The 1,010,188-nt window shown below is 37.7% G+C and overlaps 1 protein-coding gene across 2 annotated transcripts; it reads left to right on the plus strand.

Annotated features, from left to right (window-relative positions):
* The first annotated feature begins 308,939 nt into the window (after window positions 1–308,939).
* Window positions 308,940–867,780, plus strand: TAFA1 (TAFA chemokine like family member 1). 2 transcript variants are annotated; one of them, XM_019711753.2, is made up of 5 exons: window positions 308,940–309,392; window positions 311,354–311,474; window positions 750,041–750,178; window positions 858,950–859,074; window positions 864,875–867,780. In XM_019711753.2, the coding sequence occupies exons 2-5, from the start codon at window positions 311,357–311,359 to the stop codon at window positions 864,890–864,892; spliced, it is 399 nt and encodes a 132-aa protein (XP_019567312.1). In that variant the 5' UTR covers window positions 308,940–309,392; window positions 311,354–311,356; the 3' UTR covers window positions 864,893–867,780. The 2 variants fall into 2 exon arrangements, with proteins under 2 accessions (XP_019567312.1, XP_019567311.1); XM_019711752.2 differs by having other exon boundaries at window positions 308,941–309,392; window positions 750,038–750,178.
* The last annotated feature ends 142,408 nt before the right edge of the window (window positions 867,781–1,010,188 follow it).

Genomic DNA, 1,010,188 nt, shown 5'->3' on the forward strand with positions numbered 1-1,010,188 from the left:
CCTTGAGTCTCAACACGGAAAATGCGCCTAATGAAATGGCCCAGGTGCCTACCAGGTGTCCCAGTTGGAAGTGCTGGAAGCCCGGGTCCGCCTGTTAGAACAGGGGCCCCAAGGTGGAGACTCTGAGGCAGAGGCGGAGAAAGCGAGTGGAGACAATGTAGCTCCCAACCCCCAAGCCCGGCCAATCTTTAAGCAAAGGGTAAAACATGAGCAATCTTTGGGCCCCGGGGGCGTTGCTGCCGGCAACCCAGCTATGACTGAGTTCACGACCTACACCCCTTACACTCCCACTGAGTTGCAGGAGCTGGGGAGGTGGTACAGACAGCGCCCTGGAGAGCCAGTCTCGGCTTGGCTATTACGTTTATGGGATGAGGGAGCAGACAGCATTCTCTGCTCCCCAGGCGAGATGGAAAAGCTTGCCTTCGTGACAGTGCATCCGTCCCTGCGACAAAGGTTACAAAACTGCCATAAATTGGCCAATAACCAGGGCAACCATTCTCTAATGCAGTGGCTCACTGCTGCGGTACGCACCGTATGGGAACAGGCTGGCGAGCTGCCAGACACTGTGAGTCAATGGCAGTCATATACAGAACTTACGCAAATAATCCGTGAAATGGGTATGAGACATGCTATTTTTAACCTCAACATGCAGGGCCCAGATGACGAGCTTTTTACTGCCAGCATGAGAGATCTGGTTTTGGATACTGCACCTGCGAGTGCTTTTGGATCCTTGGTTGCTATTCTTACACCGTATGTAGGGCGACGGATCCATGAAGTTACAACTGCCATGGCCACCCTAGGGGATGTTGAAAGCTGGAGGCGAAAGAAGTTAAGACAGGAGGTCCGCACAGTTGAGATCTGGAAGCCCAAACCAAAGGTAAAGGGGCAAGGTCGTGGCCCTCAGAGAGTAACACGCGCACAGATGTGGCGTGATCTCAAGGCAGCAGGGGTCGATAGGAAGAAAATAGACCGACAACCCAATGCACTCCTGCTGGAACTTTGGAAACAGTTGCGTCCGGAACAACAATTCCAGAGAAGCATAAAGGAGGAGTCTGGCAAAGCATGACCCGTGTCCCTCCAGGACTTCATGCTTGAGGCCAACCCCTTTCAGCTTGATTAGGGGTGGGGCCAAGGTACCCGGTCAGAGGGGACGAGCAGGGACTGGAGGCCCCACGTGGAACTGTCCATACATTGGTCCCCTTCGAATGTACAGAGGGTTTTGGCTCTAGTTGACACTGGCACCGACTGCAGTCTCGTTTATGGGAACCCAGAACTGTTCCCTGGACCAGCAATCTGCATTGATGGCTACGGGGGAAAAACTGTGACTGTGAAAGCTGTTTCCTTACCACTAGGTATAGGAAGGCTTCCTCCTCGTACCTACAAAGTTTATGTCTCCCCCGTTCTGGAGTATATTCTAGGGGTGGACGTGAAATGGTTGTTTCACACCCCGTACAATCCACAAGCATCTGGCATGATTGAACACTATAATGGCCTTTTGAAGCAAGGTCTCCGGGTGTCAAAACACCCTCCCACGATGCGTGACTGGGCCTCTCGTCTATGGGACATCCTGAGAGTCCTGAATGAGAGACCACAGAAGGGAGGGCCCGCACCAGTAGAAGCTCTGCTACATCTAACGGCTGCTCCCATTCAATTACAAGTTACTACCATTGAGACTCTGTTAAAGCCAGGCTACGGCAGAAATGGGAACATTTTGCTGCCAGCACCCACATGCTTGAAAGCAGGGGAACGGCAGCAATGGACTTGGCCCTGGCAGGTCAAAAGCCCCCACTGTCGGTGGTTGGGTCTGATAGCCCCATGGGGGGCCGGTTTGACTCATGATTTGCAAGTGACGCCAGGGGTGGTGGCTGAGTGGCCACCTCAGGTGACTGTAGTATACAGAGGTCCCGATACCGGGATGATTTTGTGAGGAAACTATGTGCTCTCACTATGGCCTATTATGGGGTCCCCTGTTCCGTTACATGTTGAAACTATGCAAGGGACCCCAAGTACTGCCATAAAGGTCTGGTACCACAAACCGGGAAAGGTGCCAGTGGCAGCAACCCTCCTTTCCCAGGACAAAAAGCTGGCATGTATCCTCCCAGATGGAAGGGATTTGCCATTGTTAGTTCCTAAGACTAGCGTTTCTTTTCGTCCGTAGGTGTCAGTAGGCTCATACGGCACAGGGACCCTTGCAGAAGACGCTTGTCACGTAGATTGTGAGGCGAGACCCTGTAGGGGTGGAGTGTGGGGACAGAGCCCCAGAAAGTAGTTTACAGGCTCTCGGCCTCACGTGGAAGGGTGCTGGCTCGGGTGGTGGATGGCCGTCGGCTGTGGCCGGTTAGCCGATTGGCCGCTAGTATAACCGCCGAGGACTGCCAAGGACTGCCGAGTATTGCCGAGGAGCCGAGGAGAGTGGAAGAGAGTAGAGGAACAGAGCCGAGGAGAGTTGGTCAGTTGGTTGGCGGAAAGGCGGACGGCAGGTCGCGCGTCCGGTGGGCCCAGCCTCCAGTGAGACCATAGTGGTATTACTCCCCTACCTATAGCTCCGTGGGTGTTCCTTTTCGGCCTCACCATATCCTGCGTTCTTGTGTGGGGAGCGGGAGCAGAGACCCCGCAGGCTGCATGACAAATGGCGCAGCGAGCAGGGTCCCCCACACGACAGAGAATATTTGAGAAAGCTGTTGTTCGTTGTTCCCCAGGGTTTCCGCCTTGCATTATCATCATCAGTCAACCCATTTGATTTGTTACCATTATGTGTAATTTTGAGGATTGTGTCAAAGGAACAGGTGTGTCATGGTTATATTCATTATAAGGAAATCATATAGTATATATTACACAGGTATTTGTATGGCAGATCATTTAGGCAACAGGCCTCATTTCTAATAATTTAACAAAGGAAGAGGGGGCAGTCTAAGGCTTAACTAAAGCATTTTAAGTGCATGTTGGGCTGAAGACTTATGGATCCAGATATTTCAAATCAGTGCTGAAAACACCTGAGAATATATTCAGAACTATCAGGATTTAACTTGCAGATAGATATGTATACTTTACATTACATTGTCCTTTATTTAATTTTTAACTAGAGCTAAGCATACATTTTGTAGACACCTTGTTAGTAGATGGCTGCATTTATATAAGGAATGTGTTTTTTTTAATTGAACTTTTTATTTTGAGATAATTGTGACATCTCAAGATGTAGATTCATAGGACGTTGTAAGACATGTCCACTTTACCCAGTTTCCCCCAATGATAAAATGTCACAAAGCCATGGTACAATATCCCAGCCAGGATACTGATACAATCAAAGCCGAAATATTTCCATGGTCACAAGTTTCTTCATGTCACCCTTTTACAGCTTTATCAATCTCCTTTCTGACTGCCTCCTTATTGCCTGGAAAACACTAAGTGTTCTCCATTTCTATAATTTTGTCGTTTCCAGAATGTTACATAAACAGAATCATATAGCATGTAACCTTTTGGGAACTACTTTATTTTTTCCACTTAGCATAATTTGGTATTTGAGTAATATTAGCTTCATAACATGAGTTAGGGGATCTTCTTTCTTCTATTTTCTGGAAGAGATTGCATAGAATCGGTTAATTCATCTTTAAACCCTTGGTGGAATTTTCCAATGAAACGATCTGTGCCTGGAGATTTCTTTTTTTGGGAGTTTTAAAATTATGAATTTAATTTCCTTAATAACTATAGGGCTATTCAAATGATATATTTCATATTGGGTGCATCTTGGTAGCTTGTACTTTTTTTGAGGAATTGGTCCATTTCATATAAGTTTTAAAATTTATGTGTGTAGAGTTGTTCATAACATTCTCTTATAATGCATTGATGCCTGCAGAGTCTGTAGCGATATCTCGATATCCCATTTCATTCTGAGTACTGGTAATTTTTGCCTTCTCTCTTTTTTTTTTCTTTGTCTTGATTGAAAGTTGTCAATCACATTGATCTTTTCAATAAAACAGCTCTTTGTTTCATTGATTTCTCAACATGGTTGGTCTGTTTTCAATTTCATTGATTGCTGCTCTCATCTTTATTATTTCCTTGCTTTTGATTTCCTTGGGTTTATTTTGCTCTTTTTCTTGTTTGGTGATGGGGGAGCTTAGATTCTTGATTGAAACGTTTGCTTTTTTCTAATGCCTGCATTTAATGCTATAAACTCCCACTTAGCATATCTTTAGCTGTGTCCTGCACATTTTGATGTATTGTATTATCATTTTCATTCAGTTAAGTATATATTTTAAAAATTTCCCTTGAGACTTCCTCTTGACCCATGAATTATTTAAAGGTATGTTATTTAGCTTCCAAGTGTTCCTGTTATCATTTCAGTTATTGACTTCTAGTTTGATTACATTGTGGTTGGAAGACATTCTGTATGATTTCAATTCTTTTAAATTTGTTGCGGTTTGTTTTATGGCCCAGGATATGGTCCATTTTAATATATGTTCAGTGGACACTTGAAAAGAATATGTATCCTGCTGATGCTGAGTGAAGTGCTATGTAAACATTGATTAGATCTGGTTCATTGATGGTGTTGTTTGGTTCTTCTACATCTTTGTTGATATTCTGCCTATTTGTTCTATCAGTTTTTGAAGGTGTTGGAGTCTCCAACAATAATTGTGGATTTGTTCTATTTTTCCTTCTATTCCTATCAGTTTTTTCTTCTCATATTTCACAATGGTGCATACACATTTCGGATTGCTATCATTTTGGAAGATTGACCCTTTATCATTATAAAATATCCTTCTCTGATTCTGATAATTTTCTTTGTGTTGAACTCTATGTTATTTAGTATTAATACAGCAACTCCTGCTTAATTTAAAGTGTATAATTGTAAGGTTTTTGTATATGTCCACAGTTATACAGCAACCACCACTATCCAATTCCAAAACATTTTCATCATTTTCCTCCCATAAATACCCATATCCATTACCAGTCATATCACAGTCCGCCTTCTCTTGAGCCCATGAAAACCACCAATCTATTTTCTGTCTCTGTCGCTTTGCTTATGATAAAGATTTCACGTAGATGAAATTATATAATAGGTGTCCTTTTAGGTCTAGCTTTTTTTACTTAGCACAATGTTTTCAAGATTCATCCATATTTTAGCAAAATTAGTACTTCATTCCTTTTCATGGCTGAATAATATTCTATTGTATAGATATACCACATTTTATTTGTTCATTCATCAGTTGATGAACATTTAAGTTTTTTCTTTTGTTCTTATGAATAATGGTTCTATGAATATGAACACACATACGTATGGACATATGTTTTCAGATTTCTTATATACCTAAGCACAGTATTGTCATGTTTAACTGTTTGAGAAAGTGCCAAATTGTTTTCTAAAGTGGCCCCACCATTTTACGTTCCCACCAGCAATATATGAGAGTTCCAGTTTCTCCATATTATCACCAATACCTTTTATTTTCTGTCTTTTTTATTATAACCTTCCTAGTGGGTGTGAAGTGATTCCTCATTGTACTTTTCTTTTGCATCTTCCTAGTGTCTAATGATGTTGAACACCTTGTACTTATTGGCCATTTATATACTTTCGTTGGAAAAATTTCTACTCAGCTCTTTTGTCCATTTTTCAGTTGTGTTATTTATCATTTTATTGTTAAGTGTTAATAGTTCTTTATATATTCTGAATACTGGACCTTTATCACATTTATGATTTACAAATATTTTCTTCCATTCTGTGGGTTGTCTTTTCACTTTCTTGATAGTGTCCTTTGAAGCACAATAGTTCTCAATTTTGGTGAATTCCAAATTCTCTATTTTTTTTCTTTGATTGCTTATGCTTTCGGTGTCATATCTGAGAAACCATTACATAATTTAAAATCATGAAGATTGACTTATGTCTACTTCTAAGACTTCCATAGTTTTAACTCTTACATATATATCCTGATTCATTTGAGTAATTTTTTGTATATGGTGTGACTTACATGTTCCAACTTCATATTTTGCATATGAATATCTTTCTTGTGATTAAAGATTCCATGATATCTTTTTTCATACTTTTACTTTCAATCTGTCTACATTGTTATACTTAAAGTGAGTTTTTTGTAGACAGCATAATTTCTATGTTTAGACCATTTACATTTAATAAACGTATTGATGTGTTAGGGCTTAAGCTTCTTTTCTCTTGGCTTTTTGTTTTCTGTTTGTTCTGGTTTGGGGGGTTTTTGTTTTGTTTCTCTTTTCTTTTTTTAAAGATTTTTATTAAAAACATAGCTAACATACAATATTATATTAGTTTCAGGTATACACCATAGTTATTCAACATTTATGTACTTAAAGAAGTGATCACCATGATAAGTCCAGCAACCATCTGACACCATATCATGGATCACAATATTATTCACTATATTCCCCAGACTGCATATTGCATCCCTGGGACTTACTTGTTTTACACCTGGAAGTTGACTATATTCCTTATGCTGTAGCCTACATCCTCATGACTACAGTGTAAAAATTAATTTGTACTTCTTAATCCCTATCCTTCTGTCAACCAAGCCCCTAACCCCTTCCCATCTGGCAACCATCACAATGTTCTCTGTATCTATGAGTTTGTTTCTCTTTTGTTAATTTTGTTCTTAGGTTACACATATACGTGAAATCACATTGCATCTGTGTTTCTCTGTCTGACATACTCCACTCACCACAGCACCCTCCAGGTCCATTCATGACATTGTAAATGGTGAAAAACCATCTCCTTCCAAGGCCAAGCAATATACCATTGTATATATGTACCACCTCCTCTTTATCCATTTTTCCATCAGTGGACACCCAGGCTGCCTCCACACCTTGGCCATTGTAAATAATGCTGTAATGAACATATGGGTGCACATGGCCCCTTGCAGTAGCATTTTGGGTTTCTATGGCTAAATAGCCTGAAGTGGGATCACTGAATCCTTCATTATCTCTTCTTATAGCCTTTGTTTTAAAGTCTATTTTGTCTGGTGTAAGTATTGCTGCCCCAGCCTTTTCTGTTTTTTGTTTGTTTGTTTTGTTTTTTCATTTTCATGAAATATCTTTTTCCATCCTTTTACTTTCCATCTGTGTGTGTCTTTCAATCTGAAGTGAGTCTCTTGTAGGTAGCATATGTAAGGTTCTTGCTTTCTTACCATTCAGCCCACCTATATCTTTTGAGGGGAGCATTGAATCCATTTACATTGAAATTAATTGTTGATAGATATGTAGCTATTGCCATTTTATTATTTATAATTTTGAATTTTTTTTTCATCTTAAAGAAGTCCCTCTAACACTGCTTATAATACTGGTTTGGTGGTGAAAACTAGTTAGCTTTTTCTTGTCTGGGGAGCTCTTTATCCTTTGATTTTTAAATGATTGCTTTGGTGTGTAGAGTAATCTTCATTGTAGGTCCTTGCTTTTTATCACGTTGAATATTTTATGCCAGTCCCTTCTGACCTGCAAAGTGTCTGTTCAGAAATCAGCTGACAACTTTATGGGAACTCCCTTATAATTACTCATTGCCTTTGTCTGGCTGCTTTTAGGATTCTTTCTTTGTCATTTTAATTATAATGTGTCCTGTGTGGGCCTGTTTGGGTTCATACTGTTTGGGACTCTCTGTGCTTCCTGGACTTGTATGTCTCTTTCCTTCACAAGGTTAGGAAAGTTTTCAGTCATTGTTTCTTCAAATAATTTCTCAATCCCTTGCTTTCTCTCTTCTCTTTCTGGAACCCCTATGATGTGAATGTTGGTATACTTCCCAGAGGTCTCTTAAACTACTCTTATTTTTTAGAATTCTTTTTGGGTTGTTTTGTTTGTTTGTTTGTTTTTGTTTGTTTAGTTTTTTTTTGCTGTTCTGATTGGGTGTTTTTGGTACTTTGTCTTCCAAATCACTGATTTGATCCTCTGCTTCATGTAGTTTGCTGGTGATTCTTTCTAGTGCATTCTTCATTTCAGTTATCATATTCTTCACTTCTGACTTTTTTAAAAAAACGGTTTCTATGTCCTTTAATGCTTGCTATGTCTTTGTTGAAGTATTCACTAAGTTCTTTAAGCATTCTTATGACCATTGTTTTGAACTCTGTCTCTGGTAGGTTGCTTGCCTCCATTTCGTTTAGTTCTTTTTCTGGAGTTTTCTTCTGTTCTTTCATTTGGGACATATTTCTTTGTTTCCTCATTTTGACTGCTTCTCTGTGTTTGTTTCTATACATTAGGTAGATCTTCTATGTCTCCCAGTCTTGGCCAGATGGCCTTATGTAGTAGGTGTCCTTTGGGACCCTGTGGCAAAGTCTCCCTGGTCACCTGAGCTGAATGCTCCAGGAGTGTCACTTGTGTGGATTGTATGTACTCTCCTGTTACAGTTGAGTCTTGACGCTTCTTGGCATGTCAGTGAATGGGATTGACCCTTAGGCTGACTGGCTGTGGAGTTTAGCCATGTACACTGATGAGTTCTTGTGTGGGAGGCTTACCCCATTAAATAGGATTTGCCCTAGTGGGCTCTGGTGTCTGTTGAGGTCACCCTGTGTGGGTGCTGCTTATGGGGCTAATTGGGCAGTGTTCTGCTGTGGTGTGAAGGCAATCTCTATGTATGTTGGTTCCAGGACCTCTTGTTATGGGCTACAATGCAGGCCCAGGTCAGCCTTAGCCTGTGACCAGCTGAGGGCTACCTGGTAAAAGCTACAAAGTGATTCACTGCCTGTGCTAAACCTGGAGGTGCATGGGAGAGGCCACACTGTAAACTGAGGCTGGCTGCCACCACTATTGGGTCTGGGGTAGCTCCACAAAAATCCAGTATACCCTGAGGCCTCCTGCCACCTTCCAACTTCCTTAAGGTTCAGCCACTGACAAATCTTCCTGTGGCATTTGAGTTGGGTGAAGTAGAGTCTCAGGAAGCCAGTAGAGTGGGAAGAGTTGTGGTCACCAGGTTAATGTAGACTATGGTTTAGTGCCAGTGCTGAGCCTGGAACAACTCAGCAAAAGTCTCAGAGCACAACCAGGCCAGTTGCCTCTTGCCTGGGCTAGCCAGACTGATTGTTTCCAAGAAAGAGTGCAATAAGGACGGGCTGGCTGCTCAAGGAAAAAGTGGATAAGTTGGATGAGGCAGGGTCCCAGTGAGTCAGCAGGGCAGAGCAGTAGACCTTACCAGGCCAATCAGATTCAGATTTGGCCTGAGAGGATGAGCTAAATATAGGAAATATGGCACCCCCCTGTCAGCTGCATGTAAGGTGGACCCTCACTGGGAAAAGGCTGACTGTCCTCTAGTCCTCCCTGAGAAGCCACACACCTCAGTATGCCCCCACCATATGTCTCCAAGGCCACCAGAGTCACCATCCCTCCGCTGGAGTCCAAGGTGAGTGCCTGCAAGTGAGTGAGTCTGTGCACATGCTGTTTTAGAGAATGGCTGGCTTTCCCACAGCGTTCTGGCCCACTGGGATGGTCGGAATCTTCATTACTTTTCACAACCAGATGTTGTGAGGGCTCCTTTTCTTGGTACCAGTGCTCCAGGGTGGGGAGTTTAGTGTGAGGGGTTGGGGTCACTCACTCCTCCAGGGCAAACCAAGGCAGCAGGTATATCTGTCCTGATTCTCAACCACCACACACAGGTGTGCGGCCCATTTCACATCTCTGCCCCTCCTACCAGTCTCAATGTAGCTTCTTCTTTATATTTTTAGTTATAGGACTTCTGTTTGGCTAGACTTCAGATGGTTCTCCAGGTTGATTTCTCAGATTGTTTTATAATTTAGTTGTACTTTTAATGTGTTCACAGAAGAATGGAAGCAGTGTTTATCTATTCTGCCATCTTTGATGCAGTTCTTTTTCTCTGTTTTCTTTTTCCTGCCTTCCTGTTGGTTATTTAAGCATTTTACAGAATTGAATTTAGACTTATCTATAGTGTTTTTGAGTGTATCTCTTTGTATAGCTATTTTAGTGGTCGCTCTATGTATTACATTATATATGCATAATTTATCACAATCATTTTACCAGTTTGAGTAATGTCTAGAAATTTTGCCTTCCCTCATATCCATTTACCTTTCCTCATGTATAATATGATTATCTTAAACACAGAGGGTGCAAAAAAAGGTATACACATTTTAAGAAAAAAAAAAAACTATTAAAATTATGCTGATGGTAACCACTTTGAGCACCTCTTGTAATTGCAGAAGTCAAACGTGACTCATATTCATCTTTTGTTATCGGTATATACTGAGTATTACAATTTTAATACAGTTTTTTTCCTTTCTTAAAACATGTATACTTTTTTTGGCACCCTCTATGTTTCCTGTTCATACATTTAAAACACACCAGTGTTATAATTTTTGCTTAAATCATCAAATATAAATTATAAAATTGAAGAGGAGAAAGAAAATCTTTTATGTTTATCCATATTTCTGCTTACCATATTCTTTCTTCATTCCTGATATTTCAAAGTTTCTTTTTTTATAATTTCCTTTCTGTTTATAGCAATTCCTTTAGTCATTCTTTTATGGTAGGACTGCTGGAGAAAATTTCTCTTAGTTTTCTTTCAGCTGAGAAACCTCTTGATTTCTTCATTTATGAAAGATATTTTTTTGTGGATATAAGGTTCTGACTTCGCATTTCTTTTTTTCAGCATTTGAAAAATCTTGTTAGCATTCCTTCTGGCCACTATTGTTGTTGATGAGAAATCCATTATCATCCACATTGTTTTCTCTTAGGTGTCATTTCTCTCTTGCTGCCTTCAAGATATTTTCTTAGTCTGTAATTTTCAGAAGTTTGGTCTGATGTTTTTTGGTGTTATGGACTAAGTTGTGCCTGCCAAATTTATATGTTGAAGTTCTAAGCCCGTAATATAACTGTATTTGGTGATAGGCCCTTTAGGGAGGTAATTAAAGTAAATAAGATCATAGGTGGGTCCTAATATGATAAGACTGGTGTCCTTATAAGAAGAAAAGGAAATACCAGCAATCTCTCTCTCTTTCATGCCTACAAAAAGGAAAGGCCATGTGAGGACACAGTGAGAAGATAGCCATCTGCAAGCCAGGAATAAAGGTTTTACCAGCGAACCCCCTAACAGCGCTTTGATCTTAAACTTGAGGCATCCGTAACTGTGAGAAAATTAATTTCTGTTGTTTAATACCAGTGTGTTATTCTGTTTTAGCAGAATAACCCTAATATACTTGTCATGGATTATTTATTTATTTATGTGTTTGTTTATTTATTTATTTATTTATCCTATTTGGTATTCACTCAGGTTCTTGAATCTGCAGGTTTATGTCTTTTGTCAAATTAGGAAGTTTTCAGTCATTATTTCTTCAAATACTTTGTCAGTCCTGCCCTTTTTCTCCTATCCTTCAGGAACTCCAATGACATAAATGTTGGATCTTTTGTTGTAGTAGCATGGGTTCCTGAGACTATTTATTTTAAAGTCTTAACTTCTTTCTGTTAAGAATAGCTAATTTATATAACTTTGTTTTCCAGTTAAATTATTCTTTCATCTTTCCTCTCCATTCTGATATTCAGACCATCCATTGAGGTGTTTTATTTTTTTTCTATTGTATTTTCCAGGTTTAAATTTTTTATTTTATTTTTATTTTTTATTTTTTTAACATTTTTTTTTTATTAGTTTCAGGTGCACAAAACAATGTAATAGTTAGACATTTATCATTTATATCCCTCACACAGTGACAACTCCCTTCACCCCATCCACTACCCCTCTGACATTGCTCATTTTATTTTCTTTACATCTTCTATTTCTTTGGAAAGATTTTCTATTTCCTTGCAGAGACTTTACTTTTTTGTTTTCATTTGTTTTAAGTGTATTCTTACTTGCTCATTGAATCATTTTCATGGTAGCTGCTTAAAAAGTTTTCTCATGTAATTATAAAATCGATGTCAGTATAATGTTGCCATCTTAATCCAATTTGGGACCTTCCTGATTCTTAGTATGATGCCTGACTTTTTTATTGAAACCTGAACATTTTGCATTTTATGTTATGAGATTCAGAATCTTATTTATGTCTTCTGTTTTAGCTCGCTTCCCCAACACTACTGGACAAAAGGAGTGTTCAAGCTCCTGACTATTCTTTTAGTGTGTTGTGGGGAGGCTCATTACCATCCCTGTGGGGAAAACATCTTGGCTACCTGCTCTGTCTTTGATGCTGCCCTGGGAAAGTGTTTGGGGTGCTTTGTTCAGCCTGGCAGGCGTAATGTCTAGGCTTCCCCATCAGCCTTTGCGGCTGGGATTGGTAAGGGACCACAGGTTTTTTTGTTTGTTTTGGTTTTGGTGTGTGGCTTGGGTAGAGCAGTATTTTCTAAAAGCTTTTTGTTTTGCTAGGCTGCCCTTTTGCTGGCCTTTGGCTAGAGAGAGCAGAATTTTGTTGCAACATCTTTTGTCTGTGCTTGTTAGAATTTCTGGATTGCTGGCTTCTTCTGTCTGGAATATATGCAGCAAAAAATGAACAAAACAAACAAACAAAAACATAAAACAAACTCCAAAATACTGAAACCAAACAAACCCAGAGCACTTACCACTGTGTATCTCCCTGGGTCCCTAGGCCCCAACTCATCTGTCTTCTGTCTCCCTTTCAGAGGCTCCTAATGCTTCTCTCATATGTAATACATGGGTGTTCAGTTAGCAGCAGGAATAGGAAAGTCATGTCTACTCCATCTTCCCTGACATGGAAGTCCCCTCAACTCTATCATTTTAATGGCTAATTATTTTTAATTTATTACAATATACATTTTGGCTTTTCTAGATTAGACACTAAACACAGATTTTCTTTTCATGTGTTCATCTCCTGAGTCAGGAGAGCACCCTAGAACTCATATCAAGCAGCCTTTGGCAATAAACTTAGCATCATAGTCTTCCAAAAGGAATATGTTGACAAGTATATTATACATACAATTCATACTTATGCTTTTAAGCCTGTGCATATTACTGGTTTTATATCTTAAGTAGCTTGTTACCAATTACCAGAAACCCATTCCATTTGGAATTGAATCTTTCTGTGGACATTAAATAAATAGCTGTGAAAAAAAATAAAAAGCACAAATCAGCACTATAAAATTGGTTTATTTTATAATCAAATGTCAACTAATTACTCCAGTAAGTTGAAAATCCTTACTCATTACAACCAGGGTTATGTTCATTTTCAGAGGAAATAAAAATTCTCTGTCATAAAATCTCTCTCTTCCCCTTCCACCTCCTTGTTATAAATTGTTAAGTGTTTCCTCATCTGGGTTTTACTACAGGAGTGACAAAAATGACCAGATACATTGAGCACAGACTTCTTGGATGCACTCAGGAAAGTGAAGACTACAGCCTGGAGTCCAAGGTTAGCTCCTCATGAATCCCTCATGCCTGATACGTAGTCTGCGGCTGACAGTACAGCCACTGAGCTCCCACAGGGAGTCACCTGACTCCCTCTTCCCAACCACCGTCTTTCACGTCACTGAGGTAGTGACAAGGCATGCCCGGCTTTCCTGTCTTTCACTGCTCTCAGCTCAGTTAATTACACCTCAGGAAACCCCTTTCTTACTGGCATCCATGCCTTTCTCTTAACTTTGGTTCACAATTCTTTTCCAACTTTAGTTACTTCAGAAATCTCAGAATCATAGTCTCTTTTTATTTAAATGTGGGAGCAAACACCTGGAGAGATTAAAGTGTTTTTGCTAAAATATGTATGTAATTAGTGGAAGGAGAGGATTAGAACTCCAGTTCTCTAACAGCAACAACAACAACAACAACAACACATTCGTTCTGTCTTTGTTACATTTGTATAATTTTATCTTTCTATCGATATACTTCAATATTCTCTCTCAGGGTAGAGGAGGGAGGAATAAAACATCATTAACAATGGTTGATTAATGGTAGGAACAGACCTAATCAAGAAAAGAAAAGCCATATATAGATAAATAAAATATGACAAAATAATCAGTGTCCTCTAATTCAAATCCCTTTGGAAATCTCTGGAATCCAATCTACTTGGTGTCAGAATCTGGAGAGTTTAGGTGAGTTTTCCTTAGTAGTAGTCTAAAACATACTATAAGTTGACTTTTGCTGTAAAACAAACCAATTCTTTTGGTTGAAAGTGACAGAAATCCAACTAAAAGTGCCTGAGACATCATTGGCTCATGTATTTAAGAAACAGGCATGAGGCAGAGGGGTTTAGAAGTTGTGGTCGTGAATTTATCATCCTGTGTTGGCTTAATTTCCAACAGGCTCAACTTTTCTGTTGTTGTTAAATATAAGCAGCACCTGGATAGCATGTTACACACTTAGAAACTCTGGGGGAGTGAAGGATTTTTCCCCAGGAGCCCCGTGAAAGTCATGCACATTAGCTCTGACTGGAACTGCTATGGTCACATGTTCATCTCTGAACCAATCAATGGGTTGAGGGCTGGAATGCTCTGATTAGCTGGCCCAGGATTAAATTCCTGGCATATTTCTTTTCTTTTTTTTTTTTCCCAAGCAGAACATGAATTGTCTTTATTACCTTATGTTGTTACAACTCCATTTGTATTGCCCCAGAGCATAGCAGATACAGCCCCAGGGATAGCCCCAGGAAGCAGCAAGCAAGGCTGAGACTCCAAGCGGGTCTAAGGCCCACATCTTTGGTAAGACGTGAAGTGGGACTGGGTTGAGAGGTGGTCTTGGGGCCTGGGCAGACTGTTTTCTCTGAGCTAGCTGCAACCTGCAGTCTGTGTGAGGCCCAGGGTGGCCTGGAACTCCTGAGCCTTGTCACCAAGCAGTGAGTCCAGCTGGCACACTTCTTAACCTCGAGTTGGAGGCAATTCTTTTTAAAATTCATGAACTAAGAGTAGGGTAGGGATTTTTTTTTCCTAAAGGAATATTGGGTTGCTATCACCAGAAGGGGTAAGGGATGCTGGGAAGATAGATCAACATATGTCTATAACCCATGGAGAAGATAGTCATGTGAGCTTAGAATGAGGTCAGAGGAGAATTAATCCCATGAACAACGAGTTGTCCTCACTGTTGCTGGCTTAAGTATCTCTTCTGAGTTGGGGCTAACATCCTACAGGTCAGATTTCTCCCAAATCTGATTCAGAATCTTTCTAAGTGTCTTCATTTATCTCAACCATTCTATTTAAAATTGTCATTTTTGAAGCATGAGCCTTTAAGATACATTTTAAAAAGGAAACTTATTATTCAGATTTATTTTTTCTGCTTTGTGTAACCACGAACATCAAGACAATATGAACCCATTTTTTAATATACTTCATTCTGGCAAAGTTATAGGACAAATAAGTTTCAAGGCTAGGCTGGAAACTTAACCGCCTTTTTTTTTAAATTAAAGTTTATTGGGGTGACAATTGTTAGTAAAGTTACATAAGTTTCAAGTGTACACTCTGTAATGCATCATTTATATATCACATTGTGTATTCACCACCCAGAGTCAGTTCTCCTTCCATCACCATATATTTGACCCCTTTTACCCTCATCTACCACCTTCTCCCCCTTTACCCTCTGGTAACCACTAAACTATTGTCTGTGTCTATGAGTTTTTATTTCTTCATTTGTTTGTCTTGTTCCTTTTTTGTTTTCAGTTTTATATACCACATATCATTGAAATCATATGGTTCTTGACTTTTTCTGTCTGACTTATTTTGCTTAGCATAATAATCTAAAGATCCATCCATGTTGTCGCAAATGGCACTATTTCATCTTTTCTTATGGTGGAATAATATTCCATCATGTATATATACCACATCTTCTTTATCCAATCATCTTTTATAACTATTTTTTATTGAAAAAATGAATTTTATCTTCCATGTAACTGATTTAGAAATAAACCATTGGAATACAATCCATTTGCAAGCATATACCGCTAAGAAGTTTGGCAGATGCATCAATGAACTTTAATTATATGTAATCATTTTGATTAACTTATACTTTCTCCTCTACTCCAGTAACCAGGTATCTTCCTGGAGCAAAGTCACAGCACATATAATCACACATACAGGAGTTGGATAAATCATGCTTATTTGCAGAGATGAACTAGAGATGACCATGCCTTAAACAGGACTCACTTCTCTTCCTGGTGAGTATAGGGGGACGTTAGAAAGGTGCTCAAGTGTTGAGAGAATTTATCAGCAATTCTTGTTTATGAAAAGAAAAAAATTAATGACTTTCAAGACAGGCAAAATCTTTGAGCTGAAGGCTTTGGAGAAGCCCTTTGAAGAATATAATTCTCAAAAGAGAACTTCTCAGGGGTGCAGAAAAGTAGTGTTTGTATTGATCACCCTAGTCTGCTACCTTTGGTTTTCTGACTTGCGAGACATGGCAGTGATGTGAAAACACAGTTCAACCTTTAGGGGAGAATCAATCCATCCATCCGTCCGTCCGTCCATCCATCCATCCATCCACTTACTGAGTACTCTGAAAGGTGGGGTCATCCCAGCCATTGGGCCTCAACTCTCAAGTTTTAAGGAAACAACTATTGACATCTGATCAGCTACAGATGTGCATGGGAGTAGCGTTGAGTCCCCTTGAAATCTGAGGGGTCCAAGAATAGCTAAATAGGAAGCTAAAAGGATAGCCTCAACTGGAATCTAAGGGCTTCTTAATTCTAAGGGAAGCTCTCAGAGAATGTTCTAGATGTTTTGGTGATAGGATATAAAAACAAATAATGAAAGATCTCAGGAATTTACAACCTAATGAGGGAGACTTATGTATAATTCATTATAATATATGACAGAGAGAAAACATTGCTATACTGGGTTAACAAGCTTTGGGCCAAGAAAGGACTGATGAGAGCTGTAGCCCTACATTTTTGACCTTATCTGTAAGCATGACAGCCCTTGGCTCCTACACTCTGCCTTCACCTCTGTGGTGAATATCTTATTCTGTATAACTCCAAACAATGAGAATCCACTAGCCCACCGATTCACAAACTTTCTTGGTTCATGGTACCTCTAGGCCAAAAGAAATGTCTGATAGTTTTGTTTATTAAGTAGTTCAGTTCAAACAATTTAAATCTATAATGTATTTATGTCCTAGCAACTTAGTTGCTTTTTGAAAAAATGCATATACACTGAAGGGAAAAAAAAAAACAGTGTTTTTTTTTCATTGTAAAATAACCACAGTTATTTACTGAAGGATGTGTATGCCTGTTGGATACTGCACAACTTCTCCGACTTTGGCTTCAAAGAATATACTGCCACACTTATTTTCTGTTCCACAGTGATTTTTGCAGATACTGTTTTTGCTTGTTTGTTTGTTTGTTTTATCAGAGCAACAGCTGTAAACCCAGCTTTGCAAAGGTAGGGTGTCATCAAAAGGACTTGGAGCTAATGTTGAAACTGTGAACTACCTGCAAGCTTCTAATTCATTCAGGATCAACAGATCTCAAGTACAGCTGTGTTTCCCTTTCAAATGTAAAATAAACGATAGCTTCCTTGTGTTAGCTGTCATGCCCCATGCAGTGTCTGAGATCCTGTATCTTAACTGTCTTTTCTCTATTCACTTTGTTACAAGACCCTTCCTTCCAGTGGTATGCACGGTCTCAGTCACCAAGTCTTACGTTCAGGTTTGGACCAGACTCCAGGATTCTGCTGAGTCAAAAACGTGAACTAACGTCAGTTATGTTGAATTAAACCACACCCATGGGAATGAACTATCAAATCTGGAGAGAATAACAGAATACACTTACTAATTTAATCTAGAGTCAATGTAGTTTGATGTATTTTTAGTTTTCATGATTCAGAAGCACTTCCAAATCTTGAGGTTCTCACCAGGATCATTTTTTCACATGGTTCTAGTGTGTTCAGTGGGGACCAGTTTACAGACTTATGTCACCAGAATGCCAGCTGTATTTCAGCTGTACTATACAAAATATTATTTCTAATTTGAGTAAAGTCAAATTGGTCTAGGGCTACAGATGACTTTGGAATAACTGTTTTCTGGCAGCAGTGAAGGAGAATGAGCGAGACATAGGTTTGTGAGTACAAGATATCCTATTGAAAATGGGGACCCATAGAGTCACCAAAGTTTTTCTTTCAGGATAGGGCATGTGTAAAGGATTTAATGTTTCTGAAATTTAGAATAGATCTGTTTTAAGTAAATCTTGTTGCCCTGTGATTCCCCACCCATGAAATCCACAGCATTCCTTGGCTTAGGGAAGGACAGGTACCACCCAGAACAAGGAAATCATCGCTGGGCAGTGAGCCTCAGAGAGAACATTCTGGGGTCCCTACAGCAATGGTTCTCCAACTTCAGTGAGCATCAGCATTACCCGGAGAGTGCTTGCTAAGAGATAGATTACTGGGCCCCGTTACAGAAACCTACACAGAGTTTCTGATTCAGTAGATCTGGGGTGGGATTCAAGAACTTGTGTTTCTAATAAGATCCCAGGTGATACTGATGCTGCTGGTTTTCAGACCAAACTCTGAGAACCACACAGCCCTAGAGTAACAACAGTTCTTGACATTCAAGTGTGCTGAGAGGGGAAAGGAATTTATAAATGTCAGCACTTCCATTTCCACAGCAAAAGTAAAGCCTGGAGTTCTGATACTGGGGTTTTACCATGAATAGATGTTGTAAGCATCAGCAGACAGGAGAAGTCTTTTCTGCTGCTGGAGACTGGTGACAACGATGTGGGGAAGGAGACAAAATGACCATAAAGAGGAAGAACATTCTCACCCCCTTTCCTAACACCACCTTATAGTAAAATTTAAATGTGAAGAAACAACAATCCTTAGTTAATGTGGGGGAATTGAATATTATCCAAAGTTATTGCCCATTTTCTTGCCGGAAAATGTGTCTTGCCTCTTATTATGAAAACTTCTCTGCTGAGGTGTTTCAGTGCCCCACCCCATTGCTACTAGAGTTTTTCCTATGCATAAAAAAATGATTCTTACTTCAGAAACCAAGGTACAGCCTCAGGAACGGTTTCACATACAGGAGCACTGAATTCTCTGTGACTTACACTGTTACTCTGCTGCCGAATGAATCAGCATTTTACAAAGCATCAGGAATCTCCACTCCTCCCCCAACCACCTTCTTTTTTTGGGAACAGAAGGTGCATTCGGGACTTTCAATTGTTAAGAATCTTCCTTTTGTTTCCCACTGAGGCCAAAAGCTGTATTCTTTTTGCAATGGGCAAAATCCTATAATGGTATTCTGTCCTGTTTGGATATGTCCTGTGTAGCCCTTGTAGAAACTAAGCTCATTTCTGCACGATGTGGTTGAGACTGGGAGAAGTAAGCCACAATTTATCTCCTCTAAATAGCACTCCCCAGTTCAGAGCATGAGGCAGATAACCTCAGTGTGAACTTTGCCTATGGATGTTTATCTACAGCCTCCAAGTAATATGGATTTATTCTGGTAATATACAGACCATTTTGCAGATAATGTCAAGAGCAAACATTTTATTACTGCTTTCTTGTAAATTACACATGGCTGTGTTTTAATGGATTTTCCTTTCAAGCCTCAGTCTCACAACATGAGTAGTTATACAGATTTTTATTATGATCTTGAATATTGACTTTTAATTATGTACTGGTTAACAAAACAAATAAGGCTGTCATTTCCATCAAGGGAGTGTTAGGGATGGAGGGCATCTTTTGACATCCCTCCTACCTTCCCGTCCCAGTACTACTTGCTTTAACATCACCCACGCCAGGCATAAAATGGTAAAAAAAATCTCACATTCCTTTAAGAAGACCCTAGAGCAGTTTTTAATTATGTTTATCACAAAGGATGCATGGCTTATTGTAATGATAGTTGAAGGGCACCTTAAGAACCATATTCAATGGTAAGACGGCCTGTTCAGAGGGACATAGGAACAATTATTTCTGTTTCAGTAGAAAGCAGATTGGAAAAAAAAATACCTTTAAATTGAAGAAAGAAGGTAGACAATTGAATGAACTTCCTGACCACAAGGATATCAGTGGGAGCAAGTTGTTAAAAAATTCAAGAACTAAACTCCACTCTTTCTGATACATTCCAGTTAATAAAATGGCCTTCTGGAGACTCAGCATCTGACAGCAATGGCCAAGAGTCCTGCAAATCCGAAAGCAGCATCCAGAAATGGTGACCCCTCTAACATGGCTCTCTTTCTAAGATTCAGTGATCTCATTCTTGGAGATAAGAAGAGATGGTGAGGAACGTCTATCAGATGTCTGTATTTTTAGATTCTGTGTCTAAGTATGAGGAGGGTTGAAGGCTTTCAAATTTCTTTCCTGACCATTCAGTTAAGAAAATAGGTCAAGAGCTCAGTAAGACCAAGGAGATCAGTGGTTTATTTCTGTATGGAAGTTAGCATTCTTTTTAACCCTTTCTTCCAAAAATATCCAGAAACGTATCTTACGAGGCAGTTAGTGGTGAAAATGGATTCAGAGTATTGAGGTCTTAATGGATGTTGGTTGTTTGATAAAACGGATGTTGATTGAGATAAGAAGGAGTAGATGAACAAATGAAATTTTGCTAATGATATTGTTGGGATCAAATCCGGTTAATGTATTTTATTTAGAACCCCCATCCCCCCAAAAGATTGGAGTCAGAAACGACCTCAGAAATAAAGTCTAATGCATGTTTTAAAAAATTCATGGGGCAACTGAATAACTTCCTTTCTTTATTTTTATTTTTTTGGTCATCTAAATAATAGTGTCAGAACTGGGAATTGAAGCCAGTAAAATGGTGTTTCCATCACATTATACACTTCTGGGATGCCAATTCTCTCTGCAATTTGTCTTATGGATAAACCTAGAGGTTTTTGTTTGTTTGTTTGCTTGCTTGCTTCTTATTCCTTCTTATTTCAACAATATCAGTCAACACCCAAAACCAGTTTTTTTAGCTCATTCTGGGAAAAATAGAAACTACTCTAATGTCTTCCACCACATAAAAATTCTTCCATCATTTCTGGGGCCACTCTGCCAAGTTTGGAAACCAAGGAACAATAATAAAATAATGTTAATTATTTTTTTAAAAATCATCACTACAGAAAACAAAAGTTTTGTCACCATCATAAAACAATTAATTCCTTTACAGACCCTAGCCAAACAACAAGAAAAGTTGTTACTGAAAAATACCAATTACTTGATGAGTCAATGGACTCCTTTATATTTTATCAATTGACTGTTCTTTGTCTTGTTTGTTGAAACGGAATGAAATCCTTACCATAATGAGGAAAATTGGGGAGTCCATGTCTCTTTGAATGGAGAATACATGTATTTTGGGAACAAAGATAAAAATGGGGCATTTTTCTAGCACAGAAGAACTTTTAAGTTTGTCTTAACACTTTTGAAAAAATTCTGCCCAACAGAATTTCAGCAACTCTGGCCAATTATCAGGAATTCTTTCTATCCAGATCATGGAATCAGCTCTCAGGAATAAAAGAACACAAGCAAACTGCAACTTGAGGAGGCTATGTTTACTTCAGAGTCTCAAGGAGCCATGCATTGTTAAACAAAATATAAAATATGTAATAAACTTTAGGTATAAAGGACTTTATTGGCTATAAAATTTTATTTTACTGCTGTCCTCCTATAGCTAAACACATGTAAGATCAGTAAAGTATTAAAATATTCAAGATGATAGAACATGAAGCCTAATTCCAGGAATACAGCAATGAGAATGTATGACAAGGGGCACACAGAAAATACCTACACTGTCATCATATAAAGTCCATCATTTCAGTATGTACTTAATTAAAAAGGATGCAGAGGTTAGAATGAACATCCTTAATTGATCAGTTCCATTACTATCCACACAGACAGTAGTTGAGTATAACAACTTTGAGACATAGTCTCCTTGTGAAACTGAGTCAAATGCAGGGAATTTCATCAATTTCATCTTACTTAAACATTTAGTCAGGACGTTGGAGAATTTTCCTAAGGCCCAAACTATTTTCACAAGTCTGTAGGAGCTCAGAAAAATACATACTGTTTTAAATTTTCCTGAATGTGCAGGGAGGCAAGGATTTTTATTTTGAAATAGAAAACCCCTTACATACGGTTTAAAGAAAGCCTTTGTTACAGAAATGACTCCATGTGGAAAATAATAGTTTCTAGGGGAGCTATCCCTACTGATCAGACTCAAGGTTGATTTGGACATTACAAAACTGTATTATATCTCCTCAGGATAGAAATTACTAAATAAGGGAAGCAAAATTTTTAAAATGAGAAGACGATGATGTTTTCTACTGAACTACTTGCTGAGTAGGAGAATTAGAAAATTATTTTGGCTCTTCTGTTCAACTTAAAAACATGATTAGAATGGCATTAACAAAACCGACCATCTTTTTATTGCTTTTGGAGTATCATTGTTACATTTGAATTTAACTTTTCAATTTCCATGGAGTATCATTGTTACATTTGAATTTAACTTTTCAATTTCCAGCTTTCTGGTATACACACTTGGTTTATTGTGATTTTTGTTGTTCCTGTGTACGTGTGTGGGGGTGGGGGTTGCAGTTTCTCATTACTGTATCCTTAGTTTCTAGCACATGACCCGTCATATAGTAGCTTTCAGTCAATATATCTTAAAGGAAGACATTTTGGAACACCTACTTTTGCCTCCTATCTATGAAAGTAATATTTATTTATTATAGAAGAAATACAAAAGATAATAGAAAAAATAGAGAAGAAAATTAAATTCTCCCATAATCTTACCATTCAGTTATAATTGGTAGTAGTATTTGGTGTGATTCCAATGATCTAATTTGTATATGTATACATGTACATACACAAGTACACCTAGAAACACAGAGACACACTTACACAAATACATACACACCAGACACTCACAATTGGTATCAAACAAAATACTCGGTTACATATGCTCTTTTCAATTACTTTCATGAGTTGGGAAATGTTCCATCCAATGGAAAACTGCTTATAGAGTTCACAGTGCCCACTCACTAAAAACCTCTCAAACTATGGACTTTGAAAACTGAGGGTGAAGAAGCTTCCCTATGTTTTCCTTACTGGCTAGTGGTAACATTTATTGAGTACTTAATAACTGCCAGAAACACTTGACTCACAACTTTTTGAGGTAAATGCTATTAGGATTTTCTTTTCTTTCCTTTTAAGGCCTAGAAGGTGTAAGTGATCTGCCCAAGTTCACCCAATGGTAGATGGCAGAGCGGGGCTTTGAGACCAGACCCTGAGCTCTGAATCCATGGGCCTAGCGCTGCCTGGACTGTTACCATGCCTGTGGTACACATTACACATCTGGACACATCTTTGAGCCCTCTACTTTTTGATCAGTTGGTCCTGTTGATTCTGTTTCTGAAATACCCCATTTTCCCATCTCCCATCGATACCTTAGTTCATTGGTTCTCAACCAGGGACAGCTTGCCCTTCAAAGGGACATTGACAAAGTCTGGAGACATCTTTTTTTGTCATACCTTGAAGTAGGATACCACTGGCATCTATTGGGTAGAGGCCAGGGATGTTGCTAAACATCCTACAGTGCTCAGGACAGGCTCCCACAACAGAGAATTATCCAGCTCAAAATGTTAATAGTGCCAAGGTTGGGAACCCCTTACCTCATTCCCAAGCCTCTCTTGTCTAAATATAAACACCCTCTTAATTAGTTTCTCTATCTTAAGTTTCATCTTCATCCACACTGCTGCTATCGTTCTCTTTAAACACAGATAATATCATGCCACTCTCTTGTTCAATTTAGCTCTGTAGTTCTGGAGAACTGCCCAAGTCCAAATACAGATTCAGTCAATTCTAGACTATATGACTTTAGACAAGTGCTTTAACCTTTCCAAACCTTTTCTTCATTACCTGTAAAATAAAGGAATAATAGCTGCACCTACCTCAATAGGATTCTTGTGAGAATTTTAACACTTCCTGCCTGGCACAAGTCAAGTCCTCAATAAATGTTATAAAAAAGATCATTAAAAATTTTTTTTGAAGGTTTTCTACTGTCTGCAGAAGAAGGCCCAAACTTCTCAACATGACCCTTTACCATGTGGTCCCACTCAGCAGCCTCTTCTCTGGGCTATTGTCCTGGAAGGTCTGAGCCCTAGTCAGGACCATCTGTCATCCTGTAGATCAATGGAGACTTGTATGCCTGTGTCTTTGCTTATTCTCTGCTGCCAGCCCGGGAAGTCCTTCTCCATCTCCTCCACTTGGAAACATCTGTCCTTTTCAGGACTCAGGCCAAATGTCACCCTTTCTATTTAGCCTTCCCTAATAGCCAGTCAGATTTACTTATACCTTCCCTTACATAATCACAGTATTTTGGTTATTTCATCTATCAGTCCATTCATTTATCCATCCATCCATCCATCCATCCACCCACTTGCTGTAATACATAGTAATTGAGATAACCAGTTCTGGAAACAGATTTCCTTAGTTCAAAATCAGGTCCCCAAATCAAATTTATGTAAACTTGAGCAAGTTACTTCATGAAGCCTTCATTTCCTTGTCTCTAAAATAGGTATAATAATATTACACAATTGATAAAGTTATGAGAATTAATGTGTATAAAGCATTTACCATATTACTTGCTATGTATAAGCTCTAAATCAATGTTAGCTCTCATCTGACTTGTGTTTGTTGAGCACCTACTGTGTGACAGGCCCTCTACACATTGTGCCTTGCATTATAATCGGTGATGAATGGGCCAAATCTCTCATTAGATAAGGAGCTTATTGAGGAAAGATAATTTTCTTTTTAATCTCCTCTTCACACCAACACTTGAAATATAGGTTACAACTATACTTTTGTCAATGTCTAGCCCGTGTTTCATAAAGTGCCACTGGCCAGTATTTCTCTCTTAAGATGTTAGGTGGACATCCACTGATGTGAGAAGTATGGCCAATCAAAAGCAGTCAGCTATTCTCCTGCAGTGGTGGACTCCCCTCCATTTCCAACCCACCTTTGAAGCTGCCTCTTTGGGCATAATACAATAAAAAGAAATTGCTTTAATATTGTAATAATGGCCTTCAGCCTTCTTGATTACTCTGGAGCTGGAGAGTATGTCAATGACATATTCCTCTAGAAGGGACTCAGTGACTGCTTAATTTTACATGTGGATTATGGATGTTTTGTATTTTATTAAAATCCAGATTACATTCTTCTCACTAAGCAAGTGGCCTGATCTGATTAATATAATACATTCTCCTCTGTTGCCCAACATTGCCAAAGGCAAGGTATTACTCGGGGAACCACCCCCTTCCCCCAACACACACACACACACACATAATGCAAAATAAATAGATCTGTACAATCATTATTGAGCTAAAGTAGCACTTAGAAATGTATTTTTATTGTGAAAAATGTCCCAATAAGAGTTGTTGACTGTTTGTAGCCCTGTAATGTAAGCCAGATAAATTGGTGCCCAGAAGTCTGACATTTCAAAAGCCCGAGAAAATGTTGCATTTTTTCTGTCATGCCATTTTTGTAATTCTCCCAGCTATTTTCCTTTAGCAAGAAGCAATTCTTCTGTATCCAGGCAGTTCAATTAGAGCATTGTAAAAGTGGTCAGAATGACTTCAATATAAGTGCCCCAGAGCAAAAGGTATAATTTGGAGGAAGAACAAGTTCTGCTCTTACCACCCTGGTGCGGGCAATGGTATTAACTAACGTGGAGAAAGAATGCACCATTGGTACCTTCTCAACTCAGTTAACCTGCCTAGAGAATTGGAAACATACCATTTCACCTAGGAGCGGTTCTGTATTTGGGTCAGCTCAGCATCCCGAGCACTTGCTTAGCTGACAACAGCTCCTCCTTGCCCTCTCCTGTGCCAGGTGGCTGGTTCCACCTCTGGTCAGTTTAGAATACGCGCAGCTATTCTTTTCCCCTTGAGCATGGGCTGGCCTTAGAGGCTTACTTTTAGAGAATAATAGAATGCAGCAGAAAGGACACTGAGTGACATCGGAGACTAGGTCAGAGGTCAGCAAACTTTTTCTGTAAAAGTCTGGATAGTAAATATTGTTGGCTTTTCAGGTCATATGTACATAGACTCTCTTAACACTACACAGCTCTACCATTGCAGCATGTAACACAAATAGGCTTGGATGTGTTCTTTATAAAGATAAAACTTTATAACATTAGGTGGAGGGTCAGATATGATCCAGAGACCATAATTTGCCAACCCATGTGTTAGGCCATAAAAGATGATATGGCTTCTGCCTCTCTCTCTCTCTCTCTCTCTCTCTCTCTCTCTCTCTCTCTCTCTCTCTCTCTCTCATAAACTGTATTCCTTAGGGAAGTGTTAGGTTTACAGCAGAATTGAGCAGGAGGTTTAGGTATTGTCCATGTATACGCTGCCCCCACACTCTCATAACCTCCTCCGTTAACAACATCCCGTACCAGAACGGTATATTTTTAACAATTGATGGACCTACTGACATGTCATTATCATTCAAAGTTCATAGTTTACATTAGGGTTCAATTTTGGAGCTGTACATTTTATGGATTTGGATAAATGGATAATGTAGTTTTACTGCCCTAAACATCCTCTGTGCTCGGCTCACCCCTTCCTTCCTCCTCATAACTCCTGGCAAGCACTGAGTTTTTATTGTCTCCACAGTTTTGCCTTTTCCAGAATGTCATATAGTTGGAATCATACAGTATGAAGTCTTTTCAGATTGGCTTTCTTCACCTAATAATATGTATTTAAGATCTGTCTATGTATTTTTATGGCTTGATACCTCCTTTTTTAAAAAAACATTTTTATTAAAAATATAGCTTTATTTTATATTATATTAGTATCAGGGATACACCGTAGCTATTAAACATTTGTATACTTAAAGAAATGATCACCGTGATGAGTCCAGCAACCATCTGACACTGTACCATGCTATCACAATATTGCTGACTATATTCCTTATGCTGTACATACATCCCCATGACTTATGTATTTTATACCTGGAAATTTGGACCTCTTATTCGACTTCACCTTCTCCCCCCCTTTTAAATTGTTCAAATACAGTTGAACTTTAATATTATTGTATATTAATTTCAGATATACAGCATAGTTGTTAGACATTTATATAAAAAATGAGATCCCTCTGACTAATCTAGTACCCACCTGGCATTATGTAGTTATTACCATATTATTGATTATATTCCCTCTGCTTTATTTTACATCCCCATGACTATTTTGTAACTACCAATTTGTACCTCTTAACCCCTTCAACACTTCACCCTGCCCCCCAAACCCCTCCCATGTATCACACCAACAAATCTACTAACAATCTGACACCAAAATAATTATTAATATTACAATATTATTGACTGTATTTCTTATGCTATATCCTACGTCCCCATAACTGCTTTGTAACAACAAATTTGTACATCTTAACCCTTCCTCTCTTTTTTTCCCACTATCCCCAACCCCCTCCCACCTGGCAATCATCCAAATGTTTTCTGTATCTATGAGTTTGTTTCTGATATTGGTTTGTTTGTTTTGTTCTTTAGATTTCATATGTAAGCGAAATCACATTGCAGCTGTCTTTCACTGTCTGACATACTCTACTTAGCACAATACCCTCCAGGTCCCTCCATGCCACCACAGATGGCATGAACCCACTTCCTTCCATGGCCATTGTATATAAGTACCACCTCCGCTTTATCCATTCTTCCATCGATGGACGCCCAGGCTGCCTCCACATCTTGGCCATTATAAACAATGTTGCAGTGAACATATAGATGCACACATCACCTCGAAGTAGTGTTTTGGGTTTCTTCGAATAAGTATCTGGAAGTGGGATTACTGGATCTTTCTTTGTCTCTTGTTATTGCTTTTGTTTTAAAGTCTGGTGTAAGCATTTCTTTCTCAGCTTTTTTGTTTTGTTTTGTTTTGTTGTTTCCATTGTCATGAAATTACTTTTTCCATCTTTTTGCTTTCCATCTGCGTGTTTTGTTCTATTTAATTTAAATGAGTTTCTTGTAGGCAATATACGAGTATGTAAGGGTTTTGTTTTCTTATCCATTCACTTCCTATGTCTTTTGGTTGGAGCATTTAATTCATTTACATCTGTGGGGACAGAGCCCCAGAGAGTAGTTTACAGGCTCTCGGCCTCACGTGGAAGGGTGCTGGCTCGGGTGGTGGATGGCTGTCGGCTGTGGCTGATTGGCCGTCAGCTGTGGCCGGTTAGCTGATTGGCCGCTGGTATAACTGCTGTGGCTACGGAGGAGAGCCGAGGATTGCCGAGGAGAGTGGAAGAGAGTACAGGAACAGAGTCGAGGAGAGTGGAGGAGAGTCATCGGTCGGTTGGTTGGCGGAAAGGCGGACGGCAGGTCGCACGTCTGGTGGGCCCAGCCTCCAGTGAGACCATAGTGGTATGACTCCCCTACCTATGGCTCCATGGGTGTTCCTTTTTGGCCTCACCATATCCTGCGTTATTGTGTGGGGAGCGGGAGCAGAGACCCCGCAGGCCGCCCTGCCCGAAAAATGGCGCAGCGAGCAGGGTCTCCCGCATGACATCGAAAGTAATTGTTGATAGATATGTAGCTATTGCCATTTTATTATTCATAATTTTGATTGTTTTTCTGTCTTAAAGAACTCCCGCTGACATTTCTTATAATACTGGTTTGGTGGTGAGGAACTTCTTTAGCTCTTTTTTGTCTGGAAAGCTCTTTATCGGTCCTTCTATTTTCAATGATAGCTTTGCTTGATTGTAGGTCCTTGCTTTTCATCATGTTGAATATTTGTGCTAATCTCTTCTAGCCTGAAAAGTGTCTGTTGAGAAATCAACTAATAATCTTACGGGAGCTGCTTTATAATTTGCTGGTTGCCTTTTTCTTGATGCTTTTAGGATTCTCTCTTTGTCTTTAACCGTTGCAATTCTAATTGTAATGTGTCTTGGTGTTGGCCTATTTGGGTTCATCTTGTTTGGGACTCTTTGTACTTCTTGGACTTGTATGTCTATTTCCTTTGCCAGGTGAGAAAAGTTTTCAGTCATTATTTCTTCAAATAGGTTCTCAATCTCTTGCTTTCACTTTCCACCTTCTGGTGCCCCTGCGATGTGACTGTTGGTATGCTTGATGTTGTCCCAGAGGTCTCTTAGACTATCCTCATTTTTTTGGATTCTTTGTGTTTTTTTTGCTGATCTGATTGGTTGTTTTCTGTTACCTTGTCTTCTAAATTGCTGATTCGATCCTCTGCTTCATCTAATATGCTGGTGATTCCTTCTAGTGCATTCTTCATTTTGGTTATTGTATTCTTCACTTCAGACTGGTTCTTTTTATGGTTTTTATGTCCTTTATTATGTTTGCTACCTTTCTGTTCAGTACTCATTAAGTTCCTTGAGCATCTTTATAACAAGTGTTTTGAACTCTGTGTCTTCTAGGTTGCTTGCCTCCATTTTTTTCCGTGCTTTTTCTGGAGTTTTCTCCTGTTCTTTCATTTGGGATATATTTCTTTCTTTCTTCATCTTAGCTGCCTCTCTGTGTTTGTTTCTATGTATTAGGTAGATCTTCTTTGTCTCCCGGTCTTGGCTGGGTGACCTTATGTTAGGTTTCCTGTGGGGCCTGGGCACAGTCTCCCTGGTCACCTGTTCCAGGTGCTCCAGGAATGTCTGTTGTGTGTGTTGTGTGTGCCATCCTATTATAGTTCAGACTTGATTGCTCTTGTCAGTGGGTGGAATTGGCCCTCAGGCTGATTGGCTGTAAGGTTTGGCCACATCCACAGCTTATGGACTTCTTTGTGGGAGGCTTACCCCACTAAGTGGAATTTGCCCCATTGGGCTCTGGTGCCTGTTGAGACCACTCTTAGGGTACCACTTGTGGGGCTAATTGTGTGGTTCTCTACTGTGGGCTGAAGTCAACCTCCAAATATGTTGGTTCTGCAGCCACTATGGGAGGGGCTCCAGTGAAGGCCCAGGTCATTCACTGCCTGTGACTGGCTGGGGATTACCTGGTAGGAGATACAAAGGGATCCACAGATGTTTGCTGCCTGTGCTAAAATTGGATGTACGTGGGAGAGTCCATGCTGTGAATTGTGGATGGCTGTCACTAGTACTGGGCCATGGGTAGCTCTGCAAAAAGCCAGGACAGCCCAAGGCCTGCTCCCTCATGTGATACACTAGTTAGGTTAGGCTGGGTTTCAGGGAATCACTAGAGTGGGAAGAGCTGTGGTCACCAGGTTCATGTAGACTCTGTTTAGTTGCCAGTGTGGAGCCTGGAGCAACTCAACAAAAGTCTCAGAGCACACCGAGGCCAGTTGCAGCCTACCTGGGTCACATAGACTGATAGTTTTCCAAGAAAGAATGTAATGCAGGCAGGGTTGGCTGCTCCTGAGAAAGTGCCTCCAGCGTTGGGGGATTTGGGGTGGGGTTCCAGAGAGTCAGCAGGGTGTTGCGAGTTAAGCTTACTAGGCTAATCAGATTCAGATTTGGCCATGTGGGCGGGGAGGGCTCAACACAGGAAAGATGGTACCTGCCTGCCAACTGTACGACTTCATGGCAAGAGAACCCCACACTGGGAAAATGGTGACTGCCCTCCAGCCCTCACCCAAAGTCACATGCTTCAGGTTGCCCCCCGCCCCACATGTCTCCAGATTCCCTCCAAGTCACCATCCCTCTACCGGAGCCCAGGGCAACTGCCTGTGAGTGAGTCTGTGCACAGGCTCTTTAAGAAGATGTCTGGGTTTCCCACAGTTTTCTGTCCCACCCTGATGGTCAGAATTCCCACTGTTTTTCACAGGTAGATGTTGTGGGGGCTCTTCTTTCCAGCACCAGTAGTCCAGGCTTGGGAGACCTGTGTGGGGATGGGGTCCCTTACTCTTCTTGGGTGAACCTCCTTGGCTGAGATATCCATCCTGATTGTGAACCACCACATGGAGGTTTGGGGCCAGTCTATTTGGTGTCTCTGCCTCGCCTACCAGTCTTGATGTGTCTTCTTTATATCCTTAGTTATAATGCTTCTGTTCAGCCAGACTTCAGCTAGTTCTCCAGGTTGATTGTTCTATAATTTAGTTGCAATTTTAATGTTTTCATGGATGAAGCAGGCACAATGTTTATCCACACCATCTTGGATGTGATAGCTCTTTTTTTTTTTCCCAAATGAATAACATTCCACTGTTTAGATGTACCATACTTTATTTATCCATTCACCTGCTGAAGGACCTGTTTTGGCAATGATGAATAAAACTTCTATAAACATCTGTGTGCAGGTTTTTATGCAGACATAGGTTTCCAACTCCTTTAGGTAAATACCAAAGTATGCCATTGGTGGATTGTATATATTTTGTTTTGTAAGAACTGCCAAACAGTCTTTCAAAGTGCATGTACCATTTTGCATTCCCACCTGCAATAAATGAGAGTTCCTGTTGTTCTACATCTTCACCAACATTTGGTGTTGTCAGTAATTTAGATTTTCGTCATTCTAATGGGTGTGCAGTGGTATCTTATTGTTTTTATAATTTGCACTTCCCTGATGACATACAATGTGGATGATCTTTTTATATGCTTTTTTGTCATCTTTATATCTTCTTTGGTATCTTACTCTCTCTTCAAGCCATGATGTCTATCCACCCTGAAGCCACCATGCTGGAAGGCCATGTGGAAAGATTGCATAGAGATACGTGGAAATGCCAGGGAGCCTCAGCTGTCTAAGTCTTCCCTCACAGATATCTTGGAGGAAGAGAGGCTCAAAGGATTTAGAGAGAAATATTCACTCTTCCTTACCCATAATTCCCAACAAACAGACCAGTAAGCAATTATATCAATTTCTTAAGGTTGACACATCCTAAGGAAGTCCACATCACTCCTGTGGTTATACTGATACTGCCTTTAGTCCATCACGCATTGCAAAGTACCTTGCCTTTACATTAGTAAACGGAAAACAAGATGATCAGATTCCAAAACCTGTCAACTTTGATATCTGATCACATCTAGACAGCTGATGGTCCTGCCAGTAGGATAGTAGTCAACTGCTTTTGCTTTAATAATTTGATATGAGGGCATTTCCAAGATGGTACACTTTCCTGTCATCCCTTGCTGTGCTAAACAGCTATCTTTCCATATTCAGTATGACTTGGTAGCTCAGCGGGTTTAGTTACCTTGGTTTAATTAAAGTTTCTAAAGAAAAAAACAAGAGGCCTATCAGCTTAAAATACTATCTGTGAACAAATTAGAAAAATGTTAAGTGAAATGTGAACATCTAAAATGGCTGCCTAATATGGATTCATTGTAATAGAATTTGAAAATAATTGTCACATTGAAATTTGGATACCAGTTTTTAACAATCTGTTGTTATTCAAATTTATAATTGGAAAGGATTCAAGATAGTATGCTCAATATTTTGGGGGGAAATGAGAAAAATGTGAAGTGGAAAAGTAGCAATGAAAGAGTCAGAGGTTAATGACACTGATCAAAAATGATTGTAACATTGCCAGCTATACATTTGCATGAATATTGATTTATGTCAATTTTACCTACACACTTACACTGTGGCATCAGAATGAGCAAAGAGTATTATATCTGTTACAAAAGAGAGGACGTTAGACAATTTGACTAAATTATTTTTAACAGCAGAGCTTGGCCTAGAACTGGACTCTTAACTTGTTGTCTATTTAAATACACAATGAAAACATAGCAAAGCAATGACAAAACCTCTAGAGAATTATAGTAGAATTTGGGAAGCAAAGTTATTATTTGCTTCATTTCTAGTTGATAGACAATAATATCATTTAGAGCTATTTTTTTAATTAATTGAATAAGTTTGACATGTAACATTGTATAAATTTAAGGTATACAATGTTTTACTTTGGTACATTTATATAGTGTAATATGATTGAGAATGTAGCAATATTTATTACATTACCTAATTATAGTACAATATTATGTTCTATATTCACTATAGTGTGAATTAGATTTCTATAGTTTATTTACTACTCATTACAAGTTTGTAACCTTAAACATCATCACTCTTATCATCCCCCTGCCTCCATCCTTTGTAACCACCATCATACTCTCTGTTTTTATAGGTTTAACTTTAGATTCCACACACAGTGATATCTTATAGTACTTGTCTTTCTCTGTCTAACTTATCTCACTGAAGCATAAAAACCCTATAGGACCTCGTGCCAGGATCTTAGTTTCTAATACCATTCTCTACAAAAAGGACAATGGTTTAGGAAAAAAATGGCAGATTCTAGGACTGGGGCAGGAAGATGAGCCTGGAGCTCCTTGTAGATGAAGAAGTAAAGAAGTGCTCTGAAAAAGCCACAATAAGTGTATGTCAAAGGTACACAGAAATCAAATGAAAGAGCCCCCAATGACCACACCTGGAATAATTTGAGCAACAAAATAAAGTAATTCTGGATTATAACTTAAAGTGCAAAATAAATATCCAGTCCATACTAATATAAATACATGATAGAATGAATAAGTAAATTGGAGAGAACAGGCAACTCTGTACAGAACATTCCAAATAATTCATTTAGACACCCTGCCCTCAAAGAGGTAGAACATAACTCCCCAGTCCTTAAGTGTAGGCTGTGTGCAGTGACTTCCTTCCAAAGAGGACAGTGTGGAAAAGGGAAAGTAAATTTACAGTGGAGAAATCTGACAAGCAGTACTTTAGCCAAGTGACCAAATTTAACATCATTAGTAATAAGTCATGTTGATGGTGTATACCCTTGATGTGATATGATGAGAATGACTCTTTATCTCTGTGGCCTGACCTCCAAAATCCGTAGCACCAGTCTGATCATGAGAAACACTTCAGACAGAGTCCAGTAGAGAGACATTCTGCAAAATACCTGACCAGTACTCTTCAAAACACTCAAGGTCATTACAAACTTGGCTGAGAAATTGTCTAAGCAAAGAGGAGCCTAAGAAGACATGACAACCACATCTAATATAATGAGAAACATACAATATTTATATAAGATATTAACAATAGGGGACAGATATGAGATATTAGACGAGATATCATGAGAGATATGGGAATGCTGTGCTATGTATTTAACTTTTCTATAAATCTAAATCTGTTCTATAATAAAATTTTTATCTTAGAAGCCCTATAGTCTTGAAATAAATGGGGGAAAAACAAACCAGTCAGGGGAAAATTAACTTATACTGAATTAATAAATTTATCTGTTCATTTGCTTATTTGTTCATTCATCGATAGTTTAATTATGTAACAAATATTCTTTTATGTCTACTTTGTGGTGGCATAGCCCTGGGTCAGGATTCCTCAGAGGATGCTCAGTACAATGAGCATCTTCTCTACTCAGTGACTGGCAAACACCTCAGAAAAAGTTGTACACCACATGGGTGGTCCACAGTTCTAGGACAGTGCAGTAGACTGATGTGATTCGGTAGAATCCATAAATAAATAAATAAATAAATAAATAAATAAATAAATAATAGGAGAGAAGAATTGGAGGGGAAGTCGGCTACTCAAAGATTATTGTGGATGGAGAATTTCCCATAATTGGATTCTGATTATAGATTATATTGCATACATTTGTCCATTGAAAATGGCTTTGATTACTTTTTTTTGACTACATAGTCTTACAATGCATTGTAGTGGTACTCAGAACTTACCATGACTACTTGTTACTTGTTGACTATAGCATTATCACTTTCTGATAGTGGCAAATAATTAAACCACTTTAGGAAACTCACCTCTTTTGGCCCACAAAGTAATAGAACATAAACTGAACTCATTTGCTAAGTTCCATATTCTAAAAGAAATGAGTGAATTATTCTCATGGTCAATTTTGCCTTACACCAAGAGTACACTCTGATTATCAAACTCATTTTCTCACTGGAAGATATATTGAACACAAAAAATGTAATTCTTGAAGCATTTAGACATGCATTCGTTTTATAGTGACCACTGCAATATTGATGAAGGCTAACTAGAAATACACCCTCAGCTTGATGATCTAATGGCCATCCCCCAAGCCTGCAGAAATAACACATAGCATAAATCTGTGTTTTCTGAAAATAGCACATTGTGGTCTTAAGGACCTCAGCATGGAAATGATCTCCAGTGTAAAATTTATCTGAGATGTATGGAACTCTCCACAAGGAATATTAGATTATTTGCACTCTTGTAGCTTTGAAAATCATCTTTCTTGGATGGCAGTAGAAAGCTTCAATATACTTACATGAATTATAGATGATACCCAGTACTCTTTTTAAAGTAGCTGCAGGATGCTTTTCTAAGAAAGACCCTTCAGCCTCTGGATGTTGTTATATGCATCTGTCACATCAAAGATTTGCCTTTGGAAATACTTTAGTATTCTAGGTGTTTTTCAGTAAATTTGAACATTGTACTCAAAGACTGATAGTCTTTTTTTCTGTTTTTTTTTTTTTTCCTTACAATTCTAAGAATAATACAGACATGTATTTAACCTGGAAATGAAGTCATGGCTTTTAAACAATTAGCCCAAAGAGGAATTGATTTCAAAAAATGGCTGTCTGTAAAGGGGTGGGAGACAAAACCAACATTGATTCTGGAGTACAGCTTCTTAATAGTTCAGACTTTTAGGTGCCTTAAAAGGAATATCTTTACTGTCAGTAGAAAAAATAGGGTAAGACATAAATGAGAGGCTCCAAATCAAAACTCACCTTTTCAAAGTCACACTCCTGGCTTAATTCGCATTATTCTCCATGCTTATTCTGATTTTCTCTCTAAACACGGCACACATTTGCAGCATGAATGCTTACCATTTCAGCAATTTTCTATAGTGACAGACTAAGTAACTAAGTAAGTAAGTAAGTAAGTAAGTCAGTAAGTAAGTAAGTAAATAAACAGTTGGTTTTATTTTAGGACTTACCTTTTGTTTAAAAGCCAATGGAATAAAATCAAACTGAGTATTTTGAGTGAAGAGCATCCAATTAAAAAAATGGAATTTTATATTGTTAAGCATATTCAATTTTACTCTAGCATAAAAACACTTTTTATACCTTAAAATGGTTTTCTCATCAGTCATAAGTTAATAACATCTTCAAGGAAAGGGACCAAATAAATGTATATTATGTTGGATTATGTAGATTTACTATATATATATTTTTTTTTGCAAAAAGTATTAACAGAAAGTACACAGGATTTGTTGCCTTACCATCTTTTATTGTTTTGAAAGGAAATTATAGACTAAAATTACACTTGCAAGTATGCAGAGATAGGGGTACTGGAAAATGAATTTAGAGGATCCTAAAGATTCTAGTTTTTTCTCTGGGGTTAACCAGTTGTGTGGCTGAGGGTGAGTTGCTTCACTTGTTGAACTTCAGCATTCTTTCTTGTAATAACTTTTTCACAGATCTGTGCATGATTAAAGTTTAGAATAATACACTTAGAAGGGACCTGACTATAATTCCAGGGTCACCCTCATTAAGCCTTGCTAAAGATCAGCATATTTGTAAATTAAAATCAGAAATACACACAAAATATTTGAAAAAGAATAAAAAATGAATCACCTAAAAATATAATGTATGAAGGTCTGGTTTCAGTTCCAACATGTACAGTGCTTGGCAGACATTCATTACTAACACTTAAGGAAGAAATGATACCAGTTCTCTACAATCTCTTCTAGAAAATAGACGCACATGGTATACTTTCTAACTCATTTTATGAGGGAAACCCAATACCAAAACCAGAGAAAAACATTACAAGAAATGAAAACTACAGCACAACATTTTTTATGAATTTTAGAGGCAAAAAAAAGATCCTCGATGACATGTTAGCAAATTGAATCCAACAATGTACAGAAGTAATTATATGCCATGATCAGTAGAGTTTATTTCAGGTGTGCAAGACTGGTTCATCTTTCAAAATTCAAAATCAGTTAATTTGATCCATCAAGTGACCAGCTAAAGAAAAATCGTGATTTTTATTAACTGATGTAGGAAAAACATTTGACAAAATCCAACATCCATTCATCATAAAAACTCTTACAAAAATAAGAATAGAAAATAATACTCTCCATTTGATGAAGAACATTTTAAAAAATGCAGCTAGCATCATACTTAATTGCAAGAAACTGGATGCTATCCTCCTATAATCAGAAAAAAGGCAAAAAATGTTCCCTTTTGCCAATCTTATTCTATATCCTATTGGAAGTCCTAGCTAATGCAATAAGACAAGGAAATAAAAGTCATGCAGAATGGGAAGAAAGAAATAACATTGTCTTTGTTTGCAGATGACATGTGAACATATCTATTAGAAAATCCCAAAGGATAAACAAAAACCCTCCTAGAACTTGTAAGTAATTATAGCAAGGTTGTAGAATACAATGTTAATATATAGAAGTCAATTGCCATCATATGGACCAGCAATGAACAACTGAAAATAAAAATTGAAAACTATACAATTCACATTTGCACCAAAACATAGAAAAAAAAGAAATAGGTTAAAACTTCATGATATCTATATATCTATATCTATATCTATATCTATATCTATATCTATATCTATATCTATATCTATATATAATATATATACACACACACACATATATGTATATATATGGTCTATGAATATATGAATAACTAAAACTCTGATGAACAAAATCAAGGAAGATCTAAATAAATGGAGAGATAGTCTATGTTCATGGATAGGAAAAGTCAATATTGTTGAGATATCAATTCTTCACAGATTCATCATAGATTTAATGTAGTTCCAATCAATTCCAAGCAAGTTTATATTGGCAAACTGATTCTAAAGTTTATATGGAAGTTGGAAGACTGACACTACTGCACTTCAAGTAGTATTGTAAAGCTGCAGTAATAAAGAGTGTGATATTGGTAAAAGAATAAACAAATCAATGGAACAAAAGAGACCATAGATCCAAACAAATATAGTCAACTTATCTTTGACAAAGAGCAAAGGCAATTCAATTGAGAAAGCACAGTCTTGTCAACAAATGGTCACCCAAAAATTGGACATTCTATGCAAAAAAAAAAAAGAATCTAGACATAGATTTCCTACAAAAAATTACTCAAAATGGATCATAATTCTAAATGTAAAACAAAAACTATAAAATTTCTAGAAAATAATAGGTTTGGCAGTGAGGTTTTAGATACAACATAAAAATCATAATCTATTAAAAAATTGTTAACTTGGACTTTATTAAATTTAAAAACTACTTCTCAGTGGAAAATGTTTTTTAAGTTACTGAAAAGACAAGCAAAAAATACACCTGGTAAAACATGTATCCAAAATATAGAAAGAACTCTATATAATAGGCAAAAGATCTGTACAGGTAATTCACCAAACAATATGTATAAATGGAAAGTAAGCATATAAAAAGATGCTCAGCATCATGTATCATTAGACAATAGTAAATTAAAGCAATAATGAGATACCACTACATACATACTATATGGCTAAATTCCAAAAGTCTAAAAATACCAATGCTGTTGAAAATGCAGAGCAGTAGGAATCCTCATTCACTGTTGATGGAAAGGAAAATGGCACAGCCACATTGGAAGGAAGTCTGTCAGTTTCATGCAAAGCTAAACATAGTCTTACCATATAATCTGCAATTGTGCTCCTAGATACTTGCTTAATTAAGTAGAAAACATATGTCCACTCAAAAAAACTGTACAAAAATGTTTATAACCAGTTTACTCATGGTAACCAAAAACCGAAACCAACCAAGATGTCTTTCAATAGATGAATGAATGAAACATATGGTTATAAATTCACACAATGGAATTTAATAATAAGAAATGAGTTATCAAGTCATGGAAAGAAATGGAGGAAACAAATGCATATTTTTGCATGAAAGAAGACAGTCAAAAAAGGCTATGCTGATAATTCCAATAATATTGACATTCTGGAATAAAGTAAAACAATAACGAAAATAAAAAGATTAGGGTTGCCAGGGTTTTGAGGAAAAGGAAGAACAGGTTAAGTACAAGGAATCTGGGGGCTGTGAAACTATTTCGCATGATACATATTGTAATGGTAAATACATGACATTACGCATTTGTCGAAAGCCATAGAGCTTTATTTCCAACACTAAGAGTGACCATAATGCATGTAAACTTAAAAAATAATTTAGGTGGTTAGAGATATCAGGAACCATGAAGACTTGACAAGAGAATCTAACTGTGTTACAAAGTATGAAATAACCTTACTGAAGTGGAGAGGGTAAAAGATGCTCACCTAAGTAACTCTGGATATAAATGGAGTCTGTAAGACGAGAGGAAAAGAAACTGCACAAAAGCATGGTTTTCTAGTTGATAGTTATTTACCATTGAGTTCTGGTTAACAATTCTGATACATATATACTGGAATTGAACAATTAAGTCAAGGATGGTGAATAGTGGGAGCCAGATTTCTCACAGTTGGAATGGGGATTTACAGATAAACTAGGGGAGGAGGCTAGAATGATCAAAGTGGTAATGGATTACAATTGGAGACACCAGTGAGAACTCATATTTAACTTAATATAGATATCTAGGGTTGCATATAGAAATATTTATAGATATGTGTATATTCATGGGTTAGTAAATATATATGTGTATATATGTATATTTATATATATACGTATATATGTGTGTATATATATATATATATATATATATATATATATATATATATTTCTTTGCTCTATAAACTAACAAGGCTCAGTAGCAATGAGCACATTTAGCATGCAGATTTTAATTTCTAATATCATTTTATAATAAAAGTAACAAGGACTCTTTGGAGAAATGGCTGATTATAAGCCAGGGGCAGAAAATACACAAGATGAGCCTGGAGCATCTTGTAGGGCCAGAAAGTAACGAAGTGCTCAAAACATATATACATGTCACATTGATGATGCTATGCCAAAGGAACACAGGAGATTACTGAAAAAGCTCTCAGTGACAAATGTTGGACAATTTGAGTAAGAAAATAAATAAAATAGCACTGATTTATAATTCAAAGCATAAAATAAATATCCAAGAATACATATATGTGTGTGCGTATATATACACATATACACACACACATATGTGCATTATATATATACACACACATATATACATACACTATATATATATATAATATGAATGATGATTAAATATATTAATAAATGTAGGGAGAATAGATAAACCTCCTATGCAGAAGAATTTCAAATAAATTATGTAGGTAATAAATCCTAGCTATGGAACCAAATTTTCCCATTCCTTAACTGTGAGCTGTGCACAGTGACTTCTTTTCAAAAAGTACAGTATGGAAAGGTGGGGAAAAAAGGAATAACTTTATAGTGGAGAAAACTGACAAGTACACTACGTCAGCCAGGTTATCAAGGTCAGTATCAACAGCCATAAATCATGTGGATAATATGCACATTTGCTATAGTGTAATGGAAACAACACTTTGCTTCTGTGGTCTTTTCTCCCAAAACTCATAGCCTCAGAATAATTGTGAGAAAAACATCAGACAAAACCCAATAGAAGAACATTCTACAAAATACCTCATCAGAACACCACAGAACTGTGAAGGTCATCAAAACAAAAATAGTCTGAGAAACTGTCCTCACCAAGAGGAGCCTAAGGAGACAGGACAACTAAATGTAATGTGGTATCTGAAGATAGATCCTGGAAGAAAGGACATTAGGGAAATATTAAGGAAACCTGAATAAAGTATGGAATTCAGTTAATAATATATCAATATTGGTTTATTAATTATCACAAATGTAACTTACTAACGTTAGGTATGAATAACAGGGGTAGCTATGCACAGGGGCTGGGTGGGGAGAGTATATGGGAAATTTTTGTGCTATCTGCTCAGTTTTTATGGAAATCTAAAGTGTTTTTTTAAATGAAATCTATTAATAAAAAACGTGTGTTACCATTGAGAAAATTTGATACATAACAATATTAACTTATGACACAGCTTAGAAGAGCAATTTACATTTTGGTCGTTACTTTTAAAATTATTAATTTAATAGCTCCTTTAAAGATGAACTACTTTACCCAGCACATACATCAATAATATAATTTTATTTACAAGTATTTTACTTGCAAATATGTAATTCTACAGTATTATAACTGTTGGGCAAATTGAAGATTTCTGAATGGAAATGATTGACATACACAGAATTCTAAAGAGGATCCAGCTAAGTATTATTGTTTTGATGCTTTAGAGGACACAGTTCATTCAAAGTTTAAGCATCTCTCTTGACCTTCCACACTCATAGGTTCTCATAATCAATGTCAAGTACATCTACGTTGAATCCTATACAACGTTGTAATCATAAGATATCTTGAGTGAATTCTTTTAGGAAATAAGTTATTTTTTAAAGTAGTGTTACAATTTTAAATCCTGACCTGCTAATGTACTAAAAATGAATTATGCAAATTGTTTTATTTTCATATCTATAAAGTGGGTTATTAAGACTACCCAATTTTTTCTTTCCAGATATAAATTAAGAAAATCAATGTAAAGCTCTCAGCACTGAGTTTAGCATATTTAATATTAGCTGTTGATACTATTATTACCTTGTAGTACCTAAATCATTGAGAATTAAAAACAGCATAAGAGATTAATAATACTTTGCATTTGCACAAAACACAAGGGCTTTTTCATGCTTGATGCATGAGAAAAACACTTTAAAAACTTCTCATGTTCTTTGAAAATGTAAGAAATTAATATTTTCTTGGGATTTTTGATGCTTACTTCAAGTTCACAATGGTTCTGTGAGGTTTGTGGGAAAAATATTTCTCTTGATTTTATAAATGAGGCATCGAGATTCAGAGGATTTTCCAGAGGTCCATCGCCTCCACTACAGGATCTTGGACAAGTCACTTAACCTCTTTGAGAATCAGCTTCTTCATTTATGAAACAGAAATACTACTTCCTGCCTTTAGGATGGTTATTAAGTGAGCTAATGTACATTATTCACTTAGCTTCATGCCTGATTTTCTAAAATTGCAATAATAATAATAATAATAATAATAATAATAATAATGATGATGATGATAGTGTTGTATTATTGCCATCTGTTTTTCTCCAGCCACGTCCAGCCTCTCAGGGCAGATGAAGAGTGGGTGGATAACAAAAATAAGAATCACCATTTACATCACTCAAGACTGAGTTTGAGCTTTGCAGCTTCCAGATCCCAGTTTTATTTATTCGCTTAAGTATTTATTGAAAACCTCCCATAGCCAAGCTCTAGATGAGGTACAGTGACCTACGGAAAGCTGAATACAGCCTAAATGTTGTCCTCAAAGAGATAATACAGCTGTATAAATAACTTAAAGAACATGTAGGGAGAGGACACCAAAAGGATATAGGAGCAGATGACATTACTTTATACTTGTAACAGTAGAGGAAGCATGCAGGAACAGGCGGCATTCGAATGGGGCCTTGAACAAGGAGTAGAATTGGTGTGGCATGAATTTTTGAGCTGGAAATCAGCAATAGGGATTTGTTTCAATTGGATTACAGACTGTATTTCATTCTTTTAATAATTATCAGCAAAATCATTGCTTAATAATAAAGATAAATGAGCTATAGAGTCTGTTACGCTACTACATATGTTTCCATAATACTAATTAGTTTGCATAGAATTGTTAATAGGTAATGATGTCAGTTTACCACAAAAGTGATTTTGGAGCCATATGTGCTTTTTCTTAGGCAAAGGATGTTGTAATAATGGAAGCAGAATTATAACTTTCAGCAGGAAAGGAAAGGCCTTCAGTTCATCTGCTCTGTGTGCAGGACACTTTTCAACTCCATTTTAAAGAAAATTAAAATAAATGCCTACATTCAATATCCTCACCAGAGAGAAGCCCCACAACCTTGCTGAGCTCTTGTCTTGTAGCAGTTCGCACCCCCTCCTCAGCCATGGCTCCACTGGCTCAGAACTTTCTTCTATCAGCATTGCTTCTGCTCACAAGCCAGCTTTCACACTTTACTGTTTCTATTCATTTCTAATTCCTCTAAGGCAGTCTCACTGAGCTGCCTTCTTGAACGTTTCAAGTTCTCTTCCAAGGTACCAATTGTTGTTTTGTTGTTGATTTTCTTATGACATGAAATAAGTTTAGATGGCCTTAACTATTTTTCCCACAAGTGTGTTATTTTTAATGTGTGATTTTATAGAAGACAGAAATTTTGTTCAGAACACCCATATTGTACTCCAGCTAGTACCATCCTTCAATCTTTGTAAGAGGGGTCCCTGGGCCCCATGTTTTAGAAGATCCATCTTTGGCCCTCCTCAGGGTGAGACGTTCACATGGCTAGGGAAGTGTCTACTTGGGTCTTGGGCAGCCTTAGTCTAGGAATTCTCAGTACCTAGACCTGAAACCCCCTGCCTAGATCAGCCCGAGTGTACTTCATTGCTATTTTTATGCTGATGATGCATACCTCTCACCTTTCCCACAATCTCCCATTCTGGTGAAAACAGGGCGACCATACTCTGACCAAAGGGTTAGGCACATGACCCACTCTGGGCCAATCATTGTCTTGCTGGAAATTTCTAGACTGGAGGTGGCAGGATTTTTCTTTCTTGCCCATGGATATTGAGTTGTAAGTCAGTCCAGATCTGTGGGGTTGTGTCCACTCCCAAAAGAAGGGCCTGAGATAATAAGGCCAACAAGAGAGAACTGAAATAAGAAATGGAACAATGGAGAGATCCTAGATGTAGCATAGTACCAGCCAGCTCAGTACCTGCCTTCAGTGCTTTGTTCATGCATACCAATAACTTACCACATTGTTTAAATTAGTTTCAGATGGATTTCTGTTAACTCAGCCAGAATTCTGACTTGCACAAGAACTTACTGGGCATAGAATCTAGTACAGATTTTTGTACTAGAATCGGAAACTTCTCTCAATCTTCTCACTCAATGATCATGTCAAACAGTAGTTTGACACCACTCTTCACTGGTAGGGAGGTGTTCTTGCCTCCAGGGAACATTGGGCAATATCTGTGGACATTTTTCTTTGTTACAACTGGGGAGGGAAACGTGAGGAGAGAGACCAACAAGGATGCTGCTAAATATCTTACGACACAAAAGACAGCCCCGTGACAAAAATTTTTGGTCCCCAAACTAGAAATGCCAAGGTTGAAGAACCTTGATTGTAGAAGAAAAAATTAATTGGGAGGGAGACAGGGGAGATATGTTTTAATCATATTTTTGTCCTAACCACTGTGTAACCTTCGGCAATTTATTTCACCATTTTCGGTAGAAGTACTTGCCTGCATTACATGAAGAGGCTGAAATAAATGATTTTTAGGGTTCCCATCAGTGCTTCCTGTATTTTATCTTTTCACAAAAATGTGCTTTACTTTTTCCTGCCTGAGCCCCTTTCTCTATCAGTAGAGTCTCCTTTATGAATTTTTATTCTCTACAATTTTTATTAATTCCCTAGTTCTTTTCTTAAAACTCAATGCTATACAAACCAAATCTTCAATATACAAAGTTATCTCTAAAGACTCTACATAAAACAATAGTCAAGAGCTTTAAACTCAGAGTGACATTTAAGGATAGAAGTCAGATAAAAATATAACTTTTGATTTTTCTCTAAAATTAATTTCCTGAATCTGTATTTCTGAAGTCTAATGAAAATAGTTACTTCAGTCATAATGCGTGGCAAGGTAAAATCCCACAGCCAGGAGGATTTAATAAAAACATTTCCTTGTTTCTGGGAGCTACCAAATATTTCCCCTTCCATTATGGCCAACCCCCGCCCTCCTCCACGAAATCTCTTTCATTTGTGACTTACACATTCTTGGTGACAGATTTTACCTTCCCAGTCCACTAATGACAAGAACATGGTGACAGCTTCTAGTGCAGGGAAATGTGAGTGGGGTGGGTGGTAAAAGGTCATATTCAGTCACATCAGTGGAAAACCTTGAGCAGCTACAGTGCAATTGTCATTCATGTTTGAAACAGAGACATAATCATCATAAGATTAAAATATATTGTAAATAGATCAAAGTGAGATCAATGTAGGAAGGATCATGAAATCCAGGGATGGAAGTAAGTCAAGAAATATTTACCTCTTGAATACCTGCAGTATGCTTTGTTCTCTGCCAGTGATGGGGGAGGGTAAAAAACTAGAACATAGCTCTTACTCTTGAGTGTCTAATTTACTTGAGAAGACAAGCCATATATGGAACAATTAGAACAAAAAGGAAGGAGGGGGGTCTGTGGAGGAGTTCATAATTTCGGTGATGTTTTACATTGTGGAAAGAACCAGGCAGGTTAGAGGGAGACTGTGGCTTAGACTTGGAAGAGAACTTTATCAAAATTTCTAACCAATATTTTCTATTATGGTAATGCCTTATTCATTAATTTCAATTATTTTTTCATTTAGTTTTTTCAATATAGAGCGCCTTCTATATCCTAGGCAATGTTCTTCATGCTGGTCAACAAAATTCACACTAAATAGAAGAGGCATATCAATGAGGTAAATATATCAGTAATATGCAGATGGTATTAAGCGCTATAAAAAAAAGCAGAGAAAGGAAAAGGGAGCTTCTGGTATGGTGACATTCAAGTAAACACCCAGACGTGGTGTGAGAATTGGTCATATGCATATCTTAGGAAGAACATCCAAAGTAGAAGGGACAGCAAGTGCAAAGACCCTGAGGCAGGGATTTGACTGGCATATTTGAACAAGAAGGAGACCAGCAAGGGTGGAACTGAGGGATTGGGGTAGGGAGAGTAGAAGATACAAAATCAGACAGGTACAGCAGAAATCAGATCATTTCGGCCATGAAAAGCCTGGCAAGGATTTTGACTTCTTACACGATGGTGTTTGTTTGGGTTCGGAAGCCATTGAAAGGTTTTGAACAGAATGATGTCATAATCTGACTTACGTTTTTAAATTTTATTTGTTAACTTTATTTATTTATTTGAATTGGGGAGTGTTGAGGTACAATGTGTTTTTCCAGGGCCCATCAGCTCCAAGTCAAGTTGTTGTTCTTCCAACTGACTTATGTTTTAAGGGATCACTCTGGCTGCTGAAAATAGACTTCATGGTACAGGGTGACTTGACATGATTTACAAGGCTGTTAGAATAATTTGGGTGAGAGACGGTGGTAGCAGCAGAGTTGATGAAAAAGTAGTCTGATTCTGGATATACTTTGAAGGCAGAGACGACAGAATTTGCTGATCAATTGAGCATGAAGTGTAAAAGAAATACAACAATCAATGATAAGTCCAAGAATTTTGGTATGTTTAGATATAATTTTGGAAAGCCCAAGTCTGAGGACAATGCAATACTTCTTTAAACGCATACTATACTACACAAATGCTCACTTCACCAAACATTTTGATTCCAGGGTTCATATACTAATTTTTCTTTGGTGTGCAGTTTGGAGTCAAGCAGAAACCACTTCAGCTTATTTACTCACAGATATTAATGTCTAGTTGTGACTCCCCCAAGTTAACTGGAGTCTGGACATTTCTGTTTTGCTTTGACAAGTATTCAGCTTTTTATGACAGCTTAGAAGTTGAGGCAGGCTCTGCCTCTCTCTTTCTCTCTCAATCTCAATCTCTTTCTCTCTCTCTCATCTTAATTAAACTTTTTAATTTTTAGATTGTTGTAGTTTCACATGAAATAATACAGAGATCCTGAGCACCTATTACTCAGTCTCTACAAATGGTAACATCTTGCAAACCTGTACAAGATCACAACCAAGATATTCACCTTGGTAAAGTCATGCTACAAAACAATTCCATTACTAGAAAGATCCCTGGTTTAGGTGATCTTTTATAGTTTCACTTACTTCCCTCCCCCCACACCCTGTCCGTATCCTTGGCAACCACAGCCCCTCTACTCTCTGCTGCTTATATCACACTTACAACACTAAAATCACATTAAGAAAAAAACTGGTAACATTGGAACGTGTTTAGAGAAGAACTATTTAGGATGGGGAAGAACCATAAAAGCATGTATATGAGGAAAAATAACCGAGAATATTAATCATAAAGAAAATCAAACTCAGAGCAAAAAAAAAAAGAAAATTGAGCTTTCTTTAAAAATTTGAAAGGCAATCTTGTGTAAAGGCTTAAAGTTGTTCTGTGGGACAAATGGATGTAGCTTCTTTAAAAGAGATTCCATTTTCAATTTTAGGAAAAACTTCAGACTAAGGAAAATTGTTACTGATTATCTCAGGAGGAGGTAAATTCTCTCATGCTTCAAGTAAATAAGGATGCGCCACAATTAAGCCATCACTAGCTAATAAGTCAAGAATTTTCTAGGGGGTTGAACTTTATAATTTCCTTTCAACACTGACATTATGCAAAGTTTTTATTATTTTTTTTAATTTACCTTTTACTTTTCTTAATGGCTGTTTAGTTTATTTTTTAATTGAAAAATAACTTTTTGTGATATTGCAGACTAAGATGCAGTTGTAAGAAATAATACAGAAAGATTTCATGTACATTTTCCCTAGTTTCCCCCAATGGTAACATTTTGCAAAATTGTGGTATAACATAACAACTAGAGTGTTGACAGGGAGAGAATTTGGAAATCTTATTCTGATTTTCCCAGTTTAATTTGTACTCATCTGTGTGTATTAAATATTATAACATTTTATCATATGAATAGGTTCCTGCCTCCACCACCATCGTCAAGATACTGAACAGTCCCGACACCACAAGGATCCCTGGTGTTGCCCCTTTACCACCACGCCCGTCTTCCTCTTGCTATCCTACTTCTCCATTCCTCTCCCCTGCCTCCACCCCCCAGAATCAAATCTGTCCTTCATTTAAAATTTTGTCATTTCAAAAACGTTATAAAAGTGGAATCAACAGTATGTATCCTTTTGGGATTAGCTTCTTTTACTCAACATAATTCCCTGAGAGTCACCTAAATTATTGCTTGAATCAATAGTTTGTCTCTTTTGTTACTGACTCGGATTCCTGGTATGGATGTGCCATGATTTGTCCAATCACTCACCTGTTGAGGAACATCTGACTGATTCTAGTTTTTAGCTATTACAAATAAAGCTGCTGTAAATGTTGGTGTGCAGGGCTTTTTTTGTGTGAACATAAGTTGTCATTTCTCTGGGAAATCTCTAAAGGAGTGCAATTGCTAGGTAATATGATAGTTTCATGTTTCATTCTTTAAGAAACTGCCAAACTGTTTTCCAGAGTGGCTATACCATTTTACATTCCCATTTCTTTTAATACTTTAACATCTTCTGTTCATAAAATTCTAATTGGGCTAAATGAACCACAGTGTGGGAAGGATTTTAGAAAACTTGCCAAAAAAACGAAAAAAGGTAGAGTATGTTCTGTACTAATTTGCAGAAGAGAAAATCCTGTTTAATTAAACCCTTCTATATAATAAGGTCATAAAAAGAGGCTACATAATAACACAGAGGGTACAAAGTTCTTTGGATTTTCAGAGAAGCCTTTGTTAAAATTCCACATGACCCAGCTCTACTTAAAACAAAAGCTATGGGGATTAAGGGGAAATATAAAGAATCAAAGGTCTGATTCACTGTGAGTTAAACAGCCCACTTTATGCCTGGATTCTTATGTACAGTAGTCCTCACTTACCCACAGAGGTTAAGTTCCAAGACTGCCAGTGGATGCCTGAAAGCATAGATAGTACCAAATTCTACATATACTATGTTTTTTCTTACACATGTATTTTTATAAGATTCAATTTATAAATTAGGGACAGTAATAGATTAACAGCAATAACTAAAAATAAAATAGAACAATTGTAACAATATATTGTAATGAAAATTATGTGAATGTGGTCACTCTCTCTCTCAAAATGTCTTAGTGTCCTCACCCTTCTTGTGATGATGTGCAAAGAGATGAAGAGAGGTGAATGACATAGGCATGGAGAAGTAGCATTGGGCTACTGTAAGGGTTACTTGAACACAAGCACTGCAATACCAAGGCAGTTGATCTGATAACTAAGATGGCTACCAAGTGACTAACAGGCGGGTAGCATGGATGCATTGGACAAAGGGGTGATTCAAGTCCCTGGTGGGGGGACAGAGTGGAACAGCATGAGATTTGATTATGCTAATCAGAAAACACACAATTTAAAACTTATGAATTGTTTGTCTTTGGAATTTTCCATTTAATATCAGAACGTGGCTAACTGCAAGTAACTGAAATCATGGAAAGTGAAACTGAGGATAATGGTGGGACTACTGTACTTATAGCTGCTTATGGCATACTGCATTTAGAGTTGCTGGAAACTCTCCTTGAGGTTGTTAGCTTTCCTAAACCCACCTCAATGTCCTAGAACTACTAATGTGGAAGGACAAGATGGGCTGCAAGAAAAGGGGATGCTGTTGAAAAAGAAAACATCACATTTTCCTCATATCCCATCAGAGTGACTCTTTTGGAATTAAAGATAAATTTCAATAATTGTTTTCGTCCTGGAAACAATAAGCAAATACTAATTATATTTATAGTTAGAGCCAACATTTTTGAGCGTCTGCTATGCACCAGGAGCTATGTTAGATAAATTATATACATTATAAGCAAACTTCAAAATAAGCCTGCAAAGGAGATATTTTTAAATTTCTAATTTATAAGTGAGAGAGTTAGGTCATCAGAAGTTAACTACATGCATTTATTAGACTAGTCCATGAAACTGATCCAAAAGATATTATTAATTTTCATGTTACCAATACTCTAAGGGACACCTTGTTCCCTTTTTCACCTACTCTTAATGAGTTTTCCATCCACTGTGACTCATTAGAGACTGTGGGGGAACAGTGAAAGAGTTGGAGGATGGAGAGTAGAGGTAGAGTAGCTTAGGGTACACAAATTTAATAATCAAAACTATAATACCATTTATTGAATTTCTGTTATATGTCCTTCCTTGTTAAAGTACTAACATTTTCATAAGTGTAACCATTAAATAAGTTGACAGTTACTCTTAATTTGCAAACAAAATGGTATTGATTAGAGAGTGATTACACATGATGTTTAATAAACATTTATTTTTTACCTGGTTCTCTATCCTTTATTAATTAAAGAATAAACCCCATTTGCTCAAGATGGTGCAGTAGGTAAATGCTGTGCTTACCTCCTCTCACAGCCACATCAAAATTACAACTACACTACAGAAAAACCATCATTGAGAATCTCCTGAAGTATAGTTGAGCAGAAGTCCTATAACTAGGAATATACAGAAGAAGCCACCTCAAGGTAGAAGGGGTAGAGCTGTGGAACAGGCTGCCTCACACCCACATGTGGCAGTTAAAACTTGGGAGGGATTTCTCAGCTTTGGAGATCCTCCCTGAGGAGTGAAGGGTAACATCCCCACAATAGACTCCCCAGCCCAGGGGTCCAGTGCTGGGGAGAGAAGTCCCCATAACTTCTGGCTGTGAAAACCAGTGGAGATTGTGGCTGAATGAGACTAAGGCTGCTGGAGTCCCTGGCACTCTTGTTGAAGAGCCTGCAGATGGACTCACTCACTCTGAGCTCCAGTGCTGGGGCAGCAGCTTGAAAGGTGCCAGGAATATACAAGGAGGAAATGAACTGTCTGGCTGGAGTGGCAGCTTTCTCCCGAATGGAGGAGCTGGTGGAAGCCATTGTTTCTTTTTTGTGCCCTCCCCACTCCTAGCAGGCAAATGCAAGCTGCTGCCATATCTGAGCCTGCATCAATCTGGCTAACACCATTTTCCTTGCCCTGGTGATTCCCTGAGATGCTGCCCCACCCACTTTGTGGGCCCAGCCAAGCAACTTCCAGTGTTTTTTCCAAGACAGACAAATGGCCTGTTTTGGCTGATGCTGTGGACTTTCCTAAAATCTCTCAAAGGTTCACAACCCCAAACAAGCAATATCTGGCCTCAGTGTGCCCTGTACCTGGCACTAGTAGCTGCTAGCCTTGGTTTGCAGCTTAACTTCTCTCAGACACCTCCAAGCCCACCACAAGTGGCAACCATCTGCAGAGCACTTTGTAGCTCATACCAAGTGGCCCCAGGAAGGGCACAGGCAATGGCTGAACTTGGCCTGCGACAGAGGCCCTTCCAAGAGGTCTCAGAACAAACACACTTGGTGGCCAGCTTCAGACCACACCACAGCACCACATAACAACCTTAGAAATAAAATTACATACCCAAGGATAGACTGAGCAGGCACCAGAGCCCTGCTAAAGTGAATCCTGCCCTATAAGGTCAACCCCTACACAACAGCTCCTCCACTGTACTCACAGCCAGTCCTCACAACAAACCAAGGCTCAACTACAACAGGAGGGCACACACACAACCCACACAAAGGATACAACTGGAGCACTGCTCAGGTGTCCGGAGACTGTACCACTGGGCCCCACAGGATGCCTACTACATGAACCACTCTACCGAGACTGAGAGACATAGCTGATACAAAGCAGCTCTATCTACTACAAAGAAACAAACCCATGAAGGCAGCCACAATGAGGCAATAAAGAAATATGCCCTGAATGAAAGAACAGAACAAAACTCCAGAAAAAGAACTAAAGAAAATGTAGACTAGCAATCTACCAGATGCAGAGTTCAAAACATTCTTTATTAGGATACTCTATGATCTCAGTGAGAACTTCAACAAGAGATAGAAAACAAAAATGGAGATAGAAAACATAAAAAAGAACCAGTCAGAAGTGAATACAATAAATGAAATAAAGAATAAATTAGAGAGAATCAATAGTAGATTAAATGAAGCAGAGGATCCAGTTAACAGTTTGGAAGATAAGGTAGCAGAAAACTCACAATCAGAACAGCAAATAGAAAATAGAACCCAGAAAAATGAGGATAATTTATGGGGTTTCTGGGACAACATGAAGTGTAACAACATTCACATCACAATGGTACCAGAAGGAGAAGAGAGGCAGCAAAGGATTGAAACTCTATTTGAAAAAAATAATGACAGAAAACTTCCCTAACCTGGCAAAGGAAATAGACATACAAGCTGAGGAAGTACAGAGAGTCCCAAACAATATGAACTCAAGAGGCCCACACCAAGACACATCATTATTAAAATGCCAAAGCTTAAAGAAAAAGAGAGAATCTTAAAAGTAGCAAGAGAAAAGCAGTTAGTTAAAAACAAAGAAGCTCCCACAAGACTGTCAGCCGATTTCTCAACCGAAACATTGTAGGCCAAAAGGGACTGGCATAGACTATTCAAAGTGATGAAAAGCAAGGACCTACAACCAAGATTGCTGTACCCAGCAAAGTTATCATTTAGAATCAAAGGAAAGATAAAGAGCTTCCCAGACAAGAAAAAGCTAAAGGAGTTCATCTCCATCAAACCAGTATTACAAGAAATGTTAAAGGGACTTACTTAAGAAGAAGACGGGAAATAAAAGTTAAAAATATGAATAATAAAATGACAATAACTACCTATCTATCAATAATTAACTATAAATGGATTAAATGCTTCAATCTAAAGGCATAAGTTTGGCTGAATGGCTAAGAAAACAAGATCTTTACATGTGCTGCCTACCAGTCTCACTTTAGATTGAAATATACACACAGACTAAACATAAAGGCATGGAAAAAGTTATTTTATGAAAATACAAATGAAAACAAAACCTGGGGTAGGAATACTTATACTAGACAAAATAGACTTTAAAACAAAGGCTATAACAAGAGACAGAGAAAGATCCAGTAATCCCACTTGTGGGTATTTAGCTGAAGAAACTCAAAATACTACTTTGAAAGGACATGTGCATCTATATGTTCATTGCAGCATTATTTATAATAGCCAAGATGTGAAGGCAACCTGGGTTTCCATCATGGATAAATGGAAATAGAAGAGGTGGTACATATATATAATAGAACACTACTCAGCCATAAAAAATAATTTAATCTTGCCATCTGCAAAAACCTGGATGGACCTAGAGGGTATTGTGCTGACTGGAGTAAATCAGACAAAGTCAAATGTCATACGAGTATGATTCATATACATGGCTAATCTAGAGGACAGGATAAACAAACAATCAAAACAGAAACAAGCTCATAGATACAGAGAGACTTTTGATGGTTGTCGGATGAGTGGTGTTGTTGAGGAGATGAGTGAAGGAGAATAGGGGATTAAGAAGTACAAATTAGTAGTTACAAAATAGTCATGGGGATGTAGAGCATAGCATAGGAAACATAGTAATGTTTTAATAACTATGTATAGTGTCAGATATGTACTGGATTTATTGGGGTGATCACTTCATAAGTTATATAAATGTCTACTCATTTTATTGTAGACCTGAAACTAATATAATATTGTATGTCAACTGTAACTGAAAAATTTAAAAAAATACTTAAAAAGAGAATAAATCCTAAAGTTATATGACAGGGAGAATAAGAAAGAGGCTAAAAATGGGGGGAAATTAAGATATTCTTGAGTTGAATTCATCTGACATACGTGAAATATGGGATGGCACATGGCACGCCACTGTTTTATTGCCATTTCTTGGGGAATGCCTGTGTAATTCATCTGATGCTTCCCTTCCCGTGGCTTATGTTGTCATCCCAGATTTATGGTAATGTAAGTTTATAACACTCCACATTGACATATATTCTCTCTCCGTTGTGTTTGCGACCCCTCTGTCCTTCTGCTGCCTTCTCAGGGGAGAGGGTTAATCCCCAAAAGACATAATCTAGGGAGGGGATTGTTATAAGTGGCACTGTTTCAGATAAACAAAATCAGTAAAGCAGTCATTCCAACATGCATGGTGCAATGAATTTGTGCACGCTGTTTAGCCAGTGGCCTCCAGGAAAATGTGGCGTCCCTAACTCTGAAACTATACGTAAGCCAAAACTTTTGGAAACGAACTGTACTTGTTCTTATCCAACTACCCTCCTTCTACTCTATTCTAATCAGAAAAAATATATTTTATTGATGATAGACAACATTTGTCAAGTGCTTGCTCTGTGGCCAGATACCATGTAACTCCTTTGTATGCTTTTAATCCTTCCCGAACGCTAACAGGGAGCATTATTGTCTCCAGTTTTCATTTAAAGGAAACTGAATCCTAGCGAGCATAAATAGTTAGTCTAAGATTGCATAACTAATGAGTGTGAAGACTTAGTTTAAATCAAAGACTGATACTAACATTTGTACTCTAATTACCATATAGCATGGCCTCCTGTATGGCAAATGTGGTGACATCTACCTGCTTACCTGGTTGATTTAATAGTCATCACTAGTAGCCAACTGCCAGGGAATTGTGTCAATCCTGTAGAGCAAACATGGGGAATGTGGTTTATAACTTGAACAAAATCTCTACATGTTCGGGAGAGTGCCAGAGAAATAAGACACAGGTTTATTTTCCCCATTTTCATCCAATCTTTTATTCTTGTCTTAAAACTGCTTGCTTGTAACTAATAAATGTTATTGGGTAAATAAATGTTCATCCAATATACAATTTTTGACATAAATAAAGTTATGTCCAAACAATACAGGAACTGCCTTAAATAAAACATGTGAACGCTGGGTCTTTCTTGTAATAATTTGAAAAATATCAATAATGTTGTCAGTTTAACAACAAAACATGGTATCTGCCCTTTTCATCTTCCTGGCTATATTAAAAAAGGATAAAAGGGCCTTTCATCGCATAAAAAGTGTACTTCCCACCACCATTGTCTTAAGAGTTGTTTTAGGAGCCCTGCATTTAAATTTAGAAATGAGCAAATGACTATTTGTGCTCTTTTTAAAGCCGTAAGGAAGATGGTTAGTGGATCAGAAACTTGGCTTTAATATCAGAATGGATGAATAGACTCTCAGCTGAGAGGGTTCGGAACACACTTACCTTCTCTGAATCTCTATTTTCCTGTGTATACGTTGAAGATAACTACACCTGCCTCACACAGTTATTGTGAGGATTAAATGGGATAATGATTGGGCATCAATTTATTAACTAAACTAAATTTCATAGAGATATAAGCAGGAAATAGCTGTTTTTCCCTTCCAAACACAGTTTTCAATTCTTGGCTCCTTAAAGCTGTCTAGTTGAAATTCATGGCTGCAGGTAATATTCGGTGACAAGAATAAGTTCATTCTGGTAATTGTTTTAGTTTTCACCCACCCCCCAAATGACCCTGAGAAAAAAATTTGGATGCAGTTAGTCTATCTGAGAGGTGGTTCCAGAAAGTACAAGACAAGAAATGGGGAAAGAGAGATACAAAAGAAAAGCCAATAAAAGGTGTGTTAGGAACAGGCCACTTCCATGAGTCACTAGTGCTCCATGTCTCTGAAATAGCATGTGGAACATGCTCAGAACATGCTCTTAGAGGGTGAGGAATGTAGGAACCGCTGCTGCTTCCCCAGCTGGATCCCTCTGCTGGACTAGGGCACTTATCCTCTATGTTGGTTGGCTTATAGCGGCCCCTTCTCCTGAGAATGATGCTTGGTTAAGCTTATCATGCTTAACTCCAGTTGCCAGTAGCCACAGACTGACTGATATGGGAATACCAAAGGCCAGGCTCTGCCTCAAGGAGGAACAGTTCTGGGTAATTTATGCCACAGAACCCTCCTCCACCCATGGGTCAAGCCAAGGCTCAACTTACTTGTGATTACACCCTAGCTTGACTCTTTCCCCTTCCCCCGCCTTTTTTTTTTTTTTTTTTAACCTTTGATTCTCCTTTCTTTCTTTCTTTCTTTCTTTCTTTCTTTCTTTCTTTCTTTCTTTCTTTCTTTCTTTCTTTCTTTCTCTCTCTCTCTCTCTCTCTCTCTCTCTCTCTCTCTCTCTCTCTCTCTCTCTTCTTTCCCTCCCTCCCTCCCTCCCGCCCTTCGTTCCTTTTTTTTTTTTTAAAAATTAAATTTATTGGGGTAACAATGCTTTGTAAAATTACATACATTTCAAGTGTACAATCCTATAATGATTAGTAGGTTTCAAGTGTACAATATCTATTACTATATATCACATTGTGTGCTCACCACCAAGAGTTAGTTCTCCTTCCATCACCATATGTTTGACATCCTTTACCCTCTGTAATCACTAAACCGTTGTCTGTGTCTCTGAGTTTTGTTTATTTGTTTGTCTTGTTCCTTTGTTGCTTTCAGTTTTATATCCTATATATAAATGAAGTCATATGGTTGTCAACTTTTTTGTTTGACTTATTTCACTTAGCATAATAATCTCAAAAGAAGTCATCAATAGAACAAAGAGGCAACCAACTGAATTGGAGAAGATAGTTTCAAACAACACCTCTGATAGGGGCTAATATCAAAAATATAGAAAAAAGTCATACAACTCAACAATAAAAAAACAAACAATCCAATTGAAAAATGGGCAGAGGACCTGAACAGACATTTCTCTGAAGAAGACAAATGGCCAACAGATATGTGGAAAATAAAATGCCTAACTACACTAGCTATTAGGGAAATGCAAATCGAAACCACAATGAGATATCACTTCCCTATTTCTTCCATACTCCCTCCTTTATAGGTCTCTCCTGAGGGGTCTCCATTACTAAAGCCCATGTATCTGAATTCCTGTCACAATGTCTGCCTCTAATGAATGTTATCTAAGACAGAGATATTGGGGGCAATTATTGAACAACGTTTATCTTCCGCTGGCTGAAGGTTTGGTGACACTGACTAGTTGCTGCCTGCTGTAGCCCACACCACAGCCTATTTCTGATGGGGTGCCCCTGCTCCCCTCATGGAGTGACCTTGGGCATGACCCCATCAGGATGGTTTGAGCTGGGTAACCAAATGACTTGGTGCATGGGAGCATTGTCACCCTGGGTGTGCAGGCTCTTTTCACTGCTGACCTCTCCCTGTTGTTGGGGTTGCCTCCATTCAATACCCCTTCTCTCCATCTTCAGAAAACTTGGAGCAGGAAATAAATATCAACTTTGTACATCGCATAAGATCACAAACTTAAGAGACACATGTAAAACGCCTTCAAGAATCTTGTCACCGAGCTTTGCATAGGGGGCAGCAGGAAGAGAGGTGGGCAATGCTAAGATTTTCTGTAGACCTGAATGCAGTCTTCTAGGGAATGAGATGTTAGTCTCCCATTTTATAATCAGCCTCCAATCTCTTCTTGGAATACCCATTATTTGGCTTGTGGGATGGCCATGAGCCAACAATTGTCCTGATTCATCCAAACTCTATTAACGTCAGTCTTCTGCTTATATGGATTGGATGGCTGATTGGGGTAAGGGGCAAAGGACCAGTTTGTCCACCTTGCTTGAAGAATGGGTTATCTACTGATTTTTGGTACTTTGGGACTTAGTTGATTTTCGGAAGCTACAGGAAACATTCTGCTATATATATCTCCAACAGATATATGAAAAAATGTATATATATGTATATACACACAATTCAATATATATACATCAGATAATTAAGTTCATGAACTCATCCTAGAAAAAGTGCTACATACCTCATTGCTGACTATCACTAAGGTCACCTTCGAAGTACTCCCCTTGGTAAGCTATGTATCAACACCAGTGCCTAACACATATTTTAAATCAATTTTGGAACTCTTTTTCTGGAATGGCCATCAGAGCTGTCATCGTATTACCCTTGATGTCCTGAATGCCATCAAAATGTCTTCCTTTCAATATATCCTTTGTCTTTGGGTAAAGAAATAAGTCACTGGGGGCCAGATCAGGTGAGTAGGGAGGGTGTTCCAATATAGCTACTGGCTAAAAACCCCCTCACAGACAGTGCCATGTGAGCTGGTGCATTGTCATGATGCAAGAGCAATGAATTGTTGGTGAAAAGTTCAGGTTGTCTAACTTTTTCTACACAGCGTTTTCAGCATTTTGAAATAGTAAACTTGGTTAACTGTCTAGTTGGTACAAACTTATATTGAATAGTCCCTCTGATATAAAAATAGCTAACAACATTGTTGCAAAAAGTTCATGAACTCAATTGTCAGAACTCATGTGTGTGTATATATATATATATATATATATATATATATATATATATATGTATATATACATATACATTACATATATTATTCTTATTAAAAAATATAACTAACATACAATATTATATTAGTTTTTGGGGTAGACCATAGTTATTCAACGTTTATATACCTAAAGAAGTGATCACCATGATAAGTCCAGCAACCATCTGACACCATAGCATGCTATCACAATATTATTGACTATATTCCCTATACTGTACATTACATCCCAATAACTTATTTGTTTATACCTAGAAACTTGGACCTCTTATTTCCCTTCTACTTTCCCCTCCTTTTAAAATTTATCAAGTACAGTTGACATTCAATATTACTTTATATTAATTTCAGGTGTACAGCATAGTGGTTAGACATTTATATACTTAAGAAGTGATCCCCTGACTAGTCTAGTACGCACTATGCATAGTTATTATCATATCATTGACCGTATTCCCTATGCTTTACTTTACATCCCCATGACTATGTTGTAACTACTAATTTGTACTTTTTAAGCCAATCAACTTTTTAAGTCATTTTTCATTCTGTCTCAACTCCCTCCCATCTATTACCCTGATAAATCTAGTACCCATCTGACATTCTTCATAGTTATGACAATATTATTCACTATATTCCTTATGCTATAGCCTACATATTGATCCTCAGGCTATATCCACAGCTTATGGGGCTGTAGTGCGGGGAGAGTGGGATTTACCCCAGTGGATTCTGGTGCCTTTGTATCTACCATTTGTGGGGCTAATTGGGTGGTGCTCTGCTGTGGCCTGCTGACAACCTCCTCCAAATATGTTGGTTCTTGGTCTTCTTAGGAGGGGCTCCTGTGCCTGGACAGGGACTACTAGGTAGGAGCTACAAAGTGATTCGCAGTTGTTCTCTTCCTGTGCTAAACCTGGAGACACATGGGAGAGGCCTTACTGTGAACCGAGTTTGGCTGTCACCAGTAGCAGACCTGGGGTAACTCTGCAAAAAGCAAGGACAACCAGAGGCCTGCTGCCACCTGCTGGCTCCCTTAAGTTTTAGCCATAGATAAAGCCTTGTGTGGTATGCAAGTTGGGTGAGGCAGGATCTCAGGGAGTCACTAGAGTAGGAAGAATTGTGGTCAACAGGTTAGTGTAAATTCTGGTTTGGTGCCAGTGCTGAGACTGGAGTGACTCAGCAAAGTATCAGAGCATACTGAGGCCAGTCACTACCTGCCTGGGGCTGGTGGACTCTGATAGTTTTCCAAGAAAAAGTGCAATGCAGGTGGCCTGGCTGCTCTAGGAGAAAGTGCCTACAGCCTTGCAGGAGTTGTATGAGGTGGGGTCACAGCTGAGTCAACAGGGCAGAGCAGTGGAGTTCACCAGGCCAATCAGATTCAGATTTTTCTTATGTGAGGCAAGCTGATCACAGGCAAGATGGTGCCCACCTGCCTCGTGAGGAGAACCCCTCACAAGGAAAACGGCAACTATCCTCCAGTCCTCTCCCTGAAACTACACACCTTAGTCTGCACCCCAAGTTGTCTCTGAGGCTCCCTGAGTTACCATCCCTCCACCATCGCCCAAGGTGTGTGCCTGCAAGTGAGTAAGTCTATGTGCAGGCTATTTAAGAAGACATGTGGGTTTCTTGCAGTCTTCTGTCCCACCCAAATGGTTAGAATCTCCTCTGTTTTTCACAGCCAGATGTTGCGGGGGCTCCTCTTCCCAACACCAGTAGTCTGGGCTGGAGAGTCTTGTGTGGCAGTTGGGTCCCTTGCTCCTTCAGGGAGAACCTCCATGGTTAAGATATTCATCCTGATTCCTAACCTCCACTTGAAGGTTTGGTGCTGGTTCTGCGTCCCTGCCCCTCCAACCAGTCTCAATGTGGCTTCTTTATATGTTTATTTATAGGAATTCTGTTTGGCTAGACTTCAGATTTGTCCAGGTTGATTGTTCTATAATTTAGTTACAATTTTAGTGTATTCATGGAAAGACACAGGCATGTGTTTATCTACTCTGCCATTTTGTCAGGTTCTCTTTTGTATGTTTATATGAATATTTAAACACTCACTAAATGGTAGCTGCTATATTAATTATAAAAGTAGTTTCTCGCATCTTTGAAAATCCATCACATCTTAGTGTTTATTTTAATGATGTGACTCATCACATTTGATGGAAATACCACAGGTCTAAGAATCAAGAGACCTGGGTCATTGTGGTCTCAGTCCTGTGACCTTTTTCAAATCATTTCCCCTTCCAAGGCTTTGAATTCATAGCCATGAAATAGGATAATAAATGTGCTTTACATATTACACAAGGTTGTTATAAATCTAAAATGAAGCAAAACATACAAATATGTATTTGAGAGTGTAAAATAATAAAATGTCAGGTAATAATTAATAAGGCAGTCCATTTTTAAGAGAACCTACCAAAAGACAGTTCTCGTTTCTCTTTAGACATCACACCAGTCCAACAAGCTGTTGTGGCTGAGACCTGACTCATTTTAGGCAAACAGATGTCATGCTAAATGATGACAAAGTAAAAACATATGTAAATATTTCATATGGAAGTGAAGTCAATACAGCCAAATGCAAAAGATAGTTCCAAGACTGGGAAAGCCATGCTATGCATAGTCACAGCAGAGAAAGATGAGGCTGTTGGTGTGGAGTCATACCACTATAGTCTCGCTGGCGGCTGGGTTGGAGACACAGGAAGCAGGAACCACAGAACCCGCAATCCACACTACGCCACTTGTTAGCTCAGCCACCATCTTCTTGTTAGCCCCCATTTCCTGCTAGCATAGGCACGGCAGTTATATTAGTGGCCAATGGCTCACTGGTTACAGCTGATGGCCAACTAGCCACAGCTCATGGCCATCCAATCACAGTTGATGGCGATTTACTACCTGAGCCAGCACCTTTCTATGTGAGGCCGAGAGCCTGGAAACTGCTTTCTGGGGCTCTGTCCCCACACTCCACCCCTATAGGGTCTCGCCTCACAATCTACGCAACAAGCGTTTTCCATAAGGAGCCCTGTGCGAGGAGCCTGGAGGTGAATGCAATATCCTGCACACAGCCAGGCTCTCTGGGCACAGCCAGGGTTTCTCAGGGCACCACCAGTCCTTCTGGGCACAGCCAGACTTCCTGGGCTTCTTAGGGTACCACCAGTCTCCCCGGCCTCAGCCAGGGCTCTCAGGGCTCTGCCACTCTCTCTGGGCACAGCCAGACGTCCTGGGCTCAGCCAGGGTTCTCAGGGCACTGCCACTCTCTCTGGGCCTCTCAGGGTACTGTGCCAGAACAACAGCGACTCACAGTCAAGGTGCTTACATATTCTCGATGGTGGCCGGTCAAAACACAAAAGCAAACATCTGCCAGTTCCACTACATGGTGGTATGTTCCCAAGCAAACAGTCAAGTGGTCCATTAAATTAGGGATAACACCCATTCCCCATAGTCCATAATCATTCTCCAGGGCTGTCCTGAGGGTGAGGGATGACCTTAACCTCACCCTCAGCTCCCATGGAGGACTCAGCAAGCGTTTCCTCCTGGGCAAGTCCCACATCAGGGTTGTGTCAGCAAGTACTTCCCAGCCCACAGGGCTTCAACAACTTTCGCTTTCTCTGGCCTCTGCTGGTTGGGGAACCATCCATGTCTTCCCACCCCTCCACGGGGATTGAGCTCTCCAGCAGCTGCTCCTCCTGGTCTTCCTAAGACTGAGTGTTCATATGCACAAACTGCTCCACCGCCCTTCGGAGAGCTTTGGCCAGCACCGCACCCTACTCACTGCGCCATGTGTTGTGCGGGGCGTCATGCAGGGTCTCAGCAACCGCTCCCCACATAAGAATGCAGGATATGGTGAGGCCAAAAAGGAACACCCACGGAGCCACAGGTAGGGGAGTCACACCACTATAGTCTCACTGGGGGCTGGATTCACACGACGTGCGACTTGTTGTCTGCTTTTCTGCCAAACAACCGACTCTACTCGACTCGACTCGATTCCCCAGCCAGCTGCGGCAGTTATATCAGTGGCCCATTGGCTAACTGGCTACAGCTAATGGCCAACCAGCCACAGCTGACGGCCATCCACCACCAGAGCCAGCACCCCTCCACATGAGGCTGAGAGCCTGGAAACTGCTCTCTGGGGCTCTGTCCCCACAGTTATGGACCATGCAAAATTTTTTTTTATTTTATTAAATTTATTGAGGTGACAATTGTTAGTAAAATTACATAGATTTCAGGTGTACAATTCTGTATTACATCATCTATAAATCCCATTGTGTGTTCATCACCCAGAGTCAGTTCTCCTTCCATCACCATATATTCGATCCCCCTTACCCTCATCTCCCACCCCCCACCCCCCACCCCCCTTACCCTCTGGCAACCACCAAACCATTGTCTGTGTCTATGAGTTTCTGTGTCTCATTTGTTTGTCTTGTTCTTTAATTGCTTTTGGTTTATATACCACATATGAGTGAAATCACATGGTTCTCTGCTTTTTCTGTCTGACTTATTTCGCTCAGCATTTCTCTCTCAAGATCCATCAATGTTGTCACAATGTTCCTATATCATCTTTTCTTACTGCCGAATAGTATTCCATTGTGTATATATACCACAACTTCTTTATCCATTCATCTATCGAAGGACATTTTGGTTGTTTCCATGTCTTGGCCACCGTAAACAAAGCTGCAATGAACATTGGAGCACACGTGTCTTTATCTCTAAATGTTTTCAGATTTTTTGGGTAGATACCCAGGAGAGGGATTGCTGGGTCATATGGCAATTCTATTCGTAATTTTTGAGGAACCTCCACACTGCCTTCCATAACGGCTGCACCAGTCTGCATTCCCACCAACAGTGTATGAGGGTTCCTTTTTCTCCACAGCCTCTCCAACATTTGTTACTATTTGTCTTGTTGATGATAGCCATTCTGACTGGGGTGAGGTGATATCTCATTGTGGTTTTGATTTGCATTTCTCTGATGATTAGTGATGTTGAGCATTTTTTCATATGTCTATTTGCCATTTGTATGTCCTCTTTGGAGAAATGTCTCTTCAAGTCCTCTGCCCATTTTTCAATTGGGTTGTTTGTTTTTTTGTTGTTGAGTTGCATGAGTTCCTTGTATATTCTGGATACTAGCCCCTTATCGGAGGCACTGTTTGCAAAAATCTTCTCCCATTCAGTTGGTGGCCTCTTTATTTTGTCAATGGTTTCTTTTGCTGTGCAGAAGCTTTTAAGTTTCATATAGTCCCATTCGTTTATTTTAGCTTTTACTTCCATTGCCTTTGGAGTCAAGTTCATAAAATGCTCTTTGAACCCAAGGTCCATAAGTTTAGTACCTATGTTTTCTTCTATGCAGTTTATTGTGTCAGGTCTTATGCTTAAGTCTTTGATCCATTTTGAATTAACTTTGGTACATGGTGACAAATAGCAGTCCAGTTTCATTCTTTTGCACGTGGCTATCCAATTCTCCCAGCACCATTTATTGAAGAGGCTGTCTTTGCTCCATTGTATGTTTTAGCTTCTTTGTCAAAAATTATCTGTCCATATTTATGTGGTTTTATTTCTGGTTCTCAATTCTATTCCATTGGTCTATGTGTCTGTTTTTCTGCCAATACCATGCTGTTTTGATTATTGTAGCCCTGTAGTACAAGCCAAAGTCAGGAAGTGTGATACCTCCATTATTGTTCTTTTTCTTAAGATTGCTTTGGCTATTCGGGTCTTTTGTGGTTCCAAACAAATCTGATGATTTTTGTTCTATTTCTTTAAAATATGCCATTGGGATTTTGATGGGGATTGCATTGAATCTGTATATTGCTTTGGGTAATATGGCCATTTTAACTATGTTGATTCTTCCAATCCATGAGCACGGAATGTCTTTCCATTTCTTTGTGTCTTCTTCAATTTCTTTCAAAAATGTCTTATAGTTTTCAGCATATAGGTCTTTCACATCCTTGGTTAAGTTTATTCCTAGGTATTTTATTCTTTTTGCTGCAATTGCAAAAGGAATTGTTTTTTGTATTTCTTTTTCTGAGATTTCATTGTTAGTATATAGGAAGGCAATGGACTTTTGTGCGTTGATTTTGTAGCCGGCAACTTTACTGTATTCGTTGACTGTTTCTAATAGCTTTTTGGTGGAGTCTTTAGGGTTTTCTATATATAGCATCATGTCATCTGCAAAGAGTGATAATTTAACTTCTTCATTCCCAATTTGGATGCCTTTTATTTCTTTCTCTTGCCTGATTGTTCTGGCAAGGACTTCCAACACTATGTTGAAAAGCAGAGGTGATAGGGGACATCCCTGTCGTGTTCCTGAACGTAGAGCAAAGGGCTTCAGTTTTTCTCCATTAATTATGAGATTAGCAGAGGGCTTGTCATATATGGCCTTTATTATGTTAAGGTATTTTCCTTCTATACCCATTTTATTAAGTGTTTTAATCATAAATGGATGTTGTATCTTGTCAAATGCTTTTTCTGCATCAATTGATATAATCATATGATTTTTGTCCTTTATTTTGTTTATGTGATGTATCACATTGATGGATTTGTATGTTGAACCATCCTTGTGCCCCGGGATGAACCCCACTTGGTCGTGATGAATAATCTTTTTAATGCATTGTTGTATTCGATTTGCTAGAATTTTATTTAGGATTTTTGCATCGGTATTCATCAGAGATATTGGTCTGTAGTTTTCTTTTTTGTGCTGTCCTTACCAGGTTTTGGTATCAGGGTAATGTTGGCCTCATAAAATGAGTTAGGGAGTACTGTCTCTTCTTCAATTTTTGGAAGAGTTTGTGCAGAATTGGTATTAGATCCTCTTTGAAGGTTTGGTAGAATTCACTAGTGAAGCCATCTGGTCCCGGACTTTTGCTTTTGGGAAGGTTTTGGATGACTGATTCAATTTCACTTGGTGATCGGTCTGTTTAGATTTTCCAGTTCTTCATGGTTCAGCCTTGAAGGCTATATGTTTCTAAGAACTTGTCCATTTCTTCTAGGTTGTTGAATTTGGTGGCATATAGTCCTTCATAGTATTCTTGGATGATCCTTTGTATTTCTGTGGTGTCCGTGATAACTTCCCCTTTTACGTTTCTGATTTTGTTAATCAGTGTCATTTCTCTTTTTATCTTAGTAAGTCTAGCCAAGGGTTTGTCAATTTTGTTAATCTTTTCAAAGAACCAGCTCTTTGTCACATTAATTTTTTCTATTGTCTTTTTGTTCTCTATTTCATTTAGTTCTGCTCTAATTTTTGTTATTTCCTTTCTTCTGCTGACCTTGGGTTTTACTTGTTCTTCTTTTTCTAGTTCTTTAAGGTGTAACATGAGGTTATTTATTTGGGAGTTTTCTTGTTTCTTGAGATAGACCTGTAATGAGATAAATTTCCCTCTTAAAACTGCTTTCGCTGCATCCCAAAAATTTTGGTAGGATGTATTTTCATTGTCATTTGTTTCTATGTATCTTTTGATCTCTCCTCTAATTTCTTCTTTGACCCAGTCCTTCTTTAAAAGTATGTTGTTTAATCTCCATGTATTTGTGTTTTTTCCCGCTTTCTTTTTACAGTTGATATCCAATTTCAAAGCCTTGTGATCAGAGAATATGCATGGTATGATTTCAATCTTCTTAAATTTGTTGAGACTGATTTTATGTCCCAATATATGGTCTATCCTTGAGAATGTTCCATGTACACTAGAAAAGAATGTATAGTCTGATGTTTTAGGATGAAGTGCTCTATAAATGTCAATTATGTCCATTTCATCTAATGTGTCATTTAGGGCTACTATTTCGTTATTTATTTTCTGTTTGGATGATCTATCCATAGCTGTCAATGATGTATTTAAGTCCCCTAGTATAATTGTGTTTTGGTCAATTTCTCCCTTTAGTTCTGTTAGTAGTTGCTTGGTGTATTTCGGTGCTCCCTGATTGGGGGCATAAATATTGATGACTGTTATGTCTTCTTGTTGTACAGTCCCCTTCACCATTATGAAATGTCCATCTTTGTCTCTTGTTATCTTTTTCACCTTGAAGTCTGTTTCATCTGATATCATTATGGCTACACCTGATTTTCTCTGGGTACCATTTGCTTGGAGTGTCAATTTCCACCCTTTCACTTTGAGTCTATGCTTGTCCTTTTAGCTGAGATGTGTCTCTTGGAGACAGCAGATGGTTGGGTTTCAGTTTTTGATCCAATCTACTACTCTGTGCCTTTTTATTGGTGAGTTCAGTCCATTTACATTTAGGGTGATTATTGATATGTGAGGATTTCCTGTCATTCTATCTTTAGTTTTCTGGTAAGGCTGTGTCTCCATTGTTTCTTTGCCTTTTTGTTGTGTATTATTTCTGTGTGGTAGTATTCTATGATGTTTCTCCCTGTTTCTTCTTTTATTACAGTATATATTTCAGTTCTGGATTTTTTTTGAGTGGTTACCCTTAAGTTTATGTAAAAGAAAGTTTGATATTTAGAGTATTCCATTTTCTTCAGCACGCTTACTTTCTCCATTCCCATATTCCGGTTCAGGCCTTTACTCTCCCCCTTTTTGAGTTTTGGCTGCCACAAATTGTCCCTGTTGATGGTGGTCGAATAGCCTCCTTTAGTATTTCTTGTAGTGTAGGTCGTGTATTAGAAAATTCCCTCAGCTTCTGTATGTCTGGAAAGGTCTTTATTCCTCCTTCATATCTAAAGGATATCTTTGCTGGATATATTATTCTTGGCTCATGATTTCTCTCTTTCAATAGTTTGAATATTTGGTTCCACTCCCTCCTGGCTTGTAGAGTTTCTGCTGAAAAATCTGATGATAATCTAATGGGCTTTCCTTTGTAAGTTACCGTCTTCTTTTCCCTGGCTGCCTTGAGGATTCTTTCTTTGTCGTTGATTTTAGACAGCTTCAGTACAATGTGCCTTGGAGAAGGCCTGTTGGGATTGAGGTAACTAGGTGTTCTATTTGCTTCTTGGATTCGAGGGTCCAGTTCTGTCCACAAATTTGGGAAGTTCTCATCGACAATTTGTTTGAATATATTCTCTGTTCCCTTCTCTCTTTCTTCTCCTTCTGGTATGCCCATTATTCTTATATTGCTCTTTCTGATGGAGTCAGAAAGTTCTTGTAGAGTTCTTTCATTTCTTTTAAGTCTCAAGTCTCTTTCTTCTTCTATCTGTGTCATTTCCAGGTTTCTATCTTCGATGTCACTGATTCTTTCCTCCATCTGGTCAACTCTACTACCTAAGCTGGTTATTTCATTCTTAATTTCTTCTATTGAGTTCTTAATCTCCAGAAATTCTATTTGGTTCTTTTTTAAAATTTCAATCTTTTTCGTAAAATGCTCATGCTGTTCTTTAATTGAGTTTCTGAGTTCATTTAACTGCCTATCTGTGTTTTCTTGTATCTCGTTGAGTTTTTTCAGAACTGCAATCTTGAATTCTCTGTCATTTAAGTCACATATTTCTGTATCTTTAAGTGCCTTTTCTGGAGATTTTTCACTTTCTTTTTGAGCTATCTTGTTGCCTTGGTTATTCATGGCGATTACTGGTTTACTATTTCTCTTCCTAGACATCTAGAGGAGTGACTTCTGCAACAGGTTGATAGAAATCGGTCTTTCTTTTGTTTTCCAGTACTTGTTGGTAGAATGTTTTATTATTTCTCCAACTGCAACTTATTTTTCTTCTCCCACACGGTATTGCTATGTTTTCTCTGCACTATTCCAGCTTCTCACACAATGGGGGGATTCTCTGCGAGACGGGCTTCTCCTCTGTTAATAGTTCGTCTAGGTCACAGGGCGCAGTGTCCCGGTGGGTATGCGGAGAGCTTTTGATGTTCCAAAGCTTTTCCAGCTCCTGATTCAGAGCCCGTATATTTCAGCAGTTCTGTTTACTCCTGCAGGGATCCGCCCAGATAGGTGGGGCTAGGGGTGGGGTGAGGTGTGAGAGGTGGCCCAGAGCAATGGCGGCGACCACCACCACAGCCGGTCCTGCTTCCACAGCTCTCTCCCCTTTGCCGGAACAGTTGAGCTGTGGATTTGTGTTTGTGGGCCACAGTTCTCAAATATAGCAAATTTTCTGTTCTTTTGATCTGACACTGCTACTGTTTCACTTCTAGCACAGGGCAGGTGGGGGCGGGGCGAGCTCTGGGAGGGGAGGGAGGGGGCGGCTAGTCTCAGTGTCTAAGGCTCCGTTCTCTGCTCGGCAGTGCGGGCTTAAACCACCATTTTCAGCCTTTTTCCCTCAGTCTTTTCTCCGAGGTCTCTGCCGTGAGAGTTGGGTTCAGCCATGTTATATGCTGTCCCCGCAGCCCTGTGGAGCCCTGGTGGAACCCTAGCAGTCCGATCACCCGCATCTGCAGTAGTTCCGGGAAGCAGCGAGCTCGGCGCACTGAGCTGGGTCTGAGTCCTGCTCCCGCGCACCTCCGTCTCCGTGCACTTCTCACTTTCCTCCTCCCCCCGCTCGCGAATCTCCCACCTGTAGGTGATTTCAGTCGGTAGTGGGCCTTTTCGTCTTGACTGTCTGCTGTGCATGGAGTCCTTTGTGGAGTTTTTGTTGTTCGATTCTTTGTAAATTCCAGGGGAGCTTTACAGAGGCTCACCTCACTCCGCCATTTTTCTGGAACTCGGTGTCGGACCATGCAAATTTTGCCATGTTTTCTGACTTCGTGATGTCACATGCTGTTAATTGGGCAAATGTATATAGTATAGAGGAAAATGGGCTGGGTTCTAATTCCTGCTTCTGGTGACATTGGACTTACCACTTACCTCTCCAGTTTCTTTGTTGGTCAAGTTGGCATGATGATGTATGTTTGTTCACAGAATGGTTAAATATGATCTGAGATTCTGTAGGTGACAGTGTTCTGAAAAAGCATAGTTAAGCTATAAAGGTATAAAGTAATATTAAATGTGATTTTAAAAGATATATAACAGTCTAGAAAAAAATTAGAAAACACCCTGAAGAAGAAAAAGCCAGTAGGTGTCTTATTTTATCACAGCACCATGGACTGCCCAAAAGGGAGAGAGAAGGAGAAGGAGAAGGAGAAGGAGAAGGAGAAGGAGAAGGAGAAGGAGAAGGAGAAGGAGAAGGAGAAGGAGAAGGAGAAGGAGAAGGAGAAGGAGAAGGAGAAGGAGAAGGAGAAGGAGAAGGAGAAGGAGAAGGAGAAGGAGAAGGAGGAGGACGAGGTGGGGAGGGGGAGGAGAAGAGTGAGAGGGATCAAGAGATTGAATGAGTTCAATGAGACAAACAAAAACAGAGATCCTGCATTGGACTAGATGACCCCAGAGGGCTGTGCAAGCTGCAGCTTTAAAGGCATTTGTATACTATGGAGATTCACTTGTCCAGTAACAGGGAGTTTCATAACATCTCACAAGTGCAGCCTTTATAAATGGCCCATGGTCAACACGTAAAATCAGACATTTAACTAAAATACACGGACAAGTCCAACTATATCTTAAAAACAAAAAAGCTCTTTTATAGAAAATTTCAGATGTATACAAAGTAATAAAAATAGAATATGAATCCTCTTATATACCCATCACCCAGCTTCAATATTATCACCATTCCGGAAAGACCATTCCTTTAATAAACATATTCTTTTTAATGCAAAAAAATATATTTGTGAATAATTTCAAATAAGAATAAAATATATAGAATAGTATAGAATAATGTAATATAAGTAGAATAACTTCAAGTAAGCATAAGAAGTGTGACGAATATGCAGAGACCTTTTATCCAGGTTCACTTATCAATATTTTATTCCATTTCCTTTACTATTGGCTCATGTGCTCTCATTCTTCTCCTCTTCTCTTTTTCTGAACCATTTGAGGATAGTTTATATCTATAATGGCCATTTAACTCAAAATATTTCACTGTGTATTTCCCAAGAATAAAGATATGCTCTTTTATAATAAAAATTTATAACATCGTTATAAATTTCAGTTTATATTGATATAATTTTATTATATTTCAAATATATCAGTTGACCCAGTCATGTCTTTTATAGCATTTTCATCCTCTATTATAAGACTGAGTCTAGAGTTAGGTATTGCATTTAGTTGTCACTTCTCTTTGTCTCTTATAATATGGAACATTTCCACAGCCTTTCTTTGTTTCTTATGATGTTGACAATTTTAAAAATGACAGTTCTCCTCCATACCCATTTATTTTAATAGAATGTTCTTCATCTGGATTTTAAAAATATGTTTCCTCGTGATTACATTCAGGTTATGCATTGTTGGCCAGAACACTGTATAGGTAATAGCATGTCCCAGGTGTCATGTTTGGAGGCAGAATACCTATCTGACCCTAACTGGGGGTGTTCATTTTGATCACTTAGTCAAGGTATTGTCTGACTTCTCCATTGCAGAATCAATTTTTTTTTCTCTTTCAACATATAAGCAACCTGTGGGGAGACACTTAAGGGCACACACAGATTCTGCTCTTCACCAAGTTTTCCTCCTAGATTTTAGCATCTATTCACAAATCTGGCCTGATTCAATATTTATTATGATAATTGCAAAGTGCTGATTTTCTAACCCCGTACTCCTTCCACATTTATTAGATAGTACATAGCATTCCGCTGTAAGCAAGAGCCTTTCCCCACCCCATGTATTTATTTATCTATTTATTATCAATATGGAATAATAAATTTTCCCCAAAAATGTCTTCTAATAGATTACTATGGTTAATTATTTTGGTGCTGAAATTGTCCCATATTTGGCTAGTGGGAGCATTTTTCTTTTTTTTTTTTAAATTAAATTTATTGGAGCATTTTTCAGCTGGCTTCTCTGTTCTTGGACATGTCCACATCAATTGCTTGAGCACTTGTTTTATAGTATAACAGGATATTCCAGTCTCATCTTGTACCCACGCATCCAAGCCCTGGAATCAGCCATTGCACTGAAGACCCCTGGTTCCGTATAGTGGGGATGGTAGTAGATCTCTAGCTCTAGGCACTAGGGGTATTCAGTGCCACTGGAGTGTGGCATTTGGCCTTTTCAGTGCACACATTTAGGAAATACATGCATTTCAAATATCTGAAAATAAATATATTTATTATATAATATACATTATATTTATTGTATATATACACTCATATACATACCCATATATATTTAAACATGTGCACGTATATATGCATATGCACATACATATACATATCTTTGAAATTATGAATTCATATCAATATCCCCAATTTCCAAACCATCCCTACAGGATTCTTTCTTGTATTTCCCCATTTAATGTTTTTTTGTTTTTTTTCTTCTGCTTTTTTTTTCTTAGTTTCAGCTGTACAAAACAATGTGTACCTACCTTCTTCAACATTGAGAAACCTGGCTCCCAAATTTATTCATGTACTCAATCTAAACTTGTCTAGAATTGCTTTACCTATCCATTAAAAAAAAAACAAGACTTATTAATTTTTATTTATATTAAATTTATGGGGGTGACATTGGTTAGTAAAATTTTATAAATATCAACTGTACATTTCTATAATACGTCATCTATATATTTCATTATATGTCCATCCAGAGTCAGTTGTCCCTCCATCACCATATATTTGACTCCCCTTACCCTCGTCAGATACCTCCCTTCCCCCATTCCCCTCTGGTAATTCTGGTAACCACTAAACTGTTTGTGTCTATGAGTTTTTGTTTCTTTTTTTGTTTGTTTGTTTTGTTCATTTGTTGTTTTCAGTTTTATATCACACATAAGAGTGACGTCATATGTTCTCCACTTCTGTCTGACTTATTTTGCTTAGCATGATAATCTCAAGATTCATCCATGTTGTCACAAATGGTAGTATTTCATCTTTTCTTATGGCTGAGTAATACTACATTATATATGTAATTATATATATATATATGATATTAAGAAAATGTGATATATATATATATATATATATAATTTTCTTTATCCAATCATTTATTGAAGGACATGTGGTTAGTTCCATGTCTTGGCCACAGTTAATAATGCTGCAATGAACATAAGGATACATACATCTTTACAGATAAATGTTTTCAGATTTTTTGAGTAGATACCCAGAAGGGGGATTGCTGGGTCATACAGTAATTCTATTCTTAATTTTTTAAAGAGACTGCATACTGTTTTTCATAGTGGTGTACTAATTTACATTCCCACCGGCAGTATGTGAGTATTCCTTTTTCTCCATAGCCTCTCCAATACTTATTATTCCTTGTCTGTTGATATTAGCCCTTATAACATGTGTGAAGTGATACTCATTGTGGTTTTGATTTGCATTTCCCTAGTAGCTAATGAAGTTGAGCATTTTATTTTTTATATGTCTGTTGGCCATTTGTATGTCTTCTTGGGAGAAGAGTCTGTTCAGGTCCTCTGCCCATTTTTTTAATTGGATTATTTGTTTGTTTTGCTGTTGAGTGGTACGAGTTCTTTATATATTTTGGACATGAGCCTCTTATCAGAGGTGATACTTGCAAATATATTCTCCCATTTGGTTGGTTGTCTCTTTATTTTGTTGACGGTTTCTTTTGCTGTGCAGAAGCTTTTTACTTTGATATAGTACCATTCATTCATTTTTGCTTTTACTTCCCTTGCCTTTGAAGTCAAATTCATAAAATCCTCGTTAAGACCAGGATAAGTTTAGTATGTGTTTTTTTCTATGTAGTTTATTGTTTCAGGTCTTATGTTTAGGTCTTTGATCGATTTTGAGTTAATTTTGGTACATGGTGACAGATAGCAGTCTAGTTTCATTCCTTTGCACGTGGCTTTCCAATATTCCCAGCAGCATTTATTGAAAAGGCTTTCTTTTCTCCATTGTATGTTTTTGGCCCCTTTGCCAATAATTATCTGCCTACATATATGTGGGTTTATTTCCGGGTTCTAAATTCTATTGCATTGGTTTGTGTGTTTGTTTTTGTGCCAATACCATACTCTTTTGATTATTGTTACTTTGTAGTATAATTTGAAGACAGGGAGTATGACACCTCCAGTTTTTTTGTCTTTGTTTTTCTTTGTTTGGGATTGCTTTGGCTATGCGGGGACTTCTGTGATTCCATTCAAATCTGATGTTTGTTGGTTTTTTTTGTTGTTGTTGTTCTATTTCTTGAAAAAAACGCCATTAGCATTTTGATGAGGATTGCATTAAGTCTGTATAATGCTTTGGGTAATATGGCCATTTTAACTATGTTGATTTTTCCAATCCATGAACACAGAATATCTTCCCAATTCTTTGTCTTCTTCAATTTCTTTTAATAATGTCTTATAGTTTTCAGTGTATAGGTCCTTCACATCCTTTGTTAAGTTTATGTCAACCAACCTGGATGCTAAGCATCAGGTCAAGAGGGAACATATTGAGGGCTTCATCCTTCTACATCGTCAGCATACAGTTGAGCCCAAGCCAAGAATTAAGAGTGTAAAATTAAAAAATCAAGGGAAAAATTCTTGAGGTTTTAATCTCGTTCCCATGTTGCTAAAATATTTATGAGCCCTCCTTTAATTAATTAGAATAAACTATGTAACACTGCAGGAAACAAATTGAAAATGTAATAAAGTAACTTCACTTCTAATTTCTTTTGAAGAAAGAAGCTAATTATATTTAATTCTATAATTATAACTTTAATTAAAATGTAATGCAAAATATTCCATAAAGTGAAAACAGTGCTGAGTAATAAAATGGGGACTTAAAGACAATTTGCTGGTTAGATGAAAATTTATAATTTAAAATGAAGCCTTTAGTGTACCATTTCCCCCAAATTTCATCCTTTCAGTATAAATTTATTTAACAACCTTCCTATAAAGACTTATTAATGTTTATTTACTGTTTTAAACCTATTTCCCTCTGTTTGCTGTGTGCTGAACATCTCTTTTGCATTTGTCTTAGTCATCTTCCTTTTCAGAGTTGGGTTAAAGAGACACTTCCACTTCTCCCTTGCATATCATAATTTGCAGCACGTCCCTTTTGAGTTGGAACATGGCTTGAAACGTACAGTGACTTAAAACTTGATAGTGCAGATGCTTTTAGAAGTATGATCCCATATCAGTCCCCATCACCTGGTTGGCATGGAGATGATATGATTGCTCCAGGCAGACATCCAGGTAGAAGGAAATTTAGGTCCTCTAAAATGAAATTAGGAGGGTGATGAAATGACCTTCTGGTGATATTTTTAATAATCATTTACTCTCAAATGCTTCCCAGAGGAATATAATTGACTAATAGTTTGCCCATATATTAGACTTAAATTCCAAAGTCTATTGGAATTTGGGGCCATTTGCTATGATGTTAAAATTATATCCATTTTTAAAGGGTTTTTAGACTGCTTTTTAATTTGAAAGCTACTCTGCTTTTACCCAAATCACAGAAGTTTAGAAGGGAAATGACAAGCTTGAAAAACTTGCAGTCTTTCAACTCAACATCTCTTTATTCTTTAGCATTCGATGAAGGATTCACTTGGTTTTATCTTAATCAATTTATAATAACTAAAAAAATTATTAAATGCATACTGTATAAAAATGTTTTCTGAGCAAAATATCACTCTGAGTATTTACTGAAGATCAGATTTCTGAACCATCACTGTCCTCCCCCTCATGTTCAGATACAGTAGTTATTTAGTTAGAGAAATGTACTAGGTGTTTGCAGGGTTCTAGAGTTGAGTAATACAGTCCTTAACTCAAAGAACTTACAATCCTAGTGGCTAATGTTAATTGAGTGAGGGAGCATAAATAATCAGTAATTATTTCTGCTTTCCATTGAGGCAGAACTTATCCTGCCCCTGCAGGAGTGGAGAAAATGGCTGAAGTAAGGAAGGAGTAAGTAGGGAGTAAGGAGGGAGAGGGAATTGTCAGTTCTTTGCAGGTGGGGAATGAAGGTCCTGTTGTCTACTGTTGGGCCTCAGTAACTTGCAGGGTTACAAGGTAATCAAGAAAAGATGTTGGTTGGAGGCTGCCTAGGGCACAAGGCAATGATGCATTCAGAATCAATTTCTTACCTGGTGTTTTGCTTTAGGACCCACAACCTTCAACCTTGAGTGCTCATTCCTAGAGCACTTGAAAACATTCCAAGAACATTCTGGGAACAGTCACTTAGCTTCTCAAACCTCCTGAACTTTCTGGAATAGATTGGTGGCTTCAGGCAAGGATTTTATGTGCTTCATCTTGGTCTCCTTCACTGGGGTCTGCACATACTGGGTGCACAATATTTACTGCCTGTTTAATTATAATCAACAAAATTATTTGAAAAAAGTATTTGGAAAGGTTTTCCTCATTCTATTTCTTTCAAGAAGTAAGGTTGGTCAATTGTGTCGAATGTTGTGAATAACTCAAGGAAGATAATGACTGAAAATCCTTTGGATTTAGCAAAGTGAGGTCATTAGTGATTTTGGCATGAGCAGATTTCATCTTGTAGTGCAGACGTGAACTTGATTGGAAGAGAATTAAGAAAGATTGTGAGAAAAGGAATTAGACTCTTTTTGAAGAGAAAAAATGGGAAATAACTTAGAGGTCAGGGGCAGTTGTGTAGTCAAGAAGGGGTAGATTGTTTCCTAAGAGTCTCCAGAATTTTGAGGTGCAAATGTGCATTGGAACCACTGAGAGGATTTGTTTAAATTTCTTGACCGGACCCCATCAAAATTTCAAAGGTGAATCAGAATCACTTGAATGGTGGAGGATGATGCTTGCTAAAACAGGACAGCTAGGCCCATCTCTAGAGTATCTGATTCAGTAGGACAAGGTGGTTAGGGGGCAAGAATTTGTTTTTCTTTCTTTTTTCCACTTTTCAGCTTTTATTTTTTTTAATTAAAGTTTATTGGAGTGACAATGGTTAGTAAAATTACATAGGTTTCAGGTATACAATTCTGTAATACATCTCTATACATCACATTGTGTATAGATGACCCAGAGTCAGTTCTCCTTCCATCACCATATATTTGACCTGTTTACCCTCATCTACTACTATACAACCAAGTAATCCCTCTCTTGGGTATCTACCCCAAAATATCTGAAAATATTTATCTATAAAGATATATGTGCTCCAATGTTCATTGCAGCTTTATTTGCGGTGGCCGAGACATGGCAACAGCCCATGTCCTTTGATAGATGAATGGATAAAGAAGATGTGGTATATGTATGCAATGGAATTTGCATTTCTCTCATGATCTCAGGTGATGCAGATGCTGTTGGTCCAGTGGCTGCATTTTGACTCTCAGTGCTCATTGGTTCCTTGGCTGACCCTTCTGTCTAAAGTGACACCCCATTCTCCTATCCTTCCCTGTCACTCTCTCACTATGTGAATTTGCCTTATTTATTGTTTTTTTTTTATTTTTATTTAAATTCCTACTGGTATAGATAGTCCTTGTAGAAAAGGAGTTCTATCTGCCTTGTTTACTGTTATTCCTCTTGTTTGTTATACAATATTTGGCATACATTTGAAACTAAAAAAGAAAAAAGAGGGTGTAATAAATTAATATAAATGAAGAAATGAATAAATGAGTGAAAAATTCTAACAATGATAAACATTGTTTTGTGCAAAGCTTTGGAATGTTTAATGTTTTTTTGGAACTGTTTGTGAAGAAAAAAAGTTATGTTTTAAAAATAAAAGCCCAAGTGGGGGAAGTCAACATAAGTAGAAGCATGTTATTTAGAATTTGAAGGTAAAGATTAAAAGAATTGGTTAAAAGACAGCAATTATTTTTATTGATAAATCTTACGGAACTAGTTGATAGTTTATGTGTATTTATGGCTTTGATAAACATAGAAACCAACAAAAATTAAATCAAATTGTGAAATAAATGGACTTGTTTAGTCTTTTGAGGGGAAGTCTTAATAGGATGGTTCCATGGAAGTCACTATCTAAACAAAATAACCATTTATTTTTCATTTTCGGTGTATATCAAAAAGAATCAAACCTTATGGGTTACATATTTTGAAGTAAGGTGCATTCAGGAACAGGATGGTTGTATCTTCTTGATGAATTGCCTTGTTTATAATTATTGACACTATATATTGCTAAGAAAACTTTTGGTGTTAAAGTCTAAAAAAAGTTATATTTTGCTAAATGACAAGTCAAAATGAGTTAGTTAAATTTCAACCTCTACGATGCCCTGAGGGACCTGAGCTTGTTATTTAAATTTCAAAATTCATGGTAACCAGACCAGGGATCCCTAATGTGGCTATTATGTGGTGTTTCAAATATGATCATACAACTTTTAAAGAAAATACCTCTTGGAAAGCAATGGATTGTTTTGTCATTCACAATTTACATTACATGTAGGTTTTCAACTGTCACCATTTTAGAAACCTTCCTAGTGAAGAGAAAACAGTAAAATCACGCTTTGGTCTTCAATGCACTAATTAGCCTACCAGCTAACACATTTGTAGCAGGCTTAATATAATAACACATCCAGGTTTTACACGAGGGCTATTTAAGGCCCATTCTATTGGAAGAATTTATGTGTCAATCCAAGTCTCTTAAAACAAAACAAAACAGAGCAGCCAGGTTCCTATTAAAGTTTTTTTTTCAAGAGTGTTAAATGAAAACATCTCTGCTTGATATTCATCATTTGGCAATGATCGTTTCATCGCTCAGACAACATGAATAAAAGATATTACTCTTAGTCATTAGCAACTCAGTCAGGGAAAAGAGAAAAATTGGACATTTACGAACATTTTACTTTTCTGTCATTTTAAACTAAATGACACTCTTAAATGATGACTAGTCAAACCTACAGAATCTATTAGTAACTGGAAAATAAGCGTGAAGGGATGCCAAAACCCAAAGAAATCTTAAACTTGCATTTATCAGGCTTGTCACATCATTGCCACTGGTAATAAAAGCATTTTTGTTTTATGTTGCAATATCTACAGAGAATAATATATATATATATATATTTTCGTACCAGAGTAAAAAGTGATATTGCAACATCCATCACACTCTTTGATATAAAATAGCCTAAAAAAGGTTGAAAATTGACGTTCATTATTTTAAAGCTAATTTAAAAGCCTGGTGCATTTATAGACATTTTCCTGGCTGCTTTTTATAAAGTTCCGTGTTCAATTTTCAGAAGCATTTCCTTACATGGATTCCATGGATTTTTTAGATTCCCAGGAGTAAATGCTCAGGTTTTAATGGCAGTGGTAGGACCTGACCAATTTATTGGTGCATTTATTTTCTTATAATCACGCAGCTGCTGATTCTGTTGCATCGCAATGACCAAAGGAACAAGGCATTACCATTTTTCAAGTTCTATAAGATTTAATCAGGGTTCAAACTTTTACTCTCTTCTGTTTTTTGTTTTTTTTCCCCCCTCAAGGTCTCTAAAGCACTGATCCAGTGAAAGAAAACTCAATCTAGGAGGTGAAAAATAAACCAAGACTCAAAGCACAGCTGAAATGGACAGCCACATTTATATGTGCATTGATTTTTTTATTGGTAATTAATAGAGTTTATTACGGGAAACTTTCATATGACCCATGTATTGGGCAGCTGCAAGACAAAATGAATGCCTGTGCCACTAGACAGGCAGAAAATTATATAAAGGAGGAAATAGTAACCGGTACTAGTAACTAAATATTACCAGGAACTACTTTTAATTTAATTTTATTATTAGTTTCAGGTGTACAAAACAACACATGATTAGATATTTACACCCCTCACAAAGTGATAACCCCAAGTCTACTACCCATCTGACACCATACATAGCTATTACAATACCATTGACTATATTCCCTATGCTGTACTTTACATCCTGTGAATACACATATAATTACAGCTGACATTCAATATTATTTTATATTAGTTTTAGGTGTGTACTGCAGTGGTTGGGCATTTATATAATCTATGAAGTGATCTCCTCAATAAGCCTCGTACCCATCTGACACCTGACATAGTCTTTACAACATTATTGATTACATTCCCCATACTGTATTTCACATCCTTGTGTCTACTTTGTGACTACCAATTTGTACTGTCTAATCCTTTCATTTTCTCACCCATTCTCCAAGGCCCCTCCCATCTAGCTACGATCAGCTTTTTCTCTGTATCTATGAGTCTATTTCTTTTTTGTCTGCTCACCCATTCTATTCTTTAGATTCCATATATAAGTGACATCATATGGTATTTGTCTTTCTCACTCTGACTTATTTCACTTATCGTAATATCCTCTAGGTCCATCCATGTTGTTGCAAATGGTAAGATTTCATTCTTTTTATGGCAGAGTAATACTCTATTTTATGAATGTAACACAATTTCTTTATCCATTCTTCTACCGATAGGCATTTTGGTTGTTTCCGTATCTTGGCTATTGTGAATAGCACTGCAATAAATATAGGAGTACATATATTTTTTTGAATTAGTGTTTTGGATTTCTTTGGATAAATACCCAGGAGTGGAATTGCTGAGTCATAATAAGGTAGTTCTACTTTTAAATTTTTGAGGAATCTCCATACTGTTTTCCATAGTGTCTGCACCAATCTGCAATCCCATCAACAGTGCATGAAGATTCCCTTTTGTCCACTTCCTTGCCAGCACTTGTTGTTTCTTGATTTATTGATGATAGCTGTTCTGACAGGGGTGAGGTGACATCTCATTGTGGCTTTTATAGATTAATAAAATTTTCCACAGAACTAGCAATCAAAACATGGCTATTTGGGGTCTTTTATAGTTCCACATACATTTTTGGATTATTTATTCTAGTTCTGTGAAAAATTCCATTGTTGTTTTGATAGGGATTGCATTGAGTCTATATGTTGCTTTGGGAAGTATGGACATTTTAAATATATTAATTCTTCCTATCCATGAGCATGGCACATGTTTCCACTTATTTGTATCTTCTTTAATTTCTCTCTTCAATGTCTTATAATTTTATGAGTACAGGTCTTGTCCTTCTTCGGTTAAATTTTTCCTGAGTATTTTATTATTTTGGAAGCAATTGTAAATGGGATTGTTTTCTTAATTTCTCTTTCTGCTAGTTCATTATTGGTGTATAAAAATTAAACTGATTTCTGAATGTTAATTTTGTATCCTGCTACTTTACTAAATTCATTCATCTGTTCTAATAGTTTTTTGGTGGAATCTTTGGGGTTCTGTATATATAAGAAATGATCAAAGATTATGGTGAATGGTACTCACAAGTGCCATTCAATGGAAAGGAGGGATCCTCAATATGGGAAGTGGTACGTTGAACCTTAGTAACAGTGTGTGGCAAATTTCAGGTTCTTTTTTGGTTCCATATACATTTTAGGACTATTTGTTCTAGTTCTGTGAAAAATTCCATTGGTATTTTGATAGGGATTTCATTGAGTCTATATATTCTTTGGGGAGTATGGACATTTTAACTATATTAATTCTTCCTATCCATGAGCATGGTGTATGTTTCCACAAATTTGTATCGTCTGTAATTTGTTTAGTGCAGTTAGTCGAGTGTGAGCTACGGTTGAGAAAAGGTGTGTTTTAACGTGTGCCGTAAATCATCCTCCATCATGACAATGCTCCGTGTCACCCATCTCTTCTAGTATACAACAATTTCTGTCAAATAAAAAAGTTATGGTACGTCCTCATCCACCTTATTCACCAGATCTCACACCGTGAGACTTTTGGCTCTTCCCCGAAGTCAAAATGACCATGAAAGGTAAACATTTTGAATCAGTTCAGGACATCAAGACAGCCAAGACAGTGCAACTAAAGACACTCACAAAAAAGGACTTCCAGAACTGCTTCAGAAAGTGGCAGGAATGAGGGATAAGTGTGTGCAAAGCGACGGGGAGTATTTTGTGGGTGATTAATGGCAATGTTTCTTTCACTGTAATATATATATTTTAAATTTAAACATTCACTGTATTTCTTGATCACACATCGCATAGCATCATGTCACCTGCAAATAAGGACAATTTTACTTTCTCCTTTCCAGTTTGGGTGACTTTTATTTCTTTTTCTTGTCTGGTTGCTGTGTGTAGGACTTCTGGTCTATGTTGAACAAACTTGATATAAGTGGGCATCCTTGTCTTGTTCCTGATTTTAAGATGAATGCTTTAACTTTTCCCCATTAAGTATGATATTAGCTACAAGGTATGACAATTAAGTTTGCCAACTTGTTGCAACAATGTTGCTAACCTTTTTTGATATCAAAGGGATTATTCATTATGAATTTGTATTAACTGGACAAACACTTAACCAAGTTTACTATTTGGAAGTGCTGGAAAGTCTGTGTGAAAAAGTTAGATGACCTGAACTTTTTTCCAACAATTCATGGCTCTTGCATCATGACAATGCACCAGCTCACCTGGCACTGTCTGTGAGGGAATTTTTAGCCAGTAAACAAATAACTGTATTGGAACACCCTCATTACTCAGCTGCTGTGGCCCCCAATGACTTCTTTCTTTACCCTAAGATAAAGGAAATATTGAAAGGAAGATGTTTTGATGACATTCAGGACATCAAGGGTAATATGATGACAGCTCTGATGACCATCCCAGAGAAAGAGTTCCAAAATTGATTTGAAAGGTGGACTAGGTGCTGGCATTGGTGCATAGCTTCCCAAGGGGAGTACTTTGAAGGTAATTGAAGTGCTATTCAACAATGAGGTATGTAGCAGGATAAGTTATGAACTTAATTGTCATACCTTGTAAATGGCCTTTATTATATTGAGATATATTCCCTCTATTTCCACTTTGCCAAAAGTTTTTATCATAAATGGATGCTGGATTTTGACAATTACTTTTTCTTCATCTATTGATATGCCCATATGATTTTTATTTTTCATTTTGCTTATGTGGTGTATCACATTAATTCATTTGCAGATATTGAACCAACCTTACATAACAGGTATGAATCCCACTTTCATGGTGTATGATCTTTTTAATGTATTGCTGAATTAGGTTTGCTATTTTGTTGAGGATTTTTGCATGTAACTTCGTTATAGATATTGGCCTAGAGTTTTCTTTTTTGTCATATCTTTGTCTGGTTTTGGAATCTGGGTAATGGTGGTCTCGTAAAATGAGCTTAGGAGACTTCCCTCCTGGATTTTTTTTAACAGTTTGAGGAAAACAGGTGTTAATTCTGTTTTGAATGTTTGGTAAAATTTACCTGTGAAGCTATCTGGTCTAGGACTTTTGTTTGTTGGCAGATTTGTTTACTGATTCAATTCTGTTGGTAGGAATCAATCTGTTCAGATTTTCTGTTTCTTCTTGATTCAGCTTTGGAAGATTGCATGATTCTAGGAATTTATCGATTTCTTCCAGATTCTCTAATTTGTTGTCTTATATTTGCTCATAGTTGTTTCCTTAATTTTTTTTTTTTTTTTTTGTATTTCTGTAGGGTCAGTTGTCACTTCTCCTCTTTCATTTCTGATTTTATTTATTTGTGTCCTCTTTCTTTTTTTCTTGATGAGTCTCTTTAAAGGTGTATCAATTTTGTTTATCTTTTCAGAAAACCAGCTCTTGTTTTCATTGATTTTTGTATTGTTCTTTTGCTCTCTATTTTGTTTATTTTCTCTCTGATCTTTATTATTTCCTTCCTCGTACTCACTTTCAGCTTATTTTGGTGTTCTTTTTCTAGTTCCCTTAAGTGTAAAGATAGACTGTTGATTTGAGATTTTTCTTGATTTTGTAGGTAAGCTGGCATTGCTATGAATTTCCCTTTTAGAACTGCTTTCACTCTATCCCATAGATTTTGGGTTGTTGTAGTTTCATTTTCTTTTGTCTCAAGGTATCTTTTGATTCATTTCTTGATCTCGTTGTTGACCCATTCATTGTTTAGTAGCATGTTATTTAGTCTCCAGATGTTTGTATGTTTTTCAGTCTTTTTCTTGTAATTAATTTCTAGTTTCATACCACTGTGGTCAGAGAAGACACTTGATGTGATTTCAATATTCCTAAATTTACTGAGGCTTGTTTTGTGGCCTAACATGTGGCTATCTTGGAAAATGTTCCATGTAAACTTGAAAAGAATGTATATTCTGCTGCTTTTGGATGAAGTGCTCTAAAAACATCAATTAAATCTTTCTGGTCTAGTGTGTCATTTAAGGCCACTGTTTCTGTATTGAAATTCCATCTGGAGGATGTGTCCATTAGTGTCAGTTGCATGTTAGAGTCCTCCACTATGATTGTGTTACTGTTGGTCTCTGCCTTTATGTTTGTCAATATTTGTTTTATATGTTTAGGTGCTCTTATGTTGGGTGCATAAATGTTTACTTGGGTTATGTCCTTTTGTTGGATTGATCTTTTTATGATTATGGAATTTTTTTGGGGGATCTTAATATTGCTTTCATTTTAAAGTTTATTTTGTCCAATATAATATTGTTACCTCAGCTTTTTTCCTTTTATGTAAAATATCTTTCTCCAACCCCTTACTCTCAGTCCATGTGTGTCTTTCAGTCTGAGGTGGGTCTCTTATAGACAACACATGCATGGGTCTTGTTTTCTTATCCACTCAGCTACCCTATGTCTTTTGATGGGGGAATTTAATCCATTTACGTTTAAAGTGATTATTGATAGGTACATTGTTATTGCCATTTTAATATTCATAGTTTTTTTTTTTTTTTTTTTTTTTTTTTTTTTTTAGGAAGGTCAACTTTATTATGCTGGAGGGCTCAGCCGGGATCTTTCCCAAAATACTGAGCCCCTAGCAAGGTTTTGAGCAGGTTTTTATGGGTTGGGGACTTCCTGTTGTTGGGGAAGGGGTAGGTGTCTTCTGGTGATTAGCTCGGGGTGTGGCTTGGAGGGGGTTATGCAGACGTGGGCTGGGGCTTAGGCTGGGGACTTCTCTCTTCGCTTGGGCCACCATTTTAGGTCAGTTCATAGTTTTTATAGTCCTTAGTTTGCTTGTTTTCCTTTTTCTGCTTAAAGAAGTCCTTTTAACATTTCTTGTAATTCATTTAGCTATTTCTTATCTGGGAAGCTTTTTATCTCTCCTTCAATTTTAACTGATAGCTTGCTGGATAGAGTAGTCTTGGTTGTAGGCTTGTTTTTCATCACTTGTAATATTTCCTGCCATTCCCTTCTGGTCTGCAAAATTCCTATTGAGGAATCAGCTGATAGTCTTATGAGAGCTCTCTTGTGAATAATTAGTTTTCTTTCTCTTGCTGCTTTAGGATTCTCTGTTTGTCTTTAATCTTTGCCATTTTAACTATGATGTGTCATGGTGTGGGCCTGTTTGGATTCATCTTCTTTGGGACTCTCTGTGCTTCCCAGGTATGTATGTCTATTTCCTTCACCAGGTTAGGAAAGTTTTCAGTCATTATTTCTTCAAATAGGTTTTTGATCCCTTGCTCCTTCTCTTCTCTTTCTGGTACCTGTATGATGTGAATGTTGTTACATTTGATGTTATCACACAGTCCCTTAAACTATTTTCATAGTTTTTTATTCTTTTCCTTTTGGTTATTCTGATTGAGTGTATTCTGCTACCTTGTTTTCTAAATCGCTGATTTGATCCTCTGCTTCATCGAATCTGCTGGTGATTACTTTTAGTGTATTCTTCATTTCAGTTATTGTATTCTTTATTTCTGACTGGTTCATTTTTATGGTTTCTATGTCTTTCTTTATGCTTGCTGTCCCTTTATTGAAATTTTCACTAAGTTCCTTAAGTGTTCTTATAACCAGTGTTTTAAACTCTGTCTCTGGTAAGTTGGTTGCATCCATTTCATGTAGTTCTATTTCTGGAGGTTTCTTTTATTCTCTTATCTGGGACATGTTCTTCTTTTGGTTTGTTTGTTTTGTTTCCTCATTCTGGCAGCCACTCTGTGTTTGCTTCTGTGTATTAGGTAGATCACCTATGTATCTTAGTCTTTACTGGGTGGCCTTATATAGTGTGTGTCCTGTGTAGTCTAATTGTGCAGTCTACCTGATCTCCTGTGTATGTTTCCCAGGAGTGTCCTTTGAGTGTGTTGTATGTGTGTTGTGTGTGTTTTCTTGTTGTAGTTGAGCCTTGAATGCTTTTGGCACACTAGTGGGTGAGATTGACTGCCAGGCTGATTAATTGTGAGGATTGGCTACACATACAAGTGTATGAGCTGCTGACTCCTCAGACAAGTCTTCAACCTGCGGGCTCTTATGCCTATTGAAACCCCACTTTGGGTGTGCTGCTTGTGGAGCTAACCAGGTAGTGTTCTGCTGTGGTTTGAAGCTGGCCTCTGGGTGTATTGTTTCTGGTGTCTTTTTGGAGAGACTCCCGAGCAGGCCAATTTCAGCCTTGCTTGTGACTGTCCCAGGGCTGCCTGGTAGGAGGCACAAAGCTATATCTTGTTTGCTGCTGCCTTTGCTGGACCCAGAGGCATGTGGAGGTGGCCTTGCTATGAACCAAGGCCAGCTGCCACCAATAGTGGGCCTGAGGCAGCTTAGAAAAAGGCCCAGGACCCCCTAGGTCTATTTCCACCCACCAGCTACCTGTAGGCCCAGCCTTTGAAAGAGCCTCCTTAGGAGTTTGAGCTGGGCCCAATGTTGAGAGTGTTCTCAGCATTGAAGCACTAGCTGGGTGGGGTAGAGTTCAAGGGTGTCACGAGACATGACCTATAGTTTTTACAAAGTTAATGCAGATTCAGTTCTTACTCCAGTTCTTGGCTTGTGACCACATTGTGCAATGCACTTAGAACGTTCAGCCACACCACACCTCAGGCTCACAAATTCCTAAGAGTTGCCCCATAGTGGCTACGATACAGTTTTTCATTCACTGTCCACCACCCAAATCTCCCCAGGCCATCATGGATTGTCAACTGCTATAAAAGGCATCCATGGCTTGTGGGGCAGGGCCAGACACCCAAGCACCCAGAGTGCCCCTAGCAATGCAGCTGTAGGTGGGCGGGGCTGGGTTCCAGGGAGCTATGGGTTGTGGTCAGTGGTTTCTACAAAGTCAACCACGTGCCCAGCACTCCTGCACTGGTGCTGGGCATGTGGTTGCCTCCCCAAAATGCCCTGAGAACACCATAGCCAGTCACCCACTGCCCGTCTCAAGCCTGCAGGTTCCCAAGAGCTGACCAAGAGATGCTGCAGTACCCACAGCAAACATTTCCTGGGCCAGTACAGGCCATCCGCCTGCTTCAATCAGGCTTCCACAGCCTGTGCGGTGGGGCCAGCAGCGCAACAGTCAAGAGTTTCCCAGCTGATGTAGTACCAGCTGTATGGTGGGGTGGGGAGCCAGGGCATCACCATGGCGGTGTGTACATGTGGATTCCACTAAACCAATGTGATCCCAGACTTGGACCTTTTGGGAGAGAGCTTAACACTGAAAAGATGGTGCCCTCCTGTAGGCCACACATGTGTCAGGCTCCACACAGGGACAACAATGGCTCCTGTCCCTCCAGCTCCTGTGCCAAAGCTGCACAACTCAGTCCTTCCCTACATATCTCTGAGCCTCCCGAACTGCCTGCCACCCCTCCACCAGAGACCAGTCAGCAAGTCTGTATGTCGGCTCTACAAGAAGGTGTTTGGGTTTCCAGCCTACTTCTACACCACCAGGAAAGGCAGACAAAGTCCTTGCTGATTTTTGCTATCGAATGCTGTTGGGAATTCCTCTTCCCAGTACAGGACCCCTGGGCTGGGGAGCCGGGCATGGGGCTGGGACTCCTCCCTTTTCAGAGGGGACCTCTGACACAAAGGTCTCCCGTCTGGTGTTCAAACACTATCTGTGGGATTTGGGTCAACTCATTTCATGTCTCCACCCTTTCTACCAGTCTCTATGTGGCCTCTTTTTTATATCCTTAGTTATAGGGGTTCTGTCTTCAGATGATTCTTGAGGGTGATTTTTCTATAACTTATTTGTAATGTTGATGTGATCCTGGGATGCAGTAGGCATAGCATTTACCTAATCTGCCATTTGGTGTTGCTTTATTTTGTGTAGTTAGTGACCACTGAGTAATACTTATCAAAACCATTATTTTATCAGAGGTTACAAAGAGATGATATTGTAATACTACCATTCTTTCTGCAAATATTAGCTGAAATACCTGTATAAAGGGAAATTTCCCCTCATCAATTATTGGTTACCTGGAAATAGAGTTAATACAAGAAAGATGGAATACATCCTTGATTTTTTTTCCACCCTCATTTACTAGTTTTCAAGATAATGTTTTCTGGGCAAAAATAACAACAATAAAAGAGGTGATACAATCAAATTCTTGCTGGCAATATGGTATCATTAAATTATTCCTGGAGTCAATTATCAGTTATATTATACCAAAGTACTGTCAGTTTTTATTTTCCATTTTAATGAAAATAAAATGCAATTTTAAGCTATTGCAGAGCCTTTAATATTGGGACTTAAATTTCTTTATTGTTTTAGGTGTCAGGCATCCAAATATTTCCAGGAGTTTGGCATGTAACATATATGAGTGAAGTGGTTCAAGGAGAAGGTTCTGGCTAACTGGAGAGTGCAGACTGTCTCTGTGGCAGAAGTTATTCAGCCATGGCCACCACCCTGTAGGAAGCTGTGTGATGGGGAGGGTTAGCATAAAGAAACCTTCAGAAGAAGCTGGTAATCTGAATTTTCAGATGATGTCTCCTGACTTTTAAATGTTGTCAAATAATGTGAAAATTTAAACTACCACCCCAGGTTAAAAAAAAAAAAAAGTGCAAACGTATCTAGCTATGGCTTGCCAATGCAATATTTCCATTCAAAGTAGTTTAACACACTGTATTCATTTCTATTGCCTTCTATATTTTTCTTTTGGAAACCAACAGACCATATCCCCTAGTCCTTATTCCCCAGTATCCTTCCCAATTGTAGATTGTGACAATACTTTAGGAAGAGCTGACCTGGCCCAAATGCTTCACTTTCCTAAAGAACACTGGGACTCACAAAGGAGAAATGTCTTGCATAAATCAACTGACTTTGTGGATGATCTAAACCTTGAATACAGACTTGATGCCAATGCAGTGCACCTTCCATGGTACCACATTCTTTTATTAGCAAAGCAATAGTCCAGCACCATCATGTCCTCGACCCACTAGAAACATCAACCTTCCCAGACCTTGGACTTCCATCACTTGTCCTATTTCTTGAAAAATGAAGGAAGAAGGGAAGTAACATTGACCAGAACCTGCAATGCTCTGAACGTTATCCTAGGTGCATTATATTTGTTACTTTAATAATTAGCCATCATACAAAAGCACCAAGATGTGAGTACTATTACCTTTTAGAACAGATTAAAAAACTATCTCTGTGCTATAAAAGTACGAAGTAACAGACACAGGTCTGCGTGACCTGCAAGCCTGTGTTAATTCTGTAACCGCAAACTGCCTCTCATCTCTACACCCCCAATGACACTCAATGTCATTTCCTTCATTTCTGCAGCACCATAACCTAAGCCAGATGGCTTCGGTGGTAGTGCTGCTTTCCTAGAGGACAGCCAAGGACCACAAACAGCATGTTATCCCTGAGCTTTCTTTCCCATCACCACTACTACTCTCTATCCTCCTCTTCAAATTGCCTTTCTGGAACTCCTTTACTAGCCAGAACAAATACTTTGCCTGAGTTAGTGTCCTGGAAGATAAGACATTCAAATGGGGAAATTGAGTTGAGTATTATAAGGGGATCATTGTGTAGGTATGAGCAGTGCTAAGGGAAACCAGAGGAGACAGTGAAACACCCCATGGATATCTGTAGCGGGGAGCAGTTACTGCCGGCCAATGGCAGCCATGGACTTGGAAGAACAGCCACTGCTGCTGCAGAGCCTAGCAGGGAAGGAGCTGGGGAATAAACCCGACGACATCTCCATTAAAAAAAGACAGAGAAAGGCAGACAGTGGAACTTGGGGAACAAAGAATTTCCAGATTAGTGCCTCTGCTTTTCTACCAGCTGCTACCACCTAAGTAGACAGGAACCCTGTTCTGAAAGGCACCTCTGTTAGAAAAGATCAAAAGGCCTCCCTCCCATTCACAGCTTCACTTCTGTCTCCCTGGCTGGAGTCCCAGCCAACTTGCATCCAGGCACACCTTCAGCTCTGCACTGGCAGACGTGAGAATCTCCACCATCTGGGTCAGGCAACTGGGGTTTTCAAGTTCATGCTAGAGTATCGTGAAAAGCTGTGTTCTTTCTAAGCACATCTGCACTGTCCACATCTATACGTTCCTGCTTTTTGCAGAAGCTTGACCTGTGTTCTCAATCCACTCTCTTGCTTTCTCTGGCCCTACTTTTTTTCTTGAACCCCTAGGAATATTTCTCCCTTAGACCCCTCTGCTTCCAAGCCCAGAGTGCCAGCGAATCAAGTTATTTTCATTTTATGAATATGCATATAAAAACCCCAAGATATTTTCTGAGAGAAATTGCAAATTTGATCTACAGGAAATGTGTTGCTATTTCTGCCAATGGGTAGAAGCACTGCTAAATTACACCAGAGGCAAGCTAGTTTTGTGCTCTCAGAAAGCATTTTGCCTTTTTCGGGAGCAGAACTACTTCTTAGGGTGCTGGCATTGCTTGCAGACGCGGCTTTTCACTTTCCAAACCAGCAGAAAAAGTTGAGTTTTTGTCCTCCTTTTATACTTAGAAAAGGTGATGTACAACCTTCTTCACACAGGTGCATAAGTTAAGAACTTGCTTCAGAAATCCTGCTTTGTTTCCTAGACCACATCAGAGCTGGCATTTCCTTGCTCCTGTTAAGTCCCCTCTTACACAGTCACAAAAATGCCACAATTTGATACATTTTGGGTTCCGCACAACCTCCCCCTCCCATCCCTGTTACACTTGTTCGAAGTACAACAACATGCATGTAAAAGAGTACATAGTTTGATTTTCTCCACCCGCACCCTGGTACAGACAGGAGCAAATGAAACACAGACCAAGCAAATGGTGGGAGTGAGCCATGAAATCACTTAAAAAATTAAGCTTATGCCAATTGAATTTTCTGGCAGTTGACTAAAGTAGACCAATATTAAGTCACTTACGTGGCTGTTATACATGCCTCCCATTCCACTCCTAAGCAAGAGGACACCCTTACTTAGGATTTTTCTTTGCCCCTCCCATTTCTTAACACTGACGCTGTATACACAGCAGCTAAGAACCTGGGCTCTGGAGCCTGAGGGACAGATCTGAGTCTGTGCCTTGGTTCCGCCACTTGTTAGTGGTATGACTTCAGGCAAGCCCATAACCTCACCGAGTCTCAGATTCCTCACCTATAAAATCAGGAAAATAATAATCCCATTGCAGAGGAATTCTGTGGTTATTAAATGAACCAATGCAGGTGAGCATTTATCATCATCCCCAAAATACAGTAAGTTCTCAGTACGGGTCAGGTATTACTGTTATTTCCATCTAGCTCCGAAACCAGTGCCCATGGAAAGAGCTACCTGTAGACTTAGCCTCCTTCCCGCCGTATGAAATTTCTTTGAAATTTGATAGACAATTCCACTGAATTTCTGCTTTTAGTATCTTCTGCTTTAGTGATTTGATTTTTCATCATTCACAGAATTCTCCAGGCCCTTCTGTATTGAATGCTATGGTCTAAGATGTTCTTCCTTTTCCTTAAAGCTACACATGCACGGAAGTTTTAGCATATCTGATTGATGGCTAGAGCCTCCTGGGTCCTTCTCCATTCAAAATGGTACAGCCCCTAGTCTGCTTTTGAGCATCACTAGGTTTTACTTTTTCTAATTGTTGTTCCAGACCTAGCCCAATGTTATCATGTCACATTTGAAAAGCAATTGCCTAATTTTTAACCTTAAGTTGTGTGTTCCCCTTTCATCTCACATCTCACAGCTACCTTGTCTCAAACTACATTCTAATCATTTTTCTATGTGGTCTGATACAGTTTATACAGAAGCAGAATATAAATTCTCATCTTAATTGCTAAATGCAGTGCTTATTTTTTATTGAGATTGTTCAGCACATAATACTGAGGGTTGTGGGCTTTTAAAAAATTCTAGTTCATTGGCACACTGAAAATATCCTTTAAAAATCTATGTAATTTTACTAACAATTGTCACCCTAATAAACATTAATTTAAAAATATATACATATATTAAATTTTTTTGTTAAAAAACTTAAAATTTAAAGTAAGTATTTTCAAAAGAATGCTATATTTATAAAATATATGTATGATATAAAGAGTAATGATACAATGAACACCTGTGTACCCCCTACTCAGTTTATGGGAGACCAGCCTGAATGCTTTGAAATCACCTGAAGGGCCCATCCTGAAATCATCTCTTTCTCTTTCAGAGGTACTAGTGTCTACCAAATTTAATTTATCTTTTGCATTTGCTTGCACTCTGATGTGTAAATGAATATATCACAATTTATTTTTACATTTTACTGTTGATGAATAGTTGAGTTCTTTCTAGTATCTTTAAAATTAAACTTTTGGTTTTGAGATAACTGTAGACTAGCATGAAGTTATAAGAAATAATAAACACAGTTTTCCCCAATCATATCTTGTAGAGCTCTAACTATCACAGCCAGGATATTGACATTGATGTAATAAAGATACAGAACACTTCCAACAGACCATGGATAACCAAACTCACTTCCCTCATACTGTACTTAACGTGAAGGAGGCAATCAGTATTCTGTTCTCCATTTCTATAACTTTCTCTTTTCAAGAATGTCACATAAAGGTAACCATACCATATATAACCCTTGAGGACTGACTTTTTATTCTCAGCATAATTTTCTGAAAATTCACCTGGCTTGTTGCATGTAACAATAGCTCACTTTTTTCATATCTCATGTTGTGGGTGCATCAGAGTTTTTCACCATTTACCTGTTGAAGACATCAGGTGATTATAGTTTTGAGCTATTACAAATAAAGCTGCTATAAACATTTGGGTTCAGTTTTGGTGTGTACCTGAGTCTTCATTTCCATATGAAAAATTCCCAGGATTGTAATTGCTGTCATATGATAATTACATCTTCAGTTGTCTAAGTAACGGCTAATTGGTTTTCCAGAGTGGCTGTGCCATTTTACATTTATACCAGCAGTGTTTGAGTAGCCAGTTTCTCTTCATCCTTGCCAGCTTTTGGTGTTACCATTTTGTTTTACTTTACCAGCTCTGATGCCTGTATAGGGGAATCATGTTCTGGTTTTGATTTGCATTTTTCTAATAGCTAATGATGTTGAACATTTTTTCATGTGCTTATTTACCATCTGTTTATTTTCTTTGATGAAATGTCTTTTTAAGTCTTTTGCTCCTGTTCTGTTTGGATTGTTTGCTTTTTTAATGTTGAGTTTTAAGAGTTCCTTAAATAAAATAAATAAAAGATAAATTGATAAACAAACAAATAATTAGGTTTTATTGTTCTACATAAATCTGTTTTGAATTAATTTTTGTGTAAAGTGTGAGACTTAGGGTGGAAGCTTAATTTTTTGCCTGTGCATGTCCAGTTATTTCCAGCATCATTTGTTGAGAAGGCTATTCTTTCTCCATTGAATTATTTTTGTACCTTTGTCAAAAATCAGTTGGGTTTATTTCTGTTGGTCTATTTCTTTGTTTCCAATGCAGTCCATTTATCTTTGTGTCTTTCCCTTCTTTAATACTACACAGTCTTGACTACTGCATGCCTTAAAATCTGGTGGACTGATTCCTCCCACTATTCTTTCTCATAGTAGTTGTTTTAGCTGTTCTAGTTTCTTTGCACTTACATATAAATTTTAGAATAACTTTGTCTATAGCTACAAAAAAATCTTCCTGGGATTTTGATCAGAGTTGTGTTAATCTGTTCCGGGAAGAATTGACATCTTAATTATTTTGGATTTTCCGATACTTGAGCATGATATGTCTGTCCATTAATTTAGATCTTTCAATTCTTTCATCAGCATTGAGTAGTTTTCAGCATATGAGTTCTGTATATGTTTTGTTTGAATTCCACCTAAATTTTTCAGCTTTACTTTGAGCTATTGAAAATATTATCCTTTAAATTTTGGAGTCCACATGTTGATTTTTTCATGTTTATCTGTATTCTTCAATCTTGCTGAAGTCAATTATTAGTTCTATGTGCTTTTCTTGTAGATTCCTTGGTATACTCCATACGACAGTTGCATCTTCTGTAAAATATGGCTAGTATTCCTTTCAGGTATTTACTTTTATTTACTTTTCTTACCTAATTGTACTGGGTAGAACTTCCAGCACTCTGTTGAGTAAGAGTGGTGTGAGTGGACATCTTTGCCTTGTTCCCGGTCTTAGGGGAAAATCATTCAGTCTTTCACTATTAAGTATAATGTGAGCTGCAAGTGTTTTGTAGATCCTCTTTATCAAGTTGAGGAAATTCCTGTCTATTTCTATTTTTCTGAGAGTTTTTATAATAAGTGGTGTTGAATTTTATCAAATGATTGTTTCCTGCATTGATGGATATAATTGTGTGATATTTCTTCTTTAGTCTGTTAAAGTTGTGGATTCCATGGATTGATTTTCTAATATTGAATCAGCCTTGAATCTTAGAATGAATCCCACTTGGTCATTGTACATAATGCTTTTAATACACTGCTGAATTCTGCTGTTAATATTTTGTTACATTTTCTGCATATATGAGTATATTTATGGGGTTATTGGTCTTTGGCTGTTTTTTAAATTGTACTCTATTTGTCTGGTTTTGTAACAGGTTTATATTAGTTTCATTAAATGAATTGGGAAACATCCTTCCACACCTATATTGTCAAAGAGACTGCATAAAATTGGTGTTGATTGATTCTTCTTTATACATTCGGTAGAATTCTCCAGTGAAACTATTGGGGCCTTTAGATTTCTTTTTTAGGGAGAATATTAAAATTATGAATTAAATTCCTTAGTAGTTATATGACTATTCAAATGATCTAATTTAAATTGGGTAAGTTGTGGTAGTTTGTACTTTTTGAGGAATTGATCCACTGCATCTAAATTGTCAGATTATGTGAGTAGACTTGTTTATGGTATTTCCTTATGCTTTTGATTTCTCTAGTTTCTAGTGAAATCAATGGTTTCATTCAATTCCTATTGGCAATTTGATCTTCTCTCTTTTTTTCTTATGTGTTGTTCAAGTTTTGTCAATTATGTTGATTTAAAAAATGCTGTTCTTTATTTCATTGATTTCCCAAATTTCCTTTTGGTTCTTCTTTATACTTTTGATTTATTTGTAAGACTTTTTATTCCTTTCCTGAAGAGCTCTGTTTTTTTTCATTTGTTTCAAGCATATTCATAATTACTTACTGAAGCCTTTTTTTTTTATGATGAATGCTTTAAAATCTTTGTCAGATAATTCTAATATCTCTGTCATCTTGGTGCTGACATCTCTTATTTACATTTTTTATTCAGTTTGAGATCTTCCTGGGTTTTGGTATGGTGAATGAATGATTTTTGTTTGAAACCAGGGCAGTATTGTATTATTTTATGAGACTGGGTCTTGTTTAAACATTAAACACTTAGCTTCCTTTGTCTGACACTACTCCAACAGGGAAAGGAGGAGGCATGGCCTTGTTACAACCAGGGATCCCCGCTCAGCCTCTGTTGACATTGTGGGGTGGGGGTGGGTCTTCATTTGTGATAGGTGAGGGTGGAATATTTGGCTCCCCATGTGGAGTCTCCTGACACTGCATTGGGAATAGCTTTATTACTGCTGAGTGACAGTGAGCACCCAGATTCTCCATTAGGCCTCCTCTGATACCACCTCAGTGCGAGGTGGAAAGGACCTCATTATTGCCGGGGGTGGGGTATCTGCCCCCTCCTTATTTGGCATTCTGGGAGCTCATCCTGGCAGAGGTGTTGTGGTACCTCATTACAGTCTTGCAAGGGTAAAAGTCTAGGCTCCCCATTTGACCTCTGATAGTGTACGTGGAGTTGGAATCACAGTTTTTTTCTGTGGTGTTTGGCTGGAGAGAGAGGATATTGGTTTGTAGGGTGCCTGTCTTGTTAGATTTCTTCTTTTGTGGTCCTTTGTCTAGAGAGAACAGGGTTTGGCGGATGGCATTTTTTAAAAATCTGTTTTATTGGCATTTTTTGATTGCTATATTCCTAGATCCAGATGTGGTGCATATGAAACAAAATGAAAATCCAGGAAATTTGTCATTTTTAGGTCCCTTGGTCCTAGTCAGTTTGCCTTCTTTCCACTCTTCAGAGTCATATATATCTCCCCTATTCCCTCATAAGAATTGTAATTACACTTAGTGAGAGGAATACGAAATGTACCTCTACTCTTTTCTTTTCTAGGAAGTTTAAGTAATTCAGCTCCGCGTCCCCCTGGCCTGTGCTATTCAGTACATTAGCCACTAACACATGGAATATTTCAATAAAAATAAAATGAATTTAAAAACATTTATATCGTTTGTAATACTAGACACATTTCAAGTGTTCAATAGCCACACATGGCAAGTGACTATAGTATTGGGCAAACAGATTACAAAATATTTCTGTCATCACCCAACTTCTATAAGGCAACACTGGCTGAGAGGATACACTTAAGAACAGAGTTGCTGGCTTGAAGATTTTGAGCTTCATAACCTTTATTAGGCAACACTAAGATGTTTCCCAAAGTTAGTCATATTCATTTATACTTCCATTAGCAATAGATGAGAATTCCTATTGTTCTACAAATTCACATTGTTAATACAAATTCCTATTTATATTAACACTGCACAGTTTTGAGCTTTAAAAAAACTGCCATATTGATCAGAGTAAAAATGATAAGGTATCATTTTTTAAAGATTTCTATTAAAAATATAGCTAACATGCAATATTATGTTGTATTGGAGGTACATAATAGTTATTCAACATTTATATAACTAAAGAAGTGATCACCATGATAAGTCCAGCAACCATCTGACACTGCACTATGTTATCACAATATTATTGACTATATTCCCTACGCTGTACATTAAATCCCCATGACTTATTTATTTTATACCTGGAAATTTGGACATCTTACTCCACTTCACCTTCCCCCCTTTTTAATTTTTTAATTACAGTTGACATTCAATATTATTTTATATTAATTTCAGGTATACAGCGTAGTGGTTATATAATTTAAGAAGTGATCCGCCTGACTTGTCTAGTACCCACCTGACACTGTACATAGTTATTATCAAATCATTGATTATATTCCCTATGCTTTACTTTACATTTCCCTGACTATTTTGTAACTACCAATTTGTACTTCTTATCCCTTTACGTTTTTAATTCTGCCTCCCAACCACCTCCCATGTATCACACCAACAAATCTTGTACCGATCTGACACCATACATAGTTATTACAATGTTATTTATTTCCTGTGCTATACCCTACATCCCCACGACTACTTTGTAACAACCAATTTGTACTTCTCTTAATCTCTTCCCTTTTTTCGCACACATCCCCAACCCTCCTTCCATCTGGCTATCATCAACATGTTTTCTGTATCTATGAGCTTGTTTCTGTTTTGTATGTTAATTTTGTTCTTTAGATTCCACATATAAGCAAAATCACATTGCATGTGTCTTTCTCTGTCTGATATACTCCACTCAGCACAACACTCTGCAGGTCCATCCATGCTGTTGCAGATAGCAAGAACCCAATGCCTTCCATGGCCGTGCAATATCTCATTTTATATATTTACAAACTACTTATCCATTCTTTCATTGACAGACACCCAGGCTGCCTCCACATCTTGGCCATTGTAAACAATTCTGCATTGAGCATATGGATGCACACGTTCCCTTGAAGTAGCATTTTGGGTTTCTTCAGATAAATATCCTGAAGTGGGATTACTGGGGCTTCATGGTCTTTTCTTTTAGGCTTTGTTTTAAAGTCTATTTTGTGTGGTATAAGTATTGCTATCCCAGATTTTTCTGTGTTTTTTTTTTTTTTTTCCATTTTCATGAAATGTCTTTTTCCATTCCTTTACTTTCCATCTTTGTGTGTCTTTCAATCTGAAATGAGTCTCTTGTAGGCAGCATATGTAAGAGTCTTGTATTCTTATCCAATCAGCCCTCCTATGTCTTTTGGTTGGAGCATTTACTCCATTTACATTGAAAGTAATTGTTGAGAGATATGTAGCTATTGCTGTTTTATTATTCATAATTTTGATTTTTTTTGTTCTGCTTAAAGAAGTCCCTCTAACATTCCTTGTAATACTGGTTTGGTGGTGATGAACTCCTTTAGCTTTTTCTTTTCTGGGAAGCTCTTTATCTGTCCTTCAATTTTCAATGATAGCTTTGCTGGGTAGAGTAGACTTGGTTGTAGGTCATTGCTTTTCATCACGTTAAATATTTTGTGCCAGTCTTTTCTGGCCTGGAAAGCTTCTGTTGAGAAATCATCTGACAGTCTTATGGGAGCTCCCTTATAAGTTACTAGTTGTCTTTCTCTTGCTGCTTTTAGGATTCTCTCTTTGTATTTAACTTTTGCCAATTTAAGTATAATCTGTCTTGATGTTGGCCTGTTTGTGTTCATCATGTTTGGGACTCTTGTATGTCTATTTCCTGGCCTTGTATGTCTATTTCCTTCACCAGGTTAGGAAAGTTTTCAGTCATTATTTCTTCAAATAGGTTCTCAATCCCTTGCTTTCTTTCTTCTCCTGGTTGCCTTATAATGTGAATGTTGTTATGCTTGATGTTGTCTCAGAGGTCTCTTAAACAATCCTCATTTTTTAAATTCTTTTTTTCCTGCTGTCCTGATTGGGTGTATTCTGCTATCTTGACTTCCAAATCGCTGATTCAATCCCCACTTCATGCTTCATGTAGACTGCTGGTGATTCCTTTTAGTGCATTCTTCATTTCAGTTATTGTATTCTTCATTTCTGACTCTTTTTTGATGATTTCTATGTCCCTTTTTATGCTTGCTATCTCTTTGTTGAAGTTCTCACTAAGTTCCTTAACCATCCTTACAACCAGTGTTTTGAACTCTAATAGGTTGCTTGCCTCCATTGTGTTCACATCTTTTTCTAGTGTTTTCTCCTGATCTTCATTTGGGACACATATTTCTTTGTTTCCTCATTCTGGCTGCCTCTCTGTGTTTTTTTTTTTTTTTTTTTTTTTGTATTAGGTAGATCCCAGTCTTGGCCTGGAGACCTCAGGTAGTAGGTGTCCTGTGAGGCCCTGTCATATACTCCATGGTCACCTGCTCTGGGTGTTCCAGGAGTGTCCCTTGTGTGTGTTGTGTGTCCCCTCCTGTTATAGTTGAACCTTGATTGCTATTGGCATGTCAGTGGGTAGGACTGTCCTTCAGGCTGATTGCCTGTGGTGTTTGGCCACATTCACAGCTAATGGGGTGCTGTGGGGGTGCTTTCCCCATAGACTGGGGTTCACCCCAGCATGTTCTAGTGCCTGTTGGGACTGCTGTTTGTGTATACCACTTGTGAGGCTAATTGGGCAGTGTACTGCTGCAGTCTGAGCCAACCTCCAAGTATGTTGGTTCTGCAGCTTCTTGGGATGGGCTCTGGTGCAGACCCAGATTACCCACTGCCTGTGACTGGATCTGGGCTATGTGGTAGGAGGTACAAAGCAATTTGAAGTTGTTTGCAGCCTGTGCTAAATCTGGAGGTGTGTGGGAGAGTTGTATTGTGAACCGAGGGTGTCTCCCACCAGTACCAAGCCTGGCATAGCTTCTCATAAAACCAGGACACCCCAAGGCCTGCTGCTACCTGCTGACTTTCTTTAAGATAAGTCCTTGATAGAGCCCCAGGAGGTATGCATGTTGAGTGAGGCAGGGTCTCAGGAAGTCACTAAAGTGAGAAGAAATGTGTTCACCAGGTTAGTATAGATTCTGGTTTGGTGCCAGTGCTGAGCCTGGAGCTATTCAATGAAAGTCTCAGAGCACACTGAGGCCATTTCCACCCACTTGGGGTCCACAGACTCTGATAGTTTTCCAAGAAATAATGCAATGTAGGTGGAGTTGGCTGCTTATGGAGAAAGTGCCTGAGGTGCTGGCAGAGTTGGGTGGGGCAGGGTCCCAGTGGTGCTCTCTAGACCAATCAGATTCAGATTTTGCTGAGTGGGGCAGGGCTCAACACAGGAAAGATGGTGCCTGCCTGCCTGCCTGCTGCAGGGGAGAAGGAACCCACCCAGGGAAATTGGCAACTGTCCTCCAGCCCTTGCCACAAAGCCACACACTTCAGTCTGTCCCTTGTATGCCTCTGACATCCCCCATGACAGCCCCTCTGTCAGAGTCCAGGGTGAGTGCCAGAGAGTGAGAGAGTTTGTGCATGGGCCATTTAAGAGGACATCTGGGTTACCCACAGTTTTTCACAGCCAGGTTTTGTGGAGGCTCTTCTACTTGGCACCAGTACTCCAGGCTGCAGAGCCTAGTGTGGGGTTGGTATTCCTTTCTCCTTTGGGTGGAAACTACGCAGCTGAGATATCCTTCCTGATTTTCAACCTCCACGTGGAAGATTGGGGCAGTTCTGCATCTCTGCCCCTCCTACCAGTCTTGCTGTGGCTTCTTTATATTTTTAATTGTAGGACTTCTATTCAGCTAGATATAATATGATTCTCCAGGTTGGTCATTCTGTAATTTGCAATTTGTAGTTTTAATGTGTTCACAAAAGGTAGCAGGTACAGTGTTTATCTACTCTTCTATCTTGGATCTCCAAAGCTTCTTCCCATTTTTTCATTTACAAAAAGAATAGATATCTTTTTTTAAATTAAAAAAATATTGGAGTGGCAATAGTTAGTAAAATTACATGTGTTTCAGGTGTAGAATTCTGTAACACATCATCTATATATCACGTTATGATATACAGATGTCACAGAGTCAGTTCTTCTTCCATCACCATATATTTGACCCTCTTTACCCTCTTATACTATCCCTCCTCCCCTCTTACCACTAAAGTATTGTCTGTGTCTATGAGTCAAGAACCATATGACTTCACTGATATGGGGGATATAAAACTGCAAGCAGCAAAGGTACACGACAAACAAATAAAGAAACAAGAAAGGATATCTTTTTATGTAGTTATTTCCATTATGAAAGAGGCTGCTCAAAGGTATTGCTCATTTTTCTATTGTGATGTTTATCTTTTTATTATTAATTTATAGGGGCTTTTAAAATATGTATTGGATATTAATCTTTTTTTCAATTAAGTGTATTGATAATGTCTTCTCTACTTTGTAGGTGTCATTTTTGCTGTGAGTTTATTAGACAGTATAGGATGGGCTAAACTAGGGTAACAAATAAACCTTGAATCTTAGTGTAATAGCAAAGTCTGATATTAGTAGGGTGGTTCTCCATTATGATGCTGTGCTTTGAAAACCACATGGTTTTCAAAGTTATTGTGGTAAGGAAAGGAGAACTGGAGAACTGTGTATAATATCTTTTAGTTCTAGGCCTGGAAGTGGCTTATGTCACCACTGTGTAAATTGCATCTAATCATGAGGCCCCAAATGAGGCTGGGAAGTGTAGTGAAGCTAACTGATATTTGGGAGTACTATAGTCTCTGCCACGTGGTATTTTAAATGAACAGACTTTCTTAATTTTAATGTAATTGATCTTAACTGTCTTTCTTTATGGGTTCTATACTTCTATATATTTAAGAAATCCTTACATACTCCAAGATCAACTCCAGATAAATTGAAGGGTTCCTTGAATGGAATAGTGAAGACATTTTTTTTTTTCTATATTGCTTTCTATAATTGTTATACCTTTTCTGTTCACATTTACATCTTTAATTCATATGGAATTATCTTGTTTTAGTTAGGGGTCAATTTTATTTTTTTCTACCACGATTTATTGAAAAATCAATATTTCCCACTAATCTGTCAATCAAACTTCCACGTGTGTGGATATATTTCTGGCTCTTGATACTTTTCATTAGTTTATTCATCTTTCCCTGAACCAATACTCCCATACCTTATTAAGTATTAGATTTCTGTAACTCTTGTTACCTGGCAAAGCAAATATCTCTACTACGTATTTCCTGAAAGGGGCTGCTTTGACTGTTCTTGGTCTTTGCCCTGCTATTTAAATTTCTCTTTTTTTTTTTGGTCAAGTTTCAAAGTATAATCTATTTGGCTTGAATATGTAGATTAATTTGTAGAAAACTGATATCTTTACAATATTGAATCATCCTATCTATGGACCATGCAACACCTCTACATTTATTTATCCTGTAATATGTTTCAATAAAGTTTCACAGGTTTTTGATGTTGTTAAGGCCTTGTACCTATTTGGTTAGATGCATTTTTTGGTGTTGTTACAAATGCTACCTTTCAAAAAATACATATTTCAGCTGTTTATTATATATGGAGATTCATTTTTTGTATGTGTCTGCTCTTTACTTTTTAATTGTTAGATAATTTCTCTTGGCTTTCATCTAGAGACAAGATGTAGACAGCTTGATTTAGTGGTACAGATTTATTTCTAGTTTGCTTGCTAAGGGTATATTTTTTAACTCAGGTATATGTGTAGAATCTCCTTTTAGACTTTACACTCTGAAATATTTTTCTCATATCTTCACTCCATGTAAGGCCATAAAAAGTGAAGCCCAAAGTTATCTGGGCTCAGAAGATGCTCTGGGGATAAAAGTGAGTTCAGGTCTTCTGCTTACCATGTTGGACTTCTGTTTCCCCTGAACTTCAGGTGTCTGGAGAATCCTTACCTGTTTGTCAGTTTGTCAATGCAGTAAGATAGATATTCATATTTTTATTCAGTTTTAGTCAAGTGGGTTGGTTGGATTATTTAGTCTCCCATGCTGCCAGAAACTGAAATTGAGATACATGTACTAATACATATATAATTTTTAAACACCTTCAAAACAATATAATACTTCTAAAAACAGTCTTTATGATTATTTTAAGGCTTAATTTAAATGACTTATTTCCATTGAGTCACTAATCTTGGTAGCAAAATTATTGTCATTCATCCTTCTTTAACTGATTACTTCCCCTACCCCTCATTTTTTTATTTTTTTATTTGACTGTTAAGTCAATAAAATGCTCGAAGACTTGCGGTCAACAAAGTTATCCCTCTTATTAGATGAATTAACATTAAAAACAATTCCACTCAGCCTCTTAATACTACAGTCTTTATTCTGTACATTCTGAGAAGGGAGAGCTCATGCTAACCTTGTTAGATCTTGCAAAGTCAAGTTGTCTCTGATATAAACTCTCCTTCCTTTTCTGCCAATTAATCAACAAGTGTCTACTGAGCATCTATCACAAGTCTTTTATGTGACAATGGCAAGCTTGTTCTGATAGCTATGGGGTATTGATCCACATTTTCCACAGGATCAGAATCTGACTGAACAGAAATTCTGTGATTACCCTATTCTTGTCCCTTCTTTCACAGAAATCCTACAGGAATTTCTTGGGCAGACTAAAGGGTAGAGTTAGTTGCTTTCTGAGATTTCTCCTCTGTGGATGGTCACGCCAACACATAAAGCATAGAGACAATAATTTAAGCCGTAAAGAAAGCTCTGGTAATTGAGTTAAGGAAAATTCAAAATTGTCAATTTAATTGATACTTTATCATTTTAATTTATATTATAATATCTAAAGCAATATCTCAATTTATAAACTTCCTCTTTCTTTACCATTGACAAAATAAAGAGACAACCAACCAAATGGGAGATTTTTGCAAACAATGCTTCCATTAGGGGCTAATGTCCAAAATATATAAGGCACTCATACAACTCAACAACAACAACAAAAAAAACAGCCCAATTGAAAAATGAGCAGAGGACCTGAATAGACATTTCTCCAAAGAGGACATACAGATGGCCAACAGACATATGAAAAAATGCTCAATATCACTAATCATCAGAGAAATGCAAATAAGAACCACAATGAGATATCATCTCACACCTGTCAGAATGGCTATCATCAACAAGACTAATAATTACAAGTGTTGGAGAGGCTATGAACAAAAAGGAACCCTCATACATTGTTGGTAGGAATGCAGATTAGTGCAGCCTCTTTGGGACGCAGTGTGAAGGTTTTTCAAAAAATTCAGAATAGAATTACCATATAACCCAGCAATCCCTCTCCTGCGTATATACCAGAAAAACCTGAAAGCATTACTTACTCTAGCCTACAACACCAAATGCACTTGTATCTCAGGACCTTTATACTTGCTGTTCCCTTCTGCCTGGAATCCTCTTCTCCCAAATAACTATGTGACTTATTCTCTGACTTCAGGTTTCTGGGGAAATAATCCCTCATCAGAGAAGTATTTTCTGACCACCCTTATAACTTGGAAATGTTCCCCACACCAGCCTTATCACTCTTTGTTTCTCTTAGTTATACATATTGTCTTAAATCAGTTTTTCTCTCTACCACACTCCACTAGAATGTGAACCCCATGATCATAGAGACTTTGCTTTAATTTTATATGTGCATCTCTTAGAATAGTCTTTGGCTCCTAATAAGCATTCAGTGAAAATCTATGAGGTGAATAAATTAATATATTTTCAGATCTTTTCTATACATAGAAATGTCCACTTAAGCATTGTTGCATTGTTGGGATAATCTCTTTTTATAGTTCTGTGGTTGACTTCTTAGTTATATGTCATGAACATTCTTCTACACCACCAAATATAGATCTAAATATTTTTAATAGTCTCAAAGTATTCTATTATCTGAAAGTGGCATAATTGATTTGGTCAAACTTAATTGATAGACACTTGTGTTATTTTCCTTTTTTTTTCTGTTTTAAACAATGCTGTAATGAGTTACCTTATATTGAAGTCTTTTTGTAATCCAGTTCATCAAACAACTATTGAGTATCTGCTATATGCAATTCACTGGCCTGAGCAATGGGATGGGAAAGCAGAAACAAATGTGATATGGTTCTTGCATTTCAGTTGCTCATGACCTACTCAGTGAGACAGATAAGAATGATATATTTTAGAGAATTATGAGTAATGCAAAGCCAGTAGAGAAGTACATTGTACTAGTAGAATTTGAGGATAGGAACTACCAGAAGTGAAGCAGGACGATACAGAAAAGCTTTCTGGATGGTCTACATATTTAACTTGGTCTTTGATAAAGTTTTTATTCAACTGGAAGAGTGACTAGAGTTGAGAGAGAGTGCCACATATCCAGTGGATAGCGGCAACAATTGTTGGATAAGTTAGGTCTCCAGTTTGTCTGGATAAGAAGATGAGAACAGGGTCAGCGAAAAGCCCAGAAATGTAGGTTGAGGCAGGAGCATATGGCAAGTCCAAATCATTGTGAAGCCAAAACATCCAGGGATAGAAAATAACATAGAAATGGATCCAATTGACTTACCTATCAGACTTTTTCCTTTTGGGGAAAAAAAAAATTGTCCTCACTACACTGGCCTGTGGGATGCAGAGTCATTATTTCCAGACATTCTGATATTTGAAGAGAATCTGAAAATCTGTATTTTAAAATGCACATCTTCCTGACTTTTAACTGCTGGACATCAATTTATATTTTTCAAAACCTTTTTTTGTGAACCACAGAATAAAATAAAATAATAATAAAACCCTAAATTCACCCAATCCTAATGGGCCGTGTGTATCCTGTGAGTCACCAGTTTGTAAATTCTGCCCTGAAGAGAATCTGTAAACTAAATATGGTGAATTTAATTATTTTTGGACATTGAACCGCACCATAAAATTCCATTTTACATTATTACCTTATATGCACACAGATGTATGTAGATGAAACAAAAATTTTAGAAAGTAATACTTATCCCTAACCATTTACTTAACTGAAAGGAAAGCACTCTGATTTAGTCTAGCTCAGTCTAGTCTATTCATTTCTGAAAAGAAGTGTTGTCTTGATCTACTGAATTAACTTCAGCACTCACCTTGTTTACAAACTTATTAAAAACAATTTTTCTGACTATGATGATTCTTTGGCCATCTAAACCTATGTTATTTTGCAATATATCTTAAGAATTGCCTTCTCAGGTATTTAGGATTGGGGAAGCCAACTGAAATAATAAATAGCTGTTGGCAGGATTTGTTCTTTTGTCTTAGATCCGCAGTCTCAGCAAACATAGCAGGTATTTAACAATTGGATGTTGAGACTGGGGCCTCTGGGAGTCTACGTAAGTCAGCTTTTGTGTTCTGAGTCCCAGTGGCCTTGTGTCTGTAATCCTATTCCCCAGTTTAGCAGGGGAGATGGTCAGTGGATTTCAGTTAAGAAGCCATTTGTGACTAGTTCACCCAGTTCCCCTCGAATAATGTATCCATACACCTCAGCTCAGAATGGATGTCCTCATGGTCTCGAGGCCAAATTGACTCAACTGAACACTCCTTCAGCTCATAACCCAACTCTACCTAGTCCAGGTTCCAATTTGTAGATTCACTATGAAGGTTTAATAATACAAGGGCCTACTATTTTAAACTGTGTGTAATCAGAAACCTTTTTGGTTACTAAGAAACACAAATGATTTTAGTTACCTTGGAATTAAATGTAGCATAGGACATTCAATATTTGTCAGGTCATGTTGCAGATGAGCTACTGTATACATAATGGATGTGTCACCATCATAAATATGACAAAAGGACATTTTAGAAAGATGGTTATCCACACTGATGGGAAAGAAACAGAAGCCCAATAAATTAACATTATCACCACTGTCTGGCCTCTGTTTGTTTTGAATTATTTAGGGATCTCTAGTGAGATGACTGAAGTTCTGCCTGCACCCCAAAACTCGCAGTGTGCTGAGCTTTTGAGATACACACAACTCTGATATCAAAGGAGGGATCCCTGTTGGAGGAGTTGACATTTCCCCTCTGATCTCTGGGTTAATGAGAAGATCTGTAGTCAAAGGCACCTCCATCTCTTTGGGAGCACCATAATATATCTTTGGTATTGATTTCTACTGGTTGCAGTTACATCCTGCATCAGAGCAGATGAGAGAGTGAGAAAGGAGCCAGATGCAAAGTAGATCCAGAGGAAGAACTGAAATACAGAATGCTTTACTTCTTTGTTTAAGCTAAGCTGTACAATAATAGCTGGACAACATTTATAATTTATTATTGTATTATTTATTATACCACTTATTATTTATTGTTATTCATTATTGAGCACTCGCTGTATACAAGACCAGTGGTCCCCAACCCTCTTGTGCATTCATATCCCCTTGGGAGGTTTTTAAAACTACTATTGTCCTGGCTTAACCCCCAAAGACTGATTTAGTTGGTGAAGGGTGGGGCCCAGGCAATGACATTTTTAGCTCTTCCCAGGTGATTCTAATGTGCAGCCAGGGTTGAGAATCATTGTGCACACAGTTTTAAGTCTTTTAAATTAATTGTTCTTCAGTCTGCATAATAGGTCTATGAGGTTGCTATTATCATTATCCTCAACTTTCAGATAAGAAAACAGAGGTAAATAGAAGTTAAGCATCATGCTTATGGTCAAGCAGGCTAGTAAGAGGTACAATCCAAATTTGAATTCAGGCAGTTGGATTTCAGAATGCAAAGAAAATTTAATGCAAAGATCAAGGGAGAGAGGAACACTTCCTGCCATGCTTTTGGGGCAAAAGTAGCAGAAAGATGACTACAAAGGAAGATGAGAAGGAGAGAAGTATGAGTTTAAAGCATCCGTTGGGCTGGCTACATGGGTGTGCAACTTATGCGTGTGCTCAGAATGGTCCCATACTTAGTTTAATGCCCTGTTGTTGCTGTCTGAAAATTCTTTATACGTTTCAAACAAAAGACCCACATTGTCATTTTTTATTGGGCCCTGCAAATCATGTGGTCAGTCCTGAGTATCAGACCCACTGAAATGGAACATTGGCCATTTCCCCTAGTTTGAATCATGTGTATGATGAGGTAGGTGATTGTTTCCCTGGAGTGATCTCAGTGCAAGAGACACCACCCTATCCCCTTCTTATAGAGTGCTTTCCTAGAGCTGGAAAAGTGAACACCAACAGCTCTGACAAGGGAGCACCGGAACTCTGAGTTGCATATATTTAAATGCAAGAGGAAATAGGGTGGGTTGCAGGGTGGGGAACCAAATAAAACACAGCAATATTCTAAGAGTCATATCATCTTTCTAAATCATAATTGCTAACATTTATTGAGTTCTTTCTAAGCACTGTTTTATGGGTCTACATGCGTTGTTTCCTTTAGTTTTTACCACTTTATGAAATAAATACTCTTATTACCCTTTTTATGGATGAGGGAAATGAGATTCAGAAAGGTTAAATAACTTATCCAAGATCACAGATGGTTCTGGAAGAGGAGGAACTGAGATTTGAACCAGACCCATGCTTCCCCTCTGCTCTTAGAACATAATGCTGTGCTGACTCTTAGAACATAATGAACCAATTCTTTATGTGTTCACCTGATCCTCTGATGACCGCACTCTTCAGAGAGGCTTCTTACCAATCTCCTCTTGATAATTCCTGGTTGTGGAGGGAGTCAGGTATTATAGGAAACATTTAAAAATGATCAGGAGTTAGGAGACCCAAGTTCTTGTTCAGTTTACTAGTCAGACAACTCTAGGTAGGTCATCTTATTAACTCATTGATTTTACCCCATCATTATCCATTCAATAGTTGTTCATGTAGATGTTCATGGGGCAACTTTAATATGTTAGACGTTGTCCCCCTTTCTTGACTTTCAATAGTATATAAGAACAGGTCTCTTTCTTCTTGGAATGTACCTCATTCTGAAAATTAATTTGAGGTACTTAACTACTAGTCTCAGTTTCTCTATTTGTTAAAAAGCATATGTGAGTTGGGTTGAAGATGAGAGTAAGAAGATGATAGCTACTTAAATTATACATAGAATGATTTAGTGAAATGATGTGGTGCAAATATCACGTGCTATTACATACTCCTCCCCCAGACACCTTGGGCTATTTTCTGAGTTCCTAAGTTTATCTTGTGATTATATGGCCACCTATCTCCTCTCCTGTTTGAATCCTACACTCTTTTAAGGTGGAAGCCAAATCCCATGTATTTCAATTGATTTCTTTTTCTGGAATTTTATAAAACTGAATCATATCGAGGATGGTGATTCTAAGAGTAGCTAACTTTTATGGAAAACTTACGATATGCCAGACACAGTAACAGCACTTATTTGCACCAGCTCATTCAATTTAACTCTTACAACAACCCAAATGAGATAGGTACATTTTACAAGTGAGGAGACTAAAGCTGGGAGAGGAGTAATAAATTATTCAGTATCACCCAGATACTAATCTGAAAGCAAGAATGCAAAATATATTCTGCCTGGCTCTACTGCCCAGGCTCTTAAACACTGCTGCAACGAATCATTTATTTAGCATTTCTATTATTATATAAATGCATTATGTATACATATTTATATTACATACAAATATTAATATTTAATTTATGTTACTATCGCATGTTGAAATAGATCTGCTTATTTAGTACTTAACTTATGTTGTTATTGAACATTGATATAGAACACATGCCATGAGTTAGACTCCAAGCTCTTAGAGGAAGCTATAACTCAGACTTAATGTTTTATGCAGCATTTTAAATTCTGTCTTTCATGGTGTAGACACTAGAACATCGATTGGCCAAAATCCAACTAGAAAATACAATGATACCGAATCTCAGGTCAAGTACAAAACCTACAAAATACTTTATATGAGACCATTTTTTCTCTTTGTTTGGCATAAATTCTTTGTTGCCCAAACGTCTAGAATTTTATTTTGAAAAATAGATTAGTTAGTTTTAGTCTCCCAGAAAGAGCATTTGATGTTATTGAGCATTTTTTCCATATCCCGGGCATCATCTAAGTGTTCTCCCTGCCTTAAGTCATTTAATCTTTATAAACGTAGCAGCTATTCCGCCCCTTCCTGCCTGATTTACTCTTTGGTATTTACATTTCTCCTTGTCGCAGCACCAGTGCTTGAGGGGAAGCAGGACTGTCTCCAGCTCCCAAATGAGTCTGATTTGTTTCCTATCTCTTTGATAGCAGTTGGTGTAGGAACTTAGGACTGAGACAACCAACCATTCATAGACAAAAGAAGTGGTTCAGGAAATGACATATGACTCAGTGCAAGTAAAGGAGATTGGATGCAGTGCTTGCTGAAGGGGCATTTGGAAAAGAGAAAGCCATGGAAAAAGATGGCCTTCCTCGGCTGTGGACATTGTGATGGCAGACTGTGGCAGCCTTTTCATTACCCAGTCAAGGATGAAGCCAATAGTGAGAAACATGGAGAGGCAAGAAAATTACAAAGAAACAGAGCCTGAGTCCTAATTAGTCTGCTCTATCTGTGGAACTTTCCAGATATGTGAGCCAGTAAATTCCCTTTATCATTTAAGCTGGGTTGAAATATATTTTCGGTTACTTGTCTCCAAAACCATCATAACTCTCACGTGAATACTGTTTGTTATATTATGTACAGTATTAAAAGAAGAGAATACACCAAGAATCAAATTTGATAATAAAAATACATATTACATTTTCATGGGGCTTGATATTTTAAAAAGTGCCTATTATGCATTTTAATCTCACTGAGTTTCTTCTATCAGCCTAAAAAGTTACGTTACATATGATTGCAGTGGAGTTACGAGTATATCTTACCTAGGAGATGGGTTCTAAGTATACAGGAAGAAAACTGTGTACAGTCAAAATTATCCTTTGGAATCCCATATTTCAATAAGTACAACCCAGTCAGTTTACCCCTTTCTCTCTCTCTTCTACCATTCATTCCATCAGTCAAACATATTTATTGAGCAGCTTCTACCGTGTTTCCCCCAAAATAAGACTGGGTCTTATATTAATTTTTGCTCCAAAAGTCACATTAGGGCTTATGTTCAGGGATGTAATCCTGAAAAAACATTCTAGGGCTTCTTTTCCGGTTAGTTCTTATTTTCGGGGAAACATGGTATGTGTCTCATACAGGGTACAGAGAGATGACACGGTCTCTGATCTCATAAAATTTACTTTCTATTGAGTGAGAAAATTATTACAAAGATAACCAAGCTCATTACAGACTGGCGTAGTTTCTAGAAAGGTTGGGATTATTGAGATCAACAAGAAGCAGTAGACTATTTTTGAAGGTAGTCAGGAAAAGCTCTGAGGTGTGATGGAACTCTGAAGGATGAGAATGAGCTAATCTGTTGATAAGTGGTCAGGGAGCATTCTCGGCAAAAGGAAGATCAATAATTACAAACACCTCACTTGGGAAACTGTGTAATATGTTTGAGGAACAGAACAGTCTACCTGAACAATAGTGAGAAATGGGGAAAGAGTAGGAGATGAAGCCGCAGAGGTAGGCAATCCTTAGCATATGCAAAATTTTTCTGTGGGGAATGGTGTGGGAATTTGGATTTTATATTAATGGGAATAAAAGGAAAACCATTAAAAGGTTTTGAGTAAGGTAATGGCATGCTCTGATTTGAGGGTTAAAAATAATTAGTATAAGAAGGACTAAGAAAGGAAAACAAACCAGTTAGGGGGTACTGAAGTTCAAAAAAAGTTATAATGGTTGGTGGTAGGGGGATAGTAGTGAAGATTGTTAGAAGATTTTAGAAATGAAATGTAGTTTGGAAGAAGAGCCTACAGAACTCAGTATTGTTTGGATAACTGTTGGGAGACAGTAAGGGAAAGGAAAGCATCAATGATGACTCCTAAGTTTTTGTCTCAATCACCTGGAGTAGCGGGATGACATATACATGGATAGAACTGCAGTATGAGAATTAGGGTGGGAACTAAAGAGTTCTGTTTAGGACCTATCAAGTCTGAGACGCATGGTAGACATGTTATTTTTATAGTTGAGGGAGAGGACACAGAGAGGGTAAATGACCTGTCCAAACTCATAGGACAAATAAGTAGAGAACTTCAGCTTGAACTTAGGTCTTACTGAAGACACAGGAGGCTTTCTTAAACATTAGCCCAGACTGTTTCAGCAGTGACTGAACAATTGAGTTATCATTAGATTACAAAGCACCTTACAAATAGTAATGAATACATGCTTACAAGTTTAACAATGCTAGCAACAGCTTTTAATTATTTTTGAGCATTTCTATTGACAAACCCCACAGAACCAAGATGGGAATATCAATAGTGCTACAAAGTTACGGTGGTTGATGGAATGTGTAGCAGATGTTTCTTCCTTGGCTTACTTTCCTGTCCTTAGGATATCATCATATCCAGTAGTTCAACTGTAGAAATTCCTTTTGTAAGGCAACTATAGAAATGTGACAGAGTTCTATATGCAAGGATATGAATATATTAGTAGGAGAAGTCAGATAATGATATAAATTTTTTTACCTGGCATTTGCATACTATAACACTATTATGCAGAATGACATTCTATATTTTAATGTTATTTATTTCTTATATGAGTCTAGTGAGTGGTTATGGAAGTATTGTTGCAATTTTTATTACAGTAGAGTTGCATCTTAGTTGGGTTCTAAAATACATAAGCAGAAAATTGTATATTGCCAAAATTACCCATGAGAATTCTATCTTTAAAAAGTTCAACGTGGCTACTTGTCACACAAGTATTCATTGCTGTTTCTTTGACGCTCACCTGGTAAAGTGAATGGCTTCTCTTTGAGGTCATGCCATACCGAAAAATAGAGACACTATTTCTTCCTTCCCTTTTCTCTTCCTTCCTTTCTACTTCTCTCCTTTCCTTCCACCCATATTTTTGTGGACACCTACATGTCAGGTATTATTATTATTCAGTGTCTAGACACTGAAAAGACAGCGATGAGCCAGAGAGATCATTCTTGACCTCACGAGGCTTATAGTCTGGGAGGCAGGGACAAAAATCCAGGCCTCTAGAACACAAAGCCATTGATATTAAGGGCTAGCAGAACTCTTGCAGTAATTAAATTCTTTCTCTCTCATTTGCTGAGCACTTGTATTTGAATTGGCACAAGATAAATTATTAGATGCAGTTCTGAATACATATGAAGAAACAGGCTATAAGAGGTGACTTCCCAATACTTATCTCATAATAGCAGAATTAGGTTTTGAATCTAGATTTTTAAATTTAAAGTCCTAACTTCCCCTTTCTCTATTCTCGTCAGCATCTTTCTCTCTCCTCAGATGTGGTCAGTCGGTGCTTCCTCTTGTCATCCTAAATCAGACCTCATCTGTCCCTGCTCTTGCCTTTTGTTTACTGACTTCTCCCTGCCCAGATATGAATTTCTATGTTTCTCACTGGTCTTAGCTTTACAAAAAAAAAAAAAAAAAAAAAAAAAAAAGAAAGAAAGAAAGAAAGAAAAGAAAACCACACAAAACAAACAAACAAACAAAAAAATCTCCTAATGTCTCCATTGCTTAATGTTTTGCTTTTGAGATCCATGACTTTTGGTCAGGATTAGCCCAGGCATGGTTCTTCAACAGGAAGGATCTGATTTCACTTTACTGATGTTTCACCTTTCCAACTTCCCTGAAGATTCCATTAGATTCCTACAACCCCGTAGGGCACTGTCATTGTAACTGAGGATAAACCTATTTAGGTGAATACTCCTCTACAGAATCATTTGTCCTCCATTCCAATTTATAGTGTAGACATGGCTCTGATCCAAAATAAAGTGATTTATTAAGGTTTCTATTTAGGACTGTGTTTAAAGACACTATGCCCTACATTGTGGGATTGTTAAGGTAAGAAATGCCCATTTAATTTAATTTAGAGCAGAACAATAAGTGTGGTAGAGAAGAGAGAGTTGTCTGAAGTACAGAAAATTCTTGCTGTTTAGGGTGTAGAACCCTTTGACTGTGTGATGTCAAGCTGTCCTCTCCTATTACTGGGTAAGAGTAGAAAGTTTAGCAATGCTGCTTCTTTTACCTTAATGCGCTGTAGTGTAGAGCTGCTTTAAATGTTTTGGAGTAGTTGCCACAATAGTTTTATGACATCATGACCTGATTTAATGCCATGCTCATTTATTTTTACCTTTACCTGATGTAAGCTATGAAAGGAAACACATTGTTACTTGCAAACAGAGACCTTTTACAAATTAGGTTTTAAAAATAAGAAAAACAAAATGATGAAGTCGCTTTAGGTAGAAAGAGAACATGTCTGCTATGCCCTGAATTCACTGTGGAACATTGGACATGCTGTCACATTTCTGGGCCTTAGTTTTCATCAGGGTAAGTAACACGAGCTGCAATAACAAACAATCTCAAAATTTCAGTGGTGTAACACAGAATTTTCCTTCTTACTCAACTAAGTCTAAGGAGTGTGTGGGGGGAGGTGAGTTGAGCCCTTATCATGTTGAAGCTTCACAATCTTTAGCACGTGGTCTCAAATTAATACCCTTTGAAAGTTTTGAAATGGTAATGTCATTGCCTTAATGAAGAAATTACCGTTAAAACTGAGCTTCGTTGCTTACATGATGTTTTTATCTTTCTCCTACCCCAGTGGATGACTACATTATAGTCATAATAGTATGTAATATATACTACTAATAAAATAGCAATAAAAGCATCTTATCTCTTTTATACTAAATTATTAGTTTCCAAGAAAATGCTTAGGCTGTAACCTACCAATTATGTAACACGTTGGGCTTCTTAATTATATAAAATAAATGTAATAACTTTTTAGTTCAATGATTCTGGAAGTGTTCTTTACAAAATCTCAGCAATAAAAACAAAGATGTCTGGTTACTTCAGAAGAAAAAGTTATTTTTTCCAAAAAAACCATTTTCCTCAATTACTTTATGTAATTATAATATGTTTTGTAATTCTCAAATTTGTCTCTCTTTTGTTTCTCCTCTAAGAAAAGAAAACTAAAATTATTTTTTCTTTGTAGAGTATGTATTAACATTTGGTACATAGAATATGTATTAACATTTAATACATTTAACATGTTTAATACGTTTAATATACATATATATAGAATATGAGTATGTATTAATATTTCAAGGAACACATTTTGGATAATGTCACTGTAGGAAGTAGGGAGAATTAGAAGATTGTAAAATATGGCAAAAAGGAAGAAAATGGTATTAGGGATAGATAAATTTGATAAGTATGTTTAACCTACTGGTAGGGATGGGATGAGAGAAGCATGCAAATACATTTGTAGTCTTTAATTAAGAAAACAAAATACAAAATAACCAAACAAACAAGTCAATAAATAAATAAAGCACCTGAAACTAATAAAAACTGAAACAAAAAAAAAATCAAGGGACTGTTGCATAGGTTATTTCAAAAAATAAATCAAAGGCCTAGAGTGATTAATAATGCGCAGTGATTAAAAGGGGGAAGTGGTATATAAAACTATAGAAGCGAGGAGAGCAGAGTGGTTAAAATTAGTGGTGCTGTCTGACAGATTGAGACTTCTTTCTTGGCTCTGATTTATTACCTATGGGACACAGGGAAAGTCATTTCACCTCTATGACCCTAAACTTATTCACCTGAAATACAGGCATATTTATGGCATCTACTGCATAGTTATTTGGAGAATTAAAAAGCACATTGTAAGTGCTCATAGAAGATCTTCTTTTATTATTATTATTGAATTTAAATTACTTTGGAAAAATTTAGAATGAAAATGAAATTGTTGTTATGAAGAGGACAATTAGTTATTTTAAAATTGTTTCTTAAAATCAGGGAACCCCATTCTTCAAGCTATTATAAATGATTAATATACCATGTTTAACATGATATCGCTCTGGTTGAAGGGAGAAGCCCATCCACTTGTGCCCATTTTTTTCTCACCATAAGATGTTATTCAAAGAAGCTGTGGAGAATGCCAAGAAATCCAAAGGTTTCCTTTTGAAAACCATTGAATAAAACTAAACCACCAGTGTAAAGATCAATATGGGTATGTAGTAAAGGTAGTGGGTTAATCACATATTAACCCACATTTACTGTTAGTAAAAAGGTTAAAAGACAAAATTAGTAAAATGACTATAACTACAATAAGTAGTTAACAGATACACAAAATAAAATAATGTTTAGTGTGACATCAAAACCATGAAGTGTTGGGGGGCAGCAAAAATCTAGAGTTTTAAAATATGTTCAAACTGAAGATGTTATCAACATAAAATAGACTGTTATAGGTTGTTATGTGTAAGCCTCATGGTAACCACAAATAAAAACCCATAGTAAATATGAAACAGATGAGAAAGGACTCTAACTATAACACTATAGAAAGTCATTGAACCACAAGGGAAGAGAGCAAGAGAAGAAGAAAGGAACAGACAGAGACTACAAAATAGCTAGAAAACCAAAAAAAAAAAAAAAATGCTGATAAGTACAAATAATTATTTGTACCTATAAATAATTATTTTAAATGTATTGGACATTCTCCAATCAAAAGACATAGAATGGCTCAGTCAGTAAAAACAAGACCTATCTACTTATTGTGTACAGAGATTCACTTTAGATGTAAGGACACACACAGACTGAAAGTGAAGGGATGGAAAAAGATGTTCCATGCAAAGGGAAACCAAAAGAGTGCTGGGTAGCTATATGATCATTGCAAAATTATTTATAATAGGCAAAATATGGAAACAATCTAAGTGTCCATCAATGGATGAATGGATAAAGGGCATTTCTTTTTCACATCCATTTATCCACTTCTGTCTGTACTGCCCCCTTTCATGCAAATATTCAGTCCTTTGTTTTCTTAGTCTATCATTCATTGTTTGATTCCTCTGATGTTTATTGAGCATCATTAAGTGGTATGTGTTGAGTACGGTAATAGGGACATGAGTGTGACTAAGAACCAGCATCTTCCCTGCGAAGTTACAATAAATAATATGAAACTAAACGTTTATTAGAAATAATGAAAACAACTAAATTCTAATATCAGCAGTCAGGTATATTGCTCATTCACTTTTTCTCCTCTCTAGCACTTAGAAATCAGCTTTTTGGGGGTTTGGGGTGCCTTACTTTGGTTAGGTCGTATTGATTTGCCTCTGCTTAGGTATATGGTCTATGAGGAAACAGATCTTCTACTTGTATCATGAGCTTCTCACAGTACATCTAAAGAATTGCCATTGGCAGTTTAGCTTTTTTTTTTTACTTGAAGTATAATGACATATAACATTATATTAGTTTCAGGTATACAACATAATAACTCAATATTTGTATACAGTGTGAAATGATCAACACAATAATTCTGGTTGCCATCTGTCACCATACATAGTTACAATTTTTTTTCCTACAATGAGAAATTTTAAGATTTACTTTTTTGGCACTTTCAAGTGTATGATAGAGTGTTATTAACTACAGTCACCATGCTGTACATTATATCCCCATGACTCATTTGTTTTATAACTAGACGTTTTTAAATTTGACCTCCTTTACCCATTTTGCCATGCTCCTCATCTTCCTCCCTTCTGGCAACCACCACCAACCTGTTCTTTGTATCTATGAGCTAGCTCTTGTTTTGTTTGTTTTGTTTCTTTAAATTCCACATATATGTGAAATTGTATTTTTTTCTTGTTTCTTGAGGTAGGTCTGTGTTGCTATGAACTTTCCTCTTAGAACCACTTTTACTACATCCCATAGATTTTGGTATGTTGTATTTCTGCTTCCATTTGTCTATAGGTATTTTTTAATTTCTTTTTTCGATGTCTTCTATGATCCACTGATTGTTCAGTAAATGTTGAGTTTCCACATTTTTGTGTATTTTTTTCCAGTTTTCTTCATGTCATTTATTTCTAGTTTTATACCACTGTGGTCAGAAAAGATGCTTGATATGATTTCAATCTTTTTGAATTGATAAAAAATATCAAGACTTGTTTTATGTCTTAACATTACTCTATCCTGGAGAATGTTCCATTTTATCTTCAAATACATTTCCTGGTACTTTCTCTATTTTCATTCTGGAACCTCTATAAAGCAAATGTTATTCTGTTTAATGTTGTCTCATCTGTCTCTTAAGGTATATTGACTTTTAATTTTTTTTTTTTTTCCCCTGGTCTGAGTAGGTGAGTTCCTATGCTTTGGGTTCTAGCTCACTGCTTTGTTCTTCTACTTCAACTAGTCTGCTGTTGAATCCCTCTAGCGTATTTTTCAGCTGATCTTTTATATTCTTCAGCTGTTTGTGATTTATGTGGTACTCTCTTACATTTTTCTATCTCTTTGTTGAAGTTCTCTCTGTGTTTATTCATTCTCCCAACTTCAGTGAGCATTTTTATGATCATTACTTTGATCTCTTTATCATGTAGATTATAGATTATCTCTGTTTCAGAAGGATTTTTTCTTCTTTTTTTAGGTTTTATCTTGTTTTCTTTATTTGTTTTGTTTAGAACATATTCTTGTTTCTCCTCATTTTACCTGATTCTATGGGCTATCAGCTACCTCTCCCAGTCTTGAAGGAGTCGCCTTATATAGATAGATGACCCAGGGGTCCTAGAAGAGCAATCCCCTCTGGGTACTAGAGCCAGTTTCTCATGGAGAGTTCCCTGTGTGGACTACATGTGCCCACCTGCTGTGGCAATATGGAGGATGCTGCGTAGGTGTTAATATAGTACTCACCCAGTTGGCTGGGGTGTGACTGTGTCGTGGGAATTGGTGGGGCACTCCTACAGCTGTTAGCTTGTTAGAAGGAGAGTTCCAAAATGGTGTTCAGCAGCCCAGCACTAGCAAGCTAGGATGAGATTGCAAAAATGGTGCCCATCAGAATCTCTGTCCGTGGAGAATCCCAATAGGTTACTGCCTCTCCAAAGATGCTTTAGGATTAGTAATTCTGTCTTCTTCACATATGTTTTAGGCACTTTTCAAACTCCTGCTTTTGTGCTCGGTCACAGGGCAAGTGAGTCTGCATGCAAACCCTTAAGAGCAGGTTCTCCATTCCTTATAGTTCTATGGTTTTCTTGGATGTAATCCCCATTTGTTTTCAAAGCCAGATGTTTATTTTTAAGGTACCTCCCAATTGTGGGTTGCCCCACTTGCGATTTTTTCTTTTGTCTTTTTTTTTTTGCGAGAGTGTATCTCTGCCTCTCTGACCTATCTTGATGTGGATCTTTTATCCTATATTGTGGAGTCACTGTTCATCTTGTTTGCAGGTCTTTGTCTGAGCAAATTATTCCATGTGTAGCTGTAGATTTGTTATGTTTGTGAGAGAAGGTGAGTTCAGGCTCTTCCTATGCTGTCATCTTGAATCCCTCTGCCTCTGTTTATGCATTTTTATATGTAGTTCTTCCAACATTTCTGTGATATAGATCTGGGGTTGGCATTTTTTTTCTGTAAGGACCAGATAGCAATAGTTTAGGCTTTGAGAACCATTCAATCTCTTGCAAAAACTCCACTCTGCCATTACAATGGAAAATAGTCATAGGTGATACGTAAATGAATGGCAGTGGCTTCATTCCAACAAAACTTTATTACATAATCAGGTGATAGACCAGATTTATCAACTCTGGATGTAGATTATTGCTCCCATTTATTGTGTTTTTATCTACAGAGCCAAGACTCCAACTCTGTCTGTGCCAGAGCCCATTCTCTTAAACACTGCATTATATTGCTTGAAATCAGGCTTCAGAAAGGTAACTTACGCAGAGGAATAATGGCTAGGTTGGAAATGAAAAACTGATAGTGGAAGACAGGGAGACCAGATGGCAAAAATCCGAAAGCAATCCACAAACATCTAAAACTAGGGTGGTAAAGGCAGTAATGGCTGTGAGATAATGGGTAGAGCTCCACTATAAAGAGAGAATCCCTATGATTTTGCAAATGGTTGGATATATAATAGTGCACTGGAACTGGGAATGCATACATAAGGGTTGACAAAATATTATATGAAACTAGCTCCTGACATGGTGTATGTAAACTCTAGCTATTAAACAAGAGAAAATATTGTTGCACATAAATGAACCAGCCCTGCCTCTGTGAATCAAAAAGCTGCTTCTCCTCAAGCATGAAGAAAATACATGAGGTATGGCTATCAGTGCCAATCTTCTGTACAAACTCTCTGCCTTGCCAGAGCTTCAACATTGTGTCAAGTACAGGGCCTTCTTCTTTATTTGAACTGGCTCTGACCTTGCACTTAATCAAGGACACACTTGGGTAACCATTCGGAACAGTTGTCCATAGCTGCTTCCTGTAAATCCATAACAAATTGTGTTGCTTGAATAAATGCTCTCACAACTACAGATTGTTTGCAGGGCTTAAAAGTACTTTTTGCCTGTTTTCAGATTAGTGTTTATGCTTTTACTGGCCTTATTGCCTATCTCTGAGACATGCCACAGAGTCTGTAAATGGCTAAATGTCCAAGCTTTTCCTGATGCTCTGATTGGAAACATATCCTTCCTTCTACCAGTTTCCCGCCTTTTATGCCTACATTATAGTATTAGCAAGAGTGCTTCTTGCTAATCAAAATTTTTTTATGCACATGATTGTCTCCTTAATTAGACTAAAGGCAAGTTCAGGGCCAAAGTCAGTGTCTCGCTTTTTCTTCTAGTCTTTGGATTAGAACGAAGTGGGTCTGCTGGTTGAATCTAACACCAGATTAGAAGGCCCCAGCAATCTCTGAGGATAAGGGAGCTGAGGGACTCTTAGGGCTCATAAACAGATTTTTAGAACCACAGCAGTAGAGACAAAGATGATGTTCAAGGTTTTACAATATATTTACATGCCAGAAGAATATGAATTTAGGTGTACTTCCTTCTGTTGATAAAAGAAAGACTCAGTAGCAGATGTTTGTTAATTTTTAGCATATACATCTAAAAATGTTTCAGCTACTTGGAGAATATAGAAAGTAAGGGTGCTAAAGAGGCAGAAATGACATGATTACTCTCACTATAGAAGTGGAAACTGTGGGCACTGAAATGTCCAGTCCGTCTGACAGCTAGGGCATAGGCTCGTGATTGGCTGGTAAATCGAAACCTTAAAACATCCTCATATATTGTAAAACCTTAAACATCATCTTTGCATCTACTGTTGTCGTTCTAAAAATCTGTTTATGAGCCCTCAGAGTCCCTCAGCTCCCTTATCCTCATGAGACTGCTGGGGTCTATTTATCTGGTGTTAGATTCAACCAGCAGACCCACTTCGTTCTAATCCAAAGACTAGAAGAAAAAGCAAGACACTGACTTTGGCCCTGAACTTGCCTTTAGTCTAATTAAGGAGACAATCATGTGCATAAAAAAATTTTGATTTAAGAAATTTTTTTATCCCCAGGCACACCCACCTTGGATTTTGTGTGGTTTCTTAATTTGGGATATTCCTCAAGACATGTTTTTTGGTTTATTTGTTTATTTGGGATGTAAACTCCAGAAGCTCTAGTGAAGGAATGGGGAAAGTGAGAGAGGAGATGGAGAAAAGTCCATAAAGGGAGTGTTGATGAGCAGGTTACAACTATAAACATCTGTGTAGTCACACAGCAGCCTAGCCGACTGTCTCCCCGTGTCTTTCCTTGAGGAAAGAAAAGTCTGTGAGACTGTGCCTTTTTAGGACTTTGCTTATCTTTATGTTTTACACCTTATGTCTCTCTGTCTGGTCCCCAAAAGATGGCTTGCAGCCAATGATGAGTAAGATTCCCCATGGGGGAAACAACTCAAGCCAGGCAGAACCAAGTGGGGACCCCCAATGAGCTGCCTTAGAAGACCCAGAAAGGAGTCTTGCCTGCCCTTCCTCCCTGTCTGGGAAAAGCCTTTGCTGACTCTGGCTTTCCTCTCTCACCTGATTGTGAGAGAAGTCATGAGGGCAATGAAGATCAGTTCTCTCCACTTATCTCAACGGAACTGTTACAATATGAGAGACTTGACCCTGAGAGTGTACATACCGTAATTAAGACATCATGGGACCTTGTGCTTCGGCTGTTAACAGACAAAGGGTGATTGGAATAAACATTTTCCTGCTATGATGTATGAGTCTCACAGACCATGTAAGAAACAACGTTGCTTTCTTGTATTTGTATACTTATCAACAAAAACCTCCAGTCGGCTTTATTCTGGGCTCCACTCTTTCAGAACTGTGAGACCCCTGGTCTTCTGAGATTTAAGTGCTTTAAGTCTCTGTTTGTTTCTTTCTTAAAAACTCACCCAAAGCCATCCCTTCTCGCACCCTCACTGCCCATGTTGCACTGGACGTGACACATCTGAGTCTTAATTTTCCTGAATACCATCTGAGGAATCTTCTAGAAAGCAGGTTAAAAGTGTGTCAATGAGAAGCTGGGTTCTTTATCCACCAAATTCCATTCATCTTTGGTTGAAGTTTTTCCTAGTATGGGCTAAGTGAGTTCCTGGGATCAGCTAACACACACACACACACACACACACACACACACAAACACACAAACATACAAATCTCGGGTGGCAAAGTAAAAAGACATGAGAGGTGAGAGATGACCAGCTTGCCAGGAATTGTCCACTGTAGTGGCAGGTGATCTCAGAGCTGGGCTGAGTGTATATGAAGTGGGGTTGGGCTTCAACAGCAGCTGCTCCATGTTGGGAGCTAGATGCAAAAGGAATGAAATAATAGGAGAATTTTCTGTAGGTGATGCACTCAGGGTCTTGGCTCAGCACTGATACTCAGGTAAAGTGCTAAATAGTGAGTGATATACTCCAAGGTTATTTAATTTAATCATCACGACAACTCCTTCAGTCAGGTGGGGGAGGAAACAGACTTAGGGAGGAAAATTTAACTTGTTCAAGATCATGCAACTACTATTACAAATAAAGATGTTTCATTCAGAGAACAAAATAGACAGTCAACAAATGGTAGCTTCCCTTAACATTTAGAGGCGATTAAGAATGTTATAATAGCAACAATAGCGACAGTTCTTTGTCTTTGTAGAGCACATGTCAATGTACTTTCTCAAACATTTTGTTTATTTTGTTAAATTCACAGGGAGGAGGAAGCTGTGGAATTAATTGCAGAACAAGTGCAAGTTGTCTCAGTCTCTTCCCCGTATGCTTTCCCTGCCTCACTGTAGATAGCTGAAGATGAATGTGCTATGCAAAGAGTAGTTCATTTCCCTTGTGGGTGTAAGATCTCTGTATTCAATCCCCATGAAACATTTCATGAGGTTAAAGTATCTGTTTGCGGAACTTTGGAAAGTCCCACTATTGCAAAGGTAAACACAAAACATTCATACATATTCCAGCCTCCCTAGTTATATGATGGAGTTAGCAAACAGTTCATGTAAACATCTGCCATTCTCTGGAGAGAAGAAAGATGTAGAGGGCATGTGAAATCTGGAGAAATGGTTCCATAGAGAATTAAAACTCTTTTAAAAGAGGTCTCTGGTTGTCGTAACTGGATATCTAGTTTTTCCTCAGGTTTTAAAAGAGAACAAAATTAGATTTTACAAAATATTTACATAGTGACAATTTACCGATCTAGACATTTGGATTTTGTGTGCTTTCTCTCATATTGGAAAGACTAGTGGTAGAAATGAATGGCATTACAGATGAAATATCAGAAATTTTGATTGTGCATTGTTATCCCCATAGCCTACAGAAATGTGTAGTTCTGCCAAGACAGGTAATGATGGAACGGGTCACTTTGGAGTCGGTTCTTTTGGTCATCGGTACCCAATTGCACTGAGGTACATGCAGTTTTAATTGTGTTAATTGGGTCATCACTTTTGTGAATTTCACCATTCAGGCTTTTCTGATGCCCCAATGATAAAGTGAATGTGAGGCATAATTAAATACCATGCCTAGATTATTGGACTGTCAGAATCTGATTTTAAAAGAAAAAAGAAAAAAACAAAAAACTTCTCTTGGGTTTTTTCCTGATATAAAAATCAATCCCCAAAGGGTGAGAACAGAACAGTAAAAGAAAGCTGCTATTACAAACTGGTATCAAATAACCTATGCATAGCTGCTCATTAGGAGTGTGTGTTTTACGAAGCACCAGAAGGTGATTGTGGGCTCATTAAGGCTGTATCCAGAAGAATATTTACACACCATACACGTGGTGAGCAGCACTGGACTACTCTTTGAATTAGCTCTTTCAGTTATTTGTTGGTGCTTACTACAATACATCAAACTCAGCAGCCAAATAATTACCATTTTATTTATTTGCTCCCAAATTGCAGCTGCGGCTGCTTGTCTGAGGCTGAAGACTCCACTTGTAAGATGGCCCCAGTCACAGGGCTGACCAGCTGGTGCTGGCTCATAGCTTGACTGAAGCCCCTCACTGGAGCCTCAGTCCTTTTCCACATGTGTCTTGCCATAAGATGAGGTTGGACTTCTCACAGCATGGCAGTTGTAAGATAGTCAGATCTTACATGATAGCAGGCTTCCCCTAGAATACAAAAGCAGGATTGATAGGATTTCTTAATACAGGTGAAAAACGGGGACACCATAATTTCTGCTGCATTCTGTTGGTCATAAAGCTAGACCAGATTCAAGGGGGGTGAGCTAAAAATGAGCAAAAATTGCTGAAGTATCATTCATTATGGGCCAATAAAGTCTACTACATTAGCTCCGTGCATTATAATTTAGGACCAATTTATGTATTTTCCTTTGGGAATTTGATCTTTGTGCAAAGATGTAAAATCAATGCCCTACCATAGTGACCTAGGATGGGTATGCCCCCATCCTTGTAGGCTGGGGAATGATGCAAGTTGGGAAGAAATGTGGGATTGAACATTTATAAGATGTTGAACTAGCACTGTCTGACAAACTGTTTTTAAAACCCATAGGAGATCATCCGGTCAAGAAGGCAAAGTAGGTAAACACTGAGCTCACCTCCTCTCAGGACCACATCAATTACAACTAAACTACAGAGCTACTATCATTGAGAATCACCTGAAGTTGAGCTGAACAAAAACCCTACAACTGTAGACATACAGAAGAAGCCACCTCAAGACTGGTAGGAGGGTTGGAGACATGGACCCCACTAGTCCCACACCCGCATGTGACCATTAAAAATTGGGAGGGATATCTCAGCTGTGGAGGTACTCCTTGGAGGAGAGAAGGGTCCCAGCCCCACATTAGCCTCCCCAGCCCACAGTCCAGTGCCAGAGAGAGAAGTCTCCATAACTTTAGGCTGTGAAAACCAGTGGAGATTGTGGCTGAGTGAGATAGAGGGCAGCTGGAGTCCCAGGTGCTCCACTTACAGGGATTGCACATGGACTTACTCACTGACAGACTCACTTACTCTGAGCTCTAGCACTGGGCCAGTGTCTCGAAATGTGCAGGGACATACAGAGAGGAACTGAATTGTTTGGCTCAGGGAAAGGTCTGCAGAGTCAGCTTTCTCCCTGATGGAGGAGCTGGCAGAAGCCATTGTTTCTTTAATGAGCCCTTCCCCTACCTGCATGCAATGACATATCTGAGCCTCCATCCAACTTCCTATCACCTTTCATCTATCAAACCCTAGGGATTTCTGCAGACCCCACTCCATCCAACGTTTGAGTACACCAAAGCTGCTTCCAGTGGCTTTTCAGTACAAACAACCTGTCTTAGCTCATGCTGTGGACTTTCCTAAAATCCCTCAAGGGTTCACAAACCCCAAACAAGCAGTATCTGGCTTCAGTGTGTCCCATATCTCTGGCTGAGAAGACTTAAGCCTGACAGTAGCCACAGCCAGCCTTGGTTCAAAGGTTGGCCTCTGGAAGTACCTCTGAGCCCACTACAGGTGATAGCCATCTGTGGATTGCCTTGTGGCTCATAGCAGGTGGCCAAGGGTAGAGCACAGGCTGTGGCTAAACTTGGCCTGCAGCAGATTTCCTCCCAAGAGGACCCAGGGCTGACAAACCTGGCGGACAGCTTTGGACCAAGCCAGAGAACCCAACCACCTCCAAGGATAACACACCCAAAGGGCAGACTGACCAGGCACTAGAGCCCCACTAAAGCAAACCTTGTTCTGTAGGGTCAGCCCTTATAACACAGCTTCTCCACTGTAGTCTCTGCCAGTCCTTATAACAAATCAGCCTCAGGGTCAATCTTTCCCATTGATGCGCAAACAGCAACCAAGGCTCAGCTACAACATCAGAGCATACACAATCCATACAAGGAACACTCCTGGACACCCAGTTCTGGTGACCAGGGAGACTGCACTGCTGGGTACCACAGGATACTTACTACATAAGGCCACTCCACTAAGACTGGGAGGCATAGCAGCCCCACCTAATACATAGAAATAAACACAGGGAGGCAGCCAAAATGGGCAGACAAAGGAACATGTCCCAAATGAAAGAAGAAACCAAAGCTCAAGAAAAAGAACTAAAAAAACAGAGGCAAGCAATCTACAAGATGCAGAGTTCAAAATACTGGTTATAAGGATACTGAATGATCTCAGGGAAAACTTTGATAAATAGATAGGAAACTTAAAAATGGTGAGCGAAGACATAAAAAAGAACCAGTCAGAAATAAAGAATACAATAACTGAAATGAAGAATACATTAGAGGGAATCAACAGTAGATTAAATGAGGACTGAATCAGTGAATTAAAAGACAAGGTAACAAAAAACACCCAATCAGAACAGGCAAAACAAAAAGAATCCAAAAAGTGAGGAGAGTTTAAGGGGCCTCTGGGACAACATCAAGCATACCAACAGTTACATGGTAGGGGTACCAGAAGAAGAGAGAAAACAATGAATGGAAAACCTATTTGAAGAAATGACAGAAAACTTCCATAACCTGCTGAAGAAAATAGATACTGTGTTTCCCCGAAAATAAGACCTAGCTGGACAATCAGCTCTAATGAGTTTTTTGGAGCAAAAATTATAGTAAAATAAGACTGGGTCTTTAATATAATATAATATAATATAATATAATATAATATAATATAATATAATATAATAATATAATACCGGATCATATAATAATTTTTGCTCCAAAAGATGCATTAGAGCTGATTGTCCTTCTAGGTCTTATTTTTGGGGAACACGGTATGCAACCCCAAGAAGCACAGAGAGTCCCAAACAAGATGAATCCAAAGAGTCATACAGAAAGACACATCAGAATTAAAATCCCAAAGTTAGAGACAAAGAATCTTAAAAGCAAAAGAGAAAAGCAGTTAGTTAACTACAAGGGAGCTTCCATAAGACTGTCAGCTGATTTCTCAACAGAAACTTTGCAGTCCAGCAGGGATTGGCAGGAAATATTCAAAGTGATGAAAAGTAAGACCTACAGACAAGATTATTCTAACCAGAAAAGCTACCTATTATTTAGAACGAAAGAACAGGTAAAGAACTTCCCAGACAAGAAAACACTAAAACAGTTCATTACCACTAAACCTATTACAAGAAATGTTACAGGCACTTGTTTAAGTAGAAGAAAACAAACAATATAAAATATATGAATAATAAAATGGCATTAACTACGTATCTATCAACAATTATTTTCAATGCAAATAAACTAAATGATCCAATAAAAAGACAGAATGGCTGAATGGATAAGAAAACAAGACCCTTACATATGTGGCCTACAAGAGACTCACTTCAGATCGAAAGGCACACACAGACTGAAAGTAAAGGGACGAAAAATATATTTTATGAAAACGGAAACAAAACAACAAAAAAGCTGAGGCAGCAAAACTTATATCAGGCAAAATAGACTTTAAAACAGAGGCTATAACAAGAGACAAAGAAGAACCCAACAATCTCACTCTGGGTATTTATCTGAAGAAACCCAAATGCTACTTCAAGGGGAAGAGTGCATTCATATGTTTATTGCAGCATTGTTCACTATGTCAAGATGTGGAAGCAGCCTGGGTGTCAGTCAATGGATGAAAGGATAAAGAGAAGGTGGTACATATATACAATGAAATATTGCTCCACCAGGGAAGGGAATAGGTCCTTGACATTTGTGGTGTCATGGATGGACCTGGAGGCTATTGTGTTGAGTGTAATATGTCAGACACAGAAAGACAGATGCAATGTGATTTCACTTATATCCATATGTGGAATTCAAAGAAAAAGTAAACAAACAAATAAAACAAACAAACTCATAGATATAGAGAAATTTTTGGTGGTAACCAGCTGGTAGGGGGTTTGGGGATGAGTGAGAAAGGGTAATGGATTAAGAAGTACAAATTGATTGTTACACAGTAGTCATGGGGATGTAGGGTATAGCTTAAGGAATATAGTCAATAATATTGCACTAACTATGTATAGTGTCAGATGGGTACTAGATTTATTGGGGTGATACATGGGAGGAAGTTTAGGGGGATGGGTGAAAAAGACGAAGGGATTAAGAAGTACAAATTAGTAATTACGAAATACTCATGGGGATATAAAGTAAATCATAGAGAATACAGTCAATGTTATGGTAAAAACCATGCATGCCAGGCAGGTACGAGACTAGTCAGAGGGTTAACTTCTTAAATTATCTAAATGTCTAACCACTACACTGTACACCTGAAATTAATAAAAAATAATGTGAAATGTCAAAATAAATAAATAAATAAATATTTAAAAAAACAAAGAGACTTATCCACTAAAAAAAGAAAGAAAAATTCACAGCATTACCTATTTACATGCATAAAATGCCAGGGACAACCTGAGGGCTATTAACATTTGAAATGCATGTTTAGCATAAATTATTTGAGTAATTTACTCATTAAGCTTTCAAAGACACAAGCAATGGAGATTTTAGGTCCTCCATTTCTTTGGAAGAATTATGGAAACTTGGGTAAAATTTTCAGCATACAATTATCATTCAACATGTACACAGATCCTTTCTTCTATCAGGGGAACAAATGTAACCTAGGAATGGAAGACAATCTCCTCCATTAAAATTCAGACTTAAATATTACTGAATATACCTCCATTAAACAGTTATCCTTACCAACATCATTAAAATTTGATAGTTTGTTACTTAACTCTCTGAAAATGAGTCACAGTTAGGGTCTCTACCCTTGCTAATGAGACTTTTAAAGCAAGTCTTGAAAGTTCATATCCTAAAGCAATGTACCCGTTGATGAAAGTTTCAGAACCTAGAAATTTCATGATTACTCCCATAATTAAGATTCCTGCCTGATGTGAATTTCCCTAGGAACTGCCCAACTTCTTAGAAGGGATATTTTCTAATTTATGATACCTTGTTAGTGAGGGCTCTGTAACATCAACAAAAATTGCTAAGGATGTGTAACCAGAATCATGACGAAATGAGGATAGTCAACTATTGAGCACTCTCTCTCTCTCTGCCACAAACTGCAAAATTATCTTCATCATTCCCATTCTTTATTAAAATATAGCTAACATACAATATTGTATTAGTTTCAGGTGTACACCATAGTTGTTCAACATTTATATACCTAAGGGAGAGATCACAATGATAAGCCCAACAACCATCTGACACCATAGTATGTTATTACAATATTACTGACTATATTCCCTATGCTGTACGTTACATCCCCATGAATTATTTGTTTTATACTTGAAAATTTGAACCTCTTATTTCCCTTCACCTTTCCCCCCTTTATTAATTTTTCAATTACAGTTGACATTCAATATTATTTTATATTAATTTCAGGTGTATAGCATAGTGGTTAGACATTTATGTAATTTAAGAAGTGATTCCTCCTGACCAGTCTAGTACCCAGCTGGCACTATACATAGTTGTTACCATATTATTGACTGTATTTCCTATGCTGTACTTTACAATTCCATGGTTATTTTGTAACTACTAATTTGTACTTCTTAATCCCTTCATTTTTTTGCCCTGCCCTTCAAGCCTGTCCTATTCATCCCCCCAATAAATCTAGTACCCTTCTGACACCATACATACTTATTACAATATTATTGACTATATTCCTTATGCTGTACACCCTACATCCCCATGACTAATTTGTAATAACTAGTGTGTACTTTTCAATCCCTTCCCCTTTTCCACTCAACTCTCATCTGGCAACCATCAAAATGTTCTCTGTAGCTATGATGATATTTGTTTACTTTGCTCTTTAGATTCCATATATCTATAAGTGAAATCACATTGCATCTGTATTTCTCTGTCTGACATACTCCACTCAGCACAATACTCCCCAGGTCCATCCATGCTATAGTAGATAAAAATAACCCATTTCCTTCCACGGCCAAGCAACATTCCATTGTATATATGTACCACCTCCTCTTTATCCAATCATCCCTTGACACACACCCAGGCTGCCTTCACATCTTGGCCATTGTGAACAATGCTGCAATGAACATATGGATGCACACATCCCCTTGAAATAGCATTTTGGGTTTCTTCAGATAAATACCCAGAAGTGGGATTACTGGGTCCTACTTTGTCTCTTGTTATAGCCTTTGTTTTAAAGTCTGTTTTGTCTGGCATAAGTATTGGTACTACAGGTTTTTCTTTTTCTTTCCAGTTTCATGAAATATCTTTTTTTCATCTCTTTATTTTCAGTCAGTGTGTATCTTTCGATCTGTGGTATCTTATACATAATATATATATGAGTCTTGTTTTCTTATCCATTCAGCCACCCTATCTTTTGATTGGAGCATTTAATCCATTTACATTTAAAGTAATTATTGATACATATGTAGTCATTACCATTTTATTAGTCATATTTTTTTAATTTTTTTTTAATCTAAAAGAATTCCCTCTAAGATTCCTTGTAACACTGATTTGATGGTGATGAACTCCTTTAGTTTTTTCTTGTCTGAGAAGCTCTTTATCTGTCCTTCAATTCTAAATGACAGCCTTGCTGTGTAGAGTCATCTTGGTTGTATGTTGTTGTTTTTCATCACTTTGAATATTTCATTCCAATATTTTTCGTGAAAATCAGCTGACAGTCTAATGGGAGCTTCCTTGTAACTAACTGCTTTATCTTGCTGCTTTTATGGTTCTCTCTTTGTCTTTAACGTTTGGCATTTTAATTATTACATGTCTTGGTGTGGACCTCTTTGCGTTCATCTTATTTGGGATTCTCTGTGCTTTCTGGGTTTGTATGTCTATTTCCTTTACCAAGTTAGGAAAGTGTTTCTTCAACTAGTTTTTCAATTCCTTGCTCTCTCTCTCCCTTTTCTGGTATCCCTATGATGTGAATGTTGGTATGCTTGATATTGTCCCAGAAGTCCCTTAAACTATGCTAATTTTTTTGATTATTTTTTCTTTTTGCTGTTCTGACTGGGTGTTTTCTGCTACTTTATCTTCTGAATCACTGATTCAGTTCTTTGCTTCATTTCGTCTACTGTAGATTACCTCTAGTGTATTCTTCATTTCAGTTATTGTATTCTTTATTTCTGACTGGTTTTTTTTTTTAATGTTTTTTACCTCCAATTTTATGTATCCTATCTCTTCATTGAAATTCTCCCTGGGATCATTGAGTATCCTTATAACCAGCATTTTAAACTCTGCATCTTGTAGATTGCTTGTCTCTGTTTTGTTTAGTTCTTTTTCTGGAGCTTTTCTTTTATTTGGGACATGTTTCTTTGTCTCCCCGTTTTGGCTGCCTCACTGTTTGTTTTTATGTATTAGCAGCAACAATACATAGGTCTGCTATGTCTCCTGGTCTTAGTAGAGTGTCCTTATGTAGTAGGTGTCCTGTGGGACCCAGTGGTGCAGTTTCCCTGGTCACCAGAACTGGGTGTCCAGGTGTGTTCCTTGTATGGGTTGTGTGTGCCCTGCTGTTATAGCTGAGCATTGGTTGCTGTTTGCACACCAGTGGGAGAGACTGACCCTGAGGCTGATTGTTTATGAGGACTGGAAGTGACTGCAGTGGAAGAGTTATGTTGCAAGGGCTGACCCTATAGAACAGGGTTTAATTTAGCAGGACTCTGGTGCCTGTCCAGTCAGCCCTTTGGATGCATTGTCTGCAGAGGTGACCAGATGATTCTCTGACTTGGTCCAAAGCTGTCCACTAAGTTTGCCAGCCCCTGGTCCTCCTGGGAGAGGCCCCACAGCAGACCAAGTTTAACTGCAGTGTGTGCCCTGCTCGAGGCCCCCTGGCATGAGCTACAAAGTAATCCGCAGTTGACTGTCAGTTGCATTGGGCTTGGAGGTACCTTGAGAGGCCAAGATGCAAACCGAGGGTGGCTACTCCTATTTCCAGTCTTGGGGTTGCGCAGTACGAAATATGGGACATGCCAAAGCTAGATGTTGCTTGTTTGGATTTTGTGAACATTTGAGAAATTTTAGTAAAGTCCACAGGATGAACCAAGACAGGCCATTCATACGGAAAAGCTACTGGAAGTTTCTTGGGTGTGCCCAAAAGTTGGGTCAGGCAGGGTGTCAGGGAATAACCAGTGAGGGGCAGAGGAACAGTATTAGCCAGTTTGATGGCAACTCAGATATATCAGCCGCTTGTATTTGCATACTGGGAGTGGGGATGCTCAACAAAGAAACAATGGATTCTGCTAGCATTTCTGTCTGGGCGAAAGCTGCCCTTCCAGCTGTTGTCCTGAAGCCAGACACTTCAGTTCCTCCCTATATGTCCCTGTTGCTTTTCAAGCTGCTGTCCCAGCACTGGAACTCAGAGCAATTTAGTCCATCAGTGAGTATATCCATGCATGGGCCCTTTAAGAGAATTGCCTGTGACTCCAGCCACCCTCTGTCTCACTCAACCTTGTTTTCACAGCCAGACATTGTGGGATCTTCATTTCCTGGCACTGGAACTCTGAGCTGGAGAGCCTGGTGTAGGGCTGGGACCCCTCACTCATCGGGGGTACCTTCATAGCTGAGATAACCGTCCTGATTTTTAACTGCCACATGTGGTGTGGGACAGTCTGTTCCATGTCTCTGCTTCCTACCAGTCTTGATGTGGCTTCTTTTGTATGTAATCTTAGTTATAGGATTTCTGTTCAGCTTGCCGTCAGGTGATTCTAATGGTTGTTCTGTAGTTGTAATTTTCATGTAGTCCTCAGAGGAGGCAAGAAAAGCATTTACCTATGTACCATCTTAAGTGGAAATCTTCCACCCCTATTTTTTCAAGTGGAAAAATGTAAATACATCAGAACTAGTTATGTGAATGAGTAGAGCCAAGTTTCAAAGCTGCACAGCTTTACTTCCAGGCCTGAGTGCTACCTGCTGTAGGAACATCTGCAATGGCACACTATTCTAGACGAATGGTTCTGAAGCGTGGTTCATGGGCCCAGACTCATAAAAATGCAGAATCTCAACCTTGCTCCAGATCTACTGAATCATAAACTCAGGGTTGTGGCAGGGGAGGAGTGGGGCGCTGGAAGCAATGTGTGTTTTCTCCCTTTTGGTGAGTGTGATGCAGACACAAGTTTAAGAATTACTTATTTTGACTTTCACTTCAAGAAAAATGCTATAAATCATAGGGTTCACTGTTTAGTGTTATGATGCCACGGGCTTCTCAAGGCATCTACTACTCAGCAGAGATCAATGTACTTCAGAAAAGTGATCCACATCCAGTGAACATTCCAGCTATAGCTTGACTTAATGATCATGTCTTTTACATTTGCCTTGGAATCTGAAATGACTCTATTTTCCCAACTCTCAGTTGGTTCTATGCTTCAGTTTCCTCATATTAAAATATAGATAATGATGCTCGCTTTCTTCCCTCACAGAAATAGTCTAAGAATTAATGAGCTACATTAAACTCTTTCAGTTCCTGGAAGAAAGGCAGTATATAAACACTATGTTAATATTTTAAACAGGTTAACTTTTTCTATGTGAGCCTTTTCTTTTCTTTTGATGATCAAACATGTTGTCTTTTCCCAAAAGATTTTTTTCATTTTAAAAATTGTGTTCTTTAAAAGCATCACTAACCAGATTTCTCTCTGTCTAAGAGCTGAAGTTTTAAGATTCCTGGTTTCACCAGTGATAAGAGGCAGTGTGATGTTGTAGCAGGAACATTGGGTTAGAGATCCAGGAATGCCAAGTTTAAACTCTCCATGTTACTTCTTATTTGTGCAAATTAAGGTGGCCTCTTCCTGTTTCTTGGCTTCAGTTTATTAAATTGTAAAACGTGACAATATAGCCCATAGTTAAAGATTACAGACCCTGGCTTCAAAGAACTGGGGTTAATCCTGACTTGGCATTCACCAGCTGTGTGAAATGAGGTTAGTTATTTACCCTCTCTGACCTTGCATCTCCTCATATATAATGAGAATACTGACAGGATTAAATAAGGTAATAAATCTAAAGTGCTCAGCTCAGTGCCTGGCACTTAACAATAAGTGCTGGCCGTTGTTATCATTAATAAAAATTCGGGTGTAGGCTAGATGGTCCCCAAGTGGCCTTGCTGTTTTAGAATTTTAGGACACCTCCTGGAAATGTCTCCAAAAATCTCCAGTTGTTTTCTTTCCTAAGAATTGAAGATTCATCTTTATTCATTATTGAGCACATACTATGTGCCAGGACCATTTGCAGCACTAGGGCTACACTGTGCATAGATAAAAATCTTTACTGTTCAGGAGTTTAAATGCTAGGGGGAGCTGATCTTTCTTGAATTGTTCTTGGTACATAGAAGTACTCCATACATCTTTGTTGCATTAAATGGAATTACTTATTGTACTGAAAAATTTTCAGCATAGACAGGAAGCTATTTTTCTTAGCTTTCACCTATCAAAGAGATAATTTTTTTCCCTTTGATGAGTGTTCTGCTTATTTGTTTATGTATTTTTATGAAGTGATGGCTTACCTCTCAGTGAATGTGTAGAAAATTGTGGGGAGGAAGTGGGTGTCTCTATTTCATCTTGTCTGGATTGAGGGAAAACATGACAAATTTGGTAGGTTGGGAAGGAGGGCATGACAGCTTGATTAACAGGAAGCAAAAGACATTTTGAAATCCACCTGTTTAGTTGTCAATCCCTGTTTGCAGGTTAAGAAGAAAGGTATTTTGAAATTTGGCTACCTGTCTACATAGAGTGGTATTAATCTGTCTAGAGGTTTGGGGAAATTGGAAATGATGTTGTTCCAAACTAATGGGAGGAGGGTGTTGTAAAACTCTTTTGGATTCAGACAGAAAATCTTTCTCCTGATTCTTTTCCTCCATGGCTTAGGAAAAACACTGCCTGCTCTCAGTTGATGCACACATCTTAAGCAGGAAGGTGTGTACTTCTTTTATTTCTTACAACATAAATTAAATATCCCAGCAGACATCAGACTGCAAAAGGTTACAGGAAGCTAAGGTACTTCCAGCACTTTATTAATGCAGTCTGGCCAATGGGTACCAAAGGCTACAAGATTACCAGCAGGTATGGAGCCCGGGGTGGTTACCAGCCAGTCCCACAGACAGGCTGGGTCTCGGGAGAGCCATTGTTCTGGCTCCAGATGCTGTAGCACACGCAGCCCACTTAGGTCTGGAGACAGGAACAAGAAATGCGGGCAGAGAGACAGGACCTAGAGCCTTATCAGCAACTCGCAGCCGCACAGAGCCATGGTCAGGAGAAGCTGGAAGGTGTCAAGGCCAGAGACTTGGCTGGGCTGGTGAGGGAAATGGCCCTCGCAGTTCCCAGACTAGAGCAGAGGCTGTGTCAGGAAGCTTGTCGCATGGAAGTGGTATGTGGTTATGATGAGGCCTGCTGGCAAAATAAGGTCAAGTGCACATTCTTGGTCCAAACTGGAGACCAGTTTTGTGTCCAAAGAGACATCAGGCAATAGTAGATGTATTAGTTTCCTAGGGCAGCCATAACAAATTACTACAGACTTCATGGCTTATGATAGATATTTAATCTCTCACCATTCTGGAGGCTAGAAGTCTGAGATCAAAGTGTTAGCAGGGTTGGTTCCTTCTGGAGGCCAAGGGAGACTCCATTCCCTGCCTCTGTCCCAGCTTCCGTAGCTGCTGGCAATTCTTGGTGTGCCTTGGCTTCACTCCAATCTCTGTCTCCTGCTCACATCACCTTCCCCTCTTTGGGTAAGGACACCTGTCATCGGATTTGGAGCCGACCCTAAATTCAGGACAGTTTCATCTGGAGATTCTTAATTATGTCTACAAAGACACTTTTACCAAATAAGGTCACCTTCACAGGTCTGGCGGTTAGGACTTGGTCACATCTCTTTTTTTAGGGCCACTATTCAACCCATTACAGTAGATATAAAGTCAAAAAAACTTGTATTTTAATCCCACGTAAAATATGACAATAGTTACACTTTAAATTTTTACAATTTTTCAGGTACTCATTCATGATCAACAAATATTTATTGAACATCTACTATATGTCGGGACTATTCTAGATTCTGGGACTTTAGTAATAAATCAGTCTAGCAGAAATCCCCATTTTCATGGAGTCTACATTCTAGTGGGGGTGGGTGGAGATAGACAAACAAATAATAAGTTGAAGTATATAGTATGTGTGATGGTGCTGAGCACTACAGAGAATGTGAATGAGGGAGGTGAGATAGGAACTGCCGGATGCGTGAAAGGTTGCCATTTTAGATAGCATGATCCAGGAAAGCTGCCGTAAAAGCTACCATTTAAGCAAAGTCTCTAAGGAGGGCAGGGAATGAACCTGGCGGATGCCTGGAGAAAAAAGTCTCCCAGGTAGAGGGAAGAACAAGAGCAAAGGATCCACGGTGGGAGGCTGGAGGCTGGAGAATGAGTACATAGGCCAGCAATGCAGAAGGGGAGTGAACAAGAGCGAAGGGCTGCAGTAGCTGAGGTGGGAGCGATATGAGAGGCCAGGCTGTGTACCTACAACTGGCTGTCACTGTCAGGACTGTGGCATTTGCTTGGAGTGGAATGAGGAGCCGCTGGGGATTTTGAGAAGAGGCATGACATGACTGCAGGCTACATGTGCATCTGTATTGAAAACAGGCTTATGTGAAGGCAAGAGCAGAGGAGGGAGATCACTGACACTATTGTCCTAATGCAGACCTGTGTACCCATCCTGCATCCTCCACCCTCCAGGAAGACTGGTGCTTAGACGTGTAGAGACTGGGAGAAATGATGAGGTTCTGCATGTGTTCCAGGGCTGGAACAGTTAGAGTGTATTGATAGTTGAATCTGAGGCATAAAGGAAAGGCTTCAAGGACACTGCCAATATTTGGGGCCTGAAAACTGGAAGCATTTAATGAGATGGGATAGTGCTAATTACTTCGAAGCATTTATTTAGATGGGATAGTGCTAATTACTTTGAAGCATTTATTGAGATGGGATAGTGCTAATTACTTCCCATGCATTAAACAATTCACTGCTCAGCCCGGTAGGGCTGGAAAAATGAATGTACCCACTTTATAGATGAATAAACCGAGTCTTTCAAAACTTAAGTAAGATCACATATCCAGTAAGTGCTTCAAATAGATTTAGACCCAGGTCTCTGATATTTATAATCCCACACTCCTGATTCCCAAACCCCCAGCTTTTTCTTCTGTAAAAAGGATCTCATTATCTTATTTACACCCACAGGACTGTAACACTTACATGAGAATAAATGTAAAAATGTTTTATAGTCTACAATGTACTGTGCAATTCTGTATGGTATCTACTGTTATGTAACAAAAAACGCCAAACATTGTGATGTGGATTAACCATGATCTCATGGTTCTCATGGTTCTGGAGGTTGACTGGGATCAACACGGTTGTTCTCACTTGGCTCTCTCACACAGTGTCAGTCTCATAGCGCTGGGGCTGGAGTTACCGCCGAGCCTTCCTCACTCTCAAGTCTGGTGGGTGATGCTGGCTGTCGGTTAGGACCTCAGCTGGGATTGTCAGCTGGAACATCTACACATGGCCTCTCCATGTGACCCTGGTTTCTTCATTGCATGGTGGCCGGGTTCCCAGAGCAAGCATCCCTAGGAGAAAGAGCCAGGTAGAAGCTGTATTGTCCTTTATGATTGAGCCTGGAAAGTCCCACAGAATCACTTCTGCCGTACTCTATTGATTGAGACAGTCATAGAGTTCCACCAGGTTCAAGGGAAAGGATATAGACAACATCCCTTAATGGGGGAGTAGCAAAGTCTCATGTAAGTCACATATTAAAGAAGCATGTGGGATGAGAGATATTATTATGGCCATCTTTGGAAAATAAAATGAACAACAAAGTAGAAGATATTATTCCAAGGGAAGTTCAATCAAGGAAAGAAGGATTGACAAAATTAGACAGATAGGGCTATGGGTTTAAGCCAAGCACAAGTAAAAAGAGAGAGAGAGAGAGAGAGAGAGAGAGAGAGAGAGAGAGAGAGAGAGAGAGAAATGTAGAGCAGGAAACTAGGAACAGCCTTCCAGGGCTGCAGTGGAGTAAGCAGACAGCATCACACAGCCAGATGACGATGGACGTCAGGGCCCAGATCAGGAAAATTCTGCTCCTAGTTGCATTTTTTCCTATCTATTTTATGATTTGTTCCTAAACTTATAAAAAGAGCCCTGGGTAATGATGTTATAGAAAAAAATAAAAGCTATAGGGAAATACAACAGGAAAACAATTATCCATCATCCCACCACACAATGATAATGTGCTGGTGTTGGGTTCTGTTGTCAGTGCAGAGCATAAAGGCTTTGGGCTTCAAATTCCCACAGACCTGGGTTTGAATTTTCTTGTAGGTGGATAATCTTGGGCAAGTTTCTTAACTTCTCTGTGCCTTAATTTTCCATTATGGAAAATGCTGATAATTATGAAATAATCCTATAATGTGGCCCAAGGGACTAGAAAATAGTAAGTTCTCAGTTCACATTAGCTTGTAAAATCACAATTAAATAAATACATCATTTTTTAACAAAATGTTTTTATTTACAAAAACAACATGCATGCTGCTTTGTATCCGTTTTTTTTTTTTACATAAGAATTTCATCTTGAACATCTTTCTTATGACCCTGTATCATTGTCTTTATGAAATGCAGACCTCCCATCGGATGCCTGAACTACAATTTGTTTCATAGCTTCTAATTATTGCATATTTAGCTTTTTTAAATTAATTTTTACCTATTACACACAACACTGAAATAATCAACTTAAATACTTACCTAATTATTTTCTTTCAACTTGGCACATTTATTTAATAAATAAATAAATATTGACAAATTTCTAGAAATGGATTTGCTAGGCCCAAATGGTCCCATTTAAGTTTTTCTTTCAGTTTACTTTTTATTATGAAAAATTGCAAACCAACATAAAATCAGAAAGGATCATATAATGAACACTGATACACGGCTAGCACCCATATTTGGCCTGTTAACATTTTGCCATATTTGCTTAATCTATGTTTTTCTTAAATATTTAAAAATAAAACACATCCATTATGACACTTTTCCTGATTCTGTAGTCTCATAAACATGAGGACATTTTCCTATAGAACCATCATGCCATTATCATATATATCAAAATTAAGTATAATTCCCTAATATTATACAGTGTTTAAATTTTTCTAAATGTCCAAATGCCTTTTACACCTTTTACAGCATTTTTTTTTTTTTTTTTCAAATAAGGACCCAATCAAGAACCTGTATTACCTTTGGTTGTTATTGTCTCTTAAGGTCTTTTAATCTTATCTGGGAACCTCAGTTTTCTTGTCAGGAATAGGCAAAACTTTATAGCAATTACCGTGTGCCTTATACAGCCTTATAACTACTTTACACACATTAACTAACTCTTCTCACAGCCACCGTCTGAGCTAGGTACTCTTTGTATCTGTACCCATATTCTATAGATGAGGAAACTGAGACTCAGAGAAGTTAAGTAAGGTTTACTTTGCTAGTAGGTAGCAGAGCCAAGATATGCTAATACATGTGATATATGGTACTATAGAACTTAAATTGATTTGAAATTCAAAAATTCTTAGAGTAAAAGGTTACCTTTATTTGGTAGCGTGTGAGAGATATTTCCCATTATGGTCAAAGTTGTATGTATGAAGAATTCTTTGTCATTCTATTGTAACTGAGGTAGACTCTATAGAAAGTGGATGAATATTTGGCAAACAGCACTCAATTCATGCTTGTTGAATGAATGAAGACATGTTTTAATATATTCCAATATGCTGCAAATATTAGTCCTTGAGCCCTTACACTGATGCCACGCTTCTATGTGTCCTCTCTTCATTTTTTCTGCTTGTCTAGATCTGCTATGTTCACACAGTATCACCAACTGGAGATCCAGCTGTCAATCATGGCAACCATGGTTTGCCAAGTGACTTTGCTGTTCTTGTTTTCTCCTGTCTGTGTTGATAGAGTAGATAAATCTAGGACTGGAGCTCGTCAATGCCGAGTTCTGGTACTGATTCACTCACTGGTCATTGTGAGACCAGAGTCTGGTTCCTTAGCCACCTAAGGCTTCTAATTTGCTCACCTTAAAGATGGTGTTTAAAAGCACAGACTTGGGTTCAAATTTCAGTTTTGACATTAGGGAAATGGATTAAATTCTTTGACTATGGGTTGCCTCCTCTATCAGGTAAGGTGATGCGAGTAACTAGCGATGAGGGCCTGGAAGACATTTTGCCTGTGTTTGAAACTCAGCTCAATTGTTTATCAGGTCTATGAACTTTGGAAAAATAACTTGCCTTATCTGTAAAATGGACAAATAATAATATTTATTTTAAAGGATTAGTGTGAGGATAGAACGAGTAAATATAACAAAGTACTTTAGCACAGGGCCTGGTGAGTGGGCAGTAACATCAGCCACTGTTATTGCTGTGAAAATGAAGTCATCATACATACTCCTTTGGGAGTTTGAAAGAATGTTTGTAAATTCCGATGTTTTATAACTGCTCTATAAACAGTAATTGTTTTGACTACTATCAGTATACCATGAGGTTAAGTTAAAAGATTTACAAAAATTATTCCAGTGCTAACATTCTGTGATTAAAAAAAAAAATAACAAGGTGATCTGCTATTTTAATGTTGAGCTATATGACAACACCACTAGAAATTACCACATCATGTTTCTGAGGCTGACTGGGTGATGAGGAGATCTGAGCTCAGGACTGCCTTCTAGAAAACAAGCTGTTGGCTTGAAGAGTGAGGATTGATACCGATGTTTCCAGCGAGAAATTTCAGTACCTGAAGATTAGACAAGATCACTGAGATTTGCTATTTTTTCAACTAATGGAAATGTCAGTCCATTTGAGTGTTGTTACATTATTCAATTTGGGGATAAGAAACACATAGTCCTAAAGCATGATTCTAGAAACATCCAAAGTTGAGTCTTTGACGATATTGTCCTGATATCGTTCTGGTGAACCCATCCAGTTCTCTGCTGCTCCCTGGGAGAGGCTGCTGTGGTAGGGTGTCCAGATAAAATACAAGGTAAATTTGAATTTTAGGTGAACAATAAATGTGTTTTTAGTATAACGATATCTACTTACATATGTTCATTTAAACAAGTATGTCACAACAAAGTCTGCAAATATTTTTTAGCTAAATTTGGCAACCCTAGGCTGTAGTGCACGGCAGTGCTCCTCAGACTTTACTACGCACATAAATCACCTGGGAATTTTGTTAAAATGCAGCTTCTGGTTCAGTGTTTGTGATGCGGAGGCTGCTGTTTTGAGGACCACATCTGAGTGGAAAGGATGAAGGGTAGAGTTCCTCAAACTTTCTGGAGCAGAAGAATCACCTGTGGTGTTGATTGACAATAATATGCTTTGTCATAACAAAAACCACAGGTCACGTGGTTTAAATAACAGAGCCTGGGAATCCAAGATCTAGGTACTGGCAGGGTTTGGCTTCTTTGGCAGCCTCTCTCCTTGGCTTGTAAATGGCCGCCCTCTTGCTGCCTCTTCACATGGTTTTTTGCTCTGTGCCTATGGGCCCCTGCTGTCTCTGTGTGCACTATTATCCTCTTCTTTTGAGAACACCAATCAGATTGGACTAAGACCCACCCTATCGGCCTCATTTTAACTTAAAGACCCCTTTAAAGGACTTATTTCCAAATAAAGTCACATTCTAAGGAACTAGAGGTTAGGATTTCATCATATGAATTTGGAGGGGGACACACTGCAGTTTATAACATTATCTGAGACCCACTGAGCCAGAATTTCTGTGGAAAAGGTTTACAGAGATTTATCAGTCTTCCCAGCTAGAAGCTGTGGTTGAAGAATAATATACCAGGTGAGTTTTATCAGGCAAATTAAAGAAATCTAGTTCAGAGCAACGCATCTTAAACTTAAGCATGAATAAGAATCACCTGATTAATTTGTTGAACCCTCCAAGCCTCTGGTTGGGATGGAGCTCCAGAGTCTGCTTTTCTAGCCATTCTTAAGAACGACTGCCTTAGACAAATCCCCAAACCTCTCTGAAAAGCAGGTCTATTAGTAACATGCTCCTTATGTGGCTGTAGTGTGAATTGCCTGAGATTAGGAGGCAAAAGCTCTTGGGAACTCTAGAGCCCTATATTAGATAAAAGAGACGTATGGTGACGCATTTTCTACAAGTTCAATGACATAGGAAACAAAGTCAAAGCATTTTCATAAACAACAACAAAAACAACAACAACAACAAAAACCATTGATTTTTAAAAACTTTCCTCTTATTATAATTTTTGAGAGTCAGTGAACTATATTTCATTTTTGTCACCATAGTGGTCTTTATTAAACAGCACATTAGTAGATCCCATGAGGCCATTTTCCCAGATGTGATGCAGGGTTGAAGATCAAATCTACCCACATTTGGGAGGGAAGAGAGTTGGAAGGACCCAAAATCATGTGATTAAACCTTCAATCTCCTGAGAAAGTGCTTTCTTGTTACAACTAGAGTGCCTGAGACCTGAGTTACTTTGATATGGACCATATTAATAGACATGTAAACTAAATCTAGCAGAAAGAGAAATCAATAGCTTTTTAAAAATGAATTGCTAAAGTTCTTACAAGACTGACAGTTTCTGGAATATTAGAAATCTAGAATTTAGCCAATTAATGTACATATAAAGGTCTTAAAATGTACCTTTCTCTATACAACAGTTTTATAAGGGTCTCATAAAACACACACACACACACAAACACACACACTCACACACAAAACACACAATAAAGCAATACTCTGTCAAGTTCTCTTTTCTCTGAAATAAGATGTAAGTAATTGGTTGGTAAGCAGTTTTTAATGTCTTATTTATAATAATGGGACATAAGTTGATGGTTTTATTGTCATAAGTAGCAGGTCAGAGTATTTATTGGAAGTCCAAGAAATCTCAGCTGAGACATGGTTTCTGCTGTTGTGTATTCCTAAACATGTTAGTTTCAGAGCTTAATCTCCCCTTTAGGGCAATGGGTTTAAAATGCTAACTTCTAGGACTTCCATGGCAACCAAATGTGTGCAAAGCCACTAATATGTGCTTGGTGAAGCATAATAGCTTCATACATGGCAGATGCTTTATTATTTCTATGATTGTACATTAGAATGTACTTTTTTCCCCTGCTCATTTGAAGTTTTTTTTTCTTTTTTTTTCTTTGATCTTCCTAACTGAACAGTGAAAATATGAGGTCTAATTTAAAAAATATTTTAACGAAAAATATAGCTAACATGCAATATTATATTAGTTTCAGGGGTACATCATAGTTATTCAACATTTACATACCTAAAAAGTGATCACCATGTAAGTCCAGCAACCATCTGACACCGTACCATGCTATCACAATATTATTGACTATATTCTCTATGTTGTACGTTACATCCCCATGACTTATTTGTTTTATACCTGGAAATCTGGACCTCTTACTCCCTTTCACCTTTTCCTCCTTTTGAAAAATTTTTAATTAAAGTTGACAATTAATGTTTTTTTATATTAATTTCAGATATACAGAATAGTGGTTAGACATTTATATAACTTAAAAAGTGATCCCCTTAACTAGTCAAGTAACTACCTGGCACTGTACAGAGTTATTGTCATATTATTGACTATATTCCTTATGCTTTATTTTACATCCCCATCACTATTTTGTAACTACAAATTTGTGCTTCTTAAACCCTTCATCTTTTTCACCCTGCCCCTCAAACTCCTCCCATCTATCAGTCAAACAAATCTAGTACCCATCTGACCCAATATATAGTCATTATAATGTTATTCCTTATGCTATACCCTACAATCCCATGATTACTGTGAAACAACAAATTTGCACCTCTTAATCCCTTTCCCTTTTCTCACCTACACCCCTATTCCCCCTCCTCTCTGGCAACCATCAAAATACTTTCTGTATCTATGATTTTGTTTCAGTTTTGTTTTTTAATTTTTTTCCAAATTCCACATATAAGTGAAATCACATTGTATCTAGCTTTCTCTGCCTGACACACCACTCAGCACAATACCTTCCAGATCCATCCATGTCGCACAGATGGCAAAAACCCATTTCTTTCTCTGGCCAGGCAATATTCCACTGTATATATGTACCACCTCTTCTTTGTCCATTCTTCTGTCAACGTACACTCAGGCTGCCTCCACATCTTGGCCATTGTAAACAATGCTGCAATGAACATATAGATGCACACAACCCTCACAGTAGCATTTTCTGTTTCTTCGAATAAACACCCTGAAATGGGATTATTGAGTCCTTCTTCATCCTTGTTATAGCCTTTGTAATAAAATCTATTGTGTCTGGTTTGAGTATGGCTACTCCAGCTTTTTTTTCTGTTTTATTTTATTTCCATGTTCATTAAATAACTTTTTCCATCCCTTTATGGTGTGATCAGAACATACAGTGAATGATTAAATAAATAAAAATAATTACAGTAAGAGATGCATTGCCATTAATCTCACTCAGAATACTCCCCCTCACTTCAAACACACTTATCCCATCATTCCTGCCACTTTCTGAAGCTGTTCTGGAAGTCCTCTTTAGTAAGTGTCTTTAGATGCACTGTCATGGCTGCTTCAATGTCCTGAATTGATTCAGAAAGTTTACCTTTCATGATCATTTTTTACTTTGGGAAAGAGCCAGAAGTCTCATAGTGCCAGATCCAGTGAACAAGGTGGATGAGAACACACTGTAATGCTTTCATTTGATGGAAACTGCTGTACCAGAAGCAATGTGTAACACAGAGACTTTCCATTGCAATCAACAAATATGGTGAAGGCTATTGCTGAGTGCCATCCAATGGAAAGGCAGAGATCTTCAATACCAGAAGTGGCACATCGAAACTTAGTAACTGTGTGCGACAAGTTTGAACTTGTTTGGTGCAGTCAATCGGGTGTGAGCTATGGTTGAGAGAAGGTATGGTTTATATTGTGCCATAAATCATCCTCTATTTTGACAACATTCTGTGTCACACATCACTTGTGGTATATGGCAACTTCTGTCAAATAAAAACATTACAGTGAGTCCTCATCCACCTTATTCACCGGATCTGGCACCATTCGACTTCTGGCTCTTCCCCAAAGTAAAAATGATTCACGACATTGAGGCAGCCACAACAGTTCAACTAAAGACACTTATGAAAGAGGACTTCCAGAACTGCTTCAGAAAGTGGTAAGAATGACGGGATAAGTGTGTTTGAAACAACGGGGAGTATTTTGAGGTGGATTAATACCAATGTGTCTTTTACAGTAATAAACTGTTTTTTTTTAATTTATACATTCTCAGTATTGTTTGATCACATATTTCAGTCTGTGTGTGTCTTTCAATTTGAAATGAGTCTCTTGTAGGCAGCCAGTGTAAGAGTCTTTTTTTCTAATCCATTCAGCCTTGCTATGTCTTTTGATTGAAGCTATTATTTCACTTACATTGAAAATAATTGTTGATAAATATGTGGCTATTGTCATTTTATTATTCACAATTTTGATTTTTCTCCCCATTTTAAAGAAGTCCCAACATACCTTGTAATACTGCTTGGTGGTGACAAACTCCTTCAGATTTTTCTTCTCTGGAAAGCTCTTTATCTGTACTTTGATTTTAAAAGGTAGCCTTTCTGAGTAGCGTTGGTTGTAGGTCAAGCTTTTTATCACTTTGCAGATTTCATATCAATCCCTTCTAGCCTACAAAGTTTTTGTTGAAAAATCAACTGACAATCTTATGGGAGCTCCCTTGTAAATTACTAGTTGTCTTCCTCTTGCTGTTTTTAGGATTCTCTCTTTGTCTTTAACCTTTGGCATTTTAATTACAATGTGTCTTGGTGTGGGCGTGTTTGCATTCATCTTATTTGGGACTCTTTGTGCTTCCTTTGCTACATTAGGAAAATTTTCAGTCATTATTTCTTCAAATAGGTCCTCAATTCCTTGTTTTCTCCCTTCTCATTCTGGTACTCTTATTATGCAAATGTTGTTATGCTTGATGTCCCAGAGATTTGTTAAAATATCCTCATATTTTTGGATTCTTTTTGTTGTTTCAATTGGGTGTTCTCTGCTACCTTGTCTTCCAAATCAATGATTCAATCCTGCTTCATCTAGTCTGCTGGTGATTTCTTCTGATGCATTCTTCATTTCAGTTATTGTATTCTTCACTTCAGACCAGTTCTCTTTTATGGTTTCTCTGTCCCTTTTATGCTTGCTGTCTCTTTGTTGAAGTTCTCACTAAGTTCTTTGAGCATCTTTATAACCACTGTTATAACCTTATAACTGTATTTGTAAGTTGCTTGCCTCCATTGTGTTTAGTTCTTTTCCTGCATTTTTCTCCTGCTCTTTCATTTGGGATGTCTTTATTTGTTTCCTCATTTTGGCTGCCTCTTTGTGTTTGTTTCTAGCTAGATATGGTATGTTTCCCAGTCTTGGCTGGGTGGCATTATGCAGTAGGTGTCCTGTGGGTCCCTGGCACAGTCCCCCTGGTCAGCTGCCTGGGGCACTTCAGTAGTGTTCCTTGTGTAGGTTGTGTTTTCCCTCCTGTTATAGTTGAGGCTTGATTGCTTTTGGCACATCAGTTGGTGGAATTGACCCTCAGGCTGATTGGCTGTGGGGTTTGGCCATGTCCACGGCTTACATGCTGCTCTGTGGGAGGCTTTGGTGCCTGTTGACACTGCCCTTTGTGTGTGTAACTTGTTGGGCTAAATGGGTGGTGCTCTGTTGTTGTCTGAAGCCAACCTTCAAGTATGTTGGATCTGGGGCCCGTTGGTAGGAGCTCTGTTGCAGACCCAGGTCACCCACTGCCTGTGACTTACCAGGAACTACCTGGTAGGAGCTACAAAGTGATCTGTGGTGTTATCTGCTTGTGCTGAACCTGTAGGCATGTGGCGAGGCTACACTGCAATCAAAGGATGGCTGCCAACAGTCTGTGTCTGGGGTAGCTCCTCAAAAGGCCAGGACAATTGGAGGCCTGCTGCCATCTGCAGCCTCCCTTAAGGTTCAGCCACTGAAAAAGCCTCATGCTGTACGCAAGTTGGGTAAGGCAGGGCCTCAGGGAGTCACTAGAATAGGAAGCGTTTTCACTAGGTTGATGTAGATTCTGATTTAGTGCAAGTTCTGAGCCTGGAGCTACTCAGCATAAGTCTCAGAGCACACTGAGGCCAGTTGCTGCCGACCTGAACCTGTGGACTCCAGTAGTTTCCAAGAAAGAGTGCAGTGTGGCGGGTTTGCCTGCTCACCAAGAAATTAGCTCTGGTGTTGATGGACTTGGATAAGGCAGCTTCCCAGTGCAGCTCACCAGACCAATTCAGATTCAGATTTGGCCATGTGGGGGAGGGCTCAACACAGAAAATATGGCATCCACCTGTTGGCTGCACGGGACAAGAACCCCACACAAAAAAATTGGCAACTGTCCTCCAGCTCTCGCCCTGAAGCCATACACCTCTGCCCTCCCTATATGCCTACCACTGCTGCCTGAGTCACCACCCCTCTGCTGGAGCCCAAGGTGACTGCCTGTGAGTGAGTCTGTGCACAGGCCCTCCAAGAGGATGTGTGGGTTTCCTACAGTCTTCCATCCCACCTTGATGGTCAGAATCTGCTCTGTTTTTCACAGGCAGATGCTGTGGGGGCTCCTCTTCCCAGCACCAGTACTCTGGGCTTGGGAGGGTGGTGGGGGTTGGGGTTCCTTGCTCCTTTGGTAGGAAACCTGTGTGGCTGGGATATTTTTCCTGATTCTCAATTGCCACATGGAAGTTTGGGGCCAGCCTGTTTTGTGTCTCTGCTCCTCCAACAAGTTTCGACATAGTTTCTTTATATCCTTAGTTATATAACTTATTCAGCTAAACTTCAGGTGGTTCTCCAGATTGATTGTTCTATAATTCAGTTGTAATTTTAATTTGTTCATGGAAGGAAGCAAACACAATATTTCTGTATTCTGCCATCTTTGTTCCTCCCATGAGGTCTATTTGAAATTAAGGCACTTTGACTCTAAATGTTGTGAATAGGTTTTCATGTGTTTTGTTTTTTTAATCTTTAAGTGATAAGGAAACTGAGACCCAGAGTTTAAATAAATTGACCGAGGTCAACCAGCAGCTTGTGGCAGAGCAGAATTTGAACACAAGTGTCTGCTTGCAAACTCCATCCTTTTGAGTTTATACTCCTTCAGTCATTCTTGGACTCAAGGTTGACAGTTATTGGGTTTCAATGTTGAAAACTGAGGCTGGGGAACGATGTACACCTTACTGTTGTTAACTAGGGGCAAAACCACCCATCTGATTCATTAGTAGGTCCTTTGTCTTTTTAAATAGTCTTTTGCTGTTAGATACATTCATAATTTTGCCAGAAATTTATCAGTTTTACAATGTAGTATTCCTGGTTAAGACATACAGTACGGTTGAAGAGTAGAACAAGTCTTCTGTTGAAAATTGGGATGTGGTATTTGAAACATCTAACCAGACTGGAGGCTGGGGTTTTAGTCTATCTAAGTGTCAATGTGTTAGTTGCTGGATTGAAAAAGTTCTGGGAAGCTGGAATAGATGTAGCATACTTGGGAGCTTAGAACAGGGGCTATTTATCAACCAATAATTGTTTAAATAGTTTAACCACTGGCACAGCATGCTAATATGAACAGGGTGGATATCTGCACAGTTGAAAGCCTCGTTTTCTAACTATCTCTCTTCTTTTGGATAGTCAATAAAAATTGATGTTAGTGGTACAAAAACAAATTTTCAGCATCAATATTTTTAATTTTTCTGGGTAAGTAAGAGCTAAAAAATAGAGGTTGAAATTAAAGGTTTGACAGAAAAAGCAGAGAACCATATAATTTCACTGATATGTGGTATATAAACCAAAAACAATAAAAGAACAAGACAAACAAATGAGAAACAAAAACTCATAGACACAGACAACTGTTTAGTGGTTACCAGAGGGTAAGGCGTGTGGGGGGCGGGAGATGAGGGTAAGGGGGATCAAATATATGGTGATGGAAGGAGAACTGACTCTGGGTGGTGAACACACAATGGGATTTATAGATGATGTAATACAGAATTGTACACCTGAAATCTATGTAATTTTACTAACAATTGTCACCCCAATAAATTAAAAAAAAAAAGAAAGGAAAAAAAAGAAATTAAGGGTTTGAAATAAAAATGCCTGCTATTCTTAATCAAAAGTGTTCATCATAATTGTGCAGTTTTCCTAAAATTCATGTGCCTAGGATCATACTGCTGTGATGTTGATTTGGTAGAGCGGATATTTTCCTGGGTTCTGTGTTTTTGTGAGTCTTCCCTAGATGCATTTGATCCTTGCTGCATTGGATATCTTATGTTTTAGTCTCCAGATGTACATCAACTTTTTTTTCCCATGTTGTATTCTCAGGCAACCAAGTTCTATAGAGTATATAAATTAACGCTCTTGCTTTCTGGCTTCCTATTGAGAACAGCCAATGGGAAGCCCTTGCAGGATATGGGAGGAGTGAAGGAGAGGGAGGCTGGGGAATTTTATTCTCTTAGCTCCCTTCTTGAGGGATCACTTTGGACTGGCTGTCAATTTGACCAAAGATCACAGCTCCTTGGAAAGTGGCCATCTCCATATATCTTCCCCCCCACCCCCGCAAGTTCTGATAACTGTCCTTTCTTCTTCCTTCTTCCAGCTAAGTGGTGGGGATAGCTCTGTAGGCACTAATATTGGGGCACTGTTATATCTTTCATGATTTTCTTAAACTCTTTGTAAACAATTCCTTTATTAAACCTCCTCATTATTCTATTTGATTGTGCTACTTACTTTTTCCTGCTGGGACTGTGCCTAATAGACTTTGCCTTATTCATTTTCCCCACCTTTCATTGGACTTATAGGGTATTTAATCAACCTGCCATTACCAATATTCTGACTCTATCCATTGCTCGGATAAATCAGAGGGAATTCTGCCACCGTTGAACTTTCTAAAGTACAAGGAAAGATATGGAAAATCGGTTGGAGTTCTACATTTACCTTCTAAAACCCTGCCTCCTTTGTGTGAAATCTCTGAAGAAAGTCTGGCCAATACGAGATGGCAAGGAACAAATAAACTGAGGATGATCCTATTGACAAAAAAAAAAAAAAACTTCAGTGCACTCTGTAAGTTTTATTTACATGATACAATATAATTAAAATACAAAGGAGTTTGCTCCTAATGAGGAATACTTAAAAAGGCCTTAACTAGGTTTCTGCCAACTGAATTTTATGCCTCTCAGTATTTGCATGATCACTTAATCCCTTAAAGTGATGACCAGCAGGCAATTTATTTGGACGGTAGAAGAGGCTAATTGGTAATATTGTTACACAAGATCTTATGGGCAAAAATTATGCCTGTCTTTTAAAAAAATGTGCCTTTGGTATTTTGAAAGGAGAGTGCTAGTGCCTTGGGCCTCAGGGAAGTTCAGCCTGCAGATATCAGAATTAATGAAGAATATGGAAACTTAAGTATATGGTGGATAGAGTAAAAAATGCCTTAAAGATTAATGACATTAGACCAGTGGGAGAGCCATGTTTTCTGGTGATCAAAGACTCTGAGTCTTTCATCTGTAAGTGCCTGGGAGAATGTTGAACATTTTGGAATTTGTCATATCGCCTTTGGTTAAATTTTATCAGCCTGCTATTCAGCAAGATGCTCCAAGGAAATCCTCAACCCTTCAGCTCTGATCTATTCATTCATTCAGCAAATGTTTCTTGAGTACCTACTCTGTGCTAGGCACCCTTTAGAAAACTGAAAATGCTGATGAGTCAAACACATAGGTTGCCTTCTATCATGGAGATTAAAATGTAGTGAAATGGACAAGTTTTCTTAAATAATAGAATAAATACATATTTACATTCTAAGGTAGAGTAATTACATTTATTATAATATCATGTACAAGAAATCGCCCAGTTTCAGAATGCCCAAAACATTGGATGAAATATAGTAAGAAACATTTCAAATGTGGGGCTGAACCCCTCCAAAAGTCAGGGAAATTCTCAAAGGCCAGGGGGATGGGAAACAACAAAAAACTTTAAACAAAATTGGGGAATGTGTGCAAAAGTTCTGGTTGTCTTATTTGTGGAGAAAGAGGGGGAAATTCTCACAGAAAACACGTAAAAGGGAGCAGTTAACCGTAAGTGCTGATCAGCAGACACAATGGACAGTAGAATTTAAGTCTCCCAACAAAGGTAACATTCCAAAGAAAGCAAGATTTCCCTCTAAGAACACTGAATCAAATAATCTGGCCTAACGGGGACCAGGCATGTGTTGGGGAAGCTTCCCTGAAGACACTGTGCTTGGGGTGGGCTCTGAGGGGTGAGTTGAACTGCTGTAGGCCAGACTAGGGATGGATAACTCTAGCAGAAAGTTGATTGTGTGAAAATTGTCTGGGCCAGAGGGATCCTGGTGCGTTGGAAAGACTGGCAGGATACTATGGCCAGAGAGAGTGAGGGAGAGGGAAAACTGTGCAGTATGAGACTCAAAATCTAAGCTCATAAAGATCCAACCTTTATGGGGCAAGATTTTCACCTTTACCTGAAATGCTGTGGGCAAGTAATTCAGGGTTTTAAGCAATGTTATAACATCAGAATTACCATTTTTAAAATCTTCATCTTGCCACTTTGTATAGTAGGGACTGCAGCAGAGTAGGAATGGAAGATAGTTCAGGTGAGAGAACATGTGGCGTAAACCCAGGTGGGAACCAGAGCACTGTCAACAGAACATCATGAAATGCTGGGAGGGGAGACAACTCCTAGAGAAGGATATAGGACTTCTTAGTGCTGCAATTACATGTCTGGTGTTTAAAAGAAGTAGGCAGAATACTCCAACATGCGTAAAGAACCTGCACTATATATGTGTGTTGATTTTTCCAGTTGAATAATTTAAAAATAAAACATGAAATACAGAGCATGAAACAAACCACATACCACCAATGAAACTTTGTTTTTAAGGAATGAAAAAGAAAAATCCAGTTGCATTAAGTTCTAGAGCAGAAGTGGACTTAGAATGTAACTGTAAATCTATTTCAGGTTTATTACATAGCATTTTTGTTTTGTTTTGTTTTTGTGTTTTTTTACTTCTTCCTCCCTGCCCTGTTTTCTCAGTTGCACTTCTCCTTTTTTCCTGCTTTGATCTCTTCTCCAAATGACAAAGTGCCTTTCCTTTCTTTAATTTCTTCATTTGGCTAATTTCTATGTCTTTCAGATTTTAACACTAGTTATAAAAAACTAACACCATTAAGAGGTCGCATGGCTGTAATAAGCACTTCTCGGCAGGCAATGTTTTAATTCTTACAATGGCTCTGAGAGTTAGGTGCTTACGTTCCGAATTGTAGATGAGAAAACTGAGACTCAGGGAAACCAAATTACTTGCTAAATATCCCAATGATTAGCAATGGTAGAGCCAGGAATTGAACTCAGGCAGCCCACCTATTTAAAAATCAACATTACTTCTTCCTATCCTAAACTATCCTATCCGAACCTATCATCCTATCCTATCCTGTCCTGTCCTGTCCTGTCCTGTCCTGTCCATCTTATCTTATCACATTGCATTCATGAATACATTCAATACACTGTTGAACAGTAGAGGTGTTCGAAGTGGTGGCAGCAGTGAAGTACTAGTGAAGTACTTCCTAGTGAAGTAACAGCAGTTTCTCAATTGGGAATTATAGAATTCTTTTTCAGGCCTGTCCTATGTAGCAGGCATTGGCATGAGGATAGCTGTTGTTGGTGGTGCCTTATTGTTGTAGGGGTTTTGACCAAGTGATCATTTACGGGGAACAGTCATAGTATATGTGAGGATAGCAGACTCAACTCAGACATGCTGAAAACTATTTTAGGTTCACCAATAATTTGCACTTTGACTACATATGTTTTTTGATTGCCATTTTATTCATTGATGTCATTCACTAGATTCGTGAAAATAATTCCCAGGTCAACATTATTGTTCCAAAAACATATTATAGATAGATACTTACTGGTATATATCTGGCATAATATGTAGTATATTATAGGTAGATATTTATTGAATAATTAAGTTATCGATCTCACTTAATCTCTCTGTTTAATGATTTCTGTAAAATGGGGTCAGTGGAACTTGCTCTACCTCCCACAATGAGTTGGGAAGATTAAATCAGATCACGTGCTTTGAAAGCTACCCATAATTTATGATGACCATAGGTCATGGTGTATAGCAGCAGTCAAAGAAGCAGAAGTAGGTGGCACATTTGTGTCTTTCACACCAGATTGTGAATTCCATGAAAACAGGAATCTTATTTGACTTCTTTATGGCTTTGACCCAAATGCCTAAAATAGTGCCTGGGACTCAAATATTTGTTGGATAAATGGAGTAGAGTAGATCTAATCAAGATCTTTATTTGACTCAGGGAGAAATAAAGGAGAACTTTAAGTTGAATTCAAGGATCTCATGTGAAAACATACATATGAATGAGGGTGTATATGAGAAGAGTAGAAAAGAAGAAAGCAGAAAAAAAAAAGGAATGAGAAAATCGTAAATGAGAATGAGGAAGACATGGTCTAGGACTCTGAAAATTCCTAGACTGGAAAGGCCAATTTGGTGCTTGGGGTTGTCCTTCTTACTGAATAGGATCAATTGAATGACCAATATGATTGCATAAAACTGGTCATTAAGATGGTAAGGGAACCACAATTTAACTGTAAGTACTTGATTTAGTATTGGTAAGTCTGTAAAGATAGATAAGAGACAAGAGTCTGCTGAAATTTGACCTTTTTCATTTTGCAGAAGTATTTTAAGAGTTGGACAGTTGTCTATGCTTTGAAAACAATAATGTATCCTGAAGAACTTTAGATTTATGTTTGGGTTTTGTCCATCCTAATATTTTCTGTATTCTTATAAATGTAGTTTTAGTAGGCATCTGTTGATTTTGCTTGCCCTGTATCTATTTTTTTTTTTAATCTCCTACAGCATGTCAATTTGGACTACTCTTTCATCTCCAGGGGGCCATGTAACCCAGGCCAGTGCAATCAACATAGACCATTCTTTTTGGTCACAATGCTTGACTCAGACATGAAGCACAAAGACCAAGAAAGACAGAGACTCAATCTTGGAATTTGGGGTCTAACTGTTGTGAGAAAAAAAGTCATCCTTCAACTAGGGATACTGCATTGACTTAACTCAAATGAGAGAACCTACCCCAAAGAAACCAACCCAAAAGAAATGAAACTAATAGAGAGAAACTTAGTCCTGATGATGCTTGAATATCTGAATTCTTTCTTTCGCAAAGCTCTTCTAATTTAGCCACTTCAGTTAGTTCAGCCAGGAAACTCTCTACTGCATTTAATTTGAGGGGGGCTGACTTGGAGTTCAAAAGGGTCTTGATTAGTATGTTTTGATTTAACTTTCAACTTTCCAGTGCAATTAATTCTTAAGAGTAAAGCCCTCAGCCCTAGGCTGGTGAAAGATAGAAGTGTATATCATATACTTTATTCCAGGTAATTACTTATTGAAAACACATATTTGGCAATTTAACCTCACATTAGTGTTTACATCTCTGTAGCTAGAGGTTCAGGTTGAATTAGATGATGCCAAGGTTATTTCCAGATCAAAAGTGTAAAATTTCTGAGGCAGCTTTTCTTTTAATAACCTCATGATCGGTCTTGTATTTGCTGTCAGCTCCTGATGACCAAGGCTAACTCATACCAGATTCCAGAGTGTACCCTGTTATTCATGCCCTTTTCTTATTTCTGCTCACATTTTCTAATGCCCTGATAACACAAGGAGGCCCTGCAGCTGTAATAATAATGATGAAAATAGCTACCATTTTGAATCATCGCAATTCCAAGAACTTCACATAACTTATTTCACTTAATATTACCAAGAACCTAATGAAGTAGAGATTAATATTCAATGTGTAATTACTGATCCAGCATGAGAACCTTGGGTTTATTCAGTTTAACTTCACTCCACCTCCCCTCTAAGCACAGATAGGTATGACTTCTCCATCACTACCCTAATTGATGCCAAATCTCCTTACCATTCGAGAGGCTTACAGATTTCCTGAAGAGTTGAGAGGTGTATTCATGGGCTATCCCTGGCCAACCATGAGAAATCTGCCAGAGTTCCGGAAAAATGGCGGAGTGAAGTGAGCCTCTGTAAAGCTCCCCTGGAATTTACAAAGAATCAAACAACAAAAACTCCACAAAGGACTCCCTGCACAGCAGACAGGCAAGACGAAGAGGCCCACTACCGACTGAGATCACCTACAGGTGGGAGATTCGAGCGAGTGGGGGAAGGAGGAAAGGGAGAAGTGCGCGGAGATGGAGCACAGGACGCAGACCTAGCTCAGTGCGCCGAGCTCGCTGCTTCCCGGAACTACCGCAGCTGCGAGTGAGGGAAGAACTCGGACTGCTAGGGCTCCGCCAGGGCTCCACAGGGCTGAGGGGACAGCATATAACACGGCTGAACCCAACTCTCATGGCAGAGACCTCGGAGAAAAGACTGAGGGAAAAAGGCTGAAAACGGTGGTTTAAGCCCGCACTGCCGAGCAGAGAACTGAGCCTTAGGCACTGAGACTAGCCGCCCCCTCCCTCCCCTCCCAGAGCTCGCCCCACCCCCACCTGCCCGGTGCTAGAAGCAAAACAGTAGCAGTGTCAGATCAAAACAACAGAAAATTTGCTATATTTGAGAACTGTGGCCCACAGACACAAATTCACAGCCCAACTAGTTGCAGCAAAGGGGAGGGTGCTGTGGAAGCAGGACCGGCTGTGGTGGTGGTCGCCGCCATTGCTCTGGGCCACACTCACAGCTCACCCCGCCCCTGACCCCACCTATCTGGGCGGATCCCTGCAGGAGTAAACAGAACTGCTGAAACACACGGGCTCTGAATCAGGAGCTGGAAGAGCTTTGGAACATCAAAAGCTATCCGCATACCCACTGGGACACTGCGCCCTGTGACCTAGACGAACTATTAACAGAGGAGAAGCCCGTCTCCCAGGGAATCCCCCCCGTGTGTGAGAAGCTGGAATAGTGCAGAGAAAACATAGCACTACCTTGTGAGAGAGGGGGAAAAAAAGCCTGTAGTCGGAGAAAAAGTAAAACATTCTACCAACAAGTACTAGAAAACAAAAGAAAGACCTCTTCCTATCAACTTGTTGCAGAAGTCACTCCTGTAGATGTCTAGGAAGAGAAATAGTAAACCAGTAATCGCCATGAATAAACAAGGCAACAAGATAGCTCAGAAAGAAAGTGAAAAATCTACAGAAAAGGCACATAAAGATACAGAAATATGTGACTTAAATGACAGAGAATTCAAGACTGCAGTTCTGAAAAAACTCAACGAGATACAAGAAAACACAGATAGGACATTAAATGAACTAACAAACACAATCAAAGAACAGCATGAGCATTTTACGAAAGAGATTGAAAATTTAAAAAAGAACAAAATAGAATTTCTAGAGATAAGAACTCGATAGAAAAAATTAAGAATGAAATAAACAGCTTAGGTAGTAGAGTTGACCAGATGGAGGAAAGAATCAGTGACATCGAAGATAGAAACCTGGAAATGACACAGATGGAAGAAGAAAGAGACTTGAGACTTAAAAGAAATGAAAGAAGTCTACAAGAACTTTCTGACTCCATCAGAAAGAGCAATATAAGAATAATGGGCATACCAGAAGGAGAAGAAAGAGAGAAGGAACAGAGAATATATTCAAACAAATTGTCGATGAGAACTTCCCAAATTTGTGGACAGAACTGGACCCTCGAATCCAAGAAGCAAATAGAACACCTAGTTACCTCAATCCCAACAGGCCTTCTCCAAGGCACATTGTATTGAAGCTGTCTAAAATCAACGACAAAGAAAGAATCCTCAAGGCAGCCAGGGAAAAGAAGACGGTAACTTACAAAGGAAAGCCCATTAGATTATCATCAGATTTTTCAGCAGAAACTCTACAAGCCAGGAGGGAGTGGAACCAAATATTCAAACTACTGACAGAGAGAAACCATGAGCCAAGAATAATATATCGAGCAAAGTTATCCTTTAGATATGAAGGAGGAATAAAGACCTTTCCAGACATACAGAAGCTGAGGGAATGTTCTAATACACGACCGGCACTACAAGAAATACTAAAGGAGGCTATTCGACCACCATCAACAGGGACAATTTGTGGCAACCAAAACTCAAAAAGGGGGCTAGTAAAAGCCTGAACCGGAATATGCGAATGGAGAAAGTAAGCGTGCTGAAGAAAATGGAATACTCTAAATATCAAACTTTCTTTTACATAAACTTAAGGGTAACCACTCAAAAAAATCCAGAACTGAAATATATACTGTAATAAAAGAAGAAACAGAGGGAAGCATCATAGAATACCACCACACAGAAATAATAGACAACAACAAAAAGGCAAAGAAACAATGGAGACACAGCCTTACCAGAAAACTAAAGATAGAATGACAGGAAATCCTCACATATCGATAATCACCCTAAATGTAAATGGACTGAACTCACCAATAAAAAGGCACAGAGTAGCAGATTGGATCAAAAAACTAAACCCAACCATATGCTGTCTCCAAGAGACACATCTCAGCTACAAGGACAAGCATAGACTCAAAGTGAAAGGGTGGAAATTGACACTCCAAGCAAATGGTACCCAGAGAAAATCAGGTGTAGCCATAATGATATCAGATGAAACAGACTTCAAGGTGAAAAAGATAACAAGAGACAAAGATGGACATTTCATAATGGTGAAGGGGACTGTACAACAAGAAGACATAACAGTCATCAATATTTATGCCCCCAATCAGGGAGCACCGAAATACACCAAGCAACTACTAACAGAACTAAAGGGAGAAATTGACCAAAACACAATTATACTAGGGGACTTAAATACATCATTGACAGCTATGGATAGATCATCCAAACAGAAAATAAATAACGAAATAGTAGCCCTAAATGACACATTAGATGAAATGGACATAATTGACATTTATAGAGCACTTCATCCTAAAACATCAGACTATACATTCTTTTCTAGTGTACATGGAACATTCTCAAGGATAGACCATATATTGGGACATAAAATCAGTCTCAACAAATTTAAGAAGATTGAAATCATACCAAGCATATTCTCTGATCACAAGGCTTTGAAATTGGATGTCCACTGCAAAAAGAAAGGTGGAGAAAACACATACGCGTGGAGATTAAACAACATACTTTTAAAGAAGGACTGGGTCAAAGAAGAAATTAGAGGAGAGATCAAAAGATACATAGAAACAAATGACAATGAAAATACATCCTAATAAAAATTTTTGGGATGCAGCGAAAGCAGTTTTAAGAGGGAAATTTATCTCATTACAGGCCTATCTCAAGAAACAAGAAAACTCCCAAATACATAACCTCATGTTACACCTTAAAGAACTAGAAAAAGAAGAACAAGTAAAACCCAAGGTCAGCAGAAGAAAGGAAATAACAAAAATTAGAGCAGAACTAAATGAAATAGAGAACAAAAAGACAATAGAAAAAATTAATGTGACAAAGAGCTGGTTCTTTGTAAAGATTAACAAAATTGACAAACCCTTGGCTAGACTTACTAAGATAAAAAGAGAAGACACTGATTAACAAAATCAGAAACGTAAAAGGGGAAGTTATCACGGACACCACAGAAATACAAAGGATCATCCAAGAATACTATGAAGGACTATATGCCACCAAATTCAACAACCTAGAAGAAATGGACAAGTTCTTAGAAACATAGCCTTCCAAGGCTGAACCATGAAGAACTGGAAAATCTAAACAGACCGATCACCAGTAACGAAATTGAATCAGTCATCCAAAACCTTCCCAAAAGCAAAAGTCCAGGACCAGATGGCTTCACTAGTGAATTCTACCAAACCTTCAAAGAGGATCTAATACCAATTTTGCACAAACTCTTCCAAAAAATTGAAGAAGAAACAGTACTCCCCAACTCATTTTATGAGGCCAACATTACCCTGATACCAAAACCTGGTAAGGACAGCACAAAAAAAGAAAACTACAGACCAATATCTCTGATGAATACCGATGCAAAAATCATAAATAAAATTCTAGCAAATCGAATACAACAATGCATTAAAAAGATTATTCATCACGACAAATGGGGTTCATCCCCGGGGCACAAGGATGGTTCAACATACGCAAATCCATCAATGTGATACATCACATAAACAAAATAAAGGACAAAAATCATATGATTATATCAATTGATGCAGAAAAAGCATTTGACAAGATACAACATCCATTTATGATTAAAACACTTAATAAAATGGGTATAGAAGGAAAATACCTTAACATAATAAAGGCCATATATGACAAGCCCTCTGCTAATCTCATAATTAATGGAGAAAAACTGAAGCCCTTTGCTCTACGTTCAGGAACACGACAGGGCTGTCCCCTATCACCTCTGCTTTTCAACATCGTGTTGGAAGTCCTTGCCAGAGCAATCAGGCAAGAGAAAGAAATAAAAGGCATCCAAATTGGGAATGAAGAAGTTAAATTATCACTCTTTGCAGATGACATGATGCTATATATAGAAAACCCTAAAGACTCCACCAAAAAGCTATTAGAAACAATCAACGAATACAGTAAAGTTGCCAGCTACAAAATCAACGCACAAAAGTCCATTGCCTTCCTATATACTAACAATGAAATCTCAGAAAAAGAAATACAAAAAACAATTCCTTTTGCAATTGCAGCAAAAAGAATAAAATACCTAGGAATAAACTTAACCAAGGATGTGAAAGACCTATATGCTGAAAACTATAAGACATTTTGAAAGAAATTGAAGAAGACACAAAGAAATGGAAAGACATTCCGTGCTCATGGATTGGAAGAATCAACATAGTTAAAATGGCCATATTACCCAAAGCAATATACAGATTCAATGCAATCCCCATCAAAATCCCAATGGCATATTTTAAAGAAATAGAACAAAAATCATCAGATTTGTTTGGAACCACAAAAGACCCGAATAGCCAAAGCAATCTTAAGAAAAAGAACAATAATGGAGGTATCACACTTCCTGACTTTGGCTTGTACTACAGGGCTACAATAATCAAAACAGCATGGTATTGGCAGAAAAACAGACACATAGACCAATGGAATAGAATTGAGAACCCAGAAATAAAACCACATAAATATGGACAGATAATTTTGACAAAGAAGCTAAAACATACAATGGAGCAAAGACAGCCTCTTCAATAAATGGTGCTGGGAGAATTGGATAGCCACGTGCAAAAGAATGAAACTGGACTGCTATTTGTCACCATGTACCAAAGTTAATTCAAAATGGATCAAAGACTTAAGCATAAGACCTGACACAATAAACTGCATAGAAGAAAACATAGGTACTAAACTTATGGACCTTGGGTTCAAAGAGCATTTTATGAACTTGACTCCAAAGGCAATGGAAGTAAAAGCTAAAATAAACGAATGGGACTATATGAAACTTAAAAGCTTCTGCACAGCAAAAGAAACCATTGACAAAATAAAGAGGCCACCAACTGAATGGGAGAAGATTTTTGCAAACAGTGCCTCCGATAAGGGGCTAGTATCCAGAATATACAAGGAACTCATGCAACTCAACAACAAAAAAACAAACAACCCAATTGAAAAATGGGCAGAGGACTTGAAGAGACATTTCTCCAAAGAGGACATACAAATGGCAAATAGACATATGAAAAAATGCTCAACATCACTGATCATCAGAGAAATGCAAATCAAAACCACAATGAGATATCACCTCACCCCAGTCAGAATGGCGATCATCAACTAGACAAATAGTAACAAATGTTGGAGAGGCTGTGGAGAAAAAGGAACCCTCATACACTGTTGGTGGGAATGCAGACTGGTGCAGCCGTTATGGAAGGCAGTGTGGAAGTTCCTCAAAAAATTACGAATAGAATTGCCATATGACCCAGCAATCCCTCTCCTGGGTATTTACCCAAAAAATCTGAAAACATTTAGAGATAAAGACACGTGTGCTCCAATGTTCATTGCAGCTTTGTTTACGGTGGCCAAGACATGGAAACAACCAAAATGTCCTTCGATAGATGAATGGATGAAGAAGTTGTGGTATATATACACAATGGAATAGTATTCGGCGGTAAGAAAAGATGATATAGGAACATTTGTGACAACATGGATGGATCTTGAGAGTGTAATGCTGAGCGAAATAAGTCAGACAGAAAAAGCAGAGAACCATGTGATTTCACTGATACGTGGTATATAAACCAAAAGCAACAAAAGAACAAGACAAACAAATGAGAAACAGAAACTCACAGACACAGATAATGGTTTGGTGGTTGCCAGAGGGTAAGGGGGGTGGGGGGCTGGGGGGTGGGAGATGAGGGTAAGGGGGATTGAATATATGGTGATGGAAGGAGAACTGACTCTGGGTGATGAACACACAATGGGATTTATAGATGATGTAATACAGAATTGTACACCTGAAATCTATGTAATTTTACTAACAATTGTCACCCCAATAAATTTAATTAAAAAAAAAGAAATCTGCCAAATCTTTTTTCATAAATAAGCATTATGCCTATTGGGTATTTATAGGTGATATACTATTCTTTTGAGTTTCAAAGAAAAATAACTTACAAGTTGTTATTCAATTCTTCAGTGTTTGCTGAGCAATCAGTGATGAAGTTGATGGCACATCTCCCACATGACCCGCTGCTGTATGTGAACAGTGCCACTCCAAGTTATCCATTCACGAGTTTGCATACCTAGATTTTGCTGGGTAGACAGTCTCCAATTTTTAAGGCAGTTGGCCCTAGAATCAGATTTTAACCTCCAAGAACTTTTTAAAAATTTAAGTAATTCTTCTGTTTTCTTTTAAGCTCTCTGTTACTTCCTCCTTTTCCCTCTTATGTTATTTTTTCTGCAAAAGTTTTTCTTCCAGTTCTTTCACAGTTGATAGGCAGGGGTCAAATTGACAACACAAGTAACTAGCAACCAAAAGATATCTTCAAAATCAAGAACTAAAACTGAAGCCATGACAGGAAGTAAATACAAATTCTCAGAATTAATTTTCCAATTTCATAAAGAAAAAAGAAAAAGGAGTTGACTTTTCTTATTAAAACATTGTGAATGTTCCTATTAGTTTGTTTGTTTGTTTGTTTGTTTGTTTGTTTTATTTATTGGGGTGATATCAGTTAGTAAAATTATATAGGTTTGAAGTGTACATACATTTCTATAATACATCATCTATATTTTGCATTGGTTATTAGCCACCCAGTCAGTTCTCCTTCCATCGCCATACGTTTGACCCTCTTTTCCCTCTTCTACTACCCCCCCATTACTCATTGTAACCACTAAACTGTTGCCTATGTCGATGAGTTTTGGTTTGTTTGTCTTGCTCATTTATTGCTTTCAGTTTTAAAAAAGAATTTTTTGTAATTTACTGGGGTAACAATGGTTAGTAAAATTACATAGGTTTCAAGTGTACAATTCTGTAACACATCATCTATATATCACATTGTGCGTTCACAACCCAGGGTTAGTTCTCCTTCCATCACCATGTAGTATTTGACACTACCCTCTTCAACTATCCCCCCTCCCCCCTTATCCTCTGGTAACCACTGAACTATTGTCTGCACCTATGAGTTTTTGTTTGTCTGTTTATTTGTTGCTTTCAGTTTTATATTTCACATATGAGTGAAGTCATGTGGGTCTCAACTTTTTTGTGACTTATTTTGCTTAGCATGATAATCTCAAGATTCATGTGATCTCAAACGGCAGCATTTCATCTTTACTTATGGCACAGTGATATTCTGTTGTATATATGTACCACATCTTCTTTTTCCAATCACCTATCAAAGTACACTTTGGTTGTTTTTATGTCTTGGCCACCATGAGTAATACTGCAATGAACAAAGGGGATAAATATCTTCAGATTTTTTGGGTACACAGAAGAGGGATTGCTGGATTGTATGATAATTGTTTTCTTAATTTTTGAGGAACCCTTGTAGTGTTTTCCACAGTAGCTGTACCAACTTACATTCCCACCAGCAGTGCATGAGGTGTTTTTTTTTTTTTTCTTCTCCAGAACATCTCCAACACTTGTTATTACTGTCTTGTTGATAATAACCATTCTAATAAGTGTGAGGTGGTATCTAATTGTGGTTTTAATTTGTATTTGCCTAATAGCTAGTGAAGTTGAGCTTTTTTTTTTCATGTATCTGTTGGCCATTTCTATGTCCTCTTGAGGAGAAGTGTCTGTTCAGGTTCTCTTCCATTTTTTATTTGCATTGTTGTATTGCTGTCAAGTTTTACAAGCTCTTTATATATTTTGGATGTTAGCCCCCTTATCAGTTGTGCTGTTTGCACATATTTTCTCCCATTCGGTTGGTCACCTCTTTGTTTTGCTGATGGTTTCTTTTGCTGTGCAGAAGCTTTTTAAATTTGATATAGTCCCATTCATTTATTTTTGCTTTTATTTCCCTTGCCTTTGAGGTCATAAAATCTCTGAGACTGAGGTTCATACACTAGTACCTGTGCTTTCTTCTATGCAATTTATTGTTTCAGGTCTTATATTTAGGTCTTTCACTTATTTTGAGTTAATTTTGGTACATGGGGACAGATAGCATTGTAGTTTCATTCTTTTGTACATGGCTTTCCAATATTCATATTATCAGCACCATTTATTGAAGAGGCTTTCTTTTCTCCATCGTATGTTTTTGACTCCTTTGTCAAAAATTATCTGCCCATGTTTATGTGGGTTTGTTGCCGGGTTCTCAAATCTATTCCACTGGTTTGTGTCTATTTTTCTGCCAACACCATGCTGTTTTGATTATTGTCACTTTGTAGTATAATTTGAAGACAGTGTGTGATACCTCCAGCCTTGTTCTGTTTTCTTAGAATTGCTTTTGCTATTTGGGGTCTTTAGTGATTCCATACAAGCCTGATGGGGTTTTTTTGTTTGTTTGTTTTATTTCTTTAAAAAAATGCCATTCATATTTTGATAGAGATTGCATTAAATATATGTATATATTTCTGGGGTAATATGGCCATTTTAACTATGTTGAGTCTTCCAGTCCATGACCATGAAATATCCTTCCACTTCTTTGTGCCTTCAATTTTTTTAAAAATAATACTTTATAGTTTTCAGTGCATAGGTCCTTCACATCCTTTGTTAAGTATATTTCTAGGTATTTCAGTCTTTTTGTTGCATTGCAAAATGAATTTTTTTTTTCATTTCTTTTTCTGAAATATCATTGTTAGTATGTAGGAATGCAATGGATTTTTGTAGATTGGTTTTGTATCAACTTTACTGTGTTTGTTTATTGTTTCTAATAGTTTTAAGTAGAGTCTTTTGGGTTTTCTTTTTTTTTAACAGTTTTGAGCATTTTAATATCGTCAGTAAAAAATAAAACTGATGCCATTTACACTGTTTATATATTTATCCAATAATCAGCACATGATTATAATATTGTAATGATTCATTTTTGATTAATGCTCTTTCTTTCCAAATAAGTGTTTCCTTATCTTGACATATTTTCACCTCACTTCTTTAAAACATGGTATCACAGTGAGCTTGCCCAGATAGTACTTACCATGCATATTATTTAATGCTATACTGCTGTACTCTTATGAGACATTTCTCAATTACCATTTAGAAAATCCTAATGACAGTTTTCTAATTTCTTAGGCACCAAACAAAGTTAGCATGAGCTAAATCCATATTGAAATAGGTAAGTTAAAGGTATAGACCAACTAACTAAAGCAGAGTATAGTTTTAACCTAAACCATTTAGAAAACCATGTATTTCAAAACATTATTTATTTAGCAAATACTTTTTAAAGCACCACTATGCACAAAGCACAGTGCTAAAACCTGGGGATAGAGCAGTAAACAAGACAGATAGTTCTGCCTTCATGGAGCAAACAGCCTTGCTAACTCCTTAAAGTCAGTTTGCATCTTTAACTGAATTCCAGTATAACTTCCAGGTATATGTGAGTGAGTTGTAAACCCTTTTCCTGACAACCCATCAGCCCCCATATGCTTCAAGCAACATGGATTAAGGAAATCCACAGGTTTTGGTATCAGATGAAAATTAAGTTCAAATCTAGATTCTGATCTTGGTTCTCTCTCTCTCTCTCTCTCTCTCTCTCTCTCTCTCTCTCTATATATATATATATATATATATATATATATATATATATATATATATATATTTTATTAAATTTATTGGGGTGACAATTTTTAGTAAAATTACATAGATTTCAGGTGTACAATTCTGTATTACATCATCTATAAATCCCATTGTGTGTTCATCACCCACAGTCAGTTCTCCTTCCATCACCATATATTCGATCTCCCTTACCCTCATCTCCCACCCCCCACCCCCCACCCCATTTTTCAATTGGGTTGTTTGTTTTTTCGTTGTTGAGTTGCATGAGTTCCTTGTATATTCTGGATACTAACCCCTTATCGGAGGCACTGTTTGCAAAAATCTTCTCCCATTCAGTTGGTGGCCTCTTTATTTTGTCAATGGTTTCTATGCTGTGCAGAAGCTTTTAAGTTTCATATAGTCCCATTCGTTTATTTTAGCTTTTACTTCCATTGCCTTTGGAGACAAATTCATAAAATGATCTTTGAACCCAAGGTCCATAAGTTTAGTACCTATGTTTTCTTCTATGCAGTTTATTGTGTCAGGTCTTATGCTTAAGTCTTTGATCCATTTGGAATTAACTTTGGTACATGGTGACAGATAGCAGTCCAGTTTCATTCTTTTGCAGTGGCTATCCAATTCTCCCAGCACCATTTATTGAAGAGGCTGTCTTTGCTCCATTGTATGTTTTTAGCTTCTTTGTCAAAAATTGTCTGTCCATATTTATGTGGTTTTATTTCTGGGTTCTCAATTCTATTCCATTGGTCTATGTGTCTGTTTTTCGGCCAATACCATGCTGTTTTGATTATTGTAGCCCTGTAGTACAAGCCAAAGTCAGGAAGTGTGATACCTCCATTATTGTTCTTTTTTCTTAAGATTGCTTTGCTATTCGGGGTCTTTTGTGGTTCCAAACAAATCTGATGAATTTTTGTTCTATTTCTTTAAAATATGCCATTGGGATTTAGATGGGGATGGCATTGAATCTGTATATTGCTTTGGGTAATATGGCCATTTTAACTATGTTGATTCTTCCAATCCATGAGCACAGAATGTCTTTCCATTTCTTTGTCTTCTTCAATTTCTTTCAAAAAAGTCTTATAGTTTTCAGCATATGGGTCTTTCACGTCCCTGGTTAAGTTTATTCCTAGGTATTTTATTCTTTTTTGCTGCAATTGCAAAAGGAAATGTTTTTTGTATTTCTTTTTTTTTTAAATTAAATTTATTGAGGTGACAATTGTTAGTAAAATTACATAGATTTCAGGTGTACAATTCTGTATTACATCATCTATAAATCCCATTGTGTGTTCATCACCCAGAGTCAGTTCTCCTTCCATCACCATATATTCGATCCCCCTTACCCTCATCTCCCACCCCCCACCCCCCACCCCCCTTACCCTCTGGCAACCACCAAACCACTGTCTGTGTCTATGAGTTTCTGTGTTTTGTATTTCATTTTATGAGATTTCATTGTTAGTATATAGGAAGGCAATGGACTTTTGTACGTTGGTTTTGTAGACAGCAACTTTACTGTATTCATTGATTGTTTCTAATAGCTTTTTGGTGGAGTCTTTAGGGTTTTCTATATATAGCATCATGTCATCTGCAAAGAGTGATAATTTAACTTCTTCACTCCCAATTTGGATGACTTTTATTTCTTTCTCTTGCCTGATTGCTCTGGCAAGGACTTCCAACACGATGTTGAAAAGCAGAGGTGATAGGGGACAGCCCTGTCGTGATCCTGAACGTAGGGCAAAGGGCTTCAGTTTTTCTCCATTAATTATGAGATTAGCAGAGGGCTTGTCATATATGGCCTTTATTATGTTAAGGTATTTTCCTTCTATACCGATTTTATTAAGTGTTTTATTCATAAATAGATGTTGTATCTTGTCAAATGCTTTTTCTGCATCAATTGATATAATCATATAATTTTTGTCCTTTATTTTGTTTATATGATGTATCACATTGATGAATTTACGGATGTTGAACCATCTTTGTGCCCTGGGCATGAACCCCACTTGGTCGTGATGAATAATCTTTTTAATGCATTGTTGTACTCGATCTGCTAGAATTTTGTTTAGGATTTTTGCATTGGTATTCATCAGAGATATTGGTCTGTAGTTTTCTTTTTTTGTGCTGTCCTTACCAGGTTTTGGTATCAGGGTAATGTTGGCCTCATAAAATGAGTTAGGGAGTACTGTCTCTTCTTCAATTTTTTGGAAGAGTTTGTGCAGGATTGGTATTAGATCCTCTTTGAAGGTTTGGTAGAATTCACTAGTGAAGCCATCTGGTCCCGGACTTTTGCTTTTGGGAAGGTTTTGGATGACTGATTCAATTTCGTTACTGGTGATCGGTCTGTTTAGATTTTCCAGTTCTTCATGGTTCAGCCTTGGAAGGCTATATGTTTCTAAGAACTTGTCCATTTCTTCTAGGTTGTTGAATTTGGTGGCATATAGTCCTTCATAGTATTCTTGGATGATCCTTTGTATTTCTGTGGTGTCGGTGATAACTTCCCCTTTTTCGTTTCTGATTTTGTTAATCAGTGTCTTCTCTCTTTTTATCTTAGTAAGTCTAGCCAAGGGTTTGTCAATTTTGTTAATCTTTTCAAAGAACCAGCTCTTTGTCATATTAATTTTTTCTATTGTCTTTTTGTTCTCTATTTCATTTAGTTCTGCTCTAATTTTTGTTATTTCCTTTCTTCTGCTGACCTTGGGTTTTACCTGTTCTTCTTTTCTAGTTCTTTAAGGTGTAACATGAGGTTATTTATTTGGGAGTTTTCTTGTTTCTTGAGATAGGCCTGTAATGAGATAAATTTCCCTCTTAAAACTGCTTTCGCTGCATCCCAAAAATTTTGGTAGGATGTATTTTCATTGTCATTTGTTTCTATGTATCTTTTGATCTCCTCTAACTTCTTCTTTGACCCAGTCATTCTTTAAAAGTATGTTGTTTAATCTCCACGTGTATGTTTTTTTTCCCCCTTTCTTTTTGCAGTGGACATCCAATTTCAAAGCCTTGTGATCAGAGAATATGCTTGGTATGATTTCAATCTTCTTAAATTTGTTGAGACTGATTTTATGTCCCAATATATGGTCTATCCTTGAGAATGTTCCATGTACACTAGAAAATGTATAGTCTGATGTTTCAGGATGAAGTGCTCTATATATGTCAGTTATGTCCATTTCATCTAATGTGTCATTTAGGGCTACTATTTCGTTATTTATTTTCTGTTTGGATGATCTATCCATAGCTGTCAATGATGTATTTAAGTCCCCTAGTATAATTGTGTTTTGGTCAATTTCTCCCTTTAGTTCTGTTAGTAGTTGCTTGGTGTATTTCGGTGCTCCCTGATTGGGGGCATAAATATTGATGACTGTTATGTCTTCTTGTTGTACAGTCCCCTTCACCATTATGAAATGTCCATCTTTGTCTCTTGTTATCTTTTTCACCTTGAAGACTGTTTCATCTGATATCATTATGGCTACACCTGATTTTCTCTGGGTACCATTTGCTTGGAGTGTCAATTTCCACCCTTTCACTTTGAGTCTATGCTTGTCCTTGTAGCTGAGATGTGTCTCTTGGAGACAGCATATGGTTGGGTTTAGTTTTTTGATCCAATCTGCTACTCTGTGCCTTTTTATTGGTGAGTTCAGTCCATTTACATTTAGGGTGATTATTGATATGTGAGGATTTCCTGTCATTCTATCTTTAGTTTTCTGGTAAGGCTGTGTCTCCATTGTTTCTTTGCCATTTTGTTGTTGTCTATTATTTCTGTGTGGTGGTATTCTATGATGTTTCCCTCTGTTTCTTCTTTTATTTCAGTATATATTTCAGTTCTGGATTTTTTTTTGAGTGGTTACCCTTAAGTTTATGTAAAAGAAAGTTTGATATTTAGAGTATTCCATTTTCTTCAGCACGCTTACTTTCTCCATTCCCATATTCCGGTTCAGGCCTTTACTCTCCCCCTTTTTGAGTTTTGGTTGCCACAAATTGTCCCTGTTGATGGTGGTCGAACAGCCTCCTTTAGTATTTCTTGTAGTGCAGGTCGTGTATTAGAAAATTCCCTCAGCTTCTGTATGTCTGGAAAGGTCTTTATTCCTCCTTCATATCTAAAGGATATCTTTGCTGGATATATTATTCTTGGCTCATGATTTCTCTCTTTCAATAGTTTGAATATTTGGTTCCACTCCCTCCTGGCTTGTAGAGTTTCTGCTGAAAAATCTGATGATAATCTAATGGGCTTTCCTTTGTAAGTTACCGTCTTCTTTTCCCTGGCTGCCTTGAGGATTCTTTCTTTGTCGTTGATTTTAGACAGCTTCAATACAATGTGCCTTGGAGAAGGCCTGTTGGGATTGAGGTAACTAGGTGTTCTATTTGCTTCTTGGATTCGAGGGTCCAGTTCTGTCCACAAGTTTGGGAAGTTCTCATCGACAATTTGTTTGAATATATTCTCTGTTCCCTTCTCTCTTTCTTCTCCTTCTGGTATGCCCATTATTCTTATATTGCTCTTTCTGATGGAGTCAGAAAGTTCTTGTAGAGTTCTTTCATTTCTTTTAAGTCTCAAGTCTCTTTCTTCTTCCATCTGTGTCATTTCCAGGTTTCTATCTTCGATGTCACTGATTCTTTCCTCCATCTGGTCAACTCTACTACCTAAGCTGGTTATTTCATTCTTAATTTCTTCTATTGAGTTCTAATCTCCAGAAATTCTATTTGGTTCTTTTTTAAAATTTCAATCTCTTTCGTAAAATGCTCATGCTGTTCTTTGATTGTGTTTCTGATTTCATTTAACTGCCTTTCTGTGTTTTCTTGCATCTCGTTGAGTTTTTTCAGAACTGCAATCTTGAATTCTCTGTCATTTAATTCATATATTTCTGTATCTTTAAGTGCCTTTTCTGGAGATTTTTCACTTTCTTTCTGAGCTATCTTGTTGCCTTGTTTATTCATGGCGATTACTGGTTTACTATTTCTCTTCCTAGACATCTACAGGAGTGGCTTCTGCAATTGGTTGATAGGAAGCGGTCTTTTTGTTTTCCAGTACTTGTTGTTAGTATGTTTTACTTTTTCTCCAACTGCAGCTTATTTTTCTTCGCCCACATGGTAGTGCTATGTTTTCTCTGCACTATTCCAGCTTCTCACACAATGGGGGGATTCCCTGGGAGATGGTCTTCTCCTCTGTTAATAGTTCGTTCATCTAGGCCACAGGGCGCAGTGTCTCGGTGGGTATGCGGATAGCTTTTGATGTTCCAAAGCTCTTCCAGCTCCTGATTCAGAGCCCGTATGTTTCAGCAGTTCTGTTTACTCCTGCAGGGTTCCGCCAAGATAAGTAGGGCCAGGGGCGGGGTGAGTTGTGAGAGGTGGCCCAGAGCAATGGTGGCGACCACCACCACAGCCGGTCCTGCTTCCACAGCTCCCTCCCCTTTGCCGGAACTAGTTGGGCTGTGAATTTGTGTCCGTGGTCCGCAGTCTCAGAACAGCAAATATTCTGTTCTTTTGATCTGACACTGCTACTGTTTTGCTTCTAGCACCAGGCAGGTGGGGGCGGGGTGAGCTCTGGGAAGGTAGGGAGGGGGCGGCTAGTCTCAGTGCCTAAGGCTCCATTCTCTGCTCGGCAGTGCGGGCTTAAACCACCGTTTTCAGCCTTTTCCCCTCAGTCTTTTCTCCAAGGTCTCTGCCGTGAGCGTTGGGTTCAGCCGTGTTGTATGCTGTCCCCTCAGCCCTGTGGAGCCCTGGTGGAGCCCTAGCAGTCCGATCACCCACAGCTGCGGTAGTTCCGGGAAGCAGCGAGCTGGAGCACTGAGCTAGGTCTGCGTCCTGCGCCTGCGTGGCTCCGTCTCAGCGTACTTCTCCCTTCCCTCCTCCCCCCGCTCGCGAATCTCCGACCTGTAGATGATTTCGGTAGTGGGCCTCTTCGTCTTGCCTGTCTGCTGTGCATCGAGTCCTTTGTGGAGTTTTTGTTATTCGATTCATTGTAAATTCCAGGGGAGCTTTACAGAGGCTCACCTCATGCCGCCATCTTTCTGGAAACCTCCCTTTCGGGTTTTCTATACCAGGAATCATGTCATCTGCCAAAAGTGAGTAACTTCTTTATTCCCAGTTTGGATGTCTTTTATTTGTTTCTCTTGCCTGATTGCTTTGAGTAGGACTTCCAATACTATGTTGAATAACAGTGGTTACAGGGATCATCCTTGTCTTGTTCCTGATTTTAAAGGAAAAGTTTTCAAGTTTTCACTCTTAAGTATGATATTAGCTGAGGGTTTGTCATATATGGCCTTTATTATGTTGAAGTACTTTCCTTCTGTACCCATTTTATTAAGTGTTTTAATCATAATGGATGTTGTATCTTTCAAATGCTTTGTCTGCATCTATTGATACAATCATGTGATTTTAATCCTTTATTTTATTTATGTGGACTATCACATCGATCAATTTGTGTATCACTGGAATGAACCACTTGATTGTGGTGTATAATCTTTTAAAATGTATTGTTGTATTCAGTTTTCTAGTATTTTATTTAAGATTTTTGTGTCTGCATTCATTGGAAATATTGGTCTGTAATGTTTTCATTTTGTTTTTTGTTTTGTTTTTGGTGTGTGTGTGTGTGTGTGTGTGTGTGTGTGATCTTTATCAGGTTTTGGCACCCATATATTGTTGGCCTCATAAAAAATGAACTAGGAAGTATTGTCCCATCTTCAATTTTTTGGAAGAGTTTGAGGAGGATTGGCATTAGATCCTCTTTGAAGGTTTGGTAGAATTCACTAGTGAAGCCACCTGGTCCTTGACTTTTGCTTTTGGGGAGGTTTTGCATGATTATTTCAATTTTCTTACTATTGTTTAGTCTGTTTAAATTTGTTGGTTCTTTGTGATTCAGTCTAGGAAGGTTAGATATTTCTAAGAACTTGTCCATTTCTTCTAGGTTATTGAATTTGGTGGCATATATTCCTTCATAGTATTGTCATCTAATTTTTTATATTTCTGTGGTATCCATCATAACTTCTTTTTCATTTCTGATTTTGTTTATTTGTGTCTTATCTCTTTTTTCCTCAGTGAGAAAGGTTTTGTCAATTTTATTAATCTTATCAAAGAACAAGCCCTTTGTTGCATTCATTTTTTCTATCATCCTTTTGTTCTCTATTTCATTTAATTCTACTCTAATTTTTATTACTTCCTTCTACTGACTTTGGGTTTCATTTGTTCTTTTTCTAGTTCTTTAAGATATAATGTTAGGTTGGGATTTTTCTTGTTTCTTGAGATAGTCCTGTAATGATATAAATTTCCCTCTTTAATATCGCTTTTATCACATTCCAATAATTTGGATATGATGTATTTTTATTCTAAATTCTTTCTATGTATTTTTCATCTCTCCCATTATTTCTTCTTTGACCCAGTCATTCTTCAATAGCATGTTGTTTATTCTCCATGTATTTTTTTTCCTGCTTTCTTTATGTAGTTGATCTCTAATTTCAAGCATTGTGGTTGGAGAATGTTTGCTATGATTTCAATCTTCTTAAATTTGCTACGGCTAGTTTTGTGTTCCAACATATGGTTTATCCTTGAGAATGCTCCACGTGCACTTGAAAAGAATATACAGTCAGGTATTCTATGATGAAACTCTGTAAATGTCAATTATGTCCATTTGTCTAATGTGTAATTTAAGGCTGATATTTCCTTATTGCTTTTCTGTTTGAATGATCTATCCATAGCTGTTAATGGCATATTTAGTTCCCCTACTATAATTGTGTTTTTGTCAGTTTCTTTCTTGAGTTCTGTTAGTAGTCACTTTATACATTTTGGTGCTATCTAATTGGGAGTATATATACTGATAAATATTATGTCCTCTTGTTGTATTGTCCCCTTTGTCATTATGAAATGTCCATCTTTGTTTTTCATTACCTTTTCTATCCTGTAGTCTGTTTTGTCAGATGTGAGTATGAATACACTGGCTTTTCTCTGGATGCCATTTGCTTGGAATATCATTTTTCACCCTTTCACTTTGAGTCTATATTTGTTCTTGTAGCTGAGATGCATCTCTTGGAGGCAGCATATGGTTGGGTTTTGTTTTTTTGATCCAATCTGCTACTCTGTGTCTTTTTATTGATGAGTTCAGTTCATTTACATTTAGGGCGATTAATTGATATAGGAGGATATCCTAAAGCCATTTTATCTTCGTTTTCTGGTAGCTCAGTGTCGCCATAGTTTCTTTGCCTTTGTGTTTCCGTCTGTTATTTTAGTTTGGTGGTATTGTATGATTTTTTTCTCTGTTTCCTTTTTTTTAATGTTATGTTATTTCAGTTTTGGAATTTTTTTTTTTTTAGTGGTAACCATTACGTTTATATAAAAGAAAGTTTCATATATACCGTAGTCCTTTTTCTCCAGCATGCATCTTATCTCCATTTCTCTGCAAATTCAGACCTTTATTCCCTTCCCTTTCATGTTTTGGTTGTCACAAATTATCCCTATTTATGCTGTGAGTTTATTTATTAGTTGCTGTAGCAAATTGTCTTCTAATTCTCTCTCTCTTTAAAATGTTTTTATCTTCTTTAGCCTTTACGTTATGTTTAAGTGTATAGTGCCGTATTCTACGTAGTGGTTGCAATTTGCTGCTTCTGTATGTCTGTTAGTAATCTTGTTCTTAATTTTGTACCCTTTTGTCTTTTTCTTTCATGTCAAGTTGCCTCCTTCACTACTTCCTATAATGCAGGACTTGTGGTAGAAAATTTCCTCAGCTTTTGTGTATCTGGAAAGGTCTTTATTCCTCCTTCGTATCCAAAGGATAAGTTTGCAAGACATATTATTTTTGGCTGGTAATGTCTCTCTATCAATAGTTTGAATATTTGATTCCATTCCCTCCAGGCTTATAGAGTTTCTGTTAAAAATTCTGATGATAATTTAACGGGCTTTCCTTTGTAGGTTACATCTTCTTTGCCCTGGCTGCATTGAGAATTCTTTCTTTGTCATTAATTTTTGACAGCTTCAATTTAATGTGCCTTGGAGAAGGCCTGTTAGGGTTGAGGTAATTAGGTGATATGTTTGCTTCTTGGATTTGTGGATCCAGTTATTTCCATAATTTTGGGAAGTTCTTGTTGACTGTTTGTCTGAAGAAATTTTTGGGGCCCGTGTCCCTCTCTTCTCCTGGTATAATCATTATTCTTATATTGCTCTTTCTGACAGAGTTAGATAGTTCTTGTAGAGATCTTTCATTTCTTTTAATTCTCAAGTCTCTCTCCTCTTCCATCCACATCATTTCCAGATTTCTGTCTTTAACATCACTAGTTCTTTCTTCCATTTGGTCTATTTCAATGTCTTTGGTAAAATATGCATTTTGTTCATTGATTTTACTTCTGAGTTCATTTGACTGCCTATCTGAGTTTTCTTGCATCTCATTTTTTTCAGAACTGAAATCTTGAATTTTTTGTCATTTAAGTCAGATATTTCCATACTTTTAAGTTTATTTTCTGAAGATCTTTTGTTTTCTTTCTGAGCTGCCTTATTTCCTTGGTTATTCATAACAATTAATGGATTATTTCTCTTCATGGGCATCTATGATAGTAAATTCTGCAGCAGGTTGATGTGAAGTGGTCTTTCTTTTGCTTTCCAGTAGGTAGTGCTGGAACATTTTATTTTCTCTTCCCTGTTCTAGCTTCTCGCATGGTGGGAGATGTCCTTGGGAGGTGGGCTTCTTCTCTGTGACCAGTTTGCCTCAGCATCTGGGCAGCACCTCTATTGGAGATGTGGTGGGCGATGGGCTTCTGAGGCCCTGAAATCCAAGTGTTTCCCCTGCAGCCAGATGCAGAGCTGTGTGCCTCAGCAGCCCTGGGTGCCCCTACTGGGATCAGCCACAAAAAGTGGGGGTAGGGTGGGCTGGGAGAGGCAGCTGTTGTGTTTTTTGCTTTGCTCTCTTATAAGTAATCTTGACTGCGAGACCACAGCTGCCTGGCCCCTATATCTCCACCCTTGTCTCTGGAATTAGCCTCAGTGTGTGTCTGCCACTCAAGAACTATCTCTCCATGTCTCAGGGCTGTAGACATTCTGTTCTTTAATCTGACATTGCTACTGTTTTGCTTTCGTTTTTGTTTTCCTGGGACCCACTGCTAATACTGGGAAGGTGTAGGGAAGTGAGCTCTGAGATGTTGAGGAGAGGTGGCCAGGCTCCATGGCTTTGTTTTCTGCCTGGCATGGAGGTCTGTTAGACCATGGTTGTCACACTTCTGTATTTGGTATTTGCCTCAAGGCCTCTGCCCCAGTCACTGTGTTCATCTGTATTATATGCTGAGTCCTCAGGCAGAATTGCTGGAACTATAGAGAGTGCACCTGAAGTCTCAATTCTCCCCTCTCCCAGGATGGCAGTGAGCCCTCAGCTTCATCCCACCACCCTTTCTCTGTACTTCTCCCTTTTCTCTTCCCGTTCACCCTGATTCACTCACCTTCAGCTCTTTCGATGCATGGATTTTTCAGATGTGTTTGTGTATTCTATAGGGAATCCTGTGTTGAAATATAGCTGTTTAAGGTGTTGTAACTTCAAGAAGATATATCAAAGACAGCACCCTCATGCCACCATGTTTCTTGAAATGTTCATATTTTGAAACCATTTCAATCCTCCTTTTTCAGGTTAGGAAACTAATGTTCAGAGAATTTAAGTAATGAGTCCCAGAGTTAAAAAGTTGTAGAGTTCTGGGTCAAACCTAGAAAGATACAACACTGCTATTATCCATTGATAAAGTGGGAAGGGTCTGGCCCATGATATATTCTTAGGAAAATGATCCTAGAAAAATGTCACAAATAACGACTTTTAGGGAAAAAACATGTCATAAGATTTGTCAGAATCTGTTTTCCACCAATTGTTACAGAATGAGCCAATAAAACATTTAGAAGTCTATGTAAATTTCTAAGAAAAAATAACCATGATAGTCCTTAATAGTGAACATTCTCTGAAATTCATAGTTATAGACAAACTCCTAGGGATTTATTTTTGGTCTAAGTTTAGAGAAAAACTTTTTTCTATTCTATATATAACTTTACTGATTAAATTTTGCAACCAATACATGTTTATAACCCATTCATAACGTAATTTCTCAATATCTAGTGAGCTAAGTTGTTAAATATTTTAAATGATTTTTTAAAATTTATTGGGGTGACAATTGTTAGTAAAATTACATAGATTTCAGGTGTACAATTCTGTATTACATCATCTATAAATCCCATTGTGTGTTCACCACCCAGAGTCAGTTCTCCTTCCATCACCATATGTTTGATCCCCCTTACCCTCATCTCCCACCACCCACCACCCTTACTCTCTGGTAACCACTAAACTATTGTCTGTGTCTATGAGTTTTTGTTTCTCATTTGTTTGTCTGGTTCTTTGTTGTTTTTGGTTTATATACCACATGTCAGTGAAAACATATGGTTCTCTGCTTTTTCTGTCTGACTTACTTCACTTATAATTATACTCTCAAGATCCATCCATGTTGGCACAAATGTTCCTATATCATCTTTTCTTACTGCCAAATAGTATTCCATGGTGTATATATACCACAACTTCTTTATCCATTCATCTATCGAAGGACATTTTGGTTGTTTGTATGTCTTGGCCACAGTAAACAAAGCTGCAATGAACATTGGAGCACAGGAGTCTTTATGTATAAATGTTTTCGTATTTTTGGGGTAGATACCCAGGAGAGGGATTGCTGGGTCATATGGTAATTCTATTCATAATTTTTTGAGGAACCTCCGCACTGCCTTCCATAACGACTGCGCCAGTCTGCATTCCCACCAACAGTGTATGAGGGTTCCTTTTTCTCCACAGCCTCTCCAACACCTGTTGCTATTTGTCTTGTTGATGATAGCCATTCTGACTGGGGTGAGGTGATATCTCATTGTGGTTTTGATTTGCATTTCTCTGATGATTAGTGATGTTGAGTATTTTTTCATATGTCTATTTGCCATTTGTATGTCCTCTTTGGAGAAATGTCTCTTCAGGTCCTCTGCCCATTTTTCAATTGGGTTGTTTGTTTCTTTGTTGAGTTGCATGAGTTCTTTGTATATTTTGGATATTAGACCCTTATCGGAGGTGCTGTTTGCAAAAATTTTCTCCCACTCAGTTGGTTGCCTCTTTATTTTGTCGATGGTTTCTTTTGCTGTGCAGAAGCTTTTAGGTTTCATATAGTCCCATTCATTTATTTTAGCTTTTACTTCCATTGCCTTTGGAGTCAAGTTCATAAAAATCTCTTTGAACCCAAGGTCCATAAGTTTAGTACCTATGCTTTCTTCTATGCAGTTTATTGTGTCAGGTCTTATGCTTAAGTCTTTGACCGTTTTGAATTAATTTTGGTACATGGTGACAGATAGCAGTCCAGTTTCATTCTTTTGCATGTGACTATCCAATTCTCATAGCACCATTTATTGAAGAGGCTGTCTTTCCTCCATTGTATGATTTTAGCTTCTTTGTCAAAAATTATCTGTCCATATTTATGTGGTTTTATTTCTGGGTTCTCAATTCTATTCCATTGGTCTATGTGTCTGTTTTTATGCCGATACCATGCTGTTTTGATTATTGTAGCCCTGTAGTACAAGCCAAAGTCAGGGAGTGTGATACCTCCAGTATTGTTCTTTTTCTTAAGATTGCTTTGGCTATTCGGGCTCTTTTGTGGTTCCAAACAAATCTGATGACTTTTTGTTCTATTTCTTTAAAATATGCCATTGGGATTTAGATGGGGATTGCATTGAATCTGTAAATTGCTTTGGGTAATATAGCCATTTTAACTATGTTGATTCTTCCAATCCATGAGCACGGAATGTCTTTCCATTTCTTTGTGTCTTCTTCAATTTCTTTCAAAAATGTCTTATAGTTTTCAGCATATAGGTCCTTCACATCCTTGGTTAAGTTTATTCCTAGGTATTTTATTCTTTTTGCTGCAATTGCAAAAGGAATTGTTTCTTGTATTTCTTTTTCTGAGATTTCATTGTTAGTATATAGGAAGGCAATGGACTTTTGTGCGTTGATTTTGTAGCCAGCAACTTTACTGTATTCGTTGATTGTTTCTAATAGCTTTTTGGTGGAGTCTTTAGGGTTTTCTATATATAGCATCATGTCATCTGCAAAGAGTGATAATTTAACTTCTTCATTCCCAATTTGGATGCCTTTTATTTCTTTCTCTTGCCTGATTGCTCTGGCAAGGACTTCCAACACTATGTTGAAAAGCAGAGGTGATAGGGGACAGCCCTGTCGTGTTCCTGAACGTAGAGCAAAGGGCTTCAGTTTTTCTCCATTAATTATGAGATTAGCTGAGGGCTTGTCATATATGGCCTTTATTATGTTAAGGTATTTTCCTTCTATACCTATTTTATTAAGTGTTTTAATCATAAATGGATGTTGTATCTTGTCAAATGCTTTTTCTGCATCAATTGATATAATCATGTGATTTTTGTCCTTTATTTTGTTTATGTGATGTATCACATTGATGGATTTGTGGATGCTGAACCATCCTTGTGCCTGGGATGAACCCCACTTGGTCGTGATGAATAATCTTTTTAATGCATTGTTGCATTAGATTTGCTAGAATTTTGTTTAGGATTTTTGCATCTGTATTCATCAGAGATATTGGTCTGTAGTTTTCTTTTTTGTGTTGTCCTTACCAGGTTTTGGTATCAGGGTAATGTTGGCCTCATAAAATGAGTTAGGGAGTACTGTCTCTTCTTCAATTTTTGGAAGAGTTTGAGCAGGATTGGTATTAGATCCTCTTTGAAGGTTTGGTAGAATTCACTAGTGAAGCCATCTGGTCCCGGACTTTTGCTTTTGGGAAGGTTTTGGATGACTGATTCAATTTCGTTACTGGTGATCGGTCTGTTTAGATTTTCCAGTTCTTCATGGTTCAGCCTTGGAAGGCTATATGTTTCTAAGAACTTGTCCATTTCTTCTAGGTTATTGAATTTGGTGGCATATAGTCCTTCATAGTATTCTTGGATGATCCTTTGTATTTCTGTGGTGTCCGTGATAACTTCCCTTTTTCGTTTCTGATTTTGTTAATTAGTGTCTTCTCTCTTTTTATCTTAGTGAGTCTAGCCAAGGGTTTGTCAATTTTGTTAATCTTTTCAAAGAACCAGCTCTTTGTCACATTAATTTTTTTTATTGTCTTTTTGTTCTCTATTTCATTTAGTTCTGCTCTGAGTTTTGTTATTTCCTTTCTTCTGCAGTCCTTGCATTACACTTGTTCTACTTTTTCTAGTTCTTTAAGGTGTAACATGAGGTTATGTATTTGGGATTTTTCTTGTTTCTTGAGATAGGCCTGTAATGAGATAAATTTCCCTCTTAAAACTGCTTTCGCTGCATCCCCAAAATTTTGGCAGGATGTATTTTCATTGTCATTTGTTTCTATGTATCTTTTGATCTCTCCTCTAATTTCTTCTTTGACCCAGTCATCCTTTAAATGTATGTTGTTTAATCTCCATGTATTTGTGTTTTTTCCCCCTTTCTTTTTGCAGTTGATATCCAATTTCAAAGCCTTGTGATCAGAGAATATGCTTGGTATGATTTCAATCTTCTTAAATTTGCTGAGGCTGATTTTGTGTCCCAATACATGGTCTATCCTTGAGAATGTTCCATGTACACTAGAAAAGAATGTATAGTCTGATGTTTTAGGATGAAGTGCTCTATAAATGTCAATTATGTCCATTTCATCTAATGTGTCATTTAGGGCTACTATTTCGTTATTTATTTTCTGTTTGGATGATCTATCCATAGCTGTCAATGATGTATTTAAGTCCCCTAGTATAATTGTGTTTTGGTCAATTTCTCCCTTTAGTTCTGTTAGTAGTTGCTTGGTGTATTTCGGTGCTCCCTGATTGGGGGCATAAATATTGATGACTGTTATGTCTTCTTGTTTTATAGTCCCCTTTACCATTATGAAATGTCCATCTTTGTCTCTTATTGTCTTTTTCACCCTGAAGTCTCTTTCATCTGATACCATTATGGCTACACCTGATTTTCTCTGGGCACCATTTGCTTGGAGTGTCAATTTCCACCCTTTCACTTTGAGTCTATGCTTGTCCTTGTAGCTGAGATGTGTCTCTTGGAGACAGCATATGGTTGGGTTTAGTTTTTTGATCCAATCTGCTACTCTGTGCCTTTTTATTGGTGAGTTCAGTCCATTTACATTTAGGGTGATTATTGATATGTGAGGATTTCCTGTCATTCTATCTTTAGTTTTCTGGTAAGGCTGTGTCTCCATTGTTTCTTTGCCTTTTTGTTGTTGTCTATTATTTCTGTGTGGTGTATTATATGATTTTCCCTCTGTTTCTTCTTTTATTACAGTATATATTTCAGTTCTGGATTTTTTTTTTGAGTGGTTACCCTTAAGTTTATGTAAAAGAAAGTTCAATATCTAGAGTATTCCATTTTCTTCAGCACGCTTACTTTCTCCATTCCCATATTCCGGTTCAGGCCTTTACTCTTCCCAATTTGTAGAGTTTGGTTGCCACAAATTGTCCCTGTTGATGGTGGTCGAATAGCCTCCTTAGTATTTCTTGTAGTGCAGGTCGTGTATTAGAACATTCTTCTGTATGTCTGGAAAGGTATTTATTCCTCCTTCGTATCTAAAGGATATCTTTGCTGAATATATTATTCTTGGCTCATAATTTCTCTCTTTCAATAGTTTGAATATTTGGTTCCACTCTCTCCTGGCTTGTAGAGTTTCTGCTGAAAAATCTGATTATATTCTAATGGGCTTTGTTTTGTAGGTTACCGTCTTCTTTTCCCTGGCTGCCTTGCAGATTCCTTCCTTGTCGTTGGTTTTAGACAGCTTCAATACAATGTGCCTAGGAGAAGGCCTGTTGGGATTGAGGTAATTAGGTGTTCTATTTGCTTCTTGGATTCGAGGGTCCAGTTCTGTCCACAAGTTTGGGAAGTTCTCATCAACAATTTGTTTGAATATATTCTCTGTTCCCTTCTCTCTTTCTTCTCCTTCTGGTATGCCCATTATTCTTATATTGCTCTTTCTGATGGAGTCAGAAAGTTCTTGTAGAGTTCTTTCATTTCTTTTAAGTCTCAAGTCTCTTTCTTCTTCCATCTGTGTAATTTCCAGGTTTCTATCTTCGATGTCACTGATTCTTTCCTCCATCTGATCAACTCTACTACCTAAGCTGGTTATTTTATTCTTAACTTCTTCTATTGAGTTCTTAATCTCCAGAAATTCTATTTGGTTCTTTTTTAAAATTTCAATCTCTTTTGTCAAATGCTCATGTTGTTCTTTGACTGTGTTTCTGAGTTCATTAAACTGCCTTTCTGTGTTTTCTTGCATCTCGTTGAGTTTTTTCAGAACTGCAATCTTGAATTCTCTGTCATTTAAGTCACATATTTCCATATCTTTAAGTTCCTTTTCTGGAGACTTTCACTTTCTTTCTGAGCTGTCTTGTTGCCTTGGTTATTCATGGCAATTACTGATTTATTATTTCTCTTCCTAGACATCTACAGAAGTGGCTTCTTTTTTTTTTTTTTTTTAAGATTTTATTGGGGAAGGGGAACAGGACTTTATTGGGGAACAGTGTGTATTTTCAGGCCTTTGTTCCAAGTCAAGTTGTTGTCTTTTCAATCTTAGTTGTGGAAATTGCTGTTCAGCTTCAAGTTGTTGTCCTTTCAGTCTTAGTTGTGGAGGGCGCAGCTCAGCTCCAGGTCCAGTTGCCATTTCTAGTTGCAGGGGGCACAGCCCACCATCCCTTGTGGGAGTTGAACCGGCAACCTTGTGGTTGAGAGGGTGCGCTCCAACCAACTGAGCCATCTGGGAGCTCAGTGGCAGCTCAGCTCAAGGTGCCATGTTCAATTTTAGTTGCAGGGGATGCTGCCCACCATCCCTTGCTATAACTATAAAGTGAAAAGATCTTATGATTTTCTCATTTCTCATTTTTCAGGTTTTTATTAAAAATATATAATATTATATTAGTTTCAGGTGTACACCATAGTTATTCAACATTTATGTACCTAAAGAAGTGATCACCATGATAAGTCTAGCAACCATCTGACACCATACCATGCTATCACAATATTATTAACTATGTTCCCCATGCTGTACATTACATCCCCGTGACTTATTTGTTTTATACCTGGAAATTTGAACATCTTATTTCCCTTCCTTTCTCCCACTTTATAAATTTTTCAATTATAGTTGACATTTAATATTATTTTGTATTAATTTCAGGTATACAGCATAGTGATTAGACATTTATATAGTGATGCCCTAACTAGTCTAGTACCCATGTAGCACTGTACCCATGTAATTATTACCATATTATTGACTATATTTCCTATGCTTTAGTTTAATCCCCATCACTATTTTGTCACTACCAATTTGTACTTCTTAATTCCTTCAGCTTTTCACCCTGCCAAAACCCTGCTCACGTATATCACCCCAATAAATCTAGTACCCATCTGACACCACACATAGTTATTGCAATGCTAGTGATTATATTTCTTATGCTATACTCCACATGCCCATGAATACTTTGTAACAACCAATTTTTACTTCTTAATCTCTACCCCTTTTTCACCCACCCTGAACCCTCTTCCATCTGGCAACAATAAAAGTGTTCTCTGCATCCATGAGTTTGTTTCTGTTTTGTTTGTTTGTTTACTTTGTTTTTTAGATTCCACTTATAAATGAAATCAGTGTGACATTTTGCTTTGTCTGACTTACTACCCTCAGCACAACACCTTCTAGGTCCATCCATGTTGTTGCAGATGACAAAATTTCATTATTTTTTTCACAGCTGAGTAATATTCCATTACCATTATATATATATATATATATATATATATATATATATATATATATATATATATATAACCTCTTCTTTATCCAGTCATCCATTCAGGGACACCATTCAGGTTGCCTTCACATCTTGGCCAGTGTAGACAGTACTGCAATGAACATATAAATGCACACATCCCCTCAATGGAGCATTTCACTTTCTTCACATAAATACCCAAGAAGTGGTATTACTAGGTCCTTGTTTGTCTCTTGTTATAGCCTTTGTTTTAAAGTCTATTTTGTCTGCTATAAGTATTGCTACCCCACTTTTTTGTTTGTTTGTTTCCATTTTTATGCAATATATTTTTCTATTCCTTTACTTTCAGTCTGTGTGTCTTTCAATCTGAAGAATCTCTTGTAGGAACCATATTTGTGAGTCTTGTTCTTTTATCCATTCAGTCACCATATGTATTTTGATTAGAGCATTTATCTGTGATTGTTGATAGCTATATAGTTGTTGCCATTTCATTATTCATATTTTTTATCTGTTTTTTTTTTGTCATAAAGAAGTCCTTCCAACATTCCTTGTAATACTGATTTAGATTTTCTTGTCTGGAAAGTTCTCTGTCTGTCCTTTGATTCTAAATGATAGCTTTACTGGGTAGAATAATCTTGGTTGTAGGTCCTTGCTTTTCATCACATTAAATATTTTGTGCCAATCCCTTCTGGCTTGTAGAGTTTCTGTTGAGAAATCAGCTGACAGTCTTATGGGAGCTTCCCTTTAGATAACAAACTGCTTTTCTCTTGCTGTTTTTAATATTCTCTCTTTGTCTTTAAACTGTAGCATTTTAATTATTGTGTGTCTTTGTGTGGGCCTCTTTGGGTTCATCTTGTTTGGGATTCTCTGTGCTTTCTGGGTTTGTATATCTATTTCCTTCATCAGGTTAGGGAAATTGTTTCTCATTTTTTTTCAAATAGGTTTTCACATTTTCTCTCTCTCTCTGCTCCTTCTAATACCCCTATGATATGAATGTTGGAACATTTGATGTTGTTCCAGAGGCCCCTTAAACTCTCCTCATTTTTTTTTTTTTGATTCTGTTTTCTTTTTGCTGTTCTGATTGAGTGTTTTCTGCTACCTTATCTTCTAAATTCCTGGTTCAATCCTCTGCTTCATTCAGTCTGCTGGTGATTCCTTCTAGTGTATTCTTAATTTCAGGTATTATATTCTCCACTTCTGACTGGTTCTTTTTATGGTTTCTATGTCCTTTTTTATGTTTGCTATCTCTTTGTTGAAGTTCTCAGTAAGTTCCATGAGCATCCTTATAACCATTGTTTTGAACTCTGTTTCAGGCAGGTTGCTTCCTCCATTTTTTTTAGTTCTTTTTTCTGGAGTTTTCTCCCGTTCTTTCATTTGGGATGTATTTCTTTTTCTTCTCATTTTGGTTGCCTGTCAGGGTTTGTTTCTATGTATTAGGTCAATCTGCTACATCTCCCAGTGATGGCTGGGTGGCCTTATGTAGTTATCCTGTGGGGCCTAGTGCCACAGTCTCTCTGGTCACCTGAGCCAGGTGCTTCAGCAGTGCCCCTTGTGTGGTTTGTGTGTGTCCTCCTAATAACAGTTGAGTCTTGATTGCCATTGGCCCACTAGTGTGTGGGTTTGACCCTCAGTTTCACTTGCTGTTGTGCTTGGCCACATTCACATCTTATGAGCTGCTGTGCAGGGAGCTTACCCCATGGAGCAGGATTTACCTTAGTGGGCTCTGGTTTCTGTTGAGATCACCCTTTGGTTATGCCACTTTTAAGGCTAACTAGGTGGTGTTCTCCTGTGGTCTGAAGCCAACCTCTAAGTATGTTGGCTCTGGGGCCTCTTGAGAGGGGTTACGGTGCAGGCTCAGGTCGCATGCTGCCTGTGACTGGCTGGGGACTCCCTGATAGGAGCTACAAAGGGATCCATAGATGGTTGCTGCCTGTGTTGAATCTGGAGGTGTATGAAAGGAACCAAGGACGGCTACCTCAAGTACTGGGCCTGGAGTAGTACTGCAGAAAGACAGGAAACCTTGAGACCTGCTGTCACCTGCTGGGTACAGTAAGGTTCTGCTGCTGATAAAGCCTCCTGTGGTCTGTGAGTTGGGTGAGGCAGTGTCTCAGGGAATCACTTGGGTGGAGTGAGTGGAGCTCACCAGACCGATTCAGATTCAGATTTGGCCCCAAGGGAGAAGGCTTAACACAAGAAGAAATGGTGCCTGCCTGTTGGCTGCATGGGAGGAAGACCCAACGCAGGAAACAATTGCAATTGTTCCTCTATTTCCTACCCCAAAGCCACACAATTCAGTCTCTCCCCATACGTCTTTAATGCCCCTTGAGTTGCTGTTTCTCTGCTGAAGCACAGGGTGAGTTCCTGTGAGCAAGTGAGTCTGTGTGTGAGCTCTTTAAGCAGATGTCTGGGTTTCCCACAGCCTTCCAACCCACCTGAATGGGCAGAATCCCCACTATTTTTCACAGCCAGATGTTGTATGGGCTCCTCCTCCTGGCACCACCACTCTAGGATGGGGAGCCTGTTGTGGGGCTGGCCTCCCTTGCTTCTCTAGGGGAAACGTCTGTGGCTGACATATCCCTCCCTATTCTCAATCCCCACACAGAGTTTTGGGGCCAGCCTGTTCTGTATCTCCACCTCTTCTTCCAGTCTCCACATGGCTTCTTCTTTATATCCTTAGTTATAAAACTTTTGTTCAGCTAGACTTCAGACAGTTCTCCAGGTTTACTGTTCTATAATTTGGTTGTAATTTTAATGTGTTCACTGGAGGAGGTAAGCACAGCGTTGATCTACTCTGCTATTTTGGGTCTCCCTTCTTTTTCCACATTCCTTTTAACTTGTTCTGAAAGGCCTGGTACTTTACTTTGTGTCTTTAAAGGTTCTAGAACCACTCCTTTATAATGTGAATGTTCTTCTCAACTAGAGACACAGAGAATTTCATTAGCTTTAAACTGGATACATGTCCATATTCTATTTTCTAACTGAAGTTTAAAAAAAAGAAACTAAACATTTATTGAGTAGATGTTTATTTAGTAACAGCAACACAGAGTTTCTCAAGAGAAAGATGAGTTGAACTCCCCCAAAACTGAATATTTTAGCACTTCAAAGACTCGAAGTGCAGTTTAATGGTGTTTTAGCTGTCACTGGAATTAAAAGTCAAGTGCTACTATGTACTGGTTTTTGTTCCCTCTTTGGCTGATATTTAGAGAAGTAATTATTCTACTTGTGACTTGCAAGGATGTGTGTACCATGAAACAAAAAAAAAGATTGACCTCTTGAGGTGGGCCATGAATTATTTATTTCTTGTTAGTATTCCTCACTGAGAACAACTTACTGCCTACATTTTTTGCCCACTGTAGTTTTGTCCTTAATAGAAAGGTAAAGAGACCTTAGATCTAACTCTTCCAAATTTATATCATCACTAAATCACACAGAAAACAACAAAGAAACACTGCTAGTTCTTAAGGTTGTCAACACAGGGGAGCAAAAGCAAAGTTAGCTGTTGTCAGGTACTGATTAAACACACCCAAAGTGGTCATTCTTCAAAGAGCCTCATGGGATGGACTGAGTAGACTCACAACTGCCCAATGAGGAATTTACATTCTTCTATGTCCCTTCCTTTGACTATACCAAGGGGGTAGACATCTTTTTCCTGCTTAAATTTCCCAAGCATTATTACTTCTATTTTGATAGGTGGGATTTGCTGGTTATTGGTCTCATCTCCTAGTTAGAGCAGCACAACTGCTTACTTCCCTCCCTTTTATCACTGGTGTTGAATAATAATTATATGCTAGGTTTATGCAGAGGAATCAGGATGAGAGGCACAGCTCCTATCTTCTGTATTCAACACAACTCCTGGTTTGAGATACTCAGGAGTTGCTTCATATACATTTGTTAATGTGATGTGCTTAAGAATGAGGCAAGAAGGTGACGACACCCTGATTTTGTTCCAGTAACAACTAAGAAGCTTTCTGAATCAATGCCACCTATAGTATATTAGCAGTTATAACTCATTCTAAGTCAGGGATATTTGTTGTATTCTGGGAACCAAGAACCAGATAGATAATAAATGGGTGAAGGGATCTGATCTTTAAGACAGGAAGGAATTGTGTGGTTTGTGGGAACTGAAGCGAGCATGATGGATGTAAATGCATCCTAATCAAATTTCTAAAAACAAAAGACAACAAAAAAGGGTCCACAGACCTGTAGGCTGCTAATTGATTGGCTCTGATTATAGAGAAACTGGGGCAAGTTCAAAGGAAAGCCTCAAGGACATCAAGGATTTAATCACGTATTTTGAGCCATAGTTGGAGCTGGATACTGTATTCCACATAAGAGGGAAATTGAATGGAAGATAATATTTTCTTCAGATATCCAAAAGACTGACTAGAGTAAGTGTCTAAGGCCTGTGTTTAGAATTCAGAACGGGAGAGAGTTTTTCTTGAATGAATTTGCTTGAGTTTTTGAATGAATTATGATAAGTAATGAGTTCCTGTCACTGAAGTATTCAGACTTAGCATGAAGAACTTACACCTGGCATGTTGAAGAGGAGTTGAATTTGAGGATATTTATGGTCTTTTACCACTTTTGCTGGTTTCTGATTACTTGAAGATCAAGGTGCAGAGAGTCATTCTGGGTGCATGGAAAGGTGTGAGCATCTTTTCATAGTTTCTTGCAGATTGAGTAGATGGGCTATTTGTCCACTATGCCAAAGTGCCCTGGAACTGGATATGTACTGAGTGGAGGCAGAGATGCCTTCAGTCTTAGGAATCTGTCAAATCCCAAAGGTTAGATGCATAGACCATTGAAAGAACACTATGGGCTTTCTATCTTAATAATAATCAGCATTGGTGAATATTTAAAATAATAGTCACTGTATTATTAAATAAATAATAGCTTACAGTGTAGAAAATAAAGAAACTAGTAGGTCATTTGTCTAGTGAATTAGTTATCTGTCATTACATAACAAATTACCCCAAATCATAATAGCTTGAAAGAACAATAATTTATTATCTCATGGCTTCCATGGATCTGGAATCTGGGAGTGGCTTAGCTGAGCAGTTTTGGCTTGGTGTGTCTCATGAGGTCATAAGATTTGCCCAGTGCTGCAGCTGTTGATAGGTTTGACTGAGTTGGGATATCTGCTTCCAATGTGGTTTACTCACATGACTGGCAAGTCGGTGCTAGCTATAGGTGAAAAGCCTCAGTTCCTTCCTACTTGGCCTTCTTCAGAGGGCCACATGAGTGTCCGCATAGTATGGCAATTAATTCTTCCCTGAGTGACTGATCCAAGAGAAAGCAATGCAGAAGCCATAACATCTGCATTAACCTCAGAAGTCACACTCCTTCATTTTTGCATTATTTTATTGGTTTCACAGGCCAGACCCATTCATAGTGGGAAGGGACTACACAGGACATAAATACTGCAAGGCAAGAATCACTGGGGACTGCCTGGGAGACGGGCTGTCACATCTGATGAGCCCTACCCTTGTGCATTCTTCTCTCAACTATTCTTCCAAGTCGGAAATATCTCAAGGACAGCTTCATCATAATTCTGTTCTTGATATTCTTTTTCACTTTTGTACTTTTTCATTCTGAGGTCACTCTTTATAAAAATGTTTTGAAGGACAGCTTGGTAACATTCCATTGTGCATGTCTTGGAGTACAATTCTTCATAGAATATTTTCTACTTAAATACCAAAATGCAAATGGATTGGGAAAAACTCCTAAGACCAGATATTGAGCAATCTAATATTATTGGTCCTTCTTTTTAAATTTTTTACTAAAGGTTGAACATTTTCAGTTCTTATCACTTCTAGTATGTTATATATAATAAAATATATAGCATATATTATACATTACAACATTATATATTATAATATATATTATATATAACTATATATAACCATATATATATATGAAATGGAAATTTATGTTGTCCTTTATTGTTGACTGATATTTAATCTACTGCTCAAATCCTGACCAACTCTACTATTTTCTCAGTAAGAGCCATAAAAGGAAGGGTTTAATGAGTTCATTTCATCAGCTTTTTAATGGGTTTACTAAACCTAACAAAGAATTGCTGTGTCAGCATATATATTACTTTAAAAAAATGGGAACTTGGGTGAGATATTTTTGTTTTTCTGGTTACAATTTTGTAGCATGTCAGTTGCAGATTTTTTTTTCCTTCTACCACAGATTGTTATAGTATTTAACGTTTTTGTGTTCTCTCTGAGTACCAACTGGGGCCATGGCCAAAATTCTGATTGGGAGTGGGTGGTGGGGTTGGAAACTATATATATGATGACTGAACAGCTGTGATAATCTATATTTTTGAGGCAATAATCATGAATAATGCAAATTTAGCTATTAAAATAGAATGAAACGATGACATCTACTGGGTGGGAATTTTAAGGAAAAGATAACGTTTTACCATCATAGTGATAATACCTATGGATGGGTGTCAACATTATTGACTTACTGTGCTCTCAGTTTGAAATGAAAATGCAGCACCTTTGATTTAATCCCTGAAGATCAGGTGACAGGGAATCTATCTGTTGTTGTCTTCTCTGAGAAGTCTTTCCCTGCCTGACTGTCTTAAATTGAGTTGTGTTCCCAAGGAGTGCTCCCGTAGCCCTCTGAATTCTTTCACTGTTAGAAGTTACTATGGTTCATTGACTCATTGGTATCTCTCACAGGAATGTTGACTCAATGAGGCAGGATCACTGAATTCCCAGCATGGAGCATACTGTAGGTATGTTGGACACTAGGCTTATAACAGCAAGTGAGGGAAAAGTAACTCAAGCAAGATTTAGCATAAAAGGTAATTGATTGCTCAATATAGCTGAAAAGTCTCTTGTTACAGGGCTTCAGGCATGACTGGATCCTACTACTCAAAGAGATGTCTCCATCTCTTGAACAATATTTCCTTAGTGCTGGTGTTAATTTTAGACAATTTTTTTCCTTTTGGGTGTCAGTATGGCCACCAGGAAGCCCCAGGCTTACTGAGAAAAAGGGTTTCTCTTCCTCACTGTTTTTAACAAAGTGCCAGATACTAAAGCACTTTGCTTTGTTGAAACCACATGTTCTCTGAGTGATTCACTGTTATTGGAGGTATAGAAATATAGTGATTGACATGAGTTGTCTCCAGACAAAGGACCGGCCAAGGACGTGGAACTTGAAGGCTTTAACTAATAACAGTTTACATAAGAGGAGAGAAAGGGGAAGACATTCTGGCCAGGCAAACTTCAAGAGCAAAGACAAAGTAAAGGACAGTGGATATGGAGACATTAAAGAGGCAAGTAACTGGTGGAAGTAGGATTTGAACGCCAGTTTTCTGAACATGAGTAACACCTACCAGAATGCCACACTGCTCTCTTATAAATACATTGTATGCCATTTTTTACACCTTTATAAACTAAAGCAATTTGAAACACTGGGTTGGGTAAGATCTCTCCAAACCATCTGGAGAAGGCAGAAGGAGATGATGGTTTTAGCATTCCGTATATTGGTAGAGCAGGTTTTACCCACCTAGGTGATAAAGTTAGTTATGACTCTAAAGCTGCTAAAACAACAAAAGAAAGATAACAATTGAGTCAGTGATTTCTGAAAATAGAAAGCAGATATATTAATCTATAAAAACAATGATTTTCCTGAAATGAATCTCAAAGCAGAAATTAACTTACAATTCTTAAAAAAGGATATTGAGACAAAGTAATATGTCACTGCTTAATCCATAGCTGTTTAAAGATTTAAATGCTATTGGTTCATTGACTATATAGTATCCACAAAGGAGGTAAATGACAGACATTTCAATTTCATTAAGTGATCGCATGCTTTTCACCCCTCATCTCTATAGTTGCTGATGTTCTGTCTGTCTTCCCCAAATACACACCTACATAGCATTCATACATGTGCAGAAACAGAATACCGGGTATCCAGGTATCCATAGATATGTGAAAGATTACATGATGCCTGATATGTTTACAAAGAGCACTTTGGGTGAGTGTCTTTGTACTGAGGTCATCTTCTGTGTTGGAATTTTAAATATATGCAAAATATCATCAAGTGGTTCAGAATGTGATTTATTATTAATTGCCATTAAGATTTACTCGAAGGCTTACTATATGTCAGCTCTGGTGCCAAGCACTGTACAAATGTGATCTAATTTAATTAACTAGTATTTGTACAGATTAATAGTGGTCTGGATAGAGTAGAGGCAATTTATTTAGCTCCTTCCTTGGAATTCACATTAGGAGCAAGGTTATTACTTTCTTATCTTCCTCTTGAATGAAAATAAGTTGCTGGGACATTGGTGTGTGTTTCCTCCCCAGACCCGTATCAATCAGAATCTGTCTGCAATCGTGAGCAAGGTAGCTGTGAGTTTCTGTCCCAGCCAGATGTTTCAGACCACAATCAGAGGCAGACAAATGTGTCCAGTGGAGCAGTCAACACTTGTACTGGTGACCTTGTCTTTGGCAGAACAAAAAAGCTTCACTGAGTAGCTAGGAAATGCCTGAGCTGTTCTTTGATTGGGATGGGGGGAGGGGCCCTCTCTTAAAATAATGGTTCACAAAAACAAACAAATGAATTTTTTTCATACTTTAGCTTCAAGATATAAAAAGAAAAATACTCAGTTTCTAAATCATAAATAGTTAAGTAATAAGTGACAAATGAATTCCCTAATGTGACCAGACACTATTGTCAAGCTTGAAAGACTAAGTTTCCACTTAGTGAATAATTCTTATACTAAAACAAAAGTTCCAATTTCCAACCTCCAGTGAGACCTCAGGACCCTAAACATCCTTAATTTGTGTCTGTTTTTGTGGGTTATTTACCATAAGATACTATGATTTGGTACCATAATCTTAATGTGGACACTGTAGCCCCAATTGAAATAATTTTAATTAGCCTATTTGGTCAGACTTATTTTTGGTTATGTTAAATAATTGCTAGACCTTTGAGTATAGAGAGATGGTATGCTTAATGTTCATCAAACAAAATAAGTTTTTTAAAAAGTCCAAAGAATTACCAATCTGTGATTTTTACCTAGAAATGTAATAATCCTCTTCTATGTCGTGGCTTGCTCCACAGGAAGGGAGAATCACTTTTGGCCAGCTGTTGCTTCTGCAGCATCTTGGCTGTCTCTAACAGGAGGAGATGCTTTTCCTTCCCTCAGGCAGACAATGATTTGGAATTTGGGGAAGCACTAAGGAAAAGGTCAAGTCTGATGGGAAAGGGCATATGAAGGAGCTGATGATGCTACTTTTGCTGTTATGAATCATTGGTTATTTTATACTCAAAAAAACACCTATAAAAATCTCTAAGTTTACTTAAAAGTATTGGTCTTTGTTATTAAAAAATTCAGATGATAAGCTATGCACTGGTGAACTCTAAGTTTTATTATGGGGTAATTTATTTTCAACTTTCTCAGAGAAGGTAAAATAATGAGTCATTTAGCTAATGAGTGAACCTAGATAACTCCCCAGCACCAAGATCTCAGTGAGGCTTTGATATCTTAGACTATTTCTTATATTGAGTTACATTTATCAATTGATTAAAGCAGTAACAGCAACTTTGTTTCTTTAGGAGAATGGCTGTCAAGTGAAGGTAAATTTGAGTAAAAGTTGAAAGATGAGTTATTGGTGGGTTGACGTCATGCAGAGTAAACATGTGTTTCTTGATGTGATTGAAAAGAAAGCAGTCAACCTATATTCATCATCTTGAGCATTTGTGATGGTCTCATTACGTATTTCCTTCTCAATGCCAGGACATAAATGTCATTTAATGTGTGTGCTTTAGTAGATAGTTTTATTTTAGAGTAAATAACAACATGGTTAGAACAATCACCATTTGGGATGGGATAAAATGAATTAAAAAAAAGACTTAGCTTTAAAAGATTTTCATCTTCTGAACCCTGACGAAACCTGACACTGGTGCCTTTGTCCAATTCTGACACTTTGTATTTTCCAGAAGTAAAATAAAGGGGGCCATTTAAAAGGAAATAATAAGGAAGAATCAACACAGTAATCCAACCCTACATTTATGGATGAAGCAAGGACATATTATGGCAAATGATGATGTAAGGGCTTCCAAAATTTCTCTTCTTTATAAAAGCTATGAGAAAATTGGCAAACACTGTCTGAATCGACTTTTTAAGAACTTTGGAAATTAACAAAGGCTTGCAGCAATCTGGGGACTATTTACATTCAAGAAAAATAGGTTAATCTTCATAAGAGGAGTGAACTTTGTTGCATGCTAACTTGCTCTATTCTTTTCTTTCCCTCTACAGCTCCATAGTAGTATTGAAAACCATCAGCCCACAGTCATGGTGAAAACCAGCAGGCTGCATCTGCTGGAAGAGTGTAGCTTCTTTGAAACCACATTCCCAGAGAATTGTCATTATTTGAACTCTTTGGTGGTTTCTGGGAAGATCCTGCTTGCAAAAATGTCTTTATTTGACCTGACTTAGATCTTACCCAGTGAAGAAAGCCTTAGTGAAGCAAGACTTTTTTCTGGGGACTTTGTCAAAACTAAGTACAGGCAAGTGTTTAACTTTGTGGCTGCCTCAGGCAATGGATAACAGTTGCATAAAATAAGAGGCTAACCAAAAAGCTTGAAAAGAAAAAGCTGGTAAGTCCATAAAAGCTTTGAAAAAACTTCAACATATTTCTGAGAATTTAGAAAGCCATGCACATATGTAGGGCTGTACACATGCCCAGGGTTGTGTGCGTGTTCAGGAAATGCCTAGAATGTATTTCCCAGTCACTCACCTATAGCTGATCTTGAGGCTTTATACAAGCATAAAATAAAGACTAAGGTAGAATTGTCGACTGCCTGGCTAAGCATTATTGTGTGCTCCAAGGTGCACACAGAACCCCTCAGCAAAAACGGAGACACCTATTGGTTTGAAGTGCTTTAAGAAATTTCTGTTTAATAAATAGCAATGACTAAGCTAACTGAGCAGATATTTCATTGACCAAATAAGACAAAGAATATGGATTTCGCAGAATTAGTTCAGAAAAGTCAGTAAACAAATAAATAACAGTCAGCAATACCAACAAAACCTGGAAAGGGGAGAAAATCTTTTTTTCAGAGTTTTCACCTTATGTTATTTAAATGTCCAGTTTACAACAAGAATTATGAGACATGAAAAGAAACAAGAATGTATACCACAAACACAGAAAATAAGCACTTTATAGAAACTGTCTCTGAGGAAGCCCAGATGTTAAACAAAGTACATAAAGCATTAAATAAGTTATTTTAAATTTGTTCAAAAAACTAAAGGAAACAATGTTTATGAAACTAAAGTAAATATGAGAACAATTTCTTACCAAATAGAGACTCCCAATCAAGATATGGAAATTATTAAAAAGAACCAAGTAGAAATTCTGGAGCCAAAAAGTACAATAACTGAAATAAAAAGTTCATTCAAAGGGCTTAATATAAGATTTGAGTAGGTGGAAGAAAGGATCACTGAACTTGATGATAAATTATTTGAGATTATCCAATCTGAGAAAAAGGAAGGGCAAAAAATGAACAGCGCCTCGGAGACCTGTAGGACATTCAAGTACCTTAACATACACATGATAAAAATCCCAAAGGGAGAGAAGAGAACAAAAAGAATAGGAAGAATATTTGAAGAAATAATGGCTGAAACATCCCAAATTTGAGGAATAACATTTATCAATACATCTAAGGAGCTTAATGAGCTCTGAGTAGGATAAACTCTAAGAGATTCAACTTAAACAAATCATACTTAAACTGTTGGAAAGCAAAAACAACGAGAGAATCTTGAAATCAACAACAGAGCAGTGACTTATTATTTATAAGGGATCATCAATAAGATTAACAACTGACTTCTCATTGAATATCATACAGGCCAGTGGCAGTGAGATGGTATATTCAGTGTATTCAGAGAAAAAGACTGTCAACCAATACATTTATCAAAACTATCTTTCAACAATAAAGGAGACATTAAGTCGCTCTGATATAAACAAAAACTGAGAGATTGCTATACGTAAAAATGAATTCAGGATGGATTAAAGACGTAAATGTAAGATCTAAAACTATAAAACATTTAGAAGACATGGGTCTAAAGCTTTATGACCTTGTATTGAGCAATGGTTTCTTAGATATGACACCTAACACACAAGCAAGCTAAGAAAAAATAGATCACAAGACACCATAAAGAAAGTTAAAAGATAACCCTAGAATGGAAGAAAATAATTGTGTGCACATGCACGTGCACATGAACTCACACAAACACACACACTCACTCACACACTGGATAATATACCTTTTCCAACATATGATGAGTTAATTTTTGTATATGGTATGAGGTAGTATAGAAATTCATTCTTTTGCCTGTGCATATTCAATTGCCCCAGTACAATTTGCTGAAAAGACTATTATTTCGTAAATTATCTTGCAACCTTGTTGAAAATCAATTGACCATACATGTATGGGTTCATTTCTAAACTCCCAATTCTATCCCATTTATCTATATGTACATGCTTGTGCTATTACAACATTGTCTTGATTACTGTAGCTTTATCATAAGTTTCAAAATTGAGATTAGAACAAATTTGGGATGTGGATTTGAGGAAGTGATCAACAGTTTGACAAGCAGCTGCCATGAAGACACATTACAATCTTATGTTCAATGACCCATTTGAAGAATACCCCAAACTGTACTTTGAAAATTAGATCCATGTGAAGACATACAGCCAGGAATACTAGTTTGCATGATAGGATGAACAAAGAAACATCACAGGAGAGTGTGGCATTTCTGAAACTTGAGTTGCCATGTATGACTACAGTATTTTTTGCTATAGCCATTTACCAACTCTTTTCTCCTTTTTTCCTATTGATTGATTCACCTTAAATACCTAATTTTTTAAAATGGCAATTCTATACTTAGCACATCATAAGTGGTATCTGTGAAATCATGGGCTCAGTGTGATGCTAATATTTCTTTTAATACACATTAAAATAAATATATAATTATTAAAAATAAAGATTATCCACTTTGACACCTAAAATGTTTTTAGGAGCCATAACGCCTATGAATACCCTATTTTGTGAGACTTGCTATTGGAGAGGGTCTTTTTTCTATCAGAAGTTAATTGACCAGAATTCTAATTTCCATTATATTGATTTTGTGATTTTTGGTGAGCAAGGCAAATTCAGTAGCCTTATCTGAGAAATACGACGAAGATATATTACCCCATATTAGTCACTATTTATTGAGGACCTCCTGGAAGCAACAATCTTGGCAGGACCTGCTAGACATTACCTGGTCAGGTTGTCTATTACCTACTGTTGTGGGTTGAATTGTGTACCCCAAAAAGATAGTCTGAAGTCCTAACCTCTGTACCAGTGAATGTGACTTTATTTGGAAGTAGGCTCTTTTCAGATGTAATCAGGTTAAGATGAGGTCATAATGGATTATGGTTGGCTCTAAATCCAATGAATTGTGTCCTTATAAAATGAGACAATTTAGATGCACTGGGAGAATGCCATATGACAATAGAGACAGAGATTGGAGTGATGGGTCTATAAGCCAAGGAATACTGAGAATTATTGTTAACCACCAGAATCTAAAAGAGGCAAGGGAGAATTCTTCCCTAGAGCCTTCAGTGGGAGGATGGCCCTTTGGACACCTTGATTTCAGACTTCTAGCCTCCAGAAGATAAATTTTTGTTGTTTTACACTACCCAGTTTGCAGTAATTTATTACAGAGCCCTAAGGAAATAACACACCTAGCTTTTCTTTTCTGTGGAAGCTAGATGATAGCAGAGATATCTCATTTTGTTCACTGCTGATTCTCATATCCTGGAATAGTTTCTCACACTTAGTAAATACTCAATTCATATTTTTTTGAATTAATGAATCAATAAGTCCTCTTAAAAATCCTGAAAGTTACACATTCATTGCATTATTAAATAAACCAAGGCTAGGAGAGATTGAGAAATATGTCTAGGATTACATAGCTAGTAATTAGTGAGCCAAGATTTAAACCTCAATCCATCTAATTCCAAAATCTCTGAGTTGCAAAATATAGAAGTAGAATCAAGTGATTTCTTGAAGTCCCTTGAAGCTGAGAGCTGTGATTCTATGATAGCATATAAACTTTTTAGAGGTCATTGCTGAATATGGAGTCATTGCGTATAAAAATATTTATTGAAGTTGCAGCAAAATTGAGATGTCTAGAGAGAAAAGTAATATCTGGTTTTTATTTTTTATTTAGTAAATATTTAGTGAGCATTTACTATACACCAGAATCCATATGTATTTTGCTTGACAGATAACTTCATAAGACTTTTCACAATAGTCTTGCCATGATTTTCATTTCTATTTTACACATGAAGAAACTGAAACAAAGTCATGCAAGTTCCTTAAAGTCACAGTAAGAAAGCAGCCAAACCTAGATTCAATCCAGACTTTGAAACTATAAATCTTAATTGCCCGAAGTGCTTGTACCTTCCCCATGTAGGTTCCGCTGTTTCCACAAGTTCTAGTTCAGCATGTTGCAGCCCAGGAAGCGCCATTTCACGGCACACATCTTGTGGTGTATTCCTGATGGGTGCCATTTACCTGACACTTGTCTCTACTTTGGCAGATGCCTAGTGCAGGTTTACAGCCCCACTCAGCTGTACATACATAATCAATGTGTCCTGAGTTGGTGATATAAATGGTGCCAAAAAATGTGCTGCATGGATACCTGAGACACATATTGTAAATTTTCCAGGATGATGACATTCTGAACTACTATATTCCTTTGACTTTCTCAAAGTTTTTAATCACTTGCACTAGAATCTCTTGGGGTGCTTGTTTGTTTGTTTTTCCCCGGGGCTTCACCTCAGACTTATTGAATCAGAATATATCAGGGTGAGAGTTTCTCACACTCAGTATAGGTTTTTCCAAATGTCTGCAGTGTCTTCACCTCATTGGAGAAATTCTCTGTGGTTCATGTTTTAGTTCAGCTGTCCCAGTCTCTTAGAAGACTTCCTTTCACCCCAGGCTAAAGGTAAAATGCTCCTCCTCTATGTTCTCATTGGGCTTGACAGTATTTAGCACTTTGCATGTTTTAATATACCTGTGTCTTTACGTGTAACTCTTCCTTTGACATCCCTGTGAGCTCCTGGGGCCAGGGTCTTCAAGTTTCAAGCATTGTCCCTGATATATAGCAGGTGGCCAAAAATAAAATAGATGGATGCACAAATAAAAAGAGATAATGGAATTAATTAGAAATTAAGACAGCTTAATTTCTACTCAAATTTCTACCTAGAACACAAACAGACAAAACATGGCATCTTTATTTGGTATTAACATGGAGATCACATTTTGCCCTCCTCACATCCCCAGCCATTTTCTCAGTTGCAGGATTCAAATCAGAATTAATAGTCATGAGAAAGCCGAAGGAAACCGCAAGGATTGGTGGGATTATTTGTTTTACTCATCTAATTTGAGAAGGACACAAATGCAGTAAATTTAGATTTTAATGGGACAATAGCACTGGCTCCCTAAATAGTTCCTGGGCAGGCTGGTGTGGTTTCGGTGGAAATGCACGATGAAATCAGTAATGACAAACACATAATTTTGCAAATCACAGTATTTCAAACAAAACACACCCTTTTGGCAATTCAAGCTAACTACAAATTTAGGAAGCCAACATCCCTTTCTCGTGAAATTTAGGATGTTTTCATTTCCCGATACCATGTAGCAGGTGTTCCATTCATTATGTAGGCACTTAATAAACGCTTATGGATTGGACTTAAGCAGAGAGTAGCTTTTGTACCCCTGTATGTGGGAAAGGAAAACATGCCTTTGGGATTTCTCTCCTTTGTGTGTTTACACAAACTTGCTTTGACAGGAGAGGAAGATCCACTTTGTTCACCTAATCAATGAGCTGGTGGTTTATAGAAAGATTCTTGGATCGTGATAGGAAACATTCTTAGGTTTGGTCTTGAGTTTGTCTCTAACTAGCAAGGTGGTCTTAGATAAGACAATAGACTTCTCTTTTTCTTCTTTTTTTTTTTTTTGAGTTCTTATTTGTCAGGGTTGCAAAATTCCAGCCCCTATGTTAACTCATTATTTTATTCTGAGGATTTAATAAGATAATATGCTAATGAGAGTTTATCTGGTATATAATCACCAGTCATGTAGTAAATATCAAGTTAAGATAAATAAATGAACCGATGTATATGGCAGAGCTTTAGAGGTATAAAATTACCCAAGAATGTAAAGCTTGACAAAAGATCATATATTTCCAAAGAAAATTTTTTCTGAGGGATTCAGGCTTCTTCCTACTTAGCCAGCATCAATCAATGTCTGAGCACTGTGCTATGTAGAGTAGGTCATGAGGGAAAAGGGCCACAGATTGGATGTTTCAATAGAAAGAGAAACAATAAAAACTTACTGAAGGAAGGAATGATTGGAGCCCAAGGGGGACATTTCAGGATGGGCCCATGGATCGCCAATCCTTGGGACCTGAGGCAACTAAAAACTGGTGGCAGTGCTAGGGCAGAAAGGAACCACACTTGAAAAGCCAGCTTCTTATGCTGCTGCTGAGAAAGTTTCCTAATTATATATAGAGTGCTGTGCATTAGGCATGAGGTCCTAAGCAGTTGTGTGCTGGTTAATGCTTAACAATCAATTCTTAACAAATAAACAAACAAACAAACAAAAAACCTTGATTGTAGCATTAACTGATTTCCATGGTATAAATACACCCACTATGGCTGATTTTAAGCAACCAATCTTTTAACAACCGGTTTGTAAAATTTTTGAAAATTTAACAATCAGTTTTCATGAGCCAGTGTGGGCCAACTCCACCAAAACAGTGGATAAGTTAACTATGAAGTTATAAAAACTTTTCACAGAAGGTTTCAAAGAGTAGAGAGAATTGGCTAACACATTCCATGTTTCCATTACCTAACTTCGGTAACCATCCAATTATGAAACATTTTGTTTCACCTGTACCCCACCTGTTTCTTCCATCCCCAAATGGATTATTTTGAAGCCTGTACTTCAATATGTTTCTAAAAGATAAGGACTCTTTAAAAATATAACCACAATACAAACAATACTAACAATAATTCCTTAAAACTATCAACTGTTCACTCAGTGCATAGATAGATAGATAGATAGATAGATGATAGATAGATAGATAGATAGATAGATAGATAGATAGATAGATAGATAGATATAAAGTTTGTGAACTTAATTGTATATATACATACACATATATACCAGGGCTGCCAAAATAATGTATACAAGTGGACACTCTGGTCAATGTTGCTCTAGCAGTAGTTCACTGTAATCAGAAGTGTCTGGACGCTGATGGTAACCACTTTGAGCACCTCTTATAATTGCAGAAGTCAAACGTGACTTGTATTCATCTTTTGTTGTCAGTATATATTGAGTATTACAGTTTTAATACAGCTTTCCTTTCTTACAGTGTATATATATTTTTGGTACTATATATATATATATAAAGTTGGTTTATTCAAACCATGATCCAAACAAAATCTACATATTGCATTTAGTTGATATATCTGTAGTTTCCCTCTTCCTTTTCCCACTTCCTTTATTTTCTTTGCAATTTATTTGTTGGGGGAATTATATTACTTGTCTTGTAGTTTTCCACAGTCTGGATTTTGCTGATTGTGCTTCCATGGTGTTACTAATGTGTTCTCCTGGGCCCTATTTTTGTCTATAGAGTAGTAATTAGATCTAAAGTCTATCTAATTTAGGGTGTGTGTGTGTGTGTGTGTGTGTGTGTGTGTGTGTGTGTGTGTAAGGGTCTTTCATGGGGAAGGGTTGAACTTTCCCATTGCCTCATATTAGGGGAAACATTGTGTCTGGTTGTCTCACTTTCAGTGGTGTTAAGATTGATCAGTGGGTTCAGTATGATATGGATAACATTGAACTTTGCCCAAAGGAACACCCAAAGTCTGAGATAAATAATTTCTTAGACTTGAAGATACTTTTTTACCACAAACACATCAATCAATATACAAGTATAAACAGTTACTAAATCAACCCATTTATTTTATTCATGACCACCTCACAGTGGAAAGCTCTTGTCATGTTTATTTTCTTTGAACTGAGTTTTTGGCTTCGACTAGGAAGTCATAACTCCAGTTTTTGATGACATGTAACTTCGTCACTAATACCAGATTGGAAAGTGTTCCTTGCTAATTTTCTTCTTAGCAGTGGTTTGGTAAGTAGTAAGCATTCACTTTCATTCCTTTCAGGGCAAACACACCATAAATTTAGCTTCAACCTCCTAGAAACTTTTTTTCTTTAATGTGCAATTTCTGATGGATGATGTATTGCTAGGGACATTCAAATCTGCCGTGTTGTGCAGACGGAATTTGAAGGGTGCCTAAGGTGTGGACAGATGAACAAGTTCTACCACCTGGCATTTGGCTGCTGCTTCTAACTTCTCTAGCCACTAGTTAGGCCTTAATACACTGAGAGGTTGCTCTTCTAATTTGAACTGTGTGAGACTTTGGCTGGAGGGTAGTTCTGTGTCCCAGTGATAAAAGAACACATAAAACAACCCAGTGCCTGATCATTCTCCCTGGCTGTCAGTGAATCATGTCTAATAGCATCTCCATGCCGTTTGCTCCCATTTGCTTGCAATGGCATCCTTTTCCCTGGGCTTGCTGCTCAGTAGGCCCCGAAGCAATCTATGAATAACTTCCCAACAGATGCTGTTTATGAATTGAAGCAAATGGCTTCCCTGTTTCTCTTTTTTCTCACTTCAATAATTTTCAGTTACATTATGATGAATATTTATAGTTCTGTAGCAGTGCATAAAAATGGAGAACAAGCAGACCTGGGCATTGTTTCATACGTGAGTGCTGTTCTAATAGGTTTTGGCTGACTGGTTTTAATAATGTTCTCTTGATGGACTGAAAAGAGGATGCAAATTGTAGATCAGTCATTTCATTCACTGTTTTAGCAGGATGGGCACTGATGGAGCACTGGCTGCATCCACTGCACACATACAAAAACTTAACTTGCCAAACAATCCGTTTTGCAGTGTATCTGTCTCCTCTTTAGACTTCTGTTAAGTAATTTCAAATACTTGACTTCAACAGAGACTCTGACACTAATGTAAGGGCTCATTTGGTTTGTTTTATCATTCTCTACAGGTATTACCACTTGTGGTTCAAGTGACTAACTGTATTAGAAGCTGCATCCCAACAAGCATAATATTCCTTGGGAAGTAAAATGTAAAATCACAAGGAATATGTTGATTTTGATATTCCGGCTTCTTTTATAGAAAGGTATCGGGCCACATTTTACTCTAAAATATCTTTTTCAAAATGTTTCATAATTCCATGTTGGACTTATATCTAAACATAGCTCCTAAATTTGATTCTAAAGGAAGTATTCTGTCTTCAGTGGCTTATGTTTCAGAGAGCTATACCTTACTTGTAGTTGCTATTTACAGTAATGAGTTAGTTAGCTAGGCTATATTTTCCAAACTATTGACTGTATCATATTGGACCACAGACAAATAATTGCCTGTTGGGCTATTAGCTTATAAATAACAGTGATGAAAATTATATGTAAATATGTATATGCATGCACAGTGAATATATATTGAAGCCTCCCCACATATCAAAATTCTCCTATTTTCTACTCTTGCATTACGAAATACCAACTACTAAAATGGAAGCATATTTATTATGCATGCAAACCCAGAATATCGTTACCACCTATGATTTGTATGCTATACACAGAAAGTTGTACTGTAACACAATAAAAAATAAAAAAGGCAATTTGAAGAGGAGTATGTTTCCTGCTCTCACTGCAAAAGATGTAAAGAGTGATTTTCCTTTGAAAAAAGGAAGTATGACTCACAATCCTGAGATATTCTAAAAATTAATGACAAGCTGAAGAATTTAATATTTGATAGAGCAGTGTTATTTTTAAAGAAACTAATATACAGCATAATGTCTCAAAGTGATTATACTGCCACAAAAAATACAAAAATAAGAAACTCTGGAAAGGTTTCCAGGCCTGAAGCAAAAAGGCTAAGAATAGACTAAAGTACCTACTTTTGCAGAACAATTCACCATAGTACTTTTACATTTGTTCTCAGTACTAGTAATACATTGTAAAAGTAACAAATGTAAGCGGTACCTGATGTTAATGTGAAAATTGTTCCCCTGGTTAGGATAACTATAGTTGACAGTGATTTGTGTATAATTTTAGATGATTATATTGACTATGTAGCATTCACATAGGGATGCTTTTCTTCACAGGCAATATTTTTTTTCACTATTTGAAAATTTTGGATCTGTATTTCTTTTTTGCCTCTAGTTCTGTGATCAACAACTGTTCTGATTTTTAGGTAGGCAAACTTCTATTTAATTTGTTTTCTTCCATATTACTCCTTCTCCCTAGAGTAAGTTAGAATTTCATTTTAAGTATGATTTTTAAAAAGCAAGAGAAGGCTTTGGGGAAAATGGTGACTTGCTGATGGTCCCTTCTACAGTGATCACAACATCAGAAAATCACTTCCCAGTGAATGGGTGCGGCAAAAATGCTGTTTGGGTATAGACAGTTATGTGTGAGAAACTGAGGCCTAGAATGTTCCAAGGTCACACTGGACCTGCTGGGCTATTGAACCTGGGTCCGTGTGAAACCAGAGACCATCCTTTTAAGTAGTGTGCTACACCAGCCTGCTGCAGGAATTCCCTGGAGGCTGGAGGCGGGAAGAGCTCATTTAAAGAGCAGCCATCCCAAGGTAGCATGCTCCAGATTAATGAAACATTCTGGATCAACTTGTTTCTATCAAACTAATTCAAATATTTTGAGATACTATAAACTAAAAATTCCATTATTGGGAAAATCGGTTAGACTTTGTAAAACATTAATGCCAATTGGCAAGCACAGGTTCTAAATTATTTAGAAATTTCTTGTAAGCCTTATATTATTTTACTCACATAAACCAATAACTAGAGGTAAGATGTAATTAAAGATGATTATTGCCCCACTTTTCATAAAAGCATGCATTTTTAAAACACATATTTTAAACAGCACAGTAGAAAGTAATGGCAGTTTTTTTGTGTGAAAATTACTTTTTGTCCCTGAACAAAGAGTTCAGAGCCAATCAAAAACAAATCAATATAAATGGTAATGTAGACCATAATTAAGGCTGACAAATAGGTTCTTGTATGATGTTAAAGAATGTATTTATAAAAATAAAAATCCAAAGTAACACTTAAAAACCTCACCATCGATGTCTAAAGGATGCATGCTGGTGACACTCCTGCCAATTTCTATATAAAATATCCGGGTACCAGCAACTGACTATAAATGCCTTATGGCATTACAAATGCTGGAAGTGTGAGTCCTGTGATATAGGTAGTTTAGGTTTTCACGGACAGGTGAATCATTTTAGCAAACTCCCAGTGTTCATTTGCTGTATTGATAGGTTCATGTGGTTCTGAGATTTTTCTGTGGGATGGGCGGGGAGACCTCTGAAATGTATGAGGCTCTTAGAACTTGAAGAGCTGGTGGACATGTCTTATGTATTAGCTGAAGTCAGCACCTATAAGAACTCGTACAAAGCATTCTGTCCATTTCAAAGCAAGTACTTACAGGGAAAAAAGTGAACAAGAGCTTGGAATAATTTTTGATAACATGTCTAACAGGGAGCCACCATTGGGAAGCAAACAGGGCTGTCATACTGCACACCTCCAGGGAGCAACCAATTCCATTGTGTTCCTACAAACCTCACTGACACGGGGGAGTAATTATTCCCATAGTATACTGTCATGCGGGGCGGCCTGCAGGGTCTCAGCTCCCGCTCCCACATAAGAACGCAGGATATGGTGAAGCCAAAAAGGAACACCCACGGAGCCATAGGTAGGGGAGTCATGCCACTGTAGTCTCGCTGGTGGCTGGGTTGGAAAAACGAAACAGGAGCCACACAATTCTCAACCCTCATTGCGCCGCTTGCAGTCTCAGCCACCATCTTCTAGCTAGCCCCCATTTTTCTGCAGGCGTAGCCACCGCAGTTATATTAGTGGCCAATGGCTCACTGGTTACAGCTGACGGCCAACTAGCCACAGCTGATGGCCATCCAATCACAGTTGATGGCCATTTACTACCCGAGTGAGCACCTTTCTATGTGAGGGTGAGAGCCTGGAAACTGCTTTCTGGGGCTCTGTCCCCACATATACAGTACAGTAACTGAAGGTAAAACACCAGTGCATTCAGACCATATAGAGATGACACAAAGTTCAATTTGTTGGTAAAGGGCTGAGCATTTGGAAGAAAGGTTAAATTTATTACACCTTTATGTCAAGTAGTTTACATTTAAATAGGAGTCATGTACTAGAAGGATAGCAACATTTCTAAGCTTTCAATATTTCTAATGAGATATTTAATGTTTCATACTTCTAAATGTGCTGTATGATCAATAAAGTATAGATAAAAGTTCTGTACAAAGTTAGAGTTTATATTATTAAAGGACACACATTTAAGTTGATGACTTGTTTTTACTATTTAAAAGTACATTTCTATTTCAAGGCACCAGCTGATTATTTTATATTTCCCTGTCTGAAGGTAATTTTCAAAGGGATATACATATCTGATGGAGCCTGTATACACAGAAATCATTGTCTTTAAAATATTACATCTGCATGTCTGAATCTGCCTCTATGTATGACTTTTGGGCTGTGAACTCTTTGCTTTCAATAGGCATCTGGGGAGGTTGAGGACATTATTAAATCAGAGCCTGTGAATACAGAGAGAGCATGGCTGCCCCAAAACCAGCTGGCAAGATTTATCTTGTCAGGAATATGGATCACGGTACCTTGTTCCTCTCTACCACATGGAGAGTTAAGCGGTAGGATCATCCGATCAATCTAGTTAGCTCATTTCAGGCAGTCAGTCCTGGGGTTAAGTTTCCTTTGTTCTTTGCTTTACTTGGGTTGGAAGAGGTCTTGTTAAATAATTTGTGATTTAAATTGTCGACTGTCTTGGGTGTAACCCTTTGAAGCACATGCTTGGTAGATATATCCGGAAAAAAATGACAATGTCTTAAATCTAGATTTCTTTGATTTTCATTCTCTTTTACTGTAAATATAGAAATAACTTGATATAGTGAACTGGCTATGTGGGTTCTACTTTTTTTCTAGCTCTACTCAAGCCAATAATAAGAACTATTTATTGAGTATCTACTATGAGCAGAGTGCTATGTCCTAGCAGTTTAAATGTATTAACTGATTTATTCTATGCAAGAACCCTACAAGAGAAGACTCTGCCGTGTTTTTCCCCTTTTATAGATGAATAAACTGAATCTCAGAATGATTAAATAATTTGCTCAAGGCCACACATCCAATGTTTAAATCTAGGTATGTTGGACCTCAAAGTTTTTCTCTAAGCTACGATCCCTATCTGCTAATTGTGTAGACTTGGCAGGTGATTTCATTTCTGTGGCTGCATTTTTACCATCTATATAACAGTAAATTACTTATAGGGTTTCTTTCAACAGTACAAAATCTTAATCCCATCAATTTAATATTCTTCTGTAGAAAGTAATTCGGTGTCATGAGTATCTTTTTTTGGTTTCATCCCTATTCAAGGGGTTTAGTTAATAAACTACTAATCACCTTATTAGGACCTGTTATAGAGGGAGCTTTGCCTATTAGTTAAGCTTTCTCATGGCAAGTACCTGGAAAACAGTATTATCGAATGTTTCTTATGTTTGGACAAACATCCTCCACAAAACTAGAATGTTAGAGGCAGATTCATTGACTGCAAGATTTTAAGCGTTCATGTTTTATTCTAGGAATTGTCAGGATATGTAGGTCGCAAGGCCTAATTTTCAGTGAACTGTAACAATCAACTAAACTTTTATTTTTAAATGACACCTGTTGTATCTCTAGGGCCTACCCTGGGAGGATAAAAAACAGAGCCTTTTCTAAACTCAATTAAGAACACCACAAGTGATATCTCCATTTTCCTGTGTTTTCTCTCAGTGTGAGATGACTCAGCCAGAAATAGTGTGATGATATCGCAGATGTTCCTTTGCTTGGATAGCTGGTTATTGCTTATCTCAATGATATTTTAATACAAACACACAACTGTTCACCCTGTTTTATGGTTGTCAGAATTTTGCTTCATAGTTAACGAATGCAAGTTTATGAGCAGATGTATTATTGACTCAGATTCACTTTTCCCCTCATTGTGTTGCATGGAAAAGCTAAATGCTGGCATGGGTATTAGCCACATCTGCACTGATTGTTGGGATCAGGTGTTCATCTGTCTGTCAGTTCCCGCCAGCCCAGTTGCTCTATAAACTTTACTTTCCATTGTTAAGGTCAAAAGATCAGTATTTGATTCTAGGACCCTAAGCAAAAATACCCTCCATTCTTGACAGTGAACATGTTTAAGACACTATGTTCTCTCTTTGCGTCAGGTACAACTTTACCGAAAGTTTCAACAGTCATCTTCCAATGATGTTTTTTTCTTCTCTGACTCGGTGCACTGAGCAAGGCTTAGGGACCAGGCACACATGGCTTTGAGTTTCCACTCATGCTGACTTAGCTTTGTGACGTTGATCAATTCACTTACACTTTGATCTGGTCCCTTTCTGTCATCTGACCTCCTTTTGGGCTGCCATTTAATCTCATTTTAGTCACACTGGCCTTTTAATTATTTGAGTGAAACAAGTTCCCAGGATTTATCTTCGAGTGGACCTGAAGCCTCAGCCTATTGGGGGCTGATACACCTGGGAAATTCATCTTGAGTGGCACTGAGCAGGATAGTGGGCTGTTAAAAATTATTTCCACCTGCTAGAAGGTCAATCTCCAAACCCACTGAGATGAGGCAGAAGGTTATTAATAAAAACAAACAAAAAATAAGTTAGACTGTCAAACAGAGACCTTTTCAGATGATCTGAGGCAATTCTCACTCCAATCACAGTATGATCAGCAGCTGGGAAACTTCAGGGGCACAATTTAAGCCAAATAAATGTATAGCTCTGATTGAATATTGAGGAGTTTGGTTACAGGCCAAAGTTCTATGCATGTGTTACGCAGGGTGTCATGCGGGGTCTCAGCTCCCGCTCCCCACCTAAGAACGCAGGACATGGTGAGGCCAAAAAGGAACACCCACGGAGCCATAGATGGGGGAGTCATACCACTATAGTCTCGCTGGCGGCTGGATTGGAGACACAGGAAGCAGGAGCCACACTATCCGCAACCTGCCGTCCACTTCTCTCTGCCAACCAACCCCACTTGCTGTCATGCAGGGCGTCCCGCGGGGTCTCTGGTCCCGCTCCCCATACAAGAACGCAGGATATGGTGAGGCCAAAAAGGAACACCCACAGAGCCATAGATGGGGGAGTCATACCACTATATTCTCTCTGGCGGCACTATACTCTCACTGGAGGCTGGATCCACACTGTCCACAAACCGCCATCCACACTTGCCAGCCCAGCCGCCATCTTCTTGCTAGCCCCCATTCTTTCTCTCTTTCCTCTCTCTCCTAGCGTAGCCACAGCAGTTATATTAGTGGCCAATGGCTCACTGGTTACAGCTGACGGCCAACTAGCCACAGCTGATGGCCATGCAATCACAGTTGATGGCCATTTACTACCTGAGCCAGCACCTGTCTATGTGAGGCCGAGAGCCTGGAAACTACTTTCTGGGGCTCTGCCCCCACACTTGCTAACTGCCATCCGCCATGCTAACTGCCATCCGCTCTTGCTAGCTCAGCCACCATCTTCTTGCTAGCCCCCATTTTCTGCTAGAGTAGCCATGGCAGTTATATTAGTGGCCAATGGGTGACAGCTGATGGCCAACTAGCCACAGCTGATGGCCATCCAATCACAGTTGATGGCCATTTACTACCTGAGCCAGCACTTTTCCACATGAGGCCAAGAGCCTGGAAACTGCGCTCCTGGCTCTGTCCCCACAGCATGATTTTTCAGGCTCAACTGTAGGCAATTAAAGGGCTTTTCCCAGCAGATGCCATGGGAGCGTTGCTCCCCCCACACCCGACCTGGTGCACAGGCAGTGCAGGGCAGGTTTCTGGAGGGAGCTGTAGGCGAGGGCTTGGGCCCCCTGGACCTCGCACTCCTATGTGTGTGTGTATTCCTGTCCTAGATTCCTCCTGATCAGGGGCCAGACTAGGACACTCTTTTCTGCTTGGATTTGGTACCTTCCCTTTCTCTCTCTCTCTCTCCCCCACTTCCCATGGCCCACGGCAGAGTGTTCAGGAGTGTTCTGTTCAGGAGTGTACACATTCAGGAGTGTTCTGTTCAGGCTGGGCCATGATGAGATTTTGTCCATTTGCGCTGCATCTGACTGAGCCTTGCCCAGCACATGTCCATGGGGTTGTGGGGGGTGGGGAGATGGAACAATGGGGCACATACCACCTCTCTTTTGTATTCTGCATTTTACCGGCTCTGTCACAGTAAATGTGTGAAGGCTTGATTGTTACTGTCATTTTGGCTACCTCTCCTTATTGGCTCAATAGCTATGCCATTGTGTTTCTGTTCTGTGTGCTTTAATAATAACAAGAAGGAAAGATAAAATTTACAGAATATCAATTGTGTACTAGGCACTGTTTTAAGTGCTTTACAAAAATTAACTCATGTAACAAAATTCTAAGGTACATTCTATTGCCATTTTGTAATTGAGATAACGGAAACAAGAGGTTAAATAAATTGCCTAATCTTGTACAGATAGTAAGTGTGAAAATGAGGATTTGAACCCAGGCAATGAGGTTTAGAGCCTGTACTCCTAACCCTAAACTACATGACTTCTTCTTTATTTCTCTTAAAAGAACTTATATCCTCTGCCTGTGACTGCTGACGTAGCCCATTGGTCAACCATATGGCTGGGCTGCTATGAAATCAATGGTGTCGTTTCCCTCCTCACGCCTTTTGCATATAAAGTCCACCCATACATTCGTCTTGCTACCTTTTATTCATCTGTCACATTTCAGCTTAAAAATAATTTTTCTCAGAGAAACGTTCTTTGAGTCCTCTCTGGATTTATTCACATAGCATCCTGTAATTCTTCTTTGAGCACTGGTCACAAATGCAATCGAATAATTATTTGTTAACTAGTCTCCTTTGCTAATCTCAGGTGCCCTATGTGTGAAGGTCATGATTCTCCTGGTCACCGTTGTACCTCCACAGTGAGGTACAATGCAAAGTTCATCAAGTTTAGTGCAAGAACAGTGGTTGAATACATGAAACTTTTCTGTGCATAAGTTTCCTCATTTCTAGAGAGAAAACTAAAACACCTCTCTTACAGGGATTTTGTGCAGATGAGATATAATACATCTAGTAGCATATAGAGCAATGCTCCTCATATAGTAGTTGCTCAATAAATACTCGTTATTATTAGGTATGGTAGCAATAGTATTGCTCTTCAAAATGTTTTCTTCCATGAGGGATGATATACATCCCTGACGTTTTGAAGTTAGGCTAGGCCTTTTGACTTGTTTTGGCAAATGAAATGCATGTGGAAGTGATATGTGTTGTTTTCAAGTTGGAACTCTAAAAGTCATTGAGTGAATCCTCAGTGATCTCTCTTTCCCTTTGCTATGAGACCACCCAAGTAGACATGGGCTGTTCCTTTAAAAACAAAGCATGTATGAGATGATATGTAGCCCAGATTCATTTGTACTGACACAGATGTGAAGTGCTGTCCAGAAATTAAATGTCATTGTTGTAAGCCAGTGAGATTTGGGGGTGTTTTATACAATAGTCAAAATTTTCCCAAGTTAAGTAATATCTTAGCCCAATGTCAGTGTGAAAGAGGTACTTGTATATAGTGATTCTTTTTGGGAGTCATTTTTTGAAGGTACTCTACAGTATCAAATGCTCTCTTAATTTGAAATACACACCTGAATGTATATACAAAATAAAAATAATAGCTAATGTTTATCAAGCATTTATAATAATTTAAGAATTTTATAAGTGCTCTGCAAGTATTAACCCTTTAATCACAAAAACTTTGTGAAACCAAGTAGGAACTATGATATCCTTTCACAGACAAGGAAACTAAGGCACAGAGCACTTAGATGACATGTTCCAAGGCTGTACAACTGCTAAGTGACAGAGCCAGAATTGCAGCCCACGTGTTTTGAGCTCAGAGGCTGTGTTTAATCACTATACTCCACTGTGTCATATATTTCAATGCTCAATGTGCAGACATAAAACACCTGTAAAATGCTAAGAAGAGTGTATATCATTGATCGAATATGACTTAGTTTCATCATGTGGAAAATTAAAGGAGGGACTGTATTGAGATTCTTCCTAGATCTCAAGTTCTATCACTTAACTTTATTTTCTTCTACAAGAGGAGTGTGATTCAAGCAAGAAAAGCCCACTCATTAGTCTTCTACCTGCTGCCCTGCAGGCAAGTGTGGGTGACCAATGGTTCAAATTCACTGATGCTTGGAAAGCCTACCTTCTTGAGCTTTGTTCTGAAAGGGATTATTCAACACTCCCCCTTCATTTACTGATTTAACAAAGAGTCTAGGGTGCTCACAGTAAATATTTAAACAAGTATCCTGAAACTGGTTAGATAACCCATGGTTTTAAGAGAGTCAACCCCCAGTTGAGATTTCTAAATTCTTTATGATAACTCATTGAAAGATTTGTGCTTTCATTTCATTTGAAAGTGTAAAATATGAACATACACACATTTTGAATCATTGAGGAGGTAATGACAAGTTGAGGAAATGTTAGCATTGTTGGAAGCAAGGTTTTCAGTTGTCCAGATCTGGTTTCAAATCCTAGCTCCATCTCTGTGAGGTTCTGCAGCCTTCTGAAATATTGTTTACAGTCTCTAAGTTTCAGCCTCCTTATCTATAAATTGAGCATGCTGAATTCTTAAATCATAGGGTTACTATGAAAAATTAATTTTGTCATTACCTAGCATATAATAAATGCCCAATAAATTAATAAAGTAGTTATTATTTAAAATTAATTATTAATTAAGGAGCAAACCTCTTCAAAGAATAATTCCACAGTATAATATTCTGGCTAGGTACTTATTAACCCAGGTATCTCCCAAGGGACTTTTCCATGGATTGATGATATCATGAATGTTACTGCTGATAAACCGGTTTCCTTTTAAAGATGTTAGTGCTATTTGGCAAACAGACAAAGCCCAGCACGCCCATCTATGATTCAACACAGTTTCTAAAGAGGGCCTAGATAAATGGATATACCAAGAAATAAACTGTTTTAGGGTAACAACAAAAACAGATAAAGCAGAGATACTAAAATATAGCAAAACAAATAGATTTTGTAAATATAAAGTGAAAACCAGACCATTCTGGCAATTACAGCTTTAATGTGACTCATGCTTTTAATTTGTCTAAATCAGTGACCCATAGAGTATTGGTATAAAAATTTCAAATTCAGCAAAAACCTAAATCACTCTAAAGGAACACTGAATTTTTATTAGTTATATTTCTTTCATTGACTTCTCTCAAACAAAATGAATTCTTCCCTGAGTGACGCAAATGAAGTATTATACTATACTAAGATATTATTGATCTGTGATTCTTAGCATCCAGTATGTCACAGAAGCACAGAAACACAACTAGACTGAAATTGACAGTGCAGAATTACTCTTCAAAGCATTTTCCACTTTGCTTCTGTTTAACGTTAATAGTAGATATAACATTTACTTGATAGAAAACAACAGAAATGGACTCTGGCTAAGTTGGGTTAAAAAACAAAACAAAACAAAACAAAAATTTCTTGGAAAGATACGCTACAGCTGCTCAAAGAGTTAAGAGCATATGTGAACATCCAGATCTCAGAAAGGACAAAAATCAGAACCAGGGATCTAGGCGGCATGGACAAATGACGAGTCATTTCAGGTCTTTCAGATATGAAGTAGCTCCAGTGGATTCCAGTCTTCAATTACTCCATTTAAAATTCAAACACTTGGGAACAACTGATTGCCCTTTGCCTTGATTAAATGAGGAGAACACGTTCCCCACGTTGGGGATCCCCACAGCATCCAGAAATTATTGCAGTCCTGTCAGCTAAAATCTCTCTCTCGCTCTCTCTTTATTTATTTATTTATTTATTTATTTATTTATTATTTTTTTATTGGGGAAGGGGAACAGGACTTTATTGGGGAACAGTGTGTACTTCCAGGACTTTTTCCAAGTCAAGTTGTTGTCCTTTCAATCTTAGTTGTGGAGGGTGCAGCTCAGCTCCAGGTCCAGTTGCCGTTGCTAGTTGCAGGGGGCACAGCCCACCATCCCTTGGGGAGTCGAGGAATTGAACTGGCAACCTTGTGGTTGAGAGCTCGCGCTCCAACTAACTGAGGCATCTGGGAGGCAGCTCAGCTCAAGATGCCGTGTTCAACTTTAGTTGCAGGGGGCGGAGACCACCATCCCTTGCGGGACTCGAGGAGTTGAACTGGCAACCTTGTGGTTGAGAGCCCACTGGCCCATGTAGGAATCGAACCGGCAGCCTTTGGAGTTAGGAGCATGGAGCTCTAACCGCCTGAGCCACCGGGCCAGCCCATGTCAGCTAAAATCTTGATTTTTAGCCCAGTGAGACTCATTTTTGAATTCCTAACCTATGTCGCTGTAAAATTTTTGTTGTGTTAAGCCACTATATCTGTGGTAATTTGTTATGGCATCAATAGAAAATGAACACAATAATATTTTTTAGTATTAAACATATGTCTCAGTTATCACGTGACAGACTTATATTAAAAAAGATAATAGACACTCAGTACCCTCATATCCCAAAGTGAGGAACTAGGTCACCAAAGCCAAATACGCTAAGAGATGGTTGTTTTGTGTTGTCTTAGGTTTTCTATTTGACTATTTGGAATATTCGTCATAGGGCCAATGAAGTTAACTGTATTTCCTTATTTTCTGTAATCTTGACACTCTTGCATCTGGAGGCCTTATGGCCTCAGGGAGAGAGAGATGCTGCCCACCCAGGGCTAGCTGGGATAGGAGAAGCTATGGGACTTGTCTAACTTTTCAGGTATGAACAAGAAAGGATTAGCACATAGTGTAGGTCAGGAGACACGGTGGAAGGAAATATATCAATATTTTCATGATTGTATCTTGTTAAGTCCAGCATTTTTTGTATACCAGTTAAACAACAAAGTAATTTGTAGACCCAAGGAAACAAATCTAGTACTAAAACAATGTAATTGCAGAACAGATGCAATAATTCAAAATACTAGAGAATCAACATTGAAAATTAAATGATTAACATATTATTACATAGAAGGAAAAGTAGACATAATCATAATGAATCCTGATGAGATTAAAACAATACAAATGCTAACAGATAAATAAGACTAAAACAACCAGCATAAGAATAGCTGATCTCTCTAAGGTAGATATTCTCCTTCCAGGAACAACAACAAAAAAGCACAAGAAGGTACAACATAAAAGAATTCACCTGAAGTAAAGAAAGAACCACATCTGCAGATTAACTAGCACACACTGATACAGAAGTACATTCAATCCTTCAGGTTTCTAGGCAGAAAAAAAAAAAAAATCATGTATTGGAGTCAGAAATCTGGCTGGCCTCAGATCTTTCTATAGAAACATTCAATGCCAGAAGACAGAAAGAATGTCTATAGCATTTTGACAAAGGGAGAATAGCACCCAAGGCAATATTACCTGGCAAAGTTGCTTTTATTTCTGATGGTTCCAGAGACATTATCAAACATAAAATAAATCAGGGAATGTAGTCCATTAGTCTATGAGCTCTTGTTGGGAGAAAAATATCTTGAAAACCAAAGTTGCCTGTTGAGAGACAAATCAGACTAAGAATTCAGGAATGCCATAGCTAGAAATGATAAAAGTTCCCATGGAGAACACTGATTGCATTGCAACATAAATATAATCTCTTTTTAATAGAAGTGGTAACTCAGTTAACGTCCATTCTTTCCTCTTTGATATTGCAAAGTTGTGAAAGTAAAGCCTTCCTTTTCCAGCATTCCTTCATTTAGGTTATGCTAACTCGTTGCTCCAGAGGAAGATTCAAAAGACAAAAAGAAAGTGTAGGCACACTCTCCTGACTTCTGTCTGTCTTCCTGCAGGCCCCGAAGGGAACCCCTGGGGTTGAGAGAAGTCAGGTTGTTCTAGTAAGTAATCACGAGATTATAGTTGCAAGCGAGAGTGAAGGGCATCCCACTTGTCTTCTTGGCGATGAAGACCTAGGATGTGGTTTTGCAACCAACAGTCATGATGGCAGTGATTTTCTGGTATCTGTCTGTCCCTGCCTGGAGTTGGCCATTCCAATATGGCTTCCCAATACTTCACTTCCCTGAGAGTGGTACAGGCAGAATTCTCATTTTGACCTGTTCTTTCATATTCTAAAGTAGTGTTTCCCAGCCTCATTAATGTTGACATTTTGAGTCAAGTAATTCTGTTCTGGGGACTGTACTGAACAAGGTAGTGTGTTGAGCCTCTCCCCATTAGATGCCCATAGAACCTGTCTCCCTCCCCAGCTGTAACAACCGAAAATGTTTCCAAATGTCCAAGATATTTGGCTCCCAGATATTGCCAAATGTCCCCTGGGAGCCACAATGAACTCCTGTTAAGAACCACTTGTTTAAAATCATCTAGCCCTTTCTCCAGCATTTCTGATCCTCTTGTTTGGTTTTGTGTTATGTAAGATTTGAAAAATGGGAGAAGGTTTCAAATTGTTCTACAGATCGAGAATGTGGAACAAGGAGCACAGCATGGCTTTATATCCCTGGAACATCAGGGCCATGTTTGGGAAGACTGAATTACTTTCTAGCTGGGTGTGTAACATGAGTAGTGGCTGTGCACACTATTACCCCAAATCCTCACTGTACGTTTCTTTATGGAGTTTTTTCCATGCCCATCAATCTTTTGATGTACGTCTTGGGATGTTAGAAAACCATAGCAGAAGCATATTCTCAGCAGAGAATTTACTCTGCCTCACCCTGATGCCCAGTACATTATTTCATAAGGTATATTAGTAGTAGTAGTACGCTTATAGGTATAGTTCTTATATTTCAATAAATTATAAAATGACTATTTATTCTTAATCTACTTCTCTCTCCTCTTTCTTCTATTGAATTTTGGGCAAACTATTTATGGCATCACTTTTCAAATGATGAATTATAATACATGTTCATTTTAGAAAATCTGAAAAAATATAAAGAATACAGCAAAATTACCCATAATCCAACTGGCCACAGATACCTATTGTTTGTTTTACTGCACTTTCTTTAAGTGTTTTCCTTTACACATCTCTTTATGTGTAGATGCATGTTTGTGATTATATGCTTTTTAAAGCAAATTGCCATGTCAGCAGGTATATAGTTTCCTTCCTGCTTATTCACATAGTAGCTGTATCTTATGGCATGACATTATCATGAAAACACAGGAATTTTCTAAGTTTCAGTTTGTGCTTTTTAGGGCTAATATTCTCCATCTTGTCTGTACCATTCATTTATTCAAAAGATATTTGCGGCAGATTTTGGCTTAGGCACTGAGGACACAAAGTTAAGCAAAAAATTGGTGCTGCCCTTGACGAGGTTTTCCCTCTGAGACTTATGAAGAAACAAATAATACCAATACCACTTTCATTGCTACCGCTGCCATGAGAGCAGCTTCTTTGCCATTTTTAAAAAATAGGCATTAAGCTCCTGATTGCACAAAGAACTGGTTTAAGCAGGAAGCTTAAGATCTCAGGCAGACGTGCCAATACAGATGGACAGCTCTAAGCCAGTTAGCTGTTCACATCAATCGGAGGTTAAGGACAAGGGCATTTTAGCGGAAGAAAGCAGGGGTCAGTACCTAATTGGGAGGAGAACTGCAAAAGTGACCACAGGCTCCGCACAATCCGTTATGTACCCAGCCAAACCCTAGAGAGGCTTTCAAGCAAAAGAGTTGTAAAAGAAGGACCGAATAGTGGCACCAGCTGGCAGAACATGTTTTATGCAGAATGTTACCTGTTGCTTTAGATTTCAATGTCTGCAACATTTCTTAAAAATAGAATAGTAGCAGAAGCCATTTGCATCCTTCCCCTGCTTCCAAGCAGCCATGGCCCCCAGCCATTACAAGCAGAAAGGTTTGACTTGGGCTCACCAGCTGTGTGAAAGGAGTTCTGGGGTCAAAAATCTGAAAGTCAAGAAAATTGTTGAAATCTCAGTGCATTTCTCTATAGCTAGTGTTTAAATTGGCTAAACTATAGTGCAAGTGACTCTCACTGCCGTATCATCATGAAATTGCGTTGCTCAAAAATACCTTTGAAAGGTTCCTTGACTGAAGGCTTCTCTCTGTGAGGAAGAGCGACATGTTCTTGATATGGACCCATGAGGGTACGTGGTCCAGGTTGCATGCCTCTTCATACCTGCTCAGCCTACCTGCATCCTCCCACTGTAGGAGTCAGATGCTTGCCCAGCTTCCTGTTGGAATGGCCCAATGGAGGCTTCTGTTCTTATGCTCTACAGTTTTTGCGGATTTCCCTCCTCTGGGGACGAAAGCAGGATTACTGCATGACCCTCATCATGCTCACTATGGTAGAAGCCACAGCAGTTCAAGTCCCCCAGGTCTGGACGCACAGAGCTCTGGTTTTCCTAGTAACTGCCCAGAAGGGCTTCGTACCCTACCCTAACCCAAAGGTACAGGGAAGATAACAGCCCATGGGGACAACTTTGACCAGTAAGTGACAGGAGGGGCAAATGAGCCAGCCAATAAACAGTATCTCCGTTGCCCCTGCTGAACTGTTCTTAGTCAGAGCTGTCCCGTATGGCTTCTGAATGACAGTGATTTCACTGTGTTATTGTTGGGAAGCTGAGGCAAGCTCAGTAATACACCACCCAGTCTTGGTTTTCCTTCCTCCCCTGACTCACTTCCCCTTTTCACTCACTCTTGGTTCCCTAGGACTAAGCACCCCTCCATGAAGTGTGAACGCATTTTTTATATGTATGTCTATTAATCACAGTTGGATAGTTATAGATAATTATCTCTTTTATTTGCCAATAATAGTAGCAGTTAATATTTATTGGGTACTCAGTATATGCAAGGCATGACCCTCACAGGAATCTTACGTGGTCAATTATTCTTGTTATTCCGATGAAGAACAGAAACACAGAGATTTAAATAAGTTGCTAGAAATGTGAGGTAGCGGAATTTGAATCCAAGACCATGCTCTTTTTTGCTACAGCATGCTGTGGTCCCAGGCTCTTGATAGGAGCTGTCACGTTCATTTAATTTATGAGCTCCACCTCCAGCGACACTTCTTTCTAGACCTGCACCATCCAATTTGGCTATTTAAATTAAAGTTAGTTAAAATATAAAATTAATTTCCTCCATCACACTAGCCACATTTTAAGTGCTCAAATCTAGTGTAGTTAGTGTCTGTGTATTGAACAGCTCAGATACAGAACACCCCATCACTTCAGAGAGCTCTGTTGAACAGTACTGTCCTAGGACTTGGGCAAATGAATTTTTTTCCCTTAAGAGTCTTTTGATGTTTTTTTTTTTTTATTTATTTTTATCCAGAGACAAAGGACCATTTATTACTCACAGCGAGGACAGCAGTTCAAGAATTAGCATTTATGCCACTTTCCCTAGGGCAACGTGAAGAAGGCCAAGTCAGATAGTTCTTAATTTTGAATTTTGATTAACTTCAAAACCATAAATAAGAAGTTTATAGGCCACATTCTGGAACATTATTGCAGAAACAACAGATTCCACCTCAAACCAGCAGTGGCACTGTAACAGAACAGTCAGTGACAGTGACTTGCCTACGAGATCCCTTGCCAGTGAGGTGGGGAGGACCGGAATGAACGATCGTTCATCTGTAGTTGAAGTCTCTTAGAGAAGTGGGTCATAGGCTGCTGGCATTAGGTCAGCAGGCATGACTGCTGGGATAAACATAAATGTTTATAATGAGGGAGCTCAGTCACCAAAACTTAAACCACCTGATAGAAGTAGGTTTTGTGCATTCCCAGTTCTTGTGTTCCTGAAAAACGAGTCATTGAAAAAAATGAAAATACCAATGCATCATACTGGTGCATACCAGCTTCTAAACAGCCACCTGGGTTTTTCTATCAAGCTATATGATGTACCTGTTCAACTCCATTTTCCAAAAGGGACATGGCACCAAGAGGAAGAAGTCCTCAGGCATCAACTCATCATACATGTTCAATACTCAATGGGATGTTTTCAAATTCAAATAAGGTATCTATTGCAGAAACTAACATTTTATCAGGTGAAGTAAATTGAGGGTATTGGCTGCAGATAAATCTTTGAAAGACTGTCTGAGGTATGTAATATCAGCATAACCATATTGCCAATTTTTCACTCCTATTGAATAGCTTAAAATGCCTTTCAGAAACAGTAAGTTAAACCCCTAACTCTCATGCCCTGTGGACTTAGGAAGCAAACCAGAGCTCTTATGTCCAGGCCATGCTCCATCTGTTGCAGGCAGACTTTTCAGCATTAATAAAAATTTCTCTTAATTCCCTGATTTAGTCCCAGCCCCAAGATTAATTTACTGTAAGTTTTCTTTGGTGGTTTATTTCCTTTGAGTAGTTGTTTGTGAGAGAACCAATGGCAAATGAATAACATTTAAAAATTTAAAACTACCCTTTTCAACTCCCTCATTATGGACCACTGTGGTTTTAGGAGCATATGTGTTAGTGGAGTGTTTGCAGTATTTGTGACTTGACTTCTATTTGATGAGCTCTTAAAGGTACACTAATCATTAGCACACTAACTACTAATACTGTATTCAGAGGATTTTCTCTCCAACTCTTATTCCAGGCAAAAAGAATACCCTGAGACGTAATATTCGTCAACTTCAATAAACAGGCAGGCCAGGTTGGAACATGGGCGACTGGCATTGACATGGAGATGGAAGCATTGTAAGAAGTTATTTATTACACGAAATGCCAAACTTGCCAATTTTTAAATGTTAATAGGTTTATGGTGAAGATGAAATGTTTATGCACTCCACCAAGGGATTGCAGAATTTCATAATCTTGGCATGAGAATGGCTTGAGTACCTAGTAAGTCATTTTCACTTTTAAAATTATACGTGTTTATGAACTTTTTATTTTAAATTAAAGTTTATTGGGATGGCAACTGTTAGTAAAGTTACATAGATTTCAGGTGAACAATTTCTGTAATACCTCATCTATATATCACATTGTGTGTTCACCACCCAGAGTCAGTTCTCTTTCCATTACCATATATTGGATCCCCTTATGAACTTTTATAAATTTAAAAGCAAAACTTTCTAGAATTTTGTATATACTAATTGAATCTGAAACACTGGATTTAATATGCTAAAGTTACAGATTTTGAGGGAAGACTGATTTCTCTGTTGCTCCTAGAGGAAAAATGAACCAAAATATTTTTTTAATGTAGTAAAATTTGTTGCCATTTCCTTATTTGTTCTTTCTTTTTTTATGGTTAGTTTCAGGTGTACAAAACAACAAAGTGATTAGACGTTTATATACTTCAAAGTGATAAGCCCAATAAGTGTGTTACCCATCTGACACTGTACATAGTTATTACAATATTGTTGATTATATTCCCGATGCTGTACTTTACATCCCCTGTAATGTGTGTATATATACGAGGTCTGAAATTAAGTTAGTGAATTTGTTGCAACGATGTTGCTAACCTTTTTTGATATCAGAGGAATTATTCATTATGAATTTGTACCAACTGGACAAATAGTTAACCAAGTTTACTATTTGGAAGTGCTGAAAAAAGGCTGCGTGAAAAAGTAAGATGACCTGAAATTTTTGCCAGCAATTCATGGCTCTCACATCACGACAGTGCACCAGCTCACACAGCACTGTCTGTGAGGGTGTTTTTAACTAGTAAACAGATAACTGGATTGGAACACCCTTCCTACTCACCTTATCTGGCCCCCAATGACTTCTTTATTTACCCAAAGATAAAGGAAATATTGAAAGTAAGACATTTTGATGACATTCAAGACATCAAGGGTAATACGATGACAGCTCTGATGGCCATTCCAGAAAAAGAGGTCCAAAATTGCTTTGAAGGGTGAACTAGATGCTGGCATTGGTGCATAGCTTCCCAAGAGGAGTACTTTGAAGGTGACCATAGTGATATTCAGGAATGAGGTATGTTGCACTTTTTCTAGGATGAGTCCACAAACTTAATTGTCCAGGAATATATATATATATATATATATATATATATATATATATATATATATATATGTATATATATATATGTGTATATATATATATATACACACATATATATATATATATGTTAAATTGTGTTACATATTACATATATTGTAGATGACATTCAAAATTATTTTATATTAGTTCTAGGTATACAGCGCAGCAGTTAGGCATTTATATAATTTGTGAAGATATCACCCTGATAAATCTAGGACCCATCTGACTCTGTACATAATTTTTACAATATTATTCACTATATTCACCATACTGTACTTCACATCCCCATGACTATTTTGTAATTACCAATTTGTACTTTTTAATCCCTTCACCTTTCTCACTTCTGCCCGAACCCCCTACCATCTAGCAACCATGTATTTGTTCTCTGTATCCATGAATTTATTTCTGTTTGTTTTCTTTGTTCGTTTACTCTGTTCTTTAGATTCCACATATAATTGAGATCATATGGTATTTGTCTTTCTCAGTCTGACGTATTTCCCTTAGCATAATACCCTGTAGGTCCATCCATGTTGTCACAAATGGTAAGACTGCATTTTTTTTATGGCCGAGTAATACTCCATTGCATATATGTACCACAGTTTCTTTATCCATTCAGCTATTAATGGGCGTTTTGCTTGTTTCCATATCATGTCAATTGTGAATAGCACCACAGTAAATACAGGGGTGCATTAATTTCTGTATTAGTGTTTGGATATCTTCGGATAAGTACCCAGAAGTAGAATTGCTGGGTAATAACGTAGTTCTATTTTAATTTTTTGAAGAACCTCGGTATGTTTTCCATAGTGGAAGCACCAATTTGCAATCCCACCAACAGTGCACGAGAGTTCCCTTTTCTCTACATCCTCACCAACACTTGTTTGTTAATTTATTGATGATAGCCATTCTGACAGGTGTGAGGTGGTATCTCATTGTGGTTTTCATTTGCATTCCTCTGATGAAGAGTGACATTTAGCATCTTTTCATGTGTCTATTAGCCATCTGTATGTCCTCTTTGGAGAAATGTCTATTCAGGTCCTCTACCCATTTTTTTCTTTTAATTACAGTTTATTGGGGTGACAATTGTCAGTTAAGTTACATAGATTTCAGGTGTACAATTCTGTATTACATCATCTATAAATCACATTGTGTGCTCACCACCCAGAGTCATAAGTCAGACAGAAAAGCAGAGAACCATATGATTTCACTGATATGTGGTATATAAATCTCTGCCCATTTAAAAAATTGGATTGTGTGTTGTTTTGATACTGAGTTGTGTAAGTTTTTTTAAAAATAAATTTTGGATATTAATCCCTTATCAGATGTATTATTGGCAAATATTTTCTCCCATTTAGTAAGTTTTGTTGATGGTTCCTTTACTGTGCAAAAACTTTTTAGTTTGATGTAGTCCCATTTGTTTATTTTTTCTTTTGTTTCCCTTGCCTTATCAGTAAAAATATTACTAAGGGTAGGGTCTAAGTGTTTACTTCTTATATTTTCTTCTAGGAGTTTTATGATTTCAGGTTTTACATTCAAGCCTTTAATCCATTTTGAGTTTATTCTTATATGTGGTGTCAGAAAGATATCCAGTTTCATTTTTTTACATGAATCTATCCAGTTTTCCCAGCACCATTTATTAAATAGACTGTCTTTATCTCAATATGAATTCTTGCTTCCTTTATCATCAACTAAATGACCACATAGTCACAGATTCATTTCTGGCCTCTCTGTTCTGTTCCATCGATCTATGTGTCTGTTTTCATGCCAATACCATGCTGTTTTGATTACTATAGCTTTGTAGTATGATTTGATATTAGGTAGTGTAATAGTTCCAGCTTGGTTCTTCTTTCTCAGGGTTGCCACAGCTATTTGGGGTTTTTTATGGTTCCATATAAATTTTAGGATTATTTGTTCTAGTTCTGTGAAAAAAGCCATTGGAATTTTGATTTAACACCTATCCTTCTCAACCCAGTCCAAACGTTTCAAGAGGAGAGAAGGCTCCCAAACTTATTCTGTGAGGCCACCATTACCTTGATTCCAAAACAGACAAAGGTATCACAAAAAAGAAAACTGTAGGCCAAGTTCCCTGATGAACATAGATGCAGAAATCCTCAACAAAATATTAGCAAATCTAATTCAGCAATACAGTAAAAAAAACATACACCATGATGAAGTGGAATTTATTCCTGATATGTAATTTTCGTTCAAAATTTGTAAATCAATTGATGTGATACACCACATAAACAAAATGAAAGATAAAAATTACATGATCATATTAATAGATGCAGAAAAAAGCATTGGACAATATCTCACATCCATTTATTGTAAAAACTCTCAGCAAAGTGGGAATAGAAGGAATATATCTTAACATAATAAAGGTTATATATGACAAACCCACAGCTAACATCATACTCAATTTGGGAAAAGCTAAAAGCATTTTCCATAAGATCAGGAACAAGACAAAGATTTCCACTTTCACCACTGTTATTTAACATAGTATTGGAAGTCCTTACCACAGCAGCCAAACAAGAAAAAGAAAAGTCATCAAAATTGTAAATAAATTAGTAAAACTGTCATTATTTGCAATGACATGATACTATATATAGAGAACTCTAATGAATCTACCAAAAAACTAGCAGGATACAGAATTCAGAAATCAGTTGCATTTTTATATAGCAATAATGAACTATCAGAAGAGAAATTAAGAAAATAATCCCATTTATAGTTGCATCACAAAAACATATCCAGGAATAAACTCAGTGAAGGAGGAAAAAGACCTGTACTCAAAAAACTATAACACATTGAAGAAAGATTCTGAAGATGATAAAAATTAATGGAAGTATATACCATGCTAATGGATAGGAAGAATTAATCAAAGCGATCAATAGATTCAATGCAATTCCTATCAAAATACCAATGGCATTTTTGACAAGAACAAACAATCCAAAAATTTATGTGGAACTATAAAAGATGCCAAATAGCCACGGCAATCTTGATAAATAAGAAGAAAGCTGGAGGTATCACAGTACCTGATAGCAAACTACACTACGAGACGATATTCATCAAAGCAGCATGACTGGCATAAACACACACACACACATATTCATAAATCAATGGAATAGAATAGAGATCCCAGAAGTAAACCCATACCTATGTGGTAATTTAAACTACGAGAAAGGAGGCAAGAATATACAATAGGGTAAAGAGAGTCTATTCAATAAATGATGCTAAGAAAACTGGACAGATACATGCAAAAAATGAAACTGGACCACCTTCTTATGCCATATTCAAGATTAAACTCAAAATGGATTAAAGACTTACATGTAAAACCCAAAACCATAAACTCCTAGGTGAAAACATAGTATGCAAACTCTTCGACATTGTTCTTAGCAATATTTTTTTGGATATGTCTCTCTGGACAAGGGAAACAGAAAAAAAAATCAACAAATGGGACTACTTCAAACTAAAAAGTTTTTTGCACTCTGAAGGAAACCACTAACAAAGCAAAAAGACATTCTACAGAATAGGAGACCGTATTTGCCAATGATACATCTGATAAGAGGTTAATATCCAAAATATATAAGGAACTCATACAACTGAACACTAGAGAAAAACACACAATCTGATTTTAAAAAGGGCAGAGAACATGAATAGACATTTCTCCAAATAAGAAATACAGATGGCCAATAAACATATGAAAAGATGCTTAAAATCACTAATCATCAGGGAAATGGAAATTAAAACCACAATGAGATACCATCTCACACCTGTCAGAATGGCTATCATCAATAAATCAAATACTATAACTGTTGGTGAGAATGTGGAGAAAAGGGAACCCTCCTACACTGTTTGTGGGACTGCAAATTGGTGCAGCCACTGTGGAAAACAGTTTGGAGGCTTCTCAAAAATTTAAAAATAGAACTACCTTATGACCCAGCAATTCTACTTCTGGTTATTTATCCAAAACACTAATTTGAAAAGATATGTGTTGTTTACGGTGGCCAAGACATGGAAACAACCAAAATGTCCTTCGATAGATGAATGGATAAAGAAGTTGTGGTATATATACACCATGGAATACTATTCAATGATAAGAAAAGATGATATAGGAACATTTGTGACAACATGGATGGATCTTGAGAGTATAATGCTAAGCGAAATAAGTCAGACAGAAAAAGCAGAGAACCAAATGATTTCACTGATATGTGGTATATAAACCAAAAACAACAAAAGAACAAGACAAACAAATGAGAAACAAAAACTCATAGACACAGACAACAGTTTAGTGGTTACCAGAGGGTAAGGGGGGTGGGGGGTGGGAGATGAGGGTAAGGGGGATCAAATATATGGTGATGGAAGGAGAACTGACTCTGGGTGGTGAACACACAATGGGATTTATAGATGATGTAATACAGAATTGTACACCTGAAATCTATGTAATTTCACTAACAATTGTCACCCCAATAAATTTTTAAAAATAAATAAATAAATATTCAAAAAAAGAAAAGATATGTGCATCCCTATATTCACTGTGGCACTGTTAACAATAGCCAGGATATGGAAGCAATTGAAATGTCCATCAGTAGATGACTGGATAAATAAGATATGCTACATATATACAACGGAATATTACTCAGCCATAAAAAAATCTTACATTTGTGACAACATGGACCTAAATGAAATATAGACACAGAGAGAGAAATACCGTATGATCTCACTTATATGTGGATTCTGAGAACAAAACAAACAAACAAACAAAATAGAAATGTACTCATAGATTCAGAGAACAAACTGATGGTTACAAGATGGGAGGGGGGTTGAGGGGCTGCATGGAAAAGATCAAGGGATTAAGAAATACAAATTGGTATTTGCAAAATAGTCATGCTAATAAAGTACAATATAAGGAATATAGTTAATAATATTCTATTAATAATAAATATGTAAATATGTATAGTGCTGGGTACTAGACTTACCAGGTGGATCACTTCATAAGTTATATAAATGACTAACCACTACATGGTACACCTGAAACTATATAAAATAATATTGAATGTCAACTATAATTGAAAAATAATAAAAATAAATAAAATAAAAAGGTAGCATAAGGTATTTTTGTGGTGATGGAGCTGTTGAGTATCTTGACAGTTGTGGATACACAAACTTACACATGTGATAAAATTGTATAGCATGAAATATATATATACACACACACACACACACACAAATACAAGTAAAACTGAGGAAATGTGAATAAAATCAGGGTAGTGTATCAGTGTCCATACATGTTTCCCCTGAGATGGGAAAATACAGCATTCCTATAAAACCTTTTGTAAGTCAAAATAGTAGTTAAGCAAAGAAGCAGTTACCTGAGGACTCATGTTGCTAATGATTGCACAAAATACATTGAGATAAAGCACAGATGCTAGCAGACACAGTTCAAAGCTATGACAGCTTGATACTGATATGCTGAGTGTGGTTCCCAGGGAAGGAACTTGGCGATGGGACTTGCTATGCTCAAACTGAGAACTGCCTGTGAAACAGTTTGCTGCAAAACAGATGCTAAACACCATTTTCACTTTTAGCCTTCTTTCATAAAAGCAAAAATCCTCTTTGGATTTCTTCTAGTTAGTGAAAACAGGTAATAACATAGGTTCGTTCTTAAAAGTGAAGTGGTGTAAAGTGAACTTTTGAAAAGTATGTGCAGGTAGGGGGGTACCAGTATTCTTGTTGTGATATCATACTATAGTTTTTTAAAACATTACCATTGATGGAAACTGAGTAAGTATGCATAAGACCTCTCCTTATTATTCCTTCCGACTTCATATAAATTACAATTATTTCAATAAAAACTACTCCAACCTCTTTTACCAGTTAGGAGCAGATGACAGCATTCAGAGAACAGAAATATTCCACCTTTAAAGAGGAGATTGTGGAAGTGAAAGCTGCAGAGGTACTGAAGCCCAAAATCTGAGTATAAACTCTTCCAAAATCTCTAGCTAAATATAAAACTCAATATACTTGGAATAAAGGAGCCCAGAGAAATATAAAATAGAAACTGGAGGGTCAGGTACTATTAAAATTCAGAACTGCTGCTGCTGAGGTTTGTAACTTCACTGTATTTTTGACTGTTGTTCTCCAAATCACATCAAATGGCAGAAAGTAGAATCCTTCCTGATCTTGCGTATCAGAGGTAGGATGTTAAGGCTGGAAAAACAGTTGGAAATTCCATTTAGAGGAAAACTCCCAGGCATAAAAGAACCCTAAAATCTGAATGTAAAGTATTCCCAAATATTTGGCTGATAGCTAAACTGTTCGTGCAGAGGGACACTCAGGTTTCAAGCCAAACAAGCAGCAAACTGGAAGCCAATGAAAATTGATCATATACCAGCTGCTGGACATAGCAGGGAGGAATATTTCATAGTTTTATTCTGGGCAAGTATATCACCTGCTATAAAAGCAAATAAACAGAAAGTAAATCAAACAACCCAATAATCCTTAGAATATCTCTGAGTCACTATGAGGTATAATCTACAACATGTAGTTTCAAACCAAAAATGACTATATACTCAAAGAATCAAGAAAGTGCATCTTTGTCTATGAGTGACAGTCAATAGAAACTAACAATGTGTGGACACTGATGATGTACTGAGTAAATATTTCAAAGAGGCAATTTTAAATGCATTCAGATAATTAAAGGGAAATATGTTAATGAGTAAACAAGTAAGAAATCTCAACAGAGAAGTGTAAGCAGTAAGAAAGCACCAAATGGAAATTCTAGAACTATATAAAGTACAATACTAGATATGAATACCTGACTACCTGAGCCAACAGAAAATCTGAAATAGAGGAAGAAAAAAAATCAGTGAAATTAAAGTTATATGAATAGAAATTACCAAATCTGAACATGGAGAAAAATGTTTAGTAAAAATGAACAAAACCACAGAGAACTCTGAGGCAATATTAAAAAATCTAAAATATGTGCAAATGTGATCCCACAGGCAAAGAGAAAGACAGAAAAATTATTTGGAAAAAAAACGATAAAATCTTAAATTTTCTAAAGAAAACCATTAATGTAGAGATCTAAAAAGCTCAATGAAGCTGAAATAAGATACACACACACACACACACACACACACACACACGCCAATCCAATCTCAGCACACCATAGAAAAACATCTGAAAACCAAGACTATAGAGAAAATCTTGAAAGCAGCAAGACAAAAAGGACACATTACATGGAGAGAATTAACCCTAACCCTAACCCAACAGCTGACATCACCACTACTAATGTAGACCAGAAGACACTGGACTTACAAATTCAAAGTGCCAAATAAAATAAATAAATAAATAAATAAATAAATAAGGCAGCCAAGAAATCTATAGCCAGTGCAAGTACTCTACAAATGTGAAAATACAATAGAATTTCTTGACAAAAACCTAGAAAATGCATTACTACTAGACTGGCACTATAAGAAATACCAAAGGAAGTTCTTTAGGCTCAAGGGAAATGAAACTAGATGGTAACATGGATATTCAGAAAGAAACAAGAAACAGTGGAAAAGATACATAAGTGGTAAAATATAAAAGATTATACAAGTAATTTTTTTCTCTTCATAATTTTTTTTTCAAAAAGGCAGTGTAGGGTTTAAAAGGTACATTGATATATATGACAACAATGGCACAAAAGAGGTAGGATATACAGAATTATACTGTTTCCAGATTCTGGTATTTTAATAAAATTAATAATGTTAAATTTAAGTAGCTTGTCATGAGTTAACAATGCATGTTGTTATTGCTAAGCAGTCACTAAAAATAATGCAAAGAAATATAGCAAAAAGCTAATAAAAATTAAAATGACATCCTAAAATATTTTTATAAAGCCAAAACAGACAGGAATAGAAGAAACAAAAAAGAGATGAGACAAATAGGAAATAAATAGCACAATGACAAGCTAAAATCCTGTTATATAATAATCATATTAACTATAAATCAATGAACTATTCTAATTAAAGGCAAAGCTTATTGGATTGGATTTAAAAACAAGATCCAACTCTATGCTGTCTACAAGAGATATATTTTAAAAACAGAGATACAAATAAATTGGAAGTAAAAGCGTAGAAAATTATACAGTATTCAAATAGTAAGCATGACAAGAAGGGATGAATATTTAATATCGTATAAATTAGATTCTAAGACAGAATATTAGTAGAGATAAGGAGATAGTTCATCCAAGAAAACCCAATACAACTGAAAGATAAAACATTTATAGGAGTGTATGTAATAAGATCGTTCCACAATACTTCAAGCAAAAACTGACAGAATTGAGAAAAAAAATAGACAATTTAACAATTATTAGCAAGTACAATTAGAAATTTCAATAGTGCTGTCTCAGTAATTGATAGGACAAATAGAACATCAGTAAGGATAAAATAGATTTGAACAACTATATGAACAAACTTGACCCAACTGACATTTATAAGATAGTACATACCTAAACAGCAGAATGTATATTCTTTTCATGAACACATGGAACATTCACCAAGCCACACAAAATGCAGGGTAATTAAATGAGGTGCAATAAATTCAAACATTTTAAGTTATACAAAGGTTGGTCTCTAACTATAACAAAACACACAGAAAAGAACAAATACTGTGTAATTCCACTTAGATGAGGTATCTAGAGTAGTCAAATTCATAGAGATAGAGAGTAGAATGGTGGTTTCCAGGGCGTGGGGTCGGGGGTGGGGGAGTAGCAGTAATAGAGAGTTATTGTGTAGTGAGTACAGAATGCCAGTTGGGGACAATAAAAAACCAGTGTTCTAAAGATGGATGGTAGTGATAGTTGCACAAAAATGTGAATGCCATTGAACTGTACATTTAAAAATGGTTAAAATGGCAAGTTTTATGTTATGTATAATTTACCACAGTAAAAAAAAAGAAATTAGAAAATATTTAGAATGGAATCAATATGAAAATAAAACATTAAACATTTATTTTATTGAATGTTACTAAAGCAGTGCTCAGCAGCAGTTTTATAAATTTAAATGCTTGTATTTAAAAGAACAAACATCTTAAATCAAGATCTAAACTTGCATCATAGAAAGCTAGCCAAAACCAAATTAAATTCAGCAAGAAGTGATGAAATAATACAATAAGAGCAGAAATCAATAAAAGGGGATATTAGGGACAATTCTATGCCAATAAGGTTGAAACATTGAATGAAATGAACACATATGTCGAAGAAAACTATTTATCAAAACAACATCAAGAAGAAAAAGAACATCCAGATAACCCTATGTCTATTAAAGACATTGAATTAATAATTTAAAAAGTTCAAGAAGGAAAATTATAGGATTATGTGGCTTCACTAATGAAGTCTATCAAACACTATAATTAAGAAAATATGCCAATCTTTCACAAACTCAGAAAATAGAAGAGTCCATATCCTAACAAATTGTATGGGGCTGATACCCCATCAGCAGTATTATGCTGATATCAAAAACCAAGAAAAGAAAATTACAGACCAATATCTCTCATGAACATAGATGCAAAAATTCTTAACATGATATTAGCAAGCCAAGTTCAGTATTATATAAAAATAATAATTCATCATAAAAGGGTCTAGTATTTAAGATTTGTTTAACATTAAAATTTCAACCAATGTAATTTATCACATTCATAGAATAAACAAGAAAAACTCTATGATCTTCTCAGTAGTAGAAAAAAAATTGAAAAATTTGGTAAAAAGCATCTATTAAAAATTCACAGTAAATATCATACTTCGTCAAAGTTTAAGCATATTTTACCTAGAATATGGAATGAGTCAAGAATATCTGGGATCTGGATCAAAATGGTGGCGTGAGGTGAGCCTCTGTAAAGCTCCCCTGGAATTTACAATGAATCGAACAACAAAAACTCCACAAAGGACTCCCTGCACAGCAGACAGGCAAGACGAAGAGGCCCACTACCGACTGAGATCACCTACAGGTGGGAGACTCGCATGACAGGGGGAGAAGGGAAGGGAGAAGTGCGGAGACGGAGCCGCGCGGGAGCAGGATGCAGACCTAGCTCAGTGCTCCGATTGCTGCTTCTGGGAACTACTGCAGCTGCAGGAGAGGGAAGAACTCGGACTGCTAGGGCTCCGCTTATGGCCCACAGGGCTGAGGGGGCAGCATAAAACATGGCTGCACCCAACGCTCATGGCAGAGACCTCGGAGAAAAGACTGAGGGAAGAAGGCTGAAAACGGTGGTTTAAGCCCTCACTGCAGAGCAGAGAACTGAGCCTTAGGCACTGAGACTAGCCGCCCCCTCCCTACCCTCCCAGAGCTTGCCCCGCCCCCACCTGCCCGGTGCTAGAAGCGAAACAGTAGCAGTGTCAGATCAAAAGAACAGAATATTTGCTGTTCTGAGAACTGTGGACCGCAGACACAGATTCTCAGCCCAACTAGTTCTGGCAAAGGGGAGGGAGCTGTGGAAGCAGGACCGGCTGTGGTGGTGGTCGCCACCATTACTCTGGGCCACCTCTCACAACTCACCCTGGCCCTGGCCCCACCTTTCTGGGTGGATCCCTGCAGGAGTAAACAGAACTGCTGAAACATACGGGCGCTGAATCTGGTGCAGGAAGAGCTTTGGAACCTTAAAAGCTCTCTGCATCCCCACACGGACACTGCACCCTGTGACCCAGGCGAACTATTAACAGAGGAGAAGCCCGTCTCCCAGGGAATAACCCCATGGTGTAAGAAGCTGGAATAGTGCAGAGAAAACATAGCACTACCATGTGAGAGAGAAAAAAAAGGCTGCAGTCAGAGAGAAAATAAAACATTCTACCAGCAAGTACTGGAAAACAAAAGAAAGACCTCTCCTATCAACCTGCTGCAGAAGCCACTCCTGTAGATGTCCAGCAAGAGAAATAATAAATCAGTAATTGCCATGAATAACCAAGGAAACAAGACAGCTCAGAAAAAAAGTGAAAAGTCTCCAGAAAAGGAACTTAAAGATATGGAGATATGTGACTTAAATGACAGAGAATTCAAGATTGCAGTTCTGAAAAAACTCAATGAGATGCAAGAAAACACAGAAAGGCAGTTTAATGAACTCAGAAACACATCAAAGAACAACATGAGCATTTTACGAAAGAGATTGAAATTTTTAAAAAGAACCAAATAGAATTTCTGGAGATTAAGAACTCAATAGAAGAAATTAAGAATGAAATAACCAGCTTAGGTAGTAGAGTTGACAAGATGGAGGAAAGAATCAGTGACATCGAAGATAGAAACCTGTAAATTACACGGACGGAAGAAGAAAGAGACTTGAGACTTAAAAGAAATGAAACAACTCTACAAGAACTTTCTGACTTCATCAGAAAGAGCAATATAAGAATAATGAGCATACCAGAAGGAGAAGAAAGAGAGAAGGGAACAGAGAATATATTCAAACAAATTGTCGATGAGAACTTCCCAAACTTGTGAACAGAACTGGATCCTTGAATCCAAGAAGCAAATAGAACACCTAGTTACCTCAATCCCAACAGGCCTTCTCCAAGGCACATTGTATTGAAGCTGTCAAAAATCAATGACAAAGAAAGAATCCTGAAGGCAGCCAGGGAAAAGAAGACGGTAACCTACAAAGGAAAGCCCATTAAATTATCATCAGACTTTTCAGCAGAAACTCTACAAGCCAGGAGGGAGTGGAACCAAATATTCAAACTATTGAAAGAGAGAAATTATGAGCCAAGAATAATATATTCAGCAAAGATATCCTTTAGATATGAAGGAGGAATAAAGACCTTTCCAGACATACAGAAGCTGAGGGAATGATCTAATACATGACCTGCACTACAAGACATACTAAAGGAGGCTATTCAACCACCATCAACAGGGACAATTTTTGGCAACCAAAACATAAAAAAGGGGAGAGTAAAGGCCTGAACCGGAATATGGGAATGGAGAAAGTAATCGTGCTGAAGAAAATGGAATACTCTAAATATCAAACTTTCTTTTACATAAACTTAAGGGTAACCACTCAAAAAAAATCCAGAACTGAAATATATACTGTAATAAAAGAAGAAACAGAGGGAAACATCATAGAATACCACCACACAGAAATAATAGACAACAACAAAAAGGCAAAGAAACAATGGAGACACAGCCTTACCAGAAAACTAAAAATAGAATGACAGGAAATCCTCACATATCAATAATCACCCTAAATGTAAATGGACTGAACTCACCAATAAATTTATTCCTAGGTTTTTAAAATTATTTTTGATGTAATTATAAATGGGATTATTTTCTTCATTTCTCTTTCTGATAGTTTATTATTAGTGTATAGAAACTCAGTGGAGTTTTGTGTATTGATTTTTGTATACTGCAACTTTACTGAATTTGTTTATTTGTTCTAACAGTTTTTGATGGACTCTTCAGGGTTTTCTGTATATAATACCAGTCATCCTAAAATAGGGAGAGTTTTACTTTTTCCTTTCCAATTTGGATGCCTTTTATTTCTTTTTCTTACCTAATTTCTCTGGCTACAAATAATATGTTGAATAAAAGTGGTGTGAGTGTGAAAAAAAAAAAAAAAAGAATGTCTGCTTTCACTACTTTTATTCAGTATTTTATTGGAGGTCCAAATCAGTGTAATAAGATGAGAAAAAGAAATGAGACATCCATAATGGAGAGGAAGAAAGAAAATTATTTTTATTTGCAGATGACATTGCCATGTATGTAAAATCCTAATAAATATATTTAAAAATATATTAGAACAGGTCAATTTAGTAACTCCATTGGGCATTAGATCAATATACAAAAAAACGTGCATTTCTAATACCAGCAATAAACAACTGAAAAATGAAATTAAAAGTATGATTGCATTTACAATGGTACTGAAAATAAGTACAGTACTTAGGAATAAATTTAACAAAGATTGATGTGTAAGACATGCATATTAAGTATTACCAAAAATTGCTGAGATAAATTAAAGACCTAAATACATGGAGAAAGATACCATGTTCATGGATTGAAGACTCAATGTTGTTCAACTATCAATTCTCCAATTGGTATATAGATCTAATACAATTCCCACCCAATTCTTTCAGGAGTTTTGTAGAAAATGACAAGGTGTTTCTAAATTTGTAAGAAAATGCAAAGGACCTGGAATTGCCAAAATAATTTTGAAAAAGGACAAAGATGAAGACTTACATAACCTGATTTTAAGACTTGGTATAAATCTTAGTATAAACCTGTAATGAATAAGACAGTATGGGCATGTTTAAAATATATTCAAATAGATCAGAGGAACAGAATCAGGATCAGAATAGACACCAGAAATAGGTCCACACTTACATGATAAACTGATTTTCAACAAAGGTTCCAAGTTAATTCAATGGGGGAAAAGAGTCTTTTCAACAAGTGGTCCTGATACAACTGATGTGGTAGGTAAAATAAAGATACTCCACCCCCCACCTAAAATGTCCATATCCTAATCTCCAGAACTTGTGAATACATTTGTTTATGACAAAAAGGAATTAAGGTTGCAGGTAAAATTAAGTTTGTTAAGCAGCTGACCTTAACATGGGTAGATTATACTGAGTTTTCCGGTAGGCCCAATGTAATCACAGAGATCTTCAAAAGAAGAAGAGGGAAGCAGAAGAGAACCAGAGAGATGGCTGGGTGAGAAAGACTAGGCCTAATGTTGCTAGTTTTAAATATGGAGGAAGCGGCCATGAGCCAAGAAATGTGGGCAGCCTCTATAAGCTAGAAAGGGCAAGAAAATGGATTCTCCTTCAAGACCCCAAAAAGGAAGGCAGCCCTGTCAACAACTTGATTTTGACTCAGTGAGGGCCATGTTGGACTTCTATACTTCAGAACTGTAAGATAACAAATTTGTGTTGTTTTAAAGTAGTAAGTTTGTATTAATTTGCTACAACCATGAAAAAATACTGTAACTTAATATCTGTATGGGGGGTTGTATGGAATCTCTACCCTTATTTTATACCATTTACAAATTAAAGGAAATGAATCTTACACTTAAATTTAAGACCTAAAACCGTAAAACTACTGGAAAAAAAACAGAAAAATCTCCATGTTATTGATTTAACCAAAGGTTTCTAAATTATCATACAAAATGCATTAACCACAAAAGAAAAAAATGGATAAATTGGGCTTCAAAATTTAAAAACAATTTTTTGAAAGATTGTTAAGAAAATAGAAAGATTATTGGCAGATTGGTAGAAAATATTTCCCAAACCATATATATTTGACCAAGGACATGTATCCAGAATATGTAAAGAACTTAGAAAAATTTGAATTCAGTAATAGATGGGAGAAAAATTTTAAGACACTTCACTGAACAAGATATGAGGAATGATCAAACCATACCATGAATGTTTACATAAAAAAAAACTTTATTACAGTAAACAACACATTGCCATTAATCCTCCTCATGGATACTCCCCTTTATTTCAAACACACTTATTCCATTGTTCTTGCTACTTTCTGAAGCAATTCTGGAAGTCCTCTTTTGTGAGTGTTCTTAGTTGTGCTGTCATGGCTGCCTTGATGTCCTGAATCATTTTGACTTTATTTTATTTTATTTTATTTTTTTAATTAAATTTATTGAGGTGACAATTGTTAGTAAAATTACATAGATTTCAGGTGTACAATTCTGTATTACATCATCTATAAATCCCATTGTGTGTTCATCACCCAGAGTCAGTTCTCCTTCCATCACCATATATTCGATCCCCCTTACCCTCATCTCCCACCCCCCAGCCCCCCACCCCCCTTACCCTCTGGCAACCACCAAACCATTGTCTGTGTCTATGAGTTTCTGTTTCTCATTTGTTTGTCTTGTTCTTTTGTTGCTTTTGGTTTATATACCACATATCAGTGAAATCACATGGTTCTCTGCTTTTTCTGTCTGACTTATTTCGCTCAGCATTACACTTTCAAGATCTATCCATGTTGTCACAAATGTTCCTATATCATCTTTTCTTACCGCCGAATAGTATTCCATTGTGTATATATACCACAACTTCTTCATCCATTCATCTATCGAAGGACATTTTGGTTGTTTCCATGTCTTGGCCACCGTAAACAAAGCTGTAATGAACATTGGAGCACACGTGTCTTTATCTCTAAATGTTTTCAGATTTTTTGGGTAGATACCCAGGAGAGGGATTACTGGGTCATATGGCAATTCTATTCGTAATTTTTTGAGGAACCTCCACACCGCCTTCCATAACGGCTGCACCAGTCTGCATTCCCACCAACAGTGTATGAGGGTTCCTTTTTCTCCACAGCCTCTCCAACATTTGTTACTATTTGTCTTGTTGATGATAGCCATTCTGACTGGGGTGAGGTGATATCTCATTGTGGTTTTGATTTGCATTTCTCTGATGATTAGTGATGTTGAGCATTTTTCATATGTCTATTTGCCATTTGTATGTCCTCTTTGGAGAAATGTCTCTTCAAGTCCTCTGCCCATTTTTCAATTGGGTTGTTTGTTTTTTGTTGTTGAGTTGCATGAGTTCCTTGTATATTCTGGATACTAGCCCTTATCGGAGGCACTGTTTGCAAAAATCTTCTCCCATTCAGTTGGTGGCCTCTTTATTTTGTCAATGGTTTCTTTTGCTGTGCAGAAGCTTTTAAGTTTCATATAGTCCCATTCGTTTATTTTAGCTTTTACTTCCATTGCCTTTGGAGTCAAGTTCATAAAATGCTCTTTGAACCCAAGGTCCATAAGTTTAGTACCTATGTTTTCTTCTATGCAGTTTATTGTGTCAGGTCTTATGCTTAAGTCTTTGATCCATTTTGAATTAACTTTGGTACATGGTGACAAATAGCAGTCCAGTTTCATTCTTTTGCACGTGGCTATCCAATTCTCCCAGCACCATTTATTGAAGAGGCTGTCTTTGCTCCATTGTATGATTTTAGCTTCTTTGTCAAAAATTATCTGTCCATATTTATGTGGTTTTATTTCTGGGTTCTCAATTCTATTCCATTGGTCTATGTGTCTGTTTTTCTGCCAATACCATGCTGTTTTGATTATTGTGGCCCTGTAGTACAAGCCAAAGTCAGGAAGTGTGATACCTCCATTATAGTTCTTTTTTCTTAAGATTGCTTTGGCTATTCGGGGTCTTTTGTGGTTCCAAACAAATCTGATGATTTTTTGTTCTATTTCTTTAAAATATGCCATTGGGATTTTGATGGGGATTGCATTGAATCTGTATATTGCTTTGGGTAATATGGCCATTTTAACTATGTTGATTCTTCCAATCCATGAGCACGGAATGTCTTTCCATTTCTTTGTGTCTTCTTCAATTTCTTTCAAAAATGTCTTATAGTTTTCAGCATATAGGTCTTTCACATCCTTGGTTAAGTTTATTCCTAGGTATTTTATTCTTTTTGCTGCAATTGCAAAAGGAATTGTCTTTTGTATTTCTTTTTCTGAGATTTCATTGTTAGTATATAGGAAGGCAATGGACTTTTGTGCGTTGATTTTGTAGCCAGCAACTTTACTGTATTCGTTGATTGTTTCTAATAGCTTTTTGGTGGAGTCTTTAGGGTTTTCTATATATAGCATCATGTCATCTGCAAAGAGTGATAATTTAACTTCTTCATTCCCAATTTGGATGCCTTTTATTTCTTTCTCTTGCCTGATTGTTCTGGCAAGGACTTCCAACACTATGTTGAAAAGCAGAGGTGATAGGGGACATCCCTGTCGTGTTCCTGAACGTAGAGCAAAGGGCTTCAGTTTTTCTCCATTAATTATGAGATTAGCAGAGGGCTTGTCATATATGGCCTTTATTATGTTAAGGTATTTTCCTTCTATACCCATTTTATTAAGTGTTTTAATCATAAATGGATGTTGTATCTTGTCAAATGCTTTTTCTGCATCAATTGATATAATCATATGATTTTTGTCCTTTATTTTGTTTATGTGATGTATCACATTGATGGATTTGCGTATGTTCAACCATCCTTGTGCCCCGGGATGATCCCCACTTGGTCGTGATGAATAATCTTTTTAATGCATTGTTGTATTCGATTTGCTAGAATTTTATTTAGGGTTTTTGCATCGCTATTCATCAGAGATATTGGTCTGTAGTTTTCTTTTTTTGTGCTGTCCTTACCAGGTTTTGGTATCAGGGTAATGTTGGCCTCATAAAATGAGTTAGGGAGTACTGTCTCTTCTTCAAATTTTTGGAAGAGTTTGTGCAGAATTGGTATTAGATCCTCTTTGAAGGTTTGGTAGAATTCACTAGTGAAGCCATCTGGTCCCGGACTTTTGCTTTTGGGAAGGTTTTGGATGACTGATTCAATTTTGTTACTGGTGATCGGTCTGTTTAGATTTTCCAGTTCTTCATGGTTCAGCCTTGAAGGCTATATGTTTCTAAGAACTTGTCCATTTCTTCTAGGTTGTTGAATTTGGTGGCATATAGTCCTTCATAGTATTCTTGGATGATCCTTTGTATTTCTGTGGTGTCCGTGATAACTTCCCCTTTTACGTTTCTGATTTTGTTAATCAGTGTCTTCTCTTTTATCTTAGTAAGTCTAGCCAAGGGTTTGTCAATTTTGTTAATCTTTTCAAAGAACCAGCTCTTTGTCACATTAATTTTTTCTATTGTCTTTTTGTTCTCTATTTCATTTAGTTCTGCTCTAATTTTTGTTATTTCCTTTCTTCTGCTGACCTTGGGTTTTACTTGTTTTCTTTTTCTAGTTCTTTAAGGTGTAACATGAGGTTATTAATTTGGGAGTTTTCTTGTTTCTTGAGATAGGCCTGTAATGAGTTAAAATTCCTCTTAAAACTGCTTTCGCTGCATCCCAAAAATTTTGGTAGGATGTATTTTCATTGTCATTTGTTTCTATGTATCTTTTGATCTCTCCTCTAATTTCTTCTTTGACCCAGTCCTTCTTTAAAAGTATGTTGTTTAATCTCCATGTATTTGTGTTTTTCCGCTTTCTTTTTACAGTTGATATCCAATTTCAAAGCCTTGTGATCAGAGAATATGCATGGTATGATTTCAATCTTCTTAAATTTGTTGAGACTGATTTTATGTCCCAATATATGGTCTATCCTTGAGAATGTTCCATGTACACTAGAAAAGAATGTATAGTCTGATGTTTTAGGATGAAGTGCTCTATAAATGTCAATTATGTCCATTTCATCTAATGTGTCATTTAGGGCTACTATTTCGTTATTTATTTTCTGTTTGGATGATCTATCCATAGCTGTCAATGATGTATTTAAGTCCCCTAGTATAATTGTGTTTTGGTCAATTTCTCCCTTTAGTTCTGTTAGTAGTTGCTTGGTGTATTTCGGCGCTCCCTGATTGGGGGCATAAATATTGATGACTGTTATGTCTTCTTGTTGTACAGTCCCCTTCACCATTATGAAATGTCCATCTTTGTCTCTTGTTATCTTTTTCACCTTGAAGTCTGTTTCATCTGATATCATTGTGGCTACACCTGATTTTCTCTGGGTACCATTTGCTTGGAGTGTCAATTTCCACCCTTTCACTTTGAGTCTATGCTTGTCCTTGTAGCTGAGATGTGTCTCTTGGAGACAGCATAATGTTGGGTTTAGTTTTTGATCCAATCTGCTACTCTGTGCCTTTTTATTGGTGAGTTTAGTCCATTTACATTCAGGGTGATTATCGATATTTGAGGATTTCCTGTCATTCTATCTTTAGTTTTCTGGTAAGGCTGTGTCTCCATTGTTTCTTTGCCTTTTTGTTGTTGTCTATTATTTCTGTGTGGTGTATTCTATGATGTTTCCCTCTGTTTCTTCTTTTATTTCAGTATATATTTCAGTTCTGGATTTTTTTTTTTTGAGTGGTTACCCTTAAGTTTATGTAAAAGAAAGTTTGATATTTAGAGTATTCCATTTTCTTCAGCACGCTTACTTTCTCCATTCCCATATTCCGGTTCAGGCCTTTACTCTCCCCCTTTTTGAGTTTTGGTTGCCACAAATTGTCCCTGTTGATGGTGGTCGAATAGCCTCCTTTAGTATTTCTTGTAGTGCAGGTCGTGTATTAGAAAATTCCCTCAGCTTCTGTATGTCTGGAAAGGTCTTTATTCCTCCTTCATATCTAAAGGATATCTTTGCTGGATATATTATTCTTGGCTCATGATTTCTCTCTTTCAATAGTTTGAATATTTGGTTCCACTCCCTCCTGGCTTGTAGAGTTTCTGCTGAAAAATCTGATGATAATCTAATGGGCTTTCCTTTGTAAGTTACCGTCTTCTTTTCCCTGGCTGCCTTGAGGATTCTTTCTTTGTCGTTGATTTTAGACAGCTTCAATACAATGTGCCTTGGAGAAGGCCTGTTGGGATTGAGGTAACTAGGTGTTCTATTTGCTTCTTGGATTCGAGGGTCCAGTTCTGTCCACAAATTTGGGAAGTTCTCATCGACAATTTGTTTGAATATATTCTCTGTTCCTTCTCTCTTTCTTCTCCTTCTGGTATGCCCATTATTCTTATATTGCTCTTTCTGATGGAGTCAGAAAGTTCTTGTAGAGTTCTTTCATTTCTTTTAAGTCTCAAGTCTCTTTCTTCTTCTATCTGTGTCATTTCCAGGTTTCTATCTTCGATGTCACTGATTCTTTCCTCCATCTGGTCAACTCTACTACCTAAGCTGGTTATTTCATTCTTAATTTCTTCTATTGAGTTCTTAATCTCCAGAAATTCTATTTGGTTCTTTTTTAAAATTTCAATCTCTTTCGTAAAATGCTCATGCTGTTCTTTAATTGAGTTTCTGAGTTCATTTAACTGCCTATCTGTGTTTTCTTGTATCTCGTTGAGTTTTTTCAGAACTGCAGTCTTGAATTCTCTGTCATTTAAGTCACATATTTCTGTATCTTTAAGTGCCTTTTCTGGAGATTTTTCACTTTCTTTCTGAGCTATCTTGTTGCCTTGGTTATTCATGGCGATTACTGGTTTACTATTTCTCTTCCTAGACATCTACAGGAGTGACTTCTGCAACAAGTTGATAGGAAGAGGTCTTTCTTTTGTTTTCCAGTACTTGTTGGTAGAACGTTTTACTTTTTCTCCGACTGCAGGCTTTTTTTTTTTTCCTCTCTCACAAGGTAGTGCTATGTTTTCTCTGCACTATTCCAGCTTCTCACACACGGGGGGGATTCCCTGGGAGACGGGCTTCTCCTCTGTTAATAGTTCGTCTAGGTCACAGGGCGCTCTGTCCCAGTGGGTATGCGGAGAGCTTTTGATGTTCCAAAGCTCTTCCAGCTCCTGATTCAGAGCCCGTATGTTTCAGCAGTTCTGTTTACTCCTGCAGGGATCCGCCCAGATAGGTGGGGCCAGGGGCGGGGTGAGCTGTGAGAGGTGGCCCAGAGCAATGGCGGCAACCACCACCACAGCCGGTCCTGCTTCCACAGCTCTCTCCCCTTTGCCGGAACTATTTGGGCTGTGGATTTGTGTTTGTGGGCCACAGTTCTCAAATATAGCAAATTTTCTGTTGTTTTGATCTGACACTGCTACTGTTTCGCTTCTAGCACCGGGCAGGTGGGGGCGGGGCAAGCTCTGGGAGGGGAGGGAGGGGGCAGCTAGTCTCAGTGCCTAAGGCTCCGTTCTCTGCTCGGCAGTGCAGGCTTAAACCACCGTTTTCAGCCTGTCATGCGGGAGACCCTGCGGGGTCTCTGCTCCCGCTCCCCATACAAGAACGCAGGATATGGTGAGGCCAAAAAGGAACACCCACGGAGCCATAGGTAGGGGATTCATACCACTACGGTCTCACTGGATGCTGGGTTCACTGGACGTGCGACCTGCTGTCCGTTTTTTCTGCAACCCACCGACGACTCTCTTTCACTCTCCTCCACTCTCCTTGGCTCTCCTTCGTAGCCGCAGCAGTTATATTAGTGGCTAATGGCTCAATGGCTACAGCTGACGGCCAACCAGCCCCAGCTGATGGCCATCTACTACCCGAGCCAGCACCCCTCCACGTGAGGCCGAGAGCCTGTAAACTACTTTCTGGGGCTCTGCCCCCACACAGCCTTTTTCCCTCAGTCTTTTCTCCGAGGTCTCTGCCGTGAGCGTTGGGTTCAGCCGTGTTATATGCTGTCCCCTCAGCCCTGTGGAGCCCTGGCGGAGCTCTAGCAGTCCGATCTCCCGCAGCTGCTGTAGTTCCGGGAAGCAGTGAGCTCTGCGCACTGAGCTGGGTCTGAGTCCTGCGCCCGAGGGGCTGCGTCTCCGCTCACTTCTCACTTTCCTCCTCCCCCCGCTCGCGCGAATCTCCCACCTGTAGGTGATTTCAGTCGGTAGTGGGCCTCTTCGTCTTGCCTGTCTGCTGTGCAGGGAGTCCTTTGTGGAGTTTTTGTTGTTCGGTTCTTTGTAAATTCCAGGGGAGCTTTACAGAGGCTCACCTCACTCCGCCATTTTTCTGGAACTCCTTCTCATTTTGACTTTAGAGAAGAGCCAGAAGTCACATGGTGCCAGATCCGGTGAATAAGGTGAATGAGGACATACTATAATGTTTTTATTTGACAGAAATTACTATACCAGAAGCGATATGTGACATGGAGCGTTGTCGTGATGAAGGGTGATTTATGGCACACTTTGAAACACACCTGCTGTCAACCATAGCTCACAACCAGCTGACTGCATTGGACAAGCTGATACTTGTCAAACCCTGTTACTATGTTAGATGCACCACTTCCTGTGTTGAAGATCCCTGCCTTTCTGTTGGATGGAACTCAGCGGCAGCATTCACCGTATTTTGTTATCACAATGGAAAGGCTCCATGTCACACATAGCTTCTTGTATGGCAATTTCTGTCAAATAAAAGCATTATACTGTGTCCTCATCCATCTTATTTACCAGATCTGGCATTGTTTGACTTCTGGCTCTTCCCCAAAGTCAAAATGACCATGAAGGGTAAATGTTTTGAGTCGATTCAGAACATTGAGGCAGCCATGACAGTGCAATGAAAGACACTCACAAAAGAGGACTTCCAGAACTACTTCAGAAAGGAACCAGAATGATGGGATAGTGTGTTTGAAGTGAGGGGGAGTATTTTGAGGAGGATTAATGCCAATGTGTCTTTTACTGTAATAATTTTTTTTTAATTTAAACATTCACTGCATTTTTAATCACACCTGGTATATGATGACCAGTAAACAGGTTCCATTTCTCTGGTCATCAGGGAAATGAAAATTAAATTAACAAAGAACAACCACTGAACACCTACTAGAATGGCTAAATGCAAAGTTTTTACAGCCACTTTGGAAAACAGGTTGGCAATTCTTATAAAGTTAAATATCCACTTGTTTTTATGACCAATCAGTTCCTTACCTGGGTATCTACCCAAGAAAAATAAAACATAAGTCTACCCTAGGATTTGTAGTGCTGCTACTAATATTCATAGTAGCATTGTTTTTAATATCCAGAAAATAGAGTAAAACACAATTTCCATCACCTGGTAAATGGAGAAACAAAATGTGATACATCCTAACAATGAAATACTCTTCAGCAATGACAAGGAGCACGCTACTGATACATGCAATGATACAGATGACTCACAAGAAGTTTATGCTGAGTGATAAATTTTAGATGGAAAAGATTATATACTTTATGGCTCCATTCATATGAAAACTATACTGACAAATCATACTGGTAGTTGGTAGGGGTGAAGGGACGGGATTGATAGAAATGGGGCAAGAGGAAGTCTACTGAAATGAGGTAAATGTTCTCTGTCTTAGATGGGTGGTTACGAGGCTGTGTATTTAGCTGAAACTAATCAGAATGTGCACTTAAAATGGATGCATTTTATTACATATAAGTTATGTGCTAAACAATTGAAATATAATGACCTTATGTTTATGCTGTGATGAAATTAAAACTAATAATAGCACTTCCTGAGTTTGTGCTCATGGGTTCTTCCTTACAGAGTTTACCTTTTTAAATTATGGGACTCTGTGGGCCTCAGTTGCCTAATGGAAATATTGGAAATAACCAAGACCGGTCATTCAAAATACATCAGTTGGTATGCCTGGGAACCAACCAATTGAAAGGGGCCTATGGTAACTATAAAGGATCCTAGTGTAAATAACTGATATAGGTGAATTTGTGTATCATTGTATATCATTCCTGGAAATAATAACAGTAGTGTCTACCTCAAGATAGTCATAAGGATTAAATGAAGGGAGGCATGTGGAATGCTGAGCGCAGTGTGGACACATAATTAGCCCTCAGCACCAAGTAATTGTTACCTTCATGCAGTGTGAGCTTCTCCCTGAGAAAGTGTGTGTCAAGACAGTACTCGTCAAACATTGTTTCTGCCTGTCCACCACATCTTCCCTTTCCTTCAGGTAACCAAATATTCTGTTTTTCCTTTAGGCAACTGCCTTTTCCCAGTCAGTGGAGTCTTAGTGAGGCAATCAATCCCACACAGGTACTTAGGCAAGGGGTATTTTATCTGCCGTGATTGGATCAGGAATAGACTCTTGGTCCAACCAGGCCAATTAGAAACTTACTGAGATTTAGTAACTGATGAAGGAGAATGTTGGGGTTACTTGTTGCTATTTTCTGTGCCTTGTGGAAATCAGTTTAAGAATGCAGCTCTGATCGTGACAGAAGATTTAAAAGTTCAGTACTGCAGAGCTGGAGACGCTGTGCTTCTAGAGTCAGTTGAACCTGTGCCTTTCCAGTTTCATTAAGTGAATAAAATATGTCCTCCACACCCACTTTGCCTAAACGAGTTTGATTTGGGTTTTCGCCATTTGCAACCCAAAGAATCCAACATTTCATATACTGATTTTAGCAACAACCTATTTCCTCATCTCTAAATTAAAAGCATAATTGTCCCTATTTTGGAGGAAGGTTATAAGATTATATATGGTTTAGCAGAGTGCCTGAAACTTAGTCTGTGCTATACAAATGTTTGCTACTATTATTGCCATCCATTTTCCTTGAAACTATGTTTTGATAGAGTGAGAAGGAGTATATAAAACATAGGTTTAAAATTTTTCTAACAGCCATTGTCATTAGTGACTGGAATGATGAATAATTAAATTGATGATAAATTAAACTAATATGTATAACAAGGTCATTTATTTCTAATGCAGCTTCTTAAGCATGTGTCTTGCCAAGGGTAGGGACTCAATATAGGTTGAATGAAATCGATTTCTGATAGTTTATTATCAAAGCGTACAAAATAACCTTGTTTATTATGAAATTGGGAAGTTTGAATCCTCACAGGTGACTTGCTTAGCTGATTATAGTAATTTCTTCTGTGAGTAAAACTGTAACAACAACAGCAAACTTAGCCATAAAGTGAAAGCCTTTCTACAATGAAATATAGCTTTCCCTGTCATCTGAAATAGTATTTTGAATAGATTTTTGTGTTTTGTGTAAGACATCTTAGGGTTATCTTATTTGTAGTTATTGAGCCATGCGGACAATCAGGTCTTGAGAGGCCCTTACTGGTCCCAGAGGTGTGTGGTCTTTGAATACTTGTGTTAGATGCTATATTATTTGCTGTCCTTTCCCTTAGTGTTAGACACTGCATTTTGCTGGAACTTTGTCTAACAGTTCCCCCTTTCTTTTCTCATTTTTAAATAATAGCTTATATACAGGGAAATGAAATAACTAAAATTGTTCAAACTAAGTCTAAAATGACAGTAAATAAATTATTAGTGAATATACTTTCCTAAGGATAAAATACATTAGTTAGTGTATTTTATATATTTTATTGCCTCATGGTTCTGTTTGGGGTCTTATTTATCCCAAACCAAACCCCTGCCCTGAGTTGAATGCCACATATGTGTTTGCTTAAAAAGGTTCTCCATCTGAATGAACTATTGTCATAAAGCACTCCGATAACTTTATAAACTCAACTGGTAGGACTATAGTGAACGTTACTTTTTAAAACAGGTGCTATGAATAATATGACTTTTCTTTGATTATGTAGCATATTAGCATGCAATCATTAGGATTTAAAGGTAAAAGTTCCTAAATTATATCTACAATATACCACTTGGATATGCAATGGATTTTTTCATTAATGTAAAAATGTAGTTTTTAATCAGAATTGTCTAAGTGTTATGGTCCTTGCTAAACATCCCAAACATCCCATAGATGCCCAGATTTGCATTTATATCTTGCTAAGTATGTAAAATAGTCCATATTTACAGTGATTTAAACTCAAGTTAGGATTTGGGGTAAAATCTTCATCAGGCCCTTCTGTAAACAACAATAAGAGATGAGAAAAATATGAATAAATCACTTGCAGTCTACTCCATACTAGCAAAATGAATCACCATTACTATGAAACACAATGAGCCATTATTTAAAACAAAGGATGAGGGAAGTTCAGTGACAATCACACACAGACTTGATATAGAGCTTCTTGAAATTTTTTCTCATAATTTGGTCTCCAGGCAACAGTTATGTAGGTGATAATGGCATTTTCATAAATGCTGGTGTGCTTTCAGAGGAGGCTTTCACAGAATGGAGAAGTCACAGCTTTCACCATTAGTTTAAACTAAGGGGTCTGATCTTGTCTCCTCTGTCACATAATTCTCATTTTATGTTAATAGAAGTTATGCCTAATTATCAAGGGGAGAGTAGATTTCTAAATTACAGTCTCTTTTAGAAGAATTATGAGAGTAACCTCCATTAACACTGGGGGATGTAAAGAAGGCAACTCTTTGAATGTTGAGATAAAAATATGTCCCTCTAGTGGAGGGTTATATTTTATCCGTAACTGAGTAACTTTGACTCAAGTGACCTATATTGAGAAATAGATTTAATAGTGGAAAGATTGTGGATTGATGGATCCCTGCCAAGCAGGAAGAGTACTAACAGTAACTGGAGGAATATAGGACATGATGTTATTCCCAAAATTACCAGGAAAAGAAAATTAATTGAGGGAAAAAATAGTATGAACTGTTTCCCACCCCCACCTTCCGGATGTTTCCTTGGATGGAATTTTTGTTTCCCACCCCCACCTTCCGGATGTTTCCTTGGATGGAATTTTTGTTTCAGATTTCTCTTTTGAAATTTTCGTGTTTTATAGTCTCTCGTCTAGTGAGAAATAACCCAAAAGCTGTTGTTATTTTTGTAGCAATCATCCTGTACTCAATATATAATTCTCTGAATCCCGTTTGTTGGTGTTCTAAAAAAATTTGCTCCCTCATCTGTGACAAAACCAGCATGCACAGTAATCTTCCAATTTAAAGTCTGGATAAGAATGTCTTCTAGTCCTCAGAAGCGAGCTAAGGATCTCTCTTTAAGAGAGTTCTTTCTTCATGGAATTAGTAGTTTGAGGAGTAAGATATCTTGGTTCTCTTCCTTTCTCCCTCCCCTCCCCTTTCTTCCTACTTTCATCCTGCCCCCTTCTTCCTCTCCCCTTTCTCTTTTCTCCCTCCTTTCCTCTTCACTTCTGCCTTCTTCTCCATTTCTTCTGCCTCCCTCTCCTCTTTTTCTTTCCACATTAGTTCCTACAACATTGCTAACATAATCTGTCCCAGATATCAAGTGCTTTGACATTTTTATGATAGAAAATGCACCCAGAATTTAATTTGATTATTAAAAAAAGAACTGAAGATTAAATTTCTTATAATAATTTGCTACTATTTTATTGACATTATGTCTTCAGGATTTAGCTAGCATCATCTGAAGTAGGTGGTAAAATGAAAACAAACCGACAAGCAAAAACAAACAAACAACTAAACAACCTGTATTTCTTCAGTATCTAATAAGGACTGAAAACTGTTTCTAAAATTTAGGAACTGAATTACTGATATTTTTTCTGCACTGAGTTCCGAAAGGAATTTAGATGTATTTGTGGTGCATTACACCATTTTTTTTCATTACACTATTTTTAAGGCTAATTTCAAGATAGGCAATCATCAAGCCGCGAACATTCCTCTGAAAGATGCAGCATCCTTAGTTGTATGAACTTGGCTTCTGAGTAAGCATGAGTAGGCCTTTGATTTTTGAGCTCAGGACTTGTGCACCATCATCTCCTGCATGACCTATTTCCGGGTTTCGAGTCTATAATGCAGATTCTGACGTTTGGATCTATAACACCGCGCAGCTGTGTCCCTTAGCATCTAATTTTTTAAATTTAGGAAGTAGATTGATTCCTCACATAGGCATTCTTAGAAAATATAAGACTTGCTAATATCATTAAGATAATAAAATGCTTTAAGGAAAAAGGAATTACACATTTAAGAAACTTGATCTAAATTGAAGCCCGATTCTCTCCACCCTGTCAAATTTTGGGGCCGATTTTATTTAGATCAGTGACACTACTGCAGGACTAAGCACATAGTATGAGTTCATCAAATGTTAGTTTAAATAGATGGGAAGAAAATGGTCTCAAATGAAGCTTAACTTTCTGCAACCATACCCTAACTCTTCAGTGAAAAGAATAAAAATATATTGAAAATTGAATATAAAATCTGAAACTTTAACAGTCTTCCAGACACTGGAAGACTTGCCATTACAATCACTCAATAGCATTAACCTTTGTGTTCCTTAACTTGGCTTGTATCATTTCAGGTTCTCTCTTAAAATCTGTATATACTGACATGATAAACTAATGCAAAGGAATGCAAAATGCACAGGAGCAAGGAAGGGGCAAATATTCATGCAAATACACATACATGTACTTTTGTGTGTACATATATATTATGTAACAAACAGATTCAACATCTCTGAAAAGATATGTAAGAAATTGGTTATGAGATTGCCTTTAGAATGAGACAGGGAAAGAATATGAATTTAATTTTTACTACATGTGCCTATTTAAATTTAAAAAGTAGATTAAAAGCACCTTCTCCTATGTAACTATTTACAATACTAAGCTGGTATTAAAGCTGATCTCATTTAGATGTCTCCTAATTATACATCAAGTCTGAAGTAAGGGGCTTACTCCAATACCTTGGTGAGAGTCTCTTACATGTTTATAAAATAATTTATTTATAATGTGACAGAAAAATGACCAGATTACATTACTAATTAAGGTCTAAATATTGGCTTGGTCACTGTGTGTCTGCAGAAACTCCACTGAGAAAAAAAGAAAATTCTAATGCAAGTCAATGACAGACATTTTTATAAAACCAACTATAAACATTTGTGTGTACATATGTCCCATTGGAATCTTATGGAATATCTGAATATGTTACATAATATATAGGAATACTACACTGTATCTGAACCTCAAATTGCAACTAATTTTCCAGGGTTAAACGAAAAATTTGAAGAACTGATGAGAGAATACGTGGTATGTACCAGTTAGGTATGACTGCGTAAAAAAACACCCAAAACACAATGATTTAAAATAAACATTTGATTTGCTCATGATTCTGCTGGATGGTTCGAGCATGGGCTGATCGCCCTCACTTGCCTGTGGTCAGTTGGAAGTGACCACAGTGGAGCTGCAGGCTGGCGCTGCTCATTAGTTTGAGGTTTCACATTCACCTGGGACGTCAGCTGGCACAATTAGGCTGGCTGGTCTCTGACCCACACTGTCTCCCCTCCTCCTGCAGGCTAGCCTGAGGTTATTCTCACGACTCATTCAGAGTCCCCATAAACAAAGTGACAGCTTACACAGCCACTCGAGGCGCAAGCCTGGAATGGGCACACTGCCCCTTTTGCTGCGTTGTGTTGGCCAAACATGCCACAAGTCAGCGCTGATGCAAGGGGCTGGGAAATGGACTCCACTCATTTTTGGAGGGCAGTCAAAGCCATATTGCCAGGGAATGAATCCTGGGAAGGAAACCGCTATGGACACATGGTCTTGAGCTTTAGGAGAAGGATCCTGACTGGGTGAAATGTATATAATTAAAATTTTTATAAATTCCGAACAGAAAAAGAGTAATTAATTTTAAATTAACTTTGGAGAATGTGTCATCATAATTTCATGTCTTTGATTTGTTTCCATCTTTTCCCATCATTATAATAATAGTTGTAATTTGCTGAGAATGCACAATGTACCAGATACTCCACATTCATAAGGTACTTTATATACATTTATCTCTCATTTTTACCACTACAATGTAAGATAGATATTATTCCCATTTTTTAGACCAGGAAACTAATGTTCACTGGTAAATACTAAGTGGCAGGTCCAGCCATCAATTCTAGATCTGTGTGGCTAGAAATTCAAGGCTTTTCATAGTAGAGTAGACTCACACATCTGGAATTAATTTTTGTGAATTCAACTATAGGTGCACCGCGTTGAGGCCAAGGGTGGAGGTTGTAAGAGAATGAAAGAGAAAACAATTTAAATAATAAAGATAATTCAGTCAACCATTTCACCCAATAAGTATATGTTTTACAAGATCTCTGAGTTGGGCACTACAAAATCTGTTGTGACTTCAGGTAATTACACCTCCCAGGTGCCTCAAAGCTGATGTGATTCTGATATTTTTGTTTCCTTTAATAATATGGCTCCAAATATAAGCCAGCTCTTTCATCTCATGTTCAATTCGAGAAAGAAAATGATCAAATTAGTATTAGAGGCAAAATCATCTATCTTGTATAGACTGTGAGTTTAAATTCATTGTCTAGTATGCCACATTATTGGGGAATTTTCAAGGATAATTTTGACTCTAACATACTTTTCATTTTAAGGGCAAAGTCCTGACCTTGAACTTCAATAGGATACAAGTTCAGTTAACTATGCTGCATTACCTGGAGGAGTGGGTTTTAATGTTTGTATAACAAAATGCCTTTCTAAAGTGAGTTATAAAATATTTATTCTGCAGTCATCAGGTGTGTTGATCTAGTTAAGTGTATCAGAAAAATAAGTGACATAACTGTGACAGTGCTATTGCAATGCTATGAAACAGTAGTCTATCCATTTTGTAGAAGACCTAGATTTTATAACATGTTTTATGAATGAATCACTACTTAATTTATAAAAACTCTTCTGAAAGGAAGATGAAAGCTTTGTTATCAACTATGGCTGTTTGTTATCATAAAGTTAACATGAAAAACATTATATAAAGTGAAGAGAGCTAACAAAATTACCACAAGCATTTCATTTTATTTTATAATGCTCGTTTTTTGAGATATAACTTACATAGAGAAATGTGCACATGAACGTGTACAGCTCAGTATATCTTCACACATTGTATACACATGTGGGAACGGCACCTACAAACACACATATTAGGAGCCCCTTTATTCTCCTTATCCCGACACAACTTCTCTTACCCCTCAGAGAAGCCACTATTCTAAACTTTGACTGTACAGTATAGATTAATTTTGCCTATATTGTACTTTATTAAATGGAATCATATGGTATGTGTTTTTATGTATGTCCAACTTCTTTTATTCAGCATTGAGTTTGTAAGTTGATGAGTGAGACTGTGCTGTTGCAGATGGCTTATTCTCATTGATGGTAAGTGATAAACCACTATTAATCCATTCCATTGGAATGTATGTTTTGGTAGTTCTCCATTTGGGGCTATTAAAAATAATGCTGCTATGAATATTCTAATACATGTATTTTGATGAATACATGTGCATAGTATTGTTGTGAATGTACCTAGGAGTGGAATTTTTAGGTCATTTTTTTATCTTTGGTAGAAAATATTAGCTTTTAAAAGTGGTTGCCAGTTCACACTCACATCAGAACTATATATGGTCTCCTAACACAGTATTTTCTACCTCTTTTATTAAATCCAGTATGGTTACTTTTTATTACCTCCTACCTAAAATAGTGTAATGATTGAAGTTTCCTATAATAAATATATATGATCTCAAGTTTCCAAGTTAGCAATTTGAAGAAGATAATTATTTTTAAAAACTCTCTGATTATAAGAGGGAAGATATTGTTCTTAACAGAGTTACACTGAAACTCACCTTCAGAAAACAGATAATAATTGTAAGTTTAACTGAAAAGTGATGGTAGCTGGTTTGTGTTTATTTTTTAACCTTCTCCCTTATCTTATAAAACTGTTAGGAATGACTAACTCATGTTTTGCATTCATTAAAAAAAAACAAAAAACTTGTAATATAACAATATGTTTTTTGTTTTTTTTTAATATTTCAGTTTCTGTTGGTTTTCTTTCTTCAGCATGATTAAGGTCCAGTTAAAGTTAGAAAATAATCCTTTCAAAGCACTCTTGCACATTACTAAGACAAAGTTCTATGTAGAAAAAATACCTAAGATTTCATTTTCTTAGTATATGCTTAAATTAAAGAAACCCTTTTATATATGCTAGTTTGCATTTTGCATCTCAAAAGGTAAGTGTTTCTATAAATAGGAAGTCTCTAGAGAATGTGATTTTTGGAGAATTAAAATTTCCATAAGTATTTGGTTAGGGAGCTATGATTTATAAAGTCATAGTTACTGTTTATAAATTATAAAAAGGTTAGAAAAGTTAAAATAATAGAAATTATAGAAGACAGTATCACTCTACGAAGTCAATGGCGGTGGGACTTTAAAAGTTGGTGTTTTTCAATTATGTTTTTTTTTGTTTGTTTGTTTCCAAAGGCTTTAAAAATCAAATATATTTGCAGATGATATTAACTATTTTGACTTGGTTATATGACTTGGTTCATTTCTAGTAACCGTAATGGAAAGGTCACAAGAAGTATTGAGCCATTTACAGTTCAATCACTAATTATTTTAATTGTTCCTTATGTGAAAAGAGGCTATTTATATGCAAGTCATGAGTTTTCTGAACAGTGTATTCTAAAACTTACGGATGAATGGCAACTGGTTTAAACAGAGTTCAAATTACTGAACAATACAAATGCCATATTTTAACCTACATAGATTAAAATGCAGTCAGAGGAATTTAGTGAAGGAAACTAATCAACATAAATGAAGAAAGTGATTTTGACGAAAGTATGAAGATGTCCAAGAGGAAGTGACTTAGCAAAACACTTCACACTAAAGGGACTCTTGGAGCCATTACATGACATTGAAAGCTCAAGGATAAAATGTTGGAAGGCAATCCGTACTTAAAAAGGAGTATGATAATTTGCAAGGTATAGAAAAGATGCTGGATCAGTATCATAAGTTCTATGATGAGAAGAGGAAGGAAAGCACTATTTCAACCACACTTGATACATTTTCTTTTTTTTTTTTTTTTACAAAGAAATAAAACATCTTGTGTTACTCAGTTCGGGCTGTCATAACAAAATGCCATAAACTGCATGTTTTAAACAACAGAAATTTATTTTTCATAGTTCTGGAGGCTGGGAACTGTAAGACCAAAGTGCTGGCAAGTTAGATTTCATTCTGGTGCCTCTTTTCTTATTTTATAGGTGACCATCATCTCCCTATGTGCTCACAGGACCTCTTGTTTGTGTGCTTGCACACAGAGATAAAGATATCTCTCTCTTTTTCTTCCTCGAAGTCCACCAAGTCTGACAGAGTAGGGCCACATCTAACCTATCTATCTTAAGGATGGGGACACATTTATCCATCTGCTCACAGACCCTGGTGGTCAGTAGCAGCCCCATGGACATAACTACCTCAGACTTCCAGGAAGTAAGCAGCTTGTTGTGGGTACCCCATGCCATGATGTGTTAGATAAGTGTTGGAGAAGGAAACAAGAGAGACATGAAGTGTGGCAAAAATTAAAGGGTCTCTTAGAGCTATTTTATGACAAAATATTGAAAATTGATTCAATCTTATGAACTAGTGAGTCACTGTGAGGTTTTACCAGTACAAAGCTGGTCAAAACTTAAACCATCATCATGTCAGTGACTGGAGTAAAAGGTGGGACAAGGAGGGTATAAAGTGCTATAGGATACATTAGTGTCTGATACACTATCAGAAATTATGTATGTACGTACTTGTGTACTGTTTATCTCTAGACTTCACAAGACTATGAATTTCAAGGGTGAAATTAGGTAAACAGAATCTGAGAATCTTAGATTAACCCTGTGGCCCTTGAAAGGTCAAAAGTCATCTCAGGCTCTCAGCAGAAGTAAAAGCAAATCCTCAAAGGTGCAAAGTCACCCAGGTTCTCAATTCATTAAGGTCAACTAGTAGATGCTCATAAGCCACCATGAGTGATAGTTAGCAAAAGTAAGCAAGCAGTCAAATTTAGAATCTAGTTATTTGATAAAAGAATATCACATACAGAATATATATTACTATTTAAAGACATAAAAGATAAAATTAAAAGGAACAAGTAACTTTTGAAATTATCAAAAATAATCAGATATATAGACTTCAAGAAAAGTCTATTTTTGCACCCAGTATGGCCAGCTCTCTGAAGTTAAAACTGTGCTGGAAAACAAAGATGTATGGTTCATGCATGTAAATGTATACAGAAAAAAAATTAATTAAAAAATGATTAGGGATAAAAATTCATGAAATAAAAAGTCTTAACTATCTAGGAAGACATAATAATTTGAAACACATATGTGCTACACAAAATAGCCTCAAAAATTATAAATCAAAAATTGTTAGAATTACAGAGAAAGAGAAAAAGAGACAGTCTAATATCACATCAGGATATTTCTACAGCATCATCATTTATTGAAAGGGCTGGCATGTATCCATCCTATTGGAAATTGTCTATTTTATTACTTTTCTCAATATTGCTTGTTTCTTGGGGCCGGCCTGGTGGCTCAGGCGGTTAGAGCTCCATGCTCCTAACATCGAAGGCTGCCGGTTCGATTCCCACATGGGCCAGTGGGCTCTCAACCACAAGGTTGCCGGTTCAACTCCTCGAGTCCCGCAAGGGACGGTGGGCTCCGCCCCCTGCAACTAAGATTGAACACGGCACCTTGAACTGAGCTGCCGCTGAGCTCCCAGATGGCTCAGTTGGTTGGAGGACGGGCTCTCAACCACAAGGTTGCCAGTTCAATTCCTCGAGTCCCGCAAGGGATGGTGGGCTCCGCCCCCTGAACTAAAATTGAACACGGCACCTTGAACTGAGCTGCCGCTGAGCTCCCGGATGGCTCAGTTGGTTGGAGCACGTCCTCTCAACCACAAGGTGGCCGGTTTGACTCCTACAAGGGATGGTGGGCTGCGCCCCCTGCAACTAGCAATGGCAGCTGGACATGGAGCTGAGCTGTGCCCTCCACAACTAAGATTGAAAGGACAACTTGAAGCTGAATGGCACCCTCCACAACTAAGACTGAAAGGACAACAACTTGAAGCTGAACGGCACCCTCCACAACTAAGATTGAAAGGACAACAACTTGACTTGGAAAAAAGTCCTGGAAGTACACACTGTTCCCCAATAAAGTCCTGTTCCCCTTCCCCAATAAAATCTTTAATATATATATATATATATATATATATATATATATATATATATATGGCTTGTTTCTTGAAAATGGTTGAGTCTTGCTTTTTTGCCTAGAACATGCTAACATTTTATAAAAGTTCCATGTTCACTTAACAAGAATATGGCCCATCTTGTTGTTAGGCACAAGCTTTAGTATACATCTTCTACCGATTCAGGTTTATTAATTATAATCTTCAAACATTGTATAAGTTTATGTTTATTCACATAAAGAAAGCACCTGACTCAGATGCCTTTATAGGACAATTCTACAACACTTTCAAAGAACAAATCATTCCATGTTCATGCAAATTCTTTCACAGAATTAAAAAAAAGAGAGACTACGCCACAATTTCACTCTGTGAGTCAAAATGCAAAAAAGAGGTCCTGTCACTCATAGACATAAATGTAAAGATGGTAGTCAAAATATTGGCAAAATATACTAGGCAATCTGTACAAACGGTAATGCATAAAAAACAAGTTAATATTCTGGGAATTCAGAGGTGAGTTTATATAAAATGTTTATTCAACAATTTCTTGTGTATGACAGCAAAAGCACAGACAATAAAAGCAAAAATAGACAAATGGAACTACACCAAATTATAAATCTTTTGAACAGCAAAGGAAATAAAAATGAACAAAATAAAATGGCAACCTATGGAATGAAAGAAAATGTTTGCAAACTACATATCTGATAAACGATTAATATCCAAAATATTCAAGGAGCTCCAACACCTCAAGAGCAAAAACCCAAATAACCGCATTAAAATGAGCAAAGGAACTGAAAAGATATTTCTCCGAAGTAAGCATACAATGGCCAACAGGTACATGAAATGTGCTCACATCACTGATCATCAGGGAAATGCAAATCCAAACCACAATGAGATAGCATGTCACACGTGTTAGGATGGCTATTATTTAAAAAACACAAAAGATAAGTGTTGACAAGGATGTAGAGAAAAGGGAAGATTGTACAGTGTTGGTGGGAATGTAAATTGGTGCAGTCACTGTGGAAAATAGTATGGGGTTTCCTTAAAAAAATACTGAATAGAATTACCATATGATACAGCAATCCCGTTTCTGGGTACATTCCCAAAAGAGTTGAAGCTGGGATTTTGAATAGATATCTGCACTCCAGTGTTCACTACAGCACTATTCACAGTAGCCAAGACGTGGAAGCAACCTAAATATCCATCAGTGGATGAATGGATAAAGAAAATGTGGTATATACATACAATGGAGTATTGTTCAGCCTTATAAAAGAAGGAAATCCTGTATTTTTTTAAATCGCCATAGCTGTGATATTTATTTTTAATTTCATGAGTCAGTGTCCATTGGTTTAGTGGATTAAAACAGTTATGTATAATGTCAACTGTTTCAATGTTATCAATTCAGCTTTTACAGAACTTACTTTGACAGTATGGGGCTGTCAGCTGGCAATCACAGAGAACTTTAGAAAGCTCAATACAAATGTATCCTAAAAGGGAAAAATGCATGAAGATGGACATTTTCAAAAACATTTTCTTGTGGTGGTTATAGGAAATCCTGCCACTTGTGACACCGTGGATGAACCTGGAGGACATTATGCTATGTGAAATAAGTCAGACACTGAAAGCCAAGTACTTCACACTACTACATACATGAGGAATTTATTTATTTATTTTTTAAAGATTTTATTGGGGAAGGGGAACAGGACTTTATTGGGAAACAGTGTGTACTTCCAGGACTTTTTCCAAGACAAGTTGTTGTCCTTTCAATCTTAGTTGTGGAGGGCGCCATTCAGCTCCAGGTCCAGTTGCCGTTGTTAGTTGCAGGGAGAAGGGGTAAATGGGGAGGTATTAGCCAAAGGGTGAAAGTTTCAGTTCTGCTGGATGAATAAGTCCTAGAGACTGAGTACAGCACAGTGCCTGTAACAGCACAGTTAACAATACTGTATTAGTTACTTAAGAATTTGATAAGAGGATAGACCATATATGTAGTGTTTTTATAATACATGCAAAAAATTATAAATAAGGAGGGTGGGAGAGAACTTTTGGAAGTGATGGATATGTTTATGGCATAGACTGTGGTGTGATGGTTTTATGGATATGTACTTATCTCCAAATTCATCAAGAAGCATACATGAAATATGTACAGCTTTTTGTATGTAAATAATACCTGTAAAAAGTGATTTTTTTTAATTCACATAATATTCCACAATTAATACAATTAAAAATAAAAACTACATCATTTCAATAGATGTCAAGTAAGCACTTAGTAAATTTCACACTCATTTACGATAAAACTTTTAGCAAACTATGCCTAGAAAGGAATCTCTTTTACCTGTTAAAGAGTACCCAAAAAACCTATATCAAACATAATTCTTAACAGTAAAACAGTAGAAGCATTACCTTTAAAACTAGGAACAAGACAGGATGCCCACTTTTGCTGCTACTATACAACATTATATTGGAGATCCCAGCTAGCACAGAAAGAAAAGAAATAAATACATAGAGTATAAAGCATGGAAGGAATGAAACCAAACTCTCATCATTTTGGGCATGTGATTTTCCTTATAGAAAACTCAGAGGTATATATAAATAAGTTAATATAATAAAATTTAGCCAGGTGGATATAATACCAACAGTCAAAATTACATTTATATACATCAACCAAACTTTATAAAACATAATTTTGAAAAAATAATATTACATTAGGAACCGAAAACATGTGGTACTAAAGGAATAAAATCAACAATAAATGGGTAAGACTTATCTGGAGAAAATTTTAATACTTGATTACTTTAAAAATATAAAACAAATAAAGCTATATAACCATTTTTATGAATAGGAAGTTTTAATATTGTAAAAATGTTAATTCTTCTAAATTGATCAGTAGATTAAATGAAATTCTAATACAAATCCCAACTATCACCATCAAACTTTTACAAAAAGCTTTACAAGCTGATTTTAAATTTTAATGGGAGATCAAATGCCCCAAAATAACCAAGCAATAACTGAAGGAAAAAAAAACACCACGAATATAGTAAAAGTATCAGCTTTACTAGATAGAGAGAACTATAATAAAATTACAACAATTATCACAGAATAGTGGATAGGCAGATTGACCAAAGAAACAGTTGAAAGCCCAAAAAGAAACTTGATCTCAATAAGGCATTTTTATATATGGTGTAGTTTTTGCAAATTAATGGAGAAAAAATTAACCTTTTGATAAATGGTGCTGGGAAAATTTATTATCCAAAGAGAAAAAAAGAAAGACAATAAAACGGGATCTGTACCTTATGCCCATAAATAAGGTTTGTACTTTAAGAGTGCATTAAAAGCTTAAACGTGAAGGTATGTATTTAAAATTTTAGTAGACAACATATAGAGTATCTTCATAGCTCTAGGGTCTACATTTTTCATAACATAAAAATTGTTAACCCTCATGTTAGTTTCTTGTGGTTGCTGTAACAAATTACAACAAGCTAGGAGGCTTACAATACAGAAGTTTATTCTGTCACAGTTTTGAAGGCTAAAAGTCTGAGATCATGGTTGCTGCCGGCCCATATGCCTTTTGAATGCTCTAAGGAAGAATTCAACACTTTGAAACTGTTCCATTTTAATTGCAGTACTTGTGGACTAAAACTTAAGCAGTCGATAGAATGTACTGGCAAATCTTATTGTCCCTAGAGTCCCACTGCTAGTACTGGAATCCTGACTATGCCATCTTAACTTGAGTATGTCTGTTATTTATTAGCTACAGGATATTGGGGAAGTTTTTTTTAACTTATTTTTACCTCCATTTCCTTGTCTTTAAAATTAGGATAAAAATGGTCCTTGCTTCACAAGGTTGTGAAGATCATATTAAAAAATGTTGGTAAACTCTTCGTACATGGTTGCTTAACACATAGTAAGGCCTAGGAAAGGTGACCTAATAGATTAGATCAGAGGTCTGAAATATGCTCCTACACGCTCTCTCACACTTCTGCCATTGCCCTGAATAGGTCTTGCCCCCAGGTAGCTGCCGCCCCCATTGCCTGCTCTCCAGAATAAACATACATGAGCTCAACTCACAATGAGGAGCCAAGGCCAAGTCAGCCTGCAGCCTGAGGCAGCTGCCTGTCTGATTCCAGCCAAGATGAACCAATCCCCAGCCAGGATGCAGTTAGAGAATTGATAATAAATAATGGTTTTTAAGTCAATGAGCCTTAGAGCATTTTGTTTGCTAAAAAAGTAAGTTGACTGATACATGAGGTGTTATTTTTGCTATAGTAGTAATTATTATTGATATTAAAGATTTCAAAGATAGTTGTTCCCGGGTCTGCAATGTTTATCTCACTCAAGTTGTGCCTAGATTGGTTGGATTACTGCCCGAAAACACTGAGACTTTTCAGTTTCTATCTTGAGCAGCTGCCTCGAGAATAAATATCTTACCCCCACTGACCTTGTCTCTCATCTAGCTCTGGAACACATAGGCTTGATTCAGATTTGCTTCAGCACACTGTCACTGTCAAAAGGACCTGAGGTTACAGAAGAGACACACGATCTCTAGTTCAGACAACAGTCAGCTTTGTAACTAACTGTTTGATATCTCTATTGTGAATGTCTTTCCTTTGCTGTTAGAGCAACGTTCAGTATATAAACGACCCATGTACAAATTGTTGTATTGATCTACACGGCAACCTGCCCAGTAGCTAGGGTCAGGATTCTGTTCCCTCCTGTGTGACAAAGAGCCATAATCTCAGAGTGGTTACAGTGACTTACCCAAGGTCACAAAGCTTGGAAATGGTACAACTGGACTCAAACATGCAACTTCTGATGCTAAATACTGACTTTCTTTCACTGTTTCAGAGATGCTTTTTAATAACTCCAATTCTATTGAGAATACACTCTTTGCAACAGATTGGGTCACCAACAGATTGGGTCAATCTCTTATGTCAAACTGGTGCCATGGGAAGTGTGATAACACATAGATAGCAGCAGTCTGTCAATCCTTTCAGTCACTGGAACTCAGACAAATACACAGATTCCAAAATGGTAGCTTCTGGAACTCTAGGTCTTTGTTGATTTCTCAAATTGTGTTTGGTTAGAAGTCCTGGAGGTGAAGGATGCAGGTAGGGTAGGAACAAATCTTTTCCTAAAGTACTTTGGAAATATCTGAACTCATTAACTAGCTTATACATTAAGAAGAGATTGCAAAATCAACACACCAACACCTCTTTTCTATATTTATTTGGAAATTAAGGTATCATGTGGAATAAATTAATGAATGAACCTATTGTATTTTCTTTAAAATTTCTGTTTTCTTTAAAAACAGAAATGAAGTCATGGAGGCTTTTCAAGGGATGGCTTCTGTTTGGAACATTATCAGATATCCTTGTTTGTAAAATTATTTAAATACTGTTGAATGATCTTAAATAATATACCTTATTTTTACCAAATAAGAGTATAAGAGTTTCTAACACAACTCCTTGTTGTTGAAACAGAACTGGGTTCTATGATTTAGGATTAGGAGCAAAGACCTGGGCCTTTGACTGCCTAAATTACAATCTCAACTCCACCACTTGCTGCTCATGTGACTTTGGAAAAGTTACTTAAGATCTCTAGGCTTCAGGTGTCTCATCTATAAAATGAGACAACTTATAAGACTGTTCTCATAAATTTTTGTGAAGATTAAACAAGAGAATTCATATAAGAGTCCAGTGCTTAGAAAAACAACTGGCACTAATACGTGTTCAAATGCTAGCAATTTATTACCAATTGTTCCTCAAACAGACATTAGTTGGGTATGACCTTTGGCAAGTGGTTTCATCTTTGTCAGTTGCTTCATCTGAGCATATATGGTATTGATTGCTTTATCTGAGTATTATGCGATGGTTAAGAGATTAGACTTGAGAGAGACAGCTTAAGTCTCAGGTTCCATGGGTGAGCAACCGAACATCTCTAGGTTCAAATGCCCTTCACAGAATGCTGAAAATATGATCATCTATGTCATTGCGTTGTTCAGAAGATTAGATGAAAAAATGAATGCAAAACACTTTGAACAATGCCTTATACTTGCCAATACTCAGAAAACGAGGGAGTTGGAATAAAGACCTCAAGTTTATTATTCTTGTCTCCATTGGTCTCAAAATGTTGACTCTGTAAACCTCTAACAAGAATATTTTAGAATCAAGCCATTGACATCTTTGTGCTATTAGTTGCCTGGCCATGGGTTGTTGGTCTCTGGCTCCTGTTGGGCAGCTCAGCCTGCACTTGGCTTCAGGCCCATCCTCCCTAAAGGGGCATATTTGGGACTGAGCCAAAGCCCATACACACAACAGTGGGTCCTCCAGCTCACAGCTGCTGCCCAATCTGTTGCCAAGCACACACTCTGCTTGAGAGAGCTCCTCTGAGTTGTCGTCCCAGTGGGGGCTGAAGTGGAAGATATCCCTCAAAAGTTCCTTCTTCCTGCAATAGTTTCCCCATCTCTGAGAATTCTGAAATTCCATTTCTGCCTAGCCCTTGCCCCACCTCAGCCAGGTTTTATCATCTACAATCCCTTATCTATACTTGGAATACTTCTGTCTTTCATCCCAGACTATAAAAACCCAGTCCTATCTACCTTTAAAGATCTAGCTAGAAACATTTTGTTCTTCACAACTAATCAGAAATTCTCTCCTTCACCGAAACTTCTCATAATACTTAAAAACAAACAAACAAACAAACAAACAAGCAAACAGAAAAACGAAACTCTCTACTATGGCTTGTAAGGCTTTATGTGATTTTATGATTTGTTCTTGTCTGCCTCTTTGATAGCATCTCTTACTTCTATGCTTTAGTCTGCTCCTTTAGGACTCCAAGTTCATTATCACCTTATTGCTTTAGTACTTATTGCCCAACTCTGCCTGGAAAGCTTTCTACAAAATCGTTTTCTGGTTGGCTTCCCCCCACCCCCATTTTAAAGCCCTCAAAGAGGTCTTTCCTTAATATCCAATAACACCCCCCCACACACCCCCAAAAAATTCTCATTCCGTCATTTCGGTCACTCTTACACAGTGGTTCTCAACATGGGGGTGCTTTTGTACCCCAGGGGATTTGGCAAGATCAAGATATATTGTTGGCCAACATAACTGAGAAGGTGTTATTGGTATCTAGTGCATAGAAGCCGGGGGTGCTCCTAAGCATCCTGCAATGCACAGCATTGCCCCCACAATAGAGAATTACCTGGTACAATGTATCAGAAGTGCTGAAGTTGCAAAACTGCATCTAGCATGCAGTCTTGTTTTATTCTCTTCAAGGAACTTGGCACCCTTTGAAATGATTCCATTCCTTTATGTTTATTTATTTATTTAATTTTGCTTGTGTCCCAAGTTAGGATGCAAGTTCTATGAGAGCAGGAGTCTTGTCTGTCTTTGTCAGTGGTGCATATTCAATGTCTACTACCTGACACTTGGCGGAAGGTTTAGAAGTATTAGTTGAGTTAATAAGCCATGCAGTGAATGAATTTCGGCAGAAACTTTTACGAACCACATTGGATACTTAACAACATTGGGTCATGCATGGTGTGCGTGTGTGTGTATGTGTGTGTGTGTGCGTGTGTGTGTGTGTGTGTCTGTTTGTGTATGTTATTTGTCCACATTCTTGGGTTATATAGTCGGTGGCATATATATGACCCCACAGTGACTAGCGTGATGAATAAACTTATAATGGCTGAAATGAATTCATTAGTAGGAAATACCCAATGTAACTGTATTTTACTTTTTCTGTGTACAAGTAGTCATGTAGCATCCTCTGTATCATAGACTGGTGGTACTTCAGGAGTTCTTAAGAGATTTAATTCTGATTTTATTTTGAATTATATTTTTGACTAATTAGAAAATTAATAAAACCCAACATACACTCTCACAATACCTGTGATCCAGTTTTGAACACAGTGAAATTCCTAACTCCAAACTTTTGTGGCCAGGTTAACACACTCCTTTTGTGTAGATTTTGGAACACCACCCCCCACACTCAACACATAAACCTTATTTTTATGGATATGCAGTGTTTAAAAATCTTGAGAATATTTTAATGATTAAGGATTGTTTAACTCTCACAATGTCATTGGATTAAAATTCAGGAATGTCCACTCATTTACAACCAGGCAGGTGAGAGCCACTTCAGTGAGATGACAGTGATGTTTCTTTGTTATAGTTCTAAGGACACAATAGCACACAATGCAGTGATTAGAATGTGTGCAGTATGTATTGGCACTATCCTGTTTTGGATAGCTTCAGCAATTATTTGAAGCATGACAGAATGTGCAATTGGACTTTACTTATTGTCATGGAATTGGGACACGTTGCACCCCTTTGTTCTAAAGGGGGCCAGCCAGGTGTATCCATATGATGCTTTTAAGAATGGACTGTGCCTCCAGAATGCCCATGCTTCTCCTGCAGACTATGTAAGCAGAAGATTGAAACGCATTCATGGAAATGGGTAGCTGTGCTATGGGTTTTTGTCCTTCCTCTGGAAAGGAGGGCAAGAAATTCAAGCAGATCTTGTAGATATTGGGTATATTAGATCAAGCTTTCTAAATATGTTGTTTAAATTTTCTATATCTCTAGTAAGTCTTTCTCTGCTTGTACATCTGATGACAAACTTGCCTATTTTTCATCTTGTCATTTTTTTACTTTACGGATTTTGAAGTTATGTTTTTAGGTTTATACTAATTTAGGATTAGATAACTTCTTAGTGAATTAAATTGCTATCATGTTTAGTATTAAACTATTACTATTTGTATGAATTTTTTTGTCTTCAATTTTATTTTGTTTAATATTATTTCTATACACATTTTCTTTTAGTTATTATTTACCTGGTATACCCTTCATCTTTCAATTCCCCCTAAGCCCCTAAATTTATATTTAGATGTATCTCCTATAATAGCAGACAACGCGAGATTTTGAAAAATCAATAGAGCAATTTTGTAAAACTAGACTAGAAAGTTTACTAAAGAGCTTATCCCATTTACTTTTATATGATTTCTAACACATTTGCATTTATTTTTGTCATTTTATTAATGTGCTGTAGGTCTTGATTTTTTTCCTCTTTTTTTATCTTCTCTTATTTCAGATTCATGAAGAATTTTTCCTTCATTCCATTTTCCCGCTTTATTTGTTTGACAGTTCTATGTCATGTCTCTATTATTTGAGTAAGCTATTATAACTTGTCTGCCTATCTTAATGACATCTGAAGTTAAGCAATATCTTTATCATACTGCAGAAAAGTGCAGGACCTTACTTAAGTTTACTCAAGTCATCTCACTGCCAAATTAAATATTACCATTATCCAGTGCTTTAGCTTTACTCCCTCCCAAATTAGACAATATTATATTTTAAATTGTTAGTAATTTTTCACATTTTAAAAAGTATTTCTTTAAAAAATATAGCTAACATAGAATGTTATATGAGTTTCAGGGAACACCATAGTTATTCAACATTTACATACCTAAAGAAGTGATCACCATGATAAGTCCAGTAACCATCTAACACTATCACAATATTATTGACTATATTCCCCATGCTGTGTATCACACCCCCATGACTTCTTTGTTTTATACCTGGAAACTTGGGCCACTTATTGCCCTTCACTTCCCCCCTCCCGCCTTTTCAATTTTTCAATTACAGTTGACATTCAATATTATTTTATATTAATTTCAAGGGTACATAATAGGAGTGATGGTTAGACATTTATGTAATTTAAGAAGTGATCCCCCTGACTAGTCTAGTACCCACTTGGCACTATGTATAGTTATTGCCATATAATTGACTATATTCCCTACGCTTTACCCTACATCTGCATGACTACTTTGTAACTACCAATTTGTACTTCTTATTACCTTCCCCCTTTTTCACCTATATTTCCAACACCCCTCCCATCTATCACCACAACAAATCTAGTACTCATCTGACACCATACATAGTTATTACAATATTATTGACTATATTTCTTACGCTATACCCTACATGCCCATGACTACTTTGTAACAACCAATTTGTACTTCTTAATCCCTTCTCCCTTTTTCACCCTCTCCTACCCCCCACCCCCACTCCCATCTGGTAACCATCAAAATATTTTCTGTATCTATGAGTTTCTGGGTTGTTTTTTTGTTTGTTTGTTTTGTTCTTTGGGTAACATATATAAGTGAAATCACATTGCATCTGTCTTTCTCTATCTGACATACTCCACTCAGCGCAATACCTTACAGGTCCATCCATGCTGCTGCAGATGGTAAGAACCCATTCCTTTCTATAGCTGAGCAATATTCCATTGTATATATGTACCACCTCCTCTTTATCCATTCTTCCATTGACAGACACCAAGCTGCCTCCACATTCTGGTCATTGTAAACAAGGCTGCAATGAATATATGGATGCACACATACCCTCAAAGTAGCATTTGAGGTTTCTTTGGATAAATACCCAGAAGTGGGATTACTGAGTCCTTCTTTGTCTCTTGTTATAGTCTGGTATAAGTAAGGCTACCCCAGATTTTTTTTCATGATATATCTTTTTCCATCTCTTTGCTTTCTGTCTCTGTGTGTCTTTCAATTTGAAGTGATTCTCTTGTAAGCAGCATATGTAAGGATTTTGCTTTCTTATCCATTCAATTCTCCTATGTCTTTTGATTGGAGCCCTTAATCTATTTACATTGAAAGAAATTGTTGATAGATATGTAGCTATTGCCATTTTATTATTCAAAATTTTGATCTTTTTTCTCCCCCCTGTCTTAAAGAAGTCCGTCTAACATTCCTTGAAATGCTGATATGGTAATGATGAACACTTTAGCTTTTTCTTTTCTGGGAAACATTTTATCTGTCTTTTGATTTTAAATGATAGCCTTGCTGGGTAGACTACCCTTGGTTGTAGGTCATTTCTTTTCATCATGTTGAATATCTTGTGCTACTCCGTTCTAGCCTGCAAAGTTTCAGTTGAGAAATCAGCTGACAATCTCATGGGAGTTCCCTTATAAGTTACTAGTGGCCTTTCTCTTGCTGCTTTTCAGATTCTTTCTTTGTCTTTAAACTTTGCAATTTTAATTCCATGTTTCCCTGAAAATAAGGCCTAGCCAGGGAATCAACCCTAATTTGTCTTTTGGAGCAAAAATTAATATAAGACCCGGTCTTACATTATATTATATAAGACCCAGTCTTATATTATAGTAAAATAAGACTGGGTCTTATATTAAGTTTTGCTCCAAAAGATGCATTAGAGCTGATTGTCCAGCTAGGTCTTATTTTTGGGGAACAATGGTTATAATATATCTTGGTGTGGACATGCTTGGGTTCATTTTGTTTGGAACTCTCTGCACTTTCTGGGCTTGTATGTCTATTTCTTTTGCCGGATTAGAAAAATTTTCTGTCATTATTTCTTCAAATAGGTTCTCAATCCCTTGCTTTCTCTCTTCTACTTATGGTACCCCTGTGATGCAAAGGTTGTTATGCTTCATATTGTCCCAGAGGTCTCTTGAACAATCCTCATTTGGGGGAGGGGTCTTTTTTCTTTTGTCTGTTCCAGTTGGGTGTTTTCTGTTACCTTGTCTTCCAAATTGCTGATTCAATCCTCTGCTTCATCTAGTCTCCTGGTGATTCCTCCTAGTGCACTCTTCATTTCAATTATTGTATTCTTCATTTCTGACTAGTTCTTTTTATGGTTTTTATGTTCTATTTTATGCTTGCTATTGCTTTGTTGAAGTTCTCACTAAGTTCCCTGAGCATCTTTATAACCATTGTTTTCAACTCTGTCTCTGATAGGTTGCTTGCCATTTCATTTTGTTCTTTTTCCAAAGTTTTCTCCTGATCTTTCATTTGGGATGCATTTCTATGTTTTCTTATTTGGGCTGCCTCTCTTTGTTTCTATGTATTAGGTAGATCTCGTTCATCTCCCAGTCGTGGCAGGAAGCCTTATGTAGTAGATGCCCTGTGGGACCCTGGCACAGTTTCCCTGGTCACCTGCTCCAGGTGCTCCATGAGTGTCTCATGTGTGGGTTGCGTGTGCCCTCCTGTTATAGATGAGCCTTGATTATTAGCACATCAGTAGATGGGATTGACCCTCAGGCTGACTGCCTGTAGGGTTTGACCACATCCATAGCTTATGGGCTGCTATGCAGGGTGTACCTCACTGAGTAGGATTTGCCCTAGCAAGCCCTGGTGTCTTTTGAGACTGTCCTTGTGTGTGCTAATTGAGCAGTGGTCTGCTGTGGTCTGAAGCCAACCTTCAAGTATGTTGATTCTGGGGCCCTTTAGGAGGGGCTCTGGCACTAGCCCAGGTCACCTACTCCCTGTGACCAGCTGTGGACTACATTGTGGGAGATACAAAGCGCCCCATGGTTTTTCACTGTCTGTGCTAAACCTGGAGGCACATGGGAGAGGCAACACTCGGAACCAAAATGTCTGCCATCAGTAGTGGGCCTGGAGTAGCTCTGTAAAAAGCCAGGACATCCCCAACTCTAGCTGTCAACTGCCAGCATCCTTAAAATTCAGCCACTGACAAAACCTCCTGTGCTATGCCAGTTGCATGAGGCAGGATCTCAGGGGGTCACTACAGTGGGAAGCATTGTCACCAGGTTAATGTAGATTCTAGTTTGGTGCTATTGCTGAGCCTGGAGCTACTCAGAAAAAGTCTCAGAGCACACCAAGGCCAGACATTGCCTACCTAGGACCAGTCATTTCTGAGTTTTCCGATAAAGAATGCAACATGGGCAGGGATGGTTGGTTACTCACAGAGAAAGTGCAGCCAATGTTAGAGGAGTTAGGAAGGGTTGGGTCCCAGTTAGTCAGCAGGGCAGAGCTCACCAGATTCAGATTTGGCCATAAGCATAGGGGGAGGGCTAAACACATTAAAAATGGCAGTGCATGGAAGAAGGTCCCCTCACAGGGAAAATGAGACTGACCTACAGTCCTCCCCAAAGCCACACACCTCAGTCTGCTCCCTGTATCCTCTGACACCCTCTGGTCACTGTCCCTCTGCCAGATCCCAAGGTGAGTGCCTGCGAGACAGTGAGTATGTACACGGGCCATTGAAGAGGATGTCTGGGTTTCCTGTAGCCTTCTTTCTCACCCAGCTGGTTGAATTTCCACTGTTTGTCGCAGCCAGATGTTTAGGGGGTTCCTCTTCACAGCACAGGTATTCTGGGCTGGGAGCTTGCTGTGGGGCTGGTGTCCATAACTGCTCTGGGGGAAATCTCTGCAGCCATGATATACCTCCCAATTTTGATCTGCCTCATGGAAGTTTGGAACCAGTCCATTTTGCATCTTCCTCCCCTCCTACCTGTCTCAACTTTGTTTCTTCTTTATATCCCTTGTTATAAAACTTCTGTAGAATTTTCATTTTTCTTGGGCATCCGTCCCTGATGTCCCTCTTTATTTAGTATGTTTTCTCTTTTAAAATTATTGACACTTTTATGCCAGTACATAAGCCTAATATTAATGTAGTTATCAGTTAATGTCTTGTATTTCGGTCTCTACACTTTAATCTATACCCTGTTATGCTATTTAACAATTTACTAAACCTTCCTAGATATACCAAATGACATTCAAATTGAATTTCTTGTGTGTTCTAAAAAAAAAGTATAAAGGTAGAACTTGTATTCATTTTTTGTTATCTGTATATATCAAGTGTTACAATTTTAATACAGTTTTCCTTTCTTAAAATATGTATAGATTTCTCTCTCTCTCTCTCTATCTCTCTCTCTATATATATATGTTTTGATATATATGTTTTGATATATGTATATATGTTTTATTTTGACATATATATATATATATATATACACACACACACACACGCACACACACACGTGTGTGTGTAGTACTACAGGGTGACAATAATCAAAATAGCATGATATTGGAAGGAAAACAGACACGTAGACCAATGGAATAGAATTGAGAACCCAGAAATAAAACCACATAAATATGGACAGATAATTTTTGACAAAGAAGCAAAAAACATACAGTGGAGAAAAGACAGCCTCTTCAATCAATGGTGCTGGCAGAATTGGAAAACCACGTGCAAAAGAATGAAACTGGACTGCTATCTGTCACCATGTACCAAAATTAATTCAAAATGGATCAAAGACTTAAGCATAAGACCTGACACAATAAACTGCATAGAAGAAAACATAGGTACTAAACTTATGGACCTTGGGTTCAAAGAGCATTTTATGAATTTGACTCCAAAGGCAATGGAAGTAAAAGCTAAAATAAGTGAATGGGACTATATCAAACTTAAAAGCTTCTGCATAGCAAAAGAAACCATCAACAAAATAAAGAGGCAACCAACTGAATGGGAGAAGATTTTTGCAAACAGTGTCTCCAATAAGGAGCTAATATCCAAAATATACAAGGAACAACAAAATGTACAAGGAATATACAAGTCAACACCAAAAAAAAAACCCAATTGAAAAATGGGCAGAGGACCTGAAGAGACATTTCTCCAAAGAGGACATACAAATGGCAAATAGACATATGAAAAAATGCTCAACATCACTAATCATCAGAGAAATGCAAATTAAAAACTACAATGAGATATCACCTCACCCCAGTCAGAATGGCTATCATCAACAAGACAAATAGTAACAAGTGTTGGAGAGGCTGTGGAGAAAAAGGAACCCTCATACACTGTTGGTGGGAATGCAGACTGGTGCAGCCATTATGGAAGGCAGTGTGGAGGTTCCTCAAAAAATTATGAATAGAATTACCGTATGACCCAGCCTTCCCTCTTCTGGGTATCTACCCAAAAAATCTGAAAACATTCAGAGATAAAGACACGTGTGCTCCAATGTTCATTGCAGCTTTGTTTACGGTGGCCAAGACATGGAAACAACCAAAATGTCCTTCGATAGATGAATGGATAAAGAAGTTGTGGTATATATACATACAATGGAATACTATTCGGCGGTAAGAAAAGATGAAATAGGACCATTTGTGACAACATGGATGAATCTTGAGATTATAATGCTAAGTGAAGTCAGACAGAAAAAGCAGAGAACCATATGATTTCACTATTGGTATATAAACCCAAAACAACAAAGAACAAGACAAACAAATGAGAAACAAAAACTCATAGACACAGACAATAGTTTAGTGGTTACCAGAGGGTAAGGGGGGAGGAGGGTGGTAGATGAGGGTAAAGGGGATCAAATATATGGTGATGGAAGGAGAACTGACTCTGGGTGGTGAACACACAATGGGATTTATAGATGATGTAATACAGAATTGTACACCTGAAGTCTATCTAACTTTACTAACAATTGTCACCCCAATAAACTTTAATTAAAAAAAGAACAGTGCCTGCCATTAACAATAAATATTAGCTTTTATTTTATTATAAATTTTTATTAAAGAAATCTCTCAGATCAATATATTCCCAAATGATCTATGGTACAGTAGAGTTTTATAACTAATATGAGAGTGATTATTAATGAAAAGCAGTGGTAGAAACATATCTAAATACATTATTGTCCTTCTATATTCTTTATATTCTAAATATTTTGTTACTTTTGCAACTATGTAGTTTATAGTTCTATTCTTAGAATTGCAAAATTTTATTACTAAAGGAAAAAATGATAGATTATTATCTAGTCAAATTCCCTTACTTCACTGATGAAGAAGCTACCACCCAAAAACATTAAGGAACATGTCTTTCATTCAAGTAGTTGCTTAAGAAATGCTAGAGTAATATTGGCATTTTATTGAGCAATTGGCCAAGAATAAGTAAAAGCTTTGAAGACAGTATCTCATTTAATGTTTATAACAAGCAACTGAAATAAATATTTCTCCCCTTAAGAAGGTGAGAAAACGGGAGCTGGAAGAACTTGAGTTAATTCTCTGAGTGCACGTCAGAGAGACGGACGGAGAGCCAATGTATAAACTGCAGTTTGATTCCAGAACTTGTGCCTCGTCCTTGTGGTATGCTGCTTTCCATGTTAGTGTGTTTTGTTTTGTTTTTTTAGAGAAAATTGACAAAACTAAGGGAAATACAAACAAATGATCTATTTTTGGTTAGTTGTGGATGAAGGTGAATTGAAAGCGTTTGATGAATCTAGACTATCACTGGTGACCAGTGCCAACAAGTAGAGGAGGCAGCTCATCTCATGGCTATGGAGCCCAGGGCTGACCCTGGGAGGCTCTGATCTACTCATTTAAATGGGAATAAACATACAGGATGAGGAATTAGGTGGGTTAGGGTGGACAAAATATATAGACACACTTTCTGAAGGACATATGAATTGATTTAAGGAGCCAAAAGAGACAGAATGTCTAATAGACTGAAAATGACTTTTTGTTTTTTTCTCTGCTTAAAGATCCCAGAGCTTAACTTTTATCTCCCAGCAGAATCATCAAATTATCAAACAAACCTCAGGAACTTTAGTCTGACAAACCCAGCATAATGAATTAAAATAACTTTAAAATTGAGTAAAAGACAATTGAATTAATTTAATCGCTTTCTAATTAGATGAAAAGATCAACTTCTCCCTTTATTATTAAACTGTTTTAAAATTTATATCAAGTAATTTATGTAAAGTAATATAAGGTCTATTGGGCTTAATGATTTGAACAACCAAATGTGGTTTGGAGATGACATGAGCTTTTTGGGTCCTTCTAGCTTGAAAAAACATCCACAAATAAATAAATCACTCAGTCCTAAATGGAGGGGCTGAAAGAAGAAATGAAAGATGAAAAAAGTTAATTCAAACAAATATATTTTTGTAGTTTACTGGATCCAAAGAGTATAAAATAAGATAGTTCTAGAAAATTCACATGAAAAGAGGTTACTTCTGGTAAGAATGGGTCTATTGTTTCCTGTTGCTATTATAACAAATTACCACACACTTCATAGCTTAAAACAATGAAGATTTGTTATTTTATAGTTCTGTACACCAAAAGTCTCATTGGGCTGGAAATCAAGGTGTCTGTAGCACTGCAATGCTTCTGGATATTTTAGAGAAGACTGCATTTTCTTGCGTTTGTCAGGTTCTGGAGCATGCCTGCATTCCTTGGCTTATAGCCCCCTTCCTCCTGTTGAAGGCAAACCAGTGAGCATCCTCAAGTCTCTCCCCCTGACACCTCCCTCCTGCCTCCCTTTTCAACTTGTCAGGACCCTGAGGCAGCCAGCCTTTGCTGCAGAGACACAATCCCCTTGTGTTCTCCCTGTCTCCCCCGTGACCAGCCTTTCCCCATCTCTCTTCCCACCTCTTCTTTCCTCAAGTCTTGGTAGCCACAGGTCCTGCTTTAAATTAATGATGTTCTCATTTAGACAAGTTAACATTTTATTGTAGTCTGTTATCACCAGAGAGGCTTTGTACACCAGGAAACAGATTTACTCAAGATGAAGTTTGTGTGGTCCTCTGTCCTCTTGGGACTTTTGGCTAACCCAGAATCTTGCAACAATGCCTTTGAATTTATTTTCTGAAAGATGGTTGTGTATCATTGCTTGTGTTGTTCATTCCATCCTCCCCACATAATTCCTACTGTTCACAGAGTTACCTGGCTTAATGCTAGTTTTCCATTTCTATTTTACCATATGCACAGTTGCTTACAATGTCTGTGTGTGTACCGACACTCATGATATCTGAATGGCTATACAGACACACACATATAGTTATATGTACTTCATGGCCATAAATATTTGTCAAGAACACACTCACTTAACAGAAAAATAATATTTAGTACTTGTGCTATATATTCAGAAAGTTTGAAAGATGAATTATGTGGAACCAGTAGTTATTGTGCAATTATGTAAATAATTTTCTCAAAAGACGTTGGTTGACAGAAGACCATTCTGTCTGTATAAAAAGCAAACTTTGATCTCTGGAACCCAGACAAGTTCCACTGACAGAAGGTAAATCTTATCACAAGCTCCTAGGAATATTTAATCACCAGCAAGTCAACCCATAGAAGCAGTTCGGTCTTATTTTAAAATTGATCACTAGTTGTGAATTAATGGTAGAAACTAGGTGTTATTTTACCATTCATTTTATCACTTAATATAAACTGTGTTGTGAAAGAAATGAGCCTACGCATGTTATATTCAGATTCAATAAATGGTAATTTTTGTCTTGTTGAAGTTTGGTAAATAATTTAATAAATCTCCTACCAGAATCCCATGGAATTCCAAATAAATCAGCAGATTTTCAGTTTAGCTGTTTAGCACTTGTAATGAATCCTTAATCTCCAACAGCATCTACTGTGTACAGTTGCCTGGGGTCTCTAAAACAGTATGAGATGAAATGATTGTTCTGGTCCTTGGTGGATGGCTGTCATAGAATTAAAGTGTTGCATGAATTTCATATTTGAGCAAGTGACTTCCATTCTTCAGTCTCTTGTGGGAAAGGAAAACTAGATGGAGCTGCATTTAATGGCATGCTGTCTTGTCTAGATTGAATTTGTTCTGAATTGCATGGTTCTCAATTGTACTCTCATGCGTCCTTAAAACAACCACAAATTCTATGGGACACATATTTTGTTCTTTGCTGAACACTGAGAGTGTATAAATGATGATTTAAGGGCCATGAAATTGAAGTTGGTATAAGGCTACAAACAGTATGTTAATTTTGTTTAGAAACATAAAAGAAAGCTTGTTTTGAATATCCTTAAAAGTTTAATAAGAGTTCCTTTCAAGGCACTATAGAAAAGCAGCTCCACAGAAAAATAAATGTGTATCCATTAGTCTTTGCTAAAATGTACCCAGATTTCCAATTATAAAATTCTTGTAAAGCCGATGATTTCCTGCTTTTTAAAACAAGTGATAAGAGTTATATTGTTATTTAAATAGGGAACATTCATATATATAGAACGAATTTCTGTCTAAATTTAGGAGATTGCAAGAATTAAACATAATTCTATTTGAATACTTAGGAGAATTCATCAGGAGAAATCAAAACAGCACAGAAGAGTGAGTTAGCTCGCTGGGCTCTTGGGGGATAATTGGTCACTAACCTTGTCTATGAACTCAGATAATTAAGTTCATTCGGCAAATCTCCACTGAGGTCCTATTAAGGCTATACTTTGTTCTAGGCACTGGGGATACAGTGTTGTGCATATGAGGTGTTGTCCCTGCTGTGGTGGCATTTATTTTCTACTAGGCTGACAGACAAAACTCATAAATTGACATGCAATATGCTGTCAGGTAGTTATTCACAAGAGCTATGAGATAAAATAAAGCAAGGTCAGGGACAAAAATGATCGGAGTATGACCTGATTGTCCCAGGTTTAACTTTTCTCTCAAAGAGCTTTACCTTACGATTTCGATTTGCATAGGAATTTAAAGCAACTTATAAAAATACCCAAGGCACAGAATAATTACATAAATATTCCAGGAAGTTGGCCATAAGGTTAGGAAAACTATTACATTCCAGGGTCAAATTAGAATCACAGAAATGTAGATTTTATAGCCTGGTACAATTGCTTCACGTTCCCACAAACTTGGCACTAAACCTGTTGGCCATAGCCAAGGGGAATGTTCAAAACATTTCATAAGACGGTCTATCTCCAAAAAATGAATACTGCCCAGGGCTTCCTGAGAAGAACATTCTCCTGAAATAGAGACCCAGAAAGATTGTCTGGTATGGAACAGGTACCGTGCCATAGAGTGGGTGATTCTTTGACACTCCTCAGTGAAGGCCAGTAGTGCATCACTAAGACCAGTTTGACAAAAGTAATTGAAGATCAAATTATTTCAGCATGATTGTTTATTTTCTCTTGGTCTTTTTTGTTTCTTTGGGGTGTGTGTGTGTGTGTGTGTGTGTGTGTGTGTGTGTGTGTGTGTGTGTGTGTGTGTGTATACACTGTAGGGAAATGTCATACATCTCCTTGAGATTTTAATGAAAATTGTGGAGCCTGTCCTCAGATTATATCCGTCCAGAACTTGGCACACAGTATGAGGGTGTCAAGAGGGTTTTGAAGACCAAGAAAAAATTGCAGGATGTTCACTTTGTCCTTATAATATCATTAAAAAGGGAGAAAAATGCTCAGTGTATGCTATAATTTATTTTTTATTTTATTTTTAAATTTATTAAATTATTTAAATTAATTACAGTTGACATACAAAATTATATTATTTCAGGTACAACATAGTGATTAGACATTTATATAACCATACAAAGTGATCACCCTGATAAGTCTAGTACCCATCTGACACCATACATTGTTATAATATTATTGTCGATTTCTCTAAGCTATATTCTACATTCATGTAACTATTTTTATAACTGGCAATTTGTACTTCTGAATGCTTTTCAGCTTATTAACAGGCCCCCCCGCAGAGTCTCCCTACCATATGATGACCATCAATTTGTTCTCTGTATATTTTAGTTTACGTCTGTTATTTTTGTTGTTCATTTATTATTACTTTTTTAGGTTCCACAGATAAGTGAGACCACATGGTACATGTCTTTCTGTGTCTGACTGATTTCACTTAGCGTAATAACTTCTAGGTCCATCCATGTTGTCACAAATGGTAAAATTTCATTCTTTTTATGGCTGAGTAATATTCTACTGTGTACATGTACCACCTCTTCTCTACCCATTTGTCTATCAATGGACACTTAGTTTGCTTTCATATCTTGGCTATTGTAAATAATGCTACAATTAACATAGGGGTGCATGTATCTTTTCAAGTGTTTTGGATTTATTTGGATAGATACCCAGAAATGGAATTGCTGGTCATATGGTAGTTCTAGTTTTAATTTTTTGTTTTCCATAGTGGCTGCACAAATTTACAAACACACCAACAGTTCATGAGTGTTCCAATTTTCTCCACATCCTTGTCAACACTAGTTTGTTGATTTATTGATGATAGAGCCATTATGACAGGTGTAAGGTGATATCTCATTGTGGTTTTAATTTGCATTTCCCTGATGATGAGTGATGTTGAGCATCTCTTCATATGTCTATTGGCCATCTGTATGTCATCTTTGGAGAAATGTCTACTCATGTCCTCTGCCCTTTTTAAAATCAGATTGTTTGGGTTTTTTTGGTGTTAAGTTGCATGAGATCCTTGTATATTTTGGATATTAAACTCTTATCATATGTATCATTGGCAAATATGTTCTCCAATTCAGTAAAATGCCTTTTTGTTTTGTTGATGGTTTCCTTCACTGGGCAAAAACTTTTTAGTTTGAACTAGTCCCATTTGCTGATTTTTTTTTCCTGTTTCCCTTGCCCAGGGAGACATATCCAAAAAAATATTGCTAAGAGCAATGTCAATGAGTTTACTGCCTATGTTTTCACCTAGGAGTTTTATGGTTTCAGATCTTATATTTAAGTCTTCAATCCATTTTGAGTTTATTTTGAATATGGAGTAAGACGGTGGTCCAGCTTCATTTTTTTTTGCATGTATCTGTCCAGTTTTTCTAGCACCATTTATCGAATAGATTGTCTTTACCCCATTGTATATTCTTGCCTCCTTTCCCATAGATTAAATGGCCAGATAGGTGTGGGTTTATTTCTGGGCTCTCTATTCTGTTCCATTGATCTATGTGTCTGGAAATACCATGCTGCTTTGATTTCTATAGCCTTGTAGTATCGTTTGATATCAGAGAGCATGCTACTCCAACTTTGTTCTTCTTTCTCAATATGGCATGGATTATCAAGGATCTTTTGTGGTTTCATATAAATTTTAGGATTATATGTTCTAGTTCTGTGAAAAATGCCGTTGGTATTTGGATAGAGAGTGCATTGAATCTGTAGATTGTTTTGTGCAGTGTGGACATTTTGATGATGTTAATTCTTCCTATCCACGAGCACAGTATATTTTTCCATTAATTTGTATCCCCTTCAGTTATTTCTTAAATGTGTTATCGTTTTATGAGTTCAGGGCTTTTACCTCCTTGTTGAAATATATTCATAGGTATTTTTTGATGCAGTTGTAAATGGGATTGTTTTCTTAATGTTTCCTTCTGATAGTTTATAATTGTTGTATAAACATGCAACCAATTTATGAATATTAATTATGTCTCCTGCTGCTTTACTGAAATCATTTATTAGTTATAACAGGTTTCTGGTGGAACTTTAGGGTTCTCTATATGTGGTATCATATCATCTGCAAATAATGACAGTTATATTTCTTCCTTTCCAATTTGGATGATTTTATTTCTTTTTCTGTCTGATTGATGTGCCAAGAACTTATATGTTGAATAAAACTGTCAAAAGTCAACATCCTTGTCATGTTCCTGATCTTAAAGATAAAATTTTCACCTTTTGCCCATTGAGTATGATGTTAGCTGTGCATTGTTACATAGGGCCTTTATTATGTTGAGGTATATTCCACCTGTCTCCACTTTTCTGAGAGTTTTTTTATCATAAGTGGATGTTGCATTTTGTCAAATATTTTTTCTGCATCTATTGATATGATCATATGATTTTTATCCCTGATTTTGTTTATGCAGTGTATCACATTAAAATATTTGTGGATATTGCTCTAACCTTGCATATCAGGAATAAATGCCACTTGATCATGCTGTATGATCATTTTAATGTATAGTTTAACTCAGTTTGCTAATATTTTGTTGAAGGTTTTTGCATCTATGTTCATTAGGGATATTAACCTGTAATTTAAGTTTTTTGTAAAGCCTTAGTTTTGGTATCAGGGTAATGCTGGCCTCATAAAATGAGTTTTGGAGCTTCCCTCCTCGTCAGATTTTTTGGAATAGTTTGAGAAGAATAGGTATTGATTCTTTGAATGTTTGGGAACGTTCACCTGTGAAGCCATCTGATCCAAGACTTTTGTTTTGGGGGAGTTTTTTGATTACTGATTCAATTTTATTAGTAGTCAGTTGTCCTTTCACAGTTTATGTTTCTTCCTGATTCAGTCTTGCTTAATTGTATGTTTCTAAGAATCTATCCATTTCTTCCAGGCTGTCCCATTTGTTGGTATTTAATTGTCGTAGTATAATCCTTATAATCCTTTGTTTTTCTATGGTGTCAGTTATCAGTTCTCCCCTTTCATTTCTGATTGTATTTATTTGGGTCCTTTCTCTTTTTCTTTTCCCTAGGTGAGTATAACTACAGGTATATGAATTTTATTTATCTTTTCAAAGAATTAGCTTTTGGATTCATTGATCTTTTGTATTTTTTTAAGACTCTATTTTGTTATTTCTACTCTGTTCTTATTATTTCCTTTCTCACTTTGAGCTTTCTTTTCTTTCCTTTAGGTGTAAGATTATATTGTTTATTTAAACTTTTTCTTGTTTCTTGAGGTTGACCTGTAGTACTATGAATTTTCCTCTTAGAACTGCTTTGGCAATATCCCATATATTTTGGGTCACTGTGTTTGCATTGTCATTTTTCTCAAGTTAACTTTTGATTTCTTCGTTGATCTCATTGTTAACCCATTTTTGTTTATCAGCATGTCATTTAACCTCCATGTGCTTGCATGTTTTCATTTTTCTTCCTGTAACTGATTTCTAGTTTCATACCATTGTCATCAGAGAAAATGCTTGATATGATTTCAATCCTTTTAAATTTGTTAAGACTTATTTTGTGGCCTAACATATAGTCTATCTTGAAAAATACTCCATGTGCACTTGAAAAATAATGTATATTCTGCTGCTTTTGGGTGAAATGTTCTAATAATGTCAATCAAGTCCATCTGACCTATTTTGTTGTTGATTTTCTGTCTAGATGATCTATACATTGGTGCTAGTGGGGGTATTAAAGTCCCCTACTATTATTGTGTTACTGTTGATCTGTCCTTTTAAGTCTGTCAAACCTTGCTTTATGTTTTTAGGTCCTCCTACATTGAATCTGTAGATGTTTACAAATTATATCCTCCTGATGGATTGATCCCTTTATCATCATGAAATACCCTTCTCGTCTCTTGTTATAGCCTTTGTTTTAAAGTCTACTTTCGTCTCATACATGTATTGCTAACTCAGCCTTTTATTTTCATTCCATTTGCATGAAATATCTTTTTTCAATCCTATTTCTTTCAGTCTGTATGTGTTTTTTGATCTGAAGGGGGTCTCTTGTAGGCAGCGTATGTACAGGTCTTGTTTTATTTTTAAAATCCATTCAGCCATCCTATGACTTTTTAGTAGCGCATTTAGTCCATTTACATTAAAATATTTACTGATAAGTATATAGTTATTGTCATTTAATTAATTGGTTTCTGATTGGTTATGTAGTTCTTCTCTGTCCCTTTCTTATTCTCTTGCTGTCTTTTCTTACATGTTAATGACTTTCTATAATGTTATATTTGGATTCATTGTTCACTATTTCTTGTATATTTCTTATAGATTTTTGTTTTGTGGTTACTATGTGCTTCATATATACCAAGATATATTTATGGCAGTCTATTTTATGTTGATGGTTTCTTGAATTAAAACACATTCTAAAATCACTATGATTTTTGTGTACCCCCTTCATGTTTATGTTCTTGTCATAATTTTTAACTTTTTTTCTGTGTGTCCCTTAATTTATTGTTGTAACTACACATGATCTTCTTACTTTTGTCTTTTAACCATTGTATTAGCTTTAGAGTTAATTGATCCACTGTTTGCATTTGTCAGTGAAAATTTTTTCTTTCCTGTATTTTCTTATTCTTGTTTTTGATCTTTTCCTTTCTACTTAAAGAAGTTCCTTTAACATTTCTTGTAATACTGGTTTACTGGTGATAAACTCCTTTATTTTTTCCTTGTCTGGGAGATCTTTATCTCTCCTTCAATTCCACATGATAGCCTTGCTGGATAGAGTAATCTTGTTTGTGGATCTTTGCCTTTCATCACTGAATATTTTGTGCCATTCAATTCTGGCATGCAAGGTTTCTGTTGAGAAACCAGCTGACATTTTTATAGGAACTAATTGTACATCACAACTGCTTTTACTACATTTAAAATTTATCCTTTTGACTTTAAACTTTTGCATTTTAATTATGTTTTGGTATGAACCTCTTTGGGTTCATCATGTTTGGGGCTCTCTTCACTTTCTGGACTTGTATGTCTATTTCCTTTGCCAGGCTAAGGAAATTTTCAGTCATTATTTCTTCAGATAGAGTTTCAATCCCTTTCTTTCTCTTTCCCCCTTGATATCTTTATGATGTGAATGTTGGTACACTTGATGCTGTCCAATAACCTATCCTCATTTTTTAAATTATGTTTTCTTTTTGATGTGCTCATTGGGTATTTTCACTATCTTGTCTTAAAGATTGCTGATTTAATCCTCTGCTTTATATAATTTGATGTGATTCCCTATAGTGATTTTTTCATTTCTGACTGGCTCTTTTTTATGTTTATTTATTTATTTATTTATTTATTTATTTATTTTTGGTCTCCTATCTCTATTTTGAAGTTCTCACTGAGTTTATTTTTTCTGGCTGCTGCTTGTTTGGGGTTTGTGGACCTTTAAGAATTTTTGGAAAGTCTCCAGCATGAGCTGAGGTAGGTCACCTGTGTGGAGGAACCACTGGATGAGGTACAGCGTGTTTGAGCAATTTGGTGGGGCAGGGTGTCAAGGCATCAGCAGGGCAAGGCAAAGGGTGTTAGCCATAGTAGAGCTCAGGTTTGATGCCTACCTATGCTGGGCCATCTGGGTGGGAGAAGAGCTCAACAAAAGAATGATGGTGTCTGCCAGCTCTTCTGTCCCCAGAGAGTGTTGCCCTGACCCCTACTCCTCCAGCCCTCACCATGGAGTTATTCAACTTAGTTCCTCTCTGTATGTCCCTTGCACTTTTTGAACTGCTGCTCCAGTGCTGGAGATTAGACTGAGTAAATTTGTGAGTGATTGAGTCTTTCCATAGGCCTGTTAACACGTTGCGTACGGCGAGGTTTAAATCCCTCGTGAAGATTCTCGTGATCTGTATGCAACGTGTTAATAACAATTCTTCAGTCTCTAGTAGCTATTTATCTTTCTCAGACACAATCTTGGCTGATTTTCACAGCCAATGTTACGGGGCCTTCTCTTCCCAACACTGGTGCCCTGGGCTGAAGAGCCCGGTGTGGAGCTGGGACTCTTCACCCTTCATGTGGTACCTCCTCAGGGGAGACCTCTGCAGACAAGATGTCCCTCCCATTTCTGTATTGCCACACTGTGGTAGTGGGACCTGCCCATTCAGTGTTTCTACTCGTCCTATCATTCTCAATTTTTTTTTTCTTTTTTATATCCCTAATTATAGGAATTCTGTTCAGCTAATCTTCAGCTGAATCTCAATGATGGCTACTCTATAATTTACTTGTAATTTTGGTGTAATCATGGAAGGAGAGTACAGAATTGATCTACTCTGCCATCTTGGCTAGAAGTCTCTTGTAAGTTCTGATTTTTAAAAAATCATGTGAGGTATTAATAGAACCATATACTTTGAAAATTAAGAACTTCTCTGAGAAATTAAGAAGCTAAGCAAAGTACTGGCATCTGACAGTATGCTAACGGGTTGGACAAAACAATTTTCATATTCCACCTAAATCCATTGCCGTTTATGTCTACACTGTCTAGTGACTACATTTTCTATTTTGTTTACTTTTATAGCTTAAGGAAGATAGAAAGGATTTCTGTGAAAGTGATATATTCTTGTTATTATGATTTCATAGCTTTATATATATGAATTAACCTAACTAATAGAATGAAATTGAATACAGTTTAACAAAATCCCTCTAGTTGAGTCAAAATTGAGTCTCAAATCACAGAAAGGTCTATAATGAACACCAAAAGAAATTGTACCAATTTCGGTGGATAAATGTCTTAATTGCCAAGCATTACTTTTTAACAGTTTGATTTGGCATCATTAAGATGATTTCATATTATTCCATCTACTAGGACTCATTCAATCAAGCCCACAACATTTACCCACCTGACCTGCCTAAACAAAATTAAATAAATCAGAATAAAAATGCTCATTATAACATGATATAACTTTACCCATTATTTTTGAGCAGTTCATTTTCTATGCTCTCTTGTTTTTCCATTTTCTTCCCCTTAGAATTCAAAACCTGTATTGGAAGCCAAGAAAGCTGAGGGTGGGCGAGTCATTAGTTAGTTACCATGAAAGAGGAGTAAGGTCTTTGCATGAGGCACACAAGTCTTTGGTACTCAGTGGTGGTACTGAGTTAACGAATTGTAAATGCTTGCTTCTGTTTTATTGCCTCACAATGGTAATACCCAGCAGGAGAAAAAAACACTTTTTTTAAGAACATAATTCTTTATAGTGTGAATTTCTCTTCAGGTACACTTGCATAAGCACTTGTTTTATGTGAGTGGATGTTTTGTTATATAATAGGTGTACTTTTTAAAAGTTCAATACCCCTGAGATATTTCTAACTTGAGTTCTGTTTTCCCAGAGAATTTGACTAGATATTCAGAGAACTTTTTATTTGTTACTTGCTAGTGTGCTGACCATTGCTTAAGAGAATCAGAAACCATAATTAAACAATTATATCCTTACAGCTGCTAGTTTGGGAATATTCTCTAGGGTTGCTCACATGAAAAGCAGTTTGCAGTAAATCAGTGCCTGATATCCAAGGTGTCTTCCCTTATGCCTTTGATTTAGGCATGTTTTTGAACTACAGTTAGTGCTCTGTTCTGTTGGTATATTAATAAGCTGTGACTTAATTTCCCTGATCATTAGTTTTCTTATTGTAAAAGGTGACAAAAATAGTACCTGTCACATATAATTGTGGTAAGGATTAAATGAACTGATAACCTGTAAATTCCATGAACAGTGCTGCACATAGGAAGCACCCAAGAGAGCTGGCAATCATAATATGAGGATTATAGCTTTCTCTCTTGATTTGCAAATTCATAGATTTCTCTTTATACGTCAGTTCAGTTCTAGCTGTGCTGAAGGATGGCAGTCTATCTTTTTTGATGGGTCCCACTTTTGCATATATAACTTAACAGATATCTATCTATCTATCTATCTATCTATCTATCTATCTATCCATCCATCTAATTACAGTTGCTGATATGATGGATGGTTCCTATGAAGCTGATGGTATCCTACCTCAAATGCCACCAGGATCTCTCCACTATTTTTCCTTAAGACTTTTCCCAAAGCCGTGAACAGTTCTTACATTCAGGGAAGATAATACTGATGGCAAATCTTAACCATTGGAGGATGAGAGTCTGTGTGTAAATGTCCCCACCTCTCTGGTTTTCGTAAGGGCCATTCTGAAACACATTCTACATAGTTCTCAGATATTCCCTGGTAGTAAGAGCCTAGGTGCTTACATCCATGACCAGTTCAGTAATGCAGATTAATTAGCTTTTTCTCCTTCCATCCTTCCTGCTTCCTGGAATCATCTCTCAAATAAATTACCCAAGACTTGGTCTTGGACTCTTGTGGAGAAATTCAACTTTAGAAATCCAACTATAGAACATAGCCTACGTTTTCACTCATACCATCACAGTTATACTCTCCAAAACTGGTGAAAATCTATCCAGATATTTTCTGTGTAAAGCAGTAACAAGGAGACAAACTGATGGAAATCTAATTTATATAAAGAAATCCATAAACTTAACTACCACTTCTTGAATGTTTTTATGGCCCTCCTCATATTAAATGAATTAGTAAATAAGCACTTAAGTACCCTAAAGATACTTATTTCTTAATTCTATTAATCTTTCCATCAAAGGGAAACATCCTATTTATAGTGTTGATTATGTCTTTACTTGTCTATTTTCTAGGTTTAGATATTTGAGTGGTTCTTATGATTTACAACCAATGAGTAATTTTACTTAGAAGCTGAAAACAAATGGAGTCTTTGGGGGAAATATAAATTAAAGGAAAGGAAAAGAAAATCAAATTTCAACTTGTCGCCAGGTTAATCAGTCAGCCCAACCATGACTTCTGCTGTTCACTGTTTGGCCAGTGTAATAGACCAGTAATAGAGAGTGTCTTAATTTAGGCCGAGACAGCTCAAATCTCAGTTGACTAAAGCTCCTCTGCAAAACCAGTTTGCGTTGCTCTTTAGACATTTTTGCAGTATCCTGCCTCTGTCTTTCAGTCTGTCTATCTTTGTCTATCATGAACACTTTATTTAACTTTTTCCTTGGAGGGGCATACATGAGACTAGCAGTTATTCTTCAGAGAGAAAATCAATTACGATAAGGACCCATGCAACCTGATCCTACCCTTATGAAAACTTAGTATGCAACAATAAGCCCTGACGGGATAAATCTTAACCAATATAGCTTTTGTCATCCAAACTAATACCTTGTAAATTGGATTCCACTGGGAGACATATTGGTTTGGCCTGCACAGTAACGATGATGTTTTTTATTTGAATTATTTGTCATTTAAACACCAAAGTGTTTTAAACAAAAATATTTTAAGCTTCTGATATATGGGAAGCTCTCACAAACCCAGGCCTCTTACTGCAATACACACATAGGCTAGCACGCAGTAGCAGATGTCCTTCAGTCAAAGGTCACCATAGTCCCCTCACAGGTGGCCACTTCTTATTCTTTTTTGAGTGGTGTGAGCTCATTTGGAGCTACATGCCCATCTTTAATATTTTTTTTAAGTATTATCTTTTTTTTTTTTTTTTTTTTTTTTTAAGATTTTATTGGGGAAGGGGAACAGGACTTTATTAGGGAACAGTGTGTACTTCCAGGACTTTTTCCAAGTCAAGTTGTTGTCCTTTCAATCTTAGTTGTGGAGGGTGCTGTTCAGTCCAGGTTCAGTTGCCGTTGTTAGTTGCAGGGGCGCAGCCCACCATCCCTTGCAGGAGTCGAGGAATTGAACTGGCAACCTTGTGGTTGAGAGCCTGCGCTCCAACCAACTGAGCCATCCAGGAAAACAGCAGCAGCCCCGTGGAAGCTCAGCTCAAAGTGCCGTGTTCAATCTTAGTTGCAGGGGGCGGAGCCCACCATCCCTTGCAGGACTCGAGGAGTCAAGTCAGCCACCTTGTGGTTGAAAGCCCACTGGCCCATGTGGGAATCGAACTGGCAGCCTTTGGCATTGGAGCATGGAACTCCATCCACCTGAGCCACTGGGCTGGCCCCCATCTTTAATTTTTTTAAACCAGACGTATTGGGGTAAAATTGGTTAGTAAAATTATGTAGGTTTCAAGTGTATAATTCTGTAATATATCATCTATATCTCACATTGTGTTCACTACCCAGAGTCAGTTCTCCTTCCATCACCATATATTGACCCCCTTCACACTCTTCTACCACCCCCCTTACCCTCTGGTAACCACTAAACTATTGTCTGTGTCTATGAGTTTTTGTTTCTTAATTTGTTTTTCTTGTTCCTTTGTTGCTTTCAGTTTTATAGCCCACATATCAGTGAAGTCAAATGGTTCTCGACTTTCTGTCTGATTTATTTCACTTAGCATAATAATCTCAAGATCCATCCATGTTGTCATATAATAATCTCAAAATCCATCCATGTTGTTGCAAATTCCTATATTTCATCTTTTCTTATGGTAGAGTAGTATTCCACTGTATATATATACCACATCTTCTTTATCCAGTCATCTATCAAAGGACACTTTGGTTGTTTCCAGGTCTTGGCCACCGTAAATAAAGCTGCTTGACTTTGTTTTCCTTATTCTTCATCTGTTTCAGTCATTTATTCCATTAGCCTAACCCCTATAAGATTTGACAAAAATCTCAATGTTAATATTAGAGAAGACACAAATTAAAATAACTTCCTTATTTTAAAGCCAAAATAAACCCAGGATACAATTGCTTATTTAAATCAGCTAACTCTAGAGCTTACTGGGGACTTCATGATATGGCAGACTCTCTTAATTTACTGGTATGGAAACTGAAGAACAGAGAAGTTAATTTCTTCATTAGGGTCACATAGATAGCTAATGATAAAGTATGTCAGCGCTCAAGTGGTCTCAATAAGACTTGAAAATGCTTCACTTTTGCCCGTGGAGTAGGAAGGTCACAGACCATGTCTTTCTCCAGGAATTTGGGTATTTAAAAAATTACCCTTTTTGGATCAAATATACGGTGATGGAGAGAGAACTGCCTCTGGGTGGTGAACACACAATGTGATATATAGATGATGTATTACATAATTTTACTGAAACCTATGTAACTTTACTAACAATTGTCACCCCAATAAACTTTAATTTAAAAAAAATTACCATTTTTAAAATCAAGGTATTTATAAAACTCAAATTACAAAATTCAAAATATCTTTCAAACAGCCAAGAAATAAAACTTTTATGTTTTAAAGCAATCTGAGTAGATATTATGAGTATATTGTTAAGATGCTAGATCAACAGGAAGGTGAGACCACACACTGAATGAAACGGAATGTGCTTTCAAAAGGTTAAACACATTATTATCTTCTAAATATTACTTGTTAGGTCATTATTAACCCTTGTATTTTGTTTTATTCTTCACATTTGAAATTTCTTCCACTGTAAGATTTAGTCTTTATATAAAAACATAATATATGTCCTAATATATTTTAGGACCTTCTTAAAGGTCACACTGAGAATGAGCTGAGAGCTTTCACAGGACATGCGCACTAGAGTCCTCATTAGCTACTCAAACAGAAACTCTAACAATTCAAAGAATCTGAGTTGGTGTTAGAATGAATAAAGGGACCTTCGTCTCTTCCAAAAGCGATCCAAGAAATCAGAACTCACATGGATGGTCCACAGAGGCCGTAAAAATGTCAAGGTGTGACATGTGCTTGATTGCCAAATTGGCTATACATGTAGGTGAGTGGAGGGGAAGATGATGTCACTCAGAGGTAATATAACTCATATGAAATAAGAGCTGTTCTGCCCTCCAAAGGCACGCTGGGTCATGTGTAACACATACTAGTTCACATATACTTTTATATAGGTTCTTCACATTATGCAGTTTTTCTTTCAACAGTCTCATAACCAGTCTCTCTGCTTCAACTTGTCATTCCTTACTGTCTATTCTCAATTCAACAGTCACAGTATTCCACTAACACACAAGTTCTATTGTGTCACTCCTCTGCTCTAACTCTCTGGTAACTTTTAGCTCACTTGGAACAAAGAGCTAAGTCATTACTATGCCCTACCACAATGGTTCTCAAAATGTGGTCCCTGGACCAACAGCATCAGCATCAGGTACTTGTTAGACATGTCTATTCTCATGCCCTTCCCTCAATTTACTGAATCAGAAACTGATGTTCTGGGTGGGCCCAGTAATCTGTGTTTTAACAAGTCCATCAGGTAATTATGATGTGCTGCTAAAGTTTGAGCATTACTGTGACTCCGTAGTACCCAGATCTCATTCCCCTTAGACTTCGTTGACTACTCTCCCTGTGCTCCCCCTACCCGGCAACCCTGGCCTCCTGGCAGCTGCACAGATAGGCTAGGTCCACTCTTACTTTAGATCCTTTGTGCTTACTGTTGCCTGTCACCCCAGAGAGCCACATGGGTGTCTCCCTCACCAGCTTCAGCTCTTTTCTCAACAGTCATCCTCACACTTTATGCCTCCCTGCCCTCTACATTAGTTTCCTAGAGCTACCATTGCAAAGTACCACAGACTGGATGTCTTCAAACAACAGATATTTACTCTCCCACAGTTCTGGAAGCCAGAAGTCACAAAATCAAGGTCTCAGTAGGGCCACATCTCCACTGTAGCTCTTGGTGGAACCCTTCTTTGTCTGTTCCTAGCTTCTGGTGATGGTCAAATATCCTTGGTGCCCCTTGGCTTGTAAGTGCATCACTCGTCTTTGTCTCGTCATCACATGGCACTAGCCCTGTCATATTGGTTTAAAAGCCACCCTGCCCCCCCACCCCAGTCAGGCATGTTATCTTAATGAATTACATCTGTAAAGGCTCTATTTCTAAATAAGGTCACATTCTCAAGTATTAGGGATTAAGACTTCAGTATACTTTTTGAGGGAAATACAATTCAACCCATGACATTCACCTTATTTAGAATTGCTTCCTGCCTTCATCACTCCCTATCCTGCTTCTGTTTTTCTCTTTTTTGTTGTTTATCACCTCCTTACACATCTTGTATTTTATTAGGTTGGTGCAGAAGTAATTGCAGTTTTTGAAATTATTTTTAGCCTTTTAAACCTCCATTACTTTTGCACCAACCTAATACTTATTATTTGGTTCACTGTCTAGCTCTATCCTCTGGAATCTAAGTTCCATATGATCAAGAATTCTTTTCATCCTTACAGTCCCACAGATTTTACAATGTACTTGGTACATAATGGGAACTCAATAAATATTTTTTGAATGAATAAAAATGGTAGACCATTAACAACATCATTTCATTGTTAAAAAGTTTGATGACTTACCTTTATTTCAAGGCACAAAAAATAATCTCTACTTTTTTTTCATGCCCTGGTAGGCTAGGTACGGAGAGAATACATGAAAGTACCCCCTGAGAAAAGGTAAGCTTATTCTGAAACTAATGGTAAGCTTGTAGGTGGACAGGGCTTTCTATCGGGGAGAAGGACACCAGGAAAGCTTTGGAACTAGGGATCATATTGGGTTAATCATTAAACTGTCAACTAGAAATCAAGGAATGGACAGATAGCAGCAATGTTGTTGGTCAAAACAACTGGGTCATAACATCTTTGCTCACTCACTCAGTCACTCACTTATTCACTCACGTATTTGTTCATTGAACAAATATTTGGATCTAAGTGCCAAGCTTGGGATATAAAACTAGGTCTCTACGGAACTTATGACCTTGGACTATTAAGGGATTAAATATAAGTGAGTGCTTTGTTGCCCCACATGGGGCAAGGCCTGCTTATATCATTTTTGTATGCACCAAAAGGAAAATCAACTTCCTTTAATGCAGTTCAGGCACAAAGCAATACAGGTGTTCATTGGCCACATGAAATTGACCGAAATAGAATCGTGGATTGGAATTCCAAAGGCAAAGCTGCCGTTGCTCAGGTTTTGTTACTGAAGTCCCAGCATCCCCTGAGTAATAGAATTAAAGAAGGAGATGATTAGTAAAGTAGGTTAAAATGTGGGATTTTTAACCTTCTACCCAAGTTTGCATTTCTACTCAGCCATTTAGGAGCTCTGTAACTTCGGAAAAGATATGTAACCTGTCTGAAACTTTGTTCATCTTTCAGTTTTGTCAGAGTAACACAGTTAAAGAAAATAAGCATTTAGCACATGGCTGGTTCACAGTGATCACACAAATCCAGACATGACATATTCAAGAACTTGGTGGCTCTTTGCTTCTTTTTAGTGGCATCATGGGATAAAAGAGATGGAGCTGTGAAAACAATGTGAGCCAGAGATTTGAAAATGTGAAACACAAATCAAGAAGCAGACAATTGTGTCAGGAACAGCATGGGAAATTACAAAATTATCTTTTATTTATTTTTTAGGAGAGTGTTTAAATTTGATCAGTTATGAGTTTCAGGTGACAAACTTAAGGCAAGTTTTATAAAAATCACAGGGAAGTGACACATAATATTAAAGCATGAGGTTTCACCCTGGTATTGTTAAAATCAGGCCAAGTGGCTTTGGAATCTCCCTCTTTAGCAGGTCGCTTAACCACGTTGCTTATAAAAGACAGCAGTGAATTGAAACTGAACAGTAAACTGCTCTCACCATCTGTTTTGAAAGAAGTATGACATAGGAGTGGCTGTCATTGAGACTGTTTGGGAAGAAACACCATTTATAAGCTTTTCTGGCCTTGGGCTGAGCACTCTGTACAGAGATGGAACCAAACAATTAAAAATGCCTCCTAATGTTATTTCCTGGGCCAGCATTTAAATAGGCATGCTTTGACAGTAAGTAAAGTTTAAGCTGTTCATTATTGATAATTCAAATTACTTTATTAGACTGGGCTAATTAAAACACTGAAGGTAAGTAATGCTCTTTCATCCCCCCATGGCCTGTTTTTTTTCTTTAGATTTCCTCCAATTGATCACTGAAATTTGGATAGGATGTTAGGGGCAATTCAAACCATCAGTAATTAACAACCATGCTCTTTGCTAATTGTGGCTTTTTTTAAAATTCCATCTGTAGTCACAATCAGGTTTGAAGCTGTGAGAATAACAACATATATGTGTATTTTTTAAATTCTGGACCTACACAAACAAGTGTACTTTTGTAGAGCAAGACAGTCATCTGTGTTTTAGAAATGAGGCAGGGAATGGCTAAGTCCAAGACCCTTCCACCCTCTTTTTCTAGATCCTCCAGCCTGCTGTCAAGATATCAGCTTGCTGGCGCACTTCTGAGTACACATAACGCTCTATCTTCACAGGTAAAGTATTGATATACATTTTTCTATTCTGGAAACACGAGCAGTGGCCTTGGTAGATCAAATATGTAGGTCTACATTATGGATGGCACACAGCAATTGCTTCTATAAACCGATTACTGTTCTGGCTGCTTACCCTAGAGCAGAGACGTTCAATCCGAACACACAGCTTTCTGCTAAACGACCTTGGTTCAGCCCTACCCTTGTGATAACTTCCCAACATGGCTACAGCACTGGATGAAACTAGGCTTCGTGTCTATTTGATAACTCCTTGAGCAGTGGATCTTTAAAATGTAAAGCAATACAGAAGAACTCTGTTTTGTTGCCAGTACCAGGGGGATGGTTTTATGAGGAGACATAATTTGACTTAGAATATTCCCACTTCTTGTAACAGTGTGCTGTATTTTAATCAAGTTCCCATATATTATGCAAATGAAATGTTTTACAGACTTGTCACAGATGGCAGTTGGAAGTGACTACTGCACGATCACTCCATACCACCCTCTTCTTAAAAACGACGAGCTTGATTTGTGTCCCCATGATCCTGAAGTTGAGGATCATAAGCCATAGAATTAAGAAAAACTTCAAAAGAGTTACACAGAAATGGAAAAATAAATTGTTCTTTAAAGAATGACTCGGAGAAAATATCTTCCTATGTGGTTTCTGAAAGACAGAATTTCATGCCTCCATTAATAAGTATTATTATTATTATTATTATTATTATTATTATATTTTACTATATATTATGTATTGTGCTGAGAAGAAGATGAAAGGAGGAGAAGATAAACATGTTTGAGAGCTATGGGGGCTATTTATTTCCTACACAATTAAGCACTTCTCATTACCATAATTGTATATCAAATTATCCTATCCTAGTCGTCTTTTTTAGGTCCTCCCAGACCAATTTTAGAGCATCCCCCAAACTGCATGTTTTCTGGAATCTACTTCCTGCTTCAGGTGCCATTCACATCCCTGTGCCAGCAGCTCAAGGCCATCTGGCCTCTATTTCCTGAAAGCAGAGCCTTTCCCCTATTTTTATTTATTACTTCTGTTTCTAGCTCTGGTTACCAGAAACATCTCAATGGAATTCAGCTTATTTATTGAATGAGCTACCCTTTGTTTTAGTGAATAAAATTTGGCTGAAAGAAATCTAGTTTAAGTAGAAATGGAGGTTGTTGATAGGACACAGAGAAATTTCATAGAAGTCATGAATAGGAAATACTGTAATGCTAGGGCCTCATGGGAGATGAAACTGGAGATTAAGTCTGGACTAAATAGCTCTGAGAGCCTCAAAAGTCACAAAGTCCACAGACTTCACTCAAATGCTTTGACGTCACTATGTGTGGGCAGCTTTTTATATAGATCCTTAATTTTTGGCACAGCCACCAACTCAGACATTTTTTTCACAATCCCAAATCCCAATTCCTTACAAGCAAACTGGCTGCCCTGACTCATATTTTCCCTTTATTTTCCAGATCTGTAGCCAGCCTAGGGTTGATCTTTGAGTCAAGTGTTCACTTCTGGTCCAATCAGGTGAAGTTGTATTAGGATGCATTAGGGAGAGAGTACGGAGGAGGAGTTACATACACTTGGAGTATCAGAGGCTATGGGCAGCAACAGGTAGTTTGAATGAGGGGTATAGGTGTATCCTCTAAGATAAGCTAGTCACATTTGTCTCCAGGGACCTTTATGGAATAATTAATGTGGTTTTTCAGGAAAGGTAGAGTTTTTTGAAGAGGCTAAAAGTTGGCATGGTGGCTTTCACTAGTAATATTGAATAAGCATTTCCTAATTGGCCCAGAATCTATTCCTGACAACAATTAGAAAATAGAAGACTTCTGTATGTCGTGTGTGTGTGCGTGTGCTCATATGCATACAAGTAGAAACAGGAGAGGAAGTAGTATAAACTTTTAGTACCAAGAGACCTTAGAGATCCTCTGGTCCAACCCACACATTTCACAGATGAAGAAATCCAGACTTACAAAGTTTACGTGGCTAGCGTAAGGGCATACACCTTTTAAGTGGCAGAAAGGAGACTTAAAATCCTCATCCAATGAGTTTTATAACCCAGCTCTATTATATTTTTGTCTCCAGAAAGGAAGTCTTTATTAACTGAAACAGACTCAAGTATATATCATACTATTTTTTTTATTTATTTTTTTTTTGTCATCACTTGGCTTACTACCTTTCAGGTTCTAGCTCAAAAGTACCCATTCCAAGGTGGTACCTGACCACTCACTGCTTAAAGTTGGTCCCACTTTTTGTCTCCAGATTTTCTATTACATCATAAATTTCATAGCTTTATATCACTTACCCTGATCTTTAATCACCTTATTTGTTTTCTCATTTTTCTCCTTAACTAAAACAGGAGATTACACAAAGGTAAAGATTGTTTCTCTTCTTCATGTCTGCATCCTCAGCTCCTGTAATTGTGCCCAGCACATAGTAGGCACACATAAATAATCATGCCTGTGCACATTTAATAAGTATAACAATTAAAATAATAAATATTTTGAGTGACCACACAGATTCTTTTCTGGTCATACATACCTTCTAATTATTGAGGTCATGCAAAGTTTAATATTCCTACGGTGTTAAATTTCTCTATAGGTCTTACGTATTTTTGTATGCCATGTCACAATTTCAGGCTAAAACAAAACCTAGAATTTATAGCATAGGGAGCCAGAAACATCTGATTCAGATGTGACTTTACCTGTGTGGGTGTATTCCATACAAACTGTGACTGTGTTCGTGACAGAGAGTGACTTGGCTTGGGGACGCTGCACCTCCACTATCCTCTTTGTTTATGAATGTTCCTGTGACTCGCTGACAGTAAGAACTGTTCATTCTTATTTCTGGCTCTTGGCAGCCTACAGATGCTTCCTGTTAGTGCTCCTGGCAGGTTACTGGTGAGGCCTGTTGTTTATTGCCCTATCTATCAAGTCCTATTTATTTTTAAAATAAACTTTAAGTATATTGTAAACTCCCTTCACAAACAGATTTTTCCTCCTCTTTTATACTTGACAAGGCTCTAAAAGGAATAGTAACTCTGTCTCATAAATATTTGAACCTGAACCTTTTAGGAAAGAATTATACTTAAGGCATTCAAGAACAAAAATGCTCTCAGTCTAAAATCTCCTTTCCAACTACCCATTCTCACAACTCATTCTCTCTCTCCCCATCTTCCCTTCTCTCTCTCTCTCTCTCTCTCTCTCTCTCTCTCTCAATCTCTCTCTTTCCATGCTTTCTTCTTTTTTTTAAACTGCATTGCCTCATTCCTGTTTCTATACAGCCCTCCCGTCCCACAAATCATCCTACCCAAGGCCCAATTCTCTAGTGAAAACTGCCATCCATGAAAACTGCCATCCATATGATTCTTAAATACTTCTTACATAACGTAAATGTCCTTATCAAAAGGTGAAATCACTTTCTATTTGCAAGGTCATCAAGCCTAAACATTTCACATCTCTTTTTTGGTACTCCATCATGTAAACCAGCTATTCATTTTATCAGTAAACTCTAGTATTTTCCAGCCCAAAGCCAATGAGAAAGTACATGACATGGTACAACATAAAAGAGGTTAGAATTTAGAGTTATACTGACTTGGGGTCAATTCAAACACTACTACTTATTAGCTTATGGCCTTGAGGAAGTCTCCTAACTTCCCTCACTGTATTTCCTCATTGGGAAGGTGAAGACTAATAATATCTATTGGGGTAAACATCCCTGGTATTCTCTAAATATCTCCAGCTCTTATCCTTCTGAGCTCATGATAGTGTTATTCTGCACCAGTGCTTTTTAATTTAGTCATGGTTATGAGATTTCTTTTGGCTAATGAAACATGAGTGGAAGTAATGTGCTTCACCCATGGACATAGGCTTTTAGAGTCAGCATGTGATTTGCCATTATCCCTTCTCTCAATGAAGCAATTATGGAAGCATGTGTTGAGAAGGAGATGTCATCATCCTAGGATCTTAGCTGTCTACAATAAGTAGAGCCTTCTACTGATCCACTATAAATATGTATCATGAGATATCAGTGTTTGTTACTGCAGCAAAACTTAACCTATCCCGACTGATACATTTACTTTACAAGGTTGTTTGGTGAGTAACAATATGCATAAAGTAGCAACATAATATGAAATCAGTAATTGATAGCTGCCATCATTAGGAGCATTGTTATCATCATGGGTACCGCTGTTATTTTGTTAGGTTTATGTGTTCTTTCTATTCCATATTACATTTTCCCCCACTATCTTATTGTGATATAAGTATGTCTTTACCTTTCTGGTCCTTTAGTAAAGTATAAGATCTTTGAAGAGGATGAGGTATTTCATGTGTCCTCATTCAGGCATACCCTACTTGGTGTGGTACTTGTTTCAAGGAAATTTTACTACCGTAGCATGGAAACAGATATAGACAATACATAAACAATGGGTGTATTTGTGTTCCAATAAAACTTAATTTATAAAAACAAGAGGCAGACCATAGTTTGTGGATCCCTGATTTAGATTCTAATCTTTTTTTCCTTCCTCCTCCTTTTACATCTTTCAGTTCTAGTTCATCTTTTTCTCTTCTTGGTGTAATTGTGTTCACTGTGGCCACAGGCATATTTTTCCTTTATGACAGATGGAAATGGTCACCAGTAACCCCAAGTCTGTGCTCTAATGGAAGTAAATCCCTTTCTCCCTAGTGTTCTTTTGCATAATATGCCCACCTTTGAAACAATCTCTGTTGACAGGGCATGGAAATTCCTGATTGGTCAGGCCTGAGTCATGTGACTACCCCTGCTACCAGAGTATGGTTGAGACACTATGTCTGATGAGCCTTTAGAACCATTAGGTGTGAGGATGGGAGAAAGAGGGATGCTTGGTAGATATAACAGGTTGCACATTACGAGCCTCATTTTGCCTACATATGCAGAAAAGCAGGGAAGAACCTAGTTCAAAGGGCCACTGACAGAAATTCTTCATTGTGTAGTAGATGTGATACTTTGTAGCCAGTCTCCCTGGTCATTCCTCAAAGACCCTTTGTGGGGTCTGGAAACAAAAGCATTGGCTAAAATGGGTTTTAAATGAGAAGAAAGAAAGACCTAAGTTTCTGTCCTAAGCACTTGGGTGAGTAGAGTCACCCTGTATTTAGATGGTTAAAAATCATTTCCAAAATTGTAGGGGGAACCTGCAACATGGATAATCCTCAATTGGCTTGTAAGTATTTTTCTAATAATCTGAGAAAATTCACAAAACTTTACAAAAGGTAATAAACAAAGCAATATGATGGTATATGAGTCAGGACATTCTGGAAGTTGTCCAAATTCCTCTCTGCAATATGGAGAACACCTGCAAATTCCTAATATGAAATGTCATAAAAAGAAAAAAAAGTTATTCTTGTTATTCCTGGCCATATAATGCCTAAAGGGCATTACTGACTACCATGGATATGGGTTGGGCACTCGAAAAATGAGTCAGTCTGCCTCTATTTTTATTTGACTCAGAAAATTTAATGAAATTATACAAATCCCTGAAATCTAATATTTTTATGTGATAAGATTGTGTAAGAGGAGGAGGTGGAAGTGAAGTTTGGAAAATATGGTGACAGATGGCAAGTGGGCTCAGGCACATAGCGTTCCTATATATAGGGGAGGGGACGATCTGGTTAATCAAGGGGAGGGGGACGTTTTTAAATTTAGATTGAAGTATTTGATATATTCAGCAACATCATTTACTGAAGCAGCCTAGCTGGATAGAACTTTAGTTTTTTTTTTTTTTTCTTTTTTGGTTGGGGGTGGGTTGTATGATGTATGTTTTCAACAGTTTTACATATTCTTTCATGATGTCTACATTTAAAAATCAAACAGTATCTATAGGCTTTGAGTATGTCTTTTGAGAGAGGGTTGAGAATATCTATTTCTAGAGAGAGTTCCTTCTAAGGAAATTTAATGACATTTAAAAATTAAGGTCATCACAGCTAATTTAGCAGCACTGGAAAATTAAAGTGAATATTCACAGTGAAGATGACTACAATTTAGTATTAGGTTGGTGCAAAAGTAATTGAGGTTTAAAAGGTTAAAAATTGCAAAAACTGCAATTACTTTTGCACCAACCTAATAGAATGAGCAATGCGGCTGGCAATTAGGACACCTGAGATTGAGGCCCAGTTCTAATATAAGGTCAGGTGGAAGGCATTACCTTGCACAAGTCACTTCAGCTCTTTGATCTTAATCTTATTTTAAAAATGAGAGTTCTGAATAAATAATCTTTGGGATATTTTTAGTTTTATATTTCAATTGTTGTAAGCTATCTCTTAATGCTCTGTTAATTGGGATACTTTTTGTTGCAAGTAACAGAAAGCCCACCTCCAGCTGCCTCAGCCTATATCAGGGAAAGTGTAGTGTTGAATGGACTTCAGGGTTGGCTTGATTCAGCAAAGGACACTTCCCCACTTGTTCACTCTGCTTTCCATGGTACCAGCTTCGTGGTAAAGATGGCATTCCTTCAGGGTCTCCAAATGTCTGTTAATGACTCTAGTCAATGACCTGGTTTCTTCTTCGTGTCTAGATGAAAAGACTAAATTATTTCTTGAAGCTGTTTTAGACAAATAAGGAAATATCTTTCCCAGAGACCTTTGCAAACCCGTCCTTGGATATCACTGGCACAAATTGGCTTTTGTGCTCATCTCTGATCAAGGCCAGGCCTATCATGAGCTACTGGAGAGACTCCTACAGCCAGCAATTAGCTCAACAAAGGGGGATGTGGCTAAAATACTAAAAATCTAGAAGGGGGCATGTATGGGTGGCACCGATGAAGTCTGCTAGTCATTGCTTTGAACATGTTTCACATAGTCTATGCAGTTCAATTAATGAAATAGAGGTTTTATATGGTAGCTATTATCACATCAAGCACATAGTAAGCATTCAATAAAGATGTATACATTATACATTAAGCTAACCTTAAATCTGTTAAACACAGAGAAGGTTCCTCCTAGTTGGCAACTAATTAACAAGAAACCACAGGTAGTCCTGGGGTTGCCATAGTGACCAGAGGCCTGTGGTAATTTTTTGTTTTAGTGCAGTGGTTTTCAAACTTGGCTGCAAATTGAAACCACCTAGGGAGCTTTGAATAATACTGTTGCCTGAGTTCCACCTCCAGAGATCCTGATTTGATTGATCTGGGGTGCGGGCCTTTAGAGTTTTAAAACTCCCCAGGTTATTGTAATTCACAGCCAAGATGGAGGAGCTCTGGTTTAGGGACTCTTTAAGTATGGGCATGCTCAAATGCATTCTCCCACTTCCTTCAGTCATGTCCAAGGTTTCCACTGAACTCCTTTTTATAATTCTCTTCTCCTCTACTCTAAGCTAGTAACTGTGAGTTTCTCCTCTCTAAACTGGGACTCCCAGAGACTCCACATGTTCTCCATTCCCATATAAAAAAAAAACCTGAATGTGAGGGTGGAAATCAAGAGTGGGGAAGGCCTACTGTCAATATGGTGTGTTAGGAGAAAGGGACAAAAGGGTAGGTGAGAGAAAACAAGAAGCAATGCAAACGTCTTTCTCTCTGGCGTGGGGGTGTGGTTGGAGATGCACGTTTAGGCATTCTCAGACTCGGATTCCCACACAGACACCCATACACATACAGACACATCATCTGAACTGCTTCCCAGCCTCCTCCCCGCTCAGCCCACTGCCAACCGCTTGCTCAGAATACTGCTGCAAATTCATAAAAAACTTAAAACTGAATAAATGAGAAATGGCTATTTCTGGTTTATTCATTCACTCATACATTCATTTATCCATCTATTCTATCAATATTGATTAAGCACCTACTATGGGCCAGGTACATTGACAGCTGGTCAGTGAACAGCAATGAATAAAACAGGAGCTTATAGGATATACAAAGGCCCTGAATCTGGAAAGTATTTGAAGTGTGTAAGATAAGGCAATGATTATCTTGTTCCCCAGTTCTAGAGTTCTAGTCTCTGTACCCTGTTTACTGCAATGGATACTTGCTGAATGAATGACTACCTGAATGCATTACTGAAGGCAGACCAGACTGACTAGAGTGTGGTAAGTGTGGGAGTGTGTAGGGAAGAGTGGGATGATATTTAGGTTGCAAATATGGGCAGACAGGTATGCTGGACCTTGTGGTCTATGGCTTTAAAAAAAAAAATCAGACATTATATTCTATGCATTGAAAAACCATTGCATGTTTTCAAACAGGGAATGATAAGATCAGGGAAAGTATCTCTGAGACCAGAGGGATAAAAAGGAGCCATTTGGGCAGAGGATAGGATGGAAGAATGTTCCAGAAAGAGGGAACCAGATGTGAGAAAGCTTGTAGTCAAAAAGAGCATGTTTGAAGAATGGAAAGGCACTATGCTTTACTTGGAGGTAAGGAGATGAAAGATAGTCTAGAGGAGAGACAGGTAAACTGACCAACATGGCACAGAGCGGTAGATGCGGAATCTCACAGGAGTGTAGAGGAGTGATGTCTACCCTAGACTAGGGAAGCCAAGAAAAACTCCACGGAGAATGATGCACCAGAACCCACTCTAGAAAAGTGGGAGTGGGTTAATTTAGGAGAAAGAAGGGGCGGAAGAAAGGTAAGAAAATAGAAAGGGAAGCAAAGATGTGGCAAATAGAAAAAGTTAAATATGCAAAAGCTAGAGAAGTAAGAAAGCATCTTAAAATTTAGAGCAAATCTTTGTTATAGCATAGAAATGAAATTTAATTTTAAAAGTTTATAGAGACCTACAATATGCTAGGCACGCTGATATGTATCCTAACAACAGTCCTTTGAATTAGGTATCAGGGAGGTGGCTGGTGACTTGCATACAATCCAACAGTTAGTAAGAGGCGTTGCTGAAGTAAGGACTCAAGCAGTCTGACTCCAGAGTCCATTCTCTTAGCTGTTCTATTATTTTACTGCCTCACTGACCAAGTCAAAAAATAAGGAAATAAAAGGAGGGAGGCCACGGAGATATGGATTAAAATATATGTGTAGTATATCTTCCTATATATTTTTTATTTCTGGAAATCATCTCTTTCCTATAATTAAGATTCAAAGAAAATGAAAGAGAAAAGATAATCGACCATATTAACCATAAGACAAAAGACAGAAATTTACTTGAAGGCAAATCAGATACAAACTTAGGGTGTCAAGAAAAGTTAATAGGACTAAAGCCCATACAAGAAAGGGGATTTGTTTTTCTGTTGTATCATGTAGGACCTGGTATCATGCAGAATCCTACAGAAGAAGATAAACATTGCTGTTGTTAATTTGCTGTCTTGCATAGCAGGAAAGTTGCTGTCATAAAAGTAAGATTAACCACAATTTACAAGCAACAAATAGATGTGGAATATTTAGAGAAAAGAAAGTACATTAGATTGGTTAAATAGATTAAGGTCACCATTAGAGGAATAGTTACTGACATTGGAATGTGTGATATTTTCATTTAAAAAAAAGCAAATCATAAAACATATTATACATTAAAATACAAGTTTTTTAAAAAAGCAACAAAACCAAATAAGAGTGTTTGTGAAACTGTTAGGGGTATGTATACTTTAATGTGCGTACTGGTAACTTTTCTGTGGCAGATTATTGATGACTTTAAATTTTTTTTCTATTTATATCTTGCATTTTCTACCTTTTAAAATATGTATATATTACTTTAAAATTTAAAATAATTATAAAACTATCAAAGTACTTTAGTTTTAAAAGTACATTTGAAAACATAACTAGCTTTAGTCAACAGTGATCATGTCTTTCCTGTTTGTTCGCTTTTTCTCATTATTGTCCTAATGTTTTTAAGAAACCACACCTTTGTCACTCCATGCATCTCTTTTAGGGGAAGCTAACTTATCTCATGATTTAGACATGTTATGTGTGTCACGCAGGGATTCATGTGGGGTCTCTGGTCCTCCTCCCCACATAAGAACGCAGGATATGGTGAGGCCAAAATGGAACACCCACGGAGCCATAGGTAGGGGAGTCATACCACTATGTTCTCGCTGGCGGCTGGGTTGGAGACACAGGCAGCAGGAGCCACACTATCCGCAGCCTGCCGTTCACTTCTCTCTGCCAACTAACCTCACTTGCTAACTGCAATCCGCTTTTGCTAGCTCAGCCATCATCTTCTTGCTAGCCCCCATTTCCTGCTAGCGTAGCCACGGCAGTTATATTAGTGGCCAATGGCTCACTGGTTACAGCTGACGGCCAACTAGCCACACCTGATGGCCATCCAATCAGAGTTGATGGACATTTACTACCCAAGTGAGGGCCTTTCCACTTGAGGGCGAGAGCCTGGAAACTGCACTCCTGGCTCTGTCCCCACACTTGGTCAGAGGAAAAGATCACATTATTTGGCTAAGAACTGTACTACATTGTGGGGACAGAGCCAGGAGTGCAGTTTCCAGGCTCTAGCCCTCACGTGGAAAGGTGCTGGCTCTGGTAGTAAAAGGCCATCAACTGTGATTGGATGGCCATCAGCTGTGGCTAGTTGGCCGTCAGCTGTAACCAGTGAGCCATTGGCCACTAATATAACTGCTGTGACTATGCTAGCAGCAAATGGGGGCTAGCAAGAAGGTGGTGGCTGAGCTAGCAAGCGGCGGAGTGTGTTGGAGTGTGGATTGCTGATTCTGTGGCCTCTGCTTCCTGTGTCTCCAACCCAGCTGCCAGTGAGACGATAGTGGTATGACTCCCCTACCTATGGCTCCGTGGGTGTTTTTGTCCTCACCATATCCTGCATTCTTATGCGGGGAGTGGGACCAGGGGTCCTGCAGGCGGCCCCGCATGACATATGGCGCAGCGAGCAGGGTCCCCCACACGACATTATATACTTTTTATTTTTAAACAGAAATGTAATTTATTCAGTTTTATTCACATTTAAAGTGTTATGACTGTGGACTATGGGGAATGGGTTCCATCCCTAATTTAATGGACAGCTTGACTGGTTTTGAACGTACCACTGTCGTGTGGGAGACTCTGCTCGTCGCGCCATTTTTCAGGCGGGGCGGCCTGCGGGGTCTCTGCTCCTGCTCCCCACACAAGAACGCAGAATATGGTGAGGCCAAAAAGGAACACCCACGGAGCCATAGGTAGGGGAGTCATACCACTATGGTCTCACTGGAGGCTGGGCCCACCGGAGGCGTGACCTGCCATCCGCCTTTCCGCCAACCGACCGACGACTCTCTTGCACTCTCCTCGACCCTGTTCCTCTCCTCTCTTCTGCTCTCCTCGGCTCTGCTCGGCTCTTCGGCAATCCTCGGCAGTCCTCAGCTCTCCTCCGTAGCCACAGCAGCTATACCAGCGGCAAATCGGCTAACCGGCCACAGCCGACAGCCAATCAGCCACAGCCGAGCCAGCACCTTTCCACGTGAGGCCGAGAGCCTGTAAACTACTCTCTGGGGCTCTGTCCCCACAACCACCATGTAGTGGAACTGGCGGATGTTTGCTTTTGTGTCTTGACCAGCCACTATGGAGAATATGTAAGCACCTTGACTGTGAGCCGCTGTTGTTCCAGCACGGTACCCTGAGAGGCCCAGGAGATTGTGGCAGTACCCTGAGAGGCCCTGGCTGAGACCAGGGAGACTAGTGGTACCCTAAGAAGCCCAGGAAGTCTGGCTGTGCCCAGAAGTACTGGTGGTGCCCTGAGAAACCCTGGCTGTGCCCAGAGAGCCCGGCTGTATCCAGGATATTGCATTCACCTCCAGGTTCCTCACACAGGGCCCCTTGCATAAGACGCTTGTTGCGTAGATTGTAAGGTGAGACCCTGTAAGGGTGGAGTGTGGGGACAGAGCCAGGAGTGCAATTTCCAGGCTCTCGCCCTCATATGGAAAGGTGCACACTTGGGTAGTAAATGGCCGTCAGCTGTGATTGGATGGCCATCAGCTGTGGCTAGTTGGCTGTCAGCTGTAACCAATGAGCCACTGGCCACTGATATAACTGCTGTGGCTACGCTAGCAGAAAATGGGGGCTAGCAAGAAGATGGTGGCTGAGCTAACAAGCGGAGGAATGTGGCAGAGTGTGGATTGCTGATTCTGTGGCTCCTGCTTCCTGTGTCTCCAAACCCAGCTGCCAGTGAGACTATAGTGGTATGACTCCCCTATCTATGGCTCCATGGGTATTCCTTTTTGGCCTTACCATGTCCTGTGTTCTTATGTGGGGAGCAGGACCAGGGGTCCCGCAGGCCACCCCATGTGACACCAAGGTAACTGGCTCAAGTTGTGACCCAAGTCAAATTAAGGAGACATGAGAAGTGTTTTGCTGGAGGAAGCTAGGAAAGTACCTTTTCTTATCTGAGAGACCTTCCCCACACAATCCCTTCTTTTGCCATTATACGGATGAGGAAGCGCGTAGTCCAGACAGCTGTTGGCAGCCATGTTTCATCCTTCATGGGGAGCCTGCCTTAGAATGGAAACCTTCAAAGGCAAAGAAAGAGTTGGGAATGAGCTAGGACTTAATGGCTTAGTGGAGATGCTGAATCAAACCCACCTGGAAGTGACCCCACCTGTGGACTCTCACCCTATAACCAACCATTCATCCTTTATCATTTGCTCCAGTTTGAATTGTTTTTTTGTTAATTGTAACCAACTGCAGTTTACCTCCTTATTTCTATCTTATTCTTATTCTAGAAGGACTAAGAGGTAATTCAAGATCTTTCTTCTAGCTTATTAAAAAATTATTTAATGTCACAGGTTTTATTTTCCTTGATCTAGCTGGTGTATTCTAAACTGTGCTCTTCAATGCAGTATCCATTAATCACATGTGGCTATTTGAATTTTTAAATTAGTTAAAATTAAATAAAATAAACATTTCATTTCTTCAGTTGCACTAATCATATTTCAAATGTTTTATAGCCACATGTGGATAGTGGCTACAATCTTGGCCAGCAGATATAGAACATTTCTAGCACCACAGAAAGTTGTAGTACATAGTACTGTGAGAGAGAAGCAGAGAGAGAGGGAGGAAGGAGGGATGGAAGAGGGAGAGAGTGAGAAGAAAGAGAAAAACATTAAATGAGGAGATATATTCAGTGAGGAGAAGTCTCTTCTAGGTTCAATATAATAGAATTCTATGTGTTTTCATTTGATTTTTAACATTTGTAAAGTACTTTTTATTCTTCAATGTTCAGCTGTGAGTTCTATCATCAGATCATTTTGGGATATCAAACACTGAGAACCAGGGCTAACAATTCAGGACCGTTTCATTTTTTTCTTCTAGGAAAAAAATCCAACACAAATTTAGTAGCAGGTAGGTATGGGTTTAAACAAATATCTATGCCAATTTCCTTTATTTACTGTCATAGCAATAGAGTAACACAGAACAAGACAGTCACCTTGAATACACCACTTCACACATGCATCCTATTGGCTAGCAAAAGAATTAGCAAAGACTATTGGGGGGTCTGAGGGTACACAAAAGCCACTATTTCTGGAAAAACAATTCATTGTGCATGCCTTGTTGATAGTTAACCTATTTTGAATCATTGATTACTAATTTATTCATGTAAACATTTGAGTGCCTATTATAAGATACCAGATACAGCAGTGAATAAGATGCTGGTTCTCCTTGCTCTCATGGCAATTCTAGTAAGGAGATAAAGCGGATATCAAACAGATAATTCCAGAAGTAGTTAATTACAATGGTAGTTAAGGTTATACAGATGATATCTTGGGAGCTGTAAGAGTATAAACCACGGCGACTTGATATGGTTTGGAGCATTACAGAAGGCTATTAGGGGAAAGTTCCGCTGTCCCATTCAAGGACCCAAGAAGAGTGTAGTAGGAACCAAGAGTGGCAATGTTTGTAAGAGATGAGGCTAAAAATTGAGTAGGGGCCACAGCTCATGCAAAGCACTGTCAACCACAGTCATGAATTTGGGCTTTATTTTAATCTCAATAGGAAACCATTGAAAGTTTTTAAATAACAGTAGTGGCATGATCAGCATGCATCTCAAACACATTCTTTCTGGCTGCAGAGTGAAGAAGAGTTAAGTGGGAAGCATACATTTGAAGGCAAGTGAAGTAGTTAGGAAAGTGTAGTTCTAATTCAGGTGAAAAATGATGGTAACCTAGGCATTGGTGTTTGAATGGAGAGGGACAGAATAGAGATTTAAGGCATGTAGAGGAAGTCAAATTAATAGGAAGTGACTGATTGGGTGTGGGAGTTCATGGAAAGAGGATGGCAAAGAGAGTATTCGTTTCTGGCTTGAACCACTGAGTGGGTGAAGGACCATATCTTAGAGTGACTTTGGGGGACAGTGATTGTGAGTCCAGCTATGGATCTGACAGTTTTATTAACCAAAGAAATCATGTTATTGCCTTTATAATAATCAAAGCAGTCATTTTCTTGACCTTTATGTGCTTATGATATGTATTTATATTCTTGTAATAAAGAGACCACGTAGTGTCTAACATGGCAATTTATTTATCACTTTGATTAGAGAGAAAGAGGTGAAGCTGTTGTGGTTTCAACTTTCTTTTCTAAAGGAGAATAAAGAGATGAGAAGTGGATGAAGAAAACAAATGGCCTTATTCTTTTTTATTTTCTTCTGCCTAGGAGACAGACAAGATAAGCAATGAAGAATTATAATTGATAAAGTAATTGTAGAGATAGGCTGCTAGAGGTGAAAAATGAGATTGCTACATGAAGGTTATCTTTTCTTTCAGCCTAAGGAAAACCTTGTCTTCCATTTCCCTTTTCTTACAGTTTATTGAAAATTCTGCCTTATATATCCAGATACAAATTATAGCATTGAGTATCACCAGCTTTATAGAAGAGGATTTAGCTTCTGCTCATTTTCTGTTACTGTTAATGACTTTTATTCTTTCTTGAGCAGCAGTTTAGTTTTTCTGTTTGCTTTTGTTATGTTTTTTACCTTGTGGATTCTGTGTATTTTAAAGAAATGATTGTTTCCTTCTCCACTTATACTGCTAGGAAGCTTAAAGTCAAAATAGTGCTTCCTCTGTATCACTTGATGGTTTGCATTTCATGTTCAAGCTTCACATCAGGCACGTCTTACTTTGCTTACTTGGCCTTTTAGCTTCATCACATAAAAACGTATTGTTTCTTGATGGTTTGTTTGCCTAGAATTCCGTTGCTTAGAGCTTAGGCTCTGGGGATCAAACAGGAGTTGATTTATAGTTCTTCAACCTTACTAGAGGGGTCACATTAGTTCAGTCTCTTAATGTCTCTGAAGTTTGGGTTTTCATCCATAAAATTGAGATTGCTGTAATACAGCCCTTTTAGCACTTGAGTGAGTATTAAATGAGACACTGTGTGTAATGGTTCAGCCAGGGCTTGGCACATAGAAAGAGTCCTCCCAAAGTAGGTGTTAATACATCATCAGCATCATCATTATATGATCATCAATTATCATCAACATTATATGTTATTATTCTAACTCCCATTCTCTGGGAATTATATTCATCTGCTTTCTCTTCATCATCCTTCTCCTTTTCTTAGCTTAAATACGAGTATATTTTGAAACACTGTAGGGTACAGAATAGAGAAGCAAGTAAGGCAAATACATACACTTTATTTAGGTCCCAAAGTAAGGCTGGCAATCCAATGATGTTGCTGTGTATCTGGTAGGGAGCAAATACTATCTTGTTTCCCCGAAAATAATACCGGGTCTTATATTAATTTTTGCTCCAAAAGACAGATTAGGGCATATTTTCAGGGAATGTCTTATTTTTTCATGTACAACAATCTATATTCAACAATCACATCATCTTCTTCTGGAATATTGTCATAACATACTAAATGTGTCCACCCATCTGGCAATCTTAACTGGGGCTTATTTTCGGGGTAGGTCTTATTTTCAGCAAAACACAGTAGGTAGGATCCCATGGCAGATGGGAAAATTTCAGGTGAGTTGTAGAAAAAAAGTGATATAAATGATATGCAGTTATCTATGGGGGAAAAATAGGGTAACGTTGTTCTTTAATAAGTAGAGTTATTACTCTAGTAAGGAGATAAAGCAGATATCAAACAGATAAGTCCAGAAGTAGTTAATTACAATGGTAGTTAAAATTATACAGATGATATCTTGGGAGCAAAGGTCTGTTGCCTTCTCATGGTCAGGGATTTAAAATAGACATTGTTAATCAAATGATGGGTAGCCCCAGTCACTACAGAAAAAGAAAAACTGGGATTCAATGCTACAGAAGGCATATAGATCAGAGACAAGGTTCCATGACAATGGTCCTTTTATCCATGCCTCCATTTACATTAGTCAATTGAAATGGAAGAAGAAAAAAAAACCATTGTTGTGAAATCACAACCAAAATGTGTTATTTCAAGAAATATTTAGAACTGATTTAAATGGTGTACATCTAAGCCACTTTAATCTTCATTGGACTGAAAGTTGGCATGTTTCTTAGTCCAGATGTAATTTATTTAAATTCTTTAGTTGTTTTTCAATTTAGAAATATGCATAGACATAAAATCTTGCATGTCTCAATCTTTTTCTACACATTTGTCAATTAAAATTAGCCAAATTATTATGTGGATTTTTCTTAAACTAAACTAAAAATGGCTTTTATTTCTAATGCCAAGAAATGAAAAGTGTGATAATGAGAGGAATGAGGGATTTGGGCCTAGATGCAGGATTCAGGCCTCAGTAGATTCCCCAAGTAACTTAATAATGTAAAGCAGATGTGAGTTTTTGGGGCTTTTTATTTTATTTTATTTTATTTTTATTTTTTAAGACTTTATAATTATTTAGAGACACAGGGAAGTGTCATACACCATAGGATATAATTTCCCACAAAGAAATCCCCAATAGAAATTTCTATCCTCGGTCCTTTTCTTTCTGTGACTCTAATGTGTTTCTCTCTACCTCTGTCTGTCTGCCCACCCCTTCACCATTTCTTTCTTCCTTCCAGGTTTCCACCCTATTACATGTTCTATCCCCCATTCCTCCCTCCCCTTGCCTTTTATTACCAAGGGCAATTGGCTGAATATACTTCATTATTTAAGTCTGATGAGTATTTCAGGTTTCACCCCCTATTATTTTCACTGGGTCTTTCTTATGAATAAATATGGGTTTCTCCATAGGGAGTTCTGGTGAATAGGATTGTTTTTTTCTTTTTTGCATACACAAAGGTACATATACATAGATACTGTATTTGAAATGTGTATCTTTAGGGATTTGGCCTGGATCATGGTTTGAACACCCAACCCAACTCCTTAGGGTATCACAAATTCAAGAAAGTGGATGGGCTAAAGTGATGGTGCTCTGGTCCTTTCCTTTCTGACATACTGTGATTGTATAAGCAAAACAGCTGAGCAGAACATGGCCATGGCCACGTAAGTGATCAGGTTATAACCCCTGGTTTATCAGAACACTAAGGGATTCCAGTTGCAATAATCAATGCTTTAAATTTATCACTGCTCTGATCAAAAAGCTCCAATGGATTTCTATGGCAGAGGGCTCTGTGAAAGTAGGAACTTGGTCTGATGTATGTACTGCTGTCTCCTCAGGGCTAAGAACATTGTATGGAGCATAAAATGGATTTAATATATGAATAGGGCAGGCTAAAATCTTCATCAGTCTGGGTAGACTAGGTTACGCTGCACTAACAAGTAACCCCCAAGTCTCAGTTGCTTAAAAAATATACTATTTCTTATTCATTATGTGCATTTATTATGGGTTGGTAGGGGAAGCAAGGGCCTCTGCTCTTTGCAGCCATTCAAGGATCCAGGCTGATAGTGCAGCTAGTCCCTGTTCCAGAGGCAAAAAAAGATCTGGAGGTGTCACTTCAACAGTTAAGTGCTCCAGCCTCAACGCAATGCCATCAGTTCTGCTGGCACCTCAATGGCCAGGACTTTCTGGTCCAGCCAACCACAAAGTGATCAGGAGGTACAATCCTATAGCTGCCAGAAGGTAAAAGGCCCAAACTTCTTTGAAAGGTGTGAGAGTAGTTGCACTTTCAGTGGGGAGAATTGACTAAATTGCCTTAATGTTAATATCTGTTGGTGCTTATATTATTAAGACAAATGATCATTGGCTGTAACACAATGGACTACAAGGTATTTGATAGAAAAAAAGGGGAATAGTGTTGATATTCTTGTTCCATCACATACATATACAGAAAGTTACTTAAACCTGAAAAGGCAAGTCTTTCTTCCATTTCTTTTTCTTTTTCTTTTCTTTTAATTTTCAACAATTCCTATCTGAGTGTCTTGAATATAATCAATAGTACATGTTTCAATCTCATTAGATTGAGTTGAATTTTAGATAAGTAACTATGTTGAGCCTTAATTGAATCCCTAGAAATGAAGAACATTATGGTTACAGTTTTTCAAAATGGTAACTTTTATTAGCAAATGTGAACTTCCTTTTAATTTTAATGCATTAGCGTAGCAAAAACAAAACCAAAAAACAATCATGGGACAAAAAGCTATGTTTCAAAGTATTGTTTTTCAAATGCCTGCAATGTATTCAATCTATGCCTCTTAAATGAGTGAATCATAATTTTTTGACTGTCTTAATGTTAAAAAAAAAAAAAAAAAAAGAAAGAAAATGTAATGGATAATTTTTCCCCATGAATTGTTTTATCCCTGTATTTAAGAGATGGGCTCTTGAGCCAGATCATTGGAGTTCGAAATCTGCACTATTACTAGATATGTTACCTTGACCAATTTCTTATCTCCCTGACCCCCCTCAGATTCTCCACTTATGAAACAATAATAATGCTTATCTGGGGTTAATAAATAGGATTAATAATGAGGTTAGTAAAAAGGATTGAGTTATACCTTACAAGCAACAATATATAGAGTAGGGCTAGCACACGGTGAAGGTTTAATAAACATTAGCTGCTGTTACTGCTGTTATTATTTTTGTGTTGACATTGCATAGTATGTGTAACTACTCTGTATATACAGAGGATGCCAAAAATGTATACACATTTTAAGAAAGAAAAAAAAACTATTAAAATTGTAATAATATATGCTGATAACAAAAGATGACTGCAAGTCATGTGTATACATTTTTTTGACACCCCCAATATTTATCAATACAATAATAATGAACCACAGAAAAGAAATATGCAATACCAACTACAACTTTGATGTTTCTGACTTACGTTTAACTGTAAGATTAATAATTACTGTTATCTTGAAATTTGTTTATTGGTAAGGTTTAATAAAGTTGTTATATTACAAAGAGCTATTATGTGTGCATTGTGCACTGTGAAAGACCATTGGAAAAGATTGATGAGTCTGAAGGGTACCTCACTCTCTCATTCTGTGTAACATAAGGGAAGAGAATGGCTTCCCAAGACACAGTGCAGCATCGAACCTTCTTTATAATGCCTATGAAAGGCAAGAGAGTATTCTGAGCATTTCAAAAGGTTTTCAAGGAAGGACAATTATAAGAACTACCTTGATTTTGAAAACAACATGAAAGAATAGACAGTATGCTCTATAAGAGTAGAAATCACATTGATCTGGTTCTCTGCCTTGTTCCCATGTATCTAACACATAGTAGGTGCTTTATAACTGATTTATGAAATGACTGAATGAGTATTTCTGAGAATCATTGCTAGTGTAATCTATAATTGAAAACTAGGTCACCTTACATGCATCATTGATGTTTAGGTACAATCATACCATATTTCTGAAGAAAGTGTTTGAACCATAGTACTAGAAATAAAATATTGAACTTCTGAGTGTTTCCTCTCTCCATCCCAGCATGCTATTTGAGGGAGAGGGAAATAAAAAAAAAAAAATGCCTTGAGCATTTTTTTGTCAAAATGACACATTTCTATTTATTAAACATATTAAAAAAACTCAGAAGATTTTTATTGGACTTCTGTATGTAAACATTATATTGTATTTCAGATATACCATATATTCAGACTGAACTGACAAAACAATCGACAGACTTAAATTTATATAAACCTAACAATATTTTTGGTTAACTTACTGGTTATAAGAACATTAAGAGGTAAGAAATGGCTTATATGTCACTTTTCCATTTACTATTAGAAGTCTAACACCCATTAACACTATCAATATTTTATAGAATGTTTCTTTTTCTTTTGTTTCTCCTTCCTTCTTTACTCTTGTGGCAAATGAGTGCTACCAGTAAAACCTCTAACATAACATACCAGGCAATATAGTGTTACAGTGCTGCTTGAGTTGTTGAAGAGTCAGTGGGCAGGTATTACAATTCACTGTAGCTGTAATAGAGGGTAATGTCACTTTAAGACATGTGATACTTTACAGAGGAGGGATGTATTGAAACAGACTACTGCTACTTACAGCACAGTGTAGCAGCCCAGCTCCTGCATTTTGCTGTCTTACTCTGCGCTGAAAGCACTGAAGTGGGGATGGTCCGTCATTAACTCTAAACTGATTTTCATCAGGAAACTGCACATTATCTCATCATCACTTCAAAGGTCTCGTCAGGCAGAGGTGACGCCAGGAGATGATTTAAAGGTGAAAATGACAAGGTTTCCACCCCTCAAACCTTGGCTTCTTTTCTGACAATACAGTCTGAATGAACCCGATGTCTCCTTTATTGTGGAAATAGCATTGGAAGAGAAAAACATATTTTTTTAAATCCTGATAAAGAAGATTATTGGGAAGCTCTTTTAAAAAAAAATCTCGAATTGTGGCACAGATGGATTTTAGAAAGTGTTAGAGCTTTCCAATGAACACTAATAGAGTACTCTGCTCTTGGCTGGATTTTTCAGGTAAGAAGCCTCTTTTAAGGACTTAAGATTCAGAAAGCCGATTTGTAACCTATTCAAGTCATCTCTAGAGAACTATGTAAGGCTGGATGTATTATTTGGGGGAAAACACCTATTAACATAGAGACAACCTCTTGGTAGGAGAGTGAGTAATGAGAACGATATGCAGGAACCTTGGAAGTAGTGCTGAGAATTAAAGAAAGTAAATGAAAAAAAAGAAAAAGAAGGAAAATGCTGCAAAGGTCAAGTCACAGTAATCTTTTTTGAATGCTAAGATCAATGTGGGTAAAGAAATAAGCCAGAGAAAGCAGACATTGAAAAACTGTTAAGTTTTGATTGTGGTAGGCTTTTTTCAAGTTTAGATAAATTCCTAGTGCATTTTAACTGGAATTCACAAGCAGTCAATGCATGCCACAGTCACCTCTGTTTTGTCTTTCTGTAATTTTCACGGTATTTTGAAAAGGCCCCGAAATACATTCATTTCAGGAATCACAGAAGGGGCATTGCTACTTATCTCTACTGAACAGAATGTATATCTATGTTATCCTGATAATTCTGAAGACGATTAGGCTAGCTCTGCTGTATATAAAGTAAACAGTGAGCAGTGAAACTAATAATAAAGTGAATGGTCCATCTGAATCACAGACTGGGGCATGAAAGGTACCATGCTGTTGAAAATAATGTTTTCCTACTTTGCACTTAATGAAGGTTGTCACCATTTGTCTATTATAGTCCTAAAACCTTTCTTGAAGTAACTATAGCTCTTTCCTAAAACCCATAAATTATCTTGTATTATGTCTGTGCGCGCGCACACACACACACACACACACACACACACACACACACACGATGTATATTTTTTTGCTTTCTGAACATCACAGTTTTTGAGAGTAGCAATTTCCATGACTAGAGAAGTCACACCGGGAGGTCACCGGCAGGTATTAAATGTATAGTTGAAATACTTAAAGTGTATGATTTGACAGTGAAAACACTTAAAAAGGAATAATATTGGTTCCAAAGCTCTCTCTATTCATAAGGTAAGCATATACTTAACTGGGTTCTTGTACAGAAAATGCTTCCCTATCCCTGGCTGAGTAAGGGTGTTGTCTCAAGTTTGATTAATTTGGCAATATGAAATGCAGCATAGGTGTTGTTTGAGGAACTGGACAGTATGTAGTACAGCTGAGTGTCTGTAGCGCCTAAGCTCCTTACAGGTGCAGATAAGACTGCAAAGTTTCAGTGCCTGTGAAAAGGTGTATGCTCATCCATAAATACATAGACCACCTGTATATGCATATTCACCAACACTATAAGACAAATGCCACAATGGGATCTTATGAGGCAGAGCAATATTGTAAATTATAGCTCACTCTACGATAGAAGCATAGATCTTGCATCTGAAACTCACTCTGGCTGAAGACAATTCCTTCTGATTTTAAGTCCAGCCAAAAAGACTGGTTCTATCAGAAGATTACAACATGCCTCTGAGAAATGATTACTTAGTTTAGAAGACAGCAGAGTGATTAAAAATTCATGAATGTAGAATTAAAAAAAGAAAAAGAATCCACTCTTTCAGGCTTATGTCAGACTTGCAATGAAGTTAAAAAGAACAGGAGTATGCAGCTTTTCAATGCCTGGAATAACTATAATTTAAAGATCATTGTGTAAAATGGAATGTTTAGTTAGGATACTATGTTTCAAAGTGCCTAACTGATAGTCCAACTTTAATTTGTTTTGGCAATCCTTGGAGTTTGGTTTTGCAGAATTTCAAAAACGAATTCATGATCTGAATAGTGCTTTCGTTCAATCCCACATCATGGCATGACCTCTGCTGGGTCATTTTTTTCTAGTAGCAAAGGGACATGATGTCTGAGACCTCCCTCCTCCCTCTTCTCTCATCAGTAGAATTGACAGCTGGGGGCTTGCAGCTGGGGCTAATCTTTCCTGTCTAATATTCTCTTTAGAGAATGGCTATGGTCTCTGCGATGTCCTGGGTCCTGTACTTGTGGATAAGTGCTTGTGCAATGCTGCTCTGCCATGGATCTCTTCAGCACACTTTTCAGCAACACCACCTGCACAGACCAGGTAAGCCAGGCGCTGACTCCACTGCAGCCTCCAGTCTCACTGCTGTCTCCTTAACAGATGGTTGAAGGCAAGTGACAGAAAGTGCTTTAGTGTGGGCAGTTCTGCATTCCAAGACTTACTGTTGGCAGGATGTTTTGGAGGCTGGGGGTTACTAAAATGATTTGGCGGTATTTCTATTAACTTCTCAGGAAAGAGCGTTTTCTAAAAGAGTCCTCCCACGCCCTTCCACATTTAAAAAGTAGAAATCTTTTGTTTTTTGAATACTTTGGCCCAAAGTGAAATATTCTGTAAAAGGTGGGATGATTGTCAAGACTTGAGGATGTTTGGTGGATGCAAAATATGATCTTTACAACTGATTAAGTAATGTGTATATTCTTGGGATGCATTTTAATCCAGTACTGATGCTATAATCTCAGTGTGTATGTGGCTAAGGATTCTGTGGGAATGTTAGTGCCAAAACTGAATTTGGAAGTAGTTTGTCAACGACAAAGAAATTAAAAAGTAACTTACTATTTCTTGTCTGGTTTAATTTGTCTCCTTTCCTTTCTCCCTTTCTTCACTTTCTGTTCCTCCAGTATGCTCCGTGGGTTTTTTTATTCTCTCTCTCTCTCGACAGTTTCAGGGACAAGTTCCCTTTAGTCTGTTTTTCTTTCTTTCTCCCCCCCCCCCCCCCAATATTGAATTTTGAGTTCCAGACGCACTTTGCTTTCTTGGTCTTTCTGTTCAAAGTTGATTTCTTACCCTTTCATGGCCTCACTCTTCAATCTGGATTTTTCTCTCCTTCTTTGCCTCTCCAGCTTTCTCATTACTGTCCCCCAGCTTGATTGTCTTTACCCGCCCTGGTTCTCGGAAAGCTTTCCTTCCATTTTCTGTGTAGCTTCAGCCTCTGCATCCATTTACTTCACCCTGCTGTCCTCCTCAGTCCCCCTGCACCAGTCACCACGTGTGGCCCAGGGGACCAGTTGCGCGCCCAAGATCCTGCTCCTCAGTTTTCAGGTGCTCGCAGCCTTTCACCCTCTCTCCAAATCCCTTCCCGGCCTCCTCCCTCCTGCCCGGCTTGCTCCGGCCGCCAGGTCCATGCCTTTGCCTTTCCCGGGCTCTGCAGCCGGTCTGGGCACTGATCCTGGACTCGTCTGCACAGTCCTCCAGCAACGTCTCCGGGCTTCAGGCTGAGGGCAGGACCGAAAGCGCGTCGGTGCAGTCCGGGGGCCTCCCGCGCGCCTGCACCAGGCTGCCGAGTAGCTCACCAGCCTGTTCTTTTGCCAGAACCCAGTTCTCCCCGGGAGGAGGGTTGGGGGGCGACCTGGGCTCCCGGCTGGGACCAGGGGGCAGCCTCAGGGCCCCAGCCACTCTTATCCCCCACTCCGTGACTGGAGGAGGCTAGGCGAGGGGACGCTGGTGCCCCTGCAGGTGGGCATGGAAAGTGTTCTGCCGATGCTGTGCGCTTGTATTTTTGCGGTGTGTGTCCCGAGCCTGGAGTGGACACCGCCAGACTCCGAGGCTTCAGTGCCCAGGTGGAGGGAAAACAAACGTGGGTTTTGGAACCCTCACGTTACCTCCGGTCAGTTAATCGTCAATCTGTTCTGGCAAAAATGTCTTGGACTCGTTACAAAGCCACACAAGTAGCACCGGAAATCTGCATTCACTGTAATACTTAAAAATAAGACTACATAACAAAACAATTGTTGTTGAGTATTTCAGTCGCGCTCCCAAGGTTAATTCCCATTGTCTGGCTTGATCCTTATACAAACAGGTGTAATCTCCTCCCTCCCGCCACCCTCCCAGGAGACTGAAGTTCTGAGGTACAGGGTGACTTGTCTGAAACCACACAGCCAATAACTGCCTGTTGGAGGTCAGGTTGGTCTGATTTCACCTCCTGAGTCTGTTTCCCAAGGAGGATATATATACAGTGATGTCTCTCAGTGCACAGAATAGTTATGCCAAGAAGCCTCTTTGAGGAAGTGCCAGCCCTTTGGCATAATTTGTGAAAACTTTCAAGTTATGTCAATCCTTGGAATCATTTGAACTGCAAACCCAGTATGAAAGGAGGTAGCCATAGCAGAACTGGTGAGAGGTGGCACGAGGTGACAGCAGAGCTCAGGACTAGCCATCACCTGTCACCTAACGTAACGGCATGACCTTGAACAAGTCACTTTTCTTCTCTGAGTTCAGTTTCTCCTTTAGGGATGTTGTAGGGGTATAAATGACAATCTTGAAAGTGCTTTGTAAACTGTAAAACTCTTTATAAATATCAGGAATTACTGACACCATCCCCCCTTTAATAGACTAAAAATGTGCGTGTGAGAGATGTTAAATGAGTGAAATTTTGCTGTTCACACAGCTAATCGTCCATCCACATAATCAGGACAAAAACCTAGTGTATACTCTTGTTGTTGCTTTTTAACTATGTGGCAGCTGGCTAGAATATACCACCAAATGCTGTGTGTTTTATTTTATTCTCTATACAGATAGTCATGAAAAACAGTACACTTTGCAATGAGCTTTCACAGATTGTCTCCATTAATCAGATAATATATAAGTTTTTTTTGGTGTGGGGTTATGGCTATGCTACTTGCAATAAGTAAACTCATGTCTGTTTGGTGCTTATTATCAAAATATTATAATTTTAAACTGAGAAACACATCATTAGGTTTTGAATGAAATTAAACACAGTCTTTGTTTTCCCCATTGTCTATTCTTAGAAATTGCTTGTTATCACCAATACATAGTCAATTGGTATGTCACATACCCCAAGAAACTGCAGTACGGAGACCAATTTCAATCCCAAGTGCTTATGTATTTGAGACTCATTTCAGCTTCATTGATGAAATAGAGAAACTATAAATACTCATTTCTAGATACAGAAAGATTAAAATGATATTAAACTGAAAGTCCAATGTATGTAATATGGTTATTCAACTTCCTTGGGTTTTCAAGAATTGCTGTAAAGATTAAAACAATAGATCTTGGAAATAGCAATATTCTAATACTTTCGGTCAGAAATACAATCTTCTTTGGTACAGTCTTCTGTTTTGATTTTAAGAGTAAATATATGCTTTTGGTGATGAGAGTTGGGATGTTTCTTTTTGTGGGTCTTAAATCTTTAGGGACACTAATGAAATGTGTATGAAAACAAGAGGGAAATCAGGGCCAGTTATCTGTGACAATCCACCCCTAAATGAGCAAATAAATAAATAAATAGCTGGATAAATGAGCAAAAAAGAAAAACATAATCTCATTTTCTCAAATCAGTTAAAACAAGTGACATGATGAGAAAAAATGAGACACCAGCAGACCCTGAGCTTTGCCACATTTGCCTAAGCTTGAAAAATCACCTCTTTCATAAAGCTGGAGCAGACAGACACCCTGTGCATACCAAGTACCCAGGAAATGTGCAAAATGACAGATCTTTCACTCAGAGCCCTGAATAGAGGGCGAGTAAAGGCTTTCCAGCTGTCTCCTCACCTGCTTAGGAACTGCTGGCTCCTCTCATCAGCTTCTTACAGGCAACTTCACCATGCCCTACCCGGTAAGATGGATGGTGCTCTGCTCCCAGCAGCCAATTTCAGTCTCTCAAGAAATAATCCACTACACTGACAGATGAGTGGAATTTGATGTGATGTTCCCCTCGTTCAGATTGTGCAGCACCTGGACGGCACCAGCCAGCCCGAGTCCTTCAGAGGAAATGTTAGAGATTTGGGCCAATTTCTTCTGTCAAAACATGAAATCAGGACAATGTTTTTGTGAGACCATGAATTTGTGATGTCTTCTCAGTGTAGTGGGTTTTGTACACAAACAGAATGAGAATATGTTAACTAGAAAACTGACTGATTTTAATGTATTCCCCTGCAGTCCCTAAGTACTTCCTATTTTTCATATTTACAGTATTAGGAACGCACCATTTATTTTCAGTTAGTCACTAGTTAGGGAAGATTAAAAGTCAATCAAATGGAAGTGAATTTCAAAATTGCACAAATGAGTAAAATGTGCTATAGATTAACAGATTTGTAATTTCAATAATGTTAATATTTGGCTAAATCAAGTTTTTATTCTGGGAATGATGTAGAAAATTACTATAACAAGTTGAAGAATATTCATGCCTTTTAAAAATATACACAACACAGCAATTAGGAGGGCAATTAATTTAAAAAAGGCAGACTAAACAATGAAAACTCAAAAGTGGTGTTTCACTGTTTCAGGTAATTAAAATAGACACGTTCAACTCTTTATAAGCACCAGTTGTGTAACAGGTAAAAAAGAATGAATGGTTTGCTAAATGTAACTTTCTAATTTAGGATTAGTTTTTTTTCCCTTTGTGGATATATGAATTATGACCGCAATTTTAATGGTTACTTAATTTCAAGTGTGTGGGTGTGTGAGGATGTATGTGAGGGGTTGTCCTTGAAACATAATAAAATATGGATCATTTCAAAATACTTTAGGAGAAGATCCTTGAGATTCTCTAGTAATTTAAAATTATATAGATAAATTACAAGAGACAAGAGTTACAGTGCCTAATGAATCATTTATTCTAGAGTCACTGCTATTTTATTGACAGGGGTGTATGGAAATTATATATGAAAAGATTACTCTGAATAGAATCATCCGTGTAACTTACACTTGGCCTGATTTAAAGCTGTATTAAGCAAACTATGTGTTTACAGGTATTCATTCATGACTTAAATTATTACATACTGAACATCACCCTCCATTTTAAAGTGTTGTTTTATTAAAATACTAAAAAGCATTCTTGTATGCTTTATACTTATTGTTACCTTATTATTCAGTATTACTTTATTGAAAACTGCTGCAGGCATGTGCATCAGAATGCCAAGGTACATTAGAGTAAAGAATTGCTTCATAATTGTAATATAAAATACACAGTGAGAACAATAGTGGTTGCATATTGGCTTGTTAAGAATGCATACTAGTGCTAGGTTGCTAAGTGTAGTGAACTGGTGTAAGGATTAGAGCAGACAGGTTGTAACTTGGTATAAACTGATGCTAGTGATAATCCATGGATCACCTGACTGATGACGTTGACCTCATTCCAGAGTCAGAGCACAGCTATGAACATTTGATAACACTCAAGTGTCAAAACCAAGTAGAGGTACAAATAAATATTTTCTGTCTGTCTCTTGAACTTGTAAGAGAATTATTACAATGCTGTATAAATATTGTTACTTATATGCACTCAACCCTATAGCCTCAATTTGTAGCTAAGGAAAATAGATGTTTTATCACAGTATAAACAAATGTTTAGAAGTTGCACAAATGAACATTAACCTTCACTTGTTAATTTCTTAAAGTTCATTTATGGCAACTTGAACTCTTTAAAACACTGTGCAACAATGATTTTAATAACAAAAAAAAATTAGAGGGGAATTTCATCTCCATCAAAAGGGGATTGGTAAAACAAATTATGGCACATTTACAAAATGGAATTCAATGTAGCTTTTGCAATGGATGAGATATGTTTATATGTACTTGTGTGCAAACATGCCCATGATATACTGTTGAGTGAAGAAAACAAGGAACAGAATATTCAGATTCAAAGTAATTTTGGGGGAAAAATATTTGCACATGCATAAAAATGTCAGGAAGGCTATAGACATTCTTTATATAGTGTTAGTGTTTTTGATTCATTTCTAGTGTGGGTATATATTGCTTTTTAATAAAAAACTTATGATATTACCTACAGGGTATTTTATGGTAAAATTAGAAATACATCAAACAAATGTTTCCAATTTAAAGAACAAGAAGGAGACATAGGTAGGAAAATATCACGAAGCCCTTTTTTTTTCTAAGCACCTTCAATATTCAACAAAATGTCTAGGTTAGCATTTCCCAGTTCACAAAATACTGTCCCCTCAAGATACTTCTTGGAAAAAAGCTTTTGGAATAACATTCACTACATGGTATGTTCTCCTCTTGGAGATTTGCAATGCATGTTAAGTGTATGAAAGTTTTGGAAAGATTTGCAGATAGGAAACCTGGTTGTGTTTAACTTAAATTTCCAAACATTTTTCATTTGGTCAGTATCGCCAGTGCCTATTCATACCACATGCGTTGAGATGTGTGGGCCAAGATAATTCTGGAATCCTGTGCTAGTCATCTTTTTATCTCTCACTTCTAGTGAGGAACTTGACATATAGGGTCTCAGAAAATATGTGTGATATTATTAAGGAAAGAAAGAATGGCTGTTCTGGTGGACTTTTATACTCTCCTTTATTTGTTACTATTTGTGTGTGAGTGCTTGTGTGTGTACGGATGGATCCATATGTATCTGTTTGTGCATTTATAATTAGGAGATACAACAAATTGTAAGTATAATGTGTGCATTTATGTATGTATCTGTGCAACATCTTTGAGTAGGTATTTGACTTTATTCATTATTTGACAGCTAATCCATTAATCAAAATAATCCAAAGAATATATCTACAAGTGTAGTAAAAAATTAAATGCCTAGGGTTTTCAAGTCAGGGAATGATTTTTTTTTTTTCCCCTAGAGATTTAGAAGTATTATAAGCGTGGTCTTGAGGGACTGAAGAGAAATTTACTTAGCAAGTAGGGAAAAGCCTTTTGCTTTTAAATCTTTTGATATCAAGAGAAAAATTGACTTCATCTTTGTAGCAGCTAGAAAATAACACCGGACAAGCACATTTTCCTTTCTTTGGGGTAAAGAGAAGAAGAATCATTTTAACAATTTGTATAAACTAATTGAATTCTCCAAAGATGATGTCCTCAAAGCACTTAGGGAACCTCTTGGCCCACTGTTTCTACTTCCCTGTCTTTATATAATAAGGGCTCAGAGAAAGAAAAGGGAAATTATATCATCACAGTTATTTTCTCTCAGAAGATGGATAGATGCTCTGAGGCATCTGCCTGTTCAGTACGTTGATGCTTCCTCCCTGCAGGGAAGGAGTTAAATGAGTCCTCACCCTGAGTATAGAAGGGAGGACGATCTCCTATATCCTTAGCCAATGCCGTTGTTCTGCTAATGCAATTACCTCTATTCACTTTTACTACACCATTATTAGACCAAATTTTCTAGGCATACATCCATTTTACCCAGGAATAAATCCAAGCTCACTGAGTCTGTATGCATCCTAAGGATTTTCTGATTTTCCCTTTGCGTGGATGAAGAATGGACCGATTGAGTCATATGCTTTGACGTGAAGGCAGAATACCAGCTCCCAAATTTAGATGAGCTACCACACCTACTACTCCGCGGGGCACAAAGCACTTCAATGCTCTTGAAACTGACAGTGTATCTTGGATTAAGGTCAGCAGGCCAGCAGGTCATACTGAATAAATAGTGTGTAAGTATCCAATAATTATTTTCTGATCCACTAGCAACAGTTTTATACACTCTAAAAATGACTACACTGGCAGGAAAGCAGCACATTAAGCCTTCATATATATATATATATATATATATATATATATATATATATATATATATATATATATATATATATATATGTAATGAGGGGAGAGCAGCAGAGTAGCAGTATGAAGCTGGAGCTCTCAGGGTCTCACGTCAGGTGTCAGTTTCAAGGCTTTTGAGGAGAGGGTGGGAAGGAATCAATGATTTTCATAGGGCACCTAGCAGCCTCAGGAGGTGAGCCACACATTCCACAAACAGTAAGGAATGTTCTGCCAGATAGTGAGGCTTATAAGCTGCCCAAGGAACTGATTCATTGATTTTATCCATTTGATAGAGCAAGATTCAGTACAAAATCACCTTTGTATATTTAAAAAAGCCTTCTGCTGAAACTGTCTGAAAACTTCCTGGATGATTTCACAGCTGAACTATGTAAATACCTTCATAGACCAGGCAGTGAACAAAATTGATTGGACCAGCCAGGGGACCAGACATCACAAAATACTGAAAACTGTGGCAACTAACGAGCATATGCACATCTAGAGGCCACAACAAATCCTAGGCTACACCTGAGATGGGTTCAATGTGACCGGAACATCTGATAGCTTAAGGCAAGCCAGATACCTAGAAGTTTAAGTGTAATGTCCTTACCTTTGAAATGTCAGATGGGACAAGCAAACTTGACTCAGGGCTGTATCCCACCTGCCAACTGTGTGTCACCTCAGACAAGATTATTTCCAGCTCCCACATTTTATGATGCCTAATGAATTTATCAAGTCCTTTTATACAAGCAGTGTGGAGAGAGGTGACAGCAGTGGGGTCACAGGGGGTTTCTATGAATATCTCCCTTGGTCTGCATTGGAATTATGCCCATGGTTTAGTCTTAGCCTGAGTTAGCCCCAACATGCTGAAACACTGTGTCTCTGAGCCCGTCGCATGATGCTACATGGTAGCACTAGGGTCTGATAGACAGTGAGCATTTATGTAATGAAGCCAATGGCCTAAACAGAGGTCTCATTTGAATCTTAGCTAAAAATCAATTAATTTTCCTGTAAGTAAGGTTTAGGAGAAATAGTAATCTGCAAATGTAATGAAACAGAAGGAAGCATCAGGTAGCATTACGATGCCGTCATTTAATACTTTATTAACATTCTCAAACTCAAGTCTAAAGTCCACTAGTAGGTTGTAAATTTATCTTAAAACCCAAGGGTTTTTGTTGTTCTTTTGAGCAAATATTTAAAATTTCATGTGTATTCATTTTGTGTACGGATATGGGCTACTTATTAGTACACCAATTGAGTTATGATTCTACTAGGAATGACGTGTAGCTAACGCTAACTGAGCTTCCTTCATTCAGTATTCTACTAAGAAAACTGCCGCCAGCTCTTGAAAACATTGCAAAGCGCCTGCATGCAAATAATTACAATTCATGTAATTTGGGGAAAGATAATTTGTTATCAGTTTATCATGAGCATTGTTTGGGTTGTTAGTGATTTTCAGTTGCTGTGGTCCTTGCTTTTAAATTATACGTTAGTGTTGGTTTAGTTTTATCATTATCAATTAAGTTTGCTGTGGGCTATTTCATTAACCTTATAGTCTGTAATGATGCATTTTGCATATTTTGGATTTTAAATTTGGTGAAGACTGGACTTTAATACATTCAGAAATGAATTGTGGTTCAGAAACTGTCATCTATATCCTTGTAAAACAAGTACATATAAATCACTCACATTTATTTGTATGTTGACACTTGTATAGTGACATCAATTGTATGAGGTGTGATCAAAAACTTCAGTGAATGTTTAAATAAAAAAAAAATTATTACAGTAAAAGACACATCACCATTAATCCCCCTCAAAACACCCCCCCCCTCTTTGAACACAATTATCCCATCGTTCTTTCCATTTTCTGAAGCAGTTCTGGAAGTCCTCTTTCATAAGTGTCTTTAGTTACGTTGTTGTGGCTGCCTCGATGTCCTGAATGGATTCAAAACATTTACCTTTCATGGTATACTGCCTGTGAACCTATGCAATGTAAACCTCAAGGCAGGTCACATTTTTGGTTTATCTTTATGTCCATAGGGCACATTTTGTAAAACGTGAATATGTTAATAAACGTAATTAGTGAGTCATAAATGTACCCTTCCAAGTATTTATTACCTAAGTATTTTTCTATTGGGAAGTAGAAACAGGTAAGAATTGGATATTTCACTTCCTCAATGTGGTATAGTAAAGAAGGTTTGAACATGACTGTTCTATGACGGAATTGTAAACTAGAGACCAACCCTTCATAGAACTATGAATTGAAAAAAATATATGACACAGCAATATAAAAATAATAATAAAAAGCCATTTTTCTGAAATCAAATGCTAAGATAGAAGACAGGAGAGCATGTTATTTGAAGGCTTTCCAGATGAGGTCTTAAGTTCAATTGTCTTTGTAGCTCCTTATATCTCTTTATCTGATGAAAATGCAAGATGCCACATACCGGACATGTGCTTGAGAAACTAGGTCACTGGGTGAACACTTGTAGGAAACATTTTGACAGTTACTCCCAGGATTGTTCAGAAGTAAAAGCAGATTTATGGTGTACATGCTGCCAATCCCCTGCCTTCTGTCAGAGGCCTAGGTAATCAATCACAGTGATTATTCCCACAGAGCCTAGATAGGATTTCATAATCTTTCTCAGTCCTTCTCCAGGTACCACCAATTAACTGATTGACACTGGTATGCAAGTTGAGAGTCTTTGACCATCCCTGAGGTCAGTTAATTGACTGAATTTCTCCAGAATCTCTCTCCTATCCAAAAACTGCATGACATAAAACACTTTATTTAAAAAAAATAAGAAAATGAACCCAATAGCAATTAAATCAAATTTAAATTTACATAGCAACATATGTCCAGTAACTACTATTTAAGATAGTGTAGCTTTAGGCAATTCTGTCAACTTCTGAGAATTGCAAAATGTTCTTTTCATTACTTCCAGAAATGTTTAATTCTTTTCCCTGGTCTTCTTTAACTCTGTCTAAGATGCAAAGTCGCTTGTGATGTGACCTCTAACCCAACAGGGTGCTTTGGGATCACAAAGTATGAAGCAATTCATCCTAAAGAGAGAAGATTTGGGAAATCCTCATGAAGGTGGTGATTTTGTGTTGGGCTATGGGTACTGGGTAGAAAGTGAGCTAGTAGAAAGGATCAAGGGTGACCTAGTCAACCAAAGGGAACAGAAGAAGTAAAGACTTAGAGGCAGGTAAGGGGAATAAGGTGGGTTGGTGGTGGACCTGGATAGCTGTAGGCTCTAAACTAGAGAAACTTTATATTATTCCACTTAAAGGGAAAGCAAGATTTTCCCCCATGTTACTCTTTGTAAACTAATTTACATTGATGACCACAGGTGGAAGGAAAGAGCCCTAGTATATAATTAGAGTTTCTATGGAAAGAATTCAGTTAATTAACAAAAATGCAGCAACAATACTCTGGTCAGACTCTCTGTGTCCCATGAGGACTTTCTCACCTTTGAATTATTGTTACCCTTGTGTGATAAAGGACAAAATATGTCATACTGTTTATTTTATTTTATTTATGTTTAATTCAATTTATTAAGGTGACATTGGTTAGTAAAATTATACAGATTTCAAATGTATAATTCTATGATACATCGTCTATATATTGTATTGTGTGTTCACCACCCAGAGTCAATTCTCCTTCCATCAGCATATATTTGACCCCTTTTATCCTCCTCTACCACACTTCTCCCCACTTACGCTCTGGTAACCATTAAACGGTTGTCTGTGTCTATGAGTTTTTGTTTCTTTGTCTTGTTCATTTGTTGCTTTCAATTTTATATCTCACATATGAGTGAAGTCATAGGATACTTGACATTTTCTGTCTGACTTATTTCACTTACTATGATGATTTCAAGATCCATCCATGTTGTTGCAAATGGCAGTATTTCATCTTTTCTTATGGCAGAGTAGTATTCCATTGTATATATGTATCTCTTCTTTTTTATCCAATCATCTATCAGAGGACACTTGGTTGTTTCCATGTCTTGGTCACCATGAATAATGCTACAATGAACACAGGAGTACATATAGCTTTATAGATAAATGTTTTCAGATTTTTGGGGTAAATATCCAGAAAAGGGATTGGTAGGTCATATGGTAATTCTATTCTTGATTTTTTTATGAACCCCCATACTGTTTTCTATACTGACTGTACCAATTTACATTCCCATCAACAGCATATGAGGGTTCCTTTTTCTCCACAACCTCTCCAACACTTGTTATTATCTCGTTGATAATAGTTATTCTAATAGGTGTGAGGTGGTATCTCATTGTGCTTTTGATTTGCATTTCCCTAATAGCTAGTGAAGTTGAGCTGAGTAATGCTTTAGTCTTAATTTTGCTATGCCAACAGGCTTGGCTGAGAGCATGCTTTCTTATTGGATTAACAGCATCTCATTTTCAGTCTTTCTTTTTTTTTTTCCTTTTTTTTTTTTAATAGGCTATTGTCTCCCAATACATTTTTTCAGGCTTTGGAGAACCTTTTCATGCAGAGAAGTAACAGCATAGGATAAATCTACATTTCTTAGACTCAGTCTTAGTGTAGATTTTCTGTTTTACTTAAAATAAAGTTATAAATCATTCACAATGGAAGAAAACTCTCTGTAACGGCAATTTAAGTTTTTGATAAAATTTTTTGGCACATATCACATTGAGACTTTATAAATTATCCATAATATTGTAAAGTGGGCTGACCTTTTCAGTAAGTGGTTTGATCATTTGCAGCAGTGTCTTCTTGCTAAAATATGGAATTTGCTGTCTTTCAAACAAAACTAGCTACACTCATAGCCCAGTAACATGTTAGGTAGAAATTGCTTAAATAATCAGACCTGCAGTTTCCCTTTCAAATTCCTCTCATCATCAAAACAAATCTCTTTCCCTCTTCCAAAATATCCACATGGCCAGTGATGGCAAATTCCCGACACATAGTTCACTCTTATGATTATGCTTTTTCAGACATTGCTAATCAATTATGATACTCTTTGTATTTGAATCCAGATTTATTCTCTGAATCCTTCTAAGCAGTGCTTTAATCATTGAGTTGTTAAAGGAGATAGGAATGATTTCAAAAATAACAACAACCACCCTCAGAACCACCATTATCCAGCACCTACTATGTCACATACCATGCAAACGACCTTACATGGACTTACTGGTTTAATTTTGAGATGAAACATATTGTCCATTCTTGATCTAGGCTGTTCTTTTATGTAACTGATTTCCCACCTCAAGGTGGACCATGTTATTAATTTAAAAATAATGATTTAAATGATTAATCAAGTTAATACATATAAAGTACTTGGATTCCTGGAACAGGGTAAGTCCATGTCATATGTGTAGTATGTATGTACATCTCTGGGAATTAGGTAAAGGGTTGACTTGCTTGCAAGATTTTTACCTGACCTAACTCTCCTTGTCACCAGTGGCTCTTGGCCAAGTAGCTACAGGGATAGGAGCAGGTTGGTATACTAAGAAAACAAGGAATTCATATTCGGGCTCTATTATCATCACATTATTAGCTCTAAGTGTGAGCAAGGCAGTGTCACACTTTCTGCTTCACCCATAAAATGGGGGTGCTTGTTTATAAATCCCCACTTTACAGGTTTAAGTAAGAAATAATGATGATGTCTGTTCTACGTCTGCCATAGAGTAATTGTCCAGCATAAGTTGTCTTATTTTGTTAGGTAAACATATGAGTGTCAAAGCAAAGATGGTATAGAGAGACTGCTTAGTCCCAACACATCCACACATACTATTTTTCTATATAAAAAAGGAAGCACATAGAGATTTCACAATTAGAACTTACTTTCACTTTATGGTCACATCTGAGTTTTCTGATAATTTTCCATGTACTCAGCATAGGCAAGAGAGAGATTTGATGGCTAATCTCTACTCTGGAGTCCGTTAATGGTTGGCCTTGAGTTCTAAGTCAATATGAACGGTCAATACTTACAATATCCTTCCTTCGAACAGCATGTTCTGTTTGTAATTACTGAGGAAGGTGCTCTAATCAATAAGCTTCATGGAGTCTGTTTGATCCCAAATAAGAGGGAAGTTTGGTTAATTAATTTAAACATCTGGCCAATAACTCATTAATGGAAAATAGTCCAAAAGTCAGCATTGGTGCTTTGTGATTCTCAGAATGAATTCTAAGTCTATTATAGCTCTATTAAAAGAGCTATTATTCAACTGAAATCTTATCCCATTTATCCATACTTCCTCAGGTGTTTTCTTTTTTTTCCTTTTCATTAATTGTGTTGTCCTTAAAATTACCTATCACCTCTTTATCATAGGACCCAACTACTGAAGGAAGAAACCCAGGTATATGCAGATAAACACATTAGTACCTAAATGTCATGGGTTTCATCCAGGGTATCCTTTTTGTGTACTTTTATGTGTATCCCATATTTTCTACTCTGAATACAGAATGATATATTTGTGTATTTTTAAGAGTTGCCTAAGTATCATGATGTCTAATATTTTGAGCCTTAGCAAAAAAAATAAATAAATGAATAAATAAGTGCCAATGGTCAGTTTCTTATGTTTTATGTCTTTAGGGAATTTGTGTTAGTATGAGAGAATAACCTATGCAGTTAGAAGTATGGATTAAAGATATTAAATATGATGATAAATTTGCAATTAATGTTTCAGAGTCTGTTAAGAACCATACCCAACAGGCGAGAGCTCTCTACTGAAGAGGTCAGAGCTTTATAGAAGCCTTGCCAAGTTATTTGATAGAACTGTATTATCTGTTTTTTCTGTCCTCATTAACATACTTCAAAAATGCTGTTATGTATTTCTGGCAAGCAGAGCATTGGAGTAATTTTGCAGTAGTGTAAAGGATTTATTAATTATAATCTTTTCATCAGTCTGTTTATATTCAATTGTGACATTAATAGGTTGCCAAGTCAAACTCGAGTTAATTGTATTTAATTAAATTGTTGAAAACAAGTAAGGGTAGTTTATTATTATTGTAAGCAGAAGGACCTATTGATATACATGTTTGTATACGTAAGATCTGATATAACATTCTTTCTACGGGTATAGTAATATTCATCGACAGAAAGCAATGTAAAAAATGCTAATTCAAGAAAGTTGTCATTATTATAGAATATTTGAAAGTGGAAGCTTCAGATAGTGTTTATAATCTTATATCTAGTGTTAGGTAAATACAGTGGGGTTCCGGCCAAGACAGACATCCTGGTCTTTCTACTATGCCCCCTGAGGAGCTCCAAGACCATCTGTCCATCGCCTTTCCTTCCTAGGAGGGTTTTATTTGTTTGTTTGTTTTTTTTTTGGTGGGGGTAACGGTCTAAGATCTGGGTCAAGGCTTCCAAAAAATATTTCAAATAACAAAGAAGTAGGAAGGGTTAACTAAGTGTTAGGGATGGAGTTTGGGCAACAAAGAATTCTAGGAAATATTAACAGAATTATAAAGGTCTAGAAGCAGAAAGGAAGATGCATTAGAAAATCTGAAAAAGGTCAGAAGAGCAGGGAAAATACATTCCTTTGTCACAGATTAATGCATATATGTAAATGCTTTGAAGACAGCAGGATAAAAGAATGGAAGAAAAAATTGATTTAGCACTTCTCCTCCTTGATTTTGTCTGAGATTTAAAGATACATTAAATACGGATTTTTATGAAGTACTTACTATGTGCCTGGCACTGTGTTGAAAATTCTGTATTATTTCATTTATCTTTATACTTAACACTGTGAGGCAGTTACTCTTGTTCTCTTCTTTCTACTGATGAGGGAAATAAAGTTCAGAGAGTTTAAATAACTTGCCCATTGTCTATAGCTAAAAGAAATGAAGCCAGGATTTGAACTGGGGTAATTTGGTTGCAGATCCTATGTCCTTAATGACTATAAGATTGAAATTCTTTCCCTCTGCTGGCATCATGAGTTTTAGTTGTGATGGACAGTATTAAGATAGAAGTAAGTATACTTCAGAATAGGCTAGGTGATGCTATCGTAACCAGTCAGCTTGAGACCTGACCGGCTTAAGACAATAAAAGTTATTTCTTGCTCATGCTGCTGTCCCTGAGGTTGACTGGAGGCTGTGTTCCATGATATCTTCAATCTAGAACTAGGAGCAGCATCTATTTGAAGTAGTGCTGTTTATCATGACACACACACGCACACACGCCCCCCGATACCCCAAAGAGAGAGAGAGAGAGAGAGAGAGAGAGAGAGAGAGAGAGAGAGAGAGAGAGAGAGAGAGGAAGTATGGGGGAAGAAAAACTAATTTCCTTCTATCCTTCTAAGTTCTTTTGGCTGGACAAAAGTCTTATTAGCATGAGACAGAGTAATAGGAGGAAATGACCAGTTTATTACATATGATCATACAGGGGTTCCCTAAGAATATGAGACCCAAGGACAGATCAGGTAGTTAAGGCTTATATGACATCTTGAGCTAAGGAGAAATGGGGGTAGTTGTTTGGGATTTCAAAGGGCAGAAAGGCAATTTACATGGCGATGGAAAAGTAAAAGCGTGATAAATAAAAGTTTTCTTGTCCATTTTAAACAATGGAACACAGAGAGGACTTTGACCAAACAGGACTTGCTAGGTTCCTTTCTGTCTATCACACACTAGTTCATATTAAACTGTAGTGATCTATCTACAGTTAGATCACTAACTGTATGATGATAATCTCCCTTCTGGAGCAGGCCCTCTATCTAAACTGTTTTAGGCAGTGAGAAGGAATGTCAAAGGTTTTTCATGAGTCTTTTGTTTCTTGAAAAAAACCAGCTGAAATAATCAATATCTAAAAAAAGGCATATTTTGGGCTGGCAAATTCTACTCCCCCTCAGTCCCACCTTTGAAACTTCAAATGAGAAGTTTCACAGTCCAAAAGCTAGGTTAGTAGATTGCTCCATATTTCATTGAACCAATTACTCAGTCCTGAGAATAGGTCAGTTCAGTTAAATAGTTATGTCTCCTTTCAGGAGGTGGTGATGCAGGTGGGCACCCCGAATTCAGTCTATATTGTGTAAGCAAGCAATCAGGTATTTAATAAAAGGCATTTCTTATAATGGAAACAAAAGAAAAATTAGAGAAAATTATTAATATAAAACCAGTGTCTGAGTTCTGTGTGAAGCCAGTAGAGAAGAGATCTAGATGTCACGTTCAAAGCATCTTTTGCAGTTTGAAATGTTTCTGATGTCGTCATCGGATGTTCAGGCAAATGTTTTTAGTGGCTAATACAGCATCAATTGTCTAAGCCTGAGATATTATGGCAATTTCTGTGAAGTTTATCTCAAGTCTAGCTAAAGTTTGCAGGGTTTCAGGAAAAGGGCAGTTTTAGTTTTAAGTGATTCTAAGTCAAAAGTGGGAGAACACTTGGAATATTAGGTAGGAGACTTGCAGCCAAATATCTGAGGAAACTAGAGGTATTTAGGATCCAGTCCAATTTAAAGATAAATAACAAAAACCTCAGGGAAGTTAATAGAACTAGAATTTAATATCCATAATTATATATTATAGTTGATAGTGAAACATAATTTTTCTCTCTAAAATCACCCATATGTTTACCAAAGATAGACAAATTAAGATTAATTGATTTGTAAAACAAATGTAGTATTAATAAACCTAACTTGTTATTTGTATAAATAAAACAAGAATAGCAAAGGATCACATAGGCTCTTTTAAATCTGCTAGCCATCAGACTTTGATTGTAGTACCTTCAGATTTGGGTGAATTCCTCTCTTCTCAAGGTTCCTAAAATATCCTGAGTTTTCTGAACTTGGCAGGAGGTGACTTTTCTTACTTACCTGGTAAAGCTGCTGGGAACACTGTAAGCAAGGTACCAAGCTGTTTTGCCAAGGAGACATTTATTGGCTTTCATAAGTCAATCTTGATTCCTTAGGTTGTGTGGTCAAATCTGAGTCTATGTGTGTCTCACTCAACCATGACATGCCCATCAAAGCCTTGGTAATGTAACCAGTTTCCAACATATTTTTATTAAACTTATGCAAATAACTATATTGCCATGAGAAATAAGAATACTCACTAAAAGTTTCCAAATTCTTGAGGGATCAGGTAAGGAGAAAACGATAAATGTTTCAATTCTGCTTACAAAGGTATAATTTACCAATTTCTCTAAGTCATAGGTAGCTTAAGAGAAAACATTTCCTTAAGTCTGGAAAACAAAATATTTAAAAAGTCAGCAATATTTCAAACAAAAGTCATAAAAATTATAATCATCCTTATCAGTCCATTCAGTCCCATATAATTAATTCTTGTTTATCTTGATCTTTTGTTAGCAGCTTTACGAGACATCAGTTTGTCTGCTGGAGTTCTTCAATTTTTCTTACCTAGTTCAATAGTATGATCTGAAAATTTATCAGAAACCTGTATTTCATACTAAGTGTCAGAGTCTTCTCTGTGAATCTCTCTGAAGATGAAACCTTTGCAAAACCATCAGAGTGAGGCAATGACTCTATAAATGACAAAGGCTTAAAGTACCCATGGTTAAAGATAATGCAATTGACAAGGAAATTTGCTTATGACACACAACATTTAAAAAAATAACTAGAATTACATGTGACAACTTTATACCAGGACATATCAGAACTTCAGAAATTTCATACAGTTTTTGGAATATTTATATTAATAATACCCATATAATATATCCTGGAAGTGTATCATCACTTATTTGATAATGCTTTCCATGAAATCCAACACTCCAGATAAGGCTAATTAGTTTAATAATTCTCTTTTATATGGAGAGAGACTAAATCTTCTGAGGTGTTCCAGGGACCCTCTGGAATAACTCAAAATTATTTTCAAGTCAAGGAAAGACTCTTTTTCAAATTTGAATATTGGGAAGTTTGTCAAAAATATGTCAAAAGGTTTGAACACTTGACTGAAAAGATCACTGATCATTATGAAACATTACTTAACTATCCATTTAACCAAAGAAACAATAAAATATTTCAAAAACAAAAACAGAAGTTTACATTATTGTTACCAAAACTAGCTTTTACTATTGAGACTTTCCATTTTTTAAAGTAATCAAGGACCTAATTAAGACAACATAAAACAGAAAATTATTTTGATAAAACAGAGAACACTTGCTTTCTAGGAAGAAAAAAATCTGCAATATCTTATCAACAGCAGGCTGCTAGTCCAAGAAAACTGTCTTTTTTTTAAAAAGGAGGAAAACCATTTGTACCAGCTTGCTTTTGATATTTAAATTCACGTACTTAATTAAATTCATCCCAATCTCATTCAACTTGACTACACATAAAACTTTGTCACGATTCCTTTTTTACAAACCTACAACTTTCTTTGTACAAGTTGGTTGTCTCTTGTTATCTTGTTCATGTAATGATCAGCTTATTCTAAAACAAACCACTTTTAAATTCCCTCAAAAAAATGTATTTCTGTACATTGCATCCTACTGAAAACATATATTATTTTTCTTTCATTTTAATTAGAATTTTTAACTCTTAGAAAGCTTAATTTCTAATGAGAACTAAAGGTAATTATGAATCAGCATTATATAGACTGGCAAACCCACGCATACATGTCATAACCTCCAGAAACAGGCTCTTTTATTGACTAGTATATTTCAAAATTTTTAGAAACATGTTCTTCCTCAACAAAAGCACAAGATATTTTTATTAACAGATTCAAATTTATCTTTTAATATCTCTGTAATAAGAAGCCAAAAGTAGAGAAACTTAGACGTATTTAGCAATTACTATTTCAGTATTTTATCTTATTTGGAAATGATCTAGATATTCACTGCATTCTACCATTTAACTTACTAGTAAAACTTTTACGATTTAAGTTGGAAAATATTTTGGAAACTATTTTTTTTTTAAATTAAAGTTTATTGGGGTGACAACTGTTAGTAAAGTTACATAGATTTCAAGTGTACAATTCTGTAATACATCATCTGTATATCATGTTGTCATGCGGGAGACCCTGCTCGCTGCGCCATTTGTCGTGCGGGGCAGCCTGCGGGGTCTCTGGTCCTGCTCCCCACATAAGAACGCAGGATATGGTGAGGCCAAAAAGGAACACCCACGGAGCCATAGGTAGGGGAGTCATACCACTACGGTCTCAGTGGAGGCTGGGCCCACTGGACGCGCGACCTGCCGTCAGCTTTTCCGCCAACCGACCGACGACTCTCCTCCACTCTCCTCAGCTCTGTTCCTCTGCTCTCTTCCGCTCTCTTCAGCTCTCCTCGGCAGCTGCAGCAGTTATACTAGCGGCCAATCCGCTAACCGGCCACAGCCAACGGCCAATCAGCCACAGCTGACGGCCATCCACTACCCGAGCCAGCACCTTTCCACGTGAGGCCAAGAGCCTGTAAACTACTTTCTGGGGCTCTGTCCCCACACATGTTGTGTGTGTTCACACCCAGAGTCAGTTCTCCTTCCATCACCATATATTTGATCCCTTTTACCCTCTTCTACCACCTCCCTCCCCCTTACCCTCTGATAAACACTAAACTATTGTCTGTGTCTATGAGTTTTAGTTTCTTCATTTGTTTGTCTTGTTCCTTTGTGGATGGATCTAGAGATTATTATGGAAACTATATTTAAGTACATATGCTATAACTTATAATCATTGCTAAAATATTTTTACCCAAAAAGTACCTTTGTATCCTACTTACATCTACCTAGTTTATTAATCCTTACCAATTATGTTTAGATTACCCATGAAAATTTCATGAGTTATCAAAGTCAGTTATTATCCCAAGCTATTTTTCCTGCTGAAAAATTTGTAAGTAATAATATGAACTTAGTTTTATAAACCAAGATAAAATAAAAGTATTATATTTAAATCTGATAATTCTAAATACATGCTTATTTTAATTAAAAAAACAAAGGAAAAGTAGCTTTAATACTGAATATTTTTCTAAAATCTCACAAGCCGGAAAGGCATTTGTGTTAGTTTCTACTATAGTTTGGAAAATTTTTATGTAAGTGCTTGTTTAAGTCAATTACATAGCACTGTTTTACAAATTTGTAATACCATCCAGAGGTAGGAAAATATCATATCATACATACAGATAAATAAACACAGAGATCACAAACACAAACAGAATCACTAATATTTGTAGAGAACACTTAATATTTTTTATTTGCCCCTGACAAACAATTTTTAAGAATGCAATGGAGGCAGGGCTAGATTTAGGCAAGGAAGACGTTTCAGCCACTTGTGCTTTTAAGAAGCTTTCCTTTCCCATTTTCCCCTTCGGTTTGCTCAGTGTCAGGCAGGTGTGGGCTGTGTTTACATTCCTCATTACCCACAGGAGGGCCTGGGGAGTTGCTAATGAGGCTTTAAAAAACTCCTATCAGATTTTGAAATACCAGCTTCAAATTTTGCCAAATTTCCGATCATAGAGTTATTAATATCTTTGAAAATATTTTATTAAATTTCTCATTGTAATCTCTGCCTTCCAGCCTAAAATTCCTCCAAAGTGGGGTAAATAGGGAGGACTTGTTTAGGGTCCTTCAATGTTGGGGGAGGGGGGCTCTTTGGCCCATCAGCTCTTGGTAGTGCTGTCTCAGAACTTTCATCTTAATCCCAGCAACATCCTTTTTATTCATCCCATTTTTAAATAATCATCAAAAGATTTTCATCCTGTGGGAATGAGTCCTGTAACTCTCCCTTTTGTGTTTCCTCTTTGTCCCATTTCTGTTAATATTTCGTTTATTTACCTTATTTTTTTCTTGTTAAGTGCCAGAACATTATACTTCCAATGTCGTGATTTTTTTTGTTTGTTACCAATATCTGCAAATGTCTGAAGGCCAATACGAAGGGGTATGCGTGAATTTTGATTTTTGTTCTAATTTCTGTCCTTCCATCTTGTTCAAAAGAGTCTTAATGCTTAATCATTATCCCTATATGGGAGCTTTCTAAAATTTTTTCAGTTTAGAAGTTTCTCCAGTTCAATGACTCCATCATTTGGCCATTGACAATGAGTAGGATTTTAACAGTGACTCAAACCAATACGTCTTTTATAGATTAATCAGGGAATCAAGAGATGTCCACAAGAGGGTACAAATGATGCAGCCCTTAGACCCTAAAAATTCACTCCAGAAGTTAGCCTAGGAAAGATGAAGGGTCCTATCTTTCAACAGCTGTTCCAAACTCAAGGAATCACTGTTTTTTTCCCCTTTGAACATAATAAGGTATAGGATGAGGATGGAAAAGGGGGCACAGGTTAAACCTGACAAAGTCAGGACTAAAAACAACCACATAAAATGGCATGAACATAAAAAAAATTCATAACTAAGGTGGGCCATGATGGGAAGCCACACTTTTAGCCTGAAGCTTCCTTCATAAAGTCAATCTTCACCTTAAGTGGGCCTGTCTATTGCCTTTTTGCACCTAAAATGATATCCTTGAAATGTCTGTAATCCCTTTTTCCGGACCAGAGCAGGAAAGCACAGAATCCCTCATTATTATTCCTGTGCCTTGATCAACATCTCTATGTGAGCTATTAACTATCCTGTACCCACCTATGTGAAAAAGACCTGTCTCTCCAATTTGCTTTTATCCAATCCCAGAGATTTCCCTGCTTTGCTTTCTCCCAGCCCCTTAATTTACTGTTAGTCGATTTCATGTCACCCTCCTCCTTTGATTCTATGGTATGTATAAAATAAGCTGCAAACTGCCATTTTGCAGAACATTTTTTTAATCCGTTGACATTTTGCTTCCTGGCAATTGTCAGTTTGGCTCAAATCAACTCTTATAAGCTTTCTCTTAGGCTAGATGTTTTTCATCAACAAGGATTTCCTCAGCTTGGCTCCACAGCCTATTCAGCTGCCTGTCAAATGCTTATGCATCTTATGGCTGGAACAGAAAGTAAAATAATGACCATCTCTAGGAGGAAAAGGCAACAGAAAACAAGTATATTCAAATCAAATCTTTATCAGAGTCATATTTTCCCAAGAAAGTAGTTTCACTCATATTTTCTCCTGCTAACCTAAATTTAGAAAGAGACAAAAATGTTATCACTTTCTTTTTTTCCCTCTGGTATATAGATTCCAGGAGACTAAAAAGGTATGAAAAACCTTACCTGCTGACCGGGTGGATTGTCAGACACCCAGGTTCTCTCAGCTGCAGTAGTCTTAGGAAAAGCAGTTTTCCAGCTGAGAACTTCTTCTGGATGGCTCAGCAAAACTGGGGAGAAGGAAAAATAAATTTTTTCCTACCCTTTTAAATTCTTCTGGCTGGTCAAATTAACATGAGATAGATTAGCAGGAGAAAATGACCTAGTTTATTATGTATTTACAAAAGGGGTTCCCTGAGAATATGGGACCCAAGGACAGGTAAGGCATGCCATCTTGAGCTAAGGAGAAAGAGGGTGGAGGGTATTGGTTTGGGACTTCAAAGGGCAGGAATGTGATTTACATGGAGATGAAAAGCAAATAAATGTTTTCTGGGACAACTTTAACACTGGGACACAAAGTGGTCTTTGATCAATGGGCCTTGCTAGTTTCCTCCCTATCACACACTAGTTCATATTAAACTGTAGTTATCTATGATGATAGCTCCCTTCCTGGAGCATGCATGTCTTTAAATTCTTTTAGGCAGTAAGGAGGAAGGTCAAGTTTTTCTGTCCTTTGTTTCTTGAAAATAGCTGACTTAAAATAATCAATATCTTTAAAAAAAGGTATATTTTGGGGGTGGCAAACTCCTCTCCCCCTCAAAAGTAACATTAGCCAATAAGTGCTCGCTCACCTTGGAAGTGATACATGTCACTTCTGCTCCAACTCATTGGCCAGACCTGGTCATATGGCTCAATCCAATTGGTAGGGGCCAGACAGAGCAATGCTACCATGTGCCCATAAAGCAGACAGTGGGAGACATTTGGTCAACACCGTTCATGACAACCATAAAATGCCTTAGTGGTTAGAAAATAATATTTTCTCTACAGTAATCGTCCATTTTTAGATATCCAAGTTTAGATATTTTAGCTTATTTCAGTATTTAGATAAAGCTCCAAAACGTTAGTCACTCAATTGATAAAGAAGAGGACAATCCAGTTAGTGAATGCAAGAAACTAAACCAAAATAAAACAATGTGACACCAGGCATCCGGTTTTGTTCATTTTGTTTTCACATAGCTGACTTTTGAATGAATGGGTGTCACAAGGCCCACCTCCAAATTTGAATGAATATGAAGCATAACTTTGAGGCTGTAAGAGTTCCTACCCTTTTCTCCATTGAGTCTCTTTCTCATAGAAAACAGCTAAGGTTCTTGCTTACTCTCCTTCCTTCATTCTATTCTCTCATCGGTGTGAATCTAATCTGTGAACTGATTCCGTTTTAAGAATTGCCACTGATGAATTAAAGATCAAATCATTCAATACACTATTTGGAATGCTGCTGTTTGCTTTAAATGAAATTTTTATAAGGCATATTTAGTAAGTAGATAATATTTTACATTATTCTAGGTATTTTTAATTCTCTTTATTTTCATTTTCATAACTGTATCTGTTTCTATTTGGCAGGCAGAGAAATCAGTTATGGATCAAATGCACCCATTTGTCATGGATTAATGCATATAAACACTTTGATGACAGCAGGAGACAAAGGCATGTAAGGGTAGATGCTGACTTTTGAAAAAAAAAATAATGAAGCTAGGAAAACAGTGATAGCAAAGAACATTGCAATTTTAGGTGCTAAATGACTTACTTTCAAACCCTAGGAGTATGGTAATATTATTCCTTCCCCCCTTCCTTTAATTAAGTGTTCTCATAATCCATAGTGACCTCAGCTGAAGGAAAGTTGTTTCAGAAAGAGTTAGTCTTCCTGAGAGCTGTTATTTAATGAACAGGGTTTTTCCTTATTAGCTAAGAAAGTCTGTGTTGATGAGCAGAAAAAGCTGTAATTCACTTTTGTGAGTCTAAAAGAAGAGAAGAAAAAAAATAGGAAGATTAACTTGGTCTGTCAACACTTCTGTCTGTCACAAGTGTCATTAGCAAATTTTACTTTCCCATGGTAGGTTCAGAAAGACAACACATATATCAGGTTTTGTTTTGTGAAATTTGGCTTTACTATCTGACCTCCCACCTCTTAGAGATGGAATAAGGCTGAGGCAATTATTTTTTCAAGATTTTAAAGGACTCTCTAGATTATCCCCTCTCTCTCTCTCAATACACACACACATATACACACACACACACACACACACACGCACACACGAACATACACATACTCCATCATACATTCTTAAGATACTTTAAAATCAAATTTAGGTAACTTAAGAGTTAGAAATCACCTTAGCAACCATCTAAGCCAACCTCACATCAGATACTTCATTTGCCTCAAAACATCCCCATCAAGTGATCATTCACTGATTGAACTTTCTGCCATATTGTTTTGGGGCCTGCTGAAACTGGGACTCCTTTCTCTGGCCTAAATAAAATTATTTTAGTTATAAAACTGATCTGTCCCTGCCCTGAACTCCCTTTCATCCATATTTTACCCAACTCAGTCAGTGGCAATTACATCCTTCTAATTTTTCACATCAAAAACCTTGGTATCACCCTCAACTGATTCCTTTCTCTCAGATTTCCATTCAGTCTGTCAGTAAAGCCATTTCCCCCTAATTTCAGAATATATTCAGACTGCAACCACTTCTCACCATATCTACTGCAGCTACCCTGGGTCAAGCCACTATTTCCTCTGAGGTGGATTATTGCAGAATCCTATGTTGCATCCCCTGCTTTCACTTTTGCCCTCTGCAGTCTACTCTCCACAGAGCAGACAGAACAGTAAGATGGAAAAGTCAGTCAGGTTGTCACTCATTGGTCTAAAACCCTCAGTGGTTTCATATTTCTCTCAGAGTTAATAGTCAAAGACCTTACAGTGGCGCTACACAATGTGCCTCACACTTACCCCCACTGTCTCTGTGACATCTTCTACTGCTCTCTTCTTTACTCACTCTCCTTGATCCACACTGGCCTCCTTGCTATCCTTTCAACGACAAACACACTTCTGTGTTCATTAGCTCTTGCTCTGCCTGGAATGTTCTTCCCCAGATTTCTATATGGTACACATCCTTGCCCCTTCAAGTCTCTGCTCGAATATATATATATGTCTTCCCCTGTGAGGCTGTCTCTGACCCTTTATTTATTTTTATTTCACCCTCCTCCCAGCACTTCAGATATTCCATATCCTACTTTACTTATTTTTAATTAAAGTTTATAGAGATGACAATTGTTAATAAAGTTACATAGGTTTCAGGTGTATACACTGCTCTACCTTTTTTAAATTTAATTTTATTGGGAACAGTGTGTTTCTTTAGGGCCCGTCAGCTCCAAGTCATTGTCCTTCAATCCAGTTGTAGAGGGCACAGCTCAGCTCCAAGCCCAGTCATCGTTTTCAATCTTTAGTTGAAGGGACGCAGCGCACCATCCCATGCAGGAATTGAACGGGCAACCTTATTGTTGAGAGCTTGCGCTCTAACCAACTGAGCCATCCAGCTGCCCCTCCGGAAATTCAGTGGTAGCTCGTTGTCTTCCATCTAGTTGTGGAGGGCGCAGCTCATTGGCCCATGTGGGAATTGAACTGGTAACCCTGTTGTTCAGAGCTCATGCTCTAATTAACTGAGCCATACAGCCACCCCGTCGCTCTACTTTTAAATAGCATTTGTTGTTTTTTATTGTACTATATCATTCACTTATTTATTAAATTTATTGTTTGTCTCTCCCAAATAAAATGTAAGTTCCACAAAGGTAGGTATTTGCATCAATTTTAGTTCCTGATGTATCACAGGGCACAAAGAAGGCTTTTAATACATATTTGTTGACTGTGTGAATAAAATAAAATAAATATTTTAGGACCTCATAAGATAGAGAACATTCCCTTTATTCTCCATCGAATGTAATATAATAAGTGTTCATATATCCCCTCACAGCCTTCATTCAGCCCTATGCTGAAAATAATTTTTTTCCTACCTCCAGTGATCCTGGCCCCCTGAAGTGACATGACTCTATTGGCCCTGGGATTGTGCCCATAGCTTATGGCCATACCTGAGGGCAATAACTTGAGAGGATAAGAATTTTTATTAGCCTAATTTTTTAAGCAAGGCAATAAAAGTGCAGAGAGGTTAAGTAATTTGCCCAATGTCACACAACTACTAAATGACAGAGCTAGGACTCAGACCCAAGCAGTCTGAATTTACAGCATATGCTCCTAACTACTGTCCTGTACTCTCAGTTGTGTATATTTTGTTTCTAGAAAAACATACACAGTTATCTTGTGATGTCACTCTTAAGGAAAATAAACAATATTCTCAGACCCCATGAAAGGCACTTTCCTGAATCTCTTCTAAGAAGTGGGAAGTTGATTAATTTTTTGGTAGCCTGATTCAAGAGTGCATAGCTAAGGTCCTTTATTCTTAGACCTTCCGCGTGATACTTAGCAGAATCCTGAGGAAATTTGGGCTAGGGAAAAACATCTGAATTATTTTTAATTTTATGGCAGGTTACAGGGCAAGCTCAATGTGCTTTCCATAGAAGAAACATTCAGATGTGAAGACAGTGTGTTTCTCCTAGGCCATCCCTTTTCAAGGCTAATTGATTGTCATATGAAGTGGTATAGCTGTGAGCTAGGACGGGACTATCACTTGTGGAACTCCGACTTTTGTTTAAACAACCCAGTGTCACAATAGCTATTTTGGCAACTCTACCACCCTGCCAATTCAGATTGAGTTTAGCATCGTTGAAAACCCCCAGGCCTCTTTCACACATGCCACAGTGAAATCACATCTCCTCAAGTCTATTTTCACAGCTGGCTGTTTGTCTATAAGTGAGGACATTAAAATTGTCCCAGTTACTTTCTATTTTGCTAGACTTCAGCCTTCATTTAATCTTATTAGAAACTTTCAAAAGTCCAATTATCTCATTGAATATATTAAATAGACTTCCCAGCTTAATATTCTTGAGTGAATAGAAAAATCTACAAATTAAATATTAAAAAATTAGTTACTAAAGATGAATTGAGCACTACCACATTCTAGGAATGGTGGTAGCATGCCAATATTTTATCTTTTGTGAATTAAAGAAGGGTTTAAAACTTCTTACTTATGTTACCCAAGAGGTGGAAAATCTAGGGAAAATGTCATTTGGAAAGATAATCTGATAGTTTATTCTAGAGTACTGAAGAAATAGAAATATAGAGACAGCCTATATTTATAGCCTATATTCTATATTTATTGAAATATAAATACATGTAATTTAAAATGTTCTTGTAGTCAAATTTTAAAAACTTTTTTTTAAACAAAAGGTGAAATTCGTTTTAGTAATATTTTAACTCAACATATCCAAAATGTTATTTTGTTTGTTTCCTGTGGCTGCTGTAACAAGTTACCATAAACTCTGTTGCTTAAAACAATAGAAATTTATTCTCTTACAGTTCTGGAGACAAGAAGTTCAAAATCACTGTGTAGAGGCCCCACTCCCTCTGGAGGCTCTAAGGCAGAGTACCCTCTTTCAGCTTCTTATGGCTGTTGGTGTTCCTTGACTTGCAGTGTGGCCATATCACTTCAATCTCTGTTTCCATAGTCACACTGTCTCCTCCTCTTCTGTGTGTCTAATCTCTCTTAGCCTCATACTTTTCTTTTTTAAATTAACTATAGTGGTATAGAATATTACATTAGTTTCAGGTGTACAACATATTGATTCGACATTTATGTAACTTACAGTGTGATCACCACACTAAGTCTAGTAATCATCTGTCACCATGCAAATTTATCATAATATTCTCCTTCCCCTTTTTCACTTATCCAGCCACCACCCTCCCCTCTGGCAATCATGTCTTTGATCTCTGTTTCTATGAGCCTATTTCTGTTTTGTTTTGTTTGTTCATTTGTTTTGTTTTTTAGATCCCACATATAAATGATACCATATGCTACTTGTCTTTCTTTGTCTGACTTGTTTCCCTGAGCATAATACCCTTTAGGTCTATCTGTGTTGTTGCAAATAGCAAGATTTCATTCTTTTATTTATTGCTGAGTAATATGAATTCTATATATAGATATATAGAATATCTATCTATCTATAGATATAACATCTTCTTTATCCATTCATCTCTCTGAAAGGACACTCATCATTGGAATTAGAGCCCACCTGGATAACACAGGCCAAGCCCCTCCTAAGATCACATTTCTTTTGCCATGTAAGGTAGTATGTATTCACGCATTTACTACATAAGGTATTATTCACAGATTCTTGGGATTAGGACATGGGCATATCTTTTGGGGGATCACCATTCAGCCTACTACAATGATCATGCCCATATATAATCAGTATAAAGAATTGTTAATGAGATACTTTACATTATTATTTTTTTTGTACTAAGTCTTTGAAATCTGGTGTGCATTTCATACTTATATGTCATCTCAATTCAGACACAAAATTTTCATCGGAAATATTTCATCTGTATTTACATTTTTATAAAATTTAAAGTTGAAAAAAATAAATTCACATATTCAATTTCCAAGTATATTTACATTTTCTAGTAAGAAATCAAATATTAGCTTTTAAATTTAAATTAAGTAAAATTTAAAATGTGTTTCCTTGGTCTCACTTGCCACGTCAAGTGCTCAGTAGCCAAATGTAGCTAGTGGTTACTATATTGTATAATGCAGTGCTAGAGCTTACTTTAATTATTAAATATTAATTATAATGCAAAATAGCTGGTGTACTCTGTTATATAATGCCAATGTAACTTTAAGTAGCATAAAATTTTGTCATTTGCTCTACAGGTATTTTTGAACACCTGTATAGTGTGTCAGGACCTGGAATTCATATTGATTTTCTTACTTTGCCTATGCCCCAGTTATCAGAAGTTACTATGAGGTTATAGATAAGAAAACCAATGGGAAAATACATCAGAAAATGTTTGGCTAAGAAACCAATTTAATCTAAAGACATCCTGTGCTCAGAACCTTGGCGGAAGTTCGTTTTTACCTTTCCATCAAGCATGATCTCAATGCCCTTCTAAGTTCCTCTAATTAACTTCTCTTCAGAATGTTAACTTGATGTTTTGTAAGATGAAGAAATAAGAGAATATACTTAAAATGTCAAGAGAATAAATATAACTGAAAATAAAATGGATAGCATTATTAATAATGGCAAATAGTAATGTCATATCAGTAAAACAAGTTATAAAGATAAAACAAATTGATGCTTTTTTTGATAAGCACACAACTTAATGGAGTTTTAAGCCATCTATCTTCTATGTAGCGAATTTTGCCTGAGAGGTTTTCCAAATAAGATGCTGATTGTTTGTTCCTAATAGCAATCCTAGGCTGAAATATACCCTTCTTAGGAAGAGAAAGGTTGTCCCCTTTTTAGTGGTTTAAAAAAGAACACACATCAGCTCATGTATTATATTATGAGAGCTTAGATTCAATACCAGAAAGAATTGAACCAACAAAAAATATTGCGGCTTTTGAGATGGTCAAGCTACAAAAACATGTTGCTTCTATTTGGCTGTTATATATCAATTCCAAACTTTGGAACTGTTTCGTATCTTGACTCAGAAGTTCCTGTCCAGAATCAATTCCCAGGAAGTTCTAGGGGGGAAAATGCTTTTTCAGAGTAGAAATGTGCAGGTCTCAGTTGGAAATATTTTGTTACAATCCCTCTTGGGGAAAGATAAATACTCAGTATGTATTAGGGCCTGGAATTATCTATATTGAGAGACTGATGTTGAAGTAATTTTCTTTTGGGATAGCTGATGACCAATTTGATGTTTTGTCTGATTTCTGATTTAATTCCTCCAACTTTTATGTGGTGCTGTCCTAACACTGTTAGGTGCTGAAAGAGAAGAATAAAAGTAGACCTTATCACCAGACTCTCATGATGAAGGGGGCAATGCCTAAAGAAGAACAATAATGTAAGGCAAAGACAAGTAAGTACTGAATAGAGGTGAGCGGCAGAGGAAAGAACAATTATTCTAACCTAGAGTTAGGGAAGACATCGCTCGTGGAGTAGTTGGCTGAGGAGTGGGCCTGGCAGAAAGAAGAGAATAATCATTTCCATTCATGAAGTTGTTTCCATTGGAGGGGCTTGTAATAAATCCCAAAGCCTAGCACAGAGCGGCTAATAATTTAAAATGGTGTTAAATAAATAAAATAAGCAATTAAAAATGTTTTATTTAAAAAACAATTTAATGGTGTAAACATTAATTGCAAATAATGCAAAGCTATACTATTTTTGTCAGAAGGTTAGTTTCAATGTCTTGTGTCTTCTATTATATTTCCTATGGTCTCTACTTTCAGTTCTAATCTGAATACTGTTTGAGCCCTAGCCCATTGTGATAAACCAAGCCAGAACTGAGGAGGCATGGTTTTCATACTTAATCTCTAAGTTATACCTATTTGAATCTTATAGGTATTACTCCTCTAAGTCGCGGGGTTTATTTACTTATTGGACAAACTAAAAATTGAGTATGGGTGTTTTTCTTTTCCCTGAGATTTCTTTGTGTTTTTAATCTTTAGCCTCATTCAAGTGCTGTCATGTCTTTTCAGACTATTTTTGGGTTTGGGCAGCCTTCTCTTTGCAAAACAAACCAAGAGCTTATCTGGTCTGTGTCTGAGGGTCATTAGTTGAAGCTTTTAAAATACGTTCGTATTTTTACAGTACTCTAGAAGGCAGACAAATCTTCTCTATAGATGAGCAAGTGCACTAAAATACAAAGAGAGGAAATACGCAAGATTTGCTAAAATTATCAAATGATGGCACACTTAGTCTACTGTTGTTTTGGTCTCTTATTCCTCATCTCCTCCCTCCTCCTTTGCCCAATGTAAGTTGTGGACATCTAGCTCTTATCCAAATGCCCATTTCAGCCCACTAACGCATCCAAAAGAAATACCAATCGATGGCAAAAGTTTTAGAAGGCAACGAAGGCCTTTGCTGACAGCCTCTTATAGAAGTAATACAAAGGGAATTGCATATTATGACATGAAGTGAGACACCATTAAAGGCCTCCTTTTCAATCCAGTCCTCCTAGCAGCTGCCTGTGTCCCTGTCCATGTTCTTCCAACTCCCAAACCACTCTTTTCCCAGTGCCCTGACTTTGCTTCCCTCCCCGCTCCTACCTCCCCTCTCTTGCCTCAACTTCCCCCCTTCCAGACTCCTTTGTCTCCTTCCGGGGATCCCCAATCCATTTCTCAAATACAGAATCTGTTACTCTTGAGCCTAACCCGCATACCATCCTACCCATTGGTGGGGGGTGGGAAGGATCTTCCTTAGAACCCACATATTTAAGAACTTGAGGGATGTTAACACTTGTAAATTAACTATTTGCTCTGTTGCCCTTCCTTCTTTACCTCCTCACACTTAATCCTTCTCTCTTCTCCCAATTCTTCATTACATTCCTTTCCCTGCCTGTGTGTAATATCCTTCCATTTCTCCCAAAATTAACTCAGAGAAATGTGTGTGTGTGTGTGTGTGTGTGTGTGTGTGTGTGTGTATAATGAAAAACGTATATACTTAACGGTCATTTTGGAAGGTAATTCCTTGTTGGAAAACACTTTTATAGTAGTGAAAATGTGACTAAATTGCCTTCAGTTTTCAACATAGATAACATCTTTCATAATTCTCCACATTTTTCCATTGACCTAGTTGCTATTTGATTGTATGAAAGTGGAAACGTGTACATTTTTCTATGTCTAAGTTTTCACATGCACTTCCTTTTCTGCCAACTTGCTCAGCTGTTCCAATCTTCACCTTCTCTCTGTTCTCACAGTTGGGAACTGTGTTTTTGCCTTCAACACCTGATATATCTGGAACAATCTATCTCAAAGTCATTCATCTTTATATCTTTCTTTTAGGGGCATTGGATTACTAGAGGTTTATTTTTAGTTTTATACTTTTGCATGTGTGATTTTAAATCCATTCACAATGAAAGTACTTAGCTTCTGACATTGATATTGACTTCGCATTACATGGTAGACATTTCTCTTGTAAACAAGAACATTCTCCATCCAATTTTAATGCCGCCTATGATAGTATAGCACTTTTGTATGCATATAAGCCAATATAATACGACCAGTACTAATTATGATTTGCTGGATCAAATCTATACTGGATTCTTCCTTACTAAGGCAATGGATAGAATGGAAAAATTAGCACTTAAGAAAGTTTTTTAAAGTAGGCAGTATTTCTTCTTCTCTATAGAAAGTGTAACAAGAATGTGTTTCCCTATCATCAAATCTTTGTTAGAGGACATCTTTGTCAGTGTGTAAATGCTGGAAATACAGTTTACCACTTCCCTTGAGTTAGACTAGATGAATAAATAGACACTATCGTTGGGTTTCTGATAGCACTGTTCAGTTTGGAATTTGGTGTACTTTTCAGATCAGTCCTTTTAATAATGGGACAGACACGTTACTGTATCACTGTAAAACAAGTGAGAATATGATCGGATTAAAGAGGAGCAAAGAAAATAGTCCGGAGCAAGGATAGTCATTGTGAAGTGACCTCTCACCTTTGACCTACAAACTAGAAAGCAGTGTCCTTTGTGGGTATAGTGCTGCCTACTTGCTAACCCATACCTACCTCTAGTGTGTATGACCTAATTTATAGATTGAGTCAAATAAATAATACCTTGGGCTTATAGCAAAAATCAAGCCATGTGATTTTGCATAAAAGGAGACTTAGATCCCTAGAGTATTTTTTTCACTTGATATATGATAATGTTAATTATAATGATAATAATCAACTTAAAAGTAATAACAGCTAACAAGCAACACTTATCATGTCCCAGGCACTACCCTAACCTCCTTACTTCTGTAAATTCATTTTAACCTTTATGTGAATTCATTTAATCCCACAACTCTATAAGGTACTACTATTATTAACCTCATTTTACTTAAGAGGAAGCTGCAACACAGCTCTTCACATCTTGCCCAGCAACATCACATGCTTATTATGTAGGGAAACTGGGATTTGAGCCCAAGGAGTCTTATTCCAGACCCCAAGCTCTTAAATATGACCTTAAATTGAGTCTACTCTGGCCTGGCCTATTGTAGAAAGCCTAAAAGAGTTTCTTTATAAAGTTGTGCTTTCCGTCTCCAATTCTTGTCTTTCTTGGAATGGAGAATGTAGAAGTCACTTTTATCTGTTCACGTCCTGGCTTGGTGAGTGAGAACACTTTCTGGTCCAGGATGTCAGGCCAAAGGCTCTCTGTCCTTGTCCATGTGACAGTTTGGAGGAGAGAGACACTGGGAACACTATAGATCGGTGAGGATACGAATGCTCGGATGAATGTTTGCCTGCACACATGGGCCGGCAAATGTCTGATACAGTCTTAGAAAGGGGAAATTTTTAAAAATCTGCACTCCAAGTAGGTGTATTACTTATTTATACTTGTTTACACGTCTATCTTGATTGGTGCACCAGGTTGGAGGCATCTTAAGGCTTATTCACGAATTCTCTTTATTTCTACCTGAAGATTATGCTTCCAAGTCACCTTTCCAACATTTATAGACAAGGCTGCTGACGCAGTGAACTTTGACATTCCCTCTATTTCATTATAACACCAGCTTGACTTTTTTTTGTCTTTAATTATGATTCTCTCCCCAGATCTTGTCTCATCTTGGACCAGTTTTTAGAAAACAAGCATACCTTTGATTTATCATCTGAAATCTGACTTTGTTTTCTAGAGATCGGTGGTCCAGTCTAGCCTGTCAGCTTATCAGCCAATACTACTATTTCTTACACGTAATCTAAAGGCATTTCTCACTTAGCACAAGGCTTCCATTTCACCTATAATTATGTACTCTGACTTCTTAAACCCAAGACTCTCTATGGATACATTTCCTCACATTTTTTCCTAATAATGATGAAATATTTAGCATATCTGGTAAAAAGAACACTGTTCCTTGTTACTATGGCATTATTCCTACTAACTTATTTTTATCATACATAATTTTTGTTTACCTATTTAAAATCCCACTTTCTGTTTCCAAGAATCCCATCTCAAAGATTCTCTGACTAGAATGGTAAAATCCAAAAAATCCTGGTAATACCAACTGTTGGTGAGAATGTGGAGCAACTATATGGGGATGAAACTGGCACAATTCCTTCCAATAGCAGTTTAGCAGTTTCTTATAAAATTAAACATATACTTTGTATGACTCAACAAGCCCACGTGTAGATATTTGCCCAAGAGCAATGAAGCTTACATTCACACAAGGGTCATGCATAATATTTATAGAAGTTGTCTTCACAATCACTAATAATGGAAAATACTTCAAATGTTTTTAATGGGTGAGAGTACATAAACAAAACTGTGGTACCTCTACACAGTGGAGCAGCAATAAAATGGAACAAACTACTGAAGCCTGCAACACTTGAGGCTGAGTCTCAACTTAACTATGCTAAGTGGAAGAAGCCAGACTGAAAAGGTGGCCTGCTATATGAGTCCATTTTTAGGACATCCTGGAAAAGGCAAAATCATAGGGACAAAAAAATGGATCAATGGTGTTCAGGGCTAGGATTAGGAATGGAGATTGACTATTAATGGGCAGCATGAGGAAATTTGGGATGGGGGGTGATGGAAATGCTCTCTACTGTAATAGTTTTAGTGGTTATATGACTGGATGAATTTGTCAAAACTCATAGAACAGTTCACCACAAAGAATGAATTTTAAAGTAAATATGAAAATGGTGAATAAAATATAAAACAAATATGCCCCAGCATCATTTATAAGTTGATTTTATGGTTGCCTAAATTCATGGATCCTGTCACCTATCTTTATTTTGACCTTCTATCTTTGGAGTTGGGTAAAACTCTATGAGTCCATCAATTCCTGGATGTGTCACTCTTTGGATGTAGGTGTCAGTCATCTAGGGAAGGCCTGGCAAATCCCTGCGAGGTCAGGTTACTTGCACAAGTATTGGTGAAGGCAAACCACTTACTTATATTCTTCTACTCATCCAGTTGTTCTGTTCCCTCATCTTAGCCCTTTTCTCCCCAGTAAATGTTAGCGCATGAAGTCCGCTTTGTCAAACGACATTGACTTCTAGGGCAAGCTATCCCATGTCTTTGCTAGTATGGTTCTCCCAAATCCAGAAAATTATAAATAAAATAATTTATTTAAATAAGACAAACCTAGTCTATGGCCATTTTTACAGAAACAGGATTTTGGATACTTTCCTGTCACATTGGAATTGCTTTTTAAATCCCTTTTGTACAATCATTCATTTACTGAACACTCACTGAGCACCACGAAGTGCGCTGTCCTGGGCCAGGATCTCATGAAGAGAAACCAAATCCTGCACGCTAACGTCACACTCAGGCGCAGCAGACAGACATGCAGTGGTTCATGCAGCACGATCATCACAGGGAGTGCACAGAACTATGAGGAGTCAGTGATTCATTTTTTCTGTGGGGAAGGTCAAGGAGGAATGAACAGAAATGGTGGTAGCTGCACTAAGTCTTGAAAGATAAATACATTTCTTCCAGGCAGAGAAAGGTGGGAGAAGGGCACTCCAGACAGAGGGAAGAGCAAGTAGAAAAGCAGTGGGGCATGAAAAGCACAGTGTGTTCTGGGAAATGTGAGCTGTGCAGAATTGCTGGAAGGGGCTTGTGTCTGGAGATGATGCCATAGAGGTGAGGGCCAGATCTGCAGGCCCTTGCATAGCATGCCAAGGAATTCGAACTTTTATCTTGGAAGTCTGTGATGAGTAACCCAGAAGCCACTGGTCCCACATGACTCTACCTAAGCCCGCAATCTAGTTTCAGGTTGAAAAATTAGAAAGCTACCCTCTTGTTCCTACTTCTCAAAAGTGTATAGGTATTAACTTTAATGTGTAAACTGCAGCTTCAATCTTTTCCAGTGATATTCCTCCATTCAATAATCTAGGTAATCCGTTTTTGGAAGAATAGACAGTGCATGCGTGGGATTCGGTAAAACTATTTTCAGTATTAGTGGAAAAAAATTTAGAGGAAAAAAATTACAAAACAGTGTAATATATTCCTGTGGTAGGTGGAAAGGGTCCTTTTAAATGGTTTTTGGCAAGAAAGAGACACAGTGAGATTTGCATTTTAGAAAGATCACGCCAGAGGCAATGTGGGGAGGGAAGGTCTCCAGCAAGATGTATTTTATTGCTCAGGAGGCTCAATTTAAGCAAATCTTTCTTTAAGCATCTTATGGTCAGACAGGATGACAGAGGATAAAAACATATTCTCACTGCATTCCATTCAATGCAAGTGGGAATGCAATCCTAATAAAATTATATGGTCTCTCTCTCCCTTCTCTCTGAGACAGAAAAATAAAGAAAAGAAAAACAAAGAAAACCACAAAGAACCTTTCCGTATAACTGCATAAAAGCCTGATGTCATTTGAATTATTATATTATACATGATTCTCAACTGATTTTACCATTAACAGACCACAGAAGAAGCATTAGGAAATTCCAAGTAATGCTGAATTTTTGCCTACAGTATATTTAGCTTAATGTACTTTTGTTTTGCCTTGTAGAATACTTTACCATATTTTATCATAATTTTAAAGACTGCTATTGTCACAGTTAAGAACAATAGATCACTAAGTCTGAAAGTCTTCCTTATATTTTTTTAATGAGTCACTTTGGGAAGGTGAGGAGAAAGAAGGGATTTAGAAAATTGAGACAAGTAATTAAAAGCTTTTGAAAATCGAGATTTTGTATTACAGGAATCGTCTGATTTCAGTAAGACAAATGTAGAGTTCTCTGTTGAGGTTAGTGTAATAATTTTTCTAATGCTTTGCTTGATCAGTTTTCTTCCCTGGGCTGTCAGCTCTATGAAATGAGGGGCCTTGTCTCTCTCTGCTTTTAGCTGAATCCACAGCATGTGGCATGGAGCATAGATTCTAGCAGAAACTCAGTAAGTGTCCATTGCATGAATGAATGATGCCCGGGTGGCTGCAGTATTTATCTAACCACCGAGTGGTCCAAAACAGTGATGAGATGATCTAAAATCTGATGTGGGGTAAGATGCTGGTTGGTCAAATCTTCTGAGCTACAAATTGTTTAAAGTAGAGGCCATGAAAAACACACACACACACACACACACACAAGCAAAGAAACAAAATACTTATAATCTACACAAGGGTCAGTGCTTGTGGGAAAACATTTACATTAAAAGTAGAATAATAAGCAACTCCAGTTCCTTGCAGATGTTTAACCAAGATGGTTTTGAGTGACTCTCACTACCCAGAGATCATCACGGTTACCATCTTATTATATAACCTCCTATCTTCTTTACAATGCGTCAATGTATTTGGTTTTACAATTGTTCCTTTGAAAATGCAGTGCTATTTACCTACTGTTTAGTAGCCTATTTTTTTCTACTGATCAATCACAAATATCTGCACTTTAACTCATATATAACTTGTGATCTGATTCTGCTTCAGTGTCATTCTTCCTTAATAGACTGTAAACTCTAAGTGGGCAGGAAATGTGCCTCCCTTGTCCTCAGCTCTATACTCAGGCCCTGCATGATTCTTGGTTGATTGATGACTGCTGTTTTGTTTGTATCAGTTACATGGTTTCTTGTCTTCTAAATATGTCATCATTCATTTGTTTAATCTTCTATTGTTAGAATCTTAGACTTTTAATAAATGTTTTTCACAGAAGCATCTATGAGTGATTTCAGTCTTATGAATAGTAGGAATTATGCATACTTTAAATATTTTAGTAATTATAATTATAGAATAATACATGAGTACATTCACCATATGAAAATGGGAACACTACAAATAAGGCCTAACCACCTACCTGTCCAAGCAGGGAGAGTCATAGTTATCAGCTTGATTTGAATATTTCTAGATCACTTCCTCAGCTTTTATATAATATAGATACATTTATAAAAGTATATATTATTTTTTGTGTATATGTCTTTTATATAATTGATATAATGTTGCTTTGGTTATTCTACAAATTTCTGTCCACTCAATGATTATGTTGGATTTCATCTTACAGATATACAATGATGGACAATTCATTTTTCTTTCTTGCTGAACAGCTAAATTCCCCCAGGTGCAGATCTTGAAACAGGATTGGAGTGGGTACAGTTTACTTGGAGTCAATTGGTGACCTCAGGAATTACCAGTAGGGGAGCAGGGAAGTGAGACAGGAAATGGAGGGAAGCCAATGCGTGTTTCTTCCAAAAGCAGATTGTTGCTCGGGACAACTGGGACTCAGTCCCACTGGGGGCTTCTGTGGGACTGTGAAACACTCCTCAGTGAAGTCCCATTGGAGGGGTGAATAAAAAAGTGTGAACCCACCAACTCCAGCTTCTCTTTGGCGGTGGGCTGCTCCTTGGTGCTTCTGACACGGCCGGTGGGTGGCTGACCGTGCCCCTGCATTCACATCCTTATACATGTAGTTCTCACCCCAGTGAGCACCGTAGGAAAAAGCCATTGGCACGCAGGAGCAGTGACTGCTGAAAGGCAGGGCATTGAGAACCTCTGCTGCAACATCCGTGTCTGTGCCTTTTTTTGTGTGTCGTGTCCATATTTCAATATGTATTTCTCGGGGGGGGGGATTAAATAATTGTTTTAATACTTTTAACGAGACCCTGTGTCTTGGCTTATGTTTCCCTGAGAAAAACACTCTGTTGCAAGTCAGTCTTACTCACCTGCCCCATTGTTCAGCTCCACGCAGAACTGTTTCTATTCAGATCGTCATCTCCTGCTGACTCAGCCATTCACTTTAATTATCTTGAAACACTCTCTGGCTCTCCAGATAAACAATCTACCACTGTTACTTTCTCCCAGGGGCTTTCACTACTCCTATAGGTGGGTTTCAAGTGAAAAGAGTCAAGAAACTCAGTCACAACTTAATGACTTTGTAGTTGAATGCAGCCTGTGTCCCCAGGAAAATGTCTTTCTTAGTACTGACTGAGAAGAAGGGAATTTTTGCTGGTGCGCCAATGGTGGTTTAATGATTTACCCATAGCCACTAGAGCTTCATTCTGAGAAAAGTGTTATGGTTTCTTCTAGTCCAGTAGCTCACAAGTGTGGTCATCATAGCAGCATCACCAGTATTGCCTGAGAATTTGAGGTGCACATTCATGAGCCCCCCTCCTCCACACCTTCTAAGTCAGAATCACTAAAATGGAACTCAGCAATCTGTTTTGACAAGCTCTCCAGGAGATTTTGATGTGCACTAAAGTTTGAGAACAGCTCTTATAGTCATTTACAATATATGTTTGTTTCATTGTTTATGGTCTGTTAATTTTTAGAAAATAAATATTTTTAGACCAAAATAGCAAATTCCTTCTCATTTTAAGAACTTATTTTTCCTTTAATAACACATCATTAATGCAGAGTCCAGCACCCTCAATCTGCACATTTATGGATTTCACAACTGCAAAAACAAAATGTTATTTTGAAAATTGTATCAAGAAAATGCCTCTGTTTCTTCCAACATGTCAAGGATTATTGAAACCATACAAATTAATTACATCATGATTATATATTTTAAATTATTTTCATAAAATCACATAATATTTGCAAGTATTATGGCTAGTAATTATATAGGTATGTGTCTCACTATAAAGAAATATATAATCCAATGAAAAAGCTTTTATTTCAGGAACCTTCCCCCAGTCCTATGTGATTGTTCACATTCCCAACACTTTCTTTGTTGAGGTTCTTTTACATAAAATATATCTTTCCTTCTTGCTTATAAAATGATCTGATTAAAAAATAATGAAACTAACTGATTTGGTTTATCATAATTTAGTTCCTATCCCCTCCAAGAGTTTGTACATGGATTAAAGTGAGAGAACACACACCTTTGCCTTTGAGTTGTCTGGAAACATTCTTACTGAGACCATGAACCTGCTCTGATAGAGTAGTTCATGCATCTTTGCTGTATCCTTGTGAAAGATGTATTTTTTTCTCTCCCATTTTCCTGATAGGAATAGCTCAAATGTGGAGAGGTTCACAAAATGAAGCTGGGTGAAAAGGCTGGGAATCTAACATGTTGTTCATTACATCATTCAGTTGTTGAGAAACATTTATTCAGTGTCTCTATGTTTGACATTATGCTAGGTGCTGGGCTACATAGGGAAACAGGAGAGACACAAAGCACACTCCCAGTTCATAATGGGCAAAAGCCACGCTCCCTAGTACATTCCCCTTTACAGACCAATATTTGTCCAACTTTTTACAAGAGTGGAACCAATTGGTTTAAAATGTATCTTATATACAGGTTCAATATCTAGAAGATAAAACGTAAGTTACTATGATGAAAGGGAGTTGAGAGGACCCAAGAAGGTATGGTGTGTTGAACACAGATGTGATTCCTAATCTCCCAATCAACTCTTCATCTTTCATGAAGTATGGTTTGAAAACTTCTGACCTAGCCTGGAGGTTGAAAACATATCTTACACTTTTTGCTGGATCATGAGTATTAAAAACTTTTGAACTATTTGCCAACATTTTACGAATTCAGAGAAATCCAAAGTTCCAGATTTCTGGAACAAATGTGGCAGATCTGGCCACAATATACCATCATTTTCCTATGATTGGCCAGAATTCACCATATGACTACTCTTCTCTTAGCTTAATTTAAACCACCTGCTTTGAACCAGTAAGGTGTTCTGTTTATAGCCTTAACTTCCTATCTGGGAACCGAAACAACATGTAATATTCACAGTTGTGTGAGATAATAATCCTTTACATCTGTCTAGTGATTGCACTCCTTTGAGTTATGCGTGGACAATGTTGTTTTTAGTTTTGATTAATGGAAACATTGAATTTTACATATTTATAATTAAATGAAGTACCAGCTATAGGTGTACATAACCTATACAGGTGTGTATAGTCATTTAATACTCACAACGCATCTTTTCAAACAGTTCTATTTTTCTTTTGTTTTACAGATGAGAGGTACAGAGGCTGGTGATTCTCATTCAAGTGCCCAAAATTTTAGGTGTGCATAGATTTTTTTGAATTAGAGTTTTGGATTTCTCCGGATAGATACCTAGGAGTGGAATTGCTGGATCATAAGGTAGTTCCATTTTCAGATTTTTGAGATACCTCTATACTGTTTTCCATAGTGGCTGCACCAATCTGCAATCCTACCAACAGTGCACAAGGGTTCCCTTTTTTCCACATCCTCGCCAGCACTTGTTGTTTGTTGATTTATTGATGATAACCATTTTGACTGGGGTGAGGTGGTATCTCTTTGTGGTTTTTATTTGCATTTCTCTGATAGTTAGTGAGGTTGAGCATTTTTTCATATGTCTGTTTGCCATCTGTATGTCCTTTTTAGAAAAATGTCTCTTCATGTCCTCTGCCTATTTTTTAATTGGGCTATTTGTTTTTTAGGAGTTGAGTTGAGTGAGTTTTTTTTATAAATTTGTGATATTAACCCCTTATCAAATATATCATTGGCAAATATCTTTTCCCATTCAGTAGGATCCCTTTTTGTTTTCTTGATGGTTTCCTTTGCTGTGAAAAAACTTTTTATTTTGATGTTATCCCACATGTTTATTTTTTCTCTTACTTCCTTTGAGCGAGGGGATATATCAGTAAAACTCTTAATCTGGGTAATGTCTGCAAAGTTTCTTCGTATATTTTCTTCTAGGAATTTTATGGTTTCAGATCTTACATTTAAGTCTTTAAGCCATTTTGAATTTATTTTTGTATATGGTATAAGGAGGTGGTCCAGCTTCATGTTTTTGCATGTGTCTGTCCAGGTTTCCCAGCACCATTTATTGAATAGAGTGTCTTTACCCCACCATAAATTCTTGCTTCCATTGTCGTAGATTAAATGACCATATAGGCATGGATTTATTTCTGGACTGTCTATTCTGTTCCATTGATCTTTGTGTCTGTTTTTATGCCAGTACCATGCTGTTTTGATTACTGTAGACTTGTAGTATAATTTGATGTCAGGTATTGTTATCCCTCACACTTTGTTCTTATTTCTCAAGATTGGCTGAGGCTATCTGGGGTCTTTTATGGTTCCATATAAATTTTAGGATTATATGTTCTATTTCTGTGAAAACCGTCGTTGGTAGTTTGATAGGAATTGAGTTGAATATGTATATTGCCTTAGGCAGTACGGACATTTTAACTATATTAATTCGTCCTATCCATGAACATGGTATGTGTTTCCATCTATTTGTATCTCTTTCATTTCTTTCTTCAGTGTCTTATAATTTTCTGAGTACAGATCTTTTACTTCTTTCATTACATTTATTCCCAGGTATTTTATAGTCTCTGAAGCAATTGTAAATGGGATTGTTTTTTTAATTTCTCCTGTTGATGTTTTATTATTGGTATATACAAATGCAACTGATTTCTGAATATTAATTTTGTATCCTGCTACTTTACTAAATTCATCCATCAGCTCTAATAGTTTCTTGGTGGAGTCTTTAGGGTTCTCTATCATGTCATCTGCATATAATGACAATTTTACTTCCTCCTTACCGATTTGGATGCCTTTTATTTCTTTTTCTTGTCTGATTGCTGTGGCTAGAACATCCAGCACTATGTTGAATAGAAGTGGAGAAAGTGGATAACCTTGCCTTGTTCCTGATTTTAAGGGGAATGGTTTTAGCTTTTCCCTATTAAGTATGATGTTAGCTGTGGGTTTATCATATATGGCCTTTATTATGTTGAGATATGATCCCTCTATTCCCACTTTCTTAAGGGTTTTTATCATAAATGGTTGCTGGATTTTGTCAAAGGCTTTTTCTGCATCTATTGATATGATCATGTGATTTTTATTTTTCATTTTGTTAATGTAGTGTATCACATTAATTGATTTGAGGATGTTGAACCACCCTTGCATACCAGGAATGAATCCCACTTGATCATGGTTTTATGACCTTTTTAATGTATTGCTGAATTCTGTTCGCTAATATTTTGTTGAGGATTTTTGCATCTATGTTCATTAGAGATATCGGCCTGTAGTTTTCTTTTTGTGGTGTCTTTGTCTGATTTTGGGATCAGGGTGATAGTTTGGCAGCCTTCCCTCCTTCTGGATTTTTTAGAAGAGCTTGAGGAGAATAGGTGATAATTCTTTTTTGAATGTTTTGTAAAATTCACCTGTAAAGCCATCTGGTCCAGAGCTTTTGTTTGTTGGGAGATTGTTGATTACTGATTCAATTTCCTTGGTGGTAATCAGTCTATTCATGTTTTCTATTTCTTCTTGAGTTAGCCTTGGAAGGTTGTATGCTTCTAGAAAATTGTCCATTTCTTCCATATTGTCAAATGTGTTGGCATATAGTTGCTTATAGTAATTTCTTACATTTTTTTGTATTTCTGCGGTATCTGTTGCCACTTCTCCTCTTTCATTTCTGATTTTATTAATTTGGGTCCTCTCTTTTTTTTAATGAGTGTGGCTAAAGGTTTGTCGATTTTGTTTATCTTCTCTAAAAACCAACTGCTAGATTCATTGATCTTTTGTATTGTTTTTCTGGTTTCTATTTCATTTATTTCTGCTCTGATCTTTATTATCTCCTACCTTGTACTCCCTTTGGGCTTATTTTGCTGTTCTTTTCCCCGATCCCTTAAGTGTGAAGATAAACTGTTGATTAATGATTTTTCTTGTTTCTTTAGGTAGGCCTGAAATGCTATGAATTTCCCTCTTAGAACTGCTTTCGCTGTATCCCATAGATTTTGGGTCATCGTGTTTTCATTTTCGTTTCTCTCGATATATCTTTTGATTTCTTCCTTGATCTCCTGGTTGACCCATTCATTATTTAGTAACATGTTATTCAGCCTCCATGAATTGGTGTGTCTTCCAGTTTTTTCCTGTAGTTAATTTCTAATTTCATAGCACTGTGGTCAGAGAAGACAATTGGTATGATTTCAATTTTCTTAAATTTATCAAGACTTGTTTTGTGGCCTAACATGTGGTCTATCTTGGAAAATGTTCCATGTGCGCTTGAGAAGAATGTGTATTCTGCAGCTTTGGGGTGAAATGCTCTGAAAATATCAATTAAATCCAAGTGGTCCAATGTGTCATTTAAGGCTGTTGTTTCCATATTGATTTTCTGTCTGGAAGACCTGTCCCTTGTTGTCAGAGGTGTGTTGAAGTCCCCTACTATGATAGTGTTACTGTTGATCTCTGTCTTTATGTCAGTCAATATCTGTTTTATATATTTAGGTGCTCCTATGTTGGGTGCATAGATGTTTACTAGGGATATGTCCTCTTGTCGGATTGATCCCCTTATTATTATATTGTGCCCCTCTTAGTCTTTTAATATAGTCTTCATTTTAAAGTCTATTTTGTCAGATATAAGTATTGCAACTCCAGCTTTTTTCTCATTTCCATTTGCATGAAACATCTTACTCCAGCCCTTCACTTTCAGCCTGTGTGTCTTTTGATCTGAGGTGAGTCTCTTGTATACAACATATACAAGGATCTTGCTTTCTTATCCACTCAGCCACCCTATGTCTCTTGATTGGAGCATTTAATCCATTTACATTTAAAGTGATTATTGATAGGTACATAGTTATTGCCATTTTTAAATTTGTAGTTAGATTGTTTTCATCTTTCTTCTGTTTACAGAAGTCCTTTTAGTATTTCTTGCAATGCTGGCTTGGTGGTAATAAATTCCTTTAGCTTATTCTTTTCTGGGAAGCTCTTTATCTCTCCATCAACTTTAAATGATAGCCTTGCTGGATAAAGCAATCTAGGTTGTAGGCCTTTGTTTTCCATCACTTTGAGTATCTCCTGCCACTCCCTCCTGGCCTTCAATGTTTCTGTAGAAAAGTCATTTGATAGTCTTATGGGAGTTCCCTTGTATGTAACCCTCTGTCTTTCTCTTGCTGCTTTTAGGATTCTCTCTTTGTCTTTAACCTTTGCCATTTTAACTACAGTGTGTCTTGGTGTGGACCTGTTATGGTTTATCCTGGTTAGAACTCTCTGCACTTGCTGGGATTGTATGTCGTTTTCCTTCACCATGTTAGGGAAGTTTTCGGACATTACTATTTCAAATATGTTCTCAATCCCTTGTTTCCTCTCTTTACCTTCTGGTATTCCTATGATGCACATGTTGTTGCGCTTGATGTTATCCCAGAGGTCTCTTAAACCATCTTCATTGTTTTTTATTCTTTTTTCTTTTTGTTGTTCTGTTTGGGTGATCTCTGCTAACTTGTCTTCTAAGTTGCTGATCTGACCCTCTGCTTCTTCTAACCTGTTGGTAATTCCTTCAAGTGAGTTCTTTATTTCAGTAACTGTGTTCTTTAGTTCTAACTGGTTATTCATTAAGATTTCTCTATCTTTCTTTATGTCATCACTAAGCTCCTTAAACATTCTAATCATCAGTGTTCTGAACTCTGTCTCTGATAGGTTGGTTACCTCTATTTCATTTGGTTCCAGTTCTGGAGGTTTCTTCTGTTCTTTTATTTGGGACTTTGTTTCCCCATTCTGTCTGACTCTCTGTGTTTGCTTCGATGTATTAGGTAGATCCCCTAGGGTTCTTAGTTCTTAGTCTTAGTTATCTTATGTAAATGTGTCCTATATATTTGACTTGCACCACTTCCTTCTTCTCCTCTGCATGGTCTCCAAAGGTGACTCTTGTGTATATTGTCTTGTTAAAGTTGATCTTTAATTGCTTTTAGCTTGTGAGTAGGTAGGATTGACTCCTAGTCTGACTAGTTGTGAGACTTGGCTCTGCCCACAACAGGATGTTCTGCTGTGTGAGGGTTGGCCACTTAAATGAGGTTTGACCTCTATGGGCTCTTGTGCCTGTAGAGAATTCCCTCTGGGTGTGTCACTTGTAGGTCAAATCTGGTAGTACTCTGGTTTGGTCTGGAGTTGGTCTCTGGGTGTGTTGAAACTTGTGCCTCTTAAGCTGGGCCCTGGTGTAGGGCAATTTCAGAACAAAGCAAATCAAGCACAACAACAACAATGACAAAGAAAAATACCAAATACATTCACATGTAAAAACAACCGATAACCCACACTCAACACAGGCAAAGATATCACAGATATAAAAACAAAACAAAACAACAAAAAAGCAGCACCAGTCTTGGATTAAGCTCACCAAGTATTCTCCAGGTTGTCCTCTGCTGTACCAAAGAGTCCTCTGTATATTGTGTAGGCAGAGCCGGTCATCTGGTGCCCAGAGTGACCTTGGGACTGCATATTTAGATGAGTGGGACTAAGGGGTCTGTATGGTAGTTTCTACAAAGTCAGTGCAGTTTTTACTCTTGCCTCCACATATGCACACTGGGAGTAGCACCACCGGCCCTGTGCCCAGTTCTCCTGAGTCTTACGTCACTTCTTCTGTGTGTGTGTGTGTGTGTGTGTGTGTGTGTGTGTGTGTGTGGCGAGCGGGAGATTTCTGAGCTGCTGAAAGCCCGAGCTGCATCTGCCGCCTACTGCTGATCCCTGGAAGTGTCTTCGCGGTTGTAATTGCCCTGCCATAGGCAGGCCAGAAAGGGTGGGGGCTGGGGATGGAGGGGTCTTCTCTCTCCCAGCCCAGCTGTGTCACACTCTTCCTGCATGGCAGAAAAGGTGGTGGCTGTGGGGGGAAGGAGTCTCTTCTCTCCCAGCTCAGAAAAAATCACACTCTTCCCAGCCTCTTCCCTGGGTCAGAGCTGCATGCCGGTCTTCCCAGAGCCTGAGCACTACGGTTCCTCTGTAATCTGACACTACTCCTCAGTTCAGCGGCCAGTTTAAGTCTCTGGAAGGGTGAGGGTAGGATTGGGAGAGTGGGCGGAGGGGCCCAGGTATGGAGTTTGTGTCCTTTGTCTGACCTAGGGCCCAGCTGGAGGTCTCAGCTGAGGTTACTGCCTCAAATGCTGGATATGCTGCCCCCTCGGCGGGAGAGATCAGCTGTGGGAGGCAGGGAAAGAGCCCACCTCCTGGCTTTTGTGTTCTCTGTTCCATCCTGGGATCCCCTGCGACTCTGCAGCTGTAGATGCAGCTGCATCTCCACTCCACTCTCTTCCCTCTTCCCCTGCTTGCCCAATTTGGCCACCTTCAAGTAATCCTTGCACGAGTCTCTTAGCTGTTCTGTGTGATGAGCAGAGAGTCTTTTCATGGGTTATAGATATCCTGTTTGTGATAAGATCCGGAGGAGAACTCAAAAAGTCCGCCTCACTGCCGCCATTCCTATGACGTCATCGCTTCCCCCACTTTTTAAGTTTATCAATTACAGTTGCCATTCAATATTATTTTATAATTATTTCAAGTGTACAACATAGTGGTTAGATATTTATATATTTTATGAGGTGATTCCCCAGACTAGTCTAGTACCCACCTAGCACTATATACAGTTTTTACCATATCATTGACTATATTCCCTATGCTTTACTTTATATCACCATGACTGTTTTGTACTTCTTACTCCCTTCACCTGTTTTACCCTGCACCCCAACACTCTTCCATCTGTCATCCCAACAAATCTAGTACTATCTGACACCATACATAGTTATTACACTATTATTGACTGTATTCCTTATGCTATAACCTACATGCCATAGATATTTTTTAACAACAAATTTGTACTTCTTAATCCCTTCCCTTTTTTCACGTATATCTCCAACCCCCCTTCTACCTGGCAACCATCAAAATATTCCCTGTACCTATCAGTTTGTTTCTGTTTTGTTTGTATTTTTTTTCTTCAGATTCCACATATAAGTGAAATCACATTGCATCTGTCTTTTTCTGTCTTACACTCCACTCAGCACCGTACCTTCTAAGTCCATCCATGTCACCAGAGATGACAAGAACCCATTCTCTTCCATGGTTGAGCAATATTCCATTGTATATATGCACCACCTACTCTTTATCCATTCACCCATAGAGGAACACCCAAGCTGCCTCCACATCTTGGACATTGTAAACAATGCTGCAATTAAAATATGGATGCACAGGTCTCCTCCAAGTAGCGTTTGGGTTTCTTCAGATAAATACCCTAAAGTGGGATTACTGGGTCCTTCTTTGTCTCTTGTTATAGCCTTTGTTTTAAAGTTTATTTTGTCTGGTATAAGTATTGCTACCATATTTTTGTTTGTTTGTGTCCATTTTCATGAAATATCTTTTTCCATCCCTTTACTTTTAGTCTGTGTGTGTCTTTCAATCTGAAGTGATTCTCTTGTAGGCAGCATTTGTAAGGGTTTTGTTTTCTTATCAATTCCTCCCTCCTATGTCTTTTGATTGGAATATTTAATTATTTGCATTGAAAGTAATTATTGGTGATATGTAGCGATTGCCATTTTATTATTCTTTTGATCCCCCCCCGCCCCCCACAACTTAAAGAGCTCACTCCAATGTTTCTTGTAATACTGATTTGGTGGTGATGAACTCTTTCAGCTTTTTCTTATCTGGGAAGCTCTTTATCTGTCCTTTGTTTCTAAATGATAGCTTTGTTGGGTAGAGTAATTTGGTTGGAGTCCCTTGCTTTTTGTCACATTGAATATTTTTTGCCACTCCGTTCTAGCCTGCAAAGTTTCTGTTGAGAAATCAACTGACAATCTTATAGGAGCTCCCTTATAAGTTACTAGTTGCCTTTCTCTTGCTGCTTTTAGGATTCTCTTTTTGTTTTAACTTTTGCCATTTTAATTATAATGGTTCTTATTGTGGGCCTCTTTAGATTAATCTTATTTGGAACTCTCTGTGCTGTCTGGACTTGTATGTCTATTTCCTAGCCAGTTGAGAGAAATTTTCAGTCATTATTTCTTCAACTAATTTCTCAATCCCTTGCCTTCTCTCTTCTTCTTCTGATACCCCTACAATGTGAATGTTATGCTTGATATTATTCCAGAGGTCTTTTAAACTGCCCTCATTTTTTTGGACTTTTTTTTCCCCTTTTGCTGTTCTGATTAGGTGTTTTCTGCTACATTGTCTTCTAAACTGCTGATTCGATCCTCTGCTCCATCTAGTCTGTTGGTGATTCCTTCTAGTGCATTTTTCATTTCCGTTATTGTACTCTTCACTTCTAACTGGTTCTTTTTTATGGTTTCTATGTCCTGTTTTATGCTTGCTATCTCTCTATTGAAGTTCTCACTAAGTTCCTTGAGCATCCTTATAACCATTGTTTTGATCTCTGTCTCTGGTTGATTGCTTGCCTCTATTACATTTAGTTCTTTTTCTGGAGTTTTCTCCTGTTCTTTCCTCTGGGATGTATTATTTCTTTGTTTTCTCATTTTGGATGCCTCTCCATTTTTTTTTTTTTTTTTATGTATTAGGTAGTTATGCTATGTCCCTCAGTCTTAGCTGGGGTGGCCTTATGTAGTCGATGCCCTGTGGTGCCCTGGCACAGTCTCCCCGATCACCTCCACGTGCTCCGGGAGTGTCCCCTGTGTGGGTTATGTGTGCCCTAGTGTTAGAGTTGAGCCTTGATTGCTACTCACATGTCACTGGGTGCGATTGACCCTCAGGCTTATTGGCTGTGGGGTTTGGCCATGTGGTTAGCTTACAGGCTTTTATTGGGGGGGCTTACCCCACTGAGTGGGATTCACCCCAGGAGGCTCTGGTGCCTTTTGAGACCATCTTTTGGGTGTGCTTCTCCTAAGGCTAATTGGGCAGTGCTCTCCTGTGGTCTTAGCCAACCTCCAAGTATGTTGTTTCTGGGTCCTCTTACGAGCAGTTTCAGTGCAGGCCCAGGTCACCCACTGTCTGTGACCTACTGTGGACTACCTGGTTGGAGCCACAAAGCAATCCCCAGTTGTTTGCTGGGGCTAACTCTGGAGGCAGGTGGGAGAGGTCATGCTGTGAACCGAGGACATCTGCCACTAGTACTGGTCTTTGGTAGCTCTGCAAAATGCCAGAATACCCAGAGACCTGCTGCCACCTGCTGTCTTCCTTAAGGTTCAGCCAGTGATAAAGGCTTGTGTGGCATAGAAGTTGGGTGGGGCAGAATCCCAGTGAGTCAGCAGTGTGGAGCGAGCAGAGCTCACCAGGACAATCAAATTCAGATTTGGTCTGTGGGGGCAGGCTCAACATAGGAGAGATGGCGTATGCCTGCTGGCTGCATGGGAAAAGGGCCCCTCACTGGAAAAATGCTGACTGTCTTCCAGTCCTGCCTCTGAAGTCACACTCCTCAGTCTGCCCCCTGTATGTCTCTGACACCCCCTGACTTACTGTTCCTCTGCCGCAGCCCAAGGTAAGTGCCTGCGAGTGAGTGAGTCTATGTGCGAGCTGTTTAAGAGGATGTTTGGGTTTCCCACAGTCTTTCGCCCACCTGGATCATTGGAATCTCCACTGTTTTTCACAGCCAAATGTTGTGGGGGCTCTTCTTTCTGGCACCAGTACTCTGGGCTTGGGAACCTGGTGTGTGTGTGGCGGGGGGCTGGGGTCCCTCTCTTTTCCAGGGAGAATCTCCGCAGTTGAGATATTCCTCCTGGTTCTAACCACCACATGGAGATTTGGAGTCAGCCCGTTTAATGTCTCTGCCCCTTCTACCAGTCTTGATATGACTCTTTTTTATATCCCTAGTTATAAAACTTCTGTTCAGCTAGACTTCAGATGATTCTCCAGGTTTATTGTTCTATAATTTAGTTGTAACTTTAATGTGTTCATGGAAGGAAGCAGGCACAGTGTTTATCTACTCCGCCATCTTGGCTCTCCTCCTGAGTTTATATATTAACAGAAGGAGAGTGCGGTGTTTTATGTGATAAACTAGCAGGCTCTGTATTTTGCCTCAGCATTTGTTGTGTGACTCTGGTACTACTTGCATAAAGGGAAAGGTGCTACTATTGGAGGGAGAGAAAGAACTGTTAAAATGGTCTCTTAACATTTAGGTCACCTAAGCCTCTTTGAGTAATTTTATTTGAGGTGGGAGAAGTATTGTTTTTAAGCAATGATTGAAAGATTAACTTGCTAAAAATGATTTCCTCTGAAAGTAAAGAACTATACATATATAATAGGCAATGTTATTCATTTTCTAAGAAATTACTCACAAATTTTTATTTTGGGTGAAATATGTAAATACTATTTTAATACATATTTTTAAGGAAAATGATTGAAAGATTATCTAAGCCAAAACACATGAACATTTAATCTATTTTAGAAACTGAACTCATTTTCCTTAATAAGTATCAGAATTCTTCAAAGTAGGTTGATTTTTGCTCTTGCTTCTGAAGAAAAAGCTGAATCCACAACATAAAAAATAAAAATGTGAGTTCATTATTCGTAGAATTTTCTGTGAGTTCTTTTTCTCTGGCATCTAAAAATGAGGCTGGAGTTTTGCTTCCCCCCTCCACCCCACCCCCCCACACCCCACGAATCCTGGAAGGCTGTGGCTGCTCGTAGGATTTAAATATTTTTTGTTGTTGTTTCCTAGATTTCTTTCTTCCTTGGTCATTCTATATAGGCTCTTGGATGCTACTTGTCTGAGTCAAAATTGCCTGCATTGTTGCTGATGGCATTTATTTTGAAGTAAGCTATTTCTAAGGGTTACATCTGGGGATTCTTCAAGGAAAACTCATTCCTGTTTTCTGACCTAGAAGCTCTCCCATATCATCCCAGCCACCCTTTCTACTCAGACATAAAGATGAGAAAATTCATAGCTCTCAATTTTAGGATTCTATCTGAAGACCCACATTTGGAACCATATTTGACAAACCATTATGTTATGCCTTTAGATTTGGATGGGGATCTTTCCTCTTTTTACCTTTGGATCTCAAATAATTATGTACTTCTCCTTCCTGGCAGTTACGACAGTTACTTTTTACCTTTACTTTTGTTTTTTTCAAGTAATATCTTGCCTTCGTGCCCTGCACTGTCAACTCAATGATGGTAGGTAATAACTTTTGTTATTTTATTGCTCACCATTGAAACCCTAGTTTCTAGCAAAGTGCTTATTAAAAATCTGCTGAATGTGAATACATACATGGATGAGCACATTCTGTGTCCCACAATTTGTGGCCCTCCATTTTGCTCACAGTAAAATCTGCATTTTCTACAGTGACCTGAGAAGCCCTGGACAACCCAGCCTTTGGTCATATCCCTGACTAGCAGTTCCTCCTACTTTCTCCTTTGCACTCTTCACGTCATCCTTGAGGAGTAAGCCTTTATTCTCTAAAGAAAATTGATTATTTCACATTGATATATGGATACTGATAACTAAATAAGAGATAGATAGATAGACAGACAGACAGATAGATAGATTGAGCGCAAGTGTGTTGTTTAATAAAGAACATGAAATTTTGCTATTAAACTAAAGTTCAAATCATAATCCAGACACTTACTAGGTGTTAGACGTTGAGCAAATTGTTAAAACTTTCTGGGTCTCATTTCCCAATCTATAATGTGGGAATAATAAAACTGTTGTTGCAGAAGTATTGTGAAGATTAGACATAAAATGGCAAAATGCCTGTCAAGATAGAAGTTACCTGAGATAGTAATAACCATCATCACATACATCATACTTACATTAATCTGTTACTGCTGTGTAACAAATATTCACATAATCTCAGGGCATAAAAGATTAGCATTTTTTCATTCAGGCTTCTGTGATTAGACTGGGGGCACCTTACACATGATCTTAGCTGGCTCACTTATATAATGAGGAGTTTGCTTATCTTGATGGGGAAGTTTTGCTCAGAGCTGTGGGACCAACCAACTCAGATTGATTATGTCTCTCATGGGCACTAGAGAAGGGAGTAGTGGCACAGATGATTTGTATTTGTTATGTATTATTTATTATTCGGCTACTATATGATCTCTTAAGTCTTCTTCAGATCTCTAATCATTCATTTCATTATTCTTCCAAGTTCTATTCCACTTTGAAAATAAAGTGCCAAAGTTAACAAAGGGGAGCATTGTTATTGTGAGAACACCTTGTATCCTAGAGAAAAGTTCATTCATAAATGACTATGAGCTGTAAATAATCTGAAGTAATATTCTAGTGATATTGTCATAAATTAATTACTAAAGTATTGGGAATTAGCTTAGTGGCATGTTTTAATTAACTTTCCCCATTGACAGCATATTTCTCTAATAGGTTTGTAGTTCCTGTTGGATTTCCTTCATTTTCCCTCTTATCTCCATTATTTATGTAAGCCCTATTTCCTTTGAGGATACTCCCTTTTGCAACTGCAGTGTTGGATGGCATACAGTTATTTTGGCAGTGGTTTTCAGGATTTGAGGCAAATCCATGTCTTTATTTAGTTTCTGTACTATGTGAAAAATTGAAATACAGGTATAGATAAATTTTTTTGTATTGTTGCCTATAACTTAAGATTATATTTAAGTGACTCTGATTGCAAAGTATAAAATAATTCATGCTCAAGGCAAAGACATGGCTAAGCAGACTCTTTAAAGTACTTCAGCTTCCTTAATTCCAGAATTGACTTAATTTTGACTTTATTTAAAATTATTTTACATTAGTAAAACAGTGTCCTATTACTGTTCCTGAGTTTAAATGATATACTTTCAACATTTGAAGGAATTTATTGATTATAAATAAGCATTTTAGAAGTAAATTAGCACAGTTGTCCAAGTTCAAGTTTCATTGTCTTGCTGTTAAGATCAATGCTGACTATGTTGAGTCTTTGAGGATGATAAATATTGACTGAGTACTTACTGTATTCAAGCATCGTGGTAAGTGTGGTCCATAGATAATCTCATTTAATTCAAAGAATACTTATATGGTAGGAACACCAGCTGAATTTATAAGTAAACCAAGATTCAGGGAGGTTAAGTAACTTAGCTGGTTAGACAGTAGCAAAGCTGGAACCTAAGTGGAGGTAGACTGATTCCAGAATCTGAGCTGTGCTTTAGATGCTGCTATTGTAGGTAGCATGATCACAATAAGGTAAAACCTGATGATATGAATTTATCCTTGGTATGTGGTGCCACATATGGCATATTGATTTTTAAAAGAAAAATACAATTTAACATGCACCACTTATATCGGAAGTTCTTAGAAATATAAGGCAAGTGTTGTACTTAAAGATTAGGGAAAAGCTTTTGCCTCATTTGTCATTCTAGTGTGATACCTATGAAAACCTGTTTTAACACTTGAAATATTTGATCTTTATCTCTTCAATAGTCCCCATCCTCATGAAGGTAAGCAACCAGTGTGATTTGCACACATTAACTTCATAAAGTCCCTACACTTGGAACAGTTTTCCTTTCCTTCAGACAACTCTAGGATGTGACATGGGGTACTTTCACATCTTTCAGCAGTAGGAAGCTCATGTATGGATTCAAAACGACCCTCTACAGGTGGCTATATAAAACCGCATACCTGAACCCAGGTATGAAATATATTTTTTTTAATGTTATTAGTTTCAGGTGCACAAGACAAAGCAATACTTAGACGTTTATCATTTATATCTCTCACATTGTGTGGACCCCCTTCCCCCATCCACTATCCCTCTGACATCGCACAGGGTATGAAATAATTTTAAGCAATCTTCCGGTTGAAGTAAGACACAGAAAATATGAGAGAGAAAAAAAGAATAAATTGAAGAAGAGACTCATCACAAAGAAATAACATAGAAACCAACCAAATTTTCACGGAAGGCTATAAAGGAAAGTTTATTTTATATGGGTAGCAGGTACGACTGGTGAGAACTGAAAGACCTCATCTCTGGAATGCATTGGAATTAATGGATTCTGTTCTTTCTTTTGAAATGCAATGCAAGGTCAATAGATTCAAACTGTAGTGGGAGAAATGTCCTTTTCTGGTAGCAGACAACTGAGTTGTTTTAGCAATTTGGGGATAAAGAACAGAAATTCACGTTATATGAACTATTGGGGGGTGAGGATACATTAGAAAGGTTTATATACTTGGAACCAAGGAGCAAAACAACCAGGCTTCAGGAAGAAACCAACTATTGGGTGTTTCTAGATATGTGATAGCCCTACAGACTTCAGAAACATATGCTGATGACTTTATTACTCTACTACAATAGAAGGGCACTCAGTACTGACAAAAGCCTCTCCGATTATGTGAATGGATCTATTTGGGCAGGTGTTTATGAGGCATGATGCTTGGAGCTGCGGTAGCCATCTTGTGACCAAGAGGCAGAGCCAAGGTAATTGCAGAGAAATCAGTCCAGATCCCAGATATCATGGAATCATGAAGGCAACAAACCAAACCCTTGAACCACCCTGTTTCCTTTCTTCCTGGTTTTTGAAATGTAACTGCTGTTAGCTGAGTACTGTGTTACTGCCAAATAGAAACATTCTGAGACTGCCTGAAAGTCATTAACACTAAATAATATAATAGTTATGATTATAAGAATATATTGGGCAAGACAAATCCATATGGGATTCATGGACCTTGGAGATAGGCTTAAGGCAGGGCTGCCATATACACTTGAACAAATTTTTCACTGTACAATTCTAAAGAACACTAATCACATACTCCACATTGCACAGCTCTATGTATTAACCCAGGCTTAATTCCTCATTTTCTCTTTCTAAAACCACTTATATTATGAGAAATTTGCTTTTTACAACACAGGTTATTAAAAGAAAATAAACCCCATTTTTCCCTATAGTTTTTATGGTAGTCTATTGAAGAAGCACTTTCCCCCCTGGAGAGCAGCTCCTACTCAACCATCAGGATGTCTGTGCATGACAGGTAGCATGATTTTAACACCTCTCATTTGAGGATTGTGGGCTGCGAATTAGGAATTGACGCAGTAGTATATCAATCAAATGTGTGTGTGTGTGTTTTTAATCCCTAAGAGAAAGAGAATGATAGTCTGTTTCCCTATGCTGAAGGGGAATAGAAATGTGATTTTATGGGCACACATGGATTCTGCATCTCAGTAATGGAATCTGGTCAGAGTTTTATATCCATTGTAGGCCTGGGTAAATGGTAACCCTGACTGGTTATTTGGAGTTCAAGGGAATATTTTTCGTCAGGGCTGGTAATAGAGCACAAGCAAAGGGAGTGTGTAGATGTTACTCTCTTAGACTAGAAAGTGGAAAGTTGTCCCTCTCTCTTGGGTGTTGGCACAAAAATTGACTCCTTCCTAGATAGAGAGGGGAAGAAGCAGAGAGCAGGCTCTCTCTCTCTCTCTCTCTCTCTCTCTCTCTCTCTCTCTCTCTCTCTCTCTCCCCCCCCCGTGTGTGTGTGTGTGTGTGTGTGTCTTCCTGAAATGACTTTCATCACTCCCAGAATAAACTGAGATAGTGTTCATAGTTATCTATTTTTCCTGCACTGTAGAGAAAGAAGAACAGGAATCCAGATATCTCCATAATTAGCTATTACTTGGGAATGGTTTGGTTAAGAGTGTGGACTGTAGAGCTAGATGGCATGGTTCAAATCCTAACACGACCAATTATCAGCGGTGTGACTGTGGGCTAGTTATATAACCTCTTAGTTTTCTGCCTGAAAAATGACATATCTTAGACACAGATTCTGAGATAAGAATTCAAGTACAGGTAGTTTATCTGGGAGATGTTTCCAGGAATCATAGGTTGGGAAACGGGGAAATGAGAGAGGGAAAGGAGAAATCCAATGAAGGATGCATTATAAAACCAGTCACCACTGAGGGAAACTGGGAACTTGGGGATTGAGTGTAGAAGAGACCTCAGATCTATCCCAGTCCAGTATGAAGACTGAGAAATTTGTCACTAAGCCTTCGAAAGTTCGTTATTTGTCCTTTATTCTCTGGTTCTTCCCACTGTACCTATGGTTGGGCCACATGTGCTCCCAAAGCAAAGGAAGAAAAGCCCTCAGTGTGTAGATGGGAATACTGCAATGATATGGGTTGGCCACTGATAGTGCTTTTCACGCACATTATAATACCTCATTGGGTTAACGGGTGGATTAAGTGAGTTGCCACAGAAGAATGTGTAGAGGAGTGCATGGCACACAGTAAGCTGTGACTCTGTGCTTGTGCCATTCCTTATTGTGCTCAACAGAGCTCTGTGGATAAGAGCCTGGTATGGAATCGGGCTGATCCAGTTCTAGCTCTAGCACTTACCATTTGAGAGGCCAGCTTCTCAGCCTCTAAAACAGGGGTCGGCATAGATAATTTTTTTTTTTCTTAAAAGGCCACGTAGTAATTATTTTCATCTTTGTGAGTCCTACAGCCTCTGTCTCTACTACTCAATTTGTTTTTCCTGAGTGAAAGCAGCCATAGACAAAATGTAAATGAATGGGTGTGGCTGTGTTCCAATACAACTTTATTTACTAAAGTAGGTGATGGGTTGGATTTAACCTATGGTTCATTGGCCCATGGGCCAAAGTGTCTTTTCCCCACAGCTGTCTAATGTGAGATAATGATAGTGTTTACTTCACAGGAGACAGTAGAGTATAGACATTAAAAGTAGAGTCTGTGTCAGCCTGCCTGGTTTGGGATCGCAGCTGGTGTACTTTCTGCCTTGGTAATTTTATGCAAAACATTTCTTTTGTCTAACACTCCATTTTCTCATCTATAACATGGGCATGATAGGAATACTTACCTCATTGTGTTATTGTGGGGGTTACAAGTGTTGATCCATGTATTAGGGTTAGCGTAGTGTCTGGCACATAATCCGAACTCAATAAATGTTTCTATTACATTCACTTTGATTTCTACTACTCTGCTTTTTCATTAGAAGAAGTCACTGGACTTTTGTTGGGGAAAAGTTAACTAGATAGATAGTTCTTGAGATCCTTGCTAAGATTCAGATTTGATACCAATATTTATTAGATAAATTTGAAGAACCTATTAGAACTGCATGGGCATAGGTCAGTGGTTCTTAACTAGGGGTGATTTTTGTCACCCAGGAGTCATTTGGCAATGCCTGGATATTTTTTCAGTTGCCCTAACTATGGAAGAGGAGGCTACTGGCATCTAATGAGTAGAGGCAAGGATGCTGATAAATATTGTACAATGAACAGGATAGTTCTGTGCAACAAAGACTTATCTGACCCAAAATGTCACTAGTGCTGAGGCCAAAAAACCCTGGTTTAGATTGGATATGTCATTTCTGAACTTTTACCCTCCCTCCAATATTTGGCACAGTGTATGCTATAAGATTTAGATGATTTTTAAAATTGTCATCATGATTTGTCTGGTCTACAGGCTTCAAAAAGATGCATGGAAATATATTGGCATGATAAATAGATTTATGTGTGGAATGTTATTTTTTTGAAGATGCTATTATAGTTAAAAAATACACCAGGTGCTTAGTTGACAAAAGCACATATTTTATTTTATTTTAAAATAGTTCTAACCGTTGAAGAATCTTTTTAACAATATAAAATGATGTTCTTTACATTCCATATCTTTCTATCAATCTATGACAGTTTGAGATGATAGAGAATAGCCTATCAAATCCTTCATCTTTGTTGTGACTTAAGGAAGACTTTTCTCCATAAATTACTGAAGTATCTGGCAATGAAAAGCATGCAAAGCTATTATTTATACCTGTTTAACTCTCAATATTATGACAGCATGATTCTTAAAATGGACTATTCCAATTCAAAATGCTTTCTGTTCAGAATTTCACCACAGTGGAGTGATTGTTAATAGCTCTTCACTGTCGAGAATTCACGATGGCCTCCCTCTTTCTCTTATTTTTAAGTGTTGAGATCTTATCTCAATTTGACAGATGAATTTTCTAGATAACTTTTATAAAAAAGGATGTAAATAGGTCACCTCCTTCAAAATATCCCTTCTCAATGACACTGTCTTTTGTTTTGGTGCTTTCAACTAAATCCCCCCACATTTCTATGATTGCTCTGGGTCTTCCAATGTCCTTACAGTGTTCTCACATCCTCCCCTAGTCCACATGGATGCTTTGGGTAATTAAAGAAAGGTATCCTTTACCTTAAGAAAGTATACCCCCAGAACCCAAGACACAGAGCCTCGACAGGGAGCTCTTACACAGTGCACAACTTGTAGACCCTTACAGGGCATTCTGAAAGTTATATTCTAACTAGGCTTGCCCCTGGCATTCTATCCTATTAGGCCATCTCCATTTATTTCATTTCTTTATTCATTTGATGATATATTCATTCAGGCAGCACATACATATCAAGGTCCTTCTCTGTGCCTGTACAACGTTGAACATGGCACTGTTCCCTTTCTAGTACACTTTTGGCTCTTGTGTCTAGTGTTACAGGAGATGCTTCAAAAAGGTAAAACCACGACTCTCACACAAGCACAAAATGAACACATGTTAAAGATTTAATTTAACTCTTTAATTAATGAGTAAACCAGTGATATTTTACACCTGGTTCCAATGAGAACTGGACTTGAGAATATTTACAATCTCTACCGGACAATATTCATTTCCATTGCCACAGGCAGGAATCATTTGCCTTGCTTTTTAAAGAAAACATTGATTTCACCAGCACCATCCACAGTTTAACTTTTGCTGCTCCGAGTTGCAAAATAGATTGGTAAAAGACAGTCAAATGTGTCACACCAGACAGTCAGATTGTCCCTGGAGGACCCATTAGACGTCATCCAGCATTCTACAGCAGTCATTTTTGGTTCATTCAAAAGTCTTCACAGCTTCTCAAGCACTAACACAGACAATTTCCAAATACACAAACATTTCAGATCATTATGAGTGCAATTACAGAGATAAAGCTGAGTGCTGTGAAAAAGGGTGGTTGGGTAGAGGTGGGAAAGCCAAGGAGAATCCCGCTGTGGATTATTTAACGAATATTCCCAGTAGAGTGAATGTTTTAACATGTGTTATAAAGACCTTATTCTACAGGTGAAAATTGTCAACATTTAAGGCATAAGTGTAGGTGCATAGTAGAGTCCACTGGTACTTTTCCCTGTAGGAATAAAAACAAAAGCAGGTTTAACTACTAGTTTCTTTGCATTTCTATGCATCTCTTTGCATTTCTCCTCCCCGAACATGGTGTCCATATTTTAATGTATGTATTTATTTTATGTGTATGCAATGTAATCTGTCTCTGCTCTTCATTTTGTAAAATTTTATTTTATAGTAATTCGTGTGGTATAGATTTACAAAATTGCAAATTAAACTTTCAGCAAAGCAGGGCCATCAAAAATGAGAAAATACGTTTTTTAAGAAAACAGATTTATACTTTAAAAAGTATCAAAACAGCCAGCAGAACTATTGATACAGTTAATATTTATATCATAAATACTATCAATACAGATAAATAATATAGTCAATATTGATACAGCCATCAGAGCCTTGACATCAGTATTTCTGAACATTTCTGGATTTCCTGTCACTTATTTGAAGTTTTGGCATGGTTTTATTTTTGATTTGCACCAGGGTTTGGCACACAATGGACTAAGGGCCAAATCTGGCCTTCTGCCTTTTTTGGAAATAACTTTTTATTGGAATACAGCTATACTCTTTTGTTTACATATTATCTATGACTACTTTCTCTTTACTAGAGATGAAGAGACTAGTTGTGACAGATACTGTGTGACATGCAAAGCCCAAAATATAAAAAAAAATCTAGCCCTTCACAAGCAAAGTTTTATAATCCTCAAGTTTTTAATGTGATACTCAGTACATTTCTCTCTCTTTTAATTAATTTTTGAGATGATAGATTAAAGAATGTGCTCTAAAGTTTTAGTAATAAGATATTTACTTCCATGCTTTGGTTTGGGTTCTCTAAGAAGCAGACTCTCAAGCAGAGGTTTGGATGGAAACATTTTACTTGGGTAGTAAAGGAAATACACCCAGAAGTGGGGAAATAAGAAAGGGAAGAGAGGCAGTTAATAGAAGGTACATTACTAAGCCACTTGCCATAGACGGTGACTGGAGCTTAATCCGATGGGGAAATTCTGAGAAATGTACAAAACACACCCCTCAGAAATGGCCCATCTAAGGGGCACGAGAGTGGGGTGTGGGGACAGAGCCCCAGAGAGTAGTTTACAGGCTCTCGGCCTCACGTGAAGGGGTGCTGGCTCGGGTGGTGAATGGCCGTTGGCTGTGGCTCATTGGCCGTCGGCTGTGGCCGGTTAGCCGATTGGCCGCTGGTATAACTGCTGCGGCTACGAAGGATTGCCGAGGATTGCCGAGGAGCCGAGCAGAGCCGAAGAGAGCGGAAGAGGAGAGTTGAGAGAGTGGAGGAGAGTCGTCGGTTGGTTGGTGGAAAAGCGGACGGCAGGTCGGCGTCCGGTGGGCCCAGCCTCCAGTGAGACCGTGGTGGTATGGCTCCCCTACCTATGGCTCCGTGGGTGTTCCTTTTCAGCCTCACCATATCCTGCGTTCTTGTGTGGGGAGCGGGAGCAGAGACCCCGCAGGCCGCCCCGCCTGAAAGATGGCGTGGTGAGAAGGCCTCCGCGCACGACAAATGGCGCAGCGAGCAGGGTCTCCCGCACAACAGGGGATATTTATACACCAATTCCCAAGAGTCATTAATTGAGGTCTGCGTGCATGTGTGTGTGTGTGTGTGTGTGTTAGGAAGAGGGAGTGTTCATTTCTTAGCATTTCTGGCTTGCCTTGTGTGGGACATGCTTGATACCTATAAACCCTCCCTAATCCAGGGTTCATTTTGTTCCCCTTTTCTACCCCAATGTGCAGCATCCTCAGGATCCATTACCAGGCATGTTTCCCCATTTCCTGCAGGTTTCTATTAGCCAGGTCCCGAAGCTCTGTTGCTGAATAATTATTTTCTTCCTGAGCAGTTAGTACTGCTCCAGTCCAGCCATACTGAAACTTGACCCTCTTTACCAACCTTCATGGGAAGGTGGGGGCATATTTTGAGAAAGGAAAGTATCATTTTGCAAGATCTTCTCCCAAGTGAAGCTTCTGCTTGGTCTCCAGGCAAGGAGAGGATGTTATCTTTTAACAATGGGAGGTAGGTGACTTCTTCAGTCCTAGAGAGTTCAGAGGAATCTGAGAGTTTGAGTGTCTAGAGTCCATTTTCCCAGATTGCTCTGACTGTAACATAGCAGTTTTGATGGGCCTGCGACTTACACATTCCCCACAATTCTTCTCCCACATCAGGTCCTGGATCTGATTTTCAGCATGATCATAAATCAGCCTGCAGAAGATGAGGGTTTCTCTAGATCAGGGGTGTCCAAACTGTTTTCAATGTTTTTCACTAAGGGCCATATGTGGTAAAATACACAAACAGCCAGGCCACTCACTCGAGGTGAAGTACATATTGCCTCACCTGGTTTATTTAAGTAAACTAAATATATTTTTGGAATTTGCTGCAGGCCAATTAACAATGGATCATGGGCCGCAGTTGGCCTGTGGGCCGCAGTTTGGACACCCCTGTTCTAGATGCTGTCAGGGAGGCATTCTGGAATTCCCACTGTGCCTTGGTTTATTCAACTCACTTGAGCCTGTCATTTCTTTTTTCAGGTCATTGATGATACTCGACATCACTAGCCAATTCTGCAGTCCTTTCAATGGTCATTGTCACTATATTTCTCCAGTGCTGGAGAGATTGCATAAGCTAGTGTATCCTCTTCCAGCTGTGTCCATCCCAATTCAACCTCACGTGAGAGTTTTAGTAATTGTGATATCATAGCACACTACTCCACTTGCTACCAGCAATGGTGATTGTGTTGCCATTTTGCCAGTTTCTAGCAGCAGAAACCAATTCCAAAGTTGTATTTCCTAGAAATCCTTTGGATTCCAGCTATGGTGACTAATTCATCCTGGTTTTCTCAGCACTTTCTCAGATTATACTATTGAAATGTCCATGTCCTGAAAAAGCCTTCAGTTCCAGACAAATGTGAGATAGTTTTCCTGGGACTGTCTTCGTTTTAAATAGAAAGTCCCATGTTCTAGGAATGCCCTCAGTCCTGAGCAAAGCAGGATAGTTGGTCATTCTGCTTCCACTGTCTATTACGCAAGAGCTAGGTAGATTCAGGTAGATTCAGGCTTATTCGGGAGGTGCAGGAAACAATAATTAATACAGTGAAGGAAAGAGAGCCAAGCAAGACAATGTTGTTAAGCCAGACACGACAGCGAGCAATCAGATCTCCGCATCATGGGAGACTGGGAAGTGAGGTGAAATACATGCACCACAAATTTCCCAGCAGTGAAGCAGGGCACTGGAAGGTTTACAAAGCAGTTCAATTCCTAAGAGTCCTTGGGAAGAACTAATCACTGAGAGTGTTAAATTCTAGGTACTTCTAGAATGTTGACCGTAGTCAGGGTGCCCAGATTGTGGTTCCAGGTAAAAAGCCCCTTGGGCCCAAGAATGTGGAGATCGGCAGCTAGAGTTTGACTGGAGACATTAAAAGACCTGGAACACATGACTAGGCAATACAGCACTTATTATCTCTTACTTCTGGCAGTGCTGGGATCCATTTATGACACATGTTAAGGTGATCTTGTCATATAAGGAGTGGCTGGGCACAACTTGCAACAGGAGGTTTAATGGGAAAAAGCGACAATCCTGACTGTTAGATTTGAGCCACACTTGAAGTTCATAATCTGTCTGCTCTACCATGTGTGTTAGACTCCTCTCGCCTCTAGCTAGCAATTCTGTTGGTCTCAGTTACTCCACCAGTGATGGTGCAGGATCCTTTCCTGGATCAGAGTTGATGGACAATCCATGATATTCAATTGGGAGCCAGGGATAGACATCTATAATTTACAGATTTGCCACATAGTTTCTAATGATTTATTGCCAGAGATGTTATAGTTTGCTGTATCATGCAGTCGAATACCATCACTGGAAACAGAATTCCCTTATTCACCCAAAGCCTGCCTCCTCTCATTAGTGTTGGAAGAGGTAATACTACCTATTTTCCTCAACCCTCTATTGCTGACCGTATAAATCATTTTACTAGCTTGGTGAGACAACGTACATTTTACCACCACATTTAAGCGTGGTTCTTTGTCACAGAAGAGATGGTAGAATGGAAACAATTTACATCCTTTCCATCTTTATGTATTAGAAATAATTCTTCAGTTGTAATTGGATGAGTTGACCATTATAGGGCGTGGTAGACAAAATGATGTCGCCCCCAAAGATGCCCACATCTTAGTCCCCAGAACCGATGAATGTGCCACCTGACATGGCAAAATGGCCTTCACATACATGATTAAATTAAGGATCTTGAGATGGGGAGATTATCTGGTTAGGCCTGATGTAATCACAAGTGTCCTTATAAGTGAAAGAGGGAGACTCCAGTCAGAGTCAGAGTAGGAGGTATGATGACCAAAGCAGTGGTCAATGTGATGTGATTGCTGGCTTTGAAGATGAAGGAAGGAGCCATTAGCCAAGAAGGGGGGCAGCCTCTAGAAGCTGGAGAAGGAAAAGAATAACTTCTACCCTAGAACTTATAGAAGCAATGTAGCCCCGCTAATACCTTGATTTTAGCTTCATATTAACCATTCAGACTTCTGACCTCCAGAATTGTAAGATAATACATTGATTTTGTTTTAAACCTCTTATGTCTGTGGTAGTTTGTTACAACAGCAATAAGAAACTAATACACAAGGTATAACAGATTATAATCATTTTCGAAGCTAAAGTGGAGGCAATGATGTTTCTGGTGGAAGTATAGTATACATGTAGAAATCTAGTGACAGAATTCAAGTTCCAGAGCTCATCTGTGAAATCAGAATCATAATGATATGTATCTTATTTTGTTGTTATAAGCATTGAACAAGATAATTTATATAAGGCATTTAAAAGAGTTCCTGGCACATAATAAGAGCTCAAAAACATTGACTATTATTGTTGTAACAAAACAGAAATGATCTTTATGCCTGTGATGATTACACAGTTTACAGAATGTTCTCACATATATTAGTTGGAACTTAAATCAATCCTGTGAGATTGTTTCCCCATTTTCCAGATAAACACACGGAATCTTAGAGGTGATGATGGATATTAACAAGGTCTCTGAGTCATTAATAGGCACAGCTGAGATTGGCTCCTAATCTAGTGCTCTTTTTCTCTTCTGAATTGATGTTGAAAAATGTAATGAAATACGTGCTAAATTCCAGAAGGTAGGAAAAATAACTGAGGAAAAACAAATGTGCTTGAACAATGGCATGTGCAATGCCCCCCATGTTTATTGATGTTTTAGAATACAGTTGGCTTCTGTTTGTTGGACAGAGGTGAATACTGATATCTATGTTTCGGACATTTGGAAACCATTTGATTTTACATATATAATATTCTCTATGGTTGCTCTATCTTACAGTTCAGTCACTGCCTATCTAGAAAGATGAGCTCTTGTCTCAGAACAATGTCATAAATTGAGAAGTTTCAGGATCAGTTGTTGTTGAAGATGGGAGCAAACTATGGAGATGTTTACCACTATATGTAAAATCTCCACATGCTAAGTGAGTAATAAGTAATTGTTCCTGTCACTTTCAGGGTGTGAGTGATACACAAGTGCCTCTTTTCCTGCAACCTCATATTTCTTACAGAAGCTGAGGAAAAGTACTGGAGAAAAGTCGTGCTAACGGCTTGAAGAAGACCATGTGATAAGAGGAATATTGTCCTAGATGACATTTATAAAAATGGTAGCAATAGCTAATGCTTATTGTTTGGAAAGTGTCAGGCACTGCTCTAATTGCAATATATATATATACACATAAAATAAAACATATATGCACATTCACACATTTATTTCTCATAACAATCCTGTAGGTGGGAACTATTAGTTGTCTGATTTTACAGATGAAGAAACTGAGACAGAAAGGCTAAATAACTTGCTCGAGGTCAAAGTGTTCGTGAGAGGCAGAAGTGGGATTTCAACTCAAGTGATCTGGCCCCAGAGCCTACATTCCTACCTACTAACAAGTTACCTGGGAAGGTAGAGAATAAGTCTCTGAGAGAGCAGAACACAGGATAGGGGAGTTTTGAGAGCAAGGAGAGAGAATGCTGGGTAGAGGACAGGCCCAGGTGAGGTTCCATCGCAGGGCCCTTGATCACAGTGATCAGCAAGGGGCACTCAGTGTGTCTGCGCAATGACAGAAGGGACCTAAGGCATGGGGAACCCAGCTGAGAGAAGAAGCCCCATAGATAATCTTTACTACACAATTTAACCAAGGACCAGCCCTGACTGAATGAATTAAAATTCAGAGAAAATAAGGTCTTTGTAAAAATATGCTTGTTTGATTTACTGACTCAGTTTGGAATTATTAGCCCAAATACCCTGGTAGAGCAAGCGTAATTGCTTTTATTTGGAAGACCACCTGACCTAATTTGCAGGGTGCAAATAAATCTATTTCTGTGAGGCAGCAGGGGGCTCCACAAACTTGTCCCTGGTTTCCTCATCTGGGGGCTAAGTGAACCACATCTTCACATTTCATTCAGGAGACTAACGTGAGAGAATATACTTTGAGTGCTTAGGAGGGCTGGTTCCTGTGAATCAGGGTTGCCCAAGCAAAACTGGGAAGGCAGAGTTTATCTTTGTTGCCACCATATTGTCCTTTAACCTACAGGCTCCACTGCCTCTAAAGTCTGTCATTGCAACCATCCCTATGTCTGCATGTATACATACACACAGCAGCCCAAGTTACCTCCTCCTCCCTTCATCACGGCTCTTACACCAGCTGTCTGAAATGCACAAGGGCAGACCCTGGGTGTACAGATGACAGAAGCCACTTCACTGTGTTACCCCCAACAAGGGTATTTTTATTTTAAAAGACATCGTTTGAGGTGATAACACCTTACTTTGACAGACTGAAACTAGAATGGTGGAATTTCAACCACAGAAGCAGGTGACGGGGATCAGCAAGTGAGATTGTTGGTCCTTCAGGGGAAATCTGTGCGTTGTATTTTTATAGTGAACTTCCTTTTTTGCTTATGAATAACATTACCCTGGCCCCTGTGAATGTGAAGAATCTGGCTTCAAATGTGACTGCTCCGGGGCCAGTTCTCTGTTGAGCCATGAGCCTTTGTCACGGACGTCAGGTGCATATGCCTTAGAGGAAGGATAAAAGAGTTGGAAGGGTGGGCTTGAGAGAGGCTGGAAAATTTTATTGAGCAATATTTCTTCTAAAAATGGGCTCATAGATAATTCAATTAGTTGGCTTTTGATTGCTCTTCTTAGACGATAGGCTCTATATAATGAAAATGTGGATTAGTCCCACTGTCACAAACAATCTTGTCAGGAATGATGATTCAACTTGATCCAGTAGTGCAGTTTGCCATAGGTTCAAATTTGTACTGGCTACATATTCCTCTTTAGTGTGTGTGTATTCTCTTTCTTTCTCTTGATATTTTTTTTTTCAGCTTTGTTTGGAAATGGAGCTAATAGTTGTAGAAAGTACATATCTGCTTAAGCTGAGTGGACAGTAGTCAGTGAAGAAAATGTGGAACTCTTTACACTGGAAAGCTCTGTGACATGGCATGTGTGAGTCTGTCACTCATCAATGCAGTGGGCACATGGCACATATCTGGTAGCAGGATTTGAGGACATTTGTTAAGTCTCAGGTGGAGATGAATTTTGCACCTTGATTATGAAAATGACATAAGTACATTTAAAATAAATGGTGCTTGATAAATTTCTCTGTTCATATGGTTGTTCCATACCAAGAATTCTACATTGAATTCAGTTTGTGTGTCTCGAGGAGTATAGGGAAAGCATGATAAATCCTGAGAAACGAGGCTGAATAAGTTCAAGGTGATGGTATGGCTTCTCTTTCAGGACAGGCTGAAAAGGCACAGTGGGAATCAGTGGAGGGATACTATGTCTGAGTAAGAATGTTATATACATCCACACAATTAGAAAGGGGCCAGGCACGATAAATGTGTACTTGTTTTTCACATCCCTGAAAACTGAGGGTTTTGCTCGAAGCTTGAAAGCTATAATTTAAAACTGGAATGACGGATGCATTTTGCACAAGTCATAAGCACTATTGATCATGTGCAGAAGCTTGAAAGAGAAGTAGGTTCCAAATAGCAGATAAATAAGTGAAGAGCAAAACTGTAGTTGATGATTAAAGGTGCATTAAACACATTCAGGAAATATCTCTATGTTTAAAGATGAGGACATTTTTCTCCATAAAATACCCTTCAGGGAAGGAGTGGGCAGTTCAACCACTGGCCTAGCACAGTTTCTCTCATTTTGTGTTCCCTGAATATATTAAATTTATCCCTCATCAGAATGTAATCTTATTCTCTGCTGGCAACTGTAGAAATGATACCTCAAACAATAAAGTTTCTGTTCCCAAACTCGTGGTAGGGGTTCCAATGAATCCAGCAAACATGTATGTGGGATTAGAAAGTGGTGTTTTGTTTTGGAAGCTGTCAATTTATCTTTTGCTACTACATTTCTAACAGTCAAAACCTTTTGGTTGACTATCACTGTTTTTTTTTTTTCTTTAATAATTTTATCTTTGTCTGGACTAGGTGGTCTCAAACCAAGGTGCTTCAGGTGGGGCAGACCTGCAAGTGACAGATTGTTGAGCTGGGTCAAGGGTACAGTAATGGAGAATGGTGGGGATGACAGCCACTGGAGTCGTGTTTCCTTGTTAAGGGAGGCGGCTACCACTCAGCATCAGCCAGTAATTGCCATGTGGAGCTTCAGGTCCAATGTTGTGATTCTGTAGAAATATTTTTAAGAGATGCCAGAAACATAGCCAAAGAAGCAAAATTTTCTGTCATTTAAAATAATGTAGAGGCCCTGAAATACTACCCTGTGACATCTGGAGAATGATCTGTTAAGGGAGAAATTAATACCAAATAAATAAACAATAACAACGAAGCATGAACAAAACAACACAAACAAAAAACAGGTTCTTGACCAAACCGATTCAAATAAAATCAACAAGTAATTAATGTCTTTCTATGCTCAGAACCTTAGTGTTTGTCCACTGGAAAATCTCAACATAGTCAAAACAGGTTCTCTCTGCCAGCTGCAGTTTGAGACTAGAAGCATATATTTCAGTTTGGAGTAACAGAGGAAGATTCACAGAGCAGGTAATATTGGAATAATGGCTTGAAATATGAATATGGTCTGGTTAAGAGCAAAAAGAAAATGAAGAAGCAGTCCATGGGTTTGAATGAAGGGAAGAAAATCCCCATTGTAGGCACAGTGTCTAATTCCTTTCCTAGGACAATGGCAACATCACTTGATTTGAGCAAAAAGCTCGTGAAAACAATTAGTTGAAGGCTCTAGTTGTTGAGAGTCTTAAATGGCAGGTAAGGAGTATGAGCTTTATCATCTAGCAGGTAGTTACCAACTCCAATGTCCAAAGGAACCAAGCAGGCAACCTAAAAAGAAAAATTCTTGTGGAGAAGGGGCTACTGTATCTAAATAAAAACAGGCTCAGTTCCAGTGGATTGTTGCTATATAGAAATGCAGTGCCAGCATTGCCCATGAGAAGTTTTAAATCTGGGTTTTAAATGTTGGCAGCTAATTCACATTAAAAAAGAAAAGTGTGAATCAAAGCAAGCTTATTTGGAAGCCTGTTTGTAAAATAAACTTTGAGCTGCTAGGGGCTGGGGTGAAGGTTACCAGGCCTCCTCATGAGTTTCCATTCTTCCCCTTCTTGAGCCAATAGTGAGCCTCTCATCTTAGAGCATATTTTAAATATTACTTCTACTGCAATGGGAAATCATTGAAGATATAATAAATTTGGCATGCATTATAATTACAGATATGTAAAAAAAATACAGGCACATAGACAAGAAGTATAAAATAAAAATAGTTTTTGAGTGTAAAAAGATTTCTTTGCAAATGTTATATTTCATAATTATAGTGTAGAATTTTAAATTGGGAAAACATTAATTAAAAAATCTTTTTAAAAGCTTAGAAAAATTTTTGTCTAAGTCAGTAGTTTAAACCTGAGAGAATTCAGAGGGTATGTGAACTTGACCCAAAGCATAATTACATCTTTATTTTCATTATCCTCTGACAAAAGTATAGTTTTTCCTACAATTATATAATGGGTCACAACCCACAGAAGCATAAGCAGTATCTCTATGACTTTGTCAGCCTTAGAAATCCCAGGTATTTTCATACTGTTGAAATGCTTGAAATACCACTTAGGCTTATTACTACACATACTTCAAAATCACAGTAGTCTGCAGACCTGCTGTTGGATTATGTTCTTCAATGAACTAGTAAAAAAGCACATCTACTACTACATCATACATTTTAAAGATAATTCGCTAAATTTATAAATAATTTTCACTAAGTTCCATTTGTAATCCCATATTTCACTTTAATGTTTAAAAACATTCCTTTGAGTAGGGGTCCACTGGTTTCACCAGACCTTTCAAGGGGGTCATGACATGAGAAAAGTTAAGAAGCCCTGCTCTGACCCAGTGTAGCAGTGGATAAAAAGGTTACCCAGCCTGGAGTTACTAGGATTGCTTTCCTTTCTGCAAGCTTTCCTACCTGGGAAAAGGCCAACCTTTCCAACCAAAGTTTCCTATTTCTTATAGGAATTCAGAAGTATTTGGGGTCATTCATCACTCTGAAACAGAACAAAAATAAAATTTAAAATGATGAGTTTTGAAAAAATTACATTCAAATATATAAAAGCAGAGTAAGGGAGAATTGACTGAATGTTCCTGTGTGATTGTGTCTTTAGAGAATCAAAGTGGAGAGATAAAAACATGACGAAGTGGGACCTAAAGATGGCCAGGCTGGATTATGTCAAAATCATCTAAAAGCATATTTTCTCCAAAAAGGAAGTAGGGCATCAATATTCTGGGTAATTGCTGGGGGGGTGAGGGGGGTAGGGGGGGAGGACTCTCTTAGTTCTTTTAGAAAAGTATTTTCTGAAGCATTTATTTTTACCTGAGTGGTGATAAAGGACAGTGTTTCCATCTCCCAGGGAAATGTACTGACTGTGACCGAATTAGCTCTGTGTTTGCTATTATTTAAATGAAGTTTCTTGTATTTATTAAAATGAATTGACTATCATATTAAAATTGAAAAGGAGCAGTTGCACATGCAAATTATTTTTAAAGTTCAACTGCTGCTAAATGAGACGCAGTGCTCCTAAACTTAGAAATGCTTAACATAAATTATGACCTAATTAACATTTGCATGGTAATCCGGACTTCCTACAGCTTATTCTGCTAATTAACACATGACAAATGAGCACACATTAATATTTTATTGTAACATAACTTGTCCAAGAAAGCTTCTTAACTCCTTGGAAAACATTGTGTGTGTGTGTGTGTGTGTGTGTGTGTGTGTGTGTGTGTGTGTGTGTGTGTTTCCATTTTCTGCCTGAGACACATCCTATTGTGGCTTATGCCATTATATAATTTAGATGAAAAAATTGTTTCATGTTGTAAATTTAATAAGAGAGACAAAGATTCAAACTCTGGCAGTGTCTTTTCCATTTTAACGATTTTTTTCCTTACTCCTTCTGGGAAATATCTACATTTTTGAAAAAAAAAATCCTTGATATGTACATCTTAGCTAATTATCTTACTTGCCATGGTAAGTATACGTTATGCACCCACAATGTTGTCTCCCATACCTCTGAGGTCATGAGTAAATCTAGGCCCATCAAGGGGAACAAAAAATTGTATAAAGCTATGGATTGTGTACTTTGCAAATGGCTTCCTGTTGGTCTTCCATTCAGTTAGTTTGTGTTGTCTTTTATCCAATTACAGCAGCCCTCAAATTAGGGAGGTCAGAATGTTTCCACTGCCAGCACGGACAGAAAGCACCTAATAGTGTCCACTATAACTTTGTGGTTGGGTGGCAGTTTTTCAGTTTTGCTTTACTTTCCTGCATGCTATAGTGTTTTTTGTTTTAATTTGTTGTATTTAGGACTTTCCAAGGATGATTGCAAACTGGCTTGTTACCTGATCACATAAATCTGAACATGTGACCTTTGAGTTTTGTGAGAAGATTGTCTAAGCTAGAATGAGAACAATTGGCTGTGATTGCCAACGTCTTGGGTGTTTTGGAAGCACCTAATGAGCGATAGAGAGGGTCCCTAGTGTCTTGCCCTCTATGTTTAAAGATACCACTGAGGTACTTGAGCAATTTCCTGCCTAATGCTTCAATCTTACTCACTGTCTCCCAAACCTGTTACTTTTGAAGGTGTTTTCCTTTCCATACATACTCTGACACCAGCTGAGTGAGATATTTTCCCTCACACGAACCAGTTCTCCAAATTTCCAGATACCAACGGGGTGTCCTATAATTCAATTCAATTCTGACACTAACCACCTGGGGTTAGCACAAACCCCACAAGTTAAGGGCTCAGTCCCACAAAACTGCCCCCTATTTCACATGCCAGTCATAAGTCCTAGGCCTCCTGTGCTTCTGACTGATTGGCTGTATACATCAGGGGTTCCTACAACCCCATCCTTGGACTTCACAACTGGTTAGAATGTTTCACAGGACTCAGGGAAAACTTTAATTGCTACTACTACTTTATTATAAAGGATACAAGTGAATAGCCAGATGAAGAGGTACATAAGGTGAGTTCCAGAAGGGTCCAAAGCACAGGAGCCTATATTCCCATGGAATTGGGGTGCCCCACTCTCCTGACACGTGGATGCATTCACCAACCTAAACAGTTTTTTAATGCCATTGTTTAGGGTTTTTTATGGAGGTTTCATTATGTAGGCATGATTAATTAAATCATTGGTTATTGGTAATTGAATTTAACCACCAGCCCCTCTCCACTCCTTGAAATAATGATTTGGGCCTATTCCAATCCTTTAATCATGCCTTGGTCTTTCTGGTGTCCAACCCATATAATTGAAGGTATCTAGGGACCCTGAGTCACCAGTTATCTCAATAGCATATGAATCAACACTCATCACTCTGGATATTCCAAGGGTTTTAGGAGCTCTTGTGCCAGGAACCAGGGATGAAGGCCAAATAAATATTTTTTATTATATAATAATGTCATAACTGTCAACCCCCTTCAACATAGAACTCACAAAAGAGCCAGTTTGAGTGCTGGAGAGTGCAAATTGTGAGTGGAGACATATATGTGTTCCATAACATACTAATAATATGTGCGAGGTCTGACAAGTTTGCAAACTTGTTGCAACGATGTTACTAAACTTTTTTGATATCAGAGGGATTGTTCATTATGAATTTGTACCAACTGGACAAACAATTAACCAAGTTTACTATTTGGAAGTGCTAAAAAGGCTGCATGAAAAAGACGAAAACAAACTGAACTTTTCTCCAACAAGTCATGGTTCTTGCATCATGACAATGCACCAGCTCCCACAGCACTGTCTGTGAGGGAGCTTTTAGCCAGTAAACAAATAACTCTATTGGAACACCCTCCCTACTCACATGATCTGGCCCCTCAATGACTTCTTTCTTTACCTGGAGATAAAAGAAATATTGAAAGGAAGACATTTTGATGACATTCAGGACATCAAGGGTAATATGACGACAGCTCTGAAGGCCATTCCAGAAAAAGAGTTCCAAAATTGCTTTGAAGGGCGACTAGGTGCTGGCATTGGTGCATAGATTCCCAAGGGTAGTACTTCAAAGGTGACCTTAGTGATATTCGGCAATAAGGTATTAGCACTTTTTCTAGGATGAGTTGGTGAACGTAACTGTCCAACCCCGTATGTATGTGTGTATATATCTATTTGTATATAGATGGATAGACATAGACATAGACATAGGTAAATATAGACAGCTATATACATACATATATGTGTAAATATATAGATATACATATGTGTATATATCTATGCATCTATCATATCTATCTAATTAGAAACAACTCAGATATTCATCAACAAGTGGATGGAGAAACAAACTGTTTAATATCCATACAATGGGATGCTACTCAATAAAAAAGGATTAATTATTGATTCAGCATGGATGAATCTCAAAATAATTATGCCAGAAAAAAGTGAGTACATGCTTTATGACTTCATTTATATAAACTTCTACAGTATATGAAGTAATATAAAGTGATAGAAAGCAGATCAGTGGTTACCTGAGAGTTGGAGGGGGGCATTTGAAAGGGGCAAGAGGAAACCATCTTGACTATGGTAATTAATAGTTTTACAGGTATATACATGTGTTAAAATTCATCAAATTGTACACTAAATATTTGCAATTTATTGTATGTCAATAAAACCATACATATCTGTGTGCATTTGCATGTGTGTATGTGTGTGTGTGTGGACGCACATTTCCCTTTCTGCCACCAAAGAATATTAGCTTCATGAAAGCAAAGAATTCTTTCTTATCCACTGCTATATTTCTAGCCCCTAGAATTGTGCCTTGCACATAGCAGTTTATCAGTAAATATTTGTCTGAGGAATAAATAAATACAAAGAATGGGTATATATTTCTGTACATATAAACATTTATTTCTTCTTTTGAATGTGTGTTTATCCAAAAATTATCACCATCTTTTTATTTCTCTCAATAGAGCAGAAATGGTGTGTAAGACAGTTTGCTCTGGAAAATATAAAAACAAACAAACAAACAAATAAAAAACCCAAGTGATAAAGAACTGAGCAGCATGCTGATCAGATGTAACAAACAGGTAGAAGGAGAATCCAAGTGCAGGTTGAAAGACAAAAGATTAGTCAAATATGACTATTTCATGAGGGGAGCTGACCATACAGAGTTCACTTCTGATTTTCAGGGGTTAAAATCCCTAGGTGATTCTAGGATCTATGGTAAGATTATAGAAAGGCAACAAGTGGTAGTTTTAAATTGAGGCAAGATAACCTGTGACCAAGACTTGATGGATTCAAGGCAGAAAAGAAGAGAGGCAAAATACCTAGGGAAGAGCTAGAGTGGGAAACTCAGAGATGCTTACAAGCTAAATGCCTTCCATGGCCCTGGATCTCTGTCAGAGTGGAAGAGTGACAGATTTTCTTGAGGCACATTATCTTAAAGGGAAATTAAAAAAAAAAGGTCACTGGTATAGAGTCTTCAATGTGGTACCAGGGAAGATGGCCAACTTCGCATAGAATAAACTGGGAAATAGACTTTCTGGTTCGATTTGACTGGGGTCAATGGCATAGAACTTTATAGTAGAATAAGATTATTTGCATAATACCAGCCAGGATTCACTTTTGAGGATCAACAGTAAGGTTATTTTTCCTCAAATTAATCCCGAACCTATTTTCTTGTGACATCTACATTTCACTTATTTATTTATTTATTTATTTATTTATTTATTTATTTATTTATTTATTTATTTAAAGATTCTTATTAAAATATAGCTAACATACAATATTATATTATTTTTAGGTGTACATTATAGTTATTCTACAGTACCCACCTAGCATGATAGAGTTACTACCACAGTATTGATTATACTCCCTATTGTAAAGAAGTGATGACCATGATAAGTCCAGCAACCATCTGATACTGTACCTTGCTAGCGTGATATTATTGACCTTCCCTGACCTTTTAAAATTTTTCAATTTGAGTTGGCATTCAGTATTATTTTATATTAGTTTCAAGTGCACAGCATAGTGGTTAGACATTTATATAATTTAGGAAGTGATCCCCCTAAGTAGTACCACCTGGCACTATACATAGCTATTAGCATATTATTGATATTCTGTATGCTTTACATCCCTATGACTGTTTTGTAACTATGAATTTATATTTCTTAATCTCTTCACCTTTTTCACCCTGGCCCTAAACTCCCACCCATCTATCACCCCATAGATCTAGTAGCCATCTGACACCATACATAGTTATTACAACATTATTGACTATATTCCTTGTGCTATAACCTACATCCCCATAACTATTTTGAACAACCAATTTGTACTTCTTAATCCCTTCCCCTATTCATGAACCCCCAAACCCCCTCACATCTGAATACCATCAAATGTTCTCCATAAGTTTGTTTTTGTTTCATTTGTTTATTTTGTTCTTTAGATTCCACTTTTAAGTGAAATAACATGACATTTGTCTTTCACTGTCTGACTTATCACACTCAGCACAGTACCCTCTAGGTCCATCCATGTTGTCACAGATGGCAAGGTTTCCTTCCTTTTTACAGCTGAGTAATATTCCATTGTATATACGTACCACTTCTTCTTTATCCATTCATCCATTCAGGGACATCCAAGTTGCCCTCATATCTTGGTTTATGTAAATAATGCTGCAGTGAGCATATGGATGAGCATGTCCCCTCGAGGTAACATTTTTGGTTAGTTTGGATAAATACCCAGAACTGAGATTACTGGATCCTTCTTTGTCTCTTGTTATAGCATTTGTTTTAAAGTCTTTTTTGTTTGGTATAAGTATTACTACTCCAGATTTTTGTTTGTTTGTTTATTTCTACTTTCATGAAATATCTTTTTCCCATCCCTTTACTTTTTTGTGTATCTTTTGAGCTGAAGTGCATCTCTTGTAGGCAGCATATGTAAGGGTCTTGTTTCCTTATCCATTCAACCCTCTTATCTGTTGATTGGAGCATTTAATCCATTTACATTGAAAGGAATTGTTTATAGGTATGTAATTATTGCCATTTTATTATTCATATATTTGATTTTTTTCATCTTAAAGAAGTCCCTCTAAGATTCCTTGTAGTACTGGTTTGGTGGCAATGAACTCCTTTAGCTTTTTCTTGTCTGAGGAGCTCTTTATCTATCCTTTGATGCTAAATGATAGCTTTGCTGGGTAGCGTAATCTTGGTTGTAGGTCTTTTCTTTTCATCATGTTGAATATTTTGTGCCCTTCCCTTCTGGCCTGCAAAGTTTCTGTTGAGAAATCAGCTGACAGTCTTATATGAGCTCCCCTGTGGGTAACTAGCTGCTTTTCTCTTGCTGCTCTTAAAATTATTTCTTTGTCTTTAACCTTTGACATTTTAATTGTGATGTGTCTTGGTTTGGGCCTCTTTTGGTTCATCTTGTTTGGGACTCTGCACTTCCTGGACTTGTATATCTATTTCCTTCATCAGGTTAAGGTAGTTTTCTGTCATTATTTCTTTAAATAGGTTTTCAATTTCTTGCTCTCTCTCTTCTCCTTCTGTTACCCCTACGATCTGAACGTTGATATGCTTGATGTTGTCCCAGAGGTAAACTCTCCTTAATGTTTTGGATTTTTTTTCTTTTGCTATTCTGATGTGTGTTTTTTGCTACCTTATTTTCTATATCATTGGTTCAGTCCTCTGCTTCATTTAATCTACTGTTGATTCCCTCCAATGTATTCTTCATTTCCGTTATTGTATTCTTTATTTTGGACTGGTTCTTTTTCATGTTTTCTATCTCCATTTTTACATTTCCTATCTTTTTGTTGAAGTTCGCACAGAAATCACTGAGCATCCTTATAACTATTGTTTGGAACTCTGTTGCTTGACTCCATTTTGTTTAATTCTTTTTCTGGGGCTTTGTTCTCTGCTTTTATTTAGGACATGTATTTTTGTCTCCCCATTTTGGCTGCCTCTCTGTATTTATTTCTATGTATTAGGTAGGGTTGCTATGTCTCCTTAGTAGAGTGGCCTTATGCAGTAGGTGTGCTGTGGGGCTCAGTGGTGCATTCTTCCTGGTCACTTGAGCCAGGTGCTTCAAGTGTGTTTCTTGTGTGGGTTGTGTGTGCCCTGCTCTTGTAGTTGAGCGTTGGTTGCTATTTGCACATCAATAGGAGGGATTGACTCTCATGCTGATTGGTTGTGAGGACTGGCCATGACTAAGAGGAGAAGCTGTAATGCAGGGGATTATCTTACAAACCAGGATCTGCCTCAGCAGGACTCTTGTGCCTGTCCAAACTGTCCCTTTTGTGTGTCGTTCTTGGAGGTGGTTGGGGGATGCTCCAGCTCATGTTAAAGCTGGCTAGTGGTGGTGCCAGCCCCAGGACAACCTTGGAGGGCATCTGCTGTAGGTCAAGTTCAGCCACAGCCTGTGCCCCACTTGGGGCCACCCGGCAGGAGCCACAAAGAAATCTGCAGATGGCTGCCACTCGTGCTGTGCTTGGAAGTGCCTCAAGAAGCCAAGCTGTGAACCAAGGCCAGCTGCTACTGGTGCTGGGCTTAGGGCTGCTCAGCCAGAAGTAGAGGATATGCTCAAGCCAGATGCTGCTTGTCTAGGTTCCTTTCAGAGATCCTAGGAAAGTTCACAACATGAGATAAGGCAGGCAGTTTTGTACAAAAAAGCCACTGGAAGAGCCTTGGGAGTGCCTGAAAGTTGGGTGGGGTGGGGGTCTTGAATCACCAGGGTGTGTTAGCCATCTTGGTGGAGACTCAGATATGGCAGCTGCCTGTGTCTGCATGCTGGGAAGGAGGAGGGCTCAACAAAGAAACAATGGCCTCAGCCATCTCCTCCAGCCAGGAGAAAGCTGCCCCTCTAGCCCCTGTCCCAAGCCAGACAGCTCAGTTCCCCCACCATATGTGCCTGCCACCTTTCTGGCTGCTGCCCCAGTGCTGGAGCTCAGAGTCAGTGATTCTGTTGGTGAGTAAGTCCGAGCATGGTCTCTTTAAGAGGAGTAGCTATGAGTGCAGCTGCATTTAGTCTCACTCATTCACAATCTCTGCTGGTTTTCACAACCAGAAATTATGGGGACTTCCCTCCCTGGCACTGGAACCCTGGGCTGGGGTGGGGCTGGCACCTCTCTCTCCTCTGGGGGGTGGGGGGACACTTCCACAGCCAACATATCCCTCCCAATTTTTAATGGTCAGGGGGACAGGCTGTGGGACCAGCCTGTTCCACATCTCTGCCCTTCCTATCAGCCTCCAGGTGGCTTCTTCTGCATGTCCTTAGTTATAGTGCTTTGGTTCAGTAAGATTTTAGGTGATTCTCAATGATGGCTGTTTTGTAGTTTAGTTGTAATTTTGATGTGGTCATGAGAGAAGGTAAGCACAGCATTTACCTACTGTGCCATCTTGACTGAATCCCTCCTTTTATTTTATTTATTTGTTGTTTTTTTACATTCTGTAGCCATCCTAAATATGTCTAGAATCTCCTTGTTCATTTTGTACAGAACATTTTTATCATATTCCTTATTTTCTCCAGATTAAACATTCCCATTTCCTATGCATTCTTCAGAACATGTTCATATTATCTCACCACCTTTCATGTTACTCACTCTATAAGAATCCTGTACTTCCCCCTTTGCCATAAGAAACTGACTTTCAATTAAAAGTTAAATGTCTTTCCCACTCCAAGACTGAAGCCTCCATGAAGGTGAGGGAATATGATTATCCTGTTCTTGTTTATCGATGGCATTTAGCAAATTGTCTTGCATCTGCTGAATGCTTGGAAAATACTCACCAAAAGAATTAATTAAAAAGTAGTCACAGTCTTCTGGATGCAAAATTGGACCAAATTCTTTAGATATGGACTGTCTTTTGCAAAACACTAACTGAAATCTTTGATTTGGGATTTTATATTTCTGTCAACGCAGCCTAAGGGTTTGCTAATTTTTTACATCACATTTTTGAATTTATGGCTGACTTACCAACTTATCATTCACCATTTATTGCCAATTTACATCTTGAATTTGTGACCAACTTAAATTATTAAATATATTTTAAATGAGCTGCACTGAGCCATTTTCTTATCTCATTCTTGTGCAGCTGGGTACTAAAGTGTGTGATAGATAGGTATTAGAAGCACGTAGGTTTAACACATTCCTGGCACATGGTAGGCATTTGCATTATTTGTATAAAGGACAGTTTTACAAAATTGCTTTTATTGTGTCATTATTGCAAATTTGAAATTTGTATCAATATTAATTGTAAATTGCTAAGCATTAGGACAATCCATTAATGAATTTTCCTTCCTTCCTTCCTTCCTTCCTTCCTTCCTTCCTTCCTTCCTTCCTTCCTTCCTCCCTCCCTCCCTCCCTCCCTCCCTCTCTCCCTCTTTCCCTTTTTATCTCCCTTCCTCCTTCTCTTCTTCCCTTCCTTCCTTCCTCCCTCTCATTCAACAAGCATTTATTGATTGCCTGTTCTTTTAGATTTTATGACACGAAGTTGAGATCCTGCCTCTGCTGCCAAAGAGCTAACAAAAAGACAGATGTATAAACACTTATAGTATAATTAGTAACATATTCTTTTAATAAAGGAATTAGGAAATGCTTAAGCAAAAGTGTGAAGATAGGCATGGTTACTCTTTTGTGACCACCATCACACTTCTTTTGGCTTCCTTTGATATTTGCCGTCCTTGCTTCTTTAGGTGGAAGCAATGCCTTCGATACTTCGGAGAAAAAATACATTGTACATCACCTGGCTCTGGGAAATGGTGACTACAGGTTAAGAACTGATTCACACTGAGCAAACCTTTCTGACTTAAAAATAGCTCAAATCAGTTATTGGATAACAGATATGTTAGGTAACTGGTTTCAATTAATGATTAATATAAAGTCATAAATACAGCATGAACAAGATTTTGAGGTTGTAAAATATTGTGCTCATGATGTCATTCTGTCCATCAAGGACTTTAAGATCATCTTCAGGGGTTAACTTATTGTAGATATTATCTTCTAGAATCAGACACCTATTTCTAGCTCAGATAGATTCCTCTTGTTCGTATTAGCTGGCCAATTCTGCTGTTCTGAGTCTTGGGACATTGTAGTATGACAATGTTGACGGTATGACAATGTCTAAGCTTTTAAACCTTTAATCACTCCAACTCCTGTACTTGAAGCATGTTACTTAAGTAGGCACCACTATCCTCAGGAATAGAGCTGCTAAAATAAAAACATATCTGTGTCTTATCTTCCCTTGTGGTTTACCTAAAACAAAGCCCAAAGAACATGGAACTGGAAACCACAAACTTCTTATTTCCTCCAAAATTATTCTTTGTCGGTTCAAGGAAGATCCTCTGTGTTATGGTTTTAGTACTACGGCTTGTGTCTGCCTTTTAACACCTTATTTCTTAGTGAATAGAAAAGTTGTTCTTGCTTATTCTTCTTGGATCAAGTAATAATAAAGAAGACCATAAAGATAATAGCAGCTAATATTTTGAGCATTTACTGTGTGAGGAGACATGGCCTAAGTGTCTTGTCTGATTTAATTGTCCACATTGTTTACCGTAAGATTTCAAATTAGTAGGTCTGCAGTGAGGTGCAGGGCTATGCATTTTTGGACAGTTTTAAGAAAGCAACTAAACTGAACTCTGCAGTTTTTAACACACATGCTGGATCATTCTGATGAAGGTGTTGCTAGGACTACATTTGGAAAACAATGGTGTATATGTACCATGACTGATAAATCACTGGGATGAAAGCAAGAGCCAGTGTATGCCAGTAACTGTGTTTTACCAGTGGGATGGGTGGGGTGATATTGGTGAATCGGAGGAGGGTTACTGGAGGAGGGGAGGTGTAATGGTTAAGAACAGAAACAGGCAGCCTGAGTTCACATTCCAGCTCTGCTACTGCTGGTTGTATGACCTTGAGTAAGTCACTTAGCCTTTCTGTGCATCAGTTTGTCCACATGTAAAATGGGCATAGAAATAGCATTTGACTTATATGGTTACTGGAAGAACTAAATGTTAATACCTGTAATTTGCTTAGAACACTGCTTGGCACATCATAAGTACTATTTAAATTTTTATTCTCATTATATTTTTGCTACTCAAGGGTATAATCCTTAGGTTTAAAGAATGAAGAGCAGTCCATCAGGTGAATTGCCAGATGTGGTAATAGCAGGTGGCATTCCCAACAGAGCAGACATCATGCACAAAAGCAGAGATGAAAAATAGCCTTTGTTGCTAGAGCAGAAAGTCTGTGATGTGAGGTTAGAGAAATAGGCAGGGGTCAGGTTCTAAAGGTCTTGAGTTTATATTGTGGATTTTAAAGTGATGGAGAACCTTCATAGGAGTATGAGAGGGAGGTATTTTCAACGTCATTCTGGTGGAACTATGGAAGTTGGGTTTGAGGAAAAGAAGATGACAGGCAGGCTGACTAGTTAACAGAAGACCTGCAGGGATCTAGGTGACAGATGAAGAAGAGATGGAACACGAACACGAGTGAAAGGTTGTTGAGAAGATATTTAAGAAATGTTTGGGAGATAAAATAAACAGGTCTTGGTTTTAGGGGATAAGTTAAGAAGAAGAGGGAGACAAAAGCCAGGATTCCTTTTGGGAATTGGGTGAATGGCAAGGCCACTAACTGAGATAAAGCATAGGAAGTGTTTACAGATTCAGTGAGTTCAGTTTTGCACTGTGGAGTTTGTGGTACCTGTGGGATGTCCACACAGAGATGTTTACAGCCTCTTGGACATGGTGAGTCTCAAATTGGAGTCGTTGGTTTGGTTTGAAGCTTGGAACACATGGCCTAATACATTAAAACGTTCTGGTAAACTGAAGAGAACACTACAAATATAAGACATTCAGAGTAATGTTACCCTATTCTTGCAGTTTTCAGCAATAATTAGTTTATGTTCAAGTACAAAGAGCTCCAATGAAATTTTTCTAAAAAGGAGCAATATGCTCTTCCCTTAGCTCATTAGAAGGATTTCTGAAGAGAAAACACTGTGTGCAGTGACATGCGTTTCAATTCTAGACTTCCAAAGGACTTTTCAGACAGGCTAGCCTCGTTAATTAGAAAATAAGTAGATAAGCCAGCGGAAGAGACCTCCTTTGGGTAGAGTTTTCCATTTGCTGTGGGCTTCTGGGAGGATTACTTAGACCTATGGCTTTATAGATCTAAGTAATATATTCCTTTAGAAGGCATCTTTATGGATTTACAGAATATTAGAGCTACAAGCAACCTGGTATATTACATGTGTAAAAAAAGAGGTCCCCTGAGACAGATTTCACAGCAAATACATGACAGGACCTGGCTGTATGAGTAAAGCTCATTGTGTTGCAGCTTCTCCATGGTTCCATGGTTCCATGCAGACTCTCATTATTCAATATTGAGATATAGATATTTGTACCTCTTAATTATTTTTTTTTCCATTTTCACTACTTACTGCTAAGGAGGACATAAAAATAGGAATAAATGTAACACTGCCAGGATGGACATGTTAACTCGGGAAGTCTCCTCAGTGAAACAGCATACTGGTTTCAAACTGTCCAATACAGTTCGGTTAGGAAACTCTGTTGGATTAAAATATTTCCATATTTAAAAGAGAAATGTGACGTCCTCCTGCACAACCATTCTTTTCCCAAATGTGTATTAGTTATAGTAACAGTAGTAGGGAAAGCTGTGGGTAGTAGCAGGAGTGGTAGTAATAATCTAGTAGAATGGCAATAGTGGAAGTAATAATGATAATACACATTTATTAAGTACTTTCTCTATGCCAGACGCTGTATACCTCAGAGGCTGTACAAAAATATAATTGAAAACTTTAACACTCAAGTTAAAATTCCTGGAAGTGTATCTCAGTGCAAGCACTTCCTGTATACATGACTTTGAGTAAAAAATCCTTGAAGTCTCAATTTCCACATTAGTAAAAATAAGGAAAATAGAAATGCCTACATGAAAGGAATGTAGTAAAACTAAAATGAAAAACAAACAAACAAATTAGATAAATCATCTGGCAAAGTTTATAATCCTAACTGTGATGGAAGCGTTATTATTAACCCCGTTTTATATATTAGGTAACTGAGACTCAGGGAGGCGAAATAATCCACAAGTTTGTTTTGTGATAGAGCTGGAATTTAAATCCAGGACTATCTGACTCTTGAGCTTATCTTCTAACCACCATAAACATTTTTTTTTTTTTTTGATAAATTGCTTCAATCTTGAATCTTGAAAATTGCCTCTTAAACCTTGAAGAATATCTTATTTAGGCATATTTGCATTTGTTATCCCGGAACAGTTTTCAACATGTAGAATGTTCTATTTCTGACCCTGAAATTGTTGCAGCGAGATGCCTCTGTTGTAAACATTAGCCCCTTTGGCTCATGGGTGATTGGCTTTTCCCAGGAAAACGACAGTTGACTTTTAGGATGCAAGACTGAAAACTAGACAAAGGAGAAGCACGGGAGATAGATCCAGGATAAAAAATATTGTTAGTGGAACAATATTTAAAACTGTAAATCTGACTGTTTCTTTTGTATACACTATTGCACTGAGACTTGAAACAGTCGGATCCTACTTTATGTGGATTGCATAGTTACTGCCTTCCCTACTAATTGGTGATCAGGGTAAAACTAGCTGTTTTTTGGCTTCCCAACGAAGTCTGGGACCTCTGTGACTCTGACTTTTACTCCTAGGCTAATAGAATATTAGTCACCTTCATTGAGTTTTCTTCCTCTCTGTTCTTTTTCCATAAGCTGATTCAGAAACCAACTTGTAGTTTGTGATAAGAATATTGAAAACCTAGCTAGGTTGTTACATTCAACTCCACAAAGATTGCTTCAGTAGAATTATAATGAATTGCTTTCATTTTACGCCATTTTAAGTCCTAAGGACTTTCATAAGGGGGTGGTTAAAAGATAATGCTATTTTATTACACGTTGGGAAGAAGCAGCAATTAAGATGTCTGTGCAAGTCAACCTTCTAACCCTTAGACATCTTCCAAGTATCTGAAGTGGATAGAAAATTAAAGCTGATGTCGATATTACTGCTGATGGACCAAGAACCATTATCTCTCATAGAAAAAAAAAATTCCTCCCAGTCACCTAAGAAAAATCTGCATCAACAAAATTAAATGAGAATCATAGAAATGTTGTGAGGTTTTTTGTTGGTAGTGGTCTGCTGACATTTAGAAAAATGAATGGAAAAGCTAGGACCTGAGCCCAAGTGTTTGACTCTTGGTCTAGTTGTTTTCAGGGATCAGAGTTTGATAAAAAGAGATCAAGACTCCAAAGTAGCCCCTTCGAAAACCTATAAGCCATAGTCACCTCTGCATTATTCCTATGTCCTAATTAACTTATTCCTGATTTTATTCCTGGAACAATTTATACAAACCATACATACCAGAGCCACTTCAATACAGTGGTTGTAGGCTTGAACTTTGCTGTCTGACAGACCTGGGTTCAGCCTCTGAAGTATGACATTGTCTGGCTTTGTGACATCAAATAACTTATTATCCCTTGAAGTCTTTTTTCCACATCTGTAAACTAGGGCCATTGATTGTCCCTAAACTCTTCTGGTTGTTTGAGGACTAAAAGATAGAATTTAAGTGACAAGCGCTGACATACACTCTGTTACTGATGATGACGACAGTGACGATGATGATCTCCTTTGTATAGCGTGTTATAATTTATTTATGTATGTCTGTCCCATTGATCAGGAAATACCTTGAAGATAAGAGTGAATTGTATTCATGCTGTGTCCTCAGAAACTGATGTAGTTTGGGGTCTCTTGGAGGCATCTAATAAATACAGGACTAAATTGAGTGAATTGGAGCTTAAGAGCAATCAAGACTTATCTTGTAATTCTGCTTGTGCTGCTGCTTGACATCGAGGAAGTCACTGCCCCTCTTGGTTTATCCATTTTTCCGTTTATAAGGAGGAGGTATCCTACCTGCTCTTCAGAGATGCTATAAGAATGCATGTAACATTTAATGGCAAATTGTACCTTAATTTGTGAGGGATTAATATTTAATATTAATGAAATTCATAGCTTTCCATTTCATCCCTTTTTTTGTAGTTTTGCAAAGCGCTTACCAGGATAAAGGAGCCCAGATGAAAAAGTCTGAAGGCCATGCCTCATGTCATGCACACACTAAATGAGAGTGCCTCTCAAAGCAGAATAGGGCTCTAATTAGGAAGCAAAGAACATTGTAAGCGGTAAGGGAATTAATTGAGCCACTTAACTGCACCAAGCCCCAACCCTCATCTACTAATTTCTAAGTAGTTAAATATTTTAGGTGATAATGAATTTTGTCTTTGTTTGAATTATCTGGATTTTAATAATCTGTTTTCTATAGATTTTATGTGAAAATAATTTAAAATAAAATTCTACATCAAAAAGTCTGGTGGTGAATACACCAAAATGATCATTATGTGTGAACGGTGAGATTATAAACAGATTTGTTCATTTTTTTTCTTATTCTAAATTTGCTTAAATTTAGGCTCTTTTTGTGGTGTGCAACTGACTTACACAGACTGGCCCAAGTGCATTAGTGCTTATGGCCAACAGGGCTTTTTTGAGAATCCGTGAACAAGTATCGTTATACCATTGAGGCTCATGCGAACTGAAGATGAATGGAAAGCATCACTGAAAAACTCAGTAGTAGTTTTCCCTCTGCTCTGACAGTTACAGGCTTTCACTGCTTTGTTGGTTTTGGCTTCCTCTGGTGTATCTTCTTGCTTTTGGCCCATTATCAACTAGCCTTCGTTCGATCTTTGTTTGATATTTTTCTCTTTCAGCTTGTGCATCCTTGTGTTTTTTCATAAATTCAGCTCACTCACCAAAACAGAGTTCCTTACTAAGTTGCCAAGTATGGCTTTTGAAGGTTATCACTACCCCTTATGCTCATAAGAGAGAAAAGATCAAGATACTGCTTCCTCTAAGCTTAGAAGTAAATTTGATTTGTTTTTAGCTTTTATCCATCCTAAAATGTGTATCTATTCCAGTAATGCAAATTTCTGTCACATATTTAGAATTCACTAGAACTACCTACTCACTCAGAGACTAGGAAAAAGGTTTATTACACTTTTAGATATTCAACAGTTTGAGTAGGTTTTCAGTAAACTCCTCCAATGTGAGGACTTTGATATTCTTATGAAGCATTCTTATAAAGGCTGTGCTTTGGCCCAAATTTCTTTCCACACTTGTAGTCAAACTACAGCACAACATACATCCCTGCCTGAACAAATGTGCCCAACATGGAAAGTTTTAGCCACAGGTCTTGATCTTTGTTACAGAAGATGAGCCATAATGCTGGTATTTTAGAAAACAAACTTCTGGTACTTCATGAAATTTACAATTCTTTCTACTCCCTGAAGGAATTTTCTCTGTTCACAAGAGGCAATACTAAATACTAAAATGTAAATACTGAAATGGCCAGTCACTAATCAAGACATCTGGAAGTGTAAGATTACATGACGTTCTGATTTGATCAGTGATCCAGAATGAAAACCTTGAGATGTAGCTGAAGGCTCACGGGGATGTCCACAAGAAGACTGAACCCAGAGCGGCGGTAGTCAGGCTGTTGTCTCTGTGAAAGAAAGAATTCAAAAGAGAGATAGATGCAGGAAAGCACAGGGAGTTTATTGAAATGAAAGTACACACTTGAGAGGGAAGTGTGGGGAACTCAGAGATCGAGTTGACCTGAGGAAGATCCCACCAGAAGTATTTATCTTCCTTAGGGGTGGGAATTGGTGACATCCCATTGACATGGCTCATCTGTTTCCTCCCCCTGGTGGGACCCTCCATTTCCCGCTTTTTCTTCCCTATTTGATTCCTCCGGAAATGTCAGGGCATCAGGCGCATGACGGCAGTGATAGTAACCACAATGTAAATGAGATTATAATATAATTAGCTAAAGCTCAGGTCCTGGTCATAGGGATCCACTGAGCTGGATAAAACTGGTCCTTGGTTTTCTCCAGAGGCAGGTGTCAGATGTGGTTACTTGTTACTTGTGTAACCAGGGCGGTGTGGGTGGTCAGTTTCCTAGGCTCCTTGTCCTACCTCACTAAACTCACTTCCTCTCCTTTCCCAAAGTGTTCTATGGTCACAAACACTTCCAGAATATGGTTCAGGTTAAGGGCAGTGATCACTGACTATCTGGCAGAGGACCTGACCAGGATCAGTTGTCAAGAACTGTGTAGAGTCTCAGATGTACTTGGAGTTTCATGGAGATGCAAGTTACTTACCAGATGGTCTATTATAGCTTGCAGAGCTTCTTATCTTTTTACCCTTTCATTTCAGTAGCATCAGATGTGTATTTTATAAGTCGCTTTTGCCTGATTGTTTAGGTATCTCTGATGGGTGTGTGTTAAAACAGCATTCTTGCTTCTTATTTTCTTTTATACTTAAGTCATTAGATCAGCCAACTGCAGAAGAAAGCATTCTAACTATAATTCCCCTTTCTGATTTCAAAATTCATAATTGAGTTGTCTTTTTTAATCTTATTGTGTAATGAGAATGCAGGGAAGGGAAGATATACCATTATTTACTTTTAATTTAGCCTAAAGAGTGATAGCAGCTCGTTACCAATAATAATGACTTTGAAGTTGTTAGACTTGTGGCCACAGAGCCTATTGTAATATGAACTCATTTTCCCAGGTAATAGCCTGGTGTAGAGGAATTCTTTGATATTATCGGGTAACAAAAGGCTTTAGGTAGTGTTCTCTTAAATGATTTATAAAAAGAATCTTTCCCCTGGATCAGGACCATTGAGGTTAACATGAGATGTTAGAACATTCTTCTCCTTGCAAGATCATCATAAAATCAAAATGAAAGGGTCTTCAACAAGACACCCCACAAATCCCAAGGCAATAATTACATTCTTGGAACTGGAAATCTTGCAAGTTTGCAGACATTTTAGATTTTTGCGTGTTTGCTTTTTACATATACTATGAAATATTTATGCCTTGTTCAAATAACTCTGCTTAGTTACCATTGGATACCTACTGTTGTATAGGAATTGCATTTAGAAAGGAATTGAATCAGATTTGCAAAATCCATAAAACTCTCATTCCCAGAGACTTCAGTAAAAATCCTTTTGAGATGATAGTTGAAAATGCTAGGAAATAGATGTTTATGTGGTTTGAGGTTTTTTTTTGTTGTTGTTGTTATTTGTGGTAATGAAAGAAAATAATTATTCTCATTTTGCATTTTATTTAGAAGACATGAGGTTGCCAATAAAATTTGACTATCTGTACTAAACATTTTAAAAAACAATATATTTTTAAATTTATTTTTCAATACTGTTGACATACAATTATATTAATTTCAGGTGCATGACATAGTGATTACACATTTGTATACCTTATGAATTTATCACCTTGGTAAGTCTAGTACCCATCTGACACCATGCATAGTTATTATGTCATTGACTATATTCCCTATGCTGTACTTTGCATCCATGTGACCATTTTTATAACTGTAATTTGTACTTCTGAATCCCTTTCACCTTTTTCACCCATCCCTCTAAGCCTCCTTCCATCCGGGGACCATCAATTTGGTCTCAATATCTATGAGTTTGTTTCTGTTTCTTTCGTTTATTTTATTTTTTAGATTCTGCATATATGTGAAATCATATGGTATTTGTCGTTCTCTGTTTGACTTACTTCATTTTGAATAATAGACTCTAGGTCCTTCCATGTTGCAAATGGTAAGATTTCATTCTTTTTATGACTGAGCAATATTCCATTGTATATATTTACCACCACTTCTTTATTCACTCATCGACTGACTAGCACTTATGTTGCTTCCATATCTTGACTATTGTAAATAATGCTGCAGTGAACATAGGGGTGCACATGTCTTTTCAAGTTAGTGTTTTGGATTTCTTCAGATAAATACCCAGAAATGGAAGTTGCTGAGTGATGTGGTAGCTAATTTTAATTTTTTGAAGAACTGTTTTCCACAGTGGCTGCACCAGTTTACAATCCCACCAACAGTGCACAAGGGTTCTCTTTTCTCCATGTCCTTGCTAACACTTGTTGTTTGTTCATTTCTTGATGATAGCCATTCTGTCAGGTGTGAGGTGATATGTCATTGTCATTTTAACTTGCATTTCCCTAATGATTAGTGATGTTGAGCATATTTTCACATATCTATTGGCCATCTGAATGTCTTGTTTAGAGAAAAGTCTATTCAGCTCCTCTGCCTATTTTTTAATTGGAGTTTTTTAATTTGTTTGTTTTTTTGTATTAAATTGTATAAGTACTTTTTATATTTTAGATATTAACTCCATATCCGATGTATCATTGGTGAATATATTCTCTCATTTAATATGTTGCCTTTCCTTTTGTTGATGGTTTCCTTCCCTGTGTGAAAACTTTTTAGTTTGATGTAGTCCCATTTGTTTATTTTTGCTTTTGTTTCACTTTCCTGGGGAGACGTATCAAAAAAGCATTACCAAGAACAGTGTCAAATAATTTACTGCCTGTGTTTTCTTCTAAGAGTTTTATGGTCACAGGTCTTGTATTTAAGTTGTTAAGCCATTTTGAGTTTATTTTTGTATATGGTGTAAGAAAGTGCTCTAGTTTCTTTTCTTTTTTTTTTTTTTGCAAGTGTCTATCCAGATTTCTCAATACTATTTATTAAATAGGCTGTCTTTACCCTATTGTATGTTCTTGCCTCCTTTGTCATAGATTAACTGACCATATAGGTGTGGCTTTATTTTGGGGCTCTCTATTTTGTTCCATTGATCTATGTGTCTGTTTTTACGCCAGTGCCATTCTGTTGTGATTACTATGGACTTGTAGAATAGTTTGATATCAGGTAGTATGATAACTCCAACTTTGTTCTTTCTAGATATTGCTTTGGCTATTCAGGGTCTATTATGCTTCCATATAATTATTAGGATTATTTGTTCTAGTTCTGTGAAAAATGCCATTGGTATTTTCACAGGGATTGTACTGAATCTGTAGATTGCTTTGGGAAGTATGGATATTTTAATTATGTTATTTCTTCCTATCCATGAGCACTGTATAGATTTCCAGTTATCTCTATCATCTTCAGTTTCTTTCTTTTAATGTCTTATAGTTTTATGAGTACAGGTTTTTTACCTCCTTGGTTAAATTTATTCCAAGATATTTTATAATTTTTAATACAATTTTAAATGGAATTGTTTTCTTAATTTCTCTTTCTGATAGATCATTATTGGTATAAAAATTCAACTGGTTTTTAAATTAATTTTGTATCCTGCTACTTTACTGAATTTATTAGTTCTAATAGTTTCTTGTTTGAATTTTTAGGGTTTACTATATATCATGTTATCTGCAAATAATGACAGTTTTACTTCTTTCTTTCCATTTTGTATACCTATTATTTCGTTTTTTTTATGTGATTCATGTAGTGGGAGTTCCAGTACTATTTTGAATAGAGTGGTGAAAGTGGACATCCTTGTCTTGTTCATGATCTTAAAGAAAAAGATTTCATATTTTCACTGTTGAGTGGGTTTGTCATATATGGTCTTTATTATGTTGAGAGTGTTTCTCATAAATGAATGTTGGATTTTGTCAAATGCTTTTTCTGGATTTATTGATGTGATCATATTATTTTTTCCTTCATTTTTAAAAATGTGGTATATCACATTAATTGATTTGCAGATATTGATCCAATCTTGTATCCCAGGACTAAATCCCACTTGATCATGGTGTATGATCTTTCGAATGTATTGCTGAATTTGGTTGAGGATTTTTGCATATATGTTGATCCGGGGTATTGGCACATATCTATATCTATATCATCTATATCTATAGCTATCTATCTATGTATCATCTATCTATCTATTTATCATCTATCTATATTTTTGTAGTGCCTTTGAGTGGTTTTGGTATCAGGATAATTCTGGCCTCATAAAATGAATTTGGGAACCATACCTCCTTTTCAATTTTTTGGAATAGTATGAGAAATATAGGTATTAATTCTTCTTTGAATATTTGGTAAAATTCACCTGTAAAGCCATCTCTTTCCGGAGTTTTGTTTGCTGAAAGTTTTTTGAATACTGATTCAATTTTGTTAGTGGTTATCAGTCTATTCAGAGCTTCTGTTCCTTCCTGATTCAGTCTTGGAAGTTTGTATGTTTCTAGGAATTTCTCCATTTCTTCCAATTTGTCCAATTTTTTTGCATATAATTGTTCATAGTATTTTCTTATAATTCTTTGCATTTCTGCAGTGTTGATTGTTTCTTCTCTTTTATTTCTGATGTTATTTATTTCTCTCTCTCTCTCTCTCTTACTCACTCTCTGTCTTTTGACAAATCTGGCTACAGGTTTATCAATTTTGTTTATTTTTTCAAAGAACCAGCTCTGAGTCGCATTGATCTTTTGTATTTTTTTAGTCTCTATTTTGTTTATTTCTTCCCTGTTCTTTATCATTTTTTTTCCTTCTCCTCACTTCAGACTTTTGTTCTTCTTTTTCTAGTTCCTTTAGGTATAAGGATATATTTTTATTTGAACTTTTTCTTGTTTTTTGAGGGAGGACTGTATTGCTATGAATTTCCCTTTTAGAACTGCTTGGACGATGTCCCATATATTTTGGGTCAGTGTGTTTTCATTTGTCTCAAGTTATCTTCTGATATCTTTCTTAATCTCATTGTTAACCCATTCATTGTTTAGTAGCATGTTATTTAGCCTTCACATGTTTGTGTGTTTTTCAGTTTTGTTCTAGTAATGGATTTCTCGTTTTATACCATTGTGACCAGAGAAGATGTTTGATATGATTTCAGTCTTCTTAAAATTATTGAGACTTGTTTTGTGGCCAAATGTGATCTATCCTGGAAAATGTTCTATTGTGCACTTGGAAAGAATGTATATTCTTTTGTTTTTTTGGTGAAATGTTCTAAAAATGTCATTTTAGCCCATCTACTCTAATGTGCCATTGAAGGCCACTGTTTCCTTATTGATCTATCTGGGTGATCTATCCACTGATGTCGATGGGGTGTTAAAGTCCCATACTGTGATATGTTACTATTGATCTCTCCCTTTATGTCCACCAATATTTGTTTTATATATTTAGGTACTCCTATGTTGGATGTATAGATTTTTACAAAAGATATATCCTCCTCATGGATTGATCCCTTTATCATTGTGAAATACCCTTCTTGTTTCTTGTTACAGCCTTTGTTTTAAAGTTTATTTTTTCTGATATAAGTATTGCTAACTCAGCTTTTTAAACTTTCCATTTGATAGAAATGTTACTCTCTATCCATTTACTTTCTTTTTTTATGTGAATTTATTATTATTATTAGTTTCAGGTGTACTAAGCAATGTAATAGTTAGACGTTTATATGCCTAGAAGAAAATATAGAAAGAAAATTTGCAGACATTACCCTTAGTAATATTTTTACTGATATATCCATTTACTTTCATTCTGTGTGCCTTTAATCTCAGGTGGATGTATTTTAAGGAGCATATGTATGGGTCTTATTTTTTATTTATTCAACTACCTTATGGCTTTGAATTGGAGCACTTAATCCATTTATATTTAACATAATTATTAATAATTATTAATTATTAACTAGGTACGTAGTTATTGCTATTTTATGGGTTGTTTTCTGATTGTTTTTGTAGTACTTTGTACCTTTCTTATTCTCTTGCTCTCTCCTCTTATACATTGACAACTTTCTATAGTGTTATGTTTAGGTTCATTTTGTTTTATTTCTTATATATCTTTTACAGATTTTTTTGTTTATGGTTACCATGTATTTCATATATACCGTGTTTCCCTGAAAATAAGACCTAGTTGGATAATCTTATAGTAAAATAAGACCGGGTCTTATATTAATTTTTGCTCCAAAAGATGTGCTAGAGCTGATTGTCTGACTAGGTTTTATTTTCGGGGAAACACGGTACTAAGCTATGTTTATAGCAGTTTAAGTTTATGGTCACTTAAGTTCAAACGCATTCTAAAATCACTTCAACTTTTACTCACCCCCTGCATGTTTATGTTTTTGTCTTTTTTTCCTTCTTTTGTGTGTGTGTATGTGTATATATGTATGTATTAATTTATTATTGTAATTACACATGATCTTCCTACTTTTGTCTTTTAATCTTCATACTAGCTTATTAATTGGTTGATCCACTGTTTTTACTAAATGTTTGCCTTTGTTGGTAAAACATTTTTGCTTTCCTATGTTTTCTTATTTATATTTTTGATCTTTACTACATAAAGAAGTCCCTTTAACATTCTTGTAATACTGGTTTAGTGGTGTTGAACTCTTAACTTTTTCTTGTCTGGGAAAATATTTATCTCTCCTTCCATTCTAAATGATAGCCTTGCTGTGTAGAACAATCTTGGTTGAAGATCCTTGCTTTTCATCACTGAATATTTTGTGCCTTTCCCTTCTGGCCTGCAAATTTTCTGTTGAAAAATCAACTGACGGTCTTATAGGAGCTCCCATGTACATAACTAACTGCTTTTCTCCTGCTACTTTTAAGAATCTTTGTCTTTAACATTTGGCATTTTAATTATGATGTGTCGTGATGTGGGCCTCTTTGGGTTCATCTTGTTTGGGACTCCCTGTTCTTCCTGGGCTCGTATGTCTATTTCTTTCACCATCATTATTTATTCATATAGGTTTTCAGTCCCTTGTTCTCTCTGTATTCCTTCTAGTGCCTCTATGATGCAAATGTTGTGGGGCTTTGGTTCCAGCCAGATCTGCCCTTCAGGTTTGTCATTTGTGAAGCTGGTTGGTATTCTGGTTCAGTCTGAAGCTGGCCATGGGTATATTTGGTCTGGAGCCACTTGGGAGATGCTCCTGTATAGGCAAATGTGAGCTGCTGCTTGTGACAAGCTTTAAGCCTTTTGGTAGCAGCTACACAATGATCTGCAGTTGATTGATGCTTGTGCTGGATTAGCAGTGCTTGAGAGAGGCTACATTGTGAAGCATGGCCAGCTGCCACTTATGCTTGGCTTGGGATTCTTTGATGGGCACCTCAGTGAGAACTCAGGCCAGCCACTACCTGTGCCAAGCTTGTGGCCACTTAGTTTAAGCTACATTCCTGGCCAAGATAGTCTGCCTCTAATGCCAAGCTTAGGTCCACCTGATGGGAATTACAATGTAAATTGAGACCAGGTACCACTTATATTGGATTTGAGGCTGCTTAGCAAGAGCTACAAGGCACTGCAAGCCCGGCTACGGCTTATTGGAGTTTGTGGGCTTTTGAGAGTTTTGGGGAAAGTCTGCAGTATGAACCAAAGCAGCCCTCTTGTATGGAGGAGCTACTAGAAGAGGCTCATGTCAAGAGAGGAGTTGGGTAGGGCAGGTTCTCAGGAAATCACCAAGGTGGGGTGAATGTTGTTTGCAAGGTTAATGGAGTGCTCAGATTTGGTGCCTGCCTGTTCTGGGCTGGCTGGGTGAGTTCAATAAAGGAACAATGGTGCCCACCAGCACTTCTGCTTCTGTAAAGAGTTGCCCTGACCTATGCCCTCCTAACCCTGAAGTTGCTCAATTTAGTTCTTCCTCATATGTCCCTAGTTCTGATTGAGCTCCTGCTCCTGTGCTGAAACTTTGAGTGAGTAAGCTTGTAAGTGAATGAGTCTGTGCTTGAACTGTTTAGGAGCAGCACCTAGGTCTTTAGCAACACTTTGTCTTTCTTGGGTGCATTCCCCACTGATTTTCACAGCCTGATGATATAGGGGCTCCTCTTCCTAGCAATGGTGTTCCAGCTTGGTGAGCCCTTTGCGAGACTGGGACTCCTCGCTCTTGAGGGGGGACATCTGCAGCTGAGATAGTTCTCCTGTTTCCTAATGCATTTCTGCCCCTCCAATCAGTCTCAATGTGGCTTCTTCTTTATATCCTTAGTTATAGATGTTCTGTTCAGCTAATCTTCAGGTGGCTCTCAATGATGGTTGCCCTATAATTTAGTTATAATTTTGATGTGGTCATGGGAGGAGGTGAGCACAGGGTTTACCTATTCTGCCATCTTGATCAAAAATCTTTAAAATAATAACTAAAATTCATGCAAATAATCCATTTTAACACAAACACATGGAAAATAAATAATAGATTATTTATAACTATCATCTAGGAAAACATTTTAAAATATATCCTTCCAGATTTTTTTCTCTTTTTCTTCTTTTACTTATCTCCTTTCCTTCCTCTCTTTCTACATCCCTCCCTCCCTCCCTTTAGTCCATCCATTCACCCATCCATCCATTCATCTTGTATTTATAACTTAGTATTATAGTAAACAAAAACTTTTTATAACTTTTTTTGTAATGAGCAACATACTTTGGATTTCTTCCACACCAGTAAATATACTTCCACTTCATGGAAATTTCATTTCATTGTATAAGTTTTGAATAAATTATATGTTTAAACTCTTACTATTAGGCATTTGTATTGTTTATAATTTTGTTCTATGATATGCATTTCTGTGATAAAGCGTATTCATTCATTCATGTATTCAATAAGTATTTATTGAGCTTATGCTATGTACCAGCTCATAAGTACTGGGGTTACAACAATCTTAGACACAGCTCATGTTTCTGTTTTCCTGTGCTTCCATGTTAAATAAATAAAACAAGATCATTGAAATTTACTTTAGAGTAACAACACTTGTTTTTGTTGAGACACTATTTATCATCAGGTAAAATGTTATACTTGTAGCTATTTCCCCAGGTCATTAAAAGATTTTATATAAAGAACACTCTAATAAAGACTTGAAAATATGATATGAACTCACAGAGCATCCATAGCTTAGATTAATTTAACTGAAAAATTATATAGCGACTATATTATCTAACTCCCTCCACAGTCATAGTGAACTGGTAATACCAGAAATAGACTTTATTTTTCCATTGATTTTGGTTTATTGATTATTTATGGTTTTGATACATATGAGGTATCCACTCAGAGGCACAGGTAGGTGAAGAAAGTGTGACCTCCTGTATGAAGCATTGAACAGGAGCTGGGAATCCTTAATATGAAATTGAATTCCATTACCTATTAGATACTTGAACTTTAGAAGTTGTCAGATATTCCTGAACTTCAGTTTCCTGATCTGTAAAATGAAAATATATTACTCAATAATTTCTCAGTTTCTATCATTCTAGCAATTTTGAACATGGGAGTTTTCATTGTTTCTACTGGAAGTTACCACTGAAATGGTCTGGGACCCCATTCAGAGTATTGATTCAATGTATCAGAGCTAAGCAAAGAGATATAGATAACAAAATAATAAATATAGTGAGAGATATGAGCTAAGGAGAGATTTGATATATAAAATTTTGAAAGATTAATATTAATATGTGTGTTTGGATAGAATACAGACAGTCAAATGTGGAAGTGGAAAGATCAGTTGGAAAGCAATTACACTTGACAAGGTGAGAGATTATGGTGGTATCACTGGTGATGGTGTGAAATAGTCACATTCTGGCTCTATTTTGAAGGTAGAGCTGACTGGATATGGTGATACAGAAGGTGTAGGGTAAGAGGAAAAGAGACATTGAGTGTGACTGTACAACAAAGCCCGAACAATTAGATGGATGCTAAGTGTCAGTCAGGGAGATAGAGGATACTGAGGGGGCATAAGTTTCCATGGAGGTGGAGGGGAGCATGGTCAATCTTTTGGTTTTGTATATGTTATATTTGGGGTGACTATTGGACATGCAGCTGGAGATGTTCAAGTGTAGAACTGGAAATACCAGTCTAAAACTCAAGAGAGGCCAGAGCTGGCAATTTAAATTTGGGAATTATCAACATTGGCGAAGTGACCTTAATCAAGGCTATCAACTTTTCTATGCCTCAATTTAATCATCTGTAAGATGAATATAATGCTTTTCTGTAAAGATTAAATGAGATAATGTGAATTTTATAAAATTTTCAGCACACAGACATAGATTGATATACAGTAAGAATAAACATTAACTCCTCTTTCTCATTATGATGGTGGATGGATTGGTGGACAAATAGATGGATTGTTGATGAATTAATTCATATACATGAACACTTTTAAAACTTAATTCAGAGGCTTGGCCCATCTTGGAGAAGATGGAGAAAACACGTATTCATCTGGCTCCAGTTTAGGGAATGCAGGGAAAAGTAGATCCTAAAATTTATCTAGATTAGATATTTAATAAATATGGGTTATTAATTACACTTCCTAGGGAAACCAAGCCATGAATCCCAGGGTTCATATTACGATGCTTGACTGTGCCAACAATAATCTTTCTGGTTGAAGTGCAGTCCTAACACTCACTTGCCTAAATGGAAATGTTAACTAGAAAATCCTGATGTAGTCTTTGTGGTGTTCAGAGAGCATCCTTTTAATAATTCAGCCAACTGTATTTACATGGCCCCTCAATGTCTGGGCTAGGCCTTGTTAGGAATAAAAGATAAAATATTAAAGAGAGAAATATAAATAATCCTGGCTTGAATTACAATTTCTAGTCCAGAAAAAAGAAAACACATTCATGACTCACAGAAGCTATTATATGTTTGATCTCTGAAAGTAAAATTGGCTGGCTGACCTCATAAGAGACCCTCTTAAACAATAAGTGAATTTTTCACTGTAATGATGGAGATTTTGCAGTTAAGGTTAGCAGCATGGGCCCATCTACTCACTAAGAATCCCCTCATTCATTCGATCACCAAAGCTGTGAAGAGCAATTCATACAAGCCAGACATTTCACTAGCTGAGAATTTCAGTGTTTTGGAGTTGTGATGGCTGAGTTGTCAGTGGTTAATAACTCAAAAGTCTTCTCTCCAACACATTCAACAAACAAATCCCTGCAAGACGCATGTTTTCATTAAAAAAAAATCATTTTGAGATACTTATAGATTCACATACAAAGAGATCGTGTGTACGCTTTACCCAGTTTCCTTCAGTGGTAACATCTGGCAAAACTGTAGTTAATATCACAGCCAGGATATTGACAATTCATTATTACCTTAAAATTTAGAATCTTAATATTCCACTAAAATTTAAAGAATTAAAATTACAAATGTAAGATTTTAAACCATAACTTTAAAGCTATGCAAAGATATATTAGCTAACAGTATTTTCCCTGTTTTGTCCCCTATGCGGTTCCCCTCCAGCTGTGACCCTACGGGTCTGGATAGACCTTCTGTAGTTGCTTTGGGAATCCTGTGTAGCTCTACTTTATAATGCTCAATTCCCTATTAATTCCTTGTTCAGTGTCAGCTTTCCTTTGTGACTATAACCTACAAGGGAAAAAATTACATCTGATATTACTGTTGTTTCTATGGCATCTGACAAGGTATTTGGCACCAAGAGAAGCTGGATGAATTTTATTTGGATGAGAGAATCAAATAATCTACGTAGCACAGGTTATAGAAACCTAGGGCGTTAGTAGTGATGCTACTGAAAATCAATGTCAGTAAGACCTTTGCTTCTCTGAGCCCAAATCTGTGCTCTTTGGAAAGATTTCTATCCACAAAACAACAAAAATATGTGTTCTAACACATGGGGGGGAAATTACTGTTCTTCAAAACAATCTAACCTGAGTTAGCTATCAATTAGGCAACTAGTGAAATGTCTTGAAATGAAGTCTGAAGAAACAATTTATTCCAGAATAGCTTTTTTGATGAAGAATACTGTTTTGGTCCTTTAATGTTGTTCTAATCAGCTAGACCTTCTTAGCCGAATGATTTCCCCTCTTAGATGACAATATAAGTTAATGCTTCTTGAAACCCTCCTTAAGATCACACAGGACACTCACAGGATTCTCTCTAGTGATAACATAATGGAACATTGATAATTGGGCATTTTAAATAGCTTGGCAGTTTACCTGAAACAAATAGTCTAATAAAGAAATACATCCGAATGGCCGGCTCTCAAAACATATGGTGTACTTTAACACTTCATTGAAAAGTTTTGCTTTATTGGAGTCTGGAAAAGCTGGCTGACTTTCTATCCATTCTTCGTTGTTCAGTGCTCTGACCCATAAGATTTAACATTAATTATCAGTATCTGATTTGAAACCTTTCTCAGTCTGCTGTGTACTTTATCCTTGGCACTGAGCTGTCACCTGGGATAAAATGATGAGCCAGATGCACATGCTGCTTACTTTATGGAGATTATTTTTTAATATAAGGAACCAACAAAATACCAAGTAAGCAAACCAAGGAATTTAATAATTATTAATTTTGATAAACCACTACAAACGAGCCAATGAATGAACAAACTCAATAGAGAAAAGCAGCCCTGAGAGGCCAGAGCTCACCTCATACACATAACTGGGCCGTGGTTGTCTCATGCTGAATATAAAGAATTTCACACAATTTTGACATCAAGCAAGGCCTTTTTGTGACTATAATTGAGCAAGACAATGTCTCTGTAATCATTTTTTGAACACAGACAAAAACACAAGCATTGTCCAAACCACAGAAATGGCCAAATGTTTCTCTACAATAGTGACTGCTGATTTTTTGTAAATAAGTTTTAGCCTTGCACTGTGTTCTCACCTTCAGGGTAAGCATTATTAAGCTACCCAATCATAGAATTATCCCAGCTTCCTGACAGTGTCCCATTTCCTTGAACTATCTCCTGAATTGCCTAATTCCAAATCCTAAAATAAACCCTTTCTAACATGCACCCCCCCACACACACACTTACCCATGGTGTTTCCCGTGGTACAAGCTCTCCCTGCTTGCTCTCCCTGCTTGCAATACGTCGATAAACCCAACTTTGTTCAACCAAGAGTGCATTACTGCTGCTCGTTGGCTTAAAGGCATTGACAAATGAATGAAAGACAGAATTTTTTTTTGATGGCTAAAGATTTCATCACTGAACTGCTGAGTCAATATTTTTAATAAAATCTGCTAAAATGTAAATATACAGAAAGAGGAAAATTGCTAAGTTAACAGTAACTTGTTACAGAGAAAAACTCATAAAAGTCTAGAGACCCAGGTGGTATTCAGAGAGGAAGGCTCTGAGCAGATGGAGATCAGCTTATGATTTAGGAAGAGGACTGCATGTGTCTAGGTAGATGCTGTGAAGACTAGGGACCAACATGAAGAGAGATTTCAACTCATTCAAAGAAGAGTTTTAGACTTATGAGAACTCTATTGTGACAAATGGGCAAGAAAAGAAGAAGGAAATTGAACCATGTTATGCTGGTACATTCTTCCTTCTGTCTTGGGTAAATCTTTCATGGGGCTTATTAAGCAGTTTTTCTCAGAGCGTTTATAGGTACATCAACAGGCAAAAGAACACTTCTTCCTTCCAACAAGCAGCTCTTAGAAGTCATAAACAGAAACTCTTAATATCTGGACACCTACCAGAATAACAATTGCACTCCCCAGCTGTCCCCATGTGAATACAGAATAAGGCAGGATAAATCATCATAGCTGAGTCAGTAGCTCTTTCATCTAGGGAACAAGATTTATGCACTAAAACTCAGCTTTATTGTCTCTAGTGGAACAAGGTTGGCTGGGAATAGCTTAACTTTAGGTATTTTGTTCACTGCTAGTTTTAAACAGTTGCTTTCAGCTTAGCTTACTCTTTTTTGGATAAATATTCACAAATTAATGGTTAACAGTCACTTTCACGTATGTTTATTTCCTCTCGAAAGTTTTCCTTGTCCTTCTTCAAAATCCAAGATGGTGTTATGTGTAGTAACAATGTTTTTGTGCAGTCATGGTGATGGAGGAAATAAATGTAGGTAGCTGGAGTGTCATCTTGGTTCCTACTATTGGGCTGCACTGAGATCACTCTTGTTCATCGTGGTGACTGAACATCTTTCTTTATATGTCTGTTAAGTTCACAGCTGGTGAGACTATTCTTTCTACACAATGGGCCCTAGTGGCTCTCCTTTCCACTTCTCTTTTTTGCCTTATAACTTGGTCTCATTTGCCTCCTGCTGGCATAGGAGATCCTTTTGGGTCTCAGCTATGATAACCTTAAACTCGTGTCCACCCCCCTCATTTCAACTATGAGACAGACCTTAAAAATTACCCTACCAGACCCAAGGTATCCCTGGATCTTAAATCTCAGCTACCATTTCTTGTGCCAAGGAGATATTTGCAGATCTATCCCATGTCATGAGCAATCCATGAAGCACCATGGTGGGGTCTGGGAAAGTGGACCAGTCTGATGGAGTCACTTTCTGACTAACTATGTCATATGGTCATTTATATCCTGTGGCAGCTGCCACACATCAGAAGGGTGTACACTACCAGTAGCGTTCTCTCAAGTTACAGATGGAAATCTGCTTATGATATCCCACATCAATATATCTTGTGTTTTCATTACTCCCCTTGAGGATTGGTCCCCAAAGATAGATAGGGGTTGATGAGAAATGAGAACTCTGGTTATGACCTGCCTGGAAACATTCTCTATTCCACCCTTAGATGGGAACTTATGTTATGTTCTATCGTGAGCTTCCTCTACCCCATGGACTGTAGAAAAGCCTAGTGGATCAGTCACCAGACTTGTCTCTTGATACAGAAAGAGCATTGAGGTCTTGTTTTCTCTTTTGATAAGGCCTGACTGTCAGAGATATTATCTTTTATGGACTCAAAGTAAGTCTAATTTGACAGCTAACATAAAGCATGGATTCTATTATCCTACATGACACCTGCTCTTTTTCTGAGGCACTGAAACCCTTTAGGGTAGGGGGACTCCAGGGTATCGTGATTTAAGGTGAACAAAAAATACTGGTGAACTGGTGAATAAAAAGTACATCAGTTTAATATTTTCAAAAATATTATGTCTATCAAAATTCTAATTCCATCCAGTCATGATTTCCAACTTTGATGGGTTTGTGGATGTTTAAACCATTCATCTCCTCTGAGTCAATGAATCTTTCTCTGACATCCAAAATAATTTGTTTATTTATTGAGATTATTACTTATGTTCTCATGTCCACCTTTAGAATATAAGATCTATAAGGGCAGGGATCTTTGTTTTATTCAATGATATATCTCTAATGCTTGGAACATAGTAGGGTCTTATAGTAATTTGTTGAAAGAATGAATAATGAATAAATAAAGGAAACAGACTCCACTTTGCCCATTTCACAACACATATTAAAAAGGAAGTCTGGTCTTGTTATAGATGAGAAAGTAAGTTGTCTGAATAATATTCATTGAAGAATGCTTAGAAAGTATCAGATACTGAAGTTACAATATGGAACAACAACAACAACAAAAAACGTGCCAATTCTCAGGAGAAAAGGAGAGAGAGTCATTCTAATGCTAGATTTGCCACTTACTTGCTATGTGATATTGCGCAAGTTATTTAACCCTCTGAGCCTCAGTATTCTCATCTGTAAAATGGAGATAGGGTTACTGATCTTATTGTGGTGTGCCTGGCACATCACAAGTACTTAGTGAATATTAGTTTCCTTATGTGTCACCTCCCCAGGTATTAACCTGTAAGGTGATATGAAATATCAGAGGAAAGAAGGAAGTAAAAAAGAACATGGTCATCCACCATAATTGGAAGTTGCTTTAGCTATCATAGGTCATTTTTCTCTCATTTATGAGGAATCGTCTTGTAGAATAACTGTTGGTTGTCCTCAAGAATTACTCCTAGAGCAGAGGGGACAAGGCCAGCCATCACAGGAGATGGGCTGTGAGCCTCTCAGAAGCCCTTCAGTGTCTTGACCTCAGTCAAGATGCGTTCTGGTCCCTCACCTCCAAGCCAGAGAGGTCTGGTGGGCTGCGTTCCAAAGTGTGTTCACAGCTCCCTGGACACTCCTGTTTTGCCCATTTGATAGAGCTCTTTTGTTCTAAACTCTGCTGCTACAGATTCTCTCATTTCTGACTTTTGTGAGATGGAATTCCTGAATCTTGATATTATTTCAAATGGAAACATGCCCGGATTTGTTTGAAATGGTATTGCCATTAATCAAAAAGTTTTTATTAATTGAAAGAACACTGTTCGGAGATATTTTTGCAATGAGATACCTTTGCCGGGTGCTCTTCAAGCTTGTGTGCACTCGGACTTGGAAAGCTTTTTAAATTAGTCCTGGAACACACTGGCTTTTCATGTTACGGGCTTACTGCCTGGTTATTTAATCTCAGGGCCTTCTTCCCTGGTGGCATGTCTTTGCTCTGTAGAGATTTCACCCCAAATTCCCGTGAGAACCACTCACAGATACTAAGGTATATTTAGGTCCCACGATCTGAAAGCCATGGTTCCTGCCCTCCAGCAGATTATCAGATGACAATGATGGTGATGATGATGATGGTAGGGATAGTGACAACAACAGTACTAAGAGGTGACATTTATTGAGCACTTACTATGTCTCAGACACTATGTTAAATGCTTTCCAAGCATTAATTAATTTAACCTTGGGAAGATGGCCTATGAATTATGTACTCTTAGTGTCCCCATTTTACAAATGAGCAAGCTAGACTCAAAGAGGCTAAATGAGTTGCCCAAACAGTAGAGCATACTGTAGAGAATTTCCTACCTCTCACTGTACTAAAAATGTTTTGGATACATTATCTTATTTTGTTCTTCCAGCAGCTCTGTGAGGCGGAAGCTTAGCTACATTTTCTAGCTGTGGAAACTAAGGCTCAGAGAGGTTAGGTAACTTCCCCAAGGTCTCGCGGCTTACAAATGTCAGAGCTGGGACTTGGAACAACAAAGCCTGTACTCTTAAATCCTAGATTAAACTATTATAGGAGCTTGATGTCTAACAATAAAAACACTATCATTAACATGGAACATTTCTAAATAAAATACAAACACACATATACCCTACACCTTCAGAGAGTTGTAATCACAAAGCACTTTTTAAAAAATAGCTTAGAAGTGAGAGTTTGGGAAAGTTACACGTATTCTCAGAGATAATGGTAGAGAGTAATCAGATGGATTAAAGGATTTTGAAAATACCTGGTTACCATCCACCAGGTGTTTACCCCCAGGCACACTCAGCAGGTGAAACGGTGTCTAGGGACCTGAGTGAATACTTCTTTCATTAAATGTGCCTTTGGGTTTACACTGTGCATCTGTGAGTAGAAGGATTTAATAACACGTGCTCTGGGATCACTCTCTCTTTTCTTTATTAGGGGTCCTGGTATTTAATGGGTGACAAAATGAATAAATCCTAATCCTAAATAGATGATGGTTTCAGTCTGCCTTGATAAAAGCACAAGCTCCTGGCTTCTCCAGGTGTCACTCTAAGAGGCTGCTTCAGGCCACCACCCAGCAGCTCAGGGACTTCGGTAACTGTCAGCCCTCCCTTGGGCACTCAGGGGCCTCCCCAAGGAGTGGTGACTTCAAGGAAAGGTACTCTGCCCCATGTGCTTAGTGGGACACAGACTCCCTTTAAAGGCAAACTTTGCAAATAAGAGTAACCTTGAAAAAGACCCTTTCTATGCAGATCAATGCTCAGGAAAGTTACCAACCACTTACAACTTCCCTCTGACATTTCACAGTTGTGTTATTGAGTGGGAGAAGAGCCCTCCTATCCTGAAACTGAAATCCCTGCTCAGTACCTCTGGTTCTGTGGGAGCTTGTTTGATGAACCCCTGGGGAAACAGGTGCCCCGCTCCTCTCTTTGGTCAACTCCCAGTCACCTTGGCCGAGGGCCTCCCTGCCACTCTGGGGATGCTTCTGTGACATGAGCCTCTCCGGGGAATTCTCTTATCAGTTCAGGAGGTCTCCAGGGGATGCCAGCTTTCAGGATGTGCCTGAAAGAACCATCCAGAGGTCCCCAATCCCCACGCTCTGGAACGGCTGCGGGGCTGCGCTAGTCATCAATGGCCATCATCTATTTTTAATCAGAAAGATCACAAGAAGGATGGTCTGGGATCATTGTTATTAAAGAAAGAACTGTGTCTTTTGTTGCTGTGGCTGCATTTCCCCTCCTCTGTTCACCATGAGCACATCCTAAGAGAAGTGATCCTCTGACATACAAACACAGCACAGATCACACTGGGAAGCAGAACCCAGGGTTGGGTTTCTCATGATGATAATTAGAGTTTCAGCTTCATTACCACAGTCTTACACATGACACTTCTTTCCCATAATAACCCTTATTTTAAATGAATACCTTTCAGCCTTAAGGTTGCAACAATTATGTTCAGCTTGAAGAGCAATTAGTTTCTGCTTATGTTTGAGTAAACAAAATACATTTTGTCTCTATCTGTTTTCCTTCCCAGTCTGTGTTTGATCTTGTGTTCCCTGCATGGCACACCAATACTACACATTTCTCCTTTGTCCTACAATGAGCTTGGATGACATATCTCTATGTAGAGTTCGAGCTTGTATTCTGTTGTCTCAGGACAGTCAGCCAGTGCTTTGAAACCATGTTGATTTAATGTATCTCATTCTTTCAGTAATGATAGGTGAGGGAGGAAGGCAAATGTGTCCCTTACCCTTATGTAGCTTACAGTCTGGCAGAGGACAGACCAGGATATTTTTTTCTGTCTTGTTACTGCTGTACCCAGTAGCTGGCACTTAATAAATACTCGTTATATTCACAGTAAAACACAGTAATGGCTATGATAGAGAGCCATGGAAGGAAATAGAGAACCAAAGCAGCAGCTCTCTCTGCCATTCTCGGTAGCCTCACTGCAAGAAAACCGACAGCATGGTGGTCCAGAACGTGCCTCCACTGTCAGATAAATGTGGGTCCAGATCCCACTGCCCCCTTGCTGGACATGAACTCATTGGTAGGTTACCCCTCCCAAGCCTCACTTTTCTCATCTGTAAAATGGTAAATGATTCCTGGGAGGCTGTTGGTGACCAGCACAAGCTGAATAGTCGATACCTGTAATTGCCATTGTCTGTGAAGGACTGGTTGGGTTCTTACTGCACAGAATTATATTATTTCTTTCAAATGAAACTTTGCAGTGGATTCAGTATCCACACAATCATAAAGAAGTCAATAATTGAATGCATCAAATAGAAAGAAAATACCCCAACATCTCCCAACTCAAAACATTTTAGTGTGACTATTTCTTAAATGTGCATCGAGTCTATTACATAATAGATAATAATCTATTCTGTTACATTATTCAAAATGACTAGTGTTTTAAAAAGAGAATTTTCCATTATGCTGTGCTGATTCCTTACTTGTGACTTAGGGGCCATGGAGTTCCCTGAGACTCCGTTTCCCAAAGCTATGAAATGCCAAGAATAAAAATAAATGCATAGAGACATCTGCTTCTCTATTTCAGAGTTTTTAGGAGACCTATATACACCAAAGGTCTCCTTCATTGGTTCATTGATTCACTAAATATTTATTGGCCACTAGTTATATGCAATGCATCATATCAGCTGTACGATAGGATATCTTCCTTGAAGAAGCACATGGTAGGGAGGTGGGGGAGACAGACATGGTACCAATTATTACAAGACAGTGTTGTGAATGCTATGGTAAATGTAGATGCCAAAAGTTATGGGCACGTAGAAAGAACATTTTGACTTATCATGACACTGTCAGGAGTACCAGGTGGATCCTTTGCTTTCCTAATTCCAGTCCCAAATTTAGTGTTTCCTACTGCTTGTCAATAGATCTTCTGTGCATGTTTAGACTGCATTTAGTTCAATTCCATTCTAATTATTCCTTCATTGGTCAGCTTTCATTATTCCAGCTATCTATTTCTCTAACGTCAAATTCTTAATCAATAAAGGGATATTCCCTAATATCCCTTTTAATTAATCAATAAAGGGATATCTCTTTCAATGAGTCAATAAAGGGATATTTCCTGAGCCTCTTCTATGTTTCAGTTACTCTGTTCTAACATCAGAATGAGTGAGATTCCATTCCTCTTCTTAAGAAGCTCCTAGGTTAGGAAATGATGTAGGAAAAATGCAGATCACTGTCGTCCAGGTCAGAATGTGGTAAAACCATGAGCAGGAGACAAAGGCTGGGAAACAATGTATGCTTGTGTTTTCACACGCCTGTCCAGCACCATGTGGTTCGTTACCTGCCCAGTTGCTCAAGGTACTAGAGGTCCAGACACTGTTTTGGCTATGGTTACGAAAACAGGTGGAGGCCTAAAGGTAGGTGAGATCTTGCAGGCCTTGGATGCCAAGTGTAGAGTTTATTTGATAGGAAGAGCTTTCTACACTTGTGCAGCAGAGGGAGAAGGGGTGCACAAGCAGAACTAAAGTGCAGCAAGGCCCAGGTCATGTGCAAAGCCCGAGACCGAGAACTCTAACTGAGCCGTGGTGTCACTGTTGCATTCTGTCGGGGGTGGTTTCTCCTGGGGCAATTCAGGAATATCAGGTTGGCGCTATTGAAGACTCTGGCAACATCCCTACATCCAAGCAAATGTTTCCTTAGCTTTGGAGAACTCCTGATGCATGTGAGCTGTTGATCCTGAAACACACTTCTGGGGACCCAAGTTAACACAGATCTCAAGTTAACATCTAAAGTGGATGACCCTGAGGTGGAGAAATTGCATGAGGAGAGCTATCTGGGCCTATATTTTTATTTTAGGGTGGGGGTAGGATCAGGCAGTTTTAAAATCAAGTGCCTCGTCAAAGACAAAAAGCACAGACTTTGTTTTACTTTTTATAAGAGGAGAGATAATGTTGTTATAGTAACTAGTAACTTTGACATTTCAACTCTAGAAGTTACAGCTTCAGATTCAGTGGAAACTCTTCCTTTTTTCTCTCTGTGCTAATTCATTTTAGGTAGAAATATCAAGGTTGGCTTGTGCTGTGAGGCTGATAGAATCTCTTAAAGTTTAGAAGGCTGTAAACTCTCCCATAATGAATGTTCCAAAATCACTTTCCAATCCTTTAAATACCGTGTACCTAGGATTTAAAAGGCTGCTGTTTTACTACCATTTAATTATCTATCTCTCAGGCAACTGTGCAACTGTGATATTACAATTTTGCAACATCCTGTAGCTCTGTCCAGCCATTCAATTATGTGTATAGCGGGATCTTTACACTACCCTACTTAATAGGGGTACTGGGTAGAGGCATTAATGTCAGTTAACTAATAATATGGATAGAAAGCTTGCTCTCATCATTTTTTCCCCATATTGAATTGCTATATATGCCCATAGAATTTTAGTTAGCACTGAGTCTCAGATCCATACTTATATAAAAAAAACCGTCAGCTTGCTATTATGTATAAAAATTATCAGAAGTTTATTGATAAATTTCTGGGAAGACAGGAAAAAGATTCCAGGACTTGCCGGTGATCTCAGTTAGTAATCAAATTCAACCACTTGCTGGACAGAAAGTCATATAACCTCCCTGGTTCTTAGATTTTTCCATCAGTCATTTATAGTCAATACCACTATTAGACCCAGGCCAGCCAGCCCCTCCTTAGGCCTTGGACTTTCAGGCCCAGCTCTGGCCCTTTTCCTGTTGAGCCCCTCCCCATGAGAATCTTTATGCTAAAGGCCATGTCCATTAGGAACCCATGCCGTCCTGCCCACACCATGCTCTGGGTATGTAGGATTCTCGGTACAAGAGGCTTTGAACCTGTTTCCAGGTTCTCTATTTATTGAGTTCATTCCTTCAAGGATAGGAAAGATGTGCATACATGGGGTGACCAAGGGTGGGTATTTATGAGGAGGAGATGAAGGGCTGTAATATCCAAAATCATGTGCTCAGCAATTCACAGTGCAGGTTGGAGTCAGGGTTAAGGAGTGGCAGACTGGCTGGGGAAAAGGTCTCCATTGGTACTCTTGCTTCAGGTCTTGTGAGTGTTGGGGCAGACTTGGTTAGACCTGCTAATGCCTAGTCTTTTGGAGGAGGTGCAGGGGACAAGGCTGCAGGAAGGGCAGCCTAACATTTTGAGGAGGAAATACAGTGGGGTGTTTAAGCATTTCTTTATTTTCAGATAAGCTTATTAACTGTATGCCACAGTGATTCCAGCCTTAGCAATTCATTCTTTGAGTTTAGATCTTGACTATTTATTGAAATGTGATTAATTCTTGGGGATACTAATACATCTATATTTTTCGCCACTGGCAATTGAGATCTTTGCATGCATTTATTTCATTAACAAGTCATTTTGCAAGGCTCAGAGGAAAAGCACATAGGACTAGTAAGTTTCATTGATGGTAAATTAGTAATGTCTGAAAGAGTTTGAATTCCCAAGCTACAATCTTCAGCACTATAATAATGATAATGATAATGATAACCGTAATAATAAGTAGCAACAGTAGCTAATCATCATTGAAGATTTGCTATGTACAAGGCTTTGTTCTAAGCATTTTACATGGATCATGTCATTCAATCCTCATAGAATTTATGAAGTAGGTTCTTTTATTAGCCCTATTGTAAAGGTGAGAAAAACTGAGACAAAAGTAAAAGTGATTTTCCCAAATTCCACAGTTAATAATTAGCAGGGTTAGGATTTGAACTCAGGTCTCTGATTATTCTTGCCCATCGGTTTAGGGTTCCTACTTTATTTACATGTGTCTTTTGTCATCCTAACTTACTGATATGCATATATCACTCATGCATATCCAGTGCGCTATAGGAATTTGAAGTCTACTGTTAGACCATCTTGTGTGTAATAATTAATCTTTATTGCCCTTATTATTATAATTGTAACATTCTGAATTCAGTAGCCACTATTATACCAGTCTCCTGTCCTGGTCATTAAGAGGCTTGGGAGATTGCCAACATTCATATTGTGTTTTGTTAGCTAATTACTAAAGTGATAAATTTGGATCAAGGACAAGTACCTAAGAATTATCATAGCATTCAATTAAGTCTTTATTTTTTAAAAATATATGGTAAAATATAGGATTTTTATATGATCAAAATACGTAAAAACTGAAAAATATATTAGCAGGAAAAAATCATTACTTTTATATTATGGTTAAAAATATCACATTTCTAGAATATATAAAGTTGCCTTTAAAGGAAATGAGTTACCTTTACATTTTATTTATTTTTATACAAATTGCATCGAAATGAGTTTTCTCTTCTTTGAAAGAATGGGAGTGAAAAACTGTACCTCTAAATCACGGATGGGCAAAGTACAGCCTGAAGGCCAAATCTAGGTCACAGCTTGTTTTTGTAATAAAGTTTTATTGAAAAATGATGAAGTTTATTTGTTTACACATTGTCTGTGGCTGCTTTAGGGCTACAACAGCAAGGTTGAATACTTGTGATAGAGATCGCATGGCATGCAAAGACTGAAATATTTACTATCTGGTCCTTTATAGAAAAATTTGAGACTCCTGCTCTAAACAATTTATCAAAACTGAAATGTTGGTTGGCATACATTTCAATAACATTTTAGAGTCCCATTATATTCAGGACTTTCCAAATAAACAAAACAGTTGTGTCAAAACAATTTTTGGACTCTAAAATGTTCAGCCAGTTTAAGAAACATGTTTTATTTTATTGCCACTGGAATTGGTCTGAAAAAGCTCACGAAACAAGGTGAGTTTACCTCAATGCCATGGTTACTCTTCAATAAAAAATATGTTTATCAAATTTAGTTACTAAAGATAAATGGAAGGCTACAAAAACCTTGGAAGTTTTTATGATAAAACCCAGAATCAAGTATTTAGTTTTTTCCCTAAAGCAGAATTAAAATGGGAAAAGAAAAATACCAAATACCTATGAGAAATATATTTCTTCTACTAAGTAAACTTATTTAAAATAAAACAAACAAACAAACAAACAAAAATTCACACCAGTTCTCCACTAACAAAGGTCCATTTGCAGAAGCTCGTCTCTGTACAGTAAGAGGGGAAAGTGATGTTTTCCTACCTTTATTAGATTATTCAATAGTTTCTTTGTAAGAGGCAGAATTTCCCTTGCATTTATGCTGCCTTGCTATGTAAATCAGGCCTAATCTACCTGGTATTCACAGGTTAATCCCCTAAAGCCTAGTAGGTAGGATGTCAGAAACATATGTTGGTTCAGGAGACAAGGGACAGTAGGGAATTCAGTTGTCACTTGGTAAATTTGGTGGGCCTAACTCAACTAGAGTTTTTGGTAAGTAATATTGTGTCCCCAGGTACACCTTTTCTTTTTCTTTTTTAAACAACAATTTTATTGAGATGTAATCCATGTACCATAAATTTACCATTTTGATGTATTCAATTCAGTATTTTTTGTATATTCACAGAGTTTTGCAACCATCAGCACTATCTAATTTTAGAATGCTTTTATGACCCCAAAAAGAAGGAATTTTTCAAAAGGCCAAAGGACAGCCCTTGTGTCTAATTTTGATGCACAAAAATTACATGGCAATAAAAATGAAAGTAGATTTCAGAAATGTTGCTGGAACATTTCTAATTAGAAATTCATGTGCAAAAGCAAAAACTCTACTCATACCTCACACGATATACAAAAATTGACTTGAAATATATGAGACTGCATGTCAAACCTACAATTATAAAACTAGGAAAGGGCTGTCCGGAAGGAATACTGAGCAATGGCGGAAGTTCTCAATAGTTGCTCTGTCCCATGTGACAGCCACTGGCCAGTGAGGCTATCGAGTACTTGAAATGTGATGAGTGAGAATGTGGAACTCAACTTTTAACTTTATTTTATTTTCATTAATTTGAACTTAAATTTAAATAGCCACATGTGGCTGGTGGCTATTATACTGGACATCTGAGTTTTAGAAGGAATATAGGAATAGGTATTTGTAACTAGGGTTAGGTACCACTTTCTAAAGATAAAAAAGCACAAACAATAAAATTAAAAAATGATAGATTGGACCTTATCAAAAGTAAAAACTTATTCTTTTAAAAAGACTGGTCAGAAAATGAAAAGACAATTCACTGACTGAGAGAAAATATTTACAACCAAATACACGATAAAGGACTTGTATCCAGAATGTATAAAAAATTATCAAAATGTGATAATAAGCAAAGAAAATGGGCAAATGATTTGAACATTTGAACAGACACTTCAACAAAGAGAGATACAAAAGGCAAACAAACACAAGAAAAGATGTTCAGAAACATTATTAGTCATTAGGGAAACTCAAAACGACATTGATTATAATGTTACATACCTAATAGAATGGCTAAAACAAGTTTTTTAAAAAACTTGAATGATACTAAATTGTGACTAGAAAATAAAGCAACTGGAACTCCCTTACATTGCTGGTGGCAATACATCATGTCAAAGCCCCTCTGGAAAATAATTTAGCTGTTTCTTATAAAGCAAAAGTATGAAACTAGTGTTGTGTTGGAGTCAGCCCTTGACAGCTCATGAAAACAAGTTGTGCATATCTATTCCCAGCTCTAGTTTAGTGATGCCATGTTGGATACTTTAAATAGGCTAAGGCGGGAGTATTTATAATACAGGAATTGGCAAATACTACAAGTAAAAGACTTTGGGGCAATTATTAAATATTTACCATTACTATTGGTAAATATTTACCATTATTAAATATTTACCACTGCATATGGCCTAGCAATTACAGTCCTGGAGAAATGAAAACATATGTTCCTCAAAACACCTATACAATAATATCTACCGTAGTTTTACCCCAAACAGGAAACAAACAAAATGTCTATCAATTGATGAATGGATAAACAAACTGTGGTAATTCATAAGTGGAATACTATTTAGCAGCAAAAGGAATGAACTACAGATAAATGCAATAACATGGATGTATCTCAAAAGCATTAGGCTAAGTGAGAGAAGCTAGACACAAAAGAAGGCATTCTACATGATTCCACTTATATAACATTCTGGAACAGGCAAAATTATAGAAACACATATCAAATTCAGAGTGGAGAAAGAGGATTAACTACAGAGGGACACATGAAATTCTCAGTGTGATAAAAATAAACTATATATACCTCTTAAATTAAAATTTATAGAACTATACCCTTAAATAGATGACTTATTGTGTCTAAATTATACCTCACTATTATACTTTCATAAAAAGAGCAGATTTTCTGTGGGAAAATATAATTATACTTTTTGATCTCTTGCAGAGAAACTCTTCTGAAACTTTGTATGAGAGAGCAACTACAACATATAAGAGAAGCTGAGAGCTTATTGAGGGAATTTCTCTCTGTCTCTATCTCTTCTGTGTCTGTCTGTCTGTCTCTCTGTCTCTCTTATATAAAAATAAAACTACAAACATGCATTAAGCTAAATATTTTCATTGGGACCTGTATCTACAATGTTTTCTTCCAATAGGTTCCACATTACTCCAATTTGTTGAGTTTGAAAGGCACCCCTCAATTATTACGCAGATTATAGTTGCTATTCATCCATCAAACGGGTTTTCACAGACATGTCGTACCTTACATCAGACTAAGAGCTCAGAATTCTCCCTCTTGACCAAGCTCCTAGGAGTGGCTGGATTTCACATGATTTCTGATACTCAGACAACAACATCAAATAACAAAGTCTAGTTTTAAATCCAAATTCAAAGGGCTAAAGTCTTTTAGCACATAATTTAATGTCTATTCCAATTTACTACTTATGTTTTTATTGATTTTAGAGGGACCCTTGGATATTTCTGCCTTAGTGATTAGGGTATTAATTCTGTTAAACACTTATCAAGAATCAAATTACCTATTCATCAATTGGTGATTTGCTGCTAAAATGTAAATGTAATAGTGATTTGCTGCTAAAATGTATGGGTGAGGAAATACAGAGATTAACAGGCTAGTTGGATTATTTTCTAATAATAATCTGGTACAATATTTCTTACCAAGTTTTTCAATCATTTTACATTAGTAAAAATAAAATCACTTTCAGTAGATTTATTATTGCATAAATCTATGGGATGGATGCATCAAATTACGTGTGATAACTTATTATTTCTATCCTCTAAAGCAGGGGTGTCCAAACTTTTTTCAATGTTTTTCACCAAGGGCCATATGCAGTAAAATACACAAACAGCTGGGCCACTCACTCGAGGTGAAGTACGTATTGCCTCACCTGGTTTATTTAAGTAAACTAAATATATTTTTGGAATTTGCTGCAGGCCAATTAACGATGGATCATGGGCTGCAGTTGGCCCACAGGCCGCAGTTTGAACACCCGTGCTCTAAAGTATGTATTTCATGTCATAAAATGTAGAAACTTGCTTGATCAAGGGCTGTGAGAGTTTTTGTCAATGCAGCATACCAGTTGAACTGACTTGTAGTAAGTTTTTCTAATGTATCAATAGGTTCCAGTAAAAAAAAAAGTAACAAAAAACAAAACAAAACAAAACAAAAGAACCAAAATATGTTCAAATTAGGTAGCTTTTTTCTTGGAATTTCCAGTATAATAAAGCCAAAATAAGGTACTGGAAAAGATGTCCTTTTCCTCAAAAGTACCTCAAAAGATGTTGCCATGTCTACCTATTTAGTTTGTGCTATCACACTTTGCTTACTGAATGGTCAGTTTCCTGGAAGAACTTGCCAGATTAGACATAAAGTGAGAACAAATAAATCTTGACAGCATAAAACTTTACAAGTGTATTAGTAATTTTTTACACCTTCAGAATAGTGTCATTGCTGATTAGATGGAGATGTGAAAAAAATACAGCTAAATGAAATGATCAAAATTAAATAGGGTATGATTTTTAAAATTTCTAAGTGGCTATGTTGCTCTTTCATTATTATAAAAAACATAATGTGTCAAGTAAAATATTAAAACAATGCAGAGCTGTAGAAATAAAAAATAGTCTTTACTCGACGCCAATAATGTAGACATAACTTATGTATATATGTATATGTATGCAAATATATTTTAAAAATAACGTCTTTATCATATTATACATCTACATGTACAATATTTTTCAAAGGACACATTGTCATTATCTTTTTCCATAAAAATGCCTATAGGTCTTCAAGGCAGCATATAATTAGGTTCTAAGATACATTGTAATGTACTTAGGCAAACCTCTCCTAAAGGATATTTAGGTTTTTCATTTTTTCCCTATTACAGTTTACATTTTTGTACTCAATTGTTTGTGTCCTTATGTGATTATTTCCTTGGATATCCTACTAGAAGTAGGTTTCTTTGGTTGAAAAAGAATGCTGCTTTCTTGGGAAAGGAATTGGGATTAATCAAATGAGAGATTTGGAATGAAGGACAAAAAGGGAGGAAATCAGGTTGCCACATGAAGGATGAATTCATAAGACCATGACTAGATTAATGATTTATGGGCACTATCTAGAGGTTTGTGTTCTCGGTTTCAGCAAATATACTGCTTCAGCAAATGGCTTCTGTGTCCAGCATTGTGCTACCAGTTTTGTAATCAATTATGACATTTTCAAACAGTCTCCTCTATATGAAAAATAGGTCTTTTCACATTATCTTTGACTGGGTTTTTTAAAAAATTGTTTTCTTAAAATATAGCTAACATACAATGTTATATTAGTTTCAGGGGTACACCATAGTTATTCAACTTTATATACCTAAAAAAGTGATCATTATAAGTCCAGCAACCACTTAACACCCTACCACATTATCACAATATTACTGACTACATTCCCTATGCTGCACATTGTATCCCATGATTTATTTGTTCTATACCTGCAAATTTGAACCTCTTATTCCCCTTCACCTTTCCCCCCACCTTTTAATTTTTCAATTACAGTTGACATTCAATATTATTTCATATTTATTTCAGTTGTACAGCATACTGATTAGACATGTATGTAATTTAAGAAATGATCACCCTGACTAGTCTAGTACTGACCTGGCACTATACATGGTTATTACCATATTATTGACTAGCTTCCCTATGCTTCACATACCCATGACTATTTTGTAACTACCAATTTGTACTTCTTAATCTCTTCCCCCTTTTCACCCTGCTCGCCAACCCCCTCCCATCTATCACCACAACAAATCTAGTACCCATCTGGCACCATACATAGTTATTACAATATTATTGACTATATTCCTTATGTTATACCCTACATCCCCATGACTACTGTGTAACAACAAATTTGTACTTTTTAATCTCTTCCCATTTTTCACCCATTCCCAACTCCCCTTCCATTTGACAACCATCAAAATGTTCTCTGTATCTATGAGTTTGTTTCTGTTTTGTTTGTTTGTTTATTTTTGTTCTTTAGATTCCACATATAAGCAAAATCACATTGCATCTGTCTTTCGCTGTCTGACATACTTCACTTAGCACAATACCCTTCAGGTCCATCTATTTCACCTATTTCACTGCAGATGGCAAGAACCCATTCCCTTCCATGGCTGAGCAATATTCCATTGTATATATGTACAACCTCTTCTTTCTCCATTCGTCCATTGACAGACACCTAGGCTGCTTCCACATCTTGGCCATTGTAAACAGTGCTGCAATGAACATATGGAGGCACACATCCCCTTGAAGTAGCATTTTAGGTTTCTTTGGATAATTATTCAGAATTGGGATTAGTGAGTCCTTCTTTGTCACTTGTTATAGCCTTGGTTTTAAAGTGTATTTTGTCTGGTACAGGTATTGCTACCCTAGCTTTTAATTTGTTTGTTTCCATTTTCATGACATATCTTTTCCCCATCTTTTTACTTTCACTCTGTATGTTTCTTTTGATCTGAAGTGAGTCTCTTGTAGGCAGCATAAGATTATGTAAGGGTCTTATTTTCTCATTCATTCAGCCACCCTATCTTTTGATTTAAGCATTTAATCCATTTACATTTAAAGTATTATTGATAGATACATAGTTATTGCCATTTTATTATTCATAGGTTTGTTTTGTTTTGTTTTTTTGGTCTTAAAGAAGTCCTTATAATACAAGTTAGGTGATGAGGAATTCCTTTGGTTTCTTCTTGTCTGGGAAGCTCTTTGTCTGTTCTTTGATTCTAAATGATAGCTTTGCTGGGTAGAGTAATCTTGGTTGTAGGTCCTTGCTTTACATCATGTTGAATATTTTGTGCCAATCCCTTCTGGTCTGCAGTTTCTGTGGAGAAATCAGCTGACAGTCTTATAGGAGCTCCTGTGTATATAACTAACTGCTTTTCTGTTGCTGTTTTTAAGAGTCTCTCTTTGTCTTATTTAACCTTTGGCATTTTAATTACGATGTGTCTTGGTGTAATCCTCTTTCGGTTCATTTTGTTTGGACCTCTCTGTGCCCCCTGGGAATGTATACATATTTCCTTCACAAAGTTAGGGAAGTTTTTAGTCATTCTTTCTTCAACTAGGATTTCAATCCCTTGCTTTCTCTCTTCTTCTGGTATCCCTATGATGAGAATGTTGATACACTTGATGTTGTCCCAGAGACCCCTTAAACGCTCCTCATTTTTTTTTGGATTCTTTTTTTTTTTTTTTTTGCTGTTCTCTTTGGGTGTTTTCTGACACCTTATCTTCTAAATTGTTGATCAATCCTTGCTTTATCTGATGTACTGTTGAGTCACTCTAAAGTATTCTTTATTTCAGTTATTGTAGTCTTTATTTCTGACTGGTTCTTATTATGTTTTCTTTCTTCATTTTTTTCTGTCTGTTTTCTATCTCTTTGATGAAGTTCTCCTGGAGATGACTGAGCAACTTTAAAACCATTGTTTGAACTCTGTCTGTTAGATTGCTTGTCTCCATTTTGTTTAGTTCTTTTTCTGGAGCTTTGTTCTGTTCTTCAATTTGGAAAATGTTTCTTTGTCTCTCCATTTTTGTCTCCCTCCCTGTGTTTATTTCTATGCCAGGCTGCTATTACTCCTGGTCTTATTAGAGTGGCCTTATGCAGTAGGTGTCCTGTGGGACACAGTGGTACAATCTTCCTGGTCACCAGAACTGGGTGTCCAGGTGTATCCCTGTGTGGATTGTGTGTGCCCTCCTTTTGTAGTTGAGACTTGAGTGCTGATTGCACTTCAGTGGGAGGGATTGACCCCCAGGCTAATTGGTTGTGAGGACTGGCTGTGACTACAGTAGAGGAGCTCTTGTTCAGATGTGGCCTATAGAGCAGCGTTCACTTTAGCAGAGCTCTGGTACCTTCACAGTCTGCACTTTGGGTGTGTTGTCCTTGGAGGCAGCCAGATGCTACTGCAGTCCAGTCCAAAGCTAGCCACTGGACCTGCCAGCCCCGAGGACTTGTAGGAGGGAACCCACTGCAGACTAATTTCAGCCACAGTCCGTGCCCTACCAGGGGCCACCTGATGTGAGCAACAAAGCAATCCAAAGATGGCACCACCCACACTGTTCTTGGAGGTGCCTTGAGAGTCTAAGCCACAAACCAAGCTGTTGTTAATGCCAGGCTCGGCCAGAGGTATGGACCACACTAAAGCCATATGCTGATTTTTGGGATAGTGTGAACCTTTGAGAGATTTTTGGAAGGTTTGCACCATGAGCAAAGGCAAACCATTTATATGGAAAAGCCACTGGAAGTGGCTTGTGTGTGCCCCAAAGTTGAGTAGGCATGGTCTCAGGGAATCACAAGAGTGGGACAGATGAAAGGTGATAGCCAGTTTGATGGAGACTCAAATATGGCAGCCACCTGCATCAAAGGGAGGGGCGGGGCTCAACAAAGAATTAATGGCTCTGACAGTTTCTCCATCGGGGAGAAAGCTGCCTCTCCAGCCCTCATCCTGAAGCTATACATTCCAGTTCTTCCCTCTATGTCCCTGGTGCCTTTCAAGCTGCTGCCCCAGTGCTGGAGATCAGAGTCAGAGAGTCAGCAGGTAAGTCCATCCATGGGCCCTTTATGAAGAGTGCTTAAGAGTCCAGCTGCCCTCCATCTCACTCAGCCACAATATATGCTGTTTTTTACAACCAGAAGTTATGGGGACTTTTCTCCCTGACACAGAAACCCTGGGCTGGAGATGGCCTGGGACCCCTTACTCCTCAGGGGAGACATCCACAGTCAAGATGTCCCTCACAATTTTTAATGGTCACACGCTGGAGTGAGACCAGCCTCTTCTGCATCTCTGCACTTCTTGCCAGTCTCGATGTGGTTTCTTCTATATGTCTGTAGTTGTAGGGCTTCAGTTCAGCTGGACTTCAGGCAATTTTCAATGATGATTGTTCTGTGGTTTAGTTGTAATTGATGTGCTCCTGAGAGGAGGTAAGCATAGTGTTTGCCTACTCTGCCATCTTGACCTGAAAATGCTCTCTTGACTGTTGTTTCCCCCACACACACACAAAATAAAAAGAGTAATTTCAGAGAGTGGTAAATGTTATGAACAAAATTAAATGGAGTAATTCATGAGAGAGTTTCTGAAGGAGGAGAACTTTAGCTGGGATGAATGAGCGCCTCTTGAAAGAGGTAACATTCAAGGAGAAATTGAATGAGCAAAAGGAACCAGTCATAATATATCCAAGGAAACTGGTTTTTTGTTTTGTTTGTTTTTGTTTTTTGTTTGTTTGTTTGTTTTCAGGTAACAGACTATAAATGTAAAGGAACATAGGCAGGAAATAATTTAGAATATTCATAGAATGAAAATTATTGTAGTATGTTCTAGAGAGAAAGGCAGGAGCCAGACCAGGGAATGCTTTGAAGGCCAAAGTAAGAAGTTTGGCAATTAGAAAAACAAGGCTCTCAGTGTTAAGTGGAAAGCTATTGGAAACTTTTAAATTGATAGCATCATAATCTGATTTATGTGATTGTGTGGATGCTTTTAAATGTTGTTTGATGAATGGACTAAGGCAAGCAAAGGTAGGAGTGAGGAAACAGATAACAATGATATTGAGGTCATACAGGTAGAAGGTGATGGAGGCATTGCAGTTTCAGAGCAGTCATGAAATAAGGATATATTTTGGAGGTAAAACACAGGACTTACTGATGAATTGAATGTGGAGTGCAATAGAAAGAAATACATTGTGGCCATCTTCCAATCTAGAAAAGGAGGTTCTCAGACAGTGAAGTACTTCTAACAGCTCATAGTACTGGGGAGATGGAAAAAGTTGGAGTCCAGAACCTACTTGACCGAAATGGAATCCTTTACAAACCTTTTAAGCTTTGGTTTGGAATCCTGAAAGGTGGCAGCATGGATGTTAAGATGAACCCAAAGTAAACCAGACATCACATGTACTGTATCACACCATGCGTTGTTTGAGTCACTCCAAAATCTCAATCTCTAACACTAGAAATAATGTGATCGTGAATTGCTAGGGCCCAGATGCCAGGTTGAAAAAAGTTATTATCTTTCAGAATATAGGATATTACTATATTATAGGGCTCAACTTATTTCTACAAAGAACATTTGAAATAAAATTCCAGAACACAAAGATAGTCAGGCACATGAGAAGACAATATCTTGAGCAATGCTCAGGATGCAATGTCCATGGTTTCCTGAACCACATTTTAGGTAAGAAAGTTCTATTTGCAGACTTCTCAGTGGAAGCCACAAGAACAATGAAATAATATTTTCAGTGTAAGAAGAAGAAGGATAAGGAGAAGGGGAAAGAGAAGAAGAAGAAACCCAAACCACCAATCATGAATTCTATGGCCAATAAAAACAATGTTAAAAAAAGGAAGGTGAAATGAAGATATTAATAGAGAAAGAGTGAGTGATTTTGTCACTAATACCCAAACTAAAAACTAAAGGAAGTTCTACAGATAGAAGAAAAATGTTACCAGAAAGAAAGTTGAAGACTTAAGAAGAAATAAAGAGTGAGTGAAGTGGTAAATAGATTGTTAATATAAATCATATGTATAGAATTAAAATAGATAATAATTATAGCATATAGGTCAGGTGGGGGGTCAGTTGCACTAAAGTATTATACGATCCTTGAATTCCTGAGGAGGAGGTTAAAAATTAAAATACCAATTAATATTAGGTTAAAATAGGTTAAAAGTATCTTTTAATCTCTTAATTAGCCACTAAAAGATTTGCAAAAAATATAATTTTTAAAAAGAATAATAAAGGGGGAGAGAGAGAGAATGAGAGAGAGGGGGGAAATATAGGACAGGACAAATTTAAAGCACATAACAAATAGTAGATTATTTAATCACAAATATATCAATAATTGCATTAAGTACCCCAATTAAAAGCTAGTTACTTTTCAGATGGTTATTTCACTAACACAATAGGAAAAAATACCCCATAAAACATTAACCAAATAAAGCTGGTGGAGCCATATTAATATCACATTAATGTAAAACCAACTATAAGGCAGCATTACCAGAGACAAAAAAGAGAATGGCATCATAATGAAACACTCAGTTCACCAGGAAAATATAACAATTCTAAATTTGTGTGTACTTAGGAACATGGCTCAAAGTAAAATAAAGAAAAACAGTTACAATTACAAGCTGAAATAATCAAACTTACAATCATAGTGATTAAAAACTTGTCCCCAGTACATTTTATTCTTTAACGACCCTCATATTTTATTTGTTTCTCACGCCATTGTTCTGGTGGATAGATGGCATCATTCATCCTGTGCATTGCCCATATTCTGTGTTTGACTAATTGCTTCCTCATAGTGTTGTTTACCTTGTTTTTTAATCCTTTCTCAGTAAATAGGTAGTTAGTTTTGGAGGTTGATTTGATTCAAGTTCAACTTATTTTAGACTAAATATTTTCATGGATGGTGTTATATACTTTTTATTGCAACTCTTTGTGAGATATGTGATTGATGAGTGGGTTCTAGTGAACAGTGGAAAATTTTAACCTCTCTTTCTCAGTAACTAACATAACAAGAAAACTGAAAATCAGTGCAAGTATAGAGGATTAGAAAAACTCAGTGGATATATATAACACTATATCCAATAACTGCAGGAAGCACATTTTTTTTCAAGCACATATAGCATAGTTATAAATTTTTACATTATCTTAGAGTAAGTCTTAACAAATTTCAAAAAAATAAACTTACAGAGCATGTGTCTTCTGACTAGAGTTTAATTAACCTAACAAAAAGATAACTAAAATTTTCCAAATGTTAAAAATTAAACAATGCACTACTAAACAGTTCATTGGTCAAAGAAATAAATCAAAATGGAAATTAGAAAATGTTTTCACTTGAATGATAGTGAGACTAGTATCAGAAGTTGCAGGGTACAGTTATAGCCATGCTTATAGGAAAAATGTAGCCTTGACTACATATATTAGAAGAGAACACTGCTGAAAGTCTTTCTCAAAAGTTAAAAATAAAAAACAGAATAAATTCAAAGAAAATAGAAGGAAGGAAATAATAAAGGTAAGAAAAGACAATAGTAAATTAGAAAGACAGCAATAATGAACTTTAGTATAATTGAAAGTGAGTTCTTTATAAAGATTGACAAAATTGATAAACCTCAAGTGAGGTTAATTTTAAAAGAGGAGGAAGTAATTTATCTCAGGAATAAAATTAGAGACCACGTTATAGATCCTACAGATATAGAAAAATCTAACAGACGTTTTATGAACTTTATGCCTGTGAACCTGACAATGTGAGAAAAATGGAAAAATTCCTATTGAAACACTTTTTTTTAAAAGCTGACACGAAATATTCATCCTAAATATGAATGGCCCTACATCAATTAAAGAAATTCAATCTACAATGAAAATAAATCTTCCCACAGGAAACTTGATATCTGTATTGTTTTGTCAAATAATTCAACCAAACATTCAGGGAATAATTAACAACAATCTTAAACAAAATTCTTCCACGAAATATAAAAGGTTGAACCTTAATAAACTTCAATTAAAAAAAAAAAAGGTTGCAACAATTCCCAGCTCATTTTAGGATGCCTGCATAACCCACTAAAACCCAAAAAAGGTATTACAGAAAAGGAACATTATAGGGATCTCGTTCATAAGTATATGTGTAGAAATCCTAAATAAATATTAGCAAACTGATTCCAACCATATATCATTCCATGTAGGGTTTATTCAGAAATTCAAAGTTGCTTAAGGTGAATTGATTTTTAAGTGCAATGTACCACATTAACAGAATAAAAGAGGACTAAAAGTTATAGTTAGAAGGAGCAACATGATGAATCACACATGTTGAATATTGGACAAAGAAGTCAGAAATAAATAATATATGCTTCTATTATATTATTATTCCAGTTATGTAAAGCTCAAAAACAGGCAAAACTAAACTATAGTGTAATTTATAGTTCACAGGAGATAAAATTATAAAGAATGCAAGGGAGTGATAATTATAAAAGTCAGCATCGTGGTTGCATTTATCAGGGAGGGAGGAGTTTACAATTAGGAAGGGGCAGCCAGGAGCCTTCTGGAATGTTGGCAGTTTAATTTCTTGACCTGAGTAAAGGTTATGTGACAGTTTGCTATATAATAATTTATTAAATAGTACAGTAATGCTTTATGCCCTTGCTGTGGGAATATTTCACAATGAAAATGTTGCAGAGGGGCATCATGGAAGTTCAGTAGTAGCCTTTGTCAATCTGTTGCTGAAAACCCAACCAGCCTGTTACTGCTCCCCCTGCTGTTGCCAATACTACTTTGTCTATAAAGCAAAAAGCTGGTACACCAGATGGCTTTAAGTTATCCTTAGCATTGCACAAAATTAAGTGTTAAAATATAAAGCTAGCACACTAATGTTGACACATAGTCCAAATAATAAGATCCGAAGTTAGTGAGAAATGACATCTGATGGACCAGGTTGAGGTTTTGATGTGATTTGAGTAGCAACCCACATTAGCTAAGGCGCTTCTTTGAGTGCTTTGTGCCTTGGTCCCTAGGTGGCTTCAGTCATTCCGAAGGTATGTACCTGTCTGTCAGTTTTACAGATGTGTCAACAGAAAACACAGCAGGATGCAAATCAAGAGGTACCTATACCTTATCAGTTTATTCCCACGTGCTGCTCCCCTATCTCATTTTTTTGTGACAAGAACATAGTTTATCTAATTCAAAGCCTGCTCAGTGTATCTAGGAATGATTTAGAATTGCTTATGTACCTCATGTCCTATTGTCACCATAAAACAGTCCTGGTAAAACAAAATTTGAGGATGAACTATCCTCTGGTATTGATATGTAAAATGTTACCTCTGATGAAAATATGTGAGTCTGAGAAATTATTAAAGAGTAACATGGAATTTACATCATATGCATAATGCAAATGTATTTAGCTTTCTTATATGAGAAAAATGTAAGCACCCCAGTCAACCACGTTACTTATAATGCACATATGCTGGCTTTTGTGTATTGATGAAACTAATTCATGAGTAGATCATTGATTCAACTTTGCTATTTTTTTGTTTCTCTGTCAATAAAATTAACATTAATAATCTTATTATTCTCAAACATACTTACAGAAACAAAGGTTGTTCTGGAGAACTTTTTGTAAAAAAATAAAGCTCTCCAACATCTATGCTGGACCCATTTAATCAAAAAATGTCCCAGGTGAAGTCCTGTAATCTGATTTTTTACAAATCCTTCTGAAAATTTTTTGAATTGCCAGATCTGAACACCATTAGTTTGAAGATGTTGGAACAGTCTCTCTATAAAAGGACATAATTCCATGTCACTTAATATCATCTTTAATCAATTAATTAATTTCCACTTTCCCCTTGCCTCTTTGCTGGAATGTAAGGTTCATGCAAACTGGTTCTCCGGGCCTAGTTCACCACAGTCTTCCAATATACAAAACAGAAACTTGCAACTATGGTCCTACCACCCAAATCCAGCCCATCTGCCCATCTTTATAAAGTTGTATTGGAACACAGCATTGCCACATGGATTTACATATTATTCATAGCTGCTTTCATGCTACAGTGGTGATGTTGAGTGGTTGGAGAAAGAGACCGTCTGGCCTGCAAAACCTGAAGTATTTACTGTCTTCCCCTTTACAGAAACGGTGTGCTGATCCCTGATCTAGAACAATGGCTATAGTATAGTGGGTTCTCCATACTTGTTGAATATTGAATGAGTGAAATTATCATTTATTAGTGTCTCTCATCAACTTTCTTTTTCCCAAATAAGTTTCTTTTGCATGTTACCCTTAATTAATTGTTTTATTGTATTGTGATCTTACTTTGGAAACTTACTCCCCTCATTACATTATTAAATGCCCTTTATTTTTCCCTGGAGACAATCTGGGGCTTTGGTTTTGCTAAAGTACAATGAGATATGGCAATATTGAATCAATTTAAGCACAATTTCTCAGGAGCACATTAATTACGTATTATGAGATTTGTTCCAGCTCTTTCATTCTCACAAGTGTGGTGATAGTATATCAGATTACAAGTTAAATGGAAAGTGGAGATAATAAGGATGGAATGTGGTGTACTAGAGTGGTGAGTATGATTTATGATAATCCTCGGTTGGATTTGATGATAGGTTATCAGCATCCAGGGGTGAAGTACACTATCTTTTGATAGATAGTTAACAGACAATATGGTGGACCTATATTCTAGGTTTGTAATCCCATTAGGTATCTATAAATTTGGGCAGTTGGCCACTTCTCCAATAGTGTTCCTCAGCTACTCCAGTAACTAGAGAAATCTGTGTTAGTTGATGTTTATAGTTCCTTCTTATTCTGTTACTTTGTAAATAGGAAACTTGATGACAAGTAGCAAGAAAATACAGTAGAATCACAGTTTAATGAAAGGGTTAGGTTTAAAGGTTTTCAGTATTTCGTAATGAATAATTTTATATAGTGAAAATCACCTTTGATTTTTTTCTTAAGTTGACCCATGTACTTTTTTAATGGTGGTAAAATACACATCACAAAAAATTTACCATCTTAACGATCTTTAAGTGTACGCTGCAGCACTCTTAAGTATTTTCACATTGTTACGCAACCTATCTCCAGAACTTATTCATCTTTCAAAATTGAAACTCCATACCATCAACAAAAGTTTTCCCCCACTCCAACTTTTTGAAACCACTATTCCACTTTCCATTTCTATAAATCTGACCACCTAAGTTGTTTCATGGTGCAGTATGTGTCAGAATCTTCTTCCTTTTTAAGCTGAGTAATATTCTATTGTGTGTATCTACCACACTTTGTTTATCCACTTATTCATCAAGGGATACTTGGGTTGCTTTCACCTTTTGACTATTGTGAATACTGCTGCTATGAACATGGGTGTACACATATCTCTTTGAGACCCTGCTTTTAATTCTTTGGGGTGTATATTCAGAAGTGGAATTGATCGATCACATGATATTCCATTTTTAATTTTTCAAATAATCACCATACCATTATCTATAACAGCTACACCATTTTGCTTTCCCACCAATGGTACATTAAGGTTCCAAATCTCTCGCAATATTTGTTATTTTCTGTCTTTTCAAAGATAATATTAGCTGTCTTAATAATGAGAGGTGGTATCTCGTGATTTGCATTGTTCTAATTATTGGTGATGTTGAGCATATTTTCATGTGCTTCTTAGCTATTGGTACCCACCTTCTTTGTTGACTGTCTCTTCAAGTATTTTGCCAGTTTTTTAATTGAGTTTTTGTTGTTGTTGCTGTTGTTGTCATTGAATTGAGGACATTTTTATAAAGGGATATTAATCCCTTATGAGATATAAAATTTGTAAATATTTTCCCCATTCCATCGGTTGCCTTTTCACTCTGTTGACTCTGTCCTTCGATGAGCAATTTATAATTTCTATGCTGTTGAATTTATCTACAATATTTTTACTTTTGTTTCCTGTGCTTTAAGTGTCACATACAAGAAATATTTGCCAAATCTAATGTTAAGATGCCTTTCCTATGTTTTCTTCTATGTTTTATATTTTTAGCTCATTTGTTTAGCTCTGATACCTTTTGAGTTAATTTTTATATATGATATAAGGTTAGGGTCAAACTTCATTCTTTTGCATGTGGATATATGGTTTTTCCAACACTATTTTGAAAAGACTGTCCTTTTTGCATTGAATAATCTTGGCTCCCTTGTCAAAAATCATTTGACTACATATGCAAGAGTTTATTTCTGAGCTCTCTATTCTATTCCATTGGTCTATATGTCTGGCCTTATGCTAGTATCACACTGATTATTATAGCTTTGTAGTAAGGTTTAAAATCAGGAAGTGTAAGACCTCCAACTTTGTTCTTCTTTTTAAATATTATTTTGGCTATTTGGGGTCACCCATTCGGTTTAATATGCATAGTTTCTTGCAATCCTATAAAATAAATTTAGGTATACTACAGTTAGAGGATTACTTACCTAAGTTAAAAGAAGGGAAAAAAGGAGGTCTGTATGCAAATGTCTAGTAGGTATTTCAATCCATTTTTCTTTAAGAGAACTATGAAATCCTGAATACCGATGGGTGTGGAGGATGCGGGGAAGAATACTCAAGTGGCCTTTATTGTCTGCAAGATTTTGCCAGTCAGTGTTCATAGTAACACTGCATAGCCTTAACATTTATTTCTCGGTCCCCTAGTGAGGACTACAAAGATGATACAGCCTCATGTTATGTGAGGTGAGATTCATAATCTTGAGGTAAATGACCACTTGAAGAAACCACTGTCCATCTTCATGTTTCTATGCATCAGATATTTATTGTGGGCCTACTCTTTTATGAAAATTTATGGAGGAAGCTTGTTTTTCATGAGTCTTTGGAGATCATTATTCTAGAACCTATGGTGAGATATTCTCAGGGGACTGAGTTATCCTAAGAGAATAAAAAGGAGTATATGAAGTACTAAAAGGGTTAATACACTTTTCCCAAGTACTTGTCACCTTTAGGAATGTGAGAATCTGACTCCATTTTTTTAAAGGACAAATGCCTGAAAATTTAATTTAAGAACTTTATGTATAGATGGGATTGAGAGATAAATTGCAAATTCAAATCCTTAATGGAATCAACAGTCTCTTTTTCCTTCCAGTAGCTTTTTGTTTTATCTCAGCTAATCTCTATTACTGAGTCAGCAGTATTGGGATGACAATCCAAGATACAAATTTCTCCAAGTATTAATAAAAAAAAGAATATATTGAAGTTCCCTTGCTAATGTTTTGCTGTAGGCTGAAAAATACTTTTCATAATGCATTCCATCCTAATTATTCATAGGATATAATTTGATTTAGAATTTTCAAATGTTGTAGATGAATATATATATATATATATCTTCATATATATATTCAATTATATATATATATATATATGTAAAATCACTAGAACTAGTTTGTCATATGAGTGAACTTAGGCTATTCTGATTCAATCATTATTAAATGATAGAGAGCAAATAAGAATACTTCCCTCTGTTTTTGAAAAGCCTGGTGGAACTCATTATTTGAGTTTGTCAGCAGATCTTTCACATATGCAAGCTTATTTTTGGTGTTCCAAGAAATCTGAAGTTCACTAACAAGGTCTTTAAAGAACACTCTTGGACTGAATGTACGGGCTATAATTGAATAAGAACAGTATGTGTTTAGAGTGAGAACGAACCAGCTGGGATACTAAGTTCTCCATGGTGTCCCTTATTCAATAATCATGTGTTTTCCAATTCTTCCTGAATTAGGCAGTGTTCATGGTTGAATATAAAACTACTAACATAAATGGGTATAACTTACTATTCTGTTTAATATCTTACCTTTGTCATCTAGATAAATTAAAATACAACATACACTATGATTCCTAACAACAGATAACAATGAATTCAAAATAGCATAGCCTTCCCTACAGAAGTTGAAGTATGATTTTTGATATAAGCCTGAATTTTGCAGGGAGCCATCATTGGGAAGTGCAGAGGGAAGATTAGTTGCAGAGTGTTTATAACTATATTGAGTCCATTGTTTTATTAATAATATGAACTGATGTTTATAGAGTACTCAGTATGTGCCAAGCCCTCTGCTAAGCCCTTAGGTATATCATCCCTTTATGTTCACACCTATCTCACGAGGTAGATATTTTTTTCCTCTATTTTACAAAGAAGGAAACTGAGGTCTGCTAATAAGTCATGGATCTGGGATTCAAACTTCATTTCATCTAACTCCAGAGTCAAACTTTTATGATATTCCTACTCTGCCTGGGCCTCTGATACAACCCTTCTTTATATGATTTAGCTCCTAGGCTTTCTATGTAAAGTAATTTCACTAAAGATTTTGAGGATTTCCCATTCAAGTACAGCCAGTCTCCCATTTCCTCCATTGCAATGGCACCTCTACTGAGAAAAGTGATCTTTGTAATGTATAGACCTCATAATATTTATAAACACACTGGCCCAGAGGGGAGTCTGTCTTCTATGCAAACGCTGATAAAAGATTAAATAATCACATATGTCCCAGGAGAAGTGCAGATTGGAAAAGAGTCATAAACGAAATGAAGATAACAGAATGAAAAGACTATATGGAGCTAAACATAATGTGCAGCTTAAGCAATCCACTTGACAGGAACACTTACTCCTATATGAGTAAAGAACACAAGTTAAATGTGAATTTAGGACCAGGTTCTAATGAAAACCAATGTCAAGATAAACCTAGTGGTTTGCCACTGGCATAGTTTATATGTTTATCATAAAATGCAAAGCCTCGAAAAAAGCAAGTTGTTTAAAATTCCATAAGCAGAACTTGAAATAAATGAGAAATTTATTTATTTTTACATTAAGACTTTAGTTGCTCTTATCCACCATAACTTAACTTCATGGTGTGCATGTGTGTGTGTGTGTGTGTGTGTGTGTGTGTGTGTGTGTGTGTGTGTATGTTAGTGTGTATATTTTCATGACTCACTGAAATTTTGTTGGGTAGTGGGGACTGACCCACTGGAAATAACAGTAAAGAAAATAAGGTTTAGAAACCCTCTTTCAAAAATATTTCTATAGATTCCTTCCTTGTTCCCCTCCTCCTTTCCCTCCCCAGCCCACACAGCTTTCTCATGAGTTTCCCCTTGCCATAGGAAAATGTGTTGTTTCTCTCCCTTGACAACCGTCCATCAAGCTCATTCTCAGGTTCACCTCTTTAGATGCTAAAATGCGTTTTGAGTGCTGGAAAGTTAAGAAGGTGAGAGGTACTTACTGGGGAGCAGGATTGTCAAGAGGTATAGACAGAGTGGGCTGCTGCCTTGCAGATGCCATTTAGAGGGTTGCCAAAAGCTGCACTTTGTTTAAATATTTCCCAGAATGCCTGTGGGGGATGTTGTCTAATAGGAAAAGATGAAGGACATTGAAGAGGAAAATGAGGAGAATGGAAAAGTCACTTCCTCTTGCACAACTCACCCAGGCTTAGAAGAGTCTTGCATGAGGTAATACAGACTTTCCCTATCGTCCACCTGAGATAGCATGTTGGATAGTCATGTTTTCAGTGACTGCCAGGTCTGGTAAGACTTCTTCACTAGTCTGAAATGGCAGATGGTCTGTTCTTAATGACAGGTTTAATTAAATGGTTGAATCTATTTCATTCAGCATGAGTCCATCTCTTTCCAATTAACACAGTGGTTTACTATGTTAATTGTTTACTGTGTAACCAACTCCAGTGGTTTACTGGAGTTGGTTTACTAACCAACTGGTTTAGTGGTACATCCACTGGAAATATATCTAAATCCATATAGTTGTTCACCTGAAATTTGGTTGTAGATTTAATAATAAAGAATGATTATTTGTATGGAGTATTTGTATGTGTTACCTTTGCCCTCTGAGTCAGCCATGCTATAAGAATGGTTACACTGCTTTGAAACTCTGATAAAGAACACTTAAAAAAAATGTGTTTGATTCTCTAGACACTTTGGGAATCACGGTCCTTGAACTCCCTTGGGTTTTGTCCCCATTTCCTTAAGTCAGACCACTGGCTAATTCAAGTCAAGTGTGAGGGTCTGAAGACCTTTTAAGGTTGAAATCCTTGCAATATTTGCTAATTTGCTGACCTATGTTAATCACCATGTATAGAAGATTTTTTTTTTTCATTTTGAAGTAAGTTAATGTCACCTGTGGCTTAATTAACTAAAATTTTAATTGTTCTGGTTGTAAGCCTCCCCACTCAGTGGTAATAGGGGCCATAATTAGTACAGGCTAAAAAATGAGAGCAGTGTCTCTTTTTGTCTTTCTGTTTCCATTGCTCTTAACAGTTGATGCAGCCTTCTATCACCCTATGCTTTCTAGACGCTTCCTTGGTAAGATTTCTTGTGGACTTGCTAATATGAGAGATATCTTCACAGAATCTACCCTGTGTGGCCCATAAGGACACTTAGTGGATTGTGATGTGTCAGACTGTATCAAAGGATGTGTATATGTGCATGTGTGAGGGAAGACTGTATGTAGCATCATGAACTCTCAAATGGAATCATGACCCTCTGAATTAAAAGCATGGGCTCCTTCCACAAAGGGTATGTGGCAGTGGAGAAAATAATGATAATAGCCAATGTTTTCCATATTTAAGACACACTGTTGTAGAATTTACAAATATTATCTAACACATTAGGCACTGCTATAATGCCCATATTGCAGATAAGGAAACCAGTGCTTTCAAGACCTTATGAGAGTCAGTATTTGAACCCAGGAAGTCTGAGCATAGAGCCTGAGATCCTATTGCCTTTACTGAGTAAGAGTTCTGGAACTTGCTCTGTCACTACCCAGCTATGAAGTCTTCACTGGTTACTTCCATCTTTAGCCCTGGCAAGCATTCAGTTTTCCATTGCAATCCTGAAGGGGGGGAAATGGTGAATTTGATGGTTTTCTATCTTTTCAAAAAAATATTTCCAAATATAAAAATGTTTCACATGTCAGCAAATATTCATTAAGTTTCTGTTATGCGCCCTGCCCTGAACTGGGATAACAGATAAGGATGAACTGTTTGATGCACACCTTGCAAGAAGGAGCTTATAGAGCAGATGCATAGTCAAGACTGCCTCATGGGGCAATAATTTGGGTACAAGGAGGTTATAAACCGAGGCACATAATGTTACATGGGGGTTCATTTGACCACACATCTCACTTGCTAATGATGATAACACAGTAGTCCTCACAGCCTGACACAAGAATGTGGAATGCTCTTTAATGTGTAGTCATGTTCCTGCTTCATTACACAAGAGCATTTTGCATGAATCTTTAATACAATCCATCATCCTTTCTAAAGGGGGAAGATTTGAGTTTTAGAACATTTAATCTGTAGAATCTGATGAACTCAGTGTTTTTGGATATCAATTTAGAATAATGATATTACTACCTAGCTGGAAATATAAAATGTGTACAACAGAGTTTCCCTGAAAGAACAATTAGTACAAACTGAAAATTGATGAACGGGCTTTATTAACTGGCTTTTGACTGGATCAGACCACATGCAAAATTCACCAATCAGAACTCTGGAGGTCCTGAGTAGATCTGTGACTCACTTGGTTTCTAAAGAGAGGAGGAGGTTTTCAAAGATAAATTTTAAAGAGAGAATTAGTCTTATATAATGACTAATAATAAAATATTAAGGCCATTGACAATGTGTAAGAGAAAAATGGATGAAGTGCAGGACATTTGAATTAAGCTATCTAAGAGACATGAAGGGAAGTGTTAGAGACCTCAGCTAACTGTCACAATGGCTTTTGCTTAATGTCTTGTTAGCGTTAAAGCTGCTTTTAGTTGTAATATGGAACATATGAGCATAGGTAAAATGGCCTTGGGAGAGAAGAACTATCTGGATCCAAGAAGAGAAAGAGATGAAGTATGTTCTAAAGAATTAGGCTAGTGACTTTGGGAGGACCATGGCCTTTTCATTGCTGCTGTTGCTACTGATAATGGTGGTGCTGGAGGTGCTGATGGTGGTGCTGACGATGGCGACAGTAATGGCAGGAAGTGTCTAAGGTCCAGGCGCTCTGCTTCTCCTGGAATCTTCATAACCAGTCCTTGATGTAGGGTAGGTACTATTATTATTATTATTATTATTATTATTATTATTATTATCAGGTTTTAAGTGGAAGAAACAGGCTTGGGGAGGTCACACACTTAATAAACTCAGATTCAGGCAAGCTGACTCCAGAGGCCAGAAACTTAATTCCACATAGTCGTTATACTAATCTAACATCTTGTGTTCCAATTTAAATTCATCAAGATCAGAGACCATCCAGATTTGATTGTAAGCAAGACCCTACATTCCACTGCCAAGGGACTTAGAGTGTAATGAATAGAAAACTGTGCTCAGATCCTGAAGTTAATGGCTAAGACACAGGACTTCAACCACAACTGTATTAGCCAAGCAACAATTTAATTAAGTAGACAGGCAACTCGCAGTGGAATGGTGAACAAGATGATATTATGTTTTAAAGGTCAAAAACTGGCTCCTGTAGATTTAACTAAGGTGAGAATAAGGTATGATTTGAAATCAGCGGTTGTATTCATAGTCAGAAAAGACCTCCCTCCTCCACACACACAAGCGGAAATGTCATTCCTGATCATCTACCACATTTTCATGATTTGTCCTCCCTGTTCTTGCCCCCACCTGATATGATGTGGATATACTCTATGGAGAGGAAATCTGTGGTACTTAGAGCAGTACCTTGGGAACAATTTAGACATCAGGGGCTCAGTCTGTGTCTCACTAGGATTCCAGTTTTCTTCAGGTTATTCAGGTTCAATGAGTTCACTTCAAACCGAATGCTCAGAGAAAAAAAAAATAAGAGAGAGAGAGAAGGAGGGAGGGAGGGAGGGAGGGAGGAAGGAAGGAAGGAAGGAAGGAAGGAAGGAAGGAAGGAAGGAAGGAAGGAAGGAAGGAAGGAAGCTTATTTCTTACTCAAAGCTGATGTCTAGAAAAAGGTAGCTTCCCTGGATTAATAAGCAGTTTTGTCCTTTAAATATGGACTTTGACATCATAATAAATTATACTAATCAAAACCCTGAAAGGGATGAAACTTCCCATCTTTCTGTAACCAACATCCCCTCAGGAGCTTTCCACCCCTCAAAAATGCCAAATTACACATACAATACCATACAAAATAGTAAGCAGAGCTAAACATTTAATAGGGGCTCCCAGTGTGCCAGAGCTGAGCTAAGTATTTGATTGTAATGTCCCATTTCATCCTCATGACAAACCTCAGGGCATTGTTCTCATCTGTCCAGTGCAGATGTTAGCCATGGCTCAGAGAAGATACATGCTTTGCCTGTCATCACACAGCTGGGAGTGAGAATGCCAGGATTTAAAGCCCTGCACTTGCCCTGCTCTCTGCTGCTACCAGTGGTTAGAATTAGAGCAGAAGCCACACTTGTCTGATCATGGCTGTATCTAATCCTGGCATTTAAGAAGAGCCATCTGGAATTGTGGTTACAAATACACATGTTGGTTACGCATCACTCGGATGAACTCACGCAGGTTCATTCAACCTCTTCAAGCCCCAGTTTTGGATTTTAATTAAATGAGGATTATAATGGCTACTTCACAGACTTCCCATGTGGTTTAAGGAAAACCGCATTCTCAGGATGTCTCACCTAACCATCCCTTTTCATTTCATTCTGTGACAGGTACCTTATATTTTTTGGTACCTAGGCAAGATGCTGACTCCCTACCTGGTAATTCTCCTCTAAAGCACTGATAATTATAAGTGTGTGATGTATTTTTCCCTGCTGGAAGATTTCTGAATTTTAAAAGGCCTTCTGGTGTCTCAATAATAGTCTTTGGCATCTCTGTAATATAGTGTTTGCCAAATTGGGTTCCACAGGAATTGTAACCAGGTGGTCTGAGAGAAAAAAAAATGCCTTCTTGAAATAAGTTTAATAGATACAGTATACTATTGGTGGTTTCCATACAAATTCATTCATTAAAGGTTCTGATAAGTCCTGCAATATAGAAACCTATACATGTATTTGACTGTGGAATGCTATTTTTATATTTCTTTGAACAAACATATCTTAGCTTGGGAAATATTGGCATTAGAGCCTTAAAGACTTTTACTTTATTTATTATTAATTAACTAATTTATCATGACAACCTTGCCAGGTAGCTAGGGCAGACATTGCCCTGGGATGTGGAGCCGACTGTGCCTCACTGAGGTTCAAGAATTGGATTACAGCAAAGCAGCCATTCATTTAGGAAGTTGAAGCTGGAAGCAAAACTACCTAATATCTCTATCTTAAATTAGTTTCGAACATAAACCATTATCTTTTTAATTATTAATTTCCAGGAATTTAAAGAACTCAAGCAGTTTACTCCTGACATTTGGGGCAGTGGAGCCTTTGGGCAAAAGGCACAAGGGGTCTTTCTCCAAGATATAGCCCTCGTCCTTTCATTCATTTTCCTGCTGCTGCTGTCAGTCATCCAAATCATGCTGGCCCCCAAGCAGCCCCCTGACTACTCTCTATGCATCTCTTCTTGTTCCCTTGAACACGGTTTTCCAAAACACAATCCACAGCAGAGCATGGTGCTCTTTCTGACAACTACCTAAAAGCTTCCCTTTTCTGAGAAGAAAAACCCAAGTTTGTACCCCAGACTCCAAAGCTCTTCCCATCTGTCCACTTCAGACTTCCCTTATCTTAGTTACCCTGTCTAGTCACATTTCTCTTCCTCAAGCACAGCAAGTGCTTTTCTGCCTCAGGGTCTTTGTGCCTCCTGTTCCCTCTGCCTGAAGGGCTCTCTTTATACCTGATATTTGCAGACGTGTTTCCTTCCCATCCTGGAGGTCTCAGCTCAGATATTACCTCCTCAGGAAACCTTCCTTGTCACTTCTCCAGGCTCATTGCATTCTTTTACTTTCGTAACAGTTATTTCCTTATTCATTCATTGGTTGGCTTATTTGCTGTCCACCTCTCCCAAAGTGCAAGCTCCACGGAGGCAGAGACCTTTTCTGACTGTTGACCATTTTATCCTTAGTATAGTGCATGGCACAGAGTGGGCTTTTAATAAGTATTTTAGGAAATCAATCCAAGTGTAATGAATCAATTGGTGAATTACGCTCTCCCAAGGTGATTATTCGCATGGTATGCAACAGGTTACAGATGTGAACTTTGAAACCATCATTAAGTGGTGGTTACTTTTTTGACTCATCAGTATCTCTATTATAGTTTCTCTTGGGAGATCCCACATTCTGCCACACTCTGATGATGTGTAATATGTAATTTATAACCATCCTTGGACATACACGCAGATACCAAAGAGAGTCTGGTTCTAAGGTGGTGAACTGTTTAAGCTGACCAAATAGTTGGCTTCTGTTCTCCCTGAAGGAAGAGAATAGGTTAATTACCTTCAAGTCTTACTCATCCTGCAGCTTCATTTTTAGACTTCCCATCACCATGCTGCTGCCTTTCTTCAATCGGCTGCTGCACATATTATGCTGCTCCGAAGTAGATTCAACAAACTGTTTAGCTGTTACTGTGAGCTATGAAATACACAAAGAAGGGTGGCCGGTTAACTCAGTTGGTTAGAGTGTGGTGCTAATAACACCACGGTTGCCGGTTCGATCCCCACATGGGCCACTGTGAGCTGCGCCCTCCTTAAAACAAACAAACTGACAAACAAACAAATAAATAAATAATGTGTTGAAAAAATACACAAAGAGTAAGGTCAGGTCTTTGCTACCAAGCAGGCTGAATTGGATGGTCTGTGGGTCCTGCTGCATGAGGCTGGGCTGCAGAGAACCTTCAACATTTAAGCTCATGCCTTAGAATCACTGTAGTATCATGGTTAGAGTTCAGTTTTTAGAGCTCAAGGGCCTGGATAGAAATCATGGCTCTGCCATTTATTAGATGTGGACTATGGTACCTTACTTAGTTTCTGTGCCTCAGTTTCTCCACCTGTGAAATAGAAATAATCATAAAACCTCCCATCTATTGAGAGGTGTGGGGACAGAGCCAGGAGTGCAATTTCCAGGCTCTCGGCCTCACGTAGAAAGGTGCTGGCTCAGGTAGTAAATGGCCATCAACTGTGATTGGATGGCCATCAGCTGTGGCTAGTTGGCCATCAGCTGTAACCAGTGAGCCATTGGCCACTAATATAACTGCTGTGGCTATGCTAGCAGAAAATGGGGGCTAGCAAGAAGATGGTGGCTGAGCTAGCAAAAGTGGATTGCAGTTAGGATGAACCCAGCCTCCAGTGAGACCATAGTGGTATGACTCCCCTACCTATGGCTCCGTGGGTGTTCCTTTTTGGCCTCACCACATCCTGCATTCTTACGTGGGGAGCGGGACCAGAGACCCCACAGGCGCCCAGCATGACAAATGGCGCAGTGAGCAGGGTCCGTTGCGTGAAAAGAGGTAACATATGTAAAACATTTAACACAGTATATGACATCTACAAAGCACTTAAATATGACTTAGGAAATAATAAACACCGACATTCCCTTGGATCACATGTGTTTCTGTTTCCTACTTACAGAAGCTACTTTTTTCCTAATTTCAAAGAAAGTAAGATACCAAGGCAAACAAATTGTCCTAATCTAACAAAAGCTTATAGGGTATTAGACACCATGCCATCCAGTGGGACTCAAAGAAGCAGAGGACAAGATTCTGGCTCTCAAAGACCTTAGAAACTATCTGAGGAAACATGCTATTCATTCTAAGTAAAGATGTGATTAATTGGACAGAGAGTTAAGGTGCAAAGGAATGACAAAAGATGGAGACATTTCTGACATCGTAGTGGTGGGACAGGCCTCAGAAAATGTGGGATTGTGTCTGGACCTCAGAAGAGGGGCAGTGGTTGAAACAACCAGCACAATGATGATAACCAGAAGGAAACTCCTGATTGATTGATTGATTGATTGATTGATTGATTGGTTGGTTGATTGATTGACTGACTAAAGGGAGAGCTAAAATGGTTGACTCTGTGGAATTGACTTCTGATTGAGTCATATAACGAAGGCAACCAATATTTACTGACTGAATACATCTCATAAAGCAGATACTATGCCAAGCAGGTTAATCTATGACCTCATTGAATGCTCCCAACAACCAGATGAGGTTGTATTTTTGATGTTCCCACTTACCAACAGGGAGACTGTGGCTATAGAGAAAATCATATGGCTATAGAGGAAAGCCTTCTAGAGTTACACATAAAAAAGGGGAGAGTCAATGTGCAACCTAGGTACTTAGGTGGAGGGAAATTTAGAGATGTCAACAGTAAATAGACCGGTGGTCTGAAGGGGAATAAGAACACAGTGAGTTCTGTAGAGGAAGGAGAGGGATAAATCGGGAGACCAACTCTCAGGTTGCATTCAAATTCTTAATTGGATGAGTTTCTGCAAGGACCTCTGGGGTGTGTGTGTGTGTGTGTGTGTGTGTGTGTGTGTGTGTGTAAAAAGTTGTTTCTTTGTCAATTGTAAAATTAAAGATGCATGTACTTCCTTTGTTAGCCACTATCATTCAGAGACACAAATCTAATTCTGGGTTGTTTTTTTTGTCAGGAAGTGGGTGTTAATGGCCTATTGGAGTCTGTCCAGAATACATTTTCTTATAGTTAGAATATTTAAATTGGGTTTAGCTTTTTTTAAAAAAAGATATCCAGAAAAGTCAGACTTTCCTCAGCACTTCTGAAATATCTACCGACTTAAGTAACTATAGACTCAAGTAACTATAGATTCAGTGCTGTTGATCTGGCAAAGTTCTAAGTGTTGGGGGAGATATAAAGAAAGATATAAAAGGCAGGGTTTCTAACCTCCAGGAGATTATCATCTTTTGGGCAGGACAAGGACATGAACCCTGACTCCTTTTTCTTTCTTATTCTAACAAAATATAAGTTTCAGTTGGGACCAGTTTTGACTTTGTATAACAGCATGCTAAACAAAAGCAGCTTAAATAAGATATAAGGCAATTTTCTCTAATGTGAAACATGGATGTGAAGAATCAGTGTCTTCAGGTATGTGAAGTTTCTTAGTGTGTGGTCTCTGTTCTCTGAGTTGCTTCCTGATCGACTTGTTGCTCACCTTTCCGCCACTGGACGGTGTTGTGGACAGTAAGAACAACACAGGCAAAAAGCAAAGAGGACACAGGCCAGCCAGATAAGACCTTTTCCAAAAGTTTTGCTGAAAACCTTACTCCAAAACTTCTAATTACATCTCACTATCCTCAAAGGCCATTGTTTATGCGGGCACATTGTTACTTGTTAGTAAAGAGGAGTGGAGAATGGATTTCCGGTAGGCATGGAGCAACACCTGCCATGGTACATCTCCGGGGAGCCTAGATCCGCCCTAAAAAGCCTATAGTTCCTTCTCTGACATTGTCCCAATACTCAGTGACCAGGTTTGTGCTTTGCCTGGCAGAGGTCTTGCACTGGACTTGTAGTATTTCCTGATTTTCAAGCAGCATCAAGGTAGAAATGCCAACTGTATTTGTAGACTGTACAAGACCCCGGTTCAAACCCCCAGCATAGCAATAGTGCGGAAGAATAGACGTGAGCAAGTTGCTTAATCACTTTAAGCTCTGTTGTCTTGTTTATAAAACCACCATCTCATAGAGTTACTGTGAGGATCCAATGTGTGTGAATGTAAAGGTTCTAGTCTGTGCTTGGAACATAATGGATACTAGAAATGTTAGTGGCATTTGTTATATGCTCAAAGTTGGAAGCTGATTCTTTAGGGATAAGGCCATTTGGGCTTGCTGATTAGCAGTGTTGTTAAACAGGTCTTATTGAATCACAGTGTTTCTTCATTCCTTTCATTCTGTCAGATTTTTCTTTCCATCTTATATTTAAATGACCATAGGTATCATTACAGTTATATGTTTCACACATGTTGGGGGGTGTATATGTGTGTGGGTATGTGTATGTGTATCTCATGTACACATAAATATATTTCCTTTCATTAAAACCTGGGCAGTTATGCTGAAGTCTAATAAATTAACTGAAATTTGCTTACATATTTTTAAATAATTTTCAACCAGCAGAGAAAAAGACTGGACTTCAGAAAGATGAACTTGTGTATTTTCCTCTGATTTTGACTGATGCCTCTTTTCATGAATGAGAGAAAGTATAACTAAAGCAGTACATGTTGGACCTACTACACACTAGAAAATGTCAGGAGTCAGAATTCTACAAGTTTATCCTGCAATAAGAAAACCAATACATTGGAACCCTATTTAGGAGGGGAAAGGCTTTAAGCAAAGGATTGCCATTAGATGTCTATTAAAGATGACACTGTGTATATGCTTTTGAAATGTGCTTTGATTTAAATCCAAATAGTCAAGACACAGCTCTTCTGTAAAGCAAGACATACCCCCAAAAGGACAGAGCCTTTTCTGGAGAGCAGCAGAATCATGCTGTATTTAAATTAGTGGAGACAGAAATTATGATTTCTCTGGGCTGCTGCAGCATTTCTGCTGACAAGTTGCATGCCACTTTTCTGTAGTGACTATTCTTTACCTGGAACAGTTTCTCCATGGCAACCCCATTCACAGGGTTCATTCATTATTTCTCCCTTTTAAAAAAGAACATATTGGGAAGGAAGTGGAATATATGTTTTGAGTTCCCAAATGGAGAAAGGGAGGGAACAACAGACACTGGGGAAGAAGCAGAGAAATTTTTTTTTTCTTTTTCTTAATGTACCTCCTTCTTGGATGGATATGGGTCAAAAAGAAATGATTAAAAATTGCCTGGTACGTTGGATTCTTTCTTCCATCAGTGAACATCCTGATAAGATATGATTTGGATCAATTAAATTGTATCTCAGTTGATACTAAGTTTTGGCCCAGAGGTTTGCTGAAATTTCAAAGGATACTTCAGTTTCCTTTTCACCTGTTCATTAAGGACTGTCATCAGCCACTCATGCTGGAGGATTTAGCTGAGGGGGAAATTTCAGAATAGTGTTTACAGGGATGTAAGTTTTCAAAAGAGAAGAGTGAAAGCACCAGAATGATTTTTGCATTATGCCAGGGGAATATCTAAACTCTTTTCTCAAGGTCTAGAAATAGGAGTACTCTGTAGGAAAATCTCTCTGTTCATATGGAATAACTTAAGAGACTCCAAACAGAAAAACAAAACAAAACGATACAAAACCTTCAAGCATTTGGTCACTTCAAACTATTTCACATAAATGCTCTGACATTTTTTCTTCTGAAATCATCTATTTTTTATTATTCTTTCAATTTTATGATTAAATGGAGGAGCAAACATTGACTAGGTATTGAACTTCCTGCAATGATATAGCTTTCTTAAATAATTTATCCCATCAGATTATATTCAGCCAAAAAGAGTTTGATTTTAAATCAAGAAAATGTATTCCACATTGCAGCCTGCCTATAAGTAACAACAGCAATAGGAGATGGGACTGTGTAATATTGCACACTAGAAAGTCCTAGAAACTTGATAGATTCTAGAGAAAACAAATAGCAAGAGAAACTAAGACCAGTAAATCTATGGATGCAGAGGTTTTCCTTATCTAAAATCTTGAATATAGTTTTGAATGAAATAGAAAAGGAAAAAGGGAAAAGATACCCATCACAAAGGTTATTGCTCTGATGCCCTTTGGACCTGTTGTTGTTTTCATCAGCTGTGTGTGGTCAGAAAGTAAGGGCATGAATAGGGAATCGTGGGAGGGATGTACAGAAAGGTCCAAATGGGTCATCTTCACACCTGACTGGTACGTAAACTTGATATTTTCCCACAAAAACTGTTGAGAGAAAATAGAAGCTGTGATATTTAGCAAGAAATGGCAATGGTGTTGTCTTGGTAGCAAGATACTAAAGATGTTCAAACCCACCACGTCTTGCCACTCCACAGGTACCTTTATCAAATGTATTCTATTTTAGCCAAATATGGTAACAGCTAACATACATGACTAATCTTAGCTACCATTTAGAATAAAAACAAAAAAAATGTGGGTTCAATGAGCAGATATTTGCCTCCCAAAAGTTAGGGCAAAGAACTTGAAAATGCCTAATAAAATATGTTTGCAAACACCCAGTGTGTAAGTCTTCTCCTACTTAAGAGTCATGAGAAGAGGTCCATGACAGAGATAGCTGCTGCTTTTCATCAAATATCAATGTGCTCCCCACACATTGTCCAACTTCCTTGTAGTTGGACAGAGCCACGTTACCAATGGGCTAAAAGCATAATTGATGGTTTTTTTGTGAGCTGAAGCATTTAAGAGCCAGTGCAAGATCCTCCCAGGTTTTAACTCCCTTGCCAGAGGAATCATGCTACATGGTGGAACACAAGGCAAAAGTATGGAATACATGCTTAAAATACATACATGAAGTTATGGAATACAGAGGTCCAGGAAAGTTGCCTATCTTGCTTTAAATTTTGTGGCTCGTGTTAAGTCAGGGATTGCGGATTTAGTCTCGTTACCACAAAACAGCTTCTTCTATCCTAATAAACATGAAATAATTGTTACCAAGTTTGAATTTCTTCAACTGTTTTGTTTAGTATAGTGGAGGTGATAGAGTGATTGTTAAAATTATAGATTTTGGAATTTCAACAGAGCTGGATTAGAATCCTAACTCAACCACTCATGAGCTGATGAACCATGGGCAAGTTATTTAATATCTCAGTGCCTCAGTGTCTTCACATGTAAGAGAAACTCCTTATACATGAGCAGTTGATATGAAATAACTAGTGTAAAGCAGTAAGCATTTAGTACTGAGCACATGGTGTGTATTTAGTAATATAGGTAGTTGTCCTTACTGTTATTATCAAGAGTTGGTTTCGATAACAGTGAGGTTGCATTTAGTAGGGAAATAAATCATTGCAAATTTTTCCAGGGTAGAACTGAGATACATTTGACATTTTTGGATGTTGCCAGGACTGGTGGAATCAGGGCTGTGGATGCCACTGTAAAAGGGAGAAATTCCAAATGAACCAGGACGTGACAATTCCTCTGCGGGGTGAATTACTGCCCTTAAGTATGGCCATGTAGAATCAGATTGCTTTTGTCCTATATTTTAGATTTGCACTGATGTACCTTAGAATTCTGGGAACTACTAACATATTTTAATTGTTAAGGAGTTCTACTGAGAAATGAATTTCTACCACATTGTTATAGCCATCATATAATATTTATTTATGTTAACATATGCAAACATTGACATACCAAATACAGGTCAATTAACCTTAGAAATTAATTCTGTCTTTAAATAGCAGTAAGAGGAGAAATACTCACCATTGGAAATTAGAGTTGGGAATAGGTTCTGTAAATTGAGCACGCTCTCCATAATATGTGGGAATGAATAATTCCCCTTGAAACACCAAAGTAATAATGTACTGTAAGCATTGCTTTCCTCTGTAGATTTTGCCAGGAAATCAGTGGGAGACAAGTAACATTATGGGGAAATATTGATTCACTGTGGGCACAATGAGTCTTGTTATGAGAAAGAATGTCTGTGGCCATTTTTTTCTCATTTTCTTTTTTAAAAACTAAATATATGGAATTGCTTATTGTAACTGCGACATTTATGTTGCTCTCCTTTATAGGATAAACTTGAAAATTTCTTGGGCCTCAACAATTTTTTCATGACCTGGACACCTTAAGGTCATGAAAAAGTTGAGCTCATGCAATTATGCCAGAGCTAGCTAGCTTTTGCATTTTTATTATGTCTCATGTCTGGTATAGAAATCTCTTCTAATCAATAGACAGACTCATCATTCTTATCTGCACTCATCCCCTCTCAACCCATGTCAACATGGGAAACTGAGAATATGGTGGTTAAGAGTACAAGCTCTTCATTATTGGCTGGCTCTTCTGCTTACCAGCTGTAAGAGGCACTACTTTGGCCCAAGTCCCTCAAATGAGCTTCATTTTCCCTATCTTCAAAATGGACATAATAACATGGCGTGGTTTTCAAGACTAAATGAACTAATTCATGTGAAATTCTAAATAAGTTCTCCATAAATACTGCGTGTCACCCAACTTGACTTTCCTGTAGTACTTTGGACTCAGTTTCACTCTTGCATCTCAAAGTGCAGTGAATAACACATCACAGATATGAGTTAAAGCAATCTCATGTTCCAGCCTGTCATACCCTCTGTCTATTCATAGCTTTGGTGAGAGGGTCATTTGGTGAAAACAGCACTTGACATTAATCATCAAAGTTGATTCAGAGAATACAGCCAAATTGGGGCCCAGTGCCCTTTGCTCATTGCATATAAAGGTGATCTGCTCCTAAAGCTTTGAAGGAAGAGGACTGGGCCCTTCTCAGAGGTGGCTGAGTACGTTGCTCTCTTACTAAAATACAAAAACAAATCTCCTCTTCCAAAAAGTTCTTCCAGATTAAACTACTGCATTTTCTAATCAAGAATCATACCGTTTCCTCCTCAGACATCTTCAATGATATCCATGACTTTTGTATAGTACATTTCCTAATAGAGGAAGTGCATATAGTACTAAATCTTCCCTTCCATGAGCATTTTTTAATTTTTGTTGCCTACAATGTGCGAGACCCTATGCCAGATACTTTCCTGCGACTTACTGGAGGTGCAACCTTGGTCAAGTTCCTAAACCTCTTGTGCCACCATCTGGAAAATGGAGATGATACAGGTACCTACTTCATGGAGTCTGGTTTGAGGATTCAGTGCATTAAAGCACACATTTAGAATAGTGTGGGGCACACTTTAAGTGTACAGTGGGCAGAATCCAGTCTTACCATAATCGCTATTTTCTAGGAGATGAAATGGTCTCAGGACAGTTGAATAATTTTCTTGGGATTTTAGAGCCCACTCTGCCTCCCTTCGAAATCTCAGCATTTAGCACCTTCACTGCCCAATTCCTAGCATTCACTCTATAGAACCCCGAGTCCAGAGCCTATCATCCTTGAAAGCCACTTGTTGTTGGTTAGAGTGACCATAATGAGCTCCAGAAGGAATATATCAAACCAATGGTTGGAGAAAGACATAGCAGAAATATTCTAGAATAAATTCAAATTTCTGCTCGCCTATGGAGTTATTAGAACATGGATTTATGCTTAGAATCTTGTATCGACGTTGGGCTCTCCTTCTTGCTTTGATAGCCTTAGTTCTTTGGAGTCTGAGGATAATTAAAGGTCAGTGCCGGCAGGAAGTTTTGAGAATCTACTTTTTACATGCAGCCATACTGCTCTACAGAAGACTGGCAACATGGCACATGGCACCTATTTCCAAGGAGGACACTTTATATCGAGACCTTAAGTAGCTCACAAGAAACTTCTTCAAGTCCAGCTGTACATAATTTACTCTCCTCTGTGCGCAATTCAATTATATTAGCATCCACCTAATATAACAGGAAGGAGTGAAAGAGATAAGCCCTTTATCAAGAAAGAACTTTGGTGGTCAGCAAGTAGAGTGGATGCTTCTGTTATTGCTTCACTAACATCTATTTCTCTTTTACCTGGTTACTCCTCTGACCTCTCAGTCTACCTGGTTCAAGTGTGATGCCAACTTCAGGAGTAGGCACATAACCCAGGCCTAAACATCGTGGACTAAACCCTGAGCCTTTCCCCAGAGTAACTGAGAAAAATTCATTTTGGTCTGCTGGCCTTGAGAACGAAAGGGTGTATGCTTGGAGCTTTTGGGGTCACTGAAGAGGGCTTTACTGAGAATGAAGCCAACACAGAAGAAAGCAAAATGAAGAGCTGGAAAGATAGATTTCTGATGATCACTTTTGATCAACTGGATACCACTTGGCCTGAAGTTTTCCACTGGGCTCCTCACCTGTGATGAGAGTTAATAGATGTCTTCCTATTTATTCCTTCTAGCAGTTTTAGTTGATTTTCAATCACCTGCCATTGAAAAAGACCAGTTTAGCAAATTTTATTCTCATTCTGAGATACCTGCCCTCCCAGGTCACTTTTACCTTCTTGCAAACAGCTGGCATTATGTGAAACTCCATCAGTTGTTTCTAAAATATCTGAGGTCACAAAGCTTCTTAACTCTTGGTTCTGCCCTTCTACCTCTACATTAGCAGAATTACTTAGATTCCGCAGGTCATATTAGGGAAAGGTAAAAAGTCTTCCAAGACAAGCAAAATAGAGGGCATCTCCAGGATAGTTCTGTTCTATAAATGAGGAAACACTGATAATTAATAGAAAATTACTCTATATCTCATTCATGCTCCTCAAAATTGCAAAAGAGAGGTAATAGTGTCAATCTCTATTGCATATGGAGAAAAGTAGAAGTTGAAGAAGTTAAATACTATGTTGCCCCAAATTACAGAATTAATAGCTGGGATATCTAGGATTCAAATCTACATAACATCATTTGCACATGAAGAAAGGCCGCTGGAAAGCTTTGCAGGAACACCTTTAATCCAGACCCATTATGCTTTGGTGTTGAGCCTACAGCTCTTCCCTCAATTCTGTTTCCATGTTGTAACCTGCATCTACATTCTTTGAACGTTCTTGCATTTACTGGGGGTGGGAAGCCTTCCTCTAGACCTCAGCTTCAGATGCTGCCCACCCAACCATCTGTGGCAACAGATTTGCGTGTTATCAATTAAAGTCAAAAGGAAGTTGGAAAAACCTCCTACTCATAACAGGATGGGCCAAAGCAGTTCCTGTTAAAACAGAAATGGGTTGTGTCTGTGATATTGGTAGTTGGTAGCTTTCCAAGAGCACTTTAAATACACCCCATGCCATGAATTGCTCAGCTCTGATTCTCTTTAAGACATTTCTCTCAGAGGTGGCTTATTTCCAAGGTGTGGACCAGTGCATAATTAAGTAAGGTTGCCCTCATTGAAAGCAAAGCAATATCAACAAATTAGAGAAGCCGCCCCTATGATTTTCACATTGGGACTCACTTTGGAAACCACAATTATTCTTTAATCTACAAAATCTTCAGACATATGGCATGTTGTGCCCCATTTACAGTCACAAAGACTCCTTTCAAATACAGTGGAAGACCATCCATCTTTTTGAGATGCCTCACTCAGGGACTGCCAAAATATCAAGTACTATACAAAATTACCTAGAACTTTAAAATAGACCATCTCAAGCACACACCCCTAATTTTGTGAAAATCCATCTAGCTGTTTTTACATAACTAGATGATTTAAATTTTTACATAGAAATTTGCGAAACATATATTAAGCATCTACTATATGCCACTCCCTGTAATAGGCCCTAGGGGAATAGAGATTAACCATATATGGTTTCTGCCCTCCTGGAATTTACTGTTGAATAGCTAAGACTAGATAGTAGAGAGTTAGGTAAGTCTGACTGAAAAAAAAAAAAAGATTCTACATTGTCTTATGAAAAAATGTGTTTCTGAACCATAAAATTTTAATCCCACTATAGGTAGGCCCTTCTATAGACAAATACATTATTCACCTTTTCACCAACTCTCTGACAACAGTATTCAAAAAATGATGCCCTCCCCTTCTTTCTTTTGCAGAGTTCTCAACCTCAGCATATTCACTTTTGCGTCAGGTAATTCTTTGTTGTGGAGCTGTCCTAGGCATTGCAGGGTGTTTAGCACCATCCCTTGCTTCTACCTACTAGATGCCAATAGTAACCTCCCATCCACTTGTGACAACAAATAAAGTCTCCAGACTTTGTCAAATGTCCCCTTCATGGGTGAGTGGTTGGAGAGGAGGGAGGGCAAAATCATTCCCAGTTGAGAAGCCACACCAAGAATAGGTATGTGAGAGTAGAAAGGTGTTTTCAGGTATTGATCCACAGAAAAACCTTCCCAATATTCTCTGGAGCAGAATGGACTTGTTCTATTATGGTCTAAATTAATGTAGAAAGCTGAGGCATTGCTAGAGACAGAGGAATGGACTAACTGACCTATTAGGATCCCTGCTGACCCTAGAATTCTAGGACACTGTTGACCCACAACCTGGCCTAATTCCTCTCTCCATGTCCCTGGGAGCCTGCACTAATGATAGTGTCTGTCAGGCAGCCTCACCACCCAGCATGCCCTTTATGTTGGCAGGAAGCCTGGAGGAGTCTTTCTTTTTCTTTTTTCTTTTTTTTAGAAAACTTGGCAGAAATACTTTTTTTGAAAGAGAGAAATAAAATAAAATAAAGTTTAAGGGCTGTGGAAAAATAACTTTCTGTACTCTTAGGTACTAGAATCAACCATTTGTTAGAACTGAATGTCTGCTAAAGTGTGAAAAATTCTTGGAAGGCATTTTCTATATTTTGTTATTGTTGTCTTATCAGTTCATTTCCATGAGCCTTCTCATTTACTGTCTGTCAGCTGTCCAGGCCCGACTGGCCAACCAAGAATGTCCTATCATCTTTTATTCTCAAGGTGCTAACATTTATCTGACGGTTGAGAAGAGTGTGCATGACTTGAGAGTTTTAAAATCTTATCACTATCACTTCTGGACTTTGAGATCTTAGGAAAAATTCTTAAATTTCCATTCCTTAATTTATCCCTAAAACTGTAAATGGGAAAACTTTTCGCTAGACTGCTGTGAGAATAAAACAAGAGAATAGCTATTAGTAGATTTCAAAATGACTATGCAAATTATTCGCAAAGTGATTGGACAGTAATCAGGTGGCAAATGTTTGTTTTACATGCTCTGCTTATGCAGGGTTCTTAATTTCAAACTGGGTAAAACCAAGACCATATCCCCTAAGAACATATTCTGGTGACACTTTTTATACGAATCTCTCTCTTCAAATATCCCTCAACTTTCCTGTAGTTTTCCCCACACCCCACTAGTCTGTCCTCCAGAGTTTTTAAATCCAGTTTTTCTACAGTGAGAGCATGGTCTCTGGAGTTAGATTTACTGTCAAATCCCAACTCTGCTATTTTCAAACTCTTTGACTTTGAGTATGACATATTTAATAAACCAGTAGGAACCCCCATTTCCTTATCAGAAAATGAAGATAACAATAGATTATGTCTTACAGCATTATCATGATAATATAAAATAATGACTGTGAAGTGACATCAAGATACCTAGGCCCTTTTTTTATGGCAGAGTAGAATTCCATTGTGTATATTTACCACATCTTTATCCAATCATCTATCGAAAGACACTTTGGTTGTTTCCATGTTTTGCCCACATGGATGGATCTTGAGATTATTATGCTAAGCCAAATAAGTCAGGAAGAAAAAGATATGAAACCATATGATTTCACTGATATGTGGTATATAAAACTGAAAACAAAAAAAGAACGAGACAGACAAATGAAGAAACACAAACTCATAGACATAGACAATAGTTTAGTGGTTACGAGAGGGTAAGTGGGGAGGAGGTTGGTAGATGAGGGTAAAAGAGATCCAATACATAGTGATGGGAAGAGAACTGACTCTGGGTGGTGAACACACAGTGTGATATATAGATGACATATTACAGAATTGTACACCTGAAACCTATGTAACTTTACTAACAATTGTCACCCCAATAAACTTAAAAAAAAAAAAAAAATGCCTAGGCCCTATTAGGTGCTCAAAAAGTGCTATTATTGACAAGCTTGAATTAATTAAAGCTCTTTGATAAAACTGATATAGGCTTTGTCTTCCATGTGGTATAACGCCAACTTTGAAAATATTTCTTTGGTTTACACCACGCTATGGGACACCTTCTACATTATTTTCTATGTGATTAGCGCCCCCTGGAGGTTTACCGGACAGCAGTGGCTTTTCCTGCTTTTGGTGCAATGTTGAAGATGTGCTGTGGAAGTATCTACTGTTGACTGTTGAAACGTTGTAACGTTTTCCTCAAAGCCAGAATGATGAAACCAAGAAAGAAGTTGAAAAAAGTTGGGGGGGGGGGGGAAGGTGGATTCGAGCAAGGCTTCTTAAATGTAAACGTGCATATGACTCCCCTGGGGATGTTGTCAAAATACCGATTCTGGTTCAACAATTCTGGGATGGGACATGAGATTCTGCATTTTTAACAATCCCGCTGGAATGCAGCTGAGGCTGGTGCTGGGACCACACTGTGGAGGGGGGCTCTAGATTAGGAAGGTTGGCTTCATCGCAACTTTCTTCAGATGCGCTTCTTCTTCTTAAAAGGCGCTTTAGGGCTCTTACTGAATTCAGACCTGGTCAAAACATCCCTCCTCCTCTCCCACAATTCATTAGGTCAGTGTGAAACAAGAGTCCCAGGAGATGTTCAACACCCAAAGGACTCTGAAGTGAAATAAATTTGCCAACAACTACAAATTAAATCTCCCCCTCTTGGAGGCTCACATGAATGTATTAAAAGCTACTATTACAAAAAAACAGACAAAAAGTAACAAATAAAAACATTTTACATGGTTTAATGTAGAATTTCCCTTACATATACTACAAGTGTCTTATATCAGTTACATTGGGTGGAACCCAGGCATCAGTAGGTTTCAAGCTCTTCCCAGGTGATTCCAATGTATAGTGGAGGCTGAGGAATGCTGGGTAGGAGGAGGAGATTCTAATAGAACACACTGGCGGACAAACCTGTAGTTGAAATACTTTGTCTGATATCACATTGTTGATCAGATGTTAAAGTTGATAAATCCTGAAGTGTTAGACCTACATGAATACAATAGGTTTCTTGTTTAAACAGACTTAAATGGCTTAAATCCGGTTGGAAATTTGAGAACACTGGAGCTGACAGATTGAGTGGAGGAAGAACACAAGGACTTTTAAATACCTCTCCGACTCTCCAGGCTGTTGGATGCATGTCTCTGTGTCTACTAGACAGCGGCTGACAATTAAGTTCGCGAACTTGTTGCAATGATGTTCCTAACCTTTTTTTTGATATCAGAGGGATTATTCGTTATGAATTTGTACCAAATGGACAAACAGTTAACTAAGTTTACTATTTGGAAGGGCTGAAAAGGCTGAGTGAGAAAGTTAGGCGACCTGAACTTTTTGACAGAAATTCATGGCTCTTTCATCACAACAATGCACCAGCTCACAGGGCACTGTCTCTGAGGGAGTTTTCAGCCAGTAAACACATAACTGTATTGGAACACCCTCCCTACTCACCTGATCTGGCCCCCAATGACTTCTTTCTTTATCTGAAGATAAAGGAAATACTGAAAGGAAGATATTTTGAAGACATTCAGGTAACACAATGATAGCTCTGATGGTCATTCCAGAAAGAGTTCCAAAATTGCTTTGAAGGGTGAACTAGGTGCTGGTGTCGATACATAGCTTCCCAAGGGGAGTACTTCGAAGGTGACTGTAGTGATATTCAGCAATGAGGTATGTAGCACTTTTTCTAGAATGAGTTCACAAACTTAATTGTCAGACCTCGTAGGCTCTGACCTGAAAATTTCCTTGCAACTCTTGAAATGTTTGAAAGAGAAATATTTTTCATAGTATACATAGCTATACTCTTTTATTCATTTAAAGATAGACTTTTAGGAAAGACATTTAGCCCCTCTAGCTGTCATTTTCCTTGGGTATAAAGGGGCTCTCATCTGCCCTGTCTGCTTGTTCAGACCTGTGTAAATTCAATGCAACCCTATGTAGAGAAAACACGTGATAAACTGGTGTACCAAAATATTATGAAATATTCTTACTGTGAAATAAAAATGCCATTTCTGATAATTAAGTACATTGTTTGGTATCTTTGATTATATGCTGCAGAAATTTGTTTGAGAAAAAGCAGGACTGTGCTTTTGCCAGTCTTCTGGCATTTGCTTCTGCCCCATGTCTGGGTGAAAATTAGCACTATGTGGAAGAGTCAGGAGAAACTTTGTTACCTGGTATGGCTAATTAATAGTCACAGATCAATTTGTTTATCATTTGCTTCTCTTATAGATTACCCATTGTTTCTGACTAATGTCTGAAGATGGCTCCATATAGTGCCACAAGTTTATCCTACCACTGATACAAATATGACCTTTTAATGACCATTTAAATAATGCAGTGGTTTATACCTTGCTTTGTATTTAACCTCTCTCTCCCATATCATTTTGAACAAGCAGTCTCTATCTGCTAGGTCCTCATTAATGGGCGGTAAACTTTGACACATGTTCAAATCAGTTTGTCTAAGAAATTTTTCATTGGCATTACTGTGGATTTTCATTGTCCTATCTTCCTAAATTTCAGTGATAGGAACTGAAATACTTAACATCAAGGCGGACCTTTGACATTTCATCTGTGAGGTGATGGGCACTGAGAAAGTTGGTTCTGGAGAATGTCACAGAGATTTCAGAAAAATATTTGGTCTGTGTCCCTGTAGCTTCTCAGCTCTTTCTCTGTCACACCTTCTGCTGTATTCAGCTTTCTTCCTAATTCTGGTAGCTTTCTAAAGCAGCCTCCTGAGTCCTCCCCATTAAGTAGCAGAGAATTCCATGTGCAGCTCTGAGGTAGAGCTGGAAGGCCTTCCAACTGTACCCAAGGAATCCCTCTATCCAAGGGAATTTTATCGTGATTAAATTTATTCAAGTCCAAAATGCTTTGTGAAAATCGAATTCCTAGTAATATCTGCATCAGAATACCCTAACTAAAAAAAAAAACAAAAAACAAAAAACTTGTACATAAGTTATGAGCCCAAAACTTGGGAGTTTTACACAAAAGAAACTTTTAAAAATTAGCCATATCAATTTATTTTGTGTATTGGAGGTACGTACAGCTGCTATTGCTGTGTCTGCTACTGACTAGAATATCACGTGTTCATGTGTGCCCCAGAGTACACTAGGCACTTCACATGCATTATCTCATTGCATCATCCTGACAATATGTGACAGACACTGTTTCCACCCTCATTTTCTGGGGAAGGAAACTGAGGCTTGGAGCTGTTAATAGCTAAACGCTCACTAAGTGCCAGCCATTCCTCTGAGCACCTAACTCAATCTTAATCCAGTTAAACGGAATGACCTCGTGCAGCACGCACTGTTGTTACCCATTTCATAGATGAAGAGATTGAAACATAGGGTTTGAAGAAACTAACCTTAGGTTTCTAGATTCAGGTAGCAAAATCAAAATTGAACCTAGCCTGTGTGTTTCTAAAGCTTGTGTGTAAGCTCACTTCTCTGTAGACAGGGAACGAGAAGTTGGAAATGAGAGATGGAAACGGGGACAAGGTTGTCTGCAATACTTTGGCCCTTAACCCCGAGGTCCAACTCTACCTGAAAAACCTGTTATTTATTTCACTTAAGATCCTGCATAGAAAATGAAACAAAATGTCTAGTGCTGAAAGGCAAATACTGTAATCATTTGCGTGACTTGCTTCTTTATTCCAGTAATGTGAAAATTGTCAATTATGTATGAATTATGGATGCCACAGATACCTGTGATTTTCTGCTGCAGTTTTGTAAACACATGCAGCTGCCTTTAATTTTATTTTACCTGTCATGTAATTCATTAGCACACACCTGCAGTTACCCAAAATACAGAAATGAATAAAGCTGGTTTTCAGTTTCCAATGTTTATGTGCCATACACCTCTCTGTTTAATTACCACACTTGGAGTTTGAGATATTGGTTAAAAATGGATGCATTCCAAAAAGGAGCTTAGTGATTATCCTTTAAGAACATACTCAAATTCCCACCTCAGCCATTGACTTATATCATTGCTTTATCAGCCAAAGCCCAGGCACTTTGGCAAAGGGGAAAATTGTAGAATTGATTTTTCTGCAAATTTTAAGGCAGCAAAGACTAATCATTAAAAAAATAGATTTGGAAGATAGCACTTGAGAGGCCTTAAAATCAGAAGCATGGCTGGTGCTGGTGGATTCTTGCCGCTCCGCCATGTCCCCGGGCAAAAGTCAGCCACATCCTCATTTGTATGTGAGGTTGTGCAACACTGGACTGGCAGGAAGTATTTGCTTTAAGCCTGCCTCCTCTTCTTCATTTTTTTCCTGCTTATTGAAATTAATGGGTTAGGTTGCTTCTGATTGTTCCTTATCCTCACTGAAAAATATGAAATAATTTTAATGTTTTTAACAAAAGACAAAACTTACCTTCATCTTGTCATTTTTTAAAAAAATAGGATCTCCAGTAAAACCACAGATATAATAAAAGTGGTCACATTTTAGAGAATGATCATATGTCAAGCATTCTATTAAATATTTTACACGAATTATTTCATTGCATCATCTATATAACCTAACAAGTTGGCTTCATTTCCCTCAATTTACACACTGCGAACCAGACACCAAGTGACTCATGAATGTGATAGCTCACCTAATAAATGGGACCTCTGTGATTTAGAACCAGGATGACTGGCCTTTCTTCAAAGCCTGTCCTCCATATTAGGATGCCATATAGACTTACATCTTGTACAGGTATCCTCTTTATTCACCCATAATTTTCACCGTTAACTTCTTCACTATATCTGTTATATGAGCTACAAAATGATTTATGATGCTTTATCAGTTCCATTGCCTTCCTCACTTCTGTGTTTAGGCCATTGTTATTTAATGTACAAAAGTTTTCAGTGTGAGGGCTAGAAGTACATTTGTAAACTTAATGTCTTAAGTGGATTTTGGCAAGATAATAGGTGAGGCAGGCATTTTTTTCTTGGTATTTTCCTGTGCTTTGGACACCAGGTCATTTATCAGGCCAAGAAGTAGAGCCTGATTTCTTTTTCCCGCACCCAGACTTATATATCTGATGTTTCATTGCTACAATGTCTCATATGCTACTAGATTCTAATTAGTAATAATTGGTTTATGTGAGAAGTTAATCCATGGAAATGAATTACCTATAGATACCATTTATTGGATCCTTACTGTAAGATAGGCTCTGTGCTAAATTCTTTACAAACATTATCTTTCACAGCCATCTATGATGGCTTTATGATCTTAATTTGTAAATTAGGAAGTTGAGGCACAGAAAGATTAAACCCCTTGTTTAAGGTATAGATTATAGGCAGTGGAAACAGGATTTTAAATTCATTTTTATATGACGTTAGTCCCTGAGTTCTGATCTGCTTGTCACAGTACTATTTCTTTAAGTGTGGATACCTGTATCAGAATCATCTCGGCTGCTTGTTGAAAAGGCTAATTTGTGGAATGCTCAAAATCTTCCCATTGAGGAATTAGGAATCTGCAATCTTTACAATTTTTCCCAACTCTCCCTGGAATCAATATAAATTTTACTCAGGTAAAAAGCTTATGACTCTTTGGAAAGTCTCTTAAGAAGTAACTGCTAGTATGGTTACACTGGTACAAATCAGTGGGTGAGGCCACTTTGAACAGCCAAAAGTAAAAGATGACTGAATGTACCACCTCCACACTCTGACCCTGGTGCTATCAGTTTAACTCAGTGCCATGATGTTAAACTCAATGCTTTTATAGAAACCCGATTTGAACTGTATGAAGCATAAATCGTAATTTATTTCCTTATGTACAAAACAGCTAAATCCAGGTGCTCAAAGACAGTCACCATGAAAGCCTTTCTCTTCGTGTTTTGGCTCACCTCTCTTCTGTTTTGGCTTCATTCTTAAGTAACCACTTAAGTTCCCACCACCTCCTGGCTTATATTCTACCAGGTTAGAATTTCCAAAGGCAAGAGTCCATCTTTCAAGGTAATTCCTTCAAAAGTCCTAGGGACTTGGGCTCAGATTACTCCATACCTTCCCTGAACCAAACAGAAGCCAGGGGGAATGGCATGCTCCCTGAGTTTGACCGAACTTGGATCCCACCACAGTCCTGAAACTGGAGAAAGAGGGAGAAAAAGGTGGAATCATCCACTCATGAACCACATGAACTAAGAATTAGGCTTGTTCCCATAGGAAAGTTGGGTCATAATATTACAAGTAAGGGGAATTAATGTTGGGCAGACAAATCAATAAATATTTTTCTCACCCATGAATAGATAAAACGAGCTACATTCTTTGTTCATAGCTCAGCTGTCGTTATAGTTTAGATGATCAAATGTAGCACAATTTTCTTAGCAAATATTTTTAAATGTTATCAAATCTAATGTGATCCAGTACTCGGTCAGATGTATCTCCATATAGATAAATAGTGAATGGTAACATCAGACTCAAATAGTGTTCTGATGGAATTTCTCAGATGCTTCCAATCATTGAAATGTATAAACTAGTTTATGACATGTCACAGCACACTTTCAAGGAACAGTTTGAACCCTCTGATGGTTGGAGAAAGCAGAGAGGCCATGATTAGAAGCTGAGAAGGTGGCAACATGAGAGCCTAGAGACCATGGGAACTTGGTTAGGAAAGATGAAAGATATGGATAGAGCTGATGGTGTTTCTTAGATGTAATTTGAAAAATGCTCCTGTAACTTTGAAGGGCTTTGGAATTGAGCTCTCAAAGACAGATTTATTTTACTTATTCCTATTTTTCTTACTTTAAACTGGCAAGTATTAGGATCCTGCATGTTTGCAGAGAGGACTTCATGGGGTGGTTAAGATTCAGATGCCAGCCTCCTGGTAGGGAGAGGTCTAAGACATAGCCTTTCTGACCTTGATTTGTTTCTTGAGTGAGAGAATCCTGTCATAGGACTCTCCTGATTCAGTTGTTAGACAAGCTATGGTATGAAATACTTGCCTTTTGTAATTCCTATTGCCCACACGTCACTTAGATTGCTGCGTGAAAAATACGATTTTACTAATAATAAATCTATGCAAAAACTTAGGTATGAGTAGTTTTATAGTTATTTCCCTTAATTACCTTAATTCTGCTTTCAATCCTCTGTCTTTTAGGGCTGATAAAAAATTTTATGTCAGGCATTTTATTAATTAAAGCAATTAATGTTAGCCATCCTAATAAACAGGATCCAATTCTTAGTCATTTAATGTCATAGAAATTAATGTGTCAGCCTTATCATAGTCTGATTCCATATTTGTAAAGTGGCTTTTCATGTGGTGGTTCAGGGATCCTGCATCCTTCCACCCGTTTTCTAAGACATCCTCAGATTTCCCTACTGCATCCTATGCATTCAGTCAGCTAATGAGCAAAGAGAAAAAACATGGTATGTAACCTGAAGGGTTTGAGAGGCTTGCAAGTTCTGTGCATCACTTTTGCTCATATTCCATTGGCCGGATCTAACTGCAAGGTCCCACCTTAACCAGCAGGAAGGCTGGTTAACATAATTTACTTGTTCACCCAAAAAAGGAATGGATTTAGTGAGTACTCAACCACTTCCTGCTACAATCATACTGGGGCTTCATTTTGCTTCTAGATAGTAAAATCTAGGGAACTTAGTTGCCAAATGGGGCCTCTTTAGCCTATTATGATTGCAGCTAGCAATTCTCTTATTCTCTTTCCCAAACCCATGATTTCCTTGAGGCTCATGTTTCTCTTCTCTTATCTCCATGTGGGGATTCATGCTGAGGCTGGAAACCATGATACTCCGGTTCACCCTTCTCAGGGGAGCCATGTGACCATCTACACAGCGTTCTTGCTACTACTCCAGGCTTTTTCCTGCTCTAGAGGCCCACAGATGTCCTTTCTCTTCCTTGTCCTTAGAGTGCTTTCTACTCTCAGCTGAAGCTTTTGTCATTCCCGAGTAACTTCTCTTCCTTCTCTAGCCTGCAGCATGCACACGCACACACACACACACACACACACACACACACACACACAATTCTAATATTATCTCTCCAAAGTTCTTGTGGCATTTAGTTTGATTTCTAATTTCTACCCTACATGAAGCCATGAAGCAAGAAGCATAGAAGGCTAACATTGAGGAATGAAGATGAGGGAAATACCAAGAGTGAAAAATATAAATTAGAATTCCAATAAAGTATCATGCCATAAATAAGTGTGTTGCATATATTGGTTATGTACATCAGGCCCATGCCTATTACACTGAATCATCAAACCAACCCTATGAACTATTAATAGATAACATTTCTCTTTATTTTCAGATGTGGAAACTGAGACTTGAAGAAGCTACCTTGCTGGTCCCTAGACACACACTTCATTAGGAGACAAAAACCGATGTACAACAGACTCCTAGTCCTGAGCCATTAACAAATGTCTCACACTACAGTGCCTGGTCACTGGGGAGGCTATAACTGTGACCGAGAGCCTCAGTAGAAGGCTTGCCGATCCTCTGAGCTATGGAAGGTTAGCAGACAGCGGCAGCACGCTAGCATTTATCAAACACTGACTTTGTGCTAGACACTGTGTCAGCCAATTTGTCACTCTGTCTTGCTTATATTTTCCTGGATTAACACTAGCCCTATTTTACAGAGGAGGAAATGGAGGCTGAGTGAGGTGATCACTCTCCCAGCTATTTAAGGTCAAACTCAGGACTCAAATGCTAACCCCTCTGAGCTCATAGTCCCTAATCTCATTCATTTTCCTGTACCTCACGGAAGACGTATGCCAGCGTGGCCCAGAGGAGAAGTCAGCCTCCCTCAAGGTCTATAAGAAGAAAAGCCACACCTTTTCAGTACTGGGCCACAAGTTGGAAATTAACAAATCATTTCATTAATAAGGGGTAAATAGAATGAGTTGGTTGTGCACACATGATGTATGAGGATTAAGTTTGACCCAAACCTGAAGAAAACACTTCACAGAAACCTTATTCATAGCTATTTTCCTTTATTTACTGCAATCCTCCATTATATCCATTTCATGAAGTAATTTGGGGGGTATTAAATGTGAACAGCTTAACGTTATATAATTAATTGCACTGAGCTTTAGTTACAATTACTAATTGATCCAAACCTGCCAGCTTAGCACCTGGCAGCAGTCAGAAGCACAGCAGTGACAGCAAGCAGGGGGTTGCAATAATTAGCTTATTCCTTTTTTTCCCTCCTTCAAATCCCAGGTGGTCTAAACCCCAGGGCAAGGCAGGCTGCTTTTGGCCCAAGGTTACTGTTTCTGATTCTGGAGTCCTTTTGAAGAAACTAAGAGCTATGGCAGAACAGGCCTATAGATGAGGATAGGCAAATAAAGCACAAGTACCAAACTAGTTTACTGAGGCAGAACTGGGGAAGAGGATCTGGGATCCCGAGATAAGGTCAGGTGGAAGGGAGAGACTGTTAGACCAGAGGTCAATGCATCTGAGCTTCTGACTTTCAAACTTACTCCTTCTAACCAGAGTCCCTGGGAAGTGAGGAAGGATGAAGATTCAAAGGTAGTTTTGCAATCTGAATTCTAGGCGAAGTTGCTGTAGTGGCCATAATCATCCAATATGAAATTAGGTAGAGTTTGGTTTGTTTGCTCGGTTGTTCGTTTTTCCCCCTGGATCTGCTTCTCATTATGTGTGAGACTTCAGGACATTTATATCACTTTATTAGGCCTCAGTTTCCTCATCTGCAAAATGCAAATCAATAATATGGCTGTGGTGCCCTAAATGAGAAAATGCATGAGCATTGCTTAGCACATTGTCTTCTGTACAGTATATTGATCTGTTAATGTTAACCTGTTTTACCCGTATTTTATCCAAAAGAGGAAACAATTCAGTGACCTACATTTTGAGCTAGGATTATTGACAACTAATAAACTTCAAAATGCTAAACATTATCATCTTCATCTTTATAATAAACAGCCACAGTTTATTGAGTATGAATTTGTGCCAGGGAAAACATTAAGTCCCATGTTAACTTTAATTCATGTCATTCTTAACCTTGATGTAGATATTAATATCCCCATTTTATAGATGAAAAATTCAGGCACAGAGAGGTTATGTTACTTCCCTGAGGTTTATACCTATTTTCAAGTAGTAAATGAGTTACAATTTAGGTATCTTGATTCCATCACCATTAACTACTATGCTTTCTGACTTTATAAGCCCTGGGCAAATGTTCTGAGGTTCTCTTTCTGCAATATTAACAAACTTTTATGTTGGGGTGCTAGCCTGGCCTGTGTATTCAGAGTGACTTCAGAAGCAAGCAGTATGGTTTTGAAAACATGTGTTTAGAGCATATTCAGAAAAGAACTGGTAAATTATTATTTATATTCATTTATTACATTTATTTTCTATTCATTAGCTTTTCTCTGTTTTTGTTAGTTATCTTTGTGCTCCAAAGCCTGCTTTGACCATGCCCCGGTGAAATCCGTGCTGAGGTCAATATTTAGTGGCAGGTAGAAAACTTTGATAGGTCTGTGATCTTAAATCAGAAAGTCATTGCCACACGATATTAAAAACAACTGCAATAAAGACGACCACCACTTTATCAAGAACATAATGAGTAAGTTTTTCTTTCCTGGAAAAGAATTTCTCCCAAATGCTGTGGAGAAGAGAGGAAAAAAATAAAATAAGCCTTGCTTGTAAGGCACACAAACAAGAAAAAATACAGTTTGTTTTTAAATAGTTTCGAGATCTTTGGAGCTGTCTTCCAATCAATAGAAATGACTAAGAAATGCTATGGTCTCATCTCCCAAGTTTTATGTTTCCCGTTTATTTAACCAAGATAATAAAAACTCATATGTGGTCTCTTCAGTCATTTCCAAATAGGACTGGCACATTTAGTTTACCTCCAAATAGCTCAGGCTGCAATTTTCATTTTAAAACTGTCTATATCGTAATCACATGCTAGGTGGATAGCCAGACATCACCTCTGGTTTCTTTAGTAATGAAAATAAGGCTTCTTAGCTTGAAAGTCTTGAGTTAGGATCATAAAAAATGGTATCTTATTTTTTGGCCTATGGGGAGCCCGTGTAAGACCCGGGCAACTTTCACATTTTCAGTCCCTTCACTTTCAGATGCATCCTCTCAACCTCAGATTTAACAAGTTCCAGAGATCAATACCTTCAGTAAGAATCAGCTGAAATTAAAACCTGTGATGAGGCTTCACCCAGTCTCCTTATGAAACTGCCCTAAAGAGTAGCCTGAATATTCAGGGCCCAGCCAAATGGACCTTTATTCTCCTGACAGCCCAAGATTGATAAGAAATAAGCTTCAGATTTCAATAATTCTCTTACACTAGCATTCATCCTGTTACAGTTGCTCTGTGACATTGCTGATCCAGAAGTGCCTGCCCACTCTATTGCATGGTCCAAGCAGCTAGCTTCCCAGCATTCCATGGGAATCCCTACTTCTTATTCATTACTCTGCCAACATTGAACATGTGACACAGTGTAGTGAAATGGTGTCTATCTCAGGTGTTGATTTCAAATTCAACTTGTAATGTTTAAATTGTATTAATTACTCAAAAGTGATGTAAATTTATCTTTATTGAATCTTGATAATACGGATATTGGATACATGGTGGCCATATTTATGCCAGGTTGGAGATGGGTGTGAGGGCTCATCAATCAAGAAGTCCTACCCAGCTGAGTTTTCAGGGCTAGTAAAGTTTACTCTTTCTTCCATTGGCTATAAGAAGTCATTGGCTTGCATAGAGGGCCATGTCATATGAAAAATACACCATTAGACCCTGAAATCATTGAGGTGAGATGGCGTAAATTTGAGATGACATCAGGAATTTGCAATCGACTTAAATACTTTTATCCTCGCTTTTTCTCTCCCATTCACACATTTCTTCTTTCTCTTTTACAAAGTAAGCACCTTTGGTATCAGGCAATTTAAATATATCTATGCTATAACTTCATGTATATATTTTGTTAGAGGCTAGAGGCTGACTGAAAGAAGACATTCCAAACACTGGGAAAGGCCCTGGATTTTATTCAACGGGTATTAATTCAACAAGCAATTACTGAGTGCTTCCCATACTGTAAGCATCATTCAGGTTGATGGGGACATGAGGAATACGTGAACTCTGGTCTCAAATAGCTTACAGTCTTGTCCAAAGGAGGCAAGTGTTGGTAGACAGCAAGAAAACCATGTGACTAGAAGGAATCTGGGGAAGGGCTGGATAAAGGTGTGAGTAGGCAGCATGGGGGTTGCAGAGGAGCCTCTTGAGACCCATGGGTTGTAGTCCTCTAGAGCAGGAGTCAGCCAACAACAGCCCTGTAGACCAGATCTAACCCACCACTTGTTTTTGTGAATAAAGATTTATTGTAACTGTCCCACTGATTTGTGTGAGTACTGTCTCTGAGCAGCTGCTATTACACTACAACAGCAGAGCTGAATAGTTGCAGCTCAGGTCGTATGGCCCACAGAGCAGAAATTCTTTACTATTTGACCTTTTACGGAAAATGTTTGCCAGTCTCTGGTGTAGAGACAACAGATGTCTCACATAACTTTTGATTGATAAAGTAGCCAAAGAGGAATGTTAACTTCAGTTTCCTAACTTTAAGTTCAGTAACAAAGCTTCCCCAGTTCTTATCTACATGTGTTTCTCAGTGGACTAGGACACTCTACTCACATCACAGTTATAATTTTTCCCACTTGAATCTGTAAAAGCTAAGTTTATTTTCTTCTTCCCTTATGGCTCAAGAGTGGATTCTCAGTATTCTGACTATTAAATTACCTCAATTAAGTATTTTCTAGTCATTCTCTGGAAGCCCCATTAACTGTGTGTACCAAACTGACATTGAAATTCTGAAAACATTTCACAAAGAATCTTTTGAGCAAGGCAAGAATCAAAAAACGAGATATCATATATTGTTGCTTCCATGATTATGTATTTGAAAAACCTATAGTGCTATATAGTGAGCTCTGTGCCCAGGCTCAGAAGGAGGAATGACACAATTTTGAGATAAATTGGTTTGTGAAATATTTATGTGCACTTTAGTGGCACAGACAGGAGGTAATCCTTTTTGTATTGAATCAGATTGGGACAGGAAGAAAAAAAAATCACAGTGTTAATGAGATTTTTTTAAAGCCATTTTTAAATTCATGTTGGCAAAAGACAAATAATCAAGACTTTTAATTTCTATAAACTTAATGGCTTGAGAATAAATAAAGCTTTATTAACTTAAATAAAAGTAGCTTTTCTTTCAAAGGCATGCCAATTTATTTTTCTTTGCGTGTAATCTTCTGAAAGACTACTCTGGTTTATGCATTGATCAGCCTTTTCCAGTGTGTTAAGTTGGATTTTAACTAAGTACTGTTGATTTTTTTTTGGGGGGAAAGGCTAAAAAGAATACAGGATGAATGCAGTTTGATACAGGGGGCAAGCCTTTGATCTGGGAGTTAGCCAACATGCATCTTGATACCACCAGTTCTTCAATGCTCTTGCTGTAGAACTGTGGATAGACTACATATCCAGGTGGGATTCACTTTTGTAATTATTAAAGAAAATGACTTGCAAGTAATATAAAACATTTGCACCACCATCTCTGTTCCTTTCACCATGGCAGACATTACTAGTTGATCCCTGCACCTTCTTTCTCCGCCAAGCCAATCTCATTTTTTTTTCTCAATCCAGTGTCCTAAGAAGCTAATATCAAAGAATAAGAGTTGCTGTATAAATTGAAGCTATGCCAATAAATGTGTTGATGACCTCTGGATTCTATGATGGTGTGTAGTATAATGATTTTTTTTCCTATGTATATTCTGTAGTTTCAACTTCTGGTAATACACCTATATTTTAAAATATGCTCATGTGAAGATGTGGATAGAACCCAGAAAAATGAATAATTACCCTATGGTTACTTTGATGACAAGAAGATTACAGTGAAGGTTTTAACTTTGCCTCATCCTCAAAGAAATAATTCTGAACAGTTTGGGTGATATAACAATTACAGTTGTAAAAATACATTTGCCATAGATGACTGTTGAAGCATGATCCTAGCACGCAGCTCTGATTAAATATGACATACTCTGCGTGAAATCCAGTGCTTAGTATATTAGAGAACCTTGGCTAATGTTCCTACGATTGTGAGGATAAAGAAACTGGCCCCCAGATATATTAGTGTCTTGGTAAAATTGTTTTTTTCTTGTTATGTAATCCATTTTTTTGAGATAAATATACATGTTCTTATTGAAAAAATACTTTTTACTTAAAATCTTTATAAATATTTCTCTGTTTCCAGTTTTCTGTATTTGGGGTGAAGAGGAGAATCCCTTAATATGAGTAAAATCACAAGCAGATGTTGACACATCAGAAGGAGCCCCTAGAGCGTATTCAATTTACTAACTGATATGACCCAGAGGTGAAAGACATTACCTCCATGTTTAAGGGATCAATAACATTTTTTATTTGAGTGCAAATGTTTGAACTGAGCTATAATGTTGGCACTATTCCATGAGTACCACCTGCTTTTCTTCACTGGTGCATGTTGTTCTTTACTGGTGACCTAAATTAAGGAGCACATTGGTGAACTAAAGAGAGAGAAAATCCTCTTTATCTGAAAAGGTTCCCACTTGTGGCTCTTTTGATGCATGCTTGCTAATTTTCTTGGTCTCTTGATTATTCACTGGAGGATTGTCAGGAGCATTCTGTGAATGATAAGTGTAAAATCCTTGTGGGGACAGAGCCAGAAGTGCAGTTTCCAGGTTCTTGCCATCACGTGGAAAGTTGCTCACTCTGGTAGTAAATGGCCATCAACTGTGATTGGATGGCCATCAGCTGTGGCTAGTTGGCTGTCAGCTATAACCAGTGAGCCATTGGTCACTAATATAACTGCCGTGGCTAGGCTAGCAGAAAATGGGGGCTAGCAAGAAGAGGGTGGCTGAGCTAGCAAGAGCGGATTGCAGTTAGCACAGCAGATTGCAGCTATCAAGTGAGGTTGGTTGCTTGGCGGAGAAGCAGGCAGCAGGTTGCGGATAGTGTGGCTCGCTTTCTCTGTCTCCAACCCAGCAGCCAGCAAGACTATAGTGGTGTGGATGTGTGGACTCCCCTACCTATGGCTCCGTGGGTGTTCCTTTTTTGGCCTCACCACGTCCTGCATTCTTATGTGGGTAGCAGGAGCTGACACCCTGCATGATCCCCTGCATGACAACCCTCATGGAGTACCAGGTAATCATAGCAAGTACTTGATAAATAGTAGTCATTATTTTTGTTGTTATTTTCATTTCCATCTTTTGTGTCCTTTAAATACATGTTCTGCAATGAATATTAGACTAGCATTTAACTTCAGCCCAATTGAGATTTAATGGCTTCCTTTGAACCCTCGATCTATTGCTCTTTTTGGCGAACTTTCACACCACTTACTGGTCAAGCTCTATGATGTTGAGAAAGTTACTTAACTCAGTTTCCCCAAATCTGAAATGGTGGGTGATAGTAGTATTTACACTCTGGGTCTCTGGAAAAATTAATGTAGTACAGGTAAAGTGTCTCAGCATAAAGAAAATGCTCAATTGTCACTATAATTATTATTATCCCATGTTTTAGGTGAGGAAATAAGCACTGTCAGTATTTGTTATCTCTAAATTTGCATTCTAATCCCACTCTTGCCCCTTTAGTTTCTGTTCTCATGCTTGCCTCCTTGTGATGGCATCCCTGAATACTCCACACTATAGTACCCTCTACACGCAACCTCTTTTGTAAAAATTAATTCTTCATTTTTCACCTTTCTGACATAGTTTTTTTTCCTAATAGTTGCATAAGTCTTAAGTAGGCTACAAAATACCAAAATTGTTTAAAAATAAGAAACAAGCCTTATACCTAGGTTCTGTTCTGCCTACCCATGCCTAGCACAGGGACTCCCCCCAAGAAAATATATTCCATTTAATTAATAAGCTCAGGACCCTTCTACAAACACATGGCTGTGAAATCAAAACCATAGAGTCAGAGGAATACAGCAGTAGTCTCAATATCTGCATGCTTAAGAATCACCTGGTGTACTTAGTAAATATGCAAATTTTCATTCTTTCAGATTAACTCAGTCTAGAGTGGTATAGGGGGATCTTTATGTTCAACAATCACTTTAGAACTGCACTGTTAATTCAGTAGCCAATAGCTACACATGGTTTATCAGTCCATTCAGGCTGCTATACCAAAATACCATAGACTGGGTGGCTGATAAACAGCAGATATTTATTCCTGGAGGCTGGAAGTCTGAGATCAGTGTGTAACGTAGCTTGGTCAAGCAAGGACCCTTTTCTGGGTCACAGACTTTCATTGTATCTCCACATAGCAGAAGGGGGCTAGAAATTTCTCTGGAACATCTTTCATAAGGCATTAATCCCTCTCATGAGGGCTCTACCCTATGACTGCACCACTTCCCAAAAGCCTCACCTTATATCATCATCTTTGGGGATTGGGATTTCAACATATGAACTTGGGAGGGACACAAACATTCAGACCTTAGCATGGCTATTTAAATTAATTAAAATAAAAAATTCAGTTCCTCAGTCAGAGTAACCACATCTCAAGCATTTAATAGTCACATGTGGCTAATAACTACTGTGCTATACAAATATTTCATCATAGCACAAAGTTTGTTAGAAAACACTGCCTTACACTATTTTAGGGACAGTATCCTTCAATCATATATCAAGAAATGTAGGAATAGAGGCAGAGCCATGAAAACTCTCTTGCTCCGGGTGACTTCAACTTGAACCATAATTACTTACATATTGATAATAAGTACTAGTATATTAAATAAGTTGGTTGCTTAGTGAGTATAGCACCTATAACAGCAGAAGCAATGTTGCATCTACCATCTTACTGAGTACATTCCTGGTGCTTTCCATCACGTGCATCGCACACATAATTTCTTTCAAATCTCAAAAGGGTCAAGTGAGTTAGTATTATTATGCCTAATTCATTGATACTCAAGGTAATAAACTTGCTAAGGGTCTGTTCAGCTAGTAAATAGTGAGCCAGCTTGCAGCCCTGGTCTGATCCTAAAGGCAGTGCTTACCCTCTTCACTTCATCAACAGGTTCTACCCATTATCTAGACATGAAACTGGTTTTAATATTTAATGAAGTTGATGCTGCACTTTGAACCTGTAAATCATTATAGAAAAGTGTGCTAAAGGCTAAGTCAATCCTAAGGTCCTTAAGCCAAGGTTTAAACCTTTTATTTCATTGACATTCCTTACTCTGGGTCAAGTTGCTCATCTGTGTGTTCCCATAGTCCCCACTCTGTTTATTTATCTCTGTGTCTCTACAGTTGCATAATTCACTCTGGACTGAAATTACTTGCTGTGCTGGCTGTATTCTCCTTGTAAACTATGATATTCTTGAGGGTTGGAGCTGGATCTTGATTATCAGGGTATCCTAAGTATCTAGTGAATGCTAAATAATTTTCTGGTAGATGTGCTAATAAAACAGACTTAATTTTTGATGCTGAACTGGAAAATCTACTAGAAGGATGGAAATGACCAGGTAAACAGTGTCAAAATCTGCCAGGGATCATGTTAAAGAACATCTTTCTGCAACATGTCAAACAAAAAGAGACTGAATCCTATCTAGAGTTCTGCAGTTCAAACAGTTAGTCTATAAACTGTTTAATCCCTTTTAAATCTCCTGACCTTATCTCCCAATCTTTCCATTTATGCAAAAATTCCCCTTCTGCTGACCACTGGCAAAATGCTTTAGCTTGGGTTGCTGAATGTTCTTATTTTTTATGTTTTAACAGATATGCTAATCTCAGGAATGATGCATTCCAGCTCTGGTATCATTAAAATAGTATCCCATCGCCATTCTTCAATTCACTGCTGAGTCAGCACCTCCATTACAATCTCCATTTTCCAGGGTTTCTAATTTGGCCATAAACATTCACTTGGGGTAGAAACTTATTGTAGGAGGTCTTGCTTCTGAATGATACTTTTTTCAAACAGAATCTCAAAATACATTGTTTAATGTACGTGAAACTATTGTGGAGTTTACCAACATTTCAGAGTGGAATTCTGAAAAGGGCCTGTAAGGCATTGTAACTTATGTAGTTACCCAAAATGTTGACACTTCCCCCCAGAAGTGTCATCAGGGAGAGTTATGAACAGAACCTTTCTTCCCTGTTGGGTAACTGCCTTAGGTATATTATGTAGAATAGTCCCAGTTTTTGTAACCTCAACAAATTCTAATCTTTGTAGTATCTCTTCTTTGTGACATTTTTCCTCCCCTTTCCATGTGCTTGCATAGTCAGCTTTTTTCTCACAATCTCATCTGCCACATACATGTATGTTTGTGTGAGTGTAAAAGGTATCTATGTGGGGAGAATGAATTAATATCTAGTGCTTATGATTAGCTCTCAAATTTCTCACATATGAATGCTCACTTTGCTTACTTTGTGAATGGTCTATGATATATTTTTCATACAATTTTACTTTTCCCATCCACTTCGATTTTAATCAAATCGACTCTTTTCCCCCTTTATAAGACAAACTTAGTGACTGAAATGTACTTTGTAGATCCTCTGAGGTATATCATTTTAGGAATGTCTTTTGTCCTTCAAATTCCCTAAAATATGTTTAAAATCAATTATTTAAATGCTGCTGTGTATATGCCCCTATTTTGTAGTATCTGGATCCCCTTCTTTTCATATTGAGAATAAACAAAAGGTGGCTGTTTGTACATGAACTCTTTGCACAATTGTTTATAACGGATAGTAAGGAGGATCAAGTTCAGATCACAGTGTAGTTGCCCAAAAGAGAATTTGAAGTCAGGTAAACCTAGAGGGTATCATGCTAAGTGCAGTAAGTCAGACAGAGAAAGACAAATACCTTATGATTTCTCTTATATGTGGAATCTAAAAAACAAAATGAACAAATAAACAAAACAGAAACAAACTCATAGATACAAAGAACAATCTGATGGTCGCTAAATAGGAGGAGTTTAGGGGGCTGGGTGAAAAAGGTCAAGGGATTAAGAAGTACAAATTGGCAGTTATAAAAATAGTCACTGGAATGTAAAGTACAGCATAGGGAATATAGTCAATAATAGTGTAATAACTATGTATAGTGCCAGATGGGTACTAGACTTATCGGGGTAAACACTTTCTAAGTTATATAAATGTCTAATCACTATGCTGTACACCTGAAATTAATATCATATTGTATGTCAACTGTAATTAAAAAATAAGTTTAAAAAATCGGTAGATAACCCAGAAGTCTGCTGTTTTGTGCAAAAAGAATTGTTGCCTGCTGGAATTTTAGGATCTCACCTTCTACCTGATGAGTGACTCTGAATTGACCAACACTTTTACCAGTGAAAAATATTGGTAAATTTGTAGCAGTGTTGATGATATAAGGTGGGAACTTCCAAAAGCCTTTGGGCCACCAGGAAAACTACCTAATCAGCTGCAAGAATGACCCCTCACCCTAAAACACACACACACAAACACACACACACACACACACACACACACACACACACACACACACAACCCAGAGAGGTTCTGTCCACTCCCGAGTCTGTCTGCAGTGTTGTATTTAGAAAGAGACTTCTTAGGGTAACACTTGGACCTTAAGCTGTCTCAGGATGAATAATTGTCTAACTTGGCCCACTAACTCTGAATATAAAGTGTATGGATGTGGCTAAAACAATACGCTTATTTTATTTATGTAAGAGCATCTGCTCCATGCCAGGTACTTGTCTGCTCTGCAGATGCAAAAGGTAAAGAAGATGTGGCCTCTAGTTGCCTGTGGTCTGTGATGCCATACAGCTGTCTCACCAGAATCCTACAGTAAAATTTAGTATTAAGATGAAGGCCTGTATATTCAGCAAATATTCATTTTCTGGATAAGTTTTTTTTTTTTTTTTTTTTTTTGCTCGGCATTGTTCTAGGCTATGGGAATATAGTGATGAACTAAACAGACAAGACCTTTCCCTCTTCTTTCCCAGGAAAGACAGGCAATGCACAGCAGTTAAGCTTGGGAGGTAAATGCCTTTGTTTTGCTCACCGCTCCATCCCCAGCATCCAGTACACAGTCTGGTACATAGTAATTACTCAATAAATATTTGGACAATTAAATAAAAATAATTATGAATCAAGTAAGGGCAATAGTGCTTTAAAGGGGAAAGTATTTGTATGATGAAAGTGATCAGGGAGAACTGAGGAGGGAGAATTTATTCTGTTTGCACAGGCTGGAGTCGTCCAGCCTCATCTCAACACTGTTTGTAGGAGATAGAGAAATGGAGAGAGGGGAAGCAGCAATGCCAAATGGAAGGGAAAAGTCCCAGCAAAGGCAGGTGTGCAAGACCGGAATGCATTCCAGATTCTGAAATTCAGTGTCACCCAAGCTCAGAGACTAGACAGGTGGGTTGGAACTTGATTGTGAATGTTTTATTTGCCAGGGACAACATTTTGCTATCACATGGAGACTGGAGACATCTAAAGATAATTAAGCAGAGAGGACCTTGAACCCATCTACATTTCAGTTTCTCCTTTCCTGAGCTATTTCACCACCATCACTGGCAGTGTTTTTTCCTTCCTGTTACTGCATTTCGTCCCGTACTGTCAGCCAGTCAGACAAGCTATCACCCCTCTGAGGCCTTTTCAGACCAGTCCTGTTCACTGAGCAGACTAAGTCATGTGTCCCCCTTACTTAGATGATTTGTCATCTAGAGATCTCGAACAAGGTCTCCTTTCTGGAGCAGCTGAAGGGGCGTATGGCACAGTGAGTGAGAGGCCAGCAGCACCACGCGATACAACTGTTATCAGGTAGATGAAGAAAGCCGGAAGTCTGACTTCCCACATTAAAAATTAACAGTGTGCAGTAAATAGCCAAGCCTGCCACACTTCTCCCTTGTGAAGCTCATGATGCAAGAAAGCACCCCTCCACAGAGGATGAGAAGGGAACGTTTTCATACAGAGGTGCCAATTTAATCATCATAGGAGATTTCTGCAATTCAAATGGAGGGCAGAACTCTCAGGAAGAGGCTGGAGATTTAATTGCCCATTTGTGAGTCCTGAAATCCCCTTATAGGCTTGTGTAAAGGCCAGGGGAAGTACACCCGCCACAAAGCCTTATGCAAAGTAGACGTGCAGTAAATATCTTCTGAATGATAAATAAGATCAAGGATGTAAGCTGGCCACCTCTGCAGTAAGAATATTCTTAATGTCATTTGCAGAGGCTTTCTGGTTGAGAAAGGCTTTCACTAATGCTGCCTCTTTCCTCTTCAGCATTACCCAACACAAGACAGGAACATTCACCGTGATTCAGAGGAGTCTGAGGGAGGTTAAGTGAATAACCAAGGTCACATGGCTAGTTAGTGCTATGGTTGGGACATGCACTCAGGTCTGCTGAATCCAAGTGTAAGATGTTCCTTACACGCCCTGAAAGGACAATTCCTATGCAGTAAGGCTCATTCTCAAAGTGTGCTCTTGGATGACTGCTTCAAAACCACCTTCTAGCAATTAGAATGCAGATTTGAGGGCCTCTCTGGAAATGGGGTCCCGGGAACCTGCATTTTTGACAAGAGCGCTACAGAATTCTTACCACACAAAAGTTTGAGAACTACTGAGCCAAAGTACTCCTAACATAGGCTGAGATATTTAATGAAATTATCTAAATTATTCCCAAGATAAAGCTTAAAAATGTAGGAGAATCCATATAAATATATTTTTTAAGAAACTGCAAAGCCAAGCTTGGAGGTAGGTCTAAAGGTCACTTTCAATGTCATTGGTCAAGGGACAATGTCCTCTATTTTTTATTCAGGTTTTGACTGCAAGTTTTCTAATTTTTAGGGCCAACTGATTACTACTACGAATTTAGAATTTTTTTGTCTTTTTCTTGGTCCTGATAAACTTTTTTTCAGATAAAAAAGAAAATAGTCTTCACTTGTTTGGTTCAACAACAAATCACAAGAACCACTACATCTTGTTTGGGTTCTGTTCCTCCTAGCCTGGTGACATTTGCTGTAACTGCAGGTTCTTTACTTTCAAAATTTGATAAGTAAATATGTGCTTATGAATCAAGTTTAACAGACTTTGCATTGTTGAAGGAAATTATTGACTGAAATGAAGTTTCAGAATGTTAAAGCAGATAATGTAGTAACCACATTTTCATTCTCTGTGGTGTGCTTATGTATTTGCCAGATTTCAAAGCAAGTGGTTAAAAGCTATACAACTTTACATTTCTGGAGTCACAATTTAGATGTTGATTGTTTATAAAAGATATTTGACTAATCTCTGTTCTAGTTTAGGAAGATTGAAATTCAGGAGAGCTTGGCTTTTCTTCAGATCCTGGTGGCAGACTATAATCATGGTTAGTAAAGTTTAAATGGTTTAACTAAAAATTATTTCTGGTATTTTGAAGTTTCTTGCCCACCATGAGGTTGAAAGTCCTTTTATAAGACCTTAGTTCAAGGAGTCTAAGTCTGTTTCTGACATAGGCAATTCAAGTATAAGGCAATTCAAATATAAGCACATATATATATATATATATATATATATATATATATATATATTTCTATCTGAAAAGCAATTTATTAGAACTATTAAATAGACGACTGTTTTCTCATATCTCCCTCATAGCCAAAAGTTCCTCTCAGTTCAAATCCTCTGTTATGGAAGCTAGATGCAATCTCTACTTTCTCTGAATGCTCAGAGTGGATAATCTTCCTTTGATTTGTAACACAGCACTTATCTGTAGTAGTAGTCACATTGTTATTGGAACACACACCTTTTCCTCTGCCAATAGATTTTCACTTCTTTAAGAGATGGTTCATATTTATAAAATTTTATATACTGCACAGAGTCTTAAGCGATACAGGTACTGTATTAGTTAACCTACGTGATGTCTTCAAATGACTCATGTCCCCATGTGTTTGTGCCCGTCCCACATTGAATCAGAGTTGGCCTTGTGTGACCAACAGACTATACTGAATGTATTGATGCATGACTTCCAAAGGTACATGATAAAAAGCCCTGGCCCTTCTCCCTTATTCTCTTGGATCACTCACTGTGGAGGACACCAGCTGACATGTTATGATAACATTCAAATAACTCCTTGATGATGCCCATGTGGAGAGGAATCTAGGCCCCTGAATAAAAGCCAACACCAAGCTGCCAGCCTCATAATTAATCACCTTTGAAGTGGAACTTTCAGCCTCATAATGAATCACCTTGGAAGTGGAACACAGTCAACATCTGATTGCAACGTGATGGAATCACCCAACCAAGTAGCTCCAATTTTGTTCCCACAGAAACCATGCAGCAATAGCTGCTTGCTCTCACAGCCCTGAATATTTGCTTAATAGATAGGATTTTATGATTAATATATGACAATCATTGCTCTAAGCCAATACAATTTGAGGTAATTACTCAACAATATATAACAAATACAGAATTTTATGGTCAAAGATAAGTAAAATGTTCAAATTATTGGATGCATGCTAAATTCCATGATGATCAAGAGTCTGTATCTCACTCACTCTGGTGGTTATGTAAAGATTTTTAGAGAAAAGTTAGTTTTTAACTACTTTTTAGATGAAGAGATTATGGTGGTGAGGTAAAGAAAAGCAACTTATATTTGTGGTAAATTTTCAAAATATTGAAGTCTGGCTTCCATCAATATTTGGTCTGAAAGTTGAATGTCCTGGTAATGATGAAGTACGTTAGTTGCAGAAATGGCATATCTTGAAAGTTAAGAAACCTTTAACTTCAGGTGGCCCTTTACAGAACAATAGAGTAAAGACTTCCAAAATCTGCTCCTCTATAAAAGAACAATGGGAACTCTTGAAAAAACTCTCTAAATCGATTTTTATAGAACTTTAGAAATTCAGCGAAGACTTGTAGCAATCCACAGAGCACTTCATTAAGAAAAACAGCTGAACGTTAGTTAAGAAAAACAAGCCTTATGACATTTTAAATTGCCTTATTCCCATCTCCCTGCCCCAGATCTGTAAGTAGCCTTAGAAACCAGTAACCTTGCAGCCATAACATTTGTGAAAATCACCAATCTAGCAGACACAGGGTGGGGGTGGGGCAAAAACAATTTGGGAGTTCCCTGGAATGTCCCATCTTTAGAGTTTCATTGTTTTTTTTCTTGTCCATTAGCTCCTCAGAAAATCCTAGTTCTCAGGGCTAGCGTTTATACAGCCTGACTTATCTGTGCAAACAGCTCTAACCCTACAGTGTTTGTCAAAAATATTTTTCTGCAGTTGTTTAACACTAAAGTTCCCTGAGGCAGAGATACAAGTAGTTGATCTAAAAATTTAAAAGCAAAACTTGGGAATGAGATGGCCATAGGGGCATTTGAAATGCCCCAACATTTTAAAATGCTTCGATAAATGCCTAGAAGACAACACATATGTACAGAACTGTGCTCATGTCAAAAATAAGCTGAGAAGGCCATAAACTGTAATCTCTGGCTGATATTGAGACTCAGCACCGAGTAGGAAATGAGTGCTAAGGCAGAGTTGTAAAATGCCAGAGGATTAGAGTCATGGCCTCAAAACACACTCAGCCCCTTGGCAAAGACTGGAAGACTTATTAATTCAAGTCATTTAAGAAAATCTCTGTCCAGTCACTAGCCGACAAGCAAATTGAGCAGAGACTTCAGTAGTTATCCACACACAAAATACAGACTTTTCATAATTAGTCCATAGAACTTGTTAAACCAATCAACCAACAACAGCAAATGTCAGGGAGTTGTGGTAGGCAGTATAATACCCACTCCCCAAAGATGTCCATGTCTTCAGACCCAGGAATTGTAAATCTGTTATGTTACCTGGCAATGAGGAATTCACATTGCTAACAGCTGGCTTTACATTAAAGAGATTATCCAGGATTATATACGTGGCACAATGTAAGGGTTCTTTACATGTAGAAGAAGAAGGAAGAACTGTTAGTATCAGAGTGGTGAAATGTGAGAAAGACTCAGATAGCCACTAATAACTTTGAAGATGGAATATGAATGAAGGAATTCAGGCAGCATCTAGAAGCTGGAAAAGACAAAACAACAGATTGTACCATAAAGCCTCCAGAAAGGAATGCAGCCCTGCCAACACCTTTGTTTTAGGCTGATGAGATCCATTTCTGGATTTATAACCTGCAGGCATGTAGAATAATAAATTTTTGTAGTTTTAAGCCTCTAAATTTGTGGTGATTTATTTCAGTAACAATAGTAGTGGGAAACAACCTGATTTTCAGAGTTACTAGATTATATGTTTTAAAAACCCAGTTACAAAAAAAAAAAAAAAAAAAGCCAATCAGTAGAAACTATCCCAGAGGAAACACATGCTGGAGTTATTAGATAAATACTTAAAATAGGCTGCTAAAACTATGTTTAATGAAGTAAATAAAATTATGTCTAAAAAGTTAGTGGAAAGTATGAGAAAAACGTCTCACCAAACAGGTAGTCAATAAAGAAATAGACATTATAAAAGAAAGAGCCAAATAGAAACCCTTGAGTTGAAAAGTACAAAAAGTAAAATAAAATAATTCACTAGAGGGGTCATGAACAGATTTGATCTGGCAAAAGAGAGAATAAACAAACTTGAATATAGGTCAATCGAAAGCATCCAGTTTGACCAATATAAAGAGAAAGTAATGAAGAAAAATGGATCAAAGAAGAAATCATTAATAACCTGAGAAAATACATTAAGATGAATGAAAATGAAAATATAACACGAAAAACTACGAGATGCCATGAAAGTAGTTACAAAATTTGTAGCTGTAAATGCCTATATTTAAAAAGGAAGAAGATTTTAAATCAACAACCTAATCTTCCACTTTTAGAAACAAGAAAAATAAGAGCAAACTAAACCTACAGTAAACAGAATGAAGAAAATAAAAATTATAGAAGAAATAAGTGAAATAGAGATTAGAAATATAAAGGAAAAAAGTTGGTTCTTTGAAAAGTAAACAAGGGGCAGCTGGTTAGCTCAGTTGGTTAGAGCATGGTGCTCTTAACAACAAGGTTGCTGGTTCGATCCCCACATGGGCCACTGTGAGCTGCACCCTCCACAATTAGTTTGAAACAACTACTTGACTTGGAACTGATGGATCCTGGAAAGACACACTTAAAATAAGTAAAAGTAAAAAACAAAAGAAAAGTAAATAAAATGGCCAAACCTTTAGCTGGATTGACCAAGAGAAAGAGAGAAGTTTCAAATTACTACAACCAGAAGCCAAAGAGAAGACATCACTACCTATATTACAGAAATGAAAAAGATAATAAGAAAATAAAATGAAAAATTGTATGCAAACAAATTAGATAACCTAGATGAAAAGAACAAATTCCTAGAAAAACAAAAACTATAACTGACTAAAGAAGAAATAGGAAATGTGAATATACCTATAAGAAGTAAACCTATTAAATCAGTAATCAAATAACTTTGCACAAATAAAATGCCAGGCCAAATTATTTCACTGATGATCTACCAAGTCTTTAACAAAAGAACACCCATCCTTCACAAAGTCTTCTAAAAAATTGAAGACAAGATATTGTTTTTCAACTCATTCTATGAAGACAGTATTTTTCTGATACCCAAACCAGATAAAGATCAATATCCTTTATGAATACAGACACAAATGTCCTCAATAAAAATACTGGTTAACAGAATCTAAGAATATATAAAAAGTATTATTCCCCAAGACAAAATAGGACTTATCCTTAGAATGCAAGGTTGATTTAACATAAAAATCAATTAATGTAATACACCATATTTATAGAATAAATGATAAAATCACATGATCATCTCAATAGATACAGGAAAAAAGCATTTGACAAAAATCAATACCTTTTCATAACAAAAAACGTTTAACAAACTAGGAATAGAAAGAAACTTCTTAACATAATGAAGTACTCATACAGCTACAAAACCCCACAGCTAGGAGCACATGATGACCAAAGACTGAATACTTTCCTCTTTAAGGTCAGCAATAAGATAAGGATGTCTGTTCTCACCACTTCTATTGTATTGGACATTATTACCTCATAATTTAGGCAAGAAAATGAAATAACAGATATCCAGATTGGAAAGGAGGAAGTGACACTATTTCTAATTGCAGATGACATGATCTTGATAAAGAAACACCCTAAGTAGTCATTAAAACCCTATTAGAACTAAGAAGTGAATTTGGCAAAGTTGCATGATACAAGATCAATTAAAAAAAAAAAAATATTTCTATATACTAGTAATGAGAACTCCCAAAATGAAATCAAGAAAGCAGTTCCAATTATACCACCAACAAAAAGAATAAAATACTTAGGAATAAATTTTACTAAACAAGTGCAAGTCTTGTACACTAAAAATTACAAAAGCTCATTGAAAGAAATTAAACACCTAAATTAATTTAAAAACACATGTTCATGATTGAAAGACTCAATCTTCTAATGATGAAAATACTCTCAACTGACTCTTGGTGCTGAACACACAATGTGATATATAGATGATGTATTACAGAATTGTACACCTGAAATCTGTGTAATTTTATTAACAATTGTCACCCCAATAAACTTTAATTTAAAAAAAAATGAGAGAAAAGAAAAGAAAGAGGAGGTGGTCGGTTAGCTCACTTGGTTAGAGCATGGTGCTAATAATACCAAGGTTGCCAGTTCAATCCCTATATGGGCCATTGTGAGCTGTGCCCTCCTTAAAAAGAAAAGAAAAGACAAGAGAAAAGAAAAATACTCTCCAAATTGATCCATATGTTCAATGTAATCTTTGTCAACATTTCAACAACTTTTTTTTTTTTTTTTTTTGCAGACTTTGACAAGATGATCCAAAAATTAATACAGCAATGCTAGGACACAGACTAGCCAAAAGAAAACATTGTGTTTCTGGCATAAGAATGGAAACATATATGTAATATAATATATAATAAAATATTATGCGCGCGCACGCACACACACACACACACACACACACACACACACACTAGTCATGAGAGTTCAGAAATAACTTTTACTGTATTGTTAATTGATTTTAACAATGATGCCAAATCAGTTCAATGGGGGAAAGATCTATTCAACAAATGGAATGCCTCCTGCAAAAGAATGAAGCTGGAGATCTACTTCACACCATATTAATGTAACTCATAATGGATTATAGAACTAAATGTAAGAGCTAAAACTATGAAACTGTTATGAAAAAACATATGAGTAAATCTTTGTGTCCTTATCTTTAGCAATAGTTTCTTAGATATGACGTGAAAAGCACAAATAACAAAAGGAAAAAAAAATGGATGAATTAAACTTTATCACTTATTACTTATTATTATCAATAATCTTTTGTGTTTCAAAGGACATCATCAAGTAAGAACATACAAGTCCATGATGGGTGAAAAAAAATTCAAATCATATATCATACATTTCTAGTATCCAGAATATATAAAGCCCTCTTACAACTTGACACTAAAAAGACAAATAATTCAATTTAAAAGTAGACAAAGGATTTGAACAGAACTATTTCCAAAGAAGATTTATAAATGACCAATATGCATATGAAAAAATGCTCAACAGTGTTAGTCATTAAGGAAATAGAAATCAATATCACAAGATCTACTTCATACCCACTAAGATGGTTAAAATTAAAAAGAGAAAAAGACAGTAAGTGTTGGAAAGCATGTAGAGAAATTGGAACCCTTATACATTCATACATTGTTGGTTGGATTGTAAAACAGAGCAGACACTTTGGAAATAGTTGGGCAATTCCTTGAAATGTTAAAGTTACCGTGTGACCCAGCAATTCCACTCCTAGGTGTAGACCCAAGAGAACTGAAAGCATACATTCTTACAAAATCTTGTACACAAATGTTTACAGCTGCACTATTCATAATAGCCAAGAAGTAGAAACATCCCAAATGTCCATCAATTGCTGTATGGATAAATAAAATGTGGTTTATACACAGAAGTGGACAATATTTGACTATAAAAAGAAATAAAGTTCTGCTGCATGCTATGACATGTATAAACCTTAAAAACATTATGTTAAGTGAACAAAGGCAGTCCAAAATGCCACATGATATATGACTCTATTTATATAAAATGTCCAGACTAGGCAAATCCACAGAGACAGAAAATAGATTAGTGGTTTCCAGGGGCTGGAGGTAGGGAAAAATAAGGCGTGATTGCTACATTACTTGATATGGGGTTTCTTTGGGGATAATGAAATATTCTAAAATTAGATAGCAGTGATGGTTGCACAACTCTGTGAATATACTAAAACCACTGAATTTTATACTTTAAAAGGACAAATTTTATGGTGTTTAAATTATATCTCATTATAGCTTATTTTTTAAAATGCTTTCAAATTCTTATGTAATATGTCTTTAAAATAACAGTAATTTGGGTTAAGTGTGGTAGTCTGAATTCAGGAACCGGAACAAAGCTATGAAATCATTTCCCTGGTATGTACGATAGGAGAAATGCTTTCCTTAAAATTCTCAATAGAGATTTCTAACTGCCCCATCAATGGAGCAACACGGTATCACGGTGAAGCACTACTGTGGGCCAAGGAGGAGGACCCGGCTAGAATTCTAGTTCAAGTTCTCACAGGAAGTACATGTGTGCCCTTTGGCAAATCATTTCGTAGTTCTGGAGTAAAATGTGGGGGCGGAATTAGACCAGTGGTGAAACAGTACTCCAGGGTATCACGTTGAGAGTTGTAGAAGGTATAGAAGGAATCATGCTGTGGGGGAAGTACGAGAGGCCTAGGGAGAAGAGGGACGCCAACCCCAGCAAATCCGACTTTATCTGTTCTATGTATCACACTATGTTTTGCTTGGCTAAAAAGAAAGTCTAAAACTACCCGGACTAGATGATTTGTTGAAAGTGTTTTTCAGCCCCATGGCTCTAAAGTCCACATAGTAGTCGCTTTATTGCCGTGACCTCTAACCGAACCTGCAATATCTTCTAGGTGTGCTTGTACAGGACTTTATATTTAAATACAGTTCTTTGTGTCTTTTATGTGTTCCTTGAAATCCCACCCCAAGAATATGGCATTATCCTGAAAGGTAAGAGTATAAACTATTTGAATTACCACAAACGTTGGGTGCACACAATTCCAATTAGGGTATATATTGCTTTATCAGTAACATTTCATTTGCTACAATGTCAAAATTGTGAATCATACAAGTCATTCAAAAACCACTTTGCAAATACTTGAGTGGCAGTTCACACCTGGAAATGTATCTGTTTTCTGACAAGTTGGAGATGTAATTCATCCAATATATGTGACAGAACATAGATTCATTTCTACATCGCCTCTTCAATTCCTGTGGTGATTGATTTTTTAATCTCCCAGTACATTTGAATAAATGTACATATTTTGAGCAAATCCTTCTACTTTAATAGCAGTGTTCTGTGTTTACCATTTTGTTTGGTTTTTTAAAGTAGAAATTGGAATCTGTAGTCACAGTATATGGCCTAATATCTCCTGATCCTTTTTTGCACTGAGTTTAAGGACTGTAGCTTTTGAGCCAGTGCTCCTCCTAAGACTTGCCTTAGAGGTTGTGGGATATCCTCATGTTGCAAAAGGCATAGCTAACCATGCTGAGTTGTCAAACTTGAAAGGAAACAAAGAGAACCAGGGAAATAATATATTGTGAGGTGCCATGTTCTATCTTTAGCTAGATTTTAAATATATAAAGTTCCATGTATTTATGCAGAGGGTATATTTTGAAAACCTCAAATACTTCAGAAAATTGCAGGAATTAAGACATTTTCCTATAACAGTGCATTTAAAGAATGTGTGTGTGTGTGTGTAAATCTATAAGTATTGGCTATTATGCTGCTTTTTCTCTTCTCAGTATTAACTTTGATATTTCTTAGGATCTTTTTTCTAAGTTAGCAATGTGATGTCATACTGGTTGTTTGCCTTTTTAAAATGATATTTTTAAGCCATTCCCTTCATTTCCAGAGCCATTGATGTTCAGAAGCTTTTCAGTATTTTTTTTTTTAAAAAAGAAACATTACTAGAACCTCTTCTTAAAAAAATGTTTAGATGACAACCTATAGGATGTTTAAGTTGTTTTAAATCATATCTCCAACTTGCAAGAAAATATATATTTCCAGGTGTGAATCTGTCACCCAACATACTTCCAAAGTGATTTTTGAATGTTACAAAAAAATAAAATGGCAACCAAAATGTCTTACAGAAATTCCACTCCGAGTAAAGAGTAATGTGAATCAGAACCTTGTGAGAAATGCATAATCCAAAGCTCCACTCCAGACATACACAATCAAAATCTGAATTTTAAGTGGCTTGTGTTTTGTGAATGCATCACATTTTGAGAAGCACTGTTTTGCATGGAACTGAAAAATGGTGGCTGCTATTTCAGTTTGAAAGTCAAAATATTGCTGTCAATGGCAATAGAGGAAATAATGTAAACATAAATACTGTTTACAGAACATTTAGTCTTCTTTTTAATCTTGGTAAGTTTTTAAATCAGATTTACATTATTCCAAATGTTTTTTCTAGTGGTAAACAATATCACCATTTTTATTTCACACTCATTAAAATTTACATAATTCATAATTGCACTAAAAGCTACCCTCCCCACACACAGGCGTGCATATGCACACAGTTTACCAATACTCCATTCCAAAAATATCCCACTAAACCCTGACCAGTGTGCTTATACATTTAGACAATGCTCCTTCTGGGATCCCCAGGCCACATAAAACAGCAAAGGTTCATTAGAACAATGTCACCAGCATAGCGATAATTATGGATGTATCAGCAATTTAAGGGCTGTAAAGTTGTACTCTGGGATGAAACTCAGCACAAAATCTCAACCTGGGAGTAGATTATTTGCCAGATCTGGGAGGAATGCGGGGGGGACATTTATTTGGTTGTTTATGATTTGCTGTCCTGCTCATCTGATTCTTGGTGGCATTTGAATTAAGAGGTTTTATGAACTGGTGATTATCGAGAACTGGTATTTTCACCGATGTCTTCATAGGTCTTACTGACTCAAACTAAATATTACAGTAACTCAAATTGTGCCACTGTTTTTATTATATAAATAGGAACAAGCATAGGAGTGTAATTAAAATGGAAAAGGAATAATTCTAATTAGGCAGAAACGGTCACATATTTCATTGAAGTAGGATGCAGGGAATTCCTTAGTTGCCGGTATATTTCTGCCAAGAAGACACCAAGGCGTGCTCCTGCACACTGCCTCTGGGATATTTAATTGGTACATCAGCGTTAATGCTCAGAAGAGATTAGATCCAGCTCTTTTAAAAAACTGCTATTCACATTTGACTCCTCTTAGATGTAGCTACAGAGCTAGTGGCTAAAGGGAAAAATCCCACTAAGTAAAAAAATCCTGGGGTTCTGTGCACTTGTACTATTACTTGACTCTTGAAGAGAGAAGCTTACCATCCTGAGACTTCTAGCTGTAGTAATCAAGAATATGAGTGAATTCTTATAGTCAATTTGTGATTAGATACATTGTCATCTTGGCTACAAGTTTAAATGTAGTTTAGACAGTTATTTAAAATATAGTCCCAATCTAATTGGGGACTTCTGATTTTCAACAAGGCACTAAATATTAATGGTGTGTGTAACAGTTACAAGCCAGAACTCTTGATTTAGACAGACTGGGTTCAAACACTGTTCCTTCTCCCTTTACTCTCTGTCTGAGCTCTGGGCAAATAACTTCATGTCTTTGAGCTTTAGTTTCTCTTTCTACAAGATGATGATGATAATAGTAGCTACTTCAGATGATTGTTTTTCAACGTAAAAAGATAACCCTGCAAAACACAACGCCTAATACATGGTAGCTATTATTATGTTAAGTTATGCAGTAGCCTAATCAAAATGGTCTTTCAATTTGTCATTTATTTATTCATTCACTCACTCATACATCACATACTTATCAATTTTTTCCATTATGCCAGACACTCTGATTAGATGCTGGGTATGTTGGTGAACAGGGTAGGCAGAGTCCCTTTCTTATTTAGCTAATAATCTGGTGGAAGGAAGTAATCAGACAAATAATCATGAATTATGACAGGTGTTACTGTGTTTCCCCCAAATTAAGACCTAGCCAGACAATTAGCTCTAATGCATCTTTTGGAGCAAAAATTAATATAAGACCCAGTATTATATTATATTATATATTATATATTATATTATATTATATTATATTATATTATATTATATTAATTACGTTATACCCGGTCTTATATTATATTATATAAGACCTGGTCTTATATTATATTAAAATAAGACTTAGTCTTATATTTATTTTTGCTCCAAAAGACACATTAGAGCTAATTGTCCGGCTAGGTCTTATTTTTGGGGAAACAGGGTAGGAAGGAAGCAAGCTAGGGTTTAAGATGGAAATTAATAATGGGAAAGTGAGGCATGATAATTAACTCACAGTGTTTAAAGAAGGCTTCCAGGAGGCAGTATCTATAAAGTGGACAACTTAGTGACTAAGAGTGTCGGGAAGACCAGCTCAGGAGGAAAACATTCCTGATGAAAGGTCAGCAGGTGTTCATGCCTTGAGGCAGAAAGAGCCTTGTGTGCACAAGGATTTGAAAAGGGCCAATTGGCTACACCATGGGGAGGGTGAAGAAGAATGATGTCAGCTTGGAAAAGGAAACAGGCGAAATAGCACAGGACTTTGTTACGTCTTACATAGAAGTTTAGATTCAATTTAGAATGTAGTGAGAAGTCCTAGAAGAGATGACACCATAAGTTTGACATTTTAAGAAGCTACTTCACACTATCCTGTGTAGAATGGCTTGAAGAAAATCAACAGTGTCCCCTGAGCTTTCTCCTTACTGTTCAAAGGGGAAACCCCAAACTTCCATGTCTGGGGCTATTTTGTAGCTGATGAATTCTGAGATGTTAGATGTTTTCATTATCTACATATCAGGGATGGGGGAGGTGATACTTAGAAGGCACTTATTTAGTAAATAACAGCAGTTTTTTATAGCAGAACCACTCAAGATTGCATCACTGTTACTTTGAAACTTTCTCATCATTCATAATTTCATTAAGTAATAACTTACTTTCAGGAAAACTACATTTCACATCTCCCCATCTTCCCTGTATGAAAACACCACTTTTGGTATTTAAAAATTTTTAAGTTCAAGGATACATAGCAGATCAGCATATTTCTCTGATTTTCTCCCCTCCACGTGGAAAATATTTTTAGGTATGTTACAACCCTGTACTACTAAATGACCTCCAGAACTTAATTTGAGTGCGTAAGAATCACAAAATGAAAGTGGAAGTCTCAAGATGTTTTTTGGTTTTTACCATGTTTTTCTACTTGTTTTATTCATCTTTCCTTTTTGCTCATTTTACTTTGGCCTGTATTTGTAGAGAAACTGAATTTATAACCATTGAACTGAGGGTTTTCTTTTTTTACACTTTGTGTGTTGCTGAATTATTAAGTAATAATGTAATAACAAGCACTTATCTAGTGCTTTATTCAAGGACTTATTTGCAGCTCTGCCCCTGGAGAGCACTGAAAATGTTTTCTCTGTAAAGTTTCCAAAGTAACAACAGCTAATCTGCCTCTTCTTGATGTACCCCCCACAATGCTAGAATTTTCCACTTATTAGTTATCAGCTCAATGAGTTGGATGATATACATCTGTGAAGTAGGAATTAGCTTCTCTTGAGTTGGGTTTTAAATCAAATAAGGCAACTTTGCTTGAATGTATGCTCTTGAAATGTTGGAGAACAGCCTCCTGCGTGTTCTCCATCTATCTTACCTGCTCATTTTTGTGTCTGTGTGAATGCAAATAAATGATCCACATGGTTACATGCTATATGCTAGCTAGCCAGTACACGAGTGTATCACATTGTGACACTTGCATACGATTTATTTCTGCCTATAAATGAGGACATGTAATATTTCATTTATAATTGTGAGACTCATATTGAGCTGGGCAATTTGTAAGCAGAAATGGCAGAGGAGCTTGTAGCAGACAAGAGATAAAGGATACTGAACAAAGACCTATAGGCATGTTTTATTTGGGCAGCCCATATTGTTCCAACATTTTAAATCCAGATGACTTAACACAGAAACTAAGATTTCCAGTCCCCCTTAAAAAAATCAATCTGTCAGCAAAAATGGGCCCTTATTCCTGCTTGGCCCAAATCAGCACGAGATTAGCAGTGTTTGTTCCTTCTAGAGGTGGCACATTCCCCCTAGATTGCCAAAGTCCCTGTCACTCCTTATGTCTCTTGGCATCTAACATGCTTTACTCATTTATTTACAGTAACCTTTTAAGTGTGTGATCACCTGAGCAGTAACATCACCTACGTAGTAGACAGCTTCTGAATGACCCCCCAGCACCCACTCCTTCTCGTTGGCATACCCTGGAGTAATCCCTGCCCCTTGTGTGGGGCAGACCTAGTGACAGTCTTTAAAAAAAACACACAACAATTCAGACAAAGTGATTGGATCTTCTGAAATTATGTTATAAAAGGCTGTGACTTCCATCTTGCTGGTATTCTCTGTCTTGCCTTCCCAGCTTGCTTGCTTTTGTGAAACAAGCTGCCATGATGGAAAGAAACTGAGGGTGACCTCTGGCCAAGAGCCACTTAAGGACTGAGTCCCTAGGTCTAACAACCTACAAGAAAATGAGTCCTATCGACAACAATGTTGTGAGCCTGGAAGTAGACCCTTCCCCGGTGGGGCCTGGAGATGAAATCACAACCATGGCTGACACCTTGGTTGCAGCCTTGTGAGACGCCCTGAAGCAGAGGATCCAGATAAGGTGGACCCAGATTCCTGACCCACAGAAACTATGTGTTGTTTCAAGCTCTTAAATTTCAGAATAATTTGTTTAAATAACATATCTTATTATTTCAGAGAAAGACAGTATATTGACTAGCACATACAAGAAACTTTCCTTGGGATTATAAAAATCAAGAACTTTTTTTATTCCCATATCTCTGGTTTTAGCATAATGGCTGATATTGGAGATACTCAGTAATTATGAAATGAATAAAGGTTGACCAATGGTGAATTAACTGTTATGAGAGACTGTTATACTAAGATGTTGTTTATATGGTACTACTTTTTCAGTAATATTTGAGTTTATCTTTTTTGAAAGCCCTTCAGATGTGCTTCCAAATAGTATGATTATCAAGTGTATGTCTCAAACACAAAGAGGTTGAACACTATTAACCATGATAAGTTCCCAGAATACAACTCCCACAGGAGACTACTAAAAATGGTGCAGACATCTGGGGATCGGCTCCTCTTAGTAAGCCCTGGGAGAAGAGTGGAGGTTGCAACGCCTTCAATCTGTAAAATAGGGAGAGATCTAGGTTATGAAAGAAGCAGATCAGGGCTAAAATGCAGTCTTGAAAGATCTGGATGGGATTCTTTACTGATAAGCTGTGTAACCCTTAGTGGATTGCTCAATACCACTTTCTCAGTTGGAAAATAGGGTACTTTTCATTTCTGTATTTAGCAAGCTTTATAGCAGCACTTGTATTGTAGCAGTTATTGTACTCAGTTTGGAGATCAAAATGAATAAGATAAAGAATGCTATGCATGGTGTTTTTAGCTTCTGAGGTTGTGATCTTTGAATTTTAAATGCTGTATACAATGCAGTAGTAGTTTATTCAAAACTGCTTTGACAGCATAACATATTCAAATATCAAAACTATAATTAGGAATTACTGTGTGAGGTTGTTTGTGGGGACAGAGCCCCAGAAAGCAGTTTTCAGGCTCTCAGCCTCACATAGAAAGGTGCTGGCTCAGGTAGTAAATGGCCATCAACTGTGATTGGATGGCCATCAGCTGTGGCTAGTTGGCCGTCAGCTGTAACCAGTGAGCCATTGTCCACTAATATAACTGCTGTGGTTACGCTAGCAGAAAATGGGGGCTAGCAAGAAGATGGTGGCTGAGCTAACAAGAGCGGATTGCAGAGAGGCGGATGCCGCTAGGGAGAATATAGTGATATGACTCCCCTACTTATGGCTCCGTGGGTGTTCCTTTTTGGCCTCACCATATCCTGCATTCTTATGTGGGGAGCGGGAGCAGAGACCCTGCAGGCCGCCCTGCATGACATTGTTGCTTCAAGTTGTACCTCTGCTATTAATTTCTCTGCTTCTACAGAATATTGAATTTTTCAGATTAACCTGAACATACTTTTGAAGTCCTTAATGATATTAACATACAGATGCTTTCATGTGTGTTTTAATATAATGTCTTGTAGCCCTTACCATTTCTTTGTATGAACTTTGCATTCCTATAACCTTATAAAAAACATATTGCTTTATGTATTATATACATTGTGGGGACAGAGCCCCAGAGAGTAGTTTACAGGCTCTCGGCCTCACGTGAAGGGGTGCTGGCTCGGGTGGTGAATGGCCGTCGGCTGTGGCTGGTTGGCTGTCGGCTGTGGCCGGTTAGCCAATTGGCCGCTAGTATAACTGCTGCGACTACGGAGGACTGCCGAGGATTGCCGAGGAGCCGAGCAGAGCCGAAGAGAGCGGAAGAGGAGAGCCGAGGAGAGCGGAAGAGGAGAGCCGAGAGAGAGGAGAGGAACAGAGTCGAGAGAGTGGAGGCGGGTCGTCGGTCGGTCGGTTGGCGGAAAGGCGGATGGCAGGTCACGCGTCCGGTGGGCCCAGCCTCCAGTGAGACCATAGTGGTATGACTCCCCTACCTATGGCTCCGTGGGTGTTCCTTTTCGGCCTCACCATATCGTGCGTTCTTATGTGGGGAGCGGGAGCAGATCCCCGCAGGCCACCCCGCCTGAAAGATGGCGCGGCGAGAAGGCCTCCGCGCACGACAAATGGCGCAGCGAGCAGGGTCTCCCGCACGACAACATTTATTAGTAATTTTGGCTAATTTAGTTTCTTGTTTAGTAATAAAGTCATATTTCATGAATGCAGTTTATATTTAGTGCACATGGTGGTGATGAATATGGGTTAGACTTAATTGAAAATAAAAAGAAATGCAATTTGTATCTAGGTTCAGGCAGTTCATAGAAAAACTGGTAAAAACATAAATCATTAAAATGATATTTCTGTATTATCAGTTGGTTCTACAAATCCACCCAAATAATTATTTCATTATCAAATTCTTGCAATATTCAATACATTTGACCTGAGGTGTGTGAATGTAATTTTATCATCAATTGGTAGTATCACCTGACTCTTGCTTCAGGTGCAAACGGTGGTTTGAGAGGGCCTTCATTCTTCAGAAAAATCCATTGACTAATCTTACCCAAGTTCACCTGTTAAAGTTTTTGTAGGACCACTCATTGTCTGTTAAGTACGCAGAGTAGATCAAAGGTTAATGATTCTTAATTGGACCTCATTAAGTGATAATACAAGATCCCAAGCTCCTCATTATGCCCCAGGATTGGACAGTAATGGCATAACATCAGGAAATAATGAACTAGAAGGCATGCATTCTCATGCATTAGAACACTCCAGCAACTTATTATGTTTCAGATGTATTGTCTCAAGTGAGGAATTAAGTGAGGTGCATGTTAATAACTCAGTCCAATTCCCATTTTGAGAATGAACTATATTTTTGGTATAATGAAGACTTTCTGATTTGAATTGGTTATAATTTGCAAGACTCTATTAGATCCTCTTTATCTTTTATTACTATTTATTTAGCTGTCCTCAATCATGAGAGGCAAGGTTATTTGATCATTCTATAGCTTGTACAGTCCACTTGAAACATAGCTTTTTGTCATGCATCACTTTTGAATTTAAAGACTGTCCTTTCCTTCATTTCCTGTGTGGTAATTTCAAACTCACTTTGGTAATTCAAGGGCTTGAGATAGCATTTTTGCTACTAAGCATGTTCTGTTTAGATAGGAGTCAGTTCTATAGTTTTAATTTTTCTCTGAAAATGGGAATCCTTGCATACAGAACAGTCGTGACTGTAGTTAATATGTCATGGGAAATGAATGCACACATGTGTGGTCTAGTGCCATGTGCTTTAGAGATAACCACAATGAGGGATAATGAGCTAACCTTGGTCTTCCTTAATGCAAAGTTAATATACTCAAAAGATATTACCCTTCATCACAGTTTAATGTAATTGCTTCTAATCTGTTACCTGAACAATAAACTCAAATATCTTATTCAAATACTAACATTAAGCTGCTTTTCTCCAAGATGTCAATATGACATTTATATTTGTAAGCCTCAAAAGGAACTGGGCAGCAAAAAGTGCCTTATATGCTATGTTCTCCCTGAACTTTTCTACCAGTTTCTGTGAATAAGGAATCAAATGACTGAGTTGACACTAACATTTATAACTCAGATGATTGAGGAAAGAGGGATATGGTGATAAGATAGATTAATTCCACAAGATACATGACAGCAATCTCGTCCTAAATCCTACATGAAAGCAAATACCAAGTTTGATGGGCCTTGTAGGACTGGAAGCTTAGAAAATTATTAGAGTTCATATTTTGAAAACATGGTACCAAGAAGAGATGCTAACATTTAAAGTGATGCATATGTGTGTATGTATAAGCAAAACAAAATGAGAGTTGACTTTATCCTTATTAAATATGAGAATTATCTTTTACCCCAAGAAAATAATCTGAAATGCTGCAAAGGTATTTGAGGGGATGTCTCTTTTCTATCCCTAAATCAGAAGTATTGATTAGCTCCAGTGTATACTGGGAATATGGAAATTCCCATTTGCTAACAAAGCAGGTGTTGAATAAATATTAGGTTTGAATAATGAGCAAAGATTAGCTATTCATTCATGTGAAATTGCTCTGGAAAAAGAAAGCTATCAGGCCCAAAGGATATTGACTGCTGTATGTATAGACTTAATATTTCTCAGAGCAGCCTGTGGACCACCATTTTACTTATAAAAAATGGCTGCTGAACACAATGTAATAAAATAGATTCTCAGGGGCAGAGGCCTGGGAAGGTGTGTTTTACACAAACACCCAGGAAATCATTCTTCACTCTTCATTTGAACAACTATTGGTATAAATTCCATTTCCTGCTTGGGATGCTGCTTTCTCCCCATTCAATTCAAATCAATAAACACTTAATGCTGCTATGTGACAGGAACTCTGCCCAGATGTCTCACAGCCCCTGTTCTTATGAAGCTCCCAGGCTGTTAGGGAAGAAACATTTGAACATGCACTGATCTGTGTCAGGACAGCAGGAAATGCAGCTCTGAAGATGTGACATTTGAAGGGTCTTTGAAGCATGGATAGGAGCCAATCAAGGAAAGCCAAGGAGAGGAAGAGAAAGAGAAGGGACATTTTCAAATAGCAAAATTCATGTTGTGGGGCCAGAGGCAATAAAACAGGTTGGATTTGAAAAATGGAAAACCTTAATGGCTGAGAAAGGGAGTAGGAGAAGTTTGTGGCTGAAAGGGGCTGGACGGAAGTAGAAATTACAGGATAATCTAAACCTGTGTTCACCAGTCTTTGTAGTTTTCATACCATTTTCATGACTTGCATCACCTTTGTGCCACTTATACTGTTGTTTTCTTAATATGTTGCTTTTCCTTTATTCACTTCTTTTCTAAAATGAATTTATTTAAAAATAAAACTTCATATCACTATAAATGTAATACCAGCATCATCTAAAATAACTAGAAAGTCACTATTTCATTGTGCCAAAATTGGTATACACATTACATATATTTCAGATGTACAACATTATAAGTTGATTTTTGTATACACTGTAGAGTGATCACCATTGTAAGTCTAGTGACCATCTATCATCATACAATCTATTCTCTTCACCTATTCTGCCCTCCCTGCAACACTTTTCCCCTCTAGTAACCACCAATCTGTTCTCTGTGAGTTTGTCTTTGTTTTTGTTTTTGTTTTGTTTTGTTTTGTGTTAGAGTCTACTTATAAGTGACAGCATATGGTTTTTCTCCACCTGACTTACGTCACTTAGCACAATATTCTCAATATCCTCAAGTCCATCCATGTTGTCGCAAATGGCAAAATTTGATTCTTTTTTTATGGCTGAGCAGTATTCCACTGTGTGTGTGTACACACATATATATCACATTTTCTATTTATTTGATTAGTATATTACATTTTTTTTATCCATTCATCCATCACTTGGCACTTAGGTTGTTTCCATATCTTGGCTATTGCAAATAATGCTACAACGAACAAAAGTGTTCATATATCTTTTCAAAATAGTGTGTTTGTATTTAGATAAATACCCAGAAATGGAATTGCTGGGTCACATGTTCTTTATTTTTTATTTTTTGAGGAACCTCCATACCATTTTCCAGACGCTGAACCAGTTTATGTTCCCAACAACAGCATATGAGGATTCCCTTTTCTCCACATCCTTTCTACCATTCGTCATTTCTTGTTGTTTTGGTAATAGCCATTCTAACAGGTGTGAGGTGATAGCTCATTGTGGTTTTCTATTTACATTTCCCTCATAATTAGTGATGTTGAACATCTTTTCATATACCTTTGGCTATCTGTATGTCTTCTTTGGAAAAATGCCTATTCAGATTCTCTGCACATTTTTAAATCAATTGTTTGTTTTTATATTGTTGAGTTATGTGAATTATTTATATAGTTTGTATATTAACCCCTTATCAAATGTATGAATTGCAAATATTTTATCTCATTCAGTAGGTTGCCTTTTCATTTTATTGATGGTTTCCTTCACAGAACAGAAGCTTTTAAGTTTGATGTGGTCCCATTTATTTATTTTTGCCTTTGTTTCTCTTGCCTTTTGAATCATATGCAAAACAAACAAACAAACAAAAAATGCTAAGGACAATATCAAGTAGCTTACTGCCTATGCTTTCTTCTAGGAATTTTATAATTTCAGGTCTTACGTTCAATTTTTTAATCCATTTGGGTTCATTTGTCTGTATAGCTTAAGATAGTTTTATTTTTTTGAGTGTGGTTGTCCAGTTTTCCAAGCACTATTTATTACAGAGACTGTCCTTTCCCCATTGTATGTTCTTGGCTCCTTTGCTATATATTAATTGGCCATGTATATGTGGGTTTATTTCTGGGCTCTCTTTTCTGTTCCATTCACCTGTGTGTCTGTTATTATACCAATAACATACTGTTTTGATTACTATGGCTTTGTAGTATAGTTTGAAGGCAAGACATGTGATACCTCCAGCTTTGTTCTTCTTGCTCAAGATTGGTTTGGCTATTTGAGGTCTTTTGTGGCTTCATACAAATTTTACAATTATTGTTCTCATTCTGTGAAAACTGTCTTTGGAATTTGGGGATTGCATTGAATCTGTAATTTGATTTTTGGTAGTATAGACATTTTAACAATGTTAATTCTTCCAATCCATGAACATGAATTACCTTTCTATTTGTTTGTGTCTTCTTCAATGTCTTTCAGAATATCTTATAGTTTTTAGTGTATAAGTCTTTTGCCTCCTTGGTTCAATTTATTCTGAGGTGTTTTATTTGATGCAATTGTAAATATGATTGTTTTCTTAATTTCTCTTTCTGATAGTTTGTTATTATATAAAAATACCACCAATATCTGTATATTGATTTTGTATCCTGCAAACTTGACTACATTAATTTATTAGTTCTAACAGTTTTTGGTAGTGTCTTTGGGGTTCCTACATATAGTATCATGCCATCTGCAAATTGTGACAATTTTACTCATTCCTTTCTGATTTTGATGCTCTATACTTATTTTTATTTGCTAATTGCTGTGGTTAGAATTTTAATACTATGTGTATGTTCAGTAAAAGTGGTGAGAGTGGGAATCCTTGTCTTGTTCCTGATCATAGTGGAAATACTTTCAATGTTTTGCCATTGAGTATGATGTTAGCTGTGGGTTTATCATACATAGCCTTTATTATGTTAAGGTACATTCCCTCTATACCCACTTTGTTGAGAGTTTTTACCATAAATAGATGTTAGATTCTGTAAAATGCTTTTCCTGAAACTACTGAGATGATCATATTATTTTTATCCTTCATTTTGTGAATGTGGTGTATCACATTGTTTGACTTGCAGATATGGAACCATCCTTGCATCCCACTAGATCATGAGATATGATTCTTTCATTATATTGTTGAATTTGGTTTTCTAATATTTTGTTAAAGATTTTTGCATCTATGTTTATCAGGATTGGGTAGGTCTGTGACTTGCTTTTTTCTTTTTGTGGTATCCTTGTCTGGTTTTAGTATAAGGGTAAGGCTAGCCTTATAAAATGAGTTTGAAAGGTTTCCCTCCTCTTTAATATTTAAGAAGAGTTTGAGAAATATAGGTATTACATTTTCTTTGAATATTTGGTAGAATTCACCAGTGAAGCCATCTGGTCCTGGACTTTTGTTTGCTGGGAAGTTTTTGATTACTGATTTAATCTCCTTACTAATAATTGGTCTATTCAGATTTTTTATTTCTTCATGATTTAGTCTTGGAAGACTGTGTTTCTGTGTTTCTATTTCATTATTGATATTGTTAATTTGAGCCCTCTCTTTATCTTGGTGAGTCTAGCTAAAGGTTTGTTAATTTTTTTTCATCTTATAAAAGAACTAGCTCTTAGTTTCATTGATCTTTTCTATTGTCCATTACACACACACACACACACACACACACACACACACACATAACTTCTGTTCTGATGTTTATTATTTATTTCTTTCCACTGACTTTGGGCTTTGTTTGCTTTTATTTGTCTAGTTCCTTTAGGTGTAATGTTAGATAATTTGAGATTTTTCTTGTTTCTTGAGTTAGGCTTGTATTGCTATGAACATCCCTCTTACAACTGCTTTTGCTTCATCCCATGGATTTTGAATGTACCTACTGTAGGTTTTTGCTTTGTGGTTACCATAAGGCTTACATATATCAGCCTACATATATTTCAGTCTATTTAAAGTTGGTAGCAAATTGTTTCAACATCTTCTAGAATGCCACATTTTTACTGTCCCCCTTCCATGTTTTGTTTTTGATTTCATATATCTTTATTCTCTGTATACCTTTACTAATTGTTGTAGTTATACTTATTATTATTTTTTTTTACTATTTTTATCTTTTAAACAATAGAAGGTCACTTTTTAAATTAACAAAACTTTTTTGAAAGTGATTATTTTTTAAGGTATATAAATGTCTAATCACTATATTGTACATCTCGAAATAATAAAATATTGTATGTGAATGGTAAGTAAAAAATAAATTTAAAAATAATTTTAATAAAAAAGTGAACTAAACTGAAATAAAATTAGTTTGTTAAATTATACATCAATGTTTTTGCCATCAGAAGATGCTCTAGCCTGCTCTTAGTCTAAAAGGGAAGTGAGCAAGTGTTAAAAGGAGATAAAGCTCTCCTGATGCCAAAATGACACTTTTTCCTTGGGAAAAATGCTGAAAATCAAAGAACTTTCCCATTATGCAACTCATAGATATCTAGTGCTTAGTCATCTACCACCCCCATGGAATACTATTTAGTATCATCTTGAGGGTCTTTTATAATACATTTTTCACTGTTTGGGAATAATTATTATAAATCATAATGGTTTTTAATTTTGTCCTAAGAGCAATTACAAACTGTTGGAGAGTTTTGAAACAATTTATGGTATGCTTCCCTAACTCTTTCACAGAAGTACCCAGACCAGCCTGAAGCCAATGCAACAAGCTGAAAATCTCTTTGGGTTCTCATTCTCTGTTTTCAACAACCAACTATGATTTTTGTGTTCTAAAGCACAATGCAGCCACCTATCATTATAATAATAGTAGCTTATTGAGTAAAACCTGTTTCACTGGGATGTGAGAGCAAAAATTACAATTTTTCCTTTTGCCATTGTACCCCTTAGTACTTGAACAGGGACAGGCACAAAGTAGCTGTACAATAAATATATCCTAAAAGTAAACAAACTCATTGTGTTTATAATGTGGCTTTTAGTGGCCTCTAACACATGCATTTTCAGGTTTGAAAATCATAGATTTAATGTATTCAATTCTCTCTTGTACTGAAGAAATATATGCTTTTGATTCCAATAGAATGATATTTCTGTATTTTAAATATGCTTGTAAGAAGTCTTTGGTGGCATCCATTACTAAGGAAGGAGGACTACATTTTCATCACTCAGTTTAACCTAAACACCCATCTTTTGTCTTGTTGACATGTTGGACTCTGAATCAAATTTATATTGCTGAGGAGAATCATTGTCTAATCCCCACCTGGAGCTGGAACTCACTGTTGATTCTTTTGCAGGTGTATTTACCTCTCTATTTACTTCATCCAGGCATTCAGCCTGCCTGGGTTATTTCCTTTTCTGTTTTCTTCCTCACCTCTCCCTCCCTTCCTCCTTCCCCTTTTCCCTGCTTCCCTCCCTGCCTCCCATTCATTCATTCACTCAGTCATTCATTTCCTTATTTAGTCATTCAAACATTAATGTGTGCCAGACTCTTTACTAAATGTCAGCATTGCTTTTGGCTGCCAAGGAAGCTCAAACTTTTAGGAATGGCATGTTAATTTCTCACCTTGCTAGGAGTTGGCCCCTTCAGAACTCACCTGTAGACCTAGCTCATAAAATGTGCTCCTAAAAATCATCTGTCTTCCTTTCCTCCATGGGTAATTAACAGATTTTTGAAAACATGTAAAATTTGTATAGACAATGAGTAAGGCCAGTTTCCTAGATAGTCTTCCCATCTTTATGTCTGTACTCTCTGTTTTGAGCCAAACTTTCATGGAAATTAAGAGCATCTTTACAATAAGGAGGCCCTGAGGCACAGGTTAAATTTATTTTGCCTATCATTACTTGGTGAAGATGAAGACTCAAACATGAGTGTTGTCTCTTTGTCTACTCCCCACATAATTTGGCATATTTTCTGTGTGAGCAGTCTCTCAACTCATCTTTAAAATTTTTATTCATGGAAGTAAAACACACTAAGAGAGAAGTGTACAAATCATAAATGTATAGATAAATGAGTTACCCCAAAGTGAACACACACAGGTCAAGAAACAAAACAACATCAGTGACTCAAAAGCCTTTGTCCTTTCTCTTCTAATCACTACACTCGTGGCCAAAGGTATTATCCTAACTTTTAACCCTACGGATCATCTTAGTCTACTTTTGAAATTTACAGATAGGCTGACACACTGTGGCTCCATTCATCAACACTATGTTTGTGAAATTGATTATGTTGGGTGATATAATCTATGATTGCAGGAAATGATTATATGACAGTCTTTAGAAATCCTCTGTAATATTCAATTTCAGTTTTGGGCTATTATAAATAACAATCCCATGAACTTTATTGCATGTGTTTTGGGAACATACTGTATTCCTACTAGGTACATACTTAGGAGTGGGATTTGGGTCATTATGCACAAAGCATTTATTTAACTTTAGTAGAAAATGTCAAGCAGTTTTCCGATGTGTTATGCAAGTATATATTTATACTACGGAGCAGTATAGGATAACTCTCTTGGCTCTACACTCTTGCCAGCACTTGTTTCTGTCAAGTGTCTTTTTGATTATTGCCATTTTAGTGAGTATTGCTATTTGGCTTTACTTTGCATTTTGTTAATGCATTTTGTTCATGTAGTTTTTGGCCATTGGGATATTCTGTTTTGTGAAGTTTATGTTTAAATTTCGTGCCCATTTTCTACTGGATTGTGTAGCTTTGTCTTATGGATTTGTAGAAGTTTTTGTTTGTTTTGTTTGTTTGTGTTTTTTAAAATATATTATGGATATAATACCTTTGTTATCTGTTTGGCATATTCTATTCTGTTGATTTCCTTTTCATTATTTGCTTGTTTTCTTGCTTTTAAAATGAACAGAAGTTTTGGGCAGTATTTCATATTTTCTTATGGCCAATTAATATTCCATTGTATGTATGTACCACATCTTTATCCAATCCAATCATCTATTGAAGTACATTTTGTTGGTTTCCATGTCTTGGCCACCAGGAATAATGCTGCGATGAACATAGGGTTACATATATCTTTACAGCAACATGGATGGATCTTGAGATTATCATGCTAAGCTAAATAAGTCAGACAAAAAAATTTGAGAACCATATGATTTCACTCATATGTGGGATATAAAACTGAAAACAACAAACAAACAAGACAAACAAACAAACAAAAACTCATAGACACAGACAACAGTTTAGTGGTTACCAGAGGGGAGGAGGGTTAGCAGAAGAGAGTCCAGGGGGTCAGATATATGGTGATGGAAAGAGGACTGTCTCTGGGTGGTGAACACACAATGTGATATGAAGATGATATATTATAGAAATGTGCACTTGAAACCTATATAATTGTACTAACCAATGTCACTCCAGTACACTTAATAAAGATAAAAAATAAATAAAATGAACAGAAGTTTTAAATTTTAATGCAGTCAAATTTCTAAGTACTTTTTGCAAACTGTTTAGGAAATCCTGAATTAGGAAACCCTAATTCTATACTGCCTAACTTTCTTAGACCTTGTCAAGAGTAAGTTTGCAATGTTGATTCTCCACCTCACTAGCTAGTTAATTATTTTATAGTAATTTGGCTATAATAAAATATTTTAAAATGGATTATTTTCCCTTTCAACCTATTCTGCATTTTAAAGTTCTTTCCTGTTTTTGAGCAATCTCTGTAAATATTTTTCTACATAATCATTTGAAACTAGTATGTCTTATATCTGTGCTAATATTTATAAATGCAACCCTGGCACTTGCAATGCAGTCTTTGTGTTTCCACAAAGTATTGAGTGGTTTACAGAGAAACAACAGTAGGTTTTCTTAACTCAGAATTCCATGCTTTTTTTTTTTTTTTTTTTTGCACTGAAGACAGAACCATGATGGATAGAGAAAGGATGGCATTTTAACAATGGCTACTATTTTATGTGATGCTTCTTTCGGTTAATTTTTATTATAGTGATTTTGGTCAAATATATTCTTTGTGGCCTGCACTTTCTATTTCTTTAAGATGTGGTACAGGTATAGGCTACAAGATGAGAAAGTTTTATGACAATGATCAGGTCTTCATAGTTCCAGGTTGTAGTCATTAGTTTTAGATAGTCAGATTCTCAAGTTGGGGTTTGTTGTTAAGTGATTATGTTCTCAGGGACTGGTTTTCTCCAAATAAAACCCTTGGAGAATGATCTAAAATCTTGGAATGCAAATTCATAGAATGGAAGTTCTATGAAGGTGGGGTCTCTGTCAAGTCTCATCATATTCACAATGGCTAGGCACATGGTAGGTGCTCAATAAAAGTTAGCTCAATGATAGAAAGAAATAATGATGCACTAGACACAATCACTAGCACTGTCTGTGCCATCCTTTTCTCTTTCAATCCAGCATACTCACCCATATGCTGCTGTTATCTGGCAAAAGCAACATAACCCCAGAGAGCAACTTTTGTTTTAAATGTTGCTTTATACTGATCTTTGATAACATTCAATCCTGCCCTTGTTCTTATTGTCTGTTTCATAAATTCCTGGCTCTTTACTACCCATTTAAATAGCAGCTCTGTGTTGGCAACCCATTTCAGTTACCCTATTGCATATGTCAAATATAGCTGCCTACACAAAGTTCTACCCAACACCCTGATTTAATGGCCTCAGTAGGAGCTTCCCACTTCTAGCACTGGCCCTTTAGAAGTTCACAGACTGAGCCAACAAAAGGTATTCTTTTAATCGGAAGTAAGATAAGAATTATAGGGTGTATGTTCTATATTCAAATAAAATAGCCTGAATCAGGGCTTGTGACGCTCATTCAAATTATTTAATCTTTCTTAGCCTCAGTTTCTTCAACTCTAAAATGAGGGTAATAATTATACTTCCCTTATAGGGTTACCTTGAATATGAAATAATTTGGGATGAGGGCCTGACACCAAGGGAGCTGCTATAAATATTGTACTTGTCACTTCTGTAATTCTGATTGGCACCCCTGGAGTTATTAGTCATCTGTATCAGGAAATTTCTCCTGGTGTGTGAATGAACTTCGAAAATCCAGTTATCAAGAAGAAGGTTGCTTGGTGAGGATAAATTGGAACAAAGGAAGATGGAGAACATCATAGATATTTATATTACGCTACAGTGGGTAAATGAATTGTCTTTCTCCACTTGAAGGAGATTCTGTCAAAGAACTGATATTAGTCATTTAGAATCAGCCTGCTCTCTCCTTTGAATGATGTCAGAAAGAGATACTAATGAGTTCTAACATTTTTTCTTTCTTTTTTTCCCCCTCAGTGTTCATTGTCAGTCATCAAAAGATTCTTTTATGGCAATGTTACCCCATAGTGAAAGAAATGATTAATTAGATCACAGCATATCTAGCATTCACTATGTTACAGCCTGACAGAAATTCTGATATGCAAAGGCTGGCTACACTTTTGGATAAGCTTTAGGTGATACCAGCATATCATTGGGAAAACATTTCCAAATATCTCCTAAAAATGCTTCTACTCATTTATTTGAAATTGATTTTCATGAGTTTCGTTTTCTGAAGATGAAATATTGATGTGAGAAAGTATGTTTTTAAAGTCTTTCACCCGATTGCTCTGTGTTTCTCAAAATATATTCTTCAGACCACTTGCCTCAGGGTCTTTGGGATGTGGGTAAAATGTGTGAATCCTAGGCTGTGCCCTAGTTTTCCTGTTTTTACTGTACATTAGTGGGAGCATCTACACTTTTAGCAGACAGACATCCATGTGATTCTGTTGCACATTAAATTTGATGAACTACAGCTTTTACTCCTGTCTATAGTGAATACATGTATATGTATTGGGAGGAGTTTGTGAGAGCAGAATGGGAAATTTACCACTGTGCCGTTAATCTTTTTCTTAATATATCTTTATGAACCAGAAAAATTAAAAACAAATTATTTATTCCTAATTTAATATATAGCTGGTTCTTCCTCAAACACAGTAATACGAACTTCCAATGAGACCATAGCACGAGTGAAATGAAGTACCTGTCCCAAGATGCAATTTTAACAAATATCTTTCACCTCACATTAATGTCCTAGTAGTTTCAGGTACTGCCTATATTGTAGTACTCATATTTTAGGAAAACTTAAAAACTTAAAACCTCATCTGCATAGCTGGTTGAATTCAGAGATTTGGAGTCAGCTAGTCTGGGGTGGGGACTTCAAACATGCCCTAAAGGAAGTCCCATGTGAACCGTCCTTAAATCACACACAAAGAAAGGGGGAGTGAATGCTGTTTTATAATGAGTCTATGGTGTGTCCATCTTGTTTTTGTTTTGTTTTGTTCTGTTTTTCTCTTTTAAAAATCAGTGGCAAACACAATGTAATGATTTTTATCTGTATGGGTATGTTCTCTTCTAATATCCCTCCTGTAGAACCCCCAACAACAAGGCGAAGAGATGAGATGTTCTCAGTGTAACATGTATCACTAGTTTAGAGTTTGAAAACATTTTCCACAGGACACATAAGACTATCATCATGGAAGAATTTATTAAGCCTGTTTAAGCAGAAGAAAAGCAGACTAGAGTTAAAGTGAATCATCTTAACAGGTTAATTGAACTTGTGCTTTCACTAAAGATGCTAAATTAAAGTTGTATCCAATTATTTTTGCCTTTCTTTGTGTCTCTGTTTTAGTGTAGTTACCTGTAGAACTGATGGAGTAAAATATCCGAGGAAATGTTTATGAACAGGTCAAGTTCCATACTAGAACTTCACTCATCAGCTCAGCCTAGATCTATACTTGCCACATAATTTTTTTATTATAACAAAGACAGTGTAATTATTTATTGAGTGTCTACTATGTGCCATAGTCAGGGGCTATAAGAAAGTAAGTGACACAGCTTCTGTTCTCATGGCGATCACTACAATCAAAAGTAAACAGTGTCTTTTAGTTATAAGATGAATAAGTTCTGAGCATCAAAAGTACATCATGGTGACTATAGTTAATAATACTGTATTGTACACTATAAAATTTGCTCAGAGAATGTATCTTAAACATCCCTATTTAAAAAAAAAGATAACTATTTTAGGTACTTCCACATCATTCAAACACATTACTTTTGTATTAAAAAAAAGAAGGGGATTAAATATCAAGTTAAAGAAATAGTAGTAAAGAATTGTGCTCTAGTTTCAACATTTCAACCAAAACTGTCAAGAAAGGGACCACCAAGTTTAATAGAATTTACAGAAGGAAAACTTGTCTAAAACAGCTACCTTTGAAACTTAAACAAAAACCAGAGAACAAAAGCCAGAATCTGTCTTCCTCCAATGAACCTCTCTCCTGGGCACGTGTTGATGTTCAATAACTGCCAGCCGTCAGGATCGGGGACTTAGGCTGAGTTTTATTTGTTGAGTCTGCTGTATACTTGGGAGTGTGTCTTTCATTATCATTTTGAAGACATTTTTTCCCCAGGCAAAAACATCTCTGAAATGATTATGTGAGTCAATAGGAAAATAGGATTTTATTTACAGAAATTCTATTTTTACTCAAGGTGCTCAGGTTACCTAGGCTTTAAAATTGGGTTGCAAAAAATGAACAGGTCTCCTCTGTATCTATTAATATTACACATGGTGTCTGTGTTAGGCAGGTTTCTGCAGCTCTAATGCTGTTTAACAAGCAACCCTCAAATCCCAGTTTCTAACAATCATAAACATTGATTTACAGGTTTACAGTTCAGTTGTGGTTCAGCTGGACTTAGCTGAATTTGGCTAGGTTAGACTGTGTTTCAGGCTTTGTGTCAAGTTTAGGCCTGTTTCAGTGTCTTCATTCTAATAATCAGGCTGAAAGATTAATACCTATCTGGAGTATGCTCTTAAAGACTGGTGGGATTTTGCAATGCCTCTTAAAAACATGACTTGGAACTGGCACAGTGTCACTTCTGCCCACTGCTTACAGAAAGTAAAGTGGTCAAGCTCAGTCAATAGCAGGGATGCATTCTCTGCCTTCAGTAAAGGGAGTCACTCCTGAGTCACATGACAAGGTGTGTACAATTCTTTTACAGAGAGAAAGTTAGGCATTGGGAACAATCACCCAGGCTACCTTGGTGGCTTAAAGTATCATTAAATGGAAGTCTCTATTTTCTTTTCCACTTAGATTATCCCAGTGTACAAATTGGAACTCTCTAATCACCATGAAAAAAAATTTAAAAGATTTGACTCACCGGAGAATTATCTTTATAGATATGATAATGGAAAATCAGATGACAACTGATTAAACAACAAATGTTGTGCTGTCATTATCAAAGATATACTACACTCAACAATTTTAACTATGATTGATCAACGAGTGTGATTTTTTTCTTTTTTTTCCTTTTTTTTTTTTTTTGCCACATAATATCCACTTAAGAAAAAAAATGTTCTTTCAGGGATAAAGAATATTTGTATGCAGTAAATCAGTTTGAAATGTAAAATCAGAAATGAATTATTTCAGAAATGATATAACATCAGGAGCCTATTTCAAGTAACTGGCTTGTCATTTTAAACTAATAACCTTTTTTAAAAAAAGGTCTTTTTACCAGAATTGAGGTTGAGTTAGGCTTCCCACAGTAATAAACAAAGTCAAGAGTATCATTTGTGAATGAGCAAACATGGGTAGACTCTAGCAGTACTCAATAAATTTACTCTTCAGATTCTTTTTAAGAGAGTGATAACACTTTTAAAAATGGTGATGGGATGATAAGGACTAAGAGTGACTTTATAGGTTAGCTGAGCTTACAAAACCGAATGAATTAAATTTTGTTGGGTGTCATCCATGTGTCTCATGTAACTAGACATTCTTTTATTGCATTTTGTACATATAGTTTTTTTTTACCAACAGTGACCCCAGTTTTGCCCAGAGGTTTCAATTGTGATTTATAATTTAGCTTGCAAATTGGGAAGTCAGAATGGTGGAGTGGGTAGGATTCAGACTTGGGAGACCTTTGTTAAATTTTATAATTCTCTGTGCCTCCTGTTTTCAGTGGGGATAATGATAGTTCCTGGAGTTCTGGAGTATTAGGAGAATTAACAGAATGAATACTTAGAACACACTTAGGAAATTTTATAACACATAGTATTTCATAATAAATAAGTGCTTGTTAAATCATAGGTCTTATAAGTAAAAGATGCAGATGGATCCTGAGTGGGAGACTTGGTTCTGCCCTTTACTTGCTAGAGTGGATTGAAGTGTGTCCCCCAGACAAATATGTTTATGTCCTAACCCCTGGTACCTGTGAATGACATCTTATTTGGATATAGGGTTTTTTAGATGTTATCAAGTTAAGATGCGGTCATACTGGATTAGGGGTGGGGCCTAAATCCAATGGCTCAAAGGGGACTGGTGTTCTTGTAGGAGAGGAAATTTTGGAATTAGACAGAAATACGCACACATGTGGAAGTAGGCCATGTGAAGATGTTGGCAGAAACTGGAGTGATGTAGCTATAAGCCAAGGAATGCTGAGCATTGCTGGTAACCACCAAAAGATATGAAGAGGCAAGAAAGGGTTCATGCCTACATCCTTCAGAGGGAGGATGGTTCTACCAACAACTTAATTTTAGACTTATAGCCTCTATACCTGTGAGAGAATAAATTTGTTGTTACAAGCCAACCAGTTTGTGGTAACAGCAATCCTAGGAAATTAATATGTTAGCTGTGAAACTTGGGACAAAGTCCTTCAATGTTTGAAACCTTAGTTTCCTTCCCTTTAAAATGACAGTGACACAAGTAGCTGTCCCATAGGGTGTGAGGTTTTGTATTTAAAGTGACTCACATAGAGACTTGCGTAGAAGAGGTATTCATTACAGGAGGGGCTTTGCCATAATCATTGTCATCAATGTCATCACCATCATCAAGAGTGGTAGTGACTTGAGGAGGCTTCTGGTCAAGATGGTGGAGTAGGTAAATGTGCTCTCCTCCTCTGACAACCACATCCAAATTACAACTGAACTACAGAACAACCATGATTGAAAAGCACCTGAAATCTACCTGAACAGAAGTCCTGTTACTAATAATATACAGAAGAGGCCAGGTTGAAACTGGTAGAAGTGACAGCCGTGGAAAAGGCTGATCCAACACCCATGTGTGGCAGGTAAAAATTGAGAGAGGTATCTCAGTTGCAGAGGTTGCCACTAAGGAGAGAGGTTTCCCAGATCCACACCAGACTCCCCAGCCCAGGGTTCCAGTACTCGGAAGAGAAGTACCTAGGCTGTGTTTCCCTGAAAATAAGACCTAGCCAGACAATCAGCTCTAATGCATCATTTGGAGCAAAAATTAATGTAAGACCCGGTCTTATTTTAATATAATATAAGACTGATTATAATATAATACCGAGTCTTATATTAATTTTTGCTCCAAAAGACACATTAGAACTGATTGTCCGGCTAGGTCTTATTTTCGGGGAAATATGGCAACTTCTAGCTGTAAAAAGCAGTTGAGATTGTGGCTAAGTAAGACAGAGGGCTACTGGAGTTCCAGGCTTTCTCTTAAAGGACTCACTCACAGACTTGCTTGCTGACAGACTCACTCGCTCTGAGCACCAGCACTGGGGCAGCAGCTTGAAAGGCACCAAGGGCATAGGGAGAGGAACTGAGTTGTCTAGTTTCAGGCTGAGGGCTGGAGGGGCCACTTTCTCCCAGACAGAAGTACTGGCAGAAGCCTTTGCTCTTTTATTGAGCTCTACTCCCACCAAGCATGCAGATTTAGGCAGGTACAGTATCTGAGTCTCCATCCACCTGGCTAACACACTTCTCCAGCCCTAGCAATTCCCTAGACCTTGCCCCACCCGACTTGTGGCCCCACCCAAGCTACTTCCAGTGGCTTTTCCATACAAATGGAATGTCTTAGTTGATGCTGTAGAATTTCCTAAAATCTTTCAAAGGTTTACAAACCTCAAATAAAAAGCATCTGACCTTGACATGTCCCATACTTCTTGTTAAGTACCTGCAAGCCTAGCACTAGCAGCAGCCATCTTTGGTTTATAACTTAGCTTCTCCCAGGCATCTCCAAGGCCAGCACAAGTGGCAACCACCTGCAGATCACCATGTAGCACATACCAAATGGTTCCAGGCAGGGCACAGGCAGTGGCTGAACTTGGCCTGAAACAGAGTCTCTCCCAAGAGATCCCAGAAACAGCATATCCAGTGACCAGCTTCAGATCACAACAGAGCACCACCCAAATAACTCCAAAATAACATACCCAAAAAGCAGACTCAACAGGCACAGAGCCCGAATAAAGTGATTCCTGCTTTGTAGGGTCAGCTCCTGCATAGCAGCTCCTCCACTGTTGTCCTCAAAACCAGTCAGCCTCTGAGTCAGCTCATCCCAGTGACATGCCAACAGCAATCAAAGCTGAACAACAACGGAAGGGCACACACAACCCACACAAGTGACACACCTGGAGCACCCAGCTCTCATGATAAGGGAGACTGTGCCACTGGGCCCCACAGGACAACTACTACATAAGACCACTCTACCAAGACAGGGAGATATAACAGCCTTACATAGAAACAAACATAGGATGGCAACCAAAATGGGGAGACAAAGAAATATTTGGCAAATGGAAGAAAAGGACAAAGCTAAAACAAAAACAAAGCAACAACAACAACAAAAAACACACTAAAAACAAATGGAAACTAGCATTCTACCAAGTGCAGAGTTCCAAACACTGGTTATAAGGATCTCAGTGAGAACTTCAAAGAGATAGGAACATAAAAATGGAGATAGAAAACATAAAAAAGAACCAGTCAGAAATGAAGAATACAATAATTAAAATGAAGAATACATTAGAGGGAATCAACAATAAATTAGATGAAGCAGAGGATCAAATATAAGGTAGCAGAAAACACCCAATCAGAACAGCAGAAAGAAAAAAGAATTTTAAAAATGAGGATAGTTTAAGGGGCCTCTGGACAACATCAAGCATATCAATATTCATATCATTGGGGTTCCAGAAGGAGAGGAGAGAGACCCATGAATTGAAAACCTATTTGAAGAAATTATGATGGAAAACTTTCCTAACCTGGCAAAAGAAATAGGCATACAAGCCCAGGAAGTGCAGAGAGTCCTAAATAAAATGAACCCAAACAGGCCCATACAAAGACACATCAAAATTAAAATTCCAAAAGTTAAAGACAAGGAAAGAATCTTAAAAACAGCAAGAGAAAAGCAGTTTGTTACTTACAAGGAAACTCTCATAAGTCTGTCAGCTGATTGATCAAAAGAAACTTTGTAGGCCGGAAGGGATTGGCACAAAATATTCAAAGTGATGAAGCGAGGACCTACAACCAAGATTACACTATCCAGTAAAGCTATCATTTAGAGTTGAAGGGCAGATAAAGAGTTCCCCAGACAAGAAAAAGTTAAAGGAGTTCATCATCATTAAACCAGTATTACAGGAAGGGACTATAAGAAGAAAGAGAAGGAGAAGAAAATATTTAAAATATCAAAAATAAAATGTCAATAACTACATATCTATCAACAGTTACTTTAAATGTAAGTGGATTAAATACTGCAATCAAAAGACATTGGTGGCTGAAAACAGCCACCAGACATTGGTGATAAGGGTCTTGTTTCCTTATCACCAGACATTGGTGATAAGGAAACAAGACCCTTATATATCCTGTTTACAAGAGACTCACTTCACATTGAAAGACATATATAGACTGAAAATAAAGGGATGGAAAAATATATTTCATAAAAATGGAAATGAAAAACAAAAACAACAGAAAAACATCTGGGTAACAATACCTGTACCAGACAAAATAGACTTAAAACAAAGTCTCTAACAAGAGACAAAGAAGGACCCAGTAATCCCACTTCCGGCTATTTATCCAAAGAAATACAAAACACTACTTTAAGGGGACGTGTGCATCTGTATGTTCATTGCAGCATTGTTTACAATGGACAAGATGTGGAGGCAGCTTAAGTGTCCATCGATGGATGAATGGATAAAGAAGAGGTGGTACATATATACAATGGAATATTAGCCATAAAAAAAGAATGAAATATTGCCATCTGCAACAATATGGATGAATCTAGAGCAGGGGTGTCCAAACCTTTTTCAACGGTTTTCACCAAGGGCCATATGCGGTAAAATACACAAACAGCTGGGCCACTCACTCAAGGTGAAGCACGTATTGCCTCACCTGGTTTATTTAAGTAAACTAAATATATTTTTGAAATTTGCTGCGGGCCAATAAAAAAATGGATCGCGGGCCGCAGTTGGCCCATGGGCCACAGTTTGGACACCCCTGCTTTAAAGGGTATTATGCCAAGTGGAGTGAGACAGAAAAAGACAGATGCAATGTAATTTCACTTATATGTGGAGTCTAAAGAACAAAATAAATGAACAAACAAAACAGAAACAAACTGATAGACACAGAGAACATTTTGATGGTTCCAAGATGGGAGGGGTGTTTAGGGAGGGGTGAAAAAGGGACAGGATTTAGAAGTACAAATTGGTAGTTAGGGGAATATATTGGTAGTTACAAAATATAGCATAGAGGATATAGTCAATAATAGAATGATAACAATGTATAGTGTCAGGTGGGAGCAAAATTTATCAGGATGATCACTTGGTAAATTATATAAATGTTTATTATGTTGTACACCTTGAACTAATAAAATATTCTAATTGAAAATTTTAAAAAAATGTTTAGGTGGCGGTTGTCTTCTGCCAGTATTTTTTTGATAACAGTCAGTCTTTATGTACAGCCATACAATTTCCTATAGTCCTGATTAAATTGGATGTGTTCTCTGTATGCTAATTTATGTTTGGGGCCTCGTGTGCTTCTTCTGTTCTCTAGATGGCAGAAGAGTGTCAATGTCTATTTGAACTGGTTGGGACTATAGCCCCAAATGGCCTAAAGCATTTGGAAATGTTCTTTCAAGCTTCTACTTAATTTGGGTTTACCCTGTGATGTATGTGCATCACAGAGCTGATGTTTTGGGGAAAAATGATCCTCCAACAAGAACAGGGTGAAAGTTGGTAAGAGTCGGAGACCTGGTTCTGCCCTTCGCATCAGTTTGTGAGCAGCGCCTGCAAAGCCTAGACATTCCTCTGTTTTACATAACTTGTTCCTTTTTCTCTAAGGGGGTAAAATGATAATAATATTCTCATGTGAATAGAGAATTTGTGTTTAGTTCATTGTTCTGCATTGCTGTCCTCCTGAAACCATTACCTAATTGTCTCAGCCTCCATGGAAACTCTCATCAGACCCTAATTCTCAAGCTACTCTGCACTGCTTTTAAAACTACCATATTGTATTAGAATAGCTTTCCTGTATGTCTGCTTTTCTCTCTCTACAGTGAACACCTGAGGGGCTTATATCTTCCTTATCTTTATTTCCCCTAGTGCCTGGAACATGGTGGGTGCTTGACACATGTTCAAATGAATGAATGAATGTAGCAGTCAATCAATCTGTATGTAAATCAATCAGTCTGTTTGGATGATACTTATGTAAGGTCTCTATTTGTAGTGACTCATCTGTTTCCTAATGTATAGTCACCACTCTTTTAGCTGAGGAAATGCAGTTCAAATTAGTTGAAGGAAAAGAAAAGGGAGGTTTATTACCTCAAATATTTTCAACGACCAGGAGTATAGTTGCATATGGGGAGAAAAACAATTGTGTCTTTTATTTCTTCTTGTATGTCTGTTTTCCTGTGATACATTTCATTTGTGATTGGAACCAGGAGCTCAGATTGCTGTTGTCAACGTGTCATGTCTCTGCCCATCTTATAGACTGGCTTTCTCAGCCTGGTGGCAACATAGCCAACATTGGTCTCTGTAGAGTGACTATGCCACATAACTGTTTTAGAACAGTCCTAAGAAAAAAACTTTAGTTTATTTAGTTTGAGTCATTTAACAGCAACTGAAGCACTCACTTTGGCCAAGGAGATGGGTCATTTGATCCAGGCCAATCACAGGACCATCCCTCTGGCTGGGGAAGGTAGAGGTAGCCCCAGCCAACTGCATAGAATGGGTTTCAGAAAAATCCATTTCATCACTAGAAGAAAGTGCGGAAAGGACAAGAGAACATGATGGATGTCTAATATATCAGATATCCTATCATAGCTTCAGCATGTGTCACTTCACCTTTCTTCTACAAGGCCTAGAATCATACTTTATACTCCAGCAGGAATTGGTGAATATATAACCACCAACTGAAAGAAAAAGAAAAAGGGTAATAATTTACTATGTTAAGTATTGTCAACACACTGTTTTATTTAGAATGATTTGCTAAGCACAGGGCATAAAAAATTTCCTAGCCCATAAGTAGAACATTTATGCTCTGATAAAATATGTTTTCCCCTTGCATACTGTATTGCTTTTCTTGACAATAAAATGGTTAAATTTAAGAAAACTAAATGGGTATGGTATGCATATATGCTTTCACCAGATCAATATATCTTTTGGAATTACCTGATTTTTGCCTGGTAGCTTTTATGATAGTTCAATCAGAAGGACAGGATCCTCTGGGGTTTGGGAATGCAGTGAACAACAATTGAAATTCAGGACCACAGTTATGTTAATTCTCGATATCAGTGGCAGCAACTAATTATAATGAAGGAAATGTCAGTTTTTGGTTTTTTATTTAATTGTTGGCAGAGTGGTTGTACTCAATCTAACTTTAGTTGATAGGTCCTACTCAAAATTATTCTACAGAAATGTATAATAAAGAAAGGCATGAATATATCTGTTAAAACAGCATGCTTGCTTAAAAACTTAACAAATATTATACCTTCAGGTTCTGATGGTAAACTTGGTTCCAAATTCATTCGTGATAGAAAAGCATTTGGAAAGCTGAGATCTATAAGTTATATGGTGTTATTTTGCATTCTGGGTTTAATTGCTCCTGAATATAAGTAGTTTGAACATTTCTGAGACTTGAATTATATGTCACTGTGTATAATGTAACTCAGGTCCTGCTGGAATGTTAGCTCAGTGGGTGTGGGGATTTTTGTCTGTTCTGTTCAGTACTGCAAATTCAGGGCTTAACCTGTAAAAGTTGACCAACTAATACTCAATGAATGAATAAAGGAAAGGAGATTAGTCTTTAAAAAATAAAGTCTGCATGTAGTTCTTAATAATCTAATCTAATAATGTAAATATATAAAATGTAATTTAAAATAATGTAATTTAAATATTGGACATATTCCTAGAATCATAGAACTATTCATGGCATATATTAATATATTAAATTTATCAACACATTTAATGAGCAACTACTTCATTGCAGCATCATACTCAGTTCTAGAAATTAAATAACATAATTTGTGGATGTACTAATCAGAACTCGATCAGTAGCAAGTGACCAAAACCCAATTCAAAGTATCTCAAATGATGAAAAGGAGCTTATTGGGTTATGTTTTGGACAATTCAGAGGAATAGGTATGACCTCAGGTGTAGCTGGAGCCAGATGTCCTAATGATATAGCCTGGATTCTGCCTTTGCCTTTCCATTTTTCATCTGTGCTCTCCTCTGGGTTAGCTTCATTTTTGGATAGAATCTCTTCACCTAGGAGTAAAGTTGGTCATGGGAAGGCCTGGTCTTACACTGGCCTTACAGTCAGTGATCCCAGAAAGATTAGCCTAATTCTCTATCTCCTATATCCATATGAATTTCCAAAAGTGACTCTGATTGGCCCTATTTTGTGATATTGTTCACCTCTGAACCAACAACTGTGTCCCAAGGGATGGAAGGAGAGCAACTCTGATAGATCAGCCTGAACATGTACCATCCTTGGGGCAAGGAAGGTATAACTGGGCTTGGCAGCACACGGGGCCCACATGGAGTAGAAAGGAGGCCAGTCCCAAAAGGAAAAACAAAAGAAAAGCAACAAACACAGAGGCTCACATGTTCACTGTATTCCTTCTAACAAGCTTCCTGTGTAGAGTTTTAATTGATTTCAGTGGTAAACTTTTCCAACTCCCTTAGAGCAAACTGAAATTCTCAAGGCTGAAGTGATTTGCTCAAGGTCATCCAGTGAGTTAATGACTAATTTATGAGATAAATAAGATCTACAGTTTCCCAGTGTGGAGCCTGTTTCCACTATATCATTTGGCCTCTCAGATGCCCTATAAACCCAATTCCTTTTCCCCCATCATTTCAAGCATAACTGTTCTCATTTAGTAATTCATATCCTATCAAAGAAGTATAAAGTAGATTGGCCAATTGCTGTTGCACATACAGTGTAAAACTGACCTTGTATGTAATGTGTGGAAATTCCATAACCTGGGTAAGCCCAAGAAAATTAACCATAACTTAATACTACAGTGCAAAGAGTACGTGAGGAAATTTTTCTTTTAACTTATTCAATAAGATATAGCTTATTTTTAGACATAACACTCTTTCTTTCTGAGATGATTTAAATCAGTTCAATATTAGGGGTTTGTGCTTTATGAGCTGAAACTCTTAGTCGATAAACCCAATGGAAATCTAGCAAGGATCAAGGCTCTAGCTGTGTTCATTTCACAGTGCCTCTTCACGCAGCCAGTATCCGTTGTGATATTCTAGACTGTCCTCAAAGCTTTCTGAAGATGTAAATAACTGTGAGGGAGCATGGGAATAGAAAAGAAGAAACAGCTGGGCATCCATCAGCACTCTGTGACTTTGGGCAAGGCACATCATCTCTGACGCCATGTCTAATGTGGGAATTTATAACACACATGCCGGATGGTTCCATCAGGATTTGGTAGCTAAGTTCCTATAATGAGGCAAAGGTAAACTTAGCCCGATGTGAGACTCCTCGAGACTGGAAAGTGTCCCAAGATAATCTTTTTTTCAAACCACTACATTTGTTTGTAATTGATATAATTTCCACAGGAACAGATTATAAATGAAATACAAATTATTACAAGCTGTGACCCAGGAAAATAAAATTACTGTTCACCTAAGAATGGATGGAGTAAAAAGAGCAATTAAGCATAGATCTGGTCCTCCTCAAACTAATAAGAAAACATACTAGATAGCAAAATATTACTCTGGAGAAAAGGGAAAACTTAAGTGTTGTTCAGATTTTCTTTTCAGTTACATTGAACTTTCAGAAGACATGCAAAAATACAATGCATTGGAATCTTTTGCAACAGAAGTGAGAATATGATCACCTTGACACAGCAACCATATTATTAAGCGTGTGATGTAAAATTTCTTTAGCATTCCGCATGTGAAATGGAGATTGGAATAGTTTTAAGTGTTTTCATTCTTTGTTCTGTGTTTTATTTTAAAACCACAAATTACACATAAATAACCAGCAGTACTTTGTGAGTAGTGAAGAAATTTGGGGTAGGTTTTAAACCATGTCTAACATTATGACACAATAAAAGAGATACACTGTGTGTTTATTGAGGTAGTAGGATAATGGCTGATTTGAATTTACTTCTCTATTAATGTAGAGAATATGATACTGTCTCAGAAAACCAATGTAAAATGACAACCAATGACAAATAGCTAGTTGACAGCCTTAAAATGAAATAAATGTCTTTTTTTCTCTTTAACATGTCTCTGTTTTGTCATGAAATGCTATAAGATAGTATCACCTATGTTGATATTGTTACTCATGTTTTATGAAACTACAACAATTTCCAAATGATATTATCCATGACAGTGCAAATAGAAATATCAGCTTGAAGTGTTTTAAGCAAAGAATAAAAGAGGATTTGCTGACTCATATATATGAAAAAATAATATCATAGCTTCAGGCATCGTTGGATCCAGTTGTTCAACATCACCATTAATCATATGCTATTTCTAAGCTCTGCTCTCTTCTGAGTTGGTTTTGTTGTCTGGCAAGGTCTTTCTAGGTGGAGACAAGAAAGCTACCCTCCAGCCACTGATTTACATTTGTGCTATTATTTTAATTACCTCAAGTTTAAGAAAGCTTTTTTTTACAAGTGGTTCCATCCAGAGTGCTGGCGCCATGTCTTATTGGACTAACTTGGGCTACCTGTCCATACCAGAATCAGTTACTGTAGTTAGGACAATGGATTATGCTGATTGGTCAGCCCTAGGCCACATGATCTCCCCAGAAGCTGGGAGCTGGGGTCAGTCACACCCAAACCACACTGACAAAGACTGGGATGACTTGCCCCTCAAAGTGATAAGGATACTTTTCCCGAAGAGTTTGAGTAATTTAACATCAATAAAATCTAGAAGTGTTATATGTGTAGTATTTAGCAAACTAAAGGTTTGAGGTCACGGTTTATCGCAAGTTGCCCAGTAAAGACTACTGTCCCAGTAAGTCCAAACTGTGTTATTCATAGCGTTTAGAAAACAGTTATTTTTTTCAGCCCCAAATTAGTGAAAAATAAGGATACTGCCCACTATTGACTAATATAGGATGACTTCTTGGTAAAGATCCATAAATTTACTGTTGTCTGAAACTTTCCTGTTGTTGAAGCAGGGCTTCCAGATCCTATCTATGCTTTCTGTGTGTTTTCCAAGTCAAAAAAGATATTAAAATGTCACAGTTCCTTAAAATTGGTACTGTTTCTGTAGACAACCAGATAAACTCATAAAAGTGAAAAATAGGATTCCGTGTTAAAGGGTTACCTTTGCAGTAGGATATCCTATAATACTCGTATTGACTATTCTTCTCATTGCCTTAGAGAAATGACAGCCTTCACAGAGTAGACAGTGATCATGAGCATGTCACATTGGTTCTCGGGCCCCACCCAGACTTACTGAATCCAAAACTCTGCAAGCGGATCCCAGCAGTGTGTGTTTAATCACGCCTTCCTAGTGACCTGAGGCCTCGTAAGGTTTAAGATCCACCAACTGAGCATCGACAAGTAACTTGTTGTCAACAACTTTATGGCAATCAAAATTCCATTAAAATTGTTATTCTGACGGTTCTAGCATAGCAGTAGGGTACCAATCTGCAGTAGTACCGTGTTTCCCCCAAAATAAGACTTAACTGAAAAATAAACCCTAACATGATTTTTCAGGATGACATCCCCTGAACATAAGCCCTAATGTGTCTTTTGGAGCAAAAATGAATATAAGACCCGGTCTCATTTTCGGGGAAACATGGTAATTATTAATACTTAACTAATCTCTTACTCTATGTCAGGCACTCTGCATATCTCATTTAATAATTGTGATTCTAGAAGTGAGGTACTGTTATTATTTCCATTTTACAGAACAGGAAGTTGAAGGAAAAAAATAAAGCTTCTTTTAAAGTGTTTATTTTATCAATGTCATGGCTAGTAAATGACACCTCTTTTAGTACCCACCCCATTCTATAATTTGGGCACTTGGAAAGGTATCTCTCCAGGCAGCCATGAAGTGACAATAGAATAAGAGATTTTTAGAAATATGAAGGCCCTACACTGTTCTGCTTCATATCTACTTTAAGGTAAACATTGTCCATTCTTATATTTAGTTTTATGTAAAAAGAAAAGATGGAGTTATATTTTTTGACTCTTACAACATTTTCCATAGTAAGAGGCAGTGTGCCACTCACTGCTGTGTAGGCGATACAGAGGTTGGAAGCTATCGCTTCCATTTATCTGTTCCGTGCACTGTACCAACCTGGACATTTTATTTTAATAACATGCAGCATCAGCAGAGCCCATCACGCCTTTATGTTGATTGGATCAATGGTTTTGGCCTTCCTTTCAGCAAAGGGGTTACAACCAGCAGAATCCATGCGGTAAACCTGGGCACAGCTTGTCTCCCAGCTGTGAGACGCTTCCAGCGCACAGAGTTCCAGAGAACCCTTCCTGAGCAGGTAGAATCCTGCCAGATCTGAGGAAAGACCTGAATCCTCTCTGCACTGCTGCCCTTTTTCTGTCTCTTGTGTGTCACCAATTGAGAGAAGCTACTCACATGATTTGGATTCTTTCATAAAGGGAATGGCTGGTTCTTGAGCTCAACTCAGCCTCAAGAAGGCCTAAATCTTGTTTTGAGAAGAAAGCAGTGTCAGTTGTCCCTGAACAATATTATAACCTCCATCTTTTCAGTGTCACAGGAAACTCATCTCCCTGTAGAAGGAAAAAGTTCCAAGCGAGGTATTGTGGTTCCATGCACTTGCCTGTAGCCCGTGCTGTCCTTCTGCACAAAATGTTCTCCAAATTGTATACCTGTGTGGTAGGCATAGCTCTGAGATGGCCCCCAAGATTCCCATTGTCTGGTGTACATGCCCTGCCTGAATAATCCCCTCCTCTTGGTTTTGGGTGGGCCTTACCTAATCAGGTGAAGACTTGGACAGAGGATCTAATGGTCAGAGAAATTCACAGCTGCAGCGACACCCCCTGTTTTTTAAAATACCTTTTAAAAGATAGGGCCACATGTAAAGGACCTGAGAGTGACATCTAGGTACTGACGTCCCCAATGGACAGCTAGCAAAAACAACGGGAACCTCTATCACTACAGCTGCAAGCAAGTGGATTCTGACAGCAACCTGAGCAAGCTGGGAAGCAGATTATTGGCTAAGCACATTCGCAAACGAGGACCTCACCAACTCATACCTGATTTCATCTGTGTGAGACCCGAAGAAGAGAACCCACCTGAAGCGTGCCAGACTCCTGACACATGAACTGTGAGGTGGTAACTTTGCACTGGTTTAAACTGGTAAATGTGTGGTAATTTATTATGCAGCAGTAGAAAACTAATACAGCCTGGAACAAGCTTAATCCACCATCCTGAATACTATATTATATAGTGGTAATTTCCAAGACTCATACAAAAACTGCGTAATGTGGTTTCATAACAAGTGGAAAGCAAAACAGAAATGTGGTTCTCAGACAATTCAGTTAAAAGAGCAGCATATCATATTATCATTGTCCCTTATTTCTTCTTAACCAGTTTATTTGCCATCTCCCACATGTAATATTCTGTTATACGTCTGTTCTCTGCCGTTTCATCCCGTGATTATACATTGATTCAAAATCACAGTATTATGTTTAGTTTTTTGAATTGTTGAAACACTATCATTCTATCAACAAATACTACAACAACCTTGATTTTTTTCTTTAGATTGCTCATGTTTGCTGTGTTAGAGAACTTAATATTGTTGTTTTATAGTACGGATACAGCTATAATAAAAAATATAAAAGCCAACACAATTTATGTATAATTTATTGTCTCAGATTGAAATTCAAAAATATATAGTGTAAATCATTAGACAGGAAACCTACAGTAGCTAAAATTCTGGGCCAATCTTTCAACTCATCAACATCAGTTTTAATATTTTTCTTAAGCATGTTTAAACATGATTGAAAGCACCAAATCCATCACAAATCTATTTTTTCCTTTTTGCTGCCCTGGATTTGTAATGAGCTTGTTTTTGAGAGAAAGAGAATGAGAGAAAATAATTGGAACTATCTGCTCTATTACCACCAAATCCTATTTTTGAAGATTTTTCTATTATTTAACACCTTCCATTTGTTTTACCTTAGAAGTGTGATTCAGTTATCAGAACCTGAAGAAATTGAATCTTACTTGGAAGGCTTCATCACAAATATCTCGACTCAAGTCAAGAAAACCAAGCTGCCACAATGCCTGTTTCATAGGGTCTCTCCTTTAAAATGAAAGTTCGCCTATATAGATACCAACCTGGGAACCATCCTGAGAGTCCAGGTATTGTCACCATGAGCCCCAACATTAACACACATTAATTAGGCACTTTGTAATCAGAGTCTTTGCTAGCTGCTCATCTGTTAGCGGAGACTGATGGGTCTACCTTGGGAATTCCTCCCCAGGTGCTGCTATCCTATGGGATCAGCCAACTACAGAGACTGTAGCACCTTGAAGTTCCCCTGTGTCAGCTCTGGTTACCCTGTGGCCTGGCATAAAGAAGGGAGCCAATTTTGATGTCCAGTCCACACTTTCCCAGCTTCTTAGGACTGAGCAGGACCATAAATGCTCCAAAGTCCTGTTCCTTATACCCTTTCTTCCCCAGTCCCATTTACTCTGCTCTTTTTGCTACTATGAATGCAGCAGCCACTGCTAGTTACCATTGTTGTAGTATTTCCTATGTTCCAGACATGATGAGGTAGTATTTTGGTGAGCTATTGCTGCATAATAAATCACCCTGAAACTTCACAGCTAAGGCAATGGCAAATATTTGCTGTCTTGCCCTGTTTCTGTGGGATAGGACTGGCTTAGCTGTGTGGTTCCAACTCAAGGTGCCTCATGAGGTTGCAGTGAAGATAGTACCTGGGGCTGCAGTTATCTGAAGGCTTGATGGGGGTTTGTGGGTGCAGTTCTAAGATAACACACACCTGACTGGTGAGTTGATGCTGGTTATTAGAACAAGGCCTTAGCTCCTTACCACGTGGACCTCTCCACGGGGCCCCTGGAGTCTTCACATAACATGGCAGCTGGCTTCAGCTTGAAGCCCATGATCCCAGGGAGAGCAAGGCAGTCATAGGTCTATATTTGATAATCCAGCCTTCGAAATCATGCATCTTATTGGCTATGCTATTTCTTATTGGCTATGCAGTTAAGTTTATTCAGTGTGAGAGAGGACTTTATAAGGATATTAATACCCAGTTGCAACAATCAATGGGGCCATCTTGAAATGTGACTATCAGATGTAGGTATGTTACATAATTTTTTCTTACAAAGTATATTTTTTGTATGTTATTCTCAACTATTAAATAATTTCCTGGCTTAAGGAATATGACCAAGAGAGTAGATTCTGAACTGATATTAATTAGCTCAGTTTACATTCAGATTATATCTGATTACATATGAATCTGCTCCAATCTGTACATTTGAAAATATTTACTGATATTCTGCTAGTTGCAGTCACCATTCTGGGAACCAAGGATACCATGGTGATTGAGGCAGACAGAACACTAGCTCTCATGATGCCTATATTCTGGGGGAAGAGATTCTAAACAAGTAAATAGATGTGATGAGTATTATAATGAAAATGAATAATCACTGAGATAGAAAATAACTGGCAAGTGGAGGTTACATAGACTAGGGTAGCCATGGATGAAAAGATAACTTTTAACCCAAGACCAAAAGCATGATTAAGGAACGTGTAATGTAAAAATGGGAAACTGTGTTGGGGAAAAGGAGCAAGTAAAAGGAAAGAACAGAGATGTGAACCATTAGGGAAATAGCTTGGTGTGTTTAAGAGCCAATAAAAAGATGAGTGAGGCTGAAGCCCAGTGAATGGGGAGGAGAGGTGCAAAACAGAAGACTGGAGAAAGAGAAAAAGGCCAGATCACATAGGACCCTGTGACTCACATCTAAATGGTATGGGAGCCATTAAGAAGTTTTTAATAAAGAAGCAATATGGTGTTCTTTATGTTTTGGTTTGATCCGTCTTGCCACTAGATAGAAAATGATGGTCAGTTTCACCTGATGTTATCTTTGTTTCTTTTTTTGTCTTTTTATAGTTTCATATGCTTTTAGCTTTAGAACAAGACAACTTCACCTTGCAATGTATAGTCACTTTTCTTTCCTCTCACTAGTAGAACATTATATAACTACAAATCACTTATAAAATGATAAATGTATGTCCATTTATCCATTTCTTACATTTTCTTAGACTTTACCCCCTTTTGGAATTGTTCCTGGAGTTCTTTTTCTTGATGTTATCTATGAAATATGTCAGTCACTTAATTATTTGTTTATTTATTTATAATTAAATTTATTAGGGTGACATTGGTTAATAAAATTATATAGGTTTCAAATGTATAATTCTATAATACATCATCTATGTATTACATTGTGTGTTTACGACCCAGAGTCAGTTCTCCTTCTATTACCATCTACTTGACCCCATTTACCCTCTTCTACCACATTCTCCCCCTTTACCTTCTGGCATCCACTAAACTATTGTTTGTGTCTGTGAGTTTTTGCTTGTTTATTTGTCTTGTTCATTTGTTGCTTTCAGTTTTACATCCCACATATGAGTGAAATCATATGGTTCTCGACTTTTTCCATCTGACTTATTCCACTTAGTCTGATATTCTCAAGATATATCAATATTGTTACAAATAGCAGTGTTTCATTTTTTTAATGGCTGAATAATATGCCATTGTATATATCTTCTTTATCCAGTTATCTATTGGAGGTCAGTTGTTTCCATGTCTTGGACTTTGTGAATAATGCTGCAGTGAATATAAGGAAGGGTACATATATCTTAGGGAATAAATGTTTTGAAAATGTTTTGGTAGATACTCAAAAGAGAGATTGCTGGGTCATATGGTAATTCTAGTCTTATTACTTTTTTGAGGGGCCTCCACACTGTTTTCCATAGAGGCTGTACCAATTTACATTCTCACCAGCAGTGTATGAGGGTTCCTTTTTCTCCACAGCCTCTCCAACACTTGTTATTACTTGTCTTGTTGATAACTCTTCTAACAGGTGTGAGGTGATAGCTCATTATGATTTTGATTTGCGTTTCTCTAATAGCTAGTAAAGTTGAGCATCTTTTCATATACCTATTGGCCAAAAAGGTGGACCTGTCACCTTTAGAAGCTGTTAGGATATTCCACATTCTCCCTAAATAAACTTCATCAGGCTTAGCAACTTTAACTTGCAAACGGTGGTATTTATAAAAAGCATTTTAGTCAGAAAAAGTCTATGACACAAACCTAGTGAGGTTACCAATTCCTCTGCACTTCAACAGAAATTGGTACCTGATTCTGGTGGGTGATATGATCAGTTACAATAATTTGTTGTCAGTAAAAAGAGAAAACAACTCCAGCTAATAGAAGTAGAAAATTAATTTATTGGATGACTACCAATAGACTTGGGAAATTGTAAAGAATATTGGACAAACAACTTTCAAGAAGGAAAAAAACCAAGAAACTGAAATCAGTTATCTGTCCATGACTTAAGATTCCGCATATAGTTTACACTCTCTTCAAGTTTTCATTTCAGGAATGAGTGGACCCACCACTTATTTATTTATTTTCCTTTTTGCATCATTCTGCTTAATATTAAAAATCCCAATAGAGAGCATATTGATCTAGCTTGGCACTATTGTAGATTGGAGAAGTAATATTCCAGAAGGAAATCAGGGTGCCATAACCAAAAGTGATACTTCCTTTGTACTTTCCCTTCTTCTACCCCCAGACTCCTTACAAGACCAGTGGAGTAAGTTATTGGATGTATAAAAGGTTTAAATTTTAGGGAAATGTGATTAAGCCTGTGGATTCTATTAATTTCACACCCAGCCAAGAAGATACCCAACTAACAGGTTCAGAATAATTTGATCAGTAAATTATAAAAAGTCACATGCCACATATTTCTGTGTAATAACCTTCAGTTTAGGGATTATATCCACAATAAATGTTTAAGACTGGAGGGTGTGCCCAGCTTAAATCTTTTTACCATTGGCATCATCCGGAAAGTTCTACTTAAATCCAGAAGAACCATTAGCATATTCTACCAATATTGAATCAATTCAACCTTGAGATTAGTAAAATTATATTTGATTTTTGCTTGTCTTAACCTCAGAAGGGCATTATTATGCATAAAATATATGATTATATAAAAAGAATTAACTTTAAAGTAGGTAATGTTCCCAATATCACTGTGTATCTGTCTACTGTGCTATACCATTGGTTTGTATTGAAGCTATTTCTCTACTGATACTGACTATCCCAGTCAAACGCATTAGCACTGATTTCTTGGGTTAGCTTGTTAGAAAGAATAGATCAGATATGCTATTAGTCTTTTCCTTGGCATACACTGACAATTCGGCATTCAACATGGTCCAGAAGCTTTCTCTTGTCCTTCTCATCCCTTCTGATTATTTTGTAGACTACAATAATTTCCTTAACCCGCCAAGCATTCTTGGAATAATGTAGCTTACTTAGTAAACTGATAGGAATTGAACTCTGTGTATAGAAGCTATGATGCTTTGTCACTCTCTTGGCCATGTGGCATAGGTAAAAATTTCAGAGTAGTTTCCAAAATTCTCCCACCAAATTCCTTAAGTGCTATGAGGTCTTTGCCTTGGCAAGAAACTTGGTGATGGGGGTCTAGCCTTCTAACTATGCGATTTCCACTGGGCAGAAAAGCAGAGTGCTTCAGAACACTGACTCTCGTTTCAGACACCAGAATTCAAATCCTCATGCCATTTATTTCTCTGGGCCTCTGTTTCCTGGTTTTAAAGTAAATATAATAATAACTGAGATTAAGTAATGTAATATATGTTAGGTTCTTGTTAGAGATCAAAAAAATGTTTTAAGTTATCATCAGCAGTTTCAGTTCGCTCTTAAAACACGCTTCACAGTATGTTTCCAGCCTATTCTTGTACAAACCATCTTTGATTATTTATTGCACTCATAAGAGAATCCATTGCCCCTGCCTTTTAAATAATAAATGCCAAATGTTTTCTTTTGAAGGTGGTAAGGAAAGAGAGGCCCCAGGGAGCAAGTGGGGACTTCTCTACTATCTTAGCTAAAGTGTCTTATAAAAGAAGAAAGTTATAGTTTTGCTTAGAGATTGTACATACTGTTGCTGATCTGTGAAATGAAGGGCACTCAGATTTCTGCATTATTTAATCATATCAATATAAAGCTCCATAAAACTACTTTAGATTCAGTGACGCATCATTAATCCAGTATGCCAAGGAAGTTTCTCTGTGAAATTAGTGTGGTTGTAACTGAAACCAAAACCTGAGGTAATGTCCATGCCTAAGAGGAATAATAACAACAAGAATGAAACAGCAATAACAAATAGAAAAATAGATTGTATTCAATATGCTCAGAATATTTTCCATGCATTATCTCATTTAATCTTCACACTTAACAATATGGTTCTCAGGAAACATAAAAATATGCTAAGAACATATGGTGTGGAGGTCAGACATCTGAGTTGAAATTCAGGCTGTGACCTTGGCCCAGTTATTCTTCACATCCCAATTTTGGCATCTGATAAAAGGAGTACATGTATATAATCCTTGAAAAATGGAAAGTTGGAGAAAGTCTAGGTGGCATTGGGTTTGGTGATAAATTTTGGATACAACAAAAAGTATGATCTATGAATGAAAATATAAATAAACTACACTTTATTAAAATTAAACTTCTGCTCTATAAAAGACGTTGTTAAAAGAATGGAAAGACAAGCCTCAGACTAGGAGAAAATATGTGTAAAACAAATATCCAATAAAAGACAAGTCATTAGAGTGGTTAAAGTCCTAAAAACTGACAGTAATGATTGCGACAAGGATGTGAAGCAACCAGAACCCCCGTTCATCACTGGTGGGATGAAAACAGGTGCAGTCACTTTGGAAGGCAGGTTGGAAGTTTCATGCAAAGCCAAACATGAGCTTACCATATGATCCAGAAATCATTCTCCTAGGTATTTCCCCAACTGATTTGAAAGTTTATGTTCACACAAAATCCCGCCAATTAATGTTTATAGCAATTTTATTCATAATCACCCCAAAATGGCAGCAACGAAGATGTCCTTTAACAGGTAAATGTATAAACAGTGTTATATTCATCCAAAGGAATATTGTTAAGCCATAAAATAATGGGCTATTAATTCATGGAAAGACACGGAGGAAAGTTAAGCTAAGTGAGAGAAGCCAGTCTGAAAAGGCCACATACTGCATGATTCCAACTACATGGCATTTTTGAAAAGGTAAAACTTTAGAAACAGTAAACAATGGTAGTCGGAGATTCAGGAGGAGGCAGGGTTGGTAGGAGGTTTTTTTTAATGTTGTGAAAGTGTTCTGTATCATACTGTAATTGTAGGTACATGACACTATGCATTTATCAAAACCCATTGAATTTTACAGAACAAAGAGTAAACCTTAATGCATGTAAATATAAAAAAATCATTTCAGAGGTCAGGGGAATCATGGATGAATGCAGAATGTGACAAAAAAATCACTAACCATATTAAAATATATCAAACAGCCTCATTGAAAGGAGTGGGGAAAATAACTGATGAGTAATTTTGGAAATAAGTGGAGTTTGTAAATTTAAAAAAAGGTAAAAGAAACTGTACATAAACTCTGTACTCTAGTTGATAAAGGTGAAGCCTACAGGTATATGATTTAAATGTGTATTTATGTGGGTTGGTATACATATACAAGGTCTGATAATTAAGTTTGTGAACTTGTTGCTACAATGTTGTGAACCTTTTTTTATATCAGAGGGAATAGTCATTATGAATTTGTACCAGCTGGACAAACATTTAACCAAATTCACTGTTTGGAAGTGCTGAAAAGGCTGCATGAAAAAGTTGGACAACCTGAACTTTTTGCCAACAATTCATGGCTCTTGCATCACGACAATGCACCAGCTCACACAGCTCTGTCCGTGAGGGAGTTTTTAGCCAGTAAACAAATAACTGTATTGGAACACCCTCCCTACTCACCTGACCTGGCCCCCAATGGCTTTTTTCTTTACTCAAACATAAAGGAAATATTGAAAGGAAGACAGTTTGATGACATTCAGGACATCAAGGTTAATACGATGACAGCTCTGATGGCTATTCCAGAAAAAGAGTTCCAAATTCCTTTGAAGGGTGGGCTAGGGAGGAGCCAAAGGGGACAGGACAACTAAATGTAATGTATCCTGGATGCTATCCTGGACCAGAATGGATGCTATCCTGGATCAGGAAAAGGACATTAGGTAAAATACTAAGAACACCTGAATAAAGTATGGGCTTCAATTAATAATGTATCAATATTGAAGTATTAATTGCAGCAAGTGTACCATACTGATGTAAGATATTCATAGGGAAAACTGCGTATGAAGTACGTATTAACTCTGTACTATCTTCATGATTTTTCTGTAACTATAATATGGTTAAAAATAATTATGTTTTTTAAATGGAGAATTGGTATGATAGTTAAGATAATGTATATTCCAAACATCTTGCATGTATTAATTTATTTCATTTTTACAACTATCTGTTGTAAGTGCACTTATTATCTTATGTAATCTACACAATAATCCTCTACATTGCCTAACATGTGTTAGCTTTTATTATCATTATCACTTTTATTTTGAAGGGTATTTAGATTTGAAGAAAATAAACATCCTTCCAGGGGGTGTATGAAACTCCAAAATTAAGTGCTAAATGCTCTGTACTGATATGGCTTTCTAGGAAGAGTGTCCCAAGCACTCACCAAATATCAGATCTTTATGGCAGATGGACCTTTACACAGTATCTTCCTGGGAGATTTAATCAGCATCCCACAGAATTTGATATTTCAATTTTCCAACATTAATTCACTGTAAAAAATTCCACTTTTCAGGTCACACCGTTAGAAACTCAATGAAGGATTCCAAGATTTCCATTTCTATGTATTTAAATAGATGTAGCTTTCAAGTTATCTTCTCAACATTGAGTGACAAATATCTTTATGATATAAATAGTATTCTAAAGTCTTAGTTTATAGCATGTTTTTGATGTAATGATGTGTTTAGGAGGATGAAATGTGATTTCTGAGTATACAGGTCAATTAATTACAGTTTTAAAGTGGGAGAATTTTATTTTTAATAATTCAATTCTTTTTGGTTTGTTGTGATTAATTCCCAAATTACCATATGAGGGTGGGAATAAGCAGCAGCTGTCCCTTTAGACTGTTTGCCACAGTGCTCATCACTCCCATTGTCTCATATCTTTGTATCTTATGTCTTTATGTCCTTGTTAAATTTCATACTTGGCCCGATAGGTATCCAGTTTCTGAAAGTTAGTAATAGTAACAGCAACCTTCAAATATTGGAGGTGCATCCAGAAAGAAGAGAGAATTTATTCTCTGGAGTGCCAGAGAGCAAAGCTTATATAAAGCTTAACATTCACGTTGAGTCAAACTTCTGCTTAACTAACCTGAGGAATATGTAGACTTGTGAGATGATTAGATCTGCCTGGGAGAGCTGGTGTAGCAGAGTATCTGAAGTTGGGGTTGGGCTGTTGGAGGTCCCTGTATTTCTGTCAAGTTCTGAGAGTTGCGTTTCTCTAGTAACTTTAGCTTCTTACTGCTCATGACTATCACAAATGTAACTTCATTTTATCTTCTCAACTCTGAATGTGAAATCCTTTTGAGTGCCCTTGATATTGCTGAAGAATTTCTAAATAGTTCTACTTAGTTTTGAAGCATTCCCTTTCTTTCTTTTCTTTTTTTTTTTTTTAAATTATTCTAAACCAAGATGTTCTCTAAAAGGATTTATAATGTACCATTAGAAATCCTCTTCATTGCATTTTAGCCCTTTAGGATTTTGTAGGGATTACTAAGAAGATTTCTTTTTATCACTAAGGAAATATGGGTACAGCTATTATTATATCTTAAAAAAAAACACACAAAAAAACAAAACTTAAGCGTAGCCTGACAGTAAGAAAGGAATTTATATTCCTCTCCACAACAGTTTTCCTTATAACCCAAATACATTTTTAAAAGTATTTAATTTAACAAGAGCTACAGTAAAATAAGCCCAGAGGAGATAAATCCACCTGTGAATGTAGTTTACTAATACAGATACTACTGAATATCAAAACATAGTTTAGAAAGCACAGTACTTAGGACTTAGCGATATGATAGTACTCTGTCACTCTTTAGCTCTGCCAACAGCAATTATTACATAAATACAGGTGTCTTTTTAAGCTTTCTCTAGTCCTGCCTATACATCCTGGTCTGTTCAACCAGCTTCCTTGCTGGTTGTCAGCCTGGGGTTTACTCTCAGTACTCAGGAGATCGCCTCTTCTCACATGTGGCTATGTGCTTTCTTCCAGGCATTCCACAGTGCATGTCTCTGATGCTTCACCTTTTAAATGGCCCATCTAATCCAGTCAGGTTCATCCAGGATAATCTCCCTTTTGATTAAGTGACAGTTGACTGATTAGTAACCTAATCAAAGGAATTCTTTCCTGTCATAGTCACACTGATCCTGCTCACACTCAAAGGAGGAGATTCCACAGTGTATACACCAGAGTGTGGGAAGCTTGAAGCCACTCTCCATTTTGCCTATCACAGATGGTACCATTTGGCTCAGCATTGGTTATTAATCTGGGAACTATAGTTTGTTACTAGAACAAATAGGACTCTCTGTTCATACTGGGCAAGCATAAAACCAGAGCTACTACAGTTATCAAAGCATAAGAAGATTTTGTTCTCTCTGGTCATTTGTGGATTTAATGTGATAAATCTATCTGTGAGTTTTATTTATATGGCCCACTTAATTGTGCAAGTCACAAATTAGACCTTTGAAACAAAACATTTTTAATTAAAAAATAATGTCACATAGCTTCTCAATTCAGTCATTTATTAACTCAACACAAAATATTATATGATCACTAGGATAGGTGTTCACAAAGAGCTTATGATTTTGTGACATATATATATATATATATATATATATATATGTAATCATTGTCTGCAATACAGGGCTGAATGAAGTCAGTGCTAAAATAAAGTGAGATCGTGTGACTAGCAGATGAGGAAGTGATGAATTCAAACTGAGTTCATTCTCACAGACGTGGCGGCTTTTGTGCTGAGTCTGGGAACAGAACAGAGTAATATATTTAATACTATAACCTGAATGTGCAGAGAAAGTGTAATTTCTTTAATTCATCTGTAATTAATATCGTCTTCTTCCTAAATCTTTTACCCACTCATTAGCGAAGTCAAAAAATAACTCTAGGAGAATTCCAATCAGGTTTACAGGTTGGTTTGCTCTGTTAGTTCAAACAGCCTTTTTTGAGAGAGTTCAGTGTCTTGTACAAAAATGATCGGGAAAAAAATAATGCTTAGCCTTTCAGTTATCTACTAGCAACTCCGAGATAGTCTTCAAGGTGGTGTCTGGGTGTGAGCATGAAGGAGAAGATGGGTTGAGTCCTTTGGGTCATGGTGTTCTCAGGTTCCTCTGTGCACCAAGTTACAGTACTGCTTTTTCATCTCTGGCTTGCTGAGGTGCTGGGCCATGGTATCCTTGACTACTAGGTCTCCTTCAACTTCATTGCTACTCCTAGATGACTCAACCTTAGTTCATCTCCACTTCTACTATGGATGCCTCTGCAGACTGACATTGACTTTCATCAAGACCCATTTTCAACGGTTTGCGCTATAGCCATAGCCACAAAGCTGCCTTACTCCTGCTATAGCTCCCCTGTCGGAACCATCAACCCTCAGGACAGATTCCTAGCAGCTTCTAGCCCTGTGTCTACCACACAAGAATCAAGTGTGGCTCGGGAATACTAAGTCTCAGGACCTTCCTCTACCTGCTCTATTGCCATTTGATGCCCTCAAACTGGTGTCAGAAATGGCCCAAAAGAACATCTTGTTCCAGTACAAAATGCCTTTTTTCATTTGCTCACCCGGTTAACTCCACTCATTGGGCTTTGGCCTAGAGTGACGATAACAGGGGACCAATTTGCTATTTCTCTGTTCTCCTTCTCTTTAGGGCCTAAAGAAAGAGTGGGTTCTTTTTTATTTTTCTTCTTGCTTGCATCGCCCCTATATAAAACCCTAACACAGAGGGACTAGACTGCTCCTTGATATGATGATGGAGAAATAAAATGATTTCCTATTATGTTTTCTCAAGAAAATAGTCTGGCTTATAAGGCAATTGTTTTACAACAACGTTGATATTTGCTTGTTTGTTTTAATGTTAGAAGAAAATGTTTAATAAGGAGAAAGTTACCTGTCTCTTTATCTTACTTCTTTTCCCACATGCCTAATACCCCGCCCCTTCTACCTTGAAAGAGGCGGATGCACCAATGCAATGGGGGCAAAAGTCAAAGAAAGTCTAAGTAAAAGAGTAAAAGCATAGTATTGTTTTTGAAAGTCATTTCAAAGAATGTGAAATAATATTTTAACTAGCAAGGTATCTAGGAAGAGAGTATAGAATGAGCAAATATACAGTGGGGAGATTTTCAATGAATATGCTACACAAGTATGATGTGATTGTGCTGTTTTCTTTTAGTTCCTTAAGGTGAACCACTAAAAACCATAATATTTGCAATGTAATTTGAACACACAAAAAAATGGTTCCTTATTTTTGTGGTAGAATGAGAATCCATGGCATATGTGTAGAACTCTGAAATATAATAAGGACTGACACCTGGAAGATGCTTTGGGAACAACTGTGGAGAGCTTATTCCCTCAAGATAAATAACTGTTGGTCCTGAGCAAGCCCAAAATCCTCCAACCTTTTTATTTTACTTTCACTATTTTATTGAGGGTGAAAGGAATGCAAGAGAAAACCTGAGTTATTTAAGTTTGTGGTTTTGATTTACAAGTGAGAGGTTAACTCACGCAGTGTCATGTGTTATTAGAAGAACTGCAACACACTTAAGGAATAAAGGCTGATGTAGTTTATCTTGTCCTTTAGCGCAAACTTTATCTGATGTCATTGAGAAAAAAAAGTCTGCCTTTGTATAATTGTTCTTTTCACAAGATAAATTTCATGCCAGATACAAAAGCACTATATTGTCCTTCCTGTCTCCTCTTCTGATGCATCTTTATTTGCAGAGTTCATAGTGAGGCAATTAGAGTTGGTCTCTTACCTGATTGTTCTTTCTCTGACAGCTTCTGAGTTCTATAAAGCGTCATGCTACTTTTCTTTATATTTTTATACCCTCTCACCCTCACAGTTCCTAGCCTAGTTTTTTTGTTTTTGTTTCTGTTTTTTTCCCCACCTGGAGCGTATTCAATATCTATTTGATTCATTAATTTGATTGAGTTAAGTTTCCAGAGTTTATTTGTACGGGATCTTTGTTTTCCAACAATGAAATTATGCAGTCATTTTAATGAAGGGATCATTACTCTAAATCATATCTAAAGAATTCTTTTTTTTTTTTTTTTTTTGAGCAGTGAGGAGTATTATGGATTTTTAAAATTTTATTAATATGACTCCCATTCTATTGAGCATCTTTAATTTTGGCATTTTCGTCCTTTGATTTCCCTTTTGGAAGACCCAAGTTTGGTGACTAACATAGGTGATTAGGATGAGTGGTCCACTTTCCAGCTAAAATAATCAGTCTGACTTCCTTGAGGGCTTATGAAATTATATTTTAGGTACTTCCAAAGTACTTAAGGGTAAGATAACATGCCAAGCTTCTCAATATTTCCATGTACACTGGATAAGAAATCTCTGTCAATAAGCAAACTGGACTTCCACTCAAAGTGTTCTTTCCATAGATGAGTACTTACTATGTTCCAGACACAATGCAAAGTACTATATATACATTGTGTTATTCAATAGTGTCAGGCAATATTTATAATCAAGGAAACTGAGCCATAGGAATACAACAAACTTAAAAGCATTTCTAATTTTCTTCAAGGAATGTGTGTTTACACATATATATGCACACAAGACTCTTATGCACATTTCATATCATCACCATGCCCTTGTAATAAAAATCTAAGTCTTCTCAGAATTTTACCTACAAAGACTAGATAACATGCAATGCTTGTGAGATCCTCCAAGCTTCCTAAGGGACGCCCTAAGCATTTAGTTATCTAATAGTTTCCCCTCACCTCCTCAGCCCCATTGATAGGGTAGCAAAGTTTAGATAATTGGTAAGGTCTCATAAATAATGGTTATTACTTGGGACCATGACAGTGCTGGTCAGGGAAAATATAATCCATGACACACCTGAATTTACTAACAATCATAGACTGAAATCTGTGATTAATCAAAGCTTTCTGACTGCACACTGCTTTATTTTAACTTCTATATTTAAAATTGAATACAAGGTCATATGGCCATGTTTATGTGAATGCCTTAACATCAGATATATTAATCCATTGTTTTCTTTGTCCAAAATGAAGTTAATTGGAATAAAATGTATTAAATACAACTGTCATAATCATCAACCATGTAAGTCTTGAAAAGCTGCTAGTATTTTAGGTGCTTTATATCTCCCTCCATGACCAATATTTTCTGGTTTGCTGCTCACATTAAAAATAAAATGTAAAATATTTCAGAAGGTTTAAATGCATATCTGAATCACCTTTAGTAAATATGGTAGATGTTGGCAAATTTAAGACTATACAAAGGAATGAAGGGAACTGATACCTCTTTCAAATGGATTTCTTCCCTTCCAGTACTCTGACCCTCAGCTTTTTAGCTCAGCTTCAAATGTAAGAGATTGTAGTGATCTACATACTCTTTAGGTACAGGCTCTGACAGAGGAAACCACATTATTTAAATAACTTGTAGCTAGTTTCAGACATTTTTGGGGGGGAAAGGAATAAACATAAATCATTGGTGAAATAAGCTTTATAATGAGTAGAACAAAACTGGTCTCTCTAATACACCTTCTCTGTAGATTCTTGTCCTGTATCAATCCAATCAAACCCCACCCCATCCCCATGTATACTTTAGAGCACTGCAAGAAATTCTGTAGGGTCATGTGGCACTTGTCAGAGGACACTGCTTATGGATTAGAGGGTCTAGTACTTTTGTTATACAGACTTAATGCAATCTCAGTCAAAATCCCAATGACAATTTTTAAAGACATAGAACCAAGAAATTATCAGATTTGAATGGAACCACAAAAGACCCCTAACAGCCAAAGCAATCCTGAGAAAAAAAGAACAAGTCAGAGGTATTATACTCCCTGACTTGAAATTATACTACAAAGTGGCTATAATTGAAACAGCATGGTATTGGCAGAAAAACAGACACACAGGCCAATGGAAGAGAATTGAGAACCCAGAAATACACCACAGGGCAGATAATTTTCAACAAAGAAGTGAAAAACATACAATAGAGAAAATAAGCCTCTTCAATAAATGGTGCTGAGAAAATTGGAAAGCTACGTGGAAAAGAATGAAACTAAACTACTGTTTGTCATCATATATGAAAATTCACTCAAAATGGATGACAGACCTAAATATAACACCTGAAACAATAAAATACATAGGAGAAAACATAGGTACTAAACTTGTGGACTTTGGACACAGAGAGGATTTTATGAATCTAACCTAAAAGGCAAGAGAAATAAAAGCAAAACAAAATGAATGGGACTATATCAAACTAAAAAGCATCTGCACAGCAAAAGAAACCATCAACAAAACAAAGAGGCAACCATTTGAATGGGAAAAATATTTTCAAACAATGCCTCGGAGAATGTGCTAATATGCAAAATATATAAAGAACTCAATGACACACAAAAAAAAGCAATTTAAAAATGGGAGAGGACCTGTACAGACACTTCTCCCAAGAAGACATACAAATGGCCAACAGATGCGTGCAAAAATGCTCAACTTCACCAGCCATTAGAGAAACACAAATCAAAACCACAATGAGATACCACCTCACATCTGTGTGAATGGTTATTATCAATAAGACAAGTAATAACAAGTGTTGGAGAGGTTGTGAAAAAAAAGGAACCCTCATACATTGCTGGTGGAAATGTAAATTTATACAGCCACTATGGAAAACACTATGGAGGTTCCTCAAAAAATTAAGAGTAGAAATACCATACAAACCAGCAGTCTCTTTTCTGGGTATCTGAAAACATTTATCCCTAATGATATATGTACCCCTATTGCAGCATTATTCAAAGTGGCCAAGACATGGAAACAACCAAAGTGTCCTTCAATATATGATTGGATAAAGCAGATGTGGTGCATACATACAATAGAGTACTACTTGGTCATAACAAGAGATGAAATACTGCCATTTGCGACATATGGATGGATCTCAAGAATATCATGCTAAGCAAAATAAGTCAGATGGAAAAAGTCAAGGACAACATGATTTTGCTTATATATGGGATATAAACTGAAAGCAACAAATAAACAAAAGAAAAAAGCAAACACAAAGTCATAGACACAGACAACAGTATAGTGGTTATCAGTAGGAAAAGGGGTAGGGGAAGGTAGAAAAGGGTAAAGGGGGTCAAATATATGGTGAAGGAAGAAGATTTGACCTTGGGTAATGAGCACGCACTGCAATATTGCAATATAGAGATGTATTATAGAATTGTACACTTGAAACCTATATAATTTTATTAAGCAGTGTCACCCCCAATAAATTTAATAATTTTTTAAAAACTTTAATCCTCTTGTTTGTTTGTTGTTGTTGTTTTTAAAAAAAGGTAATCTAAGCTGAAAGGGCTGCTAATTGAATTTTAGTTTCTGTGGCAAATCCTTTGACATTTTAGAAATCCAGTAATTAAAGTGGTATTAACTTTGAGGTGTGTGCTTCTTTCTTGAAAACTTTCTGGCCTCTGGCTCTCATTATAAAGGATGGTACACAGTGTGGTAAAAAGAGCATTGGACAGAAAGACTGGCCACCAGAGTCACCCTGCTGGCTAAGGTTCAGAGGCTGTTATTTTTGACAATTCCCTTCATTGCTCTGGGCCTCAGTTTCCCCACCTATGAAATGAGGTGTGTAGCCAAATGCTATCTGTAAGACATTAGCTCATATTAATAGCCAATACCAGACAAAAGGGATTTTAGATTTGTAGTGGGGAAGGTAGTGAAGACGGGTTATCACTTGTGATGGTGCTCCTCGGTGGTTTGTATTTCAGAAACCATTGAGGTGTGGCACTTCATTGGTTATTTTGATGGCAGTTTATTTCACTAGATTTAACCTAATGTAGTGTCTTGTGTAAGAAGAGACATGTGTGGGGAGTTTTCAACCACCTGAAATGTCTAATCATGATCCTGGGCTCACATATTCATAACAACTAGTACAGGATCCTCTATTTAAAATAAATATACCCACCCCAAAGGAATCCATAGACAGCAATAGTCAAAATAGACGACCTTATAGTTCCTGCCTGTGGTGGCAGTACGGGGCCACAGGAGAAGTCTTAGCTAGTGACCTTGAAGAAGTCACATCTCCTCTAAGCAGAGCTACCCTCTCTACCTCAGGGCATGAATGCCTATACTGATCGGAAATATGTATTTCCTGAGCACTTTGTGCCAGACCCTGTATCGGGTATCCCCCCTGCAGGGTAAGAGTAGGGAGTGGAATCTGTCTCTCTAGGTTCAAGTCCCACCTCTACCATTTACTAACTATGAGACCTTAGGCAATCTATTTCACTTCCCTAGGCATGAATTTCCACATCTAAAATTCTTCCTTTTCTCTGTTCTTACTTTGCAACTTATGGAATCTTGAGCAACTTTGCTAATGTATCTGAGCCTCCGATAACCCACCTGTGAAAGGAAAACAATAATAATATCTGTATTTCTCATGTTTGCTCTGATCATCAAATAAACATAATCCATAGGAAAATACTTTGAAAACCATCCAGCAACATGAAGAGAAAAGATATTGTTATTCATAAATCTGTAGCATATAGAGGAGACATGACTAAAAAAGTCATGTCACAAAAAGAAACATTCAGATCAAAACACTCATTTGGCACGCAGTCACCAGCACCATGCAGTTCAGGTCCTGTTTCTGGAGTTCAAGTTCAACTTCCTTATATTCAAAGAAAGACTGACCTGTTGATGGAACCATGTTGTGACTTTCTCTGTCTGAAATAATCCACCTTTCCCCACTATCCCTTAGCGCTTCTTGATCAGACAATTAACGAGAGGTCAGATTATAGCTCAAAATGAAATAGTTTTGTGGCATGCACAAATGCTTTTTGCTCATAAGCAGGCTGACATGCTCAGAAGAGCTTGACGGGCTTTCATGCCCATTAACTAAAGAGGAACAACCATATTATCACATCCATAGGTTTCCTGTCTTTCCATTTCATGTTCAAATGAATGACTCTCATGCTTCTCAGGGACATGGTTTTACATGGTCATACGAATGATCATTTCAAAATATTTACTCGCTTTCACCATTTAATTCCATTTCTGTCATGCCTTTCTGTGAGGTTCCAATACAGGGAGCACAAGGGTGAACAAAAATAAAACCTGACATAGATCATCCTTGACCTCAAGGACGTTGTGATCTAAATGGGAGAGGAGGCCTAATCATTTCTTCCCCTCTCTCTTGCCCTTCTCTTCTTCATATAACTTCCATCGTATAGCACTTTAACAAGATACTTTTGTGTATATTATATCGCTTAAGACTCTCAACAGCCCTGAGATATAGGCGGAGCTTGAATTATCTGTCTTTTAAAGCCTGAAAAACCAAAGCTCAGAAGTGATTTGGCTAATTTGGCCCAAGTCACAGAAGCAATAATTCTCAGAGACTGGTCACTTCCCAGCTCAGCCCCCTCCTGATGCCCGGGTTTGTGCCTTCTCACACCTCTCTGCACACACTTGGGAAAACAATCCTTAGCAAAGGCAGCGACTGCCAGTGAGGACCACTAGGAAATGGACTAGAAGTCCGGAGGAGCAAAGGGTACCCAGCCTTGTCCTGGTTTTACGGGGCACTGAAAAAAGCCGATGTAGCCTCTGTCATTTAGAGAATGTTTACTACAATGGGGGAGCCAAGATGCATACATGTGGGAGAATGAGGTGCTGCAAACTTGGAGTCAGGTGGTCATCGTTACTGCTGCAGTTTAGGCTGTAAATACGTCAAGATGATTTTTTAACAGGAGGCAAGTATTTCTAGTAGGTCTAACATATGCAAATATTGCATGTATTATAACATAATATAATATCATCTGATATATAATGTAATTGCATATATAATATAATACAATATATCTAATATATGTGAATTTTCTATATGAAAATTTCTATATTTTATATATATATACAATATATATATTTTTAAATGTGGATTAGCTTGAATCCTAGTAATCTCTGTTTAGGTTTAATCTAACAGGACTAGAACTAAAAATAAATTATATGTCATTAGATTACCTCACAATACATCCATTAATTTTCCTTCCTGCTAAAAAGTAATGAATCTGTGGTTTAAGCTGTGTTAAGAACATTACATGAAAAATGAGGAGAGGGAATAAAGACAGATTAGAACATAATTATGGAGGCTGGAATTTAGCCAGGTCCTTTTAAGCCTCGGCAATTTGGAGACAGCCTACTTCCAGGTGAACCTGGAGGATGAATACTTTAAACTCAGAATGCTACCTCCCACATAGAAAGACTCCATATGGAAATTGGGGGAAATACTGAATCATAAAAGACCACCAAATGCAAGGGGAAATTTTAAGTCAAATGATGAAGGAAAAATTGGAAAAAAAATAATGCTGTGTTACAGAAGAATATTGTGGTTGTTTTTTTGTTTTGTTTTGTTTTTTTCCAACTTTGGTCAGAAATATTAACTTTCTCTCTACAGATCTGACTTAAATCTTTGGTGAATTCCCAAACAGGGTGTGAATTTATCACTCAATATTGGGAGCATTGGGATTTTTCATGTTATTAAAATGATTCTATTTTTCCCACCATATATGCTCTATGGAGCAAAGTCTGTACATTATAAGTGAAAAGTGATTCCCCAGAAGGAAATCTATTATCACTGGGTGTAACTTACAGTTGAGCAAGTACTTTATTTTGAAGGCTGCCTTGTGAAGAAAACAACAAAATAGCAAAGGGTTGAACTCGGACAGTTTGACAGGTGCATAACATCTAGCTTACAGCTGGGCCTCCAGGATGAAAAGAGAGAACATAGCCTAATTCAGCAGGTATATTTGAAGTTTGTTTTTCTGTAATAATGGATAAAATGAGAGTAGTGACCTGATTGGGTAATTGGGAAAATAAAGCGATATCATAGATGTAAAGCATCATCACATCACCTGATATGTCGTAAACCTTTGGTAAATATTAACTAGTTGTATATCAAGGTGGCCTGACAACCAGACTCAGAAATATTTCTATGGGAACTAAATACATCATCACTGTATATTTTCTGTCCTATATAGCAGTGACATATGGCCCTGTACTTTTACTTGTTTCATTTGCTCTGGCTGGACTAGTTAGCAATTAATTTGTTTACCTGCCCATCTCTCCTATTATTCTGTGAATGTCTCAAGAACTAGGTTTATTCCTGTGGTCTCTCTCTAATCTTAGTGCCTAGCACTCAGCATTTACTTGTTCTGAGTATGCACAAGTTTAACTTGAAAGCAGAAATTCTTTGCTTCTTAGTAAACCCTGCTTTGGGAGATATGCCAAAGCTGGAATAAAACCATGTGATTTGATGTCAACCTTGCCAGGGAAGGAGACCAGAATGGCACCCTTTGTCCACCTACATTGAGTTTTATTCAGAGATCTGAGATTAAGTGAAGGTTGAAGGAAGGAGGAGAATTGGGAGAAAGGAAAAGTAAAAAGGGACATTGTGGGAGTAAAGTGAAAGGATTGTCCCAGAAGAATGCATTTTGCTTAAGACAGTTTCCCACTCATTTCTCCTCCTCTAAACCCATGGCCACCTACTCCCTGCCCCCTCCAAATATGGCAGCTGACTTAACTTTTGAAAAACAGGTGGCTTGATCTTTATTAAATTCAAGAAATCTTGGCTACCAACTTTAGATTTTTGAACCAAATAGTCTTAGCCACATTTTGTGTTGGAGTACATTTGGAAATCATACTGAATGTTTCCTCACTGGTTTTCTTCATTGCCAATCAAGCAGATAAATATGATTTCCTATTGCTCTTTCTTACTCTTTTCAGTGTTCAAAAACAATAGCTTTACCTTTGTGAAATAACATGTATAAGAAAATCCTTATATGCTAGCTGAAAAAAATGTAAATTCTTGCTCAGTTATTTTACTCTAAAACAGAAAATATACCTGCTGCTCTACAGTCTAAAATACAATAACTGCTCTCATTGGTTTGTGACTGAGATGGGAAAATACCCCACAGTAACCAAAGTAGTGGTGTAAAACACCGTGTGTTTTTGTTATTTGTTTGTTTTACAAATGATGCAAAATACTTTTCTAATATAGAAAATGTGGACGCATAGGCTGGAACTACAGCATGGCCAAAGTAATTGTATCACACATAGTTGAAGTTTCTTTTTTCTTTTTTTCACTTTATTAATCATACTTTTTGGTGGGTAAGGGAAGTACTAATCAAATTGTGATCATTGTCATGTAAGCAGCAACCAGTGTGTATTCTTTCAACTCCAATTTGTTTCAGATTCTGACTCTTCCACTTACATGTGCATTTTAAACCCCTTAAGCATCAGCTTCTTCATCCATATAATGGTGATGTTTGTAGAGCCTACTTCAAACAGCTGTTTATGACTAAATGCGATAATGTCTGTAAAGTTCTTAGAACAGCACAGACTATACGGCAGTGGCTTAAAAAGTAACTGTTTAAGTATCAGTCATTCAGTATTTCCTGAGTATCGTCTCTAATCATAAGTATCTTACTACATTTAGTGTATTTTTCTCAAAGACAGTGAGGCTTTGTTTGTTTGTTCATATTTTTGTTTCTTTAAATATATGTGTGTGTTTGTACATTTACCCTGAAATGTAGAAAGGAGAAGGTTCAATCCTTTCCAGCAAGCCCAAAGATACCAATTTTTGTACAAATATATTTTATCTGATATTTTGTGAACGTTTGAAATACCCATAAAACAACAAAACGTGTAAAATGAGCACCCATTACCAACATCTAGCTTGCACAATTAACATTTTACTATATTTGTCTACCACATTTCAATCAATCCATCTATCCCTCAGTCTATTTCATTTTGCTAACAGATTTATTGATATAATTTATATAACATAAAATCCACAATTTAGTGATTTATAGTCAATTCACAGAGTGCGCAGTGATCACCACACTCTCATTTTAGAACATTTGCATCATTCCCCAAATATTCCTCATGCCCATTTGCAGTCCCTCTCTCTTCTCACCCCCAGCCCCAGGCAACTAACTACATTTTGTCTCAATAGATTTGAAAGGCTGTAAGTTTTAGCCAATATAATAAGGATTCATGGGGTAATCCTATACTACGACTCCCAAGATAACAAAGGTCTTCCAGAAACTGCTCCAAATAGAGAGACCTATTTTTTTTCATGAAGCAGAAAAATCTCCCTGTATTTTTTTTAGTATTTATGCTCACTCTAATTCCTTATGCCCAGAGCTATAAATTATTCTCATTTTATTGGTGAGAAAAAAATGAGGCAAGAAAGAGAAGGAAAGGCTGAAAGTGGCTGAAAGCCCTGACAGAGGCAGAATCGAGCTAGGTGACCCTTGCTGTTAATGCCTTTGCTCACTGCTCCATGGCTGGCCTCGCTGGCCATCACGATAGCTCTATGCAAGATCCCTGGGTGGTGGAAAACATACAGATTATCCAACAGCTGAGATTTCTTTTGGTCACCGGCCGGGGTGGTGATGGCTTGAACAGATTCCCCGCTATGGTATTTGAGAGTGAAATCAAAAAACAACAGTGGCAGGTGTCTGGAAACTGCATTTGGAATGGGTCTCCTACAGAAAGGGGCTAGATGCTTACTTTGTAGGTGATGAGGGAAGTCGGCAGAGTTCTCAGAAGGAAGTCACCTCTAGGGCAGGTTTCCAGGCACACAGATGTAGGTTTCTTTTACATTAAATCCCCTGAAGATATATGGGAGAAAGCCATAGGAACGCCACCTGCATATGTGGAATATCTCCTCTTTTGGAGATGAAATTGTCAGTGCTAACTCAAGGAGAGTATTTAGGATTCATCTACTCTGGGTGTGTTTAAAGTGCTCCCAACTTGCTGAGCAGCCATAGTTACCATAATTTTACTTCCAAAATGATTGGCTCCTGACTCACTCACAAGTGACACTGCTCTGGATTCTCTTTTGGTGACTTTTGCCCACCAAAGCTCTGCTTGCCTTTCCAAGATGGAGTAGTCACTAACTACGTTTTTCACTAACAGTTATCTTCTCCCACATTTTACTTTCAGCCTTAGGAAGCTAAAACAAACAAACAAACAAACAAACAAAACCTAGCATAATTGGTGTTTGCAGGAAATGTACTTATATTTCCTCTGACTACTCAGCCTCTGAAAATCACATGGTTAAAGACAAAGGGGCAGAGCAGGTCACTTTTATTTCAAGTGACGTAGCTTTAGTGTCCATTTGGTGTAACTTGCTTTGAATTCCTGGAACAGTGTCCATGCTCAGTAAACACCCTCGAATGAATGAATAAGGAGCACATGTGAGCACTCTGTTGTCTTGGATAAACACATCAATCATTCCTGACTCCCTACCCCACCTTGTGGTGCATACATGTGCTTGTGTGTGTGCGTGTGTGTACACGCAAGCGCGCGCGTACACACACACACACACACACACACACACACTGCCTGCAATTTTGAAGTTCTCGCTTTTAAAGGCCAAAATGCATTTTTATCTCAGTTCAAGATGAAGGTTATTTGCTGCTTCTATAAGGGTCATAAGAAGTTTACTGCCTCAAATATGGCAACTTTGTAGAAAGACTTTGAGTTCATCTAGTTCGGTAGAACTCTTGTTTTATTCAAATCAAGCTAAGTAAATCATTCTGAGTTAAATATCTCCCCCTCCCATATCTCACCATATTAGTCATGGAAAGTATTTTAGAGATCATATCTTTATGGCCTGGGGCTCTTCAGGAGTAATTACTTTGTCTCTATTATGTTGATGGCAGCTAAGGGTATATTGATAGTATCTCTAACACCTTCCAGTTATGCAACCCTAGACATCTTATTTAATTTTTTGAGCACCAACTGTCTTATCTATAAATCACATATAATGAATGATTCTGAGAAATAGGTGGTACTTTGAGATTTAAATACTGCCTTATAGGTTAGTTCTCAGCTAAAATAAATAGCTACTGCTACAAATGGAGAACTTTTGTTTATGTCTGTCCAACACCTATTTCTATTTTTCCCAGAGAGTCTGGAGAATCCTTATGATTCCACTGTTGCTGACCTTACCCCAGCTCTGCAGATAAAACATCCTGGTCAGTCAAGCTTCTTGTGACCCCTAGTAGCCCAGTGAGACTCAGATCTGGGACCCTGGCAAAGGGAAACTATCTTTCAGCTGGACTCAAAGCTGGGAGAGTACAAACCTGGAGCTCTCAAGAACCACCACACACACTGAAAATTCTTGAGAATGAAGATAAAGCCGAGAAACTTGGAGCTGAGATATGGCAGAGAGAAAGATGGAGTCCTTATCACATGGGTTGAGTATCTTACAGCCATCCCTGAAACTAGAACCATTCCAGGACTTTTCCAATGAGAACACTATAAACCTCCCTTATTTGTATAAGTTGACTTGAGTTGGGTTTTTGGCATCTGCAACTAAGAGGCTTGAGTAACACACTGCTGTAATTATTGAGAGTAAAACCACCCCCATGTCGCTCTCCTCTGCCAGACTATCCTGTTGTACGAAATTGAGGCTCAATAGATACTGAATACCTGAAAGCTCATAGTTAAGAACCAAGGGCAAAATCACTGTATATGAAAGGTGGGAATTCTGCAGCCATTTAATTATTCGCCCCTCTAACTCCTCAGTGTACATTGGGAAATATTCTACGCTTTTTGTTTTAAAAAAATGGAAAGATTGTTTTGATTATAGATTGATTTCACTAATTCATACTTAAAAATATATATTTCCACAAACCAGCTCATTTAGAATGAAATTATAAATTACTATCATTACTGGAATGAGAATTAGAAAACGGCATTCCTACAGAAAGCAAAATACTGGGTTAAGATCATTAAGCTCACTACCTTTCATTATTTGATAATATACTCTGTGACAGAGTTATACTAACAAGAAGATGTGCTAAAAGGAGATATTAATGGACTCAACCTACTCAGGAGACTAATATTAACTAAACATGTACATGATGGAAAACATGATAGAGTGGAGTTGTTGAAAGCATTTCTATTGCACCAACTATTTCAATTGCAGTCTTTCAAATGCAGAATGAGTTAATATTATTCATGAGAAAATGTACACTTAAAGTGGATTTTAATTATTCCTGAAACAATGTGTCCATTAGGCTATCCCTGTCTGGTCACATTACATGGCTTCAGGGAAGGACATCATCACTTCAACTGCTTCTTTGGACCTCCTGGTGGAGTAATGCTGAAAACGTAACACCTCATGAGATCATTATCATGGAATCCATTGTGGAGGATTATTGACAGCAAACCCAAAGGAGCTCATAAAATGTGTGTTGGGTTTAATGTGGCCTCAATAGGAAACTCAAAGATGAGTTAGCTGCTCTAGTCAAAGTTAGATTTGTTCACTAAACAGTAAATCATTGAATTATACTACAATCATGTTAGCATTGTAAGACAGGACACATAACATAGACTATTGATCCTCAGGTATCTAATAGACCCCTAGTTGGTTTGTTGTAAATGTCACCCACATATCAGGTACTAGTGGATAACTAGGCATATATGTATAAACTCATGTGTTCATGAATGTGACTCATGACATTCTGGTGAATGACATCTTAGAGGCAAATTATCTCCGAAAATAAATAAATAATTGGAAACTGTATTTTTCCCACCTACATTTTTTCTTTTGCTTTAAAATTTTTCTTTGTTGACTTTTGTTCAATTACAAATATATTCCTTACTCATTGTAAAAGAATAAAGTATATCCAAAGACATTGTATTAGTCAGTGTCCAATCAGAAAAGAAAAATCACACAGAAATTAGGACAGGAAGTTTCATATAAAGGTTAATGAACTTCAGTAGAAGATTGGAGTGTGAAGGGATTGACTACTAAGAATTAAAAAGAACCCTAAATAATATTGGAATAGCAGATATAAAGAGCAGTTACTATCCTTAGGGCTAAGAGCACTCCACTAGAACTTTCTTCCCTTGGGTTGAATCTAGACCTTGTTGGGTTTTATGGATCTTCTTTATTTTAATTTAATTTTCCCTATTCATTACATGCAAGGGACAGAGGAGATTTTCAGGATTTTCTCTGAATAAGGATTAGCAATTTGATGTCAAATGTCAGGTCAGGCAGCAAGCGTCTACCACCAGTTAATGCATTTCCTTCAGGTGAATTGTCCAGGAGTGAAGCTTTAATTTGTGTGTGCATAATATATTACAGGATTCGTTAATTCAGCTAATTTGTGAAAATTTTATTTTTCTGACAATGATAACTTGGTAGGGGATTAAATAAGGCTGTTTAATCAAATCCTGGTAGAAAGTGACCAAATACCAAAGAGAGGGGAGGATTTCTTTTGTTAATCCTTTCCTTTGCCAAACTGATTGCTAATGATTAAATATTTTATAATGTCTTAACAGAAACATGGACATTACAAACAGCTATAATATGAAATCCTTTTATTGTCTCTCTTCTCTCCATGGCCTCAATCAATGCAAGACTTAATTTTATTAGGAAAATTTACACTGAAGGAAACTGTTACCTTATTTATGAGTATTTATTAATAAATTCTCAGATTATTGTTCATTTGCTTTAAATAGATATTTTTAAATTTGAAACGTGAAAATTAATGGTATATGAAGTTCTTTTGAAGTGAAAAGTAAAACATATCCCATTTTTTTCTTATTTATGGATTGATTTAGGATAATTTCCAAGAAGGTTTTCCCAAATGGAAATACTTCAGTTAAATATTGCCTTTTGCTTACTAAATTTTTGCCAGAGAGTGATTTTGTGAGGCACAGACTTGAATTATGGTAGGGATGCATGTTCATACTTATTTGGAACAAAATTAACTTTTATGAATACCTAAATCAAATGGGAAGTAAGGAATCTTCTTAGTTTTCCATCTCTTCCTTTTATCTCACTTTCCATTTGTCAAGAATTTAGTATTAGTAAACATAATGAAAAAAGTAAGGACCAAGAATTAGTACAATACTGATTTAAGCTGATGCTAGAAAGTTTATCAGTAAATTATTGGAATACAAGACAGTTCTTAAGACAATTACGTATACATAATTAAGGTGCTTAAGTTTCTATTTCTCAATTGGTTGTGCTGAATTTCCAATTTATGGTAAAACAGATACTATTCTTTCTTCCCTAATGTTTTGTAAGAGGATATTTTTTCCAATCTTCCACTCTTCCCCCAGGTGAGGCATCTAAGTCTTGTGTGCATTACGCCCCCACCCGGCCCCAGCCCCAAATAAAAACAGAAAAACAGTAACTATGATGAGGACACTACTAGTATTTGAAGATGGGTCCAGGCCTCTTAGTTCTCAAGTCGCACATGAAAGAGTTCAAGTGTTTAGTGTAACTTCTAATCTCTCAGAGGCTTAGTTGCCAAAACAATTAGCAAGTTTAGTCATGGGGAAGGAAGCAGTCCATCCGCTTCTTTTGTGCCATTTAGAGCAACCAGCCAACTGATCAGCAGAATCCCTCAGACAATTAGTCAGAAAAATTTGCAGCCCCTGTGTCCTACTGACAATCTCACTGACACATTCATAAATGAAAAGATAGATGGTTTCATTGGAAATGAACTTGCCTTTTCAATATCTAATAGCACCTGATAAATAAATAGTGCTTTACCACTAAAAGGCTTTCTTATCCATTCTGAAATCTGATGTTCACAGCAGCTCTCTTGTAAAATGGGTGATTTTATAAATGAGACAACAGAAATGAAGTGATTGCCCAGGTTTGCCTATGAGCTGGGATTAGAACCTCTCATCTTTTGACTGCCAGTCCAGTGTTCTCTCTACTATGCTTTAAGACACGATGGAAGGAATGAGATGTTCTTGGATATTTTATGCCAAAGTATCTAAGAATACTGATATCTTGTCCTCAACTATCCCACCCACTTTATGGTGTCCCCATAAGAGACAGATGAACAGGTGAAATTGCTTACGAACACAATAGAACGTCATTAGCTGAGCATGTGCAAAACAACAAGTCAGAACTCTTATCATCAAAGGGGATCCTTTTCCCTTTGTCTTAAACACAAGGGCAAGTCTCAGGCTGCTGTCATGGGTCAACCCCATGGAAGCACAGGAAGGAACACAGAAGAGAAGAGAGTGCCAGAAGATGTATGATTCAGAACATCACATAGCCCCTTTGTGTTTTCCCCCCAGCTGCACAGAGGAAATCACCCTGTTCCCATTGTCTCGTTTGTATGATCTTTTACTACAGATCAACCCCGCCCACTGGTGAACAAGATCCATTCTGTGACATAGACATATATGTCCCAGAATCCGAGTCGACAGCATTTGTACAAAGACCTTTTCCCAAAGAACTCATGGACAGTCTCATTAATTTATAGTGCCAAGAAAAAAAAGCAGAAATTCTTCTATTTCTCATTCTAGGCCTTTTTTTGCACAGAAATAGGAGGCAACATAGCCATGAACACAGAATTGTAAAAAGTATTAAATAATTCAGAGTTTTGGTCACACTTACCTCTGCCAAAGAAAGCTTTGAAGTTGTAAAATCAGCTCTGGTGTGGATATTCTATCTTTCTTTGATTAAGAGGGAGAAAAAAAGGTCTCCATAGATATAAACTATCTCAGAATATTTTCGGCTTGCTTGTTTAAAACTAGAGTATGAAATTTTGTGTCTTCATAATGGATAGGTCAGTTATCAAAAGTGTACAGACAAAGTTGTGGTTGCAAAATAATATTTTTCATAAAATTGCCCATTAGAATAGTTATTTCATGTAAAAAGTTTTGCTACTTGATCCTATTGGAAAGAGCACAAAACAAAGTCTGTTTATGAAATTTAAATAGAAGAAAAAGAATACAGCAGTTGCTTGATGATTTTTGGTGATATTTCTCCAGATACCTTGACATGGCACAATTATCTTCTGGGAATGTTTTTGGACAAATAATATGATTTCCATATAAATTTGATTTTAAGGTTCTCTGGGCTCAGTATGCAATGGAAAAAACTATATTGCAAAGTCCATCTCTTCAGGATTTTTAGGGAATTGTTTTTCACCTTATAGATAAACTTTAGAGTGAAACACAGGACATGACCCTAAACTCCCAATGAATTTGCTTTTCCATAGATGTAAAGTTTTTTCCCACCATTGCTTGGGTGGCATATTGGTGCATATTAATTTCCTATAGACTGAATATTATACCTCTTTGTGACTCTTTTTAAGAGAATGACCTAACGTTGTTCCTCTTTGGGGGGCAATGGCTACGTGAATATGTGACTGGGCAGAGGAAAAAGTGTGAAAAGCATGTGGACATCACACTCAATTCAATGCTTGATTCAAAGGTTATATTTTCTCCTCAGAAGAAGAACCAAAAGCCCAAAATGTCCAATTGATTTTGGATCCAGAACCAACAGCAAGATTAACAGGAAGCATAGGGTGTGAAAAAGATATTTAAAAATTGTAATTGGAAAATCCTGCAGCTTTGCAAGTTATCAGAATGGTGCCCCATAAAAGTTTGGATCCAGACATTTTGTTTTGCCATTTTTGATATGTTCTGTTTTTTTTTTTGTTTTTTTTCTGTTTTATTGTATGAGCCATGAGTTTTGGCCTGACCAAACCCTTGCTCTGCCTGAATGTACAGTAATACAGCCTAAGGACAGGTTAGTAGATTCGCAAGCTGGAGACACTCATCAGAGTAGCAGGTAGAAGTGAGTAGGGGATTCCCTTGGCTTGAATGAGTTTAGGGGAGTCTCTTGTCAAGGCCTTGTTCCTGATCCTGCACTATCCTAAGTTCCCCTGTGACTCGACAGATAGATAAGAAGGGCATCTAATAAACCCCTTCATTCTTGCACATAAAAACTTCTAAAGTACTCACTGATACTTTAAGAGGCTTGTTCTGTTTAAATATTCTTCTTCGACACTTCTGTTTAGACACTAAATCCTTTTCTTAAACATTACAATAGTGGTATGTAAAACAAAACACCCTGAGTTGTTACAAGTTCTAAATAAGTGGAGTAAAAATTAAGGTTTTACTGTACATTAAATATAGTACATCTCTAGCACTTGTGCCTAATGAATTTTCACTCCTAGTAATTAGGTGTTATTTAATTATAGTTAAAATCTCTAATATCACCTAGTTTAATCAACATACTAAAGACAATTTTGAAAGTTCAAGTGATTTGGCTAGCATCACAAATTTAGTTATAAAGTGGAAAATGTGGTTTCTTTTTCGTATTTCAATGTTATTGGTAAGAATTAAGTACAAGCATATATTGTTATATAAACTATAATTTTGATGTAAACTACATAAAATCTGTGTGTATTGTATATAACACTTAGCATATGGTGACTCTTAAGTAACGATGTGAAATGTGTGTGCATGTGTCATGGACGAAGTGTGATGAAATAATTCTATATCCATCTCTATTTCCTAGGAAGCATGTTATGTTAATATATACTCTCCTGAACAGCACAGGCACCAGTGAGCTTCAGGTTTCACACTGGAATTTTACATAAAGTGGAGGGCTTTGAAAGTGCTTACCGAAAGTACTAAAATCATAATTTAAAAAAATTTTATTTTAAAATAATTATAGGGCCGGCCCTGTGGCTCAGGCGGTTGGAGCTCTGTGCTCCTAACTCCGAAGGCTGCCGGATTGATTCCTACATGGGCCAGTGGGCTCTCAACCACAAGGTGGCTGGTTCAACTCCTTGAGTCCCGCAAGGGATGGTGGGCAGCTGCCCCTGCAATTAAGATCGAACATGACACCTTGAGCTGAGCTGCTGCTGAGCTCCCAGATGGCTCAGTTGATTGGAGTGCGTCCTCGCAACCACAAGGTTGCCAGTTTGACTCCTGCAAGGGATGGTGGGCTGTGCCCCCTGCAACTAGCAACGGCAACTGGACCTGGAGCTGAGCTGCACCCTCCATAGCTAAGACTGAAAGGACAACAACTTGAAGCTGAACGGCACCCTCCACAACTAAGATTGAAAGGACAACAACTTGACTTGGAAAAAAATCCTGGAAGTACACACTGTTCCCCAATAAAATCCTGTTCCCCTTCCCCAATAAAATCTTTGGAAAAAAATAAATAAATAATTATAGATTCATTATATAATGTACAGGGATGTCCCATGTGCCCTCCACCCAGCCTCCTGTAGTGTTAAACTTGCACATGCCTAGAGCTTTAATACCAGGAAACTGACACTCATATAATTCACAGAGTTGCGTGTGTGTGTAGATCAATGCAACTTCATCATATGTGTAGCTTCATTAACCCCCCATTACAGTGAAGATACTTAATTGTACCATCTTCACAAAGCCCCCTTGTACTACCCTTTTATAGCCACATCCACCCTTTCAACCATCTCTAGCCTGTCACAACCGCTAATCGCTTCTCTATTCTATAGTTATGTTATTCCATAAATGTTATGGAAATGGAATCATATAGTAGGTGAGGGTTTGAGATCTACGTTTTCCATTCAACATAATTTCTTTCAGGTTTATCCAGGGTGTCATATATATCAATAGTTCATTCCTTTTTATTGCTGAGTAATACTACATGGTATGGATGTACCACTGTTTATTTAACCATTTACCCATTGAAGAACATTTTGGTAGGTTCCAGTTATTGGTTATTATGAATAAAGATGCTATGCACATTCTGGGGAAATAATTTTTCATTTCTCTGGGAAAAAAATACCCAACTGTACAATTTCTAAGTCCGTTTTTCAGTTTTTATAGGAAATGCCAAGCTATTTTCTGAGTGGCTGTACCATTTTACATTCTCAAATGATGTATGAGTAATCCAGTTTCTCTGAAGCCTCACCAGTGTTTTATCTGATTACTACTTTTTATTTTAGCCATTATTGTAGGTGTGTAGTGATATCTCATTGTAATTGTCATTTGCATTCCCCTAATGGCTAATGCTGTTGAACCTCTTTGCATGTATTTATTTGCCATAGGTATATCCTCTTCAGTGAAATATCTGTCATGTCAGTTGTCTGTTTTCTAATTAGATTGGTTTTTTACTGTTGAGTTTTGAGAGATCTTCATCTATTCTAGATGCAGGTTCATTGCCATATATGTGATTTGCAAACATATTCTTTCAGTATCTGGTCTGTCTTTTTATTCTGTTAATGGGGTATTATGCTGAAAAAAAGTTTTTAATTTTGATAATGTCCAATTCATCAATTTTTTCTTTCATTGATTATTGTTGTTTTTTTTAATTAAAGTTTATTTGGGTGACAATTGTTAGTAAAGTTACATAGATTTCAGGTATACAATTCTGTAATACACCATCTATATCTCACATTGTGTGTTCACCACCCAGAGTCAGTTCTCCTTCCATCACCATATGTAGGATCCCCTTTACCCTCATCTACCAAACCCCTACCGCATAACCACTAAACTGTTGTCTGCGTCTATGAGTTTTTCTTTCTTTATTTGTTTGTCTTATTCTTTTGCTGTTTTCAGTTTTGTATACCACATATCAATGAAATCATATGGTTCTCGATTTTTTCTGTCTGACTTACTTCACTCAGCATAATAATCTCAAGATCCATCCATGTTGTCACAAATGGTACTAATTCACCTTTTCTTATGGCAGAATAGTATTCCATTGTGTATATATACCACAACTTCTTTATCTAATCATCTGTTGTAGGACACTGGTTGTTTTCATGTCTTAGACACCATAAATAAAGCTGCAACGAACATTGGAGCACATATATCTTTAGGAGTAAATGTTTTCAGATTTTTGGGGTAGACACCCAGGAGAGTGATTGCTGGGTCATATGGTAATTCTATTTTTAATTTTTTGAGGAATCTCCGCACTGCCTTCCATAGTGGCTGCACCAGTTTGCATTCCCACTAACAGTGCATGAGGGTTCCTTTCTTTCGACAGCCTCTCCAACACTTATTATTTGTCTTGTTGATGATAGTCATTCTAACAGATATGAGGTGACATGTCATTGTGGTTTTTATTTGATGATTAATGATGCTGACCATTTTTTCATATGTCTATTGGTCATTTGTATGTCTTCTTTGGAGAAATGTTTATTCATGTCCTCTGCCCATTTTTTAATTGGATTGTTTGATTTTTGTTGTTGTTGAATTGTATGAGTTCCTTATATATTTTGGATATCAGCCCCTTATTGGAGGCGTTGTTTGCAAAACTCTTCTCCCATTGGTTCGTTGTCTCTTTATTTTTCTTTTGCTGTGCAGAAGCGTTTTAGTTTGATATAGTCCCATTAATTTATTTCAGCTTACTTCCCTTGCCTTTGAAGTCAAATTCATAAAATTCTCTTTGAACCCAAGGTCCATAAGTTTAGTACCTATGTTTTCTTCTATGTATTTTATTGTTTCAGATCTTATGTTTAGGTCCTTGATCCATTTTGAGTTAATTTTGGTACATGGTGACAGATACCATGTTTCCCCGAAAATAAGACCTAGCCGGACAATCAGTTCTAAGGCGTCTTTTGGAGCAAAAATTAATATAAGACCCAGTCTTATGTTATATTCTATAAGACCTGATCTTATATTATAGTAAAATAAGACTGGGTCTTATATTAATTTTGCTCCAAAAGACGCATTAGAGCTGAACGTCCGGTTAGGTCTTATTTTCGGGAAACATGGTAGCAGTCTAGATTCATTCTTTTGCACGCGGCTTCCCAATTCTCCCAGCACCATTTATTGAAGAGGCTGTCTTTTCTCCATTGTACGTTTTTGGCTTCTTTGTCATAAATTATCTGTCCATATTTATGTGGGTTTATTTCTGGGTCCTCAATTCTATTCCATTGGTCTGTGTGTCTGTTTTTCTGTTCATGCCATACTGTTTTGGTCATTTTTGCCCTGTAGTACAAGCTGAAGTCAGGGAGTGTGATATCTCTAGCATTGTTGTTTTTTCTTAGGATTGCTTTGGCTATTCGTGGTCTTTTGTGGTTCTATACAAATCTGATGATATTTTGTTCTATTTCTTTAAAAAATGCCATTGGGATTTTGATGGGGATTGCATTAAATCTGTATATTGCTTTGGGTAATATGGGCATTTTAACTATGTTGATTCTTTCAATCCATGAATATAGAATGTCTTTCCAGTTCTTTGTGTCTTCAATTTCTTTTTAAAATGTCACAGTTACATAAGTCTTTCACATCCTTGGTTAAGTTTATTCCTAGGTATTTTATTCTTTTAGTTGTAATTGCAAATGGAATTGTTTTTGTTTTTGTTTTTTCTTTTTCTGAGATTTCATTGTTAATATATAGGAATGCAATGGACTTTTGTACGTTGATTTTGTAGCCAGCAACTTTACTGTATTCATTTATTGCTTCTAATAGCTATTTGGTGGAGTCTTTAGGGTTTTCTATATATAGCATCATGTCATCTGCAAAAAGTGACAATTTAACTTCTTCATTCCCAATTTGGATTCCTTTTATTTATTTCTCTTGCCTGAATGTTCTGGCTAGGACTTCCAATACTATGTTGAAAAGCAGAGGTGATAGGGGACAGCCCTGTCGTGTTCCTGAACATAGAGAAAAGGGCTTCAGTTTTTCACCATTAATTACGAGATTAGCTGAGGGTTTGTCATATATGGCCTTTATTATGTTGAGGAATTTTCCTTTTATACCCATTTTATCAAGTGTTTGAATCATACATGGATGTTGTATCTTGTCAAATGCTTTTTCTGCATCTATTGATAGAATCACATGATTTTGTCTTTTATTTTGTTTATGTAGTGTATCACATTGATCGATTTGCGTATGTTGAACCATCCTTGTGCCACTGGGATGAATCCCACTTGGTCATGATGTATACTCTTTTTAATGCATTGTTGTATTCGATTTGCTAGAATTTTGTTCAGGATTTTTGCATCTGTATTCATCAGAGATATTGGTCTGTAATTTTATTTTTTTGTGTTGTCCTTACCAGGTGTTGGTATCAATTGTTCTTTTGATGTCATTTTCTCCTATTTTTTTTTCTAGAGATTTTAGTGTCTTATGTTTTTGTTTATGTTTGTTTTTTATTTTTAATTAAATTTATTGAGGTAACATTGGTTAATGACATTTATAAATTTCAGATGTACAAGATTATAATTCATTATTTGTATACTTTGTTGTGTGGTCACTGACCAAAATCTACTTCCCTTCTGTTACCATATATTTTACCCCCTTTATCCAATTTGTCCTCTTCACCCCTCTTCACCTTTGGTCACCACCGTTCTTTTGTCTGTATCTTTGAGTTTGTTTTTCTTTTTTTGTTGTTAGTTCATTTGTTACCCTTTTTTATATATTCCACATATGATTGAAATCATATATTTTTTTGTCCTTTTCCATCTAACTTATTTCACTAAGCATAATACCCTCAAGGTCCATCAATATTGTTGCAAATGGCAAGATTTCATCTTTTTATGGTTGAATAGTATTCCATTGTGTATATAGATAGATACCACATCTTCTTTATCCACTCACCTATTGATGGACAATTAGGCTGCTTCCATATATTGGCTATTGCAGTGAACATAGGGGACCATATATCTTTTTAAATTAGTGTTTTCATTTATTCAGGTAAACACCCAGAAAAGGACTTGCTAGATTATATGGCTGTTCTATTCTTAATTTTTTGAGGAACCTCCACACTGTTTTCTATAGTGACTGCACCAACATACAACCCCACAAACAGTGTATGAGGGTTCCCTTTTCTACACTTCCTCTCCAACACTTGTAATATTTTTACATCTATTTGATAATAACCATTCTAACAGGTATAAGGAGATATCTCACTGTGGTTATAATTTGCATTTTCCTAATGAATAATGATGTTGAACATCTTTTCATGTACCTTTTGGCCATATCTTCCTTGGAAAAATGTCTGTTTAGGTCCTCTGTCCATTTTTCAATTGATTGTTTTTTTGTTGTTGAGTTCTATGAGTTCTTTCTTTATTTTGGTTATTAATGCCTTATTGGAAATATCATTTGCAAATATCTTCTCCCATTCGGTTGGTTACCTTTTTGTTTTATTAATGGTTTCTTTTGCTGTAGAGAAGATCTTGTGGCTTGATGTAGTCCCATTTGTTTGTTTTTTGCTTTTGTTTCCCTTGCCTTTGGAGTCAAATTCACAAAAACACCTCTGAGACCAATGCCAGAAGCCTAGTGCCTATATTTTCTCCTATATTTCAGGTCTTACATTCAAGTCTTTAATCCATTTTGAAGTAATCCATTTTAACTTCTTTTTGTCTACAGTACAGTGGTCTAGTTCCATTCTTTTGAATATGGCTGTCCAGTTTGCCCGGTACCAGTTTTTATGTTCATGGCTCCTTTGTCATAAATTAATTGACCATAGACGCATGGGATTGTTTCTGAGCTCTTAATCTTATTTCTTGGTCTCTGTCTGTTTTTCTACCAATACCATACTGTTATGTTTGCTATAGTTTTGTAGTATAGTTTGCAGTTGAGGAGTGTGATACCTCCAGCTTTGTTTGGTTTTTTTTGTTTGTTTTGTTTTGTTTTTCCTCAGGATTGCTTTAGCAATTCAATGTTTTTTGTGGTTCCATAAAAATTTGAGATTTTTAAATTCTATTTCTGTGAAAAATGCTGTTGGAATTTTGATAGAGATTGCATTGAATCTGTAGATTGTTTTGGTTAATATAGACATTTCAACAATGTTAATTTGTCCAATCCATGAATATGGGAAAACTTTCCATTTTTTGTGTTTTCTTCAATTTCTTTCAGCCGTATCTTGTAGTTTTCAGTGTATAGGTCCTTCGCCTCTTTTATCAAGTCTGTTCCTAGGTATTTTATACTTTTTTTTTTTTTTTTTACAATTTAAATGCCATTGTTTTCTATAATTTCTATTTTACATTTAGTAATTAGTATATAGAAACACAACAATTTTTGTATAATTATTTTGTATCTTGCAACTTTAATGTGTTCATTTGTTGTTACTAATAGTTTTTTGATGGAGTTTTAGGGTTTTCTATGTATAAAATCCTGTCACCTGCAAACAGTGAGTGCATTTTACTTCTTTTTCTTGCCTAATAGCTCTGGCCAGGATGTCCAGTACTATGTTGAATAATGATGGTGAGCATTGACATCCTTAGCTTGTTCCTGATCTAAGACTGAAAGCTTTCAGTTTATCACCATTGAGTATGAGGATTTGTCATATACGGCCTTTACTATGTTAAGATACATTCCTTCTATGCCCACTTTATTGAGACTTTTTACCATAAATGGATGTTTTGCCTTGTCAAATGCTTTTTCTGCATCTATTGAGATGATTACATGATTTTTATTTTTTATATTGTGTTGTATCATTTTAATGGATTTGCAGATGTTAAACCATTCTATATCCCTGAAATGACTCCCATTTGATTGTCTGCTTTTAATGTATCGTTTTATCTGATTTTCTAGTATTTTGTTGAGGATATATATATATATATATATATATATATATATATATTCATCAGAAATATTGGCCTATAATTGTGTGTGTGTGTGTGTGTGTGTGTGTGTGTGTGTGTGTGTGATGTCCTTGCCTGGATTTGGTATCAAGGTAATGTTGGCCCTGTAAAATGAGTTAAGAAGAATTCCTTCCTCTTCATTTTTGGAAGAGTTTGAGAAATATAGGTATTAAATCTGCTTTAAATGTTTGGTAGAATTCACCAGTGAAGCCACCATCTGGTTTTGAACTTTTGGTTTTGGGGAGGATTTTGATTACTGTTTCAATATCCTTATTAGTGACTATTATTCAGGTGTTCCAATTCCTTATGATTTTATCTAGGAAGGTTGTATGCTTCTAAGAATTTCCCCATTACTTTTAGTCTGTTCATCTTGGTGGTGTATAGTATTCTTGTACAATCCTTTTTATTTCTATGGTATCTTTTGTTACTTCTCCTCTTTCATTTCTGATTTTCTTTATTTGAGTCTTCTCTCTCTTTTCTTAGTGAGTCCAGCTAGAGGTATGTCAATTTTGTTTATGTTTTCAAGGAACCAGCTCTTTGTTTAATTAATTTTTTTCTACTGTCTTTTTATTTTCTATTTCATTTATTACCACTCTAAATTTTATTATTTGCTTTCTTACTGACTTAATGTTTCAATTACTTTCCTTTTTCTAATCCCTTCAGGTGTAATATTAGGTTGTTTATTTGAGATTTTTCTGCATTCTTGAGGTAAGCCTGTACTGCTGTGAACTTCCCTCTTACATCTCTTTTGCTATATACTATAAATTTTGGAATGTTGTGTTTTTATTTTCATTTGTCTCTATGTATCTTTTGATTTCTTCTTTTATTCTTCTTTGACCCAATTGTTCAGTAGTATGTTGTTTAATAGCTATGTATTTGTGCTTTTTCCAGTTTTCTTGTAGTTCATTTCCAGTTTCATATCATGTGTTTCTAAAACATGCTTGATATGATTTCAATTCACTTAAATTTATTAAGACTTGTTTTCTGTCCCAACATATAGTCTATCCTTGAAAATGATCCATGTGCACTTGAGAAGAATATGCATTCTGTTTGTTTGGGATGGAAAGTTCTAAAAATGTCTATTAAATTCATTTGGTCTGATGTGCCTTTTAAGACAGATGTTTTCTTCTTGTCTTTCTGTCTTGATGATCATTCCATTGATGTAAGTGGGCTATTAAATTCTCCTACTGTTATTGTATTTTTGTCAATTTCTCCCTTTAATTCTGTTGATAATTGCTTTATATATTTTGGTGCTCTCAGGTTGGGTGCATATATATTAATAAATGTTATGTCTTTTTATGTATTTTTCCATTTATCATTATAAAATCTTTTTTTTTTCTCTTGTTACATTATTTTTGGCTTGAAATTTGTTTTGTCTGATGTAACTATAGCTACACCTGCTTTTCTCTGGATGCCAGTTGCTTGGAGTACCATCTTCCATCCTTTCACATTGAGCTATGTTTGACTTTGAGCTGAGATGGATCACCCAAAGGCAGCATATAGTTAGGTCTTGTTTTCTAATTCATCCTGCTAACATTTGCATTTTCATTGGTGAGTTCAGCCCATTTATATTGAGTGGGACTATTGATACATGAGGCCTTACTACAGCCATTGTATCTCTTGTTTTCTGGTTGGTCTATATCTCCTTTTTTCTTTTTCCTTGTTTTATTATCTGTTATTTTCGTGTGGTGGTTTTCTATTATTTTTTTACTGTTTACAATTGACATGCAATATTATTAATTGCAAGTGTACAACATAGTGATTAGACATTTATATAACTTATGAAGTGATCACCCCAGTAAATCTAGTAACCATCTGACACCATACATGGTTATTATTATATTATTGACTATATTCCTTATGTTTTACTTTACATCCCCAAGACTACTGTGTCACTACCAATTGGTACTTCTTAACCCCTTCCCCTTTTTTACCTACCCTTTAACACCCCTCCGATCTGGTAACCATCAAAATGTTCTCTGTATCTATGAGTTTGTTTTTGTTCTGTTTGTTCATTTATTTTGTTCCACAAATAAGTGAAATCATACGGCATTTTTCTTTCTCTGTCAGACTTACTCCACTCAGCACAATACCCTCTAAGTCCATCTATGTTGGCTCAGATGGTAATATTGCATTCTTTTTAATGACTAAGTAATATGCCATTGTATATACCGTGTTTCCCCCAAAATAAGACCTAACCAGAAAATAAGCACTAGCATGATTTTTTAGAATGACATCCCCTGAACGTAAGTCCTAATGCATCTTTTGGAGCAAAAATTAATATAAGATCCAGTTTTATTTTCGGGGAAACACGGTATGTACCACTTCTTCCTTATCCTTTCAACTATTGATGGACACCCAGGTTGCCTTCATGTTATGGCTATTGTAAATTATGATGCAATGAACATATGGATACACATGTCCCCTCGAAGTAGCATTTTCGGATTCTTGGGATAAATACTCAGAAGTGGGATTACTGGGTCCTTCTTTGTCTCTTGTTGTAGCCTTTGTTCCTTTGTTTTAAAGTCTATTTTGTCTGGTATTAGTATTGTTACTACACCAGTTTGTTTATTTGTTTGTTTGTTTCATTTTTATTTTGATGAAATATCCATTTCCATCCCTTTACTTTCACTCTGTGTATCTTTCAGGCTGAAGTGAGTCACTTGTATGCAATATGTAAGGGTCTTGTTTTCTTATCCATTCAGCCACCCTATCTTTTGATTGGAGCATTTAATCCATTTACATTGAAAGTAATTGTTGATAGACATGTAGTTATTGACATTTCATTATTCATATTTTTTATCTTTTTTTCTTTCTACTTCTTAAAGTATCCCTCTTAACATTTCTTGTAATACTTATTTGGTATTTGGTGGTGATGAACTCCTTTTACTTTTTCTTGTCTGGGAAGCTATTTATGTTTGATGTTGTCCCAGAGGCCCTCAAACTGTCCTTGTTTTTTTGGATTCATTTTTCTTTCTGCTATTCTGATTGGTGCTTTATGCTACCTCATCTACTAAGTCACTGATTCAGTACTCTGCATCACCTAACTTACTGTTGATTCCTTCTAATGTATTCTTCATTTCAGTTACTGTATTCTTTATTTTTGAATGGTTCTTTATTATGTTTTGTATCTCCATTTTTGTGTTTCCTATCTCTTTGTTGAAATTCTCATTGAGATCACTGAGCATCTTTTAACCAGTGTTTTGAACTCTGCTTCTGATTCCTTATCTACATTTTGTTTAGCGGTTTTTGTTGTTGTTTGTTTTGTTTTGTTTTGTTTTGTTTTTATGGAGCTTTGTTCTATTCTTTCATTTGAGATGTTTCCCTGTCTCCTCATTTTGGCTGCATCCCTTTGTTTCTATGCATTAGATAGAGCTGCTATGTCTCCCAGTCTTAGTAGAGTGGCCTTATGTAGTAAGTGTGCTGTGGGACCCAGTGGCACATACTCCCTGGTTACCTGAGCTGATTGCTGTAGGTGTTTCCCTTGTGTGTATTGTGTGTGCTTTCCTATTGCAGTTGAGCCTTGGTTGCAGTTTGCCTGTCAATGGAAGGGATTGACCTTCAGTCTGATTGGTTGTGAGAACTGGTTGTGATTATAGGGAGGAACTGTTGTGCAGGAGCTGACCCTGTGGAGTAGGATTCACTTTAGCAGGGCTCTGGTGCCTGCCCAGTTTGCCCCTTGGGTGTGTTATCTGCAGAGGCAGCCGGGTGGTGTTCTGGCTCAGTCTGAAGCTGACCATGCTGCCATGGGGTCTCCTAGGTGGGGCCCCACCAAAGGCCAAGTTTAGCCCCAACCTGTGCCCTTCTGGGGGTCACCTAGCATGGGCCACAAAGCAATCTTCAAATGGCCACCACCCACACTAGACTTGAAGATGCCTGGGAGAGGCCAAGCCAGCACTTCTGTCTGGGAGAAAGCTGCCTCTCCAGCCCTGAAACCAGACAATCCGGTTTCTGCCATATGTCCCTGGTGTCTTTCCTCCTGCAGTCCCAGCACTGGAGCTCAGAGCAAGTGAGTTCATCAGCACATAAATTTGTATGCAGGGCCATTTAGAGGAGGGCCTGGGAGTGCAGCACACTCTGTCTCACTCAGCCACAATCCTTGCTGGTTTTCACAGCCAGAAGTTATGGGGACTTCTCTCTCTGGCACTGAAACCCTGGGCTGAGAAGCTTGGTGTGGGCCTAGGACCCCTCACTCCTCAGAGAGAAAACTCTACAGCCAAGATATCCCTCCCAATTTTTAACTGCCACATATGGGTGTGGGACCAGCCCATTCCTCATTTCTGACCCTCCTACTAGTCTCAATGTGGCTTCTGTATATCCTCAGTTTTAGGGCTTCTGTTCACCTAGACTTCACCTAGGTGATTCTCAGTGATGGCAGCTCCTTTTAACAGGTCTTGTAGGGGTAAATTTCCTCAGCTTCCACTTGTCTAAGAAACCTTTATTTCTCCTTCATAAGTGATTGATAACCTTGCCTGATATGTTATTCTTGGCTGGTGGTTTCTTTCTTTCATTATTTTGAATATATCATTCCACTTTCTTCTGTCTTGTAGGCTTTCTACTGAGAAATTTGATGATTATTTGATGGGGTTTCTTTGTAGGTTACTGTCTCTTTTTTATCACTGGCTACCTTGAGAATTATTTCTTTATTATTTTATCACTGGCTACCTTGAGAATTATTTCTTTATTATTACCTTGTAACATTATTAATACAATGTCTTGGAGAAGGCCTTTTTGCATTGAGATAATTAAGTGTTCTGTTAATTTCTTGCATTTGAATGTGCAACTTCTTCCTATGTTTGGAAGTTCTCATCAGTTATTTATTTGAATAGGCTTTCTGTTCCCTTCTCCTTCTCTTCTCCTTTTGGGGTACCCGATAACCTTATGTTGCTCTTTCTAATGAAGTCAGATAGTTCTTGTAGAGTTACTCATTTATTTTTAATGCTTAGTTCTCTCTCTTCCTCCACCTGAATCATTTCTAGATTTCCATCTTTGAACTTGCTAGTTCTCTCTTCCATCGAGTCTGCTTTATGTCCAGTGCTCTTTAAAACATTCTCCATCCCATTTACTGAGTTCTTTAGCTCCAAAATTTCTGTTTGGTTCTTTTATTATAGTTTCAATCTCTTTGGCAAAATATTCCTCTTATTCATTAATAATATTTTTGAGCTTGTTCAACTGGCTTTCTGAGTTTTCTTGTATTTCATTGAGTTTCTTCATAACTGCAATCTTCAGTTCTCTGTCATTTAAACCACAGTATTTCATGACTTTGGTATGATTTCTGGAGATTTGTCATTTCCTTCCTGTATTACCATGCTATCTTGGTTATTCATAGTGTTTGATGGATTTTTTTTCTGCCTGCGCGTTTGAGGTAGTGAACTCTTTTCTTGTTTAGATACTATTTTGATCTTAACAATTCAGCCAGTTGATAATTCAAAGTCTTTCTTTTGTTTTCCAATAGATGGTGCTATAGTGCAAGTTTCTGTTCTCCCTTAAACTAGTTGTGCCTCCAGGGTTGTGGGGGGGGGGGAGGAGTTCGGGGACAGGGAGTTGGGGGGGGGGAAGGGTTATCAATTTCGTTGTGGTAATTACCTCATGGGTTACTGGAATGGTGAGTGTCCCCACTCTGGCCATGTCAGCTTGGCCTTACTATGGTGAGGGGGTGTGGTGGTTGGGGGGAACCAGGGTCATGACCCTGCAGGACTGCCTCCTTACTAATTGTCGCTGGCATGACTATGCTGTTTCCTGTGTCTCTGGTGCTGCTATTGGGTTCTGCTGCAGTGCAGGGGGGCGAGGGAGACAGCTTTTCGGGTACTGACACCACTCCTGCCGTCTTACCCTGCCACAGAGTGAAGGCCACCCTCTGACCCTTCAATTGCTACCACATGAGCTGTGTCCATGGCAGGTGCCAAAATGTGGCTGCAAACACCATTCCCATCTATCACCTCATCCTGCCTCCCCTACTCACTGCAGTATACCCACCTTCAGATGTACTGATGTATGAATCTCTCAGGTGTATTTGTGTGTTGAGCAGAGGAACCTTTGCTGGGTAATAGGTGTTCAGCTTGTAAATTCAAAGGGAGATATGAAGGGGTTCTCTTACTCCACCATGATGTTGATGTTTCCTTTGTTTTAGATTGAAGTGCATGATCCATTTTTAGTTAATTTTTATAAAAGTTATGAGGCTCACATTCATGCTCATTCGATTGCCTATGATGTTTAATTACACCGGCACCATTAGTTGAAAGGATTATTTCTCTTCCATTGAATTTCAGCATGTTTTTCTTTAAAGACAACAGTCCTTAAATTATATATCCTGCATAATAATACTTAGACATTTTTGAGTACTTACTTTATGCCAGGTATATTTCTAAGTACTTTACTTGCATTATTAGCTTTTTATTATTGGGAGGAAAATTGTGAGCAATATTATTATCTTTATTTTAGAGATATGGAAACTAAAGTTTGGAAAACTTTAAGTGACATGCCAAGACCATAAAGACAGTGTTATACAAAGACAGAATTAGAATTCAGGACTGTGTGACCTGAAAGCCTATGACATATTTAATACTCAAATGTTTTCATACCAAAGGAAGCTCAGAAACAAGGATTTTCAGATCTTAAGTCTTCATTGTATTGTTCAGTCAGGATTGATGACCTCTTTGGCAGACATTTCAAAATATATTTCTGCAGCTCAAGAATTCAGCTACAAGTTTGGAGACTGGTCATAAAATTTGACCAGATATTTGCCATATTATCTCTAGGCATTTTAGAAAATGAAGTGTTACTTTCATCCAGAATCAACTTTTAACAATATTCTTTGCCATGCCTGTAGTTATACCCAGAACATCTGATGCATTTTTTTGCTCCTTTTTCATTCAGTTTGTATTTAACAGAACTTCTTCCAGAGCCATGTTGATTTTTAACAAAGGTCATGTAGCTAAGAATGATTTATCTTATTTATCAAGTCTCTAATTCCTTTTAAGAATCTTGATAGGCTATTTTCCTGGACGTGTTAACCTGTAGTGATGATTTATTTGTGATTTACATGTTATACCCTCAATTTAAATGTATTTCTAATGTGTTTCTTTCCACTTTATGAAGGAGTGCTTAGATGTTACATATTAAAGTAAAGGGAACAAGAGGGTCACACCTAGTGCTATGTGTCGCTTTGAAGGGAACTGGTACGTTTTCTTTTTTCTTTTTCACCATAGTTCTTCTTTCTTTCATAAACATTTAATATGTGGTCACTGTTTGCAAATTGAAAATATTATGGATAGAGCAAAAATTTTAAAAAAATGAATTGCTTTGTTTCCTCTATGATTTCTTGCTAAATGACCTTGAGCAGCTTCTAGTTCTAAACCTGCCAACCTTGTGAGTACAGATCACAAAGGAAATAAATGCTTTGCTCTTGAGGGTTAGTGTTTATTGTTTTCTTGTTTTGTGAAGTGTTTGGACTGGTCTTTTAGAAGAAAGAGTAAGTATGTGGGTCTTTTACAAGCACCAAGAGTGGGCTCAAGACATAGGCTTGGATGAAAGTTAGCATGACACAGAACATTCTGCAGTAATAGAAGCTCTTTGAGAACAGAGAATCGGTGTTTTATTCCCTGCTCTATCTCCAAAGTCAACAGCTGTGACTGGCACTCTGTCTGGTACTTTTGTTCCTGCTTCTAGACCTCAGCTTGGAGATTGTATAGGAAAGAAATCAGCCAGGTGTGCCTTGGAAGCTCCCACTCCATCCTAAGGCAATGCTCCCAAACCCCAGGGATCTGTTGCCTTCACAGTGCCCAGACAAACCTCCCAAGTCATCCCAACCTTCCTGAGGAAACAAAATTGAACCAAGAAAAAAAGAGTCTTGGATAATCTTGGTCAACCTGTTTTCCCTCCTTTGTTTTCAATGTCCTTTCTGTAGAATGAAGTAATAACTCCAGACATCACTGATCTGTGGTAATATGAAAGGAGACTATACAGTGAAAGACTTTTCAAGTGGCAGAGCCAGTGTAAGGAGGATTGTTACGGTTGCTTAACAATGAAGTGGTATCACAGCTTTTTTCTGCTCAGATTGCCTGGTTCAAATCTTAGCTATGATGCCAGGATTAAACTACTTTGAAAGTGAGCATAGCCTCATTTTTCTGATATGTAAAATGGTGGTAAATTTGGGTAAATCTAAGGATCCCGAAGAATGACAAAGATTACAACATGGAATTAGGCTGCTTCGGTTCAAATACTGGCCCTGCTGCTTTCTGAGCTTTCTGTTGCCTCTGTCAATTAAGGGCCATATGATACTTCATGGGGTTGATGTAAGAAAGAAGTGAAATTACCTACAATGATTATCAAAGTGCTGGGCACATAATGAAATTTAATAAATATGAGTTATTATATTACCCTTATTAAATCCTCCGACTACCCTATGTATGTCTTATCTGATCCTCTCTCTCCTTTCTCACTTTCCCTTCCTTGGATCTTGAAATACGAGTGTGATTAGAAACAAAGAAAATTTTGTTGTGTATCATCTTGAAGAAAGTCCACTTGGAAGACTCCTCAGACAGTAACTAAATCCCTTTCTTTTATAGGCACTCTTTGTAGGAGATTCACTCCCTTTTTATTAGAAATTCTCTAAATCCCTCTCCTGCTTTAAGGACAAAAAAAAAGTGCAACAATTATTTTTTCTTGTCACTAGAAGAGCTAACGCCTGTCCTAGTTCCAGATCTGATGAACTCCAGCTGATCTCCTCAAATGGCCCACATTTAGAACCTTGTTGATTTCACAGTAATTTTTGCCTGAAGCCACCTGAAATTATTCATGCTACAAGTTTGGCTGAGGGGTCTGGAGGTGACAGGCTGGTCAAGATCCACGAACACTGGGGCCCTGGGTTCTGTAGATCTCTAAGGTTATCATGTTTCATGCCCCACCCCATTTTTATTTGTGCTTTTTGTATTCTTTCCATTTCTGCAAGTTCCTTTTATTCACAATCTGAATGCAGCCCTGTATAGGAGAAAAAAAATACCATATGTATGATTTTTTTAAAGAGGGCAACACAGCTGTGACTCTACCACAGAGTATGAAGCAGAAAGTTTCTCAACTAGATGATTAAATCATATTCTGGTGGGCATCTTGGGCTCTGAGCTCTGTGTAGTGTTTGCACTAAGCCCAAATCAATTAGCCTGATCACTCTTTTTCTTCATTTGTGTGGAAATGAGGACAAATTCTGTCCTTGTTAGTAAAACAGTGGAACTTTGGAAAGATGACAAATTCTCAAGCTATGGTTTATATTCTTTATAAACTGAAAATAATTTGAATATCAAACCACTATGGGATAAAAGGCAGAATTAAGACTGACCCCCATCTGGAGCACTTGGCTGAAAATCCATTGGGGGGAAAAATCTAAATCAAATTTTAATATCCTTTTAAGATCAGGACAGTGAGAACAGGATGAATATGAGGCTTTAGAAGACAACCGACTTTCAGTGCATGTTTGTTAAAAAGAAGAGCTAAAATTATTGTAAAACACTAGAAATACTTATCATAATAATTTCTAATAACCATTCTGCATTGGCAATATCACATACAGGTTTATTTGGAAAGTCTAAGGGTGGAGCTACTTATTTTATAAATCTAATTCCTAAATGGGTTAATACAAAACCCTAAAATGAACCACTAAGTGGAAACACTTGATAAAGCTATGTAATTGTAGATCATTAGTGGGAGAAGATTTCAATATGCTTTAGGCTTGATGTTTCTAGAAATAAAATTAAATTATTGAGAAAAGATTAAGGATGAGATAAATCACTTGGAAAGATAAAAGTTTGTAAAATGAATGAATCCAGACATCAAAGTAAACATCTCATTAAAGTTGGCATGCCTAGTCAGAAGATAAACCACACACAAGCCACCTGCCTTCAAAACCCTAATTCAAATTGGCTTAAGCACCAAAAGAAATGTGGTAACTCAAGTGACTAAAATAATCCAGAAATAAATTCAGACCTAGGAACTCAATGATGTCATCAGCTCTTGATCTCTTCCAGTCCCTGACTGTGTTTCTTATGTGGGTTTCACTACTTGGCAGAACTTTCCTATCAAGTCAAGATATTTAGGGAGTTCCAGGCTTCAACCCCACCAGCTCAGTAATTCTGTTTGGGAGAAAATGTCTTTCCCAGGTGTACCGGTAACAGTTCTGAGACAGTCTCAGGAAACTGGTTTGGGTCAAATGACCACTCCTGAGAGAATCATAGCTGCCAGGGCTTGATTTGAATGCTGTTTGTCCCTGTATCAAATGGCATAACAATAGAGGAGTGTTTCCTAACAGAAAAGTGTTGGTTCTATCAACAGAAAAGGGGAAATGGCTGCTCAGGAGACAAAAACAAATGGTGTCCTCACCACCCATCTGACAAGGCTGGATTTGATAGGCATAGGTAGGAGGAGGTAGGTGTTGTGCGGGGCGACCTGCGGGGTCTCTGGTCTCGCTCCCCACATAAGAATGCAGGATGTCGCTAGGACAAAAAGGAACACCCACAGAGCCATAGATAGGGGAGCCATACCACTATAGTCTCACTGGAGGCACTATATTCTCACTGGAGGCTTGATCCACATGACCTGCAACCTGCTGTCCGCTTCTCTGCCTGCCAACTGACCAACTGACCAACGAACGCAGCCACGGCAGTTATGTCAGTGGCTAATTGGCTAACTGGTTACAGCTGGTGGTCAACTAACCATAGCTGATGGCCATCTACTACCCAAGCCAGTACCCTTCCACCTGAGGCCAAGAGCCTGGAAACTGCTCTCTTGGACTCTGTCCCCACAGTAGGACTGTGAATGAGAAGGGACCAGGAAGGAAAAGAAACCTGAAAAGGGAAAGCTCTCCTGGGGTCTGTTTCACCCATTCACGCATAAAGGAGCAGAAATAAATTCAGGCTGCCAGAGACATAGAAGACACCTCACTGCCCCAATGTGAAACCCTGACTGGGAGGTTTGTTGAGTTTTTGTGAGTACCTGCCAGAGCCAAATGTGCAGTATCTACTCCAGTGTGGAGCACTTTGGTCCATATACGCATGTATCTCAATCACATATCCTCCAAAGGCCACGTACCTGAATAACATGAAACAATGAAAAATGGCTCTCTAAACATTTAGTTTTCTTTCAACTTTGTCTATCTCCCAAATGTATATTGAAACTATTTTATTAATGTTAAAGCATTATTCATTCGGGGAAAATGTATTTCAGTGAACAACTATACCCCCTCATCACCCACAGTTACATTCCTGCCTCATTGTCTACTGTAATGATTCTAATCAAATTTCTCCACCTGCTAACTGTGTAACCCTGGGGCAAAACTGGCTCTTAATTTGCTTATTTGTTTAATGTGGGTAATAATACCCCTACAGAGGTTTGCTACCACAGTACCTGACAGAAAGTAGGCACATGTGGTCGGTAATTATTGTTGGGGCATTTTGGCTTCAATTGGAAATGGTCTCGGAACTAATCAGGCATACTTCCTTATATATTCCAAAAAGATATAATACACCACTGCTCAGTATTAGGGGCCTGTGACTTACACCAAGAGTGACACTTCTAGCTCAGCCTGGCCCCTAGTACATATTTTATCCCAAGGGTAGCCTCATCTTGTCTGTCCAGGCTTCCTAGGAATAACCCATGATACCTCCTACTCTCAAGAGACTAGCTCTGTTCCCAAAACATTGACAGACTCAGCTACAAAATATTGTACATACTTTAAAATGTCTACTATTATTTATTTTTCAGGCAATTAGCTCCTAAGGCAAAATGAAAATTGCTTGAATGGGGATTCAGACAGGGATTCTGGAGAGAAAAGGAAGTTTCTAGCCAAACTGGGCAAATCTAAGTGATCCTTTTTCCATTTTTCTAGCAATTTCCTTTTATTCTGGAACCTGACCCTACAGGACAAGTATCTATTTTCAAGTCAGTCACTATTCATAAGGGTCATAGTTACATGAAAATCAGAAAAGGAACCCTATTTATCTTATTATGGTAATACAGTGGTAATTTTGGAAAGAACTACAGTATGTATGATAGAAACAGCATTTGCTTTCCTTCGACTTCTCATTGCTTGTAGTTTAATACCACATCGTTCCCCAAACTCCAATTTTTCAGCAAAGCAGTAACAAATGACAGTTTATAGATTATCTTTAAGCAACAAAACAAATTATTAGTTTATAACACACATCATGACTAACCAACTTCTCACTGAATGACATTCAAAGGTCTCCCAAGAATTCAAACGATAGACTTTTGAGAGTTTGGGTGGTGACAGTGGATACATATGTAGCTATCCATAAGCCTGTTCACAATCTCAGACTCCAAGCTCCAGGGCTCATCTCCAGTTCCCTGTCTCCCATCTTGATATATCCTATCATTTTCAGCTATTTTTTTTAATGTTTCCTATGGCTATATACTAAGTGATTTATGCACATTGTCTCATTTAATCTACACGCCACTTCTGTTATGAATTCCATTATTCCCTTCCTTTGACATTTTTAATCCATTCATTCATACCCTTCAGGGAATAGTCGTTGAATACCTACTCTAGGCCAGGTAGTATTTTAGATGCTATGGATATAGCAATGAAGAAAACACAGGTTTGAGTTCTGGTTGGGGAGAAAGACAATAAGGGAAAGGAGAAGCAGATGGTGGAGGAGAAGACACTAAGGAGATGCTGTTTGAGCAGAGACCTAAATGAGGCAATAATGTGGGCTCAGGGGAAAGTGGTCCAGGCCTCGGGACCATCATGTGCAAGGGTCCTGTGGTGGAAACTGTATTTCTGAAGAACAGAGCGTGAGCTGGAAGAGAAGCCAAGAGGCTTGTAGGCCAGGTAAAGATTCAGGATTTCTTTCTGAGGATAATGGGAAGCCATACATGGTGGCAGCAGGGGAGTGACATGATATTCGTGCTAGGAAATGGAAACTACAGAGACGGTAAATAATTCATTGATATAAAACATCTGGGAAACCCATAGCCAGGACAGGAGTCTATGCAATTCCAAAACCTTAATCATTTTTAATCCCAGCATGGCTTTTCAGTTACTCAGTAGATAACCCCATGTAGTAGATGTGCTGTTGTTGGTTTTATAAATAATGTTAACCCTCGAACCTAACGTCCTTCTTCTATTGAGATTGCTTCACTCAAATTCTCAACTGGCTTTATTTCTCATTTTATTCTTAGGGATCTAATTTTCCCCAAATCTTCCCCTTCTGTCACAGATCCAATTAATTATCCCTTATATTAATAAAATGTGATGTATCCTTCTTTTCCACTGATCCTGCTACTATTTGAGCTTCTGGCTGTAGATATTCCACCTTCTCCAGATTTCTGAATCTTCAATAAACTGGTACCAGCCTACATTTTCAGTCTCATCTCTTTTTATTCCTTGACATCTCAAGTTGGTCATCTGCAGGCTGTATTTTGACCATATGCTCTTAAAAAAATCACATACAAATTAGATTATTGGATTATCTTTTCAAAGAAATAAGACCTGACAACACTGGGCCATGTTCCCACAAGGGTGAAGCTGAGCAGTGACTGCGCATTTTGTATAGGGCAAAAGCATTTAGAATAATGGCTGGACATAGAAAGCACTCTATAAAAGTTAACTTTTGAGGTTGCTGTTTATAACTCATACTCTATATCAGTGAAGTTGCTATACTTGTCAAATTGAACATATCTTTTATAATCCCATCTTTCGTGCTCTTCTGTACCTTATTCCTCCTTCCTATTAGTCTTCTGTGATCACTGAATCCCATCCATCTCTTAAGGTCTATTTCCCTTTAGGAAGCCTTCACTGGCCATTCTGGCTAAACATCATTTCTCACTGCCCACCACTCCTCTAGTTTTGATTTTGTGTGCTACCCATTGTACACTTGTCTACTCCTTTCCATTGCTATTTAACTCTCTTGGGCTGATGTTTTCTCTCTCTGACCAGATTGGAGGATCCTAATTGAGAAGCATGTGTAGTAATGATTGGGTCACGTTTCAACTTTCTGACAGATAGCTGGCATACATGCTATACAAATGTACAAAATTTATTTCCTGAAATCTCATGAGAATATTATCATGACATTTTTCTTGGCCAACAATATCAAGTTAGAAGGTCGGGTTTCTGTCTAAGCAGTGGAATGGTGAAGTAGGCAGCCAGTTATAAATAACACAGTTATGGGGCTGAAACAGTTTTTTCACCCCTTCTGATATAGGTTGATGTGGATTGAAGGTCATTATTGTGTGACAATACACTAGTTCCAAAATGAAGGTCATTATCTTGTGGCAACTGTGTTATGAGTTCGTTCCTCCTATCATATAGAAGCTACAAACCTATTAGGTCATTTTTTTTAATGACCAGGGAATTCTACAAGTTACATAGGAAACTGTATATCTATCTATATCTGTATCTATAGCTATATCTATATATCTATATGTAATATGAATGAGTATGGTTCATATTGGGCCTTGGTCTTAAACATGGATAAAAGACAAAATATGAGAATATTAGGTTATATAGTGGAGATGATAGAAATAGTTACAGGAAAGTACAAAAATCAATTACATCAATACTGAACCATCTACAAATTTGGATAATTATGTTTGTGAACTCATCCTAGAAAAAGTGCTACATACCTCATTGCTGAATACACTATGGTCACCTTCGAAGTACTTCCCTTGGGAAGCTATGCACCTAGTCCACCCTTCAAAGCAATTTTGGAACTCTTTTTCTAGAATGGCCATCAGAGCTGTCATCGTATTACCCTAGATGTCCTGAATGTCATCAAATTGTCTTCCTTTCAATATCTCCTTTATCTTTGGATAAAGAAAGAAGTAATTGGGGGCCAGATCAGGTGAGTAGGGAGGTGTTCCAATACAGTTACTTGTTTACTGGCAAAAAACTCCCTCACAGACAGTGCAGTGTGAGCTGGTGCATTGTTGTGATGAAAGAGTCATGAATTATTGGCGAAAAGTTCAGGTGGTCTTACTTTTTCATGCAGACTTTTCCACTTCCAAATAGTAAACTTGATTAACACTTTGTCCAGTTTGTGCAAATTCATAATGAATAATCCCTCTGAGAGCAAAAAAAGATTAGCAACATCATTGCAACAAGTTCACGAACTTAATTGTCAGACCTTGTAAGATGATTGTTACTGGAGATAGGAGATTCAAGGTGCACTTTTTATTTTTCTTCCCTTTTTTTAAAAAATTTATTGGGGGGTGACAATTGTTAGTAAATTACATAGATTTCAGGTGTGCAATTCTGTATTAGATCATCTATAAATCCCATTGTGTGTTTACCACCCAGAGTCAGTTCTCCTTCCATCACCATATATTTGATCCCCCTTACCCTCATCTCCCACTCCCCACCCCCCTTACCCTCTGGTAACCACTAAACTATTGTCTGTGTCTATGAGTTTCTGTTTCTCATTTGTTTGTCTTGTTCTTTTGTTGTTTTTGGTTTATATACCACATATCAGTGAAATCACATGGTTCTCTGCTTTTTCTGTCTGACTTGTTTCGCTCAGCATTACTCTCTCAAGATCCATCCATGTTGTCACAAATGTTCCTATATCATCTTTTCTTACTGCCGAATAGTATTCCATTGTGTATATATACCACAACTTCTTTATCCATTCATCTATCGAAGGACATTTTGGTTGTTTCCATGTCTTGGCCACCATAAACAAAGCTGCAATGAACATTGGAGCACACGTGTCTTTATCTCTAAATGTTTTCAGATTTTTCGAGTAGATACCCAGGAGAGGGGTTGCTGGGTCATATGGTAATTCTACTCGTAATTTTTTGAGGAACCTCCACACTGCCTTCCATAATGGCTGTACCAGTCTGCAACCCACCAACAATGTATGAGGGTTCCTTTTTCTCCACAGCCTCTCCAACACTAGTTACTATTTGTCTTGTTGGTGATAGCCATTCTGACTGGGGTGAGGTGATAACTCATTGTGGTTTTCATTTGCATTTCTCTGATGATTAGTGATGTTGAGCATTTTTTCATATGTCTATTTGCCATTTGTATGTCCTCTTTGGAGAAATGTTTCTGCAGGTCGTCTGTCCATTTTTCAATTGGGTTGTTTTTTTTTTGTTGTTGAGTTGCATGAGTTCCTTGTATATTTTTAATATTAGCCCCTTATCGGAGGCACTATCGGAGGCACTAATCGGAGGCAAAAATCATCTCCCATTCAGTTGGTTGCCTCTTTATTTTGTTGATGGTTTCTTTTGCTGTGCAGAAGCTTTTAAGTTTCATATAGTCCCATTTGTTTATTTTAGCTTTTACTTCCATTGCCTTTGGAGTCAAATTCATAAAATGCTCTTTGAACCCAAGGTCCATAAGTTTAGTACCTATGTTTTCTTCTATGCAGTTTATTGTGTCAGGTCTTATGCTTAAGTCTTTGATCCATTTTGAATTAATTTTGGTACATGGTGACAGATAGCAGTCCAGTTTCATTCTTTTGCACGTGGCTATCCAATTCTCCCAGCACCATTTATTGAAGAGGCTGTCTTTCCTCCATTGTATGTTTTTAGCTTCTTTGTCAAAAATTATCTGTCCATATTTATGTGGTTTTATTTCTGGGTTCTCAATTCTATTCCATTGGTCTATGTGTCTGTTTTTCTGCCAATACCATGCTGTTTTGATTATTGTAGCCCTGTAGTACAAGCTAAAGTCAGGAAGTGTGATACCTCCAGTATTGTTCTTTTTTCTTAAGATTGCTTTGGCTATTCGGGGTCTTTTGTGGTTCCAAACAAATCTGATGATTTTTGTTCTATTTCTTTAAAAAATGCTATTGGGATTTTGATGGGGATTACATTAAATCTGTATATTGCTTTGGGTAATATGGCCATTTTAACTATGTTGATTCTTCCAATCCATGAGCACGGAATGTCTTTCCATTTCTTTGTGTCTTCTTCAATTTCTTTCAAAAATGTCTTATAGTTTTCAGCATATAGGTCTTTCACATCCTTGGTTAAGTTTATTCCTAGGTATTTTATTCTTTTTGCTGCAATTGCAAAAGGAATTGTTTTTCGTATTTCTTTTTCTGAGATTTCATTGTTAGTATATAGGAATGCAATGGACTTTTGTACGTTGATTTTGTAGCCAGCAACTTTACTGTATTCGTTGATTGTTTCTAATAGCTTTTTGGTGGAGTCTTTAGGGTTTTCTATATATAGCATCATGTCATCTGCAAAGAGTGATAATTTAACTTCTTCATTCCCAATTTGTATGCCTTTTATTTCTTTCTCTTGCCTGATTGCTCTGGCAAGGACTTCCAACACTATGTTGAAAAGCAGAGGTGATAGGGGACAGCCCTGTCGTGTTCCTGAACATAGAGCAAAGGGCTTCAGTTTTTCACCATTAATTATGAGATTAGCTGAGGGTTTGTCATATATGGCCTTTATTATGTTAAGGTATTTTCCTTCTATACCTATTTTATTAAGTGTTTTAATCATAAATGGATGTTGTATCTTGTCAAATGCTTTTTCTGCATTAATTGATATAATATATTTTTTGTCCTTTATTTTGTTTATGTGATGTATCACATTAATGGATTTGCGGATGTTGAACCATCCTTGTGCCCCAGGGATGAACCCCACTTGGTCATGATGAGTAATCTTTTTAAAGCATTGTTGTATTTGATTTGCTAGAATTTTATTTAGGATTTTTACACCTGTATTCATCAGAGATATTGGTCTGTAGTTTTCTTTTTTTGTGCTGTCCTTACCAGGTTTTGGTATCAGGGTAATGTTGGCCTCATAAAATGAGTTAGGGAGTACTGTTTCTTCTTCAATTTTTTGGAAGAGTTTGAGCAGGATTGGTATTAGATCCTCTTTCAAGATTTGGTAGAATTCACTAGTGAAGCCATCTGGTCCTGGACTTTTGCTTTTGGGAAGGTTTTGGATGACTGATTCAATTTCGTTACTGGTGATCGGTCTGTTTAGATTTTCCAGTTCTTCATGGTTCAGCCTAGGAAGACTATATGTTTCTAAGAACTTGTCCATTTCTTCTAGGTTATTGAATTTGGTGGCATATAGTCCTTCATAGTATTCTTGGATGATCCTTTGTATTTCTGTGGTGTCCGTGATAACTTCCCCTTTTTCATTTCTGATTTTGTTAATTAGTGTCTTCTCTCTTTTTATCTTAGTGAGTCTAGCCAAGGGTTTGTCAATTTTGTTAATCTTTTCAAAGAACCAGCTCTTTGTCACATTAATTTTTTCTATTGTCTTTTTGTTCTCTATTTCATTTAGTTCTGCTCTGATTTTTGTTATTTCCTTTCTTCTGCTGACCTTGGGTTTCATTTGTTCTTCTTTTTCTAGTTCTTTAAGGTGTAACATGAGGTTATTTATTTGGGATTTTTCTTGTTTCTTGAGATAGGCCTGTAATGATATAAATTTCCCTCTCAAAACTGCTTTCGTTGCTTCGCAAAAAATTTGGTAGGATGTATTTTCATTGTTATTTGTTTCTATGTATCTTTTGATCTTCCTGTAATTTCTTCTTTGATCCGGCCGTTCTTTAAAAGTATCTTGTTTAATCTCCATGTATTTTTGTTTTTTCTTGCTTTCTTTTTGCAGTTGATATCCAATTTCAAAGCCTTGTGATCAGAGAATGTGCTTGGTGTGATTTCAATCTTCTTAAATTTGCTGAGGCTGATTTTATGTCCCAATATATGGTCTATCCTTGAGAATGTTCCGTGTACACTAGAAAATAATGTATAGTCTGATGTTTTAGGATGAAGTGCTCTATAAATGTCAATTATGTCCATTTCATCTAATGTGTCATTTAGGGCTGCTATTTCGTTATTTATTTTCTGTTTGGATGATCTATCCATAGCTGTCAATGATGTATTTAAGTCCCCTAGTATAATTGTTTTTTGGTCAATTTCTCCTTTTAGTTCTGTTAGTAGTTGCTTGGTATATTTCAGTGCTCCCTGATTGGGGGCATAAATATTGATGACTGTTATGTCTTCTTGTTGTATAGTCCCCTTTACCATTATGAAATGTCCATCTTTGTCTCTTGTTATCTTTTTCACCCTGAAGTCTGTTTCATCTGATATCATTATGGCTACACCTGATTTTCTCTGGGTACCATTTGCTTGGAGTATCAATTTCCACCCTTTCACTTTGAGTCTATGCTTGTCCTTGTAGCTGAGATGTGTCTCTTGGAGACAGCATATGGTTGGGTTTAGTTTTTGATCCAATCTGCTACTCTGTGCCTTTTTATTGGTGAGTTGAGTCCATTTACATTTAGGGTGATTATTGTTATGTGAGGATTTCCTGTCATTCTGTCTTTTATTTTCTGGTAAGGCTGTGTCTCCATTGTTTCTTTACCTTTTTGTTGTCTTTTATTTCTGTGTGGTGGTATTCTATGATGTTTCCCTCTGTTTCTTCTTTTATTACACTATATATTTCAGTTCTTGATTTTTTTTTGAGTGGTTACCCTTAAGTTTATGTAAAAGAAAGTTTGATATTTAGAGTATTCAATTTTCTTCTGCAGGCTTACTTCCTCCATTACCATATTCCGGTTCAGGCCTTTACTCTCCCCCTTTTTATGTTTTGGTTGCCACAAATTGTCCCTGTTGATGGTGGTCAAATAGCCTCCTTTAGTATTTCTTGTAGTGCAGGTCGTGTATTAGAAAATTCCCTCAGCTTCTGTATGTCTGGAAAGGTCTTTATTCCTCCTTCATATCTAAAGGATATCTTTGCTGGATATATTATTCTTGGCTCATAATTTCTCTCTTTCAATAGTTTGAATATTTGGTTCCACTCCCTCCTGGCTTGTAGAGTTTCTGCTGAAAAATCTGATGATAATCTAATGGGCTTTCCTTTGTAGGTTACCGTCTTCTTTTCCCTGGCTGCCTTGAGGATTCTTTCTTTGTCGTTGATTTTAGACAGCTTCAATACAATGTGCCTTGGAGAAGGCCTGTTGGGATTGAGGTAATTAGGTGTTCTATTTGCTTCTTGGATTCGAGGATCCAGTTCTGTCCACAAGTTTGGGAAGTTCTCATCGACAATTTGTTTGAATATATTCTCTGTTCCTTCTCTCTTTCTTCTCCTTCTGGTATGCCCATTATTCTTATATTGCTCTTTCTGATGGAGTCAGAAAGTTCTTGTAGAGTTCTTTCATTTCTTTTAAGTCTCAAGTCTCTTTCTTCTTCCATCTGTGTCATTTCCAGGTTTCTATCTTCGATGTCACTGATTCTTTCCTCCATCTGGTCAACTCTACTACCTAAGCTGGTTATTTCATTCTTAATTTCTTCTATTGAGTTCTTAATCTCCAGAAATTCTATTTGGTTCTCTTTTAAAATTTCAATCTCTTTCGTAAAATGCTCATGTTGTTCTTTGATTGTGTTTCTGAGTTCATTAAACTGCCTTTCTGTGTTTTCTTGCATCTCATTGTGCTTTTTCAGAACTGCAATCTTGAATTCTCTGTCATTTAAGTCACATATTTCCATATCTTTAAGTTCCTTTTCTGGAGACGTTTCACTTTCTTTCTGAGCTGTCTTGTTACCTTGGTTATTCATGGCAATTACTGATTTACTGTTTCTCTCCTAGACATCTACAGGAGTGGCTTCTGCAGCAGGTTGATAGGAAGAGGTCTTTCTTTTGTTTTCCAGTACTTGTTGGTAGAATGTTTTATTTTCTCTCCAACTGCAGCCTTTTTTTCTCTCTCACACAGTAGTGCTATGTTTTCTCTGCACTATTCCAGCTTCTCACACAATGGGGGAATCCCTGGGAGACGGGCTTCTCCTCTGTTAATAGTTTGCCTCGGTCACAGGGCACAGTGTCCGTGTGGGTATTCGGAGAGCTTTTGAAGTTACAAAGCTCTTCCTGCACCAGATTCAGAGCCCGTATGTTTCAGCAGTTCTGTTTACTCCTGCAGGGATCCGCCCAGATAGTTGGGGTCAGGGGCGGGCTGAGTTGTGAGAGGTGGCCCAGAGCAATGGCAGCGACCATCACCACAGATGGTCCTGCTTCCATAGCTCCCTCCCCTTTGCCGGAACTAGTTGGGCTGCGAATCTGTGTCTGTGGTCCACAATTCTCAGAACAGCAAATATTCTGTTCTTTTGATCTGACACTGCTGCTGTTCCCTTCTAGCAACGGGCAGGTGGGGGCGGGGTGAGCTCTGGGAGGGTAGGGAGGAGGTGGCTAGTCTCAGTGCCTAAGGGTTCTGTTCTCCGCTTGGCAGTGAGGGCTTAAATCACTGTTTTCAGCCTTCTTCCCTCAGTCTTTTCTCTGAGGTCTCTGCTGTGAGCCTTGGGTTCAGCTGTGTTGTATTCTGTCCCCTCAGCCCTGTGGGCCATAAACGGAACCCTAGCAGTCCGAGTTCTTCCCTCTCCTGCAGCTGCGGTAATTGTGGGATGCAGTGAGCTCGGAGCACTGAGCTAGGTCTGCGTCCTGTGCCCCCACGGCTCCGGCTCCGCACTTCTCCCTCCCCTCCTCCCCTGCTCGCACGATTTGCCCACCTTTAGGTGAATTCAGTAGTGGGCCTCTTCGTCTTGCCTGTCTGCTGTGTAGGGAGTCCTTTGTGGAGTTATAGTTGTTCGATTAGTTGTAAATTGTAGGGAAGATTTACAGAGGCTCACCTCACGCTGCCATTTTTCACCATCTACTTTTTCTTTAACGTCTGTTTAAAATGTTAATGCCTATCTAAATTTCAGGCAAATTTCAGAAGAGTTTTTTAAACCTGGAAGGAAGATACTTGTGCCATCATTTGCATAAATCCCCTAAATAAATCACATTTCTATATGCCATCATGGTGGAGGGTGGGCTATAATTAGTGAGGCCACTTTCTAAATACTATTGCTAAAATCCATCTACATGAAAACCAAAGAGATCCTATGATGGATAGTTATTACTTCTGTGGAGGAAAGCTAAAGCTATATAGGAATATTACAAATAACCCTACGTTTAAGCAGGGGGTCTACCACATCAAAGTCCCAGATTTCTGAAAGTCACCTTCTGGAATGTTCATGTCTGACTGACTCTACCAAGGGTCATGATGTCCTGTAGGCAGAAAGGAGTAATGAGATCATTTGCTTGATCAGAGAATGCCAAATTAATCCTGGTGGCAGCAAGCACAGCCTACAGTGCCAGTCAATAAATAGAAAAATTAATTTAATTATCTGGCTAAAACTAGCTTTGGAAGTAACAGCCACTTGACTTCACTGAAAAGGTGGAGAGGAAATGAATTTTGTAATAAATTACTTGTCACTCAAAAGATATTTGTCTTTAGAGTAGAAAATAATAACCTCTCTGAAAAGTGGCCACTTTGCCAAAAGAGAAGTTAAATAAGTGCTGGTGGAACAGATGAAGAATATACATTCATCTTTAGGTCATCTACAACTTCCAACTATTACATTAAAGTAGAATGGTCCAACCTGAGAAATGTGACTGGTGAAGAAGGCACAAAGAGAACCCATTAGTTCTCAAGTGACCTTCTATTAAATATTATTCTCTTTCATTTATTGCCTGTGATTTATGAACCTATATTTTGTAAATCTGGTTTGTGTCTGGTTTAGAAAAATGTAATTCATTTACATTTATTGACTTGGTTCTGATTTCAAGTAATCATTAAACCTGGATGGTGAAAAGCATTCAATGACTATTCAGTGTACCAGAGAAGTATTGCAAATTAAGGACTTATTTAAGGTCTTGATGTGTGATCGGCAATCACCAGCATTTTTCCTTAAATGTGACATTTATTGGGAAGGGACCTATATATCCCTCTTTATATCTGGTATTGTCAGTTATTGTCTGTATATTCATTCAGAGGATATCAGGATTGATGGCTATAGCACAGGGAATCACTAAAGTAAAACTAAAGCCCATTCTATAGATTTTTAAAGGTTTTTTGTTGTTGTTGTTGTTGTTTATTTGTTTGTTCTGTGAGGGATAATGATACACTTGTTTAAGGGAACTGGAGTTTCTTAAAATCTTCTTTTGTTTCACATGTTTGTGGAGGGGATGGTTGGAGTCAGGCTCATAGGAAGTGAAAGACTAGTCCATTTTCTCTGACTGACAGGCAGTTAACCTGTAAAAACCGAGATGTCAGTTTTTTGGGTTTTTTTGTTTGTTTGTTTTTTAAGATTTTATTCAGGAAGGGGAACAGGACTTTATTGAGGAACAGTGTGTATACTTCCAGGACTTTTTTCCAAGTCAAGTTGTTGTCCTTTCAATCTTAGTTGTGGAGGGTGCAGCTCAGCTCCAGGTCCAGTTGCCAGTTGCTAGTTGCAGGGGGCGCAGCCCACCATCCCTTGCGGGAGTTGAGGAATTGAACTGGCAACCTTGTGGTTGAGAGGACACACTCCAACCAACTGAGACATCTGGGAGACAACTCAGCTCAAGGTGCTGTGTTCAATCTTAGTTGGAGGGGGTGGAGCCCACCATCCCTTGCGGGACTCAAGGAGTTGAACCGGCAACCTTGTGGTTGAGAGCGCACTGGCCCATGTGGGAATCGAACCGGCAGCCTTCGGAGTTAGGAGCATGTATCTCCGACTGCCTGAGCCACTGGGCCGGCCTGGGATGTCAGTTTTAACGGACATATTTTTCATGAACAGAAAAGGGTTAATGAATCCACTTACTAATGATTTAATCTGTTAATGAATTGATTCAGAAATGTTGCTTTCTATCAGAATATTAGCTCTAACTGCCACAATACATACCAATTATCAAAACCAGAAAATTGCATAGAAATATTTTCCAAATATTAGATTCCAATATTAAGCCAGATGGCTACTCCACCTACCTTTAAATTGGGGTATTATAACAATCCTTTTAAATGTGGAAAAAAATACAAGAATTTTTATTTTTACTTGATTATGGGTGACCTCTGGCAGGAGTTCCTAGTGCCCTGTTGATAAAGAGTTTCCACATTTTCATATATGCTTGCACAACCACAAATGTCTTCCTTTATCTTTATTAAATTTAGTGGGGTGACATTTGTTAGTAAAATTATATAGTTTTCAACTGTCACATTTTGATAATACATCATCAATATACTGCATTGTGTGTTCACCACCCCAATTAGTTCTCCTTCTATCACCATACATGTGACCCCCTTTTCCCACTTCTACCATCCTCCCTCTCCCCTTACCCTCTGGTAACCACTAAATTATTGTCTGTGTCTATGAGCTTTTGTGTGTTTGTTTGTCTTCTTCATTTGTTACTTTCAGTTTTATATCCCACATATGAGTAAAGTCATATGATTCTCGACTTTTTCTGTCCGACTTATTTCACTTAGCATGATGATTTCAAGATCCATCTGTGTTGTTGCAAATGGCAGTCTTTCATTTTTTCTTATGGCCAGGTAAAATTCCATTGTATATATGTGTCACATCTTCTTCATCTAATCATCTCTCAAAGGACACTGGTTATTTCCATGTCTTGGTCACCATGAATAATGCTACAATGAACACAGGGGTACATACATCTTTACAGATAAATGTTTTCAGATTTTTTGGGTAGATACCCAGGAGAGAGATTGCTGGGTTGTATGGTAATAGTATTCTTAATTTTTTGAGGAACCTTCCTATACTGTTTTCCATAGTGGTGTACCAATTTACATTTCTACCAACAGTGTACGACGGTTCCTTTTTCTTCACAGCCTCTCCAACACTTGTTATTGCTTGTCTTGTTGATAATAACCATTCTAACAGGAATGAGGTGGTATCTCATTGTGATTTTGATTTGCATTTCTCTAATAGCTAGTGAAGTTGAGCACCTTTCCGTATATTTGTTGGCCATTTGTATGTCTTCTTGGGAGAAATGTCTGTTCAGGTCCTCTGCCCATTTTTATTTGGAATTTTGTTTTAGTTGTACGAGTTCTTCATATATTTTGGATATTAGCTTCTTATTGGAAGTGTTTTTTGCAAAAGTCTTTTCCCATTTGATTGCTTCCCTCTTTGTTTTGTTGATGGTTTCTTTGTTGTGCACAAGCTTTTTAGTTTGATGTAGTCCCATTCATTCTTTTTGCTTTTACTTCCCTTGACTTTGAGGTCAAATTCATAAAATCCTCTTTGAACCCAAGATCCATAAGTTTAGTACCTATGCTTTCTTCCATGCAGTTTATTGTTTCAGGTCTTATGTTTAGATCTTTGATCCAGTTTAAATTAATTTTGGTATATGGTGACAGATAGCAGTCTAGTTTCATTCTTTTGCATGTGGCTTCCCAACTTTCCCAGCATCATTTATTTAAGAGGCTTTCTTTTCTCCATGTATGATTTTGGATTCTTTGTCAAAAATTATCTGCCCATATATATGTGGGTTTATTTCTGGGTTCTCAATTCTATTCTATTGATCTGTGTGTCTGTTTTTCTGCTGTTTTGAGTGTTGTCACTTTGTAGTATAAATTGAAGTCAGGGAGAGTGATACCTTCAGCCTTGTTCTTTTTTCTTAGGATTGCTGTGTCTATTCAGGTTCTTTTGTGATTCCATACAAATCTTATGATGTTTTTGTTCTATTTCTTTAAAAATACCATTGAAGGAGACGTTGATGGGTATTGCATTAAATCTGTATATTGCCTTGGGTAATATGACCATTTTAATTACATATCCTGATTTTTCCAATTCATGTACACAGAATATTTCTCTATTTCTTTGTGTCTTCTTCAATTTCATTTAATAATGCCTTATAGTTTTCAGTGTATAGGTCCTTCACATTGTTGGTTATGTTTATTCCTAGGTTCATATTCTTTTAGTTACAATTGTAAAAGGAATTGTTTGTTTCATTTCTTTTTCTGAAATTTAATTGTTAGTATATAGGAATGCAATGGATTTTTGTACATTGATGTTGTATCCTGCACCTTTAACAACTGTATTTGTTCATTGTTTCTAGTAGTGTTTTGGTAGAGACTTTAGAGTTTTCTATATAAAGAATCATGTCATCTGTAAAAAATGACAATTTAACTTCATTCTCAATTTGGATGCCTTTTATTTCTTTCTCTTGCGTGATTGCTCTGGCAAGGACTTCGAATACAGTGTTGAATAACAATGATGACAGGGGACATACCTGTCTTGTTCCTGATCTTAGAAGAAAAGCTTTCGGTTTTTCACCATTAAGTATTATATTAGCTGAATGTTTGTCGTATATGGCCTTTATTATGTTGAGGAACTTTTCTTCTCTACCCATTTTATTGTTTTAATCACAAAAGATGTTGTATCTTGTCAAATGCTTTTTCTTCACCTATTGATATGATCACATGATTTTTATCCTTTATTTTGTTTATGTGGTGTATCACACTGATTGATTTGCGTATGTTGAACCATCCTTGTTCCCCTGAAATGAACCCCACTTGATCTAAATGTATAATCTTTTAAACATATTGTTGTATTCAATTTGCTGCTCTTTTGTTTAGGATTTTTTTTTCATCTGCATTCATCAGAGATATCGGTCTGTAGTTTTCGTTTTTTGCATTATCCTTACCATGTTTTGGTATCAGCGTAATGTTGGCCTCATAAAATGAGTTAGGAAATATTGTCTCTTCTTAAATTTTTGGAAGAGTCTGAGGAGTATATGTATTAAATCATCTTTGAATACTTGGTAGAATTCAACTAGTGAAGCCATCTGGTCCTGGACTTTTGCTTTTGGGAAGGTTTTGGATGACTGATTCAATTTTGTTACTGTTGATCAGTCTATTTAGATTTTCTAGTTCTTTGTGATTCAGTCTAGGAAGGTTATCTATTTCTAAGAACTTGTCCATTTCTTCTAGGTTATTCAATTTGGTGGCATATAGTCCTACATAGTAGTCTCATATGATCCTTTATATGTCTGTGGTATCATAATAATTTCTCCTCTTTCATTTCTGATTTTTTTAATTTGTACCTTTTCTCTCTTTTCCTAGTGACTCTAACCAGGGGTTTGTCAATTTTATTAATCTATTCAATGAGCCAGCTCTTTGTTGTGTTAACTTTCCTATTGTCTTTTCTGTTCACTGTTTCATTCAATTCTGCTCTAATTTTTATTATTTCCTTCATTCTGCTGACTTCGGGTTTCATTTGTTTTGTTTTTCTTTTCTAGTTCTTTAAGGTGTATTATTAGGTTGTTTATTTGAAATTTTTCTTGTTTCTTGAGATAGGCTTGTAAAGATATAAATTTCCCTCTTAATACTGCTTTTGCAATATTCCAATAATTTTGATATGATGTATTTTCATTCTCATTTGTTTCTATGTATTTTTGTATCTCCCCTTTTATTTCTTCTTTGATCCGGTCATTCTTTTGTAGCATGTTGTATAATTTCCACATAAATGTGGTTTTTCCCACTTCTTTTTTGCTGTTGATCTCCAATATCAAAGCATTGTGGTCAGAAAATATGCTTGGTATGATTTCATTCTTCCTAAATTTGCTGAGGCTAGTTTTGTCTCCCAACAGATAGTCTACCCTTGAGAATGTTCCATGGGCACTAGAAAAAATGTATAGTCTGCTGTTCTAGGATGAAAGGCTGTAAATGTCAATTATGTCTCTTTAGTCTAATGCGTTATTTAAGGTTGATATTTCCTTATTGATTTTCTGGTGGAATAGTTTATCCCTAGCTGTCAATTGTGCATTTAGGTTCCCTATTATAATTATATTTTTGTCAGTTTCTCCCTTTAGTTCTCTTAGTAGTTGCTTTATATATTGGGGCTCCCTGATTGGGAGTATATACCAAGGTATGATAAAAAATATGGTGAATGTTTAAATTTAAAAAAAAAATTATTACAGTAAAAGACCCATTGCCATTAATCCCCCTCAAAATACTCCCACTCATTTCAAACACACTATCTCATCATTTTTTGCCACTTCTGAAGCATTTCTGGATGTCCTGTTTTGTATCTTTATCTGTACTCTCGTGGCTGCCTTGATGTCCTGAATTGATTCAAAATATTTACCTTTCATGGTCATTTTGACTTTGGGGAAGACCCAGAAGTCGCATGGTCTGGTGAATAAGGCGGATGCGGACACAATGTGTGTTTTTATTTGACAGAAATTGCCACACCAGAAGCAATGTGTACATTGGAACATTGTCATGATACAGGATGAAACTGTTTGCTCATTTCATGTTAATGTGTTGCTCATGATCCATGATTTATGGCACACTTTAAAGCACACCTTCTCTCAGCCATAACTCACACCTGACTGACTGCACGGAACAACTTGAAACTTGTCACACTGTTACTAAGTTTCAATGTGCCGGTTCCTGTATTGAAGCTTCCTGCCTTTCCATTGGATGGCACTTGGCAGTGGCATTCACTGTATTTTTTGACCACACCATGTATATTCATAAAGGTTATGTTTTCTTGTTGTATTTTCCCCTTTATCATTATGAAATGTCTATCTTTGTCTCTTGTTACCATTGTTATCCTGAAGTCTGTTTCATCAGACATAAATATGGTTACACCCACTTTTCTCTGCATGGCATTTACTTGGAGTATCATTTTCTACCCTTTTACTTCGAGTTTATATTTGTCCTTGTATCTGAGATGTGTCTCTCGAAGGCAGCATATGGTTGGGTTTTGTTTTTTGATCCAGTGTGCTACTCTGTGCCTTTTTATTGGTGAATTTAGTCCATTTATACTTAACGATGATTATTGATACATGATGATTTCCTAAAGCTATTTTATCTTTTGTTTTATGGTAGCTCAGTGCTTCCATTGTTTCTTTGCCTTTGTGTTTCTGTGTTATTTTAGTTAGAGTTCATTCTATGATTTTTTCCCTCTGTTTCCTCTTTTTTGTGTGTTACGTGTCTCAGTTCTGGATTTCTTTTTTTTGAGTGGTTCCCATTAAATTTTTGTAAAAGAATGTTTCATATATATATAGTAATCCTTTTTCTTCTGTATGCATCTTAATGCCATTCCCTTTTGTAAATCAGATGTTCACTCACTCCTCTTTTCTGTTTTTGTTGTCACATTATCCCTATTTATGCTCTGAGTTCATTTGTGAGCTGCAGTAGCACATTATCTTTTCCTATTTTTGTGTTATGTTTAAGTGTATAGTGCCCTATTCTGTGTAGGGGTTGTCTTTTCTTGCTTCTGTCTGTCACTTAGTAATTTTACTCATAGTTTTGTATCCTTTTGTCTTTTTGTGTCAGGTAGTATAGCCTCTTTCTGTATTTCCTGTAACACAGGCATTGTGGTTGAAAATTCCCTCAACTCTTGTATATCCGAAAAGGTTTTTATTCCCCCTTCATTTCTGAAGGATAAGTTTGCTGGATATATTATTCTTGGCTGGTAATTTCTCTTTTTCAATAGTCTTATTATTTGATTCCACTCCCTCCTAGCTTATAGTGTTTCTGCTGAAAAATCTGATTACTTTTTTTTTCTTTTTAAGACAGAGAACTGTGTCTTTTTTTTTTTTTTTTTTTTTTTAAACAGGACTTTATTGGGGAACAGTGTGTACTTCCAGGACCTTTTTCCAAGTCAAGTTGTTGTCCTTTCAATCTTAGTTGTGGAGGGCGCAGCTCAGCTCTAGGTCCAGTTGCCGTTGCTAGTTGCAGGGGGCGCAGCCCACCATCCCTTGTGGGAGTTGAACCGGCAACCTTGTGGTTGAGAGCCCATTGGCCCATGTGGGAATCGAACTGGCAGCCTTCGGAGTTAGGAGCATGGAGCTCCAACCACCTGAGCCACCGGGCCGGCCCACTGATTACTTTTCAATGAGCTCTTTTTATAGGTTACCATCTTCTTTTCCCTGGCTGCCTTGAGAATTCTTTGTCATTAATTTTTAATGGTTTCAGTATAATGTGTCTTGGAGAAAACCTGTTAAGGTTGAGGTAATTAGGTGTTGTGTTTGCTTTTTGCATTCTAGGATCCCATTTTCCATAGGTTTGGGAAGTTCTTGTCTACTATTTGTTTGAATAGACTCTCTGTGCCCTTGTCCCTCTCTTCTCCTCCTGGTATACCTGTTATTCTTATATTACTCTTTCTGGTGGAGTCACTTCTTATAGAGTTCTTTCATTTATTTTAACTATCAAGTCTCTCTCTTCTTCCATCAGCATCATTTCAAGATTTCTATGCTTGATTTGACTAATTCTTTTCTCTACCTGATCAACTCTATTTCCTAAGCTCGCTGTTTTATTCTTCATCTCTCTTATTGAGTTCTTCAACTCCAGAATTTCTATTTGATTCATTTTTAAAATTTCAGTCCTTTTGGTATTCATTTTGTTCACTGATTTTATTTCTGAGTTCATTAAATGGCCTATCTGAATTTTATTACATTTTGTTGAGATTGATCAAACCAGCAATCTTGAATTCTCTGTCATTTAAGTCACATATTTCTATTGTTTTAAGTTTATTTTCTAGAGATTTTATTTTCGGTTTCTTTCTGAGCTGTCTTGTTACCTTGGTTATTCAAAGTAATTAATGAATTGTTTCTCTTCCTGGGCATCTACGTGAGTGAATTCTGCAGCAGGCTGATATGAAGAGGTTTTTCTCTTGTTTTTCAATAGGTAGTGCTGGAGCATTTTATTTTTCTCTTGCTCTGTTCCAACTTCTCCCAGTGGAAGATTTCCTGGGGAGGTGGGTGTCTTCTCTGTTATCAGACTGCCTCAGTCTCAGGGCACTACCTCAATGGGAAGATGTAGTGGGCAATGGGGTTCTGAGCCCCTGAAATCTCAGTGCTGCCCCTGCAGCCAGATGCTGAGTTATGCGTCCCAGCAATCCTGGGTACCCCCACTGAGATCAGCCATAAAAGGTGGGGGTGGGGTGGATTGGGAGAGGTGGCTGGTAGGTTTGTGTCTTTGTTCTCCTCCCAGTAATGGTGACTGCCAGACCACAGTTGCCTCGCCCCTATATCTTTTCTTTTGTCACTGGAACAACCAGCAGTCTGCCACTCAGGAACTGTCTCTCCAGTTCTCAAAGCTATAGACATTCTGCTTTTTAATCTGACACTGCCACAATTTTTTCTGAGGCTCGCTGCTAACATTGGGAGGACTTGGGGGAGGCGAGCTCTGGGGGATGGGGTGGGCAGAGCAGGTTCCATGGCTTTGTTTTCTGCCTGTCATGAGGGCTGTTAGACCACAGTTTTCAACCACATATTCAGTCTTTGCCTTGAGATCTCTGCCCCAATTGCTGGGTTCAGCTGTAATATATGTTGATCCCTCAGGCAAACTTGCTGGGGCCACAGACAATGCATCTGCTGTCTCAGTCCTCCCCATTCCTGGGACTGCTGTGACCTCCAGGCTGTGTCCTGCAGCCCCGTCTCTGCACTTCTCCCTTCCCCCCTTCCGTGTTCACCCTGATGTGCCCACCTTCAGATGTTTGATGCACAGATCTCTCAGACTTCTTTGTGTGTTAGGTAGGGAATCCTTTGTTGAATTATAGCTGTTCAGCTTGTTGTAAATTCAGGGAGAGAGATCATGCGGGACTCTTCATGCTGCCATGTTTTTGATGTTGCTTCAACTGTCTTCCATTAGCCACAGGAAAAATGCCAGGGGTTCTCTCAAACCAAAAGTCCCAAAGCAAATAGATTGATTGTGAGACCAAGAGATAAAGTTCCATAACATATTTGTACCTCAGTTACCACATCTGTGAAGTGGTGATGATAATAACTCTACCTATCTCCTTGCATTGTAATATATTTTTAAATATTTTTATTAAAATATAGCTAACATACAATATTATATTAGTTTCAGGTATACATCATAGTTATTCAACATTTACAAACCTAAATAAGTGATCATCATGGTAAGTCCAGCAACCATCTAACACTAAATCACACTGTCACAATATTATTAACTATACTACCTATGCTGTACATTACATCTCCATGACTTACTTGTTTTATACCTGGAAATTTGAACTTCTTATTTCCCTTCACTTTTTTCCCCATTTAAAATTTTTCATTACAATTGACATTCAATATTATTTTCTATTAATTTCAGGTGTGCATCATAGTGGTTAGACATTTATATAATGTAAGATGCGATCCCCCTGATGAGTCTAATACCCACCTGGCACTATACATAGTTATTACCATATTATTGACATCATTCCCTATGTTTTATTTATATGCCCATGACTATTTTTAACTACCAATTTGTACTTCTTAATGCCTTCACCTTTTTCACTCAACCCCCTAACCCCCCTCCCATCTATCCCCTGATAAATCTAGAACTTATCTGACACCATACATAGTTATTATCATATTATTGATTATATTACCTATGCTATAGTCTACATCCTCATGGCTACTTTGTAATAAACCATTTGTGTTTCTTAATCCCCTCCCCTTTTTCCCACACCCCCTAATGCCCCCACCTCAATCTGGCAACCATCAAAATATTCTCTGCGTCTATGAGTTTCTTTCTGTTTGTTAATTTTGTACTTTAGATTCCACATATAAGTGAAATAACATTGCATCTTTCTTTCTGTATCTGACATATTCTGCTCAGCATAATACATTCCAGGTCCATTTGTGCTGCCACAGACGGCAAGAACCTCTTCTTTCCCCTGGCTGATCAATATTCCATTGTATACATGTAAAACCTACTATTTATCCACGCATCCATTGACAGACACCCAGGTTTCCTCCATATCTTGGCTATTGTAAACAATGCTGCAATGAACATATGGATTCACACATCCCCTTAAAGTGGCATTTTGGGTTTCTTCAAATAAATACCCTGAAGTGAAATTACTGGGTCCTTCTTTGTCCCTTGTTATAGCCTTTGTATAAGAGTCTATTATGTCTGGTATAAGTATTGCTACCCCAGTTTTTTTTTTTTTTTTTCTCTTTCCATTTTCACGATACATCTTTTTCTCATCCCTTTACTTTCAGTCTGTGTGTCTTTGGATCTGAAGTGAGTCTCTTGTAGGCAGCATATGTATATGTAAGGATTTTGTTTTCTTATCCATTCAACCACCATATCTTTTGATTGAAACATTTAATCCATTTACATTGAAAGTAATTTTTATGTAGTTGTTGCCATTTTATTATTTATGTTTTTTATTATTTTTCTTCATCTTAAAGAAGTCTCTGTAAGAGTCCCTGTAATTCTGGTTTGGTGTTGATGAACTTGTTTAACTTTTTCTTGTCTGAGAAGCTCTTTATCTGTCCTTCAATTCTAAATTATAGCTTTGCTGGGTAGAGTAATCTTGGTTGTAGGTCCTTGCTTTTCATCACGTTGAATATTTTATGCCAATCTCTTTTGGCCTGCAAAGTTTCTGTTGAGAAATTAGCTGACAGAGCTGACAGTCTTATTATGGTAGCTCTCTTTTTGGTAAATAACAGCTTTTCTCATATCACTTTTAAGATTCTTTCTTTGTCTTTAACCTTTGACATATTAATTATGATGTATCTTGGTGTGGGCTTCTTTGGATTCATCTTGTTTGGGACTCTCTGCACTTCCTGGGCTTGTATATTGATTTCTTTCACCAGGTTAGGGAAGCTTCCCCTCACTATTTCTTCAAATATGTTCTCAGTTCCTTGCTCTCTCTCTTCTCCTTCTGCTACTCCTGTGATGTGAATGTTGGTATGCTTGATGTTGTCCCAGAGGTCCCTTAAACTATCCTCTTTTTTTTTTTTAATTCCTTTTTCTTTTTGCCCTTCTGTTTGGCTGTTTTCTGCTACCTTGTCTTCTAAATCGCTGATTCATTCCTCTTTTTCATCTAAACTACTGTTGATTCCTTTTAATGTATTTTTCATTTAGTTATGGTATTGTTTATTTCTGACTGGTTCTTTTTAATGTTTTCTATCTCTATTTTTATGTTTCCTATCTCTTTGTTGAACTTCTCCCTGAGTTAATTGAGCACCTTTATAACCAGTGTTTGGAACTCTGTATCTAGTAGATTGCTTGTCTCCATTTTGTTTAGTCCTTTTTCTGTAGCTTTGTTTCATTCTTTTATTTGGGATATGTTTTTCTGTCTCCCCATTTTGGCTGCTTCCCTGTGTTTGTTTCTATGTATTAGGTAGAGCTGCTATATTTCCCTATCTTAGTAGAGTGGCCTTATGTAGTAGGTGTCCTATAGGGCTCAGTGGAACTCTATCCCTAGTCACCTGAGCCGGGTACTCCAAGTGTGTCCCTTATGTGGGTTGTGTGTGCCCTTCTATTATAATTGAACCTTGGTTGCTGTTTCCTTATCAATGCAAGGAATTGATCCTTGGGCTGACTGGTTGTGAGGACTGACTATGACTATAGTGGAGCAGCTATTGTGCAAGGGCTGACCCTACAGAGCAGGATTCACTTTAGCAGGCCTCTGTTGCCTGCTCAGTATGCTCTTTGGGTGTATTTTCCCTGGAGTTGGTGAGGTGATGTTTTGTCTGTGTCTGAAGCTGACCACCATAGATGCCAGCCTTAGGGCCTACTGCGAGGATCACTGTAGGCCAAGTTAAGCCGTAGTCTCTGCCCCACTCTGGGCCACTTGGCATGAACCACAAAACACTCTGTATATAGCTATCACCCACACTGGGCTTGGAGAGACCATCCGTGAACAGAAGCTGGGTGTCACATGTGCTAGACCTCAGATTGTTCAGCTAGAGGTACAGGGTATGCAAAAGCCAGATGCTTCTTGTTTGGGTTTTGTGAAACTGTGAGAGATTTTAAGAAAGTCTACCGATGAGACAAGGCAGGCCATTTATACAGAAAAACCACTGGAAGAGGCTTGGGTGGGCCTGAAAGTTGGGTGAGGCAGTATCTCAGGGAATCAGTGTGATTGAACAGTGTTATCCAGGTTGATGGAGATTCAGATATGGCAGCCACCTGCCTCCTCATGCCTGGAGGTAGGGGAGTTCAACAAAGAAACAATGGCTTCTACCAGCTCTTCTGTCCAGGGGAAATCTACTCCTCTGGTTTGGTCCTGAAGCCAGACATTTCAGTTCCTCCCTGGATGTCCTTGGTGCTTTTTGATCTGTGGCCCCAGCACTGGAGTTCAGAGCAAATATGTCTGTCAGTGAGTAAGTCATTTACAAGCCCTTTAAAAGGAGTGCGTAGAATTGCAGCCGCCCTCATCTCACTCAGCCACAGTCTCTGCTGTTTTTCACAGCCAGAAGTTATAGGGACTTCTCTCCCCCACACTGGAACCTGGGCTGGGGAGCCTAGTGTGGAACTGGGTCCCCTCACTCTTCCAGGAGTGGACCTCCACAGTCAAGATATCCTTCCTGATTTTTTAATGGTGTAGGACCAGCCCATTTCCTGTCTCCACCCCTCCTCCCAATCTCAAGCTGGCTTCTTCTGTATGTCCTTGGTTGTAAGGTTTCAGTTTGGCTAGACTTCAGCTGATTCACAATGATGGTTGCTCAGAAGTTCAGTTGTAATTTTGATGTGTTTGTGACAGGAGGTAAACACAGTGTTTACCTGCTCCACCATCTTGACTGTATTTCTCCCTGCATTGTAATATAAAATCACATTTTAAATAGAGCTTGATTTATGGTGTTATTTATATGTTGCTACTGTCTTTTTAAGAGAGTAACTTCTCTGTTCAGGTAATTAGCAGCACTCTCTGTTAAAAGACTCAGATGTCTACCTTAAGAGATAAAGATGTCATTGAAAGCCTCTCTCTCTCTCTCTCTCTCTCTCTCTCTCTCTCTCTCTCTCTCTCTGCTGCTACCATCTCTCCCTTGAATCTATGTACTAGCCACAATAGTCACATTTCCTGAATCTGTTTTTACCTTCTTTGGTCTGTTTTCCACACTGTAGCCCACCTGATTTCTTATGATGGCTCACCACCTGGTGTCACTCCCGTGCTTAGCACCATCCCTTAGTTGGACTTGGGGTAAATAGAAACTGTCAAGCTCCTGACTCCCTCTCCAGCTTCATCTACCATGTCCTTCACTCAGAACCCTCAGACTATGCCATCCTTTCCCCTGATCCTTGAATACCTGAAGTATTTCCAGCCCCAGCACATGTATACATGCTGTTCTTCTATGTGGGACATCTTCCATTCACACATTCTATTTCTCACTCCTGCTCATCTTTCATATCTCAGAGAAATATAACTTTCTGACACAGCACACTGACCTCTTCCTTTGAATAACTTATTCCAATTTATACTGCTATGTTTTTCTATGTGTTAACATCTTCCCCAATAGACAGTTTACAGCATAAACACAGGAACTGTGTCTCTTTCTTTCTTTCTTTCTTTCTTTCTTTCTTTCTTTCTTTCTTTCTTTCTTTCTTTCTTTCTCTTTTTCTTTCCTTCTTTCTTTCTTTCTTTTTCTTAACACTATATCCCAATTCCCAGTATAATGCCTCAGACATGGTTGGTGCTTAATAACTAGTTGTTGAATCAATGAATGCATGGACAAATGAACAATTACTGTGTGCCAACCACTGTGCTAAGCGCCCAATACTCCTGATTTTACTTTATCCTCAAAATAACCTTTTGAGATAATTACCAGTAGAATCACTATTTTACATGAGGAAATGATCACTCTTCACACAGTGGGCATATAAAAGGACTAATAAAACCCTCTAAAAAATGGCTATCTTCCCCCTAGAGTATAGGCTGAACTTAGTGACTTGCTTCCAAAGAATAAAGTACAAAAATGGAAAAATGGTAACTGGAAGACACTGCCGTAACCAAATGATCAAGGTTAATATAACCAATGATAAAATATTGATATCATGCACCCTCTAATATGATGTGATAAGAAGGATATCAGCTGTAGGATATCCTTCCCCAAATTCATAACCCCAGCCTAATCATGAGGAAACATCAGACAAACTTAATTTTAGGAACAATGTACAAAATACCTCTTCCAAACACTACAGGTCATGAAAAACAAGAAAAGACTGAGAAACAGTCAGAGATCAGAGACTAAAATGACACGGATACTAAATATAATGTGTGATCCTGGAGAAGGAAAAGGACAAAAATGCAAAAACTGGTGAAATCCAAATAAAATGTGTAGTTTAGTTTATACTAATGTACAAATGTTAATTTCTTAGTTCTGACAAATATACCATGGTCATATAGGGCGTTACTATGACAAACTGAGTAAAAGGTTTGCAAGAGCTCTCTATAATATCTTTGCAACTTTCTATAAATCTAAAATTATTCCAAACTAAAGAGAAATTTTTTAAGTAGCTAAATTGATTCAGAAACCAAGGATGACCTTTAGTTAGTATATATTGGTTGTTATGGCTGCCATGATTTTAGCTGATATAGCATGTTGGTTCTAATTGGTCAGGGCTCATGCATGGCATTTTGTTGACTATTCTGAATATTATGAGTATGCTGTACTGTGTCTGTCTCTTAAAAAAACATATAATCAACTTTCTATTTACTCTAGAGTATTTTCTTTTAAATAACTCTTTTTCAGAAGAATAAGACATTGTTATGTTACTATAGTCATTCTTTTAACTGAGTGATGGTCATGGTGAGTCTCAGTGTTCAGTGAATATTTTCAAATCAAAACTTTAGATATTGCTAATGCCATAGCATAAGAAAAACCAGCTGTTGATGGTGTGATTTCAGAGTCATACAACAACTATATAAATGTATGCCTTCATTTGATGCCTACTAGTCCAACCTCATGTGGGGCTTGTTTTGCTTTGAATACCATCAAAAATATCCTAGCAACTTTCCATCAAAAATGCAGTACAGAGGCCACCAGCAGCATCTGGGAGCTTCATAGATTTAAGAATCTCGGGCCCCACCACATACTCTCTGAGTCAGGGTTTGCAGTTTATTAATAAGTTCTGAGAATCTAATGTACAATATGGTCACTATAGTTGATAACACTATATTGTGTAATAGTAAATATGTGAGGTGATGGATATGTTAATTAACTCGATGGAGGGATTCTTTCACAATACATTCATGTATCAAATCATCATGTTAATTAAAATCATCATTTTAAATATCTTACAATTTTGTCAACTGTAGCTCAAGAAAGCTGAAAAAGACATTAAGATGTTATTGGTAATTATTAAGATCTGCTATAATAATAAAGTCTCCATATAAAATTAGCATGTTTATATGAAAATGTACAGAAAATTGGAGCATTTCGATATAATATTAAAATTAGAAATTCATATACTGCTTAGCTAGCAATGCAAGAAACATGTTCAATTTAGTGTAATTTCTATAGTGCCAATTTTTATTTTCACCTCATCATGACTCTGTTTAACTTGGAAGCTTTTTTTAAAAGCATCTCATCAAAAATCCTTTCACAGGCTCTAATCACTGAGATCCCAATCTCCTGTTCAATTTTCCTCAGCCGTTGTTAACACCTGTTGATTTCATTTTCTTTGTCTTAATCATTTCTTGCTAGGAAATCTAACCACAGCATATACCATTCTCCTTGTGTATTCCAAAAGGGCCCCAGCCCTGCTGCTTTCAACATGAACCTAATTTGGGAGGTCTTTTCATGTACAATTGACTCCCCATCATCAAGGGCAACTTATTGGTTAATCAAAGATGATTTAGCATACTTGCCCAGCATTGTACCAAGAGCATCCTACTAGACCCCAGGCAAGGTTTGACCATCTCACACTTGATGTTCCCGGTGGAAATTTCTATGAATTACGAAGTCTCAGAAAGATGTTTTGATCTGTCCCTCCAGGGAGAGGAACTTTTCTGGGGCACAGATGCAATGTGAAGCCGGAACTAACTGAGTTCATCTCCAGGGCTGAGAAAAATCACACAAACAAAAACGCGGTGCTTCACAGCCAATTTGAAGGAGCTGTATCTGTGCGGCTTGTTAAGAAACCGGCTCAAGCCACCAAGTTCTTCATTCCCACGGCCTATCAGAGCAGAGGGACTAAATCAGCCTCTAGAAAGGTGTGTGCGGCATGGCTGTGAGAGAGCTAATTAACGTGCCAGGCCTGAGTAACATCGCGCTGTTTCTCTGGGACCATCACAGTTCGAGTGTGTCATCTTAAAGGGTTTATACTAGGAAGTAAAAGTTCTGAATATTAAGAAGATGAAAAATAGAGAGAAAGAGGCAGTGGAATGCTAACACCTTGAGTCTCTAAATTGAATGGTGCTCTTAGGTTAGGCGCCCCGGGCACCGTGAGCACGTTGTGCTTCTTGTGCAGGCGTTTGGCTGCTGTACTTTAGGACACCACACGTTTCCTTTGTAAGGAAAAGACAGCACCCCTGATAGAGACAGCGTTAGAGACAAGTGGTCAGTGTTGGGGCTGAGTTGAGACAGAAGGGGAATGTCTTCTTTTTCATGTAGTGTGATTTCACTTACAGCTAGATGGTCATTTAAACTTTTACGCCCGTAATAAAGGTGTCCCTGCAATCGGTGGAAAGTGAAGTTTGATCTTTGGCTTAAAACAATGAGTCTGAGATATAAAATACCTTCCATTGAAGACACCCGTATCACATGTGTTGTGAAGTTGAAGGTTTTATAAGAAGTAGAACTACTATCTTTACCTAGAAGAGGAGCCATGGACAGGCTGAGCTAAGGGACTCGCCACGGCCCTTCCGTGTCATCACTGACGGTATCAACATTTGGCTCATTTCTTGTGGTTTACGAAGAGCTTTCACATACAGCAACTCATTGAATCTTTACATCTCTTTGGTGCATGCAGTGTTGTTGTTCTCCCTTTACCAAGACTTGTTTCAGATTTGAAAATCTGCATTTCCAGAATGCAGGGCTGCTAACTAGAGGTGTGGCTTGGGAGCAGGGGGTGTTCCAGGAGACCATGGTAAGGGGTCCCTGGCTGTAGCCCCGAAGGCTCAGATGCCTGGGACATGCAGAGGGTGGGGAAAGGAGCTCCAAAGCATCTGGCTGTCCTTGACCAGCGGTTTACCATCTTCTGCAGCCCTCCTCTGCAGGGGATGCCGCCCAGATCCCAGGGTAGTACGAGGTTTGAATTGACCTGTTACCATAATGTGAAGCTCTGACTAGTCCTGGCTGACTGGCTTAATGAGGATCGTCCACTCTTGGGCTCAGTCAAGCGAAAGAGGCCTCTGCAGACTAATGTACTTGAGATTCTCCTGGAAATACTGCCAAAGGTGCACAGGGCAGGGGGGGAGGGAGGGACTCTGGGTGCCAATATAAACAGACTTCTCATTGGTAGACTTTCTGAATGCAAATGATCCTCCTTCCCTGGGGACACATTAACAAGAGAAAGCTGAGTTTCCCCTCACAATAATCCAAGTTTATTCCCAACCATTAACGCAAAATGGCCCATCAGAACACATCAGTTAAGACTTACTGAACCCATACTTGTGTACTAAGCATTTAATGTGCATGATTTTATTCAAACAATACAGTCCTGTGCTATGGGACTGTATGGGGCTATGGTGGGTATGTTGTCGTTGTTTTAGATGAGGAAACCGAGTTCCCAAAACTAAAGTAACTCACATAAGTTACACAGAAATCAGGTGTGAAGGCAAAAACTAAAGTAGGCACCTAGAGCCTGTGTACCTAGTAGTTACAAGAAAATACCACACCCTTCGGCAAGCTTTCAGTCACTACCTTGATTTAAATGAATTTGTGTGGTATATTTGTGGGCTCTATCCTTTGTGAAAGGATAATCAATTCTGTTCACATTTCTGTATTGACTCCTGGAAATTTTATTTTACCCTGCATAGGTTGTTTGAAGGATTTCTTTTTAAATATTAATTATTTAAATATTGGGAGTGGGGACAGCCAAGCCTTATATTACTCTTTGTGTATGTAACTTTTCAATTCTACCTTTTTTCCCCCTCTGAGTGCTTTTTCTAGGATGACTTCTATTTCTACATGTGATAAATCTCTGCTAGACAATTGTCAGATACTATTAAAGTTGCTAGATGCTGTTATGAATATCAACTGGTGAAGATAACTTAGTTCTGGAGTTTTTCACACTCATGAACTCATAAGAAGAGTTCTAGTCTTTTGCCATTGACAGTCCAGATAATACATTTTACTTGTTCTTTCTGCTGAAAATTTCCAACTCTGTTTACAAAGTGTTAAAGAGGTGAGGCATATTTTCAGAATCATTCTGTTGCTCTTTTATAACATCATCTCCCAAAATAAAGCTCTAAGGTATCTGACAGCCATTATAAATCCTTATTCTGAGAATATGCTCCAAGTTTTGACTCCAAAAGATAATATTCTTAAAAAGGACAGTCAGGTCAGGAAATAAAAGGGGAGAGAGTGTCATTTCAGTTTCCACAAAGAAAGATATATTTTTAGGTGTTGCCTAAACTTTGACATTCTGAGGTTTAGCAGAATCAAACCAGAGACCAAAAATGCTTGGCCCCCATGACTCAACACACTGTGGCTACTGAGAAGTGGAGGGAAGTGGGTGGGCAGTTGAACTGTTAGCTAAATAGTAGAGTCCTTGAGATATTTTTTTCCCATACTACTTGACCTCTCTTTGATGGGCATTATCATCACACCCCCTCCCCCCACCCAACACACACACACTGGGAGAAAATATGGTAAAGGGAATGATAGGTGAAAAGAATAGAAAGGAAAAGAATGGATGAATAGTGGGTAGAGACCAGACACCCTGACATTCAGAGAAAAGGGTCAAATGAAGCCCTTTGGTTTTCTTCCAGAAACCTAAAAATATCCACCTCCTGGCTGATTGACATTTCACTCTGCTTTCCTTACGTATGGGCTGTAGGGACTGCTAATGCTGCTTAACTTACATGCTTCCTTCACTCTCCTACTGTTAGAAAGAAACCAGTCAGCTGAGTAATCAGGATAATTAAAAAGATGTAAACTTTCAGAGTGGCTGACACTAACTCATTACACTAAGTCGTCTTGCCTGACTGAACCAACATTAATTCCAATACCCATTATATCAGGCATGTAGGAGCTTGCTGCTCATGTGAGTATTTCTTCCTCTTTCCTTCCTTACTCTACTCTTACCTCCCTCCCTGAGCCCCTCCCTCCCTCCTTTCTCCCACGTCTGGTATACACTCCCATGTATGCTAATGCTGCTGTCCAAGGACCACACTTTGGTGGCTTACTTCAAGACTAGTATATTGCAACGTTGAGTGTGCACATGCATCTCTTGGGGGTCTTACTGAAATGCAGATTCTGATTCAGCAAGTCTAGGGTGAGGCTTGGGACTCTGCTCTTCTCTCAGTGTTCCAGGAGAGGATGATCCGAGGACCATCCTTTAAGAAATCTCAAGACAATTGTCCACTCATTTATACTGCTGTTAGAGATAAGCAATTTGAACACAACCAAAGGCCCTGCTGAAACCTGTTGCTCAGATTTTCGTCGTGAAATAATCTCCATGCCAGCCCTGGGAAGTCTGTGACCCGTTTCCATATTGCTGAAAGGCAGGTTGCAGGGAAACACATCCAAATGTATTCTTCCCTTCTGTTGTGGTACAGAATTGAAGTGGCTAAGCCCTCTAGATTCAGGCATAAGTGGAGTTGAGTCTCTGCTCCATCACTTTCTTACTTAACCTCTCTAAGCTCCTGTTGATAATGAGGATAAACATAGTAATTACTTGAGGGGGTGGTGGAAAGGCCTCATTGAAGTGCTAGAAAGCATCAGAACAGTTTAGAAATATGAGTTTAGAAATATGAATGTTAATATTTTGAGGTGATTCTTGTCACATTCGGTATGTTTGTGTCAAGTAAGAAGATGAGAGAACATTCCAAAATCTCCTATACTTGATATCAGAAAATTTAGCATTAGCTTATGTGGAACAAACATTAGATAATTCTCAGTGTCTTCAGAAGTCCCTTGATGTTTATATACAGCATTGATTCCCCTATCAGTGCAATCCTTTGGAATCTGCTTCCTGTAAGTATAAAGGATTTTTCAAGAGGACCAAGTTATCTGTGGGCCAGGTATGAAGGTCTAGCCTGGGACTGTCAGTAGGCTCTCGCAACCAAAAGTATCCTTCTCCTTGGCCTGGAGCTTCTATCATTAGTGTGAATCCTTCAGATGAAGGACCAGAGGGAAGGTCCAAAGTAACTTTATTTCCTGGGAGGTGTGGTAGACTAAACCACCAGAAGTTATGATACATAGTATGGATTAAACAGGAGACAAAAACCAACCTTCAGTTTACAGTTTAATAGGGAAGTACATGGGAGCTTTTTAGCATACCTGAGGTTTTTAGAACATGAACTCACAGAGCGATGAAAAGAGAACTGAATTTATTGTTTCTATTCAAGACTTCTGAAAACACTGATGTTCAGTCTATATTAATTGAGTCTTTGTTGAAATTGATAGAAACCCAAACAAAACTGCTTAAGCAAAATAAATCAATAAATAAGACAAAATAAAAAGGAGGAGGAGGATTTGTTGGGTTAAATAACTGGAGTTTTCAAGGATGTAGCTGATTTGGGACATAGCAAGATGCAAGGGATCAAAGTGTGTCATATTTCACCCACCCACCGACTCCCCTCTTTGCCTCTCTCTCCCTCTCCATCTCTTGGTATTGCTTTTTTTCTGGATTGGTTTCAATTTCAGGAAAGATCTCTCCACGATGTAGCAAATGTGGCCATTAGTCTCTCCAGGTCTGTTTTCCCCATGTCATAAAATTCCAATGAAACACAGAACTCCTGCTTCCAGGTAGATCCATAGAAGTCCTGGAATCAACTTCCTTGGACTTAGCTTTGTCACATGCTCAACCCCGAAAAAGGTATGTGGTCCAGGGAATGGAATTGTCTACATCTACCTGTCCAGGCCTGGGCCATGCAAAACATAACTAAGAATGTGACAAAGACAATTTCCTGAGTAGAATGTGGGTACTGCCTCAAGAAGAATGAATTGTGGGTATAAGATCCAAAAGGGAATAAAGGTGAGATATGCCTTTAAAGAAGGTGGACATGAGATAGGGAGTCCAAGCCTTTGCAATAAGGAGGATGGGCAGCATTTCTAAATGTCTGTCAAAATCAAGGTGTTTTTGCAAATACTTTACAGTTTCCAAAGAGTTAATAGTTCAGAAGACATGCGTGGAAAACATTTTGGTAACAGCTACATGTATTTTGTCTGTCACTTTCCATATTAGATTTTGCTCCCACACTTACATGTGTGTATACACATATTCACATATATATACTTTCTAAATGTATAGAATAGCTTATTCACCTCAGGAAGGGGGATTTGATGCCAGCCCGAGGGTTTTACTCAAATGAGTGAAATGTGGTTAAGTGATTTTCAAGTATATAGCGATTTGCACTGTAACTATAAATAGATGTTCAGGGGAAAATTCTCTTTCCCCAATTCTATTGACTTATGGAGATGGATAGGGAGATCCAAACTCTGAACAAAGTGAAATATGACTGTATTTCAATTGCTTTCGGCCAAAGATAAAAATCACTTTACATAAAAGAGCTTTATTCTCACTGGGTAAAAAGCAGCTTTTTTGCAATAAAGTACAATACTCTGAAAACCACATCACTCCTCTGGGCCAGCAGAGAACAATTCAAGAAGGCAGGGAGTAGAGGGCTTCACACCATCTGCTTTGGTGCCAACCTGCCCTCAAGCTGGTCTCCTGCTTAGCCATTTCTAACACAGGAGACTTGTTTCTCTTACTAAACCTCAGTTACCTCATCTTTTCAGTGACTATGAGGCATGATCAAAAAATATGATGAATGCTTAAATTAAAAAAAAAAAATTATTACAGTAAAAGACACATTGCCATTAACCCCCCTCAGAACACTCCCCCTCGCCTTAAACACACTCATCCCATTGTTCTCGCCACTTTTTGAAGCAGTTCTGGAAGTCCTCTCTCTTGAGTGTCTGTAGCTGCACTGTCGTGGCTGCCTCGATGTCCTGAATCATTCTGACTTTTGAGAAGAGCCAGAAGTTGCACGGTGCCAGATCTGGTGAATATGGTGGATGAGGACACACCGTAATGTTTTTATTTGACAGAAATTGCCATATACCAGAAGTGATGTGTGACATGGAGCATTGTCATGATGGAGGATGATTTATGGGACACTTGAAAACACATCTTCTCTCAACTGTAGCTCACACCTGACAGCACTGAACAAGTTGAAACTTATCACACACTGCTACTAAGATTTGATGCGCTGCTTCCCATATTAAAGATCCCTGCCTTTCCATTGAATGGCACTCGGCAGCAGCATTCACCTTTTTTTTTTTTTTAATCACAACATAAAGGTTCCATGTCACACATCGCTTCTGGTACAGCAATTTCTATCAAATCAAAACATTATGGTGTGTCCTCATCCACCTTGTTCACCAGATCTGGCACCATGCAACTTCTGGCTCTTCCCCAAATAAAAACGATTCAGGACATTGAGTCAGCCATGAAAGCACAACTAAAGACACTCACGAAAGAGGACTTCCAGAACTGCTTCAGAAAGTGGCCAGAACTATGGGATAAGTGTGTTTGAAGGAGGGGTGGTATTTTGAGGGAGATGAATGGCAACGTGTCTTTTACTGTAATATATTTTTTTTTATTTAAACATTCACTGTATTGTTTGATTACACCTTGTATGATAAAGTAACCTAAAGCATGAGGAGTTATGAGGACAAAAGAAGATAGAAACCCATAAAACATGTAACACAGGTCCTGGTATATTATGAAGGCAAAAACAATTGATGAGTGATTTTGTGGCTAGTTGGTATATGGAAATGCAGTAAATGCAATATAAAAATTGAATGCAACTTAGGGGAAATGGTACTTTTATTCTTTTTTTTTTTTTTAAGAAACTGGATATAAAAAGAAAGACTAGGGGTTAGATTATAAGAGTAAGCAGTTTTCATGACACTTGTAGTAATTCATCTGTGTGGGCTGTAGTTTTTTCACCTATGAAATAAGAGATTCAGGGGCAGCCAGATAGCTCAGTTGGTGCTCTTAACAACAAGGTTGCCAGTTCAAGCCCCACAAGGGCCACTGTGAGCAGTGCCCTCCACAACTAGATTGAAACGACTACTTCATTTGCAACAGATGGGTCCTGGAAAATCACACTTAAATAAATAAAAGTTTTAATGAAAAAGAGATTCAGATAAGGTGTTTAGAATCCTCTCAGACTTGGAAACTTTAAGAATCTCAGTAAAACAATTTGATCGTTTTCGTTTTTATGTACTTTAAGTACATGCTGAATGTTTTTGGAACAGAGCTAACCTTTATGTCAGGCTAAGCTATTATTTGGTAGTAGCTGGAACTGCTAACATATTAAAATTACATTACTTTTAATACCTCTGTGTTCATACAGTTGGATATGCCTTGGGTGGGGAGGTTTGGAGCTTTGAATTCAAGTCACATTTATTCTTTACAAGGATGAACTGAGTGCCTATTTTGTCCCTTTCTTTGTGCTAGGCACAGGGGTTATATTTTAATTGGGGGAAGGGGGTAAAAATATGTCACAAAAATAGTTACAATATGCTACATATTATGAAGGAAAGAAAGCAGGAGAAACAGAAGTAATACTAATGGGGGTAGCCACATTTACATATAGCAAGGACTTTGAAGGAGGTAATTAAAGTAATAGGATACTTGCGCTAATATACAGAATGAAAAGAATTTAACCACACACTGGCGAGAAAGAGGAGCATTCTAAATATTGGGGAGAGCAAGTGCAAAGGCCCCGGGGGGTAAGTAAGATCTGGATATATTTGGAGAACTTAACAATGGCATAGTTAAAGCACAGTGAGTAGGGGAGAGAAAGTAATGATATGTGATGGGAGAAAGGAAGGGGCCAGATCATACATGACTTTGTAGTGTTGGCAAGATGTTGCATTGTTTCCTTTGTGCCTTGAGATACTATTGCAAGGGAGTAGAGTGATATAAGTTATAATTTAAAACCACTCTTGTTACTGTAAAGAAACAGATGGGAGGATATAAAAGTGGAAGCAGGGAGACCAGTTAGAAAGCTGTTACAGAAATTCAGATAAGAGATGCTGGTGAGCTAAACTAGGTGGCAACAGTATGATACACTGGAAAAAAATGTTTCAGCCTTACCTGTCTGTGTGACTTGCTTAAATTTCTTTCCATCTCTGGGACTCAGTTTCACTGTAACATGAGCACATAGAACGTAATCTCTAAGGACTCTCCTAGATCAACATTTTATTCTAGTTTATAAATATCCCAAAGCCAGACCAACCCTTCTGTGAAATCCATTTGGCTTTGGTAGGATGCTCTGACCAGTTTCCCAGCCATTCCCCCAAGGCAGAGATGCAGGCATGTTAATGGGCAAAGCATAAGCAATGAGTGTCGGTCTTATTGAGAACTGTGAGAGTTGGGGGGCCTTAAAATGTTCTTATCTCCTCTATTTTACACTCAGAATGGCTTTAAATGGTCCACTCTTATATACCAGTCAGGTATATAAGTGGACTTCCAATTCCAAATTCAGATTGTAAATGTCCTAAGTCCAGACTATGAATGTTAAGTTTTGCTCTGTGGTATTTAGGATGAAGAAGTGCAATAGATTGAAAAGAAATCCAATGAAAAGTTTTATTAAATGAGGGACAAGAAAGAGAAAATTACCCAAACTTCCTTCAACATTTTTCTTTCTGGTGTTCAGATAAAAATGGTAAATTAATGGAAGAGCAAAACAGTGTGGGATGCCAATACATTCAGGAAAAAGCCAAAGTTCACTTCTGTGTGCAGAGGCGAATGCCAGCAGATCAATGCTTCCCAGTGTGGTCTGCAGAATTCATCCTGCAACTAATATCCTCAAGGACAAAACAAGGCCTGCTTTGGCTACCCCAGCAATTTGCCTGGATTGCACTGGGACTGTATTGGGGAAATATGTAGTTACATCGTCCATAAATCATACGTAGTGAGGGGTTTGGTGTTTGCATTCTGTTCACATATAACTGCATGTGTGTGGGGGGCGGATGTGGGTGTTGGTGTGTGTGTGTCACCAGCCTTAGTCAAAAGTTTGATTGTGTGCTTGTACTTCAATTTAATGAGATGATGACTGCTTGTGCATACTCTCTCCTTTTCTCATTCTCTCTTGTTTAGTTATATTTGCTAGAAATGATTCTGCTAGCAAAGAACCTTGTTTGCATTTTGGTTGTTGTAGTTCCAAAATGAATATTTAGTCCACATGCAATTTGCAGAAGCACAGTAGAGGTGGGACAATACAGTTGGTATTTCTTGAGAAAAGTAGACAAAAGTGTTATTAAAGGTTTTATTAAATTTAAAATTTTAAAAAACAGTTTCAGGTCTGCAGGATGGAGTAAGTTAATCACTGTATATTTGTTGAACACATACCATAGGAAGGACTCACAGCAGGCCCTGGGATGACAGCAGTAAACCAAAAGACAAGGGCCCTGCCTCCGGACAGCTTCCAGCCAAAAGAAAAGGCAGGCAAAGGAAGCCAATAATTCAAATGTGATCAGTGATGTTGGAGAGAAACACGGAGAGCAATCTTGGTGGACAGTGGAAGAAGCTGTGTTGAAAGTTAACTATATTGGCATCCCACACTGTTTTGCTCTTCTATTAATTTGCCATTTTTTATCTGAACACCAGATGGCCAGGATTTGGGAAGAGAGAGTTTCTGGCAGAGAGAAGATAGTTCAAAGGCTCATAGACTGCATGTTCTGATGAAGGAGCAGAACAAGATCAGTGTGGCTGGAAAAGAGAAAGAAGGAAAGAAGGAGGGCTTCCGATAAGGCCACCAACAGCCTCAGAGGTCAGATCACCAAGGCCTTGAAGGATCATGGGACTTTTTTCCAAAAGTCATAAAAAGTTGTTGTTTTGGAGACAAACACTAAACAAGTAGACAGGATACTTTCAGATAAAGAATATGAAAGAAGACAATGATATCAAGAAAGATTAGAGGAGACAATAGTTATGGCTATCAGAAAGGTCCTCTCTGAGGAGATGACATTTGAGCGGAGACCTGAATGGTAGAAAAGGTCCAGCAGAGAAGAGATTTGAAGAAAGGGTATTTTCAGCAGAAGAATAAACAGTGCAAAGACCAGGAATCAGAACTGCACTGTTTGTTTAATGAACAGAATGAAGGAAATAGTTAACTGGAATTTGGACCTGAGTCTTGAGTTCATTTCATTGCCCGCACATGCCATCATCTATTGGGGCCATCCGCGTCGCAAAGTTGAGGAGCATTTTCTGTTTCACTACAGTGCAAGTACCTATGCATTGGGACAACATCCATTCACTCATTTGTGTCCACTCAGTGCCTGGGGCAATGTCTAGTACTTATTAGACAATCAGTAAAGATTTCTTCCATGAAGGAATCTCTAAGGCAAAGCGGCCACATATCTAGTGTTAAAATTCTGTGACTAAAAAGATAAAAACAAAAAAAACACACAACAGTTTATACGTAGAAATTCAGTTAGCCAATTAGTAATCTAATAACCCAATTAAAAAATCCAGAAGCCAAAGCAGTCAAATTACATATAGAGGTAGGTACTGCCTAAATTATAAGACAGAGGAAAGAAATAGTATAAAGCAGGGGTTTCTCCACCTCAGTCCTATCAACGTTGTGGAATGACTGGTTCTTTGTTGTGGGGGCTGTCCCATGCATTGTTCAGCAACATTGCTAGCCCCTGCCCACTAGATACTGACAGTATCCCCTCAGTGATGACAATCCAAAATGTCTCCAGATATTGCCATATGGCCCTATTTGAGAGCATTGATTTAAAAGTATAAGCCATGACACTTTCTAAAATGTCATGGAAGTTGTGCCACACAGAGGGGTTTCAGTTGATTTGTGTGCAAAGTTTTCCCAAGAGCTATGATAAATGTGTCCCTGGAATCGAAATGCTGTGCATCATACATGCATTCTTAGCAGTAGCAAAACAAAGATGCTTAATTTTTTATTATTTTTATGGTTAGTGTTGAGACATCCATCAACGTAAAAGAAACCACTTTCAAAATTTTTCTTTATAAATATGTAATATAATTGTAGAGTAAACCTCCTTTATCATCCTGATGGGTGATCAGACTAATACTCATCTTGTATGGTGAGTTTTACCAGAATTTCATTCTACCTTTTAAGTAGTTCATGCAGAGAGGAAAAAGTTTTGAATTGCAGTATATTGAAATCTGTGGAATAACACAGTTCCACTTTATCATTAAGCTTTACCACAGAGCTTTCCTATACAGTTTAAATAATTTTTTTAATGTTTTATTTTTCTGATTTTAAATATTCAGAGAACATAGGTAAGTACACAAAAGAAAATTAAAATCATCCGCAATCCCACACAATCTAGAGGTAACTATGTACATTACTCTTTTATAGACTCATTTACTTCTTCATTAAATGATGTACCAGCTACTGTGCTAAAGCTGGGAATTCACCAGGTGCCTCTTTAGGTGAGGCCTGATATTGCATATATTTTAGTATGTATATCCTACCAGGTGTACCTAGACATCTGGGAAGTTAAGTAATGCTTTAGTCATGAATTGTTTGGCTGTGAGTGACAGAAACCTAAAAAATATTAACTTAAATTAATGGCTTTATCTTATTTACATAATAAGAAGTTTGAAAGACAACCATTCATGGCTGATGCAATGAGTCCACACTTCCACTGGGAACCCAAGCTCCTTCTGGCTTTCCATTATGCCATTTCTCAGGATGGATCTAACGGCCCAGTGCTTACAGAACAGCTGCTCCTTCAGGACTGCGTCATCCGGGCTCCGAACTGGGAGAGGAAGAAAGGGCAGAGAGCAAAAGGCAGACTTATGAGTCTGACCCCATAAACAAGCTTTCTTAGAACTTAAGAGAGCTTTTCCAGTGACACCCATTTATATCTCATTTGCTGGGACTGTGTCACATGTACCATGATACAAAAATTGAAAATAGTACAAAACTGTACAAAGGTAAAAGTGATAGACATCCTCCCCAAATTAGACATACTTCTTCCCCAAGGTAACTAGTAACCTCTTAGTATTAGACTTGCAGATGCTTGCCTATGTACACGCAAGGAGAGCTACACATATAAGCAAAAAACTCCCAACAAAAGCCCAGAACCAGATGACTCCATAAGTGAATTCTACCAAGCATTTAAAGAGGAATTAGAACCTGTCCTTCTCAAACGATTCCAGTAGATTGAAGAGGAAGGAACACTTCCAAATTCATTCTATGAAGCCAGCATTACCCTGATTGAAAACCAGACACAGACACTCCACAGAAAGAATTATAGGCCAATTTCCCTGATGAAGATAGATGCCAAAATTCTCAACAAAATACTAGCAAACTGAATTCCAAAGTACATTAAAAAGATTATCCACCATGGTCTAGTGGGATTTATACCAGGGATACAAGGGTGGTTCAACATCTGCAAAACAATTAATAATTCATCACACCAACAAAACCAAGGATAAAAATCATATGATTACGTCAATAGATATAGAAAAAGCATATAAGCATTAAGATATTTTCTTCCCCTTAAAAGGGTATATGGACATTTTCCTCTTCTCAACAATATATCATTGACAACCTTCTAGGTCAATATTTAGATTTATCATTTATAAATAATAAACTGTATAATAATTAATTGCACAAATAATAATTGTACAATGACCATACTATGAGCGTATCATATTTGTTAAACTGTCCCATCTTAGTAGATACATAGAATCTCTCCAAATAGTTGTTTTTACAAATAAAGCCACAGTATACATCTTTGTACTGTACCCATACACAAATAGGTGACTTCTTGTGTAGATAAGCTTCCTAGAACTAGAATTATGGATCATTATGTGTGAAACATTTTTTTTAATTTTATTAGTTTCAGGTGCACAAGACAAAAAAAACTTACACGTTTATCATTTATATCCCTCACACTGTGTGAACCCCCCTCCCCCATCCACTATCCCTCTAACATTGCACAGAGCCATTACATTTCCACTGTCTCTATTCCTAATGCTGTACTCCGCTTCCTGTAACCATATACATACAAATATATACATATACCTACATATATATATATATATATATATATATATATATATATATATATATATTTATATAAAATTATAGTTGGTATTCAGTATTGTTCAGCTTCAGGTGTACTGTGTGTGAAACATTTTTAAACATTCCAATAGTTACTCTCAGATTGTCTTTCAAAAGGTCATAATCATTTACACTCCTACTAACAGGGTATGAGAATCTTCTTTTCCCACACTTTCATCAACAGTGGATATTATCAATCGTTTAATGTTTTCTAACTACATAGGTAATAATATACCTCTGGATGGATTAATTTTTAAACTTGTTATTTAAAGAATTTCACATAATTCAAGAATGGAACGAATAGTGTAACAAATTCCCATTACCCATCATCCAGCTTTAACAATTGCCAATTGTTTTGTTCACATGGGGTTTAATCCTTGTTTTTCCTGCCATCCCTCACCTTTCCTTTTTTTGTTTGTTTATGTTTTTACTTCTCCTCCTAGTATCAATTCTGTTTTCTTCCAAAATCCTATGTATATGGCCTTAAAGTTTCATATCCATGAGTCAAGTTTTCTATCTAGAGCAGAGATAGCAAATAGATGAATCTCATCACTTTTCCCCTTCTGCACCTGGATAGATATTATTAATTGATCAATACATCTTCTTGCAGTAAGCTCAGGTGTATCCTCACAACTCTATTTAGCACAGTGCTTTAGACCACTGGCTCTCAAACTTGAGCATGCCAAAGAATCATCTAGAAAGCTTGTTAAAACATACTGCATTTTCCTGTGTATAATGTACTCCAGTGTATGATGCGCAACCACGTTTTGGGCCCAAACTTTCAGGGAAACACATCTTTCGTTTAATTTTTTAATTCAAATTTTTATTTATTTACATTTAGGTACTTGTTTTTTGTATTATAAAGGAATTTTAGCATTTATTTTTTTAACATATTATGGTACAAGAAATTTTATGTAACAAATAATTATGAAACACAAGAACAGATACAAGGTACAAGAAATTTTATGTACCGGTAATAAATGTATGACATTTATGCATCATAGAAGGCCAAGAACTCTTGCAAGTTTGTCGTAAGTTCAACAAAACTGATTATCATATTCTAGGATATTATTTTGCATATGGATATCGTTATTGATTTCTAGAGTTACACTCTTAACTCATAAGCATAAATAAAAGAATTAAAAACATTTTTATAGATACGGAATTAGTACTACCCATGTATAATGCACATCCTTATTTTTCCCTCACAAATTTGGGCAAAAAAGTGCACATTATACACGGCAAACTATGGTACATTCCTGGATCCCTCCCCATAGGTTCTCATTCTGTAGGTCTGAGATGGCACCAAAGATTCTGCCCTTCTAACAACCTGCCTGGTGATGCCGATGGTGCCTAGCTACATGTCATACTTTGGTCACATTGTTCTAGACCAGTACTTCCAAATTTTAATGAGCATATGAATCACTGGGATCATGTTGAAATGCAGATTTTGATTTAGTAGTTCTGCTGTACAGCCTGAGATTCTAACAGGATTCTAGGTGATACAACGGGTCCATGGACCAAATGTGAGTAGCTAGGACCTCAGTGCTCACTACCAGAGATGGCTTGTGAAGTGAAATCAATTGGCTATGTCTGATCTAGAAACGAGGTCTTCCTTACTCTCAAAGATTTCTAAATGTCACTCCACGGACTAGACCTGACTGGCTGCAAAATATTTAACTCAGGAATTTTTCTTAAAGTTTAGATTCCAGGGTCCTACATTGAGAAATTTGAATTCCCTGACTTTTGAGTGGGGCCTGGGAATCTATTTTTCAGACAACTCTTATGTCAATTCTAAAGCACAGGTAAGTGTTGGAGCCAGGAGTTCCATGCCATAGATGATGCACAGGTGTTTTTCTTGGATTCATCCCATTGCTCCCCAAAACATCTACCTTATCCAGACATGTATTTGCCTTGACCTTTTATACGAGTGTACTGGATGCTGTGGGTCATGTCGAGATGAATCAGGTGTTGAGTCAGAGATGATCCTCCTTCCCTAGACCTAACACACTGTTGAAAGACAAACACATAATGATACATAATCAACACCTATAGGAAGTCAGAGGAAAAAAATTATTCTCTGTTTCCTTCTTAGGAGAACTTAAATTCAAAACATTACTTAATAGAAAATTTTCCATTAAAAAAAAAAAAAATCTCACAAAAGCATAGAAATGCCAAGATGTTGGTTTTCCAAGTAATGTTAAGTCATAACATGGGATTTGCACAGGGAGGGAATTCCCAGTTATTAGTTCGGTAAGGATAACACAACATGTTCATTACACAGCACATATGACAGTGGGAAAATGAATACCACCTAGATAACCATAACTCTCTTCATTCTTTGACTTTGAGGGAATTTCTGTATTTAGACGTAATGATGTACAACTGTAGTGTTTGCATTTTAAGTAATGTGCCAATTGCAGCCTTGCATAGCAATCTTGTTTCCCCAAATTCTCTTTTTATATAGCTTTCTATATAGGTTGTAAAAATCACAAAATACTAATAATATAAGTGATATGTTTACCATCTGCTGGATGGTGCTATTCACTGTCATTAAGATTCTGAAAGCACTACTTGAGAAAACAGAACAATGGATAGGAAAAAAACTGTAATCAAGCATAAAAGAACTCTAAAAGGGGGAACTGAGACATTTTTCAACAGTGACCTTTATAACATTGATATTGGACTGGGACTGTAATTGTCCATTACTCTTTTCAATGGTCAATACTCAGCTCACCACAGCTCATTCTTTCAATACCATTGATCCCTTTAACAACGTTGGCTGGCAATCACTCTTTGTAAGTTACAAAGTTAGTGGCATTCCTTCTGCGCTATTTTGTGGTTCACTGTCAGGCAGTCTCAACATTCTATGTCTTGATGAATGCAGCCTGGTAAGTGAATTAGGAAATTCCTCAGGTGGTAAAGAGTGATTTTTAAGCAGGATATCATACTGGTTAAAGGGAAGCCTGGTGTAAACTGGCAGCCTCTCATCAGTTCTAAAGAACTCCATCTTCACTTTTAAAGGACTTGATCATGCATTGAGCAGGTCCTTGGTTTGGTCGTCTTTCCCCTGCTGCACAGTGGGAGGGTTAAAAATATTTTGATGCTGTTGTGCAACTTATTTCTTATTCTTTTGGAGTATTTTTATGGAACAAGAGACTCATACAATTTCTAATAAATATTTTATAAGATGTTAGCATTTTAAAGTTTATGTACATTGTTTGCTTCAATTCTTACAACAGCCCTATATGATAGGCATAATAAATGTTTTATTTGAGGTTTTACAGATGAGTAAATTGAGACTCAAGGAGGTTAAAAAGAAGAATGACAATAAACTGGCAGCCTTATACATTACAAAACAACTTAAAGTTGCTCAAAAATAAATGATGTTATGAGCATAAAGCAGTCATTTTCTGACTCAGTGCTTTTCCACTACACCATTTTGCCCTTGAAATTATCTTTATACCATATTAAGATTATATTTTTAGCACTTTTCAAATCAGAAATGCTAAAAACATGCTGTGTCATCAAGCCCTAGAATCGGTTACTTAAGATGCTTTGATTTTGCTGGGCACCAATTTCCATATCAACCATCCTAATAAACCCTGTAGCTATGATTCATATGGAAGGAAGACCAGGAGAATGCAATTATGACATTTAATTCTATTTATTTATAACACAATAATAATATGGATGAACTGCAACCAACTTAGAGTTTATATTCTGAATCTGGACTATTCACACAGAATCTGTTATCAGCTCTAAAATTCAGTTAAAGGCATGGGATCCTATATTTGATGTGATTCCTCTGTTGGAGTAGATGAATTTGTGTTTTTCTTTCATGGGATGTTTTTATGTTTCTCAGCATATTAAAAAAAGTGGATGTATTTGTAGCACCATTATTCTACTTCTGATTTCCATTAGAATAAATTATCAATATTATTTCTGACCCATACAGGGGAATGAACTCAATTTGCTTTCTTTTCTTTCTCATTGCTGATGGTGATGGTAATGGACAACAGGCATTGAGAATCCTTCCCAACTACCTGGGACAGTTACAGTTATTAATCACCATTTCACAGATGAGGAAACTGAGAACAGGGCTAATTTAGTGACTTTCCCAAGTTCACACAGCAGGTAAATAGTAGAACTTGGATTCATACTCTATTTCTCAGTTCCAGCACCCATTCTCTTTGAGGGTAGGTTATGCTGACTCTCCCAACATAAAATAAAGTGAAGGTGTGGGCATCTCACTTACAGAAGAAATCTCTTCGGAACCTAGTATCCTTGAGATTTTATGAGTATGTCTGACATTACTTGTTTCCTTCTCATCACAATTACTCTAACCACCCCTTTGTGCTTCAAGGTAATGAAAAGTATTTTAAGAGACTTTTCAGTGCATAGGCTCCCTCTTTAATGCTGAAAGGTGTTGTTTCTTAATCATGTACATTGGCAGGTTATACCTATCTTTCCTATTTAATTCACTAATTGTTTTTGCCCAACTTACATTTTCTTACTCATCACATTTAACACTATGTGCATGTTGTGTATTTTATCTTATTCAGTCTTCACCATAGCTTTATGAATTAGGCACAACTGTCATCCTCATTTTACAAGACGAGAAACTGTAACTTAGAAAGATTAAGTCATCCAAGATCTAACATATAATCCAAAACAGAGCTGGGATTTAAACCTAAGAAGTCTGACTCTGTTCTCTCTTCTTTACCTTATCCTCAAAGGAGTCATGTTTGTCTATGTAAAGCCCATATAGGAGTTTCATTGTCATAGAAGTTATAGATGTGTCACAGAAAAAATCTCTAATAGCCGTTAAAAGATAGCCATTTGTGGAAACTCAATTCTGAATACAAAATTGAGAACTTTCAAGGCTCCATAGGTGATGTTACTTGAACTACCTTGTGTTCTGATGTGCTCTCTTGAGTGTGAGAGAAGGGGGTGTAGTTAGAGCAAACGTATAGAACTCACAGGCAGGTACAACCTAGTGAGCACATCCTGCTCCCTGGAGAGCATCATCCGTTATGGGTGTCCTGGTGGAGTCAAGACTGGGAAGAGCTTTCCCAAAGCATCTCATCTGTGAACTGGAGAATTGTTTGCCTTCATTCCCTAATGAGTCAAGTATTTGCCCAATGTACAGAATAATTTTATGGGTAGTCCCTCCTCACCTTTTTTTAAATCAGATGCTCTGAAGTATATCAAATTCCAGGTTAATTGACTCCAGGTCTGTTGTGGCTGAACCATTGACCAGCTGACTTGTGGAAAGGGACTTCAGCATTGAGCTTACAGCAGATAAACTGGGTTCACTTCCTTGTCCAGCATGTACTACAACTTTGGGCACATATCTTAAGTGTCTCTGAACCTCAGTTTTATTCATAATACAGTAGGAATACAAAAATATCATATTGTATACACATTTTATTTTATGGCTGATTTTGAACAATAAACCTTTTCCTTGCAGCTGTGAGTGATTTCACAATTTTATAAAATTCTCAGAACAACAAACAGATGTAATGTGTTTTATGATGATAGAGGATTATTACTTAAACCAAATGAGTAAGCCTTGCCCACAAACGGGAATGCTGGAGACTGTTCACCACTACAGACTTTATAACTACCTTAAAATGCAAAAGGGCAGAGAGCCTTAAACCTGCATTTAAGCTTTTGTTCTTTCCTTTGGTTTAATCTAATAATTTTCAAGCTCTAATATGCATAAATATTACTGATTAGGGTTATATCCACCAAGCTACTTTGCCCTACTTTGTGGGCAATTTAAAGGATTTTTTAGAATAAACTCCATGGCATTACTACATGCCTGGGTGCATCCTGGCCCAGGCACTAACAGTGAAAGCTTCTAAATACCTCTGAGCCTCAGTTTCCTTTTCAGTAAAATGGACTAACAAAACCCACCTTGAATTATTTTACTAAGCACCTAATTAGTCTCAAGATTATATCTACATAAAAGTTCTGGCGTAAAGTCTGGTGCATTATAAGTACTTAGCTGATGTTACTTCCCTTCCCAGCTTACCCCTCCCTACAACCCATCACACACCATAAAGCAGAAATGGTAATAATTTCTGGGATTACAAGCATGCAGTTATTTTCATTTGCCTTTAACTTGCTTTTATATATTGTGTAGCTGCATAAGTTGCAAAATACTCATTGATTAACATAATCCTCTTGTATAAAAATCAGTGCAGTTTTGCACATCTTGTCTACTTACGTAAATGCTGTAAGGAAAAAGATGGACACAATTTAACCAGGAACCAAGACCTGAGATTTTCTGGTAGAATACCTGCTGTTTCATATGATATTATCTAAAACTGGCCAGGTTGACATTAGGATTTTGATACTGAATCTGCATAAATGCCCACTTAAGCCAAATAATTTTGAAAGAGGGAAGAATTACATGAGGTTTGAGTCTTTCACTTTCAATTTTTTTCAGTCCCACCAACCTTCATTGTACTTTCACTGATGTTAGAAGTCATTACTTGAAAGAGTATTTTTACTAGAGTCTCAACACTTATGCAAGTTATTGGGTTATTCTTCAATTTTTTCAGAGCTTTGGTAATTAAAAGTAGATGCTAGCACTGTACATCCATCAGGCACTGCACATCCTTCATAGTGGCCAACATTTAAAAGATTGGTAATACTAAGTAATGGTGACAATGTGGAATAACTGGAACTTCCACACTTGGCTGGGAGAATATCAAATGGTAAACCACTTTAGAAAACTAGCACTCTTTACAAAACACATGCCTTCCCTATGACCCAGCAATTCTGGCATGTAGTATATGTCCACAGTATATTAATGTATGTGTCTTCAAAAAGATCATGCATGTTTTTAGCAGTAATATTTCCAATAGCCAAAAATGGAAACAATCTAAATGGCCATCAACAGGAGAATGGGTAAATCAACTGTGCTGTGTTCATATGGGAGAAAACTGCACAGCAATAAAAAAAAGCACAAACTACAAAAACACTCAACAGCATGGACAAAACTCAAAAACATTATGTTAAATAAAAGAAAGAAGGTACAGAAGAGTTCATACTGTATAATTTCATTAACATGATGTACAAAACTAGGCAAAAACAATCTATGCCGATGGCAGTCAGAATAGCGTTTGCCTCTGGGGAATAGCTAATGACTGGGAAGGGAAACAGGGAAACTTTATGGGGGACGAAAAAGTTCTAAATATTGATCTGGATGGTGCCAATATTATGCATATATATGTAAAAATTCATGAAGATGTACTTTAAACATTTGTAGATTTTACTGTATTATAGTAATATTGTACCACATTATACCTCAAAAAATTCCAAAGAGCCTCTATAATGTATTGGAAGAGATTTATTAATATAAGCTGCATCACAGAAAATTATGACTTTATATGAAAAACCTTCTAGATACTCAGTTTCTTCAACAAATATGTGGTATGAAAAACAGGGTTAAGAGGTAACTATTACAGATTAAAGTTATTTAATAGATACATCAATCAAATGCAATCTACATGGATTTTGTTTGTGTCCTGATTTTTTTTTAATTAAAGTTTATTGGGGTGACAATTGTTAATAAAGTTACATAGATTTCAGGTGTATAATTCTATATTACATCTATAAATCCCATTGTGTGTTCACCATCCAGAATCAGTTCTCCTTCCATCACCATATATTTGATCCCCTTTACCCTCGTCTACCATCCCCCTTCCCCTTACCCTCTGGTAACCACTAAACTATTGTTTGTGTCTATGAGTTTTTGTTTCTCATTTGTTTGTCTTGTTCTTTTGCTGTTTTTGGTTTATATACCACATATCAGTGAAATCATATGGTTCTCTGCTTTTGCTGTCTGATTTATTTCGCTTAGCATCCATGCATGCCAAAGATCCATCCATGTTGTCACAAATGGTCCTATTTCATCTTTTCTTACCACCGAATAGTATTCCATTGTGTATATATACCACAACTTCTTTATCCATTCATCTATCAAAGGACATTTTGGTTGTTTCCATGTCTTGGCCACTGTAAACAAAGCTGCAATGAACATTGGAGCACAGTTGTCTTTATGTATAAATGTTTTCAGATTTTTGGGGTAGATACCCAGGAGAGGGATTGTTGGGTCATATGGCAATTCTATTCGTAATTTTTTGAGGAACCTCCACACTGCCTTCCATAATGGCTGCACCAGTCTGCATTCCCACCAACAGTGTATGAGGGTTCCTTTTTCTCCACAGCCTCTCCAACACTTGTTACTATTTGTCTTGTTGAAGATAGCCATTCTAACTGGTGTGAGGTGATATCTCATTGTGGTTTTCATTTGCATTTCTCTGATGATTAGTGATGTTGAGCATTTTTTCATATGTCTATTTGCCATTTGTATGTCCTCTTTGGAGAAATATCTCTTCAGGTCCTCTGCCCATTTTTCAATTGGGTTGTTTATTTTTTTGTTATTGAGTTGCATGAGTTCCTTGTATATTTTGGATATTAGCCCCTTATCGGAGGCACTGTTTACAAAAGTCTTCTCCCATTCAGTTTGTTGCCTCTTTATTTTGTTGATGGTTTATTTTGCTGTGCAGAAGCTTTTAAGTTGTTTTTTTTTTTTTTTTTAGATTTTATTGGGGAAGGGGAACAGGACTTTATTGGGGAACAGTGTGTACTTCCAGGCCTTTTTTCCAAGTCAAGTTGTTGTCCTTTCGATCTTAGTTGTGGAGGGTGCCATTCAGCTTCAAGTTGTTGTCCTTTCAGTCTTAGTTGTGGAAGGTGCAGCTCAGCTCCAGGTCCAGTTGCCGTTGCTAGTTGCAGGGGGCACAGCCCACCATCCATTGTGGGAGTCGAACTGGCAACCTTGTGGTTGAGAGGACGCGCTCCAACCAACTGAGCCATCCGGGAGCTCAGCAGCAGCTCAGCTCAAAGTGCCATGTTCAATTTTAGTTGCAGGTGGTGCTGCCCACCATTCCTTGCGGGAGTCAAGGAATCGAACTGGCAACCTTGTGGTTGAGAGCCCACTGGCCCATATGGGAATCGATCCGGTAGCCTTCGTAGTTAGGAGCATGGAGCTCTAACCGCCTGAGCCACCGGGCCGGCCCAGAAGCTTTTAAGTTTGATATAGTCCTATACATTTATTTTAGCTTTTACTTCCATTGCCTTTGGAGTCAAATTCATAAAATGCTCTTTGAACCCAAGGTTCATAAGTTTAGTACCTATGTTTTCTTCTATGCAGTTTATTGTTTCAGGTCTTATGCCTAAGTCTTTGATCCATTTTGAATTAATTTTGGTACATGGTGACAGATAGCAGTCCAGTTTCATTCTTTTGCACGTGGTTATCCAATTCTCCCAGCACCATTTATTGAAGAGGCTGTCTTTTTTTTTTTTTTTTGAAGAACTCATTGAGTCATTGGGGGGAAACTGAATATGGGCTAGATAATATTAAGGGTTTATTATTAATTGTGTTGGGTGTGATAATGATAATGTGACTTAAGGTGAAATGATAGGATATCTTGGATTTACATTAAACATTTCAACCAATAAGCTGAGAACAGAGATGAACAAGAATGGCCAAATATCGAATTTTAGGAAGGAAGCCCAGTTTTATGACTTAGGTAACTGAAATATGTAGCACAAAAATAATAAACCCGTATTAGGGTAGGGTTGGGGGTGAGTTAACGAGTCCATTTTTTGAACATCGCTTGATGGGCCACTCAGGAGGTGCTTGTTGGCTATGTGGACCAAGAGCTCATCACTGAACCGAAGTCCGGACTGCAGAGGAAAATGTGAGGGTCTCTCTCCAGTGCTGTCAGCTGAGCTCTGGGCGTGAAAGAGATCATATCAGGAGAATATTTGGAGCGAACAGAAGAGCTCCCAGAAGCTGAAGACCCTCAACACTGAAAGAGTAGACGAAGGGACTCGACAACCTAAAGGATGCTAAGAAAGATTAATAATGGAGAACTGGGAGGGAAAATGTCAGACAGCTCAGGAGAGTTAGCAATTGCAAAAAGCATCTTTTGATTGTCGTTCAGCAAGTATTTTCTAAGCACCTAGTATGTGAGCACTAGAATTGGGCTGTTGAGTGGTCAGTGCTGACATCTTCCTGTGGCTATCCCAGTGGGCTGCTAGGGGACTAGGGAACAAGCCCAGGGTCGTGGTAACATAAAACAGTCAGGACACTAAGGATTAACTGTCACCAGAAGGATAGGAGAAAAAGATGAGCCAGATGGTGAGAGAAACTTCAGGGAGCCGTCTCTGCTTCTTGTGCTGATATAACAAGAGGAGACCATTTTACTTGGAGAGCCAAGCCCTTAGGCACCCCGCTTTCAACAGGGAGAAACCCAGCGCTCTACAATTGGAATGGAGGCTCACTGCATTTTCAGCAGGGGAAACGCAGCAGTCACAGAGCCCTGCAGTCGGCCACACTGCAAAGAAAAATGCCACTGAACAGTCATTTCTCTGGCCTAGAAGTAAAAGTGACCCCCTTTCATATTTCCTTGAGTTCTGCATGCCCAAGTGGGGACCCTATTTGCCAAGTCTCAGCCCACAGTTAATTTACTTCCATTTTATGTTTCCTTACTCCTGAACTGAATTATCACCTTCCTGAAAAGTGGCATGTGTAATGGAAAAGCTGACACCAGCCAAAGTGGAGTGTAGCGACCCCAGTGAGGCTTTTATTATCACCCTATTACACGAAGAGCAGACTTCCCTTTGCCCTCCATTCATCACCTGCTAACTATGAAAACCTAATCAGCCGCTTTGTTTTGATGGCAGCCATTCTGCCCTAATCTGCGCTGCTCCCCCACCTTGCTCCATGATCAAATGGATGAGTTCCATTTGGAGGTGACGTTATTATGCATGAAAATCACATGTACAAGGAGACTTTTTTCTTTGCCTTCATGGGACAGACAGCATTGAGCTCTGCTCTCTGTCCCTGAAGCCCAGAACAGGACACCTGGTTGATGAGCACCCTCTGAAACCATATTATCATACTCTTCAGACCCAAGGACTTCAGCTTTGCATTCTCTCTCCTGCTAAAATCTTTACAGATCTCTCCTGATGTTTCCATATGCATTTGTTGTGTTAAAATATATTCCAGGCAATGATTGTAATGGGGATGTTTCCTGGCCTGTCTCACACTATACACATGTCCAGTTAAAACTATTTACCGCTCCCTCCATCGTGCCCTGAAGCAGTTAAAAATATTTACCCCTCCCTCTACCATGCCCATTTGTGAAATCTAATTATATTTGCTTATTTCCTGGGAATGAAGGGCATTTTTAGATATTTCACCAGGCAGACTTCTCATCTCTGGAAGCTTTATGTTTGGTGGAGGGTTTTGTTTTTGTTGTTGTTTTTTTTTTTGGGGGGGGTAGGAGGAATTTTTTTTCTGAGAGCCCCCAAATGATTGGAGGCCTTTTATTTATCTTTTATGAAACACCAGTTTTCACTGGACATTGTGCAGGAGCCGTTGCAGATGCTCTTTAGTGAAAGCCTTTCCGTGGGTTCTGAAAGCTCCTTTGCTCTCTGTTGCCATTACCTCTCTCCCTGGTCATGGATGAGCTTCTTTCTCCTTGCAGAGTTGAGAGTTCCTGGCTGTTTCTCATTCAGAATTAGAAATAGAAAAATATGCTCCTTGAGGTAATAATTCTCTTGCATTTACTGCTGTCACCTGTCACAGTGCAAAACAGACGCTGGTTCCAGGCTCCTGTGTGATCCCTGACATTGCCACAGGCACAAAAAGAACGTTTATTTGTCTAAGCAGCTTTGCTAAGATGGAGCTATCCTTGGGCTCACATTTGTGTTGAATCTAAAGCAGTCGGCAAAAGCAGAAATGAGGCAAGTAAAATGCAGATTGACTCCAGGAAACTTCTATTTTGTTGGCTCGGCTTACTAGAGAATTGGCCCGTGGAAGATTATGTCAGCATTTGCACGAGTAAGTGTGGCTGTTTGTCAAGTGAGACTGGAATGCTTTGTATTTGTATTCTTACCTAGCCCACATTTTAATGATGTCTCTTTTCCATTTCTCATCCAGACATTTTCTCCTATCTGCTTTCAATGCTAATGTCTCCCCGTCCTGTTTTTCAAATTAAATACCATACTTAAAATATTAATGCCCCTTGTTCTTTGATTCTTTGTTTATTCATGTTATGCAAAACACAACAGCAAGCCCTCCATCTGTATTAAATGCTACTGTATGGGCAGATTCAATGACTTAGTAATGACTGTTCCATGATATGGAGAGCTAGGGCTTTATATAATCATGCAATTCTTATTCAGAAATGTTCTGCTACTACTACCATGTGGGGGGGGGGAGAGAAATATGTGTACCTTTCCCAACAAAAAACGACTTGCTTCATGAAGTTCATTGTAGAGATAACAAAGTACTGAAACTAGGTCAAGCTACTTCGGTTTCCATGGACATTAGCTCACCTCTTCCCTTATTTGACTATGTAAATTTTTGTTGCATATATTGAAGTGACAATCACATGCTACACATGTATAGCTCAATGAATTAGTATAAGGTGTATAACCACTGTCACGGCCAAGAGTAGCATATCTTTAAGGTTCCTTGGTCATGTCCCTAGCCCATACTGCGTTGCGTTCTTTCCATTTTCTTGTGTGATTTACAGGTACTGCTTATATACATTCTATATAAGCAATAGATATGAATCCTCTGTCTAGCATATGTGTTAATAAAAGCTACTGGGTAGGCTGCATTTTCACTCTTTTAACAGTGTCTTAATGAATAGAAGTTCTTAATTTTAACGTGGTGCAATTTATCACACTTTTCTGCTATAGTAAGTGTTTTTGTTAACCCTATTTAAAAGAAACTCTCTCCCTGTCCCAAAGACATGAAGACAGTCTCCACCCACCATTACTTCCTGGAAGGTTTACTACTTGTCCTTCATGGTTAGGTCCACCTTCACTCAGAAATGTATTCTGGTGTTCATGTGAGAGATCATGAGAAACCACTTGGATATTCTTAGGAGACGCTTGGCATGGGTTACTTTATATTTTATGAAGACCTCTCTGGCTGCTATATGGAAGATGGATAAAAGTAGATGAAGGAAAAAGTTTAGAATATTCTGTCTCAATATTTCAGGTGAGAAATGATTATGGCTAGGAATTGGGTGGTAGCAATGAAAATAGAGGGGAGTGGTTGGTTGGGTTTGATATATGTTTTAGAAGTTCAACCTTTCAATTTTAAAGATGGTAGGCATGAGAAAAGAAAAATTAAGGCTGTCTCCTTGGTTCTTGACTTGAGCAACTATCGCCCAAATAATATAGTATGATTGAGTATGAGTGAGCAGACAAAAACCAAACAAAAGATTTGTAGAGCAAACTAAAGAATTCTGTTTTGCTCGGGTTAAGTTTGAGATGACTCATCTAAGTGATAAAGAATGAATTAATGAATGAACCCATGGACTTGTCCGTGGTAAACAAGTCAGTGTTAGAATTATAGCTCCTAGGTGTTTTCACCCTAAGTTTAGGATTTTTACTCATTATAACATAACCCAGAGAATATTTCACCAACGTCTAGTTTCAAAGTTTTATAGAAAAACAAAGTAAAGGTCCACTGGTCAAAGTATTTGGGATATTTTATACAATAATTCACTTGATGGTTTATTATATACATTACTTAAGTCTCAGATATTTTGCAGGAAAAGAAATACTTTTTTAGCTTTATTTAACCCAGTGTATCTCAAATTTTTATTTCATAAAAAAAGTGTTCTTAGAGTAAGACCTGTGACGATCCCACAACACTAGTATCATAATTCTATGGAATAATCTTTAGGAAAAGTTGGTCTTTAAGCAACCATGTTAATATGTTAAAATACGCGCGCGCACGCGCGCACGCGCGCACACACACACACACACACACACACACACACCCTCAAGACTGTATTGCCTTACTGCAACATGCATCCAGCGAACATTATTTATTGTTCAGATTTGTCTATTTCTGCGATCTTATGAGAGTGGAAAATGTCCTTTAACCGCCCTTTCTCACGGGTAGTTCCCCCATTCCCCGTGTCATAATAATTGAAAATTAAGAAGTTACAGGGTCATAATTAAATTGTCCCCTTTGAAACTTCATTGATTGAAGGTGCATATTAACCACATCCCATTCAGACAGGAGTAGCAATGAATATTCTCAACACCAACTGTTACAAGATAACGTAACAAGATGTGACAGTTTCTTAATTACCTGACTACTCAGTAGTTAATACTGTAGCAATTCTCTTCTTTGTACATAGTAAGTCAAAAGGCATACTTAATTTGCTATTTAATTGGCATCTATATTGCTACTTTAAGAAGAATGCACAGTCTCCCCAAGTTTAACTATTAATTTGTAACCTTTGATCTGCATGTGAGAATAATTATAAAAAGAAATTACATTATCAACCATGATGTCAAGAATAGATAAATCTAAAAACTGCAACTAAAAATAGATTGAATCCCCTTTTTTAAAACAAACCCTCCTTTTTCCTGGAGGTCTAACTTACTTTCCTCTCAATAGCTATGTATTCTTACAAACTATTTTTCTTACTGGTAGAATGGGGAAAATAATAGTCTTAGGCTTATTATCAAATAAACATATGCTTACTTGTAAGGAAGTATTCAGTCTAGTGGGATTTGTGGTTTTATGGACATAAACATCATTTTGGTTTATAATACTTAAAAAATTTATTTAAACATGATCCAGATTCTTTGTGTGGGGAATGGGCATGTAGTATCAGTTTGTACTGCCTTAATGTAGGACCTTCTCTGTCTCCACTCCTTTTCTTATACAATGAACAGCCAATAAAAATTACACATATTGTAAAAGGATTAGAGCAGGAGCTGGCCCATATAAAATGTTGAAGGAATGTTAGCTCCATTCATCTCAGCTTTAAAGACTTTTGGATCTAACAGTAAAATGGGCTCAATATATTTTGTTCAATTCAAATAACGTGAAACTCGCATTGAAGTTCCCTTTGTTACATTAGTAGACTAAGATATTTAGAACCTAAGTCATGAAACATGAGGTGTTGTCTAGCCTTAGAAACAACTGACTGACACAACTATGAGCAATTAGTGGATCTAGAAGGTGCTTCTGAGGACAATATTACAGCTTCCACACAGAGTACTTTTGACCTACCTAGTGCTGTGCTAAGCCCTTCACTCTCCACAAGAGCTCTGTGACATGGATAGTATTGTTATCCCATTTTACAATAATAACAAAAAATTAGCCCTATAGACTTCAAGTAGTATGTCCAAAACCAAACAGCTAGTGAGTGTTGGAGACAGATTTTAATCTAAGTCTCTCTGCCTGCAGAACCCATACTCTTAACCACTTTAAGTACCACTATTGAAAGGATCTTGTGAACATAGGTCATCACATAAAAGGAGGAGAGAAGGCAGAGAAGGTCCTACATTAAGGCAGTGCAAATTGATGTAACATGCCCATTCCCCACAAAAAGAACCTGGATTATGTTTAAAGAATTTTTTAAGTATTATAAACCAAAATGATATTTATGTCCCTAAAATCACAAATCCCACTAAACTGAATATTTCCTTACAAGTAAGAATGTGTTTATTTAGAGAATCCTGGGTCAGCTGCCATATGAGGAATTACAGAAATAAAATGCTTTTCTCCACCTTAAAAGCTACTTGTCCAGTAGAGAGATAACATAGTGCCAGGCATATAATATTTTCTCCATAAATATGTGAGGGGTGACAGCATAAATGAGATGCTTTTAGACAAATGCAGAAAAGGCTATAAAAACAGGTAAAATATGAGGTAGCAAAACCATTCTTGAGGGAGGAGAACAAGGAGAATTTGAGCATTTGTGGAAGGTGTTTTAGGAGAAATGGCTTTTTGTCTGGCTGGGATAGAATAAGTATGCTAATTGGATAGTTTAGTTACATTTGTACCCAAGAAGATGAGTTTGTACTCATCCTTTGTTCCAATGGAAGTCAAGGTATTCAGTTTGCCTGGAGGTCGATCCACCAGGAAATGATAGAAAAAGTGATGTCCCCAGGACAGGGAGTTTGTATTTGATGGTAAACTAGCTCTTTGAGATTCTTAAAGAGTTGTATGATTCCCTTGGCTTGTAACTTTGTACGGATTCTAACAATGATTTCAGCAAAATTTCAGGGAAATTTACCCTTTGAAATCTTGAGAACATTATTTCTGTATTTGTGTAAGTATGGTTTCAATTTTCATTCATGTCCTATATTCATTTTTATTTTCTCTCCCAGACAAAATCAACCTAGGTATCTGTTGTAGTTTTTCTTTTTTCTAACACATTACATTAAATGTTATCTACAGAGGGTGCCAAAAAAATGTATACCCATTTTAAGAAGGGAAAACTGTATTAAAATTGTAATACTCAATATATACTAATAACAAAAGATGAATATAAGTCACATTTGACCTCTGCAATTACAACAGGTGCTCAAAGTGGTTACCATCAGTGTCCAGACACTTCTGATGACGGCGAACTACTGCTTGAGCAACACTGACCAAAGTGTCCACTTGTATACAATTTTTTGGCACCCCCGGTATTCTAAATATCCAACTAAACATATTTAGATCACTTTTATTTTTTTATTTTTTTATTTTTTATTTTTTTTTGGGGGGGTTTTTTTCCTGTCTTTATTCTGGGGAGGAAGAGTCCTCCTCGTCCTCTTCCTCGTCTTCGTCTTTAGTTTACCTATGTACATATAGTTCTTAGTGTCTATGCAGAGTTATTCAGTCTCGCCTACCTAGAGTTTTAAAGACCAGACATCTGTCCATGTTTCCCATACCATTTTCTCTATACTTTTCTTCTGTCTTCTTTTGCTCATTTACCATACATCTTCTCAGATATGTTTCAAAACTTTTGAGATTCTCATATACATGTAGTTTGAGTTACATGTAAGTATTTTCATAATCTTTTGTTTCGTCTTTCCTATCTTGTGAGAGCTCTCAGGAAAAAATAATCACTTCCTCATTCTGATCCACCGGTTAGATTAAGAGGCATTTCATTGATTAATTCCCTTTCACTCCCTCATGAATTCAAAAAAACTACATATTCAATCCTGTACCTTCTTTAAGCTATTAGTATAAAAGGATCACTTTTTTTTTTAATGTCTTACGTTTGTATTGACAACGGTAATCCGATAGCTAGAAAAGTTCACAGAAAGATTCACTTCTCTGTAGACCAAAAGTGCTTAACCCTTCCTAGTTGATTGGATGCTTTGATGGTATAATGAAAGTTACAGACCCTCTCCCCAGAAACATACTCATATACTGACCAAAATATAGCAACATCAGGAGCTTCGCGTACTTTCTGACATTCATCTGAGACCCCGGATCAAAACCCCTGTTGTAGACCACCCCTTCCGCTATCCTGGGGACTGAGCAGAGTGCTGTGGTTCAGAGTAGTTACTCAGTGTCAGCTGAACAGGAGCCCAAACCACATTCTTGCTTCTTTCTGGATATGTGATCATAGTCAAACCACCCGTCGCAGTCCCATGGTTAACATTAGCATCTTTGGGTCCCCACAAGAGTTTAATCAGCTATCGCATGTAACAGGATGTAGGCTGTTGCCTGGCAGATGGGCTTAATCAGTGTTAGTTATTATTCTCCTCATAAAGCATTTGTATTTATTCAGTGGCTCAGGCTTTTCAGTAGGAATGGAAGCTAAGGCGAAGAAACTGGTGTTCGGAGACCTTTGGGGGGATTCTGAAGAACAATTTCCAGGCCAAGAACTGTGTGGTGGGAAAGGCCATTTTCCTTTTGTTTGAGGCCCACCACAGGCCTGCTTGCTTCCTCCAGCCCTCTTATGAACAAGGTCAGGGAGAAAAACTTGTCAAAAAAGACAAAGAAGCAGAATTTGATCAAAGCACAGAAAATCTCTCTACAAAGCTATCAGTTAAGATTTAGGATTTTTGTTCATTTGCAATAAAATACATTCAGAGGAACATGGCAAAACATGCTCCCAGCAGTTAAGAATATTGCCTCTGATTTGATTCTTGTGTGGGTCTTCCCTTATTTTAAAGAATACTTGAGAATATCTGTAAGTGTCAAAATTTGCAATAAACAACAACAAAAAATTCATATTGTAATATTCTATACTTATTCTCCCAACAGTTAAGGAATTGATAGGACAGTGAAATTCAGAGCAACATTACTCAAGATGAGTAAAAGACAATTCACACGTATAGTTTTAAATTTTCATATAGTCACATTTTTAAAAATTAAAGTGAAATTAATTGTAATAATATATTTTATTTAAGCTAGTATATCCAAAATATTATCCCAACCTGTACTCGATACACAATGCAATATATAGATGATGTATCATGGAAATGTACACTTGAAACTTACATAGTTTTGCTAAACAATGTCATCCCAATAAATTTAATTAAAAAATTTATTGAGGTATCTCGCATTCTTATTTTGATTCCAAGTCTTGAGACTCAATGTGTCTATTACACTTTACAATTCATGTATATTCTGATGCTAAGTTTTTAATGGTACAAGTAAAATGCAGTTTGGCCGAAACAATTAAGTCATGTTTAGAGGGAAAATAGTTTATATTATTTCCATTTTATAATTTACATTTAAATTAAATTAAATGAAAAATTCAGTTTCTGAGTTACACAGCTACATTTCAAGCACAGAATATCCACATGTGGCTAGTGGTTACTGTACTAGACAGTCCAGGTTTACAAGAAAGATATGAGTTTTGAGTCAGAATTTCTCGATTTGAATATTGTCTCTCCCATTATTTACTGTCATTGTGAGACTCACTTACCTTCTCTGGGCCTCAGTTTTGTCTCCTTTAGTAAGCTCCCTACACTCATAAATGCATTGTGAGAGTTGAATGGGATAATCTAAGAGAAAGGGCTATAAAACAAAATGTAAACATAAGGTATTTCTAATTTAATGATATAGAGGCAGTTAATTATTTAGTGATTTTGAATCAGATTTCACATCTGTTGAGTCAGGAAGAAATCTCTTCTATTGCCACTGATGATTATAAATCCTAAAGTTTGGAATTAGTGGGTTGGTACTTCCTTAAAGCAATCTTTTTAATACTTTTTGTTGGGAAAATCAGTGCTTTCATCTTGATTATAAATTCTCAACATGAATTTTTTAAATAGAGAAGACTAAAGTTCTTTGAAAAAGAGATTAAGTGACAACATGGTCACAGTAGGAGGTGTGTGTGTGTGTGTGTGTGTGTGTGTGTGTGTGTTTGAAAAGATGAAAAGATACACATCAAATTGTTAAGACCATTTACCCCCACAGAGAGGGATGGAAAGAAGAGAAACTTTCCTGTTTTATTTCAAAGACGTCTCCAGTATTTCAGTTTTGAACAAAGAATATGAATTGTTTTTGTAATAAAAATTGAAAAACAAATCATCGTATGTAAGTCAAAGGACTCTGATTCTGCATTAATAAGAGCAAAATAATTCTCTCTGGAGAACGAGGCTCATTACTATTCATGGGAATTAGAATGCAGAAATCAACAACCCACAGCTTCTTCACATCGTGGAAGCCCGCTCTACGCAGTGGATTGTGTGAGCTGCATCCCCAGCCCAACTTGGCACTGGTAACTTGGATCACCTGCCCTCATAACCTTTCTTTGGATTCATATTTGACCTCTATGATTGTTGTTCCCATCTACAGACTTTTAAAACATGTGACATGTCTCTCCACATGGATGTCTACTGGGATTTCAGTTTTAGCCTCTCTGGGGAATTGCTTCTCCCAAAAGCTCCCTAAGTGATTTTTGTCACATGTACCTTAAAATCTCTATTTAGACAAAATAATTCTAAACATTACCTTGGAATCTGATGGAAATTCATTTAGGTGTTTTCATGCTAAGCAGCCACAGAAATATAGAGTCAAGCTTATGTATTCAGATTATCCTCAAAAAGAATACAGGGTAGCAAGTGATTTTTAAGGGCTCAGAAAGACATCCACTCAAAATTATCTCTTGCATTGGCTTTCAGCCAACCTGCTCTTGGGTCTCTGTTGAACTGACTTGTCCAAATGAAACCACTTCCTGATTCAACATACAAATTGTGCACCTGCGTGCCTTTATATTAATATACCTAATAGTTATTGAATGTTTAATGTCTTAGTTATAGGACTGCTATAACAGAATGCCAGAAAATGGTTGGCTTAAACAACAAAGATTTATTGCTCCCAGTTCTGGAGGCTGGAGTCTGAGGTCAGGGCACCAGCACGGTCAGGTTCCTGGTGAGGTCGTCCTCCTGGTTTGTAGATGGCTGTATTCATATTGGATTCTCATATGGCAGACAGCAGTGGGAGCAGTCATCTCTCCCATGTCTCTTCTTATAAGGACACTAATCTCATTCCTGAGGACTCTGCCCCCATGATCTAATCACCTTGCAAAGGCCCCACCTCTGAGTACTATCACACTGGAGATTTAGATTTCGACATATGAATTTTGAGGGAACACAAATTCAGTCCATAGCAACTACCATGTACAGACACTGTGCTAGGTGTTCACGATTTAATGATGAACAAACATCCATGGCTGCTGCCCTTAGTGAGCTTGTTGTCACTAGGAGACCTATTCATCAAATAACCAAATGGAAATGTTTAACCCTAGTAAGTAGCAAATAAATGTGGGAAAAGCAGTGGTATAGGAGGATTTAGAGAGGAAACAACCTAATTGGAGAGGTCAGGAAGGCTTCTATGATTGAACTGAGACCCAAAGTATGAAAAACTACTAACTAGGCCATAAAAGAGAGAACGAGGGTGGGCTTTCCAGGTGGAACAGTATATGCTGAAGCTCTGAGGTAGAGGTAGCGTGGCACATTCAAAGAAATTAAAGTAAGGCCAAGTAGCTGGAGCTTAGAGAACAAGTAGGAGGATAACACAGGATGACACAGAAGGGGTCAGCAGGCCCAGACCCTATAGAACTTGTTAGGCTCTGTCACAAAGCTGGTCTTTATTCTAAGTCTTTAATCTAAATCTAATCTGATCTTTATTCTGATACCTATTCTAATAGGGTATTCCTTTTCAATATCTAAGGTTGTTGGAACTATTTAGTCCTATAACTAGCATATTTTCATTTTTTGAAGCAAGAAAAGAATTAGCCTGGAACCTTTTCCTTAGGTCTTCAGAAGTCATTCTCAATGCTGAATATTCATCCTGAACCCCTGGTAAAATTTATAAGAATTAGATGATAAGACCTCATCCCCCAATTCCTAGAGATACTGATTCCATAGACCTAGGGTGGATCATAGCCATCTTTACCTTTTACACCTTCTACTGGTCTTTCTGATGGACAGTAAAGTCTGGGACTATTGGATTCGAAATTCAGTTTTGTGTATCACCCTTTGGTTTATAGATAACATCGACCTCAGTGGAATAGATAACATTACCAGTCACTTTTGAAAATTATTTAGTGGAGAAGAAAGTTTATGGCAAGATCTTATTCTCCTGATCTCAATGGGCTTTATGATATCTTATTTTTTGAAGTTTCTGGGGTCTTCTGTATAAAGAGTATTTCTATATGTTCATGTCCCTTCTTTTGCATTCCTCCTTGAAAATTTTACTTCTTTGTAAGTTGGTGTTTCTATTATTCTAAAACTTCATTAAATCAATTATTACAACAAACTCTGTAAGTCTAGCATTTCAGATATTGCTATTTTTATCTTGATTCTCATTCAATAAGAGCTTACTATAATTCAACTACTTTCTTGCAATTAATATTATTTACACTTTCTGAACACTTCAGAAAGAAGACAAAGATGTTTCCTCTCAGACTAAATTAGTTCATTGGACCTGGAGATTTTTCTGATAGTCCCTATACTTTATCTGTTAGTTCTTTTCCATCTGTTAGACCGAGGTGTCCGTTCTTGCTGTAACCTTCCCTGGAGAGCCTGTGCTCACATTCCCTGATAAACAAAGAGTGAAATGATAACATGACTATCTTAGCAGCAGCCAAAGATGGACATGAATTCTAGCACAGACACTTAGATGCTTCTTGCAAGAATTTATTTAATTAGTGAGTTTGGACAACTTGAGGTGAGAGGCCATGTAGACTTGAGATCAGAAGTGGTATCAATAGCCATGGACAAATTATTGTGTATGCCATATTCTGAGAAGCTGTTGGGAGAGGGGAAGTTAAGTGAATGGAATGAAATGGAAAGGACAGGAAGGGACAGAAAGGAAGAAATTGGAGGGGATTGCAGCAGTGATGGAAAATCTTGCAGCTGAGGTAGTGTAATGAAGAGACAGATGGACAGAAACGTAACAAGGGAGAGCAACTGAGAATAAAAGGGGAGGTTGAAAGAAAAAAGAAGGCAGAGAGAAAAGACAATGGGGCAGAGAAACACTGGGAAGGAGAAATAATGATACAAAGAGAAAAGTGGGAAAGAGAGAGGGACACGTACGGAAAACCGGGATAGAGAGCAATTGCTTTAATTCTGAAGAGATTTACGCATTATGAGTCCATCCAGCTTTCTTTCCTGCCCCTAAATTCTCTATTGGATTGATATTTAGGTCCCTCTCTTTCTTCCAGATATTTTATGATTTTTTTCTTATCTATTTCATTAGAAGTTGTCTGTTTTATTTCCCTTTTCTATAACGCTAATTCCTTGAAATTCAGAGCTAACTCTGTAACTTCTGGTTTTTTAACTTTCTATTTTGAAATAATTTTAGGCTTTCATAGTTGCAGAAATAGAACGGAGTTCCCACATACTCCTTGCTCATTTTCTGCCAATCATAACTTCTTAAAGAACCATAGCACAGTTATCAAAACCAGAAAGTTGACATTTGTATAATATTGTTAACTAAAGAGCAGAACTTATTTAGATTTCATCATTTTTACATACTCCTTTTTTTCTGTTTTGGTGTATAGGTCAATGGAATTTTATCACATACATAGATTCATGTAACTACCACCAAAATCTGTCACATCTTTTTGAAAGGTAACACAATTCACATGGTTAAAAAACCAAAATACTATTAAACGATACACAATTAAACAATTAAATCCTAACCCTACTCCCCAATTCATCTTGTTCCTTGCCCCGTAAATAGTCACTTTTACTGTTTTCTTTCCACTCATTCTTCTTCAAAATTAATGTCTTTTTATTCTTATCCTCCTTATATAAAAGTCAGCTCACGTATACAAACTGTGCTACTCCTTGCTATTTTCACTTATTGAAGATCATTTCATATCCTCACATGGAGTTCTCCGCTCTTTTTACAGGCACATAGTATTTCATTGTATAAATGCTGCATCTGTAATTTACTTAATCTTTGAGCAGTTGTCTATGTCAAAAAATAAGAAGCAATATATCTCACTAAACAAAAGTCTCAGAAAAGCTCAAGAGAAGCTGTCTAAATGTGCACAGTAAACTGGGGTGACTCCATCAGATGGTAGGGAGCAAAGCTGACACCTAGTTGGAAGCAGAGAAGGAAGGCAGAATTAAAGGTAGGAGTATAAATTTGCACAGAAAAGATGGATTTCTGTGTGTTTTTTTCGTTTTTTGGATTTTTTGTTTTTGTTTTTGTTTTTTATCAAAGAGAACATCCCCTGAACTATTTAAGATAATGGGGTCATCACTGAGTGAAAAATTGGCATTGCAGACTCAGCCAGCACTCTGAAAACTGTCAGCAGTTTGTCAGATGATTGACAGTTGGTGCTTATTTGGGAAAGCAAGAAAGAACATCACTTAACTGTCTAGGCCAAGTTGAAAAAGAGATTATGTTTCAGAACGGTAGGATTAATTAAATATACACGTTTTAGAGATAGATTTTTTTTTTAGTAAATTTATTCAGCTTTATATTTTTAGTTCATTCTATACTAGCTCATTTTTTGTTAATTACTCTATTTTATTATTTTATCTTTTGTGATAAACAAAAAGTATTCAGAATTTATTATAATTTCTTAGAATATAACACAAACATAAATCCATTTAAGATACTTTCGATGGCCACTACCAAAGATCAGATGTTTTCTTTTACTCTAATTGAAAGGAAGAAATAAATGTTCTTAGCTGGAGTTTGAAAGGCCAAGGTAATAATTATATTAAACCTCAACTCAGTAAAACCACTAGAGATAGAGAGGGTTTGTTCTCAGGCCAGCCCAGTGATCGTTTACTGCTCTAGAGATTCCAAGAATTCCCCACAAAGGCAGTTAAATTCAGAAAATACTTTTTGAGCATCTCTTATGGGTCAGGCACTGTTCTCGTGTCCCAGAGGGAATTTCCTACTCAAAGAATCTCCTGGCCTCCCCCATCAAAATTTATCACTGCCTCTTCATGTAGAGCTTTTCCAAATAAGAGCTATCTGCTCTGAAAAATGAATGCAGTTTATGTGCTGGTGGGTTACAGTGGCAATAAGCTTTCTTAGCCATTGTACATCCATTTTCTTCTTAGTTTTTTTTTTCTTTTATTCATTTATTTACTTATCATTTACTCCTATACATGAAAATAAAAGTTTCAGGAAAACAGAGTCCCTGTCTGTCTTGTGCCCTGCCTTATCTCCATATCTAGGGTGCGTCTGGCACATAGGCGGCACTCTGTAAAGCCTTTGGAATGAAGGGGACAGAGGCAGCAGTCTAGCCTACAGGGGAGAGCCTCCCCTGTAGTCCAGCTACTGTAACTGGAAGCCAGGGAGACCTGAGTTCTCATCTCCACTTTGACATTTGCTGACTATATAAACCAGCAGGGAGAATGATAGTCTCTAAACTTCAGTTTTTGTATTTATAACATGGGACTAATAATTCAGGCCCAAAATACAGGTTCCAGAGTCAGAATACCTAAGTTCTATCCCAGCTCTACTACTTACCAACTGTGCACAATCTTGGGCAAGCTGTTTACACCTCTGTGCCTCAGTTTTTTTCATTTTTAAAGAGAGGAACTGTTAGTAATCTGCCTCATAGGATTGGTGGGTGGATTGCCTTCATAGTACTTAGCAAGATACCTGGTACATAGTAAATACTCAATAAATTTTAGCGGCTTCTATCACCAGCATTATTGTGAGAATCAAATGAGACAGAGTGAAGGAAAGCACTTGTAATGTATAAAGAGCTATGCAGGTACATATTTCCAGATACCATGTTATCCCTTTCAAGGACACACATTTGTTTTCTATGGCAGGAGGCTTCTAGAACCACAGTGCTTTTAACCAAATTCATAGACATAATGAAGATCTTTCCAAATGCTGGCATCCTGATGAATTTTGGGAAAGGGGGCTTTTGATTGACCCAAACATAATGCTTCAAATTTAGCCATTTACCCTAACGAGGGGACAAAGAAAATGTCTTTTGGTCCAACTTTCCTGGTTATGGAAATTCTTAAGAAGAATTTAAAAATCTGTCACAAAGAGGCAATGTTCTTATAGGAAGCAACTGGTTTGCTGGCATGTATTTGAAAAGCAGGTAGAGAACCACAGTCCTTACCCTTATTAAAACATATTTTAAAGAAAAACTAAATAAATAAAAACTCTTTATTTCCTTGTGTTACCCTGGAAATGTACCCACTAGAATTTCAAATATTAGGTCTACACCCAAAATATAGTGCTTGCTTAATGAAGGTAGACATTGCATTAGTGGAAAATTGAAATATACAGTAATAGTTTTACCCACAAAGAGTAAGGCAGAGCTATTTCAGAATGATACAAATCTGAAATTGGATATTTCAATATGGCAAAATGAAGGTGTCTAAAAGCACGTGGAAGCATTCTAACCATATTTTCATCCTGTTGCATATTAAACTAGAAAATATTCAATAGCTGTGTGATTTAAATGATAGATGCCTGTTGTGAACATATGTTAAAAAGAAGGATGCATTTAGATTAAACAACTCAAAATTCAAATGCTGTAGCATTTTATTTGTAAAAGCCCAAATCAATACAAGCAAATACCTAACTATAATAAGAAAACTTTTTGACGTTTTCCTTATATTTCAACTGAGCTACAAGGTCTTCCTGGTTATCGTTTTATGTTCTATTATTGCTAACTTTCCAGTATGTATCTCTTTTCTAAATAATGTGAATGAAGGGTAGGATTTGGATCTCCAGCATATCCTGTGCTGTCTCCAGACATCAGGATGTCCATAAAGTTTGAGCATAATACCTTATCCTCAGGATTTGTGCTCATAATGGAGGGATGATCATGCCTGTGGTACCCAGGAAGTGAGATAAACCTTGTATAACATTGTTCCAGCTTATTCTTTTCAAACAGCCACTGAATTATAATAGAAAATGTGTAATTACTTAAACAAGTTGATGAGTAATTTGAGAAGGTCATAGTTTTAAAATGGAGAACTAAGAACACAAAATTACTTTTAATGCTACTGAATTATTTGGTCCCTTCATAAGAGGATGTAAAAGTGAATTCACTAGGGGAAAAGTTTGCCAAGGAAAGTTTATTTGGTTGTTTGTTTAGGTATTTTCAATTTGTGTATTTTGTCTGATCAGGCAAAAAGTCACTAAAATAAACCACATAACTACATAGGAGCAAATCCCTATCAGTATGTCTCATTTCATGCAAACTAGAATACAAATAAAATATGAAAGACTGTATTAGTTGCCTAGGACTGCCAAAACAAAATACCATTAACTGGGTGGCTTAACATAACAAAAATTCATTCTCCCACAGTCCTCTAATCAATGTGTCACCGGGCCCAGTCTCCTCTGAGACTCTGGTAGAATTCTTGTTCCTCTCTTTCTAGTTTCTGGTGGTAGCCCTCAATTGTTGTCATTCCTTGGCTTTCAGCTGCATAAGTACAATCTCTGTCATCATGTAGTATTTTTCCTATGTGACTGTTTCTTCTGTTGTTTTCCTCTTTTTATAAAGACACTAGTCATACAGGTTTAAAACCCACCCTAATGACCTTATCTTAACTTGATTATATCTGCAAAGACACTAATTCCAAGTAAAGTCACATTTACAGGTGCCAGTATTTTGACTTAAATATATCTGGGGGGATGGAGGAAGAGGGTACAATTCAACAAAGACTTAAGGAAAAGGAAAATTCCTTGAAAGAATAATTTTCTAGAAGGAAGTAATAGGCACCTTGGACCCCTGGGAATTATAGGAATATACTAATACATTTCTTTACTAGGGCAAATAATTACAATAATTCTTGAGGTGGGGGGTAGGGTAAGAAGGTCTAATACTTGTTTATCACCCAAGTTTGCCTGAGCTTAGTTTTCAAACTTACAGAAACAATCTTCCAGCTATGTGTATGTGTGTGTGTATTTAAATTTATATGCTATCAAAAATATATTTTGACTGAATAGTTTAAATTTGGTCTCATACAAATTAATTGAGTCTCCCCACTGGATAAACCCAGATCTCAGAAGAGCAACAGCAGGTCTCGAGAAACATATTGTGTGAAAACCTGTCCCCACCACAGTTATTTGTCTCCAATGTCTGAACCAAGTTTCCAGTTCCTGTGTACGAGGCCACCCAAGACAGTAGCTATACCACCTGGGTCACTGTTCTTAGTGCTGGGTCTTCACTGTACAAGAAACAGTGTTTTTCTCCAGAGTCCACATTCCAACACCAGTCTCACCCCAAATTCCTCAATGAGAAAAACTATGGCTTAATTCATATATTTTCAACCACTTTCTGCCAAACATTTGCACACCTTTTTCTATAAACATTTGGTGACATTTCAAGGCAGCATTATATAGTGGTGAAGAACAAGATCTTTGGAGCCAGGAAGAACTAGTCAAATGCCAGCTTCACAATATGACTTTGGAAAGCCATTTAACTTCTATGGACTTCTATTTCTTCATTTGTAAAATGTTAATAGTAATCAACGGGTAAGATAATGTATGTTAAAAGTTTAATACTTTGTCTAGCACATCACAATGTGCCTAATTAACATGGCGAAATTTAGCTGTCATTTCTCATCCCACATTTTCCAAGACCAAAGTCCATTTTAAAATACAATGAAGAAAGTAAATTACTTAGTATATTTATTTAATCTCATTATGTATAAGTTAGGAATTATTTGGGTTAGCTTGAGTAAGAAATATTTTCCCAATCTTGGAATTCAAAATAAGAAAGAAGATGGACAGTTTGGATAACTTTTCTAGTACCCCATTGCCTATCTAGAGTGGTCTTGTAGGTAAAGTCATCCCCAGGCATATGAATTCTACAGTTTCAGCAATATGGTATTTGGATCAGTATCATCTATTACACTCAGCAGTAATATTCAACCACATTTAAATAACGTGACATTAACTTTCTAAAAATTACTGGATATATGGCTTTGTCCAGTTTTCATTTGTGGCTTTAATTGGAAATTTGCCTCCATTTTTCCTTGACACAATTTTGTATTTTATCTTTATTATCTGGTTCTTACGTAGTTTAGCTGAGCAAGGCAAAACATTTGAAAGAACTGTAAATTTGAAGTATATCCTAGACTTTTATCTTGATTTAGCATATTAGTTTTATCTGGAGAGCTTAAGAAATCATGAGAGAATGGCTTCCCCAGGACTAGAAAGGCATAATGAGGAGATATGAGAAGGTGAGCCTGAGGATAGAGTTAGGAATATGTAAAGCTGCATGAGAAATGGCAAATCATTGCACCAGAGACTCACAATGGCCTTTGTCACTTCATTTGTGTCTAATGTGGCTATGTTAGCCTTCTTAAATGTTCAAAAAATATCAATTTTAAAGGGAAACTGTTCATTTTTAATATTGCCAATATTAAATAAATATATGCAATTCTTCCACAAAATATTAAGTATAATAACAAATTATGTGATCTGAATGAAAATTTTACTTTCTAATTTGAAAATGAGCCTCAAAATGATGGAACATTAAGGCTGAAAACCTAGAATTTACAAACTATTAATATTGTGTGAATTCAGAGGCCCCAGGAAGGCTTCATACCTAAGGTAACTGTCTCTCATACACTGTTCGATATCCAAAATTCCACCCTCTCTGTTGCATTCTGTCTTCATTAAAATGCTGTCACCCTTCAAGTAGTCATATTCTAAGTTTCTGCTCTTTCATTTTGTTTTTTTGAAAGAAGTGTTTATATTCATTTTGTAATAAAATAAAAATACCTTTTGTTTTTTCCCTATACTCCCTCCTACCTTTCCCAGTGAATTTGCTATCCCCTGCACAAAACCACATATAATGTATAGTCTAGTAAGTAGATGCCTTTATAACAATGCAGGAAAGCGAAGCTTCTCAGTTGCCAGTTTCCTCATAAAACCCAATGATACACTCGATATTCAACAATGGTGGGGTTCTTTGCATCACTCCCCTCACATCGGCATGGAAAATTTGTCACTCCTACTAAATGGTTCTATCAAGAAGATAATGCTCATTTATTTTCAGCATATGCTTATCAATGACACAGGGAGTGAAAAGTACTATTATAAAGCAGTAAATGCCTGAATCATCACCCACCCCACACCACCCCACCCCCCACACACCTGAAAGTAGCAGGTGGTTGAAAGCATTAGTGGATTTCCAGTCAAGATGACCGAGTAGGTAATGCTGTGCTTGCCTCCTCTCATGACCACATCAAAACTACAACTGAACTGCACAATAATCATCATTGAGAATGCCTGAAGTCTAGATGAACCAAAGCCCTACAACTAAAAACATACAGAATAAGCCACTTCGAGACTGGTAAGAAGGGCAGAGACACAGAATCAGCTGATCCCACACCCACATGTGAACATTAAAAATTGGGGGGAAGGAGATATCTCGGCCACAGAGGTCTCTCCTGAAGAGCGATGGATCCCAGCCTCACACTAGGCTTTCAAACCCAGGATTCCAGGGACAGGGAGAGAAGTCCCCCAAACTTTTGGCTGTGAAAACCAGTGGAGATTATGCCTGAGTGAAATTGAGGGTGGCTAGAGTCCCAGGAGATCCTTCTAAAGGCTCCACCCTTGGACTTCTTCACTGATGGACTCACTTGCTCTGAGCTACAGCAATGGGGCAGCAGCTCAAATGGTGCCAGGAACATATGGGGAGGAACTGAATGTCTGTCTTCAGGATGAGGACTGGAGAGACATCTTTCTCCCAGACAAAAGCGCTGGCAGAAGCCAATGTTCATTTGTTGACCACACCCTCTCCCTCTCCCAGCAGGCAGACACAAGCAGGGTGCCATATCTGAGTTTCCATCAACTTGGCTAACACTATTTACCCTTCTCTGGTGATAACCTGAGACCCTGCCCCACCCAAATTGTAGGCCCACCTAAGCCAATTCCAGTGGCTTGTGCTTATGAATGACCTGACTTGGTTCATGCTACAGACCTTCCTAAAATATCTCAAAGGTTCACAAACCCCAAACAAGCAGCATTTGGTCTCAGCATGCCCTGTACCTCTTGCTTAGCAGCCCCAAGCCCAGAACTAGCAGCGGCACATCTCAGTTTGCACTTTTTGTAACTTATGCACCTCCAAGCCCAGCGTTGCTTTGTGGCTCATTCCCATTGGCTCCAGCTGGGCACAGGCTGAAGCTGAACTTGGCCTGCACCAGAGGCCCTCCCAAAACGCCCAATAACCAACATACCCAGTGTCCAGCTCAGATCACAACAGAGCACCATCCAAATACCTCCACAAATGACACAATCAAAGGTCAGACTGGGCAGGCACCAGAACCCTGGTAAAGTCAATCCTGTTTCATAGAGTCAGCCCCTGCGTAACAACTGCTCCACTGTAGTCACGGCCAGTCCTCACAGCAAATCAGGGTCAATACCTTGCCTTGACATATAAACATCAATCAAGGCTCAGCTACAACAGGAGAACACACAAAAACCACATGAGGGCACACCTGCAGCAACCAGCTCAGATGACCAGGGAGAGTGTGCCACGGAGACCCATAGGACAGCTACTACATAAGGCCACTCTACTAAAACCAGGAGATATATCAGCCCTACCTAATACATGGAAACAAAGACAGGGATGCAGCCAAAATGAGGAGACAAAGAAACATGTCCCAAGTGAAAGAACAGAACAAAGCTCCAGGAAAAAAAAAAAAAAAAAACTAAATAAAGAGACAAGCAATCTACCAGATGCAGAGTTCAAAACACTGCTTATAAGCATATTCAGTGATCTCAGAGAGAATTTCAACAAAAAAATGGGAAACATAAAAACAGAGATACAAAACATAATAAAGAACTAGTCAGAAATGAAGAATACAAATGAAAGAATACATTAGAGGGAATCAAAAATAGATTAGATGAAGCAGAGGATCAAATCAATATTTAAAAGATAAGGTAGCAGAAAACACCCAATCAGAACAACAAAAACTAAAAAGAATCTAACAAAATGAGGAGAGTTATAGGGGCCTCTGGGACAACATTAAACATACCAACATTCACATTATAGTGGTATCAAAAGGAGAAGAGAGAGAGCAAGGGATTGAGAACATATTTGAAGAAATTATGATGAAAAACTTCTCTAACCTGGCAAAGGAAATACATATACAAGCACAGGAAGTGCAGAGTCCCAAACAACATGAACCCAAAAAGACCCACACTAGGATACATCATAATTAAAATGCCGAAGGTTAAGTACAAAGAGAGAATCTTAAAAGCAGTAAGAAAAATGCAGTTAGCTACCTACAAGGGAGCTCCCATAAGACTATCAGTGGATTTCTCAACAGAATCTTTGCATGCCAGAAGGGATTGGCACAAAATATTTAAAGTGATGAAAAGCAAGGACCTACAACCCAAATTACTCTACCCAGCAAAGCTATCATTTAGAATTGAAGGACAGATTAAAAGAATCCCAGACAAGAAAAAGCTTACAGGAGCTCATCACCACCAAACCCATATTACAAGAGATTTTAAAGGGACTTCTTTAAGAAGGAGAAGGAGGAGGAGGAGGAGGAGGAGGAGGAGGAGGAGGAGGAGGAGGAGGAGGAGGAGGAGGAGAAGAACAACAACAACAACAACAACAACAAAAGATCAAAAATATGAATACTAAAGTAGCAATAACTACATATCTATCAATATTTACTTTAAATGTAAATAGATTAAGAGCTCCAATCAAAAGACACAGCAGGGCTGAATAGGTAAAAAAAAAAATAAGATCCTTACATTTGCTGCCTACAAGAGACTCACTTCCCATTGAAATATATGCACAGACAGAAAGTAAAGGGATGGAAAAGATATTTCATGAAAATAGAAACAAAAGAAACAGCTGGAGTAACAATACTTATACCAGATAAAATAGACTTTAGAACAAAGGATATAACAAGAGACAAAGAAAGACCCAATAATCTCACTTCCAAGTATTTATCCAAAGCAACCCAAAGCACTACTTGAAAGGGACATGGGCATCCATATGTTCATTGTAGCATTATTTATAGTAGACAAGATATAGAGGCAACCTGGGTGTCCATAAATGGATGTATGGATAAAGAAGAAGTGAAACATATTTACAGTGAAATATTATTCAATCATAAAAAAGAATGAAATCTTTCCACCTGCAACAACATGGATGGACCTAGAGGGTATTATGCTGAGTGGAATAAGTCTGACAGGGAAACAAATGTCATATGATTTCACTTATATCTGGAATCTAAAGAACAAAATAAATGAATAAGCAAACACAAACTCATAGATACAGAGAACATTTTGATGGTTGCCAGATAGGAGGGAGATTGAGGGGATGGGTGAAAAGGGGGAGGGGATTAAGAAGTATGAATTGGTAGTTACATAATAGCCATAGAAATGTAAAGTACAGCATAAAGAAATATAACCAATTATATGAGGTCAGACAATTAAGTTCACAAGCTCATCCTAGAAAAAGTGCTACATACCCCATTGCTGAATATCACTACAGTCACCTTTGGAGTATTCCCCTGGGGAAGCTATGCACTGACACCAGTGCCTAGTCCACCCTTCAAAGCCATTTTGGAACTCTTTTTCTGGAATGGCCATCAGAGCTGTCTTCGTATTATCCTTGATGCCCTGAATGTCGTCAAAATGTCTTCCTTTCAATATTTCCTTTATCTTCAAGTAAAGAAAGAATTCATTGGGGGCCAGATTAGGTGAGTAGGGAGGGTGTTCCAATATAGTTATTTGGCTAACAACTCCCTCACACACAATGCCGTGTGAGCTGGTGTATTGTCGTGATGCAAGAGCCATGAATTGTTGGTGAAAAGTTCAGGTGGTCCAACTTTTTCAGCACTTCCAAATAGTAAACTTGGTTAACTGTTTGTCCAATTGTTACATAATGAATAATCCTTCTGATATCAGAAAAGGTTAGCAACAAACTCGCAAACTTATTTGTCAGGCCTCGTATTATAATAAGTATATATTGTGTCAGTTGGGTACTAGATTTATCATGGTGATCATCTCGTAAGTTATATAAATGTCTAATCACTATGTTGTACACCTGAAACTAATATAATATTGTACGTCAACTATAAATGAAAAAAAAAAAAATATATATATATATATATATTAAAAAAGAAAGACATTTGTTGCATTAAAATAAAATCCTAATTTAGTACCCTAGCCTACATGGCTTTAATGATGTTTCTGCCTACAGCTCTAATCTTCATCATCTTGCTTCCTCAGTATAACTGCCCTATCAGTCTCCTTCTGTCTCTAGAATGCCAAGCCTGCTTCAGAGCCCTTGACCTTGATCTGGAAGGTTCTCTACATAGATATCCACGTGGCTAGTTTTTCTTCATCACTTATATCTAAGCTCAAAAGACTTCCCAATTTAAGGTAGCCCTTTTCCCATACACTCTGAATTCCACAAACTTATTTTATTATCTTTATAGTGCTTATCATCCTTTGAAATTTTATTTGTTAATTTGCTTTCTTATTCATTTTTACCCAATCTAACCTTAGCTCTGTGAAAGCGGAAAATGTGCCTTGTTCTATTTTATTCACCACTATATCCTCAGTCCAGGATGCACCAAGCATACAGTTAGTTCATGCTCAAGGAACATGCGTCAAATATAATAATAAATTTATAATTAAATAGTAAAATAAGTTTCAATCATGGTATGTATAAAGATACCTAGTACCTTGAAGAAGAAAGGAAGAAATAAGTTAAAATAATGATTATCATTTACTGAGAACCTACTAAAAGATATTGTGGTATTATGCCTGAATTATCTAATTTAATTCTCACATGGACTCTACCACAGCACTAACAAATAGCCAAGAGGGATTTGAACCTATGTCTATCTTATATCAAAACCGTGTTATTAACTATTATGCACAAATGTGGAAATGAACGCAGATTTTGTACTACGGGAGACTCAAAGACAAATTTGCCTACCTAACACTTTTCCCTCTGGCCACCAATAGTTGTTGTTTATGAATAAATACTCCCTGTGGATTTATATCATTTAGATTTTGTTGTTGTTGTTGTTAGCAGTGTCAGAAATTTGCTCTTAAATCTGTTTGGGCAGAAATATAAGATAAATAAATGTATCAGCCCACAAAATTGAACAGATTGGAGCGATGGCTTTAAGAGGCTTGATCTAGTGCTTATATTATGTCACTAGGACCCAGTTTTTCTCTCGATATCCATATTCTACTTCCTTGGTGTTAACATTGCAGATGGGTCTTTCTAGCAGTTCCAGGCATTATGCATTCTCTTTCATGTTGGTTGGAGAAGCAAGTTTGCTTTCCCAGTAGTCAAGGCTGCTGCCAGCCCATATGGCACATTTGTGCAAATTAGAAAAAGGTACCCCTTCTCAAGGAAATTTTCAAAGTTTGTGTATGATTTAGCAATAATAATTATTGGAATATACATAAAGCACTCTTAAAAATAACACAAATCATACTACTGAAAATAACATAGTAGCACATGTAAATTTTTAATCACAAAAATTAAGAATCCAAAGACATACCATATATTAATAGGTACAAAACAATTACCTTTCAGAAAAACAAAAGAGGATAGTTTCAAAGCTTATCTGTATGAAAAATCAAACCATAGACTTCACCATCTTTCTTGTGAGAGTAGACATTATCCGTCGTTTTTATTTTAATTTTGAGAAGTCAAGTTCTTGACTAGTGACTGATATCAACTAAGTTAAATATATTCTTAATGTCTTAAAATAAAACATTTGCAGTTTTTTCTGGTGAATTAATATCATGAATATTTCAGTATTTCAACAAGAGACATTCTAAATATTAGATAAGTATGTATATGTTTAGCTCCTCATGTACTGATGTCACTTCTATGTTCCTAGGTCAATTTCAAGTTTGTGTTTTACATTGTTGGAGTAGTTCATGTTCATTGCAATTTTTCAAATTGCATCTTATCTAACAATATCATAAACTATTATAAACTTGTATTTTAAAGGTGATATATATTAATGTAAAATAAAGTGTAAAAAGAAAAGAATTTTAAAATTTAGTTCTGGATCATAGAAAGTGTAATCACAGTATTCATATTTGAAATGAGTCTATTTTCTATGCTGACATTAATGTTAATGCTAAATAATCTCACGTTTATGTACCTTCAGTTGTATGTATTTTTAAAACATGACTTAATTTTTTTCCCAAATAATTTCTTATTTCTTTTAGTGCCTTCAAGGGCTTTACACATGCTGAGTTTTGGTTGCTCATAATGTTGCTTATAAGATCAATTTCGTTGAAAACATCATATCAGGTTAATACTAAACAAATGAAAGTGAATAGTTTGGGAAGTATAGCATTGTCTTACATTCCAAAATCTATCTGTTTTTTAAGCTCCTTGCTTAGAATCACATACTATTTGATGATGCTAAATTGGTGCAGTCTCATAATTCTCAAACTTGCTTATTCTTCATAGGTCAAAGCATAATCATATATATATATATATATTATATATATGGTTATATGTATATATATGATACGAGTGATGAGAGTAGGTAAGTCTGGTCCCTTCATATATTATATATATGGTTATATGTATATATATGATATATATATATATATGATATATATATATATATATCATATATTATATATATGGTTATATATATATATATGATATATATATATATATATATGGTTATATATATATATATGGTTAGAACAACAGTCTTTCATCTGTTGGAAAATTGTCCTAATACGCTGATTTTTTTTAGAATAAGACATCTTAGCACAATCCGCCAAAATTTAAGATAAATATATAAATATCCTATGCTAGAGTTAACAAAGTTATGATAAAATAAGAAAGATGTTAAAATAATGAAGATATATCGACATGAATGGTAACCTCTTAGATCTAATGCCCTCTTCAGTGTACAACCTGGACAACTGTATACAGCTACCCTGAAGAGAGTATAAGTAACGTCCCAATGCTCACTCTAGACTTGAGCCATTTGCCTAAATCAATCACTGTGTCTGGGGCATGGACTGTTCCAATACGCCTTGCCTGTACTCTCAGGGCCAGGGTTGTCATTCTCAATAGGAGAGTAGGAAGGTCTCATGTTAAGAAAAGGGTGTGGATATTAGCCTGCAGAAATCACAAATGTGTCTTCTGTGTTTGATTACAGAAATAAATAGAAATGTAGGAAGGAATCTGTTTTTCAACATAAAACAAAACTACAATTTCCATTCCATTCTGTCTGAGCATCACTGCATAGGAATAAGGAGATTCCAGTCCTCCTTGTTTCATAGGCTCTGGAGTTTTGTTTAATTTGGTGCTTGGTTGCTTTCTCTCCTATGATAACCTATGAATGGACATTTCTTTATAGAATTCAAATAGAACACCTGTTCCTGTCCATAGAGGAGTGGGTCATGTGTTCAGAGCTGAGTTTTATCTGGATTCTGATTCATAAAGGAAAATTTTATCTGCCTTTTTGCAGCAGAGTTACAGCAAAGTCACTTTGTTGACATATAATCATTCCTGTCAATTCCTCAGTCCCCTAGACTCTGATTCTATTGCTATTAATGTTCTACAAATTGGTGTTTACAAATAATTCTTCCTGCATCAAAATCACATATCATTGGATAGAATAAAAACAGTTCACAAACTTTTCTTTGGATGGGATTGATTTTTGAAGGAGACATTTTACTCTAGAGTACACATAAGTGTGGGCCTGTGCACTCACACACAATCACTAGTTATGATGGCTACTAGTCAACTAATAAGTCACTATTTCACTGATATTAGCACTCCATTTGTAAAAGAATTTAGCAAGTGCTTTTATAATCAAAATTTTAAAAATTCTTTTTAAATACTTGACACATGATGAGAGTAGGTAAGTCTGGTCCCTTCATCTTAATGAAACAAGGAGAAGCTCCAGCAGAGAAAATATCACAAATAATATTTAAAGGAATACTCAGGTTCATAGTTGGAAAATGTTGGCTAAAACCTTGAATAAGAGAACATTGAATAAGAGAATACAGTGTATTAAGAAAATTATCAGACATAAAAACGTCTTTTTAAATGTTAAATAGCACTTTAATAAGTAAGAAATCATGAAATGTTCTTCACTGGAAATCGTGAAAACCAGATTTTCCATTTCCTAATAAAGGTTAGTTCTCTTTTTCTTTGAGGAACGAATAGCAACACACATGTCATTTATCAGTTCCACTGAGCAATTAGACTTTATGACTTCCTATTAGAAAGTGATAAAATTGGGAGCTATAGAATTATGTAATTAAATCAAGTCCATAGAAACTGTCAGAGACCCTTTGAAATGGTTACCAGTTGGTGAACATATGCTTGATTCTGCTCTGTTCAGTCATTAGTATGGAAGACCGTGATGTTCTGTCACACTGAGCTGACAATGGTGTACCTGAGCCTTCCTACTCCATTGAGTCGTGCTGGGTCAGGGAACTTGGTTGGACCTGAAGCCCATTGGAACGAGTAAGGATGAATTCTCATGCCTTAAAACCATAATGATTCTCCTGAAGATACATTACTGACTTCACTTTATTCTTCATATGCCATATGTGCACAGCCCTAAAAATCAAAAATGTCAGTAAACTTCCTTAAATAGTTTTACATACAAACTTTCAACTATCCTAGAATCTGACAAATCAAATCATTTTAATGGACCACAGCAAACAGCTCATGTTGAAACAGCTGTAAGCACAGTATGCAAATTGTGTTTACTGGTAGCTTATGCTCCAGAGAAATAATCTTCATATGACTGCTTTATTATTTACAGTAGTTTTGAAATTTAATTTTTGTCAACATTGACAGATGCCATCCATGTTAATACTTGGACTGCTATATATGGAAAAAGCTAAACATATGCAGAGATCTCATGTTTGTGAGCTAATAATGTGGTTGACAAATAGGTTTAGCAATGGCCAGTCATTTCTGAGCAGTTGACGAAGGTTAGGGTAACAGTGAGTGGGGAGGTCAGAGGAATATGAGCAAAGAAAGAAGAAAACCATGGCTCTGGAGAGCAGTGCATATAATGAAAGCATGACAGAGGATGACTAATTATATTTCAGAGCCAGATAATTCCCAGAGAATATGTGTGTACTGTAAAAAGTGTCTAACCTTTCCCATTGTAATTAAATGAGGGATTCACTAATCTAAGCTGAGTGAAGAGTATTTTGTTCCATAACCATACTAATGCATGTATTGAAATGATTTATTTTAAATATGCATTTTACTGATTGTCTTATAAACTTAACAAAACTTAACAATATCTGAGGGTGAGGAGGTGGTTTATCCCATGGAGACCTTAGACATGATCAAAATGGTTAAATAAAATTATAGTGGTTTGAAAAATTCAGCTGCCCTAAAATATCTCAGCATTTACCTTCAGGCAAAAAAGGAAACAGAACTAATTCTCTACCAATACTGTTTCATGTTTCTTTAGATTTAAATCTTCCTCTGAATAATGTGTTCACAATGTTTGAGTTTTCACATTGTCCTGCCTTTCAGGCTGCTAATTTGCAATGATCTGGACTTTTCCCCTCTCCTTTTCTTTGCATTTCCTTTCAGACAAGGAAAAACAATGAGTCTAGAAAACATACTGAAAGGCTTATAGGTTTTATGAGGTGGTTTGAGTGCATATTTAACTCACTATATTCACAATTTCTCAACAGATATTTACTGACCACTTTGTACATGTCTGAAGCCACGTGAGGAATTGGGGAATTCAATGTCTGTAACAGTACCCGACACATAGTAGATCTCAATAAACATTTGAAATGAATCGACCAAACAGAACCATGTGTCAATGTTTGACTTCACTGATTTCAGGCAAATCTTGATCTGGTTTTCTAAGATATGGAGAAAAGGTAGAGAGACTATAGTTAATGAATGAACATTTCTCAAGTGTTTTGATTAATGAAAATATAATCTTAAACCTCCAATATTTCCTTTTATATTTTTTGTGAATGACCCAGAGCCAACTTAATATTTGAAATAGATGGTACTAGATAAGACATAAAATTAGCCAAATTAAATGCACATTAATCGAAGTGTCAATCATCTGATGATATGGTGGAAGGGGATGGCTATAAAGATGATTGTTGGGAAGTTATTAGGAAAAAGGATTCCAATGCTATCTTCTGAGCTATCTGCATTAGAGTAATTTCTTTAAAATGCTCTGTTTTAAAGATAGTTGTTTTCTGGATATAATAGAGACATTACACATTTAGAGGTTCCATCTCTTGTGCTAAATATCTGGAGATTTTATAGAGTTTCTTCTCCTCCCATGTTAAAGGCCATGAATTAGAGGATCAGTGAGAGTAAATTAGATTATGCTGCATTAACAAACAACTCCTATGTCTCAGTTACCTGCCACTATCTAGGCTTATTTCTCAATTAGGCTCCATGTTGAGTCCCTCCCAGGACCCAGGCTAAAGGACCAACATCTAGTAAGAGTATTGCCAGTCACTGCTGCAGAAGAGAAGGAGGCCTGGTGAACTGTGCTGGCTCTTAACGTCTCTATCCCAAAGTGACACACGAGACATTTCATTGTCAAACCAATTTGCATGGCCACTCCTGAGCTCACCAGGGAGAGGATGTGCATCCCTGACACTGGGAGGGACACCAAGGATGAAAATCAGAGTATTTGATAAGCTAGTAACTCAACCTACAGTAACTATCTTGCTAATTTCTCAGTAGCATACAGGGAATAGCTTTATAAGGAGTCGTGACAAAGAATGTCAGGGTAGGGAGGCAGGACAATAATGGAGGAGTCACTGAAGACACCCCAAGGGCTGTAGTGCACTTTCTTTTGCTCACCATCAGGTCCCCTGAACCTAGCACAGTGCCTGGAACATGCCAGATACTTAGTAAATATTTGCTGATTATAGGATCAGCTACATTTGTGAGACTCAGTGTAAAATGAAAATGCAGGGCCCTTTATTTAAAAAAATAGGTATAAAAAAATAAAATAGATGCAAAAATCCTACAAAACAAACAAATAAAAATAGGGGTAAAAGTACCATTAGAGTTACAAAAATATGAAATATTTTCCTTCCTCTCTCTCTCTCTCTCTCTCTCTCTCTCTCTCTCTCTCTCTCTGTCACAGTGTTTTTATTTGCTATTTAACGCCAAGGTGCTCAGGCACAGGGGTTCTTGCTGGGGAGTACAGACCAGGGCTGGGAGCCCCACTCCTTGACTCACCAACTACCTGGTTTCCTTCTCAGCGGTCTTTTAATTTGACTGTCTTATCCTACTGCTGAGGAACTGAAGGTAGTAGAAATACAGCGACATATCTGTGGTCATAGACAATGTGTTGGTACAAACTTGACAAAAATCCAGCTGTCCTGATAGTCTCTCTAATATAATACATACTGCCTTGATTTCTTATTATATTTTTGTTGAGTATTTAATTCACTTTTTGTTTCCAGTTTCCATTAGAAGTTAGAGGAGAAGATAAATATTTTTCTATTTTTAAGGGTTTTTATGAGAAATATAGCTAACATACAATATTATATGAGTTTCAGGGGTACATCACAGTTATTTAACACTTATATACCTAAAGAAGTGATCACCATGATAAGTCTAGCAACCATCTGACACTGTACCATGCTATCACAATATTATTGACTATATTCCCCATGCTGTACATTACATCCCATGACTTATTTGTTTTATATCAGGAAATTTGGACCACTTATTGTCCTTCACCTCCCCTACTTTTAATGTTTCAATTATAGTTTACTTTCAATATTATTTTATATTAATTTCAGATGTACAGCACAGTGGTTAGACATTTATATAATTTAGAAGTGATCCCCCTGACTAGTCTAGTAACCATCTGGCACTATGCATATAATTGACTACATTCCCTGTGCTTTACTTTACATCCCCATGACTATTTTGTAACTACCAATTTGTACTTCTTAATCTCTTCACCTTTTTCACCCTGCTCCTCAACCCCCTTCCATTTATTACCACAACAAATCTAGTACCCATCTGACACCATACATAGTTATTAAAATATTACTGACTATGTTCCTTGTACTATACCCTGCATCCCCACAACTACTGTGTAACAACTAACATGTCCTTCTTAGTCCCTTCCCCTTTTTTCACCCACACTCTCAACCCCCTCCCATCTGGCAACCATCAAAATGTTCTCTGTATCTATGAGTTTATTTCTGTTTTATTTGTTTGTTTATTTTGTTCTCTAGATTCCACATATAAGTGAAATCACATTGCATCTCTCTTTCTCTATCTGACATACTCCCCTCAGGACAATTCCCTTCAGGTCCATTCAGGCCACCATAGATGACATTCCCTTCCCTGGCCTGGCAATATTCCATTGTATATATGTACCACCTCCACTTTATCTATTCTTCTATTGACAGACACCCAGGCTGCCTCCACATCTTGGCCATTGTAAACAATGCTGCAATGAACATATGGAGGCATACATCCCTTTGAAGTAGTATTTTGGGTTTCTTCAGATAAATACCCAGAAGTGGGATTACTGAGTCTTCCTTGTCCTCTTGTTATAGACTGTGTTTTAAAGTCTAGTATGTCTGGTATAAGTTGGCTACCCCAGTTTTTTGTTTATTTGTTTCCATTTCATAAAGTATTTTTTTCCACCTTTTTACTTTCTCTATGTGTGTATGTTTCTAAATCTTAAGTGATTCTCTTGTAAGCAGCACATATAAGGATTTTGTTTTCTTATCCATTCAGTCCTCCTATGTCTTTTCATTGGAGCATTTAATCTATTTACATTGAAAGTAATTATTGAGAGATATGTAGCCATTGCCATTTTATTATTCATAATTTTGAACTCCCCCTACCACCTGATCTTAAAGAAGTCCCTGTAACATTCCTTGTAATACTGGTTTGGTGGTGATGAACTCCTTTAACATTTTCTTGTCTGGGAAGCACTTTATCTCTCCTTGACTTTAAATAATAGCTTTACTGGGTAGAGTGCCCTTGGTTGTGGGTCCTTGTTTTTCATCATTTTGAATATTTTGTGTCAATCCTTCTGGCCTGCAAAGTTTCTGTTGAGAAATCAACTGACAATCTTATGGAAGCTCCCTTATAATTTACTGCTTGCCTTTCTCTTGCTGCTTTTAGGATTCTCTCTTTGTCCTTAACCTTTGCCATTTTAATTATAATATGTCTTGGTGTGGGCCTCATTGGGTTCATCTTATTTGGGACTCTCTGTGATTCCTGGGCTTGTATGTCTATTTCCTTCACCAGGTTACTGAAATTTTCAGTCATTATTTCTTCAAATAGGTTCTCTATCCTTGCTTTCTCTCTTCTTCTGGTACTCCTATGATGTGAATGCTGTTATGGAGGCTTGATGTTTTCCCAGAGGTCTCTTAAACTATCCTCATTCTTTTATTTATTTATTTATTTATTTTCTGTTCTGATTACATTTTTCTGCTACCTTCTCTTCCAAATTGCTGATCAATCCTCTGCTTCATCTAATCTCCTGGTGATTCCTTCTAGTGCATTCTTCATTTCAGTTATTATATTCTTCACTTTGGACTGGTTCTTTTTTATGATTTCTATGCCCTTATTTATGCTTACTATCTTTTTGCTGAAGTTCTCACTATGTTCCTTGAGCATCCTTATAATCATTGTTTTGAATTCTGCCTCTGGTAAGTTTCTTGCCTCCGTTTGTTTACTTCCCCCCCACTCCTGGAGTTTTCTCCTATTCTTTCATTTGGGATGTATTTCTTTGTTTCCTCATTTTGACCACCTCTTTGTGTTTGTTTCTATGTATTAGGTAGATCTGCTATGTTTCCCAGTTTTGGCTGGGCAGCTTTATGTAGTAGATGTCTTGTGGGGCCCAGTGGCACAGTCTTCCTTGTCACCTGCTCAGGGTGCTACAGGAGAGTCCCTTGTGTGGGTTGTGTGTGCCCTCCTATTATAGTTGAACCTTGATTGCTATTGATACATCAGTGGGTGGTATTGACCCTCAGACTGACTGGTTGTGGGGTTTGCCATATCTATAGCTTATGGGATGCTGTGTGGGAGGCTTAACCCCTGAGTGGGATTCACCCTAGTGGGCTCTGGTGCCTGTTGAGACCACCCTTTGTGTGTGCTACTTGTGAGGCTAATTGGGCAGTGCTTTGTTGTGGTCTGAAGCCAACCTCCAGGTATGTTGGTTTGGGGACCTCTTGGGAGGGGCTCCGATGCAGTCTTAGGTTACCCACTGCCTATGACTAGCCAGGGACTACATGATAGGACCTACAAAGCAATTTGTGGTCTTTTGCTGCCTGTGCTAAGCCTGGAGACACATGGGAAAGGCCACGCTGTGAACTGAGAATGTCTGCTATTAGTACCAACCCTGGGGTAGCTCCACAAAATGCCAGGACACCCTGAAGCCTGCTGTCACCTGCTGGCTCCCTTAAGATTTAACCACTGATAAAGCCTCATGCAGTATGGTATGGAAGCTGGGTGAGGCAGGGTCTCAGGGAGTCACTAGAGTGGGAAAAGTCACTAGAGTGGTCACCAGGTCAATGTAGGCTCTGGTTTGTTGCCAGCGCAGAGCCTGAAGCTACTCAGCAAAAGTCTCAGAGTACACTGAGGCCAGTTGTTACCCACCGAGGGCCCATGGACTCCAATCATTTTCAAAAAAAGTGTAATGTGGACAGGACTAGTTGCTCATGGAGAAAGTGTCTCTTGCACGGGGGAGTTGGGTGTGGTGGGGTCCCAGCTGAGCAGCAAGGCAGAGCCCTGGAGCTCACCAAACTAATTAGATTCAGATTTGGCTGTATGCGTCGAATGAGGGCTCAACACATTAAAGATGGTGGACGCCTGCAGGCTGCATGTGAGGAGGACTCCTTACAACAAAAATGGCACTGTCCTCCAGCCCTGCCCTTGAAGCCACACACCTTGGTCTGCTCCCCATATGCCTCTGACACTCTCTGAGTCACCATCGCTCTGCTGGAACCCAAGGTGAGTGCCTGTGAGAGAGTGAGTCTGTGCACAGGCCCTTTAAGAGGACATCTGGGTTTCCAACAGCCTTCCATCCCACTGGGATGGATGCAATCCCCACTGTTTTCCATAGCCAGATTTTGTGAGGGCTCCTCTTTCCAGCACCAGTACTCTGAACTGTGGAGGCTGGAGTGGGGCTGAGGTCCTGTGCTCCTCCAGGGGTAACCTCCATGGCCAAGGTATACCTCCCAATTTTCATCCACCACATGGAGGTTTGGGACCAGCCCATTTCACATCTCTGCCCCTCCTACTAGTCTCGTCATGGTGCTTCTTTATACCCTTAGTTATAAAACTTTGTTCAGCCAGATTTCAGATGGTTCTCCAGGTCGATTGTTCTATAACTTAGTTGTAATTTTAATGTGTTCATAGAAGGAAGCTGGCTGGCACAGTATTTATCTACTCCACCATCTTGGGTCTCCTTTGATAAATGTTTTCCTTAAACTATTTAAGAAATTTCTTTGATGTGAAGCCTAGTTCTTTTCATATCTGAAGAATATATCTTTCCTTACAGTTGCTTTAAAGATCTAAAATAATCTGGTAAAAGCAAGCTTATTTACCTGAGAATTAAATGAACTTAATCATTTTGAATTGTGTCCTTTTCAATAAAGATGCAGCATGTAACGAGCCTACTAATAAAAAATAATTCCAATATGTAAATTCATAGCTAGAAACAGAATTCATAGCATAAATAAATGTCCACTCTTTAAAGGAATTATTCTAATACAGATAGCTCAGAAAATATTATTTTATTTGAACATTATTCTCTCTCTTCTTCCCTTTCTACTTACTCATCCACAGCAAATATATCCTTTTCACAGTGTACATGAGGTATCTTGGGTCCCGTTAGGCATACTGAAGTTAAATTTTGGTTTACTTTAAGGACATATAAAATATAGCTATGAAATGATTTAATCCCATAAAGAGCTTTGATCTTTGGGTATTACTTCTATACTAATACAATCTAGTAAACGTTTTATGATTTTTAAAGCTAAATGTTGAACTAATGCAACAAAACTAGCAAATAGTCACAACTAACAAAATCATAAGGGAGATAACTATAAATCTTTAGAGCAGTGATTTTCTTCCTACCCAGTGGACATTTGGCAATGTCTGGAGAAATGGTTGTCTTGACTGAGAGCAGAGCGCTACTGGCATCTCATGGATAGGGGCCAGGAATGCTGCAAAGCATCCTACATTAAAAAGGAGAACACTCAATTCCAACAAATAACTATCTAGCTCAAAACAATATTGTGAGGTTGAGAAAACCTAACCTACATGCTCCATCCAAGGCATCTGGGAAGGTGGGTGGCTTATAAAAAAAGTGATCAAGTTTTGTCCAATGTTACAATATGGACATACATGCATTGTTGCTGTGTAGCCTTGTTACCACTAAGGATTGTGACTAAGTTAAATTCATTCTGGGTTTTGTCCCTCAGGTAAAAATTATTTTTTCACATCCCCACCCCCAAATTAACTTATCATCCTTGAAATAGAGTAAAAAGTATCTTTTTTCTTTATAATTTAAAAAGAGATGTTTCTATATTAGAAAAATGAAATCCTTTATTCTAGTTTAGTATTCCAAATATGGAAGGAATCAGATAAGCCATGGTTTAGATCTAATTTATCCTACTGAGCTATTTAAAATCTTCATTATCATAAAAACAATTGGTATTTTCATAGTAACATTAGAATGGTTGTTAGCTTTGATAAAGCAACTAGGGAGACTACTATTAAACAGTGTTTCTTCTAAAGTGATGATTTCACCTGAATACTTCATGTCCAATTTGAGTATATAGGTGTGCGTGTGTTTGTGTACACGTGTGTGTGTAAAAAAGCAACACAAATCCTTCGATGCTAACAATTTAACCCAAAGTTTTACCATTTGAGTTGGAGATGGAAGGTGATAATCAAGCCCTTTCTCTTCTTCCACAAATTCCAAGTCAGTTGAGAAATAATATGTCATACAAGTGAAGATTATAATAATATTTAGCTTTATTAATGATAAAGCTAAGTTGAGAACAGGCTTAGGTAAGTGGCCACAATCTGGCTTCCGTGTGTCTCTCCCTCTAAGTTGAATGTACCTACTGGGTGTGTCCTGGGTCTTTCTGCTCTCAGAGCCATCATCACCCTTCCCTTGCTCTGTGCTGTGTAGTCTGGTTGTTTGCAGAGGCTTCATTTCCCTCGTCCTGTGCCAGCAGGGTTCATAATATGGGGTACACTGATGGGAGGTTGGAAGTTGATGGGAAAGGAGAAACAGGGGTATTTTTCCCTCTCTGCCTTTGTGATGCCTTGTGCAGCAGCTTTATTTCCCCCTCTGCTTCTAGATCCTCCTGGAGAGGCCTGCCATGGTTCTACCTTCCACCAATAGATTCTGGAACCTGGGCCTGGGTAAAGGTGCCTCCCCCCATTCTTTTACTGACCCAGAGCCAGAGGTGGCTCTCTGTTACTGCCAATCCACCTCTCCTTTTTTGGCATTACACCTTTTCTCTCATCTCTGTAACCAATTTTCCCATAAAGGCCTATTCTAAAGCTTCTCACACTTCCACTCACCCAGAACCCTAGGCTGTGCCACAGGAGTAGGAATTGAGAGGAGAAAGCACACACCCTGAGAACAGGCTCTTCCTTAGCAGGACCTGCAAGGGCTCCCACTCATTTCCTTCTTCCAGGTTCTCTAATCAGATAAGTAAGACCCCACTCTTCCTATGGGGACAAAGAGAGAAGGTGCTAGGGAACAACTGGAGAAGGTCTACCCCATTTATCTCCTCCTGAAGAGTGGAGTAGAAGTGTCCACGTTTCCTCTATACTGGGGGCAATATAGATCATTGCTACAAAGATGGACTCCAAAGCCATACGGTCTGGGTTCAAACCTCTGACCTGTCTTTTGCTGGCTATGTTATGTAGGCAAGTCAGTTAATCTTTCTTTATTTAGTTCTCTCTATAAAATAGGTGATGATAAAACCTATTTCATAAGATTATTATGAAATATATGTAGTTTAATACACAAAAGCAATTAAAGAGAGAATTGCTCAACACATGGGCAAACTCCTACAGCATTAGCTATGGTTTTATTGTCCTTCTTGGTGGTACCTATCAAATGGGGTATAATGGCCCCTACCTCATAGATTAGCTGTAAGATTTAACGGGATAGTGCATATGACTGGAACATAATGAGTGCTCAGTAAATTAGCTGTTACTATCATCTATTTTGGGGATGTCTTTAATCAATATTCCCCCTAATGGTGGAGAGAAAGAAAGAGGAAAATAAAAGTATGTTAATAAGTAAATTAAAATATCTAACACATAAGTACCAAATACATAAGTAAAAATTTCCTACTTACTCTTTCTATTTTGCAAGTGTAAGAAATCAGCTCTGGTTTATCTAAGAATCATCAGTAAAGAATGGCATATAATAATAAAACAAGATTGAAATAAAAAAATGCTAGGGATTTTCTTGAAGCTGCATGTCTTCTAAGTATTTGGCTAAGAGGAAGCCATTGTAGCTCTCATTTATCTATGTTATCCTCTTTCCCTGACCTGGTCCCTGCCTCTCTAACCCCTCCCCCCCAATTTATCCATCCCACCACCTCCTCCCACCTTGCCTTCTAAGTTTTATTACCTCAGTCAGCCCACTACATCTTGACTTGCAGGCCATGCAAACCATGGGAGGACATTGCCTTCCATTTTAAAGAAAATAGCCAACTGCAATCATCAATATTTTCTGAAAGGCACTAAATATGAATAATAACTTTCTTCTTTCTGGTTAGTGTCACTCATAAAAGATATATTTCCATCTTAAAATAAGATTCCATGCATTTCAGCTATATCCATTCCCAAAGGCAGAGAGATCTTTGTCCACTGCCATATATACGTTAGGATTGTCCTAGAACCTCAGAGAGTACATATAAATACAAAGGAATATTAAAAATTATTTCTAATGGCTGAAGAGGGTACTTTTCTAATTTCATGGGCCCGGAGCCATAAGCCAAAATTACCTAGGTAAGTGCAAATTTTCTATGATCTTGTATTATAGATATTTTTATTGAAAGCATTCACAGTTTACTTCAAAACTCATAATTGTTTTAATACAAAAATAGCATTTTAACACATTTGCTAATGAAATTACTTAAAGATCAATCTTTAAGTAAAATAAAATGTATGGCTCAGTAAGGTTTGCTGAGTTTGTGCCCATATCTTCTTGTTCCTCTCACCATCATCGTATACCCTTAGAAAGACATACACTTCACTCAAGAAATCCAGATAATAATTATGTTAGTTCATTCTCACAATCTTAAAATGTTGGTGAAATTGTCTCTATTTTATTAGACACCCCAGATTTGGAGGAATCACGTGGCTTATCCTGTCAAGTCCATTCACAGAGTATTTAGAGACAAAATTTGGATAAGAGTTAAGTATCTGGCTCTAAGTACCAAGTCTTTCCTATTACACCACACAGCTTGCTACCTCCAGGAAAACCAGGGCCAGCTGGGGTTTATGATTATGTTCATGATTTATAGGAAGAGGTACCATTGCTTACATTGAAAAGCATGTTAAAAAATAAATCATCTGTGAAATCCTCATGCAGCTTTGCCAAGTATCAGCTTACCTTAAACATTGGCTTCAGCATGATGAGAGCTGTCTGCCCTAGATCCAGTTGCACTAAACATACCTCAGGGAGAGACTCCTCCAGATGAAATGAATCAGGATTTATGCAGCCACCTGCGTAACATTTAGCTGCCACCTGCAGACCCACCCAGCTATGTAAAATTCACTAAAATGAACGGATTCCAATGGCCAGAACTTGGAAACAGGTTGAAGAGTCAGGAGATAGGAGCCAACACAAATGCAAAGAAAAACTGAGGGGAGTTAGAAACCAAACCAAACAAAATAATTCATTGAGTTTTATAAAGAACGGGAGGAAGAGCATTTGAGTTAATCACAGGCCAGTGATTAAGAAGTCTCTCACCAAAATTTATTGAATTGCCTGTCTTTGTATGTAGGTAATTTGGGCCACCAAAACTATAAATTTTTGAGGCTGAAACGCCCACAATCGCCTTCAGCTGAATGGGAAGAGAGAAGAATGCCAACCGTCAGATTGTGAAGGTGAACCAAATGATACAAATATTTGTTTATTGCTTTAACCTGTGAGATCAGTTGGGCTTTAATTCCTGAAAATAATTCTCAGAAGCAGCATGACATAAGGCAGTGTTTACCAAAATGCCAGCACTCGGTGGATTTACTGAGACGTCAGCTTTGGAATGCTTGTACACAGACCCCTATGTTGTGTTCCAGGTGCTGGGGAAAGGCATATTACAATGGGCGTCATTTCTATCTAAGTATTTCAGATCAAGTGTCTAAAGCAGGGGTGTCCAAACTTTTTTCAACGTTTTTCACCAAGGGCCATATGCGGTAAAATACACAAACAGCCAGGCCACTCACTCGAGGTGAAGTACGTATTGCCTCACCTGGTTTATTTAAGTAAACTAAATATATTTTTGGAATTTGCTGCGGGCCAATTAAAAATGAATCGCGGGCCACAGTTGGCCTGCGGGCCACAGTTTGGACACCCCTGGTCTAAAGGGATATCAAAAGAAGGGCACCTACATTTTCTAGACTCCAGAAATTATTGTATTTCTTTTCTTATTCTCAGTAAACATCAACTTCCCTGCCTAAATTTTGTATTTTTCTTAAAGAGTTTCCCACACCCCCAAACTATATAAGCTTTAGGCTTCCCCAAACCCAGATCTCTTCCTGTCAGTGTTGGCCCATGGCAAAGATTTTGCTAAGCTAAAATAAAATAGGAATAATAAGGACAACTCAGAGACTTTTTCTTAACTGACAACATTGACCATAGTCTCATGGGGCATATTTGCTGGGAGGGGGAGAGAATATTTCCTCACTATGTTTTGCTGATAAATGCACTTTCCTGTAGGAATTATGACTATAGAAAAATGACAGTGTTTTTTAAAAACTACCCTCACCTAATAAAAATATATTTGAAAACACTATATCAGTATAGCCAAAGAGCACCAAAGAATACCAGGAACACAACAGTAATACCAGAAACACTACAGATCAAAAAAAGATGGGCTTTTGGCTTGTTACAGAGAGGAAGACAGTGCACTTTGGGGAAGTGCAAAGAGCTGTAACAAGACTGTATAAATAAGGGCTTATTATGGAATTTCCCTTGTCAAGGATGGGTGGGGGGAATTTCTTGGTTTTGCTCTAGACTGGGCGCTTTTCAGAAAGGAGGAGCAATTCTATGATTGGGTACCTTGCCAATTTTTGTAAGTAGCGGAAAGGAACAAAGAGAGGTTAAAGCAGTAATTAATAAAGAAACAGCAGTCACTGATATTAATCAGGCAATGGGGAGGTTTGGCTCATGTTCTTGTTTTCGTCTGTGCTCAGAAATGATTACAGTGGTCTCATTTTCTTTCTTTTATCATGTTCACGGAGTGGCCTTATCTGATGTTGGCTGGTGTTCTGTGAAATTGTTCATATTCAGCAGGAGAACATCAGGCTCTAACTATTAGAGCCAGATCTTCTCCAAGCTGCAGAAGTATACTAGTCAGGAGCGGACTAGTCTCTCTCTCTCTCTCTCTGTCTGTCTGTCTCTGTCTCTCTCTTCCTCTTTGCCACATCACAACCATTGATGAAATCTGAACATTCGGAAATTGCAATAAAAGATAGAGGAATAGTCTTAGAAGACATGATATTGAGTCCCTTTTTGTCCCTTACTAGATGAGTGACCCTGGGAAAAATCACTTAATAGCACCAAAGATCAGTGTCACCAGTCGTTGGAGGCAGGTTGAGTTAAACATACATCATTCACTGGAAAGCCCTGTGGTTAAGAATGTGGAAAAACCACATGGTGTAGTTTGAATCTTGGCCCCCACATAGCTTGTGACCTTTGGGCTAGTTATTCAACCTCTTCTTCATTTCTTCTTTTTAAAAATAATTTTATTTTTTTTAAATTTCAGTTGGCATACAATATTATATTAGTTTCAGGTATACACCATAGTTATTCAACATTTATATACCTAAAGAAGGGATCGCCACAATAAGTCCAGCAACCATCTGACACTGTACCACACTATTGCAATATTATTGACTATACTCCCTATGCTCTACATTACATCCCCATGATTTATCTGTTTTATACTTGGAAACTTGAACATCTTATTCTCCTTCACCTTTCCCCCCTTTTAAAATACTTTCAATTAAGCTTGACGTTTTGCATTATTTTATATTAATTTCAGATGTACAGCATAGTGGTTAGACATTTACATAACTTAAGAAGTGATCCCCTGACTAGTCTAGTACCCATCTGACACTATACATATCATTACAATATTATTAACTATATTCCTTATACTATACCCTACATCCCCATGACTACTTAGTAAGAACCAATTTGTATTTCTTAATCCCTTTCCCTTTTTCACCTACTCCTTCAACACCCCCTTCCATTTGCCAACCATCAAAACGTTCTCTGTATTTATGAGTTTGTTTCTGTTTTGTTGGTTTATTTTGTTCTTTAGTTTCCACATATAAGTGAAATCAAATTGCATCTGTCTTTCACTGTTTAATATGCTTCATACAACACAACACCCTCGAGGGCCATCCATGTCGCTGCAGATGGCAAGAACACATTCTCTTCCATGGCCAAGCAATACTCCATTTTATATACATACCACCTCCTCTTTACCCGTTCATCCGTCGCTAGACACTCAGTTGGCCTCCACATCTTGGCCATTGTAAATGGTTCTGCAATGAACATATGGATGCACATGTCCCCTCAACGTAGCATTTTGGGTTTCTTGGAAATAATACTCAGAAGTGGGATTACCGGGTCCTTCTTTGTCTCTTGTTATAGCTTTTATTTTAAAGTTTATTTTGTCTTGTATAAATACTGGTACCCCAGCTTTATTTATTTTTTCATTTCCATTTTCATGAAATACCTTTTTCCATCACTTTACTTTTAATCTGTGTGTGTCTTTTGATTTTAAGTGAGTCTCTTGTAGGCAGCATATGAAGACCTGACAATTAAGTTTGCGACCTTGTTGCAGTGATGTTGCTGACCTTTTTTATAGAAGGGTTTTCATTATGAGTTTGTACCAACTGGACAAACTGTTAACCAAGTTTACTATTTAGAAGTGCTGAAAAGGCTGTGTGAAAGAGTTAGACGACCTGAATTTTTCACCAACAATTCATGGCTCTTCCATCACAACAATGCACCTACTCACACAGCACTGTCTGTGAGGGAGTTTTTAGACAGGAAACAAACACTTATATTGGAACACCCTCTCTACTCACCTGATCTGGCCCCCAATTATTTCTTTCTTTATCTGGAGATAAAGAAAATATTGAAAGGAAGACACTTTGATGACATTCAGGACATCAAGAGTAATATAGACAGCTCTGATGGCCATTCCAGAAAAAGAGTTCCAAAATTGCTTTGAAGGGTGGAGTAGGCACTGGCATAAGTGCATAGCTTCCCAAGGGGAGTACTTCGAAGGTGACCATAGTAATAATATTCTGCAATGAGGTATGTAGCACTTTTTCTAGGATGAGTTCGCGAACTTAATCGGCAGACCTCGTATGTATGGATCTTGCTTTTTTATACATTTAGCCACACTATCTTTTGATTGAACATTTAACCTATCTACATTGAAAGTAATTGTTGATGCATATGTAGTTATTGACAGTTTATTATTCATTTTATTTATTTATTTATTTATTTATTTATTTATTTATTTATTGCCTTAAAAATGTCCCTCTAAGATTCCTTGTAATACTGGTTTGGTGGTGATGAAATCCTTTAGCTTTTTCTTGTCTGGGAAGCTCTTTATCTGTCTTTCAATTCTAAATGATAGCTCCACTGGGTAAATTAATCTTGGTTGTAGGTCCTTGATTTCATCACTTTGAATATTTTTTTGCCAATCCCCTCTGGCATGCAAAGTTTCTGTTGAGAAATCAGCTGACAGTCTTCTGGTAGCTCCCTTGTAAACTAACTGCTGGTATCCCTATGATGCGAATGTTGATACACATGATGTTGTCCCAAGGACCCCTTAAAGTATCCTCATTTTGTTAGACTCTTTTTTATTTTTGCTGTTTCAATTGGGTATTTTCTGCTACCTTATTTTCTAAATCATTGATTAGATTCTCTGCTTCATCTAACCTACTGTTGATTGCTACAAGGTAGTATTCATTTCAGTTATTATGGTCTTCATTTCTGACTTTTTTTTTATGTTTTGTATCTTCATTTGTATGTTTCCTATCTCTTTGTTGAAATTCTCTCTGAGTTCACTGAATATCCTTATAAGCAATATTTTGAACTCTGCATTTGGTAGATTGCTTGTCTCCATTTGTTTAGGCTTTTTTTTTTTCTGGAGTTTTGCTCTGTTCTTTTCTTTGGGACATGTTTCTTTGTCTCCCCATTTTGGCTGCCTCCCTGTATTTGTTTCTATGTATTAAGTAAGGCTGCAATGTCTCCCAGTCTTAATAAAGTGGCCTTATGTAGTAGGTGCCCTGTGAGGCCCAGTGGCACAGTCTCCCTGGTAACCTGATCCAGGTACTCCAGGTGTATCCCTTGTGTAGCCTGTATGTACCCTCCTGTTGTAATTGAGCTTTGGTTGCTGTTTGCATGTCAATGTGATGGATTGATCCTTGGATTGATTGATTGTGAGAAATGGCTGTGACTACAGTGGAGGAGCTATTATGGAGAAGCTGACCTTATGGAGCAAGATTCACTTTAGCAGGGGCTGTGGTGCCTGCCCAGTCTGCTCTTTGGGTGTGTTGTCCTTGAAGGTAGACAAGTGATGCTCCTGCTTGGTTCAAAGCTGGCCACCAAGCATGCCAGCCCCAGAGCCTACTGGAATGGCCCACCACAGGCCAAGTTCAGCTGCAGCTTGTGCCCTGCCTGGGGCCAACTGGGATGAGCTACAAAGCAATCCACAACTGGCTGCCACTGGGTTTGGAGGTGCCTCGAGATGCCAAGAGGGGAAGTGAGGCTGGCTGCTGCTAGTGCCAGACGTGGGTCTGCTCAGCAAGAGGTATGGAATGTGTAGAAGCTGAGGGCTGCTTGTTTGGATTTTGTGAAACTTTGAGAGATTTTAGGAAAGTCTGCAGCACGAACCAAGATAGGCTCATGTCTTGTATGAAAAAGCCACTGTAAGTGGCTTGGGTGGGCCCATAAGTTCTGTTTGTGGGGTCTCAGGGAATCAACAGGGCAGGGTGAACAGTGTTAGCTAGTTTGATGGAATCTCAGATATGGAGGCAGCCTGTGTATGCACATGGAGAGTTGAGAGAGATAAAAAAAAACACAATAGATTCTGCCAGCACTTCTGTCTGGGAGAAAGCTGCCACTCCAGCCCTTGCTCTGCAGCCAAACAACTCAGTTCCTCACCATGTGTCCCTGGCACCTTTCAAGCTGCTGCCTCAGCACTGGGACTCAGAGCAAATAAGTCCATCAGTGAGTAAGTGTTTATGTGGGCCCTTTAAGAGGATCATGTGGGACTCTAGCCACCTTCTGTCTCACCCAACCACAATCTCTGCTGGTTTTCACAGCCAGAAGTTAAAGAAACTTCTCTCCCCAATACTGGAAACCTGGGCATAGGGAGCCTGGTATGGGATTGGGACCCTTAGCTCCTCCACATGGGACCTTCACAGCTGAGATATTCCTCCAGATTTTAATGATCACACGTGTGGAAACAGCACATTTTGCACCTCTGCTCCTTCTGCCAGCCTCCAGGTGACTTCTGTATGTCCTTATTTGTAGGACTATGATTCAACTGGACTTCAGGTGATTCTCAGTGATGGTTGTTGTGTAATTTAGTTGTAATTTTGATGTGGTCATGAGAGGAAAGTAGCACAGCATTTACCTACTCTGCCATCTTGACCAGAAAATCTCATTTCTAAACTGAGGAAAATATTAGTATGTATTTCTATGGATTGCTTTGGTGATTCAGTTATGCAACATATGTAAAGATTTTAGAGTAGTGCCTAACACTGAAGAAGTGCTCAGCATGTATTTATATCTACTAGAATAATGGTGATTATGAAGTTCACTATCATTATTAATTGTGTGGCTATTATGTTCCAAATGCTGGGCTGGGCATCCTAGCAAATTTCCCTCTAGGAGCTGCAATGGCAGTGAGTTTTGAGATGAACCAGTTGCAGTTTTGAGATCCATAGGGATATTAATCATATGTAATAAGTAGCACGTTTTAAGTTCTTCATCATTTTATTCAGTTCTCATAATCTTATGAGGCTCCCAATGTCTCTTCGAAGTCCCTGTTTTAAGTGAGGAAACTGAGACTCAAAAGAGGTTAAATAATCTGCTCAACGATATACCTTGTCAGTGAAAAAGCAGACTTGAACCCGGATCCCAAACTTTCAATCAGTCCTCTGTGACTGGAGAGCTGTTATATAAAGGGATCATTGTGGGGTGATAGATATAATAACTTGTTTTGTTTAGCTGTTGAAAAGGTCAGTTGAAATAAATTTAGAACAAGTTAAAATGTCTGAGAACTGAAGAAAATGGCGATTCCAAAGAAAAGATAAATAGTTTAGTGATAAATAGTTTGTGCTTCCAAATCCCAAACGTTGTTTTCCTAAAGCTACTTATTTTTGTATGACAAACATGGAATTAAAATTTCCAGACCGATAGAGAATATTGGATCCCCTGTTTGCTGATGCTAGTGTTGAATGAAACTAATTTGTGAAGTGTCCCTTGTATTACGTGTTTGAGTTTAAAAGTATCTGCAGTTGTTTGAAATGAGCTTTGGTTTCTGTAGCCTTTGGGTGGTGTCATTGACAATTACCTTTGGAAATTAAGCCTGGGGAGTGGGGAAGTATTGTAACAGAATAGACAAAATAAGAATCATTGGGAATTTGTTGGGTTCACTAATTATATCTGTGCCACATAGGTATTTCTCATTCATATTATTTGTACATTCACATTAGTTGTGGGTATGTTTCCCTGAGAGTTTGCATTAACACACACTTTCTGCTGTCCTGCATAACTCTGCTCAGTCTAACTTCCCCAACTACATAACCAATGCATTATCAGAATGTGGTGTTTGAAAAGATATATGCAGTTTTAATCATGAAGTTAAAAAGAGTGATCGTGGCAGAAGGAAAGAAAATTCAATTTTAAACAGCTCTTGTTACTGGATCCTCACAAAACCAGAGATATTTATGAATATTATCTCATTTAACCCTCACAACTCTGGGTAGTAGATATGCTCATCTTCTTCTAAAAAGATGAAGAAATGAGGGCTGAGAGATGTTATGTGACAAACCCAAATTCTTAAAACAGTTTGGACATCTTCAAATATAGGTTTCCAACTTCTGGACTATAGACCGTTGCCAAAACTGCTACTTCTTTCAAGGGTATTTGGATATTAACAGGGTGAATATTTCAGGAATTTTAGGCCTAACATTTAGAGTTTTAGGAAGAAAGACATGTTATAAAATTTGAAACTAAAATGGATGTATAACTGAGCAGAGGCAATATGAGTGAAGTATCAGCTCTGATATTACACCAACCTGGGTTCAAGGACTGCTTTCACCACTTATTAGGAAAATGAAGCTATGGTCAAAAAACTTAACATCAATATGTTTTAGTTCTTTTATTAGTAAAATGGAAATAGGAATACTACTTCATAGGCTTGTTGAGAAGATCAGATGGGTTAATTTATATATATGTATAATATATATATAATACGTATATATATTATATATAATATATATTACTTATACATAATATACATTATATATTATATATATTATGTGTGTATATATATACACATGTGTATATATATATGCTTGATACAGTGCTGGGCACAAGATAAATAGTCAACAAAGGATATTAGTTGGGGTGTTATTATGGCTCTGTGTGCAGTTCCATATTATTTGTTTGCAGTTAACTAAAAGGCATTAAGTCCTCTAATGTCTCAATAATGGCAGAAATTTTCATTGAACTCTTTTCATATATATCATTTAAAGCAAGACATAGGGCTTCCTTACTCCACTGTTAACTCTCCATCAGGAGAAATAAATAGACCAATCTACAAACTAGACATCCTCCCAATCCTTGAGAATTATTACAGTGACATTTTTACATGAGTAAAGTTTTAATGGAGGCATCTGGGTATTGAATCAACTAATTGATTACAGATGTATTAACTGTTTTTTGTGTTTTTTTAATATAGTGTCTCCAAGTGCATATTTTCTAGGGCATATTCGTTGTTCATCTTGGTTAATATAGGTTATCAACCTATGAATCCATTGGTATAAAAAGATATTATCTTTGATGCTGCCTAGGATCTCATTTTTCTCATCTGGCTCAACTGCAAACCTAGCCTCAACTTTTCTGTTTGTATGTGTCTCGTTTTCATGAATCAGCTGGTTGGTGACCAACAAGGATTTTGTGCTGCTTTCACAAATGCACTTCTGTGTCTGGCCTGGGCTGTGTGGAGTTTTGAAATGACCAATTTCATAAAATTGCTTTTGATGTTGGGTAAGAGGCTATTTTTATTGAATACAGCTATTGCTGCCCCAGTTTCAGAAGGACAGTTTCTTATTCTTGATGACCCTATTTAGTTTCAGATTTGTGTTTGGGGAAAGTAGTTATTACACAGCTTTGAAGCCCCTTGAGCTGAAGTTGCTGGGGAAAATATCTGCTAGTCTAAGCATTCAGGCTCCTTTCTGAGAGGTGTCAACAAACTTGTGCGGTTGCCCTGTGTACATTTCAACTTCAACAACTTATCACAAATTGTTTAGGGCACGTCCCAGGGACTTGCATAAACCAGCAAGCTGACACGAGTCATGGATACACCACCCAGTTTTTATTGTGCAGTTTGCTTTGAAGTTCACTTTGCATGAGCATCAACTCACAGATAACCCTGATTTCTGTACACACTTAATTTCTTCATTCATTTCAGGGAATCAGTTCTTTATAAATAATGAATGTGTACATAGCCTTACAGCTCCAAAGAGAAGGAAAAAAATAAAATTGAACCAGATATTAGAGCTTAGTGATAGGAAACAATGGCACAGAAGCAAAGAAGAGTTAGTGGTACACCAAGAGGGGTGACAGAATGTAGTGAAATAAAACCCAAGTAGGAAAGCAAACACAAAATGCAGATTGGTTCCAAGCTATGTACAAAGTGGAAAAAATATAATCTTGTGATGTTGCTGAGTATTATGATGCTCTCTATGCCCCTAGCCACTTCTTTGAAGCTCCCTTGGAGGAGTAGAACAGAATCTTGTTTGTGGCCACTCTTACTGATGAACCTACCATTTTTGGTGCATCAGCTTCCAAAGTCTGCCCTTCATGGATAACCTAAGCTGGCATAACCATTCAAGCAAGTTCTGTCACAGGGTAAATCTGGACTAGGTGGTGATGGTTAATGACACCTTGGAGACTGCCTTTAAAACTCTGAGACACAGTTCTTGATGATCAAAGCTTTTTTGCTTTACTCAAACAAAATTCTCATGTGTTTGTTCTTGTGCTTTTTTTTTTAATACCTTCAATCTCATATGTTGACCCTTGGCTTTCTATAATCTCCAGGCATACCTCTTCAGTACTCACTGCTGGTAAACTATATTTTGTGAGAGTTTTACATGTGCAAAGTTGAAAACAAGAGAGCCATAGACAGCCTGTGGCAGTGTGAGTAATCTCTAAACTATCATGTTTATGATGATACCTCTGTGCAGAGAGATGGAGAAGTAGCAGGTTTCTCAAGAATTTAGAATTATGTAAACAAGCTAATTTACCTGGTTCTGTTTTAAATTTGGCATTAGTCTTGGCTTTTTAAGTTAAAACTGACAGAATCCCAGTTTAGGCTGACTTAAGCAAAATCAATAAATAAGTAAATATATATACATACATAAGCTCAAGTACTGAAACATCTATGAGTATCTAATTGAAAGTGTAGCTGAATCCAGAGGCTCAAAGGATTTCAACAGATTCTCTCACTCTGTCTTGCAGTGCCACTCAGATGTGTGTGCTGGCCTAATTCTTCTTACCACAGCTTTGTGCATACAGCACAGGTAAAATGGACAAAGAAGAGACATGTTACGTCTTCCTTGCGGTTCTAGAAACTAAAGAAGCCTTTCTCTGCAAGTGTTCTCATTTTAAAAATCTCCCATTAGATTCCTTTCGCTTAGTTTGGGTCATATCCCTTAGGCCAGCTGGTAGAGTCCTCAGACTGACCGAGCTGGCTTGGTGCCCATCCCCATGACCAGCGTGTGAGGCCAGCCTCACAAAACCACAAAAAAATGTCTGACTTACTTAGTAGAGAATTGGAGTAATCAAGTAAGGAAGGGGCTCTGAAAAGAGAAATACAACAGGTCTCCTCCACATATTTTTACTTTACCTTGTTTAAGCCTCATTTTGTTTCAAGTGTATATAATGACCACTTGCTGAGTTCTTAAAATGCTTTACGTGCACTACCACATTTAATCCCAGAAACAAACCTATGAAACAGGATATGTTATCATTATGCCCCATTTATAAAGGAGGAAATTAAAACTTGAAGAAATTAAGTAAATTGCCCAGGGTCATACAGCTAGTAAGTGATAGAACTGGGATTAGAAACAGGTGTTAAGTAACTACTAAGTCATGTAAATCTTGTTTTGTTTGTTTGTTTATTTAACTTTGGAGATTTTTAGCTCTGAGATATTTAACTGAAAGACTGCCTTAGTGATCTTGGTCTAAGCATCTCTGACATTTTCTACTTTCAATAAGCATTTTCTTCCCTTACGGGGTTTAAATCCTTGAAGACAGGGAATTTCATCTGTGTTTTTCACACAGTTTAAAATTAGTTCCAAACCAAAAAGAATTGAAAACAGGTGCTCAAATAAAAATGTACACAAAATGTTCAAAGCAGCAATATTCACAATAGCAAAAATGTGGAAACAATCCAAGTGTCCAGCAACTGATAAATGTATAAATGAAAGCGGTCTATCCATACAGTGAAATATTATTCAGCCCTAAAAGCAAAGTACTGATACATGCTACAAGGGATATACAAAAAAAAAAAAGAAAGAAAGAAAGAAGGAAAATATGCTAAGTGCAAGAAGCTAAACACACAGGCCACATGTTGTATTACATTTATATAATACATTCAGAATAGGCAAATCCATACAAAATCATTCATGGTTGCCAGGGTGTGGGGACAGAGCCAGGAATGCAGTTTCCAGGTTCTGGGTCTCATGTGGAAAGGTGCTGGCTCAGTGATTGGTTGGCCATCAGCTGTAACCAGTGAGCCATCAGTCACTAATATAACTGCTGTGGCTACGCTAGCAGCAAATGGGGGCTAGCAAGAAGATGGTGGCAGGGCTAGCAAGAGCGGATTGCAGTTAGCACTGCGGACTGCAGTTAGCAAGTGAAGTTGGTTGGCAGAGAGAAGTGGACGGCAGGTTGCGGTTAGTGTGGCTCCTGCTTCCTGTGTCTCCAACCCAGCCACCAGCGAGACTATAGTGGTATGACTCCCCTACCTATGGCTCCGTGAGTGTTCCTTTTTGGCCTCACCCCATGCTGCATTCCTATGTGGGGAGCGCAACAGGAGACCCTGCATGACACCCTGCATGACACAGGGGCTATTGGGAAAGAGGAATAGAGAATGACTGTATAAAGGGTTCAGGGTTTCCTTTTGTAAAATGGGACATCGTTCTTGAACTAGATCATAGTTATTGTTGCACAATATTGTGAATGTGTTAAATGCTACTGATTGACTGCTTTAAAATGGCTGACCTGGTCAAGTCCATGTTACGTGAATTGTACCACAATAAAAGATGTCCAAGCATATATAGCAGGTACTCAAAAGAACACTTGTTGAATAAACAAATGAGTGGATACTAGTGATATAACACACTCCTTTTTTTCATCGTAGGGTAGGTTAGTCACTAGGACTCTACTCACCTGTGTTTCAAATGTGTTCTTTGTGATGATATGAAGCCAAAATTACTCATCTTGTAGGAGGTTATTAAGAAATTTGTAGGAGTAAAGCCATTTATCTGTGTTTTTCTCTCTTGCTTCTCCAAGATAGGGACAGGAAACATTCATACTATTAGGTGTATTTTGGTGCTGTGCTAGCATGCTATATTTCACTTATTTCTTTGTAACATTTGTCATATTTGTGAGGCAACTTTGGAACATGTTGGATGATGTTGTTAAAGAGAAAATCATGATTACTAGGAAAAGCTTGATCTTTCAAATATATCTACATTGAAAAACTTACTTCAGCATTGTATAAATCAGAATAGACTCTCAAACTTTAACATTCATACAAATCACCTGGTGATCTCATTAATATGCAACCTCTCACTTAGTGGTTCTGGGGTGGGGCCTGATATTTTGCATTTTTTCTCTTTTTTTAATTAAAGTATAGTTGACATACAATATTATATTAGTGTCAAGTGTGTAGCTATACAAATGAGGGTCTGCATTTTTAATAATTTCCCAAGTGATACCAATATTGCTAGATTATACACGACACTTTGAAGTTTTGCTGTGGAAAGAAATTAACTTTACCTCTAGGGAAGGCAGTGTGGAGGTTCCTCAAAAAAATATGAATAGAATTACCCTATGACCCAGCAATCCCTCTCCTGGGTATCTACCCAAAAATCTGAAAACATTTATACATAAAGACAAGTGTGCTCCAATGTTCATTGCAGCTTTGTTTACGGTGGCCAAGACATGGAAACAACCAAAATGTCCTTCGATAGATGAATGGATAAAGAAGTTGTGGTATATATACACAATGGAATAGTATTCGGCGGTAAGAAAAGATGATATAGGAACATTTGTGACAACATGGATGGATCTTGAGAGTATGATGCTAAGCGAAATAAGTCAGAAAGAAAAAGCACAGAACCATATGATTTCACTGATATGTGGTATATAAACCAAAAACAACAAAAGAACAAGACAAACAAATGAGAAACAAAAACTCATAGACACAGACAATAGTTTAGTGGTTACCAGAGGGTGGGGGGGAGGGGGTTGTGAGATGAGGGTAAGGGGGATCGAATATATGGTGATGGAAGGAGAACTGACTCTGGGTGGTGAACACACAATGGGATTTATAGATGATGTAATACAGAATTGTACACCTGAAATCTATGTAACTTTACTAACAATTGTCACCCCAATAAACTTTAATTAAAAAAAAATTAACTCTAAAATCCCAATGTTTGACACTCATGCTCTTTGTCTTACTCTTATTAATAAGACATACTCTTATTGTATGTCTTACACATGTTGTATGTCTGATGCAGGTTCAATGAGATACACATCTCTACAGAGTCTCTGAGGACCCATATCAGTGGAGGATCTATAATATAGTTGAATCACTTGAGGGATGGGAAATGAGAGCTTGGAAAATTGAGTACCAGAAATTAAGCACTTTGATCTAAAGGTGTCCCATGTCACTTTTAATCATATTTCATTAGCCATAACTAGTCCCATGAGCACACCTAACTTCAAGGGAGTGAACACACCAGTTATTCACAAGTTTCACAAGAAATGCATTTGCCTTGAGGCTTTATTTACATGCTTTCTATTTACAAGAGAATTCAGAGTGATTTTTCTTTCTCTTCATAGGATAAGCTAATAATTTTTATAAAATGATAAGAGTTTTGGAGCTGAAAAGAATTGTGAAAGTTATTTCCAACCCTCTTATTTATTGAGGCATAAAACGAAGGTCATTACCTTTGTTTCCAGAATAGGAATATCAAGTCTAGAATTCAGTCATTTTGGTTCCACTCTGAATTTTTTCATAGCACCGCTGCCCATTTCTAACTCTGATAAATGGCAAACAATGAGCAGGTTATCCAAACCGACTGATGTTTCCATACCCATGGTTTATACACGTAATCTTATAAAGACTTTTGTTCACCTTTTAGTTTTAAAACAGTTAAATTAGAATGGAATTTAGATGCTGAAAAGCTAAAATTTCCAGGCCATTTCAATGGTTTATGTGCACAGTGGGACTATTTATTTTAAATTGGAGGATATCCTACAAAATTTAAGACGTACGGTTTTATACACACATACAAACATATATAATGACATTAGAAGACACATAATTATATTCCAAATTTGTAAGAATTTCCATTGATTCTAAAAATTACAGTATAATGGATGATGTCAGTAGGCAGAACAAAGACCAACTTGTCTTTGAATTATTTGCTCAAACAAAACGCCCGTAGAAAGGAAGACAATCATATGATATATGGGGGGCAACATGGAAGGTTTAGTTATGGAAAACATTTCTTAGTTGCTTTGTCAAATTTTGATTTTGTAAAACTTAATTACAATTCCTGAATCCCAACCCAGTTTTTTTCTGCATTTGTTCTGTCCTTCTCTTCCTCATTAATGTAGTGAGTTGGAAAAACAATGGATCATTCAGGAAGGGGACCCTTGGAACCAGGCAGACCTAGGCTTGAAGCCCAACACCACCCTTTGCCGGCTGTGTGTTCTTAGGTAAAACACTTAATCTCTGATCCCTGGCTTTCTAATATTACAATAAAGAACATAATACCTACTGTGTAGGGTGGGTGTGAGGATTAGAAACAATATATGTAAAGCGCCTAGCAGAAGGTCCAGCTCATTATATGCATTCTTAAATATTGACTGTGATTATTATAACCCCATGTGATCTGGGCTTTCAGTCAGAAAGTCTCAACTTTGGTATCCTGACCTATGAGGGCAATACCTTTGATCTCCCTTTTTCATGATTTCAGGATCCTCCTAACTGACTCTTTGCCACTACTCATCTCTAGTGTATATTTGTCATACAGAAACCTGACTCAGGAATTGCCATATCTCCTTATTTTTAAAGAAAGTTCAGAAATATACTTATATGAAATTTCCTACCTTTTGGCAATCACCAAAAAAATTAATAAATAATAAAATAAAATTTAAAAAATTATCTGTGAACTAAAGAAAACACATCTTTGGCCCACAGATCACTAGTTTCTGACCTGTTAGTCTTAGCTCAATATTTCTCAAAGTATGGTCCTCAAAACTATCTGCTTGACAACCCCCGGGTACATAGGGGGAAAGGAAAGTCCCACTCATCACTCTAGACCACTAAATCAGGAGACCCAGCTGCTGAGCAGGACCTGCATTTTAAATGAGCTTTCCAGATGATTCTATTCCCTCTAACATTTGGCAATGTAGACTAGTTGAAGCACTGCCCTTTGACAGTAATCATGAAATTGTACCTAAGAGACATAGAGGCAGGAGACATCGTGGTTTCTGAGAGGAATCACTATGTGAAGTGAGGTGTGCAATTACTTAAACTTTACTTTTTTTACGATTTACCTATCTTCTCTCTTCCATCTGAAAAAGAGCATTAGGGTGTGTCTTACTCGTCCCCAGCAATTTCATCAATTCACTGAAGACCACACAGGTGAGTTTTCTAATCACTTAGGAGGATTCTGTCAAATTAGATTAGCCTATGTTCAAGGACAAAGTTTAAGGTTCTCTGGCTTGGAGGTCATTTAATGATGTGGGTATTTGTTTTTGCTGTACAAGCTCATATTGGAAACTCTCCTCCCTGGTGAGCTCTGGGCTACCTGTTATGGATCTTTAGAGCCTGTTGTTACCAAAACTTGGATAAGGTCATGCCTTAATTTTTACTTATATAATAGAACTCATCCATCAAATTTTACACAGACTTTTCGATATGGTCAGTGCTTAGCGTTGTTCAAAAAATAAGTTTCTATTCCAAACCTATGTTTAATTCCATAACAATTGCCTATGGCTGTGTTCTATAGTCAATATTGAATGTGCTGCCCTGCAGGTGATTTTGTTTATTAGTAATTTCTGTAGACCAAAAATATGCTTTTTGCTTCTTTTCCAGGTTTCAGTTAGTAGTAGTGCTTTTGTCAACAGTGAATGTTCAATAAATTCTATTTCATAAAAACAATGCTTGTAGCTTTCAACTTTTGAGCTTTTATTATGTGCCAGGTTCTATGGCAAGCCCTTTGTAATGGATCATTTCACGGTGGGGATTCTCAGTTCATCCTTCCCAAAAACTTGTGAAATACATATTATTGTCCTCTTTTAATAAATAACAAAATGGAAACTAGAGGGGTTGTAAATAATTGAGCCAGGATTCAAAACTTTGCTTCCTTATTCCAAAACCTATGCAAGGCTGATTTACATAAGCTGTCACAAAGAAAGCTTCAAATAATTTCTACTATTGCCTAATGTCTGGTTACTATATTAGTCAGCTATTGCTACCATACAGGTGCATAACAAATTATGTCAAACTCATGGGCTCAGAATCAGCATTTATTGTTCATTGGTGCTCTGTGAGTTTCCTGGGGTTTGGCTGATCTCAGCTAGGCTTGTCCGAGTTTGGATCCAGACCACAGATTGGATTCAAGGCTGTGCATGTTTCTTATTCCAGGGCTCAGACTATAGGATGTTAGCTTCCTAGGGCATAGTCTTCTCATGGACAGTAGCAGAAACAGAAGAGAAATATACAATGGCTCTTGAGGACTAGGACTTGGACAAAGAAGAGACACGTTGTAGGCTCCACCCACATTCCATATGGCCAATATCAATATCAGTGTGATGGGAAGTATGGAGATGAGTGTGAATACTGGGACAGGGCAGGTGTGGAAATAAATCACAGCAGTGATTAAATATACCAGAACAATCTATTTTAGCTTAGTGTCAAAGACATGTGATTGGATTCTAATGAGCACAGCATTAAAAGAATTGTGTTTGTGATTCTTATTAAAGTTATTCTATTATCATTTTTTACCACAGAAAACTAAGTTTAAAGATATAGAGAACTGTGTTATTAGAAACAGGGTTCAGTATATACCACAAATACTGTTTAAAGATGATTATGACAATATGGATGGTGATAGCTGACCAAATTTGACATCAAAAATAAGTTTAAGCAGAAAATAAATGACGAAATAGCAGCCCTAAATGACACATTAGATGAAATGGACGTACTTGACATATATAGAGCACTTCATCCTAAAACATCACACTATACATTCTTTTCAAGTGTACATGGAACATTCTCAAGGATAGACCATATATTGGGACATAAAATCAGTCTCAACAAATTTAAGAAGATTGAAATCATACCAAGCATATTCTCTGATCACAAGGCTTTGAAATTGGATATCAACTGCAAAAAGAAAGCGGGAAAAAACACAAATACATGGAGATTAAACAACATACTTTTAAAGAACGACTGGGTCAAAGAAGAAGTTAGAGGAGAGATCAAAAGATACATAGAAACAAATGACAATGAAAATACATCCTACCAAAATTTTTGGGATGCAGCGAAAGCAGTTTTAAGAGGGAAATTTATCTCATTACAGGCCTATCTCAAGAAACAAGAAAACTCCCAAATAAATAACCTCATGTTACACCTTAAAGAACTAGAAAAAGAAGAACAAGTAAAACCCAAGGTCAGCAGAAGAAAGGAAATAACAAAATTAGAGCAGAACTAAATGAAATAGAGATCAAAAAGACAATAGAAAAAATTAATGTGACAAAGAGCTGGTTCTTTGAAAAGATTAACAAAATTGACAAACCCTTGGCTAGACTTACTAAGATAAAAAGAGAGAAGACATTAATTAACAAAATCAGAAACGAAAGAGGGGAAGTTATCACGGACACCACAGAAATACAAAGGATCATCCAAGAATACTATGAAGGACTATATGCCACCAAATTCAACAACCTAGAAGAAATGGACAAGTTCTTAGAAACATATAGCCTTCCAAGGCTGAACCATGAAGAACTGGAAAATCTAAACAGACCGATCACCAGTAACGAAATTGAATCAGTCATCCAAAACCTTCCCAAAAGCAAAAGTCCGGGACCAGATGGCTTCACTAGTGAATTCTACCAAACCTTCAAAGAGGATCTAATACCAATCCTGCTCAAACTCTTCCAAAAAATTGAAGAAGAGACAGTACTCCCTAACTCATTTTATGAGGCCAACATTACCCTGATACCAAAACCTGGTAAGGACAGCACAAAAAAAACAAACTACAGACCAATATCTCTGATGAATACCGATGCAAAAATCCTAAATAAAATTCTAGCAAATCGAATACAACAATGCATTAAAAAGATTATTCATCACGACCAAGTGGGGTTCATCCCCGGGGCACAAGGATGGTTCAACATATGCAAATCCATCAATGTGATACATCACATAAACAAAATAAAGGACAAAAATCATATGATTATATCAATTGATGCAGAAAAAGCATTTGACAAGATACAACATCCATTTATGATTAAAACACTTAATAAAATGGGTATAGAAGGAAAATACCTTAACATAATAAAGGCCATATATGACAAGCCCTCTGCTAATCTCATAATTAATGGAGGAAAACTGAAGCCCTTTGCTCTACGTTCAGGAACACGACAGGGATGTCCCCTATCACCTCTGCTTTTCAACATAGTGTTGGAAGTCCTTGCCAGAGCAATCAGGCAAGAGAAAGAAATAAAAGGCATCAAATTGGGAATGAAGAAGTTAAATTATCACTCTTTGCAGATGACATGATGCTATATATAGAAAACCCTAAAGACTCCACCAAAAAGCTATTAGAAACAATCAACGAATACAGTAAAGTTGCTGGCTACAAAATCAACGCACAAAAGTCCATTGCCTTCCTATATACTAACAATGAAATCTCAGAAAAAGAAATACAAAAACCAAATTCCTTTTGCAATTGCAGCAAAAAGAATAAAATACCTAGGAATAAACTTAACCAAGGATGTGAAAGACCTATATGCTGAAAACTATAAGACATTTTTGAAAGAAATTGAAGAAGACACAAAGAAATGGAAAGACATTCCGTGCTCATGGATTGGAAGAATCAACATAGTTAAAATGGCCATATTACCCAAAGCAATATACAGATTCAATGCAATCCCCATCAAAATCCCAATGGCATATTTTAAAGAAATAGAACGAAAAATCATCAGATTTGTTTGGAACCACAAAAGACCCCGAATAGCCAAAGCAATCTTAAGAAAAAAGAACAATAATGGAGGTATCACACTTCCTGACTTTGGCTTGTACTACAGGGCTACAATAATCAAAACAGCATGGTATTGGCAGAAAACAGACACATAGACCAATGGAATAGAATTGAGAACCCAGAAATAAAACCACATAAATATGGACAGATAATTTTGACAAAGAAGCTAAACACATACAATGGAGCAAAGACAGCCTCTTCAATAAATGGTGCTGGGAGAATTGGATAGCCATCTGCAAAAGAATGAAACTGGACTGCTATTTGTCACCATGTACCAAAGTTAATTCAAAATGGATCAAAGACTTAAGCATAAGACCTGACACAATAAACTGCATAGAAGAAAACATAGGTACTAAACTTATGGACCTTGGGTTCAAAGAGCATTTTATGAATTTGACTCCAAAGGCAATGGAAGTAAAAGCTAAAATAAACGAATGGGACTATATGAAACTTAAAAGCTTCTGCACAGCAAAAGAAACCATTGACAAAATAAAGAGGCCACCAACTGAATGGGAGAAGATTTTTGCAAACAGTGCCTCCGATAAGGGCTAGTATCCAGAATATACAAGGAACTTATGCAACTCAACAACAAAAAAACAAACAACCCAATTGAAAAATGGGCAGAGGACCTGAAGAGACATTTCTCCAAAGAGGACATACAAACGGCAAATAGACATATGAAAAAATGCTCAACATCACTAATCATCAGAGAAATGCAAATCAAAACCACAATGAGATATCACCTCACCCCAGTCAGAATGGCTATCATCAACAAGACAAATAGTAACAAGTGTTGGAGAGGCTGTGGAGAAAAAGGAACTCTCATACACTGTTGGTGGGAATGCAGACTGGTGCAGCCGTTATGGAAGGCAGTGTGGAGGTTCCTCAAAAAATTACGAGTAGAATTGCCGTATGACCCAGCAATCCCTCTCCTGGGTATCTACCCAAAAAATTTGAAAACATTTAGAGATAAAGACATGTGTGCTCCAATGTTCATTGCAGCTTTGTTTACCGTGGCCAAGACATGGAAACAGCCAAAATGTCCTTCGATAGATGAATGGATAAAGAGTTGTGGTATATATACACAATGGAATACTATTCGGTGGTAAGAAAAGATGATATAGGAACATTTGTGACAACATGGATGGATCTTGAGAGTGTAATGCTGAGCGAAATAAGTCAGACAGAAAAAGCAGAGAACCATGTGATTTCACTGATATGTCGTATATAAACCAAAAACAACAAAAGAACAAGACAAACAAATGAGAAACAGAAACTCATAGACACAGACAATAGTTTAGTGGTTACCAGAGGGTAAGGGGGGTGGGGGGTGGGGGGTGGGAGATGAAGGTAAGGGGGATCAAATATATGGTGATGGAAGGAGAACTGACTCTGTGTGATGAACACACAATGGGATTTATAGATGATGTAATACAGAATTGTACACCTGAAATCTATGTAATTTTACTAACAATTGTCACCCCAATAAATTTAATAAAATAAAATTATTAAAAAAATAAGTTTAAGGTTCATTCATTCTTTGAAGATATTATATATACTACAACAGGAAAATAGTGTATTTGTGTATTTAAAAAAGACATTTTATTAACAGCTTTTTTAATGCTTTAATTTTGTAGAGCTATGACTTATAATCCTCTTGTTCTAAACAGAACCATATGTTTGCAATGTGTACAAATCTGCTTAAAATTGTCAGTGTTTTGAATACACAGTCACTGATATTATTGTTACTGTAGATGTTTGAACAAACAAAACATCAGTAAGAATATCTCACTCTGTTTGTTTGTTGGTTGGTTTTTTCCCTTTGCAAATTATAACTATGCTAACCTCTACCCAGTGATGTGTTGGTAAACCAGATCTCAAAAAAAAAAAAAAAAAAGGTGTGATTGTAATGTTTGCCAATTTTTATGGTGTAAATATTCCCAGCATGGCTCTTTCAGTTTACCAATGGCTTCACAACCAGCTCACAAAATTCTGCTGTGTGTCACCTCCCACAAACCTCTCCCAAAATAAATAACACTATTTTGTTCCATTGGTGAGTTTCTTATTCCTTTTACTGTCTTCTAATTATTCTTTCATATCTTGGGAATTCTTTCTCACACATTATGATAACAATGTGTCAGGCTTAAGTGATTTCTGAAAACCAGTATGAAAATATTGTGCTTGAAGCCTTAAAAACAAGCTGCTGTGTTTTTTGTATACATGCAAATTATATGTTCTACATTAGAAGGTAGTATAGAATTATAAGATATCACAACATGTCATCTGTTACATGTTCCTCATGGTATAAGGAAGAAACTAATGTCCTCACTGAACTCAAACAGCCAAGGTTTGAGGGGAACAAAAGAGGACATCTCCTTTTCTGCCTTCCAGTTCCATCTGAGAGGGGCTACATAAAATCCAGAAAACTCACTCTGTTGATTACATTAGGGAATGTGGTCAGTAGGATATATATCAACGCCGTCTTGCCTTTTTCATGTGAAGGTATGTGGATTTGAATGGGGAAAATAGTCCCTCCTTTGTAAGGTATTAAGCAAGACAATTAAACTAGGTAAAGTTGATCTTTAAACAGTCTCCCTGTGCTGCCCTCCTTGCACAGCCACTGACCCCTGACCCCAGTGTTGAGCGATGACCACATATGCTGTGTGTTCTCTTCCTATTCTCTTTCTGTGAATATTCTCTTGCACTGAAGGAGCTTCCCTTGCACAGGAAAGCTCAATCATTTACACCTTAGACACAGCAGAGTCTTTGAAGGATTTCTAGGGTTAACTGTATATCAATTATTTTGTCTAATTCATTAATTCATTCACTACTCATTTATAGTGTGGTATGTGCTCTGTCTCATGTTGAAAAGGATGCAAAAGTGCAATCGATCTAATGGAGCAGACACAATGTGACCTAGACCCACATTTCCATAATATCAAGAGTAGAATAATGGGCTCATTGAGATCAGTGCTATGGGTCCAGAACAAAGAAAAAGAGACTTCTTCAGTGGGGGTGCTGGGAGTCAGGGAAGCCTTCTGGGAAGAGGGAGCATTAATAATGGGTATGATGTTAACGTACAGAAGTTGGGAAAGAATGAAATAGTCTTCAGGAATAGGAGGAGTCACAGAAGTAAAGGTCCAGAGATGGGGGACTAGAGCAGAACACCAAGAAATCCTGATTATTCACTTTGACTGGGTCTTCAAAGGAGCAAAGAGGACACATTAAATAAAAGTTTACTCTTGATACAAGGGCCTTTAGTATCAAGGTAATTTGGGGAATGAATAGCATTAAGAATTGGTAATAGATTGAGGGCACATTTTGGGAAGGGAGTCTTGCTAAAGAAATTGCATCAAATGGTTACCACCTTCTCTTAAGGATGGTCACACTTAGACTGGCTGAGCTATGGAAAGATGGAATTTTTTCACCCTTTTAATCAATTCTTCTGAAAGCTGAGTGGCCTCCAAAAACATGACAACTGACCTAGGCTAAAAGAAAATAAAGGGAATAACCCCACAAAATAAGTGCTGCCTCCTAACCCTGTGCAATGTGTCAGCAGAGTCTGAGATCAAGTCATTCTAAAGTGAAATAAGAAGATGCTAGAAAACCTAAGATTTGCCACCTGGATACGGAATAACAAAGTGGTTGCCCTGTGGCTTTTGTTTGTTCTCTTGTCTGATCTTGCTTAGAACAGATGGTAGAATGGATGAGAGCTTCCACAGAGGGTCTTTAATCAGCTGCAAAGTCTGCAAACCTGTTTATTCTTGTGTTGCTACAGCAAGATGGAGCTAGTTACATTTAACTAACACATTAAGTACCATTCAAGTATTTTTTTCTCTCTTAACTATACAAATCCCATAGAAAATAAGATTTTCATGTCTTAATTGTGATACCGAAAGTGTCTTTTATTCTCAGCATGCTTGAGATAGCAAAGTAATTTTTGAGCTGAATGTGATTGTCTAAGACAGTTATGATTCAAATATTTAATCTAAAGAGAAAATTCCCAGAGCACTTCTCTCATCATTTCTCAGTTCTGTGGAGAATAAAAGCCTCAACTTTATATGATCTGATATTATTTCCATTATTGGTATTATGCTGTAGGCAAATATCCTTCAAGAGGCAAAGCCTGCTTCCCTTGAGTTTAGCATGTTCAGCCTCACAAAGGCCCAATCTGGCCTTTACAATATGAGCTGCTGCTCCCTTGTTATCTGCGGGGAATTTAATAACAATAATTTCACTTTATGCAGTGCAGCCTTTAAGACTTAATAGTAGATTCTTCACACACTCAAAGTAACTTTTTTCCTTTCAAGGGCTTTCTTTAGTCATGGATCAAATTTCCTATAGGTTAGTTGTTTTAACAAAGCGCTATCAGGTGGCCCATGTAGGGGTGGGTGAGAATCTATAGATTGATTACCTAGGGAACTGGATGAAAGAAATTGACTGGAGTCATTTTGAGCTTTCTCATTACCCATTAAGAAGAAAATGTCATAACTTAACTCTCTTCTCTGAATTGCTGGCATTTTTATGCATCTCAAATAAATGGATCTTAAATGTCAAGCAGATTTTCTACAAGTGTAGTCTTCAGACCACCCACATATAAGTCTCCTGGTGAGAATTAAAATGTAGACTCTTGCGACATTCCCCAACACTAACAAGACAGAATTTCTGGGGATAGGGAACCAGTAATTCACATTTTAAAAAGAACAACTCATGTGATTCTTCTGTACACTACAGGTTGACACCCACTGGTTTCCGTGCTTGGCGCTTTCACTAGTCAATTTTATCCTTACAAATACTATATACTATATATACAGTGATCTCCCCCCATTTGTAGGTAAGGATAACGATGCTAAGAGTGCATAAGTCCATGGTTCTCAAACTGTGTGCTGAGGCCACCCTGAGCACTACAGGCACCTCACAGAGTCCTACAGGATATTTTACATTTCTAGGGAGATACAGAGATACTTGAAATCTCTTGAACACTAAGCCAACTGCTAGCTCACGGTAGTTCAGTTTTAAACTACATAGCTTTTGTGATTTTTGCTACATATTTTTCATGATGTCTTTAAATAGCTGGGTGTTCAGCAATTGCTGTGATCAAAAGCATGTACTGCGAGAAAACCAATATGGAACAAGTAATAAGAGTGATTGTGTCTAATCTGATTCCGATGCCTAAGAAGTTGTGTGGCAATGTTATTTTGTGATATCTTATCATATTTATATATTTTTATTAATACTATGCATTTATAATAATATATGTAGTATTATAAATGGATAATATTAATAATGTTGTATATTTATTATTAATACTATATATGGGCATTCTGCTAATCATATTGATATTATTTAATATGTATAATCTTATGTATGTTATTTATAATATATGTATTCTATATATTTCTATATGTTTAAATATTATATAAATATGTAAAGCCTTTATAGAATATTTTATTATATATAAAATGACATAATATTTTATCTTTCACATTATATATATTATATTTTCAAGTGGTTGCTAAGCTTTTAGGACATAAGCTTCTATTAAGTTACTTGTACAAACTACTTAATAAATGAAAACATTAAGTATTCTTTGGGCGTAGCACACACTGCGAAGAATTGCTAAGACACTGAGGGTGCCACACAACCAAACAAAGTTTGGAAACTTCTGGTTTAAGGTGTAAATTTGTTATACTAAAATCTGAACCCAAGTCCACCTGTCTCTAGAGGCTATGACTGTTTAACAATGCTGCTTGGATTATAGTCTCACCAAGGAATTCCAGAGTGTAGGGGTGTGTGTGTGTGTGTGTGTGTGTGTGTGTGTGTGTGTGTGAGCCAGCTTGAATGTGACATATGCTCTTCAGATCTGAGCCATTAGCATGAGTTCTCCTCCCACTACAAATGATCAGATTTAACTGGATAGCAAGTAACTTTGATTCTAGCCCTGACTTTGCCCCTAATGACCTGTGTGACTTAGGCTAGGCCACTTAGCTTCTCAGTGTTTGTAGGTTTTAGTCAAGTCTTCCCTCGCTGATATCAGAGATATGGAAGAATGCAGTAATAAATAGCTACAGAGCCTTTACCTAGTGGGTAATCTGCTCAGTGTTTTGTGTCATCATTTCTATTTAATCTTCAAATAGCCCTGAGTTAGATTTTTTCCCTATGTCACAGATGTGTAAACTGAGGTATGGGGAGGAGACCATAACAGGCTATTCAAAAGCAGAACTTATGCCCTTAATAACTGACTACAGGAGTGATAAATTAAGTTTGTTTGCAATCTTAACATGAAAAAGTAAAACCAAGTGTTTCATTTGTATTTAGATCACAGAAGATTGGTGTCACATGGAGTCTAATAAAATGTTAGCCTTCACTTACAGTCCTCACCCAGGGTCTGGGAGAGCCAATCGTTTTTGGACCAGATGAATGGATGACCTCTTAAGACACTCCATGTCCTGCTAAACCCCACAGATCTGTCATCAAGGCAGGAGCCCACAACAGATTGGAACAAAGTAGGCAACCAGGACCACATAGAATCACCTAGTCCAGGCACAGAGGCCTAGGAGAAGAAATCTGAATCCAGGACCAGGCAGTGGCTGCTGTGTATTTCCCTGTAATTGCCTGTAGCTCTCATCACTGCAGCCCTTCCTTATATATCAGAAAGAATATAGAAAGCTGCTATTTTACACAGGAAATCCTCTGACTCGAGGAAAAATAGAAAAGGGATTAGCAGTACTCAGAGTGTAAAAGTCAGAGACGAACGTGAGAAATCAGCAGTACGCTGACACGAACAGTAGAGTGACATTTAAGCTTGACAAGGATACCCAGGAGATCATGTGCAAGCATTTCATTAAGGCAGAGAGATACCATCTCTTTCAAGTTTTTCCTCTTGCCTGGAAAATAGCTAGGAAAAAAATAATAAAACCAGGCCTCAGCAAAAAAGTGACATGTTTACTAAATGGTAGTGTTAGAATTTTTTAAATGAGATTCTGGAAAACCAAGAGTATCCCATTAGAAATGTGTACCAATTTGGGAGCAAGGTGGCAAGGAAGTAGGAAAAGGTGAGCCAGAAGATACTAAGGATACTTGGTAATGAGACATATGTTCTCTTTCTTAGAGACAAAGTTGGCAAAGATTGGGAAGAAAGAGCAGCTTGTATGTAGCCTGGCCCTACCAGCCAACTGAAAATCTCCTTAGAATTTTTCTAGAAGGAATGGCTGCTTCGTTACTTTGGGAACTTCCTAGCTACGTACAGATCAGATTTGTCTAATTAAAAAGCTGAAATATTTAAAAGTACTAGAGGACTGAGTGGCCCACCAAAATGAAATCAATCTTTGTATGTCCATTTTCAGCAGGGGATACTGTTTACCTGACATTTTCCTTCTCTAAGCCCCAGAATCTCAACCACCATAGTCACAAAGAAGTCTCCCAGTATAAATATGTCCATGGGACAGTATTTGGAGGGTTTCTTAAGCTATGATTTTTATGAAGACAGCAGAAAAGTTGATTGAGAATGATTTCTAACCTCTATGATTTGACCGTCACTGTACACAGCTCTTGGTATATTAATACATTATCTCATTTAAATGCCAAAGCAGCCTTCAGAGGTTTTAAGCCACAAAGTAACATGTACAAGTTTAAATTTTCCAACTACAGTTGTTCTGTAGTCTTAAATGAGCTATTATCAGTTCCCCAACTCTTTCCCTCCATGAGACACACAAATATATAATTTATATATTTTTATGTTAAATAATATATGTATATATTTATTGTTTATTTTATTATATGTAATATAATTTGTATATTTTATTACAAATAAAATATATGCAATATAAATAATATATTAAAATATATCTAATACAAAATAAAATGTATGTTACATATCTAAAATATATGTGATATATAGCGGTTTATATTTATATTAAGATATAATATAAAATTATATTATTTATTATATATTATATATATATTTTTTTATAGCATGCTAGGGTAAAGTCATGCAATTGGTAAAGGCAGCTGGAGGGCTGATGACATTGGTATCATGACATGAGACCTGAGTCATATAGCTTCCCAAGTTCTGAGTTCAGCCTCAGAAAAGAAAAAAAGAATTGGGCATATTTTACTTTACATACCATGTACAAAAATGATTAGATTATACAAAATATGTAACAAATTCTGGTAGAAATTTCCAGGTCTTCCTATGAGTGAACTGGACCTATCCCTCCCCTGAGGAAGGGGCTTTGCATCGGTCCAGTCTGTTATTCCCACTGAGTTCTGGGATCTTACTCTTATCTCATGCCATCTGCACTGAGATACCCAATTCTTGAGTCATGGATGTCATTGTGTATCATATTCACCTAGAATGTTCTTAATGCTTATAGTTTTGCAGAAAGTACGGTCCTCAGTGTTGTGTCTTTATAAAAAGTTTTGCTTCCCTGTAGCACACTCTGCAAATACTAGTTGTCTACTTTCCCCTTAGCAGGGATGCCTTGAATGATGCCACAACTCCTGCATCCATCCTCCCTCGTGCTCTCTCAGTCACCTTCTACAGAGACTGAGTATTCTCCAGGCCTCAGGCACTAGAGTAAAGGTTTCGATTTGGTTCTCATTTGCAGGAAGTCTCACTGCCAGCTTCGGGTCCGAGCTGCAAATGATCCCCATGTGTTGCAGCACCATAACACTTCCTGTGTGACAGTTAGCATTTCTCTAGGAAAAGGCTTGGTAGCCTTATTTTGTGATGGATCAGACAGTGAGTATTTTGCAGGCCATGTGGTCTTTATTGCACCTAACTACACAACTCTGTCATTGCAGCACGAAAGCAAGCATAAACAGTATGTAGATACTGTTTATGGCTGTGTTGCAATAAAACTTTGTTTACAGTAACAGGAATTAGGATGCACTTGGTCTGTGGAAATGGATTAGGCCCGTGGGACCATATTTTGCTGGTCTACACTCTCAAATCATTGGCTTTGGCGTGTGTGTGTGTGTGTGTGTGTGTGTGTGTGTGTGTGTGTAGGAACCTTACTTTTTAATCACATTATATATGCTCGCAATAGTCAATCATGATCTGCCTTCTGAAAGGATCGATTCTGAGGTGTCCACTTTTATCCTTCTCCACAACTTGTTCACTGGTAACATCTGTGAATAACTGTCCTCCATGTAGATATTTCCTCTGTACTGCTCTCTCTGGAATGGCCGACTGGAAGGTTTTTAGGTGGGGAATGGTGTGGCATTACAGAAAGGGCAGCAAAGTCAGGAGACCTGGGCTCTAGTGCTAGTGCTACCATTCACTAAGTCCAAGATGTTCACTTCTCAGAGTCTTCACATTCCTTGTGTGTAAAACAGATATATAGTACAGAGTTACTGGAAAACTAAAGTCTGAAGAGCCAAAGGCTTTTATTCTGGCCTCTGCGTCTTGCAAGCTTCATCATCTAGAACAAGTTACTTAACTTCTCTAGACCTCAATGTCATTGCCTATAAGACAGGATAATACCCTGTCAGAATGAAATGAGATAATGTATGTAAAGCTCACTGTAGAGCTTTGTACATAGTAAGTCTATAGTAACTAGGATTATTTGTATTTACCCATATACTTACGGTGATGAAATGCTTCATAAATTCTAAGCCAGAGAACAGATTTAGACACAATGTATGTCTACATTATTTTCTTGTCTGATTATTTTCTTGCTGGTATACTTCAAGTTGCTTATCTTATCTTCTACCATCAAATGTATTTGACTGCCTGAATACCAGAGCTTATTTTATCACACACATGCTCTCTTGAGTTAGAAATTTAGGGGCTGAAACACCATTTGCAAGCTACCTAAGACCTGTCTTCCAAATTTTCTTACTGAGTATATTTGAGAAGTTAGAGACAGGGAAATCTAGGCTATAAGACCCAAGTCAGGCCTTTTTTTTTCTGAGCTGTTGGTTAAATTTAAGTTTGGCTCCTGAAACACCAGTGAATTGTAGAGGACTTCCATCTTGCTTCAGTTCTGAAATATTTCCACCCAAGCTTCTTTATGCTCCTTGTTTTCTCCTCTCTCCTCTACCCCCCAAACCTCTGAAAGCAATTTAAAAAACTCATGAAATGTAAGAATGAGTTGCAGCAATCCCTCAACAGCCACAGGGATCACGTTCCTTCAAAGTAGCATGGTTGGAAAAACTGCAGCAGAAAAGGTCAAAGACTATAAAATAGAGGGTTGGGGGAAGGCAATAGGAATGGCTTTTAATAATTATAAAACACAGTTGATAAAAGTTCTAGATGGCTTTTACTTCTGAAACTGGATTTCTGATATTAAAACCTTATTAGAAGGCTGATGCCAACCTCCTTCTTGTTTCTTTATAGGGGGACTAATATATATATTTTTTTCTTTCTGGAAATTTCTGAATACATATTCTCTATGTAGTCAGGAAATTTTGCTGACTTTCCTAGAGCACTATACAAATTGAGGTAGATTCTCCTGCAGGCACTATTATCTAGACTGTACCTTTTCCTTGAGGTTTTTGTTTTGTGTTTTTTTTTTTCTTTCTTAAATCAGCCTTTACTGTTTCAAATTCAAAGTCCTGTGTGCCTCTGTTTTTCTTTGTTTCTGCAAGCAAAATGATTTCTAGTTGGCAAAATTTTTCACCAAGCATCACAGTACTTACATGCTTATTTTTCTGGAAATGGTATTTCTTATAAAAAGGTATTATAGAAATAAATAAGCTATCTCTACTCTACCATAGAGTCATATTTCCACCCATACAGATAGGAAGATGGGTAAACAGTAATGATTGTTCAGTTCTTCGGCATATCTGTTTTACTTTTTTTTACTTAAATTTGAGCTGACATTTTAAAATTTCACACACAAAAAATCTAGATCAGGGATCAGCACACTTTAATTGTAAAGAGCAAGAGAGTAAATATCATAGCCTTTGAGGGCCATAGGCCTCAGTCTCAATCAAATACTTAGCTCAGTCACTGTAGGGAGAAGGCAGCCATTGGCCGTGTGTAAATAAAGGATATGGTTGTGTTTCAGTAAAACTCTATTTGCAAAAGCAGGTGGTGGTTGGATTTGGCTCTCAGGTCTTAGTTTGTAGACTCTTGATTTAGATTATCACTTTTCCTTGGGGTTCAGCGGGAGGCAAGGGCAAAAGATCAGCGCCTCTGGCTTCATGGTCCCCACCATTACAGTAGCCTTGAGTCAAATAACAACTGTTCTTTTTTGACTCAGCTATAAATTTGCCATGGTCCTTAATACTTCCTATGAAACTCCGAATGATCAACTTGATTCATTAGTAGTATTTCTGTGTGTTTACTGGATATAATTTAAACTCTTTTTAACAGAATAGCAGCAAGATGCCTCTTCAGAATTGAGTCAATTACATATAAGAACATTTATTCCAGACACAATTAAGCATTGATGAAGAGGTTGCTGATCTGTGGCAGAAATAACTGTGTGCTGGGTGTTCTAATAACTAGTTCTGTGGCCTTGGACCTGCCACTTCACCTTTCTGGCCTCAGTATTCTAACCTAAGGGCAGAAGTGAGGACACTGGTAAATGACCACTGAGACCCCATGTAGCTGGAACATTGATTTTAAAATTCTATAAAAGAAATCCTTGCTGGAGCATATTGTGCCTGTCATATTTTGCCAGTGAGTTGGAAGGAAATTATTGCATCTTAATACATGGTTCACCTTTGTTCCAGTAGAGCAGGGCTTCTCACCCTTGGCTGCCATTGACATCACACGAGAGTTTTAAAATCCTGATTTCCAGGCTGTGCTCCAGATCAACTAAATCCAAACCTCTGTGCCTGGGACCCAGGTGTCCATAGTTCTTATTACAGCTCCCCAGGGGCTTCTAACGTGCAGCCAAAAAGCTACTTGATCACAAGAGTCACCTGGGATGCTTATTATTATAAAGGGTGGGGGTCTCAGGCCCTGCTCCTGAACAGTCTAATCCATTGAGCCTGGGGTGGGACCTGGGAATCTGTATTTTTCATAAGCAACCGAAATGACTGTTGTGATCAGGTGAATTTGAGGAAACCCCACCCAGAGAACTTGTCATGCGGGATGGCTTGCAGGGTCTCTGATCCCGCTCACCACACAAGAACGCAGGATACGGTGAGGCCAAAAAGGAACACCTACGGAACCATAAGTAGGGGAGTCATATCACTATATTCTCTCTGGCGGCACTATACTCTCTCTGGAGGCTGGATCCACACTGTCCGCAACCAGCCATCCTAACTGCAATCCGCGCTTGCCAGCCCAGCCGCCATCTTCTTGCTAGCCCTCATTTTTCTGCTAGCGTAGCCACAGCAGTTATATTAGTGGCCAATGGCTCACTGGTTACAGCTGACGGCCAACTAGCCACAGCTGATGGCCATCCAATCACAGTTGATGGCCATTTACTACTTGAGCCAGCAGCTTTCTATGTGAGGCCGAGAGCCTGGAAACTACTTTCTGGGGCTCTGTCCCCACAGAACTGCTTACCATATTGTGGGGACAGAGCCCCAGAGAGTAGTTTACAGGCTCTCGGCCTCACGTGGGGGGTGCTGGCTTGGGTGGTGAATGGCCGTCGGCTGTGGCCGGTTAGCCGATTGGCCGCTGGTATAACTGCTGCGGCTACGAAGGATTGCCGAGCAGAGCCGAAGAGAGCGGAAGAGGAGAGCCCAGAGAGAGGAACAGGGAGAGAGTAAAAAAGAGTCGTTCGGTCGGTCGGTTGGCGGAAAGGCAGACGGCAGGTCACGCATCCGGTGGGCCCAGCCTCCAGTGAGACCATAGTGGTATGACTCCCCTACCTATGGCTCCGTGGGTGTTCCTTTTTGGCCTCACCATATCCTGCGTTCTTACATGGGGAGTGGGAGCAGAGACCCCACAGGCCGCCCTGCCTGAAAGATGGCGCGGCGAGAAGGCTTCTGCGCACGACAAATGGCACAGCGAGCAGGGTCTCCCACACGACACATATCAAGCAGAATTCACTATGGAAAACAGAACTCCTGAGAATATCAAGGAATAAGGAATGTGTAACAGGAATAAGGCTACACAATTGTGGGAGAGCTGGAGATAACGTGAGGGTCTGAAGGGCCTGGGAGATTTGAGAAAAGTCCCTAGCAGCCCTCACTCAGCTCTGGTGAAGGTGGACAGTGTGAGCTCGCAGAGGAGTATGGGAAGGCAGGTGCTGTCACCACGGCAGAAGAACCCCATGGAAGGCTGAGGCAGGCCTGTGCTCATTGGTGAGCCTCAGGATCCGAAGGTGGGAAGGAGTGGAACAGGGAAGGTGAGGACAACGAGGAGTCCACACTTGTCTTTGACCACCTCCCACTATGACAGCCTCAGACTCTCAGGCAAACTTCTTTTCCGACCCACTCTGACTCAGTCAGAGCAAAGGAGAATCTATAAAATGTAGTTGAGATTCAGGTTAATCAAGCAGACCCAGGAGTAAACCACCACACTTGAAAAATGGCTTCTTTCTCCCCCTAAAATTGTGCCTTCACACCAATGGGTTATTCCATTATCAGCCCTTGAATTGTGCCCAGTGGAGCAAAAGGCACACTACCCAGGTCTGTGACTCTCCTCTATTGGAATTAGGTCATTTATTCCAGGCCCTGATTTTTCACTCAGTTTGTCTCCCACCTGCTTTATGCACCTAAACATTTTGGTACATCTCTGGACAAACAGGAAGTCACATTGTCCAGACAGACAGACACACAGGCCAGAGTCTTTGCTTCTTAAGTGGAGACGAGTATATTCTGTCTGCCGCTTACAGGCGATCCTTATCATTTTATGCTCAGCTGCACAAGCATATAATGTGACTAGTGTGGCATGAGCACGCTCATAATAATTCTTAGTGGTTTGAAAATTTCTGGATACTTTAATGGAATGGGTGTTTCTGAAGGAGGTTTATGGATAAGTACATTGTTTTGTATTCATAGCCACGATTTGGGGCATAATCTGGCTTTTCATGCAGCAGTGGCTACAGTGAGGTAAGAACAATAGAAGGAAAGCAATAAATATTCAGGAAAAGGCACTAAAGAGAAAAATCAAGCCTGAGGCAGAGTGTAGGGGAGGAAGGCCAGTGGGAAAGGAAAAGAGGAAGCATGCTCTTCGATAACAAAGTGTCACAACGTTTCGATGTGTTAGGGTGTGTGATGAACTTCTCCCGTGAAATCCATAGGCTGGCTTTATTCTCATTGTGCACTGAAAAAGAGAAAGTTCTATTACAGGTCCAGAATCAGCCACCCTGGCTTGAGTGGTACAAACTGGAGTTTCTAGACAAACACTAGAAACTCATTCATATGACTCAATCATATGACTTTGAGCAAAGTGTTTTTGATCTTTGGGCCTCAGTTTGCTCATCATTAAGTGTGGTACTCGGTCCAGATTAGCTATGGCATATTAGCAGCCCAGGGGCTACATGTGTTAACTGACCCTCAAGTTTGGGCTGTAGGATCTTATTTTTTTCAACTTTTTAAAAAATGAAACATTTCATTTGTTTTTTCAGTAGTGTCCTTTCTCTATCCCAAGGTCTCATCTAGGATACTACTGTGCATTTAGTACAAGGTGATTTTTTGAATTTAATTAATTGTCAATATCTATAAAGGGAAGTATTTCACAGAAAACATCTGAATTCACACTTCCCTTGAAAGCTCAGGCAACAAGTGCCATGTGTGCATACATTGGTAAGCTTGATCACAGCAGTGACAAACTAGAGCTGAGCACCATTGCCCCTGTAGACAAGGCGTGTGCCCTCCAGTTTACCACACCCTCCTCTACCTTCTACTGTCTCCCAAAGGGGCCAAGTGACAATAGCCATTAGCTCACTTGGTACCTCCAATTGTAGTATAGTCAATAGGCTATGGAACATTCATTGCCCTTATATTTCGATGAAAAGTTAGAAATCAAAAGTCAGCCAAAAAGGACAGGATGTTTCCAGGGGGGAATAATGTGCAAGAACAAATTTGAAAGAATAAAGATACATTAAATAACCAACCCACTTCACTCATGTACATGAAATTCCAGACCTCTGTAGGTATTTTGCTTTGAAACCCCTGGACAAAGAGCAACTTTTCCAGTTCCTTTCATTGTGGCCATTTGAGGAAGTGGTGTTTGCAGTCAGGCCAGGGTTCTGGGAAATATAAGGTTGCTGCAGACTGGGTCTATAATGCTTTCTTTTTAAATCCTCTCTTACTGAATGTAGGTGCTCTGAGCTCCAAGCCCTCAATCAATGTAGTGTAATTTTCATGCTCTTTTAGTTCCTTTAACTTGGGTCTTGAGAAGCCAGATTGCAGTGTGGTTAAGAATATGGACTATGAATTCAAACTACACAGTTTCAAATTCTGGCTTCACCACTCTGTCTCAGTTCCTTTTTCTTAAAATTGGACTAGGAAATAGAACCTAGTCTATAAGGTTGCTGTAATAGATAAATAAGTGAATCTATATAAAGGACTCAAAACAACACCTAGCCGGTAGTAAGCACTTAATACACGGTAATGCCTATTACCATCATTATATCATCACCATTTCAGCATGCTGAATTGCCACCACAGCCTCATTAAAAACAAAACATAACAAAACAAAAAACTGATCCCAGAATGCTTTGTCATTATGAAGGCTTGTACATGGCAAAGAGTATTAGGGGATACTGTTTTATGAAATTGATTAAGCATACTTTATGTGGCTCTGGGGGGAAATTAGGACCAAGTAAGTAAGAGTTAGAGGGAAACAGATGTTTTTTCAACATAATGAATGTCTTTCTTCCATTCGGAGATAGAAAGCAATTGAATGGGCTGCTCATCAGGTGTTGAACAACCACTCACTTATGTTGTTCAAGCAAAGACTGGATGATTTTCCACTAGGGATATTGTAAATTGGGTGTCCAAATTGGTAGCTGTGAGTTATGTGTATTTAAATTTGTTATTTAAAATGGATTAAAATTTGAAATTCAGCTCCTCGACCATGCTAGCTATGCTTCAATTGCTAATAACAATAGCCATGCGTGGCTAGTGGCTGCTTTATTGAATAGCATACACAACATTTCAAATATCACAGAGAGCTCCATGGAACAGCACACTGTAAAGGAATCTTCTGCACTGTATTTCTGCATCTGGCTACTTGGGAAAGGTCAGGAAGCATGGAACAGGAATACAGAAGAAACTGAGATAGTGAGTAGTATGAAACTTACTTACCATGGACTCCTGGATTTCAGACTCATGCATCGCCCTAGGTAAAGCAGTTTCTGAGTTTCAGTTTCCCCAGCTGTATAATGAAAACTTGTCCCAGAGGGTAGTTATGAGTGAAAATGAATAAAATTCAGGCTCAATATCTGGCACAAAACAGGACACACAGATGCTCGGGCCCATTCTGCAGCTGAGAGGAAGGAAACATGTGAAGTCAACAATCTCAAGTACAGCAAAGCAGCCACCTTGTGTCAGCCTCCCAAAGAGCAAAATATTTCCAAAATCAATAGGTACCATCAGTGAGCACTTAACCATGTACCAGGTTCCGAGCTAAACTCCTTGCACACATCATCTCATTTAATTCCCACCACCCTCCTGCAAGGTGGCTACTCATATTTGTCCTCATACGAAGGAAATCAAAGCTTAGAGAGATTACATGATCTGCCCAAGACTGTAAAGGAGTGATACAGATAAATGCAGATTCTTTTGACTCAGGTTGAATACAATTTATAACGTTTCATATGTATGGATTATTACACACAAGTTCGGACAATTAAGTTGGCGAACTCATCCTAGAAAAAGTGCTACATTCCTCATTGCTGAATAGCACTATGGTCACCTTCGAAGTACTCCCCTTGGGAAGCTATGCACCGATGCCAGTGCCTAGTCCACCCTTCAAAGCCATTTTGGAACTTTTTTTCTGGAATGGCCATCAGAGCTGTCATTGTATTATCCTTGATATTCTGAATGTCATCAAAATGTCTTCCTTTCAATATTTCCTTTATCTTTGGGTAAAGAAAGAAGTCATTGGGGCCCAGATCAGGTGAGTAGGGAGGGTGTTCCAATACAGTTATTTGTTTACTGGCTAAAAGCTCCCTCATAGACAGTGCCGCGTGAGCTGGTGCATTGTTGTGATGTAAGAGCCATGAATTGTTGGCGAAAAGTTCAGGTCATCTAACTTTTTCATGCTTCCTTTTCAGCACTTCCAAATAGTAAGTTTGGTTAACTGTTTGTCCAGTTGGTACAAATTCAAAATGAATAACCCCTCTGATATCAAAAAAGGTTAGCAACATCATTGTAAGAAGTTCACAAACTTAATTGTCAGAACTTGTATGACAGATACCAAGCTAAGAACATTAATGCATCATTTTATTTAATTCCCATAGATTTTATAGTTGAAAAAATTTTGAAGCTATAAATACCTATTTAACAATTCCTATGTGGAACTGGCACACACAGCTGGCATCTGAACCTAAATTTCTCCAGTGTCAAGTCTTTCTTTGATGACTACACTCCCAGCCTAACCTCATTGTTTATAAGACCGGTGAGCAAAGTCTTTAAAGGTGACATCATTATGGCCTTTGTCATATGGAAATAAAGATGCCAAGTATTTCCCTTCCCAATGATACTGTAAGCTCTTAGTAGACAGAATTATAGCTATAACCTTTGCTTATTCTTTGTCTCCCAGAACTGTGTAGAACATACAAGGACTAAACAACTATTTGCCTAATTAAATGGAGGTAAATATTTAAAAAGGACAAATTGACCAATATTTCTTTTTTCAGCAACTTACTTTAGTGGAACCTTGTCAATCTTCATGAAGCAAAGCAAGTGCTCATTATGTATCTATTGGTTATTACTTTCATTATCATCATAGTGGAAAAGGTCTGTTTGTTCTTAAAAAGATAACTAGGACTATACATATATAAGGGAGGTGAATAGCACTTGGCTAATATAGGACCTAACAGTATTTTTCTTATTTTAGTTTTGTTGTTTAATTCCTTAAAAAGCTGTGATAACAATTGTTTACTTTTAGGCAATTCCCAACCCTTCTATTGTGAAGACAGATCTGCCCACACTAGTCAATGTAAGTTTCACTGCTAAGCTAGCCGTGTAGAAAACTGCAATCAGATGAACAAGTACTTAGTCAAAGAAATGTTCCTGATACTGAACAGAGGAAGAAAATGGCTGTGGCAACTGCGTTCTTTCCAAGCATTCGGATTTTTGTTTGGTGTGTAAACAGCAGCCTGAGGGTGAAATTACCAGGCATTTTTATGTGCCTGCTGGAGATGTAAATGTCCCTTAAGCTTGTGGATTCCCAATTATATTTATTCAGGTTCCGAAGGAATTATGAGAAAGATGCTCCGTTTTATTTTAGGTTTTACATCTTTGAATTGAGGAGAGGATTTTTCTTTGAAAGATGATAGAATGATATCTGATAATGAAGTCTTCAAATATTACACAAAATTGCTTAGACACACTTTGCATGTTGGTTTGTGCGCTTTATTTCTGTTTTTACAGAAGTATTTTGTATTTGTTAAATAGACTATCTTATCAGCAGGTCATTTTGGTGATATTTTCAGGGAGCTGTCATTCAATAAAACTGTTTATTCTTACCATGGTCATAAATCTGAAAATCAAACATATCTGTATCCATTCCTACTACCAGAATTACTATTAGCTGTTTTGTGTATTTTCAGACATTTCTATACTTATATGAACTCTGTATACAAAATTTTGAGTTGTTCTTACAAAAAAAAAAGTGAAATTGTTCTAGTTCTCTATCTTAATTTTCCTTTCTTTTATATCTTGGATATCTTTCAATATCTTCTTTTTGAAATAATAATGATATTCATAATTATAACGCCCAAAACAGCCAGTAATTATTGATGATATACCATATATCAGGTTCTATACTAAGAAATTTACATCAATTATATTATTAACATTTTAATAAATATGAGGCATTATCCCAGTTTTATCATTATTTCCATTTTACAGGCAAGGAAACTGAAGCTTAGAGAGGCTGAGTAACTTGCTCAAGGATACCCAGCTAGTAACTGATGGACTCTCTCAAACAGTACATAATACAGCTTCATTTAGAAAATGGTTGAACATTATTCCATTATATGGAGGTCTCAATATTCCCCCCACAACTTGGACTGACCCAATTTCTGTCCTGATTTCCCTCATTTCCCACCCCATCCCCAACTCTAGTCAATTCTCTGTCACTGTCACTGAAGCTACCCACTGCCCTCAGCTGCAGTTATGGCTGATGAATGAATGCTATCTCTCTTCTAAAATAAACGTTATTGCCTTCAAAATTACAGCTCCTGTGGCATATGTTAGTGATATTCTTGTGGCTGTTAGATATAGATGTAGAAAACTCATGATAGCATTATAGAGAAGACAATAATCCTTCTATGATGGTTATGTTAAGGTGTTGGCACCCATTGAGTGGTCTGAATTGATTTTCCATTTCCAGACCTTAGTCTGTCTTTAAGCCTGTCTAAAGCAGAGGTTACTTTAATATACGGAATTAATTGGGTATCTTGTCAAGGTATGGCTAATCTACCACTAAAATATACTTGGGTCTCACCACGTTAAAAAAAAAAAAAAAGTGTTTCTCTTGCATGGATCTGTGTCTAATGTACCACTGCCTCCTCTTAGACCAGACACATATCAATTATGGGACCCTTCTCCATGATATATCTCCTTTTTTATTGTTCACACAGGGTGCAACTATGTAAAATTTTTCCTGTTTGTTCTGTGGCAAAAGGCAAAGGTTCCTAAAATCATATTTATCAAAAAATTGCATAACAGTTTCCAGTAACTCTTGGGTTAGCCACTGTGGTAGGCAGAATAATGGCTCCCCAGAAATGTCTACCTCCTAATCCCCAGAACCTGTGAAAATGTTATTTTACATGGCAAAGGGAAACTAAGGTTACTGATAGAATCAAGGTTGCTAATCAGCTGACTTTTTTTATTTAAAAAAGTTTTTTTCAATTACAGTTGACATTCAATATTATATTATTTTCAGAGGTATAGCATAGTTGGTAGACATTTATATAACTTATGAAGTGAACCCCCCCAATAAGTCTAGTACCCATCTGACACCATACATAGTTATTATATTACTGACTCTATTCCCTATGCTGTACTTTATATCCCCATGATTATTTTGTAACTGATCAACTGACTTTAAAATATGGAGGTTATTCTGGATTATCTGGGTGGGTCCACTGTAATCACAAGTATCCTTAAAAATTGAAAAGGGAGGCAGAAATGAAGATTGGAGTGATATATTGTAAAAGAGACTCAATATGTCCTTGCTGGTTTTGAAGATAGAGGAAGGGGCCATGAGACAAGCAGTATGGGAAACTTCTAGAAGCTGTAAAAAGCAAGGAAATGGATTCTCCCCTAGAGGCTGCAAGAAGGAATGCAGCCTGCCCACACCTTGATGTTAGCACAAGGGACCCATGTTGAATTTCTGAACTATAGAACTATAAGATAATGAATTTCTGTTGTTTCAAACCTCCAAGTTTGTGGTAATTTGTTACAATAGCAATAGGTAATTAATACAGCCACCAAATATTTCTTCATAGATTACCAAAACATGGCTGGAGTTAAACTTTATTTCAATGTCAAAGCAGAGGACTTCTTTCCATCAAAGGACCTCCTTTCTATTTTCATAATGAACCATTTTGTAGAGTCCATTAGTGGGGACCTTGATATGAGACATAGTAACAAAACATGAATAAATTGAACAAGAAAATTAAATTATTTGCTCCCTTATAAAATCTTACATTAAAAGGGCTTGTGGGTTCAACATTCTTATTGGTAATTGTATAAGTTTTTTAGACCCCAATTGATATTTATCAGAATTCAATCTGTGCCACTGTTATTTACAACTATGATTGCAATATTGATTACAGCTATGATTACAATATCTCCCCCCTTGAACAATAAGAGTAAATGGCTCTTCAATTCCATGCCTCCTAATGCTAAATGTCATGGTGATTTCACAGAGAATGTTTATTTAACCGATCCTCATAGATGCCTGCAACATCCAGAGCAGAATCCTTTGATTGTACAACTAACAGCAGCTCTTTTGAGCAACCACTTTAACAAACAGAACACTTTTATGGTTAACAAGTTAGATGCTTAGGGGAGCATAGGTGCTTATCCTCTGTGAGGCTGTTTGCCTAATTACAGCCATAATATGGGACATAATATGCATTATGGTAGCCCAGCACCTTTGTTGGCATGACTAAGTCAAGTTTTCCTTCTGCAGGAGGAGGCCTACTCCAATTGTCACCCAACACATATTTACAGAATAAAAAGGCTATGGGTAGAAAGAAAAGGGCAAAATTCACCTTATTACTTACTCAGTGGCTATGTCATTTAATATAGATTTTTAAAATAACAAATGTTCACTCAACAGGTTAAAAATTTCAAATTGGTAGCACTAATATTGTCAAAGTTAGTCATTTGAGATACTGTCTGTACACTTAAGTATGACATATGCTACTATTTACATTCACAGCTTGGCCTCATGTGAAGACACAACAATGCTGAAATCACTGACTCATATGGAAATACTTTTATTTTGTGCTACTACAGAAATTACTGTACTATACATTAGCATGTTGGCAGCATATTGAAACCATGAAAAAAGTTTTATAGTACTCGGATGAAAACTAAAACATATTAATATCAGTTACTATTCACTAAAAATTATGAAGAGCTGGTGAAAGTCTTTTAAATCAATAAGTTTAATGTTCACAAGAAATAAATGTTGTTTTCAGTCTTTTCTATTATGATGATGGATAAAACTGTAGTACAATTTTTTGAAGATGTTTATTAAAATATAGCTAATGTACAATATTATATTAGTTTCAGGTAAACACCATAGTTATTCAACATTTATATACCTAAAGAAATGATCACCATAAGTTCATCAACCATCTGACACTGTACCATGCCTTCACAATATTATTGATTATATTCCCTATGCTGTACATCATATCCCTATGACTTGTTTTATACCTGAAAATTTGAAACTCTTATTCCCCTTCACTTTTTCCCCCTTTTTAAATTTTTCAATTACAGTTGACATTCAATATTTTTTTCTATTAATTTCAGGTGTACAGCATAGTGGTTAGACAGTTATATAATTTAACAAGTGATCCCCTAATTAGTCTAGTACCCACCTGGCACTATACAAACCGTGTTTCCCTGAAAATAAGACCTAGCCAGACTATCAGCTCTAATGCGTCTTTTGGAGCAAAAGTTACTATTAGTAAAATAAGACCAGGTGTTATATAAAATAATATAATAAGTAAAATAAGACCAGGTCTTATATAAAATAATATAAGACTGGGTCTTATATTAATTTTTGCTCCAAATGATACATTAGAGTTGATGGTCTGGCTAGGTCTCATTTTTGGGGAAACACGGTAGTCATTACCATATTATTGACTCTATTCCCTATGCTTTATTTTATATCCCCATTACAATTTTTAACTACCAATTTGTGCTTCTCAATCCTTTCACCTTTTTCACCCTGCCCCTCAACCCCTCTCCTATCTAACACCCTGATAAATCAAGTACCCATATGACATTTTAGTTATATTATCAACTATATAGTTATATTACCGACTATATCCCTTATACTATACATCCCCACCCATGACTACTGTGTAACAACCAATTTGTAGTTCTAATCCCTTCCCCTTTTGCACCCATTCCCAATCCCCCACCTGTCTGGCAACAATCAAAATATTCTCTGTACCTATAGTTTGTTTCTGTTTTGTTTGTTAATTTTGTTCTTTAGATTCCACATATAATCAAAATAACATTGCATCTGTCTTTCACTGTCTGACATACTCCACTCAGCACAGCACTCTCCAGATTCATCTGGCCACTGAAGATGGCGAGAACCCATTCCCTTCCATGGCCAAGCAGTATTCCATTGTATGAGGTGGATAAAAAAAAAAAAAAAATACAGTGAATGTTTCAATAAAAACAAAATGTATTACAGTAAAAGGCATGTTGCCATAATCCCCTTCAGAATACTCCCCCTCACTTTGAACACACTTATCCCATCATTCTTGCCACTTTCTGAAGCAGTTCTGGAAGTCTTCTTTCATGAATGTCTTTAGTTGTGCTGCCCTGGTTGCCTCGATGTCCTGAATAGATTCAAAACATTTACCTTTCATGGTCATTTTGACTTTGGGGAAGATCCGGAAGAGTCGCACAGTGCCAGATCCAATGAATAAGGTGGATGAGGGCACACCATAATGTTTTTATTTGACAGAAATTGCCATATACCATAAGTGATGTGTGACTGGGAGCCTTTCCATTGTGATCACATAATACAGTGAATGCTGCTGCCGAGTGCCATCCAAAGTAAAGGCAGGGATCTTCAATATGGGAAGCTGTGTGTCAAACCTTAGTAACAGTGTGTGACAAGTTTCAACTTGTTCAGTGCAGTCAGCTCCGTATAAGCTATGGTTAAAAGAAGATGTATTCTAAAGTGTGTTGTAAATCATCCTCCATCATGACAACACTACGTGTCACACATCACTTCTGGTATTGCAACTTCTGTCAAATAAAAACATTATGGTGTGTCCTCATCCACCTTATTCACAGGACATCGAGGCAGCCAGGACAGAGCAATTAAAGACACTCACTAAAGAAGACTTCCAGAACTGCTTCAGAAAGTGGCAAAACAATGAGATAAATGTGTTTGAAACAAGGGGTAGTATTTTAAAGGGGATTAATGACAATGTGTCTTTTACTGTAATACTTTAATTAAAGTTCATTCAGTACCATTTATTAATTATTGATCTTGAAATTTTTTTTAATTAAAGTTTATTGGGGTGACAATAGTTAGTAAAGTTACATAGGTTTCAAGTGTACAATTCTGTAATACGTCATCTGTCTATCATACTGTGTGTTCACTACCCAGAGTCAGTTCTCCTTCCATCACAATATATTTGATCCCCTTTACCCTCGTAATATTATTTTTTTATTTGAACATTTACCATATTGTTTGATCACACCTCTATGTATGCACCAAATATGGTACAATTTTATGCTAAGGAAGTAATAAGGCAAAATATAGTTTTGCTGAAAACTCAAATTAATTACTAACATATGAAGAATGATCTCGCAATAGTCTTCAAGTATTTAAATAATTGTAGTTCGGTAGTCAGTATCCTTTGGCTGCTTCCAGTAATTGTTAAGCAAAAATAAACAGGGTTAAACTGTAGCACAACAGACTTGGGTGAGACATAAGAAAGAGAGCAAAAGAACCAACATTTCATGAGTGTGCACCTATTATGTACCTATGGTGTTCAGTGATTTTGCAAAATTTTATTTGTAATGTAAAACAAGTTGAAGGGTATGCCTTATTATTTCCATTTTAAACATGAAACTTGGTCTCTGAGAGGGTAATGAATTAGTGTTCACAGAACTAGTAAATTGCAGAGTTGTTTAAATCCAAAATAAATTTAACTAAATCATACGAGGTAGATAATATTGTCTCAACTTGACAGATAAAAAAGACAATCCTCAGAGAAGCTGAGTGAATTTTCTCATAATAGTCGCATAGCAAGATCATGGAAACATAGCACACTCTTGACCTCTAGACTATGTTGTCCTACCCAGAGCCAAGACTAAGAAATCCTTACCTCTTCTAATTATTTCCTCAGAAAAGGCAATTTTAAGAAATCATAAACATGAAATACCAGGGGTACCAAAAAAATATATACACATGACTTGTATTCATCTTTTGTTAACTGTGTATATTGAGTATTACAATTTTAATACAGCTTTTTCTGTTCTTAAAATGTGTATACTTATTTTTGGCGTCCTCTGTATTTTATAATTTTTAAAGTACCTTTGCCTCATTTTCTTTAGAAGACCTATCCTGGTTCTTATCCTGGTTCTTTTCAAAGCATTGGCTCATTTTCTTGCCTGGAATAACCAATGAAATTATCCAGTGCGTCTGAACAGAAAGGAGATGATAGCTTTTTCATTATGTCTACTCAAACTAAGATACAGGTAGCCTTGCTGCATTTCTCAAGGTTACAGTGATGGCAACATAAGATTTTTACCTCTTTCCCTCCTCTCTGCAGAGTCTCAGGAGTCTTATTGCCTCTGTCTTGTTCAATGTTCCATGAAAACTGTTTCCAGCTGATGGATTTGGGGTGCTTGAAAACATGAGTTACTAGAGATTAGGAATCTCGGAAATGAAGATTTCACAGTGTGTTTGAGAGTAATTTCTCTCCAGAAGAAGCTGAGAAATTTCCCCATTGAGGCTGGGAGGAGTGACAACAGAAAGTGAAATGAGAATAAAGTGTAACTAGAGACCTTGTTGCTATCTCCCACTTCTGCTGTAGGTCAGTGGTTAAGACAAAGGAATCTAGCAGTAAGAATATCCTGTAGAGTTTATTTCAAATAGTTCCTGGGCTCCAACCCAGCTTGCTGAGTTCAGACTTCCCAGGGAAAGGCCAGGTAATCTGATTACTTCCCAAGCACTTTTGGGATTCCTACCAGGGAACTTCAAGAAACAGTGATCTGTGGCAATTAATGTGCATTTCACAACCTAGATACTGTATTTGATTCAAGAGGCACATCTCTAAAAGTTCAGAAAATAAGTTCAAAATGATAAGAGCACCTTAAAGAGAGATTTGGAGCAAAGATTTAACAAAGAGCATAAGGGTAACAAAGAGAAGGATGCATTTCACTGGATACATTTATTTCTAGGGAAATTTCTAGGCATAAAAGTTTATAACCTATGCAAGTTTCTAGGAAACCTTACATATATGGTTGGACAACACAGTGGAAAATTTGCAAGTTTAATTGTCCAACCTCGTATACCTAAGAATATCATAGACTATATTTTCTTTATTCTGTATTTCCAGTGTGAGTTTGGGGTGAAATTAAATTAAATAACAAAAATAGCTAATACTGACATACTGCTTAATCCAGGTATCATTCTAAAGACTTCACATATGTTAATTTTCATACTAACTTTTCAACCTTCACAGCAACCTTATGATGTGAATACTATTTTTATTCTCAACTTGTAGATGAGAAAACTGAGGTAAAGAAAATGTAAATAACTTATCAAAGTTCACACAGAAAGAGCCAAGGCAGGGAATGGAACCCAAACATCTGGCTGTGGAGTCTCTGCTACATATAATCTTTACTTTGGATGACAAGCTTATGCCCATAACCTTGTCATAAGGCTGAAAGACTATCAGAGGATGAGGATGGGAGAGTAATGATAATTGCAATTGTTTTGTTGTAGCAGCTAGCATACACTAACAAGCACTATGCTTATAACTTCATACATGTTGTCTTATGAATTAGCCAGTGAAGTAAGGATGCCAAGGTCTGTTTTGCAGATGAGGAAATTGAGATTCTTTCCTAAAATCATTATTAACTTTCCTAAGATCACACAGATAGTAATGATAGATCCAGATTTTAAATGTAGCTCTGTCTTACTGCAAAGCACATTTTCGGGATATTACATTGCTGCTTTTTATGTAATCAATATTGGCACTCAGAAGATTTCAGACCCACAAATTATTCATGACTTCTAATGTGAGGCCCATGACTATTGAGAGCATGTCCATATGTGAAAGTATTTGTAGCGCTTCCAAATTACAGAAGAAGGCAAAGCATATGGTTTGGATACTCAAATAGTGAAATGTAGGAAACATTTGGGCCATAGGAAGGGGCCGAGGGAATGAGAGGGAGCACTGACTCGGAATGTCAAGGATGTGAGTTACCATGCAAGAGATTACAAGTAAAGATAGATAAGTGTCCTTCCCAGTCTCGCTCTTTCAGTGGTAGCCACGCCTGACAGAGAACTGGGACAGGGCTAAGTGAGAAGTAAAGCGGTTTCAGTCCTCACTTCTGGAAAGCGCAAGAGGCACTAAGACACTAAACACAGAAATTCATGGTCCTCCTTGAACATCTCTACATCAAGTCCTTGTTTTCAAACCATGACACAACATGGTGTTGATTCTTCTTAAACAGAAATATTTAGGATGAAGATAGAGATTTCATTGGGTGGAAGAAAAAGACACAGGAAGTAATGTACAAATGTATTTGGTCCCTTTCCCTATAGCAAAGCAGTATGTGGCAGAGTTTCAAGTCCAGACAGTTCAAACTCAACTTTGGACTTCAAACAAGTTATTTAATTTCTCAAAACTTAAATTTTATCTTCTGTAAATTGAGAAAAATACTAATGCTTATCTAGGATTTTTGGAGATCACATAGAATAATGTATATGAAGTGCTTAGTATAGTGTCTGATGAATACTTAGGCTCAATATATAGGACCCATTGTTACTATTGGAAGCAAGACTTAAAATGAAAAACTAGGAATCATATCTGCCTCTCTAAAGCCAAATATATTCATGGTGTTTATATTCTGACCTCTCTTTCAGTTATTACACACTGAATATTGACCACGATTCAACCAGAGCTTCTAGAATTTACTGTCCACATCTTCCACTTCTCTAAATGAACCTTACTTTCCTCACCTCGTAAACAAAAATAATGACAAGGATAATTGACCTCACAAGGTTGTTATAAGTATTGAGTGAATCATGACATACAAAATACTTCAGACAATGCCAGCACATGACTGGTTATATATATTTTTAAGTCCCACTTGAAGCTTTAATGGGATGTTTCTGGCATAGAAACATCCCATCTAAATAGTCTCTCAGAGTCTATTGTCTTCTAGTTCGCTCTTTAGAAATGAAGACACTTGTGAATGACCAGTGCCAATCTTGAGTAATCATAATCCATTTTGCCGCCTCTTGTTTAACTTGGTACAGTTGTCTTAAAAAGTATACAAGATCTCTTTAGGCTTTACTAATGTTGCAATGGTGGAATTAAAATGACCTAAAAGGAAGCAAAAATTAGTTTAATTGAACTTCTAACCCTCTGGTCTAGTAACAGCTTACGATGACCATCACAGGTCATATACCATTGATTTTTCTCCATCAAGAGGCAAAGCATAAACCTGCCACGGCCACCACAAGCCACCTGTAAGCAAGGAGACAAGGATGGAATTGCTGTGTTCTTTAAAGGGACGCTCCTAAAATCCAATCAAAATCAAGTTGTGATTCCTTGGTCCACCACCTCAGACACCCATTAGAGAAGCTCTTTAAAAAATATGGTAGCCCAACCATACCTCAGACAAAACATAAGGCTCTCTGTGGTAGGCCCTATGCATGTTTCATTGTTTGTTTGTTGTTTTAAGCTACCCATGTTGTTCCAACATTGAACCAAGGTTTAAAAATGGCATATAAATGTTCTAATAAAGCAGATTCTAGGATAGAGACAGGAAAACAAAGGGCAACTGCTTGGATGGATGAAGGGAATGGTTCTACTGTCTGTAAAACTAATGTTCAACATTAATGGCTCACTTAGCTGCTGCCTATATCTAGTGGTGAAACAAATTAACTCAAACGTAAATAGTTTATTTACATGTACACAGTCCCATATATTTATTTGAATGCCTAGTGATGCTCCAAAAGCTAATTACAATGAAAAATAAGCTATCCTATGTGTAAATATACATGCAGTTCTGCCAGTTAATTGCCTGGAATTTTCAATTTGTCCATATTCCCAAGTGAAAAGGCTCAGTAATTTTTTGCCCAAGTAACAGACAACCTGGGTAGCATTTGAAAATGTGTTCAACTTCACCATTGTCTCTTATAATCAATCTCTTAATCAAACTAAACTTGTAAGATGAAACAAGCATAATAGATTAACATTAGATTAATGTGGGTTTTCTATCATCACCCATCATTCTGGATGCACTGAGCATTACAGAATTTGGTCCAATAAAGAGAATAGATGTTTCTCAGTTGCCAGTGAGAGATAATATTTGGGTCAATGAGTCCAAATATTAGAAAGAAACCTCATTATATGGAGCATAAACAAAAGTGCCTCATAAGGACAGCTGAAATGTCAAGCAGACAAGAAACGTGAGACTACATTGAGATTTTAGTGTCCTTTATAGTGAAAAATGAGCATTCTAGATTGTCTTCTCTATTCCTTCCTTCTATTTCTCAGCATCAGTTTTAGATTTACTTATTTGCACAGGTAAAAGTGGGAAGGGGAACACAAAATAAAACACTATATCCTCTGTGCCACTAACATCTTCCCCAATAAACTCTCTCACCTACACCCAAAGGAAACTGGGGACAATACGTAAATCAGTTAACTACAATTTAGAAGCAAGACGTCATCACCCATGAATATATTCTGAATTCATGGTTTACACCTATTCTCTCTTTGTCTTCTCTGCTATTTCCTCTGTAACTTCATATTAGGCCCAGGACAAGTGTGTGGTAGAGAGTTTTGAAATCACTTGAGGAAAGCATTGGATGAAAATAAAAGTTATTGTGTCAGTGATATAAAAATACACATAAATAATTACTTTATTACTTGGTATGAACTTGTGATATTATGAGAATATATAGCACGTGTTTTGTTATGGCAGAGACTTGACTTCTCTAAAGTGTGTTTTTTAACGCAAATATTAAATGTCTAGGCAGGAGAAAGACGTCCTGGGACATCAGGCTAGCATGCACGTGTGCACACAGCACATACACACCACATAAAAATAAAACTAAACAATCTAGCATATAAATTGTGTTGTATATAAATTGTTTTGTGATGGAAGGCTATTAGACCAACAACCCTTGTAAAAATTGAGATGAGATGTTGACAAATCCTTGGATCAGAATCTCCCTTATAATGGATGTGGAAAACAAAGTGTTATATTGGCTTCCATTACATGTCAATACATTCACGCTGAAATTCAACAAAGTGTACAACAATAGAGTTATTTTTTTCTTCTTTGCAAAGAAATCATGCCTGCAATGAAGGTATGTGTATTTAAACAAATAATTAAAATTCACAAAATATTTGAGACCCAAATTTAAAAATTGGTAATGCCAACCACTTCACCCTATTGGTTATTAGCCAACAGTAGTCACAGTTCAAAGACCATTGCCCTTTCTGTTTTCTTAATAATCTTTCTCCCTTTACCAATTCTATTTTTATAGCTCTTGTTCCATTTAAATCCTCAGTTTCTTAGGGATTTGCCATCATTTATTCTCAGATTGTTTTCAATTTCAATACAAATTGGCTCTGTCTTGCATTGTTTCTTCAAATACTCTTCTTGTTAAACAGTAGCTCCTATTTCTAGAATTCTTATTGAGAACAAACCCAGGTTCCTTCTCAAAATGTTTGCAAGTGCCTCACCTTCAAAAGACAAGAGAAATTATCCCTTATGACAAAGAAGAAGAAGAAGAAAAAGAAGAAGAAGGAGAAGAAGAAGAAGAAGAAGAAGGAGGAGGAGGAGGAGGAGGAGGAGGAGGAAGAAGAAGAAGAAGAAGAAGAAGAAGAAGAAGAAGAAGAAGAAGAAGAAGAAGGTAAGACAGCCCATCCCATATGGTTTTAAAACATTCAAGAGATGTAAAAGCTTAATAAATACTTGTTTTAAATTACGGAGCATCGATTAAAAAGAAAAAGAACAAGAAAAAGTTTTGCAACCTGAACTTGACCAAAGTGAAAAAAATAGCTGAACTTTGATTACAAAAAAATTCTCAATGAATTGTTGACTACTTAAGGAGATATATGTTACAAATGGGATGGTGGAGTTATATTCTTAAGTGTGTAGGAAAAGCAACGTCATGCCAAAGCCTTACAAAAATTATAAGTTGTCTTCATAAAACCACATGTACAAGCTACAAAAATATTGTCATAAAGTTGGAGAATGGCTGTTCTCTTTGTTAAACCTCCTTCCTTTTTCTCTCTCTCTGTGTGTGTGTGTGTGTGTGTGTGTGTGTGTGTGTGTGTGTGTGTGTGTGTGTTTAATTGTCTCGGCTCCATAATCACTGAATAAGTTGATGAGTGCCAGGGAAAAAGCTGGAAGCACTTAGAATTGATGTTTACACAATTCTCCTTACATAGATGCTAAGATACCTGCCAGTCAGTTCCAATGTCTAGCCAATGAAGGGACAAACAGTCCAACTTGGTCCCATAGAAGGAGAAAAATATCTATCAACTTAATTGGTCGTTGTGCGGTTGGATCTTCTGGCTTAATTAAAGAAAATATTTGAGGATATAATTTTTCAGAACACCACTTCTCCTTTTCCCTCTTCTAGCTTTTGGTTATTTTTCCTTCTAACTAAGGTTAGTGTTCCCTATAGAACAGTAAAGTACTATAATAATCTAGAAATCAGTAATGAAAAGACATTAACAGGCCAAACAAGACTTTGTTTTTCTTTTTATTCTTCACACTTCTATTAAAAGAAGATTGTGATTTCCCCCCTCTCCCCATTGATACAATATAAATAAGCATGAGTTCATTCTTATTAGAAACAAAACCTCTCTGAGTCTTTGTTTCATTATTGTTAAACTGCATATGATACTTATTTTTCAGTGTTTCTATGAAGCTAAACTGCTTAAAATCACCTAATCCAGATGTTGCAAGCTTAAATACCTACAGGATGCACAAAATTAAGAACTAACGAAAGTGGCCAACTTGGAAACAGCAAGGAGTGCTGGAGACTGTGGCCAACTGTGGCCAAAATAGCAGGGTTAGCACCTGCTATTTTCATTTGGGACGGGGCTACTAGTCAACCTCAGCACCAGTAATAAATTTTTCCACTGGGCACAGGGATCCATTGTTGCCAAAAATTCTGATATTTTTCAGAGAAACTAGCAATTCAGATTATTTGAAATTAGATTGTGACTAATTCAAACTTTTAAAAATCTTGAAGTTGGCCAATAACTAATGGATTAACGGCTTTGTATGGTCTAACACATAGAAAGCATTAAATAAAACTGCAACCTTATTTCTCTCGATTTTATCTAAATTATAGGATAAATATCTAAGTTATTTAAGATGCCTGATAGGTTGAAGATAAGCCATCAAAGAAACACAAAAGTTAGGTGTCATCTGTTTGTTTTTAAAATACTACAAGGGCAGTGTTGATATTTTCTTGGTCTGGAAAACCCCAGAGAAACATAACCTGGCATTACTTGGAGCTCCTGGCACTATTTGTAGTTCCTCTAGACCCTGGTGGCAGTGTGATGGCTCAGGAACAGCTGAAAATGTACATGCAAGTAAACACCAAGACTGTCACGGACGCTGATCCGTACTCTGCTCAGGAACAATCAGCCCCAGAAACTAACAGCATGGAAGCCCAAACCCTGAGCTCATGAGCACTTTGATGAAGAGAGCCCGGTGGATTTGGAGATGGACTACCAAGTTCCTTTCAGCATGTGCTCAAAAATGCCATTTTTACTAATTGTAAGTCACATGACAAATGGCCTGGTATGGAACCAGCAGGTGATACAAAATCACAGAGTAAAGACATTTCAGGGCATAATACAGCATAGCCTTGTTGTCAGACAGAAGCAAATGAAAGCTGAACTGGAAAAGCACAATTTTGGGAATAAACTACAAAGACCTACATACAACAAAGGTTGAATTAATAAAATGAAATAGCACAACCAATCAGATGGAAAAAATAAATCCAGTCCTGAAGAAATTGGTGACTAAAAAGAAGTGAAAGACACAAAGGAATAGCCTCAACAAGAACCTAAACTAAAGAATCTGTTGACAAATACAAAACTTATTTGAAAACCTGTCGAGGTTTATAAAGGAAGCCAGTGTGCAAGGCCCCCAATCTGTCCTGGGGCATCTTCCACTGGAGAAGGAAATGGATTTGTTTCACTTCAGTCTCAGTGGGAAAAAATTGGTCCCTCAATATGTAAAGTTCACAGTTAATATGTCTTTCCATTTTTTATATACCTTTCCAGTTTTAAATTGCAAGTTTCCACTAGAATTTATTGAGTACCAGGGTGCTACCTACAAAGATGATACAGATCAGAGCCTTGCAAACTGTGGCCAAGGAAAAAGTTGCCCAAATGATTAAACCCTCATAAGATGGTTGAAGAATGAGCATGAGGAGGGGTGAGGGGAAAGTACATTTGTGCACATTACATTTAAAACGATGGTGAGCAGGAGCCACTGAGTACTCAGGCAGGACCTTATGGGGGTGTCTATCTTGATACAGTCTCTGAAAACCAGGAAGTTTGATCCTCCATTATGTTTGTTTAATGTCTCTAATACCCACTTAATTTTAAACACCATGAGGACATTGGTGTCACTTTTGTTCACTGATGCATTTCCAGCCCTTAACACACACACACACACACACACACACACACACACACACACACAATATCTGTGGAATGAAAGAATAAGTATGTGAATTAAAAAGTAAGTGAATTAAGTCCAGCAGCTTGGTCTGGCCTAATAATGAATGGTAACTACTGCATGATGAATAACAGCTATGACCAGCTCTTGCAATATTACTTATGATTAATGATCAGTCTATAATGGGAGAAAATAGTGTAATTTTTGTTTTTTATTTTTTAATTCAATTTATTGGGGTGACAATGGTTAGTAAAATCACATACATGTATGTTTCAAATGTACAAGCCTATATATATATATGAAACATCTATATGTATGATTTTTATTGTACAGATGAGGAAACTGAGATTCAGAAAGTGTGAGGAATTAAATTAGGGTAACATGACTAGTAAGCGGCGCAAGTGAGATTTGAACCAGTAACTAGTTAACTCTAAAAGGATAGTCTTTTTTCATACCATTCTGTTTAGCTTCATCCAAATAAGCTTAGGGGGAGTGGCTCAAGCTATTCAAAGAAACAGAAGACTTAAATCCAGGTAATCCACTCTGACCTGCCTGCCCTTATACTCCAGGTCCCATGCCTGCTTTATTTTCCTCACGGAAGCCCTGGCAAACAATACTTTTGGAGCACATTTTCCGCAGCAGCTACCAGCGCACACTGGTTGTGTAATAAATATAGATGTCAGAGCTACCATAGGAGACAGAAGTTATTTTATTTTACATCAAGACACAAATCACCATCTGGAAGACCAGATATGCCAATCTTAATTTGAGACCAGATTTTCCAATCTCACTCCAATGTGAAGGAAATGCCTGTCAGCATTCAAATTGAGAACTTGAGTCACTCTGCCTAGCAAACATTTGTTTTGTTAGGACTCTCTTTCGTGAAGAAAAGTGAATGGATTCTGCAAACAGCTAAAGCCCATTTCTGTATTATTTCAGACTCTTGTTTGACAGGAATGGAAACCCATTTGAGCAAGAATAAAATACAAGAAGGAAATTTACTGCTAGGATATACAGTGTCCTCGAACTAGAGGGCAGGAATGCACCTAAGACTCAGAAATAGACCACAGACAGGGTTATTTTCCTCTCTGCATTTCTCTTCTCTGCAAACTAGCTTTCTCTGTTTCTCAGCTCACATGGTAAAACATAACGATCCACAATTTCTGTGATTAAATAAGTTATTCAGAAGACCAACGAGATGGATGCAGGATTTCCAAATCCCCGTTGGTCCAGCTTGGGTCAGTTGTCCATCAACTGAAACTAGGGAGGCAGGGGTCGTATTCTACTAACGTGGTTGCTTTCACTGTAAACATATGACTAGAGCAGAGCAATAAGGGACTTATCCCTGTAAAGAAGAGGGAAGTTGAAGGAGGGTGGGTTCTCAGCCGATTGAACATTCTCAGTTGCCCTATACAGTCATAAAAATATCCCTACTGTCAATCAAGTATAGAGTGGAATTTTCACTGAGTTTCCTGTAAAGATTTTAATAAACTAATATCCATTATAATAAATTGGCTCTTTGAGCACTCAAGAACTCAATATGCCTTTATGCATAAAATGACTATATAAAACTCCTACAACCATTCCATGTTGTATAACTGCACTCTATTTCTAAAAATCACCATGACATGCCAACATCACGTTAAGCATTCACCTTATGATTTTGTATTGACGGAAATCACTTGCTGCTCTCAGGTCTCCTAGTTGTCAAGTTACTTACTATTCTGTCTTGCGAGATAAATGTCCCCATTCCTGCTAGAAACTCCAGCTCAGCCTTTTCGTATCATCTCAATGATCTCAGGAGCTCTGTCTCTATACATTCTTGATGGATCACTTTACTTTCAGTGCCCCTTATCTCCCTGCCTGCAAAATTATCCTCCAGTGGAAAAGTAAAAGAAAAGCATTATCTCTGACCACCTCTCTCTCTCAGTGATGGCATTGTTGACTCTCCATACGCTAATCACATTTCAGAATAATTGTATTTGGGGATAAATCTATCTGGTACTGATCTTATCAAAGCCAAATCTTTGTAGAAGAAGATCCTCTTTTGACACGACTCTACGGGATTTTTTTTCAGTGCTCCAACTGAACTCTAATCCTTCCAAATATAAATAGCTTCCTTGCCTCCTGTTTTTCACTCTGCTGGCTGATTAGCCATTGTCGTCGAATTCAAGAGCTTCCTTTTATTAGGAACAGACCTGGTTTCTATTGCGTATCCTACTCCAGACAGTGATGTTGTCACATGGCAATGTTTATCAGGACTTTCTATTACTGTGCAAATAATTTCTCAACCTATCTTGATTGAAATATATTCATTAAAATCATAGATTCTGGCTTACCTACCTAAAGCACATTTGGAATCAACTCAGTGAGTACACATTAGTCACTGAGCAAAAAAAAGGGATGAATCAGACGTTGTCCCTGACCTTAAGGCAGTCACAATCTATACATTTTGTATATAAATAAGCCCAATCAGCTCTCACGTCTGGGAAAAGTCAATATCAGATTAACTTACAGACCATTTCCAAGGACCACTGTGAATACTGTTTCCTTGTTTAACTCAGTTCATTAAAACAGATCTGCTTTATCATCTTTAACATTCTTAGCTAACAATAATAACTAATATTCTTTCTGAGTGTTCTCTGTGTATGAGGCTCTGTGCTATGCACTTTACATACACCAGTGATTCAGATGTGGGTCCAGGTTTAAGACCTTCACTATACCTCATTTTTCATATCTATATATATAAAGATCTCCCAACTGATTCCAATGTACCGTTGAGGGTCCTTTTAGCACCATCCCAGTACAAAATGAGTGAGAATCTTTGGACAAGCAATCTCCATCAATTACATGACATTCCTGAGCTGAAAAGAGACACTTCAAGGCAGAGTTTAAATGTTTCCACATTTAACTTTGGAATCTAATATCTTGGGGTGTATCCCAGTGCTATAACCTACTAACTATGTGAGATTTGGGAGTTCACCTCTCTGAACGTCAAGTTCCTCATGGGTGAAATGGAGATAATAGTAGAGCCTACCTCCTGGGATTTTCCCCTTAGGATTAAATGAGCTAGTGTATGCCTCAGGCTATTGTGAAGAACAGGGAAAGAACTGCCCTCCACATTGTTTCCCAAAGAAAGGAAAATCTTTTTCTTGTTATTTTGAAAACTTTTCCAATGACTGTAAAAACCATGGTGTGTCCCTAAAATAAATCCTGGTCAAAAAGTAAAGTCCTTAGCAAATCAAGTTATTATGTGTTTTTAAACGAATCATCACTTATCATATATTGTTTTGTAGGTAGGTATACGCCATAATAAATCATTCTTACAGTTCTCTTTGCCCTAAATAATTTAGATCACCTGTTCCATCTTTATTAATATCACCATGAGTTAATTTTTCTTCAGATAATTTCATGACATTGAGAGAAACATTCCCAGGAATAGTGATGGTAGAAATCAAAGGTAAAGCTAATTGAAATTCTTTTAAATTCCTTCCCTCCCTAATCTTGATCATAATTATGGATGGTGTATCTTTTCAAAATTGAAATACATTAGTGTTTTATTTGAACATCAATTACAAACTAACTTTTACTTGGCATTTACTCGCATTATAATAGAAGAGTTAGTACGTAATGGTCAATTTTACAGTGAGTGGCTGGGAGGACAGACTCCAAAGCCTGAGGGCCTGGGTTCAAATTCTGACTTTTCAGATCTTTAGCTGTGTAACTGTGAGTGGGTTATCTAATGTCTCTGGGCCTGTTTCATCTTGTCAAAATGGAGATTGTAGTAGTTTCTACCTTACGACAACTGAATAAGTTAATCCATGTGAACTACTTAGCATAGTATATGCCATATTGTAAGCAAATTCAAATATTTGGTATCATTAGGTTTATTCATATATTATTATTAAGCATGTCTATAAACCATTACTAGTTATAGCCTCTGAGCCAATTCAGATCATGTCCTGTTTTTTGTAAATAAAGTTCTATTGAGGCACAGTCATCCATTCATTTACGTATTGTCTCTGGCTGCTTTTGCAGTACAGTGGCAGGTTGAGTAGTGGTGAAGGGAGAACACATGGTGCCAAAACCTAAAATACTTACTATGTGGCCCTTTATGGAAAAAGTTTGCTGACCTCTGCCCTAAGCAAGGCACTGTCCTAAATTTAATCCCCACACATGAAACATGTTTTCAGTCACTCATACTAGCTAGTTATTATTGTTATTCCTATTTTGTGTAAGAAGGAAAGACTCAGAGTTATTATGTAAATTTCCCAAAGTCACACAGCTAATAAATGACAAGGTTGAACTTGAACCACTTTTTTATGACTCCAAAGTACACATTTTTAATCATGTCTCAGATTAAGTCAAGCTGTTTTGTGATGATGTGTAGTATGCATGGTGGTTACTAGTTACTGTTGTACTTTGTCCCTAAACTCGTGTGTAGATGGCACAGAGTACATATTTGAAAAGTTCATATTCAGGCCAACCAGTTCCATTTCACCTGTGTTGAGAGCTCATGCAGGATCCTGTGCACTTGACCTAGCTTGATAAGCCTTGTAAGGCTGGCCTGGCTACAGACATGTATTCATACTGAAGGAAGACTATGTCTCTATGAGTCCCCAAATGATGTAGGGGACTTTGGAGTGAGTGAGTGCCGGGATCGTGTCTCGTGAGACTGAAGAATGGAAACAAAGAGTTTTAAAAAGAGGATAGTTTATTGAAAGCAAAGGGTCAGTGCTCCCAAGCGGGAGGGATTCCCGAATGGAGGTGGCCCCGGGACTGAGGCAAAAGCTCTTACTTTTTATACCTTCCCTTGTCTCTTTGGGGAAGGGGAGCTGTTGCCTTTTAATGAAATTCGTCTACCAGGATTGTTCTACTTGCCATCCTGAAGGAATTAGCAAAATAACCCACTCTTATCTGTCAGATCTCTCCCTTTGTCAGGTCAAAGGGGAATTTTATGATTAATCTCAAGACATTGTTAAATTTTGTCCTGGAGTGAAGGAGTGATTTCAAGAGTTTTAGGATATGGCTGTCTTTGTTTATTCCACCAGGAACCTCCCTGTCTACCTAAGGACATGCTAACTAACCTGTCTCAATACCTCCATTCTAGTGACAACCATCCTCCCCTTCCCAGGTGGAAACTATTTTCAATCACCAACAGCAAGGCCTCCAGCCGAGCAGCTGACAAATTAGTGTTGCAGACTGTGGCTTTCTTTCCTATGGACCTCTTGGATTTCTGCTCTGTAGCGAGTAGGTGTGGAGCCTACTAGCTGAAATCCCAAGTGTCTGAAGCATGGCCTTCCAGAATCTTATTTGGTTTGAGAAGGTATCATTTCTCTTTGATTCATTTTTGAAATTTATATGCATAAGAATTAGACCCTAGGAAAAAAATTACCATGAGATCAATTTGCAAGATTCTTTAGTTTAGAAAGAAAGATTATTCTCTGAAGCGTATGTTGGTTTGATATGGAAATACATACATGCCCTACATCTAGATTGCTAGTGTGCTCAGAATCATCTTTGTAAAGTCAGAAATTAAATTCATGTTTTCTGTGCCTTAATGTGCCATTTTTAGTGTCTGCATATAGACTGCACACACTTTCTTAAGGATGAAGCCTTACATGCAAGAGCGTGATGGAATGAATCTCAAATCTACAACTTCAAAAAGCCATCGTTGTTTTTGGCTGAAAGGGACTGAAAAGTCCAGTGTCTATAAATCCAGACATTGGACTTTAGTGATAATTAGGTTTCTTACAGATCTGAGATCCCCTGTGCTAGACTCAATAGGCTAGTTCACGTTGTAAATGGGACCCATTTCAAAACACTAAGAAAGACATTGTTAGATTGTCAAGTGATTTTTGGAGTTTTCCAGTTACATAAAAGCATCTCATTAGGATTATTTTTTAAATAAAATGTTTATAAAACCTCATTCATATTTATTTATAATTTCTTATGTTAAATAGGGTCAACCAGATAACTTTTGTGCATGATAATTTGTGACACAGTACCATGAAAACTTTATGTCTCAAGGAAGAGCCTTGGTATGATTTTACCTTGTGTTCACCCTTCAACAAACATTTACTTAGAAATAACTCTGTGCCTGGCATTATGATGAGAGCTGGGGAAACAAAAGCGTAAAGGTGTATTAGATTGATCTCTTTTCCCAGATTTTCTGTTCCTTTTAGCGGGTCTTCCTTCTCTTCTCACTAAGGACATCATCTGTGAGTTCTCTGCCATCGTTAAGGATTCCCATATGAGACCATCGGCAGCTTCTGACAGTAACATTAATAACTTATTTTTTTCTTTTTAGTGGACTAGCTCATGGTTCCTTTCTGAGACCACAGCCTTGGAAGGTTATTTATAATATGCACTCCATTCAGCTCTAGGTTTTCATACAAGAGAATTATCGTTGTATTCACTACAGTATATAAACCCTTTCTGACTATATTATTAAAACTAATTCCTGAGAGGCAAACTAGCATTTTTCCATTCGACCAAAGGAATATGTGTTATTTTATGAATAAATTTTTAATTATTAATCATATAATAAGCATATTCTATATAGTTTGAAAAGGCATATTCAGTACTTCAATATAATGTTATTTTTAGAAGTCAAATAAATTCCTGACATCTTATTCATATTACAAAAAGATAAGGTCAAAGAAATCTTGTCTGGAAAAGATATGCAGAAAAATAATGACTCTCATCTGAGGTTTGGAAAGGAACATGCCACTGAATGAATGCATAGTATACTCAGTAGATTTAAATGTATGTTTATAAAAAGGACGTATGGATGCAAAGAAAAAAACAGGTTGGAATCATTAAACTAGGTACTAAACTTTTATTAATCAAGCCCAAGAGCATATTAGCAATTTTAATAAATATATCACACAGAGGCCCCATTCTGAATTCTCTGTAATTTAAGCCTCTCATTTTTAAAAACCATTGCAGCAGCTAAGCCTCTTTTCCATCTGTACTCACGCACTTTTTTCTACTATGTCATATCTAGCATTTATCTGTGTTACTTCTTTCTTGCTGTATTCAGCTCATTCTCTCACCACTGAATTTCTTTATGAATCTTACCACCAGCATCCTACTTATTTGCTCTCCCCAATCAATCCCCTTCACCTTCAGATTTACGTAGCACACTAACTGAATTTTTATTTTGCCAAGTTCCCTCTAATTCCTTTGGCTCATATTCAAAAAGGGAGGAAACTGGCAAACAACTCTACTGGACCAAATCATTCTTAATAAAGAAGTGCTTCTTTTTACAGAATTACGGCCATCTCAACTTATTATACACTTAAGGGGCAGAAGGGGCCTTTGAAAGAATCTTTCTACTCCTTAATAGTTAGCCAACGACTCTCTCACAACATAGTGTATATCCCCATGTGATCGGCCCTCGATGCTTTAGCTTTACTTGGAAAACTTGTTTTGTACAAAACTAGATTATAATTTTTGCATTGTTAAGTGATATTTATCTGGGAAACTGCCCAATAGTGTTATTGTGTATTGCTGGTTTGGAAAGGGGTTTTTTATTGTGAAGTTAATGAACCATAATACAGGTCATTTTATCTGTACTTTTTGTGAGAACTTTTTCTACAGTGAAAATAAGAAAACTATTTCTGATGACAGGTCAAAGGATACACATAACATTTGAATTAAAAATAAAAGTGTTGGTCTGCCAATTAGCACATGGTCCATGTTAATAAGGACAATTCTGTATTTTCAAACTTTGTCCTTGCAGGTAGCTATGCTGGACAACCTGCCTGGACAAGCTCTATCTTGGATCAAGGAGACCTTGTGTAAAGTTATAAGACTGTAATGTGCTTTGCCTGGATTTTTCAATTATTTCACCGAAACCTAAACGTAGCAGGTATTTGACAGGGCTTTTGAAAGCTCATATTTTTTTACCAGAGGAAAAATGTAAAACTTTCATCAGACTGGCTTCTTTGTAACTATAAATGTTTTATTCATTTTTTATATCATCTTTAATAACCATCCCATTTTCCATCTATTATGAATAAGTCTGCATCAACTATCTTTGTACATACTACTTTGTAAACTTTTGTAAGGATATCGGTCAAAGAGACTTTTAGAATTGATATTACTGGGTTAAAAGTTATGTCCATTTAAATATTGGTAAATACTGCCAAATGCTATTATTTAAAAATATATCTATTAACATTTCCCCAGTTTATCATAGAAGTTTAAACAATTCTGTTAAAACAGTGTTTCAATTATGCCATTTTACTCAATGTCCTTAGAGTAAACTGAGAACATTTCAACAGGGGTTCTAAGGATTTTACACCAGGTGATCTTTTTGTCCCTTCCCTTAGTCTCATCTCTAACAGCACCTTCCCCCACACTGACCTCAGCACTCTATTGTCCAACCAGACCAGTTGGGCCATTTTGCTCAGGGCAAAAACCTCTTTGAATACTATGCCTGGAAAATTCCCCACTCTCCTTTGTCCTGTCTGAGAAAATCCTGCTCCTCTTTCAGATCTCAAAAGTGTAAAGGATGTCTCCCATCCACTGAATTGGAGTCAGGTTCCCTTTCAGGTGCTTCTCAAAATCATAGTGTTTACATCACTGTATTGAAGTTTTTATTTGTCTGTCTTTCAGGCTGAACTGTAAATACCTTGAGGATATTTACATTGTTGTGTGCTCTGGCCTAGCTCAGTGGTGGCAAACAGTACGTAATCATCAAACTATTCTTCGCATGAAGGAATGATTGTATAAAAATGAAAGTCACTTATAGACCTCAATACTTAGAACGGCTGACTAAAATAAGAACCTGTAAAATCTTTATTTTTCTATTTGAATTTCTAGATAGTTCCACACAGCATGTCTCTTTTTATATATTCACTTCTACCTTACTGTCTGCTCCAACATAGCTTAGTCACTATGCTTTGTATCTCCCAACCATCTCCCCCACAACAACCAAACATACCCTGCACAAAATAAGTGCTAAAATTTTTAGCCCAAAGTAGATTATAACTGTGTGCCAGAAATGGCTGTAGATGGAAGACCTGGGTGAGGTCTCAATACCAATGGGTAATAACAGTAACTAAGTCTTAGAGGTACAGGATTAGAAGAACTGAAGTCTAAAAGAAGGAGGCACTACGGTCTTCCAGTGACAATATGGTCATTGTTGCTCTCCTGGCTTCCGGTGCTCCATCTGAGACAAAGGAAGAGTGGGACAGAGCTGTCTTTTTTCACTTAGCAGTGAAAATGCTAATTTCCCTTTTCCCCTCACTCCACTTACCCAGTGCCTAGGGATAAAGTTAGATTTTGAATTCAGCCAGAACAGAGACTCAAAAACTTCTTTATAAAGGGCAAGATAGCAATGGTTTAGACCATATGGGTTAAAACGTAAACTGAAAATATTATGTAGATACTTTAAATAACATATGGGAAAGAAAATAAAGTTCCACAAATTTTTTTTATTACTGAAATTTAAAATATAATAATAATAGAGTTTGGCCATTGCTATCAAAGTATCAGTCTCACACACGTTTAGGTGTTTCCACAACATCAGACTTTATTAGAATAAAGCCATGGATCTAGTCCTGTTGACTCGGTTTACCATGGGCAATAACCAATGCTCCAGCCAGAAGACCTCCTCTAATAGTCGAGGCAGAGCGGTTTCACACAAGAGGGTCATATATGTTTACAAGTGATAGTGTTAGGCAAGGCTAGCAGAGTCTTAGCCTTAGGAAAGCAGGATGAGAGAGAATCTGGTGGTCAGCAAGAGTCCTTACTGCACTGGGGTGTGAACCGTCTGGCGTCAGGCGGGTATGGTGAAATGGTCAGCAGGTGAGGCTTCAGGCTCTCTGTCTGGGACAAGTGCAGGTGTGGCTGTCAGCTTGTCAGTTGAGGCCTGAGTGAGAGCTCTGATTTTCTGCTCAAGACTGGGTGTGGTGCAGCGATCTGCAGTCCGATAAAGCCGTCCAGGTGGTCGCACTCCACGCTGCATCTGGAGTTATCTGGTTAGGGCATTCCCTGGGTACACCATTCACGTGGTGCTCTGGCATGAGTGTCGCTTGGTAACTGACATAACCAGCGTTATGAGAGTCTATTTTGTGTTCATAATTAACGTTCTATGCATAGAGTAAAATTGATTCTCACTCTAGTCTTCTGACACAGAGAGTAGAGATGCCTCTCTGTGTGCATGGAACCCACTCAGCTCAAATACATGTGGTTGAGAAGGAGAGAGCTAGAGCCAATGAAGTAGGAATATGTCTCTATGAGTCCCCAAATGATGTAGGGGACTTTGGAGTGAGTGAGTGAGTGAGTGAGTGAGTGAGTGAGTGAGTTCCGGGATCCTGTCTCAAGAGACCGAAGGATGGAAACACGGACCCAGGAAAGGCAAAGAGTTTTAAAAAGAGGAGAGTTTATTGAAAGCAAAAGGTCTGAGCTCCCTAGTGGGAGGTGGTCCCGAATTTGGGTGCCCAGCGACTGAGGCAAAAGCTCTTATTTTTATACCTTCCTTTGCCTGTTTGGGGAAGGGGAGCTGGTGCCTTTTAATGAAATTCATCTACGAGGTTTGTTCTGCTTGCCCATCCTGAAGGAACTAGCAAAATAACCCACTCTTTATCTATGAGATCTGCTCCCTTTGTCAGGCCAAAAGGAATATTATGATTAACCTCTAGGCATTGTTACATTTTGTCCTGGAGTGAAGGAGTGATTTCAAAACCTGGAGTTCTAGGATAAGGCCGTCTTTGTTTATTCCACCAGGGACCTCCCTGCTTACCTAAGGACATGCTAGCTAGCCTGTCTCACCAATAACAAAGGAATAACAGTTTACAAAGTGCTAACCCTACCATTCTTCTTAGGAGTGCCTTGGAGTGAGCAAGGGCTGGCAGTCATGAGTCTACTGTTCTCCTCTTTGTCTTAATTCTTGTTGCTTTCTACACTGTAAGCATCTCTCCACGCTAATGACAGAATTAATGATTTTCTAAGGTAATTTTGATTACCTTTCTGGTTTCTGACTATTTTTCTACATGCTTATAAAAATTAACTCCATTTAACACATCAGGAAACTGAAGGTTAATTTATCAAGGATTCCATGGCGTGAAACTGCACCCTGAACGACCAGAATCTGTTCTCTTGACTGTTTTTATATTGCTTCTGTAAGCTTTGAAAGAATGAATGTGTGCTGAAAAAAATAAAAAAGGAAGTGATGGGTTTAGGGGTGAGAGCCTGGCAGGTGAAAAGTGGTTGAGACAAAGGTCTAAGCAAAACTATGGAGGAAAAAAAGGAGAAAGGCATTCCTTATATAAGGCTCTTCTCATGAAGACCTGGCATTTTCATAAATCCTGTCTGGACATGATGTCCCTCCAGATGTCTTTCATGCACTGTTGACTGTAGTGGAAATTTGGTACAAGCCAAGTAGATCTCCTCAATTGCCTCAATTCCCATGCTTATCCCTGAATATAATTTGCTGTGAAGATGAGAACTTTAGCCATAGGTTGAAATTTATCTACTTTTTGGCCAGATTTTCCCTGTTATTTCATTACAATCATTAACTTACATGAGTTTTTCTTCGGGGAACTCAAAAATTCAGTCACCATATTCCACGTTTTGGATTATCACTCATAAAATGTTTGCTTGGCAAACTGACAGCTAATAAAAGAGGAACGGTCTTTATTTATTTATTTATTTTTGCAGGCTTCTCAACTGCAGGGTTACGCATTATATTTATGTATGGCTTTTCGAAAGGAATAAGTGTAATATGTTATCTTGAAGATTGCATTCTTTTACATTAGGTGGAAAATTTTCTCTCAGTCTAAACAACTTAAAGTCTAAATTAATTTATTTCTACACATTGCTTCTATATTGCTCAAATGACAGTTAATCAATATTGTTTGGCCATAAAAATGTTAAGGTCTAATTTACATCACGTTAGAGTCGACGGAGTTTATTCATGTCAGTCAATATAATTAAAACATCAAAAGTGATGATGACTACAGAGTTGTACGATTTGAGTCAGGCTGTACTGAGCTGTTCAGATTTATTACTCCATTTATGCTTCACAGTTATCTTAGGAAGAAGGTGTTCTAACTCTGTTTTATAAAGCTCAGAGAATTTAAGAAATGTGTCTACTTTATGTGACTTATAAGCAGTAGAGTTGGGATTTGAACCCATCCTGGGCAGATTACTGAGCCCAGGAGACTTCACTTTTTTGCCAATCCCTTCATTGGCTCTGCTATTTGGGATTTCTTAACAACAGAGGTGCAACCATCCAGTTGACTATGAGTCAATTCAATTGATTGTTTATCAGTTGCTTGGAATCAATATCGTGAGTTATTTGGACTTCGTCTGCAGTACGTGTCTCAGAAAATCGTATCTAATTGATTCTCCCTTCCAATTGCTGTCAGTAAATTTAGAGATATTCAACAATTCTTGCAGACCCATATGCATATTAGCATAATAAAATTCCATTCTCTTCATAATAAAGGATAATAAGATCATTGTTACAGTAACAGTAACAGTAACAGTAACAACGACTCTGCGCTAAATGCGTTATGTGAATGTTTTTTATTCAATCCTCACAAGGACTCTATGAAGTACAGTAGTCCTGCATTATCCCCAGTTTTGCTCTCTGTGGTTTCAGTTACTCCAGGTCAGCTGCTGTTTGAAAATATTAAATGGAAAATTCCAGCAATAAACAATTCATAAATTTTAAATTGTGCACCATTCTAAATAGTATTATGATATCTTACACTGTCTCCCTCCACCTTGGGAGGGACAGAAAACCATCCCTTGGTCCAATGTATTCATGCTGTATGTATAGTACATACAGTTAGATATTTTGAAAGATGGAGAGAGAGAGAGAGAGACCACATTCACAGAACTTTTATTGCAGTATATTGCTATTACAGTAAGTTATTCTATTTTATTATTAGTTAATGTTATTAATCTTTTACTGTGCCTAATTTATAAATTAAATTTTCATAGATATGTATGTATAAGAAAAAACATAGTATATCTATAAGATTGGTTTCAGGTATCCACTGGAGGTCTTGGAACCTATCTTCCACAGATAAGCGGGGACTGCTATAGAATGTTAGAATCCTAACACTTAATTCCTGTGATATCATAGAAAAATATTTGGTCTTTGTCCCTAGTTCTTGTCACACAGCTGCTAAAACCTTTGGATTCTCTGAAGTAATAAGATTATCTTTTCTATGGCAATGACATGACCCGTGGCTGGGCATCCTCAGATAGCTTCAGGATAGGTGCTGGTCACTAGAAAAAACAAGGCATAACTAGAGGGTTGGAACTATCAGCCTCACCCTGCCATCTCTGGAGAACAGTGGGGTTGGAGGTTGAGTTAGTCACCAATGGCTAATGATTTAATCAATCATGCCGTCCTAATTAAACCTCCATAAAATGATAGGATTTGAAGGACTTTTCAGTTGGTAAACACATTGGGGTGCTGGGAGGGTGGCAATACCTGGAGACATATGAAAGCTTCAATTCACCACCACCATGCCTTGTTCTATGCCTCTCTTCCATTTGGTTATTCCCAAGCCAAATTCTAATAAAACAGTGAGCATAAATAAACTAATTTCTGAGTTCTGTGAGCCATTCTAACAAGTTACTAACCCAAGGGAGGGGTTTGGTCATGAGACCACCAAATTTATCACAAAGTCAGACAGAAGTGTGGTAGATTTGGGCACTCCATTTGCAACTGGTGTCTGAAGTGATGTCAGGATTGTGAGACTGAGCCCTAAAACCTGCAAGATTGGCACTAACTCCAGGTAATTAGTGTCAGAATTGAATTGAATGGTTAGATACCAGCTGGTGTCAGAGAGTTGGGGAATGATGTAAAAAAAGACACAGAATTCTAAATGTCTAAAGTAAATACAATAAAAGGAAGAGACTGTATTGACACACTTAAATGAAATGTTCAGAGGTAGATCCAGCAGTGTTAGGTCTAGCAGCTCAAATGTGTCATGAGCATTGGGCCCCTCTCTGTCACTTCACTATTGTCCATGTCACCTCAGTGTTACACAGGATCTCTCCAAAGGTCAGCTCACATCTTCAAGTCCAGCAAGAAGAAAGCTTTTTTCCAGTATCTCCACATAGTCCTCAAGTGCAGTCTAATTGAAACAAATTGGGTCACAAGCCCATCTTCAAGTAATCTTTGTGGATGGGAAAGGACTATGGTCACAATCCCACCCCTGAAGCCTTCATTCACCTACACTGAATGGACTGAAAATATGCTAGAGGTGGTCCCTACTCAGAGGAAACCTGACATGCTTTTATCAGAAGAAGAGAGGATGAGGTATGTGCAAGCAAAAACAGTGGTTTCAATTACAGAAAATGATAGTCACCATTATCGCCATTTTACAGACAAGTAAATTAAGGTCAGGAAGTTTAAGTGACAAGTCGAAATTTTCTAGTAAGTAAAACATCAAGCTGATAATCCAGTCAAGGACTCTCGGGGTGATCACAAAACCATTGTGCACCTAGAAACGAAGTCTATGCAAGTAAGAGCATTATGGCTTCTGCTTCTCATTCCAACCCTGATAAGGGGCCAACAGCACTTGAACCCAGGTAATGTTACATTCCATTATCTTATCCTCACAACTCTGAAGAGAACAAAGAAATATATTTAGACTCAGTAAAGTGAAATGACTAAATTCTTTTCTTCCTTGAACAATCAGATTCTTAAAGAGCAAAATCTATGTTTTTATATCTATAAAAATCTTATAAATGTTATTGATTCTGGAAGATGTCCTTGGTTACTGGAATCAAATAGCAAATGGAGTAGCGATTTTTACCTGAAATTACTTAACTAATTCCAAAACATTTGAGGGGAAACATATTACGTGGGTATAAGATGACAGACATATAGACTCTCATCAGAGGTTCCACTGAGGAAATACCGACTTCCAAGTTTCCTTAGATTGTTGGCAGAATTCATCTCCGGCGGTTGTATGACGCTTGGCCAGGGGCCACTCAGCTCTTTTGAGTCCACCTGCAATTCCTTGCCACGGGGACTTTGTCATAGACTCTATCACAGTTTACACCTTCAAACCCAGTGATTGAGAGAGAGAGAGAGACTCTATCTAGTGCATAACAAGATTTTATAGAGAGAGAGATATAATAATTATGATAGTGACATCATATCATCCTTGCCACATAATGTAACCTAATCACAGAAGTAACATTCTATCATTACCTTGGCTGTATTCTATTCCATAGTTTATATTCTAAAAGTCTCACCCTAACTGAGGGGGGAGGATTAGACAGCATGATCAGGGGACCACTCTTGAGTCTATTAGTCACAGACCCCATCCTTGGACATTTACTCAACTTGTTCTTACTCTACTTAAAATGCTCATCCCCCATCACCAGAAGAACAAGTCATTCTCGAAGGACCAAGGACCTGAATCAAATTCTTGTACTCCAACAAGTCTTACTTAATCCACTAGGATGAAGGTAGTATCTTCTAGTTTCTCAGAAACCTCTGATAATGAAGACAATCTAGTCTCATGACATTTATTACTTTCTACTTTGCAGTACTAATTTTTTTCTCTCTGTCTTAACTCTCTGACGAGATCTTTGAAGCCAAGGACACTTCCTTCTTCCCTTTATTCATTCACATGTTTTAAAGTAGTTATCAAAATCCCAACATGTGCCAATGTATCAGAACATTTGGTTGTAAGAAACAGAGAGAGTGCAAAAAAAAAATGTATACGCATTTTAAGAAAGGAAAAAATGATATTAAAATTGAAATACTCAATATATACCAATAACAAAAGATGAATGCAAGTCATGTGTACACATTTTTTTTGGCACCCCTGGTAGAAACCCCAAGTGAGTGGTGAGTCAAACAAATTGGCAGGCAATTTATTTTCTCTTGTGCAATACAAAGTTTGGGGTAGAGTTTTGGTGACTTTGGCTCAGTGACCCAATACTCTCAAGGTTAAAATAGCTAAGATTCTCGAAAGCCTTTTTCTTTGACATTCTTTCCTCTTATTGGCATAAGATGGCTACTCTAGTCCCAGCCATTAAGCTTACAGTTCAGGCAGGAAGAAGCAGAACATGGTAAGTAGATGGGGCAGCTCTTGTGTGAGAAAAGCACAAAGTCTTCCTAGATAGCCTCAGCAGACTTTCATTTATGTCCCATTAGCAAATGTCATGTGTCCATCTATAGCTATAAGAGGAACAGAAGAATATTTTGAGTGTGTGGGCATATGGCTGCTCTGATCAAAATTATTGTTCTCGATCTATACAAAAGAGTAAAATAAGTATTGAGTTGGAAAAAAGATGATTTCCCAAGTTAGGCATGTGCTGGGCACTCAGGATAACATGATCAGTGAAAACAGATATGTCCTCTGCCTCATAGAACTAGAACTTTTTACTTTTTAGGAGAAGTAGATAATAATACAAATTATTTGGCAAATACATGTAAAATTACAGTTGTGAATGTACTGAAATGGAAAAAGTCACAGTGCTCTGAGAGTGTGCAATGGCAAGGAGGAGATGTGAGGGACCTAGAAGGGAAATTAGGAAGGCTTCCCTGAAAAGATGGCTGTTAGACAGGTCATAATTTTGGCACCTACCATAGGGTCCTGCATATAACAAATTTATAGAAGAGAAGAAAAAATAGTTGCAAGAATCCTCTTGGAGCCTTTAGAATAACTACTTCCTGACTCTTTTTATTGCAAATGGCAGAGAATCTAATTCAAATTCAATTAAAAAAAATAAACCATGTACTGACTAAAGTTGAGCTTCCATCTTCAGGCATAGCTGCACCGAGCAGGAATAAGAGTGGTGTCAGGAAGTCCTCCACTTGTTCACTAGGCTTCCCTCTTGGCTGACGCTATTCGTTTGTAGGCTTTTCTATCATGGTACTAAGAGAGTGGCAAGCTTCAGATTCACACAGTCGCAGCAGAAACACATGTAGAAAAAAATTACATTTTCCCAAGAATAACTGTTTTACAATGAGATCTCATTGTGTGTGACTTGGGCCAGATACCAGCTCTTATAGAAATCATGTGGTCACGAGAGAATGTATGATTCACTTAACTAGTTTTCAATCTTATGCCCTCTCCTGGATCAGGGGTAGAAACAGTACTACCAAAACTCCATGAGCTGAGAATGGGGAAAAAATCCATTGGTGCCCCAAAGAAAACCAAGAAGCAGTCACCAATAGAAGTGGGAATGCCTGCTAGGCAGGCAGAAAGAACAGGGACCTGCTACAGAGTAGAAATAATTAACCACATTAATGACTGACACACGCGACAATAATAATGGTAACAATAGTGAGAACTAACACTTATTTCATAAGTGTGTCTTCTTATACTTACCCATACAAACTCATTCTCCATTCCCAGCATGTTTATCCAGAATTTATCCAGCCTGCTATATCCAGCCCAGGAGGCAGAAGTAGCTCTGTGGTTTGAAATAAGTATGAGATTCCCGGAGAGCAGGGCTTCTAGTATGACTAACCCCCTTCCCCCAGCCACTATGTCCTGACTGAATGCCCCAGCGCTCATGCACTCATGCAAACAGACCTCCATTTGTGCTGACGTGCTCAGAGAAGGTCCATTAAGTGGAGCTCATTTCAAGCACAGATGGTCCTGAGTAGCTTAATGTCTGCCTGGTGGCCAGGCTAAGTGATTTTGGATGGCCTTAGACTTCTGATCACATCCATGCAACCAGGGAGAAAATGAAACCTTGTTTATCATCTTGATAAACAGTCCCCTTTCAGAGCCTCAGGACGCTTTATGTAACTTGGTAGAGTCAAATACTATTAAACTGTCATCACTGTCAAAAAGAGAAGTAATAAGTTTTTCTACCTGAGTCATAGTTAGTGACTTCTACAATGTGTAACACAAATCAGAGTTTCCGTTGCCCTCTTTTCCCTTAAATGTGTGTTTTCTGATCTCCCTGGCTATGGCTGTGAGGCACAATCTCATGACATAAACAAACATATATTTTTATTATTACCTCTATGTGAAACCAATAAAATACCAAGATGACAAGAGCCAAGATACTTGGCTTGGATGAGATGTGTGCACAGAGGAGGAAGCTAAGCAAAGCATCTTTATCTCCTTCTGTTTCTTCATGGAAGGCATAGATTTGAAAGACTGTATTTTACAGGTAAAAGCCTTGGAGATGGTTCCACACTAGTTATCATTAAATACATTTACAGAAGTTATTTAAACACTCTTAAGAGATAATTAGTATACCTCTTTTATTCTCGTCATCTTAAAAAATAATATTACTCAGATTAGGCTGTTTTAAGCTGCAACAACAAACCACCCCAAATCTCATTGGCTTAAAACAACAAATATATATTTCCTGAACACGCAACATGGCCCTTGTGGTTCAACAGTGGGGGTATGTTTCTAAGAGTTACACAGAGACTAGAATTACTACAGCAGCCATCAACTAAAATAGTGGTGAGCAAACTATAGCCCAGAGGCCAAATCTAGCTCACCATTTGCTTTGTACAGCCTGCGAGCTAAGAATGGTCTTTACCTTTTTCAGTGACTGGAAAAATATCTAAAGGAAAAATTTGTGACATATAATAATTATGTGAAATTCAAGATTCAGCTTCCACAAATAAAATTATATTGTCATACAGGCACTCTCATTTGTTTACATATTATTTATGGCTGCTTTCGTATTACAACAGCAGAATTTGGTAGTTGCCACAGAGACAAGATGGTCAACAAACCCAAAACTATTTTTTGTCTGGACCTTTATAGGAAAAGTTTGCTGATCCCTGATCTAAAATATTTCATGTTGCCACACCAGCAGAAAGACAGTCCTGGAGCGTCCTGCCCAGGGAGTTAAAAGCTCAGCATGGAAGTGATCCGTTACTTCTATTAACACAGAAATAAACACGTGGCCCACATTCCACAGGAGGACTAGGTACTAGCATAGCCAAGGCGGAGGAGAGCCAGAGATAGTCATTGAGTAGCCCTAATTGCTGCCGCAGTCAAAATTAATAATAGCAAGAATATAAATTCGTTGTTCTTATATCTCAGAAACAGATAGAAGGGCTTTGCCCATGTTCATTCACTGAGCCTCACAAGAACCTCATCATGAAAGTACTATTATTTTCTTCATTTTACAGACGAGGAAACTAAGAATAGAAAACTTAAATAATTTCCCTGAGGTAAATATCGCTAATAGAGGGTGAAGGCAGTATTTAAAAACAGTCAACATGGCTTCAAAATCCAATCTTAAAAACTATGCTCAACTGTCCTACCACATGTGGACGCTCTTGAACATACAAAAGCCCAACCATTGATACTGTAGAGACCACTTCCTCATAAGACCCTTCATCATAGACTTCAGTAGATACAATCAAAACACTAATTTTAGTGTTTGTATAACAGATTTCCATAACCTTTAATTATTCACTTAGGAGTTTGAAAATAATTTAGCCCATTGATGGAAGTAAACTCTACCATCTATGGATTTTCATGTGGTTCTCCTATAGGTATCACAAAAGGGACTTGTAATTTAAGATCAGTTTATGGCTCAGCGAGAGGACATCAGACTGAGGGGGCATCAAACTCTAACGTGAGAGTGCTTCTTCCAGGGAATAGTATTTGGCAGACACTTCTCCCTTGATTATCTCAAACTGTATCCCGATCTTCTTGTCTTTGCTTCTAAGCCAATTCAGGAATGTTATTCTATGGGCATTTTGTTGTTGTTTAGCTGGAAGAAAAATATCATAAAACAGTTATGGTTTAGAGGTGATGGATTTGCAGTCACCACATTGTCCATTTTATTTTGTTGGCTGTACTTTATGTTTTCATAATGGAGTTTGTATATTATCACTGTCCATGTTCCTTTAACATCCATTTCACTTACCTGTGAGAGATAATAGAAGAATCTTATTTTAAGAGAATAAAAATAGTTCATGATTATTTGGGGGCTTCTTTCTTTGAGTGTATTCCTGTTTATATGTTATACAACAAAAATGAATAAAGATATAGGAGCAGATAAGGCAAAGATGCAATGTAGTAAGCATATTAGACCAAGCACCATTGAATGAACAGTTGAAACATTTGACAGAATTGTCCTGAGGCCTTACTGGTAAATGCCTCCATTTTCCAGCCTTTCAGAATTCTATCCTTCCATCAAAACTCATGTCAGATTGTGACTGCCTCCAGCGTTGTCTTTGAAATTGGATTTCATTTTTACGTTACTAATAATAAGAATGTCAGCTTTTATTTATAGTGCACCTACTGGGTGCTGCTTGGTGTAGTAATTACTTTTAATATACAATGTTTAATGCTCACAATATCCCTTAAGTTAGGTGTTTTGCTTACCAGGGACCAGGGCTTAGAGATTATGACTTTCTCCACATCACCCAGCTAACAACTTAAATGATCTTATTTGAAATATCATTAAAATATTAATGAATTCAACCTTTCATGTCAATGTTTCAGATAATTTTAGAGAAATTAGTATAGCTAGAGGAGTGATTTATATTGAAAAGGACTGCCTGTTTCTTTCCTAGAAATTGTTTCCACCTTTTCCCCAGCCTTAAAGGCCTACAACGGAGAAGTAAAGCCTGATACACTGTCACCCAACTTGACCAGTGATGTAGGTTGAAGCACAGGGTTCAGAGAGATCCAGGCAGGATTTACACTGAGAATGTTGCAGCATAGAGGGGGACAGTAGACATAGATATTTTTCTAAGTATTATTTCATTTCAACTCTTTCCCTACTCACAATAATAGGATATGATTTATTTACTTATTTATAAATAATAGAATATTATTTATTTTAGACCATAGCCCAGGGAAACTTAAAGGTACTGATGCTGTGATTTAGTTTCCAGAAACTTACATCAACATCTAGAGTAAGTGCCCCAGTTTGAGGTAGAAGCTTCCCCTTCAGTTGTTTCAACAGCCTCCCAGCCTTTGAGTGGCTTTCCTTCCTGGGCAATAAGTCATTTCTATGGTTGCAAGAATTTGCAGTATATTGAAGGCAAGTCCAGATCAAGCATGCAAATTTGAGTCAGATGTTATGTTCTCAGCCATATTTTAACAAAATTCTCAGGCAGATCTGAGAATAGCACAAAGGCAATCTGGTACCCAAACCAGTACTTGAGTTCTCCTCCCTAAAGCCATCCAAGGCATCCTTATAGGAAAAGAAGAAAAGTTCTAAAGTCTTTAAAGAACAGTAAAGAATCAAGGATGTTCTCCTCGTAACCTCATTGGTGCATTTTTGAGTAAACTTTATTTCCACGTTGTTAGAGCAGTTATTTAAAATGATTTTGCAGTAGAATTTCAATATATCCAATGTTTAAGCCATTTTCTTCTTTAAAAAAAAAATGTAAAGGAGATGTTTATGAGACGGGTGTTGAATTTATTGTGGTATACATTACTTTTAGCAATCTTACTTTAGGGGGATAGTAATGTCTAAATATAGTGTCCCGGTCATTGGCCTGGGGTGAGAGTAGGGAGATGGGTATGAGGAGAGGTCCATGTTGGTGAAAAGAAGAAGAAAAAATGATGAGTGCAATTTTTTTCCACTAATCGTAATCTACTCAAAGATGATATTTCCAGTAGTGTTACTGTTAAGCAGAATATCTTTCAGTGCATATTCTGAACCAGGTATTATAACCACTTTACTTATTTAATTCTCATACCCATTTAGATAAAACAACTCTATGAAGTTAATGCTTCATTATCCACATTTTACAGAGGAGAACCCTGAGGCATAGAGTGGAAAATAATAGGAAGCAGCAGATCCAGGAGTTGAATCTTGGCAGCCTGGCTCTAGAATCTGCAATCTTATTCTTTATGCTATACTGCCTCAATCATGTCTGTCAGGCCCAGAATTTGTTCCTTTTTCCTACATTTGTCTGTCCTCTATCTACCCCAGAGCCCTAGGAGGGAGATGGTAGTTTGTTTAATCTCGAGCATAAACAAATCAAGCAGCCATCTTGCTGTCCTTGACCAATACATGCTCAAAGATTTATTAGAACCTCTCTTGTCAATGATTTACAAACACATGTGGAGTTTCCTTCCAGTCCGTTGGGTCAATAAAGCATTTTTAACACAGTCTTAAATATGCGTTTCTGACATTGACTACAATAGATGCCAGGAGAGTTATTTATAAGGCCTTGATTAAGAAGTACTGTAAAAGTGAATCTCAAAAAAAAATTGTGCTTTTTCTCACAGACAATAGCTTTTAAGGAAAGGAACCATTTGTAATAAACTGAAAATGCAAGGATCAGAATAATCATGTCAGGCTTAATATTCCTTAATTATGTTTTATTCATTTTCTCCAACAGTTACCTTCTGCTATAAGCAAATATAGCCTGACTTAACTACTAATGAGGATTGAAGTTTTCTTATGGTTACTCTTAATTGTTATTTCATTCTCCAGTCATTTTACTTAGAATGAAAATATTTTATTTGTACGTTTTGACTTTACCCCAAATCAAGTCCTTTTCTCTCAAGAAGACGTAGAAGGTTACTTAGCAAAAACTATATGTAACATTCAGGTTTGCTTTCTAAAAAGACTACATAATGGATACTCAGAGAAAATTCCAAAAGAGAAAAGAGGAAAAGATAATTAATTGATATTCAGTCTTTCTTCTCTTCTTTTCTCTTTCTCTTCCTTTTCCTCCCCTCTTATTCCTTGCCTTCCTTCTTTCTTCCTCTGCTTCTTTGCTCTCTCTCTCTCTCTCTCTCTCTCTCTCTCTCTTCCATCAATCAGTAATTTAATCATTCAGTCATTTAGCAAAGCATGAATGCCTACTCTTATACCAAGCAATAGGGATAAAAATATAAACAAGAAGTCGTTCCTGCTGTCATGGATTGTCCAGTCCAACAGGATAGACTGGCAGTGAACCAGTTACTCCAATCAGGAGACCTACAGTAAAAGGGAACACACAGTGGAGGTCAAGAGATAGTCTTTGGGGAATAGGTTCATTCATCAAATATTTACAGACCAGACACAGGCCCAGTACTGGGGATAAGTGGTGAAAAAAAAAAAAAAAAAAGACTCGCTGCTTTTACTTTCTATAAGAAAACAAAAATGTTATTTAAAAAATGCCAAAATAATGCTTGTGAATATCATTGTGGGACAATTATGAGAGGTTGTAGGATTGTATAACAGGGGAATCTATCTTACAGTATGTTCAAGGAAACCACCTAAAGACCTTAATAGTGAATACAGGGGCAAAAAAAAAATTTACACCGTTTAGACTTATGTTGCCTGTTTTTTAAAGATAATTTGTTTGTAGTCCAACTTTACATTCTCCACTAGCATCTTTTTTCCCAGAAAACCTGGTGTTGTGATAATTTTGAATTGCTTGGCTATGCTCAATCATGGACGTGAAACCATCAACACCAAAGGATACTACTGAATGTCAAATTCCTTGGCAGATGAAAAGAATTAGACATTAGCAATTTCCCACAAGTGCCCATCCTTAAACTGTTGACCCAATTTGTAGCCCAGAGCAATCCAGTCGGTAGGCATAAGCTATTTCTATTAGATGTTCATTCTGGGGCAAACTCTGTTTTGTGATGCCAATCTTCAAGTTTTTAGCCATCTGCCTGCCAGTCATTCCTAACCTCATCTTCCATTCTCATCATGAATATAATTGTCATCAGTGGGGACTCTTTTTAAAGGAAATGTTATCCTTAGCAATTTATCTTCTTTGTATTTCCTCGCTTGAATAGAGCGAGACAATGATACATAGAGCTGGGAAGGAGGGAGTGTTGCTAGAAGCATATTGGGCTTGACATTTTTTTTAACTTCTCCAGCTCCAAGAGAGTTGCTGCTGCCAGAAATAATCTTGAAATGCTATCTTTTTTTTCCTTTTTGGATATTATAAACTTTCTCTTCCTGTTAAAAATGGGTTTTGATAATGTACTCAAGAGTTCTGACAAACCTAAGCTTAAGAGCAAAAGGGGAAGTGGAGGGCTGCCCCATGGAGCTTCCCTGCAGGGCACCTGCCCGTCACCACCTGAGGGAACATAGACAAAGGGAGTGAGAAGCAGGTTTCTGAAAACCTGTGGAGAAGGGAGAACTGGGACATTGAGGTCCGCCCTCTACACATCTAACTTTTTCAGATAGCTTGTGTTAGCCAGATAATTATTGCATTTATTTTTCATCTGACAGAGCAATGGCACCCCTTATAAAGCTAGATTTTGGGTATGAGGATTTCTCATATTTTATTTTAGATGTGTTTTCTATAGACAAAGAAAAGTGATGATAGAAACAATAATCTGGAAAACATTAATAGTACAGACAACCTCCATACTGGCTTGTTCCTTATGCCACATTCTCTGCCATTAGCTGGTAGGTAGTAGGTTACCTCACCTGTCTTATTTGCTGGATCTACAGAAAAGAAACCATTTTACAGATAATCCATAAGCAAAAAAAAAAAAGAAAAAAAGGAAGTTCAATTTCCTGAGCACTTAAATGACTGCTTTAAGAGACCATAAATCATCTTGAAATCATTTTGACTTGGACTGAGATAAAATTTAGGAATGGATTGGCATTGACACCAAAGTATGAAAGGCATTTACATGACAGATATTATCATTATGGTTTTGCAATAACCTTGTCACTTACGTTTCAAAGTATAGGTAATCTTTAAAATGCAGATAAATACTATGTTTAAATAGACAATTTTCTAGTTCCCAGAAAGGGTTATGACAAACCTAACTTTTCTTCACTTTCACTGGGGACAAAACTGGGGAATGTTTTGGTTTCCAGTCCCCTTTTTCAAGCAGCCAGCAAATGACGAAAATAACTAAGACTTAAAAGTCAGTTTCAGGGGGTCTTGAGAAATCCATCCCCGTGATTATAGAAGAAGTGCAGAATTTTATTTCTTTCCACAGAATTGGATCAGCTTATCACTGAGTCTTGGGTAGACAAAGTAAATTTGGGTTCCCGGTATAGCCAGGAAGTAAAAACAGATAGAAATTGGGAGATGGAAATGTATCTTACAAGCTTACCATACGCTATTTTACCAAAGACATTCAACCTTCTCAAAAAACAGTTCATTACTATTTGACTGTGCAAAAATCTGTGACAGATTTGTAATTCACTTTTCATCTTGTTCAATCATCCATCCATCCATCCTTCCATCCATGCATCCATCTAACAAATACTTGTCATTTGATACTAGCTTTAAAGAGCTGATCATCAGCTAAGTAAGTTGTTTTCACTTTTTCCTTAGCAGAGGAATCTCAGAAGAATAGATTATTATACTGAACGTTACAAAATCAAATAACTAGAGCTGCTTTCTCTTTTCCTCCAATGGACATAACTGAGCTCCCTCAGATAATCTATACAGCGGCACAAAGGATAACTTGAAAATTTCCAAGCAAAGGACCACAAATGTGAGCCTTGTCCTGTCAAAAATCCAGTATTTTTGTTCAACACAAGTCAATGGAGCCAGGTTGCGTGGTCGGGATAGATTGAAAAATTAGATTTCTCTGATTGACTAAGGCTAGGATCAGTCACAAATATAAACCTTGGGAATCAGGAGATTTGAGTATGATGGCACCAATCAAACTTTCTAAATGTCATGGTCCTGTGGGCCTCCGAGCCCCAGGTCTGGGCCCCACATTGTACTATGGCTTCAATTGGTATAATTGAAGCCATAGTACAACTTGTCATGGCCACATGAGCTTGTTATTTAGAGCAGCACCTCTCTGGCTTCCAGTGTGCAAATCCATCATCTGTGAGCCTGAGGAAGATGTGGTCTGGGGTCATTGACTTCATCAACAAGGTTTTAATGAAAATGGAGCACTTGTCAATTCCCAGTGACTGAGCTCTCCTCCCCTTTTCAGAGACATGGTAGTATGTGTTGGGACCAGGAAAAGGGCACTGTACATGAGGTCACAGGATCCGGTTCTGGTTCGGATGCTGCCACGTACTTACTAGGTAAAACATGGGCAAGTGTTTAAGCTACTCTTGATCTCAGTTAAGCCTCCTCTGTAAAATAAGGGAATCATATAACCTCACTGGTCCTTTGCGAGCAAAAATATAAATTGAATGTTTATAATGTATCTACAGTCGTGTCAGATACATAGTAAATACTCAATAAATGGTTAGTACCTATCATGATACTATTATCATCATTAGTTATATCACCACGTCATTTGGCTGTTCTGAGTCTGCATCCTCACTAAAAATAGTGATAACAATAGTCCTATTTCTGTCTTTGAACTATTTTGTAGATTAAATGAAATGTATATTAGATGCACTTTTTAAATCCTAAGAATAATATGCCTCAGACAATGTTTAATAAAGAGAACGGTAGTAATCCCTGTCCTTGAGGAGATTACATTCCAGGGGGGAAACACACAGACAATAAGTATAATTAATAAATAAATCATATACTATATTTGAAAGTCACAGTTACCCTGGAGGTGGGAGTGGGAGCACAGAGCAACGTAAGGGAGATCGTGAATGCTGGCTAAGGGAATTAGGATTTCAGTAGGGTGGTCAAATGTGCCTTTGATAAAGTGACATGTGGGCAAATATGTGGCAGAGGTGAGAGAATGAGCCAGAGATCTGCTGGAAGAGAGTCCCAGGTGGTATATAGTTCAACTTGTCAAGACCAGAATAGCCTGTTATTTACAGCAACACCACCCTGGGTTTAGAGCAACCCTAAGAGGAAATCATGTCTGCCATGTTCAAGCTGTAGCCTACAAGAAAACCATTCCTTCTGGAACAGAGGAAAGGAGAGAAAGGTGGTAGCAAATGAGGTCAAAAACTTGATTGGGGGATTAGGGGAGGACAGATCAGATAGTTAACCTTGGTAACCATTCTAAACAAAGGGTCAGACTTCCTTTTGCAAGTTTTTCATCAACAAATAATGACGACTTGTGACAAGATGCAAAAATGTATGAGTTTTAGAGTTCAACACACCTGAGTCACACTCCTGTGACCCTGGGCAAGTTATTCAACTGCTCTGAGCATCAGCTTTTTATCTGTGAAGTGGGGACAATACCTTGTACGGTTGCTGAGAAGTTTATAATTAATGTACGTAAAGTGCCAGGTGCAGCGCCCAGCACCCAACTGAGAGCTCACTAAATGGCAGTGAGGGCTGAGATGACATGAAACTGTCCTTTTGGCTCATCTACAATTGTGCTATGAGGGACTGGCTCTGGACCTCCAGTGGCTACCTTCTTTTCCATATTATTTAACTCAGTGCAGTAACTCAATCTGGCATGTCTGTCGCTGTGTCTGCTGGATTGACTGTAAATCAAATGAGATTCAAGGTATGCCCTGGGAGCTTTCATATGCCTTGTGCTATTTTCAGTCATAAATGTTGCTTCAGTCTTGCATTAAAGCCAAATGATGACTTTAAATTGGTGTATAGTATAGAACCAGCTATTACTGACTTGACTGAGGGTACTTGCAGCCGACAATTATGAGCTAACATGATCTGATTTCAGGTGTCTGGGTTAAAGACTGTAATGTGTGATTAGCACTGTTGTTCCATTAACTTTAATGCCAGTGATGGGCATGTGGCAAGACTGAGATGCTCTTTCCATGATCTAAGTTCAAGCCTCCTTACTTCCTGCTCATAATTTTGCATTGGCCTTTTGTTCCCTCTGCTTTGCCACCATGCACTTCTCTAACCACTCCTGCAAACAGCACCCAGGGTGGTCACTCTAGAGCAATATCCAGATCACATCACTACTTGGCTTTCAAATCCCCATTTGTGCTGCATTGCAACATAGAATCACACCAAGATCTCTCCCTGGAGAGGAAAGCCCTCTCTAATTAAATCCTATCTCAAGTCTTCAGCTCTGTCTACTTTAATGTATTTTTTAAAATACCCTGACTGGGACTTCCAGTCAAATTGGCAGAGTAGGTAAACACTGTGTTCGCCTCCTCCCACGACCACATCAAAATTAGAACTAAGTTACAGAACAACCACGCTTGAGAACCACCTGAAGGCTAGCTGAACAGAAGTCTTATAACTAAGTATATAAAAAAATCCAGGTCGAGACTGGTAGGAGGGGCAGAGACATGAAATGGGCTGATCCCACACTCATGCATCTCAGTTAACACGTTGCGTACGGCGGGGTTTAAATCCCTCATACCCCTCTGTGCCGGCAGGTTTTTAAAAGAAACTACTTTAAAATGCACTCTTCTCTTTAAAGCGTAAATGCTTCTATGTCATTTATTATTTTTCTATGGAATTTTTTAGGATTTACTCACCTATGATGTTAGTAATCCCTCCTGGTGTGATACTGCAGAAAGCAGCTTCCTTTGTGCAGTGGGACACGGCAAAAATTGCATATGTACTGAGTTTCACTTCTCACTTTTTTTGATGCGCACACTTTACACACCCATGTGTGATATTTTTTCTTTCCTCTTCCCACTATGGGCTCCAGATGATGCGTGGCCAAATCTCCCGAGAGCCTGGCCGGATTGTCTTCCTTGGGGGCCCGCTGCGTAGGCACTTTCACAGCTGGTTCCCTATCGCCACTCGTCTCACCTCCCTGTCTTGGCCTCGCACTGCTCTCTGCCCAATCTTTTGAAATTCTCGTTATCCACCCTTAACGCATGGCTCAGAAAAAAACGAAGATTCTCGTGATCCATACGCAACGTGTTAAGAATCAGGAGGGTTATCTCAGCTGCCGAGGTCCCTCCTGAGGAGTGAAATCAGGGGTGGGGTCCCAGCCACACACCAGGCTCCCCAACCGGGAGCACCTGTGCAGGGAAGAGGATTCCCCACAACAGCTGACCGTGAAAACCAAGAACGATGGGATAAGTATGTTCAAAGTGAAGGGGAGTGTTTTGAGGGGGATTAATGGCAATATGTCTTTTACTGTAATAAATTATTTTTACTTAAACATCTGTATTGTTTAATCATGCCTCGTACGAGAGAAGAGAGAGCAAGAGAATAAGAAAGGAACAGAAACGAACTACAAAAACAATCAGAAAACAATTAATAAAATGGCAATAACCACATACCTGTTAGTAATTGCTTTAAATGTAGATGGATTAAATGTTCCAATCAAAATATGAATGGATAAAGAAGAGGTGGTACATACTGTGTTTCCCCGAAAATAAGACCAGGTCTTATATTAATTTTTGCTCCAAAAGATGCATTAAGGTGTATTTTCAGGGGATGGCTTATTTTTTGATGTACAACAATCTACATTTATTCAAATACAGTCATGTCATCTTCTTCTGCAACATCGTCATAACGTACTAAATACGGCCGTCTGGCTGACGATCTTAAATGGGGCTTATTTTCAGGGTAGGTCTTATTTGCGGGAAAACATGGTATAGACAATAGAAAGAATGAAATCTTACCATTTGTGACAACATGGATGGACCTAGAAGATATTATGCTAAGTGAAGTAAGTCAGACTGAGAAAGACAAATACCATATGATTTCACTTATATGTTAGACCTAAAAAACAAAATAAACAAAGAATCAAACTCATCAGAGAACAAACTGATGGTTGCTAGATAGGAGGAAGTTAGAGAGCTGGGTAAAAAAGGTAAAGGGATTAAGAAGTACAAATTGGCAGTTAAAAAACCGTCACACATATGTAAAGTACAACTTACAGAATATAGTCAATAATACTGTAATAACTATATATGGTGTCAGATGGGTGCAAGACTTATCAGGGGGATCACTTAATAAGTTATAAATGTTTAACCACTATGCTGTATATCTGAAAATAATATAATATAGAATGTCAACAGTAATTTTAAAAATTTTTAATAAAAATAAATAAATATAAAAACAGCCTGAACAGCTCCTTAGAGAAATGGTTGATTCTAGGACCACGGTAGGAAATAACTAAGATAAGCCTAGAGCATCTTGTAGGGCCAGAAATTAAGGAAGTGCTCAAAAAAAGGGGTGGTGGTAAGTATACACAGAAACAAGCTGAAAGAGCTCACAATGGCCAAAGCTGGAATATTTTGAGCAACAAAATAAATAACATAGTATTGGATTATTACCCAAAATATAAATATCCGTGAGTCCATACTGATATAATAAACAAAAATAAATGGATGCGAGAGAAGAGACAAATATGTTATGCAGAAGAATTCCCAATAATTTTAGTCGATGTGCGACCCACAAGGAGATAGAACATAACTCCCATTTCTTAAGTGTGGGCTACACATGGTGATTTCCTGCCAAAGAGAACAGTGTAGAAAGGAGTGGGGTTAGGGGAAGGTAAGGATGCAGCAATCTGGCAAGCACTACCTGGGCCAAGGGATCAAGGTCAACATTAACAGTGATACGTTATATTGACAATATGTTCCCTTGATGTGATGTGATGAGAATGGCACTTTACCTCCATTAAACACATAACCTCAGTTTAATCATGAAAAAAGCATCAGAAAAATCCCATTTGAGGGACATTTTATATAATACCTGACCAACACTGCTCAGAACTGTCAAGGTCATAAAAAAAAGAAGAAATGTCTGAGAAACTGTCATAGCCAAGAGGAGCCAAAGGAGATAAGACAACTAAATGTGATGCAGTATCCTGAATGGGATCCTGGAACAGGAAAGGACAGGAAGGGACATTAGGTAAATGCTAAGGAAACCTAAATTAAAGCATAGACTTTAGTTAATAATAATGTATCAATATTGGTTTAAATTTAGCATACTAATAGAAGATGTTAATGTTTAGGGCATAAAAATAGGAAATAATAGGGTTTGGCATATATGGGAACTCAGTACTATCATCACTAGTTTTTTGTAAATCTAAAACTGTTCTATAATTAAGAGTCTGTTTTAATAAAAATGCCGCAGCCTCTCACATTAGCAAAATGCTTCCCCTTCACCCTCCCCTGTTGAACCCCTGCCCTACCTTTCAACTCATAACTTAAAAAGCCTTCCTAATTCTTCACAAATGAATGAATGTCCCCTTCCACCTATGTCCCCAGATGTTGGTACTTACATGGTGTTAATTTTCATTAGTTCACTTATTCTTTATTCATTCAACCAGAAGGAATACCTATAGGAGTTCCTATAGGATTTGTTGACAATAGGGCTTTGAGGAGACAAGCAGCAACCTTGACTGTGACCAAGCTTGCCTGAGGTAGCAAACCATTGGTTACAATTATGCAAGGAAATGTGTAGGGTGCTGAGAGAATGAAAAGTGGTGAAAGCGAGGGGTATTTTCTGAGTTGAAGGTGGTGTATGAAGGGTTGGGAGGTAGGAGAGAATATTCCAGGAGAAGTCCTATTTGCAAAGGTTCTGAGGCAGAAAGGAGGGGGGCATCCCCAAAGAAATACATTAATGTGACTGGATATTATTACCATAGGTAGCCTATATGGTCACTTTACTCTGTGTCAGGCTTAGTGCTAATCTCACTGTTATCTTGATTTATACTCACACAACCCTATGAGGCAGGTGTTATTATTGTACCTATTTTACAGATGCAGAAACTCAGGCACTCAGATAGTAAGTGACAGAGCTGAGATTCAGACTAAACTAAGCTGTTTTGAAAGCCCAAACTCTTTCCTCCCATTGAGGGAGGCAGATGTATTCTGCCTTAAGTCAGAGATTCTTGTGAGTGTTTCTATCATATTAAACCAAGGTTTCTCAACCTCAGCACTATTGACACTTGGGCCAGATAACTATCTGTAGTGGGGTGCTGGCCTGTGCCTTGTGGGATGTTTAGCGGTATCCCTAGCATCTACATGTCAGTAGCACCCACCGTCCACCAATAATGATGACTTAAAATGTCTCCAGACTTTGCCAAGTATCATTAGTGGGGAGGACAAATAGTAAAATCACCCCACTCCCACCCCTGCATTACACTGTAAGTTCTCAGGACAGGGCAGAGCTGTGTCTTAAGTCGTCCCTCCTTCCTTCTCTCCCTACTATCAGCCCTCCCTCCTCTCCTTTTTATCAATGTTTCCTAAGTTCCCACCATGTATGGGCTGGATACACATTCCTTACAGGTTATATAACACAGTAACTTGTATACAGTGGTTACTTAACAAATGCTTGCTCAATTTCTGCCAACTGAATCCTAAATGCCAAGAATCGTAAATGTTCTTGATAAATGAAAAACATTTTTCCTGAATGCAAAATCTAACGTTGGGAAAGTTAATTTCTGATTTCTGGTCACTTGGAGTATCTTTTGTGTCCCTGGAGAACTGGCTTAGCTGATGTCCTGCAGGCTGGAAAGACAAACCTCTAGACAGACCCAGCAGTGCACCTGTTAAGAACTTAGTGAAGACTGACATACGTTATTATGTTGCCAGTAAATATTGATGAATGCATGGCTGACCTGCAACAATTAAATGAAGCCATACTCCTGGGTGTATAGTTTGAGGTGCCACATACCCATTCTCTCCAGTGATTCTTTCTATCATTTTTGGATGTTATCTGAATTGGGGAAGTGACTCCCCAGTTAGTTTTTCTATTTAGCCCCCTTGAGTGTGTACAGGCAATGGGAGGGAGAGCTAAATTCTGGGCAGTTTTCCTGCCACTGCAGGTGCTGTCTCACTGGCGGGTCAGTTGCTTGTTATTAGTGGGAGTTCAGAGAATTGTCAATGCAAAGATAACACCAGAGTGAGCTCCCCAAATATAATGCACTTAACTCAGGGAGCATCTTTATTTTGTGTTAGCGCCAGGCATTTTCTACTCCACTGCCTTCCAGTGTGCCCAGCCCGGAACTGCCACTTCTAGAGGGCTCTGCATGCATGCTCTGTGTTGCATTTGAAGTGTAGTGCCGCCATGCCTGTTGTCTCTCCCAACATTCCACAGACCTTGTGTATAATCTTGTCTACATGTACATATACAGGTTATAGAGAGAGCGGAAGAGAAGAATCCAATACTATTATACTTCATTGAAACTATTGCTCTAATTTCTCTCACTTTCCCCAAACCCTCCATACGTATCCCCACAAGCCTAAATGGACACTGACTTATTTCTAATCAGTGTACCTATTCTTTCTCTCTTGCCAGAAGGAGGGACGTGTGAAGTGATAGCCGCACACAGATGTTGCAATAAGAATCGCATTGAGGAGCGGTCGCAAACAGTCAAGTGTTCCTGTCTGCCAGGGAAAGTGGCTGGGACAACAAGAAACCGACCCTCCTGCGTCGATGGTGAGTAGCTGGTTTGACACCTAGGTGTTCATCTAGGTGTTCACCATGCATCTAAATGTGGCTCAGGATAATGAACAAGGTGCACTCAAAGTATTGGAAAGCTACAAAGATGCCAGCCCTCAACCTAGAGTTTGAATTCTTGTTTCTCTGGCTTTGGGATTTTTAGATAGCTCTACTTTAACATTTTAGGGAAGAAATTTGAGGATCCAGCTCATTTGGCAAGTGACTTTGGATTGAGGTCATATGGAATGATGACGGTGATAATGGTAGTGAAGATAACGATACCTAACACTCACGGAATGCGTATTCAATGAGCACTCACTATATGCCAGGTATGGCTTGGGTGCTTCCTACACACTCATGACCAGGTAGAAGTGCCCCAAATGGTCACCACGTGCCAAGCACTGTGCTAAACACTTCTCATGCATTATTTCATTTAATTATCTATTGCTGTGTAACAATTACCCCCCGCTCAATACTTAGCAGCTTTAAACAGCAAACATTATCTCACAATGTCTGGGTGTCAAGAATTTAACTTAGTGGAGTGGTTCTGGCTCAGGGTCTCTCATATGCTTGCGGTCAAGATCTGACTGGTGCCAGAGGATGGTTTTCACATGGCTCAGTCGCATGGCTGTTAGAGGGTAGCTCAGTACCTCTTCACATGGGCCCCTCTGTCAGAGTTCGGTGTTCTGACCACATGGCAGCCGGCTTCTCCCAGAGTGAGTGATCCAAGAGAATAATACAGAAGCCAAAATGACCTTTTCTTTTATGACCTAACCTCAGAAGTTATGCATATTGTTTCCACAGTATGCTATTGGTTATACAAGTCAGCCCTATCTGTTCAGTGTGGGAGTGGAGCATAGGGCTTGAAGACCAGGAAACAGAAATCATTAGGGCAGATATACTTTCTCTCCCATTTTTAATATTGAGAAACTGAGGCTTAGAAGGGTTAAATGATGTTCCATTGGTCTCATAGCTGGTAAGTCATGACTCGACTGACGCTTGATCCCAGAGTAACTGACTCTAATATCAAGTTGTGACCACCATCTTTAAAACAATGTCATACATGACTCTGTCAGCCATGAGTTCAAGGTTCAAAAGGACCACATATTTCTCCCCCGATCTTTATCTTTCATAATTTTAGATCCAGGTTTGAGGTGATCTTCAAATTCTTCAGTAAGGAAATCAGAACTCAGAGAAGTCAATCACTTGCTCAGGGTCACACAGCAGGAATTAGAGCCTGGATCTCTTGGCTGAGGGCCCATTCTTTTGCATCTAGATATAGATAGGACAAAATACCTTCTAGATTGGCTCATGTTATGTATTTTCCTTATGAATCATTAGGTGTTAGTAAGAGAGACACACTCCAGCTAGATACAGTAAAGAGGAAATTATTTTTTAAGAAAATAGAGAAATCTATTTTTTAAGAAAATAGAGGACTCTAATTAACAGGAAATTCAACCAAACCTCATGGTATTCATAAATTCTTTAGGCAGCTGCCATCTTGTTTACTTTGCTTCTGATCTCTGTTTCCCTCATTTTCTTCTATGTGGAATGGTTCCTTCGTCAAAGATTTTAGCTTTTGCTCCCCCATTATGTAAGGACTGCTGTGAGGCTTTTATTTCTATGGTGCCACCTCTGATCTCACTCAGCATCATGGTATATCCCACAAATATTTGACTTGGTTCCTGTGTCTTAAATGCATTCTCGAAAAAGACTAAATATGATTGGCCCTGCTTGGGTCACATGTCAACCTTTGCCCAATCAGCCATAGTCAGAGGGACAAACTCATGTGGCTTGTACAGCTGCCCATTCTGTACCATGGAAAGGTGAAGCATTTTTTATAAAGGATGTTAAAAATCCAGATTAAGAAATACAATGTGATCTATAGCTCTCAATCAGGGCAACTCAGGGGTGTTTTGGCAATGCCTGGAGACATTTTGTTCTAGACATTTGTTACAACTAAGGGGGTGCTACTGGCATCTGGTGGGTGAGGTCAGCAGTGCTGCTAAACATCCTACAATGCATGGGACAGCCCCCACAGCAAACTTATTCAGCCCCAAGTGTCAGTGGAGCTGAGGTTGAGAAACGTATGCTATGGTTATTTCTAGATTCTGGTCAGCATGATGAGACACCTACAGTGCAGGGAAGACAGGCAGCTAGACTAGAAAAGCCATTTCACTCTCTTACAGGAAAAAAACTCTTGACCCTAGAAGCCAATAAACATTATAAAATCATGATGGTTTCTCATGTCCTCTGCCAAAGAACGAACTGAGTCTGTTAACTATAAATCTCCATTTTGTTTCCAGTTTATTTTTATTTCTAAGGACCTAGGAATAGAATTGCCTTCAGGATTTGGATGCAAGATGTGAGGAGCAATGGAATGTTTGTGCTGGCAGAGGGGGATGGCACGTGGCCCTCATTTTCTGTGAGAAGTTAAGTCACATAATGGTAATATTTTTCTCTCAGAACAAGTTTGTTTCCTTTGGAAACTCCTAACCCTTTAGTTCAGGCAAGAGGGCAATTCGTCCCTATCTTCCAAGTGACAGTCAATAGTATAAAGTGTTCTAGTCTCAATCTGATGTTTTATAGTTTCCAAAGCATTCCACTCTTCCAAAATCCTTGAATCCATTGGCATGTATGGGAAAAGTCTACGTGTTGCTATGATCAAAATTGATTTTATGGCCTAGATCTCTACATGCAAGTTAAATATGAAGTGTATATATAAATTAATATTTCCAGGTAGTTATTAAGATCATGAACTGTGAAATTAGACAGGCATGAATGGGATCTTGTGGTGAGGCTGAAGGAAATCATGTGTATAATGTGCTTTATACAATGTCTGGTTCCCATCAAGTGCTCACTAAATGATGATGTCTATTTCCTGTCTTGTGTGTTGGTAATATGTGTTGATAATGCTTAGAAAGAGACATCGTTTTACAAAGTTTTGTTTCATATTAATTCAACGTAGTGACATTCTAGCTACCGTCTCTTAGAACTGCTTCTGACTAATTTTGCTGGATATAACGAATGTTGGTTAGTCATCTTCAGGAATGCATGCTCATTATAGGAATCTTGAAAATGTATCCATGCATTTAAATCACTCATGATATTATTGCTGAAAGATTACCATTGCTTTGTGAGATAACAAATATATGTCCTTCCAGGCTTAACTCCTCATTAAAGAGAAACTCACAGACTAGGTATTTTATTGAACTAAAATGTTATAGTACTATTTTATCGACAGCTTGTTTCATATAATATATGATGACCATTTCCCAACTTAATACATACTCTTTAAAACATTATTGTTAATAGCCACGTGGGATTTCAGGGGTGTGTACACACCATCTATCTAACTACCCCTCCACTTTGGCACGTTCACAATGTTTCATGCATTACCATTTCTCAGCCCAAGAGTGGATAGAAACCAGCTTCTCTCCTTGACAACAGCAATCTATGTACCACATTTGCCCTAAATATATTCTGCTATACATTTCCCATGGTAAGTGTTCCAATTGCGCTGTTATTTGCTTTCCTCTGAAATTGCAGGTCAGTCGCAATTTCTACAGTGTTTTCAAAAACAGAGGAACAGCAATGATTTTAAAATAAGCATATATTGGATTGTTTTAAGATTCAAAATCTGAGACCAGATTATTTAAAATGGAACACAAATTTTGCAGTCCAATCTTAACAATTTGTTCTAAAGTATAATATGACATTTGGAGAAATTTTTAAGTAGTGCACTTTTAGTTTAAAAATTATATTCTATTGCCTAATAACTGAATATACCAAATACATACTCAACAACTTAATTTGGGGACATTCATTTATAAATATTTTTAAAAGCATTGGAGTTGTGTCTAGCACTATACTGAAAGAATATGTCATTACACTCTAATTCACACCCTGTTGTGTTTTATTAATTATTCTACAACACAAAATGGGGTGGAGGAGCACCTTACTAAATATCTTTGGTAGAAACCAACTGAAAATATAGCGTACAGCCTTTTACTAATCTCCAATTACAGTTGACCCTTGAACAACGTCTGGATTAGGGGCGCCACCCCACCTCCAACCCTCCACCCTTACAGTTGAAAATCCCCATATAAATTTTTTTGTGTGTGTTTTATTATTATTATTATTATTATTAGTTTCAGGTATACAAAGCAACATAATAGTTAGACATTTGCACCCCTCACAAAGGGATAACCCCCGTCATCCAAGCTACTACCCCTCTGACGTCTTATTTAGCTGTTATAATACCACTGACTATCTTCCTTATGCTATATTCCACCTCCTGTGACTATATGTATATATATTTTTTTTTCTTTACTTATAGTTGGCATACGATATTATTCTATTTCATATTCAGTTGTACAACACATTGGTCATGAATCTACACAGTCTATGACGTGATCCCCCTGATAAGTCCAGTACCCACCTGGCACCTTACATATTCTTTACAACATTGTTGATTATATTCCCCATTCTGTATTTCATATCCCTATGACTATATTGTGCCTCCTAATTTGCTTTTCCTAATCCTTTCACTTTCTCCCCCTTCCATAACTTTTGACTCTGCAGTCAGCCATTTGCATTGTGATTCAACCAACCCAGGACTGAAAACACTACTTTCAGGCCACAGTTGAAAACTTTGGTTGGGAATACAAAAATACTCTTTTTGATCTGTGTTTGGTTGAAATCACAGATGCAAAACCTATGGATAGGAAGGGCCAATTGTATTTACTGAACAAAAACTACATATAAGTGGACCTGTGCAGTTCAAACTCATGTTGTTCAAGAGTCAATTGTACTTTCCAGGGACTAAACTTAAAATAAAGACTCATAAACAAAAGATGATTACTCAAAACATAATTATCTACTTAAAAAATAATTTTTCTAAGAAGATGATATAAAACAAAGAAAAATAAATATCTAGTGGCTTATTAAATTATGTTTTATCATGTTGATCTATAATGGCATAAAGATTACCAATATCAAAGTTTTAAGACTAATGGAACATAATAATAATAATGATAACAATAATAAAAATTATGGTTAACAGTTTCTTTTTTGATTTGGTCTGATTTATTTTTATTAAATACATTGGGGGTGACAATGGTTAGTAAAATTATATACGTTTCAAGTGTACAATTCTATAATACATCATCTATGTATCACATTGTGTGCTCACCACCCAGAGTTTGTTATCCTTCCATCACCCTATATTTGACCTCCTATACCCTCTTGTACCACCCTCCTGCCCCTTTACCCTCTGGTAACCACTCAACTGTTGTCTGTTTCTATGAGTTTTTATTTCTTTGTCTTGTTCATTTGTTGCTTTCAATTTTATATCTCACATGTGAGTAAAATCATGCAGTTCTTAACTTTTTCTGTCTGACTAATTTCACTTAGCATGATAATCTCAAGATCTATCCGTGTTGTCTCAAATGGCAGTATTTCATCTTTCCTTATGGCTGAATAATATTTTATTGTGTATATGTACCACATCTTCTTAACCAATCATCTATCAAAGGACACTTTGGATGTTTCCATGTCTTGGCCACATGCTTGGTATAATGCTTCAATGAACATAGGGGTACATATACCTTTATGGATAAATGTCTTCAGATTTTTGGGTAGATACCCAGAAGAGGGATTGCTGGTATTTGGCATAATCTTTTGAGAATTCTCTGCTTAATTTTTTGAGAAACCTCCATATTGTTTTTCATAGTGGCTGTACTAATTTACATCCCACCAACAGTGTATGAGGGCTCCTTTTTCTCCAAAGCCTTCCAACACTTATTATTTGTCTTGTTGATGATAGCCAGTCTAACCAGTGTGAGGTGATATTTCATTGTGGTTTGTATTTGCATTTCCCTAATAGCTAGTGAAGTTGAACATGTTTTTTAATATATCTGTTGGCTGTTTGTATGTCTTCTGGGGAGTAGTGTTTGTTCAGGTCCTCTGCCCATTTTGTAGTTGGATTGTTTGTTTTGGTTGTTGAGTTGTATGAGTTCCTTATATATTTTGGATATTAACTCCTCATCAGAGGTGTTGTTTGCAAATATCTTCTCCAATTTGGTTGGTTGCCTCTTTGGTTTGTTGATGGTTGCTTTTGCTGTGCAGAAGCTTTTCAGTTTGATATAGTCCCACTCATTTATTTTTGCTTTTACTTTCCTTGCTTTTGAGGTTAAAGTCATAAAATCCTCTCTAAACCCAAGGTCCATAAATTTAGTACCTATACTTTCTTCTGTGTAATTCATTGTTTCAGATCTTACGTTTAGGTCTTTGATCATTTTGAGTTAATATTTTCTTAAAGGTTCACCATGTACCACTTTTCCAATCCTTCAAGTCTTCACATTCATTTAATTATAACTCCAGTCCTATAAGATTATGTATCCTTCTATTATTTCCATTTTACCCGTCTGGAAACTGAGACACTGTGATTTGGAGACTTGCCCAGAAGTGTGCAGCTAGTACTGGCAGAGCCAGAAGATCAGCCTGAGCTATCTGACTCCAGGGCCTCCAATTATCAATCATAGGCAAACAAGGATATAACATAATACATGTTATATTCCAAAGGCTTTCTTACAAAATGCCAAAATATCTGGGTGAGATGAGAAAGAAAGTCTAACCGTGTGGATACTTTCAGAAACATCCAGTACTTTGGGCAATACCTGCCCCTTCCCTTTCTGTGTCCTAGAGATGGTTGAGCAATTGCCTTTCCTAAGGTCATTGTCATTGAATAATTGCAGCATTTCTGTAAATCATGGTTTCAGTTTTGTAGAATGATTGCAGCTTCATTATTTATTTATTTTTTTTATTAAATTTATTGGGGTGACAATTGTTAGTAAAATTACATAGATTTCAGGTGTACAATTCTGTATTACATCATCTATAAATCCCATTGTGTGTTCATCACCCAGAGTCAGTTCTCCTTCCATCACCATATATTCGATCCCCCTTACCCTCATCACCCACCCTCCACCCCCCGCCCCCCTTACCCTCGCAGCTTCATTATTTAAAGCATGGGGGCATAAAATAACTATTTCATGAGGAAGTTTTCATTCAGTTTTCCCTACTTAGGATTTCATTCTCATGTAATTTGTGTCTGTTTCTAACTGAGATAAATATGCGCGGGGGGGAAAAAACATCATTACAACTACTGGTTAGTAGAGGAGGTCTTTTCATTCAGTGTGGATTTTAGTATCAATCTGATGAAGAAAAATATTACAAGTTCATAGGCCTTTCTTTCACATTCAATGTAAATAATAACCACTTCAATGACTCTGATTGCTAGGAAATTTTACCTCTTCTTATACTGGCTTATTAGCCAGAGGCAACAGCAAGAAGAGTTCAGCTTACATCACAGAATTTTCTGACATTCACAGCTATGGAAACCCCAGATTTTTTGTTTTTAACTATTAGTGTACAGTTAGCATAATACTCCTGGCTATTTCTGAAAAAGTATGAAATAGTCATCATACTCCTGGCTATTTCTGTGAAGAAAAAAACCCACAATATATCAAGACACTTTACTCCTTGCTCATCATACTTAGCCTCCACGCTAAGAGCAAAAGAGTCAGAAGGAAAGACACATAAGATTCAGACCCAGAAGACAGACAGTAAAATAGAGGGACAAGGAAAGGAGAGATCAGAATAAAGGGTAATAAAAGAGAGAACTAAGTGAGTAGATGCTTAGAAGGAATATTAAAACATCTATCCATAAAGTGCCTTCATTTGTTTTTTTCCAAGCAACTATTTGTATTCTGGCTCACAGTTGATAACTAAGTAAAATTTATTTAGTAGATTAAGACTTTATTTTTTATTTTCCAAGTGGCATTACATGAGATTTCAGAACCTTTGCAAACATTGTTTCTGGAGATTCCTCCTTTGGAAAATATATGATAAAAGTTTCTTGACCACATACCATCATTGTCCCTAGAGACAAGTGTGGAGAAAAGGGCTGAGAATGGAAGGAAACTTGAAATTCTGCAACAGTTTTCTGTAGAAGACCATGAAATATGTATGACAAATACTGTATATAATGGCCCATTCTTAGCCTTCCAAAACATGATAGCATATTAAAGGCTGTGAGAATTTCTACAGACAAGAAACTTATTGAACTTTAATTCAGTATTTTCCAAACATTTTTAACCATCAACCTATTTCAGTGTAACACTTATTCACATCCTGCAGATCCGATGTTCTATGAAATGGACTTTTGGGCCACGCTGGCACAGACTATACGAATGGACTATATTTTTATTTTCATTTCTAGGAATGTTTTTTAGGTCTTCTGAGACTGACTGATAATCCCTATGCTAATAGCTCAGCGCTTTCCCTAAGACTGACTGACCAAGCACTGCGCTATGGGTTCTGGTAGCAATGTGATTTACAATATCTCAGTGACATGTCAGGCACAACTGCAGTTTAGAAATCATCTAGAGACCTTCCAGAGAAACATAACATGAAAAAGCTTAAACTCTTATTTTTATTCACAAATATTAACCATTTTAGGGGACAGGAAAGAAGACCTATTTTGGTTTCACCATTTGTTACTTGTCGTCCCCACATGGTGAAATACCAAGACAATGAATTGCTGTGGCGATTCAGGGAGAAGCACAGCAGTGGTCTGTGGTCCCTTTATGACCACCACTGTTTGAAACCCACCTTGTTCTCTCAAGGAAGACTCCAGCTTGTTTAATAAACAAATGCTGAGCTCAGTTGGCTCTATCAGAAAGTATTTATGAAAGGAGTTTCCATTGTTCTTGTTAGAAGAAGGTCTTCTATAACATCATCAGTAAAACAGTGGAATTTTCAGGCATAATTTCTGAATTATATAGAAGTATTCTTTTGCTCCCCTATGTGGCACCTAGTACTGCCCAGGTGTGTGCGGGATCCAAGCCTGCATTAGTAAGAGGGTGAGAGGAGGACGTACGAGAACTGACAAGGCCTTTTATGCCGTCTAGTTAAAGGTCTGTCTCTATATTTGTCCCTTCTCACAACAAAGAGAGCAGGAATTCTGCAAGTCCGTGGCAGAAACCACCTTCAGGCCTGTTCCGCAGCTCAGCAGAGTGATGGAAAAATCGACTGTGTATGCCTTTGGATGGGACAGTCCGGTCTCCCACAGGCCTCACAACTCCCTATTGTTACACCTGTCTCTAGCACATCGATGTCACCTGCCTGATCCACGAAGACATTCGAATGTATGGATTCTGCCTCATAGAGTTGTTTCCCTACTATTCTCAAGTTAATATAGCAAACTAATATTGTGGAAAAAAATTCCTGTGATGTATAAAAATAATATATATAACCTGGTGTAAGTAGGAATATATGTATACAAAAATAGCAAAGGGTAAAAATAACAGTAGTCCTGCCTCTTCTCCCCTCTCCCACCAATATTCTCATATCTTCATTGCCAGAAGGAACAATTGCACCATATTTCTGTGCATCCTTACAGAAAATATGTATGCACATGCTGGCACACACATAAAAAACTTGGTAAATCAAAATGGTGTCATTTATATAAAATGCCTGAACATGTATTTTTTAAGTATAAGAAAATATTTTAAATAGTTCACTTTCAGTAAAAGATTGGCTGTTAACATGAAAAAATGCTCAACATCAATCAATTGGAGAAATGTAAATTAAACACTAAAATGCAAAGTTTCATCAATCAAATAGGCAGAGATAAAAAATTTGGTAATACCCAGTATTAAGGATGGAAGAAAGAAAAATTACATATAAATCATACTCAGTGATAAACTGCTTACAAACTCAATTAGTTAGCCACTTTTCTTTATTTGGTTCACTAAAAGGGAAGAAGATAAATAGGAATTTTTGTAATGAGACTGGATGTTTGGGGAACACAATACAAATTACCTGCACTATATCTGCAGGGACTTCACTTAGCAACAGTTCTAGGATACATAATTCCCTGCATTTCCTCAGCAGAGTTATGTTAATGAGTCTGGAAATCACTTAAGAAATCTTCTAAGGATTTTGATATAATTTCAGTGGGAAAACTATATATGAAGTATATTTAGTACATATACTTGGACGTAAATACAGCAAGTCCCACTGTAAAGCTGTCTTTATAACCACTTGGAAGGTATAAAATTCTCTGCACAAATGTTTGTCACAGCGTGTATTGTGTGTGTGTGTGTGTGTGTGTGTGTGTGTGTGTGTGTGTGAGATCATTCTGCAGAACACCCCAAACCCTTGTCTGTTGTGTAGCTGGAATGTACTTGCTTACAATAATTTCAATTTCATCAAGAAAATTTCCCTAAAGTAACTCCAAAGTCATTGGTTTCAATATATCTCCAAAAAGCTCAGGTGTTTTCAAAGACCTATTTTTGTCTGATATGAGCACACTTTTAATGAATTCTTCTTTTTTTATTCAGAAAGGTGGGGGGAATGTTTTTCTAAATCTAGAGCCAGCTTCTCATCCCGCTAGCCAGGCTCCAGCCCAGTTAAGGCGAGGTTTCAGGGTTCTGTTATTAATGTGCTGTCCATATGAATAATGAGCAAGCCTTGTAAATTACTTCACAACTTCTAGGAAAATCTATAACCCTGTCCTTCTGCAACAGCACTGGAAGTTGCCGAGAACATCAGCACATTTCTATGTGAACGATTCTGATAATTTCATCTAAGGGAGTGGTAAAATTTTGTCCCCTTCTCAGGCCTGTGTAGAAACTTATACAGATTAATACTATTTTGAAAAATTAATGATGTATTCCTCCATCTACCCAAGTTCCTTGGATTTTTGAGGGTCTTCCTCAAGCCCAAACAACAAGACATGAACCTCCCACTAACCAGAGAACAGAAGCCCAAATATTCGGTGTTTATGTTCAAAAGCCATTTAGAGACTCAGATATAAAATTTAATAATTACCTTTTTCGTACACCCACACTAATATGGATGCTGTAAGTTGAGGGAGGGAGAGAAAGAAAGGACCACATGGGTAGAAGAAATGTGGTCCCCTGGTGCAATGGCTATCTACCACGACTACCAAAGATGTGTCACCACCTATAGACCCAGCTCTCCAGCTGCCAACCAAGAGAGCACTATGTATAAGTATGATATCTCAACACACTCTCTTCATATCCTTTTGGTTGCCTTCCAATGAGACCACCCATGAACAGCATCTAGCATATTGCACACTGATTGTGCAACACAAGTCATAGCCACCAGTGTCATCAGGTCTACTTAGCATTCCATCCTGCATCGGTGACCCCAGCACATTTAATGAACCCTAGGAAGGGAGAAGAGGGACTGGGCTCCTTAGCAGGAGGGGTGGAAATAGCAAGGATACTTCACACACCAGTTACACAAGACCAGATGGAGTTAAGGTGTCCAGCTGAGCTGGGACATTAGTGGAAGAGTTTCATGTTCCCCAAGTCACCTATATCACTTATAATCCCTAATATTGTTTGGTATTTTCATATTTCATCACTAAAAATGTTTAGGGGTAACTTTCAATGGATTAAATTTCAATGTCAAGTAATATTACTTAGGCTGGAAAAAAATGATTGCATGGTTATCCAGTCACTCACTCAAAGGAAGGTCATATTCCTTCAAATTTAGAATCATTTACATGTTCCAACTTAGAAGTTGTCATTTATGATTTCTCTTGTTACTATACAATAATTTTGCTTTATGCTTAATGTTGTTCTCATCGACATTCTTCAGTGTACAGAAAATGTAAACCTTGCCAATAGTGGCTCGAGTGAAAAGAGAAGTAATTGTGAGAATATATTAGGGTCACAGAATCCAAGAGCAGATATTGCTCATAGCAGGGCTCTAGGTAGCTAAAACTGGGCCAGGGCACATGTGTTCACCATGGCTGTGTCACAGAAAAGGTCACCCTTCACCTTGGGCTACCTCTGCTATCTGCTTCATTCTCTTTCCTCTACAAACTAAGGAGATTAAATCTGTCCATGTCAGCTGGCAATGGTCTTCTTAATTACATGGGATACTAGTTACAGCACTAGTTTAAAATGGCTAATTGTGCTGATTTATAATTATTGAGCCCTTACTAGATGCCAGACCCATGTATTACTTTAGGTCATTCTCACAACAGCAGCCTTATAAGATAGAAACTATTACTATCCCCATTTTATAGAGGAGAAACCCAATGTCTTAGAAAAATTAAATTAGTTTTTCCAGGACATGGCAGCAGTAGATCTGGGACCCCAAATGAGGAACTGCTAGATATGATGGGTAGGATATGGCATCAGAAGTGTGGATAGGAAAGATTTGGTGTACCTGTTCACTTTTTGTACTCCCTTCCTTGGAGAAGGACAACACCATTCAGAGTGTCCAACATCACCCTTCCTTAAGCATCTCTTCCAACACACACACCATTATTATCCATGTCCAATATATCTCAAATCCATCAATCACTTGTCATTTCCTAGTTTTAATACTGCCATAATCTAGACTCATATCTGATTAAAATGTTGCCTTAACACCCCTCCAACAACCCATCGGACTCTAACTTTAGTTCCCAATTTGTATTACCAACTCCAGAGGTCCTACCTCAACCCACCATACCTAAAGCTAATAGATGCCCTCCTCTGCATCTTGGGAGTGTCGTGAACAACACTTACCATAACTTGCCATAATGGAAGTCTGATAGCAGCGCCCTTTGAAAGATGTTAGGATTGTATTCATTCCCAAACAGACAAATGGAAAGTGTCACTATAGGATCACTGCAGCTTGGAGCACGCAGGCCTAGATTTCAACCCTAGTTTTGCTATTGATTAGTCACATGTCCATCAGCATGCTATTCTCCTGGAACTACAATTTTCTCATCTATACAAAGGGAATGAAAAGAATATGACATTGAAGAGTCGATGAGAGTACTAAATGATATGTCATATAAACCATAAATTTGCAATTCTTTCTCCAGGCATATTGTGAGTCCTTAATTATATTAGCCGTAATAAACATATTTTGAGAAAACAATGAGTGCATTTCTAGGTTTTGAAATAAGAAACTGTGATTCAAAACTGTAATTTTTAATTAAATTTATTGGAGTGACATTGGTTAGTAAAATTATATAGATTTCTAGTGTACATTTCCATAATACATCATCTATATATTGCACTATGAGATTTTGCTTGTTGGTTTTGTTCATTCATTGCTTTCAGTTTTATATCCCACATATGAGTGAAATCATATTGTTCTCAACTTTTTCTGTCTGACTGATTTCGCTTAGCATGATTATCTCAAGATCCATCCATGTTGTCACAAACGGCAGTATTTCATCTTTTCTTATGGTTGAGTAGTATTCCATTGTGTACTTGTATATGTACCACATCTTCTTTATCCAATCATCTATCAAGGATACTTCAGTTATTTCCATGTCTTGGCCACCATGAATAATGCTTCAACAAACATAGAGGTACATATATCCTTACATATCAATGTTATCAGATTTTGGGGGTAAATACCTAGAAGAGGGGTTGCTGGGTCGAATGGTAATGCTCTTCTTAATTTTTGAAGGAACCTCCATGTTGTTTTCCATAGTGGCTGTACCAATTTACATTTTCACCAGCAGTGTTCCTTTTTCTCCACAGCCTCTAACGCTTGTTATTAGTTGTCTTGTGATAATAGCCATTCTAACAGATGCAAGGTGATATCTCATTGTGGTTTTGGTTTGTATTTCCCTAATAGCTAGCGAAGCTGAGCATCTTTTTATGTATCTGTTGGCCATTTGTATGTCTTCTTGGGAGAAAAGTCTGTTCTGGTCAGCCCATTTTTAAATTGGATTGTCTGTGTTTTTGGTGTTGCGTTGTATGAGTTCTTTATAAATTTTGGATATTAACCCCTTATTAAAAGTGTTATTTATAAGTACCTTCTCCCTTTTGGTTTGTTGCCTCTTTGTTTTGTTGATGGTTTCTTTTGCTGTGCAGAAGCTTTTTGATTTGATATAGTCCCAATCATTTATTTTTGCTTTTACTTCCCTTGCCTTTGAGGTCAAATTCATAAAATCCTCTCTAAACACAAGGTCCATAAGTTTCGTACCTACACTTTCATCTATGCAATGTATTGTTTCAGGTCTGACGTTTAGGTCTTTGATCCATTTTGAGTTAACTTTGGTATATGGTGACAGAGAGTGGTTTAGTTTCATTCTTTTGCATGTGGCTTTCCAGTTTTCCCAGCACCATTTATTGAAGAGGCTTTCTTTCCTCCATTGTTTGTTTTTGACTCCTTTGTCAAAAATGATCTGCCCTTATATATGTAAACTTCAGAACTGCAATTTTGATTGTAATATCTATACTTATACATGTCTTCTCATTTGATTACCTCCAACCATAAAACAAGCCTTTCAAGCTTCTAAACAGCTGTGCAGGAAAACAATAGCAGGTGCAATCATGATGGAGAAGCCTGTCGTCAGTCAGGCATGCAGAGTGAAGACAAATTGAATGTGATCTACTTGTTTTCCATTCAGAAGTGAAGGTGTTGAGGATGTCATCTTCCAATGCCAATCCAAGTAAGAAAAGGCACTCATTTTTTAAGTGCCTGCTGGTGTGCACACAAGCATCTCTGAGATTGAAAGATCTCATATAGATGATGGATTTCAGAAAGGATCAAGGAGTGTTCATTTACATAAGGGGCTCATTATGTACAAATCGACTTATTTCTTGCTTTGGTCTTCTCTCTCAGCCTTCACATGAAGGCTGCCATTTCTCTTCTTACCAGAGATGCTGTCCTAGGTGACTTCATTCATGTATTTTCATGGCTTCAGAGACCCAAACAGCACCATCTAACCTAATTCAGACTTCCAAACTCCAGGCCCTTTGTTCAGGTTATTATTAGACATCCCCTTTTGGATTTCTCAAAGGTACCTATCATTCACTGTGCTCAAAATGGAGCACACGTTTTACCAGCGTGCTGCTTGAGCATGGTTCCCACATCACTGAAGAGCACCTGCACTACAATGAACTGAATGTTTATGTCTCCTCAAAATTCATATGCTGAAATCCTAACCCAAGGTGATAGTATTTAAAGGATGCTTTTGGAGGTAATTAGGTCATGAGGGTGGAGCCCTAATGAATGGTATTAGTGCCCTTATAAAAGGCCCCAGAGGGCTCCCCTGTCTCTTCTGCCATTTGAAGATACAGTAACAAATTCACAGTCTGCAACCCTGAAGAGGGTCTTAACCAACACCTGACCATGTTGATGCACTGATCTTGGATTTCCAGCCTCCAGAACTATAAGAAATAAATGTCTGTGTAAGACACCCAGTCTATGGTATTTTGTTATGGCAGCCTGGAAGACTAAGACATACATCTTATTCAAGCCAGCCTCTTGGGGAAATATCTTTGCCTTTTCTCATTTCCTCATGGCCCACATCTCTCCTATCAACACACTTCCTAGATTCTACTGTCCAAACATCGCTCTACTCTTTTCCTTGTTTTCCATCCCTACCTCCAACAACCAAGCTCAAGCCATTGTCATCCTTTGCCTTGATTACTGAAAGATTTTCCTTCTTATTGCCTGAGCCTTTATCATACTTGTCCTCCAGCCACTAATCTAAGTCCTCCTGATGTATGCCACCAGAGCATTTTGTTCTTCCCTTTTGTGTAACATAATTGCCACTTTAAATTACATTCCAATATTGTCTTCACTGCTGTACATCAGATGCTACATGAAGGGCTTGCTCATGGCTGTATTTCAGCGCTCAACACAACTCCTGGCACAGATGCTCAAATAACTCATACCTTTTGCACCTAAGTGTTGGGATCAGACAAATTTGTGCTCCAACCCAAGTTCAGGTATGATCCTAACCATCAGTTTCCACATCCGAAAACAGGGATTATAAGAAAACAATTTCACAGTATGATCATGAGCATTATTTGGAGAAATGCATGTGAAGCACTTAGCACAGAATTAGTTCTCAATAAATATTAGCTCTAATAATTGAGAGGACTCACATAGGATAAGGATTTGATGGACCATCTCTGGGGCTCTCTACACTTAATATGGAGAAATAAAGACAACATAGCAACAACTCCCAAACTTATACCTTACTATGTATTGTTTATTCATAACAGGGCATTATTGTGGTCCAAGTATACTACAAATTCAACTGAATTGTTACACTCTAATTTTTCTCTATGGTGAAAGCAGAGGAAAGATGAAGTCCTTTTAGTGTGTGAGGCTAATCAAAAGCCAGGTGTTTCTCAACTTTATTAGAGGGAATAATAATCACTATCAACAAAACTGAATTGACAATTAACTCTTTTAAACATTTATATAACCTGAATTAAATAAACATACGTTTTTATGTTGCATCATTTTGGAGGGGTTGGTATTGTGCTGTGGTAACTTGTAGCAAGTTTGGACTAAGTTTTTGCAGCAATTAAAGGACTATTCTACGGAAAGTTTGTCTGTCCCTTGCTTCTGACATCTGTCTCTTCTAGCTATGAGCTTATTACAAACAGTACTCACTAGAAGATAGTGTAAATATTTTCTGGACTGCTACTTACAAGAAACAGAGATTCAACCATAGAGACTCATCAGATCCTGCATTTAAAATGGCTGTTTTAAAGTAGGTTAAGGAGTTTGACATTACTTACCTTTTTCTTGTGTTCACATGCAGAACATTTTTTATTCCATTTTGATGCAAATAAAAAAGAAGACTGTAAGCAGAAGTATGTTCCTTTCCTGCCTGTTCCTGATGTTCCAGGTAGAGACAAAATATATATGAAACTTTCCACCAAGAACTTTCCACTATGTAAGTGCATGGTGGAAAGTTCGTGAACATAATTGTCTGGCCTTTGTCTATACACAAGGATATAAGGATGAACTTACACAGAACTTTTAATCAAAGGTGCAATTAATTATTCAATATACTCAAAGATTATTCAGGTGTAAAATTCTAGAAATGGCCTCACCAGCCTGGTGACTGACAGAATTTTTGTATATCTTTCAGAGTTAACCCTATTTGTCTAAAATCTGTCTTTTTGAGGATTTTATCTTGTAGGAGCTGTAGAATTCAAGAGAAACATGTCTAAACCAAAAATGATACATAAAATAGCCTCAGAAAATGCCGAAATCAGAAGATTCATTCTACAAATAATGACTCATCCTCTTTGATGCTGAGTGTTAGAGGCAGAGTAATGAACAGGACATGGTCTCTGCTTTAAAGATTGTGAGGCACAGGGGAGGCAACAAGAAAATGAGTGATTTCAGAAATGTGTGATTTGTGCTGAGGGGACTAGCGCAGGGCACTCTGAGAGCAGAGGTGAGGGTCTTGACCCATGGTGTGGGAGGGTCCTAGATGATTTCCCAGCAGAATTAGCCTATGAAAGACTATGTAGCCAGCAACAGAAATGAGGCAAAAGGATGTTTAAGGCAGAAGGGAGTAGTGTATGCAAAAGTCCGGGGTCAAGAAGGAGCAGAAGGCAGCTCAGTGCGCTTGGATAGAGAAGAGCATGAGATGGTTCTAGAAAGCAGTGAGACCTGGGTGGTCGTTTGGGGAAGGTCGTGCAGCACCCTGGAAGCCATGGTAAGGCACTGACACTCTGCCTAAGAGCGATGGAGTGAGGCACTCAGTGATTTTGTGCCAATAACTAACACGGTTTGATTTATTTTAGAGTATATCACTACCTAGCTAAGGAATTAAAGAAATTGCTTCTACTACAACTGCCATCTATGGCACTTAGGCACATATTTCCAATCAATACAGAGAATAAATCTGAGAAATGCCAAAAAGTATTCAGGTCAATTCTGATATTTAGGTCAGTGCTCAGTCAGCGACGGTACATTACAGTTTTGCTGGTGACGATTATGCAAGAGGAAGTTCCTCCCAGAGGAAATCCTAGCACCTAATTAGCCATATGACTGAAAAGCGAGCCCTGCATTGTGCATATTCAGGTCTAGGACAAGATTTCAAGGTTCTTCAGGAAATCTTTTAGTAATGTATCAAGGTCACTGTGGCAAGGGGAGAGTTGATTCCACTTAAGAAGAAAAAGTGAGAAGGACTGGAATAAAGACGTTTTAACCATGGAAAGAGGAGACACTTCACACTAGGAGGGTTGAGGGGTGCAATGAATCTTCACCCAGATGCACGTTAGAATCACATATAGAGATTCTTAAGAATATCAACATCTTGACCACACCCTTAGGTATTTTTATTTAATTGGGCTAGAGTAGGGCCTGACGTTGTATTTTTTTAAAGCTCCACAAGGAATACTAAAGTGTAACCAGACTTAAGAACCAAAGGTAGAGTGACCAAGAGCGTGAGCTGGGAGCATAAGCAGTGTAAGTTAGAATGGCAGCTCTTTCTGGAAATTGAATTATTTTTGCTCTTTTAATTTTCCATTTGTGACCATTCCATAAAGCATTAATGGTGGCTTGTATGGATATATCCAACAGAGCAAGATAAAAATAAAATGTAATATAGACATGAATTGAATTTAGCTCTTACTCCTCTGCCCGCAGTTTCCTCATCTGCAAAATGGGGGAAATAATTTCTAGCTGATAGGATCAACACAAGGAGTAAACGAGTTAACAAGTAATGGGATTTATAAATACCTGGCAGATAAGTGTCCAATAAATATAACCTATTGTTCTTAACCTAGATGCAATTAAGAGGAGAAACAAGGATAGAGAGATGAAATTCACAATACATGCTTCAAGGGCACAAATTAGTTTGGCTGGTGCCTCAGGGAATAATAAGAAAAAGCATTTAGAAAGGTAAATTGGGACTAAATTGTTTCCTTGAGTTCCAGGCTAAGGTTTAAATTTGAGCAAATGTCCATTAATTGATCATCAAATAACATAGTTCCCAAATGTAAGGCAAGCAGATGTATACTGTACAAAGTAGAATACATTAAAGGACTGGTCAGAATCCATTCCAAAACTTGGGCTCTGATTTGAGTTTAACACAAATGTGGAACCAACAGATGTCTCTGTGAAAAGATGAGGTTAAACGATCATAGAGCTTCAACAATGAACAGCAAATCACTGGGTATTAATAACCCCTGGTGCTCAGGGAGACAATGCTCATCCTTGTGACACCTTGGCTCTCAGCCACAGATGCAGCCAAGGCCACTCTGTTGTCCAGATTTGGCCCACTTTATCAGCAACCTCTAGATGGTGTCAAAAATGGTTTCTTTTCTTTTCATTTTTTATTTATAAATATTCCAGAAAAGATGAAAGGTAATTTACGTAGAGGCATCCCACACGGCGAGGAAAGGTAAAATGTAATATAGACATGGAAGAAGTGGGTACAGTGAAAATGAGGGTAGGAGACAGAAGAGGAGGCCTAGAGGGAAGCCTGCATAGAGAGAGAAGCCATGAGAGCCTGGCAGTACGCCCGCAGTGGGCCACACACTGGCTTCAAGACTTCTAACAGAAAATGCAAAGGGGGAAATGAGATGGGTTACAAGATTTAGAAGGTTCTCAGCTTAATCCCGGCAATTGCCCGGAGAGAAACAGCTATTCCTGGCACAATGCTAGAAAGAAGTATCTCCGGGTTTAAATGAAAAGGGCACTATGTGAAATAGTAGTATCTTCATCACATACCAACACCTCAAGAGATCATATGACACATAGTGGCTGTTTAGTGAGGGAAGAGACGAAGGGAAAGGGGTGGGAGGACCTATACTATCTATCACAAAATTCACGGAAAATTTTGCCAACATTCCTCAGAGCGGGCTGATGGCCTCGCACAAGTCAATCAAAGTAATTCTAGAGGTTGTGTGTACAAAATGACCCAGTGCAGGCATCAATACTTAGCAACTGTGACTGAAACCAGACAAAGCTGTTAGTGCCTAGAGAAGGCAACAGATAAGCATCCCACAGCAATCTTTCCTAAAGACTGTTTCTCTCTGCCATGAATCTGATAAGGATAGAGGGGCAGTAATTTGATGCTATGCTCCTGTATGACTCCAGCTGCTTGGTTCAGTGGCTTACCATGGCAGAAGTTTACTTCTTACCTACCAAAAAACTAATTCATGCATATCTGCATGGCAGGTGGCTTTCCTCCATGTGGTGATTTAGGAAGCCTCGATCCTTCCAGATTATGGCTCTGCCATGCGTGGCTACTGAGGGCATCCACATCAAGGGGCAGACAGTGGAGAAGGCCCACCTACCTCTTATCCATCTTGGCCCAGAAATACCCACATCACTTCTACTCACATTCCGTTGGAGAGTGTTTCCACCTTGTTGCAAGGAAGCTGGAAAATAGAGTCTTTACAAAGCAGCAGGGAAGAGTGGGAAAGAAACAGCGATCACCGTTTCCTAACAATCTGAAATCCTACTGGATGGGCAGTGTAGGAATCCCTGCCCTGGTAGCGTGTGTGTGGCGGGGGGAACTCACTGGTCCATTGCCCTCCATCGCCCTTCCTCTGTCCTCAGGTAGGTTCTCCTTGTCTATCATTCTCTAGGACCTCAAATGAAGGGAGCGTCAGGCAATGTACCCTCCTTGGGGCTCAACAGTTTTCACAGCAAACTTCTTATGCATAGTAATTTTGGAGCCCATGGGCTCTTACAGTTGTTTTAAGCTCATAAGCTGAATACTTTTTTTTTTTAAATCTGAGATTGCTGTTGTTTGGACAACACAGTTTCCTCCAACATTCAGATGGTCCTGATCTCTTTTTTCTCCATAATGTCTACTCAACAGTGATTACTTCCAATGTTATTTCCTAGAAACTATTTTCAAATCTGCTTTATTTCTTTACTCTCACCCTCATGTGACACACATTATTTCCACTTACATGCCATACACCAGGACACCAGGAGGAGTTACATGATCCCTCCTAAATGAAGAGATCCTGGGAAATGTAGTCCTTGTGTGCTCTTTCCAGTAACAATGCTGCATCATGGAAGAGAGTATCAATCTTCAGTGAAGAGCTGACCATTGAACTATATCTCCGTGAGAAATTTGCAGAGATATGAATATTATGCTATGTACATGTACTATAAAATGCTATTGCTGTTAAGTCTTCTTTTCAATTAAGATGAATCTGGGTTCAAATTCCACCTTTACCATTTGCAATCCCTCTAGTCTCATGCATCACTCTATCCTTTCTCAATGTCAAAATTTCTTATGTGTAAGATATTGATAGCAGCACCCATTTTACAAGGTTGTTTTATTTAATGATATATTTAAATGATGTATTTATCTAACCAATAACTTTCCAGTAATTTAAAATGAGTATGAACATTTATCTTGAGAATTGTAGTTAACTATTTGTGTCTAATTTTTATAGTAATCCAATGATAATTAGACAAGACTTGGACATGCTGACATTTAAGGCTGTTTATGCTTTATAAACTTTGCATTTGTGCATTATATTTCCTTTACTGCAATACTAGCTGATTTACTACGACACCTGCTTAGCAAAATATGTATAGTACAGGTCTATTTCTGCCATTTTTAATTTTCATTTTGTGAAAGTGATATCAACCACTCCAATCCATCTGGAAGAAAATCTTCCAACTGTGCACCAAACAGTGCATAATTTGATCTAAATTTGTGGGGTGATACCTTTGCAGAATTTACACTGAAGGATTATCTGCTTTACAAGATTATTGTTTTAATTAGTCAACAAATGAACAAGTGATCTATGCAATGAACTGTGGGCAAAATAATTCTCTCTGAGGAATTATCCATGGATAATTTATATTAAACAAATGCATAAATACTGATGCAGTTACAGACATTAAAATTGTCACTGAGCATGAAAACATTTTGAAATGAGTTCTAGCTGTAAACTGGATAGGAGGGAGTTGTATTTGGATCAGACATATGGTCCCTTAGGCTGAGAGGCTGAGCCAGCGGTTCTCATGCATCAGAATCACATGCGTAGAGGGCTCCTTAGAACACACATTGCTGGACCTCCTCTTTAAGGTTTCTGAGTCTGTACATCTAGGCTCAGGAATGTGCATGTCTACAAGTCTTCAAGTGATGCCGCTGCTGCTCTTGAGATCCCACTCTGAGCTCCACTAACAGAGGTTGACAAACTACGTCCTGCAGCCTCGGTCTGACCTACCATCTGTTTTTGTAAATAAAGTTTTATTGGAACACAGCCATGCTCATTTGTTTATTCATTGTCCATGGCTGCTTTCACACCAAAATGACAGAAATGAATCATCCCAGCAGAGACCATATGGCCTGCAAAGTCAAAAATATTTAATATCTGTTCCTTTACAGAGAGTTTGCTAATCACCTGGCTAAAAAATTGGGAAGTGAGTGTGGAAGAGGACAGCAAGAGATCTGGCCCCTCCCTTCCATCTGTACCTCCTACAGGTTCCCTTTATTGCCTTGAGTGAAGGATTAGCTATGAGCTCACCAATAGCGTAGTCTATTATAAGGACAAATCATTTATATAAGCTTGTCATTAAAAAGTAAAAATTAAAGGGAATTGAATTACACACTTCAGTATCCAATTTTTACTAGATGGATAGAAGACTTCTATATAAAAAGAATCACAAAGTCAGCTTTCATCTAAAACCTTTTGCTCCTGGAAAAGACACAGTGGTTAGGAAAAGACACTCACTCCATCAGTGTGATGTCTGGTCAATTAGGCACACACACTCACCTGCAGCTGAAGCTTGGGAAGGGAATCAAGGTGCCCATTAGACAGAACCAAATATGTGAGTACAATCACTGCTTCACTCCACAGTGGAGTGAAGTAGTCAGGAGGAAGAGGGCTGTGTCATTCTGGTGACTTCTTGGCTTTGATCACTGCACTTTACTTAGGGCATCAAGTATCATTCTGTTGCATTTCTGAGTTGTCCAACAGTACAGGGTGAGGAATCAGATTCTCTTTAGTGGTGTTGTGTCATTTGTTGTCATCATTTGGATAAGAAATTTTAAAAGGATTTATGTGATATTGGAATGATGTCTCATACTTTAAAAGTGAGGTAAAGAAAAGGAAACGAGCATTTGTGGAGTATCCCTGAATGTTCAATGTATGGTTCTTATATTTATGCTTATCAGCTCCGACACATGTCATAGTACTCTTGTGACAGTAACAGTAGCATTATTTAGTTCTATAGAAAAGGAAACTGAACTTAGAGAGCTAAAAGGACTTGCTCAAGTTCACCCACTAGTGAATTCCAGAGCCAGGACTGAACCGTGGACTAACAACCAAACTGCCAGCTGCTCTACTCTGCCCACTGCAAAGCTCTTCTGCTACATTTTCTGGGTTTGATCATTCACGTCAGCCAAATTTGTCACTTGCTCTGGTTTCACTTGTTCCCCTAGTGAGCCTCTTATCTACTCCACAGAAAACACCCCTGTTCCAGGTACCTATGCCCATTGCTCCTAAATGCTCTAGTTTCTGATCTGAGCGTTCACAAGCCAGATGTTCATTTCAAAGATATAGACACTAGGTAGATGAGTATGGACAGCAGTTGAAAATTAAAAAAGTATATGTTTGCATAGAGTAGTGTAACTCAAAACATGGAGAAGCGAGCCCAGGTCCATAAACTGAATAATTCCAAGGCTGACAAATAACTTCCTCCTTTCCAGTCACCTCTAATCAGTTGCTAGTGGCTGCTGTGGTGCCATATTGAGAAGGATTCTGAAGCTATGCTCTGCCTTGGAAGGAAAGAATGTTACAAATAGCAATCAGAAGAATCAACACATATAGCACGACTTACCAGGTACAGAACTGAACACATTAAATATATTAACTTGGTTAATCCTGCAGCAATCCTATAAGACAGGTACAAATGAGGGAACTAAAGCAATAGGGTGAAATGATTTGTCAGTCCACACTTTCAGTATTTTTAAGTGGCAGAGCTGGGATGTGCGCCCAGGAAGTGTGCTGCACAGTTTGTGGAGGGCTGTGTGTGTCTCCTGCTGACGGGCAACATAACACAGAAGTGCCTCGGCGCCCTTAACAGTTCTGCACACCCACGGACCTCTTCTCAGGGGAATGCTGTGATCATAAGACAAAACACATGGGGAACTAAGAAAGTCAAACACATTGAAATCCAGTTTTTAAAATGTTTTAGTAGTAAATTTGTAAGAACGTAATATGCACACTCCTTTATTAATTAAGTAAATACCAAGATTCATCAGTGAGTCAATAGCAGTCATAGTTTTGAAATAACAAAAAGCATAAATAATATTTTAAAGAATCTGCACCAACTTCACTGTGACATAAATTCTTTGTGATTTCCATTTGTGACAGTCACAGGTACTGCTGATTCTGGTGTGGTTTTGTCTTTTCACATAATTGAAGGAGATGCTAAATTTTAGTTAAAGGTTAATGAAACTAAAGATGTAATTATTTTCCCACTTAAGGTCACAGACCCTCTGCATTCTATCTGCTGAAAGTTTGAATTACAGTAAGAGTAACTTTGGTGCTCTAAAAGGAAAACTGGATATGAAAAGAAGAAGTAGAATTTAATAACATCTTTGTAATTGTGTAACCTGAATAAATCTCCTAACCTCTCTGAGTCTTCATTTTCTCATTGCAAAATGGAAATAAATCTCTTATAGGAATGAGGTAAAGAAGAAAAAAATAACATCATTGGAAATGACTCTATAAGGTGTAAAAACCCTTCACTAATTCTAAGAGAACTCGATTATTATTTGAGAAGCTGCTACAAGGTAGTATAAAAAATTGAGTAGCATGTTACTCAGAATTCTTTCATACTGTTTAAAAAAACCTTTTATTGACTGCCTACTCTGTGTCTACGCTGGAATAGTTTCCATATTAAGGTACAAATATGAATGAGACGAGCCCCTGCCTTCAAGAAGGTTAAAGTCTACTGTGGGAAAGACAAATACATCACAAATCACGAGGGAAGTAGAGTGAGAGGAAAATGTACAAAGAGTCCCGGAGGGCTTCCTGCAGGAGGGGACGCACCAGGCCTAAAGGGTTAAAAAAGAATTAATCAGGCAAAGAAAGAGGTATTGATGTTCCACTTAGAGGGAAGCACAAGTGGCACAGAAGTAAGCTATGGGCTTATGTATGCAGTAAATGAGACTCATTTTGCTATTGCCAGAGCACAAAGTACTAGAGAGGAGAGAGATTTTTGAGAGAGAAGAGGGGAGAGTTAAGGGCCAGAGTATGGAAGTTCTTACCTGCTGTGCTAAGGATCTTGGACCATATTCTGTAGGAAATGGGAGACCCAGATGTCTTCTAAGTAGGTGATTTACATAGTCAAATTTATGTTGTATAAAAAGGTTGCAAATTTGTGACCCTCTGGAAAAATCTACATATGTGTTTGGACAGTATATTGAATTTTTAAAATTCTTCCTATGTTTAAAAAGCTGGTGACCTTCCCTCAGAAAAATTGAAAGATCCAACATCTCAGAGTTAGTATTCCACATGGCATCTATGGACCATAGCTGACTGTCCCATTTAGACTGGACATGGCCCTGGTTATGGTACTCTGTTTCCTTGCCAATGCCCAACGAATGATAAGAGTGTGCCAATTTATCATCCGGCTTACAGCACATTCTTCTCAGAGTAAAGAAATATTTCTCTATACTCATGTCTGTGTCAAAGTGGGAAAGTGAAAGATAGACCAATAGTACCACGTGTTTCAATAAAAATGGGAGAAACAATATTTCATTTCTTATTCTAGCCTGCTTCACTCACTCACAATACCTGTCTGAAGCTTGACATTTGTAGCCCCTGTTGCCATGGACAGCATGGAATGAGACCAGACATTTTATGGTGAAAGGATGCTGTTTCTTCATCCAGGTTTTTCTGGCTACTTGTGAAGGCAAAATTGAATTGAAGGAATCCAGATGGCTTATGAGAGAGTTCAAATGGTCACTGGAGAAAGAATGAGAAGCAAGGGGAGGAGATGATGGGATGGGAGAAAATAAAGGGACCAAGGGTCTGAGCGCCTCGATAATGGTGAGGAGAAAGGATGTGAGAGAAAAAGCATGAGAAAGCCTAAAAGACCAGAGGCTGTGGTCAGAGAACAGGAATTTAACTTCAAGGAGCCAAATTATTTTCTCTTTCATCCCACTTTTAGTGCAATGTATAAACTAGTATCTTTACTCAGCCTTAGAAAGCATACTCAACACCAAACTTTTATTCAGCACCAAAGCATGTATCTTACTGTATAGACACCCCGTATTGTGTTTTGAGCAGCCATGTGAATTTAAATATTGTACGAAAATGAAGACTGAGATTGGTGTGTCCCAATCAAAGAGGACATTTTTGTCTTCCATCAGGGAGACATTCCTGGGCATGTGTGAAATTGATTGTAAATCACTTGTGTTGTTTTCTAGATATTGAACGTGCCCATTTAACATATTTAATGTGTTTCTGACATTTACAAAGTGTGTAGCAAGCTTTGGACCATCATTATTTAAAGTATTTTATTGAAAGTACCCCTGAGTAGCTCCTAAACACTGCATTCTTTTTCAATCAATTCTGAATATCCCTGAAGAGGGAATTGTAAATGTTGAATTCTGTAGTTGTCAATCATGGACTCATCTGCTCGCCTCTTTGAATGATAATATAAATTCATTTGAGACACTACATGTAGCCAGATACTCATTCCACCCCCCACCCCACCCCACACACGCACACTGCTGTGGCTTGCTTTATTTCACTAAGATTGAAAAACTGGATTAATCTCTAGATACTTAAGCACTTGCTAACCTTTACAGTTACCCGACTCAAGATTTTCAAACTCTTCTTGAGAATGATGGGGTTTGAATGGGTCAGAGGTGGTGCCCCAAACCCTCTGTCTTGACAAGAGAGCCATTGCAGACTCCTCTCACCGTCATGTAATTTGTGCTGGAGAGTGACAGGTTCTATATTAGGATGTGAAAATGCTTCCAATCAGAAAATACAGCATGTTTCAAAAATGGCAGAAATTGCGCACATTGTGTAAATGCAACCCTTCTTCAAGACACTCTTTACTCCCATTCTGCTCAAAATGCAAGCTGTTGTCCTACACTCAGCAACTACTGCATTCTAGATGCCCAAAATGAGAAGAAGGGGTATGCTTGAGCTTGAACAAGCGAATGGGTGAAGATGTGAAGTGGCAACGGGCATTGTAGGTGTAGCATACAAATACAAATCTCTTTGTTCTCAATTATGTCTGATACATTCTCTGCATAGACCATCAATGCTATCCAGTGAGAAAACGCCCAGGTAGGCTACTTGGCTATGGGCAACAGATTTTGTGTAAGCATCTGGCATAGGAATAATTTGACAAACAGCAAAAATTGTGTTAGATTATTTTAAAGGAATGTTTGTCAAGCTGAATACTCATTATTCCTGGGATGTTATTCATCAACCCCATGATTTAAATGACAATTAACTACAGGTTTACAGTTGCAGTCAAGGCATTCGCATTCCCATAATCCTCTGCGTGCTTAATCTTTATTGATAAAGATGCAATAACTTCTATGGCTTCTCACCTTGGCACACTGCTGGAAATATGAACTTCACTCTTGGGAACATCTGAGTAAATAAAGCTTAAGGAGAAGGACTGAAATGAAAAATTAATTCTTTCACATCCCATGGAAGTGGAAGCAGGTTAACAGATGTTAGGTACCAATGGGAAACCTATAGCAACTTGTAAATTTATAACAGTGATTGCAATTGTGTTGTTAAATGAATATTCTGCAACTTCAAAATATGAGATCTACTGTAATTGAGCCAGGAATTGCAATATGCAACAAGCCAGGCTTCTAGCATTATCTTTGCAAGAAGTAAGATTGCCATATATATGAGTATTTTGTCTCTTAAATGTTTTTGTCTGTCTTTAAACTCTTGTTCCTTCCATCTACTCTGTTGCTTCTCTGAACTTGATTTTACCATTCCTGAGACACCTTTGGTCGCCCTATTTCCCTAGTCCATCGACTTCCGATTGGTCTCAGTGTCCTTCCTCCCCAGTCTTGGATCACAGGGTCAGCTGTTTCAAACAGCCTTGCACAGTAACTGTGAACTTGGTAGTCCATGTCTATATTTCTTCACTGTATCCTATTTGATACAGCTCCATCTCTAAATTAATAGGAGTTCCTTACCTTCAAGCCCATTCCTGAGCTTCTAAGAGTACTGAAAATCTTGGGCTGTTTCTATGCTAAGTGAAACCATTTGAGCCATCCTCACCCGAGCTCTTAGTGGCAAATCTTTGTTATATAACAGCTGCTTTTTGAGACCCTCTTTACCCTCCTTGAGCCCTCAGACCCACCCTGTTCTGCAGTTCTTCAACACAGTTTGCCTGAATGTTCACTTAACATGCTGCATCCCTAATGCCACCTCCCAGAGATTCTGATGCAATAGGCTGAGGGTGGAGTCCAAGAATCAGCATTTTTCAGCAAACATGTTGATTGATTTTGATAAAGTTTTTCCATGGACCATGCTTTAAAATAGTTTACTATCACTTTTGGGTAAGGAGATGAATCCATGAAGCATTTAATCATCTGGTTGTATTCTACGACAACAGCACATTGTATGAATGAGTAGACGGATATTTGGTAAGCCGGAGTTACAGCTTTGTTTTCGCAAGGCTTCACTTACCTGTTCAGTGTTTTATCTTTGCCAAGAGGACTCAGGACAGTTAAGTGATCTGTCCAAGGTCATCAACTCAGAATCCAACATTAAGACTCAGGATTTTGATTCTTGGTTTATCATTCACCCCACTCTTCCTAAGAAGCTGTATAGATTTTCAACTAGGAAGAAATAACTTAATGGCAACTAGTATTTGACATTTCCAGATGTCTTATGTGCCAACCCTCCATTCATAGGTCACTTTGCATTGCGTGGGTGAGAATACTATGTGGTTGGATTAGAGACATTTTTGAAATGTGTTTTCTGCTTTTTAGAACCTGCATCACTACTCCTACGGAAAAGGGTAAATAATATTTATGTTTAGTAACATCTTGGGTGGGTTTTCTGAGAAACCTACTCTAAGGCCAATTTGCTTTCAGGAGTATAGTGGGTGATGTCCTGAGGATCAACACCTGTGGGAGAGGTGGGTCAAGGAAGCAGTCAGCAGAGGGAGGAGCTGGGCTGTGACACAGAAAGAACAACACCTCAGACACCCACAGGGTATCTCTTCAAGACTGTTCTCCTTTAGGCAAGGAACCAGGCCCTGCTCTCCTCACATTTGCCAGACATTGAATGTAGGATGTGTGCCCCTGAGAGAAGGTATGACTTTGGACAAGAAAGCTCTCTTTGGCTGAGGGCGATTTCAGTGAATCCCCAGTGAGCCATCAGCCATCTCAGGAGCAGGGAGAATGACTGTGTTGGTCCTGAGGGGATCTGGGTAGCACACCACAGTATCCACCACAAAAAAGTAAATCCCCATCCCTTGGGACAATAAGCAAAAACCACACTTAAAAAGAAAAATAGTAGGTTTTAGAATATTATGAGCACTTGATATTATTGAAAAATTCATGTGTTGTTATACGTTGATCTTGGGTTCAGAATCTATATTATAGAGAAAGAAATTTAGAATTTTAAGCATGGACTCATTCAAAGACATGACTTTCTTCTCTTTATCTTTAAATGCACTTAGGCAAAGTAAGCAATGATTCAGGCTTGACTGTTCATTTTTGCAAAATACAAGTTCTAAGAATTGAATAAATATAACTAAATCCTGGTTCTGCGGACAAAATAAATGGAACTAATACTAGTTTTATGGGAGCTAAATGAAAGTGTTTGCAGTTGATAGAAAGTATTATCTCATCTTAGAAATGAGTGATATGATCAATACAGAGAAATCCCATTGTTGCTCTTTTCCTAATTCTCTATTTGCCCATATGAGACTTTCATTTTAAAATGCCCCAGTCAAATTCACATGAAGTAATATTATCCCCAGCGAAATAAAAGAAAATGATAAATAAAGGTAAACTTCTTGTGTGTGATCAGAGGTACCTGAGGATCTGGGAAAAATAATGAAGCTATGTTACATTCATTCTCTTTAAATATGGGCTGGGTTTCCAATATTAGTTTGTTGAGAGTCCCATAATAATTAACTACTGCTTGTTATTTAGGCGTAAACAAATGCACTTAAAGCCCTTCGTTGGGGCTACGGAAATGTATAATTGCTTCATCATTTTTGAAAAGATCACTTTAGCATCATTCCCCAATCTCCAAGTAAGTTTAAGAGATACCTTTTTCAGGTCTCAGAAGGACAAGGAGAATGAGGGGGGTTTTGTTTTGTTTTGTTTTGTTTTGCTTTAATGCCTCCTCTTCCTACAGCAAAAATTTAGCTAGAAATTGGTTCCAGGTAGCATCAGTGAAATTGAAAAAGGGAAAGGACAAACATATATTTTCAAATCTCAGAATTCTAGATTTGGAAGGAACCATTAGAACATCCTGTCCCGTCCTAGCCCGTCTGGTACATCAAGGTTCTCCCTTCTTACCTCATGGAAAAAAGTCAGTGCAAAGATGGCTGAATATAGTCTATGTTTCCCCTCACCACTCACTTGCTGGGGTCTGGTTCTTCCGTAAATAAAGGATTTTTCTCCAATACTGTCCTTCAGCTCCAGGGAAGAGACAGGCTGTTAGCATAATAAGGTCCAGAGTAGATGCTAGCCAGAGCATAACCATCCCAATAAAAGAAATTGACCTATATTTTTAAATCTATTGTAGCATTCAGAGGCAAGATTTTGTGATATTATCTTCCTCTTCTTCATGTTTTAGGTTCAAAGCACTCCCTGAACTTTCCCAGGACTGGACCCCAGAAACACAGAGAATGAATAGTCACCACAAAGATGTCAGGGACAAAAGGCAGGAGTTAGAGCTGCTTACGAACACATCTGTTGCTGAGCCCCACAGACAGTTTCTGATTCCATAGAGCTGGGCCGGGCCCCCCAAATTTGCATTTCCATCAAGTTCTCAGGTGACTATGATGCTACTGGTCTGGAGACTACACATTGAGAACCACTGTACTAGAAACTTTCCCAAAAAATTTAAAAATATATTTAAAAAGAGGAAAATATCTTTAAATGAGATCTTTCTCCAAAACCCAAGATATAAAACCAATAAAGAATAGCTGCTCTCAGGGACCCAGGCAGGGAAGAGAAAGTGTACAAACAACCGGGCAGGATGTCCTGAAGAGACCCACACTAGTCATGCCGCACACATGTACATACACGGAAAGGTCTGCAGCTAGTTGGACCCGGCTCTGTGACCCCAACTGTTTTCCTATCAGCATTCAGTGTATTCTGTTTCCCTGGCTGTTTCCATTGACTCCTGAGTCAGGGGTGACAACTTGAAAAGGGATTGAAGGCCTGACCCTGTTCCTTCCTCATCTTATTTCTACACCCCTTCCATAACAATGGCCTCTGTGGTCTTTGTGGAAACTCCAGAGCTAGACAGAGCACAGACCTACCAGAGCACTTCATCATAAAGTTTTTAAGACTGAAAACCTCTCTGGGTTATTATGTTCATCTGTGCTCAAGCAGCAGATAGTTGCCCTCGTGGTCCCATCTGCCTCCCAATGGAATCACGGTGACTAATTCCAGTGGCATTGTCATGTGACTCAGACAAAACAGTAGATGCAGCCATTTCTGCTGGTTTTCTGGTTACTCTTCTTGTGACAGCCAGATTTCTGGGGACACTTCCGACTGTCAATGCATAATGGGTTAATACCTTTAGAGAAAAGAAATAATCACTCCTAGAGATGTTTTGTGGGTTGCAACAGGAAGTTCATGAGAGCGAAAGTGAGAAAATCACACTATGCAGCCAGAGGAAAGTCAATGATTGTGTAGCATTAACAAGATAGACTATATTTTCGGTTGTTAAAAGTTACACTGTGGAAGACTTTGGGAAAACACTCAATACAATGATAGTTTAAAAAGAGAATTTAGAAGAATAGAAGATTTTTGCTTTATTCTTTATTTTTGTGTGTGTGTTTTTAGTATTTATGAATATATATACATATATACATAAACAATTTTAAATAAAATATAATTAAGAAGAAAATAAAAGTTAAGTAAACTTAATAGATAACAATTTCCAGATACATTTTGTGAAAAGTAAGATATTCCACTTACTTAAAATTATATCTAATTACCATTAGTTTTGTCTTAAATTTAATCATGAGACCAGTTCATTGTCATAAAGTGAACTGTTTAAGCTTGGGGCTTATCTAATATGCTAATATTTTATGGTGAATGGAATAAACTCCTTTAAGAGTTACCATGCATTTTTCAGATTAAATCATGACATATACCCAGAACTTCAGTTCATTGCCTGACAAGCAAATTGAAGTTCCACGGCACATACATGTTTTAGCTCTGAGTGGTAGAAAAAATGTACCTTTTGTTGTGAGTATGGTTTATGTACCATTTAGTGAATTCCAAAATTGGCAAGTGCTAAGATAAACAAAACAACTCAAAGGTTTATTTTCAATTTAAGTGGCCTCTTCTAAAATATGGATTAAACTGTTGCAGGCAATTGTCGTCATTCTCTCACCTCTTTGTATGGTACCTGATTCTTCATTCTTTGGTTTCTTGTGATTATTATAATTTGAGCTTAAGGGGCATTGTAAAGTTTTCTGGTGCATGGAAGAGGAGCATAGATTTCTCACCAGGGTGACACATTGATTGAGTCAGTCAGTAAATTAACAGCAGTAGAACACCATTAAATTTTAAACTTAATTGCCTTCTCCTCTTAATTTCTATGGATATAATCAATAGATGCCAGAAAAAGTTAAAGGAGTTATTTAGCAAACATCTATTTCCTGAAGCACAATGGAAAAACCACTGTTTCATCTAAGAGTTGATGTGAACAACTGCATTTCAAATGCAGTCATTTACAAGGTTTTTATCAAAAGGTTTTATTTTACTTGGTTTTTTGATTAGCACTTTTTCTTGACAAGCAAATGGGAATTTTAGTTGTATAATCAGTTTGGTTTTCTTCCTGGATCTGCCCCCAGCTACTCTTGCCAATTCAATTGTATTGCTTATCTTCTCCATTTTTTTCACTTGTAAACTCTCTGTTTCCCCATCTGAACCTGTGTCCTGTGTTCCAGATTCACACAGAAGGAACAGCTCAATATAAAGTACAAATGTGTCCACATACTCAAGAGAAAGCTTTGCCAGTTGATTTTTGGGTATCATATTGAGTGAAGCAAAAATCTGATGATTTTTTTTTAATTTGTGGGATTCACGTTCAGTTTCCTTTTCCTTGAGCCATGTCTGCTGAATTATAGACCACAGCTTAACAAGCAATTTCATAGCCTCTAGAATATCCATCATGAATAGCATACATATTGTTGAGAGAGAGAGAATATTGGATTTAAGACAAATTCAATGAGCCACATGACTTTAAAACTATATTATCCATTAAGTGAATGGATAAGCTTATGTTTTTTACTTTCTTTCAAAAATAACAATTATGCATTACCCGACTTTTTATAGATTTCAGTCATCACACTCTTGATGAGGTAGGATGTCATTTCATTTTCATAGGCAACTTGATTTCATGCTATTGCCTATAGCCAGGTAAGGATGATCTGTGAATACTACCACCATTGCCCAATTTCTTGTTCATTTGTGGAGCAACTACCATGCACCAGGTACTGATCTATCTGCCGGAGTAACATAGGGAAAGAAAATAGACAACGTCCTGGCAGAGCTGTTATGAAGTATCCTTTCTCTCTACCCTCTCATGCTATAGTACTATATACATCAGGTCCTCAAATAACAATTTTGTTCAAATTCCTTTCGTTATAATATTGATGAGATTTTCTAGGGACTTAACTCTTACATCAAGTTGGTTTTGTGATACATCGTTTTCCCAGAGTTCCAAGAACCTATTGATGATGTTGAATGAGGACTTCCTGTATTTAGAATTAACATGGAGCTACATGACTTGCTAAGTAGAAAAGTAGAGGAGAAATCAAAGAGATTCTTTAACTGCTGAGGCAGACAGTTTCCCCTTCTTCTTTAATCTATAGAAGCCTGATTTTATTTGGGCAACAGTCCGCTCAGGAAAGGACAGCCCCTTCCTAAACCCAGTAGGATGAGTCATGATGTCTTAAGCCGTAGTAGATGCAGGGGCCTTTGCTAATGATTGGTTTAGACGATGGTATGTGGCTTTACTCTAGGTACTGAAGAGGATTCCTTGTGCAGTGAGGTGGGAGCAAAGAGGAGCAGAGAGCAGTAATAAACTTCTGTGAAGGGTATGGCTTCCTGACAAAGTAGAGGTGACAGGAGGCTTAGCTCCGCATTATGCCTTGAGTACTATTAGGGATAACTGACAATGCAGCAGCCATCTTCTAACCAAATCCAAAATGCTGAGGATTATAGATCAGAAAGAAGAGTCTATGGGCATCAAAACTGTGAAACCATTGGCATCGACATCTAGATACCTCTAGGTGAATTCTATTGTGGGACAAAGGAACAGCTTTAGCTCCAGCCACCAGGTCCACAGTACAACCAGCAAGAAGTAGAAAAGACAGGGAAGGAAATGACCCTTCCTTTTAAGGACAACAATTTCCAACTACAGTACATTTGCCCTGAGTCTCACGAATACTCCTAGCTGTGAAGGAGGCTACAAAATGTCTTTTGGCTCGGAAACCACGTAGCCAGTTAAAACTTAGAGAGAATCAGTTACCAAAGGAAGATGGTAACATATTGGGGAAGAGGGAAATAGCAGGCAGTTTCTCTCCCATAGACAGCTATATCAAAAGACCGGTGACTATTAGTATATTGAGAACTGATTGTATTGTGCATTGCTATGATAATAGCCAACATCTGTTGAGTGTGTTAAGCTCTCTGCTTAAACTGGCTCCCAAATATTTCACTTCTCCCTCTACTTCTGGGTACATGGTAGACTTATGCACTTTCTTGCAATTCTCAGTTTCGGGATGGTGTGAATGAAGTAAAAGTCTTCCCTTCTCAGTAAACCATTATTTACTGATGTGAAACTATTCAGAGTTTCTCCTCTGCCACCATAGCTGGTACTGTTCCAGATAGTGGCTGGCTTGTTGCTCTAATTCCCAGAGTATGGACAACAATGAGATAGAGCAGATACCCCAGCCAACCTTCATGACACATGCCACTGAGATTTGGAGATTATTTGTTCTCATGAGGTAACTCAGGAGTCCGGACTGATACAATACATGTATATTCTCTTAAATTATAACAACTTTGAAATGTAAATAGTATCATACCTACTTTTCATATGGTCAGAGAAGGTAGATGACATGTCAAAGACCACCTCCCTTCAAAACTGGATCCTATTTGGGTATGCAAGCTTGAGTCTTTCCAGTTCTCCACACTTCAATCCAAAATGTTGAACTACTTATTTTCTTAATGATAAATATTGTTGAACATATTATATTTATATTTTTCATCTTCCTGGACCCTGACATCCCTTGATTTTAGTATTTTTATTTTAACACTAGCTCATTGACCGTTAAACAGTCATCCTAAGGCCATGCTTATAAGTGGGTAAGTATTCTAAAAATTAGAGATGTTCATAACCTTATATACAGTATAGTAAAAATTTAATGAGTAATCTCTGTCTTTTGAAAAGTAAAGATAGCTATATACCATACTGTGACATCAAGAGATGATTATCCAGTCCCTCAGAAGTTCTCTTACATTTTCTTCCAATGCCACAGGCTACTTCCATTTTTTGATGTCCCTGATACACAAAAAAGTCAATAGATACTAACAGGATTTCAAAAATTTTAGAATAGTTTAAAGACCTATATTTAGTAAATTTTAGCCTGTAATGCAAAATGAAAAAAAATATAGTATAATTGTGTTATTCACCCCATAATCATAGGAAATATAAAAAAATGAATTCATGGTACCTAGGCTAGGGAGGTGGTGATCCAGAAATGGCACATAAGTTTAAATATGTATGAATTACATATTGTTCTCTCAATCCTCCGTTGTACCTCTGTGACTATGTGTACAAAACCTAATTTGGAGATGTTTCATAAGTCTGCATTGAAGTTATTTGTATTTATGAGACACGGACCAAATTACACTCCCATCCCTTCAAAGACAGGCTGGGTCTACTGCATTTTGCATTTTCCCAAGCTGAGCACCTCCACTGCTGGGCTGTGCCAAGCAAGACAGGAAGGAGATGCAATTCAAATCAGTCACATTGACTACTTGTGATTCATTCTTGTCAAGAGTTTGGCCTAAGAGAATGCTAAAACTATTGGATAAAATGAAGTTTTAGATTATCAGTGGATTTCAATTACAGTATTTGTGCTCTCCTAGACCCCTATTACCATCAATAGTTGAGAGTCGGCAATACTGTTGAGATTTATGACGCTTCTCCACTGGTTAGCTACGTCCAGCATGGGGCCCACACTATCAGCATTTTTTCTTTATTATCCTCACATGTGGGTTCTAAGAAAGACCTATGTTTGCTGCCTACATGACTTTAAAAACTGCCAACTCATCACTAGCTACATCATTTTTAGTAAGTAATGAATTCCACGAGGTGTCAAATTATTCCTTGTCAAAGTGTTTGGTTCTTTGGAAAGTAACATAATAAAAGAAGAAGGAAAAGGAGAAGTACAAGAAGAAAAAGAAGAAGAAATGAATGATATGCCACAATGGCACATATTTAAGCTCTTTTCCAAGCACTTGTTAAGGCCAGAGCTGGCAAAGGCTTAAGAAGTCAGAGAGAAATGTGCATTTGGAATATTTTTATGTTTAGTTTTGTTTTAATATTATAAGATGTTCAAAGAAGAAATTTGGTAAATAATAGTCAGGATACTTAATTGTTCTGCAAGTGGAAAGAAAGCAGGTTAATCATGGAAAAGCATAATTCATCCATCATTTGTTGCTTGCTTTCAAGGCTAGTTCTCTTGTTTTCACTTCTGAAAAGTAAGAGAGATATTCAGTGAGATAGTGGAAGCTTCACAGGGGCAGCTCCACTCTCCTACTGGGTCAAATGTTAAATAACTGGGTTCAAAGGTTCAAATTCTGATTCTGATACTTATTAGTTACATGACCTTAGACCACTGACTTATTCTGTCTAAGCCTCGTTTTTCTTACTTGGAAAATAGAGACAATAATAGGCTCTATATGCACCCTGTAAGGATCAAACTTTAACAGTACATGTGAAGCCCTTGTGATGGAACTAACAGTTCAGTATCCTGGCTGTTGTGGTGGATGAATGAGCCTCTAATATGGCTGAAGTGGTTTAGAACTAAATACACACACACACACACACACACACACACACGAATACAAGAAAAAGTGGGGAATCTGAATAAGATCAATATATTGTATATCAATATCCTCGTGATATTGTATGACAGTTTGACATACTGTTACTATTGGATAACACTGGATAAAGAGCACATGGCATCTGTCTGTATTATCTTTAACAACTGCATGTGAATATATAATTACCTTGATTTTTAAAATAATAAAATTCATATAAAGCAATTAGCTCAATATCTGGGACATCATATGTCCCCAATGAATGATAGCTACTTTTAAACTAAGTGCCTATTTATCTAATAAATTACTTTCACTAATAGAATTTGCTTATTTTATGGAACTCAACAACATAAAACACGAGGAGTGGTATATCAGTCAAGCTTTGGACATAAAAATAAAAGCCATATAGATATTTTGATTAGCTAGATATTTAATACAGGAATTACAGGCTTTCACAACTGATACAAGGTCTAAGGTTGGAAGAGTGAGGAATGGGTTAGGAGAGCACATTCAGGAAATCTTGAAGTAATTGCAAACAAAGCAGAGCCAATGATCCCAGCAGCTTTCAAGACCAAATGTGTTGATTTTCAAAAGAACCCACAGATAATAAAACAAAGCACTGTCCATTATCTCAGCTGCATGGGAATCCTCAGTAGCCTGGTGTTGCGAGCACCTGGAAGAGCAGTCGCTACATTTCAGTCTCTTCCTGAAAGCCAAGGGGACATTAACCCCTCAGCAGGGCCCTACGTCCCTACGTGGTAGTCGTGACGCAAGTGGGGAACAAAGTCCTGACACACAGGTTCAGGTAGAGTGTGTAACACAGCTTTATTCGGGAGCCAATGTCCCTCCAGAGGCCAATGCTCTGGTAGGCACAGAAGGTTATACAGAATAGAACAGAATTTAATAACGAACCTAGTCCCAGAGTCAATGGAGGTGGAGGAGGTTCCTAGTCTGGGAGAGGCGACTGGACCCACGGTCCGGGAGGATCGTTCCAGAGTGTCTTGCTCAGAGCCTCGCAGGGGGTCTTAGCTGGAGGGCCCAGTCGGACCACTCACGGCGTTGCTCTGGAGTTCAGCTTTTATTCTCATTTCCTTGGACTTGTTTACTTCGTAGGTGATAACCAGTTGTTTCGGTGAACGTGTTTATCACTCAATTTTGTTATGCTCAGTTTCACACAAAAACATGTTTTTTACTTCACTCTTATCAGTCTCACACATGTGCAGCATAGTCCTGTCCCTCCTAGTAAACAACTTGTTTTGCAAACCTCAATCCAACATTTATAATACATTTTATGTGCTCTATACACCTGGGAAAACTCTTGGTCTGAATTGCCTGCCTGAAACTTCCACTAGAGAATATTGGCCTCTATTTCTCTCCCACTTTTCAAAACTCATTCAAATGCTTCTCATTGACTGTGTCTAGCCAGGAAACAAGGGGAATGGGATTCCAGGAGATCTAGTCCTAAGCTTCTTCCCACTGGAAAAGCAAAAATGTAGAATGGGATGATGATGATTGATGATGACTATGTTAGTGCTGCAGATGACGAGGACGAGGGCTGATGTGATGTCACGACAGACAATCCATTCCTAAATGAGTTTTTTCTTCACTTTCCCATCTATTTTTATGTTTAACATTTATCACCAGACACTAAAGATGTAGTGCTCTTATTAGTGGGTGACCTTGTTTCCATAAGGAAACTTGCCACCCGATAACATCAGCCTCACTTGTTTGATTTGTTTCCTTCTCTAATGGAAGTGCCAGAGGTAGAACGGTTACCTGAGATAAGGAGCCTCAGGTATGTAATCTGTCCGTGTTGGTATGCTAGGCGAGCAAGTAGCCCCAGGCAAAGATATTGTTATTCTAAGTCTTGCTCACTTGGCTTCCAGTCTGCTACCTGCACAGAAAAGATCCTCCCTGCTTCTGTTAGCTTTCGTTCTCCAGCCCCAGTGACTCTATCGAATAGTTTGTTATTGTTATTCTTTATTTTCTTCCTTTAGTTTATCACAATCTAGACTCATTGTATTTATTTACTTGTGTACTTATTTACTCTTTATCTCTTCTCTACCAGTATATAATCTCCACAAAGGATATAACCTTTTCTAACTTGTTCTACTCTAAATTTCCAGTGTGTAAAAGCTCCTGAAACATGGAAGGTGTGGGATAAATATTTGTTGAATGAGGAAAGGCTTCATGGGAAGAAGGTCACCATATGCAAGTGAATTAGCTTAGAGACTAATATCAAATGGTGCATTTTCAAGAAATTGTATCACCCTAAATAAATAAAATGCCAACTTATTATAAGTCTCGACTACAATTTAAGTGCCATACTATTTCCTATGCGTTTTATATAGGTGTTTTCTAATATAATAATTTTAATATGTAGGTATTATTAATCCTATATATAGTCAACAAAACAAAGGCTGGGGAGATTAAGTGACAAAACCAAGGTTACTAAAATTACTTAGGGTATAAGTCTATGTTTCCAGAACCTGTATTTTCACTACTATTCCAGGCTGCTTTGCTTCTCTGAAGGGGCTAGGAACAGGGGTTGCAATAGGAATGAAGTACTTGTCCACTCGTCCATTTGAGAATCTGAGGTTTTGCCTCAGGGTTGATTTCCACACCTGTGACCCGTGACTAAAAAGTATGTGGGTTTTCCTTACCACCCGTAGAATCAAGCCAGAGCTATTCAGCTGTCAGAAACTTTAGAAGTTCTTTGGTAGAAGCCACCGATAAATAAGGTGTGGACTCACTGTACAGACTTGGTCTCTAGTAACCAGACATAGTTAAATGCAGCTTCCTTCAGAAAGCAGGGATTGTCAAGAGAACTGTCTATTTACATAGACATATTGCAACTTTGGCATCTTGGTTTCATAAATCCTTGAAAAGTATTTCCCTAACTATATTTCCAATCATTTCTATTACTTTTCCATGGAAAGTAATACATAGAAAGGTATACAAGAAATTAACACAAAGGAAGACAAATAAATCATCACTAAGATATGGTCTCCAGCAGTGGGAAAAAAATGGTACAAGAAAGGGAAGCAATGAAAGTGGAAAAGACACCTCTGACTCCTGGGACAAAGGTCTTGTTTATCGCATTACCATGGCTTTGTTTTTTCAGTATTATGGTGTTTTTCATTTTAAACATTAGAAATGTGGAGAGCTTCTCACAGCTAGGATGAGACCTGCTGAATCAATTAGCTAACAGCCCTACTTCCTTATTAAAGAGACTCTTTTCCTTTGAGTTTACCATTGGTGTTGGAATTGAAAATCCCTCTTAGTCAGATGTGGAAATGTTCTGGCTCCACCCTCTACAGCCACTTTTTAAATGTTGGGTTCTCATTTTGAAGGGATTGACCTTAAACTGTTAAATTTGAAATAGGCATGGTCTTCAGAAACCAGCAACCATTCAACACAGTGAGAAAGTGCTCAGAACTTGTCCTGTTTGGCATAAAGGTTATGAAAGGTAAGCATGGATCTCAACTTGTCTTTAAAAATACCGAGACCAGGCACTGGAGAATTCGAGATGATATGCAAATGTGTGAAGAATTAAAGTTTAACCATTTTAATTTTTATATCTATTCCCTATTCACTATATATCTGAAAGTGTGGAGAAAGAATGAATATTTTCACATGATTAATGAAACCCAATAAATACAATTTTTCTGAATTGGCTTAGGATGGCTTCATAGCTAGATAGCTGTTGTTTATTCAACAGTTTAGATCACAATATATGATATAATCTGGGGCCCCACCCAAATTAACCTTGAGTGGATTATTTTCTAACATCCATCCTTTCAAATTCATGGGTTTTTTTTTACTGCCAGGATCATTTTTTTTGTAAAAAAGATATAAAATACATTTTAACCTATAAAATGATAGTCATAGTTATAAGAATTATAGTTTTTAGAATTTTCAATATTGGTAATACGATGAAATGAGTAAATCCCATCCCAATAGCTATTGTTTATTATTGCTTTGTTGTCATTGTTATCACTCTATAACATACATACCAAAAAACTGCTGGAGTTTACACTAAGTGAACACACTCGTGTAAATCAGATGAAGAAACAGAATATCATCAGCATCCCAGAATGCCCTTTGTGTCTTCTTTCAACTTCTACTTCCCCAAGGATATTTACTATCCTGACTTCTAACACCATATATTAGTTTTAACTTTTTTGTGAATTTTGTATCAGTGGATTTATATCCTATATACATTTTATGTCTGTTTTTTTAACTTAATTTGTTTGTGAAATCCATTCCTATTGCCATGTATAATAGTTGTTCTTCATTCTCATTGCTCTATGATATTCCACAGAATGAACATACAATATTTTATTGATATATTGTCATTTTGATGGCATTCAAGTAGCTTCTAGTTTGGAACTATTACAAATGGTACATTTGTAGACATTCTTATACACATCTTTTGGCAAACATATATGAGTATTTCTGTTGGATATATACCTAAGAGTAAAATTTCTGGATAAAAGAATATGCATATTTTTAACTTTAGAAGATACTGCACGATTTTCCAAAGAGTTTCTACCAACTTATACTCCTACCAGCAGTATATGACAGTTTGAATTGCTCCACAGATTTGCCAATACTTGCTATTATCAGGTTCGCAGATTTTTAAAAAATCATATCTTTATAAAATGGTATTTCATTGCCATTTTAGTTTGAGTTTTAGAATTTGACTTTACAATAAAGAGTTCTATTAATAAATTGGGGATCATTTTTCCATTCATAAGAGATTTGGTGCTCTCGTGAATTATTCATCAAGAAGGAGAGAGGGGAGGGGGCAATGTTAGAGCTAGAAGGGTTCTCAGAGATCAGGACTGAAGTTGGCCTCTGGAGATCTGAGCAGACACAGTCACTGTGATCCTTGGATTCTCACAGATGACAGCAGCAGCATTTCCTGTCTCATTAGATACTCCCAACTTGGCTGTTTCTTTATTTAACAAATCAGAACATGGTGTGGCAAGTTGAAATGAGGCAAATTCTCAGCAATGCTTAATGTTCTCAGGACACCTGCACATATTTTTTTTTGGTCTGTTCATGCTCCTCAACAAGAAAGTCAGCAGTTCCTTCCTAACAATGAGAGATCTGCAAGACTTTCAGCAATATGGGGGGCCGGGGAGGGGAGGGGAGAATGTAGCAATTTTATGACATGAAAGAGAAGAAGAAAGACAAATAAAACTAAGGTTTGGAGTCTGAAAAACAGGGAATTTTTTCTCAAAAAAATGTATCCACCTCTGTCGTGTGCGGAGGCCTTCTCGCCGCGCCATCTTTCAAGCGGGGCGGCCTGCGGGGTCTCTGCTCCCGCTCCCCACACAAGAACGCAGGATATGGTGAGGCCGAAAAGGAAGACCCACGGAGCCATAGGTAGGGGAGTCATACCACTGTGGTCTCACTGGAGGCTGGGCCCACCGGATGCGTGACCTGCTGTCTGCCTTTCCGCCAACCGACCGACCAACGACTCTCCTCCACTCTCTCGACTCTGTTCCTCTCTCTCGGCTCTTCTCTTCCGCTCTCCTCGGCTCTGCTCGGCTCCTCGGCAATCCTTCGTAGCCGCAGCAGTTATACCAGCGGCCAAACGGCTAACCGGCCACAGCCGACGGCCAATCAGCCACAGCCCACGGCCATTCACCACCCGAGCCAGCACCCTTCCACGTGAGGCCAAGAGCCTGTAAACTACTTTCTGGGGCTCTGTCCCCACAACCTCCCATAACATGCTAAGAGCTGAAAAAATCATTCTTCTTTCATATTCTAGAATCATCTCTGCGCCGTGGTAGTTTATAAGGTATGAGAAATGATGAATAAATATGTTTATGTAGATTGAACCTATCGATTCTAAAATATTATTACAAGTGGTCCTCAACATCTATTCCACTTTGAAGCAACCAGCACTTTTGTTAACATAAGGACAACCTGAACTACAACATGTAAATATAGTAGTTAAAAATTATTATTTAAATGAGTGAATGATTTCCTGAAAAACGCATACAGGTGTCATGTATGCAAACATTGAACACTGTATTTCTGTAAGAGATATTCCAAAAAGAAAATTAATTTAATAAAATGTTTAAATATGCATTACTTCAGAGTAGTCACATATATATTAATATCTTGTGTATATATGTATACAAATATACATATAAGCTATACCGTACAAATGATAGTGTATTACATACACATATCCTTATGTTCTAAGTGTATGTTTATAAGAATATGAGGTGTGATCAATAAATACGGTGAATGTTTAAATTTTAAAAATTATTACAGAAAAAGACACATTGCCATTAATCCCCCTCAAACTTCCCCTTGCTTCGAACACACTTATTCCAATCATTCTTGCCACTTTCTCAAGCAGTTCTGGAAGTCCTCTTTTGTGAATGTCTTTCCCTATCTCTAATATTACAATATTACTTACCTCAAGGGGTATTGAGAGACTTTCATTTGTTAATTTATATAAAGCACATAACATAGTATCTAACATATAGGCAAGTATCAATAAACAGTAGATTTTTTAATTGGTATAAGATTTTGAGCAATAATTTAGAAATTTTTTCTAGATCAGCGATGCAGAGAGAGAATTTCTAGACATCAAGTTTCTTCATCTCTTTCCTACTGCCATGACTCCTCTCATTCCTCTTCAAGTCACTCTAGAGCATGGTAATGGTGTGATCTTCTAGCTCCAATCCTCCCAAATTTATCCTACAAGTCACTACCAGAGTAATCCTCCTAAAATACAACCTTTGTACAGTTATTCCTTACTCAAGAAAAGAGTGGCTAAAGCACATACTTGTAAATATTTGTTCAGCATTCATTGGGCTCTTCCTTTATACCAGGCACTGTGTATGTATATTGTAGATACAAAATCAAAGTCCTGTTTAAAGAAGCTGGAAGCTGCAGGACAGAGGCAAGTTAACCAATGATTGCCAGGGCCATGGGAGGTGGGAATGTGCTTAGACTGAGCTGGAACAGTGGTGAAGGGATCACTGGAGAATCCCAGAAGATGAGGGCATTTCCACTAAGACGTAAAGGACAAGGGAGCGGACGGCCATGATTTTTGCCACACAGCTTTTCTATCTTGTTTCTCCTGGTTACAAAGTCCTGATTTTCCTCTGGAAAATCACAGTCCCTACCCTCTGCCTCATGGTAGAACTGCCTGCAGACCACACTCAGAGAGCTGACATTCAACCTAGTTCTGAGCCAATTAAACTAACACATTCTTTGGCCAGGAAGATGAGTTGAGGCATGGCCATGTGGTCCAACTGGAACCAATTCAGTGAGTCTCCCTGGGACTTCTGGAAGCTCATAGTTTTGGGAGTTCTCAGAAGACTTTTTGGAACCCAAGTGGAAAATCTGCCTGAAATTGGAGTCAACACATAGGAAGAAGAACACAGCAAAGGAGAGAAAGAAACCAGGTCTTATTGGCAAAGTTTAAACCCCTGGTCTTAGTGGTGCCTAATCCTACTTGCAGACTGTTTAGTCAATGAAACCACTGAATTCAACTTCTTTCTTAAACTAGTTGGGGTCATTTCTGCTGTCTGTTGCAACAAACATAGGACTTTGTCAAATGTAGGGAAGAAAAACATCTCCAGCCAAGAAAACAAGTACAAAGATATGCCCCAGAGAAGATGGTGTGTGCAGTTCTCACCACGTGGTCTGGGTTGGTGGCAGCATAAAATGGGATAGAGGAAATGACTTGAGAAGATACTGGTGAGACGGACAAGGCCCAGCTCATAAAGGATCTTGTATAACTTTTAAAATATGTGTATCAGGAGTCAGCAAACTTTTTCTGTAAAGAGACAGTAAATATTTTCAGTTTTGTAGGTCAAGAGGCCACATATAGTTTATTTTATAAATATTCAACTCTACCTTTGTTGCATGGAAGCAGCCAATAAACTATATGTAAACAAATGAGTATGTCTGAGGGGCATACAAATTGGGGGGACATGGAGATATGGGGACAAGGTTGACCTGTGGGCCACAGATTAGCAACATTTGATCTTATAATGCTTCAGGGGAAACAAAGCACTTTTGCAGACTGGCTATTCATCTACTGAATGAATATTTGGTGATCACTTGCTATACAACAGGAGGTATTGTAGCCTCTAGAGGTGAAGCTACGTTTAGCACACTGCCTTGCTTTTTGTCCAAGTAGAAGTAGGGTGGGGTGGGGTGGGGTGGGGGAAGAACACATAAAACAAAAGACCAACAAGATAATTTGAGATAATGCTGATTATTATGAAGAAGGCCAAGCAAGATGGTGTGATGGGAGGAGACAGGCTTACTGGAGCTGGAATGGGTTGGAAAATACCTCTCTGAAAAAAAGTTATTTGGGGCCGAGACAGGTGAATGCCTAGGAGATAAGCACTGAGGAGAAGGAACAGCAAGAGCAAAGACTAAAAAGAGAATGTCTCTCACATATTTAAAAAACAGCCGAAGACCAGTGTGACTGGAGCCTATAGGTTATAGAGAACAGGAGGTCAGGGGCCAGGTCACTTAGGGCACAATGGGCCATGGTATGAAGCTTGGATTTTATACCATGGGAAGCCATTAAAGGATTTTAAAGGAACATGATCTGACGTATTTTATAATAGTGCTGTCCAATAGCAATATGTGTGTCACACAGGTGATTTTCAGTTTTCTAATCACTGTAGCAAAAAGTCAAAGAAAGGATGAGGGGGCCGGCCCAGTGGCTCAGGCGGTTGGAGCTCCATGCTCCTAACGCCGAAGGCTGCCGGTTTGATTCCCACACAGGCCAGTGGGCTCTCAACCACAAGGTTGCCAGTTCAACTCCTCGACTCCCGCAAGGGATGGTGAGCTGCGCCCCCTGCAACTAACAACAGCAACTGGACCTGGAGCTGAGCTGCGTCCTCACACTATGATTGAAAGGACAACAACTTGATTTGGAAAAAATCCTGGACATACACACTGTTTCCCAATAAAGTTCTGTTCCCCTTCCCCAATAAAAAAAAAAAAAGAAAAAAAAAAAAAGGATGAAATTAGCTTTAATAACATATTGCCTTTAATCTACATGCCTCCAGAATATTATGATTTCAACATGTAATCCATATGAAAATTATTAATGAGATATTTTACGTTTTTTTCTTTGCACTAAATCACTGAAATTCAGGACGTATTTTACAGTTACAGCACATCTCATTTGGAAGTAGCCACATTTCCACAGCTTGATAGCCTCTGATGTTTACTGGTACCATGTAGGACAGCGCAGTTTTAGAGAGCGCACTCTGCTGTGGAAGGAGTGCATTCTCAAGAGTAGAGTGGAAGCAAGGGGATCAGTTTGGAGGCTGATGCAGTGGCCTAGCTAAGAGGCACGGTCCAGGATCAGAGCAGAGAGAGATTAATTTGGGATGTGTTGTGGAGATAAGGTCTGAGTTGGACTTGGGGAGTGAGGTGAAGAGACATGTCAAAGATGATTTCCAGCATTTGGTATAAACAGCTAGGTTGTTGGTTTTATTTTCTGAGTGAGCAAAGCCTAAGAGAGAATGAAGCTGGGCAGAAGCAGAATGAGGAATTTGGGTTTAGATGTATTAAGTTCGAGATGCCTATTAGGCATCCAGGAAAGCAGTTAAACACAGTGGTTCTGTCCCAAGGAGCCATCATTAATCTTATAGGAAGAGACAGATCCTCATATTTCAAAATCTTTGAAAAGGCAAGTTTTAATCTACATATGCTTGTCCCACATTTTCCCCTTCTCCCTTCTCCTCCTCCTATTTCTAAAGAGATTGATTTCACTTTGCATGAGATGCTACAGTATTTTCAATTTAAATACAAACTTCAAATAAATTGGATTTAAAATCTTCTCAGGGAAAAAGGAAACAATTTGTTTGCTGGGTTTAATTTCAAGGCCAGAATTACAAGCAGGGCTATTTTAACCCATCCCTTGATTACCTTCCCTGAGAACACAGGCTCTTGCAAAGGTAGGGAGACTATTGGATTTCACAGGAGGCGGTAGTGGCTGCATCTGCACACCCCGAAGCCATGGAAGAGCTCATCGGTCACAGTCCCCAGCCTCTAGGGCTCCTAATCCACCCAGAACAAATAACTGTCTTTTCTCTTCTTAACAATTTCCACAGCTACAGGCTGCAAAATCTCTCTTTGTAGTCAACTCCAATATCTTACACATACAAGCCAGCTGGGGGAGAAGGCAAATGTTGTCACCTCACCAGCTGGCTTTACCAGATGTTTAACTTGATTTCAACCAGTTGTTTTTCAAATAACCACTTGTCTGAATTAAGTTGCTCTACCCCAAACCACACTGCGTATGTAACAGTGGCCTAAATAAATTTGAATGTTTTTTCTACTTTCCCACTGGCTTACTTGGAGAATTAGGGAAAGTCAATCAATCCATTTTTTCCCCTACTGACAAAGTCAGGATTTAAATAATAAAACTGGTGTACCTGTTGGAAATTTACTGAACCACTCTTGGTGCAATATTAAAACCTAGTGTATACTCATCACATTTACCAGTTAACATTTAAGATATTTTCATTCTTTTCTGCTTTTGACATTCCAATAAATGTAGGCAAATTATAGTTATTATAGAATGCTTTTGTGTCTATCTGATAAAGAATTTTATATCAACTCCATTAAATTATAATGCCCGGTTTTTCATTTATTAAATGATTCAGGCCCCCACACTGGCCACTTGCCTGAGGGCAGTTCACCACTGATTAGTGCCTTGAACTATAATTTCTAGGAAACTTTTAATACTGAAATGCACATTTTACTACACTAGAAAGCTAGTGTAAAGATTTAAGAGGAGAGCTCAAAATCACTGACACTACTCCAGGCACTGCTTTAAAGGTTTAACCTATATTTCATTCAAATTCAGAAACATGGAAACCTTTCCTTCCCTGCTAAATTCTTTTCAAACAGATTTCAGTTGCCTGAATAACTGGTTGCTAAATGGGGCTGCTTTTGCTTTGTTTTTGTCTACGTCAAAGTAGCAAAGTAAAGAACTGGGAAGAACAGGTGAGTAGGTTTTGTTTTGCCTGCATAGTGCTTTTTAGAATTTTGGATTTGAAAGTTATCAGGCAAGGCATGCAGCCTCCAGTTCCCTATAGGTCTGGCGCTCCCTGTGGTTTGAAACAGGACCCTGAGCCACACCCTTCCTTACCACAAGCCAAGCCTGGGCTTTGAAATCAAACAGACATGGACTCAGAGCTCAGCCTTGCCAGTAATCTGCAGAAACTTTCTTAACCTCTTTAAACCTCACTGTTCTCATCTATCAAATGAGATAATAACTCACCTTTTTATAGGGTATTTTACGGTGGTTGTTGTAAGAGATAATGCACTCTCCCAATACATGGCACATAACAAAGCATTTCACAATGATGACCTCTCAAATCTCAGAAATGAACCCTTGTTTGATGTTGTCAACATAGCAATAATCCTTATAAAAGGTGAGCATTAAGTTAATTATCCAAATGTTTTGACATCTGGACATTTGGACAACTGAGTTACCTATGTCTCATCTGACTACTTGCCATTTTGTCATCATAACCAGTGCTTTACAGCTTTTCAGAGGCAGTTTGGCATCACCCCATGTGTTGTTGGTATGCTTAGTCCTGAAACCGTTTAAAGCTAAATATGAGTTTATTGTGATGCTTTATTTCAGTAAGTTTTGACAATAAACTAGAAATCACATCCCTTTGGGACCCAATTAACCCAAGCAAGGTCATTCTTAAACTTCTGAAAAGAAGGAAGTGTTATGATGACTCAGAGAGTGTTTGAAAACTTCCGAATTTAATTGCAAATAAGAGGGAATATACATTGCCTGGAAACGTGACCTAAATCCAAAATATTATAATGTCAGGAAAGGTTTGGCGAAACTCAGTAGTACTCTATAGCAAAGTTCAGGTGATTCTAATTACAATCAGAAACCAGCAAGATTTTTTTAAACACATTGTGAATTTATTTTATTATTTAAAAGCTCTAAATCTGACAAAAGAAAAATAACCAGGTCCATGGTTTCAATTTTTCACAGCAAGTTAATTATGCTTCATTATTAATGATTCACAAATTGTGGCATATTTCTGCAGATGGAAGTATATGTTTATTCCTATATATGTTGAAACTTTTGTCAGTGTCCAAATGTTCTCTCTCTCTACCAAAAGGTGAAGTGATACATAATAAATTAATTTTATTGAAACACTTAGAAGCTTGCAGATGTTTGTTCTTTTCATTGGCGTGTGTTGGAGAATTTCCACAGAAAGAAGCAGCTATGTGATTTGATATCCATAAGCCTGCAATAGATAGAACAGATTGCCTCCCTGTAGACATGGACACCCATTGATACTTGGTGACCAATAGAAAAGGATATAAATACATTTTAGTACTTCCTGGAACTGTGTATGGAAGGCTAGACTTGGGGCACTTTGAGGAGCCCTGTCTGGGTTCAAATCCAGGCATAACTGTTCATTTTGAGCATATTTCTTAAATTCCCTGAGCCTCATTTTTTTTCCATCGTGTAATAGCAATAAAATACCTGTATCACAGGTTTTGTGAAGATTAAGTGAGATGATGAATGTAAGATAATTATGTTCAGTATGTGGCATTTGTTGTTGTCTCATTGTAGTGAGAGGTGGCATTTGAACGGTTGTTGTTTATTGATTTCCTTTCTCTGCCTCATTTTCCTCCTCTCTAAAATAAGATCACATACTTTATAGGATCACTGTAATATGGCTCTGTTAAAATTAGCATTAGCAACAGAACGGATATGTATTAATATGATGCACTTATGAATTTAAAAGTCTCCGAGCAAAATTCTTTACTTTCCTAATCTCATGTAATCTTCACAACTTTTATAGTATTATATTATTACTCTACTTGGAACATAAGAAAACTGAGACTATGAAAGATTGAGCTAACTTCACAAATCACATAGCTAGTACATAGCAAAGTTAAGATTTTAACTCTTGCATATCCAACTTCACAGCCTTTGCATTTTACCATTTTATCATAAAACCAGGACATACAGACTCAGATTGCTCTGTACCTAGGGAGATACGTGTAATGAATGAAATAAGCTGAGTGGGAGCTATGATAACAGGGAAGAGGCTGCCTCATGTAAACGGGCAGCCAACCTCATTATCACCATGAAGGGATGAGGATTCAGTGCTATCAGGTGTGTGACTATCAAGAAAAGTCTGGAACCCAGCTTTGCTATGAAATTTCCCGATTATTAAACGTTTATAGCTGATTCAGTTTATTTTTAAAACTGCAATGGTCAAAGGAAATATATCTGAAGGCCAAGTTCAATTTGCAATGTCGACTCTATTATTCTCTAGAATAGTGGTTCTCAAAGTGTGATCTGTAGACTCCTCATGTTCCCCTAAGACCCTTTCAGGGTGACTGCATGTTCAAACTCTTTTCACAATAACAATAAAATATTTCTTTCCATTGTGTTGACATTTGCACTAATGGCACAAAAGCAATATTGGGTAAAATTTGCTGTGTGCTCAGCATGAATTAAGGCAATCTGTCTAAAATACATCAGTCACCACTGTTGCATTCACTACCACATGCTCACAGTAAAATAAAATAATGCCAGTTTTACTTAAGAATGTCATTAATAAAGCAGTAAAAACTGTTCATTTATTTAATCCAAACCTTTGAGCACACATCTTCTAAATAGTCGATGTGATAAAATGGTAAGTTTATGTAAAGTATTTTTCTCTAGGAGAAGGACTAAAGTAATTGAACAAATGCAAGCTGAAGTAGCATCTTTTTATGGAACACTATTTTTACTTAAACAAAAAGTTGACAAACTATGGTTATTCAGATTTGGTATTTTGCAGACATTTTCTTAAAAAAAAAAAAAAAAAAAAAAAAAAGTGAGCCTAGGAAAACATCTGGTAATACACATTGCAATGATAAAAGTCAAGTTTCAAGTGAAAAATTAAAATTTTGGAAAACTTAAGCTTGACAGATTTCTAATAGCTGAAATACTTTTCTGGTATAATTGGTAGTTATATTCACAACTGTGATTTTTTTGTTTGTTTGTTTGTTTTTTTGTTTGTTTGTTTTTAAGGACTGCGCAGCTCAGTGGCCCATGTGGGGATCAAAACAGCAACCTTGGTGTTATTAGCACCACTCTCTAAACAACTGAGCTAACTGGCCACCCATCAACTGTGATTTTTTTTTTATATATATATATACAGTATAATGACACACATATGCCAACACTGGGAAAATATGCTTAACTCAGCGAACCAATATTTTCTAGTGAATAATTCGTGATATTATAGAACCTTACTTGGTAACAAGATCATTCAAAGGGAGACACAGGCCAATGAATTCTCATGTAACTGAATATGCAAAGTTCATTGGTATGGTTTCAGAGCCATCTTGCAATTAAACTTTAAGAAATGACTAGGTTTTGTGTTTTGAATATGCGAGAATATCCACACTTATCTTAAAAGGCTATTATGATACTGTAATATTATCAAATAACAGGATATTCCCTCCTTTTCCTACTACATATCTATGGAAAGCCATATTTTTTTCATATACTTTAAGCAAAACACCATATCACCACAGTCTGACTGTAGAAGCAGATATGAAACTACCACTTTCTTCTATCTAGCTTGTTATTACAGAGATTTACAAACTGTAAAAGAAGCCACTCTTCTTTTTAGAAGATTTTTATTAAAAAGTAGTTAACATACAATATTATATTGGTTTCAGGTGTACACCATATTTATTTAACATTTATATATATACCTAAATAAACGATCATCATGATAAGTCCAGCTACTACCTGGACACTGTACCATGTTATCACAATATTATTGACTATATTTCCTATGCTGTACATCACATCTCCATGATTTGTTTGTTTTATATCTGAAAATTTGAACTTCTTATTTCCCTTCACCTTTCCCCCATTTTCTAAATTTTTCAATTACAGTTGACATTCAATATTATATGAATTTCTGGTATACAATATAATGGTTAGACATTTATATAACTTCAGAAGTTATCCCCCTAACTAGTTTAGTATCCATGTGGCATTATACATAGATATTACAATATTATTGACTATATTCCCTGTGCTTTACATTACTTTTTGTAACTACCATGACTATTTTGTGACTACCAATTTGTACTTCTTAAACCCCTCCCCCTTTTTACCCATTCCCATAATCCCTCTCCAATCTGACAACCATTAAAATGTTCTCTGTATCTATGAGTTTGTTTCTCTTTTGTTTGTTTGTTAATTTGGACTTTAGATTCCATATACAGAGGTTGCCAAAAAAAAAAGTATACACATTTTAAGAAAGGACACCTGTTTCAAAATTGTAATACTCAATATATACCGATTACAAAAGATGAATACAAGTCATATTTGACTTCTGCAATTACAAGACTTTCTCAGTGTTTACCATAAGCATCCAGACACTTCTGATTATGGCAACCTACTGCTAGAGCAATGTTGACCAAAGTGTCCACTTCTATACATTTTTTTGTCATCCTCAGTATAAGCAAAATTACATTGCACCTGTCTTTCTCTGTCTGACATACTGCACACAGTACAATACATTCCATGTCAGTGCATGAGGCCGCAGATGGCAAGAGCCCATTCCCTTCCATGGCCGAGCAATATCCAATTGTATATATGTACCACCTCTCTTTATTCATCCATCGACAGACATCCAGGCTGCCTCTACATCTTGGCCATTGTAAATAATGCTGCATTGAACATAAGGATGTACATATCCCCTCAAAGTAGTGTTCTGGGTTTTTTGGATAAATACCCAGAAGTGGGATTACTGGATCATTCTTTGTCTCTTATTATATTCTTTGTTTTAAAGTCTATTTTGTATGTTGTAAGTATTGCTACCCCAGATTTTTTGTTTGTTTGTTTCCATTTTCATGAAATATGTTTTTCCATCCCTTTTACTTTCAGTCTGTGTCTTTTGTTCTGCAGTAAGTCTCTTATAGGCAGCATATGTTAGGGTCTTGCTTTCTTATCCATTCAGCCTCTCTATGTTTTGATTGAAGCATTTAATCTATTTACATTAAAAGTAATTGTTGATAAATATGCAATTATTGCCATTTTTAATTCAAATTTTTATCTTTTTTGTTTGTTTGTTTTTTTTCATTTTAAAGGAGTCCCTCTAACATTCCTTGTAATACTGATTTGGTGATGATGAACTCCTTTAGCTTTTTTTAGTCTGGGAAGATCTTTATTTGTCCTTTGATTTTAAATGATAGCTTTGCTGCGTAGAACAATCTTGGTTGTAGGTCTTTGCTTTATATTACTTTGAATATTTCTTGCCAATCCCTTCTGGCCTACAAAGTTTCTGTTGAGAAATCAGCTCATAGTCTTATGGGAGCTCCATTGAAGGTAAGTCACTGTTTTCCTCTTGCAGTTTTTAAGATTCTCTTTTTGTCTTTTACCTTTGGGAGTTTAATTATGATGTGTCTTGGTCTGGACCCCTTTGGGCTCAACTTGTTTGGGACTCTCTGTGCTTCCTGGGCTTGCATGTGTATTTCCTTTGCCAGATTAGGGGAGGCTTTTTGTCATTATTTCTTCAAATAGGTTTTCAATTTCTTCTCTCTCTTCTCTTTCTCGTATCCCTATCATGCGAATGTTGGCACAATTGATGTTGTTGTTGCCCCAGAGGCTCTTTAAGTGATCCTCATTTTCTTTTTTCTTTTCTTTTCTTTTTTTTTTTTTTTCTGTTCTGAGTCGATGTTTTCTACTATCTTATCTTCTAAGTCACTGACTCGATCTTCTGTTTCATCTAAGCTACTGTTGATTCCCTCTAATGAATTCTTCATTTCAATTATTACATTCTTTATTTCTTACTGGTTCTTTTGTATGTTTTCTATCTACACTTATATGTCTCCTAGCTCTTTGTTGAAGTTTTCTTTGACATCATTGAGCATCTTTATAACCAGTGTTTTGAACTCTGCATCTAGTTGACTGATTGTCTCTATTTTGTTTCACTGTTTTTCTGGAGCTTTGTTCTGTTCTTTTATTTGGGACACATCTTTGACACCCCATTTTTGGTTGCTTCCCTGTGCTTCTTTCTATATACTAGGTAGGACTGCTATGTCTCCTGGCCTTAGTAGAATGGCCTTATGTTATGTGTGTCAAGGGGGGTGCAGTGGTGCAGTCTCCCTGGTCACCTGAGCCGGGTGCTCTAAGGGTGTCCGTTGTTTGGTTTGTGTGTAGTTTTCTGTTGTAGTTGAGCTTCGGTTGCTGTTTCCATGTCAATTGGAGGGATTCACCCTCAGGCTCACTGGCCATGACTACAATGGAGGAGATGTTGTGCAGGTGCTGAGCCTACAGAGCAGGATTTGTTTTAGCAGGGCTCTGGTGCCTGTCCAGTCTGCCCTTCGTGAGTATTATCTTTGGAGGCAGTTGGGTGATGCTCCAGCTCAATCCCAAGCTGGCCACCAGGTGTGCCAGATCTGGGGCTTCCTGGGAGGGGCCCCACTGCAGACCAAGTTTGGCTTCAGCCCGTGCCAGAGCCACCTGGCATGAGCCACAAAGCAATATGCAAATGCCTGCCACCCACACTGGGCTTGGAGGTGACTCGAGAGGCCAAGTTGTAAACCGAGACTGACTGTTGCTACTGAGCAACTTAGGGCTGCTCAGTAAGAGGTATGAGATATACCAAAGCTAGATGCTACTTGTTTGGGTTTGTGAACCTTTGAGAGATTTTAGGAAAGTCTACAGCATGAGTCAAGACAAGCCCTTTGTATGGAAAAGCCACTGGATGCAGCTTGGGTGGGGCAGGGTCTGAGGGAATCACCATGGCAGGAGAAAAGATGATGCTAGCTAGATTGATGGAGACCACCTGCATCTGCATGCCAGGATGGGGGAGGGCTCAGCAAAGAAACAATAGATTCTTCCAGCTCTTCTGTCTGGGAGAAAGCTGCCCCTCCAGCCCTCATCCTGAAGCCAGACAATTCAGTTCCCCCCTCTATGCCCTTGGTGACTTTTGAGCTGCTGCCCCAGCACTGGAGCTTAGAGCAAGTCCATTAGTGAGTATGTCCGTGTGCCAGCACTGTAAAAGGAGCGCCTGGGAATGCGGCTGCTCTCATTTCACTCAGCCACAATCTCCACTGGTTTTCACAGCCATAAGTTATGGGGACTTCTCTCTCCAACACTGGAAACCTGAGCTGGGCAGCCTGGTGGGGGCTGGGATCCTTCACTTTTCTGGGGGGAATCTCCATATCTGAGGTATCCCTCCTTATTTTTAATGGTCACATGTGGGTCTGAGACCACCCTGCTCCATGTCTCTGCCCCTCCTACCAGTCTCCACATGGCCTCATCTTTATATCCTTCATTATAGGACTTCTGTTCAGCTAGACTTCAGACAATTCTCAATGTATCTTAGTTGTAATTTTGATGTAGTCGTGAAAGGAGGCAAGCATAGCATTTACCTATTCTGCCTTCTTCACCCCAAAATCCTAGAAGCCACTTTTCTTGACAATTATTTTGTTTTGGAAAATATTATTTTTCTTGGAAATATACTATGTATGTTAACATGTGGAGTTTATTATGTTTAAATGTATTGATATATTATAAAATTTCTCAGTTTCAATTTCTAATTCAGTAAGTGTCAGTAGACCTCCATAGATAAACTGAGTTATTTGGATTCTGCAACCAATTTTAAGAGTATGAAAGGATCCTGAAACCAAAATGTATGACAACCACTGCTTCAGTATAGTACTATTCAAGTGCTGTTTATGGATGAGCAGTGTCAGCACCACCTGGGAAACTGTTAAAAATGTAGTTTCATGGACCTCACCCTAGACCTACCAAATCAGAATCTCTGGATGTGGCTCCCAGAACTCTGCATTTTAACAAGCCTTGCAAGTGATTCTGAAGTTCATCAAAGTTGAAGCATTGTTCTATATCAAACTGTTGATCACCTACCTTATAGTAAAAAAAATTTTTGAGAACACACCCTCAATTTATATACACTTATTTATTTGCTTATTCTATATTAGTCTGTATATTTTAGTCTATACTTCTTTACTAATATTTTATAAATGTTAGGCAAAAAATTGGAACATGCACAAGAAAATTAGAGGATGCTATATTTTCTGTTGCATATATTGCACTTCTATGTAAAGACTGGTCCTTGTGTGTCTCCAGTTATAATTGTATTGCTCCATCAAAAGTCTTTGTAAAAACTCCCTTTGAGCCTTGATCAATTAAGAAAGATTGCCTTTTTATGGCCTTCTCCGATTTCAACTAGTGCATTTTTTTTTCTCATCAAGACTTTTCCAAGCAGGCTTCTATGTCAGAGACTTTCATAAAAGTTAAGGCTGTTGGACCCAGGAAAGGCAGACTACAGAGAGAATTTCTGAGTGAGCTGCTTTCTAATAGTCTGTGTCTCCGTGTTTTTCCCTGAATTCATCTGATCTCTCTGTGAATGAAAGAAGAAACCAATGAATGAATCAGAAAGGAGTGTTTGTTCAAGTTCTCCGTTGTTTCACAGTAGACTTTCATTCTTGACTTTATTCATGGATGACTTTTTAATCCTGAAGTTTCAAGATAAGTGACATTTGAATTTGAATGACAGATTGCTTGTGATGTTTCCATATTTATTTTGCAGAGAAATCAGAAGATCAAGAATAAGCAACATTTTGTTGTATGTTGTTGTTGTTGTTGATGTGGGAAGAAAAACCAACCCCCCAAAAACAAACAAACAAACAACAACAACAACAAAAACACTTTCAAGCTCCTTGTGAACTCAGCACGAAAGGAGAAAGCATTTGATTAAACCATGTAAAAATATTTCCCATGTTAGCCTGATCAAAACGATGTGCTGGGGCAGTTTTTGAATATAGATTTCTTTGCTCTATTTCACATCTACTGACTGTAATCTCTAGTCTGAGAGAACTGGGAATTACTTTTTTTGACAAATATTTTAGGTGATTTTTATGATGAGGCAAATTTGGATACTTAGTGATTAAAATGTTTGAAAACAGATTTAAGGGTAATGAACCATATTGCTAATTGCATATTGTAAATGCATATTTTCTGGCACTGAGCAACATTCCCTGGGGGTTTCATGAACAGAGGGATGAGGCAGTATCTGGAAATTAGGGCTGATGTTATCAACCTCACACTGGTGGTAAGAGCTAAATATAACACCATACTTGGTCTAAATTTCAGATCTATCACTACACTGGTGATCAAGATCTTACACTTTACAAGCCTCAGTTCCCTCCTCTTAAAACACATGAACAACTATGTGGGTCTTAGTCTGGTGATTGATGCCCAATATCCATTCTATTCCTCCTTTATAGGAGAACCCAGATTTTAGTCTGAGTATCAAATTGCATAGCTCAAAAATATACACTAACCTCCATCACAGAAGTGTGGCCTTTGCAACATAAGTTGTAGATTTTAGATAAGTCTTCCAAAGAACTTTCCTCCCTTCTAACATTTGCTGCCAGAAAACAGATGTGAAGACATGACACCATCTTGGTGTCTTCTTATTCGTGGATCATGCAATAACCTTGAAAATGGAACTCACACATGATGAATGAATTCCTAATGCTACCACACAAACCCTGGGCTGTTTAATTTTAAGTCACTTCCCTTATAAGAAAACTAGATGTCTTTTTAAGCCCCTGTTATTTTCTCACTAGCATCTTAATGTTATTCCTAACTGACATACTATCTCCTAAGGGTTTTGTAAGGATTTAATTGGATAAAGCATGTGAAACACTTTTAGTAGTGCTTGGCACATAGAACATGCTTTAAAAAAATGATACTTTTTGTTTAAACTGGGCTTGGATTCCACAGGACTTTACAAAAAGATCATGCTGATTCTCCTCTGGACTGTGGACAATGTGATTTTTAATGAGATTAAGTGACAGCCAGAGTGAAAAACAAATGAACATAGCAGAAGATGTTAACTGACCTCTAATCCTCACACCAGGTGAAGAGATTCTCTCTATAAAAATCCCAATGGAGACCAACAGCACAGTAAGACTTCTGACAGGTAGGCTACTGCCTGAGTACTTCTGAGTGCTACTGAGTACTTCTGCTCTCACCGGTCAAATTGTATACTTAGCAAGATTATACGTGTAAACCTGTTCATGTCGGTAACATATGGTATCGAAATACATAACATAATTTTATATAAAATACATAACTTAATATTTCGAATTTTTCTTTGGGCATGTAGGAAAAAATCATTTAAAAACTTGAAAGTATTCTGTGCTTTACCTTAAATCCTTATTTTACTTTAAAATAAAGAAAACTGGGTATCAAGGATAATGCATAATAAATGTGGTTTATGCAAGAATAACTACTTGGAACATCAACATCTGGACTCTTAACCCAAGAAAAGTCCTTGGCGTTACATTTAAAAATTGGCAAATAAGTGTACATTTAGTTGTTCTAAGTTACATTATAATGTATATGAGGTGTATGCATCCACTTGTCATTTATTGCTTTCAATGAATGTTTCAACTCTTTTACCAACTACCATTCTCAATCATGTTAGATTGGGGACACATTTTCAGTCCCATCCAGAGTCCACATTGCTGCAGGCATAGCCCAAGGACAGATATCTAGAACAACTCAGGGTTGATTGTGAGGGTTCAGAAAGACACATTCTCCCCTAGCTCCTACGTGGACCAAGAAAGGAAGGAAACTGAGGAAGGAATTTACATCAAAGCAAGTTAGGCAACACTAAACTTTCTTCACAGGCTTAAAGGGAAAAGTAATCTCTGTGGACTGTGATTTAACAGGCATGCTTTGAAGTGCTCCTGTTTGTTCTGCTGGATTTTCCCACATGCCTCTTGAAATAGAATGAGAGAAAACCTTCTTTCCCTCAAGCCAAAAAAAAAAAAAAGAAAGAAACTGAAAATAGATCCTGTGAAATCAAATATCACTCTGCGTATGGTTTGTCTAAAGGATACCTGAAGTTGTTCTCCTTTGAGACCTGGAAAGAGGATAGCAAGGCCTACCTTCTTACTTGGCATGATCCATATTAAAGATTATCAGTGCTTAAAGGGGGTCAAATAAAGATAATCAGTACTTAAACGTGATGGAAGGAGACTTGACTTTGGGTGATAAACACATAATGTGATATACAGATGATGTATTATAGAATGGTACACTCAAAACCTATATGTTTTATTAACCAAGGTTACCTCAATAAATTTAATAAAATTTATTTTTAAAAAGTAATAAAAAATAAATAAATAAATAAAAGTGGCAAGTAAAGACAGAAAAAAGTCTCCATAGGCATTTAACACCAAGAAACCACTGGATTTCCTTGAAACATATCATGCTGCCTGCCTCTCTAAATCTGGAAAAATCACTTCAGCATTGTTTCTTTTTTTATTATTATTAATTTTTATTAAATGTATTGGGGTAACATTGGTTAGTAAAATTATATAGATTTCAAGTGTACATTTCTATAATATGTCAGCTATATATTGCATTATGTGTTCACGATCCAGAGTCAGTTCTTCCATCACCATGTATTTGACCCCCTATACCCTCATTTACCACGCCCTCTACCCCCCTTACCCTCTGGTAACCACTAAACTGTTGTCTGTGTCTATGAGTATTTGTTTGTTTGTTTGTGTTGTTCATTTGTTGCCTTCAGTTTTATATCCCACATATGAATGAAGTCATATGTAGTTCTCTACTTTTTCTGACTTATTTCACTTAGTATGGTAATGTGAACATCCACCCATGTTGTCTCAAAACGAGTATTTCATCTTTTCTTATGGCCAAGTAATATTCTATTGTATATCAGCTCTGTTGCTTAAGTCCAGTCTGATCTGTCAGTTATATTATAGAGCAATGCTTCTCAGGCTCTAATGTAAATCACCTTGGGATCTGATTAAAATGCAGATTTATATTACGTAGGTCTAGGCAGGGTCTGAGACTCTGCATTTCTAACAAGCTCCTGGGTGACATAGATGCCATAGGTCAGGAACAACCCATCAAGTAGCCAGGGTATGAAGCTAAAAAAATAAAATAAAATAAGGGTTTATCTATAGCAAGACCAAGTGTGAATAAATTAGGAAAAAAAGATAGCATGTTGATGTAGGTAGTTGCCAAAACAGCCTTCATCAATTTCTTCCCTCTGTGTGCACATATGCTAATCCCCAAATTGAATGGTTGAGTTTAATTCCTCTTCTCTCCACTTCAACCTGAGATATCCTTAGTGTTTGCGTGACCAATAGAATGCGAGAGAATCACATTCTGAACTTCCAAAGCCATGTCATAAGAAGCCCTGCAGCTTCCACTGACATCATGGAATGCTCTGTTGGGATGATCCATACCAAATCCAGCTTCAGTGCTGTGCGAAGCCCAAGTCCCGTGGAGACGTCATGTGTAGGCCCTCCAGTCAACAGTCTCAAAGAGCTCCCAGACTACAGTAGTATCAGCTGCCGGCCCTGGAAGTAAGCCGTCTTGGATATGCAGACCATCTGAAGCTTTAGGTGACTAAAGACCCCAACTGACTGCAATCTCATGATAGACCCCAAGTGAGAGCCACACAGCTGAGCCCAGGCAACTCATAAAATTAAGATATCATGTTGTTTCCAGCTACTAAATTTTGAACAATAGAAAACTGGAACAGATATTCTCAAACACAATGGTTAAGTGTGTGTGCTCTAAATGTCAAGAGTGAATCGATGTGATGGTGTCACATGGGTACTAGATTTATCTGGGGATCACATCAAAAGTTGCATAAGTGTCTAACCACTATGCCTTTACACCTGAAACAAATATAATATTGAATGTCAACTCTAATTGAAAAATAAAAATTTTCTAAGAGTGGATTGATGTGAAACGTGACTCTGCCCATCTTATCTATGTAAATGTAAGCACTTACTTCACCCTTCTGTGCCACAGATTCTTCATCTCTGTGGTGTGGGTAATAATATTAACTATCTCATGAGATGGTCCTAGGACCAGATATACTTATGCTTCATATGAAGAACACAACATACGAAGACAGAAAATTAAGTTCATGAACTCATCCTAGAAAAAGTGCTACATCCCTCATTGCTGAATAGCACTACGGTCACCTTCGAAGTACTCCCCTTGGGAAGTTATGCACCGATGCCAGCACCTAGTCCACCCTTCAAAGCAATTTTGGAAATCTTTCTGGAATGGCCATCAGAGCTGTCTTCGTATTACCCTTGATGTCCTGAATGTCATCAAAATGTCTTCCTTTTAATATTCCCTTTATCTTCAGGTAAAGAAAGAAGTCATTGGGGGCCAGATCAGGTGAGTAGGGAGGGTGTTCCTATACAGTTATTTGTTTACTGGCTAAAAACTCCCTCACAGACAGTGCTGTGTGAGCTGGTGCATTGTCGTGATGCAAGAGCCATGAATTGTTGGCGAAAAGTTCAGGTCGTCTCACTTTTTCACGCAGCCTTTTCAGCACTTCCAAATAGTAAACTTGGTTCACTGTTTGTCCAGTTGGCAAAAATTCATAATGAATAATTCTTCTGACATCAAAAAGGTCAGTAACATCGTTGCAACAAGTTTGCAAACTCAATTGTCAGACCTCGTATACGCAGTCACCCATAATAACACCACCACTATCATCATCATCACCATTGTCGTCATCGTCATCTTGGCTATTAACACAAACAACACTACATACACTATTGTTGATATTGTTGTTGTTTCTTACCAGCTTTTAGGGGGAGAAAGATTTCTGACCTGATCACATAAAAGGCCAATGACCAAAAACAAAAATGACCACTTTGTATAGCATATACTATGCCTTTTACATAGTATACGCTTGGCATATATTACCTATTATTACAATACCACTTTTTTGCAATTGTCAGTGTTCTTGGGCACACTATTCCAGTGTGCCACCAACTACTCAAATTTTCCAGATATGTTTTAGATCCTTTATCATCTCTAAGGTAATGATTCCTAGAAGTCGCAAAATTTTCATTATTTAAAATATGTCCATTAATTCATTCAATAACTATGGAGTGTCAGCAATATGACAAACCTTCTGATAGACACTGAGGATATGGCAAGGAAGGCAGGCAGATATTCACCAAGTAATTATAAGGGTACAAGAGAGTTTAAAAACAAGAAAGGTTATACTGTATAAGTTAGAGGAATCTAATATAATCTGAGATTGGTATGTATCCAGAAAGTCCTTTCTGGCCTAGCTGAAGCAAAAAGGAAGGATCAGTAGAAATGTGCTTGCAGGTCAAAGTGGCAGAGTTGGGTGGGTGGAAGCATGGGGTGGTGATGTGCCTCACAGAAGACTCAGCCTGAGCAACTGTCCTGAGCTAGGGAAGAACATGGATCCTCCAGGAAATGAAAGTGTTAGACACAGTGTGGCTGGATATAGGGAAAGAAGCTTGAGAGGAGCCTGGAAAAGTAAGCAGGGCCACTCACAAAGGACTTTCCACATTCAGATGAGGAATTTGACTTTTCCCTAAGGGTATATAGACTATGGTAAAGGTTTTAAAGTAGGGAAGTGACATAGAATGGTTTGTTTGGTTTGTTTGTTTGTTTGTTTAGATGGCTCTGACCAGTGTGTACAGAAGGGCTGGAGGGGTATGTGTATGAGAGGAAATAGCTATAACCCAGGAGGAGGAGGATCATAGCTTGGACTAGAGGGTGGTGGCATGGCTGCAGAGAAATACTCAGGAGTCATTGCCCACCAGTGGATAATGATCCTCGATGTGTAGCCAACTACTTGAATTTTCCAAAAGATCCACTTGTATCTGATACTACTCTACAGAGTATTACCTATTGGTGACTCTGATTACCAATCGCTTGTTTGGTAGTAAGTACACTCTTCACTAACAGTGGCTGCAGGTTCAGTCCCAAGTATTGTGAAATAGTTTAGAGAGTCTGAGTCAGAATCTGAATCCTGACTCAAAAATTATTGGTTGTCATATGACCTTGGAAAAATCATTCTCTGTGCCTGTTTTCTCAGTTGTAAAATGGGTATAAGGATACTCTCCACCTTATGGAGTTGCAGTGAGTTTTAGGTGTATGGAAAGTACTTATAACAGCACCTGGAATGGAGAGAGTCTTCAATAATAATTCTTATTATTTTGTAATCATTCATTTCTCACATACATATTGAGCCAGGCACTGGGATTCAAAGGCAAATTAGTTATTGTCCCCACTCTCAAAGATACTCAGGGTCTACAAGTGTTGGATTATAAATCACAGGGATAAATAGGTGCTGGGGACCAAGAACCATTCTGCAGCTGTGCAAACTACAAACACTAAATTAGAAAAAGCACAATGTGGCTAAGGAGTTTGAGTAGCTGCATCTCTCTAAAGTGTTATTTTAATTAAAAAAAAAAAAAAAAGCCAAGGTGACCCCTGACTGAAAACATGGTAGTTGCAGAGCCCAAGATGTCACTGGAAATGCAAGACAGCTTGAGGACACAAGATAGTTTTCTTTCAAAAGCTGATTCAAGTGGAAGATTTTAAAAAGCACACTTTGGATCATAAAGATGTGTCCAAAGTTATTTTGTGGATTTTTTTCTTCTTTTTGAGAGAGAGAGAGGAAACTTTTCTAGTAGCCACATGTAGAAGGAAACATTTGAAGCTTTGCCTGTATCTGGAGGGTCGACTGCCAGGGTGATTGACTTTGAAATGGTCTACGGAGACTTTCATGAGTTCAGGAGATATTTTTTTAACACTTACTGGAAAACAGAGCCTCAAAAGCCTGTCTCCAGCAAACAGGATTTTTGACATGTATTGGCTTGAGCCTGGAAGTAGATTTTCTCTTTCCTGCTTTTGCAAGAATTCTTTCCCCTTTATCCTAGTAGAAGCAAAAATAGTCAACTTCATGTCATTAAAATGGAAGCTGTGGAAATCATCTAAGAGACACATTTTCTCCCAACTCTCATAAAGCAGCCTGGGTATCAATATATCTTTTGAGATCCATGCAGAATATTCATGTATACTAAGCAAGTCTTTTTTTTTCTTTTGGTCAGGGTCAAACTGATAGGAATAACAAATATCTGGGGCAGTATTTTCCATGGCAACTCTTTATATGTTAATTTAAGAAGAAAAAAATCAGTTTATTGAAGCAGTCATGTCATCTTTAACATATTTTGGCAGTAATATGACTTAACCGAAACTTGAACTCTCAGGAACGGGTGTATTGCTCTTTGTTTTTCTTTATTATTTGGGAGTTCCTTCTTTCTTTCTTTCTCTTTCTTCCTTTCTCTTTGTCTTTTCTTAGAATACACACTACAAACTAAAATTCTTGAATTCATATTTTAAATTTAGAACATAAATATCTTCAGTGTAACCATAAACATGTAAGTATAATAATACATTTTAAAATTCTAATAGAATTAAAGTACTGTTTGGTAAAATCCCATTATTTTTATATTGGAGAAAAGAATATATGAATAAAGGAGGTAAATTTCCCAATATCTCCCAGCAAATTAATGGAAGGAAAAGGTAAGAAAATTTGTATTTGTCAGGATTGTCTTGGTTACAAATGACAGAAAACCCAATTCAAATTGGCTTTTATTTTTTAAGGGGATGGAGGGGATTGTTGGCTTACATGGAAGTAAAGTCCAGTGGTAAAACTTGATTGGGAAAACAGGTAAAACACAAGCAATTAGCAATAAGTAAACTAGGTTTTATCAAGGCATAGACTCCAGTGATGTCATTGTGCTCAGTTTTCCACCTTTTGATTGTACCTTCCAATATGTTGCGTTCCTTCCTGGGCTCTTTGAGGTGGACCTGGACAGCTCTCCGCTCACATTTTTCTGGATTTCTCTGTGATGGGGGAGAATGAGTCTCTTTATATAATTCTTGGGATCAGCTTTATTTGGGCTTGCCATGTTATTTTCTAAACCAGTGCTTCTCAAATTCTCCTTCACGAAAGATCTTATTTTTTTTAATAACCAATTTGTCATAAACCAATTATTTTGTAAAATACAGCTAAAAATGAATTAGCAAGAAAGTGAAAGGAAACGAAACAGACTTACATATTACAAGCCCAAATTACTATTAGATTTTACAGACACAAAATTACTCTGTGAAATTGGTATAAAAGTTTCTCAACAATTGCTCTCAATTACTGTACTTCTCTTGCTGCAGACCAGTAAGTATCACACCTGTGGAGCAGTCTGTCAGTCAGGACTCAGCTAACTACCACTCATAGCCGCGTCTGATCCACCACTAGTTGTTGATAAAGTTGTGTTGGAACACAGCCATGCTCATCTGTGTCCACATTGTCCAGGCTGCTTCCATGATACAATGACAGAGCTGAGTGGCTAGACAGAGACTATGTAGCCTGCAAGGCTGAAATATTTACTATCTGGCCCTTTACAGATAAAAGTTGACCAATTCCTACTCTCAGCAATCACTGTGACCTGAAGGCTATGATTTATGATTGGGCAAGAAAAGGTCACGTGCCCACAATGGATGTAAAGTAGGAATTAGATGATTCTCCAAAGGAAACTGAGATTTAGCTACCGAAAGAAAGGGAAATTATTTTAGGAAGCTAAGAACCTTCAAGTATGTAGTATAGAATTTAGATCTTTCTGCTCTTAATTTCCTCAAGAGAAAACTTGACTCAACTTAAAATTGAATTACTATATAAAATTAACACTACAAAGTCAAAACATGTGATTCAGGCCGTAACCAAGACTTGATAGAATATTTCAAATCCTTTGACGAATAAAGAGGAATAAAATATGCAAAGAAATACGTAGACAATTTTAAAATGTTATTATAATAAGAGTTGATGATGCCTACCATGATAGTATATAAAACATGATAGTGTATAATCATACTTTTAAAATACTCCTTTAAATCTACTTTCCAGAAGTGGAAATGAAATCTATTTGGAGGTTATATTTATTTAGAAACATTTAGTAAATATATACCATGAATATCTAAACATTGTGCTAAATATCAGGCCTTTTAAGAGACTTAGAAGGAAAACAAAACTGGTCAGTGGGTAACTAAATAAAGTAACTGCAGGTTATAATTAGGCTACCATTTGGCTATAGCAAAACGGAGTAGAAATAGAAATTAATAATGGAGAGTCTCCTTTAGCAAGCAAGGCATCTACATGAAAGTGACATTGAAGCAAAGCTCCGCAAGAGGAGCAACTCACCGAGAGGAGTGTAGAATATAAACACTCCCAGCAGAGGGACAGCAGGCGCCAACTCCCTGTGGCAGGGAAATCTTGATTTGTTCTAGGAAAGGAAGCCAGTGTGGCTGGAAGAGAAGCAAGAAGAAAAATAGTCCAAAAACGTGTGGGAAATTAGAAGCCAAATCATTCAGGCAGGGCCTTAGTATGTGCAAATTCCTTATTGAGTCAGTAAAGTGGAAAGGCATTGAAGAGCATGGCATGGTTTGGTTTACTTTTTAAAATATCACTTTTACTACTGTGCATTGAATGGGTAATAATAATGATTGACTAATATTTAGGCAATGTTTTAAGCAATTTAAACATGTTAAGTCATTAATCCTCATTGTAACCCTATTATTAACTCCATTTTATAGACAAAGATTATAATTGTTATTTTTATGTCTGCTAGGAAAAATAAATTTGGGTCTTCTTGTTCTTTAGAATACAGAGAAACAAAAACTGTCATCAAAAACAAAATAGTTGTTAATGGAACCTGGGCTACAGTGCCCACATATCCTGATTTGTGATCATTAGGTCTAATCATTTCAGACAATTGATGGATTGCTAAACATTAAATATTAAGTGTTGAATATTTAAACATATTATTAAACATTGAGTAACTGGATAGAAACAGAATATATTCCTGGAAACACAGATGAATATAGACAGACTAACAATCATAGGAAGTAGATACAATCTCAAACAATACCGACAGAGCAGATTACGAGAAATCATATTTACCTCAGAGAGGACCCAGGCTCCTAGTCCTGCATGCTCCTTTCTCCCTGACTCCTCCACAGGTACTTTCATCTGCCACAGTCACCTTCACCTTTCCAAATCAAACAGCTCCTCCCTGAATCTCTTAGAAATATAGCACACAAAAAGCTATGGTGTATTCGAAACTGGTCTTGACCAAGTCCAAAAACTCAAAATCAAACCTTAAAGTCATTTTAAGACCACAAAGCATTGAAGACATGTATTCAAACCAAAACTCTTACACAAATGTTTAAAATAGCCCAAAGGTAGAAATAACCCAAATATCCATCAATGAGTGAATAGGTAAACAAAATATGATATATCCATACAATAGAAAAGCCATAAAAAGTAATGAAGTACTGATACATGCCGACTTTGGAAACATTATACTATGTGAAAGAGCCAAATGTAAAAGGCCATATACTGCATTCTTCCATTTATATGAAATGTCCAGAATAGACAAATCCTTCAAGACAGAAAGGAGCCTAGTGGTTGCCAGGGGCTGTAGCAAGAGGAGAATGAAGAGTGATGCTTAATTGGTACAGTTAACTTCTGAGATCATGGAACTAGATAGTGGTGCTAACAATACATTGTGAATGCTCTAAAATACACTGATTTGTATACTTCAAAATGTCTAATACGGTGTGTTTTAATTATGTGAATTTTACCTTAGTAATTTAAAAACAATCATTCCTGATGGGGAGGACTTTCTGGCAAAAAAAGTTAATGTGTCCATTTCTCCAGAAAAAAGGATCATTTTCTAACAATACATATTTTGGGAAGGAAACCCCTGAAAAACACTGGTGGGTTTATTTTTGTATTCGGACTAAATGCTCAATGCTGCTAGAATGTTTAAGTAAGTAGGTAAGTAAGTAAGTAGTTGATGATAATAACCTTATGACAGACACACTCACCATCAGCATCATTATGCTATCAGCATTATACAGTCTGGGTAAACTTGATAATCCAAAAAAAAAAAAAATCCAAATAAGTTCGGTACAGCGAACCGAATTTTAATGCATACTTAATTGACTGCTTCATTTTTTAAAGGGATATATACATCTGTGGTGGAAGGACAGGGAAAGATGAATAACCATGTTTTAGCCTCATTTATGTACAACTAAATGAAAAACAAAGGGTAAACCTTTCCAGCCATGGAATCTGCATATCCCCTTAGTCTGCCATACACTTTTGTTCTGTAAAGCTATTTCCTGTACAACCACACTTTCCTTGCTGGACTCACAAGGTTGAACTAGAGAGAGCTGAACTGCTAGCTAGGCCTTTGTTTGAAACCAGCGGGACCCCTTCACTGCCATCCTAACCTGAGTTGCTCTCAGCACAAATTGTTCACAGAGCAGGTGGTATGCATTTGACCTGTCACAGCCCAGTGAGGGATATCCCCGGGCCCGGGGTACATTCCTGGAGCATCTTAACTAGGATTTTAATCAGGACCCAAGCATGACAGCCACCTTGTTCCCATAGTGATGCCCCTGGGGCTTTCAGCTGACTTGATTAGTTTCACCTGGTCCACACAAGAGCGCAGTCACAAGAGACCTGCAGTTGTCCCTGTCATTCAGTCGCTAAAAGGAAAAGGAAATCCTCTACCAAATCTGAATTGTGGTTTTCAACCATTTTTTATGCTTTTACTGCAAATTTACCATCCAGCTCCTTAACATTTAAGCTAATAAGTTTTAAAATGTCCCCCATCTGCATCAACAAACCAATCAATGATCATTTAAAAGTAAAAGTCTCTCCAAGGGTAGCAAGGGCTAGTGGTTTCAACCTTGTTCTATGCTACACAAGGATCAAAATATGATCAAGCAATAAAAATTACTCCCGCTAAAACTGAGGATATCTGCTCAAAAACAACAGTTACAAGAAAAGACTGTCAGATTATAAAATTTGGGGGTTTTGTGGAATAACAACAGAGTGCATCTGATGCAAGTAAAAGGGAAGAAGTATTGCATCTGTTATGCAGACACCAAAGGCTAAAGTACGTTTACTGAAATGGGAGAGCTAGCTCCTACATATATAAAAGAGCAGAGTCAAGGCAGCAAATGGTTCTACTTAAACTGTTGACAGGATTTTGGAGGATGCCAGAGTGTATAATGAGATGACTGCAGACAGTTTAATCCTTTCAAGGGTTCAACCAAAATTTCTAGTGTTTAAACATGCTTAGCAAACCCAAAAGTTAGGAACCATTGTCCAGGGAATAGTCATACATGACACAAGCTGGATTCTTCCAATGTCTTCTGCTTTTGTTCTTTAACAGGTCGTCTCTCACACTTACTGACATTTTGAGGATGGCTATAACCTTATAATCACCTTATTCAATTTAGTGATCACATTTTAGTTTCCTCTCCCTCACCTTATACCACTTTCTATTTCTGTGTAACAAATTGCACAAATCTAGCGACTTAACACACATTTATTATTTCAAAGTTTCTGTATCAGGAGTTCAGGCATGACTTGGCTGGGTCCTTTGCTCAATGTCTTACCAGGTGGCTAAGTGCCAGCGGGGCTGTGTTCTCATCTGCAGTCCTCCGAGGGAAGGATCCACTTCCAAGCTTATTCAGGCTGCTGGCAGAATTCCATTCCTTGCAGCTGTGTAACAGAGGACCCTAGGCTGTTGCTGGAAGCCAGATGGAAGCCATTCTCAGGTCCTGGGAGTGTTGCAATTCCCTATCACATGGCCCTCTCCATAGGCCCTTCACAAGCTGGCTTGCTTCTTCAAGACCAGTGGGAGTGCCTGTCTCTCTAGTCTACCAAGAAGGAGTCTTATATAAAGAAACAGAATCACAGGGTAGCATCACCATCCTTTTTCCATGTTCTACTTCTTAAAACCAAATCACAAGTCCTGCCCACACTTAAGCAGAGAGGATTGTACAAGAATGTCAATCATTAGCAGTCACCATAGGGTGTGTCCCACACACGCCACACACATAGCAAATGTGCTTTATCAGTTTACACTCCGGGGTAGTTTCCAACATCTGAGAGCTGGTGTTCACTCTATGTGGGCATAATCTGAGCAATACTGAGCTCCATAGGTCTGTGCTTTTTTGTGGTCTGATTGGTTCCTGATTGGTTCATTAGTGCCCAATAATAATTCAGGGTGAAATAATTGTCCTTACATTTAAAAAATGTTACATACTTTTAAATATTTTTCACAGAAGTTAATTTTTTGGGTTGCTGTAACTTAGTACCTAAAAATGACCATTTCAGTGAATTTGCCAGATGAAATATTCTTTAAAATGTCCTTCCTTGTGAAATAACTGAAATATACCCATTCATTTCATTTGAATCATTCCCCAAAGCAGCCAGATTGTGAATTAATCAAAACCATGTATTTCTATGGCAATAAAGTACACTACATTATTTTCGTGGGCTACAGGGTGTTTTTTATGGCCTCATGGGAGGCCTGTGATCCAGGAAGGATCTTGGATATTTGAATTTCTAGGCTATGCATAGCAAACCCATAGCTCTCATGCTGCCATTCTGCCCTTGTAACCCATGGCAGACATTGATAACAAATCACAGCACTCTTCAAAAAAAAAGTTTCTAAGATTTTTATTAAAATATAGCTAACATACAATATTATATTAGTTTCACATATACACCATAGTTATTCAACATTTACGTAGGTAGCTAAAGAAGTGATCACCATGATAAGTCCAGCAACCATCTGACACCATAATACACTATCACAATATTATTGACTATATTCCCATGCTGTACATTACATTCCCATGACTTGTTTGTTTTATACCTGGAAATTTGAACCTCCCCTTCCCTTTTCCCCACTTTTTAAATGTCAAATACATTTGACATCCAATATTATTTTCGATTAATTATAGGTGTATAGCATAGTGCTTAGACATTTATATAATTTAAGAAATGATCCCCCTGACTAGTTTAGTACCCACCTGGCATTATGCATAGTTATTACCATATTATTGACTATATTCCCTATGCTTTATGTAACATCCCCATGACTATTATGTAACTACCAATTTGTACTTCTTAATCCCTTCACTTTTTTCACCTTGCCCCCCAACCTCCTCCCATCTATCTTCCCGACAAATTTAATACGTATCTGACACTATACATAGTTATTACAATATTACTGATTATATTTTGTATGCTATATCCGACATCCCCATGATTACTGTGTAACAACCTTGTAGTTCTTAATCCCTTCCCCTTTTTCGCTCATCCACAAACCCCTCCCATCAGAATATTCTCTATATCTATGATTTTCTGTTTTGTTTGTTTATTTTGTTCTTTAGATTCCACATATAAGCAAAATCACATTACGTCTGTCTTTCTCTGACATTCCACTCAACACAATATCCTCTAGGTCCATCCATGCCATTGCATATGGCAAGAACACATTGCCTTCCATGGCCAAATGATATTCCATTGTATATATGTACCACCTCCTCTTTATCCATTCTTCCATCAATGGACACCCAGGCTGCCTCCACATCTTGGCCATTGTAAACAATGCTGCAATGAACACATGGATGCACATGTCCCCTCAAAGTAGCATTTGGGCTTCTTCAGATAAATACCCTTAAGTGAGATTATTGGGTCCTTCTTTGTCTCTTATTATAACCTTTGTTTTAAAGTTTATTTTGTCTGTTATAAATATTGCTACTCCAGTTTTTGGGGGTGGGGGGGTGGTTTCCATTTTCATGAACTATCTTTTCCCATCCCTTTACGTTGCATCTGTGTGTGTCTTTCAATCTGAAGTGAGTCTCTTGTAGGCAGCATATGTAAAAATCTTGTTTTCTTATCCATTCAGCCCTCCTATGTCTTGACTGGAGCATTTAATACACTTACATTGAGCGTAATTGTTGATAGATATGTAACTATTGCCATTTTATTGTTCATGATTTTCATTTTTTTCGTCTTAAAGAATTCCCTCTAACATTCCTTATACTTCTGGTTTGGTGATGATGAACTCCTCTAACTTTTTCTTGTCTGGGAAGCTCTTTATCTTTTGATTCTAAATGATAACCTTGCTGGGTAGAGTAACCTTGATTGTAGGTCCTTGCTTTTCATCACATTGAATATTTTGTGCCAATCCCTTCTGGCCTTCAAAGTTCTTGTTGAGAAATCAGCTGACAATCTTATGGTAGTTCCCTTATAAATTGCTAGTTACTAGTTACTAGTTCTTGTGCTGCTTTTAGGATTCTCTCTTTGTCTTTAACATTTGCCATTTTACTTTATTATAAGCCTAGTGTGAGCTTGTTTGGAATCGTTTTGTTTGGGACTCTTTATGCTTCCTGGGCTTGTATGTCTATTTCCTTTGCCACGTTAGGAAAGTTTTCAGTCATTATTTCTTCAAATAGGTTCTCAATCCCTTGCTTTCTCTCTTCTCCTTCTGGTATCCCTATGATACGAATGTTATTCTGTTTGATGTTGTTCCAGAGGTCTCCTAAACTCTCCTCACATTTTTTGGAATCTTTTTTCAGCTTCTTTTTTTCTTTTTGCCATTCTGATTGTTTTCTGCTACCTTATCTTCCAAATCACTGATTCGATCCTCTCCTTCATCTAGTCTGCTGGTGATTCTTTATAGTGCATTCTTCATTTCAGTTATTATATTCTTCACTTCTGGCTGGTTCTTTTTTTGCATTTCTATGTCCTTTTTTATGCTTGCTATCTCTTTGTTGAAGTTCACACTAAGTTACTTGTGCTTCCTTATAACCATTGTTTTGAACGCTATTTCTGATAGGTTGCTTGCCTCCATTTTGTTTAGTTCTGTTTCTGGAGCTTTCTCCTGTACTTTCATTTGGGGTCTATTTCTTTTCCTCATTTTGGCTGTCCCTCTGTTCATTTCTATGTATTTGGTAGATCTGCTATGTCTCACTGTCTTTTCCAGCTGGTGTTATGTAGTAGGTGCACTATGGGGCCCTAGCACAGTGTCTCTGGTCACCTACTACAGGTGCCCCAGAGGTGTCCATTGTGTGGGTTCTGAGCGCCCTCCTGTTATAGTTGAGCCTTGATTTCTATTGGTACATCTTGTAAGGACACTAATTCTATCAGATCAGTGACCCACCCTTATGGCCTCATTTAGCCTTAATTATTTACTTATGCAAAATACAGCCACTCTGGGGGTTACAGGTTCAACCTCTGAATTTTGAGGGGACACAAACGTTCAGTCCATAACAACATGGAAGAATCCCAATTGTCCACAAAGACACCTTGGGTTTCCCTTTATATATTTTATAACACTGTTTGAGCTCTTGTTGGGTATCAAGCTCTTCATTACCTCATTTAATTTTCATAGCTTTCAAAATACTTTTGTTTATCTGTGCCAGGAACAGATCTAAACATCCGAGATACATTCATAAATAAAACAGAAAAGATCTATGCACTTGAAAATCTTACATTCCAAATGGGGGGAATCAGACAAAAACAAAATTCAATACTAGTAATAATATATATTAAATTTAGAAATTATAAATACATGAAAATATAAAGTAGGTTATGTTGAATCCATCATACTGGGGGAAAGGGAGGTAAGTAATAATATTAAATAAAATAATACAGATAGAGCTCATGGAGCAAGTGAGAGTAGGGCACCTACAGGGAGATGGGAGAGTTGGCCAAACAAAAGCATGAGAGATTAGGGGCAGCAAACAGTGCAAGGGCAGAGGCCTGAAGATGGGAGCACGGTGTATGTATTTGATGATCAGCAGATGAGGCCAAAAATCAACTCTCGTCTGTCTGACCCAAGAGTCAAACCTCCTAATCTCTGTCACATACGTCTCTAGATGTTGTTGTATCACTGTAAAGCTCTATGCATAAAAAAGAACTAATACATATTGAGTACCTGCTATGTGTCAGGTGCAGTGCAAGGTGCTTTATATGTACTCTTGTGTTTAATTGTCACAAACAAGTTACCGAAGGAGCCTGGGGAATATCTGTGTTACATAGTCCCACAGGAAAAGAAAGGACACAAGTTAATCAGTGAGATGTCATCAGGGTATGTAGCCTTGCTAGAATTCATTTCATATCCTTCACAGAAGTAGAAGGAATGGTAGTTATAGATTTAATTAAAGGACACTGACCAGACTTCCCTCATGGTCCTATCCAGCTGTATCTCCCTTGCCGCCGTGTGTCCTGAAATTCCACATTCCGCTCTTCCACTAGGGTAAGCCATTATAAAGACAAAATGAATATATTCTGAGTTTCATATGAACCAAAAAAAAAAGATTCCAAGTATTATCTGAATTTTAATTTTAATCATGTAAAAATTATGTACGCTTATGAGCAAGGACTAGTAGACACCATGAAAAAGGGAGACATTTTTTTTAAATCACTGTTATAATCCTAATTGTTTTTAAAATCCAAAATCCCTTGAAAAGGTAATGCATCTAATCATTAGCAATCATTACCACATGAAAATAATTTATTGGTTCACTTATTTTCAGAGAATGACAAAAATCTACACAAGGAAAAGCATAGGAAAGTCCCCAGATATGGACACCACCTGGGAGGCAGAGGATGGAAGCTACACAGAGAGAAACAGGATTTTGAAAGAAAGAACAAAATGGGCCTAGAAGGAACAGGGCCCATTCTGCTGAGGCACCTCTTTCCAGAGGGCTATTACAACTAGTTTACGCTAAGGCGGGAAAAGCCCTTATTATATGTGACTCTGAGTCCCCATTATCTCAGAATAAAATCCAGTGCCATTATTGTGCCTTATGTAACTCTTAATGATCTGTCTCCATATCTTTGCTCCATGCTTCCTCTCATGTTCAGGCATTTGCAAAGATTGGTCCTTCTGCCACCAGTGCTCTGCATTACTATCCTGCTTTGCATTACTATCTCCTAACACAAATCTTCCTAAATCACCCTCCAAGACAGAGTATAGTGCCTCTCGCTTGTGCTCCCTTAGTGTCCATTGATCACTCTGCAATGGGACTTATCACACTAAACCACAATTATTCATTAACTAGATTGTTACCCCCACGAGAATCTGAGCAACTCAAGAAAAGAGAACAGACAGTGCTTTGGGCATCCTTGAATCCCCAGTGCTTAGTGTACACACACACACACACAAACACACACACACACATACATAGCCCTCTTTGATGTTTTTCCTTCCACCCAGAAAGTGGAGTTTTCTGAAGTGAGAATTCAGGGCCAGTCATATCTTCTCAGGCTTTAGGAAGCACAGCTAACCCCGCCTGTCTCCAGACAAGCTGTTTGCATCCTTGCTAACCCAGAGAGCCACCAATGGTTGATCGTGTGCACATAACATTCCCAGTTGCATATCTCAGGTCATAAGGCTCAGCCATCTATGTTCCTAATTATTCACAAAATATTGCCAAATTTTATATTGCATCTAAAATTTAGAGTTCACATACTTCTTAGGATAAAGAAACTGAGACTTAACAAAGTTAAGTAAGTCAAAACGGGTGACACAGCTAATTAACAACAAAGTGCAGACTTACATTGGGGGATTCTGATTCCCAATTCAATGCTCTTTTTACTCTATCACTTTGCATAGCAAAGGGAGAAAATGAATAAAAGAAAAATTAAGATGCAAGAAGGTGATAGACAGATTTATTAGGTTCTACCAAAGAGTAAAGGGGGAAAATAGGCAAGTCCTTCTTTTTTGGTTATCAGGAAAATATAAGTTAGAAGTTTGCTTCGTGATGTGAACCAGCTCATTACAGTCCTTAAGATTTTATACCTTTTGATTTCAGTCTGTTCTTGCTTATTCAGAAGAACAAGAGGAAGGTCAAGTATCTACTGTAATGATTTTCCAGAGCGTGTATTAAGAAGACTCAAATGCAAGTACATCTCTCCATTCTGCTAGCTATTTCCTTGTCCCTGAAAGGGGGAAAATCTCATTAGATCTTTTGCAATCATATTTCATTTGGTTTGCATATTCAAGATTACACCCATTGCTATTTTTTAAATAAACATATAGTATAAATATCTGGATAGCAATAAATATGGAAATAAGGCTCAGCCTCTTGATATGATGAATATAAACATGAAGTAAAAGGTATGAAAACAAATGTGATAATAATACTATTAGCAAGTGCAGTTGCCATAAATGTTATTTGCATAATTATCTTCATAGATTCAGTAGATTTCTAATCATATATTTCTACTAGCAGACAAGTTGAAATAACTTATTCCTTCTAGAGCTTGGTTAGAAATACACTAGAAAAAGTAACCATTTCTCTTATCAAAATAATGCAACCTAAATTAATTGAATAAAGTCAATAAGGTGTGAGCTGGGAAAATATCATGAGGTTTTCATTCTGAAAAATGATTCTAAGAAATCTCTTACTCTAAACATTAAGAATGATTTGGTTAAAAATAAATATATACTTTTAAATTTTAGAAGAATACTACTTGTTAAATACAGACTACTTGTTAAATACAGATTAATATTCACCAGATTGTCAATCTTTTAACCTTTTCCTAGTAGTCTTAATTACCATAAATAATTTGCCAAAATCACTTGTCTGTCTTTACTACCATGCTCAATATAGTTTACTTGTTCAAATTAAAACCAAATATATCATTTTAGAATTACAGTAGATAATACAAGTGATATCCAATACTTAACTGAGCATTTATTATGTACCAGGAATAGTTCTAAGCAATACAAGTAATGATGGTGAGCATCATCAATAACATACATAGCATTTATATGACAGCCCCTCTTCCAAGTTACTTCTATATTAGCTGTTAATATATAATCACAGTAGCACTATGATTATCACCACTTGATGAAAGAGGACACTAAGTTTATAGAAGCTGCATAACTTAAAGTTACATAAACCTAAGCCTCACCGATTCCACATTTAACTTTAGGGTTAAAGTACTCAACACTTCAGGAGCTCCCACAGAGCAGCACCTCAGCACCAGGCCTGTCAAATGCTCACAAATTTCATTCTGTTTCTTTCAGCACATAGTGGGCTTAGATTTATTTCCAACAGTATGGAACTGAGGCACTTCCAAAAAACTTATTCTTTAAAAAAGCATCAGTCATTAACTTTTGAAAGTAGAGACTACTTAATCAACATGAAGAATAATACGTAGCCAGCTTAAGTAATGTCCTTTAAAAAAATTAGATACGTGGAGATTAAACAACATACTTTTAAAGAACCACCAGGTCAAAGAAGAAGTTAGAGGAGAGATCAAAAGATACATAGAAACAAATGACAATGAAAATACATCCTACCAAAATTTTTGGGATGCAGTGAAAGCAGTTTAAAGAGGGAAATTTATCTCATTACAGGCCTATTTCAAGAAACTAGAAAACTCCCAAATAAATAGCCTCATGTCACACCTTAAAGAACTAGAAAAAGAAGAACAAGTGAAACCCAAGGTCAGCAGAAGAAAGGAAATAACAAAAATTAGAGCAGAACTAAATGAAATAGAGAACAAAAAGACAACAGAAAAAACTAATGTAACAAAGAGCTGGTTCTTTGAAAAGATTAACAAAATTGACAAACCCTTGGCTAGACTCACTAAGATAAAAGAGAGAAGACACTAATTAACAAAATCAGAAACGAAAAAGGGGAAGTTATCACGGACACCACAGAAATACAAAGGATCATCCAAGAATACTATGAAGGACTATATGCCACAAATTCAATAACCTAGAAGAAATGGACAAGTTCTTAGAAACATATAGCCTTCCTAGGCTGAACCATGAAGAACTGGAAAATCTAAACAGACCGATCACCAGTAACGAAATTGAATCAGTCATCGAAAACCTTCCCAAAAGCAAAAGTCCAGGACCAGATGGCTTCAGTAGTGCATTCTACCAAATCTTCAAAGAGGATCTAATATCAATCCTGCTCAAACTCTTCCAAAAAATTGAAGAAGAGATAGTACTTCCCAACTCATTTTATGAGGCCAACATTAGCCTGATACCAAACCTGGTAAGGACAACACAAAAATAGAAAACTACAGACCAATATCTCTGATGAATACAGATGCAAAAATCCTAAATAAAATTCTAGCAAACCAAATACAACAATGCATTAAAAAGATTATTCATCACGACCAAGTGGGGTTCATCCCCGGGGCACAAGGATGGTTCAACATACGCAAATCCATCAATGTGATACATCACGTAAACAAAATAAAGGACAAAAATCATATGATTATATCAATTGATGCAGAAAAAGCATTTGACAAGATACAACATCCATTTATGATTAAAACACTTAATAAAAGAGGTATAGAAGGAAAATACCTTAACATAATAAGGCCATATATGACAAGTCCTCAGCTAATATCATAATTAATGGTGAAAAACTGAAGCCCTTTGCTCTACGTTCAGGAACACGACAGGGCTATCCCCTATCACCTCTGCTTTTCAACATAGTATTGGAAGTCCTTGCCAGAGCAATCACGCAAGAGAAAGAAATAAAAGGCATCCAAATTGGGAATGAAGAAGTTAAATTATCACTCTTTGCAGATGACATGATGCTATATATAGAAAACCCTAAAGACTCCACCAAAAAGCTATTAGAAACAATCAACGAATACAGTAAAGTTGCTAGCTACAAAATCAACGTACAAAAGTCCATTGCATTCCTGTATACTAACAATGAAATCTCAGAAAAAGAAATACAAAAAACAATTCCTTTTGCAATCGCAGCAAAAAGAATAAAATACCTAGGAATAAACTTAACCAAGGATGTGAAAGACCTATATGCTGAAAACTATAAGACATTTTTGAAAGAAATTGAAGAAGACACAAAGAAATGGAAAGATATTCCGTGCTCATGGATTGGAATAATCAACATCGTTAAAATGGCCATATTACCCAAAGCAATATACAGATTCAATGCAATCCCCGTCAAAATCCCAATGGCATTTTTTAAGAAATAGAACAAAAAAATCATCAGATTTGTTTGGAACGACAAAAGACCCGAATAGCCAAAGCAATCTTAAGAAAAAAGATCAATAATGGAGGTATCACACTTCCTGACTTTGGCTTGTACTACAGGGCTACAATAGTCAAAACAGCATGGTATTGGCAGAAAAACAGACACATACACCAATGGAATGGCATTGAGAACCCAGAAATAAAACCACATGATTATGGACAGATAATTTTTGACAAAGAAGCTAAAAACATACAATGGAGGAAAGACAGCCTCTTCAATAAATGGTGCTGGGAGAATTGGATAACCACGTGCAAAAGAATGAAACTGGACTGCTATCTGTCACCATGTACCAAAATTAATTCAAAATGGATCAAAGACTTAAGCATAAGACCTGACACAATAAACTGCATAGAAGAAAACATAGGTACTAAACTTATGGACCTTGGGTTCAAAGAGCATTTTGTGAATTTGACTCCAAAGGCAACGGAAGTAAAAGCTAAAATAAACCAATGGGACTATATGAAACTTAAAAGCTTCTGCACAGCAAAGAAACCATTGACAAAATAAAGAGGCCACCAACTGAATGGGAGAAGATTTTTGCAAACAGTGCCTCCGATAAGGGGCTAATATCTAGAATATACAAGGAACTCATGCAACTCAACAACAAAAAAACAAACAACCCAATTGAAAAATGGGCAGAGGACCTGAAGAGACATTTCTCCAAAGAGGACATACAAATGACAAATAGACGTATGAAAAAATGCTCAACATCACTAATCATCAGAGAAATGCAAATCAAAACCAAAATGAGATATCACCTCACCCCAGTCAGAATGGCTATCATCAACAAGACATATAGTAACCAGTGTTGGAGAGGCTGTGGAGAAAAAGGAACCCTCATACACTGTTGGTGGGAATGCAGACTGGTGCAGCCATTATGGAAGGCAGTGTGGAGGTTCCTCAAAAAATTACGAATAGAATTGCCATATGACCCAGCAATCCTTCTCCTGTGTATCTACCCAAAAAATCTGAAAACATTTATACATAAAGACACGTGTGCTCCAATGTTCACTGCAGCTTTGTTTACGGTGGCCAAGACATGGAAACAACCAAAATGTCCTTCGACAGATGAATGGATAAAGAAGTTGTGGTATATATACACAATGGAATACTATTCGGCGGTAAGAAAAGATGATATAGAAATGTTTGTGACAACATGGATGGATCTTGAGAGTGTAAAGCTGAGCGAAATAAGTCAGACAGAAAAAGCAGAGAACCATGTGATTTCACTGATATGTGGTATGTAAACCAAAACAACAAAAGAACAAGACAAACAAATGAGAAACAGAAACTCATAGGCACAGACAACATTTTAGTGGTTACCAGAGGGTAAGGGGGTGGGGGGTGGGAGATGAGGGTAAGGGGGATCAAATATATGGTGATGGAAGGAGAACTGACTCTGGGTAGTGAACACACAATGGGATTTATAGATGATGTAATACAGAATTGTACACCTGAACTCTATGTAATTTTACTAACAATTGTCACCCCAATAAATTTAAAAAATAAATTAAAAGAAAAAAGAAAAACAAATCACCAGGGATAATAAATGATGGCTTCTCTCCTGCTCTCAAAAAAAAAAAAAAAAAATTAGATATGAGTATCATTAGCTCTCTACAGTTTTCTTTGCCCACTAGCAGAAGTACAGACACATTCCTGCAATCATCTCCATATGGAGTGATGGAAGGCCATGCCGTGGCTTCTTACAAGATGGCTCAGGACTCCCAGAGAGAGGACTCCAGGGAGCGTGGGTGAGAACTGCAGGCTTTTTTGACCTACCCTAACAAATCCTAGAATGTCACTTCTGCTGCGTTCTGTTGGTCAAGCAAGTTACTAGGGCCATCCCAGGTTCAGCCAGAGGGAAATGATACTTTACTACTCAAGAAGTGGAGTAGCTAATTTGTTGCAGCAATCTTTAAGCTACATGGAGATGGAGTAATCTGATTGGACAAGCTTAGTCATGTGCCATCTGTTTCCAATGGCTGGAGTCAGCTCCACTTGAAGCATCTGACTAACACTGTAAGATCCCTGGTTCCCCAAAGGAAAATTAAGCTATTATTGCCGGAAGACCGTGAAGTAAATGCTCGGTATGTAGAAACAATAGCTATGTTACAAATCGATGCTGGTCTCACCAAACCTTGGATTCCAATAGGCATTGTGGAAAAAAATACATCAAAATTTGGGGCTTAAAAAAGCCTGAGGTTTTATTCTAACTCTGCCATTCATTAACGTGGGCTAACTATGTAAAATCCAAAACTTATCTATAAAATGTGGATGATACCTTCCTTATCTATAAAATGTGGATGATAATAACCTTCCAATGGTGGCTGCAAGCATTAGATGAAGCATCAAGATTGGCTCAAAAAAATGTTATTCCTTCTCTTTTTCTTTTTTCCTTATGAAAGCTCTTAAACCATAGACATGAGCTATTCTTGAAACCAGCACCCCCTTTGAAAGCGGTGTGGAATGTAGTAGCCTCAGGAGTTTCAGATGTGTTGAAACTAAGCATTGTTTCCAGGCTACACTCACCAGTTTTCAAAATGCAATTCATATTATTCTTTTTTTTTTTTTTTAATTTTATTTTATTAAATTTATTGGGGTGACAATTGTTAGTAAAATTACATAGATTTCAGGTGCACAATTCTGTATTACATCATCTATAAATCCCATTGTGTGTTCATCACCCTGAGTCAGTTCTCCTTCCATCACCATATATTCGATCCCCCTTACCCTCATCTCCCACCCCCCACCCCCCGCCCCCCTTACCCTCTGGCAACCACTAAACTATTGTCTGTGTCTATGAGTTTCTGTTTCTCATTTGTTTGTCTTGTTTCTTTGTTGGTTTTGGTTTATATACCACATATCAGTGAAATCACATGGTTCTCTGCTTTTTCTGTCTGACTTGTTTCGCTCAGCATTACTCTCTCAAGATCCATCCATGTTGTCACAAATGTTCGTATATCATCTTTTCTTACTGCCGAATAGTATTCCATTGTGTATATATACCACAACTTCTTTATCCATTCATCTATCGAAGGACATTTTGGTTGTTTCCATGTCTTGGCCACCGTAAACAAAGCTGCAATGAACATGGAGCACACGTGTCTTTATCTCTAAATGTTTTCAGATTTTTTGGTAGATACCCAGGAGAGGGATTGCTGGGTCATATGGCAATTCTATTCGTAATTTTTTGAGGAACCTCCACACTGCCTTCCATAACGGCTGCACCAGTCTGCATTCCCACCAACAGTGTATGAGGGTTCCTTTTTCTCCACAGCCTCTCCAACATTTGTTACTATTTGTCTTGTTGATGATAGCCATTCTGACTGGGGTGAGGTGATATCTCATTGTGGTTTTGATTTGCATTTCTCTGATGATTAGTGATGTTGAGCATTTTTTCATATGTCTATTTGCCATTTGTATGTCCTCTTTGGAGAAATGTCTCTTCAAGTCCTCTGCCCATTTTTCAATTGGGTTGTTTGTTTTTTTGTTGTTGAGTTGCATGAGTTCCTTGTATATTCTGGATACTAGCCCCTTATCGGAGGCACTGTTTGCAAAAATCTTCTCCCATTCAGTTGGTGGCCTCTTTATTTTGTCAATGGTTTCTTTTGCTGTGCAGAAGCTTTTAAGTTTCATATAGTCCCATTCGTTTATTTTAGCTTTTACTTCCATTGCCTTTGGAGTCAAGTTCATAAGATGCTCTTTCAACCCAAGGTCCATAAGTTTAGTACCTATGTTTTCTTCTATGCAGTTTATTGTGTCAGGTCTTATGCTTAAGTCTTTGATCCATTTTGAATTAACTTTGGTACATGGTGACAAATAGCAGTCCAGTTTCATTCTTTTGCACGTGGCTATCCAATTCTCCCAGCACCATTTATTGAAGAGGCTGTCTTTGCTCCATTGTACGTTTTTAGCTTCTTTGTCAAAAATTATCTGTCCATATTTATGTGGTTTTATTTCTGGGTTCTCAATTCTATTCCATTGGTCTATGTGTCTGTTTTTCTGCCAATACAATGCTGTTTTGATTATTGTAGCCCTGTAGTACAAGCCAAAGTCAGGAAGTGTGATACCTCCAGCATTGTTCTTTTTTCTTAAGATTGCTTTGGCTTTTCGGGGTCTTTTGTGGTTCCAAACAAATCTGATGATTTTTTGTTCCATTTCTTTAAAATATGCCATTGGGATTTTGATGGGGGTGCCATTGAATCTGTGTATTGCTTTGGGTAATATGGCCACTTTAACTATGTTGATTCTTCCAATCCATGAGCACGGAATGTCTTTCCATTTCTTTGTGTCTTCTTCAATTTCTTTCAAAAATGTCTTATAGTTTTCAGCATATAGGTCTTTCACACCATTGGTTAAGTTTATTCCTAGGTATTTTATTCTTTTTGCTGCAATTGCAAAAGGAATTGTTTTTTTATTTCTTTTTCTGAGATTTCATTGTTAGTATATAGGAAGGCAATGGACTTTTGTGCGTTGATTTTGTAGCCGGCAACTTTACTGTATTCGTTGATTGTTTCTAATAGCTTTTTGGTGGAGTCTTTAGGCTTTTCTATATATAGCATCATGTCATCTGCAAAGAGTGATAATTTAACTTCTTCATTCCCAATTTGGATGCCTTTTATTTCTTTCTCTTGCCTGATTGCTCTGGCAAGGACTTCCAACACTATGTTGAAAAGCAGAGGTGATAGGGGACATCCCTGTCGTGTTCCTGAACGTAGAGCAAAGGGCTTCAGTTTTTCTCCATTAATTATGAGATTAGCAGAGGGTTTGTCATATATGGCCTTTATTATGTTAAGGTATTTTCCTTCTATACCCATTTTATTAAGTGTTTTAATCATAAATGGATGTTGTATCTTGTCAAATGCTTTTTCTGCATCAATTGATATAATCATATGATTTTTGTCCTTTATTTTGTTTATGTGATGTATCACATTGATGGATTTGCGGATGTTGAACCATCCTTGTGCCCCGGGGATGAACCCCACTTGGTCGTGATGAATAATCTTTTTAATGCATTGTTGTATTCGATTTGCTAGAATTTTATTTAGGATTTTTGCATCGCTATTCATCAGAGATATTGGTCTGTAGTTGTATTTTTTTGTGCTGTCCTTACCAGGTTTTGGTATCAGGGTAATGTTGGCCTCATAAAATGAGTTAGGGAGTACTGTCTCTTCTTCAATCTTTTGGAAGAGTTTGTGCAGAATTGGTATTAGATCCTCTTTGAAGGTTTGGTAGAATTCACTAGTGAAGCCATCTGGTCCCGGACTTTTGCTTTTGGGAAGGTTTTGGATGACTGATTCAATTTCGTTACTGGTGATCGGTCTGTTTAGATTTTCCAGTTCTTCATGGTTCAGCCTTGAAGGCTATATGTTTCTAAGAACTTGTCCATTTCTTCTAGGTTGTTGAATTTGGTGGCATATAGTCCTTCATAGTATTCTTGGATGATCCTTTGTATTTCTGTGGTGTCCGTGATAACTTCCCCTTTTACGTTTCTGATTTTGTTAATCAGTGTCTTCTCTTTTATCTTAGTAAGTCTAGCCAAGGGTTTGTCAATTTTGTTAATCTTTTCAAAGAACCAGCTCTTTGTCACATTAATTTTTTCTATTGTCTTTTTGTTCTCTATTTCATTTAGTTCTGCTCTAATTTTTGTTATTTCCTTTCTTCTGCTGACCTTGGGTTTTACTTGTTCTTCTTTTTCTAGTTCTTTAAGGTGTAACATGAGGTTATTTATTTGGGAGTTTTCTTGTTTCTTGAGATAGGCCTGTAATGAGATAAATTTCCTCTTAAAACTGCTTTCGCTGCATCCCAAAAATTTTGGTAGGATGTATTTTCATTGTCATTTGTTTCTATGTATCTTTTGATCTCTCCTCTAATTTCTTCTTTGACCCAGTCCTTCTTTAAAAGTATGTTGTTTAATCTCCATGTATTTGTGTTTTTCCGCTTTCTTTTTACAGTTGATATCCAATTTCAAAGCCTTGTGATCAGAGAATATGCATGGTATGATTTCAATCTTCTTAAATTTGTTGAGACTGATTTTATGTCCCAATATATGGTCTATCCTTGAGAATGTTCCATGTACACTAGAAAAGAATGTATAGTCTGATGTTTTAGGATGAAGTGCTCTATAAATGTCAATTATGTCCATTTCATCTAATGTGTCATTTAGGGCTACTATTTCGTTATTTATTTTCTGTTTGGATGATCTATCCATAGCTGTCAATGATGTATTTAAGTCCCCTAGTATAATTGTGTTTTGGTCAATTTCTCCCTTTAGTTCTGTTAGTAGTTGCTTGGTGTATTTCGGTGCTCCCTGATTGGGGGCATAAATATTGATGACTGTTATGTCTTCTTGTTGTACAGTCCCTTTCACCATTATGAAATGTCCATCTTTGTCTCTTGTTATCTTTTTCACCTTGAAGTCTGTTTCATCTGATATCATTATGGCTACACCTGATTTTCTCTGGGTACCATTTGCTTGGAGTGTCAATTTCCACCCTTTCACTTTGAGTCTATGCTTGTCCTTGTAGCTGAGATGTGTCTCTTGGAGACAGCATATGGTTGGGTTTAGTTTTTTGATCCAATCTGCTACTCTGTGCCTTTTTATTGGTGAGTTCAGTCCATTTACATTTAGGGTGATTATTGATATGTGAGGATTTCCTGTCATTCTATCTTTAGTTTTCTGGTAAGGCTGTGTCTCCATTGTTTCTTTGCCTTTTTGGTGTTGTCTATTATTTCTGTGTGGTGGTATTCTATGATGTTTCCCTCTGTTTCTTCTTTTATTTCAGTATATATTTCAATTCTGGATTAATTTTGAGTGGTTACCCTTAAGTTTATGTAAAAGAAAGTTTGATATTTAGAGTATTCCATTTTCTTCAGCACGCTTACTTTCTCCATTCCCATATTCCGGTTCAGGCCTTTACTCTCCCCCCTTTTGAGTTGTGGTTGCCACAAATTGTCCCTGTTCATAGTGGTCGAATAGCTTCCTTTAGTATTTCTTGTAGTGCAGGTCGTGTATTAGAAAATTCCCTCAGCTTCTGTATGTCTGGAAAGGTCTTTATTCCTCCTTCATATCTAAAGGATATCTTTGCTGGATATATTATTCTTGGCTCATGGTTTCTCTCTTTCAGTAGTTTGAATATTTGGTTCCACTCCCTCCTGGCTTGTAGAGTTTCTGCTGAAAAATCTGATGATAATCTAATGGGCTTTCCTTTGTAAGTTACCGTCTTCTTTTCCCTGGCTGCCTTGAGGATTCTTTCTTTGTCGTTGATTTTAGACAGCTTCAATACAATGTGCCTTGGAGAAGGTCTGTTGGGATTGAGGTAACTAGGTGTTCTATTTGCTTCTTGGATTCGAGGGTCCAGTTCTGTCCACAAATTTGGGAAGTTCTCATCGACAATTTGTTTGAATATATTCTCTGTTCCCTTCTCTCTTTCTTCTCCTTCTGGTATGCCCATTATTCTTATATTGCTCTTTCTGATGGAGTCAGAAAGTTCTTGTAGAGTTCTTTCATTTCTTTTAAGTCACAAGTCTCTTTCTTCTTCTATTTGTGTCATTTCCAGGTTTCTATCTTCGATGTCACTGATTCTTTCCTCCATCTGGTCAACTCTACTGCCTAAGCTGGTTATTTCATTCTTAATTTCTTCTATTGAGTTCTTAATCTCCAGAAATTCTATTTGGTTCTTTTTTAAGATTTCAATCTCTTTTGTAAAATGCTCATGCTGTTCTTTGATTGAGTTTCTGAGTTCCTTTAACTGCCTATCTGTGTTTTCTTGTATCTCGTTGAGTTTTTCAGAACTGCAATCTTGAATTCTCTGTCATTTAAGTCACATATTTCTGTATCTTTAAGTGCCTTTTCTGGAGATTTTTCACTTTCTTTCTGAGCTATCTTGTTGCCTTGGTTATTCATGGCGATTACTGGTTTACTATTTCTCTTCCTAGACATCTACAGGAGTGACTTCTGCAACAGGTTGATAGAAAGCGTCTTTCTTTTGTTTGCCAGTACTTGTTGGTAGAATGTTTTATTATTTCTCCAACTGCAACTTATTTTTCTTCTCCCACACAGTAGTGCTATGTTTTCTCTGCACTATTCCAATGTCTCACACAATGGGGGGATTCCCTGGGAGACGGGCTTCTCCTCTCTTAATAGTTCCTCTAGGTCACAGGGCGCAGTGTCCCAGTGGGTATGTGGATAACTTTTGATGTTACAAAGCTCTTCCAGCTCTAGATACAGAGCCCATATGTTTCAGTATTTCTGTTTACTCCTGTAGGGATCTGCCCAGATAGGTGGGGTCAGGGGTTGGGTGAGTTGTGAGAGGTGGTCCAGAGCAATGGCGGCGACCACCACCACAGCCGGTCCTGCTTCCACAGCTCCCTCCCCTTTGCTGGAACTAGTTGGGCTGTGAATTTGTGTTTGCGGTCCACAATTCTCAAAACAGCAAATTTTCTGTTGTTTTGATCTGACACTGCTACTGTTTCGCTTCTAGCACCGGGCAGGTGGGGGCGGGGCGAGCTCTGGGAGGGGTGGGAGGGGGCGGCTAGTCTCAGTGCCTAAGGCTCCGTTCTCTGCTCAGCAGTGAGCGCTTAAACCACCGTTTTCCGCCTTTTTCCCTCAGTCTTTTCTCCGAGGTCTCTGCCGTGAGCGTTGGGTTCAGCCGTGTTATATGCTGTCCCCTCAGCCCTGTGGAGCCCTGGCGGAGCCCTAGCAGTCCAATCTCCCGCAGCTGCGGTAGTTCCGGGAAGCAGCGAGCTCGGCGCACTGAGCGAGGTCTGCGTCCTGCGCCCGCGCGGCTCCATCTCCGCCGCGCGCTTTTCCCTTTCCTCCTCCCTCCACTCGCGCGAATCTCCCACCTGTAGGTGATTTCAGTCGGTAGTGGGCCTCTTCGTCTTGCCTGTCTGCTGTGCAGGGAGTCCTTTGTGGAGTTTTTGTTGTTCGATTCTTTGTAAATTCCAGGGGAGCTTTACAGAGGCTCACCTCACGCCGCCATTTTTCCGGAAGTCTCCATATTATTCTTTTTGATCAATAAAAACAGATACAGTGTGGTCTCTGTTCATGTGAGAGAGTACCTCTGTTCATCTTTGCAGTGACATACTATTTCTTAATACATCTTCAAAACTAATTTCTCTCAAAATCATAAGCATTGAAGGCCATGGGTCTTTTAAGCATGTCGGAGGTCACTTAAGCCATCTTAATAGTGAAATTTAGAGCTGAAGTTAGCTATCCTCTTTTATTGGTTATCACTGATAAAACTCGATTGCTTAATTTTGTTTTTCCAGACATTCAGGGACTGGAAGCTGTCTTCCAAATTCAGCGTGTCTTAAAATACCAGGAAGATGACTTCTCACTCTGGTGCTTTTTGTCATGGAGACATAGCTGAAACTGAGCCGAGCTGTCCTTCAAGAAATGTTAGCCTTGGTTTATACTTTTTTTTTTTAATGTAAATGCCAGCTGAAATACTTACGCTACTTATGTTGCAGCTTATTCATATTTTACAGTTTCATTTATTTATCTCTCAATTAATGTGTTTGGTTATTGGACCTAAATAAAAGTGGCCTCGGATTAAAAGCAATCAGGATATTGTGTAATAGCTAAGAAAAGCACCAGTTCTTTCTTCCTCCTGCTACTAGAAGAGACAATAAAAGAGAGGGAGAGAAAGAGATTATTTCGTTGTGTAAGGGTCATACACTGATGACAAATAACAACAGACATGGCACTAAATAGTGATGAAGAATGGAGTAAATAGTTGCCTCGCCTTCAGTTTCCTTCCATTGATCTGAGATATTTAAGGAGAAGTCTCAGTTTGGTACTATTATGTCTTTAACGCCTCTCTAAAATTTACTCATCACCCATTTTTTAAAACAAACTGAAGACGTCACCTTTAGAAGATGACAGTATACAACTAGATTAAGTAACCTTGTTATGTTGTTGTTGTTTTTATTTTTATATTTTTCTTAAAGCAAATGATGGCAGTTTTCCATTTCTAGCAAAAAAAAATAAAGTTTCCTTTTTATATAATTTCATTTATGTAAAAGAAACAATTCCTATAAGTGACACCCTATGAAACTCTTTATTTGGATTGTGGCCTTTTGCAGTTTCTTTTGCCCTGGCTCCTTGTGTATAAACAAGAACCCCCAGTTGGGTTTGCAGGCTGGGTACAGAGAAAGCTGTACAACCCCATAGCCAGTGGCCTGAAACTGGAGAAGTGATACAAACACTGAGCAAGTATGCTTCAGGCTGCCTCTGATGGAGATTTGAACTGAAGGAAATACTCGGTGAGGACAGACTGCTCACTTCTGGCAAATTAATTAATTCATCCCCAGCACCATCTACGAAATTGCACTTTCCAAATGCAGAATCATGGCCCAGGAGGGGAAATTTCATCTGATGGAGATGCAGTATCACCTGAGATGACAGAGAGCTTGCTCTGGATCAAAAGTAATCATTTCCATTATCCTCAAAGCATCTTTGATTTGCCACAGCAACTGTATTTGTGTAAAGCCTAGTTAATTCAGAAGACTGATCAAATTCCACAGTACCTAAAATACACCCAGCCTCTCCTGCCCTCACTCACTCACAAATACTCATGCACTTTTTCTCCAGACATGCTGAGCACTAATAGTTCCCGGCATACAGTATTCTAGCTCATACCCTGGGTTGTGCACACAGCTTTACCTCCACTGAGAGTTCCCATCTCTACTTTGCTTGCTTTGCAAATAACTATTCATCCTTCAGCACTTATCTTAGACATCATTTTTCCAACTTCTAATCAGCTCTGGAGACAGTTACTTTGACTGATTCACAAGTCTGCCCAATACTAGCTGTGTGAGCATGAGCAAGTTATATAGCCTTCCTTTCCTTTAATTTCCTCATCGGTAAAATGGGATGACAATAGTGCTTACATCCTAGGACCATTATAGGGATTAAATTCCAGAATTAAATTATAATATATTTAATTAACCTAAGAGCTGCTTCAGAGCATGGACTGAAATTCATTCAGTTTGTCCTTAGCCCCAATATAGTCCCAGGAGAGCAATATATTTATGTTCTATTGAATTGCATCAGGGTGAGGTCAGCTGATGCTTACTTGTATAATCATAACAAGAGTTAAGGTTTTTGAGCACTTTGTACCAGACATTGGGTACAAATGGTCTGGGGCTTTATGTGTATTAATCCCTTCAATTCTATAATCCTTCAAGCTAGGTCCTATTATTAGCCCCATCTTAGAGGTTGGAAAACTGAGCCAGAAAGAAATTAATGCTTTTCCCAAGATCGTACAGCAAAGCCAAGATTTGCAGCAAGGGAATCTGACTCCAGAGGTTTTGCTCTTAACAGACATACTTTAATGATTTACTGCTGAAGAAATTCCTATAATAGGTATACGTCTGTGGGGGTATGTGTAAAAGATTGTTGTCAATTTATTTCAGATGATAATCTTTTAAACAAAGCTCACAGTGATACTTCTATTTGCATCAAAACCATGTATTAATTATATTTATCTGGATTATTTCCATTTTTTCACAGTGATACTTCTATTTGCATCAAAACCATGTATTAATTATATTTATCTGGATTATTTCCATTTATCTGGATTATTTCCATTTTTTCAGTTATATTAAGACCATTCAAATGGACTTAAGCAAAACAGAAAACTTAGTGGCTTCATATTGAAAAGTATCAAGTTAGCTTCAATTATACCTGGACTTGGGCTACCAGCAGAGCTCAAGGCTTGGGTCTCTTGGTCACCATCTCTTGGCTGTGATTTCCTGTGATGTCTCTATTTTCAAGCAGTACCAACTACTCTATGAGGGAGTCCTGGACACTTCACATTTATGATTTATCAGCTTAGCAATCTCATGGGAAAGAGAGCTTCCTTTTCCCAAAAGAGCCAGTCAAAGTCCTAGAACTAACTCGTTGGCTAGTTTTATTCACACCTGAACCCATCACTGAGGCAAAGGGATAGGAATGTATAAAGAAGTTGGGACTAGGTCACATGACCACATGAATTGAGAGAAGGTGTTTTTCAAAAGTAAACCCAATCATCACGATCAGGGGGGAAAAGTGGAATTATCATTGGGGAGGCCAAAAAACAGACGAGAACAACACTGGTTTCAGGTTAACTTTTCTTTGTCCATTAAAGCCTACTTCTTGGCAACAATGTTAGCAATTAATATCAATGATAAGATTAAATTGTAATTTTTGAATACCAATTCTTCCACATCCAGATAATGAGTTAATATATGTGTGTCTATATATTTCCTGAAGTGGAGCTTCTTGGTCTAAACTACAGTTGTCGGAAGGGACTCATCAGAAGATGATTGATGATTACCTCATCGTTTTGTACCAATTACTTTGCAGAGTGTAATGCATCAGAAATAAATTGATATTAGGATATGTGTGTATCATGGACCTACATACTATATATGATTTACCTCTCAGAATCAAGGGGGGAGATTATTCAAGAAAAGTTGCATAATAAGATTCATAACTGAAAGGACGTGATTTTGATATATTCCTTTTTGTAGAAAGGGGTTCTTATGACCCAACAAAATTCTATAATACAAAGCAGTATGCCTTTATTCAGAATTTCATGTTAAGTCATGTTGCACTGGTAATTGTTTTTTCTTTGAGAAAAGTTGTCATCGCGGGAAGTGAAATTAAAATGGTTTTTAAACTTGGTACTTGGGCTAGAGCCAACTTAAAAACTCAGAGTATAAGAAAAAAAATTTCTTTAGACCTGTCTTCTCCCTAAGTATTATCAATTCAAAAAGATTTTCAGATTCTTTCCCCACGGATCATATTCAGGTAGAGGTAGATTTCAGCCCTCCACATGTAGGACAGAAAATAATATTAAATCAACAATAAATAAATATTAAAAGTCTTTTCTTTAGTTGCTATTTTTCCCTTTTTCTTTTAATGGCTGATTTCCAGTACTCTCCCAATTTCTTTCTTGTGCTACAGCAAGTCTCAGAAAATACTTCGCCATGACAGCAATTATTATATGCTCTCCATTTTTTGCCCAAATAGTATGAGACATCCAAATGAATCTTAATAGTTTAGAAAAATTGAATTTAGGTTCTTTGGACCATAACAGTTAGTATTACTCCATTGTGAGCATTTCTGGATTGTAATTAAGAAAACTCAACATTACCAGTAACACTGAAGTGTTCCAGGAAATGCCTAATTTACGTACAGCTATGCCAGTTCTGTCGCTTCTGCATCTGGTGTGTTGTAAAGGATGGTATGATTGTGCATGCACAGCACCGAGACACAGATGAGACAGAAAGCAACTCTCAGGATGGTCCATAGGCCTTCTGAATTTCTGAATTTGAATGCCAAAAAATAAAAAATCATTCTTCAGTCATTGTGAATATTTATACTAAGTGGATAGAACTGGCAGTGATCTGGCTTTGGTACAGTCAAACATCTGGATTCATTCATTCATTCACTCATTCACTCATTCATTCATTCAGTTAGTCCACAAATATATACTGAGTACCTTTGGTATTATTTAGGATTATGTTAGGGGAGAAGTTGGGTAAGAAGGCACAACTGCAGTAGCTTGAATAGGAATTGATTTTTCCTGGATATAAGGAGTCCAGAGGTATTGGTTGTTGACATTGGTTCAGTGACACAAGTGCCAGCATTGCAGCAATTTTCCTTATGAGAGTCACTGAAGGTGCAGTTGTCATATAAGTGTTTAAGGCAGGAAGCGGGAAGACTGAGGATAAGGCCAGTGGTGACTTCGTGGAAGTGGAGCCTCATGTGTCCCCAGATATAGGTTTGATGTTTGGCAGGCTCGTTATAGTCATTAGTCCAGGAGAGCTTCAGACCAGATAGCTACTCTCTGCTCCATGTGACCTTCTGTCACAATCAGTTCAGGGTTCCAAAAAGTGGCATGCCCCAAGCACATAGTATTTGCCAATGTCTAACTGGCCAAACAAATCAGAAGTCTGAGTCTGGATGAAAGGTGAGGGGAAAGAATCTCCACTTCTTGATGGAGGAAGAATTTGTGGCTATTTTTTATAATCGTAAAATGAAAAATGAGTATCATCTGGCATAAAGAGAAAGTAAATACAGAAAATAAAAATAAATCAGCAGTACTAAATCACTATTACTATAAAAGTAACAACCTTTTCCTTTTTTTTTTTTTAGAAAATATGAGTTTATTTCTTACAAGTCATCTGCATTTTATAACATCTTGAAGAATCCCCACCAGAACCTCCACAGTCCAAATGAAAAAAATATTTTCTCTTTTTTTTTTTGAGGATAATATTTTTAATTAATTTATTTATTTTTTAAAATTACAGTTGGCATTCAATATTATTTTATATTAGTTTCAGGTGTACAGCGTAGTGATTAGGCATTTATACGATTTATGCAGTGATTCCCCCTATTACCCACCTGGCACTATACATAGTTGTTGCAATATTGTTGACTATATTCTCTATGCTGTACTTTACATCCCTGTGACTATTTTGTAACTACCAATTTGTGTGTGTTAATCCCTTTACATTTTCCACCAAGCTCCCCAGCCCCCTTCCCCTCTGGCAACCATCAGTTTGTTCTCTGTATCTATGAGTCTGTTTGTGTTTTGTTTGTTTATTTTGTTCTTTAGATTCTACATATAAGTGAGATCATATGTTATTTGTCTTTCTCAGTCTGACTTATTTCACTTAGCATAATATCCTCTAGGTCCATCCATGTTGTTGCAAATTGTAAGATTTCATGATTTTATGACCAAGTACTCTTCAATTGTGTGTGTGTGTTTGTTTGTATATATATATATATATATATATACAAACACACACACCACCTCTTCTTTATCCAATCATCTATTGATGAGCACTTGTGTTGTTTCTATATCTTGGTTATTGTAAATAGTACTATTTTAAGTGAACATAGGGGTGCATATATCTCTTCAAATTAGTGTTTGGATTTCTTCAGAAAAATACCCAGAAGTGGAATTGCTGGGTCATAAGGTAGTTATATTTTTAATTTTTTGAGGACCCTCCCAAAACTTTTCCCATAGCAGCTGCACCAATTTGTAGTCTCACCAACAGTGCACAAGAGTTCCCTTTTTTCCACATCCTCACCAACACTTGTTTCTTGATTTATTGATGATAGTCATCCTGACAGGTGAGGAGATACCTCATTGTGGTTTTAATGTGCATTTCCCTGATGATTAGTAACTGAGCACCTTTTCAAATGTCTACTGGCCATGTGTATGTCCTCTTTGGAGAAATGTCTATTCAGTTCATCTGCCCATTTTTAATTAGATTATTAGTTTTTTTGGTGTGGAGTTGTATGAGCTTTTTATAAATTTTCAATATTAACTCTTTATCAGATGTATCATTGGCAAATATCCAATTTAGTAGATTGTCTTTTCGTTTTGATGATGATTTCTATGCTGTGTAAAAACTATTTAATTTGATAAGTGCCGTTTTTTTTTATTTTGTTTTCCTTGCCTGAGGAAATAGATCAGAAAAAAATGTCATTAAGAACAATGTCAGAGAGTTCACTGCCTATGTTTTCTTCTAGGATTTTAATGGTTTGGGGGCTTACATTTAAGTCTTTAATCTATTTTGATTTTATTATTGTATATGGTGTAAGAAGGTGGTCCAATTTCTTTTAGTTTTTCTTTTCTTCTTTTCTTTTTTCTTTTCTTTTCTTTTCTTTCTTTTTTTTTTTTTCTATATGTCTCCAGTTTTCTCAACACTGTTTATTATTAGACTGTCTTTACCACACTATATATTCCTGCCTCTTTTGTCGTAGGTAAAAATGACCACATAGGTGTAGGTTAATTTCTGGGCTCTCTATTCTGTTCCATTGATCTGTGTATTTATTTTTTTCTGCCAGTAACATGCTATGTTGATTACTATAGCCTTGTACTATAGTTTGATATCAGGTAGCATGATACCTCCAATTTTGTTATTTCTCAAAATTACCATGGCTGTTTGGGATCTTTTATGGTTCCATATAAATTTTAAGATTATTTGTTCTAGTTCTGTGAAATATGCAATCGGTATTTGGATAGGGATTGTATTGCATCTATATGTTGCTTTGGGTAATATGGATATTTTAACAATGCTAATTATTCTTATCCATGAGCATAGTATATACTTCTATTTATTTGTATCTTCTTCTATTTCTTTCTTCAATGTCTTATAACTTTCTGAGTGTATGTCTTTTACTTCCTTGATTAAATTTATTCCTATGTATTTTTTTGATGCAATTGTAAATGGGATTGATTTCTTGATTTCTTCCTCTGACAGTTCATTATTGATGTATAAAAGGCAACCAATTTCTGAATATTAATGTTTTATCATGCTACTTTACTGAACTCATTTATCAGTTCTAACAGTTTTTTTGGTGGAATCTTTCAGGTTCTCTCTATATAGTATCATGTCATCTGCAAATACTGACACTTTTAATTCTTCCTTTCCCATTTGGATGCCTTTTATTGCTTTTTCTTGTTTGATTACTGTGGCAAGGATGTCCACTACTATGTTGAACAAAAGTAGTGATAGTGCCTGCGAGCAAGTGAGTCTGTGCATGAGCCCTTTAAAAAGACATCTGTGTTTCCCACAGCCTCCCTTCCCACTCAAGCTGTTGGAAACACTACTGTTTTTCATACCCAAATGTTGTGAGGACTCCTCTTCCTGGCACCAGTTCTCCAGGCTGGGAAGCCTGGTGTGGGGCTGGGGTCCCTTGATCCTCCAGTGGGGCCCTCCATGGCCAAGATCCCTCCTGATTCTCAACTGCCACACGCAAGTGTGGGCCTGGCCCATTCTGCACCTCTACCCCTCCTACCAGTATTTCTGTGGCTTCTTCTTTATGTCCTTAGTTATAAAACTTCTGTTCAGCCAGACTTCAGATGGTTCTCCAGGTTGATTGTTCTATAATTTAGTTGTAATTTTAATGTGTTCATGGGAGGAGGCAGGCACAGCATTTATCTACTCCACCGTCTTGAATCACCTTACAGTAAATTTTTCAAACCACCACAACACTCCTCACCCTCTTCAGAGATTATTAGCACTCAGATTGGGAAGTACTATTCTAGGTTTCTAGGTTTTGCTGTTGAGCTTTGGGGATGCATGGCACTCTGCTTCCAATTTATCTAAATGTATAGCTTCTCAATTCAGCTGGAAAAGTAGGGGGTATATCACTTGAGCTAGGAGAGCTATGATTCTAAACTTTTTGTAAATTGATACATCTGCAACATTGCTGCATTCATATTCTTGGTGTCCTTTGATTTTCTAGCTTTCCTAATGCCATCTTTGACATGAACAAAATAAGATTCAAAGTGCCAATATGTGAGTTTTCTTTTCCTGTTTATGTTGGCAGTTTCTAAAGGCTCACCCTTGTTTAAATAAAGTGTTTGACTTTATTGAAATTAAATATTTAAACATAAGGACCTTATATTATTTCTCATTTCATCATCTACTTTGAAATTCACATATAAAGCTCTGGCATGCTTTTATTTAGCTCATACTGCCTATATTCAGTGGTGCTAAGCATAGAGCAAATAGTCTATAAAATTTTCTGATAAGTAAAGCTAAACTCTTCTAAACCATCTAGACAATTCCACAGAAATAACTAAGCTAGTTGTATTGTACTTTGTAGTGAAAAATAAAGGAAGCAGTGGTTGTTATTTTCCATTTCTCAAGGGATTGTTAGGTGAAGGCATATGCCAAAGAGATATTGGGCATTCTTGCCAAATTACAAAAGTAACCAATTATCAAATCATTTTGCATTTCAAACACATACGTGCAAATAAAATGAGATTCAAGAGTGCTCTATGATCAAGATTTGCACATTTCATCCTCACGTGAAAGTCAGGCTATATTTTCTGAAGTTCAGTGAGGATAACACACCTGAAGGAATCAGTCTCCCCAGAGACTGCATGAGCACAGTGGTGTTAGAGCAAGTTGTTCTCTTACTTTATTGTGTGTCCGTGAGAGAGGAGTATAAAATACTGGGAGCCACAGGCTTTTCATTCAGGCCTCACCCCTCCCAAGATTTCCATGTTCTCAGTTGTAATTCACTCAACCACCCATGACATCCTAATAAAACAAGAGAAACAATGTGTCTTGTTCAATTCCTCAGGATTTGTCTTCTAAGGCAATAGGTGAGTTCAGGGTTAGAGACACTTCTCTCCTACTTGCTATCTATTTTTATAGATCTGAAGAGGCCTAAGAGGTTTCATATGCCCTGTTCTTTCTCCCTTGTCTAAAGTCTCCATCAATGCCAAGAGCATCTCACTGGGAGTCTGAATTTTCCTTTAATCTAATCCATTTAGAAAATGACTCACAATTTATTGAATAAAGTAGAGAAAATTGATACCTTTTCATTAGACTGACAAAGTCTTTTTCACTGCTGGCATCTGAAATGTGTTTTCTATTTAAATTTTATTTATATCAATCTTCTCTAGTGGGAGCAAGATTAAAATGAAAGACCTTACAATCAGTGTACAACTTTCCCATTACTGCCAAGATTGAAAGCACTAGTTTTGCAAAGGGACTTGGTGCCAAGAATTTTCTGGAAATAATTTGATTTGGGATTAGTCACAAAGTAGAATCAACTGAAAGTGATATTTTATCATATCGATAGCTGTAAGAGTGATTACTTTATATGTATAAAGAGAAAGGTGTACTTAACTGACTTTATTTGATTATGGTCAGTTTGTAGCAATTCTAGCAAAAAAATATACTGCATAATGTAGTAATAACCTCATAAAGTACTTTTTTCAAATTGAGAAAATTCTTGTATACAAATATACTCCTCCAAGGAGCCCAACTTTAGAACTCTAAGCTTTAAAGTTGTAAGACCCCAGAGAGCTTAGCACCAAAAGATAAACAGATGTACATGTGGCTTTAAAGTTGCTTATAAATATCATTTTTTTAAAAATCTGATCTTCCATCCAGAGTCAGTTCTCCTTCCATCACCATATATTTGTTCCCCTTTACCCTCATCTACCACCCCTGCTGCCCCCCTTACCCTCTGGTAACCACTAAACTATTGTCTATGCCTATGAGTTTTTGTTTCTTCATTTGTTTGTCTTGTTCTTTTGTTGTTTTTAGTTTTATATACCACATATCAGTGAAATCATATGGGTCTCGACTTTTTCTGTCTGACTTATTTCACTTATCATAATAATCTCAAGATCCATCCATGTTGTCACAAATGGTACTATTGCATCTTTTCTTATGGCAGAATAACATTCCATTGTGTCTATATACCACAACTTCTTTATCCAATCATTTATTGAAGGACACTTTGGTTGTTTCCATGTCTCTGCCACCGTAAATAAAACTGCAGTAAATATTGGAGCACATATATCTTTACGGATAAATGTTTTCAGATTTTTTGGGCAGATACCCAGGAGAGGAATTGCTGGGTCATATGTTAATTCTATTTTTAATTTTTTGAGGCACTTCCACACTGCCTTCCATAGCGGCTGCACCAATCTGCATTCCCACCAACAGTGTATGAGGGTTCCTTTTTCTCCACAGCCTCTCCAACACTTGTTACTATTGGTCTTGTTGACGATAGCCATTCTAACTGGCGTGAGGTGAAATCTCATTGTGGTTTTTATTTGCATTTCTCTGATGATTAGTGATGTTGAACATTTTTTCACATGTCTATTGGACATTTGTACGGGTCAGGTCTTCTGCTCATTTTTAAATTTGATTGTTTGTTTTTTTGTTGTTGTTGTGATTGAGTTGTATGAGTTCCTTATATATTTTGGATAGTAGCCCCTTATTGGACGTGTTGTTTGCAAAAGTCTTCTCCCATTCAGTTTGTTGCCTCTTTATTTTGTTGATGGTTTCTTTTGCTGCGCAGAAGCCTTTTCATTTGATATAGTCCCATTCATTTATTTCAGCTTTTGCTTCCCTTGCCTTTGAGGTCAAATGCATAAAATGCTCTTTGAACCCAAGGTCTATAAATTTAGTACCTATGTTTCCTTCTATGCATTTTATTGTTTCAGGTCTTATGTTTAGGTCTTTGATCCATTTTGAGATGAAATAATGCCATTTGCGACAATATAGATGGATCTTGAGATTATTATGCTGAGTGAAATAAGTGATTAAGAAAAGGCTGAGAACCATATGATTTCAGTGGTATGTGTTACATAAAACTGAACACAACAAAGGAACAAGACAAACAAATGAAGAAACAAAAATTCATAGACAGAGACAATAGTTTAGTGGTTACCAGAGGGTAAGGGTAGAGGGGGTGGTAGAAGAGGATAAAAGCTGGTCAAATATATGGAGATGGAAAGACAACTTACTCTGGCTGGTGAACACACAATGTGAAATATAGATGATGTAATACAGAATTGTACACCTGAAACCTATGTAACTTTACTAACAATTGTCACCCCAATAAACTTTAATTGAAACAAAAGAAAGAAATTAAGATTCATAGAGGGAGCCTAGTAACACTGAGCTAATAAAAAAAAAAAAAAGTCTGATTTTCCCTTTGATTTAAAATGCAGAGCCATTTTGGAGTTCTCTACACCTACACTCAGGTTAGCTCCTCCTCTGTCACTATGGATGTAAATGGATTAAAAAGAAGCGACAACCAGAGGGATATGGAATTCCAATGGGATAAAAGTCAATGCCTTTTCTGTTCTGAAATAGCAAGGCTCTCCACACTGAGTTGGCTAAACCTGAGAGATACATGTGCAGTAGGTACATGCCATTTGTTAGGGGCCACCAAGAAATACCTGTTTACACTAAGGCATCAAATATGGTGTTTTCTGTTTCTTTGTTTCTTTGTTTACTCTTAGAGCCTTCACTGTGCTTCATTTCTTTATTCTCTCTTCATTCTGGGATAGCCCTCTTGGTTGGATTTCTTTGAGGAGAAATTATTCACAAAGAAATGGAGGTTTTATCACTATATTAGGTCTACTGTATAGATAGCTGAGCTGGAATATGAAGGCTGGCAGTTAGCAAGCAACATGTTTCTGTATTCCCAAAAGGCAAGCAGAATCCATACCTCACTACCATCATTAAGAATCCAGTGTTGGTGAAGCTAGGCAGAGAAGTGGGTACTTGTGGTGGCAAATAGCAGAACAATTTTTCCGGAGGACAATTTGATGAGCTATATATCACAAGTACAAAACCCTCTCACTGTTTAATTTAGAAATTACACCCTTGGCATTCATCCTGGGGAAATAATTAAATACACTTGCAAAGATGTATGTGCAAAGGTGATCATATAAGTAGTCTTTCTAATAGCAAACAACCAACCACCAAAAAAAAAAAAAAAGACAACTTAAATTTCCAGCAGTAGGGGATTGGTTACATAATTTAAGATACAGCTCTGCTATAGGATATTTTACAAGTATTAAAATAATGATGCATTTATTCATAGACAAGAAAAAATGTTTATGATTCAGTGGTTAAGTTTTAAACAAGAGTACGGGACAGTATATGTATTATGATCTTATTTTTATCAAAAAATTTTATATTATAAATTGTGTTTGTATATGCATTTATTCAACCATTTTAAACATAAATATTGATCATCTACTATGTGCCAGCACTGTTCTAGCCACTTGGGAATACAAAGTTCAAATTTTCATGAAGCTTACATGGGAGGAAAAGACAAAACTACCCAGGTAAACTGAAAATGTGTGAATCTGGGTAGTAGTATGTTCTATTAAGAAAATCAAAGCAACACATAAGGAGAAAGTGGTAGAGTCATGTGGGCATGAATTATTTTATACAAGTTATCAAGAAAGGCCATTCTGAATTGGCACAATTGAATTGAGGCCAGGTTAATGTCAATTTTGGGAGAACACAGCTCCAGACAGAGGGTGAGCCAAATCAGAAAAGAGATTTACAGGTTTGCAGAAGAGCTTTATTTAATAAGCATAGTTCTTTGCCTTCCTTTTGAACCACATATTAAAAATTATGTACCTATAAAGTGCAAAATATATGCTGAATTAATTCTAAAATAAAACCATCAATTTAGTAAAAGCAAGACCAACATCCAGTTTTTGACTTTGAATGGACATGAGGATAGTTATCACATACAGTCACCCCCCTTTATTTATGGGGGATATATTCCAAACCCCCCAGTGCATTCCTGAAACCACTAGTAGTACCATGTTTTATCCTATACATACTTATGATCAAGTTTAATTTATATATTAAGCACAGTAAGAGATTAACATAAATATCTAATAATAAAATATAACAATTGTAACAATATACAGTTGATCCTTAAACAACATGGGTTTGAAATGTGCAGGTCCACTTACATGCAGATATTTTTTTCAGTAAATACTATAAATTTATTTTCTCTTCCTTATGATTTTCTTAATAACACTTTTATTCTCTAGTTTACTTTATTATAAGAATACAGTACATAATAATATAACATAAAAATGTGCGTTAATTGGCTGTTTATGCTATTAGTAAGGCTGCTGGTCAAAATTTATGTAGATTTTCAACTAAGTCAGCACTCCTAACATCCACGTTGTTCAAAAGTTAACTGTACTGTAATAAAAGTTACATGAATGGAGTCTCTCTTTCTCTCTCTCTCTCTCTCTCTCTGTCTCTGATAACTGAGACAGGTACTAGGTGAGTAACAGGTGGGTAGCACGTAGAGTGTGGATATCCTAAATAAAGGGATGATTCAGGTCCTCGGCAGGACAGAGCAGGACAGCCTAAGATTTCATCATGCTACTCAAAACAGCCTACAATTTAAAACTTAGAATTTTTTATTTCTTGAATTTTCCATTTCATATTTTTGGACCACAGTTGACCATGAGTAACTGAAATTTCAGACAGCAAAACCACGGATAAGGGGGGAGTACTGTACTCAAAGTGCAGAATAAGCCAGGGACTCCAGCCCTGGTGTCCAACTTAAAAATAGGAATATTATTATTGGCAGGAATTAGGAGCACTTCTCTGAGTTAGCAAAACATCTCTGAAAATTCCCTCTCACCAGAGCAGGCAGCTTTTCTCAAAGAAATAGGAACTATACCCTTACCTTCTGATAAGACAGCTTAGAACAGACCATGACAAGTAAACGATTTATTTTATGTTTTGTGTATTATCTTCAAATTCATATGAAGTTAGCCTATTACTATATATACATGATGTGATCAATAAATATGGTGAATGTTTAAATTAATAAAAAAAAACTTTATTACACTAAAAGACACATTGCCATTAAGCCCCCTCAAAATACTGCCCCTCACTTCAAACACACTTATCCCATTGTTCTTGTCACTTTCTGAAGGAGTTCTGGAAGTCATCCTCCATCATAACAATGCTCCGTGTCACACCTCACTTCTGGTACAGAAATTTCTGTTAAATATAAGCATTATGGTGTGTCCTCATCTACATTATTCACCAGATCTGGCACATGTGACTTCGGGCTCTTCCCCAAAGTCAAAATTATTCAGAACACTGAGGCAGCCACGATAGCGCAACTAAAAACACTCGCGAAAGAGGACTTCCAGAACTGGTTCAGAAAGTGGCAAGAACGATGTGATAGGTGTGTTCGAAGTGAGGGGTAGTATTTTGAGGGGGATTAATGGCAATGTGATTTTTACTGTAATAAATTTATTTTAATTTAAACCTTCACCATATTGTTTGATCACACCTTTGTATACTTATTTGCTTTAATAGGAAATGATTTTGTTGTTTACTTAGTTTTTAGATTACTCCATCAATGAGGACTTTACTTATCTGAAAAACTAAATGATATCCATTTTCAGTTTTCCCTTATAGCACATTGTATTTATTTTAGTCTCACAATTTGTCAGTATATATTATTGCATCACTACATTTAGTGTTTATCTCCCATAAGCGATGTAGCCACTGTAGAGTAGAAACTGTCTATTTTATGTTCAGCACAGTAATTAACAAATAGCTTTTGAATGAATAAAAGATAACTTTTATCCTCAAATACCATCAAGAAAAACTACCATTCAAGGAAATTGTGCCGTACTTATCTCTGGCTTTTAATACTGTGCATATCACAATCCACACCCTCACCTCCACCTTCACCAAGATAAAATTGCCTCAGTTTGAAAAGTACTAGAATAGCATTTGTAGGAGAACAACGCTAACCAACTCCGTCATCATCTATTAATTCCATGTATGTCTTTGAAATATATTGTAGATCCTACAAAGAAATACAGTCTAATCAGTAAAAAATAAATACACGCCCCCCAGAATTAGTATAAGGTTCCATTATAGATAAGGTATTAACTCTCTATGACAGTAATTGTATGAATGCATACATAGCTGGAGAGAGGATATATGGATAAGTAATAGTAATAATTGCCATGTGCTGAGTACAAAGTTTATTATGCTAAGTACTTTAGTTCACCTAAAATTCACTATAACCACTTCTGGTATTTTAAACTCCATTTATAGCTCTGAAACCTGAGACTTGAAGTAAGGAAATTTCCAAACAGATACTACCAGTAAATAGTGGATTTATCCAAACCCAGTTTCTTCTATCAGATACCCAAGAGCCTAGAGCCTTAATCATTACAACATGCATGGGATCCTATTCTTAAATTTGGGCTCTCATGAAAGAGGAAGTTTGGAATGAGTACAGGCCAAGGTATCTGATGCCTTTAATTTTCTGTTTGCTTTGATGAAGACAATCACACACAGGGAGTTGCTGTATTGTAATAGCTCTTCCAACAACCTGTGCAAAAAGGGAGGCTAGAGAGCTATCCCACCCCTCTAATGGGTTTCCAGCCATTGCTGTAAATTGCATGGCAGTTTACATAAAAATAAGTCTGGATATTTGTTTTGATTGATGTGTTTATAACCTACTTTTGGGAACATGGAAGAAATGTTATGTTCAACCATTTAATTTATGGTCAAACTCTCCTAACTCATAGAATTGAGCTGAGTGTTTGGTATAATATCAAAGAACGATGGTTTACTCTATAGCTTTGTGAAAAATTGCCTTTTCTGTTTTGGAGTGATTTTATTCTTTAGAGGAATAAACATGATGATGCAGCTGCTGATGATAATAGCTAATATTTATTGCACTTTTACTAATGCCAGACACTCTGCTCAAGTGCTTCGAATGCATTGTTTCATGTAATCCTCACAATCCTTTGCTATAGGCTCTATTGATGTAGGCTCTTTTTTTCCTTCTTTTTTTGTTTCATCATTTAATTCATTTATTCATTCATAAATTTGCACACCTGTTTTGAGCTGCTTTATGACATTTAAAGATGAATGCAGTATGATTTTGCCCTCGAGGAATTCACTGCTAGTGAGTAGGCAGGCATATGAGCTAATAATTAGAGTCCAGTGCTTTTAGGGGACAGTTACTATGGTTACTGGCCACAGTGTTTCCTCAGTTGCTGCTCTGCCCTTCTGCACAATAGCAGAGCAGGCATCCAAAACCAAGGGGCACTTGACTGGCATTTCAGGTGCAGGCTTCTTTCTTCTCTCATCTCACACATCACTGCCAAATTCACCTTCCCCAACTGCCCTTGTTATCATATCTTCCCTTTGCTCAATACATGTAGAATCCTTATTGACCGACCATTCTTTTAGAAAAATAAAAAGTATATGTTTTAAAAACCCAGGATCCTTGCTGTCATGAACTTCCACAGTTTATTAAGTTTTCCTCTTCCCTCTCTCCGCTGTGAGCCTGCTCTTCTAGCACAATAATGGTTTACTCCTAGAGGAGCACTTTGCTCGCTTATGCCTCCTTACCATAACTTAGGCCAAAACGCCCATAGCACCCAGTAGCACCCATACTGAGAAACCCTGAGCTACACTGTACGCTCTGAGGGCAGGCACTATGTCATGTTCATTATTTTGACCTCTCAGTACATCAGGTAGCACTTCGAATATAGGAAGTGTTGAACTGAGACTCAGAAAAAATCTATTGAAATTATAAATAGGGACTACAGTTATTAGAGAATCTAAAGTGTATTTGCAGTATTTATTAAGCCCATCGCTTATTAGTACCTTGTTCTATTTCCATGGGAAAGTGCATCAAAGCGAACAGCAATAACAACAACAACAAAAGGATATCTGCCCTGTTTAAGATTTATCCCTGGAAGATGGACTGGTTCTCCTTTTACAGTCTCTATTCTTCTCTACAGCAATATGTCCTGGATATGAGGGCAAAATCAAGACTCATGGTTAAATAGGCTTTAGTGATTTTAAGAATCTCTCAAAGGAAGATGAACATTCTTTAAAAATTTTAAGATCAGATATTTTCCTGAACGTGGCACATTGATTGAGTGAATCCCAGAACCCCAGGGTTAAAAAGGGGTTTTTAAGACCCTCTTGTAATCACCACAGATAAGAGAGAGATGGTTTTGCAGCTAATATTTAATTAAATCAGTTCTTCTAGGGAGAAAAGTCCTCATAGCATTAGCACCTACTTCACAGGTTTCTCATGGCTTCAAAAAGTGTTCACTAGTGGGAATTTCTATTAAAATGCTGTAACTAATGAAACCCAGGCATGTGTAGTTCAAACCAGGAAGTACTGAGTATAATATGAACTGCCTCTTGCCCAGATTATTTATTTTAAGTTAACTTAATTTTACAAGAACCAAACGTATTGGTTTTCCACAAGTGTTTGTGCTGACATGATTTATTTTCAATAATAATACAGCAGAGAGAATTCATTCATTTACTCAGCAGTCATTAAATGTTTTATTAGAGTTCCATGAATCCTGAACACAAAACTAGACGAGTTAACACAATAAGGATGAAACACATGGATTTTGTGGTTAAGTAGTCCTGGATTCTAGTGTTAATTCCTGCAATTCCTGCCTGTGTAAGCTTGGGAAATTTATTCAACCTCTCTGGGTTTCAGCCTTTCATCTGTAAAATGGGTTAATAATAATGCCCTCTTTATAGGGTTGCTATGAAGACTGAGGTAATACTTTTAAAGTACTTAACACACAAACACCTAAGAAGCATTCAAATATATCAGTTATCATCTTTATTATTGCACTGACCATTATAATTTAAGATATTAAAGAATTGTAATATTTAGTTTTTGTCATTATAAACATATCCATAAAGTTATAAAAATAGTTACATAACATTAATATTAGCTCCTTTTTACTAAACCTAATCGATCATTTCTCCTCTAATAATTTATCTGTAGGTTTTAGGTAGCTTCCAGTTTGGGAGAAGAGGCAATTTTTAAATCCTCTCCTTGTGAATTTTTTAAAGATACTGTGCGAAATACTAGTTTATGAAAAAAATAGGATTGAAGACTAAAGTTTGACCTAGAATATGAAGTGATGTATATTAAGATGACCATGTAATGCGCAAATCAGTCTAATAGCATTTTTAGAAAAGCAACACTGGAAGAATGAACTAGATTCCAATAAGCAGAAGCCAGTGCCAAATCATCAAACTCTAGGAGAGGTGAGTGTAATATGAATTTTTAGAGTTTATTGGCAGGTATGGGGACATTTTTATTCTTAGAAAGCCATTTCTTTTCCCCTATGAGCCAGCAGATCTTTACAACCTTGATTAAAGGTGATATGTGGGTTTTGAGATGTATTCTTTCTCCTACTGCCTACATTTTCATTCAGGAGATATTAATGCTTGAGAAAAAGAGAAACTGTTCTGTTAGCTTGCAGCAACATAGGTCAGCTCTGAAAGGGCAGAGAGCAGCCTAAAAACAAAAAGAAGGAACAGGGTCCTTTACAAGTAGGCGCAGATACTAGAGGCTGATCCCCAGGGCAGTTGTTCATTATTCTTGTGCCTCTGTGAGAAAAGAGTGACAAAATACTAAATTGAAGACTGGGAAATGTAGTTTTCCCTCAGAGCTAAAATCAGAGGGTTTCCATTCTCGATGGTATAGATTCAGGGCAGGAATATTGAAATATTTGATGGGCTTTAAGGGGACAAGCATAGCAAAAGTGACAGGCCTGCTTCTGACTGAGTGCTAGCCAAAGGGAGTTTCAGATTGTAGGCTCTCAATAAACATCACCAACAATGACTTACCCTGCGTCACCAGAAGCTTTGCAATGTATTGTTCCCTTCCAACACTACATATATTTTTCTTGTTGTCAAAATATATGCTTCTCTTATTTAATATTGTCAACCATTAGTTCAAATAAATAAGTACTCTTTTATCCATGACTAGAATTTTCCCTACTCCATGTCCTGATGCATTTTACGTGGTTTGGTCTGGTCTATATTTAAAGCATAAATCAAGCATAAATAAAATTGCCCTTGAAAAAAAATCCTTAAATTGACCTTAACAGAGAAGACATGATTTTGCATATGTAATCCTGCATAGGAATTTTTACTCAAATATTGAGGAAGACTGGATTCTAAAGGAGAGAAAGACTGAAGTAACAAAACTATAGAGAAAGAGGAAAACCTGAATGCAGATAGATATCTGGGTGTTTAAACCATTCTGCTTTAAGTTCGCAATCTAATCCCTCTAGCAAATGTGAAATGGAGAGAGAATTTGAATGTGCTCCTGCTTCACTTCAGAGTTTACTCCATTTCATTTTCAAATTAATCCTCTGTGCCATTAACAGATGTCATTTGGTTGCTTTGTTGTTTTGAGACTTGAGCATCATGATGGAGACTCATCTGTGGGTTGTGAGGGTTGAGAGGTGGTGATGTAAAGACTGCACTTCCAGTCCACTGAAAACAGCCAGCCCGGAAGGGTCACAACAAAAACACTGGCAGACATCTTGAAGATTTCAAATAGAACAGTCGAGGAGGATTTGTGAATGGAGAGGCCTGAGGAGCTTCAGAAATGACTGATGGTCACACAGAAATAATTTTTCACTCAGGACATTAAGAAAAGTGTGGAGCTTCTTGATTTGTATTGAGTGAAGCTAGTCACTAGTTTTAGAAAATCTCATTATCAAAAAAAAAAAAAGTGTGCTGTGAATACAGCCACTAAATTCATTGCCAGCTTCCATTGTGGTCAACCTTGATATCGTCCTGAAACAGGGCTGTTTCATCAGGGATTCAACTTTTCAAAGTTCCACCCACCTCGTATCAAATATTTTAAAAGGATACCACAGGCTGTGTCAAATACACTTTTTACTGTAAACAAATATTTTCATTTATTATTACTTTTGATTTTTTTTTTTTTGCTTGTTTGTTTGTTTGGGTTTTTTTTATTAGTTTCAGGTGTACAAAACAATGTAATAGTTAGACATTTACACCGCTCACAAAGTAATAATCCCCCTCCCCCAATCTAATACCCCTCTGACATTGCATATATTAGAAAGCAGAAATTGGTAGTCACAATATTGCCATGGAGATATGAAAAACAGTTTGGGAATATAATCAATAATGTTGTAAAGACTGTACTCTTGAATTTTTTGGTTTTTCAGGTTTTCTTTTGTACGTTTGGTCAATTCATTTTTGTCTTTTGGTAGGCCTTTGAAATTCTCAGAGGCCCTAGGTTGGCTGGGCCATTATGAAAATAGTTGAGCAGTCATTCTGATGAGCATCTAGCACTTTGTCTTCTTCACTGAAAAGAAATTGTACATGATTTTGATTTATAAAAACTAACAACATTCAAGTTCCTCCAAAAAGTAAGACTTCCCGGTCCGTATGTTTTCACTGTACAGGGGATTTTTGACAAAATGTTGCTGATAAACCCAGACAGCATAATTATATTTGCATTGTAAGATTTATAAATGAAATTGATTCTTCTTAATAGAGTATTCTTAGCCAGTTATGGATGGTTAAATGGGACCTAGTTGCTTCAAAGAGCATTAACATCTACAGAGGGACACAGTACCACTGCACACGTTGTTTGGACAAATTGCAAACACACTTGTTCCCTGTTTTTGCACAGCCTCCATAGTGATTGGGAAATGGTGGTGTGAGATGGAGCCTTGTCTAGAGGGAGAAGAATGTAAGACACTGCCTGATAATTCCGGATGGATGTGCGCTACAGGCAATAAAATTAAGACCACAAGAGTAAGTCCATTTATTTCAAATGTCTCATGCATGTTACAAACTGTACTATTTGCCTTTGTGTTATACAAACACCACCCAGGAAGCTCTGAACAGGAGAGAAGAAAGCCTTTTCCCTGACAAAAACCATTCTTAACTATTCAAATCAGTGTCCATCTATCAACAAGAAGTTAGAGATTGAACTTAACTCTCCTACACTGAGCAGTTTAGCATTTCTGTCACTGGCTCTTAAATAAAGCTAGATTGCAACAGCCAAAGGAAAGAGGACCAGTGAAGCAATTATTTGGATAATTCATCCAACATCTATGGTGCTCAGAATAGATAATAAAATAAGGGTCTTGCCTTATTCATCCAGATGGTTTGTTGCAAAGGTCTATATTTGGGTACAGCCATTTTCCAAAGGTTCTTTAAAGGAATTTTTTGATGAATTTATAGGGAAGTGAAAGGTTTTTGGGATGTGAATAATCGTTCTTTGATTTCTCTGGTTAAATCAGGAGTTATCTTCAAAATATATAACAACCTGTGTGGTGAGGCTACGCAACCCATCAGAATGGGTGTCATGATGCTGGAGCAGGATGGAGAGGCCCAGCTAGGCCACCATTGACCCTGTAAATACTGGACCATAAGAAAGTCTGGGAGTCCTAAAGGAAGCAGTGGGAAGGGTGGGGTGCTCAAGGCACTTAAGACAGTAACTATGTACTAGTACAAAGATATGTTACTATTTTAACAACCAATCATATATATGTACACACACACACACACACACACACACACACACACCAGGGGTGCCCCAAAATGTATACAAGTGGACAATATTGTCAGCGTTGCTCAAGCAATAGTTTGCCATAAACAGAAGTGTCTGGAAGCTGATGGTAACCACTTTGAGCACCTCTTATAACTACAGAAGTCAACTGTGACTTCTATTCATCTTTTGTTATCGGTATATATTGACTATTACAATTCTGGTACTGGTACAGTTTTCCTTTCTTAAAATGTGTATACATTTTTTGGCACCGCGTGTGTGTGTATAGTCACATATATGTGTACCATATATATGTGTGTATAGTCATGAACCTTGTTGTGTGTATGTATCTTAGTGTGTTGGATATTTTTTAAAGCAAGCTCCACCAATTACAAATCCCAATATATTGAACTTATAGTCTTCCAAAGGGTGATTTAAATTTAAAAGGGCATCTCTGATTCCAAACCCTGTATTATGAGTCTTAAATTGATCTTTCTTTTCAGCATTATCTTTTCAAAAAATAAAATTGGTTCTTGCAGCTTTGTGATGCAGAAAACAAAAGTAATGCTATATAATATCATATAAACACTTATTTTATATGTAATAGGAGGAGATGCTTTGCGTGTCAAATTTAACTGCCTGTACTGATCACATTAGCTAATAAATTGCCACACCTCCCTGACTTGCAGGCAGGAGAGATTTCTGAACCATCCTAGCTTATTAACCTGCATTTTCAAACACCCAAGAAGTTCAGCATGAATTACTGTATTTTGTTTCAATGAAATACCTATAGAAGAAATACCCTCAGAAATAAGCTTGGTTGGTGTAAATTACCCACATAAACAATTTTAATTATCCAGTGGAGTGTGGGTTCCAGGTTTCCCTTTCGTTACATTTTTCTTGAGAATTATTTTACCAAATAATTTAAAGATACCCTCATAAGTAGGTCTTAAGCTACTCTAAATTATTACTCCTAGTGTAATTCCAGAATCGTGAATTTTATCATTATTTTGAAAATGTCACTGATATAGTTTCTGCCAAATCTCCATTCTCTATTCCAAATGATAAATGATCAACATTTACTGAAGGTAAACCCTGCTCTTAGGGTGCCTCCAGACTTGAAACTCAGTAAAGAACAATAATGCAAGTTAAGTGATGTCAGGAGTTAAATAGGTGAGAATCCAAGAGTACCAACTCGAAGACTCTTCGGATGCTAAAATATAAACAAACAATACACAGACATTGTTATCACGACTTTTTGTGACCTATCTAACTTTCTGTATTCAACTTCTGTAGAGAATATTTTAAAAGCATCAGGCATGTTGTAAGTACGTCCTAGACATTTTCCGGCCTCACAGGCGCACAGCGCAGAAGTTGATCATGGTATCAGACGCTGGGACACACTAGGTTTGCTGCCTCCCTGGGTGGGCTGAATGCAAGCCAGAGAATCAAGTGTAAGAGAGAAATAAATCGCCCTTGCAGTGCATTTGAAAGCAGAGGATGTACCTATTCCGACGTGTGCATCCATTGCAAGGGAGGAAATGAGAGCCTGCTCTTCAGCCTTGTGAGTCGGAAAACAGAATTCTCAAGTCTGTCTTTAGAAAAGGAAAAAGAAGACACTAGAGAAAATGTACTTTTTAAACCTTGAGAAGACTCCGACACTACTCCTGATTTACATTTTCCCCTCTTCTTTACCAAGATATTCACAATGAAGCAAGCACTTTTAAACACAAAAGCACCAATTAAATCCAGACGATACATACAGGAGCTTTCCATTCTGTATAAATGGTGTGCAAACAACAGTCCTTAGATCATATGCTCTGAAAATAGGTTTTATAGTAATTTTTTTTAGTATTTATTTTCCCCATTAGAGAATGAATATGCCTACACACTTCAAATATTGACTCTAGTAATTTAACTTTTAAAAGAGTTCAATTCACAAATATACTTTAATTTGAATCACATGTTTTCATTTTTCTGTTCTTAAATAAGAGGTAATCTTCAGGATAAAAAAAATTATTCAAGTTCTTATCAATGTGAAAATAAAAATAAAGAAAATCACCTTTTTTTTGTTTTTATGTGTAAGATTTATTGAAAGAGAGTGGCTCTTAGGAAAAAAAACAAAAACAAAACAACAACAACAAAACTAAAGAAACATACCCAGATTGTTAATGACAACTGAGAGTTTCCTTCATGTGTTATTTTAAAAAGTAACTCCAACATAAAGATATTTGCAAGAACAATTCATGGTACATCATTGTTTTTCCCTATACAGGTTTCTTTCAAAACCTTCCTATTATAGGGATTACTTCCCAAATAATCATCTAAACCAGAATTCTCAGCAGTCTTTGAAATGTAGATAAACAAAGGATGCTTCAAAGTGTAATCTAATTTAGACTTTTAGATGTTCCTTTTTTACAGATAGTAGAGAGTAGAAATTCAGTGTTTCATTTAAACACCCGATACCCCAGACTGTGGAGTAGCCAGGGAAAGGTAACAGGCCACAATCTAAAGGCAAACCTTGGTGAAATTGGATTTGGGTGACAACAGACCACACAAAAGAAAGATGAGTGAAATTAGGCAAAGCCTTTCCTTTCAGATTTGAAAGAATAAATCTTAGGGAAAGAGGAAGCTTCCTGAGTGAATGCCACCTATTGAGAGTATGTAGTCACCCTTAAGCAGTTTTCTAAACCCAGCCTGGAGTAGAATAAAGCTGTGACAGACACCCCCCTGGAGAGAAGCCTGGTACATCTGGGTAAAGTTTCATGGCTAAGTTTTAACCCTGTCCCTGCTTGATCATTGCTTCAACTGTTTTATTAAAATTGCTTTATTGGTAGTTTACAGCAAGACTAACCAGCTTAAATATTGACCAGAGATTTTTTTCCTGTGGTTTTGGATACCTACTGGTTTATTTATTTTCTTTAAACTTATATTTAAAAAACGCAAGTTGGAAAGACAATAGCTCATGCATTCAGGAACAAATCTATACACTGTGTGTTCAGGAACAATGGCATAATTTAGAAAGACAGACCTCCCCATAGAGGAGATAAGTTGTTTGGCAATGCTGTAATAATTCACAGGTAAAAGTGAACATTGGTTGTTTGGGGATAGGAAAGGAAGAAGAAGAAATTGAAATGAGAAAATCAAAATCATTTGGAAAGAAAAATAAGCAGATGAAAATAGTAGAACATAATGTGTTATAATACCTGGGGAAGTATCAAGCAATTTTGGATTTCCTACAGCCCAATAGGTTAATGTCTTTCAGACAAGTGAGAGAATCAACAGTTAGTGCACAACGTAGTCAAGTTTCATTCCCAAAATGGTCAAGTGAACAGACCTCAGATTGCACACCTAATCACACCAACCATCTGGTCAAATGGGCATTTTACGTGATTGGCCCAACACAAACCCACCGCAATCATTTGCCCATTCCCTCCTGGGCCCATCCTCCTAATGGCAGCACTGACTTTGCGTATCTCCACAGTGATTTGTGTAGTACTAAAAGGGTAAAGTGCTAACTTTGGCTTATTTCAGTATCTTCACTCAAAATTCCACCATGTCTGAAGTATTCTGACAGCCTTTCTTGATCTCCATTCTATTTTGCATAAGATGTCTTTAAAATTGGGGCAGGGGGAAGAGAGAGGAGGTGGAGGAGAGAGAGAGAGACAGAGAGACAGAGAGACAGAGAGACAGAGAGACAGAGAGACAGAGAGACAGAGAGAGAGAGGTGTTTTGAGATTTCAGGAAAGAAGAATGAAACAACTGCTATCACAATATCACAATTGTGCCTGGTCAAAGTGAACTCATTCATTTCTTTAGCCAATAAATGTATTTTTAGTCTCTACTATCTAAAGTTAGTGTATAAATGCATTAAGAATGTGATGGTAGACGTGACAGGGCTCCTGGTCTTCCATGGAGGATAGGGCCTAAGTTTGGGTGGATGGGAGTGAGTATGGTGGGTTGGTAGAAATAAAAGAAAGGCAGTTTTTGTAAATGTCACTTTCTTCCTCCTTTTGGTAAAAAAAGAAAGCAGTTAAACAGAAGGTGATGAATGCCACTGGAATGTAGGAAACCAAGGTTTGGAAGGATGGGGAGGATACAAAAATAAGTGTGTGAAGATTTCTCAGACATTCTACCCCTGGCCCAACCAACTGTTGAATGCAAACATTTATTACTATTCCTACTAACCCCTAAAACTTCAAATGGACTTCCACACCTAGACTCAGATACTCAATTTCTAAGACTATAAGGGATTAAAAAATGATGGAAAAAAAAAGTCATATGTCCTAGAACTCTAAAGCAGAAGCTTCGACCCTATTAGAATCATCATTTATGCTCTAAACCATTGATTCTCTGTGCATGCACGTTTTTGAATATTGGAGTTTTGGGAATCTCATTCAAATGGAATAAATGGCATCAATAGTTACAGGAGTATGCCCTTGATTGCTTTTCAACATTATGTCATTTTGTTTGAGGCACAATTCCTCACCTTGCAAAAGACTTCTGTGTTCCTAAACAAATGTAGTCTAACCTTGGCAATGACTTCCCCTTTAGATCTTACAGCAGGCCAACATGACAAGGTTTTGGAATGACCTATTCAGTTCAAGGTCTCATCAGACACAGGACTGACCCCATAATTTGCAGAGCCCACTCCAAAATGAAAACATGGGGTCCCTCGTTCAAAAATTGCTAATAATTTCAAGATGGCAGCAGCAAGTCATTAAACTAAGTGTGACAGCCTTTCCAGTACAGGGCTCTGTATGACTGCATGGATCTCATGCCCACGGGGCCAATTCTGGTTAGACATGGTTCCAAGAGTCTATCTCCCCAGTTGTGGCAAAATTAATTTAATAAATTGATAAAAATATGGTGGCCTGTCAGTGTGCTTTGATCATCATTTGAAAACTACAACTGTAGACATTAACATTTTTTACTTTAGATCATTTGAAAGAAGCAACATCCTAAAAATTCGAGATGTCCTCATTTTCTGCCTAATCACCTTTCTTTGTGCCTTCATTTGGTTATTTTCTCCCTGAAATTTCTTTCTTTCTTTGGTTTCAGATTCACCCAAGAACCTAACAGAAGCATTTGTTGTAGTAATAAAGGAAAACCAACTCTGCAGAAAATACATTTTAAGAATTTAAAACATCTAACACTTACAAGCCAAATGGATTTATTTGCACTTTGACTGGTTACCAGATAATCACAGTGCTTTTACTGTGTGTCACAAAGTGGAAAAACCCAGAGTCTTTGGCCAACACCATGGAAAGTGTGTTTTAAATAAAAGAGTTTTCTCAATGAAAATTTTGGGAATTGTGAAGAATGATCAACTCTCTTCTAATTTGGATCTACAGTTACTTTGTACCATTGGAAATATATGTATATATAATATTTTGAAATATTATATATTCTCTTCAAGAAATGAACAGTACCACAGTTTGAGGCAGCTGGTGTATCTCTTTGAGTTTTGGATGTTTTGTTTTGTTTCTTTTTTGTTGTCATTTCTTTTTCTATTGGCAAAGAAGACATGTGCCCTTTTGAGAGGTCAACACGGCACTCACACTGGAAGGCCAGCCACAGGTGGACTCCTGGAATCTGAGACATCATAATGCTGAACCAGAGCTTCTTCTGTTTCCACAGATGGCCCAAGGAAGCACAGCATCCTGTTTTATTGCTTTCTGCCCTTGCAATATTAGCATGCAAGCTTGGCTTACATAACCATGCTTTATATTCAATTGATGTATAATAACCGTTTTAACCTCTTCCAGGAAAATATTTTTAGAACTACAAGCTTTTACCCAGATAAGAATGTGAGGATTCTGCAGGGAGCGGCTCCACCATGCTAGTAAGACTCTCGCAGACTTATGGTAGCATATGGATCCTTGTGTTAATAAGTCCTGTAAATACAATGTCTTAAGGCTTTGTATAGCTGTCCTAGGCTGCAGAAACGTCCTCTGATTAAATCCAAAGTCCGGCATCATTAAGTACATAGTGCTGTAGCAACAAGTGTTATCATGGCACCTTTTTCTACGTTTGATTTGCTTTTTCCAAGAGCATTCAGATCTCTTCTGATGAGACAGGAAAACCATTACAGCAATTAGGTTTCAGAATAATCTATGTGACCAAATGTAGGACCGCCCTATTAAAGTGGTAAATAACTCTTTCTAAACCTATTTGTCCTCTTTATTTGCCATTTATTTTTCCTGAGTCAGTTTTAGCCAAATCCAGAGAATACCTGGTTTAGAGACTCGTAGTCAGTCTGTGAAGTTTTTGCTGCCATAACAGCCACTATTTTCAGCCCTAACATTTGGAAAACCAGAAACCCATTATTATAACTGCAGCATCCTCTGCCAGCAAAATGGAAAGTCAAATCCCATTGTTGGGCCTTCATAGAGAGGACTTGGATGATACATATGGGGTTCACATCCCAAAAAAGTATTATTGCCCATTTTCTCTTTTTGAGAGTTACTCAGCTGATACTTATATGAAGGAAATATCTACTTAAGTTCTAGTTCACCTGGGGAGAGCATAATAGTACTAGATGTTACTTATCATATTGCAAGTGTACCTGCGTTTTCTCCAAAGCCTTTTCTCTTGAATACATTGTTGTTAGGGCCCCTTATGAGATCAGCACCACAATAGGTCCCCTAGACTTTTTAATGTTAAACCTCAGGTAAAATCCAGAAGCTCCTTCATCCCTACCATATAGCTTGAAGTCTGACTAAATGTGTAAACACTCTAACCAGATAGATTGATTCTACATTTTGAATGCTTATAAAAGTACCCAGTAAGGAAATGGAATATGCATTGCAAAATTTAGGCTTCCCAAGCATTTTCACAAACATTTGTCAGGAGGTAGCATAAAATTCATACCAGAAAATAAGAATTTCTTGAACTCATGGTCCATATCCATGTACCAAGTAATTGTACCAAACATAAGAAATTGACTTTCATCTGTAATTTTTGGAGTAAAAACTGAAATAAAATATTCAAAGAATTATCTAGAACAGTAAATCCCAAAATGTGAAAGAAATCAAGTATATTTGGGAGTATTTTTAAACAAAATAAAATAGAAATATTTACTGAGAGAATTTTCAGAGCCTTTACACAAAAAGACACTGTGTATCTTCAAGAAACATTAGAATGGAGGAGCCAAGTAAAAAACTTCCAGAATCCAGACATGTTGAGTGTTCACTTGACTAATGGAGAGCTCATTTCCTGCTTAATGAGAAGCTACAAAAATTACTTTTGTGTGAGGATATATAGTCACTGCTTTATCATAGCTTTAATTTTTCAAAAGAACCAGAAATATGGATTTTTACATAAAATCTCCTAACACTCTTAAATAAGATTAACTAAAATGAGATTATTTCCATTAAAAAACCCTGCAAGCATTATTATTGTCCCAAATTCCCTGATCATATGGCCTTTTCTATGAGATTAGTGTTACTGGAATAGCCTTTTAAAAGTGTTGGTCCTGAATGAAAATCCAATGAGAAGAAAAAAGGATATTCTCTTTTCTATGGCCTCACACATACAGATCCTTATCATAATTTACAATACATGGAATTCACAGCTTTTCCTATTTTATAACCAGAGCCTCTAAGTCAATGAAAAAGCAAGTCTAGAGGTCCAGGTCTATTAGTTCATTTCCTATTGGTCATTCAATGCAACAGCCCCCCATTTGAAAGACCTGGAAGAAGAAAGAAGCGGAAAAAAAGGCCACATCAGAATCAGGCATCCATCCAATAAAACAGTTCAAATGTTTGTAAATGTCGTCAAATTCAACTTAAATTTATCCAAGTCCCTTACACAAATGTGTGAACCACCAACTTGTGTTTAAATTTAACTTGCACCAGTTTGGGGAATTCAGTAGCTACCATCTGCCTATTGACTCTGAACATTTATGGTTTCAAAACTTATATCATGTATTTCTGGTAATAAAGAGCTCAGTGTGGTATGACTAATATTGATTTTGAGCTTGTGCATCAAGTACGATGAATAATGTTGCAACAAAATTAGAGCAAACGCAAAGAGTTTCATCCAGAGCCCTTCTCTTGGTAAAAGGGAAAATATGGGTTATTTCAAAAGACCAAAATATTTGAGTAAGATAAAGCTTCTTTGTTTCCTTCTTAGTGCGATTAGATTTATGTGTTAATGGACTTGGCAAGCACATTGAGAAGTTTTACTACCTGGCTTTTTTCCGTTATAGACTCATGAAGAGTGTTTTCACCAATACACAATTCGGCATCTTTTTCTGATCAAATCCAGTGTAACTTTCGCAAAGCAATATAGTGATTTTATAGTGCAGTATGTTATGCCACAATGCCATTGTCACAGATATAATAAGTTATGGAGGGCATAAAAATGTTTATATGAAGAGATCCACACATTCCCCACCTGCATAGGATATGCACTCCTAGAAGGTCAAATGTCATTTCCTAATATGAGTTTCTCTTTTAATTAAGTTTGACAGTCCCATTTCAAAATCTATTAGGGTTTGTTTGACAAAGCTCCTTTCGTGAGCTGTCTGCCTTCGAAATGAAAGATTTAGTGTCTAGCGAATTCAAGTCACCTCCATCTAGTTTATAAATATAAGAAAACAAGATTAAAAGCACTACTAAGGGACTAGAAGCAGAAGTGACAGAATTGTATTTCCTAGTGCACCTGGGCACAAGACAAAAGCAACAAAATAGAATCTTGTTCACACTTCAAAGTAAATTAAAGAGGAAGTCATTAGTTGCACATACCCACACACAAAAAAAAGATAATAAAATTAGAAGAAAACTAAAATCCTCTCTTATTAAACATTTAGAGATTTTAGGCTGAATAGGCTGGGATTTGTTTTTTCTTGTAAAAGATCTCAGGGGCATATCATTGGCTGCTGTGGCTTTCTCACGTCATTGGTCCACAAGTGGCTCTCATTTATTTACTTTATTTATTTAGGTAATTTTGTGTCATTTCAAAAAATGTTAAGTTCTCATTTATTTACTTTGGCAGCTAGCTACATTATTTAAAAAAACAAAACTGATCACCAAATATGAAAGCCAGGACATTGACCATAACTGAGTATATTTATGGACCAGGAAATATTTATCCAGCCCTAATTCCCACCTGCTTAAAGAGGCTATAACCCAAGAATAGAGTCACATGCATGCTATGAGAAACACCTGAAGCCAGACTTTCCCTAAGATAGTCATTCTCAACCATTAGGCCATGGCACACGGATATGTGGCCACACATTCTGGAGTGGGTTGAAAGTGGCTTCTTACTATTAATAAATCCTGCAAATACATTTTGGAAGGAATTATAATTGGTTATGAGTAATTCCCATACAGGGCCTAAAAGGCATACAACCAGGGTCACCTGTTAGTGCCAAAGCACACAGTGACGAGGGTAGAGACCTAGCTCTTTGCAGGGTTCCAGCTGGCAGCATTTGGGCCCAGCCGAGTGTTACCATGCATGGAGCCTGTGTGGTCCAGTTATTCTGTTTTTTTCTTTTTTAGGAAAATCCAGAAACTCAGATGTTTATATGAAATCTTCAAATTTTGCATATTGGTAACCCATTGAATTTTTTTTTTTTTAAGATATAGCTGAAGACTGTATTCTGTTTATGAGATACCAGTTTGCAAATCTGGCCTAAAATTACATTATTCTCATGGATTTCATTCTCGTGTGCTTCCTCTGATAGTAGAAAAAGAGGCACAGATACAGCTAATTTGCAGTTCATTACACATAAACTCAGCCTATGCTACTTTTGCCACTGGGAATACTATGGGTACAGTAATAGACATCAGTTATCCTCGATTGGGGGCATGCCAAGGTTGCAAAAGGGGCCAACCGCTGTACTAGAATAGAGTAAATGGATTAAACATCCATAGATTCCAATTTTGGAGTCACCAAACTAGTGTGGAACAAAATTAAGGGACAGGAAGGAGGATGTATAAGGTCAGCAGATCCCACAGCTGGTGCTAAGACTTGAGAAACTTGTAAATTTAGTTAAAAGAATGCTAGGCTCTGGCTGACCAATCAAAATGGCCTCCTCCCTCTGCTTCCACCTCCCACACACACCCTTCCACATGTGTGAATTCTCCATTTCTTTGTCCCTTGATGTGGATCCTCCTCAAGGTGGCCAGTTTGAGAATCTCTCGAGGTCTCACCCCCTCACCCCAACTATTCACTTCACCAACTGTCACATTTCCTCTCCCTTTCACATTTCAGGACTAAAAAGCCCTGTGTGTATTGAAAAGAGCCCTACAATTATAAGCCAAAAAAGCACCCCAAAGATTCAAGTCTTTGGCCTCCACTTACAACCTAGAAAACCTTGTAACCTCTCTCTGTGAGTTTTCATGTCTGTGAAATGGAGATCATTGTACAAAGTTTAAAGACAAAGTTTAAAGACTTATGGGAAGACTAGGAAAATAGAGAAAATGGAAATGTTTTACAAATGTAAAGCAGTAGGTAAGTAGTTATTATTGTTATTATTCTCAGATTACTTTTACTGTGTGTCACCTAAAAGCTCCATGTCAGAGCTAGTCCCACTGAAGGCAAACAAACAAAAACAAAACAAAAAAAACAGACTTAGAAAAAAAGCCAAAATGTTATTTTACAGTCTCTTTCTAGAGAGCTCAAAGACTAGACAGATCTTTGCTCAACTTTATAGAATTCCCCACTTGCCATTAACAGTGCTACTGTTTTTAAGCCAGTGGAAAATGCCAACATAAACAAGACTTGAGCAGCACCACTGACACAGAAAAGTAATTGCATGCTGGAGAAGGCACCTGCTCATGTCCAGAATGTTTATCTAGAACCTAAATTGCTAGTAGCCTGAGCCATCTGGTATGTAAGGCAATTTTCAACAGCTACACACAATGTCATTGCCAGACCACTCTTTCTCCACACCCAGCCCTCTTGTCATTCAGGCTCATTGTCCAAGAAAATTCACATGGTACCCAGTTACTGCAGAGTTATGACCTTTCATGCCTGGTCGTACACCCAACTCACAGATAAAGACTGCTTTCATTCATTCATCCACACATTCATTCAATAACCAAATATCTGTTGAGCACTTACTATGTGTCAGGCACAGTAATAGATACTGGGAATAATTTCAGACTTTACATTATTCCAGGGAAAACAAAGAAACACAAAAGTGAACAAATAGTTATATGAGTAAATGATGATAAAACAAATGCAAAGGGAGCCAAGAAAGTAAATAATGGGAGGGAACATCTCTTGGAGGAGGTGGCATTTAATCTGAGAACTAAAGAATATCAAGAAACAGCCATGCAGAGAGCCAAGGGGGAGTGGGAGTGAGTAGCTAGGGGTGTGGCAAGTAGACAGATTAGTATGTGCCAAAGCCCTAGCCAAGGAAGACTTCAATGGGTTTGCAAAACTGAGAGAAAGTCTCTTTGAGTTAGTGTCAAAGCAGAGTAATTAGAACAAAGTGGCATGAGATTGGGCAAATTACCTTAGAGTCAGATCATGGAGCCACATAGACCATTACAAAAACTGTGACTTTTATGTAAATTGTAGCAGGAAGCCATTAAATCAGGTTTTTAAGCAAGGAGTGACACAATCTGATTTATGCTTATAGCAGACACAGTTGATATCCATCCATATCCTCTCCTTGGTTCCATACACGTGCAGGGTAGACCATACATACCAGAAAATTAGGAGAGCAGTCATCAACCATTGATAAATGGGACTTGACATATTAGTTGCCAGCTTCCTTACTCCCAGGTGAGACAACTCCAAGGCATGTTCCATATGATGGCTGTCCAGTAGAACTTTCAGTAATGTGAAAATATTCTATATCTGAGCTGTACAATATGGTAGCCACTAGCTACATGTAGATATGGAGCACTTGAAATGTGTCAACTATGACATGGGAAGTGATTTTTACTTTTATTTAATTTTATTAACTTAATAGGCAGCCACATGTGGCTAGTGGCTACATTATTAGACACCACAGATCTATTTAATCTTCAAGCGATGCCAAGTAAGACTGTGCCTCAGTTGCTCAAAGTCATAGCTTGCTCATAAACACAACTTTCATTGGCTTCCTTTCATTTCATCTCTCAGTTCCTCACTTCCTTACCAGTACTGCCTGGATTCACCTCTCAAATAAACTACTTCCTTTGAAATCTCCATCTCAGGGCCTTCTTAATGGCGAGACCCATCTAAGGCAATGTTGTAAGATGACTATTCTATTTTCCAAATGGAGAAAGATGGCAAGGGAAAAAAGTGACACTGAGGGAACCAGTGAGGAAGTTTTTAAAGTATTTAGTAAATATACGAGGTGTGATCAAAAGATACAATGAATGTTTAAATTTAAAAAAAAATTATTACTGTAAAAGACACATTGCTATTAATCCCCCTCAAAATATTCCCCCACTCTTCGAACACACTTATCCCATTATTCTTGCCACTTTCTGAAGCATTTCTGTCTTTCCTGAGTCTTTACTTCATCCTGCATCATGACAACAGTCCGTGTCACATATCGCTTCTGGTATAGGGCAATTTCTGTCAAATAAACTCATTACAGTGTGTCCTCATCCACCTTATTCACGAGATCTGGCACCATGTGACTTCTGGCTCTTTCCCAAAGTCAAAATGACCATGAAAGGGAGACATTTTGAATCAATTCAAGACATTGAGGAAGCCATTCAAGACACTGAGGCAGCCACGACAGCGCAACTAAAGACACTCATGAAAGAGGACTTCCAGAATTGCTTCAGAAAGTGCCAAGAACCATGGGATAAGTGCATTTGAAGCAAGGGGGAGTATTTTGAGGAGGGTTAATGGCAATGTGTCTTTTACTGTAATGAATTTTTTTTTTTTAATTTAAACATTCACCATATTTCTTTTTATCATACCTCTTATCTGCAGCACTTTCTTGTCAGAGCCTACGGACTGAGCAGTGAATCACACTTTTCCATTCATGGAAAAGTTGACAGCTTAGATTTAGGTCTCAGCTTTATCAGTCGATTACTGTTTCATAAATTCTGTTATCCAAGGCCATTTTGATGAAACAAGAGTAAGACTGTGCTGCATCTCTTAGATGTAAGTCATAATGAGAAAGCTTTAGTCCCTTCTGATTCAGCCTGTTCCTAGAGACTTAGACACATTGTCAAGGAATGAAGTTTAAATTGAATTATTAATCAAAAAAAATTTCAAATCTGTCTCTATTTCTTGTATTTTCTTTTACCAAATGATAAAGCAAGCATGGCATTCTAGAAAATGAATTGGGGGAAAAACAAACAAACAAACAAAAAAACCCTGCTAAATTAGGGAATCACTTAAACATCTTAAAGTGGTTCTTAGAAATGGTATTCTATGCAGGTAGCAGCAAATCATAACAATGGGGGGAATTGGTGAACTATTTAAAGTACCAGTTTAGAATTTTAAAGGGCATAGGCAAAAGATTTGGCAAAGACAAATAATCAAGAAAGGACTATATGAAGAGCGACAGAGACCTCTAGGAATATAGTTAGGAATATTAAATTGACTTATGACTTAAATTGACTTCCAGAAATACTAAGGTCCACCTAAAAAACTTTTGTAGCTATGTTCAAAGCAAGTAGAACAAACCTACTACCTGAAGCCAGTAACAGTGGTAGATGATAGAGACTTCAGATTATTCTCAAGCAACTATGTATGTTGCTTCTGTTTTCTTTTTTCTATGTCAATAAAAATCATCTTCTGCCTAAAATGTCTGGAAGGAATATCGTTAAGAGAAAACCAAGCTCACGATAGGGGAAGTGATTTGTACAATGGCATCTGGCTCTCCTCAATAATTCAAGTAGCTGGGCGAAGTGATGGGGAAGAAGGAAGCCCTGATTTGTACCACCTATTGGTTTTTGTCATGTAAATACTCCCACCATGGCTGACTTCAAGCTACCAATGAGAAGTTGGGAACAGATGTACGTGAAGTTGGAAGACACGGCTCTCTCAAGCCAGTCAGAGCCAGCTCCCGCATCTCACTACCTGCATGAGAGAAATCATATTCCCAGTACTGAAAAAACTATCAAAAAATTGCCACACTAATGCCAGGGAATTTTGAGGTATCTGGGAGAGGAACCAGAGTCTAGTCTTGGATAAGAATAGTTCCAATTGTTAAAAAGAGGAAGTGGATCCTGAAAGCTGTAGCCCAGTGACCCTGAGGTGAGGTCAGGACAAGATTCCAGAGTAGACTGTTGAAGAAATTTTTGTGACTATGTAGGGAAACAGCAGGAGCCAATTTGGGTTCACTGAGAAAAAAAAAAAAATGCCAGACACCTTTTTCATTAGCCTCACTGTTTTCCTTAACTAGTCTGAAGGATTTTTTTAAATTGATGGATAAATTGTGTCTATCTATACCCTAGCAACATATGAGTCTAAGCCAAGGGTTGGCAAACTATGACCCGTACAATGTATCTTGGCTGTGGCTTGTTTCTCTAAGTAAAGTCTTATTGTAACACAACCACTTGTTTAGTTATTGACTATAGCTGCTTTTGTATAACAGCAGCTGAACAGCAGAAATCCTGTGGCTCAGAAAGCCTAAAATATTTATTCTTTGCCTTTTATAAAGTTTTCTGACCCCTGGTCTATTATGGAGAAAGCTGGATTATTGTAAAAAGCTATGTGTTGTTTGGGTTCATAGCCATAATGAATAGCTATATTCTAATGTTCTAATTCACAGAGTAATTGCATTCTGGAGAAAGATTTCTAGTAGCAGAACCCTGGGTTCGGTCCTGGCCCTGTCCTGTACATTGTTTTATCATCAATGGTGTGAAAGAGGGTATTGACATGGCATGCAAATCAATTCTGCAGATAATCTACAATCCAAATTGCCATCAACTACGAAGCATGGTTAAATCAAGTTCAAGCAAATAGGCAGAGGAAAGCAGTTATGATAGTTAGAAACAGTTGAAGGATACAATATTTAGATTCATGGAAAAAGAATAATCCAATCAAAAATGAGAAGCTTCACTTAAATAGTTGAAGGTCTGTCATTTAGAAGAGGATCTAAATTAGTTTCTAAAGAGTATATGCAATTCATAATTAAACATACTTCAGTTTAATATAAGAACAATTTACCCAATAGACTTTCTTTTGTAGTTAGTGAGCTTCTTGTTATGAATGATGTTCAAACATAGACCAGAAGAACTCTTAGCAGTGAGGCAGAAGGATTTATGCCTAAGCAATCTTGTACTTCTTAGAATCTGTGATTAGCTGAGCCTGATTGCTTATCAGTACAGTGAAAATAGAATTCGAGATACTCTGTAATATCAGATTCTTATGACACAACAAACTCTTAAATTCTGAAGAGAAACTCAAACTGCCCGTGTCCAGATTGCTTGGTGCAGATGTACAGATGTCCCTTAACTGCCCCAGAAGCATTGCTCACCGGCAAAAACAGATCTTCCTTCCCAAATTCAGCAGCATCTGTTTCTTCAAAGTAAAGTGACCACACTGGAGCAAGCCAGCTAACCAGCCGATTACAGTGATACTGGTGTGGTGATGGGAATGATCTGGAGTCTTAGGAGCTTTATAATAAATACCAGCACTTTGTTATGCAGAATGGCCAAAAGACTTCTGGGACGTTCGGTGACGCTAACTACAAGTGCAAGAATGAACCAGCTGGAAGTTTGATAACAGGGAAGTAGATCACAAATAAATAAGTCAAAAAGGGTTGCAGGCAGGCATTGATTCAGAAATGTAAAGCTGAGCAAGTCACTGAGTATTTTCGCCAGTATTTTATCCATACAAGATCCAATACTCCCTTTGGACATCACCTTACCTTTCTGAAGCAAATTTCATGGATAATATAACCTCTCTATACACGTAATTCCAAAAAATTAGTATAATTCACAAATATAATATAAAATATAAATAAAATAAAATCAATTTATAATAAAATTATATTTATTTTAATTTGTAAAGACTGGCACATGATGTCAGAAGACAACAAAACACGTAAAGGATTGAGCATACTTACAATGACTAAGGTTAAAATTAAGAAAAATAAAATTTACCCGTATAATGTTGACAAATTATATTTTAAAATACAAAGTAAAATAAAAAGTGTGTACATATCAAACCAAGCATACAACATCTATAAATAAAATCTAAAACACATAGGTTTATTTCTGACTCAAATCCACAATCATGTTCCTATTGGTAAAGTGATTTTTTGAAAATGGTGACTAGTTCTTGATAAAATTCAAAACAAAACAGAAAAATCTTTCCCCCATTTACACAGTAGTTACACTACTGAGTAATTTTAGTATATATCAAAATCATACCAGCACAAATGTCTGTCAGTTGATAAATGGATGAAACAAAATGTGGCTTATCCATACAACAGAATATTATTTAACTGTAAAAAGGAATGAAGTGTTGATATGTGCTACAACATGAATGAACTTGGAAAACATTATGCTGAGTGAAAGAAACCAGACAGGAAAGGTTACATATTGTATGATTCTATTTATAGTAAATGTCCAAAATAGACAAATCTGTAGAAACAGAAAGGAGCTTAGTTTCCAGGGGCTAGAGAGAAAGGACAATGGCTAATTTTTGGGGGTTGATGAAAATGGTCTGGAATTAGGTAGTGATGATGGTTGCACAACTTTGTGACTATGCTAAAATCCATTGACTTATACACTGCTTTAAAAGGGTGGATTTTATGGAATGTTAATTATGCCTCAATTTTTTAAAAAAAAAAATTACGTTTTATATCTGTGTTCAGTTCTGGGCTCAGATCCTTCTAAACAGGTTTGTCACTTATATTAATATTCAGTACTTCATGAATAATTCATTGGGACAATAATTATCCCTTGAGCAAAAATATCTCATGCACTTCAGGACATATAGCATTTCTCCCTGCCCCACTTCCCACACACACATACATAGTAGAAGCAGCCACAACCCCTACAATAACCAAGGAATCACCGCACAAATTCCCACACAGCCATTGAGGTTAAGGCACTGTCTTTGTTGAGAACTATAGTCATAATATCATGCAAAAATAATCTAAATGTACAAGTATTCTGCACTACAAATTTCTGGATTTCCAAACTGACAATTAGCCATGACTTACCACCACTTAGAGGCCACTTCAAGGACTCTTCAAACTCTGTCAGTTAATCCTTTCACTTGCCTCACCCTCCCATTCCATCTGACTTTTAAGACAGTAAGCAGTGTGAAATGTTCTCTTGTCCAGCGATCCATGAAATGTTTGTAGGATTCTATTTGGGTTTTTTCCTAAATAAATATCATTAAAATGTGCAGTATTTCTCAGGACTTGCAGCATCCCTTAAGGTTCAATCATTGTGTGTTTCTCAAGGAGTTCAACAACTTTATAGTTCAATGATGTTTTGAGGTAGAGAGTGAAAAGCAAATAAACAAAAAACTTCCAAGTTATTTAGGATGTTTTCTGTTTCTCAAATATTTTTTTATTCTTACTTTTTTTTTCCACTAAAAACAGCAGTTAAGGGAGCCTCAAGACATGGAAAAGGCTGACTGCTCGCAGAGTTGACGAAGCACCATGGGCCGCTGGTGTCTCTCAAAACAGCAAAGAATCTTCTCAGTTTTCCTGTTCATGCATTGGCCCTTTCCAAGTTCTGACGGCTTAAAATCAGGATCTAAATCAGGATGTCTCTAATGGTTTAAAGGAGTCTAAAATTCTCAAAATACTTCATTTTTATTTGCAATCTTATCAAAATAAAATGTACCCACAGTGAAACTTAGAAGAGGTGGACAATGCAACTCAGCCGTTCTGAAAAGTAATATTCCAGCCCCCTGATTAATGGCTGGTGTCACAGTGAGAATGCTTTCTTCAGCCTCCTTCCTATGAACCATTTCCACTTGTGGGATGGGATTTGATGAAACAATTATTTAGTTTAAATGTTGACTGTAATCCCAAAGCAAGAAAAAAGTAAGCATTTTATTTAAAAATGTCATTTTCTTCCTAAACACCATAGAGGATTTTTAAATCCCATTATAGGATTAGAGACCTATCTTGTAGTTTTTGACAATAATTCCATTTAGCCTCCTAACATAAGCACTGCAAATTCTACAACTGGAAATCAAAATTCTTTTGTCAAATATTTTAATGTAAACATACAGTTAATTATCTCGAATTACCTTGAATTATCTTGAATAAAGTGAAATCTAACTTTCAAATTACCACTCAGCATTTCACATTTGGTCAAGATTATATCTAAAAGGAATAATAGATTTGGATCAAACACACTGTTAGAGAATCTAAAGATAGGCTAAAAGTCCATTGGGAAGAGTCGTTCAATTTGCAAGAAAATAGTGGTCATTATGTTGGTTTTATAACTTCTGATTGTGATGACATTTGACATGGGTGTATGCATGTGAGATATATGGATTTTACAGAGGGGACTTTCAAGTTATATGGATTTCAGAGCTGGCTTCTCAAAACCTAATATAAGCGTTTGATAAGAGACTCTTTTAGGGCCTCCCCCTGCCCTGTCTGCTTGTAGAGCTGCCAGCTCTGAGGCCAAAGCCCCTGAAGATGCCTGAGGATTCCTAAGTGCATTACTTGTTCCATGCTAGAGCTCTTTTTCTGCTCTTTTATTTTTTTTAACTTTTTATTATAGAAAATTTCAAGCATAAATAAAAGTAGTGTAATGAAATCTTGTTTACCCATCACCCAGCTTTAACAAATAGTATTATACAACCCATCTGGTTTCATCCACATTCCCACCAATTCCCTCTACCCCAGATTATTTTGAAAAAATCATATCTCATCTGTAAATATACCTGACTGTGAAAGATAAGGAATCTTTTTAAAACCATAATCCCAATATGATTATCAAAACTTATTAACAATAATTCATTGATATCAAATATCAAGTTGGTGATATTTGTGTTTTTCTGATTGTCTTATAAATTTTCAACAAAGTGTTTGAGTTCCATATATGACATACAAGTAAGTTCCATACATGATAGTTGATTGATATGTCTCCTAAGTCTCTTTTAATTTATAGTTTTTCCTTCTGTCTTGCTCTTATTCCTGGAAAAAGTTTTTGAAGCAGTAGATGTCTCTATCCTTTAGAATTTTCCCAAAGTCTTTATTTTGTGGATTACGTCTCCATGGTATTTTTTAAAATGTTCCTCTGTCTCTTGAATTTCCTGTAAGTTAGCAGTTACGTAGATTAAGAAATTGATCAGATTCACGTTGCATTTTGCCATCAAGAGACATATAATGTCTGCTTGTCTCTTTTTATAAGTTATTTATTATCAATGATTGATTATCAATCGTTGATGACCACTGCTCAGATCCATTAATTTCTTAGCAGTTACAAATAGTTATATTTTTAATTCTACCATTCCTTCTTTGTTTATTAGCTGGAATACTCTAAAGAGCAATTTTTGTCATTGTTATCTAAGGGAAGAGATTTTTATAAGAAGGCATGATAAATGCTTGATTTTTTTAGTCTACCAGCTTTCATGAAGCTGAGGTGTTTAACCACCAGCATCCAAAGTAACCAATACATTTTTTTAGTATCATTATGACCTTATGGAAGTAAACATACTTGATGTGTTTTAATTCTTTGCATGTATTATTCTGACTGAGCTCAAATTGCTCCTTCCTTAGCCAAATAAAAGTTATTGAAAAGTTAATGAAAAATCACCTTGCCAGGAGCTTTTAAAGGCAAAGCAGAAAGGAATTTCAGTAGGAATTCAGAGGGCTTCCCTCCTGAGCATCAGATTAAGGACTCCTTTCCTTTGTGGGGTGCTTTACGATGTGTTAACACTTTTTCATCTCATTTGGACTCATCCAAAGTCACAGTAATGTTGGAAGCGAGGTCTCAGACAGTACATAGGGTGTCCACGTTGAAGAGTGGAGGGCACACAGCCCAGATAAATGAAGTAATTCTGCCAGAATCACCAGGGCTTCTTGATGGCAGAGCTGTGATGAGGTAGCAGGTCTTCGGATTTCAGGGTTCTTAACACTGTATCGTAATAAAGCTAAGCTGCTTTATTATTATTATTATTATTATTATTATTATTCCCATCACAGTCTTCAGAGCAATCTAAAGTCCATTCCCAAGGATGGAGGAAGATTGTGAAGGTGTTTCGGAGTAAACATTTTATAGAGAATAAATCTTATTCATTTAGTTTTTAAAACTTTTTATTGGGGAATATTGAGGAATAGTGTGTTTTTCCAGGACTCATGACTCTAGTTGTGGAGGGCGCAGCTCACAGCTCACTGGCCCATGTGGGAATCGAACCGGCAACCTAGGTGTTATGAGCACTGTGCTCTAAACAACCGAGCCAACCGGCTGCCCAACAAATCTTATTTTAACAAACCCTTTTTAGTTAAGCAGAGGTACGCAGGAGGTGGAGATAAAAGCGGAGGCTTTAATATTTTTTTTTCATGTCAGACTAGCTTTTCCTGGTAAAGTATTAAGCCCCATGATAAGTATCTTAACCACTGTCAAGCATTGTGCTCTAACCCAATAAACTGGATCTTTTTCCTACTGAATGGAGACATAAAACAAGCATAATACCTTAAGCATATTTCAAGTAAATTAGCTGAATCGTAGTGTTTAAAATGGTCTAATACTCTTCAACCATTAGCTGTTTTCATCCATCAGAGTTCCTATTACATAGTATGGTTCAATGACGTTTGCAATAAGTGAAAATTTGTTGAAAAGCCAAGCAATAATTTTTTTTCCCCTCAAACAAGGTAACATTTACATAATAAGATGAAATAAATGTTTCTCTTAATGACTCTTTAAAGAAAGTGAAAAAAAATAATTGTGACTCCAATTAATATGAAAGCAAAGGTATTTTAGTAAAAGAATGGCAACAGATGCTAGTAACGTCTCTCCACAGTGTTCCCTGTTATTGCAGCTGCTGTCTCCTAATAGATAGGCAGGGACTTCTGATTGCTAATGGCTACGTAGAAATAAATGGATGCCACAACAACGTGAACCATATGAATGAAAAGCTAAAAGTGAAATCAGCCAGGTTTTAACAGATGTCTAGATAGACAAGTTTCTTGAACCAAATAGGTAGATCGTGGATTAGTAAATTTTGTTTTTTCTGTAAAGGGCCAGAAAGTATTTATTTTAAACATTGCAGCAACTACTGAACTTTTCCATCACAGCATGAAAGGACATATAGACAATACATTAACAAATGGGCAGGGCTATGCTACAATATCAGTTACTTACAATATTATTTACAAAAAGAAGCAATAGGCCAGATTTGGTGTGTGAGCCATGGTTTGCTAACCTCTGATATAGATGATGACAGACTATCTTGCTTTCATGTGTAAGAGAAAAGGTGCAGATTATAGAATATTTTTCTTTAAAAAGTGGCTTGGTAGAAGGTCCCCGCTCAAATTTCTACAGAATTAAAGTTTTCAGTTACATGAGAGACGTGGGTGTGCATAAGATGTTTGGAAGTGGTGAGGTATAGCTAAGTAGAGAGAACCTGCTCTCGCAATGTAAAGGGACCTTGTTACTCAACTATGCCTGATTGTCACCATGTGGAAATGTCCAGTCACTCCATCTCCTCTAATGGCTCAATGAAATCTCCCTCTTTTTAAACATTAGAAAATAATTGAAAAATGTTAAGAAAACATACAGGCAAAACAAAACAAACCTCTGGATATTCAGAAAAGTATTAGTAGGTACATAGTAGATTCTCAATTAATATACAAGTTCTGACAATTAAGTTCGGGAATTTGTTGCAATGATGTTGTTAACCCTTTTTGATATCAGAGGGAGTATTCATTATGAATTTGTACCAACTGGACAAATAGTTAACCAAGTTTACTACCTGGAAGTGGTGAAAAGGCTGTGTGAATAAGTTAAACGACCAAAACTTTTTGCCAACAACTCATGGCTCTTGCATCACGACAATGCACCAGCTCACAGGGCACTGTCTGTGAGGGAGTTTTTAGCCAGTAAACAAATAACTGTATTGGAACATCCTCCCTACTCACCTGATCTGGCCCCCAATAACTTCTTTTTTACCTGAAGGTAAAGGAAATATTGAAAAGAAGACATTTTGATGACATTCAGGGCATCAAGGGTAATACGACAACAGCTCTGATGGTCATTCCAGAAAAAGAGTTCCAAAATTGCTTTGAAGGGTGGACTAGGCGCTGGCGTCAGTGCATAGCTTCCCAAGGGGAGTACTTCAAAGGTGACTGTAGTGATATTCAGCAATGAGGTCTGTAGCACTTTTTCTAGGATAAGTTGGCGAACTTAATTGTCAGACCTCCTATACTGGAAGGGAAGAGGAGAGGGAATAAGGGAAGGAGAAAGTGATGGAGGCAGAAAGGCTGCGAGGGAAAAATAAAAGGAAGAGGAAAAGGCAGAAAAATGAAAAAGAGACAAATGGCCAAGACATTCCTTAAACCACCAGTTTTCAAACACTGGGCAAGAGGCTACATCACATTCATTTTTGTTTGGCACCAGCACTGGCCTGACGGCATAATGTGTGCTAGAATGAGAGGAAATGTTTTACATTTATTTAACTAAATGACGTGCTATTTTCAACCTAATAGAAATGAAATAAATAAAGTGAAGACCAAGACCTTGGAGGCAGAAATCTGGACTTTCCTTCATGCCCGTATTGTGGGACACCCTGCGCTATTCAGCTTCCACTTCCGCGCATGCATAGTGGCATTCTGCCCTCACAGTACGTGAAATCATTGGACAGCTTTATAAAAATGCCAGCGCAGAGTCTTGTAGCCCAGAGATTCTGGTTTAATGTGTCCAGTATGAGGTACAGGCCTCAATACTTTTTGTAATGCACCCCAGGTGATTCTAAAGCACGGCCAGAGTGGAGAACCACTAATGTAACTATTAAGGACATATGTAGTGTTAAGATGGTATTTAGATTTATGAAAAGTAGACAATGCAGAATTACTTCACGTTGCCATTCAGTGATGTCTTCAGGAAGGTATATGATGCTGAATTGAGTCATCCAGCAAGTTCAACAGTTAACACAATTACACTCCCTAATCCTTTTCAAAAGTACCATCTGACCCAGGTCTTAGACCAAGGGTTGGGAAACTACACCCCGTTGCCTGCTTTTGTATGGCCTGTGAGCTAAGAATGTTTTTCAAGTGTTTCACTTGTAGAAAAAAAAAAACATGTAAAGAATAATGTTAGTGATATATGAATATAAGAAAGTCAAATTCCAGTGTCTATAAATAAAGTTTTAGTGGAACCCAGCCAGGCTCATTCACTTACATGTCGTCTGCGGTTCCTTTCACACTACAATGGCCAAACTGAAGAATTTCAACAGGAACTATGTGGCCTGCAAAGCCCCAAATATTTATTGTCTGAACCGCTACAGAAAACCTTTGCTCACTTACGTCTTGGAGGGTATAGACCATTTTATTTCTGAAGACTAGCAAATATAACAAATAACTTCAAAGTCTCAGTAGTTAATCCAACAAATGTTTACTTTCCCCTCATGTTATAGGCTCCTTTCATGTGGCACTGAGATTCTTAACCTACTTGTACCTTAGACCTTTTGGGCAATCTGGTGAAATCTGTCAACCCTTTCCCGGGATAATAGCTTTAAAATGCATGAAATAAAACAGATAGGGTTTAAAGAAAGTTATATTAAAATTCAGTAATCAAAGTACTTTTTAAATTTGATATATAGTAATACATGTGCCTCTTTATTAAAACATTAAATAAAATCTGGCAGCAGGTTTAATAACTATCATAATTTTAAAGCAGTGTTGAGTGTAAAAAATTTTAAATATATGCAACAACTATAATGTGATTTGAAATATCTGTGATTTTTCTAGGTGACAAAGTTATAGGTAGTGCTTAAATCATTGCAGTTATTTGCCTACATTCATAATAGAAGGGAATGCCAAATTTAAGTTAAGAGTGTCATAAAAACAAAGATGTAATAATTTTCTAACAAAGCTCATGGAGTCCTTGAATTTTATCCACAAACCAGGGGGCCGTGGACTCGAGGCTAAAAATACTTGAGGGGCTCTACCATTTCTGGGCCCATGGAACCTTCCATTTGAGCCTCTGCTTCCCACCAGTTGGCAGGGAAGAGAAAGCAAGCACAGAGATCTGTTCTGGAGGTGTTAAGGGAAGTAATATAAAACACAACAGCTCACATTCGTTTAAGCAAAGCTCTGTTTATGTACCCACCTAACTGCAAGGGAGGCTGGGAAATGCAGTCCAGCTGCGTGCCCAGGAAGGAGAAAAGACCCATTTGGTGAACCCCCAGCTAGTTTCCACCAGAGCACTGCACAGAATACTTTTGAAAGCTGTGCTAGTCGGCTTGGGCTGCCGTAACAGAATACTACAGACTGAGTGGCTTAAATAACATAAGTTTATTTTCTCACAGTTCTGGAGGCTGGAAGTCCAAGATTAAGGTACTACAGATTTGGTTCCTGGTGAAAACCCACCTCCTAGCTTATAAATGGTCACCTTCTCACTGTGTCTTCAGATGGCAAAGTGAGAGCGCAAACTCTCTGGTGTCTCGTCTTAGAAGGACGCAAATCCCATCGAATCAGAGACCCCACTCTGATGAATTTATAGAAATGTAAATACTCCTTACAGTTCCTATCTCCAAATGGAGCCACATTGGGTGTTAGTCCTTTAACAGATGAATTTTGGAAGAACACATTTTAGTCCATAGCAGAAGCCGTGTAGAGTTCTTCTGTAAGACTTGGAGAAAGGAGGATATTTCGTTCAGTCTTCCTGGTTGCTTGATCCCAATATGGTAAACAGTTCCACATGTGTCCATTTTTGTGTTTTAATCTGAAACAACAGAGCATTACATTAATTGACTTGTCTTATTAATTCAATAAGCTGTTTCCAGGATGAAATGCTTAGCTTGTTTTGGGTCCTTTTTGGTGTTGGGAGAAACCTTCAAGGCTCAAATCGCTCTTCTGTTTTTCACAGTCACCGAAAATTTTTATGCACTCGTGAAGATTTGCCACATTTAGAATTACTGTAAACTGCTAGGTTCTCAATATATTATAATTTAATTCACACTTTTTAGTGTGATAGGAGATATTGGGTAGTTAACATATTATAGTAAGATATTTGCTCACAAATAGCTAATACTGTGTTTTAGTGTTTAAGTGGCATTGAATACAGTAAATTTGATCACCTCAATTAAAACCAAGGGAAACTCTCATGTGACAATGGTAATTCTAGCCCAAAACAGTAAAATGTGGACTTTAGTCAAATACTTTTTTGAAAATAAAGTTGGGAAACGACTGAGTAAAAAGTAAAAACATTCTACAACACAGGGGAAAATGTAGATACTTAATTATCAAATCACTATGTTTATAATTATTACAAAATATTATATTATGCCTTAAACTTACATAATGCTATATGTCAATTATATCTCAGTCTAGCTGGGAGAATATCTAGATATTTGAGAGACAAAAATCTTGCGAGAATTAAATCGCGATAGTGACTTTTAAAGGACTTCTCAGACTTACAATTACTGGTTTTCTTTTTCCACAGTCCTTTGGTACAGCACCAGAACAGTACAGATGGGTGACTAATGTGTGTTAGTAATGAGGTTTACATTGATGATGATAAATATGCTAGTCCTTGAAACCACATGGGATAGTTACTAAAGCATAGTAAGGAGGTGTTTTAAACAATTATTAGCAATCTAGACACTAATCTCAAGGACAATTTGAAATTTACATTGATATTATACATATATAGTATTTTAAAACAAAACTAAAGATAACCTCTTCTCTCCACAAGGACAGAGATGTGCATGTGTTTGGTTTTGCTTCTTTGCAAAGATATCATTAAACAATAAATAGGTTTTTATAAAAATCCAAGGTTTAAAATGCTTAATCTACAAAATTTTTGATATATTGAGCCTACAAAGCAGTTCATACCTAGACAAGTGGGTTTAATATGATATTCATGGCCCAATGCCCACTTAAGCCTGGAACAAAATGTGGAAGTAACCAAATATTATTTTAACCTCTCTCTTGGTGTATTGTACCAAAACCTGATGGAAATCAGAAATGAGTACAGTAGGTAAATGGGTTTTTATTGTAAATAATTGATTTTTAAAAGATATTCCAGTACTAATGTAATGAAAACTGATAATGATGAAAAATATAAAGTTAGATGCTGGGATATGACTCTTAAGTGATCTTGTTTTAGGGCATGCTCTGTTAGCCCTAGACTTCAGAACCCACTTCCTTGCTTCCACACAAAACATAACAAAAGGACTAGAAACACATGAATCCATGCACTCATTTATGAAATATGAACATTTAGTTATTCATTCATTTATTTTTATTTTATTTTAAAATATATTCAACAAATATTTCTCGAATATTGACTATGTACTAGGCTTTTTTCTACTTACCTATTTCAGCACACATTTTTTCTCCATACATTTCAGGTATACATTCCCTGAAAAATATAGTTCAAACAATAGAGAGCATATAAAGGAAAAAAATGAAAGTCTCCCTTCACTCTTCCAGAGGCCACTGCCTTCGTCATAGCTTACCACACCCTAGATCAGGAGTCAACCGTGAGCCTAAATTTTATTTTTGTACATTCCATGAGCTAAGATTTTTATTTTATATTTTGCAAGGGTTCCTTAAAAACAAAAACATTGAGAATATACAACAGAAACAGTTATACTTCCTGCAAAGCCAAAAATATTTACAGTCTGGCCCCTTACAGAAAATAATGTTTGACTACTGGCATAGATTTCTAAACCTTTTCCTAGGTATGTTTCTGTATCTGTGTGTGTACATATATTCGCACACAAATAGAAATCTATAGTTTTTTGTTTGTAGAAATAGATTGTATTTGTTCAATGCTCTGCAACTTGCCTTTTTTTTTACTTAATAGTATACCTTGAAGTTTGTCAGTATATTTATATCAGCTTCTTTAACTCCTAATAACATTTCATATATATTTTGTTTCCTGCCTCTATAAATTCATTGTCCCCTCTTTAATTTGGAGCAACACTTTTTCTAAAGAATCTCCCACAAATGTCCTCAGGTTAGTTCACCACCATATGTCCTCATCTTTCATTTTAAATATCCATCCACTTATTTATGCATTTTACAAATATTTTTTGAACATATTATGTATCAAGTACTTTTCCAGCCCCTGAGGATTCAATAGTTATAAAAAGAGCAAAATTCCTGCCTCATAGAGCTTACATTCTAGTTGGAGAAACAGAACCAATAAATGAAATATAATATGGAGCCAGAACAGACAATATGAAATATCAGATGGTGGGCCTTGAAATTTAAATCGGATGGTCATAGATGGCCTTAATGAGAAAGAAAGTGACTCTTGAGAGAACGAAATGTGAGTGCTAGCCATGAGAATATCTGAAGGGAAGGAGTATTCTGGGTAGAGGGAACAGCAAGTAGAAGGATGCATGCTTGGTAAATCTGAGGAAGATCAAAGATAGCAGGAAGAGCAATATGACAGAAGCAATGTGAAGAGGAAAAGGGCCAAGATGAGGTTAGAAGGTAATGAAGACCTGTACTATACGGGAACTGTGGGTCATAGTGAGGACTTTGGTTTTTACTCCAAGTGAGATGGGAGTCATCAGAGGGAATTGAGCAGAAGAGTGATGGGGTTTGATTTCGTTTTAACAAAATCACTCTGGTTGCTCTTGTTAAAAACAGACTATAGAGGCAGAAGTAAAAGAATATCAGTTCAACAACTTAGGAGACTATGCTCACAATCCAGGTGACATACGATGATGGCTCAGAAGAGGGGGTAGAAGTGTGTTGTGTTATGGACTAACTGTTTGAATCACTCCAAAATTTATATGTTGAAATCTTAACCCCCAATGTGATGGTTTTTGGAGATAAGGCCTTTGGGAGATAATTAATATTAGATTAGCTCATAAGAATAGATGCCTCGTGATGGATTAATGTCTTTATATACAGAGAAGGAGATACAGGATCTCTCTCTCTTTCTCTCTCTCTCTTTCTCTCTCTCTCTCTCTCTCTCTCTCTCTTTTCTTCACCATGTGAGATACAATAAGAAAACAGCCATCTGCAAATCAGGAAGCAGGCCCTCATCAAGCACCAGATGTACCAGCACCTTAATCTTGTACATCCCAGCCTCCAGAACTGTGAGAAATAAATGTGTATTGTTTAAGCTACCCAGTCTGTGGCAATGTGCTATAGCAGCCTGAACTGATTAAGGCAGGGTATGAAGAAATGGATGCTATGAAAAGCCAGAGGAGGGGAAAACCACTTTTGAGACTGTGGCACAATTATTAATAAGTAATTCCCTCTCGTTTCAAAATGATGAAAATACATTACAAGCAGAATCTTCAGATCTCAGGGAAAGGCCAAGGTCAGTCTAGAAAATAAATCTTAATGTCTGAGATCGCATTGTATAAGGAGTAAACACCTTTAAGATAAGGGTTTATAAGATGAAGGCCACATCCTCATGAAGCATCATCTTAAAACTTAATTGAAGGCCTTGTAAAAGCAGTCAAACTGAGAGAAGGAAGTAATGTTTCTCTTTGAAACTGTTTCAAGAGAGAGTCCAACCATGTGTGCAATTTTTTTAATAGAAAAATAAAGACAGACTGAGTCTAAGCCAAAGAACAAGGAAATTCCTAGAAAGTAGGGCTTTTGGACAAAGGTACAAAGTGATGAGGGCAGATCCTAAGGGCACAGCCAACTGTGGTCATGACAAGCTCCTGGTCAGCCCCTGAGGGTTGACTTTCAGCCAGTTGGGACAGCTCTGCTGGTCACTCAGGAGTCTCCTCTTCTCTGGGGACTTGACACCCTAAGCTCTCAGTGGAGGCCACACACCAGGCTTCCTCTGCTTGTCCAACTGAAGGAATGTTGTTTTCCTCTTTCTCTCTACAAATCCAAGAAAGTTGAGGTGAGTTCTGCTCCATTGAAATGCCTTCTCAGAGGTGTAGTTTCAGGGACAAATTCTAAGTCAGGAGTGTCAACACATTGGGGAAATCTGAAATCCAGAAGTTTCTGTGACTTTCTAAGGGAGTTATCCACCTTTGAAACAATAATGATGCTTGGATATGGAAACTGGGCTTCATGTACACTAAAGTATATAAAAATCATTCTTCCTTCAATAAAACTGTCATTATTTGCAGATGACATAATATATAGAGAGAATATATATATAATATATATAGAGAATATATATATATATCTCTCTCTCGCTCTCTCTCTCTATATATATATATATAGAGAGAGAGAGAGAGAGAGAGAGAGAGAGCGAGAGAGAGCGAAAGAGCCCTAAATATCACACACACACACACACACACACACACACACACACACACACACAGTTAGAACTGATAAATGAATTCAGTAAAGTAGCAGGATACAAAATTATTATTCAGAAATTGGTTGCATTTTTATACACCAATAATGAACTGTCAGAAGGAGAAATGAAGAAAACAACCCCATTTACAATTGCATCAAAAAATAAAACATGTATGAATAAATTTAGCCAAGGAAGTAAAAGACATATATTCAGAAAGTTATAAGACATTGAAGAAGATACAAATAAATGGAAGAATTATCCATGCTCATGGGTAAGAATTAACATTATTAAAATATCCATAGTACCCAAAGCAACATGTAAATTCAGTGCAATCCCTGTGAAAATACCAATGGCCTATTTCACAAAACTAGAACAAATAATCCTAAAATTTATATGGAACCACAAAATACAACAAATAGTCATGACAATCTTGAGAAAGCTGGAGGTAACACGCTGCCTGATAGCAAACTATACTACAAGTCTATAGTAACCAAAATAGCATGGTACTGGCATGAAAACAGACACATAGATCAATAGAATGGAACGGAGAGCCCAGAAATAAATCCATGCCTATGTGGTCATTTAACCTGTGACAAAGGAGGCAAGAATATACAATGGGGTAAAGACAGTCTAGTTAATAAATGATGCTGCAAAAAATAGATACATGGAAGAAAGAAATTGGACCACCTTTTTAAGCCATATACAAGAATAAACTCAAAATGGATTAAAGACATAAATGTATAACATGAAACCATAAAACTCCTAGAAGAAAATAGGCAGTAAACTCACTGACATTACTCTTAGTGATATTTTTTCTGATCTGTTATATCTCATCAGGCAATAGAAACAAAAAAAATAAACAAATGGGACTACATCAAACTAAAATTTTTTGCACACCAAAAGGAAACCATCAAAAGAACAAAAAGACAACCTACCAAATGGGAGAAGATATTCGCCAATGATACATCTGATAAGGGGTTAATATCCAAAATTTATAAAGAACTCATAAAACTCAATGCCAAAAAATCAAACAACCCAATTAAAAAATGGGCAGAGGACCTGAATAGATATTTCTCCAAAAGGACATGCAGATGGAAAATAGACATATGAGAAAATGTTCAACATCATTAATGATCAGAGAAATGCAAATTAAATCTACAACGAGATATCATCTCAGGCCTGTCAGAGTGGCTATCATCAATAAATCAGTAAACAAGTGTCAGTGAGGATGTAGAGAAAAGGGAACCCTCATTCCCTATTGATGGGATTGCAAATTGGTGCAGTCTCTATGGAAAACAGTATGGAGGTTCCTCAAAAAGTTAAAAATAGAACTACCCTATGACCCAGCAATTCCACTTCTGGATATTTCCAAAGTAATCCAAAACACTAATTGAAAAAGATATATGGACCCCTATGTTCACTGCAACATTATTTACAATAGCCAAACAATGGAAGCAATCTAGGTGCCCATCAGTAGATGATTGGATAAAGAAAAAGTGGTACATTTATACAATGGAATATTACTCAGCCATAAAAGGAATGAAATATTAACAATTGTGACAAAATGGATGGACCTAGAGGGTATTACGCTAAGTGAAATAAGTCAGAGAGAGAAAGACAAATGTCATATGTACTCATTTATATGTGGAATCTAACGAGCAAAACAAATGAGCAAACAAAACAGAAACAGACTCACAGATACAGAGAACAAACTGATGCTTGGCAGATGGGAGGGACATTGGGGGGATAGGGTGAGAAAGGTGAAGGGATTACAAAGTGCAAATTGGTAGTCACAAAATAGTCACAGGGTTGTGAAATATATGGGGAGTATAGTCAATAATGTTGTAAAAACTGTGTATAGTGCCAGGTGGGCACTAGATTAGTCAGGGGGATCACTTCGTAAATTATGTAAATGCCTGACCACTATGTTGTACACCTGAAACTAATATTGAATGTCAACTGTAATTGAAAAATAAAACAAAAAGAAAGATAATTCTTCCTTTAATTCAATGAGAGGCACAATGAGGTTGAAAGATAATCAGGATAATTATTATTTAATTCCTGTTTCCAAAGAAAGGGAGAAGCCCAAGATATGCTTCAACCTTTGAGAGAGAAAAAAACTAATAGTTTTAAATATAATAATGCTACTAATACCATTATATTAATTAGATTATTTTGGGTTAAAATGGCAGAAAAAAATGATCAAACTATAATAACTCAGAAAGAGAATGTACTGACTCATCGAGCTAGAAGTCCAGGAGTGGACACAGGTACAGAAGATACTTACACGTTGGGCATAGCGGAGTCCAGTGGTTCAGATGATAGTCACTTGCCTTTCTTTCTCCAGCTCTAGTTCTACTTCCAGTATGTGTTGGCCTCATTTTCATTCTCCTGCCATATAATTGGGTAGATGGTAGCCAGCGCTCCCATGTATATATCCGTCTTTCTTGTAATTTGTGATTTGAGTATAAGAGGATGTATCTTCTCCAAAGTTCCAGCAGACATGTTCAAAGAGAACTGTGGTTGGCCTATCTGAGTTGAGTGCCCGTCCCAGGTCACTGCAGCCAGAGGGAGGGTACATGGACCAGCACCCGGTTACATTTTCATCCTTGTGCAAAGGGGGCAAGGACAGCCATGTACAAAATCATGTAAAAAGTTGGAAGAATAATAGCCCAAAGAGAGTGGAATTGAGGAGATAAAAATATGTGTGTCTTCTATAACCATGTTTCTTGATTGTATCAGAAACATATCTTCTTAGATTACCCATATGAAAATACCCACATTTTAATGTTTTAAAACAATGTATGCGTATATTTTATGTGGAAACATCACTTTTTTCAAGCTAACATTCTTAACTTTTTATTGAAGTGTAATGTGCATACATACATACAAAAAAGCATGTATTTCATATGTACAGCTTCATGGATTGTGTGGTAGTATTTCATTTCTTCTCATAAGGTTCAAAATTGTTTCCTCTGTTCAAAAACATCTATACAGCTTAGCCTAAAGGACACAATAGTTTGGTAAAAATATTTGAGGAAATCTCCAAGAAGGTAAGGCCAAGGGGAAATGGAAGTGGTGACTACATGTCTGTAGCTCATGAACTGCCAGCTCTTGAAGGCAAGCAGGACCTTTGATTTTCATTTGGGAATCTGGGAATAAAGAGGATTGGCACCCTGCCTGATCAGTCTCACACTCTGTTCATTAGTGGTCTCAGAGAGTTGGGAGTAAGGTATTAGGCAAAAGAGTAATTCTACATCTCCTGTGGACCTCTAAAAGATGAGGGACAACAATCAAATCTATAGGAGAGATCCCAAAGCACTTACGGTAGGCAGAAAAGCCTGAATGAGCCTGAAGGCAAACACATGAAGGACAGACAAATACCTGAGGGCATAAGGGTCAGAATTAGGGCAAAGCCGTGAACATGTTTTGGTTAGGGGACAGAGCAGCTAGAAGCCAATGACCAATAAACTGTGAAATCGAAGTCAGAGAAGGAGAGATGACTATAGAAGCAGAGTTAGAGAGAGAGACAGAGAGAGAGCGAGATCTGAAGATACAGTGCTGCTGGGCAACTCAGGCAAGACAAGTTTTGCATATTAAAAAATTCTGACAAAGTACCCAGATAGAATAATAAAACCAAGAATGGGACTGGCTCCTCAGGGAATCTTGTAGCAATTGTCTTAGCCCTGGGGCTTTTAAAATCAGGACTGAATTAGAGAGGAGGAACCAATTTCAGGATGGTTGTGTGAGATCTTCTGAATAATATTCAAAAGTAACAAATAAAAATCTCTGGACTGGAATGAGAAAATCCTGAAAAGGACTAGATTAACTTTTCTCTCTGGGGAATTCTTGAGTCAGAAAATCAAAAAGTTTCATAGAAATAAAGTTAATTTTTGCACACCAGAATTTATCTCCTTAGGTTCATAACCCAACATCATTTACCTTTCAGTAACTCATTTTCTCAGGTTGAATGTGAGCAGTTTCACTGAATTAATCATATTCGTGACAACTGTGTTTAGAACAGCTCAGGTTGCATTTTATACCAAGTGTATTCCATTAGCAGCAGCATGGCTGCTGAGTTACTAAAGAGATTTGGTGGAGGGTTGTGTGATTTAATGCACAGTTCTTGCTTAAGGGAGTATGACACATTGAATTTGCTAAATTAATTGCCACTTGTTCAGGTGCTACTCCTCAGATGGAGGTAACTATGAAAGAATAGAAAAGGAGAGTGAAGAGTTGAGAATAAAATTATTCATGTGCTTCCTTGGAATCTAGGAGACGACTTCTAGAAATCAAAGTGGTTACTGTGTTCCTCAAGGGTTGGCAATATTTTTTCCTGCAAAGGGTCATATCTTAGTCAATGAGAGATGCTATAACAACATAAATTCATTTCTCAGAACATTGGAGGCTAGAAGTCCAAGGTCAGGGTACCAGCATAATTGGGTTGTGGTGAGGACTCTCTTCCAGGCTGTAGACTTCTCTTTGCATCCTCACATGATAGAGGGCGGCGAGATCTGTGAGGCCTCTTTGGTAAGGGGCTTAGGATTCCAACACATGCATTTCCGAGGTACACAGACTTTCAGACTATAGCCAGCCAGAGTGTAAATGTTTTAGGCTTTGTGAGCCAGAAGATCTTTGGTACAACTACTCAACCCCAACACTTGAGCATGAAAGTAGCCAGAGACAATACATAAACAAAGGAGCTTGGCTAGGTTCCAATGAAACTTTATCTACAAAACAGTCAGCAGCTGCATTTGGCCCAAAAGCCATAGGTTTGCTGACCTCTCATCTAGCTTATCTGCACTAAAGAAAATCTATCCGGCCATTAGACATGGCCCTGGACCCTAAAATGTGGGTACACAAAGTGCTTGCCTCGTGGATATCACAGACAGAGGTAACAGTGGGCCTGGCTGGTTTTGTTCTCTGGGCTACTTAGGATCCATTTGCCTGATGTCCTCTGGGAACCATTATCACCCCCACCTCAGTTCACATGCTCTTCTTGGGCTAGATTCTTGGCCCCTTGGGCAGGGAATGTGATCCAAATCTGACCACAGGGCACAGCGATCCCCTGACCACAGTAGCTGGGGCAGCGATGGGAAAGTGGTTGCAACTTGTCCAATCGGGATGAGCTTTGTGATGTGCCCAGCCAGGAACAATCCCTCAAAACCTGAACCATAGACAAAAACTGGAGTGGAGTCGGTTTTTGAGATGTGATCCCAGGAAATACTGGTTGATGTGATAAAGTAAGTTATAACTGAGGAGAACTGGAGCTTTATCCTGCCAAGGTCTCTGGGCGTGAGTGTATAACAGAAGCTCAGAGTCAGGCCACCAGAGGAGCACACACCACCCCCACCAGTCGCTGGTGGAAGGCTGCTCCCAGGGTGCTCCTCCAAGCTACTCCTGGCCTGCCCTGAACACTAGCAGAGTGGACATTTCAGCCACACAAGGATGACCTCAGGCAAAAAGGCACAGATGTAAAATTGGAAATCAGGGCCTGCTGCACTGAAATAAGACCCCACAGGTATATGGGTGAGTCACCCACAGCTTTTGCAGCTATAGAATTTGGTTACTCTCCCCACTAGGGCTCTGAAGAAATGGGGGGCTTATTAGACTCATCTGAGCCTTTGAATCACACTGTGCCTAAAGTCATGCCAGGAACATTTTAGTTATGTGAGCCAACAGATTTTCCTTTTGCTTAAACCAGTTGGGGTAGTTTCTTACCACATGAATCAACAAGACTAGAGCACATGGGAAGTTGGAATTTATTTTCTACTGGTATTGATTCATCACAAAATCTAGATAATATTTTGGTGTACATAGAATTCCTAAAATTATAGGTATAGATGTATCAATATAGATTCCTATACGAGGTCTGATAACTAAGTTTGCGAACCTGTCTATGTTGCTAAACTTTTTTGATATCAGAGGGATTATTCATTATGAATTTGTACCAACTGGACAAACAGTTAACCAAATTTACTATTTGAAAGTGTTAAAAAGCCTGTATGAAAAAGTTAGATGAAAAAGACCTGAACTTTTCACCAACAATTCATGGCTCTTACATCACGACAATGCCCCAGCTCACACGGCACTGTCTGTGAGGGAGTTTTTAGCCAGTAAACAAATAATTTTATTGGAACACCCTCCCTACTCACCTGATCTGGCCCCCAATGACTTCTTTCTTTACCCCAAAATAAAGGAAATATTGAAAGGAAGACATTTTGATGACATTCAGGGCATCAAGGGTAATATGATGACAGCTCTGATGGCCATTCCAGAAAAAGAGTTCCAAAATTGCTTTGAAGGGTGGACTAGGCGCTGGTGTCAGTGCATAGCTTCCCAAGGGGAGTACTTCAAAGGTGACTGTAGTGATATTCAGCAATGAGATATGCAGCACTTTTTCTAGGATGAGTTCGCAAACTTAATTTTCAGAACTTGTATATTATCTAGATGAGATATAGATTTATCATGTGTTTATATATCATTCATATCTGTGTATCTACCTATATTTATATAAATGGGTGTGGTACTGCATTCAGGAAAGAAGTACATAAGTAAATATGTTGGTTTTTAAAAGTATACAAAGAGTTCAATAAAAGTATAATAAAAGTTCTCAGAGAAAGGTTGCCAAATCCTTGCAATCCTTCCATCCATCTATAACATGTAAACCCGTGAATATCTGCTGCCACGGAGAGAAGAAACGGTAAACTTCCCAGCAGACTTCCAGGAACTGTTTAATGAAAGAGACAAATGTCTACTCCTCACAAGAACTCACGTTGTCCACAATCTCTGTGCTTAAGGTTTATTTCTCTTTCTCATTCTTTCCACTCCTATTTGCTAAATGGAATTAAAGGATTAGAGTTGAGATGGTCCAAACAAATAGATGAGGATCAGAAGATAATAAGACCAGGAAAACCAAATGCAGTCATGTCAGGGAAAGTCAGAGAATCAAGGGAGTAAGCAAAGGATGACATATTCTATGAGAGCAGGAGAAGGGTTATAAAGAAAAAAATGATTTAAAGAAATGTTTTTAAAATGCCGAAAGCACCCACTCCTTCTTTTTTGTGTTCTCGGAGGAAACGGAATATATTTCTATATGCATGTTTGTTCGGATGGCTGTTTCATCCAATGTGATTCTGTGCTGATCCACACTCAATGAGCTAAGGAGCATGTGAAGCCTATTGAATCTGTGACCCATATGGTTCAATCTCTGATGTCTTAACCATGAGGCCAATTTCAACAGCCTAGAAACATGAAGACTCCATTCACTCATTCAATATTTCCATTGGACATCTTCTATGCCAGCCACTATCCATGGTACTAGTGATCCATCTGCGAAAACAACTAAACAAGAAGCACACTCTCATGGAGTTCACATTGAGTGGGAAAAGACAGATGAGAATCTAAATGAATAAAACGCTTAATTAGTTAGATAATAAGTGATATGGGGAAAACACAGCAGGAAAGAGGACATGGGAACACTGGGAGGGGAAGGGCTCTTTGACATGACAACTTTTTACCAAAAATATGAAGAAGGTGAGGACAGAATCATGCAGATAACAGAGGGAAGAGCATTCTAGGCAGAGGGAACAACAAATTCAAAGGTCCTGAGGCAGGGGGTTCTGGACCTTTCTCTGAACTACAAGGAGACCTATATGAGACTGGAGCAAGGGTCAGCACACTTCTTCTGTAAAGGACCAGATCGTAAAAAATTTTCAGGTTTGAGGGCCATACAGTCATAACAACCACTCAAGAGTTGAGTGGTATGAAAGCCACTGTGACATGGAAGTTGCCACAGGCAACAGGCCACTGTTTGCTGAACCCTGGTCTAAAGGAATGAGCAGGTAGTAGTGAGAGGTAGTTCTATAGGGCCTTACACATCATTGCAATGACTTTGGATTTTACTTAGTATATCAGTCAGGGTTCTACAGAGAAACAGAACCAACAGAACCAATAGAGTGTGTGTGTGTGTGTGTGTGTGTGTGTGTGTGTGTGTGTGTGTGTGTGTGGAGAGACAGAGAGAGCGAGAGAGAGACAGAGAGAGAGACTATAAGAAATTGCTTCACATAATTATGTAATTATAGCTGTCATTGACAAGCTGGAGACCCAGCAGAATCGATGGTAAGTTCCCATTTAAGACCAGCAGGCTCTAGATCCAGAAAAAGCTAATATTACAGTCTGAGTCTGAAGCGAAGAAGAAACTTGATGTCTCACCCAGTGCAATGGCAGTCAGGCAGAAGCAGTTCTTTTATTCAGAGGAAGGTCAACCATTTTTTTCTATTCAGACCTTCAACTGATTAGATGAGGCCCATTCCCACTAGGGATGAAAATGGGCTTTTCCCCGGCTACCAGTTTTAATGTTAAACCTGTCACAAAAATACCCTCACAGAAACACCCAGAATTACGTTTGATGCATAAAACTACTCATCAAATTTTGCATGGGATGGAGAGCTATTGAATGGTTTTGAGCAGTGAAATAACATAACCTGATTTACACATTACCCGTATCACTCTCGTGTGTGAGTCGAGGAAGACATAGCTGAAATCAGCCCTGAGGCTATTTTGATATTCCAGACAAGAAATAATGGTGGTTTGGACAAAGGTGGGAGCAGTGAAGGGGGTGCAAAATAACAAGATTCTGATTATTTTGAGAAATAATCAGATTGGTTTTTGAAAGTAGCACGACTGAATTTTCTGATTATGTGATATTGGTGTGGGAGAAATATTACAGCAAAGTGGACTCTAAAACTTAATCCTGAGCAATTTAAAGGATCAAGTTGCCACCTACTGAGATAGAAAAGATGGTGAGAAAAGCTAATTTGGGGGAAAGATTAGAAATTCAGTTATGGGCAGGTGACAATGTTAAAATGCTTATTCGATATCCGACTGGCAAAGTAGAGGTGATGGTGTGAATGTTTGTGCCCCCCCGTATTCCTATCCGAATGATACCCTATTCTAATTGATATCCTAATCCCCAGTGTGATAGTATAAGGAGGTAGGTATGTACTGTATTTCCCCAAAAATAAGACCCAACTGGAAAATAAACCTTAGCATGATTTTTCAGAATGTTCATAATTAGGGTTTTCAAATTCCCTACATTTTGGAACCATCGGGAATCGAGAATGGGAAATAGTATTTCCCAAGAATTCTTGAGAATTCCCAAAGTAATCTTTTTTATTTAATTTTCGTTGATCATCTGTAATAATTGCTATAACAGTGAATGTTAATAAACAGAAAAGCCATAGAGAAGGTGGGGCAACCAGGGTTTGTGGCCTTGGCGGTCTTTCAGAGGTTTCGAGACACTCCTATATGTGAAATGACAATGCAAAACTTGAGTAAACAAAATTTTCTAAATGGAGGTCGACCGGAATTTCGTGACTAATGCATCTCTTGCCCTGAGAGCTAAACAAGGGTCACTACGGTATCATTTTGGCTAGGTTTCTGTTATATTTCAGGTTTTCTCAAAATATAAACAATGTAATTAATAGAAACTTTATTTAACCAAATCTTATGGTATACAGTAAGTTTTTACATATATCACACAATGTATTAACATTCCCAATCTCATTTAAATATTTTATTTATTAAATTAAACATTAATAGAAAACAAATGCAAATATTCATTTGAAAATTTAAAAAATACTTCAAACAGTTTTTATTTGTCATTTTTAAAATGAAACTTTAAGAAACATAGAGTATTCATTGCCCGATAAGACAATCATGATCTTCGCTTTGTAACAAATATACTTGATGTGGAAAAATTTCTTTCATTTCCTGTAGACGTTGGTTGAATTGTTATGAGTGCGTCTAAAAGCATCTTCAAGTTGGGAGTGAAGGAATGTGTTGCTTCATATAAGCTCATTTCCTTCCTTAGTGAAGCAAATATTTTGTCTGCATGCATAGGGCGAGGCTTTGATGTCGAAATTGATATTGCTTTAGTCAATTCACACTTCAGATCAGATTCTGATTTAATATCAGAACTCTCTATAAGGACATTCTTTATTTCTTCTCTTGGAACTCCTTCTGCTGTAAATGTTCCTTTAAAAAGTCTTTCCATTAATGACTTCGCCAATCATGCAATTTCATTCTTATTTGACAAGGCAAAAAAATCCATCCTTTTCCATCTCACATAGACAACTAACCTTGCTCAAGTACTTTTTGAGAGACACAAGATCTCTATTTCTAAGTTTAACCAAGTCAAGCTTTATTTCCTTTAAAAGCATTAAGAAAAAGCTAAGAAATACCTATATTATGCAGCAAATATTTATAGCTAAAAAGTGCCACAAAACAGTATGATATCAGATTGGAAATTATTGTAATATTGGAATAAAATAATAGCAGTGCAAGTTGTTTTTAAATAGACTGACTCACCCACAGTAGCTGAGAGAGCCAAGAACACTCACATACATCGCAATTGTCAGCCGTAAACAAACTGATTGAATGTAGTTGGTAGTATCGGCCGTCACTTTGTGGATTCATCATGGAGAACAGAAAACAGTTTGTATTTACACAGAGAAATATTTATTTTCACAACCCAGGATTTGACTACAATGTCATATTAAGGTAAACTACCTTAGATTTTCTTAGTTAGTTCACCTGAAGATGACTTCGTAGTCAAATTCTGGGTTGTGAAAATAAATATTTCTCTGTGTAAATAAAAACTGTTTTCTGTTTTCCATGATCAAATGTGCTCGATTTACAAGAGCTAAAATTAGCTGGTCATGTGATGTCTGATTCTGGTGTTGCTCGTGCAAGTCTGGTGGCGTGTAGCATTGTAAGACAATGTAACTTTAGATAGCGATAAATAGGAAAAATGTCTAAGAGATACATTGTGAGTAGTACATTTATTTCCCATTGTGGGTATTACTGGGTTCAAGAAGCCAATTTTCCCGATTTCCAGACCAGCTTTTCTCACGATTCGGGAATGGGAAAACGGAAAAATTCCCCAGAACGGGAGGGAAGAAATTCCCACCCGGAAACCCTACTCATAATATAAGCCCTACCCCAAAAATAAGCCCCAATTAGGATCGTCAGCCAGATGGACACATTTAGTACGTCCGTTGCAACACACAGCAGACATATTAAATTATAAAATAATAATATTAATATATAATTAAATATAAATAAATAATAATATTGACATTAATACTTAAAATGCATGATAATCTAAATTATAATTAAGCATTTGTAAATACCCAAGTGGGAGCCTTTGGACGAGAGGTAAACACCTATGTAAACTGATGAACTCAGGACTTATTGCTGAATGACCAATCAGAGTACAGACACAGCACAAATAATGTGTGCACTTGATAACGAACGGTCGTGGTTGTGTCTAATATGAGTCTTCATAATTCAATACGTCATGTGTTGTAACGGACGTACTTAATGCGCTCGTGTAAAATAAAAAAACGTTTTCTGAATTTTGGTGCCTGCAATTTTTTGTCGCTTTTGTGTGGACCATCATTCTTAACTGTCATCATTTTTGTTGCCACTCCTGTCTCGTAAGTCTTCAATTAACACTTGATTAAATGATAGATTGAAAGGGAATAATATTTTGACCCCCTGACAAGATGAATGCAAAAAAAAAAAGCTATTCCGTTGAGTGCAAGAAAGGAATCATGGAGGACTCCCAGGGAAAGAATCTTATAGCTTTCTGCAAAGAGGAGAAGATAGATCTCCAAACGGCCTGAAAATGGCAAGCAGAGTACGATAACCTCGGGCAACAGGTGGACAAGGGAAATGCTAAGAAGCGTAAGTGTGGATCAGGTCGGCAATCATTATTTCCTGAGCTGGAAGACATCATCTGTAAATGGATTGCTGACAGGAGAGCAAAGGCTTTGGTTGTGCACAGAGCTAATATTCAAGTATTTGCCCTTGCAATGGCACCACAGTTAGAAATATCCCCAGAAGAATTCAAAGCATCACAACACTCTCTGGATGGCTTCCTTCAGCGATGTGAACTGTCTCTAAGGTCGACAATACTGTTCAAGCTGGAAGATACTGAAGTTATTAAACATGCACTTGCATTCAAGTCCTTTGTTGATGGCATCGACTTTTCTAAACACCAACTCTCCAACAGGATTGCTATGGATGCAACTGCATTGTTTATGGGCCAAGGATCTCAAATGACCATTGATCAAAGGGGTGTCTTGTCAACCTACTACATTCCCTCCACTGGTTGCAAAAGTGCACATGTTACTTGTATTTTGGCAATTTGTCTGGATGGAAAGAAAGCTCCATCTCTAATCATCACTAAGGGCAAACAAGATAAGGTTAAACGTGTTTCAGGCATTTATGTTCTTAAAACCAAAAAAGCCTAGTGCACACAAGCAGGTATAAGGAAGTGGGTCGATTTAATCCTGCCACTTATTTTGCAAGGTGGCCAAATAGGTCTGCTAGTCAGGGATTCAGCCACATGAAGAACTTCCTTGCAGAGAGAAGAATAGATCAAAGAATGATTCCCACAGGAATGACTGCCTATCTCCAGACTCTTCATATTGCAATAAATAAGACACTCACGGACAATTTCACATGGAAATCAATGACTACATTGAAAATAGAATGGAGAGAAATCAGCGTGGAAACTTTGTGAAGCCTAGCCTGCAAGAGGTAGTGACTTGGGTGAAGAATTCATGAGTTAAAATCACTGAGAGCTGTGTTGCCAATGCACTACAAGCAGGCTATATGGACAAGAAGTGCTCATTTAAGGAGAGCTCTATTGCTGGATGTGAGAGATTGGGTCCAATAGTTCTACAGGAAATGGAGTTGCAAGAAATTCAAGCCAAGAGATGTCACCAAAATGACAGCGTGAGGTATACCTCTGTAAATCTCCCCTAGAATTTACAACAAATTGAACAACTATAACTCCACAAAGGACTCCCTGCATGGCAGACAGGCAGGACGAAGAGGCCCACTACTGAATTTACCTAAAGGTGGGCAAATTGCGCGAGTGGGGGAGGAGGGAAGAGAGAAGTGCAGAGACGGAGCCGCGTGGGCGCAGGATGCAGACCCAGCTCAATGCTCCGAGCTCACTGCATCCCGGAACTACCACAGGAGCAGCAGGAGAGGGAAAAACTCGGACTGTTAGGGCTCTGTTTATGGACCACAGGGCTGAGGGGACAGCATATAACACAGCTGAACCCAACGCTCACGGCAGAGACCTCGGAGCAAAGACTGAGGGAAGAATGGTGGTTTAAGCCCTCACTGCTGAGCAGAGAACAGAAGCCTTAGGAACTGAGACTAGCCGCCCCCTCCCTAAACTCCCAGAGCTCACCCTGCCCCCACCTGCGCGGTGCTAGAAGAAGAAGAGTAGCAGTGTCAGATCAAAAGAACAGAATATTTGCAGTTCTGAGAACTGTGGTCCACAGACACAGATTCGCAGCCCAACTAGTTCCAGCAAAGGGGAGGGACAGAGCTGTGAAAGCAGGACTGGCTGTGGTGGTGATCTCCGCCATTGCTCTGGGCCACCTCTTACAACTCACCCCCCCCCCGGGCCCCACCTAACTGGGCGCATCCCTGCAGGAGTAAACAGAACTGCAGAAACATACGGGCTCTGAATCTGGAGCTGGAAGAGCTTTGGAACTTCAAAAGCTCTCCGCATAATCAAACGGACACTATGCCCTGTGACCCAGGCGAACTGTTAACAGAAGAGAAGCCCGTCTCCCAGGGAATCCCCCCATTGTGTGACAAGCTGGAATAGTGCAGAGAAAACATAGCACTACAGTCTGAGAGAGAAAAAAAGGTTGCAGTCAGAGAGAAAATAAAACATTCTAGCAACAAGTACTGGAAAACAAAAGAAAGACCTCTTCCTATCAACCTGTTACAGAACTCACGCCTGTAGATGTCTAGGAAGAGAAATAATAAATCATTAATTGCCATGAATAACCAAGGCAACAAGACAGCTCAGAAAGAAAGTGAAAAGTCTCCAGAAAATGAACTTAAAGATAAGGAAATATGTGACTTAAATGACAGAGAATTCAAGATTGCAGTTCTAAAAAAACTCAATGAGATGCAAGAAAACACAGAAAAGCAGTTTAATGAGCTCAGAAACACAATCAAAGAACAACATGAACATTTTACCAAAGAGATTGAAATTTTAAAAAAGAACCAAATAGAATTTATTTCTGGAAATTAAGAACTCAATAGAAGAAATGAAGAATGAAATAGCCAGCTTAGGTAGTAGACTTTACCAGATGGAGGAAAGAATCAGTGACATCGAAGATAGAAACCTGGAAATGACACGGATGGAAGAAGAAAGAGATTTGACACTTAAATGAAAGAACTCTACAAGAACTTTCTGACTCCATCAGAAAGAAAAATATAAGAATAATGGGCATACCAGAAGGAGAAGAAAGAGAGAAGGGAACAGAGATTATATTCAAACAAATAGTCAATGAGAACTTTCCAGACTTGTGGAAAGAACTGGATCCTTGAATCCAAGAAGCAAATAGAACACCTAATTACCTCAACCCCAACAGGCCTGCTCCAAGGCACATTCTATTGAAGCTGTCAAAAATCAACGACAAAGAATCCTCAAGGCAGCCAGGGAAAAGAAGACGATAACCTACAAAGGAAAGCCCATTAGATTATCATCAGATTTTTCAGCAGAAACTCTACAAGCCAGGAAAGAGTGGAACCAAATATTCGAACTATTGAAAGAGAGAAATTATGAGCCAAGAATAATATACCCAGCAAAGATATCCTTTAGATATGAAAAAGGAATGAAGACCTTTCAAGACATACAGAGGCTGAGGGAATTTTCTAATAAACTACCTGCACTACAAGAAATAATAAAGGAGGCTATTTGACCACCATCAACAGGGACAATTTGTGGCAACCGAAACATAAAAAGGGGGAGAGTAAAGGCCTGAACAGGAATATGGGAATGGAGAAAGTAAGCGTGCTGTAGAAAATGGAATACTCTAAATATCAAACTTTCTTTTACATAAGCTTAAGGGTAACCACTCAAAAAACATCCAGAACTGAAATATATCCTGTAATAAAGAAAAAACAGAGGGAAACATCATAGAATACCACCACACAGATATAATAGACAACAACAAAAAGGCAAAGAAAAAATGGAGACACAGACTTACCAGAAAACTAAAGATAGAATGACAGGAAATCCTCACATATCAATAACCACCCTAAATGTAAATGGACTGAATTCACCGATAAAAAGTCACAGAGTAACAGATTGGATCAAAAAACTAAACCCAACCATATGCTGTCTCCAAGAGACACATCTCAGCTACAAGGACAAGCATAGACTCAAAGTGGTGGAAATTGACACTCAAAGCAAATGGTATCCAGAGAATATAAGGTAAAACCATACTGATATCAGATGAAACAGACTTCAGGGTGAAAAAGGTAACAGGAGACAAAGATGGACATTTCATAATGGTAAAGAGGACTATACAACAAAAAGACATAACAGTCATCAATATTTATGGCCTCAATCAGGGAGCACCGAAATATACCAAGCAACTACTAACAGAACTAAAAGGAGAAATGGACCAAAACACAGTTATACTAGGAGACCTAAATACATCATTGACAGCTATGGATAGATCATCCAAACAAAAAATAAATAATGAAATAGCAGCCCTAAATGACACATTAGATGAAATGGATATAATTGACATTTATAGAGCACTTCATCCTAAAACATACATTTGTTTCTAGTGTACATGGAACATTCTCAAGGATAGACCATATATTGGGACATAAAACTAGCCTCAGCAAATTTAAGAAGATTGAAATCATACCAATCATATTCTCTGATCATAAGGGTTTGAAATTGGATATCAACTGCGAAAACAAAGCAGGAAAAAACACAAATACATCGAGATTAAAAAACATACTTTTAAAGAACGACAGGGGCAAAGAAATTAGAGGAGAGATCAAAAGACACATAGAAACAAATGAGAATGAAAATACATCCTACCAAAATTTGGGGATGCAGCGAAAGCAGTTTTAAGGGAAATTTATATCACTACAGGCCTATCTCAAGAAACAAGAAAAATTCCAAATAAATAACCTCATGTTATACCTTAAAGAACTAGAAAAAAAGAACAAATGAAACCCAAGTTCAGTAGAAGAAAGGAAATAATAAAAATCAGAGCAGAACTAAATGAAATTGAGAAGAAGACAATACAAAAAAATTAATGTGACAAAGAGCTGGTTCTTTGAAAAGATTAACAAAATTGACAAACCCTTGGCTAGACTCATTAAGATAAAAAGAGAAAAGACACTAATTGACAAAATCAGAAATGAAAAAGGGGAAGTTATCATGGATAACACAGAAATACAAAGGATCATCCAAGAATACTATGAAGGACTATATGTCACCAAATTCAATAACCTAGAAGAAATGGACAAGTTCTTAGAAATGTATAGCCTTTCTAGGCTGAACCATGAAGAACTGGAAAATGTAAACAGACCAATCACCAGTAACTAAATTGAATCAGTCATCCAAAACCTTCCCAAAAGCAAAAGTCCAGGACCAGATGGCTTCACTAGTGAATTCTACCAAACATTCAAAGAGGATCTAATACCAATCCTGCTCAAACTCTTCCAAAAAATTGAAGAAGAGACAGTACTCCCTAACTCATTTTATGAGGCCAACATTACCCTGATACCAAAACCTGGTAAGGACAGCACAAAAAAAGAAAACTACAGACCAATATCTCTGATGAATACCGATGCAAAAATCCTAAATAAAATTCTAGCAAATCGAATACAACAATGCATTAAAAAATTATTCATCACGACCAAGTGGGGTTCATCCCCGGGGCACAAGGATGGTTCAACATATGCAAATCCATCAATGTGATACATCACATAAACAAAATAAAGGACAAAAATCATATGATTATATCAATTGATGCAGAAAAAGCATTTGACAAGATACAACATCCATTTATGATTAAAACACTTAATAAAATAGGTATAGAAGGAAAATACCTTAACATAATAAAGGCCATATATGACAAACCCTCAGCTAATCTCATAATTAATGGTGAAAAACTGAGGCCCTTTGCTCTACATTCAGCAACACAACAGGGCTGTCCCCTATCACCTCTGCTTTTCAACATAGTGTTGGAAGTCCTTGCCAGAGCAATCAGGCAAGAGAAAGAAAGAAAAGGCATCCAAATTGGGAATGAAGAAGTTAAATTGTCACCCTTTGCAGATGACATGATGCTATATATAGAAAACCCTAAAGACTCCACCAAAAAGCTATTAGAAACAAAAAATGAATACAGTAAAGTTGCTGGCTACAAAATCAATGTGCAAAAGCCCATTGCATTCCTATATACTAAGGATGAAATCTCAGAAAAAGAAATACAAAAAACAATTCCTTTTGCAATTGCAGCAAAAAGAATAAAAAACCTAGGAATAAACTTAAACAAGGTTGTGAAAGACCTAAATGCTGAAAACTATAAGACATTTTTTAAAGAAATGGAAGAAACACAAAGAAATGGAAAGACATTCTGGGCTCATGGATTGGGAGAATCAACATAGTTAAAATGGCCATATTACCCAAAGCAATATACAGATTTAACGCAATCCCCATCAAAATCCCAATGGCATTTTTTAAAGAAATAGAACAAAAAATCATCAGATTTGTATGGAACCACCAAAAACCCCGCATAGCCAAAGCAATCTTAAGAAAAAAGAACAATAATGGAGGTATCACACTTCCTGACTTTACCTTGTACTACAGGGCTACAATAATCAAAACAGCATGGTATTGGCAGAGAAACAGACACATAGACCAATGGAGTAGAATTGAGAACACAGAAATAAAACGATATAAATATGGACAGATAATTTTTGACAAAGAAACAAAATACACATAATGGAGAAAAGACAGCCTCTTCAATAAATGGTGCTGGGAGAATTGGAAAGCCACGTGCAAAAGAATGAAACTGGACTGCTATCTGTCACCATGTACCAAAATTAATTCAAAATGGATCAAAGACTTAAGCATAAGACCTGACACAATAAACTGCATAGAAGAAAACGTAGGTACTAAACTTATGGACCTTGGGTTCAAAGAGCATTTTATGAATTTGACTCCAATGGCAAGGGAAGTAAAAGCTAAAATAAATCAATGGGACTATATCAAACTTATAAGCTTCTGCCCAGCAAAAGAAACCATCGACAAAATAAAGAGGCAACCAACTGAATGGGAGAAGATTTTTGCAAATAGTGCCTCCGATAAGGGGCTAATATCCAAAATATGCAAGGAACTCATGCAACTCAACAACAAAAAAACAAACAACCCAATTGAAAAATGGGCAGAGGACCTGAACAGACATTTCTCCAAAGAGGACATACAAATGGCAAATAGACATATGAAAAAATGCTCAACATCACAAATCATGAGCTAAATGCAAATAAAAACCACAATGAGATATCACCTCACCCCAGTCAGAATGGCTATCATCAACAAGACAAATAGTAACAAGTGTTGGGGAGGCTGTGGAGAAAAAGGAACCCTCATACACTGTTGGTGGGAATGCAGACTGGTGCAGCCGCTATGGAAGGCATTGTGGAGGTTCCTCAATAAATTATGAATAGAATTACCATATGACGCAACAATTCCTCTCCTGGGTATCTACCCAAAAAATCTGAAAACATTTATACATAAAGACACGTGTGCTCCAATGTTCATTGCAGCTTTGTTTACAGTGGCCAAGACATGGAAACAACCAAAATATCCTTCAATAGATGAATGGATAAAGAAGTTGTGGTATATATACACAATGGAATACTATTCGGCAGTAAGAAAAGATGAAATAGAACCATTTGTGACAACATGGATGGATCTTGAGAGTGTAATGCTGAGCGAAATAAGTCAGACAGAAAAAGCAGAGAACCATGTGATTTCACTGATATGTGGTATATAAACCAAAAGCAACAAAAGAACAAGACAAACAAATGCAAAACAGAAACTCATAGACACAGACAATAGTTTAGTGGTTACCAGAGGGTAAGGGGGGTGGGGGAAGGGAGATGAGGGTAAGGGGGATCAAATATATGGTGATGGAAGGAGAACTGACTCTGGGTGGTGAACACACAATGGGATTTATAGATGATGTAATCAGAATTGTACACCTGAAATCTGTGTAATTTTACTAACAATTGTCCCCCAATAAACTTTAAAAAAGAAAAAATATAAATAAATTCAAGCCAGAATTCAGGGTTTGGAGAGTTATGATGATGTTCCAGAAGAAGATGACATAACTGTATTTGAATAAATGTAGATTTTTGTACATGAATAAATGTAGATTGTTGTATATGAAAAAATAAGACGTCCTCTGAAAATAAGCCGTTATTTGTCTTTTTGGAGCATAAATAAATATAATACTTGGTCTTATTTTGGATGAAATACAGTATGTATGTATGTATATCATTCATAAATGCTTAATGTTCATTATTTCAATGCAGGTTTAATAGAATCATAGAATTTTAGGATTTTAGCAACTCTGAAAAGCTTAAAGATTACCTTTTCCCACCCTATCATTTACAAATGAAGAAAGCAAGATCAATAGCTGAGTTAACTTGTCTGAGCTTCACTTTTTCTCAGAAATGTAGTCCTGTATTAGTCACCACATCAGTATAACGTGTATGTAAAGGTATATCTGATTGCTGTAATTTATGGATCATCTACAATATGTAGTATTATGAAAAATGCTTTATATTTACTATTTCATTAGGTACTACAACTCTGTAAGGTAGCTAAATTAGCCCAGTTTTACAAGTGAGTATTCAGAGTGTTCAGAAAGGTTGAGTGACTGCCCCTGTGTTACCCAGCTAGGTAGCGATGGAGGCCAAACTAGAAATATGCCTAAGATCAATCCCTTTCCTTGCACACAGTGGCCTTTCAGTCAGGAATCACTGGTGTGCTGGGGTGAGGGTGAGAGTGAGGGGTAAGGATGATTCACATTAGATGGCTATATGTTTTCCCTGAATTTGTTTTGATCTGCTAAGGACACATCTGGGCGTTCCAGAGATTGAACTGGCATGGCTCATAAGCTCTAAATTTCTCTGAAAGTCCTGGTTTGGTCTTCATTTGTAGTTTCATTCTTTTATGCTTTTGTTTGTAAAAATTTGCGTGTTCTATAGGTGGGAGTAGTCATAGGACGAAGATGGATAAAGTAATGGTCTATGCTAAAAAGAAAGCGCACATAAGAGAGAACATGCAAGCTTTATTAGCTGAAAGTATTATAGCATGAAAATCAATTACAAACATAAATTTGATATGAACAAGTATTGGGAAGTTGTGACAACCAACATCAGGCAGTAATTGTGCCCACTCTAAACTAACTTTTTAATCAAGAAAAGACATGAACAAGCCATGGGTCTGTCCTCTTCCCGTGTGTTGTGTTGTATTTTCTAGACATATAATTCATCCACAGTGAATGCTAAAATATCCTCCTACAGAGGATTGGAAAAGAGTCTTACTTCTCTGTATTAAACAGAATTTGCTAGAAGGGAAAGAGGGAAAGGTAAGAGAGATGCCCAGGGACATACATTTTTATTTTTAATTTAGCAGATGCTAAATTCATGTTTTCATTCATTGCCCCTTCTTTCTTATGTGCTCTACTTTAACAATTTTCCCTCTTTTTTCAAATATATCTCATTCTTCAATGCAAGCAGAAAGGCAAGAAAAATTGGTGCAAATACAAAACAATCTTTGAATTAGCCTGAGTTTTAATTTTGGTTGGAACAGTCCATGGATTATGTCCCCACTTTTCCTACATTTTCACTCAGAAGGTTTGGTAAAGATCAGGCAGTAGTTGTCAAGAAGACACATTCAAACTTCTGGAACTAAACCAGGGTTTCTCAACCTTGACACTGTTCACAGTTTCAACCAGATAATTCTTTGCTGTGAGGGGCTGTCCTGCTCATTGCTAGATGTTTAGCAGCATCCCCAGCTTCTACTTATTAGATGCAACTTGCACCACTTTTGATTGTCTAGTGCACCTCTTAGTGCCAGAAAAAAAGGAAGTTATCAAAACACACAGACAAACTCAATGATGGGGTGGTACCAAAGAGACCAGGAGCCAACTGAAGAGGTTGCAATGGCCAGAGCTGTAACAATTTGGGTAACAAAATAAAGTAGTATTGGGCTATAACCCAAAGTATAAAATAAATATTCATGAGTCCAAATTGATATAAATAAGTGATTGAATAATTAAATAAATGGGAATAATAAACAAGTTTCCTCTGCAGAAGAACTCCAATAATTCATGCAGCTACTCAGCCCTCAAGGAGGTGATGTGTAACTTCCCACTCCGTAAGTATGGGCTGCATGTATATAGTGACTTGTTCCAAGGAGTATAGTATGAAAAGAGGGGATAAAACTAGTAACTTTATAGTGACAAAATTTGACAAACACTACTCAGCCAGGTGATCAAGGTCAACATCAGCAGTGATAGGTCATGTTGGTAGTATGTACCCTTGATAAAATGTGATGAGAATGGCACTTTATCTTTGTGACCTTCCTTCCAAAACCCATAACCCCAGTCTAATCATGCAAAAAACACAGATAAATCCAAATTGAGGGATGTTCCACAAAACATCTGACCAGGACTCCTCAAAACTTGAAGGTCATCAAAACAAGGGAATGTGCAAGAAAATGTCACAGCCAAGAGGAGCCTAATGAGACAGATGATTAAACGGCCCCCTGGATGGGATCCTGGAACAGAAAAGGAACATCAGACAAAAACTAAGGAAATCTGAATAAAGTATATAATTTAATAATAAGGTATTAGTATTGGTTTATTAATTGTTACAAAAATGTCATACTAATTATTAATATGAGACATTGTTCGTAGGAGGAACTGGGTATGAGAATTGAGTATATGGGAACTCTCTTACTATTTTTGAAACTTTTCTGTAAACATTCTAAAGTAAAAAGCTAATTTGAAAACATGTCTGCAATGTGGATGGATCTTGAGATTATCATACTAAACAAAATAAATTAGATGGAAAAAAGTCAAGAACCATACATATGATTTCACTCACATGTGGGATATAAAACTGAAAGCAACAAATGAACAAGACAAAGAAAAACTCATAGACACAGACAACAGTATAATGGTTATCAGAGGGAAAAGGGGGAGGGGGAGGTAGAACAGGGTAAAAGGGATTAAATATATGGTGATGGAAGGAGATTTAACTTTGGGTGGTGAATACACAATGCAATATACAGGTAATATATCGTGTACACTTGAAACCTCTACAATTTTGCTAACCAATGTCACCCCAATAAATTTAATAAAAAAGATATCTCTGTATATTTCCAAGTGTCCCCTGGGAAGCAAAATTGTCCCCAGCCAAGAATCACTGTAGAGTGTTTGGATTCAAGTCTTACCTCTACCAATTTCTCGCTGTCTGGACTTGGGAAAATTCCTTATCATCCCTAAGCCTCTGGAAAATGGGAATAATAATAATCTCCCTCAGAGATTGGTGTGAGGATTAAGTGAGGTCATGCAGAGTGTACACTGGCATTTAATAAGTACTTGATAAACGTCAGCAGTGATAACACTAACCACGATCGCTATTACTATGCATTCACCTGGCATGAGTGATGGACAACTGATACATCCCTATGTGTTCCCAGTCCATTAGGCTCAGAAAAAAAACTATCTCGAGGGCAATTAGACAAATTTCCCTTCCTGCCATGAAGAACTGAATGTGACTTTTAGAAAATGACAGACTGTCCCCGGAGCAGGCAGCCTTTCTCAGCAACAGCCCAACAGTGATGAACAGTTGCACTTCCTGCCCTAATACTGAGTCAGCCTAGCCAACCCACCTCAAATTAACTTTGGTTGGACTCATTGATTGAATTCTGGCTGAGAAAGGCAGCATGATGGCAGAAGGGGAAAATGAAGCTATCTATCTGGGTGGGGAACCAGGGGCAGTGAGAAGCATGGGCTCCAGTGCGTGAGGAGCCAGCCCCTGACGCTGGACCGGTTTAGATTCATCAGTGCTGGGGATCATTTCCAAGCTACCATTTGACTTTTCAACATCGGGGCCTTTTAGGCATCTAACACACCCCCACCCTTTACAGCCTCTTGGCCTTAAAACTGGTTAGATATAATGACCTGCGCTGTTCGGAAGCTTAAGGCTAAAGGAAAAAGTAGAAAGCCGTACGATGACAGTCTTAAAAGTACACAGACTGAAGTAGACTGAAGGCTACCACCCCATCCCGTGGTTGTAACTGGGGCCAAAATGAGAAGTTCAGCATCAGATAGGCGTGCGGCTTCTCCTTCACACGTCCACGTGGGAAGTCAAATTACTGTGGATTCAAATTCCTCCAGCACCACTTTCCAGCTGGGTGACTGTGGGCCAGCCTCTCCTACCTCCTAGCCTTCATTTCTTCCTCTATAAAATGGAGATGATAGTGAAAATATTTGAGAAGATTTTATAAAACAAAACTAAAATGACCAAAATGGTAATAATGGTCAGAGACAAGGATGGTCTGGATGGACTAATCCTGAAGAATAATCCCTTCCTGGAGTTCAGAGACACAAGAACAACTCGCTGTCTCTCCGAAGAGATGCTTAGTTCTCTCCAGCCAGGGACCGGTTGGCTACCTGAGCTCCTGTGAACTGAGGTCAGGAGAGGATGATGTCATAGAATGGAATCTGCTCCATTACAGCTTTGTGTTCAGTTACTGAGAAATAATGTGAAAAGCTAAATGATGGAAATAGTTCAGTCCAAGCCATCTTTGTGGGGAAGATGTATGGAGAGCAGGCTAACTTCAAGACAGGACTTGGGGTGAGGTATCAGTCCCCCAACTCTAAGAGGAACAACTGTGTTGGCTTCAGGGGATCAGCCATGTGCTCTTGCATTAATTAATCTTCAGCTTCTTAGACTTGACCATTCTCTGGACCTTGACTGCTGAAATCCCAAGTTAAGCCAATTTTCCAGGATTTGGCTTCATTAACTCAAGATATAATTAAGTGCCTACTGTGTGCCTAGGTACTGGAGACAGTGCTGAAAAGAAGCAGGATGCCAGCTGGCTTTCTAAAGGTGGGAAACCTACAATACACAAGGGAAGAAGAAAATTAATAACTAATCAGGCTAGCCTAGATCATGAACTCTATAAAGAAAATAATCAGGATCAGGAGAAAAAAAGTGACTAGATTTGAGGTAAACTCTAGACACGGTTGAGGAAAGCAACTCTGAGGAGGTGGCACTGGAGATGAATTCTAAAGGGAATGAGCCAAATATGCAGATTTGTAGGTTATCCAGGCAGAGACAATAACCTGAACTAAGGGTATTCCTGTTGCTTCTTGCTTTTGACTTTTTTTTAATTGATTTTTTTTAATTAAATTTATTGGGGTGACAGTGGTTAGTAAAATTATATGGGTTTCAAGTATACAAATCTGTAATACATCATCTGTATATCACATTGTGTGTTCAACACCTAGAGTCCGTTCTCCTTCCATCACCATCTATTTGACCCTCTTTACCCTCATCTACCAACCTCCTCTCCCCTTACCCTCTGGTAACCACTAAACTACTGTCTGTCTGTGAGTTTTTGTTTCTCTACCTGTTTGTCTTGTTCCTTTGTTGCTTTCAGTTTTATAATCCATATATCAGTGAAGTCATATGGCTCTCAACATTTTCTGTCTGATTTATTTTGCTTAGCATAATAATCTCAAGATCCATCCATGTTGTCACAAATGGCACTATTTCATTTTTCCTTATTGCAGAGTAGTACTCCATTGTGTATATATACCACAACTTTTTTATCCAATCATCTGTTGAAGGAAACTTTGGTTGTTTCCAGGTCTTGACCACCATAAATAAAGCTGCAATGAACATCAAAGCACATATATCGTTATGGATAAATGTTTTCAGACTTTGGGGTAGATACCCACGAGAGGGATTGCTGGGTCATATGATAATTCTATTTGTAATTTTTTTGAGGAACCTCCACACTGCCTTCCACAGCAGCTGCACCAATCAGCATTCCCACCAACAGTACCCAAATCTGATCATCTAACTTCTTCCTACTTAGGAAAGTATTTTAGACTCTGTTTGTGTGGGCCATTTGCTTATTTGTTCATTTACTCACTCATGTACCCAATTATTTATTAATCACCTACTGCTTGCCAGATGCTAGGAATAAAATAGTGGATAAAATAGACATGAGTGCCCATCCTCATGGATGTTAAGAAAGTACAGAGATGATCTTCAAAGTATTTTGGTGCCTAATGCACCAAATAGTAGCATCGCAGAAGGATGCATCAGAGCCCTTACCTCAGAAATAGCTTATCTATTTAGGGAGCCAGCCCATTGCTGGTGGATAGGACCCCAAAACTTGATTACAAATGGATGTCAGATAAACACTGGACAGTCAGAAAAAACTTGGCTTCAGATCCTAGCACTGCCACTGACCAGCTGTGGGACTTTAGCAAAATTACCTAACCACTCTAAGCCTCAGTCATCTCATCTCTAAAACGACTTGATTTCATGAACTTCAGCTATAATATTTAGTACAGGGCCCAGTACCTAGCAGAATCTTCCTAAATGACTAGGGTGACATTGTGGCCCATATTTACTGTCTTTTTTAGTAAGTAAACTGTAGTTGTTTCCATAAGAGAGTAAAACTATGGAACCTACATCAGGAAGCAACAGGGGTGTTTTTGTGTTTTTAAATTAATATACTTAATCTGATTTGCACAAATAGAATATCATATCCCCTTAGAATCCAAAGAGGGTATTTTGCCCAAAGTCACTCATTCTACTTCCTAGTTTGACACATTCATTCTCAACAGAGTTACACAGGCAGCACCTTTCCTGAGACCTGGACTCTCCAGTTGCCTATACAATAATGCTAGTTAAATAATGATCTCATATCGACTTGGATGGATTGTAGGAAAAGGTTTTATTCCCTCACTTTGGATGGGAACTGCAATGGGTTATTCAAGTAGAATCCATGCAAATATCCTGAAAAAATAAATGCCATGTCATATCCTTTGGCAGCAACCAGCTCATCTAGGAAAATAGAATTGATCAGGGTTGAATTATACCTTACATGCTATGCTCTACCAAACATGGAAACCAGAAACTAGTGCATAATGTTACCCCACAGCACAAAACGACTTCTGAAAGCAGTTTAACTCTAATTATGAAGGAAACAGATGTTGCCAGTTCCCATCTCTCACACATCCTGCACCCACCAAGGCCCTCCTTGGGCGAGCGGGTGGAGGCCCTCAAGGGAGAAGTAACTGTTGGGTTTCTCTCTCACCTCTGGAATGAGTATCAGTGGAAGAAATAGAGAGGCCTTGTATGAAGGTCAATTTTTAGCTACATCATGCACCAGCCCATAACTAGCAGCAGGGAGCAACACTGATGATGTGAACCAAAGCCCCAGAGTTGCTCAGCTGTATTAAACTATTAGGAGAAAGAATGAAAATTGAAATAGACCGCATCCATTCGAGGTGGGCTGCTCAAAATGCATCCACTGGGGGTGTTAAATTCAATATCAATGACAAGGTCACATGAGATCCACTGCCTTCTTCCAAACAGATTAATGCCCAGGTGCTCACCATACGCTATTACTGCACACTTCATTAAATTATACTTCTAGCCCAAAACAATAACTGTTAAATTCCAAACTACATCTGAGTCTTGGAGATTGTGCCACAGAGATGCCTTAACCTTGGGATGAGTAGCTGAATGGGAACTGATTCGTCATCTTCTAAAACTTCCTAGAGATAAGAGTTTACAAATTGACACTCAGACTACATATTCTGAATTCTGTAGTTCTGTGTCTGGCCAAAATTGCTGCAGCCCTTTAAAACATTCTATTGGAATCACACTCAAATAAGACACTGCCCTTGCTGTGGAAAGTTGTTTGCATTAAAATTATGTCTGCCTTGTAACCCTGTGGCAAAATTCGTTATTAACAACCTTTGGCCAAAATTCATATTTACCTGCACCATTCCGAGGTCATGAAGTTTAACCCGACTAGTGAGACTGTAATCATAGATTTTCAGCCTTTTCAATTCTGTGTTTCAACTTCATCTTTTCACTGCCTTATTCTTACAGGCTGGGGTGTTACGTTCCTTGATCAATCTTGTGCTTTCATAAAATGACAACTTTTTACCCAGACATTATTTTTCACCTCCCTAACCCTCCAAGGTATAATCTATCTTCCAGACAAAAGAAATGTTTTCATGATTACAACCAGCATACAGTCTTTGCTTCAGAGGATGAATTCATTCACTCATTTAAAAAATATTAATTGAGTACTTACTATGTGACAGCCATTATTTAAGACCCTAGGGCTACAGTGATGATACTGAAGGAATCTTTGGCACTCACATAGTACTAGTAGTGAGAAACAATAAACAGGTAAACAAAATACCTAATCTCAGATAGTGAATAACATAATAAGGCAAGGAAATAGGAAGCGTGATTGTGAGTGTCTGTACTTCATCATCCATCATGACAATGCGCCGTGTCACACATCCCTTCTGGTACGGCAATTTCTGTCAAGTAAAAAGATGACCATGTGTCCTCATCCACCTTATTCACTGGACCTGGCATCATGTGACTTCTGGCTCTTCCCCGAAGTCACAATGACCACGAAAGGTAAACATTTTGAATCAATTCAGGACATCGAAGCAGCCACTACAGCACAATTAAAGACACTCATGAAAGAGGGCTTTCAGAACTGCTTCAGAAAGTGGTAAGGATGATGGGATAAGTGTGTTCGAAGTGAGGGGGAGTACTATGAGGGAGATTAACGGCAATGTATCTTTTATTGTAATTTTTTTTAATTTAAACATTCACCATATTTTTTTATCACACCTCGTAAAACATACAATTAGACAAGGTGACCATTGAGTGCTTTTCTAAGAGGTGGCATTTGTGCAGAGATCTGAAAACATTTGAAAAAGTATATTCCAGACAGATGGCATAGCAAATACAAGCCTCTGGGGGCAGGAACAAGCTTGGTTGGTTAGAAAAAAAGGAGGAGTCCAATGCAAAAAAGATGAAGACCATGAGTTGGGCAGGGGCCAGATCACGTGGAACCTTCTCAGCCTTGGTAAGGAGTTTGTGTTTTATTCTCTGGGTGATTAGAAAACCTTCATAGGGCTTTAGTAGGAGAAAGACATGGTCAGTTTTAACCTTTCTAAAGCTTAAATTTGAGGCAATCTGTAGTAAATAGATCTACAGCTTTTTGCTTAACAATAATAGTTTGATAGAATAGGTTTTGGTTATTAGCTAACTCTAAATTTAAATCCCAGCTCTACTATTTACTATCTCACTTGAACAAGTTATTTAATTTCTTGCTTTAAACCTTTAATGGCAAAATGGGCATAGCAGTACCTGCCTTCTTAAGTAAGTTCATATACATGTATGCTGCATCATAAACCCACAATATGTGGGAAAGGTTATTTATTTATTGACTAATTCATTCGTTTGCCTATTCAAAAAATATGTATTCAACTACTGGTACTATACGCCTTCAAAATCCTAAATATAGCAACTTTTTAGTAGCTGTATATTATTCTTTGTTATTTTTAGAGCTTTTGATTTCCTATCATCACTCCCCTCAGCTTTTCAATATGAGAAAGTTCCAAACTTGCCATTCCTCGGGTATTTGTGCTTCTCATGACCCAAAGCCCTCCTAAGAATCTGAGCATTCCATACGTAAGCACATAGGTCCCGGAGCCCCCTCAATGGGTAAATACTGAGCTTCTCTCCCTACAGCTTTGGAAGGACAAAGCTCTGTGCAGCAACTTAGGAATTTTCAGCCTTTCAAATGCAAGAAATTTGGGCCACACATTAAAGCAATTAAGAGATCAAAAGCAACAATGAATAAGTCTGTAATAACTACAGCACAGTTCTATTAAAATAGGCTAATGCTGCACAGTGTCTACCAAAATAACTATTGTTTCATCCTCTGTTGATTGTTCTTCAACCCAATGCAGATGATTTTATAAGAACAGTTTACTTCCCTGACTAAGCTCCCTAATATACCTACAAGGCAAAGTTCTTGAATATTCCAAGAAACCCAGGCTTTTTTCTTGATGCTGACTTGATACTATGATTAGCCTCTTCTTACTGTCAGCAGTTTCTCTCTACTCAACAGGGCTTTCTCTAAGTCTCACTCAGCACAACCTTACAGCTGACAGAAATCATTATAATGATATGTGTCCACAGTCATGGCAAAAATTAATCATATACATTGGTCAAAATTTGTAGGCAAATGGGAAGAATCCATGGCACACTGGTAACATTGCAACATCCCGTCTGAGAACCACTACAATAAAGAGTGTCACTAGACTCTTAAGTTTTATTTCAAACAGCAGTCATCACTCATGGGACAATACCACATGGGCTGTGATACTGTCAGTGCACAAAACTTGCAGCCTAGCATTTGCTAAAAATCTTACAAAGTCAAAGAAAGCTCTGATATTTCCTGAGAGCTGTCTATGTCCTAAGTCATTGTATTCAGACAGGTTTGTGACTTACAAAAAGATTTCTCAGAATGATAGTTCTTACAGATTCAGACTAATGAACACATCCCAAAGTTCTAATGCTTGGAGCATGGCAAAGTAAAGAATGAGGCTGAGAAAGCCTATGTACAGTGCTTCCAGATGTCACTTTTTCTTCCAGTGAAAACCATGACAGCCTGCTCAACAATGTTTCCTGAAATGACCATGAGATGAACGTGTAAAATAATAGTGCAACACAGAAACAAGAAGCTGCTGGTTTTCAGCAGTCACGTTGAACAGAGATCCTGTATGTTGATATCCATTTTTGTTCTATTTTCAGACAGTATCATTGAAAAGTACCATTCAAGCATTCTTCCTTCTCCAATCATCTTGAGAACTTGACATAACATGGTTGAGTCATCCACCTCTTTTGTCCACCTGTAGGATCAACTTCCTGAGAGTTGTTCTAATACTAGAAGCAAGAAAAGCATTAATTGAGAAATTATTGTAACAAGTGCTTCACTTGCATTATCTTATTATTTCTTCTCAAGAACCTATGAAGTAAATGTCATTATTAGATCCATTTAATCAGTAGAGAAACTGAGGTGTAGAGAGGTTAAGTAACTTGTGTCAGGTTATCAGTGATCTGTTTGAGAGCTAGGATTTAGATCACAAAGATTAAAAAGGACTGGATTTTTCAGTATGACTGGTGAAACTGTATTCCACTTTCATCTATTTGCCATATGTTAGCTCTGGGAAAATCAATCATGGCCACTGGAACCCAGATCTGGCAACAACACTAAAACCTAATAGAAAAAAAAATCAAGTCGCTGATTTGACAAAGGGTGCTTACTTAACAGTCTGAAGGAGAACTTAACTCAGCAAGCAGGGTTTGGTCCTTTGGGCCTCCAAAACCCTTCCTTCTATGGTGTATCTGGACTTCCTTACCTGTGGTAATATAAATTACTGAGCACAATTCTTTAACTCTCTGCATTAGAATTATATTCCAACACCTTTGCCACGGCCTCATTGTATTTACAATGCATTTCCCAACCCTTGACTTTGTGGTTGGCCATTTGACCTCTTTCTACAATATGTCATTAGTGATGATGTAAATAAGCATAACCTTGAACAATGCTTTCGTGTTTGGGCTTGCCCTCTTGCATGAAAAGAGCATGCTCCAGGTAGCTCTGCCCTTTAAGACTGGACCACAGAACAAACCGAGCCCAACCCCAAGCCTGGAGCCAAGCCTGGCTGACTTGTGGTTGAAGGTAGATCTGCCCAAGTGACCACAATCTAGATAGCTGAGCCACTGACCCAAGAGCATGAGAAGTGATTGTTATTTTTAAATAAGCTTGAGGGTAGTTTGCTGCATGGCATCACCGTGGCCATAGCTGAGTAATACACCACCACAAACACAAACTAGGTTTCTTTTACAGTTCCCCTTCAAATTCTTATGGAGTGCATTGTATTCTCCTCCTGAACTTGCTGGGTCACCTAAGCACAGTATTAACAAGCACTCTCCTGCCAGTCAAGTTCCAAGTCCTGTGCTCTTTGGCTCAATGATTCGAAGTGTGAATCCATCATTTAGTTCAAAGAGAAAGGCAAATCATTCAATTCAGTGTGTTAAAGTAGAAATTTTGACTGATCAAAAATACCCTTGAAAAACTTACAAATTATCCCCAAAGTTCAGGTTCATGATTTTGTGTACACAACTCTGTAATTACATGCTTATCAAAGTTGGAGAACGCCTGAAAGAAGAAACAAGTCTTTGTGTGGATACGTGGAAATTCAAACCTGATAGCATTTAACTAGGAAATCCATAGCGGTAAATGAGATGTGCGGGACAACTCTAACATGCCCCTAATTGTTTAGAGTTTGAGCCATTTCCCCATAAGACGCCCTAATATTAACCTACCTGAGGAGATGATAGAGTAGAATCTGGATGTGGAGGACAGGTGGGGCTGGAAAAAGGTTCGGCCTAAATTCAGCTTGTGGATTAAATGCACGTATGCTATATCTCCACCAAAATTCCTGTTTGAACTGCTAACCCATCAAAACTTCAAACAACAAATAAAATAATTAATTATCTCTCCTATTCCCTATGCCTCTGCATTGCCTTCAGTGCTGCCTCTCAGGTACTGTGCTGAGGGCTAGGAATGCAGACGCATTAAAAAGATACTTTGCACGTCTTAAACTCTGCCTCAACCTACAAAAGAACAATACCTAGAAATCATATGCTCACGCCCATGGAATGACCACTGAAATACACTAATAAATAAAGTAAGCTGTTCCTAGCAAACCTCTGTGGGAAGTTTGAAACAGGGCCCCACATGACTTGATGCTATCACAGTATGATGCTTTCACCTTCTGCAGCAGAGAAACCATGCAGTGAATTTCTCATAAAGCCACGCTTATCCCATTTCAAGGACCGAAGTTTTACTGAGGTTATGTTCTTCCTGCTGTTTTGGTGTCCAAATGTCTTCCTCTAATAAAAGACTGGTGAGGACAGATGGGTGTGTGTGTGTGCATGTATGCAAGTCTATGTGTGCAAATGTGATGGACTTTTTTATGGCCTACTTTAATGTATAGAAAGTTGTGTCCAAAGTTTATCTCAATCGTTTACTTGTTTGTGAAATTCAAAATCCTTGAAAGCTTTGACTTAGATGATTAAATGGCCTGGGGCAAGCCATTTAGCCAGTGAAACTGGAAGGAACTTTCCAATGGAAGCCACTACCCCAGAAATATCTGGAAGGGACTGGGGAAACACATTTTCCAGAGGAAATGATAATTCCTCACATTTGCAACAGTCTCATCTACTTTACCTTATTTGAAACTTTCCAAAAGCTGGGAAGAAGGTACAGCTTTACACCTGAAGGAACTAAGTTTCAGAGTGATTAAGTCCTAGTTCAGTGCCAAAATTAGAATTTTAAACCAGGTTTTCTACTCTAAGTTCAAGGCTCTTTCTATTAGAGTGTAATGGTATCCACTCTAGCAAATATTGTTGACCAAGAAGATGCTTGCCTTAATGGGGTGAGTTTCTCCTACCTGAAATCACATTGTTGTCTGGAATGTAACTAAAAATCTTTCATTATTTGACTTTTTGGAATATACTCATTGCTGCCTGCCAGAATTCTGCCTCCTTTTCAAGCACAGCTCAAAAACCATCTCGTCCATGAAGCCTTTGGGGAGTTCATCCTTCCACCCAACCAGACATAACTTGTCTCTGCTTTAATTCCTTGTTGGGCTTTGCTTCCCTTTGGGCCTATATGCACCTGGTCTACACACACCTGCCAATGGTTTGCACACATCACCAGGATGCTCTCTACCTTCTGTACCACTCCTCTTTCCTTTTGCCAGCACCTCACAATCTAGATTAGTTTTAGCTTTAAACAAGAAAAACAAATCCAAGTGCTTACATCCTCCAGGAAAAAAAGGGTCACTCTGTCGACTTGACCCAACTTCACGTCCCTCCTCTCAGCCCTGGAAATCAGGGAGCCAGAAAGACAAGGCCACATTCAGAAGTTCTTGAGGCCCTTCCTAATGCTTCCGAGCATGAGGAAACAGAAAGACCCTGGGATGTAGATTGAGATGGACCTGGGTTTGAACCCTAGTTACATAACCTTGGGTAAATCACCGATCCTCTCTTTACCTCCATTTCCTCATCTGTGAAAACCTCACATGGATTTCATAAGGAAGAAGTTGGTGTATATGATGGACCTTGTATGGTACCTGGCACATAGTAGGCACTCAGTTAAATGGCAGTTGCTTTGTTGTTACTGGTGTTGCTTCTATTTTTGCTGCTGTTCTTTCTAATAAACTATCTGGCCCACACCATCCTCTAAGAAAACATTAGTTCTTACTTACCATGCCCTTTTTACACACAGACATCTTTGCCTTGCCTCCTTCCCAGCCCACCCCACAAGGCCACCAGCAGGTTTCCCGGTACAATATATAAATAGTGAATATTGGCACCACGGTGTTAATTTAGCTCAGACTAATCCAGCTTTTCCACTAGCCTGCACTCTAGATAGATGAACGAGAGCAGAAATAAGGAGGCAATTTCTTTCTTTATATCACATACCTAAGGAAGTTTTTTTCAGTCTTTTGAGAACATGGAAATTTACCTCAAGCTGAAACTGTCAATGAGAGCAATCATTCATGGGAAACATGAGAAATCTACTGATCATCAAAGCCAGACCAAAGGACAGCTGGTCCCCCCTACAACTCTTTTAAGAATGGGAAAGCAGCAGTTGAAAAACTAGAGTGGTGGGATGGGGGGTGGGGACCAGGCTGAACAACCACCCTGGCATTTGAATAACATTGGCAGGTTGAAATCAAACTGTCATTTGACGGAAATTCCAACCTAAGACAAATATTCTGCAGCAGAGGTAACTTTTCATGCTTTAACTACTTGTCATTCTCTTACAAAACCTGCAAGTCCACATTAAGAGGCTGCTGCCTAGAAATTGGAAGTGTTAAAGATGATGACTAAAGTACCTTACAGGGAAGTCTGAGCCAAAGCTGGCTTTCTTTCTGTTTAGTTTATCTTGTAGGCATGCTAAGAATGGATTGCTGGCTCTTAAATGTAGTTTGTTATTTGGCTGGTTATGCAGAAGTTGCTATTTTGGACTCCCTCTGAGTTTCTGGCTTTCTGATGGGGAGTTTAATAGCTCATTAAATGGCATACCCACTCTTTTTTTTTTCAACCTTACTTTCTGTTGTTTTAACGTGTGCTGAGGAATTTGGAGATGTACCCTCATTTTAACAAATAATGCTGGATAAAGAGCTGTGATGAGCCCAGAATACACGTAAATTGAGTTCGTAATAAGTATATGAACAATTATTGAAACAGTGCTATATAGTTTCCAGCTTTATTTTACATGCCTGATCTCATTTAATTTTCACGATATAGAAAGTATTTGTCCGTTGAAAAATAGCTTTTTAGTTCTTTTTAGTGTTTCCCTGAAAATAAGACCTAGCCAGACAATCAGCTCTAATGCATCTTTTAGAAAAAAATTAATATAAGACAGGGTATATACTATATTATATTATATTATATTATATTATATTATATTATATTATACCTGGTCTTATATTAATTTTTGCTCCAAAATATGCATTAGAGCTGATTGTTTGGCTAGGTCTTATTTTCGGGGAAACTCGGTACTAAGTACCAGGCATTGTGCTAAAATGCTGGTTCTACAATTCTAGATAGCATAATTTCTCTCTTCATTTTCAGATGAGGAACCTGGTTTCAGAAATGTCCAGTGATTTTGCCAAGGTTACAAGCTAATGAGAAGTATCAGATCCCCTGATTCCAAATCCTGTGTCAATTTCCACAGAAGAAACTTATAGCTTTGGTGATTACACAATTCAATGTTTTTACTTTGTACATCAGAAAATAAGCATTCTGCCCAATATTACAATTTACAAATAGTTGAATGGGAAGAGGAATTCAAATTCTCCAATACCTAGTGTGTTGCTCCTACCCAAAATGATAACTTAAGATTTGTTGCATATTTTTAAGTCATTTCTAAAGCCCACACTCTTCACTGGAGGACATGTTCTAAAGTTCTTCCTCCAATTCACATCGCCTCAGAAGACCTGATCTTAGAATATAGAGAAAAGCAGGGAATTGGTGATAATTTATAATGATGATAAAACGTATACTAAGTACCATCTCCTTTTGTCCCAATGTAGATGTTAATGACCAAAGGATTTGATCCACTCAAAGGTATATGTAGTAAACAATCGCCATACAAAGAAGTACAAGCTCTTAATAGAGTGTGAGGCACACAGAAACCACTTAATTAACATTTTAGGGGGCAGGAGGCAGGAGGGAGAGAGGGAGAGACAGGAAGGAAGGAAGGAAGGGAGGAAGGGAGGAAGGAAGGGAGGAAGGAAGGAAGGAAGAAAGGAAGGAAGGAAGGAAGGAAGGAGGAAGGGAGGGAAGGAGGGAGGAAGGAAGGTAGGAAAAAAGAAAAGGGAGGAAGGGAGGAAGGGAGGGAGGAAGGGAGGGAGGGAGGGAGAGAGGAAGGGAGGGAGGAAGGGAGGAAGGGATGCAGTAAGGGCCTAGGAATTTTCGTCTCTTAGTCACTTGTTTCCTCAGTGCCCAGCATATAAGAGATACTTAGTAAATAATTCTCGAATGAGTGAAACACTCTGACCACACTGTGTCCAAGCTGACTTCAATTACTTTTGTCAGTGTTGCAATGTCTTGAAGATGAGCATGACCCAGCTGACAATTCCTACAGGTCCCTCAGCTGGGCCTTTTGCTTCTCACCTGTCTGCAGTCCTAGTCAGCTTCTTTAAATGCAAATTGGATTCTGGGGTTTCCTACTGCATTTAGAAGCAAATGAAGAGCCCATAAAAGGACCTACAGGGTGCTGTAACTTGAGCTTCCTCTGCTTATTTGTCCAGATCCATCTTACTGTGCTCTCCTGCCTCACAGCCATCTGGTCACACTGGCCTGCTTTCAGTTCTGGAATGCATCAACTTCTTCCCTGCCTCAGGGCCTCAGCACATACTATCCTTTCTTCCTGGACTCGTCTTCCTGGCTTCTTACCTGGCGTACTCTTTATCCTTCAGAGTCACAGGAGAAATGTCCCTTCCACAGAGAGGAGGCACATTCTCAGCCAGGTCCCTCTTTTTCCTTCCTTTGAACCCATCTACCCTTCATGACACTTACATCAATTTGCCATCACAAGTTTATTTGTGTGATTGGTTATTTAATAAGCTCAACTGAAGCAGCTTATTAAGCTTCCAAAATCCTTTAAAATCCCCTGGTATTAATGCATTAGTTACGGCCTGCATTCGATCTCTGGAAAATAGGCACTTGTATTTATCTTTGTTACTCCCACAGTTCCTGCCATGGTCCCTAACACAAAGCAAATGTTCAGTACGTTTATAGAAGAACCATCCGTAAAGGAATAGAATTCGGTATTATTCCTGATCCCAAAGAACAGGTACTCAGCGGAGACTGCTGACATTCTCAATCCAAGAGGAACAATTCTCCATCTCCCTGCCTGCCTTATTAAGCAGGTTAATGTGCTCTGTAGCTTTGCTGAGTTTCCACTTGTGTTTAAAGCTGTGTTTGTGAATATTATTTTAATTCAGGTATCATTAGTTTGAAAAAGCTCTTACCAGCCTCTGCATAGGAGTCTCCAAAAATATCAGCAACCTGACTGACAATGGCTTCCATGGAGACTAGATGTCTTAAGAAACTAAAATTAAACATAAATCAAGGGAAAAACAACAAAAGTGACAGTGACACCCTTCTGACCACCGGCCATAATCCTCTGGATAGTAAGTACTTCACTCCTGGAGTTTTCAATCTAGAGTTTTAAATGGAATAGTGGAATACAGAAATAGTGGTGACATCCTAAGGCATTGATGCATTATTTGCACTAGGAGACCCTCCCTACCTTCCCAACTGTCACTCCACAAAAAGAGCTTAAGGAGTTAGTCATACACACAAGGGACAGAAGGGGAAGAAAGCGAAATACCAGTGGACCGTTAGGTGGCCGTGTGCCTGCTCCCCTAGCACAGGACTGTGCCCTCTGGCAAGCCCTGCTGAAACCTGGGGCTGCCCTGTGTGTGGTCCACAGAGCAGCAGCATCTGCCTCACTTGAGAGCCTGTGAGAAATGCAGAATCTCTGTCCTCCCCCCAAAACTACTGAATCTACATTTTAATACATGCCTCCAATGACTGCATGCACATTATCATGGAAGTAAGATAAAGAGGAAAGAAAAGCAGAGAGAGAGCTACTTCCAGCTGTCATGTTAAATGAAAGTGTGTACCACCCTCCCCTCAGTCAACGCCCTTAAGAAAGAGACCCTTAGGTTGGTAGAACTTGGGATTTGCTCTTCCCATGTGGCATATCCTGTGTCATGAGAGTCAAGTAAAGTCCCGATTCCAAGTCAACTCAGAGAGAAGGGCTTTCACAAAGATTTTATAAACTTCAAAATGATAACCAGTAACAGACTTGCTCCCACTAATTCCTTCAGCCTAATACCGTCAGCGCCCATGTCTCTGTGACACAGTGGGAGAGGTAGAGGCCTGAGAATGCTTATTAGTTAATATTTCAAAGATACAAGAATAAACTCCTGGAACCTGAGAATAAAACTTCAAAAATATAAATTCTTAGATGGGAAAACATTTTTATTCACCTTTCACACTTTTACCTTTGTTTATGGTGGGTTGTTACTGGTTCTCAGAACTGAAAGTATAAACGAAAGAGAAAATCAAACTCAGTTATCTGGGAAGTAAAGAAAAACAAAATTCATTATGCCATTATCTGACTATTAAAAGGGATCTAGTTTTGTAGACATGAAACAGATATTAGGGGAAATTTTCTAGATTAAGAATCTAGTTTATTCAAAGTCTATTTTAACATTATTCTTAAGAATTTGATACTACACCTCAATACCACATGTATAACCTCTTAATTTGCAGTGACTCCATCCATTAATAAATTTGTCCTAAAGTATCCTAGAATCTGACCAATAAAATGAGTATTTCCCTTTTTTTGGAGGAGCCACAGAAAAGGATGATAAAGAAGGCTGATAAGCTCTGTATGACATGCAGCACTCTCCTCATGCAGGCTGGCTTAAAGGGGGAAATGAGTCCCAAAGGGCATTACAGAGGGGCGTGTGTGTGGCGTGTGTGTGGCGTGTGTGTGTGTGTGTGTGTGTGTGTGGCGTGTGTGTGTGTATGTGTGTGTGTGCATGTGTGTGTGTGTGTGTGTGTGAGAGAGAGAGAGAGAGAGTGAGAGAGAGAGAACTACACATGAGACTGAGGAATAGGGGAGTGTCTATTGATTTCAGACCCCTGCTAAATCCTTCATAGACCTCATCACAGCCTTAAATCTTTCCTAAGCAGAGGGGAAAATAGTGCCTTCTACATATATTTTCCTTAAGTAGTAAACCTTTATCACTTTCCCAATGTATTTTTTCCACTCTCATGAGGAGCTGCCCAGGAAGCATCTCCTCTCCCCTCAGGATTCTTAACTTACATACATAAATTCCCACTATCCTAATTAGCATAGTTTCAACTTCTATTAAGGTTTTCAAGACAGGATCTTAAATGCTGACTCGGAACCTTGTGCAGCAGTGGCCACATTAAACATGGAGATGTTTTTCCTCTCAATTCACCTGTGAGATATTTAAACCCTAAAAAAAAGAAAAAAGAACCTTTGTAACTTTTAATCTCATAGTATTACTGGTACATAGCAACTTCAGAAATTAGTCTGGGAGTTAAAAAAAATCTGGTTTGTGGTAGATTTAAATATCCTCTGCCCGCACAATCACGGCTGTCTAATGCACTGGTTGGTCAATCTATGTTGGGGTTTATGGAATCAAGATTGCCATAACAGGCATCTACACAGCACAGGAAATATAGTCAATGGTATAGTAACAGCTATATGTGATATTAGAGGAATAGTAGATTTGGGGGGGGGGGACATTATCACTTTGTGAGGGGTGTAAATGTCTAACTATTACAATGTTTTGTACACCTGAAACTAAATACATATATAATTTGGTGTAACAAAAGCTATGGGATCTTGTTACACAGCAAAAAAAAAAAAATGTTAACCATGCTTATACAGTAATCAGACACAATATGTTATGTGATTGCCAGAATCACCTTACGAAGTAGGCAGAAAAAATATCATTAATTTTGCTTACACATGAGGACATTGAGCTTAATGAGATTAAGTGATTGTCCAGAGTGGCATATCTGAGATTATAACCCAGATCTCCTAACTCCCACACCTGTGTTATTTCCTTCTACAAAGTTGCCTCATCTGCTTCTAGGAGAAGTGCTTTTCTCTGAACCCCATATCATGTGTTAATATGAGCCATGACATTCAAAGCATTGCTCAATGAATGTAATATTCCACAATGGGTAAAAAATTCCATTTTTGTAAATTATCTTTTTATAATTTAGCTGTGCCCCCTTAATATCAAGTTTTTAGAAGGGCATATCCAGTTGCCAAAAGGAATGAGGCCTGTAGCCCACACAAGCCAGGGCCTTAGTAGGCCTGGCTGCTCTCCAAGGTGCTGATCTTGGATGCTTGGTGATGTCCACAAGGCAGGTCTGGCTCGTCTATCTTGAGTACTGGATTGTAATCTATTTTCATGCATTCGTTTTATAACCATGTTCTGGGTGTCTGCTGTGCATTGTAGCAATAAATCAGAAAAAAACCTGGCTCCCAATGAGGTGTATAAAAAGATAACTACCTAAGTTCCTGAATAAATATAGGATGGCTTCAAAGAAAAGTGGCACTTTATCTAGGTTTTAAAAAATATGTGTCACTTGAATTGAAGGTTGAAGCATACTGTGTGAAAGAACAATGTCCATGCAAAGGCATGGAAATGAAAAAATCTTGTGAGGTATAGTATTCAGCTGGAGAGTTAAATAAAATATAATATATGGTCAAAGATATAGGTAAGAGTGGGATTTATCCAGAAACATTTCTGAAATTTTGAGATTTCCAGTAATGCTATTTTGGGAAAATGAGTTTTACAATGGGCTATTTTCTACGTTAACACTGTATTTCTTTTAGGTGTCATAAATTCCATCCTTTCATGCTGCCAGTGAAGTAGGGGGTATAGTGATACGGATTTGGGAAGGGAAAGACCCAGGGTCACCTAGCTCTTCCACTTCCAACTGTTTGACTTTGAACAACTTATTTAACTTCACTACAAGTGTTCCCTATCTAGTTAAAAAAAAGTAAGATTATAATAATTTAGTCGTTACGTTAATCTTCTGATGTTTGTCAATAAATTGGGTTGTAGTGAGAATTATGCTAGTTAATGTGCCTAATACATCTTTCCCACACATTGTCAATATTCAATAAATGTGCCTGCACTTCCCTCGATTCCAGAGAAACCTTCTATCTATGCCACAGGCTTTTATAAATTATAATTTCCCTTTGAGTAATACATCCCTAATAATTTTATACACCATCACCTGGATTATTTCAAAATGACTTTGGCTTACAGTATGAGTTCTCTTTAGCCACCAATTTTGTTTACCAGATCAAATCATTCTCTAATCCCAATATTTAAGAAAGTCTATGTAAGAAGTGTATGGATGTGTATATAACAGGAAAAGATAATGATGAAACTGATATCTCAGCCTGCTCCTCATTTTTCCTACCTTGACTCCAAGATGTAAGACACTTAAAGTAGACAAGGCTTTGGGGTTCCCTACCACAGGGTTTGGTTTGACTTATGGAGAATACTATACAAATTGCACTTTCTGACCCATTAACCTGGGGACCCCATCTTTTCCATCCAGGGAGAACCAGAGAGCTAACATTTGTTCTTAGAACCTTGTTCTACTGTCTGGTTAGAATGTCAAAGATATGGCCACAATCTCTTCCAAAACTCAGAACCTTTAGGATGTCTCTCCCTACTTCTTTTCACCAGAAAAAAGCAAACTTTCACAAGTCCCTCCCCCAAGGCAAACATCAAAATCTGGCAGGGGGGAAGCTTTTCTCCCACTGGATTTCTTCTTCTTAAGACCCAGGCAGCAGACAGGGAGAATACTAATGCATCAACTATTTTATCTTAATTAGGGAGACACATTTAATAAATCACAAAATTCATCTGGCTGTTTCCTCTTGACCAGTACAAAGTGATCGACTGATTTGTAGTATTAAGGTAAACCTCACTGCTACCTCTACACTGTACATTAGCACCAAGTAGGTTTATTATTCCAGCTGTCAAAGTTAGATGATCACAAACAACTTGAGGAACGATCTCCTACACACTGTTTTTCTGTCTTAAGACTAGCATTCCTTTCAAGTGAGTGCTGTAGAGATAGTCCTGGTCCTAAGATAGGGCAACAAAATTCATTGCCCAGGTGCAGTAAATGGGAGCAAAAAGTGTTGGGGAGTGAGGCACGGTATTGCAGTTTCATATATGGTGGCCATGAAAGAAGAGGTAAACATTTTAATCAAGACCTCAAGGAAGTGGGGGAGTAAGTCATGCAGATATACAAGGGGAGGACAATAAGGGGAGAGGAGCTGGGAAGTGCAAACGTCCTGAGGCAGAAACACGCTTGATGACTGTGAGAAACAGGGGGAGGACTGTGTGTCTGGGCAGAACGAGTGAGTTGTAGAGTAAGAGAAGATAAGTGAGGTTAGAGTGGGAGTTCAGGGTCAGACCACGCAGGGCTTTCCAAACCACCTAAGGGACTTCGCGTCCGTCTCTAGGCGAGATGGGAGCCACTGCAAGGTTTTACGCAGAGGAGTGACAAAGCAGGTCTTACATTTTAAGAGGTTAACTCTGGTTCCTCTGTGTCCATTTAACACTTAGTGAACATATACTTAGTATCAGGATTGAAGCCAGATATTGGGGACACAAAGTTAAACAAAATCTGGTCCCTTCTTTCAATTCACAGACTCTGCAGTAGGTATTTATAAAGGTGGCTGTGAAATGAGTAAATGTCTTATTTAACTTAGTCCATGGGCAATGACCATGGGCTATAAGTGGGACTATAATTTTATTCCACTGCTGAGTGCCTCTACGATTCCTATATATTATTGCTTTTTGTTTGCTAGGTGGCAAACACATTTTTCAAAGTCTCATCCATTACTTTCCATAATGTGACTAATAACTCCTTTCCTATGGCTGAACCACAGCTGGTATATATTCAGCTAAAAGTATGACATAGCAAGATATATTTAATCAGATTTCAAAAAGTCAGTTTATCTCTATAAAGAAAAATGCAAATTATTCAAAGGAGCCTTATCACTCCTTGCAACTGTAGGTTGCTTTATTGAGAAGTGACTAAGTAAGAAGAGCTAAAATCACTTCCTCTCTCCCCACCCCCTCCAAATTGGCAGTTACATCATTGTGCATGAGTCCTTATGCAGAATAAATGTTCTCAGACCAATTTGGGGTAAATTATCTGGCACAAGAGCCAAAAGCAAGCCTCCCCAATAACTTCCACGACACAAAATCACTTTTTACTGTTGCTGTGTCTATGACATAGTTTACAAGTTTCCTTTTGCTGAGAGGAAAAGAGGAGAGTGTGTTTTTCACACCTGGTGTATTAGTCAGCTTTTGTTGCATAACAAGCTACCATCATCTCAATGGCTCACAAGCATCAGCATTATCTCCTGGTCAAATTTCAGTTGATCAGCTGGTGTTCGCTTATGCAGGGCTTAGGTTGGGTTCGAGTCGGCTGAGGCCCAGAGTGGAGAATGGGCACATTCTCCTCATCGCAGAAGTCAGGAGCTCCCAGAATGCAGCAAGTTGAATGTGACCCCCAACATTACATGCCCGTCCTAACCCCTTGAACCTATGACTGTAAATTTACTTGCAAAAAGGATCTTTATTGATATAATTAAGGAGGTCAAGATGACATCCGGATTTGGAATCCAGAGGTCCTTAAATCCAAAGACAAAAAGTCCTGACAAAAGACAAAAGGGGAGAACACACAGATGTAGAGGAGGAGGCCATGTGAAGATGAGGGATATTAGAGTAATGCAGCTGCAAGTCAGGGAACACCTGGGGACCACCAGAAGCTAGAGGAGGCAAGGAGGGATTCTCCCTTAGAGACTCAAGAGGTAGCATAGCCCTGCTGACCCTTGATTTCAGACTTCTCGTCTCAAGAAGAGTGAAAGAAAAATGTCTTTTCTTCTAAGCCACTCAATTTGTGGTAGTTTATTCCAGTAATCACAGAAAATGAATCATAGAGTGATAAGTAGAAACACACAGAATCTTCCTGTACAGGCTTAGAGTTCACACTCTGTCATACCTACCCACTTCACATCAGCCAAAGCAAGTCACCTGGTCAAACCCAACATCAGCAGGGCTGGGAAATACATTATTCCCAGGGAGGAGTGAACGCAGAGGATTCTTTGCTGAATGATAGTCTAGTCTACCACACTTTCCTATGTTTCTTTGGTAGTATTTGTACACTACAATGCAGAATTAGAATCCTTTTGAATCCAGGATTCCAAGAGACAACTCAGCACTTACCTGTGATGACTAGACAAATAAAAATATGTTCCCGATAAAAAGGACTATGAAGGAATCACAGAAAATGCAGTGGATATGAGCTAGGTCCTCAAAGAGGAGATGTACAGCCTCACCTAGCCTCCCATCATTGTGCAGGTTTCCAGAACTGTAGATACAAAAGATAGTCCATGCAAATGCATCTCTTTATTTATACCTGTAGAGTTTGCACTAAATCCTTATGCTCTCTGTTCCTGATGAACTGGGCCAAGATGTGCTGAGAGGCCTGCTTTTTCACCTCTTCCCTTTCAACCCATCTTTTCTAGAATGGGCCTTGGACTCCTCGAATCAGAATTCCTCACTGTGCTTCTTACAAATGCAGATTCTTGGGTCTCACCTCTCACACACTGAATCAGAATCTCTGGTCATTTTAGCACGTTGCAGAGAATTTTGATGGACAGCAAACTGTAAGCACCACTGTTGCTTCTTTCACTCTTCTACTATAAATGGCCCCATTACCACCCATTAGCTGCTGTGAGTGGTCCTCTACCCTCTGGAAATGGGGAAGCATCATCCTAAGCCCACATGATAGGAAATTTCTTTGAAGTCTGGTGTCTTCTTTCTAAATTTCATTGATATTTAGTCTTCTATTCCATGATACATTTTATCCAATGAAGAAAAATATTGTCCCCTAGTTTTTTAGTTAAACTGACAATTGACGCAGCAGCTTTGTGCATCCATTACCACGCAATTTCTTCCATTCCCCTTTTATCTTCACCTTGGGAAGTGGTGAAGATGGGATGGGAGAGGAAAGGGGTTCATCACACTTTCTTTTCTAGAGAAATCTAGATATTCTACGCTGAAAGTAATTGGCATTTACAACACTCTGTAAAGCTTTCTGCAGGCTCCCAGGTGAGGAAGCTTTGGTCTAAAGTTTGCATCATAGAAGACAAATGACTCATTTCTATAATAAAAACCACAATAAAAGTGGCAACAACTAACCTTTTTCTGAGCACTTGCCACATGCCAGGCACTGGACTAAACTTCTTACCTTCTTTATCTCATTTTATTCTTGAACTTTCCTGAGGATCAGGTAGCATTATTATCCCCATTTTGCAGCTAAGAATCGTGGGCCTTTGAGAGGTATGTAGCTTGCCCCAGATCAATAAATTTAGGCCTCCTTCTTTCAGACCACGTGTTCATTTTGCTCATACTTCTCAGAATGCCCCTTGCTGAGGACCAAGGTAAAAATTACCTGACCTTTTTTCAAACCATGACAATCACCTGAGTTTTCCCTCTGGGAAGAAGAGACTCTGGAGAGAGTGAGTCTCATTGCCTTGGCCATTGGGCATCCCATTGCTTTGTCTTACCTGTACTTTACTTACCTGTTCGTTTTTCTTACATTATTAGCCTGTTCATTATATTGATGCAAACTTGAGTCCCTGTAGTCCAGTGTGGTAGATTAACAGATATAATATGCTGGTGATGATACAACAATGAAGAAAATTAGGTAGGATGAGGAAAATGGTGTATGTCAACTATAACTGAAAAATAAATATATATAGAATTACTTTTTTTTTTTAATTTTTAAAGAAAGAGAGTGGTGGAGTTGGAGATGTTATTTTAAATAAGGTAGTCAGGGAAAGTCTCTCTGATAAAGACACCTTTGAGCAAAGACCTGAAGGATAGGGAGGGAGCCATGAGGATAACCAGGGAACAAAGTTTCCACGCTGAGAGGAGCAACTGGAAAGGAAAAACAAAGAGGTCAGTGTGGCGATCTCAAGGGGAGTGATCAGTGAGGACAAGAAACAAGAGATGTAGCAGATGGGGAAGGTAGGGAAGGTGGAGGGTTGGTCATGTAGGGTCCTGTATAGACCATAGCAGGGATTCTAGATTTCATTCTTTGATGAGAAGTCAGTGGAGGGTAGAAGCAGGGGAGAGACATAGTTAACCTTTGACAGTCATTGTGATTGCAGCTTAGAGCACAAATTACAGAGAGTGCAGATAAAAATAGGAAACCAGTAAGAACAAGAGTTTAAACTTTTTATGTCCCTTTGACATCTGTGCCCACCTCAGAAAAATGTTTTCAAATGTTTGTAAAATACACAGGGTTACAAAGTAAATAGTCCTACAAAATGAGGTTAGTGAAATATTAAAAGAAAATTGCTGTTGAGGATTACATATCTCTTTACGAAGACATTAAATAACTGAATCAAGTAGTGATCTACCATAATTTCAAAGACGTGATGAACACAAAGATCATTTCAAGATATTTTCAATATCTGTAACACATGAAAATTTCTATGATTTTTTTTGTTGGTAACATGTCACAGATTCTACTTGTAGTACTGTGGTTTGCTACATATAGACATAATTGAAGGAAATGCTCAACTTCAAATAAAGGTTAGTAAAAATGAAGATGTCTTTATTTCCAGCAAAGTTTATGGGCCATCCCACCCCCAAATTCTATGTGTGGATGCAGGTTAAGAATCCATGAATTAGTATATGTGCTGATGAAGCGAGCACAGGAATCCATGATTTAGGATGCTATCACATTATCCCAGCTAGGAGATGAAGATGGCCTAGATTTTGGTAGGCTTGGTGGGATTAGGGGAGCAATGAGGAAAACCTAATTACTTCTAATGTACTATAGTTACTTTTTAAAGCCAAAAATCTCAAGGCATGACAGGTCTGTCCAAATGATATTAATTCCTATTATTCACTGAGCATCTGTAGTTTGAAAGTCATGAACTAGCATTTTACTCTAAAAAGACAGAATATATATATGGTCTAGTGAGCTAATTGAGCACTGGGGTAATATCTTGTTCTTCTCCCATTATCTCCACAGTGACTGGAACAGTTGTGGAACTGATTTGAAGTAGGATTTAGACCTGGCTTTCTGTCCTGGTTATGTAACTTTAAAAATGTGTTTGCCCTTTCTGTAAAATGGGTGTGGCTGAGTGCGTCCTCAGTGAATACCAGTGCTTAGGCAACTAGCAAAAGTTAATTATGCTTTGGTCAAGCCAGGTTCAGCAGCTAAGATGGGTACTGCAGCTGATTAGCGATGTCTGTCATAACCATAGTGCCACATTGTCCCCACTCTAATAATGATGGGCAGTTCCAGGTGTTCAGAAAGGGGCATGTTAGGAAATTCTGCTTTGAGAAAATTGAAGGAGGTAGATCGGTCTCTGACAGCGGACAACGATCCCCATAAATGTGAAAAGGGTGGTGTGAAAGTGAGCTTTGTCAGGATTCTAATCTATATTCATCTTACATTAAATGTTATATAAAAATGTATTGTATCATACTCCTTGATAATAAATCATCTTGGTTTTATTTTGAGAAAATGTATGCTTATTCCAACTCCTTTGCCTCCAAATTTTGTATGCCTGGGGATTTAAATGTGGCTGGGGAGGGGGAAATTTTCTTTGCTATCTACTGAGCCATTAGTAATTTTTGTTAAAGAATGCCATTCTCATCATCAAGTTTTCACTCACTATAATTTAAATTGGGCAAATGATCCATACCCAGGGAGAAAAAAGAAGGCCACAAGCTATTGGACATGCTGCTAGACCTTTAACAATAGCATTGCTACCAGATGTTAGTACTGTAGTTTATAAATAATTCATCAATCACATGGCCTTGAATCGTAATATCAAACTCAACTAGAAGAGGTGGCAAATTATTCATCAACACAATCATTTGCTTTCATCCATGAAAAATAGTATGCATTAATACCATGGCAAATAAAATTGAAACTACAGCCAGGCAATCTGTTAGAAGAGTTTCGTAGATCAAAAAAATTTGTGGCGTACTTTGTGAAATTGCCTCTCTTATGCCACCATTGCATGGGGTCACTGTCCTTGTTAATTTTATTAATTTGTGGGTTTGACAGTCAACCTCAGAAGTGGTTTTGAAATTCTGCATCAGGCTCAATGAAATATTTTAGCAAAAGCCTAGCAAAAAGATAGTTGAATCAGAGTGCATAGAAAATCAAACATCAACTCTATGAGACAAGCAGTTATTTTACTACACTTGGTTTGGTGTATGAATCTGTTTTCTCATGTGGCCATTACAGAAATAAATATATAATTCCAGATGATAGGTAGATGAGAGAGAGAGAGAGAGAGAGAGAGAGTTCTTTGATGGAGGAGTGATGAAGCTTAGAGGCAGAAAATGTTCTATATATCCTAGAAAAACTAGCATTAAGATGCAGCATGTAAAATATTTCAAGAATTCATGTCAGTGACTAATGGCCTTTCTAAAATGGTGTGATGAGTGAAAGTCCTAGAAGATGAGATAAGTGAAAGGATTCTCCCTTAGCCACACCCACACATCCGCACAGTCAGGTACCAAATCCATTGAGAGCACTTGACACAGGCATCACTGAAGGACACCAGCGTAGCACCATGGCAATGGATGAAAGGAAGCTGAAAAGTAACTGGAACAAAACAGTCGCTATTTCCTCTCCTACGCATCTGCCTGTGTATAAAACTTTACTACAAGTTCAAGTCAGTTTTCATTGGGTCAAAAGCCAGTGTGAGTGATGAGTACCTTATTTCCTGAAATCCTAATTATGCCAGAGGCAGCACTTTATTCTACCTGGACCATTGGACTTAAATAAGAAAGTGCCAGGCTATAATCTTGGTCAACTATTGTGTAACCTCAAATAAGTCACTCTACCAACCGGGCATCCATTTTTTGTTTTGAAAATGAGGCGACTTGAATAGTAAATCTGCTGGGTGTATTTTCTCTTTGAGCATGGGGTAATATGCAGAGGTTAAGAAAGTGGGTTTGGCAAATAGACCAAGCCTTTCACTTATATAGCTTTGTCTATGAAGTTTCTTTAAGCCTCCCCAGTTTTTCTATCTAGAAAATGGGCTTAATGGTAGTATCCACTTCACAAGAAGATAGTTTAGATAAAGCACTCTGAAACATAACATATAGTCAATAAATAATAGCTGATGTTCTTTGGGTAGTTTTGCAATAACAACTGGGGTTTAGAATTGTTTGACTGAAAGATGTTATGGGACAGAAATAAAATAGGAAGCAAGTCATATGAAAAGGAGGCTGTGCAGTGGTGACCCCCAATCATGCCACGTGGTGGTCCGTGGACTCAAGCCATCTTTGGAGATCATGGAATAAAGTTAAACCATATCACCAGTTCCTACTTGTGATACCACTTTTTAAGTGTTTAGTAATAGCAAGCAGAGGGAAGTTGGAGAAAGAACAGCAATGAAACATAGAAAATAGTATCTCTTTTGATAGAAAGCATTAAAAAATATAGAATGGCGTAAAAGTTTTTCATTTGTTGAACTTCTTAAAAATAAAACTTATTAATTGGGAACATGTCAACTCAACATGTTCATTTCTCAATTCTGTATTCATCTGTTTCTGAGGTCCTGACAAATTGTGAGGTAGCAGAATGAGGTGACAGAAATATCCATAAATTCCATTGCAACGCAAATGCACATGTGTGGGCTTCCGAGGCCTGTGCAAAGGGCAGGAGTCCCCCAGGCACTCTCATGATTAATTCTTGACTTGAGAAGACAACCAGAATGTTCTGGAAAAGGAAACCAACCCCAGAAGAGAAGGGGACAGGCCAAGTTTTCTAAAAGAAGGTTATAAGATACGAAATTGGTTTTTTGGGCCCATGTATTATAGAATACTAAGGTCTGGGCCTCGAATTAAGGGTCTGTCACTTATTCCATGAGGTGCTTGTGTTTTTAAGAGGAGCTTTATGTGGAAAATGAAATAGAGGTGAAACAGGAATGCAGGACTTTCTCAAGATGTACTACTCGGAAGAAAAGTGGTTTGCTGTTTGGGCCTGCGAGGAATTGACTTCAGTATATAGAGCAAGGTTTCCTTCAACTACTGTGACAGATCTATCTATCTGGCTTTTATGTGGTCTTAAATAACATATGTTCTGGAATATAAGGCAAGATATTTTCCTCAAAATTCACTATTCAGAAAATAAGGAATCTCCTTATATACATGTCCTTACAAAGCTTCTCAATTACTTTATTTTAAATAACCAAGTATAATTTGGGAAGAACCTACTCTGAAAGACTCTCAATCAATTCTAGTTTAAGATTCTGTACAGAATGATTTCTTACATTGAAAGTCCATTGGTCTTTATACAAAGATGAAGTACTTACTTCTGGAGGCATGACCCTTACAATTGCAAGGCTTCAGTATAATAAATGGGCCTATTAAAAATATCTTTAAAATAAAATAGAATAGATAGTAGCATTAAGGTGATCACAAATGTAATCATTGCAAAATGAATGGAATAAACAGTGCTTTAAGGTTATGCAAAAAACACTTGTAACCTGGGTTAAAACATCCAAAATTAGCAAAATGCCTAGATTCACAATGGGCTGCATATTAAACTAAGACACAAAGGTGACATGCTCTAGAAAATTGTTAGGTGACCCAAAGTGGTTCTAGTGATGACAAAAGACACTGAGTCAGAGATACGTCAGTGCCCTCATGGTTTGTTCAGTTGCACAGAGCTGACTCACCAGGAGTACACCCTTCTGAGGATAGCCCACATTCAGAGACCAATAAAGTGGGAGTGTAAAGGCCTGGCCCAACCTGGGACAACTCTAATAGGATGTATGCACACCAGAACTCTCCATGCAGTGAGCCAAGACTTCGCAGGGCCTGCCTCAAAACAAAACTTCTCTCTTTTCTCAAGCCTGCTTCTCCTCCCCTCTGGACCTTTCCATCAACAAATGTTGACTGCTAATACATACCCTCCTCACAAAACTCCATCTCAACATTTACATCCAGAGGACCCAACTGGCATGATCAGGTTTGAGGGTAGAGAGGGAGGAAAATTAAGAGCTCTGTTTGAGACAGGTCCTGTACAAGGTATCTATTAGACAGCTAAAGGGAGATGTCAAGGAAGCCATTCCATATCTATGAGCCTAGAGTGCAGGGGAAAACGCAAGGCTAGGGGTACAAATTTGGGAGACAACAACTTGGAGGAGGTATTTAAAGCCACGGGACTAGATAGGAGCCCTTAGGGAGCAAGTGTATATGAGAAGGGTTCCAAGAACTGAGCCCTAACATTGAGCGGTTGGAAGACAACCCAACAATGGAGACAAAAAATAGCAGCCAGCAAAACAGAGAAAAAAAACCAGGTGGGTTTGGTATTCTGGAAACCCAGTAAAGAAAGAGTTTCAAAGATGCCATTTGTCATATCAATGTGCTGAGAGGTTGAGTAAGGTCAGGACAGAGAGGTAATTGTTACATTTGGCAAGACAGAGTAATTGCCAGCTTGACAAGAATGTTTCGGTGGAATGGTCTGGATAAAAAGCCTGATTGGAGTGTTTTCAAGATAGATGGGGTGTAAAGAAGTGGAAAAAGGGAGTATCAAGAATTCTTTAGTTGTGCTAAAGGGGAAGAGAAGAAATGGGATTGTGGCTGGAGGGAGAAATAGGATCAAAGGAAAGCATTGTAAGGAAAAAAGTAATTTCAGTATGGATGTAATCTCATTGGTGTGATCCTGTAAAGAGCAAAAAAATGACGCAAAAAAGGAAAGAGGAAGGTGAAAGTAGCCAAGTCCTAGAGTGAGTGAGAAGCAATGGCATCTAGCACGTAGGTGAAGGGACCAGACGGAGGAGGGATAGTTCATCCCATGGATCAGGAGGTAAAGAAATGAGTGCAGAGGCAGGTGGGTGGTAAATTTGGGGGCAGAAATATGAAGGAATTGTTTTCTGGTTGCTCCTATATTCTCAATGAAATAAGAAACAAGATCATCATCTGAGAGACGGAAAATAGGTCTTGACTTTCTAACACCAATACAATAATCTTTTATTCCTTTGTAGTCATCCCCACTTCATTCCCCTCTGAACGTGTGCATTTTGAAAGGCTTCTGTGTGGCCACTTCTCATTTCCTTCCCTTTTCCAACGGTTTACGCCCCTGGTTCTGTGTCAGGTTTCCCTGATTCCTTTTGTGTTGTTCATTTTTTAAACAGAGCTCACCCTCTTGGCAATGTGGTGTGACGCACAATCATGCCATTTCTTCACACCTGAGTCAGTTTCTCTTCAATTCTCACGGCCCATTGATTTAGCACCTTATTCTATTTGCTGGGGCGGGTTTTTTTCTTATGCTTCTGTCAGGCTATATTTGTCACTAACTAATGTGTGCCTCCCTGTTCAAATCTCAAATCCTGAAGGAAAAAAAAAAAGTTGATTCCAAATGGGAATATTTGGACATAAAAATAATTTGTTTAGCTCTTTGAATATTGTCTGCACCAGTGGAGGCCATTGATAATCACTTCAGTTAGTTTCCCAGAGATCCTAAACTGCTTGAATCGTGACGTGCTCTCAGTAGTAGAACGTTTGTCCAGTGATACGATGTCGCACAATTAAGTTTGCAGACTCATCCTAGAAAAAGAGCTACATGCCTCATTGCTGAATATCACTACGGTCACCTTCGAAGTACTCCCCTTGGGAAGCTATGCACCGATGCCAGTGTCTAGTCCACCCTTCAAAGCAATTTTGGAACTCTTTTTCTGGAATGGCCATCAGAGCTGTCGTCGTATTACCCTTGATATCCTGACTGTCATCAAAATGTCTTCCTTTCAATATTTCCTTTATCTCTAGGTAAAGAAAGAAGTCCTTGGGGACCAGATCAGGTGAGTAGGGAGGGTGTTCCAATACAGTCATTTGTTTACTGGCTAAAAACTCCCTCACAGACAGTCCTGTGTATTGTTGTGATGCAAGAGCCATGAATTGTTGGCCAAAAGTTTAGGTCGTCTAACTTTTTCACGCAGCCTTTTCAGCACTTCCAAATAGTAGACTTGGTTCACTGTCCAGCTGGTACAAAATCATAATGAATAGTCCCTCTTATATCAAAAAAGTTTAGCAACATCGTTGCAACAAGTTCACAACCTTAATTGTCAGACCTCATAGAAATGGAGAGTAAGCTTTTAGGAAATTCCATAGCAATTTGACATTGCCATGACATCCAAGCGCACATTCTCTGGACTTAACGTGTTTTAAAAGACATAGGCTGGTTAGGGTGGTATCTAACCCATCTGGTGAATCACACGTGGCATGAGCAGCATATGGGTCATACCATGGTTTGGAAAGTTTTAAAAGTTTTGCTCATTATAGATCATTTGAGATGCATCGATGTGTCTAACAAGCTGTGAATGGTCACAAATGGAAAAACAAGTTGGCCACCTCCCACTTTTCCCTAGTTATTTACATAACCCCAAGTAAACGCTCTAACCCCTGGGTCCTAAACAAAAAATGGTTATTATTTCTGCTAACTGTTCTAGATTATTCAAAAATCTCCCTTTTCCATTTAAACAACACAACTTAAAATAAACTTTCAGTAAAACCTTCCAGAGAACAAAGTTTGTTCATTGTTTGCAAACAACTTTGTGATTACATAGACAAGGGCTGCTTTGTTTCAAGACACAAACTGCATCAATTAGAAGCATTTTAAATGCCTTTGATGACATAAAAGAATTTGTTCTTCTAAAAGTGAAATATGGAGTTCATTATATTTGTTATTTCTGCCAGCTGAACACATTTGTTATGATGACACTGGATTTTCCTGCATTTCCAACTTCTACTTCCAAAATATTGTGCATTATGGCAAAGATATTAACTCTTCAAGGAAACTCTCACTTTGGAAAACTGCTTTTTACATAGAAAAATCATACTGAGATATTAGTCTCAGAAAAAAAATCATACTGAGATATTAGTCTCAGAAAAAAAAGAACAGCATCAAAATCTAGTATCAGCTTGCTTTTTTAGGAATGGTTGTATGTTGAACTCAGATTTCGATGACAATTTTGTTTGCTTTGCTATCATTTTGTTTGGTTTCATTTGTATTTTTAACAAAAATAATGTTTTCAGTAAACGTTGGCTACAAATAAATATATAGATCAAACTGTACAAAAATAATGTATCATAAAAGATATTACTCTTCTACTCCACATCCGTAGTCCCCTAACTCCAAACACAGAGGCAATCAGTTTGTTAGGGGTCCTTTCAGAAAGTCTCCAGGCACATATGTGGGTATTTGTGCACAGTTATGTATGTATAACCATAAAACCAAAACAATAAGAGCATAGTGTGCCCACCATTCATTCCTTACTTGCTCAGAGTCTATCTTGGAGATAATTTCATACCCACGGTGGCACTCTTCTAAAATAATCCCCAGTGACCCCCTTCTATTGAGCAATCCTCCCCCACATTGAATAGGGATGACCTGCGTGCCAATCGGATACTATAGAAATGACGAAGTATAATTTCCAAGATTAGGTCATAAAAAGCTTTGTGGTTTCCTCCTTGCTCTTTCTCAGATCATTCACCTTAGGAGAAGGCAACTGCCATATTAGGAGGACACTCAAGTAGCCCTATGGAGAGTCAAGGAACTGAGGCCTCTGGCCAATCACTTTGTGAGTGAGTCATTTTGGAAATGCATCTCCCAGTTCCAGTAAGGCTTTCAGATAACTGCATCCCCAGTCGACATCTTATCTATAACTGCATGAGAGACTTTGAGTCAGAACCATCCAGCTAAGCTGTTTCCAAATTCCTGACCAAAAGATGCTGTGAGATAATAAAATGTTTGTGCTTTAACTCACTAAATTTGGGGATAATTTTAGATAACTAATATATCATCCTGTGTCATTTTTGTTAGTTATTGCAAAGGCTGATAACAAAGAAACAACAATCCTAAAGTACAATGACTTAAGTAAGAAGAAGATTGTTTCCCCCCTCTCCCCATAAAATTGTTGGCAGATATGAGGCCAGGCTGGGAGCGAAGCTGGGCCCCACACAGTCTTTCAGGAACCTAGGTTCCTCTTGTCTTGTTCTGCTATCCCCTAGGATACTGTCATCGTCTGTAATATCAAAGCCAGTTGCTGTCCTATCTATATCCCTGCTCACAGAAAGGAGGAAACAAGGCAAACAAGCTTCTTAGAAAGTAAAATGAAAGCTGCACCCATCTCGTCTGGGGGGCACTTAATCACTTAGCTACCCAGAGCTGCAAAGAAAGCTGGGAAATTATCTATCTCACTAACGAGCCATATAGCCAATGAAAAGTAGAAAATGGATTTTAGGAGGACCAGCATTCTTCCCCAGCTTTATAGTATTCCTTTGTTCAGATGTATATATTTTTATTTATTTAATCCAATCACTGAAAGATGGCCACCCGATACAGGGCTCCTTAAGCTATTGTAACAAATTACTCTGAGAGTGAATAATCAGGGGAAGAAAAGTCAACATCACACTACAGCTGAGAAAAATCTACACAAAGTGAGCAGGTTGTGCACAATTTGAATGCTTGTGGTCTTAGTAGTGAGCGAGAACATGATCTGTACCTGGGCACAAAAACGGGTCCTATACTAGCAGGGCAAAGTGTAAAAGTCAAAGCAATACGTGCCACAATTTCTTAATCAATATTCTTTTGACCTCAAATTTGTTAAGTGTGTAAACTCCAGAGTCTCTCAGTCCATCTCAGATCATGGTTCTCAAAGTGTGGCCATTGCAAAACAAACACCGTGAATACCATCTGTGAACTTAGAAATAGAAATTCTTACACCCCATTCCAGACCTACATGATCAGAGACTCTGGGGATATGGGCCAGCCATCTGTGTTTTAAAATTGCTCCAGGAGAATTTGTTGCTTGCTAAAGTTTGAGAATCACCAAGGTAAAACTGGAAGCAGCATATGCCATTTACTAGCTCTAGCTACATGACTTTAGGTTAATGACCTAATCTCTTTGACTTAATTGCTCCATCTGGGAAATAGAGTAATCGTATTTATCATTGTTATGATGAACGTTGAAAGAGCTAAAATGTATAAAGTGCTTTTAAAAATGCCTCTCATGGAGTGAGCTCTCAAAAAATACCAAATATTGTTGCTGTCATATTTATTGTACTCAATTTTAATTTCACTAGTTTATGGTCCAAAATGAGGTTATGACTTAATATGCAATATGCAAATGAAACGACTCTGAGACACAATGCTTCCTACTGAGAGAACATCTCCCTTCCCTCCCTGGGGCCATCCCCCTACCCCACACACAATCACCACAGGCCCCAAGAATGCTTTCTAAGTCCAACGATCCCAGCAGCAGCCAAACTGACTGATCACTTGATGATGTGAATAAATAACAAGCGTCCAAGAGTATCAACCAGAAATCCAAGTCCAGCCAAAATGGTCAAACATCCTAAAGAGTTTTGCATTTTGAGCTCTTTGTCAAGCAATATGTTAGGTGCTAGGAATCAGGAATGATGTCAAGAATTCCCAGCACTGGCATGTGTTGGCCTGAGACCCCGAGAGTGGGTAAGTGAGGGGACAGGAGTGCTGTGACCCTCTGTAAGAAGCTGTATGTATAACCCCTTGCTAGACTGAGCTGTTCCCATCAGAGCCACCTGCCCAGAGGCTGATGCCAGGCACAATGAACAGAAAAGGTAGACTGCCATTCTTTCCTTCACCAAAGCCAGTCTACAGTGAAGCATTTGTCCTCCCAGCTTTGAGGGTGTTAGAGGTCCATGGACCCTCCTCAGCTGCATGACAAAGATCCCTGCTGCCTAAATCATTGCCTGGAGTCCAGAAATGGGTTCTTTTTACACCCAAGCATTGTCAGGCCTATGGCTACTGCTTTAAGTCTTTGAGTTTTTTGCAGATTTAAAGATTGGTCATACTGCCAGTTGTTAAAATATTTTTTTTTAATTGAGATGTAATAATGTATGAGTTTCAGGTGTACAACATCATATTATATATGTATATATTTTGAAGTGATTACCATAAGTATAGCCATTTATTACATCCATCACTACATATAGTTACAAGCTTTTTTTTCTCCTTTTTTTGTGATGAAAACCTCTAAGATGTACTCTTAGCAACTGTCAAATATGCAATACAGGGTTATTAACTATAGTCACCATGCTGTGCATGACATCACCGGGGCTTGTAACGGGAAGTCTGCACCTTTTGACCATAAGGTCTCAGTCTTCCTTAGTGCGATGGAGCCACGTAAGCAGGAAGAGATAAAAATTATCTGGAGCACATGATAGACACTTAATAAGTGATGAAAATAGAGCAGAACCACACATAAGCACAGCTAGCATTCTGAGAGGAGTCAAGTGTGTCTCCTACAGGGATTCCTATTCCAGGATAACCTGTATGGCAAGGGCCCTGTATTGTTGGGCCCCATGCACTAGCCTTATCAAGGGATCTCATCATGTTATAAAACTGAAGAATATTTTGTTTATCTCTCCAATATTTAGCCCCACTCCACACCCTCCAAAAATCAGATCCCTGATTTTTCTTTGGGGAATTCATTCCTCAGCCCTTCTCAGCCATGGATTTCAGGTGGGTTCACCTCACACCTTTATTTCCAGTCAGAGTCTCTGATTGGCCTAAGTCAACCATCCTCCCCAAGAGATTGGCTCAAAAATGAGCATCTGACCAGATCACAGTCAATAACATACAGGAAACATTTTGGAGGGAAAAGGGGTGTTTCCAGGAATGAGCAGCCCTTGCTTTCTCAGCCCCTATAAAGTGAATGTGAGGAAACGGAATCTGGCACTGCTACTGAAGCACTGCTGCCATTAGAGACAGAGGAGGAGCTAAAGACGAATGCAGAGCCCAAAGATGAAGGAAATTCTGCAGATGGCAGAATAGAGGACAGCTATTTTGGTATTGGTGACATCATGTGTCTTTGAATGAAGCCTCACCTGAAATATACTATAGCCTCTCGACCATGAGTTTCCAATGTGTGGTCACTGGACAAGCAGAGTCAGCATTAGCTGGGGACTTGGTAGAAATGCAAACTGTTGGGTCCCAATGCTAGACTTTCTGAATCAGAACTCGTGCATGGGGCCCAACAATCTACATTTTAATAAGGCCTTTGGGTGATTTTGGATGCACACTGAAGTTTGAGAAGCACTGCTGTTGACACAGTAAGCTGATAGAAAACCAGCTGTTATAACTCAAGTACAATTATTCCAGTGTTTAGTACCACAAGCCAATCGCTACCTTTCATAGTAAAGCTGGTCTGAATTTTGATTTTATATTTCTCATCCCAGCTTTAATCTTTACATTCCAACAGTTGGAAAATCAGATGAGTTGCCTTAATTAGAATCCTTTCTTCCATTTCCAAAATATTGACTTATATGATGAATCCTTGTGAAGGGCAAGGAAACCAAAAAAGGATAAGAAAACTCCTCATTGTAGGGATGAGAAAACCAAAGAGCCATTCCTTAAACCTCCCCGGCTAGCTAAGCTTCTTCTAACTTGGTTCTCTTCACCATACGTAGCTGCTTGGGCACCTGAGTAATTAATTATACTGGCAGATGGTGGAGTCAGGCCAATCTAGGTTTGCAGGATCCTGACTCTGTTACATGAGAACCTTCAAGCTTTTGTGTCTCAATGTCCTCAACTGTGAAATAGTCAAAACAGTTCCATTTTCTTTAGATGGCTGGTGTGAGGATTAAGTGAGAATTAGTACGGAAAGGACCAACACTTAGTAAATGCTCAATAAGTGTTACCCATTTTGTCCATCATTGCTACTGCACTGTCTCATGTAGTGGCCACACGCATGTCGGCTTGCTCAGAGCCAAGGATTGATCTAGAGAAGCAAGGTCTTCGTTGTGCACTGAGTCATCCAGCCGCTGATTTCCAGGAACCCCCTGAGTTCGCTCAGCCAATCACCCTAACTAAGGCGGCTCCAATCAGCGTTACAGTGTAACCCCTCACTTCAGCCTCATATCAGAAGCTGTGTTCTAAGGCTTTCTTTCTTCTTAAGGGAGTGAGGCTGCTGATGATTAGAAGTTGTTTAAACTGCCATCGAAAGAATTCAAAGTTTCAGTCATTCTTCCTAAAGAACCAGTCTGCCTGAATCAGTCGGTGTCTCACTCATTTCCATCGATGCTTCATTCATGGCCTTTCCACACTAAGGGCGCCAGGTTATTAAGGCTTTTGACTTCCTATCTTCTTGGCCATCCCCTGGGAGGGGAGGGACTACACAAGCCCAGTAATATTTTTATAAGCTCATTTATTTTGCCTGGCTCTAGATAATTTAACTGGCCTTTTAGCGTGACCATGACTTAAATGACACACCAGAGACACTTTCGTGATAGATCTTAGATGGAGCAGAATTTTGTGGTCAAATAAATAAAATGACCTGTTTAATAACTATGTGGGTTTAAATTCCAGCTTCGCCACTTAATACCTGCATGACTTTGAGCAAGATATTTAGCCATTTGGCACCTCAGTTTATCCATCTTTGAAATGGGTATTATGGAACCTACATATAGGTTAATAATTACATAAGCTCATTTGTGTGTTGTATGTGCACACATGCATGCCTAGGCCAACTCTGGAGGGGTAGGAGAGGCACAAAAAGTTTTCCAAAGTAGGGGATATATAACTGGATTTTGAAGGATGAGTAGGAATTTGCCAGGCAGTGGAGGAAATGATTGTTCTGGGAAGAGGAAATAGCTTGTGAAGCAGGTACAGAGAGAACAGAACAAATATTTCTTTCTTTTTTTTAATTTATTGGGGTGACAATTGTTAGTAAAATTACATAGATTTCAGGTGTACAATTTTGTATTACATCATCTATAAAACCCATTGTGTGTTCACCACCCAGAGTTAGTTCTCCTTCCATCACCATATATTTGATCCCCCTTACCCTCATCTCCCACCCCCCACCCCCCTTACCCTTTGGTAACCACTAAACTATTGTCTGTGTCTATGAGTTTCTGTTTCTCATTTGTTTGTCTTGTTCTTTTGTTGTTTTTGGTTTATATACCACATATCAGGGAAATCACATGGTTCTCTGCTTTTTCTGTCTGACTTATTTCGCTCAGCATTACACTCTCAAGATCCATCCGTGTTGTCACAAATGTTCCTATATCATCTTTTCTTACCTCCAAATAGTATTCCATTGTGTATATATACCACAACTTCTTTATCCATTCATCTATCGAAGGACATTTTGGTTGTTTCCATGTCTTGGCCACCGTAAACAAAGCTGCAATGAACATTGGAGCACACCTGTATTTATGTATAAATGTTTTCAGATTTTTTGGGTAGATACCCAGGAGAAGGATTGCTGGGTCATATGGCAATTCTATTTGTAATTTTTTGAGGAACCTCCACACTGCCTTCCATAGCGGCTGCACCAGTCTGCATTCCCACCAACAGTGTATGAGGGTTCCTTTTTCTCCACAGGAAGTGAAAGACCTATATGCTGAAAACTATAAGACATTTTTGAAAGAAATTGAAGAAGACACAAAGAAATGGAAAGACATTCTGTGCTCATGGATTGGAAGAATCAACATAGTTAAAATGGCCATATTACCCAAAGCAATATACAGATTCAATGCAATCCCCATCAAAATCCCAATGGCATATTTTAAAGAAATAGAACAAAAAATCATCAGATTTGTTTGGAACCACAAAAGACCCCGAATAGCCAAAGCAATCTTAAGAAAAAAGAACAATACTGGAGGTATCACACTCCCTGACTTTAGCTTGTACTACAGGGCTACAATAATCAAAACGGCATGGTATTGGCAGAAAAACAGACACATAGACCAATGGAATAGAATTGAGAACCCAGAAATAAAACCACATCAATATGCACAGACAATTTTTGACAAAGAAGCTAAAAACATACAATGGAGGAAAGACAGCCTCTTCAATAAATGGTGCTGGGAGAATTGGATAGCCACGTGCAAAAGAATGAAACTGGACTGCTATTTGTCACCACGTACCAAAGTGAATTCAAAATGGATCAAAGACTTAAGCATAAGACCTGACACAATAAACTGCATAGAAGAAAACATAGATACTAAACTTATGGACCTTGGGTTCAAAGAGCATTTTATGAATTTGACTCCAAAGGCAATGGAAGTAAAAGCTAAAATCAACCAATGGGACTATATGAAACTTAAAAGCTTCTGCACAGCAAAAGAAACCATCGACAAAATAAAGAGGCCACCAACTGAATGGGAGAAGATTTTTGCAAATAGTGCTTCCAATAAGGGGCTAATATCCAGAATACAAAGGAACTCATGCAACTCAACAACAAAAAAACAAACAACCCAATTGAAAAATGGGCAGAGGGCTTGAAGAGACATTTCTCCAAAGAGGACATACAAATGGCAAATAGACATATGCAAAAATGCTCAACGTCACTAATCATCAGAGAAATGCAAATCAAAACCACAATGAGATATCACCTCACCCCAGTCAGAATGGCGATCATCAAGACAAATAGTAACAGGTGTTGGAGAACAAATATTTCTGATGCTTGGGATTAGAATGCATGGGTGCCAGTGGCTCCCTCAGCACTCACGTAATATATGGAGCACTTATCAGTACAGTGACCATTATTTTATTTATTTTGATCCATTTATATCAGTGTCTTGCCCACCAGATTTGAGAGCAGGTACCAATGAGCTCTCATTTTTTCTTTTGAACTCAAGAACAGACCAGGAAAAACTTATGTTTAGGATCATTCTAACAGGAAAAGACAATAAGTTTAAAAAAAAATTGCCTCTGCCAGTGCTCCCCAACCTTTTGAATTATTTTTATTTTTTAAGGTAGTAATGTTTTTATTTATTTATTTATGTATTTAGGTATGTATGTATGTATGATTGCTTGCTTGCTTGATTGATTGATTGATTGATTGATTAATTTTTATCCATTTCCCCCACTTTCCTCCTCTTTGGCAACCTTCAACTTGTTCTCTATCTATGAGTCTGTTTATCTTTTGTTTTATTTGTTGATTTATTTTGTTTTTTAGATTCCACATATAAAGGAAATCCTATGGTATTTGTCTTTCTCTGTCTGACTTGTTTCACATAGCACAATACCCTCTAGGTCCATCCAGGTTTTCACAAATAGAAAGAGTTTATTATTTTTTATTACTGAGTAATATTCCTTTGTGTGGAATACAAGGTCTGACAAGTAAGTTTGCAAACTTGTTGCAAAGATGTTGCTAACCTTTTTTGATATCAGAGGGATTATTCAGTTGAATTTGTTGATATCCAGTTGAATTTGTACCAACTGGACTGTTAATCAAGTTTACTATTTGGAAGTGCTGAAAAGGCTGCATGAAAAAGTTAGACAGAAATGACCTGAACTTTTTGCCAACAATTCATGACTCTTGCATTACGACAATGCACCAGCTCACACGGCACTGTCTATGAGGAAGTTTTAAGCCAATAAACAAATAACTATACTGGAACACCCGCCCTACTCACCTGATCTGGCCCCCAATGACTTCTTTCTTTACCCAAAGATAAAGGAAATATTGAAAGGAAGACATTTTGATGACATCCAGGACATCCAGAGTAATACGACCACAGCTCTGATGGCCATTCTGGAAAAAGAGTTCCAAAATTGCTTTGAAAGGTGGACTAGGCACTGGCATTGGTATATAACTTCCCAAAGGGAGTACTTTGATGGTGACCATAGTGATATTCAGCAATGAGGTATGTAGCACTGTTTCTAGGATGAGTTCGCAAACTTAATTATCTGACCTCGTATATATATCATATCTTTTTTATCCATTCATCTTTTGATGAACATCTATGTTGCTTCCATATCTTGGCTATTAGTAATGCTGCAGTGAAAATAGGGTTGTATAATAAGCTGATGTTTATAAATAAGTTAATGTTTATAAAACCCTTCAATAAGTAAAAATGAGTAATAATAATAAATAATACTTGCCTTTTACTAAGAACTTACTTACTGTGCCAGACTTTATGCTAAGCACTTTACATTTAACAGCTAAATTTATCCCAACCATAAGTCAATGAACCTGAGTAGTATGAGAATAATACTAAATAATAATCATAATATTTTTAATGATAATGGCAGCAGTAAGAATAATACATGCAGTAGGCAATATAGTACTATGTCTAATCTCATGAAACCTTACTAGTGATGTTCTATTATAATCTCCATTTTGCAGATGGGTGAACCAAGGGGCAGAATGGGTACTTATCTTGCCCAAAGCCACACAACTATTAAGTGGCAGCGTTGGAATTCAAATCCCATCCTACCTAACTCCAGATCCCAAGCCCTCAATTGCCCACCTACTCAAAACCACATAAATACTGCATCATAAAATGAAGATGTCAATGTCCAAATTTTCTAGAAGCACGGGATGGATAAAAGTGTCGATACTGTTATTTTTTATTTTTTTTTTATAGACAAAATAATACAAAATGGGAGATCCCTAAGTGGAATAGTGAGTGGTATTATAAAAGCACCCAGCTGGGTGTAGCCAGCCCTGTGTGTTCCATGAAAATGAGAGATTGTTTCCAAAGTGAAAAATGACTCCATCGGTAATAGGTTTTAAAAACTGTAAAGTCAGCACCTTCCAGAAGATGCTCAGTTGGGTGATAATTTTTTTTTTAAAGTGGAGGCTTTTATAACCCTCAATTATGTGACAAGTGAGTTACATTTAAAGGTATTAAAAATATATTCCAAATGTGGAGTAGTGTGAGCAATTGTAACTGGTCTGCCTATTAAGCTGTTTCCAAGCCCATGGGGGAGGTAAAGAAGCTATACAGGATGAGCACGCAAGCTGACTTACACTTGATAAGCCCACATCTAATGAATGGAGGTGGCGGGGTGGGGAGTGGGAGCGTTCTAGCCATCACTAAACCGCCACCCGCTATGTGCCTGCTCCTGTGTAAAATCCTTCCCAGCATGTTTTCTGGTCCTTACTAAAGTGTTTAGTTGGAACTCTGATTTTACAAATGAGAAAACTGAAACTGGGAGAGTCAATGACGTTCCCAAGCTCCCACTGCCTGCTGAGGGGCCAAACAGGGGTTCATACTGAGCTCTGTGTACTTGACAGCCAGTGTGCTTTCCACCAGGTCATGTTGACTTTCTAAAAAGAGACAAGAGAAATTCTAGGATTTGAAGCCTCAATCATAGGGGAAATGCTTTTTTATTTTCTTTGAACAATGTCACGTTTAGGTAGAGATGTAACATTTTTATAGTTGGAGGCAAATTGAAACCTTGCTGTTGTGGGAATACCTGTGAAAAGACAGACTAATGAGAAAGATTAAGGCAAATCTCTTCTGGGTACTAAGTCCATCAGAAGCATTTGTGAATTTATCTTTATATCCTAATATTTTATGCCAAGCTGGTATAGAGTACGCACTCCATAAATGTTCACTCAGTTGGAGCAGCTGAATGGCTCAGTTGGTTAGAGCACAGTGCTCATAACACCAAGGTCGCCAGTTCAATTCCCATATGGGCCAGTGAGCTGGGCCCCCCCACAACTAGATTGAAAACAACAACTTGACTTGGAGCTGAGCTGCGTCCCTCACAACTAGACTGAAAACAATGACTTGACATGGAGCTGAGCTGCGTCCCTCACAACTAGACTGAAAACAATGACTTGACATGGAGCTGATGGGTCCTGGAAAACCACACTGTTCCCCAATATTCCCCAATAAAAACTAAAAAAAAAAAAATATATATTCACTCAGTTGGCTTGAATTTTTGTCTTCTGGTCTCCAAACCTCTTAGGTAGAGGCAAATACATCTTAAGACCTTTGAACTCTGGGAAAATGCCTGGCATTTCTTTTGTACCCACTTTCACCCTCCAAAGTACAACAGTAAGCATGTAGGTACTCAAATCAATGCAGTTAACACAGAACCCACGTGGAATTCTTTTATGGTGAGTTTCAAGTCCAACATCTGTATTTTGGGAGGCCGTGAAGGACTGAGGTAGACACTGACACCAACCTAGACCAAAATAGTAGTTGTATTTTTTGAAATTTTGATTAAGCAGGATGGAGAGAATAAAGACAACTAGAAATTGAAATTTTAAAAATAAGAGTCTGTTTACTACAAATCTATATAGAAAGAAATAATGAATAATTCAACTCTGTCATCTTCTTGGAATCTTGAAATTATAATCACTATTTATTTGATTATAGTCAAATTAACTTAGTAGCTTGAACAAGTGGTGAAAAACTTCTTTAAGAGAATTGTCTTTTTTGTGTGTTTGAGTGGCTAGGGGTGTGGTTGTTTTGTTTTTATAGCACTGCTTTTTATTTTTCTGTGGTCACAGGATTCTAGCAAAATAGGGGAGTTTGGGGCAAAGGTATCTCAGAAATCAGGAGTAGTCTATAGATTCTTGTAACAGAGGAAGGGGACTATGGTAGGCAAAATAATGCTTCCCCTAAGATACCATGTCCGAATCCCCAAAACCTGTGAATATGCTACCTTTATATGGCAAAAGGGACCTTGCAGATTAGATTAAATCAATGGTCTTGAGGCAGAAACCTTTTTGTGGATTATCCAATTAGGCTCAATGTAATCACAAAGATCCTTCTAAGATGAAGACAGGATGTTAGAGAGTGAGAGAAGAAAATGTGACAATTGGAGCAGAGGTCAGAGTGATGAGACTGCTGACTTTGAAGGCAGAAGAGAAGAAAGCCATAAGCCAAGGAATGCAGGCAACTTGTGGAAGCTTAGAAAGGCAAATGCCATATTCTCTCCTAGAGCCTCCAGAAGAGACATGGTAAGACTTCTGACCTCCAGAAGTGTAACGTAATACATCTGCATTGTTTAGCATCTAGTTTGTGTTAATTTATTACAGCAGCCATAGGAAACAAACACAAGGTTACTTTGCTGATAAGTTCCACATCTGCAACCTCTGCCAAAGAGAAGGACGTTTCATATTGTGTGAGCTTAAGAAACTGCTTCACTCAATTGGAAGCCCACGTATCATCTTTGGCTACTAATGGTTTACCTTAGGGTTTCTCACCCTCAATACCATTCACACTTTGGACACATAATTCCTTGTTGTGCGGGCTGTCCAGTGCATGGTAGGAGGCTTAGCATCTTCCCTAGCCTCTCCTCAACAGATGCCAGTAGTAACCCTTACCCTCAACTGTAACAACCAAAAATAGCTCCAGACATTGGCAAATGTTGCCTGAGGAAGGAAAGGTGGTAAAACCGCACGCAGGCTGAGAATCACTGCTCTAGTTTGATCCTTGACTATAAAATTTCTGGTGACAGTGAGCAAGCCATCCTTTCCCATAATCCTAATTCATAAATTAGCCAAACCCTGAAACACACAAAATTTGCATTAGTTAGAGTCATTTTGCTGCTCAATTACAAGGCAAAAAATTCTTGCCTCTAGACTAGATGGAATAATCTCATGGCTTGTACCACGAGATCAGACAGGATTTATTTCTGGATGAAACTCAGCTGATAACCTAAGGCAAGTTATTATCCTACTCAGCCTAGCCAGCTAATGCCTTAAGCCTGTTAACTCTCAGTAGATGCCAAATAGTGTTTCATCAAATTGAATGAGGTGGATTTGTGCACCTACTCTTCACTTGGGAAAGTTAATTGGGAATCCAAATCCTAACTATTACTAGTTCAAATATCCCAAGATGTATTGGGATGAAATGGGGTAAAGCCCGAGTAAAGGAGAGGATAATTTCCACGCATCCTTTAGCTCCAAGATGGGCAAAAACAGCCTCTAAAACCCCATTCTCCCTTTTCTCTGTTAACATGCCTGCCAAAGGATGCCTGAACTCAGATGAGAGAGAGACTGACTGACTAGGATGAAAGGGTAGGACAATATAAGCTGAATTTTGTGTCCCGCTCCCGAAAATTCATATGTTATATTCCTAACTCCCAGGGTGATATTTGGAGATGGGGCTTTGGGAGATAATAACTTTTAGAAGAGGTCATGAGAGTGGAGCCCTTATGATTGGATTGGTGTTCTTATAGAACAGACCAGCGGTTGGTCGGTCTCTCTCTCTCTCTTTCTCTCTAACATGGAAAGAAACAGCAAAAAGGTGACTGTGTGCAAGCCAAGAAGAGAGCCCTCACCAAGAACCTAGCCATGCGGGCACCCTGACTTTGGACTTGTCAGCCTCCAGAACTGTAAGAAATAGTAATCAAATAATAGGTGAATGCTTAAATTTTTTTTAAAAATACAGTAAAAGACACATTGCCATTAATCCCCCTCAAAATACTACCCCTCACTTTAAACATACTTATCCCATTGTTCTTGCCACTTTCTGAAGCAGTTCTGGAAGTCCTCTTTCGTGAGTGTCTTTAGGTGTGCTGTCGTTGCTACCTCAATGTCTTGAGTCATTTTGATTTTAGGGAAGAGCCAGAAGCCACATGGTGCCAGATCCAGTGAATACGGTGGATGAGAACACATTGTAATGTTTGTATTTGACAGAAATTGCTCTACCAGAAGTGACGTGTGAGAGACAGCATTGTCATGATGGAGGATGATTCATGGCACACTTTAAAATACACCTTCTCTGAACCATAGCTCACACCCGACTGACTGCACAAAACAAGCTGAAACTTGTCACATACTAAGTTTCAACACACCGCTTCCAATATTGAACAGCACTCAGCAGTAGCATTCACCATATTTTGTGATCACAATAGAAAGGCTCCATGTCATACATCACTTCTGGTACATCAATTTCTGTCAAATAAGAACATTACAGTGTGTCCTCAACCACCTTATTCGCCGGATCTTGCACTGTGCGACTTCGGGCTCTTCCCCAAAGACGAAATGACCATGAAAGGTAAAGGTTTTGAATCAATTCAGGACATTGAGGCAGCAATGACAGCGCAACTAAAGATACTCACAAAAGAGGACTTCCAGAACTGCTTCAGAAAGTGGCAAGAATGATGGGATAGGGTAACGTCATCAAAATGGCGGTGTGAGGTGAGCCTCTGTAAAGCTCCCCTGGAATTTACAACTAATCAAACAACAATAACGCCACAAAGGACTCCCTGCACAGCAGACAGGCGAGACGAAGAGGCCCACTATTGAATTCACCTAAAGGGGGGGGGGGAATCACGCGATCAGGGGGGAGGGAAGGGAGAAGTGAGGAGATGGAGCTGCGGGGGCACAGGACGCAGACCTAGCTCAGTGCTCCAAGCTCGCTGCTTTCCGGAAATACCGCAGCTGTGGGAGAGGGAAGAACTCGGACTGCTAGGGCTCCGCTTATGGCCCACAGGGCTGAAGGGGCAGCATATAACACGGCTGAACACAACGCTCACAGCAGAGACCTTGGAGAAAAGACTGAGGGAAGAAGGCTGAAAACGGTGGTTTAAGTCCTCACTGCTGAGCATAGAACGGAAGCCTTAGGCACTGAGACTAGCCACCCCCTCCCTACCCTCCCAGAGCTCGCCCTGCCCCCACCTGCCCGGTCCTAGAAGCGGAACAGTAGCAGTGTCAGATCAAAAGAATAGAATATTTGCTGATCTGATAACTGTGGACCGCAGTCACAGATTCGCAGCCCAACAAGTTCTGGTAAAGGGGAGGGAGCTGTGGAAGCAGGACCGGCTGTGGTGGTGGTCGCCACCATTGCTCTGGGCCACCTCTCAAAACTGACCCCACCCCTGGCCCCACCTATATGGGTGCATCCCTGCAGGAGTAAACAGAACTGCTGAAACATACAGGCTCTGAATCTGGTGCAGGAAGAGCTTTGGAACTTCAAAAGCTCTCTGCCTACCCACATGGACACTGTGCCCTGTGACCCAGGCGAACTATTAACAGAGGAGAAGCCCATCACCCAGGGAATAACCCCATGGTGAGAGAAGCTGGAATAGTGAAGAGAAAACATAGCACTACCATGTGAGAGAGAAAAGAAAGGCTGCAGTCAGAGAGAAAATAAAACATTCTACCAACAAGTACTGGAAAACAAAAGAAAGACCTCTTCCTATCAACCTGTTGCAGAAGCCACTCCTGTAGATGTTTAGGAAGAGAAATAATAAATCAGTAATTGCCATGAATAACCAATGCAACAAGACAGCTCAGAAAGAAAGTGAAAAGTCTCCAGAAAAGGAACTTAAAGATATGGAAATATGTGACTTAAATGACAGAGAATTCAAGATTGCAGTTCTGAAAAAACTCAACGAGATGCAAGAAAACAAAGAAAGGCAGTTTAATGAACTCAGAAACACATCAAAGAAAAAAGTGAGCATTTTACAAAAGAGATCAAAATTTCAAAAAAGAAGCAAATAGAATTTCTGGAGATTAAGAACTCAATAGAAGAAATTAAGAATGAAATAACCAGCTTAGGTAGTAGAGTTGACCAGATAGAGGAAAGAATCAGTGACATCAAAGACAGAAACCTGAAAATTAAACAGATGGAAGAAGAAAGAGACTTGAGACTTAAAAGAAATGAAAGAACTCTACAAGAACTTTCTGACTCCATCAGAAAGAGCGATATAAGAATAATGGGCATACCAGAAGGAGAAGAAAGAGAGAAGGGAACAGAGAATATATTCAAACAAATTGTCGATGAGAAATTCCCAAACTTGTGGACAGACCTGGAACCTCGAATCCAAGAAGCAAATAGAACACCTAATTACCTCAATTCCAACAGGCCTTCTCCAAGGCACATTGTATTGAAGCTGTCTAAAACCAACGACAAAGGAAGAATCCTCAAGGCAGCCAGGTAAAAGAAGATGGTAACCTGCAAAGGAAAGCCCATTAGATTATCATCAGATTTTTCAGTAGAAACTCTACAAGCCAGGAGGGAGTGGAACCAAATATTCAAACTATTGAAAGAGAGAAATTATGAGCCAAGAATAATATATCCACCAAAGATATACTTTAGATATGAAGGAAGAATAAAGACCTTTCCAGATATACAGAAGCTGAGGGAATTTTCTAATACACGACCTGCACTACAAGAAATACTAAAGGAGGCTATTCAACCACCATCAACAGGGAAAATTTGTGGCAACCAAAATATAAAAGGGGGGAGAGTAAAGGCCTGAACCGGAATATGGGAATGGATAAAGTAAGCATGCAGAAGAAAATGGAATAGTCTAAATATCAAACTTTCTTTTACATAAACTTAAGGGTAATCACTCAAAAAAAATCCAAAACTGAAATACATACTGTAATAAAAGAGAAACAGAGGGAAACATCATAGAATACCACCACACAGAATAATAGACAACAACAAAAAGGCAAAGAAACAATGGAGACACAGCCTTACCAGAAAATTAAGATAGAATGACAGGAAATCCACACATATCAGTAATCACCCTAAATGTAAATGGACTGAACTCACCAATAAAAAGGCACAGAGTAGCAGATTAGATGAAAAAAACTAAACCCAACCATATGCTGTCTCCAAGAGACACATCTCAGCTACAAGGACAAGCATAGACTCAAAGTGAAAGAGTGGAAATTGACACTCCAAGCAAATGGTACCCAGAGACTATCAGGTGTAGCCATAATGATATCAGATGAAACAGACTTCAGGGTGAAAAAGATAACAAGAGACAAAGATGGACATTTCACAGTGGTAAAGGGGACTATAAAACAAGAAGACATAACAGTCATCAATATTTATGCCCCTAAATCAGGGAGCACCGAAATATACCAAGCAACTACTAAGAGAACTAAAGGGAAAAATTGACCAAAACACAATTATACTAGGGGACTTAAATACATCATTGACAGTTATGGATAGATCATCCAAACAGAAAACAAAGAACAAAATAGCAACCCTAAATGACACATTAGATGAAAAGGACAGAATTGACATATATAGACCACTTCATCCTAAAACATCAGACTATACATTCTTTTCTAGTGTACATGGAACATTCTCAAGGACAGACCATATATTGGGATATAAAATCAGCCTCAGCAAATTTAAGAAGATTGAAATCATACCAAGCATATTCTCTGATCACAAGGCTTTGAAACTGGATATCAACTGCAAAAAGAAAGTGGGGAAAAAAAACACATACATGGAGATTAAACAACATACTTTTAAAGAACAACAGGGTCAAAGAAGAAATTAGAGGAGAGATCAAAAGATACTAGAAACAAATGACAATGAAAATACATCCTACCAAAATATTGGGGATGCATCGAAAGCAGTTTTAAGAGGGAAATTTATATCATTACAAGCCTATCTCAAGAAACAAGAAAAATCCCAAATAAATAACCTCATGTTTCACCTTAAAGAACTAGAAAAAGAAGAACAAGTGAAACCCAAAGTCAGCAGAAGAAAGGTAATAACAAAAATCAAAGCAGAACTAAATGAAATAGAGAACAAAAAGACAATAGAAAAATTTAATGTGACAAAGAGCTGGTTCTTTGAAAAGATTTACAAAATTGACAAACCCTTGGCTAGACTCACTAAGATAAAAAGAGAGAAGACACTAATTAACAAAATCAGAAATGAAAAAGGGAAGTTATCACGGACACCACAGAAATACAAAGGATCATCCAAGAATACTATGAAGGACTATATGCCACCAAATTCAATAACCTAGAAGAAATGGACAAGTTCTTAGAAACATATAGCCTTCCAAGGCTGAACCATGAAGAACTGGAAAATCTAAACAGACCGATCACCAGTAACGAAATTGAATCAGTCATCCAAAACCTTCCCAAAAGCAAAAGTCCGGGACCAGATGGCTTCACTAGTGAATTCTACCAAACCTTCAAAGGTGATCTAATACCAATCCTGCTCAAACTCTTCCAAAAAATTGAAGAAGAGACAGTACTCCCTAACTCATTTTATGAGGCCAACATCACCCTGATACCAAAACCTGGTAAGGACAACACAAAAAAAGAAAACTACAGATCAATATCTCTGATGAATACAGATGCAAAAAGTCCTGAACACACTAGCAAATTGAAAACAACAATGCAGTAAAAAGATTATTCATCATGACCAAGTGGGGTTCATCCGCAGGGTACAAGGATGGTTCAACACCCACAAATCCATCAATGTGATACATCACATAAACAAAATAAAGGACAAAAATCATATGATTATATCAATTGATGCAGAAAAAGCATTTGACAAGATACAACATCCATTTATGATTAAAACACTTAATAAAATAGGTATAGAAGGAAAATACCTTAACATAATAAAGGCCATATATGACAAGCCCTCAGCTAATCTCATAATTAATGGTGAAAAACTGAAGCCCTTTGCTCTACGTTCAGGAACACAACAGGGTTGTCCTCTATCACCTCTGCTTTTCAACATAGTGTTGGAAATCCTTGCCAGAGCAATCAGGCAAGAGAAAGAAATAAAAGGCATCCAAATTGGGAATGAAGAAGTTAAATTATCACTCTTTGCAGATGACATGATGCTATATATAGAAAACCCTAAAGACTCCACCAAAAAGCTATTAGAAACAATCAACGAATACAGTAAAGTTGCTAGCTACAAAATCAATGTACAAAAATCCATTGCATTCATATATACTAACAATGAAATCTCAGAAAAACAAATATGAAAAACAATTCCTTTTGCAATTGCAGCAAAAATAATAAAATACCTAGGAATAAACTTAACCAGGAATGTGAAGGACCTATATGCTGAAAACTATAAGACATTTTTGAAAGAAATTGAAGAAGACACAAAGAAATGGAAAGATATTCTGTGCTCATGGATTGGAAGAATCAACATAGTTAAAATGACCATACTACCCAAAGCAATATATAGATTTAATGCAATCCCCATCAAAATACCAATGGCATTTTTTAAAGAAATAGAACAAAAAATCATCAGATTTGTTTGGAACCACAAAAGACCCCGAATAGCCAAAGCAATCTTAAGAAAAAAGAACAATACTGGAGGTATCACACTCCCTGACTTTAGCTTGTACTATAGGGCTACAATAATCAAAATAGCATGGTATTGGCAGAAAAACAGACACATAGACCAATGGAATAGAATTGAGAACCCAGAAATAAAACCACATCAATATGCACAGACAATTTTTGACAAAGAAGCTAAAAACATACAATGGAGGAAAGACAGCCTCTTCAATAAATGGTGCTGGGAGAATTGGATGGCCACGTGCAAAAGAATGAAACTGGACTGCTATCTGTCACCGTGTACCAAAATCAATTCAAAATGGATCAAAGACTTAAGTATAAGACCTGAAACAATAAACTGCATAGAAGAAAACATAGGTACTAAACTTATGGACCTTGGATTCAAAGAGCATTTTATGAATTTGACTCCAAAGGCAATGGAAGTAAAAGCTAAAATCAACCAATGGGACTATATGAAACTTAAAAGCTTCTGCACAGCAAAAGAAACCATCAACAAAATAAAGAGGCAACCAACCGAATGGAATAATATTTTTGTAAACAATGCCTCCAATAAGGGGCTAATATCCAAAATATACAAGGAACTCATGAAACTCAACAACAAAAAAACAAACAACCCAATTGAAAAATGGGCAGAGGACCTGAACAGACATTTCTCCAAAGAGGACATACAAATGACAAATAGACATATGAAAAAATACTCAACGTCACTAATCATCAGAGAAATGCAAATAAAAACCACAATGAGATATCACCTCACCCCAGTCAGAATGGCTATCATCAACAAGATAAATAGTAACAAGTGTTGGAGAGGCTGTGGAGAAAAATGAACCCTCATACTCTGTTGGTGGGAATGCAGACTGGTGCAGCCGTTATGGAAGGCAGTGTGGAGGTTCCTCAAAAAATTACAAATAGAATTGCCATATGACCCAGCAATCCCTCTCCTGGGTATCTACCCAAAAAATCTGAAAACATGTATACATAAAGACACGTGTGCTCCAATGTTCACTGCAGCTTTGTTTACGGTGGCCAAGACATGGAAACAACCAAAATGTTCTTTGATAGATGAATGGATAAAGAAGTTGTGGTATATATACACAATGGAATACTATTCGGTGGTAAGAAAAGATGATATAGGAACATTTGTGACAACATGGATGGATCTTGAGAGTATAATGCTAAGCGAAATAAGTCAGACAGAAAAAGCAGAGAACCATATGATTTCACTGATATGTGGTATATAAACTAAAAACAACAAAAGAACCAGACAAACGAATGAGAAACAAAAACTCATAGACACAGACAATAGTTTAGTGGTTACCAGAGGGTAAGGGGTGTGGAGGGAGGGAGATGAGGGTAAGGGGGATCAAATATATGGTGACGGAAGGAGAACTGACTCTGGGTGGTGAACACACAATGGGATTTATAGATGATGTAATATAGAATTGTACACCTGAAATCTATGTAATTTTACTAAAAATTGTCACCCCAATACATTTTAAAAAAAAAAAAAAAAAAAACAAGGATGATAAGTGTTCAATGCGAGGGAGTGTATTTTGAGGGGGATTAATGGCCATGTGTCTTTTATTGTAATAAACTTTCTTTTATCTGAATATTCCTCATATTGTTTGATCATACCTTGTAAATGTCTATTGTTGAAGCCACCCAGACTATGGTATTTTGCTGTAGCAGCCTGAGCAGACTAAGACAGAAGAGCAACTGAACCACAGAAATTTCATCAAGAGCTGGAAAAATACTAAAATATTCTGAGTCTCAGGATGTGACTTCCACCATCACCCCAAATGTGAGGCCTCTGGCTTATTAACTTTTTTGAATTCTATAATCATAAAAATAACATGCTAGGTTGGAAATAAGAGCCGAATTCTCAGTAGCTGTATGATCACAGACAGGTCTTTTTCTTGCTTTACTTTTTTTGCTTCCATATTAAAGTGGGAATAATTACACCTGCCTTGAAAAAGCATCATAAGAATTAAATAATGTATATGAAATTGTAAGGTATGTAGTAGGCACTCAGTAAAGATAAGAAGGTCCCCCTCCCGTCTAGCCTCACCCTGGTCCATTTAAGACAGGTCAAAGCTAAATGAGCCAGGTTTAGCTAGCCTGTGAGTGTGAATGAGGGTATTCTGAACACTTATGCCTGATCTGGATAATTACCAACTTTGTGTGCTCAAGTATGAAGGGCAGTCCTTGTAGGGGTTTCCTGGTGGTAAATACCTGCAAACACTGGTTTTATAAACCCACCTCTTAGGCTCCCTCTTCTGGTTATTGCACCTTAGTCGTCCTTTAAGAAGTCACCTTTTTCTCACTCTTAGTCTATAGGTTTCAGTGGGAGCTGACAACCTTAACCTGTCACACACACACACACACACACACACACACACACACACACACACACCTGATTCCAGGAAAGAACACTTCCTTGGGTCTGGCCAGTGAGTTTATTAACTATTGTCCAAACCAGACGAGACTGAATCAATCTCAGGAATACTGTTAGAGCTATTAGTAAAGGGGAAGATCTCTTTCTGCTGGTCGTAAGTGTAGTATAAGCCTGGAGCTGTCAGGAGGCACAGTGATGAGAAGGCCTGTATAAAACTAAAAACAAAAAAAACAAACAAAAAAAAACGCAGACGAAAGCAGAGCTGAGCAATAGAGAATGACTGATGACAATAGGTCCCATGAATCCAGCTGTTCCTGAAGTGAGTTGGTCCCTTGACTTTCCAGGGATTTGACCCAATTTATGTTAAAGCAAGAATGAATTTGGTATCTCTCACTCCCTACAGAAGAATCTTAATAAACAGACCTCCCACCACCCCTGGCCAAGAAGTTCAGGATTTGACCTTAGGTGAAATTACCTATGTCCATAAATCAGTTCCCCCAGCCAGATACTCTGTAGCTCCTGTTCAAACACTATTAGAAACACCCCAGGGCTAATTGCGTGGGAGCATGTACCACGGCCAAGCTGCCACTGCCATTTCCACATGCTCAGAGACTGACCCCAGCCACTGTCTCAGGGCTAGTCGGAAAGAAGTTTCACTGTAAGCCAAGCAATGCTCCAGTCCTCCTGAAACTATTAGAGTTAAGCCACCCCTTTCTAATAAACAAGGAGAATGTTCCTTCCTTCCTTCCGTGTGACACTATGTAAGGGATGCAGGGATAACCTAGGTTTTTCTAGTTACAAAGGTTCCAACTGTTACTTGTGGCCCGAAGTCCCCCAAACATAAAACAATAGGGACTACTGTTCTCCCCTCAACCCTAACTATATTCTCTTCCAGAAGCCCCAGTCAGCACTTTTACTAAAATAACATTCAAGAGGCTTTTCTCATCAGGGAGGTAAATGAGATAGATAACAATAATAAGTAAAGGAAGCAAGGGCAGCTCAAGTGTAAGGTCCGAATGATGTGCTGTCATGATTTGTGATAAATATGGCAACATAGCATTTAGAAAGGAGAGTCACTAATGAGAGGTTTCATTTTATTCAATAATTTTTCCTGATGTGAAAAATGTAAGTTTCTCTTGCTACTTAACTGCCAAATAACCTTTGAGGAACATGTGCATAAAACTAAGGAGTCACTTGGACACTGACCGAGCCCCTGAGATGAAGATGAGTGTAGCTATTGAGGAACTAGCAATACTTGGGGACCTGATTAACATACCAAGCTAGACTTGGTATCCGCAATCAATGTCTACCTTTTGGTGAGCAGACCTCCTTCTCTATGAATTACATAAGGTGAATACTACTGCACTGTTTTGACAATATTTCTTACTTAGGTACAACTTTTGTTAATATCTCTACCTTTCGAGTCAGAAATTCCGTCCTGAGCAACTATCATTTGAAAAGTCTAGACTGAAAGAAGGAAAGAATTTAAAGATGGGTAAGACTAAGATGCCTCGGTTCTTATCTGCTTAAATAACTCCAGCAACATGATTATTCTGTTACCTTTATACCGGTAGGAACTCCAAGAGTTTGGAATGCTACTTTTTGAAATGAAAATATAAGGTGGATTCAATAATTAGTTATGCTCTTCTCCCTTGATACTGACTGATCATGAGATCAGTAACCCATAAGGAATCTGCTATGTGTCTGGAAACCAGAGACTGCACTTTCTAAGTTCACAGATCCCTCTCCTTCTAAATCTTTTTTCTGCTTTTCCTGGTGCTTTCTCCAAAGGCTTCTAAGCTACCTCTGTTCTGTCCTCCAAGCTTAGTGGGGATGTAGGACTCAGGTTTCCATCAGCCTGTCTCTTGAAATATGTGTGTTCCAAAAACAACCACAGATTAGACACAAACCGTCTCATTTCCAAATCCCAAGAGAATCTGAGGGCCAAAATTGAGCCAGGTGTAATCACCTCATCTAGAGGGGTGACACCATAAAATACAAACACTGTCATTAATAACCACAGGGTTATTTTTTGAAGTAACTCAGAATCACAGATGGTAACTTTTAAAACATTGTCTCTTTCATTCCAAATGCAAACCAAAGCCCTCCCCTACCCCCCCTCCTTTCTCTGCCATGCTCCCTTGCCATCATTAGCTAATTATAGCTGTGGAGCCTGCTCTCAATCCTAGCCTGAAGGAAGCTTGTTTCCTTTTAAGTGGAGCTCAGCCAACAGTTGCTTTTTCCAATGCAAATTTCATACAAACAGGCCCTGAAACTTAAAGGGAATCTTTAAACCCCATTAAATAACATAGTGACTTAGCAGGAATGTCTCCTGGGAAGGGATGTCTTCTATTCAAATGCCATGTTATGACAAGCATGACAGACTTGATGGGGATCTGTTCTGACTCGTGACATTGCTAAAATTAGGGTAGGTGGAATGTGTGTAGGCATTCGAAGAAAAGTTCCTCCGGGTCCCTGTCCTATTATTTTTGTTAATAGCTTTGAATTATGACTGTCTTCTCTCAAGCGTGAGAAACCCTGTTCCCACACTGGCTACCTCATGGAATGTATGTAATACATGATTCCTGATTGGCAAAGCCAGCTGGGCTGCACGCGTTAAATACTTTTACTGTTGTATTTTTCTTCCACTGTGCCAGAGTTGGCTTCTCTCACCACCCGAACTTTAATTTCTCACAAATGTTACAAGGGCCCCTCCTGTTTCCAATTTAAACTTCACCAGAGGGAGGAGACCTGGGATGTCTCTAATCTGCACCATGCGCCTCCAACTTGAGTCCCAAATTGAGTCACAAGGCTCAATTGCATGTGATCATTATCGCTTATTACCAGAGATGCGGAAAACGGGCTCCTTAACCAACTGAATGCATCCTGTCTCTTGTTAGTGTAAGGGAAATCTGCCTCCCCATGTCCTCGCCTGGCCATTCCTCTCTGCCTGGCCATTCCTCTCTGCTCGCATGCTTATGGTGCCTCTTCCTCTTCTTCTAAGGATGCCAGTCCTATTGGATTACAGCTCCCCCTTAACCTTAATTATCCCCTGAGAGGCCCTATCTTCATACAGCCACATTGATAGGGCACCAACCTGATATTTAAGGGGAAACAATCCAGACCATAGCATGATCCAAATGAAATGAATAGGTGACATAATCAAGATCATACAATTAAAAGCAGGGCTGAGACTGGAAGTCAGTATAATTACTCCTAAAACAATGTTATCTTTGCTTTATTTATCTTTGCTTTTGGTTTCCCTCTGTAAATCATTGCCAAGCTTCTTCTTTGGAGCTAGGATCAGAAGTTGTCCAAGTGAAGAGCCCAGGATATGAAACTAACTTAGTCCAAGGTCAACCTCACCACAATTAACATTTTGTTCCAGATAATTATTGGTTGTTGGGAGTTTTCCTGCACACTGTAGGATGTTTAGCAGAATCCCTAGCTTCTACTCACTAGATGCCAGTAGCGTGCCTCCCACCCCCACCCCTGCCTCAGTGTGGACAACTAAAAATGTCTCCAGACATTGGCAAATGTCCCCTGGGGGTCAAAGTTGCCCCTGGTTCAGAATCATTGCCTTAATCAACTTGTTTGAGTGCCCACTTGTTCCTTGTTTACTATCAAATAGCCATTCAGAATTCTGTATCCCTGGCTCAGTAACCTTCTTAGAAGCATCATATAAGGAATTATTGTGCATAAGACTCAACAAGAACCCCAGGGCCCACCTCCAAAGACTATATATAATTAAGTCATTATGTATGGAACCAAAGAATTTGCACTTTTATAAACACTTTGAGACACCGTACTATTGGTCTTTTTGCCCCTAGTTCGTTCATTCAAGGTCTATTTACTAAGCACATACTGTGCCAAGAACTGTTCTAAAGGCTGGAATACAAATTTCACCTCTTCAAAGAGCTTCCATGCTAGTGGGAGAGACAGGCAATAAACATAATAAGCATGCAAATTATATAGTATAATAAAATGTGATGTGTTATGGGGGGAAATCATATCTAATTGGGAGGGTAGTAGCGGGGAGTCCCAGAAGTGGAGACAAAGTCCATTTGTTAATAGTGTAGACAAGGAGACCTCAATAAGAGAGTATCATCTGAGCAGGTACCTGCAGGATTTGAGGAGGTATACCAGCACATAACTGAGGGAAGAACATATCAGAGAGAGAACAGCCAGTACAAAGGTCCTGAGGTGGGTGGCAGCCTGACTTATTCTAGATGATATGGCTGAGACAGGAGGAAAAGGAAGAGTAGGAGAGGTTGAAAGTCAGGAGTTAATTAGAGGTGGGGGAATATCACATAGAATCTTATATAAAATTATAAGGACTTCATACAATGAGAAGCCTTGAACACATTTTGAAGAGAGGTATAACATGATTTGACTTATGTCGTATTGTTGGGTTTGAAATACTATATGGAAGGCAAAGATGGGAAAAGGGAGACTAGTTAGGAGGTTATTAGATGTAACTATAAGGAATTCATTGATGACATTACTGAGAACACTTTCAGTGCAGTGATCTGGATGAAAGCCTAGAAAAACAGGTTGAATGAGTTCAAGGGGAAAGTGAAGACCATTAGCATAAAGAATTCTTAGAGGAGGTATCATGCGGGGTGTCACGCAGGGTCTCTAGTCCCCCTCCCCGCATAAGAACATAGGACATGGTGAGGCCAAAAAGGAACACCCACGGAGCCATAGATAGGGGAGTCATACGACTATATTCTCACTGGCAGCTCGGTTGGAGACAGAGGAAGCAGGAGCCACACAATACACAACCCGCCGTCCACTTATCTCTGCCAAAGAAGCTCACTTGCTAATTGCAATCCGCCTCTCTGCAACCTGCAATCCACACTCCGCCCTTGCTAGCTCAGCCACCATCTTCTTGCTAGCCCCCATTTGCTGCTAGTTTAGCCACGGCAGTTATATTAGTGGCCAATGGCTCACTGGTTACAGCTGAAGGCCATCCAATCACAGTTGATGGCTATTTACTACCCGAGTGAGCACCTTTCCACATGAGGGTGAGAGCCTGGAAACTGCACTCCTGGCTCTGTCCCCACAGGACGTTCGCTAAAGGAGAGCAAAAAAATAGAGCTCTGGGAGGGAGGAGGTTATCATTTTGGGAAGGAAGGAATTGTGAGGATGCAGCTGGGAGAGTGAACCCCTGTGGTACTAATGCCGTGCAGCATGGCTTAACTCCAGAAAATGGGCCAAGGAATAAGAAAATGATCAAGTTGCTGTCTTCTGTGTTATGTTCAGAGGAGGTGTGGGGACAGGATAAAATCTCCAGTACTGGACTTTCTTCTGAGGAAGGTGTTTAGGACAGACCAATGAATTCATTGAGTCTTGGCAGACTAAGAGAACAGTGGAGAAGGCAAACCCATGCAAGTAGAATTGGCATTGGGAGGCACCTGAGGAAAATATTTTGCTGTAGTGTTTGGTCTGAGTTTGATACTGGTTTTGGGTTACTTCTTAATCTTCTGGTAATTTTGTTTACGTTTTTCCCTCACACCACTGGGATTTCTGGTGAGAAAACTAATGAGAATGCATAGGCATACCTCGGGTAAGTCGCAGATTTGGTTCCACACCACTGTAATAAGGCAAGTGTAATGCAGGGACTCTGGTCCCACTTCCCGCACCAGAACGCAGGACATGGTGAGGCCAAAAAGGAACATCAACGGAGACATCGATAGGGGAGTCATACCACTGTAGTCTCTCTGGCAGCTGGGTTGGAGACACAGGAAGCAGGAGTCACAATTTGCCGTCCACTTCTCTGCCTACCAACCAACCCCCTAGAGTAGTCACAGCAGTTATATTAGTGGCTAATGGCTAACTGGTTATGGCTGATGGCCAACTAGCCACAGCTGATGGCCATCTGCTACCCGAGCCAGCACCTTTCCATGTGAGGCCGAGAGCCTGGAAACTGCTCTCTGGGGCTCTGTCCTCACAGCAAGTATTGCAATGAAGTGAGTCATAATCATTTTGCTTGTGGAGGGTCTTGCCTTCAATTTGTAAACAAAGTATCTGAGAAGCACAATAAAGCAAAGTGCAATCAAATGATGTATGTCTGTATTTGAAAGCCTTTGAACCTCATTGGAGAACAGCTACTGTAAATCACCAAGCAGTGTTGTAGCATTAATACCAGCAGGGTTGGAGAAATGTGTCTTTTAAAGTGAGGATGCTTGTAATCTAGTGTTCAATATGTGTTGAATAATAGATAGGTAACCATCCCTTCAGCAAATAAAATTAGATGGAAATGCAGTTTTCCAAAGTTATAATTTTCAGAAGAATACTGAGCCAGCAGCTCCTCATCATCCTTGCATAAACGAAGGCCCAACAGGATCAATTAAGCTCATTTGTTGACTCATCCTATTACAATGCCTCCAGGCTTCCAGGAAAAGATGAGCCCAAAATGCATCATACTTAAAGAGAAAATTGATGGATGAAAATAAATCAGCAAACCAAATTGGATCTGAGAGGCAAGACTAGAGATTGGAAGGACTTAATTTGAAAATCATATAAAACTTATAGTAAAAGGGGGTCGGCAGGTCCCAAATGGCAGCATAGGAGGATCCTAAGCTTGTCCCCTCCCAAGAACACATAGAATGTACACCTATACTTAGAGCAATTCCTCCTGAGAGACAAGTGAAACAGCTTCTCCACAAAAACACAAGAGAGAGAGACTGCATAGAGAAGGCTGGGGAACGTCGAGAGCTCTCTGGGAGCTGAGGAAATTCTCCAAGACTGGACAACCAAGTTGAGTGCCACTGTTTACATTTCTCCTGCACTTGGATAGCAGGTGGGAGTTCTATCCAGGTTCTCTGCTGACCTATAGTGCATCCCAGTCACCCCTCCTACAGCTAGATCCAACCAGAACAGGAGGGTGTCATAGCATAAGCATGAGGGCCCTCCACCTGGATGTTGATCCAGTAGGTATGGCAGGGCACTGCTGCATGCATCCATCAGGCTGCACATGCCTGTGAGGCTCCCCTACCTGGAGAGAGTATGGAACTAGCAAAGTGCCGTGGTACTCACGCTGGGGGATGCCCCACCCTGAGAAAGTGTGGAATTAGTAAGTTGTTGTGACATGTGCACTCAGCAGCCCTGCCCAGACCCAGCTCAGGCAACAGACAATTAAAGCAACAGGGCATGCCATGCACACGCTGGGCAGCCCCACCCAGAAGGGTAAGGAAACACACACACACCAGGACGCCGCATGCCAAATCCACTCCTTCTGGCCACATCAAGCACTGCATATGCCTGCCCTGACTACAGTCAACCTGTCTAAACCATCCAGTACAGTCCATACAGAAACCATTATTTCAAAATTGGGAGGATAACTATTTCACTTAATTCATAGGAACAAACACAAAAAGTGAAAAAGAAAAAAAAAAAAATGGGGACAGAAGAATATGCCCCAAATGAAGGAATGGGGGTAAAAAAAACAGAAAATCTCTAATGAAATGGAAGTAAGTAATTTGCCTGGTAAGGAATTCAGAGAAACAGTCATAATGATGCTCAACAACCTTGAAAGTGGAATAAAGGAACTTGGAGAGAATTTCAACAGAGAATTAGAAAATATAATAAAGAATCCATCAGTGTTAAAGAATACAATAACTGAAATAAAGAACACATTAGAAGAAATTGACAACAGATTAGTTAATACAGAAGAACTGATTATAAACCTGGAACACAGAATAGTGAAAATCACCCAATCAGAACAGAAAAATGGAAAAAGAACTTTAAAAAATAAGGATAGTATAAGGGACCTCTGGGAAAACATCAAGCACTCTAACATTCCAATTATAGGAATTTCAGAAGGAGACAACAGAGAGAAAGGGGCAGAAAGTATATATGAAGAAATGATGGCTGAAAACATATCTAACATTGGAAAGGAAACAGGCATCCAGGTACAGGAAGCAGAGAGTTCCAAAAAGGATGAACACAAAGAGACCCACACCAAGACATTGTAATTAAAATGGAAAAAGGTAAGGATAAAGAGACAATCTTTAAGGCAGCAAGAAGGAAACAAGTCACATACAAGGAAAACCCATAAGGCTATCAGCTGATCACTCAGTAATAACTTTATAGGCCAGAAGAGAGGGACAGGAAATATTTTAAGTGCTGAAAAAAAAACAATCTACAACTTAGAATACTATAACTGGCATGGTTATCATTCAGATTTAAAGGGGAGATAAAAAGTTTCCCAGACAAGCAAAAAACTATGGAGTTCACCACCACTAAACTGGCTTTACAAGAAATTAGTTAAACGATCTTCCTTCAAAAACAACCAAAAAACAATTAACTAAATGGCAATAAGTATATACCTATCAATAATTACTCTAAATGTAAATGGACTAAATGCTACAATCAAATGACATAGGGTGGCAAAATGGATTAAAAAACAAAACACCTATCTATATTCTGCCTACAAGAGACTCACTTTAGATCAAAAGACACACAGGGACAGAAAGGAAAGGGATGGAAAAAGACATTCCATGCAAATAGAAACAGAAAGCTAGAGTAGCAATATTCATATCAGACAAAATAGACTTGAAAAGACATAATGTAAAAAGAGACATAGAAGGACATTACATAATGATAAAGGGGTCAAACCAATAAGAGTATATAACAATTGTAAATATCTCTGCATCCAACATAGGAGCACCTAAATATATAAAGCAAATATTAATAGACATAAAGGCAGATATTAACAGTAATACAATAATAATTGGGGACTTCAATACCTCAACCTCATTTGCCTCAATGGATAAATTATCCAGACAGAAAATTTAAAAGGAAATAATGGTCTTAAATACTACATTAGATCCCATTGCTAGGGGTCTAATTCCCAAACTCCAGATTATGCATTTTTCTCAAGTGCACATGGAACATTCTCTGGTATAGACCACATATTAGGCCACAAAACAAGCCTCAATAAATTCAAGAAGATTGAAATTATATGAAGCATAATTTCTGACCACAACAACATGAAACTAAAAATCAACTATAGGTAGGAAGACATCTGGGAAAAAAACACAAATATGTGGAGATTAAACAACATGCTACTAAACAACCAATTGATCAACCAATTGATCAAACATGAAATCAAAACTATCTTGAGACAAATGAACATGGAAACACAATATCCCACAATTTTTGGATGCAGCAAAAGCAGTTTGAAGAGGAAAATTCATAGCTACCATGTTTCCCCGAAAATAAGACCTAACTGGAAAATAAGCCCTAGCATGATTTGTCAGGATGATATCCCCTGAACATAAGCCCTAATGCGTCTTTTGGAGCAAAACTTAATATAAGACCCTGTCTTATTTTCAGGAAAAGACGGTATAAATTCCTACCCCCGAGAAACAGAAAAATTGAAAAATTCCCAAATAAGCAATCTATCTTTACACCTAAAGGAACTATAAAAATAAGAACAAGCAGAGCCAAAAATAAGTAGAAGAAAATAAATAATAAAGATCAGAATTGGAATAGATAAAATAGAGACAAAAAAAGATAGGTGAAATTAAGAGCTGTTTCTTTGAAAGGATAAATAAAATCGACAAACCTCTATCAAGACTCATCAGAAAAAATTAGATTCAAAATTTAGAAAATCAGAAACGAAAGAGGAAGTATTACAGCTGACACCATAGAAATATAAAGAATCATTAAAGAATGCTATGAATAATTATATGCCAACAAACTGGACAATCTAGAAGAAATGGATAAATTTCTAAAAACATACAACTTTAAAACATGAAGAAACAGATAATCTGAACAGACCGATTACTAGCAATGAAATTGAGGCAAAAAAAAATTCCCCAAAACAAAAGCCCAGGACCAGACTGCTTCACAGGTGAATTCTACTAAACGTTTAAAGAACAATTAATACTATCTTTCTAAAACTATTTCGAAAAATTAAAAAGGAAAGAATGTTTCTAAACTCATTCTATGAGGCCAGTATTAGTTTGTTTCCAAAAGCAGACAAAGACAAAACCAAAAAAGAGAGAGAGAGCAGAGAGACCAATATCCTTGATGAACGTAGGTGCAAAAATTCTCAACAAAATACTATCAAACCAAATTCAACCATACACTAAAATTATTATACATCACAATCATATGGGATTTATACCGGTATGAAAGGATGGCTCAATATCCACAAAACAATGTGATATATCACATCAGTAAAACCAAGGATAAAATTCATATAATCATTTTAAAAATGAGCAAAAAGCATTTGACAAAATTCAACATCCATATGTGATTTAAAACCCCCAACAAAGTGGGTATACAAAGAACTTACTTCAAAATGATAAAGGCTATATATGACAAGGCCACACCCAGCATCATACTCAGTTGTGAAAAGTTGGAAGCTTTTCCTCTAATAGCAGGAATAAGACAAGGGTGCCACTCTCATCTCTATTGCTCAATATAATACTGGAAGTAGTAGCCACAGCAATCAGATGAGAAAAAGAAATAAAAGGCATCCAAATTGGAAAAGAAGAAGTAAAATTGTCACTATTTGTGAATGACATGATACTATATAGACAAAACCCTAAAGAATTCATAAAAAAAATATATAGAATTAATGAATGAATTAAGTAATGTAGCAAAATAAAAGTTAATATACAGAAATCAATCATGTTTCTATACATTAATGATGAATGATCAGAAGGAGAAATTGAGAAAACAATACCATTTTGTTCCAATCCCAATTGGAACAAAAAGAATAAAATACCTAGGAATAAATCTAATAAAGGTGGTGAAAGGCCTGTACTCTAAAAACTTTAAGACATTAAAGAAAGCAATTGAAAAGGACAAAAATAAATGGAAGGATATACCATGCTTATGCATTAGAAGAGTAAATATCATTAAAATGACCATACTATGCAAAGTAATCTATAGATTCAACGCAATCCCTGTTAAAATACCAATGGCATGCTTGTCAGAACTAGAACAAATAATCCTAAAATTTATATGGAATCACAAAGGACCACGAATAGCCAAAACAATCTTGAGGAAAAAGAACAAAGTTGAAGGTATCATGCTCTCTGATTTCAAACTATACTACAAAGCCATGTAACCAAAATAGTATGGTACTAGCACAAAAACAGACACATAGATCAATGGAACAAAATAGAGAGCCCGTAATAAACCCTTGCTTCTATGGTCAATTAATCTATGACAAAGGAGGCAAGAAAATACAATAGAGAAATGACAGTCTCTTCAACAAATGGTGTTGGAAAAACTGGACAAATACATGCAAAAAAAAAAAAAAAAACAATGAAACTGGACCACTCACTTTACACCATATGCAAAAATAAGCTCAAAATGTATTGAAGATTTAAATGTAAGACCAGAAACCATAAAACTTCTGGGAAAAAAAAAAAACAGGTAGCAAAATATTTGACATGAGTGTCAGTAATATTTTTTTGGACATGTCCCCTTGAGTAAAGGAAACAGAAGCAAAAATTTTTAAAAATGGAACTCCATCAAACTAAAAATCTTCTGCGAAGAAAACCATCAACAAAATGAAAGGGAAACCTACTAAATGGGACAATATATTCACAAATGATATGTCAGGTAATGAGTTGACATCCAAAGTATATAAGGAACTCATACAATTCAATAACAACAACAAAAAGAAGTGAACAATCAGGTAAAAAAATGGTCAGAGGACAGCAAGACACATTTCTTCAAAGAAGACATACAGATGGCCAAAAGGCATATGAAATGATGCTCAGCATCACTAATCATCAGAAAAGTGCAAATAAAAACCACAAAGAGATACCACCTCATGCCTGTCAGAATGGCTATCATTAATAAGTCAACAAACAAATGTTAGTGAGGATGTGGAGAAAAGGGAACCCTCGTGCACTGTTGGTGGGATTGCACATTGATGCAGGCACTATGGGAAATCGTTTGGAGGTTCCTCAAAAAGTTAACAATTGAGCTACCTTATTACCCAGCAATTCTACTTCTGGGTATTTATCCAAAGAAAATGAAAATACTAATTCAAAAAGATATATGCTCCCTTGTGTTCATTGCAGCATTATTTACAATAGCCAAGATATGGAAGCAACCTTAGTGCCCATCGATAGATGAATAGACAAAGAAGGTGTGGTACATATACACAATGGAATATTACTCAGCCATAAAAATAATGAAGTATTGCCATTTGTGACAACATGGAAGGATCTAGAGGATGTTATTAAGTGAAATAAGTCAGACAAAAAAAAATAACTATCAGGTTGGTGCAAAACTAATTGCGGTTTAAAAGGTTAAAAATAATTGCAAAAACCGCAATTGCTTTTGCACCAACCTAATATGTCTTCACTTGAAAGTGTAATTATATTTTAAAAATCAAAACAAACAAACAAACAAACAAAAACAGACTCTTAGTAACAAAGAAGGAACTGATGGTTGCCAGGGGGAGGGGAGTGGAGGAATGGGTGAAAAAGGTGAAGGGGAGTATAGGCAATAACAGTGTGATAACTTTGGACAGTGACAGATGGTTACTAGACTTCACGTGGTGGTCACATTGTAAGATTTATAAATGTCAAATTACTATGTTGTACACCCGAAATTAATATAACATTGTATATCAACTATACTTTAATTTTAAAAAAAAAACTTATGGTAAAAGGGAGCCAACTGTATCTTTCTATGTGTTCACATACATGCTTTTTAAAAAAGCACTTTTCTTACTGCACAACTTCTAAGGTATGTGTCTAATGCATGTGTCCAAGTGAGCGCTGTTTCCTTCAAAGTAGTTCCCTTGAATCTTAGCACTTATTCTAGTGATGTTCACATGAGCTGCCATTATAACCTCTGGGGAATCTTTTTATATGTCTCAGCATTAGTACATCTCCTTCCAAAGGGATTTGACTTTAACAAGAAGCTGCCAGTTATTCGGAATCAAAGGTAACAAACAACATGGCTGATCGGATAAGACATTTGGATTTTTAAAAAGAGGCTTGGTTTTCTAATACACTGTGTAAATTCAATCTACAATTTGCAAAGTTAAGATGAGATGGAAAATCATCACTACAATATAATTGTAGCCTTTCACAACTAGATTTTCCCCTGGTTGGAAATAGCTTTATATCATTTTTTTCTGCTTATTATTTAAAATTTATACAGACAAAAATAAAGATCAAGTTTAATCCCACTGCCAAGAGGTATTTGTGATTTATATTTTTGTGTATATTTTTGTTTAATTTTCTTTGTTCCTATAAAGCTTGGAATGAAGATTATTATGATCATTTAAATTGGATTATTATGATAATTTATCTTGTCATTTATGTAAAAATGAGTATCATTCTGTGTCAAGTGTTGAATTAGACATCATTTTTAATGGCTGCATGGCATTGTGTTGTAGAGAGGTTTCATAACTTATTTAACCAGCCCCCTCCTGATGGGCATATGAGAGGCATTCCAATTTTTTGCTATTATAAACAATGCTACTAAGAATATCGCTGTCCATCACAATTCTGTTATTTACAAACAGGCCTGAACTTGTTCTTCCTACTCTCTAATCCTCCCTCAGGCTTTCTTCTTGAGGGTACATATTTTTGAACAATGTCTAACTAATGCGGTTTCCATCACCATTATTTTTGAACGTCAATGTTCAAATAAAAATGGTCCAATTTATGGCCAGCCTGGTGTGGACGCTGGGGATCCTGATCTCAACATTGTCCTATTGGCCAGGAGAGGACAAATTCAATTGTCACCTATTGGCTTGAGTCACATCTCTAGCCAGATGCTTCCATGGGAACCCAGAGGACATTGAACATTCAGTTATATGTCACTGGGTAAAGCCATGCTGCTTTGGGCTCACGTAATACGGTGATTCAGTTAGTCTGAGAAGGAATAGAGGCAACTGCTTATATATTATCTGATTATCTCCTGCATTCGATAAACAAGATGACCAAGGTCCAGGAAGGTGAAGCCATGAAGTTTAGCGTCACTTCATTGAACTGAAGACCCACAATCACACCTTGAGTGGACTCCATGGAACTTTTATTAACTATTCAGTGAGCAGATTAGTCAAACTCTCAGCCTCAGTTTTGGGAAATGGAATTATAATACCTACCCCACAGGATTGTTTGATGTCTGTGAAATGTAGTGAGTTCTCAAAACAGTTATTTCCCAGCAGTAGTGGAAGAGTAGTAGTAACAGTAGTCGAGTTGTTATTGTCATTGTCACTGTTCCTATTGTGTCTATGCAGTAGTAACAGCTCTTGTTGTGTCTATAGTAACAGCAGTTGTAATGCAGAAGTTTGCAGTGCTTGCGTGGGAGAATTTGGGCAGAACTCAAGCTAGATTCCCTATTGAATATTTCTCTCATTTTAACTATCTTACTAAAGTTCCCAATTCATTTTTTTGAACCGCAAGTAAAAGGCAGAATTCTGCTTTAGAGACATATAGATTTGGGCTTCTATGAGGATACTACTCCTCATTTTGTCCGATTGTAAAGGACAGCACAAATTAACACTTACCAGTAGCTTGACTCAAAGCCTCACTTGCCCCTGACCCCAGGGAAAGTCAAATGTTTGGTTGAGGCTTTAGGAGTGGCCATATGTTCAAAGAATTAAGTGAAATGAAGTTTATGACACTAATCTTTTCTATTTCACTTTTCTATTTGCTTTCTTGACAAAGTGATTTCCTTTTGCAAAGTGTGTATGGCTTTACATTTTTAAAGAGGAGGGAGAAAAAGAAAATGTGTCTATACACAAGCAATTATAATTCTCATGAATATAACAAGTGGATCATATCTGAGGTTAGGTTTTCAAGTCTTGTGTATGGATTTATTCATTGACTCCCCACTGACTTAATAGGAATCACACTGATAAATTACAACACGTAACATTTTTTTTTTTCAATCTAGTTGTGGAGATGGCAGCTCACTGGCCCCAGTGGGACTCAAACCAGCGACCTTGGTGTTATGAGCACCATGCTCCAACCACTGAGCAACTGGCCGCCCATAATATTATTTTTAAAATTAAGGGCCAGAAGTCCACTAGGGATACTCAAAATCAAATTAATATTTTTCTTATGACATGCTTAGATAACCATTCTGAAGAAGAAGATAATTACCCAACTTCACAAGAAGGTTTGCCAAACTACCATACAATATCTGCAGTGATTGAACATCCAAAATAGTATTAAGCAATGGCACCAGTGTTTGCTTAGTGCTTATGTGCCACACATTGTGCTAGGGGTTTTCTCTGAAGCTGTTGCATCAGTTTAGGGCAGTGATTTTAAGCTGGGTATGATTTGGCCCCAGGAGATACACAGTAATGTCTGGTGACATTTTTGGTTGTCACAAGTGAAGGGAGTGCTTTGGGAATCTAGTGGGTAGAGGTCAAAAATACTCCTAAACATCCTACCATGCTCAGGACAGCCCCATTACAAAGAATTATGTGGTCCAAAATGTCAATAGCACTGAGGTTGAGAAGATCTGATTTGGATTAGCATTCCTTTTCATTCAACTGTTCATTCTTTTAGTCACTCATCAAATGTTTATTGAGTATTATTATGCGGCATGTTCTGTACTAGCTGCTGAGGATCTCCAGAAAAGTGAATTACTATCTTTGCAGTAAGAAATTTGGATTATATACAGTTTTTCATAAGGTAGCTCAGGCATCATCAGTGTTATAAATACCTGGAGTACTGCCAAAATACAGGTTCCTAGAATATACTCTGTGGCTCCTGAACTAGAATCTCTCAGGATAAGACAGAGAAATTACATTCATTTTTTTCCCATTTAACAATTTTAAAAGTTTAACTATTGAAAGTACAACATGAGAGAAGGTCCAAGATAGTGGTTTAGGTAAACATTATATTTACTGCCTCTCAGAATCTCACCAAAAGTACAAATAAATTATAGAACAATCAACCTCAAGAATCATCTGAAGACTAGCTGAACAGAACCCCTATAATTAATGATCTAAAGAAGAGGCCATATTGAGACTGGTAGGAGGAAAGGAGATGCAAAACAGGCTCACCCCAAACCCACAGATAGTGTTTGAACACTGGGAGGGATACCTCCTTGGTGGTAGTCCCCCCAGAAGACTAAGGGGTCCCAGCCCCACATCAGGCTCCCCAGCCCAGGGGTTCTGTGCCAGGAAGAGGAATTCCCACAACATCTGCCAGTGAAAATTAGCAAGGACTCTGTATGTCCATCTGGGTGAGATGGAAGGTGGCTGGGAACACAGACTCTTAAAGGTGCACATAACTCAGTCACTTGCAAACACTCACCTTGTCTCCGGTGGAGGGGAAGCAACTTGAGAGGCACTAGAGACATACATGGAAAGACTAAGTTGTGTGGCTTCAGTGTGAGGGCTGGAGGGACCAGCCATTGTTCCTGTGTGGAACCTGCCTCATGTGTAGCCTACAGGAGGGCGCCATCTTTTCTATGTTGAACCCTCCCCCAAATCTGAAAGCAAAGGACCAAATCTGAGACCACATTGGTCTGGTAAAGTCCACCGATGTGTACGACCTTGTTGACTCCCTGGATCCCCAACCTGCATAGCTAGTACTCCATCACCAGGGGCACTCTTGGCCACTGAGTAGCCAGCCCCACCCCATGAGCTGCAGAAGTCTTTTACAGCAGCAGACAGCCCGTGGTGACCTGGGCAATTTTTGGAGGTGAGCAGTGAGCTACACACTGCCCTGCAGCCTCTCCTGGGTGGCTCTTGGTGACCTATGTCCCTGAGGTGAGCACTGGCTGGCTGCGGTGTTCTCAGGGCATTTTTACAAAGTGGTAGTAGGCCCAGCACCAGTGCAAGAACCAAAACTGCATTAACTTTGTAAAAACCATGGCCCACACCCTGTAACTCCTTGGAACCCAGCCCCACCTACCTAGAGCTCCATTGCCAGGGGCACTCTCAACACAGTGTCAACCAGTCTGGTCCTTGCACCTCAGAAGGCTCTTTCAATGGATGAGACTTACTGGCAGCTGGCAGGTGGCAGAAGGCCTTTTGCTAAGTTGCCCAGGGTCCAATACTGGTGACAACTGGCTTCAGTTCACAGCAAGGCCACCACCACATGACTCTAGGGCCAGCACAGGTACCAACCAAACACATATAGCTGTGTAGCTCCTACTGGGTAGCCCCAGGCCAGTCAGAGGCAAGGCTGAAATAGGGCTGCAAGGTGGCCCCTCCCAATAGACACCAGAGACAACACATCCAGAGGCCAGCTTCGGCCCACACCAGAGCACTACCTGATTAGTCCCACAAGCCACACACCAAAAGTGTGGACTCAACAAGCACAAACGCCCACAGGGGCGAACCTCACTGGGAAGGGTCAGTCCCAACACAGCAGCTCATACACTGTGGGTGAGAAAGGTGAAGGGATTAGAGAGTACAAATCGGTAGTCACAAAATAGTCACAGGGATGTGAAATACAGTATGGGGAATTTTGTCAGTAAGCTATATAAACTATGTATGTGTCAGACAGGTACTAGACTTATCGGGGGATCACTCCATAAATTATATAAATGTCTGACAACTGTGTTGTAGACCTGAAACTAATAAAAACTAATATTGAGTGTCAACTATAACACACACACACACACACACACACACACCCGCACGCACAAAGGGTACCAAAAAAATTTATACACATTTTAAGAAAGGAAAAAACTGTATTAAAACTGTCTATTGAATAAAACAAAAGATGAATACAAGTCACATTTGACTTCAGCAATTACAAGAGGTGCTGAGAGTGGTTACCATCAGTGTAATTTGAATAAATTTTTTTCCTTTCTTAAAATATGTATACATTTTTTGACACCCTCTCTCTATATATATTAACGGGATATAAAGTACAACATAGGGAGTAGTATATAGGGATGTAATTATATATATATATATATATATATATATATATATATATGATGTATGTAATAGAGATGTCATATATATGTGTGTATATATATATGTATATGTATATATACAAACAGGATGTAAAGTACAGCATAGGGATTATAGTTAATGGTATTATAATACAAGAGGGGTAGTAGACTTGTTGGGGTTATCACTTTGTGAGGGGTTTAAATGTCTAATCATTATGTTGTTTTGTACACCTGAAACTAATAAAAACAATAAGTAAATAAAAGAAAGTACAACATATGTATTGCATGCCATATAAACATTTTTAATGATACAATAAAATATAAACAATGATATGAAATGTTTGAAAATTAAAAAATAAACTGAATACACAAAATCTAATTGACTTTCAAGCTTCCTAGATGTTAAGTTATTTAATGTATATAACAACCCTTTTTAGTAAATGTTGCTTATATTAATATCAATTTCAGATGAGCAGCATTGATATCCAGTTATTTAAGGAACTGACATCCAGAAAAGCTAAGGACCATGTGCAGGGTCACATGGCTAGTTTGTGGCAGAATTAAGACTTGAACCACATAGAGACAGTGGTATTCGCACTTCCCAACATAAATTTGTCCCCCCAAATCTCCCTGGTCCCTTCCCTTCTCTCCCTGATGCAGCTGTCCGCAGTTAACGATACACCTCTCCTCTCCTCTCACTCTCAACAACAACCCATCAAAAGACCCCTCCCCAGGCCTGTGCCAGCTACCCAAGATGAACAACCCAGAGTCTGGACCTTTATCTAAATAATAGATTTCAAATTAATTTCTTGTAAGTGGAGATAATTAATATTTCCAAATGTTTATAAAAGGAGAAGTCACTACTATTTATAGTTCCTGACTATTTCTTAAAAGGGTATAACTCAAGGAAAGCCTGAGATCTGGTCCTGAATGTGAGAAGTCACATAAATACAGAGGAAGTACCCCAAACTGTACATCTAGTACATTCCCCAGATGATTCCATACTCACAAATTTAAGGATGACTTTTCCGAGAGGAGAGAGGAATATGTAACCAGGTAAACGAAGGTATAACCAAGTAAATTAAGGGGTAACCAGACAAATGTCAAAATAGGTAGATAAATAAAATGCCTCTCTAAATTCTTTATTTTTTAATCAAAGTTTATTGGGGTGACAATTGTTAGTAAAGTTACTTAGGTTCCAGGTGTACAATTCTGTAATACATCATCTATATATCACATTGTGTGTTCATCACCCAGAGTCAGTTCTCCTTCCATCATCACATATTTGATCCCTTTTACCCTCATCTACCACCCCCTCTCCTACTAAACTATTGTGTCTATGAGTTTTTGTTTCTTCATTTGTCTTGTTCCTTTGTTGTTTTCAGTTTTATATCCCACATATCAGTGAAATCATATGATTCTTGACTTTTTCTGACTTATTTCCCATAGCATTATAATCTCAAGATCCATTCATGTTGTTGCAAATGGCACTATTTCTTCTTTTCTTATGGCAGAATAGCATTCCATTGTGTACATAAACCACATCTTCTTTATCCAATCATCTATCGAAGAACACTTTGGTTGTTTCCATGTCTTGGTCACCGAAAATAAAGCTGCAATGAACATCAGAGCACATATATCTTTACGGGTAAATGTTTTCAGATTTTTGGGGTAGATATCCAAGAAAGGGATTGCTGGTAATTTTATTTTTAATTTTTTGAAGAATCTCCACACTGCCTTCCATAGCGGCTGCACCCTCTCTAAATTCTATTTAGCTTTCAAAGCGCAATTTCTTGCACTCCATGAAATCGTTTTGGCTGCCCTAGAATGCAATGATCTTCTAAAATATTCATAAAACATAATTTTTCTCTAATTGCTTCTGAGTTTAAGATTTTTCCTATTCCTTGTAGATTAAGCTATTCTACTGAAGGCTCAGTCACCCAGTAATTGTGAGCTAATTGTCTATTGAATAAAATAACTTTTCTGCTTCTGTCAAGGTACGGGGGAAAAAAATTAGGACAGTATCTAATTGAAACAAATATATATACATATATATCCATATGTATGTGTAGATGTAGATGTAGATGTAGACGTAGACATAGATATAGATACAGATATAGATATAGATGTATATAGATGTAGATAGATATAATCTAAAAACCAACATAATATATAGGTTTTATCTTGTTGGTATCTATCTAAAACATGAGTCCACCTGACCCAGTCCCCTCAAGGTGATTAGCCTAACCCTAATATTTAAGAAGTCCTTTTCTTAGGGTGAATTTTGCCTTTTTGAGGGGAAATTGAGTGAAAACAGCAGAATCAATCACCAATTTCTTCAATACGAAAGTTATTCCCAATGCGTCAATCTTGTTGTCATCTGTCTTAGTGAAGATCCCAGCTGCTCAGAGCTCCCCTTCTCTGTCACTGTCATCTATGGACCAACAATAAATCTCCCTGAGCTGCCCTCTAGGGGACACATTAGTGCCTGCTCCAGATAACTCTGTCAGTTGCTTTGTGTAAGTCAATTCCCAAAAATTAGCTCTCGTGCTAAAAATAGTTCCTGAAGCCCCAGAGCTATCTTCACCCAACCTTCTACAGTGCGATGGTCTGGGAGCTGGCATTGCAGTCTCTTCTTCACTCACCTGTAAGTGAGCAGCGGAGGTGAAGTTAACGCCAAGGGGAGTTAGAGATCGCCAACAGCTAAGGTTGACTGAAATCCTTGCAAACTTTGCTAATGTAACAATCAATATAGAAACTAAGGAAGTGCCATGAGTTTGGGGTCAAGGAACAGAGACCGCAGGGAACATATCTGCGTCCTGAGACCCCGTTCCATAATCACTTGAGATGTATCAGAGATTGTTTTGGATACAGGTCCACTTGTACAAATCGGGTGAACACCTCCCCTTCTGGGCCTTCAGGACAGCTATTGACAGAGGTCATGTTTGGATATACGTATGTTTGTCATTTTAGCAGTCTGCAGGGCATACCTCATATAGGAGATAGTGTTGAGATCAAGTTGATCGTCTGCCATCCTACAAAAAATTCTTTGTCAAGAAAAGAAAATACTTTGTGCTTAGAGAGAGCTGTACAGGTCCTTGTGGCCCCTACCTGTCTAGTTATAGCTCTGACACAGGAGAAAAAACTGAGTTGGTTGGAGTTGCCACCATAATTTGTAATTTCGCCTTGATAGATCAATTTTGGTTTTCCCACAAACACTTCAAATAGGTGATTAGGCAATAATTCTGTCTGATCCAAATAGGGAGATAATTCACTCAGTGCAGCCCTAGAATGAATTTTGGAAGGTCGAATATAAATACCAGTGATATCAGAAGAGGACATGTATATCACAAGAAAAAATATTTTTGTAACTATGTATGATGATAGATGCTAACTAGACATTGTGGTGGTCATTTCTAAATATATATATACATATTATATATATATATATTTAGAAAATTAATACATTATGTTATACACCTGAAACTAATACAGTGTTATATGTCAACAATACTTCAATTAGAAGAGACATATAAAATATTGTTTTAGAATAATCTAATATTTTGCAACGCTTTAGTTTTTTCTTATTGCATAAGCAACGTCAAATCAACTCTCAAACTATATTAAAATAACACCTTCCACCACCATCAACCGACCTCTCACCCTCCAACATCAGCCAAGCGCACATGTATAAGATTTGAGCACAGAATGTACAAATTTAATGCAAATTAAACACCTGTGGGTGTGGTACACATGCAAATAAGGAGTCCCACCAGTTACCAATTTCCATTTTATGAACTGCGTACAGCTCCAGTTCTCAGAATCGATGAGCTGTTCAGACACTAATACACTTTTGTATCCTAATGAGGCAAAAAGTGGGAAGCAATACAAATGTAAGCTTTTATTACAAACATCTTTCCAGAAGTTTGGTCAGGTTTAGAAATGTTTTATTAAAAGATATATAGCCAGCAGCCATGATTTGGAAAAGGATAGATAATTTTCTAAAGCAAATAGCACACGCTACTATTTCCCTTCTTTGTCCACCGTAGCACCTAATAACAACAGTTTTCAATATGTGTCCCAGGAATGCAACAGGAATGACAAACAGAGAATTACTCCATTTGGCATTTTGTTATTGATAGTGATCCAGAGAATCAAATACACGAGTGCTGTTCGGAATAATTCTTTAGATGGCTAAAATAATGTTAACTCGAGGTGAATGAGTTAGGAGAGGACATGATGTATGACACATTAGGCAAAGTCACAAGAGAGAAATCAACTTGGTCCTTGTCTCGGGCCTTACTTGGGCTTTGCTAGGAATGAGATAACACTAAGAAAAAATGTAGTCCTTTGAGGCCAACTTTGGGCTTTGTTGACAAATGTTTATTTCAATTTTTCCAGGTCTGCCCAGACGTCCATGTTGCTGTATTGGGTAAAAACTTTGCTTGAAACTATCAGGCAAACATATCTATCTTCTAGGCCAGTGAGAGCTCAAGCTGACATAACCAACCACAGGAGAAGGGCTTAGGAATGGCTCCTGGTCTTTCCATGCAACAAGAAGAGTTGAAGTAACCATTTCTCTCAAGCTTATAAAGAAAAATTCCCTCACTTCATCTCTGACCTCCTGATATTTTGCAGTTTTATCACATTTCCTTATTTGCTGTTTATACTCATGAGGTTCCAAACAATCACTGAATAACTGTCACACGAGAGGAGATGAAACCTTGTAAATTATTATCTAGGGGCTAAAACATAAGAATGGTATTTCTGAACAAAATATGTGAAACTCGCATACAGATGGAACATTACTTTTTATGCATCAAGACGTCAACCAAATCAGGATCAAGTGAAAGGAAATGTCTTTGAAATAACAGTATTTGTGATTTATTCTCATCTCCTATATTTCAAGCTAATTATCTTTGTTTGAAATGAAAAACTAAAAAGACTTAATTTGTTTTTGAAGTTCAGCCCTATCAAATTAGGCAGGATATATATGTAGCTTCTTGCTGATGGAATTAGGATCCAGCAATTATTTAAAAATTAATAGCAACTGCCTTTGTAATATTTCACTTTTTGACAAACTTCACCATTTACTGATTTCTTAGAGGCTTATAATTGTTCTAACTCTCTACAGAACCAGCTTTGCATGCCACCAAACTAGTTGCCTCAATTTAAGAAAAATTGAGACTTTATTTTAAAGGTGTCACTTTTTAGGTAATGTATGCAAAACATCTTACATATGTAGATAATTATTAAAGCATTAAATGGCAGTGGCTAAAAGTTGAGCTCTGGAATACGCTAAATGGGATATGATAAAAGCTCTGTGCTTCCATTTAATATTTGAACAAGTTTCTAATCCCCTCCAGCCTGTTTTCTGATCAGTAAAATTGGAATAATGAAACCTTTCTCATGGGGTTTTATAGGTAATAATTAAGTGCCTGGCATACAAATAAGCAAGTGTTTGTTAGTATTGTTCCCTTATTTCAAGCATATTTTCCTTCTGACAAAGACGGAGAAGGAGTCTATATTACTGAACACTTACCTTTTGGAGTATGTGATGTGGAATATCTATTTATTCCATATGTGCCTGTAAAATAGGAGTTATGGCCCTCTTTGCAGATGAGAACAATGAAAAGCAAAGAGATCAATTAAAGAGACTGCCCATGGCCACACAGCTACGCTGGGGTTAAACGGGGATATGAATCAAGTTGTTGAACACCAACCCCCCAGGCTCTTACCTAGTACTGTGCACTCCTGTGTGCTCAGTGGCTCTTTCTGGAGTGTCTGGAAAATGGGCAGTGACAGCAATTGAGGAAACCAGAGCCCCGAGAGGCTACTTTCACAGGGCCACCCAGTGACAACTCCAAAACTGAGGCCAGCCTTTTGATTCTTGCCTATGGGAGTCTCAAGTCTCCTAGGCCAGGACTTGGAGCTTCAAAGAGTGCAGGATTTTTCAGGTTCACATTCCTCAAAATTGGTGCCTCTTCTCAATTATTTAAGCATACTCATGCACTTGTCATTCATAAAACTAGAAACGGTCTTTAAATTAGAAGCCATGCTTTTTTTCTAAGTGATGCTGCCCCCTACATGAACTCAACATAACAGCTCTCTGCATTATTTTTAAAAGATTTGTCAGACATTTGCATCTATAAAGATTAAAACTGCTTGCCCTCAAAGAGTTGTCTCCTTGAAAACCACTATAATTTGTGTGGTGGTGGTGGCGGGGGGGGGGGGGGGGGGGGGGTTCTGAAAATCCACCCCTGGGTCTTTTACCTATCACCATTTTGGAAACACTTGCCCTGCTCTCAAGAGTCTGAAAAAGCAAGCCTCATCCAGACCTCCCCTCTGTTTCCTACTATTTTCATAGATGTTTTAAATGTGTAATTCTCTCTGTCAGTCCATTGTACAGTTATGCACTAGACACACCTTTTATGTGGGTTTACCTTGGAAGAAAAATCGATGTCAGCTAACCAATCTCCCTAGCCTGTCTTCTACCTCTTTTTCCCTATGGGACCTTTTCACTGATAATGAACCATGATCGTTATCAGTAAAATCCCTATATTCTCAACTCACTTATTAAATCTGCTGTAAAAACAATAGCACACAGTACACCGTCACTAATTACCAGTGAGAGGAGAAATATAAATATTCATCCATTCGGTTACATTACATCTGTTGTGTTGTCACAGGTGTTTAGAAAACTTCTAGAAAATGACTGACTTTTTTTTATCTTAAGATATACTGTAAATTCCTCTTTCTTCTGCCCTACTCCCTGAATAATGGTTACTTTTAACATAAAAACATTAATCTATTGTTATGAGTTTTGCAATATTGAAAATAAAAAAATATCTGGCTCTATATAGATGAGTTTTTAAGCATAGTTTTATATCTTCTCTTTAACCACTGTCCAGTGTTAGTGATGTATCTTAGACCTTAAACTGGATTGATATTTTAAGTATTATAAATCTAGTCTTTCAAGATTTATTTTTAATTTTTCATTTCATGACCACATTAACAATAGTTATGTAGAATTCCTGTTTTATTTATTTCAGTACTAATTATTCTTATACCATAACTAATTCATTTCAAGGTTTTACATACATATGTACATTTTCATAGATATCTAAATTTAAATGTACATATATGTAAAATTTATGGATATATACATATGTAGTTGTTTTCAGGAAGGATGGCGGTCTGGTATACTTTCCAACCCACTAAATGTCTAAGACCAACTTGTTATTATTTCTCTTCAGAGATGAAAAATTATATAGCCAGAAGTAGATTTCTTGAATTAATGCTTTTCTCAAATGCTGGAGGTGCTTCACTTACTTACTAGATTTCTAGGAACCTAGTCTACATACAGCTGGAGTTTTGTTCCTTTGTAGATGACATCTTTTCTGCTTATTTATAAGATGCTTATTTAAATCTGTAAAATTCAAAACATGTCACAAAATAAGGCCAGACATTTAGCTCTTTTCATTAAATTTTCTTCAGGCCTTTCTTAAAGACATAAGAAATGCCCCCTGTTGATTTCTTTGTTCCTCATTCTGCTCCAACAATTCTGTTGTCTTTCAGGGATTCCTCATATGCATTTCTTCCTGTTTCTAAATCTTTTCTCCCATTACTTTTACCTATCTATTTTGCCTGAATTCTGGGTGTATTTACCAAGGTCACTGTATACAGTAATAATAGATTTCCTAGAATATGCTATCATCTGTTCACTGCCTTCTTTACTGTTTAACATTTCTATATAAAATAATTTTATAAATGCTACATATTTCGTTAAAGAATAATAAAAAAGTACGAAAAGAAAAAAGAAACAGTCAATACAATGTACATAGAGATAATTGTTGTTGTTGGTATTTATTTTTCCCAACTCCAAATATTTCTTATATTTGAGGAATGTCCCCTTTCAGGTTTTGTATACATATGTAATCATATGTGTCACATTCACGTTATTTCATAAGTGTGCTCATACTATTACCTAACCTGATTATTTACTTAACATGGAGAGGAAAACTTTCCCTGATAATGCATACAAAATTAGTTTATCATTGTTAATATTTTCAGATTTATCTCATTATATGAATGTTCCATAATTTAATTATCCACTATGCGATTCATAGACATTTAGGACTCTGACAGATTTTGACTATTATTCACAGTGTTGTAGTATATATAACTTTATATATCGCTACAGAGTTACATCCTTGATCTTTAAGATAAATTTATAGGTGAAATTTCTAAATCAACTACACATTTAGAATCTTGAGATCCTTGCCAATATGATCATTTTAAAAAACCACCAGCCTACCAGTTAGTGAGAATGCCTATCTCCTCCACCTTCTCTGCTGTGGAGCATGATTGCCAGTCTAAATCTTTTTCATCTGATAGGGAAAGCAGACTCATTACTTAATTTATATTCCTTTCATTATTGGGTGGCTGTTTGTGTTTCTTCTTTTATAAGTTTCCATCTCCTACTTTTGTCCATTTTGCTATTGGGAGGTTGTTCTTCATCTTGATTATTTATTGTTCTTTATGTTTTTGAGAATATTAATAACATTGTAATATGAATTGCAAAAATTTATCGAGGTTATTGTTTATCTTTTAACTTTGTGTTTATTATACCACTTACCATGTCAGAAATTTTTAATTTACATGTAATCCAACTAAAAATCCTTTTCCTCACAATTTCTGGGCTTACTTTTATTCCAAAAAAGGTCTTCCATTATCAACCCTATGAATGTATTCTCATATATTCTCCTAGAAATTATTTAATCTTTAACCCTTTAACTCAAATGGAATCAATCCTTTTCTCTTTGATTTAAAACAACACAAATTTGTTAATCATACAGTCTGCAGGTGAAAAATTGGCATGGGTCTCATCAGGCTAAAATCCAGTTGTTGGCAGGGCTTTACGACAGAATCTATTTCCTTGTTCATTCAGACGGTTGGCAGAGTTCATTTCCTTGCAATTTTAAGACAGGTTCCCGTTTCCTTGCTGTCAGCTCAAGACCATTCTTGGCTTTTGGAAGCCACCCATATGGCGTGGCTAGTGCCTGCTTGCTCTGTCTTCAAAGCCAGCAATTGCCGTTCAATTTTAGCTCACATTTCAAATCTTCTGCTTATTCTTCCATTGTACAGTTAAGCTAGATTTTCTCCCCCAAAAAATAGACAGCTATTCTAAATTCGAAACACCAAATCTATCATACACTAAATTACAAAATACATGTGGCTCTCCTTCTAAAGTATTTCTTTTTATTAAGACTCTTACTTATTTGCTATATGACAAATTCAGTTACTATGTTTGAATAAGTCTCTTTCAGTAGTACTAAGTAGTACTTAGCATTTTTTCAGATCCACTGAATGAAGTAGAACCCCTTCCTATTCCCTCTCAGACATCATCTTTTACTTTTACCCTCCTTACATGCTCATTCTACTTCAAACAAGCTACCCTCTGCTCTTTCTAGTATTCCTTATTCTTTTTTTTATTCTTAGTTTCAGATATACAAAACAATGTAACAGTTAGACATTTATACCCCTCACAAAGTGCTAATCCCCCTCCCCCAATATATTATCCCTCTGAGATCGTATACAGCTGTTACAATTCCACTGACTCTATTCCTTATGCTGTACTCCACATCCTGTGAATATATATATATATTTCTAGTTGGCATTTGTTATTATTCAGTTTTAGCTTCAGGTATACAGTGCAGTGATCAGGCATCTACACCATCCATGAAGTGGTCTCCCTAATAAGACAAATATCAATCAAATACCCTACCAAATCTTTACAACATTATCTATTATATTCCCCAAAGTGTCTTTCGTATCCCCATGGCAATTTTGTGATTACCGATTGTACTTTCTAATCCCCTCACCTTCTCCCTCATCCCCACCCCCCTCCCATCTGGCAATCCTCAATTTTTTCTCTATATCTCTGAGACTGTTTCTGATTAGTTTGTTCATTTATTCTATTCTTTAGATTCCACATATAATTGAGATCATATGGTATTCATCTCTCTCTGTCTGACTTATTTCACTTAGCATAATGTTCTCTAGGTCCATCTGTACCATTGCAAATGGTAAGATTTCATTCTTCTTTATGGCTGCCTAATACTCCATTGTATAAATGTACCACACTTTCTTAATACAGTTAACTATATGCCAACAAATTAGACAATCTGGAAGAAAGGGATAATTTTCTATAACCTTCCAAGATTAACTCAAGAAGAAATGGAAAATCTGAATAGACTGATCACTACCAGTGAAATTGAAACAGTAATCAACAGGATCCCAACAAACAAAGCCCTGGACCTGATGGCTTTATACGTGAATTTTGTAAAACATTCAAAAAAGAATTATCACCTATTCTCCTCAAACTATTCCAAAAAATCCAGAAGGAGGGGAGGTTCCCACACTCTTTTTACTAGGCCATTATCACCCTGATCTGCAAATCAGACAAAGACATTACAAAAAAAAGAAAACTTCAGACTGATATCCCTAATGAACATAGATGCAAAAACCCTCAACAAAATATTAGCAAACAGAATTCAGCAATACATTGAAAAGATCAGAGTGGGACGTCATCAAAATGGCGGCATAAGGTGAGGTTCTGGAAATCTACCCTGGAATTTACAACAAATTGAATAATTATAACTCCCTGCACAGCGGACAGGCAAGACGAAGAGTCTCACTACTGAATTCACGTAAAGGTGGGCGAATTGCACGAGCGGGGGAGGAGGGAAGGGAGAAGTGTGCAGACGGAGCCGCGCGGGCGCAGGACGCAGACCTAGCTCAGTGCTCCGAGCTCGCTGCTTCCCAGAACTACGGCAACTGCGGGAGAGGGAAGAACTCGGACTGCTAGGGCTCTGCTTATGGCCCACAGGGCTGAGGGTACAGCATATAACATGGCTGAACACAACGCTCATGGCAGAGACCTCGGAGAAAAGACTGAGGGAAGAAGGCTGAAAACGGTGATTTAAGCCCTCACTGCCGAGCAGAGAACGGAACCCTTAGGCACTGAGACTAGCCGCCCCCTCCCTACCCTCCCAGAGCTCGCCCCGCCCCCACCTGCCCGGTGCTAGAAGCAGAACAGTAGCAGTGTCAAACAAAAGAACAGAATAATTGCAGTTCTGAGAACTGTGATCTGCAGAAACAGATTTGCAGCCCAACTAGTTTCGGCAAAGGGGAGGGAGCTGTAGAAGCAGGACTAGCTGTGGTGGTGGTCATTGCCATTGCTCTGGGCCACCTCTCACAACCCACCCTGCTCTTGTCTCCACCTAGCTGGGTGGATCCCTGCAGCAGTAAAGAGAACTGCTGAAACACGTGATCTGAGTCTGGTACAAGAAGACCTTTGGAAATTCAAAAGCTCTCGGCATACCCTCACGGACACTGCGCCCTGTGACCCAGGCGAACTATTAACAGAGGAGAAGCCTGTCTTCCAGGGAATCCCCCCATTGTGTGAGAAGCTGGAATAGTGCAGAGAAAACATAAACTACAGTGTGAGAGAGAAAAAAAGGCTGCAGTCGGACAGAAAATAAACATTCTACCAACACAAACTGGAAAACAAAAGAAAGACCTCTTCCTATCAACCTGTTACAGAACTCACGCCTGTAGATGTCTAGGAAGAGAAATAATAAACAATTAATTGCTATGAATAACAAAGGCAACAAGACAGCTCAGAAAGAAAGTGAAAGTCTCCAGAAAATGAACTTAAAGATATGGAAATGTCTGACTTAAATGACAGAGAATTCAAGATTGCCGTTCTGAAAAAACTCAATGAGATGCAAGAACACAGAAAGGCAGTTTAATGAACTCAGAAACACAATCAAAGAACAACATGAACATTTTACCAAAGAGATTGAAATTTTAAAAAAGAACCAAATAAAATTTCTGGAGATTAAGAACTCAATAAAAGACATTAAGAATGAAATAGCTTAGGTAGTAGAGATGACCAGATGGAGGAAAAAATCAGTGACATCAAAGATAGAAACCTGGAAATGACATGGATGGAAGAAGAAAGAGACTTGAGACTTAAAAGAAATGAGAGAACTCTACAAGAACTTTCTGACTCCATCAGAAAGAGCAATATAAGAATAACAGGCATACCAAAAGGAGAAGAAAGAAAGAAGGGAACAGAGAGTATATTCAGACAAATAGTTGATGAGAACTTGACAAACTTGTGGAAAGGACTGTATCCTCGAACCAAGAAGCAAATAGAATACCTAATTACCTCAACCCTAACAGGCCTTCTAAAAGGCATATTGTATTGAACCTGTCAAAAATCAACGACAAAGAAAGGATCCTCCAGGCAGCTAGGGAAAAGAAGACGGTAACCTACAAAGGAAAGCCCATTAGATTATCATCAGATTTCTCAGCAGAAACTCTACAAGCCAAGAGAGAGTGGAACCAAATATTCAAACTATTGAAAGAGAGAAATTATGAGCCAAGAATAATATACCCAGCAAAGATATCCTTTAGATATGAAGGAGGAATAAAGACCTTTCTAGACATACAGAAGCTGAGATAATTCTCTAATACACGACCTGCACTACAAGAAATACTAAACGAGGCTATTCGACCACCATCAACAGGGAAAATTTGTGGCAACCAAAACATAAAAAGGAGGAGAGTAAGGCCTGAACCGGCATATGGAATGGAGAAAGAAGCATGCTGAAGAAAATGGAATACTCTAAATATAAAACTTTCTTTTACATAAACTTAATGGTAACCACGCAAAAAACAAAACAAAACAAAACAAAAAAACAACAACAAATAAACAAAACAAAAAAACCCCAGAACTGTAACATATACTGTAATAAAAGAAGAAACAGAGTGGAAAATCATAGAACACCTCCTAAAACAAATGATAGACAATACCAAAAAGGCAGAGAAACAATGGAGACACAGTCTTACCAGAAAACTAAAGATATAATGATAGGAAATCCTCACATATGAATAATCACCCTAAATTTAAATGTACTGAACTCACCAATAAAAAGGCACAGAGCAGCAGACTGGATCAAAAAACTAAACCCAACCATATGCTGTCTCCAAGAGACATATCTCAGCTACAAGAACAAATATACACTCAAACTGAAAGGGTAGAAATTGACACTCCAAGCAAATGATATCCAGAGAAAATCAGGTGTAGCCATACTGATATCAGATGAAACAGACTTCAGTGTGAAACAGGTAACAAGAGACAAAGATGGACATTTCATAATGGTGAAGGGGACTGTACAACAAGAAGACATAACAGTCATCAATATTTATGCCCCCAATAAGGGAGCACCAAAATATACCAAGCAACTACTAACAGAATTAAAAGGAGAAATTGACCAAAATACAATTATACTAGGGAACATAAATACATCATTGACAGCTATGGATAGATCATCCAAACAGAAAATAAAAAAATGAAATAGCAACCCTAACTGACACATAAGATGAAATGGACATAATTGACATTTATAGAGCACTTCATCCTAACACATCAGACCATACATTTTTTTCTAGTGTACATGGAACATTCTCAAAGACAGACCATATATTGGGACATAAAACTAGCCTCAGCAAATTTAAGAAGTTTGAAATCATACCAAGCATATTCTCTGATCACAAGGCTTGGAAATTGGATATCTACTACAAAAAGAAACCAGAAAATAAAACACAAACACATGGAGATTAAACAACATACTCTTAGAGAATGACCAGGTCAAAGAAGAAATAAGAGGAGAGATTAAAAGACACACAGAAACAAATTAGAATGAAAATACATCCTACCAAAATTTTGGGGATGCAGCAAAAGCAGTTTTAAGAGGGAAATTTATATCATTACAGGCCTATCTCAAGAAACAAGAACAATCCCAAATAAGTAATCTCACGTTACACCCTAGAGAACTAGAAAAAGAAGAACAAATGAAACCCAAAGTCAGCAGAAGAAAGGAAATAATAAAAATCAGAGCAGAAATAAATGAAATAGAAAACAAGAAGACAATAGAAAACATTAATGTGACAAAGAGCTGGTTCTTTGAAAAGATTAACAAAATTGACAAACCCTTGGCTAGACTCACTAAGATAAAAAGAGAAAAGACACTAATTAACAAAATCAGAAATGAAAAAGGGGAAGTTATAACATGCCACAGAAATACAAAGGATCATCCAAGAATACTATGAAGGACTATATGCCAACAAATTCAATAACCTAGAAGAAATGGACAAGTTCTTAAAACATATAGCCTTCCTAGGCCGAACCATGGAAAATGTAAACAGACCGATCACCAGTAACGAAATTGAATCAGTCATCCAAAACCTTCCCAAAAACAAAAGTCCGGGACCAGATGGCTTCACTAATGAATTCTACCAAACCTTTAAAGAGGATCTAATACCAATCCTGCACAAACTCTTCCAAAAAATTGAAGAAGAGACAGTACTCTCTCACTCATTTTATGAGGCTAACATTACCCTGATACCAAAACCTGGTAAGGACAACACAAAAAAAGAAAACTACAGACCAATATCTTTGATGAATACAGATGCAAAAATCCTAAACAAAATTCTAGCAAATCGAATACAACAATGCATTAAAAAGATTATTCATCACGACCAAGTGGGGTTCATCCCCGGGGCACAAGGATGGTTCAACATACGCAAATCCATCAATGTGATATATCACATAAACAAAATAAAGGACAAAAATCATATGATTATATCAATTGATGCAGAAAAAGCATTTGACAAGATACAACATCCATTTATGACTAAAACACTTAATAAAATAGGTATAGAAGGAAAATACCTTAACATAATAAAGGCCATATATGACAAACCCACAGCTAATCTCATAATTAATGGTGAAAAACTGAAGCCCTTTGCTCTACGATCAGGAACACGACAGGGCTGTCCCCTACCACCTCTGCTTTTCAACATAGTGTTGGAAGTCCTTGCCAGAGCAATCAGGCAAGAGAAAGAAATAAAAGGCATCCAAATTGGGAATGAAGAAGTTAAATTATCACTCTTTGCAGATGACATGATGCTATATATATAGAAAACTGTAAAGACTCCACCAAAAAGCTATTAGAAACAATCAACGAAAACAGTAGAGTTGCCAGTTGCAAAATCAACGTACAAAAGTCCATTGCATTCCTATGTACCAATAATGAAGTCTCAGAAAAAGAAATAGAAAAAAAATTCATTTTGCAAGTGCAGCAAAAAGAATAAAATACCTAGGAATAAACTTAAACAAGGATGTGAAAGACCTATATGCTGGAAACTGTAAGACATTTTTAAAGGAAATTGAAGAAGACACAAAGAAATGGAAAGACATTCCGTGCTCATGGATTGGAAGTATCAACATAGTTAAATTGACCATATTACCCAAAGCAATACACAGATTTAATGCAATCTCCATCAAAATCCCAATGGCATTTTTTAAAGAAATAGAACAAAAAAATCATCAGATTTGTTTGGAACCACAAAAGACCCTGAATAGTCAAAGCAATCTTAAGAAAAAAGAACAATGCTGGAGGTATCACACTCCCTGACTTTAGCTTGTACTACAGGGCTACAATAATCAAAACAGCATGGTATCAGCAGAAAAACAGACACATAGACCAATGGAATAGAATTGAGAACCCAGATATAAAACCACATAAATATGGACAGATAATTTTTGACAAAGAAGCTAAAAACATACAATGGAGGAAAGACAGCCTCTTCAATAAATGGTGCTGGCAGAATTGGAAAGCCACATGCAAAAGAATGAAACTGGACTGCTATCTGTCACCATGTACCAAAATTAATTCAAAATGGATCAAAGACTTAAGCATAAGACCTGACACAATAAACTGCATAGAAGAAAACATAGGTACTAAACTTACTGACCTTGGGTTCAAAGAGCATTTTATGAATTTGACTCCAAAGGCAATGGAAGTAAAAGCTAAAATAAACAAATGGGACTATATGAAACTTAAAAGCTTCTGCACAGCAAAAGAAACCATCGACAAAATAAAGAGGCAACCAACTAAATGGGAGAAGATTTTTGCAAACAGTGCCTCCGATAAGGGGTTAATATCCAAAATATACAAGGAACTCATGCAACTCAACAACATAAAAACAAACAACCCAATTGAAAAATGGGCAGAGGACCTGAAGAGACATTTCTCCAAAGAGGACATACAAATGGCAAATAGACATATGAAAAAATGCTCAACATCACTAATCATCAGAGAAATGCAAATAAAAACCACAATGAGATATCACCTCACCCCAGTCAGAATGGCTATCATCAACAAGACAAATAGTAACAAGTGTTGGAGAGGCTGTGGAGAAAAAGGAACCCTCATACACTGTTGGTGGGAATGCAGACTGGTGCAGCCGTTATGGAAGGCAGTGTGGAGGTTCCTCAAAAATTACGAATAGAATTACCATATGACCCAGCAATTCCTCTCCTGGATATCCACCCACAAAATCTGAAAACATTTATACATAAAGACACATGTGCTCCAATGTTCATTGCAGCTTTGTTTACGGTGGCCAAGACATGGAAACAACCAAAATGTTCTTCAATAGATGAATGGATAAAGAAGTTGTGGTATATATACACAATGGAATACTATTCGGCGGTAAGAAAAGATGATATAGGAACATTTGTGACAACATGGATGGATCTTGAGAGTATAATGCTAAGCAAAATAAGTCAGACAGCAAAAGCAGAGAACCACATGATTTCACTGATATGTGGTATATAAACCAAAAACAACAAAAGAATAAGACAAACAAACGAGAAACAAAAACTCATAGACACAGACAATAGTTTAGTGGTTACCAGAGGGTAAGGGGGATGGGGGGTGGGAGATGAGGGTATGGGGGATCATCTCCCCCCCCCACCCTCCTTGGTGATGGAAGGAGAACTGACTCTGGGTGGTGAACATACAATGGGATTTATAGATGATGTAATACAGAATTGTAAACCTGAAATCTATGTAATTTTACTAACAATTGTCACCACAATAAATAAATTTAAAAAGATTATCATTTTAAACAGGAATTCATTATTTTATCATTTTGATACTATACTTTATTTATAATATTTTAAAAAACATTTTAAAAAACATTTTCATAATACTTACCTTTTCTTGCTGTGGCAATTAGATATTACTAAGCAAACATTTATGACCTACCTGTTTCTTGATAATTTGTTCCTTTCCTCATTCCTTCATGTTTTTTCTTCTTTTTTCCTTCTTGCATTCATTTAGCAAATATTGTTGAAGGCCCTAGTAGGGATTATAATGAAACTATTAAGAGTCATTTCCTCTGAGGCAAGACTACATAGGTTCAAATCCTGGCCCTGTCAATTAGCAGAGGGATTGCTTTAGGCAAGTTACTTCTCTGGCATCAGGTTTGTCAATTATAAGATGAAGATTACATTTGTATTTACCTTACGTGTTATTGTGAGGATTAAATAGGATGTAATTAATTGCATCAACCATTTTGAATAATGCCTAATACATTCTAAGTACCATGTAAGTATAAGTTATTATCAACATCTGACACCTACTAGTAACAATCTAGCAGGGAAGACGGGTACTAGACAAGTTACCATGATCGTGCTAAGTGTTATGAAAAGACAATCTCTGAGAGATAAACCAAGATATGTCCAATGCCCTCAAGTAGTTCACAGTCTGTCAGGGGAGAAAGACATAAAAAGAAATAATCCTAGTGCCATTAGTTAAATACTAATAGAAGCTGTGTTCAAAGTGCTGCAGCACAGAGGAAGAATGGACTCATTGCCCCTGGTGAGCTGAGTCTGGAGTCTGGAGGGGTGACTTCTTGTTTTTAACTCCAGTCCTTTGTTCGCATGTATAGATTCATGGAGAGCTTATCATCTAACAGCGAAATGAAATGCCTTACATTTTCACAAGTTTGTTAGCAGTTGATTAGGACTAGTTGGCTGCCGCTTGGAAAGAGAGCAAACTCCATCAGTATCTTCATATACTAACTAATACTTGGAATGGAGGCATGGAGGGTACTTTAGCAAACAAGGGCTTATCTTTCATAACAGAAGTGTGAACAGAATGCCAATTTAGTGCAGAATTGCTTTCTTCTATTGCAGATGCCTGATTATCCGGCAAAATAACAAAATGCATTAAGAATAAAACAGTCCACAATTTTATCAAATGAAGTAAGAAGGCTTTCCTTTACAATGAAAAAGAACTAAAGACTTCAACTGTGAGCACAAGAGAGCTATTGGGAGTTTGAGAATACATTTAACTTGAAGGCGAAATGTCCTTGCTTTAGAATGAGGAAGAACAACATAATGATTGAAGCTGATAAAATTACTACTTACTCAGCTAAACTATCCAATCTAAGTATAATGTTGAGGTGACTTTGTGTGTTTCTAACTCTTTTTCTAGTGATAAAAACTATACTTGAAACAAACTTTATTCAAGCCTTGGACCTGCCAAATTAACAATCAATTTACTTGGCAAAAACAACTTGACTAAATGCTTGTCTTTGTACTGGAGAAAAAAACATCAGTGAACTGGAAAGCTTCCTTAAAGTCATTTGCCCATCTTTGTTGTCTTTTCACACCATGTCTTCTAATTAATTAATTAGTAATAGCCAACTCTGAAACAAATGGAATAAATGCTTACTAATAAAAGGTATAAAGATTTTGACTGAAAACTTGTGATACAGTGTGTCTTTAACATTGCTTTATCGTTCCGTTAATGATAAGGATTTAATTTATATTTCTTCACCTTTTCATTGGGAAGTCAAGATTTTTGTAAATCCAGATTAATAATAACAGCAGTTAGCTACACCTACTCATAAATTTATTCATGTAAGTGTATTTTGACAGGTGGAATGTATTGTATCTCTAACTCCTACTGTATGTATTTCTCTTTTCTTTCCAATTTATAACAATCACAAAAAGGATGTAGTAAGAGACGCACTTACTCTATAATTTTTGTGTTTTCATTTATTTTGTACACTCATTTCCAATTTAGTTATACTGCCAGCTTTGCCCTGATTTATAGTTATAACTTCTTTGTGTTCGGATATATATTTCTATTTGCATGAAAATGCTCTGATTAATGTAGGCTGATATGTTTCAAAATTAAAGTTCTGTTATTTGCAAGTATTTAATACACTAAAAGACATTTTTAACACAATTGCTTCTTGGGACAGATATGAATTTGTCTTACGGCAATGCTGAGTGATAAAATCAAAGATATAGGTAATTTGTCAAACTATGTGACCAAGGGGTCTCATGTTGATTTGATGTCTCTCTCACCCTCAAATGTTCCCCAGCGGACATTTAGCAATATCTGAAGGCACTTTTGTTTATCACAACTAAGGGGTGGGTACTACTGGCACCTCGTGGGTAGAGAGGGCGGGGATGCTGATCAACCTTCCATGATGCACAAAACAGCCGCACTCTAACAAAGAGTGATTTAGTCCAAACTATCACTAGTACCATGGGTGAGAAACCCTGGTCTAGTTTGAAGAATATAAATGACTTTCATGTCTTTAAGTGTGGACATTTATATTTCTCTAGATATTGGCTCTTCTTGGAGCTACCCAAGGGACCTCTAAATTAGCAAGAGTCCTGAAAAGTTGAGGTGACTGAGCTGATCCCACCTGCACCTTCACTGGTACATGTACACACGCACGTACACACACACTCACTCACTTGTGAATGCCAACATAGAGTCTGTCTCTCTCTCACCTACATCCAGGCGGTCCAAAAGTCACCATAATTATTGTGATTTGCTGACAGCATGCTCCTTCCATATTGCTTCATTGTGGCTTTTTAACGAACCCTGTGAGAGGAGCAATGGGGAATAAGGAACATTAAATGGCACCATTGTGAGTAGTTGCTTGCTTTCCAAGCTAGCTGCCATGCCTGCCAAGCCTAAGCGCTTGTGTACCCTGGCTTGGAACATTCTTTTCAATGTGGTTCCTGTGGAGATGTGTGGGTTTGCATTCCCTTTCAAGAGGTCTGCTTTTCCTGGCCTGCCGTTCTGAATGGTTGGCCGGACAGAGAAAATAGTATTGAACTATACAGATTCAGTAATTCTGTGTTCCAGAGACTAATTTTGCAGACTGGCAAACACGTCTTCCTTTCCAGCTAGTGAGGTTTTACAGTCTGGGTATTTAGAGGGAAAAGGAAAAAAAAAGTTCTAGAGGAAAGGAAGAGATGTCCTGTGGCTGCCTATACTTACTCAAACACCTTAATTTCGGATCCTGGGTGTTAATCATTCAACATATAATTGCCAAGTATTTACAGCATGGAAAGCATTCATGTGGAACTGTTAATAGATGAGAAAAAAACAAACTCTTGTTCCCTGAATTCCTCAAAAAATTTGGGGGATAAGTGAAACGATTTTACACAACAGTGAACTCAAGGAAGAATAAGGTTCATAACCAATAAAATTAATGATATAAATGGTAAAAGTCACAAGAGGGACAGCAATACATGACAATCTTGCCTCCACTCCACAGTTAAAGCAATACAATGTGAGTCATGTCACTCGTGGCTGCTGTACCCAGACATGGACTCAGAAACCTTTTCAACATAGAAATGCAAGTGGCCATAACCACTCCGTGGGAGATGGTATCTGAGTCAAACTGTATTTTCTGTGCTTGGACTGTGGACTTTAAGAAGTCATAGTGGATTGGGGAGAATACATTAATTGGTAGATGGGATTTTGATAGTGAGAAAGATATTTCAGGTCCTGCAGTGACACCGTTAAAATCATAGTGATGGGAAAGTATTTGGGGATGATTTCAAAAGCATGTGAGCAGGAATCTGGGGCCTCATTAAAATAAGTGGAACAGTCAGACTTGCTGCTGGTTTGAGGGAAAAGATAGGAATGTAGTTTTAGAATTATGCACCCCCACTTCTTCTTTCTTATTCCCTGCATTCTGGAATTCCCCCTCCATTTCATCATCTCACTTTTTCACCTTTTCCACCTTTCCTCCCATTTTTCTTACCTGACATCACTCATCCCTAACACTAAGACTATTGAAAAGAGGAGTATAATACGAATAAAGACAGAGGAATTTCCTTGTCTTCTGAAAGAGTTTGTAATTTATTACCAACTTCAGCTTCTGCAACTGTAATTTTGATTAGCTTAAGTGATTTCAGGTCTCAGTTCATTGATAATTATAATGATGGTAAATAATCATAGTTAACATTTAGTGGGAGCACCCATATGCTAGATATACACATGTAATTTCATCTTCAGAACCACTCTTTGAGGATTGATACTCCTGACAGCCCCTTTTGCAAAGGAGATTTAGTTATGGAACTTGCCCGAGCTCACCTCTCTAGGAAACCACTGCTTCCTGGCTTCACAGGGCATGCTATTGTTAATAATGTTTTTTACTCTAGTAGAGAAAAGTAATTAAAACAAATGATTTATTAGGGTGAGAAATATAGAGATAGGTATTAAGGAACAGTGAGAAAGTAAAGCTGTGTGTGTGTGTGTGTGTGTGTGTGTGTGTGTGTGTGTGTGTGTATGGGGATGTGTGGAAATACAGGTAAGAATGTGGGTGTTTTTCTATTCATGATCTTCTCAGAGTTCTGAAGGAAAAAAAAGCTATAAACCTGCTGGATGAAGGAAACACTCATGTGTTCCCCTAAAGCTCAATGTGGGAAAGACCTGACTGACAATTAGGAGGTGAACAAACATCTGGGAGAAGTGACTTTGTTTAGCTACAGAATCAATTATTTGTTTGGCTACATTACTGTTTCTGAAAAACTTTGTTGCAGACGTGATCCACTTCACATGGCCACCCTTTCTATCTCTATATATTTGAAAAATATATTCATCTGTTCTGTTTCATAGTTGTGGCTCATTAAATGCTCCAACAGGGACATACACTTATCTTCATTTCCCTCTGTGTGACAATGAACGTGCAGATAAAGTACAGTTGACCCTGAACAACATGGGTTTGAACTACACAGGTCCACTTATATGTGGACTTTTTTCAATAAATGCATACAGTATTGTAAATGTATTTTCTCTTCCTTATGGCTTTCTTAATAACATTTTCTTTTGTGTTGCTACTTTATTGTAAGAATACAATATATAATACATATAACATATAAATATGTGTTAATCAAGTGTTTATGTTATTGGTAAGGCTTCCAATACAGTAGGCTATTAGTAATTAAGCTTTGGGGAAGTTGAATGTTGTATGTGGATTTTCTTTTTCGTGTACTTCCAGGGCTTTTCCCAAGTCAAGTTGTTGTCCTTTCAATCTTAGTTGTGGAGGGAGCAGCTCAGCTCCAGGTCCAGTTGCTCTTGTTAGTTGCAGGGGGCGCAGCCCACCATCCTTTGCAGGAGTCAAGGAGTCAAACCGGCAACCTTGTGGTTGAGAGCCTGCACTCCAACCAACTGAGCTACCTGGGAGCTCAGCAGCAGCTCAGCTCAAGCTGCTGTGCTCAACCTTAGTTGCAGAGGGTGGAGCCCACCATCCTTTGCAGGAGTCAAGAAATCGAACTGGCAACCTTGTGGTTGAGAGCCCACTGGCCCATGTGGGAATCGAACTGGCAGCCTTCGGAGTTAGGAGCACGGAGCTCCAACCGCCTGAGCCACCGGGCCAGCCCCATATGTGGATTTTCAACTGTGTGTATGAGGAGGGGTCAACACACCTAACCGCACATTATTGAAGGGTCACCTGTGAAGTCATTGGACACCTTCCCCAGCAATCACTGAGTTGTTAGCGATGTTGCTTTCGCAGTCACTGCTAACACATGCTCCACCACAGTTGAAATTACTCTGGGAGCCTTCCTGATGTCTGACAGGGGACCACCCTCGCTGTTAGGAGGGTTTACTCTACCAACAGTATAGCTACGTTACAAAATCTAAGTACACACACACAAAAACAGGAAAATGTCTACATACCAACCTGGAAATAGAAGTCAAAATACAACAGTAAAGAGGGGCTTCCAATGAAATAATGTCAGTTACCTGTTGCTGTCAGCTCATAGTTGAATCCAAGCGCACTCATTGTGAAAACACTAGGTCAAGAATCCCTCCTCTGGAGTCCTGGGGAATATAATCATTCTTGTCCAGCTCCAGTCAGATTTTGTCTGGAGGTCACACCCACTGCTTTAATTTGGAGAAAAAAATTAATGTTGTAAATTCATAGAGAGTCACTCTTAATTTCTGTGCAGTCCATCCCACTCTGAGCCTGTATGTGGCAGCTCTTTTTAATAAAGGATTTTGCAGAGCACCTGCTGTGGCTGAAACACTTTATCAGCTTTGCTAGTTCCAGGAGTTCTAGTATTATGTCATGTTTGACCCCAAAAAAAATATTATCATAAGCCCTGGAATTAGAAACCGAACAATGGAACTAGCTGATTTAAATTGCCCATGGTGCTATCATATTTTGAGGTATAAAACTTGGTAAATTTTCATTTTAATCAAAAATTGTTATAGGACTGGGGTGCTTGTCTGAAATGAATAATCTTCACAATTCTGGATGCTATTGGATAATGGCTCTCTCATCCATGAATTAATTATAAAACTAGAAATACTCTAAGAATATCAAATTGTATCCCTCACACTTTCTTTTAATGATAACTTTGTTTCATCAACTCTGAGCTTAAAGGATGGAAGTGAAGAGCATTCAAGAGCCAATTTTTAAAATATCTCACAGGCTGCAGCACCTGGGAGGCTCTTCAAGGGCTTGCTATGTCTCAAGCATCAGCCTAGTGTAATTGGCTCATTAAAGAGTCTCAAGTTACAGGGATGACTTTTAGGAAAAAACTTTTTCTTAATAAAAATCTTTCATGGAGCATATGTAAAACCTCCCCCATTCTTTCCCAACTGGGTAACATCTTGAGTCTCTCAGCCCAATTTGACAAGTTTTTGGATTTTTTTCTATTTAATCCAAGGTTCTCTTTTGAATTTGTATTGAGATTCAGCCCTGGTTGTTTTTAAATGTCATTCTGATCTTTTTTCTTCTTTGCCCTCTTAGCATCCAGTCCTGAATCTCACCAACATTAAGACAGAATCTTCTGTCTCCAACCTGCCCCCAACTTACAAGCTTTAGAAGTGACTTTCCTGGAGGACAGTCTGTTGACTCCCAGGAAAGGGAGTACCTCTCCCCACACACCTCTGGGGAGAAGTAGAGGCTAGAGCTCTTCCTGCTGGACTTCTCTTAGTAATGGGCCGGGTCGGGGAGGAGGGGTTAGTTCTTCTGCAATGTGCCCTCAGGAAATGCTGCTGGGAGATAGCTGCCCTCCTCACTCTGACTTTAGTACATAGCCTGCTTCCAGATTGTTCTTCAGCTACGAGCCTTAGCCACAATTCTTGGACAGCAAAGACAGCCTCCTGGGTAGTAAGCATCATCCAGGTTCTGTGCATATGCTCTCAGCAAATACTAACATTCTGAAGTAGGCTTGTTATCTCCATGGGAAAATGTGGTGGTTTGGGAAGGCAGCACACTACAGTATCTATACTAGGGTGGTTACATGGGCAAAGTGGTGTCAGACATGGGTTCAAGCTGTTGACTCTGTAAATTATAACTGCTCAGAAGGTTTAGGGGTCAGATGCAGGTTTGGTATCTGTCAATAAGCCTCTCTCCTCATTCTCTATGCACCAATTTTCAGCCCTTTTTTTCCTCTGCTTCTCTCCAGGCCTCTCCCTTTTCTGAAGTTTCCTCACATAAACCCTACGACCCCCAGAGATCTTATTGCTTACCAGATCCAAGCTTTGCTTATGTTGTTCACTTCCCTTAAAAGCTCTTCCTCCTCCCTTCTTCATTCAATTCCCCCAAATGCAATTCAATCATTAAGTTATTTAGCAAATACTTACTTAATGATGATTTTAGCAGCTAGAATAGGCTGTATGTTGCTGCAGTAATGAACTTGAAATATAAGTGGTTGATAACAACACAAGTTATTTCACACTCATAGTCTATTAGAGGCAGCTGTGACTCTCTGTTCCATGGCTTTCTCACTCAGGAAGCTTCCAGCATCTACAGCAGCTCTGTCTGTGATGAAGAAAATTTCACACTGCCCAAAATGGTACTAGTCACAGGTGGCAACTGAATACTTTAAATGTGGCTAATGTGACTGAGGAACTGAATTTTTCTTTTATTTCATTTTAATTAATTTAAATTTCAATAGCCACGTTTGGCCAGTGGCTGCTGTATTACAGAGTACTGGTCCAGAACATCATGTGTTGCTAGGGAAGAGAAAAACATGGACACTTGCATACCGGTCCTTAAAAGCTTCTACCCAGAAGTAATAATTGCCATGTTTTCTCACATTTAATGGACCAAAGTAAGTCTCCTGTCCATGTCTAGCTTCCTGGGCTCAAAGAGAGCAATCCCACGTCGTCCTTGTTAGAAAAGAAACAAAATGATCAGTGTGTAGCACAGATGAATTGCACACCACTGTTCAGTGCTCTGGACATTCAGTGCAAAATGAAATCAATAGGTGCTTTGCCCTCACGGAGCTTAGAATCTAATGAAGGGGTGGGGAGGGAGGTGATCATTAAAACTACACAAATATATGGTTACATAGCTTTGGGACAGAATAGCTGGCTTGTGAATAAAGCCTTATAATTTAGATATAGAAGTAGGAAAGAGTGCTATGAACAAGTGGCCTGCACGAGGACTGTGTACGTGGTGCAAAGAATGGTAATGGGATGTCACACAAGAGGAAAAGCGTGTGTGAAGGCTCTGGATTTGGGAAGTACTTGGAGGAATCTTCCAGGAAATGAAGGAAGGCCTTGGAGGTGGGAGTGTCATAGGGAGGAGAGTGGCCCAGGGACTACAGGCAGAGCGAGGACCATGTCACACAACGTGTTGTGAACTGTGATAGGAGTGGAGAGTGGACCCTGGTCAAGGGGGAGCCACTAAGAGTTTTATGCAGAAAGAGACATGACCTGCTGTGCTGTTGGAAAGTCACTCAGGCGGCTGCTTGGACAGTGTGTAGAGAGAGAGGGAGGGAGAGTAAGAAAGCCCCTTGTGAAGGTTCATTTTATGTGTCTACCTGACTGGGCTAAAGGCTGCTCAGCTAGCTGGTAAAATATTATTTCTGAGGGTATCTGTGTATCTGTTTCCAGAAGAGATTAGCACCTGAATTCGTAGACAAAGATCACCCTCACCAATGTGGCTAGGCCACACCAATCATCCAATCCGTAGAGGACCCAAATAGAACAAAAAGGAGGAGGAAGGGAAAATGTACTCTCTGTTTGAGCTGAGACATTCATCTTCTCCTGCCCTGGGAATCAGCAATCCAGGTTCTTGGGCCTTCAGACTCAGATTAAATGAAACCACCGGCTTTCCTAGTCGTCAGCTGACAGACAACAGATCGTGGAACTTTCTCTGGAGGACCCTGACTAGTACATCCCTCAACCAGAAAGTTTTCTACATTAGCTATCTGTTGCTATGTAACAAAATACTGCAGATTTAGTGGTTTTAAACAGCACTCATTTATGATCTCATGGTTTCGGTGGGTCAGGAGTCCCAATGTGGCATCACTGGGTCCCCTACTCAGAATCTAACCAGACTGCAAACCACATATTGGCCAAGCTGCATTCTTTTCTAGAACTCAGAGTCCTCTTCCAGTCTCGTGTAGTTGTTTGCAGAATTCAGTTCTTTGTGATTGTACAAATGAGGTCCAGTTTACTTAACAGATGTAAGCTGGGGGTCTTTCTCAGTGCCTCATATTCCTTGTTACATGGCCCTCTCACAACATGCCAGCTTACTTCTTCAAGGCTAGCAAGAGAAACAGTCTCTTTAAAAGAGTCCAGTCTTTGACTTGATTAAGTAGAATATGTCTTAATTATTTCTGCAAAATCCCTTCACCTTTGACATATCATCTAACCACAGGGGTGATATCCCATCCTATTCACAGGTCCTATCCACACAGAAGGGGAGGAGATTATATAGGGAGTGTGCTCCAGAGGGTAAGAATCTGGGTGCAGGGTGTTGGGGGACATTTTAGAATTCTGCCTACCACAACTTTTTTTGGTTTTCCAAACTCATACAGCATTTAGCCTCCCAGAACTTCCCACAGCAGCTATAGTCTGTACTCAAGGGGAAAAGGGTGAGAAGTAGGAGGCTATTGCCCCCCCCAAAAAAAAAAAAATCAGTTCATTCATGTGGAACATAAGAAGCCAGAGTCTATGATTTGGGGGCAACTAAATTTGATTACCTATTTGGTTCTGAGAGCCTAGTTTAGGCTGCCCATATCCACAAGAGACGGGTCAGTAGCAGGAATGCCATCACTATTACCGAACACAAAGTTTAACTTGCAGACAGACCCAAACAGTTGTGTTGGCTGAGGAAACTGCAGACGGTATTTAAAGAAGAGCTTTGGAATCAGAGAGAGAAGTCTCAATTGGTCAATCCTTTAACTGCTCAAAGCTTCAGTTTCTTCATCTTTAAAACGGGGATGATTTTAATCCCTCTGCAGCATCATTTCTGAGGAATGAATGAGATACCATATGTCAAACCTTTAACAAAGGACATGGCACCAGAGAAGCTGACAACAACCAGTGGCTTCTGTTATCCTTCTCCTCCTCACCAGGCACAGCCAAAGCCAAAAAATACTTGTTGCTGTAACACAGTGGAAAGCATACAGCTTGGGAAGCTGTCCAGATTTTGTCCCAGGAGGGGCTCCAGAGCTGACGCAAATAAGCTCACCAGTGTGTCACTAAGCCACTCTGGGCCATCATTTCCAAGTCTGTTAAACTGAGATAACCTCCTTCTCTGTCTCCTCTCACTGAGGAGGTCTGTGGCAGCAATTCAAGGCTCTCAGAAGAAATGTGCTATGGGATAATCATATAATAGTAATACCTTGCATCCGTGTCTCTTGTTTACTCCCAGAGCATAAGGGAATTCTTGCAGCTCTGACTAACATGTCTTGGTAACAGAAACTTCCTGCACCGTCTATCATTCCATTACTTTATAGCTTGGATTTGATTATTTATTCATTTGGACTCTGCTGCAGACTGCTTCATACCACTGAGCAGGAAGTAATCAATTAACACTCAATATTCTTGTTGCTACACCTGTATGTTGAAATGGGCACAGTTTCCCTCTTCTGCACTCTCAAACCTCAGGAGTATTCTTGGAATCTTGAAGGCTCAATACTTGCCAAATATTCCCTAACACATAGTTTCATGCCTCCTCAGCTAAATACGATACATCTTAGGATGCTCTTTTATAATCGATTTGCAGGGATTTACTCTGAACACAGATGTGACTTATTCAAATCCACTCATAAAGATGTTTTGATTTAAGATGAGAATATTATATTGTCTCAGATTTATTTTTTGTCAAATGTCAATATTCAAGTTTCCGGTAACATAAACATGGCTGGTAACAAAAATGGGAATCACGTCCATGTCTCAGAACTATGAAGACATTTCTAAAGAAGGAATAATTGTTTCTTGCAAATAAACTCATCTCATATTGGTAGATTACAATCTCTGTAATATGAGTAAAGTTCATAAAATCAAAGTACTTGTGCCCAAGAGCACAGAGAATAGTATTGATAAGAGAACTCTGTTAATAAATCACACTGCAAAAAACATTCATCTAGACCAGTGGTTGGTAAATATGGTCCAGCCTACTGCCTGCTTTTGTATATAAAGTTTTACTGGAACATAGTCACGCTCATTTTCTTTCATGTTGTCTATGATTGTTTTCTAATTTCAAGTGCAAAACTGAGTAGTTATGACCAAGACTACATGACCTGCAGAAAC

The sequence above is a fragment of the Rhinolophus sinicus genome, linkage group LG10 (assembly GCF_036562045.2).
Source record: "Rhinolophus sinicus isolate RSC01 linkage group LG10, ASM3656204v1, whole genome shotgun sequence".
Classification (NCBI taxonomy): Eukaryota; Metazoa; Chordata; class Mammalia; order Chiroptera; family Rhinolophidae; genus Rhinolophus; species Rhinolophus sinicus.

What these genes read in the sequence shown, in the direction of transcription:
- TAFA1 (XM_019711752.2), top strand. Translation starts at nt 311,357, where the DNA reads ATGGCTATGGTCTCTGCGATGTCCTGGGTCCTGTACTTGTGGATAAGT. An exon ending in ACACCACCTGCACAGACCAG is followed by an intron (nt 311,475 to 750,037) that starts GTAAGCCAGGCG and finishes CTCTCTTGCCAG; the next exon opens with AAGGAGGGACGTGTGAAGTG. An exon ending in CCGACCCTCCTGCGTCGATG is followed by an intron (nt 750,179 to 858,949) that starts GTGAGTAGCTGG and finishes GTTTTTGCACAG; the next exon opens with CCTCCATAGTGATTGGGAAA.